This window comes from Scyliorhinus canicula, chromosome 4 (genome assembly GCF_902713615.1).
Source record: "Scyliorhinus canicula chromosome 4, sScyCan1.1, whole genome shotgun sequence".
NCBI classification, from domain to species: domain Eukaryota; kingdom Metazoa; phylum Chordata; class Chondrichthyes; order Carcharhiniformes; family Scyliorhinidae; genus Scyliorhinus; species Scyliorhinus canicula.
In genome coordinates, this window is record NC_052149.1 from 144,419,574 (window position 1) to 145,573,006 (window position 1,153,433).

The 1,153,433-nt window shown below is 47.6% G+C and overlaps 4 protein-coding genes and 1 long non-coding RNA gene across 13 annotated transcripts; 1 reads left to right on the forward strand and 4 right to left on the reverse strand.

Moving 5' to 3' along the window:
* The first annotated feature begins 47,297 nt into the window (after positions 1–47,297).
* On the forward strand, positions 47,298–807,013 carry LOC119965058 (dedicator of cytokinesis protein 2-like). Its single transcript, XM_038795299.1, has 52 exons — positions 47,298–47,454; positions 119,496–119,579; positions 121,895–121,935; positions 124,957–125,012; positions 131,600–131,696; positions 154,406–154,554; positions 156,001–156,136; positions 160,120–160,274; positions 162,348–162,429; positions 164,832–164,967; positions 178,014–178,089; positions 187,602–187,681; positions 203,870–203,995; positions 211,828–211,952; positions 214,657–214,755; positions 225,571–225,643; positions 225,871–225,974; positions 234,171–234,354; positions 240,121–240,218; positions 245,467–245,556; positions 264,402–264,502; positions 274,336–274,470; positions 294,073–294,181; positions 295,973–296,043; positions 302,815–302,921; positions 360,316–360,461; positions 399,538–399,633; positions 581,339–581,437; positions 598,446–598,540; positions 643,021–643,099; positions 652,802–652,902; positions 658,252–658,310; positions 661,175–661,323; positions 664,406–664,491; positions 666,914–667,070; positions 686,925–686,965; positions 695,129–695,219; positions 697,745–697,864; positions 699,356–699,445; positions 701,142–701,246; positions 761,016–761,157; positions 766,695–766,776; positions 771,346–771,430; positions 772,121–772,207; positions 778,528–778,704; positions 780,525–780,608; positions 790,200–790,337; positions 793,238–793,365; positions 797,092–797,260; positions 802,335–802,452; positions 803,302–803,462; positions 806,479–807,013. Exons 1-52 carry the CDS (start codon positions 47,412–47,414, stop codon positions 806,509–806,511), a joined length of 5,475 nt encoding a protein of 1,824 aa, XP_038651227.1. The 5' UTR covers positions 47,298–47,411; the 3' UTR covers positions 806,512–807,013.
* LOC119965059 (INSYN2B protein-like) lies at positions 336,140–511,914 on the reverse strand. Of its 9 annotated transcripts, XM_038795301.1 has the most exons (6): positions 511,315–511,914; positions 509,660–509,799; positions 508,823–508,949; positions 505,181–507,289; positions 471,603–471,677; positions 416,728–420,312 (listed from the first exon to the last, which is right to left on the reverse strand). In XM_038795301.1, the coding sequence occupies exons 4-6, from the start codon at positions 506,395–506,397 to the stop codon at positions 420,126–420,128; spliced, it is 1,479 nt and encodes a 492-aa protein (XP_038651229.1). In that variant the 5' UTR covers positions 506,398–507,289; positions 508,823–508,949; positions 509,660–509,799; positions 511,315–511,914; the 3' UTR covers positions 416,728–420,125. The 9 variants fall into 9 exon arrangements, with proteins under 9 accessions (XP_038651237.1, XP_038651229.1, XP_038651230.1 ...); XM_038795302.1 differs by lacking the exon at positions 509,660–509,799; XM_038795303.1 differs by lacking the exon at positions 508,823–508,949.
* On the reverse strand, positions 748,266–748,746 carry LOC119965060 (40S ribosomal protein S25-like). Its single transcript, XM_038795311.1, has one exon. The coding sequence runs from the start codon at positions 748,713–748,715 to the stop codon at positions 748,338–748,340; it is 378 nt and encodes a 125-aa protein (XP_038651239.1). The 5' UTR covers positions 748,716–748,746; the 3' UTR covers positions 748,266–748,337.
* On the reverse strand, positions 771,490–871,955 carry LOC119965061. Its single transcript, XR_005460423.1, has 3 exons — positions 871,900–871,955; positions 778,593–778,690; positions 771,490–772,036 (listed from the first exon to the last, which is right to left on the reverse strand). It is a non-coding gene; the product is annotated as an uncharacterized LOC119965061 (long non-coding RNA).
* Positions 871,956–1,122,122: 250,167 nt separating this feature from the next.
* foxi3b (forkhead box I3b) lies at positions 1,122,123–1,125,560 on the reverse strand. The gene is made up of 2 exons (XM_038795312.1): positions 1,124,952–1,125,560; positions 1,122,123–1,123,861 (listed from the first exon to the last, which is right to left on the reverse strand). The coding sequence occupies exons 1-2, from the start codon at positions 1,125,514–1,125,516 to the stop codon at positions 1,123,332–1,123,334; spliced, it is 1,095 nt and encodes a 364-aa protein (XP_038651240.1). The 5' UTR covers positions 1,125,517–1,125,560; the 3' UTR covers positions 1,122,123–1,123,331.
* Between the last annotated feature and the right edge of the window lie 27,873 nt (positions 1,125,561–1,153,433).

The following is a 1,153,433-nucleotide window of genomic DNA, read 5'->3' on the forward strand; positions in this document are numbered from 1 at the left end:
CCTTGGTTCTGTTAGCAGCAGTCTCACCTCAGTAGATCATTTAGTTCAAATTCCACTCCAGATGAAAAAAAATCTAGGCTGGTACCCCGGTGCAGTACCGGGGTCTGCTGCCCTGTTGGAGATGCCGTCTGCTGAGTGAGACGTCAAATCCTGGCCTGTATGCAATGGAAGCAAAAGATCCCATGGATACTTAAACAACAAAAAGGGGGGGAGGGGGTGCGGGTTTCTCCCTATGCCCTGAGCAATCGCTTTACCCAGCAGCACACAAAATAGATGGCCTAGTCCTTTATTCACTGCTGTTTGTGGGAGATTGCTGTGCACAAATTCACTGTTTCCTACATTACAACAGTGAGGACACTTCACAGGTACATTGGCAGTAAGAGACTGTTGGTGTGAGGTGCTGCGGAGGCAGGTGTTCGTCCAATTGAAGGTAATGCACAGGACGCATTTGAAGGAGTCAAGAATGAGCCTGTTGTTTGAGGGAGTCGAAGATACTTGCGAACGGTGTGTGAGGGGCCCGGCTAATCATGTGCGTATGTTCTGGTCCTGCCCGAAGTTGGACAAATTATGGAGATCGTTTTTCAGCACCATGTCGGTGATCCTGAATGTGGATTTGGAGCGAGTCCCCTGGGGCCAATATTCAGGGAGTGGCAGACGGGAGTGGGGACAGATGTTTTAGCGTTTACCACGTTGATGCTCATAGGCGGTTCGGTTGGGGTGGAGGTCAGCTTCTCCACCCTGTGCCGCGATGGCTGGGGGATCTAACAGAGCTCTTGCATCTTGAGAAGGTGAAATTTGCCTTAAGTCGGGCAAATGAGGGGTTCCAGAAAAGATAGTGTTTGTTTATTTTGCATTTAGGAGAGCTAGTTACCATCAACTGTTGGGAGGGGTGCTTTTGGTGGTCGTTTGGGGGGGGGGGGGGGGTTTGGGGGAGGAGTTTGGTGCAGGATTTATTGTATTTGGGGGTGTAATGTTTTTGTTTCGTTCTATTTCGTAAAATTTTAAAATGCTAAAAATTGAAATAAAAATACTTTTAAAAAACAGTGGACAATAATTGTGAATGGTGCTCTATGAAAGCTTTTTCTGTTCTTCAACATTCAATTTGCCTCCATTTCTCTGTTGATTTGCAACTTCACCAGATCCTGACATTCTGATTCTGGAATTATTCACCAGTGCACCAAGAGGAGGAAGGACAGCCCTTCAAAACTTCCAGGCCAAAAAATTCAGAGGGGACAATCCGGGTGAGTAAGAAATATAAACTGCAGTAAAGCAGGCTTCTTCTTTCTTTAGCATTGTTCATGAATACGTTGTTACTCATTTTCATAGTTTCCGTCTTATCCCAAGTCTCGTCTCGGGCTGCAGGCAGTACTTAAGTTTCCTCTTAATTCTCCAAATGTGTCAGCATTAAACTCTGCTTTGAAAATGATTCATATCCACATATTTACAAGTACTCTGTTCATATCAGACGGTGCATTGAAATTTATTTCTGTCAGGAAAAGAATAGATTGATGCAGGCGAGCACGGGTTGCACGGTGGCACAGTGGTTAGCACTACTGCCTCACAGCTCCCAGGTCTCGGGTTCGTTACTGGCCTTGGCTGACTGTCTGTGCGGAGTCTGCACTTTCTCCCCGTGTCTGCATGGGTGCCCTCCAGGTTCTCGGGTTTCCTCCCAAAGTCCAAAGATGTGTAGGTTAGGTGGAGTGGCCATACTAAATTGCCCCTCAGAGTCCAAAGGTGTGCAGGTTAGATCGGGTGATGGGGCTAGGGCGAGGGAGTGGACCCAAGTAGGTTGCTCTTTCAGAGGATTGGTGTAGACTCAATGGGCTGAATGGCCTCCTTCTGCACTGTAGGAATTTTATGGTACACATCAATGTGAGTTTGCTTTTGCATTTTAAAAAAAAGGTTTGTGGCCAGCACAGTAGCACAGTGGTTAGCACTGTTACTTCACAGCATCAGGGTCCCCGGATTGATTCCCGGCTTGGGTCATTGTTTGTGGGGAGTCTGCATGTTCTCCCTGTGTCTGCGTGGGTTTCCTCCGGGTGCTCCAGTTTTCTCCCACAAGTCCTGAAACACGTGCTGTTAGGTGGATTGGACATTCTGAATTCTCCCTCCGTGTACCCGAACAGGCGCCGGAATGTGGCAACTAGGGGCTTTTCACAGCACTTTACTGCAGTGTTAATTACAACTTGTGACGATAAAAGATTATTAAAAAAGATTATTAATTATGCAGCAAAGAGCTGTACAGTTTTGACTTCACGAGAAGACATGGGTGCAAATCTCAGTCTTGAGCTTATACACATCAATAATGTATTAAAATTGCAATGTGAGCTGCATGCTTCAATAAAATTTCCTGTCAGAATTTCAATACAAGCATTTTCTTACTTACCTGCCATTCCACTAGGTGGCGGTGTAATCAGATTTATTTTTTACTTGCAAATTAGGGGAGGGATACTCTGTTGGTGAGTCTGAAATCGGGAAACACGATTGTGCGAAGAATAGAGTTGGCGTCAAAATCATGGCTGGCGCCAATTTGACGCCAAACCTCAATTCTCCGTCACCTCGACAGCGGCGTCAATGCGGTCTGGAACAACGTTTGCGCATCATTAGCGGGCCTGACCCGGTATTCTCCGGGGCTTAACCGATTCTCCGCGTCTGATGGGCCGAGTTCTCGACAGCGCGGTTCACTCGTGCTTTTAAAAATCGTGAAACCGGTGTCATGGCTGCTGAGGGAGAGAGAGGAAGCATGGAAAGTGTCCAACATCGCCACAGTTTGCTGAAAGTTGTGCTGCTGGCCAGGGGGCTTCTGTCAGGGCCGGGGGTAGTAGCGGGGGATGGCCAGGAGGTGGGCTGTGCCCCTCCCCCCCAGGTGCCCTCTGGCCCCAACCGATCCATCAGCGGGGATGAGTGCGCTCCAGCACAACCAGTGCCATCTTGTTGGCTGGGATGAGTATGTGTGGGGATTGTAATATATGTGACTGCAGTTTGTCAGCCTCCCAAGTGTCAATCATGGACCTGGCGAAGCCTGCGCCGTTTTTCATTGGAATTGATTGTGTTCCTCATGGTGCCGATGCTAGCCGCTCCACAGTCACTGAATTGGCCTAAGTTCAGCACCAGTTTTGCTGTCGTGAAAGTCTACAAATTCTGCGCCGGCGTCAAGGCTTAGTCTCAGAAACGGAGAATCCCACCCTAGATCTCTCAGTTATAAAGCTGAAGATGTCCGGCAAGATGAGATGTGATACCTATTACTTTGATACATGCTATTTAGCAACATTCAAGAAGAAAGGTGGCATTTAGTTATATTAGAATGGTGGGCTTGTCCCAATTTTAGGGATACTTGGCAAAGGGGAATGGGCGCTTTTCAAAACTATTTGAATACCAATTAAATAATGAGTTTGTGTTGACTCAACCCTGATGGGTCCTGGGGTTTGATGGCACTAACGAGGGACATGGAGATATGGGGGAAGGGCACCAAGGGTTTGGTAGAACTGCGGGATAGGGGCTGAAATGTGGTGCTCTGCTCCTGGGTTCTGTCAGCAATTGAGATGGGCCATGGGCCTGATAGTATGCTGCGGACGCCCTGGTCTAAACATAGAGTTGACAACTGTGATTGGACCGTATGTCTGGAGGCATCATCCCATGGCCTTCCATCTCCAGATGCCCTCCCAGTCAAGCAGCCGTTTTCCCCCTCCACTGATTTTAGGACTGGGAAAGAAAAATGTTCAAAGAAAAAGAATAAAAACCTATTCAATGCCCCAGTGACTTTCTTTCTCCTAGGTAGTGTATGCATGCAACTATCACAAGCCAACCTTCACATGCTGGGATTCCCACAGCTCAACGTATTATAAGATTGGCCTGATATTGGCAATATTGTATATGGAGCCTGAGCCATTTGCTGACTGTGCAAGGTTGAAGCCGAAATAGGGCACATCAACACTATTCTGTGGGATAATACCCTGATCAGGTTATTGCTCACTGTGTATCGCACATTCTCACGAATTGGCCTGAGACCCACTTTTGGATCTGAAAAGGTCCCCAGTCTACCTCAGGTTACCCTAGAAGACTAAAGGTATCTCAAAAGTTTGAGCAACAGGTGAAGCTAGCTGTTTCATGCTGCCACCATGCGGTAGCAGCTTGACTGGTGATCGCCATTAACAGGATGCTACCCACAAGTCAAAAGATGCTCTGCCTATCACACAGATGCAAAATGTGGTACATGAATTTCAGTGCCAATGTGATGCCAGGTACTTAGGCCGTATGTCCCAATGATTGGTGGATTGTAGCCAACACCAGCCCCTTTGGCTGTTCACAATGAGCAGAGTATAGATCATACTCAACCAGCCCGTGCTTGCAAAACTCAGCAAACAATGTTTAATGATACATCTGAGTGTGTGATTGAACATCACTTGCTGAACAATCCTGATTGTGCAAAGAATTACACTAACAAACAAATTGACTTTATCAGTCAGGCTCGCAAAATGGGGCTGGTTTAGCACACCGGGCTAAATAGCTGGCTTTTAAAGCAGACCAAGGCAGGCCAGCAGCATGGTTCAATTTCCGTACCAGCCTCCCCGAACAGGGGATGTGGCGACTAGGGGCTTTTCACAGTAACTTCATTTGAAGTTTACTTGTGACAATAAGCCATTTTCATTTCATTTCATGTGGTCTAGTCACGATTGCTAGAAGATACATATATTCAAACGCAGGGACCTGTATTCTGCAGCCAAAAGGAAGATGTGCAGGCATTCACTTTTTGTGAACTAAATTAAAGCAAGGGGGACACAGATCCCTTGTTCCTCCATCGCAATGCCTTGATCATTCAGAGCTAACTTGCCAATCAATCAGCATCTTTTTCTCATGCAGTATAATTTGTTGCTCACTTTGAAATTTGGCACTCTTATGAATCTGGCCTTTTAAAAAAAATAATTTACGGGATGTGGTGTTGCTGGTTAGGCCAGCATTTATTGCCCATCTCTAGTTGCCCTTCAGAAGGTGATGGTGAGTTGCCTTCTTCAACCGCTGCAGTCTTAATGCGTATGTACACCTACAGTGCTGTTAGGGAGGGTGTTCCAGGATTTTGACCCAGGGACAGTGAAGGAACTGTGTTATACTTCTAAGTCGGGTGGTGAGTGACTTGGAGGGGGACCTCCAGTTGGTGGGGTTCCCAGGTATCTACTGCTCTTGTCCTTCTAGATGGTAGTAGTCATGAGTTTGAAAGGTCCTACTTAAGGAACCTTGCTGAGTTCTTGCAGTGCATCTTGTAGATGGTACACACCTGATGAGTGTAAGATTAAAAACTGCAACAACATACCTCTCACCAATACTTAGTTCTACGATATCAAGCAATGATCCATTTATGCCGACTCTCTTGTTTTCCGTTAGCAAGCTAATCCTCTATCCATACTAATATCTCACCTTCAATATCACGGGTTACTGTCTTATGCAGTAACGTTAATATGGCACCTTGTCGAATGCCTTTGGAAACCCAAGTACACTTCATCCACCGTTACCTTTTTATCCACCCTGCTTGTTGCGTTCTCAACGAACTTTCATAATTTTGTCAAACACTATTTCCCTTTTGTACTCTGCCTGATTGAGCCTTAACTTTCTAAATATCTTCCCAGTATCTCCTTAATAAGGGAATCTAGCATTTTCCCATGACAAAAGTTAAGCTACTGGCCAATAGTTTTCTGCTTTCTGTCTCCCTCTTTTCTTGATTAAAGGTATTACATTTCCAGTTTTTCATTCCACTGGGAGCTTTCCAAATTGAGGACATTTTTGAAGATGACAAACAATGCATCCACCATTTCTGCATTTGCTTCTTTTAAGACCCTAGGTTGCCCTTAGACCTATTAGTTTTCGGAGTACTTTTTCTGCAGTGACATTGATTGTTTTAAGTTCCTCCCTTCCTTTTGCCCCATTCTTGTCTCTTTTTTCCATTCATTTAAGGGATGTGGGTCGCTGGTTAGGCCAGTATTTGTTGCCCATCCCTAGTTGCCCTTCAGAAGGTGTTGGTGAGTTGCCTTCTTGAACCGCTGCTGTCCTTCAGGTGTAGGTACACCCACTGTGCTGTTAGGGAGGGAGTTCCAGGATTTTGTCCCAGCGACAGTGAAGGAACGGCGATATGTTTCTAAGTCAGGATGGAGAGTGACTTGGAGGGGACTCTCCAGGTGGTGGGGTTCCCAGGTATCTACTACTCTTGTCCGAGATGGCAGTGGTCGTGGGTTTGGAAGGTTCTCACTAAGGAACCTTGGTGAGTTACTGCAGTGTGTCTTGTCGATTGTACATAAGGCTGCCACTGTTCATCCGTGGTGGAGGGTTTGAATATTTGTGGGAGGAGCAATCAAGCGGCTGCTTTTTCCTGGATAGCGTTGAGCTTCTTGAATGTTATTGGAGCTGCACTCATCCAGGCAAGTGGAGAGTATTCCATTACACTCCAGATTTGTGCTTTGTAAACGGTGGACTGTCTTTGAAAAGTCAGGAGGTGTGTTGCTCACCACAGGATTCCTAGATCTGACCTGCCAGTTTTACCCTCTAAGGGACCAACACTCACTTTAACCATTTTCAGGCTTTGGGCGGGGGAGGGGGGGGGGGGGGGGGCAGTAAGTGCATTACTCACCGTACGATTCCTAGCCTTTGACCTGCCCTGGTAGCCACAGTATTAACGTGGCCAGTCCAGTTCAGTTTCTGATGAATGGTAACCCCCAGGATGTTGATGTCTACTAGTTTTGGGATGCTTTTTGTGTTTTCTACTGTGAATACAGATACAAAATACTTGTTCAAAGTCTCTGCCATTTACTTGAATCTCATTAATATTTTTTTCATTTCCAAGATGTGGGTGCTGCTGGCTAGGTCGGTATTTATTGCTCATCCCTTTTTTTTATAGATATTTTTTATTGGGTTTTTGAACAAGGTACATTTACCGTTATGTCCACCGAATAAGATATATATATATTAGATGAGAAGGGCACACACAAACTTACCAAAAAATAAATAAAAAATAAATTAAAAATAAAATAAAGTAACCGGTAAGGTATTATGCGCCAGCTCAAAAGCAACAACTCTGTACAATTGGCAACATTATTTATAACGCATAAGTAGGCATCTGTTTGTGGGGGGGAGGGGGGGTGGTGGTGGAGACCGGGCAGCTGGGGAGGGATATACATTTGGGTGCCGGAGAAATAATTACAGAGAGCAATAATCGAATGGGTCTGGTGTTGGTGTTGTCACTTGCTTATCCAGGACGGATTTTGCTGCCGTTGTCCTCTCGCGCTCACCTCCGCTTCAGCCGTTCGTCCTGTCTTTGCCTGTATTCTCCTTGCTCTCTGTTCCTGTAGATGCCAAGTTTGTTATCGTTTCCCGTTCCCCTTTTGGCTATCATTTCCCTGCCTCCCCACCCCCATCCCCCACCTCCCTGGTTCTCCTCTATTGCTCCCTGTCTCTTCCCTCTTCTCCCCCTCACCCCCCCCCCCCCCGCTTCTGCCCCCCCCCCCCCCCCCCCCCCCCCCCCGTCGATCCCTTCCTAACATAGAACATACAGTGCAGAAGGAGGCCATTCGGCCCATTGAGTCTGCACCAACCCCCTTAAGCCCTCACTTCCACCCGATCCCTGTAACCCAATAACCCCTCCTAACCTTTTTGATCACAAAGGACAATTTATCATGGCCAATCCACCTAACCTGCACATCTCACGCCTTGGCTACTTTCCCCTGATTCTTGGCTACCTGGCTATTCTTCTGCTTGTTTGTTGGCCACAAACAGGTTCCGGAACAATTTGGTGAATGGCTCCCATGTTCCGTGTAAGCCATCGTCTGACCTTCTGATGGCAAATTTGATTTTCTCCATTTGGAGATATTCCGAGAGGTCAGACAGCCAGTCTACAGCTTCGGGTGGTGCTGCTGACCGCCAGCCGAACAGGATTCTACGGCGGGCGATCAGGGAGGCAAAGGCAAGGGCGTCCACCCTCCTCCCCAGAAATAGATTTGGCTGAAACCCCGAAGATCGCCACTTTTGGGCATGGCTCCACCTTCATCCCCACCATTTTGGACATTGCCTCAAAGAAGGCTGTCCAGTACTCCACAAGTCTGGGGCAAAACCAGAACATATGGGCGTGGTTGGCCGGGCCTCCTTGTCACCATTCTCATCTATCCTCCGCCTCTGGGAAGAACCTAATCATACGGGTTCTTGTTAAGTGGTTTATTGCTCATCCCTAGTTGCCCTTCAGAAGGCGGTGGTGAGCTGCCATCTTGAACCACTTAAGTCCCTGAGGTGTAGGTACACCCACAGTGCTGTTAGGAGGGAGCTCCAAGATTTTGACCCAACGACAGAGAAGAAATAGCGATGTGTATCTAAGTCAAGGTGGTAAGTGACTTGGAGGAAAACCACCAGGTGGTGGTATTCCCATGTATCTGCCACCCTTGTCCTTCAAGATAAGGACTTAATATAAGAACTAGGAGCAAGATTAGGCAATTCAGTCCCTTGAATCTACTCCGCCATTCAATACGAACATGACTGATCTCATCTCGGCCTCAACCCCACTTTCCTGCCCGTTCTCCATAACTCTTCAACCCATTACTAATTAAAAATCTGTCTATCTCCTCCTTATTCAATGTCCCAGCATCCACTACACTCTGGGATAATGAATTCCACAGATTCCTGACCCTTTGAGACCCATTTCTTCTCATCTCTATTTTAAATCTGTTACCCCTTATCTTAAAACTATGACCTCTCATTCTAGATTTCCCCACAAGAGGAAGGATCCATTCTACGTCTACATTGTCAATACCTTCTGCCATCTTATATACCTCAAGAAGGTCTCCTCTCATTCTTCTTAACTCGAGAGAGTATTGGCCTAAACTGCCCAATTTCTCTTCATAAGTAAACCCTTCGTCTCTGGAATCTATCTAGTGAACAATCTCAAAACTGCCTCCAATGCAACTACATCCCTTCTCAAATTAGGGGACCAAAACTGAACACAGTACTCCAGTTGCGATCTCACCAATGCCTTGTACGGTTGCAACAACACTTCCCTTCTTTTGTTTTAAAATTTAGAGCGCTCAATTCTTTTTTTACAATTACGGGGCAATTTAGCGTAGCCAATCCACCTACCCTACACATTTTTGGGTTGCGGGGGTGAGATCCACGCAGACACCGGGAGATTGCACAAACTCCACACGGACAGTGACCCAGGGCCGGGATCCTTCCCTACTATTAAGACGCGATCTACCGGCCGCGTTGCACCTGAATGGGGACATGATGTGGTCGGTAGATGCAGGGAGAGACCTGCCCCATGCGTCCCGACGGCCGTTACGCCTCGTGAGATATGGTTAGATCTCGCAAAATGCCACAATCTGGATCCCACCCACAGTGGGTGGGCACCTGTCTCACAGAGTGACGTTGGCTTAGAAGCTGACTTACATCTGCCTTCACCGGATCAAAGGGCCACCTGCCATCTATTGGCCTCACCGAGGAGACTCCATCTGGGCCCTGTTCACTATTGGTCCCCACAAACAAAGATGAGGTGGAACGGTACTGGGGGGGGGGGGGGTGGGGGGGGGGGCTGGCCTCCAAGCAAGGTGGTACCCTGGCACTGCTGGTGCCACCCAGGCACCTTGGCCTGCCAGTCTGACACCGTGGCAGCAACACCTGCAAACCTGGCAGTGCCACCAGGGTACCACCCTGGCACTGCCAGGGTGTCCAGCTGATGCTGCCAGGCTGGTAGGGGCACTGCCAAGGTGCCAAGCTGGCATTGTGCCCGCACCGGGGATCCGGCCCGGGGGTGCCCTGCAGTTGGGTGTGGAGGGCTCCGAGGACCTCCAACAGGTGAGTTGGAGCGTTGGAGTAGTCGTGAGTTGTGTTGGGGGGGGGGGATGTCATGAGATCGAGGACTAATTGAAGCTCCTCAGTGCAGTGCAGGGAATGCCCCTTGGTGGGGTGTTCCCTGCTGAGGTATGAAAACAAGACAGAGTGCCTTTAGGTAGCAGGGCCATTCCTGCTGCTGCTGTTGTGCGGCGGTTACGAAGGGAGTAAATGTTTGTGGAAGGGATAACAATCAAGTGGGCTGCTTTGTCCTGGATGGTGTCAAGCTTCTTGTCTGTTCTTGGAGTTGCACTCATCAAGGCAATGGGAGAGTATTCAATCACATTCCAGATTTGTTCCTTGTAAATGGTGGACAGTCTTTGAAAAGTCAGGTGGTATGTTGCTCACCACAGGATTCCTAGATCTGACCTGCCAGTTTTACCCTCTAAGGGTACTTTACTTTAGCCATTTTCCTTTTGATATACTTGCAGAACTTTCACTGTCTGTTTTTCTATTTGTTTTTTAAAAAACTTTCTCAATACAAGTTAATTTGATACTATCCTGGGGTGAAATTCTCCAACCCCCAGCAGGGTCGGAGAATCGCCTGGGGCCGCCGAAAATCCCGCCCCCACCGTGGCAGAGATTCTCCACCACCCGGGAAGTGGCGGTGGCGGGAACCTCGCCACTCCGATCGGAGAGGCCCCTGCGGTGATTCTCCGGCCCGGATGGGCCGAAGTCCCGCCGCTGGGAGGCCTCTCCCGCCGCCGAGGTTTGAACCACCTCTGGAATGGCGGGATCAGCGGTGCGAGCGGGCCCCGGGGTCCTGGGGGGGGGGGGGCGGGGGGGCGATCGAACCCCGGGGGGTGCCCCCACGGTGGTCTGGCCCGCGATCGGGGTCCCCCGCTCAGACTCCGGGCCAGTGCCCTGGGTGCACTATTTCTCCTCCGTGGCCGCCACGGCCTCCGCCATGGCGGAAGCGGAAGAGAAACCCACATCGCGCATGTGCCGGCAGTGACGTCAGCGGCCAGCTGCCGCTGACGTCACTGCCGGCGCATGCGCCGACCGGCGAAAGCCTTTCGGCCAGCCCCGCTGCCGGTTTTTTGCGCCAGTCTTCTGGTGCCAACCGCTCCGGCGCGGGGCTGGCCCCCAAAGGTGGGGAGAATTTCCCACCTTTGGGGAGGCCCGACCCCTGAGTGGTTGGCGCCAGTCCCCTACGCCGGGACCCCCCGTCACGCCGGGTAGGGGAGAATCCAGCCCCTGATGTCACACAGCATGACTGGTTGATGTGATTTCTGGATCACAAATTTGGACAAAGACTGCAAATAACGCCTGTATTGTCAGCTTATAAAGAAGTGGGAAGCAGCAGGATGGTTCCTGCTGAAGATTTGCTCACCTGAGGAAGGAGCAGTGCTCCAAAAGCTAGTGATTCCAAACAAACCTGTTGGACTTTAACCTGGTGTTATAAAACTTCTTACTCTGCCCACCCTAGTCCAACGCTGGCATCTCCACATCCAGATTCACTTCACAGGTCATGCACCCTGATTGCAGCTAAGTTAGATTTTTGGAACTTTTTCTATTGCGGCATCTGAATGTCATCTGGAGTGTTTTTGGTGGTATTTTGGTGAATTCCTGCATTTGCCAGAGAGTACTTCCTCACCATTACACTCTAGGCAGTGAATTTTGTGGCTTGTCCGTACAAAGGTTATAAGAGTTATGCAGACTGCAATTGCAGTGCCTCTGGGAGATGCCCTTTGTCAATTTGGAATTGCAGTGAGTCACAATAAGGGGGTCTCTCAGTTTGGGCGGCAGTAACCAGTGGAGTGCCATAGGGATCAGTACTGGGGCCGCAGCTCTTCACAATGTATATTGATGATTTGGCGGAAGGAACAGAGTGTACTGGGGCTAAATTTGAGGATGATACATAGGTGGGATGGAAGGCAGGTTGTCAGGAGGATATAAATTGTTTAAAGAGAGAGATTGACAGGTTAAGTGAGTGGGTTAGAAATTGGCAAATGGAATTCAATGCGAGAAAATGTTAGATTGTTCATTTCGGAAGAAAGAATGAGAGAGCGGATTATTATTTAAAAAGATAAGAGACTGCAGAAAGGGACTTGGGGCCCTCATTCATGAAACCCAGAAAGCTAGCATACAGGTTCAGAAGGGAATAGGGAAGGCAAATGGAATGCTGGCTTTCATTTCAAGGGGGATGGAATTTTAAAGTATAGAGGTATTGCTGCAACTGTACAAAGTGTTACTGAGGCTACATTTAGAATAGGCTAGTATAGCTCAGTTGGCTGGACAGCTGGTTCCTGATGTAGATCGCGGCCAACAGTGCTGGTTGAATTCCTGTACAGGCTGAGGTTATTCATGCAGACCCTGCTTTCTCAAACTTGCCCCTCGCCTGAGGTGCAGTGAACCTCAGGTTATATCACCACCAATCAGCTCTCCCCCCTCAAAGGGGAAAACAGCCTACGGTCATCTGAGAATATGGCAACTTTGCTTACTTACTTTAGAATACTGAGTACTGTTTTGGTCCCCTTATTTATGGAAATATATATCATTGGACGCCGTACAGAGGAGGTTTACTAGGATGATCCCGGGTATGAACAACAAACAAAGAAAAGTACAGCACAGGAACAGGTCCTTTGGCCCTCCAAACCCGTGCCAACCATGCTGCCCGACTAAACTACAATCTTCTACACTTCCTGGGTCCGTATCCCTCTATTCCCATCCTATTCATGTATTTGTCAAGATGCCCTTTAAATGTCACTATCGTCCCTGCTTCCACCACCTCCTCCAGCAGCGAGTTCCAGGCACCCACTGCCCTCTGTGTAAAAACTTTGCCTCGTACATCTACTCTAAACCTTGCCCCTCGCACCTTAAACCTATGCCCCCCTAGTAATTGACCCCTCTACCCTGGTGAAAAGCCTCTGACAATCCACTCTGTCTATGCCCCTCATAATTTTGTAGACCTCTCTAGGTCGCCCCTCAACCTCCGTCATTCCAGTGAGAACAAACCGAGTTTATTCAACCGATCCTCATAGCTAATGCCATCCATACCAGGCAACATCCTAGTAAATCTCTTCTGCACCTTCTCTAAAGCCTCCACATCCTTCTGGTATTGTGGCGACCAGAATTGAACACTATACTCCCAAGTGTGGCCTAACTAAGGTTCTATACAGCTGCAACATGACTTGCCAATTCTTATACTCAATGCCCTGGCCAATGAAGGCAAGCATGCCGTATGCCTTCTTGTCTACCTTCTCCACCTGTGTTGCCCCTTTCAGTGACCTGTGGACCTGTGCACCTAGATCTCTCTGACTTTCAATACTCTTCAGGGTTCTACCATTCACTGTATATTCCCTACCTGCATTAGACCTTCCAAAGTGCATTACCTCACATTTGTCTGGATTAAACTCCATCTGCTATCTCACCGCCCAAGTCTCCAAACGATCGAAATCTTGCTGTATCCTCTGAAAGTCCTCATCGCTATTCATAATTCCACCAACCTTTGTGTCGTCTGCAAACTTACTAATCAGACCAGTTACATTTTCCTCCAAATCATTTATGTATACTACGAACAGCAAAGGTCCCAGCACTGATCTCTGCGGAACACCACTAGTCACAGCCCTCTAATTAGAAAAGCACCCTTCCATTGCTACTCTCTGCTTTCTATGACCTAGCCAGTTCTGTATCCACCTTGCCAGCTCACCCCTGATCCTGTGTGACATCACCTTTTGTACCAGTCTCCCATGAGGGACCTTGTCAAAGGCCTTACTGAAGTCCATATAGACAACATCCACTTCCCTACCTGCATCAATCATCTTTGTGACCTCTTCGGAAAACTCTTATCAAGTTAGTGACACATGACCTCCCCTTCACAAAACCATGCTGCCTCTCACTAATACGCCCATTTGCTTCCAAATGGGAGTAGATCCTGTTTTTGAAAACACACCACTATTCTTAGAATTCCCCCTATACCAAAAAGGACCAATATTCTAAATGGTGAACAGGGATTCTCACTCCCTGATCCCGATGCAGGCTTCGGTGGGTGCCATTCAGGTCAAACTAAATTTTCAAGTTATCCCCCAGTATAACCCATACCTTCACCGAAGATTTTATCTACTTACTACTTATTAGCATCGATGTCCTGGGTCCCGCATTGCTAAGTAAGTAACGTAGACTTTCAGGAATAAACCACTTTTTCAGGTTAAGTTAAGTTATTTTATTATTATATTTTTTCTTTTAAAAGCTGCAAACACTTTCTTTACAGAAAGGTAAAAAGATCTTGCTTCTGGATCCTTCCTGTTGGTTGAAGGGACCTTCAGGCCCACCTTGACACTCAATCTTCTTTAAATTCTGGTCTTCTTGGGATGTATTCGCTGGTTAGCTCTGTTGCTGTCTTGTTGATCCATGTACTGAGCTATAAGAGCTCTCTGCTAGCTATCTCTAAGCTGACTCTGACTCCTGTTTAAATTCTAGTCTTCCTTAGATGTATAACTGTTTAAACTCGCCTGCTTGCCTTGTCTTTCCCATGACCAAGCTCTCTCTCTCTCTCTCTGAGTTCTCCTCCCCTTCTCTCCTGTTGCTGTTGCTCTGTGCTCTGTGCTTGTTGCTGCTGCTCCCTGGGTTTATATTCTCTTTCTAACAATTATTAAATTTTTAGAGCCTTATTGTAAATTAACTTATTTCCCTTTGATTGTTAAAAAGTATCTTTGATGTAAACATTTGAATACAACTAATTATTCATTTTGGGCATAACGTCACCTCAGATCTGATTACATTATCCTTTGTGATGTTCAAAGTTCCTTTGGTTTCAATAGGTGTTACTTCCACTTCTGTGCTTTCGAATTGCTTAATTTTCCAATTGTCCCCAGCTCATAGCTTTGCCTTTGATTTTGCCTTTAAATTGTGTCTCCCGTAGACAGGTCGTCTCCAATTTTCTTTTAATTGACTTGATGTTCGTAGAATTTTACACTTTAGAATTGACACCAAATTCGACTGAGCATCTTCCATCCTTTCCAGCTGTTTACTAAGAGTTTATTTCAATTAAGGTGTGAGACTTTGCTTTTAGCTGTATGCTAAAATTTAACTTGGTTATGACTTGAAAGACCTGCCTGTTTTAAACATTCGTCAATTGAAACTCTCATCCATGCCTTTCCAGATACTTCCTGAGATAGTTATATTCCATGAAGGTGTGAGCCATTGTTTTAGCTTACCACATGAAACCTGTGTGTTTGATAAGCCTGCTTGTGAGCAAGAATCTGCATTTTACAATCCTGCTCTTTGCAGCTGCTATTAACCTTTTGTGGGATCTTTCCCTGTCTCCTCTCAGACCAGATATTGCTAGACTTCCATGTTTCAAATGACACATTTTTCTGTATTTTCAAGAACACCCCGTCTTGACATTTGAAACATAACTATATAATTTGGTTAATTGTCCCCCCCCATCCAATTGTACTAACATATATCCCCGATCTTTGCCTATGACGCATTCCGCCACCTGCATGCTGCTAAGTGCATCCAACTGCTGCTCCAACTGAACCATGTGATCTGTGAGGAGCTCCAGTTGGGTGCACTTTCTGCAGATGAAGCCATCTGGGTCGCTGGAAGCCTCCCGGACCTGCCACATCTCACAGTCAGAGCATTGCATCCCTCTAATTGACATTGCGTCAATTAATTAGTAAATTAAATTTAAAAGTTAAAAAAAAAAGTTACTGTTAACTATATGTTTCCTAGCACTAGATTTCTACTATAAATGTGAAAGCCAAATACAGTATTCTCCAATCTCTAGCTTAGATAGCCCTCTAAATTATAATTAAGTAATAAATAATTATGTTTAATTAGTTTAATTGCTTAATGTTTAAATTTAGTGTAGCTTCCCAACCAGCCAATCAGGTCACAGCTTTACTGTGATGTCACTTCAGTCCCCCCCCCCCCCCCAAACACACTTTGAAAAGGTAATAAAAATGAATAAAAATCACTTACCTTCTCAGGTTCTCAGATGCTCTCTGGTTCTCTCCCTGCAGATTAAAAGTTGCAGGCCAGAAGAAAGAGAGAGAACAAAACAGTAGGGAAAAAGCACCTTCTCCCACTCTGCACCGAATTACCTCACTGCACCAAATTACCAAGTTCCAAATTCCCACTCTGGATGTTTCTCACTCCGGCTGTGTCTCCTCGGCTTGCGCAAAGCTTGAGGGACTGCCAAATGAGGAAAGATGAAAACAGGTTGGCTCAGTACTCCTTGGAGTTTAGAATAATGGCAGGTGATATGGTTGAAACATATAAGATCCTTAGAAGGTTGACAGTGTAAATGTTTAGAGGATGTTTCCACTCATGGCAGAGTGTAGGACCAGAGGGCATAGTTGCAGAATAAGGTGGTGTTCTTTTAAGACGAATTTGAGGAAGATTTTCTTCTCTCAATGGGTCGTGACTCTTTAGAATTCTTTACCCAAGGAAGTGGTGGAGGCCGAGCCCTTGAACATTTTCATGGCTGAGATGAAGAGATTTATAATCAGTACGGGAATTGATGGTTCTGGAGGGAATGCAGTAAAGTGGACTCAGTGAGTGTAAGATCAGCTACAATCTTATTAAATGACGGCGCAGGCTTGAAGGACTGAATGGCCTACTTCTGTTCCTATTTCTTATGTTCTTAGCGCATATCAGCACTCTTCTGTATGCTGCCCCATCGCAGTCCTCATTTGGCCCTTCTGCACCTGAATTTGTCCAACTTTGCCCCCCCTGTGATCTGGCAAATGAGCTATTCTTTACCCATAGCTTACTGACTTGCCACTTTCTGATGCCAACTCTAATCTAGCTCAGTGCCAGCTGACATTTAAGCTGTGATTAACATATCAAGTAATGTGGTTGTGCCATGCTGTTACTCCCTTTCCTCCTCCTGGGGCTCGTATCACTGGGAAAGTGGCAGTTCTCAGGCGTCTGAAAGCTGGAACACAGCAGGGGAACACAAAAGCAAAAATCCACAGATGCTGGAAATCTGAAATAAAAACAGAAAATACTGTAAATGCTCAGCAGGTCCAGCAGCACGTGTGGAAAGAGAAACAGAGTCCACATTTTAGGTTGGTCGTCGACCTGAAGCATTAACTCTATCTCTCATTTCACAAATACTGTCAAACCTGCTGGATATTTCTGAAGCTTTCTGTGTAAACCTCGCAAGTGGGAGGTAGCTTTCAGGAAAAGAGGTGATGTCATGGAGTCCAAGGCCACATCAGCTTACTCAGCATGCCAAATGCATGATGAGGTTGAGCTCTGAGTTCAGGGAAGGAATAAGGCAAGAACATACCGGCATCCTCGATGACCTCGGTGATGGTGGATGACACAAGCACTGTTGCATCTGGACCCAAGCTGTGAAAACCCACCTCCACCATTGGGCTGTCAGGCGATACAAGGCATCCTTGTCTCCTGCTGGCTCTGCTCATTCTGTTGTATGCTATTGTGCCCTATAGGATAATGGGAAGAATGTCAGTGGTTGTGTACCACTGTGTTTGGGTGATGGGCCTGCCATAACAGAATAGTTAGAGGTATGTGAAAGCAGTGAGAGGAGGCTGGCAGCATTGATAAGTATGCAAAGGAATCTTGGGGGCGGGAGGAGGGGGTAAGGGATGGTAATATCTGGATATGTGGTGTGAGTCCTGAGTGCCTTGGAGTACTGCCCAGAAAGTGATGGGTATCATGAACCTGCCTGGAGACAGCAGCTGACAGTATTCTAAGGGGCCTCCATTGGTATATATCTCCTGGCGATGGGTTTAGAAAGGCAGCTTAGATAATGATCAAGTGTGAATAGTTTACGGAGGAGAAACACATTATAGATGATTGGGAAGGTCCCTGAGATATACATATGTTAATGTCCAGCCATGGAGGTTGATAGGTGCATGCAGATAGTTGAACAAACAGAAGGCGTAATCAAAGAACAACAAAGGTATAACTGCCCAGACCTTGAAAAGCCAGGAGAGTCAGTTACCATTTAGCAGTCTCAGGAAGTGGTTAGGCCAGTTTCCAGCCTGAAGGCCAAGTTTGCAGAAAACAAGCTTCTAAGTTTTAGAGCCAAGGCAGTGAGGTAAACCTTCATAACAGCAGTTTTAAAATATCTGGATCAGGAAAATGCGGTTCCCAGACCGAGTGCCTTACCAGCTGAAGGTATTCATTAAGGCCCTGCCTTCTCAACCTTGCCCCTCACCTGAGGTGTGGTGATCCTCAGGTTAAATCGGCACCAATCAGCTCTCCCCTTCAAAGGGGAAAGCAGACTATAGTCATCTAGGATTATGGCTCACCAATAGATTCTTGTGGCACTGCTGCCAGGTACTCGCGTCCAGACTCCAGTTGACCTCTCTGGTCACTCTCTACCATTCTCTTTTAAGGTTTGTAATTGAGGGTCTCTGCTGCCCCCTCTGTGGAACCATGGCACCACTCCTCCTCCCCACCTGCTCTACTAATATCTCTTATGCCTCATCTGTCACTATGGATCCTTCTGTCTGTCCTGGTGTTCAGTTTAAAAAATATTATTTAACGAGGTATGAGCTTTGCTGACTGGACCAGCATTTATTGCCCATCCCTAATTGCCCCTAAGGGGGCAGTTAAGAGTCAACCGCATTGCTGTGTGTTTGGAGTCGCATGTAGGCCAGGCCAGGTAAGTGTAATGTTCTTGTCGGATGGCCTAATTTATATTACAAGAACACTTGTAGCTAAAGCTATAAATGACTTATTAACATTAACTGTAGGTCAAATATATACAAAACAACAGATGAATAACAGTAAGAACATGCACAAGCAACCTCTCTCCCAGCTCCCTCGTCAGTCTGAGGTCACCTGACTCCAACATTCATTTATAGACTAATATAATGACCCAATGGTCAGTCGGTGAATTACAGCACAACCATGATATTACTACATCTCCCTTCCTTTGAAGGAATAAATTAATATATTATCATCAGTATATTTACATGTGATATCATTAGCCTGTGAGTGTTACTTTTTTTCTTTAAAATTTTAAAAATTGGTTTAACAAATATATCCAAGAACAGCAAGCAGAGTATGTACAAATAGTCCAAATCTACAAATTGGGTCGATCAGGTTTTCTTCTGACTCTGGTTGACCTTCTCAAAGTTTGACTTGCTGTTCAGAACTTGTAGATTCAATGTACTCCATGACATTCTCATGCTCGGGAACTGCTGAACTATCTGACAATGCAGCTGACTTTGATTCTGACGTGGATTCATCATCCATCAGGTTGTGAAAGTCTTCTCTGGTTTTCAAGAGTGCGTAATGATTTCTTCTTAAAACCAACCCGTCCTCTGTCTGTACATTGTAGGAACGAGGTGCTACTTCTTCGAGTACAATGGCTTTTCTCGACCAATTGCCTAAATCTTCTATTCTCATGATGCACTATCATAGAACTGCTTTTGTCTTGTTTAATATTTTGCATTTCCTGCAGTACCACTGCATTCTCCTCCTTCTTTTCCAAGTATGGAAGTGTTGTACTCAACCTTCTATTCATGAGTAACTCTGCTGGCGATCTATCATGTGACAGTGGTGACGCTCTGTAATTCAATAGTGTGAGATATGGATCAGATTGGCTGTTCAATGCCTTCTTCAACAATTGCTTGACAACGTGTACACCTTTTTTGGCTTGTGGGTACAACGGACTTGATGTGACATGATTGAAATCATTTGTGACTGCGAAGTGTTGCCACACTAAAACAAATTTAGCAAAAATTGACCAGGTGTGCAGTATTACACTGCTTGCTGTTATGCTTGACAGTGGAGCCATTTCGGGATAGTTTGAAAAATAGTCTGTGATTATTAAATACTCTTTCCCTTGTAGGTGAAAGAGATCCATAGCTACTTTCTGCCGTGGTGCGTAGGTAAATCAGATACTTGCAAATGTTCTCTTGTTTGCATCTGGTATGTGTGACAACAACTGACCATCCTGTCAACATCTTGGTTTATACCTGGTCAGTAAACCTCCTCAATGGATCCGTGTAATTAGCTGAGTGAATAACTAAACCATACAGACCAGGACGCTCCAAAGTTCGATACCCGCTCTGTGCTGAGATTTCTGACTCCACTGATGGGCTTACCCAGTTATTTTGTCGGTGCCTGGCCATTAATCAATGACTGGTAGTCAGGGTAGCATAAGGATCAGCTAAGAGGCTGCCCACCCTCCTTGCCCTCGCCTAGGTTGGCTTGCCTCACTAAGAGCTTTGCAGGCCTGTGGAACCGCAGCCCAGCACGTCTTCAACAGAGAGAGAGAGAGGAAACTAATCGAACCGACTGGTGAGACGAAAAGACTTCCCCTCCTCTGGCAGTTTGTGGTGTAACCGAAGAGCATGGCAATGTGTTTGTGCAAGCCGGAAGTTTTGTTGTTAAGTCTGCAAAAGGATTCACAAAACACTCTGATGCTGGCTGGCTGTCTTTGCTCACCCCTCTCCACACTCAACAGGATCACAAACCAGGGAGAACGCAAGGAATGTTACATCCCTAAAAATTCCACTTTGTTCTTAGATTTTCTTGGAGTGTCTCGGAATTAAATGTTAATACCTGGGACATGACTGCAAAAGAAAAAGCAGGGAGACAAATCACCCTGATGGCTGCTTGACTGGGCAGGGCAGTTGGAGAACTTATGGTGAAGCCTCCAGGAACATGTCTACCTGGTGTTGAGAACCCCTACTTCTGTTATCATATTTTCATGTACGGAATGATATGTTTGAGCTGCATGCAGAACAATACTTTAATGTTTATAAATGTTTTTTATTGTGTTTTTGAACAAAGTATACTTTTTTTTTTTTTTTTTGTTTTTTTATAAATTTAGAATACCCAATTCATTTTCTCCAATTAAGGGGCAATTTAATGTGGCCAATTGACCTACCCTGCACATCTTTGGGTTGTGGGGGCGAAACCCACGCAGACACGGGGAGAATGTGCAAACTCCACACGGACAGTGAACCAGAGCCGGGATCGAACCTGGGACCTCGGCGCCGTGAGGCAGCAGGGCTAACCCACTGCGCCACCGTGCTGCCCTGAACAAAGTATACTTATAGTTATGTACACAGAATAAAATATATATATATGTAGAAGAAAAGAACAAAAAAATGGTAGGATATTGTGCAGTAGCTCAACAACAGCTACTCTGTACAGTTAGCAATATTGTTTTTAACACCGGGGGGGGGGGGGGGGGGGGTGGAGAGAGAGAGAGGGACATATACATTTGTGTGCCGGAGAAACAATTACAGTAGTTATGTCCAATAAAGAGAGGGCAATACGAGAATGGATCTGGTGTTGATGTTGTTACTTGCTTCTCCCGGACGGTTTTCGCTGCCATTGTCGTCGCGCGTTCTCCTCCGCTTCGGCCTTCCTTTACGTCTTCCTCCCTCTCCCCCCCTTCCCCCTCCCCTTCTCCTGTGGTTCGCCTTTCTTTTCTCTTAGGTTTAGCTGTTCCACCCCCCCCCCCCCCCCCCCCACCCCCCCGCCCCGGTCTATCTCTCCCTCTCACGCCCCGGATACTTTCCCCTGATTCTTGGCTACCTGGCTATTCTTTTGCTTGTTCGTTGGCCACAAACAGGTCCCGGAACAATTGGGTGAATGGCTCCCACGTTCTGTGGAAGCCGTCGTCTGACCCTCGGAGGGCGAATTTGATTTTCTCCATTTGGAGATATTCTGAGAGGTTGGACAGCCAGTCTGCAGCTTTGGGTGGTGCTGCTGACCGCCAGCCAAACAGGATTCTATGGTGGCCGATCAGGGAGGCAAAGGCAAGGGCGTCCGCCTCCTCCTCAGGAATAGATCTGGCTGGTCTGATACCCTGAAGACCGTCACTTTTGGGCATGGCTCCACCCTCACAGAACAATACTTTTCACTGTACCTCAGTGCACATGACATTAAACCAATCCAATTCAATCCAATCCAATCCAATCATTATGGGTCGTAGATTAATGTGTCCTGGGCCAAGATTAAAAGGGGCTTCAGGACGCCGGGCTGATGAACAGCTTTACCTTTTATTCAACATTCTTCTAGCTATCATAAAATCTCTTCAGTGCAGAAGGAGGCCGTTTGGTCCATCGAGTCTGCATCGACCCTCTGAAAGTGCGCCCTACCTAGGCCCACTACCCCACCCTATCCCTGTAACCCAATCTAACCTGCACATCTTTGGACTGTGGGCAGAAACCGGAGCACCTGGAGGAAACCCACTCAACACGGGGAGAACATGCAAACTCCACATGGACAGTCACCCAAAGCTGGAATTGAACCTGGGTCCCTGACGCAGTGCCAGAGCAATGCTAACCATTGTGCCACCATGGAGAAGGCTGAGTATGAGGCTTCACATAGAATCATCTCTCAGTGTGCTCTGTTATCCTGTGATCTTAGATGTGTAGTAGCACAGAGCTTGAGCATTGCTGAAAAAATAGACATGCTGTCAAAACTTTTCATCTTGCACTCACCAGGGCAGGTTTGTAAGAATAGCAAATCCCAAAGAGAGCAACAGTTTATACAACATGAGAAGGTGGTATTGATTGGTTGGAAAATCGACTTTGATTGGTAGAGGTGTTGCCATGGAGAATGCACCAAGCATAAGTTAACTGCCAAGTTTTTGTTTAAATTCAAACCAGGCCTGTTGACTCAGATTGGTCATGAAGGAATGAACCAATGATTGGCTGTCATTTAAGCTTTCGTTTAGTTGAAAAAGGCGTAATATGTGTGGACATATTCCTTCTGTCTGCCAAGGACAGGGCCATGTGTGTGAATATATGTCGCCTCTCACACACATAATTGAGCCATAGTGTGAACCTTAAATTGGTTTACGTGTAATTCTTAGCACAATCAGGATTGTTTAGCAAGTGTTGCCCAATGTGAAATCAGATCTAATGATAAACACCATGTTAATCCTTTACACTCGATACTGTCATACTTAGCAGTAGTGGCTTCCGTTGCTGCAGCATAAAGAGTGGAGCATCTCGCGTGGCTCCCGCGCAGGCTTCGGGACTTTGGGCGTATCTGCCCGATCAAGGAATTTTTTAAAAACGGGTCGAGAAGGGAGGGGGGGGGGTAGGGGCTGGAAGAGACAGTAGGCTATCTGTTGTCTATCTTTTTCTGCTCCACAATTTAATTGGGATGGGCCGCCATCTTGGGTGGAGCTATGACATTTTGCAGTGGTAATGACTGACTTGAGGCTCGATCGGGGGGGGGGGGGTCGCTACAAGGGTGGTTACCTCGACTGTGTGGGGCCTGGAGGGCCCAGTCAAAAGAGTAGGAGGATGAGAGGCGACTTAGTAGAGGTTTATAAGATGATGAGGGGGGATAGATAGAGTGGACGTTCAGAGACTATTTCCTCGGGTGGATGTAGCTGTTACAAGGGGGCATAACTATAAGGTTCAGGGTGGGAGATATAGGAGGGATGTCCGAGGTAGGTTCCTTACTCAGAGAGTGGTTAGGGTATGGAATGGACTGTCTGCTGTGATAGTGGAGTCTGACACTTTAGGAACTTTCAAGCGGTTATTGGATAGGCACATGGAGCACACCAGAATGACAGGGAGTGGGATAGCTTGATCTTGGTTTCGGACAATGCTCGGCACAACATCGAGGGCAGAAGGGCCTGTTCTGTGCTGTACTGTTCTATGTTCTATGTTCATATATCCAGCATATTGATTCAAAGAAAATATTATTTTGCGAAACAACAAAACCTTGCAAAGAGATATTACAATACATTGTTCTGTGGGATATTAACTTATAAACACTTGATATACTTGTGTCAAACTTCTTTGTTCACGATAGTATATTTAACAGGTTAGTGCTGCTTGAAAATATTGAGTGAAAAAAAATCATACCGGAATGGGAAAGTGAAGTTGTGGTGAAGATTTGTCATGATTGTATTAAATGGCGAAGCAAACCCAAGGGGTCATATGGTCTATTCCTTCTCCTCTTGCAGACTTGCAGGGGGCGATTTTGAGTCTGCATTAGCAATCAGCGTAAACGGCAACACGGGAACAAATTCCCACGTGAGTCGGGAAGTAAATTCTCGTCAGCGAGATCTCCTTTCCCGATTTTCTCCGCCCCTCGCTGGTGACATAACAAGGTTCCCACCTAGAAACGGCAGGATTTCAATAAAGTTCAATATAATTAAAGGGTTGAAAACTTGGCTCCGCATCTATAGTGATACATGCCGATTTTCAGCCTGAACCTGATGCTCTGGCAAATGTTGGTAAAATTCCGCCCAATGTTTGTGTTTAAATTGTACTCCGTGACTTGCAGGGTGATGAGTAATCTATTGGTGCCAAATCACTCCTGTCTACATTTGGTTACAGAGAGAGGTCCCATCGAATCAGTTGTCCCACAAGATCTGGATGCCACTTTACAGAAACTCTCAGGTTATGATTCCGCACAAAAATTGGAAACCGAAAAGTGAATGAAGGGTGCAGATACTTCTTTTTCGATCGAGAAATTCAGACATGTGGCCAGGGCTAAAATATGGAATCCCATCAAGGATTAAAGCAATGGGAGGGAAGACAAGATAAATCAAGATAGCAAAAACGATAAATAATTTACAGATACCTATTTTCAATATGAGGCCAGGGTCTAAAATATGGAATCCCATCAAGGATTAAAGCAATGGGAGGGAAGACAAGATAAATCAAGATAGCAAAAACGATAAATAATTTACCGATACCTATTTTCAATATGAGGCCAGGGTCTAAAATATGGAATCCCATCAAGGATTAAAGCAATGGGAGGGAAGACAAGATAAATCAAGATAGCAAAAACGATAAATAATTTACCGATACCTATTTTCAATATTTTTTAAATTTCAGAGTTTATTTAGGGGATTATATTTTTTCTTCAAACGGGATCCAGTGAGACTAAAATACAAGCAGTGAATGAATGGATCTTTTTAATATGGTGATGAATTCAAAAGCTGATGAAGAATTATCAATAAGGTATCTAGTTTCAGTTTTTGCAGAATTAAATTTTTAAAAAACAGTCCTCAAAATACTTACAATCTCATGTGACTAAAATGGAGTTTGTCCCGTTCAGTCACTTTTAACAAATGACTCTATAAATGATGGATCACAGTTCTGGTGGTAGAAATTTAAGGAACCTATGAAATCAAAATGGACTTGGCTATTCATCCAGTAATCCTGAGTAATCATGGTATTGAAAAGTGTTGTGGGCCATTGTTCAGAGAATACCAAAGTATATCATGGAGTTCACCTGACCCACAACTTTTACTAGATTGTGGTTATGGGGAGCACAAGGGCCTACTTTACAGGTGTGGTGCAACAGAGAGTTAAAGCACTTTTAAATTAAAACAATGTTTATTTATGAAACCAGTTAACACTTTATAAACCCCCAGTAAACATCTTAACAACTATCAACACCAATCATCCCCACAGATATAACATTCTATAAGTAACCCTTAATCTTTCCTTGCAACATCCATAAGACAAATGCCCTCTTCAACACCGAGATCAGATTTAAATTCTCTACTGAGAGCAGTTATGACTTTTAAATTACCCAAATGAACACTCTTGAACTTGTAGAGATATCCATGCACATCTGCTGGCTTTCACTGTAGCTCTTCATTCTCAAAATGAAACTAAAACTCGCAGACACACACCAGCTTTTGTTCAAAGCGAAAGTAAAAGACAGAGAGACAGCCCAGCTCCATCCACACTCTAACATCACTGAAGCTTTTTGACAAACACCCATTTCTTAAAGGTACACCCACTACAGCTATTTGATAAACACCCATTTCTTAAAGGTACTCTCACATGACAAAAGTGAGTTCCGGGAATTTTCAATCCTGCATTCCAAGTGGAGTTTCTAATCTGCACAAAAGCACTGCAGGTGGTCTTTGTCAGAAGTGTAATAGTGAATTGGAATCCAATTTCACTCCACACCTATGAAAGTCGCCGTAGTCCCCAACGACTATAGGCTGCTGCTCCATTTCTTTAGAGAGAGAGCCAAATGGTAGTGATTTTACCTGAGCTGAGGGATACAATAGCTCAGGTGAGGTGCAAGGCTTGAGAAGGCAGGGCCTCCATAGATAACCTTAGCTGCCACAAAAATGAACCCATGCTGTTGGCATCGCCCTGCATCGCGAACCATCAGCCATCCAGCCAACTGAGGTAATTGACACCCTCCACACCTATACCAGGCGTGGGGTAACGTAGGCTATCGGTTCAATAAAATCTGATTTGGCCTTCCAATGATGAGCATGTTCACCACTGTGCAGTGGTCAGAGAGAAGCCACACTCCCACCGCAGCATTTCCTTTCCCGAACGGGGGAATGTGTATCTCAACACCACCACCAAAATCAGATTAGCCATTTATTCATCTCATTATCAATTGTGGCATTGGGCTGCATCAGATTGGTTGTTGAGTTTGGCTTCTTCTTTGGCAATTCCTCAGGGTCGTGGTTGACTTGCTTCCACTCTGATTGAAGGATTCTGAGATGGCTGATAAATCCAACGCTGATATGCAGACTCTGCCAGGGACAGGTAGTTCTTGAAGTGTTGCGGTAGATGGGTGGTTTAGAGGTTTTTGTGCCCCCTTCATGTTGTGACTATGTCTTTGCACATTCCTAATGAAGTCCTCAATATGTTCGACACTTTCCTAGATGAGCATTTGCAAGTTTGATTGATCACAACTAGAAACTCGCATAAATCAGTGAAGATTTTTGACTTCTTTCGGGAAACTTTGAGGACATCCCGAAAGCATTTCTGCTGCCTTCCTGGGAGACTCCTGCCGTGGCCTGAATGGCTTTTACAGGGTGGCAGTGGAGAGGATGCTTCCTCTCGTTGGGAGAATCTAGAACAAGGGGTCATTGTTTAAAAATAAGGGTCACCCATTGAAGATAGAAATCAGACAAATCTTTTTCTCTCAGAGGGTCGTGAGTCTTTGGTACTCTCTTCCTGATAGGCAGTGGAAGTAGAATCTTTGAATACTTTTAAGGCAGAAGTGGATAGATTATTGGTAAACAAGGGGCTGATAGATTATCGGGGGTAGGCATAATTCAGATTTGAGGTTCCTCATATCACCCATGATCTTATTAAATGGTGAAACGGGCTTGAGGGACAGAATGGCCAACTCCTGCTCTTTGTTCGTATAATCATCTGTTGACCCAGGTCCAAGTAGAGCAATTGCTTTGGGAGTTTGGTATTAGGCATACGCACTACATGCCTCATCCAGAGAAGCTGGTTTTGAATGACGAGTGCATTGAAGCTGGGCAAGGTGGCTTGGGAGAGAACGCTGTTGTTGGACCATCTTGCTTGGAGGATCTTGTGAAGACACGACTGTTGGTACTTCTCCAGTGCTTTGAGGTGCCTGTTCTAGGTTGCTCTTGCATACGTGTCTCCAGACATACAGCAATGGGATTGAATCTTAACATCACATCCCGCTCCCAGGAAACATTGAGCCCCGCCCATCAAAGTCAAGCCCCACCTCCATGATGTTGAGCCCCACCCCAATGACATCAATAATGTCCTGACCCCACCCACCTTCAGCTCACACAATGCAAGGCATAGGAACCTCAAATCACTGCTTGAAAGGGAATCCTTCATATTCCATGCCATGCATAAATTTTCAAAGCAAGGATACAAAATTGCATCCCACTTTGCGCTCCCAGGCGGATTGTAAAATGGGTGTAATTCTTCTCCGATGGGAGAACATTTCCAAAAATGGAGAATCCACCCCACTATCTTTGCAAAAGAGTTGAAGCCAGGAAGCCAACCCAGAGGATAGTTAAAAAGCTGACTGCCACTTAAAATGCTGGTGAAAGGTGGCATGTTATTTTAATTGCCAGCACTTCGATTAACGCCTTCTCCTACCAGTGACCAGCTGGCAGTAAACACTGTGTTGATGTTGATTTCGAGCACGAGTTAAGGGGCTACTCAGCGCTAAAGGAATACTCATTATTTCATCGTCAATGTTGCTGGAGTGGAGAAGAAAACCTTTGAAAAACGTCAGAGCCCTTCTGGAACTCGAACCTTGGCTTAAAGACTGTAAGTATAGTGTTAGCACACTTTACAGACACATTATAGGAATCGCCAAGAGAAAGAAAATGCTTGGACACAAATTCTGGACACAAAGAAATGGGAGGATGACAGGAGGCTGCGAAGAGCAGCACCAGCTGCTGCAAGAGGTCGAGGAGACCTAGATTGTCTCCACGTCCTCTCCGTTGCAGAACAGAGAATCCTACCTCCTCCACCAGGACCCCGTGTCAAAGCCAAGAACCTGTGCACCCTCTCCATCTGTGCCTGCGTCATCCTGAAATGTGCTATGTAAAGCCAGCCTTTCCTGAATGGAAGTGGATGCGAGGAACTCGTGTAAGTTGTTCCTTGAGAATCATGCCAAATCAGCAGAGGTTTCTGGTTTAGCATCTCCAGGCAAGTTCACATCATGGAATCAATAATTAGGATGAAATATTATGGGCTCGATTCTCCCAAATGAGACTATGTCCCCCATGCCGGCGTAAAAATGGCGGAGTTGAACTAATTTAGTGCCCTGCAGGGGGTTTGGAGGGACCCAGAGTGAATCTCGTAACTTTATCTGTGGATATGAGTCCCTGGACTTCCTGTTCGGAGTCTGCGCATGCGCACGGTGGTAACCTCCAGCGGCCGCGCACCCGAGCCTGAAACCACGCAGATCTAATTCCCGGCTGCCTATAAGGCCTCCCCTGGCCTCCGCCTCTCCCGCCCCGACCAGGGCGGCTGCGGACTGAGTCTGCAGCCGCTACACCAGCATCCCGACCGGCAATAGGTGGTTAGTTCCACACCGACGGGAACTCAGCCGGTTGGGAGCGGAGGATTGAAGGGCGGGCTTCTGGCAATGGGCCCCCAGCCACGGGGGGGCCCAGAGAATTGCCGGACCAGCGCCAGGCCCGATTACGGCGTGAAAGTGGATTCTCTGCCCCCGCGCTGGCCGCGATTTTGGCGCGGGGCTGCAGAGAATCCAGCACCATGGCTTAAATCTTCTGTCCTCACTTGCAGATGGGATTTTCCGGTGCTCAGAAAGTTAATCGCGTTTTGGCTGGAGCGCCAAATTTTCCTTTCTCACTTGCAATAGATCCCGCCACAGATGAGATCGGAGAATCCCACCCATCAATAAAATTGGACTTATTGGCGTAGCAGTCTGGTGGTATCAATTTCACCCTTTTAACAAAATATTGGGCGGGATTCTCTGTCCAGTGCGCCAGAATCATGAAGCACGATCTGGTGGAGAATCACGCGTCAGCCGAAAATCAAGCCTGGCTCAGGCGCCGCACAGAATGCCATGCTTCAGTCCTTCGACAGAGGCGTGAGTGCATTCTACACTGCAGACCAGCATGGGCATGCAAATTGTACAGTAAACGCCATTGGCATATCATTAACCAGCATTCTCTGGGCCTTCAGTAATGCTCCGTCTCTGCCAGGAGGAATTACCAATGATGAGGTTCATTTATGGTATTTAAAATTGGGAAACAGGCACCATGGCTGCTGACGGAGAGAGGAGGTAAGACATGACCCCAAAGCGCTGGGCACCACAGTGACACAGTGGTTAGCATTGCTGCCTCACGGCGCCGAGGTCCCAGGTTCGATCCTAGCTCTGGGTCATTGCCCATGCGGAGTTTGCACATTCTCCCCATATTTGCGTGGGTTTCGCCCCCACAACCCAAAGATGTGCAGGTAGGTGGGTTGACCACGCTAAATTGCCCCTTAATTGGAAAAATGAATTGGGTACTCTAAATTTAAAAAAGAAATGGCCCCAAAGCGCAGCCGTGGGCTGCCAGTTCAGCTGCTGGTCGGGCGGAAACTGCAAGTGCCAGGGAGAGTAGCGGGAGGCAGCCAGGGAATGGTCCGTGGGGTTGGGGTGACCCCCGGGACCGGGGTGTAGAGTCACGGGCCGCCATTGCTGCGGCCTGTAAGGCAGCCATTTTGCAACACGCCTCACTCACCACCCACCATGGCCAGTGATTGCACAAAGTGCCATGGGCCGTATAGGTGCCTCCTCCAGGGCTGCACCCCCACAACCAGGCACCACCCTGCTGTTGGAGAGACCGAGCCTGGATAGGTCCAGCTGACTTCCGTGTGTCCCAGGTGGCGTAGTGCCATCCTATTCTGCCCGCTGCCCATTGGATACACCAGGGACAGGTGGGGTGGATTCATATGCACTGAGGTGTTCCAGCACCTCCCCTGTATGAGTCACAGACACAGGCCCCATCACCATCTCCTCTTTCCACGGGGTGCGCGATGGCCCCCGGGCTATTCCTTGGGACTGGGGTGTGGCCGGAGCGAACTACAGGGGCTCTGCCATCACCTGGCACTGCCAGTCCTTGAGGCCCGCTCTTGTATCAACCAAGATCTCCATGCTCACAGCCATCAGCACAGGGACTAGGCTACATCGCTCAGTGGTGGTGGAGGTGCTGGGGGTGGACGTGGTAGGGGGATCGGGAGGTGGGGGGATGGGTGGTGTTGGCTTGGGGTGGGTGGGGGGTGAACCACGTGGCGTAGGGACACAACAATCCATCAGGGGCTCACTTGCTTCCCCAATGCCCACCTCCTCTTAGGCAACTACCCTGCTCTCCGGGCCCACCCACCAGGTCCCTCTATTCTTCCGCGGTGAGGGGCCGCAGGTCCGGTGGGCCCCCTCTTCTCTCTACATGCGGTTGTGGGCCGCCTTCTCCTGGGAGGGTTGTGGTGGGCAAACAATGCAGAGTATGAGACACTCAGATGCGAGTAGCGGAGGGGGTCTATGGCTAGTGGCCTGTGTGTGCAGGGCACCCGGCCATGGCGGCAGTATGAGTGCTGGCATGTTGTGCAGAGTGGTGTGCATTCGGACTGCTGGCGGGTGGGGTTTGCACACCCCCTAATGGAGGAGTGCTGCCGGTGTGTGAGACGGGTGTTGGTGCCAAGGGAAAGGTGGTTTACCCTGGCTGGCCTGGCGGGTTGCTTACCCTCACCCAGCGCTGCCTGCCGTTCCACCTGGTGGGGCCGCGTTGGGGGGATTTATGGGTGTGGGGGTGTGAGATGGGGGTGGTGCCAGGGGCACGGAGGTAGTGACTCACCCGGGCAGCCCTGAGGTCATGCAGCTTCTTCCTGCACTGCTCTCTGATCCTGGCAGTTGGGCCCATGTGCACCCAGGCCCGGTTTACCTCCGCGGGTGACAGCCTCCTTTCCACCCCAGGTAACGGGGTGTCTGCCTCTCCTCCAACAGTCTTCAGCTCCGCGAACCTAAGAATCTCGGGGCTGCTCTTCGGGGCGGCATCATCTTGGCTGGAATGAGTGATTGCGAGGAGTGGCGTGTTTATATGCGGCTGCAGCCCACTAGGCTCTCCAGTGTCAATCCCGACCCCGGCGAATCAAATGTCGGCATTGATTGGAATGGCACTAGTTCAACGTGGCACCGACGCTAGCCCACTAACGTATCCTGATTCGCTCTGAGACGGGCACCGCTTTCGTCAACGTAGAACTCTCGCAATTCAATCCCGGCATCAGTATTTAGGCTCTCAAACGGAGAATCCTGGCCATTGCTTTTGAGAAACCTCATTGTTAAATACATAATTCATTTCCTGCTTGTTTGGACCTCGAAGAATCAGTGTAGTGAAGGGTATTGAGTATGGAGTTCAGAGTGTTAGTGTCCTGGGCAATAATAAACTTGAGTAGGCGACAGAACCTGGATTTCAATAGACTGAGAATGTAAGGGAGAGGAGGTAGGTGTATGATGAGATAATTACAGCTTCAGAGGAAGAAAAGAGGGAAGTTTGGATCAAAGCAGAATGGATAAAATAGAAAGACAAGCAAAGCTGTGATTAATAGAAAGAGAAGGGAGGCTGGTTAGGCTGGGTTGATGTGATTGAGGTGTGCAAGATTAGGAGGGACTCGGGGTAATAGGAAGGAAGTTTTCCCCTTCGTGGAGTTGTTAATTACCAGGGGGCATAGGTTTAAGGTAAGTTGGTCATTAGAGGAGATTGGAGGAAAACCTTTTTCACCCAGAGGGTGGTGAGAATCTAGAACTCACTCCCTAAAGAGTGGGAGAGGCAGGAACCCTCACAACATTTAAGAAGCATTTAAATGAGCTTGAAATGCCCAAGCATGCAAGACTATGGACCAAGTGCTAGAAAATGGGATCGGTGCTTGATGGCTGGCACAGACATGATGGGCTGAAGGGCCACTTTCTGGTCTGTAGAACTCTTTGGGTGCGATTCTTCGGCCTCGTTGTGCTCTTGCTCAAGCAAAATGAGGCCGGTGAATAGGAGAGAGGCTAAAAACAAGAACCGCGTCTGGCCAAACAGTTTGCGAAGCAATCGGCCAACTCCTGTAGGTGAAATTGGGATCTTGCTGTACCATGGTGAGAAACCACTTATCACCACTTAAGCCATCTTTTCTCACAGGCAAAGAGCCCGGGGGTGTTGGGCTTGCCATCCCATTGCTCGGTGGGGGGTGGATGTGGGCGACCCTCAGCTGGGCTGAGGGACCCTCTTCAATGGTGGGCCACCATGCGAAGGTGGGGTGAGGTGCACTGGGGAGGCAAATGGAGGGCAAGTGCTCGTGGCACCACCATGCCAATCCATGGATTGTGTGTACACACTCCTGGGGCAACCCTTTGCAATGTTCCTGCCGATGACCTGATTTATATTACAAGAACACTTGTAGCTAACGCTATAAATGATTTATTAACATTGACTGTGGTTCAAATATATACAAAACAACAGATGAATAACAGTATTAACATAGAACATAGAACATAGAACAGTACAGTACAGAACAGGCCCTTCGGCCCTCAATGTTGTGCCGAGCCATGATCACCCTACTCAAACCCACGTATCCACCCTATACCCGTAACCCAACAACCTTAACCTTACTTTTATTAGGACACTACGGGCAATTTAGCATGGCCAATCCACCTAACCCGCACATCTTTGGACTGTGGGAGGAAACCGGAGCACCCGGAGGAAACCCACGCACACAGGGGGAGGACGTGCAGATTCCACACAGACAGTGACCCAGTCGGGAATCGAACCTGGGACCCTGGAGCTGTGAAGCATTTATGCTAACCACCATAACCACCATGCTACCCTGCTGCCCCGAACATGCACAAGCAACCTCTCTCCCAGCTTCCTAGTCAGTCTGAGGTCACCTGACTCTACATTCACTTATATACTGGTGACTCCTAGTGGTCACTTGGTGAATTACAACACAGCCACGATATCACTACATCCCCTTTCCTTTGAAGGAATAAATTAATACATTATCATCAGTATATTTACATGTGATATAATTAGACTGTGAGTCTAACAGTATTATTATTATTTTTTAAATTTTAAAACTGGTTTAACAAATGTATATATATTATAATAATATATACAAGAACAGCAAGTATAGTATGTACAAATAATCCAAATCTACAAATTGGGTCGATCAGGTTTTCTTCTGACTCTGGTACATCTTCTCAAAGTTTGACCTTGTTGCTCAGAACTTGTAGACTTGTGCCAATGGTAAAGCTTTGTAACGTGATTTTGTGAGATATGGATAAGATTGGCCGTCCATTGCTTTCTGTAATGATTGTTTTACAATAAGTACACTATTTTCGTTAAGATCTTTGGGATCCATACTAAAAGAGCATCACCATTTTTTTGTTTCAAACATACCACAATTTACCCCATTGGTAGATTCTTCTATCTTCTTGATAACTTGTTGTTTTGTGTCTGATACGGGTGGTAGGGCAGAAATGAGATTGACATGCAGATCTACACCTTCAGCAATTTCACTACGAATAGTTTGTATCGATGCTTTAGATCAGTGGTTCTCAATCTTTTTTAACCCATGGACCACTTTTCCTCTTAATTTTTTTTGTGGACCCCCATAGTGAGTAATTAAGAAAAAAATGCAGATTTATTCAATCAGATCCCTGTGGTTGATGCTGCTCAGCGAGTATTTTTATATTCGGCTCCATCGAGGTCAATGATAGTCGAAGATCTCCCTTTTTCACAATGTCGAGTCTATTACGAGCTTTTGATAATAAGTGAAAAACACGACTAAATCCTGATTCAACAAGGTAAGATTATGGAAAAGCTATAACGTAGAGCTGTGCTTTATCCCAGAGTAGTGGGTACTTTTTAGCAGTGTCATTTGTTTTCCATATATTATGCTTCCCATCTTTGAATTTTGCGTGCAATATTTCATCACTTTGTAATTCAATGAGGGTCTCCTGTAAAGAAATGTTATTCATAACTTGTTAGGATGAAAAATCTGAAAGAAAAATAGTTTGAATCGAACTATGAACTTTATTAAACATATGAAAACTGCGTTCCAGGCAAAGCAAAGCATATTCTCTTCACCCATAAGTTTATGAATCCCAAGGGAGATTAGTGGGACAATTAGGGCCACAGCAAATGCACCTTTTTGGTTCTGAGCCCCTTCAGCCCTCAAGGTAAATTAAATAGATTATAATCTCTCTTTGACCTTTGTCAGTGCGAGAGAGAGAGAGAGAGAGAGAGAGAAAGGTGAATATTCATCATGAAAACAAACATCTAAGGTCGCTGCCTGCTACCTGAGAAAAGATGGGTGATTTTCACCTCCGTTTGTTCTAGGTAACTTTAAATTTACGACACTGTCAAATGTAAAGTTTTTTTCTTCTACTTGATTGCCATAAAAAATTCATCGCTACATGAATATTTCTACTTTTAGTATTTTAATATGGCGTAGATTACTGTAAAAATTTTATTCTCAGTAATAACAATTGTGCTGAAGTAGAATTGCTCTATGGACCACTAAAATATCACCGTGGACCCCCAATTCGGTATTTTTTTTTGTGGACCCCCAGTAATGTTACATGGACCCCCAGGGTCCATGTGGACCCCGGTTGAGAACCACTGCTTTAGATAATGCATCTTCTTTAAATTGTGTCTCGTTGGTGAATGTTAAAGTTGCTGATAATGTTCCCAGAATTGTTGAAGTGCTGATCCAATCCTTTGTGGATGCTATATACCAACTGCACTAGACCTAATTCTTCAATGGACTGATCACCTAATAATGAATCCAAGCCCTTGGATACAATACAGAATGGGACGGAAAAAACTGTGTACTTCACCACGAAACTCAGGTCACAAGCACCATAACATGTAATGCTTTTGAATCATTATAATCTCTCTGAGATATTTTATGATTCCTTCTAATCGGCTGAATTTTTAGATTGTTAAAATCAGTCGTGCTGATGCCACCAGTCTAACTTTAATTGGACCATTGTAACATTCACTTCAAGTGGTAGCAGCCATTTGTCCTAATCAACCGCATTTATTTTAAATGGAGCATCAGTTTGCATTTTTTGAAGTGCTGGAGAATTTCTTGATGTCTCCAAAATTATTCTTCTCTGTTATTACTCCAACAAACAATCTAGTCCTGAACCATGGAAGATTCCACAGCAGAAACATTACAGGTTTTATCTTTCAATTTCAAATCAGTGACGAAATGATCTCTGGACTCTTCTCTCTTCTGTAAATGTGATCTAAACACATAGCATTCATAAATTTCACTCTTTCTGGGGGTGCAATATTCATCAAATCTTCAAATTACTTTGTTATAATTTTTAACTATCTTCATTGTTTGCAAACATATTAAACACCGCAATTGCTTCGGACCCTGCCGCTGTTAGGAGCATCGCTACCTTACGCGAACCTGATTGATCTCCTAAATTTACTGCAGTACGAAACAGATTAAATTGTTGTTTTGACACACGGCAGTTGCTGTCCACATTACCATGAAATCTGAGATTCATTGGTAGCTTCAACGATTCTATGTAGTTCATTCATGCAGTCTGCAAAATCGTCAAATCTCTGTGGACATCGTGGCAGGCTGATAGCTTTTTCTCAGTGTTTAATACCATCTAATCCTGGTACCATGTAATTGTACCATGTTATTGTCAGGTGGCCTGATTTATATTACAAGAATACTTGTAGCTAAAGCCATAAATGATTTATTAACATTAAGTGTGGGTCAAATATATACAAAGCAACAGATGAATAACAGTATTAGCATGCAGAAGCAACCTCTCTCTTACAGCTCCCTAGTCAGTCTGAGGTCACCTGACTCTAACATGCACTGATATACTAATAAGACTCCACGTGGTCAGTTGTGAATTACAACAGAATCATGATATCACTACACCCTTGTCCCTGCCTGTCCACTCCACCGACCACCCATAACCTCCACCGACTGCTGAGGCCTCTGGCCGTACAGCTGAAGGCTAATAAGTTATTGGAATCGTGGTTAATTGAGCACTTCACACAACACAAGTGGATTCCCGTGGGTGGGCAGGCCATGTAGCATGGGAGTCATTGCCTAGCATCCCAATCAAGTGTCCTTGATGCCTGGACACTGTGCTTGAACACTGCGGGAGGCAACACCACACACGCAGCAGCCAACATCCTTGTCAGTGGTACATGCACAGCTGTGACATTCTGCCCGTGTGCTGACCCTGAGACGCGGCCACACCAAAGGGTGGAACTCCTCATGACCCGCTCCTCCCCGCCTGTGCCCATAGGCCCATAAGCCCCTAGGATTCACCTTGGGATGAAGGGGCAGCTGGTTCGAGCACTGGCTGCCTCTGCATCATCTGGCTCAGCGATGCTCCTCAGTGACTGGTACATGCTCTACAGTGCCTCAGCCATGCCCATCTATGACTGGGACAAGCCTCGGCCATTCACATCTGAGATCAGGAAATGTCCTGCAGAATCTCTTCAAGGTCTGCCTGTTACTGGGTGACATCCCCCAGCGAGGTGGACATACTGCTGAGACCCTCAGCCAGGACCGTCAACGACTGCACAATGCCTTGGAAACCTTCATCGTCGTGCACCAGACTCTCCATGCGGTCGCGACCCTAGCAATGTTGGCCTCGGTGCCACGCATTGCCAGCGACATCTCTTATGCCCGTAGCCTCTGGGAAGCCTCCAATCGGCTACGAATCTGCTGGAGTGTTGCTGACATCTCCTTTTGAATGTCCCGGTTGCTTCCTATCGTCTCATCAGCTCCACGTAACCCTGTAACAGAGGCTCAGGACCTGGGATCCAGCAGATCTGACTGCTGTCTGGCCTGGGGGATTCCTGCCTCCACCTGATGTATATCAGCAGCAGTGCAGTGCGGTGCTCACCAGATTGTGTCCCTGAAGCCTGACCACTAACATTTCCCACCGAGGTGTGCGTATCTGTGCTGGTGGAGGGTGGGAATGACAGCTGTGCCACGACTATTATGGTGGCAACCTCGGAGCTCTCCTCCGAGGTGGTCTTCTGGGAGGCCGGAGAGGCTGCTGCCCAGGATGGACCGACACTGACGGCTGGATGGCTTGCGGGAGAATGGACATGTGATCAGTGGGCGGGGTGGGTCAGTCAGTAAGGCAATTACTACTCACGTTTGACAGGTCCTTTGGGTGAAGCTCAGTGGTTCCTCACCTCTACGGCGTTCGCTATCCTCCGCGTGATTGGTCGCTCTTTCCTCGGTCACACCGGTCACCTGCAGGCCACATTCCTAGAAGATGGTGAGGATCCTGATGTTAGGCACACCACCGCTAGTCTTAGCCCTCTCCCAGCGATTGTAGGAGAGCTTTTTCTGAGGAGATACAAGGGGCATCATTAGCCACACATGTGGTTCACAGTGGTGTATGTGTGTGAAGGAGTGGTTCATAGAATCATAGAATGGCCCATGGAGTCTGCACCGGCCCTTGGAAACAGCACCCCACTTAAGCACACACCTCCTCCACCCCATCCCCTTAACCCAGTAACCCCAATGAACCTTTTTGGACACTAAGCAATTTAGCATATCCAATCCACCTAACCCGCACCTCACAGACAGTGACCCAAGCCGGGAATCGAACCTGGGACCCTGGAGCTGTGAAGCAACTGTGCTAACCACTATGCTACCGTGCTGTCCACACATGGGTCGGGGGGCTGAAGGGGAGGTGTGGAGGAAGGGTTGGAGGGTTAAAAGGGGAGGGAGGTAGATTGTCCCATCGGGAGGGGGGTGGGGGGGGGGGGGGGGGAGCGGCTTGGGGAGGAGGCATTGGTGTCTACTCACTCGAGGGCTGTGGGAGGAAACCGGAGCACCCGGAAGAAACCCATCCTGTCACAGGGAGAAAGTGCAAACTCCACACAGACAGTCCCCCGAGGCCGGAATTGAACCCGGGACCTAGAGCTGTGAGGCAGCAGTGCTGGGGGCTAGCGAGTGCGGTGCTGGCGAATCAGCTGGTGAGCCTTCATTTGCGGCGCGAAGCCCGAGAAGCCTCGTTAAGTGGACCAATTAACATTGAATAGCGTTGCCGGCCTCACTGGGCCGAGCGCCAGGGAGCCCACGGCAATTCCCTCTCACTATAACACTTAGAAATCTTTCCGGGAAGGGCAGCACTGTGGCGTAGTGGGTTAGCCCTGCTGCCTCAAGGTGCCGAGGTCCCAGGTTCGATCCCGGCTCTGGGTCTCTGTCCGTGTGGAGTTTGTATATTCTCCCTGTGTTTGCGTGGGTTTCGCCCCCACAACCCAAAGATGCGCAGGCCACACTAAGGGAATAAATGCTGGCCCAGCCAGTGATACCCACATCCATGAATGAACAAAATACAATGGGCGGGATTCTCTGTCCCGCCAGTCCCGTTTTCCGGTGACCTGCGCTCCCGCTGGCAGCGCGATTCTCCGTTCCCACAGCTGGTCAGTAGGGTTTCCCATTGTGGGCCACCCCATGCCATCGGGAAATGCGCGGGCGTGGGTGTGCTGCCAGTGGGGCAGAGACTGTTGGGGATACAACTACCAAAACTCGCACAGTATCACAGAATTTACAGTGCCATTCGGCCCATCGAATCTGCACCGGCTCTTAGAAAGAACACCCCACTTAAACCCACGCTTTCACCTTTTCCCCCTAACCCAATGGCCCCACCTCACCATTTTGTTTGGACACTAAGGGGCAATATATCATGGCCAGTCCACCTAACCTACACATCTTTGGATTATGGGAGCACCCGGAGGAAACCCACACAGACATGGGAGAAAGCGCAAACTCCACACAAGTCACCCAAGGCTAGAATTGAACCTGGGTCCCTGGCACTGTGAGGCCACTGTGCCGTACTATTTCAGCCCCTGACAGTTCATCCCGCCCTGGATCCAGGTCGCAGCTAAAATGTAAAGGCCACCTGGCCAATTGGCTCGCCGACAAGCAGGCAGGCAACATAAACGTATGTCCAATTGAATTACATTGCCTGCCTGCTTGTCGGCGGGCACACTGTCAACTTTTGTGTGTGCCCACTGACCGAAATATGATAAAAGTGCCTGATGATGCCATCGCCCAGCGCCTTCCCCCATGATTTCAAATGCCTTCGATCAGGCACCTGTCCGACCGAATAACTTAAAATTCTAGACTTTGCCTTGTTTCTAAAGTGCCATAGAATCTTGTACATTCATTCTGAGGAAGCACAAGTGGATCAGACTTTAACAACATGGCAGAGCTTCTCGTGGGACATTTTTAGCGCTAAAGAGCCTCCAAGGCAGCCAAAGAGAAAATGCTGGAAAATCTCAGCAGGTCTGGCAGCATCTGTAGGTAGAGAAAAGAGCTAATGTTTCGAGTCCAGATGACCCAGCTATGACAAAAGATCATCTGGATTCGAAACGTTAGCTCTTTTCTCACCCTGCAGATGCTGCCAGACCTGTTGAGATTTTCCAGTATTTTCCCTTTGGTTACAGATTCCAGCATCCGCAGTAATTTGCTGTTAACGAAGGCAGCCAAACTGATGTCTTAAGATAAAATGTCGGTTCACTCCATGTTTGGTTCAAAACACTGGCTTGAATTCTCCGGCAGTTAGGATTGCCTGTTCCTACTGACAGCGCACCCCCGCCCGTGGGTTTCTTGGCGACATGGGGTGGTTTCAATGGGAAATCCCATTGACAAGTGGTGGGAGTTGAGAATCCCGTTGCCAGCGAACGGTGCGCTGCTGAGAAACACGTAGCTGGGGCACCGGTGAATCCAGCCCACTGTATTGGTATAGAGGTTGCTGGTTGCATTAGATCTGGTGGATCTTTAGGCAGCTGATTGTCACTAGAATTGCCACAAAACACTCGCAGAGAAACCTGCACAACATTTTGGTAATTAGCGCACAAACTAACACCCTCTCTTAACATTGACCAACTGACTGGAAGTAAACAAGTAATTGCTGAGGATTTTGAGGCTCTCCTAACGGTATATCACTCTATAATGTTAAGATGTTGTCACAGGTTCGAAGAGGGCAAAAATCTGACAAATAGAATATATGTGGAATTGTCCATTTTGGCTGGAAGAATAAATATTTTAAAAAATAATAAATTTAGAGTACCCAATTCATTTTTTTCAACTATCAGACAATTTAGCGTGGCCAATCGACCGATCCTGAACATCTTTTTTGGGTTGTGTGGGGGACAGCGAAACCCACGCAAACATGCGGAGAATGTGCAAACTCCACACAGACAGTGACCCAGATCCAGGATCGAACCTGGGACCTCGGCGCCGTGAGGCAGCAATGCTAACCACTGTGCTGCTCTAGGAAGAATAAATATTAAGCTTATTATCTCGATGGTGAGAGATTGCAGAGCCTTTGAGGTATACAGGGATCTGGGTATCCTCATGCATGAATCACAAAAGGCTAGTCTAAAGGACAGGAAGTAAATAGGAAAGATAATGGAATGTTATTGCTTATTGCCAGGGAAATTGATTGCAAAAGTAGCAATAATCTTTACTGTCACAAGTAGGCTTACATAAACACTGCTATGAATTTACTGTGAAAAGCGCCTAGTTGCCACATTGAGCCACCTGTTCAGTACACAGAGGGAGAATTCACAATGTCCAAATGACCTAACAGCACGTCTTTCGGGACTGGTGGGAGGAAACTGGATATTTTATGAATGACCAGGAGAAATGAGGTGCGGCCCACCGACCCCCTGCTGGACCGGAGAATCACCGCGGGCGGCGTGAATCCCGCCCTGACGCGGCTGCCGGATTTTCCTGGGGTGGGAATCGCGTCGCGCTGGTCTGGGTCTGTTGGCAGTGGTCCCCCCGGCGATTCTCCGCTGCACGATGGGCCGAGTGGCCAGCTGTTTTCGGCCAGTCCCACCGACATAAATCAAACCAGGTCTGTACCGGCGGGACCTGGCTCTGCGGGCGGCCTGCAGAGTCCTCGGGGGAGGGGGGGGGGCTGGCGACAAATTCTGTTTGACCGCCTCAAGGGTGGGTCAGGGGCCGCCTGCTCTGGAATGGGCAGAGCTGCATCGACTGTAGAGGGTGGCAAAAGAAGAGGCAGACCGGTGAGCTCCTGGAAGGACGTGTCCTGAGGATGCATCAGGCGAGGCAGGGTATCTCGTTCAGGTGGCGAGTGTGGAAGCAGCCGCAGTGCCCGCCTATTACGCCGAGGAAAAGAGCCATCATGCATGCAAACTAAAAATGATCCTGGGGTCACTTGCTTGACCACCACAGCTGTGGCAGACCAGCCACCGTCAGGTAGCTGAACACGAACTTGGTCAGCAGGGGAGAGAGCAGGGAGGTCCGTGGTGTGGGCGTCATACACCGACTTGCTTTGGGCCCGAGACAGTTGCATTCTTTGCAGGACCGGATAATTGTCAAGGTCCGGGACATGGATTGCAGGCACCGTCGTCCGTAGTGTGCGGTTCATTAGCAGTTGCGCTGGGGACAGGCCAGCAGACAAGGGAGTTGCCCTGTAGGCTAACAGTGCGAGGTTAAAATCTGAACCCGAGTCAGCCGCTTTACACAGGAGTCATTAGACAATGTGTACCCCCTTTTCAGCTTTCCCATTTGACTGGGGGTAGTGGGGGCTCGAGGTGACGTGCGTAAAATTGTATCGATGGGCAAAATCGGTCCACTCTTGACTGAAAAAGCACGGGCCATTATCTGTCATGACTGTGAGTGGAATGCCATGACGGGCAAAGGTTTCTTTGCACGCCCGGATGACTGTGGCTGACGTGAGGTCATGCAGTCTGACCACCTCAGGGTAGTTGGAGAAATAATCCACAATGAGGATGTAGATCCAGCCTTTTGCGTGGAAGAGATCAATGCCAACCTTGGTCCATGGGGATGACATCAGTTCATGCGGCTGCAAAGTCTCTTTCGGCTGAGCTGGCTGGAACAGTTGGCACATAGGGCAACTTAGAACAGTGTTGGCCACGTCCTGATTGATGCCAGGCCAGTACACTCCCTCTCGGGCTCGCTGGCGACAATTTTCCACCCCCAGGTGACACTCGTGGAGCTGGCCAAGAACGAGCTCCCGCATACTTTGAGGTATGACGATCCTGTCCAATTTCAACAGAATGCCATCGACCACTGCCAGATCGTCTTTAATGTTGTAGAATTGCGGGTACTGGCCCTTCTGCCTTCCGTCTGTGAGATGGCGCATGACCCGTTGGAGCAGAGGATCCTTGGCTGTTTCACGACGAATCTGGATGACTCGTTCGTCAGTGGCGGGAAAATTGGATGCGCAGAACTCAACATGGGCATCGATCTGGCAGATGAAGTCCGACTGCTCACACGGCGTGGTGATGGAGCGAGAGAGTGCATCGGCCACGATGAGCTCCTTGCCCGGGGTGTAGACCAGTTTGAAATCATAGCGTCTGAGCTTGAGGATGATGCGTTGCAGGCGCGGCGTCATATCGTTGAGGTCCTTCTGTATGATGTGGACCAGTGGCCAGTGGTCCGCTTCGACCGTAAATTTGGGGAGTCCATACATGTCGTCATGGAATTTGTCAATTCCCGTGAGGAGGCCCAGACACTCTTTCTCGATTTGAGCATAGCGCTGCTCAGTAGGCGTCATGGCTCTAGATGCATACGCGACTGGGGCCCAGGAGGAGGATTCGTCGTGCTGGAGGAGTACTGCCCCAATACCAGACTGACTCACATCAGTGGAGATATTCGTCTCCTTGGCTGGGTCGAAGAATGCCAGTACCGGGGCCTTGGTGAGTTTCGCCCTGAGTTCACGCCACTCTCACTCATGAGCGGGGAGCCACTGGAAGCCGGTGGTTTTCTTTAGAAGATTGCGGAGAGCTGTGATGCGAGGTTGGGGATAAACTTCCCAAGGAAGTTGACCATCCCCAGGAAGCGGAGGACTGCCTTCTTGTCCTCCGGTGTCTTCATAGCATTGATCGCCGAAACCTTATCTGTATCTGGCTGCACACCAAACTCTGAAATATGGTCGCTGAGGAACTTTATTTCTGCTTGACCGAGCGAGCATTTGGCTCTGTTGAGTCAGAGGCCATGCTCGTGGATCCTCTGGAACACTCGCTTGAGTCTATCAATGTGTTCCTGTGGGGTCGTGGACCAGACAATAATGTCATTGACGTACACCCGCACCCCCTCGATGCCCTCCATCATTTGCTCCATTATTCGGTGGAACACCTCCGAGGCGGAGATGATAGTTCCAGTTTGCGTCCGTTTCATTGTAATAGAACATAGAACAGTACAGCACAGAACAGGCCCTTCGGCCCTCGATGTTGTGCCGAGCAATGATCACCCTACTCAAACCCACGTATCCACCCTATACCCGTTACCCAACCCCCCCCCCACCTTACTTTTAGGACACTACAGGCAATTTAGCATGGCCAATCCACCTAACCCGCACACCTTTGGACTGTGGGAGGAAACCGGAGCACCTGGAGGAAACCCACGCACACACGGGGAGGACGTGATACCAAAGGGCATCCTGTTGTTACAATACCGGCCAAATGGGGTGTTAAAAATGCAGAGCTTCCGACTGGATGCGTCGAGTTGTATCTGCCAAAACCCCTTGGAGGCATCCAACTTTGTGAAAATTTTGCGCGAGCCATTTCGCAGGTGAGCTCTTCGTGCTTTGGGATAGGGTAGTGTTCCCTCATGATGTTACGGTTCAAATCTCTGGGGTCGCTACAAATGCGTGGCTCCCCTGATGGGTTTTTAACGCAAACCATGGAGCTAACCCGGTCCGTGGGTTCCGTAACTTTGGAAATGACGCCCTGGTCCTGGAGGCCCTGCAGCTGCTGCTTGAGGCGGTCCTTAAGGGGCGCCGGCACCCGAAGGGGTGCATGAACCACAGGTGTGTCATTCGGTTTCAAAAGAATTTTGTACGTGTATGGGAGTGTGCCCATGCCCTCGAAGATGCCGTGGTATTGTGCAATTATGTCCAGGAAGTCGGCATCTGGTGAGTTTGATGCCCCAGCGGGCGACATGGAGTGAACTCGCTGTACGAGATTTAGGATCTTGCAGGCCTGAGCACCGAGCAAGGAAGCTTTGTTGGACCCTACAATTTCGAAGCGCAGGGTGGCTCTGAAGGAACGGTGCGATGCCACTAGCTGGCATGAGCCACTGGCAGCAATGGCATTGCCATTGTAGTCGAGAGCTGGCAGGCCGATGTAAGGATGGTCAGCATGACGTGGCTGTTGTCCAGGTCAGACTGCGAAATGAGGTTGGCTGAAGCGCCGGTGTCCAGCCTGAATCGTATGCGAGATTTGTTGACCATAAGGGTGGCACACCACTTGTCAATGCTCATCACTGGGAGGGGCTTGGCCTTTTTTGAGGAAAGCATCACATCCTTGGTGATGATGCCCACCCGGAATGTGGATGTGAGATCCTTGGTATCGGGGTCTGGAACCATGTCGGAGTCGGAATCTTCAACGGGTTGCTGCACGGACCGGATGTTCCTGCGCTGCTGCTGGGACCGATGTGAGGTGGGCAGTTGAGCAGATCTGCACAGAGCTGCTTAGTGTCCTAGCTTGCCACACTGGAGATAGCGTTGCGATTTAGCGGGACATTGCCATTTTAAGTGGGAGGAGCCACAGTTGTTGCACGTTGTGGCGGCGACGTCAGGACGCTCCGTGCGCCACTGCGCATGCGCAGTACGGTCGAATGATGTGCGCACCTGCGCAGTTCGGTCCTCGGCCTCGCCGTCCCCTCGGTCGTTGCGTGCATGCGCAGGAGACCAGGAAAAGCACGCAAAATGGCTGCCCTCATCCAGATTCAGGCCCTGGAGCTGTTTGACGGCCTGCACCCGCTCCGCATCGTGGGGGCCTTGCTGCACCGTCTCTGCCGCCTTAATGTGGGAGTACCGGTTAGTGGCGTGTTCATGTAGGACGCAGGTCTCGATGGCTATTGCGAGGGTGAGCTGCTTCACTTTAAGGAGCTGCTGGCGAAGGGTGTTGGAGTGGACCCTGAAAACGATCTGGTCGCAGATCATGGAGTCTGAGGTGGAGCTGTAGTTACAGGATTGCGCGAGGATACGGAGATGGGTTGAGGAGGATTGAAAAGGTTCATCCTTACCCTGAAACCTCTGTTGAAACACGTAGCGTTCAAGAGTCTTGTTGACTTCGATGTCACAGTGGCTGTCGAACTTGAGCAGGACTGTTTTGAACTTGGACTTGTCCTCACCTTCAGCAAATGTGAGGGAGTTAAAAATATGGATGGCGTGGTCCCCGGCTGTAGAGAGGAAGAGAGCAATCTTTCTGGCATCCGATGCGGCTTCGAGGTCGGTGGCTTTGAGATACAGCTGAAACTTCTGCTTAAAAATCTTCTAGTCGGCACCGAGGTTGCCGGTGACGCGGAGCGGCGGGGGAGGGCGGACGCTGTCCATATTACCAGATGGCTGATCGCTCGTCAACGGCAAACTCTCTCAAGGTAGATCCGTCAAACTCGAGCATGACTCACTGGTACCATGATGTGTTGGGTATGCTGGGTCTGTGAAGACTGCGTTTACCATAGCAGTGAGAGAGACAGGCTACCAACACTTGGAGAAATGCAACTCTATTTTATTGAACTACCAACTGTTAAACATACTTTAACTCTGAGTTGACACTATGCTGACTTGACTGGAGACCTGAGGCTAACCTGACCAGACTACCTTACTCCCACATCGTGTATATTCTAGTTGTTGCTCACGGGGTCTGGCTGTCTCAGAGGCTGGATCCCAAGAGAGCGGGAAAACTAGTGCCCTCTGGCTTTATAGTGGCTGTGTCCTGTCTGGTGATTGGCTGCTATGTTGTGTGTGTTAATTGGTCATCCTGTGTGTCAATCAATGTCTGTCTGTGCACCATCATATACTTGTGTGTATATTATGACAGTGGGCAGAGGACAGGAGGCCAGGTGAAGCAGCACCAGCTGCTTGCAGGAGTCAGAAAGATAGTCTCCTCCCTCCTTGCGGGTAGATAACATCCTTCCACCTTTGGACCACCTGGATCTTCATTGCTTTGTCCCGGGCACCCTCTCATGTTGTCCTTGAGCCACTCTGCAACCCATGGCTCTGTCAGCCAGTCTACCCCACACCTTGAGTGGAATTGGGGGAATGGAGCCCACATCCCCTACACCATGAGAATTGTTACCGATTAGTGCTTGAGTTCTGTACTTGCAGGTGTTTGCTTTGGCACCTCCAGGCAAATTCAAATTCTGGAAATCAACATTGTATGCTGAATCTCAGACTTTCAAACAGATGGGACTTAAAGCTCAGCACAAATTTAGCACCTTTGTCGTCCTTTCATCCCTAATCTGAAAGGCAGCATTTCTGTCAGGTACTGTACTGATTCAGTACAGCATTTGAGCCTCTGAAGTGGGCCTCAAACCCATAAACCTCTGCCTCTGACATTAGTGTGCCACCAATGGGCCAAGGATAATGGCTGAATCAATGCTAATCAATAGTCATCACCATAAACAGTTAGGTTAGCCCCATAACTAATACAGCATCGGGTATGATCAGACAGAGAGTGGATTTACGTATGTTGTGGAGAGAGGTAGACAAGATAAACCAGAATTAATGGACACAAATAAGCTGCAAGATATAAAACTGAGAGCAAAGGGAAGCTTTGGCTTGTTCAGGTTTGGCTTGTTCAGGTTTTTAACCAATGTGGTCAAATCTGGAACAGCAGGCAGGCAGAGTCCATGGCACCTTCCTATCACCAACCCCTCCACCCCCCCCCCCCCCCCCCCAAACACACACACACACACACACACACACATTCACAACGCAGTTTCAGCAAGGAGTTTGCATGAGCTGTGCAATTGGTTGAAGTTGTCCATGTGGCCTGTGCCCATACCTCAAGATGTTTGAGGAGGTTCCGCTGTGAAATGATTGCATCTGAACATGGGTGAAGAAGTCCCTTCCTTGCTGATTTTCAATGTTAAACAGCGTCTTCCTCAGAAATTCTGAAATGGATAGGAAAGCCCCTTTAATTACACAGGGCGTTTAATGCAGCAGGGCGTTACATAAAATTGAATCACTTGTCTCACAAGGGCAAAGCAGTAGAAGGAACAACGCATTTCCACTTTGCATGTGTGCCAGTCTTAACATTGAAAATCATTCCGGAACAGTGCTTTGGTAAAATATATCAATGCAGTCAATAGATTGTAACGTACACTGTCCTGAAGTTGGGACTACCTTCATTTTTTCCATCTTTGCTCTGATGAGATATCTTAATCAGACCCAATTTAAATCATTCCCCCCAGCACTATTACTTGCACCTTGCCGCATTTGTGGTTGAGACGTCAGCATTGGCTCGTACTGAAGTTTCCGGATACACTAAAGTGAAAGCACTTCAACGTAGCTTTGCAAGACCTCAGTTTTGTTGGTCGTTAGCTGCGTCGCGACGAACGACCTGCAGTGTTAATTGAACCATGCCTTCTTGGAGCAGGACAGTCAGGGAGAAATATGGAGTGGGTAAGGGAAATCAGCTTTCATTCTTTCACAAACGATGTGCCATAAAGTGCGTAACTAGTCGTCCAAATCTGCCACATTTCTGTGAGCCTGTCTGTCAACAGGATGTGGGTAGCTTGTTTCAAAAGTGGCGCTGCTCAGAGTCTGAACGAAAGGTTAACATGAGATGGTACAAATCTGAAGTAGAATTCAGCAAATTGGAAAAAAAAGGAAGTTACTCTGTTTCTTTCCCTGTGCAATAGCTGTTACGGTTCACAGTTAACCATCTTTGAAACATGTTTCCCTGTCTGGGGTCAGCTTCGCTGGCTAGTCTGTCGAAAAAATTTGCTGAGTCGTTTTCGCCCAGCAACATGATGCATTTGGCAAGCCAGACCTTGAAAATAGGCACCTGTTGAACACTTTAGATAGACATGGATACATGATAGAGGAAGTGAGATGTGTGGCTAATTGATGGCGTCTGTTTCCACAATGTTGTTGAGGAACTTGTTCGTCACACCAGAGCAGCTTGCAAATCCAGATTTAGCTTCCTCAAAATCCGATGCCAAGCCTAACGCTGAGATCCTGGATTTCAAATATAATGTTACATCTTTCTACATTGCACGAGAGATATTAGGACATCTATTAATAGAGTTTGTGGTGGTGATTCCATGCTAAACCGTAATCTCCTATCCCAGTTACTCTTCTGATTTGTGATTACTTCAGGAAATATGGTGGATGTGTCAGCGTGTGGTTTTATTGTGGTTTGCCGTTTAATTGGCAAAAATGGAAAATAAATTTTCTCTTTGACTGTGTGCCCGTGGCAAGCATCCTTTACATTTTCTCTGCAACCATCTTAAATATTGTTAACCAGATGGGAAGTGAGTACAGGCTGAGTATTTGAATCATTCCTGGATCAAAGATGTAGGCCACTGTCTTTCAAACCCTCCTCGAGAAGACATTGTGTGGGAACCATAAAGTTCAGGCTGTGGTTATGGCACTGACCGGAGGCCCACCGGATGCTGGTGGCAGGGCCTCTTGGTCCAAATCTGCCATATCCTCCAGAGTCACACCTACTTGAGGACTGACAAAGGGCCATGTTATCTGATACAACCACACCCAATGGTCTCACAGTATGAGAGGTACTGCCCAAATATTCAAGAATATATATCTAAAAGGGTTTTTTTTAACCCCTGCTGAAATATACTGATTCCTCTCCCTAATTCTGAGATTCTCCACAGTGAGACCAAAGAGAAAAGGGAGTTTAACTCTCTGCAGTGAGGTTGCCTTACCGCTTCAGTGGCAACATTTAAGTATAAATCAATTGATTAAAATACTTTAAATAATTCTCCTAATGAGTAGTGTTGAGTTACAGAGATCAGAATGACACTAGCTTTGCAATGAATTAAGTTACGTCAGCCGCAGTCCCACTAACCATTGCCATTCCTGGTGATATTGCTGGGACTTATGGGTTGTCAGCCTTCTGATTGGTTCCCAGCTCCTAGAAACAGGATATCCTGCTTCAGGGGGCATAAGCCATGACTTTAGGAAACTAAGTGCCTGAACCACGTGAAGTAGAGTCGTGGCTTCCGGGTTCAGTGGAAGTGGACTCGCCCTTGACTTTGCGGTTAATGGAGAGGACAACCTTCATGTTAAATCCTGGCTCTGATAGCTTAACTGGGCGCACCCTTTGGAAATGACCTTGTTGGTCCAGGCATCGTTAATGAGCCCAACCTCACAGTAACTTACATACACTGCATTACAGTGCAGATACAGGACATCCAGCCCTATTCAAACCATGTTGGCATTTGCACTCCACTGGAATAAATATTTTCAATCACATTTAGCAACCTTCCTACTATTTTCCTTGAACCTCTTTTCCTTCAGCCATTTACCTGGATAGGTGATCAGCCATGGCTCAGTGGTATCACTCTTGAGTACAAAGATTGTAAGTTATATACAAACATACGAATTAGGAGTAGGAGTAGGCCATTTGGCCCTTCGAGTCTGCTCCATCATTCTCTAAGATCATGGCTGATTTGCTTGTGGCCTGGATTTCACTTTCTTGTCTGCCCCTCCATAACATTTGACCCCCTTGTCAGCTAAAGATTTATATAACTCAACCTTGAATGAATTCAATGACCCAACCTCCCACTCTCTGATGAAGAGAATTTCACAGACCAATGTCCCTCTGAGAGAAAAAGAATTCTCCTCATGCCGGTCTTAAATAAGAGACCCCTTGGGCAGGATTCTCCCAGTCCTGGGTGGGTCGGAGAATCCCCACGAACGGGCCACGCTGCCCCGACGCCGGCACGCCATTCTCTGCAGAGCGGAGAATGCGCCATTGGTGCCGGTGTGGTTGGCGTGGCGCCGGTCACAGGCCGCTCTCCGCAGCCGGCCCGCCGATTCTCCGGTCTGGATTGGCTGAGCGGCCGGAAGAAAAGAGCCGAGCCCCGCCAGCGCCGTTCTAACCTGCTCTGAGCTGGCAGGACCTCGGCATTGAAGGGTCGGTGGCGGCCTGTGGTGGGGAGGGGGGTCCGACCCTGGGGGGGGGGGGGCTTCCGATGTCGCCTGGCCCGCGATCGGGGCCCACTGATCGACGGGCTGGCCCCATGTAGTCCTCCGCCATGTCGCGTTGGGGCCGGCGCGTTGAAGGAGGCCACTGCGCATGTCCTCATTGGCGCCGGCGCAACTGCGCATGCGCGGATCCCGTGGCGCACAGTTCGGGCCGGGATCGGCAGCTGGAGCGGCGTGAACCGCTCCAGCGCTGTGCTGGCCCGCAGTAGGGGCCAGAATTAGTCCTGGAAGCGGCCCGTTCATGCTGTCGTAAAACGCGACGGCGTTCACGCCGGTGTGGACACCCTGCCATGGGATGGGAGAATCCCGCCTCTTATTTTTCAATTGTGTGTCCTGATTTTAGTCTCTCTCACAAGGGGAAACCTCCTCTCAGCATCCACTTGAGTTGATTTTATCAGAACCTTCGTTTCTGGTTCCACTCCAGAGTATTGGACACAAACAACTAGGGTTGACACTCCAGTGCAATCCTGAGGAAATGCCATGCTCTTGAAGGTGGCACATCTTCAACAAGGTGGTACACCAAGATACAGCAGATTTCTCAGCAGAACATGGAAGATCCTATCCAGATGCTGGGCGCGATTCTCCGCAAATGTGGAGAGTCGTGAAGGCTGCCGTGAAACTGGCCGTGTTTCACGGCAGCCTCCGCGCCCCCTCCCGGGACGCGATTCTGCTCCCCGGTCGGGGCTAGCAGCGGGGCCCCGTGAACCTCAGCATCGCAGGCTTAGTGAACTTCGTTAAACCCGCGTGCCAAGGTTAACGGCGGCTGACGCAAACGATGACGTCAGCCACGCATGCGCGGATTGGACGGCTCCAATCCGCGCATGCGCGGATGACATCATCGCGCATATGCGTGAAACCCGCGCATGCGCGGGCCGTTATGCCCCTCAGCCGCCCCGCGGACTGATCCAGCGGGGCGGCGGAGGAACAAAGAGTGCGCGGGGTTCGGACCCGCTGCCCGCGATCGGTGCCCACGTTTTCACGAACTGTGAGAGCAGGTGTGTTGGAGTTCGTGAAAACGGCCGTAAAGGCCTGGGAAATCGGCCCATCGGCTAGGGGAGAATCGCTGCTCGCCGTAAAAAACGGCGAGCAGCGATTCGTGTCGTGGGGCGGCCGTGGGGGGGGGGGAGAATAGCGGAGGTCGGGAAAAATGTCGGGAAGGCCCTCCCGCTATTCTCCGACCCGTCGTGGGGTCGGAGAATCGCGCCCGCTATTTTTTAAAAATATATTTTTATTCTCCATTTTCACATTTTCTTCAAAATTTACATCCCACCAACAAACAGTAAAGGGTAACAAATACAATGTCAATCCCCTTATCAACAACACCGATCCCATCCTCTCACCACCCCCCAAACAACGGCCCGCATAACAACATAAGCATCAAATAAAACAAACCTTCCCAAGGAGAAAAAAAAAGAAATAAGGAATCAGGAATCGCCTATGGTCACAGTTAACATATATAGTCCACCCCCCTTAATATTCAACGCCATCCAATCCCCGAAAGAGTACCGAGAATGACACCCATTAATTCTAGACCCCCCCCCCCCCACCACACACCGATTCATCCCCTCCACTTCCTCTTGTCAACTCCTCCCCCCAGCCTTGGTTCCTTTTGGGGCAGCACGGTAGCATGGTGGTTAGCATAAATGCTTCACAGCTCCAGGGTCCCAGGTTCGATTCCCGGCTGGGTCACTGTCTGTGCGGAGTCTGCACGTCCTCCCCGTGTGTGCGTGGGTTTCCTCCGGGTGCTCCGGTTTCCTCCCACAGTCCAAAGATGTGCGGGTTAGGTGGATTGGCCATGCTAAATTGCCCGTAGTGTCCTAAAAAGTAAGGTTAAGAGGGGGGTTGTTGGGTTACGGGTATAGGGTGGATACGTGGGTTTGAGTAGGGTGATCATGGCTCGGCACAACATCGAGGGCCGAAGGGCCTGTTCTGTGCTGTACTGTTCTATGTTCTATGTTCCCCAACTTTTCACCCCAGCTAGACTACCGAAACCTGTTCTGCCACAGCCCCTCCCGCCACTCACTCCCGTTCACTGGCCGGCTTAAACCGGCCAGCGTGGAGGCCCCCGCCTGGGTCTCCTTCCCCCTTTCCCGGTCCGAGGAAAACAAAGAAATTCCCTTCAGCACATAACCCCAGCATACACACATGCAAGCCCCAAAGAACCAACATTGCAAATGAAAGTCCCAACTCTTCCCTTGTCCAAATATACAGCGTCGACTGACTTAGTACATACACCAACATGCAGTGAAAAAATAAAGTTACATGAGGCTACATCGGTACATGACGCGCTCTTAGTCCCTTTTCTCAATTCTGCCACAGTCCTTCTGCCTTCCCAAACCCCTCCGCTGCTTCCGCTGTCCAAAAATAAATGTCCTTGGATTTGTAGGTCACCCTCAACTTAGCCGGATACATTATGCTGCACTGCACCTTGCTGTTGTACAGTGCCTTCTTCACCCAGCTGAAGGCCGCCTGCCTCCTCGTCAGCTTCACTGTTTTGTTGGCCATAAAGAGCTTTGAATGATATGCCTGGATTTTCACCAGGTCAGAATATATTGGCTGAGGCCTGATTCTGCGATTCCCGCCCAATTCTCATTTCCAGCTCCATTGTAGGTGTGGGAAGTTTAAACCACGCCGTCACCCCACCACAATGGTTCTAATGCAATTAGGCCCTTCCGCAAGTAGACATGGTTGATGGCACCTCAGTGGGAGGGCACTCTCAATCCCAAGTGGGAAAATCAAAAATAAAAACAGCAACATGCAAATGGATTGCTTTGGTTCACAGCTATCTAGTCTAGCTTAGAAAAAACAGGGCCACCATGTTTGCAGTTTTAATCGGCTTTGCTGTCCAAGATGTTTTTAGACTGTTTTAAGATGTTATGAAAGGACCATTTGACCATTTCAAAACTTTCCAATTGCTATTAGATTACTCTTGAGGTCTGCCCACATGGGGCGACTGGATGACAGGCTATGGGATATGCATGGGAGCCTGGAAGGGGAATGGGAGTATGACGAGGTATGGACAGGACAAGGGGGATATGTGGGAACAATTGGGGTGAGGGATTGAGGGCCTGTGATTCATCATTGCACCTTGGGCCATGTCCCAGTAAACAGAGGCAGGCGTTCTGGCCTGTGGGCTTTGCCATCCGCTTGTCGATGTTGCTGCTTCAGGCCTTCCTCCAGAGGTGATGGGCCCGGCTCCATCCTGCCTCTGCCTCCCAAGTGCAAATATATGATAGGCAGGAGACAGGTCTGCTGTATTGGGAAATTTCTGGACTGGACATTCCCGTCTCCTCCACGAAAATCCAGCCCAATGGTAAATCCAGTTATTCTCACTCCCTTCTTCTTGCCCCACATTAATATATTTTTTCTCTTTCGCTGGTTTATCCAATTCTTTTTTCGGGGATTTATATTCGTTACCCTCGGGAGCGCATTTCAAATTCTCACTTGTTGCATAAAATAACCTTTTTCCTCATGTTGCCTTTCGATCTTTTGCCATTCACGTTAAACCTGTGCCCTGTAGTTATTAACCCTTCAGCCATTGAAAACAGTATGGACATCCTGAAATCATAAAAGGTGCCCTATACATTTCTCTTTTTCATCCTTCCTGCCTTCCAGGCACAGGAACTATAATGTTATGTTTCTTTGTTGTTGTTTGGTTAGATTTTGCATTTATGAAAATGATGAATGTACCGGAAATGGAACGTTTCCTCAGGCAACATGTGCCTTCTAGGACTAAAAACTGAGTTAAAACTAAATCTTCCTAAATTTGGACCGATTTCTTCCTCTGCCAATCTTCCTTGTCTGGATAACTTTGAGGGTGGCCTTCATCAAAGTAAAATCACGCTTCAGGTGCCTCCTGCAGGTGCCTCTTCCACTGCCAGACTTAATGATTTCATCCATCTGTCAATTCTAGTCCACTTTCTTTAGTCTACCAATTCCAGTGCCCTGTACAATGCATCACCCATCTCATTTATGAATCTTACCACCAAACCTCTGCATTCTGTTACTTTCCGACCCACCTTTAAGAACCCTCTTAGCACCTAGTTATTTGATTATGCCTCTTTTGCTTTCACGGCTCAGTGATTTATTGCCAAAGAATTTACAGTTTAATCATTTGCAAATGCTTTGGAATTTTGTTGCAACACCATTTCCTTCCAAAAAGACAAATGCTGAATCCAGATATGAGTTGGAAGAATAGTGCCAGCATAGGACCATAAGGTCCAGACGGATGTTCGGCAGTTTAGGGGCTGTTTAGCACAGGGCTAAATCGCTGGCTTTGAAAGCAGACCACTGCAAGCCAGCAGCATGGTTCGATTCCCAGACCAGCCTTCCTGAACAGGCGCCGGAATGTGGTCACTAGGGGCTTTTCACAGTAACTTCATTTGAAGCCTACGCGTGACAATAAGCGATTTTCATTTCATTTTTCATTTCAGTGGAAGGTCTCAACAACTTTGTGACTGGACCAACAATTATTATGGGCTGGATTCTCCGATTTCCCAGCTGCATCTTCCTTGGCGGCGCACCGTTCACTGGTGATGGGTTTCTATGTTCCCACCGCTTGTCAATGGAATCACCCATTGAAGCCACCCCATCTCACTTGGAAACCCACAGGCAGGGGTGTACTGCCAGCGGGAATAGAGAAGAGTCTTCCTAATTGGACTTGAAAAATGAAAGCCAGAATGTTCTCCGGCTGTTCCCACCAAAGGGATCCTCCAGTCCCACCATCCGTGACCCTCCCCCGCCACAGGTTTCCCAGAGAAGGAGGGTGCGAACAACAGGAAGACCCATTGGCAACAATGGGAGCAGAAGATCCTGCCGCTGGCCAATGGTGGGTCACCTATACCGCCGCAAAACATGCCGCATGGTGGAGGTGATGGTGGGGGGGATCCCGCCCGAAAGTTGGAGAAATTGAGGCAGTGTGTCGGGGTGAGAATAGCATGGAATACTATTCCATGAAAGAGAGAGAGAGTGAGCGATTTAGAGAAGGGATGGACAGAAACATGTGGAAATGTTCTACACAGTTGGACCAAGAGAATCTCCTGAGTGAACAACTAGTGGTGGTGATGCTTATTGTTTGCATGAGATTGGAACTGTTTCGCTGCGGAGAAAACTTTCTGAAGGTAACTGCGTCAGTGTAGAGAGGCATTTGGAAATTCAAAAATTACTAATGCTGAAGGAAGGAAGTTGGAAAAGCCCCATTCATTGTGTTGGGCAACAAGTCAGGACCATCAGATAGTTTAGTGTGTCAAAGTACAAGGACGTTAGATGGCATCATCAAGCAGTGCAGGAGGAGACAGGGAAACTGCTTGATCCCACCATGAGAAAAATGGAACCTGATATCTGGGCCAGGATTCCCCGCTACCCGGCGGGGCGGGGTGTCCTGATGTGTCGGAGTGGCGTGAACCACTCTGGTGTCAGGCCGCTCCAATTCTCCGCACCTTTAGGGGCCAAGCCCTCACATTGAGGGGCTAGGCCCGCGCCGGAGTGGTTCCCACTCCACCGGCTGGCGTGAACGGCCTTTGGTGCCGCGCCAGCCAGGGCCGAAAGGACTTCGCCGGCCAGCGTAAGTCCGCGCATGCGCCGGAGCGTCAGCGACTGCTGACGTCATACCGGCGCATGTGCAGGCGAGGGGATCTCTTCCGCCTCCGCCATGGTGAAGGCCATGGCAGAGGCGCAAGAAAAAGAGTGCCCCCATGGCACAGGCCTGTCTGCCGATCGGTGGGCCCCGATCGCGGGCCAGGCCACCGTGGGGGCACCCCCTGGGGTCAGATCACCCCACGCCCCCCCCCCCCCCAGGACCCCGGAGCCCACCCGCACTGCCAATCCCGCCGGTCAGGTAGGTGATTCAATCCATGCCGGCGGGAAAGGCCTGTCAGCAGCGGGACTTCGGTCCATCGCGGGCGGTAGAATCGCCGCGGGGGGCCCGCCGACCGGTGCAGCGCGGTTCCCGCCCCCGCCGAATCTCGGGGGGCAGAGAATTCGGGACACGTCGGAGAATCCCGCCCCCAATTTTTTTTAAAATTCTTTCATTGGATGTGGTTATCACTGTCAAGGCCAGCATTTATTGTCCTTCCCTAATTATCCTTGAACTTAGTGGTTTGCGCAACCATTTCAGAGGACAGTTGAGAGTCACCCACATTACTGTCACATGTAGGTCAGACTTTGTAAGGATGTTAGATTTCTTTCCTTAAAGGAATCATATGGGTTTTTATGACAATCAATGGTCACCTTTATTTTCCAGATTTTATTACTTGAGTTTAAATTCCACCAGCTGCCATAGTGGGATTTGAACTCATGTCCCCAAAACATCGGCCTGAACATCTGGATTGCTCGTCTTGTGACATTGTCAATACACCATCACCTACCCCTGCTAAGGAAGAGACACTTTCAGGAGATGATCCACTGGGTCACCCCAATAAGGAATATGAATACTGAAAGGATTAGTGTAAGGTTAGAAATAGGAGCATCCATATTTCAGGTGGGATTCTTCGTCGGCTGACGCTGGAACAGGAAACGTGATTGGGCAGAGAATCGGTTTGGAGGCCGAAATTGTGGCGGGCGCCGGTTTCATACCAAAGTGCAGTTCTCCGGTGCCTCGGCAGTGGTGTCAATGCGTTCCACTCCGCAAGTACAGTAAACACCGTTTGCGTATCATTAGTGGGCCTGACCCGGTATTTTCTGGGGCCTCTGCCTCTTCTAAACTCCAATGAATACAGGCTCAACTTCTCAACCTCTCCTCATAAGAAAATTCCTCCATACCCGGGATGAACTTGGTGAACCTTCTCTGGATTACCTCCAATGACAGTGTATCTTTCCTTAGATAAGAAAAACAAAATTGTACACAGTATTTCAGGTGGAGTCTAGCTAATGCCTTGTATAATTTTAGCAGGACTCAACAGCACAGAAGCAGGCCATTCAGCCCACCTGGACTATATTGACATTTATGCTCCGTACAAGACTTCACCCAAACCTCTTCATCTAATGCTGCTCACATATTCTTCTATTCCTTTCTTGCTCATGCACCTCTCCAGCTTCCCCTGAAATACATTTGGGCAATTCATCTCAATTGCTCCTTGCAAGTAACACATTCTAACCAGTCTTTGGATCAAGACATTCCTCCTGAATCCTCGATTGGATTTCTTAGCGACTGTCTTATAACTATGAATATTTGGACTCTCCACAACTGGAAATATGCTTTGTATTGTTCCAATAGAAAATTATAAATCTTTAGAAATCATTGGTCGGAGCACAGTTGGAGTCCTCTGTTCAATTCGCGGCACTACACCATAGGAAAGGTATTATCGTGCTGAATGGGATGGAGATTTACGAGAACGGTACCAAGAATTGAAGGACTTCAATCACGTTGAGAAGTTGGGAATGTTCCCCTTTAGATCAGAGAAGGTTCAGGGGAGATTTGACAGAGATGTGCAAAATTCTGAGGGTATTGGTTCAGGCAATTGGTGAGAAACTGTTTCCTACATCAGGAGAGTCAATAATCAGAGGATATTTGGTAATTTACAGAAGAATGTGGGGGAGGGTGGGAACTTTTTTATGCAGAGTTGTTATAATCTGGAAAGATCAGCCTGAAAGGGTAGTGGAAGCAAAGCAGTGGTAACTTTCAAAAGGGAACTGGATATAAACTTGAAAATTTGCATGACTAAGGGGGAAGGAATGGGGCTTATTTGATAGTTCTTTCAAAGGGCCAATACTAGCAGGATGGGACGAACGGCATCATTTCTGTGTCGTGAGGTTTTATGATTTGATGCTGGTTGCGAGTTTAGATAAAGACTGGGAAGTGAAAAGCTTCAAGGAATCATTAATCTCAGGGCAGAGAAGGGAATACAGATGAAGTCTTTTGGTACAGATATGTGTCTGAAGAGGGCCAATCAGAGGTAGGTTGATATAAAAAAACACAGCCGGCTCAGTCCCTCATCTGAAGCTGGACAGTTAGAGACTTGGCTGTCAGAGATAATTAATGCTGAATCGGGAAGAGAGTCAGCTAAAGAACAATCAATTCTTTAACGTCTTCAGAGGGAATGATTAAAGACTTGAAGCCAACAGTAATCCTCCCAGGTTGTGAGCAATGGTTGAAAAGCACTTTAAGTTGCCAGAAGGCACTGTAGTTTAAAAGAAAATCACTGCTGGTTTTGATCACAGAAAAACTACAATCATTATCGATTGCAATGACTAGGTTTCATCTTTTATTTCCATCTTTCTGTCCCATTTAGTGTGAAGACTGCCCTAATCTGAGAACGATAGATTTTTGCTAAGCAGAGATATTAAGGGATATAGGCCAAAGGCAGGTATTTGGAGTTAGGCCTCAGATCCACCATGATCTCATTAAATGATGTGACAGGCTCGAGGGGCTGAATGGCCTACTCATGTTCCTATGCCCCCCCTCCATTCACAAACCAAACAGAATCACAATTACAGTTTAAGTCCATTTCCGCAGAGCTTTTTGTTGCCCAAATAATTTGAGGGTGCAGATAGCCCAGTAATTATTTTAATGGACCAGTGCAGCAGAGGTCACAAGTTCATACATGACGGTTTGAGAAACTTAATTCAGTTTCTAAAATAACCAGAAATAAAACAATCTGACATCAGCAAAAATGACCGTGAGTCTTCCAGCACGGTAGCATAGTGGTCAGCATAATGGCTTCACAGCGCCAGGGACCCAGGTTCGATTCCCGGCTTGGGTCACTGACTGTGCGGAGTCTGCACATTCTCCCCGTGTCGGCGTGGGTTTCCTTGGGTGGTCCGGTTTCCTCCCACAGTCCAAAGACGTGCAGGTTAGGTGGATTGGCTATGATAACTTGCCCCTAGTGTCCAATAAAAAATAAGGTAAGGTGGGGTTACGGGGATAGGCTGGAAGTATGGGGTTAGGGTGAAGGTGTGGGCTTAGGTAGGGTGCTCTTTCCAAAGGCCGGTGCAGACTCGTTGGGCCAAATGGCCTCCTTCTGTACTGTAAATTCTGTGTTCTGTGTTCAGATTGTCAGGCACGTGAGTGTTAAATTATAAGGAGACGAGGGCCGGGATTCTCCCCTACCCGGCGGGGCGGGGGGTCCCGGTGTAGCGGAGTGGCGCCAACCACTCTGGCATCACTCTGGAATTCTCCGCACCTTTTGGGGCTAGGCTCGCGCCAGAGTGGTTTCCGCTACGCCGACTGGTGCCAAAACCAGCGCCAACGGCCTTTGGCGCTACGCCACCCGGCATCGGGGCTGGCCGAAAAGCCTTCGCCGGTCCGCACATGCGCCGGTGCGTCAGCGGCCGCTGACGTCACCACCGGCACATGTGCGGTAGGGGGGGTCTCATCCGCCTCCGCCATGGTGGAGGCCGTGGCGGCGGCGGAAGAAAAAGAGTGCCCCCACGGCACTGGCCCACCCGCTGATCGGTGGGCCCCAATCGCGGGCCAAGGCACCGTGGGGGCACCCCCCCAGGGTCCGATCGCCCCTCGCCCCACCCCCCCACCCCAGGGCCCCGGGGGCCCGCTCGCGCCGCCAATCCCGCCGGCACCAGAGGTGGTTTAAACCATGTCGGCGAGATTGGCCTGTCAGCGGCGGGACTTCGGCCCATCGCGGGCCGGAGAATCACCGCGGGAGACACGCCGATCGGCGGGGTGTGATTCCCGCTCCCACCGCTTCCCGGGTGGCGGAGAATTCCGGCCACGGTGGGGGCGGGATTTACACCGGCCCCGGGCGATTCCCCGACCCTGCGGGGGGTCGGAGAATTCCGCCCGAGGATTGTAATCTATTCTATATAAGAGATTGAGAGGTGACCTGGCTGAGATGTTTAAAATATTAAAAGAGTTTTCTTGTGTCAATGCAGAGGAACTATTTTTTTTTGGTGGGGTGGGGGGGGGGAAACTATATTTTTTTTGGTGGGGGGGGGCGGGGGGATCTATTTCTTTTGGTGGGGGGGCGAATTAAGAACAAGAGGGCATGGTCTTAAATTTAGAGCTAGGCCGTTTGGGAGTGCTGTATGATTCAATGCAATCAGGAAGTACCATTCCAACAAAGGACAAATCAAAATCTGGAACTTTCTCTTTCCAAATGACTGCCAGGACTTGCATTATCAAAACTACAACTGAAAGACTTTTGTAGGTTAATATTTTAAAGGGATATGGAATGCAGGATAGTAAATAGAATCATGTGGCAATTCCAAATCTCTGCCTGCAGCTTGTGGTGCATTAAAGCAGACATTCATCTGTTTCCATAGCTAGTTATTCCTGGTTGGAACAGGTTGCTAATCATCACCAGAGGCGTATAGTTTGAAGGGGTGCCACTCCACATCAAGCATGGCTGACCAGGGATCTCTCATGCCATTACTGCCAGTCATTGGCATGTGTTGGAAGGACTTGTAGGTTAACAGTCAATCTGTTTGGCTGCATTATGGACACACCTTCCTTGGCCATCACATTCTGGGGCAGGACTCAAACCTGGAGCTTCTAGCTCAGAGGCAGGGACGCAACATGCTGCACCACAAGACCTCAAAGTTACAGACAAGGTGCGTTCGAACTGAATGGCGAATCAGGTATGCAGCCAACGTTTTATGATCTCACAAATGTTCTTTCGAAAATCCGTGACAGGTCTGGTCGATACATGGTTCAGCCCGACACCAAGGTGTTTGATTCTTAAATTCCCTGAGTCATATCATCACTTTCTAAAGGGAACTAAACATGGAGAATATAGGCCATCTTTACCTGAAATGTCCATATCCCAAGAACAAACCAAATCCCCTTGTCAACAGATTCTACAAGTAGGCTGAATCTGTTATGAACCAAAATTGTCATCTTTATTTTGTGTTGTACATGAGATTGTTTAGCTCTGCTATAACAAATGGTGATTTAATTCTCCTTTATTTGTCCCATAAGAGAATAAGACAGGACCCTGGCTACATATTCTGTTACTTTGAGAGGTGCAAAATAGAATTCTGCATGGCCACATCATCATGGCCTGACTTTCCAGAGCCTTCTCACAGCCCTTTTCTCAAGTGGGATGGGCAGAAGAGGATGGGAGGCGCTTGTATGTTTTATGTCTCTGAATCTTTCAGAGATGATGTGTGCAGCAACTTTATTTACAATACTTTAAAGTGTCTGTGTACTCTGTCATGCTTCTAGCAGCTTCTTGCTCTATCTAAGCTTTGTTTACTTTTCTTATAATCCAGACTAAACTGATCAAGTGCAGGTATAGTAAACAGACTTGCATAATCAAACACAAAACATTGAACACTACAGAGTGTAGCTGGATCTACCCAATAGGATCAGGCTCATTCTAATAATTCTAGAAGAGTGGATATTCCCAAATTCCAAAAGATTGCTTGCCAGATGCACAAGTGCAGGGGATAAAATTTTCCATGGAGACTGGGTGTTAGGGTGTGTCCCAGATTGCTGTAGGACTTGAAGGGCCTCCCCTACATCTAGAGAGCAGTCTGAAGACTTTAGGATGAGTCTTTTTCTACTGTTTGAATCTCTTCCCTCCCCAACTTCGGGGATGCCCAGATCTCCATGAGCAGTCAAAAAGGTCCTGAGCTCTGAGGCCCAACCTCAGGCACCTACAACTCTTAGATTCCTTCCTGTTCCACTGGGTAAGGGAAAGGCTTGTGTCAATGGTGCATGCTCAAGGTTGCTAAAAAGCTGCCTTTCTGAGTTTAGCTGTTCAGGTGGGAACTGGCTGGAATATCTTTCCTTATATATGCCTAGAAGCAAAAGGTACAAAGTTAGGTAACAGGTGACTGTCTGTGTGAAGATTCTCCCCGTGTCTGCGTGGGTTTCCACCGGGTGCTCAGATGGTTTCCTCCCAGACTCCGAAGATGTGCAGGTTAGGTGGATTAGCCATGCTATATTGCCCCTAGCTAGGATTACGGGGCTAGGGTGAGGGATTGGGCCCAGGTAGGATGCTCTTTCAAAGGATCAGTGCAGACTCGATGGGCCAAATGCACTGTAGGGATTCTATAAAGCACAATCAAAACTCTGCTATGTACATACTGGGCTACTGTGTGAAGATAAAGAGCTTGGACTGAGAAACCTTAGCAAGGCAAAGCTAATGAATCTCTGCGCAAGGAGGGTTGGTCTCTCAATCAACTAACATTTCAGCATTAATGCCACAGAAACTCTGAAAAAAGCTGTGGTGGATAAACTGGAGGGCGTCTGCAGAAATTCAACACACATTAGTCTATGTTGGTACATTTATGAGGTCTGTTTATGCCACCCAATGTGACAGCACAATAAAAAGAAGGGACATTTCTGAATTAGAGGGACAATTCTCCTTTGAAGTGCAAACACGTTTCTTGAAGGACGACTGCGTCACCCATGGGTTCTATTGCATTAAACATTAAGGCAACAACAATGCCTTACCCCATGACATAGATACCAATCTAACAACCTTGGTTTGGAAATTGACCTTCGATAGCTCCACCTCAATGGAGACAAAGAGCTGTTAGTTCACTTGAACATGGAACAACCCAAGTGTTACACATGAGGTGTTCACCACAACTTTAACAATTTAAGTACACAAGATATAAATATCACACTGCATGACTGGTCCCAGTTGGTGTGACCTACTTGCTGGCTTCGGTTATTTTTTATTCATTTACGGGATGCGGACATCACTCGTTAGGCCATCATTTATTGCCCATCCCTAGCTGCCCTTCAGAAGGCGGTGGTGTGTTGTCTTCTTGAACCGCTGCAGTCCTTCAGGTGTAGGTACACCCACGGGGCTGGACTTTCCAAAAATGGGGTTGTGTCCCCACGCCAGCGTAAAAATGCTGGTGTTTCACTCTAGACTTTCCTCAGAAAAATCCACAGCTGGACTTCCGGTTGCGGCTATGACCAGCTAAGTCGCACATTTGGCAGCTCCTGCGACAAAGGTGTTTAAGGGCCGATTGGAGGGCCCCGACGGTACTGTAAAGACGAATCCCGGTGGGGGAAGGCTCCCTGAGGAGAGTGAGACCAACTTTATGGTCGGTACTCGGAGTGGGGCGACAAAAAAAGCGGCAGCAGCTCCCCGAAAAAAGCGGGGGAAGAGGACCAAAATGGCGGCCGGTGGCGCACTAGAAGATTGGAGAAAATGGGCGGAGGAGCAGCAGGCCGCTCTCCTCCGGTGTTTTACGGAGCTGAAAGTGGAACTCTTAGAGTCTATGAACGCGACGACCACAAGGCTGATGGGGGCCCAGGCGACCCAAGAGGCGTCGATAAGAGAGCTGCAGCAGGAGATGACTGCAAGGGAGGAGGAGGCCACGGTCCTCGTGGGAAAGGTGGAGGTGCACGAGGCACTCCACCTGAAATGGCAGAGCCGCTTTGAGGAGCTGGACACTCGAATGAGGCGGAAGAACTTGAGGATCCTGGGCCTAGCAGAAGGCCTGGAGGGGCCTGATCTCCCGAAATATGTAGCGGAGATGCTGAGCTCCCTGATGGGAGAGGGGGCCGGTCCATCGCCCCTGGAGTTGGAAGAAGCATATCGGGTCATGGCTAGGCGGCCTAGGGCGAACGAGCCCCCGAGGGCGGTGCTGGTGCGATTCCAGCGTTTCTGTGATCGGGAGAAAGTGCTGAGGTGGGCCAAGAGGGAGAAAAGCAGCAAATGGGAGAATTCGACGGTGCGGATATATCAGGACTGGAGTGCGGAGGTGGCAAAGCGGCGGGCCCGGTTTAACCGGACGAAGGCGGTGCTGCACGCAAAGAGGATCAAGTTCGGAATGCTGCAGCCAGCGCGTTTGTGGGTCACCTACAAGGACCAGCACCATTACTTTGAGACCCCAGAGGAGGCATGGACTTTTGTTCGGGAGGAAAAGCTGGACCTGAACTAGAACTTGGGAACGCCGGCGGTCGAAGCCGCCCGAGTACCCTTGACTGATCAAGTGGCCCATGTCTTTCTTAGGCCAGGTCGGAACTTGGTTAAAGTTGATGGATCGTTTGGTTTCTTTGAAACTTGTGTTATGGGGGGTTTCTTTGTTCCTTTTTGTGTGTCTCTTCCCGTTGCCAACTTCCCTTAATTATTGTTGTTGTAGGGGGGGCTTTTTTACTGTTTTTTGATCTGTTCTTTAAGGGTTATGGTTACTGTTCTGTTCGATGGAGGGTGATGGTTAAATACGTTATTATTGGGTAGTTATTTAGTTATGCAGGCATAGTTATGTATTTATGTATTTATTTGAGATTTGTTATTTATATTGTTATATTGTTAAGTTGGGGAGGCGGGACGGGGGGGGTGCAAGTTGGTTATGCGTGTTTTCTTTTTCTCTTTTTCTTCCTCTCGTTTTAAGGGGGCTTTTTTATGGGCTTGGATGGGGACGGGGGTGGAATTGAAGATGGCGGGGTAGGGTGTGGCCGGGCGAAAGCGCGGGCTTTCCCCTGTTTCCCGCGCGCGGGACGGAGGAAGGGGGAGGAGAGAAGAGTGGGGTGTGGCCAGCAATGGCGGCTTTTCCCGCGCTGAAGCGGGGTCAGAGAGGGATGGCAAGGGGGGGGGGAGGCCCCTCCCCCCCCACATCGGGAGGAGTCGGAGTGTGGCAGGGGCAGCCGGGTCAGGGAAAACCAGCTGACTCTCGGGAGTACGATGGTGGATACACCGCGGCTAGGAGGGGTCCTAGTCAGGGGGGGGGGGGGGGGGGGAAGGGGGGTTAGGGGGGGATACCGGGTTGCTGCTGGAAAGGCCGAGGACGGGACGCCATGGGGAACGGGTCAGAAGGGGAGGGTCGACCCGGGGCGAACAGGGGACAGGACATGGCTAATAGACAGGGGAAAGGGACGGGTCGCTCCGCGACCCGGTTGATTACTTGGAACGTGAGGGGGCTGAATGGGCCGGTCAAGAGATCAAGGGTTTTTTCACACCTAAAGGGACTGCAGGCGGATGTGGCAATGTTGCAGGAGACTCACTTGAGAGTAGTAGACCAGGTACGCCTGAGAAGGGGGTGGGTGGGACAGGTGTTCCACTCAGGCTTGGACGCAAAGAACCGGGGGGTGGCGATTTTGGTGGGAAAGAGGGTGTCGTTCGTGGCGGCGCAGGTGGTAGCAGATAAGGAGGGTAGGTACGTGATGGTGAAGGGTAGGCTGCAGGGAGAGAATGTGGTGCTGGTGAATGTGTATGCCCCGAATTGGGATGACGCGGGTTTTATGAGGCGCCTGTTGGGCCTCATTCCGGGTCTGGAGGCAGGGGGCCTGATCATGGGGGGGGACTTCAATACAGTGCTCGACCCTGGGCTGGACAGATCGAGTTCCAGGACGAATAGGAGACCGGCAGCGGCAGAGGTGCTAAGGGGGTTCATGGAGCAGATGGGGGGGGGGTAGACCCTTGGAGATTTGGCAGGCCAAGGGCGAGGGAGTATTCTTTTTTCTCCCACGTCCACAGGGTGTACTCCAGAATATACTTTTTTGTACTGAGCAGGGGGCTGATTTCGAGAGTGCAGGACACGGAGTACTCGGCCATTGCGATTTCGGACCATGCACCACACTGGGTAGAGGTAGAACTGGGGGAAGCACGGGACCAGCGCCCGTTGTGGCGCCTGGATGTGGGGCTGCTGGCGGACGATGAGGTGTGCGGAAGGGTCCGGAAGGGCATTGAGAGATATCTGGGCACGAACGACACGGGCGAGGTGAAGGTGGGGATAGTCTGGGAGGCCCTGAAAGCAGTGATCAGAGGAGAGCTGATCTCCATAAGGGCACACAGAGAAAGGAAGGAGAGGCAGGAGAGGGAGAGACTGGTGGGGGAACTTATAGAAGTGGACAGGAGATATGCGGAGACACCAGAGGAGGGGCTGTTGAGGGAGCGGCGCAGTTTACAGGCCCAGTTTGACCTACTGACCACTAGGAAGGCGGAGACGCAATGGAGAAGGGCACAGGGCGCGGTCTATGAGTACGGGGAAAAGGCGAGCAGGATGCTGGCACACCAGCTGCGCAAGCGAGATGCAGCCAGAGAGATTGGGGGAGTGAGAGAGAAGGGAGGGAACGTAGTGCAGAAGGGGCAAGAGGTGAACGGGGTCTTCAGGGATTTCTACAGGGAATTGTACCGGTCTGAGCCGCCCAGGAGGAGGGGGGGAATGGAGAACTTCCTCGATAGATTGAGGTTCCCAAAGGTCCAGGAGGAACGGGTGGAGGGGCTGGGGGCGCCGATAGAGCTGCAGGAGCTAGTTAAAGGGATAGGCCAGATGCAGGCGGGGAAGGCGCCGGGGCCGGATGGGTTCCCGGTGGAATTTTATAAGAAGTATGTGGACTTGGTGGGTCCAGTGCTGGTGCGAGCCTTCAATGAGGCGCGAGAGGGGGGGGTTCTGCCCCCGACAATGTCACAGGCCCTGATCTCCTTGATCCTGAAGCGGGACAAAGACCCTGTACAGTGCGGGTCCTACAGGCCTATCTCCCTCTTGAATGTAGATGCCAAACTGTTGGCAAAGGTCCTGGCAACCAGAATAGAGGATTGTGTGCCAGGGGTAATCCATGAGGACCAGACGGGGTTCGTAAAGGGACGACAACTTAACACAAATGTCCGGAGACTGTTGAATGTGATTATGATGCCAGCAGTGGAGGGGGAGGCTGAGATAGTGGTAGCACTGGATGCAGAGAAGGCATTCGATAGGGTGGAGTGGGAATACCTGTGGGAGACGCTGGAACGGTTTGGGTTTGGGGAGGGATTTATCAAGTGGGTGAAGCTGCTGTATTCGGCCCCGATGGCGAGTGTGGTTACAAACGGGAGGAGGTCAGAGTATTTTGGGCTCCATCGAGGTACCAGGCAGGGATGCCCCCTATCCCCCTTACTATTTGCATTAGCGATCGAACCGTTGGCGATGGCACTGAGGGGTTCAGGGGGGTGGAGAGGACTGACAAGGGGAGGGGAGGAACATCGGGTATCACTCTATGCGGATGATTTGTTGTTGTATGTGGCAGACCCGGAAGGGGGAATGCCGGAGGTAATGGAAATACTAGCGGAGTTTGGGGACTTTTCGGGATATAAATTAAATGTGGGTAAAAGTGAGGTCTTTGTGATACACCCGGGAGATCAGGGGGAGGGAATTGGGCGGCTCCCCTTTAAGAGAGCAGTAAAGAGCTTCAGGTACTTAGGGGTGCAGGTGGCAAGGAACTGGGGGACCCTCCACAAGCTGAACTTTTCAAGGCTGGTGGCGCAGATGGAGGAGGAGTTCAAGAGGTGGGACATGGTACCGCTGTCGCTAGCAGGGAGGGTGCAGTCAGTCAAAATGACGGTCCTCCCGAGGTTCTTGTTTCTGTTCCAGTGCTTGCCCATCTTTCTCCCCAGGGCCTTCTTCAAGAAGGTAACTAGCAGCATTATGGGCTATGTGTGGGCACATGGCACCCCTAGAGTGAGAAGGATTTTCTTGGAACGGAGTAGGGACAGTGGAGGATTAGCGCTACCCAATCTTTCCGGATACTACTGGGCGGCGAACGCATCGATGGTGCGCAAGTGGGTGATGGAGGGGGAGGGGGCAGCTTGGAAACGTATGGAGAGGGCGTCCTGCGGCAATACAAGCCTGGGGGCGCTAGTAACGGCACCATGGCCGCTCCCCCCCACAAGGTATACCACGAGTCCGGTAGTGGCGGCCACCCTTAAAATCTGGGGGCAGTGGAGGCGACACAGGGGGGAAGTGGGGGGTCTGATGGCGGCGCCACTGAGAGGGAACCACAGATTTGTCCCGGGGAACACTGGCGGGGGATTCCAGAGCTGGCACAGGGCGGGCATCAGGCAACTGAGGGACATGTTCATAGAGGGGAGGTTTGCGAGCCTGGGAGAGCTGGAGGAGAAATTTGAGCTCCCCCGGGGAACACGTTTAGATACCTGCAGGTGAAGGCATTTGCCAGACGACAGGTGGAAGGATTTCCCTTGCTTCCCGATAGAGGGGTGAGTGATAGGGTGCTGTCAGGGGTCTGGGTCGGAGAAGGGAAGGTCTCGGACATCTACAAAATAATGCAGGAGGTGGAGGAGGTATCGATAGAGGAGCTGAAAGACAAGTGGGAAGCGGAGCTGGGAGAGCAGATAGAAGATGGGACATGGGCGGATGCCTTAGAGAGGGTCAATTCGTCGTCGTCGTGCGCAAGGTTGGGCCTCATCCAATTTAAGGTGCTGCACAGAATGACGGGGACTAGAATGAGTCGGTTCTTCGGGGGTGAGGACAGGTGTGTTAGGTGTTCGGGAAGCCCTGCGAACCATGTACATATGTTCTGGATGTGCCCGGCACTGGAAGAGTTCTGGGAGGGGGTGGCGGGGACGGTATCGAGAGTGGTGGGAACCAGGGTCAAACCAGGGTGGGGGCTAGCGATTTTTGGGGTTGGGGTGGAGCCAGGAGTACAGGAGGCAGGGGAGGCCGGAATATTGGCCTTTGCGTCCTTGGTAGCTCGGAGAAGGATCTTGATTCAGTGGAGGGACACAAGGCCACCAAGTGTTAACACCTGGTTAAACGACATGGCAAGCTTCATCCAATTGGAAAGAATCAAATTCGCCCTGAGAGGGTCGGTACAGGGGTTCTTCCGGCGGTGGCAGCCCTTCCTTGACTTTCTGGATCAGAGATAGGAACTGGAGGCCGAAACAGCAGCAACCCGGGGAGAAAGGGGGGGGGGGGGAAGGGAGGGGGGGGGGGGGGGATAGCAACGAAGGGAGCACGTCAGCGGGGGGTCGCGGGCAATGACTGCCCGAGGCCATCGGCAGAAAGGGAAAAACGGTTTGGTTGCTAGACTGGTAGCGCGGGGGGGGGGGGGGGGGGGGGGGGGAGGGTGGGGGGGGGGTGTGCGCGCGGGGGGAGGGCGTGGGGAGGATATTCCAGGGGGGATTTGTTGTGTTATAATTTAAAATGTAGTAGGGGTAAATGTTTGTATCGAAAAATTTCAATAAAAATTATTTAAAAAAAAAAAAGAAAAATCCACAGCTTGCAGGGGGCTGGCAGGGCCCCGGAGTGTTCCTCGCAGATTCAGCTGCGGATATGGGCTCCCGCACTTCCGGTCATGAGTCTGCGCATGTACACGGCGGCGGCGGCCTGTGGCAGCCGCGCCCTGCGCGATGGAGGATTAGGACCGTGGATCAACATCGATAATGTCGGAACCCCCCCCCTCCGAGATGGCACATGCCCGCGGATCCGAGCCGCCCGATCGCTGCCCTGGCCGCCCATGGGGTCCCCCCGCCCCCCAGTGCTGATTTCCCGCCCCCAACCAGGGCGGCCATGGACTGAGTCCGCAGCCGCCACCCGAGGTTCCGAACAGCCAATGCGTAGTTAAAATCACGCCATCGGGAACTCAGCCAATTTTGCCCGGAGAATCCGGGGGGGGGGGGGGCCTCTGTCAATGGCCCCCTACCCGCGCTGCGTAATTTGTGCGTGAGCGATTCTCTGGGGACTGGAGAATTGCAGGAACGGCGCCAGCTATGATTTCCGTCTGACGGGGATTCTCCGCCCCGTGCTGAATTTTGTTGCTTGGATGAGGAGAATCCAGCCCACTGTGCTGTGTGTGTTGGGGGGGGGGGGGTGGAATTTTCCAGGATTTTGTCCCAACGACAGCGAAGGAACAGTGATATATTTCCAAGTCAGGGTGGTGAGTGACTTGGAGGGGAACCTACAAGTGGTGTGGTTCCCAGGTATCTGCTGCTCTTATCCTTCTAGATGGTAATGGTCGTGGGTTTGGAAGGTGCTGTTGAAGGAACCTTGGTGAGTTGGTAGCATGTAACCCACTGTAACTGGGTTAAACAAGCTCAAGTGATAGCTGCTCTGATGAATTATTGGTTAAGTAACTGGTTTAGAACCCAGCTGGCATATTGTGCCCAATTCTGGGCACCACACTGTCGGAAAAATGTGAAGACTTGGATAAAGTACATGGGGATTTACTGGAATGATACCGTTTTAATTTAATTAGCAAAAGAACCAAGGGGAGATGAGGAGAAATTCCTTTTTGTTGCCACATGATTTGTTACATTATAATTTGTTACAACATGGCGTATTTGCGAGGGTTGTCAAATTGGATTCCCTAATAACTTGCAAGGGAGAATTATCTATCCAATAATACCCAGAGAATCGCTATCAATGGCTTATTTCTTACTCCCACATTGTTACCTCACCCTCTCCTATTTTCTGACTATGTTCTGTCCCTCGATGACATTATCTGAAAACACGCACATTTCCACATGTACACTGATGACACCTAGCTTTACCTCACTTCCACTGTCTCCAAATTGATAGGTTGCTTGCTCAACATCCAGTATTGGATGAGCAGAGGTTTTCTCCAATGAAATATTGGGACGACTCAAGCCATTGTCTTTGGCCCTGGCAGAAACTCAATTTCCTACGTACCGAATCCATCCCTTTTCCTGGTAACTGACTGAGGCTGAACCTGATTGCTGGCATCCTTGACGCCACCACCTACATCAGCTACACAACCATGTCGTCACTATTTCCACCCCCTGAACTTTGACCGACTTCACCCTCGTCTCAGGGCTGAGACTCTAAATTATGTCTTTATTATCTCTAGATGTGACTATTCCAGTGCACCCCTGGCCGCTCTTTCACGTTCAACCCTCTATAAACTTGAGGTCTTCCAAGACTCTGCTGCCTATGTCCTAACTCTCACAAAATGGCATTCGGCCAATACCCATGAGCTCGCAGACCTTCACTGGCTCCTGGTCAAGCAGTGACTCCATTTTAAAATTCTCATCCTTGTTTTCGAATTTCTCCATGGCTTCACCACTTCTTATCTCTGTATTCTCCTCTGGCCCCACACTCCTCTGAGATATCTGTGCGCATCCCATTCTGGCCTCTTGAGCACCCTGATTTTAATTGGTGACCGGGTCTTGAATTACCCGAGGCCAAGCTGTGGAGTACCTTCCTGACACCCCTCTGCTTGTCTACCCCACTTTCCTCCTTTAAGACACTCCTTACAACCTACCCCCTTGCCCGAGATCTTGGTCAACTTAATATATTTGAGCGTGGTTCTGCATCATGTTTTGTTTTAAAATGCTTTGGGGATGTTCTTTTACATTTATAAGTGCATAAACACAAGTTGCTGTTGAAACTGTTATTGGATTTGCAGGGCTAATGACAAAGAGCAGGGGAATGGGACTAATTGGATAGCTCCTTCAGTGTGCCAATGCATTGCATTATGGGCCAAATAGCCTCCTTCTGTGTTGGAAGATTAGCAGTCAGTACTGGAACAGCAGAAAGGATGATTTAAATGGCATTCACCATGTCTTCATTCCTGATTGCTGTCCAGTGTTTCCTGCTGGAAAGTTCACATTTCTGAATATCAAATGGGAACCGGACCAAATTCCGATGTGATTCTCAAGTCACCCAATTGATTCTCAAGTCACCTAATAAAGCCACCTCTGTCTCTTGGTTCCTATTTGGCAACTCAATACAATAACATAAAATCGCTCCTAATTCAACATTCATTTGAAATTTGATTCACAGATGCTGTGAGTGGCCAGTGTGAAAAACAGGAAAAATACACGCACCGAAGGTTGCATTGTGGGGTCTTTGTCGCCACAGAGTATCGAGGGAGCTTACCTCTGTATTCAAACTCGGTCACGCTCAATCTGGGATTGTTTTAATAGTGGGATCCGGGATTTGAAATTGAAAGCATTCTGGGCGAAATTCTCCGACCCCCAGCAGGGTCGGAGAATCGCCTGGGGGTGCCTAAAATCCCGCCCCCGCCGTGGCAGAGATTCTCCGCCACCCGGGAAGTGGCGGGGGCAGGAATCTCGCCACTCCGATCGGAGAGGCCCCTGCGGCGATTCTCCGGCCCGGATGGGCCGAAGTCCTGCCGCTGGGAGGCCTCTCCCGCCGCCGAGGTTTAAACTACCTCTGGAACGGCGGGCTCAGCGGTGCGAGTAGGCCCCCGGGTTCCTGGGGGGGGGGGGCGGGGAGCGATCGAACCCCGGGGTGTGCCCCCACGGTGGCCTGGCCCGCGATCGGGGCCCCCCTCAGAGTCCGGGCCAGTGCCCTGGCTGCACTACTTTCTTCCGCATCCGCCACGGCCTCCGCCATGGCGGAAGCGGAAGAGAACCCCACATTGCGCATGCGCCAGCAGTGACGTCAGCGGCCAGCTGCCGCTGACGTCACTGCCGCCGCATGCGCGGACCGGCGAAAGCCTTTCGGCCAGCCCCGCTGCCGGTGGCGCCGGTTTTTTGCGCCGGTCTTCTGGTGGCAACCGCTCCGGCGCGGGGCTGGCCCCCAAAGGTGGGGAGAATTCCCCACCTTTGGGGAGGCACGACCCCTGAGTGGTTGGCGCCACTCCCCTACTCCGGGACCCTCCGTCATGCCGGGTAGGGGAGAATGCCGCCCTCTATTTCCCAGAACTGAATACCGCCATTTGAAAATGCACTAAACTTGCACAAAAACAACTTTTTAAAAAGTTTAACAGGAGCAGAAGGTGTCGATGAACAGGAAGAAATGCGTGTAAAGACAGCAATCTGCCACTTCACTGTTAGTAAGGCCAAAACTGGAGGAACAGTTATAACTTCTGGTTTTGTTGGTGTCTATTTTTATATCACTCAGTTGCAAGGCCCATATTTGATTGCAAAGGTATTTCTGTGTCTGTTGAGCCACAACTTTGACTAAAAGATGAAAATATTGATTGCTATCCAAAGCTGTACAGGAGATAGTCACTGACCAAGTCGCACAGGTCTTTTTACTTGTCCGTGTAACTGAGATGGTTGGATATGTACTGCCTCACAAAGTATGTTAAACTTAAGCAAATAGGAAATCATTCTTGAAGTTTGTTATATATTTGGGTTGTGCAGTAAATTGATACGTAATGGTAGCTTGCGGCTCAGGAGTGTAACTGTAGTCATGAATTGGACAACCATTATACCAAGTGCCTGATTTTCATTGTGATCTGCAATGGCAGGTTTAATGGGTAAGGTTGGGGAGCAAGCTGAGAATCTACTACAACAGCAAATTATATTGATATAGTGCCTTTAAAATAGGAAAACAGGCCCAGGTGCCTCGTAGGAGCATTATCAAACAAACTTTAGCCCATAAGAAGATAAAGTGAAGTTTTGGGGAGGAGACGGAAGGAGTAATTTACCTCACTTAAAAATTTTTTTTTAGAGTACCCAATTATTTTTTTCCACTTAAGCGGCAATTTAACGTGGCCAATCCACCTACCCTGCACATCTTTGGGTTGTGGGGGTGAAACCCACGCAGACAAGGGGAGAATGTGCAAACTCCACACAGACAGTGACCCAGGGCTGGGATTCGAACCCTGGTCCTCAGTGCCGTGGCAGCAGTGCTGACCACTGTGCCACCGTGCTGCCCGCGTAATTTACCTCACTACCTTTTTTAATTCTGTGGAGATGCCGGCGTTGGACTGGAGTGAGCACAGTAAGAAGTCTTACAACACCAGGTTAAAGTCCAAAATGTTTGTTTCAAACACTAGCATTCGGAGCACTGCACCTGAGGAAGGAGCAGTGCTCCGAAAGCTAGTGTTTGAAACAAACATGTTGGACTTTAACCTGGTGTTGTAAGACTTCTTACTTTTTTCATTCTGTCATGGGATGTGGGCATTGCTGGCAAGGCCTGCATTTATTGCCCATCCCTAATTGCTTCTTGAATCAAATGGCTTGTTAGGCTATTTCGGAGAGCAGTTAAGAGTAACATGAGGGTTTGACCTGGTAAGGATGGTAGATTTCTTTCCATAAAGGGACATTAGTGAACCAGATGGATTTTTACAACAATTACTGGTGGTTTCACAATCACTATTACTGAGCCTAACTTTCAATTCCAGATTTATTAATTGAATTTAAATTCCAGCAGCTGCCATGATGGAATTTGAAACCATCACTGTGGCACAGTGGTTAGCACTGCTGCCTCACAGCGTCAGAGACCCAGGTCCAATTCTGGTCTTGGGAGACTGCCTGTTTGGTGTTTGCACACTCTCTCCATGTCTGCGTGCGTTTCCTCCGGGTCCTCCGGTTTCCTCCCGCAGCCCAAAGAAGTGCAGGTTAAGTGGACTGGCCATGCTAAATTGCCCCTTAGTATCCAAAGATGTGTAGGTTAGGTGGGTTTATGGGTTACAAGGACGGGACAGGGGAGTGGGCCGAGGTAGGGTGCTCTTTCAGAGGGTCAGTGTTAGACTCGTTGGGCCGAATGGCCTCCTTATGCACTGTAGGAATTCTATGGTTCTATAAGCATGAGTTTCTGGATAACCAGAGATATCACCCCTACCAATGCCCCAAAGTTTGTGAAATTAACAAGATATTTATCTTCTCGTCTGGAACTTGAATTCGATATCAACCCAATGTAAAGGGCAAAATGTCAGACCAGGTTAAGGCACTATGTGGAATGGGATGGCCTTGCCTCAGCACAGCTCCTAGTAGCTTGATACTAAATTGAAAGTTGACATTAAATACTTGAAAATTGTAGACTGGGGTGAGGGAGTATGAGCTAACACTCTGACACTTGGTTCTGTAATATACAGGCAATAGGCAAGGGATAAACATTTCACATATTGCAGGACATATCCATGGTGATTTTCCAACTAGTGGTCTGTTAACGATTGTGGCTCAGTGGGTAGCATGTTTCCTTCTGAGTCAGGAGTTTGTAAATTGAAGTCCCTCTCTGGAGAGTTGAACCTAAAATCTAGGCGACATTCCAGTGCAGTACTGAAGGAGCCTTTTGGATGAGATGTTAGGCCGAGACTTTGGCCGGAATTCTCCAGCCGTTGGGATTCCCTGTTCCTGCTGCGCGTCCCTGGCGACGTCGGGCGGCTTCAATGGGAAACCCCATTGACATGAGGTGGGAGTCGAGAATCCCATTGTCAATGAACAGGGCGTCGCTGAAAAACACGTGGCTGGGGGACCGGAAAGTCCAACCCCCGCACTGCGTCTTCCCTCTCAGCAACATGTACATTATCCCAAGTTACTATTTTGAAGAGGAGCAAAAGAATTCTCTTCAATATCCCAAGATAATATTATCCCTCAACCAACACCTAAAAACAGAAGATCTGATCATTGCCACATTTCTCTATGTGGGACCTTGCAGTGCATAAAATGGTGTGTACACATCAATAGTATTTCAGTTTAGGACACCATGAGGTCCAGAATGGCATTATACATCTGTAGTTTGAATTTTCCTTGGCACACACTTCATCCCGATAGTGAGTAGGGAATGCACCCTGCTGACTCCGACAGGCCCGGTTCCATTTCATGCTCAGTTTAGCTCTGATTCGCAGCAGGCCTACATCCGTACTTGGACAGAAGACCTGCCTTAGAGAGTTGCCTGCCAATCAGATTGGCTGACAGCTCTCCAGCCCATCCAGACAGAGCACTGCAGTGGCCAAAGGAGGTGTCTGAGATTATGTCCCAGGACATTAACTCAGGTAAGTGAAAAATGAAATGAAAATCGCTTATTGTCGCGAGTAGGCTTCAATGAAGTTACTGTGAAAAGACCCTAGTCGCCACATTCCGGCGCCTGTTCGGGGAGGTTGTTATGGGAATCAAACCGTGCTGCTGGCCTGCCTTGGTCTGCTTTCAAAGCCAGCGATTTAGCCCAGTGTGCTAAACAGCCCCTAGTTCTGGGAAGGAGAGGGTAGGGGATGCTCTGAGGGGGTGGTCAGCAGGGGGTGTGGCGGGGGCATAGGGGAAAGTCACCCATCCTATCTGAAGAAGTTTTCCGATTGAGGCACCCCCCCACCCCTCCCCCACACACTTTCCGCCTGAGATCAAGCCTGAAAACATTTTCAGTTTCCCATCCTGAATCATAGAATCATAGAGTGATCGAATTTACAGTGCAGAAGGAGGCCATTCTACCTATCAAGTCTACACTTGGAAAGTCTACCCTTGGAAAGAGCACTCTACTCAAGCTCACACCTCCACCCTAGCTCCGTAACCCCACCTAATGTTTTGGACATTAAGGGGCAATCCACCTAACCTGCACATCTTTGGACTGTGGGAGGAAACTGGAGCACCCGGAGGAAACCCACGAAGACACGGGGAGAAAGTGCAAACTGCACAGTCACTCAAATCCAGAATTGAACCCGGGACCCTGGAGCCATGAGTCAGCATTGCTAACCACTGTGCCATCATTGGCCGCTAGCCAGCCTAGAAATTGAGGCTGGGTGGGAAAAGACCCTCAACTGTCTCTATTACTGAGACTAGGGGCGCGATTCTTCCAAAAGGGAACCGAGTCCCATAGCACGTATAGTTGCATGTTTCTCGGCGCTCGCAGTGCTGAGAAACACATGGTTCTTCAACGTGACTCGCTTTGTATAAGGGGCCTGAACAGGGAACGTACAGCCGAGGCCACATATAGGCTCATTTTGAACGGTGGAGTAAATGTTTGGGATGGTAAATGGCCTCCCGAACTCCAAGACCACCAAAATGATCACCCAGGTGGCACCAGCAGTGCCTGGGCACAACCCTGCCCAAAGGACATGTGGTGAGACCCCCCCCCCCCAGTGCCATTCCGTCTGGTCTCCATTTGTTGGGAGCAGTGCCAAACAGTACTCACCAGAGGTCGCTGAGGCAAAGAGGACAAATCCCAAAACCTCAGCTACCTTGGGAATCTGCACATTAGAGTGAGGCTAGCTGTCTTGCTCTAATATGCAGATTTACCAAAAAGTGATCCCAGCCACAATGGTAAGATTTACATCGGCAGGAGGAGTTTATCGAATGTTTTAAAATGTCTGCTTACAAACACCTGCCTGCTGTTTAGTTTTGATTTTCTCAGTCACTAGCCCCAGGTTAAGCTATTCATATACGGTGAACAGTGAACAGTTACCAGACTCAACAACAGCAGACTGTCACAGAACTGACCAATGGATGAGATATTTGCCAATGCATAGAGATACAAACAACCACTCCACCATCTGAAAACCATAGTGTTATCCTGGCATCCTGCCTAGGATTATTTCTTCATATAACACCACCAAAAAAAATGCAAAACAAATTTTTAAAAATCTTCTTTCACAGGATGTGGGCATTATTGCCTCGCTCAGCATTTGTTGCCCATCCCTAAATGCCCTTAAAATGGTGGTGATGAGATGGCTTCTTGAACTGCTGCAGTCCATGTGGTGTAGTTACACCCACAGTATTGTGAAATCTTGAAACACATTTTTGCTGAAGCTATAAACAAAACAGAAAATACTGGACAATCTCGGCAAGTCTGACAGCATCTGAGGACAGAAAAGGGAGCTAACGTTTCGAGCCTGGATGACTCTTTGTCAGAGCTGTGTCTATGCTGAATCTATGATGTGGAGATACCGGCGTTGGACTGGGGTGAGCACAGTAAGAAGTCTTACAACACCAGGTTAAAGTCCAACAGGTTTGTTTCAAATCACATACCTCTTCATTCACTTGAGGAAGGAGCAGTGCTCTGAAAGCTAGTGATTTGAAACAAACCTGTTGGACTTTAACCTGGTGTTGTAAGACTTCCTACTATGCTGAAGCTGTGTCTGTTAACATTAACTGAGATTTAGAAATTTCTTTTGAGCAGCAGCTACCATCATCTAACTTCAGTTAATTAATAAGTAATTCTTTTAAGATTTTTACTGCAGCCAGTAAAGCCTACAGACTTTCTTGGATTTTATACTGCTCACCGATGCAGACAGTGTTTTCTTTGCATTGGTGTCAAGAATTGATGGGATCATGGATCTCAATGGTCTCTCCCCCCACCCCCACAACCCGCAGCCATTGGCCTTCGATTGAGCAAGAAGACTCCCACTTCCCATCAGCACCCTCAGAAACCAATTTTCCCTAAATAGTTACTTATTTTAGTGCTTGGGCCCATTACACTCTGGCTCTCTGCCCCCAACTTTCTAATGTTCCATTCTCGGCGAAAGATCTACACTTGTTCAGTGTGCTTATATTCAATTTCCTGAAGCTAAACAGCTGGTAACTTTCTGCCTTACTGGAGTTAAATCAGGATGTCAACACTGAAACAACGTGAAGGCACATATCAGAACTAAAGGGAAGTCCTATTACAGTCGTCACATTTTGATTAGTTGACAGCTATTGACAGGATATTGATTGCTGCTGCTTTGCAAAACCAGTATGTCTGAAGTCCATTTTGATTGAAGTTAAATTTGCAAAAGTGCAAAATGGTGATTGGGAGGTTTGAAAGGTGTTCTGCCATACAATTGGCTGTCCCTGTTACTTTTCTAACTGTACATTGCCTGGAACTTAATGACCTCAAAGTTCCTGGAGCTAAAGAGGGAAAGAGTTCAATTTAGCATCTCCAAAATTGAACCTGCGTTGGACCATAACCAGTAAATTTTGGTCAGAGGATGGTTGTTTCTGTATGGGTAGATCTTCTGCCATTGATTTAGGCCGGGATGCTTCAAATATTCACAGAACACTTATCCCTTAAGATCATTTTAGGCCACAGCTGAACTGTTGTCAGTGTTAGTTTGACCCCAGAGATCCTCCTCCTGTTGGAGTGGTTCCAGCTGCAAACTGAATAATGTATACAAAAAATATTTTTCTTCTTGTCTATTTGATCAGTCTGCTTTAAGAGTGCAGCTCGTCTCAGGGTAAGCATCCTTGCTGATGCTCCCGGTCCATGCCAGCTATGCAGCAATCTTGTCCCTGGGATTTAGGGTGGGGATTGTGGCCTTGGGTGAGGGTAGGAGGGTTAGAGCGATCCCACTTAGGCATACTTCCATATCCAGAGTGAGATCCCAGGAAATGCCAGGTCAATGACGAGACTTACACATAAAGGACAGCCATTTTGGACAAGGCTTCTGTAAAAGTTCAATGTGTGCAGGGAGAATAACGAGACGGGAGAGTACACAAAAATCTACCTCAGCAGGTTTCATTTTTATTTTTAAAAATGCATCACCTTCACAAAAAATTGTTTGACAAATGTTTTCTTCATTTGCTCAGAGAGGTTGCTCCAGCTTGCGCTGGGTCTAATTTAGGCGATAGGCCCCCTATTTGCATATGTGAATGGCTTAAAACCTGTATTAGTCAGCATAACCATCTTTATAGCCTGTGACACTCACGTCATATGCACATAAAGCTTATTGAAAGATAGACACTTTACTTCTAAAATGCAACATGGAATATGGAAACTGTACCTTGATAAGGTAGACTCCAGAGGGGTCAAGTGACTTCTTACCAGGACTAATTTCATGCCTGGACATGTCTTTGGAAAGTCATTAAAATGGAAATGGTCTTTGCAGGTATTGGTGACAATCCTCTCCATTTCAATTATAGTAACAATGGCTGTTAGATTGCTGGCCCCATGAAGGTGGGATTTCAAATAAAGACATTCTGGAGGCTACTCACAGCTGGAATCATAGCATCCGTACAGTGCAGAAGGAGGCCCTTCAGCCAATCTAGTCTGCAACCCTCCTAAAGAACACCTTACTTAGGCCCTCTCCCTGGCCCTATCCCATAACCCTGTGACCCCACCTAACCTGCATATCTTGGGACACTAAGGGGCAATTTAATTTGGCTAATCCACCTAACCTGCACATCTTTGGACCGTGGGAGGAAACCGGAGCACCCGGAGGAAATCGTGCAAACTCCACACAGTTATCCAAGGCCAGAATTCAATCTAGGCTCCTGGTGTTGTGAGGCACTTTGCCACTGTGCGAATGTTAATGGAATATCATTAATTCACCATTGTATGTAAGTTACATCTGCCATCAACCCATTGATGATGTTGTTACATGACTGAAACTGTCTGGAGACAACCAATATCTTATTAATTCACAAGGTGCAGTAGTTCTGTCTGGGATACAAAAACAAAGGGAAGCCATCTCTCACCCAACACAAAATTGTCCTTGCCTCAAAAAGGTAATTTCAGGTAGTGAACTGGGGCCAATTTATTTTACATTCAGGATTGTAAATGAGCAGGCAGTAGGGCATTGAGGTCCCAGGTTTGATGCCTGCTCTGGGTCACTGTCCGTGTGGAGTTTGCACATTCTCCCTGTGTTGCATGGGTTTCACCCCCACAACCCAAAGATGTGCAGGTTAGGTGGATTGGCCACGCTAAATTGCCCCTTAATTGGAAAAAAATTAATTGGGTGTGGTGAATGTGATTCACACTATATAGTTGCCAATATCACTCCATGTATATATGTTCGTTATCTACCCGTTGTAAGATCAATGCTGTATATAGTTGCCAATATAACTCCGTGTATATATGTTCACTATCCACCATTGTAAGTGCAGTTGCACTATTCGACCACCAGGGGAGTCGCTCTGGGAGTACGCGAGAGTTTGTACTGGGCTCCTCCCTTGGCTCCGCCCAGGACTCCTCCCCCTGGGACCGATGTATAAAGATCAGTGCCTTAGAGCCAGCCTGCCAGTCATCTGGAGTTCAATGACGAATAGGCTGGCTCTGTTGTAAGTGTATTAAAGCCTCTGTTCAGATCCAACTACACGTGTTCGCTGAATTGATGGTTCCATCATTGGGTACTCTAAATTTAGTTAAAAAAGGATTGCAAATGAGCTCAGTCAGAATTTCATCTGAGAAAGCCAGAAACACCCAACCTCCATTGTACCCAGTGAACAAATGTAGTATCCTTCATGTCTGCAATATTTAAACAATCAGCTTGTGGACTGTTTAAAAAGGTGATCTGTTTCTTATGCCCTTTAAATAATTTAAGTTGTTACGATCAGGTAAGAAGGGGCCCACTCTTTTCTCCTTTAACTGAAACAGGTATTTTTGTTTGAAAAGGTTATGCGTGCCAATTCAGTGAGTACTACACTGTTTACACACTGCTGCCATAAAATAACCAATTGGACAGGTTTTCTCGAGTTTCACAAAGAAAGAGATTAGCTTTATTCTACTTGAACCAATCGAAGAAAAAAAACGGCACACTGATTTGATTCTCACACATACATGAAGAAGTCCACATAAAGACGACAGAGCGAGGGAAGATAAATTGGACAAGTTCAAGTCTATAAGAAAAGGTAAAAGAGTTTGTGGTCCATAGTTTGGTGGTTTGGCTGACTTCAGGATGAATCCTTTGGTTTCTTACTTTCAGCATTAAGGTGGATTAAAACTCACTTGGATGAATTTGTTCTTCTAGAGACACTGTAGGGGCAGCAGGGTAGCATGGTGGTTAGCATAAATGCTTCACAGCTCCAGGGTCCCAGGTTCGATTCCCGGCTGGGTCACTGTCTGTGTGGAGTCTGCACGTCCTCCTCCTGTGTGCGTGGGTTTCCTCCGGGTGCTCCGGTTTCCTCCCACAGTCCAAAGATGTGCGGGTTAGGTGGATTGGCCATGCTAAATTGCCCGTAGTGTCCTAATCAAAGTAAGTTTAAGGGGGGGGTTGTTGGGTTACGGGTATAGGGTGGATACGTGGGTTTGAGTAGGGTGATCATGGCTCGGCACAACATTGAGGGCCGAAGGGCCTGTTCTGTGCTGTACTGTTCTATGTTCTATGTTCTATGATGTGGAGTTGAGCTCTTTCTTTAAAATCTACTGCACATGGAGGACAATAGCAGGTCAAGCTCGGGCCGTATGGAGAGAGACAGAGGAAGGATCTCTCTCAGCTTCACAGCTGCTTGTCCAATTCTGCATGTGCATGCGCTTAAAACATACAAATAGATTGGCTGGTCATGTGACCTCTCTGCTCCAACCGCCAGTAATTCAAACATGATCACGTATCCCAGTTCTAATTTAATGTGGTCAGGTTTGGAACTAATTAGCCAACGTCCGATTGCCCAAGCAGTTATTTTTAATGGCCCATCTCCAGCAGTTGAATAACTAGGCTCTTTGCCACAGATGCCCTGCTAATGAGACAGGAGGTGTGGCGTCTTTTACATTCTCCTGGTGGGTCATTGTCTCTGGTGGGTTTTTCAGACATGCTGTCTCATTCTCAATGGGGTTGGAATGTGGAATGTATAGCAATGCAAATTGGACTTCGCCATCTTGTACTATGAGTTCAGGTTATTTCAGTTGTGAGTCTAAAACTCTGTTTTTCAAAGGTTCAATTTATATTTCTAGCTGGTGGATTAAAAATCATTATTTGACATAAACATTTATTTGTGACAAAGTGCACATTACTCATGTTACATCTTTTGGAATTATATTTTGTTATGTGTGTAGGTGTGTCTAATATGTGAGGAGGGAATGGTTGCTGTAGTTATATTTTGGATGTTCATTTTATTTCCCACCAGTAATTTGTCATTCAGAAGGTGGTGGTGAGCCACCATCTTGTACCACTGTGGTCCATATGGTGCGTGTGCACCCATGGTGCTGTTTGGGAGGGATTTCCATGATTTTGAAGGAACAGTGATCTAGTCACAAGTTAGGGTAGTTTGTGGCTTGGAAGGAAACATGCAGGTGGTGGTTTTTCAATGATGGGGGTCATGGCTTGTAAGATACTGTCGAAGGAGCCTTGGTTAGTAACTGCAATGCATCTTGTAGATGGCACACATTATTGCTACTATGTGCTGGTGCTGAAAGGGTGCCAATCAGGGTGGAGAGACTTCCACACCTTTGGGGCGGCCCGACACCAGAGTGGTTCAGGCCACTCCAACACGCCGGGACCCCCCGCCCCGCCGGGTAGGGGAGAATCCCGGCCCTGATTTGTGTTTGGAAGAGGTTGGACAGGCTTTGGTGAGTAAAGAAATAAGTTACTCATTGTACAATTCCCAGGAACTGACTTGCTCTTGTAGCCACAGTATTTCTATGCAGTGGTTCAATTCTGTTTCCCGTCAATGATAGCCACCAGGATCTTGATAGTATTGGATTCAGTGATGTTAATGCTTTAGAAGGTCAAGGGGAAATAGTTAGGTTCTCTCTTGTTGGAGAAGGTCATTGTCTGGCAATGTGTGGCCCGCAAGTTACTTGCCACTTATCAGCCCAAGCTTAAATGTTGTCCAGGTCTTACTACATATCTGCACTGGCTGCTTCTGTATCTGAGGAGTTGCGAATAGTGCTGAACATTGTGCAGTCATTAGCGAACATCCCCACTTCTGACCTTATGTTGGAAGGGAGGTCATTGATGAATCAGCTGAAGATGGTTGGGCCTCGGACACTCCCCTGAGAAACTCTTGCACTGGTATCCTGGATTGAGATGATTGACCTCCAACAACTACAACCAACTTCCTTTGTGCCAGGTATGATGTCAACCAATGGCCAGTTTTTCATTTGATTCCAATTGACTGCAGTTTTATTGGGGCTCCTTGATGTTGTACTCAGTGAAATGCTGCCATGATATCAAGGGCAGTCACACTCACCTTGGAGTTCATCTCTTTTGACCTCAGTTGAGGAGCCCAGCAGAACGCAAACTGAGTGCCAGTGTGCAGGTTGTTTCTGAGTAAGTGCCACTTGATAGCTCTGTCAGCAACCCTTTCCATCTCTTTATCGATGAGTAAGAGTAAACTGATGGGGCAGTAATTGGTTGTTGGATTTTCCCTGCTTTAAATGCACAGGACATGCCAGATAATTTTCCACATTGCCATGTAGATGCCAGTGTTGTGAGAATTATACATTTTTAAAAAATATTTTTTTATTCTCCTTTTCCATTTTCTCCCAAATTTACACCCACCAACAATAAACAATAATCAGCAACAAATATGTCAATCCCAATAACAACGATCCCATCCTCCCACCAACCCCCAAACATTAGCTCGCATGTTCACATAAACAAATGACAAAAAGGAATCCGGGATTACCCATAGTCACCCTTAATATACACAGCCCCCCTCACCCCAACCCTCCCACCCATCCCCCCCAACTAATGTTCGATGTTATCCAGTTCTTGAAAGTGCATAATGAATAATGCCCATGACTTGTAGAACCCCTCCGTCCTTCCCCTCAGTTCAAATTTAACGTTCTCAAGGGTCAAGAATTCCAACAGGTCCCCCCGCCACGCCAGGGCACAGGGTGGAGAGGTTGCTCTCCATCCCAGCAGGATCTGCCTTCGGGCGATCAATGAGGTGAAGGCTACAACATCTGCCTCCGCACCCGTTTCCAACCCTGGCTGGTCCGACACCCTGAATATGGCCTCCAGGGTACCCAGGTCCAGTTCCACGTGCACCACTTTGGAAATTACCCGAAAAACCTCCTTCCAGTAATCCTCTAGCTTTGGACAGGACCAAAACATATGAACGTGATTAGCGGGACCCTCCCCGCAACGTTCACACACACATCTTCTACTTCTTCAAAGAATCGGCTCATCCTCGCCCTCGTGAGGTGCGCTCTATATACCACCTTCAGCTGTATCAGCCCCAACCTCGCGCATGAGGTGGAGGCATTTACTCTCCGGAGTACCTCACACCAGACCCCCTCCTCTGTAACCTCTCCCAACTCTTCCTTGCACTTTGCTTTGATCTTTTCCAGTGGTGCCTTATCCTCGTCCAAAATAGCCCCGTACACTGCTGACACTACCCTCTTCTCCAGTCCCCCTTGTCGCCAGCACCTCCTCCAGCAATGTGGAGGCCAGTTCTTCTGGAAAGCTCTGTATCTCCTTCCTGGCAAAATCTCGAATCAGCATGAATCTAAACATTTCTCCCTGCTCCAGCCGATACTTCGCTTCCAGCTCCCTCTATCCTGCAAACCGACCCCTAAGAAACAAATCTTTGAGCGTCTTAATCCCCTTCTCTTCCCATTTCCGAAAACTTCCATCCCACCTCCCTGGCTCAAATCTGTGGTTCCCCGAAACCGGCAATTCCCTTGACCCTGCCCCCAACCCAAAGTGTTGGTGAAACTGCCTCCAGATTTTCAATGAAGCTATTATTACCGGACTCCCTGAGTATTTCCCAGGAGCTATCGGGAGCGGCGCTGTTGCTAGTGCTTTCAGTCCTGATCTCCTGCACAAACTCTCCTCCATTCTGACCCACTGGGAATCAATCCCTCTGACCCAGCTCCGCACTTCTCCACATTCGCTGCCCAGTAGTAGTACATCAGATTCGGGAGACCCAAACCCCCTGCCTGCCATCCCCTCTGTAGCAGCACCTTTCTAACTCTGGCCACCTTCCCTCCCCATATGAATGAGGTAATCCTTCCCTCAATCTCCCTGAAAAAAGCCTTTGGCAGGAAAATTGGTTGGCATTGAAAAATAAACAGAAATCACGGCAACACATTCATTTTAACTGCCTGTACCCGACCCGCCAGTGACAGAGGGAGACCATCCCACCTTGCCAGATCGGCTTTCACTCTCCCCACCAAACTAGTGATGTTGTACCTGCAAAGCCTCCCCCACTCCCGGGCAACCTGCACCCCCAGATATCTAAAGTGAGTCCCTACCCTACGGAATGGCAGCCCCCCCATCACTGCCCCCACCCCCGGCCGAGACACCACAAAATACTCACACTTGTCCAGGTTCAGCTTGTAGCCCGAGAAAGACCCAAATACTCGCAGTAGCTCCAATATTCCTCCTATCGACGCACTCGGTTCCAACACATACAGCAGCAAGTCACTGGCATATAAGGACACTCTATGCTCTATCCCCCCGCTGCACTATTCCTTTCCATGCTCCCGAACTTCGTAATGCGATGGCCAACGGCTGAATCCCAAGTGTAAACAGAAGGGGGGACATAAGACATCCCTGTCTCGTCCCACGGTGGAGAGAAAAGTATCTCGAGCTGATGTTGTTTGTGCGGACACTCGCCTTCAGCTCCTTATATAATAGCTTTACCCAGTTCACAAATCTTGGTCCAATCCCAAACCACTCCAGAAATCCAATCAAATGCCCCCACTCTACCCAGTCAAACGCCTTCTCGGCGTCCAATGCCACAACCACCTCTATTTCCTTCCCTTCCGCCAGTGCCATAACGACGTTCAAAACCCTCCTAATGTTCGAAAAAAGCTGCCTCCCTCTCACGAACCCCATCTGATCCTTGCCTATCATCTTCGGGAGGCACTCCTCCAGCCTACCCACCAGTACCTTCGCCAATAGTTTTGCGTCCACATTCAGAAGTGATGTGGGCCGATACGACCCACACTCCGTCGGATCCTTATCTTTTTTTAGCAACAGTGAAATCGATGACTGCCCCAAGGTTTGTGGAAACACCTCCTTCCCTATCGCCTCTTCAAACATCCCCACCATCAGGGGTGCCAGCTTATCCCGTACCAGCCTCCCCGGACAGGTGCCGGAATGTGGCGACTAGGGGCTTTTCACAGTAACTTCATTGAAGCCTACCCGTGACAATAAGCGATTTTCATTTCATTTCATTATCCTTGAATTTTTTATAATATTCCACCGGAAACCCATCTGGCCCTGCCACCTTCCCCGACTGCATCCTCCCAATCGCATCCTTTATCTCCTGCTCCACTATTGCTCCTTCTAATAGAGCCCTGTCCCCCTCCCCTAGCCTCAGGTATTCCAACCCATTAAGAAATTCCTGCATCTCACGGTCTCCCCGGGTGGCTCTGACCTGTACAACCTCTCATAAAACGCCTTAAAAACCTTGTTAATCAGCTCCGGAGCCACCACCAACTTTCCTGCCCTATCCCTCACCTGAAGAATTTCCCTTGCCACTGCTTCCCTCCGGAGCTGACCTGCTAACATATCTTATCGCCTTATCTCCATGTTCATAAACTGTACCCCTTGCTCATCTCAGTTGGCACACTGCCTTCCTGGTGGACAGTCAGTTGAAGCTCGCCTGTAGTTCCTTCCTCCTTTCCAGCTTCGCTGGGTCCCCATTCTCTGCATAACCCCTATCTACCTCCAACATCTCGTCTATTACCCTCTGCCGCTCCTACCTCTCTTTGTCCACCCTGGCCTTAAACAAAATTACCTCACCCCTCATCACCGCCTTTAGAGTCTCCCAGACATCTGCCTTCGACACCTCACCCGTACAGTTGAAACCTACATATTCCTTAATTACCTTTTCAATTTTCTCACAGAACACTTGGTTCCCCAAAAGCCCCACATCCAGCTTCCACCCCGGCCTCTGCGCTACCCCCTTCTCCAGTACCATATCCACCCAATGCAGAGCATGATCTGACACTGGAATTGCCGAGTATTCCGACCCCTTAACCCCAGCCAGAATAGCCTTCCCCACTACAAAAGAAGTCGATCCGCGAGTATACCTTATACTGCTGAGAAAAACGAGTACTCCCATTCCCTTGGGTGCAGGAACCTCCAAGGGTCCACACCTCCCATTTCCACCATTAGCCCAGCCAGCGCCTTCGCGCCCCCCCGATGGGACCAGCGAGCGCGGCCGTGATCTGTCCAACCTTGGCTCCTGCACCAAGTTCCAGTCCCTCCCACCTCCACAATCAGCTTGTGCGTGTCCAAGTCGGGGATACCCCCAAACACCTTCTTCGCGAATCCCACATTGTCCCAATTGGGACCGTATATGGTTAACAGCCCCACTAATCTCCCCTCCAGCGTCCCTGTCACAATCACATATCTATCCCCCTGATCTGCCACCACCTTCTCCATCTGGAGCGTACCCTTTTGCTGACCAGCACCGCTACCCCTCGAGCCCTTCCGTCAAATCCAGAGTGAAACACTTGACTAACCCAGCCCTTTTTAAGTCTCACCTGGTCCTTCACCCTCAAGTGAGTCTCCTGCAGCATTGCCACATCGGCTTTTAAACTTTTAAGATGCGCAAGCACCCTTGTCCTCTTGACCGGACCTCCTAGCCCTCTCACGTTCCACGTGACTATCCTAACTGGGGGTCTCTCAACCCCCCACCCTTCTTATCCACCATCATCATACCACCGGGCCCTGCCCCATAAGCCTGAAACGCCCCTGTCCATTGTTAACATCGAACCCCTTCCCCCCCTTGCAAGAACCCCCCCCCCCTGCATTTCCCCTTGAAATCTCAGAGCATCAACCCCTCCCCCCCTCCCCTCGCTCGCTTCGTAGGCCCATTGAAGCCTGCTATCCAGGCTCCAACGTCCGTAGCTCTCCTCTCCCCTCACCTCCGTTCACTAGCTGACTTTAGTTAGCTAGTGCGGGGGGCTCTCCCCCCCCCCCCCCCCCCCCCCCCGCTAAGATATATCTTCCCCTTCCACCCAGTCCCAGAAAGAAAAAACAAAACCAACAATCCAACCCATACAATTCACTGACATAAGATTTAACCGTCGCAGAACAGAACACCAATCCACCCAACCATTAACTTGAACTCTGTTACAATTCAAAGAGAAGTAAATTACAACACACATCAGTAAAAACAAAGTTGTAGCATTTATACATTTTCCAGTTGCCCAAACAGTCCACAGTCTCTCTTCCAGTTCCGCTCCTCACATCTGTCCCAAGCCTTCTGCCCTCACGAATGCCTCAGCCGCCTCCGCTGTCTCACAATAAAAGTCTTTAGTGTTATACGTTATCCTCAGCTTCGCCGGGTATACTATACCAAATCTCACCCCCTTGTACAATGCCGCCTTCACTCGCCTGAACCTCGCTCGTCTCTTTGCCAACTCAACCGTCAAGTCCTGATAGATCCTAACTCCAGCACCATGCCACTGCACCTCGCGCTTCTGCTTCGCCCAGCTTAACACCTTCTCCTTCATGCAGTACTTATGGAAACAGATAATTACTGCTCTTGGCGGCTCATTCACCTTGGGCTTCGGCCTTAATGATCGATGAGCTCGGTCCAGCTTGTACTGGGAAGAGTTCTCACCCTCCCCCATCAGCTCCGCCAACTTCTTAGCGAAGTACTCTGTTGTCCTTGGGCCCTCTGTCCCTTCGGGCAAGCCCACAATTCTCAGATTGTGCCGTCTCGAGCAGTTCTCCACGTCCTCGAGCTTTGCTCTGTGTCCTCTGTTGACTTCCACCACTCTCCGCAGCTTGTCCCCCATCGAGGTGAGCTGGTCGCTGTGCTGCGACGTGGCTTCCTCCACTTCCTTCATCTTCTTGCCTTGCTCTCTCACCTCGGCCGATGTCGTTGCCACAGCTACCCTCACCGGGGCAATTGCCTCCTCCACCAGCAATTTCAATGCGACCGCTGTCTCCTTCCTCAAAGCCTCCATATGCCACGCAAACTGCTTTTCCAGCTCCACTGCCATCACCTCGGTCATTTTCTCCACCGTAAGTAGTGTGGCCCCACCATGCGGTCCGGCATCCGCCATCTTGTCCACGCTTTTGCTGGCCTTCTCATTCAACGGTGAACCCGGGTTTTCTTCCTTCTTCCTAGCTGCTTTTTGCATCCTCTAACGACTTCTTATTTCTTCTTTCTTTCTTCAATCCGAAAATAACTAAGTAATTATTTTCACAAATTTTTTCCCCAAAAATTCCAAAGTCAGGAAATCTCTTCCTCCGGGGATCGGACTTCAAACTCCTCAAAGGTCCATTTTCAGTGGGAGCCCCCCAGTGTGCTCTAGTCCCCCTCTACATCGTGCTCTGGACTCAGGCCTGCCACCTCAATTGCCTCGCCTCGTGTCAAGCCGAGAATTATACATTTAATCTTTCTTTTGATTTAAATTTACGAGAAAGTCTGTTTGTGTCTGTTCTTTAAGGTCACAGCACTCAAGGGGTTAAAATATTCCTTCCCTAAAATACCTCTTGGTGTGGTTGGTGAAACGTGAAAAAAGGGGGAAGCCATCCCACATCTCTACCTTTCCGGAGCAAGCTTTTGTCAGTACGGCACATATTTGAATTGTAATTTCTGAATGTTTCCTGGCTTCCACACTGGAGTTTTAAAAGGCCATTTATTTCTAGCTGAATTCCAAAGCCAATGGGCCATATTGATTTGCTAAGCAAAACACTTATATCATCAGATGAAGATCTCAGAAATGCACAAAAATAGGGTTAGCTGAATATGTTCTCACCAGGGTGGATGTGGAGAGGATGTTTCTTGTTATTGGTCTCACTTTTTGAAAATAAGGGGTCGCATTTAAGACAGAGATGAGGAGAAATTTCTTCCTCAGAGGATTGATCTCTGAAACTCGCTTCCTCAAAAGGCAGTAGAAGCAGAATCTTTGAATATTTTTAAAGCTGAGCTCGATAGATTCTTGATTATCAAGAGGGTGAAAGGTTATCGGGGGTAGACAGGAATGTGGGGTTGAGGTTACAATCAGATCATGATCTTATTGAATGGTCGAGCAGGCTCGAGGAGCCAAGTGGCCTACTCGTGCTCCTAATTGTATGGTTGTATGTTCTTAACTTGAGAAAAATACGAACACGACATTCTTTGTTCAATCTCTGGTCTATGTTGCGCTTGGCAGTTGTAGAGTGTACTCCTTAAAGTGTCAGTATATAACAGGACTAGGGAGTGAAGTTTTCATCTTTTAACTGGCATCCAGTGACATCTAAGTATCTGTGGGTGCTGATTGAGGACACAACGTGTCTTGATGTGACTTCCTCTTCCCCAGCTCACTGTCGAGACTCAAAAGGAACATTTGAGGATGGCAGGACACTCAGGAACCACTGCAGCAGAAATAAATCCGACAAAAGAAGAGGGTGAGATGACAAAAATGGGCTAAGAGTGGCAAACATTGGGAGTGCAAAAGATCAGAGAACTACAGAGTCTGCTTCCCAACTAACCAAACAATAGCTTGTATTTAGGTGGAGCCATATAATGATATAGGAACTCTGCACCAATCTTTGAATGAACTATCAAATAGGTATTTAATAAACCCTCCAAAGGCACTTTACAAGGGTGTTATCAAATAAAACGCGACACTGAGCTGCATTAGACATTAAGATAGCGAATCAAAAGCTTGATCAAAGATCTAGGTTTAAAGAGTGTCTTAACAGAGGAAAGAGAGGGAGAGAGCAATGAGCTTTAGAGAGGGAATTCCAGAGCTTCAGGCCCAGGTAGCTGATGGCATGTCCGTGAGTAGTAGAGTAATTAAAATAGACGGTGCTCGAAGGGCAGGAATTGAATGCATGCAGATAACTTAGAGGGTTGTAGGGGCTCACGAGGATAGGATAGGCAGGATCATGGAGGAATTTGAAAATCGAGGTGTTGTTTATTCAGAATCCATTGTACGTCAGTGAGCAAAGATGTGATGGGTAAACTTTGTGTAGGTTAAGACACAGACAGCGGGGATTTGGACAGCCTCGTTCATGGGAGAGTAGAATGTGCAAGGCCAGCTAGGAATGCTTGAAAACAGTCAAGTCTCGAGGTTATAAGGACATGGCTGAGGATTTCAGCAGCAGATGAGGTGAGGCAGGGCCAGAGTTGGGTGCTGTTACGGCGGCAAAATTAGGTGGGAGTAATGATGGAGTGGCTATGTGATTAGAAGCTCATCTCAGGGTCAAAACTGACACCAAAGTCAGAGAACCATAAATGTACCATGAATGACCTGGTTCAGCCCCAGCTAGTTACCAGGAAGAGGGATGGAGTCTGTGGTTAGAGAATAGATTTTGTGACATGGACCACAGAATTCAGCCTTCTCAGCATTGAACTGGAGGAAATTCCAGTTCTTCCAGAATTGGATGTTGGACCAGCAGTCTAATGGCTTAGGGGCAGTGGAGGGGTCCGGAGAGGCCTGAGATAGAGCCGAAGGTCACCCCCCCCCCAACCCATCCCCCACTCCAACCACTCAGCTCACTTCCTACTTCCCCTTATGGAGGAGAGGGGCAAAGGAGAGAAGAGTAAAATCTTGGACATAGTTCCATAGGAAACCAATACGAATGACTACTCGGAGAGGAATGTCTTAAAAACAAATTCTGTAAAAAATTCCACAGCTGAGATCAGAAACTGCCAAATGTAAGCCCTGTGCAATGAAATTCAGTGGAATTATGTTGTTATATTAATAACAAAGATGAGGAACTGGACCACACATTATTTTAATTATTTCACCAGATAGAAAATCCTGGATTTTAAAACATAGCACTACCGTAAGTGATTTGAATTGTCTCAGTCATGACAATGATTCGGAAATGAGGTCATGTTGGACTCTACCTGAAACTCAATTGGTTGGGCCAAAGGAGGAAGAGGCTGGGTAAAACCCTCACTCATTATCCTATATAGAGCTAGAGAATCCAAGCCGGCCACTGCACATCCACACTTTCGTGACGTAGCTGATTGAGGTTTCTTGTCAGATTATTGGGGAGGGTGAGGGGAGAGTTGTGTGGAGTTTCCAATCAAATCAGTTTGGGAGGGAAGTTAAACTAGGAGCCAGGGACTCGCCTTTAATGAAGACAATGAAACCTCCAGCAGTGGACAATGAGAGTTTGTGGATCATCAAAATGCCCCACATTGTGGCTTTGTGCGGAGGGTGCAGCAAAACTCGAGGCTGAGCAAGTACAATCCAAATTTCACAAGAAAAGTTGGCCCCAATATTTACTGGGCATTGAGGAGAAAGCTGGGATGACTGCCAATGAATAGTAACCAAGAAATGCCTGGAAGATGGAAGTCTTGGGCAAATTTAATGGTGGGGTCTCTTGAGGCATTTTTGTCCTCCTTTTCCTGGCAGCTGGTTGAAATGCTGAGCACAGCTACGGAGGCGCAGTTAAGGAGTGCTTGGGATCATACCCAGGGGCAGCACGGTAGCACAGTGGTTAGCACGGTTGCTTCACAGCTCCATGGTCTCAGGTTCGATTCCAGCTTGGGTCACTGTCTGTGTGGAGTCTGCACGTTCTCCCGGTGTCTAGAACATAGAACATAGAACAATACAGCACAGAACAGGCCCTTCGGCCCTCGATGTTGTGCCAAGCAATGATCACCCTACTCAAACCCACGTATCCACCCTATACCCGTAACCCAACAACTCCCCCCCTTAACCTTACTATTAGGACACTACGGGCAATTTAGCATGGCCAATCCACCTATCCCGCACATCTTTGGACTGTGGGAGGAAACCGGAGCACCCGGAGGAAACCCACGCACACACGGGGAGGACGTGCAGACTCTGCACAGACAGTGACCCAGCCCGGAATCGAACCTGGGACCCTGGAGCTGTGAAGCATTTATGCTAACCACCATGCTACCGTGCTCAGTCTCCTCTCTCAGTCCAAAGATGTGCAGGTTAGGTGGATTGGCCATGATAAATTGCCCTTAGTGTCAAAAAAGAGTAGGTGTCGACTTAAGTGAGGTGCTCTTTCCAAGGGCCGGTGCAGGCTCGATGGGCTGACTGGCTCCTTCCGTATTGTAGATTCTATGATTCTATGATTCCTGACAAGCAAAATGATTGGGGCTTGATGACAGGGTTGGTTTAGAACGTGACAGGAAGAAACTAGGGTGGGGGTGTGCCAGATTACTTGTGCTGTTGGGGGTGGTGTTTGGTGATTGGCAGGATCACAGGATCATGACAGGTCTTCTTGGGATCCAGGGAATTATTCCTGCTCCTCCTGGCCAACAAGCCATGCTAGAAAATACACTTAACCTTCTGCATCCAGCAACACCTGCCTCTCTTCAGCTATTGGGTTTCCTGGGCCCTGGCAAACCTGACCAGCTCGGTTGAATTGAAATGTGCGTCAAAATTTTAAGGAATGGAGCCACATTAACATAACATAATGACAGGCCTGTCCTCCCAGGGTGGAACACTAGGACATCCCTAAATCTCCCATGGTCTCCTGGAGGTAGATGTATCCGCAGTGGCTGCGTTTCCCATTTTTGCCAGTGGGCTGATGCTTCATGAAGAAAAATAATGTAAGAGGCAAAAGGGAAATTTTGTGAGGGCCACGAAGAATCCAGCACGAGTTTGTGGAGTCAAACAGAAAGTAACTTTATTTACAACAATATGTACACAGCAGCAGTAGTTCACCACTGTTTCCTCCTCTAGCCGGTACCACACTGGCCAGCTCTATTTATACACCTGCAACTCCTGATTGCCACACCCCCCAACTCCTCCTCATTGGGGGCGCTCATATTCGCCAAGACACATGGGACAACCAATAGTCCCCAGCCAATAGGATTCAGGCAGATCATAACAGGAAAACAATTCAAATACATGTCACCCTAGATTGACTGGCTTTGCTTTCCTCCTCTGGCCAAAGGCAAACAATGCTTTGTTGTGGGTGGAGTTCTGGTGTTATTTTCTTCCCGAGTGTCATTCCTAGCTTGGCCATACATCTGTAGTGTTGATTCATCACTGAGAGAGTCAGTACCAGGAGTAACCTGCATTGCAGTCGCCAGGGATTCCCTGGTTTCAGAAACAATAGTGTGGTTCACAAATTGTTTACTACATCGAGGCCCTTCTCGCCACTTACGTAAAGGTTGCAGTGCTGCTCCTTCGGATGGGACACACTGTCTTTGTGAGCAAGAGAGAAGTGTCCCAGACTAATAAATATAAGTAAATAGCATCACGCACACCCGGATAATCATGAACATCCATGTTGCAGTTAACGAACAATCCCTTTACAACCATGAGCAAACCTTATAATAAATATCCAAATATCCTGTGCAGCAATGAGGATTGAGACATTAAAGCTAGGTTCCATTCTGTTTCTCTCTCAGGTGGGTGTAAAATGTCACATGGCACAATTTGGAAGAAGAGCAAAGGACCTTTCCTTGTTACCATGCTAGCATTCATCCCTCAAAAAGGGGCTGGTTTAGCTCACTCAGCTAAATCACTGGCTTTTAAAAAGCAGACCAAGCAGGCCAGCAGCACGGTTCGATTCTCGTACCAGCCTCCCCGGAATGTGGCGACTAGCGGCTTTTCACAGTAACTTCATTGAAGCCTACTCGTGACAATAAGTGATTTTCTTTCTTTCTTCTTCTCAACATAACATCAAAATAAAAAATGCTAAGATCTTAAGAAATGGGAGGCTACACATATGGGCCAGGATTCTCCAAACCCGCGCCCAAGTTCTGGAGCCGACATGAAAAGTGGCGCCAACCACTCCGGCGTCAACGGTCCCCGATAATCAGGAATGCTCCCCTTCCTCGGGGCTAGGTCAGCGCCGAAATAGTCCCCGCAGATCCAGCTGGCACAGAACGGCTTGCGTGATTCTGCGCATGTGCGTGGGTTCCCGTTTCCACGCCTGCCCCCAGGCAATATGGGGGAGCCCTACAGGGGCCCAGTCCGGAGGAACATAGACCCCGCCCAACGGAACCAGCCCGCCCGCCGATCGGTAGGATCCGATCGCGGGCCAGGCCACTGTGGGATTGAATCCCCTGCCACTCCTTCCTGGATGGCCCCCAAAGACACACCTTCCAGGTCCCGCCGTTTGCAACCTGAGTAACCCACGCCGGTGGGCCTCAGCCGAACACGGTGGCCGCTTGGCCCGTCGGGGCCCGGATAATCGCTGGGGGGGGGGCGCTTTCAACGGCCCCCGTCTGGCATGGCGGTGATCCCGTGGGCGCCGGACAATCGGCGCCGAAGAATTGGTAAGCCGGCGTCGGGACGGCGGGGCGCGAGAAGGGATATTCCGACCTGGCGCAGGGTTGGAGAATCCCGGCCTTGGTCACTTGAACCACTCCAGCATTCAATAAGATTATCACTTAACGTTTTCATCAATTCCACTTTCCCTTGCTATCCCCAGATTCCATTAATCTCAAAATCCTATCAGCCTCTCTGTTGATATATAGTCAATTATTGAGCATTCATAACCCTCCATAGTAAATAATTTCAAACATTTCTAACTCTCTGAGTGAAGAAATTTCTCTTCAGTTCACACTGGATGAGCCCTTATCCTGAATCTATGACATCTAATCCGGTCTCAGCATTATCCTGTCAAACCCTCTAAGTTTTCAGTGAGATTACCGGTTCATTTTTCTAATCTCCAGAGGATGTATTCATATTCTACTCAAACTCACCTCACAGGACAGTCAATCCCCTCATCTCAGGATTTAATCTAGTTAACCTTCATTGCATCTTCCCTAAGGCAAGTACTGCACATTCTTCCTTAGGCAAAGCTCTACACAATACTCCAAGTGTGGTCTCTCCAAAGACCTGTATATTTACTGCTCGGCATTATTACTTTTTCACTTCAACCGATTTTCAATCAAGATTCTCATATTGGGCACGATTTACCGATTGTGTCCCTCTGGAATTGGCTCGGGACACAGCCGATAGATCCTGGGAGAGGCCTCTTCCAGGATTCACAATGGTCATTTCGCCTCAAGAGATTTGAATGTGGCGATCTGGATCCCGCCCACAATGGCCAGGACCCGGACTTGCAGAGTTAAGTGAGTTCAGAAACCCACTTAACTCTGCTGACACCGGATCAAATGGCCAACCAGCATCTGTCAGGCTTGCGGAGGAAACCCCGGCTGGGTGCCATTCAGCACTGGTCCCCACAAATGGGGACCAGGGGCAACAGCATTTGACGGGTGTCTCCCAGGCGACACCCAGATGGTCGGCCTCTGGGCAGGGTGGGACACTGGCACTGCTGGTGCCCCCGGGCACCTTCACACTTCCAGCTGGGCACCCGGCATTGCCACATAGGTGCCACACAGGTTGGCAGTGTCAAGGAGCCCTGGTGGCATTTTGCCCGAGCCAAGGATCGGGCTGCAAGGATGCCCTGCTCCTGTGAGGTGGGGTGCAGGAGGTCTGAGGACCCCCTTATAGGTGAGTTGGGGCATTGGGAGGTTTGGGGGTCACGTTAAGGGGTCGTGAGATCGGGATGCCATTTAGAAATGGCGGCCCAATCCCTTCCTCGACTGAGGAGCTCTGCTTGCCCTGTCGGAGGGCGTTCCTCGCCAGGGCCCAAAATCGCAACAGAGTGCCGTTAAACGGTCCTGCTAATCCCACCCAGAATGGACTCTGATTTTTTTTTTGGTATGATCGCGTCCACTATTTGCTTTCCATGTTGCTTGCTGCATCTGCATGTTAACTTTCTAGTATTATTGTCACCAATCCACCTATGCTCCGCATCTTTGGACTGTGGGAGGAAACCAGAGCACCAGAGGAAACCCATGCAGACATGGGGAAAATGTGCAAACTCTACACAATCACCCAAGGCTGCATAGAACCCAGATCCCTGACACTGTGAGGCAGCAGTGGCACCATGCCACCTGGTCAAGACCATTCAGGATCTTATATACTTCAATCATGTCAACCCTGACTCTTCTAAACTCTCATGGAAACAAGTCCAGCCTTTCCAAACTTTCCTCATAAGATAAACAGTTCATTCCAGGTATCAATCTAGTAAACCTCCTCTAAACAATCTTCGACACATTTACATCCTTCCTTAAATAAAACCAAAACCGCACACAGTATTCGAGATGTGCGATCTAACTAAAACAAAACAGAATTGGTTCTGGTCGGGAATCGAGGGGTCGTTCCCGGCTTTACAAGTGGCGGGAACAACCTCTCTATGCAGTAGTTCTGTTTTTTGGGGGATCCCCCCCCCCCCCCCCCCCCCCCCCTCCGCCACATGGCTGCACTCAGTCGCATTTCCTGCACTGATGAGCTCCACTCACCAGAACTCAGCGCACAGGTTGAGATGGGGATGCCATTTTTAAATGGTTCCCTGATCTCTCAACCCGCTGACACGACCCTCCCAATGCACCAACTCACCTATAAGGCCCCTCTGCATCCCACCTCACACCGGCAGAGGACCCCCGAGCCCTAACCCCGGCACGGGCAAAATGCCAGCCTGGCACCTTGGCACAGCCACTGCCAGCTTGGCACCCTGGCAGTGCACCTTCCAACCTGGTAGTGCCATCTGGCACCCTGCCTAGAGGCCAACTACCTGGAGACTTCCAATTCCCTGGGAGAACCCCCCCGCCCCCCGAAGTATAAAAGCAAATTACTGCGCTGCTGGAATCTGAAATGAAATGAAAGAGAAAATGCTGGAAAATCTCAGCGAGTCTGGCAGCATCTGTAGGGAGCGAACAGTGCTTTTGCTCTCTCTCCCTACAGATGCTGCCAGACTTGCTGAGATTTTCCAGCATTTTCTCTTTCGTTCCCCCCCCCCCCCCCCCCCGCTGCCGCCGCCGCCGCCAAGTGTTGTCCCGACTGGTCTCCATTTGTGAGGACCAGTACTGAATGGGGCTTGCCTAAGGTCGCCGAGGTGAAGGGGTTAGATCCCAAACCCTTGGGTCGATCAGGTGAGTGCATATTAGAGAGAGAGTAGCTGCTCACTCTAGTATGAAGATTTGCCAAACACTGATCCTACCCACAATGGGCTGGATCCAGATTGCGGCATCTCACAAGTTCCTGTTAGATATTGCGAGGCATGTTCAGCCAGGTAAATCCTAGAAGAGGCCTCACCCAGCATCGACCAGCCACGTCGCGCCCTGGTAGATCATGCACATGGTCTCACCAATGCCCTGTATAACTCAAGCATAACATGTTTACTTTTGCGTTCAATGACATGAGGTAAAGTTCCCCCTCACTGTACTTTAAATAATGGGCAGCACGGTGGTGTAGTGGTTAGCACTGTTGTCTCACAGCGCCGAGGACCCGGGTTCGATCCCAGCTCCGGGTCATTGTCCGTGTGGAATTTGCAGAATTGGTACTCTAAATTTATTCAAAAACCCTTCAGATTACTCTGTCTGATTGACACTTTTATAAAGTTGTAAGAGCAGTTTTGTTTTCACAGGATATTTCTGAATGTGTGATTTTTTTCAAGAACATTTCAAGATTTATCATTGTTATTATGCAATCCATTGGCCCTGTACAAAGTGCATTCTAGATGAATGGGCATGGCAGATGCAGGGCGGTAATGGAGACGGCATGGGCTATATGACGATGCATAGAGAGGGCGTGGAGAATTAGGGGAATGGATAAGATCTTTTAAACTTATTGTTGAATACTTGTTGAATCTTTTAAACTTAATGTTAAGGGGCTGGTTTAGCACAGGGCTAATGAGCTGGCTTTTAAAGCAGTCCAAGGCAGGCCAGCAGCACGGTTCAATTCACGTAGCAGCCTCCCCGAACAGGCGCCGGAATGTGGCGACTAGGGGCTTTTCACAGTAACTTCATTTGAAGCCTACTTCTGACAATAAGCGATTTTCATTTTCATTGAATAGATTGCCAAATCTAGACTATGGTCCACAACTACTCTGAGAGGGCATAAACCAAATTGCTGGGGAAAGGAGGTTGGACTGCCCATCTCTGAAATGGAGCTCGCAAGGGTGGGAGTTCTGCAAAAGGGCAGGTCTATCCGAACCCTTATCCCACACTGGCAAAAATACTCCGAAACAGCAATGGAAGTGAAAATCCAAGAACTGGGTTCTGCACATCAATTTCAAACGACTTCTTTAAGTCAGTCTAAGACAGCTAAAATCCAGGCGGTGCTGTAAGTAGAGAGATATCAAGCTCTAGTACCTAATTATTGGTGCTATTGGGACTTCCGATAGGTTGTCAGCTGTCTCTCTGAGAGAGGCATGAAGTCAGAAATGCCAGCTGGAAATTACTTTCTATACATATCATTTTAAAAAATGTTAAAGTACAATGAGTTGCGATTTAAGGGTGTTTCAAACAATGTCTGAAATGTGACGACATTAAAAAATTAAAGAGAAAGAACTCTCAGAGTGTGCAAACACAGAGATTGTGGGCTGAATTCTCCGATTTTGAGGCTGTGTCCGGAGGCTCCGTCTGGTTTTACAATGAACAAATCGGCGAGGCCCCAGCACCGACGCTCTGCCCGGGGAGGGTGCTAGCAGCCACGCCACATAAAACCCCCAGCGTTCCTGATATAAACGCCTAGTGAATTGCCGGGTATGCGCATGGCAAAGGACCTGCAGCGGTCGTGCCGTACAACATACAATATGAGTGCGGACCCAGCCTGCCAGTTAGTGACCCCCTGGAGCCCCGCTCGCCACCCCCAGACCACCCCACCAGGCCCCCAGCCCTCGCCGAAGTCCCGCCCCCCCCCCACCCCCCCCCCACCCCCGGCCAGATGCATGCCCCCTACCGCGCCTCCTCCCCCCCCCCCCCCCCCCCCCCCCCCCCTCCCCCCCGCCCCCCCAAACTGTGCCGGTGCTGGACAAAGTCTGCAGCCGCTACGCCGGGTTCGTAAAAAATAAAAAGGTAAGTGTTCCGTGCCTTCGGGAACTCAGCCCATCGTGGCGGAGCATCGGGGGAGGGCCTTCCAATGACGAGCCAAAGCTCTTGCAGTGATGCGTGGCCGATGACGCCGTTTTGTGAGGGGCGGAGCATCCGAAATGTGGCACCGCCCCTGATTCGGGCGTAAAAATGGAAGACGCTTTTGGCGTCAACAAGCGGAGAATCCCCCCCCCCGTATGTTTCCTGTGCAACCTTTATAATGGGTTTTAATTGGTTCTACCTTATTTGCTCCAAAGTATGCCATTACGGATCTAATGAATATCACATAGAATCATTGTCATCATGTTTTTAAAAAAAATAATTTTTATTCAAATTTTCACAAAATATCAATAACAAAAAAGACAAAGAAAAGAAAGAACAAACCCCCCCGTGTATACAAAAAGGAAGAAATAAATTAACGCTCGTCATTAGCAAAGAACAAATATACACGTCCCTTCAGCCCAAAACAAAGAGACCCCTCCCCCCCGGGTTGCTGCTGCCGCTGGCCTTTTTCTACCGTTCTGCCAGGAAATCTAGGAATGGTTGCCACCTCCTGAAGAACCCCTGCACTGATCCCCTTAGGGCAAATTTCACCCTCTCCAATTTAATAAACCCCGCCGGGCTACTAGGGACGCAAAGGCCAGAATGCCGGCCTCTTTCGCCTCCTGCACTCCCGGCTCCTCTGCACCCCCAAATATTGCGAGCCCCCAGCCCGGTTTGACCCTGGATCCTACCACTCTCGACACCGTCCTTGCTACGCCCTTCCAAAATTCCCCCAGCGCTGGGCATGCCCAGAACATGTGGACATGGTTTGCTGGGCTCCCTGAGCACCTAATACACCTGCCCTCGCTCCCAAAGAACCGGCTCATCCTTGTCCCGGTCATGTGAGCACTATGCAGCACCTTAAACTGTATGAGGCTAAGCCTCGCACAAGAAGAGGAGGAGTTCACCCTTCCTAGGGCGTCCGCCCATGTCCCCTCCTCAATCTCCTCACCCAGCTCCTCCTCCCATTTACCCTTCAGCTCCTCCACCAAGGTCTCATCTACCTCCTGCATCACTTGGTACGTTGCCGAGATCCTCTCCTCTCCAACCCACACCCCCGAGAGCACCCTGTCCTGGACCCCCACGCGGCGGCAGCAGAGGGAACTCCGCCACCTGCCGCCTGACAAACGCCCTTACCTGCATGTACCTAAAGGTGTTCCCCGGGGGGAGCTGTAACTTCCCTTCCAGCTCACCCAGGCTCGCAAACTTTCCGTCTACAAACAGGTCCCTCAACCTCCTAACACCTGCCCTGTGCCAACTCAGGAACACGCCGTCAATTCTCCCCGGGACAAACCGGTGGTTCCCCCCATTGTCATCATGTTAAACATCACAGAAATGGCATCTCACTAAAAAGGTATATCTTTGGAGCACTGATCTCTGACCAATAGGGCAGCACTGAGACAAACCCAATTCTATTAAGCCTTCTTTGGTGAATCGCCAAATTGTGGCACCGCAGACTGAGGCCATTTAGCCCATCGTGTCTGTACTGACTCTCCAAACGAGCATCAAGACTTAGTGCCATTTCTCTGTCTTGTTCCCCTACCTCTGCACATTGTTTCTGTTCAAATAATCATCCAATGCAGAGAAGCTAACTCAAATTTGAAAAAAAAATCTTTTGGAGCTCTCTGAAGCCACAATTCGCTTTATGAACTGACACCCACAAATACCAAGGAAGCTGCTACCAACTGCCACATATTTTAAGCAACTGACCTTATTTTGATGGTTTGTCACCCTTCCGCCTTTTATTTCTAGAATAGACTGCGGGTATCTAGCTCTCACAGTCATCTCTTTCCTTAGCCTGCCTGTTTATTTTGTATGAGCATGCTTAGCAGTAGGGGCTCACCATCAACAAGCTCACCCTCCCAGCTCCCAAACCCTCTCCCCTGCTCTTGTGGTCACCTAGTCAGTCCCACCGTCTCTTATATTACTCTGTAAAACCATACCTGCTGATATTATCCCTCATTTATGCTGATTTCACTGACCTGAGCAAGGGAGGCATTAGTGGAGATCGCAACGTGGCATACTCTCTGTTAGAAGGCTAAAAAAACTGGAACTTTAAAAACAAATTCCAATTAAAGGGCAATTTAGAGCGGCTAATCCACCTACCCTGCACATCTTTGGGTTGTGGGGTGAAACCCAGGCAGACACGGAGAGAATGTGCAAACTCCACATGGACAGTGACGTGGGACCGGGATCGAACCCGGGTCCTCAGCGCCATGAGGCAGCAGTGCTAACCACTGCACCACCATGCAGCCCAGGACTCAAACAACATAATAACACAAATCAGATAGGCTTCCCAATCCCGACTACGATCCACTGAGGTCAGTGAATATGTGCAATATGAGCGAGGACTTCCTTCGGGAGAGTAGTGAAGAATGCAGGAATGGATGGCGGCGGGGGTGGGGGGAAATCCGGAGAGGAGGAGAATCCCAGTGGGTAAGGAGGGGGCAGGATCCAAGGAAAGATATGAAGGAGAAGAAGCTGTGTGGGGCGAGCTTGTTTCAACTGCAGAATTGTTCGCTTCCTTAAAGTCTGATCAGTCAAAGAAACATCCTGCTTTCTTCTCTCCCTGTCTCTGTAAATTGCTGTAGTAATCAATAATTCTCCCCACTGTGGCTGATGTTTGTAAGTTGGGACTCTTGCTTCAGTCTCTCATCATTTCGGAATCTCCTCGCCCCCACCCCGCCACTCTCATGCTTTGAATAAGTCATTTTGCTTTAAAACTGAAACAAGATCCCTTTCTCTTTTCAAACTAGCATGGGCCCAGTGAAAATCATTTGAAATTAAACGACAATACACATTCCCATCCTGTTCCCCATCCTGCTGCCCTGTGACCCATCATGTGCTAAGGGTGGCATGGTGGCTCAGTGGTTAGCACTGCTGCCTCACAGCAGCAGGAACCCGCGTTTTATTCCAGCCTTGGCTGACTGTCCGAGTGGAGTTTGCACTTTCTCCCCGTGTCTGTGTGGGTTTCCTCCGGGTGCTCCAGTTTCCTCCCACAGTCCAAAGATGTGCAGGCGAGATGGCTTGGCCATGCTAAAATAGCCCCTTAGTGTCCAAAGATGTGGGGTTACGGGCTTAGGGAGGGGGATTGGGCCTAGGTAGAGTGCTCCTTTGGAGGGTCGGTGCAGACTCGATGGGCACTATAGGGATTCTATGGATTATCCACAAGGCAATTATCCGATTAAATTGCAAAGCAGTGTTCAGTCGCTAGCCAGCTTTTTCCAACCCTCACCAAACTGAATCACAAGCCACAATGTTGGCAGCCCGTCTCTCATCAGCACGCTGACTGATACAGAAAGGCAAGGGAAATTGCAATTTGCAGCATAAATCATTCAGCCCAACACACTCACACCTCCCATTTCACACTTGACTACCTCCATCATTCTTCAAGCAGGCACTCTCTCTGTGCCTGCTGCTAAACATGGGGTGTTACAATGATCGCCTTCTTTTCCTCCTTGTAGAGAAAAATCTATTTTATGATTCATTATGCATGTTAGTGTTGAAGTATGTAACACTTTCATTCAACAAGTGTCGGTCTCAAACATTCCCAGCCGAGGCACAACATGGGCTAGATATAGAGTAAAACTCTTCCCACATCCCAGCAGAGAGGCGATCTTTCATTCAGTTCATCGCGACCTTTCCAGACAGACCTTTGAGGGAACATTGGCAGGTCTGAAAATCTAAAATATGGCAATGTTGCCACAATCTCTTGTGCGTAGATATTCCTCTCCAGACTATTGTAAAACTCCTGTCCTTGTGTGACAAACGGGACCCTAGTAAGAAATAGTAGTTTTGGGAGAGGACAGGACATAACTGGAAGTGGAAATAGAAAACACATTTGAAAAAACACCTCTCCCACCCCCTGATACAAGCTCAAAGACTGCAGTCTTTCTAGTGTAATAATGCCTTTTGTTGAACTGAATGCATCTTGGCTGCCTGCAGGGAGTCCCGCATGGCAGAGGTCACATGACTACAGCAAGTCAGGTGGGACATGTAGTAATGATGCATTTCAAAAACCAAACGTTTTCCTTTTCCTAATGAACAAAAGACAGATTTGCAAGCAGTATAAGAACATAAGAACTTGGAGCAGGAGTAGGCAATTCAGCCCGTCGAGTCTGCTCAACCATTCGATATGTTGATGGCTGATCTCATCCTAGCCTCATCTCCCCCTTCCTATTTGCTCCACATAACCCTTCATCCTGTTACTAACTAAAAACCTATCTCCTTCTTAAGTGTGTTTCCTGCAATTCTACCTTGATTTTTAACTCCTGCCTGTTACTATTTCTGGTTTAAGTAGCTTTTTTGCTATTGGAAGAGTAGTTTAGGTGCAACTATTCTCCATGCCTTCAGTCAGTGTGTTTTTCCACTCAAAGTTTGCCTTTCTTACATCTGCTTGATTTCTTGATAATTCCTTTGGCAATTTTCACTGCCACCACAGCCTTTCTATTTGACTGAAGACAGTGCAGAGATGATTTAGAGTGTTGAATTTCTGAATAGTTTGTGAAACGGCTAAGTTCTTCACTCATGAACTGAGGGCCATTGTCACTCACAATGTCTGGAATGCTATAATGACATCGGTGTGCTCTAACTTCCAGTAGTCAACTTCATTCATAGTCTGTCCGGGATGGCATTCATATCAATGGTTCACTAGCTTGATACTTGGTGTAAGTACCGCACTGACTGGTGCGGTCTTTATGTAATTCCACTTGTTCTTTTTCTACATTAACTGGAACTAATGGAGTCGTTGAGGTCTTATCTCAGTGACTCATCTGAAATATTCATGGGTAAGCCACAGAGACAAAAAACAAACTAATTAGAGGATAAATCCAAAGTCAATCCAAATAAAGGCCCATTGGATGTCTTTAAATGGAGGTTAGTAGAGCAATACTGGTGTGAATCCTCACCGTGGACATTGAAAGGAAAAACAAAGGATGATTTGTTTTTATATGTAGTCTTCCCCAACCTTAGACTGTTGAAAAGTGCTTTACAGTCTGTTATGAGCTCAAAGACTAAAATCTTTCTCGTGCAATGTCTTTATTGAATTGAATGTATCATGGCTGCCTGCAGGGAGCCCATCATGGCAGAGGTCACATACCTGCACCAAGCCAGATGGGACAGTCCCCGCAAAGTACTTTCAAATTATTAGTTGAAGGGATTCTGTCATAGCTGCTAGGTTTGTTTTGGAATGATGGTCAGACAGATAAAAGTCACAGAAGAAAGATAATCATAGAGAGGATGTCGGCATTAGCAGAGAGAAGCTTTTACCTCAACAAAACTGAATATGGAAATGTTTGTTGTCAGGAAAGCAAATTAGCCAAGAAAAGAATGGCAGAATGTGTTGGTTGTTATGTGTTGGTTGTTATGGGCACTGAGTTGCTGAAGACACACTGCGCCAAACATTGCTTATCATTCATACCAATTAAAAATGTGCATTAAGTTGCCCTTGATCTCTCATTCACTGATTTCAAATGGGTGTCAGATCTTTCTTGCAAATTGGCATCAGGCAAGATACCTCACACCAAGTGAGGACTCTGTTCTATTATTCCTTATAACACAGGACAGGCTGAGTAGCTGGTCTAATTCTGTGTCTTAATCTGCCACTTTATTAACATACCCGTGCCGATTCCTTTCAGAATCATTCAAACTGAATGGAATCTTCTGCTCTGAGGCCATGCGCGTGAGTGGAGACCATTTCCAAATCCCAGTCCCACTCTGCCTGTCAGGTCATCCGGGAGACCATCCTGGAGGGGAACCAATTAAGAGACTGCATCCAGGTCAGCTGTCCCATTAAGGCTAGCAGCGTGCTCCTGAGGCTACGGTTCCAATCATAGGGCCAATCACTTGGAAGGACAAAGGTCACTTGGGGCGGTAGGGAGGGTGGGGCTGCACTGCAGTGTTCAATTCCGAGTTTGATTCTGTGAGTGTGATGCCCAGTGTGCTTGATTGGTTAAGCCTGGAGGTGGATGTAGAAAGATAAACAAAGCTGCAGAAAGCAGAGGTGGGCACTGCTGCTGTAGGAGGCGGAATGCAAGGGCACCTCCATCTTGAGGCAATTCTGAAGAGGTTAAATTCAATTATATAAACGGCAGGCACATCAGCGAGTCTACTGCTGCGAAGGGGAAGACACTTCACAAAGATGGCCGGGTGCAGAGCCTTGATAGTTGCCTCTCTGGTGGTGGTGGGTGGGTTAAAACAGGAGGTTTTGCGGATGTTGTAAATTTTATACCTCAGCGCCAGGCAGAGATTACAGTACTTTATATGTGTGTGTGACAGCTTCTATTTACAGTGCTTTAAATGTCTTCTTCATGCTTCTGGCTTCCAGCTCTTTTTACAACTTTGTTCACTTTTTTTTGAGTCCAAGCCCAGGCTTAACCAATCAAGTGCAATGATATCAACTGTAAACAGACTCACATGACCAAACACAGAACAACTGACCACTACACCAGATATCCCCTGGGGTGAGCATGTGGCAAGCTGCCACCAGACATCTACAGAACTTGGTCCTCAGTGGGGAAACTTCCAGGAAGTTCCTCGCCCCATGTACAATTAGCCCATAAATGAGCATGTAATTACACAAATTACCTGAAGGTTCGAATGTATCGGATGTGGTGAATGTGTAACAACTATAATTCACACTGTACATTACTGTGTCCCTGTGGGCTCCACCTGTGAGCCGTTGCACGGCTCTGCCCACAGCGGGAGATGAGGAGCATGTACAGGGCTCCTCCCTCGGCTCCACCCCCTTCAGGAAGTATAAGTGCTACGGTCCTGCGAGTCCGCCTTCAGTTCAGCATAGTCGCAGGCAGGCTCAGTTGTAAGCCGATTAAAGCCACAGTTTACTTCAACTCGTGTCTCTGAGTGAATTGATGGTCGCATCATCGAGCTGCTGAAATTCCTCACAATCTCACTGTTATAACCCACACGGCTCTTATGGGGTAGGGGTGATCCACTTCCCTGTTGCGCTTGGGGCATATGAGCTCTCCTGAAAAGGGGGTGGGGAACCCTTAACTAAGTTCATGCGCCTTTTTATAAATAGAGTGGGCTAGTCAGACACCAACTAAAGAAGATCCAGTCGGGAACTACTGGTGCTGTACATAATAGATGTTCAATAAAGTAAGTTTTGTTTTTCTGTACAACACGGTGTGGACTCCTTTTGTTGCCCCTACAAAACTCACATTGAATCCCTCCCTCGTTGGATCACCCTGTGTTGTCAATGATAGAAATCTCCGCAAATCCAGGTACCGCTCCCTCTCGTTCCTATATCCAAATCATTGACATACGTAGTGAACAGATAAAGTTTCAGAACAGGACCCTGTGGAATATACCACTACCCATGTCCAATCATTCATTTTTGTTTTTAAAGAGCTACAGTGGATGTGATATTATTTGCCAATATTCTCCCATCCTTACCTGATCTGGCTTTCATGTCACTCCAGATCCACAACAATCTGGCTGACTCTTAAATACCTCTGCAATGGCCTTGCAAGCCACTCAATTAAGGGTGAGTGATAAATGCTGGCTCAGCCAGTGATGGCCACATCCCATGAATGAATAAGAAAGTGTTTTCATGAGGTTTGACTTACTCTGACTTGGAGACAGTCAGTATATTGTTTTTTCTTGAAACTATTTATTTATGCTGTTTATATATTGTAAGTATGTTGTTCTCTGGACACAGACTTTTCTGTGTCTTGCCTTCTTAAAGCCTCTTGGCCAACAGGGCAGGATGGTGGCACACTGGTTAGCAATGCTGCGTCACAGCGCCAGGGATCCGGGTTCCATTCCGACCTTGGGTGACTGTGTGGAGTTTGCATGTTCTCCCCGTATCTGCATGGGCTTCCTCCAGATGTTCCCACAGTCCAGAGCTGCGCAAGTTAGGGGGAATTGGCCATGCTAACATTGCCCCTCAGTGTCCAAAGATTAGATGAGGTTACAGGGTTATGAGGATAGATGGGGGAGTGGGGCTAGTGCAGACTCAATGGGCTGAATGACCTCCTTCTGCACTGTAGGGATTCTATGGATTCCATGGATCTGACTCTGATCTGAAACTTACATAACTATTAAGATCATTTGTCTCATTATCATAACAATTAACCCTTTATAGTAAGAATCACTCAGAGCCATTTGACATTATTTATTGATTTGGCAGATTTTCTCAGCGATCATGTGTCAGTCTTCTCCAAAGTTCTTCTTAAATTTTGTAAGTTGTCATGTGTATGAATATTACTCTAAAATGAACAGGTTTCTAAAAGAAGACGCAAATATCAAAAAGTGATAAAAATGTAAATGTCAGAAAGGACTCCCTCCATCAAGCGCGGAGCAGGAAATGGGGAAAACGTAAGATGCTCACGTGGGGTGAAGAAAACAGCATGGACTTGATGGGCCAAATGGCCTGTTGTTATGTTGAAACATTCAACAATTGTATAAATTTTAATGTTTTTCTTTGAATAGCGGAGGAATTTAAACACAAATTTAGCACGAAAATGGGAATCAGGTTATAAATATATTGAAATAACAATTTTTGACATTATGAAGCTTAAAAAAGCATTGCCATAATTGTTCTGTTGGTAATAGAACAGAATCACACAACAGTATAGGAAGGATCCACCCTGTTTATTGGGCGAGGCGGTGGGAGAAATTAGTAACAGAAAGAGAGGTGTTCCTATCGAATGAGGGTTTGATTAGTATGCATCTTAAAGAGGTTAGCTGCAGATAAGGAGCAGTGAGCTGACCCTTTGTGCCACTCCGATACACAGGCAGGCAGAGGAAGTGGCTTTAAAGCACATCGGTTTCTTGTTGCTGATCTCAATTAATCTGTCGAAGGTTAAAAGGAAATGGAAAGTCAGCCTTTTTGCCATTTGTTCCTGCCGCTTCATTGCTCAGTGCACTCATTCCATGCAATACAGGTAGATATGTGAACTGATTCCAGTCTGTCCTCAGCTTTATGGCCAACCCCCTCCCCACACACACACATAATAATAAAATTAAAGTGGCATTTACAATGGATATAGTTCAAAACGTAAATGCCATTCTTTTCAGTCCATGAATGATAGTACACCTCTGTCAGGATGGTGGACTAATATGACAGCATTAGTTAAAGCAGATTTGGTATACTAGCAAAATAAACTCCTTCAGTGCTGTAAATTCCATGATCAGAAAGAGTAGAAAGCAAATTTGAAACCAGAACGGTATTATTTGATTTGAAGATTTGCAAACAGTGACAGAGAATAATAATGATCTGTATTTTCACAAGTAGGCTTACATTAACACTGCAATAAAGTTACTGTGAAAAAGCCCCTGGTCGCCACATTCCAGCTGCCAGTTCAGTACACACAGGGAGAATTCAGAATGTCCAAATTACCTAACAGCACGTCTTTCGGGACTTCTGGGAGGAAACTGGAGCACCCGGAGGAAACCCACGCAGACACAGGGAGAATGTGCAGACTCCGCACAGTCAGTGACCCAAGCTGGAAATTGAACCTGGGACTCCCTGGAGCTGTGAAGCAACAGTGCTAACCACTGTGCCGACGTGAATGTTTGAATATACCTGTCATTTTGGCTTTGTTGGAAGCTCGCGGGTCATAAGATTGTGGGGTCACAGCCTATTCAGGATTTGAACACAAAGGGTGCGAATGGGAACAGAGTGCCATAGTGAGTGTGTTTAGCCAGGTGTTTCCAGGTGCTTGGAGTGTCGAGAAACCCCACGCTATTGAGCAGGACTCAGTTCTCATTTGGAAAGATTTGGGACCTCAGCGGGGAACTCCTCGACAAGGCCATACTTAGTCCCGTTTTCTGCACTGATGACTCCGCTCGCCAGAACTTCTCAGTGCAGAAGGAGATTGAGACACTATTTCTAAAATGGCTTCCTGATCTCTCGACCCCTCGACGTGACCCCCAAATCTCCAAAAGCTCAAACTCATCTATATCTTGGATTAAGCGGGAGGGGTCCTCAGGCCCTCAGCCCCATGGGAGTGCCAGGGTGCCACCCTGCCCAGAGGGCAAGCACCTTGGGCCTCCGATCCCCTGGGAGAACCCCATGAGTGCTGTTATGCCTGGTCGCCATTTGTGAAGACCAACACTGAACGGGGTGCAGGGTGTGCGGTCCAGTGAGCAGGGCCCCCCAGCACTGGCCGGGTGTGCGTAGGCAGGGCGTGTCGGGTGGAGGGGGGTGCAGGACCCCATGTCTGGGGGGGATGGGCATGATATTGCTGGTCAGGCGGCACGGTGGCACAGTGGTTAGCATTGCTGCCTACGGCGCTGAGGACCCGGGTTCGAATCCCGGCCCTGAGTCACTGTCTGTGAGGAGTTTGCACATTCTCCCCGTGTCTGTGTGGGTTTCACCCCCACAACCCAAAGATGTGCAGGTTAGGTGGATTGGCCACGTTAAATTGCCCATTAATTGGAAATAATGAATTGGATATTCTAAATTTTTTTTTTTTTAAAAGAATGATATTGCTGGTCAGCCCGCTTCGCAGAACAAAGAGCCAGAGGTGTCATACTGGTTGTGGTGCAGGTTTACTAATCTGTCTCATGCAAGTGTACACCACTGCCCCTACCACTTTCTCCACCCTCTTCCCCCACCTGCCAATACCCCCCCTCCATTTCCATGCGCACATCCCTCCTACCTACCACCCCCCCCTCCCCACCCCCAAACACACCCAGTGCCCTCTCAGCGACCCACAACCTTGGCCTTCCTCACTCTACTGCTAGGCCTAGGTGTTTCCCCAAGATGCACATCAGAGGTGGAGGCAGCTAGCTGCTGACCATGCCCCATGGCCTTTGTTGCCCCTGGTGGTTGTCCTCTGGGGGCTCTGTGGCCAGAGGGCCCTGGCGTACTTGACAGCAGCACATGCACAGCCGTGCCACCCTGTTCCAGGTGTTGGCTGCGAGATGCAGCTTCATCAGAGGGGTGGAACTTGGGGAGTTGGTGGCCACTATTGCCAGTCCATAGGATCGGTCTGGGTTGACAAGCAGTATCTCCTCCTCCTGGCCGGTGCCCCTAAGTACCTGGGGTTCCCCTCGGGATGGAGAGGCAGTTGGATTGAGCCCCGGCTGCCTCTGTATCATCTGATTCTGCCAGTCCTGGTGGCTCCTCAATGTCTGCTCCATGGTGTCGATACCCTTGGCGATGCTTCTCAGTGACTGGGACATGGGTCGGCGCCGTAGGATGGAGGTCCTCGAGAATGGACATGTGGTCAGTGGGAGGTGACTGCTCTGTCCTTGGCCACCGCTGCAACCACCAGGGCCCGCTCCTCGAAGATAGTGAGGATGCTAATGTCCGGCACCCCGCATCAGTCTCCCAATGGTTGTGGGACAGCTTTTCCTACGGAGGCACAGAGAGAGCATTGTTAGCCGCATGTCTGTTTCACCGTGGTGGTGGGGGGGGAGATGGTGTGAAGGAAGTGTGGGGGCGTGAAGGAAGGATTGGTGGGGTGAAGGAATGGTTGGGGAATGAAGTAAGGGTGGGGGGGGTGAGTGGAGAGTTGTGAGTGAAGGGAGGGTTGGAGGGGTGAAGGAAGGGTTGGGGTGAAGGAAGGGGTGGGGGTTGAAGGGAGGGTTGGGGGGGGGGTGAATGGAGGGTTCCTTGAAGGAAAGATTGGGGGGTTGCATTGGGGTGCTGCCAACTCACACGTGTGGCCCAGTGTAGATCGTTGATCGTCTTGCAGCACTGGAAGCATGTCCTCCTGGTCATGCGGCCCTAGCTGATCGCTGCTGTCACTTCATCCCAAGCAGCGCTGCCTGCCCTGTGGCTCACCTTCTGGGACCCGTGGTGGAACAGAACATCCCTCCTATCCTCGACCGCATCTAGGAGCCCCCCCAGGTTTGCATCTCCAAATCTTGGGGCCGGTCGTCTTGGTGCCATGGCTGCGACATGAGTGTGGTTACCTGTGTATAAACTGTTTAAGTGCTGTACGACCTTGTTAGTGGGTGGCTGGTGGGCACGGTCCCCGTGAATCAGCTGGTGAGCCTTCACTTGCAGCATGAAACTCGTGGGGCCTCCTTAAGTGGACCAATTAACATTGTATTGCGCTGCTGGACTCGCCAGGCCGAGTGTTGGGAAGCTGGCAATAATTACCGCTCGCTATCACACTTAGAAAGCTTTTTGGATAATCGCACCCATCGTTTCCCTAGTGCAGAAGTCTTGCCAATGTATCTAACTCCACAGAGAAACCCCTTATGATGAACAACAATTCATTAGCCCAAGCTTTTACGATGCCCTAATTGCAATCTGGCTCCCAAACCCTTTCAAACCAGGATTTTTAAAAACACTACTGCAGCAGTCATACACACACTAACCCAAACTTTTAATCCTTACAGCACCAATATCGTGAAATATATCTTAAATTCCTACATTTACCATACCTGTCGGTTACAACCTACAAAAAACTAGTTCACTTTGAAAGTGAAAAGAAGCCCCACAGGTCAAAGGATCTGAGGGGTTTAAAGACTTGTGATGTATTTTGGCTTTCTATGAAGTAACAGCTGCACTTTCAACATTTCTGTCTGAGGCAGCAGGTGTAAGGGTCTGGAAAGTGACAAAGCAATGATTTCTCATTGTTTCTGCGGACTGCTCTTTAGCTCCGGACAGGGGTGACTGGTGGGGAGGTCTCTGATATGGGGGTCTCTGAGAAGTGGGTCTCTGATGGGAGGGGCGGTTCCTGATATTGAGCTCTCTGATATGGCGATCTCTGATGAGGGGTCTCTGAGATGGGAGTTTCCGAGATAGGGGCCTCTGATATGGGGGTCTCAGATGGAAGTGTCTCTGTTGGTGAGTCAGTGTGGGAGGGCTGTGACGGGTCACCCTAATGTGTGCATGCGGTGGGGGGGGGGGGGGGGGGGGAGGGGGTGACTGCCATTCCTATGGTGGTGGAGGGGAGATGCCCTCACTGGGAGGGGCGCAGGATTTGCATTATGTGGGGGAGTGGCGCCCGCAGCTGGATCTTGGGCTGATGTCGGGTATCCGATGAAATCCTGTGAGCTCCCCACCATGCATATATTTGCATGGGAGAGGGAACAGTTCCTGGGCGCAGCTTCTAGCATCTGCGCAAACCTGGAATGATTCTTCCCCAGCGGGAGAAGTTCGGGGGAGGTTCTCCGAGCCTGTGGCTTTGTCCTCCCCTGATTCTCTGCCCGGTGGGCTGGGGGGGGGGGGGGGGGGGGGGGGGGGGGGGAGAGGGGGGGGGGGGGCAGGGGGGGGTGTTAGCAGCCACGCAGCGTAAAGCCCCTGGCTTTACATGCGGATATGGGCGGGTCTGTGGCCGCACCTGCTCATGGCGGCAGCGTGTGGTGGCCACGGCGTGCAACATGGCGCCAGCAACGCGCAGACTCGGCCTGCCAAAAAGTGCCCCCTTTAACCCCCCTCACCACACCCGGACCAGCCTCCACTGAAGCCCCCCCTGCCAGCAGAACGGCTCCCTCCCCGACCATGGCGGCGTTGGGCACAGCCCGCAGCCGCCACGCGAGGTCCCCGAACGGTGTGAGCACACCCTAGCGACGCCGTCGTGGACTCGGCCCAGTGGGGGCTGAGCATCAGGGGAGGGCCTGAAGCTGCCCATACGGTGTGTGGTGTACTCCCGAGTGCGCCGTTTTTGAAGGGGCGGACCACTGCATAAACAGCGCCGCACCAATTCCAGCGTAAATGTGGATTCTCTGGCCGATCGCTGAACGCGATTTTGGCGTCGCCGATCGGAGAATCCCGCCCTTCGTCTCCTAAATGGAGAATCCTGCCCATGATTTCCCTTTCACAAGACCATGTTGACTCTACCTGATCACCATATTTTTCAAAGTGCCCTGTTGCAACACCTTTAATAATGGCATCTAATATTTTCCCTGTGACAGATATTAGACTAAGTGGCCTGTACTGTCCTACTTTCTGTCTCCCTCCCTTTTTGAATGACGGAGTTACAGTCATTATTTTCCAATCTAATGGAACCTTACTCGCATCTGGGGGATGTAGGGATTAACATCGGGGAACATTGACACTGAACCACAGAAGGAGATTTTAGGGCCAACGGCCTCGCTGGTTAGGCCACACCTCGAGATTTGCATCCAGTTCTGGTCATCACACGTTTGGAAGGTGTTGAGTCTCCTTGAGAGGTTGCAGAGGAGATTTACTGGAATGGTTCCAAGGATGAGGGATTCTAACCACCCAGTTGGGTTGGAGAAGCTTGGGTTGTTCTCCTTGGAGCAAAGAATATTGAGAGGAGAATTCATTTGAGGTGTACAAGATTATAACAAATTTAATAATGTAGGCAAAGTGAAGTTGGTCCCATTAATGAATGGCACAAGACGAATGGACGCCAATTTAAGGATTTGAGTAAGAGATGCAGGCCATGTTTGAGGAAGAGCTTTTTTACACTGTGAGTGGTAATGACCTGGTACTCATTGCCTGCAAGGGTGATTTCAAAAGGAAAAATGGATAGGTTGTTAATTGAATGGGTAAACAAACAAGGTAAACTTATGGGGATAGAGCAAGAGAATGGGACTGATTGAATTTCTCTACAGAGAGACGGGATGGTCTCAATGGGTCGAATAGCTTCCATCAGTACTGTAATGACTCTAACCTTGCCCTCTCTTGAGGAGTGGCAACCCTCAGGTTATATCACCACCAGTCAGCTCTCTCTCTGAAGGGGGCTATGGCGACTTTCAAACACTCAATGACTATGATCAAAAGCTTGGTCAAAATTATGGGTATTAAGGAATGTGTTAAAGGAGCAGAGAAATAGAGAAAAGGAAGGAGTTCAGAAGGGAAGTTCAGAGTTGAGGGCTCATAGTGCTGAAAGCATGGTTGCCAACATTCAGTAAAAACCAGAGTGGTGTGGAAGTGAATTATTATCAGTACTGTCCTCATGCAGGGCAGCACAGTGGCACAAGTGGTTAGCACAGTTGCCTCATGGCGCCGACGTTCCAGGTTCGATCCCGGCTCTGGGTCACTGTCAGTGTGGAGTTTGCACATTCTCCCCGTGTTTGAGTGGGTTTCACCCCCACAACCCAAAGATGTGCAGGATAGGTTGATTGGCCACACTAAATTGCCCCTTAATTGGAAAAAATTTATTGGATACACTAAATTGATATAAAAAAAAATACTTTCCTCATGCTTCATTCCCAAATTTCCTGGTCTAAAGCTGTATTCCTCAGGTGCTTGAACTCACAGACAACACCTAAAAATAGATTGTTTTTATCACATGGCTGTTTAGGGAGCTTTCTATGCTCAAATTGGCTACCGCATTTTGTATTTTATAACAGTGACTTTTCTCAAAAAGTATATTAGCCGCAATGCACTTTGGGCTTTCCTGAGGATGTGAAAGGTGCTATTAAAATGAATTGCTCCTCCTTCACCCTCTCCCTAGTAATCTGGTCAAACTTCACGGGTGCTGCACTTATGTGATATACTTCCTTTTACACCTCATTGGGTGACTGATTCATCAATAAAAAATATCTTTGGAGGCTAAACCTGTGGTAAATGTCTCCCCACGAGGAGCTGAAAGCGTTTTTGTGTGGTCCTGTGGACAGGGAAAATAGAATGTTTGCTGTTGGAAATGATGGTCCACTGGATCAGGTGGCCTTTCCTCCTTGCACAATCTATTATTTTTAATGACTAAACTTCTCAGAAAATATATGATCAGCTCCTTTACTGCATGGGCAAGACATTTAGTCAGTCATCCAGCAGGTCTCCTCTCATAACAAGAGAAGGAAAGCTAATTAACACCACTGACGACGTGATTTAATTACCCTTCCTTTGATTAATTTACATTTTGTGGGCTCCCGTTGATTATGCAGACTTTACTTTTCATGAGTACTATATTTTGCACCAAGGGCATTTGGAGAGGCAGTTCTCAGAGCTGGGAGCTTTTAGCTGCACTGGCAGGTGTGGCACTGAATGTCCTGTGGGATTTGTTGTCCTCCACAGTGTCTGGGGAATGAGATAGGATGGCAGGAGGCAAAAGCTGCCATCTGCTCACTTTAGCCGCTTGCAAAGAACATGGCAACCTTGACGCTGTGCCATCCTGCTCCACAGTAATACATTTCATTTTATTGCCCATACATTTATTCAGCAAGAGAACGGGTAATAGGATTTCAAAAGCAATGCCCCATCCATCACAGCAATACATGTCCTCTAAGGCACCAGTCAGCAGCCATTACAAGGCAATCGAGGAAATCTATTTTCATTTGTACTTTCAATAAAAATATTTTTGTGCAGTTTTCACCTGTTTTCGAATTAGCATTTAAAATATCACCTTCGCTTTTTCCCTTCAGGTCAGAATTGTAAAATTGGTTCCAGAAACCGATTGCTGGACAGGTATTAACACGGATGAGAGAGCAAAGTACAGCATAAACACCAGACAACATCATAGAATAGAATACAGTCTAGCAAGCAGGGTAGAATAACAGACCAGAGGTAAATGTAAAATCCAGAGCCGACGTCACTGCAGAATACAGGCTGGAGATCAATGTAGAATACAAGCTGGAGATCAATGTAGAATACTGATACGAGATCAATGGAGAATACTGATTGGAGATCAATGTAGAATACTGATTGGAGATCAACGGAGAATACTGATTGGCGATCAGTGGAGTATACTGATTGGAGATCAATGTAGAATACTGATTGGAGATCAATGTAGAATACTGATTGGAGATCAATGGAGAATACTGATTGGAGATCAATGTAGAATACTGATTGGAGATCAATGTAGGATACTCATTGGAGATCAATGTAGAATACTGATTGGAGATCAATATAGGATACAGATTGGAGTACTATATTTTGCATCAGTGCAAAATACTGATAAATATAGATAGATTGGAGAGTTGGGCAGAGAAATCGCAGATGGAGTTCAATCCAGGCAAATGCGAGGTGATGCATTTTGGAAGATCTAACTCAAGAGCAGACTATATGGTCAATGGAAGAGTCCTGGGGAAAATTGATGTACAGAGAGATCTGGGAGTTCAGGTCCATTGTACCCTGAAGGTGGCAACGCAGGTCGATAGAGTGGTCAAGAAGGCATACAGCATGCTTGCCTTCATCGGACGAGGTATTGAGTACAAGAGTCGGCAGGTCATGTTACAGTTGTATCGGACTTTGGTTAGGCCACATTTGGAATACTGCGTGCAGTTCTGGTCGCCACATTACCAGAAGGATGTGGATGCTTTAGAGAGGGTGCAGAGGAGGTTCACCAGGATGTTGCCTGGTATGGAGGGTGCTATCTATGAAGAAAGGTTGAGTAGATTAGGATTGTTTTCATTGGAAAGACGGAGGTTGAGGGGAGACCTGATTGAGGTCTACAAAATTATGAGAGGTATGGACAGGGTGGATAGCAACAAGCTTTTTCCAAGAGTGGGGGTGTCAATTACAAGGGGTCACGATTTCAAGGTGAGAGGGGAAAAGTTTAAGGGAGAAAGTGCGTGGAAAGTTTTTTACGCAGAGGGTGGTGGGTGCCTGGAATGCTTTGCCAGCAGAGGTGGTAGAGGCGGGTACGATAGCATCATTTAAGAGGCATCTGGACAGATATATGAACGGGTGGGGAACAGAGAGAAGTAGACCTTGAAAAATAGGCAACAGGTTTAGATAAAGGATCTGGATCGGCGCAGGCTGAGAGGGCTGAAGGGCCTGTTCCTGTGCTGTAATTTTCTTTGTTCTTTGTTCTATCAATGTAGAATACTGATTGGAGATCAATGTAGCACACAGATTGGAGATCAATGTAGAATACTGATTGGAGATCAATGTAGCATACAGATTGGAGATCAATGTAGAATAGAGATTGGGATCAATGTAGAATACTGATGGAGATCAATGTAAAATTTAGATTGGTTGAATGTAGAATACAGATTGGATCAATGTAGAATACAGATTGGAGATCAATGTAGAATATAGATTGGAGATCAATGTGGAATAAAGATTGGAGATCAATGTAGAATATAGATTGGGATCAATGTAGAATACTGATGGAGATCAATGTAAAATTTAGATTGGTTGAATGTAGAATACTGATTGGAGATCAATGTAGCAAACAGATTGGAGATCAATGTAGAATAGAGATTGGGATCAATGTAGAATACTGATTGGAGATCAATGTAGCATACAGATTGGAGATCAATGTAGAATAGAGATTGGGATCAATGTAGAATACTGATGGAGATCAATGTAAAATTTAGATTGGTTGAATGTAGAATACTGATTGGAGATCAATGTAGCAAACAGATTGGAGATCAATGTAGAATAGAGATTGGGATCAATGTAGAATACTGATTGGAGATCAATGTAGCATACAGATTGGAGATCAATGTAGAATAGAGATTGGGATCAATGTAGAATACTGATGGAGATCAATGTAAAATTTAGATTGGTTGAATGTAGAATACAGATTGGATCAATGTAGAATACAGATTGGAGATCAATGTAGAATATAGATTGGAGATCAATGTGGAATAAAGATTGGAGATCAATGTAGAATATAGATTGGGATCAATGTAGAATACTGATGGAGATCAATGTAAAATTTAGATTGGTTGAATGTAGAATACTGATTGGAGATCAATGTAGCAAACAGATTGGAGATCAATGTAGAATAGAGATTGGGATCAATGTAGAATACTGATGGAGATCAATGTAAAATTTAGATTGGTTGAATGTAGAATACAGATTGGATCAATGTAGAATACAGATTGGAGATCAATGTAGAATATAGATTGGAGATCAATGTGGAATAAAGATTGGAGATCAATGTAGAATATAGATTGGAGATCAAAGTAGAATATAGATTGGAGATCAATGTAAAATATAGATTGGAGATCAATATAGAAAACAGATTGGAGATAAATGTAGAATACAGTCTGGAGATCAATGTAGAATACAGACTAGAGATCAATATAGAATACAGATTGGAGATAAATGTAGAATACAGTCTGGAGATCAATGTAGAATACAGTCTGGAGATCAATATAGAATACTGATTGGAGATAAGTGCAGAATAGAGATTGGGATCAATGTAGAATACTGATGGAGATCAATGTAAAATTTAGATTGGTTGAATGTAGAATACAGATTGGATCAATGTAGAATACAGATTGGAGATCAATGTAGAATATAGATTGGAGATCAATGTGGAATAAAGATTGGAGATCAATGTAGAATATAGATTGGAGATCAAAGTAGAATATAGATTGGAGATCAATGTAAAATATAGATTGGAGATCAATATAGAATACAGATTGGAGTTCAATGTAGAATACAGTTTGTAGATCCATGTCGAATACAGACTAGAGATCAATATCGAATACAGATTGGAGATAAATGTAGAATACAGATTGCAGATCAATGTAGAATACAGACTGGATCAATGTGGAATACAGGCTAGAGCAGAAATTCCGCCTTCTGAACATCACATTACAGTTTTTATGACTTGTGATGGATAGTTTGCTATGTTTAATCTGTGTTGTTGAACTCAAGCCTTGAATTAACTAATATGCTCCCACCTGTAAAGTTTCCTGAATGAACAAACAAATCCGATTGTACAGATCATGAAATATATGTGAAACTCCTCACATTGAAGGATACCCCAGTAGGCCAGGACATAATATAACAGTCTTGACCTTGTAAATCAGTGAGTCGTGCAACTGACTGTGAGCAATACCATGGGGCAGTCTTCTGGGGTTTTCAGTGATTTAATTATGATCTTAAACTGCATTCAAAAGTTCATTTAAATAGTGATGCATAGGATCATTGTGCAAAATAGAAAATGGTCTATTTTGCTTAATGTGAGGTAAGCTAATTTTGTTTAAATATTGTTTTATTTCCAGCCATCTTCAATTTTGAGGCAGAGAAGGATCCTCAGATCTCCCTATCCGTTGGAGACACGGTGCAAATCCTGGAGAAGTGCGAAGGTACGCTGTTTCTCGCCGGCAAAGAGAGAGCAATGTAACTAAATGGACAGTGTTATCTGGTAGAAAGGTAGCATGGACAGACCAGCTTTGCATTAATCATGAGCAAAATAAATATTTTTTGTGGAGAGGTAGTAACACAGCAGCCAATGTAAGATGAATTAACATTCCCAGAACAGTGTTACTCCATCATATTTCTGTTGAGGTTTATTGCACCGTCTTTCCACAGTGCAAGGATTTGAAAAAGCGGGAAAAGTTTGAAAACAACTAATTTATTGAGCTCTGACAAAGAGTCATCCTGACTCGAAATGTTAGTTCCCTTCTGTCTCCGCAGATGCTGTCAGACCTGCCGAGATTGTCCAGTATTTACTGGCTTTGTTTGTAATTTATTCAGACATCTGCTAATTAGTAAAATAATTCTAAGTTTACTGCCGTTGACCCTAAATTTAGGATCAACGCATTGAGCATAGTTAGTTACTAATTGCTGGGATGTGTGTGTGACTGCCATCATGAGGGTGCTACTAATTAGATGTGAACTTTGTCAAATAGCTTCAGGTATTCTGCTTTAAAACTGACCTGTTTGCTGGTTTCAATGGCATGAATTTCCTGTTTATAGCACTAGGTGGCATTTCATTCCAAATAAAGGTTACATTTTTATCATTCATGTTGGGTAATTACAGGGCAGTAACACTAAAGCAGTGAAAATATACTGTAACCAAACTCCATTATCCTTGTACAATGTAACTATCAGAATGGTAGAGAGATACAGAATGATCCATAGATTTAAAACATCTTGTTCCTCTGACAGACGGAAGTCTAATGACTTGATAAATGCCTCTGAGTCCAGAAACCCAGTTTGAAAACCTCAGCCGTGAAACCACATGCTGCTCATTGCAACTGTTTGCAACCCCAGTTTGATGATCATGCATTTGACTGCACCTCGGTCCTATTGTGATTGATCATGAGAAGCTAATCTAAACCTTGCCTCCTGGCCTATTTCTAAAGAGCCACAGGTTTCTATTGGGAATGGCTTTGTGCAGGTGCCACAGTCCGATCTCCCTCACAAATCAGTTTTATTCATGCCACATTGCCAGAGCTCCTACCAATAATCCCCCCTCCCAGCCAAAATGTCCCTCCCACCAAGATGTTACCCCTCGCCAAAATTTCCCTGGCCAAGATGTCCCCCACGCCAAGATTTCCCCCTCTGCCAAGATGTCCCCCACGCCAAGATTTCCCCCTCTGCCAAGATTTCCCCCTCTGCCAAGATGTCCCCCCTGCCAAGATGTCCCCCCATCCACCAAGATGTCTGTCCACCCAGCGAAGAAGTCCATCCCCCCACCAAGATGTCCGCCCCCCCTGTCAAGATGTCTGTCCCCTGGCCAAGCTGTCCACCCCCCCGCCAAGATGTCCACCCCCCGCCAAGATGTCCGCCAAGATGCCTGTCCCCTGGCCGAGATGTCTCTCCGCCAAGGTTTCCCCCTCCGCCACGATGTCCCCCCTCCGAGATGTCCGTCCCCACCTCTAAGATGTCCATCCCCCCGCCAAGATGTCCACCCCCGCCAAGATGTCCACCCCCCCGCCAAGATGTCCACCCCCCGCCAAGATGTCCACCCCCCGGCCAAGATGTCCACCCCCCGCCAAGATGACCACCCCCCGCCAAGATGTCCATCCCCCCGCCAAGATGACCACCCCCCGCCAAGATGACCACCCCCGCCAAGATGTCCATTCCCCCGCCAAGATGTCCATTCCCCCGCCAAGATGTCCATCCCCCCGCCAAGATGCATCCCCCGCCAAGATGTCCCCCCCGCCAAGATGTCCCCCCGCCAAGATGTCGTCCCCCCCCCCAAAATGTCGTCGTCCCCCGCCAAGATGTCTGTCCACCACGCCAAGATGTCCATCACCCGTCAAGATGTCTATCCCTCTGCCAAAATGGCCGTGTCCCCTGGCCAAGACACCCCCCCCCCTCACGCATGTCCCTCCAGCCAAGATGTTTCCCCCCCCCCCCATCAAGACGTAGGTCCAACCATCCGCCAAGACCTCGCACTGGAAACGTGTTGTGCATTGGAAGATATTGAACAAATTGAGACACCCTTCAAGCAGGAGTTCGATAAGTATACAGGACAGAAAAGAAGAGACAATTACTCTGATAGGGTGAGATGATGAGGTTGGAGGAGGATTGAGTGAAGCATAAACAATGGAATTGACCCATTGGGCGACGTAGCCACACCCTGTGCTGTAGAGTTCTAGATAATTCTATGTAAAGAGGAGTCTCAGCAGAACACTGCCTCAGTTTTATTCATATTTTTGTTTGCCCCCAGGTTGGTACATGGGGAGTTTGATGAAAAACAAGTCACAACGGGTAAGTCAATATATTTTAGATTTTACCTATAGATACATAGCTCTATACATTTCTTCATTTGAGAATCAATGGCGTTATATTCCTATTTAATGCAATAGTTTACACATTCATCTTAATTTTGTGTCTCCTTTGTTTTAACTTGGTTGTGTATTATATAACAGGCTCAATGATTACATGAAAGTAAGGCAGGGAATCTTTATGTACATGTATTAGCCAGTATTATCAAAAATAGGGCATTGAGAGAATAAAACCCACGGGGCGGGATTCTCCATTGGCTGAAGCCGAAATTGGGAAACGCGATTGGGTGGCGAATGGGTTCTGATGCCAAAATCATGGCAAGCACCAACTTGACGGCAAATTGCAATTCTCTGTCACCTTGACAGCGGTGTAAATGTGGCCCGGAACGCAAATACAGTAAGCACCACTTGCATATCATTAGCGGGCCTGACCCAGTATTCTTCCGGGCCTCCCCGATATTCTGCCTCCGATGGGCCAAGTTCCCGATGGCGTGGTTCACTTATAAAAATCGTGAAACTATCGTCGTGGCTGAGGGAGTCAGAGGGGGTATCGAAAATGTCCACCATTGCCATAGTTTGCTGACAGCTGTGCCGCAACCCCTCCTGGCCTTGGCAGAAGCCCTCTGGCCAGCAGCACAACAGTCAGCAAACTATGGAGGTGTTGGACACTTTCGCTATCTCCTCTCTCTCCCTCAGCAGTCATGATGCCTGTTTCACGATTTTTCAAAGCACAAGTGAACTATGCCGTCTAGAACTTGGGCCATCCGAGGCGGAGCATCGTGGAGGTCCCAGAGAATGCCTGGTCGGGCCCGTTAATGACATGCAAATGGTGTTTACTGTACGTGTGTCCCTGACCTCATTGATGCCTCTGTTGAGGTGACAAAGAATTGCAATTTGGCGTCAAATCAGTGCCGGCTGCGATTTTGGCGTCGGAACCGATTCTTAGTCTCAGGAACAGAGAATCCAGACAATCGTATTTCAACTGCAGCCATTCTGGCAGTTTTACTATTTGACAATTCAGTCTCAGGTCTGCACCCTATTGTACTGAGTAAGATTAGATTGAACCTGCTCCTGCTGATACCCCCATCTCTCCACTCAAAATCTATTGACCACTTTCCTCCAATTTATGAATAGGCCGAGCTTCAATGAGAAACTTTAATATTCTCTGGAGTGCTTATTAATAGGCCGACATTGTTCTTTCCCCTTCTGTACAAGTCAGTGGATCCTGAGTTCAGCATCAGCTCTGGCTGCAGTTTTTCCTTTTTTTTGCCTGTAGATGGGCAATGCTTCATTAGCTGTTGGGTGAGACACCCGATAAAGGGCAGGTTCGCATAGCAGTTTGCACGTTCCCAGGTGAAGACGGGCTGGTAGAGATCACAAGATACATGGAAATGATTAAGGAAGCCGAACCTTCAATAAAGCCTTGTGTGCATGTCATCTTTGTCAAATCTCTCCTGAGCTTCGTCCTATCCCTGACCTTCTATTTTGCTCCACCTGCTCTACCCTCTCGCCAACAGTATAAAACCCATCACATTTCTCTCTCTCTCTCTTCAGCTCTGAAGAACATAGAACATAGAACAGTACAGCACAGAACAGGCCCTTCGGCCCTCAATGTTGTGCCGAGCCATGATCACCCTACTCAAACCCACGTATCCACCCTATACCCCTAACCCAACAACCCCCGCCTTAACCTTACTTTTATTAGGACACTATGGGCAATTTAGCATGGCCAATCCACCTAACCCGCACATCTTTGGACTGTGGGAGGAAACCGGAGCACCCGGAGGAAACCCACGCACACAGGGGGAGGTGCAGACTCCACACAGACAGTGACCCAGCCGGGAATCGAACCTGGGACCCTGGAGCTGTGAAGCATTTATGCTAACCACCATGCTACCCTGCTGCCCCAGAGCCATACGGACTCAAAACGTTAACTCTGTCTCTCTCTCTCTCTCTCTCCTTAGATGCTGCCAGGGCTATTGATCTTTTACAGCATTTTCTGTTTTTGTTTCAGATTTCCAGTATTCGCAGTATTTTATTCCTCCAAAAGAAATATTAACCTTTCCCTCTTTGTTTACATAGGACAGTTGCAAACTGCATCACGCATGAAACACTCATATTTCAGCTTTGGACAAAATTGATTCCATTAAGGTCCAGCCTCATTAAGGCAGATGCCATTGGAAGAATATAGATTCAACCATCTGCTGCGGGATCCTCCACTTCGCCGGCAGCGCACCCCTACACGCTGGTTTCCCGCTGGCGTGGGATGGCCACAATGGGAAACCCCATTGGCCAGTGCCGGAATGGAGGATCCCATACTGGCGGTGGGGTGGGGGTGCCACGCTGGAAACCGGGGCTGAGAACCCTGTCCCTGGCCTTCCCAGTCAATGCTATAAAAATATTTGTCTACCTTTTAAATGTGCAGCAGCAACCTAGCCCTGTAACAGCTAAATTGGGTGGAAGATATTGAGAAAATAATTATTATCCTGACGGATCCCATGAATGATGCAGTGATGTTAATGACAGTGCCATTATCTTACTAGTCTTAAACACCAAGAACAGAGAAGCTGCTGCAATGGGTTTAAATAATGGTGTCATTGTTACTTTTTTATATTGACCTCTCACTTGTGCCACATTCAAAGCGTTCTGCCCTTTGTTACCAGCTAACATTTTATAGTCACCTTCTGTGCTTTTATGAGCAAAGTACAATGCCATTGGAAAAATAACACTTAGAATTGGCTAAACTAGTGATTGGAGTCTTCTTGCTGTCAGTAATAATTGGTAACAAGAGGATTCTAACTCTTTGAACTGTAGTTACTTATATAAATCTACTTCTAGTCAGCCATGTCTAGCCAATTTATATTGTTTTTAATCCATAATTCAAATGTTACCAAGGGTTTGGATGATTATGCTCACAGTCAGATGAATATCAACAAGAAAATCATGAATGCAGTGTTTAAATCAGTGGTGACATTTGCTAATCAAGATTCTCTTTGCTTTGCAGGGTGTGTTTCCAGCATCATTTGTTCATGTTAAAGAAGCTGTCATTGAGAAAAGAGGGTATGAATTAAAAATGAAGCCGATTAATGTCACTGTTTAGCAAAGTTGTTTTAAAACTGTCACTTTAGTTGTGTGTCAAAACAGCACACTGTGCTAATGGTGCTGCAGGTGTACATTGTGCTTGCGTAACAGGGTATCCCGTTAACTTGCACACAGCTTTCATTTGTGTATGTTTGGAGCATTGCCTGAATATTGAGGCATTATATACATCATGTGGTGGACTTACACTTTGTGGGGCCCCATGTTCACATTTATTTCTGCCCGCCCACCATTATGTTATGCCCCTTCCCTCATGACATCATGCAGCTCCCAACCCCACCCCCTCATCCCACAGAACTCAAAGGCACAAGCCACAAAAATACACAAATTGATCACTGCTTAACTGCCTTAGTGCTTTTTTAACTTGCAAAAATATGGCTGTATGAATAATAGGTGAATTAAAATCAAAGCTGACCTCTTGTCAGGATGACATTACAGATGGTCAATATTGCGATGTGTGCTTCTTGAGGCCAACAAACATGGAACTTGCTGATGAGCAATGAAATGGAAAAATTAGCCAATGACATCACTGCATCCCAGGCAGGACAGAATGAACCAGTCCACTGCAGGAGCAAAAGCTCCAATCAACAAGATGCATATGCTGGCATTTTGTATATTTGAGAGTCTCATTAAGTTTCAAAAGTTAATTTCCTGACTTCCTCTCTCAGAAGTCAAAGAAGTTATTGCCATAAATTCATGTGAATGCAGTTTCCAATGAGCCTAAGTTCAAAATCAATGGCTCTTTCTGCAGGATTTTGTTCTCTGTCCTCAAGAGACTTACTAAAGGCCAGACTTGAGAGGGATGGTGGTTAGAACTATCAGCACATGATCAGCTGCAGCCCTTATATCAGACGAGCAATTTTGAAAAGTAGAATTTAAACAAGAGAATATGGAAGATGGAGTGTTCTTTCTTGCTTAATCCCTTGTTGGCATAGCAACTTGCATCATTGTAGGTAAAATCTTGTAAAGATGCACTACCAGTTGTTAATATTGCTAAACTTGTCAAATGTTCCTGACTCATCTTTGAACATTTGAAAATAATTTAAACACTTTTCAATATAGAAAAAGAACGTCACCGGAAGTATTTGTGACAGGTATTGCTTAAATTATTTTCAGAACGGTTTTCACATTTGGAAAGATTGCCTGCAAACCGTATAAATCAGCTGGTGACCTTGAAGCACACAGCTCATCATCGTCGATGAAATTAATGAATTGTTTCACTTCATCTTTTAAAAAAAAATAACTTTAGAGTACCCAATTATTTTTTTCTAATGAAGGGGCAATTTAGCATCACCAGTTGACTTCACTGCACATCCTTTTGGGTTGTTGGGGTGAGACCCACACAGACATGGGGAGAATGTGCAAACCCCACATGGACTGTGACCTGGGGCCGGGATTGAACCCAGGTCCTCGTTGCCATGAGATAGCAGTGCTAACCTCTGTGTTACCGTGCTGCCCCATTTCACTTCATCTTCAAAATGATTTGTGCCTATGTCCTCTTGGTAGAATTCACTTAATTTCTTACTTCAGGGGCTTTTAGCCATCTCATCCAAACATCTGTCGAAAAGCAAGCAAAATAAATCAACAATTTTCTTCAACGATACACTTCTACTCTGCAATTGCACCATTACTGTGTCACAAGTAACACCAACAGTCTTAATGAGGACTTCTCCTTCTCTTTTAAAATGATTTAATTGTCTCTAAATTCATCAAAAAATAACTTCCTGCATCTTGTCTCCAGACACTGAGAAGTGTGGGATTGTAGCTGGACAAAACCAATAACTCTATAACTTCACTATTGCTGGGCACATGTCTTAAAATTTATCTTGATTGACCCACGTGATTCATATCTGACGTTGAATCAATTATTATGGAATAGTATTTGGCTTCTTTGACTTCATTAGTTGATTAATTTCTGAGCCTCTTTGCCAATATGGTGATGAAGTCATCATAGGTTCTGTGCATTAAAAAGTTGGTCTTCTTTGAGCCACAATATTGGTAACTTTTTAAAATGCTCTTTGAGAAGCTCATCAAATTCACCGAGATATTCAAGGCAGGTTACAAAAATGACCTCTTCAAGTTAACACTGATGACTCGTTATGTACTCTTAGAGGTAGCCCCAAAGAAGACAGCAGTTTGGCTGTGACAACAACACGCATCAGCACTTTCTTCCAGTAAGAATACTTGGTAGGATTCTCCATCGGCTGGATCCTCCGCTTTGCAGGCAGCGCACTCACGCCCGTGGATTTCCTGATCGCACGGGGTGCCCATAATGGGAAATCCCATTGGCCAGCTGCCGGGACGGATGATCCCACTGCCGTTTGGGATGTGCGCACCAGAAAACAGGTGCGGCAGAACTGAGAAATGCATCTGCTCTCTTTTCAAACTGAGTTGATAACACAGGATCAATTCTGCAATATAATGTATATTTTTGAACAATCGTACACTTAGCTTTAATATATCTTTGGGCAGTTTCATGATCAAATATATCTCTTCCAACATTTCTCCAGTTAGAGTACCTGTCGACGAATGCTTGTTACATTAACTAGGGTCAGTATGTTATGTGTTAGATGTTTCTGAAAAAAAATCAACTAATTTCTCATTTCCGGCCCCCCATTTCTCTTCACCGTCAGAAAATGAGACTTATTGCTTTCAGCCTCCAACCTCAAACACTTTTCTTAAATTTTCCATATTAACCATGTTTTCTGGTCTATTTAGTAGAAAATATTCAATCATACCCAATGGAATAGAATTTGGCCATAAGGCAATGTTGTGAGGGTAGATTTATTCTCTCACTCTCACAGAAGAACTATCTTGTCATTCCAGTTGCCATTTCAGATTCCATGGCTGGGATTCTCCGAGCATCCGCGCTGAAATGGCGCTTGGTGCGGGGTCGTAGAATGGGACCGCAGACCCGCGATCTAGTCCGACGCCGGGACGCGATTCTCCAGCGATTGGAGAATCGGCGGCAGTTGCGCATGTGCGGTCGACATGGCGCCGGTCAGAGGCTGTTGAAAGAGGTCCCCGTGGCGATTCTACGCAGCCAATCCGCCGAGTTCTCCCCACGTGGTTCACGTATGGTTCCACCCAGCGGGAGCTCGGCGCGCGGCTGCGGTGGCCGCCCTGGTGGGAGTGGCGGGGTGGATCAGTCTCTGGGGGGACCTCCACGACGGCCAGGCCTGTGATCGGGGGCCACCTATTGGTGGCCGTGCGCCATCTGGAGGGGCCTACCTTCTTCCGCGCCGTCCCGTTGTGTGGCTCTGCCATGTCGCGCCTGCCGCGCGCATGTGCGGACCCGCGGTCGGTCGCTGCACGCATGCGCGGACCTATGGCGAGCAGTGCAGGGCTGCGTATGGCAGCTGGAGCAGTGCGGACCACTCCAACGTCGTTCTGGCCCCTTGTGGGCTACAGAATCGCTGGGCCAAGAGGCCCGTTGACGTGAAACACTCCGGTAGTTACACCGGCACAAACACTTAGTCGCGTTTTTAGAGAATCTCGGCTCATGGCTTGTTTAACATTTTTGGGCGATGTGGTTTCTCTGGAAATCGGCAAGTCTAAGCCATCAGATAATTCACCCATAGTTTTGGTGGATGAGGTTGAATGTGCACTGTTCAATACTTCAAACATTTTAAAGTAAAATGACAAACTGGCTTTTTTGCTGAGCTTCGTCCTCTTGCCTAGCCTTCAATTTTTTGCATTTTTCACTGCCAGATTGATTTTGTTGCTTCATATCAACTGATGTGTCTTGATTTTATAGATATCAATTTTCTGAAAGAGGAGGTTTTGTTTGCCTTCTTCAGCCTAGGGCAGCACGGTAGCATTGTGGATAGCACAATTGCTTCACAGCTCCAGGATCCCGGGTTCGTTTCCGGCTTGGGTCACTGTCTGTGCGGAGTCTGCACATCCACCCCGTGTGTGCGTGGGTTTCCTCCGGGTGCTCCGGTCTCCTCCCACAGTCCAAAGATGTGCAGGTTAGGTGGATTGGCCATGATAAATTGCCCTTAGTGTTGGGTGGGGTTACTGGGTTATGGGGATAGGGTGGAGGTGTTGGACTTGGGTAGGGTGCTCTTTCCAGGAGCCGGTGCAGACTCGATGGGCCGAATGGCCTCCTTCTGCACTGTAAATCCTATGATATTCTATGATATTCAGCCTGGGTGGTTGAATTACCGTTGCTCCCCTTGCTACTCGATGATGGCTGACCCAAGTAAACACAGGAGATCATCTCCTTGACTGCTGCCTCTCTCCCTCCTAGTCACCCCAATGTTCACCAGTGCTTTCCCACTCCAAGAAGTCGACCAATCAGAGTCTGATATCATTCTGTATTGCCTACTGAGGCTCTGATTGGTGCCCACAGACTCTGGCTGACAAGGGCCCCCCACCCATTTATTGGGGCCCTGTGCATAGGCACGATGAGTTTCATTTACGTCTACCTCTGGAGCACTTCAATAGAGTGATAGAAAAATGGCAGGCCACTTCTAGGAAGTTCAATAGGCAACCACATTGCGGGAATCAGTGGTGAATGCAGCTGAGACTGATGGGCCCAGAATCCTCATTGCCTGCTAACTAAGAGCTCCAATTTAAAATGAGTTTTGGCAGCCTCTATTCAATTCATAATACATGTGAACCTGTGGAAACGAATTATTCAGCACTGGATAACAAAAGTGCCTCTTGTAGCAATAAAACTGTGCTTAATCCAGCACTTTGCTTTGATGACATGCCAACTAATGGTAGCTGAGACGTTAACTTTGACCTTTTCAGACTTGCCTCATTGGTAGCACTCTCACTGTTGCTATCACAGTGAGAAAGATACAAAGGAAATTCCTTACAAAGGACCACAATCATGTTTCTGAGCATCAACTCGATGAAAAACAATGGTGTGCTGCTGGATATCGCTGAGATGAAACATCAAGGTCATACATTTGCATGGTGAAAGGGTCGAGGCCAGGCTGCTTTGGGTAATGTGTGAGGAAGGTCATTGATATATAAGAGGAACAAGTTGAAAAACACAAATAAAAGAGTTGAGGGATAAGCCACTGATTGCAGAACCGGGAGACTGAATGATGGTTAATGGTGTTGAAGACAGGGTTTAGCAGGGGACTACGTGACAGTAACTTGTTCAGAAGTGCTCCAGGATGGGGCCTGCCAAAGGCTTTTGTAGATGTCAAAGGGAAAACAAATGAGAAGAATCACTGAACTGATTTGAGAACCATAGGCGGTTCACAGAGGGTTTGGGGCATTGTGTGCAAAATCTCCCTTTTGCCTGATCACTTGAAAAACAGCATCCAGTGTCAAAATGTATTATTGGCAATTTAAAACTAATTGGGTAAAGTGTTAGGTTTATTGAAGAGCGTTGACAGATTACAATAGAAAATTATAAGATCGAGGAAACAACGATAAGATGCTGAGAATTCACATTCCTTTCAGTATTTGCTACCTTTTCAGCAAAAAAACCTTTATCCATCAGCAGTTCTCACTCTCATTTCACACACCAAGATGGTTGGTTTATTGTTGAAACCAAAACAGAATATGCTGGTAACCACTCAGCAGATCAGGGAACGGGCAAGATGGACAGACTCTCCCTCAGAGCCTTTTGTTTTGAATCACCAGCAACGGCAGAATTTTAACTTATCGCTTCTTTGACTTGGACCCAAGAATTAAGAGATGAACTTTCTAATTGGCAAGTGGTATTCCTCTGATTTTTGAAGCTACAGCACTATAATAATTATCTTTATTAGTGTCACATAGGCTTACATTAACAGTGGAATGAAGTTGCTGTGAAAAGCTCCTCGTCGCGACGGGGCTGGTTTAGCACAGGGCTAAATTGCTGGCTTTGAAAGCAGACCAAGACAGGCCAGCAGCACGGTTCAATTCCCGTACCAGCCTCCCCGAACAGGTGCCAGAATGTGGCGACAAGGGGATTTTCACAGTAACTTCATTTGAAGCCTACTTGTGACCATAAGCAATTTTCATTTCATTTTCATTTCATTCCGGCTCCTGTTCGGGTACACAGAGGGAGAATTCAGAATGTCCAATTCACCTAATAAGCACGTATTTCGGTACTTGTGGGAGGAAACCGGAGCACCCGGAGGAAACCCACGCAGACACAGGGAGAATGTGCAGACTCCGCACAGACAGTGACCCAAGCGGAAATCGAACCGAGGTCCTTGGCGCTGTGAAGCAACAGTGCTAACCACTGTGCTAACTTGCCGCCCATAAATGAAAGCAAAATGTTTTTAGGGGGAAACACATTAGGGATAAAGGAATAGAAGAATCTGCTGATGGGTTTAGATGAAGTGGACGTTGTGATGAGACTCACCTGACACCAACCTGTTGACCTTAATTCTGTGTTGTAAATTCTGTGCATTCTCTGTACAAATTCTCCAAATTGAGCCAAACTCCTTTGTGCTCAAGCAGCTTGATTAATTCAGCTAATTTTGTATATTGGTTTGAAAAATGCAAACTGACAATAACAGATGGTTAACTCTGCAACGTGCAGCTGCACAGCACCTGTGCCTGTATACTCACCAGGTGGTGTGTCTTACTTTCAGGAATGGGGAGAATGTTCTCTCCAGTGAAATGCCTTTGGTACAGGAGGTCACCACCACGCTGAGGGAGTGGGGTACCATCTGGAAGCAGCTCTATACGGTAAGGAGTTGTGTTTCTCATGTATATTGGTGACATCCAGTTCTACCTCATCAGTACTCGCTCTCTTTCCACGCACTCCTGCATCTCTTCCCCCCCCCCTCCCCCCCCCCCCCCCCCCCCCCCCCCCCCCCCCCCCCCCCCCACCTTCTCCCGGCCCCCACCACTGTTGCCAAATTATCAGACTGTTTATTTGACATCTAGTACTGTGTGAGCAGAGATTTCCTCCGGTTAAATGTAGGAAAGGCATGGGGTGGGATTTTTCGATAATGGGGCTAAGTGTTGACACCGTCGTAAACGCCGGAGAATTTTACAATGGCGTCATCTGTCCCCTAGGAGAAGCGATCCTGTGCCGCACAGGGGGCCAGCACAACACTGGAGCGCTTCACGCAGCTCCAGCTGCCGATACCGGCACCAGCACAGGTGGCGCGGGTCCGAACATGCACGCCACGGCCGGCGCGGGTCCACGCATGTGCCCCACGGCCGATGCGAGCCTGCGCATGCGTGTGGGTTGCCTTCTCTGCGCTGGGCAACATGGCGGAGCCCTACAGGGGCCCGGTGCGGATGAACATAGGCAACCCCGGGATTAGCCCGCCCGCCGATCGGTAGGCTCCGATTGAGGGCCTGGCCACCGGGGCGGAGTCGAATCCCCCCTCCCCTATACCAGGACGGTCCCCGCAGTATGAACGCTGAAGTTCCACCGGGTAGGACCACACGCGAATGACCCGACGTCGGAGAATCCCGCCCATTGTTTTCAGTCAACCACTCCAAATTCCGTTCCCCATTGACTGATTCCATTACATTCCGTGGTAACGGTCTGAGACTGAACCAGACTATATGCTATTTCAGTGCCATATTTGGCCCCTTCCGACCACATAGTCACGCTATCACTAAGATCACCTTTGTGACATATCCCATCTCTGCTTTGTCACTGAAACCATCATTCACCTTTTTATTTCCTCTAGACTTGACCATTGCACCGCCCTCCTGGCTGGTTTCCCACATAATATCCTTTGTAAATTTAAAATTAAGCCAAAACCTCTGTTACCCGTATCCCAATTCACATCAAGTCCCACTCACCTATCAGCTCTCCAAAAATTGATTGCCATTGGCTCCTTGTCAAGCAACAAATTGTTTTCAAATCCCTCCATGACATCCCCCTCCCTCTATCTGCAATCTCCTCCAGCCCCATAAACCACACAAAATTGTTGACCGCCTGAGCATCCGTGATGTTTAATTGCTCCACCATTGTTAGCTGTGCCTTCAGTTACCTAGGCCCTAAGCACTGGAATTCTCTTCCAATATCCCTGAGTCTCAGTACTTCTGTTCACTCATAGCCTATCATTTTGACCAGGCTTCTGGTCATGTGACTCAGTGTCATATTTTGTTTTAAAATGCTCCTGTGAAGTGCCTCCTGATGTTTTATTACATTAAAAGGAATTGCATAGATGTAATTTGTTATGATGTTTTCATCAGCTCTTCTATTTTAAGAAAATGAAAAGCCTTTCATCCTGGATTATGGTAAACTGAAGTCCAGGCTGCTGATGTGAAGTTCCCCTCACTGGTGATTAAGGGCTTCACTGAATATCTCAAACTCTAGTTCCTTGTGGATACGAATAAAAATTGACACTACTTGGCCAAAGGCTATAATCTTCTCCTTTCATCATGAATCCCACACAGAAAGGGCATGATGGTGGCTATAGTGAAAATGGGAAAAATTCATGCCGCTACATTATAGGCAGATAGAGGCAGAAGTAGTCCCTTCCGCATCTCGGGCTTGTTCCACATTCAATTAGATTACGGCTGATCAGCATTAACTCCAGCTGCCTGCCTGGTCCCATAACCAGATAAAAATCTAACTCAACTTTGAATACATTCAATGACCCAGAGACACAGGGCTGTATTCTCCGCTCCCCAATGCTGAAATCGCGTTCTGCGACGCGACGGAGAATCCGTTGAGGTGCCGAAATCGGGAACGGTGCTGGTTTTTCAATTCTCCGCCCCCTGAGTACGCCACGCCGAGTATCCACCGCCTCAAGCCATTGCCTGAGGCATGCCCTGTGATGCTCCGTTGCCGACTGGCTGAGTTCCCGACGCCATGACTTATGTGTGTTCACACTGTCCGGGATTCTCGCGTGCCGTCTGCGGGGCTGCCACAGTTGGGGGAGGGCCGATTGGTGGGCAGTGGGTCTTCATTCGGGGCTGGGGGCAATGTGGGCGGGCGGTCTGGGGCACGTGAGTGGCCGATGCGGGGTACTACTTTGACAGCCCAGGTCCGCGTGCTTAGTCCGCCATGGAGCACGGCGCAGCCGCTGGAGGCCGCCGCCATGCTCAGGCGCGGCCTCTGAACCGGAAGTGCTGGGGGCCGTATCGGCAGCTGGAGCTGCGGGCTCTACGCTGGCTCCCTGCTAGCCCTCAGCAAAACGGGGAATCTGTGGCCTTTTGACGGCAGTTTTCCTGCCGTAAAAGACCACAGTTTTCACGATGGCGTCAGCACTTAGTCTCAAAATCGGACAATCCAGCCCACAATCTCTGGAGAAGAGAATCCAATGACTCACTGGGAGAAAAAAAAAATCCTCTTCACTTCCACCTTGTTAAACTGTGACCCTGAGTTCTAGGTTCCCTTACAAATGGAAAAATCCTCCCATTTACTCTGCCAAGACCACTCAGAATTATATATTTTTCAGCGAGATATTATGATGAATGTAAGAAATTGGTATATGTATCGTAATTTATATGTGTTGCAGTAATGTTATTAAAGAATCGAGGTCATGTTTCCAGACACTATAGCTGCAGAAGGTGCAATTAAGATTGCAACGTCATCATTCATTCACCCCAGCCTCCCCAGTCCAACTCCGGCATCTCCACATCATGATCATTCATTCCAACCATGTATACTATGTACCTCAATGGGGTTCTAATGGAATTTCGGTTATAGAAAGAAGGTTCCCCAGGGTTTCGATAATCGCAGGGTTGTGGGTACCCTTAGTAAGAAGGCCATAACCCAGTTAGTGGGATAAAGGTGATGTTAGTAATGGGAGGAGCCAGGTCTGAGGCGGTTAGTTTCTGAAACCGAGCTGAACAGTAGCTTTTGAAAAAGGCTGTCAGGTTAAGTAGTGGTCTGACATAGACAAGAATCTGCAGGTCGCTTCCTGACAGAACCTGACCCTCTCTTCAAGCAGTATTTCCAAGAAATCTCGATTCAACAGCAGGTGACCCTGTGTTTGCTAACTGCATTTAAAAGTGGTTTTTGACCTGTGATGAAATTTGCTTGATTGGAGATCGGAGGTATCAGACAGGAGTTACAATGATTCATTTTATTGTTAAGCATGGATTAAGTGGTCATTGTAAGCTATATTTCTGTGGTGTTAAGGTAGTTTAATATTGTGCTCATAAAGTTTGTTTTAATACACCATATCGCTGTTGTACTTGGAATCATTTCTGGAGTGAAGTATCTTTTCCTCACATTTTTACAAATTTATAAAAAAGTGATTGGGGTTCCTGACTGATTTCCTCGCAAATGTTGGGGTCTGATCCAGGATCATAACAATATAACATCCAGCAGTTGAAATACCAATCAAGCAAACTGCACTGCTTTGGAAGATGCTATGCTTCTTGACTGTTGTAACTGCACCCATTCAAGTGTGAGAGAGTTTTCCATCACACTCCCGAATTAGACCTCGTGGCTTGTGGAGAGGTTGGTGGAGAGCTTTTGAGGAGTCAGAATGAGGCATGCATTTCAGAGTAACAACTTTTGACTCCGCTTCTCCCTCAACGCTGGTAAAGCGTTGCTAAAACCTCCACCTATACCTTTGTTACATCTAGACTTGACTATTCCAACATACTCCTGGTCAAGCTCTCACGTTTCACCCTCCATAAGCGGAAGATCATCCTGAACTCTACTGCCCCTGTTCTAACTCGTACCAAGTCCCATTCACCCATCACCCTTGTCTTGACTGACCTACATTGGCTCTCAGTTAAGAACTACCATGATTTTAAAATTCTCAACCTAGTTTTCAGACCTTTCTTTCTCTTTGTAATCTCTTTCAGCCCTACAACCCTCCAACAGCAGTGTTCATCTCATTCTGGCTGCTTGAACATCCTTCATTTTAATTACTTTACCATTCGTAGTAGTCCCTTCAGCTATCTAAGCCTTAACCTCTCATATTTTCTCCTTAAATTTCTCTGTCTCTCTAACTCTCTCTCCTTCTTTAACACAGTCCTTAAAACCTACCTCTTTGATCAAGATTTTGGCCACTTGCCCTAATATCTCCTTATGTGTCTCAGTGCCAAATTTTGTTTGAAAAAGCTCATACGAAATGCCTTTGGACATTTTAAGGACATAAGAAATTTGACCTTTAGTCGACCTTAAAGCCCAAGATCCTCCTTTGCCATTCAACACCATAATTTCTGATCTTGGTCTTCTACTCCATTATCCCGCCCGCTCCCAGTTGATTCCATGAGAGACAAATAATCTGTCTATCTCAGCCTTAAATATAGAACATAGAACATAGAACAGTACAGCACAGAACAGGCCCTTCGGCCCTCAATGTTGTGCCGAGCAATGATCACCCTACTTAAACCCACGTAACCCGTATACCCGTAACCCAACAATCCCCCCATTAACCTTACACTACGGGCAATTTATCATGGCCAATCCACCTAACCCGCACATCTTTAGACTGTGGGAGGAAACCGGAGCACCCGGAGGAAACCCATGCACACACGGGGAGGACGTGCAGACTCCACACAGACAGTGACCCAGCCGGGAATCGAACCTGGGACCCTGGAGCTGTGAAGCATTGATGCTAACCACCATGCCACCTTGAGGCCCCTGTCAATGATGATGCATCAACAACCCTCTGGGGTAGGGCATTTCAAAGACTCACAACCCTTTGAGTGAAGGAATTGGTCCTCACCTCAGTTCTAAATGGTCAGTCTCTTATCATGTGATAGATTCTCCAGCCAGGGGAAACAGGTTCTCAGTTTCTAGCATGTCGAGTCCTTTCAGAATCTTGTATGTTCGAAACAGGTCAATCTTCTAAATTCATTGACCTATGGTAGTGAAGGTGCTATATAAATGGAGGTTATTATTGTTGTCATTGAGCACCAGCCCTGCTCTTGAAACCCTGTGTTCCTTGGACGTATGGCCAATGGGCGAGGGGGAGGGGGTTGACATCCCACTCATCACTGTGAGGCACCTCTTCCTCAAGTATCGCACGAGTCCCCTCCCATGAGAGGTACTTCAGACACAGTGGACACAATTTTCTGGACTTGGGAAGTTTTCAGTCGTTGGGATCATTTTTGAGTCCCAGCCTTGTGCTGCTGAGGGGATGCGACTGGAGTCGGAGAGTTACAATGGAAAGTACAATCCGTCTGAAGGCATTGAAGCCAGAGATTTTAGTCCCCAGGATCTCATCATGCAATATCATCTCTGCCAGCAGAAGACATCAGCTTTGCCATTTTTTGCCACTCAAGATTAGAAAGCCTTGAGTTCCCACTGCCCTGACCTCCAGCTGTGCAGATAGCCTCCTCCCCAGAATTGCTGAGGAGTTGACACAGCATGAAGCCTCTGCTGCACTAGCAAAATTGCAACATCGGTAAAAGTTTGCAGTTATTTGGCTAATTATCCACCTTAATTGGCTCTCCTTCCCTGGGGAAAAATGGCCGGAGAGGAACATGACAGCAAAGTGGCCAGATTCGTTGCTGCCTCATTTCCACCAATCCCACCTTCCTCAAACCCACTATCCATCTTGACGAGCCTGGTTAAATTCTCCTCCTCCATCCCACTCCCCAAATCCTTATGGAAGTCTTATGGTGCAATGGGTAGCCAATGGGTAGTCTCTAAGCCAGAAGTGCTGGATTCAAGTCCCAACCCAGGTCTCATGGCCAAGGAAGATACACAACCAGGCAGGTTGAGAGATTCCTAGTCGGGGAGAGATTCCTGACCAGCCATATATGATGGGAAGAACATTGGAGCCTCTGTCATCATAGCTCCAGACTACAACATGCTTGTAAAAGTGGATGTTGCTACAGTAACTTGGACTCTGAGTGAACACACCACTACCAATGTTCATGGTAATTACTGACAATGCAATTGGGAGCAATGAAGAAAAGGTTAGCAGGACCTTCTTTCCAGCCTTCACACCAACACAATAACATTCAGTGCAGAGAGAGAAAGCTGAACCAGTCAAAATGTCAACCATAACTGAGGATGAGGGGGATAAAAGGTGTCAATGTTGACTTCAATATTAAGCTAAAATATTCAAACTTCATGACTTTTAAACTGCTATTTTAGAAGGAGGGATTCTTCAGGGATTGTTGCACTCTTTGGAATTAATGAAAGAGTTACAGAGTCACTATGGCACTGAAAAATGCCATTCATCCTATCAAGTCAATGCTGGTTCTTGATAGAACAATCCAATTGGTCCCATTATCCCGTTCTAACCCCTTTGGCCTGCAAGTTGATTTAATGCAAGTGTCCATCCAAATTATTTTAATAATCAATGCCTCCGCTTCCACCACCCTTGTTCAATGTCATTACCATTCACTGTGTAAAACGTTCTTCCTCCCATTCTCTCTGCACCTCTTGCCCCAAACTTTAAATCTGTGTCTCTTAGTCCTTGTCATATCAACGAGCAGCTTTCTTTGCTGACCTTATCTAAACCTGTCATAATCTTGTGCACATCTAATCGAGTTGTTCAAAAGGGAATTGGATTTAACAGGAGAAGACAGGGAAATGGCACCAGCTGTGTTTCTCCTTCCGAGAGCCAGGACAGATATAATGGACTAAAAAGCCTTCTTCTGTGCTGTCACCAGTCTATGATTCGAGGAAAAACAATCTGGATTTCTGTTTTCAAATTCCTTTACAGGATGTCGGCTTTGCTGGCTAGGCCAGCATTTATTGCACATTCCTAGTTGGCGTTAAGAAGATGGTGGTGAGCGGCTTTCTTCAACTGCTGCTGTATATGTTGTGTGGGTACACCCATAGTGCTGTTAGGGAGGGAGTTCCAGGATTTTGATCTTGCGACAGTGACGGACCAGCGATATATTTCCAAGTCAGGGTGTTGAGCGGCTTGGAGAGGAACTTCCAGTCGGTGGTGTTCCAATGTGTCTGTTTCCCTTATCCTTCTAGATTATAGCAGTCATCAGTTTGGAGGATGCTGCCTAAGGAGCTATGATGAGTTTTTGCAATGTATCTTGTAGATCGTACACACCGCTACCACTGTTCATCGGTGATGGGGCGGGGGGGGGGGGGGGGGGGGGGGGGGGATTGTTTGTGGATAGGGTGCCAAGCAAGAGGGCTGCTTTGTCCTGGATGGCGTTGAGTTTCTTGTGTTGTTGGGGCTGCACTCATCTAGATTAGTGGAGAGTAGTTGTGGTGGCTCAAGATAGCATACTGGAGGATTCTAGTAACAACAGAGGGTTTTATTCACGATAGGCAAAGCCAAGTGTGTACAGGCACAGTCTGCTAGAGGTAGGTCTTGACTCTCCAGCTCCGGGGGACAACTGCCCAGGTCTCTGATTCCAGGGCCCTGCACTTACTTGCTATTGGTCGGGGTTCGCCGCTCCTGTGCGATTGGCACCAAGCCGGTCACGTGGGCTCTCAGGCCCGCCCCCTTAAAGGGCTGCAATTCCACAGTTTTCCATCACACTCCTGATTTGTGCCTTGTTGACGGTGGACAGGCTTTGGGGAGCCAGGAGATGAGTTACTTGCTGCAGGATTCCAAGCCTTAGACCTACTCTTGTAGCCACAGTATTTATATGACTCGTTCAGCTATTTGTCAAAGGTAACCCCCAGGGTGTTGATAATGCTCCCGTTGCTATCTTGTGACCCATGCCAGGCAATGCATGTACATGGATATCAGGGAAGAACTAAATCAACCCTGGCTGCAGTTCTGGCTATGGCTAGATGTAGCCATTATTTATAAATCTTGCACAAATTACTCACAGTGTAGTTAGAATGTGGAATCAATTTTTGTCCCAATTGAGACAAATTGCATGGATGTATTTAAGAGCAAACTTTGATAAACACATGAGCAAGAAAGGAATTGAGGGACATGAGGCTGGGGTTAGAGGTGCTTCACACGGGGCATAAACACCAGCATAGACCAGTTGGTTTGAATGGCCTGTTCCTGTGCTGCCCATTCTATGCAATTCTGTGTACAGGAGAGCTAGGGATGATCGGTACGTGGTGTCATGAATCAGCTCCATCAAGAGGGATGAAATCTATTGCTGACAATGTGAAGACTGATTAAATTCTATTCCAAACAGCCCCATACACAGTCTGCTAAAAAAAAATCATTTTTGTATGTTATTCCTCTTTCCATCTTTAGTTCTCTCGTCTGTGAAGGTTATTCCTCTTTAATCATTCACTAACGGGTTTGGTTGCATGCTTGTCACATTCGCTTTCCTAGGGAAATTGAAATGCAGTAACCCTTCAGCAATCTGCTATGGCTAAAGAGCTCTAACATGAAGGGTTGCCTTGCAGAGACCGTCATTCGCATTTCCTCGATCAATCCAGTCTTTAATTAAAAGCCACTGACCATGGTGGCTTCTGGTTAGAGATGATGTGTCAAAGCAAATTCTTCTTTGTAGTGTTCTGAGACTGTGCGGTCAAACCCCATTCTCTTGAGGTCAGCCCCAAAACATCTACCAATTAGTAGTTTTAATTGCACCATAGACCACCGAGGTCACTTGTTCAACAGCTCTTCTCACAGAACAGTGTCGGTTTTCCTGAATAGCCAAGAGTATTAGAACCAGCACATTGAATTGTTGGTAGGGCATGACTGGGTGAGAGTTTGGCTCTCGTGAGTCCAATCGGGGACCAGTCAGCACTCTTTTGAACATCAGTATGTTTAACAGCTCAGACCAATTCACTCTTCAAAGGTGACTGACAAACTCTGACAACTTTTACCCCCAGCTGAGTTTGGACAGACTGGACTGTATTTCATTGGTCTGCCAGGGAGCCCCTCTATGTATCGAAGAGTGCCCAATTCGGAAGGCTCCCTGAACCCTTAAGGAGGCCTCCAGGGTTTATCAGGCGTTCTCCCCATGCAGCAGAGCCCCCTCCACTGGTAAAATGCAGGAAGAAGCCCTTAAGTTGTTGTTTAAGTGGCACAATTGGCCTCTGGATGGAAAAGCTGCCCTCCATTTTCCTGTCTCCGCTCCTTTCCCTCCTAATGTGTTGTACCACAGCACCCATCCATTTGCCTGTCCCACCCCTGCACCCCCGTAAAATTCAACTTAGTGACCCCACGCACTCTCAAACCTGAGTTTGAGGACAGGTTGCTTTAACCTCTGGCCCTTATTTTCCTGCTGCCAACAAGGTGGCATCCAATATATGTGGAGCTGACTGGCTGATAGGAGAAGGGATTGAAGCAGTTAGAAGCTGTGGACAAGCAGGGCGTTTTGGAGCACCTAGTCGGAGGGAAAATATCCTCTCAGAAATTAAGGATAAGTCGAAAGCAGTGGAGGCCATGCCCCCACGTGGCCCAGGAGGAGTGCCCCCAAGAGGCCTGCGCCCACAACCGAAAGTGCTTCACTTACTACAAAGGCCTCATTACTCAGTCTGCCCATGTAGCAGATCAGGCTCCACTGGCAAAATGACTGCACTCACTGGTGGAAATCACACAACAGCGTGCCTCCGTCGGCAAGGGTTCATATTTATTCTGGGTCTGTTGACATAACGGAACCTGATTTGCATCTGCTTCCAACTGGTCTTGCAGCCACCAGCCAGCCATGAGCAGTTAAAATGGTGGCCAGCAGAAATGAGCAGTAAGGAAAAATACAGGAATGTGTTCAAATTAATCGCAAAGTCTAGTCTATGCACTCAGAAATCCTCAGTGATGAGGGCTGAGGTGTCGGGGGGAGCAACTCAAATAGATACAAATTATTGATGATGGTGAGGTACTGCTCTGCACAAAATGCACAGATCTTTCAGCCAAGTTAAAGAATGAGAAGGATCAAGTTCTTTTTTTCCCCAAGTTTTTTCTTCCATGGAGAGTGAGAGTGAAATATTTTCATGACACTGTTTGATAATTGCTGAAGGCCCCAACCCCTGCAAATAGGAAATATCAAGATTTTGCCCTGAACTCATTCACCCTCCTGGGATTGCTTTGATCTGCTGATTCCATGTGGAATATTGACATATTGGCATGGATATAGAATTGGCAAGGTAACAGGAAACAGAGAGTCGGCATAAATGGGTTATTTTAGGGCAGCACGGTAGCATTGTGGATGGCACAACTGCTTCACAGCTCCAGGGTCCCAGGTTTGATTCTGGCTTGGGTCACTGTCTGTGCGGAGTCTGCACATCCTCCCCGTGTGTGCGTGGGTTTCCTCCGGGTGCACCGGTTTCCTCCCACAGTCCAAAGATGTGCAGGTTAGGTGGATTGGCCATGAGAAATTGCCCTTAGTGTCCAAAATTGCCCTTAGTGTTGGGTGGGGATACTGGGTTATGGGGATAGGGTGGAGGTGTGGTCTTGGGTAGGGTGCTCTTTCCAGAAGCCAGTGCAGTCTCGACGGGCCGAATGGCCTCCTTCTGCACTGTAAATTCTATGATAATTTTCTGTTTGGCAGGATGTAATGAGCAGTGGGCCACAGTGATCTGTGCTGGGGCATCAACTGTTTACAATTTATATAAATGTCTGAATGAAGGGACCAAAATTAGTTGTTAAATTTGTTGATGACACAAAGGGCGGAATTCTGCCAAAAAATGTCCAAGTTAATTTGTGGCGGGTTTTTCAGGGAGTTTCCTGCCGGCTCTGCTGCCATATTCCCCACCGCTATTCATTGACACTTAGTTACCTTTTTGGGCCCTGGGGAGGTTCTCACCTGTTTAGCCCATACTTAGGGCTGGATTCTTCTGCCCTGCTCGCCGCTAGATCGCCACGTGCGGGACGCGGACCATGTAATGATCCATTGATCTCTGGCGGGAATTTCCGATCTCTGGGTGGGCGCCGCCGGTGAATCTCACCCTTAGAATTTGTTTTAGCACTGGGAGCTGAGCTCAGAGATCGGATCGCATTTTTGAAAGGGTGCCTGAACTCTAAGTGAGCTTGTGGGTCCCCCCCATCCATGGCCAATGTCACCTCCCACACACATAGGCATTACCCACACCCCTCCAAGTGAGGACACTCCACTATGGGGTCGCTGGGGCGGTCCACCCGGTTCATGCTTTCCCAAGCCCCATTAAAGCACACCCTCCCTTCCAGGACCGCTACCCATCACCCCCCAACCTTCCAGAGGTCCCTACTTAACTTTCCTGCACAACCCCACCCCTCAAACCCCTCCTCCACCCTCATTTCATGGGCATGGCGCGCTTCGGGCCCTGACCTTGGCAGTGCCATCAGGGACCCGGGCACCCTTGCGTTCCCACCCTGGTATCCAGGTAGTGTTCCAGCCAGCTTGGCAGTGCCATCCAGGCAACGAAGCATTGCCAGGATGGCAGTGCAAAGGTGCCAGCTGGGTAGTGCCAAGGTGACCAGGTTCCAGGGGGAGGGCCAGGGGGCTTTCCTGCCCTGACCACCCAGGGGCCTCAAATGGCCTTGGTTAACATCCGGTGCTGTTCCACCTGGTCCACGTTCTTGTGGACCAGCACTGATCAGCGCTCGGCTGCAGCCACTCTGGGGATGCTGGAGAATTGAGAGCAACCAGTGTATTCCGGGTAGGTAGGCCTTAATTAGGTTTAAGACCTACTTCCACGAGTGCCAATTAGTCCCGCCCCTTTTGGGAAGAGTTCTGAATCTGATGCCTCGCCCAGCTTGGGTGACGCAAGGCACAAAAGCTTCCGGGAAGCCCGCGCTAGTGCTCATCCAGGATTCTTCGGCTGCGTTGTGCTGTCACCGTAAAAATAGCGTTGTGACCCTCTACAGCGATGGAATTTGTATTGCATCCCCTCCTGCACCTTAAGAGTATGAGCTAGCCAGGTGACGAGGGAACGGAGCATCCTCCCAATTGGAAGAGCTCCCCACAGGATATAAACACCGATCTGGAAGCAGTTTGGGGATGGTGACCCTGTGGGGAGAGGAGAGAAGTGATTGTTGTGATTAATGCGGAATAAAGAGAGTTACCCTGTCAGCCTGGCTTCTGGTGGAGTCCTTGTCTCCATCTACTGGCAATGAGGATCAAGTGGAGCTGCCGCAGTCAGCAAGTGCTGTGAACTTGGACTGTTTTTCAATCACCTCAGGAGGCTGCTCTCCTGCCGGCAGGCATGGCACACTGAGGTAAACTCGAACCTTTTGACACCAACTCGGATGATTGGGCCCTAGTACGTTGAAAGACTTCAATTTTATTTTTGCACAAACGTCATCACCAATGACAAGTGACAGACCGTCACCTTACCGACTGCCATTGGCGGACAAACTTAAGCACTAATCAGGAACTTGACTTACCTGGACACGCCGGACAGATTGCCATTCGCCACGCTGATCAACCAGATGGCTGTCGCCTAATTCAACAGGTGGCTCTGATTAAGGTCCAGCGGTACTACTTCACAGACGCTGGCGGAGTCCATCAGGGAATACTTGGTGTGCTTACGGGGACTCGCTGCCCCTTGCGAGATCGGGGTTGCCCTGCCTGATACACTGCAGGATCGCATCGTTTGCGGTCTTTGGGATCGGGAGACGCAGCACAAGCTGCTAATGGAGACACCCTTGACACTCGACAGGACCATCGACATAGTGCTCACTCAGGAAAGCGCGGACTGTGGGCTCCAAGAACTCCAGGGCCTTCCGGTCCTGAACATTGGGGATGATCAAGGCCGCTTGCTGATGATCACTGGAAGCAAGGTGCCGGGTGAGTCGCGACGGCAGTTGCAGGACCTACGGTGACTTCCGCCCTAGGACGGTAGGCGCCAATATCGAGCGGGACAGCAAGGCCAAGAACGAGGCTCCAGGCAATCATGTGAGGGTGCCTTTCCCTGGAAATGAACCAGTCACCATTTCCCCCTGAGAGGCAGCACACCTTTCCTCGAGGACCTGGAAGCTGAGGAGCCAACCCTGTCACTGCACTGTGTGACTGTGGAATAACGAGAGTTGTACCCTGTCAGCCTGCTCTTGTGTAGTCCTTGCCTCCGTCTAAAACAGATAGGTAAGAAAATAAGTTGTGAAGAGTGATGTGTTGGGTAAGCTGGGTCTGTGAGGACTGCATTTACTGCAGCAGTGAGAGAGACAGGCTTCCAACACTTGAAGAAATGCAACTCGATTTTATTGAACTCTTAACTATCATACATACTTTAACTGTGGGATGACACTATGCTGACTTGACTGGAGACCTGAGGCTAACCTGACCAGACTATCTTACTACCACATGGTGTTTGTTCTAGTTGCTGCTCACGGACTCTGACTGTCTCAGAGGCTGGATCCCAAGAGAGCGGGAAAACCCATGCCCTCTGGCTTTATAGTGGCCGTGTCCTGTCTGGTGATTGGCTGCTGTGTTCTGTGTGTTCACTGGTCATCCTGTGTGTCAATCACTGCCTGTCTGTGCACCATCATATACCTGTGTGTATATTATGACATCCCCTTTTTTTTTACTTTTAAAAAAAAATGTGTTAGGTCAATAAATAGTGAGTATGTGTGTACAGAAGCCTGACTATATACAAAGTATGTTAACATATTTACATGGGAAGGTGTCTCGTGCAGATAGAGGGCAGATAACAAATTAGGAAAAACAATATGTACAGATGTGTAAATGGATCACAAGGTAATGCAACATTCAGTCCATAAATTCAGTCTTTAAGTTCAGTCTCTATGGTGGGCGACAAATTCTGGTTGACCGCCTCAAGGGTGGGTCAGGGGCACTTGAACGGGTGGAACTGCCTCCAATGTAGAGGTCAGTAAAAGAACTGGCAGATCGGTGGCCTCGTGGAAGGGCGCGTCCTGAGGAACCAGCATGCGAGGCGGGACATCACGTTCAGGCGGGCGTGGAAGTAGCCGCAGTGCCCGCCTATTACGCCGAAGAAAGGAGCCATCATGCATGCGAACGAGGAACGATCTCGGGGCCACTTGCTTAACCACCACAGCTGTGGCAGACCAGCCACCGTCAAATAGCTGAACATGAACTCGGTCAGCAGGGACCAGAGCAGGGAGATCTGTGGCGTGGGCGTCATACGCCAACTTGCATTGGGCCCGAGACTGTTGCATCCTCTGCAGGACCGGAAAATTGTCAAGGTCCGGGATGTGTATAGCCGGACCGTCGTCCGTAGTGTGCGATTCATTAGCAGCTGTGCTTTGGACAAGCCGGCGGACAAAGGAGTTGCCTTGTAGGCTAGCAGCGCCAGGTTGAAATCCGAACCCGAGTCAGCAGCTTTGCACAACAGTCTTTTAACAATGTGGACCCTCTTTTCAGCCTTCCCATTCGATTGGAGGTAGTGGGGGCTTGAAGTGACGTTCCTAAAATTGTACAGCTGGGCAAAATCCATCCACTCCGGGCTGAAGAAGCAAGGGCCATTATCAGTCATAACTGTAAGTGGAATGCCATGACTTGACTGGAGACCTGAGGTTAACCTGACCAGACTATCTTACTACCACGTGGTGTATGTTCTAGTTGCTGCTCACCGGCTCTAACTGTCTCAGAGGCTGGATCCCAAGAGAGCGGGAAAACTAGTGCCCTCTCGCTTAATAGTGGTCGTGTCCTGTCTGGTGATTGGCTGCTGTGTTCTGTGTGTTCCCTGGTCATCCTGTGTGTCAATCACTACCTGTCTGTGCACCATCATATACCTGTGTGTATATTATGACAAAGAGGACATAAGAAGACAACAAAATGATATTGATAGGTTATGAGTGTGGGCAAAGATCTAGCAAATGGAGTATAATGTGGAAAAATGTGATATTGTCCATTTAAACAGGAAGAAAAAATGAAACATGTGGTGGAATTCTCTGTTCCTGAGATGAAGTGTTGATGCGGGGACAGGATTTGTGTACTTCTACGACAGAAAAACTGGTGCTGCCCCGGACCAATACAGCGACCATTAAGTGGCTATGATCGATGCCACGTGGAACACAACCGATTCCAATGAGAAACGGTGCTGGATTGGCAGGGTTTGTGATTGACACTCAGGCGGCTGACAAGCTGCAGCCGCATATACACTCTTCAGTCCCCACATACACTGCCTCAGCCAACAAAATGGTAGCGAGGAGAGCAGCACCCCATTTTACCGACGCTGAGCTCGAGAGCCTGCTAGATGCTGTGGAGGAGAGGTGGGCGGCCCTGTAGCCTGACCCGGGAAGGAGGCTGCCAGCTGCCACCATTTGCCGTGCCTGGGCGCAGGTGGCAGAGGAAGTGCCGGAAGAAACTGCATGACCTCCTCGGGGTTGCTAAGATGAGTAGGCGGCACTGTGCCTCTGGCATCAACACCCGTCCCACACACCCGTCCTACTCACCCCGAACCTAGAGGGCAGCCCAACCCCTACCCTGCACAACATGCCAGCCCTGGCCACTGAAGCCACCAGTTACCCAATCGTTGGGCTACATGTGTCAGACTGTCTAACACTGTACGTTTCTTGTTTCCCCCCCCCCCCCTCCCCCCCCCCCCCCCCCCCCCCCACCACCCCCCAGGGGAAGGCCACCCTGAAGCACTATCAATTACGACGAGACGAGAGTAGAGTGTAATCGAGGCTTTATTAATGCTGCAGCTCGGAGAGCTCACATATTTATACTCTACATACTGGGCGGAGCCAGCAGGCAGGGATCTACCCCATACATGTAGTACAGGAGCCTTACCGTAATACACCTCATATGTGATATATACAAACAGTGGTGACTACCACATTCACCCCCTGTTGAAAAAATAAGTCCAGCTGGGGTGGTGGAAGGCTATTTACATACAGGTGTTCAACATTTTAGGAAAAGTTTACAAATTCAGACGATCGGACGCCTTGATCCGTCGTTGCGAGCGCCGTAGCCCGGGTGGTTTTGCAGGCATCGGTTTGGTTGTCGGTGACTCCGGGAGTGTGTCGACCTCATCTTTATCCCCGGGTGGGACCAAGGGGAGGACGGATTGTCCTGGAGTGGGGGCTGCGGTGGGGTGCACCGGGGGGGAGGGAGGGTGGCGCCGGGGCAGAGGGGGGAGTGTGTGGGGACCCCACTGGCGCCAGGTCCCTGTGGGAGACTGTGTCTTGGCGGCCATCGGGGTATGCCACCTAGACGTACTGCGGGTTCGCGTGAAGTAGCTGTACCCTCTCAACCAACGGGTCCGCATTGTGGAGCCGCACGTGCTTGCGGAGCAGAACAGGTCCTGGGGCTGCCAGCCACGTTGGGAGCGAAACCCCGGAGGTGGACGTCCTGGGGAAGGCAAAGAGACGTTCATGGGGGGTTGCATTAGTCGCAGTGCAAAGTAGCGATCGGATGGAGTGAAGGGCGTCGGGGAGGACCTACTTCCCGCAGGAGTCCGGGAGATTTCTGGACCGTAGGGCCAGCTGGATGGCCCTCCAGACCGTCCCGTTCTCCCGCTCCACCTGCCCGTTTCCCCAGGGGTTGTAGCTGGACGTCCTGCTCGAGGCAATGCCCCTGCTGAGCAGGTACTGACGCAGCTCATCGCTCATGAGTGAGGATCTCCGGTCGTTGTGGACGTAGGCGGGGAAACCGAACAGAGCGAAGGTGGTGTTGAGGGCTTTGATGATGGTGGCGGACGTCATATCGCATGGGACGACGAAAGGGAATCTGGAGTATTCGTCAATCACGTTTAGAAAGTACGTGTTTCGGTCGGTGGAGGGGAGGGGCCCTTTGAAATCCACGATGAGGCATTCAAAGGTGCGGGAGGCCTTCACAAGTTACGCTCGGTCTGGCCGGTTGAAGAGCGGTTTACACTCCGCGCAGACCTGGCAGTCTCTGGTGATAGCCCTGACTTCCTCGATGGAGTAGGGCAGATTGCGGGCCTTTATAAAGTGAAAAAAATAGGTGACCCCTGGGTGACAGAGATCGTCATGCAGGATCCGGAGTCAGTCCACTTGTGCGCTGGCACATGTACCTCGGGATAGGGCATCGGGGGGCTCGTTGAGCTTACCGGGGCGATACAAAATCTCGTAATTGTAGATGAAGAGCCCGATCCTCCACCTCAAGATCTTATCATTTTTGATCTGGCCCCACTGTGTGTTGTTGAACATGAAGGCAACCGACTGTTAGCCAGTGAGGAGAGTGAACCTCCTGTCGGCCAGGTAATGCCTCCAATGCCGCACAGCTTCTACTATGGCTTGGGTCTCCTTCTCGACGGAGGAGTGCCGAATTTCGGAGGCATGGAGGGTGTATGAAAAGAATGCCATGGGCCTGCCTGCCTGGTTGAGGGTGGCGGCCAGAGCGACGTCTGATGCATCGCTCTTGACTTGGAAGGGGAGCGTCTCGTCGACAGTGTGAATCGTGGCCTTAGCGATGTCGGTCTTGATACGGTTGAAGGCCTGGTGGGAAAATGGTGGATTGAATGGGTGGTCAGGCCTGGGGCATTCTGTGCAGGTGGTGACCGAGGCCCAGGACTGGGCTGCCCTCTAACAGGTAGCCATGTGCCAGAACCACCAGGACATTGCAGCGTGAGCGGCTGAGCGTGGCCAAGTCACAGCGGGCCAAGGCTGAGAGCATCGGCGGCATATGCCTAGGCGCTGGTCGACATGGCACTGACACAGATGGAGGTGGTCCAGTCCCAGAGGGAGATGGCGCAGTCACTGGTTGATGGGACACAGACTCAAAATGTGGCCGCACAGTCGCAGCGTGATGTGGTGCAATCTCAGACGGAGGTGGTCCACTCCCTGTGCTCCATGGTCGCGAGCATGAAGGTTGAGACAACGACGGGCCTCCAGGTGGTGAGTGGGACTCCGGGATTAGCCCCGCTCGCACCCCTGTCCCATGGAGTAACCCGGGGGCCATCAAGGACCCCAAGGGAGGAGGAGGTAATGGCTCCAGTGCCGGTGACTCCCGCAGGGGAGGTGCCGGAACACCACAGCAGCTAGAATATCCCACCACCCTCGCCCCCCCCACCTTCCTGTCCTTGGCACATCACATGGGCTGCGGACAGAACTGGGTGGCACCACACCACCCGGCACATCCAAGCAGCAGTTGGTCCCATCCAGAAGATGGCCGCCAAAGGGGACCTAGATGACAGGGCAAGAGTAACTTCAGGCCACATCCACTCCTGATGTACCATTTGAGGATTCACCGCGACATAGCGTTAGAGCCTGTAAGGCCAGAGAAATAGACATCAGTTAAGGTGGCAGGGATGCAGGGCGCAGTTTAGTGAAAGGGCAAGGGTGTGAATCCATATAAATGTTTTCACCTGTGTACAATGTTGCAACCTGCCTCGGTGCTCTGTTGGAAAGGTGTGAGGGGTGGGATGGTATGGGCTGGCCGCAGAGGGGTGCGGGGGGTGGGGGGGGGGTAGAGGTGAATAGCCGGATGTTTTGGTTAGGCTTGGCTCAGGGACCGTAGTTCAGCCAGCGTTCACCACTCCAGCGATTCGATGGGACTGTGTGATAGAATGGCCAGCTCGCATGCAGGGATAACCCAGCTGGATGGTGGAAAATGCTATCTGGATAGGAGTCAGACATTGTCAAATGATACGGAGCACCAGGGCTCATTGCAGAGCGATTGTCATCATCCTCCATCACATGGGGCATGCCAACCCAGGGCCTGCACCCTGTAGTGCAGCAGGTATGTATCACATGGAGGTTGCAGGCGGAGGGGTGGCTGGGGGGAGGGGGGGGGGGGAAGTGGGAGTAGGGAGTGGCGTGACTATGGGATGCAGTGTCCTGTCCAGTCCCCCCCTAGTTGTTGAACATAGAGACGATCAGAGCGTCCCGTGCGCGTTGGCCCTGCCGCACACATTGTGTGGCCTCCCATGCCTGGCTGGGCCCCATGTCCTGTCACCCTTGCCCTTCCCCGCATCCTCCTCGTTAGACAAGGACTGATGCTCATTTTCCTCCTCCAACACATCGCCCCTCTGCTGCGCGATGTTGTGGAGGACACAGCAGGCTGCCGGGATGCGGGCGACCCTCCCAGTGACATACTGGAGGGCCTCTCCAGTTTGGTCCAGGCACCTGAACCGCCTCTTCAGGAGGCCGAAGCACCGCTTGATCATGCCACAGGCCGCTGCATGGGTGTCACTGTAGCAGGTCTTCGGGCCGATCTGTGGCCTCCAGATAGGCATTATCAACCACGACGACAGTGGATAATCTCTGTCACCCAGGAGCCAACCCCCAGCCGGTGGTGCACCTCCAACTGGGAATCATCGAGTGTGCCACACACACTGCCCGGATATCAGATGCATGATGCACATCTGATGGTCACACACCAGCTGCACATTCATCGAGTGGAACCCCTATCGGTTGTGAAGTTTGGCCTGATATTTGCAGGTGCTCATAGGGCGACATGCATCTAGTCGATCACGCCCTTGATCGGGGGCATCTCAGTGATGGTGATGAACCCCGTTGCCTGGATGTATTGTGTCGACTGGGAATATAGGGCATCTGTGACAGCACGGACGTACCGGTGCACTCAGCGCCTGGAAGGACCCGTTGCGTCGAAGTTCAGGGCAACCGTCACCTTGATGGCCACCAGGAGCGGGTACACTACCCCATTCCCCCTGGTGCCAGGTCTGCCATTATCTGGCAAATATGTCACACTGTCCCTCTGCTCAGTCAGAGTCTTTGATGGCATGCCCGGTCCGGCAGGTCCTCGAATGACAGGTGCTAGGCCTCATACTCCATTGCACCTTCTCCTCCTTCGCCTGTTGGGTAGCCGGCTCCCCATCATTAGCAGCTGCTTTCTGTTCCTCTGGGGTGGGCTCCGCTGCTGCAGCTTCCTCCTTCATGAGCAGCTCCAGCTCGTACAGCTGAAGGGCATCCCCCCAGGACTGCAGCAACTAGGGGAAAGGTCACCATTCTGGTTGAATTCCAATATCCATTGGCTGAAGGGGCTTAAAGGTTGACATCTTAGCATGGTGCATACCGCCATGCCCAACCAGGTCCAATGGGCTACATGGTGGGCCTGTTTGGCATTGCGGACTCTGTCCCCGCCCCTTGGCCCTGTCATTACACGGCATCATGGGGGCTACTGGCCCATGCACCCGTCCCTGCTGCCAGGGGTATCATTGGCTGGCACTGCCCATGCCAGAGGTATGCTCTACGTCCCCCGTCCAGCGCCCCCTGTAGGGGCTGTTGTGGGCGTTGCCCTCAGGTGCGCCGTATTGGAGGGGCGGGGGGGTTGCTTTGGCGGAAGGTGGGCTGCGGGGTTAGTCTTATGGGGATTCCCATTTGGCCGGTGTCACTCTGCAGAACCAGAGGCCAAGGCGGGTGGTCAGTGGGGTGCACAGCAAGATGGCTACCCTGCAGGCTGAAGAAATGGCAGTCGCTGCCTGGACATTGCCCTAATCCTGTGGGAAGTCACATCGGCCACTTGGCCCATCCCCTGTCATCCCCGTCACCGTGCAGAGTGGAATGCATTGACAACACTATCGAGGTCGCAGAGAATTGGGATTTGGCATGAAACCGGCACCCGCCAAGATTTTGGGGTCAAAACGATTCTTCGTCCAATCGCATTTCATGTATCTGGCGTCAGCTAACGGAGAATCCCATCCATGATCTAAATAGTGAGAGATTATCGAGCTCTGAGGTACAGAGGGATGCCTGTGCATGAATCACAAAAGGCTGGTATGCAGGTGCAGCAAGTAATTAGGAGAACAAATCGAATGTTATTGCGAGGGAATTTGAAGACCAAAGTAGGGAAGTTATACTTCAGTTGTACAGGGCATTGTTGAAACCACATCTGGAATATTGTCAACAATATTGGTCTCCTCAATGATGTAAATGGATTGGAAGCTGTTCAGAGAGGTTTTTTAGGCTAATACCAGGAATGGAGGTTGTCTTATGAAAAAAGGCTGGACAGGCAAGGTTTGTACCACCTGGAGATTAGAGGAGTAAAATGTGAGTTGTTTGCAACATATAAGATCCCGAGGGTGGATGTGGAGAAGATGTTTCCCCTTCTGGGAGAATCAACAACTAGGAGTCACTGTTTAAAAATAAGGGGTTGCCCATTTAAGACAAATTTGAGGAAATATTTTTCCTCTCATACGATTGTGAGTCTTTGAAACGCTCTTCCTCAAAAGGCAGTGCAGTCTTTCAATATATTTAAGCCAGAAGTAGATTCTTGATAGGAAAGGGGTGAAAGATTATCGGGGGAGACAGGAATGTGTAGTTGAGGTTACAACCAGATTAGTCATGATTTTATTGAGAGCAGGATCGAGGGGCCGAGTGGCCCACTCCTAATTCATATGTATGTTCATATGAATTGCGAATACTTAAAGACCTCCCCCTCATACTACGGCAGATATGTGTCAGCATAGTTGGTACAACCTGAGTAGATCGTCCCTTTGGAGAATGAGGATACACTTGGAACCCACTTCAGCAAATGGCAATTAATTGATGTTAGATGAATTGGTCATTCAAAATCTGAGATTAATAGATTTTTGCTAATCAAAATTAAGGGATATGAGGGGAAGAGGGGTATATGGCAATCGGTTATGATCTCACTGAATGCTTTAAAGGATTGATGGCCACCGTTTGTTCCATGAACCACAGCTATTGCTCCTTTAACTAGAGTGACAAACTCTGGAATATTTATATAAAGCAAGTGGTTGCAATTAAATGTGCTTGAGAAGTGAACTATGTATTGCTGGGAACAATTAGTTTGTTGTGGCTAATTAATTGCATTCTTACATTTCAAAATGGTGTGTCCCCATGATTTTATTAGCAGGTCATTAATGACAACGAGAAATGATTCTTCCCTCATTATCTTTTCCAAAGAGGGAACTTGGTGCTATTTGGTGACAAGATTATATTGTGGCCCCAGACACACTAGAAATTAATTTGAAAGTACCCAGTCTCATTTCCCATAAATCTCCTCCAGGCAGCTTGAATTTTGTGCAATTTTTCTTTTAGTAACTTCTTTGATTTACAGTTCCATATTTGCAGATTTACAGTTCCATATTTAAGGAGATCAACAGCAACACCATTTGACCACCATGTACAACCCCAGTTACAGACCGTACTATTCACCCAATGACAGGCCACTTAATATATTTTATAGGCTACATAAAACATAAAGTGCTTGGAATTGAGCAGATTAACTTAAAAAAAACACATCATTCATAGGATTATGGGCAGCACTGATAAGGCCCTCATTTACTGTCCATTTCTAGTTGCCCTTGAGAAGGTGGATTTGCAACTGAGTGGCTTGTTCAGCTACTTCATAGGGCAGTTGCTGCGTGGTCGGAATCACACCTAGACCAGGCTGAGTAAGAACAGAATTATTTTTCCAAAAGGGGATTAGTGAACCCACTGAGTTTTTAACAACACTCTGACAACGGTGTGTTCATATTCGCCAATACCAGCTTTGTTTTTTTATCTGAAGACAGAGCTTACATTGTCTGCGTGGGAATTACACTCAATTTCTGCTGGAGATGGACATAGCAGTTGCTAAATTGTCATGTCAGACCTCTGGATCACTGGTCAAGTAACTGTAATGAAAACAACTATCTTACCTAACCCACTCCAGTTGCTATTAGCCTCAGCTTCCAATTCCGAATGGACATGGACCTATTGCAGAAACCTACCCATTTTCACCAATTTGGAGGCTGTTTTGAGTTTGGGGGTTATTGGTTGCGATTGATGCATCGCCGGACTTTATGTTTGAAGGACGCTGAATTTACCCCTTACGTTTCCACAATGCAGGCTAGTAAAAAGGAAAAATACCGTCAGGTTCGCTCCATGATGTTTGACTTGATGGAATGGCGATCCCAGCTGCTTTCAGGAACACTGCCCAAGGATGAACTGAAGGAACTAAAGCAGAAAGTCACCTCCAAGATCGATTATGGGAACAGGTAAATAGCAAGGATTTACCTGATTTTCCACGCTAATGTATTCAGCCTTCAGTATGATGAAGCTGGGCTCTGACACATTTCTTTTGCTGGAACTATTTTGACAAATAGCAATGGTAACATTTGTTGTTGATTATTTTAAATGACAGTTTTCTGATTTCAATAACAGGCACCCATGGGTGAAATACTACAGAGACAAAGGACTGGGTTTTCACGCCTGAGCCAGGAGTTGTGACATTTTTCAGCTCCACAAACCCGACCCAGGAAAAAGGGGCTGTTAAAGTCAGATTTCCATTCCAGGGTGGCAGGGTTTCCAGTGAGTCAGGCCGAGCAACCCCGGAAAATGTGTGGAGAATGCTGGATGCAGAAGCAGCCTGGGCGGAGGCCTGTCTTGGTGCACCAGCACTGTATCAAAATTAATTCTCTTTTTTCAAAGAAAACCCTCACACATTCCCCATGCCCTATCCATAACATCGCTTGGCACCTCATGACTCCCAACCATCCCGAATAGCCCCTCATCGTATAAAAATAAGAATTGCAATTCATAGTCCCACTTCAATTCATAGTCCCACTTAAGAGCAGCATGGTAGCATAGTGGTTAGCACACTTGCTTCATAGCTCCAGAGTCCCAGGTTTGATTCCCGGCTGGGTCACTATCTGTGCGGAGTATGCGCATTCGCCCAGTGTCTGCGTGGGTTTTCTCCGGGAGCTCCGGTTTCCTCCTACAAGATGTGCGGGTTAGGTGGATTGGCCATGCTAAATTGTCCTTAGTGCCCAAAAAAGGTTAAGTGGGGGTTACTGGGTTACGGGTATAGGGTTGATACGTGGGCTCAGTAGGGTGCTCTTCGTAAGTGCCGGTGCAGACTCGATGGGCCGAATGGGCTCCTTCAGCATTGTAAATTCTATGATTCTTTGATTCAAAGAGACCATTGCCACTTGGAGCTGTCAATTAAACTGTGAAATTGCAGACACCCGACTGTGATAATAGACAGTTATAAAATTAATCATGCAACACTAATACAGCAATGGTAATTAAGGCTTAAGTTTTAAAAAAAATAGAGTATCCAATTCATTTTCTCTTTGGGTTGTGGGGACGAAATCCACGCAAACACAGGGTGAATGTGCAAATTCCACACGGACAGTGACCCAGAGCCAGGGTCGAACCTGGGACCTTGGTGCCGTGAGGCAGCAGTGCTAACCACTGCACCACCGTGCTACCCTTTAGCGCGTGATGACCCCAACAGTATGGATGAAAATGATACTCCCTCAGTGCCTTGCTGATGGTGAACGCCTACTTGGGTGGAATGCCACAGTGGGTATCACTACATCGAGAACGGAGAAGTGTCAAGTATGCAGTAGAGTTGAAAGGAAAGGTACAAAAGGAATAAAAGAAAATTAACTTTCCATGTTCTGACTGAGATCCTAACAACCATTTTCCCTTCCCTGCAGGATTCTTGAACTGGACCTTGTTGTCAGGGATGAAAACGGCAACATTATGGACCCAGACGAAACCAGTGTCATCAGCTTATTCCATGCTCACGAGGAGGCAGCAAAACAAATTTCTGAGCGGATAAAGGAAGAAATGGTATATTATTCTCTACTTGCTGTGAAGTTAGCATGTGTGTAGAGTATAATAACTTGCCTATCGCCAATGAGGTGGAGGGTCATTGAGCCATAAAATGGTCTTGTCAAACAATCACTCCAGGGAGGAATTTAGGGCCCGGAGTTAGAACAATTTTGGGATGGTTATCGTGTCAAGAGATTCCAGACTGTTTTCAGGATAACTTTCTACATCAGTATGTTTCGCCTTTCTGAGGAAGGAAGCGTTGTTGGATTTGTTTCTGGGGAATGAAGTGGATCAACTGTCACTAGGGAACATTGAGTGGTCAGTTATCATACTATCATAATGTTTAGGTTGTCGATGGAAAAGGAAGGTGAGCAATCCAGACTAAGAACAACCAACTGGGGGAGGGCCAACTTCAATCGGGGTGAAAAAGGTCTGGGCAAGGAAAATTGGAATCTAAGATTGGCAAGAAGAAATGTAAAGGGATAAATGGCTACTTTTAGAGAGGATATTGTTTTGGCACAGTCAAGGTACATTTCTATAAGGGGCAAAGATTGAGCAAACAAATCCAGAACTCCCTGGATGACTAAGGAGATGTAGAGTAAGTTGAAGCAGAAAGAGGCTGTATATGACATATGTCAGGTGGATTATACAATTGAGAGACCAGGTTAAATGTAGAACTTGCAGAGAAGTGGAAAAAATAAGAGAAACAACGAGAGAGAATCAGAAGAGACTGGTAACTAACACAAAAGGGAATCCAAATGGTAGAATGGTGCAAAATGAGGAGTTGGGCCAATTAAGGGCCTAAAAGGAGATTTAAACATGGGGTCAGTGCTGATGTACTTAATAACTTTGCATCTATCTTTAACATGGGAGAAGGTGGTGCTTAATTCATAATGAAAAAGTAGACACTTGAAGTGAGATTCTCCGTTAGCCGACTCCAAAATCAGGAAAGGCGATTGGGCAGAGAATTGGTTTTGATGCCAAAATCGTGGACGCTGGGTTCACGCCAAATCGCAATTCTCCGGTGCCTCAACAGCAGCATCAATGCGTTCCACTCCGCACGTACGGTAAATGCTGTTTGCATATCATTAGTTGACCTGACCCGATATTCTCTTGTGCCTCCGCGATTCTCCACCTCCACTGGGGGGAATTTTGGGCGAATTCCCGAAGGCGAGGTTCACTAGTGCTTTCAAAAATCATGAAATACGTGCCGTGGCTGCTGAGGGGAGAGAGGGGGCATGGAAAGTGTCAAACATCACCATAGTGTGCTAACAGTTGCGCCGCAGGTCGGGTGGATTCTACGAGGGTTGGGGGGAGTATCGCGGCGTGGCCAGGAGGTGATCTATTGGGTCAGGGTGGACAGGCACCATTGCCACAGCCTGTAAGGCAGCCATGCAGCTGCACATGCTGCCGACTGCCCACTGTCAACTTAGTGCTATGGGTCATATGGGTATCCCCCCCCCCCCCCCCCCCCCCCCCCAAGGCCACCTCATTAGGTGCCTCTGGCCCCAGCCGACCCATCAACGGGATGGGCGCACCCCAGCGCAACCAGTGCCATCTTGTTGGCTGGGGAGAATTGTGCGGGGAGTGAAGTTTATATATTCGGCTGCAGCTTGTCAGCCTCCCGAGTGTCAATCATGGGCCCGGCGAATCAGACACTGTTTTTCATTGGAATCAGTCATGTTCCATTTCTATGTCATAACCTGTATCTTGTTAGTGGAGGATGGTCACATGATTATGCATTGAAGATGAGAGAAAGAGACAGAACAAGCAACAATAAAAGGCTACCTAATTTACATTATGTAATGGAACATTCATTTGTGTTAAATAGTGCTCCTTCACACCGTGATTTGATTGTGACACACTTCCTTTCACTCACGTAATTCAAACGTGAGAGTAAATACCTCAAATTCGAGTTGACACAGCTGGGTTAACGACTTTTCGTAAGGCAACAATTAACGCACATCACACAAATAACCAGATTTGCTTCATTTGCACGTCACGGCAAGTTCTTCTGCTTGAAACTAATGTTAAAGATCTGAAGGAGTGGTGGCCTTGAGCAAAGCAGGATATTGCCTAAAGGACACACCTTTCAGTGAACCTTGAAATACAGCTGTTACATCAAGTCTGTCAGTGCCTGGAAGTAAATTGATCCAAAGAACAAAACAATGGGGAAATAATTAGGCAAATTGTGCTGCTTTAAAAAAAAATATTTTTCACATATGAGTCTTACATATAGCATAAACCTCCTGTTTGGCACACTGACTTCTAGCTGCTGTTAAACTTTCACCAACACATTTCAAGCTTGCTGAAATGTCAACCTTGGCTCATTAATTACAATTTTGCTAAGATTCACTGCCAAGCACCTGCCTCAAGCATTCTATCCAGGAAGAGGCACCTGTTGTGATGGTTAGACGGTGCATGGGTGCTCTTAACGACCGCCCATTGTGACAGATCATGTCCTTGGCATCAGATGAACATAAAAACATAAAAAAGCCACTGGAGCTTCACAAGAATGATCCTCGGAATGAAGGGCCTGTCATATGAGGAACGGTTGAGGACTCTGTATTCGATAGAGTTCAGAGGATGAATTGGTGTCTCATTGAAACTTAAAGAATACCGAGAGGCCTAGATAGAGTGGACATGGAGAAGATGTTTCCACAAGTAGGAGGGACTAGAACCCGTGGGCACAGCCTCAGACTGAAGGGATGATCCTTTAAAACTGAGATGAGGAGGAATTTTTCAGCCAGAGGGTGGTGGATCTGTGGAACTCATCACCACAGAAGACTGTGGAGGCCAAGTCACTGAGTGTATTAAATCAGAGGTAGATAAGTTCTTGATTAATAATGCGATCAGAGATTACGGGGAGAAGGCAGGAAAATGGAGATGAGAAACCTATCAGGTAAGATTGAATGGCAGAGCAGACTCGATGGGCTGAATTGTCTAATTCTGCTCCTAAATCTTATGGTCTTCTGGTAAGCTTCTGTGACTTCCAGAGAAACACTCAAGGCAACAGAGATTCAGAATGAGATCCTCTTCCATTCTCTGCTGTCAAATATTCTAAAGATAAAATTGGAGAAATTAGACATAAAGGAAAAACATCTCCCCACTTTGTACCGCTTGCACAGTGTGGAAATTCTAGATTCAGAATGTAGCTTTCGGTAAGATTGAAAGATTCCATTCAGATTCATGTAACTGCTTGCAGACACATCCTATCCTATTCTATCTCCCAATCTCGTCCATTGCTTGCTCAGCATTCTCTATGTAGAATTGAGAAAAGTACAAGTTCAAACAGGAGGGCAACAAATGAGATCAAGATGGGACTCCGTTCTGATGCCTTTTGGGATTGAATAACACATTAATACTCTCTACCAAGGACCATGTGATGAATGGCACCTGGATATGAAGCTGTGCCGTAGCAAGAATCGACAGTGACGTCAGTCGAGCAAAACAAAACCCTAGTGAATAGCTGGCTATCAACCAATTGTTCACATCTTCCCACCTTCTCAATGTCACCATGTATTTCATGGCCTGCCAAAAAAATTTTAATTCATGTGTAATTGTTTCTAGGACACCATGTTCTGATAGTAAGGCCCCTGCATACGTCAAGGCTGATGTTCGCTGCAGAAAAGTTACAAGAGTTGGGGAGTAGGAGGGAGGGACAAAAAGTGCAGAATGGCTTCCCCAGGATGGTTGGGGAAATGGGGGACGCCAAGGGACAGGGAATTTGGATATGTTCCACTTTAGAGGGTAATGAAAAAGATGACTAACAGCAGGGGGTAATGGAGGAAGGGCAGCCTTATGACAGAGAAAATGGAGGACGAGTCACAATGTGAAGGGAGAAATGGAGAGAGAGAGAGCAAACTCAGCTCAAATCATGTACCCCAAAGTGATTCATTGAGGAGTAGCACTAATAGAGCAGTTTGTTTGCCCACTGTAAAGTCTGTCTGGAGATATATTTATGTCAGGGGTAAAAACACATTTACTCTCCTTGTTTCCAGTCCCAGACTCAAACTGACAGTTGTACCTTCGCTCGTATGGCATCATCCCCAACGCACAGCCTCTACGTATTTGTTCGAAACTTTGTGTGTCGAATAGGAGAGGATTCTGAACTCTTCATGGCGTTGTATGATCCACAAAAACAATCAATCATCAGGTGAGCCTACAATTCCACCCTGCATTCAGGGCCATTCACTCATCTTCTTCTTAGTCGAGAAACTTTTGGATAATCTATTATATTCCTGTACATTTCTGGACAGAATTACTGCAGTTTGCATAATTAAAGAAGTAAATTAGTGTAAAAGATTGATGAAGAATAATGGCTCTCAGCCTCTCCTTTTAGTACAGTAGGTGTGAGTGCATCTCAATGAACCAGTATTAGAGTGCTACCTTGAATACAGGGCTTGCCTGTGGAGGTAACAAGGATGATTCCTACATTGAATAAGATCATGGCTAATCTGATAATTACTTCAAATCTGCATCCTGCCTGTCCCCAACAACCTATAATCTCCTTGTTTACCAAGACTATTGATTGGATTCAGAGACCAGAATGTTAAGATGGGCCGGATCAGAGATGTGGGGATTGGGGGAGGGTGTGAGGGCTGGGTTGGACTCTAGGAGCCTATAAGCTCAGCAAGCGAGGGGAAAACCTTTGATTGCCAACTGCCTATTTCTCACCTGAGAAACATGTGGCCAGCAATTGGGAAAATGATGGAAGGGAACAGCTTTGTCAGAAAAGGCCTGACTGAGGCAATTTACCTGCACATACAAGCATACAGCAAGCAGCAGGAGTAGGCCATTCAGCCCCTCGAGCCTTCTCTGCCATTTAATCAGATCATGGCTGATCTGATAGTAACCTCAAATCTGCATCCCACCTACCCCCAGTAACCTATCAACCCCTTGTTTACCAAGAACCTCGCCATCTCTGCCTTAGAAATAATCAAAGACTCAACTTCCATCACCTTTTCAAGAGGAGAGTTACAAAGACTCACAACCCTGTTAGAGAAACAAAATTCGCCTCATCTCTGTTTTAAATGGGCGGTGACCGTTAGTTCTAGATTCTCCCACAAGAGAAAACATCCTCTCCACATCCACCTTGTCAAGACCCCTCAGGACCTGGTATGTTTCAATCAAGTCACCTTTTACTCTTCTAATCTCTAATGGATACTACCCTGAGCAACCTTTCTTCACAACACAACCCTCCTATTCTGGGTATGAGTCTGCGAAACCTTCTCTGAACTGCTTCAAACACATTTACATCTTTCCTTAAATAAAGTGACCGATGCTATACACAGTATCCCAGATGTAGTCTCACTCGTACCCTGTAAACTGAAGCACAACCTCCCTAGTTTTGTATTCCATTCCCCTCACAATAAATAATAACATTCTATTAGCATTCCTAATTACTTGCTGATCCTGAATACTAATGTTTTGTGATTCATATAGGGGACACTCAGATCCCTCTGAATCTCAGAGCTCTGCAATCTTTCACCATTTAGATAATATGCTTATTTTTTATTTTTCCTGCCAAAATGGACAATTTCCAAATTTTACTCTATTTGGCAGTTTTTTGCCCACTCACTTAACCAATTTATAACTTTTAGTCGCCTCCTTGTGTCCTCTTCACAACTTACATTCCTATCTTACTTTCCTATATCTATCTTTGTTTCTTCAGAAAATTAAGCCACCATCCCTTTGTCCAAGTCATTTGTATAAATTGTAAACAATTGAGATCCCAGGACTGAACACTGTGATACACCACTCATCGGTGACAGTTTAGACATGTGAGTCACAGCCCCAATAAAACACTGCACCATCTATTTTACCGGCACGATGACACAGTGGTTAGCATTGTGCCTCACAGCGCCAGGGACCCGGATTCAATTCCAGCCTTGGGTGACTGTGGAGTTTGCACGTTTTAGCCTGTCAGCGTGGTTTCCTCTGGGTGCTCCTGTTTCCTTCCACAGTCCAAAGATGTGCAGGTTATGTGGATTGGCCATGTTAAATTGCCCCTTAATGTCCAAAAATGTGTAGGTTAGGTTAAGGGCTTATCGGGATAGGGCGGCAGAGTGGGCTTGGGTGGAGTGCTCATTCAGAGGGTCGGTGCAGACTCAGTGGTCTGAATGGCTTCCTGCACTCTAAGAATGGTATTATTCTGTGAGTACACAACCGAACCATTTCTCGGACTTTGCTAAATCATCCACATTTCACTTCTCCGTCTATTTTCCAGTGAGAATTATTTAGTGCGATGGGGAAGTGGAGGCCTCCCGAAAGAAATTGACATGTTGAACAACCTGAAAGTGGTGTTTACTGTAAGTATCAAAATGCAGCCTGTGTAAATGTGACTACTTCTCAAATAAACGTTCCATGTCTACAGGTATAATTATCTCCAGACTAACAAGCCAAGAAGAAGGAAACTATACCGGGGTGGGGGGAGAAGGGGGGCGGGGGGGGGGGGGGGACGATTCAGATAGTTTCCTGATTCCGAACCCCATCCAGTGCCCCCTATTGAAAAATAGGAGGTAAGGATAGCTCACATTACTGTGATGCCCTCTTGTGCCAAATACTGTTGTGCCACTCACTGTCTGGTTCACACAGGAAGACTGACCAATTGCTGAGTCATTGGAAGGCTGTCATCAGCCTTGGAAGTGTACCAAGCAAAATTTCAGGGTGAAAGGGTAAATAGCAATAATAACCCATTATAATACTGCAGTAGGCTAACCCCGAGGCTTTAACAGTCTATCTATTTGATATTAAATCACTTTAATGACTTTTGTGAAAGGGCCATCAACAAGCAAGCGATTAATATAGCAAATGGCAAGATAGAAGAGTAAGGTCATTTTAAAGCAGAAAATAAGTTGCAGCCCAAAAAAAGACATGTTTATTAGTCAGCACCACTGACAAAAGAGAATGGGATTATATATTCCCTGATGAAGCTTTCTCTTGAAGGGAGACGGACCCTTTTTATTTACATAATTATTTATTCCTAGGATGTGGGTCTCACTGACAAGGCTGGCTTTTATTGGCCAGTCCTGGTTGCTCTTGAGAAGATGATGGTGGGCCATATGCTTGAGAGGAAGGCATTTACCCAATGCTGTTAGGTGGGGATTGCCAAGATATCAGATCCAGCAATGGTGAAGGAACGACGATATATCCCCACGCCCAGTTGGCATGCGGTGTGGAGTGATCTGCTGCCTTGTCCTTCTAGATTCTAGTTGTATTGTCACTGAACTAGTAATGCAGAGACCCAGGGTAACATCTGGCGACCAGGGTTTGGGTTCGAATCACACCATGACAGATGGTAATTACAGAAAAATCTGTAATTAAAAGTTTAGTGATGGCCATGAAGTTATTATTGTAAATACCCATCTAGTTCACTAATGTCCTTCAGGGAGTTAAATCTGCCATTCTTACCCAGTCCTATGAAGTAATGCTACCCACGTTCTATGAATAAATAAAACTCACTGGTTCAAGAGTAGGCATAGCAAAAGATAAATCAAGGCAACATAATGTTTCTCAACTGTTGGGACCATATAGATGTTAAGACAAGGCTTTCTGGGAATTTAGTTGTTTGAGGCAATGAGGAAATGTTCCTGTCATACAGCAGGCCTAAATGAAGAGTGACTCTCATAGGCCCAAAGGCCTTTCTTATTGTTGGTCCTTTGGATTAAAAGTTGTGACATTTCAATCCATCATCTATTTTCAAAGAACGCTGGCAATGCTATCTCTTAGAATATTCAACTATGATTAGCAGTTCCGCAGTTTTGGTTTTGTCACAAAGAGTAGGCCTCCAGCCTCAAATTTCAATGGAAATTCTCCCAGTCATTTGGCATTATATTGTGAACCACAGCCGCATTCAGCTCAAGTGAATATGCAAGTACCAAACACCCACAGAAAACCCTGTTTAAATTGTCCATGAGGACCCATGTAAAATTTCATATAAAGGGTCACATGTTAGGATTATCCTTGGAGCTCTTCTTTCCTCAAGAGAACAAATTTATTTTTATGAACACAATATATTAAGTCAGTTCAATGTGAAGCAAAACCCTAGAGGGGTGATTCATGCTCCAAATGAGTTTATTGATAATATAACTAATGTGGCATGGGAAAAGAGGGTGCAAAATCCCCTTGTTGATCCTGTAGTTCAGACAATGCATAAGTACCCACCTAGTGGCAAAAAATACTTCAGCAAAAAGCGGTACCATTAAAGCGTTTGCCCAGACTTCACTATTATTTGAAAATAATAGAACATAGAACATAGAACAGTACAGCACAGAACAGGCCCTTCGGCCCTCAATGTTGTGCCGAGCAATGATCACCCTACTTAAACCCACGTAACCCGTATACCAGTAACCCAACAATCCACCCATTAACCTTACACTACGGGCAATTTAGCATGGCCAATCCACCTAACCCGCACATCTTTGGACTGTGGGAGGAAACCGGAGCACCCGGAGGAAACCCACGCACACACGGGGAGGACGTGCAGACTCCACACAGACAGTGACCCAGCCGGGAATCGAACCTGGGACCCTGAAGCTGTGAAGCATTGATGCTAACCACCATGCTACCGTGAGGCCCCATGCATCTTTCAGCGTGTTAACTCCAGTCTGTAAGAATGGGGAAATATGAATTGATATTATTTTTTTCCTCAAATGATTTGACATAAATAATCTGGAAGATTATACTAAACTCTGATTTTGATTTTGCTTAGGACCTGGGAAACAAAGATTTGAATCGGGATAAAATTTATCTAATTTGCCAAATAATCCGTGTTGGAAGAATGGATCTGAAGGACACAAACCAGAAGAAATGCACTCAAGGATTAAGACGACCTTTTGGAGTGGCAGGTAATTAGTAGCTGCACAATGTATTGTGTTCTAGTGCTGCTGGCAAGGAATAAGAGTCATGGCTATGATTTATACTGACTGGAATAATCCTGATCAGAGATAAGGCGAGTGAGAGGAGATGAGATTTAGGTTTTGAAGTACACAGAAGAATAGATAATGCTGCTGTAAAGAAGATATTTAACTTGGAATTGTGAATGCGGCTTAAGTGAAGAGATTAAAAGACATACAGACCAATAGAAAAGCAAATCATGCTGTTCACTAAACTCTTCTTAACAGGTTCTGAAACCTTCACAGAGAAGGTTCACTTGACTCATTCTGGGGATGAAGGGCATATCTTATGGAGGAAGTTGAACAGGCCGGGCCTATACCCATTGGAGTTTAGAAGAATGAGAGGTGATCTTACTGAAGCATACAAGATCCTAAGGGTGCTTGGCAGGATGGATGCTGGGAGGAGGTTTCCATTTATGGGAGACACGAGAAACAGGGGGCACGGTTTTAAGAAGAGGTCTACCATTTAAGACGGAAATGAGGGGAGTTTTTTCTCTCAAAGATACGTGGAATTTACTTTCCTGGAAAGCAGTGGAGGTTGGGTCATTGGATTTATTAAAGGTTGAGTTAGACAAAGGAGACCAGGGTTATGAAGTATTTGGAGGAGGTGGGTGCAGGGGTGGTGTTGCAAGAAGCAAAATTGAGTTGATACCACAACCAAGTCAGCCATGATCTGGTTGAATGGCAGAGCAGACTCGAAGAGCTGAATTGCCTACTACTGCTCCAGTGCCCAGTGCCCCTATTGCAGGATGAGCATTCACTCTTCATGTGAAGGCCAAGCTTGCTTCAGTCTAGCAGCCCAACTAAATCATTTACTCCAAACCTCTGAAGTGAGGTAGTATCACCTGGCACGCCAGGGTACCCAGGTGGCACCAGCAGTGTCAGGGCACAACCCTGGCTAAAGGGCATGCAGCTGGGGGGCTCTGAGTCCGCTTGGAGACCATCACGAGTACCGTCCGTCTAGTCATCATTTGTGGGGACCAGTACCTAATGACGCTCACCCCTGGTCTCCTAGGCAAAGGGATTGAATCCCAAAGTGCATGTAATAATTTTTACAATTTCTTGCGCCTGCTACCGAATGGCCTTCTTTGAGTCAGGCTGCCAATGAACCTTGAGCGAGGGGCAGTTTTAGGTTGAGTACAACCTGATTAGGAACTGAAACAAAAACAGAAAATGCTGGACAATCTCAGCTGGCCTGACAACATCTGTGGAGAGTTGGTGGGAAGGGGAATGGAGTGGTGGTGATGTTAGTGGGGGGGGGGGGGGGGGGGAGACTCAATTTTCTCTCTCCACAGATGCTGTCAGACCTTGGGCGAAATTCTCCGACCCCCACGACGGGTCGGAGAATAGCGGGAGGGCCTTCCCAACATTTTTCCCGCCCCCCCGCTATTCTCCCCCCCCCCCCCCCGCCCAACTCCCGACATGAATCGCTGCCGCCGTTTTTATACGGCCGGCAGCGATTCACAGCTGTTCGATGGGCCGAAGTCCCAGCCCTTTACGCTGTTTTTACGAACGGCAAACAGACCTGGTCTGGCCGTTCGTAAAAACGGCGGGAACAACTCGCTTTTTATAACCATGGCACCGATTGGCACGGCAGTACCACGGCCGTGCCAAGGGTGCCATGGGCCCGCGATCGGTGGGCACCGATCGCGGGCAGCGGGCCCGATGCCCGCGCACTATTTGTCCTTCTGCCGCCCCGCAGTATCCATGGGCGACTGAGGGGCATCCCGGCCCGCGCATGTACGGGTTTCGCGCAAATACGCGATGACGTCATCCGCGCATGCGCGGGTTGGAGTCTTCCAATCCGCGCATGCGCGGCTGACGTCATATGACGCGTCAGCCGGTGCTAACTCCGGCAAGCGGGCTTAACGAAATTCGTTAAGCCCGTGATGCCGGAGCTTGCGGCGTCGGGCTGCTAGCCCCGACCGGGGACCAGAATCGGTTCCCGGTCGGGAAGGGGCGCGCTGTTCGTTTTGGGAGAATCGCGCCCCTTTTACTTAAAGAATGCAAAAGGCTCAAGTTGGTCTAAGATTGTATTTGTACTGGCAGATTATCTTTGGGATGGAAAAGATAGTGGTGTAGTGGTTATGTAATTGGGCATGTAATCAAGAGGCCAAGGCTAATACTATGGGGACTCAGGTTCAAATCCCAGTTGGTGGAATTTAAATTAAACAAATCTGGAATATAAAGCTGATTTCAGTGGTGGTGACCAGGAAATTATTATTAATTGTTCTAGAAACCCATCTGGTTAACCATGTCCTTTAAGGAAGGAAGGAAATCTGCCACCTTTCCTTGATCTGGCCTACATGTGATTCCAGATCGACAGCAATGTGGCTGACTCTTAACTGCCCACTGAAATTGTCTAGCAAGCCACTCAGTTAAAGGGCAATTAGGGACGGGCAACACATGCTGGACAGCGATGGACCCACACCCCATGAAAGAATAAAACAATCGCACAGAACCTGAATAAAAACAGAAAATACAGGACAGTCTCAGCAGGTCTGATAGCATCTGTGGAGAGAGAAGGGAGTTAACATTTTGGGCGGGATCTTCCCAAAAGGGAACAAAGTCCCTGAGCGAGCATGTTTAGCTCCATGTTTCTTGGCACTCGCAGTGTAGAGAAACGCATTGCTATTCAATGCGACTCGCTTTGAAAAAGGAACCTGAACGGGCAGCACATAGCCCCGTTTTTTACAATGAGGAGCTCCGTCGCCGGAACTCCTCTTTGTAGTGAATGATCAGGACGCCATTTAACAATCCCTGACCTCCTACCCCCCCCCCCCCCCCACCCCCCAAACGTAACATGGGAGGGTCCCCTGGCCCCCCACTACACCCCTCCAAAACCCACACCGGGCAACCGCGGCCCAATCATGCGCACACAAAAAATGCCAGCTTGGCACCTTGGCAGAGTCAACCTGGCAGTGCTCCCCACACTTAGCAGTGCCACTTGGGTACCTCAGCAATACCAGGCTGGCACTGCCAGTGTGCCCAAGTGGCACTAGGAGTGCCAGGGCACCACCCTGCCCAAGGGACATGCAACTGGGCGCCTCCTATCCTCTTTGACACTCCCACGAGTGGCGTTCAGTCTAGTCCCTGTTTGTGGGCACCAGTACCAAATGGTGCTCACCCAACGTCCCCCGAGGCGAAGGGATTTAATCTCAAAGCCTCAGGTATCTTGGGAATCTGCACATTAGAGTAAAGCTTATTGCCTTGCTTGAATATGTAGATTTGCCAAACACTGATCCCGCCCATTGTGGGCAGTATTCCCCTTGCAACATCTCGCAAGTTAGCGTTGAATCTCGTGAGGGATTGCTAGTCGGTAGATCCTGGGAGCAGAGTCTCCCGGCTTTCACCGGCCACGCTGCGCCTCAGCAAGCTGCTTTTCCGGTGCAGCATGGCCAGACGATCATGCCTTTTGAGTCTGGGCGACTCTTTGTCAAAGTACAGACCTATATCTTTATAGGCATGTGCCTCTGGCTGGTGCCTTATGGTGTTGGTTGTATTGAGTCTTCATTGGATAAGTTGTACCAAGCTTATGGAAAGAATGAGCTTGGGCTGATTGAATTTTGTCAGTCCATATTTTCTTCTGTTCCTATATTTTTTTATTCCATAGCTCAAAAAGAGTCTCATAAGCTGAACCACCAACATGAGTGGGACATCATGTACTCTGTTATTCAATCCTGATTGTTACACTTGAATGCAACAATGCACATAAATTATATGCTTTAGAATGGCCTCATTTAATCAAAAAACTCTATTGTGTCTTTTCATGCTCTGATCAGATCTTTTTATGCTTCCTAAAATGTAGTTATCTTATCTTTGATTTATTTCAGTGTTGGTTTATGAACTGGACTTACACTGTATCCTGCAATTTGACATGCACAATATTTCAGCTGATTCAGTGCTATCATACTAAGCAAGTAATAAATTAATGGAAAGTATAACTACGTAAAATTAAGGTAATAGGAGGGCATGGATCTATGCTCGTGAACGCAAGATTTAGACTGATAACAGTAAGTTTGCCACACAAAAAGTGACCAACTCATGGAATTGACTTTGGCATGAGGTGGTGGAGATGCAAACCTTGGAACCATTAAAGAATCAGTTGGATATGCCGATGGTAGACTGAAAGTTCTGGAGAGATGAACCATAGCCGATTGACCTTACCTATCAGTACCTATCTAGGGACTTGTGAATTGAGCTCATTTCAAATGGGTGTAACATTGATGAGTTGTGATCGTTCCTCAATAATATTCCTTCACTGGTAGAATATAACTTCCATACAGCATACAATACCGAAATGAGATGGTATGTTATCTTGTGCTGTGGCTAAATATCGCAACATTCTATTTAGTTGCTTGAGTCATTGTCTTGACGTTGCTGCTCCTGTTGCAAAGCCTCTGTGCTTAAATGCATCTCCTTTCAGTATTACATTTGTTTCTCTCTCCAGCTACACAAAAATGATCTTTCATTAATATAGAACTGTACCTCTCCATCCTTACTGCACTCCCTGATTTGCTCAGATATATTTGTTGGATAACAGTCACCTTCTATTACTATGAATTCAAAGAATCATAACTGCACCATTTTTTCCATTTCCCACACGGGTTCGCTAATACCTGCTCTTGGGAGATTGCAAAATGAGTAAGAAATATCACCAACAGGGACATTATGGGTTGTCACCATCCCAACTGGCTTGAGACTTTTTTCATCTGTTCATGGGATGTGGGCGTCGCTGACCAGGGCAGCATTAATTGCCTGTTCCAAACTGCCCTCATGTAGGTGGTAGTGAGCCACTTTCTTGAACCACTGTGATCTATTTGGTGTAGGCACACCCACAGTGCTGTTAGGTTTTTGACCTTATGTCAGTGAATGAACAAGAATATCATTCCAAGGTGGGAAGGTGCGTGGCATGGAGCGGAACTTGCAGGCAGTGGTTTTTCCCTGCATCTGCTGCCACTGTCGTTCAAGGAAGTAGAGGTCAGGGGTTTTGAAGGTGCTTTGGAAGAACTACTGCAGTGCATCTTGTAGATTGTACACATTACAGCTTCAGTATGCCATTGGTGATTAGGGTACCAATCAAGTCCTGGATGGTGTTGTATGTCTTGAGTGTTTTTGGAGCTGTGCCCATCCAGATAAATGGAGAGTATTCCATTACGTTCCATGGGTGTAATTTTTTCATCTGGGACTAAGTCTCGTGACAGGAGGGGGGCTTCTCAGGTGACAGCAGAGATCACCGGGAAGCTGCTCTGTATCACGTGACCCTGATGTAATACACTTTGTGGGGGGAATTTGGCAATGATTTATGAAACGGCTGGATGACTTACGCCCAAAATCCGAGTGCCATTTTTAAAAGGCATCGGAACATTACTGTTTCACTGTTGAAGATAGAAGATTCAATTCCTGCAGAAAGAAGATGACCTTCCAGGAACACGCTGAACCTGGAAGATCCACCTGCTAAATGCACTTTCCACCCACTGCTGTGTGTTCTAGAGCCCACGGTCACTGGAGGCCTCAACCCTGAACACCGGAGGCAGCCTCAGGTCTTCTTCTTAAACACCACATTGGTCTGGACCTGTACTGCACTGGTGTGATTTCCTGCTGGCTGCCCGGACAATCGGGCAGTCGATGGACAAATCTAGTCAGGCCTTTAGCTGTATCCCATTAACAGGATGCAAATTCCGTTCATACCGACCTCTAGTGGAAATTGAAACCCACCATGACTGGCGGGAGCAGAAGATCCCACCATTATTTTATACCAGTGTGAAACTAATTTCTGGACCTTCCACCAGGTTCTCCCGTTTGCCCCCACTCATGGCATGAAACCCGCCTTGGTGGCGGGGCGGGGTGGTGGGGGGGTGGTGGCAGGGGTGGGGGTGTGTGGGGGGGGGTGGGGGGGTGGTGTCGGGGGGGTGTGGGGGGGGTGGTGGTGGTGGGCACAGGACAACTCCGCCACTTGTGACTTTTAGATGGTTGATGGAGTTTGGGGAGACAGGAAATTAGTTACTCGCCACAAATTCCCAGGCTCTGACCTGCTCTTGAAACTACAATATTTATATGGTCTGTCAAGTTCAGTTTCTGGTTAATGGTAACCTCCATGATATTCGACAATAGTAATGCCACAGATATCAAGCAAAGATGGTTAGATTCTTTCCTGTTGGAGACGTCTTGTTGACACTTGTGTGATACGGATGCTATTTGCCAAGCCTGAACAAGTCTTGTTGCATGTGGGCATGGACCAGTTCAGTAACGAAGGAGTTGCGAATGGTACTGAACACTGCAATTATCAGCAAACATGCTCATTGTGATCTTGTGATTAAGAGAATGACATTGATGAAGCAGCGGAAGATGGTTGAGTCTAGGCTATAACCTGAGGAACTCCTGCAGTGGTGACCTTGGACTGGGATGTTTGGCCTTCAACAACCACCACCATATCCTTTTTGTGGCGGGTATTACTCAAATCAATGGAGAGTTTCCCCTCTGATTTCAGTCAGCTTTGATCGAGCTCCTTGAGGCCAAACTCAGTCAATTGCTGGCTTGATATTGAGGGCAGTTACTCTCACCTCAGCTTCAGACCTTTTGTCCATGCCTGGACCAAGGCTGTAATGATGCCTGGAGCTGAGTGGCTCTGGTAGTACCCAAACTGGGCATCAATAAGCAGGTTACTGCTGAGGAAGTGCCTATTGATAGCACTGTCAAAGTCACCTTTGACTGCTTTGCTGATGATCGGGTGATTAAATGGTCAGATTGCATTGTTCTGTTTTTATGGACCAAACATTTAGGGCAAGATTCTCTAGCCTCATCGTAGCATGTTTCTTGGTGGCAGGGGTCAGCCCAACATTGGCCAGTGGCAGGATCTTCTGGTCCCACTGCTGTCGATGGAATTTCCCATCGAATCCGCCCCACCCCACCGGGAAATCCACGGTAGGGGTGCGCCGTCGGCTGCACCGGAAGATCCCGCCAGCGTGCACAGCCGGAAGATGTCCCCCATAAACATAGAATCCCTACAGTGCAGAAGGAGGCCATTCGGCTCATCGAGGCTGCACCGACCCTCTGAAAAGAGCATCCTACCTTGTCCCACTCACTCGCTGAGAAACCTTGCACCGTGTTGGGTAGATGCCAGTCTTGTAGCTGCACTGGAAACGCTTGGCTAGTTTTAGAGTGCGAGACATCACTATTACAGCCGGGATGTTGTCAGGGCCCATAGTATTTTCTGTATCCAGTGCTTTCAGACTGTCAAAATGTATTTAATCTCGGACATCTATAGCCAGCAGAGAGAAGGAACTTCCATCCCATTAATTTGGGTATTTTTTCTTTTAAGCAGCTGTAATTTGACACTGAAAGGAGGCTTGATAATTAATAAATGCAATTTCACCACTCTATTCACGATTTTTAGCTGATATCTTAAAGATATGCCACAAGATGGTGCATTCCAACTATTAGCCTGACAGTGAATTGATTTCCTTTGACTCAAACAGTGTCAATTGTCTGTCGGTGCATTGGGATGAACGTGTAGTATATTTGATCTGATGAGAGCATCCTCCTCCATTCTGTGCTCCTTGTAACAGAGGCTCTTCACGTTGAGATCCTATCGGCACTCAGTCAGGCTAATTTAAGTTAGTTCAATTTAAATCTAAATTAAATTGAAGTTTAAATTAAATGGAAGGCAGGCGAAATGGAAGTTTTAAAGGATGCCGTCTCTACATTAAAGTCATTTCCAGGAATCCCATCTGTGTGGAAGGATGGTTATCCACACCATTCAGTTTCTGAATGTGGTGTGGTTTCTATGATCAAGGTGCCAGAGAATGATACGGAGGAACGGAATGCTTCTCCTGGTTTGCATCCACTACCATTGTTCAAGTTCCTTGCTAGTTTTATTAAATTTCCCACCAAGCTGTTCTTTGGTGCCCACCCTTGTCCCCCTCCGCTTTTCTGAAAATACTAACTCATTTCTGGGCACAGGTCAGCACATGCCAGCAGCTGCCTTGTGTACCATTCATTCTTCTGGAGGGGGGGAGAATAGGGGGCGAGGAGCGGCCTCCGACGCCGGAGCGAAACACTCCGGGTTTCACTCCGGCGTCGGCTGTTTCTCTCCATTTCGGAGAATCGCGCCCATAGTGTCCGTGCGATCCCTTGCCGTTCTGTTTATCTCAAATTGCAAAGAGTGAAGACCGAGTTTGGAGAGATGAGATTGGAAGCATTTATGAACTGATAGCTTTTATGAAGTAACTTAATATTGGAGCCTCATACCATCACAGCTTGATTAAACAGAGCAGCAGATGAGTTTTGGCATCGCAATGGTTGGATTCTCCCACTCACACAAACACACACCCTCCCAACATTAATTAATATTAATGAAGCAATGATAATACTGACATTTTCAGTCTCCGAAAATGAAGCATGCCCAGGCACCACCATTTAAGGCAGATGGCAAGGCAAGGCTAATGCAAAGCAAGGATCCATCTCCTGGATCACCATTCACCCCCATGCCTCTGCTACACCTCCCACATTTTTTGCCATTGTTCCCCTCGGCCTTATCACCACAGGCACCTGACCTTTTCAGGATACAGTGCTGCCCCCTACTGGTCTCTCTGGGAGAGCAAAGGAATCTGATGTGGCAACCGGTTCATTTCGAACCATTAGGAAAAATATATCACCGGGATATAGCCAGGAATATTTTTAATTGAATTCAGATGCTCAAGTAACCACAGTGGGATTTCAAATCAAATTCTCTAGACTTTCAGTCTAGCCAGTAAGAACCATTATAGTTTTCTAGCCCATAATGTAGGGAAATGTATTCACTCTGCTACCTGTCCTGTCAGTGGTTCAAAGGTTTTTTTCCCCCCATTTTTTAGTTTTTGCCCTTATTACGATCCCATACCAGACCCCAACAGTAGCTAGGGTACTGGACAGAAACCCCAATATTTTATTTTAATTTGATAAGATTGTGAGGAAAGGATACTTCACTCCAGGAGTGTTAAAAGAAGAGATAGGGACATGGTATATTAAAATAAACTTTATTACTAACACAGTATTAAAATATCTTTAACATAACATCAGAAAATAGCTTACAATTACCTCTTAAACAATACTACTCAAACAGTGATACAATATCCTTAACTGCTATCTTTATCCCCACTCGAACAACAAAAAACAACCCATCTTAGATCTCAATCCACTATTAAGCCATCGGGAAACTTGCTTTACAGAGATGTTCTTTGAGAAAGAGAGATGTTTTGACACTGCTTTAACGACAAGATCTGACTCCTGCCAGAGCCATGCAGAAACTCTGGCTGTATCTCTTCAGAAGCTGTTTCAGCTGGTTTGTTTACCAATCCAACCACACTGCTCTTTTGTCTGCAGACGCATTTTTTAACTGAACTGCAGAGAGCAACTGCTTAACTTGTGGTTACAGCTTCAGCCAGAACCCCACTGATGTGCTATTCTACAAAGTGCCTGATGTCTTAGCTCCACCCAGCAACAACATCGTCTTACTAAGCTCTAATCAAATTAACTCCAAAGGGGATCAAAACAACATTCCATTAGCCCAAGTTTTTTACAATTCTTTAATTGCAGCCCTAGCTCCCAAAAGCCTTGTTGCCTTTCAAACTAGGGCTTATTTTAAAACATGACGACAGCAGTCATACGCACTAACTCAAACTTATGACACTACAATACCTATAATACATTTAAAATTCCTACATTCATTATTTTCTGGGTTGTCTCTTCAAAGTAACTTTCCAAAGACCGATAGAACCATGTAGCTCAGAAGGCGGACATTTTGACCCAGCTTGTCTGTGTTGGCTCTTTGAAGCAATCTGATTACTCTCATTTCTTTATATTCCTGCAACTTTTGTCCCTTTAAGATTTGTGAATACTCAGTTTCTAGATGTCTCCTGAATTACCAGAATTGTGAATGAGTGGGTCATTCTTTTCTTGGGTAACTCAACATGGGACTGTCTGGGGTAGCTTTTACCCATTTTTAGATGCCCAGGTTATGGTTCCACCCAGGGAATGAATAATCACAGAGTCTCTGCATAGTGAATAGATTAGGGAGGAAACTATCAGCAACAAAGAACAGGTGGAATCATTTGGAGGAGGTGACAGATATTTGAGGCAATTCTTTGACATAACTCAGAAACATGTTTTTGCTGGAATTGCTTCATTTGTTTAACATTTGTAATCTTATGAAGTGTATATCTTTTGCTTATACAGACAGAGCCTGAGAAATAGAGATGGAGCATACATATGAAAGCTAGAGCAAGGAAAGAGGATGTGTATGAGTGCAAATGATGAGGGCCTTGGAGGGTCAGTCATTGAGTATGTTCAAGGCAGAAATCGATAGATGTCTGAAAATTGATGACATCAAGGAATATGGAGATAATGCGGGAAAGTGGCATTGAGGTAGATAGTCAGCCATGATCTAATTGAATGGCTTGAGGGGCTGAATGGCCTACTCCAGTTCCTTAATCCTTGAGTGCTTGCTTAGAGATGGAAAAAGGGGGCAGCATGGTGGCACAGTGGTTAGCATTGCTGCCTCACGGTGCCGAGATCCCAGGTTCGATCCCGGCTCTGGGTCACTGTCCGTGTGGAGTTTGCACATTCTCCCCGTGTTTGCGTGGGTTTCGCCCCCACAACCCAAAGATGTGCAGGGTAGGTGGATTGGTCATACTAAATTGCCCCTTAATTGGAAAAATGCACTGGGTACTCTAAATTTTTTAAAAAAAGAAAGAGATGAAGAAAGAGGGATTAATCTGTATTATCGTACAATTGAGAGGACGGGGCACCTGAGTAGAAATTGGAACTCATGACATGAAACAGAGACAACGGAGGCCAATTTCAGGGTACAACCCCCCCCCCCCCCTCCCCCCAATACACACAGCACCTGAAAGATGTTTGACCCAATATTTGACTAGGCCACTTTCAGGCTTTACCTCTCTTAGGGGTGGGGATGATGGTCATTTCAGGACCAATAAACAAATCTGCCCTACAATGGGACCCACAATGCTTATTTCAGCATTGGATTTCCAGCATTTTGTGTCTATGCTGCTGCCGGCAACATAGAAGGGGTTAACTTCCACCTCCAAACAGTTCATTCTTTTATAAAATTTAGCCACTAGTCAGTTTGTCCATTAAATTTTTCACAGGGTGATTCATCTCAGCTCACCAAATAGTGATTTCGAGCGGTAATTAGTTAATCTTCTCAAGTCGCAAGATATATATCAGCTTAGTCCTGGACCTGCCAGCTTTGCTGTAAACAATGGAAAATGCCAGGGGTTAGTTAACTAGGTTGGGTACATTCACTGACAAGTGCCTTTGACAATCATTAGAGTTTGCTTCTATTCAGTATTGGTGGGTAGCTGTTCTGGATTAATTACATCAGGAAATGCATATTGTGTCCTCAAGTCGAAGGGTAGGTTCTCATTATTGGCAGTTAGGTAGGCAGAGACTTTATCTCATAAATTAAGGACATTTTTACAGAGAGGCAGGGTGACTCACGACAAATATTCTAAACGCTGCCTCTACTTTACATCCTAAGCAAACATGGTCTCAAAGGATTAAGGAACATAGGAAGAGTAGGCCTATCGAACCTGCCCTGTCATCAGATAAGATCATGGCTGATTATTTACCGAGGCACCACTTTCCTGTATTATTTCCATATCCCTTCATGTCATTAGTATCCAGAAATTTATCGATTTCTGTCTTGAAAAATGTGCTCATTGATTGAACTTCCACAGTCCTCTAGGGTAGAGCATACCAAAGATTCACCACCCTCTGAATGCTGAAATTTCTCCTCATCTCAATCTTAAATGGCTGACTCCAGATTATGTCCCCTGGTTGTAGACTCATCAGCTATTAATCTAACATTTGTGTTTCCCATGCTTGCTGACTCACCTTGACTCCTGGACCAGGCCCTCCATGGCCCCACTGTTCCTATTTCTCCAACATTCTGCTCTCCCTGAAGTCTCTGCCTTCCTCTAACTTTTGAACATCCTTGATTTTCATTGGCCCACCGTTGGCACCTGTGCCTTCAGCTGCCTTGGCCCTAAACTCTGGAATTATTTTCTGGAACCCCTCCAGATTTTCTTCTTTCTTTAAGGTGTCCTACCTCACCGATTTAAGTTAGTCACCCATTAATGTCTCCTTATCTCATTCAGTGTCAGGTGTTTTTCTGATATGGTTCTTGCGAATCACATTGGGATGTTACTTACATAATAAAGGCTTAATATATATGTTGTAATTACGGTCTCATTAGGCCCATGGTTAAAGAGAACACAGTGGGAAGAAATATATTTTCTTGCTGTTTAAAATCACATAAACATTGCTCATATATTTCATTTGAGAAGCATTTGGTTTGAAAATTGATTGGCTCTCATGATGTGACCATTGCTGCCCCAGGAGCAGCTATTGTCTCTTCCCAGTTCTGAAAATATGGTCAAAGCTACTTTTTAGTGCGAGACTGGAGTCACGTGCAGGTCAGACCTGGTAAGGGTGGCAGCTCCTCCTCCCAAAAGGCATCAGTGAACCAGTTGTCAACTAACAACAATTCAGCAACTCGCATGGACTTTTTTCTGGCACGGTAGCGCAGTGGTTAGCATTGTTGCTTCACAGCGTCAGGGTGGCAGGTTCGATTCCTGGCTTGGGTCACTGTCTGTGCGGAGTCTGCACGTTCTCCCTGTGTCTACGCGAGTTTCCTCAGGGTGTTCCGGTTTCCTCCCACAAGTCCCGAAAGATGTGCTGCAAGGCAATTTGGACATTCTGAATTCTTCCTCTGTGTACCCAACCAGGCGCCGGAATGTGGTGACTTGGGGCTTTTCCCAGTAACTTCATTGCAGTGTTAATGTAAGCCTACTTGTAATAATAAAGATTATCATTATCGTCATTCGAGTTATTGACTTTAGTTTCACAAATTGCCGTTAAAGCTCATAAAAATGTTTTTTCTCTGCTATATTGGGGTGTATCTTAAAAAAAAGAATATTTCCTACTTCTCATTCTAGTCATGGACATCACCGACATCGTAAAATGCAAAACAGAAAGTGATGAAGAGAAGCAACATTTTATTCCTTTCCACCCGTAAGTCAAACTTTTTATATAACAACTTACACAGAAAGTGGGGAGACATTCCCTGTTAGTTTTGGATAGGATGCTGGATTCGGCTTCCGGCGGGGGAAGAGAGCGGTCGCGGATGGAGGAGCTCCTGGAGGGGAACAAAGTTGCGTCCCGCTCCTCGTCGAGAACTTGCAGCCAAGCGTACAAATTCACCCATGTGCCCCCCCCCCCCCCCCCCCCCGCCAACGCAGGGCAGGACGAGCGGCGGCCCAGACCAAAACGGGGACTGAGCCAGCAGGAACGGCAACCCCCCCCCCCCCCCGGCAGCAGAGCGCAGGGTAAGACGAGCAGCGGCCCCGATCAAGGCAGGCACCAAAGCGGGGACCGAACCAGCAGCAAGGTCCGACCCCTCCCTCTCCCCCCGGCGGCGACCGCCATGAGGTAGGAACAAGGAGGGACTCCCGGCCAGAAGCCTCTCTCTCTCGACCATGGGTGAGTGAGGGAATAGGAAAAAGAACTTCCCCTTTTGCAAAAACAAAATTTTGAAAAGAAGACTTTTAAAGAGAAATACTTTTTTTCTAAAAAAAAAACAAATTCTCTTGAAAAGAATGTTATAAATAAAAGTGGTAAAGGAGAGAAGGGAGGGGAAAAGGAAAAGAGGGGGCAAAAAAAGGGGAAAAGAAAAGGGGGAAAAATGGGAGGGGGGAAAAAAAACGGAATACAATTGCCAGATGGGAGCCAAAGCAGAGGGAGAAGGGGCACCAAAAGCAGGCAGAGCAAAGTGCGAGCCCGTTCAGATGAGCTAATCAACGCACGAAGCGGTGGAACAGAAGGTTCACTGCAACAAAAAGAACTGGGCAGACAGGAGCATTTTCCCCCTGAGCCAGGGGGGAACTGGAACGGGAAGGCAGCCTTTGCCGAGGCGCTGAGCGAACATCAGCAGGAAACAAAGCAGAGGCTAGGGCAGACATAGAGGTCGCAGTGCAGGCAGCAATGGCCAAGGCCCTGGCAGAGGCGCAGCACGCCCTGGGCAGAGCAGAGGAGAAACTGGAAGCCGAAGAGGAGAAACTGGAAGCCCAAGAGGCGACCATTAAGGAGCTAGAAAAAGCCGCGATTGACATGAGCGACCGGACCACGTCTCTGGAGAAGGAGGTGGCGAGACTGGGCACAATACAGGGGAGCCTGAAGGACAGAGTGGACGATCAGGAAAACCGCTCGAGAAGGCAAAATGTCAGGATTGTGGGCCTACCAGAGGAGATCGAGGGTAGAAACCCCAAGGCAGGGGACCACCCGAGAGCAGTTATAGCTAAACTGCACCAGTACCAAGACAGGGAAACAATCCTGCGCTGGGCCAGGAAAAACAGAACCTGCAAATGGGAAGGACACTTCATTAGAATTTAGGAGAACATTGGTGCAGACCTAGCCAGGAGACGGGCCAAATTCGATAGATCGAAAGCAGCTCTTCACAAGAACAAAGTGGGTTTTGGAATGCTGTACCCAGCGAAACTCTAGGTCACGTACCAAGAAAGAGAATACTTCTTCACAGCTCCCGCCGAAGCAAACAAGTTTGTCGAGGAACACGGGCTGGAAAACCAGCAGCTAGGGTAGAAATAAGGGGCCCCTGGCAAGGGGCAACAACATGCTGAAGGGGGGGATGAGGAAATGCCAGGCCCTCCCCGCCACAGCGAGCACACCCTGAACAAATAGCAAACCACTGCCCGGGGGATTGCTTCAGGTGGGAGACCCCAGCACGAGGGAATGAGAGTAGCGGAGAAGGGAGAGCAAACAAGGGGGAGTGCAGGGTAGGATGGGGTAAGAGTGGGTAGAAAACCACAAAGACCGGGCAAGGGAGAAGCATGACAGTAACTCCCGAGAGGGGGACCACTTAACAGAGGCGGGAGAGCAAAAAGGGATAGGAACAGGGGAAAGAGGGACAAAGGAGGGGTATACGGGAGAGGGGGGGAAACAGGAGAGACCGGGGAGGGGGGATACAGGGAAGGAGGGACAAATAAGGCTAGAAAAGGAATAGCAATAGGGCTACAAAGTGCCACGACCAAGGGCTCGAAACAAGAAATTGCTGCAAGCACCCACCCAGTACGGTCTCTGGGCGAAGGGAGACCCCAGAGTGCAGGGGGCGACCCGCGTGGCGGACACACAGTAGGCGGTCATGTCGGGTGCCCCCGGGACAAAGGGAAACCCCGGAGCGCAGGGACCCGACCGCATGGAGAGAGCATCGACAGCGGCCATCCTGGACGGCCACCTAACAAAGGGAAACCCTGGAGTGCAGGGGCGCGTCCACCAGGTAAGTATGGTCAATCCCACCGGAATGAGGTGACAGAAGCTCCCCACCAGGATAGTCACCTGGAACGTAAGGGGACTCAACGGCCCAGTGAAAAGATCCAGAGTCCTCACCCACCTAAGAAATATGAGGGCCGACATAGTCTTCCTCCAAGAGACAGACCTGAGAGAGCAGGACCGACTGCGGGTAAGAAAGGGCTGGGTGGGACAAGGGCCAGGTGGGTGACAATACTGATGAGCAAGAGGACGATGTTCAGGGCGACACAGACGATTACGAACCCAGGAAGGCGGTACGTGATGGTCAGCGCGGCCCTGGATGGGGCGCCGGTAGTACTAGTTAACGTGTATGCACCCAACTGGGACGACATGAGCTTCATCAAGAAGACCATGGCAGAAATCCCTGACATAGCGACGCACCGACTAATCATGGGGGGGGACTTCAACTGTGTCCAGGATCCAACGACAGACAGATCAAACCCCAAAACGGGGAAAATCTCAAGCATGGCAAGGGAGCTCAGTCACTTTATGGAGCAGATGAGAGCGATGGACCCCTGGAGGTTCACTCACCCAGGGGAGAAAGAATTCTCTTTCTTCTCCCCAGTACACAACGTATACACCAGAATTGACTTCTTTGTGGTGGAGAAAACGGTGCTTCCAGGGATAGACAAAGTGGAATGCTCCGCAATTGTGATATCATACCACGCTCCACATTACATGGACATGCGGCTAGAGACGGGCAGGGCCCAACGCCCCACATGGAGGTTGGACATTGCCCTACTAGCTGACAAGGCCTTCAACGAAAAGATATCGCGGGCCGTAGCAGAGTACACGGAGAACAATCAGAACGGGGAGGTCTCACCCTCCACATTCTGGGAAGCGCTAAAGGCCGTACTAAGAGGGGAAATCATCGTTTTCAAAGCGCAAAGAAATAGGGAGGAAAGGGTGGCTAGGCAGAAGCTGGTCGACTCCATACTGGAGGTAGACCGTATATACTCCGATGCCCCGACCGTAGAGCTCCTGGTGGAGAGGAAAGAACTACAAAGAAACTTTGATCTGCTCTTCACCAGGAAAGCAGTGCATCAACTCCGCCAGGCACGTGGGATCCTATACAAATACGGAGACAAAGCCAAGCCACCTGTTGGCACACCAGCTGAGAAAGCAGGCAGCCACCAGAGAAATTGCACAAATCAGGGGTACCAGAGGCACATTAGAAACAGAACCAGAAAAGATCAGCAAAACCTTCAAAGCCTTCTCCGAAGGGCTGCACACCTCAGAGCCGTCAATGTCCGGGATGAAACGGTTCCTTGATGGACTGGACATTCCAGTCGTGGGAGTGGGCATGGACCTGGAAGCACCACTAGCACTGGGAGAGATCATGGACAGCATTAGCTCCATGCAGGCGGGGAAGGCGCCTGGACCAAACGGGTTCCCGGCGGATTTCTATAAAAGATTTGCAACAGCACTGGCCCCGCACCTGTGGGAGATGTTCACAGACTCGCTAGCTAGGGGCACACTGCCACCCACGCTAGCACAGGCCTCACTCTCGCTGATACCTAAGAAAGACAAAGACCCAATGGAATGTGGGTCATACAGACCCATCTCACTGCTGAACGCAGATGCCAAAATACTGGCCAAAACCCAAGCCAAAAGGCTAGAAGACTGTGTACCTGAGGTGATCACAGAGGACCAGACGGGCTTTGTCAAAGATAGACAGCTTACCTCGAATATCAGGCGCCTGCTGAACGTGATAATGACCCCCTCCGGGGAGAGAACACCAGAGGTGATCGTCTCCCTAGACGCAGAAAAGGTCTTCGACAGAGTCGAATGGAAATACCTCATAGAGGTACTGGAGCGGTTTGGGCTTGGAACAGGGTTCACCTCCTGGGTAAGGCTCCTATACAACGCTCCCATGGCGAGTGTACGGACCAACAACACCAACGCCCGATACGTCCAGCTGCACAGGGGCACCAGGCAAGGATGCCCACAGTTTCCACTGCTGTTTGCTCCAGCGATCGAACCGCTAGCAATCGTTCTCAGAGCAGCAAAAAACTGGAGGGGGATCTGAAGGGGCGGCAGAGAGCACAGAGTCTCACTCTATGTAGATGACCTGCTCCTCTACATCTCGGACCCACAAAGCAGCATGGACGGAACCATCGCGCTCCTGAAAGAGTTTGGAGCCTACTCGGGCTACAAACTCAACATGAGCAAAAGCGAGATCTTCCCGGTACACACACAAGTAGGGGGGGGGGGGGGCACTAACGGGGGAATGGTACCATTTGGCCCCGCCATTTTGGCGCCGATCTTTTGGCGCCGTTTTTTTGCCGCTGAATTGGTTTGGCGCCGATTGTTTTGGCATTCAACGATTTGGCGCCGGATCTTAATTACCTACTTAATAACCACTTCTAAAACCAACATTTTAAATGTACTTTTGTACCTAGTTCCACCAAAATTCCACCTAGTTCTGTAGCGCAACATACTCTCAGAATTTTACTCTAAAAATTTAAAAGTAGTTAAGTCTAATTTTACTTTACTGATTCTCATAAAAATTTATGAGAATCAGTAAAGTTTGCAGAAATGACTGAAAGTATTTTAAGTAAGAAAGATAAACCTAAATTTTCTTACAGAATAAAGGTTTCGTATTTTTATCCTAGTTTAATTTAATCCATTTATTTACATGCTTTGGCGCCAAACCGTGGTGGGCCAAAAAAATGAGCGCCATAACAACTGAGCGCCAAAAAAACGGCGCCAAAAGATTGGGACCAAAAAGGCGGTGCCAAAAAGCACCCGACCCCACTAACGGGACTGCCGTTTAAACAAGCCCGGCACAAATTCCGTTACCTGGGGATTCAAATAGCCCATGACTGGAAAGGGATCCACAAATGGAACCTCACCAGTCTGACGAAGGAAGTAAGAAAGGACCTGCAAAGATGGAACACACTCCCACTCTCCCTCGCGGGGAGAGTCCAGACGATCAAAATGAACGTACTGCCCAGGTCCTCTTCCTACTGAGATCTATTCTGATCTACATCCCCAAGGCCTTTTTCAAAACACTGGACAAGCTAATCATGGTGTTTGTATTTGGGAGGTGAGGGGGGGGGGGGGGATGCTAGGATCCCTAAGAAGGTCTTACAAAAAACAAAATCCAGGGTGGGGGGCAAGCGTTCCCAAACCTACAATTCTACCACTGGGCGGCGATGGCCGAGCGAATAAGAGGATGGATCAAGGAGCCAGAGGCCGAGTGGGTGCGTGCGGAGGAGGCCTCCTGCAAGGGGACCTCGCTCCGGGCCCTCGCCATGGCAGCACTCCCATTCCCATCCAAAAAACACTCCAGCAGCCCAGTGGTGACAGCCACCCTCCAGTCCTGGAACCAACTATGGCAGCAATTTGGCCTGGCCAAAATGTCGGACAAGGCTCCCATCTGCAACAACCATAGGTTCACACCAGCGCTGACTCACGCCAACTTCAAAAGGTGGGGGCAGGACGGAGGTTCACTGACAGTCAGGGACCTATACACGGACGGCAGGATCGCAACACTGGATGAAATGACAGAGAAATTCCAGCTAGCCAGGTAGAATGAGCTTAAGGTATCTACAACTCAAAAACTTCCTACGAAAGGAGACAAGGACGTACCCACAACCGCCACAACAGACATTACTGGAAGAGTTACTGGATGCAAGCATACTAGATAAAGGAAATTGTAGTGACATGTATGATCGACTGGTAGAGAGGGCCGACACCGTACTGAACGCAACAAGAAAGAAATGGGAGGAGGACATGGGAATTGAAATAGGGTGTGGACTCTGGAGCGAAGCACTGCACAGGGTCAACACCATCTCTACGTGCGCAAGGCTCAGCCTGATGCAGCTAAAAGTGGTACATAGAGCCCACTTAACAAGAACCCGTATGAGTAGGTTCTTACCAGAGGTGGAGGATAGATGTGAACGGTGCCAAGGAGGCCCGGCCAACCACGCCCACATGTCCTGGTCTTGCCCCAGACTTGCGGGGTACTGGACAGCCTTCTTCGAGGCTATGTCCAAAGTGGTGGGGATGAGGGTGGAGCCACGCCCAAAAGTGTCTGTCTTCGGGGTTTCAGACCAGCCAGAACTATTCCTGGGGAGGAGGGCGGACGCCCTTGCCTTTGCCTCCCTGATTGCCCGCCATAGAATCCTGTTCGGCTGGCAGTCAGCAGCACCAGCCAAAGCTGTAAACTGGCTGTTCGACCTCTCGGAATCTCTCCAAATGGAGAAAATCAAATTCGCCATCCAAGGGTCAGATGATGGCTTCCACGGAACATGGGAGCCATTCACCCACTTGTTCCAGTTCCAGTCCAGAACCAGGGAGGTGGGGGGGGGGGGGGGGGGGGGAAAGGCAGGGAAAGGATAGCCGGAAGGAAGGCATGGGATGCGATAACACATTTGGCATCTCCAGGAACAGAGAACAGGGAGAATACAGGCGAAATATGGGAGGAACGGCTGAAGTGGAGGTGAGCGCGAGACGACAACGGCAGCGAGATCCGTCCGGGAGAAGCAAGCAACAACACCAACAGCAAACCCATACGAGTATTGCCCTCTGTAATTGTTTCTCCGGCACCCAAATGTATATTTACCTCCCCAGTCTCCCCCCCCCCCCCCCCACAAACAATTGCCTACGTATGTGTTGTAAATAATTTTGCCAGTTGTACAGAGTTGCTGCTGTTGAGCTGGTGCGCAATACCCTACCAGTTATTCTATTTTATCTTTTTATTTTACTTTTTATTGTTACTTTTTTTTTGGCATGTTTGGGTGTGCCCTTCTCTTCTATATATGTGTGTGTATATATATATTGCTTATTCTGTGTACATAACGGTAAATATACTTTGTTCAAAAACCCAATAAAAACATTTATTTAAAAAAAAAGTTTTGGATAGGGTGAACAAGATTGCTTCAAACGCTTTTGCTAATTATGCCCCAATGAGTAAGAAATCAAGTGTAAAGTTTCCTTTTGGTTGATATTTGTTCGGGTTGTCAGATTAGATCAGTCATGACAGAATGGTGGAGCCGGCTTGAGGGGCCGAATGGCCCACTCCTGTTCCTTATGGTCTTATGAACTCATTGAATGGTGGCGCAGACTCGATGGGCCGAATGACCTACTTCTTCTCCTATGTCTTATGGACGCAGCTGTCACCTTGTGACCATTCGCTTTGGCCCCTTTATCTAGTGAAATCCATCAGAATCTTTCAATAATTTTACTTGGAATCGCAAGAACAGGAAACCTTCCTGGCATGCTGATGAGGTTATAAACCAAACTTTTAAAGTGACCAACCAAGGGAAATGATGTATTTGTATATCTCCCGAAATTTGTCCACATCAAGAAATGCAAAACAGCTTTCCGGAAATATTTTTTGAGTCTCCTTCATGTCGACACATTGTTCATTATATGTAATCATGAAACAGTGAGTTATTCAATTCTAATTAGAAATTATACTGCAGAGTATCCCCAGTTAGCTAAGTAAGGCTCATTGCTGTAATAACTAATTTTTCACTGTTAAAAGAGCAGTCAAGCATCTCTCCACTCACAATGAGAAAAGAAAACCAGAACAAATTAGCATTTATATAACACATAACATAATCTTCAGTACATTCCAAAGTAGCATACTCAAGGATTACTTTCAAAGTGACTTTGTTATGTGGGTAAATGCAGTATTCAGTTTGTTTACAGTACTATCCCATGCAAAGCAAATTATATAAATGATCATTTGGTTCTTGTGGAGTTTGTTGAGAGAGCAATGTTTTCAGTGCACAGAGAAAACACCCTGATCTTCCTGGAATCCCATAGATCTTCTACACCTATTTACACAGGCAGTCAATACCTCTAAAATGTAGTGAAGGTGCAGCACTCCCTCAGCACTGTGGTAAGGTGCCGTTTGTTACCTATGCAAGCCCTGGAGTGAACTCGCAACCTTCTGACTCCGTGTTGGTCATTCTACCAACAGTCAAACTGCCACGATTAAATTTATTAAAATGGTGCTTTTGCAATATTTAAAATTGAACTTGTTACTCCTGTGATGGCTCATGTCGTAAGTGGAGTTTCCAATTTTATTCAAAATAAAAACAGAAAATGCTGGATAAACTCATCAGGTCTGGCAGCATCTCTGGAAAGATCTCAAGTCCGCCTGACTTCTTCAGCATAAATTATTTAATCCTCATGTATACACACATATCCTCATTATATTTTGTTTGAATTACTTGTCCTTCAGGTTTTGAATTTCCCTTGGCAGAAACAGGAATTCAGATTGTAGAATAGAAATTCAACCAACCAAAGCACTAAATATATACCAGTTGGTCGGTTTTTAACTTTACTGACTGGATGGTAATGTAAATCAGATTGTTTCTGCAATGCACAGGCGATTGGCTCCACCCAGTTACTGTCTGAATAGTGACAACAGAAATTTAAGTCAGTGTAACTCAAAAAGAGTAGGAATGATTTGTAAAGTCTGTAAATGGAAAATAGGAGATGACCATTAACTGATTGAAGTGATATTAACCTGAGATGATTGGAGTTATGGTGATGGAAATAAAGACATTTATAAGCCACAGAGAAAGTGTGCAAAAACAGGATCCAGAAGTAAAGAAGCAGAACAACATCAAGGATGCAAACCACCATCCCAGTCTCGTATTCTAATGAAGATCTGACAGACTTAAAGGGTAATCTCCTGAATGGTTAATGGAAGGAAACATTTAGAAGGAAATGTTGTCCTTTTGTTTAGCTTAGGTGGCACCATCAGCAAGCAGCAGAGCCTCAACGTTCCTTTGAACTGATTAAAAACAAGCAACGTGTAGAGCGTTTTCAACTGTGCAGAGGATTTTGGGTATTGTAGCCACCATCATTGAATGATTACTGCAAGGATTAAACATGGACGATGTGACAGTACAATTGAAGGTTGGGGGGGGGGGGGGGGGGGGGGGGGGGAGGATGCCTTTCAAATATGGTCTAACTTGATTTGACGATCCAAATTCCAGCAGAAACAAAATGTAGCAAGTCTGACCCTTCATTCTCAAATGCCCTTAGTTATGAATAATTCACACAATTATACTTTACTCACTCATTACTTTTTATTTGTCATACTTTGTACAGTTTGTAAGTCAGAATGATGCTCGCTGACATCTTCATATCCAATCCTTTGTGCCAACACATTATTTTGACCATCGTAAGCTGTAGCCTTGACATTTCAATAACTTTAATTATATTATTTATTGCAGGTTTGTGGCAGAGAATGATTTTCTGCATTCTCTGCTTAATAGAGTTATTTCTACCAAAACAGGAGATGAAAAGGGTCAAGGTAATCCTTTTAATCATTTTTACTGGATCTCTCTTCCTTTCCTATTTGCCCGTCATGTTAAAGTCGAATATTAAAATTTGCTGTTCATTTTTAAATATTGTATAGCACTTCCTTGTATTTCTCAGAAAAATCAGAGTGTTTGATATGAGTGAATATGAAATGTAGAGGCTCTTGCATTATGGACAATCCTAGCAGGGTTCACACAGCAAAAGCTCACAGGATCGCTGATCACTTAGTCTGCTTTTGGTGGCATTAGCTGAGGTACAAACATAATCTAGCATAGAGGAGGATTTTCTGGACTGTGGATCATTTCATATCATCCGAGCAGACAAATGGGACCCTGGTTTCTTGTCTCATCCAAAGGTTCTTGGTCTTCCATTTGGGTGCTGGCCTGAATTTTATGTACACACCTGAGAGCGGAAATTGAACTTATAACTTATGGGGGACAGGGTGAAACTGAGACAAGTGGTATTTGTTTTTAATTTGCTCAGGATATGGGCATCACTGACTCGACCGTGCATTTGTTGCCTATCTCTACTTGCCCTCGAGAAGATAGGGGCGAGCTGCCTTCTTGAATTTCTGCGGTTCCTGTGGTGTAGGCGCACTCACAGTGCTGTTGAAGAATTGGGTCTTGTCCTATCCCTGACCTGTTTTTCTATCCAGTGAGATTGTGTCAGCAGCAAAGTCTGATGAAATGACCACTTTGAAAGTTTCATAAGTCTGATTATTTGGTAGGCCATATTGAGGATGTTGCATTGCTCTGAAAGGGTCCTACTGTCACTCTGCATTGACATCCACATTGTTAAAGCTTTCATATTAGAAATATCGGAAACGTAAGGATCAGCCAAATGGGAAACAGTGGTGTTGTGGTAATGGCATTGAACTAATAATCCATCGGCCCAGGCTAATGCTCTGGTCTAAATTCCACCACGGCAGCTGGTAAAATTTAAATGCAATTAATAAAATCTGGAATATAAATCTAGTGACCATGAAACTATCATGGATTGTTATAAAAACTCATCTGGTTCATTAATGTCCTTAAGGAATGGAAATCTACCATCCTTACCCATGGAATCCCTACAGTGCAGAAAGAGGCCATTTGGCCCATCAAGTCTGCACCAACCCTCTGAAAGAGCACCCTAACTAGGCTCACTCCCCTGTCCCATCCCCGTAACCCCACCTAACCTGCACACTCTTGGACACTAAGGGGCAATTGTAGCATAGCCAATCCACCTAATGTGCATATAGAACATAGAACAGTACAGCACAGAACAGGCCCTTCGGCCCTCGATGTTGTGCCGAGCAATGATCACCCTACTTAAACCCACGTAACCCGTATACCCGTAACCCAACAATCCCCCCATTAACCTTACACTACGGGCAATTTAGCATGGCCAATCCACCTAACCTGCACATCTTTGGACTGTGTGAGGAAACCAAAGAACCCAGAGGAAACCCACGTAGACACGGGGAGAACATACAAACTCCAGACAGTCACTCAAGGCTGAAATTGAACCTGGGTCCTTGGCGCTGTGAGGCAGCAGTGGTAACCACTGTGCCACCCTGTGTCCCAGTCAGGCCTCCATGTCACTCCAGACCAACAACAATGTGGTTGACTCTTAAATGGCCAAGAAAGCCACTCTGTTTAAGGAAAATTAGGGATGTTCAACAAATGCAGCCTTACATCCCATGAAAGGATATGCATCCTATAAACAATTGGAATATTTGCAACAGAATCTTTGGAGTTCTTCAACAAATCATGCCCATTAAACATTTGTCTTTGGCCCCAACCTGTTCCAAGACATTCATTCTGTTAACCCCCATGGCCACTGTTTGAGTGTGAACTAGACAGCTCAGCATTCTGTAGAAGGATCATTTAGATCTGAAACGTTAACTGTCATTCTCCACAGACGCTGCCAGATCTGCTGAGTTCATCCAGCATTTTCTGTTTCTATTTTGTTCGGCATTCTATTGGACCTTGAATTGAGCTTCCCCAATTCTTCTGCTTTCACCAAACTCCCCTACACCCACTTGAAATAGTGTCCGCCTCTGTCCTTGTCACAGCACCAATGCTGAAACCCTCAAACATGCTTTTGCTACCGCCAGATTTGACCAGTGGGAGAGGGTGGAAGGGGTGAGAGCAGAGAAACTGTGAGAATGAAATAGAGATCTTGCAACAAGTGGGGCAGGAGGGAGTGTAGACAGGAGAGCTGTGGGTGTGGATATAATTCGATAGCCTACCCCAGGAACTGAGATAGAAAATTGAGGAGAGGGAAAGAAAGAATTAGAGATGGATGACGGTAGGTGTGGGGATGATGTAAATTGGGAGCAAAGTTTTTTTTAAAAATGTTTTTTTATTGAGTTTTCATATTATATATACAACATATTACAAATCATTAGAGAAGGAAAAAAAACACATGCAAAAATTAACATGTATATTTATAGGTAAGCATCTTCATAATAACAATTGTGGCCGCCCCCTTTAGCCGGCATACATATTTTACATTCCCTAATATGGCCAAGGCACATGTTTATAGGCATTTATTTATTGTTTGGTTTTGGGCCTTAGCTTGCCATCAAACCCCCATAACGAACCCGTACCCCCTCCCCCCGGCTACCTTCCCCCGATTCCCGTCCATTTTCCCCTGATTCTTGGCCACCCGACTATTCTTCCTCTTGTTCGTTGGCCACAAACAGGTCCCAGAACAATTGCATGAATGGCTCCCACGTTCTGTGGAAGCCGTCGTCTGACCCTCTGATGGCGAATTTGATTTTCTCCATTTGGAAAGATTCCGAGAGGTCGGACAGCCAGTCTGCAGCTCTGGGCGGTGCTGCTGACCGCCAGCCAAACAGGATTCTACGGCGGGCAATCAGGGAGGCAAAGGCAAGGGCGTCCGCCCTCCTCCCCAGGAATAGATCTGGCTGGTCTGAAACCCCGAAGACCGCCACTATCGGGCATGGCTCCACCCTCACCCCCACCACTTTGGACATAGCCTCGAAGAAGGCTGTCCAGTACTCCACAAGTCTGGGGCAAGACCAGAACATGTGGGCGTGGTTGGCCGGGCCTCTTTGGCACCGTTCACATTTGTCCTCCACCTCCGGAAAGAACCTACTCATACGGTTTCTTGTTAAGTGGGCTCTATGTACCACTTTTAGTTGCGTCAGGCCGAGCCTTGTGCACGTGGAGGTGGAGTTGACCCTATGCAGTGCTTCGCTCCAGAGTCCCCACCCTATCTCCATCCCCAGGTCGTCCTCCCATTTCATTCTTGATGCGTCCAGTACGATGTCGTCCCTTTCTACCAGTCGGTCATACATGTCGCTACAGTTCCCTTTCTCTAGGATACTTGCGTCCAGTAGGTCTTCCAGTAGTGTCTGTCGTGGCGGTGGTCCTTGTCTCCTTTCGTAGGAAGTTTTTGAGTTGCAGGTACCGTAGCTCGTTCCTCCCAGCTAGTCGAAATTTCTTTGTCAGTTCGTCAATTGGGAGCAAAGTTGATGACATTTTCCAGCTCAGTGCAAGAGCAGAAAATTATACTGATAGTCATTGATGAACTAGAGAAAGATGTGAGAGGGATGAGCTGAATAGGATCAGGACAATTAATATTCCACACATCCTAGTTAAAGGCAGATCTTAATGAAGGCAGAATCATGGTGGTGGCAGCAAACCCAGTCCCAGAAAGTGGATGACTCGCCTAAATAGCTTAGTGGGGTTGTGTACCTCAGATATTTGCGATTGAAACCCTAACTCCATTCCCCCACAATCCGATGCTGAGTAGATTTTAGTTATGACCCACAATCTCCTCTTGCCTCAATCAATACCCACCCTCCTGTCCTCCACTGGCTCTGTATCATCTGCTTCCCTTTTTCCTTAATCTTTTTTTGGCCTCTTCTGTTAGAGCACTTTCGCCCTGATTCCCTCTGTCAATGCCACACTGCAACCCTGATTGCATTTCCTTCCAACAACCCCCATCGCTTGCCAATCCCAATCTCTCTGGCTCCCTCATTGAAGCCACTCTCATCCTCTGATCCCTCATTCCCTTTCTCCCCCTTCACTCTCCGGCCACAACCTGTTGTCGAAGGCAGCCATCCGCTCTGACAGTCAGCCACTTGGACTGTCAGACTTGATGGATTGCAGCCAGGAAACGGATTCCTGCCAAGACCTGAGGGAAAGCTACTATTCCGGGTTTCCCAAATGCAGCTTTGGTTCCCACATCTCCCTCTCTTGCTTCCCTGACTCCCTGTTAAGATTGAGGCATTTTTGCCATCTTTATTTGAGTAAAAGTTAAATTCTTGAGACATTATTGTTAGGCCAAAGGTCATGGAGTTGATCTTTACATTTCCAGAGGTTGACCCGTGTGCTTGAATTGGTTCCAAGTGAAGTCCAGTAAAAACACATGCAATGGAGTGAAATTAAAACCAACACTAAAGAACATAGAACAGTACAGCACAGAACAGGCCCTTCAGCCCTCGATGTTGTGCCGAGCAATGATCACCCTACTCAAACCCACGTATCCACCCTATACCCGCAACCCAACAATCCCCCCATTAACCTTACACTACAGGCAATTTAGCATGGCCAATCCACCTAACCCGCACATCTTTGGACTGTGGGAGGAAACCGGAGCACCCGGAGGAAACCCACGCACACACGGGGAGGACGTGCAGACTCCACACAGACAGTGACCCAGCCGGGAATCGAACCTGGGACCCTGGAGCTGTGAAGCATTTATGCTAACCACCATGCTACCATGCTGCCCCAAAGAACTCATATCAAATCATTTATTCATTTTATAACATTGCAAACTATATACATTTTCAGTGAAATCAAATCATTAACATTTCTATGATTATATTTTTGGGTGACGATTCCTGAAAAACTGGGGCTGACTTTTACAAGCAGAATATGAAAAAATTACATTTTCTTTAGGTCACAAATCATGGGGTCAGCTTCTACATGAGAATGCCTTTTACATGAGTATATATGGCAAATGCAATTGATTGTTGTTGAACTTGCTGTGTTCAGTCAGTCTTGGACTTAATTTGCCAATTAAAGTGTTGCTCGTTCTACCATAGAGGCACAATGATAAATCTCTTTGCAATTTTTTCTTTTCTATTAACGGACTCCACTGCTCTCGTAATGAGGAATTATCAAGCTCGCTCTGTAATTAAAATAAATAAGCTGTTCTTCAGTTTAAGTTTGTTTATTGCTTCATCCTTCATTCTCTCAATATTTTAACTGACTCAGTCCTTTGTCTCACAGTTGTAGCCACAGTTTCTCAAATCTTTCCCTTTTTTTTAACTTCACCTTCAAGTCACAGAATCAATCACAGAATTGTAATGGCGCAGAAGGAGGCTATTTAGCCCATCATGTCTGCACCAGCTCTCCAAAGAGAAACTCACCTGGTACCATTCTCTTGTCTTCTCCCTGTAAACCTGCACATTCTTCCTTTACAAATAATAGTTTAATTTCCTCTTTTAAATGCTTCAGTTGGCCCTGCCTCTGCAAACATTCTAAGGCAGTGCATTTCAAATGTGAACCACTCCTTCATAAGTAAAGTTTGTCCTATCATAGAACATAGAACATAGAACACTACAGCGCAGTACGGGCCCTTCGGCCCTCGATGTTACGCCGACCTGTGAAACCATCTGAAGCCTATCTGACCTACACTATTCCATTTTCATCCATATGTCTATCCAGTGACCACTTAAATGCCCTTAAAGTTGGCGAGTCTACTACTGTTGCAGGCAGGGCGTTCCACACCCCTACTACTCTCTGAGTAAAGAAACTGCCTCTGACATCTGTCCTATATCTATCACCCCTCAATTTAAAGCTATGTCCCCTCGTGTTGGTCATCACCATCCGAGGAAAAAGACTCTCACTGTCCACCCTATCTAACCCTCTGACTATCTTGTATGTCTCTATTAAGTCACCTCTCAGCCTTCTCCTCTCTAACGAAAACAACCTCAATTCCCTGAGCCTTTCCTCGTAAGATCTTCCCTCCATACCAGGCAACATCCTAGTAAATCTCCTCTGAACCCTTTCCAAAGCTTCCACATCCTTCCTATAATGTGGTGACCAGAACTGCACGCAGTACTCCAGGTGCGGCCGCACCAGAGTTATGTACAGCTGCAACATGACCTTGTGGTTCCGAAACTCAATCCCCCTGCTTATAAAGGCTAGCACACCATATGCCTTCTTAACAGCCCTATTAACCTGCGTGGCAACTTTCAGGGATTTATGTACCTGGATGCCGAGATCTCTCTGTTCATCTACACTGCCAAGAATCTTGCCATTAGCCCAGTACTCTGCATTCCTGTTACTCCTTCCAAAGTGAACCACCTCACACTTTTCCGCATTAAACTCCATCTGCCACCTCTCAGCCCAGCTCTGCAGCTTATCTATGTCCCTCTGTATCCTATAACATCCTTCAGCACTATCCACAACTCCACCGACCTTCGTGTCATCTGCAAATTTACTAACCCATCCTTCTACACCCTCTTCCAGGTCATTTATAAAAATGACAAACAGCAGTGGCCCCAAAACAGATCCTTGCGGTACACCACTAGTAACTGAACTCCAGGATGAACATTTGCCATCAACCACCACCCTCCGTCTTCTTTCAGCTAGCCAATTACTGATCCAAACCGCTAAATCACCTTCAATTCCATACTTCCTTATTTTCTGCAATAGCCTACCGTGGGGAACCTTATCAAACGCCTTACTGAAATCCATATACACCACATCAACAGCTTTACCCTGATCCACCTGTTTGGTCACCTTCTCAAAAAACTCAATAAGGTTTGTGAGGCATGACCTACCCTTCACAAAACCGTGTTGACTATCGCTAATCAACTTGTTCTTTTCAAGATGATTATAAACCCTATCTCTTATAACCTTTTCCAACATTTTACCCACAACCGAAGTAAGGCTCACAGGTCTATAATTACCAGGGTTGTCTCTACTCCCCTTCTTGAACAAGGGGACAACATTTGCTATCCTCCAGTCTTCCGGCACTATTCCTGTCGACAAAGACGACATAAAGATCAAGGACAAAGGCTCTGCAATCTCCTCCCTAGCTTCCCAGAGAATCCTAGGATAAATCCCATCTGGCCCAGGGGACTTATCTATGTTGACATTTTCCAAAATTGCTAACACCTCCTCCTTTTGAACCTCAATTCCATCTAGCCTGGTCGACTGAACCTGAGTGTTCTCCTCAACAACATTGTCTTTCTCCAGTGTAAACACTGACAAAAAATATCCATTTAACGCTTCCCCTATCTCCTCTGATTCCACACACAACATTCCACTACTATCCTTGATTGGCCCTAATCTTACTCGAGTCATTCTTTTGTTCCTGATATACCTATAGAAAGCCTTAGGGTTTTCCTTGATCCTATCCGCCAACGACTTTTCGTGTCCTCTCCTCGCTCTTCTTAACTCTCCCTTTAGGTCCTTCCTGGCTAACTTGTAACTCTCAAGTGCCCTAACTGAGCCTTCATGTCTCATCCTAACATCACTTTTGCTTTTTAATGGCAATTAATTATATCTGTGCCCTTTGGTTCTCGATTCTGTCACAAGTGGGAATAATTTATCCCTATCTACTCTGTCCAGACCCCTCACGATTTTGAATATCTCTGTCAAACCTCCTCTCAACCTTATTTTCTCATCCATGAAATCATTCTCTTGAATCTTTTCTGGACCCTCACTAATGCCATCCCATCCTTCCTAAAGTGCAGTGCCCAGACCTGAATGCAATACACTTGCTGAGGTTGATCTAGTGACTTATACAAATTCAACAAAGCCTCCTTCCTCTTGTACGCTAGCCTCTTTTATAACACCCAGGATTCTGTATGTTTTATTAATCGTGCTCTCAATCAGTCTCGGCACTTTCAAAGATTTATGCACACACACATGTAGGTCCCTCTACTCCTCCAACCCCTTTATTTTATATTGTCTCCCCATGTTCTTCCTGCCAAAAATAATCACCTCCCATTTCTCTGCATCGAACTACATCTGCTATTTGTTCTCCCATTTCACCAACTTTCTATGTCCCTTTGAGATTCTACACTAACCACCTCACAGTGCACAATATTCCAGGTTTCATTTCATCCGCACACTATTCATTGTCCCCTGTACACCATGGCCAAGGTCATTAGTATACTTCAGGGAAGGCAAGGGTCCCAACACTGACCTCTGGGGAACCTGACTAGAAACCTTCCCCCGTTTGAAATGAAGCTTCAAATCATCATTCTCACCTAACCTAATTCTTGCTTGGAGTGAGGTGATTAATGTGAAGGAAGTAAATGTCAACTTTGTCTCAGTCACTTTCTTTATTCTCAGTCACAACAGCTGGGTTCAAGTCCCATTCCTAAACTTAAACACGAAATTCAAGGCTGACAATCCAGTGCAGAACTGTTGGAGTTGCTGCCTTTTGGAAGAGATGTTAAGTCATGGCCTGCTCTCTCAGGAGAATTTAAGAGATCCCATGGTACTGTTTGAAGAAGTGCAACAGGATTGTCCCTGGGAGTGTAGGCTGTTTCTACCTCCTGGGTCTGCTGATTTACCCTGGACATCAATGATCCAAAACTCGAGACTTTATCCAAAACAAAGGCACTTTATTGTTAGATTTCTGTTACAGACAGTTCAATAAAACTGACGCCCGTAACTGCTCACCCCATTCTTTAGTTATTTTGTTTCTGTGAGGAACAGACAGGATCGATTTGTCGATCCGTTTCTCTGTTCAGATAGCGGACCAGGTTATCCCTGTTCCTTATCCAGCTGCAGCGATGGCTTCGAGCTTAACAAATTCTATGTTTAAATATATCTCTGCTCCCCGCCCTGCCATGTAGCACTTAATGATGGACTGCTTTCTCTGATAGCCACTTTCCACGATGAGCTCATTTTTACTCCCGGCAACCACCCCTATAATAAAAATCTTTATTGTCACAAGTAGGCTTACATTAACACTGCAATGACGTTACTGTGAGAAATTCCTAGATGCCAAACTCTGGCACCTGTTCGGGTACACAGAGGGGGAGTTCAGAATGTCCAATTCAACCAACACAATGGGTGAAATTCTCTGACCCCCCGCAGGGTTGGAAAATCGCCCAGGACCGGCGAAAATCCCGCCCCCACCGTGGCCGGAATTCTTCGCCACCCGGGAATTGGCGGGGGCAGGAATCGTGCCGCGCCGATCGGCGTGCCCTCCGTGCCGTCGGGAGCCCCCTGCGGCGATTCTCCGGCCCGCGATGGGCCAAAGTCCCGCTGCTGAGAGGCCTCTCCCACTGCCGTGGATTCAACCACCTCTGGTGGCGGCGGCATTGGCGGTGCGAGCGGGCCCCCGGGGATCTGGGGGGGGCGCGGGGCGATCGGACCCCGGGGGGTGCCCCCACGGTGGCCTGGCTCGCGATCGGGGCCCACCGTTCGGTGGGCGAGCTGTGGGGGCACTATTTTTCTTCCGCCACCGCCATGGCCTCCACCATGGCGGAGGCGGAAAAGAACCCCACTACCGCGCATGCGCCGGTGGTGACGTCAGCGGCAGCTGACGCACCGGCACATGCGCGAACCGGCGAAGGCCTTTCGGCCAGCCCCGATGCCAGCCGACGGGCGCCAACCACTCCGGCGCGGGCCTAGCCCCCAAAGGTGCAGAGAATTCCGCACCTTTGGGGAAGCCCGACGCCAGAGTGGTTGGCGACACTCCGCTACACCGGGACCCCCCACCCCGCCGGGTAGGGGAAAATCCCGGCCCATGTCTTTTGGGACCTGTTGGAGGAAACTGGAGCACCTGGAGGAAACCCACGCAGACACAGGGAGAACGTGCAGACCCAATCCGGGAATCAAATCTGGGAACCTGGCGCTGTTAAGCAACAGTGCCAACGACTATGTTACCATGCCAGAGCACCTAGAGCTAGCTAGAGCAGGAAGATCCTGACAACAGGTTTGGCCATTCTCCTCCTAGATTTGCTTGCTTCAGCGATCTCCATCTGTTCCAGTGTCTGTGCAGTTTTCTACAATAGATGGCACTTCCACCTCTCCCATTTGTCCCCAGTTCTACCAAGCAACCATTACTTAAGATAAAAGCAAGTTGCTGCAGATGCTGGAATCTGAAACAAAAATAGAAAATATTGTACAATCTCAGCAAACCTCACAGCATCTGTGGAAAGAAAAGGGAGCTAATGTTTCGGGTCTGGATGACTTTTTGTTACACCATTACTTCAGAGTGTTTACAAATTGCTGAATTTGTACCTAGTCAATGGCGTTCTAAGTAAGCAGCAATCATCAGTTTCATTTCATCAAGCCATGATCTTACTTTGAGTTTTAAGCAAACAATTTTACACAATATTTATAGTAAAAATGTCACAAACCTGGAAAAAGAACTAATTGTTGTCTGGCCTTTAACCAGTTATTGCCTGGCCATTAACCAGTCATCTTCTGTTAACTCATTTGCAGGAGTTAGTCTTATAATTACTATTTAACATTATTTATAAGCCTAGTTTTCCCCTGCAACCATTAAAAGCTTCCACAATGTAATGAGCCTTCTATCATACAGAGCCCTGGCCAATATTTATCCTTTAATCAGCTTCACAAAAAAATGATCTGGCCATTACCGGGCAGCACTGTAGCACAGTGGTTAGCACAGTTGCTTCACAGCTCCAAGGTCCTAGGTTCGATTCCGGGCTTGGGTCACTGTCTGTGCGGCGTCTGCACATTCTCCCCGTGTCTGCGTGGGTTTCTTTCGGGTGCTCGGGTTTCCTCCCACAGTCCAAAGATGTGCAGGTTAGGTGGATTGGCCATGCTAAATTGCCCTTAGGTTAAGCGGGGTTACTGGGTTATGGGGATGGGGGGAGGTGTGGGATTAAGTGGGGTGCTCTTCCCAAGAGCCGGTGCAGACTCGATGGGCCGAGTGGCCTCCTTCTGCACTGAAAATCCTATGATTCTATGATTATCGCATTGCTAGTTGTAAGAGCTTGCAAAAAGTGAATTGGCAAGCACATTTTCTATATTACAACAGCAACTATCTATTAAAAATACATCATTTACTCAAGTGTTTTCAGATGTCTGATAGTCATGTAAAGTGCTATTTAAATGTAAGTCTTTCTCATCAAATGTAAGGAAACAACCTGTGGAAAGAGAGAGAGAGAAACGAGAAGGGGAGAAAAATGATCCATCAGTTGGTTTACCAAAATATAGATGCACAATGGCCCACTTTCTAATTTCTCTGAGATTGCTTTGCTGAAATGATAAAACACAACTGCATGCATCAATATTGGAACTGAGCTGTCAAAACAATTGTCTGGTTCTTCTGGTGTGACCTGACACTCAAGGTGTCTGTTTCAGTGTCTGTGCCACCCCACAGAAAACTATCTGTCATTTAAATGAACTCTCTTCCGAAAGCAGTCATGTTTAGTGCCCTGCCCGCCTTTACAGACATTCAAGGTGAAAGCACATTCTTTCTGGTCGGCTTTCCATGATCTATGAAACCAATTTGTCCTTGCTACGACAGCGCACTGCTCGTGGCTGGCTCCAGCTCTTTCCACACCTCCCCTGTCTGGCTGAGGGAGCAATGGTACCAGTCAGAATGCTTCCTGACCAAACCCAGTCGAAAGGTAACCATCTCAACTCTGCACTGAGATCCCTCCCTCAAAGGTAATGGGGCACAAATAGAAAATGCTGCACTTTCTCAGCAGGTCTGACAACATCTGTGAGGAGAGAGAACAGAGCTAATGTTTCGAGTCTGGATGATTCTTTGTCAAAGGTGATAAGGCAATTGGCCTCTGCTGAGGACTGCAGGGCGTGGGGGTGAGGATGGAGGAGGGAAAGGGGAAAAGCAAAAATATTCACAACTCTTAGTGATCCTTTGAGGGCACTGAACTAGTTTAATCCCGCTGACAACAAACTACTTGCATTTATGCAGTGCCTTTCGTGCAGTAAATCAGCCCAAGGTGCTTCTCAGGAGTGGAGTGCAGTGAGATATAGATTTATGGTGAACCAAAGAAGGAAATGCTGGATCAAATGTCCAGAAGCTCATTCAAAGAGAGTCTATATAAAGCAGCCTCTTCAAGGAGATCGAGGGAAAGACATTTGAGGAAGAAATTCTAGAGCTTAGGACCCAGATGATTGAAACATTGGCCACCAATTGTGGGGCAAAGGGATTGTGGGAAAGAATGGGTGATTTGTCGAAAATTCTAAGATCTGATATTGGGCGTGATCTACCGGCCACCCTGCGCCCGAAAAGCAGCCCATGCCCAATTGCCACTGTGCATAAAATGCCAGCTTGACACTTTAGTAGTGCCAGCCTGGCACCCTGGAAATACCTCTGCCAGCTGGCAAGGCCACCTGGGCACCTTGACAGTGCCAGCTGGGCACCTTGACAGTGACAGGCTGGCACCCAGGTGGCACTGCCAGGGTGCCAGGGTGGCAGTGGTAAGGTGGCCTGATGGCACCAGCAGTGCCAGCATACCACCTTGCCCAGAGAGCATGCATCAAGGGGCCTCCAATCCAATGGGAGACCCCCCATGAGTGCCATTACGTCTGGTCCCCATTTCAGCAATGCTGAAAGGCGCTCGCCCGAGGTCGCTAAAGTGAAGGGGATAGATCCCAACGTCTTGGTTACCTCAGGAAACTGAATATTGAAGTGAGACTAGCTTTCTGACTTGAATATGCAGATTTGTCAAAAGGTGATCCCGCCCAAAATAGGTGGGCTTCACAGCGCGATGTCTCGCAAGATTGCGTTAGATCTCACGAGGCATGGCGAGCCACGTAGATCCCGAAAGCGGGATATCCCGTCATTTATCGGACATGATGTGTCAAGCTGGCATTTTATGCACAGTGGCAATTGGGCATGGGGTGCCTTGCGTGGGTTAGGGGGGCGTGACCGCATTCTCAGGCTGTGTGATTTTCAGGAGTGCCTTTTAAGGGTGCAGGCTCATTCAAGTCATGAGCCTGCACCCTGCAGTTCTGCCTTGGTTGGCTTCATGGTGGGGATTGGCATGCCATAGTCCTCAGTAATTTGCACGGAGTTGGGCCAGGTTTTTGATGAGCTGTGTTTCATTGCAGCTCAGAGGAGTCAGGGACTATAGTTTCAATGAGGGGACTTTTTAGAAAGCGAGTTAAAAACATCCTCCTCATTCTCCCTATGCCAAGCTATGGCTCTTGATCCCCCTCATGATCCCTTATGCCCCCTACGTAAAACTATGCTCTCAACCAGTCATTGATTAATACTTTTCACTATGTTAAAAAAATGATTTCACTACAGTCCAATAAAAGTGTCTATCATCCATATCCTTTAAAGTATCAATGACAGAAGCTGCAGGCATTTGAAACCGCTTAACCTTGTGTAAAACAAATGACCCCCTATGCCAAGCTATGGCCCTCCACCCACCTATTTTTATAGCTTTTTGATCATGCAACCTATTGTCACTGCAAGATTCATTGGTTCTATACAGTGTATAGTGGACTAATGAGCACAACAATTCCATAGCTTGGCATTGGGGGCATAACAGGCTATGGGGGGTTGGGTGGGGACATAGCTTGGTGTGTTTTTATTTTGACTAGGATGCTATATCACAGCATTGAGGCATGCCTATTAAAACATTACTTCAGCACTCGGCTGGTCGTGTAGGTGCCTTCAAACTCTTTTTTTTGTGTTTGTTAATCCAACTGCAGCTTGTATCTATCCCTCCGAAATGAAGATTCCTCCTTTGTGGGCACATTTCCCCCCCAAGGCGGGTGGGCCAAGCCACAAACTTTCCTGCTTGGCTAATTGAAATGCTGTTCTATGTAGCAAAACTGATCCACTTAATAACATTGAAATAAGCCAGACAGTAATTGAAAATTGTGCATATATTTATCATTAACCATTTTCCATTATAGACAATATAGAGTTGCACAATCTCACCCAGAATCAAATTACAACTGTCTTAATGCTCCATACTAATGTCTCTGAAATGGTTAGAAAAAGACAATGCCAGCTGTGAAATTGTTAAAGGAACCAGATTCTGGGCAGATATGTATTTAAAAAAATGCACACATCAAAATGATCACATCATAAGTTGCAGTCAGGTGTTAAGTATTTTTTCAAATATTTCAGTATGAAAACAATCTTCAACTAAAATTACATATTTACTGCATGATTAGGACAGTGCAGGGATTTACATTACAATTTCACATTTAAACAAGTGCGTCCAAGATAACATCAGTGCATTCATGATTTCTTTATGGAGATATATTGATAAATTACACAGTGCGGACAAGCTTTAGAACAGAAGTAAAATGTTGCACAAACTGAAAATCTGAAATTGAAACGAAATGCTAACAATACTCCAGCAGCATCTGCAGCCAGAGAGACAAAGTTAATGTTTCAGATCAAATACCTTGCATGTGGTGGAATATCATCGACTGGTGGTGTTTCTCACTCCACAAATGATGCGAGACCTGCCGTGTGCGTTTTATTAACCAGTTTTAGAAGTTGGGTTCTTTACTCTTTGCAATTCTGCACTTACTGTCCGAGTGGTTTTAGCTCATTCCCTCTTGAATGAGCAATACATGAAGATTAGCAATCAACAGCGCCAGCAATCCCAGGACACACTTAAAGTAACATTACCAATGTAAGGGGCATTACACTGACTACAAATACCCCATAAACTTTATTTAGTTACCAAATATCTAAATACATCAGAAGTGTAGTATAAAGGGTTAATGTTAAATATGTAAATGTATCGACCAGAATTCTCCAGCTGTTTGCTGGTGGTGGGATTCTCAGATCCCGCTGGCGGCGTAGACCCGCCCATGCGTTGCTGAGCAGCATGGGGTGGTTTCAATGGAAAATCCCATTAACTGGCGGTGGGAGTAGAGAATCCTGCCGTCACCGACTGACACACCAAATTGTCTGTCCTGCTAGCAGAGGGAGATTGAAAACCAAGTGGAGTGGTGCAGCAACAATAATCTCTCCCTCAATGCCAGCTAAACTAAAGAGTTGGTCATTGACTTCAGGAAGCAAAGTACTGTACACACCCCTGTCAGCATCAACGGGGCTGAGGTGGAGATGGTTAGCAGTTTCAAATTCCTAGGGGTGCACATCACCAAAAATCTGTTCTGGTCCACCCATGTATGTCGACACTACCATCAAGAAAGCACAACAGTGCCTATACTCCCTCAGGAAACTAAGGAAATTCGGCATGTCCACATTAACTCTTACCAACTTTTACAGATGCACTATAGAAAGCATCCTATCTGGCTGCATCACCATCTGGTATGGCAACTTCTCGGCTCAAGACTGCAAGAAACTTCAGAGGGTCGTGAATACAGCCCAGTCCACAACATGAACCTGCCTCCCATCCATTGACTCCATCTGCACCTCCCACTGCCTGGGGAAAGTGGGCAGCATTATCAAAGACCCCTCCCACCGGGCCTACTCACTCTTCCAAATTCTCCCATCGGGCAGGAGATACAAAAGTCTGAGAACACGCACGAACAGATTCAAAAACAGCTTCTGCCCCACTGTTAACAGACTCCTAAACGACTCTCTTATGGACTAACCTAATTAACACTACACCCCTGTATTCTTCACCCGATATCGGTGTTATCTAATTGCATTGTGTACCTTGTGTTGCCCTATTATGTATTTTCTTTTATTTCCTTTTCTTTTCATGTACTTAATGATCTGTTGAGCTGATTGCAGAAAAATACTTTTCACTGTACCTTGGTACATGTGACAATAAACAAATCCAAACCAATCCAGTGGTAGCCGGGCAGACTCACAACGAAGAATCCTGGCCATAGTCTGCATCATCAATGGCATAAGATCACTTAATGACAGAACATGGAGAGAGATAGTTCTATGTAGAGACTCGTGCTCAGTCTGCATTGTAAATAGTCGGTATGATGTTAGATAAACGTTAAAGTTTACCAAGTCTTGCCTCCGACAGTAACTGTAAATGCATGCCACAAACAATCCCATCTAAGATGCACAATGATGATAACATAAGAACCTCCATGGGTCCCCTCCAGTAGATACATCTGCAAATGCATAGCCCCCATCAAGTGTAAATCTCTAGAAATGCACAGGCTTCCTCAGGTACAAACACTGTGAGCCACATAGCCTCTGTCAGATACAACTGCGTAGATCTTCACGGTCTCCTACGGGTACATATGGAAAAAATACTAAATACTATTCACATTTCATTTTACAGGTCTATGGGTTACAATGAAAATGTTGGTGGGGGATGTGCCCCAGATTAGAAAGGATTATCCGCATCTAGTGGACAGGACCACAGTGGTGGCCAGGAAGTTGGGATTTCCAGAGATCATCATGCCAGGTATGTTTTACATGGGTTGTCGCTCCTGATTTATACTCTGCGGTTGGACTTGGGTTGTTGCAGGGGCTAGAGTACCTGGAGATAGCTGAAGGCTTCTGCGAGTGGCACAGGAGGTGCATCCCTGCTCCTCTTGGTCCACAGGAGTGCAAAAAGGAACAGACCTTGAACATAACAGCCGACTGCGCTCTAATATGTAGTTAAGTCGAAATTAAAATGTCCATGAAGGTATTGTACTCTGACTTTTGAATGTTACTTCTTGGTTTTTGTGGAAGCTTCAGTGTTGGCTTGATTTAGATTTTTTGAAGTTTAAATTGTCATGAATGGGGTTAGAGTTTGATTGCTCAAACTTAATGTTTCAATCCTCTCATTAAACCTCTCCCAATGGATAAGACCAAAGTATTGACTCAAGCTTAGAGTTTGAAATCCAATAATTTTTTCACAAAAATCCTTCTCTAATAGCGGTCATTAATCACAAACAGCACGTAGAAACACTGAGGGTGGAATGTTATAAGCCAAGTGGAGGCAGCTTGGAAGGCAGGAGGGTGGGAACGTTTTCAAATGTGCACATTGAGGAGAACAGCTGAGCGATTTTGCTGGAGGCGGGGTGAGGCTGACATTAGGCAACTGCTTGGCAATGGTGGGTATCAAATGTAGTGCCATTTTGGTGAGTCGCTGGGATTTTACCAGGCTGAAGCCCATCACATCCCTGGAGGCAGCAGGCTGAGTTTGGGGGTGGGAGGCAGTGGTGATGTCAGTGAGGCTGCCTTTAACTTCTCACCCTGGAACAGCAGGTGCCAGAGGGCCACAGCTGCCCCTCATGGATATCCCACTAGCTATGGCCACAGTTTAATTTCATACCTTTAAAAATCTCCAGCAAGTGCCTCCATCCTGAAGCGCCCTGTCGGTCCCCCACCTACAGCAGCATACCCCCTTGCCTGATAGGGTTGCCAACCACCTGGAGTATTAGGAACTCACGTTGGCCCTCCTGACTATTCAGTTCACCCACCACCCTCAATTGGGCTGGGCTTCTGGAGGCTGCCATTAATTGAACCTCAGAAACCAGCAGGGTCGGGACCAACTTTTAAAAATGATGGCAGTAAGATTCCACCCTAAAAGACGAGAGTTAACATCCTCTTTATGGAGAAAGCTCATTTATGGTCAAATATATACCTTAAAAATAAGATCCTTTATCACTTCTGTCACACGATTCCTGGTGAAAGACAAGCCCACTTTAAGCAATTACATGATGTAAGAAGAGTCACACTGTCAAAGCTTTCACCTTGCCTTTCCAGACCGAAGAATACCAAATTTCAAAGGCAACAACAATTTAAACTGCAGGAGAAAGGAGGTATGATTGGCTGGCAAATGGATTATGATTGGTCAAAGGTGTTGCCATGGAGAATGCACGAGGGAAGCACTGTCCTCCAAGCTTTTATTGAGTTGAAAAAAGCGTAATGTCTGGACATGTTCTTTTTGTTTACAAAGGACAGGGCCCTTTGTGTGAATATATGTGGCGTCTTGCGAGCTCGATGGATGATTGGTTGGGAGAGTAATTCTTTTACACTTGAGATTGACATGGGGAATTCTTTATGGAAACACCTTGATCAATCAATGTGCCTGGTTTGAATTTAACAAAACATTGGGAATAACTGTTGCCTGCTGCAATCTCCATGGAAACAAGATGAAAAGCTTCAATAGCACGCTTCAGTTTATAACAGTACTCAAGCTCCGCACTGTCTAACGTCTAACAATAGAATTAAAAGTAAATTTAAAGTTAGTTTTACTTCTCAAATAAAAGGCTATTATAATTGAGTCTAACATAATACACAAAAGGTCAGACAGCATTAATAAAGAATATAGACAATAGGGGAGTAAATGTGATATGAACTATATAGTTTTAAAAAATGTTTTTATTAGGAATTTTCTTTTTATACAAAACAAAAATGAAAGTGAACATACACAGAAGCTATGTACCTCGATTATAATTCACATTTTTTTACAAGTGCCTAGCTTTGACTTGACCTCCTAATTCCAACTCCCTCTTTCTTCCAGATCCCCCTCCTCTTCTTGCTATCTGGCATGTCTCCTTTGTTTGTTGGTTCATCAAATATGGACCGATTGTGGTAGCGGAGTGCTACGTATGCTGCTTCGTGATAGGTTGCTCGCGTAGGAATTGATTGGGTTCCATGCCTCTTTGTTTCCTCCAAAACCCAACAAGTCTGGAGAATGACCAGCACATGTGGACATGGTTGGCTTGGTCTTTCTGGCACCGTTCACATTTGTCCTCCAACTCTGGGAGGAAGCTACTCATTGAGGCTCTAGTTAAGTGTGCTTGGTGTACCACTTTCAGCTGCATTAGGATTAGTCTTGTGAAGTAGAGGTGGAGCTGACCCTGTGAAGTGCTTCGCTCCAGAGTCTCCACCCTATTTCAAACCCAAACTCCTCCTCCCATTTTTCTCTTGTCTCATCCAGTGGTGATCTTGCCTTTCTCAGTAGTTGCCCCTACAGGTCCTCACAGTTTCCCCTTCCAAGGAAGTTTTTAATTTGCATGTATCTTAATTTGTTTCTCCTTTTTAGTTGGAAATTCTCTGTCAGTTCCTCTCGTGTTGTCAGTCTGTTGTCTGTGTAGAGGTCCCTAACTGTCAGTGACCCCCCCCCCCCCCCCCCCCCCGCCCCCCCAACATCCTGTCTCCACCTTTTCAAGGTGGCATCCATTTTGGCTGGAACGAACCTGTGGTTGTTTCAGGTGGGGGCTTTGATGAACATTTTGGTTCGATCGAAGTGCTGTCTTAGCTGGTTCCATGACCAGAGTGTGGCTCTCACCACTGTGCTCGTTGAGTATTTAATCGGTGGGGATGGGACTACTGCCTTGGCCAGGGCCTGGAGGGATGTCCCCGTGCAGGAGCTCTCCTCCATTCTTACCCATTCAGCCTCCGGTTCCTTTATCCATCCCTTTACTCTTTCTGCTGTTGCTGCCCAGTGGTTATATTGCAGGTTTGGGAGGTATAAAGCCCCACGTGCTTTTCGTTCTTTGCAGGGCTTTTTCACTTTTTTGGATCCTTGGGTTCATCATTTTTACCTTCCTCCACCAGGCTGGTCAGGTTCCATTTGTGGGTCCATGTCCACTCATGGGCGATTTGGTTCCCCAGGTAGTGGAATTTGTTGCGGGCCTGTTTAAATGGCAGTCCCTCCAGCTCTGCCCCCTCTCTTGCAGGTTCACTGGGAAGATCTCACTTTTGCTCAGGTTGACTTTGTAGCCCGAGAAGGCTCCAAACTCTTTCAAGGGCGCCATGATTCCCTCCATGCTGCTTTGTAGGTCCGCGATGTAGAAGAGCAGATCATCTGCATAGAGCGAGACTCTGTGCTCTTTGTCTCCTCTCCTGATCTCCTTCCAATTGTTTGCTGCTCTGAGCGCAATCGCTAGTGGTTCGATCGCTTGGGCGAACCGCAGTGGGGACAGCGGGCATCCCCGCTTTGTGCCTCTGTGCAGCTGGAAGTACTTAGAGCTGGTGGTGTTCGTTCGTACCCTCGCCGTGGGAGCGCTGCACAGGAGTGTCATCCAGGCGGTGAACCCCATTCCAAGTCCCAATGAGCTACTCCATTCGACTCTGTCAAAAGCCTTTTTTCTCCATCCAGGGAGATATCACTTCTGGTGTTCTCTCCCTGGGTAGGGTCATTATACGTTCAGCAGATGTCAGTTCAGAGTTAGCTGCCTACCCTTTACAAAGCCCGTCTGGTCTTCTGCCACCACCTGTGGTACGCAGTTCTCCAGTTGCCAGCCTAGTATTTTGGTCAGTATTTTTACATCCACATTGACCAGCAAAATAGGTCTGCAGGACCCGCATTCTGTTTGTTCTTTGTCCTTTTTGGGTATCAGCGAGATTGAGGCTTGTGCTAGTGTAGGTGGCAGGATGCCCCTCACCAGCGAGTCCGTTAACATCTCTCTCAGGTGCGGGGCCAGTGCCATCGCAAATGTTTGGTGGAAATCCGCCGGGAATGCGTCTGATCCTGGCACCTTCCCTACCTGCATGGAGTTGATGCTGTCCAAGACTTCTCCCAGTTCTAATAATGCTTCCAGCCCCCGTTTCCTCCCCCACAACTGGTATGTCCAGTCCTGTCCATCGATGATCTGCTTCATCCCTATAATTCTTTGGGGGGGGGGGAGGGGGGGGGAGGGGGGGGGGGAGGAGGGGGGTGCTCGGGGGTGTACAGTCTTGAATGTGACAGTGACCTTTTACAGCTCCGCTACAACTTTGCTCCTGCTGTCTCAAATCTGTGCTATCTCTCACGGCTGCCTGCTTCCTCGGCTGGTGAGCCAGCAGGCGGCTGGCCTTGTCTCCGTGATCGAACAGGGCCGCCCATGCCTTTCCTCGTAGAGAGCATGTCAAAGTCCATTTGTCCATTTGCTTCTTCCCCTCTGCCAGCAGATACTAAATAAAACTAAATACTACTTCAAAATGATGACTCCATTATGCCCATTTATTGCTCATTCCCAAACCTGATTCACTGAACACAACACTTATTTCCCTCGATGTGGGATATTGATAGATATGTATCCTGTGCATATGGCAGGGATACACTCAAGGAAATTAGTGTTCTCAATGGCCCTTGGTGATAAGCTTACAAATCCCGTTACCTCTCAAACCAACAATGATTGAAGACAGTTCAGGAAAATGTTCTGACATACTTTCTCAAATTCTCAGCTCTCTGAAGAATCACACAGACTCAAAACGTTAACTTTGTTTCTCTCTTCACAGATGCTGCCAGATCTGCTGAGTTTATTCAGAATTTTCTGTTTTTATTTCAGGAAAATGCAGCTTGGAAGCTCTTGTACGTCAAAGCTTTCACCTCTCAAAGGTGCAGTTATTAGCTTGATCTAGCTGGGGTTACAGGTGGCCACAGCCCTGCCTGTTGTGAAATTGTTTTGAGCAGCTGTGAAGTTGACGTCATTTGGCTGGCTTCTGAAGCCTGCTTTGTGCTCACGTGCAATTTGACAAGGGGATTTGTTCTCACCTGCAGGGGACTGGATTAGGATGTCAAGCATTGTTATAATTCTGGTGAGAGAACAGGCTCAGGTGCTGCATTTTTCAAGCCTGACCCATTCATTCCCAGGCCCTTTCAGAATCAGGGTCAATTTTATAGGTGTCTGTCACAACTCCTGATCCTTTACATTCATCCAGCTCACAACATACCTGGTACAATGATTGAAGTCTATGATAACATTAGAAATGAAGTGACAGGATATGTTAGTGACATAATGGAGACAGGTGGGCTGATGAGGAGATGATTTTCGTGAGGTTTTGAGCAGAGTGGTTGATAGGTTAAGGGGACCTTGAGCGAGGAAACAAATGAAAGAGTCATGGCACATTTAAAATCCAGTATCTAGCCAATTTGATTAACTCTGCAAGATGTCAAGAAATGGCGGAAGGCACTGGATGTTGTAAAAGCCATGTCAACATTCCTGAAGTAGAACTAAAGACTCATGCTACATAACTGACCACACCCCTGGTGAAGCTGTTCCAATACAGCTACAATATTCTCATCTACATTAGGATGTGGAAAATTGCTCAGGTATAAGTTAGCAAGACGTATCCAACCTATTCAACCCAGCCAATTACTGCCCCCTCAATCTACTCTCGATTATAAGCAAAGTATTGGAAAGGGTCGCCGACAGTGTTATCAAGCAGCACTTAGACACTAACCCAATCAATAACACCCAGTTTGTGTTCTGCCAGGGTCATTAGGCTCCTAACCTCATTACAGCCTTAGGTCAAACTTGGACGAAAGAGCTGAAATCCAAAGATGAAGCGAGAGCGGCTGCGCTTGATATCAAGGCAACATATGACCAAGTGTGACAACAAAGAGTCCTGTAAAACTGAAGTCAATGGGAATCAGGTCTAAAACACCCCACTGGTGAGAGTCATAACTAGCACAAAGGAAGATGGTTGTGGTTGCTGGAGGCAAATCGTTTCAGACTCGGGGCACCAGAGTTCCTCAGTGCCCGAGGCCTAACCATCTTCCACTACTTTATCTTCACCCTTCCTCCATCATAAGGTCAGAAGTGGGGATGTTCATATATCTTCAGCACCATTTGTGACTCCTCAGGCACTGAAGCAGTCAATGTCCAAATGCAGCAAGACATAGACAATATCTAGGCTTCGGCTGACAAGCGGCAAGTAATGTTCATGCCCCATAACTGTTAGGCTATGACCATTTCCATCAAGGGAGAATCTAATCATCTCCCCTTGACATCCAATGGCGTTGCCATCGTTAAATATCCCCCACTATCAACATCCTGGGGTTACCATTAGCCAGAAAGTGAACTGGTCCAGCCTGAGGCTCCAAGAGGAAGTCAGATGCTGGGAATTCTGTGATGAGTAACCCGCCTCCTGACTCCCCAATGCCTGTCCACCATCTATGAGGCACAAGGCTGGAGTGTGATGGAATGCTCCCCACTTGCTTGGATGAATGCAGCTCCAATAACACTCAGGGCACTTGACACTATCCAGGACAAAGCAGCCCGCTCAATTAGCAGCCCAAACACCACCTAAAATATTAATTCTCCCCATTATTGACGAACAGTGGCAGTAGTGTGTACCATCTACAAGATGTACTGCAACAACTTGTCAAACCTTTTTCAACAACACCTTCTAAACAGACGACTGGTACCACCTAGAAGGACAAAGGCAGCAGATACATGGGAACACCACCACCTGGAAGTTCCCCTCAAAGTCATTCACTATCCTGACTTAGAACTATAGTGCCATTGCTTCATCGTCATTGGATCAAAATTCTGGAACTCCCTCCTTAATAGCACCGTGGGTGTTCCTACACCACATGGACTGCAGTGATTCAAGATGGCATCTCACTACTGTTATGAGTCAAGGTTTAGAGAATCCCAAAGTGTACCATAGAGTTCACCTGACCCACAACTTTTAATAGATTGTGGTATGGGGAGCACACGGCTCACTCTACAGGTATGGTACGGCAGAGATGGGCGAGTATTTTTTTTTTTACAAAACAATGTTTATTATATGAACTCAAGTTAACCTTTATAAAACAAACAGTGAATATCTTAGCAACCATTAATTCAAATACACCCCAAAGAATACAACACTAAGTAATCTGTATGCTGTTCTTCTAACATCTGAAAGACTTAACAAACCTTCAAACAGGAGCACATTAGGTTTACATTCAATACTGAGACCTTTTACAATTCTGGATTCACCAAATGATTAAGATAGTCTTTGGATGGCAGACTTCAGATGCAGCTCACTGAAAAACACAGACACACCCAAGCTTTTTCTCAAACTGAAACTAAAAAGCAGAAGTAGAGCTCAGCTCCACCGACACTCTGACATCACTCTAGTAACATGAGCAGCCACGTTTCTTGAAGGTACATTTCTTAAACACCCATTTCTGAAAGGTACTCTCCCATGACACTACCACTTCTCATGGGCAATTAGTGATGGCCAATAAATGATGACCTAGCCTGCAACCCACGCGTCCCGTGAATGAATATATAAAAATGGATTCGGAGAGAAGTAGACTCAATAAAAATGGATTGGTTTATGAATTAATACTTCCTCCTGAAAATAGCATGGACCATGGTGGTTCTGATGCTTGAGTTGCTGATGATGGGCTGTTGCAGAAAGCTCTGCTCCAGGAGATTTAGTTGGTAACATCTGTCCACTGTCTAGAATGAAGAGCTGAAAGATGAGGTATGTTGGAGGGCATTTTGTTAACTGTCACACTACATGTCTGTTTTTACATGACCACAATATCGCAAAACTGCTCGTCACAAGGCATTCTACTATTTCATTCCTCTGCAGGTGATGTTAGGAATGACATTTACATCAGCATCCAGTACGGAGACTTTGACAAATACAACAAGACCACACAGAAGAATGTGGAAGTTATAATGTGTGTGTGCAATGAAGATGGTAAAATTATTCCGGTAATTACTTCTTCTCAGGATTGAATTTGGGAAACCAATGGCAGTTGGTAGAGAGAAAAATAAGGTTTGAAATTCTCTGCTGTCCTGAAGGTACATTGAGGAATGGTTTGTGGGCTAATCCTCAGTAGCTTCATTCAAGTGGATCAGGTGTAATCATATCCAGGGCATACAGAAAATGGCCTGATGCAGGGGCTTTAGGAATCAGTTTCAAGGCTAATCTTGTCCACAGTGTGACATCTGCATTGAAGGTTTTAAACATTTTTCGTAAGGTGTCAATTAGACCAAGAACAGAACCCTGTCTGATTTTTCCTGTCCTTGAACCTGGGAAGCCCGGGCCAAATGTTGTCAGTCATCTGCTGCCTTCAGCTGTCATTGTGCACGATTCAGTGGACTCAAGTTAAAGTCTGCTGAACGGCATGTTTAGCAGGGTGTTTCCCGGTGGATGCACTGCCGAGAAACATCCCGCTATCCAACGGCACTTTGACTATTTTTTGGCCTCGGGAAATTCTCTCCGCCAAGGCTGCGCTTAAAGTGATTTCCTGCTGGTGAGCTGGTGTTCGCCAGCAGGAAAGGCCCCTCGCAGATCAGTCCGCCATTTTGGAAGGCTGCCCGGATTCTTCCTTCCCCTGGCTTTCAGAACCCCCCTGCTCTTTTGACCCCCCCCCCCCTCACAATCCAACCTTGAGGAGGCCCCCAGGAATCCCCCTTCACCCCATTCTGCCTGGCAAGGCCACCCAGGCGTCTGACACCTGGGCACCGTGGCACTGCCAGCCTGGTATCCTGGCAATGCTCCTGGATCACTGGAAGTGCCACTTGGGCACCTTGACAGGTGCCAGGCTGGCAGTGCCATGGTGCCCAGGTGCCAGGGGAAGTGCCAATGACCACCCGGGTGTCTCCATTGGCCTGGGAGATCCCCCTCAGGTGCCATTACGACTGACCTACGTGGTTGTGGACCAGTACCAAACAACACCCTTGCGAGTTCTCTCAAGGTTGGCCATTGAGTCCCAGGCGCCAGGTGAATTCGACGTCTGGGTATTTAAATGAGCCTTAAGACTCATTTAACTATTCAGATTTGGGTCTCGCACAGCGAAGGCGTGATCCAGATCACGCCGGGCAGAGTGAGTCAGGTATCTCCTGCAAGGTTTTGTGCTGGATGCAACAGGGTTACTGATTCACGCCAGTAGATAACGCAGCAGAGACTGAAGCATCCTCATGGTCAATGAGATTCAGTACAACATTGTGTTGCAGATTTCTCAACTAAGTAATCGCTGAAGCACTCCTAACAACATTCTGTGTGCAAATTAGTGAAAATATTATGAGAGTTAGTATTAAAACTGGAATTGGGAAGAGGGCAGTCGTGCTTCAGGAATTGGGAGGACAGCAAAAAATGGGGCAATTGAGGGAGAATGTCAATGGTATGCCACCAATGAATGGGGTGATCATGAGAAGCTACCAATGAATGGGAGAATAGTGCAGGACAGCAGTAAATGAGGGTATTAGTGGAGGACTGTAGTCAATGGAGAAATATGGGGATGGCACCAATAAAATTATGGATCGTGTGGCTCAGCGGGGACCATCCCTGCTCCTGAACCAGAGCTCTGGGTTCGACTCCCACTCCAGGACTTGATGGCCAAGGAAAATCCATTCATAACGTGCTTCAGGGTTGAATATCAACCTGCAAAATCCATCCAACATATGCCTCTGGCAGGGGGTAAGAGAGGGAGGGACATCTGGTTGACCACGCTTGGTGCAGAGTGGCACCACTCAAGCTATAAGCCTCTGGCGACAGGCTAGTGACATGTTTCGAATCAGATAAAAGTAAAATTTGGTCTCACTAATGGGGGAGAGGTGGGTGTGAAGTAGGAGAGGCACCAGTAAATAAAAGAATTGATGGAAGGCACCAATAAATAGAGAAATTGCAGGGAGGGTTCCATTCCATGGACAATGGTGGAAAGGTCCCATTAAAGAGAGTTGTGAAGTGGAGGAGGCACCATTGGACATTGCTGGAGGACACGCATTATTTTCTCTTGAAAAGTGAAGATGAGTGACTCCATAGAGCTTTAAAATTACGGTGTGTTGGACAGGGTAGGTTAGCATAGCAGTGTTTTCGCACAGAGGTGTGTAAGATTTAGGGCCATTGATGTGACATAGTCATGAATAAATCCAGTATCGAGTTCAGTGGAAACTTCTCAAGAATGGTGTGAATGTAGAACATGCACAACAAGGATGTAGTTGAGGCACAAGGGGAATCTAGATAAACACATGAGAGAGAGAAAGGCATTGAAGAATACATTGTTAGGGTGAGGTGAAGTAGGTAGGTTTGGGGGAATCTCATGTGGAGCATGAACGCCAGCATTTACCTGTTGGGTGAAATGGCCTGTTTAAGTTCAGTAGATTCAATGTCATTCACTTCACCATCGGGTTGTCAAAATGTGATTGGACACATTTCAGGAGGCCTCATCAAATGACCTCCATTTGTCCAACCCTGCCCATAGGTAGCTAACCGTGAACCCTCATACCGCAACTCCTTCACCAACTGATTGGAAATTCGTCATCGCCTGTTGGAAGATTCACGTTGCACATTGCGGTGATTGCCAATATTTGGGGCAGTTAAGGTGTTCTGTTACGTGAGACTCTGATATTACTATTATCTATGCAGAAGTTATTTAATCAGTATTTATAAAATTGAACTATTTTGTCACAGAATGCCATTTGCCTGGGTGCAGGAGACAAGCTAGTCAGTGACTATCGATCCGTCATCTACTATCAGGTCAAGCAGCCTCGTTGGATAGAGACAATCAAGGTTAGTGAAAACAGTGGAATATTACACAGCTGTTTCTCAACTGGGAATTATATGAAAAAAAAACCTCATGTTTATATTGCACTTTTCATGACCTCATGATGTTCCAAAGTGCTTGATACCCAATGAAGTATTTTTGAAGTGTAACCACGATTGTGATGTAAAGATGCCGAGGTGGTCAATTCGCGCACAAATAGCAATGAAGTAAATGAACCAGCAGTGGCTCATTTTCAATTTGGAAAGCCTGGCCATGTTTTGGATAGGAGATCTTGTGGCGCAGTGATCACAGAGCTAGAAGATCCAGATTCAAGTCTCAGAATGGGATTTGATGGCCAAGAAACGTGCATGCTTAATATGGCCAAACAGTTTGATTATCAAGCTATGAATCCTTAAAGTACACCTGATGGCAGGTGGTAAGAGTGAGAATTTACTGGTCAGTCAGATTGCAGAAGACAACAGCAAACCACTCCACTACTTTGCCAAGCATTATCATGGATGAATCAGGTAGAGGTCCTTGGTCGCCAACACTCCCTTGGTACCAATGATGCGGAGATGCCAGCGTCGGACTGGGGTGGGCACAGTAAGAAGTCTTACAACACCAGGTTAAAGACCAACAGGTTTGTTTGGAATCTCGAGCTTTCGGAGGGTAGCTCCTTCATCTTACTATCCCTTGGTACCTGAAATAGGAGGAAGTTCCAGTTTGTTAATATCAAATGTAAAATCATCAAGGCTAAAACAATAACTCTGGCTATTACTTTGACAATTTTGGAAATACATTTTCAATTTGCTTTATATATTTGACAGTGTAGAGGAAACAATTGCCTCAGTTTAAGGAACATCGAGGCATAATCATATTGCAATTTGATTTTTGAACATGAAAAAGGAGAGATGTGGATCAGGCAAAGAAGTACTTTCACAGCAGTCTGGAAGGTTAAGCATTAAAACATCATAGTTTTACATTTTGGCAAAATTCTGTGTATGAAAATCCTCCATGACCAACACCAGCAAAGTCAATACGAACCATTGAATCACTTCCTGAAAGTATAGGTTCCAATTTGATGATATCTGTACAAATATTTTGTGACAAGCTTTGGGTCACACAAGGAAACTCTTTCTGTAGTTGTTTAATGTAAATAACTGACTTATATAGGGGGCGATTCTCCGAGCCCCGCGCCGGACCGGAGAATCGGAGCAACCACGCCACGACGCCCCGACACCGGTAGGCGATTTTCCGAGGTGCGGGGAATTGGCGCCATTTGCGCGGCGCTCTTGGCTGGAATCGGCGGGGCCGCTGATCCTCAAGCCCAGATGGACCGAACGGCCGCTCTGACATGACAGAGTCCCGCTGGCGCCGTTCACCGCTGGTCGCTGCCGGCAGGAACTCTGTGGGAACGCTCGGGGTGGGGGGGGGGGGGGGGAGTGGGGGTCGGCCTGCGGGGGGGGGGGGGGGGGGGGGGGGCGGCTCCGATGCGGTCTGCACCACGATCGGGGCCCACCTGCATCTTTCCACCCCCCCCAGGACTACTTACCGGTGCGGCTAGCCCCTGAACACCGACCCATGTTGGGTCAGGGCCGGCGCACGTAAGAAGTTCTCTGCGCATGATGGCGCGGCCAACTGCGCAAGCGCGGAACCCAAGGCACCGCGTCTTTTACGCAGCGCGGGGTGTCCGACACCACGCCAAGGCCCCGCCCCTGCAAATCGCACCACGCCCCTGCCAGCCACATGGAGGCCCCAGAATAGGGGTCCAGTAACGGGCGCGGATGCCGGAGTAAAACACTCTGGTTTTTACTCCGGCGTCGGCACTTAGACTCCTGTTGGGAGAAACCCGCCCATAATTCTTTTAACATCGCAAAACCTCCCAAAGTGCTTCGTAGGAAACGTAAATGGAAAAAGTGAAAAGAATCATCAGGGCATATGATTAAATAGTTGGTCAAAAGGCTAGGTTTTGAGGAGTGTCTTTAAAGTGTCGAGGTGGGAAAAGACACTGAGGTTTAGGCAGGAAATTTCAGAACCTAGGGCGGGATTCTCCGATCCCCCCTTTGGCCGGAGAATCGCCGGGGGAGGGGGGGGGGGCGTGAATCTCGCCCTGCCACCCCGACGCCGGAGTGGTTCACGCCACTCTTTGGCGCTGGTACGGCCCTCCTGCCGGATACTGGAGAATCCTGCCCCTAGTTCCTGGACAATTGAAAGCATGGCCACCAATAATGAGGTGAAGGAAGGAGGTTGGGGGGGGGGGGGGGGGGGGGGGGGTGGACCAGAGATTAAATTTGGAAGACAACACACTTCTCAGAGGGTTTTAGGGCTGAAGGATATGGCAGAGGTGGGAAGATGTGAGGTATGGAGGGATTTCAAAAGAAGGATAAGAATCTTAAATGTGAGACATGGGTGGACCTAGAGCCAGTGAGCAGAGGAGTCTTGGAGGAATGGGAGCTTGTCGAAAAAGTATGGTGATAATCATAGGTTATTAGTCGGTGGAGGGATTCCACCTGTGGTGGCAGCCATTAATTTCCTACTTTAAAGAGTTGGTCACCATCAGTTGTTAATGGGGTGGGGGGCCCAGTTCTTATTATTGCAGTAGGTTATTTTTGTCTTTCTTCGGGTGGGATTTATATGATCAGTTGTGTGGGTTTTTTTGCAACTTTGTACTATGTAATATTGGTTTGCTGGGCTTAGAGAGAACAGTACAGCACAGAACAGGCCCTTCGGCCCTCAATGTTGTGCCGAGCCATGATCACCCTACTCAAACCCACGTATCCACCCTATACCCGTAACCCAACAACCTCCCCCTTAACCTTACTTTTTAGGACACTACGGGCAATTTAGCGTGGCCAATCCACCTAACCCGCACATCTTTGGACTGTGGGAGGAAACCGGAGCACCCGGAGGAAACCCACGCACACACGGGGAGGACGTGCAGACTCCGCACAGACAGTGACCCAGCCGGGAATCGAAGCTGGGACCCTGGAGCTGTGAAGCATTTATGCTAACCACCATGCTACCGTGCTGCCCATTGATTGTTGTTGATGTGTGTTGGCTATAAATGAAAATTTTCAATAAAAATACATATTTTTACAGATAATCATAGGTTATTTTAATCTATATATAGGCTGGGAAAATCAAATAGGGAAAGGCAGCCTAGATCAGGAGTTCCCAGAATGATTCCAGAGTAGTTTCTTAAAACACCTTCTGGAGCCAAACCAAGAGCAGGTTATACTAGACTGCAATGCGATAGAATTAATTGATAATCTCATAGTGAAGGTACCCCTGGGTTCCAGACATCATAATATGATTGAATTTTATTTAGAAACAGTGAGTCTAAGACTAGTATTTTAAACTTAAATCGGGACAATTATGTGGGAATGAAAGCAGAGCTAACTAAAGTCAGCCAGTCAGTTAAATTGAAAGATAGGTCAATAGAGATGCAGTCAATAGGTCAATATTGCAGAATACACGGAATAAATACATTTTAATTAGATAGAAAAATTCCAAGGGAATCTGTGGTTAATGAATAAAGTTAAAGACACTATCAAACTTTTTTTAAAAAGCATATAATTGCGCAAAGACGGGTGGCAGATCTGAAAATTGGACAGAGTGCTCAACATGACCGGCAAATCTTGCGAGAGGGCGGCACGGTAGCACAGTGGTTAGCACTGTTGCTTCACAGCTCCAGGGTCCCAGGTTTGATTCCTGGCTTGGGTCATTGTCTGTGCTGAGTCTGTACGCTCTCCCTGTGTCTGCATGGGTCTCCCCCGGGTGCTCTGGTTTCCTCCCATAAGTCCCGAAAGATGTGCTGTTAGGTAATTTGCACATTCTGAATTCTCTTACCCAAATAGGTGCCGGAATATGGTGACTCGGAGCTTTTCACAGTAACTTCATTACAGTGTTAATGTAAGCCTGCTTGTGACAATAATTTAAAAAAAATAAATTTAGAGTATGCAATTAATTTTTTCCAATTAAGGGGCAATTTAGCGTGGCCAATCCACCTACCCTGCCCATCTTTTGGGTTATGGAGGCGAAACCCATGCAAACACGGGGAGAATGTGCAAACTCCACATGGACAGTGACCCAGAGCCGGGATCGACCTGGGACCTCGGTGCCGTGAGGCAACCATGCTAACTACTTGCGCCATCGTGCTGCCCTACTTGTGACAATAATAAAGATCATTGTGATATTTACCCAGCTCACCACGCTTCGTAATATCTAACATGAGCAGCTAGTTTTGCTTTAATATACACTCGCTGGATATACCCAAAGACTTGGGAACTAATTCCTTCGCCTTGGAGAGCCCAGGTGAACGCCGTTTAGCACTGGTTTCCTCAAACGGGGACCAGCTGGAATGGCACTTGGGGGGGTCTCCCAGGGGATTGGGGGCCAGGTGATCAGGCTCTTGGCAGGGTGGCATCCTGGCAATGCCACTTGGGTGCCACCCTGGCAATACCTGGATACCCAGGTGATGCTGCCAGCCTGGAATGGGCACGGCCAGAGTGCCAGGCTTGTGATGCCCGAGTTGCATTTTGTCTATGGTGGGGATCGGATCCAGGGGTCCCCTGCTCTTAATAGGTGAGGAATGGGGGGGTTTGATGACCCCCTTACAGGTGAGTTGGGGCGCTGGGAGGGTCCAAGAGTCGCATTGGAAGGTCTGCAGATCAGGGTGCCACTTCCTCCGTGTAGGAAATGAGCTAAGTATGGCTTCAGTGGGACGTTCCCGCTGACCCAAAATAAAACAGAGCCCCGTTAGATAGCGGTTCAAAGAGCTTGACACAGGACTCTGTTTCATTTCCGTTAGATCTTGCCCGTAATATGTTGCGGGAGATTGACAGGATGGATGTGGGGAGGATATATCCTCTAGTGGGAGAATCTGGAAGTATTAAAAATAAGGGGTCAACCATTGAAGACACATCTGAAAAGAATTCTTTTCTGAGTCTTGAGAACTCCCTGTCTCAAAAGGCAGAGGAAGGAGTGTCAATATTTCCAGGACAGAAGTAGATCGATACTTGATCAACAAAGGTGTGAAATGTTATTGGGGACAGGCAGGAGATTACAGTCACTTCAGCCAAAGTCTTGTTGAATGGCAGAGTCGGCATGACGGGCCAGGTGGCCTACTCCTGCTCCTAATTCATATGTTTGTATGTACATATGTTTGTATGACCTAGTTCAAGCTCAAATATGGATGACAGTTTTCGTTGAGGTTGCTGTTATGGGTGGATAGAAGGGATTTTAATAAATAAATTATTTGCTGCTCATTGGTCAGATATGTCAGCCGTGAGAATTACACATTTCCCCCTTATAGCAACAAACCATGTTTGAATTCAGAACTGCACAAAGTACTAGTGTTATGTATAGTGGATAATACAGTATATCACTCTCATTGCACCTCTGGAGTTCAGTTCTTGTATCCATGTTTGAACCAAACATGGTCAGGAGTTGAGTGGCAGAACACAAACTGAGCAGGTTATGACTAAGCAAGTGCCACTTGATAGCAGTGTTCATAATCCCTTCCATCACTTTACTGAGGATTGAGAGTAGACTGATGGGGTGATAGTTGGCTGAACTGGACTTTTTCTGCTTTTTGTGTATGGGACATACTAGGGCAATTTTCCACATTTCTGGGTATATGCCAGTGTTGTAGTTGTACTGTGACACCTTGGCTAGGGGCACAGCAATTCTTGAAGGTCAAGTCTTCGGTAATATTGCCGGAATATTGTCAGGACCCATAGCCTTTGCAATATTCAATGCCTTCAGCCGTTGCTTAATATCACATGGAGTGAATTGAGTTGGCTGAAGACTGCCATCTGCGATGCTGGGGACCTCCAGAGGAGGCCAAGGTGAATCATTGTTTGCTTCAGCCGCACACGATCAAACCTGACCATACTTAAATACCTCGCAAGCTCTTTTTAAAGAACGGTGACTTTGATGGAACATTGGAGGGCTTGCCTATTCATCAAATTCAGGGTGGGGACGAGCATATTTCATTGTTCAAATGTAAAACAATAACTGACAATCCCTGGTTCATTTCTGTGCTATTTATCACTGTTAGGCTGTAAAACGCGTCAACTCCCCTGTTGACTGCAGTTCTGTGAGAGAAAAATTACCATTGCTAAATGTGTACCTGGAGGAAAAATCAATAATTAATCATAGAAAGTGCAAGGAGAACAATCCTGTGTCAAGTGTTGGATTTTATTTTCAGTGGTAGTTTGTGACAGCCCCCAGAATCCCACCAGTATGGAACATAGGTGGGAACCGACCACCAGCAAGGTCACATGGGTTTGATGAATCTTTTGTTCATTACAATTTCACCCGATAGCAAAATTAACACGGCACTAAATTCATCGAGGATGCTAACCTTTGTCTGAGCTGCATAAGGTTCAAAGTTGTCAATGCGAAGGTGGTTACTCAGCCTTCCAGAGATTAATGATTAAATCATTAAATGACAACTGCTGGTACATCTCAATAGTCAGCTCATTCCTTTCCTTCCATTACTCCTTCCTCCTTCATTTATTGTGAGCGTATTTTTAGAACACTGCTCACCATCTAGAGCACTTGAGTTACCATGACAACAACCACAGCAATTCAGATAGTGGTCTGCCTGCTAAACACTGTGGTTGACCAATGGAGGTGCTAGCTTACATGAAGAAACCCTACATGAATAAGCGCTCAACTAACAATCAGCAATCTCACCCTGGAAAAGACACAAGGCAGGTGCTTTGGAAAATAGACATTGGTGTCATGAATTTGGGCTGTTGCGCATTGTGGGGCAGCACAGAAAGACCTTTTCTCTGGAGCTAACCGTGAGATACCCTATCTAAGATTGCCTGATGTTGGCATTGGGTGTCAAAATAAAACTAAATCCATTCCCAGGAATAACCTCTCCAAGTAAAATAAAGATTCACATGTGCATATATAAGTTGCTCAAGAGTGTTCTTTTCTACAACTAGAGTACTTTTCGCTCTGTAATCCTTATTACCCTTTTTGATTTAGAAAAAAACTATCAATCTCTGTTTGCAACTCTTAGTTCGCTCTCCAGCTGAACTATTTTAGGAAGAGAGTAGCAGATTTCCCTTTATATGAAGAAATAGTATCTATCAGCCCTAAATGGCCTAACTCTAATTTTAAGGTTATGCCCCCTTTGTTCCAATATGCTCACACCAGAAATTACACTTTTTCTCTTTTGTCATGGGAGTGTATCTTTAAGAAATGTTTTTGTCTTATCACATGGCTTCAGTGATGCCATTGTGTGGGTGGAGCTGGGCTGTGGCTCTGTGAGTTTTTACTTTCGGTTTGAGTTTGGAGCTGGTTTGTTGCTCTGTGGTTTTTACTTTTGTTTTGAGGTTGGACTGGTTTTAAACTGCACAGGTTGGAAGAAGTGTCTCTCTATCTTCATTTTAAAAAGCTGTTTCCAGATTGCTTGATAACTTAAAAGAGATCATTGCTTTCCGGAAGGAATTCAAACCTGCTGTTTGAAAAGGGAAGCAGAGTATCAGTGACAAGTCTCATATCAGTAAGAATGCGGTGTGCTGGGCCACACCTTTGAAAAGGGGTTTCTGTTTTTACTTGGATTTTGTTATTGAATTGGAACAGTTAAGGGGAAATTTATTCAGGGTTATACATAGATTACTGTAGCTGTGTAGGGTCTTTATGTTTGTAGTTGATAATAATTCCTACTTTGTGTGTTCATACAAATGTTAACTAAATTTGTAGAATAAAGCTTGTTTTTTTGATTAAAAGCATCTAAGAACTCTGTTGAATAGCACCTGAAGGACAGGCTCTTGTGCTCATTGTAAACAAAATCAATAAACAGTTATAGGTCAGGTGAACTTCATAATATACTTTGGAGTTGTTAAACCCTGGCCCATAACGCTCTCTACCCTATCAAACCCTTTAAGCATCTTAATTGGATCACCTCTTGGTCTTCAGTATTCAAAGGCAGACAAGTCTAATCTATGCAGCATCCTTAAAATGTAACACTTTTAGCATTATCATTCTGGTTTATCGTTCTGGTAAATCGGCACTGGACCCTCTCCAAGTTCAGTATATTTCTCGAGGTGCAGTGCCCTGGGGCAAATACAGTACTCCAAATTCTTGACTTAAAGGTCAACATTCCTCAGCATTTAAAAAAATGTTTGTGCCTTTTGAAATCCGATGCCAACACCAAACAATACAGTAGGCTATACTTAATTCATTCATGGGATGGAGGCATCACCGACCAGGCTAGCATTTATTACCCATTGCTAAATACATCTGACAAGATGTTGATGAGCTGCTTAATTGAACTTCAGCAGTCCGTGTGGTAAAGTTATTCCCCCAGTGCTGTTGCAGTCCCAGTATTTTTACCCAGTGACAAATAATTAAATAGAAAGCTGTTTCCAAATCAGGAAAGGTGAAGTCATATGGGATCAGGGGTGAGCTGGCAAGGTGGATACAGAACTGGCTAGGTCATAGAAGGCAGAGAGTAGCAATGGAAGGGTACTTTTCTTTTTTTTTTCTTTTTTTAAATAAATTTAAATTACCCAATTATTTCTTCCAATTAAGGGGCAATTTTAGCATGGCCAATCCACCTACTCTGCACATTTTTGGGTTGTGGGGGTGAAACCCACGCAGGCACGGGGAGAATGTGCAAACTCCTCACGGACAGTGACCCAGAGCCGGGATCGAACCTGGGACCTCAGCGCCGTGAGGCGGTTGTGCTAACCACTAGGCCACCGTGCCGGCCTGGAAGGGTACTTTTCTAATTGGAGGGCTGTAACTAGTGGTGTTCCGCAGGGATCAGTGCTGGGACCTTTGCTGTTCATAGTATATATACATGATTTGGAGGAAAATGTAACTGGTCTGATTAGTAAGTTTGCGGACGACACAAAGGTTGGTGGAATTGCGGATAGCGATGAGGACTGTCAGAGAATACAGCAGGATTTTGATCATTTGGAGACTTGGGCAGAGAGATGGCAGATGGAGTTTAATCCAGACAAATGTGAGGTTATGCATTTTAGAAGGTCTAATACAGGTAGGGAATATACTGTGAATGGTAGAACCCTCAAGAGTATTGACAGTCAGAGAGATCTAGGTGTACAGGTCCACAGGTCACTGAAAGGGGCAACACAGGTGGAGAAGGTAGTCAAGAAGGCATACGGCAAGCTTGCCTTCATTGGCCGGGGCATTGAGTATAAGAATTGGCCAGCCATGTTGCAGCTGTACAGAACCTTAGTTAGGCCACACTTGGAGTACAGTTCAATTCTGGTTGCCACACTACCAGAAGGATGTGGAGGCTTTAGAGAGGATGCAGAAGAGATTTACCAGGATGTTGCCTGGTATGGTGGGCATTAGCTATGAGGAGAGGTTGAATAAACTTGGTTTGTTCTCACTGGAATGACGGAAGTTGAGGGGCGACTTGGTAGAGGTCTACAAAATTATGAGGAGCATAGACAGAATGGATAGTCAGAGACTTTTTTCCCAGGTAGAGGGGTCAATTACTAGGGGGAATAGGTTTAAGGTGTGCAGGGCAAGGTTTAAAGGAGATCTACGAGGCACGTTTTTTTACATAGAGGGTAATGGGCGCCTGGAACTCGCTGCCGGAGGAAGTGGTAGAAGCAAGGACGATAGTGACATTTCAGGGGCATCTTGACAAATACAAGAATAGGATGGGAATAGAGGGATACGGACCCCGGAAGTAGAAGGTTTTAGTTTAGACGGGCACCATGGTCGGCGCAGGCTTGGAGAGCCGATGGGCCTGTTCCTGTGCTGTACTATTTGTTCTTTGTTTGTGTGTGGCATTGAGGAATTTGCAGATGGTGATGTTCCATGCATCTGCCACACTTGTTCTGCCAGCTGGTGGTGGTCATGGTTTCGAAGGTGCTGTTAATGGAGTTTGGGCATGCAAACTCTGCTGCTATTGTGCACCCAGTGCTGGAGTGCGTGAAAGTTTAAAATGGTGGATGGGGTACCAGTCAAGTGGGCTAGATAGTGTTGAGCATCTTTGAGTGTTGTTGGAGATGCACTCATCCAGGAAAGTGGAAAAAGTTACATCAGGAAATATGGGGAGGGGTGGGCTAGTGGTATTTAAATTCAATTAACAAAAAAAAGTAGTTGGATTTTTAAAATTCCAACAATTATTTTTTTGTTAGTTGAATTTAAACACCACTAGCCCACCCCTCCCCAGTACATACTTTTTGCAGCTGTGTCCAGCTCCATCACTGCAATTTCATTGAACACGGAATCCTAGAATCTTTACGGTGCAGAAGGAGTTCATTCAGCCCATCAAGTCTGCACTGACCCTCTGAAAGATCAGCCTAACACTGCCCACTCCCCTGCTTCAACCCCGCAACCCTAAGTTGGTTACTAAGGGGAAATTTTATCATGGTCAATCCACTTAACCTGCACATCTTCGGATTGTAGTAGGGAACTTAAGCACCCGGAGGAAACCAACGCACACATTGGAGGAATGTGTAAACTCCACACAGTCACCCAGGGTTGGAATCGAACCCGGGTCCGTGGCACTGTGAGGCAGCAGTGTGCCACCCAAAATCATGTGGCAGGTCCCTAGTTACACAAGCAATTGGGTCTCTGCTACATTTTCAGTGGTGGAGCAGTAACTGACCCAAGGGAATTCTTGGTCAATAAACTAAGCTTGACACCAGAGCTTTTCATGGCATTGTTTCACCCATAGGAAGAGATTTTGTCACAACACAAGTTTGAGCTGGTGTGTACCGAGAACGTTAAGTTAAAAAAAAAATTTGAAAAATGGAATGACATAGATGCTTATTTATTATTGTAAATTATGATATATACTCGCTGTTTGATTTCCACCCATACCTGTCTGTTACTAGGTGGCCATTCCAATGGAAGAAATGCAAAGAATCCACCTGAGGTTTATGTTTAGACACAGATCATCGCAAGAGTGTAAGTACAATTTATTATGTACTTTTCATCCATAAATACTTCAAAGAAGCATGATTAGACAAAGATTAATGATTATCACTCCCTCATTCCTCACTCAGTCTTTTGCCGTGTTCCTCATTCTTCCCTTCACTTGTCATGCACTCTTTGCCGAACCTCATACTTACTTTCTTCCCTCACTCTTTCTCGACGCTTCCATAACTTTCCTTTACTGCCTTTGTTACTTGCAGCAAAAGACAAGAGTGAAAAGAATTTTGCAATGGCCTTTGTAAGACTGATGAAAGATGACGGTACAACACTGCAAGATGGTGCTCATGAGTTGCTCGTGTATAAGGTATGTTTTCACTATGGTTGGTCACACATTAATCTCCTGACAGTAGCTTATTATCTATTAGCTGCATGGATTTTAGATTATTACCGACAGCAATTTTTAATGTAATGTTAGAGGGGCTGGTTTAGCTCACTCGGCTAAATCGCTGGCTTTTAAAGCAGACCAAGCAGGCCAGCAGCACGGTTCAATTCACGCACCAGCCTCCCCGGACAGGCGCCGGAATGTGGCGACTAGGGGCTTTTCACAGTAATTTCATTGAAGCCTACTCGTGACAATAAGCGATTTTCATTTCATTTCATTTTCAGAATCATAAAGACATAGAAAGTTTGTGGCACAGAAAGTAGTCATGCGGCCTGTTGAGACCGCACCAGCCAAAAACGGGCCACCTCATCTAATCGCACTTTACAGCATTTGGTCCGCAGCCCTGCAGGTCACAGCAGTTGAGGGGCGTATCCAGGCATCTTTGAAATGAGTTGAAGGTTTCTGCCTCCACTACTCTTTGGGCAGAGAGTTCTAGTTCCCCACAACCCTCTTCATCTCCCATCTCATCTTTCTCCCAATCAATTTAAATTTATGCCCCCTAGTCACTAACCTCTCTGCTAAGGTAAATAGGCCCCACCCATCCATTTTATCCAGGCCCCTCACAATCAAATCTGCCTTCAGTCTCCTCTGTTCCAGCGAGAGCAATCCCAGCCTATCCAATCTTTCCTCATCGCTGCATTTTTCCATCCCTGCCCACATCCTCAAAAATCTCCTCTGTACTCTCTCCAGCGTAATCACATATTTTCTGAGATGCCCAGAACTATCCTAAAACAAAAGCAAAATTGGGGTAACTAAAAGCAAATCGGGTGACCTGACCACTTTGCAGAAGCTTCTGTTTCTCTCTCAGATACTACCATTCCCCAGCTGGGGTTTTCCAGCATTCTCTGTTTTTAAACCAGGACTGCACACAGTACTCAAATTGTGGCCTAACTAATAATTTATACAGATGCAGCGTAACCTCCATGCTCTTCTATTGTGTACCTCAGCTAATAAATTAAAGGATTCCATATGTCTCCCTAACCACCTTATCAACCTGTCCTGCTAACTTCAGGGATTTATGGGCATTCATTTCAAGGTCCTCACATCCTCTACAGCCCTCAGTATCCTCCTGTTTCTTGTGTATTTATTTGCCCTGTTTGACCCCACCCCTAATGCATCACTTCACACTTCTCTATGTTGAATTCTATTTGCCACTCTTCTGTCCACCTGACCAGTCCATTGACATCATCTTGCAGTCTACAGCATCCGCCTCACTATCAACCACACGGTCAAATTCTGTGTTGTCTGAAAAATTCCTGATCATGCCTCACGGTAGCATGGTGGTTAGCATCAATGCTTCACAGCTCCAGGGTCCCAGGTTCGATTCCCGGCTGGGTCACTGTCTGTGTGGAGTCTGCACGTCCTCCCCGTGTGTGCGTGGGTTTCCTCCGGGTGCTCCGGTTTCCTCCCACAGTCCAAAGATGTGCAGGTTAGGTGGATTGGCCATGCTAAATTTCCCGTAGTGTAAGGTTAATGGGGGGATTGTTGGGATACGGGTTACGTGGGTTTAAGTAGGGTGATCATTGCTCGGCACAACATGGAGGGCTGAAGGGCCTGTTCTGTGCTGTACTGTTCTATGTTCTATGCCGTCTATATTTATGTCCAAATCATTCATATATGCCACACGTAGCAAAGGATCTTGTACTGAACTCTGTAAACAACCTTCCAGTCACAAAAACATCCAGAAACAATTAACCTTTGTTTCCTGCCACTGAACCAACTTTGTATCTAGCTTGTTATATGCCCCTGGATGTTTTTTAATCAGTCTGCCAGTTGGGAGTTTGTCAAAAGTCTTGTTAAAATCCATGTAGGTCACATTAACTGTATTACCCTTATCAATCCTCCTTGTTACTTCCGCAAAAAAATCAATCACGTTAGTCAGACACGATCTTCTCTTACCAAATCCATGCCGACTGTCCTTGAGTAATCCATGTCTTTATAAGTGACAGTTGATCCTGTCTCTAAGAATTGATTCTAATAATTTTTCCCATCACCGAGGTCAGACTGACTGGCCTGTAATTATTCAGTCTGTCCTCACTCCCTTTTTAATAAAGGTACAACATTAGCAGACCTCCAATCCTTCGGTACCACACTTGTATTCAGTGAGAATTGGAAAATGGTGGTCAAACCCACAGCTATCTCCTCCCCGGCTTCTTTTAACAACCTGGGGTACATTTCATCCGACCCTGGTGAATTATCCCCTTTCAAGAATGTTAATCCCATTAATAGTTTCTCTCTCTCTCTCTGTTGATTACATTAAGAAGTTGTATTGTTTTGGCGAATATTTCTGCTCAACAAAGTGAAAGATGTTAATGATGGTAATAGAATTTTAATTAGTCCTTGCATCCAGCATCAGCATCAAGTACTCCAAGGTTGTGGCAGAGCCCAAATCATCACAGTGTAAAACTCCCTCTATTCTGTCCCGGAAATGGACCTCAGCCGCAACCTTGAAAGGATCTTCCCTATTGCAATATCTGCCGTTCTCCACAAGCACCATTTGTCTTTCTTAAGTAAATGGCCACTTTTCGTACCAAATGAGGAGCATGAAACTATAGTTCAAAGATGCGCAGGTTAGGTGAATTGACCATGCTAAATTGCCCCTTAGTGTCCATGGATGTTCAGGTTAGGTTAAGGGGTTATTGGAATAGGATAGGGAAGTGGGCTTGGTTTGAGTGCTCTGTCAGAGTATTGGTGCAGACTGGATGGGCTGAATGGCCACCTCCTGCACTGTAGGAATTCTAGGATTCTATGCAGGTATACAGCTGGCAGAATCTTCCAGTCCCACCGATGGTGGCCCTCACAGCACATTACCCGGTGATGGAAGTGCGAGGCATGCAAATCCCCTCAGACATCGCCCGGACTAGAAGATGCTCCCACCAACCAGTGGGGGTGCCGGAAAATATGGCACATGGAGAGGCTAGACCTGCAGTGACGGCACTGCCTCAGTGGTATTAAGTCGGGGATTCCAAGATACTGACCCAGCAATGAACAAAGATTAGTGACAATTGCCCAAGTCAAACCCATCACAACTTCCAAAGGCATCTTCAATGACAGATTTCACCTTCAATTTCATTTCTATCCTGATGTGTCACTCACACTTCCATTCAAAGGAATTTTCCCAACCATCAGCCTGCTTCCAACACTTTTTAATCCATATTCCTTTCACCTATTGTCATGGCTTACCTTGGGATAATGCTCAGGATTTAGTCATTTTATTATTTTGCTCCCGGGCTGTGGCATCAATCGGAAGGTTATTTCCCACGCCGAAGTGCTTAAACACCCTATCGCACTTAGAGTCGTTGAGCAACATATTGACGTGAGCAATCAAATGGCCATTAGTAGGGTAATGGGATATCAATGTAAGGAGAAACAGAGAACAAGAGTTATTAGCAATTATTATATGTTAGCTCTTCTGGTGAGAGCAGTACTGGTAAGGCAATGTTTATTACCAGTGCTTACTTGCTTTGGGAGCATTAAGAATCAACAACAGAATGTGGAATTTCAGTCACACATAGACTGAGCTGCATAGTGTGTCAGGGTTCATTCTCTGAAGGGCATTATTGACTCAATTTAGTCTTCATGATACTTCAGTAGTTTGCATAGTAACCTTTTTATGTTAGCTCATTAATTACCATTTTTTAAAAACAAAAACAATGGTTTCTCAACTTGTCATAGTGGGATTTGAACTCAAGACTTTTGCGTTGCAAGCCCAATATTATAATCACTATGGTGCATTTCATTTCTATTTGAAGATTTCCTCCCTCAGCTACCTTCCTTATAATACAACCCATCAACTCTCAACAGTATTGCTGTTAACGTCCCCTCTTTCATAATTTGTTCAGTTTGACGCTATTTAGAATCTCAGATGCTCCTTTGAACCTCAGTTTGCTAAAAAGATGCTCCTTATTATATGCATTTCAACATGACTGTTTGTGATGTTAGCAAGCAAAACCCTAATCTTTTCAGTAGAGCATTTCCTATCTTCCTTTTCAGTAGCAGCATTCACCTGATTAAGATAAATGGGTTGAAATTATAAGTGGGGTGGCGGGTCAATGCCTTACGTCTGTGTTTAGCGGTTGCCTGCCAACCCCTTCAACAGTTTATACGAGATAAAAGCAGATTACTGCGGATGCTAGAATCTGAAACAAAAACAGAAAATGCTGGACCATCTCAGCAGGTCTGACAGCATCTGTGGGCAGAGAACGGAGCTAACCATTCATGTCTGGGTGACTTTGTCAAAGCTGAAGGGAACTAGAAATATGATCAGATTGTACTGCTGTGGGTGGGAGGGGGGAGGCATAGTGCCGTGGGGCTGGATAGAGGGCCAGTGATAGGTGGAGATTGACAAAGATTTCATGGACAAAAAGACAAAGGGAATGTAAATAGTGGTGATAATGGCTGTAAATGTTTACCGTTTCGTCTAACACCTTCTGTCCGTCTGCAAGCAGGACCCAGAACTTCCTGTCACTTGCCATTTTAACTCACCATCCTGCTCTCATGTCCACATGTCTGTCCTTGGCCTGTGCAATGTTCCAGTGAAGCACATCACAAACTGGAGAGACAGCACTTCATCTCCTGATTAGGCACGTTACAGATTTCCGGACTTAAACATTGAGTTGAACAAGTTCGGACTGTGAACTCTTTCCTCCACCCTCACTCCATTTTTATTTCTATCAATTTATTTTTGTTTCTTCCGTCGATCCATTTTTCCCTCCCCACTGTCTCCCCTTCCCCACCCCACCCCACTAGGCCCACCTGTTCCTTGTTGCAAGTTGTCCTCTGACACACTACAATTCACACATTCTGATCTCTGAATCTGCCACCAGCAACACAATTCTTAATTTATATATGAGTTCTGTTTGCAAAAAGAAGGCTGGTCTATCTGCACTAGCTGAACTCTGGAGTATAAAAACCTGTCTGCTTGTGATTCTGCCATCAGAATACAGTTTTTTTTTATTCTTAAAAATCTGTAGGCACAATTTACTCCCTGTAAATCGGAAACTTCAGAGTTTCAGTTGTTCCCTTTCTGGGTCCAAGACGTTGGGTGGGATTCTCCGGTCGTGCCCGCCAGGTGACCGGAAATTCCCACCCAAGGTCATTAGACCCTTACATGGTCCTGTCCCGCCCGTGGCAATCTTACGGCGGGACGGAAGAATCCAGCCCGTTGAGTTGCATGAATGTAATGTAAATCTAAACAAGACTAATCTCGCCAGCTATGCTGAGTTTAAATGGCAACCACTTCAAAAATGGAGCAATTTCTTAAAACTCAAGGGAGGTTGAGGGCCAGCTGCAGTTTTCCTGAGGGTAACAGTGAAGAGGCACAAATAACGGGGATTTTCAATCTGCAGTGTATCCCTATCCCACCACAAATTGCAGGAAAACTAACAACTTCACGTACATTAAACTGGCCCGGCTCGGTGGCATAGTGGTTAGCTCTGCTGCCTCGCAGTGGCAGGGACCCAGGTTCAATTCCGCCTTTGGGTCACTGTCTTGTGTGGAGTTTGCACTTTCTCCCTGTGTCTGCGTGGGTTTCTTCCCACATGTGCAGGTTCGGTGGATTGACCAAACTAAAAGAAATTGTCCCTTAGTGTCCAGGGATGTGCAGTTTACGTGGGGTAACGGGGATGTGGTGGGGGTGTGGGCCAAGGAAAGGAGCTCTTTCAAAGGGTCGGTGCAGACTCCGTGATCTGTATGGCCCCCTTCTGAACTGTAAGTGTTCTATGATTCACCGGTATTTGTGGAAGGGATTCAAGAGTCTTTTTTTGTTGTTTTTTCAATAACGTGATTGTGGAACATTATAGGTAATCCGATCATTGGAATCAAAATGCTTTGCCTCATTTTGTGTAGGGAGAAAAATAAATCCTATCATACCATGTCCTGACTCATGAACTTGCTCTGTCATAGCTCCTCTGAGGAAAGACCTCATTAACAAATTATCCTTCCATTGCAATCTCTCTCGCTGCTACACTGAAATGCTCAGACTACTTAATGACTCGTCTTCTGACAACAATAGAAAATGGATGGTTAGATGTTTACCTTCATCATTCACAATTATACTGAATTCCCACAATCATCAGACTGTTGGCTTTTTCCTTAGGGCCAGCATTTTTACATTGCTTGAAGTGGGAGTTTCAGGGGTTGCTCTTGCTACCGTTAACACAACCATTGGCGCCCTGCCTCCTCTCCATCTTCTCCTCCCCCCTCCCCCCCCCCCATCCCATCATGCAAAATTCTAATCCTGCTTGCAGGTTTTGTCACTGCCCACCTTGATTTAGGTTTAAAGAGCATGGATCATGTTCACAAATAGGAACATAGAAAAGGTGGTTCTACAATAGAAATGGCTCATTTTCTAGGTAACTCTTGGAGCCTCTGTCATGTCGAGGGTATTAGCAAATGTACGATTAGCATCAGAGCAGAATGAAACTTGCAGTACATGCTAAAAATTTCAAATATTATTCATGGGATCACTGGTTTGACGGACAATAAAGTTCACTAATAAAGATGGTGCTTTATAGATAAAGTGCATGTTGAATGATCTCCCTCTGCAGTGTTGAAAAGTACCAGGAGCTATCTAAAGAATAATTCCTTGGAAATAGAATTACATTGATGCTGCCCAACTTGAACAAGACAACAGACAGTGGCTGATGACTTTTTGTTGGTTTGATAACTGGAAATGCTGACTTTTCTTCTCTTCCTCAGCTGAGGTGCAGTTTGCCCTTTTCAACTGTGATAGGGAGTTTTTAATTTGACAAGACGTGTCAATTTTGCCTGTTGTATTTAGAATAATTCTGCCTGCATCCTCTGAGTAGAGAGGCAATGCTGACGTTATATAAAACCTAAGCAAGATCCATGTTCGAGTATTGTGTGAATTAGGCGCCAAAAGTTGTTGATGTTTTTGAGTCCATTAGGATGCTGCCGATTATGAGATAAAGGTGAAGAAAGACTCGAAAAAGTGGTGCTTTTTAAATTAGAACAAGATAGATTACAAGGTGATTTGACAGAATTGTTGAAAATGATGAAAGGCTGGGGCAGACTCCAATAGTTAAGGGGTCGAGAGTGAGGGACCACAGATACAAGATTAAATGTATGTGATTTAGAACTGAGAGTAGTGAAAACCTCTTCATAGACACGCTTGAGAAGCTGTGGAATTCACTTTCAGCGCGGAGGCAAAAGCTATGCCCGGGATTATCGGGCCCTGTCGTGCCAAGACCCACTGTGGGAGATTCAGCGGCCCAGGCAAAAGTCCAATGATTTTTGGCGGGACAGGAGAATCCTGGTTGCAGGAAAATCTCTCCCTTTGGCAACCGATTGGCTATTTTTGTGTATTTTTCTGAACACTTTATTCTTTCGATGTGTCTCATATCTCTGTGTAATTGCGAAGTGCTGTTGTATCTTCAGATGGTTAGTTGAGCAGGCTGATTCAGTTGAAGTGGACTGATTTGGAACACTGGACTTAATTTATTCACATCATGAAATAAGAAGAGCAAATTCTGGAAATACCCAACATCAGGCAGCATTGGTGGGGAAACGGGGGGAAAAAAATGTTTCCGGTCAACTGAAACGCTAGCTCTGTTTTCTTTCTATGTCCACAGATGCTGGCAGACTGGCTGCTGATCCCCAGCCTATTCAAATTTTATTTTGGATTTCCAGTATCCACAATATTTTGCATTCAGATGAAAAATGTGTTGAACTGGTTCTTGATTATGATTGAGGAAGACATCTTTGGGGTTTAATATAGGAAAGAAGAGCAGGATCGGGCCTAACCTAATTGGTGACCAATAAATCTTTACTTTATTTGGAGCTCCGATTGGCTCTTTATATTTGAAAAGGGGACAACTTCTCCTCTTGTTAAAGTGGTTACTTTGGTTGGGGGGGGGGCGACATCTCCACAGAAGCCTCCTGAATACCTATTTCCTGAGACCAGCTTTAAGGCTCTGGAACCAGTTCCCTTTGGTACGGTCAACTATTTCAGCTCAGTGCAAGGATTTAATTTTGAAACATTTGTGGTGGTCTGTACCTGCTGAATATAACACCCAAAACAAGTGGTGCATTTTCTGTCCCGAACCATCTGTTTTAAAGGAACTGTCACTTTTGTTTTCTTATGTCACCTTCTTACAGGGCGATAGCAAGAAGATGGAAGAAGCCAATATATACGCAAAGCTGCCATCCACACGCCAGGCCGACTTCAAAGGTTCCACTCTCAGCCGCAGCAACACTACTTTAGGCGGAGGCCTTGCCAGCAGTTCCAGAGATACCTTCACCATCGCAACCCTTGTGTGCTCCACAAAACTCACACAGAATGGTACGAGGATACCAGCGTTTCTTCTTAGTTTAAACTGTGCAGTCACCACAGTTGGGGACTTAGATGTGAGGTGTACTACAAAAGGTTCATGAAAGAATAGTGGTTGCAAGGTTTTGGCTAGTTTACCATATTTACCTCATTACACAGATATCCATAGAACCACACAAACAACCCAGGAGACAAAGATCTTGAACTTCAATAGTGCCTCCTATAGCTTCAGGATGTTCCAAAGAGTATTGAATTTAATAACCGCAGCACGGTAGCATAGTGGTTAGCACAATTGCTTCACAGCTCCAGGGTCCCAGGTTCGATTCCCGGCTTGGGTCACTGTCTGTGTGGAGTCTGCACGTTCTCCCCGTGTGTGCGTTGGTTTCCTCCGGGTAATCCGGTTTCCTCCCACAGTCCAAAGATGTGCAGGTTAGGTGGATTGGCCATGCTACATTGCCCTTAGTGTCCAAAATTGGCCGTAGTGTTGGGTGGGATTACTGGGTTATGGGGATAGGGTGGTGGTGTGCGGTCGGGTAGGGTGCTCTTTCCAAGAGCCGGTGCAGACTCGATGGGCCAAATGGCCTCCTTCTGCACTGTGAATTCTATGAACTTTCTGATGTGTGGTTGCTGTTGTAATTCAATGAATTCAAACTCACTCTGATTTTCTCTTGCTGTTAAGTATTCACCAGTTTTCGTATCTGCCTGATTCATCTCAGAACAATGCAAAGATGACATGAGGTCCAAATCTACAACAGATTTATTTACAGTACCCACATATATTTAATAGAGACATAGAAAATAGGAGCAGAAGTAGGCCATTCGGGCCTTCGAGCCTGCTCTGCCACTCATTATGATCATGAATCATCATCCAACTCAGTAGCCTGTTCCCGCTTTCCCCTCAAATCCTTTGATCGGCTTAGCCCCAAGAGCTATTATCTAACTCCGTCTTGAAAACATACTGGGCGGTACTCTCCATCGGAGGGATCCTGCGATTCGCCAGCAATGCACTCATGCCCACGGATTTCCCGTTGGCACTGGTGTGCCCACAATGGGAAACCCCATTGGCCGGCTGCTGGGATGGAGGGTCCCACTGCCTGCGGGGGTGTGCTGCACCGGAAAATCCACTCACAATATATTGGCCTTAACGGTATTCTGTGGTAGCTAATTCCACAGGCTCACCACTCTCTGGGTGAAGACATTTCTCCTCAGATCAGTCCTAAATGGATTATCCCATATTCTTAGACTATGGCCCGTGGTTCTAGACTCCCCTGCCATTGGAAATATTGTTCCTGCATCTACCCTGTCTAGCACTGTTAGAATTATAAAGGTTTCTATGAGATCCCACTTCATTCTTCTAAATTCCAGCGCATATAATCCTAACCTCTCCTCATACGTCAGTCCTGCCATCCCTGGAATCAGTCTGGTAAATCTTCACTCCCTCCGTAACAAGAACACCCGCCCACAGATAAAGAGGCTAAAACTGTACACACTATTCCAGGTATGGCCTCACCAGGGCCCTGTATAATTGCAGCAAGACATCCCTGCTCCTGTACTTGAATCCTCTCACTATGAAAGCCAACATACCATTTGCCTTCTTTACCGCCTGCTGCACCTACATGCTTAACTTTCAGTGACTGGTGTACAAGGACACCCAGGTCCCATGCCACATTCCCCTCAATCCATAGCCATTCAGATAATAATCTTCCTTCCTGTTTTTGCGACAAAAGTGGACAACCTCACATTTATCCACATTATACCGCATCTGCCACTCAATTGCCCACTCATTCAACTTGCCCATATCATTCTGGAGCATCTCTGCATCCTCCTCACAGCTCGCCCTGCTTTGTGTCATCTGCAACTTTGGAGATAATACATTTTGTTCCCTCATCGAAATCATTAATATATATTGTGAATAGCTGGAGTCCTCGCACTAATCCCTGTGGTACCCCACTAGTCACTGCTTTCCTGTTGGAAAAGGACCTATTTATTGCTATTCTTTTTTTTCCTGTATGCCAAGCAGCTTCTTACCCATCTCAGTACACTAACCCCAATCCCATACGCTAATCTCTTATGTTGGACTTTGTCGAAAGCCTTCTGAAAGTCCAAATAAACCACATCCACTGGCTCCCTCTCGTCACCTCTACTAGTTACATCCTCAAGAGTTCCAATAGATTTGTTGAGCGTGTTTTCCCTTCTGTAAATCCATGCTGACTCTGTTCCTGCCACTGTTTTCCAAGTGCTCTGCTATTTAACCTTTTCCTCACTATTGATGTCAGGGACTAAAATTCTCTGTTTTCTCTCTACCTCCTTTTTTTAAATAGTGGGATTATATAAGCTACCCTCCAATCTGTAGGAACTATTCCAGAGTCTAGAATCATGGAGGATGACCACCAATGCACTTACTAGAGCCACTTCCTTAAGCACTCTGGGATGTAGATTATCAGGTCTTGGGGATTAATTGTCCATCAACCCCATCAATTTCCCAAACACAATTTACCGACTGATATTGATTTTCTTCAGTTCCTCCCTCTCACCAAACCATGCTTTCTCCAAATTTCTGGTACGTTATTTGTGTCCTCCTTTGTAAAGACAGAATAAAAGTATGTATTTAGTTGGTCAGCCATTTCTTTGTTCCCCATCATAATGCCCTGTTTCTGACTGTAAGGGACCTATATTTGTCTTCACCAATCATTTTATCTTCACATACCGATAGAAGCTTTTACAGTCAGTTTTGATGTTCCCCTCAAACTTACTATCGTACTCTATTTTCTTATTTTTGATCAGTCCCTTTGTTCTCCTTTGCTGAATTCTAAACTGCTCCCAATCCTCAGGTCTGCTGTTTTTTTCTGCCAATGCGTATGCCTCTTCCTTGGATCTAATATTATCTCTAATTTCTCTTGTAAGCCACGGTTTGGCCACCTTTCCCTTTATTTTTGTGTCAGACCGGAAAGAACAATTGTGACAGTTCACCCATGCACTCTTTAAATGTTTGCCATTGCCTATCCACCATCATTCTTTTAAATAACGTTCCCCAATCCATCATAGCCAACTCACGCCTCATGCTATCATAGTTTCCTTGATTTAGATTAAGGACTCCAGTCTCAGAATCAGCCATGTCACTCTCCACCTTTTATGAAGAATTCTACAATCCCCAAAGGGCCTCGCACAACTAGATTGCCATCATTCCTTTCACATTACACAATACCCAATCTGAGATGACCTGTTCTCAAGTTGGTTCCTCAATGTACTGGTCCAGAAAAACATCCCGTATACACTCCACAAATTCCTCCTCCAGGGTATTGTTACTAATTTGATTTGCTCAATCTATAAATCTATTAAATTCATCCTTAATTTATGATCCTTTATCACATGCATCCCTAATTCCATGTTTAATTCCATTCCCAACATCATCACTATAGTTTGAGGGTCCATATGCAACCCCCACTAATGTTTCTGCCCCTTTGTGTTTTTCTGCTCCACATATAGATTCCACATCGTCAGAGCTCATATCCTTCCTCACTATTGGGTTAATTTCCTCTTTAACAAGAAAAGCAACTCCACCGCCATTTTGTTTTTGCCTGTGCTTCCTAAATACTGAATACCGTTGGACGATTCATTCCCATCCCTGGTCACCCTGCAGCCTTGTCTCTGTTATCCCGACTGTATAATACATGTTTACACCTATTTGCATTATTAATTCGTCCACTTTATTGTGAATGCTCCATACATTAAGAACTCAAGCCTTAAGGCTTGTCTTTTTAACATTACTTGTCCCATTTTTCACTGTGGCCCTGTTTGATCCTGGCCCTTGATTTCTTTGCCTATCACTTTTCTCATTCCCCTTTCCATCTTTTTATCCTGTCCATGTTTCCCTCTCCTCTGACTCCTTGCAGAGTTTCCTAGCCCCCTGACATTTTAGTTTAAACCTCCCCAACTACTCCAGCAAATACTCCCCTGAGAACATCAGACCCACACAGAACAGGATTTCAACACACTCATGGGGTGGGATTTTCCAACCCTGCTAGCGACAGACAACATCACAGTCATTCTCCCCCTACCAGGACGTCCACCGTGGGTGCGGGTCCGACCTCCCGCCAGGTGGTACCAGGTTGAAACCACGCGGGCGGAACTCGGCGGGAGTTCAGCCGGTCGCCTGCGGAGAATCGACGCGGGGGCCTATTTCAGCAGCCCCCGACTGGTGTTGTGGTGACCGCGCGGGTGTGATTGCCGACAATTCTCCCGTCACCGGAGAATCGTGGCCTGGCGTCGGAGTGGCGTGGCGGGAATTTCCCACGTCCCCGGTGATTCTCCGACTCGGCGTGGGCTCGGAGAATCCCGCCCTCGGTCTTTTTCTAGAAGATTCCTTTTTTTGGCTCTCTAGTCCCATCCTCAGGCTTAAACCATTAAGTACAGTGACATAGATGTGAACAAATGAGCATATGAAACACAGATCAACCAAACCATTGAACAGTACGCTCACATTTCTTCTCCCGATTTACTTTTACTTGTCAGGAAAATTGGGAAAGAGTTATTCTTGCTCTTGTCTAGATAAGTCTTAAACGAGACCCCAACCCCACAAAGACCTATTAAGACCAGCAACTTGACCATTTGGAAACTACACAGTCCCTCCTTTCCCTCCCCAAGATCTCATGATATAATGCAGTCCATGGAGCCAAAAAGCTTGGACAACATATTTTTTGTTTTCAATTAAGGCACCTTAAGGAAGGAAGATAATTGACCAGTATTTGGCCCTGCCATATACTGAGCACAGCAGAGAGTGACAACCAGATGGTGGCATAAACAGTTGGTTTTCAATCATGTAGAAGCCACTTGAAGAGCATTCTTGACACTTCTGTGAAGAGTGGGATGGAGTCTTCCAATTTCCTCTTTCAGGGTCAGTCTGAACTGTTGTTCAGGATCATTCTCAGCTTAGGGACTGAACGGTCACATTAGTTTGTGCATTGATGTATCTGCATATAGCATTCTAACATCTGTACAATGCCACTTACATTTGCATCACTATTTCTGCCAATTCTTTGTGCAATACTGAAACATCACAATTAAAGAAATTCTGCATCAAAAAATTAAATGCACAACACTCATTGGCATCACTCTTATCTCTGGGTTAGAAGATCATGAGTTCAAACTCCACTTCAGGACTTGAGCAGCTAATCTTTCTTGATGTTTCGGTGCACTTCTGAAGGAGCCAATATAGGTGGGCTAACAATACTTTAGTTGAGATGTCACACTGAAGCTTCGTCTAAAGGATGCCATGGCAACATTTGAAAAAGAACAGAGTTCTCATAGCGTCCTGGCCATTTACTTGGGCCATTGTCAAATCAACGACTGAAAAAAATGGATATTGTTTACATCACTGTTGATTGGTTGCTATAGTTATCAGTGTCGAAATTCACGGCATTCAAAAACAATCCTTGATATCAAATTCTTTATTATGCTGTGATAATGTACAATATAAATTGACTTTATTTTTTGAAGATTGTGCATACGTGGTAATAAAAGTCTTTTGACCCCTCACTTATCAACTGTATAAGAAAATATTCAGTGCAACAAGGGGGAAGTTAAAGTGGGAAATGTTGGAAACATTAGAGCATGAAATGTTAACTGTTTATCTCTCCCTACTGCTGTCTGATCTGCAATTGTTTTCCAACAATTTCTGGTTTGATTTCTGATTTCACAGCATCTGCAGCATTTTGCTATGGGCTTCAGTTAAACCATGGTGATTGGCACAGATAATCATTGAGGCTTTCTTTTTGACAGTGGGTTTGCTTGGCCTTTTGAAGTGGAGAACCAAACCTGAGCTCTTGCAAGAAAACTTAGAGAAACTGAAGATTGTGGATGGAGAAGAGGTGGTTAAGGTATGTGAAATTGTAAAAATAAATCATAGCCATCACTGTCCCAGAATTTCTCTGACACAAATTGTAAACATGTTTTCTTGACATCCTCCCATGACTTCTTTATAATGTGGTTCTTAACTCCAGTTCACCTTCAATCAAAATGCAGCAGGACTTTATCCAATAGCTGGTTTGGAGTCAATCATCACAGATCAGGTATTCCAAAGCTGTGGGTCATGACCCCCAATGGAAACCCGATGATCACTCATTGGCCCCGATGAGCTCTCTTTCCTTCAAGGCAGCAGTGGTGACTTGTGGGGAGGAGAGTACCCAGTCTGGAGGCTCTGGCACGACAACCCTGGATGCATTGGATTGATGCTGTCAAACAGCAAGGGGATGATGGTGAACCCAAAGAACCCTTTACCATCATATCAGTTTCAGTGACGGGTTTGAGTGGGCCTGGGATGTTTGTGCGCCATCTTAATGCAGGTGAAGGCTGGCACGTGTACCTTGGTGACTGCCTGGGGATTGGGAAGAGGGGTTAGTGTGTATGCATGTGTGTGGTGGGACGGGGCTGGGAGGTAGTGTGTGTGTTTAAATGCATATATTCATGTATACACACGTACATGTGTACGTATGCTTGTGCGTGTGTACGTGCACATGTGTGTGTGTGCTTGTGGTGGGGGAAGAGATGCTGATTAAAATCTGTGCTCTGGTTGGATGGGGGAAGAGGGAATTACTTTTTTATCTTGTCCCATAGGAATATGGAGAACTAGGCTGAAACCTACATAAGTACATAAAACAATACTATTTTTCTGACGTACTTTGAAAACATAGATTTTCATATTTATCTGATGTATTATATCTTTATCTATAATACGCAAATATAATAATTATATGCTGATTGTTACAATGCGGCTTTATTGCTGTTTTGATTTGTTTGCAACTGGGGATCCTGTTAAAATGGGGTCACGTTGGAAAAAGTTCTAAAAGCACTGCCATAAATAATTTGCCATGTGAGGGGGAGCCCGGATCTGGAAAGAATTTTCATATGAGGAAAGATTAAGCAGACTGAGCTTTTATTCTCTGGAGTTTAGAAGAACGAAAGGTGATCTCATTGAAACACAAACACATCTTACAGTGTTCGACAAAGTAGATGCTGGAAGGTTGTTTCCCTTGGCTGACCAGTAGTAGGGGCGGGGGTTGTCAAGAACCAGGGGAAACAGGTCGGGGCGTCCCGGCATGTTGGAGTGGCGTGAATCACTCCGGCGTCGGGCCGCCCCAAAGGTGCGGACGTCTCCGCACCTTTAGGGACTAAGCACTCACATTGAGGGGTTAGGCCCACGCCGGAATGGTTCCCACTCTGCCGGCTGGCGTGAACGGCCTTTGGCGCCACGCCAGCCGGGGCTGAAAGGGGCTGGGGAGGGGGTCTCTTCCGCCTCCGCCAGGCCACCGTGGGGGAACCTCCAGGGGTCAGATCGCCCAGCGATCCCCCCCCTCCCCTCCCCCTCCAGGACCCCGGTGCCCGCCCGTGCCGCCAATCGAGCCGGTAAGAGAGGTGGTTTAATCCACGCCAGTGGGAGAGGCTGGTCAGCTGCGGGACTTTGGCCCATCGCGGGCCGGAGAATCACCGCGGGTGGCCCGCCAACCGCCACGGGGGGTCCGCCGACTGGCGTGGCACAATTCCCGCCCCCGCTGAATCTCGGCGGGGGCGGGATTGATTCCGGCCCCGGGCGATTCTCCGACCCGGCGGGGCCTCGGAGAATCCCGCCCACGGTCTTTAAATGGCCACTCCTCAGATACTGAAACTGTCCGTGACGATATGCATCAAGACCTGGGCAACATTCAGGCTTAGCCTGAACAATGGCAGGTAACATTTATGCTGCACAAGTTAGAAAATAACCACCTCCAACAAGAAAGAATCCAACTTTCTCCAATGAATCCAATGGTATTACCATTGTTGAGTCCTTCACTTTCAACATCCTGGGGTTTACCATTTATCAGAAACAGAACTTGACCAGCCATATAAATACTGTGACTACAAGACCAGATCAAAGGCTGGGAATTCTACAGTGAGCCACTCATCTCCTCACTCTCCAAACCTTGTTGAACATCTACAAGGCACAAATCAGCAGTGTGGTGGAATACTTAACATTTGCCTGGATGAGTGAGCTCCAAAAACACCCAAGAAGCTGGACACTACCCAGGACATAGCAACTTGCTTGATTGCTACTCCTTCCACAAACAGTAACTCCCTACATCACCAATGCACAGTGGCAGCAGTGTGTACTATCGACAACCCACATTGCAGCACCTCACCAAGCCCCCTTTGACAGCACCTTCCAAACACATGACCTCCATCTCCAAGTAGGACAAGGGCAGCAAATACATGGGAGTACCACCATCTGCAGATCCCCCTCCAAACCACTCACCAGACTTAAATTATATCGCTGTTCAATCACCGTCACAGGCTCAAAATCCTGGAACTCCCTCCCTAACAACACTGTGGAAGTAGCTACACCATATGAATTTCAGTGGTTCAATAAAGTGTCTCACCATCAGCTTCTCAAGGGAAACTAGGAATGGAAATAAATGATGGCCGCACATTCTTCTCATGTCTGCGTGGGTTTCGCCCCCATAACCCAAAGATGTGCAGGGTCGGTAGATTGACCATGCTAAATTGCCCCTTAATTGGAAAAAAATAATTGAGTACTCTAAAGTTATTAAAAAAAAGAAATAAATGATGGCCCAGCCAGTAATGCCCATATCCTGTGAAATAATAATAAAAAGGTGCCTTCGTCCTGATGACTTCTCAGAACCCGTATAAATTGATATGAATTTTTTACAAGGAAATATTTGAATTATCCAATTATTAAAATTAAGCCATGCAAGTGACAAGTGGGATTTCAGTGCAAAAATCAAAATGAACAGATAATTTGAATTAAATAACTTTAAATCAAAAGTGTATTGTAATTTTACATGATATGTTTACAGATTGTTAACACATTTGAGATCAGGCCTTTTATGACCGCCAGAATTAAATGAAGCAAAAAATTTTTTAAATACTCGAGGCTAAAAAATTCCACTATTTTAAATGTTTGCAGCAATAAACACATCATGTTCGATGTCATTTGCTGCTCGTCTCCTCAGACACATTAATTAATAAAAACATTTTTTTTGCTACAGACCTGCAACCTCAAGTCTGTTGGATAATGTCACATTACTTTGATTGATCCCTTTTCAGAAAGGGACCGACTTGATATTTTTTCTGAATTTCTCTTCACACTGTTGAACTGCTTCATTTTTTATCAAAGCTGTTGGCTTTTCAAATCCCAAGTTTTGTGTCTAATTAATCTTTGTCTAACAGTCCCATTCTTGTGCCATTCTGAAGTAGGACCCATTGTTCTCACCTGGGTAGGCGTTACTGCTGCAACAGTGAAAATATTGAGCGCTGCATCAGAGTAACGTCCTATTTCTCCTGTAGATACTGTGCCCATTCAACTGGTCCATGATTATACTTGGCAAAGCATTGTAGTGGTCTGCCATTGCCTTCTGTAGTCTGGCTTACCTTCCACTCTTCCGCCTGCCATCAGGCATATTGGGTGGACTCACAGGCTGCGAATCAACCTTTTCAGCCATGTTACGAATGCATCTTCCATGGCCATCAAGCCCTGAAGTGAGGCTTGAACCCAAAGCTTCTGGCCTCCAAGTCACCACTATGCCACAAGACTAAGATCCTATTCACTGTCAAAAATGCAATGGAAAATGAGTAAAATTGATTTTCAGTGCGGGACTGGTTTAGCACACTGGGCTAAATCGCTGGCCTTTAAAGCAGACCAAGGCGGGCCAGCAGCACGGTTCAATTCCCGTAACAGCCTCCCCGAACAGGCGCTGGAATGTGGCGACTCGGGGCTTTTCACAGTAACTTCATTTGAAGCCTACTTGTGACAATAAGCGATTTTCATTTTCATTTCATTTCATTTCAAGATATTATCCACTGCCTGATAGTGAGGTGGAAACATATTCAGTAGCAACCTTCAAAATGGAATAAGATATATATCTCAAAAGGGCTATGGGGAAAAGCTACGAGAAGTGGAAATAATTGGAGAAAACTTTCAAAGACCCAGCAATGACAAGATGGGGGGAAATAGCCTCCTGCGGAGCTTTTTGATTCTATGACCACACATTGGTGTCAGCCTCTGGTAGAGTTCCTTTAGTAAATTTGATGGTTCATATCCCTCATACTTCACTGTCTAAGTAAAGTATCTTTTATTCCCAAATTCCCAGCCTGAGTCCCCTGTGCAGAAACTCCTGTGCCTGAAATACTAAATCTACAAATTAAGCACAGGATGAGATCCGTTTGACAATGCAGATAATGCTGGCTAGCCCATAATGAGTTAACTCAATGATTTTTCCAAGCTGGAAGCAAGTGGGGGAATTGAGATCAAAGGGAGTATAATCTTAAAATGAGAAACAGCCCATTTTCAAATGGAATCAGGAAGCATTTTCGTTTTGCATACACTCGTGGAAATGTGCAATTTTCTCTCAAGAGGTTGTGAATACTGATGCAATTGGAGCTTTCAAAACCTAAATCAGTTGATTTTTGTTCGGTAAAGGCGAATAGAGTTGAGTACAGTTCAGTCATGATCTGATTGAATAGCGAAGGAGGCTTGAGGGACTGAATGGCATATTCCTATGTGTAAGATTTTGATGCCATTTACTTAGTCAAGTAGAAAAGTCAGGGCATCTTATGGCAATCTCTGGGTGAAATTTTCTGCTCCCCGCCCCCACCCCCCCTCCTCCTCCACCCTGCGTGGCGTGTTTTCTGGTGGTGGAGGCAGTTTGTCACTCACCACCGGCAGCATTTTTTGGTCCCCCTGAGATCTGTGGCATTTGTATGGTTCATTTGCTCTGCCGCTGAAAAACCTGGCACGGAGTTGGGGGGGGGGGGGGTGGGGGGTGGGGGGGGGGGGGGGTTGGGGGGGGCGAGAGGGGTGGAAGAGGGGAGGGGAGTCACTATTTCACTAGTGGAGAAGGCTATAAAATTCCACCCTACAATTAATTTGGTTCATTATTTTGGGAGATGGACATTACCTATATGTTATTATTGGGAAGTGCTTGCAAACCTAGTTTATTATTTCCAGGTGACATGGTTCCTAGCTTTGGAAAATTTTGGAAACGTGATGGTTCATTTCTTAGAGGTCGCGAGGGATAAAGAGCCTTGAATGTCAAAATAAATTAATGTCTCATCTATCCTGTTACACAATTACAGTTCCTCCAGGACACCCTAGATGCACTCTTCAACATCATGATGGAGCATTCCAAAACGGAGAAGTACGATATCCTTGTCTTTGATGCTTTGGTAAGGCACTTTTACTTTTAATAACGCAGCTATTTTTGTTGCTTTATGTTTTTCCACACCTCCCTTGTGAGAATGAAATATTTGAAGGATTGGGAAGCTTATTTACAGTCTGACTTCTATTGAAATGTCAATCTTTATAACAGCAGGTAGGGTGATTGAAGATGGTGGCGGTGTAGTGGTATTATCACTGGATTGGTAATCCAGAGACCTAGGGAAATGTTTTGGGGACCCGGGTTCAAATCCCACCATGGCAGATGATGAAATCTGAATTTAATTAAAAGTCGAATGGTGACCGTGAAACCATTGCCGATTATCATAGTGAAGGAAGTCTGCTGACTTACTCCTGCCTATATGTGCCCTGGGCCCACAGCAAGGTGGTTGACTCTTAAAATGCATTCTGAAATGGCAATGCATTCCGATCAAGGGCATTTAAAGGGATTGGCAATAAATGCTGGCTCACACATTCTATGATTGAAGTAAAAGAAAACAACAACAGACAGTGAGGGCTGGCACCTTGACAAATTGATTGCAAGTATCCCGCTGGATCGTCTGGCATTCAGTTCCTAGGTCAGGATTTGAAACCTGCACCTTCCAGCCCAGAGGTGTGAGTACTAACACTGAGACAACAAATCATTCTACCTCTAATATAAGTTGAAAAATCAACAGAAAAGCCTGTTAAAGCGAGCTTCGTCCTTAATGATCCATTTTCCCATCATTCATTTGAGCAGGTAAGAAAATCATGTCAACCCCTGCCCGAATGTCTGCTGTGTGCCGGCAGTGGGAAAAATTGCCAGTCTAGTGTGCACAGCCAGAAAATCCTCTCACAAACCTTAGCTTTAGTTGTTAAAGGAAGTGAATTGTTTTGCTTTTAAGATAACTTATTTGGTGTGACGTTTCCAAACCATTGCAATCAGACAAGGCCATTCTCCCGATAATAATGGACTGGAACTGGACAGAGCTTCAGTTAATGATTGGCTCAAGATACTAATGGCAAAGTGTTTTGTCATCCTGTGACATACTGCAACATTTTCCATTGTCTGCATGTGGTAGTCACCACCGTTTGTATAATACTTGTATTAGAGGGAATACGGTAAGGCTCCTGTACTACAGGTGCGGAGGTAGATCCCTGCCTGCTGGTTCCACCCAGTAGGCTGGGTATAAATGTGTGTGCACACCGGAGGCAACGTATCTCTGCTTATTAAAGCCTCGATTAAAGCTCTCTATGTGGCGCTAACAATTATACTCAAAGCCGAGAGACTAGTACAATAGAGGCTTTATTGCTGTACGATGTTGTCCCTCCATCCGCAACTGTAGACTGAGGGTCTGAGCAGCTCTCATACATTTATACATAAGCTCCCTGTGGGCGGAGCTAGCCGGCAGGGGCTGACCGGAGGAACCTGTATTACAGGTACAGGCATACATCCCCCTACTGCAGTACACATAACTACAGTGGTTATCTCACCACATTCACCCCCTGTAAAAAATGAGTCCGGCGGGGGTGACATGTAACTCTAAAACAAAGGATGCTATTTACAAGAGGGTCCAACAAGGAAAATCAAGAGTCCATCCGGTTAGCAGGTTACAGGTTAAGCCGAATCGGTGGTCGGACGTTCAGCTGTGATCGGCGTAGCTGTGGTGGTGACGTCGGCACAGGCGGTGATGGCCCCGATGGTGCAGGTGCTGGCGGTGTTGGTGCTGGCTGCTGGCGGAATGACTCCGAGAGCAAGCCAAAATCTTCCATGTCCTCCAGGGTGGGCAGGGGGATGAGGGATGGACCTGATGGGGACGAATAGGGGGGCGCTGGGGTTGGCGCAGGAAGGGGTGTGGGCATGGGATCGGCACCTGAGGGAGCCAGGTCCCGGAGCGAGACTGTGTCCTGGCGGCCGTCGGGGAACTCCACATAGGCATACTGAGGGTTGGCGTGGAGAAGGCGTACTTTGTCCACCAGGGGTTCCGCCTTGTGGTGCCGTACATGCCTACGGAGAAGGACTGGGCCCGGAGTCGTGAGCCAAGTCGGGAGCGACACTCCGGATGTGGACTTCCTAGGGAAGGCAAAAACACGTTCATGGGGTGTACTGTTAGTTGCGGTGCACAATAGCGACCGAATGGAATGGAGCGCGTCAGGGAGGACCTGCTGCCAGCGAGCGGCTGGGAGGTTCCTGGACCGTAGGGCCAGCTGGACGGCCCTCCATACCGTCCCGTTCTCCCTCTCTACCTGCCCGTTTCCCCGGGGGTTGTAGCTGGTCGTCCTGCTGGAGGCGATACCCCTGCTGAGCAGGAACTGACGCAGCTCATCGCTCATGAATGAGGATCCCCTGTCACTGTGGATATAGTCGGGGAAACCGAACAGGGCGAAAATGGAATCCAGGGCCTTGATGACGGTGGCAGACGTCATATCTGGGCATGGGATGGCAAAGGGGAACCTAGAAAATTCATCGACCACACTAAGGATGTAGGTGTTGCGGTCGGTAGAGGGAAGGGGCCCTTTGAAGTCCACGCTGAGGCGTTCAAAGGGGCGGGATGCTTTCACCAGGCGCGCGCGATCTGGCCGGTAGAAGTGCGGCTTGCACTCCGCACAGATCTGGCAGTCTCTGGTGACTGTCCGTACTTCCTCGACGGAGTAGGGCAGATTGCGGGCTTTGATCAGATGGTACAAGCGGGTGACCCCCGGATGGCAAAGGCTGTCGTGCAAGGCACGGAGCTGGTTCACTTGTGCACTGGCACATGTACCTCGGGAGAGGGCGTCTGGGGGCTCGTTGAGCTTGCCAGGGCGATACAAGATCTCGTAGTTAAAGGTGGAGAGCTCGATTCTCCACCGCAAGATTTTGTCATTCTTGATCTTGCCCCGCTGCGTGTTGTTGAACATGAAGGCTACCGACCGTTGGTCAGTGAGGAGAGTGAATCTCCTGCCGGCCAGGTAATGCCTCCAGTGCCGCACCGCTTCAACGATTGCCTGGGCTTCCTTTTCGACAGAGGAATGCCGAATTTCGGAGGCGTGGAGGGTGCGTGAAAAGAATGCCACGGGTCTGCCGGCCTGATTCAGCGTGGCGGCAAGGGCGACATCTGAAGCGTCGCTCTCTACTTGGAAAGGCAGAGTCTCGTCTACGGCGTGCATCCCCGCCCTGGCTATGTCAGATCGAATGCAGGCGAAGGCCTGTTGTGCCTCGGCCGAGAGGGGAAAATGTGTGGACTGGATAAGTGGCCGGGCCTTGTCTGCGTATTGCGGGACCCACTGGGCGTAATAAGAGAAAAACCCAAGGCAGCGTTTGAGGGCCTTGGGGCAGTGGGGAATTGGGAGCTCCATGAGGGGGCGCATGCGGTCGGGATCGGGCCCCAGTAGTCCGTTTTGGACTACGTAGCCAAGGATGGCTAAGCGGTCTGTGCGGAACACGCATTTCTCCTTGTTGTACGTGAAATTAAGGAGAGATGCGGTGTGGAGGAATTTATAAAGGTTGGCATCATGGTCCTGCTGGTCATGGCCGCAGATGGTGACATTTTCGAGGTACGGGAAGGTGGCCTGCAATCCGTACCGGTCAACCATTCGGTCCATTTCTCGCTGAAAGACCGAGACCCCATTCGTGACGCCGAAGGGAACCCTCAGAAATTGGTACAGACGACCGTCCGCCTCAAAGGCAGTGTAGGGACGGTCCGATTTACGGATGGGGAGCTGGTGGTAGGCGGATTTCAGGTCAATAGTAGAGAAGACCCGGTACTGTGCAATCTGATTGACCATATCAGAAATGCGGGGGAGGGGGTACGCGTCGAGCTGCGTGTACCGGTTGATGGTCTGGCTGTAGTCCACGACCATCCTGTGCTTCTCCCCGGTCTTAACCACTACCACCTGGGCTCTCCAAGGGCTGTTGCTGGCCTTGATGATACCCTCCCGAAGCAGCCGCTGGACTTCGGACCTGATGAAGGCCTTGTCCTGGGTGCTGTACCGTCTGCTCCTGGTGGCGACGGGCTTGCAATCCACAGTCAGATTGGCAAAGAGGGAGGGGGGCTCGACCTTGAGGGTCGCGAGGCCGCAAACGGTGAGGGGAGGTAGGGGTCCACCGAATTTGAGGGTGAGGCTCTGGAGATTGCACTGGAAATCCAGGCCTAGTAGGAGTGAAGTGCAGAGGTCGGGGAGAATGTACAGACGGAAACGGTCGAATTCCACACCCTGTACAGTGAGTGTAACCAGGCAGAAACCCCGGATCGGGACAGAGTGGGAACCGGAGGCAAGGGAGATCTGCCGGTCGGCGGGATGGATCGCAAGGGAATAGCGCCTTACCGTGTCCGGGTGGACGAAGCTCTCGGTGCTCCCGGAGTCGATGAGGCAGGAGGTCACATGGCCGTTGACCAGCACCGATGTGGAAGAGGGTGCCAGGTTGCGAGGACGGGACTGGTCGAGCGTAACGGAGGCGAGCAGTGGTTGGTCGGCGGTTGAGTCAGATGAGTCCGACGAGGAGCGGTAGCGACCCGTGTCTCGTGATGGCGGCCCCTGGAGACGAGATGGCGGCATCCACAGTACCTGTGGGTAAAATGGCGGCGTCCATGGAGCGCACGTTATGGGGTCGGAACAAAATGGCGGCGCCCATGGAACGCACATGGCTGTGGTGGATGAAGATGGCGGCGCCCATGGGGCGCACGTGGCGGGGCGGCAAAAGATGGCGGCGCCCACTGATTGCACGTGGGGTCGGGGGAAGCGGACAGCGGGGCCCATTGAGGGAGCGGCTGAGGCGTGGGGACCGGCGGCGCGATAGCGGCGACCGTCCGGGACTGACACACCGCGGCAAAGTGGCCTTTCTTTCCACAAGCTTTGCAGGTCGCTGTGCGGGCCGGGCAGCGTTGGCAAGGGTGCTTCTGTTGGCCGCAGAAGTAACAGTGGGGACCCCCAGGGGGTGCGGTGCGGCGGGCAACGCAGGCATAGTGCGCGGGGGCGGCTGCTGGGGGGGCCGTTTGCGGGGTCCACGAGGGGTGGGACGGATGGGCCTGGGGAGCCGTTTGCGGGGTCCACGAGGGGTAGGACGGGTGGGCCGAGTGGCTAGCGGAGTAAGTGTGCGCACTACGGGAGGCGGCCGTCATGGAGAGCGCCAGGGCCTTTGCGGCCGCGAGGTCGGGGGCGACCCCTTCCAGCAGTCGTTGCAGGATGGGGTCCGATGCAATGCCTGTAACGAAGGCATCGCGCATGAGTAAATCCGAATGTTCCGCGGCTGTGAGGGCCCGGCAGTCGCAGTCTCGTACCAGAGGTATAAGGGCCCTCCAGAAGTCCTCATTCGACTCACCCGGCTGCTGGACGCGAGTAGAAAGTTGATGCCTCGCAAACAGGGTGTTCGTCGATGGTGCATAATTCTCCTTGAGCAGTTCCATAGCTGCGGTGTAGTCGGTTGCATCTCGAATGAGCGGAAAGACGCTGGAGCTAAGTCTGGAGTACAGGAGTTGCTTTTTCTGAGCCTCCGTCGGGGGAGGGTGTGCTGAAGAGATGTAGGCCTCGAAGACTGCGAGCCAGTGATCAAAGTCTTTTCTGGCGTGAGGCGAATGTGGATCCAGCTGCAGACGGTCAGGCTTGACTCTGATGTCCATGGTGACTGGGAAATCGTACAGCAATAAATTGTGGCGCTAACAATTATACTCAAAGCCGAGAGACTAGTACAATAGAGGCTTTATTGCTGTACGATGTTGTCCCTCCATCCGCAACTGTAGACTGAGGGTCTGAGCAGCTCTCATACATTTATACATAAGCTCCCTGTGGGCGGAGCTAGCCGGCAGGGGCTGACCGGAGGAACCTGTATTACAGGTACAGGCATACATCCCCCTACTGCAGTACACATAACTACAGTGGTTATCTCACCACACTCTACTCTCGTCTCGTCGTAATTGATAGTGCATCAATTTATTAAGCAGAGATATTACAGCGATGGAACTACGCATCAAGCCAGATCGCCTGCAGCTGCACCCTCAAGCACATAATGCCACGTTGGCCTTCGACCACTGGCTAGCTTGCTTCGAAAGCTACCTCGGATCAGCGACTGAACAGTCCTCGGAAGCACATAAGCTTCAGATCCTGTATTCACGGGTGAGCTCCGAGATTTTTCCCCTTACCCTGAAGCTATGGAGCTTCTGAAAGGACACTATATCTGGCCGATCAACAAAATCTACGCCAGGCACCTCCTATCCACGAGGCAGCAACACCCCGGTGAGTCATTAGACGATTTCTGGCGTGCCCTGTACATCCTGGCGAGGAACTGCGATTGCCAGGCAGTTTCGGCCGTGGAACATACTGAACTCTTAATCAGGAACGCTTTCGTTATGGGCATGGAGTCAGCGTACATCCGCCAGCGCCTATTAAAAGGGGGTATGCTTGATCTCGCGGCGACCAGGCAACTCGCGAACCCGCTAACGGTAGCCTCCCGTAACGTACAGTCATACGTCCCTGACCGCACGGCATACGCCCCTGACTGCACGGTGCCCTCATGGACATTGTGGGCCCCACCAGCGGCTGCCCCCAGCCAACCCCAAGAAGGCGCCGCGCGGCAGCCAGCCAACCCCGGGGGGCCCAAGTGCTATTCCTGCGGGCATACAAAGCACCCCCGACAGCGCTGCCCGGCGTGGAGTGCAACCTGCAAGGCCTACGGAAATAAGGGACATTTTGCTGCTGTGTGCCATGCCTGGTTGATCGCTGCTGTACCCTCATGTGTTCATGCACCCTCACGTGCGACCCGTGGGCCGCAGCCCTCCCAGCAGAACACGTGCGGTCCTTGGGTGCCACCATCTTTAACACAGCCATTTTGGATGGCGCCTCAGGACGCTTGCTTGTCGGGGACTTCATCTGGCCGTTCATCGCCAGCCACCGCCGCCGGCCAACCCAGGGCTTACCAACACCTGCCTCAACTCGCCTCCATCTCGCCTGACCAGTCCCAGCTGCACAACCTCGCAACCGCGACGACGACGGTGAAAGTCGATGGGCACAAGACATCCTGCCTTCTTGACTCCGGGAGCATGGAAAGCTTCATCCACCCCTCTACGGTAAGGCGCTGCTCCCTCGCGGTGCACCCCGTTACCCAGAGAATCTCCCTGGCCTCCGGATCCCATTCCGTGGAAATCTGGGGGTAGTACTGCATTGCCACCCTCACCATCCAGGGCGTAGAGTTCAGCAACTTCCGACTCTACGTCCTCCCCAAGTTCTGCTCTGCCCTGTTACTCGGCCTATATTTCCAGTGCAACCTCCAAAGTCTAACTCTAAAATTCGGCGGACCCCTACCACCCCTCACCGTATGCGGCCTCACGACCCTTAAGATCGACCCACGTTCCCTGTTTGCAAACCTCACCCCGGATTGCAAACCTGTTGCCACCAGGAGCAGACGGTACAGTGCCCAGGACAGGACCTTCATCAGGTCGAAGGTCCAGTGGCTGCTGCGGGAAGGCAGCATTGAGGCCAGCAACAGCCCCTGGAGAGCTCAAGTGGTAGTTACATAGAACAGTACAGCACAGAACAGGCCCTTCGGCCCTCGATGTTGTGCCGAACAATGATCACCCTACTTAAACCCACGTAACCCGTATACCCATAACCCAACAATCCCCCCATTAACCTTACACTACGGGCAATTTAGCATGGCCAATCCACCTAACCCGCACATCTTTGGACTGTGGGAGGAAACCGGAGCACCCGGAGGAAACCCACGCACACACGGGGAGGACGTGCAGACTCCACACAGACAGTGACCCAGCCGGGAATCGAACCTGGGACCCTGGAGCTGTGAAGCATTGATGCTAACCACCATGCTACCGTGAGGCCCCCCGAGGTAGTTGTAAAGACTGGGGAGAAACAGAGGATTGTCATTGACTACAGTTAGACCATCAATCAGTACACGCAGCTCGACGCGTACCCCCTCCCACGCATATCTGATATGGACAATCAGATTGCACAGTACCGGGTCTTCTCTACAGTGGACCTGAATTCTGCCTACCACCAGCTCGCCATCCGCAAGGCGACCCGCCAATACACTGCATTCGAAGCAGACGGCCGCCTTTACCACTTCCTTAGTGTCCCCTTCAGCGTCACTAACGGGGTCTCGGTCTTCCAACGTGAGATGGACCGAATGGTTGACCGGTACGGGCTGCGGGCCACCCTCCCGTACCTAGATAACGTCACCATCTGCGGCCACGACCAGAAGGACCACGACGCTAACCTTTTCAAATTTCTCCACACCGCCAAACTCCTGAACCTCACGTATAACAAGGAGAAGTGCGTGTTCCGCACCAACCGCTTAGCCATCCTTGGCTATGTTGTGGAAAATGGAGTTCTAGGACCCGACCCCGACCACATGCGCCCCCTCATGGGACTCCCCATCCCCCACTGCCCCAAGACCCTGAAACGATGCCTGAGGTTTTCTCCTATTATGCCCAGTGGGTCCCAAACTATGCGGACAAGACCCGCCCACTCATCCACTCCACTGTTTTCCCCCTGACAGCTGAGGCCCGCCAGGCCTTCAACCATATCAAGGCCGACATCGGCAAGGCCACGATGCACGCTGTTGACGAGACCCTCTCCTTTCAGGTCGAGAGCGATGCACGGATGTCGCTCTGGCCGCCACCCTCAACCAGGCAGGCAGACCCGTGGCATTCTTTTCCCGCACCCTCCATGCCTCCGTAATTCGGCAGTCCTCTGTTGAAAAGGAGGCCCAAGCATCGTTGAAGCTGTGCGGCATTGGAGGCATTACCTGCGGCAGGAGATTCACTCTCCTCACTGACCAACGGTCGGTTGCCTTCATGTTTAATAATACACAGCGGGGCAAGATCAAAAATGATAAAATCTTAAGGTGGAGGATTGAGCTCTCCACCTACAAATACGAGATTTTGTATCTCCCCGGTAAGCTCAACGAGCCCCCCGATACCCTATCCCGAGGTACATGTGCCAGCGACTCCGGGCCCTACATGATGCTCTCTGTCACCCAGGGGTCACCATGTTCGTTCACTTCATAAAGGCCCGCAACCTGCCCTACTCCATTGCCGAGGTCAGGGCTGTCACCAATGACCGCCAGGTCTGCGCGGAGTGCAAACCGCACTTCTACTGGCCAAACCGAGCGCACCTGGTGAAGGCCTCCCGCCCCTTTGAATGCCTCAGCATGGACTTCAAAGGGCCCCTGCCCTCCACCGACCAAAACACATACTTCCTGAACGTGGTCAATGAATACTCCAGATTCCCCTTCGCCATCCCATGCCCCGATATGACGTCTCCACGGTCATTAAAGCCCTCAACACCATCTTCGCCCTGTTCGGTTTCCTCGCTTACGTCCACAGCGACCGGCGATCCTCCTTTATGAGTGATGAGCTGCATCAGTTCCTGCTCAGCAAGGACATTGCCTCGAGCAGGACGACTAGCTACAACCCCCGGGGAAACGGGCAGGTGGAGAGGGAGAATTAAATGGTCTGGAAGGCCGTCCTGCTGGCCCTGCGGTTGAAAAATCTCCCGGTCTCCTGCTGGCAGGAGGTCCTCCCCGACGCGCTCCACTCCATCCAATCGCTACTCTGCACTGCGACTAATGAAACCCCCCATGAATGCCTCCTTGTCTTCCCTAGGATGTACACCTTCGGGGTTTCGCTCCCAACATGGCTGGCAGCTCCAGGACCCGTCCTCCTCCGCAAACACGTGTGGCCCCACAAGACGGACCCATTGGTCGAAAGGGTACAGCTGCTGCATGCGAACCCGCAGTACGCCTGCGTACACCGATGGCCTCCAGGACACAGTCTCTCTCCGGGACCTGGCACCAGCTGGATCCCTACCCACTGCGCCACACCACCCGACACTGACACACCCCCCCCCCTCAGATGGCTCCAGCGCCACTCACCCTCCCCTCAGCGAATCTCACTACAGCCCCCGCCCCAGGACGATCTGTCCTCCCACTAGTTCCACCCGGGGATGAAGATGAGGACAACACACTCTCGGAGCCATAGGCGACCAAGCCGGCGCCTGTATCACCACCAGGACCAAGGCACTCACAGCGGAGGATCAAGGCTCCCGACCGGTTAAATTTGTAAATTTTCACCAGACTGTAAACTTTAAATTCTCACATACCAGTAAATAGTTTTCGACCACCCCCGCTGGACTCTTTTTAACAGGGGGTGAATGTGGTAGTCACCACTGTTTGTATAATACTTGTATTAGAGGTATTATGGTAAGGCTCCTGTACTACAGGTACGGAGGTAGATCCCTGCCTGCTTGTTCCGCCCAGTAGGCAAAGTATAAATGTGTGTGCACACCTAGCTGCTGCCATTTCTGGTAGCAGCTGCAGAAGGCAACACATCTCCGCTTAATAAAGCCTTGATTACTCTCTACTCTCGTCTCGTCGTAATTGATGGTGCATCACTGCATGCAAAGAATGTGTCAGAAAATATTCGTACATCTCCTTCTTGCAGGAGATCATAGAGCTTTAGACATGGTTGGCCATTAACTGCTTCCTGAATTTGCCTGGCTAGCCACTTGGCTGAAAGAATCCCCATTCTCAGGGATGGTCCCCACTTGCCCTCAAAATATTGACAAATTTCGGGGGACCCTACAAATAACGATACAATCATGGGGACTCCCTGCAAACAAAGACACACCTCTGGAACTCCTGCATTTAATAAAATTATCGGGACTCCCTGTAAATAACGATCCATTCCTGAGAGTCCTTGCAAATAATTCGAACAACTCTGTAAACATTGACAGCACTCCTCGTGATACTACGGATATTTAGCACCCCTCCCCAGCTCCAGGGATGTATCGTCCAACTTTGGAACATCACCAGCAATTGTCAAAAGAAAGTAATATTGTCATGGTAGAAAATGCATTTTTTTAAAAATTACAACAGCAATAATAACAAACCAATACTTCAACAACAACAAAAAGCTTTTAAATTGTTAATGGGTCACGCTAACTACCTAGTCCATGACAGGCAGAATCCTAGAACCTTGTTTAACTTCTGAGAGCCTAGCACTAGATTGAAAAGCCATCTACACCTGTATCATTGCACCTGAAATGCTGAGAATCATAGAATGTAGACAGGACAGAAATAGGCCAGTTGGCCTGTTATACCTGTGCTGGCTCTCTGTAAGGAGTGTAGTGGAATACTCTCCCACTTGCCTGGATGAGTGCAATGCCAACCACACTCAGAAGCTCTACACCACCCAAAGCAAAGTAGCCCGCTTGATTCGCACTCTACCCACAAACATTCATTCCCTCCATCACCGACAAACAATGGCAGCCTCGTGTACCATCTACAAGATGCACCACAGGAAATGACCAAGTCTCCTTAGGCAGCTGCTTCTCAACCCATGACTGTTATCATTGAGAAGGACAAGGGCAGCAGATAGCCAGGAACAGGACCATCTGAGGGTTCCCCTCCAAGTCACTCACCATTCTGACTTGGAAATACATTGCCATCCTTCACTGTTGCTGAGGCAACACCCTGGAACTCCCTCCCTAACAGCACTGTGGGTGTACCTACGCCTCAGGGACAGCAGCGATTCACCAGCTTCACAAGGGCAATTATGTGTGGGCAATAAATGCTGGCCGAGCCAGCGACACCAACATCCCCTAAATTAGTTTAAAACAGCAATTCACTGAGTGCCACTCCTCTGCCTCCACTTCATATGCAGGCAGTGCATTCCAGATCCGAACCACTCACTGCGTAAAAATGATTTCCTCACGCACCTTTTCTTCTTTTGTCATTCACACTAAAATGGTGCCCTCGGGTTCTTAATCAAATCACCAATGGGATCAGTTTCTCCATATCCATTCTGTTCAGATTCCTCAAGATTCTGAACATTTCTATCAAATCTCCTCTCAATCCTCTTACGCCGAGGAGAACCGTCACAACTTCTCCAATCTATCTACGTAACTGAAGTTCCTCATCAGGCCCTGGCTATTCAAGGTCTGGGCTTCATTATGGCACTGGTTCACTTTGTGCTTTGCTGTCTCGGGAGTAGGGTTGTAACATGCAAGTCCTTCCCTTCTTTCATCAATTGTGGTTAGCACTGTTGCTTCACAGCGCCAGGGTCCCAGGTTCGATTCCTGGCTGTGCGGTGCCTGCACACTCGCGTGTCTGCGTGTGTTTCCTCCGGGTGCTCCGGTTTCCTCCCACAAGTCCTGAAAGACATGCTTGTTAGGTGAATTGGTCATTCTGAATTCTCCCTCAGTGTACCTGAACAGGAGTGTGGCGACTTGAGGATTTTCACAGTAACTTCATTGCAGTATTAATGCAAGCCTACTTGTGACAATAATAAAGATTATTATAATTATTATTGGTGCCGAATTTGGGAATTTTTCATTGCATATTGGTGCCCCGTAAGGATTGCGTTAAGACTACCCCCAAATCATCTCACATAATTGGCTCGCAGAGCAGAATTTCAAAGCTAATGGCTGAACATGGATAATTACCTGTCCTTTGTACAGAAAGTGTCCATTTACCACACATTAGTTCCACTGCTGAGAATTGAACCTGTCTGCACAAAGGGGATTGACTGAAAATGTTAGTGATGAAGGCAGTGAATACTGTAACTCAAAACTGTATGGATAGCACATTAAATGAAAATAACTGACTCTCTAACAAGTTCTTGTCAGTATTTTATTGGATTCTTTGTGCCCAGATATTTAGTTGTGTGTGGGGGCGGGGGGCTATTACTCTGCTGCTTGAAACTTTGATCATTTATCAATGAAATGAATATCTTTTGGATTCAGCAAAGGACCAACTTCCTGCAAAATAAAGATAATTAATACTCACATAAAAAGGAGATGTTCTGTAAATGTAATGGTGCTTGGCCATCTAGTTATATAGCGCAATTAATTGCTATAATGATGGATTTTCAGTTGCAATCAAATATAATTATAAAAGCTTTGCGTATTACCCATTGGGGTGAGTGCAATTTCTGGCGTGGAATGAAGTCACCCCAAGAAGGAAGAACTCGGTTGAATCCCTAATCTGTGCCCATTATTTCATAGAATTTACAGTGCAGAAGGAGGCCATTCGGCCCATCGAGTCTGCACCGCCTCCTGGAAAGAGCACCCTACCCAAGGTTAACACCTCCACCCTATCCCCATAACCCAGTAACCCCACCCAACACTAAGGGCAATTTTGGACACTAAGGGCAATTTATCATGTCCAATCCAACTAACATCTTTGGACTGTGGGAGGAAACCGGAGCACCTGGAGGAAACCCACGCACACACGGGGCGGATGTGCAGACTCCGCACAGACAGTGACCCAAGCCAGAATCGAACCTGTGATCCTGGAGCTGTGAAGCAATTGTGCTATCCACAATGCCACCGTGCTGCCCATTATAATTTCATGATGTGGAGATGCCGGCGTTGGACTGGGGGGAGCACAGTAAGAAGCCTTACAACACCAGGTTAAAGTCCAACATGTTTGTTTCAAACACTAGCTTTCGGAGCACTGCTCCTTCCTCAGGTGAATCATTATAAATTCAGATCTAGTATCAAAACCGTCTTGGGTTCAGTAGGTGTCAGTCAGATGCCACATTCTTTTACGTGCCAGGGTTCATTTGTACTGCCCAATATTGATCCCGATAGTAGCTTAACTCGGGGACTTTCATATCTGTTTGGACAAACAAGCTGGATACCTTACCTTCCATGCATGTTGTATGTGTGACTCCAATTGTTCCAAAATTGCATTGTAAATGCACCTTGTGAGATGAGTTGGGAATGAGGCCAGAATTGTGAAATTGTTTTATGCCATATGAAGAGCATCATTTACTATCAGATTCATTTACTTCAATCTTGTTTTTGGCTGGCACAGACGCGATGGGCTGAATGGCTTCTTTCTGTGTCACAACTTGTGATTCTAAAAAGAAAGAAAAGTAAGACTTGCACTTACATAATGCTTTATATGACCACCGGATGTCCCACAGCCCTTTACAGCCAATCATTTTCTGAAATATTGTCACTGTTGTAATGTAGGAAAATGCTGCAGCTACTTTGTGCACAGTCACTCCCATTGATAGTCAGCTGAATTCTCTGCCAGCGGGATTCTCCATCTGCCGGCTGTGCACCCCTGCCCAAGGGTTTCCTGATGGCATGTGGGTGCCTACAGTGGGAAATCCCATTGGCCAGTGGTGGAAAGAGAAAATCCCGCTGCTAGTGGGGCCGCCCTGCCGAGAAACACGGCAGGGAGGAGGAGAGTTCATCCCAATTTCTGCGATGTTGACTGAGGGAGAGATATTGGTCAAAGTACCAGGGATAACGCACCTGCTTTTCTTTGAAGTCATGATGTGGAGATGCCGGCGTTGGACTGGGGTGAGCACAGTAAGAAGTCTTACAACACCAGGTTAAAGTCCAACAGGTTTGTTTCAAACACGAGCTTTCGGAGCACGGCTCCTTCTTCAGGTGAATCTTTGAAGTAGCGTCATGGAATCTTGTACCCTCTCAAGGTAATCATAGAATCTTTCCAATACAGAAGGAGGCCAGTCAGCCCATCAGGTCTGCACTGGTCCTCTGAAGCTCCGGCTTCCACCCTATCCCTGCAACCCCGTAACCACACTTAAACCACATATCCCTGGACACTAAGGGGCAATTTAGTATGGCCAAACTACCTAACCTGCGCACCTTTGGAATGTGGGAGGAATCTGGAGCACCCGGAGGAAACCAACATAGACTTGGGGAGAAAGTGCAAACCCCACACAGACAGTGACCCAAGGCTGGAATAGAACCAAAGTCTCTGGCGCTGTAACCTAACCTGTGCTGTCCCTGCCCTGGGTGTATATGATGGGAAAATGCTTTATTTAAACCATCCTGTACCTTCCCTGAAATGTTTGGAACAGTGTAGAAGAATCTTTATTCAAATCTATTTTATATTTCCTTAAGAATATTTGACGGGACAGTGTTGAGTTGCATTTCTGTTGGTCCAAAGCATCCCATTTATCCTGAGCATGACAAATTGAGGAACTTCTGACCCAGGAAGTATTTTATGTACTTAAGCAGTGAAGGCATGTGGCTCATTTGTTGGGGATTTGAAACCTGCTTTCGGACCTGGATTGATTTGAGTAGTCACAAACTTATCATTTGTTTGACATAAAGTACATTACTAAATTCTACAATGAGATACATACAATTGCTGAGAATCACATCAGGAAAATCTCAAGATCATATTGATTCACTGCAAGGTGATTTTATGAAATTACAAAATTGGCAAGACCATTGGCATCACTGCTAAAAAATGTTATAACTTGTGCATTACCAACAAAAACATCCATCAATGGAAAGCTTTAAATTCTGTAATCAAATTCTCTAATAGATAGATATTCAACCACACCCAAGAGTTCGTCTTAAAAATAACATTCGATGGGGATTCCACATTTAGTGGATAATATCCAAAGCAAACAGGATTCTTGGATTTATGATGGAGAACCTTTAGTATTACAACAAAAATAGAGGCCGGGATTTCCCCCCACATCCTGCGTGATGGGTTTTACCATGGCGTTTGCGGCAAGCCATTGTCTGCTGGCAGGATCTTTTGGCCCTGCCAAAGTTTACGTCTCGCCTGCCCAGCCACCAGGGAATCTGACGGAAGATCCCACCAATGGAGAGAGTCGTAAAATCCCACCCAGCCTTATAGCTTACCGAACATTTGGTCGTGGAGTCCTGCGGTATGAAAGCTGTATGTGCGATCCTTGTATGGTGAGAGATATAAATAAGATTGAAGCATCCAAAGATTGCATGTACACATGAATCAGTATGGGGAATACACCAGATTCACATCCTTGATCAAAGAGTTGGAATAGGAATCACTACAGCAAAGGACTGATCATGTTCTATAAAATATGGAATGGACTGGTCGGAATTGACAAAAACAAGGATCTGGTGCCCTCCAGCCATGACAAAACATGAGGTAGCCATCCATACAAATTACAAAGACCATTGTTTTCAATCTTTTTCCCCCCAAGGACAATCCCACAATGGAACATGTTGCCAAAGTCACAGACTCAGTGCTTGAAATCTTCAATGCCTATCTCTAGGTTATTCCTATTTCTAAGTTTTCATTATCAGGACGACCATCTCAGTGGCTCATGCCTGGTGTAGCTAGCACTATCCATATACATGTTGGTGAAATCTGGATATTAGTCTGCGATGCCAACACAACCAAAGCAGAAACAGAAATGTCCTGCACAGCTGCCAGAACTTCATATGCATAATTGTTCTTTCCACCCACACTGGGAAAATTTAAGAAGGCATTGGTGAGAGCAGTTCTGAGGGAATTCCAGACCTTACTGTTCGGAACGTCTCGGGCAGTGTCATTTTATTGTTCGGAAATTCCAAGGCAGATTAGTGCAGAGAGATATCTGGATCCAGTCCACACACAGTCTTGACATTGGCCAGAACACTTGGGAATACATGTCAGCTCTGCTAAAGAGTAACAAGATGGACTGGAGGACCTCCCTGGGACAAGTCTGTTGCTGCAGACACCATTTGAGGCCAGGATCCCATTTTATTAAATTTAGTACAGTTTCAAGCGGGCCTGAGAATCACAAATGCTTTTAGGTAATCATTAATTTATTTTTATTTCGAGGCAATATTAGTCAGCATACTCAACACTGAGATACATGATCAGAAAATAAAAGGACGACACGGTGGCACAGTGATTAGCACTGCTGCCTCACAGTGGCAGGGACCCGGGTTCGATTCTGACCTCGTGTGACTGTGGAGTTTGCATTTTCTCCCCGTGCTTTGGGTTTCCTCTGGTTGCTCCGGTTTCCTCCCACAATCCGAAGGTGTGCAGGTTAGGTGGACTGGGCACGCTAAATTGCCCCTTAGTGTCCAAAGATAAGGTGGGGTTATGGGGATAGGTTAGGTGGGGTGCTCTTTCAGAGGATTGGTGCAGATTCAATGGGTTGAATGGCCTCCTTCTGCACCGTAGGGATTCTATGATAAAATAGTTTTCCAAAGCCCTGCTCTGCTGCTGTAACATTCAACTGTGACTCAGGGTGCACTGCAGGAACACTTACCTGCCAGCTCTGCAAACTTTTCCACAATGATCAAGAGCAGTAAGATGAAGGGATATGAATGCATAGTGATGACGTGACTGGGCTACTAATCCAGAGGCCTGGACTAATTATCCAAAGAACATAAGTTCAAATCATATCATGGCAGCTTGAGAATTTGAATGACGCTGTTGGAATTGACAAGATTCCAACTAGTTCACAAATGTTCTGTCGGACCTGAAACCTGCTGTCCCTATAATTAGTCTGGCCTCTGTGGGACTCCAGTCTTACGAATGTGGCTGACCTTTAACTAGCCTTGCAAGACATTCAGTTGTATCAAACTTTCCTAAGGTTACTGAGGGATGGGAAATAAATGAAGGTGTGACAATTTATGCCCACATTCTTCGGATGAATAATACGTTAAAAAGAGCACAGAAACACGATCACCTAGTTCTCTCCAGATCCCTTGCCACTCTGACCTGGTCATCTGCTTCATTGTCACTGGGTCCAAAATCTGGAATTTCCAAACAGAAATTATAATGGAGGCACCATCAACAAAAGAGCAGTTGCAGCTCAAGGAGGAGATCTACTCATAATCCCAGAGAAGAACAATAACTACTGTCTAGACAGCATCACCTACCTCTCAAGAACACATATAAAAACATGAGCAGCTGAACATAATTCCATAGGGGAAGTAACTGAAGAGGCCATGGCTGAAAATATCCAGCTCTCATCGGTGTCCTACTTTGTGAAGACATTTAAAACATTTATTGAAATAATTCATTTCCACTGTACTAAATTATTTTGCTGGTTAAAGTTTACTGTTCACAAACGTGTCTCTATTTTCTTTTAGTTGCAATAAAGAACTGATTTACTTGCAGTTGATTTCACCCAAAGTTTAGACTAATTCAGGACTCGAGCCCTAAAAGGTCTTAAAGGCCAAACAATAAGTGCCATGCAAAACCTTAATAAAACTCCGAAAAAACAGAAAAGACTCAGGCCAATATTATTTTCACTGGACAAAAGTAGGGATCACCGGGTGGCCCTTCAATCAGTATTGGCAAGTGCCCCTGCATTTGAGAATCAATACAAAAAAAATTGTATAGTCCAATATACATGGCCCAGTCAAACAAAAATGTTGAAATAAAAAGTCAAATTGGATTCTCGTCACAATCAATTGCAGATCCTGTTTTACAGTGCTAACAGGTTGCAAATGACTTCATAGATAATGGTGGGCACTATACAGACCTTTCCAGGGCAACACAGTGCAAACAAGAGAAGCAGGTAGTCAGAGGGATCTTGCTTTAGAGCCTCATACCTCATAGAATTGTGGGTAGTTCTGGGGAAGATTCATGTGAAGGTCCTTGGACGTGCTTACCCTTCTCTTGTCGGCCTCTCTCGAGAGGAAAGAACTTGAATTTCTTTAGCTTTAGTCCGCAACCTCAGGACTTCTCAAAGTGCTTCACAATGAAAGACTTTTGTAATACAGGAAACGCAGCAGCCAATTTGTACATAGCAAGATTCCACAACAGAAGTGAGACAAATGAACAGATATGTCTTTCCTCATTGATCTTATTCAAGGGATAAATGTTGGTCTGAACAACTGGGAGAATTCCCCTATTTTTCTCCGAGTCGTTTCATAAATCATTATGCCCACCTGAGGGGGCAAAAATTCAGGACCTTGATTTAAGGTCTCACCTGAAAGATTGGACCTCTGACAGCACAGCATTCCCTCAGTGAATTGAATCTTCAGCGAAGAGTTTCTGAAAGCTGCCGGTCAAATGAGACACCACAGTGTCTTGTTTGAGCGAAGCTATGTTACAAGAAAGGTTAAAAGTGCTGAGCCAATCCTTTCCTGCAGTGATTGTTATATAATCATTTTTGTTTTGCAGATATATATTATCGGGCTCATTGCTGACAGGAAATTTCAGCACTTCAATGCTGTCCTTGAAGCTTACATCAAGCAGCACTTCAGTGCCACCTTGGCGTATAAGTAAGTTCCATCGCTGTAGTCGGCAGTGCAGTAGCCTTGTTTTTAATTGGGTCATCCTTCACTGTTGCTAGAGCAACATGTGACAATTTGCAGCCTACAGTTAGACCAACAAGATGTTAAAAATAGTGTTGAGTATTTCCCTCCCAGCTCGGTGAGCATGGTTAATAAAAGTAAACTCTATAGAGTGGATATTTATGACCACTATTAAAATAACTGAGAGAACAAGTACATCTCATTCTGTTCATCTACTTTAGACGGAGAGGAAATGTTTCCACTTGTGTGGATTCTAGAACCGAGAGGCCATAAATATAAAATGAAAGCAGAGAATGCAAGTGGAAGAATTTTACATCAGTGCAGTTGCCCCTCGCCCCCCCCCCCCCCCCCCCAAGACCCCGTCATCTCCACCCCACTCCCCACCATCCAAAGGGTCATTGGGAAACACAACCCACCAAAGGAGGCTGCCCTCCAGCCATTTCTTTCTCCATAGAGTGTTAGTAAACTGGAGGTAACACTTGCTCCCCTTGGAAAATGACCTCTCTCAGAGAGTTGCAAGGCCAATCTGATCAGGAGCAGTGATCACTGCTATGACTGCAACAGTCCCAATAGTCCAAGTTTCAGAGCTGGGATGGAGGTAGTTGTCGATGTGTTCCAGCAGGGATGGGAGGGGAGGCCCCTGGGGTGGTGGTGGGTGAGGGGGGGGGGGGGGAGCAGAGGGAGGCAGAGTGGCGTGGTGGCATGGGTGAAGAAGAGATGGGGAGACCAGTGGGGAAAGGTCACCTGGCGGTAGGCGAAGATCTTGAGTGGGTGCCCGATGTGGCAAGGGGGCTAATGGGAAAACGTTTCAGATGGTTAGAAGAGGAGTGTCACAATTGTTGCTGGCAATAAATCTAAATGTTTATACCAGGAATACAAGAATTACTGTCCCTCAGTGTCAACTGTCAGCGTTTCAAATCGACTGTGAACATTTTAAGGTCACCTTTTGCTAACTAACAAAAGCACAAATCCAGGTCCCTCACTCAGCCCCCCAAGCACCTATGGCACAAAACTTCCCAGTCTCCATTAGTATGAGCTGTGGTATTCAGAGATGTGAGATCAAGTATGGTGCAATGGAAGCTTCTTATTGGTAGAAGCATCACCAGTGACTGATGGGGAATTAATGTCAATTAAAACAATGGGAATTAGTGTTGGCGAAAGGGGGAGAAAATAGCAAGGAATGAGGGATGGAAGACAAAATTGATGGATATTCATGGAAATTGATGGGAAATTGGGAGTATGGATTGGGATGCTTATCATAGAATTTACAGTGCAGAAGGAGGCCATTCGGCCCATCGAGTCTGCACCGGCTCTTGGAAAGAGCACCCTACCCAAGGTCAACACCTCCACCCTATCCCCATAACCCAGTAACCCCACCCAACACTAAGGGCAATTTTGGACACTAAGGGCAATTTATCATGGCCAATCCACCTAACTTGCATATCTTTGGACTGTGGGAGGAAACCGGAGCACCGGGAGGAAACCCACGCACACGGGGAGGATGTGCAGACTTCGCACAGACAGTGACCCAAGCCGGAATCGAACCTGGGACCCTGGAGCTGTGAAGCAATTGTGCTATCCACAATGCTACCGTGCTGCCCGATGGGGAACAAAGAGATTAGAAGCAGAGTGGGCAGAGTGTGCGAATGTGAGTGCGGGAGAGAGGTCAGCAGAGTGCCAGGTTGCGTGAGGGCCAGCACGGGAATCAGGAATGTTGAAGGAGAAAAGGGGATTTCTGTGAAAGACTTGGAAATGATTTTGATCTTCTCTTCTCTCTTTCACCATGTACTTTTTATATCTTCCATACAACAGATGAATGTTGAACATTTGACTCTTAAAATGCAGTTTTTGCTTTCATGTATTTAGACTGTCCTTGAATAGTCAACATTTTGAGGCCTCTTCTGAAAATATTAGTCTGCTTTTACTAGCATTCTAAGGTTGAGAAATATGTTGACGTTCTATATGTTTGATAAACCATCTGTCTGCTAAACATCTGCGCAGAACCCCAGTGGAAAAAGTTCCAATACTGCTGTATTTTGCATAACTCAATCCCAAACAGTTCCTTTATCTGGAAATTGCTTTTTAATGTGGGTAAGCTCAAGTGATAAGTTAATTATCACTTTAATAAAAAAACAAAAGTGCTGGAAGCATTCTGTAGTTCTGGCAGCATATGCAGAGAGAAAAGCAGAGCTAATATTTCAAGTCCAATATGACTCAGTATCATTTTACTGATCTAAAGAAATTGGATTCTGGTAGGATTTTGATCTTTGTTACCCTGTTAAAAATTCAGGTATCCCATTCTATGGGGTGGCATGGTGGCACAGTGGTTAGCGCTGCTGCCTCACAGTGCCACGGACCCAGGTTCAATTCTGGCCTTGGGTGAATGTCTGCGGAGTTTGCACTTTCTCCCCGTGTCTGCATTGGCTTCCTCTGGGTGATCTGGTTTCCTCCCACAGTCCAAAGATTGCAGTTTAGGTAGATTGGCCGCACTAAATTGTCGTTTAGTGTGCAAAGATGTGTAGATTAGGTGGGGTTAGGCAACAGGGATAGGGTAGGGGAGTGGGCCTATGTAGAATGCTCTTTCAGAGGGTTGGTGCAGACTCAATGGGCCGAATGGCCTCTTCCTTAATTTCAGTGGAATCAATCATCCCTCTAAAAGTCCAATTGGTTAACTTTAAAAGGCTTTGGATTTCCATTTCTGGACAAGGTCGTCTGGTCTTTTAAGCAAAGTAAATAGTAGGTTGCTAAAAAAAGAGACATGCTATCAAAGATTTTCATCCTGCACTCATCATACTAGCCCACCAGAAATTACCAATGGTAGTGGGGAAGAACAATTTATGCTGAATGAGAAGAGAGTGTTGATTGGTTGGCAAGTGGGCTCTGATTGGTGGAGGTGTTGCTATGGAGAAAACAGCATGGAACAGTTAGCTGCCTAGCTTTGTCCAAATTCAAACTGGGCAGATCAACTCTAATTGGTCAAGGCATTGCCATGGGGGCTGTACCAGGGAATTTCTTTCCATAAGCTTTGGTTTATTTGAAAAAGGTGCAAATGTGCATGTGTTCCTTCTGTCTGGAAAGGTTAGTGCCTTGTGTGTGAAGATATGTGGCTTACATATGCATAAGTGAACACATTGTAAACCTGACTGACACTAGTGGAGAAGTTTAGTTTGAATCAAAAATTAACTTTTACAGTCAGGAAATAAGATAAATGTGCAGAACATTATGAACTACTTAGTTCAATCAGTACAACTTGCATTCATATAATGAAACAAAATGAAGAACATGTCATGCTACCCTCCATCAGTGGACCTTTTTTTAAATTTATAGAATAATATCTCTTGGCATCTTGCCCTTCAGTCTAGAGCAGATCTTATTTATCTGCAGTCTTCTAATTGTTTTTAACACTGCACATCACTGTCTGACTTTAGGCGTTTTCAGAGGTCCTTTTCCTGTTGACATTCCAAATCCTTGAATGACTCGTTCAATCAAACAGAACTGAATGAGGTTTCCAACATCACAACAAAAGGAATCTTTCTAAATACCCAGACCAGCTCGAAAATTGCTCAATGTTCATCCCTTGGAGAAATGGCTCCCTTGGAAGCTTTTTTATCATTGCCGTAATTGAATCATTGAATATACAGTGCAGGAGGAGGCCATTCAGCCCATTGAGTTTGTACCTGCCCTTGGAAAGAGCACCTTACTTAAGCCCCCACCTCCAACCTATCCCCGTAACCCAGTAACCTCACATAACCTAACCTAACCTAACCCTTTTTGGACACTAAGGGCAGTTTTAGCATGGCCAATCCAACTAACTTTCACATCTTTGGACTGTGGGCGGAAACCGGAGCACCCGGAGGAAATCCACACAAACACAGGGAGAATGTGCACACTCCGCACAGACAATGACCCAAGCTGGGAATCGAACTCCGGTCCCTGGAGCTGTGAAGCAACAGTGCTAACCATTGTGCTACCGTGCCGCCCACCGTCACACCCTCATCACTCCCTCACCCCCCCCATCACTCCCTCATCCCATGCATCCGCCATACATCTTTTTTTTTTTTTTCTTTTTTAATAAATTTAGATTACCCAATTATTTTTTCTATTAAGGGGCAATTTAGAGTGGCCAATCCACCTACTCTGCACATTTTTGGGTTGTGGGGGTGAAACCCACGCAGACACGGGGAGAATGTGCAAACTCCATACGGACAGTGACCCAGAGCCGGGATCGAACCTGGGACCTCAGCGCCGTGAGGCGGTTGTGCTAACCACTAGGCCACCGTGCTGCCCTATCCGCCATACATCTTGACATCCTCAGGTTGAAATCTGTCCAACATTAGCCTTTTATGAATTGCCCTGATTTATGGTACAGAATGTAATGTGGGTGGGGGACTTCAATGTCCATCACCAAGAGTGGCTCAGGAGCACCATGATTGATTGAATTGGCCGAGTCGTAAAGGACATAGCTGCTTGCCTGGGCAGCTGGTGAAGAAAACCAACAAGAGAGGAAAGACTACTTGCCTTCACCAATCTACCTGATGCAGATGCATCTGTCCATGTCGATATTTGTAGGTGTGATCATCGTAAAGTGTGGAGATGAAGTCCTGCCTTCATATTCAAGATATCCTCCCTGTGTAGTGTGGCACTACCACTGTGCTGAATGGGATCGACTTTAATAGATCTGGCAACAGAAAATTGGACATCCATGAGGCACTGTGGGCCTTCAGCAGCAGTAGAACTGTACTCAGTCACAATCTAGGATCATAGAATCATACAGTACAGAAGAGGCCCTTCGTCCATCAAGCCTGCACCGTTTTAAAAAAACTACTTTAATCTACACTAATCCCACTTTCCAGCACTGAATGCTATGACATATCAAGTGCTCATTGAAGTACTTTTTAAAGATTGAGGTTTTCTGCCTCAAGTACCCTCCCAGACAGTGAATTCCAGATTCTTCCCACCCTCTGGGTAGAAAACATTTTACTCAAATCCCCTCTAAACCTCCTGCCGTTCACCTTAAAATTATGCCCCCTCGTTATTGACCCTTCAACTAAGGGGAACATCTGTCCATTCCCCTCATAATCTTATACACCTCAGCCAGGTCCCTCTCAGCCTTCTCTTCTCCAAAGAAAACAATCCAAACTTATCCAACCTCTCTTTATAGCTAAAATGTTTCATCCCAGGCAACATCCTGGTGAATCTCCTCTGCACTCTCTCCAATGCAATCACATTCTTCCTGTAGTGCAGGGACCAGAACTGAACACAGTACTCCAGCTGTGGCCTAACCAAAGTCCTGTGCAGCTCCAACATAACCTCCCTGTTCTTATAATCTATGCCATGACTGATAAAGGCAAGTGTCCTGTATGCCTTCTTAACTATCCTATTAACCTGTTCTGCCACGTTTCGGGATTTGCGGACAAGCAACCCAAGATCTCTGTGTTCCTCTGTGCTTCCTAATGTCCAGCTATTCATTGAGTACTCACTTGTCTTGTTAATTCTTCCAAAGTGCATCACCTCACACTTTTCAGGGTTAAATTCCATCTGCCACTGATCTGCCCATCTGACCCATCCATCTATATTCTCCTGTAACCTAAGATCTTCTGGTCTGGCATAACCCCAATTCTACCCATTAACACCAATGCTGGTTCAATAAAGCAGAAGGACATATCAGAAGCATCACGAGGCACACCCAAAAATGAGGAGTCAACTTAATGAAGCTATGACACAGGACTACTTGCGTGGCAATCAGCAGAAGCAGCAAGTGATAGACAGAACTAAGTGATCCCACAATTAATAGGTCCATACTAAGCGCTGCAGTCCTACATCCAGTAGTGAATCATGGTGGACAAGTAAGCAACTCACTGGAGGAGGAGGCTCCACAAATATCCCCATCCTCAATGTTGGTGGACCCCAGCACGTCAGGCACAAGTGAAACATCTGTAACCATGTGGATGTTCCATCTCTGTCTCCTCCAGAAGCCCCCAGCATCACAGATTCTAAATTTACATTCTATTCATTCCACATGATTTCAAGAAATGGTTGACGGTTCTGGATACTGCATAGGCTATGGGCCCCGACAACCTTTCGGAAATAGTACTGAAGACTAGAGCTCCAGAGATAACCACATCCCGAGCCAAGCTGTTCCAGTACAGCTACAACACTGGTATCTATCCAGTCATGTGGAAAATTGCCCAGATGTGTTCAGTCCACAAAAAGCAGGTAAAATCCAACCCAGCTAATTGGTGCCCCATCTTTCTACTCTCTATCAGCAGAACAATTATTGAAGGTGCCAGTAATAGTCTATCAAGCTGCATTTACACAGCAGCCTGCTCACTGATGCTCAGTTCAGGTTCTGCTTGAGCCACCCTGCTCTTTATCTTGTTACAGTCTTGGCCGAAACATGGATATAAGACCATAAGACCATAAGACATAGGAGCGGAAGTAAGGCCATTCGGCCCATCGAGTCCACTCCACCATTCAATCATGGTTGATTTCAACTCCATTTACCCGCTCTCTCCCCATAGCCCTTAATTCCTCGAGAAATCAAGAATTTATCAATTTCTGTCTTAAAGACACTCAACGTCCCGGCCTCCACCGCCCTCTGTGGCAATGAATTCCACAGACCTACCACTCTCTGGCTGAAGAAATTTCTCCTCATCTCTGTTCTAAAGTGACTCCCTTTTATTCTAAGGCTGTGCCCCCGCGTCCTAGTCTCCCCTGCTAATGGAAACAACTTCCCTACGTCCATCCTATCCAAGCCATTCATTATCTTGTAAGTTTCTATTAGATCTCCCCTCAACCTCCTAAACTCCAATGAATATAATCCCACGATCCTCAGACGTTCATCGTATGTTAGGCCTACCATTCCTGGGATCATCCGTGTGAATCTCCGCTGGACCCGCTCCAGTGCCAGTATGTCCTTCCTGAGGTGTGGGGCCCAAAATTGCTCACAGTATTCTAAATACTGTTTAATACTAAATACTGTCTAAATACTGATATAAGAGCTGAACTCCAGAGGTGAGGTGTGAATGACTGCCCTTGTCATCAAGGCAACATTTAACCGAGTGTGGCATCAAGAAGCCCTCACAAACCTGAAGTCAATGGGAATCAGAAGGAGACATCCCTCCACTGGCTGGAATCACAGCTGGAGAAAAAGGAAGATGGTTGTGGTTGTTGTGTTCAATCATCTCAGTTCTACGAGATCACTGCAGGAGTTCCTCTGGGTAGTGTAATGTTCTTGTTGGATGGCCTAATTTATATTACAAGAACACTTGTAGCTAAAGCTATAAAGGATTTACTAACATTAACTGTGGGTCAACTATATACAAACAACAGATGAATAACAGTATGATCATGCGCAAGCAATCTCTCTCTTACAGCTCTCCTGTAAGTCTGAGGTCACCTAATTCTAACATTCACTTACATTAATGAGACTTCTCTGTGGTCAGTCGGTGAATTACAATAAGACCATAAGACCATAAGACATAGGAGTGGAAGTAAGGCCATTCGGCCCATCGAGTCCACTCCACCATACAACCATGATATCACCACAGGTAGCCTACTAGGCGCAAGAATCTTCAGCTGTTTCATTTTTGACCTTCTCTCCATCATAAGATCAGAAGTATGGATGTTCGCTGATGTTCAGCACCATTCATGACTCCTCAGATACTGGATCATTCCATGTACATATGCAGCAAGACCTGGATAACATTTGGCTGATGAACTCCACAAAGCCTGCCCAACATCTACAAGGCACCAGACAGGTGTGTGATGGAATGCTCTCCACTTGCTTGGATAAGTGCAGCTGCGACAACGCTCAAGAAGATACCATCCAGGACAAAGCAGCCCGCTTAATTGGCACACCATCCATCGCCATCAACATTCATTCCCTCCACCACCGGTGCACAGTGGCAGAAGCGTGTGCCATCTTCAAGATGCACTGCAGCAACTCACCAAAGCTCCTTCAACAGCATCTTCCAAACCAAAGATGTCTACGACCTAGAAGGTCAAGGGCAGCAGATGCATGGGAACACCACCACCTGCAAGTTTCCCTCCAAAACACACAATCCTGCCTTGGAAATAAAGATTCCTTCATTGTTGCTAGGTCAAAATCATGGATCTCCCTTCCTAGCATCATTGAACCTACACCACTTGGGCTACATCACCTTCTCATGGTAAATGAGGGATGGACAATAAATTCTGGCCTAGCCATTGGCACCCACAGCCTGTGATTTAAAAAAGAGCGGCGATTCTCCGAGGCCGATGGGCCGAGCGGCCGGGCCTTCACGCCCGTTTCAACACGGCAGCAAACACACCTGCTCGCTGCCGTCGTGAAACGGGCACCAGATGCCCGTTTTGGGCATCTGGGGGCCCGATTGGCACGGCGGTACCACGGCCGTGCCAAGGGGGGCATAGACCCGCGATCGATGCCCACCGATCGCGGGCACTCTTTTCCCTCCGCCGCCCCACAAGATCAAGCCGCCACGTCTTGCGGGGCGGCTGAGGGAAAAGACGCCAACTGCGCAAGCGCGGGTTGGCGTTGTCCAACCTGCGCATGCGCGGCCGGCATCATCGCTTGACGTGCGGCATTGACGACCGTGATGCACGGGGCCATGCTCCTAGCCCCACCTGGGGGGGGGGGGGAGAATCGGCCCCGGAAGTGGGCGTGAAGGCTACCGTGGGTCACGGCCTGTCCCACGGCAGCCTTTACGATTCACTGCATTTGCGGAGAATCTCGCCCCAAGCTTCTCGAGTCTTCCATCATGCAGCTTAGGCTTGTTGTCCCTCTCTACCCGATTCAGAACTTGAGTAGCTTTCTTTTGTCTCAGTTACCAGAATCGATGAGCACTCAAGATTTGAGCTAACCTTAATACAATAATGTTGTTTGAAGACTTTCTGATAACATGTACCCTGGCAGGAATTTTCCAGCTGTTCACACCAATCTTGCCGCCAGTGCATCCCAGCCATGGGTTTCCCAGCAGAAAGGGGTGCATTCAATGGGAAACCCCGTTGACGACGGTGGGACCGGAAGGTTCTGCTGCCGGCCAATGGTGGGCCGTCTCCATCGTCGCCAAACACACTGCGGATTGCACGGAAAATCAATCCCACCACCCCCTCATGTTTTGGTGTCCAGCTGTGGTTCAGTATAATCACTCGAGGCCTCGAATCATACAGCTGTGGGTTCCAGAGATTTGAGCACATAATCCGGGCCAGCCCTTCACCGCCATACTGAGGGAGTGTACTGGACGAGGTTCTGACTTTCAGATGCAATGTTAAGCCGAGGCTCTCTCAGGTGGACATCTAAATCCCGTGGCACTATTCCAAAGAACAGCAGGAGGGCTCGTCCCACTTCTCCAAAATTCACCTTTCAATTTGCGTAATGGCTGAACCATAGATTATTTGGCTGTTATCACATTGACAATTGTGGAAGCTTGTTGTGTACAAATTGGCTTCCTACATGAAATTTGTGACCATAATTCAGAGATATTTCATTGGCTGCAAGAGCTCTGGAATATCTGGGTAGTCAGAAAAGGTGCTATATAAATGCAAATCGTTTGGTATATAAATCAGCATTTTATTGGCGCCAATATATGTTGCTTCATCAGTTGCAGGATATGTTAAGTGCTGAATTTTCAACCTCCCTTAAATCTCTTCCAATACCTCTGTGCTTATTTCAGGATCAAATATTACAGCTTTAAAAAAAAATCATAATCACTCATCCATCTCAATCAAATTATCACGAAGTGTACAATTTTTGAAAATGTGTAATTCCTCTTCATTTTGTTCCATGAATCTCACCCTAGGAAACTGATGAGTGTGTTGAAAAACTACCTGGATATATGTTGTGAAGGAAGGCAATGTGAACCAATCTTGCGGACTTTGAAAGCACTGGAGTACATCTTTAAGTTCATTGTGAGGTCCCGATCGTTATTTGCACAGTAAGTTCCAGATATTGATTTACTTCCCTCACTAATTGATCATTTTACTTTTCATTATCTTAATCAGACTGCTTGTTTAAAAGAATATATATATAATTTTAGTTTAATTTAAAAAGAAGAAATGGGATTTTGAAGATCTATAAGCTGTCAGAATTTAATAAAGTAAGCACTTTTGTTATTAACCTGCCAGAAGTATTGCTTGATCACCAGTGGATTTAAGGATTTGGACAGGAATTTCTGACATTTGTACAGAAGGCTCCAGTGAAAGCAGCTGCCGCACAGGCAGCAACTGTTAGAAGGAGGTGTCAACTTGCCCTCAGTAATGGATAATAAAGCTAATTTAAATAATGGATAATCATGTAGCAGAGAGTGCTTCTCTCACTGTCTCTGCTTGAAGTATTATGAAGAGGAGCCATTAGGCAAATAATTATATAGGGTACGTAAAAGAATATTTAACTAAGTGCCTTTACAGTGTCATAGCTTCTCCTAGTTTATTCACAGAATCATTAATGAACGATTAGAGAGGAAATGGACACCAGTTATTGTCATGGACAAGAGTCATTAAAGCTCTCAAAGAACCAGCTTTGCTCATGTGATCAACTTCCTGCTTCTTAGCCAAACGATCATCGGCTGGATTCTCCCAAAATGAGGCTATGGGCGGGGTAGCGGAGTTCTCCGTTTTAGCGGCAGAGTGTTGACGCCGGAGCGTTTTACGACAGTGTCATCTGGCAGCTCGGAGCAGCTATCCCCAACCCACAGGGGGCCAGTATGGCACTGGAGCGCTTTACGCAGCTCCAGCTGCCGATACGGGCCCCAGCACGGCTGTCGCGGGTCCGCACATGCGCGTGGGTTGCCGTCTCCGTGCCGGCCCCCACGCAACATGGCGGAGACGTACAGGGGCACGGCGCGGGGCCAGGCCATCATGAAGGCCCCCCCCGGATTCATAAACCCCCACCAGGACGGCCTCCGCAGCCAGAACGCTGAGGTTCCACCGTACGCGAAAGTCGCTGGCGGTACTCAGCAGGCACTTGGCCCGTCGAACGCAGAGAATTGCCAGGCCGACCGCACCATTGGCGCCGATTGTCCGGCCACTCCCCCCCTCCCCCCACCCTCGCCCCGGCGATTCTCAGACCCGGCACGGGTTCGGACAATCCCGCCCTTTGTCTCCACACCGGCGTAAAAACGGTGGAGTTTTACTCCCGAAATTCCCATTAAAAAGTTGACATTTAATGCCCTGCAGGGGGCGAGCAGGGACCCAGAGTGAATCTCGCAGCTTTAGCTGCGGAAATGGGCCCCCATACGTCTGGTTTGAAGTCCGCACATGTGCACGGCAGCGGGCTCCAGCAGCCATGCCGAGATCCATGGCGGACTCGGACCGCGAAGCCTGACAGAAAAACGAGACCCCCCTCCCGATCAGCTGCGCGCCCAAAAATCTAACCGCGTAGATTTAATCCCCACCCACCGATAAGGCACTCCCCGGTCTCCGATTCCCCCTGCCGCGGACTGGATCCTGGCAATAGCTGGTTAGTACCACACCATCGGGAACTCGGGTGGTCGGGAGTGGAGAATTGCTGGGTTGGCCTCTGGCAATGGCGCCCTGGCGGCGCGGCGTACTCCGCGGTCACATTAATTTTCGGGTCCCGGAGAATCGCCGAGCCGGCGATGGCCCCGATGACGTCATGAAAGTGGATTCTCCGCCCCCGCGCCGGCCGCGATTGCAGCACGGGGTTGCGGAGAATCCAGCCCTATGAGTTCAAGCCCAACTCCAAACCTTGAGCATGTTATCTGGAGCTGATACTTCATTGCAGTAGTAACAGAACAACGTACTGCCCGAAATGTTGACTTGGAGGTGGCAATGCTACTGACCATTTAAAAAAGTTACACTGCAAAATAATGAATTAACCATAATCTGTGTTGAGATGTATGTGAGGGACCGCTTAGAACCTATATGAATGCAAATCATTCATTGATGATGAGAATAATAAAGAAACACAATTAATTAGTGTATTAAAATAACTAACAAAACATGGTAACTATCACCAGGTGATCACGTTCAATGTCCTTGCAGCCTACGTCTGTGCTTATCTTTCCTTGAGCTCCATGTTTGAAATCCTGCCAATAAACTCCCTGCCACAGGACTGAAATGGCCCTTATTAAAGTCGCAAATTGCATTCTTTGTGACTGCGGTAAATGATCCCTGCACAGCCTATCTGCAGCTTTCAACACACTTCAGTGCACTCTTCTCCTCAAGGCCACTCGGGTATAATTAGAAATAAGGGGAGGCGGTGGTGTGGTGCTATTGTCACACGGTAATGCTGTGGGGTCCCCGGTTCGAAACCCACGACGGCAGATGTTGAAATTTGATTTCAATGAAAATCTGGAATTCAAAGTCTAACATTGATCATGAAATCAGTGCCAAATAGAAATTTATAGGTAGCTTAACCTAATATCTCTGTTGGCAGGTAATTACTGGAGTCTCTAATTAAGTATAGGATGAGCACCTTGCACATTTTCAGCTGATCAAAATGAACTAGTATGGATATATCATGCATAGATCATTACAGGTGAACATTTTGAAGATGTGACTGAAATGGTGGACAGACTGTTTGCATAGTCCAGAAACAGTCAAAAAAGATAAGTGAATGCTGGGGCTGTATTTTTATGGTGGGCTCTGGAAACAAGGGTCAGATCATTTCCTGACTTCAGAAACCTGAGCCTGTCACCTCTGCCCCATACTTGCCACAGTTGGGCAGGCAGTGTTTGGGGTTTTTGACTCCCGAGGCAGCGACGTAGGAGTGATGGTTCTCAGGCAGGGATAAAACACAACACCAAGGTTGCAAACAGTCTCTCGCAACTTCAGACAGTCGTCAGGGAGAGAGAAGGAAATATAGTCAGAGAATGAAATTTATAGCAGGAACAGAAGACACTGACTTCAGTCTTCCCGATATTAATGCTAGTCCAATACCGGGTGTCTGACAAGCAATCAGAGCCAGTGGACAGGTCAAGAAAGATTGCGGTGGGGCAGGGGGATGTTGGGGTTACAGAATTTGCATTGTGGAGGGGAGGGGGGCCAGCCGTCGACCTCTGTATCAAGCCGTCCGCTCAAGATGGCAACGCGATAACGGTATTCCAAATGGAATCCCTCGAGTTCGCTGCCATAAATTTGCACAGCAAGAAGTCTTACACCTGAGGAAGGAGCAATGCTCCGAAAGTTAGTGATTCAAAACAAACCTCTTGAACATTAACGTGGTGTTGTCAGACTACTTACTGTGCTCAGCCCAATCCAACGCCGGCATCTCCACATCATAAATTTGCATGGCAAGGAAAAGTGAATCGCTTCTGGGTGCCTCACGTAGTTCTGGCCAGGAGTGATTCTATTCCAGTGGGAGAATTTGGGGTGGATTCTCCGATTCTGCGGCTATGTCCGCAGAATCCATCTGGTCTTATGACCACAATGTTGGCGCCACCCCCCCCCCCCCCCCCCCCGCACTGATGCTCCGCCCGGTGGGGGGGCTAGCAGCCGCGGCACGTAAAGCCACCAGAATTGACGGCTTAATGCCGGCGCATGTGCACAGCGGTGGCCTGTGGCAGCCGCACCGTGCAACATGGCACCGGCTGCACGTGGACCCAGCCTGCCAAAAACCACCCCCCTGTGACCCCATTGACACTCCCATCACCTGTCTCGCCCCCCCAGCCCTGCTGAAGGGCTTGCCAGCAGAAAGGCTCTCCGCTGACTGTGGTTACGCTGGACAGAGTCCGCTGCTGCCAGGCGAGGTCCCCGGAAAGTGAGAGGACATGCACTCCATGCCGTCATCGACTTGGCCCATCGGGGGTGGAGCATAGGAGACGACCTTGGGTGACGTTTTGAGGCTGTTCCGATGGCGTAGGCCGTACCCCTCAAGTGCGCCTTTTTTGAGGGGGCGGAGCATCGGAAAAATGCGCCGCCCCCGATACCGGTGTAAAAATAGATTCCCCGGCCGATCGCCGAACGCGATTTTGGCGTCGCCGATCAGAGAATCCAGCCCCTAGCCTCCCAGACAGAGAATCCTGCTGTTTCTCTCTCTCCACAGATGCTGCCAGACCTGCTGAGTTTATCCAGAATTTTCTGTTTTCATTTCAGATTTCCAGTATCTGCAGTATTTTGCTTTTATTTAACTCCCTTGACCTTGTTCTGCTATTCATTGAAGCCACGGTTAAATTGTGTCCAACCTCCATATAACTCCTGCCTTATTAATTTGTTGAACAGAAAATCCATCAATCTCAGATTTAAAATTACCAGTTGACCTAGCTGCAATTGTTGTTTGTGGAAGAGTGCCAAACTGCTATTGCAATTTACATGCCAAACTTTTTCCTAACTTCTCTCTTGGAAGATCTATCTCTAATGTCCTGGTCCTCAACTCCCCAACCAGTGGAAGTGGTTTTTCTCCATCTACCCTATCATTGCCAATTATTATTTTGAAAACTTTGATCAAATCACCACTTACGATAGCACAGTGGGTAGCACTGTTACTTCACAGTGCCAGGGTCCCAGGTTCAATTCCCAGCTTAGGTCACTGTTTGTGTGGATTCTGCACATTCTCCTTGTGTCTGTAAGGGCCAGAATTCTCCATTTGGGAGACAGCGGGCGGGATTCTCCGTTGCCGGATGCCGATATCGTAATCGGCGATCGGGCAGAGAATCCCTTCCGACACCCAAATGGGTGGCGTCAGTTTGACGCCGGTTTTCTACCCGCCGCCCCCTCAGAAATGGCGTCATTGCGTCACGCTACGCACGCCGTTGGAACGGCGTTGGCGCATCATCGGAAGGCCCTCCCCCGATTCTCCGTCGCCGTACGCATGTGCGGCCACGGACCCGGCCATTCTCGGGCCGTTTTTGGCATGGGAGCAGGAGTTTTACCCAGCGTGGCTGCTAGCCCCTCACCGGTCCCAGGATTGGTAATTGTTCGGCGCCGAGTTAGCATCGTAAAACGCCATAGTTCCCACACTGGCGTCGTCACTTAGCCACAAAATCGGAGAATCCAACTCCAAGTTCTCCCATCAGAGATGAATTGCCTCTAATAAGCGTTAATCCAGAGGCGATTCTCTATCCCTTGTCATTCAAATTTGTACATGGTGGGGATTCCCTCATGAATCCTGCTGTTGGGCTGCCATTTTGAGCAGGTGGCCCGATAGCGAGGTCTCGTGGCTTGCCTCCCCCCCCCCCTCCCCACAATGCAATTCTGCTCCCACACCACGGGATCCTCTGGGTCACACCCCCTCCCCTACAATACAATGATAACCCAACTCCCCCCACCAGAGTCTCTCATTACAGAGACCCCTACTGGAGACCAACACCAGGGATGCCCGATAAAGAAACCACTACCAGAGATCCCCCTGAAGAGAGACCTCACAAAGATTCCTACCAGAGACCCCCCATAAGTAGGACTCTGACCAGAGACCCCTCATTACAGAGACCCTCAGCAGAAACCCCCCATAAAGAGAGACCCCCACAGCGGCTTCCACCAGAGACCCCCATAAGAGGGGCTCCCACCAGAGACCCCCCATTGCAGAAACCCCCACCAGAACCCCCCATAAAAGAGAACACCACCAGAGACCCTCCATAAACAAAATCCCCTGCCTGGAAGTCCCGCAGAAGAGAGATCCTTGCCTAGTGACACCCCATAAGAGGGGCCCCTGCCTGGAAGCCCCCAAAAAGAGAGAACTCTGCCTAGAAGCTAGAGAGAAGTCCTGTCAGAGGCAGTGAAAAAAACATTGCATTAAACTCAGCTGTGCAATATCCCTGATGGTTTTGGCAGAGGAAGCAGCCCCTGTAACTTCCGAGAAAGAGACGGGCACATTATCTGGGTTTAAACACCCTCGGACCTTTGATCTGCAATGCTTTCATTCATATCCATATGATATAGATTTTACTGTGGTTTGATTGACAGCTTCCACACACAACAAAGAGTTAATAATAATAAAAACCTTTTATTGTTATAAGTATGAAGTTACTATGAAAACCCCTCAAGTGCTTTCTGCAGAGAAAAGTGAGAGTACTTAACTGGCTTTGATGTGGCCTAAGAACTGTCAATCATAGCTAGATGTTTATAAACATTGCTGTCAGTTTTACAGCTGATTACTTAAAATCCACTCAAGCATAAAGAGAAATTAGATTAAGCAATCTAGACATCTGGCTGTGTGGGGAAGCTGTCAATCACAGTCTAGTAAAATCAGTTTCACATAGGTATAAATGAACACATTGCAGATCAAAGATCCGAGGGGGGTTTAAAACCAGCTGATGTGTTTTTCTCTTTCTTGGAATTTACAGATGTTGCGTTCTCTGCCTGAGCCAGCAGATGTATTGCACAACTAAGTTTTCAAGCAGTGTTTTTTTTCACTTTCTCTGTCCGGACTGCTCTCGAGCCTGAAGACAGGGATCACTCTTACGAGGGGCTTCGAGGCAGGGACTACTGTAATGGGTGATTCCAGGCAGGGGTGTCTCTTTTGGGGGCTTCCCAGTAGGGGTCTCTCTTATGGGGGGCTTCCAGGCAGGGGTCTCCCTTATGTGGGGGGGGCGGGGGGGGGGGGGGTGGCTTGGAGGCAGGGATCTCTCTTAAGGGGGGTCTCCAGGTAGGGATCTGTCCTATGGGGAGGGAGTTCCGGTGGGGGTCCCTATAATGGGAGATTCTGGTGGTGGTTTCTCTTATTGGAGGGGCGGTCTCTGGTGGGGGGAGGATGGGCAGTATTTGGGGGCAACTCCCTTAAAGAGTTACCCCCCCCTTGGCCCACTGCGAGGCCCAACATGAGGGCCACCGCGTCAGAGCCACGCTGGGAAATACCTGCACCAATTTTCAACCATGTGAATCCTGGCCCAGAGAAACCGGAAAATACAGCAGGCTTAGAGAATCCAGTGCCCACCCCATTAATAGGATGCAAAGGGACAATTTGACCCATTAGCATCCTTCCCCTGGCACGGTGGGCGAACCTTGATCCGCTACCAGCGGGGAACCAGAGCACCGGAATGTGATTCAGGCAGGCGCGATCCCGTTTTTTTGGCTGAAGTTCGATTCTCCGCTGCATTGGGAACTTCGCCACTGGCAGCAGGCGGCAGAGGATCCAGGCCAAGGTGCTCAGAAATGTTCACAGTACTCCAGATGGGTCTGAACCAGGGTTTTGCAAAGCTGAAGCATGACAGGAACCCCACTTTGCTTGCCAGTCCTCTAGATATAATGACCTGTCGCTGGATTTATATATCCTCCTGGAGTCTGGAATCAACAAACCTTTGTTTTCCTCCTCAGAAAGTGTAAGTATCCTGAATAATAGTGGACACACACAGGGTGCAATTCTCCAATATGGAGCCCAAGTGCTCGTGCCGTCGTGAACGGCGTCGCGTTTCATGACGGCGTGAACCGGGCCAGGGTACGACAGGGGGCCAGCAGGGCGCTGGAGCAGTTCACGCCGCTCCAGCCTCTTTTCCCGGCGCCAAATGGGTGCCGCACCTGATGAGTTAGACGGGTTGGTTTGACGTTGACTGCAACTGGATGCAGGGAAGCTAGAAACAAACGTCTGACACCAGAGATGATCCAACACTGTTTTATTTAACTATGAACTGCTGTACATGTTCAGCTGTGGGCTGACACTCTACTAATCCTACTGATGACCTCTTACTGGCTCGACCAGACTTACTAGCTACCACATAGCAGCAATGCCCACTAACCTGTGCGCTCTGACTATCTCAGTATCTGGGTCCCAAGAGAGCGGGAATCTTAATGCTCTGTGGGCTTTATAGTGGTGGTGTCCTGTCTGGTGTTTGGTTGTTCTGTGTTGTATGTTCATTGGTCGTCCTGTGTGTCAATCACTGCCTGTCTCATTATATACATGAGTGGATATTATGACAGCACCGGCCCCAACTCAACATGGCGTCGGTGTTCAGGGGCCGGCCCCCCCCCACCCCCAGTGAAGGAGGCCCCCACCCCTACCCACCACAGGCCGCCCCCCCGACCATTCACGCAGAGTTCCCGCCTGCAGCGACCAGGGGTGAACGGCTCCGGTGGGAGTCTGTCAGATCCACGCGGCCGCTCGGCCCTTCCGGGCCGGAGAATCGGCGGCCCCGCCAAATGCTCCGGCGCACATGCCGCCGATTCTCCGCATCTTGAAGAATCGCGCGCCGGCGTCGGGGCATCGTGGCAAGGTTGCAGCGATTCTCTGACCCGGCGCGGGGCTCAGAAAATCGCCCCCCAATTTTCCTGCCGGTAGGGAAAGGTTGGGAAGGTGTCTAGTCGCGAGTCTGTTTACATATCCAATCTACCTCTGTAACCCACTCGAGCTCAGCAAGCCTTCGACATCTCTGGCAGCTTCAGCATCCCTAATTGGCAGCTGCACTGGTTCTGGAATTCCCTCCCTGAACCTCTCCACCTCACCCTCTCTGTAATTCCTCTGAAAACTACCCATCTGACCAAGCTTTTTTGTCACATGCCCTGACATCTCCTTCTGTGGTTTGGTATTGCAAAATCATTGATGATCATGGAATCATAGAATTTACAGTGCAGATGTAGGCCATTCGGCCCATCGAGTCTGCACTGGCTCTTGGAAAGAGCACCCTACCCAAGCCCACACCCTCACCCTATACCCATTACCCAGTAACCCCACCCAACACGAAGGATAATTTTGGACACTAAGGACAATTTAGAATGGCCAATCCACCTAACCTGCACATCTTTGGACTGTGGGAGGAAACCGGAGCACCCGGAGGAAACCCACGCAGGCATGAGGAGAACGCGCAGACTCCAGACAGACAGTGACCCGAGCCGGGAATCAAACCTGGGACCCTGGAGCTGTGAAGCAATTGTGCTAACCACTATGCTACCGTTCTTGTTAAACATTTCTGGATGTTTTATTCTGTCCTCGGTGTTATAGAACTGCAAACTGCAGTGTTAATTTTACAAACAAATTCTCTAGAAATAATTTATCTTGACATAGAATCCTCCTTCATTTCTGATGATGTCACAAGGTATATATTTTTGAAACTGCTGTCACTCGCCATGTGGATAAACACACAGACAGTGAGTGGGATGAATGACCAATTCATCTGCTTTGGCGTTGTTGCTGCAGGACAGGATGTTGGCTCGGACACCAACACATCTCCTTGCTCTTACTTAAATAGTGCTGTGCTATCATTAATGTCGACCTGATCCATTGCAGCAGACAGACAGCACCTTGGTTTAACGTCTCCCCTGAAGGACACAAAACAAATGTGGTTTGACCAATGCACTAATGGAAATTGCCTTAGATTAAGGCTGCAAATTGAAAATGCAAATTTGCATTAAAGAAAGATGAACCTGCTAACTATTACAATTTTGAAAGGTTAATTTCCATGTTTTCTTTTGTTGGGTCTCTCTTCTGCAACCGATCTGCTTTATTACTTCCTTTGCTGTATTCAAAAATCTTATTTGTGCACTTCCTTTTTTATCTCTGGCTCCCTTATCTCTGTCTCTTGTTTTCCTATCTGTGGATGGAACTCCCTCTTCGGAGTCAGAAAGTTATGGCTTTCAAGTCCCTTACTCCAGGGAGGGCTGCATTGTCAGAGGTTCTAGTATTCTGGTGAGAGATTATACTGGGTTCTCATCTGCCCCTCAGCTGGGTGCTGCAAGATCACATGCCACTCTTTCAAAGAACAGGAGAGTTTTCTCAGTGCCTTAAATAATACTCTATGTCTCAGTGACTTCAACAATACTCGATTCCTCAACCGATATCATTAAATCAGATTATTGATGCATGTTTTCTCTGATGATTTTAGGACCATGGGAAACCTTGATCGCCACGAGCCCCCTGGCAACTACAACTCAAATTTACTTCATAAGCTTCAATCTGCTTTGGGATATTCTGAGGTCATAGAATCATAGAATCCCTACAGTGCAGAAGCATGCCATTCGGCCCATCAAGTCTGCACTGACCCTCGGATAGAGCACTCCACGCAGGCCCACTCGCCCACCCACCATTCCCTATCCCCGTTAGCTAACCTGCACATTCTTAGACACTACAGGGCAATTTAGCAAGACCAATTCACCTAACCTGCACATCTTTAGACTTTACAGGGAAACCAGAGCACTCGGAGAAAACACGGGACAACATCCAAATTCCACCCAGTCACTTGAGGCTGGAATTGAACCTTGGTCCCTGGTGCTGTGTGGCAACAGTGCTAACCACTTTACCACTCTGCCACCCAATGAGAGGTGTTATATAAATACAGGTCATTCTGTTTATTACGCCTCTTCTTGGATATAGAAGTTATGTCAGAGGGTAAGCAGTGCAAATACAGCTGTTGAAAAGAAGGAAAGGCAAGACATCATAATTGTATAGCAGCCACACTGGATTTATTGCTAGAGGCTCTGATACAGGTTAAAGTTTATACAAACCTGGAGCATGGGTTAATTATGGACAATCATCAGAAAATTGCTAAAGGAAAATTATATCCAACGAAGTTAAGAGTTCTTTGAGAAAATAACAAAATGTCTGCAGAGAATTGCAATGGATGGTGTGTATTTGCACTTTCAAATGTCCCTGGACAAGGCACTGAATTGGAGAGTTTTTTAAAAATCAATATAGTGTCAGCTTTGCTTTTGAGGAAAGAGAAAACAAGAGAGAAAAAAGTAAGGAAAAGGGCAAGGTACTATTTTAGATGGAAGATAGTTAGGGCATAGATTAACGCAGCAATGTCCTGGATTTTAAAAGGAAAGTGGGTGATTATTTGAAAGGGAATATTTGAAAAAGCATGACAAGAGAACAGGGAAAATAGAAGACGCAGAAAACTCTGTCAGTGCAGGCAGAATGAACGCCTTCAGTGCCTGATGCGAGAAGATCAGATTCAAGCAAAGATTTCTCTTCCACCCACCACTTTCTTTGTTCCGGTCACTGCTCCAAGGTGATTGAAGCTTTGAATGTTACGCTTTGTCTCTTTGAAACTCAAAATATTAATCCAAGCACCCATCTTCCTTTTTGAATGCTCATTGTGTTGAATTCAATGTTCATTGCGCCATCTCCTACTCGAGCTCCATTTTCCCAGCCAGATCTTAAAGCTGCTGAACCCTTTACCACTCTTAGTTTTCAAGTTTCAGAAAAATAAGCAATCGAGCAGTTCACTGTCCTTTCTGTTGGGTCTTCACATTCTCTCCTGCTTTCAAACTTTTGCTATTTTCCTCCATGGGCCTTGGTCTTGCACTTTGATTTCCAACTTGGTGGGGTCGGGGGGAGTCAGAAAAACAGTCCGAGTGGTAAAAATAGAAACTCCTGGAAGTACTCAATAGATCAGGCAGCATCTATGTAGAAAGAAACAGTGGGCGAGATTCTCTTACCTCCTCGTGGCGTGTTTCTTGGCAGAGGGATGCAGTCCGTCATTGGCTGGCGATGGGATTTTCTGGTCTTGCCGCTGTCAATGGAACTTCCCATTGAATTCACCCCATGGTGCCGGGAGACCCTTGACGGGGTTACACCGTCGGTTTGACCAGAAGATCCAGCCAGCAGGAACAGCTAGAAGACCTCACCCAGTGTTAATGTTTCAGGCCATGAACATCTAAACAAGGAGCAGGGGTAGGCCACTTGGCCCCTTGAGCCTGCTTCACCCTTCAACAAGATCATGGCTGATCTGATAGTAACCCCAAATCTGCAACCCTGCCTACCCCCGATAATATATCACCCCCTTTGTTTATCAAGGATCTATAACAGAGCTTAAAAATATCCAAAGACTCTGCTTCCACTGTATTTTAAGGAAGAGCTTCCAAAGACTCACGAGCCTCTGAGTGAAAACGATTTCACCTCAATCCCCATTTTATGTGGGCAACCCCTTGGGCGGATTCTCCGTTTCAGAAACTAAAGTGTCGACGCTGGGACTGATTTGGTGAACTTCCATGACAACTAAATTGGCCCCAGAGCAATTAATGAGCTGTTAATGGACTAGCACCAGTGCCATGTGGAATGAAAAACGGTGTCCGATTCGCCGGGGTTGCGATTGACACTTGTACTCCACTCCCCACACACACTTATCCCAACCCACAAGATGGCAGCATGAAGAGCGGCACCTCAGTTTGTGGATGAGGAGCTGGAGATCTTGCTGGACACGGCGGAGGAGAGGCGGGGCACCCGGTTTGCCAGAGTACGATGAAGGCTGCCACCTGCCACTGTACACCAGGCATGGGCGCAGGTGGCAGTGGCCATGAGGGCCATGGGCCCTAGAACATAGAACATACAGTGCAGAACGAGGCCATTCGGCCCATCGAGTCTGCACCGACCCACTTAAGCCCTCACTTCCTCCCTATCCCCGTATACTTCCAGGACTGGACAGCAGCATGGGAAGAAGCTGCCTGACCTCAGGGCAGCCCGGATGAGTAGGCAGCACCATGCCCCTGACACCAAACATATCCCACACACCCATAACCCATCACCCAGTGGGTGATCAAACCCCACCCTCCGACAGTCTGCACACTCCCCCCCCCCCTTCACGACATGCCAGCACCCATACCAGCCCCCATGGCCAGGCGCCCTGGCCACAAAGGCCACCTACTGCCCACCCCCTGTGCTGCCCGTGTCCGACTGTTTAACTCTGTGAGCTTTCCGTCTCCCCTCCGCCCCAGGAAAAGGCGGTGCATAACCAGAGACAGCAGGGGAAAACCGTAAGGAGGTCGCCGGACCTGCGGCCTCTCACTGCAGGGAAGCGGCAGGCCCTGGACCCAGTTGGTGGGCCTGGAGAGTGAGTGGTCACTCGGATGCATTGGTCATCCAAGTGAGACCCCGCTGCATTGCGGTTTCCCATGGCATTCGTGGCACCACCACCACCCAACACCCCCCACCCCACCCTCATACCATCCCCACTCCACCGCCATCCTAACGCACGATACAGTCGTGCGTCATATCTTTCAGGAAGACCTGCCAACAAGGTGAGTCCTCCTGGTGTCCCTTGACCCCAACCACAAATGGATACTAGCGATGAGTAGGACATGGATACTGAAGAGAGCCCCCAAATGCCAGCCCGAGTCACCCCGGAGCACCATTCTGGGAGCGACACTGACTTCCTGTCACAGCTGTCTCCAGCACCCTCCACTATCCCAGAGACACTCACCTCGGTTGGGCGCTTTAGCGAAGAGGCTCCGGGGAAACTATCTGCTCCACACATGTGGAATTTTGTCCTTCATTGCCAGACGGATGGAGTTTAAGACAAGGGAGGTCATGCTGCAACTGTATAAGGTGTTAGTGAGGCCACACCTGGAGTATTGTGTCGTCCGGACAGGTCTTGGGCTTCTGGAAAGGGTCGTCCCATTGATAACGGAGGTGGAGACACAGAGCCAGGGATTACAGGAAGGGGTGTCAGCAATCATCCAGCGCCTGCAGGTGCAGTTGGAGGAATCCAACCACCTGTAGGCGCAGAAGGCAGTGCCAACCATGCGTGCTACTCAGGCCAACACCACATCGGTGGCAACTGTGGTGAAGGCCTTGGGATGTGAACGTTTCGGACATGGGTCAAGACATCCAAGGTCTGGGACACTCTGTGTGGGTGGTGGCCGAGGCCCAGGACAGGGCTTCCCTTGACAACATCTGACTCATACCCACGCTAACCCTTTCCACTGTCCACCTGTGTGATCCCTGCATCCGAGCTGGCCATTCCATTGCACGATCCTGCCAAACCCTTGGGGTGGTGGAGGTGGGAATGGGGTCAGGGGGGTTGGGCTGGAGGGAGGGGAAGTACTGCTTGGGGATCCACCTGGATGTATCATTAGGGCCTCTAAGGCCAGAAAGTTAAACAGCAGTTAAGATGGCATGGGTCCACCACTTAGGACAATGTTCGGGGCTATGGCACAAACCTTTATAATCATGATCACTCGTACTTTGTTAAATAAACACCGTGCACAGGCAGCTATGTACCAGGGCCACCTGGACATTACTGTGGTGCTCCAGAGCTGGGCTCAGTCACAATGGGTTATGAATAAGGGTGATCGCACAGTCACTGAGTCATGTGGCACTGTCCCAGAGGGAGATGGCCCAGTCCCTGTGCTCCAAGGCTGCAAGTATGGAGCCTCTGGTTGAGAAGAGAGCAGCCTCCAGGACTGCCTGCGCTAGGTGGCAGGGGGGGAACCCACGGAGTTCACTCCGGTCGCACCCCCATCCCATGGAGCACCTGGGGGCCATCGGGCACCCTGAGAGAGGAGGAGGTGATGGAGACAGTGTCAGCAACTCCGACAGGGGACATGCTGGAACACCATAGAACCTCGGATTCCCCACTGTCCCCGTTGCTGTTCCTGTCCCTGGCGCATCTGATGACAGCCGGCAGAACTGGGTGGCAGCACGTCACCTGGGACACCCAAGCAACAGCCGGGCCCATCCAGGCCTGGATGCTCCAGAGGACGGCCGCCAAAATGGACCCAGGCCACAAGGTGGGATTAGCACAGGCCTCCTCCATTCCCGGTGTACCGCTTGGGGATCCATCTGGATGTATCATTAGGGCCTGTATGGCCAGAAAAGTAGACAGCAGTTAAGATGGCATGCGTGCAACACTTAGGACAATGTTAGGGACTATGGCACAAACCTTTATAATCATGTCCACTCGTAATTTGGTAAATAAACATCTTCCACAAAAGTTGCAGCCGGCCTCAGTGCTCGTTCAGGAGAGCATGATGGGGCTGCGCTGGACTGGGCTGGCTCCAGCGAGGGCACTGGGAGGGAAAGGGGTGGGAGGTGAGTGGATGGTGGAAGTGGCCAAAGAGGGGGCCTGTGGTGGGGGCAGCTGGGAGATGGGCGGATGGTGGAAGTGGTGGTGGACCGGAGCCCCCAGGTCAGACACCGCATATTGCCCCGGTACCCTGCCCCTTCCACTCCCTCTAGCCCAACCCCCCCTGACCCCAGCCCCACCTCCACCATCACAAGGGTTCAGCAGGATCGTGTGATGGAATGGCCAGCTCGGATGAAGGGATCACCCAGGTGGACAGTGGAAAGTGCTACCGTGGGCAGGGGTCAGATGTTGTCAAACGATGTGAAGTATCAGAGGTCAACGCAGAGTGGGTCGTCATCATCCTCCATCCTCGGACCCGCTGATACTGCACCACCAGATAGGAGTCATGGACGGGGTTTCAGGGGATGGGGTGGGGAGGGTTGGTGTCGGATGGGTGGTCATGCGAGGAGCTGGTCGGCCAGTGCGCTGGGGGGGGGGGTGAGAGTACGATGGGATGTTTGTGCCATTGGCCAACCCTCCTAGCCAGTGATCCAGGCCTCCTGTGCCTGCCCGGGCCCCATGCCCTGCCCACCTGGTCCTTCTCCGCATCATCCTCCCTGGCGGACAAGGCCTGGTGTTCATCTTCTCCTCCAGCATGTCGCCTCTCTGCTGCGCGATGTTGTGGAGGATGCAGCAGGTCACCATGATGTGGGACATTCTTCTAGCTCTGTACTGGAAGGCCCATCCAGAGCTTTCTAGGCACTTGAACCGCAAATTCAGGATGCTGATGTACCGCACGATCATGCCCCTGGTCGCTGCATGGGTGTCGTTGTAGCGGGTCTCCACGTCAGCCTGTGGCCTCCGGATGGGCGTCATAAACCACAACCACAGCAGAAAACCCTGTGCCCACGAGCCAACCCCTCACGCTGGGGCACGCCTCAAAGGTTTCAGGAGCCGATGAGTGTACCAGGATGAAGGTGTCTTGCAGACTGCAGGGTATCGGGTGCAGATGTGCATGATGTACAACTTATAGTCACACACCAGCTGCACGTTCATCGAGTGGAACCCCTTTTGGTTTGTAAAAACTGGCCCTTTATGGGCCGGTGCTCATACGACGACATGCAGCCCCTGGACCTGGGGCATCCCGGTGATTGCGGCAAACCCCGCTGCCCAGGGATCCTGGTCGGCTCATTGATCTTGATAAATTGTGCCGACCAGGCAGATAAGGCCTCTATGACACTGCGAATGACGCCGGTGCACCAAGGGCTTTGAGATTCCTGATAGGTCCCCACTTGCCTCCTGGAAGGATCCATGGCGTAAAGGTTCAGGGCGACTGCCACCTTGACGGTCACCGGGAGTGGGTGTCCTTCCCCATACATTATCTGCAGGGGGTGGAAGGCAGCAATGTTAGCCTGGTGCGTACCCTCGTTCCCAACCAGGCCCACTGGGCTCCACGGTGGTCCTAGCCAGCACTGCAGGCCCTGCCCCTGCATGACCTCCCCCCCCCCCCTCCCCGCTCCTTTCCCATCTCCACCTCCACCCCAGCTGTTCCCCCGGCACCCTGCCCTGCGCACCGCACCTCTTGCCATGTCAATGCCTTGCACTTCAGGGGCCTCTGGCCCCTGCACCCGCCTCTGCCGGCAGGGGTACCAGTGGCTGGCCTACCTATGCCAGCAGATCACTCTGCAACCCTTGTCTGGGACCCTCCTATAGGGGCTACTGTGGGTGTCTCTCTTGGGTGGGCCATGTGCAGTCGGTGGGTGGTGCCTGGTTTTAGGTGGAGGGGGGGGGGTTGTGAGGTGGAGGGGGGTGTGGATTGCGGGGGTGGGGGCATGGGGCACCCATTCGTAGGAGCAGCAACCCACGGTTGTGTTTCTGGGAACATCTCCTCGCTGTCCCCAGCAGCCACAGTAACTTTTATAACCACAAGAGAAGTTCGTTGTGAGTAATTCCTCCTAGTGGATGTGGAGCATTGCGGGAGAGCTGGAGAATATCAGGTCCTTCCCGTTAATAATATGCCAATGGCATTTGCTGTACATGCAGAGTGACACCGCTGTTGAGGCACCGGAGCATGGCATCCTGTTGGGCTCAAGGCGCCGGCCACAATTTTCATCTCACACGCGGTTCTCTGCTCAATCGCGTTTCTCGATTTCGGCCTCGCTGGACGGAGAATCCCGCCATTCATTTCTAAACAGTGACCCATAGTTTGAAATTGTCCCATAAGAGGAAACATCCTCTCCACATCCATGCTGTCAAAACCCCTCAGGATCTTATGTGTTTCAATCAAGTCACCTCTTACTCATTATAACCTGTTGATAACCTTTCATCAGAATTAGGAAACGTTCGAGAGGTAAATAGGTTTTAAAGCAAGAACAAAATGGAAGATATTTGAGAGGGTGGATGGAAGGAGCGATTAAATAACAAGTGTTGGCAGTGCAGGGCCAAGGGGAGTGGTAATGGAACAAGTAAAGAAAGAAAAGATGTGCCCAGAGGAAGTATGAATGGCAGAATGATTGATAAATGCCCTCTGACAGCAAAGACCGGAGAAACATTAGAATAAACCCAAAGTCGGCAAAGGAAAAGGAAACAAAATTGGGGCAGAGGTTGTAATCTGAAATGGTTGAATGGAGTGTTGAGTCTGGAAGCAGTGCCGAATCAAGAGACAATGAATTTGTTTCTCAAGCTTACGTTGACTTCACTGGAACACTGCAGGTGGCTGAGGTCAGAGAGGTCAGCATGAGAGCTAGGTGAAGAATTAAAATGATGTGGAGATGCCGGCGTTGGACTGGGGTGAGCACAGTAAGAAGTCTTACAACACCAGGTTAAAGTCCAACAGGTTTGTTTCAAACACTAGCTTTCGGAGCACTGCTCCTTCCTCAGGTGAGGAAGGAACCTTTCATTCACCTGAGGAAGGAGCAATGCTCCGAAAGCTAGTGTTTGAAACAAACATGTTGGACTTTAACCTGGTGTTGTAAGACTTCTTACCAAGAATTAAAATGTCAGACTATTGGAACCTCAGGATCACACTTGCTGACTGAACAAAGAAGTTCCAATATGGGTTTGGCTTCTCCAATGTAGAGCAGACCACATTGTGAGCAGGAAACAGATTGCCCGAAATTGAAATAAGACAGTCCTGTGCATCGTTGCACCTCACATCTTCTTTTATGTTGAGTTGTAGATGTGTTAGATCTTACAACTTGCAACAGAGGCAAGGTACATAGAAGGGAGAGAAGTACTCATGTACTCCAACCACAATTCAACATTATTCAACTGATTAGAATCAGAATGGTTCTGGCAGAGGTTGTGGAGTTAGCCTGACTACCACACCATATCCTTTAACTAGAGGCCAGAAGTTTATTCTAAAAAGAGAGGTGAGTAAATAGCCAACCATTAATACAAGAATACTTGCCTGTGTTAATGTAGACTAAACCTACACAGGCCTTGTATCTCACTCAGAAATTATCCACTTCTCTATAAATTTTTCAAAATTCTCATGTTGCTGAAAATGATATCTTAACAAATTGCAATTCTTTAAAAATGCATGGTTGTCCCTCTTGTGCTATTATCATAACTGTCAGTACTGCAAGGGTTAATGAAGTGTCAAGAGTAGCCACTAGAGGGAGCTACAGTTACAACTATATAAGGCAGTGATGCTAAGCCTTGTGGGAGAGTGTGTGCGGGAGTTAGCTAGTGAAGTACAGATAGTGTAAGTGAGTACTGATCATAGTTTCCAAGAGTAGTAAGATTAGTTGTAGATGAGTATGATGTGGAGATGCCGGCGTGATGGAAGAGGTCTCTGACTTTGTCTATGTAAATGTTTCTGGAACATACTTCTCCATTCACCTGAGGAAGGAGCAGTGCTCCGAAAGCTCTTGTTTGAAACAAACCTGTTGGACTTTAACCTGGTGTTGTAAGACTTCTTACTGTAGATGAGTATAGTTTAGATATTACTAATCAACTGTGTATTCTTTAGGAGTACCTGTTGAAGCCGAGCTGGGCTGAGAGGTGGCAGATGGAGTTTAATGCGGAAAAGTGTGAGGTGGTTCACTTTGGAAGGAGTAACAGGAATGCAGAGTACTGGGCTAATGGCAAGATTCTTGGTAGTGTAGATGAACAGAGAGATCTCGGCATCCAGGTACATAAATCCCTGAAAGTTGCCACCCAGGTTAATAGGGCTGTTAAGAAGGCATATGGTGTGCTAGCCTTTATAAGCAGGGGGATTGAGTTTCGGAACCATAAGGTCATGCTGCAGCTGTACATAACTCTGGTGCGGCCACACCTGGAGTACTGCGTGCAGTTCTGGTCACCACATTATAGGAAGGATGTGGAAGCTTTGGAAAGGGTTCAGAGGAGATTTACTAGGATGTTGCCTGGTATGGAGGGAAGGTCTTACGAGGAAAGGCTCAGGGAATTGAGGTTGTTTTCGTTAGAGAGGAGAAGGCTGAGAGGTGACTTAATAGAGACATATAAGATAGTCAGAGGGTTAGATAGGGTGGACAGTGAGAGTCTTTTTCCTCGGATGGTGATGACCAACACGAGGGGACATAGCTTTAAATTGAGGGGTGATAGATATAGGACAGATGTCAGAGGCAGTTTCTTTACTCAGAGAGTAGTAGGGGTGTGGAACGCCCTGCCTGCTATAGTATTAGACTCGCCAACTTTAAGGGCATTTAAGTGGTCACTGGATAGACATATGGATGAAAATGGAATAGTGTAGGTCAAATAGGCTTCAGATGGTTTCACAGGTCGGCGCAACATCGAGGGCCGAAGGGCCCGTACTGCGCTGTAGTGTTCTATGTTCTATGTTCTATTTATAGCTTTGTTTAAGTTCAAGCTATTTTGCAGTCTTTATGAAAACTGCACCTACCATCCTGAAACAAGCAACACAAAGAACACCTCTAACTGCAGAAGCATTTCTCTTTCTTCTAGACTCTACGAGGAGAAGGAGCAGGCTGAGTTTGAAGAATCACTGAAAAAACTGTTTGAGTCTATCAACAATTTGATGAAAAGTCAGCAAGCGACCACAATTCTGTTGCAGGTCAGTTGGCCAAGTACAAACTAAATTGGAACTGAGCGATCCATATAGGGAGCCTTGGATAAGATGATGGAAGTGATTCTTGGGCAATAGGGTATATTCCCTTCACAGAGAGAAGGAGACATATTCAACCAATAATCATAGAATGACAGGAACAGCACTAACAGCCATTCAGCCTTTCATCCTTGTACCAGCTCTTTGAAGGAACTACCAAATGATCCTTCTTGCTTGATTGTAGTTCATAATGCTACAAATATTTCCTTTTGAAATAGACCTTAAATTTCCTTTTGAAAGTTTCCATTGAATCTCCATCCACCACCTTCTCAGACAATGTATTCCAGATCAAAACAACTCGTGTTTAAAAAATAATTTCCTCACCTACCCTCCCTGGTGCTTTTGCAAATTGTCTTAGATCTGTATCCTCTGGCAACCAACCAGCTAGGGAAAACAGTGTCTCCTTACTTACACTATCAAAACACAGCCCTCAGAATTTTGAACACACCTATTAATTCTCCTTTTAATCTTTTTAAAAAAATTTAGAGTACCCAATTATTTTTTTTTCCCAATTAAGGACCAATTTAGCGTGGCCAATCCACTTAGCCTGCACATCTATTGAGTTGAGACCCACGCAAACACGGGGAGAATGAGCAAACTCTACACGGACAGTGACCCGGGGCCGGGATTGAACCCGGGTCGTCAGCGCCGTGAGGCAGCAGTGCTAACCACTGTGCCTCAGTGCTGCTCACCTTTTAATCTTTTAGCGATCTATTTACATATAAATGTATTTCCAATGCAAAATATAATCACATTCTCTGGATATTAAAAGATAAATGGCATAAGTCACAAAGGTGAGAGAGTTGTGAGTGTACACAGAAAATTGTTCTGATTTGGAAAGCACTACCTGAAAGGACGCTAGAAATGGATTCAATAGACAGACATAGACATAGAATTTACAGTGCAGAAGGTGGCCAAATGGCCCTTTGAGTCCACACGACCCCTGGAAAGAGCCTCCCACATCTCCTTTATTGGGCACTAAGGGGCAATTGATCATGGCCAATCCACCTAACCTGCACATCTTTGGACTGTGAGAGGAAACTGGAGCACCCGGAGGAAACCCACGCAGACACGGGGAGAACGTGCAGACTCTGCTCAGACAGGAACCCAAGCCGTGAATCGAACCCGGGACCCTGGAGCTGTGAAGCAACTGTGCTACCGTGTCGCCCGAATCCTTTGGGGGGAAAAAAATTGAATCATATTTAAATGGGAAAAATTTCTTACGTAGTGCACAGAGATATTTCTTAAATCTCTATATATCCCAAACAGCATCAATTGGCATCGCTTGCAGTTTTACATTTAAAAGATGGTGTCGGCTTTCCAATCACTGCTGCATGAGATCAAATTGAGAGGTGCAGTGAATATAAAGTCTGCACAGAACTTTCAGTTTGTGGTAGGCAGATAGACATAAAAATCCATCAAGCTCTCTCCATCAAACAGTTGTTCCAAAGTAAAACTGGTTGACTCAAAACTGGTATCCTCGGGGAATCAAAGCAGCAATTCTACTCGAGCTATTAAAATGGGGAACATGATTGAAACCTAGCAGGGATGGGTCGTAACCTCGCATATGGAATGGAACAAGCCTCCCGAGGTTTAAAGAATGCTTGATATTTCATCAAAACAATGACAGCTTCAATATACACCTTACCATCAATGCTCAGTCTAGGTAGATAATTGATGAATGTGGACTGGAGGTTTGCACAGCTTCACTAATGCAGTTCAATGATTTCCTCATCCCAGGTGGCTTCTTTGAAATACCTACCATCAGTACTGCATGATGTAGTGATGGTCTTCGATGTCAAGTTATTGAGGTAAGATGAACCTTGTTGAAGAAGTCTTTACACTTTTTTTTATTGGGACTCAGTGGGAAATGGGAAGGGAATGGATGATCTTTGCTTTCAAAATTGCTGATTACATCACCTCAAAGCCCTCATCACCATAGATTGCTGTTTATATTAGCAGTGCAGTGGCTGTTAGGCAGAAGCAGATAAACTCAGAGACATGAGACATCGGGAACATCACACATTTGTGATGTAAAGGTTTAAAGCATTGTTTACATCATTATCTCACATGTCCATTACCAAAGAGAATAATTGACAATTACCAAATGTGATACTTCAGACATTTGCAATTGAAGGACAAAATGCCATGAATAATTTGAAAGATTTAGTTTGTGAACAGGAAGAATTAATACCATTACGTCGCTGATCATTTGCTGAGGTCCAAACTTACCCAGTATTCCTCCATGGTGGATCTAGAACAAAGTTATTAAAGCAGGCTGTTGAAATTGAGCCTCCCCAGTAACTTCTTTCTCTTCTAAAACTATTTTGGTATGAATTTTGGAATAATCAAGATGAGAGTTGTCAGTGCATGTAAATAGAACACTTTCCATTGCAGTCATGCAACCTAAGAATTGATCAACCTCAGCTGAAGTTCAGCTAGGTGCTGAGTATGTCTCCCTCTTTTCTTCCCCAGTCAATATATCTCAGTGCCAATGCTGAAAGCACCATGCCTAGCCCAATGTGATCTTTCCATTTCCTACACCGGTTTCAATAAGGTTGCTAAATTAAGGGCAGATATATGGTCCTTACCCAGTCAAACTGATTTCACATTGGATCCTTTCAGCTGCCGGGCAGAGAAAAATTTCATCTCATCAGTGTGGGCTGAAATTGAAGCTAGCTCACAGCGATGAAGGCCCAGTGAATCCAATTTCAAAATAAGATGCTCATTTTCTGAAGAAAAAAACATTTTTTGCGCAGCAAGTTGTTCTGATCTGGCATTTACTGCCTGGAAGCACGGCTGAAGCAGATGCAATAATAATCTTCAAAAGGGAATTGGACAAACATTTTTGTATCGTATCATTCCATGGATGACTTTAATAGCATTCATATTATTAACAATAAGCTAGAAATGCACATTGAAATGTTGAATCCGGATGATGGAGAATGAACTCCTGAGTAAGCACTGCAAACTGATTCATGCTTCAGAAACGTTCTCTCAGGAGAAACAGTATGCTTTGATGGCTTTGACTGGCTGAATTGATGGATCCCTGTGCCTTGCTTTGTGTGGAGAGTTAATAAACAGATAGAGTTGCCTGCTGTGCTTTATGATTTTATGCTGCAGCTTGACCTGACTGGCATACCCAATGAGCAACAGACCAGAGTTACTCATTGCATGACCTTAGCATAGAATGATAATCTGACACAAATCGGGCTGAGACGATCCTTTCCACTTCTTGTGGGTTGATGAGGTCATTAGCAGGAGAATTTATTCAAACTGGAAGTGGTCTGCACCGATTCTTTCAGTTATTAGTCTATTCAAAAATGGACTCCTTGGAATAAACAGAAATATTTACGCAGCATCTTTGCATGTCCTGGGGATGCCTTTGCAGGCAAGGAGTCACTTTGGACATGTTGTCATTGCTCTAATGCAAGTTACGTGCCGCAGCCAATTAGTATACAGCAAGGTTTCCCAGGCAGCAAATAAGATGGATGACAATTAAATCTGATTTTGGTGGTGTTAGTTGAAGGATGAATATTTGTCAGGACGTTTGGCGAACTCCCCTGCTCTCTTCATATGATGGCACGGGATTGTTTTCATCCATTTGCAATGGCAGACAGGGCCCTAATTGAGCATTACCCTGTACCCTCTCACCCCCTCTTTACATGACAGTGCAGCACGCTTCAACACTGCACTGAAATTATAGTGTAGGTTATGTGCTCCAGTCTGTCATGACTTAAAAGCGTAACCTTTTGACTCAAATGTGAGAGTGTTACCAACTGAGTCGCTTTCAACTAAATAGATTCAAACCACATAAACAGTCATTTCTCCTTGGTGTTTTTCAGCAGTTTTCCATTGTAAAACAAATGACAGAAATGCAGTTTAAATTTGCACTACCACAGAGGATAGCTGAGGTGAATGCAATGTAAAGGGAAGTGGTTACATGAGAAACTAAGGGATAGAAGTATATTCTGATAGAGATAGATCAAGAGGGGTGGGAGGAAGCTGGTATGCAGCACACACACTGCCAATGACTAGATGGGCTGAATAGCCAAGTTCTGTGCTGTAAATACAATGATGTAATACTGCTAGTAACCACCACATCCTCTGTACTGGCAGGAGCCCATCTTTATTGCTTCTCCTCTTCTATATCTTACCCATTAAATTAAATTTCCCCTCATGCCCTCCCACCCGAACTCAAATCTGTACTTTTCTCTCCAGTTACATCTCCTTTCTGCTTTCTCCAAGCTCATCTTGTTCATAAGACCAATATGCTGCTCCCTTGAACTCATTCATACCAAAGTGCTGAATACCCAACCGCTCCTATGACAACATTACCCAAGGATCAAAGCAGTAAGATCCCTCATTGTGTGTACTCGATGCTCTGAGTTTAAAATCGGGTAAACCTAATATTTAGGTGCCGATATTGCAATTCATCATCTACCCATGGCCACTTCTGCTCAAGGTACATAGAACATAGAACATAGAACGATACAGCGCAGTACAGGCCCTTCGGCCCTCGATGTTGCACCGACATGGAAAAAAAAAACCAAAGGCCATCTAACCTACACTATGCCCTTATCATCCATATGCTTATCCAATAAATTTTTAAATGCCCTCAATGTTGGCGAGTTCACTACTGTTGCAGGTAGGGCATTCCACGGCCTCACCACTCTTTGCGTAAAAAACCCACCTCTGACCTCTGTCCTATATCTATTACCCCTCAATTTGAGGCTATGTCCCCTCGTGCTAGCCACCTCCATCCGCGGGAGAAGGCTCTCGCTGTCCACCCTATCTAACCCTCTGATCATTTTGTATGCCTCTATTAAGTCACCTCTTAACCTTCTTCTCTCTAACGAAAACAACCTCAAGTCCATCAGCCTTTCCTCATAAGATTTTCCCTCCATACCAGGCAACATCCTGGTAAATCTCCTCTGCACCCGTTCCAAAGCTTCCACGTCCTTCCTATAATGAGGCGACCAGAACTGTACGCAATACTCCAAATGCGGCCGTACCAGAGTTTGGTACAGCTGCATCATGACCTCATGGCTCCGGAACTCAATCCCTCTACCAATAAAGGCCAACACACCATAGGCCTTCTTCACAACCCTATCAACCTGGGTGGCAACTTTCAGGGATCTATGTACATGGACACCGAGATCCCTCTGCTCATCCACACTACCAAGAATTTTACCATTAGCCAAATATTCCGCATTCCTGTTATTCTTTCCAAAGTGAATCACCTCACACTTCTCCACATTAAACTCCATTTGCCACCTCTCAGCCCAGCTCTGCAGCTTATCTATGTCCCTCTGTAACCTGCAACATCCTTCCGCACTGTCTACAACTCCACCGACTTTAGTGTCGTCTGCAAATTTACTCACCCATCCTTCTGCGCCCTCCTCTAGGTCATTTATAAAAATGACAAACAGCAACGGCCCCAGAACAGATCCTTGTGGTACGCCACTCGTAACTGAACTCCATTCTGAACATTTCCCATCAACTACCACTCTCTGTCTTCTTTCAACTAGCCAATTTCTGATCCACATCTCTAAATCACCCTCAATCCCCAGCCTCCGTATTTTCTGCAATAGTCGACCGTGGGGAACCTTATCAAACGCTTTACTGAAATCCATATACACCACATCAACTGCTCTACCCTCGTCTACCTGTTCAGTCACCTTCTCAAAGAACTCGATAAGGTTTGTGAGGCATGACCTACCCTTCACAAAACCATGCTGACTATCCCTAATCATATTATTCCTATCTAGATGATTATAAATCGTATCTTTTATAATCCTCTCCAAGACTTTACCCACCACAGACGTTAGGCTCACCGGCCTATAGTTACCGGGGTTATCTCTACTCCCCTTCTTGAACAAAGGGACCACATTTGCTATCCTCCAGTCCTCTGGCACTATTCCTGTAGCCAATGATGACCTAAAAATCAAAGCCAAAGGCTCAGCAATCTCTTCCCTGGCTTCCCAGAGAATCCTAGGATAAATCCCATCCGGCCCCGGGGACTTATCTATTTTCACCTTGTCCAGAATTGCCAACACTTCTTCCCTACGCACCTCAATGCCATCTATTCTAATAGCCTGGGTCTCAGCATTCTCCTCCTCAATATTATCTTTTTCTTGAGTGAATACTGACGAAAAGTATTCATTTAGTATCTCGCTTATCTCCTCAGCCTCCACACACAACTTCCCACCACTGTCCTTGACTGGCCCTACTCTTACCCTAGTCATTCTTTTATTCCTGACATACCTATAGAAAGCTTTTGGGTTTTCCTTGATCCTACCTGCCAAAGACTTCTCATGTCCCCTCCTTGCTCGTCTCAGCTCTCTCTTTAGATCCTTCCTCGCTTCCTTGTAACTATCAAGCGCCCCAACTGAAACTTCACGCCTCATCTTCACATAGGCCTCCTTCTTCCTCTTAACAAGAGATTCCACTTCTTTGGTAAACCACGGTTCCCTCGCTCGACCCCTTCCTCCCTGCCTGACTGGTACGTACTTATCAAGAACATGCAATAGCTGTTCCTTGAACAAGCTCCACATATCCAGTGTGCCCAACCCTTGCAGCCTACTTCTCCAACCAACACATCCTAAGTCATGTCTAATGGCATCATAATTGCCCTTCCCCCAGCTATAACTCTTGCTCTGCGGGGTATACTTATCCCTTTCCATCACTAACGTAAAGGTCACCGAATTGGGGTCACTGTCTCCAAAGTGTTCACCTACCTCCAGATCTAACACCTGGCCTGGTTCATTACCCAAAACCAAATCCAAAGTGGCCTTACCTCTTGTTGGCCTGTCAACATATTGTGTCAGAAAACCCTCCTGCACACATTGTACAAAGAACGACCCATCCAATGTACTCGAACTATATCTTTTCCAGTCAATATTAGGAAAGTTAAAGTCTCCCATAACAACTACCCTGTTACTTTCGCTCTTTTCCAGAATCATCTTCGCCATCCTTTCCTCTACATCTCTAGAACTATTAGGTAGCACCATATCAAACTGGTGCCCTTACTTCATCATCATGGTAGGAGCATTGTGCTGCATTTCCTTACTGGTGACTGCCTCTTTGTACTGTTGACTGCATTTATGCTCATCTATGGTCAAACAGCTGAGGACATGTATCGCGGTCAGACTTCTGTTCTTAAGGGCAGTTTGTCCTTCTCTAATGGAAGCTGTATTAAATAATATTGCAACTTAAAACATGGAATATGCAACATCAGGGCAGAGCGAGGCTTTCAGGGTGAAAATGTGGCACTGGAGGCTTAGTGTCCTCCTCTCCCCTCTGATCACATGTCCCCTCCTGCAGTCACTCCCTCCCCCCCTCTCCTGCCCCTCTCTGCTCCGATTTCTCTTGGTTTTTTTCATAGAATTTACAGTGCAGAAGGAGGCCATTCAGCCCATCGAGTCTGCACCGGCTCTTGGAAAGAGCACCCTACCCAAGCCCACACCTCCACCCTATCCCCATAACCCAGTAACCCCACCCAACACTAAGGGCAATTTAGCATGGCCAATCCACCTAACCCACACACCTTTGGACTGTGGGAGGAAACCGGAGCACCCGGAGGAAACCCACGCACACACGGGGAGAACGTGCAGACTCCACACAGACAATGACCCAAGCCGGGAATCAAACCTGGGACCCTGGAGCTGTGAAGCATTTGTGCTAACCACTATGCTGCTGTGCTGCCCACGGTTTCTTGGTCTTCTCTTGGAAACAAAAAAGTATTTCAGTTCGCAGGCATATGCTAGCCAGACGTGCAACTGCAACGTCAACTGCATGTGCTTGGCCGCAACATCAGGTGAGCATGCGCCACACCACTTGTGTGGGGTTGGATCCTATTTAGACTCAGCCTCCAACTACTGTGTCAGCAATCACATAAAATAGAAAGAGCTCTGTCCAGCAATGTCCTCTGCTGGTGCATCTGAATGGAAATCAATCCAATATTATCGGTGTGAACCTGTTGAAAATGAAACTGTTAACTTCTCTTTATTTTCTCAGACTAATATGACATTGTGAGATTATCCAAAATTGATGGCTACTCTATCATGCTGACATTCTGTTCAATATTGTAAATAACCTGTGTCTGCCTGGGATTGAACCTCCTATGAACCAAGCACAACTTCATTGTGTCATGATGTAAATTAGCTGACCAGAGGGTGGTACGGTGGCACAGTGGTTAGCACTGCTGCATCACAGTGTCAGGGTCCCTGGTTTGATTCTGACCACGGGTGACTGCGTGTGTTTCCTCAGGGTGCTCCAGTTTCCTCCCACAGTCCAAAGATGTGCAGGTCAGGTGAACCATGATAAATTGCCCATAAATTAGGTGGGATTACGGGGCTAGGAGTGGGGGATTGGGCCTCGGTGGGGTGCTCTATCGCAGCAAGACCCGGTTCAGACTTGATGGGCTGAATGGCCTCCTTCTGCACTGTAGTGATTCTATGAGTACTCTCTCAAGGCCAAATAGACAAAAGTCTTGAAACATGATAGCGTCTGCTAATGGGCTTCAAATCTTCCTATTGCATTTTTAAGCTGCTAAAGAGTCCTTTCTCCTTCCTCTGTAGCCAGCTCTTGTTGGAGTTTTACACCAGCATTCCTCCCAATAAGCTACAGAAACAGATGATCCAGTCCATGACAGAGATTGTGCGCAGTGAGCTCTTCAAGAAGAAAGGTACGTCTGTCAAAACGACCATGAATTAGCATATTGCTGTGGCTGGGAGATGCAGGAGGAAAAGAAGAGAAATTGTACTTGTGATGGGGATGTGGGTTAATTTAATTGTGTCATTGGTATTCTGAAATGGAGGCACAGCTCCCACCACCCACACCATCCCCTCTCACCATGGGCAGCTGCTATTATTGGGTAAATTGCTAGAATAATTTGCTAGTATTATAGGCGATGTTGAACAGTTCAAACAGTATGAAACCCATAGGGCTGGATTCTCCATTCACCAACACGGTGTGGGGGTGCCTATAATGGGAAACAGTATCAGTTGGCAGCCAGGAAGGAGGATCCCGTTGCCAGTGGGGTTTTCGGGTGCGGCAGGATGGAGAATCCCGACCATAGTTACTGATTGACTCCTCTGTTTTCAACCAAAACCAGGTATTTAAGCATTCGGTCGGGCGTTTGCAACTCGTTCGTATGTTTAGTGATTTTAGTATAACTTCAAACATTTAAGATAGGCAAGGGTTAAGTGGTGATCTCCTGTTTGTAAAAAAAGATGTTGGTTATTTTGTTCTTTTGGTTTTACCGTGTATTGCTGACAAATTGCATTAACATCAGGGAACGAGCTAAAAGGGGTAGATACCTACATACTACCAGAGTCTTTGGGTTATCTTTGCTCTAAATTGACAATTTGCAAACAAATATTTTGCATCATCCTCTCTCTTTATTTGATATTTTGGATGAGTGCTTCCCATCCTCAAAACATGTCTAAAGTTGAATTCCACGCAGCAGAAGTTCGATACAATATGGCTACCACTACTGAAGCCCAGCAACAACAGACTGAGAGATATCAGCAAGTGTATAGGATAAGATGTTTATGATGCTTTGCTTTACCTGATGATTCAGTGCAAATCATTTTTCCTTTAATTGTTGTTCATGTTTACTTTCAGTTGACAGCTGCTATTCCCACATTTCATCTGTGCATAAATTTGTCTTGGCCGCAAGCTTTTAGCCATCTGCAGAGACTGATCGATGTGACAGCAGAGAGGATATTATGATTGTGTTTCATTAGCAGTTCAATAATCACATAATCATATTCAATCATTGATTTTCTCCTCCTACTGAACAAGGTTTCGAATTTGAATGCTAGCACCACAGATAAGCCGAAAAGACATTTTGTTGTGAGGTAGTTGCTGGTTTCCATTATATTTCTTCAACACTTGTAGAGAATGGAGGATGGCATATGATATCACAACTTGCTTTGTCAAACCCTTGGTTTGAATGCACTCCCATACTGGTTCAAAATGTAACTCTTCCGACTTCTTCCATCGGGCAGGAGATACAGAAGTCTGAGATCATGCGCGAACAGACTCAAAAACAGCTTCTTCCCCACTGTTACCAGACTCCTAAATGACCTTCTTATGGACTGACCTCATTAACACTACACCCTGTATGCGTCATTTGATACCGTTGTTTATGTAGTTACATTGTGTACCTTGTGTTGCCCTATTATGTATTTACTTTTATTCACTTTTCTTCCCATGTACTTAATGATATGTTGAGCTGCTCGCAGAAAACTCCTTTTCACTGTACCTCGGTACACGTGACAATAAACAAATCCAATCCAATCCAATTTTAAACAGTCCAATTTCTTTTGGTTCGGAGCCCACCTTACCAAGTCACCTATAAATCAGAGCTAATTGCCACCAATTTATCTAGTATGAAAAGCAGTGGATATGGCAGAGCAGTGCATCAAATAGAAATGGGAACATTTTTCTCATTAATTATTTTCTGATGGAATGCTGCTCTGTGCTTCATTGCCTTTATGCCCTGCAATGGTCAGCGCAGAGCCAGGGTACAAAACCAGCAACCTCTGTTCTAACGTTGGAATTATTATCATCAGGAAGGAAAAAGGGGAAAGAAATGCAGGGTTTTCTCTCACGCTCGCCCTCGGTTTTCGACTTCTCATTTCAGAACAGTCACATGACAGACTCAGTGAAAGAGCAAATGCAATCCAATTTGATCAGCAACTCCAATGTATTTAACTGATCCACAATTGAGAATGAACTTCCTCATCTGCCTCTTGTGGATGAATCTCCTCCACTTAGTTTGCAGCAACTCAGTAAAACATTACTGTCTATTTACAACAGCATTACTGAGGATTTCGAACCTCTTTTATTTTTGCAGGGGTGAAGCATTATTGTTGAGTGCCAAATTATTGTCACGCTTGTGTTGATTTGAATTGCTCGGGATGAATAAGCCAGAGAACATGCAGTTTCAAAATTTGAACACAGCTTAAAGAAATCTGCAGAAGTGACCATGAAACCATGAAGTCCCTCGGTTTAACAGGCCCCCAACTCCCGCCCCAACTCCCACTACGAGTCCGGGTTCATGAATGGGTAGAAATCAATGCAGTCTGTCATGACAGGAAACATGGTGGCAGGGTCCACCAAATCGTGGCAACGGAGAAACTTGCCTCAATCAAGCTGGAGCGCGGCAGGGGCTGATGGGTGATTCAGCTACAGGTGGCAAGATGTTAATTTGGCTCATTAACACAATTTTGGAGCTTTTTGATGTACCTTGTAGTTGACACAGCAGATTGCTTTGCAGAGGTGATATTTCCGTGGTTTCAGCAGCACCATTATGCAGAGATTTTAATCGCATCCGCTTATATTTGTCACAACCCTTAATTAATATGATCAGATGATCGTTCGTGCAAGTTCAGCCCAGGACACTTCAGCGTGTAATCTGCACTCCATGATGACACTTCATTCAGTGCAGTGCTGCAGTGCAGTGTCAAATCGGGCGTGATTTCCCAGGTGCTTTCCGATGATCAAGCCAGCAAGATTGCGGCCTGAATTTAACTGCACTTAGTGTCGGAAATGATGTTACATGAGGCTCATGGTGGAACTGGCTGTCCACCAACTGATTGGCTGGAACTGCACCCTGCAGCTCCCCACTAAACATTCCCTCCATACATCGGGGATGCCAGCCTGGCTAGGCTGCTGGATGCCGTGGAGGCAAGATGGGACACCCTGTTCACCCAAGAGGGCTGGAGGACCAGAAATAGGGCCCCCAATGACCATGGAGATAGTGGAAGTGGCCATCAATTAGGGCAGCGTGACCAGGTGGACTGCTGGCCAGTGTCAAAAGATTAATCACCTCCACTGAGCTGTAAGGGTAAGTTAATGCCAGCCCCTGGCTTCAGTGTTGCATGCCAATCCCCTGACCTCCAGCACCACACCACCCCCCCCCAACAAGCCAGCAGCTGGCACCGTGCACCCCCACCCCACAGCACATCATTGCACTTGTGCCCCAGCGCACCCTTGCACCCACCAAAAAAATCACTCCAAGCCCATGAGCGATGCCCAGAAATGCCATCTACTATAGACCCCCCTGAATATATCAAGGGTGCGCGGCTCACAATGCCCCCCTCTGTTCCTGCAGGAGAAATTGGCCTATAACAGGCGTGAAAGGACCTAGACTGGCGGCAGGGTACTGGACATCTGAGTTTTTACCCTCTACGAGGAATTGTGCCTGGAGATCATGGGGGTGACCAAGGAGAGAACAGTCACTGACAGGGAGGTTGGCCTGCACCGCAGGATCCACTGCCCCTTCACCCAAATGATCTGTCTCAAGTGAGTTGTTCATGTCAGACAAAATGATCCTTCCCATTCACTGACCACATGTCCATTCCCTCGCAGGATCCAGGATCCCCATCGGATCAGGCCGCCACATTGGAATCCGAGAGCACGACAAAAGCATCGTAAGTGGTGGTGTCCAAGGCATGGTTCAGGCAGCGTTGACCATGGCTGAGGGTCTTGACATCATGTCCCAGTCGCTGAGGGACGTGTCGCAGACCCAGGTGGCCTTTGCTGATGCACTGCAGAACATGGCCCAGTCACTGAGGGACATGTCCCAGACCCAGGTGGCCTTTGCTGATGCACTGCAGAACATGGCCCAGTCGCTGCGGAGCATCGTCGAGGGTGCCAACACCATGGTGTTGACAATGGGGAGGCACCAGGACCAGCAGAGGCAGATTACGCAGAGGTCTCTGATGCTCACTCCAGTTGCCTCTCCATCCCATGGAGACCCCAGGGCCCGACAGGCACCATCCAGGAGGAGGGAGCGCTGGGGGCCGACAAGGGCCTGCCACCAGGAAGACGATGGCAGTCTCCACTTCACCCGATCTTTACAGCAGGCCTGCCTATGCACCCCATCCCTGCTGCCCTCTGCTCTTCCCAGCCGTTCCCCCTGGGCACAGTTGTCCTGCAGAAAGAATGATGCAGACCCCATGCAGGTGATGATTTTGAGTGCACTGTCAGCCAAAAGACAGGAGTTAGATGTTGGCATAAACTGAGGAGCACCAGCGTTTTCCTCACAACGGGTTATCTTCACTCTCCTGCCTTGCACTGTGACTCGCTTATTGTGTCAAGACAGGCCCATCGCCCTGCGATGGTGTTACACAGAGTCCAGGGGAAGGATCAGGACAGTCAGGGAGGTTAGGTTGGGTGGGGAATGAGGAGCACGGATGGGTGGGTAGTGGGGGGGGGGGGGGGGGGGGGGGGGGGGGGGGGGAGGAAGGGGGGAAATGGATGGGAGGGAGGGAAATAAGGGTGGGGTGGCCAATCGGGGGAGGACGTGGCGAATGGGAGGGCATGATGATTTGGCAGGTGGATGAGTTGACTGACAAAGTCTCATCCTATGAAAGTTGGACAAGGACGATAGCCTCCATGCCCCTCCGGGCATGCCAGACCCTCGCTGCCACCTGTCATCCATCCTCCAGCTGCTCTTGTATATCGTCCCCAGACTCATCCTCCAGCCACTTCTGGTCAGGCCCATCTTCATCCTCCTGAGAGGAGCCACATGTCCCTCCTCCTTCTCCTCCAGCATGTTGCCCTGCTGCTATGCCAGTTTGCAATGGGGCAAGGTAGACCACCATAAAGCAGGAGACCATCTTAGGGTATACTGCAAGGCACTACCAGAGCGGTCCAAGCATCAGAACCGTATTTTGAACAGTCTTATGCAATGCTCAATGACAGCACTGGTGGCAACACGGGCCTCATTATACCAGATCTGCGCAATGGTCTCCAGTCTCTGCCCTGGTGTCGTTGACCAGGACATCAGCAGGTAGCCCTCATCCCCCAAGATCTTAGGGTGGCCCTCGAAGATACCGAGGGTCTCCAAATGTCCCAGGATGTAGTTGACATGAATGCTCCTTGGGAGGAGTGCACACACACGCGTGCTTTGGAGGTGGTGGTCACATCTGAGTTGAATATTCAATGATGGAACCCCTTTCTGTTTAAGAAGGGCACTCCCTGATGCCCCGGTGCATGCAAGGTGACAGGGGTGCCATCAATTGCCTCCTGGACGTGGGGCATCCTGGTGATGGTGGAGAATCCTGCTGCCCAGGCATCTTGGTGGGCTTGGTCCAGCTCAAAATTAATATAATCAGCTGCCTGGGCATGCAAGTTCTGGGCTGCGGTGACCTTCACAGCCACCGGGAGCGGGAGTCTTCCTCCGACACAGGAGGCCAAGTGAATTGGTTTATTGTCACGTGTACCGAGGTACAGTGAAAAGTATTTTTCTGTGAGCAGATTAATAGATCATTAAGTACATGAACATAGAACATACAGTGCAGAAGGAGGCCATTTGGCCCATCATGTTTGCACCGACCCACTTAAGCCCTCACTTCCACCCTAACTCTGTAAGCCAATAACCCCTCCTAACCTTTTTTGGTCATTAAGGGCAATTTATCATGGCCAATCCGCCTAACCTGAATGTCTTTGGACTGAAAAGAAAAGGAAATAAAAGAAAATACATAATAGGGCAACACAAGGTACACAATGTAACTACATAACACCAGCATCGGGTGAAGCATACAGGGGTGTAGTGTTAATCAGGTCAGTCTATAAGAGGGTCATTTAGGAGTCTGGTAACAGCAGGAAAGAAGCTGTTTTTGAATCTGTTCGTGCGTGTTCTCAGACTTCTGTATCTCCTGCACTGTTGTGCTTTCTTGGTGGTAGCGTTGATGTGGGTGGACCAGGACAGATTTTTGGTGATGTGTACCCCCAGGAATTTGATGCTGCTAACCATCTCCACCTCGGCCCCACTGATGTTGACAGGGGTGTGTACAGTACTTTGCTTCCTGAAGTCAATGACCAGCTCTTTAGTTTTGCTGGCATTGAGGGAGAGATTGTTGTCGCTGCACCACTCCACTAGGTTCTCTATCTCCCTCCTGTACTCTGACTCTTTATTCGAGATCTGACCCACTATGGTCGTATCGTCAGCAACTTGCAGATGGAGTTAGAACCAAATTTTGCCATGCAGTCGTGTGTATGCAGGGAGTATAGTAGGGAGCAAGGACATGGCACAAATGCTGCACTGTCTCTTTGTTGAGGCGGAGCGTCCTGTGGCATATGCTGTCTGTCATCTCCTCAATTGACCAATGATGCCTGTTCACCTTGGGCCTTTGCTGGCGTCCCCCTCTGGGTTCCTCTTTGGCCTGATTCGTGGTGGGTCTGCAGGGTGTGCAGCAGCTACCTGCACGTGGGATGCCGCCAGGGCCGGCTCAAGGCACCGGCAACTCGGGCAGTCGCCCGGGGCGCCATGTGCTAGGGGGCGCCAGAGACTCGGGTCCCGCGCATGCGCAGTTGGGCCGATGCCAACCAGCGCATGCGCGGTGGCCGCACTCCCCCAGGGCGCCCCCCCCCTCTGTCCGTCCCCCCCCCCCCGGTCCGCCCCCTCGGTCCGCCCCCCCCCCGCCCCGCCCCCCCCTCGGGTCCGCCCCCCCTCGTGTCCGTTCCCCCCCCCCTCGGTCCGCTCCCCCCCCCCTCGGGTCCGCTCCCCCCCCTCGGGTCCGCTCCCCCCCACCCCCCCTCGGGTCCGATCCCCCCCGCCCCCCCCCCTCGGGTCCGCTCCCCCCCGCCCCCCCTCGGGTCCCCCCCCGGGTCCGCCCCCCGGGTCCGCCCCCTCTCGGCCCCGCCCCCCCTCTCGGCCCCGCACCCCCGCTCGGCCCCCCCAGCCCCCCCCCCCTCTCGCCGCCCGCCCCACCCCCCCCCCCCCAAGGGCGCCGAAGTTCAGCTTGCCCGGGGCGGCAGCAACCCTAGGGCCGGCGCTGGATGCCGCCTCCAGCCTGCATCACCTCTGCTGCCTTCTCTGGCATCTGGTTGCCTGGGCTGTCACCAGCACCGTGATGGCTGCTGCTATGGGGTCAACAACACCATCCATCTTGGTTGCTGTAAGGAATTGGAGAAAGAGAGAGACTGACAATAAGTTAGGGCTTCCGCCCCGAGACCTTCTCATCCCTTGGGCTTCCCGCCTCCCTTGCATCTCCCGACTCCTCGCATGGTGCCATCTACCGAACTAGTTCGACCCCGGTCTGCACACTCACCCCCGGCCAGAGCAAGAGCCCCTAGACACCAGACTCCAGACCCTTGCCGGGAACATTATGGAGAGTAAAATCAGGTGCCCTCCCCTGGCCCACTCACTCACTCTCTGCGTGCGGATATATCTCCAGTGCTGAAGGCAACTCTTGAGTGTTTGATTGTTGGCTGCTGCCTATGTGGTGCTGACAACTCCAGGATTCAGGCAAAGTGTTCAAGCCTCACAGTTTGATTGGAATGCTCGGCAGTAATATTCATCTGAGACATGGCACATGTATCCACAAGAATACACTTGAGAATATTTTGTTTATTAAACAGTCAACAGAAACAAAGATTTGAAAATCAGCTACATAACATTCCATTTATCACACTAACAATTTAACAAGGAGATGAGCCGTTCCATATGGGTACACTACAAAGCTATATCAGCTCATTTTCACAAAAAAAAACCAAATCCCTCGCAGGTTCCTCAACAGAAACGGAGAATAAACCTGAGAATGTGTTATCATGTCCCGAACTTTGTCGGAGAAATGATCTGTCCATCAATGTATTACTTGTTCCACGTATCGGTGCCATTATCCATCCAGGAGCCACAGCTGTGCAGGCCCTCCCACACGGCCCAATCTCACTGGAGCCAAATCCTGGCATCTACATATTCCACTGACCCTCAAGGTGCACTTGAACATCCTCGACTTCCAGCCTGTTTAACCCATGGTGACGGGCCAGTTGCATGCAGCAGTCACCACACCAGCAACAAAAGCCTCAACAATCTGCAAAGGCATTTTTTCAATGGCATCATTAGGCGGCCCATTTGGATCAATGTTGCGCAACAGGTCCTGCAGCGTCTCCTTGCTTCAAACCTGACTGTCTTCCGGACTCATACTTCCCCTTGGGCCTGATGTTCCCGATCCCAGATATCTTAGACAAAAATTGTCCTTCTTTCTGGCCACAGAAAAGGAAGAAATCAATAAAAGCAGCCTCCAGGCATCTGCAGCCACCAGAAGGAGCAAGCAGGAAACACAAGCTGCAAATATTTTAGTTTATTGACTGTATCAAAATACAAAAGACAATAGAATGAGGACACCAATCACTTGGCACCTCCCCTCTCCCCGGCCCCCTCACTCCTCCAGCCCTGGGGCGGCCCCCGACCAATGGTGTCCAGCTCGCCCCCCCCCCCCCCCCCCCCCCCCCCCCCCCCCGCCCAGGTCCATCTGCCCTGAGGGGTCCCCCACCCGCCGAGCTCTGGGGCAGCAGCTCCAGTGCCCTTGGGCTGCATGCCAGGGATTGGAAATATCTACTCACCTCCGCAGCTCCCCTCAACAACCTTTGCGCTAGCTTCCTGTTTTAAATAGGAGTGCCAAATGCCACCCTCGGGGCCTCTCGCTGGGGAGCTGGTTACTTTCTGGGAGGCCATTAGATTGGGTTGCCATCTTGTTAGTGAGATGGAGATTGCTCTTAATTGGTCTCAATTAGTGTCTCACCACATCTGGGCGGAATCCAAAACCCGCGAACTGGAGCGGACTGGTTAGATTTCGTCCTCTCCCGCGATTTAACCGCACGTCCTGATACACGGCAAGTGCAATGTGGCTGTTAAATCACACCCATTGGATGAGATACTAAACCAAGGCCCCATTTTTCCTTTGAGGTGGATGTAAAAGATTCCGTGGTACTATTTTAATAATAATAATCTTTTATTGTCACAAGTAGGTTTACATTAACACTGCAATGAAGTTACTGTTAAAAGCCCCGAGTCACCACATTCTGGCGCCAGTTCGGGTGCACAGAGGGAGAATTCAGAATTCTCAGCCGGTACGGGAATTGAACCCGCGCTGCTGGCTTTGTCCTGCATTACAAACCAGCTGTCTAGCCTACTGAGCTAAACCAGCCTTCTATTTTGAAGTGTGGTGAATGTATTCAACATAATGTATGCATGATACCATAACCTGTAACCTGTGACCTGGAAGTGGTGATATGAACTGCTTCCAGGTACTGTACTGTAACCCTGGTATGGCTCTGCCTCCGCCCACACCGGGGCCATATATAAGCAGGCCTCTTGTGGGCAGCATTCATCTGTACTACTGCCTCTGGCTAGGCAAGTTCATGACTAATAAAGCCTATTGTTCACTCGCTCTCGCTGCCTCACTGTGAATTGAAGGCATATCAATTTATTAGTCATCGACAGCACTATGGAAGCCGTTTTAAAGCCAAACAGTCTCGATCTCGACGCCCGCGCGTCCGAAGCCAAGGAAATATTCGAACATTGGCACCGATGCTTCGAGGCCTACCTCGACTCCTCCACAACGCCTCCCACAGAGTCTCTGAAGCTGCGACTCCTCCATCGAATCTCCGTCATGATCGGGAAAGCGTCGAAGTACGAAGCGCCGTTGCAACTCTCCAGGCACACTTCGTGAAGCCCGTAAATTTTTTTTTTTTTTTTTAAATTTAGATTACCCAATTATTTTTTCCAATTAAGGGGCAATTTAGCGTGGCCAATCCACCTACTCTACACATTTTTGGATTGTGGGGGCGAAACCCACGCAGACACGGGGAGAATATGCAAACTCCACACGGACAGTGACCCAGAGCCAGGATCGAACCTGGGACCTCAGCGCCGTGAGGCGGTTGTGCTAACCACTAGGCCACCGTGCTGCCCGGTGAAGCCCGTAAATAAGGTGTTCGCTAGACACCTCCTCACTACTCGCCGTCAATGCGCCGGAGAATCGCTGGACGAGTACCTCGAAACCCTGACTCTACTCGCGAGGAACTTCAGCTATTGAGATGTGACGGTGGAGGAACATATGAACTCACAGATCTGGGACACATACGTGGCGGGAGTCTGTTCGAACTATATCAGGCAGCACCTGCTGGAAAACGGGACCTCCGACCTGCGAAAAATGGTAAAGCTAGCGACCTCACTAGAGGTGGCCTACCAGAGCCTCAGCGCATTCCCCGCGGGCTTGCCGAACCCCTCGTGGATGCCCTCGTCATGATCCCCGTCGGACCAGACAACGTCGCACCAGACAACGTCGCGGGACAGTGCCGCGCGTCTGCCAGCCCAGCCCGGGGAACCGCAGTTGTACTTCTGCGGTCAGGGCCAACACCCCCGGCAGCGCTGCCCAGTCTGCACATCAACGTGTAGCGATTGTGGTAAAAAGAGGCACTTCGCAAGAGTCTGCCTGGGCTGGCCTAAGGCCCAGAAATCGAAAACACACCAGGCCCGACCCATGGACTCGCAGGCCTGCAGACCCCGCAATGTGGCTGCATGCCAGCCCGGAATGCCCCCTTCAGATGCGTCATCATCTGAGTGCGACTCGTGGGGGTCGCCATCTTGGTCGCTGGCCCCAACCCTGACCGACACGTGCGACTCGTGGGGGTCACCCGGCTTACCCACTTCATTAAGGCCCACAATCTGCCCTTCTCCACCGAGGAGGTCAAGGCCATGACCAGGGACTGCCAAGTCTGCGCAGAGTGCATACCGCACTTCTACTGGCCAGACAAGGCCCACCTGGTAAAGGCCTCCTTGCCCTTTGAGCGCCTAAGCATTGACTTCAAAGGCCCCTCCCCTCCACCCAACCGGAATATATACTTTCTCACCGTCATCGATGAGTACTCCCACTTCCCCTTCGCCGTCCCCTGCCCCGACATGACCTCAGCCACCGTAATAAAGGCACTGCACAGCATCTTCATGCTGTTCGGTTTCCCTGCCTCCATCCACAGCGACCGGGGCACATCGTTCATGAGCAATGAGCTGCGTCAGTACCTGCTCAACAAAGGCATCGCCTCGAGCAGGACTACGAGCTATAACCAGCAGGGAAACTGGCAGGTGGAGCGGGAGAATGCGACGGTATGGAAGGCCGTTCTTCTGGCCCTTGGGTCCAGAAGTCTCCCAATCCCCCACTGGCAGGAGGTCCTCCAATACGCCCTCCACTCATCAGATCGCTCCGCTGCACGGCCACAAAGGAGACTCCTCAGGATCGCTTGTTTATCTTCCCCAGGAAATCTACCCCCCGGTGTCTCGCTTCCATCTTGGCTCAAAACTCCGGGACTAGTCCTTCTCCGGAGGCACATGAGGAGCCATAAGACCTACCCCCTGGTCGAGAGGGTCCAGCTGCTACATACTAACCCCCAGTACGCCTACATCGCGCACCAGGAAGGACGGCAAGATACGGTCTCCCTACGGGACTGGCGCCAGCTGGTTCCCCCGCCAACACGCCACCCCCACTGACATCACCCCCCTCCCCGCTGCTCGCCGCCACACACAGCGCCACATACCCCCCCCCGGGTCTCCTGTATTGTCCCGCGCCGACACTGCTGCCACCCATCACCCCCCACCCTACCCCCGCACCCCAACCGTCTCCGACACCCCGGACTGAGGCCCAAGCTCCAGAATCAACGCCCCTGGAGTCACCAGCTGCGACAACTGTGCCCGCCGCACTGCCAGAGCTGCGGAGGTCGAAGAGAACAATCCGGCCTCCAGATAGACTGAATGTGTGATGACCCCACGTCACCCCCGCTGGACTTGATTTTTTTTAACAGGTGGTGAATGTATTCACCATAATGTATGCATGATACCATAACCTGTGACCTGGAAGTGGTGAAATGAACTGCTTCCAGGTACTCTACTGTAACCCCGGTATGGCTCCGCCTCTGGCTCCGCCCACACCGGGGCCATATATAAGCCAGGCTCTTGTGGGCAGCATTCATCTGTACTACTGACTCTGGCTAGGCAAGTTCATGACTAATAAAGCCTATTGTTCACTCGCTCTCTCTGCCTCACTGTGTATTGAAGGTATATCATGAAATATGTCAGAGGTGCTCTCCTCACTATTTATCCAATATTGGTAGCACAGTTTATCTGGCTGTTAGCTCTTGTAGCTCGTGGGACCTTGGAGTGCAAACATTGTCTGCTGTGTTTCCGACATTGCTACAGTGAATACACTTCAAAAGTACTTCACTTCCTTTCGAGAGTTTTGGAATGTGACATCAAAAGCACTGTATTAATGTAAATGCTTCCTTTTCTTTTTAGTCACTCCCATTTCTAACCAGACAGTCGTGCTATTTAAGGCGGTAGTTGCTGCAACGCTGTTTCATTTTTACAGACCGAAAGGCAGATTATAAAATATAATGGATTGAAGATAATTTATAACATTTCTTCTCCAAGTTCTTAAACATTTGGTTAAATAGTCCAAGCTTTATTGGTTTACGACACCATCTGTCTCAGTGCAGTCTCAGTACAAATCCCCTTCATCGGGGGATTTTACACAAACATTCTCTCTGTTTAGTTCAGCACCCGTACCGTTTTCTGTGTTGACTCCAACCAATATCGAATGGAGTAATGTATAAAAGTCTCCTTTCCCCTCAGGCGTATTTTACAAAAAGAGGTTTGATCAACAATTTTTTCAAAAATTCATTGACAAGGTGTGGACATCTTTGACACGGCTGACATTTATTGTCCATCCTTCACCTGCCTGGGAATGTGAGAGTGGACCATCTTTTTGAACTGCTGTGGTCTTCATGGCAGCTTGATACAACTGAGTGAGGTGTTGGGTCACCAGTGGGCGGTTAAGAGCCAATTATATTGATGTGGAACTGGGGGAACACACCAGACAGCATGTTTCCTTTACTGACGTTTATGGTTAACCATTTGTAGCTTTGTAGCAATCCAATAGCTTTTCGTGGTCACTTTTACTGACACCAGCGTTTTGCAACTGAATTCAAGTTCACAATCTATGCTGATCAGGATGGAAGTTACAGTTTCTGGATTATTAGCCCAGCCTTCCGGATTAGTTCAGCCCTGCACTCTGCCCACAGAAAACCGAAGGAAGAAGTAGCAAAAGGAGGGAAAAAAAAGGAATTAAGTGTGTTCAGTGTATGCCAGGCTTCATCCTCACCTCAGTAGGTTAAAAAAAAACCAACAAGAAAAGAATCACTGCCAGATCTTGTCATGGCTAACAGTTCAGAACAGAACAGGAGAATGATGATTACAACGTAGTACAATTCAAGAGCTGGATCTAGAGTGACTTAATTAGACTAAAGACTAAGCTTGTAGCTGAGAAATTAAGGTGGAACTGGGAGAAAATCTTGTAATACAAAGAGACAGAAAGACATTGGCCAGGATTTTCCAGCCTCACTAATGCGTGTCTTCCGACAATGGAGGGAGCTTGCCATTGGCTGCAGGCGGGACTGGAATTGAACAAAATTAAACCTTGCAAATATTCAGATACGTTTGTGAGGACCATGAAGAATCCAGCACAAGTCTGTAAAGTCAAACAGAAAGTAACTTTATTTACAACAATATGTACACAGTACTAGCAGTTCACTACAGTACTGGTTCCCTCTCTAGCCAGTACCGCCCTGGCCAGCTCCATTTATACAGCTGCACTACTACTATCCCCCTCATTGGGGGAGCTCATATTCCCCAAGGAACATGGGTAACCAATTGTACCCAGTCAGTAGGATATGGGCAGGTTATAAGAGAAACCAAAAGTGAGCAGGACAAAGTAATTTAGGATAAATTTTTTTTAAAAATAGGGAGTCGACAAGAAATTTGAAAATCTAATTACCATGGACCATAAACATTAATGAAGAGAAATATTTAACAACTACCTCACCCCAGTTTTTACCAAATACAATAAGATATTTCTCGAGAGTATAGGAGTTCAAAAATAGTATTAATACAGATCGAATGCAAAAGGAGGAATAAATTGACAAACTAACAGAACTGTAAGAGAATAAAGGCTCATGTCCAGATGGTGTATGCCATGCATTTTCGAGGAAACTAGGGAGACAGCAGTGACACTAGAAATGTTCACAGAAGAGGGGAAGTGTTGGAGGATTGGCAGATAGCAGATGTTGTTCCTATGTGCAAAAAAGGTAAATAGACCAAAACTGAGACCGAGAGATCAGTCAGCTCAATGAGAAAAGGTAATGGGATCTATACTGAAAGAAACAATAAAAAATACATCTAGAGACATAAAAAGTAATTATCATGGATTATGAAAGTGTAAATCATGCTTGACCAACCTGATAGAATTATTTGAAGAGGTTAACAAAAAGAGTAGACAAGGGTAATGTAAGAGATGTCATATACTGGGTACCACATGGAAGACAGACAACAGAGGTTATAGTTTGTGAAGTCAAGGGAAAAATAGTTGAATGGATAGAAAATTGGCTAAAGGATAGAAAACCGAGAGAAAGGGAAAGAGTAAAATCATAACTTAATGATTTAGATTTAGGAGTAAGCAACTTAATATTAAAATTGTAGACAATACCAGACTACAGTGTATCGCTGACATTGAGAGAAACATAAATCAAGAAGAAAATGTCATGCTTGACCAACCTGATAGAATTATTTGAAGAGGTTAACAAAAAGAGTAGACAAGGGTAATGTAAGAGATGTCATATACTGGGTACCACATGGAAGACAGACAACAGAGATTATAGTTTGTGAAGTCAAGGGAAAAATAGTTGAATGGATAGAAAATTGGCTAAAGGATAGAAAACCGAGAGAAAGGGAAAGAGTAAAATCATAACTTAATGATTTAGATTTAGGAGTAAGCAACTTAATATTAAAATTGTAGACAATACCAGACTACAGTGTATAGCTGACATTGAGAGAAACATAAATCAAGAAGACATTTGAAAACTTGCAGATTGGGCAGTTAAGTGCCAAATGAACGCTAATATAGCTGTGGTAAATGTGATAAGATGCACTTTGGGTGATAAAGAAACATCACTCACTATTGGAAAATATGACACTGAAGAAGGTCAAAGAACAAAGGGTTTTAGTGATGCAGGTGAATATGTCATTAGGTTTTGCAGATCAGCAAAGATTAAACAAGTTAAAAAAGCAAGGGAATTGATTTCTAGGACTATAGAATTCAAATGTTGCGACATTCTGCCGACCTTATATAGGATATTTGTCGGCTGGATTTTGAATATTGTGCTAGTCTCCATACCACAAAAAGGACATGGAGGCGCAGGAGAAAATGCTAATTAAATTGGCACGGATGGTATCAGAAATGAGAGATTAGGGAGAATTGAGCCAGCCGGTTGAGGCCTTTTTCTTCAGAAAAGAGAAGATTTAAATAAGACATGATTGTGGGCTTTATCATTTTGAATGGATTGGAAAAGGTACAGCTGCATCCAGAGAAAACATTTCCACTTGCAGGTGAATCCAAAACCGGGGTCATGAATACAAGGTACGGATTTCTAATGAATCCATGAAAGAAATAAAGACATGCTTCTTTTCCCTGTCTCTGGTTAAAATGTAGCACTCAACACAATGATAAGTGAGTGAGGCAAATAGCTTATAAGCTCTCAAAATGAAACTAGGTAAGTGAAAAAAAAAGGATTTATATAATGCCTTTCACAACCTCAGGAACATCCCAAACAGCTTTCCAGCCAATGACGTACTTTTGAAGTGTAGTCCCTCTTGTAATTTCGGAAATGTCTGAACCAGCTGATGCACAGCAGGATCCCACAATCGCCAATTTGACACTGACCAGTAAATCTGTATTTGGCGGTGTTGGCTGAGGAATACGCGTCATCTGACTTGCTGAGGGTTACACATATAACCTTCTTTGAATTAGTGTCCACCTCCGAGGGCAATTAAAACTCTCATCTGAAAGATGAAACCTCCGTCAGCGCAGCACTCCCTCAGGTCTGCAGGGGAGTGCCCACTTCGATTATTGTCTGGGGTGGGACTGTGAACCCACAACTTTCTGAACTGAGCCGCATAAGAGAAAAGGAGGTAGAAAGATTATGCTGAAAGGCAGAGATGAGGTAGATGGAATGGAGGGAGACTGCCCCAGCAGAGATTGTTTGGGCCAAATGGCCTGTTTCCGTGTTGTATACTCTATGTAATTTTGTGGACTCAATCGTTTACGCAAAGTCAAATTCCAATTAAATAAACACCATTCTGCTTTTTTAATTGGTAAGTTTTATTTCTCTACCTTTGGTCACTGTCATGATGTGGAGATGCCGGCGTTGGACTGGGGTGAGCACAGTAAGAAGTCTTACAACACCAGGTTAAAGTCCAACAGGTTTGTTTCAAACACGAGCTTTCGGAGCACGGCTCCTTCTTCAGGTGAATGGAAAGGCTTGTTCCAGAAATGTTTATATAGACACAGTCAGAGATGCCCCGGAATGCGAGCACCTGCAGGCAATCAAATCATCAAAGATGCAGAGAGAGAGGTAACTCCAGGTTAAAGAGGTGTGAATTGTCCCAAGCCAGTTCAGTCGGTAGGCCTCTGCAAGTCCAGGCTTGTTGGTGGGGGCCGAATGTAATGCGACATGAATCCCAGATCCCGGTTGAGTCCGCATTCATGCGTGCGGAACTTAGCTATAAGTTTTTGCTCAGCAATTTTGCGTTGTCGCGTCTCCTGAAGGCCTCCTTGTAGAATGCTGACCCGGAGATCAGAGGCTGAATGTCCTTGACTGCTGAAGGTCATGACAGACCAGGCTCTTGGATCTAGGGTCAATTTTGCGAGGTGAAGCACCTATTGGAGATTGAAATGTGGGGGTGGGAGGTGGATCATTGGATCCAAGCTGGTCAGTATCAGCTTTTTACTTTTTTTGATACAGAACATCTACAAAGGGGATCACTCTTCCCTCATCACAGGAGACGTGGGCTCTGGTCCGGGTTTGTCCCGCTGACGTGAATGGACGGAGAATTCCGGCCCCGGACATTTGAGCCATCATGAAAAGCAATACATTTCACTGCTCTAGGCTTTCATCATGGGCTTATCATTTATCTTTAGCCAGTAGGGTGCTGACCGGCAAGAAAACAAGCCATACAACCAGAAACACATTATCCTTTGTAATGAACTCTTGAACATTTTGAGTGCACTCAGGATTGAGTTGACCTGCTGTCGAGTGCAGCTATTTGCCAGTTGAATGTATTTCAGACCAGTGCGGCAGTGATGGAGGAATAGGTTTCTGTCGACCGTAAGGTTAACTGCGCAAAAAAACCCCGAACATTATGGAGGCATCCGACACTGCCAAGATAAAAATGCAGACAGCCATTTAGGTAGGAATTCAGTCTTTAATACTGACGAGCTTGATCGGGGCTGACACATCTGAGCTGTTGGCTTTATAATAGTAAGCAGTACCAATGCAAAAATAGATTAATTTGGAATAGGAACAAATTGCTTGGGTTTATATAGCATCTTTCACATCATTTGTATTTCCTGGGGTGCTTCATTTTTTAAAAATTCATTCATAAAATGTGGGCATGGCAGGAAAGGGCAGCATTTATTGCCCATCCTTTGCTAAGGTAGCGATGACTTTATGAATTGGCAAATTTCACGTGGTGTAGATACTGCCATGTCCTTCTGGATATGGGTTCAGAAAGTGTTAGAACATAGAACATAGAACAGTACAGCACAGAACAGGCCCTTTGGCCCTCGATGTTGTGCCGAGCAATGATCACCCCACTCAAACCCACGTATCCACCCTATACCCGTAACCCAACAACCCCCCCTTAACCTTACTTTTAAGGACACTACGGGCAATTTAGCATGGCCAATCTACCTAACCCGCACATCTTTGGACTGTGGGAGGAAACCGGAGCACCCGGAGGAAACCCACGCACACACGGGGAGGACGTGCAGACTCCACACAGACAGTGACCCAGCCGGGACCCAGTCTAAAGAGCTCTCATGAGTTGCTACAGTACATTGTGTACGTGGCACACTACTGCTGTGATGGTGGTGGAGGGGGCGAGTATTTAAGCTGATAGATGGGATGTGAATCAAGTGGGTTTCTTTGTCAGGGATAGTGCTGACGTCCTAGAGAATTGTTAGAGCTATGCTTGTTCAGGCAAGTGGAGAAAATACTATCAAACGCCTGAATTGTGCTTCATAGTGCTGGGCAGGAGTTTGGTCTCCTGTAGACCAATCAATCAGGCAGTGCGGCACCAAGGTGACATTTCATACTCCACTAGGGTTTGCAGACATAAGCTTCTTGAATTAACTGCCAAAGTCACTAGAACACCTCTCTTGAAGAGCATTCTCCCAGGATCCTGTCCAATGAGCTTCCCTCAACACCGCCAACCAGAAGCAGTTAACTCGTCTGTCATTTCATTCCAGTTTATGCAAATACACCCGGCAAAAATTGGCAGTGGGGTTTTCCCACATCGTTTCAGTAAATCCATTTTATGTGAAACTCGGCTGTGTAAGTGCGATTGCAAGTTCATTGGAACATTTTCTCATTAATCAGACTAGCAGAATTTCCTTCATTAGTGAATCGCGTTGAGCAAGCTTTTTCTTTGCATTCCAAACCTTCCCCACACGTAAAGCAATTTCTTTCCAGCGTCCCGGACTGAATTTGAATTACAGATCCCAGAACCAAAAGACCGGCGCTGAAGCCAGCGTAGCTTCTCACTTCACCAACAGAAGAAGGGCCTGGCTGTGAATTATTTAACTGTTGTTCAAATTTGATATTGAGAGGTAACCTCCAAACGAGAACTCGCTTGGCTTTTCCGTGAGTGATCAGCACCAATAGTGGAGTTCACAAGGAAGCAACCGAGCTTACATTAAAAAGTACAGAAATCATGGATTTCCAGTGGATAATAATTTTTTATTGTCACAAGTAGGCTTACATTAACACTGCAATGAAGTTCCTGTGAAAATCCCCTAGTCGCCACACTCCGCCGCCTGTTCAGGTACACTGAGGGAGAATTCAGAATGTCCAAATTACCTAATCGCACATCTTTTGGAACTTGTGGGAGGAAACCGGAGAAAACCCATGCAGACTCCGCACAGACAGTGGCCCAAATCGAGAATCAAACCTGGGACACTGACGCTGTGAAGTGACAGTACTAACCACTGTGCTACGAGACCTGCAGCTTGCCAATTGGGACAATTTGATAAATAAGAAGAATACAAATTTAGCATGGAACCATTTGGGAATTAGCCCCTGTAGGGTTTCAGTGCAGCTGCTGTGGATTATCATGAGGCCAAGCTCAATTTTAGACAAAATTCTTTTTCAGCCTGATGTCCTGTCTCCTCATTGATGGTGAAGAATTCTTGAGCTGTAAAATGAGGCAGAGGGATATGATGAGGCAGAGTAGTGTAACAAGGCAGTTGGGTTCTGTTGCCAAGGAGCTGTCCCTTTGCAAACAAAGATTTACAGCTCAATAAAGCTGTCAAAATGAAGTAAAGTGACAGGAGTAACTTCCCTTTTTGAAAGCCTGTCTGAACTGTACTGATGAACTGAGCTGGTCTCCATTAACATTTCCCCAAAACAAAATCCACTTTGTAAAACTCCCTGAAGAGTGTCTCTTATATAATAACAATAATCTTTATGCAACGAAGTTACTGTGAAAATCCCCTCGTCGCCAGACTCCAGCACCTGTTCGGGTACACGGAGGGAGAATTCAGAATGTCCAGATCCCTAACAAGCACGTCTTTCGGGAGTTGTGGGAGGAAACCGGAGCACCTGGAGGAAACCCACGCAGACACAGGGAGAACGTGCAGATTCCGCACAGACAGTGATCCAAGCAGGAATCGAACCTGGGACCCTGGCACTGTGAAGCAACAGTACAAACCACTGTTCTCCCGTGCCACCCATGCTAATCGCATGCTGGGATAGCCCTACTTGTTGAAACTAAAAATGGCTGCCATGGCAATTGTGGTGAATGTGATTCACACCGGATTATAATCTGTATATACATTTGTCTATATTGTAAGTGCAGTTGCACTACCTGTCCTCCAGGGGGAGTAGCTCTGGGAATGCTCGAGTTGTACGGGGCTTCTCCCTTGGCTCTGCCCAGGACTCCTCCCCCGGAAGCTGCTGTATAAAGGTCAGTGCCACATGGTCAGCCGGCCAGTTCACCGAAAATTCAATGGCTAATAGGCTGGCTCTGTTGTGAGTATATTAAAACCGCTATTCTAATCCTACAAGCACGTGTCCGTAGAAGTGTTGGTTCCAACAGCAATACAGACCATGCGTTCTTTATTTTAAAGAAGACATTTGTCAGGAACAGTCAAGTTTGGGTGCCAATGGAGTTACTTCCAGATTGGTTATATAGATTGTTTGTTACTCTTGGCTACATCTACCACTTTGTAGCTGGCTTGGCAACTAAAAAGTTGACATTTAATCAGATCAATATCAAATATTTTCAGCTTTAGCACACTGATTTGGACCTATCCTGTCCTAAGAACATGACGTATTACAGCAAAGAGTAGAAAACAGGATCTCTGGTTAAAAACTGAAAGTTGTCCTTATTAAGCAATGGAAGTTTTCACAATTCCAATAAAGAAGATCAAAAGCAGCATTGATCAGCAGGCAATGGATTCTGCATGAGACAGAAAGAGTAACTATCAATATTGAACATTTAAGGATTATAGGAAACTATCCAACAACGAACAACCGACCTGAGTAAGGTTATAAAATTGAAACTTCAAAGTTACTGAGCCGAAAAATCCAAAGAAATAATGGCCGTGATTTTACGGCCGCGTTGTGCTTGAGTGAGAGCAGGACAGGCCAAAATCGAGAACCGCGACAGGCGCCGATCAGTCTGCAATCTAACTGGCCTTCTTCCATTGGCGTAATCAGGATCCTGCCACGGTGAGAAACCAACAATCACCACTTCAAGTCAATCTCCGTATAATTAACGGAAAGGGCCCCCTATCTAATAGCCTCCCATGATCTAACCACCTCCTCAAGTGGTCATGCGGATGCCAATCAGTACACCTTTTTGAAATCACAAAGCTGGTGGAATGGGTGCCGTGGGGATCAGAGGAGGTAAGTAGCCATCTTTGCTTCCGGGCAATGAGCCCGGGGGGCTCTGGGGTTTCTGCCTCAGTGCTTGGAGGGGGGGCGTGGAGGGTTGGTGGGGGGCCCGTCCCTGGGCAGAAAGGGGGGGTGGATGTCCCAATGCCTGCAGGTCTGCCATGCCACCTCCTGGATCGTGAATACCCATTATGGGAACAACCCCAGCCACTGCCTGTCTGTCCCACTGACCACCCATAACTCCCACTGAACGTGGAGACCTCTGCCGCACGATGAAGGCTATTGCAACTAGGGAATTGTCAATTGTACTTAAGTGAGCTCTTCACAGGTCCCAGGTGGATTCCTGTGGGTGGGCATGCCATCTAGCATGTGGGAGTCATTGACAAGCATCCCAATCAAACCATGATGCCTGGGCACTGTGCCTGAACACTACAGGAAGCAACACCATTGATGAAGCAACCAACTTCCGAACAACCAGGGGCTGGGCCCCAGCACCAGGGACATTTCCATAACCAGAGGATGGCTGTGTGCATCCGGGAGGGGACCAGGTAATGTTATGTGCGGGCGTCTGGGGTACAGAGACTGGGGTCAGGTGACTGGGGGCCATTTCTGTGGCCATGTGTGCGTGGGCAGGCCATGTTGGATGACAGGGGATGTGGGAATGGGGAAGGGGGAAGCAATGGAGGACTGGAGGCTCCCAGTCTGGAAGGCACCGCTGGTTAGTCTCTCACCCTCTCCAATTCCTTCCAGAGATTTCACGAGATGGATGATATCTTGGACCCTGCAAAGCTGCCCTTGCGTGCTGCTGGCAGACTGGGCGGCCAGACTCCGGAGGAGGCGGCAGCAGCATCGTCGACAGAGGCTCGAGACGGCACTCAAGGTGCAGGAGCCCGCCCCACACCTATCAGGCCAGGGAGGGGCAGAGGGGGAGGCCTGCGATGGCCCAAGGTGTACAGACATCTCTGGTTGTTCGAACAGATGATGGACAACGTCGGATGCAGGAGGCTCCACCTCAACCAGGGGATAGTGCAGCACCTGGGCTCTCACTAAGTGGTGCATCAGACTCCTGAAAATGTGGTTCCGATGCCTTGGCCACTCTGGTAGTGCACCTGGATCGGGTCCCGGCTGCCCCTCATCAACTGGCTCTGCCAGCCCTGGCGGCTCCCCAATGTCTGCAGCACTGTGTCGATGCCCTTGACGATACTCCTCAGTGTCTTGGGCATGCTCTGGAATGCCCCTGCAAAGCCCACCTGAAACTAGGACATGCTCCGCAGTGCCTCATACAGACCCACTTGAGACTGGGACATGTCCCCCAGCGATTCGGACATGCTGCCAAGATGCTCAGCCATGGCCGCCATTGTCTGAGCCACACCTTGGACACCTCTACTCATGCTGCCGACGTTGTGCATCAGGCTCTCCACTGCAAATGTCACCATAGCAGTGTTGGTCTCGGTGCCAAGCATTGCCGGTTGTATCTCTTGCGTCTGTAACCTCTGGCACTCTTCCAGTCGATTATGGACCTGCTAGAGTGTCACTGACATCCCCCCTCTGAATATCCTGGCCTCATCCTATCGACTGCATCAGCTCTGGGACAGCCTGATCCAGAGGCTCAGCATCCGACTGGGTCCCAGCTGGGTCCTGAGATCCAGCAGACTTCCGACTGCTGTCTCGCCTGGGCATTCCTGTCTCCTCTGATGTACATCTGCAAACGTGATGTGCTCAGCAGAATGTGCCCCAGAAACCTGACCATGACTGCCGCCCTACGAGGTGGAGGGTGGGGATGACAGCAGTGCGGCGAAAATTGTTGTCTCCTCGGAGCTCCCCTCTGAGTTGTTTTCATGGGAGATGGGAGGAACCACTCTGGATGGGCCGGCACTGTTGGATGGAGATCTTGCGGGATAATGGAAATGGGTGGGCCGGGGCACAATATGTTACTGGGCAGGGATGGTGCCAGGCACATGGCTGTCGAGGGGGAGGGGTATTGGTGGGGGAGGCGGGCGGGCGGGTCCGGTGACAGGGGGCCGGTGCCAAACTCCCATGCGGCCCGGTGGAGGCCTTGATCTTCTTATGGTACTGGGTGCCATTCCTCCTGGTGATGCTCCCCGAACCGATGACTGCTGACCCCACCCCCCCAGGCGACACTGGCTGCCCTGTGGCTGACCTTCCGAGCCCCTTGGGGGAACAGGGCATCCCATCTGCACTCACCTAGCTCGGTCATCATCCCTGAATCATGGTCCTGGTCTCCTCGGTAGCATGACTGCATGCCGTGTGGTGTTTGCTCTCTAGGATCGGTTTAACTGCTGCTCTCCCTTGTTGGTGGGGAGCTGGTGGGCTCGGTCCCGGCGAATCAGCCGGCTGGTCCATCATTTGTGGCGTGAAGCCCATGGAGCCTCGTTAAGTGGTCCAATTAATGTTTGATACCAGTGACGGCCTCGCAGGGTTGAGCATCGGGAAGTTTGCGGACATTCCCGCTCACTACCACACTTAGAAACCTTTCATTTAAATCGTGCCCATTGCATTGACCTAACAACATGAGTTTGCATTAACCTAAGCCGAGGAACAAATAATGTTCTGAATTGCTGCCACAAAGGCATGTTCGAGCCGCTGTACTCTGACACAAACCATGTAATACAATGCCTGCAAAGTCTTCTAATATATATCCCAATGATTGTAATAAAACCTTGCTAATGCATGTTGAACGATCTCCTTTAGTATGTCCCATATGTCAAGTCAGTAGATAGTGGCTCTCAATCAACTATTATATTATTATATCTTGTGAATAAGCTAGTATATCTAATGCTATCAGAGTGATCTTGTGTCTTAACAGGCAGGTCTATCTCATCTATTGTGGAACCATTATCATTTTTAAGACGGTGATGATACGAAGACAGGATGCAGTGCCTCAGGGTGATGTTGGGACCCAACAACCACAAGACCCATAAGAGTTTAAGTCTTGTTCATGTTAACTGAGTCAAAAGACGGCAGCCATTCATTTGACCTGGGATTAAATCCTCTGGCATGTTAACCACATCGGAGATAATTTTATTATCGTTGTGGGTTGGGGGGGGGGGGGGGGGGGGGGCACTTTAATTCATCTGAAGCATTTTTAAACTGGAAAATTCTTGAACATGATAGTAGTGTCCAAGTATATGTTTTTATAAACTTTCATCCATAGTATAGGCTACAATTAAAACAAGAAGAAGAGGGACATTTTGTATATTGCTTCTGCTAGTTTGGAGAAAGAATCGGAGAGAAGGTGAGGTAAGTCAGTGTTCAGCTAATGATAACATTTGGTTTTAGGAGACCATAGGTTGCACCAGAGAGAGGAAAGGATGGGGTGATGCAGGATACAGAATGGCATAGTATGTGTGGGTTTGAAGACATTGTAGCAGAGATGAGCCCAGAGATCAGCTCAGGAGGAAAAATAAAGGATAATTCAGGGGAGCAATAAGCAGAGTGAAATGGTAAGAAAGGTTGTTCGGAATGGATCACCAACTTGTGGCGTGGGGAAAATTGAATCCCATTTCAATATAAATGCGTGCCTCGATTTTAAAATTGTTAGGAGAAAGCGGAAAGGGATATTTTGAAGGGATTGTGCACCTGAGCAATCAAACTCACTGTGGGTTTCTCTTGCTGTCACTTTGTTTAAGAGTAAAACTCAAACTGGTCAGCAGTCCAGGATTTGAGCACATAGTTCAAGATGAAGCTTAATGTGAACAGTGATGTGTTAGGCAGGTTGGTTCGACATTGACTGCAACTGGATGCAGTGAAGCTAGAAACAGACGTCTAACACTGGAGATGATCCAACACTGTTTTATTTAACTAGTGGACTGCTGTACATGTTCAGCTGTGGGTTGACACTCTACTAATTTAACTGATGACCTCTTACTGGCTTGACCAGACTTACTAGCTACCGCATGATGATAGTGCTCACTAGCTTGTGCACTCTGACTGTCTCAGTGGCTGGATCCTGAGAGAGGGAGAGTCTTAATGCCCTGTGGGCTTTATAGTGGTGGTGTCCTGTCTGGTGATTGGTTGTTCTGTGTCGTGTGTTCATTGGTCATCCTGTGTGTCAATCACTGCCTGTCTGCATCTCATTATATACATGAGTGAATATTATGACATCTCCCCTTTTAAAACAAAATATATTTTGGAACGTGGAGGTATATACATGCCTGACTATGTACAAGTGGTGAGTTAATGAACATATGTACATGGGAAGGTGTCTATCGTGGAGATACAGAGCAAACTGAACAAAATTTACAAGAGTAAAGTCTACAGATTCAGTTGTTGAGGAGGGCGACGAATTCTTGTCGATCGCCGCAGAGGTGGAGCAGGAGACGCCGGCACTTGGACAGGCCGGATGGCTGCCATTGCGGTGGTCTCATGGACAGGCGGGATGGCTGCCATTGCGGTGGTCTCATGGACAGGCGGGATGGCTGCCATTGCGGTGGTCTCATGGACAGGCGGGATGGCTGCCATTGCGGTGGTCTCATGGACAGGCGGGATGGCTGCCATTGCGGTGGTCTCATGGACAGGCGGGATGGCTGCCATTGCGGTGGTCTCATGGACAGGCGGGATCGCTGGCAGATCGGTGGCCTCGTGCCAGGAGACGTCCGGAGGAAGCCATAATAACCAGCGGAGCAATGCGGTCAGATGGTGGGCGGAGAACTCTCCTCAGCGCCCTCCTGTTGCGCCGGAGAATAGAGCCGTCAGCCATTTGAACAATGAAAGATCTTGGGGCGGCCTTCCTGCCAACAACAGCTGGGGCTGACCAACCTCCCTCAGGCAACTGGACGCAAATAACATCTGCTGGAGCCAGCGCAGGCAGATCCGTGGTATGAGCATCATCGTGATCTTCTGGTGGTCCCTGAATCGCTCCACTTTTTGCAGCACCGTGAGGTGGTCAAGGTCTGGAATATGGATTGCTGGAACAGTCGTCCTCAGGTTGTGGTTCATGAGCAGCTGTGCCGGAGACAAACTAATCGACAGAGGGGTTGCCCTGTATGCCAGCAGCGCCAAGTTGAAATCGGAGGCTGAATCTGCAGCCTTGCACAACAACCACTTGACAATATGGACCCCTTTTTCAGCCTTCCCGTTCGATTGTGGGTAATGGGGACTGTAGGTGATGTGACTGAAGTTGTAGGATCGTGCAAAGTCGGACCACTCTTGGCTGTAGAAACATGGACCGTTGTCACTCATTACTGTGAGTGATACCCCGTGCCTGGCAAATGTCTCTGTGCAGGCTTTGATGACTGACTTAGACATGAGGTCCGACAGTTTCACCACTTCGGGGTAACTGGAGAAGTAGTCGACCAAGAGCACGTAGGCACGCCCATTGGCGTGAAAGAAGTATATCCCAACTTTAGACAACGGAGAGGTCACAATCTTGTGCTGTTGCAGTGTTTCCTTGGGCTGAGCCGGTTGAAACTTCTGGCAGGTTGTGCAGTTGAGGACCGTGTCGGCAATGTCCTGGTTGATGCCCGGCCAATAAACCACCTTCCAAGCTCTGCGTCAACATTTTTCGATACCAAGGGGACCCTCATGGATCTGTCCAAGCACCATAGCTTGCATGCTTTGAGGAATGACGATCCTATCTAGTTTAAGAAGGATTCCCTCAACAACCATTAACTCGTCCTTAACGTTAAAGAACTGGGGGCACTGCCCCTTTTGCCAGCCATGGGCGAGGTGTTGCATCACGCGCTGCAGTAGAGGATCTTTGGCAGTTTCTTCACGTATTTGGACCACTCGTCCATCAGTGGCTGCGAGGTTGCTGGCACACAACTGCACCTGTGCCTCTATGTGGCAGATGAAGTCGCCCTGTTCACACAGCGTGGTGATGGATCGGGATAGGGTACCCTCGATGATCAGCTCCTTACCCGGTGTGTAGACGAGTTCGAAGTCATATCGGCTGAGACGAAGAAGATTTCGCTGTAGCCGAGGTGTCATGTCATTTAAATCCTTTTGGATTATGTGGACTAAAGGCCTGTGGTCTGTTTCCACCGTGAACTTTGGCAGGCCGTATACGTAGTCATGAACCATGACTATTGCTGTTAGGAGATCCAAGCACTCCTTTTCGATCTAGGCATACTGTTGCTCGGTCGGAGTCATGGCCCTGGAGGCGTATGCCACTGGAGCCCAGGAGGAGCAGTCGGCTCGCTGGAGGAGCACCGCCCCAATGCCGTCCTGGCTTGCGTCAGTAGATATCTTGGTGTCCTTGGTTGGGTCAAAGAACGCCAGTACTGGAGCTGTGGTGAGCTTCGCCTTCAGCTCAAACCACTCCGCTTGATGTGCGGGTAGCCACTGGAACACTGTTGACTTCTTCTGGAAAATACCATCTTTGAGATGAGCCATTAAACCAAAGCTCTGTCTGCCTTTGCGGAATGATGTAAAGAAAGCTGCAGCATAATTCACAAAACTGTGGAAACCAACATTCCTCCCTCCCAACCAACCAACACCATCAAAAGGCTTATTCATCTCATCTACTGTTTGTGCGAGCTCACTGCAGAAGTCGATTTCCAAATTTGCCTTCGCTGACCACACTCCCCAGATAATTGGATACGAGGTACTTGGGGACAAACTGAGACATGAAAACAAAATTTAGATGCACCTTCTTTGACCGCCGCTCACCTACTTGTGTGAATTTTCTAGTTTGGGCCATGTTCAATGAGGAATAGAGAAAAAACAGAACTTGCTCTTTTCACAACCTCAGGGATGTGTTTCAAACAATGAAGTATTTCTGCAGCACAGTCACTGTGCACTGTAGGAAGCACAGAATTCAATTTGAACACAGCACGTTGCCACAAACACCAAATGAGGTACCGCCAGCAGATAATCTGCTGACGTTAGTTGAAGGATAACTATTGACCAGAATATTGGGAGACTTCCATTGCTCTTCTTTGCAAATCATGCAACGGGATCTTTTACTCCCACTTTAGAGGGCAGACTGGGCCTAAGTTTAATGTTTTATCTGAAAAACGGCACCTCCAAAAGTGCAGGAATATCTAAGTGCTGGGACATAGCCAACCATAAATGCACTGAACCAAAGCCATACATGTCGAGCCTTAGACAATGAAGACCGTGTAAGAGCCTATCATCTTTCAACCAAGAGGACAGCAAAACAAAAGAGAAATTGCACAAAATAACTGAGAAATAGTGCTTTGTCGTACACTGTCTTTAAGTAATTATTTAGAACTCAGACAGCTCAACAGTAAACCTAGACATTGGGCTGGATTCTCTGGCCCTTCCCACTGATGGGATCTTCTGGTGCTGCTGAAGGCAACCCTCATGTGGATTACCCTACAGAAACCCCCCGCTCCTCCCCTCCTCCACAGGGCACTTTGTCACTTGATCTTTATTTTTTCTTTCACTGAGCACTGATCTTTGTTCTCCTTCTAACATATTCTTCTATCTTATCCACATGCCATTATCAGCATCTTCTTTGGTCCTTAATGCTACTATTAACACACCTTTTGTCTTGTGTCCATGACATCTTTGTCAATCTCTCCTTAGCTCCAACCTGTTGCTGACCTTTTCTTCTGCTCCCCTCCTCTTCCCCCACCCACAACTATATCATCCATCACATTTCTACTCCTCTTCAGTTCTGAAGAAGTCATACAGGCACAAAATGTTAAATCTGTTTCTCTCTCCATTAATGCTGCAAGACTTGCTGAGTTTATCCAGTATTTTCTGCTTTTATTATGTGTCGAACAACATTTGGTTTTAATTTGATAAGTTTCCTTTGAGATTTTGTTCTTTTTGTTTACAATTCCCCTTCAAGGGTCTGTTCCCTTTGTTTTTGTTTAATTTGTCTTGATTAGCTCCTTAGTGTCCAAAGGTTGGGTGGGGATAACAGGGCTAGAGTGGGGATTGGGCTTTGGTAGGGTGTGCTTTCGAAGGGTCAATACAGACTCAATGGGCCGAATAGCCTCCTTCTGCACTGTCGGGATTCTATGATGAGCTTAATTTGTTTTGATTGTTTTAAGAGTCACATGGCTGTATAACTGCTCCCATGTGCTTTCCCTGAGGAGTGATTGGTGTCTTGTACAGTAAATAGGCTCAAGGTTTTGTATCACCATAATCATATGACAGAAATCTGATTACATGACCATATTGATGAATATGACCACCTAGATGTGTAAGTAATAGAATGCCTATGTGATATCATCTCCCACTTCTTAGAACATTGAAATGAAACTCCTGCTTGGTTCTGACAGAAACTTCCAAAGTCACTGATGATGATCTCTGGAAACAGGAATTGATGAGAGTAAGGATTTGGTACAAACCATCTCCACCCGTATTGGTGCTTGGAACTCCCAGTGCAACCCAGTTATCAAGAAACCTCGGTGGCACAATGGTTAGCACTGCTGCCTCACAGCGTCAGGGACCCGTGTTTAATTCTGGCTTTGGGTGGAGGTTGCACATTCTCTCTGTGTCTGCGTAGATTTCCTCCGGGTCCTCCGGTTTCTTCCCACAGTCCAAAGATGTACAGGTTAGGTGGATTGGCCATGCTAAATTTCACCTTAGTGTCCAGGGATGTGTGGGTTAGGTGGGTTTATGAGGTTGCAGAGGATAGAGTAGGGAACTGGGTAGGGTGCTCTTTCAGAGAGTCGATGCAGACTCAATGGGCCAAACGGCCTTTTTCTGCACGGTAAGGATTCCACGATTCTATCATAAACCAGAAAGCATAGCTAATGCTGGTATTTTTAAAATCTACTTTTTGAATACATTCTACCCTACCAATTCCTTCATTGTAGTCTTTGTCTAAACTCAAGAGTCCGGAACTTTCTCTTTTTTGACTGTGTACCAACTCAGGCAGGAAAAACTGTGTGTAGCCTATTGGCTGCAATATCAGCTTTTCCTGCTATATGTTTTGATAGATGGTTAAAAAAAGTCCTGAAGTCCAGTCCCATCACGTCACACTGGTAAAAGGTGCTCTGAATGAGCCTACCTCGCTAGCAACCTTTGCCACTGACAGAGTGGGCACCCTTTTCAAACAAAATAAATTAGATTCCCCCCATAGACACCGGACCCCCTCCCACCACAGACAAGGGGTGCCTCCCCTTCACGGATACGGGACGCCCTCTCCTCATGGATATGGGACATCCCCCTATCTCAATGGGAAATCCCATCGGCATAAATGTCATTTTGGGACTCACGTTGAATTCTCTGTCCTCTTCGGCTTTCCGACACACTGAAAACAGTGGCAGACAATCCCTCCTCAATAAGCTAGACCCCAAAGCAACTGCTCAAAGGGCAGTCCTGTGTGAAGGATTGGGAATCATTTTGGTGTTGAGGCAGTGTTAGGAACCCAGCTGATGTTAAATACAAGGGTATTCAAAAACCCAGGAGGGTAACTTGGAACATCAGTTCCTAGTGGTGTATATTTTCAATTTGGTACATTGTGAGAAAAGATATGTTCACCAGGGAGGAATCGACCAGTTATTTTGTGATTAATTAATAAAAAAAGTATTTATGAATTTAAAAGAACACACGACAAGGACTATAGTAATCCACGATAGTATGCTTAACTACATTGATGGCTATACACACACAATATCTCATGAAGTTTCCCTTTTGTCCCAACTATCTATGCATCCTCAGTTCAGAGAAATGTTCTTTTCCCCCCAATAATATGCAATGTTATATAACTATATGAGCTAAATCCAGCAGATGCTTACCATGCACAGGTAATTTGTCGATGTTTGGGAAAAGCTGCCTTTTGTTTCAGCGAAAGCATAATCTTCTCTGTTCGAGCTTTGGATTTTAAACAGCAGCCTCGCACCAATAGTTTGTTTTCGGGAGAGACTGCTTTCATAGGTGGGTGTGGTTATGATAGTAGCTGCTTCTCCTGTGTGCCTTTCTCCAATTATCTCTGTGTATATATAATTTCTTCTCTTTTATGTTACCCACCCTGTGCATCCGGCTTTTAGCATGTCAATGCTAATTTCTCTCCACTTTGAAATTATCTTTTCTGTACCCCATTGTTTTTCCCCCTAGTCACATGGGTAAAGAGTTGCTTTTTCCACTTGTATGCTAATTTGCATATCAAAACACCCCTTGAGACAGCTGCACTTATCAACACCCTTTCTTTCTTTAATTTTATCCCAATTTTATGTTTTAATCCTAATTTCTCTCAATTCTTAACAGCAGAACTAATCAGGGTCCCAGGTTCGATTCCCCGCTGGGTCACTGTCTGTGCGGAGTCTTTACGTTCTCCCCCTGTGTGCGCGGGTTTCCTCCGGGTGCTCCGATTTCCTCCCACAGTCCAAAGATGTGCAGGTTAAGTGGATTGGCCATGATAAAATAACCTTAGTGTTCAAAAAAAAAAGGTTAGCTGGGGTTAATGGGTTATGGGGAAAGGGTGGAGGTGTGGGCTTAAGTAGGGTGCTCTTTCCAAGACCAGATGCAGACTCGATGGGTTGAATGGCCTCTTTCTGCACTGTAAATTCTATGATTCTATGACCAGACTTGCTCTGTGTTTGGACCATGAAAAACAGTGGTTTCTGTACCCGGTTTAAGTCTCAAAACTGCTTTCCCTCCAATTGCTTCCTTTACCAGGACCTGGGTCAGGGGTCATTTTTTGCAGTAGTACTGAACGGGAGTCAAAGTTTCTGCAGGTTCATCTCTGGTGCTACATCCTTCCCTTCACTCTCTCAAAATAAACGCATTTACATTCAAATTTTGGAATCATCTAACAACTACTTCTCACCCATGCAGATATGAACAGTTGTTCTTCACATAGATGTCTTTTACTAAAAATATAATCAACAGGGTGTAACTGGAAGGTAATAGTAATAGTTTCATTTACAAAATAGCTGTGATTTGCTCAGAATTTGAAAGGCAAGTGGCAACCACCCATTGACAACAATGGAGCCTAGAGCCCTCTGAAGACAAATGTCAGCCACAGTTAAAGTTACAAGCCTCCTGTATAAATACCTCACAAAGACACATTGACATGGGACAAGTAGAAAGATATAAAACTGGTGGAACACACAGATTAACGTATTGTGTCTAACTTGTCCTGATGCTCCAGGGAGAACTTGAAAGAAAAATCAGCATCTGTTAGCTCAGTACAGTTTTGCTTCCAGCTGCCCAAATCGCGGTCAGTGGCTCATGAGAGGAAATACTGTTATGATCGCAGTTTTGCGCTAGAAAATACTTTTCTCTTTTGAACTTGTACTGCACTCTGGTCTCTCGCTCCTGTTGCCATTTGACACGTTTATGATGAGGATAATACACATTGGTAGGTTATTTTATCAAAGAGGACCTCATAGCTAAGTTGGCCCTCATTTGATGCCCAATAAATTTTCAAACTGACAAAATATAGAACACACATTATTGTTTCTCCAATCCTTGTGAATGATTATTACATTTAGGTCAAAGGGAAGAACATACACCTCAAGAGTATTTCATTGACTGCAAAGCACTTTAAGATATGTTGAGGTCATGAAAGGTATTGTACAAATGCAAGTTCCTTATTTGACTCTTAAAATGAAGTTCGCATTATCAACATTCGTTTCAAAAGCAAGACTTGCATTTATGTAACACCGAAGCCCACTCCTCAGAAGTGATTCAGTTACTGAATGTCATTGGTTACTGAGGCAAACAAGGTAGTTAATCTGCACGCAGAAAGATTCCACTGTGTAATCAGTTAAACCTGCTTTTGGATGGTGTGCATTAATAATAATAATCTTTATTGCCACAAGTAGGCTTACATTAACACTGCGATGACATTACTGTGAAAAGTCCCGAGTCACCACATTCCGGCGCCTGATCGGGTACACAGAGGGAGAATTCAGAATGTCCAAATTACCTAACAGCACGTCTTTCGGAATTTGTGGGAGGAAACCGGAGCATCCAAAGGAAACTCACGCAGACACAGGAAGAACGTGCAGACTCCGTATAGACAGTGGTCCAAGCCGGGAATCGAACCTGGGACCCTGGAGCGGTGAAGCAGCAGTGCTACCCACTGTGCTACCGGAATGTTGGCCAGGGTGCCAGGCAAAATCCTCATTATTTAGTTGAATAGGCAGAGCAAGGTTGCAGTTTAACATCTCAGTAGATAGATTTGATTGTCAAAGTTGTAACGCTCTCTCAGTCCTGCAGCAGATCACCAGCTCAACTATAGAAGGAAGCACAGAAAGCAAGAGTTAAAAATTACCTTGTGCATTTCCTTTGCTTACAAGTGTCGAGGCACATTATGACAGCTGAATTAATATGTAGAAGAGATAATCATTTCCTCAGAGTTTCACTGATCTCTCCGAACTTTGTCCATTAATTATTTGTTTCCATGCAGTTAATTCTTTCCTGATAAGCATCGAAGAAACATTAAATCAGAATTAAAGGCCAAAGTAACTGAATTTGAATAATCTTAAATGCCCTCTGAAATAGTCTAGCAAACCATTCAGTTCAAGGGTAATTAGGGATGGGTAATAAATGCTGGCCCAGCCAACCATGCTCACATTCCCTGAACAAATAAAAAAATAATTGTACCTGGCTAAGTTTTCAAGAGATTATTTTTTAAGAGCTTTATTTATTGCTGCTATACTCCAGCTAACAGTCTTCACTGGTCTGTAGATTCCCAATAACTATTCAGCTGCATAAGCTTGTTTTTTTAATCAGCAAAAGTATAATAATTTCACAAAGACAATTCAGTGATTTTGTTATTCAAACTAGATCTTTTAACCATTCTCCTTCATATCATCAGAGTCCGTCAATCCTTCAAGCAGATTTAACCACCACAAGCGCCTATTTGAAATTATAATTATTTTTCAAATCATAATATTCTAAGATACATACAAAGCTAATACACCCCAGATGACAAAGAAGACAAGAAATAGGAGCAGGCAAAAGCTATTTAGCTCTTTGAGTCTGCCCCTTCATTCAACAAAACGATAGTTGATAAGTATGTCAGGAATAAAAGAATGACTAGGGTAAGAGTAGGGCCAGTCAAGGACAGTGGTGGGAAGTTGTGTGTGGAGGCTGAGGAGATAAGCGAGATACTAAATGAATACTTTTCGTCAGTATTCACTCAAGAAAAAGATAATATTGTGGAGGAGAATGCTGAGACCCAGGCTATTAGAATAGATGGCATTGAGGTGCGTAGGGAAGAAGTGTTGGCAATTCTGGACAAGGTGAAAATAGATAAGTCCCCGGGGCCGGATGGGATTTATCCTAGGATTCTCTGGGAAGCCAGGGAAGAGATTGCTGAGCCTTTGGCTTTGATTTTTAGGTCATCATTGGCTACAGGAATAGTGCCAGAGGACTGGAGGATAGCAAATGTGGTCCCTTTGTTCAAGAAGGGGAGTAGAGTTAACCCCGGTAACTATAGGCCGGTGAGCCTAACGTCTGTGGTGGGTAAAGTCTTGGAGAGGATTATAAAAGATACGATTTATAATCATCTAGATAGGAATAATATGATTAGGGACAGTCAGCATGGTTTTGTGAAAGGTAGGTCATGCCTCACAAACCTTATCGAGTTCTTTGAGAAGGTGACTGAACAGGTAGACGAGGGTAGAGCAGTTGATGTGGTGTATATGGATTTCAGTAAAGCGTTTGATAAGGTTCCCCACGGTCGGCTATTGCAGAAAATACGGAGGCTGGGGATTGAGGGTGATTTAGAGATGTGGATCAGAAATTGGCTAGTTGAAAGAAGACAGAGAGTGGTAGTTGATGGGAAATGTTCAGAATGGAGTTCAGTTACGAGTGGCGTACCACAAGGATCTGTTCTGGGGCCGTTGCTGTTTGTCATTTTTATAAATGACCTAGAGGAGGGCGCAGAAGGATGGGTGAGTAAATTTGCAGACGACACTAAAGTCGGTGGAGTTGTAGACAGTGCGGAAGGATGTTGCAGGTTACAGAGGGACATAGATAAGCTGCAGAGCTGGGCTGAGAGGTGGCAAATGGAGTTTAATGTGGAGAAGTGTGAGGTGATTCACTTTGGAAAGAATAACAGAAATGCGGAATATTTGGCTAATGGTAAAATTCTTGGTAGTGTGGATGAGCAGAGGGATCTCGGTGTCCATGTACATAGATCCCTGAAAGTTGCCACCAAGGTTGATAGGGTTGTGAAGAAGGCCTATGGTGTGTTGGCCTTTATTGGTAGAGGGATTGAGTTCCGGAGCCATGAGGTCATGTTGCAGTTGTACAAAACTCTAGTACGGCCGCATTTGGAGTATTGCGTACAGTTCTGGTCGCCTCATTATAGGAAGGACGTGAAAGCTTTGGAACGGGTGCAGAGGAGATTTACCAGGATGTTGCCTGGTATGGAGGGAAAATCTTATGAGGAAAGGCTGATGGACTTGAGGTTGTTTTCGTTAGAGAGAAGAAGGTTAAGAGGTGACTTAATAGAGGCATACAAAATGATCAGAGGGTTAGATAGGGTGGACAGCGAGAGCCTTCTCCCGCGGATGGAGGTGGCTAGCACGAGGGGACATAGCTTTAAATTGAGGGGTAATAGATATAGGACAGAGGTCAGAGGTGGGTTTTTTACGCAAAGAGTGGTGAGGCCGTGGAATGCCCTACCTGCAACAGTAGTGAACACGCCAACATTGAGGGCATTTAAAAATTTATTGGATAAGCATATGGATGATAAGGGCATAGTGTAGGTTAGATGGCCTTTAGATCTTTTCCATGTCGGTGCAACATCGAGGGCCGAAGGGCCTGTACTGCGCTGTATCGTTCTATGTTCTATGTTCTATGTTCTATGATCTTCCAGCTTGACTTCTCCTTACTGCATTAGCCCCACACTTATCTTTGTACTCAAAAAGCTATTGGCTTCTGAAGAGACTCAACGACTGAACATCATAGCTCTCTGGACTGGAGAATTCTGAAGAATCTTAACACTTTGAGTGAAGAAATATTTCCTCGTTGGAGTCCACCTGACCAACCCCTCATTCTAAGGTTGCAACCCCATGTTCGAGATGCCCTGGCCAGGGGAAGCATTTTCTCAGCTTCTACCCTGCCAAACTCCTTAAGAATCTTATATGTTTCAATTAGATCACCTTTGATTCTTCTAAAATCCAGGGAACATTATCAGCCTAGAGTATGCAATCTCTCCTCAGGTTTATCCCCTTATCCTCAAAACCAGTTTAGTGAACCATGGTTGCACATCCTGCAGGACACGTATGGTCCTTCCTTTGGTAAAGAGACCAGAATGCACACAATACTCCTGATGTGGCCTCACAAATGCCTTGTATAATCATAGTAAGCCTTCTTTATTCTTATATGCCAATCCCTTTGCAAAAAAAAACTGTTAAACCATTTATCTTCCTAGCTGTACTGATTGATTTGAACTAAGATTTATGGGATTCACTTGTTTGCCATAACCCCCAATTGCAAATCACACCAACCATATGGCAAGAAAGAACACTTTGAACGATGAATTCCGAAAGTTTATTAACCATTAAAAAGTTAACAAGTCAGAAAGATAAAAAGCAGAGTGTTAATTGGCAGTAATTAACAGTAAGAGGATAAAGCTTAACTTTAACAATTGAACAGAATTCTCATCACTCTTCTCAGTCCAGGGCGAGAAGCAACGGCTCCGAAAACATCAATAACATGTAACACCAACACCTCTCAAGAGCTCTATGTAAACATCACTCTCCAACCTCTCTCTAACCTACATTTTTCTCTGCATCTCTCTCTGCCCCCTCTCTCAACATCTCTCAAATTGTATCTCCCACCTTGAGGTTTTGAGTGTTGACCAATAATCGGTTAACATAGCTGTCTGTTATTTAAAGTTGAGAAATCTTGTACAATATTTGCGAGAAGTACTATTGGGAGTTTCAAAGTCACTAGTTTTAGTGAGGCTATCATTTTTTTTAGTTTGAATGAATATATTCTTAAGCTTTCTGTGCTAAATAGAAGCCATTTTAATAAAAACTAAATCGGCATTACAGGAAACCAGCAAGATAAGCTACGGGGACAATCAAATTGAGAGGCAATTAAAGAATAAGTAATTCATTAGTAGATATGTTAGAAAGGCTGCCAATGTAATTTGCAACACAAAAGTTTATAACTTTTATAATTATAAATACATTGTTAAAACTTGATTATTTATCTAAAATGTTGTGGGAATAATAAACTTGTGTCCTTCTAAGGAAAAATAATCAAATGACTTGTTAATCTTGGCTGGAAAGAATGAATAGGCGCTTGTTCAAGATTTCTCAACTTTAAATAACAGGCAGCTGTTACATCTTCATAAAATCAATTTTTCAAACACAATTTCTTTTCCATAACCCATGTTGATTCTACTTCGTTACATTATCATTTTTTAAAGTGGCCTTAACCCCAATTATAAATCTAAGCATTTTTGCCTCTTATTAATGTATGGCTAATTGGCCTGCAGTTCCATTTTTTCTCGATTCTTTAATAGCAGGGTTAAGTTAGCTACCTTACAGTCCTTGGGAACCATTCTAGAATCTAAGGAATTCTGGAAAATCAAAAGCAATGCATCCAATATCTCTGCAGGTCATCAGGTCCAGAGGATTTGTCACCACTTAGTCTCATTCATTTCTCCACTATTAATTCATTACTTATACAGATTGCGTTAAGTTCTTCCTCCTTACTGCAACCTTGGTTTCCCCATTATTTCTGGAATTTTCTTATGCGTCTTCTACTGTAAAAGAAATAAAGTTTAAAATGATGGGGAAATAAGTTAGTTTATGACAGACAGCGCCAGTGACCTGTGTTCGATTCCCGGTTTGGGTCATTGGCTGTGCGGAGTCTACACGTTCTCCCCATGTCTGTGTGGGTTTCCTCCAGGTGCTCCGGTTTCCTCCCACAAGCCCCAAAAAATGTGCTTGTTAGGTGAATTGGACATTCTGAATTCTTCTTCCTCAGTGTATCCGAACAGGCGCCGGAGTGTACCGACTAGGGGATTTTCACAATAACTTCATTGCAGGGTTAATGTAAGCCTACTTGTGACACTTATAAAGATTATTATTATTAAATGTCAGGAGCAAGATACAGTTGGTAGCCAAGATGATTATAGAAGGTACAGGAATTAATTAAAAGCGTAAACTTTGGGATGCGTCAAAAAGAGAGTTTACAAGAAAAGATTAGCAGACAACATTAAATTGAGCATTAAACCATTTTATACACATGTAGGGATGGGTACAGGTTTTCATTTGGGGGCAATTGAAGAAAATTGCATGCATTTTGAAAACTGTTTGCTTACCCCCACCCGAGTCTCGCTCAAACTCATTTGTCGAATGGAAAATCTGCTATGCAGTGTTTTAAAATATCATTCTTTTTGAGAACAACTGATTTTAAAACTTTTTCTCATACATTTAACTGTAGTAATGGTGAAGTTGGATGAAAACGAATGGAAATAGGTTTTTCACAAAATATAAGCAATTTAATCATAGAATTTACAGTGCAGAAGGAGGCCATTCGGCTCATCGAGCCTGCACCGGCCCTTACAAAGAGTACCCTACTGAAGCCCACGCATCTACCCTATCCCTGTAACCCAGTAACGCCCACTTAACATATTTTCGACGCTAAGGGCAATTTAGCATGGCCAATCCACCTGACATGCAGATCTTTGGACTGTGGGAGGAAACCGGAGCACCCGGAGGAAAGCCACGCACACACAGGGAGAACGTGCAGACTGCGCACAGACAGTGACCCAGCCGGGAATTGAACCTGGGACCCTGGAGCTGTGAGGCAACTGTGCTAACCACTATGCTATCATGCTGCCTATCCACTAATCAGTGCCTATCCACTACATTCGAGTAACCCAATACATAGATATGAAAATTCACTTTTAAAAATTGCACTCAAAAGATTTTTAAATATTCTTTTGTTATCCTTAAGTTGCAGCTTAGTTATGGAGCTTTCCTGGAGGCCTTCATCAGAACATACATATATATGAGGTTGGATTCTTCCGCCCTGCCCACTGTAAGAATGCCACGGGCGAGACGTGGACAATGGAGAAGCCCATTGACTTCGGGCAGGATTCTCCGGTTGCTGGGTGAATGGGGCTGGAAAATCCAAATAGGAGCAGTAGGCCAATTGGTCCCTCGAGCTTGATCTGCCATTCAATAAGATCATGGCTCCTCTGATTGTAACCTCAACTCCACATTCCTGCCTACAGTGACCTTTCACACACTTAAGAATTAAGAATCTCTCTAACTCTGCCTGAAAAGTATTCAAAGATTCTGCCTCCACCATCTCTGTCTTCAGTGGACGACCCCTTATTTTTAAACAGTGACCTCCTGGTTCTAGATTCTCCCACAAGAGGAAACACCCTCTTCACATCCACCCTGTCAAGACCCCTCAAAGTCTAAAAGGTTTTGATCAAGTCTCCTCTCCCTCTTTACACTTCAAACAAGCACAATGAGTGGAATCTCATATTGTTGATTAATTCACTCTGGGTCCTAACCCAACTTGGTGAACAGGAATTGCTTCTAGTTTCATGTTTTTAAAACTAGCGGAACAGATCATGCAAATGTGATTTACTCTGAATGCAAATTGGATCTAAATTTATGTGGCAGGGAAGTTATTGGGAACCATTATGGAAGACAAAATAAACTTCAATTTGGAGAGAAATGGGTCAATCAAGGAGAGCTATTATTTTGCTTTAGGTGGACATAAATAATCCCATGACACTATTGAGAGATGAGCAAGCAGTTTTTCTGGGCAGCAGTCCTCCATCATCCAACACAAACAAGAATCAAATGAATAGGTCATTCATCCCATTGTTGTTTGAGTGACCCTGTTGTGCACAAGCTGTTGTGCTTGCTTAACAAGCCAGTTATTTAATTCTAAAGTAATTCATTGACTGTAACACACGGTGGGGCATCTTAAGAACATGAGAAGCCTTAATCTAAATACTAAGTAATGTCTCTGATGATAATAAGCAAAGAGTCAATGATCCAATTAACTAATTGCTTAGATCCAAAAGGGACAGGCTCATCACTGTACAGGGCCGTCTCAGTGAGATTCAAAAGTTGCTGAATGTAAGTTGATTTTGTCTTTTAATAAATCTATTCACTTGTGATTCAACGCTAACAACAATTTACATTTCTATAGCATCTATAATGCAATGAAACATCCAAAGACTCTTAAATTATGTAATTGTAGAAACTTAACAGCACAGAAGGAGGTAATTTGCCCTGTTATGTCTGCGCTGGGCCTTTGAAAGAGCAGTTATCCCGACCCCACATCCTCATTGTAGTTCTCATCACCCAGAAACTATCCAACTCTTTTTTTTGCATTACTTACGGAATGAGCTTACGCCACCTGTTTTGGGAGACCATTCCAGATTCTGACAACACTCTGGGTGAAAATTATTTTCCTCATCTCTTCTCCAGATTTTATGCCTACAGCCCCTGGTTCCTGATCCACCTGCCCTGATGAACAGCTTTTCCTTATCTACTCCTTATCAAAGACACCACAACTTAGAGGACAGGGTTTTTTTGCAACCCTCCCCCACGGCATGTTTTCCGATGGCTGAGGCAGCTCACCAGTGGCTGCTGGGGATCTTCCAGTCTCACCGAGATCCATGGCATTTTGAGTGGTTCAGGCCCTCTGCTGCCGGGGAACCTGCGAGTGGAGTCATTATCAGTGGGTCGGGAAGATCTTGCCAACGGGAAGGGCTGGAATATTCCACCCCCTATTCAGTTAGGTTCACCTGTTAATTCGCTCTTTTCCAAGGAGAACAATCCTATTTTTTTCCATCTCTCCTCGCAAATGATGTTTTTCATCTCTGGCAATGTCCCAGTAAACTTCCTCTATACCTTTTCTGAGGCCTAGGCATCTTTTCTGCAGTGTGGTACCCAGAATTGCTCCTGTTAAGACCCCAACATTGTAAATTCCCAGCATGATCTCTTTGCTTTTATATTCTTTCTTTAAATGTATCAACCCAAGTAACTGATGTGTTCCATGTTTAATGACTGGTGTATATGGAAATCAGTGCAAATAATCCAGGCCCGAGAAAACGTTCTTTGAGTGTCAAAATATAAGTTTCATTTCAGTAAACCATCATTTATGCACATCAGGTACATCATCTTAAAGAACTTGCAATCAGGGAAACATTTCAGTCTTTTTAATGTGATATGCTGATCATAAAACCATAGTTGGGCAGATGCCAAATCCGGGACAAGGCCAGCCATATTTACAGAAATAATCAAGGGTCAATTGTGTTTGTTAACAAGCCAAAGGACCCTGATAATATGATGCACATGCCATAATATGGTTGCTGTTTGTAGTTGGATAGGAATGGGCAGACCAATTTTTTTAAATCTAAAGGGCGCGAAGGAAGGAGGGCACTATTTTTTGCCAGAGGGGTATCCTTTGTACATCAGGGGGTGCCAGCCCCCCTCAGACAGTACCCCCATTTCTTTCTACTCGCAGCTCACCAAAACCCACCACCACATGCTCAACTCCCCTCCTCTTCCAAAGCAGGCTAACCCCTCCCTGCCAAATACTCCAGACTTGCCTTGCTCCAGGATCCATTGGGCCTTTTTCGCTAGAGCTAATGTGCTCTTGGTGTTGCTGGGAATGCTGGTACTTTTGGCCAATCTGATATTCTAGCAGCTTCCTAGGACGTGATTGGTCCCTAGTGAGGGGCAGAAGTCCAACTGGCAGGGTATTTAGCCCACCTATGGCACACAATGTCTGCAGGATTGGCTGGGCTGAAACAAGATGGCTTTCCACCGACTTTGCTTCCAGGTGGGTGAGCCATCTCCAAGCCTCAGGTATTTAATGACTAATTGATGTGTTGCAAGGTTGTGCATACACTCAGAGATTCAAAATATACCCATTGAAATGTGTCCTATCTGGGTCCACAATTGTATTAAGTCTGACACAATCTTATCACAGTGAGCAACATTTATTTCTGCATCTGCAGCATCAATAAAGGCACATTTACATGTGTGAATGGTGGTGAGTCAATACATCTGTGACCCTTAAATCTCAGGCAGATAATGTTTGGCCTCAGAAGATTTTCTCATCAAGCCATGTCATTCTCCTGATACTGGCGCACTGAAATATGTTGTTTGTGGAGGACATAAGTAGTTGTCATGACGGGCGTTCGAATCATTTTTCCAAAGAGTACTTTCCAATGGCGTTTATTTTATGACAGTGAGCTTTTGGGAAATGTAATATTGATTGCCAAGCATCATAGGCTTTCATGACTCCCTGCAGTGTGTTTCCATGCCCTCATTTAAGTCTGAACATTATTCCATTCTTATTTCCCTCTCCCCCATTGCATGATGCTGAACTACAGAAGCTAGTTTCATTCGGTGTCTGCAAGAGGGTTATGAGTGTGCAATGTCAGTGGTGTGCGTTCATTCTGATGAAATCCTCTCCTTACCTGTGAGGATCTTACTTTTCATAGAATTTACAATGCAGAAGGAGGCCATTTGGCCCATCGAGTCTGCACCGGCTCTTGGAAAGGGCACCCCACCTGAGCCCACACTTCCACCCTATCCCCGTAGCCCAGTAACCCCACCTAACCTTTTTTGGGCACTAGGGGCAATTTAGCATGGCCAATCCGCCTGACATGCAAATCTTTGGAATGTAGAAGGAAACCGGAGCACCCGGAGGAAACCCACGCAGACGCGGGGAGAGGTGAAGATTCCACACAAACAGTGGCCCAAACCAGGAACCAAACCAGGGACACTGAAGCTGTAGAGCAACAGTGCTAACCACTGTGCTACCATGCTGCCCGTGACAGACATTAGAATCGTTTTCCCAAAGAGTACTTTCCAATGGCGTTTATTTTATGACAGTGAGCTTTTGGGAAATGTAATATTGATTGCCAAGCATCATAGGCTTTCATGACTCCCTGCAGTGTGTTTCCATGCCCTCATTTAAGTCTGAACATTATTCCATTCTTATTTCCCGGAGCAGTGCTTTACGTGATCCTTCTGTAAAGGCATTGTATGTAACTCGATCTGAAATCCATTGCATGATTGTACATTCATGAACTTCAGGTATACGAAATGGATTGGGCTTTATGAGCTGGACAATATTGAGGACTGTCATGCTCGTAAAGCGATGCTTTGGCACATTTCCTGAGTCAGCAGGATCTATGAAGGGAAGAAGCTGCCATGTCTGCTGTGCCAATATTGGCTGGGTCACATCTCTCTCTCATGCCGAGGTAATGCAAAGCATCCACATGGCAGGCTTTCAACAAATGCAGGTCCTGCATTGTAAATAGTCAAACCATGGTCCAGCTGAACTGCTGTCTGTGAGAACAATGCAAACATAACTCGCAGCTTTGCCAGCATGCTGTCGATTAACAGATCACTGAGCCGTGATTTCTGAAGGCTTATTGGGCCCCGGTAGCAAGATGATGCATTTTTCATCAATCAAAGCTAGTTTTTGGAGAGATGGTGCTATCCAGACTCTGCTCCCTCTTGAGGCGGTCAAGCGCTAACTATTGACATAAAAGCAAATTACTGCGGATGCTGGAATCTGAAACCAAAAGTGAAAATATTGGAAAACCTCAGCAGGTCTCGCAGCCAGGCCTGCTGAGTTTTTCTCTTTTGGCTAACTATTGACAAATGTTTTTGCTCGTTAGTACTTCCGTACTAAACTGCTGCCATGCTGGTATGAGTTCATCCATGTGGGCAATGTCAACTCACCTGCTTGGTAGCTGCTATGTCCATTGACTTGTTGTCGCCATGATTCAACGGACTGCACTATAAGTAATTGCTTAGGGATTTGTACTAGTGGAGTGCTAATCACATTCCACTCCAGCCACATAGTCCCGAAGCTACTGCATCTTCAAGGATGATCCCATTGTTAGGGCAGAAGGTGACTCATGTCTCCACTGTATTCATTGTGAGATTGTTGACCTTTCATGACATGTGATGACAATGAAGATGCTGTTGCTTCCCTGCATTGAAGCATGATGAAAACTGTACTCCTACCAACTTATGTTCACCTTATTCCTCCTGGAATCTTGTAGTTATGATGTCCTCTGAGGCATATCTGCCATGTTGTGCCCATGCAATGGCCTCCTCATGTGGCTTGTCTGAATCACCACCTTCTTTAAGATTCACCCTTTTCAAAGTCGACCTCGCCCGAAGAGATGTCCAGTTCCTCCATATCTCCCTGTGGCACACATCCACCCTTTATGGTGCTAGGTTGTGTAGGGCACAGCAAACAACAATGATGCAGGGCATCCTCTGCGGTATTGGAGAGCCTCGCCTGAAAAGTCCAAACATTGGAACTACGTCTTTAAGAGGCCAATATTTTGCTCTATTAAGGGTCTTGTGGTTGAATGTGCAGCATTGTATCTCTCCTCCAATGCATTCTATGGACGGCAAATGGACGTCATTGGCCATGTCTTGTGGGGTTACCCCTTATCATTGAGTAGCCAGGGCAGCACGGTGGCGCAGTGGGTTAGCCCTGTTGCCTCATGGCACCGAGGTCCCAGGTTTGATCCTGGCTCTGGGTCACTGTCTGTGTGGAGTTTGCACATTCTCCCCGTGTTTGCGTGGGTTTCGCCCCCTCAACCCCAAGATGTGCAGGCTAGGTGGATTGGCCACACTAAATTGCCCTTGAACTGGAAGAAATGAATTGGGTCCTCTATAATTATTTTTTTTTAAATCATTGAGTGGCCAACCCTAAGTGCTGAGCTCCTTCACGTACTTTTGGCACCTGTGAGTTGCTCAAAGTGTAAGAGTGTAAGAAAGCACGCAGCACAAACATGCTGGATCTGCTTTATGTGATCAAATGAGTGGGATGTTTAGGGAGCAAAATCTTTTTCTGTTAATGAATCTCACAGGCTGCTGCCAGGGAGCTCTCAAGGCCACATAGATGCAATTAATTGCATCCTGCACTTGTGGGAAACCTGAGATTGTAATGACCCCTCATCTCTGGCAGCTTGGCTTGCTTCACCAAAATGCATGTAATGGTGAGCATTAATCACCTCCCTTATGCATTTGTGTGTCGCTGAATGTGAGTTAACACAAAGATCCCAATAGAGCCCTGGAAGGATCTGCAGGCAAAGACATTGGGCATGATTCTCCGCAACGGCCGACACCGGAGTGAAACCCGGAGTGTTTCACTCCGGCGTCGGAGGCCGCTCCTTGCCCCCTATTCTCCCCCCCCCCCCCCCCCCCCCCCCGGGGTCTAGGAGCGGCATTGTGCGAATCTCGGGCGCCAGGCCTTGACGCTTGCGTCAAAGCGCGCGCCGAGAATGATGCGGCTGACGGCGCCTAAGTGACGTCAGCCGCGCATGAGCAGGTTGGCCGGCTCCAACCCGCGCATGCGCGGTTGCCGTCTTTCCCTCCGCTGCCCCGCAAGGCGTGGCGGCTTGATCTTGCGGGGCGGTAGAGGAGAAAGAGTGCGTCTCTTAGAGATGCCGGCCCGACGATCGGTGGGCACCGATCGCGGGCCAGTCACTTCACGAGCATGCCCATGGTGCTCGATCCTCTCTCCGCCCCCCACAGGCCCCACACTTACCTGTCGCGCGATGTTCACGCCAGCAACGACCAGGTGTGGTTGCCGCCGGCGTGAACCGGTCGGGGTCGTCAGGCCCTCAGCCCATCCGGGCCGGAGAATCGCCGGTTGCCGGGAAAAACGGCGAGCGGCGATTCTCCGAGCGGCGTGTCGCAAAACGCGGCACGTCATTTTGGGGGGGGGGGGTGGGAAAATCGCGGGGGGTGCAAGGGCGGCGTGGCGTGATTCACACGGCCTTCCCGCGATTCTCCCACCCGGCATGGGGAGCGGAGAATCGCGCCCATTCAGTGCAGTGATAACCTTCAAAGTAGCTGACATTGTATATTCTCCAAGCCTGTGTGGCATGTGTTCCTTGTAGAGAATGTGACAAACATGAGCTAATACATCTCCAGACAAGTGATAACACCTGCTGCACTGTCTTTTTCTCATCTCCATATATGAGCTGTGTATTCTGTAGATCCTTGGTCCACCATGTGTCTTTGTGGATATGGCCCCTTCTCATCGGTACCTGGGTCTTCCTGGGGCCCAACTGGCTCTTGCTCATCAAGCCAATGGTCTTCTCCGAGCTGTGACAATCGGTGATGGATTCTTCTTCTCCTCAATCTAATCAAAGCTATGAAGAAGACACCATTGCCTACACCATGCAGGCTCCACTCTTCCTTGTTTCTGTGAATGGATACAATTAAATAATCAATGGTGGTTCCCCTTGAATGTTCTTCCCACCCGCCCTTCCATCCCCAAGACATGAATCCAGTCTCCAGACCTTGACCTGCATAGTGCGTGGCACCCCAAGGCCATTATTATAGCAAAGAGCAGGTGAAAACACGGAACAATTTGCACTGCTCTCTTTCTGTGTGAAAACTGTGATTGTGTAGCCCGCACCTATTCACTTCACAGAATGGCCAAAGGTTTCATAGGCACTAGTTAATCACGTTATTGAGTGAGCAGCTTGGAGGCAGAAAGTCAAAAGAGTACAGATCTGTGATTTGTAGATGGCTATCTTTTTAAATGCACTGAGTTTTATAATGCGTCACACAAACCAGGAGGCCCCCGGTTTTGTCCCTAGCCTTGTGCTAAGTTAATTGGCCCAGTAACAGGATCACTGAAATTGTCATGGGTGATATTGGAATAGGGAGGGGAAGAAAGTTCAGGTTCCCACTCCATGAGCAAGGACAGTTGCTCAGCAATACTGTGCTGCTGTGTAGCAGGAATAATCTAGGCTTGGCTGTGAAGCCCCTCTTAGGTTGACAAGCTTGGCGAGGATTGCATGAAGAATGGTCAACATGGGCCAGACTGCGGACTCCCACTGAGCTTGGACCTCGGCAACTATGCTTATTTATCCCACACAATGTTTTATTTGCATGCTGTGATTGAGTTGGTGGCATAAGATTTAATAATAATAATTGCTTATTGTCACAAGTAGGCTTCAATGAAGTTACTGTGAAAAGTCCCTAGTCGCCACATTCCTGCGCCTGTTCGGGGAGGCCGGTACAGGAATTGAGCTGCTGTCTTACTCTGCATTATAAGCCAGCTGTTTAGCCCACTGTGCTAAAGTGATACTTCTGCTCTATTGGCTTTAGTTTGTTGAATACTTTGCTACAGTGTGAAATTAATAATACATCATTATTTCCAGGCTAGGAATGCATGATCAACATTACTGAACCTGTTTATTTGTTTTCATGATTTGCTTGGCATCCATTTCCTGCCCTCCTCATCCACGGAAGGTGTTGACTATGTCTCCTTGACTGAAGCCTTCTGAACATTTTGGTCACCTATTTCAGAAGGTGTTGGCCACACTCTCCTGAAGGTGTTCATCACACTCCCCTGAAGGGGTTGATCACTCTCCCCTGAAGGGGTTAACCATTCTCTCTGATTCTGAGGCTATGTCCCCATGCCGGCGTGGGAACGGTGGCGTTTTACACCGTAAGAAATGGGGTAAACGGCCACCGATCCTCCGTTTGGTTGGGGGCTAACATGCTGGTAGCGTAAAGCACCCGGCTCTAGCTGCCGATATCGCCCCGGGAATTACCGGGTCTCTGGCTGCGCACATGCACGGCGGCGGCCTTCATTGGCTACGGCATGATACATGGCTGATGCTGCTCGCAGACCCGGCCCGTGAAATAGTGCCCCCCCTTTGGCCTGCTCCCATGCGCTGGACCATCCCCCCCACAGTTCCCCCAGCCCCTGATAAGGTCCCCCGTGACTGCGGATCGGCCGTCCCCAGACTGTGGCAGCGCTGGACTGAGTCTGCATCCGCTACCACGAGTTTCCGACAGATGAGTCCACATGCGACCAAAGCCGTCAGGAACACGGCCGGTCAGGGGCGGAACATCGGGGGGCTGGCCTCAGGCAATGTCCTGAGGCTGTTGATACATCCCGAGGATACGGTGCTTTGGAGAGGGCGGAGCATCGCAAAAGCGGCACCGCCCCCGATTCGGTCGGGAACTTTGATTCTCCGACTGGTCGCCGGACAAAATGTTGGCGTCGCCGACTGGAGAATCCGGCCCATGGTGTTGCAGCCAATTCTTGAAGCTACTAGCTATGGAAACAGATGAAAGTCTGTCTTAGTGCACTATGAGATACAGGAAGAGAATTGGAATTAGGAGGGATGGACCTCAACAGCTACCCTATCTGTGAATCAGCTAAAAGAAGTGATCAAACCTGGTCTGTATGTCTTAACCACTCATTATTCTAACTGGCTTAATGCATCAGGGGAATGAGAGACTGTGCAATAACGAGTGTGTCATTAATTATTTTCTGGACTCAACAGCATTTTTTACAATTTAAAACTTTTCTGAAGTTGACCTCCAAGGCAAGTTCCTGAAGTACCTGGTTGTAAATGTAAAATCTTTGCAATATAAAATATAAATGAGTTTGTGAATGATTTATCTTCCGTCTCTTCACAAGGCTGAAAACAAACCAGCTGCGAATCAGCCCTCAGAGCTGGCAGGTTTTTAAAACCATTCTTTTCCAGACCTGGGGCGAAATTCTCCGACCCCCAGCAGGGTCGGAGAATCGCCTGGGGCCGCCGAAAATCCCGCCCCCGCCGTGACAGAGATTCTCCCCCACCCGGGAAGTGGCGGCAGCAGGAATCTCGCCACTCCGATCGGAGAAGCCCCTGCGGTGATTCTCCAGTCCGGATGGGCCGAAGTCCCGCCGCTGGGAGGCCTCTCCCGCCGCCGAGGTTTAAACCACCTCTGGAACGGCGGCATCAGCGGCGTGAGCGGGCCCCGGGGTCCTGGGGGGGGCGGGGGGGCGATCGAACCCCGGGGGTGCCCCCACGGTGGCCTGGCCCGCGATCGGGGCCCCCCGCTCAGACTCCAGGCCAGTGCCCTGGGTGCACTCTTTCTCCTTCCGCGTCCGCCATGGCCTCCGCCATGGCGGAAGCGGAAGAGAACCCCACATCACGCATGCGCCGGCAGTGACGTCAGCAGCCAGCTGCCGCTGACGTCACTGTCGGCGCTTGCGCCGACCGGCGAAAGCCTTTCGGCCAGCCCCGCTGCCGGGGGCGCCGGTTTTTTGCGCCAGTCTTCTGGTGCAAACCGCTCCGGCGCGGGGCTGGCCCCCAAAGGTGGGGAGAATTCCCCACCTTTGGGGAGGCCCGACCCCTGAGTGGTTGGCGCTACTCCCCTACGCCGGCACCCTCCGTCACGCCGGGTAGGGGAGAATGCCGCCCCACATCTGAAATCCTGATGCTTGGGGTTTAATTCCCTGGTACTTGCTGGCAATGTAGCCAAATGGCCAGGATTCATGTGTGAGCCGAGTTGTCCATCTATTCAATCATGGAGTGTTGTTGGACCCACTCCTGCCCTTACCATTGTTTTATTATTCCTTCCTGCGATGTGGACAGTGTGGACAGTGCTGGCAAGACTGGGATTTATTGCTTGTCCCATGAAAGGTTGGTATGGGTATTTTTGCAACTGTTGCAGATAGCAGTTTAATACAACCGAGTAACATGGTAAACCACCTTGGTGGGTCATTAAGTGAATCTGTGAAGCACATTTAGATCACACCAGGCTAGGATGACAGGTTACTGTCCGATAACACATTCATAAACCTGTTAGGTTTTTACAATGTGACTCCTGACCCACAGCAATGTAGTCGACTCTTAAATGCCCTCTGAGATGGCCTAGCAAAACACTCGGTTGCACAAAACCACTACAAAGTCTACAAAATGAATGAAACTGTACTGACCACCTGGTATCGATCTCGGCATCAGAAATGACAACAGCAAAGCCAGCCCTGTCGACCCTGCAAAATTCCCCCTTATTAACATCCGGAAGATTGTGCCAATATTGGGAGTGCTGTCTCACAGGCTAGTCAAGCAACAGCCTAACATAATCAAGAGCACGGAAACTTCCTGCTGATTACCACATACCACACCACTCCCCTCGCCCACCCCTAGGTTGATGGATCCGCACTCTTCCATGTTGGATGAAGCACTGAGGATGGCAAGGTACTGGTACTTTGGGTGGAGCTTTCAGTGTCTATCGTCAAGAGTGGCTAGGAAGCATCACTGAGTCCTTAAGGACACAGCTGCCAGACTGAGTCTGCAGCAGCTGGTGATGGAACTAACAAGAAGAAAAACATATTTGACCTCATTGTCACCAATCTGCCTGCCGCAGATGCATCTGTTCATGACGGAGTGTCCACTGCACAGTCCTTGTGGAGACAAAGTACCATATTCATATTGAGGATCCCCTCCATTGTGTTGTGTGGCACTATCACCATGCCAAATGGGATATATTTTGAGGAATTCTCTGTATTCCTGTTACTCCTTCCAAAATGGATCACCTCACACTTTTCTGCATTAAACTCCATTTGCCACTTCTCAGCCCAGCTCTGCAGCTTATCTATGTCCCTCATAACCTGAAACATCCTTCCACACTGTCCACAACTCAACCGATTTTAGTGTCATCCGCAAATTTACTCACCCATCCTCCTACGCCCTCCTCCAGGTCATTTATAAAAATAACAAACAGAAGTGGCCCCAAAACAGATCCTTGTGGTACACCACTAGTAGCTGAACTCCAGGCTGAACATTTCCCATCATCTACCACTCTCTGTCTTCTTACAGCTAGCCAATTTCTGATCCAAACTGCTAAATCACACTCAATCCCATGCCTCCGTATTTTCTGCAATAGCCTACCATGGGGAACCTTATCAAATGCTTTACTGAAATCCATATACACCACATCAACTGCTTTACCCTCGTCCACCTGTTTGGTCACCTTCTCAAAGAACTCAATAAGGTTTGTGAGGCACGAACTACTCTTCACAAAACCGTGTTGACTATCCCTAATCAAATTATTCCTTTCTAGATGATTATACATCCTATCTCTTATAATCCTTTCCAAGACTTTGCCCACAACAGAAGTGAGGCTCACTGGTCTGTAGTTAGCGTGGTTGTCTCTACTCCCCTTCTTGAACAATGGGGCAACATTTGTTATCCTCGAGTCTTCTGGCACTATTCCTGTAGACAATGACGACACAAAGATCAAAGCCAAAGGCTCTGCAATCTCCTCCCTAGCTTCCCAGAGAATCCTAGGATAAATCCCATCCGGCCCATGGGACTTATCTATTTTCACACTTTCCAGAATTGCTAACACCTCCTCCTTATGAATCTCAATCCCGTCTAGTCTAGTAGCCTGTATCTCAGATACAGACAATACTGTCTTTTTCCTGTGTGAATACAGACGAAAAATATTCATTTAGCGCTTCTCCTATGTCCTCGGACTCGATGCAAAACTTCCCACTACTGTCCAAGTGGGAAGGCAATTCGGGATATGCTGTCCTAACCAGCGATGCCTGCATCCCGTGAATGAATAAACATATGTACATACGAGCATACAAATTAGAAGCAGATGTAGGCCATTGAATAAGATTCTGCTTCCACTGCATTTTCATAGAATTTACAGTGCAGAAGGAAGCTATTCGGCCCATCGAGTCTGCACTGGCTCTTTTTTGAAAGAGCACCCTATCCAAGCCCACACCTCCACCCTATCCCCATAACCCAGTAACCCCACCCAACACTAAGGCCAATTTTGGACACTAAGGGCAATTTAGCATGGCCAATCCACGTGACCTGCACATCTTTGGACTGTCGGAGGAAACTGGAGCACCCACACACACACACGGGGAGAATGTGCAGACTCCACACAGACAGTGAGCCAAGCCGGGAATCGAACCTGGGACCCTGGAGCTGTGAAGCAATTGTGCTAACCACCATTCTACCATGCTGCCCCCACCATGCTACCTTCTGAAGAAGAGAGGTCCAGAGACTCAATACTGTTTGAGAGAAAAGGTTCCTCCTCATCTCAGTCTTAAATGAGTGACCCTGTATTTTTATAACCCTAGTTCTAGATTCTTCCGCATGAGGAAACACCCTCTCCACATTCACCCTGCCAATACCGCCTGGGATCTTAAAGGTTTTGCTCAAGTTGCCTCTTTCTCTTCTACACTCTAGTGGATAATCTCTCCAACCTTTCCTCTTGAGACAATCCACCCATTCCTGGTGTTAGACTAATAAACAGATAAAGAAAAACAGTGTAACAGCTTCTTTATTCAACCATCATTGGCAGAGTCTCTTTTGCCTGAAATCCTGCACATTCACATTCCCAGTTGAGAGTTCTGTGTACTGACTAGGAACAGGAATCATTGAATTTTCCTCTTGCCAAATAGTACTGCAGCCAATTCTTGAGCCTACTTAACAGCTACCCTAACTGAGAACTGACACAGCCAAGACCAGAAGTCTAACCTGGTCTGAATGCCTTAGCAACTCATTATTTTAACATGCTTAGCCCATCGGGGGAATGCAATGCTGTTTTACTGGCAGCAGCTTATTTTTCTAAACATTTTTTATTCAACTGAATTCAAATTCTCAAATGGCCATGTTGGTATTTGAAATTACCTTCACTCGATTAGAATTCCAAAAACATAAGCACTTACATAGAACATACACTGCAGAAGGAGGCCATTCGGCCCATTGAGCCACTTAAGCCCTCACTTCCACCCTATCCCTGTAACCCAATAACCCCTCATAACCTTTTGGTCACTAAGAGCAATTTAGAATGGCCAATCCACCTAACCTGCACGTCTTTGGACTGTGGGAGGCAACCGGAGCACCCAGAGGAAACCCACGCAGACACGGGGAGAACGTACAACAGTGACCCAGCGGGGAATCAAACCTGGAACCCTGCCGCTGTGAATCCACAGTGCTATCCACTTGTGCTGCCCGAGAGTTACTATACTTGTACGAGCAGCAATCAGAAGATAGTTGCCAGCCCAATGATGAAGCTTTAAATCATTTTAACGAAGCCTAGTTGGAATCTACTGAAAGTTGTTTAAGCGCTGACTAAAGCTTTTCTCTTCTGGAAATGTTTGTGAAATTGTAATATGAATGTGCCTTGGATTTAAGTTAATAAAATCAAATTACTGCAGATGCTGGAAATCTGAAATAGAAACAGAAATTTCTGGAAAAACTCAGCATGTCTGTCAGCATCTGTGGAGAGAGAAAAAAGGGGGTGGTTTTAGTCCCGCGTTAGCCGTTCTTGAGGATGGCGATGCAAGCGCAAAGTATCCCAAGAGTTAGGAAACACGATTCTCGCCGGCGAGATCATGTTTCCTGATTTTCCACACCCGTTGCTGGTGATGTAATGAGGTTCCTGCCCACAAAGGCCAAGAACCTCATTGTAATACATTTTAATACATTTACATATAGTTACTGAGCCCCTGCCACATGAACCTTCACTTAATATTCATATGATGAGGTTTACAAGAGCTATTTAAAACCATGAATCATTTAAGGGGATCCCCCAAGGGTGAAAAGGTATGTATAGCCCCCAGGAGTAGAGGGACATGCGCAGGCAGTGGCCCGGCACTAGCCCAGTAAAGGTTCGCAATACCAACCTGTGCCAGGGGGCAGTGTCCAGGGTGGACCTTCTGGGCAGCCCCATGGGAGGGGCTCCCCTTATATGTGTGGGGGAGGACTAATGCCTGTGAGGGGGTAAATTGCCTCCAAGACTACAGTGCTGGTGGGGAGAGGAGGGAGATTGTGGAGAAGGGTGAGTCCCCCCATGAAACAGTGCTGGGGGAGAGCAGTGGGCAGAGAGGGGGGTGATTGCCCCCAAGACTGGAGTGCTGGAGGGCAGGATGGACTCCCGAATTTGTGTTGGGGTGAGCTATTCCCCCGTGCTTGGGAGGGGTTCCTCCATGTCCATGGTGGGGAGCAAGTGGGGTTTCTTTCTGTGTAGATCGGGCCATCCTTTATGGATGGTGCCATGATTTCTGTGGAGCCGACCTTGCCAGCTCTATCAGGCCCCGGCCCACCCGACTGACAGCGTAAACCCCGCCCACTCATTTTTCTTTCTCACGGTGCCGCAACATCTCGTCGACAGAGCAGCAGGAGAGCTATACACCGGTTTTCAGTCAGAGCCTGAACAAAATGGGAAAATTCCACCAAGAACTTTGAGCCTGACCTAGATCTTCAGAACTGAAAAGCAGAAGAAATGTGATGGGTTTTAAACTGATGAGAAGGGAGGGAAGGACAGGTGGAGCAAACTATAAAGTCAGCAATAGATTAGAAGTCAGGAGAGATTAAATGACAAATATGTCATGGGACACAGGAAAATGTGAGTGATAATGATAATAGTAGAGAGTAAAGCAGGTAGTGGAATAATGGTCAGCATTGTCTGAAAGTAAAATGGCAGAATGTGTTAATAGTACATAAAGGGTCATCGCTGTCTGAAAGCAAAACATGAGAACAAAATACAGACTGCCACTTGGTGGTTGGAGAGGAGAGAATCAAAATGGTGGACAAAGTTCATAGTTTGAAGTTATTGAACTCCATGTTAAGTCCAGAGGTTGTAAAGCACCTCATCAGAAGATGAGGTGCTGTTCCTCCAGGTTGCCTTGCACTTCTTGGAACATTGCAGCAGGCCAAGGATGGACATTTGGGCATGAGAGGAAGATGGTGAACTGAAATGGCCAGGCACCAGAAGGTCAGTGTCATACTTGAAGACATGATGAAGGTGTCCCGCTAAGCAGTCACCTGCATTTAGTCTTCCCACTGTAGAGGAGATTGCATTGTGAGCAGAGAATGCAATAGACTATATTAAAAGAAGTGCAAGTAAATCGCTGCTTCACCTGGAAGGAATGTTTGGGCTTTTGAACGATGAGGAGGGAGGAGGTAAAGGGGCAGGTGTTACACCTCCTGTGAGTGCTCGCAAAGGTGCCTTGGGAAGGGGATGAAGTGTTGGGGTTTTAGAGGAGCTGAGGAGGGCCCTATTAACCACAGTAGGGGAATCCTCGGCTGAGGAAAGAGGAAGTCATTTTGTAAGTGCCATTATAGTAGCTGGTATCATCAGAGCAACGCGACAGAGACTTGGACACAAGTCCATGCAGAACGAAAGGTACGAGGAGGTGTAGTTGAGACAGCTGTGGGAGTTGATGGGTTTGTAATGGACCTTGGTTGACAGTCTATTACCAGAAATGGAAACAAAGAAATCAACGAAGGGAAGTGGACCATGTGACCATGTGAAGACGGGAGAGGGCAGGAAATTGAAGCAAAATTAATACATTTTTCTAGATCCAGCCGAGAACATGAGGCAGCACCGATACAGTCATCAAAGTGCCAGAGAAAGGGTTGTGGGAGGAGGCCTGAATGTGACTGGAACAAGGAATATTCTACATGTACCACAAAAAGACATGCATAACTATGGCCCACGTACATACCCATAGCCACAACTTTTATTTGGAGAAAGTGAGGCAAGATAAAAGAAAAAATGTTCAGAGCAAACAAGTTCTGCCAGATGGATAAAGATGGTGGTGGATGGGGATGAACCCATCACATTTCTACCTCCCTGCAGCTTTGATGAAGAGTGATTCCAGCAGGATTCTCTGGTCTCGGTGCAGTGAACGGGAGATTTGACTGAGCGTCAGATTCTCCATCCTGGCTAGCAGCGGTAATGGGGCGAACCCGCAACGGAGAACCCTGGCCTACATCTGATAACGTGCAATAAGACAGGATTAATGTAATGACCTCAGTTTGGAGGCACACCAAGATAGTTGTGATCAGGATACGATTGAATTTGAATTTCACTTTAGTTTGAGGGAGAGGAGTGGATAAAAGACAGGTTTTGAGAGCAATCATCATCCATAATAGCATGGAGAGAGGATTGGTTACCTCACAGGAAATAGGCATAAATGGGTCATTTCAGATTGGCAAAATTTGACGAGTGGTATAAATTGTATGCAAATTGCCACAGGGAACAATGCTGGGGCCTCAACTATTTACTGTTTACTTCAATAACTTGGGATAAAAGTATGGTTGCTAAATTTGCAGAGGACACAAAGAGAGATGGGAAAATAAATTGTGAAGGAATCGGCCAAAGTGAGCACAAATTTGACAGATTGAGTAGCATGTGGGAAAATGGAACTTGTTCACATTGCAAGAAGAATAGAAATGCAGCAGATTATTTAAATGGAAAGCATCCTCAAGAATCTTGTGGCACCGAGGGATCTGGGTGCCGTCGTATATGGATCACAAAAAAATTAATATACAGATATAGCAAGTGATTACAAAGGCAAGTGGAATGGTGTTGTCTATTGTTGGGAAATGGAATATAAAAATTTTGATATTTTGCTGCAGTTGTTAGGCTGTTGTTGAGACCACATGTGGAGTACTCTGTACAGTTTTCACCTCCTTATTTAAGAAAAGGTATAAATGCGTTAAAAGCAGTTCAGAGAAGATTCACTCGACTGATACCTGTGTCATGACACCCTGGGCGAGTGCGCGGTCAGTTAGTTCCAGCCCACTCGTCCCAGAGTCGCAACACAAGTGAATTAACCAATAATTCTTATAAAAGTACCTGAAGACTTTGACCCTTAGCTGCCCAATAATTACAGTCACCAGGTTTGTAAGTTTAAACACAATTACTGTTTATTTATAATAATCTTTATTGTCACAAGTAGGCTTACATTAAGACTGCAATGAAGTTACTGTGAAAATTCCCTCATCGCCATGTTCCGCCGCCTGTTTGGGTACACAGAGGGAGAATTCAGAATGTCCAAATTACCTAACAGCACGTCTTTCGGGACTTGTGGGAGGAAACCGGAGCACCCGGAGGAAACCCACACAGACACAGGGAGAACATGCAGACTCCACACAGACAGTGGCCCAAGCTGGAAATCGAACCAAGAACCATCATGAAATATCAGTAGGGCGGCATGGTAGCACAGTTGCTTCACAGCTCCAGGGTCCCAGGTTTGATTCCTGGCTTGTGTCACTGTCTGTGTGGAGTCTGCACCTTCTCCCTGTGTCTGCGTGGATTATTATATTTTTCCCTCAGAAGGTTATGAGTCCTTGAAACTTTGTTCCCCAGAGAGTAGTGGAGATAGGTGAATTGAATATTGTTAGGGTGGAAGTAGATTGATTCTTGACTAACAAGACAGTTAAAGGTTATCAGGTATCGGCAGAAAGTGATGTTGGGGCCACAATGAAGTTAGCCGTGATCTTATTGAATGACGGAGCAGACTCAAGGGGCCAAATGGCCTAATCCTGCTCCTAATTTGTGTGTTTGTGTGTAAATTGTGAATAAAGGCCTTTTTTTTTAAGTGCTCAAGCAACTTAACACTAGAGACAACCACATTGGTTTGGGACTGCAATCAAATACAGAACAGACTGAGCAGTCCCATCTCCGAAAGACATTAGTTGGGGATTATTTTAAGCAAGCCGACAGCTGCCTGGCCACTTTTACTGATTCTCCATAATTATGTGGATGTGTATTCTAATTCTCAAGCTGTCGTTTTTTTTCCTGCACTTGACATTTCTCAGTGTAGTCTCCACACTTCTTTTACAGAATGCCGTGACATACTGCTTCCCATGATGACTGAAGAACTGAAGGGCCAACTGCAGCAGAAAGATGAACATCATCAGAACCAGGATTTAAAGTACTGCATTGAGTTACTCAATAGCATCCTGGAGGTCCTCAGCAAACCTAACGTGGTAGGAGATCCTGATTGTGATTGCCGCACAATAACCCTGTTATTCAATAATTGATGGTGCGAGTACTGTGGTAAAGGTGAAGACTGGTCTTCGAAACCTTGAATAGGAACAGAGGATCATGAGCAGAACATTCAGCCTCTTGAGCCTGCTCTGTCATTTAGCAAGATCATGGCTGATTTTCTACCTCTGTCATAAAAGAATCATAAAATCCCTGCAGTGCAAAAGGAGGCCACTTATTCATCAAGTCTGCACTCACCCTCTGAAAGTGTACCCGACCTAGGCCCACTCTCCCAGTAACCCCACCTAACCTTTGGACACTAACGGGTAATTTAACATGGCCAATCCACCTAACCTGCACAGCTTTGCACTGGGGGAGGAAAACGGAGCATCAAGAGGAAACCCACGCAGACACGGGGAGAGTGTGCCAACTCCACACAGTCATCTGAGGTCATAATTGAACCCAGGTCCGTGGCACTGTGAGGCAGCAGTGCTAACCACTGCACCACCTTCCCATACTATCCCCATACCATTATTGGTATCGAGAACACACTTGATGACTGAATCTCCATGCTCTCTGAGATTGCATGAATTGTATACATCTCGAATTATTCTAAGTGAAGCACTGGCCGTTTAAATGTACTTCCACAGCATCCCATTACATAAGGGCCCATTTTAAGTTGGGTGAGAATTGAATTGCGGGGTGGGGGTGTGTATAATCAGTCTGTGCCCTCCCTGCAGCCACCCGAGCACTTCATGAATAGAAACAAGTGGACATATGTTAGAACTGTCTGAGCTAATCTGCTAGGCAGGCACAGAATTCAAACCTATTAAGCTGGAAGGGTTGAATTATCACAGGAACAGGCTTTAATGGGCCAAAGACTTTTTATCTTTTTTTCATCTCTATCGTGTTTTCCTTCTTATTTGAACCAAAGTAGTGGATGTGTGGCTTTTGAAGTAATTAATACTTCCTTCAAGGATTCAATTTTAATCTCTGAAACTTCCTTTAGGCCATCAAGAAGCTGTCACTAAGCCCGATTAATATACTTTCTCCATGTGGGCTTTTAAACATTTCTTTCTGTCTTTGCTGAAGGTCATAATGACTTGATAGAGATCTTCCTACCTTGCAACCTGTAGTGTGTTGGAAGGATTCAATTCAGGCCAAAATGAGGTGGGATTGGGTTTTCTGTGGATTTTACTGGATTGGGAACGGCTGTTACGGATATCTAATATCAGGAGGTTATGGAGTTAAGCACAACTGTGACTAGAATTAATTTGAATATATTTTCGGTGCAGGAAGGACTCTTATTTTTTGCCATCTCGTCTTTTGCTTAGTAATGGTCTTTCCTCTGTGTTATCTCTCATAAAGACTCCAGTTGGAGCAGTAATGTGGTTTGCTTTCATTTAAGACTTTCTGAAGGGATCGGGTACAACTTTTGTTCTCCAGCTATCCTGGCTTTCCTTTCCAGTGAAATCGGAAGAGACAAATATTGCGCACCAATCCTGTGGGTTTCCTTGTCTCGTGGGTTAGTTTAAACTTAATCCCATTCTCTCTGAATCTAACAGCCAAATCCTGAGGAGACTCTGGACTGTGATTATTACAGGATGTTTCCATCAACTGTCCACTCTAGTCTTCGCCTACAATGGGCGGGATTCATATTGCGATATCTCGCAAGATCGCGTTAGATCTCGTGAGGCATGGCGAGCCGGGTATTTCTCTGAAGAGGGATTTCCTGGCATGGGCGACATGGTAGCAATTAGTGGTTAGCACTGTTGCTTCACAGCTCCAGGGTCCCAGGTTCAACTCCCGGCTTGGGTCACTGTCTTTGCGGAGTCTGCATGTTCACCCCGTGTCTGTGTGGGTTTCCTCCGGTTGCTCTGGTTTCCTTCCACAGTCCAAAGATGTGCAGTTTAGGTGAATTGGCCATGGTAAATTGCTCCTTAGAATCCAAAAAAAAGGTTAGGTGGGGTTATGGGGATAAAATGGAGGTGTGAGCTTAAGTAGAGTGCTCTTTCCAAGGGCAGGTGCAGACTCGATGAGCCGAATGGATTCCTTCTGCGATGTAAATTGTATGATTCTATGATCTACTGGCCATGCTGTGCCACGCTACCTTTCAAGCGTAATGTGGCCAGTAGATCATGCCGTCTATCATGGGAGGCCATATTAACGAGCAACATGGCTAGCAAAGTGGAAGTGAAAATCCCATTCTGAACTGGAAAATGATCAGGGCTGAAGCAGCGAGGTTGAAGAATGACGGTGGATGAAAACTTGAAAAACAAAGTTGTCAGAATGGGCAACATGAAGCCTGTTAGCTAGAAGCTGACTCTGAAGAAAGGTATGAATTCAAACAAAATAGGGTTGGAATTGAATTGAGACATAAGACCTTGGTATATAAGGCCTGATGGTGCAAAGATTTAGTAGCACAAAAGCAGATTTTGTTTCACCATAAAATTGATTGAAAGTGTAAAATGTACTTATTGGGGCATCAGTTAAAACTTAATCAACCCAAAAGCTTGCATGCTTCAGAGTTTAATGCCCACTCTGGATGGTATAATGGTAACTCATTCACACACCAAAATATGAATGAGGGCAGCCAGCAGCCCAGAAAAGCTGGATTATCATTTAAAAGCCCACATGTGTACCTCTGATAGATTTTAGAAAGTATTTTCCATCCACCAGACCTGATTAACTAAGATAGAGACTGTTACCAGCACCAGCCCCTCTTCAAATAGTTTAGCTAGTGAAGGCAAAGTATAATAATAATAATAACCTTTATTGTAGCACCGCAATGATGTTACTGTGAAAGGCCCCAAATACCCACATTCCGGCACCTGTTCGGGCACAGGGAGGGAGATTTCAGAATGTCGATATTACCTAACAGCACGTCTTTGAGGATTTGTGGGAGGAAACCAGAGCACCCGGAGGAAACCCACTCAGACACAGGGAGAATGTACGGATTCCGCACAGTGACCCATGCCATAAATCAAACCTGGGACCCTGGTGCTAGACCCTGGTGCTGTGAAACAATATGCTAACCTGTGCTACCGTGCCGCCCAGTGTGATATTCCTCGAAGCGTTCCATTCCCACTTGGCGCTGATGCTATTGTAACTATTGACCTCAGAGCTAAGGTGGAAATCAAGGTTCAGGGTTTTCCCCTCTCTTCATTCCTCGGGTCCAGGGTTTTCCCCTCTCTTCATTCCTCGGGTCCAGTGTTTTCCCTCTCCTTATTCAGAGTTGTGCTTGCATCTATCTCAAATTGACTAATAGCCCTGTTGCTTAAGCTCCTGCATGATTAATAACCTTACTGTGGGCAAATTGGCTGTCTCATTTTCCTTCATTACAACAGTGGCTACACTTTGAAAAGGGGCTTAATTGGCTGTGCAAGAGTGATGCAGTGTTAATTCTGCTGAGCTAGTAATCCAGAGGCCTAGGCTAATGCTCTGGGGTTATGGTTCAAATCCCAAAGGAGCCAGTGAAACTTAAATTCAATTAATAAATGTAAAGTTAATCTCAGTAATGTGACCAGGCGAACTATTATGAATTGTTGTTAAAAGAAAAGCAATCTAGTTCACTTATACCCCATGAAGAAGGAAATCTGCTGTCCTTTCCCTGTAAGGCTCCATGTGACTCGTGTCTATTAATTTCCTTCTGAAATGGCTTAGCAAGTCACTCATTAAAAGACAATTAGGGGTAGGCAATAAATGATGGTCTTGCCAGTGATGTCCACATCCCATGAAAGATTTGTTTTAAAATGCCTTTGAGCATCCTGCGGTTATGAAAGGTGAGATTGAAATGCAAACCTTTATTTTTCTTTAAAATTAAGGCAGTTTACATTCACTGTTTAAATAAAACTACAGTAGAAATTAGGTTAAAAATCATTTTCTCAAATCAGGCAGTGCAGGTTATTGTTCTGCTGAATCATGAACAAATGTGTAGGAATGATTTAATACCTCTAAAACCACATGGATTTTAATCACAAATAAATTGGTTAATGCTGCCTGGCCGACTTGCTAATAATCTCAGGTCAGTCGTTTATTTTAAGAAAATAAGTTTTCTTCACTTCAGCTCCCAACCCAGTTCCACTCACTAATTTCCCCTGAGTTTTCTGACCATATTGTTTGCTTAAAGAGCATTCTTTTTCTGATTACGTAAATTGAAAACACAGATATGTGTTACCTTGATGAGAATGGAAAGCTGTTGCAGGGAGTCGGGGAAATAGAAAAATTGAGGGGATTAAAAATGTTAGAGAACACGGGAGTAATTTTGGCTCCATTTGCATCACAAACTTGGCTGTCTCTTCCCTTTGCTGAAGAAAAGAGACTTAGTGATTTTCTCCCTTCCCTATCAATCTTGAAGATGCTGACTCTTTCCCAGCACACTGTAGTGACCCATTATGCTCCATCGACAGAATAAACCACACAGTTGTCTCACAATAAGGTTTATCACAATCTTCTCAATTCCTCTAATGACCAGGAAAAGACAGTTATAACAGAAACTTGCCTGAATTTATGTCCCAGTGAATTCACAGGATTTAGGTGCAGGAGTAGACTATTCAGACCTTCGAGCTTGCTCCACCATTCAATAATATCATGGCTGATCTAATTGTGGTTCCAACTCCACTTTCTCCAATTTGCCATCTTCCCTTCAAAAACCATGGGTGGAATTTCCCATCTGCGATTAAATCCTACAGCGGAGGCAGGGTACAGGGAACATTTTCGAGGGGGATCTGCCTACTGAGGTAATATGGGTTGAAGTTAGAAATAGGAAAGGAGCAGTCACCTTGTTGGGAGTGTTCTATAGGCCCCCCAATAGCAGCAGAGATGTGGAGGAACAGATTGGGAAACAGATTCTGGAAAGGTGCAGAAGTCACAGGGTAGTAGTCATGGGCGACTTCAACTTCCCAAACATTGAGTGGAAACTCTTTAGATCAAATAGTTTGGATGGGGTAGTGTTTGTGCAGTGTGTCCAGGAAGCTTTTCTAACACAGTATGTAGATTGTCCGACCAGAGGGGAGGCCATATTGGATTTAGTACTTGGTAATGAACCAGGGCAGGTGATAGATTTGTTAGTGGGGGAGCATTTTGGAGGTAGTGACCACAATTCTGTGACTTTCACTTTAGTAATGGAGAGGGATAGGTGCGAGCAACAGGGCAAGGTTTATAATTGGGGGAAGGGTAAATACAATGCTGTCAGACAAGAATTGAAGTGCAGAAGTTGGGAACATAGGCTGTCAGGGAAGGACACAAGTGAAATGTGGAACTTGTTCAAGGATCAGGTACTGCGTGTCTTTGATATGTATGTCCCTGTCAGGCAGGGAAGAGATGGTCGAGTGAGGGAACCATGGTTGACAAGAGAGGTTGAATGTCTTGTTAAGAGGAAGAAGGAGACATATGTAAGGCTGAAGAAACAAGGTTCAGACAGTGCGCTGGAGGGATACAAGATAGCCAGGAGGGAACTGAAGAAAGGGATTAGGAGAGCTAAGAGAGGGCATGAAAAATCTTTGGCGGGTAGGATCAAGGAAAACCCCAAGGCCTTTTACACATACGTGAGAAATATGAGAATGACTAGAGTGAGAGTAGGTCCGATTAAGGACAGTAGCGGGAGATTGTGTATTGAGTCTGAAGAGATAGGAGAGGTCTTGAACAAGTATTTTTCTTCAGTATTTACAAATGAGAGGGGCCATATTGTTGGAGAGGACAGCGTGAAGCAGACTGATAAGCTTGTGGAGATACTTGTCAGGAAGGAAGATGTGTTGCGCGTTTTGAAAAACTTGAGGATAGACAAGTCCCCCGGGCCTGACGGGATATATCCAAGGATTCTCTGGGAAGCAAGAAATGAAATTGCAGAGCCGTTGGCAATGATCTTTTCGTCCTCGCTGTCAACAGGGGTGGTACCAGAAGATTGGAGAGTGGCGAATGTCGTGCCCCTGTTCAAAAAAGGGAATAGGGATAACCCTGGGAATTACAGGCCAGTTAGTCTTACTTCGGTGGTAGGCAAAGTAATGGAAAGGGTACTGAGGGATAGGATTTCTGAGCATCTGGAAAGGCATTGCTTGATTAGGGATAGTCAGCACGGATTTGTGAGGGGTAGGTCTTGCCTTACAAGTCTTATTGAATTCTTTGAGGAGGTGACCAAGCATGTGGATGAAGGTAAAGCAGTGGATGTAGTGTACATGGATTTTAGTAAGGCATTTGATAAGGTTCCCCATGGTAGGCTTATGCAGAAAGTAAGGAGGCATGGGATAGTGGGAAATTTGGCCAGTTGGATAACAAACTGGCTAACCGATAGAAGACAGAGAGTTGTGGTGGATGGCAAATATTCAGCCTGGAGCCCAGTTATCAGTGGCGTACCGCAGGGATCAGTTCTGGGTCCTCTGCTGTTTGTGATTTTCATTAACGACTTGGATGAGGGAGTTGAAGGGTGGGTCAGTAAATTTGCAGATGATACGAAGATTGGTGGAGTTGTGGATAGTGAGGAGGGCTGTTGTCGGCTTCAAAGAGACATAGATAGAATGCAGAGCTGGGCTGAGAAGTGGCAGATGGAGTTTAACCCTGACAAGTGTCAGGTTGTCCATTTTGGAAGGACAAATCTGAATGCGGAATACAGGGTTAATGGTAGGGTTCTTGGCAATGTGGAGGAGCAGAGAGATCTTGGGGTCTATGTTCATTGTTCTTTGAAAGTTGCCACTCAAGTGGATAGAGCTGTGAAGAAGGCCTATGGTGTGCTAGCGTTCATTAGCAGAGGGATTGAATTTAAGAGCCGTGAGGTGATGATGCAGCTGTACAAAACCTTGGTCAGGCCACATTTGGAGTACTGTGTGCAGTTCTGGTCACCTCATTTTAGGAAGGATATGGAAGCTTTGGAAAAGGTGCAAAGGAGATTTACCAGGATGTTGCCTGGAATGGAGAGTAGGTCATACGAGGAAAGATTGAGGGTGTTAGGCCTTTTCTCATTAGAACGGAGAAGGATGAGGGGCGACTTGATAGAGGTTTATAAGATGATCAGGGGAATAGATAGAGTAGACAGTCAGAGACTTTTTCCCCGGGTGGAACACACCATTACAAGGGGACATAAATTTAAGATAAATGGTGGAAGATATAGAGGGGATGTCAGAGGTAGGTTCTTTACCCAGAGAGTAGTGGGGGCATGGAATGCACTGCCTGTGGTAGTAGTTGAGTCGGAAAATTTATGGACCTTCAAGCGGCTATTGGATAGGTACTTGGATTAGGGTAGAATAAGGGAGTGTAGGTTAACTTCTTAAGGGCAGCACGGTAGCATTGTGGATAGCACAATTGCTTCACAGTTCCAGGGTCCCAAGTTCGATTTCGACTTGGGTCACTGTCTGTGTGGAGTCTGCACATCCTCCCCGTGACTGCGTGGGTTTCCTCCGGGTACTCCGGTTTCCTCCCACAGTCCAAAGATGTGCAGGTTGGGTGGATTGGCCATGACAAATTGTCCAAAATTCTATGATTAACCTAGGACAAAAGTTCGGCGCAACATCGTGGGCCGAAGGGCCTGTTCTGTGCTGTATTTCTCTATTTCCCACTGCAGAGGCCAGCAGGTAACCATGCAATATGATCCATCCCAATCTCATTAATTATGCATCGGGAGGGGGGATTTTTGACACCACATTCGTGGCGGATGACATGAGTCCTGCCATCATATCTGAGTGCCATATTGAAAAGGTTTCCATGATCACTGACCCACCATTGAAGAAAGAAGGTGGGCTTCCTAAGAAATGAGATGGACCTCCTTGATGACACTGAGCTTGGAAAGTCCACCTGTAGGTGTTCTCCCCACCAACTGCTGTGGTGTTCCAGTAACTAGGGCTGCTGGCAGCATCCACCCTGGACTCCAGAGAAAGCCACAGGCATTGCTCAGGTGAATCTTACTTCTGCATGCCACATTGTTCCAGATATGTTCTGGACCAACGTGTTTTCCAACTGGCATCACAGAGAATTGGAAGTGGGGGAAGATTCAATTGAGACTTTAGCTGCATCCCATTTTTGGGATGCGAATCAGTTTCATGTGGCTTCTAGCCAGTTTCCTGACCCACCATGGCATGTACCAGTGGAAGGTCCTGTGGACAATTCACAGTGGAGTATAACCGATTTATGAACTCCTGTTGAATTCTGCCCCCCCCCCCCCTGCCCCGCCCACCATCCATTGAACCCTTCGGTGAAGCTATGAAAAAGTTGCACCCCTTCACTTCCTTGCCTAGATAAATTACGTCTAACTCTCCCCCGGGGACACAGTTTAACAATCAACGATCTCCTTAAGCTAGAGATGAGGAGAATTGTTTTCCCGCAGTGGGCCATTAGGCTGTGGAATTCTGTTCCCCAGAAAGCAGGGGAGTTTGGATCATTGAATTTATTTAGGCTGAGTTAGACAGATATTTGATAGATAAGGGAGTTATGGGGGAAAGACAAAAAAGTGGAGTTGAGATTACAACCAGTTCAGCCATCAACTTATCGATGTGGAGCAGGCTTAAAAGACTGAATGGCCGACTCCATGCCCTATGTTTATAATGTCCCATAATTTGAGCTGTTCTAACGATAAAGACCTAGGGCATGATTCAGCGGCCTGGTCATGCCCGACCTGGTTTCGGGACGAGGCCGTTGAATCTCGCGAGAGGCCTGGCGCAAGATTCGCGATGCTCAAAAGGTCTCACGAGATTCAATGGAATCTCGTGGCAATCTGGATCTTGCTCTTTCTGGCCAAGATCCTGGCATGCATATTTAAATGAGCCATTGGGCTCATTTAATTATGTGCTCGACTAATTCACCGGGGGCCTGGGATTCACCGGCCTCGCCAGCGAGGCCTCAACCTGGCATCGTTTGTTACTGGTTCACAAAGTTCACCAGTCGTGATGGCACCTCGGGGGGGGGGGGGAGGGGTCCTGCTGATAGTTTCTGCTGGTAGGTTGAGGCCCTCACGTGGTTGAGGGCAGGGCAGGGTGCCACTATGGCTCTCCCTGCACCTGGGCACCATGCACTGCCAGGCTGGCAGGGGCGCTGCTCGGACTCCAGGCTGGCAGTGCCAAGGAGCTCAGGTGCCAGGTTGCCCATCCCAAGGGTTGGACCAGGGTAGGAGTGGGGCAGATTTGCCCATAAGAGATGTGGTGAGGGGAGCTTTAGGACCTTGGAAGAGATACGTTGGATGAAATTGGAGGGGGGAGGGGGTCCTGAGGTCACGGTGGAAGTGCTGAGGGGGGTCGAAAAATTGGCACTGCATGCGACAAGAAACACCCGTCAAATGTGCCATTCAGCGGATTTTAACTTGACCCTAACTTCACAAATCTTCCTCATAATTTATTTCCTTATACCAGCCAGAACCATAGTGAATTTGTGTACACACTCTCAAAGCCCATCCTTCCAAATGTATGGACCCCCAATACAGCACAAAGTATTCTAATTAAGATCTTAGTACGATTTTATATAGACTCATCACTGTTTATTGCCTTTGTATTCGGCACATCTTGTGATAAAATGTGGAATTCCATTCACTATTTTACGGCCTTATCCACCTTTAGTGCCCATGTCAATTTGGATCACAAATTCCTTTGCTCTGCAGCATTAGGCCTACTTCCATTTAGAATGTAGCAACTGATATGGGTTTATCATATTCCTTCAAAACATAATGACTGCTAAACCACCAACATAAATTTATTTTTATACAGGACCTTCATCATAATGAAAAAAAACCAATGCATTTCACAGGGGTGGTTTGCAATGAAGCATGACACAGAGCCACAGGAAGGCATTAGATCACCTGGCCTAAAGCTTGGTCAAAGCGGTAGATATTAACGATTGACTTAAAGAAGGAAAGCGATGTAAAGAGGTGGGGAGGTGCAGGAAGTGTATTCCAGAGCCTGAGGCTGAAGCAATTGAAGAGACCAATAGTGGATCAATTAAAATCAGGGAACCAAGAGGCCAGAATTTGAGGAACATAGGAGGGCTGTGACGTGGGAAGTGATTACAGAGCTTTTTTTGGGGGGGGGGGGGGGAATTCAGAGATTTGATAACAATTTTTGCAGCTTCAGCTGCACCACGAGCCAATGTACATCAGTGAGTACAGGAATGACTTCAGGGCAAAGGACTTTCTACAGGTTAAGGTATTCGCAACAGAGTCTTGCATGACGCCAAGCATGATGTGGAAGGTATGACTTGAAGCTTTTAGCACAGATAAACTGAGGCAGGGTCGAAATTGGGTGATGTTGCAGAAGTGGAAATTGGTGGTTTTAGTGATGTCACAAATATGAGGTCGGAATCTGAGCTCATGATTAAATTTGACATCAATCTTACAAATAGACTGGCTTAATCTCAGATTTCCGCCTTAAAATTTCTGGTAGTGTAAACCACAACTAGTTCTGGGTGGCATTTCTATTGGGCATTGAAAAGCTGCCATGGTTTTGAGTTCAAAATAAGGGCAATAAATTAAAACTTTGAAGAAAGATTCCATGGCAGAAGTATGACCCAAAGGGCGGGATTATACGCCCAATCCCCGGGGTATGTTTTACGACGGCAGAGACGGCTCACCATTGGCCACTGGTGGGATCTTCCGGTTTCATTGATATCTACAGCGTTTTGCAAGACCCGCCCGTCCTGCCACAACGGATCCCACTGCAGTAGGTCATCTTTGGCGGTCCCACCAGCAGGAAGGGCCAGAAAACCTTTCCCATTAGATGTTACAAACAATGAGTGCATGTGCAAGGGGGAATAGGGACGATCCAGCCGTCTGAAAAACATACTGGGCTGGAATCTCCGCACCTCCGCACCCCGACGCTGAAATCGCGTTCGGCGCTGGGGCGGAGAATCCACTTCCACACATGAAATCAGGATAGGCATGATTCTCCAGGCTCCGGAAAGTGAGTACGCCGTGCCACGTATCCCCTACCTACAGCTATTTCTGGAGGCCCGCTCCGCCATTCTCCGCTCTCGACCGGCCGAAGTGCAGAGGGCATGGTCCACTCATGGCCCTGCCATTCGGGATACTCGCATGGCAGCTGTGTCGGAGGTGGGCTGGTCGGAGGGCATGGGGGACCTCATAAGGGCCCGGGGTATTTTTGGGCGGGCAATCAGGGTCGGACGTGCGGCCAATCTGGGGCACTATTTGGGAGGTCCAGCTCCATGGTCTGAGTCCGCCATGGAGCACAGCGCAGCCGCTGGAGGCCATGCACATGCGCGGCCTCTGACCTGGAAGTGTAGGGGCCCCTATCTGCAGCTAAAGCTGCGAGCTTCCCGACGGGCCCCTGCTAGCCCCCTGCAGGGCTCCGAATAAGTGGCCTTTTCATGCCAGTTTTTCCGGCGTGAAAGGCCACAGTTTTTACGGCAGCGTGGGGACATAGATGTGGTGAAGCCGTGGGGATTCTCTGGAGAATCCAGCCCATTGTTGTTCCAATTTAACAACGTGATATAGAGATTTCTGAGATGATTGGATCGATTGACTCTGCCTGAAATTAATTACCATACCATTGTGTAGGAGGCACTTTTAATAAAACATAGAGGGTAGTTAACCTATGATGAAATCGCAGGGTGGAGACAAATCAGAAAGGCAATTCATCATCTTCTACCATATTCTTCAAAGAATTAGCGTGATCAGCATGTTAGTCTTTCCATTGTGGAGAGACTGGCACGTACCACAGATGCTCCGTATTCCATTAAATATCAGCCTTGGCTCATTTGATAGAGCTCAAAGTAAGTACGTTATCGTTTCAAGTCTCATTTCAGAGATCTGAGCACACAATCCTGGCTGGCCCTTCAGAGGAGTACTATTGGGGACAATTGCATTGTCGGAGCATTGTCATATAAGATGAGATGTGAGCTGTTAAACTGAGGGTATGTCTGATCTCCCATCGGCACTATTATAAAAAGGAGAAGGAAATTCTCCCTGATGTCTAAAAGAATTATGTATCCCTCAGCCAAAACCTAAAAACAGGTTGTCTAGTCATTCACCACATTTCTGGACCTTGCCGTGCTGAACACAAATTGGCTGTCACATTTATTTCTTCACAACAGGGACAATGCTTTTAAAGTGTTCCATTGGCTAGCGGGGTACCGTAAAGTTACAAAAAGCACAAAATAATTGCCTCTTCTTCAAGACTATGATCCTTTTATGTTGTTTGTATCAGTTTGAGGCAGGTGAGTATTGTGAGCAGGTTCAAACCCACAATATACCTTTAACTCACTATTTGATTCAGTCAAACGGCAGTCCAAGCATGTATGCTGCTGTGAAACAGTATAGATTTGTCCACGAGTGACACTAGCCAAAGATAAAAGAACTCCTTTCTCACAGTGAGAAATTAAAAACATTCCAGGCGGTCATTTTGTGGTTGTACTGCGAGGCGACCAATCCAAAGGTCTGCAGGTGAGTTCAAATTTGACCATGGCAACGTGGGAATTTTAATTGTTATTAAAATCCCAACTGGTTCTCCAATGTTCCCGTACCCAGTCTTGCCTGAATGTTCTTCCAGTCAGGGCCTTGTTACTGTTATTATTCTGTTAGGTATTGGTATTGGGGCAGCACGGTGACGCGGTGGTTAGCATTGCTGCCTCAGTGCGCCAAGGTCCAAGGTTCAATCCTGGCTCTGAGTCACTGTCCGTGTGGAGTTTGCACATTCTCCCCATGTTCCCCCCCCACAACCCAAAGATGTGCAGAGTAGGTGGATTGGCCATGCTACATTGCCCCTTAATTAGAAGAAATTAATTGGGTTCTGTAAATTTATAAAACAAAATTGTTAGGTATTGGTTTTAAAGGATAAATGAAGTTGAGATATAGTTAAGCTATGATCTGATAACGTTGCAATATGTTCAAGAGGCTGAATAGCCTACTCCTGTTCCTAATTTTCCTAAAAGAAATGTTTAAAACCAACAGTTATGAAATTTGCCTACCTGCCCACTCTGCATGCTACAGACTAGACTACAGAATCGGCAAATAAGTGGCAGATGCAGTTTAATGGAGAACAACGTGTTGTAATAGGTGGTTAAAATAAATAGTGGGAGGAAGTATACACTACCTGATAAACAGTTTTGAATAGAATGAAGCAACAGAGAAGGCTAAGGGTTATTGTTTTTCTTCCTGCACAAGGTAGACTTTCCATCTGATTCCATAGTGAGGTTTTTCCTGAATCAGGCCACGAGTCTGTCACGAGAGGGTTATAGCTTTACACCAAGTATGGCTGAGCAGGAGCCTCTCCCGCTCTTGCCCCCTGTCAGTGGTGTGTGTTGGAAGGATCGTGCAGGTTGATATTCAATCTAGAGGCCACATAATGACCACAGCTTCCTTGCCCATCAAGTCCGAGGGTGGGACTTCCGGTTGCAGCTATGCGGAGCTAAGCCGCACGTTCGGCAGCTCCCGCCAGGAACGGACTTTTGGGCTCTTTTAAGGGCCCCCAGCAGTACTTGATCGACGATTCCCGACATGGGAAGGTGTCAGCAGCAGATCCCCAGTGTTCTATGGTCTGGACCAGGAGTGGGGCCAGCAAAATAGTGGTGGCAACGCCTAGAAAAAAGCGGGGGAAGAAAAACAAGATGGCGGCCGGCGGAGGCCTCGAGGAATGGAGGCAGTGGGCGCAGGAGCAATAGGAGACTCTCCAGCGCCTTTTCGGGAGCTAAAAGTGAAGCTGTTAGACTCGCTGAAGGCTAATACGGACAAGCTGCTGGAGACGCAGACAGCCCAGGGGGTGGCAATCCGTGAGCTCCGACAACAAGCCTCTGAAAGAGAGGATGAGGCCGCGGCCCTCGCGGTAAAGGTGGAGATGCATGAGGTGCTCCATAAGAAGTGGCATGAGCAGTTCGAGGAGATGGAGAACCGGTCGAGGCGGAAAAATTTGCGGATCCTAGGCCTCACGAAGGGGCTGGAGGGGTCAGACCTGGGGGCCTATGTGGTCGCCTTGCTGAACTCGCTGATGGGAGCTGGGTCCTTCCAGGAGCCCCTGGAGCTGGAGGGGGCCCACAGAATACTGGCCAGGAGGCCCAAGCCGAATGAGCCGCCACGGGCGGTGCTGGTGCGGTTCCACCGGTTCGTTGACCGAGAGTGCGTGCTTAGGTGGGCCAAGAAGGAGCGGAGTAGCAAGTGGGAGAACACGGTAGTGCGGATCTACCAGGACTGGAGTGCGGAGGTGGCCAAGCGGCGGGCCGGGTTCAACCAGACAAAGGCGGTGCTCCACAGAAAGAGTGTGAAGTTTGGCATGTTACAGACGGCGTGTCTGTGGGTCACCTACAAGGATTTGCACTTTTATTTTGAGTCCCCGGAGGAGGCGTGGGCCTTTGTGCAGGCTGAGAAGTTGGACTCTAACTGAGGGTCGGGGGTTTGTAAATAACTGTGTTAACTTTTGGTGGGAGGGGTTCTCTGTTTCATGCTGTATCATGCTGTTTTATGCTGGTTGTGTGTTGTTTCTAGGGCGGGCTTGCGTGGGTTCGGTGGATGGGCTCGAGTTGGGGGGTAGACTTGGAGTGTGGGGAGCTGGTGGTGGAGGCCGACAAGGGGAGCTACCCTAGAGGAGGCGGGGTCGGGCAGGGGAAAGTGCGGGCTTTTCTTTTGTTTCCCGCGCTGAGGGTGAATGGGGACGAGGTCGGAGCTGAGAAGCGCGGGCTTTTTTCCCGCGCGAGAGCGGGAGGGGGAAGAGGAGGGTCTGCTGATGGGTATGGGGGAGGAGAAGTAGCCCCATGTTGGAAGGGGTCGGAGGTGTGGCGGGAGCCGCCGGGGTCAGCAGAAGTTAGCTGGCTCACGGGAGTGCTATGGAGGGAGTAACGCGGCTGGGAGGGGTCCTAGCCGGTTTTGGGGGGGGGGGGGGGGAATGGGGGGGGGGGGTACTGGGTTGCTGCTGAAATGGACAGGAAGGAGCTGGAGTATGCAGGGGGGACCGGGATGGTGGTTTGCCGCCGTGGGGAACGGGTCGAGTGGGGGGCGCTGGCCTAGGGCGGGCAGGGGATGGGTCATGGCTAGTCGGCAGGGGAGGGAGGCAGGGAGCCCTCTGATCCGGCTGATACCTTGGAATGTGAGGGAGCTGAATGGGCCGGTCAAACGGGCCCGGGTGTTTACGCACCTGAAGGGGCTGAAGGCGGACGTGGCTATGCTCCAGGAGACGCACCTGAAGGAGGCGGATCAGGTTAGACTGAGGAAGGGATGGGTGGGCCAAGTGTTTCATTCGGGGCTGGATGCAAAAAATTGGGCGTGGCGATCCTGGTGGGAAAAAGGGTGTTGTTCAACGTGTCGAAGGTGGTGGCTGACAGTGGCGGGAGGTATGTGATGGTGAGCGGCAAGTTGCAAGGAGAGCGGGTGGTGCTGGTGAATGTCTATGCCCAAAACTGGGACAATGCGGGTTTTCTGCAGATCTGGAGACAGGGGGCCTGATATTGGGGGGGGGGGACTTTAACACGGTGCTGGATCCCCCATTGGATCGATCCATGCCCAGGACAGGCAGGAGGCCCGCGGCGGCTAAGGTGTTGAGGGGGTTTATGGACCAGATGGGAGGGGTGGATCCATGGAGGTTCGCGAGGCCGAGGGAGTATTCATTTTTCTCCCATGTGCATGAAGCCTATTCCCGGATCGATTTTTTTGTTCTGAGCAGGGGGCTGATTTCGAGAGTGAAGGATGCCGAGTATTCGGCCATAGTCATTTCGGACCACGCCCCGCTCTGGGTGGACCTTGAGCTGGGGGATGAGAGGGACCAGCGCCTACTCTGGCACCTGGAGGTGGGGCTGCTGGCGGATGAGGAGGTGGGCGGGCGGGTTCGGGGGTGTACCAAGAGGTACTTAGAGGCCAATGATAATGGGGAGGTCCGAGTGGGGACGGTTTGGGAGGCATTGAAGGCGGTGATTAGAGGGGAGTTGATTTCCATCCGAGCCCATAGGGAGAGGGGAGAGCAAAGAGAGAGGGAGAGGTTGGTGGGGGAGATGGTGAGGATGGACAGGAGATACGCGGAGGAGGAGGGATTGCTGAGGGAGCGGCGTAATCTTCAGGCCACATTCGACTTACTGGCCATCAGAAAGGCGGACGCTCAGTGGAGGAAGGCACAGGGAGCGGTGTACGAATATGGGGAGAAGGCGAGGAGGATGTTGGTGCATCAGCTCCGTAAGCGGGATGCGGCCATGGAGATTGGTGGAGTGAAGGATAGGGGAGGAAATGTGGTGTGAAGGGGGGTGGACATAAATGGGGTCTTCAGGGACTTTTATGGGGAATTGTACCGGTCCGCCCGGTGGAGGGGGGGGAGAATGGGGCGCTTTTTGGACAGGCTGAGATTTCCGAAGGTAGAGGAGGGGCAGGTGGAGGGGATGGGGGCGCCGATTGAGCTGGAGGAGCTGGTTACTGGGATAGGCAGCATGCAGTCGGGGAAGGCGCCGGGGCCGGATGGGTTCCCGGTCGAATTTTACAAAATGTATGCAGACCTGCTGGGCCCCCTGTTGGTTAGGACCTTTAACGAGGCAAGGGAGGGGGGGGCTTTGCCCCCGACTATGTCATGGGCGCTGATTTCCTTGATCCTTAAACGGGACAAGGACCCCCTGCAGTGTGGATCATATAGGCCGATCTCGCTGTTAAATGTGGATGCCAAGCTGTTGGCGAAGATCTTGGCCACAAGGATAGAGGACTGTGTGCCGGGGGTCATTCATGGGGACCAGATGGGATTTGTGAAGGGAAGGCAGATGAACACCAATATACGTAGGCTTCTGAATGTTATAATGATGCCGGCGGTAGAAGGGAAGGCGGAGATAGTGGTAGCATTAGACGCGGAGAAGGCCTTTGATAGGGTTGGGGGGAGGACCAGTGGGAGGTGCTGGAAAGGTTTGGGTTCGGGGAGGGGTTTGTCAGTTGGGTGAGGCTGTTATAGGGGGCCCCGATGGCGAGCGTAGCCATGAATAGGAGGAGATCGGAATACTTTCGGTTGTACCGGGGGACGAGACAGGGGTGTCCCCTGTCCCCCTTGCTCTTTGCATTGGCAATTGAGCCCCTGGCCATGGCATTGAGGGAGTCGAGGAAGTGGAGGGGTCTGGTGCGGGGTGGGGAGGAGCACCGAGTGTCACTTTACGCAGATGACTTGTTGCTATATGTGGCGGACCCAGTGGGGGGAATGCCGGAGATGATAAAGATTCTTAGGGAATTTGGGGGCTTTTCAGGGTACAACCTCAACCTGGGTAAGAGTGAGTTGTTCGTCATGCACCCGAGGGATCAAGAGGAGGGGATTGGTAGGCTCCCACTGAAAAGGGCAGGGAGGAGCTTTAGGTACCTGGGTGTCCAGGTGGCTAGGAGCTGGGGGGCCCTACACAAACTTAACCTCACTAGGCTGGTGGAGCAAATGGAGGAGGAGTTTAAAAGATGGGACATGTTGCCGCTGTCGCTGGCGGGCAGGGTGCAGTCAGTGAAGATGACGGTGCTCCCGAGGTTTTTGTTCCTGTTCCAGTGCCTCCCCATCCTTATCCAGAAGGCCTTTTTTAGGAGGGTCAACGGGAGTATTACGGGATTTGTATGGGCGCATGGGACTCCGAGGGTGAGAAGGGTGTTTTTGGAGCGGGGCAGGGATAGGGTGGGGTTGGCGCTGCCCAACCTCTGTGGGTACTATTGGGCTGCCAACGCAGCGATGGTGAGGAAGTGGGTAATGGACAGGGAAGGGGCAGCATGGAAGAGGATGGAGATGGTGGCCTGTGTGGACACGAGCCTGGAGGCGCTGGTAACGGCGCCGTTGCCGCTCCCTCCAACGAGGTATACCACGAGCCCGGTGGTGGCGGCTATCCTCAAAATCTGGGGGCAATGGAGACAGCATAGGGGGGAGGTGGGGGGCTCAATGGGGTCCCCGATATGGAGGAACCACCGGTTTGTTCCAGGGAGCATCGATGGCGGGTTTCTTGGCTGGCACGGGTAGATATTAGGAGGTTGAGGGACCTGTTTGTGGATGGGAGGTTTGCGAGCCTGGGTGAGTTAGAGGGGAAGTTTGGGCTTCCCCCGGGGAACATGTTTAGGTACATGCAGGTTAGGGCGTTTGCCAGGCGGCAGGTGGAGGGGTTCCTCTGCTGCCCCCATGTGGGGTACGGGACAGGGTGCTCTCGGGAGTGTGGGTTGGAAGAGGGAAGATTTTGGACGTGTACCACGTAATGCCGGAGGTAGATGAGGCCTCGGTGGAGGAGCTGAAGGGTAAATGGGAAGAGGAGCTGGGTGAGGAGATTGAGGAGGGGACGTGGGCGGATGCCCTGGAAAGAGTGAATGCCTCCTCTTCTTGTGCGAGGCGCAGCCTCATACAGTTCAAGGTGCTACATAGGGCTCACATGACCGGGACAAGGATGAGTAGGTTTTTTGGGGGTGAAGACAGGTGTGCTAGGTGCTCGGGGAGCCCAGCGAACCATGCCCATATGTTCTGGGCATGCCCAGCGCTGGGGGAATTTTGGAAGGGGGTAGTGTTGGAACCAACAATTCTACGGACACATGCTTGTAGGATTAGAATAGAGGTTTTAATATACTCACAACCGAGCCAGCCTGTTAGCCATTGAACTTTTGGTGAACTGGCCTGCTGACCATGTGGCACTGATCTTTATACAGCAGCTCCAGGGGGAGGAGTCCTGGGCGGAGCCAAGAGAGAAGCCCAGTACAATTCTTGAGCATTCCCAGAGCTACTCCCCCTGGTGGTCAGGTAGTGCAACTGTATTTACAATATAGACACATGTATATACAGATTATAATCCGGTGTGAATCACATTCACCACATTCACCCATTGTGAAAAAAATTGAGTCCATCGGGGGGTGGTGGCTCACAGAGTTAGTCTGTCCGCTGGATGAATTGTTCTTTTCGATCTGCGGAGCACCGGGGTTGCAGCCTCTTGCGGTGGCTGGGTGGGTGTTGAGAGCTGGGGTACAATGGCAGATCCGGGGCCGGTCTCGTCCGAACTTTATACACCTCTGGCTCGACCGGAGACTAGGGGCGCTGGGGGCGGGCTGGTGCTGGCGCGTGGAACCGGTGGGGCGAGCTTGCGGAATCGGGGGCGCGAGGGGGTGGCAGCATAGGGAATGGGGTAAGGGGTTCCTCAGCAGGGGTGGGGGGGCTGGATCCAGCGGGTGCCAGGTCCCGAAGGGATACTGTGTCCTGGCGACCGTCCGGGAACTCTACGAATGCGTACTGGGAGTTGGAATGGAGGAGGCGCACCTTTTCAACAAGGGGGTCAGTTTTGTGCGCCCTGACGTGCTTCCTCAGGAGGACCGGGCCTGGTGTCCTCAGCCACGCCGGAAGTGAGACTCCCGTGGTAGTGCTCCTAGAGAAAATGAAGAGTCGCTCGTGAGCGGTTTGATTTGTAGCTGTACAGCCACGCTGGAAGTGAGACCCCTGTGGTAGTGCCCCTGGAAAAAATGAAGATCCGCTCGTGGGGGGTTTGGTTGGTAGCTGTACACAGGAGGGATCTGATTGCGTGGAGCGTGTCTGGGAGGACTTCTTGCCATTGGGAGACTTGGAGTTTTCTAGACCGGAGGGTCAGTAGGACGGTCTTCCAGACCGTCGTGTTCTCCCTCTCCACCTGTCCGTTCCCCCTGGGATTGTAGCTGGTAGTCCTGTCGAGGCGATGCCCTTGTTGAGCAGGTACTGACGCAGCTCGTCGCTCATAAAGGACGAACCCTGGTCGCTGTGCACGTAGCTGGGGAAACTGAACAGGGTGAAGACACTATGCAGGGCCCTAATGACTGTGTGGGAGGTCATATCAGGGCATGGAATGGCAAAAGGGAATCGGGAGAACTCGTCGATGATGTTGAGGAAATAAATGTTCTGGTTAGTGGAGGGGAGTGGCCCTTTGAAATCGATCGCAAGGCGTTCAAAGGGCCTAGAAGCCTTGACCAGGTGGGCCCTGTCTGGTCTATAGAAGTGCGGTTTGCACTCCGCACAGATCGGGCAGTCCCTGGTGACCGCTTTTACCTTCTCGTTGGAGAAAGGCCGGTTTCGGGCTCTGATGTAGTGGGCGAGCTGGGTGACCCCTGGATGGCAGAGGTCAACGTGGATGACTTTCAGATGGCTGATCTGCGCGCTGGCACATGTCCCGTGGGATAGGGCATCCAAGGGCTCGTTGAGCTTCCTCGGTCAATATTTAATATCGTAACTATAGGTGGAGAGTTCGATACTCCACCGAAGGATTTTATCATTTTTTATTTTGCCCCTTTGCGAGTTGTCAAACATAAAGGCAACCGATCGTTGGTCGGTGCTGAGGGTGAACCTCCTACCTGCGAGGTAGTGCCTCCAGTGACGAACAGCCTCCACGATGACTTGTGCTTCCTTCTCGACTGAGGAGTGTCGGAGTTCTGAAGCAGATAGGGTACGGGAGAAAAATACAACGGGCCTCCCTGCCTGATTTAAAGTGGCTGCCAGAGCTACCTCTGAGGCGTCACTCTCAACCTGAAAGGGAGTGGATTCATCCACCGCACGCATGGCTGCTTTGGCGATATCCTCCTTGATGCAGCTGAAGGCCTGGCGCGCCTCAGCTGACAGGAGAAATCGTGTGGCCTTTGTCCGCATATTGAGGGACCCACTGGGCGTAGTATGAGAAGAACCCCAAGCATCATTTGAGGGCCTTGGGGCAATGAGGGAGAGGGAGTTCTAAGAGGGGGCGCTTGCGGTCCGGTCTGGGCCCAGGACTCCGTTCTCCACGACGTAGCCGAGGATGGCCAGTCTGTTTGTGCGGAAAACACATTTCTCCTTGTTATAGGTGAGATTTAATTTCTGTGCCGTTTGGAGAAAACGGTGGAGGTTGGCGTCGTGGTCCTGCTGGTCATAGCCGCAGATGGTAACATTGTCCAGATACGGAAACGTGGCCCGCAGCCCGTACTGGTCTACCATTCGGTCCATTGCTCGTTGGAACACCGAAACCCCGTTAGTGACGCCGAAAGGGACCCGGAGGAAATGGAAGAGGCGGCCATCGGCCTCGAATGCCGTGAAGTGGCGGTCCTCAGGGCAGATTGGGAGCTGGTGGTATGCAGACTTCAGATCCACCGTGGAAAATAGCCGATATTGGGCGATCTGATTAACCATGTCAGCAATTCTGAGGAGGGGATACGCGTCTAGGAGCGTAAAGCGATTTATGGTCTGGCTATAGCCGACGACAATGCAAAATTTTCCCCGGTCTTGATGACCACCACCTGAGCTCTCCAGGGACTATTACTGGCCTCTATGATCCCCGCACTGAGCAGCCGTCGGACCTCCGATCAGATAAAGACCCTATCCTGTAGGCTGTATCGCCTGCTGCGAGTAGCTACTGGTTTGCAATCTGGAGTGAGATTGGCGAAGAGAGGAGGGGGGGAGAAGCGCAACGTGGTTAGGCTGCAGATAGTGAGTGGGGGCAGGGGCCCGCCGAAGCTGAGGGTGAGGCTCTTGAGGTTGCACTGGAAATCCAGGCCTAATAAGAGTGGCGTGCAGAGGTCGGGCAGGACATAAAGTTTAAATTTAGAATAACTAGCGCCTCGAATTGTGAGCGTAGCAACGATGTGTCCTTGGATTTGGACTGAGTGGGAGCCCGAAGCGAGGGCGATAGTTTGGCTCACCGGAAAAATAGAAAGTGAACAGCGTCTTACCAGCTCTGGATGTATAAAGTTCTCGGTGCTCCCGGAGTCAAAGAGGCATGGCGCGCTGTACCCGTTAATCTGGACCTCCGCCATCGAACTTCGTAGGTACTTGGGGCGGGATTGATCCAGGGTGACTGCGCTGAGTTGCCGGTAGTCGGCTGCTCGATCAGCTGTGCTGGAGTGGCCCCGTGATGACTGCCCTCTGAGTTCGTAGTCTTCGAGGTGAGTTTCAGAATTTGAAGGGGATGGATCCCAAGATGGCCACCCCCATGAGTCGCACATGGCCGGCCGCATGGAGGAGGATTGCCAAGATGGCTGCCCCCATGAGTTGCACATGGCCGGCCGCATGGAGGAGGATTTCCAAGATGGCCGCCCCCATGAGTCGCACATGTTGGGTGGGGGCGGAGATGGCATACAGGCTGCAGCATTTCGGGGCCTGCAGGCCTGTGAATTCAGGGAACGAGTGCTTTGAGCCGTGGGAGGGTTAGAGGCTGGGGCGGAACAAGTGCTTTGAGCCGTGGGAGAGTTAGAGGCTGGGGCTTTCTTCGCCAGACGCACTCTGGCATAGTGTCCTTTTTGCCCGCAGCTGCTGCAGGTCGCGTTACCGGCCGGGCAGTGCTGCCGTGGGTACTGGCTTTGGCCACAGAAATGGCAGGCTGGAGCAGCCGAGTAGCTGGCTGGGGCAGCAGAGTAACTGGCTTTGGCAGCGCGGTAGCTGGGGGGCCGTGCGGCACAGGCTTTGGGGGACTGTTGGTCGGGGGTCCATGACCTATGTTCAGCCGCGGCAACGGCTTGATAATTAGTCATTGGAAAGATTGTTCAATTCCCTTACAAACTCGGCTAGCGTTTCTGTAGGCCGCTGACGGCGAGTCGTAAGCACGTGGCGTGCATAAACCTCGTTAATGGACCTAATGTACATTTTGTCCAATATTGCCAGCGCTGCGGTGTAAGAACCGGCCGGATTCAGCTGTGTGGAGATTCTGTGGCTTACCCTCGCGTGCAGTAGGCTGAGTTTTTGTTCCTCCGTTGTTCCGGCGGTGCTGGCTTCTGTCAGGTAGGCTTTAAAACATCTCAGCCAGTGGGAAAAAATTTCCTTAGCCTCTGCATCCTGTGGGTCGAGTTCTAGGCGTCCGGACTTGAGGACTGCTTCCATGATTTCTTTGACTGTTTCCTGAGTATATTAAATTGTTGGAACCAACAATTCTACGGACATGTACTTGTAGGATTAGAATAGCGGTTTTAATATACTCACAACAAAGCCAGCCTGTTAGCCATTGAACTTTCGGTGAACTGGCCGGCTGACCATGTGGCACTGATCTTTATACAACAGCTCCAGGGGGAGGAGTCCTGGGCGGAGCCAAGGGAGAAGCCCAGTACAATTCTCGAGCATTCCCAGAGCTACTCCCCCTGGTGGTCAGGTAGTGCAACTGCACTTACAATATAGACACATATATAACGATTATAATCCGGTGTGAATCACATTCACCACAGGTATCTAGGACGGTGTCGAGGGTGGTAGGATCCAGGGTCAAGCCAGGCTGGGGACTCGCAATTTTTGGGGTAGCAGTGGAGCCGGTAGTGCAGGAGGCGAAAGAGGTCGGTGTTCTGGCCTTTGCGTCCCTAGTCGCCTGGCGGAGGATTCTTCTTCAGTGGAAGGATGCGAGGCCCCCAAGCGTGGAGGCCTGGATCAACGAAATGGCAGGGTTCATCAAATTGGAGAGGGTGAAATTTGCCCTGAGGAGATCAGTACAGGGGTTCTTTAGGCGGTGGCAGCCTTTCCTTGACTTCCTGGCAGAACGGTAGGAAAATAGGCCGGCAGCAGCAGCAACCTGGGGGAGGAGAGGGAGAGGGAGGGAGGGCGGGAGGGGAGGGGAGGGAGGGAGGGAGGGGAGGGGGGGGTTTGTTTCGGGGGAGGGGAGAAATGTGTACATGTGTTTATTGAATATGCCGGGTGCTTATCTATTTCTTCGTTTTGTAGTTATTGGGGGGGGGGTTTGGTTTTGGGGGTTATTGTGTTTTTTTTGTTGTTAATACTGTTTTCTTGTTGACATTTTCTGTTTTTGATATTTTGTGAAAATCTCAATAAAAATTTTTTTTTTTTTTAAATGTCCGAGGGTGGGATCCAAACCCACAGCTTCTGGTTCAGAGTGGGACGCTACCCACTGCACCACAGGGCCTCCAGAGCTAAGAAGGCACACCTTTAAAATTGGAAAAGGCCATACAATTGCAAACAGGAATCTTTTTTATCAGCAAGAAAGTAATATTAATTACAGTATGCACAAAGCTACGGATTAGACTCCAGCTGGAGTATGCTGCACAATTTACTTCATTATGGGAAATTTACTAGACTAATGGGGAGGTTACAGCTAAGATTCACAAGATACAGACTCGGTGCAATAAAAATGTCCTTTTTCAGTGGAATACAGAAAGTTAATCAGGCATCTGCTGGAGGTTTGTGAGATGACTGAATGAATAGTGAAATATTATTTCCCTAGATTCGTGAGCTACTAACAAGAGGACATAGAATCAAGATTAGAACATGAAAGGCAAGCCAGAATGACTTTTTTGTGCTGTCAAAGAATTTGAGTAGGAGGCAGTGATGGGGGATGATGTTTGGATATATCTAGCACAGATATGATCGGCTGAATGCCCTATTTCTGTACTGTAGATTCTACGAGCTTATTAGTGCATGTCTTAGAGGTGTTATTGCCAAAATTCAATACAGTCAGCAGCTTCAGTGCAGAGTTGTGATCTGAAAACTGCAATGTAACAGGGCTATCAGAGATAAATTATTCTAGGTACAGTATGCCTGACCTTATATCCTTCACTTCTGTTATCAAAACCTGCCTGAGTCAAGGTTTGATGCTGCTTTATTCATTATCATTTGTTCTTTGTTTAGCACACTGGGCTAAATCGCTGGTTTTGAAAGCAGACCAAGCAGGCCAGCAGCACGGTTCGATTCCCGTAACAGCCTCCCCGAATAGGTGCCGGAATGTGGCGACTAGGGACTTTTCACAGTAACTTCGTTGAAGTCTACTCGTGACAATAAGCGATTTTCATTTTCATTTTCTTCCCAATTTATTTTAACCTGCACTGGCTCCTGTTCATTTTGGGAAAGAATCAGTCATTAAATTGAATATGTTTGTGTTATGGACTGGAGGTGGGGGATGGGGGTGTGGTTGATAATTTAAATGGCATTAATTTTGAATCTCACCATCCATCCATAAACAGAATGGTGTTTTTGATTTTCTTCCCCTTTATAAGTGGTGGGGTATTTTCCTTGATTTTGGTGTGATCCAATTTTCATTAATAGCTCCACGGCAAACTCAAGATATACTCAAAATGAGGGAGAAGGATCACAATGTTGCTTTCTTTGCATTCGTACAGTAAAATGTAACCGAAAAAAGAAAGATTTGCAATGCAGAGACCACAGAAAAAGAAATATTGATTCAGCATCCAGAATCAAAGTCCAATGAGGTATTCCTTCACGGAGGGTGGTGGCTTGAAAACCAATGCTGGATAATTCACTTTTCTGGTGATGTTGACTTCATCAGTGAGATGGCATGCAGGAATTAACCAATCTTACAGATGATAGTCCATAATTTCCAGCAGATGCAGTGTAGATGGAGCTAGGTGCCTAACTGAGACCAGAGCTCCTTGTCTATGAGTCTGCTAGTCAGATGGTAAAAAAGGCAGCCTGAAACTTTACAGTTCAGCAAGGCAATAAACTGGTTCCACAAGCCAGAGGCCCATGTAACATGACTCCCACTTCTCCACACTGTCTTTGACAAAGTATGTGTATCCCTTGTCTGGGTTCCCGAGATTGTTAAATGTCTCAATCATTAAAAATTGAAAGAAAGGTTGTGGGGCCCTTTGTCTTAGCAGACAAGGAGACTCCTGTTGGCCATCTGGGTAATGGAATGCAGATAGCCATTGTATAGTTCTCTTTGAATTTAATCAGTGCAACCCTCAGGTGGTTGTTAGTGGCTCTTCAGGAATAACGAGGTGCAAGTATCCCCAAATATGTCAGGTACCTTCTTTTGTTCAGGGCCACAGACAGATTCAGCCATTTTAGATCTTTGTCCAGTTGGAAATTTTTAGAGATAGCTATGAACATATCTCTATATATTTTATATTTAAAACAGTTATAGGTTGATTTCTCAGTCCTTCACGCTACTTTGGTTCTTCAGTCATGGGGTTGTGAGCTGAACAAACTGGAGAAGCATTTCCTGTAATTGGTAGACTATGGGCACGATCGAACAGCCACATTACACCTGAAAAGCTGCAACCACTACAATGTGGCTGATAAAAGCCGGAGATCCCGCTCCTGTGATCTACCCAGCTCGCCATGCCGTTGCGATGCGAATCCCACCCAGTAGGCAGGATCACTTTTTGGCAAATCTGCACATTAGAGCGAGATATTTAGTCCCACTGTAATATGCAGTTTCCCAAGACACCTGAGGCATTGGGATCTATTCCCTTCGCTTTGGAGACCTTAGGCGAGTGCTGTTCAGCCACAAACAGGATGGAATGGCACTCCAAGAAGATTGGATGCCCCCAGGTGCTTGCCCTCTGGGCAGGGTGGTACCCTGACACTGCTGGTGCCATCTGGGCACTCTGGCATTGCCAGCCTGGAACTTTGACAGTGCCACCTGGGTGCTAGCCTGGCACTGCCAGGGTGCCCGGCGAGTGCTGGGAAGCACGTGGCTAAATAGTTCACTTTGGCCCTTGTTCCTATTTAGTTAAATCCCGTCCAATGGTTCTGAAAATCAGGTTGAAAAATACAGGTATATTTTTGCATCTAGGCTGATTGGAAAAAAGTACACCAAAGTTTTATATCTGAGTCCTTCACATTCTAAGTAATCATGCTTTAATCTTCTCTTTTGCGAATAAACCTCATGGAGATATTGTAAGGATGAAGTGACACATTAAAAGGCAGTGAAAAGTTAAAGCATACCAGATTTGAGTCAGCTTCTGTCAATCATATTTATTTAAGTAAACTCCATTTGTGAAATAAATCTGCAACGAATTCCAATGGGTACAGAGGCATTGCTCTAACTGGCTGTGTGCATATGATGGTGGAGTGAGTTTATCAAGTGGGTATGCACAAGTGGATAGCACTGTGACTTTACAGCGCCAGGGTCCCAGGTTCGATTCCCCGCTGGGTCACTGTCTGTGCGGAGTCTGCACGTTCTCCCCGTGTCTGCGTAGGTTTCCTCCGGGTGCTCGGTTTCCTCCCACAGTCCAAAGACATGCAGGTTAGGTGGACTGGCCATGATAAATTGCCCTTTGTGACCAAAAAAGGTTTGCAGGGGTTATTGGGTTACGGGGATAGGGTGAAAGTGAGGGCTTAAGTGGATCGGTGCAGACTTGATGGGCTAAATGGCCTCCTTCTGCACTGTATGTTCTATGTTCTATGCATGATTTTTCTCTAGATTCAATTCTTAGTTAGCTGAGCTCAGGAAGAGAAGTGGTGGGTTTGCTATAATTGTTGTGCTCCTCTGTTAGAAAAGAGAAAGTCTCTTGGTTTATTGTGTCTCGGAATCAATATGGAGAGAGCAATGGGTTGAATTCACCAGCAGCAGAGGTGTAAAGTAGATGGTAGTGAGAATTGGTGCACCCACATAGGCACTACCGATTGAAGGGAAAGTCAACCTTGGCACTAACCACTTTTGACAATTTGCTCCAAGCACCAGACTCGCAAATAGCAACAAAAATAATTCCTCCAGATAAGTGTCCTCGCCACTGAGTCAGTAGGTCCCATTCCTGAGATTTGAGCAAATAAACCAGTTTGACACTCCACTACAGTACTATAGGAGTGCTGCATTGTTATTTGGTGGAGATGGTAAAATGAGGCTCCGTTTCCTCTCTTTGGTGGATTAAAAGATCCTGCAGCTCCTTTCCATAAGCAAGTGAAGCAGTTCCCTTTGGTGCCTTGGCCAACATTCAGCCTTCAATTATGACCCAAAAACAGATTATCTCATCACCTCTTTGCTGTTTGTGGGATCCTGCTGTGTACAAATTAGGTGTCACTTTTCCTATAATTCAAAAGTGACGACAATTCAAAAGCTTTTCATTGGCTATAAAGCCCTTTGAGATGTCCTGTGGTTGTGAAAGATGCTCTATAAATGCAAGTCCTCACCTTCTTTCTTATAAATCCTCCATGGAAGGGATTACAGGATAAATTAATTGTTCCCAATGAGGTTTCAACACGGTAACTAGTTTTCCAACCTGAGCTCTGGGTGAGAGAGTCTCTCCAGGGAATGTGGGATCACTGAAGCTGCCTAAGTGTAAAAGGAAGGAATCAATCAGTGTATATCCGGCTGGGAGTGCAAAGTGAAACATAACTATGGGAGAATGTGTTGAGTATTACAGGCATCATCATAAAATGCTAGTGATACTGAACAGCAGTACATTTGCTTCAATTGGTCTAACATCCAAATTGTGCTGCTCATGCGACTGTTAGCTCAAGATTTGCTGATCCAGTTAGTTCTAGAAGAGCACTAGCTTGTTTGTATCGATGAAGAACTGCTCTTTATATCAGAGAATACCAGTTGTTCACTCTCCTTTACAGACACAATAACAGGGAACATTCAGTTCTAACACTGGAATACAAAAGTGAATCTGATTTCTGTTTCTCTCTTCCTGCCGCTTGTCAATGGAATTTCCCATTGAAGCCACCCCATGATGCCAGGAAACCCATAGGTGGGGGTGCGCTGCCTGAAAGAAGAGCGAATCCCCCATTGGTCGGAGAATTATGGCCTATGTTTTTATTAGTCTTTAATATTGTATGTATATATATGGACAGCACGGTAGCATAGTGGTTAGCACAAGTGCTTCACAGCTCCAGGGTGCCAGGTGTGGTGATATGCATCACTGTAGATACACAAGGTGTTAATGTAAGTACACGTAGACAAGAGCATAACAAGACACCCGGTTCTATTCCCGACTGGGTCACTGTCTGCACATTCTTCCCGTCTCTGCGTGGGTTTCCTCCGGGTGCTCCGGTTTCCTCCCACAGTCCAAAGATGTGTGGGTTAGGTGGATAGGCCATGCTAAATTGCCCTTAGTGTTCAAAAAGGTTAAGTAGGGATTGCTGGGCTACTGGCATAGGGTAGATCCGTCGGCTTGAATAGGGTGCTCTCTGTAAGGGCCGGTGCAGACTCGATGGGCCGAATGGCTTCCTTCTGCACTGTAAATTCTATGATTCTATATAAGGATTTGATAGGTGTTGAGAAGATGTTTCCACTTATTGAGGGAATGACTATAATTATGTGGGCAGTCACTAATAATTCCAATAGTAAATGAAAGAGAAAGGCCTTTCCCTAAAGAGTAGTTAGACTGTAAGCCTGCTGGCACACAGAGTACATGAAGTGAATAGTGCCTTCAAGGGGAAACTGGGCAAATACATGAGGGAGAAAGGTACAGAAGGTTGTGCTGCTAAGGTTAGGTGAAGAGGAACGGAAGGAGGTTTGAGTGTATTTCAAACACCATCATGAACCAGTTGGGCCGAATGGCTTCCTTCTGAGCTGCACATTCTATGAAATGTTGCTGCTTAGCAATTGTGTGAGACAGGCCTACTGAAATCAAAGAGCTTAATCCATGATGCATTTAGAGGATTCCCAGCAGGGGAAAATCTGAGGTGAGATGCTGCTCAAACATCGTCAATCGACATTAATGATGTATTTTCCCTCAGTCAGTTGAACTGGTATTGTTAAAGGCAAAACTGGCAATTGCACTGGTTCAGAAAGGGGAAGAAGCTTGAGGCTGACCTGGGATTTAAGACCTGGCATTGATGATTCAGGATATGTCTGGGAAAGATTTCACTTTTGGGCCACAATTTTCTTTCGACATAACAAGTGTCAGCCAATGACCATCTCCAACAAAAATGTATCTAAACATCTCGCCTTGACAGTTAATGATGTATCCATCATTGAGACCCCCATTATCAACTGCCTAGGGGTTACCATTGACAAGAAATTGAACCGCACTAGCTAAATAAATACTTTGCTGCAAGAGTGGGTCTGAGGCGCCAATTCTGCACAAGTCAGGAGTGCGATGAAAGACTCACCACATACCTGTATAAACACAGCTCCAACAATGTTCGAGAAGCTCTACACCATCCAGGACAAAACAGCCTTAAACATTCACTCCCTCCACCACCGATGCATAGTGGCAGCAGTGTACCATCTCGAAGATGCACTGCAGCAATTCACCAAGGGATGTTCTTCAACAGCACCTTCCCAATCCATGACCTCTACCACCTGGAAGAATAAGGGCAGCAGATTCATGGGAACAATACCATCAGGATGTCCCCCTCCAAGCCACACATCATGCTGACTTGGAACTATCTGCGTTCCTTTACTATCACTGGGTCAAAATCCTGAAACTCCGTTTTTAACAGAACTATGGGTGTACTCGCATGGACTGCAGCAGTTCCAAAAAGTGGCTCAACATCACCTTCTCTAGGGCAACTAGGGATGAGCAACAGATGTTGACATTGCCAATGGTGCTTACATCCTATGACAATTTAAAAATGAAGTGAGGCTAAGGCTGAGGCTCTCTATTTATATCAAGATGCTACAGGAACTTCAGGCAAGGCGGCAAATTTATGGTGACACGTGAATATCCATTTCAGTAGTGACACTCTGGCATTTGCTTCATGAAGTGACATCTCGTTATCTGCCTTGCTATAGAATGGTGTGAATGTTAAATAATGGGTTAATAGAAAAATTATGGCAATGAGTTAGTGATGTAGACCATGATACAGGAGTGACATTAGTTGTCATGGGCTGGAGATTCTGTAGGACGGAAGTAGAACAGTCTGTACTCAAGAGAGATATGCCTACCGAATATCTCATCATATAGGGGCTGTTTAGCACAGGGCTAAATCGCTGGCTTTGAAAGCAGACCAAGGCAGGCCAGCAGCATGGTTCAATTCCCGTACCAGCCTCCCCGAATAGGCGCCGGAGTGTGGCGACTAGGGGCTTTTCACAGTAATTTCATTTGAAGCCTACTTGACAATAAGCGATTTTCATTTTCATTTCATATATAGTGTAAATAAGCCTGTTTGAAGTAACTACTTGAGTCAGACTGATTACTCAAGATAAGAAAGGCCTCATAATTAACATATGAATCTGAGAACATGGTTTGTATGCACAGTTGATGCGAGCTAAACTCACCACAGAAGGTTTAGCCTTGTCCTTTCATGTATAAATATTTTATAAAGGTGTGATACATCTTACTTACTACCAATCAACCTTTATGGCACTGATGATTAACAATTAAATGTGGAGTCTCATTCCTTCAGCTACTAATTGTTAGGGATTTAAAAAATGTAAAATGTTGAAGTTCTTTTCACTTTTCCTTTCTGTCTCTTTTCCTTCTCACTATCTCGTTCTTAATCTTGTCTTTATTTTCCTTTCTTTATTGCTCTTTCTGTACCTGAACTGATTTGATATTAAGACCATAAAACCATAAGACATAGGAGCAGAGTTAGGCCACTTGGCTCATCGGGTCTGCTCCGCCATTCAATCATGGCTGATATTTTCTCATCATCATTCTCCTGCCTTCTCCGTATAATCCCTGATCCTCTTATTAATCAAGAACCCATCTATATCTGTCTTAAAGTCACTCAGTGAATTAGCCTCCACAGCCTTCTGTGGCAAAGAGTTCCACAGATTCACCACCCTCTGGCTGAAGAAATTCCTCCTCATCTCTGTTTTAAAGGAACGTCCCTTTAGTCTGAGATGGTGTCCTCTGGTTCTAATTTTTCCTATAAATGGAAACATCCTCTCCACGTCCACTCTATCCAGGCCACGCAGTATCTTGTAAGTTTCAATAAGATTCCCCCTCATCCTTCTAAACTCTAACGAGTACAGACCCAGAGTCGTCAAACGTTCCTCATACGGCAAGTTCTTTATTCCAGGGATCATTTTGTGAACCTCCTCTGGACTCTTTCCAAGGCCAGCACATCCTTCCTTAGATACGGGGCCCAAAACTGCTCACAATACTCCAAATGGGATATCATCCACTCGAACTTACCCTCTCCTGTCAATCCTTGCGTTGTTAATTTCGTAATCTTGAATGGCGAATGTGGGATGCAGTTGCTGTCCTGTTCGTTCAGGTCCTTGATGCTCGCTGTCCCTCACTTCGTAGGAGCAGCTCACTCACTTCAACACCTTGCCATGTATACAGTTGAAAACCAAACCATGCAAGGTAAAGCGTAACTAAGAGCAGACATTGGTGAACATCTGGCTATGATAAATTATCGCTCTCTGAAGCCCTAACCTGGAACTTAATGTGCAGACTTCAGGAATTAAATCCATTGGCAACAAAAAAAGTTTCACAGAGGCTAGTTTTTAACTTAACTCACTGGGTGAGAAATGGATGGGTTTAGATTGAATGTTTTACACCAAGTGTCATTCTTCTTCCATTGACATAGGATTGGGGAATGATGGAGTGTAAGACAGGAAATGGATCCAAACCCACCCAGTCCCCCCGAGTGTTAGATTAGGGTTAAAATGACCCCTCATGGTTCCTCTGCCAGTCCAGTGAGCCTCATCAGAGGACGATTATGCAGTTCTGCCTCAGACACTGTTTGCAGCCCACAGCGAGCGGGTCTGAAAATGTCGGAGAGAATCAACCTCTGTGTACAGCTTCACACAGGCACCTGTTTCAAAACATCAGTGTTTAGGAAGTGATGAGGTAAGTTAGGTGAAGCATGAATGACTTTAATGCCAACATATCAGGGATTAAACCATGGTGCACAGAGGATGCATTTCAATCTGATTAATGTGCCATTATTTTTATAATTACCGACATTGAATGCAAACAGCTAAAAGATGTGAGCTCCAAATTAGCTCCTGTTGTCTGTATAATGTTAAATTTATATCCTGCAGTCTACTGATTGAAAAAGGTAGCGCAGCAAAAAGGAACTGGTAATTTGTTTGAATTTCCTCTCCTGCATGTTCTCCCCATTTCTCCCACTGGAAAACCTGATTCCACCTGAGGTGCACTTGTGTAGGTGCTGCCTTGCTGTCACTGCCTCAGTGAGCATTGGCTAGGTTGCTGAGGGGTTTGAGCATTGTGTTTGATCCCACATTCTTCTCTCACCCCCACCAACGCACAGCTTCCAGCAGGAGTCAGTGAGCACCTTGACGTCTATCTCAGTGAAATGGAGTCCATTTTCAGTTAGCTGCTTTGCTGTTAATGGACACTGACTTTTGTTGAGGTACAGGCCTACAGGCCTTTTCCTCTGTATCTCAGCAAGGCAGCTATCCTTCAGGGAGATTGATTGTCAGCGGCCTCTCCAACTCCGATGGTGTGGGGGTTGGGGATGGGAAATCGGCCATTGCCCAAACCTCCAGATGGGAACGTGGACAGCTATGAGGAGTCAATCCTGCTGCTAACCTTCAAGCCAATTGTCGAACAGAGGCTGCTATTCCAGCTTACAGTGACAGCAGACTTTACTGCCCCCCCCCTTTGTAAAGGCAGTTGAATCTCTGAATCATTTTACAATATTGTGGGAATTCCCAACCCCAAAAACCAATGGGTTTGGGTCAGGGGAGGAGTAAAAATATTTTCGTTAACCGCAAACCCCATCCCGAACCCCCTCCTACCTACCTCCGTTAAAACAAGAAGTGAGGCTGGGTGAGTGAGCAACATTCTGCGCAGAGTCGGGTTGTTCATTTAACCACGACCAGCCTCAGATTTAATTCTTGCCCTGGCTGGCTGGGTTTCCTCTCCATTCCCTGGTTGTGGCCTAGTGTCACAGGCCTTGTCATCTTTGAATCTGCCTTGCCCCAGTTGGGAAATAGAGACTTTGGGTGTATTTCCTGGTGGTGGAGGTGGTTCGTCTTCAGTGATCTCTGTATGTGCATGTACATAAGGGATTAATGTGTAATCAGTAGCACCACATGATCACTAGAGGGCCAGACCAAGAGGGGTATAAAAGGCAAACACATGGTGTATCTCTCTCTCTCTTGGGTGCACTGTGACCAGGGCAGTATCAGATTAGTTCAGATTGCTAGTGGAGTTACGTATAGATGATATAGTTAGATCTTGTTAACCTTATCACTAGTATCAAAGTTAAAGTAAAGAACTCATGCAATTATTGATATAGTTACTCAATAAACCTTTTGTTACTACTGGACAAGTTTGAGCCTTTTTCATCGAGATTCAGAAGAACTCATCATTAACCAAGGATTGAGTAGCATATGTTACCTACCACACAGGTAACAAAACATGGTACCAGGCGTGTTGGCTTTAACAGAACTAGTTAAATTAGGTTAGACAAAAAAGAGAAGAAAATTCAGACCGGATATTCGACTGTGGAAGACTTTGCAGCAGATGGATCCTCGACAACTAAACAATTCGATGGACCACGTTCAAGTATCAATGAAGCTGAACACTGATGGTAACTTAAGTAATAACTGGCAATTTTCATACAAAGGTTTCAAGTATATATGGCAGCTAATAATTTAAATACAGTCTCTGAAGAAAGGAAAATAGCAATACTACTCAGAAGAGCAGGACGTGAAGCTATAGAAATCCAAAACTCCTTTAATTTCTAGGAAGGTGAAGACGAAACTAAATTTAAAGTGATTATCACAAAATTCGAAGAACATTGTAAAAGTCAGTCTGGTAAGATGCTAGAAAGATTTATCTTTTGGCATAGATGCCAGAGAAACGGTGAGCCCATCACTAATTTTATTACAGACCTCCAGGTACTAATAAAAGGATGTAATTATACTGATTTCAGAGATGCTATGATATTGGATCAATTAATTTATGGACTATCTGAAAAAAATTTGAGGGAAGAACTTTCACAATAAAAGTATTTAGCATTAGAATTTGCTATACAAAAATGCCTTGCTTATGAACAAATACAAAATCAATACTTTGAGTCTTTACAAAGACAGAATCATTATCTAGAAAACAAAATCCATAAAAATGGCGTAAATACTCACCACGAGGCAGAGGCGGAATCTCACTCAATGCAACAGCACTTTTTGATTGGGAGCCATCTTGAGCGAGAGCATTCCGGTCAGTATTCACATACGCACTACCCTAAAAGACACAAACCGGCGAAACAGTGTTCTGCACATGCGCAAGAAGCCACGCATGTGCAGTTGCAAAAAGAGTGCACAGTCAAGGAAACTCAGATTGCGCATGCGCAATCGAACCCTGCGCATGACGTCACGAGCAGCATGACGTAAGAGGACCCAAACCACGCCCACTTAAAAAGAAAATGCACGAAAATTGAGAAAAAGAAATTTAAAGCTGAAAAACCCAATTTTCTTACCTCAAAAGACAGAACAATGCCTGAACTTACATCAGCAGTTGAAAATAACTTTCACAACACCCTGGCACAAACAGTCTACACCAACCAAAGTGAAGAGCACAATGACAACTTCGAAACAAAACGAGATGATTTGTTTATCGAACAATACACACAATACTACTTAGACATGGCTGAGTTATTCGGATCTGCTGATCACAGCATCAGCAACACGGTTGCACAGCTCAATACGACTCTTCTCATGGTAGATAAATCCAATGCCATGATCCATGGCAGATTGTCGATACATTGGATGACAGCAACCTGTCAAATATCCAAGAAGAAGACGACCCCACACAGAGAGCGATGAAAGACTCCACAGCGAGGCCACTGCACGACTCCACACCGAGAGCGATGAAAGACTCCACAGTGAGACCACTGCATGACTCCACACAGAGAGTGATGATAGACTCCACAGAGAGAGCGGTACAAGCCTCCACAGAGAGCTCATTGATAGATTCCAAAATGGAAGCAACTCGAAACTCCATAGCGAAGTCCATGCATGAACAAAACCATGAAGGTCTATCAAGCTTATTTGAGCTACCAGAAGAAGACTATGACAGTCTACCCAGCTTATTTGAGCCACCAGAAGAAGACTATGAAAGTCTACCCAGCTCATTTAACCAACAAGAAGACGCTGAATGTCTACCCACTGTATGTGAGACAAGTGATGAAGAAATCACAATTCCCATACAGGATGTGCAGGATCACAGCGAGACTGCCAGATCTTAGTTCGTCTGCACAGAAGCACTCAACAATCAGAGGAGGGCTACTCATGAGTCCAGAGAGACCACGTCAATAGAAATCTTGAAGATTTTGACTCCAGAAGAGGAGCACCACGACCCACAACAAAATGAAGTTGTGAAGATTTTTACTCCAGAAGAGGAACACCAAGACTCACAAGAGAATGAAATTGTGACGATTGCGACTCCAAAAGAGGAGCACCAAGAAACCACAGGTGATTCAAATGAACCAGAAATAACTCCAGAAGAGGAGCACAAAAAAAATCAATGATGATTCAAGTGAACCAGAAATGACTCTAGAGGAGGAGTACCAAGGAAGCAAAGGAGAGGAATCAAATCCACCACAAATGACTGATGTCACCAACTTCAATGCAACAGCAGATCATTCTCACAATTCTCAAGAAGAAATGCTCAATGTAAGATACCACAATGGACACTGACACCAATAACTGTGACAATGACACAAATCATCCACACGGAACACTCATTGAGTTCAACAAGAACAAAGACAACAAGAAGCATAACAGAAACAACATGCACGAAAAAAACAACAAGAACGACAACAACAAGAACGACAATGAAAACAACAAAGACAGAAACGACAAAAACAACAATGAAACAATGACCTGTACAACATGGTACAACTCTGCACATGAAGGACAATGCCACAGCACACTGCAAAACAATGACAAGACTACAAACATGCCATGGCATGACAAAAAATCTCACAAATTCACATCTGCTCCAGAACAAGCAAGCACACCAGCTTTCAAGGCACATGGCACACCAGAACAATACCGCAAACACAGGAAAAAGTCGAGGTCAGACAACGGCGTAACACAGAATCGCTACCACAAGCATAGAGAGAAAAAAAAGAAAGTCTAAATCAGACAACAAAGTGATTCGACCATTCGAACACCTCATGATGACTTGTTGGTCACTCAAAACGCAAGAACACTGATGAGGCTCACGAAGAAATGACGACATCAACATCACCACTTCGACAACAGAAGAGGAAAGCAACTCAATCGAACAAATTCATAAAGTTTGGACTCACAAAGTTTTTCATTAAGATTGGACTCATAAATATTAATTGGCTTTGTATAATCATCAATATCATCATAACTTGTCCATAACATCATTTGTCTACCTGTTTCAGGCAAACAAGAAGAAAAACCTAAGAGATGAAATGTACTAAAATTTGACTGATTAACTCATTGATTTTATATAATGTAGTTGCAAACTACCATCCATTAAGATTGTTCACTTTTCTTTACCACATACAGAAAATATGTAACACAAGAAAAAAAGTGGATGTAGTGATCTCTGTATGTGTATGTGCATACATCAGCAGCACCACATGATCACTAGAGGGCCGGACCAAGAGGAGTATAAAAAGTAACCACATGGTATCTCTCTCTCTCTTGGGTGCACTGTGACCAGGGCAGTATCAGATTAGTTCAGATGGCTAGTGGAGTTATGTAGTTAGATCTTGTTAACCTTATCACTGGTATCAAAGTTAAAGTAAAGGACTCCTGCAATTATTGTTATAGTTACTCAATAAACCTTTTGTTACTGCTGGATGAGTTTGAGTCTTTTTCATCCAGATTCAAAAGACCTCATCATTAATCAAGGATTGAGTAGCACATGTTACCTACCACACAGGTAACAAAATAGTTTGTCACTGGCTAGCAACGGGACCTTCTGGTCCCGCCAATGTCTATGGGTATTGTCCATGCCCTGCACCCTCTAACACGGGGGTCATGATCAGAGGGACGGGACGATACCGCCAGAGGGAAGGGCCTGAAAGGTTTGCTAATTTTCGGGCTTCCCTACCACAAAATAACCACCCCACTCATCCCCCATCTCCCAAGTCCGACCCGACCTCCTGGATATCAAGTGACTGGAAGTCTATTAAGGCAAGGAAACTTAATTTGAAAGTTAAGTGGATCAACTTTATTCACAATTTCACAATTACATTTGTGCCAATGACGAATCTTGCTTCAAACACCTTGAAGTATGCTTTGCAGTCTTGACTCACAGCTATGGAGTACAGAGTACAGATATGGAGCAAACTCCAGTCGAAGGGGACGATTTTGTGCCTGCATTCGTCAAGAGTGTAAAAGGCGATGTGGGCGCAAAACCTCGTGAAGGTTGAGAAATGTGACTCTCGCCAGCGAGATCTTGTTTCCTGATTTTCCCTGCTCCTCACCGGTGACATAACAAGGTTCTCGTCCACAGTGCGCGGGGGCATAATTTCACTACATTTTATTAAATTTGAATATATTAATGGGCTTCCCTGCCACATGATCCCCCCCCCCCCCCCCACCCCCCCGCCACCCCCCCTCCCCCCGGCTAAATATTCAAACGTCACTGAAGTGACATCACAAGGTTTGCAACACCTTCAAAAGAACTGGATTCAATCGAATAGATCCCACCAGGGGTGCCAAGGTAAATATAGCCTCGAGGGAGGAGAGGGACATGCCTGGCAATGGTTGGCACTGCCCTCTGGCACAGCTTGGCAGTGCCAACCTGGCAATGTCCACCTGTGCAGGGGGCAGTGGCAGGGGAGGACTCTCTGGGCAGCCCCATTGGTGGGGGTTCCCATTATGTGTGGTCGGGTTTGCAGTGATAAAAGCTGATGCCTTTGAAGCGGGGGGGGGGTTGGGTGGAGGAGGACTTGCCAATAAAGAGGGGGAGGGGGACTTAACAGTCAAAGGGGGTAGAGCCTGCAGATCTACCAAGATAGTGGGCAGGAAAAGAGAGTCCCTAATACTTGTTTGTTTGGGGTGGGGACAGCGAGCACCCAATACCTTCATGGCTGGGGGTGCGGAGGAGAGCTTCTTGTTGGGAAGGGGTGGAGAGCTCCTGATACCCATTGTTGGCGGGAAGAGGTTAAAATGAGCTTGGGGGATGGTTTAGCTCAGTTGGCTGGACAGCTGGTTCGTGAGTCGGGCTGAGGATATTCATGAAGTCCCCATCTTCTCAACCTTACCACTTGCCTGAAGTGCAGTGATCCTCAGGCCAAATCACCACTAATCAGCTCTCCTGCTCAAAGGGGAAAGCAACCTATGGGACTATGGCGACTTTACTTTACTCATTTAGTTGGAACATTTCCTAACGCAAACTACCCACCTCAGTTGCGAAAATCTGGCCCTTCCCATCTCCAATGTGGGAATACTACCTCTGAACCAAAGCCAGGTGCAGGGGGTTATGGCTCTTTCCCCTCAGAGGAGAGGAGGAAGAAACTAGATCTAATAGGAGATGCTAATGTTTCTGTGGAGAAGCAGCGGCAGACAAAAAGGTGTTTACAGTTCTTGAATTTTACCGCTATTGCTCGTAAATGTAACTGCTTCTATATAACAGTATTTAGAACTTTATCCAGAAAATGAAAACTTTGCGACCTGTTGAATGTATTGCCTCAACCTGACACAAACTCTGCCTCAACATTGTTCCTTTCTTCTCCCTAGGGTGCAACTCACAAACATCTTCAGCAGATCATAGCGAAGTTGTTCCGAATTGTAAACCGGACGGTTATTACTATGGGGAGAGAACACAGCCTGGTTGTAAGTAATTGTGTCGAGAGGAAACTACCTTCCACCTGGGATCTGTTTAATTTGTGCAAACACGTGGTGAACTCTCTTACATTCGGTACCTGAGATGGTCATCTGTTCAAAGGGCTTCAAAGTTGTCAGTGAAGCACATGGGAGAGTGATGCTCAACTGAGGGGCCCTTGAGCTACAAATATCTCTTTCCTTTGTACTGTACTCAGGCATATGGAGAGTCCACATATTCCACAGTTGGCCAGAGGCTATCAGCGCCAATTGATTTGGGAGCAATGAGTAATTTCCAATGGTACAATATCTATATTAAATGTCTTTTTGACTGGTTATTTAGCGAATGCATGTGGTACAGTTACAGTGTGAGATTCATGGAATTTTAGCTCAGTATTTCTCCCTTCTCTTTCAAGCCCTATGATATTGAACCCCCCCCCCCCCCCCCCCCCCCCCCCACTGCCCCCCCAGATGATCCCAGGGTCAACCTCTCAACAAACTGCTAAATCAACAAAAATCGTAGCATTCTGGTTGCAGATGGGACCTGTTTCCATAGAAACAGCAAGCATAAAAATATTCCTTAGTATTTTCTCTATCTTAAGCCTCAGTCTGGGGGAGGGTGCTACAACTTCTGGTTTTTCTGGTTTTGTTTCCAGAGAGACAGCTTGGAGTTTGTAAAAACAAGAAAATCTTCCTCATTGAAAATCACAGAACTTGTCAAGGTGATGCAGGAATTTGCTGCTGGGCTGCGTGTGTGACTCACCAGTACTTCAGCTTTCATGTACTGTCCATGTTCTTTTGGGGCCTTGAAGGCAGCATATTTATTTATATCTATGTTTCTCTGCACACAAACATGACCTGATGATGATTGGTTGTGGCTCAGGGGGTAGGTACAGGTCTGGAGTATGGTTGTGATGTAGTTGTTAAGGTGGAGTTGTGTTCGACAGAGACTGTCCTCTGCTCAGCAAAATGGTGGCGTTTTCAGCTTCCACATTGACCTCAGGACCAAACAACCTACACTCCAGGCTCAGGCCTGAAGTGAGAGCACAGCAGGGTTGAACAGGTCCAACACGCCTGATGTATTGCACTGTCTGATGCTGTTTGGGAACATCTTGATCTGACATGCTCCAGTTAATGCACCGGGGAGGAATTAGACTGGGTAACCGTTGCGGGGAGATGATAGTGTCATACTGGTACTGTCCCTGGACTCGTAATCCAGAGGCCCAGGTGAATTATTTAGGTACATGGCTTCAAATCTCACCATGGATAGCTAGTGGAATTTGAATTCAACTAATAAATCTGTAATTGAAAGCTAGTCTCAGTAATGGTGACCATGGCAGCTATCGTCGATCGTCGTAAAACCCAATCTGGTTCAGTAAAATCCATTTGGAAAGGAAACCTGTCCTTACCTGGTCTGGCCTATATGTGACTCCAGGCCCACCTCAATGTGGTTGACTCATAACTGTCCACTGAAATGGCTGAGCAAGGCACTCAGTTCAAGGCCAATTTGGAATGGGCAACAAGTTCAGGCTTTCCCAGTGATACCCACATCCCTTTGAAACAATGAAGGACAAGAAAATTATGATGGTTTGTTGGAGATGCTAATTTCTGCGACTCTTGAAGGGCCGGTAGATTGACTGGCTCCTCGATGCGGAGTCGGTTGATATAATGGTTCTGAGTTATCCTATGGAGGAACTCAAATGTGGCTGGCGGCATGTCAGGATCTTTTTCGTAGGCCAGGGAGGGGGGGGAACTCTTCCCTCCTCTGGGTCGATGAAAACAAAAAGCAATGCAACTGTTTGCTCATTTCCTTTTACCTGAAGGAACTCCAGCTGTCCCTTCAAGGACTGCTGGTCAGGCCACTCGTGGTATGGTACATGTCTACACAATGCACACTCTGTGCATCTTTGTTCCAGTACATTTATGTTGCTCCACAGCACCCTGGATGGTAAGAGTCACCTGATTTAATACAATGTCCATCATTTCCTGTGCTCATCGAGCAAGACAGAACTTGATGTAAAGTTTGGAGGGATAATTTTGATTTTAAGTTGGATAAACAGGCAGCCGTGAGTTGAATTTCCTCCCTGCCATTCCAGTCACCATCTATCATTAATCGTTGACATCTTTTAAAATGCATGCTCTGATTGATTTATGTTCATTTCATAGATCTTTCAGACAGGATTTGCAAATTGCTTGATGTTGACAGGAAAATGTAGAGGCAATTCGAAAAGAAAATGTGCATCCACAGTGCATCCTGGGGTAGAGTGGTGTTACATTGATAAACCAAACTGCTCTGAAACGTTGGATCAATCTCCTTTCTCCTCGAATAAAGCTGAAGCCATTTTAACCATTGTCGAAGACTCTGCAGCAGTAAGCTTCCCCTAAGTGTGGCCCTCGCCAGGTGAATCGCAAAGTTAGACATTGTTGAGACATGTCAGAATTAATTTGCTTTCTGAGGTTCGTGTTGAAACAAAACGTTGTGGCAATTATAGAAGGAATCTGACTTATAGCTCAGTTGCATCAAGGCTCACATGGGAACGTTTAAATACTTTCAGCAAGACTGCTGGATTTCTCCTTAGCAAGCATATGTAAACAGCCTGAAGGTGTGTGCATTTTCTGGATGTGTGGATGGATACGAATGAGTGAATAAAATGTGTATCATTCATATTGAAGGAACTGGAGCACCTTCACCACGTGTGACTGCAGTGATTCAATAAAGGCCTTCCACCATCTTTTCAAAGGCAAATCCCAGTGACGCCCACATCTCAAGAATTCACACTGAATTAGGGTTGCATTTTGCCCTCTCCATGCAATGTATTTGAAGACGGGATGGAGGAGCCTCGAAAAATAAACATCCACCCCAGTCCTGTCTCCCTTATTAGGTGGGCAGGTAAGGCATCAGGCAGCCAACTCACTCTTGGACCGATTGAAGCCCCAATACAACCAATCCATAGCAATTTCAGGGCCTCATTCCATGTCTGCTGCAATAAGAGATTGTGATGATATGATCTGCATACTCGTCTGCCATTGGGCCAGAACGTCGGCTTACCATTGGCCCTGGTCGGTCATGTGCCTCTCGACCGATTGGCCGAGAGGCTGAGTTAACCACGCCTCTATCAACGAGGTATAAATGCTCAGAAGCCTGACGATCGTTCCTTTCCACTGTAGACGATCGCCAGGCTGTGTTCTAGTTAATTAAAGCCTGACATTGGTAAATCACTCGCCTCGCGTGCAATCGATGGTGCATCAATTTAATTAACTACAACTTTGAAGATGGAGTTCCGCATCAAGCCCGAATGCCTCCGCATCAGCCCGCAAACTCCGAACTCTACAGAACTTTTCAAACTCTGGCTGACTTGCCTCGAAGGGTTCCTGGCATCTACAACCACCCCCCCCACCGGGGCACAGAAGCTGCACGTCCTCCACTCCAGCGTGGGTATTGCCGCTTACTCAATAATCGAAGACGAAACAGATTATGACGACGCTATACGGAAGCTAAAAGGACAATTCCTCAAACCGATCAACAGGGTATTCGCTCGACATCTGCTGGCCACCAGAAAGCAGGTCCCCGGTGAGTCTCTAGACCAATACGCCCGGGCCCTCTGTGCCCTGGGGAGAGGTTGCGCCTGTGAAGCGGTGTCCGCTACAGAGCACATGGAGCTACTCGTCAGAGACGCTTACGTGGCTGGGATGCTGTCCCCCATGATCCGCCAGCGGATGCTGGAAAGAGACAAACTCAGTTTAACGGAGACACTGACTCTCTCCGCCTCCCTGGAGGTCGCAGATCTAAGCGCTCGCACCTATGACCCTGGCCAGGCCGCCTCCTGGCACGCTTCCCACCAGCTACCCACCGCTCCCAGCCTCCCTCAGGCTTGTGCCGCGGGGCGCCCCGATAAATCCGCGGGGCCCCGCTGCTACTTTTGTGGGTACGCTAAGCACCCTCGCTCGCGCTGCCCAGCCCGCTCCGCCCTCTGTAAGAGCTGCGGGAAGAAGGGCCACTACTCCACGGTCTGCCAGGCCAAATCGCTGGCTGCAGCGTTTCTGGAAGCTGCACAGCACTCTCCCCCCCTCCCCCAGGCCTCTGCAAACGGCCTGTGTGCCTCCCTCTCTCCCCCAGGGCCCCTCCAGCCGCTCCCGACTCGCGCCCCGCCGCCCGACATGCGCACCTCCCCGGCACCTCCAGGCCTCTGCCTGCCCGCCGCGCACGTTTCTCCCCCCCGCCCCCGGGCCCCGGCGCCCGACCGGCTCGCCTCTCCGGTCCCCCCTGGTCCCTGCCTGCCCGCAGCGGCCCTGCTTCCCCCGCTCCCGGACCCCGGCTCCCCCCACCCCCGGGCCCCGGCGCCCGACCGGCTCGCCTCTCCGGGCCCCCCGGTCCCTGCCTGCCCGCAGCGCGACTCGGCTCCCCCCCGCCCCCGGCCCCCCGCACCCGGCCCGCGCGCCTTACCTCCGCCCACAGCTGATGCACCTAGCCGGCGTCCTGGAGCCGGCTTCCGCATCCCCGCAGCTGATGCACCTAGCCGGCGTCCTGGAGCCGGCTTGTGCATCCCCGCAGCTGATGCACCTAGCCGGCGTCCTGGAGCCGGCTTCCGCATCCCCACAGCTGATGCACCTAGCCGCCGTCCTGGAGCCGGCTTCCGCATCCCCACAGCTGATGCACCTAGCCGCCGTCCTGGAGCCGGCTTCCGCATCCCCACAGCTGATGCACCTAGCCGCCGTCCTGGAGCCGGCTTCCGCATCCCCACAGCTGATGCACCTAGCCGGCGTCCTGGAGCCGGCTTCCGCATCCCCACAGCTGATGCACCTAGCCGGCGTCCTGGAGCCGGCTTCCGCATCCCCACAGCTGATGCACCTAGCCGCCGTCCTGGAGCCGGCTTCCGCATCCCCACAGCTGATGCACCTAGCCGCCGTCCTGGAGCCGGCTTCCGCATCCCCACAGCTGATGCACCTAGCCGGCGTCCTGGAGCCGGCTTGTGCATCCCCGCAGCTGATGCACCTAGCCGGCGTCCTGGAGCCGGCTTCCGCATCCCCACAGCTGATGCCGGTCACTCACCTCTTGGAGCCGGCCTGCGCGCCTCTCCGCTCACAGCGCCGGCAACGCTAGCTCCGCCTCCAGCGGCCACGAGGGCTTCCTGGGCGCCGCCATCTTGGGGTACCGACCCCACGTGCGGGTCCTGGGCGCCGCCATCTTGGGGAACAGACCTCACCTGGGGATCCTGGCCACCGGCTTCCACATCTGCCACGCAAGGTCCCTCCAGCATGGAATCGGACAGCGACAACGGATTTTCTCCACGGCTCGTGGCCGTTCAACTCGACCAGTCTCATCCACGCACGCTCGCCAAAACGACTACGCTGATCCACCTCAACGGCCACAAGACGGACTGCCTGCTGGACTCCGGGAGCACGGAAAGCTTCGTTCACCCTGACACGGTAAGACGCTGCGCGCTCCCTGTCCATCCCGTAACACGCAAAATCGGTTTAGCCTCAGGTTCGCACTCCGTCCACATCACCGGGTGCTGCATCGCGGACCTCACGGTCCAAGGGAAGGTTTTTAAAAATTATAAATTCCTTGTCCTCCCTGACCTTTGCGCACCGGCACTCCTAGGACTGGACTTCCAGTGCAACCTGCAGAGCTTGACTTTTCAATTCGGCGGCCCTATACCCCCCTTCACTGTCTGCAGCCTTGCGTCCCTCAAAGTGGACCCTCCCTCCCTGTTTGCTAACCTCACCCCCGATTGCAAACCCGTCGCCACACGGAGCAGACGGTACAGCGCCCAGGACCGATCCTTCATCAGGTCCGAGGTCCAGAGGTTGCTGACGGAAGGGGTCATCGAGGCCAGCAACAGTCCCTGGCGAGCCCAAGTGCTGGTGGTCCGGACGGGGGAGAAAAACCGGATGGTCATCGATTATAGCCAAACCATCAATCGGTTTACGCAACTGGACGCGTATCCTCTCCCCCGTATCTCTACCATGGTAAACAAGATCGCGACATACAAGGTCTTCTCCACTGTGGACCTTAAGTCCGCTTACCACCAGCTCCCCATCCACGTGAGTGACCGACTGTACACCGCGTTCGAGGCTGACGGGCGCCTCTACCACTTCCTTAGGGTTCCATTCGGTGTCACGAATGGGGTCTCGGTCTTCCAACGGGAGATGGACCGAATGGTCGACAAGTACGGATTACAGGCTACCTTCCCGTACCTTGATAATGTCACCATCTGCGGCCACGACCAGCAGGACCATGACGCCAACCTCCAGAAATTCCTCCAAACCGCAAAACTCCTTAACCTCACGTACAATAAGGATAAATGCGTGTTTAGCACCGACCGCCTAGCCATCCTCGGCTACGTAGTGCGTAACGGAGTGATAGGCCCCGACCCCGAACGCATGCGCCCCCTGATGGAACTCCCTCTCCCCAATACCCCCAAATCCCTCAGACGCTGCCTAGGGTTTTTCGCATACTACGCCCAATGGGTTCCCAACTACGCGGACAAGGCCCGTCCCCTCATGCAAACCACGACCTTCCCGCCGTCGACGGAGGCCTGCCAGGCCTTTAGCCGCATCAAAGCGGACATCGCAAAGGCCACGATGCGTGCCATCGACGAGGCCCTCCCCTTCCAGGTCGAGAGCGACGCTTCAGAAGTAGCTCTGGCGGCCACCCTGAACCAAGCGGGCAGACCCGTGGCCTTCTTCTCCAGAACTCTCCAGGCTTCCGAACTCCGCCACCCATCTGTGGAAAAGGAAGCCCAGGCCATAGTCGAAGCCGTGCGACATTGGAGGCACTATTTGGCCGGCAGGAGGTTTACCCTCCTCACAGACCAACGGTCAGTAGCCTTCATGTTTGATAATGCACAAAGGGGCAAGATCAAAAATGACAAGATTTTACGGTGGCGGATCGAGTTGTCCACGTACAACTATGATATCTTGTATCGTCCTGGGAAGCTCAATGAGCCTCCTGATGCCCTGTCCCGCGGTACCTGCGCCAGCGCGCAGATAGACCGCCTCCGCTCCCTCCACGCAGACCTCTGCCATCCAGGGGTGACCCGCCTACACCACTTCATTAAGGCCCGCAACCTGCCCTACTCCATCGAGGAAGTCAGGTCAGTAACCCGTGACTGCCACATCTGCGCCGAGTGCAAACCGCACTTCTACCGCCCCGAGCGCGCACACCTGATCAAAGCATCCCGCCCCTTCGAACGTCTTAGCATTGACTTCAAGGGGCCCCTTCCCTCTAACAACCGCAACATTTACTTCCTGGCGGTTATCGACGAACACTCCCGCTTCCCCTTCGCCATTCCCTGTCCCGACATGACCACATCGACCGTCATTAAGGCCCTACTCTCCATCTTCTCACTGTTCGGCTACCCCGCGTACATTCACAGCGATCGGGGGTCCTCATTTATGAGCGACGAGCTGCGTCAATTCCTGCTCGACAGGGGCATCGCCTCTAGCAGGACGACCAGCTATAACCCCCGGGATAACGGACAGGTCGAGCGGGAGAATGGTACCATCTGGAAGACCATACTACTAGCCCTCCGGTCTAGAAATCTCCCTATTTCCCGATGGCAAGAGGTGCTCCCCGATGCACTGCACTCTATCCGCTCACTCCTCTGTACTGCAACTAATCAGACGCCTCATGAGCATCTTCTTGTTTTCCCCAGGAAGTCGTCCTCCGGATCCCCTCTCCCGACGTGGCTGGTCACCCCCGGACCCATCTTGCTCCGGAAGCATGTGCGGGTGCACAAGTCCGACCCGTTGGTGGAGCATGTCCAGTTACTCCACGCTAACCCGCAGTATGCGTATGTGGAGTACCCCGACGGTCGGCAGGACACGGTCTCCCTCCGGGACCTGGCACCCGCCGGCGTGCAGCCCCCCCCCACCACAGACCCCCCCTCCCCTTTTACACCCCAGCACCCCACTCAGCTTCCCCATCCCTCATCCATGGCGTCTCCGCGGCCAGCTCAGGTGACGGAGACTACTCGAGGTCTATCGCTCCCGGACTCCAGGACATCAGCAGGACCATCAGCCGATCCGACGACACCTCCTCCACTACGGCGCTCGGCCAGGACGTCAAGGACCACCAAACGACTAATCGAATCCATCTAGAGTTCTACGGTCCCATGGACTTCCTTTTGTAAATATTGTTATGTCTGGGCCAGTGGCAAGCCCCCAAATTCGACAAGGGTACGGAGAGAAAATTATTCTCCCGACGGCTACTCATATCATCAGTTCTCCCCCCCCCCCGGGTCTCGTTCACACCCCCCCCCCCCCCCCCCCCCCCCGCCTTCCTTCTCCGTAAGGGGTGAATGTGATGATATGATCTGCATACTCGTCTGCCATTGGGCCAGAACGTCGGCTTACCATTGGCCCTGGTCGGTCATGTGCCTCTCGACCGATTGGCCGAGAGGCTGAGTTAACCACGCCTCTATCAACGAGGTATAAATGCTCAGAAGCCTGACGATCGTTCCTTTCCACTGTAGACGATCGCCAGGCTGTGTTCTAGTTAATTAAAGCCTGACATTGGTAAATCACTCGCCTCGCGTGCAATCGATGGTGCATCAGACATGCAGTAAGTAAACGCAGAAGCAAGGCAGTTAGCCTGGCAACTTGCACTGCCGTGGCTGCTGTCGGGAAGGAAGACGTGGCACCTCATTTTGGGGGTTCCTTGTGCCCATCTGAAGCACCCACCCGATGATTGCACTGCACTCCCTTTAAGCCTCCAGCCAATCAGATTGTTCAGCAACTCACTGGGGCAGGACTTCCCCTTAGATGGAGATGGAAATCCCACTCTGAAACAATTAAGGCTGCACCAGCATAATATCGCTGTGGGCAGCATGGTTCCTGATCAACACAGTGTTGACGGACCATTTGTTGAGGGTGGGGGCGGGGTGTGGGGGGGGGGGGGGGTTGGGGGGGGGGGAGGGTGAGTTGTCAGAGCTAACATATCCCCACTTGAAATTCATCCTTTGATTTCAGAGAACAGGGGCGGGATTCTCCGACTCCCCGCCGCGTCGGAGATTCGCCGGGGGGGCGGCGTGAATCCCGCCCCGCCGCTCCGGCGCCAGGGTTTTGACGGGGGCAGGAATCACGCCGCATGGTCGGCGGATGCTGGCAGCGCCCCCCCCCCCCCCTCCCCAGCGATTCTCCACCCCGCGATGGGCCGCGCGGCCGCCCGCTTTCGGCCGGTCCCGCCGGCGTAAATCAAACCAGGTCCGTACCAGCAGGACCTGGCTCTACAGGCGGCCTGCGGTGTCCTTGGGGGTGTGCGGGGGGATGTGGCTCTGGGGGGGGGGGGGGGGGGGGGGGGGCTACGTGGGCCTGGCCCACGATCGGGGCCCACTGATCTATGGGCGGGCCTGTGCCGTGGGGGCACTCTTTCCTTCTGCGCCGGCTGCCGTCAACCTCCGCCATGGCCGACGTGGAGAAGAACCTCCCTGCGCACGTGCTGGGATGATGGCAGCACACGCTGGCGCTCCCGCGCATGTGCCAACTCGCGCCGGTTGGCCTGGCGCCAAGCCCATTTCGCGCCGGCTGGCGGGCGCCAACCCCGCTAGCGCCGGTTTATCTCCTGAAGGTGCGGTAGATTCCACACCTTCCAGGCGGCCCGACGCCGGAGTGGTTCGTGTCACTCCTTGGCGGTGGTACGGCCCGCCCCGCCGGGCAGGGGAGAAACCCGCCCCAGGTTTGTGGAAGATGCTTTGCAAAATCGCTTTTTTCCCCCTCATTTTTAAATGCATGACGCAAAAATGCACAGAGTTACATTATTGAGCATAATCCACAATGCCACCTGATAAGTCCATGTGCAACACTTTGTGGCAGAACCTGCCCCTCCAGGATTGGGCTCTTCAGCTGTCAGCAAAGGTGCACCATTTGAAGACATCCCATCTGAAAGGGACTGTTTGCTGCCTGTCCATCATCTTCTGTAGATAGCAGGATGCTGAATCATCTCCCATTTCAAACAAGAGGAAAAAGGATTTCCAGTTTGCTTTTATCTGATGACACTGCTCTTCCAAGCCATATACATTACGTACAACAAAAGTAAAGGTGCATTTATTGGAGAAGGAACACATTTAGTCTTAACAATGCCACTGCCTATGTAAATCCGCATTATTTTATATTAATTTTAACAAATACTTCAATTCTATGAATTCTGAGCTCCCACCCCAGCTGGACATGATGGAATGGTTAAGAATAGATGGTTCACCAACCTTGGGTGGAATTTTCCTTTCTGGGACTAAGTCCCGAGTAAGGGAAAGGACAGGAATGCTGAGTGCTCCCGCTGCAGAGGATGGGAATTTGCATTGTACCGTGTGATACAGCGGGGTGAGTTCCAACATATCGTGTGACACCAGCCCAGTTAGTTATACAGCGGGGGGCTTCCAATGTATCACCTAGCGGGATGGGATGATTGGCTTGATTCCCGCCATCATACCTGGGTGCAATTTTGAAAAGGCACCCATATATAACTGACCCTTCATTGAAGATAAAAGATGGATTTCCAGGAACACTCTGAAAAAACATAAAAGCTTAGAAAATAGGAGCAGGAGTAGACAATTTGATCCTTTGGGCCTGCTCCACCAATGGTTTCAAGCTGGCCTCTGGTGACCCACCATGACCATCATTTATTCGGCAGGAAATCAATTTTTCAGCTCCTGCTGCATAATTTCCCTCCCCTCTCACCATTAAACCCACCATGGAAAATTCCATCCATTAATTCTAGATCTCTTCCCCAAATGTTGTATCACCTGCTGACTATTTGCAGCATTTTTTGTTCCAGTTTGTAATATGAAACTCACATTTGGGCTCTCTTCAGGAAGCTTCCTGCTTCTTGATGCCCCCTGGTGATGCTTGATCATAGGCAGAATTAGATGGTCTAAATAGTATCATCAGACCCTTTTGAACCGACAGGAGGCCCTGGCTATCTTCCCACAGCCCGTTGATGATCCACACCTTGCCCCCATTGCACGCGTTGTTCTCATTGCGGGAAGAGTTAGAAGGTCAAGGTTATGGGGCTGGATTCTCCGTTTCAGCGGCTAAGTGCCGTCACCAGTGGAACATATGTGGAATTTTACAACCAAAAAAAATCGGCCTCACCAATTCTGGCACCAGCAGAGGGCTAGCACCCATGCCAACTGAAACTCCCGCCGCCCTTGCCGAAAACAGCCGGAGAATGGCCGGGTCCTGGCTGCACATGCGCATGGCTGACGGCCTGCACTGGTCGCGCTGCACAACATGGCACCAGCCATGCGCGACCGCAACCCGTCAACTGCGACCCACAGCCACCTCCCACCAGTCCCTCCAGCCCTAGTAGAATCCCCCCTGGCCAGCGGCAGGAATGTGGCGGTGCAGGCCACAGTCTGCAACTGGCATACTGGATTCCTGCACGGCTGAGACCACACGTGTCCCATGCCGTCGGGAACACGGTCAATTGGGGGCGGAGCATCATGGGTGGGCCGGCCAATGACGCACCAATGCCATTGAAACGGCGCGCATCACAATGATGCCAGTTTGGAGGGGCGGAGCATGGTGGACCGGCGTCAAACTTGCCCCAGCCCTGATTTTTGCACGAAAATCCATTCTCCGTCCAATTGCCGAACAGATTTCGGCATCAGGCTATGGAGAATCCAGCCCATGGTTCTTCATTTCAACTTGGGGCTGAGGAGACTGAGTCGTCTGATGAGTCATCTGGTTAACACTGCTGCCTCACAGCGCCAGGGACCAGGGTTCTATTCCGGTCTTGGGTGACTGCCTGTGTGGAGTTTACACGTTCTCCCCATGTCTGCGTGGATTTCCTCTGGGTGCTCTGGTTTTCTCCCATAGCCCAAAGTTGTGCAGGTTAGGTAGGTTGGCCATGATAAAATTGCCCCCTAGTGTGCAAAGATGTGCAGGGAAGGTGGGTTATGGGGTTAGGGCGAGGGAGTGGGTCTAGTTAGGGTGCTCCTTCAGAGGGTCAGTGTAGATCCGATGGGCCGATGGCCTCCTTCTGAACTGTAGGGTTTCTATGGTTCTATGAAATCAGTGGGTAAACATACTCCGTGAAGCAGAAAAGAAATGTCCCAGCTTTGCTCTTATGCAAAGTTAGCTGATCTCTATAGGTCAGTCAATCAAATAAGCCGCACAATTTCCTACTCTGATTTATGCAGCGATTAACTGTTTCACACATATAGCTCCAAGCCAACTGTGAAATGAGTGTTTAAGTCATGAGATGCATGTGGCTAACTCCAGAGAATAAGAGTTGGTGAAAGTGAGTTTTAAAATAGTGGATTCAACTTTTACAAGGTGGAGAAGATGGAATGTCACGGGACAGCATACAACTAACATCCCGAGCAATCAAAAATAAATCACCTACCTGCTTGAAGAACGGTTGTGGGTCTTTTACACTTTGGTGAGTGACCTTCGATATGACGGAAAATGGACTCTGGATTGGTGCATCTGGCTTGTTTTTATGTAACAAGCCAGGGAATCATTTGAAAGCCAAAGAAGGTTGGGCCAAATTTGGAATGGGTCCCATCTGGTAAGATCTGTGTTCCAGATGGAGTTTAGAGAAATCAGGAAGTGTTACATTTTCCGTGCATAATCTTTCTCGTAGGAGGTGGAAATTTGACTGTGCATCTTCAAGTGCTGAACGCACTAATCTTGATCGTGCAAGGATGGGTCCCCCTCCAGTTCTGCACCAAAACACCCCCCAGCCACCTGGTAGCTAGTTACACACAAATAGCCCGGCAATGACCCTGCTTCTCATTTCCCTTACCCCCCTTTTTTGGGAATTAGCAGTCTCTCACTCTCTGAATTCTTTACAGTGGCTTGGATTCCCCGCAGGATTTTGTGGGTAATGTCAACTACCTTGTGGGGGATGGTGCAGCTTCCAGCTCATAATCACTGTTCAACAAGCTGCGTTGTAAATTGCAGCTACCAAGATCTCAGGCAAGGCTGTGAAGTCTTGACATATTGCCGTCTGTAATTAAATTACAAAATGTGTGGCAATTAGAGCAGTAGAGAAGTCTTTTATTTTTCTGCCTCCGTCGATAGTTCAGACAGTGTCCTATTGGGCCACCCTCCACCAACACCCCGACTCCCTCCCTCCCCACCACCCTCCTTTCCTCTCTCTCCCCACAACCCTCCTTTCCCCTCTCTCCCCACCGCCCTCCTTCCTTTCCCTTCTGTTTGTCCAGAGGCGAGGGTATCTGGTCTCTCCAGCACAAAGTTTAGTGCTTGTACCATTTGTTTCTTGTAGATACGTGCTGTGAACTGTTATAAGAGTCAGAGTATCCTCCTCCTCCTCCCCGTATATTGGTACTGAGGGGTGGGTAACCTGTACTCCAGCACAAAATTAGTGTTTATACCGTTTGGATTTGTATATATATTTTTTACTGTTTTAATAAAATGATATGGGGTGAGGTTCACCCCTACCCGACGGGGCGAGGGGGAGTCCCGGTGGGACGGAGTAGCGTGAACCACTCCGGCGTCGGGCCGCCCCAAAGGTGCGGAATCCTCTGCAATATCAGGGGCTAGGCCCGCCCCGGAGTGGTTTGAGCCCCGCCGGCCGGCGGGAAAGGGGCTTGGCGTCACGCCTACCGGCGGCGAAGGGCCTCTGCCGGCCGGTGCAAGTCATCCCCACACATGCGAAGAGGGCTTCGCTTCCGCACCGGAAATGGCGGAGGACCACAGCCTCTGATGCGGAAGGATAGAGGGCCCCCACAGCACAGGCCCACCCGTGGATCGGTGGGCCCCGATCCCCCCGCGCCCCCCCAGAAACCCTGGAGGCCGCCTGCACTGCCAGGTCCCGCCAGTAAGGGACCTACTCTAATTTACGCCGGCATGACTGGCAAAGAACTGGCGGGACATCAGCCCATTACGAGCCTGAGGATTTGTGGAGCCCCGGGGCCCATTGAGTCACACCGGTCCCCGCCATTCTCTGAGGTGGGTGGCGCGACCCATGCCTGGGCAATTTTTGGGGGGGTGGCAGAATTTGGAGGACAGCGGGGGCGGGATTCACGCCAACCCCCGGCGATTCTCCGACCCGGCGGGGGGTTTCTTAGTATGGGAGTTTCTTAGGCGCACAGGAAAGCTGGAATGCCAAAACCAAACTACTCTGCTACATTTAGCCAGTCACATTTGGGTCAAGAGGCCCTTTTTATATATTTGAGCTTGATGATCAAATGGAGTTGGGAGGGAGTTTTGTGAGTGCTGTTTTTGTTGGATGTTGCTGGCCTTCAGATGAGGTAGGTGAAGAAATTATAGGCCCATCCACCTATCCTCAGTAATGGGAAAATATTTGGAAAGAAATTCTCCAAGCAATGTAAATCGTGATTTAGAAACTCAGGTAATTAAGGACAGTGAGCACAGATTTGTTAAGGGATGGTCATATGTCTGACTAACTTAATTGAATTTTTTGAGGAGAGAATAGGAAGGGTCAAAGAGAGTGATGCACGATCAATGACTACTAAAGCGAGGTTGTAGTCCAACTGAAGGCTTTAATAAGCTAGATGTTTCCCCCAGCAGCTCAGGTACAGAAAGGAAGCTGCTGGGGCGGCACGGGCTCTTATACCTCGCCTTGCAGGGCGGAGCTACCATACAGGCTCAACCAATGGAAAGCATACATTATCTACCAATGGTGATCCAGCATTACTAGGTACCGTAATACCTCTACACAGACTACCACAGAGAGTAATTGGTTGGATGAAATTTGCATCAAGTTTTCAAGGTTTTTGACAAAGTTCCACCTGGCAGATGATTAAAAAGGTAAAGACCCATGAAATCCAAGGAAAAGTGACAAGTTGGATTTCTCCCATGGCCTCACATATGGGCTCAATGGCGGTTAAGGGTCGAGAATCCTGCGGGGGCCCAAAAATCAGTGATAAGTCTGGGTACATTTCCCGTGGGATCTTCTACTGGTGCCCGCCATGGCAGATCGAGAAACCCACTGGAGTCCGCTGTGAAACTGATTTGCATCCCACCATGCCACCGGGAAAGCACGTTGGTCCAGAACTTGGTGGCATGGTGGCACTGTGGTTAGCAATGCTGCGTCACAGCACCAGGGACCTGGGTTCGCTTCCGGCCTTGGGTAACTGTCTGTGTAGATTCTACATTTGGAACAATGGGGTGCACAGAAGTTGGAACTCACCTGAACACTACCTGGGATTGCCTCTGGATTTTGGGATGGAGGCTGCCACCAACCCTGGACCCTATTAAGACTGAACATTGCATGCATGTGATTGATTGCCGGTTGGACCTGATTCAGCCCAACAATGGATTGAAAGACCATAGCAGCGGGTGAGTGCAGCATTTACAGGTGGATCTTCCAGATTCAGTATCATTGCGGAGGCCCATCTTCCAGCCTCAGAAGAATGTTCCCGGAGATCCATCTTCTTTTTCAGGAGGTCCATCCTCTTTCTTCAATGGTGGGTCAGTGATGCTGGGTGCCTTTTCAATATGGCACCTGGATATGATGGCGGGATTCATGCTGTCACACGCGCGCAGGCTTGCAATATGAAGCTAAACTCCTGGGTACATAAGGTATGAGGTTGGGTCCAGAAGATGTGGATGGCATGGTTTCCCACTGGCCTCCACCATGGGAAACACTCCCTGTTTCCACCCATGCCAGGAGACTAGGGCAGAATATGTGTTTAATAGCGAGGCATAAAGCTGGGCAGTTGGGCAAATGGAATTCCACCTGGAGAAGATATGAGATGAACATAACTTGGGTGGATGTCTACCAACCTCTAAAGAAAGAAGGACAGGTAGATGAGATAGTTAAGAAGCCACACAAGAAAGTTTCCTTTATTAGTCAAACACAGGAGCGATTCTTCCGGCCCTTCTGGATGGCTGGATCTTCCAGTCCTAACAAAGGCGACCTCTGCTGCTGGTTCCCTGGCAACGGAGGGTATGAGCCAGCAAAACAATGTGCACATCGGCGGGATTGGAAAACACGCTGTGGGGGTTTGGGGGGGGGGGGGGGGGGGGCTGGAGGGGATGTTGCACTTACGGGAGGCAGAAATCCTGATCATAAAATATAAGAAAAGGAAGGTTATACTAAAACAGTATAAAACATTAGTTAGACCACAGGTAGAGTATTGCATACAGGTCTAGTCATTACATGAAAGGGAAAATTTGATCCTCCTCAAGAGGGTGCAGAGGAAATTTGTGAGGAGTAATTTTGCTTTGAGGAAAAATAGAATGTGCTGGCATTGTTTTTTTTTAGAAGCAGAGGAGTCTGAGTGGAGATTTAAATGAAGTGTATAAAACTATAATGGGCCTAGACAGAGAAAGGGAAGGACTTATTTCCCTTTGCAGAGAAGTCAGTAACCAGGTGGGAACATAGGATGAGATTTCTCCGGCCTTTGGCTACTGTCCAAGTTTTCCGGTCCTGCCCATGGTGATGCCCACCACTGGGAGGACTGGAAAATCCCAGCCATAGGTTAAAAGTAATCGGGAGAAGGATTAAAGGGAAGTTGAGGTTAAATTTCTTTCAATCAGAGGATTGTGGCAGTCTGCAATTCACTGCCTGAAAGGGTGGTGAAGACAGAAGCCCTCATCACGTTTATAAGATACTTGGATATGCATTTGAAGTGCTTTAACTCAAAAGGCTGCAGCCAAAGGTTAGAAAGTAGGATTGGGCTGGATAATTTTTTTTCCAACAAGTACACACATGGTGGGCCAAATAACCTCCTTCTGTGGCGTAAATGTTCTCTGTTTCTATTTTCTGTGGGGTGTTAACCCTTTTCAGGTGGACTTAGGTCTTATGCTGCTTTTTAAAGAAGAGTTTCTTCAAAGGTTATCTTGAAGTCCATCTCTTTGACTGTATATTGGACAAGTTCTCTTAATTCCCTCCTTTCCCTTCTGAGTTTGACATTGATTAGTAAAACTTTGGGATGTTTTGTTTTAAGGCACTGTACATTACTGCTAGTGTTTCAGAACGTTCTACTTGCATCTTGGATAACATTCATCCTTTTGTCAATGCAACCAAAAACAGGCTGATCATTAATCCCAGTGCTGTTCCTGGAACACTGCTGCAGTGGTGTAACTTCTGTTTGCTTACACACCGAAAATCACTGCACTCTCCATGGAAATATATAGTGAGAAGTGCTTTTAGATGTTAAAATCTCCATATATGCAAATATTGCTTTATTTCTATGTGTTGACCAGTAATGAAGGCTAATTGTGTGCAATATAAAGCCATCAAAGTGACACATTTTCAAAAAATATCATTGCTTGAATGTATTGTACAATTATATTCCATAACATACAAAGAAAAGTCTTATTTATGTACAGACAGTATACAAATTCACCTGTACCCCCATATGCCTATGACACAAGTGTTAACCTCATTTATTGAGGTAAGACACACCCAGGAACAGCATCACGTGTAACACAAAATAATTTACTTTTTTACTCCTGTTTACACTTTTCAAAATAAACTTTCATGCATTTTACTTCTTTTCATAACTTTGAGAGAATATATTATTTTTGCTTTCTTTGGCAATCTTGTCTTCTTCTCTACTGAAGGACCACTGTTCATCCTCTGGAACTTCAGCCAACTGACTAGTCTTCATCTGTGAGCCTGGACAGTGAGTCTCAGCAGGGTATTAAACTGTGAGGGCTGGGTAGGGAGAGCAGCCAACACAGTCCAGCTCGATCCAGCTCTCCCCAGCTGACGTCCACCCACACTGAGTGCCCCAGAAAGAGTGACTTAGCAAGTGCTCAGGAATGGCTTGCTATCAGCTTTTGCCCTTCTCTATCCCAAAGACTGTAATGGCAATTGTAGTTTAGTTACAGCCACCATGGCGGACATCAGTAAACTCGACACTGATGGAGAATCAAACAGGAGACGTCTATCTTTATCATCACATTTCATGGGTAGAATTCTCTGGCCATTGGGAATCTCTGTTCCTGCCCGCAACGTACCTCCACCCGTCGGTTCCCAGGAGTGTGGGGTGGCTTCAATGGGAAATCCCATTGGCAAGTGGCGGGAGTAGAAAATTCCTCCGCCAACGAACGGCGTACCGCCAAGAAATATGTGACTGGTGGAATTGGAGAATCCAGACCCTTATCTTGTAATAACAAGTCACTCTTGTTCATAAGTAGCAATTCTATGCCTGCATGCATTTCATAGCATATTAGCTGCATTGATGTGTAAGCTTCTCTGGTGTATGAGTCAATATTCCAGATTTTGAGAAACATCAGATTGTTTTATTTTTTCCCATAATTTTGTTCAGAAACTTCCTGAAACTCACAGCACAAGTCTTATTTTTAACTTAGTAACTCTTGATCCACTACAAAATCTATATTCCAAGACTGTAAAGCCTCTCCCTCTCCAGAGTGCCTCCTCTCTGTCCCATTCTAAACTCTTGGGCTAGATACAACCAAATGCTTGTCAGTGTAAAAGGGTTCCTTCCAAATCTTCTCTCCTCTTGTCTCAAACTTTCATAACTGCCTCCATTACGATAAATAATGTGGTCTGTACCCTCTTCTACTTCTCAAACTCAAATGCAATGGGAAATGAGCTCTTTCTCCTTGCACTCTCACTGGGTAGAAGTCGCAGAGACCTTACTTTGCTCAATCTCCTCCTCCTCCCATGATATCCAGGTTTCTAAAACCCAAGCTCTTATCACCTTACATCCAGTTCCTGATTTACCCCATCTTCCTCCTCGCTTCCTTGAGTGTCGATACAGTCTTGTACTAGGGCCTCACTGTTCACCTATGATTCTCGATGATAACTGTCATACGTTCACGTAAATGTCTGCCTTTCAGGATTAATTCACGTTCCCGTCCCATTATTGTCAATCCACATAGTACGATGCTGAACCTAATACTAATACAACATAACATATGACTGGTATCTGAAATAGCTTTAATGCTGTTATACATGGCTGGAAACCCCTGGAAACCTGCACTGAAATAAGAAGAGACAAAAGGAAAAACTGCAAGCACTGAGAAACCAAAATAAGAACAGAAAATGCAGGAGCTACACAATATATCTTCCAGCATCTGAATTAGAAGGAATTCTGGAATCTGTTACTGCTTACCATGAAAAATATTAAACTAATGGCGCAGTTCCAACTTTTTCAGTAAATTGCAAATTAAGAGTTTGTTCCACAGAAGTATTCAGTTAAAATTGTTTATCACATTTTAAACCTTTATAAATCACTGGTTAGGCCACAATTGGCGTTTTGAGTCCACACTTCAGGATAAAAAATCTGAGAGACGGCGCAGAGCAGATTAATCAGAATAATACGACAGTGTGGAGAGACCAGAAAAGCATTTTGCATTGTACTTTACTATTTATCAACCTTGGCCCATTTTTTTATTGTGCATTTGGGTAATGTTACAAAAGTGTGACCTTGGGATTTATATGAGGCCACCCATTAGCCTTTGACTGCTTGTTGGTGATAGTATGGGGCCAACATTTACGGTGTTCATGTGACATATTGCTCTGTCCATCTTAATGCAGTCGTTAAGACATTTATTTTGGATGGCTTGGTGCCTCCATTACATGGATTGTTATACAAATATACAATTATCATCAGCAACATATTAGCCAGTCCTGGTATTTCCCTGCATTCGTCACGCCTTCATGCACTTTTGTCAAATTCTGTATTGGGCTTATGAACAAACTAAACATGAGTGATATAATGTGGAATTCGTTTCCAAACATAATGGCTGAGGCAAAACGCAATGGAAATGGAGAAGGGAGATGGGAAGTGAAGGATATGGTGAGAGAAGTGAAGGGGGGGTTGTTCTTGCCAAACATAAGCACAGGAAAACAGCTGATGGCTGAATGGGCTGCTTCTGTGCTGTCAATTCTGTGTCAAAATAGAACAGGCTGGAGAGAAAACAACGCCTGTGACAAAGTTCAAGGTGATTGGGTGGACTCAAGCAGATTGTCGTGAAACATTAACCAGAAATTCTGTGTTTTTTGCAGCACTCTCGGAGTTTCACCTCACAGTCTCCCAAGAGTAGATTTTCTTGTATATACAAAGAGTATACACAGAGTGGCACAATACTGCAGTGCTTAGATATGCCATTGAAAAGCAGGAAGAGACTGACCATTCGAAAACACGGGAACACAAACAGTGCCCTCTGTGCAAAATGTCCAAAAAAAGATGAATGAGGCTGCAGTCCTTATTATTAGACTGAATCGACATCACCAGCTGACTGGTAGCTTAAATGCTCCACGACATTCGTTATTGCTGTGTTTTATTCTGTTAATTACTCAAAAATAATTGTTGGACAGAAGTTGCTGCATTTACCAAATGTCGTTTTGCAGCGACCCATCAGCTTGTTGACCGATCGACACAACCTGTTGGACGTTGTCACTCCATTGCACAGTTAGAAGATGTTGCACAAGCAGAACTGACCTCTCTGCAAAATGTTCTCCCCTCCAAGTTATTCGCGTTCGCGCCTCTTTCCTCGGGTGCCCCTCAACGAACGTTAACTCACGTAAGTTGCAAGGGACAAAACATTATTTCAAAACTCATTATCATGGCAGCAATTTTGACAGCAATGACTCACAAACACCAAAAGCAGGCTTTCTTAGGCTTGCGTGCCTTAGTCTTCAGCTCTTGTTTCTGACTAGTCTGTGTATCTGCGTTCCCTCTGGGTAAATGAGGCTGCTGTGAACTTTCATCTTCGCTTTCCAAAGCTCGTAGCACTTGATGGAATCTGCCTTCCTGTTGTCTAAAGTCATATTCTACACTGGGGAAAAATACAGATAGATCAAATAAAACCGCTGCCAGTTAAAAGTATAACTGTGTCAGTATCATAAGTTAACACCAGCAATATGTGACACTTCCCTTCATTTTATTTCACCAACCTTTTTTTTGCCTCTGGGATGTGTGCCCAAATCCATTCCCAGACGATGAAGATAAAATCTTCCTCTGGATGTTGGGAACTTTGACTAGTCTCATTCTAGCTTGCAGGTCGGGCAGCATCTAGAGAGAGAAACGTTTGAAGTCTGTCTTCTTCAGAAGACTCAATCTCCTTTTCACTCTCCACAGAAGCTGTCAGACATGCTGAACTTTTCCAGCATTTTCTGTTCTGATTTCAGATTTCCAGCATCCACAGCATTTTGCTTTCCTTCCAGCTTGCAGTGGGAAAATATCCAATGTACTGGGAAAAAAGTGCCTGTTGTCCATGAAGGGAAGATGGTGGGAGAGTAGTAATGCCACTGGCCCATCTAATGCTGTGGGGACATGGGTTCAAACTCCACATTGGAAGCTGGTATAAGTTAAATCCAATTAATAAATCTGGAATGTGCAGCTAGTGTTAAAACATAGAACGGTACAGCACAGAACAGGCCCTTTGGCCCTCGATGTTATGCTGAGCTTTGTCCGAAACCAAGATCAAGCTATCCCACTCCCTGTCATTCTGGTGTGCTCCATGTGCCTATCCAATAACCGCTTGAAAGTTCCTAAAGTGTCCGACTCCACTATCACAGCAGGCAGTCCATTCCACACTCTAACCACTCTCTGAGTAAAGAACCTACCTCGGACATTCCTCCTATATCTCCCACCCCGAACCTTATAGTTATGCCCCCTTGTAACAGCTACATCCACCCGAGGAAATAGTCTATGAACGTCCACTCTATCTATCCCCCTCATCATCTTATAAACCTCTATTAAGTCGCCTCTCATCCTCCTTAGCTCCAATGAGAAAAGCCCTAGCTCCTTCAACCTTTCCTCATAAGACCTACCCTCCAATCCAGGCAGCATACTGATAAATCTCCTTTGCACCCTTTCCAATGCTTCCACATCCTTCCTATAATGAGGTGACCAGAACTGCACACAATACTCTAAATGTGGTCTCACCAGGGTCCTGTACAGTTACAGCATAACCCCGCGGCTCTTAAACTCAAGCCCCCTGTTAATAAACGCGAACACAATATAGGCCTTCTTCACTGCTCTATCCACTTGAGTGGCAACCTTCAGAGATCTGTGGACATGAACCCCAAGATCTCTCTGTTCCTCCACATTCCTCAGAACCCTGCCATTGACCCTGTAAGCCGCATTCAAATTTGTCCTACCAAAAAGAATCACCTCGCACTTATCAGGGTTAAACTCCATCTGCCATTATTCGGCCCAACTCTGCAGCCTATCAATGTCACTTTGCAGCCTACAACAGCCCTCCACCTCATCCACTACTCCACCAATCTTGGTGTCATCAGCAAATTTACTGACCCACCCTTCAGCCCCCTCCTCCAAGTCATTTATAAAAATCACAAATAGCAGAGGACCGAGGACTGATCCCTGTGGTACACCGCTGGTAACTGGTCTCCAGTCTGAAAATTTTCCATCCACCATCACCCTCTGTCTTAGTGTTGATGCATTTCAATAATGGTGACCATGAAGCTATTGTTGATTGGGTGGCACGGTGGAGCAGTGGTTAGCACTTCTGCCTCACGGCGCTGAGGACCTGGGTTTGATCCCGGCCCCAGGTCACTGTCCATGTGGAGTTTGTACATTCTCCCTATGTCTGTGTGGGTCTCACCCCCACAACCTAAAGATGTGCAGGGTAGGTGGATTGGCCATGCTAAATTGCCCCTGAAATGGAAAAAAAATAATAGGGTGCTCTCGATTTTTATTTTCAAAAAATAAGCTATTGTTGATTTTCGTAAAAACCCATCTGGTTCACTAATGTCCTTTAGAGAAGGAAATTTGCCATCCTTACCATGTAACTCCAGACGCACAGCAATGTGGTTGACTCGTACCTGCTCTGTGAAATGGCTGAGCATGCCACTTAGTTCAAGGGCAATTCAGAATGGGCAACAAATGCCAGCCTTGCCGGTGATGCCCACATCCTATGAAATAATTCATTTTAAAATCCCGCAGGGAATATATAAGCGCAGGACTGCAGAGAATGGAAGAATGTCACTATTGCAGTGACAGCGATCTTCTGAGATTGGGGCTGTCCAGAGGGACCACTACTGTGTATTTAATATTGTTATACGTGTCCCAAAATAAATTGATGGGAAGAATTTTTATAGTTGGTCTCCAGGAAGATAACATTTACTTGCTCTGAATATTACTGATAACATTTGTTTTTGTCAGGAGAATATTTGAAATCAGAAAGCGACAAAATAACATTATTTTTGACATAAAGTAATTCAAACTGCTACTGTTTTGCCATCATTGCCAACATAAATGGCCATTCCATTGCAATTCCAGTGAAGTAACACTGAAGAGCAGGGGGGTCTCCAAGTAATTACCTTTCCATTGATATTAATATTAGGTCAAGGCCCAGGATGTTAGCTAACTGTTTACACCACCACTTATTGTGATAAATCCCTATTAAAATCTTTTATATAGACTTTGTTACAGCCACAGGAAATCTAAACACTGACCCCGGAGCATGAAATTTATCATCATTTACAAATGGTCTCATCAGTCTAAATTACCTGGACTTTCCTAATGAGAGCATTTTTTCCACCAAGTATGCCTGACCATTAGCTACCAAAGATATAGGGCTGGATTGTTGTGGCGTGTCCCTGGCTCTTGAGATCTTTAAAAATGGTTGGTGGGATCTGGATGCTGAAGTCCTGCCCCCAGATCCAGCAGATCCAATTCTTCCTGGCAGGAAGAAGGAGTCAAGAGTGTGAGTCACACAGGTAGGAAATGTGAACACATCAGAGCTGTTCGAAATTAGTGCTGAGTTCAAATAGACCCCATTTTGGCTGTTTTTAAAGCCCGTTTTGACATGGCATGGAGGAAGCATGGGGGGAGGGGGAGGGTTCCTGTTGGGGGGGCAGCGGTGCGGGTGAGAGCTAGATACCTAACACCCTTTTATGAAACTGAGCCGAAGTCTTAGAGAACCAATGTGGGCCTGCTAACCAGCCCATTTTATCACTTGCCTGCCTCGATGTCTGCCTCTGGAGGCAGCAGGCCCAACCTGATAATGCTCCTGTCCGCACCCTGGAATGGTCATTATGGTGCAGTGGTAGTTTCCCCAAGACAGGTCTGCTGAGTCAGGGGTTTCTCAACTCGAGCTTCCCACTTTGCGGCAAAAATGTGGTCGCCAAGTATAATGTTAGAATTTCTACAATTGATGCAGTGATGTACAAATGATGACTTAACTTTAAGGCTGTAATTTTTTCAGTTACCTTTGGTGTCCCTGCTCCAAATTCCTTTTGCTGGCTGTGGCCTCCATCTTTCATCCTGGCAGCAGTTTCAGATTAAGCCAGTTTGTTCATAATCTTGGTGTCATACTTGAGGTGAGATTCTGACAATTGTTTTGCATCATTAGTAAGATGGTCCATTTCCACTTTCGTAACTGTGGTGAATGTATTCACCATAATATAAGCTGTCTGTGTAGCACTGTGGCCCAATGGTAATGTGATCTCCTTACAGGTATTGTACTGGAACCTGGTGGGCTCCGCCTCTGGCTCCGCCCCCCTCAGACAGTATATAGACCAACTTGATCCTTGTCTTGGGCAGCACGGTGGCACAGCCCCAGGGACCCAGGTTTGATTCCAACCTCAGGCGACTGTCTGGATGGAGTTTGCACATTCTCCCTGTGTCTGAATGATTTCCTCGGGGTGCTCTGGTTTCCTCCCACAGGCCAAAGATGTGCAGGTTAGATGGATTGCCCATGATAAATTACCCCTTAGTGTTCAGTGGTGAGGTGGAGTTGCAGGGATGGGCGGGTGATTGGGCCTGGGTGGGGTGCTCTTTCAGGTGGGGTGCTTTTCTGGGGCTCAGTGCAGATTCACTGGGCCAGATGGCCTCCTTCTGCACTGTAGGGATTCTATGGTTGTCTTAGCTCATCTACTGCTGAAACTTTGATTAATACCTTTGTTACCTCTTGCTTTTGACAATGAAGTCTTGATTGGTCTCCCACATTTTACCCTCTGTGAACCTGAGGTCAACTAAAACTCTGCTGCCTTGTGTCTTAACTCACATCAAGTCCTGTTCTCCTACTACCTCTGTACTTGCTGACCGAGATTGGCTTCCGGTCAAACAATATCTTGATTTTAAATTTCTCATCCTTGTTTCTAAATTTCTTCCTGGCTTTGTCACTCCCTCTGTAATCTCCCACTGTTAGCTCCTTAAGTCCTATAATCCCCTGGGACATCTGCAATAAAATAATTTTGCCCTCTTGATCAAATCGCATTTTAATTACTCCTATCAACAATCTGGGGGTTACTATTGATCATCAACTGAACTGGACTAGTCATATAAATACTGTGGCTACACAAGCAGGTCAAAGGCAAGGAATCCTCTGGTGAGAAACTCACCCCCTAATTCCCCAAAGCCTGTCCACCATCTACAGGGCACAAATCAGGACTGTGATGGAATATTCTCCACTAGCCTGGATGAGTGCAGCTCCAACAACACTCAAGAAGCTTGACATCACCTAGTACAAAACAGCCTATTTGATTGGCATTCCTGCATAAACATTCATTTCCTCCACCACAGGCGCACAGTAGCAGCCACGTGCACCATCTATAAGATGTACTGCAGGAACTCACCAAGGTTCCTTCAGCAGCACCTTCCAATCCCATGGCCACTGCCATCTAGAAGGACAAGGGCAGCAGACACATGAACATACTACCACCTGGAGGTTCCCCTCCATATCACTCACCATCCTGAATTGGAAATATATCGCCATTCCTTCACTGTCGCTGGGTCAAAATTTTGGAAATCTTCCTTTAAAAGTGGAAATGCACTCCATGGATGGCAATGATTCAAGGAGGCAGCTCACCTCTGCCTTCTCAACGGCAATTAGGAATGGGCAACGGATTGTGATGTAACCAGTGATGCATACTTATCATTTATGAATTTTTAAGGGCAGCACGGTGGCCTAGTGGTTAGCACAACCGCCTCACAGCGCTGAGGTCCCAGGTTCGATCCCGGCTCTGGGTCACTGTCTGTGTGGAGTTTGCACATTCTCCCCGTGTCTGCGTGGGTTTCGCCCCCACAACCCAAAAATGTGCAGAGTAGGTGGATTGGCCACGCTAAATTGCCCCTTAATTGGAAAAAATAATTGGGTAATCTAAATTTATTAAAAAAAAATTTAAAATTTATGAATTTTTAAAAAGTAGTTGAGTCCTCAGTTGCCTGAACCATAACCTTTGGAACTCACTTCCTCTCTATCGCTCCACATCACTTGTCTCCTTTAAGACACTCCTTAAACCTTATCACTTTGACCAAATTTTTGGTCATCTGACGTAACAGATACTTGTATGGCACACTCTCCAATTTTATTTTTAAATTTAGAGTACCCAATTCATTTTTCCCAATTAAGGGGCAATTTTGCATGGCCAATCCACCTACCCTGCACATCTTTGAGTTGTGGTGGTGAAACCCACGCAAAAACAGGGAGAATGTACAAACTCTACACGGAAAGTGACCTAGAGCCAGGATCGAACCTGGGACCTCGGCGCCGTGAGGCAGCAGTGCTACCCACTGCACCACCATGCTGCCCTACACTCTCACATTTTGTTTTATAATGTTTCGCGAAAGCGCCTTGGGAACCTTTATTATTTTAAACGCTCTGTATAGAATATGTTGTTATTATAATATTGAACTACTGACAAATTGGATTTGAAAGTAACTATGAATATGTTTGTAAACACAGTCTAAAGCTAAACCTTAATTATCTTTCACCAGTCGATGGCCCCTTTGCTCAACACATAACCTTTGCTCACTTCCAAATTACTGCTATACAATCATACTCCATATTCAGCCCATGATGTCCACGCTAGCTCCTTCAAAGAACACCCCCCCTCACTTTGCCCATAGGCCCCCAAATTCTTAATTTTCAACTATAAATCTGGCTCTCTTATTGAAAATTATTACCGTATCTGCTTTCAGTTATCTTCCTTTCCAGGTAAGACGCGGCAGATCAGAACAACTCTGCAGAAAATGATTTCTCCTTATTTCCTCAATGAAGGGAACTTCATCTTCAATGACTCCAGTGTTCTGTCTCAACCACTTAAGCATCAAATTCCAGGCATTGAACAAGTTTTAATAAAGAAATGCGTTCCGATGTCTCTTCCACACTTGCCCTATTTGCAGCCATGAATCATGCCCTTTTGATCTGTTCTCCATGTATCTCTTCAAAGTACTATTTCATTGTTTCTTTTCTCGATCTCATTGAGGATCTCCAAACCCTCTCTGATAATTTTCCTTTACCTTCATATATGCTCTTGTGATCTTGACACTACCCAAAGTGATTTTAGGCCTTGTCCAGTTTGTGGGACCTAAACTTGACTTCATTAGCTTCCTCCAGCTTTAGGTTAAAGAAGGTTTAAATCTCCTTAACCATTCAATCTCCTGACTAAATGCATAAGCTAAGCTCCAAAAGACTATCTTAATTTTAAATAATATCTTTTTTTAAATTTAGAGTATCCAATTCTTTTTTTTTTCAATTAAGGGCAATTTAGTGTGGCCAATCCACCTACCCCGCATATTTTGGGTTGTGGGGGTGAGACCCACGCAGACACATAGAACATAGAACGATACAGCGCAGTACAGGCCCTTCGGCCCTCGATGTTGCACCGACATGGAAAAAAACTAAAGGCCATCTAACCTACACTATGCCCTTATCATCCATATGCTTATCCAATAAACTTTTAAATGCCCTCAATGTTGGCGAGTTCACTACTGTTGCAAAAGATGCAAAAAGATGCAAAAAATGACTATTTCTGGATTGATTACTTTCCTAATATTAAGGGTGGGGAAGCAGACACGGGGAGAATATCCTTCCATGCCTTATTTTTCATTCAGTGTTTACCCTACTTGGATTAAGGCCCTGTCTGCGCTGTTTTAACAGTATCATTAACTTGAAATAAAGGAGTTAATGACTACCGTAATCTTAAATTAATCTTAAACAGGAATTCAACACCAATTACCACATTTTAAATAGTACACAGTGGGAATTCAATTGCACAATACTTTGAATTGGCCTGTTGTTTTATTTTTGTCTCCACATTGGCACATGGAGAATTGCTGCTTCTATAAACCTCCCAGCTCCAGCCAATTTTCAAAAATGATTTCTGACATTTTCTCCTAATAACCAAAGGTTATTGAGCCAGAGCTATAAAATAATCGACTGATGTGTGTCGATTCTGACCACTGGTTAGGTGACACTTACCCAAATCCAAATGAGATTGAAAATTCCAATTCCGTAAGGTCATTCCAAATATTGCAAAAAGATGTTGATCTTTAGTTCCACGAGGTTATACAGTGCTGAAGGAATACCTAAAAATAGACCAATTTACCGGACCATGTGGAAAAACTGGAGAATGGGACTGATTGGACAGATCTTTTAAAAAGCCAGCATACACACAAGGGAGAAATGGCCTCCATCTTGGCTATAAGATTCATTGATCTTGCAATGGTTTAAAATATTAAGCAAAATAGACCATCTTTTTTTTTTAAATTTAGAGTACCCAATTATTTCTTCCAATTAAGGGGCAATTTAGCGTGGCCAATCCGCCTATCCTGCACATCTTTGGGTTGCGGGGGCGAAACCCACGCAGACACGGGGAAAATTTGCAAACTCCACACGGACATTGACCCAGGGCCGGGATTCGAACCCAGGTCCTCAGCGCCGTAGGCAGCAATGCTAACCACTGTGCCACCTTGCTGCCCATAGACCATCTTTTAACAAAATATCAAGAACAAAATTCAAACCGGTGGCTTTGGCGCAAAATTCAGATTGGCTTTGAATTTTGTATTCACTATTTGTACCAAAAAATGACTATTTCTGGATTGATTACTTTCCTAATATTAAGGGTGGGGAAGCAGTTATTCCAGCTAAGTCTGGTCCTATGATAAAGTAAAACAATCTTCATGGAGGAAATTCTCATAATGTGTAACCAAATTATTGGCAAAGAGATTCATGGAAACATTTGACTGAGTTCTCGATAACAGCAGAGTCGACAGATTTTGAGGGACGAGGTTTTCCATGTAAATGCGGTGGTGGAGACGGCCTGCCATAAGCCAGTGGCGACATCTTCTGGTTGAGTGCACCCCTTGCTGCTGGGAAACCCATGATGGGGGTGCGCTGTCAGCAGGACCGGAAGATCCCTACGGCGTGAATGGCTGAAGGCCCGGCCGAAACCATAAAAATTTAGTGAACAGGTGTGTCCATCCATAATTAATTGACCCTAGTCCTCAAGGTACAATTGGCATCTCTGTTTCAGAAAGAGACCAGTGGTGATAGCTTGAGGAGCACCACTCTGCATCGTGCCTGGCTGATCAGGAATCTCTCCCACTTCGCTGCTTGTCACAGGCAAGTTGGATAGATTAGTAGGTACCAACAAGTACAAAAAAATAAATAAAAGGTTGACAAATTTTTAGTCTTGTTTAAGAGAGCTAGGATAAAAAGGAAGGACTTTTATATTACTCTTGTATAATGCTCTGGTTAAAGAGTTCATCATGGTGTTCAGTTCTGTGCACTGCACCTCAGGAAGGATATAATAACCTTGGGACGGATGCAGTGTAGAGTTACTAGAATGATACCGGAGCAAATATATTGAATTATTGGGACAGATTACGCAGATGAAGCTTGTATTTCCCTTGAGTAGTAAAGGTGATTAAGGGTGTTCCAGCTGTGGCGCTTAAGATTTGGTAGGATAAATAAAGATACATTTGGGGTGTTGTCATGAACATTAACTGTTTCGTGGAAATCTGGAACTCTTTCCCTCAAAAAGCTGCTGAGAAGAGGACAATTGAACATTTTAAACCGTGGCAGGTGTAAATGGAGAGGCCATAAAAATCAGCCACTATCTATTTGCCAGTTAGAGCTCGTCGTTTGCTCTTAAAAACATACACGGCTGGTTTTCTCCTTTTTGTAAAAAAGAAAATTGGAGAACATAATTCTTTTTTATTGAGCGGTAATTTAGCATGGCCAATTCACCTACCCTGCATATGTTTTTGGGTTCTGGGGGGTGAGACATGGGGAGAACCTGCAAACTCCACACGGACAGTAACCCGGGATCGAACCTGGATTCTCGGAGCCATGAGGCAGCAGTGCTAACCACTACACCACCGTGCTGCCCGGTTTTCCCTTTTTTTAAATGAAAAGTTGAGCAACACAGGCCAGAATCTTTTGTTGCTTGGACAGGTGCACGCCCGACCCAGAAGCACGTGAAATTGCAGATGCCGACGTTGGGCATGCACCCTGATGCCATCGTCCATTTGCACAATATTTCAGTCAATAATCAAGCAGGCAATTTAATCCACTTAGGGGTCAATGCAATGCGATGCAATTTTACGTGGCCTGCCTGGTTTTACAGTTGGTGGGTGGGTCAGTCACCAGACGGCCTTGCCGTTTTAGCTTCAATCCCAATCTAGTGTGGGATGAACTGTCAGGGCTGAAATAAAATTAACAAATGTGTCTGGGGTTTAAGGGCTGTGTATGGTTATACTGCCTGGACACTTGTAGCAGAGTTTAAACATTGATATTTATTTTCATGGGTGAGCAGCTCCCTGAGAGAGCTCCGCAGAGGAGCAATCTAGTATTGCAGCAGGTTTGACAATTTCCCACACAAGCTGCCGTTTGAATGCAATTAAGTTGTTTCATTAATTAAACAATGCAACCGATGTTCAGTTAGCTTTAATAAGTTACTTGCGTTTCAAATTAGCTGTTGGGAACAAGCTCGATCTTCTCAAGGATTTATGACTTGGATTTAGTCTTGTCACTGGTCTCTGAACTCTGTCGCATAACCATTTTGATGTTACAGTGCCCAAAATGGCAGACATACATGCTAAATGTGACCTTACCAAAGAACTGCAGTGGCTGAAATTACCCATTTTAACCGTTAATCAGATGCCTTCAAGAAGCCTTGGATGATTCTTGTTGAGGCATCACTCCCCCGAGTGTAAATTCTGTAAGGTCTCACGTTGATTTTATGAGGCATGGTTGAGAGAGCTTTCAAGGAGACCACACTACAGGCAATTGTTTCATATGTTAATCAGTAAAGTCTCATCCCATGCTGAATTTCATGAGTCTTGCTCTACTGAACGTTGTTTATAAAAACTGAGCATACTGCAATCCTCATGGCGTCACCTGCCCAATTAAACCTCAGTTCTGCCTTCAATTGCAGGCTGCCTCTTGACAGGATCCTGGATAATGTCCACAGAGATACATGGTGATGTTTCTATCGTCAGATACCACTAGAAACCTCACTGTGTTTAATTGTTTTTTCTTGCAAAAGTAATGCAGTTGATTTAAAGATTGATGTACCCAGTATTTGCACTTGGGGAAACGAACCTGTGCATCTAGCTGAGGCCTCCTACCCCGGTGAGGCCAAGGAGGTTTCAACTTTGAAAGTGTGGGTGTCACTTTCCTGCCGAGAGTGCACTGCATGCTATCTGATGAGGTCAGTCTTTCCTCAGGTGGCATGAAAGCATGAGGCAGCATGAGAGCCTCCTGCTGTGGTGACCTTAACCTTTATTTCTGCTCTGGATGCCATGTGCAGATTGCTGGAACATAGCTGACTCAGCACTGAGACAGTCTATCCAGTGAAGTGCAGAGGGTGCAGTCAAGACTCCTCTCACAAGTCCAGCTTCAGGTACCGAGGGAAGCTGGTATTTATAGACAGAATATCTGAGGAGGTCCTTGGCCCTTCACAACCTCCACTTTCTGAGTTTTAATTGTGCAGCTTGTTCGGAATGTGAACCTAAAAATTAGGAGCAGGAGTAAGAATGCGGTTACAATCAGTTCTGCCATGATCGTATAAAATGACGGGCGGTATTCTCCGCTCCCGATAAAAATCGGGATGGCCGTCGTGAAATCGGCCGAGGTTCACGACGGCCTCGGGGCCCGCTCCCCGCACCTAATTCACCCCCACCCGGGGGGCTAGGAGCGGGCCTCAGTCTTTCCCGGCTGCGACCTCGTCACGCCGGAAATGATGTGCAAAACGGCGCATTTGTGAGGTCACCCCCACATGCGCGGGTTGCCGTTTCCAACCCGTGCATGCGCGGATGACTTCATCTCGCAGACGGTGCGAACCACGCATGCGCGGTGGCCGACTTTCTCCTCAGCCGCCCGGCAAGACGTGGCAGCTTGATCTTGCCCGGCAGCGGAGGGGAAAGAGTGCGTCCGTTTTTGCGCTGGCCCGATGATCGGTGGGCACCGATCGCGGGCCTGTCTCCTCCCGAGCACAGTCGTGGTGCTCGTGTGCCAATCGGGCCCCTAGATGCCCCAAACGGGCATCTGGCGCCCGTTTCACGAATGCAGCGACTAGGTGTGGTTGCTGCGAGGTGAAACGGGCGTGAAGGGCCGGCCGCTCGGCCCATCGGGCTCGGAGAATCGCGGTTCGCCGTGAAAAAGGTCCTGATTCAGCTCCCTCTACCTTCCACTTGACATTGCTTGCCACCAAAATCCCTGTACATTTATCACCATTTACTGTTATATCTATCCATTTACTCAACCAATGAGGTAGTTAACGTTCTACTTCATGAATTCTCACCTTCATTTTAAATGGCTGCATCAAATGTTAATTAGTCGGACAGTGTTTTCGGGTTCTTTTTATTTGGTGCGGTTTGTCTGAAAGCAGCATCATGATTGCCAAACCTTCTGGTGCGAATTACATTGAGTGCAACTTGACTTTCCACAATCCTTTGCACCAGTTTAGGAATCATCGTGTTCGAAGCAGTTCCAATTTACAAAATTAGCCATATTCCCAGGGAAGGTTTAATCACCACTGGGTGCTTCCACTATTCGGCCTCATTTACTGGCCTTCCAGAAAGTTCTCAAAAATTCAGCAGGTCCTTTTGGGTGTAAGAACACTCACGAAGAAAATACAGGGTGTATCCTCAGCATCACACCCTGGCACGTGGTTTAGAGCAAGGCTGGTTCAGTTAGACTGAGTTACTACATTTAGATTAGCAGAGAGTCGAACTCATTGAGAACTGTGCCAATAGTTCAATAAAACACATTGAACTAACTTCCAAGCCTCGAGCATCTTTTACTCAAAACTGCATCAAGAGGCAGTTTGTGTTATTCCAAATTATATAACACAACAATTACAACCTAGTTATTGACAGATTTGAATTGACACAATGCTAATGGCCAGGATTCATTGCCCCTCCACAGCGTGTTCCCCACCCCCCCACCCCCCGCACTCCCGGCAGATGCAGTGAGGAGGTGGTAGTGCAGTGGTATTGTCACTGGCATAGTCACTAGCATAATCCAGAGGCCCAGGTTAATGCTCTGGGATCCTGGGTTCAAATCCAACCAGGATAGATGGTGAAATTTGAATGCAATAAATATCTGGAATTAAAAGCCTAATGTTGACCATGAAACCATTGCCGATTGTTGTAAAAACCCATCAGGTTCACTAATGTCCTTCAGGGAAGGAAATCTGTGGTCCTTACCCAATCTGGACTACATGTGACTCCAGACCCAATCAGTTATGTGGTTGACTCTTAACTACCCCACCACTAAAATGGCCTAGCAAGTCACTCAGTCCAAGGGCAATTAGGGATGGGCAACGAATGCCGGCCCAGCCAGTGACGCCCACAACCCAAGAACGAGTAATAATTAAAAAAAATACTCCATAATATTCTGCCGGGCAGGAAGGGTTATTGATTCCTGTCCATACGTTTTGCGATAAATCCATTTTTAACTGTGTTAATTAAATTACAAAATTTAAATATATTAGTATATTCTTGACGATAAAATTTAAGAGTTATGTTTTAAGATGCTGGTTGATGGCATTGGACCATGATAGACTTTGCAATATGCAATCAGTTTATATGGAAACTTGAGAGAAGGATCCCATTTTTCAAAGCAAACACAGTTTTGGGACCAATTTATGTCTGGATTGTTCCTTGTTCCCCAAAGTGGAAACTCTATCCATTTCAATAGCTACCATTATGAGAATTTCAGTCATTTATGAGAACTTCAGACAGCAACTTTCTAAAATGTGTGCCATAATACCTATAACCATTGCTGGACAACTTTCTGTCTTGGCAGTGGTTGAACCAGGGCTCCAGGCTATGAACTCTCAATATATCTCATTCCTATTTCTAATTGGAAACCTTCCAGTTTTTGGGTTCTCAGTTTACGAGGAAGTATGGATAAGCTGTATCTAAATCCAGTAGGGTGGCACGGTGATTAGCACTGCTGCCTCACACTGCCAGTGATCCGGGTTCAATCCCTACCTTGGGTGACTGGAGGAGTTTGCACGTTCTCCTAATGGCTTTGTGGGTTTCCTCCGGATCCTCCAGCTTCCTCCCGAAGTTCAAAGATACACAGGTTAGGTGGGTTGGCCGTGCAAAATTGCCCCTTAATGTCCAGGGATGTGCAGGTTAGGTTACAGGGAAGGTGGGGCATGGGAGTGGACCTGAGTGGAGTGCGCTTTTGTAGGATCGGCGCAGACTTGATGGGTCAAAAAATCTCCTTTTGCACTGTAGGGATTCTATGATCAGCCCTGTCAGGGCCCAACATTACTTTTTATCAATATTTATTTTGCTATGGTTGCTCTTTATATTCAGTAATATTTACACCGATGCCTTGTGCAGCCGCACAGCCTGGCCTCCGTACTCCTCTCAGCTGCTTTGTGAAAACTAATGTGAGGATCCATGTGGTGTCCTTACTTATCCTGAAGAGACTAAACATGCTGTTTGATTTTGGTAATTAGTAACCTGATTTAGTTTAATATCTCTCTTGGATTCTCGTCTTCATTGTGCTACACTGAAGCTCTTTTCATTGTACCGAGAAGAAATGTTATCAGGAACATTGAAGTGTCCTTATCAACATTTACATGACAAAAGCATCCACACCAAGAACAGCAGAGCTAATGTTCAATGAGATTGCAGATTAAATTATGGATGGATTTCATTTTCCTTACGCCTCCAATCTTTGTTTCATCCCTTTGTGCCATTAAATCATGATTATGTTCACTGGGTGATTGCAAAGTCAAGTGTGTCTCTGGATTATAAATTACACTTGTCAATTAAATCATTTCGCGAGGCAAATTTCATCAAGTTAAGATATTCTGTGGTGAAAATTTATCTAAATCATGCTTTTGACGGCTAATTGCTAGTTTTGTGTCAATTTTTAAAGCAGTGTTGAATCTTATTCATAAGAGCAGCTTTGTGCAGTCTGAGTGACTGACTTGCTTTGCTCTGGGCAGACTTTCTCTGGCAAACCAATTACCATGGAAGAAAGTTCGGCTTGTTGCAAACGTCGGGCTCCAAGCAGTAATTGGCTCATTGAGGGGTTCCTGAGGTTTGCGAACAGTGAGTGAGAAGATTAGGGCAAGAATTGCTGAGGAGTGGGGGGGGGGGGGGGGGGGGGCTGGGTGATGGTGATTGGGATTTGATGGTCCCAAGACTTGCTGCACCTCTTGTAAGTTCCCAAAAGCTACTGCGAACATTGACTGCAATATTTTGTAATTGATTACTGGAAAAAGGGGGTCATTTTAGGTGATTGATGATAGTGTAAAGCATGCAATATCAGCTTGGTCACCTATTTAAAATCTCTCCCAATTTTCAATTCCATTGGCTTCAAAAGGTCCAGCCCTAATTTTAAGATCATGCCCCCCTGAGTTCTGGACTCCCCACCGGAAACGTTCCTGTATTCAGCCGACTGAGTCTCTTTTGCCGTTGAAACACTTCAGTCAGATCACTCCTCATTCTTCTAAACTCAAAAGAACTCAAACCATGTTTATGTGACCCATCCTCATATCTCACCTTCGAAGCTCTGTTTTCATTTTGGTCAATATGTACTGTACCTACGCTGACACTCATATTCTTCCTGAGGTGCTCATTGTGTGACCAAACAAGGAGCTGTACAGCAGAAGTGCAACTAACTCCTTATTATGTTCCATTTCATTTGAGAAAAGGACCAACATTCTGTTGGCCTTTTTGAACATTTTCCATGCCTGTACACCAGTTTTTAGTGGTGTCCCGAGTGTGTGAACGTGTGTGTGATGGGGGATATATGGCATCTTGAACACTTGAACCTAACCCTGATCTGACTCAATACTCACACATGTACGTTACAACAGGGGTTAATGGAGAGCAAGAAGGAGCAGGGTAGGATCATTTCCACCCTCCGCCACCCTGCCCAACTCTACCCCCTTAAACCCAACTTCAGCTGTGGAATCTTGAACTTAACTGTGACATCTATGCACACCAGTGCTTGAACCTGAGGACCTCAGAAGGCCTGATTTCTCAATACCACAGCGCACTGTAGGAGGAAGAGTAGGCCAACTCAACCATGTGAGGCCCTCCCAGTCATTCGTTAAGATCATGGTTTATCTGGCTGTGGTGTGATCGCCATTTACCTGTCTGTGCACCCTGCTCCCTCATGTCTGCTGAGTACAGTAACTGAACTGTGAGCTGAATCTTTCATACAGCAGGGACAACCTTCTCTCTGTGGGCTTCTGAGCCCTGGCGTTCGGCTGAAATATGCGTCAAACCCTCGTGCTGCGTGGGAAAGAGAAACTCATTGCAATTTTCTCCAGACTGACTAATTAATAGGCAGAGGTCAGGTTTCCTGTCCAATTAAATATGGCGGGTGGGCTCCGAATGCTGGAGGGCCAATCAGGGGCCTTTCAACTTGAAAGGAGCAGCAAGATTCCATGCGAGGTAAGTGAGGGCCGAGACGCTTCAAAAGGGAAGTGGCCTCTGTATTGATTTCACTTCATTTTGCAGTGGGCCACCACTGTTGAGAGCAGAGAGCACGGCGCTCTGCTGCTGCTGGTTTCAGTGCAGAGAAGACTGTCCAAACGAAGAAAACTAGAGCGGGCACGGCAGGACATGGAGTAAATTAAACTTATTAATTTGCTTTTCCCAAAATGTAACTGATACATAAAGACAGGTTTCCTCCTGGGCATCTCAGCTGAAAGCAATTAAAAACATTTTACTTGGCCCACGATTGACTGGACTCCATTATAGCTTCTTCTTTACTGCATTCTGGGCAAGATTCTGATGGGGCGACCACAGACAATGTTTGAAGAGGTGTCCTGGTACATGAATCACATAACGTTAGCATGAAGTTACATCAAGAAAGGCAAATAGAATATTAATGCATTTGGAATATAAAGGTAGGAAAGCTTTACTGCTGCTGTACAAGGCTTTGATGAGACACCATCTCGCATAATATGCACTGTTTTGGTATCCTTCATTGTAACGGATAAAATTATATCAGGAGCAGTTCAGCGAAGGTTCACTCAACTCATCCCTGGGATGGGGCGGGAGTGTCTTATGAATAAAGGTTGTGAATAGGTTAGGACTATATCCATTGGGATTTAGAAGAATGAAAAGCGATCTTTTTGAAATGCATAAGATCCTGAGGGGACCTGATAGGGTGGACATGAGTGGTGGTTGGGAATGTTTCCTCTTGAGGGAGAGAATAGAACTGGGGGGGGGACAGTTTAAAAATATGGGTCGGAATTCTCCGCCCGTTGGGATTCTCTATTCCTGCCATCAGCGCGGCACCACCCAATGGATTTCCCGGTGGCATGGGGTGGCTTCCAATGGAAGGTGGGGGGGGGGGGTTGGGGCTCCGATCCCGGGGGGAGGGCTCCGATGGGGCCTGGCCCACGATCGGGGCCCACCGGTCGGCGGGCCGGCCTCTCGCTCCCTGGGCCTATTTTCTTACGCGCCGGCCTCTGAACTCCCGCGCCATGTTGCGTCAGGGCCAGCACATTGAGGGAGGCCACCGTGCATGCGCGGGTTGGTGCCGGCGCCATTGCTCATGTCCTCGTTGACGGCGGCATCACTGCCCATGCGGGAGTTGGCGCACAGTTCGCCGGGATGGGAGGCTGGAGCGGCGTGAACCGCACCAGCGCCGTGCTGGCCCCCTATAGGGGCCAGAATCGGTACTCCCAACAGCCCATCCATGTCATCGTAAAACGCGACGGCGTGTCCAACGGCGTGGACACTCTGCCGCCGAATGGGCGAATCCCGCCCAGAGAATCCCACCACCAGCGAATGGCGCATCGTTGAGAAACACGCGGCTGGGGGAACCGGAGAAACCTGCTCAAGATATCTCCCTTTTAGGGCAGCACAGTGGCGCAGTGGGTTAGCCCTGTTGCCTCATGGCGCTGAGGTCCCAGGTTCGATCCCAGCTCTGGGTCACTGTCCCTGTGGAGTTTGCACATTCCCCCCGTGTTTGCGTGTGTTTCTCCCCCACAACCCAAAAGAATGTGCAGGGTAGGTGGATTGGCCACACTAAATTGCCCCTTAATTGGAAAAAATGAATTGGGTACTCTAAATTTAAAAAAAAGGTATCTCCCTTTTATGATCATGATGAGGATAATTTATTTTCTCTCAGAGTGTCATTAGTCTGTGTAATTCTGTTCCTCAGAAGGCAGCGGAGATAGACAAAGGAGTGGAGGGTTATGAGGGGGGATAGGCAGGAAAGTGGAGTTGAGATCACAACCCAATCAACCATAATATTACTGAATGGCGGAGCAGGCTCGGGGGCCTATGTCTGTTCCTAAGACCTATTTACTGTGTAGGTTATTTTCCCTCATAGAAACATACATTTAAACTAGCTGCTTGCTAATCCAATTTCAGAGAGAGTACATATTGATGACATAGCTCACAGCACTGAGCCTTTTATGCGACTCAAACTATTTGTACTTCAATCTAGTTACCTGACTGTGTGTAATTGCTGCTTAGGCCTGCTCTTGCATACTAAATTGGCTGAAATAAATTTTTGCTAAGTGCCATGGTTCAGTGTATTATTGCAAGGCTTAATAGGAACACTGGAGGAACTGCATCCACCTCTCCTTTCTTAAATAATTGATTTCTTCATGGTGACAGAACCATCCACCAAAAGCGTAAGGGGTTCGTGGCACAAAGAAAAAGCTTATAAATTTAGTTCCTTAAGTGAATACAGTAGGAAAATTCTTAGAACTCCCCTGAAAGTATCTACGTACAAACGCTGAGCTGTAAGACAAAGTATTACACGTTGTTTTAATGAGAGAGAGTTCTTTTGAAGCTGTGTGCCAGTTTTGCAAATCACACAAGCTGATTTTTAGTCGCTGTAATCAAAGTACTTCAATTATTCATGACTGAAATACTTTCAATTATCAAGGGCTATAGTTGTCAAATATTAATGTTCAATTTGTTAACAGCAACAAGTATGGAATTCTCATGCATGTTTACACAAAACAATTCTTCTTTTGCCCTGATGTGTGCTGTATCGATGGTCAAATGGTTGGAAATGAAGTTGGGCTTCGGATGTGTGTAATTAACAGAAGAGTGTAATAGCTCAAAAATGAGAGGGTTAGTGGCCTCTCCAGAGGACCATGTATAGAATCAATGAATGGTTACAGCACAGAAGGAGGCGATTTAACCCATTGTGTCTGTGTTGGATTCCTACAGGAACACTCACCTAGCCCCACCGCAAGCCCTACCGCCACCCCACTCCCCGCACTTTGCCTACAGCCCTTCAAATTTTTGCTCCTCTTCAACTATCTCTTGCAGGCCTCGATTAAATCTGCCTCCACCATGCCCTCAGGCAAAGTGTTCCCGATCCTATGCAAAAAGGATTTTCCTCATGTCGTGGATGCTTCTTTAGCTATTCGCCTTAAATCAGTGTCTTTGATTCTCTGGGGCCATTTGTCTTTATTCTGTCCAAGACCCTCATGATTTTGAACACTCAGTTCCAGGCATCATTATAGCTTCAATTCAAACATTGGAAAAGTAGCTGAATATCAGACGTGGGAGGTAGAGCAACTCAACTTGATATCAAGGCAAGTGGCAGTGTGGCGTCAAGGAGCTCTAAAAATTGAAGTCAAATGGGTATCAGAGGAAAACCCATCTACAGGCTAGAGTAAAGGACGATGGCTGTGATTGTTGGAGACCAGTTATCTCTACCTAAGGATATTGCTTCAGGAGTTCTTCATGGTAATCCAACCATTTTCAGTGTTTCATCAATGACCTTCTTTCGAACATAAGGTCAGAAGTGGGGATGTTCGCTGATGATTGCATAGTGTTGAGCACCATGTGCAATTCCTCAGATAACAAAACAGTTCGTACCCACATACAGCAAGAACTGGACAACACTAAGACTTGCTGATAAATAGCAAGTAGCATTAATTCCACACTTGTAACAGGCGATGACTACCTCCAAGCATAGAAATCTTACCTCCTCTTGATGTTCAACAGCATTATAATTGCTGAATTCCCACCATCAACATCTTGTGGATCTTCACCATTGACCAGAAACTTAACTGGGCCAGGGATATGCTACAACAGCAGGTCAGCAGTTATGAATTTTGTGGCGAGTAACTCACCCCCTGATTCTCCAAAGCCTGTCCATCATCTACAAGGCACAAGCGTGGTGAAATATTCTTTACTTGCCTGGATGAGTGTAGCTCCAACAAACACCCAAGAGAGTCGACACCAGCCTGGACAAAGCAGCCCACTTAGTCAGCACCATCCACTACCTTTAAACATGAATTCCCTCCACCAACATCAGGACCTCCCAAACCCATGACTGTGTAGAGCAGGGGTGGGCAAACTACAGCCCGCGGGCCGCATGCGGCCCACCAAGTCATTAAAAAAAAAAAATTTTTTTTTTAAAAACAATTTTTTTTTTTTAAATTTTAAATTTTTTTTTAAGGTTAATGGGGGGGGGGGCTGTTGGGTTACTTACTGGTATAGGGTGGATACGTTGACTTGAGTAGGGTGATCATTGCTCAGCACAATGTCGAGGGCCGAAGGGCCTGTTCTGTGCTGTACTGTTCTATGTCCTATATGAGGCGCCCAGAATCATAACCGGGTGAAGTAATTATTTTACTTAATATACTATGCGGCCCTTTAAAATTGTGAATTTCTGAATGTGGCCCTTGCACGGAAAAGTTTGCCCACCCCTGGTGTAGAGGGAGATAATACTTTATATCCATCCCATGCTGTACTTGTCCTACCAGTGTTTTACCTACCAGTGTAGAGGGAGTGTTATTCTATAACCAAACCATGCTGGGAATGTTTGCTAGGAACATTGTAGAGAGAGCGTTACTCAGTAACCACTGTGCCTAACCTGGGTACGTTTGACAGAGGCATTTTAGTGAGAGCTTTACTTTCTAATCACTCATGCTGTACCTAACCTGGGAATGTTTGATAGGGACACTGTAGAGAGAGCTTAACTTTGTGATGGAGCCATGCTATACCTAATCTGGGAATGTTTGATGGGGACATTGCAGCAAAAGCTTTGTGTAGCCCGTTATACCTAACCTGGGAATATTTGATGGGGATGCTGTGGAGAGAGATTTACTATGTAATTAACCCATGCTGTCGCTAACCTGGGAATATTTGATGGTGAAATTGTAAAGAGAGCTTTACTTTTTAACTAGCCCTTGCTGCACCTAACCTGGAAATGTTTGAGGAATACTGTATATGGACCTGATTATCCTTGCCCTAGGAGTGTTTGATGGGACAGTGCAGAAGCTTCTACACTAAACTCTGTAACTAACCTTATGTTGTACTTGCCCTAGGAGTGTTTGATGGAACAGTATATGAGAAGCTTTACTCTCATAACCCATACTATTCCTGAGTGGAAAGTGTTTGATGCTAAGACTATGGGCTGGATTATCCGTTTCTGAGACTAAGTGCTGACATCCGTGGACTTTTACAACAGAAAAACCGGTGCCGCATATGGACCGATTCCGCTACTGTTGAAGGGCTAGCACTGGTACCGCGTTGAACACACTCGATTTCAATGAAAACGGTGCGTGATTCGCCGGGTCCGTGATCGACACTCGGGCGGCTGACAACACATTACAATCCCCAAACACACTTATCCCAGCCAAAAAGATGGCACTGGTTGTGCTGGAGCGCGCCCATACATGGGTCGACTGGAGCCAGAGGGCACCCAGGGAGATGCCTTGTGGGGGGGGGGGGGGGGGGGGGGGGGGGAGGGTCACCTATACGACCCACGGCACTAGGTTCAAAGTGGGCTGTTAGCGGCTTGCACAGCTTCATGGCTGCCTTGTCGGCTGCAGCAATGGTGTTCCGTGTCCATCCACCACGACCCACAACCTACCTCCTGGTTGCCCCCACTACTCCCCCCCCCCCCCCCTGGCCCTGGTAGAAGCCCCTGGCCAGCGGCACAACTGTCAGCACACTATGGTGATGTTGGACATCTTCCAGGCCCCCTGTCTCTCCCTCAGCAGTTGCCACGCTGGTTTCAAAGCACAAATGAACCATGGTGTCGGGAACTCGGCCCATCGGAGGTGGAATATCGCGGCTGCCCTGGAGAATACCGGGTCGTGCCCGCTAATGATATGCAAACAGTGTCTATTGTATGTGCAGAGTGAAACACATTGACACTGTTTTCGAGGTGAGGTAGAATTGTGATTTGGCATCAAATTGGCACCTGCCGCGATTTTGGCATCGGGAGCTATTCTCTGCCCAATCATATTTCCAGATTTCGGTGTCGGCTAATGGAGAATCCCTCCCAATATAGTTTACGTACCAAATTGTCCAGCACCAGTGAGTAGGAATGTCATAAAAAGACACATGCATGAAGGAATTCCAATGGCCTAAATATTCCACTGAAAGATCATTCTTATATTTCAAGGTATCTAAATCTTTGAAGTCTGACTGCTTTATACTATGCTCTAGCTAATATCTGTTGTACCACATATTGCTTGACAAACAGTGTATTAAGCGTTGTGGTGGTGGGGGGGTAGGGGGGGGAACGATGGATAATCTTTACAACAGAAGTCTGATATCTTATTATTTATTTCATCATTCCAAAAACTTACTATCCAATTACATTACACAAAATAAATTCCTCTTGCCAATACCTTTTGCCTATGAGCTGATGGTGTTCAGTGGTGTCAAGCTAGAGGTTATTGTTTTACTGGGGTTGCTTTCCATCAATGTAATCAGAGAAAGAGGTGACTTAATCGGATTTTACCAAGGACACATATCTGAATATAAATTTAAGGGCAAGTGAAGAGGCGGAAGTTAACAAAATAACAGCTTAGATGCCTGTCATTCTTTGTAATTTATGACATGCTAATAGACTGACAAAGTTTGTCTTGCTTACCAGGATTATAAGAAAGTAAGGTTTTCCTCTATTTTGTTGGGACAATTTTGTCTCTCGTTGCAATAATTTGATCAAATAATGGTTCCAATGCTTCAGTCTTAGCTTTAATGGAAGTATTCAAAAGTTTGAAGGGTTTGGTTAGAGTAAATGCGAGAATGTTTCCGATGGCAGAAAGGTCAGTAGCCAGAGGATAGAGGTTGAAGATAATTGGCTATTAAGATAATTGATATGATAATTAAGATAACCACAGGGGAGATGAGGAGAGTTTTGTTTACACAGCGAGTGGGTTATGATTGGTAATGCATTGTTTGACATAGTGGATGCAGATATAATTATGACTCTCAAAAGGGAGTTGGATGTGTGCTGGAAAAGGGGGGGAAATGCACGGCAATGAGATAAGAGAGAGAGAAATGGAATTGATTGATTGTTTGTTCAAAGAGCTGACACTGATCCTATGGGCCAAGTGGCAATCCATGGGTGGGATTCTCCGAGCCTCTGTGCCGAAATGAAGATCGGCGCGGGGGCAGAGAATGGGCGTTAAACCCGAGATTGGGTCCGACACTGGTCCTGCAATTGTCCGGTCCCCGGAGAATCGCGCGTGTGCGGTCAACGTGGTGCCGGTCGGGGGTCATTGAAAGAGGCCCCCCGGTGATTCACCGAGTGCAGCTGGCCGAGTTCCCAATGGCGTGGTTCTCTCATGGTTCCACTCGTCGGGAACTCGGTGTGGCGGCTGCGGACTGAGTCTGCGGCCACACTGGTGGAGGGCAGGGGGATCATTCACCTTGGGGAGGGGGGGGCCTCCAGTACGGCCAGGCTACCAATCTGGGTTGGGGGAGTCTATGTTTTCGGTGCCGGTCCGCGATGTGGATTGGCCATGTCGCGCGGAGCGGTAGGCGCAAGACGCCGCCGTGCGCATGCGCGGACCCTCGACTGGAAGTGCAGGACCCTGTATCAGCAGCTGGAGCTGTGAGGGCCACTTCGGATCTCTGCTAGTCCCCTGCAAATCGTAGAATCACCCTGGACTTTCTGCAGGTAAGTCCAGAGCGATTCACGTGCGTTTTTTCGTGGGCGTGGGGACATAGCCCCATTATTGGAGAATCACGCCCAATATGTTTCGGAAGTGAAGGGGAAGGGGGGGTGGAGAGCTGTGGGGGGACTTGCGGGGGTGGGGGGGGGAGGGGAGCGTTGTCAGGTGTGCGGTGTGTGAAGGGTGCTTGGGTTGAGGGATGACTTGGGGGTGTGTGAAGGGCGCGGGGGGACTTTGGGGGTCTGGGGTGTGGGGGTTCTTGGGGGGGGGCTGGGGAGGTTTGGGGAGTTGGGTGGCTTGGGGTGGGAGGGTGTGTGGGGGAAGTGTGGGAGGGTGGAGTGTGGGTTATGGGGGGTGTGGAATGGGGCGTTGCAGAGGCATGGGGGGGTGCTTCAGGTGGAGAGGGCGTAGGTTGGCTTTGGGCGCAAGGGGCTGGAGAGTGTGGGTTGCGGATGATTGTGAGGCTTGGGGGGGTGCGGGTGTGTGTGTGGGGGTTGGGATGGCACTTGGTGGGTGGGGTGTGCTTATGGGGGGAGATGTCTTGTGGGGAAGAAAGTGGCACGGTAAATGTCTGGTGCAATCAGGAATGGCCTGCTGATGTTGGTCCGAGGCAGGCTGTTCGGGCCCACTATCATGCGCTCAGCTCGGCCACCAATGAGCTGGAAGTGCTCAATGCTTTCCTTTCTATGGCACTTTAAGCTCTCAACCTGACCCAAGCAAACTTCAAAAAAAGAAAAGTAGCTGAATGGAGTTAAATTATGTAACTTTGTTCCATTAATATGTGTCAGAGTTAATACCACTTTTCAGGGCTCTGATTTAGGTGAAATATTCCTCCCAGCTATCCTTGCAAAATATGTATTTTATCAATTCATGGGATGCATCACTGATTTTAGGCCATTGAGTATGACTGAGGTTCACCTGTCTCTCATTTGAATGTTAAGACTGGGATTACTTTGCTGTATTGCACTCATTTACCTGTATCAAGTGCTGGGAGGAAAGTGTATTCTTGGTAATGAAGTCAGATAAAATCCCGTAAAAGATTAAATAAAAAGGTTGAGATCGAGATGAAAGGCAGTCACAGTAAAACCGATGCAGTTTGCTGGAATGTTAAACTCGCCAATAAACTCATAAATTTCAAAGCAAATTCAACTTGAGCAAATTAACCCCTATATTTAAAAAAAAGCCTCATAAAATATCCTGGACTGCAATCCTGGCAGTTACCGAGGATGATATGAGTCGGCGCCATCGACTACTGCTGTTGTACCACCTGAGTTTGCAAGACCATCTCATTCACCATCTGTTTGATTGTCGGCAGTCAGGGGTGGGTGGTGAGGTGTCAGGAAAGACACCCACAGAATTTCATGGGAGCCTCTGCTCACAGGGTACTGTGAAATTCTGTCAAGTGAGGACAGAGTATGTTACACTATGGGTTCAGTGCGTATTCCTTTATACACTGGAATTCCCTTCATCATCTCCTCTGTGTCTCCTCCTCTGCCTTTCCTCCCTACAGGGCCACCATTAAAACCCAACCTCTTTGACAGATCTTTTGTTCCGACCTCCTCACATCTCCTTCTTTGATTCTACTTAAAATTTGCTTTGCATATGCTTCTCCAAAGCCTCGGGGGCATTGTTTCTGTGTCCCAAGGTGCTATGTAAATGCAAGGTAGTTTCTGTATCCTGTTTTGAGGTTCCTTTGAGGATGCAGAAATGAGGCTGTCACCTTCAGAATGGGAAGTTTGGTTTCTGTGTACACCAGCTGACTATATCTGCTGCTACAGCTGTACTGTTGCTATGTGACAGTGTGGAACAGTATTAAATCATTCTCCTCGAAAATGGAACATTTGTCATTAATCAAGAAGGGTTATCGTTGTGATCGGTAAGATGCACTAAGTCAACGTCTCCATGACCTTTTCATGAACAGTCAGAAATGGGCTTGAGATTTCCCCTGTGACTCATCATTGAGGTCCAGCACTGATTAGTAACCAGACCAGCACCTCTTAATCAATGACCTATCACAGGATGCTGCTGGGCACATTGTAGAAAAGTATCCTCTCTTGGGGCTATTTACCATCTTTTGTTCTGTACTAAGAAAAGCAAATGAAGGACTATAGGCTGCTAATAGAATATAAACCAGGTGGTGAAGCCAAAACCAAGACATAGAGCATTTCTCCATGGAAAGGGCTTATTGACTTGTTCAGTCTTACAGCTCCCATCCATGCACCTGGTGTCCCAGCTATCCCCTATTTTTATCCTCTTTTAAAGAAACTCATGAATCAATAAAATAACAAATTAACGGGGCTGACAGCCCCAAGAGACATTGTAACAAAATAAATCTTACAAAGATAAACTGATTTAATCAAACCAAAATGTCATTCGCAGGGCTGACGATCCACACTAGCCCCCAAATTAAACAAACATCAGGGGGCTGGGGAGGAGGTGACAACCCCCAGTGGGGTGCTGTAGCTAAATCAAAATGTCAAAGGAAACTTAACTAATAAACCAAAATTTCATCACCGAGGGTAATGGTGCACCCAGCCCTCACGCTGTCTATCAGTTGCAGAAGGCTTGAAACATACCGTGGACACCCGGTGTTCCCTCTCCAAGGCCATCCCACCATGAACGTAGCCATATAAAGGGCAGATAGTCAGGTCAGACAACCCCCTTGACCTCCCGGTGCCCTTACTTATACTCTTTTTGAATAAACCGAGTATCAGTAAATTAAAATTAAAATGAGAGGGAGTGACAGCCCTTGGGGGCACTGTATCATAGAATCATAGAATCCCGACACTGCAGAAGAGGGCCATTCGGCGCATCGAGTCTGCACCGACCCTTCGAAAGGCAACCCTACACTGGTCCAATCCTCCACCCTATTCCTACGAACCACCCTAAGGGCATGGCCAGTTCATCTCATCTGCACATCATTGGACTGTGGAAGGAAACCAGGGCACCCAGAGGAAACCGACGCAGACACGGGGAGAATGTACAAACCCCACACAGACGTTTACCCGAGGTCGGGATTGAACCCGGGCCCCTGGCGCTGTAAAGCAGCAGTGCTAACCACTGTGGCACCAGTTCATATTTCAGACACTCTGTCAGCAATGACCCTCCCCGCCCAATAATATTTAGGCCTTGGAATCTTGGGGGTTGCTGTTTTTGAAACGGTCAATTTGGTACACAGTACTTAACACAAGAGATCATTGTGTAAATAAGTAGTCAGTTTCTTGTGAACTAGGTGATTGGGATAATTTTGAATGGTTAACATACGCTAGGCAGGCATCTGGCTGCCTAGGAGTGACAATTCTCAGGTTACAGGGATTGTTTCTGAACTTGTCATCAAGATATGAATCTGGCATCATGGATCAGTTGACCGTTACAGAAAATATTCAATTTTCATTAGAATTTAAATCAAATAAAAATGAGCACCAGATGGTTTCTATAATGACCAGCCTAACTCTAATGTCATATTCGTTCCCTGAGGGCAAGTTCACAATCTACCGCACAGTGTAATCAATGTCATCGGGATACCATGGCAGCGTTTGACGTCTTGGTTTGTAATTCACTTCCTGGCATGTATCAGCATTGTTTTGTCAAGCAATGCAACACTACAATCCATTTTTGTTTGTGGTCAGTGTTTTTTTTTCTGGTCCCAGTTTATTCCTTTTTTTGTTCTGCGGGAGCTGGGCTTTTGTTGCATTTTGGTCACTTGCGTGTGTGTGTCTGAGATGAGGGGCGGGCCGGCATCAATCTCGCCCCCACCGTGTCCCGAAGTCTCCAGCTCCGGAGATTCGGCGGGGGCGGGAATCGTGCAGTGCCGGTCGGCGGGCACCCGCCCCCCCCCGGCGATTCTCCGGCCCACGTTGGGCCGAAGTCCCGCCACTGTCATGCTGGTCCCGGTGGTGTGGATCAAACCACCTACCTTACCGGTGGGAGCAGGCGGCGCAAGCGGGCTCTGGGGTCCTGGGGGTGGGCCACGGGGTGATCTGGCCCCGGGGGGTACCCCCACCATAGAATTTACCATAGAATTTACAGTGCAGAAGGAGGCGATTTGGCCCATCGAGTTTGCACCAGCTCTTGGAAAGAGCACCCTACCCAAAGTCAACACCTCCACCCTATCCCCATAACCCAGTAACCCAACCCAACACTAAGGGCATTTTGGACACTAAGGGCAATTTATCATGGCCAATCCACCTAATCTGCACATCTTTGGACTGTGGGAGGAAACCGGAGCACCCGGAGGAAACCCACGCACACACAGGGAGGATGTGCAGACTCCGCACAGACAGTGACCCAAGCCGGAATCGAACCTGGGACCCTGGAGCTGTGAAGCAATTGTGCTATCCACAATGCCACCATGCTACCCCGCGATCGGGGCCCACCGATCGGCGGGCGGGCCTGTGCCGTGGGGCCACTCTTTTCCTTCTGCCTTCGCCATGGTCTTCACGATGGCAGAGACGGAAGTGACCCCCTCCCCTGCACATGCGCGGGGATGACATCAGCAGCCACTGACGGTCCGTTGCATGCGTGGACTTCCGCCGCCCAGCGAAGTCCTTTCGGCCCCGGCTGGCATGGCGCCAAAGGCCGTTCCTGCCAGCCGGCGGAGCGCCAACCACTCTGGCGTGGGCCTAGCCCCTCAATGTTAGGGCTTGGCCCCTAAAGGTGCGGAGACGTCCGCACCTTTGAGGGGCCCAACGCCGGAGTGGTTCACGCCACTCCATCACGCCGGGACCCCCGCTCCGCCAGGTAGGGGAGAATCCCGGCTGAGGAGTTGAGGGCGAGCCAGATGTTTGACCACTGAGGGCTTCATTAGTGAGCACAATGTAATGTTAGTCCAGGAGAACAGGGAGCTGTAGCTGGTAGCAAGGCCCAAGGATTGGGCCTGATATTTTCTGACCTACATCGTATCGTGTTACACTGGACTGTGTGTTTACACACCAAACCTTTAAGGGTATATCGTACATTTGGCATTCTATTTCTTAGTGATGGTCCCTACTTCTGTGTGGCAGATGATGTTCAGCAAATGTTATGGTATGTGATCAGCGGTAACTGAGCTGAGGTTCAACAAGTTTCATATTTTGAAAGATATGAGTTTCTAAAACAGAAGGTGGTCACTCAGCCCATTATGACTGTGCTAGCCCTTTGCTATACTACTCTATACCTAATGTCACTGCCCCACTCTCGCCCCGATAATCTTCTTTCTTCTCCTTTTCCAATCTTCCTTTAAAAGATGCACAGATTTCTGCATTAATCACTCCCCCGGCAAACCATTCCAAAAAAACATTCTATATAAAGACTCTTTCCAACCTCCTTACTCCTTCTCAGTACAACTGTTACTTCACTCATTGATACAGAACTCTAATTCAGATGGTTGTGAATTCAGGTTCCAACACAAAGCCATGACTGCATCGTTCAGGCTGACACTCCACTGGTGTACTGAGGGAGGGTTGCATGTCAGAGGCGCCATCATTTGGATGAACCATGAAATTGAGCCACCGTCTGCTCTCCTCCAGATGGAAATAAAATATCCCTTGGCACTATTCGAGGAAGAGCAGGTGAGTCCCACCGAGTGTCTTGGTCAAATACCTATCCCTCAAACAACCAAAGGAAAATGCGTTAGCTGGCCAATATCACACTGCTCTATGGGGGACCTTGCTGTTTAGAAATTGGTTGTTGTGTTTCCTTACATAACAGCAGCCAATAAAGTATCTCAGAAGTGCTTTGTTGTCTGTGATGACTTGGCCATCTTGTGGTCTTCTGACTATCACTGTCTTCACCTACTCCCTAATCAGTTTTTCCTTACTTACTCATTTAAAACCTCCACAATTGGGGGGTGGGGGGGAGGAAATGTTATCAAATTATCTTCCTTGCCTTCCTGGAATGGTGGAAATGGCCCTCAAGACAAATGATTCAACTGACAGGATGTCGCTTACCGATAACTCACTCATCAATCATCTCTGAGCTCGGGTATTGTGGCTGACTGAAGACTGAAGTAACTCCACAAATCTAGGCCAGCAGAGTTCTCATCACTGGTGTTATTTCTGAGGTGCTAAATTCCTACAGAGAACAAGTTGTTTTCTTTTTCCTGTCAGAAAGATGTTGATTTTATTTTACTTGAACTGCAGTACAGCGATTCATCTGAGATGAATGCTGTGGTTTTTATTTCTCCACACTCTTCCCTTGATGTTTGAAGCAAAGCAGGATTTGCAGGCTTATTCACAGTCTGACTAGCTGCAACGTGAACACTCCTTTTAAGGCATTATCTATCTTCGTGCCAGTAAATAGGATCATTGGTCAAACAGATCTGGGATCTTCACAGTTTCTTACAACTCAATACAATGAAGGGGGAGGCCATCCACCGGACCGAAGTATCCCATTGGATGCCAATCCTAATTTAGTGGTCAGAAGTGTCTAGAGCAGGACTTGAACCCTGCACCTTCCAACCATGAGGAGGAATATCACCACTGAGCCAAAGGCTCATTTCCGAAGAGATAGTGAAAAACAATTCTTCACCATGAGGAACTAAATGACCCTGCTTCTTATTTCTAAAGTGTTCACACACTATGTTATACTCTACAGTACTAAAGGAAAATTGGTTGAAGAACAATTTACTTCTGTACAAATCTATAGATCAATATTAATAAAGGAGTTGTGAATGAATGTACAGCATTACTCTGGGAAGAAAGTTAAACTTGCTGGATGGTTGAAAATTCTCCTGCAAAGCCTAGTGCACACCAGGGGCAGGGAAAACTTAAAACAGCACTTGTGCATAATAGAACTTGCAACACCCGAGATTGGAAAGTGAGCGAACCTGGGGAAGAAACAACTGCTAGAGTGCGGAAAATTTCAAAAGAGTTGTGGTGAATGTATTATACCAATAATCCACCAGTGTATTTGTATCTGTGCTGTTGCCCTTGTATTTGTATCTGTGCTATGCTGGTGCACTTGTGGGCTTCTCCTATGGGCCATTGTATGGCATTATCCACAGGGGAACATGTTGGGGCATGTATGGGCTCCACCCATGGTTCCTCCCCTTGAAGGGAAGTAGAAAGAGCAGACGACCTGAAGGCAGTTCTCAGTATTGGTTCAGTCGCAGGCAGGCACTGTTCTAAGTTGATTAAAGCCACGGTTTACTTCTACTCATGTCTCGAGTGAATTGATGGTCGCATCAAGAATAGCGCAGCGTAATCTCACTGAATCCAAAGGCGGAGCTCCTGAGATCACGTCAGGATTCAGAAAGTGACACAGGGCAAAAGGGAGCAGCATGGGGGCGAGAGGAGTGGCAACGAGGCGAGAGGAGCAGCAGTGAGGCGAGAGGAGCAGCAATGGGGTGGGAGGAGCAGCAGCAGGGTGAGAGGAGCAGCAGTGGGGCGAGAGGAGCAGCAGCGGGGTTAGAGGAGCAGCAGCTTGGAGAGAGGAGCAGCAGCGGGGAGAGGGGAGCAGCAGCGAGGCGAGAGGAGCAGCAGCAGGGCGAGAGGAGCAGCAGCGGGGGGAGAGGAGCAGCAGCGGGGGGAGAGGAGCAGCAGCGGGGCGAGAGGAGCAGCAGCGGGGCGAGAGGAGCAGCAGCGGGGAGAGAGGAGCAGCAGCGAGGCGAGAGGAGCAGCAGCGGGGGGAGAGGAGCAGCAGCGGGGGAGAGGAGCAGCAGCGTGGCGAGAGGAGCAGCAGCGGGGCGAGAGGAGCAGCAGCGGGGGGCGAGGAGCAGCAGCGGGGGGGAGAGGAGCTGCAGCGGGGAGAGGGGAGCAGCAGCGTGGAGAGAGGAGCAGCAGCAGGGAGAGGGGAGCAGCAGCGGGGGGAGAGGAGCTGCAGCGGGGAGAGAGGAGCAGTAGCGGGGTGGGAGGCAGCGCCGGCCCTAGGGTTGCTGGCGCCCCGGGCAAGCTGAACTTCAGCGCCCTTGGGGGGGGGGGGGGACGAGGGGGGGGGCCGAGGGGGGGATCCGAGGGGGGGTGGGGGGGGGGGGGGGGCCGAGGGGGGGCGGGGCCGAGGGGGGGCGGACCCGGGGGGGCGGACCTGATGGAGGGGGGCGGGGGGGCGGACCCGAGGGGGGGGCGGGGGGGGCGGACCCGAAGGGGGGACGGACCCAAGGGCGGGGCGGTGGGGCGGACCCGAGGGGGGGGCGGGGTGGGACCGAGGGGGGGGGGCGGGGGGAGCGGACCGAGCGGGGGGAGCGGACCGAGGGGGGGGCGGACCGAGGGGGGGGGGGCGGACCGAGGGGAGGGCGGCCACAGCGCATGCGCTGGTTGGCACCGGCCCAACTGCGCATGCGCGGGACCCGAGTCTCTGGCGCCCCCTAGCACATGGCGCCCCGGGCGACTGCCCGAGTTGCCGGTGCCTTGAGCCGGCCCTGGTGGGAGGAGCAGTGCAAGCAGGGCAAGACTGCAAGCATGAGGGGGAGGGAAAATGCAAATGAAACCTTGCTTTCAATGTGACATCACTCAAAGGCAGATGTCTGTCAGTCCCTCTCCTACAACATAGTCTGGTCTCCAGTCGTCTCGTATTTCCCTAAACTGGGCAAAGACCTTGCTTCGTTGAAACCGTGTGGTGGTTGGTGTGCAATGCCCACCCCGTTAAAAGATTCCATGAAGACATGGCCTGCATGCTCAACATAAAACTCCCAAAACAAGTGCTCTACTCCAAGCTCTGCAATGGCAAGTGATCATGAGGAGAGCAGGGGAAATGCCACAAGGACACTCTGAGAGCCTCCCTAAATAAATGCAACTTCCCCATTGATACATGGGAATCACTTGCCTTAGAATGTACGAACTAGCAAAAAGCATCCACGAAGGCGCCCATCTCCTCAAGCGTCATAGGGCGGAGCACGCGGAGACCAAGCGTAAACAGCAGAAGGAGAGCGCAGAATCCACCCATCTCATCATGTGCCACTTGCCAAACCTGCAGCAGAGTCTACGGACCCAGAATCAGATTATTTAGCCACCGCAGAACCCACCTCCAGGAGTGGAGCAGGTCATCCTCGATGCTGAGGGACCGCTCAAGAGAAGAAACAACCTTGTTTTATTGCCAATGCAGAATGCTGAAGTGCAGTCACCATTGTGATTTAGGAAAGGGAACATCGAATTTCATGAGCAATTTGATAATGACAGGATAATATGTCTTTATGATGTTAGTTGAGGGATAAGTGCTGATCAGGATATTGGGCGAATTCTCTGCTCTTTTTCCAATCGTGCACTCGGACATTTAACATCCACCTTAGTTTAGCATCATTTCTGAAGGGCAGGACCTTCAGGACTGCTCTGATGTGACAGTCCAGATTATACTCTCATGTCTCTTGAGCAGGGCTGGAACCCACAAACTTCTGACACTCTGGCAGGGTATTTTCCTTGAGAACTGGAGGCAGCTTTAGAGGCAGGCGGGCTGGCAAACTCACGCTAGAAGCCAGAGGGCGGGTTGCCCAATGTGGTGCCATCTCCATGTGATGCTTACAGAGGTGATTGAAGCAGACTATTTCCCATACTGCAGCTTTGGGATCGCAATCATCATGATTAAGGAGCCCCTTGACAGTGCTAATGGAAGAGGCACCACCATTTTTCCAGGTTTATATGGAACTCCCGCTGCATCCGCACCCCAACAAGTAAAAGAGTGGGCTACATAGTGGGAGGTGGAGAATGTGCTACAGATGATTGAGATTTAGTTGATATCAGTAGAAAATGGCACGGCTGCTATCTTTCCATCTCAAATGCTTGCCATTGTGTGTGGGATTCCAGGGCATGGATGTTTCCAATCACCATGATAAGGTTCCAGGCGATCCCCTGCTGCTGATAGCAGTGACTGTGCTTCCCCACTGCTCTTACAGCTTGGGCCGCAGCAGTGCTTCCACTGGCCACACAGTGAGGCTGGGCCATTCTGTGCTCCTGCCTCTAGACCAACCTTCCATTTATCATTACACAGTGAATGCTGATTGACCATTGCCTATAAAACTCAACTGGCAGGCGGGCTACTGGGTCAGGATTCGAAAATGTTCCTAACATCAGTTTCCAGATACTGTTAGTAAAATTCAACCCTTTCTGTCCACATTGGATGCTGGGTGGGCATTTTCGCCAATCGAGGGGCTTTGGAAACAGCAAAAAAACACCCTAAGTTACTAGCTATTTGCAGGTCTCAATTAACATCCGGATGTAAAGACTATCCGTGAACTTTCCTATCTGGACTTAATCAACTGGAGACAGGAATGTGGCAGGATTCTTACCCCACACCTTTTTGCTTAATTAAGTGCTCCACCTTACTCCAAACACGCTGACAGTTAGGGGGACATTAAATTCCATCCATTGTCTTTACCTGCTGGAAAATATGTACGTCAGACAGGGAAATTATTGTACTCAGAGGTGATTCATGTTTCTTCCCCTATTCCCCCACGCCCATCCCTAACTGCCCACTCGTTTCACCCCCAATACCCCTTGTCAACTCGCAGGGTGGGAATATCCAGCTGAGCAATCATGGTGGATGCTGGGAGCACATGTGGGGAAATCCCTCAGTCCTGGTCCTCGATATTCCATGGTGGGTGTAGAATTCCCTGGTATTTACCTGCAGATACACCAGCAGCACTACAACAGAAACTGTCTGCCGAGGCTCACCCATAAAGAATCAGCAATTGACCAGAGAATGAGAGGTCCAGCTGGGACATGAGTAAGAGTTAGGAGAGAAGGGCAAAAGTCTCTCGGGGAGATTTAAACAACAGAACAACCACTGCCCACTGTATTAACAGTCCATTTTCTAACCCTGTGTGAAAATCAACTCAAGAATTTGGGCCTGTGTTGGGGTGAGAATTGATAGATTCCACTATGAGGTTGAAAAATTTAGGAATATTGTTTTCAGTCAATTTTTGATCGGAATAACTGATGGCATCCAAAAAAGAAAATCAGAGAAAATTCATTGCGTTGCAAGAAACAGTACGAGGGCTGCAAGGTTTCAGTTATGTGAAAGATATGATCAGGTATCTTCTAGCAATAAAAATGATTGTCCGGTATCCCGTCAGTTGCACATGCATGAGTTACTTGACAAACCAGAGAATGGCGATGAGGTGCACGACAAGACAAAGAGCGGGGAACACATGTTTCACACTACCAATCTCTTTGGATCAGTAGCTGCATCAGCCTGTTCTCTCGATCACTGCCACTGCCAGTGACCCTTTCTGTCATGTGCCTTGCAGAATTGATGAAAAGCTGGGCATTTCCTTGATGCTATCATACCCTCAAATGAGTTTGCCGTGATCCAAATTATCTGCCTTAAGAAAGCTTGTCTGTTTGTTATTGGCCAAGGGACAGTTGCCAGCATACTACCCCGGTGAATTTGAAAAGACAAGCAATAGCACAAACATTGAAGGTCATGGTGAAACCTGCTGCTATGAAACTTTCCATGTATAACGATTCACTTATTCTTTATGCCTGATCCATAGTCTTGGAGTGCAAATATAATCGATCTTCCTGGGTGTCAGGGGTTCCACACCATGGAAGCTAATGGCTCAATGGTCGCAGATCTACCTAGATGTTGAGGCCTCAGACTAGTAACAGTCTGTGGAATAAGTCATACATCACCAGGCAGATCAACCTCAGAAACTACAGGGTGAATTCTCCGCCTCCCCGGCCAAGTGTTCCTCGGCGACGCGACATTGCCGGCAACGGGATTCTCCGTTCCCGATGCCAGCCAATGTGATTTCCCATTGCGGCTGCCCCCACGTCACCAGCAAACCCGCTGCCGGCAGTTTTTTGAGCCCATTATAGATAACGGTCAACAGTTTATTGGTAAGCCATTTCAGGATGTGTGTGAGAAGTGGAATATCGATCATAATACTTCTTCTCCTCATCACCCTAGAATAAGTGAATAAGTTGTTCAACTCAGCTCTTAGATTCAGGGGGATGAGGAGAAGAAGTATTATGCACCTTTAAGTGCAACTATTCCATCACCAGCAGAGCTCATGTTTGGTAGACCAGTGCTTACCATTGTACCTACGCTTACCTATTCTTCTCTCTTAGAAACTAGAGAGCAATGTGCAAGGGGCTGGTTTAGCTCACTGGGCTAAATCGCTGGCTTTTAAAGCAGGCCAAGCAGGCCAGCAGCACGGTTTGATTCCCGTACCAGCCTCCCCGGACAGGCGCCGGAATGTGGCGACTAGGGGCTTTTCACAGTAACTTCATTGAAGCCTACTCGTGACAATAAAGTGGTTTTCATTTTTCATTTTCACAATAAAAATGTGGGTCCAGAATTGTCAGAATTACAGTTGGGACAAGAGGTTCCCATTCCATCAGAAAGGTTGCCAGCATAATTATGGACCCCACACACCCCAGACATACTCTCTTTCACCTCCTTCCGTCAGGAAAGAGAGACCAAAGTTTGAGGTCACGTACCAACCGACTCAAGAACAGCTTCTTCCCTACTGCCATCAGACTTGAATGGACCTACCGTGTATTAAGTTGATCTCTCTACACCTTGCTATAACTGTAACGTTATATTCTGCAGTCTCTCCTTCCTTCCTTATGTACGGTATGCATTGTTTGTACAGCATGCAAGAAACAATACTGTATACTAATATATGTGACAATACTAAATCAAATCAAATCAAAGGATCCAACCAGCCAAGGGGATAAGGGTTTGTTGAGAACGAAGGTCCTATGAAATCATTACACACAAAAGTGTAACAATGAAGTGTGATGGAGGACAAATCTGATCCATTCCCACTCCTCAGCTACCACACAGTCCTGTTGCATCAAGGACAAAATCCCAAAGGCAAGCAGAAGCAGCATCCAAGAATGATAATCCCACAGGTCACTGTGAGCGATTAAAGAAACCTCCAGGCAAGGTTACCTTTGCAAGGTCTGGGCTCGGCAGATTGCATTTATGCTTTAGAGGCTCCTAGATTCATCAGTTCTATGCACTTATATAATGAGAACTAAATATTAATTTGCATTGTACTTCTTTTGAAGGGGGAAAATATCTTTAAAAAGAAAGGAGGATGTTGTAAAATGTCTTTAAGGGATGGCAATATGACATCACTGGAAGAAAAACATGTTATGTGATCTTGTTTTAGTGTGATAACCCTCTTGTGGCCCACGGGGATACACGTATTGATCTCCCCGTGGGACTCGTGGAGTATGAGCTTCCCCGTTGAATGGGCAGAGGCCTGCCCGGCTGGGCTTATTTAGAACTCTATATAAAGGCCGGCCCGGACAGGGATCGGCATGTTGGATGTCCCAACAGGTCTATGCTATGTAAATATTTTTCTGCCGTGGACTGACTTTATGTGACCTTGACTAAAACCTACGTTCTCCTTACCCCTGGCTTCCTGGGTCTTAATATTTAGTTTAATTTTTGCTTTGAACAGAATGCAGACATACAACTCTGATATCTTTTTTTTTTGCTTTTTTTTTTATAAATTTAGATTACCCAATTATTTTTTCCAATTAAGGGGCAATTTAGCGTGGCCAATCCACCTACTCTGCACATTTTTGGGTTGTGGGGGCGAAACCCACGCAGACACGGGGAGAATGTGCAAACTCCACACGGACAGTGACCCAGAGCCGGGATCGAACCTGGGACCTCAGCGCCGTGAGGCGGTTGTGCTAACCACTAGGCCACCGTGCTGCCCTAACTCTGATATCATTAAGCTAGATATAACTGTTCACATGTGTCTTGTCTTAATGAATGAACCCCCAACATGTTTCCCCAATCTTTTATGAGCGTTTGGTGCTTTCTGCCTTTGTACTGTATAATAACATGACACAGAAAAGCTGGAGTTGTTCTCTTGTGGGCAGAGAAGATTAAATTGAGATTTATTCAAGTAATTTACAACTATGAGGAGTTCTGATAAAGTGTCCAGAGAGAAATTGTTTACATGGGAGGCCTGGTAATCAGAGGTCACAGATTTGAAATAGTTAATGAAAGAATGAGAGGGGATATTAGGTACGTGATCGGCTGGCCACGTTGCTCCCAAATGGGGGTGTGGCACGGTTGGTAGATGTTGGTAGATCCCTCTTTCAGTATCTACCCAGCTCACCATGCCTCGTGAGATCTATCGGAATCTTGTAAGATGTCACAAACTAAATCCTGCCCATTGTGGGCAAATCTGCATATTCGACAACTGGGGCGGGATTCTGCCATTCAGCGGCAGAGTGTCCACGCCGTGGAAAACGACGTCGTATTTCACGACGGCGTGAACAGGCTGCTGGGAATACCGATTCTGGCCCAGACAGGGGCCAGCATTTCACTGGAGCAGTTCACCGCTCCAGCCTCCCATCCTGGCATGAACTATACGCCGCGCCAACCCGCGCATGCGCGCTGTCCTCCCTCGATGTGCTGGTCCCGACGCAACATAGCGCGGGAGTTCAGGGGCCGGCGCGTAAGAAAATAGGCCCAGGGAGTGTGAGGCTGGCCTGCCGATCGGTGGGCCCCGATCGTGAGCCAGGCCCCATCGGAGGCCCCCCCCCCCCAGGGTCGGAGCCCCCCCCCCCCCCCCCCCCCCCCCCCCCCCCACAGGCTGCCCCCCGACCCTGCGCGCAGAATTCCCGCCGGCTGCGACCAGGTGTGGACGGCGCCGTTGGGACTCTGCCTTTTTAGAGCGGCCGCTCGGCCCATCCAGGCCAGAGAATCGCCAGCCCGATTGCGTAGAGCGGCCCGTGACCGGTGCCGCGCCAAACGCTCCGCAGAGAATCGTGTGCTGGCGTCGGGGCGGCGTGGCGGGGTTGCAGGGATTCTCCTGCCCTGCGCGGGGCTTGGAGAATCCTGCCCCCTGTCTCACTGGAGAAGAGGGTAGTATCGGCAGTTTACAGGGCTATTTTGTAAGATGAGAGGGCACCGCTGGAAGGGATCAAGGCAAAATGGGAGGAAGAGTTGGGAGATGGTATGGAGGAGGGGGTTCTGGTGTGAGGTGTTCCGGAGGGTGAACGCCTCCACCTCGTGTGTGAGGTTGGAGCTGCTACAGCTGAAGGTGGTATATAGAGCACACCTTACAAGGGTGAGGATGAGCCGGCTCTTTGAGGGGTTAGAAGATGTGTGAGAACGTTGCGTGAACGTTGAGAAGGTCAAACTGGAACTGAGGGGAAGGATGGAGGGATTCTACAATTCATGAGCGTTATTCAATATGCACTTTCGAGAATTGGATTACATCGAACATGGGTGGGGGGGTGGGGGTTGGGGGACTGTATGTATTAATGGTGACTATGGGTGATTCCTGATTCCTTTTTGTAATTTGTTTATGTTAACACGTGGGCTAATGTTTGGGGGTTTGGTGGGAGGATGGGATCGTTGTTATTGATATGAGGATTGACATTGCATTCGTTACTGATTGTTGTTTATTGTTGGGTTAAATTTGGGAGAAAAGGTGAAAAAGGAGGAGAATAAAAGTATTTTAAAAAATAAGGGAATTGGACAGATACATAAATATGAAAACATTTTAGGGCAATGGTGAAATAATGGAGAGTGGGTGTGGCAGAGGCACAATGGCAAATGACCTCCTTGTGTACCATCCTCCTTCATACTGACAATGTTTGTTTTAATGAAGCAGCAAGTTTTAACAGAGGACAGCTTTCTGACTGATGCCATTCTCTTTTGGGCTGATGGAGTTATGATGAACTCTACAAAATGCTGCCACTCCCCTAACAACTCAAATGTGTTTTACGGCAGCACGGATGCCTTTATATCTGAATCTATCCACCATACCATACTTATTTTATTGCACAGTACATGTACCATAAAAAAGGCATTATCTTCGAACAGTTGGAGTGCGCCGTAAGATGAATAATAGCGCAGTCGTGAACATCAAGCTTTGTCTCTTAGCATTCCCTGACCAAAGGTGTAGCAGTTTTCCACCATTTTCCTATCAAGAGCTCGCAGAGCAAAGCTAAAGTAGTTTAACTCTGTTTTGTTGGATGTTTTTTTACAATCCTTTTGCCAACTGCCAGTCATCAACTGGACTGGAGAAGGCAGCCTTGGACAAGGCAGCCTCAATAGTCAGATATCCACAGCCATTCCCACCAACTATCAAACCAAACTACTGTGGTTGAACCTCTTTTTGTCTCCCTTGATCTGGGGTTTGCAGTAGACATGGCACAGGTTGCTGACAAGCACTACACTGCAGTAACTAGGAAGGTAGATCAAATGACAGAACCAAGTAAAATGTAAGTTTTGCTTAAAGCGTACACAGCTGCTGAATACTGTGCCGTTTCTGGGCATGAGCGAATCATTGAGGTCGAGAGACACTTCAAAGAGGAGCCCTGTGACTGATCCCTAGTATCAGAGGACTAAGCAACTGGATTTATAGCTTTAGGACTTCAGGGGCTTGCCTAGATCCTCTGAGGCTTCATTAGTAAAATTAGCTGTAGTCTTAGTTTAATGACTCCTTAAAGGATTGAATTTTCATTTGAGTAAAGAATGTTCAATTATTCCTGTGTGCCTTCTGCTTATCTACACAATGTAGCATATTAAAACAAAATGCCTAGCCTTGGGGAGCTGCTAGAACACATTAGCACTTGCATTAGTATGAATAGAATATATATATATTACTAAATTAAAATGGGTAATTTTTTTGGAATCTACATCAGTATAATTCTCTGGCGTAAAACATCACCCTGCATTAATACATCAAATGCTCGAGAGTAAACACATGTCCATAAATGTTTATATTTCTCTACTAGGGTAGCTGTTGTTGGGCTTTAGTTGACTCCAGTATCTCTGGGCTAATGGAGAGGGAAGGGAAAGCCAGCCAGAGTTAAAGATGCCTGTTGCATTTGGATGACTCCTTAAAATGAAAGGTATGTGGATGGTGGGATGAGAAGAGACTTTGACCTTCACTCTAACCTATAACCTTGGGCTGCCAACCCTAGCTGAGATGTCACTCAAAGCTTGATCGCCTAGTGTTCTGACATCAGACTATTTGTGTTGTCCAATCACCTGACCCTTGATCACATGACCTCTGCCAATGTTGACCTCATAGAGGTTAGGCCCTTTGTAAGTTGAGTAACTTTGCTCATGTTTTGCGTTAGGATGGTTTTGCAAGAAATTGTCAGCCTCTCATGAACAGATGGGGAGAAACTGAGGGCAGCTAAGCGACTCACAGAGGAGAAACCATTGACAGGAGAAACTTTCATTTCACCGATAACTATTGGTAACTCACTGAAAGTTCATCGATAAATAATACGGGAAAATCTCTGTTATCCCGCATACTTCGGGAATGGGAGGTGCCGATTAATCAAATACGGCAGTTAACTGAGGTAGAAGGTGAGTTCCCTGTTTTCAGCCAACGACAAAGCTCGAGGATGATTACATGAGAGGTGTGGGTGAGTATGAATAGAGTGCAATGGGAGGCTTGGAGCAAAGACAGCTTGACACTGGCAACTACCAATGAGTTTGGCATCTCCAGTCAAAAAACAAACCTGGCAGACCTTACTCCAGAATTACAGTTAATAGAAAATTCCTTGGCAGAGTGTGGGTTATAGAAATTTTACTGATACTGACAACATTCACATTTTTATCATAACTAACAGCAACTGTAAACTGACTGGTAGTCTATGTGCAAATATTAGCAATAAGTAACATTCCAATACCTTACATACCTGCAGTAATCCTGTTACCTACTGATAATTACAGTGGAAAAATTGCCACAATACCTCTGCACTGCACAAGATTTGGTAAGGCTCCACAGTTGATGCCACTCTCAATGGGCACCATCTCACTCCCAATTGCCTTGGACTCTGGTTTTCTCTTGAGTTCAGTATGAAGGTGACAACTCTGAACTTGGAGCCTCACTCAGACACTTGGACTTCATACAGCCAAAGTTGGCAGGTACAACAACAACCACTTGCATTGTTGTAGTGCCTTTAGTGTGGCAAAACATCACAAGGCACATCACAGGAGTGTCATTGAACAGAATTGGACATGAAGACAAGAGGGGATATTTGGACAGATGACCAAAGGTTTGGTCAAAGAGGTGGGCTTTAAAGATTGTCTTCAAGGCAGAGTTAGAGATGGAATGACCAAAAGTTTGAAGGAGGGATCTAAACTGAGAGATTGCAAAAGGGCATTTCCATGAAGGTTGTTTTTGTATCTTTTCTTGTTGAAGGTTTATCCTATTCTCTTTGAAACTACAACCGGGTCTGCCTCAATAACCACTTAGCCCTAAGTCTATGAAACCTTCGTCTTCCTTTCCATTTGGTTCTTTCATTCAGAATCCTCAGCCTCCATTTCTGCTTATTCAGAGTAATGTCCCCAGGCTTCATTCACTGCTTTAGTGGGTGCTCCTTTCTCTGCACCACTCCCACTCACCACGCTAGAGCTAACCCATCCTTCACTGTCTCTGTCTCTAGCCTCCCTCAGTTCCTCGTGAACAAGTAGTCGATCCCAACGCTACTGTGGTGGGGGTCAGAGATGGGAAATTATAATTGTGGTGCTCTCCCAGGCAGTGAGTGGCAATACTCAGCAGATTCGTTCCCTATTCCTTGAGGCAGCCAGGCATTCGGAGAAGATTGGTACCCCTAGTTGAGGCACAGGAATGACAGACAGATATTTAAGTGATATACGGGCATGTGGCCAACAGCAGTGGACCTACACTGAGCGAGGGTCAACATGCTGTGATAAATGTGCATAAGTTGGTAGCACACTCACCACCTGAGTCAGAAGGTCATGGGTTCAAATCCTATTGCAGGGATATGAGCATGAAGTCCAGACCCAGGGCAGTACCAAGTAACTTTCATATGAGTCTACTTCCTAAGGTGTCTGTAAAGGATTGTATGTGACTGAACAAAGAAGAGCAGGGAAATTCTCCTCACGATTAAATAATTTGTCATTTATCTGACTGATGTTTGTGGGAGCTTGCTGTGTTCCAGCAGCCTAAGTACATCATCAGCCACACTTCGAATGTAACAAGCTGGCATTGAATCTCTTTGGAACACTCTGCGGAAATGCAAGATGCTGCAGAAAGGTGAGAACTTCCTCAGGCAGCTCGCTCACTGTCACAGTGAAGTTCTGCGAGTTGAAGCACGGGCACAGTGCCTGCTCTCGGCAACAAGTACTTCCATTGGCACAAACTCCTTTCCCGATCAAGGTTGGAAACCAATCCAGTGGTGAGTACATTTGGTTTACCCAGTGTGCAATAATGCGCAAGCAAGCCATCTGTTCTTTCTCAAAAAAACCACAAATTTTACAGCGAACAGTCTGTTCACGGCAGCAACTGATTAGGTCGCAGTCAAGTCAGTTGTTAGTGTTTACAGTACTCAATCACTGGATCGGGGCCAGTTGCTTTGTAAACAGGAAAGAAAGCGAGAGCAGTACCTGTAATGAGGGCTGAATCCTTTCTGGAATCAGTTGCAGAATGAAACAGTACAATCAGAGGTCATTCAGTTCGAAAGAGCTATTTAATTAACCCCATTCTTCCACTTTTTTATTCCAGTACTGTAAGTTACTTTCCCCCTCTTTTCAGGGTATATATCTATTTTCCTTTCGAAAGTATATTGAACATACTTTTTTTGGATAGTGCATCATAACAGCTTGCTGCATTAAAAAACTCATCATCTAATTCGTTTGCCAATTACCTTAAAACTGTGTCCTCTGGTTACTGTTCCACCTGCCAGTGGAAATGGTTTCTCCCTATCCATTCTATTAGTTTTGAATGTGGTGATCAGCTGATAGAAAAGCACTCACCATGTCCTTTTGACTCTTTGCATAACTGAGATTCCTCAATCCTTGCATTATTCTGGCTAATCTCCTTTGCACACTTTTAATATTCTTTCTAAGATGTGGGGTGGAATTCTCTGCTCCCCACGTGGCGTGGGAGAATCGTGGGAGGGCCTCCCGACATTTTTACGCCCCCCTGGTGCCCCCAGTGATTCTCCACCGCCCCCCCCCCGCTCGAAAAAATCGCCGCTCGCCGTTTTTTACGGCGAACGGCGATTCTCCAAGCCCGATGGGCCGAGCGGCCGGCCCTTCACGCCCGTTTCAACACGGTAGCAACCACACCTGGTAGCTGCATTCGTGAAATGGGCGGCAGATGCCCGTTTGGGGCATCTAGGGGCCCGATTAGGACGGGAGCACCACGAGTGTGCTTGGGAGGAGACAGGCCCGCGATCGGTGCCCACCGATCGTCGGACCAGCGTCCAAAATGGACGCACTCTTTCCCCTCCGCCGCCCGGCAAGATCAAGCCGCCACATCTTGCCAGGCGGCTGAGAAGAAAGACGGCCATCGCGCATGCGCGGGTTCGTGATGAAGTAATCCGCGCATGCACGGGTTGGAACCGGCAACCCGCGCATGCGCGGATGACTTCACATTCTCGACGTGACGAGGTCGCTGCTGCGAAAGACGGAGGCCCGCTCCTAGCCCCACAGGTGTAGGTGAATTAGGTGCGGGGAGCGGGCTCCGAGGCCGTTGTGAACCTCGGCCGAGTTCACGACAGCCTTCACGAATTCGGCCCCCTGCGGAGAATTCCGCCCGATGCAAAGTTCTTGACCTGTGATTTGCACAATGTCCTCATCTTTGAACTCTATGGACGGAAGTTTCCCATTTTTAGGCAGAGATGCAGTGGGCGGGAAAAATGGTGTGGAAGCCGCCAGCCCCAACACCATAATCCCAGCCAAGCTCATATCAAAGCTCCAAAACACAGGACTTGGCTCCTCACTTTGCAACTGGATCCTCAACTTTCTGACCCACAATCAGTAAGAATAAACAACAACACCTCCTCCATAATAGTCCTCAATACCGGGGCCCCACACGGCTGCGTACTTAACCCCCTACTATACTCCCTATACACACATGATTATGTGGCAAAATTTGGTTCCAACTCTATCTACAGGTTTGCTGATGACACAACTTTAGTAGGTCGGATCTCGAATAACAACGAGTCAGAATACAGGAGGGAGATAGTGAAATTAGTGGAGCAGTGCAACAACAACAATCTATCCCTCAATCCCAGCAAAACTAAAGTGCTGGCCATTGAGTTCAGGAAGCAAAGTACTGTACACACCACTGTCTGCATTAATGGGGCCGAGGTGGAGATGGTTAACAGCTTCAAATTCCTAGGGGTGCACACCACCAAAAATCTGTCCTGGTCCACCCACATCGACATTACCACCAAGAAAGCACAAGAGAGCCTTTACTTCCTCAGGAAACTAAGGAAATTCAGCATGTCCACACTGACCCTTACCAACTTTTACAGATACACCATAGAAAGCATCCTATCTGGCTGCATCACAGCCTGGTATGGCAACTGCTCGGCCCAAGACCACAAGAAACTTCAGAACACAGCCCAGTCCATCACATGGGCCTGCCTCCCATCCATTTACTCTATCTGCACCTCCTGCTGCCTGGGGAAAGTGGGCAGCACAATCAAAGACCCCTCCCACCCGGCTTACTCACTCTTCCAACTCCTTACATTGGGCAGGAGATACAAAAGTCTGAGAACACGCACGAACAGACTCAAAAACAGCTTCTTCCCCGCTGTTACCAGACTCCTAAACGACCCTCTTATGGACTGACCTGATTAATACTACACTCCTGTGTAGTTCACCCTATGTCGGTGTCTATGTATTTACATTGTGTACCTTGTGTTGACCTATTATGTATTTTCTTTTTTTTTCATGTACTAAATGATCTGTTTGATCAGCTCGCAGAAAAATACTTTTCACTGTACCTTAGTACACATGACAATAAACAAATCCATCCAATGGTGGCATTCTCCACTATATCGTTCTGCTGACGGCTGATAAAAATTAAGCAACGGGCTCCGGTTGATACAAAAAAAATGAAAATGAAATACTGCCCCCCCCCCCCATCCCGAACAGCAGCCCCCCCACCCCCTCAACAGAACACCCCCACCCCACAGCACTGCCCTTGCATTTCTCCCTGGCACTTTCCCATGGCAATGCCCAGGCGTCTCCCCCCCCCCCCCCCCCCCCCCCCCCCCCCCCCCCCCCCGAGTGATGCACTCACCTGAACGTCTCTGACAGGTTCTGCTTGCCAGGTGCACGTCATGGGGGACTTGTCGTGATTCACAGGCCAACATAAATGGATGATGTAATGGAGTGGACGGGACGTGTGTGTGTGTGTGTGGGGGGGGGGGGGGGTGGGTGGGGGGGTTGCATTATCATGCATTTAGGGCTCTATGCCGGATAATGAGATGTGAATTTATTGTAATTGATTTCCCGATGTTGAATGGCAGAATTCACAACATCATTGGCGGCGAACGGGGTCAATTGCATTTTGGACTTCACGAGGGATTTTCCGCTTCTGCCACCGATCCTGCCTGCCGAAAATGAGGGCGTATAGTCCCTCTCCCACCCCATGTCTATAAATACTCCAAAAAGAGAAACACTGAAATTTCTCCATGACTTCTGAGGTACTCCGAAGAGTGCCTGACGGATTCATTTGACAGCACTCTTCTGTTTGTGTTACCATTTAGCTTGCTGCCTGAACTGGATATTTTTGCAAATGAAGGCCAGATTCTAGCTCCATCTCTTTTCTACGATATGCTTTTTAAGAGCTGAACGGCGGAGACCAGGAATTTTCTCGAGGGGTTTCTGGGCAACTGCATTTAGAGTAGAAAATAGTGCTATTTTAAACCTACTAAGCAAGGATGAAGCACTGAGATTTTCCACTAAATAATTTGCAAGGTATTACATATACACAAGAGCTATTTTGCAATTGTACTCTTGTCTGCTCTCAGGCACTCAATTTCTCTTGTTCGGTGTTTGTTGACTGAAAATGATGTGGAGATGCTGGTGTTGGACTGGGGTGAGCACAGTAAGAAGTCTTACAACACCGGGTTAAAGTCCAACAGATTTGTTTTGAATCACTAGCTTTCGGAGCAGTGTTCCTTCCTCAGGTGAACTGAAAATGTTGACTGTGCTCTTAGTGAATGAAGTGTTGATCTGCTCCTGAACAAAGGTCTCAGATTTAAGGGAACTTATTCCAAGTATACGAGAACATAAAAAATTTGCACAAAGGGTAAAGAAATGCAGAATAAATGGCCAGGCATGCTGAAGCAAATGATAGAATTGGACGAAGAGGCCACAAGTTATCAGAAAGAGGAAATAAAGAGATATCATGAGATCAATCAGAAAACATATTAGATCAAGTGAGATTATTTTTTTCCGAAGCTTCCAATTCTCCAAGAAGATTTTGGTTATATTGTACGATATGCTGTGTGCAGTCTTGATGCTCATTGTTAGGTGACACGAGGAGGATAAAAGGATTGGCAGCCTAATAGTGCACCGCTAGTTTACAAGCTTTGCACAATGCTTTCTTTGCTGAATTTTGAACTGATTTAGGGTGAGGGATAAACTCTGTTACATGGGACAGTTGTCACTCTGGGTGCTGAGTGTTAGTTTCCAGCTCTCCTTGACAATTTAGAGTAAAAGGGTTGGATTGCCCTCTGCAGTCCCACCCTAGGTTGGATCTGATTGCTGAAGAACATGAGGGATAATTAGACAGCAAGGCCACCCATCATTTTCACACTTTGGCTGAAGTTCCCTCCCCAGATGACTCATCTGAGAAGATTGCCCACTGTATGTAGGGATGGCCTTAGTCACGGAGATCTCCCAGGGACCCTCTCCTCCCCAGGGAAAGGGTTGCTATTGAGTCCTGAGATAGAAGTGGAAAATCTTCTGAGATGGGGGGCACGTATTTTACCAGGGTCCTCCATTCCCCCATTAATGGCCCCAGAATCTTACTTGCAGAAGACTCCAGTCTATCCAGAATCTTTGAGTACCTAATTATCAAAACACTGAGGAATCTTTGATTTCCTTTGTGATCCTCTCTACCTTTTTTACTGTTGAGTTCAGAAATGGCAAAATGTTTTGAGGTCAAAGTGGAAGTTAGAAGTCCAGCTTCTCCACTACTTTAGGGCAGCACGATAGCACAAGTGGCTAGCAATGTGGCTTCACAGCACCAGCGTCCCAGGTTCGATTCCCCGCTGGGTCACTGTCTGTGAGGAGTCTGCACGTTCTCCCCGTGTCTATGTGGGTTTCCTCCGGGTGCTCCGGTTTCCTCCCACAGTCCAAAACGTGCAGGTTAGGTGGATTGGCATGCTAATTGCCCTTAGTGTCCAAAAAAAAAGTTAGGTGGGGTTATTGGGTTACGGGGTTACAGGGATAGGGTGGAAGTGAGGGCTTAAGTGGGTCGGTGCAGACTCGATGTTGAATGGCCTCCTTCTGCACTGTATGTTCTATGTCCAGTCAAGCAGCCTCACCTCCACCCCAAAAATATGCCCCAGATCTTCAGAAGTGCATAATATGTAGGAGCAGAATCAGGCCATTTGGCTCAGTGTGTCTGCTCTGCCATTTGATCCACGGTTGATCTCACCCTGACCTTAACTCTACCATCCTGCGTCACCCTTCAACCCATTACCAATTAAAAATCTGTCTATCTCCTCCTTATATTTACTCACTGTCCCTCCTTCCACCACACTCCAGGGTAGCGAATTCTACAGATTCATAACCCCTTGGGAGAAGTAGTTTCTCCTCAACTCTGTTTTAAATTTGCTACGTCTTATCCTAAGATTATGACCTCTCGTTCTAGAATGCCCCACAAGAGGAAGCATCTGCTCCACGTCTACTTTATCCATACCTTTTATCATCTTACATACCTGAATTTGACCTCCCCTCATTCTTTTGAACTCTAGAGAGGATAAGCCGAAACTGTTCGATCTCTCCTCATCCAGCAAACCCCTCATTTCTGAATCAACCTAGTGAACCTCCTCTGAACTGCCACCAATGACACTACATCTCTCCTCAAATAAGGAGACCAAAACTGTGCACAATACTCCAGGTGCGGTCTCACCAATACCTTGATATTTGTTCCTTACAAAACAGTTCCTTACCTTTATACGCTATTCCTTTTGCTATAAATGACACCATTCCATTCGCTTTCTTTATTATCTGCTGCACCTGCATGTTAGTTTTCTGTGATTCATGAACGAGGACCCCCAGATCCCTCTGTAACGGGGCACCCAAAAGTCTCCCCATTTGGATAATAAGTTGCCTTCCCATTTTTCTGACCAAAATGCATGACCTCGCACTTATCCATGTTAAACTCCATCTGCCACATTTTGACCCCCTCCCCTAACCTATCTATATCCTATTGTAAGGTCCTTATTTCCTCATTCAACTTACTGCCCCACCTATATTTTAGTCATCTGCAAAATTGGCTGTAGATCCTTCTATCAATGTATCCAAGTCATTAATATAGATTGTAAATAGCTGGGGCCTAAGGACTGAACCCTGTGGCATCTCACTTGTTACATCTTGCGATCCAGAAAATGACCCACTTATCCTGACTCTGTTGTCTGTCCGTCAGCCAGGCTTCTATCCAAGCTCATAAATCATCTCTGATTCCCCTAATCTAACCTCAGAAAAGTGCAGTTCCACTGCGCTGAATGAGATTCCCAACTTAGTGTCCAGTAGGCTTCACGGCCACTTGGAACTCTGGTCCAAACCCATTGTAGTGAACAGATAAAAGAAACTCTCATTCCGTTTAGCTGGGCTGAGTACGAAAACAAGAAACAGAGGCAGGGCATAGTATTAAGCCACCCGGATATCTTGTATCCTTTCCGAAAGGCATTTCTAGCTCTCCAAGTGCGATATCTCTGTCACATAAACCTGAACTGAAAGTTTCCCCAATGAATCATAATATAACTGCAGGGCGAAGGTCAGAACAGAACAATGTCCGATACAGAACAAAACAGGGAAGAAAAAGAATACTAATCTGTGAGCGTGGAATCTATCATATTCAGCAATCAACAAGCTGAAGCACACTTTCTTTGCTTTGTTCCCCCAATTTCCTGCCAAAGAACATCAAATCGAATGCTGCATCAAGTCAATCATCCAGGTTCATCGATCTTGTCAAAACTGTTGTCACTTGAACACCGGCTATATTTAGTTCTAGCAAGAGATAAGTGAGTGCTGAGCGATTGAAGAATTTTTATTTTCTGTTGGGCAACTTTTGTCCTGTTATAAGCCAGTTGGAGGCACCCGTTTTAGGCGAATCTGAACCGAGACCTACTTCTCCAGCCAGATATTACCATTTCTTTCAGTCCCCCTCTTTGCACCTCTTTTGTGGAAATGGGTATTGAATTTGTTCCCAATGAGTATGGCACAGTGGTTAGCACTGCTGCCTCACGGCGCCGAGGCCCCAGGTCACTGTCTGTGTGGAGTTTGCACATTCTCCCCATGTCTGCGTGAGTCTCACCCCCACAACCCCGAACAGATGTGAAGGGTAAGTGAATTGGCCATGCTAAAAGATTGACCCTTAATAAGGAAAAAATAATTGGGTACTCTAAATTTATTAAAATAAGAATTTGTGCTCATCAGGCAAGTATTGAAGCTGAGGTACAAGCCCGGTTTGGAAACTGGATTGCGATGGTCTGAACTCAATTCATGTTGAGTCTCGAATAGCTACCGGGAGAAAAACCAACAACCTCCTATTTCAACAGATTGCATTTTAACCCACAAAAGCAGCACGAGTTATTTGCATATTCTATGCCATGCAGTTTAATTTATTTATGCTAAATTCCTATCCCTTCTATTCTGCTGGATCAGTGACAATTGACAATTCTCCAGGTGGGACCCAGCTCCGTGAGGGTCAGCAGCAGAATCAGTGAGAGGGCATAAAAAATCAGCTCAATAGCTAGCGTTCTCACAAACATCCACAGAAAAGACTCATTACAGGGTCACCAGATAGTGATAGAGAAGGAAAGCAGCCTGTGTTATGCCGAGCAGGATCTCATTATCTGCATTAAGATAATGAGCAGCTAATCTGTTTTCATGATACTGAAAGATAGATGCTGCCCAGGACACCAGGGACTATTACCCTGATTTTCTCTGAATAGTGTCCATGTGATTTATAGAGTTCACCTGAGAGGGCAGATGGGACCACAATTGAGCATTTCATCTCAATGATCATTTTCCTACTTCTAGCGTTGAAGAACCAGCCTCGATGAAGACTGATCCCAAGAAACTCCCTTCCTAGCAGCACTTCCTACTTACCACCATCTTCTCAATTAGAGAAGGGCAATAAGTGCTGGCATTGCCATTGATCCCTGCTTTCCATGAACAAAGAAAAGGAAACTTGGTCAAGCTGGTAGTCTACTGGATGCTGAGGATGCCTGGGATGGCCATGGCCTTCTAGAAATGTTAAACAAAGAGAACTGGGGTAAAATGTGATACTCCTGAATTTTTAATATGCCTTTTTTTCTGAAGGCTATGAATACAGTCTTATTTCAGAATCAGAAACCATATACTGGAAACACTTTGCATCTCAATGTCTAAATGTAAAACTATCAGGAGCAGCCATCTAACACTGAAGTGTTCCCAACAAGGTAGGTTTCCACCCTCAACATTCTGCATTGAATTTTACAGCCCCTCCCACTGGCAGGGTCTTCTGCTCCTGCCAAAGTCATTGGTGTTCTGGACAGCTCGTCGCATTTTACAGTCCGCCCTTTGCTGCAATGGGGCCATACAATTCTGCCCGCCCATATGTCCCTCGGCAATAGATTAGCTTGGGAGATATATCAAATACTTCCCACACCGGCAAGTCCTTCCACTTCCTATCTTAATACTTTGGGCGTGATTCTCTGGCCCTTCTTCTCGCCCCCCCCCCCCCCCCCCCCCCCCCCCCACCCCCCCCCACCCCCCCCCACACACACACACACACACACACAGAGTGGTGGGTTCCCCAGTGGTGGGACAGGTGAGCAAAACACCGTAAACATTGGTGGCACCGGAGGATTCTGCCAGCGGCCAATGTCGAGCCACCCCCACCCCCATTGCCAGAAGGACCGGAAAATGCTGTCCTTTGCTACTCATTGACGCATCTGATGTAAAGAAAGGATTGCATTTATATAGCAACTTTCATTACCTCAGGATATACCAAAATAGTTTACAGCCAATGAAGTGTCAAATTTTGTTTGATGGTGCTTGTGGGAAGCATACTCGGAGACTGCAGGCACAATATAAATGCAATCTATTGTATATAAACACAAAAAGACAGTAATAAATGACCAAACTGCTGTACCTGTAGATGATACAGGCAGTGTTCTGACACATGCTGCAGTTACTGAGGTCCTGGCCAGTCCGATAGAAGTTCCTCCTGAAATGTAAAAATTAACACTCTAAATAAGAAAACTAGGTGAAATTCAACAACATTAATATATTAGCAGTGGGCAGTATTACAGTGTGGAGACAGGTGCATTCTTCAGGCATTGCAAACTGCTCAGAAACATCTGTACGAATGTGGCATCATCACAGGGATTGTTAATATCTTGTAACTCTCCATTCGCCTTGCGTTTTTGTTTACCTACATAGAGTCGCTGTGATCTAAAACATTAGGGGACTGAGTTGAGTAGATGCAGTTCAATATGGCCTCAAAAGGTATTTATGCTCCACATGAGCCTCCATCCCTCTTCATCTTCCCCCCTCAGCGCCAGCATATCCTTCTATTCCTTCCTCTCTCATGCTGGCATCCAGCTTTCCCTTAGATGTATTCATGCTGTTCACCTCAAACACTCCCTGTAGTACTAAGTCCAACATTCTCACCATTTACTGAGCAATGAGATTTCTAATCAAATCCCTATTGGATTATTAAATCCTTTTGTAGCCTTAAAGACTTCTATCAGGTGTTAGGATCCTGAACGAGAACCCAACTATTTTCAATTTGTAAAGCTGTTAGCAAATGTTACTGCACCACAGGAGTGATTTGATAATTCCCCCATCAATCTTTCCTAGCATAAATGACTGGAATTTACTCCTGTACGTCCTCCATTGTTTGTATTTTTCTGGAGTTACTGGGAGATATTGCTGTAGTTTTCAGTGACTCAATTTAAATTGATTGGGTAAATAGACCATTTTTTGTAGTCCTGCCCTGCGTCCAATTCATTGGCTGCCACAACGTGGTGAATGGTTTAGTGATTGTGTCAAATGTTGCAGTGAGGTCAGGAAAGACAATCAATGATTCTACAGAATGGGCGCATGTCCAAATAATATCGCTGAAGATTTGGATGAGGGGTGCCTAACTGTTGTGGGAGGTTGGAGAAGTTCACATAAGGAGTCACTGGAGGAAGTGGCATGGATCAAGAAGGTAATAACATATTTAAGGACCATGAATAGGGAAAGTAAATTGGATGAGGGATGGTAGTTAGTGAGAGTTGTAGGTTTTTCTTTAATATAAGAGGATGATAGTTTCAAATAGGAATGTGAGAGTCCTGAGAGGGAACCATTTATAAGATGTTAGGGAGGCACAGTGGTTTCTGCTGCTCCCTCACAGTGCTAGGGATCTGTGTTCAATTCCGGCATTGGTGACTGTGTGGAGTTTACAAGTTCTCCCCATGTCAGTGATGGTTACCTCCGGCTGCTCTGGATTCCTCCTACAGCCCAAAGGTGTGCAGTTTAGGTGGGGTTATGGGGATAGGACCAGGTGTGGGCCTAGGTAGGTTGCTCTATTGGAGGTCAGTGTTGACTTAATGAGCCAAATTGCCTCCTTTTGCACTGTAGCAATTCTGTGACCAATGACAGACACGTCAACCTGTGGGAGAGTTTTGGTCCAGAGTTGAATATGGAAGGAGGTGGGATTGAAGGAAGGTGATGAGGATTACAAGGAATTAGCCTGAGATAGCTTTATTTTAGGGTGGCACATGGCACAACGGTAGCATTTCTGCTTACGGCGCTGATGACCAAGTTTCGAATCCCGACCCTGAGTCACTGTCCGTGTGGAGTTTGCACATTCTCCCCGTGCCTGCGTGGGTTTCACCCCCACAACCCAAAGATGTGCAGGTTAGGTGGATTGGCCACACTAAATTGCCCCCTAATTGGAAAAAAAATAATTGGGTACGCTAAATGTATTTTAAAAAAATATAGTTTTATTTTATAAACCATGACAGGACAGGAACCACAGGACATAGCAATGCCGAGGGTGTAGCCTTGAATATTGGTAAGGCTGTTTGCATGAAAGGAGAGGCTGAGGCAGGACATGATGGAAATAAATTCATCGGGAAGGGAACAATGAAACTGTGACTGAAATTGCCAAGGATGAGGAGCTCCTGAGTGCCCTGTCTGAGGGAAAGAAAAAGGGAGGCTATCTCCTTGATACCCAGGACTGGATTTCCCAGGGAACCAGTCCCCATACTCCTAGCTAAAAAGGTCGGTGAGAGGGGAGCCCATCCAGGTTATCAACGGCTGCCCCACAGCCATTTAACTTTGGGAGTAGCGTTAATTGCTTTAAGGTGAGACTTTCACCCCTTTCTCAGTTGGAAGTCTCAAAACCGATGGACCCAAAAAGAGGTGTTCCCCTCTTGCCTGACACCAGCCTGTGTAGTTAAAGCTGCCACGGGCAAAACATTGGCGATCAGGTTTGGGGCCCATAAATTACCATTAACCAACTACAGAAGGACCTTGACAGGTTCAAAGACGGGCAGACAGGTGGGTCATAAAATTTCAGACAGGTCAAGGTAGGTGGGTGGGCAGCAGGAAGGATACCCTCTGGATTTTACTTGCCACCTGTCATACAACCCGCTGATGGGGGAATGTTAAATCCAGCCCCCACGTTGGGCTGGGGAGGGACAGTAGAAAACACGGATTCGAAGAGGAGGTGAGGATAATCGTGCAGAATAGCTGCTCCAAAAGGAGGAAAAGGCATTAGGGAAGGAATGGAATGACCTGGTTGCAAATTGTTGATAATTAGTCAATATCTGGATGGGGATACCAAATAGATACCAAGGTTGCAGGACGAGGGGATTAAGTGAAAGTACAGCAGTCATAAACTGAGGTAAGGGATTGCGGGCGTCTGTTTAATGACACTCCCTGGGTCACTTTCTGTGAGTGTGAAAAGTGTATTTTATTTACATTTCTTTTCCTGTCACCAGTTAATATCCGCGAGCTACGAAGGATCAAAACACTCAATATCAGGGGAAGGTTACAGTAAGCCCTATGATCAGATGCAACAGGACAGGTTTCAAACCCATTTACACAAAGGAATCTCCATGTACTTTTAGAAATGAGTCATTGAGTTATTAAGCCACAATGGGGAAGACGCAACAAGCCTACGGATTTTGCTTTGGCATTTTCCTGTTTCTTATCACCCCCCTCTTAATCCTTATTATTTTGTAGTTCACTCCAGCTTGTTCCCCGCAATGTTGCTTAAACTGCCCAGAGGCAGATGTGGCTTTGATTTAACAGCTGGAGTGAGATCTTCTGGTTGTTCACGCTGGTGGGACCTTGTGTTCGTGCCGGCGGGACACCCCTGCCACCGGTTTCATGTTGGCGTTGGGTGGATTCAGTGGGACATCCCATTGAGTGTGATGGGACCAGGAAATCCTGCCACCGGCCAACGGCGGGCTACTTCCCACCACCAAGAAACATGCCATGGAAAGGCGAGGGAACCTCACCCCTCATCTGAAAATGGCACTTCTGACAGTGCAGCACACCCTCAGCAATGAGGTGTCAGCCGGCTTTATGTGCTTGGGTTTCTGGAGTGGGTTTTAAACCCACAGTCATTTGACTTTGAGACAAGGGTATTACCATTGAGTTAAGGCTGACACATATGAAAGGTTATGTACATTTGCACACAATTGGCACTGACCACTGTGGTAGTCGGTATTAGAGGTATTACGGTACCTCTGAATATGCTGTAAGACCATTGGTGTGGGAGGTACCTGAGACTGCTGTTTCATTGGTTAAGCCTGCCTGCTGGTTCCGCCCAGTAAGGCGGAGTATAAGAGCCCGTGTCACTCCAGCAGCTGCCTTCTGTACCTGCGCTGCTGGGGGAAACATCTAGTGCAATAAAGCCTTCAATTGTCTCCAATCTCGCTTCTGGAGTTATTGATCGTGCATCAACCACTTTAAACTGTGCATGCAAAGTTGGACACAAGTACAAGAACACTTTGCTCCAACGTTGGTTGAAATGGAGGTAAACTGCATATTTGTTCCTTTCAACGGTTGTTTCCAAAGTTCCTCCACAATGGAGATTGAGCAAGTATTGGCACACTCCTCAGGGCCTCTGAAGGTTGACGAATGGTTACAACACAGAAAGAGGCCAGTCGGCCGATTGCTCACTTTAAGAGCAACTCAGTTTATCCCACTACCCTTTCTTTTCCCATGGCCGAGCAAAATTACTTCTCTGCAGAGAAAATTCTGTTTTCAAATTCACTATTGAGTCTACCTCCACCACACACTCACACAGTGCATTCAAGATTCTCACCATTTGCTTTTTAATATATTATTTTCTCATATCCCCTCTGGCTCTTTTGCCATTCACCTTAAATCAGTGTTCCTTGTTTCTCGATCCTTCTGCCAATGGGACCAGTGTATCCCTATCTACTCTGTCTAGATCCTTCATGATGTTGAACACCTCTTGCAAAATCTCCTCCCAAACCTCTCTTCTCTGTGGAGAACAACATCAACTTCTCCAATCTATCTACGTCACTGAATTTCCTCAACTCCGATACCAGCCTATAAATCTTTTCTGCATCATCTCGAAATTTTTCACATCCTTGCTCAAATGATGTTCCCTGCATTGGACTTTTATAAACCTAGAAGACTTTTGGATTCACTTTTATGTTAGCTGTCATTCTCTTCAGATACTTTCTCCTCGCTTCTCTTATTTTTCTTCATTTCTCCTCTGAGCTTTCAAAATTCAATCTGGTTCTCACACATCTCGGTGACACATTATAAGTGCCCCCTGTAAATACTGGCACATACTAGATGTAAATAATTATACATCCCAGGACTGCCTATAAATACTGACCCATACCTGGAACCCCTGACAATATTGGCACACTCTGGAATCTCAGCTGAGACGATGTGTGGATATGTCTGATTGGCGCTCACAACCATCTGGCTCAGAGTTGAGAACGCTACGAGAGCCACATCTGACACTGAGACAGTAAGACATCAGGTAGAACTTTACCACGTAACAGGAATGTGTGAAAAGCACTTAAATTGACAGCAGTAGATACAGTAATTACCCAGAGAACATTTAATGACCCTGACATTAGAACTGTGTACTAATTCAGCTCCAGCACATTGATTGTTCTTGTGTTTCTTTTCCCATAAATCAAGACAATGGCTGGGATTTTTCAGTCCCTCCGTAGCAGATGCAGCGAGTCAGCCAAAAGTCCATTAACTTTGGCGGCATTGGTAAATCCCGCTGATGGGCAGGACTGGAAGATTCTGATAGATATGTTGGTTTGCCTTCTGGTTCCTTTCTCCTTTTTAAGAGTTCAGCAGTTAAGTGATGGGGTTCCCTGAGTGTTCTCTAGTACCAGTCACTGCTCATGTGCTAACCTCAATCCTCTGTGTCTGAGACCTAACTGATTGGACACCACCACTGAGGATCATTAATGTCCATGTGCACACAGACACAGATATGACACACACAACACACAGACAAACATATTCTCCTGAGACTAAGTGTTGATGCCAGGGCAGGATTCGATGACTTCCATGACAGCAAAACTGGTGCAATTCAGCGACTGTGGAGGGGCTAGCACCGGCGCCACATGGAATGCAATCGATTCCAATGAGAAACGGTGCTGGATTCGCCAGATTCACGATTGACACTCAGGAGGCTGACAAGCTGCAACCGCATAAACACACTTCACTCCCCACACACACCATCCCAGCCAACTAGGTGACTCTGGTTTCGCTGGAGGGTGCCCATCCCGCTAATGGGTCTGCTGGGGCCAGAGGGCACATAGGGTGGTGGCCTGGGCGCACACCAATATATTCTGTGGCCCCAAGTTCACAGTGGGTAGTCAGCAGCATGCACAACTGTATGGCTGCATTGCAGGCCGCAGCAATGTTGTTCCGTGCCCGTCCACCGCAGCCCCAAAGCCCACCTCCTATCCATGCCGCGCTACTCCCCACGGCCGTGACAGAAGCTCCCCCGGCTAGTGGCACGACTGTCAGCAAACTATGGCGATGTTGGACACTTTCAGAACCTCCTCTCTCTCAGCAGTCACGCACCCGTTTCATGATTTTTAAAGCACAATGAACCTCACCGTCGGGAATTTGCCCCGATGGAGGTGGAGAATTGCGGAGGCCCCCAAGAATATCAGGAAAAGCCAGCTAATATTCCAAGGATGTTTTCTGTATGGGCGGAGTGGAACGCATTTATGCCGCTGCCATGGCATCAGAGAATTGCGATTTGGCGTGAAACAGCGCCCGTCACAATTTCGGTGTCAAAACCGGTTCTCCGCCCAATCGCATTTCCCGATTCTGGTGTCAGCTGATGGAAAATCTCACCCAAGATTTTTATGCTGCTGTCCACATTGGAAAAGATGTTGGCTGTGTTTAAAAATGGCAGCGGGTTTCGATTCCAGGAATCCTTTCCCCATTACCACGGACATCTATTTTTATGGCACAGGATAAGGATGCATTCAGCACTCTCGGCGTCGCACTGTCGGGGGCAGGAAGTGGGATTGTGATATTGGGAAATGGCCTGACTCGCTATTCCTGCCTCACAGATGAAAATCTCCCCGAGGTCTCTTGCAACAGCAGATCAAATCGGCAATGAACACTGGAGTATAAGGATGCAGAAGTTATGCTGCAGCCTGGCTAGACCCCACTTGGAGTACTGTAGTAGATCTGGTCACTGCACCTGAGGAAGGATATTTTGGCCTTGGAGGGAGTGCAATGTAGGTTTATAAGAATGATTCCTGGACTTCACGAGTTAAGTTATGAGGCGAGATTATACAAATGAGGCCTATTTTCCCTTGAATTGAGAAGGTTAAGGGGTGATCTGATCAAAGTCGTCAAGAAAAAACATGACAGATAAAGATAAACTGCCTCCACTGGTTGGAGATTCTAGAACGAGGGGGCAAAGTCTAAAAATGAGGGCCAGACCATTTAGGAGACATGTTACGAAGCACTTCTACACATAAAGGGTGGTAGAGGTGTAGAACTCTCTTGCACAAATGGCAATTGATAGTAGATCAGTTGTTAATTTTAAATCTAAGATAGATAGGTTTTTGTTAAGCAAAGATACTAAGGGATATGGGCCAAAGGTAGGTTTATGGAGGTGGCAACAGATCAACCATGGTCTCGTTGAATGGCAGGACAGGATCGAAGGGCTGAGTGGCCTCCTCCTGTTCCTAATTTTTACATTCATAGCCACTGGAGAATGGTCAGAGCGTAAACTGGGCTAATCCCACAAACATTATTAACTTTAATAAGATATGAAGAGCTTGGTGGAGAGAAGGTTTGTCAGATTGATATCAGAGATCAGTGACTTCAATTCCATGGAGAGATTCAGAAACTGGGATTGTTTCTCCTTTGAGCAGAGAAGATAAAGTGATGATTTACTTTAAGGTATTGTGAATTGTTATGGATTTCGAAAGAGTAAATAAGGAGAAACTGTTTCCACTGGCAAGAGATTTGGTAAATGCAGGATACGGATTTAAGATCATTTGGTAAAAGAATCAAAGGGGAGGTGAGGAAATTTTTTTTATGTGGCAAGCTTTATAATCAGGAATGCATTGCTTGAAAAGGTGGTGGAAGCAGATTCAGTCGTAGCCTTTGGAAGGTTATTTACTCCGCAAGGAAAGCATTTATTTTTTTTGGGGAAAGGGCAGGAGAGTGGAGTAATTGGGCAGCTGTTTCAAAGAGCTGGCACAGACAAGATGGTACAAACTGTGCTGCAAGATTTTATGATAAACAGGAGCCAAGGTAAATCATGCTCCTTCTCTTGCCAACCTTGTCTGACTAGAACTAACTCAGCACAATTTGCTGGTCATGTGGACCAGTTACTCGCTGAAGTTGCCAACTGAGGCAGGTGGGAAAGCTTCAAAACCATGGCACAATATGCAGAAGAGCAGGGTAGTTTGCTGTGATGTCCTGACCTGCTGTTCATCCTGAAAGCAGATTACCTGGTCAGTGTCGCATTGCTGTGTGTGGGATCCTGCTGTGCGAATGGTGACTGCCGTGTTTCCAACATTACAGCAGTGGCTACACTTCAGAATTATTTCATTAACTGTGAAGTGCTTTGGGACTTTGTAAACAACACTGTGCACATTTGAAAATATTTTCCCTCACTGACAATTACCAGCTTCTGAAAAATGGTTGGCTGAAGTAACTTTGAGGAGCTGCTGTGACTGACAATTAATCCACGCGCAGTGCTGAGCTGAAGGGATCTTCAGTTAGTGATTGCATCTCTTCCTCCATTAATTTAACCACCTCACAAGACCACGAGCTAGACTTCTGCTTGGTGCCTTCAATGTCCACCACCGACAGAAAAATATTTAAGATCTTAAAAAATGGACCAGTGAGGGAAAATAAAACTAAATGATGTTAGCGTGGCACTGTTTGTTACCCTGCTAAAATGGTGTGATCAATTGAATAAGAACCCTACGATGATGGAAGGGCAGGCATGGTGGCGTAGTGGTTAGCCCTGCTGCCTCATGGCGCTGAAGTTCCAATTTCGATCCCGGCTCTGGCTCACGGTCCGTGTGGAGTTTGTACATTTCCCCCTTGGTTGCGCGAGTTTCGTCCCCACAACCCAAAAATGTGCAAGGTAGGTGGATTGGCCACACTAAATTGCTGCTTAATTGGAAAAAATGAATTGGGTACTCTAGATTTATTTAAAAAAAGAAACCTACGATGATAATGACGGTAGAGGTATAGCGAGCGCGAGTAGACTGTTCAGCTCTTCAAACCTGCTCCGCAATTACATCCTGGTTGATCTATATCTCAATTCCATTCCCTGGCTTCGCTTCACATCCCTCGATACCTGTACCTAAGAAAAATCTATCAATCTCTGTCTTGAAATCTCCAAGTAGATCCCAGCATTTTGGGGCAGAGAGCTCCCGATTTCCTTTGTGTGAAATACTGACCCCTGATTTCACCACCATGTGGATTTCTAGGTTTGGGCGTTTTCCATCTGTTCATGGCAGCGGGATTCTCATGTTCCGCTGCAGTGAATGGGAGATTTGGCTGAGCACCAAATCCTCTGTCTTCACTAGCAGCGGGAGCAGGTCGGACTTGCAACTGAGAATCATAGGTCTCATTTTAAGATTATGTTCCCTCATGCTGAATCCCCCCGCCCAACGCACCCAACCCGCCCACCCCCACTGAACTGGCAAAAATAGTTTGCTGTCCTGTGAACGCCTCAAACAAATCACCCCATAAATGTCTATAACTTGATGGAATACCAGCCATGTTTCTGCAACCTGGCCTGTAATTTACCCCTTTAAGCGGGTAATTGTGTCACTGTACCAGCAATTACTTGGAGGAAATATAAAAATAAACCTTGGTTTTAAAACTTTTCCGAAGGCTGGTTAAGTCACCTTCACGTCTGCAATTCACAGTGATGTTTGTGAAGAACATTTAACCCATTTTGTGTGACATTTCCATGTTCACCGTTCCCACAGGGGGTGGGTGGGTTTGCTGGGTTGCTCGGGCAATGCCATTTCATCCATTACTTCTGTGATGTTGGCATGAGACAGAGTTGAACTGATGAATCATTCTGCACTCAGAGCTTGTGTCACAATCAGTTTGGCTGAAGATTGCTTTCTTTTCCGTGGCCAGTCCTTGCCGTCTGCCAATGAAATGCTATTTTTCATGACACATGCCAAGACGGTATTAAGGCAGAACGATGGAGGCAATGATCTAACCGAAAGTAATGGGAGTTGAGGCTGTTTCACATTCAAGAACTGCGACTGTGTTCTGACCTAGATCTTTGATGTGAGTCAGTGAATTATTGAAGCTCTCTGTGCAGAAACGTTATGCAAAAGAGCAAAAAGAAAATGTGAGTGGGATGGGTGAACAGGGAGGGTTGTAAAATTCACAACCTGTTGACACTATTACATTAGCGAATCAACATCCTAAATTGCCTCTCCAGTCCAGAAATCCTTACCAACCTGATTGACATGACATTCAAGGCCCATTTAACATTACTACCTGAATAGTTGGTCAGACTTCACTGGAGCTAGCTTCGCATGCTCAGGTTATTGGAAGTCAGAGCTGTAGCTCATTTGTATCACAATATCACAGCAATCCAGCACTTACTGAATGTGTAATGTCTGACATTCACCCACTACTCCTTCCTTCTAATGAACTGGCCATCACGGAATGACTATCTTTAACATACAAGAATCAGTAGATTAAAATAATGATACCAGTTCTTGGCCCCTTCGTCATACGGCAATGGATCCATGCACCTTCACTCGAACCTATTTCAAAATTGATTAGATCTCTTGACAGTGCCAGTTTGTACTAAACCTGTGTTGACAAATCTCCTGCTCTGACTCTCTCTCTCTCCCCCATGTGATGCATTTGATCATGGTTGGACTAAAATCCTGGAAATCCATATCTAGCAGCACAGTGGGAACACCTTCACAGATTGCAATGGTTCAAGAATTACATTGAAAGTACTGCTCAAAAACAGGCTATGTGACCCTACTCGTCCATGCCTGTATTTATGCTCTGCGCACATTTCCTCCCACCCTTTCCCATTTAACATGATCAGCATTTCCTTCCATTCCTTTTCACTCACGTAATTATCTAGACTTCACTTAAATGCTTCCATGCTATTCGCCTTTACAACTACTTCCTGAAGCCGTGGCTCTCACATTCAAACCCACTCCTTGAGTAGATTAACACTTTCTGTAGTAATGCTGTATGGTCTTGAAATGTTTTCTGAGCTCTATTTCTTTTATTGGTGACTATCTTCTATTTATAGCCCCTATTTTTTCACCCCGCAGCATTGGAAATATATTCTCTATTTTGACCATATGGAATCCCTTCATAACCTCAAAGACGTCGATCAGGTCCACCATCACAAATCTCCTCTCAATATAAAATCTTAAGAAGAAGGCCCATTTCCTCCTTCTCAAAGGCAACACACAGAGGGTGTCAAATGCTGGCCTTGTCACTGATGCCCAAGCCTCCAGGAATTAATATTTTAAAAACTCCAATCCCCTCATGCCACTCTATCATCCCTGCCTACCCTGCCTTCCTTCTTCAATCTGCAAGCTTTTTCCACTTTGCGAGTTGGGTAAGGAGTGGTTCTTCCTCCCGTCCACTATTATGATGGTGGTAAGGCTGTGGGAACGCTGGAATAATGGGCCAAGGGGAAGAAGCCCCATGAAAATAAGCTTTTATGGGGGTACAATTTATCCTCGGTAATGATATAACTGGATCACATATAGCTGGAGTGCAGCGTACAGTGCTTGAAAAGCCAGTGGAAAGTCAAACAACTGAGATATTTTCTGGAATGATTCCTGATTGTGTGGTGACAAGAACACAAAGCCACAGGTTGAGACAGGAGGAAGAGAACTGGAGGAGTACCGATAGTGAGGCTGAGGTTCAGTTGTCAGAAATAATGTTTGATCACATGTTTGGCAAAGAACAAGAGCAGGTGATGGATGAAGTGGATATCTTTGGTTCATGAAAGTTGGTTGAATTACAGCAGAAAGGTTCAGAGATAAAGCAGTTGTATCAAAAAGCTTATGCAAAAATAGAATCTGAGTGTACATCAGAGTGTTATTACATTAGAACTAATGTATTGATAAAAAAGATGAAGACTTTTACATTTCAAGCAGATGAGAAATGGGCAGACGTTCATTAAGTGGTATTACCGGTGGGTTATAGAAAAAAGGTTTTGCAGACAGCACTTGAGGTTCCAATAAAGAGTCATTAAGAAGTAAGGAAAAGTCAAGCAATAATAAAAAATATTTTTTATGGCTTGGACTGCATGAGGATGTTGTTGAATTTTGCCGTGCATGTCACACATGTCAGGTAATAGGTAAACCTCAGGTGGTAATCAAACCAGCAACGTTAATACCTATTCTAGCATTTGCGGAACCTTTAGGATCCTAATTGATTGCATGGGACCCCCCTCCTTAAACAAAAAGTGGGATTCAATTTCCTTTGACCATAATGGATGTGTTCATTCTGGAGATAATTCTACAAAGAAACATTACATCTAAGATGGTTGTAGAGGAGTTAGCCAATTTTTTACTAGATATGGGGCTGGATTCTCCGATTTGAAAACTAAATGCTGACGCTGGCGTGGGAACAGTGGTGCTTTACGCCTGAAATAACGGTGCAAAAGCTGCACCGATCCTCCATCTGGTGGGGGGCTATCAGGAACGCAGTGTAAAGGCCCCGGCTTTACCTACGGATAGGCCCGGAAAATTGTCGGGTCCGTGGCCACACATGCGCATATTGGCGGTCTGCAGCGGCTGTGTCGTGCAACATGGCGCCAGTCGCGCATGGACCCGGCGTGCCAAAAATTGCCCCTCTGTAACCAGCCTCGCCACCCCCGGAACACCCCCCACCCGTGCCCTAGCCCCTGCCAAAGCTCTGCCTGCCTGTGGAACGGCTCGCCCCCAACTGTGATGCTGCTGGACTCAGTCCGCAGCCGCCACGCCGGGTTCATGAAAAAAAAGGACAAGTGTTCCACACCATCGGGAACTCAGTCCATCAGGGACGGAGCACTGGGGGAGGGCCTCTGGTGATGCCCTGAGGCTGTCCCGACGGCGTGCGTTTTTGAGGTGGCGAGCACTGCAAAAGTGGCGCCGCCATCCGATTTCGGCGCAAACAGGGATTCTCTGGCCAATCGCTTAACATGATTTCGGTGTCGGCGACCGGAGAATCCCACCCTTGGACTTCCCAAAAAAATGGTAAGGATCCGCAAAGTTATTCAAGAAAGTTATAGATAATTTAGGAATAAAGCAGTTAACTTGAAGGCATATCATCCAGAATCACAAGGAGCATTCAAAAGATGGCATCAAACTATAATGATCATGGACGGGATTCTCCGTCAGGAACAGCAATTGGGAAGAGAATAGTTCCTGACGCCGAAATTGAGGCAGGCGCCGGTTTGACCCTGAGTCTCGATGCTCTGCCCCCTCCACATCGGTGTCATTGCGCCGCTCATAGTTGCAACCTCGTTCGCATGTCACTATCAGGCCCACCCGCGACGCTCCGCCTCCGATGGGCCTGGTGCATGTGTGCTCTCAACACTCGTGAACCTAGCATGGTGGCTGTAGAGAGAGGAGGGGGGGGGGGTGCGTACGGACAGTGTTCAGCACTGCCATACTTCACCGACAGTCGTGCCACTGGCCGGGGGCTTCTGCCAGGGCTGGGGGGAGTAGTGGGGGTTGGCCAAGAGGTGGGCTATGGGGTCGGGGTGGACGGCTATGTGGTCCACAAATCCTGCCATCTTTTCGGGTGTGAGTATGAGGGTTGTATAGTGCATGCGTGGCTGCAGCTTGTCAGCCCTGCGCGTGTCCATTACAGACCCGGCGATTCCCCCACCATTGTTTGCGTGATCTGTGGGTGTTCCACGCGATGCCGGTGCTAGCCGCTTACCGGTAGCGAAATTGGTGTGGGTGTGGCACCGATTTTTCCGACGTGGAACTCCACGGATCCTCCATTAGCGTCAGCATTCTGACGCAGGAACGGAGAATCCAGCCATGTTGTAGACCTATAGCCAGGATTATCTGGAGGATTGGGATAAAGGAATTTGATTTGTCCTATTTGCAATTACGGATGCACCTGATGAATCAACTAAATTCAGTCCATTCAAATAGATTTTTGGTCATGAGGTGAGGGGACTTAAATTGTTCAAAGAGAAATTGGTGAGTTAGCGTTTGAAGACTACTTTGTTGGACAATGTGTCAAACTTTAGGGTGAGATTACCTCGTGCTGGTGAGTTGGCTGGGAAACATTGAAAATTGTCACAACATGTGATAAAAAAGAGGTGAAGAAGTGATCGTAGTTTTGTTAATGGAGTACTAGTATTGTTACAATGGTAGGTGAACCATTAAATGCAAGATTTAGTGGGCCTTATCAAACTGAAAGGAAATTAAATTAGGTGAATTATTTGATAAGGGAACACTTGCAGAGTGTGTCATGTTAATATGCTCAAAAGCATTTTGATAGAGAAGGAAAAAAAGGTGTTAATTGTTGTAACACAGGGAGAGGAGATACATACAGATGACTCTGAATTTGACATTTCTGACAATAAATTTGACAATGAGGAAGTATTAAGAAATTGGGATACATTATTGAGTTACCTTCTGGAGAAAAATCAAAATAACCTGAAAGAGTTATTCCAGTTGCAGAGAGCTGTATCTGGGAATAAATTGGGAAGTACGAAAGTAATTATGTTTGATGTAGGTGTATAAATGCAATTCCCAGGAAGTAACATCCATATAGGCTCAATCCATTAAAGCTAGCACAGGTACAAAAGGAGATTGACAGCATACTTAAGGATGATATGATCAAAGTAAGTTGCAGCGATTGGAACTCATCGATTGTCATAGTTCCAAACCCGGATGGAATGCAACGATTGTGTGTGGACTATAGAAGGTCAACTCAGTTACAAAGTAAGATTTGTATCCTATTCCTCGTTTGGAAGACTGTGTTGAAAAGGTGGTACAAGCAAATCTTATTACCAAACTTGACTTACTTAAAGGATATTGACAAGTGCATTTATCAGACAGGGTGAAGAACGTTTTGGCTTCTGTGATGTGAAATGGCCTGTATCAATTTAAAGTCATTCCATTTGGAATGAAGAATGTGTCAGCAACATTCCAAAGATTAACCACAAGGTAATTTCTGCACCAAACAATTGTGCAGTGTACATTGACAATTTGGTGGTGTGCATTCAAATGTGGAAGGAGTATTTGGAGCATTTGAAAGAATTATTCAGTTGACTACAGGGGGCTGGGTTGGTGGTAAATTTGGCTAAAAGTGAATTTCCAAAAGCTCAAATCACATTGAGGCCATGCAATTAGACATGGTCAGATGGCCCCACGGAATGTGAAAACGGAAGCTATTGGAGAGTTTCCAATATCAGCAACGAGGAGAGAGTTTCTGAGGTTGCTGGGCATGACTGGTTTTTACCAAAAATTCATGCCAAATTTCAGCAGCGTTGTTGCTCCACTGACTGAACTTCTGAAAAAGCACCAGAAATTTCAGTGGACGACAGAATGTCAGGAGGCCTTTGATAATCTGAAGTTTCTGTTGATGACACCTAATTATGTCAAACCATTTAAGGTGGGAATTGATGCGAGTGATGTGGGTGTTGGTGTTGTACTGTTGCAGGAAGATGGTGAAAGAATTGAAAGGCCTATCGGTTATTTTTCTCGGAAACTAAATATTCATAAAAGAAATATTCATCGAAAAGGGGACATAGAACATAGAACATAGAAAAATATAGCACAGAACAGCCCTTCGGCCTATGATGTTGTGCCAAACCTTTGTCCTAGGTTAATCATAGATTATCATAGAATTTACAGTGCAGAAGGAGGCCATTCGGCCCATCGAGTCTGCACCGGCTCCTGGAAAGAGCACCCTACCCAAGGTCAACACCTCCACCCTATCCCCATTAGCCAGTAACCCCACCCAACACTAAGGGCAATTTTGGACACTAAGGGAAATTTATCATGGGTAATCCACCTGACCTGCACATCTTTGGACTGTGGGAGGAAACCGGAGCACCCGGAGGAAACTCACGCACACACGGGGACATTGAGTTTGGTATTGTTGTTCCAATATTTTGACATTTATGTTGGTAACAATTCATCAGAGACAATTATCTCTTCAGACCACAATTAATTAAAGTTCTTGGATAAGTTTAAAAATCAAAATGCAAGACTGTTCAGGTGGAGTTTAAATTAAAAATTCTACATGTGGCAGGAAGAGAAAATGTGATTGTTGACGCTTTATCATGACTGTGAATTGTGAGAAGAATTGAACATTTGAAAGTGGAAATGAAAGACTGAAATGGACCATACCCATGCTTACGTCTGCATGTTTAACATGTAAAATTAAATGTATCTTATAGAGTATAAGTTGTGTTTAATCATGAGAAATGTTTAAATTAAAAGGCTTTGGAAAATGAAGCCATCTGTTTACATTGCTGGTCCATTTTCTGTTAAGGCAGGAGGTATGACCAATGCAAGATTTTAAATATATTGGATTATAAACATTTGGAAATTTAAGGGTTAAAAGCCGGGGTTGCAGTTATCGTGTTTTTAAAAACATCTTGTTCTGCAAGACTAGAAAGCTTTCAGGACCGGAGGTGAATTTGACCAGAGTAAAAAGCCTGGGCCAATGGACTTTTGTTTGACTAGGGGGAGTCCTTGGGGAGTTAATGTGTTTTCAGCCTGGGAAGTTAATTTGTTTTCAGCTTGGAGAGATTATGTCATTGCTGGGTGGAGCTAAGACATTCAAACGCTTTTGAGAAAACCTTTGAGTTGAGTTTTGATCTGCCGAACACTGAGTCCACAAATAAATTCTTTTGCTCTCACAGTAGGATAAAAAGATTAATAGTATTTAAAGTAGTACAGACTTGTCTGAGGACAAGGGGGAAGCTGAAGCAAGCCAGTTGAGCCAGTATTTTGAACATATCCAGCCAGCATCTGCAGGGTGTCTAACAGGAGCCAAAACTGTCTGGAACGCATGTATTACTCTGTGCCATTGGAATGTAGGATTGTTTGAGAGCTGTACATTGCTTTCCTTTCTTGTTGTTTAATTGAGAATAGAGAGGGGCAACACGGTGGCGCAGTGGGTTAGCCCTGCAGCCTCATGACGCCAAGGTCCCAGGTTTGATTCTGGCTCTGGGTCACTGTCCCTGTGGAGTTTGCACACTCTCCCCATGTTTGCGTGGGTTTTGCCCCCACAACCCAAAGATGTGCAGGTTAGGTGGATTGGCCACGCTAAATTTCCCCTTAATTGGAAAAAATGAATTTTAAAACAAAAATTGAGAATAGAGATAGTGGGCGCGATCATCCGATCGTGGGACAGAGTATCCACGCCCTCATGAATGCCGTCGCGTTTCACGACGGTGCGAAACGGGCGCGGCCACTAGCGATTCTGGCCCCCACGCGCTTGTGCGGTTCACGCCGCTCTAGCCTCACTTCCTGCCGTGCACTATGGCTGGCGCCAACACGCGCATGCGCGGTGGCTTTACAGAATGCGCCGCTCCCGATGCAACATGGCGCAGGGGTTCTGGGGCCGGACCCGCAACAAAGTAGGCCCGGGGGGGAGAGGCTGGCCCACCAATTGGTGGGCCCCGATCGCGGACCAGACCCCATCGGAGGCACCCCCAGGGACGGAGCCCCCCTCCCGCCCCCACAGGCCGCCATCCGACCCTTCGCGCAGTGTTCCCGCCGGCAGCGACCAGGTGTGGATGGCGCCGATGGGACTCTGCTTTTTCCGCTCGGCCCATGTGGGCCGGAGAATCGGTGCCCAGCTTCGTACAGCGGCCCGCGACCGGTGCCACGCCAAATGCAGCGGCGCAATTGGGCCGATTCTCCGCACCTCGGAGAATCGAGCGCCGGCGTCGGGACGGCGTGGCGCGGTTGCGGCAATTCTCCTGCCTGGCTCCGGGCTCGGAGAATCGTGCCCAGTATTTAAGGGTTTTGTATTTACTGTAATGAGTATTGTTTAAGGGGTAATTGTAAACTATTTTTGGGTGTGAAGTTAAAGATTTTAATACTGTGTTAATATTAAAATTCTGTTTTAAAATACCATATCCCTATTTCTTTGTGCAATCACTCCTGGAGTGAAGTATTCATTCTGCAAAGTCTTAAAAAAATAAACTAAAATATTGGGGTTTCGGTCCAGTATCCTAGCCACTGTTGGGGTCAGGTCTGGGAGAATCTGGCCCCGCCAATGGTGAATACCTGGGGCGGGATTCTCCCCTACCTGGCGGGGCGGGGGGTCCCGGCGGGACGGAGTGGCGTGAACCACTCCAGCGTCAGGCCGCCCCAGAGTGGTTTGCGCCCTACCGGCTGGCGTGAAAGGGGCTTGGCGCCACACCAACCGGTGCCGAAGGGCCACCGCCTGCCGGCGCGAGTCGGCGCATGTGCGGGAGCGCCAGCATGTGCTGCCGTCATCCCCGCGCATGCGCAGAGGGCTTCGCTTCCGCACCGGGAATGGCGGAGGACCACAGCCTCCGGTGAGGAAGGATAGATTGCCCCCATGGCCCAGGCCCGCCCGCGGATCGGTGGGCCCCGTTTGCGGCCAGGTCACCGTGGGGGCACCACCCGGGGCCAGATCCCCCTGCACCCCCCCAGGAACCCCGGAGGCTGCCCGCGCCACAAGGGACCTACTCTAATTTACGCCGGCGGAGCTGGCAAAGAATGGCCGGGACTTCTGCCCATCGCGGGCCGGAGAATTCGGGTGACCATGGGGCATATTGAGTCGCACCGGTCCCTGCCATTCTCCGAGACGGGCGGCGCAACTCACGCCGGGGCAATTTTTGGGGCGTGGGAGAATTTGGAGGATGACGGGGGCGGGATTCACACCGACCCCCAGCGATTCTCCGACCCAGCGGGGGGGCGCACAAGGGGCACTGAAAATCCTGCCCCCAAAAACACTGAAAGGTGCCATAAAAATGCAAATACGGTCTCTCTCTTTTACTCACCCCTCCATGCGTAGCAGTGACACCTTATTTTGAGAAGAGGCCGAGGGTGACTGCATCTCTTATGTTTATGTGTACATCTGACCTTCCAGTCCAGTAAGCTTATCAATATTAATTGGCAATGACAAGCTTAGCATTCTGTACAATGCCATGCTAAATCCATCAGAGTATATTCAATTCACAGTGGGAACTGGAATTTTTAAAAGGATTTGGTAATAGTTTCTTATTTGCACTATTGGGCATAATGGCCTGAAATGTGAAACCGTCTCAGTAAATTTCCAAGCTTATAACTGATGATACAGTTTAAGGTGTCTGATGGAGCTCAACTGCACCTCGCAGCAGTACAGATTGTAAACTCCATCCCAAAACCATCTGTTGCCTCCAAGAAAAACAGTGTTTGTTGCTATCATTATTATAATTCATTTCTTCAAAGATCTCGCATCTGCACAGTTGGAGTCAAATCTTTCAGTCAACTTGGGTAGGGGTCAGGGCATAGTTGGGGGCACACAGATGCATTTCAATCATTTGTTTAAGCACATACCTCCTGACCTAATTCCTGTGTTCGCATTTATTACGGCAACTGCCAATGTAAACTTGTCACACTGTAATTACATTTTCATGCCGGGGCGGCACTACTTCATTGGTGGTTGGATACAAATGCAGTGAGGCAGCTTGAGACAGGCAGTTCACATTACAAGTAGATATGAGCATGGTAATATATAAAATGAGGGAAAAAATGGGACTTTATTATGTTTGCAGGTGCTGATCCAATTGTATGAGTGTGGACACAGTAGTTCATAATAAGCATTATTGCACACAGTGGGTAGATGTTTCCCCTGAGCAGACTGGGGCCGCTGACTTGCAGAACACATGCCCGCGGCCTCATTATTATGGAGAGATTCTGCATGCTTGGCCTGCCCACCAACAATATTGGCCAACTGCAGGTGAAGGTAGACCCGTGTAAAGGTTCAGGGCGCGATTCTCCGAGCCCCGCGCCGGACCGGAGAATTGCCGCAATTGCGCCACGCCGCCCCGACACCGGCGCGTGATTCTCCGAGGTGTGGAGAATTGGCGCCATTTGCGCCGGCGCGTTTGACGCAGCGCCGGTCGCGGGCCGCTGGCAGGGCCACCGATTCTCCGGTCCGGATGGGCCGAGCGGCCGCGCAGAAAAAGCAGAGTCCCGCCGGCAGGAACTCTGCGCGAAGGGTCGGGGGGGGGGGTTCCGTCCCCAGGGGGGCCTCCGATGGGGTCTGGCCCACGATTGGGGCCCACCGATCGGCGGGCCGGCCTCCTCCCCCCCCCCCCCCCCCGGCCTACTTTGTTGCTCCTCCGGCCCCAGAATCCCTGCACCATGTTGCATCAGGGCCAGAGCGTTCCGTGAGTCTACCGTGCATGCGTCGGTTGGTGCTTCGCCACTACGTATGCGCGGGTTGGCGCCCCCCCAGTCCATGCCATTATGGAGGGCTGGAGTGGCGTGAACCGCTTCAGTGCCGTGCTGGCCACCTATGGGGGCCAGAATTGCTACTGGCCGCGCCCGCTTCGTGCCATTGTGAAATGCGATGGTGTTCACGACGGCGCGGACACTTAGTCCCGCGATCGGTGAATTGCGCCCCCAATGTCTGCTCAAGGAAATGGGGGAGTGGGGAAAAGTGTTAAAATGGTGTTACTGTGACTTCCGTTGAGCTTTCAGAGGCACTGCTGATCCTATCAATTCCAAAAAGACAGTGAGGAACCTGCCCTTCAAGATCCTCTTTGGGTCGATATAGTAATCAGGCTCTCTTGTTTGTTCTAAGTTCCTGATTTGATTTTGAAATGATCCTATCGCCTGACTTGGGATTTCTCTGGTCAGCTAATGGTGCCCGGGGAATGCCGCCATGGTAGCAATGATGGTGACCACAAAATATTGTCCACCATTTTGATTTAAGAATATTTTTGTGTTGAACGTCTGCTTCAACCTTTAAAATCATTAAGCAAGAAGTTCAGGCATATATGTGACACATCGAGATAGCTGATTCTTCCTCATATTTATATTGATAGTTCCAAAACAATTGTCGCTTATAGAAATTCATTTTATAGAGTTACAATGGATGAAGGAAACACTAACTATTAATTTCTCTGGAACTGATCAACTGGTGTCAAGTCTTTTTATTCAGACTCCTTCACCAATGATGTGAACCACTCCTCCACTTCTGCATGATGGTATCCACATCAAACTCAGAAAACATAATTTTTTGTATGCTTTATGAAAACGAATGGGCCATATTTGAACTCCATTCAAGTGATTGGGTTTTGAGTCAGTTAAAATCAGACCCAAACTCTGTTTACTGGGGATTGTTCATATATGTGGTGCTCAGTGAAGCAGGCACACACGTATTTTATATTCTTGTATTCATTCTGGGTCTCAATAAAAGATGAGAAATGCAATCTGAGCAGGAAACATATATTAATAATCTGTGATGGAGTTAGACTTGAGGGAAGAAAACGGACAAAATGAGAGAATTTGATCCTAAAATAAGAGTGAAAATAAAAGAATGGCATATAATTCTAAAAAAACTTGCATTATTCAGTTCCTGTAGGTAGTATCTTTGATATTTAAGGGCAGCATGGTAGCACAAGTGATTAGCACTGTGGCTTCACAGCGCCAGGGTCCCGGGTTCGATTCCCCGCTGGGTCACTGTCTGTGCGGAGTCTGCACGTTCTCCCCGTGCCTGCGTGGGTTTCCTCCGGGTGCTCCGGTTTCCTCCCACAGTCCAAAGACGTGGTGGTTAGGTGGATTGGCCGTGATAAATTGCCCTTAGTGATCAAATAAAAAGATTATGAGGGGCTATTATGTTACAGGGATAGGGTCGAAGTGAAGGCCTAAGTGGGTCGGTGCAGACTCGATGGGCCGAATGGCTTTCTTCTGCACTGTCTGTTCTATGTTCTATATTAGTACTTGCTATGTTACATATTATAGGAAATCGACAAGTTATACGCACCACCTATATTTGTTGAATTTAATACCTTCAACAGATTCTCTGCACACTTGTTAATTGTAGCCATTATGATAAAAGTTACATATTGTGACTCACTATAAACAACAACATGGAATCTGCATATAGCATGATTTTTTTCATGGCCATTTGCTTCCTGAAGTTGTCTCCCAGTCAAATTGTACTTAATTGCATGAAGAACACCACAGGAGAACAGCTGTGTCTTCCATCTCGCACAATAGTCAACATCAGATGCACTGATGAATTATACGGATTGCTCAACTCTATAGCTCTGAGGTTGAGGAGTGAGGGAGGGGGTGGGGGGGCCCGGGGTGGGGGGGGCCCGCCAAGGGGAACACTGCCTGCCCCACAGCCATTTGCCTGTCAGTTGGCTGTTAATAGGCCGGAGACCCGTGCCATTCTGGGTCAGGAAGTCCCACTTCGGAGATCTGTAAGCCAATCAGAGTTTGGCAATTCTCTAGCACTTAGGGACAGAGGGATCAGGATTTGGGTATATGTTTGGGGGTCTCGTCTGGTGCGAAGCAGGCAGGGAGGGAGTGGTGGGGGAGATGATTTGGCTTCAGAGACCTCAGAGGAATGGCAATTTGGGTGGGGCGGGGGATAAAACGTGGGTGGGAGGTCGGGATGGGAGAGTGAAGCTGCTCTATTGGGTCCAGAAAGGAACCGCACTTCCCTTGCTTGCTTGCAGTCCATGCAGGGAAACCTGCCGGGTTGGGCATTTGGTGTGGGCCTCCCCCCCTGCTAGTTCAATCCTGACAGCGGGGATTTGAGATCCTTAGGTGGGCATTAATCGCAAACTCAAGGGCCTCAATAAGGCCACTGGTGGATGGGCCACACTGCAGCCAGTTAAGCAGTGGGCAGGATTAACCAGTCACCCTCCAGCCTTTAAAACCATCAGCAGGAGAGCATTAAATCCAGCCCCAGGTGTCACACCAAAGTATAAAAGTGGGAAGAACAAGGCATTCCATGGAAGAAGAAACAGAAAGATGGTTTCATTAAATCCAGAGAAAAGTTATGGAATTCTCAAAGATATGGAAAGATGAGGAAGATGAAGAGAGAAGTTTACAGATCAATATAAAGGGAAGTAAAAGGATCATCGAAGAAAACAGAAGAAACAGTTAACATATTAATGCAGCTATTATGTACTTGATTGAGCAAACTGGTTAATAAGCATTTAAAATTAATTTTGACAGACGAAGTTGAAAGTGAAACTGGAGGGATCTCTGAAATGCATGCAAAACCTATTACTGAAACAAAATGTTTAAAAGCTTTTTAATGGATGTAAAAATCGGCCTTAGATGTTATCCACCTCAGAACAGCGAAGAGATTGCTGAGGCACTTAAAAATAATTGAGATGATAAGGAACTGAGGTGTGGGGGAGGGAGGAGGTGGGGGTGGAGAAAGAGAGGCAATGCCAGTCCCAAATGTTACACCCTGGATCAAAAGAAGTGGGCAAATGAAACAGCAGAAACATACAGAACTCTGTTCATCTCGCCTCGAGCAGTGGGCGAGCTTGTAGCAGATTTTTAACCCGTTGTTGTGGATTAACCACAGAATATAGACTCTGTTCAATTTTAAATCAGAGGTGTTTTCTAAAACAGGAGGTTGATCCACACCTGAGCGGCAAGTTGGAAAATCATGAAGCAAAGTGCAAAATACAGGGGGCGGGATTCTCTGATCCTGAAGCTAGGTGGAAACGCCGGCCGCAGGATCAGCAATTCGGGCCCCCTCAGGGTGCCAGCAGGGTGCTGGACCAGTTCACGCTGCTCCAGCTGCTGATCCGGCTATGGAATGGGCGCCGGGGGATGCGCACATGCGCAGTGGGTCCGGCGCGAACCCACGCATGCGCAGTCCCACCGCCGCGATTTCCGTGCATGTGTGTTATCTCCCTTGTCCGGGCCGGCCCCGACCCAACATGGCGCAGGAGTACAGGAGCCGGCGCGGGATAAAGGAGGCCAGGACACAGAGAGACGGGCCTGCCGATCGGTGGGTCCCGATCGCGGGCCAGGCCGCATTGGAGGCCCCCCCAGGGTCGGACTCCCTGACCCTCCCCCCCAAACAGGCCGCCACCCGACCCTTCAACGCCGAGGTCAGAGCAGGTTGGAACGGCGTCAGCGGGACTCGTTTTTCTTTTTACGGCCCATCTGGGCCAGAAAATCGTGTCCGGGTGTCGGGGCAGCGTGGTGCGATTCACGCAGTACCCTGCCGATGATCTGACCCGGTACAGTATGGACTAATGGGGGCTAGAGGAGGGCAGAATTGTAAAGAACACTTGCACATTTGATTCTGAGTTTGTGGGGAATATGACAGATAAAGGGGAGTATTGACTGTGGTGTACATGGCTCTTTCAGAAGGTGTTTGATAAATTTCATAAAATCACCCCATCTCCCCAAATCCCTCCTTGCCAGATCTCTAACCTTGGTTTTAATAATAACAATCATAATAATTTTTATTACCATCACAAGTAGGCTTACATTAACACTGCAATGAAGTTACTGTGAAAATCCCATCGTCGCCACATTCCGGCGCTGGTTCAGGGTACACTGAGGAAGAATTCAGAATCTCCAATTCACCTAACACCACATCTTTCCGAACTTGTGGAAGGGAACCAGAGGACCCGGAGGAAACCCATGCAGATACGATCAGAACGATCAGACCCTGCACAGACAGTGACCCAAGCGGAAATCAAATCTGGGATGCTGGCGCTGTGAAGCAACAGTGCTAACCACTGTGCTACCGGGCAACCCACTCACACGTGTGTGCCATAAATTCGGGTTGGAAACCTGTTGCCTTCAGTGAAGTATAAGATTGAGTCCAAAACCGCGCATCTGACCCCAACCCATCCAGGCCCCTCTGGACATGCTGTGCTAAAATCTGGGCTCATAGTCCTAAAATATACTGGAATTTAAAATTCACAGTTTGTTTTCTAATCAGTCCATGGCCTGGTCCCTCCATATCTCTGTAATCTCCTTCAGCCCTATAGCCTTCCAAAACATTTACTGCTCCTCCAATTCCGGCCTCTTGTGCATTGTGGATTTTCAGCACTCCACCACTGTGGGCTGTGACATCTGCTGGCTACGTAGGTTTAAGGGGCGGGATTCTCCGAGCCTCCGTGACAAAATCGTGCTTGGCGCGGGGCCGGTAAATGGGTGTCAAACCCGAGATCGGGTCCAATGCCGCTCCTCGGTCTCTGGTCCTCGGAGAATCACCACCAATCGGGTGCGTGCGGCGCTGGTCGGAGGCCATTTATAGAGGCCCTACCGGCGATTCTCCGAGTGCAGCTGGCCGAGTTCCCGTCGGCGTGGTTCTCTAATGGTTCCACCCGGTGACAACTCGGTGTGGCGGCTGCTGACTCAGTCTGCGGCTGTCCTGGGGGAGGTGCGGGGGGATCATTCACGGGAGGCTGCCTCCAGGATGGCCAGCTACCGATGGGGGGGGGCCACAAATCACCGGCACATGCGATCTGGGGGTGGGGGGGCTATCTTCTTGGTGCCGGTGTGGGTCGGCCATGTCTCGTGCAGTGGTTGATGCAGGCCACCGCCGTGGGCATGTGTGGACCCCCGACCGGATGTGCAGGCCCCTTATCGGCAGCTGGAGCTGCAAGGACTACTCTGGGGCCCTGCTAGCCCACTGCAAATCGGAGAATCACCCTAGACTTTCTCCAGGTAAGTCCAGAGTGATTTGCATCCATTTTTTTGCGGGCACGGATCATGGCCCCATTATTGGAGAATCCCGCCCCGGATTTCCCTCTCTAAATTGTTGTTCTTCACCTCGCTCTTCTCTTCAATCCAATCTACTTAAACCCAACCTCCTTAACTAAACTTCTGGTCACCTGGCTTAATGATATTTACTTATGTCGCTCAGAACAAATGTTGTTTGATTAAGCTCCTGTGGATGCTCTTAAGGATGGTTTGCCAGTTTAAAGGATACTTACATAAATATGATGTGTCATTGTTACAGTTTCCCACATTGGAAAGTGGACTAAGTCCTTGTAGCTGAGGGGTATCGCAAGATATCAGCTTCAGTGGGATACAAGTACTTGCGTAAGGCATTGGTGAGAATGCACCTTGGAGTACTGTGTACAGTTTTGGCCCCCTTATTTGAGGAGGGATTCAGTTGCATTAGAAGCAGTTCAGTGGAGGTTCACTAGATTGATTGCGGAGATGAAGGGCGGGATTCTCCCTGCCCCGGGGCCGGGCCGGAGAATCCCAACAACCGGGCCATGCCGCCCCAACGCTGGCACGCGATTCTCCGCAGACTGGAGAATCGGCGCCATTGGTGTGGCACCGGTCGTGGGCCGCCAGGCCGCCGATTCTCCAGCCCGAATGGGCCGAGTGGCCGCTCTAAAAAGGTAGAGACCCGCCGGCGCCGTCTACACCTGGTCGCATCCGGAAGGAACTCTGCGTGCAGGGTCGGGGGGCGGCCTGTTGTGGGGTGTTGTGGGGTGTCCCATGGGGCCTGGCGAGCGATCGGGGCCCACCAATCGGCGGGTCGGCCTCTCGCTCCCCTGGCCTATTTTCTTACACACCGTCCCCTGAACTCCCGCGCCATGTTGCGTTGTGGCCGGCGCGGTGAGGGAGGCCACCGCGCATGCGCGTGTTGTCGCCGGCGCCACTGCGCATGTCCTCATTGATGTTGGTGCCACTGCGCATGCGCGGATCCCATGGCGCACAGTTCACGCTGGGATGGGAGGCTGGAGCGGCATGACCCACCTCCAGCGCCGTGCTGGCCCCCTGTAGGGGCCAGAATCGGTACTCCCAGCGGCCCATTCACGCCGTCGTGAAACACGACGGCATTTCCGACGGCGTGGACACTCTGGCACCGAATGGGAGAATCCCACCCAAACGGTGTGTCTATGATGAGTAACTGAGCAGTTTGGGCCTATACTCTCTCGAGTTCAGAAGAATGAGAGCAGATTTATTTGAGGTATACAAGATGATACATGACAATGACAAAGCAGACATAGAGCGGATACTTCCTCTTGTGGGGCAATCAACATGGTTTTATGATAAAGGTTTTAAAAAAGAGATAAGGGGAAATTACTTCTCTCAAAGGGTGATGAATCTGTGGAATTCACTATCCGAGAGTGCGGTGGATGTCGGGACTTGGAGTAAATTTAAGGAGGAGAGAAACAGTGTTTTAATTAGCAATGGGTTAAAGGGTTTTGGAGAACAGGTAGGAAAGTGGAGTTGAGGCCGAGGGGAGATCATCCATCATCGCATTGAATGGCAGAGCGGGCTCAAGGGGCTGAATTGTCTACTTCTGCTGCTCATTCTTATGTTCTTATGTTGAGATTGATTGTTTTTCATGGATAGAACTGACTTGGAGGTGAGGAAAATGAATAAATACTTCAAGCAAATATTCCAGGCCTATGGGGAGAGAGCAGCACGGTAGCATTGTGGTTAGCACAGTTGTTTCACAGCTCCAGAGTCCCAGGTTCGAATCCCAACTTGGGTCACTGTCTGTGCGGAGGCTGCACGTTCTCCCCGTGTGTGCGTGAGTTTCCTTCAAGTGCTCCCGTTTCCTCCCACAGTCCAAAGATGTGCAGGTTAGGTGGATTGGCCATGATAAATAGTCCTTAGTATCCAAAAAAGATTAAGTGGGGGTTACTGGGTTACGGGGATAGGGTAGGTATGTGGGTTTGAGTAGGGTGTTCTTTGTAAGGGTGGTGCAGACTCGATGTGCCAAATGGCCTCCTTCTGCACTGTAAATTCTATGGTTCTATGAACAGGCAATAGTTTTCAATTGCTTTGGTAAAGAGCTGTCAAAGACATTGTGGGCTGAATGGTTTCCTGTGTTGTCTTTTATTTTTCATAAACTTGGTGATACCTTGATTTAGATGTTGGCCTGCCAAGTCTGAGGTATAGCTCATCAGCTTAAAATACACCAATTATGTCTTATCTTCCAATCCCTCCATTCAAGATGTGACAGTGAGAGATGGAGAAGGAATGACGGGTATCCTGCCTGGCCTGGGCATCTTAGTTGGTCAGTACATTACCTAGAATGAAACTGAGATATAGGGTGGGATTTTCCGGTCCGTCCCGCTGTTGGGATCGCCCTGTCCTGACGAAGGCTGCCACCTGTGGCTTGTTCCCCGGCAGCATGGCTGGCGAACATCGTAAGTGACTATTGGCTTTGACAGGACTGGAAAATTCCACCAGCCTCCTCTGCCGCTGGAAAACTCACCACCGCGGGGGCTGGAAAACCCTGGCCATAGAGACTTATGGTCCGGGATTCTCAGGCACCCGGAGAATGGGCACCAATCGTGCTTGCGTGGCCGTCGCGGCACCGGTCGTGGTGAATCTCTGCAGGCGACTGTCTGAACTCCCGCCGACTTGGTCTACATCTGGTACCACCTGGCGGGAGCTCGGACCCACGGCTGCAGTGGCGGTCCTGGTGGGGGAGGGAGGGAATCTGACTCTGGGGATGGGCCTCAGCAGTGGTCAGGCCCGCGATCAGGAGCCACCGATCGGTGTGCCATCGCAATTTGTGGGGGACCTACCTTACTCCACGTGGGCCCGCTATGTGGCTCCGCCATGTCGGTGGCACCCGCGCCGAGGTGAGCCACCGCGCATATGCGTGGACCTGCTTGCGGCCGCCGAGCGCCTGTGCAGCCGCGCGGTCTGGACAGCAGGGTTCCGCCGGCAGCCAGAGCTGTGGGAAGCACGCCGGGGCCCTGCTAGCCCCCTGGAAAATGGAGAATCACCCCGGACTTTCGAGGAAAAATTCAGGAATAATTCTCGCCCGTTTTCCGGCGGGCGTGGGGACTTAGTCCCCAAAAGGGAAAATCCCGGCCATAAAGTCCCAGTCTATGCCAGTTACTTGAAAAATGTATAATGCTGTGGAGAAAGAGCTGGGCAACAGGACTATTTGGATAGATGTTTCAAAGAGCTAGTATCAGCACGATGGGCTGATTAGCCGCCTTCTTTGGTGAATTTAATAGAGACCGAGGCAGGGGGCTGTACAGTTGGCTTCAGTGCTCCTGCTCGCGGGAGGGGCTAAAGGAAAACAGTCAAGCTTAAGATCTTGCTGAATTACATAGAATTTACAGTGCAGAAGGAGGCCATTCGGCCCATCGAGTCTGCACCGGCTCCTGGAAAGAGCACCCTACCCAAGGTTAACACCTCCACCCTATCCCCATAACCCAGTAACCCCACACAACACTAAGGGCAATTTTGGACACTAAGGGCAATCCATCACGGCCAATCCACCTAACCTGCACATCTTTGGACTGTGGGAGGAAACCGGAGCACCCGGAGGAAACCCACGCACACACGGGGAGGATGTGCAGACTCCGCACAGACAGTGACCCAAGCCGGAATCGAACCTGGGACCCTGGAGCTGTGAAGCGATTGTGCTATCCACAATGCTACCGTGCTGCGCACTTTTTTTTTAACGTGGCCAATCCACCTTCCCTGCACATCTTTGGGTTGTGGGAGTGAGACCCACGCAGACACAGGGAGAATGTGCAAACTCCACGCGGACAGTGACCCGGGGCCGGGAGCGAAAGCAGGGACCTCGGCGCCGTGAGGCAGCAGTGCTAACCACTGCGCCACCGTGTCACCCCAGTCTTCTCCTTTCAATCCTTCCCTGGCTCGTTTCCCCCCACATGCCGAGCATCTTCTTTGTAAACCTTCACCGCACCCTCTCCCCTGCCTCTGCATCCCAGTTGTAATGCGAGCAGACTGGGTTTTGTTCTGCTCAGAAGTGATCCCTGCAATTGTACTGACAGCTGTGATCCTCTGTCCGTTTGGGAAATGAAGCAGGAGAGGACAGCCCATTACCGAATCCCCCCCCCCCCCCCCCCCCCCCCCCCCCCCCGAGGGAGATAGAGTGAGATTGCCAACACAGCCCTGCCAGAATTCTCCTGTTAGAAAATTTGCATGATGCACATTGGGCAAGAGCAAGCGATTGGTGTGGTTATTTTCACACCTCAAAGGCTAACCACCTTGCTTACTACTAATGTAAGGCCGGGATTCGAAGATTGTGGTGAATGAGGTACTGAACACTGAACCACATGGGGCGAGGTAATGTTCGACTATACCTCCCGACTATATCTCCCAACCCCAACAATCTCTACCGCTGAGAAGGACAAGAGCAGCAATATCATGGGAACATCATCAGGTCACAAACCATCCAGGTTCGACCTTCCTTGCTTGTGGATGGGTCAAAATCCAGGAACTTCCTACCTAATGGCAATGTGGGAGCTGTTTCCCCTCACCCCATGGACAGCTGCGGCACCTCACCCCATGGACAGCTGCAGATCCTAAAGACTCACGAATATGTGGAGGTGGGCAATAAGTTCAGTCTCACCTGCGTGACACACATCTTTAGAACATTTAAAAAGACGCAGGAACACTAAAAGAAACACAGCCCTGGTGGGGAAATTAAATTGGCTTGCAGACAAAAAAGGTCTAATTTGCATAATTACTATGTAATTATTAAACTGCGCCCTATGATTTCTGGCACTGCGTCTTCATGCAAATGATTGGGTTTTGTCAAATACTTCTCTATAGACAATTAGGTAGTCCTTAACTTCATATGAAGGGGGAAATGGGCAATAGTGCGTCGGCTGCTTGTCTTGCATCTTAGCTGATGTAAGTGAATGGAAATTAAGGAGTGATTGAATAGGTTATTGACTTGCTATCACCTATCTTACAGCATCATACTTGAACTGGGTTCTACCCTGTTTCCCCCAGTGTTATACCGCATTCTCTTGCCAACTGCGAGAAAGTACTGGCAGTAGATTGTGTAATCAGCTGCACAAACAAACAAGAGGGATTCATCCAACTCTGAACTCTCCCCATCTCTCACCTAAAGGAGTGCTCTGGCCCCCAGCTGCTGGCCGCGCAAGCAAATCTGTGAGCTCAGCAACAAATGCCTTACTCTACCTTCATCTCACTGCAGGCCTAATGCTTCGTCTTTTAAGGCAGTTGGCCAGAGTGGAACAGACCATAAAACAACACATAGCCCAGTTCTCCAAGTGATACTGCACATTTCCACAAATAATGGGCGCGATTCTCCGCTCCCCACGCCGCGTGGGAGAATCGAGGGAGGGCCCCCCGACAAATTTCACGGCCCCCTCGCACCCCCCACGATTCCCTCCCCCCCCCCCCCCCCCCCCCCCCCCCCCCCCGGCTCAGACGATTCGGCGCTCGCCGTTTTTCACAGCGACCGCCGGTTCTCCGACCCGGATGGGCCGAGCGGCCTGCTATTCGCGACCATTTCACGACGGCAGTAACCACACCTGGTCGCTGCCGTCGTGAAACGGGTGTGGAATGAGCACCACGACTGTGCTCGGGAGGGGACAGGCCCGCGATCGGTGCCCACCGATCGTCAGGCCGGCGTCTCAATCGGACGCACTATTTCCCCTCCGCCGCCCCGCAAGATCAAGCCGCCGCATCCTGTGGGGCGGCTGAGGGGAAAGACGGCCACCGCGCATGCGCGGGTTCGAGCTGTCAGCGTCGGACGTGAGCCGCGCATGCGCAGGTTGGAGCCGGCCAACCTGCGCATGCGCGGCTGATGTCACATAGGCACCGCCGTCGCGTCATTCTTGGCGCGACGCCCCCACGGCCAAGAATAATGGAACACTGCTCCTAGCCCCCCGGGTGGGGGTGAATTCGGTGCGAGGAGCGGGCTCCGAGGCCGTCGTGAAACTCGGCCGAGTTCACGACGGCCTTCACGATTTTCCACGGGAGCGGAGAATTGCGCCCAATGCATTGCTCCCTGGGCATCAGCAATGGACTCAAGACATTAAGGTGATGCAGGTATGTTTCTGGATGCTGATAACAGGAAGTGTTGTCCACTGAATGTGACTTGTGTATAATAGAAGCCATTCCTGAATTTATTTTGGTCATTTTCCCTTCTGTTTGCCCAGGCTCCATGTTAGAATAAAGAATATAGTTGTACCGGGTAAGATGAAAAGAACATTTGAAATGAAATGAAATGAAAATCGCTTATTGTCACGAGTAGGCTTCAATGAAGTTACTGTGAAAAGCCCCATTTCCAAAGATGGCCCCAAAGACCAGAGGTATCAGAAACAGGCAGAAGCTATTTCCCCTTGCAAAGGGAAGGCAACATTGTTCTGGTCATTAAAATTGGGAAAGGATTTCATAAGGCTGAAGTAGAGAAGCCATTTTGGGGGGAATCCAAAACTAAAGAACATAAGGATAATCACTGATGAATTCAATAAGGAATGCTGGGACAAAAATTGTATTTAAATAGAGTGGTTAGAATGCAATATTGCCACATTCTCCACGTGTCTGCGTGGGACTCACCCCCATAATCCAAAAATGTGCAGGTTAGGTCAACTGGCCACGCTAAATTGCCCCTTAGTTGGAAAAAAAGATAATTGGCTGCACTAAATTTAAAAAAAAGAATGCAATACTGCTGACTGCATTGAGTGATTAAGGTGAATAGGATAAAGGAACAGCTATGTAAGAATGTGTGACAGAAAGGAATAGAAAGATAGATTGATAGGATGAAATTAAGTAAAATGGGAGGATGCTCGTGTGGAACAGAAACACTGGCTGAGATCATTAAATGTCAATTGTTCTGTTTCCATGCTGTACATTCTGTGCAATTCTGTGTATCTGGGTTTTACATGATATAGTTAATCCCAAAACAACATTGGCAATTTTGTCTTTATTTAAAGTAGAAAACTTACATGCCTCTGATTAATGCCATTTAAGTTTTAAGGGTATGTACCCTTCCCATCCTTTGTTGGTCCCAACCCAATTGTACAATACTTGGTTCAATCCCCCCCCCCATTTCAAATCGATTACGATCATCAATCCTCCGGGCCACTTGGTGATTCACTTTATTATATAAAGCCTTGGTCAGACCTCGGGTGGAGTTGAATCCAGTCTGTCACAGCAAGAACAAAGTTGCCAGGCTTACTTGATAGCAGGAGAGGCTGTGTATCTGTTTCCCGATGTGGGAAAACCTCCTGTGATTAAGCTGGATGTGGGAAGTTGCCGATGCGAGGAACTTGCCCACCTGCGGTGGGGTTGTCAATTGCTCTCATTAACGAGCCACTTGAAACCCATTATTCCTGGCGGCACAGGGATTAATTGGGAGTCGCACTTTTTTCCTCTACCTCCCAAAGGCTGCCCAGTAAACCCTGTCGGGTTTGCCAGCGGCCGACAGGGGCGGAGGTTCCTTGTTGTCGGGCACTCAGTATCCGATCAATGGATTCGGCATTGGGGGGCGGGGGGCCCGAAGAACACCCCCTATCCTTGCCATCAACCCCCCTCTCACAGTCCCCTCCTGTGACCCCCACCCTTCCCTTACTCCCTGAATCCAGAAACACAACAACATTCACCGATAAACTTTGAACACTGCTCGCTATGGCACTACCAGCAACGGAGTACTGCCGTCTTTATTTTAGACAGCACCTCTCCAATGGCAGGAGTTCTGCGACTGGGATCCTAAATCTGAGAGGAGCCCAATGCTGGCAAGTTGAGTGCCAGTTTGGTTGGACCTTTGTCATGGAAGTGATGTGTGTTTCCCACGGTTCTCTTACCAGAGGGAGGGACCCACACCAGAAACATTAGATCCAGCTCCTCCATCTTGAGAACGGTACATCAGTTCTGGACACTACACCTCAGGAAGGCTATATTGGCATTGGAGGTTTTCAGCACAGATTCATCAAAACAAGGCTTAGAGTATTAAATTATGATGGCCAATTTGACAAACATGGCTTCTATTCCCTTACCTATCAAAGATTAAGGGGCTATCTGATAAAGCCTTTTAAAATGTTAGTGATTTGGTAAGGTTGATACAATGAAACTGTTTGCTCTGGTTGGGGGGTGAAGGATAGAAACATTATTAATATTAGAGTTTGAGTAATCAGGAAGAAAATCAGGAAACATTTTTTCACCAGAAGGTTAATACAAATCTGGAATTTTTACTCCAAATATCTATGGAATTGGGCCCCATTAGAGCTTTTGTGTGAAGGGATGTTTCGTTGAGGGTAGAAGTGAGAATATTGAGGGATACGGAATAAAGTTGTGTAATTGGGGTTCGAGTACTGAGTGAATTGTGGAGTAAGGGGCTCAATGGCCTCCTCCTTGTTCCCCTCTCTCTTATGGGTCGACCGGGAATAATTCAGCACCTGGCAGAGCTCTAAGTCTAATCAGATTGGTGGTGGGGTTTGTTTTGGAGTTTCACTGATCTGCTAAAGGAGAGTGTGAGACAAAAGCAGTAAAAATGTAATAAAAACCATCGTACCCTTCATTGAGTGCTTTGGTTTTCTCCATGTCCTGAATTACATTCAAAAGGACTTTAATCTTGTGTTCGTTTGACTGTAAGGTATCCTCTATTAACTGCATTCTGCCTTGGAGATCACATAGGTCCCTCTGTGTCAGGTGGATTTGATTAATTTCCTTAATCCTTTTGCTAGTTTGAGATTTTATTTCCGTGCTACAGGAAGCTGTAAGATTGCGAATGGATTTTGGAGAGCTTTCAGTGCCCAAGAGGCCTGCCTTGACATCATTTAGTGAGAACAACGGGGATTTGGAAATATCCATGCCCACTTGATTGCTTTTCCCTACACAGTCGGCAGGAAGCTCGGAATAGTCCAGCAAAATTTCCTTTTTGCAGTGACATGAGGCTCTGATCTCGGTTGCAGTGGATTGTCGTGTAGATGCCGTCTCAAATTTGTGCACAGCAGAACAGTTTGGGTTCGCACGACTCCCGCAATGGATATTTTCGTGCAGGGGTGCAGCAACTTTGGAACGAGGATGACCAGGGTCTGATGGGTTGTCCGAGACCAGTGAGTTATCAAAGTTATGTGCATCCGTGGATGTGTCTGGGCAGTGGCAAGAAACTGCTACATCCTGCAGTGTGTCTTGTCGCTCGGGATCTGAGGCCTGTGACAAAGATTTTCTCTTGACTGAGTTGGAGACGCTCGATTGGGGTGATGCCCTGGTTGTTCGTTCAGTTCCTTTCTCTTGGGCTTGGCCTGACTCTGTCTGCTTCGACTGTGTTGCAGTGTCCTTGACTTCCAAAGCCAGGCCATTGCTTGTGAGAGAAACCCCACTAGTTTTCACTGAATCCATTGACACTGACCCCTTTGTCAATCTCGTGGACATCTTCAGCTTTCCCTTGAACTTTCGCAGACTTGGTGATGTCTGAATAGCAATACTTTTTAGTACACTCTGGGGCTTTGTAATCACCAGTGAACAGTTAGCCAGTCCTCGAGGCCTGGAGATTTGTGCTTTCCCTTTAAGTGTGGGTTTCCCTTCAGTCCTTTCTCTCATGTTAGATGTGCATTCCTCTTTGAAGTGCACCTGCTGAACTTTGCTCTTGCGTTGTTGGACCTGGCCGATGAAATCAGCAGGATCTTGACCTTCTTGTTTGAGTGCAAGGGAGCGTGCCTTTGGGTTTTGCAGTGGGGCACTGTTACATCTCAAAGGCTCCAAATAATTGCTTTCCTTGCGACCCATCGCAGTGCTCAGCAAAATGGCGGAAGGTTGTGACCACGCATGTAGGTAAGAAATGGTGAGTTGCAGGCGGAAATATTTCCCCTGCCAAAATCTAATAACATCTGTGTAACTCAGGCTGAACTAGACCACACGATCACCGGGCAAAATCTGCTTCCCTGGTTACAGTTGTCCATTACGCTTATTAGACCGAAGGAATTGCAACTGCAGAATGCAGACTTGAGCGTTATCGACACCATTCGTTCTGCTCACGTGGAATTGAGTGAACTGATAGACAGAACGAGGTGTCGGATAAAAAAAACACATTATTGTCAAAAGCTGAAGATGCACATCAGAGAGCAGTGTAAAGATGTTAACAGCTGGGAGTCATTTTGTAGTGTACAAGCATTTGCTTTATGATTCCAGGCGTCCCCATTGTAAAATGGAGCTGCAGCTGTTTTGCGAGTCACCAGCACGCTGTCACATGCCCACGCAAGGAAAATGTGTGTTCAACCGCAAATGAGAACGGGACTTTCTCAGGATTCTCGGTGCAGTTGGTCAGCGCTGTGGGCGAAGCTCGTGCGCGAACTGCCTTGGGTGGACCCCCTTTCCTGTGGTGATATGTTCGAACTGGCTCTTCTGAGAGCAGCTTCCATCACAGAGAATCGTTTTTTCATTCGGTAGAAAAACCCAATCAGCTTCAAATTGGGGAGTTAGAGATCACTGCCATCCGATTATAGCCAAGCCTGGTTGTCAAGCAACGTTTATTGAAATATATTTGATTTCAGCTGTATGCCAGGAGGAGGTTGCAGACACAGTTTTCAGTGACTCTCAAATTTGGATGTACGCCCTAAAAAACCCACCAGGACACTTGAGAACACATTGGGCAGTTGGCAGTGGATAATCACACTTGTTTCTGGTGAAAGGAATATAAAAAGAAAATGATTTAATGGTTTGCTCAGGCCAAACATTTCAATTCAGGCAAATAATGATGTGCTTTTTAAAATTAAAAATCCAGAGCTCCTTCTATGCTGGTAGCTCAGTGATCTGATTTGATGCCTCATTTTACATGGAAACATGGTCACAAAGAGTTATTGAGTAGGTTATCTGTAAAATTCCCCGAAGAAATTATTCTTCCCCAATTATCCAGATCCTTGAATGTCTGTCGAACACAACCTAATATGTTAACGTACACTGCATTCCACTGCATTCCCTGGACTGCCCCTTTTAGGCCTTTCATTCAATCTGCCTGTGGACCTCTCTGCTCCGAATGTGGTGCATGTGTTTCCAACTCTAATCTGTCAGACAGGGCTTGCTAATTCTGCACCTTTATGGACCTTGAATAGATTTCACTGTTGGAAATGGGTTAACCTTGGCAATGGTATAAATATTTGTTCACAGCACCCTCTAAAGGCTTGGTTGATGAAGGTTTTGTTTTACCGCCCACAACTTACTACAAGCTTTTGATTCCTGATCTTTGCAGAATTTGTTGCTTTCGGCTGACAGCCCACAATTCTCAGACAGGCCAATCAACCGGGGATTCTTGCCCTTTGTCACTATCCAGCGACCCCTGCTTTAAAGAAATGTGCATGTGTGGGTGTGCGTGTGCATGGATACCGGATCAGAATGGGCTTTGGCTCAGCTGTGACGCCTGCCTAGGTGCAATAGCTACCAGACACTCACTCGCTCTCTCTCTCTCTCTCGGGCAGCCCACAATGAGGGCTGACTTGGAGGTGATACTGAAGGAAAGAATGGTCCTGACGTAAACGTACTCCAGCACGGGTTAACTCTAGGCCTCTCAGGTGAGGGGAGTAGAATAAAAAATGGAAAACTTTAAAACAATGAAGTTGGCATAAGAACTAAATGTGAGTAGATAGAGAGGAGTTGAACTCTCACCCACCACAAACCTAATGGAACCGATAAATTTAAATGGAAATGTCTGTAATATCCCACACAGGACCTAAGGGGTGGGAATGCTTGTCTTCCCTGTGCTCCTTGCAGAGTACGAGCTCCCCTGTTAGGGGCAGGGAATCTCCATTACTCAAAGTATATAAGGTCAGCCAGTAGGGCACCGACCAAGCAGGAACCCGGAAGGGGTCTACCGGGTAGTGTATATATATCATTTGTATGAATAAAACGTTGTTGTTATTTTACTTGGTGTGGACTCCCTGGGCGGGATTCTCCGTCGGCGTGATTCTCCATTTTGCTGGCGCCCGGAGGTTTCCCGATGGCGTGGGGCTGCCCCACAATGGGAAACCCCATTGACCAGCCGGCGTAATGGAGAATCCCACCGGCGGGTCGAGGCTGAAAAGTGGTGTGGCGGGGCGGAGAATCCAGCCCCCAGTGTCCTTATTAGAATGTAAAGAACAAACTATGAATGAAGCAGCTGTTACAACTTTGGGGCAATTCTTAAAATGCTTCAGTGAAATACTTTGTTTGAGTCACTTACGTAATGCAGAGAAACCATTGCCTGTTTTCTAAACTCTCAGAAGCAGGCAGCTCTGTGTTGTATTACACAGATCACTGGAGGTGCAGTACCTAGAGAGTTGCCAACCCTCCAGAGGCATTCTAGAATCCTGCAGGCAACCCAAAGAAAAATGAAATGGCTGTTAAATCCAATTGCATTTTGATTTCCTGTTCTTAGAACTCTTTCATTTATTGGTTCTAAGTGGACTCTTTGACTGGGTTGGGGCTGTTGGAGGTGGGCAGCAATGAGATTTTTAAAAACCTCCAGGAACACACTTAACCAAAGTTGGCAACTCTGACACACAGGAAGCAATAATTGACACAATTTTATGTCCCATACTCATTTACTCACGCGTTGTTGTTTTGGATATGAGCTGGATTCAACCCTAGACAAATGACCTGACGCTAAAACTGAGCTTGTGGTCTTGCTGTCAGTTATTCTGATGTAGCAAGCGTAGAACAGACTCATTTTACAGCAGAAGACATGCAGCTGTAAATGTATGGTTAACCAGGGAACTGTTTTCACTGAAAGGATGCTGTAGCATTTTGCCTAATTAGGTTAGTAGAAGGCGCCGCTGTACGGGAAGAGATATGTCAAATACTCTTTTATAGAGAATGCTGATGACAACGTACTGAATTTACACAGAGCATCACTGGTGCATTGAGAAAGACGTTGTGCATTCAATTTATAATTGTTAATATATTTTCCACACTGGTGTGAATTTAAAAACTAGATTCCCGGTCAAGCATTCAAGTCGGGGAACTGCCTACAACCCGCTCCCTTACTGCCCTTGGATTGAGGAGGGATGGAAATATTCACCTGGAGTCCTGTCCGGTGATCCATGCTGGAATGTGAGCATCGGGAAAACAGTGTGGAACCGTGTTGTCACTGCTGCTTGTTGTCTAGTCTTAGATGCGATGAAAAGATAGTGAGTGAAGACACCTGGTCTTACTAGAACCCTGTCCCAGCAAAGGTTGGCATTCGGAGAGGAGAAGTGAATCAAAAGGTTAAGAAAGGAGAAGAAAGCCCCAATTTTTACAATTTTGTTGGAAAGGAAATAGCAAGGTTTGCTTGAACTCTAAACCTGTGATAAGCTATCAGTATCTTTACAAAACCAACATAATCCATGTTCATAAAATATCTGAAAACCTTCACTTTAAAGTAAACTGGTGCCACTTATCCTTTTTCAGCAGATGTCAGTTAGTCATAAAACGCTTAGTCGGAGTTCTGCTGGAAGTGGGTCAGCTCTGAGGAAGAAGATTGCAAAATGTACAGGGATAAGAAGAGATCAGCTCATCTATACTCTCCATCTTGCTGCCCCACTCCTTCTCTTGACATCCCGTTGCTTTTAAAGGTTTGCAGGCTTTCCAACTGCACTAGGGGTGTAGAAGGGGCTATAGGAAGTGGGAGGGGGCTCATTTCCATGTGCTGGTTACTCTTGGTTTATGATTTAAGTGTTACAGTCTCAGACATCACCTCCCCCCCCCCCCCCCCCCCCCGGCCACTCCCCCTGTTCTCCTAACTCCCTTCGGAACGTGGGTTTGCGAGTTTAGAGGGAAAAGTCAAGCTTTCATCTTCACTCACTTCACTTCTTCAATTAATAGGATATTTCTCTCCTGTCTCCAGCAATCTGTAATACTTCAGAATGAAGCTGAATGGGTTAAGCAAAGTCTTGGGGCAAATTTCCATCGTTACAGTCAAATACATCTACTGCCTAGCTTCAAAACATTATCAGAGGGGAAATGAAAATAGACAAAATGTAAAAGTTGCATATTACATTCAATTGGCATAGGAATACCTCATCTGTTGTTCACTATTAACGCCAATCCTGCCAGTCCAAGTGGGGGTGCAGATCACCATTGACCAATTCTCCAGTGGTTGTACTGCTGGTTAAAATTTCAGACTCCTTCCCCCACTCCCCTTCTCCTCACACCTCCACACCCTCTCTTCTTTCTCTCCCCCCCCCCCCCCCCTCTCTCTCTCCCTCTTTCTCTCCTACCTCATTCTTCCTGGAGCACATCCAGAAACTGGGTGCACGACTGACTGATGGCAGTAACTTGCGGCTGTCTAAATTCCCCTCTTTCCGCTGAAAAATTGAGGGATAGATTGAGGGAGAGATCTCACGGGAGAGATCGTAGCTGAGGTAACAGCTTTGAACAACCTTGAGTGGGCCATTTTTCATATGGAACACCACATCAAACACTGTCGACTAACTTACCAGACATACAGCAGGAAACAGATGTAAAGGTCCAGTGATTTACACGCAGACCCTCTCCGAAAACATATCTGCCACTTCACAGATCATTTAAGGCATGGATTTAACACTGATTTAGGATGCTGATTCAACGTATAGACATGGAGGTTAAAGCACCGACTTAAAAGCATTTAACAAGTTGTCCACTTTTAAACGCCACATGCTTTATGATTACACTTCAAGTTCTGAGGGTTAATATTGTTAGTGAAAGACTTCTTACCTGCCAGGTCCCCCGTGTCGTCCGATATCCGGGACATACGCTGAAAGGAAGCACGGGATTCCATTTTCAGTTCTTCTCATGAGGAGACCCCTGAAGTTAATACCCCGATGTGAAACCAGGTAAAAGCTTCAGCAAGACTAATCCCTCAGTCACCCCTCCTCCCCTCTCCATCCCTCGCTCTGTCTGTGCACGGGGTAATCCAGTCAATTCATAATTCCTCGGCCTGGTGAAGTGCTGAGAGGAGAGAGCTTGGCCGAGCTGTGTTCGATGATATTGTACCATGCAAGCCAAGGATCAGCTTTAGTATATTTACAGTCTGAGTTGCTGCACTGCTAGCAACTAAAGCAGAACCAAAGCTGACAGTACTATCGCTGTCTCTCTCTCTCTCTCTCTCTCCTACACATTCCACGTGAGAACTGCCCATACACCACACTCGGATCGGAGGTGTTCTGGGTTAGCAATAGAGGTGGGATTTGGGGAAATAATTATTGGCATGCCAATCAGTTCAGATTCCCTGCGTCCGGTTAAGGCTCTAAATTACCCAGGCTTTCGCAATTGCTGTTCCACCATCCACAAGTCTCAAGCTGTTCCATAGTCTGCCTGTCAGTGCAATCTGTTCTCCCCTGTGCATCATTAAAAGGGCAATGGAACTCTGCTTTTGATACTGTTAATTCAATTATTATTTCTTTGATCCCGGCTTGACTGTCATGCCATCAGCATTTCCCCAAATGAATCACCTTGGATAATTTATCATCTAACATGTACAATGATGTGCAGGGATGGTGGTGGTGGTGGTAGTGGAGGGGGGGCGGGGGGGGGGGGGGGGAGGGGGGGGGGGGGGGGGGGGGGGGGTGTATGGGCTAGTGTGGTGCTCTTTCGGAGGGTCGGTGCAAATTCGATTGGCTGAATAGCCTCCTTCTGCACTGTAAGGATTCTATGATTCTATCATTCTGTGTTGCATTATAATAAGCCAATCACTTCTAAGCCTTTTGGTTAAGATCAAGCATCAGGTCAAGCCCAAGATGAGGTGCAATGTCTTTTCTAGTGAGCTTGGATCTTCTATGTGTCTCTTGTGGAGACCATGAATTGGTTTGAATTTTAATTGTTTTTGGAGCAAGCAATGAGATGGATTAAGGTTTTGTCCTGTCTACTCTGCACATTTCATAGATTATCATAGAATTTACAGTGCAGAAGGAGGCCATTCGGCCCATCGAGTCTGCACCGGCTCCTGGAAAGAGCACCCTACCCAAGGTCAACACCTCCACCCTATCCCCATAACCCAATAACCCTACCCAACACTAAGGGTAATTTTGGACACGAAGGGCAATTTATCATGGCCAATCCACCTAACCTGCACATCTTTGGACTGTGGGAGGAAACCGGAGCACCCGGAGGAAACCCACGCACGCTTTGTAACTTTAAGGTTGGGATAAAACATTTTTTTTAAATTCTGGATAATAAGCTGTGTCTTCTCTTAAGGATGAATCCGTGGTGTATTGGCAATGTTCCTCCCTCATTCATCAAGAAAGTGAAAGATTTGAACTCCACTCCAGACAACTCTGTGAGTGGAGGCTAGAACCTGGCTTCTCAATCCTGGGCTGGCACCCAGTGGGGTTCTCAGATCTGGATGGAGTAACTGTGGTGATATGCATCACTGTAAATGCACAAGGGGTTAATGTAAATACACTTCCACCAAGTAAACACTAGAGGGAGCACCAGAGACATCATGACATGCAGACATACAGCTAATGAACACACATGCTCTGTCTCTTTTCACAAGCGGCACTTAGAGAGTTTGATCAGGGGCAGATCAGAAGCATCACACCCACCACGTGGCTGAGAGCAGACTGGTTAGTTATACTGAGTTACTGTAGGAAGATTATCAGGAGAGTCGAACTCATAGAGAACTGTGCTAATGGTTCAATAAATCACATTGAACTTCAAAGTCTGGAGTATCTTTTGGTCAAAGCTGCATCGAGTTGCAGCCTGTGTTGTCCCAGAGTATATAACACAACAGTAACCACCGGCTCAGTGTTCCTATTCCCGTTGCCAGGTATGAGGGGTTGGGTCCTGATGCCAATCTAGATCACCCTCAGCAAACCTGGAGGAGATCGACATACCGGTCTAGGTGTAGCAGTGGGGTAACCCTAACTTGACTTTGTGAATGGGGCTGCGTGACTCCAGAATCTCCCGTGGGAAAATTGAGTAAGTGTCTGTCCTAGGACAGAATATGAGAGACTGACCTTATCTTGACCTCTCCTCCCTGCTTCCTATTCTATTTGCTCAAGGCTGAGGTAATTGGGGTAGAGTTCCATAGATACCAGCTGATTCACCACAGGTTAATGTTCACAAGCTTTCCAATCTGGAGGTTAGATAACCAAGCCCACAGCACCTGTCATCCAATGTCCTTTCCGGTTGGAAAATCTTGAAACCTGCATTGGGGTGCGGGATCTGTTTCATTTTCCATGAACGGCACTCTCAGCCCACAGGCACTGGTCCCTAAAGGAACTCAGATTAAGCAGATGTCACTGATTGAATTTCAAACCTTTATGAAGAAGTTTATTTTGCCCTCTGTTCTAAATCTCTTCAGCACCTTTAATATTAAATTGACAATCACATTCAGAAAGACCACAGAATAGCTAACGGGGGAAGCAGAAATGCCACACTGGTGCATTAGGAGTGGTATCTGTCTTTGGCTTCACTTCAGGGAGGTCAGAGGTTTAACTGAGTGTGGTAGTCACCACTGATGTATAGACTGTATATATATATATGGGTTTTACGGTAAGGCCCCTGTACTACAGGAACGGGGATAGATCCCTGCCTGCTGGCTCCGCCCAGTAGGTGGAGTATAAATATGTGTGCTCCCCGTACAGCAGCCATTTTATCAGCTGCTATAGGAGGCCACACATCTCAGTGTAATAAAGCCTCGATTACATTCTACTCTCGTCTCGTCGTAATTGATAGTGCATCAATTTATTACACAGAGATTTTCAGAGATGTACCTCCACATCAAGCCGGATTGTCTGGAGCTGCATCTTCAAGCAGACAATGCCAGAAAGCACTTCGAACATTGGCTAGCCTGTTTTGAAGCTTACATCGGGTCTGCACCAGACTCAATCCTAGAAGCACAGAAGCTCCAGATTCTGTACACGCGGCTGAGCTCCAATGTTTTTCCCCTCGTCCAGGACGCGCCGACCTACGCAGAAGCCATGGCGCTACTGAAGGAGAATTACACTCAGCAGACCAACAAAATCTACGCCAGGCATCTCCTATCCACGCGGCACCAACTTCCCAGTGAGTCTGTGGAAGATTTCTGGGGTGTCCTGCTCATCCTAGTGAGAGACTGTGACTGCCAGGCCGTTTCGGCCACTGAACACTCGAACCTGCTGATGAGAGACGCGTTCGTTACGGGCATAGGGTCTGACTACATCCGCCAGGGCCTCTTAGAAGGGACCACGCTTGACCTCACGGTGACCAAAAAACTAGTGCTCTCGCTTACGGTCGCCTCACGCAACATTCAGGCCTCTGCCCCCGACCGCGCGGCTCAGCCCCTCTGTGCATCGTGGACCCCGCCGACGGCCACCCCGTCATGGACCCCATCAGTGACAGTCCCCAGCCTGTGCTGCGCGGCAGCCAACCAACCCCGGGGGACCCAGATGCTACTTCTGCGAACAGTCAAAACACCCCTGGCAGCGCAGCCCGGCGCGAAGCACCATCTGTAAGCCTGTGGCAAGAAAGGGCATTTCGCTGCAGTGTGCCAGGCCCGCTCAATCGCTGCTATTGTCCTGGCACCCCCCACGTGTGGCCACTGGGCGCCGCCATCTTCACCTCCTCGGACCACGTGCGTCCCGTGGGCGTCGCCATCTTGCCTGCACAATACCGGGTCTTCTTGACAGTGAACCTGAAATCTGCCTACCACCAGCTCCCCATCTGGCTGGCAGGAGATTCACTCTACTCATTGACCAACAGTCAGTTGCCTTCATGTTTAATAACACACAGCGGGGCAAGGTCAAAAACGATAAAATCTTGAGGATCAAGCTCTCCACCTACAACTACGAGATTTTCTATCACCCCAGTAAGCTCAATTAGCGCCCCGATGCCCTATCCCAAGGTACATGTGCCAGCGCACAAGTGGACCGACTCTGGATCCTATACGGCAATCTCTGTCACCCAGGAGTCACCCGTTTTTACCACTTCATTAAGGCCCGCAACCTGCCCTACTCCATCAAGGAAGTCAGGGCTATCACCAGAGACTGCCAGGTCTGCGCGGAGTGTAAACTGCACTTCTCCCGGCCAGGCTGTGCGCGCCTGATGAAGGCCTCCCCCTCCTTTGAATGCCTCAGCGTGGACTTCAAAGGGCCCCTCCCCTCCACCGACCGAAACACGTACTTCCTCAGTGCGGTCGTGAATATTCCCGATTCCCCTTTGCCATCCCATGCCCCGACATGACGTCTGCCATCGTCATCAAAGCCCTCAACACCATCTTCGCTCTGTTCGGTTTCCCCACCCAGCCCACAGCGACCGGCGAACCTCATTTATGAGCGATGAGCTGCGCCGGTTCCTGCTCAACAGGGGCATTGCCTCGATCAGGGCGACCAGCTACAACCCCAGGGGCGGGAAGGTAGAGCGGGAGAATGGGACCGTCTGGAGGGCCGTCCAGTTTACCCTACGATCCAGAAATCTCCCGAACTCCCGCTGGCAGGAGGTCCTCCCCGACGCACTCCACTCCATTCAGTCGCACCTGTGCACCGCGACTAGCGAAACCCCCCATGAACGTCTCTTTGCCTTCCCCAGGAAGTCCACCTCCGGGGTTTTTCTCCCAACGTGGCTGGCAGCACCAGGACCCATTCTCCTCCATAGACACGTGCGACTCCACAAGACGGACCCGTTGGTTGAGAGGGTACAGCTACTCCACCCCAACCTGCAGTATGCTTACGTAGCATACTGATACGGCCGCCAAGACACAGTCTCCCTCAGGTACCTGGCACCAGCTGGTTCCACACCCACCTCCCACTCTGCCCCGGTGCCACTCTCCCTTCCCCCGGTGCACCCCACAGCAGCCCCTGCTCCAGGACAATCCGTCCTCCCCTTGCTCCCACCTGGGGATGAAGAGGATTTCGACACACTCCCGGAGTCACCGAAGATCAAGCCAACGCCTGAGTCGCCACCAGCACTGCAGCGCGCTCGACGACAGATCAAGGCACCTGACCGCCTAAAGTTGTAATATTCTCTGTGATTTTAAAAGCAACTTGTATATAGTCTGTATATAGTTCTCCACCACCCCCGCTTGACTCATTTTAACATGGGGTGAATGTGGTAGCCACCACTGATGTATATATGACTGTATATATATGGGTTTTACGGTAAGGCCCCTGTACCACAGGTACGGGGGTAGATCTCTGCCTGCTGGCTCTGCCTAGTAGGCGGAGTATAAATATGTGTGCTCCCCGTACAGCAGCCATTTTGTCAGCTGCTGTAGGAGGCCACACATCTCTGTGTAATAAAGCCTCGATTACATTCTACTCTCGTCTCGTCGTAATTGATAGTGCATCACTGCGTGCTTCGGTTCTTGGCACTAACTGATGACCACAAAATTCACAGGAAATGATTTAACCCAATCCCAACGGATATATTCACATCCACAAACATACACACTGACATAATCTCACAGATACACAGACACATGCGGACACACAGACACCTACCTACATACAATCAATCGCAGACACAAACATGTACACAAACACAATATCACAGGAACACAGATACCCACACAATCTCTCTCACACACCCACACACACATTCAGACTCTCACACACACATCCCGAGGCAATCTCCCTCGTACATACATCCACACAATCTCTCTCACACACAACGGACGGGATTCTCTCACCCTGATGCCGGGCCGGAGAATCGCCGCGACCGGCGCAGATTACACCACGCCGCCCTAACGCTGGCGCGGTCGGCGCGGCGCCAGCCTGGGGTCGCTCTATGGGGCGCCCTCGCCCCCCCCCCCCCCCCCCCCCCCCCCCACACACACACACACACGACAAACAGCTCCTCAAACACGGTCCCCTTTAGATACTTAAATACTCGCAGTCATGCAGATGCAAACTCACATGGCTTACACAGGTACACACCTGCATTTGCACACACAAACACACACACACACGCATAACAGATAGTTATTTCCTAGCTGTAAACCTGTGATCTTGGATTGTAAATCATTCCTCGTGCTTTGTTGGGGTGCATGGATTCTGTAATTGCTTCGCGATCTCTTGAAAACCACCATTATTCTCTATTTATTCAACTTCATTAAATATTTTCACTGTTTTATCACAAGCACTTCAATAAACTTAACCAACATCTCCCTGTCTTACACTAAATCTATCTGCTCATGCTTTATTAGTGTTGAGGACAAGCATGCCTGTCCTGAATGCTTTCACAGGACTATGTCTCCTGAGGCATTAGCAGCCGTCACATACCTCATTCATGTTTAGCCTCAGGAAGGGATTGCAGGTGTTTTTACCTCAGTGAGCATCATAGCTGAATCTACAGGAGCTCTATAGGGCTCACTGAATGGAGGTCAGGAGCAGGGGACCTGGTACATTTCCGTTTCCCATGCCCATTCAGGTGTGAGGATTTATTTTTCTCTCAGCCGCCATTTCAAACAGCTCTGGCTTTTGGACAATTCTGGTTGGTGGACATCTGGGTTTGGGCAGCCAACTTGCAGAGATAGTTTGAGCCAACTAGACAGTGCAAAGATGTCATATGAAAAGGACATTACAATTATCTAAAATTTTAAAATCACGAAACATTAAATCCCGAGAGCACCTTGGCTAATTGCATCAATTCAATCAGTTTATCATCAGTGATTTTGCTAAATAGACAGATTTATAATAACATAGTTAAGAAGTGTTCATCTGAACAAATGCAGCTGGTAGTGTCATTACTAATTGTAATGAGGGGCTCATGAATCATCAAATGCATTTAAGAAGTGGATTCCTCCAATTATTAAAGGCTGTCAATAATGGAACACAACGTGTGAACCATGACTCAGTGGGTAGCACCCTCGCCTCTGAATCAGAAGATTTGGGGTTCAGATCTCACTCTGAAGACTTGAGAGCTGGTGCAGAAAGTGAGCTGACACCTACCTCAGTGCTGGAGCGAAGGAGTGCTAACCATGCTGGATGAGACGTTAAAGTCAAGCTCTACCCACACTTGTGAAACCTAGCTGTGGTCAAAAGTGGTTTGCACTTTAGTCCAGGTGTTAATGGCCTCTACCCCGCAAAGTCATGTCATGGACGTGCAGTTTCCCCGAGGTGTGCTGAGGTAAATACAACTCCTTCATACCTAATAAGAAAAATCTATTTACAATTCTGCCACAGTTATTAAATGGAGAAGTTTCTGTTTGTACAGCATGCGGTGTCTTTGTACAGTCCACGGCAATGATGTACACAGAATTGAACATATTTATATCAAGGTTTGGAGCCACACTTCTCCTCGAGACTGTGATGTTCTTTTAGCTGGAGTCAAGCACGACTCATTACATGGAAGTGTGTTTGACAAGTACACACTGTATGACAACTGATCTGAGGATCAGCAGGAACGTTCCTGCTGAACTGTGGGATAATTTGTTTTCCTCAAAGCTGTGGTTAGCTGATGTAATGATGTTATAATTAGACAGGTTGAGAGAAAAAAAGGGAAGGTTTTCCTTGGTCATTGATGATCCGTGAGCATTGATCCGAAAAGATGTTTGATTTTAAGCCATCGTAAACCTTTGATATAAAATCAAATTCTATGAGCTCATTATCAAATGTCTAACAATCTTGTGTTACTTGACAGAAGGAAATGGCTGTAACTGTTAGGTCAAAGGGCTCATATCTTTGCAATGTTCAGCTACAACTAATCTAATGCTCTCAAAACCAACATCCCATTATCCAACTTGTATGATCTCCAGACTTTCCAAAACACTGTTAATTTACACTAAGCCCATATCACCTGCAGACTCGCTGGTTTACCTTGACATATTAGTTCCTGAAGGCATCAACTTTATGTTCAACCTTGTGTTCAAATCTCTCTAATCCCTTCTGTCGATGGGATTTCCCGGCCCTTCCTACCAGTGGGATCTTCTGGTTCCGCCAAAGGCAACCCCCCCACCACCTGCAACAGATTCCCGGCGGCAGGGTGGGCGAGCCGCAGAAGACGTCATAAACTGGAAGATTTCGCTGGCAGTTGATAGCAAGCTGCCTCCACCAACATAAAACATGCCTCAGGGAGGCTAGAAAACCCTGACTCATTCCTTGAAATGTTCTTGAGGCCCACAGCCCTTCAAGACCTGTGCGTTCCTTTAACTATGGCCCTGTGTCCATCCCCACTTTTTTCACCCCATCATTGGCAGTTAACCTTCAGCCACATACTGATATTCTTGAAATCCCTCCCTAAACATCTGCCTCTTCACCTTTCCTCCTTTAAGACTTTGTTTAAAATTACTTCTTTAACTAATTTTTTTGTCACCTATCCCTTTTGTCTCGGGGTTAATTATCAGTCCAATTGCCCCCTTATTGATCTCCATGGGCCGTTTCACTCCATGAAGGCATTATATAAATAGAAAGGGTGGGAATTCACAGCCTCTCCTGCCACTGGGATCATCAGGTCCTGCACGGATCAGCTTTTGGGGGTATTCGCAGACATCTTCAACCTCTTTACAACAATCTGAGGTCCCGATCTGCTTCAAGAAGATGACCATCATCCCTGTACCAAAAAAAAGCCAAGCAGCGTGCCTTAATGACTACCGTCCAGTGGCTCTGACATCCATCATTATGAAGTGCTTCGGCAGGTTAGTCATGGCACGAATCAACTTCAGCCTCCCAGATTGCCTTGATCCACTACAGTTCGCATACTGCTGCAACAGGTCCACAGCATATGCCATCTCCCTGGCCCTGCACTCAACTCTGGAACAGCTAGATAACAAAGACTTCTATTTATTGACTACAGCTCAACCTTCAACACTATTATTCCTATGAAACCCATCTCCAAACTCAGTGGCCTGGGCCCCGGCTCCTCCCTTTGCGACTGGATCCTGTACTTCCTAACACACAGACCACAGTCAGTAAGGAAAGGCAACAACATCTCCTCCACGATCAACCTCAACACCGGTGCACCACAAGGCTGTGTCCGCAGCCCCCCACTATACTCCTTATACACCTCTGACTGTGTGGCTAAATTCCCCTCCAACTCGATTTTCAAATTCACTGATGACACCACCGTAGTGGGTCTGATTTCAATGACGAGACAGAATACAGAAATGAGACAGAGAATCTGGTGAAGTGGTGCGATGACAATAATCTCTCCCTCAATTCAACAAAATGAAGGAGATTGTCAGGAAGCATAGAGGAGAACATGCCCTTGCTTACATCAATGGGAACGAAGTAGAAAGGGTCGAGAGCTTCAAGTGTTTAGGTGTCCAAATTACCAACAACCTGTCCTGGTACCCCCATGCCGACACTATAGTTAAGAAAGCCCACCAACAACTCTACTTGCTCAGAAGACTAAGGAAATTTGGCATGTCAGCTACGACTCTCACCAACGTTTACAGATGCGCCATTGAAAGCATTCTTCTGGTTATATCACAGCTTGGTATGGTTCCTGCTCTGCCCAAGACCACAGGAAACTACAAAAATGTTATGAATATAGCCCAGTCCATCACACAAACCAGCCTCCCATCCATTGACTCTGTCTATAATTCCCGCTGCCTCGGAAAGGCAGCCAGCATAATTAAGGACCCCACGCACCACGGACATACTCTCTTCCACCTTCTTCCGTCAGGAAAAAGATCCAAAAGTTTGCGGTCACGTACCAACCGACCCAAGAATAACTTCTTCCCTACTGCCATCAGACATTTGAATGGACCTACCTCGTTTTAAGTTGACCTTTTCTCTACACCCTAGCTATGACTGTAACATTATATTCTGCCGTCTCTCCTTCCTTCCCTATGTACGGTATGCATTGTTTGTACAGCATGCAAGAAACAATACTTTTCACTGGATACTAATGCATGTGACAATAATTAATCAAATCAAATCAAATCAAAGACAGGACAGCAGGACATGTAAATATTCAGGCGGTTTCCAATTCCAGGTCCCCATCCCTCACAAGAAGCGGTGGAGATAGGTCAGACATCAACACTTTGTCATCTTGTCCAGCCAAGAAACAGTTGGTGGAAGCAGGGAGCTGTTAAAGAAGCTAAATTGTGTGCACTTCCGGTGGCGGCCATGGAGTGAGCGGTCACACATTTGGTAGCTCCTGCTCAAGGTTGAATTCTTTGGTCATTTCCACGTGTGAGGAGGTGGAATTTTGGATGGAAAGATGTGTAGGTGTGCCAGAAGGAGGTGTAACTCCTCTGGTGTGGCTAGTGGGTGGATCCATGAACTAGGTAGTGGGTCGAGAAGAAGGGAGCTGGTGGGACAGGAGAGTCTTTGTGTGCCAGAGGTTAAGATGGTGGATGGCAAAGGGCCTGTCCTGCCCGCCCAGTAGTCAATGGAACAGCTGGTGGACTTCTTAAATTAAAAGTTCAGCCCGCAGAGAAGGGAAGCCCTGGAGGGCCTGACCAAAGTGATAGAGCAGCTCAAAACAGGGGATTGACCGAGTGGAGCAGAGACAGTACAATGGGACATCAGTTATCATGGGGAATTTTAATCTACATGTTGATTGGTTTAACCGGGTCGGTCAAGGCCATCTTGAGGAGGAGTTTATCCACGATAGTTTCCCAGAACAGTATGTAATGGAACCTACGAGGGAGCAAGCGGTCCTAGATCTGGTCCTGTGAAATGAGACAGGATTGATTGTTAATAATAATCAAGGTGAGTGGCAAAGCAAAAAGTGCAGAGGATACTGGAAAGTCAGCAGAGGGATTTGGATAGTTCAAGTGAATGAGCGAGGGTCTGGCAGATGGAATACAATGTTGACAAATGTGAGGTTATCCATTTTGGTAGGAATAACAACAAAAGGGATTATTATTTAAGTGAGAAAATATTAAAACATGCTGCTGTGCAAAGAGACCTGGGTGTGCTTGTGCATGAGTCGCAAAAAGTTGGTTTACAGGTCCAACAGGTGATTAAGAAGTGGAATGGAGTTTTGTCCTTCATTGCTAGAGGGATGGAGTTTAAGACGAGAGAGGTTATGCTGCAACTGTATAAGATGTTAGTGAGGCCACACCTGGATTATTGTGTTCAGTTTTGGTCTCCTTGCCTGAGAAAGGACATACTGACACTGAAAGTGTGCAGAGGAGATTCACTAGGTAAATCCCAGAGTTGATTATGAGGAGATGTTGAGTAGACTGGGACTGTACTTGTTGCAATTTCGAAAGATGCAGGTGGATCTGTGAATTGCGCTTTCACGTATCTGATTGTCAGTCCAGAAGTAAAACACTCGAACACGTCAGTAACGAATATTCGTTTATTTACGGCCGGGACAAATCTCTAAGCAGTCGGGTAACCACCTTCGAGAAGTGCCAAAGTCCAAAATATGGACTGTCTCTTTATACAATCACAGCTTAGAGGTGGTCCCTTTAAATTCCTAGATACACCTATGATTTGGCAAGGATCCAGAACATGTACATATATGGAATTATTCTTCGAGGTCGGGAGGTTATTTTTGACATAATCATTAGCACAAGTCACTATTAATATTAATACAAAGGTTTTTGTATCCCATGGCCATCTGGCTTATCTCATTCCAAGGCCCTTCCTTTAACATTTCAATGTTTATTTGTTCCAACTGGTCAAACAAGCTTAATTATGTTATCTCTGCAATAAAGTAACGGTTCCCATTCATTCCATTCTTTGCCTTTTTGACCTCTCTGCTTTTACATATACGGTCAGAACATTAATTAGTACCAATGCCACACTCCCTATATTCCATCCCATAACCTTCTGACATCTTTGCTTTTACAGATACGGTCAGAACACACTCCCTTTATTTCCTCCCTTGACCTGTTGACATCTCTTTCACAGAGCTTTTCAGAACTGTTATATTAACCCTATCAGCGAAGTTCCAAATGAAATCCACTTCTACAGATCTTATAGAAACATATAAAATTATGAAGGGAATAGATAGGATAGATGCGGGCAGGTTGTTTCCACTGGTGGGTGAAAGGAGAACTAGGGGGCATTGCCTCAAAATAAGAGGAAATAGATTTAGGACTGAGCTTTGGAGGAATTTCTTCACCCAAAGGGTTGTGAATCTATGGAATTCCCTGCCCAGTGAAGCAGTTGATGTTCCTTCATTAAATGTTTTCAAGATAAAAATAGATAGTTTTTTGAAGACTAATGGAACAAAGGGTTATGGTGTTCAGGCGGGAAAGTGGAGCTGAGTCCACAAAAGATCAGCTATGATCTCATTGATTGGCGGAGCAGGCTCGAAGGGCCAGATGCCTACTACTGCTCCTAGTTCTTATTTCTTATGGAGCAGCAACTGGAGTCCCAGTACAGTGAAGATGGCGGTGCTGCCAAGTTTCCTATTTAGATTTCAGAACCTCTCTATCTTTGTCCCAAACTCATTTTTAAGAAGGTTAACGCCCTGATCTCGGGGTTTGTGTGTGCGGGAAAGACCCCGCGGGTCTAGAGGGTTTTTTATGGAGTCAGGGCCAGGAATGGGTGGGGGGGGTTTGGTGCTGCCAAATAAAATTAATTACTACTGGGCGGCTAATATAACTATGGGCTGGGATTCACCGAACCCCCGCCGGTCAGAGAATCCCCGGCGGGAGATGCGAATCCCACCCCGCCAACCCCGCGCGACTGCCCTATTCTCCGGCACCATTTTTTGGTCGGGGGCCGTTGACAGCCGTTGACCTGGCGATTCTCCGAGCCCCCATTCGCTGAGCGGCCGTCCAGTTTTGGCCAGTCTTGCCGGCGTGAATTACTCACCTCACGTACGGCGGGACCTAGCAGGTAAGTGTGCGGGGGCGAGTCCTCGGGGGAGCGCGGGGGGGGGGGACCCGACCTCGGGGGGGGCACCGTGTCCTGGCCCGCGATCGGGGCCTACCGATCTGCGGGCGGACTTGTTCTGTGGGGTGTCTTCTTTCCTCTGCGCCGGGCCCCTGTAGGGCTCCGCCATATTGGGGCTGGCGCGGAGAAGAGAAATATGCCGGCCGGTCTGCACATGCGCGGAAATACGCCGGCTGGTCCGCGCATGCGCAAACTCGTGCTGGACCTTTGACGCCGGCTGGAGCGGCACCAACCCCTCCGCCGTCCACCTAGCCCCCGAAAGTTCAGCGAATTCCTCACTTTCGTGGGTTGTCAACGCCGGAGTGGTTGGCGTCGGTTTTCCCGCCAGCATGGGGACTTAGTCCCCAGAAGAGAGAACCGGGGGGTTCTCAGGAAATGGGTAGTGGGGACGGGGTCGATGTGGGGGCAGATGGAGGAGGCTTCTTGGGGAACGAGCTGAAGGGTTTGGTTGACAGCGCCTCTGCCATTCTCATCGGCCTGGTACTCCGTGGGTCCAGTGATGGTGTCGGCCTTGATAGTGTGGGGAGTGGAGTCAGTATTCGAGACTGGAGGGTGCCTTGGTGCAGGCACCGATCTGTGATAATCATAGCTTTGCACCAGGGGCGTTGGATGCGAAGTTTCAGGGGTGGCGGCAGGCAGGGATTGAGCGATTCGGGGACCTTTTCGTAGGGGGCAGCCTTGCAAAATTTGAGGGTTTGGAGGAAGAGTTTGAGCTGCCCAGGGGGAATGGTTTTGGGTGCTTGCAGGTCCGGGATTTCATGAGGAGGGAGATGCCGTCCTTTCCCAGGTTGCCACCCCTGGGGCTGCAAGATCAGATGTTGTCAAGGAAGTGGGTAGGGGAGGGCAAGGGTCCAAGGTCCACAAAGAGAGGGCCCCGATGGGAAACATTAACTGGGAATGGGAGGAGATGCTGGGCGGGGTAATATGGAAGCCAAGACATGGGAGGAGGCTCTGCGGAGGGTGACTGCGTCCTCGTCGTGTGCAAGGCTCAGTCTTATTCAGTTTAAAGTAATCCACAGCATATGACATTGGAAGGTTGAGCAGGTTCTTTGAGGGAGTGGCGGTAAGGTGTGGGCGGTGCACATGGAGGCCCGCGTCATGTCCACATGTTTTAGGCATGTCTGAAACTGAGGGGGTTCTGGCAAGAGTTCGCGGAGGCAATGTCTGAGCTATTGGGGGTGAAGGTGTCTCCGAGTCTCGAGGTAGCGATATTTGGGGTGTCGGAAATCCAGGAATACAAGGGGCAAGAGAGGCCAATGTGTTGGCTTTTCCCTCTCTAATACCCCGGCAACGGATTTTGTTTGGGTGGAGGGACTTGGAGCTGTCGAAAATTGTGGGTGATTAACCTGGAGGAATTCCTGAGGCTGGAAAGGTCAAGTTCATCTTGAGGGGTCGGTCGATGGGTTCGCTTGGAGGTGGAAGCCGCTCATTGACTTTCATAAGGAGCATTGAGGTGTCAGCAGAGGGGGAAGGGGGATTAAGGGGGTTAAAAAGGGGGAAGGCAGGATGGGAGGAGGGGGTAGGGCGAGGGGAGTAGCTGTTGGTTATTTATTATGTTGTACAATTTCACTTCTGCTCTTATTTGTTCTGTTTGTTGTTTGTTTATACAAATGCTTGAATAAAATATATTTTTGAAAAGGAACAAAATTATGAGAGAGAGAATCTGCTTTAAGCCCAATGCTGACTGAATTCTGGTAGAATGCATTTCTCAATTAGCCTGCTCACAGGGGCAGGCTTTTTCCTTTGTATGCTATGAAGAATTTTAAGAACTAGATTAAATGTCACTGTAATCAGAACTCTACTCTTTGACATACCATGTGAAAAATAAATCAGTTAGTTGACTTATAATTGGCAGTGTCTCCCTGAAGCATTATTTTTTAAGAATTTTTTGGAAGATAGAAATGTTCAGTGGGAACAGATGTGAGCTGAAATATTCAGGTTATTGAATAAAGGTTTATTTACTACTAATCCTCAAATCATGCTGTTAGATATCTAGATATTGGGTCGTCAAGGTAAGCTGTAAGGAATGGAGTGCTACAGAGACCACTTATCGTGAAGCAGAGAGCAGGACTGGGCAGATAAAAAATGCCCCAGGGCAAAGTGATCCCATGGCACATCAGCCTCCGGAGACGAGCAACAGGAATGGAGTATTAATGAATGGTTCTATTCAGAGCAAAGAGTGATCCTGGGGACAAAGTTACTCTTTAATTTTAGGCCACATTGTAAGTTTCAGTTTCACCTTATATATCCTGAGACACACTGCTGCTGGTTTCTCTTGGAAGTAGCCTGCACTTTCCAATATCAAACTATAGAACAATGCAAAAAAGGGAGTGTGACAATAGGTTCTTCTTTGTTGTCTGAATTAGATATTGGGCACAATTCAGCGACCGCGTTGCGCCCGGCATGGATCGGAGCGTGCCAGGTGAATAGGGGGAGAGGGCAAAATCGAGATTTGCGCCCAGCGGGAAGAAGTATGCAATTCCCCACGACGAGCTTATGATAGCGAGGCCCAGGTCTCGCCCAAAAATAGTGTGAATATGATTAACCTTTATTTGCATTAATTTCAATCTTATTAGCGAGATTGAAGTTGAATACAGCAGCCTCGGGGAATTATCCGACTCCCGAGCAGGAGGTCTTAGGGCGTCATTTGGTACTCCTTTTCAAAGCCGGGAAGCCGGCCAATGGCCACCGAGGGGAAGTGAGGAAGTGAGTAGCCAGGTTGGGCTTGGCCAGGAGGCTGAAGCGTTTCAGGTCGGGGGTTGTCCCTAAGCCGAGGGGGATGAGGGACTTTGCGTATGTGAGGCCTTCAAGCCATCTTTAAATATTGTGGAGATCCAAAAACAGACGGCCCGCCTCTCATCCACATCATCAAGAAGCCTTGTGAGGTCGCCATCCTCATAGCGAGGAGTAGCTTTGAGCATTGCCAATCTTGTGTGTTGACTGGTGAGGGAGCCTTGTTAGAGGCGAGTTGCTGAGGTGCGAGTCAGGCGAATCAGATGGCGAGGCAGCCGTAATGTCACGAATCTTGTGGGGGGACTAAGTGCCGTTGAATACTGGTCGCGATCTCGCTAAAGTGGCCACTGTGAAACACCCCGCCAAACACACCCAAAATCTTTCCATTGAATCATGCCCATTGTTTCTTTCACATGCGCTCTCCTGCTCATTCTTTCTAAACGTGGACAGAAAGCATGTTAGTAAGACCGAGTGTGATGCAAATTCATAATCTGTTTTACTGACAAACGATTGTTGGGAGTAATAGGGACTTTTCACAGTAACTTCATTGTGTTAATTTAAGCCTACTTGTGACAATAAAGATTATTATTATTAGAATAGAATTTCATATTAACTTGTTGGATGGGATGTCTTATTTTGGAGTGAGCAGGGTCTTATTGGTTTCATGTTAACTACATATCCTTCTTTGAGAAGAAAAATAATAAAGGTGCCCCGCTACTCTTATCCGTGGGCTTCATATCTTTTCTTGATTAGTTTTATGGTACAGACTGTCTTTGGTTTGAGATGAACGAGTCTTCCTTTTAGGCCAAATTTCCTTCCCATACTTAGCAAGCTAATCCTCTTGCTCAAATATCTTTTTTCACTACCAAAATGTACTTTAAAATTACATTCATATAAGAGTTGTGAATTAAGTCAACAAATCTTGGCCGGGATTCTCCCCTACCCGGTGGGGCGGGGGGTCCCGGCGGGATGGAGTGGCGTGAACCACTCCGGCGTTGGGCCGCACCAAAGTTGTGGATTTCTCCACACCTTTAGGGGCAAAGCCCTAACCTTGAGGGGCTAGGCCCGCACCGGAGTGGTTCCCGTCCCGCTGGCTGGCGTGGAAGGCCTTTGGCGCCACGCCAGCCGGGGCCGAAAGGACTTCGCCGGCTGGCGTAAGTCCGCGCATGTGCCAGAGCGTCAGCAGCTGCTGACGTCATACCCGCGCATGCGCAGGGGAGGGGGTCACTTCCGCGTCCGCCATCGTGAAGACTATGGCAAACGCGGAAGGAAAAGAGTGCCTCCCATGGCACAGGCCCGCCCGCCGATCGGTGGGCCCCGATCGCAGGCACCCCGGGACCAGATCACCCCGCGCCCCCCCCCCCCCCCCCCCCCAGGAGCCCACCTGCGCCGCCTGGTCCCACCGGTAAGGTAGGTGGTTTGATTCCCACCGGACTGGCATGACAGCAACGGGACTTCGGCCCATCGTGGGCCGGAGAATCGCCGGGGGGGGGCCCGCCAACCGGCGTGGCGCGATTCCCGCCCCCCCTGAATCTCTGGTGCCAGAGACTTCGGGAGACGGTGGGGTCGGAGAATCCCGCTCCTTCTTCCCAAGAGTAAATTTTCAGTACATGCCTCATTTTGAAAACATGCACTGAAACACCCCACAGCAGTGTTGCTTTATTAGTGCATCAGAGATGAAATGATCAATCAATGAATGTCCTCAAGCGTTGTGGCGATTTCCTGCACGTCTGGTACCATCTTAAATCCTGCCCATGTGCTGCTGCAGCCGTGAGATTTTCAAACATGCTCAAGTTACCTCACAGCAAATCGTTTAACCACAACTCATTCACAAATCGGAGTAATATGACAGCCACCCATGAATCTCTGTTTTAAGATGGATCATGAGCGATAGATCTAAATTTGAATAAATCCTGGTCCTTTAATATGCCTTGAGTGTAGCTGAAGTCAAAAATTTCAGCCTGAATTGAGTAGGCCTCAGACCTTAAAACTCGGTAATATCGGGTTTCATTGGTGAGCGCTGGAGTGCTTTGGGCATGAAGCATTACATTATCCACCTGCCAAAATCAGCAAAAGAAAATATAAATTTAATTACAATTTCCTTCAGTTCCAAATTTGCAGAGGGCTTTAATGCCTAGAAGAAATACTGAAGAGCTCAAGGTTACACTTGTCGGCACCTCGTTGGAATTTAAGTGACATATATATGCCTTATCGCTGTGACAATTTGCTTTTTAACTTGCTTCAACAAGTAGTGCTGCATGTGCAGATGCCAGCACAATAATCAGTAAACAGATGTCCCCAAATAGAAATGCTTTGCATCCGGCCAGCTCATCCCAGTCAACACACTGATTGATAAACATCTTTCAGGGAAAGAGAAAATTGGACCTATTTGCACTTGTCTGTCTCAAAAGAAAATGACAAGACTAACTGAGTAGGAGCCAAGGGTGTCAGAATACAGTGAGCTTACATTCAATATATCTTGACAGCAGTGTAAGAGTTTTAGTTACGCTGCCAAACTATGGCTTTCTCTGTCATTTGGCAGTGTCCCTAACCTCTGGGTTGAACCAACGTGGGTGATGTTTTATGCTGGAAAGATTTATTCCCTTTATGACTGGAGGGTCAGCTTACAGCTGAAATATCCAGTTTGTTGTCCCGAATTTTAGTTTATCTCCAATCTTTTGCGTTGGCACCTTTTGCTTTTTGTTCAGCTCCTGTTTCTTCCTTCACATTTATGGAACAATCCTAAACAATCCACAAAACGTGTGGCAAGATTTAACTCCAACTCAATCTATAAGTTTGTGCATGATATGACTGTGGTGGGCCGCATCTCAAACAACGACAAATAGAGGGAGATAAATCACTTGGTTGCATGGTGTACCGAAAACAACCTCTCTCTAAATGTCGGAAAGACCAAAGAACTGATCATCGACTTCAGGAAGCGTAGCACGGCACACACCCACGTCTGCATCAATGGCTCCAAAGTGGAGATGGTCGATAGCTTTAAGCTCCTGGGGGTCACCATCACCAACAATCTGTCCTGGCCCACTCACGTTGATACAACAGCCAAGAAAGCCCAACAATGTCTCCACATCCTATGGAAGCTAAAGAAATTTGTCATGCCTGCATCGACTCTCACGCACTTCTACAGATGAGCGATAAAGAGCATCCTATCCGGCTGCATCACAGCTTGGTAAGGCAACTACTCGGTCCAAGATCGCAAGAAACTGCAGAGTGTGGTGAACTCAGCCCAGTGCATCACACAAGCTTGCCACCCCCACATTGATTCTGTATACACCTCCCGCTGCCTCAGGAAGGCAGACAGCATTATCAGAGATCCCTTCCTCCCAGGCATTGCCTTCTTCCAGACCCTTCCCTCTGTGGACTTCAAACACTTGGTCTTCGTTTCCTTGCCTCAGAGATTCTGTCTTTCCTCTTCTGTTATCAGTTTTAAGAGGTACGCAAGAAGATCTGTAGCAGATGACGTTGCTGTCTGTGGAAGCTTGCTGTGCGCAAATTGGCTACGGTGTTCGCTCATTCCTACAGTAACTGCACTGCCAAAGTACTTAATTGGCTGTAAAGTGCATTGATGCAACTTGAATTTGTGAAAGGTGTAATCTGAATATGCAAGTCTTTCTCAAAGTTAGGAGAGACTGCCAGCACTAGCAATTTTACCAGCACTATGTTGTATCCTGCAGGTGGCTGTCTGAAGAAGATTACAGTTGCCTCCATGGATTTTAGTTTCTCCTGTTACAGAGTTTAGTCTGGAAGTAAATTCCATCAATCCAGCCCATTGATTGGTTGCCACTGTGCAAGATCTCACTGCAGGCAGACTGCTGTCATTAGAACAAAGCCACACTCTCAGTTCCCCTCAGCTAGGCACCTTGCCACAAATCCACTTGTTTTTGTACAAGTTAGAAAATTAATTCCAATATCCCAGCTGGAGTATAAACAAAGGCTGGTTGAGGGGGTGAATTTTTATCACTTTTTTTTTTCAGTGTCGTTCTATTTTCCATCTAGTTTATTACCGCTGATCCTCGCTACTTTGTGGAACTTTTCCACTCTGCAGAGAAATTTATGCAGTGGAAGGACTTTGGTCGGCTTCACAGCGAGCGTGTTGGCTGAGAGGTACAGCAGAAGAAAACATAGAAAAATGTAGGAAAATAGGAGCAGGAGGAAGCCATTCAGCCTTTCGAGTCTGCTCTGCCATTCATTAATATCATGGCTGACCATCTAACTCAGTAGCCTGATCCCGCTTCCCCCCCCCCCATGTCCTTGGATCCCTTTAGCTTCAAGAGCTGTAAATAACTGCTTCGTGAAAACATACACGGCCTCAGCTAATTTCTGTGGTTGTGAATTCCACAAACCGCACACTCTCTGGGTGAAGATATTTCTCTGCATATCAGTCCTAATTGGTCTACCCCATACCGTTAGGCTGTGACCGTTGGTTCTGAAAGCAAAGAACTTTGGCGCAGAAAGGGGTGGGAGAGGGATTAAGAGAGGTGTACTAGGAAGAAGGAGGTTGGAACGAAAGGGAAAATGCTGGAAAATCTCAGCAAGTCTGGCAGCATCTGTAGGGAGAGAAAAGAGCTAACGTTTCGAGTCCGATGACTCTTTGCCAAAGCTATATTAGAAGGAGGTTGGAGGAAGCAAGAAAGGAGGGGTGGAAGGGGGAAAAAGTGGGTACAACATAGAACAGTACAGGACAGAACAGGCCCTTCGGCCCTCGATGTTGTGCCGAGCAATGATCACCCTACTCAAACCCACGTATTCACCCTATACCCGTAACCCAACAACTCTCCCCCCTTAACCTTATTTTTTAGGACACTACGGGCAATTTAGCATGGCCAATCCGCCTAACCTGCACATCTTTGGATTGTGGGAGGAAACCGGAGCACCCGGAGGAAACCCACGCACACACGGGGAGGACGTGCAGACTCCGCACAGACAGTGACCCAGCCGGGAATCGAACCTGGGACCCTGGAGCTGTGAAGCATTTATGCTAACCACCATGCTACCGTGCTGCCCTGGGTAGATGAGAGAAGACGAAGAATAGAGAAGGAAGATGGTGGATGGAAGAGGGAGACCTAGTATAAAACTATATGCTTGAAATAGCAACAGGGAAGGAGGTAGGGGTGTGGGAGAAATTAGAACGCGTTTTCAAAGAGCTGACACAGGTACGGTAGGCAAAATGGTCCTAATAACTTTCTTCTCTGCTTTCTGATTGTACAGACTACCATCTGGATTAACAATGTAACTTAAGGCGATGACAGAATATTAGAGCACAGTCCTAATATTCCCAGAGCCTGCATTCCCTGTGCTTATATCAGGATTGTTCATACCTGATGGACTACAACGACAAGGATAAGTGGGATGGAATAGGATAGGCAGCCAGAAGCTCGTGAATCCACCTTCTGTAACTATCCCAAAACCTGGCAAACTGATCATGGGAAGCTGGCCATGGAGTCAGACTGGTTGGCAGCTTCCACAGTCCCAGCAGCGCCAAGAGTGCATTAGTGGGCACTGCCGGGACTGCAATCAGTTTCAAGGAGCAGGCCTAATGGATCCTCGTGCAAGGTAATTCTGGGATATTGGGCAGGGATAATTTGGCTCGTTTAGGGTGGGGGCAGGGTTGTGGGTGGTTGGTTTTAGCGAACAGGCAGGTAGGAAGAAAGCGGGTACCATCTCAGGGGGCACTGGTCCTACTATTTACAAAGGGCAACCTTGAAGGTAGCACCCCAATACTTTCCTTACCAGCCTTTTGAAAATATTAAAAAAGTACGGCCTGTCTACTACTGCCTGACTGCCCACACCAACTGTATTATAGCGTGGAAAGCATTTTATCAATGTCATTGGCATGTTAATAAGCTTAGTTGACCCTTGATTATTTACTTAAATATAGCAAGCACTGATGGGTTAAAGAAATGGAAGCCATCCTAGTTTTTTAAAATTCATTTATAGGATGTGGCATCGCTGGTGAGGCCAGCATTTATTGCCCATTGATAGTTGCCTTTCAGAATGTGGTGGTGAGTTGCCTTCTTGAAGTGCTGCAGTCGCTGAGGTGTAGGTACACCCACTGTGCTGTTAGGCTCCCAGGATTTTTCCCCAGCGACAGTGAAGGAACGGTGATATATTTCCAAGTCAGGGTGGTGAGTGACTTTGAGGGGAATTTCAGGTGGTGGAGTTCCCAGGTACCTGTTGCTCTTTTCTAGATGGTAGTGGTCGCAGGTTTGGAAGGTGTTGTCTAACCTTGGCAAGTTACTGCAGCTTGTAGATGGTACACATGGCTACCACTGTTCGGCAGAGAGGAGGAAGCAATCAAGTGGGCTGCTTTGTCCTGGATGGTGTTGAGCTTCTTGAGTGCTGTTGGAGCTGCACTCATCCAGGCAAGTGGAGAGTATTCCATTACACTCCTGACTTGTGTCTTGTAGACGGTGGACAGGCTTTGGGGAGGTCAGGAGATAAGTTACTCGCTGTAGGATTTGCAGCCTTTGACCTGCCCTAGTAGCCACAGTATTAATGTGGCTAGTCCAGTTCAGTTTCTAATAAACGGTAACCCCCAGGATGTTGATTGTGCGGGATTCAGCGATGGTAATGCCATTGATTGTGAAGGGGCGATGGGTAGATCCTCTCTTGTAGAAGGTGGTCATTGTCTGGTACTTGTGTAACACAAATGAAACTTGCCACTTGTCAGCCCAAGCCTGGATATTGTCCAGGTCTTGCTGCATTTTTACTGCTGCATTTGGACATGGACTGCTTCATTATCTGAGGAGTCGCGAATGTTGCTGAACATTGTGCAGTCATCCGCAAACATCCCCACTTCTGACCTTATGAAAGGGAGGTCATTAATGAAGCAGCTAAAAATTGTTGGGACTAGGACACTTCCGTGAGGAACTCCTGCAATGATGTCCTGGAGCTGAGATGATTGACCTACAACCATCTTCCTTTGTGTCAGATATGACTCCAACCAGCGGAGGGTTTTCCCCCTGATTACCATTGACTCCAGTTTAGCTCGGGCTCCTTGATGCCATACTCAGTTAAATGCTGCCTTGATGTCAAGGGCAGTCACTCTCACCTCACCTCTGGCATTCAGCTCTTTTGTCCCTGTTTGAACCAAGGCTGTAATGAGGTCAGGAGCTGAGTGACCCTGGCGGAACCCAAACTGAGCGTCCATGAGCAGGTTATTGCTGTGTGAGTGCTGCTTGATAGCACTGTTGATGAGTTCTTCCATCACATTGCTGATGATGGAGACTAGGCTGATAGGGCATTAATTAGCTGGGTTGGATTTGTCCTGTTTCTTGTGTACATGACACACCTGGGCAATTGCCGGGTAGATGCCAGTGTTGTAGCTGTACTAGAACAGCTTGGCTAGGGGTGCGGAAAGTTCTGGGGCACAAGTCTTCAGTACTATTGCTGGAATATTTTCAGGACCCATAGCCTTTGCAATATTGAGTGCCTTCAGCCGCTTTGATATCATGTGGAGTGAATCAAAATTGGCTGAAGACTGATATCTGTGATGCTGGGGACCTCTGGAGGAGACTGAGATGGATCATCCACTCGGCACTTCTGGCTGAAGATAGTTGCGATGCCTCAGCCTTGTCTTTTGCACATATGTGCTGGGCTCCTCCTTCATTGAGGATGGGGATATTTGTGGAGTCTACACCTCCAGTGAGTTGTTTAACTGTCCACCACCAATCACGGCTGGATCAAAATCATTGCCCCACCCGTTATCAGAATTCTTAAAGTGGAATATAATGACGAGTATTCCGTCAAATTAGTCTTTGGGATTAATTTAAATTGCATTGAACAGCAGGGTGGCTTAACTTGGCAGGGGAAGTTGAGTGCCAAGGTTAAACAGTGGAAAAAGTGCACAGAAAACCAGGAGAGATAGATGAAAATTTAAGAACAATACAAAATAAGGTTGGGTCATAGAAAGATTGCAGTAAAATTTGGGGTGATGTGTTTAAATGCACAAATTGTGGTTTAGTGAAGTTGACAAACTCAAATGGAAATAACCACATGGAAATGTGATGCACTGGCGAGAACAGAGACCTGGCTCCAAAAGGGGAAAATTGGATTCCTGATATTCCCGGGTACAAGGTTATTCGGAAAGATCAGGAATGACTAAAAGGAGAAAGTGTAGCTGTTTTAATTAAGGAAACTATTGAAAACAGAATGATTGGATGTACTCAGGAAAATATTGTAAGTCCCAACACACTGACTTTGTGGGGATTTGCCAGGAAGTTTGAATTTCCGATGAGGAATTGCTTCTGGTACACTCCAAAAAAGTCTCCAACTCTGGGTTAGTTTGGAGACTTTGGATGGTTTTGCTTTACCTACCTGGACATTTACCCAGGAAATGTTTGACAGAAAATTTGTCTTCCACTCCTGGTGAACTGTACAATGACAGCCCCCCCCCCCCCCCCCCCCCCCCCCCCCGACTCCCCATTCAACCCCCTGGCCTGACCTGACCCAATCCCACCACCAATCTCACCCCCGGCGCTTTGACTCCCCCAATCTGACCTGGCTAGCCTCTGACATGACTTGACTAATCCCTCAGTAAACTACCAACGTGTACTGACTAGCCTCCTTCACCTTGCCATTCCCTCGCCTAATCTGTCCTGACCTGACCTCACCACCCGAACTCCCCCCCCTCCAACACTGATCTTCCAACTCCCATACAATTCCCCCTGACCCAACCTGACAAACCGTCGACCTACTCACTCACCTGCCACCATACCACCTCACCCACCTGCCACCCTACCACCTCATGCACCTGCCACCCTACTCCCCTAGCACCCTACCCAGCTATCCTCCTGCCACCCTACCCAGCTCTCACCCCACACTCTTACACACCTATCCTCCCTACATTTTACACACTTCTTTTACCCTCCTTACCCTCTTACACACCTGCCTTCTTTCCATAGCCTTTCAAAGAAGCTTTGGGACATTTAGACTCTTTGCTGACCAGAATATGGCAGCTCGTGCTGTATAAAGTGGGCATGACTTGTCTTCCCCCTTAGATCCAGTACTACAAACGAGCAGTTCCATTTGAGGTCATCTGTGCATTTCTGGAGCAGCTGGGACTGGAGGTCTCAGCCAGAAATGAAGAGCTCCGGCATGGCACAGAATAGTCGGGGTGTCATGGCAATCCGACAATGATGGAAGATCGGGGTCAATATCCTTGAGGGATTAAATATATTGGTTGATGTTATGAAACAGTAGAGGTGCTTTTACACTGCTTGCTGCATTTTATTGGCCATCAAGTAGAGACAAGGAGACAGGAGCATATTTGTAGGGAAATGACTGTGAGGTGCTAGAACTACAACAAAATGGTAATTTTTGTGAGGGCCACAAAGAATCCAGCATGAGTTGAAGGATAGAAAGAAATAACATTTATTTACAATAACATATATATAGGACAGCAGCAGCCCCTCTCCTCTAAACTGGTTCCAAACTGGCCAGCTTTATTTATGTAGGGAATCTGCTAATGATTTCCCCACCACCCCTCACTGGGGAAGCTCATACTCCCAAAGGATTGTGAGATTGCCATTAGTCCCCAACCAGTAGTAAGCAGGCAGGTTATAACATAGAACATAGAACAGTACAGCACAGAACAGGCCCTTCGGCCCTCAATGTTGTGCCGAGCCATGATCTACTCAAACCCACATATCCACCCTATACCCATAACCCAACAACCCCCCCTTAACCTTACTTTTATTAGGACACTACGGGCAATTTAGCATGGCCAATCCACCTAACCCGCACATCTTTGGACTGTGGGAGGAAACCGGAGCACACGGAGGAAACCCACGCACACAGGGGGAGGTCGTGCAGACTCCACAAAGACAGTGACCCAGCCGGGAATCGAACCTGGGACCCTGGAGCTGTGAAGCATTTATGCTAACCACCATGCTACCCTGCTGCCCCTAAACAGTAATGGAAAACTTTAACTCCTCAGATATTGAAAAGGGCAGTGATTGTGTTAAGGGCAACAAAGGGGGGAGAATTCTGAAGTATATTCACAAGAACTTTTTTGATCAATACGCTTTCTGACTCTCAGGTATTGCTGGATCTAGTCTTGGGCAATGAAATGGCGCAAGTGGAGAATGTGACAGCGAGGGAGCACTTGGGAATAATGATCGTAACGTCTTTTTTTTTTCCTTTTTATAAATTTAGAGTACCCAATTAAGGGGCAATTTAGCATGGCCAATCCACCTATCCTGCACATCTTTGGGTTGTGGGGGTGAAACCCACGCAGACACAGGGAGAATGTGCAAACTCCTCACGGACAGTGACCCAGAGCCGGGATTCGAACCCGGGTCCTCAGCGCCATTGACAGCACCACTGTGCCACCGTGCTGCCCCATGATCGTAGTGTCTTAAGGTTTAGATTAGTTATGGAAAAGGACAAAGAACAATCTAGAACAAAATACTTAATTGGAGGAGGGCTATTTCAGTACATTGAGGAGAGATTTGGCCCAGGTCTACTGGAGTCAAAGACAGTCCGGTGGCAATGTAATAGAGCAGTGGTTGTCCTTTAAAGAAGCAAAGGTTCAGGTACATTCCCACAAGGGGGAAAGAGAGAACAATCAAAACCAGAGCTCCCTAGGTACGAATTAGAGGGTCGGATGAAGTGGAAAGAAAGGATGTGTATATCAACTTCATAAAAGTTGGGGAAATCAGGCTGGGTATAAAATGGGTGTGATTATCTGGCCTCGTTTCGCTCGAGCGAGAGCGCAACGAGGCCGATGAATAGTGGGAGAGGCCAAAAACGAGAACCGCGCCAGGAGCCAAACCATTTGCGATGCAACCAGCCCGCTCCAGTAGGCGAAATCGGGATCCTGCCATAGGGTGATGAGAAACCAATTATCACCACTTAAGCCTTATTTGCATACAATTAACAGAAGCCACCCTATATCCAACAGCCTCCCTTGATCCAGCAAGTCCCCACCCTCTACCCCTTACCCCTCAAAAGCCTCTGCCAGTCTGGGCCCTCTCCCGACGATTGTGGGACAACATTTCCTGTGGGAACAGAGGGGACATTATTAGCTGCATGTGCAGTTCACATTGGTGGTGGCGGAGGGAGCGGCGTTGGCGTGAAGGAAGATTTGGGGAGGTTGAAGGGACGTTTGGGCGAAGGGGGGGGGTGAAGTGTGGGCTTGGGGGGGCAAATGGAGGGTTGGGGGGTGCTGGTTGTGTTCAGGGGTGGAGGGCTTTCGGGGGGGTAATCGGTGTATGTGCTGCCTGGTGTTGGTCATTGACCTTCGTGCTGCACTGGAGGCCAGTCCTCCGTTGCTCTTCCCGAGCTGACGGCCGCTGCCACTTCATCCCAGGTGACACAGAATGCCCGTGGCTCGCTCTCTGAGATCCTCGGTGGAACAGGGGATCCCTCCTGGCCTCGACCATATTTAGGAGCCTCCTCAGGTCTGTGTCTCCAAACCTTGGGGCTGGTCGTCTCGGTGCCGTGGCCATGAGCTGAGTGGGTCTGGCTGTTTAAGTGCTTTTCAACCTTGTTGGTAGGGTCCTGGCAAATCGGCTGGTGAGCCTTCATTTGCAGTGTGATGCCTGTGGGGCCTCATTAAATGCACCAATTAACGTACTGTGTTGCCGGCCTCGACGGTCCGAATGCCGGGAAGTTCGCGGCAGTTCCCGCTCACTACCACACTTAGAAATCTCACTCTATGCATGGGGAAGAGAAAAAAGAAACGAGAGGGACAATCAGGAAGTATGTAAATAGATTGTAGCTAATATAAAATAAAATCAAAAGGTGTTTCAACAGTAAAATGGTTGCCAAATGAGAATTTAATTAATCAGGAACCAAAGTGGAGATATATTGATGGAGGCAGAAGGCGTGACTGAGATACCAAATGAACACTTTGCATCAGTGTTTAGCAAGGAGGAGAACTTGGCCCAAGATATGCTAACCAAGGAGGTTGCCAGGATACTAGATGAGATAAAAATAGATGGAGAGGTACTAGGCAGGCTGACAGCACTTAAAGTAGATAGGTTTCCTAGTCCAAATGGAAAGCCTCCAAGGTTGTTGAGGGAGGTAAGTTTGGAAATTAGAGAGGCCACAAACTTCCAATTTTCCCTCGATTCAGCGGTGGTTCCAATGGACTGTAGAATTGTAAATACTACACCATTACTCAAAGAAGGTGAGAAGAATAACTCTGGCAATTATAGGGCAGTTAGTTAAATGTCAGTTGTGAGGATGCTTTTTTGAAATGAGAAGCCAGGAGAATATTAACAGTGACTTGGACAAGAATTGTCTAATAATACAGAGCCAGCACGAATTTGTTAATGGGAAATAATGCTTTCTTTATTCGTTCATGGGATGCAAGTTTCACTGGCTAGGCCAAAATTGTCGCCCATCCCTAATTGCCCTTCAGAAGATGCTGGTAAGTCATTGGTGAGTAATGGACAGATGCACCTGTCACAGATTTTTTGGAGAGGACAATGTATCATCGGTTTTCCCTCTTTTAGCTTCCCTCATCACCTGCTGCAGGACACATCTGACAGACATATCCTCAAACAGTTCGGTCTGTAGTGGTGCCACCAAGCTTCTCTTGATGATAGGCATTTACGTCCCCCACCCAGAGTACAATCTCTACCCTTGCTGCCCTCAGCACTTCTTCCCAGTGGTGTTCAACATGGAGGACTACTGATTAATCAGCTGAAGGGGGGCAGTAGGTGATAATCAGCAGGAGCTTTCCTCGTGGTAACTCTCTCCTGACTGTACATCTCTGTGCCATCACCTCTATCCTGCCATACCCAAGGATGGTGATGGAGGTGTCTGAAACAGTTACTTTAATGCGATTTAATAACTATGATGAAGTTAGGTTGTTGCTAAACAGCTTTCTCAATTTTGACTCAATTTACCAAATGTTAGTGAGGAGGATTTTGCAGGATCAACTGTGTAGGCTGTGCAATTTTCCTTCTCGTGCCTGGGCTGATGCCAGTTAGTCCATCGGCCTATATTGCTTCTCAACCTTTCCTGTAGCAATTTAACTGAGTGGCTTCCTAGGCTATTTCAGAGAGCATTAAGAGTCAACCATTTTGTATGGGTCTCATGTCACATGTAGACCAGATCAGGTAAGGATGACGGATTTCCTTTCCTAAAGGATGTAGTGAACCAAATGGATTTTTACAACGATCCAAAGACTAACTTGATTGAGTTAAAAAAAAAAAAATTTAGAGTACCTAATTGTTTTTTTGCCAATTAAGGGGCAATTTAGCGTGGCCAATCCACCTAACCTGTAAATCTTTGGGTTGTGGGGGAGAAACCCACACAGACAGGGGGGGGGGGGGGCGGGGGAATATGCAAACTCCACATGGACAGTGAACCAGGGCCGGGATTCGAACCCGGGTTCTCAGCGCCATAGGCAGCAGTGCTAACCACTGTGCCCCGTGCCTTCATTGAGTTTTTGATGAGGTAACATGGGAAGAGGTGAAGGTAACACAGCTTGTAAAATGAGTAAAATTGAAGACCAAGAGATGTAAAGGACAGTAGCAGCTTGGATACTAAATTAGCTGAGGGATAAATGAGAGTTGAGGTGAACGTCTGTTATTTAGACTGGAGATGGGTATACAGTGGTGTTCCTCAAAGTTTGGTACCAGGACCATTGATATTTTTGATATAAATTAATAATTTAGACTTGGGGGATGCAGGATACAATTTTGAAATTTGAAGATGGCACAAAATGTAGAAGTGTACTAAATAGTGAGGAAGATAGTGACAGATTTCAGGAGGGCACAGAGAAACTGGTGGAACTGGCAGATACATGGCAGGTGAAATTCAGCACAGAAAGTATGATATAACATCCCTTGTGATAAGAAGAGTGAGGAGAGATGATGTAATCAATGGTGTAATTTTAAATGGGTGTAAGAACAAAGAGACATGGAGGTGTTGATCCACAGATCTCTGAAGATGAGAAGACAGGCTAACAAAGCAGTTAATAAAAGCAGTGTGCTCCTGGGCTTCACAAATCGAGGCACGGGGGAGATCAGCTGTTCATGCCGTCGGGATCTTCCGGTCCTGCCGACGGCGCACCCTTGCTGTAGGTTTCCCGCCGGAAATCCCATTGACAGCGGTCGGACCAGAAGAGTCTGTTACCATCCAATGGTGGGTCACCTCCCACCACCAAGTAACACGCCTTAGGGAACCCAGAGAATCTTACCCATAGAGCAGAAAAGGAAGGAAGGTTTTCTATGCAACAGCAACTACTTATATTTTTATAACACCTTTAAGATAATAAATCATCAAAAAGGTATTGAATCACATGAGGTGATATTGGGACAGATGACCAAAAACCTGATCAAAGAGGTAGGTTTTAAGCAGTGTCGATAAAGAAAGGTTATGAGGTATAGTGAGGTATTTCAAAGCTGAGGACAAAGATATGACCAGCAATGGTGGAATGGTTAAAATCAGGATTTCCATAGAGATGCAAGCCCTTGCTTTCTTTTCATGTTTAATTGTTATTAGGCTAAAGCACAATTGTAACATTGTGCAACAATAATTCTTAGATACTGCATTTCTAAAGTGACATCCCATGAATGAATATTTAAAAAAGAACATCAGAATGCAATAGCCAATTTGCCCACAACAAGGTTCCACAAACAGCGATGTGCCGATGATCATTTTAATAAGGACATGGGGAGTCTACACCAAGTAAAATAAACAACTTTGATTTATTTGCAAATACGGTATCTATACTTCCTGGTAGATCCCTACCGGGTCTCACAGTGGCCTTTGCCTTATTGGCCAACCTTTTATACAATGCAAAATGGAGTGTTTCCGCCCCTCCCCCCCACCTTAGTGGGGGAGCTCATACTCTGAGAACCACAGGGAAGATAACTATTCCCACACTATAAGTCCTGTGCGGGATACTACAATCATATACTCTTTTTAGTGATGTTGATGGAGCCAGGGTACCAGTGAAAAATCGTGGCCGGGATTCTCTAATAATGGGGCTATGTCCCCACGCCGGCGTGAAAACCAGCGCCAACGATTCTGGCATCAACGGACCCAGAAAGTGAGGAATTCTCACCTTTCTAGGAGGCTAGGTTGGCGCCGGAGTGGTCCCCGCAGACCAGCCAGCGGGGAACGACCCACGCAAGTTCACGCATGCGCGGAACAGCCAGAGTGATTCCGCACATGTGTGGAACGGCTGGCGTATTTCCGCGCATGTGTGGAACGGCTGCCGTATTTCCGCGCATGTGTGGAACGGCTGGCGTATTTCCGCGCATGTGCGGAATGGCTGGCTTATTTTTGCGCGTGCGCAGGGATACCCTTCTCCGCGCCGGCCCCCGGGCAATATGACAGAGCCCTACAAGGGCCCAGCATGGAATAAAGTAGGCCCTCACAGAACCAGCCCACCTGCCAATCGGTAGGCCCCGATCGCGGACAAGGCCACCATGGCGCCCCCCCCCGCCTTCCAGGACGGCCCCCACACACTCACCTTCCAGGTCCTGCGTGTGGGAGGTGAGTAATCCATGCCGGCGGGACTCAGCCAAACCCGTCGTCCACTCGGCCCATTGGGGCCCAGAGAATCGCCGGGGGGCCGCTGTCAACGGCCCCCGACCGGCTTGGCGGCGATCCCATGGGTGCCCGAAAAACAGCGCTGGAGAATGAGTGAGCCGGCGGCAGGGCGCGATTCTCGTGCCCCTCCGGGGATTCTCCGACCCAGCAGCGAGTCGGAGCATCGCGGCCGGTGTTTTTGGTACCTTTCCATTTACCTCAGAGGCTGCACGGGGAGTAGGTTTGGTCTCTCATTGAACAACCACCTGCACCATCTCCAATAATGTAGCCCTCCCTGACTGGTGTGACGTCAGCCTGGATTTCTTGTCCTCAGGTTTCTGAAGTGGGGCTTGAACCTGCAAACTTTCTGACTCCGAGGTAAGCGTGTTTTCATTGAGCCATGGCTGACCTGAAAGAAAGAAGCGGTGAGGAAATATACTTCAACTGCATTTGCAAAGATAAACGTAAATGTCTTCCATAAACCGAATGTAATTTGTTTATCGTGAACAAATGGGAGCTAAATTAGCTCATTACACTCAGCTAGCAAAGGAGCTGATGCTATGCTGATGAGGCATTGAATAATCCAATTGACCTTCTTTCTCCTAAGGAAGGCAAAAGAGGGAATCAGGGTTCTTCCTCCTTAATCACTATCTGGTCAACCCCATGCATGGAGGTAAACTTTGGATGTGATGCAACAACGAACCCATTCATGACTGAATAATCTTTGACGTTCATCATTGAGACTGAAACAGAAAAAGTGACCAAGGTGTTCAGTGTTCAAATACAACAGAGTTGCCCAGCACAGAGATATCAGTGCCTGTGGCACCACACCCAATTTAGAGTCTAGAGAGGAGGTGAAGTGGACAGGAGAGAAGAGTAAACTTTCAGAAGAAAAATACCTTTGAATATTAATTAATGGCCTAAGTATCTTCAAGTACATGGGAGCAATAAACTCTGAGCACTTGTGCTCCATAAATAATATTGGTGCTTCACTGAAGTAGCAAGATTAATGAGGTGGAAAGTACAATCTGAAGGATTGGACAGTAAGAGAACAGTTTAGGGGGATTTTCTTGTAGATTTTACTTTGTAATGACATTTTATGTTGTTTAAGTATGAAGTATCTTTAATTCGCAGCAGCATATATGAAAAATGAAACATAAGCCATTTCTCTCCCCGTTGTGTCCAGGACGATGTTGAATCTCCTCAACAGGTTCATTAGTCGCATTCATGCATCACCCTGTGCTCGTTGATATACCGTGGCGTCAGGTCCAACAATACCTTGAATTTAAAGTTCTCATCCATGATTTCAACTTCTTCCATGTCCTCTCCCCTCCGCATCTGTGTGGCTACCTTCAGCCCAAGAACCCTTTGAGATCTCTAAGATCCTCCAGTCCTGGATTCTTGCGCACCACTAATTTTCTGTGTCTAACTTTGCCTTCACTCTTTTCTTTCAAAGAAACAGCATTGGAGACCCTAAGATCTGGAGCCCCCAATTATTGTTCTCCTCTGAGAAAGTTCAGGGGAGTTTTAATGGAAGGGTGAAAAATTGGGAGGGGTCGTTGCCAGAATAGAGTCCATAGAAAAATTCATAAGATCCCTACAGTGCTGAAGGAGGCCATTCGGCCCATTGACTCTGCACCGACTTTCTGAAAGAGCACCCGACCTAGCCCATTCCCGCCACCCTATCCCTGGCACTGTGAGGCAGCAGTGCTAATCCCTGTCCCAGCGTGTCGCCATTGCTGAGGAAAATCTGCTCTCACTGGCATGAGGATTGGTAACCAGAAAACACAGATATAAGGTAATTGACAGAAGAGCCAGAGGGGAAGATAGAGATTACATTGCACAGTGAGTTGCTCTGCTCCAAAATGCGCTATCTGAAAAGTAGATTCAAGAGTAACTCCAAAAAGTTAATTGCATATAAACTTGAAAGAAGATTATTTTTCACGGCAATGAAGAAATAGCAAGTGTGTGGAACACATTGGATAGCAATTTCAAAGAACAAACATAGGCACAATGCACCAGATGTCCTTCTCCTGTGCCTTAAGATTCTGTAACTTTAATACAAAGATTGATTAACAATAGGATAATATGGGCGAAAAACATTGAATAATTTAAAAAAGAATTGGATACTGTGACACAAGGAGCTGAGGTAGGGGGCGGCGTATGGGAGGCATTGATCAGCACAGAGGTGTTGTGAGTCCTTTTCAGCTAATGGGCTGAATGGCATTCCTCATCTTCAGGTTATGATGTCCTGGACTTGAAGGACAGCATTAAATCCAGTGCCCTGCTGTAGTTGTACTGAGCCTTGGTAAGACCACACCTGGAGCATTGTGTAGAATTATGGGCCGGGATTCTCCGAGTCCACGCTGGGTCGGAGAATCGCCGGTGATGCGGGAAATTCCCACCGCTCCGACTCCGGGATGTGATTCTCCGGCGACCGGAGAATCGGCGCCAATCGCGCCCGGCGACACGGCGCTGCTGAAAGAGGCCCCCGCAGCGATTCTCCGCAGTCGACCGGCCGAATTCCTGTCGAGTCCTGCCGACGTGGCTCCAACCTGGTACCACCCGGCGGGAGCTCGGACCCCCAGCCGCAGTGGCTGTCCTGGTGGGGGGATCTGACTCCGGGAGAGGCCTCCATGGGGTCCAGGCCCGCGATTGGGTCTACCGATCGGCGGGTGCCCGCGATCTGGAGGGGGCCTACCTCCTTCCGCGCAGGCCCGCTGTAGGTCTCCACCATGCTGCGCGACACCGGCAAGGAGACGGCCACCACGGGCATGTGCGGACGCGCGCCGGCAATGCAGGGCCGCCTTTCGGCAGCGGAGCAGCGTGCACCACTCCGGCACCATGCTGGCCCTCTGAGGACCACTGAATTGCTGGGCCAGGAGGCACGTTGATGCCGCTGTTAACCACTCCGATGTTTACACCGAAATCCCGGCCAGGATCTCCTTACCTAAGGAAGGATTTACTTGCCATCGAGGGAGTGCAACAAAGGTTCACCAGACTGATTCCTGGTATGTCGGGATTGTCTATTAGAGAAGTGATTGAGCAGGCAGGTCTTGTATTCTCTCGAGTTTTGAAGAATGAGTGGTAATCTCAATGAAGCATACAGGATTCTTCAAGGGCTCAACAGGGTAGATGCAACATGATATTTCCCCTGGCTTAGATGTCTGGAACCACGGGACATAAATCTCAGAATAAGAGGTCGGCCATTAAGGAGTGAGATGAAGAGAAATTTCTTCATTCTGAAGGTAATGAATCTTTGAATTCTCAGAGGGCTGTGGAGGCTCATGCATTGAATATGCACCTTCTAAACCCAGGGCCACTACCATCTGGAAGGACAGGGGCAGCAGATACCTGGGAAGACCATCACTTGCAGGTTCCCCTCCAAGTCACTCACCACCCTGACTTGGAAATATATCGCTGTTCCTTCCCTGTCGCTGGGTCAAAATTGCACCAAGAGTGTACCTACACCTCAGAGACTGCAGGGGTTCAAGAAGGCAGCTCACCATTGATGGACAACTAGGGATGGGCAATAAATGCTGGTCTCGCCAGCGATTTCCACATCCCATAAATTATTTAAAAAAATAGATTTCCAGATATTAATTTCAAGGGATATGAGGATAGTGTGCAAAAATGGCAATGAGGTAAAATATGTAATTGAATAATGGTACAAAATGGCAATAATGGGCAAAATGGCCTACTCCTGCTCTTATGTCCCGATGTTTTTATCATTCACTACACGGCATTAATGCCAGTGACCCGTGGTCAAGCCAGACACTTCAGATCAAGATAAATAGATACTGCACAGTGGGACAGAACGTAGCTTATGTTGGGAGGAGCAGTAAGAAGTGGCAAATCTGGAGTTGTAATTTTAAAAAGATATATTGCCTACTGCAGCCATTCTCTCAAAAAGAAATCTTTGGTTCCTCCAGGCGATTGCAATAAACAGCATGCTAGTGTCACATTAACCCCTGTTTAGTGTGTTTTTTAATATATCAGAATGCTTCATGAGGCAATGGGAACATGTAAATATGAGGTTGTGAGCGACAACAATCCCTGCAGCAGCCTTATAAACGCATTGTTTGTGTTCTTAAAGAGAGTGTACATCTTTTGTAACCGTGCCATCGCAATAATTAGCACCCGTTGTCCAGAATAGCAATTCATGACTAGAATCATTGCAAACACAACAGAGTCCCAACTGCTCGAGGCACATCATGCATCTTGGAACATAAGTAATTTGTAACCCAGCATGTATATTCCTCCACAATGTAATTAGGTAGTATGTGCGAACCTTTCCTGGTTTATTTTTTGAGTGTGTTTTACAACTGGCCGCGACCACAAAGTTTCTCTTCATAGCTTCTTGTTTTATGCAGTTGTCAGTCTTGTCTCACAAATTTCGTTCCCCCTCCCCTTGCCGGTCCCCAAACCACCATCACGTGGCTTACATATAATGTTGCAGCTTGGTTAACATGGAACCCAAAACCAAAGCTTCAGAAGACATTGCCAAAAGTGAAGATCCACTCAAACAAAGGGATTGAATTAAAAAAAAATTAAAGATGAAATGTGAAATAACAGAGATTTTAAAATCTAGAAATATGAAAAAATTCATTTCGGCAATGGACATGTTCAGCTTTCAGTTGGAAGGCATAACTGTTTCTCATGACTGAGGAATAATAATTAAGAAACTTATTTTATTGCATCTTATCTCATCAAAACATCGCATCAAAACATCTCAAAATACTTCACACATCGTACGACACTTCCAAAGTGCGGTGATTAGATCAGTGTGACAGTCATTTCACTCACAGCTTACCTAACCGAAATTCATGAAATAAATGGCCTGTTAGATTTTTTTGATGATCGACTAGATTTGTTAGGATACCAGGAGAAATATTAACTATTAGCTGAGTCAATTAAACAGGTGTGAATTTAACATCTCATCTGAATGGTGGCAACACCTACAGTGCAGCGCTCTCTCAGTTTATAACCATGAACTCCTGAGCTGGTGGTAACCATCGAACTGAGTAAGACTAGTTGACAGACACCAACATCAAATGGACTTCCAACATATCTCCATTAAAATACTGCGACCATATGCAACATTCATTCTGAAATGCTCGGTATGCAAGTCTTGGAAGTGACAATCTTGGTCTGAGTGAGGGAGGGGAAATCACACTGAATGAAAAGTTGTCTGTTTCACTCCTTTATTAAATCAACTTGTCAATTTGAGGTTTTTCTGCTCTGTAAACATGGATGAGATTATGCCAAGAAATCAGTCATGTATTAGCTTTTGTGGCATTGAATCCCCAATTTTAACTTGGCCCGCTTGTTGGGAATGGATCTCGTTTAGTTTGGCATCCATCTTACACCTCCAGCTCCATATTTATATGCTTCATTGATTTCAATGAGCATTCGACTCATCCCACTCTGGCAAGTGACATCAAAATTGGTACTTCTGTCCGTTGACACTTAACAGAGTTACCCTGACATTGAGCCACCCATTTAAAGCAGAAATGCCAAAGTCCACTTTGACATTTTGTAATGAGCACTGAATTCATGTAGTGATTTTGTGCCTTCATAATCCTGTGAGGCCCTCACATCACCACATCTCGCCCCCGCCGTGGCCCGAATTCTCCACCACCCGGGAATCGTAAAGGGCGGGAATCGCGCCGCGTTGGTCGGCGTGTCCCCTGCGGCGATTCTCCGGCCCGCAATGGGCCGAAGTCCCGCCTCTGACAGGCCTTTCCCGCCGGCGGGAATCAAAGCACGTCTGGTGCCGGCGGGATTGGCGGCACGGGCGGGCGCCGGTGTCCTGGGGGGGTCACGGGTCGATCTGGCCCCGCGGGTGCCCCACGTTGGCCTGGCCCACGATCGGGGCCCACCGATCGGCGGGCGGGCCTGTGCCGTGGGGCACTCTTTTTCTTCCGCCTCCGCCACGGTCTCCACCATGGCGGAGGCGGAAGAGACCCCCTCCCCTGCGCATGCGCCGGGATGACGTCAGCAGCTGACGCACCGGCGCATGCGCGGACTTCCGCTGGCCGGCGAAGGCCTTTCGGTCACGGCTGGCGGGGCGCCAAAGGCCGTTCGCGCTGGCCGGTGGAGCGGGAGCCACTCCGGCGCGGGCCTACCCCCTAAAGGTGCGGAGAATCCCGCACCTTTGGGGAGTTCCGACGCCGGAGTGGTTCACGCCACTCCGTCTCTCCGGGACCCCCTGCCCCGCCGGGTAGGGGAGAATCCCGGCCCTGATCATGGTGTCTCTGGAAGGAAACTGAGTGAACTTTCAGCATTCTAATAGGCTCCAGAGAGAAGGGCTGTGTGCCAGGAAACTGCTCAGCATGGGATTTTCTGTGAACTGTTTTTTTTCTACATATAGCTTTCTGACTTTCTCAACCCTAATCTCCATAAAGAACTTGCTGATATCAGTTTGATCGCCTGTGTCTTGAAGCCATCCGCCCTCCAATACCTCTATTAGCATATCTTTTAGCCGAGGAGGGTTATCAGATTCTGCCCTCGCCCCTTCATGTGTGCACTTTCGAGCAGGGGTCACTGAATGAACCCTGGTTGATGTTCCCTTTCCCAAGCCCACAACTAGTACTGGGAAGTGACTGAGACCTGTCAGAATAACTAACCAGCACAGATCAGCAGCAGAACAGCATCACGGCACGGTGGCACAGTGATTAGCACTGATGCCTCACAGCGCCAGAGACCCAGGTTCAATTCAGCCTTGGGTGACTGTGTGGGAGTTTGCACATTCTCCCCTTGTTTGCGTGGGTTTCCTCTGGGTGCTCCGGTTTCCTCCCAAAGATGTGCAGGTTAGGTGGATTGGCCAAGATCAACACACAGGGTTACGGGGATAGTGCAGGGCAGTGGACCTAGGTAGAGTGCTCTTTCAGAAGGTCGGTGCAGACTCGATGGACTGAATGGCCTTCTTCTTCACTATCGGGATTTTATGGAATGTGCATTCGTATTGCACTTTGAGCACAGTGTAATATTTCAAGGTACATTATCAGGTAACAATTGACATTGAACCAAAGCAGAAGACATTGGGGCTAAAAAAACTGGGTTGAAGAGATAGAATTGAAGGAGTATTTTAAAGGAGGAGAATGAGAGAAGATATAAAGCGGCAACGTTTAGGGCTGAAATTCAAGACATTAGCGACTAGACAGCTGAAGAAAGCAATAATCAAACTTGGAACCTTGGGCGGCACGGTAGCACAGTGGTTAGCACTGTTGCAGCATGGTAGCATGGTGGTTAGCATAAATGCTTCACAGCTCCAGGGTCCCAGGTTCGATTCCCGGCTGGATCACTGTCTGTGCGGAGTCTGCACGTCCTCCCCGGGTGTGCGTGGGTTTCCTCCGGGTGCTCCGGTTTCCTCCCACAGTCCAAAGATGTGCGGGTTAGGTGGATTGGCCATGCTAAATTGCCCGTAGTGTCCTAAAATGTAAGGTTAAGGGGGGGTTGTTGGGTTACGGGTATAGGGTGGATACGTGGGTTTGAGTAGGGTGATCATTGCTCGGCACAACATCGAGGGCCGAAGGGCCTGTTCTGTGCTGTACTGTTCTATCTATCTAGCACCAGGGTCCCAGGTTCGATTCCCGGATTGGGTCACTGTCTGTGCGGAGTTTGCACGCTCTCCGTGTCTGCATGGGTTTCCTCGGGGTGCTCCGGTTTCCCCCCACAAATCCCGAAAGATGTGCTGTCAGGTAATTTTGACATTCTGAATTCTCCCTCCGTGTACCCGACAGGCGCCAGAATGTGGCGATTAGGGGTATGTCACAGTAACCTCATTGCAGTGTTACTTTACGCCTACTTGTGCCAAGAAAGATTATTATTAGTATTATTTATATTTACAAATGGTGCAATTTATCCATTGACTCAACTGGCCAAAGAAACCCACCTCTGAAATGATTTCCATTTTCCTCCATCAGACATAGACCCTATCCACCCACAACACTGTGAAGTAATTAAGGGGACATACACAAAATGTAAGTGCAATTTTACCGGTTAAAAAAGATGAGAGAGATTTGATGGAGCTTGAGAATTACCCTCTCCTCCCACTCAGCTAATAGTTCAGAGAGAATAATGAGAAAAAGGAGTCAAATTGACAGGGCGGAGGAGGGTGGGAGGGGAAGAGGATGGATCAGAGCCTGACAGAAATGCTGTTTAAGATTAAAAGAATGCTAGTTAATTGAATACAGACTATTATTTTATATCTGAACAGGACAGTCCCAGGAGGCTCAGCTATTGGAAGTGGAGAATATTATCACACAGCACAAATGAGACAGTTTTGATGTTCGCTACTCTGACAAATATGTAGAAAAGATATTCAGTCATTTAAATCAGATAAACACTTGGGATGCCTGATTTGAGTTGCAGTGTTCTATAGACAAGAACTGTGGAAAATTCCTCACATGCAGTGGAAGCTGAGGAGTGGTGGAAAATTGGGATAAATTCACAACTAATCTGTGGAAGTTAGCAAGTGGTCAACCTATGGAATAGGGCTTGGAAAATGATAGAAAAAGTTAATATTGACCCGATTGTGATGCTCCGACCCCCGCAGGCCTGCAGGTGGCAGGATGGTGGTCTATGACCGTGCGGGAGCATGTAAATGAATGCCAATGGGTCTTAATGGTACATGGAAAGATTGGCGAAAATGAGCTTGTTGTCCTTGGAGCAGGGAAGATTAAGAGGTGACCTTATTTTTTTTTTGAAAATCTTTTCATTGGCTTTTCTTATATTTATAAACAGATGTTACTTATATACATTACATTTTAGTTGCCCACGCTAATTTGTTTTATTTTACAGAGAGGTTTGTTTTGTCCTTCATTTGCCTAACTGTATGTACGTTTTGCTGCCCTCTGGATCGGTCTATGATATTCCCCCCTCCCTCATCTTTTTTTTTCCTGGCTTACTCCTCGTTGCTGGCCTCGAACAGGTTTTGGAACAGGCCGACGAACTGCTCCCAAGTATCCAGGAAGCCTTCCTCTGACCCTTGGATGACGTACTTAATCTTCTCCAGGTGGAGACATTCTGAGAGGTCAGCGAGCCAGTCTGCAGCTTTGGGTGGTGCTGCCGATCGCCAGCTGAGCAGGATTCTCCGGCGTGCGATTAGGGAAGCGAAAGCAAGGGCGTTGGCCCCCTTCCCCATGTGTAACTCTGGCTGCTTCGATACGCCGAAGATTGCCACTATTGGGCATGGCTTCACCCTCACCCCCACAACCCTGGACATTGCCTCGGAGAAGGCTGTCCAGAACCCAGCAAGCTTGGAACAAGCCCAAAACACGTGGGTGTGATTGGCTGGGCCCCTCTGGCACCGTTCACATTTCTCCTCCACCTCTGGGAAGAACCTGCTCATTCGGGTTCTGGTCAGATGTGCTCTGTGAGCTGCATTAGGCTTTGATGTGTTGGGCAGGCTGGGTCTATGTGGACTGCGTTTGATGTAGTGTAGCGAGAGACAGACTTCCAACACTTGATGAGATGCAACACGATTTTATTTAACATCTAACTATTTTACATGTTCAACTGTGGGTTGACACTATGCTGACTTGACTGGAGACCTGATACTAGCCTGACCAGACTTACTGACTACCACATGGTGTTTGCACTGGCTATGCTCATCAGCTCTGACTGTCTCAGAGGCTGGATCCCGAGAGAGCGGGAAAACTGGTGCCCTCTGGCTTTATAGTGGTCGTGTCCTGTCTGGTGATTGGCTGCTCTGTTCTGTGTGCTTACTGGTCATCCTGTGTGTCAATCACTGCCTGTCGGCACTCCATTATATCCATAGATGTATATTATGACAGGCTTAGCCTTGCGCAGGAGGAGGTGGATGTCACCCTGCTCAGTGCTTCGCTCCAGAGTCCCCATCCTACCTCTGTCCCCAGTCATCCTCCCATTTTTGCCTGGTCCCGTCCAGTGGTGTTCGGGCTCTGTCCTGTAGCTGTCCGTATATTTTCACACATAGCCCCCCCTTCTCGCTGCTTGTGCCTATTAGGTCCTCTAGTAGTGTGCTTTTTGGGACCCGGGGTCCCCTACTGTCTTTTTGCAGAGGAAGTGTTTTATTTGAAGGTGTCTCAATTCTTGTCCTCTTACTAGTTTCCACTTACTCGTCAGTTCGTCCAGTGTCGCAAGTCTGCGCCCTACGTTGATGTTCCCGACCGTCAGCGTGCCCCTGTCCCACCTCCATCTTTTGAAGGTGGTATCAGGCATGGCTGGGGGGAATCTGGAATCTGTGATTGCCGCAGATATAAGGGATATTTTGGTTATCCCAAAGTGCTGTCTCAACTGGGCCCACGTTCTCAGTGTGGCTGCTACCACTGGGCTCGTTGTGGAACTTGTTGAGGAGGATGGGAGGGCTGCTGTGGCCAGATCCCAAAGGTTTGTTCCTTTACAGGATGCCTCCTCATTTGTACCCAATCTGTGTCGGATTCTTGTACTCATCCCCTCATGTTTTCTACTGTTGCTGCCCAGCGGTATTATTGTAGGTTCGGTAGAGCCAGGCCCCCTCTGACTTTCCCTCTTTGCAGTGTCGGTTTGGGAATTCCCGGGTTCTTGCCCCCCCCCCACCACAAACGCCATAATTAGCCTGTCTAAGTTTTGGAAAAAGGCCTTGGGGATGAAGATCGGGATGGATCTAAACAGGAAGAGGAACCTTGGCAGTACGTTCATCTTGGTCGTCTGCACTCTTCCCACCGGGGAGAGTGGGAGTGAGCCCCACTGTTGAAGGTCCTCTTTTACCTCCTCCACCAGGCTGGTCAGGTTCCACTTGTGGATCTGTGTCCAGTCTCTGACTATTTGGATCCCCAGGTAACGGAATCTGTTCTGGGCCGTTTTAAATGGGAGCCCCTCCACCTCTGTCCCTCCCCCTTTTGGGTTCACTGGGAATGTCTCACTTTTGCCCAGGTTACGTTTGTAGCCCGAGAAGGTTCTAAACTCTATCATGGTCTGCAGTATTGCTTTCAGTCCCTCCTGTGGCTTCGAGACATAGAGGAGCAGGTCATCTGCATAGAGTGAGACTCTGTGCTCTCTGTCTCCTCTCCGGATTCCCTTCCAGCTTTTTGCGTCCCGCAGGGCTCTCACTAGGGGTTCAATTGCTAGCGTGAACAAGAGTGAGGACAGGGGACAGCCCTGTCTTGTTCCTCTCTAGCTGGAAGTATTCAGAGCTGAGGGTGTTAGTTCAGACATTCGCTCTGCGAGCGTTGTACTGGAGCCTCACCCAGGCGGTGAATCCCGCTCCTAGCCCAAACCGTTCCAGTACCTCGAGGAGGTAGCTCCATTCGACTCTGTCAATGCCTTTTCTGCGTCCAAGGATGATCACCTCTGGTGTTTTTTCCGTGGGGGGGGGGGGGGGTGGTCATTATCACATTAAGTAGCCGCCTGATGTTCTCTGTGAGCTGCCTACCCTTGATAAAGCCCGTTTGGTCCTCTGTGACCACTTCTGGTACGCAGCCCTCTAGCCTTTTGGCCAGGACCTTTGCGAGTATTTGCGCATCCACGTTCAGCAGTGAAATGGGTCAGTATGATCCACATTCCGTCATGTCTTTATATTTATTGGGTATTAATGAGATTGTGGCCTGCGCTAGCTTTGGGGGCAGGGTGCCCCCTGCCAGTGAGCCCGCGAACATTTTCCTTAGGTGTGGGGCCAGGACTGGTGCGAACGTTTTGTAGAAGTCCGCCGGGAACCCGTCGGGTCCCTGTGCCTTCCCCGCCTGCATGGAGCTGATGCTCTCCATGATTTCTCCCATGTATATTGGTGCTTCCAGCTCCCCCCGTCTGTCTTCCCCCACCACTGGTACTTCCAGTCTGTCTAGGAACTGTTTCATTCCCACATCCCCGTCGGGGGGCTCGGAGGTGTACAGTCTCCGGTAGAAGGTCTCGAATGCCCGATTGACCTCCTTTGGCTCTGTTACCAGTCAGCCTTTGCTATCCTTAACCTGCGCTATTTCCCTCGCGGCTGCCTGCTTTCTCAGCTCGTGAGCCAATAGGCGACCAGCCTTGTCTCCGTGTTCATAGAAGATCCCCTGTGTCTGGCGGAGTTGGTACACTGCTTTCCTCGTGGATAGCAGGTTAAAGCCCATTTGCAGCTTTTTCCTCTCTGCCAGCAGCTCTACAGTCGGGGCCTCGGAGTACTTTCTACTGACTTTCAGAATGGAGTCCACTAGCTGTTGTCTGGCCACCCTCTCTTCTCTATCCCTACTTGCCTTGTAGGCTATGATCTCTCCTCTGATCACGGCCTTCCAAAATGTGGAGGGTGAGACTTCCCCGTTTTGTTGTGACTAGCGTAATCGCCTGTGGCCTACGATATTTTTTGGCATAAAGCCTTGTCGACCAGGAGGTCCACGTCCAGCCTCCATGTGGGGCGCTGGGCACGGCCTGTCTCCAACCTCATATCCATATAATGTGGAGCGTGGTCGGAGATAATGATCGGGGAGTAGTCCGTTCCCGTGATCCCTGGAAACACCGATTTCCCCACTGCAAAGAAGTCGATATGGGTGTATACCTTGTGCGAAAAGAACGAGAACTCCTTTTCTCCCGGGTGCAGGAACCTCCATGGGTCCACCACCCCCATCTGTTCCATGAAGGCCCCTAGCTCCCTAGCCATGCCAGACGTTTCCCCCGTTCTGGGGTTTGATCGGTCGGTCAGTGGGTCCAGCACGCAGTTAAAGTCGCCCCCCCCCATAATCAGTCGGTGTGTGTCAAGGTCGGGGATTTCCGCCATGGTCTTCTTTATGAATTCTGAGTCATCCCAGTTGGGAGTGTACACATTTACCAGTACGACAGATGCCCCTTCTAGGACACCGCTGACCATGACGTACCTTCCCCCTAGGTCCGTAACTATCTTGGTTCCCGTAAACCTCATCCTTTTGCTAATTAATATTGCTACCCCTCCCCTAGCCCTCATCCGTGGCATGAGTGGTACGTACGTCCGTCCCCTCCTTACCAACAGTCGGTCCTTCTCTCTCAGGTGCGTCTCTTGTAGGTAGATTATGTCTGCTTTTCGGCTTCTTAGGTGGGGTTGTGACTGGTTACCTTCCTCCCTTCCTTTCTCTCTTTCCTTGTCTCTTTATTTATTTACTTTAACTTTTCCTCCTCTTTATTCTTCCCTTTCTTCTCACTAGGTCAGGAGGGTTTGGGAGAGACGTTTGCTGGTGCGGACCGGAGTCCCTCTTTGTCTCGCTGCTCACCACGTGGTCGCTGCCGGTTCGTTGCGGGGGGGGGGGGAGGTGCCCCCCCTTTCTCTCTCTCCTGCTTGTTGGCTCCGCTCAAAAGCGCTTGAGTCTCTGACTTCGTGGTCCGGGCTGCCGCGTGCTGTGTGGGGTGGGGGGGGGGGCTCAGTCGGGCAGGCTTGCGGGGGGGGGGGGGGGTGAGGGGGGTGGCTCGGTCGGACAAGCACGCAGGCTTGCGCTCTTGGGCGCTAGTTCTATTCGTGGACGCAACTCTCCTCAGCCGCTTCTGAGCCTCTGGCTCCTCCTGCACCTTTAAAAAAAATATTCTCTGGTGCTTCTCGCACACTTATTTCTCCCACAGGCCTCAGCTTACCATCGGTCCGGTCCGTTGTGGCTTTTTTATCACTGTTCGTACCTTTGGGGGGGGGGGGGGGTACAAGAATAAAAATACCCTCGGGACTAAACAACCAAAACAAAAAAAAACCCTGAAAATTTAGTCCTTTAGCGGGAGCTGCCCCGTGCACGTCTTCCCCCTACCGAGCACTACCGGAAGTCAAGAGTTGAACTTATTGAGGTGTTCAAAATTGTGAACAATTTTGACAGGGTAAAGAAGGATATTCTGTTTCCACTAGTTGGTACGTCAGTGACAAGGGGGCCACAATTTCAATATGGTCAGCAAGAGAGCTAGGAGTGAGATGATGGGGAAACCATTTTACTGAGATAGCTGTTGGGGTTTGGAATGCGCTGCCTGGGAGAGTGGAGATGGATTCCATCGGAGATTTCAAATGAGAGCTGGATATATATTTAAAAGTCATTAATTTTGAGGGCTACGGAGATAGGGCTGGTGAATGGGACTAGCTCGGTAGCTCTTTTGGGAGCCGATGCAGACACGATGGGCCGAATGGCCTCCTTCTGTGCTGCAAATAACAAACAAACAAACGTTTAGTGGGCCTGGCGCACTATGCTCTGGCCCTCTGGCCTCGTGAGGTGTCTCAAACGTCGCAAACCTTGCGCGAGGTCTTGTTGTGCCACCACGTTGGGCATGACGAGGTCAGTAACTCATGCCTTTAGTAAAGAGTGTGCTTGGGAGGAACAAGTGAACTTCAACCAGTGGATTTTCCCCACATTTAATTTATTGTAGACTAATTTATAGATATTTATTGCTGTGGCTAATTGATAATTCCATCATCCTATTATGTCATGACCAGAGTTTTAGCAGGACTTTGATCTTTTATCATCTACAATGCTAATATTCCTATGATGATCTCTGGCTTGTTATTTTCCCTATTCAGTGTTTGTTGTAACGTGATATTCATTTGCGCACTTCTTGAAATGAAAATCTAAGGTAACTAATATTGATTGCTTTTGGTGTGATCTTATTCCATACACCTATATAGGCTCAAAATATGGTAACATTGTAGTGTACATTCCCGCAAGCAGGAATAAACGGATTATACATTGGAAGCAATAGGTAAGGAGTTAAAACTTGTGTCACTGGAGTTAGGAAGTTGAAAGATTCAGGCTGGGATTCCCTGAGCCCACGCCGGGTCGGAGAATCGCCAGGGGCGCGCAAAATTCCCGCCATGCCGCTCTGACGGCGGGCCGCCGATTCTCCAGTCGCCGGAGAATTGGCGCCAATCGTGCCTGCGCGGTCGCCACGGCACCAGTCGGGGGCCGCTGAAATAGACCCCCGCAGTGATTCTCCGCGGGCGACCGGCCGAACTCCCGCCGGCGTGGTTTACATCTGGTACCACCCGGCGGGAACTCGGACCCACGGACGTGGTGGCGGTCCTGGTCGGGGCCACTGATGGGCGGACCATCGCGATCTGGGGGGATTTACCTTGGCGGGGTCTTTCTCGGCGCCTGCAGCATCGAGAATAATTCTTTCTAATGGGCTCCTCAGTGCAGAAACAGATCGGAGCACCATTTTTAAGTACCGCCCCCATCTCTCGACCCCCCATTAAACACCACACATCAGCCTTGGAATGCCCCAGTGCCCCAACATAACCTCTTGGAGGGTCCTTGGGTCCTCCCACCCCCCCCCCCCCAACCACCTCTTGCGAGCAGGGCACCCCTGGGCTCGATCTCTGGCCAAGGTGCCAGACTGGCACTGCCAAGGTGCCCAATTGCAAACAGGAGTTCCAAGGTACTACTATGCCCACAATCCGACCACCCAGGGGCCTCCGATGGCCTGGGATACCCCCCAGGTGCCATTATGCCTGGTCCACGTTTGTGTGGACCAGTGCTAAATGGCGCCATAGCGAGGTCTCCCAGGCACGGTCATTAATTCCCGGACATCTGGACAATCGGGCGCAGGCATATTTGAAAGAGCCTAATGGTTCACTTATATATGTTAATCTGGATCTCGCACAGAGAAGACAAGACCCAGATCGTGATATCTTGCAAGATTTTGTTAGATCTCGCGAGGCCTTCAGAACGTCACAGTTCTCGGGAGGGAGCTCTTGCGAGATTTATTAGCTTCGTCGCATCTCCTAATTGAGTGCAACAAGGCCATTCGATCACGCCCCAACACGTCTGCACAAATTTAAGAATATCATAAAAGGGCAGGGTGGAGAATATTCCTTTACACAGAAGGTAGACTATGGAATTCTCTGCCACAGGGTACCAGTGAAACAGAGTTGACCGATACTTATAAAAGTGAGTTAAATAGGACCTCCGGTTGCGGCTATGCGGAGCTAAGTCACACGTTCGGCGGCTCCCGCTAGAAACGGACTTTTGGGCTCTTTTTAGGGCCCCCAATGGAACTTTTCGACATCTCCCGGTGTGGGAAGGAGTCAGCAACATTTCCCCAGCAGTGTATGGCCTGGACCAGGAGTGGGGCGAGCAAAAAAGTGGCAGCAAAGCCAAAGCAGGAGCGAGGGAAGAAATACAAGATGGCGGCAGGCGGAGACCAGGCGGTATGGATGCAGTGGGCGCAGGGGCAGCAGGAGGCTCTTCAGCGCTGCTTCAGGGAACTCAAAACGGAGCTGCTGGAGTCCATGGAGGCTTCAATTGGTAAGCTGCTGGAAACTCAAACGGCCCAGGAGGTGGCGATCCGAGGGGTCCGGCAAAAGGTCTCCGAAAACGAGGACGAGATCTTAGGCCTCGCGGTGAAGGTGGAGGCGCACGAGGCGCTCCATTAGGACCGGTTCGAGGAGATGGAGAATCGTTCGAGGCAGCAAAATCTGCGGATCCTGGGCCTCACGGAGGGGCTGGAGGGGTCGGATGTGGTCATCATGTTAAATTCACTGGTGGGAGCGGGGTCCTTTCAGGGGGCCCTGGAGCTGAAGGGGGCCCACAGAGTACTGGCGAGAATGCCCAAGCCTAACGAGCCGCCACGGGCGGTGCTGGTGCGGTTCCACCGGATGGCTGACCAGGAGTGTGTGCTCAGGTGGGCCAAGAAGGAGCGGAGCAGCAGGTGGGAGAACGCGGAGGTACGGATCTACCAGGACTAGAGTGCGGAGGTGGCAAAGAAGAGGACCGGGTATAACCGGACGAAGGCGATGCTACACAGAAAGGGAGTGAAGTTCGGCATGCTGCAGCCGGCGCGTCTGTGGGTCACCTACAAGGACCGACACTTTTACTTTGGGTCCCCGGAGGAGGCGTGGGCCTTTGTACAGGCCGAGAAACTGGACTCAAACTGAGGGTTGGGTATGGGGGTTTGCATGTAGCTGTGTTACATTGTGAGGGGGGGGGGGGGGGGGTACCAGGTTGCTGCTGTAATGGCCAACAGGGAGCTGGAGCAGGCAGAGGAGGTCGGGATGGGGTCTGCCGCCGTGGGGAACGGGCCGAGCGGGGGGCATGGGCACGTGGCGGGCTGAGAAACGGTAATGGCTGACCGGCGGGTGAGGGGGGTAGGTAGCCCCCTGATCCGGCTGATAACCTGGAATGTAAGGGGACTGAATGGGCCGGTCAAACGGGCCAGCGTGTTTGCACACCTGAAGGGGCTGAAAGCGGATGTGGTCATGCTTCAGGAGACGCACCTGAAGGTGGCGGATCAGGTTAGATTGCGGAAGGGATGGGTGGGCCAGGTGTCTCATTCGGGGCTGGATGCAAACAATCGGGGGGGGTGGCGATCCTGGTGGGAAAGAGGGTGTCGTTCGAGGCGTCAACGTGGTGGCAGACAATGGCGGGAGGTATGTGATGGTAAGTGGCAAGCTGCAGGGGGAGCGGGTGGTGCTGGTCAATGTATACGCCCCGAATTGGAACGATGCGGGTTTCATGCGGCGCATGTTGGGCCGGATTCCAGACTTGGAGATGGGGGGCCTGATAATGGGGGGAGATTTCAACACGGTGCTAGATCCGGCACTGGATCGATCCAAGTCCAGGATGGGTAGGAGGCCAGCGGCAGCTAAGGTGCTGAGGGGGTTTATGGACCAGATGGGGTTGACCCATGGAGGTTTGCGAGGCCGAGGGCCAGGGAATTTTCATTCTTCTCCCATGTCCACAAGGCCTATTCCTGGATAGATTTTTTTTATGAGTAGGGCACTGATTGCGAGAGTGGAGTATACTGAGTACTCGACGATAGCCATTTCTGATCATGCCCCGCACTGGGTGGACCTCGAGCTGGGGGAGGAGAGAGACCAGCGCCCGATTTGGCACTTAGAGGTGGGGCTGCTGGTGGACGAGGAGGTGGGTGGGCGGGTTCGAGGATGTATCGAGAGGTACCTGGAGGCCAATGATAATGGGGAGGTCCGAGTGGGGACAGTCTGGGAGGCGCTGAAGGCGGTGGTTAGGGGGGAGTTGATCTCCATTCAAGCCCACAGGGAGAGGAGAGAGCGGAGAGAGAGGGAGAGGCTGGTGGGGGAGCTGGTGAGGGTGGACAGGAGATACGCGAAGGCTCCGGAGGAGGGATTGCTGAGGGAGCGGCATAGTCTCCAGGCTGAGTTCGACCTGCTGACCACCAGAAAGGCGGAAGCTCAGTGGAGGAAGGCACAGGGAGCGGTGTATGAATAAGGGGAGAAGGCGAGCAGGATTCTGGCACACCAGCTCCATAAGCGGGATGCGGCCAGGGAGATAGATGGAGTTAAGGATAGGGGAGGAAATGTGGTGCGAAGGGGATAGACATTAATGGGGTCTTCAGGGACTTCTATGAGGAACTGTATCGGTCCGAACCCCCAGCGGAGGTGGGGGGGGGGATGGGGCGCTTCTTGGACCAGCTGAGATTTCCGAGGGTGGAGGAGGGGCAGGTGGAGGGACTGGGGGTGCCGGTAGAGCTGGAGGAGCTGGTCAAAGGGATAGGGAGCATGCAGTCGGGGAAGGCGCCGGGGCCAGATGGGTTCCCGGTCGAAATCTATAAGATGTATGCAGACCTGTTGGGCCCCCTGTTGGTTAGGACCTTCAACGAGGCAAGGGAAGGGATGCTCTGCCTCCGACGATGTCGCGGGCGCTGATTTCCTTGATCCTTAAGTGGGACAAGGATCCCCCGCAGTGTGGGTCTTACAGGCCGATCTCACTCTGAAATGTAGACGCCAAGCCAGTGGCGAAGATTTTAGCCACGAGGATAGAGGACTGTGTGCCGCAGGTTATCCACGAGGATCAGACGGGGTTCGTGAAGGGGACGCAGCTGAACACTAACATACGGAGGCTCTTGAATGTTATAATGATGCCGGCGGTAGCAGGGGAGGCGGAGATAGTGGTGGCGTTGGACGCGGAGAAGGCCGTTGATAGGGTTGAGTGGTGGTATTTGTGGGAGGTGCTGGGAAGGTTTGGGTTTGGGGAGGGGTTTGTCAGATGGGTGAGGCTGTTATATGAAGCCCCTATGGCGAGCGTGGCCACGAATAGGAGAAGGTCGGGGTATTTTCGGTTACACCGAGGGACGAGGCAAGGGTGTCCCTTGTCCCCCCTGCTCTTTGCGCTGGCAATTGAACCCCTGGCCATGGCGCTGAGGGAGTCGAGGAACTGGAGGGGGCTGGTGCGGGGCGGGGAGGAACACCGAGTGTCGCTCTATGCGGATGACATTTGCTATATGTGGCGGACCCGGTGGGGGGAATGCCGAATGCTCACATGACCGGGACAAGGATGAGCCGGTTTTTTGGGAGTGAGGGTGGGGGGGAGGGGGGGTGGGGGGGAGGGGGGGTGGGGGGGGGGGGGGGGAGGGGGAGTGGGGGTCGTCTCTATGTTTTGGGTTGAAGGGACCGGTATATTGGTTCTTTGCTAAGGACGGGCGTTAATTTATTTTTCTCTTTTGTATACACAGGGGGGGGGGGGAGTTCTGTTCTTTCTGTTCTTAGTATTTTCTGTTATTAATATTTTGTGAAAATGTGAAAATTTGAATAACAATTATTAAAAAAATAAAAATAAAAGTGAGTTAAATAGTTGCTTGAAAAAAGAGGAATTTCAAAAATAATGGTGAGCAAACAGGAAAATGGAATCATATTAGGGGCTTATGGTGAAAAGACCCACACATGGATTTGGTGAGCAGGAAGAACTGCTTCTGTGCTGGAACATTCTATCATACTACAATCCTATGACAAACATTTTCTTTCAATCTCTAACCTTACTGGAGCTTCGACAGTTTTGTACTTGCCCGAGTGCAGTCAACGTTTCATTTATATGTTCGACTTTTATCTACATCTCTGTGGTCTCTTAGGTGCCCTCTCCATCTCATCTACTATGTTTTGAAGTAGTTCAGGCCCTGGGGCCTTCAGTCAGAACACCATTTTGGCTCTCGCCAGCATTCTTGTCTCCAGCACTCAGTAGTGAGCGTGTATGTTACAAAACCACCCTTAGCTCCATTATTCATGTGGAAAACAAATGTCTGCGCATTCAGTAAAAAATAACAGAACCAGTCTGATTCGAACCTTCCTGGATACCAGCAGAAGGTCAGCAGTATCTAAAGCTCATTGTGTAATGCAGGAAACATGGGAGCTAATTTGCTCACATCAAGTCCCTCCCAACAACAGGATAATGACCAGATCACCTGTTTTGGCGATGGGTTGAGGATTGACCAAGACACAAGACAAAACTGCCTTACTTGTTTTTAAAACAACAATGAGATAGTTTATGTCCACCCATAAAGGTTACTGTTCTGTTTACTGCCTTAGTAGCAAACAGGTGACAGCATTGACAGTGCAGCATTCCCTTAGTACTGCACTGAAGAATATTTGCTTGTGTCTCTGTGTTAAGCTTCCCATTATTGTTGGTCCTTTGTACCAGGCAGTATCTCTTTACAGTAACTGCTTTATTTCCTTATAAAGTGATGCTATTGATGGATGATCCACTTAGGCGTTGTCCACAGTTCGCTTTTATTGTGCTGTGTGGTGAATTGTACTGTATTGTAATTCACACTGTATTGCATTGCATTGTATTATGTCCTTGTGGGCTCTGTATGTGTGCCGTTGCGCGGCTCTGCCCATAGGGGGAGATGAGGAGCTTGTACAGGACTCCACCCTTGGCTCCGCCCATGGCTCTGCCCATGGCCCCTCCCACTACCGGAAGTATAAAGTGCTGCAGCTGTAAGCCTGCTCTCAGTTCCTTCTGGTCGCAAGCAGGCTCAGTTGTAAGACTATTAAAACCACAGTTTACTTCCAAACGTGTCTCTAGTGAATTGATGGTCACATCATGCTGATAAATGTCAATGGTTTCTTATTGCGGGCTTGCAAGCACCAGCATAATTCTCCACAGCTTTGCGTTTGGAGATCCGATGCTCATATCAGCTTGCTAGGCCACAGAAAGGAAACCACCCTGGTGTCATGTGCACACTTGTTGCTCAGATTGTGACCTCCCTTTGAGTGTGACTAAGGTCCCCGTGGGAGGGTAGGCCAGAGGTTTCCCGCTTCGAATGGCTACTCTCAAATTGTATGAAAAAGGGGAGGAATCGTCTCTTTTGTACTAATGTGCCAGCTGCAATGACTAGAAAGTACATCATTAATATTGAAGTGACCTTTGACTGGGTTCATCACTGCGCATCAATCTTCTCCCCTTCATCACTGGCTGCCTGCTAATCTATTATGCCTTCACCTGCTGTGGCGCATTAGTAAAATCTTGGCTTTTTCCTTCACATTGCAGGTCCAAGTCATGTCCTTATTTAGCCTCAGCTTCCCTGCTGCTTCCTACTTCATTTCTCCTGCTGTGACTTCAGTACGTCGGCATTTTCAGACCATCGATTTATTTTCCCATTCTGCTCTTTGCTGAAGCTGACTCAGAGCCTTGTTGTCTGTACTTAGTAACGGGTGAAGTTATCAAAGGGATTAATATCAGGCGTACGTATTAATGCACATTTTCAGTCTTATTCTGATGCCCTTCATGTGAATCACAGCACCAACATTGGCAGGGCTTCCATGAGAAGGTACAGAGTCAAAGGAAACATTGAAATATCTTTTATTCTCCATAACTGCATTTCTATTTAATGAAGGCGAAGCTGGGCTGTTTAATAAACAAATGCCATTGGCTTAGTGGTATGAGGCAGAGGGTGATGGTGAAAGGTTGTTTCTGTGAGCAGAAGCCTCTGTCCAGTGGTATTCCACAGGGATTGGTGCTGGGTGTAGTGTACATTAATGACTAGGATCTGAATGTAGGAGGTATGATAAGTAAGTAGATGGGCACTTGAAATGCCCGTTGAAATGCTGCGGAACAAGTTCTGGAAAATGGGATCAGAATAGTCAGGAGCTTGATGGTCTGCATGGACGCAATGCCAAAGGACCTCTTTCCGTTCTGTAAAAGTCTATCACTTTAAGGCAATTAGTGTGTACTATCTACAGAGGCAACGCCGTGGTAGCATTGTCACTGGGCTCGCTCTGGGGCTAGGGTTTGAATCAGACCACTGTCGTGTATTCACCCTGGGGTAACACGGACTGCAACTGGATGCAGTTGGACTGTAAAGCAGACACCAAACTTAGATGTTGGTTCAATACGATTTATTGAACTTCTTTAACAATGCACACAGCTTGCTGTGGGTTGACACACTACTATAAGTGTACCAACTCTAACTAAATAGACCAGACCAGCTCTGAGGCACGTGCAGAAGGTGCTAACTGATATATACACCCTGACTGTCACTACAGTTGTCACCAGTGGAAAGAGGCAGAGTGCTGATGCCTCGTGTGTTTTATAGTAGGAAGCCCCACTCTAGTGTTCTGTCTGGTGATTAGTTGTGTTCTGTCCTGTGTGTTGATTGGCTAACCTGGGTGTCTGTCACTGCCTGTCTTTACCTCATGATGTGCATGGGTGCATATTATGACATCTCCCCTTTTAAAACAAAATTTGTCGGTTGCTTAGAGCATATACGACATATATACAGATATGACTATTTACAGCGAATGGCGAGTGAATGGATATGTACATGGAAGGTGTGTAGCGTGCAGATACAGAACAATATGTACAAAATAAATGTTTATAAGTCCAATCTCTGAGGCTGGCGTCGGATCCTTGTTGAACGCCTGAGATGTGGAGGTGGGGATGATGGCGCCTTGACAGGCGGAATTGCAGCCAGATCGGTGGCCTCGTGGAGCGAGGTGTCCGGAGAAGGCATAACGACAGCTGAAAAAGTGAGATTTGGTAGTGGGCAGGCAAGTTTGTGTAGTGCTCTTCTGTTGTGCCTGACAATGGAGGCATCAGCCATGCGAACCACGAACGACCTGGGAGCAGCCTGTCGAACAACAATAGCTGAAGCTGACCACCCTCCATCAGGTAACTTGATGCAAACAGCATCCTCCGAAGAGAGCACAGGAAAATCAGTAGCATGAGCATCCTGTCAGCTTTTGGTGGTTTCTGAGTTGCTGCACCTTTTGCAGCACTGGGAGGTGATCCAGGTCTGAGAGATGAATGGCCGGAACAGTCGTCCGCATGTCTCGATTCATAAGGAATTGTGCTGGAGACATACCGGTGGACAGAGGAGTTGCTCTGTATGCCAGCAGTGCAAGGTTAAAGTCAGAAGCCGAGTCCGCAGCCTTGCAGAACAATTGCTTCACGATATTGACCCCTTTTACGACCTTCCTGTTAGATTGCTGGTAATGCGGGCTTGAGGTGATGTGCTTGAACTGGTACAGCTTTGCAAAGTTGGACCACTCTTGGTTGTGGAAGCAGGGAACGTTGTCGCTCATAACAGTGAGCGGAATACCATGCCAGGCCTTGATGACTGTCCTTGATGTGAGGGCGGACAGTTTCACCACTTCCGGGTAACTCGAAAAGTAATCGATAATGAGCACATAGTCACGGCCATTGGCGTGAAAAAGGTCGATTCCCACCTTAGACCACGGGGAGGTCACGATCTCGTGTTGCTGGAGTGTTTCTTTGGGCTGAGCAGGCTGGAAACATTGGCAGGTCGCTCAATTGTGGACCATGTTGAATATGTCTTGGTTGATTCCAGGCCAATAGACAGCCTGCTGGGCCCTGCGCCTGAATTTCCCGACACTGAGTTGTCCCTCGTGGATCTGTTTGAGCACTAAGCGCTGGAGGCTGCGAGGAATAACGATACGATCTAGCTTGAGAAGGATCCCCTCGACGACTGTTGGGTCGTCTTTAACATTAAAGAATGGGGGGGCATTGCCCTTTCTGCCAACCATTTGCAAGGTGATGCATGACCTGCTGCAGAAGAGGGTCCTTGGCAGTCTCTTCTCGAATGTTGACCACTCTTTCATCTGAGCCTGGAGGTTGCTGGCACACAGATGCACCTGTGCCTCAATTTGGCGGATGAAGTCGACCTGTTCACAGGGCGAGGTGATGGCGCGCAACAGGGCAACCGCGATTATTAGCTCCTTGCCCGGTGTGTGTACCAATTCGAAACCATACCTGCGGAGCCGAAGGAGAATGTGCTGAAGCCTGGGCATCATGTCATTCAAGTCCTTATGAATGATATGGACCAAGGGTCTGTGGTCAGTCTCCATTGTAAACATTGGTGGACTGTAAACGTAGTCATGGAACTTTACAATGCCGGTTAGGAGGCCCAGGCACTCTATCTGAGCATACCTCTGCTCAGTGGGAGTCATGGCCCTTGATGCATAGGCCACTAGAGCTCAGGGAGAGGAGTCATCCTTCTGGAGCAGCACCGCACCAATGCCGTCCTGGCTGGCGTCAGTGGAGATTTTTGTCTCCCTCTCCGGGTCAATAAACGCTAGTACCGGAGCAGTGGTGAGCTTTGCCTTTAACTCGAGCCACTCTGAGACGTGATATGTGTTCCTCTGGGGTCGAGGACCATATGATAACATACTTGACGTTGACCCACACACCCTCAGTGCCCTCCAGCATCTGTTCCATAATCCTGTGAAAGATTTCAGAGGCTGAAACAATACCGAACGGCATGCAGTTGTAACAGTACTGTCCAAAAGGAGTATTAAACATGCAGAGCTTCCTGCTGGACTCATCCAGTTGTATCTGCTAGAAACCACGCGATGCATCTAGCTTCGTAAAGAATTTGGCGCGTGCCATCTCACTGGTTAGCTCCTCCCACTTCGGGATCAGGTAGTGTTCCCTCATTATGTTCCGATTAAGATCTTTGGGATCTATACATATGCGCAATTCTCCTGAGGGTTTATCACACAGACCATCGAGCTGACCAAGTCAGTTGGTTCTGTCACTTTAGAGATTATACCCTGGTCTTGGAGCTCCTGCAGCTGCGCCTTCAAAAGTTCCTTCAGAGGTGCCGGCACCCGGCGTGGTGCATGGATCACAGGTGTGGCATCAGGCCTGAGTAAGATTTTGTAGCAGTACGACAGCGTACCCATCCCCCTGAAGACATCCGGGTACTGTGACAGGATTTCATCAATGTCAGCCTGAAGAGCCACATTGGCAGAGGACATGGCATGTACACACTGCACAAGATTGAGTAGCTTGCATGCATGGGCACCAAGCAGGGAAGCCTTGTCAGGCTTGACGATTTTGAATCGCAGTGTGTCATTGATGGCCTTGTGGGAGACATGCAGGTGACAAGACCCCATTATAATCATGAAGGTAGCAGGCCGGCGGAAGAATTTTTGGTTGCCTTTTGATGCGATGAAGATCTGCTTGCGATATGAGATTGGCTGAAGCACTAATGTCCAGCTTGAACCGGATGCTGCATTGGTTAACGTGTATGACAGCACGCCATTCGTCTGCAGAATCCACGTTGAGGATAGATAGGCGTGTTGCTGAATTTGAGGAGGCTTACTCGGATGTAGTAATGATGCCCACACGACACGGGGACTCCAGGCGGTCGTCCGCTGGATCCGTGGTGCTACCAGGATCAGAATCCAGCAGCCCGTGCTGCACACATCTGATGCGTTTGCGTTGGAACTGGGATCGCTGGTCCTCGACTGGTGGTGCAAACCTGCACAAGGCTGCATAATGTCCAGGCTTCCCACAATTTAAACATCGCCTGCCTCTTGCATTGCCACTTTAAGTGGGCGGTGCCGCAGTTCGGGCATGTCATGACGTTGATGTTGTAACGCTCCGTGTGTCGTCGCACATGCGCAGTGCGGTCAGCTGCCGTCACGCCTGCGCAGCGTGGTCCTCGGCTGCTTCGTTCTCCCGTCCGTGGTGCGCATGTGTGGGACCCCGGGAAAAGCACGCAAAATGGCCGCCTTCATTGGTGCTAAGGCGTCGCATTCGGGCGATAGCCTGTACACACTTTGCCTCGTGGGAGGCAAGTTGCTCCTGTTCTGCCGATTTAAGTCGGGAGTAGCGACTTTTCGCCTGTTCATGCACTTTACACGTCTCAATGGTGACTGGCAGGGTCATGTTTTAATTTTTAGGAGCTGCTCCCGCAGGGCGTCCCAAGCACGATCTGATCCCTGGTGAGGGAATCAGCGGTGTCACCATGGTTGCAGGACTGCGCTAATATACGAAGATGAGGTAGAAAGGATTGGAAAGGCTCAGCCTTACCCTGAAGGCGTTGCTCGAAGACATAACGCTCAAAGCTCTCGTTTGTTTCGACTTCACAGTGACTGTCGAATTTGGCTAAAACTGTATTGAACTTGGTCTTATCCTCATCATGGGCAAAAAGTGAGCGAATTGAAGATTTGGATAGCTTGGTTCCCCCACAGTCGATAGGAGCAGCACAATTTTTCTGGCATCGTACGCATCCTCAAGGCCCGAGGCCTCAATGTAGAGACTGAACTTCTGCTTGAAGACCCACCAGCTGGCTCCGCGATTGCCGGAGATCCGGAGCTGTGGAGGGGCCTGGATCTTCTCCACGCCACTGGAAGGCACTTGCTGGTCGTCACTGAAGTACATAGAGTTTACAGTGCCGAAGGAGGCCATTCGGCCCATCGAGTCTGCACCAGCTCCTGGAAAGAGCACCTTACCCAAGGTTAACACCTCCACCCTATCCCCATAACCCAGTAACCCCACCCAACACTAAGGGCAATTTTGGACACTAAGGGCAATTTATCATGGCCAGGCCACCTAACCTGCACATCTGTGGACTGTGGGAGGAAACCGGAGCACCCGGAGGAAACCCACGCACACACGGGGAGGATGTGCAGACTCCACACAGACAGTGACCCAAGCCGGAATTGAACCTGGGACCCTGGAGCTGTGAAGCGATTGTGCTATCCACAATGCTACCATGCTGCCCCAATTATTCAAGGTAAGTTACTCAGATGAAGTAGACGCCTGATATCATGTTGTGTTATTCACTCTGGGGTAACACGGACTGCAACTGGATGCAGTTAGACTGTAAAGCATACACCAAACTTAAACGTTGGTTCAGTATGATTTATTGATCTTCTTTAACAATGCACACAGCTTGCTGTGGGTTGACACACTACTACTCTAAGTGTACTAACTCTAAATAAATAGACCAGACTAGCTCTGATCCACATGTAGAAGGTGCTGACTGATATATACACCCTGACTGTCACTACAGTTGTCACCAGTGGAAAGAGGCAGAGTGCTGATACCTCGTGTGTTTTATAGTAGGAAGCCCCCCTCTGGTGTTCTGTCTGGTGATTGGTTTTGTTCTCTCCTGTGTGTTGATTGGCTAACCTGGGTGTCTGTCACTGCCTGTCTTTACCTCATGATGTGCATGGGTGCATATTATGACAACCACGGCAGATTGTGTAATTTGAATTCAATAAAAAAATACCTGGAATTAAAAGTCTAAGGATAACCAAGAACCATTGTTGATTGTCATCTGGTTCTCAATTTCATTTTGGGAAGGAAACCTGCCAACCTTATCTGGTCTGGCCCAATGTGCCCCCAGATCCACGTGTGGTTCACCCTAACTGCCCTCTGAAATGTCCTGGCAAGCCACTCAGTTGAAGAACAGTTATGGATGGGCAACAAATGCTGGCCCAGCCAGAGTTACCCACATCCAATGAATAATGAATAAAAAATAATGCATGCAGCAACTCATGGCAAGCTTCTTCAGCAGCACCTCTTTCCAGCACCCAGAAGGACAAACCATCCTGATTTAAAGATTAGTAACTATCACTGGGCTAAAATCCTGGAATTTCCTACCTAATGCCATTGCAGGCACACTCTCCTGGATTGCAAAGAGGCTCATCAACAACTTCTCATATTTATTTTGAGACGGGCAATAAAATGCCAGCCTTACCAGCGATGCCAAGAGCGTACATTAGAAAAGAATCAATTGGTTTCCAAATTCCTGTACCGTCCATCAACTTTATCCCTTGTCTCCAGGAGATGCGCACTGGCCACTGCGGTCAAGGGGTCATTTGGCCGTTCTTTATGCACACCGAGATGGTAATGCCAGCAGTCTATGCTCAACTGCACAAGTAATGCAGCCAAGCGCAATCTTCTGCTTACGTGATCTCTGTCCTGATCCCTGCCACTTCCAGCAGAAGTTCAGAAGCAGATCAGAAGCAGGAACTAGATATTAAGATCGAAAATAGTATAATGCACTTGGCAGAGGGCAACCCTAAGCTGAACGTTGGGCCTTCTTCATCATAAAAACTTCTGTAATTCATCATAGCAATGGAGCACAAAAACAGGCAGTAACACATCAGCGATAAACTTGTCTCACACCTTCCCTGATATAATGGAAATGCCCAGACAAAATATCCACTGTCCAGCATGAATCTCTCGAGAGGTCTGGGTTGTCCCTTTGGTCAGGAATAAAACAAATTGGTGAAGTAAAACTTCAGGTTACAGCTACGGCACAACATAGGGACAGCTGACATGAGACTTGGCTCTGCACTTAGCCCTGAGAACTTGATGCTGGTACTAAGTGTTCTGAATTGCAGAATGTTCCATTCCAGGGCACTGACAACTTACAGCAGCAGAAAATCCCCAAAATTAACCACATTTTTGCGAAGGAACGCCTGGTGAAAGGCCAATTAGTAAGTACAAGTGGCACAGTGGTTAGCACTGCTGCCTCACAGCACCAGGGATCCGGGTTAAATTCTGACCTCAAGTGACTTTGTGGAGTTTGCATGTTCTCCCTGTGTCTGCATGGATTTCTTCTGGGTACTCCGGTTTCCTCCCACAGTTCAAAGATGTGCAGGTTAGGTGGATTGGCCATGCTAAAGTTGCCCCTTAGTGTCCAACGATGCGCAAGTTAGATACAGTAATGGGGTTACGGGAATAGGGTGGGGGAGTGGGCTTAGGTAGGGTGCAGACTCAATGGGCCAAATGGCCTCCTTCTGCACTATTGGGATTCTGTGATTCTGTGAGTGGATCAACCTGCACCTTGGGACAGATATGGGACAGTTCCAGTCTCCGGGGTCAGCATGTCTGCAGGAAGTGTTTCCAGTTACAGCTCCTGGAAGCTCGAGTTTCAGAGCTGGAGCAGCGGCTGGAGACACTGTGGAGCATCCGCGAGTCGAAGAGCATCGTGGATAACACGTGTAGAGAGGTGGTCTCACCGCAGGCTCAGGCACCGCAGGCAGGAAGGGTGACCACCAGATAGAGCAAGAGAACGAGGCAGGTAGTGCAGGAGTCTCCTGTGGCCATTCCCCTGCAGAACAGATATACCGTTTTGGATACTGTTGAGGGGAATGGCCTCTCAGGGGAAAACAGCAACAGCCAAACTTGTGGCACCACGGTTGGTTCTGCTGCAGAGGGGAGGGGTGATAGGTGTGACAGTGCAATAGTTATAGGGGTTTCAACTGTAAGCGGAATAGACAGGCGTTTCTGTGGCCGCAAACGAGACCCCAGGATGGTATGTTGCCTCCCTGGTGCTCGGGTCAAGGATGTCTCGGAGCGGGTACTGGACATTCTGGAGGGGGAGGGTGAACAGCCAGTGGTTGTGGTACACATCGGTACAAACGACATAGGTAAAAAAAGGGATGAGGTCCTAAAAACAGACTACAGGGAGCTAGGAAGGAAGTTAGAAGTCGGACCTCGAAGGTAGTGATCACAGGATTACTACCGGTGCCACGTGCTAGTCAGAGTAGAAATGACAATATATATAGGATGAATAAGTGGCTGAAGGGATGGTGTCAGGGGGAGGGTTTCAGATACCTGGGGCATTGGGACCGGTTCTGGGGGAGGTGAGGCATGTACAAACTGGACGGTTACACCTGGGCAGGACTGGAACTGACGTCCAAGGGGGATTATTTGCTAGAGCGGTTGGGGAGGGTTTAAACTAATGTGGCAGGGGCATGGGAAACAATGCAGGAAATCAGAAGGTAGTAAAAGAAGGGCAGAAACAAAAGGCAGTAAGGGGGAAAGTATAAGGCAGAGAAGCCATTAAACTATTCGGAAGGACAGAGTGGATGGTAAAGGAGGTGGTGTAGCTCTGTTATTTAAGGATGACATCCGGGCAATAGTAAGGGATGACATTGGTGCTATGGAGGATAAGGTTGAATCCATTTGGGTGGAAATCAGGAATAGTAAGGCGAAAAAGTCACTGACAGGAGTCGTCTATAGGCCACCAAATAGTAACATTATGGTGGGGCAGGCAAAAAACAAAGAAATAACTGATGCATGTAGAAATGGTACAGCAGTTATTATGGGGGATTTTAATCCACATGTCAATTGGTTTAACCAGGTCAGTCAAGGCAGCCTTGAGGAGGAGTTTATAGAATGTATCCGCGATAGTTTCCTAGAACAGTATGTAATGGAACCTATGAGGGAACAAGCGGTCCTAGATCTGGTCCTGTGTAATGAGATAGGATTGATTAATGATCTCATAGTTAGGGATCCTCTTGGAAGGAGCGATCATAATATGGTGGAATTTAAAATACAAATGGAGGGTGAGAAGGCAAAATCAAACACTAGTGTTTTGTGCTTAAACAAAGGAGGTTTCAATGGGATGAGAGAAGAGCTAGCTAAGGTAGACTGGGAGCAAAGACTTTGTGGTGAAACAGTTGAGGAACAGTGGAGATCCCTCCAAGTGATTTTTCACAGTGCTCAGCAAAGGTTTATACCAACAAAAAGGAAGAACGGTAGAAAGAGGGAAAATCGACCGTGGATATCTAAGGAAATAAGGGAGTGTATCAAATTGAAGGAAAAAGCAGACAAAGTGGTAAAGATTAATGGGAGACTAGAGGACTGGGAAATCTTTAAGGGGCAACAGAAAGCTACTAAAAAAGCTTTAAAGAAGAGTAAGATAGATTATGAGAGTAAACTTGCTCAGAATATAAAAACAGACAGTAAAAGTTTCAACAAATATGTAAAACAAAAAAGAGTGGCTAAGGTAAATATTGGTCCTTTAGATGATGAGAAGGGAGATTTAATAATGGGAGATGAGGAAATGGCTGAGGAACTGAACAGGTTTTTTTGGGTCGGTCTTCACAGTGGAAGACACAAATAACATGCCAATGACTGATAGAAATGAGGCTATGACAGGTGAGGACCTTGAGAGGATTGTTATCACTAAGGAAGTAGTGATCGGCAAGCTACTCCGGCTAAAGGTAGACATGTCTCCTGGCCCTGATGGAATGCATCCCAGAGTGTAGAAAGAAATGGCTAGGGAAATTGTAAATGCACTAGTGATAATTTACCAAAATTCACTAAACTCTGGGGTGGCCCCGGCAGATTGGAAATTAGCAAACGTAACACCACTGTTTAAAAAAGGAGGTAGGCAGAAAGCGGGTAATTATAGGCCAGTTAGCTTAACTTCGGTAGTAGGGAAGATGCTGGAATCTATCATCAAGGAAGAAATAGCGAGGCATCTGGGTGGAAATTGTCCCATTGAGCAGACGTAGTATGGGTTCATAAAGGGCAGGTCATGCCTAACTAATTTCGTGGAATTTTTTGAGGACATTACCAGTGCGGTAGATAATGGGGAGCCAATGGATGTGGTATATCTGGATTTCCAGAAAGCTTTTGACAAGGTGCAACACAAAAGATTGCTGCATAAGATAAAGATGGATGCCATTAAGGGTAAAGTAGTAGCATGGATAGAGGATAGGTTAATTAATAGAAAGCAAAGAGTGGGGATTAATGAGTGTTTCTCTGGTTGGCAATCAGTAGCTAGTGGTGTCCCTCAGGGTTCAGTGTTTGGCCCACAATTGTTCACAATTTACATAGATGATTTGGAGTTGGGGACCAAGTGCGATGTGTCCAAGTTTGCAAAAGACACTAAGATAAGTGGTAAAGCAAAAAGTGCAGAGAATACCGGAAGTCTGCAGAGGGATTTGGATAGGTTAAGTGAATGGGCTAGGCTCTGGCAGATGGAATACAATGTTGATAAAAGTGAGGTTATCCATTTTGGTATGAATAATAGCAAAAAGGATTATTATTTCAATGATAAAATATTAAAATATGCCGCTCTGCAGAGAGACCTGGGTGTGCTAGTGCATGAGTCGCAGAAAGTTGGTTTACAGGTGCAATAGGTGATTAAGAAGGCAAATGGAATTTTGTCCTTCATTGCTAGAGGGATGGAGTTTAAGACTAGGGAGGTTATGCTGCAATTGCATAAGGTGTTAGTGAGGCTACACCTGGAGTGTTGTGTTCAGTTTTGGTCTCCTTACCTGAGAAAGGACGTACTGGCGCTGGAGGGTGTGCAGAGGAGATTCACTAGGTTAATCCCAGAGTTGAAGGGGTTGGATTACGAGGTGAGGTTGAGTAGACTGGGACTGTACTCTTTGGAATTTAGTAGGATGCAGGGGAATCTTATAGAAACATATAAAATTATGAAGGGAATAGATAGGATAGATGCGGGCAGGTTGTTCCCACTGGCAGGTGAAAGCAGAACTAGGGAGCATAGTCTCAAAATAAGGGGAAGTAGATTTAGGACTCAGTTGAGGAGGAACTTCCTCACCCAAAGGGTTGTGAATCCTTGCTCAGTCCAGCAGTTGAAGCTCTTCATTAAATGTTTTTAAGATAAAGATAGACCATTTTGTGAAGAATAAAGGGATTAAGGGTTATGGTGTTCGAGCCGGAAAGTGGAGCTGAGTCCAAAAAAATATCAGCTATGATCTAATTGAATGGCGGAGCAGGCTCGAGGGGCCAGATGGCCTACTCCTGCTTCTAGTTCTTATGTTCTTATGTAGAGCTGTGACAAATACAGTGCAATAATGACTGTTGCGAGTGAAGGGACTGGTCATATTCATTAGCTGTGTTCTCTCTCTTTTGGCTTTGGAGCTTTATTGAACGATATTTCACATCCCCCACTCTCCCAGGGTACCTCTGAATAAACACAGTCACCAATTTGGAATACCCGCTCGCTCTGAATAATTGAAATGAATGACAGCAAAAATAAAAATTGCTTGGCGTTCCCTATGCCATCCTTAATCTTTGTTTTAATGCCTCAAATTTCTGTTCTATTGTCCTGACTTTCCTTTTGAATCTTCTTCATGTCTCACAGCCTGTCATCAACTGCTGTAAACTGCCTTGTACTTTCAGATTATACTGCAGGACACTCACCTCGAGATGCTGCTCTCAGCTTCTAACTGGATGTGACCCCATGATTTCTCAGTCAACCGCTGGGATTAACTTGTTAATTGTGGGCCTGGGACATTGCAGAACACATTGTGATGCTAGCTGCAACTTTCAAGTTAATAAAACTTAAGGTGCTTGCGGTTGACGTACTGTGCTCTCCAATTTGGTAACATTTGGATGTGAATTTCAGATCCGATGAGAATATTATTAGCACCAGTCGCTTAAAGCTCGGTGATTTTAATGCAGTGTTTCCAGAATATTTCTAAATTTAAAATGTGATTATGTGGGTGCTGATTGTCTTCAGCACTATTCATGTTTAGGATTAATTTTCAGCTTGCCAGATGACTTTGGTACCCTGCTCCGTCTGGCACGGAACTGCACCCAGTCTGCTTTGATCCTTGTCTGCACTGATTCAGCTGATATCAACTTGGGCATTGGATGGGGTGCCCCAGTTGGTCTTGGCACCCATGGGTTGGAGATGGGGTAGGTGGTGGTGGAAAGGACAAGGCTAGATTTTCATTTTGCCCCAGCTGTAAAATTGACATTGTAGAATTAGTTGCCCGTTATAGAAACAGCTAGATTTTTATTTCCTCGAGATCGATTTCCAGACAATTTGCTGGATGAGGGCTAAATATGGGCAATGACATCTGGAGAACTCCTCTGCCCTTTAAATAGTGCCTTAGGATCTCTTAGGTCCACCTGAGAGGCCAGGTGTGGCCTCAGTTTCACATCTGAAAGCATACCAACTCTGTGAGGACTGCACTGGAGTGTCAACCAGCCTAGATTATGTGTTCTAGTCTGTAGATTGACATAAAAGGGCCTGACTCGAGAACGGAATGAGTTTGCCGATGTTATTCCAGTTAATGGGCATGGCTACACAGCATCTGATATACCTCAACTGCACCCTCTCCAGTACAATCACATCCTCCCTATAATGTGGCAACCAGACCCTCACACAGTACTCCAGCTGTGTCTTCACCAAAGTTCTGTACAACTCCTACATGACCTTTCTGCTTTTGTAACTTATGCCTTGATTGATAAATGCAGCGTCCTATGTGCCTTTTTCATCACCCTATTAACCTATCCTTTGCCTTCAGAGATCTATGGCAAACATGCCAAGGTCCCTTTGTTCCGCAGAACTTCCCAGTGTCATGCTGTCCATTGAATATTTCCTTATCAAATTACTCTTTCCCAAGTGTATTACCTCACACTTTTCAGGGTTAAATTCCTTCTGCCACTTATCTGCCCATCCCATCTACGTCTTCCTGTAACCCAAGACACTCAGCCTCACTGTTAACCACCTGGCCAATTTGTGTCATTCGCGAACTTACTGATCGTACGCTCACAAAGTCATCTATGACGTTTATATACATGACAAGTAATAGGGGACCCAACACAGATCTCACTGGTATGCTACTGGACACTGGCTTTCAGTCACTAAAGCAACTGCCTGTCATCACCCTCTGTCTTCGACAACTAAGCCAATTTTAATTCCACCTTATCAATTTATCCTGTATCCAATGTGCATTTGCCTTCTTCATAAGTCTCCCATGTGGACCTTGTCAAAGGCTTTGCTGAAATCTGTATGTGAACAACAATCTCAAGGTACCTGGTGGTATTGCCATTTCCCAATGCCACATGAACATTCAGATGTGTGGAATTGATGAGGTCAACTCTAGCCTTATACTGTTGACCACTTTGACTGCCCTTCATCAAGGCTCTTCGAATGGCCTCTCCCACTGCTCTTCTCTGGTGCAGTTGTTGTGAGGTGGAGCTGGGAGGAAACCAAAGTAAATTATGTAGTGAACAGATCTGCACCTCCTTTACAAATGCAGCAGGGTGGGCAATGGAGAGGGGGTGTTTATTTTCTAGCCGGATATATATACTAGCAGATCATGCTCTCACTTTATCTCTTGGGAAAAGAACCCCAGCCTGTTTATGTTTTCTTGCTAGGTGTGGCCTCTCAGTTCTTGAATCATTCTTTGCACCTTCTCTAGTGTCTCTATATATTTTTTTTAATTTTACAAATACCTGAATAGATCACTGTGCTTCAAATGTAGTTTAGCCACGACTGTACCCAAGTTTAATACTTGTCTTGTCTTGTCCATCTAGATCTGAACCCCAGCACTGTGCTAGCTTCTTTTACAACCTTATTAACCCGCAGTTCTACTTTTAATTATCTGTAAGGCTGTAATCTGAGATCCCACTCTTCGCCTATCTCAATTAAATACTTATTTTTCAAGAAGTTGGGGCCTCACGGTAGCATGGTGGTTAGCATCAATGCTTCACAGCTCCAGGGTCCCAGGTTCGATTCCCGGCTGGGTCACTGTCTGTGTGGAGTCTGCACGTCCTCCCCGTGTGTGCGTGGGTTTCCTCCGGGTGCTCTGGTTTCCTTCCACAGTCCAAAGATGTGCGGGTTAGGTGGATTGGCCATGCTAAATTGCCCGTAGTGTAAAGGTTAATGGGGGGATTGTTGGGTTAGGGGTATGTGGGTTTAAGTGGGGTGATCATTGCTCGGCACAACATCGAGGGCCGAAGGGCCTGTTCTGTGCTGTACTGTTCTATGTTCTATGTTCTATCTCCTTCCTATTTTCCATGATCCTTTGTCCTCGACCGGTCTGAAAACAGTGGTAAAGATTTAAGGGCACTCTCGCCAGGAAATAAAAAATATATATCTGGGATCCTCATCTTGGTCATTACCCTGTGACTCATTTCTCAGAGCCATTTTTCTAAAGCAATTTTAAACTCACCTCAAAAATACCTGAGTCTTGATTCTGCTTTATCAAAAGGAAAAGTTTAAGGACTACGAAACACAGATTAAAGTAAAGTTGGGGGGGGGGGGGGGGGGGTGGTGGGGGGGGGGGGGGTTAAGGAGGGGTTGGGGGGTCGGTGAGGTAGTGAGTGGTGAATTACATGGACCATTATTTAGCAAAGCAGATCACCTAACCATTTATTGAACCTTTCTGAATGTAGGGAGAGTGGAGACGGTATAGGGCAGTTTATTTATTTAGCAAATGTTAAATTCCTAATCCAAGCAGTTTCTTCTGGTCCTGCTGTATTGAGTACGGATAGGCCTCCACTGAGACTGTGGATTGGGCATTTTTCTGTGATGTGGTGCATAGTCTTCTCTCTCCCACAGGCACATCGGGGGATGACACTTTTTTTATTTGTGTATGGGGTGTGGGCTTCGCTGGTTAGGCAAGCATTTATTGCTCATTCCTAGGTGCCCTTCAGAAGGTGGTGGAGAGTTGCCTTCTTGAACCACTGCAGTCCTTAAGGTGTAGGTACACCCACTGTGCTGTTAGGGAGGGTGTTGCAGGACTTTGCCCCAGTGACAGTGAAGGAAAAGTGCTATATTTCCAAGTCAGGGTGGTGAGTAACTTGGAGGGAACATCCAGGTGGTGGGGCTCCCAGGTATCTGTTGCTCTTGTCCTTCTAGATGGCAGTGGTCGTGGGTTTGGAATGTGTCGTCTAAGGAACCTTGGTAAGTTACTGAAGTGCATCCTGTAGATGGTACACACGGCTGCACTGTTCCTTGGTGGTGGAGGGATTGAATGCCCCATCTGTGAAGGTTAGCCAGAGGCGTTGGCTGGACCTGAACCTGTTACGGATGGACCAGACTTTGCTTGGAAGGTTAAAACCAGGCATTTGAAACCAAGTCTGTAGGGAAGTGATAGGCCAGGAACACATAAGTGGCCATCATCTCCGTGGGCCGCAAGATTGAAATGGCCATGTTCAGTAACCAAGACCCCATGAATACGATCGGAAACATTTGATATACGCCGAATATTTTGTAATGAGTTACAGAAAATGTGCAATCATGCACATATTAATAGAGTTGTCATCAACTTCAAATGGCAAAATTAGCATATTGGGATGGAAGGTGGCTAGAGTTAGAAAGGTGCTGCTGCAGAGGGGAAGGCAGGCAGGGGGTTTGGGTCTTCCGAACCTGATGTATTACTACTGGGCGGCGAATGTAGAGAAGGTGCAGAGCTGGGTCAGAGGGGTTGATTCGCAGTGGGTCAGAATGGAGGAGAGTTTGTGCAGGGGGTCGGGATTGAAAGCACTAGCAACAGCGCCGCTCCCAATAGCCCCGGGGAAATACTCAGGGAGTCCGGTAATAATAGCTTCATTGAGAATTTGGAGGCAGTTTCGCCAACACTTCGGGTTTGGGGCAGGGTCAAGGGAAATGTCGATTCGGGGGAACCACAGATTTGAGCCAGGGAGGTGGAATGGAAATTTTCGGAAATGGAAGGAGAAGGGGATTAAGATAGTAAAAGATTTGTTTCTCAGGGGTCGGTTTGCAGGATTGAAGGAGCTGGAAGCGAAGTATGGGCTGGAGCAGGGGGAAATGTTTAGATACATGCAGGTTCAAGATTTTGCCAGAAAGGAGATGCAGAGCTTCCCAGTGTTGCCGGCCTCCACATTGCTGGAGGAGGTGCTGACGACAGGGGGACTGGAGAAGGGGGGAGTGTCAGTGGTTTACAGAGCTAATTTGGAAGAGGAGAAGGCACCACTGGAAGGGATCAAGGCAAAGTGGGAGGAAGAGTTGGGAGAGGATATGGAGGAGCTGTTCTGGTGTGAGGTGCTCTGGAGAATGAATACCTCCACCACATGCACGATGTTGGGGCTGATACAGCTGAAGGTGATGTACAGAGAACACCTCACGAGGGCGAGGATGAGCCAATTCTTTGAAGGAGTAGAAGATGTATGGGGGGGGGGGGGGGGGGGGGGGGGGGGGGGGGGGGGGGGGGGGGAGAGCGCTAATCACGTTCATATGTTTTGGTCCTGTCCAAAGCTAGAGGATTACTGAAAGGAGATTTTTAGGGTAATTTCTAAAGTGGTGTACGTGAAACTGGACCCGGGCCCCCGGGAGGCCATATTCGGGGTGTCAGACCAGCCAGGATTGGAAACGGGTGCGAAGGCAGATGTTGTAGCCTTCACCTTGTTGATCGCCTGACGGCGGATCCTGATAGGTTGGAGAGCCACCGCTCCACCCTGTGCCCTGGCGTGGCGGGGGGACCTGTTGGAATTCTTGACTCTTGAGAAGGTTAAGTTTGAACTGAGGGTAAGGATGGAGGGGTTCTACAATTCATGGGCATTATTCATTCTGCACTTTCAAGAACTGGATAACATCGAACATTAGTTGGAGCGTGTGGGTGGGAGGGTTTGGTGTCTGTGTGTGTTACTGGCGACTATGGTTGATCCCTAATTCCTTTTTGTCATTTGTTTGTGTGAACATGCGGGCTAATGTTTGGGTTTTGGTGGGAGGATGGGATCGTTGTTATTGATATGGGGTTTGACATATTTGTTACTGATTATTGTTTATTGTTGGTGAGTGTAAATTTGGGAGAAAATGTGAAAAAGGAGGAGAGTAAAAAATATTTTTTTTAAATGGCAAAATGAAAAGAAATATTGCTTTGATTGGATTCAGGGCTCTCACAATCAATGGTGTGTACAATCAGCACGCACTTCACTTCATGTGCCCTTGCTTTACATGCATTTCACTTTGGTCATACCGATAGGAAAAAAATCTACGCCATGGAAACCAGCTGATCTGGTAACCTTGCGCATGGGCAACAGTCAACAAAATATCTCGTGGGCCGTATTCAGAACCCTGATCGACCGCATGTCGCACCTAGGTCACAGGTTTACAACCTTGGTGTAGGGTGATATCCCACTCTTTATTTTCCCATCTGGAGTTGTGCAACTCTGCTTTGAAGACAGAAAAAATGTACCTTAGAACCACACCAGCTGTGATCATGATTGTCACATCAAAGGATAGGGCTTCTGGAGCTGTTGATGTGTTTGTCGAGTTGAAGAGAAAGAGATAGAAAGAGAAATTGCATTTATATAGCATCTTTTCTGATCAATTCACTTGGTGTTTCTCCATTGCAGAGTAACTTTGTGGCATGCATGACTGCAATCCTCAAGCAGATGGATAACCGGCATTACTCCTATTATCTGGAATCCTTCCATACAAACCAAGACTTGGTGGTGAGTAAGACTTTTCTGTTACTGATGTTACTGATGGGTGGGCACTTGAACTGCCACATGTCCTTTGTGCAGAAATCCATTGTTGCTCAGCTTGTTTTATTTTCCAATTCATAATAATAATCGCTTATTGTCACAAGTAGGCATCAATGAAGTTACTGTGAAAAGCCTGTAGTCGCCACATTCCGGCGCCTGTTCAGGGAGGCCGGGGCGGGAATTGAACCCAGGAAATTCAGTAAAGACATCTTCACTTCAAAGCATTCTTTTTGAAACAGTGCTTGAGGGAGGAGGATCTTTATTGGACTTTTTGGGTGGGATTTTCTGGACTCTTGGGCCTGTTTTCCGGTGGCCCACCACTGACCGGCGGCAGGACCTTTTGGTCCCACTGACATCTCACACGGCTTTGCTTGCATGCCCCACATTCTCCACTGCCAGGGAACATGGCATTGAGGGGAGGGGGTGGTTTTGTTCTAATTTTCCAAAAATGTGGTTATGTCACCCTGAGGTGAATGCAGAGCAAATATCATGGAGCCAGTGTCAGCTCCATAGTGACCACAGACACCATAGCGAAGGATGTAACTTCTCAAGATCCTCAGTTATGAGAAATTGCGAGTATTTGTTGCCTATTAGTCAATTTTGCAGGGCGGCAAGATGGCGCAGTACTGCCGAAGCACTGAGGACCAGGGTTCGATCTCGGCCCTGGGTTACTGTCCATGTGGAGTTTGCACATTCTCCCCGTGTCTGCCTAGGTTTCACCCCCACAACCCAAAGATGTGCAGGATAGGTGGATTGGCCATGCTAAATTGCCCCTTAATTAGAAGAAAAATAATTGGGTACTCTGAATTTTAAAAAATAAGAAGGTAGTCAAGAAGGCATACGGCATGCTTGCCTTCATTGGCCGGGACATTGAGTATAAGAATTGGCAAGTCATGTTGCAGCTGTATAGAACCTTAGTTAGGCCACACTTGGTGCATAGAGTTCAATTCTGGTCGCCACACTACCAGAAGGATGTGGAGCCTTTAGAGAGGGTGAAGAAGAGATTTACCAGGATGTTGCCTGGTATGGAGGGCATTAGCTATGAGGGGCGGTTGAATAAACTCGGTTTGTTCTTACTGGAACGACAGAGGTTGAGGGGCGACCTGATAGAGGTCTACAAAATTATGAGGGGCATAGACAGAGTGGATAGCCAGAGGCTTTTTCCCAGGGTAGAGGGGCTAATTATTAGGGGGCATAGGTTTAAGGAGCAAGGTTTAGAGGAGATGTACGAGGCAAGTTTTTTACACAGAGGGTGGTGGGTGCCTGGAACCCGCTGCCAGAGGAGGTGGTGGAAGCAAGGACGATAGTGACATTTAATGGGCATCTTGACAAATACATGAATAGGATGGGAATAAAGGGATACGGACCCAGGAGGTGTAGAGGATTGTAGTTTAGTCGGGCAGCATGGTCGGCACAGGCTTGGAGGGCCGAAGGGCCTGTTCCTGTGCTGTAAGTTTCTTTGTTCTTTGTTCTTTGTAAAGTCATTACATGGCAGAGTTGCTGCTAAGGAACCATTGAATTTAGCACAGGTTTTTCGAAGAAGTATGCACTTTGTGTGGCCTTTGACCCAGTTTTTTTGCAACATCCATGCAATTGTAATGCAAGCAAGGGCTCATGGGATGAATCATTTGAAACCCCAGGCATGTTAGCCAGTGCTGATTTCACATGGAGAGAACATGTTAGTATAAGAAGTCGTCAACATTAAATCCTGGTGCCAGGCATGCCCAGATAGATTTTGATTTGAAGGCAGGTATCCACAGATCCACTGGATCCCTACAGTGCAGAAGGAGGCCATTCAGCCTATCGAGTCTGCATCGACCCTTCGAAAGAGCACTCCACCAGGGCACACTCCCCCACCCTATCCCCATAACCCTGCGTATTGACCATGGCCGCCGATCCATCTAATCTGCACATCTTTGGACACTAAGGGGCAATTTAGTATGCCAAATCCACCTAACCTGCACATGTTTTGATTGTGGGAGGAGAACGGAGCACCCGGAAAAAGATCATGCAGACATGGGGAGAAAGTGCAACCTCCACAGTCACCCAAGGCTGGAATCGAACCTGTGTCCCTAACACTGTGAGGCAGTTAGTAATAACCACTGTGCCACTGTACTGTGGATAGCGGGCAGGAGTTGGGAAAGTTTCCAGTCCACCCCAGCCTGCAAAGGTGAGATTTTCATTCTGTTGGGTAATGGGCAGGTGCTGAGGGGGCAGGTGGGTGTGTGGGGGCGGGGGGGAATGATAACTCTAGATAGGCCCACAGTCCCTGGAAAGAGTTCAAAGGTGGCCATAGGGGCCACCGAGTGCCGAGACAGGCTGTTAAAAAGACTTGCCTTGATGGTCTGGTATATTATCCCAATTATAATAGTAACAGTCCTATATATTTCTCTGTTGAAATAGTTACAACCAAGGGAATATTGGGCAAATGGGCATGGAAGCACCATAAATTGGTATGGAGGATATGAGGGACTGGAGACGGGGGATTGGGGGATGGGTGGATGAGCGCTGGTCGGCAAGGATCAAAGGTTTTACTTTTAAAAAAGTTCCCTCATCCAGACTATGGCTTACAACACTTCTGAGGGTCATGAACAGTGACTGCTTGAAAAGTTGGCCCAACTCCGAGAAAATTGCAGGAGACAAGGAGGTGTCTGTCCAAATAATGGAGCCAGTCAGGTCGGGAGTGCGGGGTGCGGGTTCATGATCTGCATCGACCTGCATACTTATTCCACACTAGTGGAAATTGGGAGTGGGGGAGGGGCGCAGGGGTGTTGTTGTGCAGGAATGGAGACGGGATTCCCAGAACCTGGTCCCAGGTGTCATTTTAAATGTCCGTGGAGTCTCCCCAACTCTGTAAAAGTCCAGCCTGCTAAATCTGCACTAACTTGTTCATTGTGCACTAACTTTGAGTGCGCAGACCTCAGTCCCTATCAACCCACAAATTCATGAAAGTTGCAAAGTTTCAAAGTTGCAAAGGGGCTGGTTTAGCTCACTGGGCTAAATCGCTGGCTTTTAAAGCAGACCAAGCAGGCCAGCAGCACGGTTCGATTCCCGTACCAGCCTCCCCGGACAGGCGCCGGAATGTGGCGACTAGGGACTTTTCACAGTAACTTCATTGAAGCCTACTCGTGACAATAAGCCGTTTTCATTTCATTTCAAGTTTCAGCAGAGTGCAGTTGAGTGTGGGGAAGTTGTAGGTTAACCATCTTTGAAATAAGAACGTTATATCAGAGTATTTTCTAATTGGTGATAATCTTGAAACTATGGAGGAACAAAGATATTTTAATGTTCAGGTACATGGGCGGCGTGGTGGCACAGTGGTTAGCACTGTTGCCTCACAACGCCAGGGACTTAGGTCAGATTCCCGGCTTGGGTGACAGTGTGGAGCCTGCATGTTCGCCCCGTGTCTGTATGGGTTTCCTCCGGGTGCTCCAGTTTCCTCCCACAAGTCCCAAAAGATGTGCTTGTTGGGTGAATTGAACATTCTGAATTCTCCCTCAGTGTACCCGAACAGGCGCCGGAATGTGGCGACTAGGGGCTTTTCACAGTAACTTCATTGCCGTGTTAATGTAAGCCTACTTTGAAACTAATAGAGATTATTATTAGCACTAAAAAGTTGGTGGATGGATGTAAAAGATAACTTAAGAAATTAATGTTTGTCTTTATTTATGGAATACAACAACAACTTGAATTTATATAGCACCTTTAATATAGTGAAAAATCCCAATAAGCGTCACAGAGGTGTTTTGAAACAGAATTTGATATTGAGTTACATCGGGAACTATTCGGGAACAAGTCACCAAAATCTTCCATCAGAGAGGCAGGATTTAGGGAGCATCTTAAAGAGGGAAAGAGAGGTGGAGTGGTTCAGACAGAGAATTCCAGAGCTCAAAGCAGCTGAATGGATTTCATTTCGATCTGGGCACCCCACCTCAGGAAGAATACTTAGGTGCAGTACACATTGATCAGAACAATATTAGGGATAAAAGATTTGAGTTGTGAGAAAAGGCATAATATCATTGAGATGTTTCAGATGATTAAAGAATGTGATGGTTTCTCCCTCTCTAACCTATTTCCGCTGGTGGGGAGTCTCCTCGGCCTATCAGGTGTGATGTCTGGAAGCAGTTCACAACACAGAAAGGTTGGTGGAGGGCACAAACTCTTTCCCTCAGAAATGATGGTAACTGAATGGCAGGGGAAGGAAGGATGATGGGGGGCCAATTCCGTGATGGAGGTTGGATCTTTGGAAGATAATTGGTTGTGCTCTATTTGGCCTGGGGGTGTTCGCTGCGGGCATTAATCTTGCAAGCTGTAGCTGAACATTTTCCAGAAGGGTTCATTGGATGACCCCCCACTTCCAACTACCCCGCGTCTACAACCCCCCCCCCCAGCCATTGATTAGAAGACATCTCTGACCTTGGTGCATCACATTCTTACATCAATATGCCTCCTTACCCAATTGGATAAATAACCTCTCCTCTTATTTCCAAAATGTTTTATATCTCAAGTGTTTTTTTTCCCAGGTTATTCATATCCATGTCTGGGGAGATTAATTTCTTAATTTGTGGAGTCTCTGGAAAGGTTGGCAACTCTACGCAGTACTGGGGGTCTGAAATTGGATTAGTTCAATACCAAACAGCTCTCGCTCATGAGCTTGCATATGTACTTGTTTCCTCAGCAACTTCATGATGTTTTAATCATGAATTTCTGGATTACAAGACAAAAAGAACAGCAGATGGCTATTGAAGAGGATAAAAATAAGAAAATGCGTGTTGGAACAAGAATTTTGAAACGTGTACGGAATTAATAGGCACTGCTTCTTCGTCGCTTCTAACTGCAGGCAGCCTCCTATCTAAAAGTGAGCCAGTCACAGTTTTGTTTAGCATCCAAGATCTTAGGATGGTTTGGCCATGGGCCTAAAGCTACACCATTTATATATCTCTAGGTGGCCTGCTTTCCAACTGGAACATTTGATTAGAAGCATTAACTTTAATTTGTTGCATTTGGTAAGGTGCAAATGTACAGTATTTTTGCCGTGTTGAGCACCCTCATTCTGAAATAGATAGTCCTGTGCAGTGGTTCAGGAAAGATTAACAAAGATAGTTTTGAGGTTACAAAGGGGGAGTCACAGCACTTTACAGGTTAAAAGTTCCTCACAGGCAATGGCACCTATTAAACAATATCGGATCTGCCGCCTATTGCACCGAGCACCTGATATTCTGTGGCATGGCACTCAATGTTTGTAAAACAAAATGAAGGCTACTCGCCTTACTGTGCAGAGAAATGTGGAGGAACAGCTAAAGGTAGAAGGAGAGACACACACCATCACTGTCTGGCACAGTGTATTTGGACCTCATGGTAGTTAACACAAGAGAATGTATTGATTCAAACAGTTTTCGATACAGGAGGAACAGGTTCCGATACAGTTTTCTAAGTGATAGTGAAGGTGACATTTTCACAAAAATGGAAATTGTTACATGCAAAGGCTAAATGGATGATGCTGGCAAGTTATTAGACCGGTCAAAGAAGTAATGGTGATGTCACCTGATACCAAGTTATAAGTAAGCGAGAAAGTGCGGTAGCTGTGGGTCTGAGAGTCATGTGATAGGAAGTACAGGGGCTAATGAATTCACAGGACTGACTTTCTGGGTGTGGTGGAGGGCTGGTGATGAGGTCAGTCAGTCACAGTAAGGAATAAGGCCGAAAGGATGGGGTCAGTGCTGACTATATGTGCATCCATATGGATGTTGGCTGGAAGAATCCTTACAGGGCTTTGAGTTCACCTGTAGCATTTCAATTATCCGGTCCGAGAGTGCTCTTGGGTAACGTCATTTGCAATGCGTAGATAAGTAGGCCAGCTCAGCCTGCCAGCTCAGCCATGTACCACAGAGTGACAAATACAACACTGGACACGAACATTAACCTTCAATAAAGAGCAAACAAAAAACACAACATTGTTTCTTCTGCAATAAAGGAAATGCTGCTGACTTACACAGAATATAGAACATACAGAGCAGAAGGAGGCCATTCGGCCCATTGAATCGGCACCGACCCATTTGAGCCCCCACTTTCACCCTATCCCCGTAACCCAATAACCCCTCCTAACCTTTTTTGGTCACTAAGGGCAATTTATCATGGCCAATTCACCTAACCTTCTCTGTAATCATCAATGTGTGTCAACCACGAGGCTCGCCAGTGCACATTGCTCTCTCGCTAAGCTACTCTCAACATATAACAATGATGGCTGCACAAATAAAATGAAACTAATCTAATGTGAAATATTGACCATAGATCATAGAATTTACAGTGCAGAAGGAAGCCATTTGGCCCATCGAGTCTGCATCGGCCCATGGAAAGGGCGCCCCACTTACCCCCACACCTCCATCCCATCCCCGTAACCCAGTAACCCCACTTAACCTTTTTTTGGACACCAAGGGAAATTTAACCCCACCTAACCTTTGGACTGTGGGAGGAAACCTGAAGACCCGGAGGAAACCCACGCAGACACTGGGAGAACGTGCAGACTGCACACAGACAGTCACCCAAGCAGGGAATCGAATCGAGCTGTGCAGCAACAGTGCTAACCGCTGTGCTACCATTACCATGTAAAATCTAAATTTGAAAAACACCCATGTCACCTTTGTGGTCTCAGGTCTTATGTTAATGCAAATGACGTTGGCTGGGAAAACTTTAACAATTAAACAGAGCCTCGCTGTTTGACCAAGAGCCTATTCATACATGCTGCACTGTTGACTGATGCTGGATTTCATCAATAAAAATCTTCCTCTGCTGCTGAATTGCCGATATCTCCCATGGGAAAAAGTTAGAGAATGGAATTTGAAGCATACTTCCAGTTTTGCCATCAGAGGCGGGATTCTCCGGTCCCCCAGCGGCATGTTTCTTGGCGGTGCGCTGTTTGCTGGCGGTGGGATTCTGGACTCCCACCGCGTCAACAGGATTTCCCATTGAAGCCACCCTGAGCCATCTGGAAACCCACGGGGGAGTGGAAGAGGCACACTGATGGCGGGAACAGAGAATCCCAACCGCCGGAGAATTCCAGCCCAGGAATGGTGCGCCACTGACTAAATCCTGCTCAATGGGAAAGAGACACACAGAGGGAGGGACAGAAAAAAAGATACAGACAGAGGAGGTGCAACGAGGAAACAAAATAGAAAATAAATGAAATAACAAACGACAAACATTTTTCAGAAAGAAAAGGCAAAACGAACAGCTATTTGAATCACCTGAATTTTCCCGACTGTTAAAGGAAATCTTTAGGAGAGATTCCAAACCTCATCTTCACGGCTTTCACATTGGTCTGCTAGGTGTAATGTCCAAAGCTCCTTCTGGAGCTTTGCTTCAACAAGTGTCATTACATTCAGGAGAGTGGAGGAGATAACTAAACCCCAGCAAATCCCCTCTCCCGACACTCTCCGTCTCTTTGCTGCACTTTTCAATTCAGCTTTAAATTCTAGGAACCTCCCAACTTGCATTGGCCGCCTCATTCAAACTGTACAACACAGAACCATCACTTGTGTCAGGGATGTTCAGAAGGTCACGGCCGTTAGCTAGGGGACTAGTTCCTATAAACAAGAGTGACTGAAAAATCTTAACCTGATGCTAAGAGATAAATGGTTGAAATCGCAAGGGTTTTAAAAAAAAAGACACTAATCAATATTTCTTGCAAAAATTTATTGAGTTCATATCCAAGTTGCCAGGAAAATAGATTTTTGCACTCTGGAGAATCAGAACAAACACCATAGAAAGCCTTAAAAAACATTTAAGGCCAAAAGAATTTCTACAACAAGCTCTGTAAATGTCATTTAATGTGTCTATATTTGCAGCAAATGATGCAATCTTAGTTTACTTGAACCAGGAATGTTATTAAACAAAAGTCGGCTTCATCTATTTGCAATCTATAATATTTATATTTATTTATAGCACTTTTTCAAAAGGTCTGAAAGTGATTCAATTAATGACTTACTTCTAGAAGGGTACAGTATGTAAGAAAATAGGTCAGCCATTCTGCATAAGCCTATTTTCAGGGTTTTTGGCTGGAAGAGGATTTTTGGCTAGGGCATTAGTAAAAATCCCCACTTCAGGAATCAACATGGCATCTCAGTTGAATGGCAGAGCTGTGACATTGCAGCTGTCTCTTAGAAATAGGCCAGAAGTGTCAAAGGAATTGAGATGTAAGAACGCCAAGTGCCTAGTTCACCTTATCCCATCTTGATAGTCTTATGATCCAGTGATAATGGAGTTGTTGACTAATCCTCAGAATCAATTCCCATAAATTGGTTTACCACAGATCTAGACGGGAAAGCTGACAGTTTCAGCAACTATAGGTCTAAAGTCACTGTTTCTTCCAACAGTTTGACATATGTCATGCCACGCATGAGAGAAATCTTCCCCATTTGCATTTGAATGACTTAATCCACCAACTACCTGTCGGCATCCTGTTTAAGAAACTGGTCACTTACTCACTGAACTATTGGTCAGAATGTTTAACCCCACAGGGACCTGAGACAGAGGCAAACGGGCGCTGAAAATAGCACCATCAGCTGGCGTACTCCAGCCCATTCGACATTTTTCTGGTGGCGGAATAGTGGGGAAATCAAGTGTGGAATGGGGGTGCGAGGGATGGGGCTGCATGCAAGATGCAGCAGGGCTACCTCTGCACCTGACAGGTAGTTACTGAAACAGATTTTTTAAAAATATATAAATTTAGAGTATCCAATTCATTTTTTCCAATTAAGGGGCAGTCTAGCGTGTTCAATCCACCTATTCTGCACATCTTTTGGGTTGTGGGGGGGAAACCCACGCAAACATGGGGAAAATGTGCAAACTCCACACGGACAGTGACCCAGAGCTGGGATCGTACCTGGGACCTCGGCGCTGTGAGGCATCCATGCTAACCAATTGCGTCACCATGCTGCCCTTTGCGAAAACTAATTAATGGTTACTTGCAGGAGGTCAACAAGGATTTTCCAGTCAGATCACACAAACCTGCAGGAAACAGGGGCCACTTTAGCTGCTTGGAGACAGCCTCTTGGCAGCAAATTAGTTGGAGGGTGAGGGGACAGTGCTCCTCGTAGGCTTACAGCCCCTCCCGGCCTACCTGGGTTGAGCAGCAGCCGGAGGACGCAAGGCAGAAGGGTTCTCACCCCCAGTAATGGGCTGACTGCCACGGCCATTTTTTCAATTTTAAATGTTTAAAACTTGGAAAGCGGGTGCTTCCATTTTGAAGTGGCCTCTCTCTTACTTACCTGCCATATTGTCCTGCTGCTGCTTTCAAACCAGAAGTCCTCCGATTGAACCCTCAGCTTTGAGAGCCCGCCCACCAACCTCAGTTAGATATTGTGCCCAGCCTCTGGTCATCGGCTGTTCTGGGAAATATCAGAACGAGAGTGACTGCTTCCCACATATTGACAGTTTCTGACTCCCCCTCTGCTATTTGTGTCCGCCTTTTGAATTTGCCCTCCCTTCAAAAGCAGGCTGTGTCCTCTGGCTTTAATGTCCTGAATGAGATGAAATAGCTTGTCATGCTCCTCATTATCTCATCCTTTTAGAATCCTACAAACAACAATCATGTCACCTCTCAGCCTTTCCTTTCCATGGAGAACATGTCCAATTTACATAATCATTCTTCACAATCCAATTCCTCCATCTCCTCCATCATTCTGTTCATTCTCCTCAGTAGCTGCAATGTCTACTATATACGAAGGCAGACGGATCTGTACGTGGTATGCTAATTATGTCACGCCAATGATTCATAAAGTGGCAGGATTACCTCATTATTTCTGCTCAATATTGACCAGTTCAATAAATTCCAATATCGGATTTGCATTGCTCACAGCCGTCGAGTGCTGCTGCCATAGCTTCAATTTATTGTCAAGCAGGAGGCTTTCATTTCCTCTGTGTAAATACCTTGCCAACATTTGATTAAGGCTTTCATTTGAAGGACAGTAACTTAACTATCCGATAAGAATTGTATCCCACCATGGTAATCCTTCAGGCTAGAAGACAGAAATAATGCAGGCAGGTATTGCAGTGTTTAGAAGCACCTGAGAAGTCTCATCTAAGGATCACGGTGTGTCAGAGAGTGCATAATATTGATTGTTTGTTATTGAGAGGAAAAATGATCTTGTGTGAATGTGCACGTACCACCATAAATATGTGTACCTTCACACACCAATATGGTTCAGAGGGCTGCCCTTGAACCCAGTAGGACTGACGATGCTGATATGTCAGTACAGTTCCGAGGGGGTGCTGCACTGCCAGAGAAGCAAAGATTGTGATCAACATAAGGCGCTGCCTGTCACCTCAGGCAGATGTAGAAATCCTAGGATTTAAATCCTTATTCCAAAAAGAGGAGAAAGTTCCAACATTCATCCCTCAATTACCATCACTTCTACAAAATGTAGGGTGGGATTTTCTGGCACTGACACGGATGGGCATCGTTGTGAGTGGGACAGGAGAACTTGGACAGCTGGTGGCTTTTAACGGCTCTCCATATTTTCCCGTCCCGCCCGCGATGTTGCTTGCCGGTGTTGGGGTTGAAAATTCAGCCCATGGTACCCATGTTTATGGAAGTGACTACACTTCAAACTTGCTTACTTAGTTGTGAGACACACTGGAGATGAGGAAAGTGCGATACAGATGCTCATTCTTTTTTTTACATTCTTTCTGTTTGCAAAGAGCGTGTGTAATAACTCCATCGAGTTTTGACTTCTGGCAGTTAATCCCATTTCAAGTCCTCAGGGAAACATTTTACTGTTGCAGCTTGCACACATCAATATTTTTATATTTCCCTGAATATTTAAGAAAAAAAGATGAATTTCTTCAAATGTTCTTCGATGCATGAAAGGTTACTTTGAACAAATAAAACGTTAAGAGTAAGTCAAAATGATCAGTGTATCAAGCCGAGGCAATGTCACAGACACAAAGTCAATTGAGAGTTTTAGCGGGGGAGACAGGCACATAAATGTGGATGTTAAGGGATTACAGGACAAATTCAGTGAATCCATTAGTAAATCCATTAGCAAATTAGTAGAATCTATCCTGAGAGATAGGATTAACTGTCACATAGAAAGCAATAGACTAGTCAGGCATAGTCAGCATGGATTTGTTAAAGGAGGGTCTTACCTCACAAATTTGATTGAATTCTTTGAGGAAGTGACAAGAAGGGGCGAAGGTACTGCAGTGGATATTGTGTACAAGGATTTTAGCAAGACACTTGACAAAGTTTGGCCAAGAGAGTGAAAGCCCGTGGGATACAGGACAATGTGGCAAACTGGATAAAAAGTTGGTTTGGTAACAGGAAACAAAGGGTAATAATGATTGATGGCTGCCCTTGCAAGTGGTGTTCCACAGGGCTCGGTGTTGCGAGCCTTACTGTTTGTGTTATACATTAATAAATTGAATGTGGGGAGCACAATTGGGAAATTTGCAGACAACACAAAGATTGGTCGAGTGGTGGGCAGTGTAGAAGATTGCTGTAATCAAAATGATATAGATGGGTTGGTGGAGTGGGCAATAAAGTGGCAGATGGAATTTAACACAGAGAAGGGTGAGGTCATGTGTTTAGGGAGGTCAAACAGTTATAGGGAGTACTCAATAAATGGGAATATATTATGAGAGGTTGATGAAGTGAGAGATGATGGTGTACAGGCAGCAGTAAATAAAGCATATAGAAAGCTCGCCTTCATTGGCAGAGGTATAAAATGTAAAAGTAAGGATATAATGTTGGAATCATATAAAACACTGGTGAGACCACAATGGGAGAATAATGTGCAGTTGTGATCACTTCATTACAGGAAGGACATTATTGCTGTGGAGAGAGTGCAGAGGAGATTTACAAGAAAAGTGTAACTATGAGGAGAGACTGACTGGATATGTTGGGATTATTTTCCTTGGAACAAAGAAGGCCGAGGGGTGACTTAATTGAGGTTTACAAAATTATTAGGGGAAGAGATAGAGTGGGCAGGATGAAATTATTTCCCTTGGTGGAGAATTGTAGAACCAGGGAACATAGATTCACAATAGGTGGCAGAAGGTACAGAGAGGACATGAGGAAGAATGGTTTTACGCAGAGGGTAGTGGGAGTCTGGAATTCCCTGCCCGAGTTGGTGGTGGAGGCAGAGACCCTAAACGTTTTTAAAAGATCCTGGATCTGCACCTTAAGTGCTGTATGCTATAGGGCTATGGATCGGGTGCAGGAAGGTGGGATTAGACCGGAGAGGGAGTGGGATGGAAGCAGAGGCCACATGCCTGGGGCTTCTAATGTATTGATAGAAAAGCTGGCCCAAAGCAGGGCCTAGACAGACTAGTCCTCCCAGCAAAGATTGTACCGGGAGCGAGATATTGCTTCACGCAGAACTTTGCATACAGTTAAAATAAAAATTAGTGTTCAATTCTCACCTGTTTCCTCAAGTTACTAAAGTGGAAATCCTGACGAAGCAACTTCCTACATTCCAGTTAATGAGGGCAGTCAGTTGTGCGAGTCATGACTGACCTCTTAATTTCCAAAACACGTGTTTATTGGTTCTTTGCCTCATGGCCTCTGTGACTTGAGAATACTTTGGAAGGAATCCAAGAAGCAGGGAATGGAAAGGGCTTCAGCGGCGGCTGTGTTGTACAAAATGAATCCGCTTCATTCATTTGAGGTGGTGCATCATGCAAAATATGTTGGAGTATGATTTCCTCAGATGGACTGACAGTGTGGGTGATATATAACTGCCCTTTGGGGACACGAGGCGCATGCAGAGGGAAAAGCAGAAAAGTCAAATGGATTTCCAATCTATGTTGTGATCCAATCATTCCTGATGGAAATCCACGCCCAAGGAGATGTTGAGGATGACAGGTTTGGAATCAACTGTGATGGCCTCCACAGTCGGGAAGCATGGCTGTTATTGGAGGGGGTTGATTTCTAATTCTGCCGCTTCGGGCACCAACCAACTGCACATAATTGACAAAGCCACACACCTCCAGCCGATCTTTCCTCTAAGATGCATAGCTGTCCAGCAGACCAAAAATACTCTACACAGGCCACACATTTGTCAGCTCCTTTAAGTTACTACATGTGCACAGCCATGCAAAGGATTTGAAAGTGCCATGCTCTTAATTCATCTTTGCGCTCCAAAAAAAAGAGACGGAACATTGCCCCTAGCCAGCAAGTGAGAGTTTCCTGATTTTGGTTAGGGCACAGATTATCCTTCGTAGGTATCATAGATACATACATAGAAGATAGGAGCAGGAGGAGGTCTTTTGGCCCTTCGGGCCTGCTCCGCCATTCATCACGATCATGGCTGATAATCTAACTCAATAGCCTAATCCTGCTTTCTCCCTATATCCTTTGATCCCATTCTGTTGCTGGTTTGGCACACTGGGCTAAATCGCTGGCTTTTAAAGCAGACCAAGGCAGCCCAGCAGCATGGTTCAATTCCCGTACCAGCCTCCCCGAACAGGCGCCGGAATGTGGTGACTAGGGGCTTTTCACAGTAACTTCATTTGAAGCCTACTTGTGTCAATAAGTGATTTTTGTGGCTGTTTAGCACAGGGCTAAATCGCTGGCTTTGAAAGCAGACCAAGGCAGGCCAGCAGCACGGTTCAATTTCCGTAACAGCCTCCCCGAACAGGCGGCGGAATGTGGCGACTAGGGGCTTTTCATAGTAACTTCATTTGAAGCTTACTTGTGACAATAAGCGATTTTCATTTCATTTTCATTCTCCCCAAGTGCTATATCCAGCCGCCTCTTGAATATGTTCAAAGTTTTGGCATCAACTACTTCCTGTGGTAATGAATTCAACAAGCTCACCACTCTTTATGTGAAGAAATGTCTCCTTATCTGTGTCCGAAATGGTTTACCCTGAATCCTCAGACTGTGACGCCTGGTTCTGGACACACCCATCCAGGTTCTGGACACACCCATATCAATCAAAGTCAGGGCGGCCCCTGACTAGTTTTGATCAGCCATGGGGTTTGGGGGAGGGATTTTGCAGAAGTTTTTCCCTAATTGCCCCGGCTTTCCTATCTGAGGTTTTACCTCTTCTTGGAGATCATGAATTGATTAGGTACAATGCATAAAGTGTTATAATTGGGTGGAAAGGTTTGGTTGGAGTAGGAGGTCCATCAGTTCCATATATTTGCATTGCTTTCCTCCTCAATGTTCTACTGGTGCAGCTGAGGTGGAAGATACCTCCTGAACAACAGGGCTGTTTGTCGTATGGTGTTGTAGCACAGTGGTTAGCACGGTTGCTTCATAGCGCCAGGGTGCCAAGTTCAATTCCTGCTTGGGTCACTGTCTGTGCAGAGTCTGCACATTCTCCCTGTGACTGTGTGGATTTCCTCTGGGTGCTCCAGTTTCCTCCCACAAGTCCTGAATGACGTGCTGTTAGGTGAATTGGACATTCTGAATTCTCCCTCTGTGTACCCGAACAGGTGCAGGAATGACTAGTGGCGACTAGGAGCTTTTCACAGTAACTTCATTGCAGTTTTAATGGAAGCCTACTTGTGACATTAGAGAAACTATTATATGTATTTGGAGATGATCCCAGAGGAAGATGCTTCAGTAAAAAATGCAATTTAAAGGGCCAACACGGTGGTGCAGTGGTTAGCACTGCTGCCTCACGAGGACCCAGGTTTGATCCCGGCCCTGGGTCACTGCCTTGTGGAGTTTGCACATTCTCCCCGTGTCTCACCCTCATAACCCAAAAAGATGTGCCGGGTAGGTGGATTGGCCAAGCTAAATTGCCCCTTAATTGGAAAAAGCGAATTGGGTACTCAAAATTTATTAAAAAATAGAAAATGGAATTTAAAAATGATAATGATGTCCTTTTCGAGTGTTGGTCTTTTAATTCATCGAAACACAAGACAAAAGGGAGTGGTAATGGCATTGCAAATAGAAAGAGGGAGGTGCAGGTACTGAGCCTAACCTGATATTCGAGTTGGTTTTAGATGACTGGATAAGATGGTGTGAATGACTCTCTCCATTTAGAGTCGGACTTGTTGCCCCTTTCTTTTATATTTGATTATGGGATATGGGCATTGCTGACTAGGCCAGCGTTCATTGCCCATTTCTCATTGCCCTTGAGAAGGCGGTGATGAGCTGTTTTCTCGAATTGCTGCCATCGATGTGGTATAGGTACACCCAGAGTGCTGGTAAGCAGGGTGTTCCAGGCTGTTGACCCAGTGACAGTGAAGGAATGGCGATATATTTCCAAGTCGGGTTCATGAGTGTGTTGGAGGGGAATTTGCAGGTGGTGGTATTCCCATGTATCTGTTGCCCTTGTCCTTCTAGGCAGTGGAGGTCACAGGTTTGGAAGATGCTGTCGAATGAGCTTTGGTGAGCTGATGAGGCGCACCTTGTAGCCAGGGAACATTGCTGTCACTGAGCGTCGGTGGTGGAGGGGATGAATATTTGTTGTGGTGGATGTGGTGCCCAATCAAACGGGTTGCTCTGTTCTGGATGGTGTTGAGCTTTTTGAATGTTGTTGGAGCTGCACGCATCCAGGTAAATGGCAAGTGTTCCATCACACTCCTGACTCACGCCTTGTAGATGGTGGACATTATGTCATTTAGAATGAATGTAATATGTCAAAGTGCATATTCTAACAACATCATCATAGAGCATGAGATTATGGGCGCGATCGAACAGCCACGTTGCACCAGGCGCGAATCTGAGCGAACTGGTTAGATCGCGGGAGAGTCCAAAATAAGGAACCGTGCCCGGTGCTGATCAGTTTCCGATCCCTGCTCCCATTGGCAAGATCCTGATCCAGCCCCAGTATGGCGAGACACCAATAATCGGCAATTAAGGCCAATCTGCATCCCCTGAACGGGAAGGACACCCTTTTATCAGCCTCAGGTAATCTAACTGGTCCCCCCAGTGAGCGGTCATGTGGGCACTGAATAGTGCTGATCCACACAAACATGGACCATGCAGCAGGGCACCTGAGGGGTCTCTGAAGCCATTGGATATCCCTGGGTGGTCAGTGGTAGGACAGTGTGGCACCCAGACTCTCCCTCTCGCACCCAGGGTGCCAGGGTTGCACTGCCAAGGAAAGGAGGGTTGAGGGGGGATTTGGAGATGGGGTTTAAGGGCGGGTATGAAGGGGCCTCTGGAATGTTGGGGGGGTGAAGGGTGGGGGTCTTGGAAGGAGGTGGGCCCGAAAGGGGGCATAGGAAGGACTGAAAAGGGAGGCCCTCAGCGTCCCATGGGTGTCCTCACTTGGCAGACTGTGGTGTAATGCCCATGTGTGTATGTGGGTGGATGACAACATTGCCCATGGGTGGGAGGTGTGGCGACCCTCAAGGTCTCTTACAGATCAGGGCACTCTTTCACCTGATCTCTGAGGAGCAGTCTGACCAGCAAGTTCAGCTCCCCAGTGATGGAAAGAAGTGTGGGTTTGACCGGAGAGAAACTTCCCCGGGCCCAATAAAGTTACTAAGGGCGGGATTTAGCACGCTGTCCATCAAGTGTGTTTTGGTGGCGGAGGCGGCCTGCCAGTGGGATTTTCTGGTCTTGCGTTTGTCAACAGGATTTCTCATTGTCATCACCCCTTGCCGCCGGGAAAACTGTGCATCATCGGTGGGACTGGAATATCCCGTTAGTGTGAAAAGCTGGTAGATTCTGCTGTAAGTGTGGTTAAATAACAGTGGAAAACTCACCGACAGAGCCAGGGGAAACTCTCAGCAAAGCCCGCCACAATTGACACTTAGAAACCCTTCCGTTAGATCACGCCCAATAGCTGTGCTTTTAAAATTACGATTTTGAACCCTTGGTTGAAAGAGAGTGTACGATTAGTAATGTCATTTCATTTAGTGTGGGGTGGCAATCATTTTGTGGTTTTTAACCATGAAAAGTTGGTTTAAGAACCAAAATTTGTTGATTATAAATTTATGAATATGAGACTCAATTTTCTGCTGCTTGTGGATCGATTTTCCATTCCTTCCTGACCATTTTATTTTCCCTCAGGATTTCTTCATGGAAACCTTCCTCTTATTCAAGGATCTGATCGGGAAAAATGTCTACCCAGCTGACTGGATGGCTATGAGTATGGTGCAAAACAGGTAGGAGATGTAGATCATTGTCACAACACCCCTGTCCCCCACCTCCTCCCACTCAATCAGCCTTGGCACAGTTGGCAGCACCTTTGCTTTTGAACTGGATAGTCACTGGTTCAAACCGTATGTCAGATACCCAAGCACAGAATCTAGGCTGGCCTGTTAGTTAAGTACAGTATGGAAGAGATGTTAAAATAAGGCTGCATCTATCGTCCCAAGGATTAAAATTGTCCGATGACATTATTGGAAGTGGGTTTTCTCCCTGTGTCCTGGCTGTAAATTGCGATGGGAAGTTCTGAGATCCAGGAAAGTGCTGTGCAAATCCAAGTGCTACCTTTGTTTGTGTGTGCTACTTTAGAGCCCAACATTTTATTGCATGGTGTAGAAGGTTTCAGGCTTCCTCTTTCAGATAACTGCCCAAAGATTGCTTCCGGTGAAGTGCAGGTGTGGTTCTGGTTCAACAATTTTGAAGGATTGGTTCTCAGAAGCTGGAATTGTGACTCCTCTCACCTCTTGAGGATGGGGAAGGGAAGAAATGTGGGATATCAGGCACAGCCTAGTCATGTTTGCAGTTTTTCTCCTGGAGAGATACTGAAAATTCCGCTATCTGATGTCTATGTGGGTCTTCGCAGTGGAAATGTAAAGAACTAGGTTGTCAATGGCAGCTATTTGACTGTTAAACATCTGGCTCAAAAACAATATTTATCCATGCTGCGAGAAAGTGCCCCCAAACAAACAAAATTCACCTCCACTTCTGAGGCTGAACATAAATTCCCATCAGAAACACTCATTGTGACAAATCTGAAAGGGCACGCGGAGGAAGTGGGACAAGGGAGAGACCGAGGCTGTAATTTTCCAGATGTTCGCTGACAGCAGGGTTCTCCCGCTGTGGGTTTTCCGGCAGCAGAGGTGGTTTCAATGGGAATTTCCATTGACAGAGGCGGAAACAAAGAATCCTGCCCCATTGTAACAGCATGCCGCCTCGCTACTGGGAAACACACGATGGGAGGCCAGAGAATCCCATCCCTAACCTACAAATCTTGCTGGGAAGATACATTTTGTCAGTCACCATCAGCTGGTGCCTTCTCCATGGCAACGCCTTGACCAATCAGAGTCCACTTGCCAACCAATCAGCACCCTCTTCCCATGAAGTACAGAGTTGTTGCCTCCCCTGACATTGGAAGTCTTGTGATTGTCCTGATGAGTGCAAGATGAAAAGGTTTGACAAAATGGGTGGGATTTTCCCGCCCACCCCGCAGCATGTTTCGCAGCAGCGGAAGTGGTCCGCCATTTCTGGTGACAGGTTCTTCTGGTGCTTTCACTGTCCAAGGGGTTTCCCGTCGTATGCATGGGAAACTCTCAGCAGAAGTCGGCCGTCGGTGGACCGGAAGATTCCGCTGGCAAGAACGGACAAAAGATTCCGCCTAATGTCTTTTTTCAGCAACGCTCAATACTCAAGTTCTACACTACCAAATGAACATCTGTATAATCTACAAAAGATAAAATTGATCAAGTGAAGATAGGGAGGACTTGTGATAGAGATGAAGCTGCCAGTCTCATTCAGGTTTGACAAATCCTCCTGAATCATCATGAAAGATGAAATGGCACGGTACCAACTACTCCCACCGCCCACCCACAACGCCCCCCCCCCCCCCCCCTCCCCCCCCCACTCAGCCCGAGTACCTCCTCCCCACCCTCACATATTAACCTTTAACTGGTCCACAGTTAAGTAATGAGCTCTACCATAAAGCCCTATATTTTTTCCTTAGTTGAAATGTTCTAGTTTTAAGGGTTAGGGTTAGTCCATTAAAATCTTTGCATCTTCAATATTTTCATTCCAGATATAATTTCATAAAATGACAATATCTAACACTGATTTTGTCTTTTTCATATGCAATATTTGCCATGTTCCTTGAATGTTGAATATTGAATGCTGGCCAACCCTCCCTCCCAGATGCTATTGTTCAACTTGGGGTCGGGGGAGGGGGTGAGATTGAAGAAATTGGTGTACGACCCTTTTATGGGGTCTCCTCGCACAACAGCTTTAAATGAAATCTGCGCACATCAAACTGGGGCTCCTCCCAGCCTTTTTGTTGAAGAAAGAGTTTGAATAGTGTTGAAAATAATAATTTGCATTTGAGTAGCACCTCATCATGTCCTTCTGATGTTCCAGATGATCAGCCATGGCGGCATGGCAGCACAGTGGTTAGGACTGTTGCCTCACAGCACCAGGGACGCGAGGTTTATTCAGGCCTTGGATGACGGTCTGTGTGGAGTTTGCACTTTCTCCCCGTGTGTGCGTGGGTTTCCTCTGGGTGCTCCTGTTTCCTCCCACAGTCCAAAAATGTGCAGGTTAGGTGCATGGCCATGATCAATGCATGGGGTTACGGGGATCGGGCTGGTGGGGGGGGGGGGGGGGGCGGGCGCCTAGCTGAGGTGCTCTTTCAGAGGGTTGGTGCAGAGTCAATTGTCTGAATGGCCTCCTTTGCACTGTAGGAATTCTGTGATTCTAGGAAATCCCTTTATAACCAAAAAAGAACAGCACGGTAGCACAGTGGTTAGCACTGTTGTTTCACAGCTCCTGGGTCCCAGATTCGATTCCCGACTTCGGTCGCTGTCTGTTCGGAGTCAGCATGTTCTCCCAGTGTCTGCGTGGGTTTCCTCCGGGTGCTCCGATTTCCTCCCACAGGTACCAAAACATGTGCTGTTAGGTAATTTGGACATTCTGAGTTCTCCCTCTGTGTCCCCGAACAGGCACCGGAATGTGGCGACTCGGGGCTTTTCACAGTAACCTCATTGCAGTGTTAATGTAAGCCTACTTGTGACAATAAAGATTATTATTATTATTATTGAAGTTCCTCCTCATTGCTGCATGGATTATCCCAGCCATCAATTTTCACACAGCGAGGCCCTACAAACATCAGATAAATGAGTGGTTGAAACAAAAAGCTGTTCTTGTGAGTATCGTTTAAGGGAAGAACGTCAGCTGGGTATCGTGCTTCACTTTAATAATGAGAAGTGTATACATTAACTGATCCTAAGAGAGAAGCTTCATGTTGAGGATGAGGAAAGATCTAGGCTCACACATTGCTTACATCTATTTATGTATCATTTTGTTCAGTGACATATTAACTTTAGTTCCATGCTTCCTCAAAACTATAAGCTCAGATAATTGTCTTGTGTGCCATGAAACAGCGTTTCATTCATTTTTGATGACCTGTCTTGTCTTGCACATAAAATGATTCAGTGTCTAATGAAGGAGTATGACACTAGGCTCTATGGCAACAAAATGGAAACAGTACTGTTGAGCTGCAGTGTTATCTCCACATGGTTCTCTGGTCAAGCAAGCAGAGCTGAGTGTTTGTACATTTAAACAGGAGCCCAAGCTGTGCTTACTGGCATCCAAGTGTCATTTAAATGTTGATTGTTCTGCGAACCTTCATTCACAGTCAAATCTTCACCAAACACCAAGTGGCTTCATTCCAACTAAAAACAGAAAATGCCATAAAAACTCAGCAGGTGAGCCAGCATCCATGCCAAGCAGAGGATAGGGTTGGTGTTTCAGGTTGATGACTTTATGTCTGGGCTGGGAAACGTCTAAGCAGCAAGGAGGGGTAGGAACAGGAAGAAAGGAGTGATCTGTAATCGAGCGGAGGATTAATGATTAAATAGCAGAAGTGATGACAGTGTCAGAAAAAGGAAGCAATAATGATAGAAACCTGGAGAAATAAGTAGTGTCGCCCCCCAGGCCCAGAGGATGTGTGAATGGTGCAGCAGCATGGCAGAGAAAGGGAGGAATATGGAAAATTTCAGGCTGCAAGTGGTCTGGCAGTGTGGTTGAAGGAAAAGGCAGGTGATTTCTGCATCTTATCTTCCACGTGTCATTCCATGTACACCCCTCCTACCCATTACTGCTGTTCAACAGGAAATGGGAGCTGTGGTCTACATTATTGCTTTGGAGTAGTTTCCATGACTCCCAAAGACCACCAGTTTATAAGCACTCTCACTGACATGTTTACAGTTTTGAGCACACTCCCTTACACTAGCTTCTTCCCAGGCTGCTTTCTCTTGGATGCGCTGATCACATGAGTGATCTCTTCCTTCGATGGTTAATCACAGAAGATTAACCCTTTGTGGGGCTTAGTCAAACACGCTCCATTATACTACGTGGTCAGGCTGTGAAGTTGTTGAAATCAAATTCGACAGGTTAGATGCTGTTCCTCAAGCTTGCACTAAGCTGCCTTGAAATTATGCTTGTGCCCAATTGGTCAGATTCGGATGGAGAATTAAAATGGCAGACGACCGAAAACTCAGGATCACACTTGACAACAAAGCAAAGGTGTTCAGCAAGATTAATCTCTTCTGGTGGTAAACTGATTAACCTCTTTACACCTATTTCCTAGATGCATTGCCTTAACAGTTATTAAATCAAAGTAAGCAGGCTGACTGCATTACAATGATGCACTGAAAGAATTCTATATAAATGTGACAATAAACATATCATCTGGGGAAATTAAAACTGACAAAGTTAGAACTGAACTGTGCATTCCAAGACATTGCCAAATGTGTACCATCAACTTGGGAGTGTCATTGCTTATTTATACTGTAATTACACAGCGTGAAAATCACATCACCTTGGCACAGATACCACAGTGTAGCAGGGTCATAAACGGTGAGTATACAATTAATAGACATCAGACCAAAGCACTGTGTCTCGAACAAATACATTACAATTCTGCTTTGGTTTAATAAATTTTACATTAATTATCATTCCTTTTTGAGGTGACCATTGAGCCGACCCTCTATCATGACATGGCATTTACCCCACGGATGTTTTTAAGATTGCATTTCTGAAACCAACTGAATCAATAATGCAAATGGCGGGGTGGGGGGGGGGGGGGGAGGGGGGGAGGTTGAAACAACTTTCCAATATTAAGTAATTAACAAACAAGTGATATCCAATCCATCTCAATCATTGCAGGATAAAGTAACATTTAATCGGTGGAATTCAACACCCTTCACTTCAGATCGATGCGGTTTAAACTATGAAAATCTATCTCCTTTGTCAGACTCTTGCAGTTCTTTTTTCCATGACCTCCAAGACCCTCACAACCCTCCCATCCAACTCCACTCCCCCCCCCCCCCCCCCCCCCCTCCCCCAACCACCACCGTGGGAAATGTGCTGGCGCTAGCATCTTATTCAAAATTTACCTGGTTTCCAGGGTGCCCCTCTGGCATCACAGTGTCCATTGATCAGGAGCCCAAGTGGATGGTCCCGGCAAACCAAATCAAGCACAGGGAAGCCTCCTTGCTGAGTCTGCTGATGATCCCTGCTGTTCATTTGGCAGCTGGATAGAGAACCTTCAATAGCCCTGAGCCAGATTTCACTGCACCCCAGCAGCCAGGTTGTATGAAAGTGAGGATCAAAGCCAGCACGCTCCTGGTCAGGTGCAGCACGCTAACTCCATGCTTGTATCATTCTCTAAGGCTCCTTTTGGGGTGAATTATGTTAATATACATTCACATATAATATTGCACAAGTTAACATTTTGTTTATTTCAAAGATCAAGCTTACACCATCGCCAAAAGACAGATATACTCTCATCTTTAGCACCTTGTCCTATTTAGCAGCTGATTGCAGCATGGGAATCATGTATTGGGACAAATACTGCAGAGTAATAGAGCTATAAACTGTTGAGCTTACAGTTATTAGACAAGCGCTCAATCAAGACAAGAGAGATAGAGAACAAAAAAGATGGAAGTTGAGTCTACACTATTTTGGGCAGCAGGGTAGCACAAGTGGATAGCACTGTGGCTTCACAGCACCAGGACCAGGTTCAATTCCCCGCTGGGTCACTTACTGTGCGGAGTCTGCACGTTCTCCCCGTGTCTGCGTGGGTTTCCTCCGGGTGCTCCGGTTTCTTCCCACAGTCCAAAGGTGTGCAGGTTAGGTGGATTGGCCATGCTAAATTGCCCTTAGTGTCCAAAACGGTTAAGAGGGGTTATTGGGTTATGGGGATAAGGTAGAAGTGAGAGCTTAAGTGGGTCGGTGCAGACACGATGGGCCAAATGGCCTTCTTCTGCATTGTATGTTCTATGTACACCCTTCGTAGCAGCTCAGAAGTGAGCAGCATTGGCACAAAAACTCAGTGTGACTCAGGGAGACCAATGAAGACAAAGAAGTGAAAACATAGCTCTTCAAACCTAGAGTCATGGAGGAATGTGGCGACTAGGGGCTTTTCACAGTAACTTCATTGAAGCCTACTTGTGGCAATAAGCGATTATTATTATCATTATTAATTTCCTTCTCCCTCATTTGGCAGACAACCGAGTCGTCACATATTGTGAGTGTGTAAACAGCAAATTGTCAAACCTTATCTTGAAGTCCCAACACACAAAGACAAACATGGGAACTAGTACAGTCCCTCTCACTTATTAATCAATCAGACATGTTTGAGTGATTCATGGGCAAATGCTCATTCCACCCCATCCAAGTGTGCTCACTGTGCTTCTTAGGCAGCCAATTTGTGCACAGTAATATCTCAGAAACAACGATATGACAGATAAGAGTTCAACTGTTTCGATGGTTATGTTGAGGGATAAATGTTGGTCAAGCTTGAGGAATTTTTTTTCTATTTTCCACACCAGTCTTGTTCTGTCAGCAGCCGATTTCCAATTAATGTTGCAACATTGTGTCGTGGGCCAATTTTCATTTGGGACTGGGTTCAGCCTTCCCGTTTGAACTCATACCATCAACAAAGAGTAAAATCCTGATCCATTGATCTGGATTGCATTCTGAAGCAATGTCCTACAAATGAATGGCTAATGGCTAATGTTACTTCAAAGTAATAATAATCACAGTACTCTAGGGGTTACTGGGGTCGCAAGACAGATGAGCAAAAATCTTTTTCTCATTCAAGTAGTTTCTTCATGCTACCAAGATAACTCCGTCAAACTAATTTATATATGAAAGCAAAATACAGCAGATGCTGGAAATCTGAAATAAAGGCAGAAGATGTTACTGACACTCAGCAGGTCAGTAAACAGGTGGTAATACAGAAGGTCATTGAGCTGAAAGAATGGACTGGAATTTCACCATCAATGTGGATAGTTTGAGTTGGGAAATCTGGTTCAGTGGACCCACCTCAGGGAAGAAGTGCCTTGAATGGTGCGATTTTTGGACAGGGGAAGCAGGGAGTGAGGATGGACGGATGGAATTGGGCTCACAACCCTTGAACACAGATTGAAGGAGGGCTACTGGGGCTTCTAAGTGGTTGGCTGGGCTATTTAAAAGGCCCATCTGAGTTCTCTGGGCCTTGGCCCCAATTACTTTGTTGAATGTTAGGCCCTCTTGCTCTCCTCCTTCTCACCTGCCCCATCCACCTCTCATGCCCAATTCATACCAACCCATGATCCCTATCCATCCTCAATGACTACTTATACCCTCCATACAGACCCATGCCCCCCCCACCCACTTTAATGGCCCTTTCCATGCAAATTCATAACACTCTCATGCTCATTCACCCAGTACACACTCTGTACAAAGCCAATTAACCCAATAGTAACAATGGCATGTGTGGAAATAAGCAGAAAATACCAACCATTCATAACTTTCTTAAACAAAACTGCTGCTCCAAAACTCTATGAAAGTGTCAAACAATCGGACTTTTAAAGTATCAATAACTGGGCGGCACGGTGGTACAGTCGATAGCGCTGCTGCCTCACGGCATCGAGGACAGGGTTCGATCCCGGCCTCGGGTCATTGTCTGTGTGAAGTTTGCACATTCTCCCTGTGTCTGCATGGAGCTCACCCCCACAACCAAAAGATGTGCAGAGGAGATGGATTTGCCACGCTAAATTGCCTCTTAATTGCAATTTTGTTTTAAAGTATCAATAACAGGAACTATAAGCGTAGATAATGAGGCTTGATGTGGAGATGCCGGAGTTGGACTGGGGTGAGCACAGTAAGAAGTCTTACAACACCAGGTTAAAGTCCAACAGGTTTGTTTTGAATCACTAGCTTTTGGAACACAGCTCCTTCCTCAGGTGAACCTGCTCCGAAACCACATGATTCGAAACAAACCTGTTGGACTTTAACCTGGTGTTGTAAGAATTCTTATAATGAGGCTTGACTAAGAACCCAGGCTTTCTAAAGGCTTTCCTTTATTGAAACAGTTGCACACAATGGAATCATTGCTTGATTGATAGCTTTACAAGATTTTTTCTGTGATCTATTTTGTCACTGGCTCAATGTTTATTTACACAAGGTGAATAGGTGTCAAATGCTTATTGTTTCTTTTACTAATACTTTAAATGACTGGTTAATTGACACTTTTGTGGAGTTGGAACAGCAGCAGTTTTCTTTCAAATTATGAATGGCTGTTTTTAAGCATTTCTAGACATGCCATTGTCACTGTTGGTTCTGTACAGGACATATACTGTGTGAATGGGCATTGAAGTGCTAATAGTTGGTGTGGAATGTATAAGGGGCCACTGAATGTGAATTGAGGAGCATGATTGGTATGGAGTGTATGAGGCACAATGGGAGTGAGGGTTCTGAGTTGGCATGGGGGGCATGGATAAGATCTTTTGAAGTTATCTTTAAAAGAGTTCCCGCATCTGGAATATGACTGATGACTCTTCTGAGGAGCTGTGAACCATGAGTCCCTGAGAAGCTGGCCTGACTCCAGGTAGATGTCTATCCCACAATGGAGCCAGTCAGTTGGGGAGTGCAGGTTACTTGTTCACTGCCTGCGCCCTTCTCCTGTGCTAGTGAAAATTGGGACCACCACAAATGGAGGTGGGAGTCCTTGAATTTGGTCTTGTTCACCATTTTTAATGGACGATGGAGTCTCTCAGCTCTGCAAAAATCCAACCGAGAAACAGTGTTTCTTTCCCAACGCTGGCTGACCTGCTCAGTATTTCCAGCATTTTCTGTCTTTAAGGGAATTGAAAACTTTATCTTACCTCTTTTTTGTAAGGGTTCCAAGTGTCATTCTGCTACCTCTACTGATTCTATTACACTGCAGTTAAAGCATCTGCTGCAATATATTTGAGTTTATTTTTAACCTACATATTTGCCTCATGCTCCTTCCACAAAATTGAGACTACATGAAAACATGATAACAAGTAAATGCAATTTAGTTGGTTTAATCGATAAATCAGTCTTCAATTTTATTCTGGTCCGGTCTCCTTTTGCCCATCTGTCTCCATCATGCCCTTGAATAATAAGCGCTCAGCTAAATGGGTCACTTCCTGTGAGAGACTGTGGCCCTGGCTCATTTGTTCCTGCCTGGAAGAACAGCTCTCTCATCATCTACGATTCAGGTTTCCCAGACTGCTCAATGTTATATCGAGGGCAGTCCACAAAGTCTGCGGAACTCTGTCCATTCACTGCAGTGATCATGATTTGCTCTGTCGTCAACTGTGCTGCTTATAGCACAGGCCACACATGATGCCGTGCATTACTTAAAACAGCAGATTCCAGTCAGATCTCTGTGCAGTCTCTGGGAACTTGCTCAAGGTTAAACAGTTGGAATCAAATCATTATTTGTTTCATTTTTTTTCATGGGATGCGGGCATCATTGCGGGGGGCGGGGGGGGGGGGGGGGGGGGGGGGGGGGGCAGCATTTTTTGTCTGGTCGCTGATTGCCCATGAACTGAGGGCCATTTCAGAGGGCAGTTAAGGGTCAACCACTCTGATGTCGGTCTGGAGTCACAAGTAGGCCAGAACAGATAAGGATGGCAGATTTCCTTCCACTAAGGACATTAGTGAACCAGTTAGGATTGACAGCAATCAATGATCATTTCATGGCCACTGAGACAAGCTTTCAACTTCAGATTTTATTAATTGAATTTAAATTAAATTAAATTAAATGGGTGGCACAGTGATTAACACTGTTAATCACCAGCGCCAGGGACCCAGGTACGATCCTGACCTCGGGTGACTGTCTGTGTGGAATATGCACATTCTCCCCTTGTCTTTGTGGATTTCCTCCGTGTGCTCCGGTTTCCTCTCACAGTCCAAAGATATGCAGGTTAGGTGGATCAGCTATGTGAAATTGTCCCTAGTTGGGTTTATGGGGATAACAATGGGTTTGGGCTAGGCAAGGTGCTCTTTCAGAGTGTCAGTGCAGACCCGATGGGCCGAATCGCCTCCTTCTGCACTGTAGGGATTCTATAATTCTATGATGATTCAATGATTTTACGATTAAATTGTTGAGATGGAATTTCTGTTCTTAAGCATACCTGAACTACTTTTCTAAATAAGCTGCATCTGGCTGAGACAGATATGAAGATACACAAGTGCTTGACTTTGTTTTAAGCCTCAGGCCTTTGTTAATAAATGGAAGCAGAGAGAGAAAGATTGAAAGAAAACGGACAATTATAGCGGTTTTAAAACCATCAGATGATTTACAACCGATGAAGGGCTTGTAAAGTGGAATAACTGTTGTAACATAGGAAACACCGCAGTTAATTTGGACAACGAAAGATCCCACAAATTGCAAGGTGATAATAAGCAGGTAAACTCTTTAGTGGCATTGATTAAGAGATAACTTTTGTTCTAGATATTGGGAAAGAACTTCACAGCTATTCTTCAAAATAATGCCATAGGATCTTTCACAGGAAGTTTGTTAACATCTCATCCAAATGAATGTGCCTCTGGCAGTGCAGCATTGTAGTCTGAGTCTTGGTTTTTATGCTATTTGATCCCAGAAACTCAGAGGTGAGAGCGCTGCCCACTGAGCCACAGAAGGCATGCAAGAGAGTGTGTAAATGTAAACAGGTGAGAGGTAAAATGACCTTATAAAAACACAACCAATTTGTTTCCTCCCTCCTTTAGGAGGATTGGCTTGTGAGTTGCCAATATTAATTGATAAGGGCAATTGATACTGACTCACCTGAGGTCTGTTGCCATGGCAGAGCCTGTGAATGCTTCAAATATATAAATCCCCAGTGTTGACAGGACTGCTGGTTGTTAAAACTGAAACCGAACTTTCCTTTATTGAGAAAGGTTATTGACTAGTTCTGTCTCACAGCTCTTCTCCCACTCAACTCAGTGTCCAAGCAATCCCCGAGATGTATGTGCTGAAAGACTACTATTACCCATCACTTGTCTCCCGTAACCATTGGAGGGCTGGTTTAGCCCAGTGGGCTAGACTGCTGGTTTGTGATGCAGAACAAGGCCAGCGGCGCGGGTTTAATTCCTGTACCAGCTGCGAATTCTGAATTCTCCCTCCGTGTACCCGAACAGGCCCTGGAATGTGGCGACTCGGGGCTTTTCACAGTAACTTCATTGCAGTGTGTATGTAAGCCTACTTGTGACAATAAAGATTATTTGTTTATTTATTTATTTATTACAAGACAACTTACATTATTAAAACATTAACAAGACATTAACACCCACAACAATCTAATTCATAGATTTATGCAGTATGGAAAACTGCCACTTGGTCTATAATGCATGCACTGACCCTCAGAAAGTGCTTTTTAATTAATCCCTTCCATAGCTTGTCAATGTTTTCTATTTCAAGTATGTATGCAACGCCTCTTTTCAAAGGTACTGTTGGATCCCCCCCCCCCTCTAGTTTTGCATTGTACATCATAACAATTGACTTTTCACAGATTCCTGACTTGTTTTTAAAATGGAGGCTTTAATGGCCCCTAGACTGAGGAAAGCGAGTGGGGTAGAGGAGGCCTGGGCAGGAAATTGGAAGCAAAATTAACTACAGAGAATACTTTATAGGTTTGCACCAGGTTTTCTACCTGACGGGCAGTGTGGTTGGCAGGAGTCATATCCATTGGGCAGAAAAGCCTTTGGCATAGGGAGGCCAGGGAGGAATGAGGAGGGAAGAGGGAAGGGAGATGGTTGGAGGATATTGTGGTAGAGGAAGCTTGTTGTTGGGGAGAATTGTTATGGGCCAGGGTTTAGAGAGCCCCAAAGTGTATCATGGAGTTCACCTGACCCACAACTTTGACTAGATTGTGGTTATGAGGAGCACACGGCCCTACTCTGCAGGTGTGATGCAACAGCAATCTACAGTACTTTTACATTAAAACACTGTTTATTTATGAAACCAGTTAACACTTTATAAACCCACAGTAAAAATCTTAACAACTATCCACACCAATAATCCCCCAAAAAATGAATACAGTACTCTCTAAGTGAGTCTAAACCTTTCCTTGCAACAGCCATAAGACAAAAAGAACCCTTTTTACAGAAATACATCAGGTTTAACTTCACTGCTGAGAACAGTTACCACTTTGAAATCACCAAATGAACATTCATAAGCTTGGAGAGATTCATACACATCTTGCTGTGATTGCAGCTTTTACAAATCTAAAACGAAACTAAACACACCCTGTAGCAAACAGCCTAAAGTGAAAGTAAAGCAGACAGACAGCCCAGCTCCACCCACACTCTGACATCACTGATAAACACCCAATTCTTAAAGGTACATCCACTACAGATATATTTATAAACACCCATTTCTTAAAGGTACTCCCACATGACAGAAGACTGATGGCTGGGGTGGGGAGGGAGTGGAACTATGGCAGATCAATAATGGGGTGGGTTAAAGATGCAAGCTTGTTTCTGGGAGATAAAATTTATGCTCCTTCTGGCCAAATGCAGTCTATATTACATTATAAACCTTATTGATTTGACTCTTCTCATCTCCTTTCACCGACTGGTTTTGTCAAAGCTTAGGAAACCCGTTAAAAATGAGTGCAAAATAAAAAACCTATAAAAATAGTCACGCACAGCGTCCCTCAAATATTTTACCCTCCTGAGACCATGTCGGTCCCTTCCCTGGCCTGGCTCCATTAAAACTGGAAATGGGTGGAGGTTGGGTTCTAATTTCAGATTTAAATATTTCAATTTTGCTCTCCCAGTCCAACCCCCCTCAACGCAGGGTGGTGATCAAAACCCTTCACCTCTGAACCGCTAGTAACTGTTGCAGTAACCATAAGGGTGCACATGAGGCAATACCGTTAAAGTAGATTTCTTTCCCCTTACCCCTTTTTTCTTTCAGAGCTGAGATTATGAGTGCTCCTTTCCTCTCCATCACAGAGTAGTATTTTTACGATTTATGTTGGGAGGATTTCAGACTAGGTTCAGTCCCCAGGCACCCCTTTATATTTCACCGATAGGTCGCAGGTGTGTTGCTAATCCTTCGGGGAACTGGCTGATATGCTCTGTCAAATTGTGGCTTCTTTTATCCTGCCATGTCCGATCTGAGGCCACCTGCGCCAACCTCTAATTACACTGTTTGAGGAACTTGATAGCGCTTGATGTACCATCGATTGTACGCGAGGCGAGTGATTTACCAAAGTCTGGCTTTAATTGACTAGAACACAGCTCTGCGATCGTCTACAGTGGAAAGGGACGATCGTCAGGCATCTGAGCATTTATACCTCGTTAATAGAGGCGTGGTTAACTCAGCCTCTCGGCCAATCGGTCGAGAGGCACATGACCGACCAGGGCCAATGGTAAGCCGACGTTCTGGCCCAATGGCAGACGAGTATGCAGATCATATCACCACAGCGCTTGAACATTCAAGCCAGACCGACGTAGTGAACCCATTCCCTAGTTTGCCGTCTGAGTGAATTCTACATGAGCTGAGTTTGAGCAGTCTCCGCTGTGTTCCTGATGAGAGTGAGCAGGTGGAATCAAATTAACTCACCTTGATGACGAAGTTGAATCTGTTGGTAAAATAGGAATATCAAGAAAGATTTACCTGCAAAAAATCAAAAAGATTGCCAGAGAATTGGCAGCACGGTAGCATTGTGGATAGCACAATCGCTTCACAGCTCCAGGGTCCCAGGTTCGATTCCGGCTTGGGTCACTGTCTGTGTGGAGTCTGCACATCCTCCCCGTGTGTGCGTGGGTTTCCTCCGGGTGCTCCGGTTTCCTCCCACAGTCCAAAGATGTGCAGGTTAGGTGGATTGGCCATGATAAATTGCCCTTAGTGTCCAAAATTGCCGTTAGTGTTGGGTGGGGTTAGTGGGTTATGGGGATAGGTTGGAGGTGTTAACCTTGGGTAGAGTGCTCTTTCCAGGAGCCGGTGCAGACTCGATGGGCCGAATGGCCTCCTTCTGCACTGTAAATTCTATGATAAATTCTATGAATTGAAGTTCAGAAATGTTCCCATATGTTACCCCTCCTTCCTTTGCGCTATGCAGATTGATATGAAATTGTTCTAAAACGGGGCTTACTTAACAGTTATGAGATTCTGTGGCATAAAGGGATCTGAATAACATGTACTGATTATATAATCTGAAATGGACCTTATAAAACAAATTTAGGAGAGATCCTCCCCTCCCTCTATTCTCCTCAGTGTCCAGAGATCACACTACTTTTTGTCTGCAAAACTAATATTAGAAGGAAGTGGAAGTGGAGAGTGAGGCAGGACCAGAGGCCAGGGAGGATGACTCCAGTGATGAGTCTCAGGATGAGACTGGGAATGCACAGGTTGAGGACTTTGAGGTGGACAGTATTGAGGGGATAGGGAAGCGAGGAATACATTGATCCACCTTCAGGTGGGCATCCAATGGGCGGCGTGTGGCGCAGTAGTTGGCACTGGGACTGCGGCGCTGAGGACCCTGGTTCAAATCCCGGCCCTGGATCACTGCCCGTGGTGTTTGCACATTCTCCCCCAAGTCTGCATGGGTTTCACCCCCACAAAGATGTGCAGGTTAGTTGGATTGGCTATGCTAAATTGCACCTAAAATTGGAAGAAAAATAATTGGATACTCTAAATTTATTTAAAAAAAGATAGGTATCCAAGGCATGGACGTTGACTTGATTTCTCACTGGCAATAAAACTTTCCTTCACTACCCAACCCAGATATCCTTACAAATCTGTGCAACATCTGACCACTGTGCAAAGCATGCATACGTGGCTAACATTGTGGCTTCATAGCGCCAGGGTCCAAGGTTCGATTGCCCTCTGGGTCACTGTCTGTGCGGAGTCTGCACGTTCTCCCCGTGTCTGCGTGGGTTTCCTCCGGGTGCTCTGGTTTCCTCCCACGGTCCAAAGACGTGCAGGTTAGATGGATTGGCCATGCTAAATTGCCCTTAGTGTCCAAAAAAGAGGTTAAGAGGGGTTATGGGGTTATGGGGATAGGGTGGAAGTGAGGGCTTAAGTGGGTCGGTACAGACTTGATGGGCCGAATGGCCTCCCTCTGCACTATATATTCTATGTATCTATGTAACACAGCTCTTTAAATTGAAGGAAATATTTGTGTGATTTTACATGAACATAAAAACAGCATGCAAATATTCCAACCTTAACAGAAAACTCAAATAATGTTACCCGTGACACACCCTGTTGTGCTCAAGGTGCCTTAAACTTACATCTGCTGGTATAGGACCTTGGTGCACCCATACACGCTGGCAGCCACATTGGGGGCATCTTGACTTTGCTCTTGAAGTGGCAGTGATGACCTTGGTGGGCATCCTTTGGCTTCCAGTGCCTGAGCTGCCCCAGCTGGGAAGGAGCACCCTGCCCCATGGTTGGGCAATGCCCAGTTGTTGCAGCATCATCAGATGAAGGGGCCATTGGCAGAGGGACGGAGGAGCTCCTGCCCTCATCCAGTGAACCCTGAGAGGAGCCCACAGAGCCGACAGACAGCTCACCTGCCTGAGGTGTGTTTGCACCTCCCTTTGATGAATGAGCACTTAGCAGGAAGTGTCTCACCCATCTCTCACACTGGCAGTAACCTCCAGAGGTCACAGCTAATGTGCTGACCTGATGGTCCAAGAATGATCCTGGAACCCCTGAAGCAGCCCCTCCGAGAGTCACCATTCTTTAAATGGAAGTGGCTGTGTGCCTGGTGCTTAAGGCCAACACATATTCAGGCTCTCCATGGACTCTCAAGGATCAACGCCATTGCAAATAGACTTTCATGGATCTGTGCCAGACCTACCAGCACATCCCGCTGGACATAAAGCATCTGCCATCTGTTGGATGCCTCCTGAAGCTCATCATCTGCATGTGCTCTCACAAACGGCCCGAGACCTCTCCATCTCTGCCACCTTCTCACTGTGGAAGTGATGACCTGATACCCACTGACTTGTGAGCATATGCGCTGGTGCTTGATAACGAAAGGCAGTGTGACACAGGTGCAGGAGTGATGCCCTCCTCGGTGTCTGATGGAGTGTCCTTGGGGTTGCCTATGGCTGGAGCATTTAGCTCAGCTGCAGAAGGAAGGCACAGTTATTTCAATTACCACCAGCACTATAAATGCCAGTTGGCCTGCTGAGACAATACAGAGATGTGGCACAGTGACATCTGCCTTGCAGTTCACTTTCTGGTAATAGTGGCCCGTGAACTCTCTTGTGCATGTGGCACAAGTATCAGGTACATGCATGCAGGGGCTGGTTTAGCACACTGGAGGGGCTGGTTTAGCACACTGGGCTAAATCGCTGGCTTTTAAAGCAGACAAAGGCAGGCCAGTAGCATGGTTCAATTCCCGTACCAGCCTCCCCGAACAGGTGCCGGAATGTGGCGACTAGGGGCTTTTCACAGTAACTTCATTGAAGCCTACTCGTGACAATAAGCAATTTTCATTTCATTTCGTTTCATACGTACCTTCATCTCAGACTCCCGTTTCACAAGGACTGGAGGAGTGAGCTGGCTGGTGGTAATCAAACACTAAAACATTACTCTCCCCCTGGGTCAGGACCAGCAGATTGGAGACTCTCCAACCAGTTCGGTAGTGCTCTGTATTATTGTGACTTGTCTTCGACTGACACAGGAAAGGCTCATCAGTGTTCCACCTTCTTTGAAGTCCATTCCAGATCCCCCCACCCCCCACACGGGCATTTAGCAGGCCATTTTACTGTGGCAGAATGCCCCCCTCCAAAGCGCTGTGGCCTGTTGTGCTGACAGTCCAGTCTTGGCAGGACAGGCTTCATTGCCAGTTGGCATATACACCCTGAGACCCCTGACACACAGGGGAACAGAGACTCAACTACACTTCTCCGTAAAGGTCTATGCCATCTCAATACTTGCCCTTGACAACCACAGAAGATCATTGATCGTTTTGCGGCACTGCACTCAGGCGCGGTGGTGCACAAAGTCATTCCCACTGACCTTGACTGCGACCTTGGTCCAAGCCTTCTTAGTCAGGTGGGGCTGCTTTCTCTTCCTGCCCATGGGCATCAGGATGTTGCTCTTGGCACTGACCTCCGGCACTAGAACAGATAGGCACTCATCTGTGAAACAGAGGGCACTTAGCCCACCCGACTTGCACAACTGCCTTCAATGGCTTCCTGGCACGGAGGACATTCCTGGAGAACACTAAAGTTCCTGGCCTTCAGCCATACAGTGCCCTCGGCCTGCCACCCCAAACTCTTGGCATCCTTCAGGGAGCTGCCTCCTCTCATTTCAAACCCCAGCTCCCAACTCCCCTGCCGGTTTCTTTGTTGGACCCGGTACCTGACACGTTCTCACCCTCACCCACACAGGGACTCAACTGACAGACATGCTGGGCAAGCTCAGCATAATATTACATCCACTCCCACCCTGAGGGCGAAATTCAGATCTTAGATTCTTGCCGATCCTAGTTACAAAGCAGAAAACGCTGTAATTAAGCACTAATGAACAATATCTTTCAGAGAGGTATCACAGTCAATTTAACATTGATGCTTGTCCATTTCATTGCTGTGGATCAATGTGGGAAGAACGCCTGAGGCTGTAGCATTCGGAATTGCAAACTAGGAGAGAACGGAGGATTCATCTGAATGGTCTGGGCTGGTGAGTGAAGGACTTAGAAGTGAGCCAGAAACAACGGATCGGGGTCCTCTTAACCTTGTGTTATAATGAATAGTCTAGTTTAGTGGGTAAATTAAAATAAAGTTCAGCTAAGTCCTATTTTTTTTGTTCAATGTAAAAATGGTGTCCTCTGCTAGCAATCCAGTGAGTGTAAGCTTCAAGGTTACAGATTTTAAAATTTTTGGCATGGTAATAAGGGGCAGGATTCTCCGACCCCCCCGCCGGGTTGGAGAATCGCCCGGGGGCGCCGTCAATCCCGACCCCGCCGTGTCCCAAATTCTCCGCCCCCCGAGATTCGGAGGGGGCGGGAATCACGCCGCGCCGGTCGGCGGGCCCCATGCGTCGGTCAGCGGGCCTCCCGCAGCGATTCTCCGGCCCGCGATGGGCCAAAGTCCCGCCGCTGACAGGCCTCTCCCGCCGGCGCGGATTAAACCACCTACTTGAACGGCGGGATTGGCGGCGCGGGCTGGCGCCGGGGTCCTGGGGGGGCGCGGGTACCTGACCCCAGGAAGTGCCCCCACGGTGGCCTGGCCTGCGATCAGGGCCCACTGATTGGCGGGCGGGCCTGTGCCGTGGGGGCACTCTTTTTCTTCTGCCTTCGCCATGGTCTACATGGTTGACCATTACATTGATCAGAATTGTGTAACATGCGTTACCATACTTTTTTCCTTTGGATGAAGTGCTTTAATGCATTCAAACATGTAGGAAAATGTGTTGATGAAACCTTCTGTCATGTTTGGTTCTTTGGCTTAAAATATAGAAATGGTGCTGACTTTGGAAAAAAAATCCCTCTGTTGTTAACATTTAAAAGATTCTTAGCACATGCTCCCCGCCATGGATTGACAGGTAATCTACTTTAAAGTGGAAATATAGTTCCATCTGTTCTTTCAATTTCAAGATCTTGCAGCTATAATGGTATGTTTTGATGGCTGTGACTATTATGAATGCTTGGTTGAGTTCCAAAAGCTAAATAATGGCATGAGCTCAGTTATCCTCTGTTGATACAGCTACTCAGGGAAATGATCAACATTTTAAAGAGATTACAGTAAAATATTCTGTTGTGGTGTTGCTTCTGAGTATATGGTTGTTTGTTTACACAGAGTAATGGCCATCTAAACGGATTGAACTTATTTTCAGTAGGTGCATAGTTTTTCTTTGATGTACCAATGACAAATTTCTGAATTAGAGTTTTATTATGTGGTCACAAGTTACATTTTTTTGCACTTGCATTTAAAATAATTCCCATTGCTATTACCTGGCTCCTGAGGATAGAACATGGTGGATACTGCGGGGGCGATTCTCCGAGCCCGCGCCGGGCTGGAGAATCATTGCAACCGCGACCTGACGCCGGCGCGCCGGCGCGCAATTCTCCGAGATTCGGAGAATCGGTGCTTTTGGCGCGGCGCCGGCCGTACCGCTCACCCCGCTCACCCCTGCAGCAGGAACTCTGCAGGAATGCTCGGGGGGCGGTCTGTGGGGGGGGGGGGGGGGAGGAGGGGAGGAATGGGCACAGGGATATGAGGGCACGTGGAATGTACATGGGGCGTCTTGGGCGTGATGGGTGATGCTTTGGGTACGTTTAGCAGATGTTGCTAGCTGGAAGAACTGAGGTTGGCTTCGAACCTGCAACCTGCACTGTGAACCTGAACCTCATATGAAAACAGAAAAATCCAGGGAAAAGACATCCCTCAGTCTGCTGTTGGTTTGTGAAGTCGGGAAGGGTCCCGTCTCACGTATTGCACAACTGACACAAAATGTCAGCCCCAAATCTAAACAACACCGGCTAATACACTGTTTTCCAAACTTTTTTTTCCCCAAGACCCACTTTCACCTACCGGCCGACCATCAGGACCCATGCCAGCCGACGTTCGCAACCCGTGCCGGCCGACCTTCAGAACACACCATTTTCATTTTTCACTGCGACAGTTCAGCCTGCTTGATCCTCATAATCTCACTCCAATTAGATTCACCAGGAGGAGAGGGCTATGCACATATCAGGTGCAGAGTTCAGTCGGTTCCATTGTGCTGCCTTCATCTTTGTGAGGACAGAAAATGCACATGCAGGTCATTGTGAAGGGCAATAGCAACAAAATGCTTGTTTTACTCAGCACTGGATACTCCTCAGAGATGCTAATTCAGAATGCTGACAGCATCATGGACGTGCGGTGTGTTTTTAATGTGCTGTCACAGGTGAGGTGCAAAAGTTGAACTGTATATTTGGAGTCAGCTTTAAGTCAATAATTGTCTTTGCCGTCTGAAACTCAAAAGGAGTTTTCACCCACCTCTTCTTTCAAAATTGGAAACTTCTCTTGAAAATAGCTGATAAAAGCTGTTGATCAGCGCAGCCAGATGCGACTGAATAAGGCTTGCCAGTCTATTGACAGTTCCCTTACTAACACCGTTTTCTTCGATGTGTTGTAGCAGTGTGGGGAACATGTAGTAGTTTTGGCTTTGTACTCACACTTGCCAAGCGTTTGATTACTTTTGGACAGCATCTAATTCTTCAAAGTGCCGAGAGCAATTATCATCCTTCTCTTGCAATTTGAGGTTCAGTTTGTTTAGAATTGAAAAGATGTCTGCAAGGTAAGGCATAGTTAGCATCTAACTCTCATTTGCCAGTGCTGGCCTGCATAGAACACACATGGGCTTTGCATCCTGATTTGCACTGGCACAATTAACAAAGCCATACCTCAAGAAATCATCTTTATACTGCTTTGTTTCCGATTTCAATTTTTTCTTGCTGGGTTGTTCACCAGAGACCTTGGAGCAAAAATTCACACCAGCACTGCTTTGTCCTGCCGTGGACTCTCTTGAGCAGCTCTATCCAACAGATTCAGTTGTGTGATCCTGACTTGTTTGTGTCTCTGGCCCTCTCTTCCTTATTACAAAACAATCCATCTTCAGATCTTCACAGTCATGTTGCTTACTTGCTGGCAGCTACAAAATGGAGGAATCTGTCCTCCGTGATTTCACGCCCAAAGCACAGACATACAGGGCATGTGAGATCAGTGTATATGCCAGGGTCATGACCTGCTCTCTACCATCACTTCTTGCGGGAAGACTCCATCCTTTGTACTTAAAGGATAGTTGCGACTAGCATTCTCTCAGAGGCCCGTCCCAGCAGTTGGGCCCTTCTCCCTCAATCGGGAATACCACGACCGATCACTTTGCGACTCTCCCAACACCCACCCCTGACCCACCCGCATGTCGTGACCCGTAGTTCGAAAAACCCTGGGCTAATAAACACCTCAGCTACCTTTACTTCATTGTTCATGATCAATAGAGGCTTGTGTTTTGACCCCCGTTGGGACCAAGATTGAATGTGGAATGTGCTGAAAATTAGACCCTGGCCAATGTGCTGGTTTCCTGGATCCATCCCACAAAACAACATGTGGGTGTGTTTTAGGGCCAGTACAGCCATCTGCCACTAGTCTAGTTGGACAAGGAAGCGGGCGCTCCTGTGAAAATTCCAATGAATGAGTGTCCCAACCCCTACCCCCACCTTACCTTCCCAGAGGTAGGTTTAATACCTGGAAACAGATTCACCTCTGTTTCCCTGGCTCCAGGAGGAAAGCTTGAGACCCAGATGTTCTACAACTCCCCCGGGTTAGGAGCTTTAGGCAGTCTTTTCCATGATCAATATTATTAAGGCTCCTGATGTTTGCCTCTGTAGCTGGCAATCTGTTAAACATGCTTGTGCAGCCCCACTTGAGGCTAATGGAGGGCCCGCACAAACTGATTGCAATCGCTCAATCATTAGTGTTCAACTGGCCTCAGCTACAGTTTCCTCCAAATAATCCTCTCTCTACCTCTCAACACTCCTTCAATCTTTTTGTCAAAGCTTTTTGCTACCTTCCTCACAACATTGTATTGCGTGGTGTCAACCATTGTTTGATAATGCTTCGGGCAATCACCTTGGGATGTTGTCACATTTTTAAATGTAAGCTTTAGATGCCATTGCTGCTTTTAAAAGAAGTGCTTTGAACAGAAAGAATTCCTTTAAAGAAGTGGCAAAAGACAAGAAGCGGAGTTGATGTCAAGGACATCAGTTTCTCTCAAGAGATGTTATCTATAATGAGAAGACTGTAGAGTTAGTATTCCAGATGGATGAGATGAAATAGGGCTTTCTTCTGATTTAACAGTGATTGTACTGTGATGTTAAAACAGTGATTTAAATTTATGGATGATTTGATCACTGAAGTGTAATTCTATCAGCACTCAGCTGCAAGGATGGAGATTGTTTCTATCAGGACAACCATTACATAACCACAGGGCAGAAATAGCACCTGATTAATCTCTTTCATCCAGCTGCTTCTCTGAGCATCGAGTTGAACAGTATCTATTAAAGCAAGCAGCTTCTCACATTGCATGAAAGACTCATCTAAGAATATGGGGCGCAATTCTCCGCTGCCCACGACGGGTCGGAGAATAGCGGGAGGGCCTTCCCGACAATTTTCACGGCCTCCCGCTGTTCTCCCCCCCACTCCGGCCGCTCCCCGACACAAATCGCTGCTCACCGTTTTTTACGGCGAACAGTGATTCTCCGCAGGCCGATGGGTCGAATACCGCGGAGTTTACGGCCGTTTTCACGGCCGCGATCACACCTGCTTTCAGCGTTCGTGAAAACGGCCGCAAAGTGCCCGTCCCGGACAACCATGGCACCGATTGGCACGGCCACACCACGGCCGTGCCAAGGGTGGCATGGCCTGCGATCTGTGGGCATCGATCGCGGCAGCGGGTCCGATACCCGCGCACTATTTGTTCTTCCGCAGCCCCGCAGGATCAGTCCGCGGGGCGGCTGAGGGGCATGATGGCCCGCGCATGCGCGGGTTTGGCGCGTCTGTGTGATGATGTCATCCGCGCATGCGTGGCTGATGTCATCGTGCACGTCAGCCGCCGTGATTCTTGGCGGGCGGAGTTAGCGACGTTTGCTAACTCCGCGTCGCCGTGATTCTCCCGGCCCCGATACTAGCCCTGCCCGGGGGGGAGAATCGGGTCCCGGGACGGAGCTCCGAGGCTGGCGTGAAACATGGCCAGTTTCACGCCAGCCTTTACGGCACGCCGGATTTGCGGAGAATTGCGCCGATGATTCCTCCATCAGAGACTAAGCATGTAGATAAAGGGCGCAATATCACGGCTGCATCATGCCCAACTTGGGACGCAACATGTGATTCAGCTGGCTCGCCACGCACCGCGAGATCTAACAGGATGTCGCAATTTGGATCCTGTTCACAATGATTGGATCCTGACCAAAATTTGCATATTTAAGTTTGCAGTTAGGTATATCTGAATATGTACTCGCCGGACCTAACCGACTCCAGGGTTCGAATCCCCTCGCTGAGGAGACCCCAGCTGGGCGTCGTTTAGCTCAGGTCTCCACAAGCAGGGACCAGGTAGAGTGGCACTTGGGTGGGTCACTCAGAAGATCAAAGGCCCCCGGGTGATCGATGTCTGGGCAGGATGGCACCTTGGGCACTTTTGATGCCACCTGGACACCTTTGCAGTGCCACCTGGATACCCTGGCAGTGCCCCCCAGGTGCCATACTGGCACTACCAGGTGCCAGGCTGGCAGTGCTATGGTGCTAAGGTGGCACCTGACATACTGGGCATTGGGCCCAGGGGGGCCCTGCCCCTAAGAAGTGGGGCTCAATGACCCCTTCCCAACAGGTAAGTTGGGAGAGTCATGTCGGGGGATCGAGCTCTCAGTGGCACCCGGGTCTCCCAGCACTGACGAGCGGAGCGGGAAGTGAAGGTAAGAACGGCTTCGGCAGGGCATTACCCACGGAAGCCGGAAAAAACAACAGAGTCCCGTTCTATCGTGGGGCCATTCCCGGTGCTACAAGCACCACGGAATACCCCGCTAAACCTGTCCACAATGAGACTCTTTCTTTTTCTGTTAAACCACACCGAATGTGTCATCAAAAGACAGGGGAAGACTTACACGTCTATAGCTCCCTGCAGAATCTCAGGACATCTGAAAATAGTTTACAACCAATGAGGTCCTTCTGAAGTATAGTCACAATTGAAAAGACTCCAGAAACAGCAATCTGATATGAAATAGATAATCTGTTTTGGCAACGCTATTCTGAAGGATGTCTGGAGCTTTCCCGCCCCTCTGCAAAGTACTGTTCTATAATTTTTGATACCTCCCTCAGAGGGCAGATTCGGCCTTGGATGAGTGAATGCAGTGTCAGTCTGAGCCATGTGTCTGCAGTGGGATCTACAAACGTCGAGCTCAGGCACGAGGCTACTCACTATTCCATGGCTGACCCCCTTGGGCTGGATTTCAATGGGCTGACACAGGTTGGCGTGCTGTTTATTTTTTTCTTTGCCCGTGTGAGGAAACACAAGATAATGATGTCCTTTTAACAATGGAGCAGCCTGACAAGTTGGGTCTGTCCAAAGCTCAGGCAGTTGCTGTGTCTTAATTAGCAAGTCTCTACAGTGTACTGTGGAAGACATGATTTAATGACTAGAATAAGTTCATATCACTTTTTTAATTGTGAAATTTCCGTCGCTATGATGAAAATAAAGAAGCCAATAATGTGAATTGTTTTCTTTTGGAATGACTACTTTATTGACATGGGTTTGATGGTCTCTCAGTATTAAAATGTGGTAACGATTTAAAGATCTGGCCACAAGAGAGTCATCTTATGTACTCATATGAAATGCATAGTGAGATATTGTCTGATATCTTTTTCACATACAAAACCCACGAGAGAAATTTAATTTATTCTGGTTTGCAGTGACATAGAGCCACATGGAGAAGCTATATTTACTTATTCCAAGACAAAGCCTCGAGGGAGAGTTATCTGTTCCTGATATTGTATGTGACAATTAAAGTCTTAATAACATGCATGCCTGTCAGATATATAGGGTGTTTACATTCTCTTAATCATTATTGCTGGCCTGGAGTGCTTACTGTTATTGAAGAAGTGTCTGAAGAGCAGTCACAAGTCTAATAATCTAGACAACACCATGCATCTTAGTATTAGATATGTAGTTTCTCTGCAGTCTTATCTCAATTGCTTTCTTTTTAAATACTTTCCCCCTCCTCGCACCCTCATCAAGCTGCAATCATGACAAGCAACACATTATCCTGCTCGCCATGTTATTCTTTCAAAGACCTTAAGACTGCAGAACCTCTAACCTTCCATGTCTTTCCTTTCCCCTACATATTTACAAACATATGACCATTGAAGGACCAGAAGAGACCTTCTGCCCCATCCAATCTGCCTCACACATCTGCGATGCCTTTTGTACAACTATATGCCCCCTCTTCAACCCACTGGAAACCCTGTATTCTCCTGGGAGAGGTGAAATGCCCACGTCAATTTGGGGAAAAGAATGTGGGCCAGAATCGTACAGGGTTGGCATGGTGGCGGGATCGGCACCGCGGCACAGTGGTTAGCACTGCTGTCTCATAGCGCTGAGGACACGGGTTCGATCCTGGCCCCGGGTTACTGTCCGTGTGGAGTTCGCACATTCTCCCTGTGTCTGTGAGCCTCACCCTCACAACCCAAAGATGTGCAGGGCAGGTGAATTGGGCTCGCTTAAATTGCCCCTTCATGGGGAAGAAAATTGGGGAAAAAAGAATTGGGTACTTTAAATTTATTTTAAAAAATTTTTACATTGAAAGTGTGGGCGAGTTGGACCTGGAAGTGCACAAAATGGCGCAAGAGGACATGGGGTCCGCAGACCGCCGTCATTGTGCACCTGTGCGATATTTCAATTGGTATGTGTAAGTCAGATGCATGCCCAACACCAATTAAACAGCTAGTTAAAAGAGTCAAAAGTCCAATTGACTTGAATTTTACATTTCCTGTGTGAATTTTAGGTTGGTGCACAGGAAACACGGGGCAGGATGCCAAACCACTTTTGCCAATTTGCCACCCAAGAGCAGGGTAAAAGGGGGTAGGGGCAGAAGCAGGCTGAGTTGATAGGATTTTGGTATGGGTTTAAACTAGGGTTTTGTGATCATTTTCTTTACTCTTCACCGAGGCTATTACATATTTTCTGAACTTTTCAAAGCATTTTAATCTTGTAAGATCTCTCTGAAAAATGTCAGCCCCTTTGGCACCAGATCAGCCTTATTTGCATATCATCAAATGGATATTGCTTACTCAGCAGGGAGCTGAGGAGGAAGATCATAGGTCATAGAATTTACAGTGCAGAAGGAGTGGAGACAAAGAGAGAAGAGGCCAGGTGGTAGTTTGTATCACCTCAGAGGAGAGCCACTGGGACAGAATGCCCAGGCCGGCAGGGAGGACAAAGTGGACGGGCCCGCAGAAGACGCCACTATCCAGCTGCTAGAGTGCACAGGTAGTGACCCAACATCCTCAACATGACACAGGCCCTGTGCCACAGGGAGCTCCATCTTTCAAAGGGAACTGCGATGTCCATTTGTCAGATGATCGGGCTGGAGGTAGCCTACAATTGTGTGGTGGACACCCAATACCCGTAGTCCTCAAGGCCTCTGTCACCCTTAATCTTTATGCCTTCAGACCTTTTCAGGGTCCAATGCATGATCTTTGTGGAGTCTCTCAGTCAGCTGCGCATATCTGTATCACGCTGGTGACTGATACTCATTCGGGCGGGTGACAAGTTTCATCCATTTCAGGACAGACCATGCCTGGCAGGCTGAGTTTGTGGCTATTGGAGGATTCCCCTACATCCAGTGTGCTACTTATTTCACCCAAGTGGCCATCAAGGCGACAGGGCAGGAGGGCACGTTTGTCAAATAGAAAGGGTATCACGTATGAATGCTCAAATTGTATGCGAACACAGGACCCGGATTCTGAAAGTTTGGGCGAGATTCCCTTGCTGCTCCCACGATGCCTAGTGTAATTCGCAAGTGCCAAATCTGTTTGTGTTTCCAGCTCGCCTCACCTTGATGATTGCTGGGTGACAAGGGGTGACAAGGGGTATTGTGATTATTGTCCCTTTAAGGGCAACATAGCAAAATAAGGGTCACCTGGCCTGGGTGAGCAATTGGAATCACTCCATGGTGAGAGAGACTCCTAGACAGTGACATTTTGGGAACAAGCTGCAGTCTGGCGGCTGCTGTACAATTCTTATTAATAAATACCTTTTGAGTTCAAGAATTAAGTCTGTGAAAGTGCATCTTTCCAGGTAACCTTTGAAAAGGTCACTGGTGACACCTCTTAGGCATCTGAAGGCAAGCTGAGGAGAAATACAATCACTGCCACCCCTCCACAAGGGCAGTGTTGAACAGGACAATAGGTGTACTTAAAATAAGGTTACGATGCCTGTTCCAAGGGCGCCCTGCAATATTCACCAGAGCGTATGTTGCACATAGTCATTGCATGTTGTGCTCTGCATAATCTTACTCTTGCGAGAGAAGAACCACTGGACCAGGGGACATTATGGCAGATTCATTCGCCTCAGAGGAGGAATCCAATGATAACTCTGATGGAGTGCCCAGGCAGGCACAGGGTGAGGATTAAGAGCCAGACATGAGGAACCTTCAGGGAGACTGTGACACCAGGAAGGCCTTGATTCTGTGTTCCTTCAGCTAAGCTGCCAAGGCTTGCCTTCCTCCTGAGCCCAAAGGCACCGTATACTTCATAAACATTTCAGACAAAACCATGCGGTGAACCCAATGTCACATCACTGCCTCAGTAATAGTGTTTGCTGCCCCTATCATCGATCACTGATGAAGGCTACACCCGTGGAAAACATCGAACTGAGGACATAGCAACAAATGTCTCTTTATAATATCAATGCAGTCAAAGACAAAAATATAAAGGGTGCACTGTTAAATCTGAACTAAACATTGCAGAGGGAAAAAAACTCAAGTAACCTGCGCAAACCCCTTCTGTGCTCATTGTGCCTTAAACATACATTTGCGGGTGTTATGTCTTGGTGTGCCTGCCATGCTGACAGCAGCATTGGGGGCAGATTAATCACTTTGCAATTGTGTTGGCCCTGATGACTTTGGCGGTTGTACTCTGTCTAGCAAGGCTTGAGCAGGTTCTGCCTGAGATAATGCGCTCAGCGACGTGGCTGGGCAGTCCTTGGTCATCGTGGTCTCTGAAGATGGTGCGGTGAGAGGCAGTAGAGCTGCCGTCCTCATCCAATGTTCCTGTATCTGCGCTGGTGCTTGGTTTGGAGAGCTGGTGTGACGCGTCATCTGTCAGTGGCATCTCCAATGTAAATGGAGGGTCCTGGGGGTCCTGTCTGACTCTGAAGGAAGACTCATTTGAAGGAAGAAAACAATCGGTCAATAGTATTACTCATCACACAATCAATGACAATGCTAGGCGGCTGGGCTAGATTGATATCAACGGCATCACAGTGGCTTTGTGATTGTTGAATCACCGGGGACTTATGAAGGATGAGATGGTGCTACCTTGCTTTTATTTTCCGCCTATCCTACTTTTGCCCACTGGACTCTTAACTTCCTACAAAATGCCTGCCTCTCTGTGACCCGAGGACCTTCTCCCACATTCACTCTCAAGCTCCAGGGCTCCAGGTCTGTATTACCAGGTCGGGCACCCCTTCACCAGTTGTAGATATCTCTGCATTATTATGGATTCCCTTCTCCTGTAACTGCAAAAGTCCATTCATTACTCAACCGACCACCTCCAACGCCATACCATGCTGTTTAGCCACACCCCTTCACTCTCCTGAACCATGCAGATGTTCCTCACATGCTTCACATCTGACCCTAAGATGGACCCAGGGTTTCCAACCTTAATTCCCAGCCTTAACACACAGGCAGATGTGCATACTGAGACCCTGATTCCTATATCCCTGAGCACCACTAAAGACAGGCAGCCTCCTACACTTCTCTATACTGGACCATGCCAACTCGGTACTTATCCTTGCCAAGCACAGAATACTGCACCGAATCCATGTGCAGGCCACACTGTAACCACTGGTCATGGCTATCACCTCTACCCAGGCCTACTTGATTTGGTGGAAGGGCCTTCTCTTGCGATCAGAGTAAGCAGAAATATTGGGTTGAATTACAGATTCATAGAAATCCTACAATGCAGAAGGAGGCTATTTGGTCCGTCAGGCCTGCACCGACCCTCCGAAAGAGCACCCAACCTATGCCCACTCCTCTGCTCTATCCCCGCAACCCCGTAACTAACCTACATATCTTTTTACATTAAGGGGCAATTTATCATGGCCAATCAACCTAACCTGCACACCTTTGAACTGTGGGAGGCAACCGGAGCACCCAGAGGAAACCCACGCAGATACGGGGAGAATGTGCAAACTACGCACACTCAACCAAGTTCAGAATCGAACTTGGGGTCCCTGGTGCTGTGAGGCAGCAGTGCTACCCATGTGGCACCCTGTTAAAACATTCTTTATGGCACTCTGCCTCCATGAGAGCACAAAGGCACCTGTCTGAAAACCAGGGGTTCTGAGTGTCCACTTGCATTACCCTCCCACCTGCTGTGCCTCCATGGTGCCATGGTTTCTGGAGAGTTCCCTGAGTCTCCTCCAATGCCTTCAGAGGTCTAACCCAGCTGCTTTTAAACATCCCGCAGAGTCCGCATTGGACCCAGTGCTTGCCATGCTCTCGCCCCCGTCGGCCTCTGGGAGCCTGCGTCCGGGTGTGTTTCACATTGGCAGTCTCTTAATTGGACAGCCTGTGTGATATTGTGTCTTTTCATCGATCTCGGGGGCATGGGTGAGGGAATGGAAAATGTAGCCACTTCAATGCCGCCCGCCATGCATGCCCGACATGGGTAAAATTCTCGCATTGGTACACTCCTCTCCGGTTGTTGTACATTGGTTATGACTGCCTAAGGAATATTTGTGGAGATATAAATATGTCTGAACAATAACCGATTTATTAGATGAACATATTTATTTCCAGATGTTTGAGACTACTGGTGTTATTTAGTCTAAACCATGAGCTTTCTTCTTCTCGACTCTTGGGGCATGTGACTCTTACATCATGATGTGAATGGTACTATTTCTCTAAACCTACTCATTAACCCTTTCAACCCTGAACACACTAATACTACACTGATCTCCTTGATTTACCTCCTACATCATTTAATCATTGTCTTTCGTCTCGATGTGCACTTTGAACTTCCTCATCCTATCCACTGCTATAAGATAAGAAGACTTCGGAGTGGAAGTCAGCCATTTGGCCCATTAAATCTGCTCCATCATTAAATGAGACCATGACTGATCTGATGTGATAATTCTCAACTCTACTCTCCACTTTATCCCCATAACCATTGATACCCTTATCGATTAAAAATCTGTCCATCTCAGCCTTGAACATGCTTAACTATCCAACCTCGACAAGTTTCTGTGGTAAAGAATTCCATAGATTCACTACCCTCTGAGACAAGAAATTTTTCCTCATCTCTGTCTCAAATGGGCGACCTCTTACTTTATGATTAAGCCCTCGAGCACGAGGCTTTCCCATACGGAGGAACAGCTTCTTAGCATCTACCTTGTCAAGTCGCCTGAGAATCTTATGTCTCAATAAGGTTGCCTTTCATTCTCCTAAACTCCACTGAGTCCAGGCCATCAGATCATACAAAGTTGGGTAGGAGGGTGAGCTGTGAGGAGGATGAAGGGATGCTTTAGCGGGATTTGGACAGGCTGAGTGAGTGGGTACATGCATGGCAGATGCTATACAACGTGGATAAATGTGAGGTTATCCACTTTAGTAGCAAAAATAGGAAGACAGATTATTATTTGAATGGGTGTGAACTGAGAGACATGGATAATCAGTGAGATCTTAGTGTCCTTGTATATCAGTCGCTGAAAGTAAACGCGGAGGTACAGCAGGCAATAAAGAAGGCAAATGATATGTTGGTCTTCATAGCGAGAGGATTTGAATATAGGAATAGGGATATTTTATTACAATTGTATAGGGCATTATGAGGCCACACCTGGAGTATTGTGTGCAGTTTTGGTGTCCTTATCTGAGGACGGGTGTTCTTGCTGTGGAGGGAGTGCTTTACCAGGCTGATTTTTGGGATGGCAGGACTGTCATATGAGGAGAGACTAAATTGGTAGGATTACATTTATTTGAATTTAGAAAAGTGAGGGGGTATCTCATACTAATATGTAAATTCTGACAGGATTAGACAGGGTAGTTCAGGGGCTAAACTTCAGGGGCTGGTTTAGCTCACTCCGCTAAATCTCTGGCTTTTAAAGCAGACCAAGCAGGCCAGCAGCACGGTTCGATTCCCGTACCAGCCTCCCCGGACAGGCGCCGGAATGTGGCAACTAGGGGCTTTTCACAGTAACTTCATTGAAGCCTACTCGTGACAATAAGCGATTTTCATTCCTCATTTCGGTAGATTCAGAAAGAATGCTCTCTATGGTGGGGAGTCCAGAACTAGGAGTCAGAGTTTGAGGATAAGGGGTCAACCCTTTAGGACTGAGGTGAGGAGAAATTCCTTCACCCAGAGAGTGGTGAATCTGTGGAATTTACTATCACAAAAGGTATTGAGGCGAAAACATTGTGTAATTTCAAGAAGGAATTAGCTCTTTGGGCGAAAGGGATTAGGGGGAAAGGTGGGATCAGGCACTCAATGATCAGCCATGATCATAATGAATGGTGCAGCAGGTTCTAAGGGTCGAATGGCCTCCTCCTTCTATTCTCTATGTATGTTTCTATGTAACCTTTTCTAATAAGATGATCCCTGCATACCCAGGATCGACCTAGTGAAACCTCTCTGGACTTCTCCAAAGCCAGTATATCTTTCCTTAGATAAGGGGATCGAAATGACAGAATAGTTGAACACAAACTTTAATTCTGTCTTCACAAAAGAGGGCACTACTAACCTCCCAGAATTGTTGGGGAACCAAGGGTCTAGTGAGAGGGCAGAATTGAAGGAAATGAGTATCAGTAAGAAAACGGTGCTGGGGAAATTAATGGGATTAAAGGCTGACAAAAAGCAGGGGCTGATAATCCCAGAGTATTAAAGGATGTGTCCCTGGAGATATTGGATGCATTGGGGGTCATCTTCAAAATTCTATAGTATTTCCCACAGAAGGGCGGCACAATGGTTAGCACTGCTGCCTCACAGCTCCAGGGTCCCGGATTCAATTCCGGCCTCGGGTGACTGTGTGGAGTTTGCACTTTCTCCCCATGTCTGCGTGGGTTTCCGACGGATGCTGCGGTTTCCTCCCACAGTCCAAAGATGTGCAGGTTGGATGGATGGGCTCTGCTAAATTGTCCCTTAGTGTCCAAAAGGTTACTGGGTTATGGGGATGGGGTGGAGGCATGAGCTTAAGTAGGGTGCTCTTTCCAAGGGCCGGTGCAGACTCAATGGGCTGAATGGTTTCCTTCTGCACTGTAAATTCTATGATTCTATAATTGGAGGATGGCAATGTAACCCCACTTTTAAAAAGGAAGGGAGAGAAAAAATGGAGAATTACACACCAGTTAGCCTGACATCAGTAGTGGGAAGATGATAAAGTCTATTATAAAAGATGTGGTAACAGAACATTTCGCAAGCATTAACGGGATTGAACAAAGCCAGTGTGGGTTTATGAGACATGCTTAACAAATCTACTGGAGCTCTTTGAGGATGTAACTTGTTGATAAAGGATAAGGGGGCAGCACGGTAGCATTGTGGATAGCACAATCGCTTCACAGCTCCAGGGTCCCAGGTTCGATTCCGGCTTGGATCACTGTCTGTGCAGAGTCTGCACATCTTCCCCGTGTGCGCGTGGGTTTCCTCCGGGTGCTCCGGTTTCCTCCCACAGTCCAAAGATGTGCAGGTTAGGTGGATTGGCCATGATAAATTGCCCCTAGTGTCCAAAATTGCCCTTAGTGTTGGGTGGGGTTACTGGGTTATGGGCATAGGGTGGAGGCGTTAACCTTGGGTAGGGTGCTCTTTCCAGGAGCCGGTGCAGACTCGATGGGCCGAATGGCCTCCTTCTGCACTGTAAATTCTATGTTTATGTCTAACTAGTGGATGTGGTGTATTTGGACTTTGAGAAGGCTTTTGATAAGGTCCCTCATAAGAGGACACTAGGCAAATTAACGCACAAGGGATAGGGGGTAATGTATTGGCATGGATCGAGAATTGGTTGACAAATAGCAAATAGAGAGTGGGAATAAATAGGTATTTTTCTCATTTTGGAGGGGGTGATGAATGTTGTACCACAGAGATCAGTGCTTGGGGCCAAGCTGTTCATGACATATAGAAATGGTCTGGATGAGGGAACCAAATGCAACATTTCCAAGTTTGCTGACGACACAAAACTGGGAAGAGTTGTGAGGAGGATGCAAGCAGGCTTCAAGGTGATTTAGACAAGGTGAGTGAGCGAGCAACTGCATGGCAGATGCAGTATAATGCGGGTAAATGTGAAGCTATTCACTTTGGTGTGAGAAACAGAAAGGAAAAGTATTATCTAAATGATGATATATTAGGAAGTGTGGTTGCACAAAGGGATCTTGTTGTCCTTGTACACCAGTCAGTGGAATAGAAGGCAGGTGCAGCATGCATTTAGGAAGGTGAATGGAATGTTGGCTTTCATTTCAAGAGGATTTGTGTTCAGAAGTAGAGATGTCTTACTGCAGTTATACATGCTCTTGGTGAGACTAAAACCTGGAGTATTGTGTGCAGTTTTGATTTCCCTACCTAAGAAAGGATATACTTGCAAGAGAGGGAATGCAATGGAGGTTCATTGTACTGATACTGGGGTTGGCAGGAGAGGAGAGATTGGTTCGACTGGGCTTGTATTCATTAGAGTTTAGAAGGATGAGAGCAAATCTGATTGAAAACAGGGAGGGCAGACCAAGTGCAGCGAGGATGTTTCCCTGCTTCGGGGATCTAGAACCAAGGAACGCAGTCTCAGATATGGGGTCGACCATTTCAGACTGAGATGAGGAAAAACCTCTTCACTCAAAGTGTAGTGAACCTGTGGAATTCTCTACCACAGAAGGCTGTAGAGGCCAAATCACCAAATGTATTCAAGAAAGAGCCAGATAATTTTTTAGCTTTTAATGGCATCTCGATGTATGTTCGGAGGAAGCATATATATGGTATTGAGATAGAAGGTCAGCTATGATCATATTGAATGGTGGAGCAGGCTCGAAGGGCCAAATGGCCTTCACATGCTCCTATTTTCTATGCTTCTAATACTGTTCACAGTATTCCGGGTCTAACCAGTTCCTTGTATATTTTAACAAGACCTATCTACTTTTATACTCCATTTCCTTTGAAATAAAGACCAACATTCCACTTGCCTTTCCTATTACCTGTTGAACATACATGCTAGTTTTTTGTAATTTGTGCACAAGGACCACCAAAGCCATCTGTGCTGCAGCTTTCTCCATTTAAATAATATTCAGCTCCTTTATTCTTCCTACCAAAGTGCATAACTTCACGTTTTCCAACATTATGTTTCATCTGCCAAGTTTATGCCCACTCACTTAACCTCATTTATACCTCTCAGTAGCCTCTTTGTGTCATCCTCATGCCTTGCCTTCCCATGGTGGTACAATGATTTGCACTGCTGCATTACAGCGTCAGGGACCCAGATTCAATTCCAACCTTGGGTGACTGTGTGGAATTTTCACGGTCTCCCCATGTTTGCAACGATTTCCTCCAGTTACTCCAGTTTCGTCACACAGTCCAAAGATGTGCAGGTTAGATGGATTGGCCATGATAAAATTGCTCCTTTGTGTCCAAAGATATGCAGGTTAGGTGGGTCATGAAATTAGGGCAGGGAAGTGGGCCGAGGTATGGTGCATTTTTTTGGGGTCAGTGCTGACTCGATGAGCTGAATGGCCTCCTCCCGTACTATAGGGATTCTATTTCTGTGTCATTTTCAAACTTAGCAATAATACATTCACTTCCCTTGTCATTAATATATATTGCAAATAATTGTGGCCCCAGCAATGATCCCTGTGGCACTCCACTAGTTACAGCTCATCACCGTAAAAATACTCCTCTTATCCCAACTTTCTGTCTTCTATTAGTTAGCCAATCCTCTATCTACGCTAATATAAACCCCAACACCATGAGTTAAGTAGCCTTTTGTGCGGTACATTATTGAATGCTTTTTGGAAATCCAAGTATATTACATCAACTGGTTCCCCTTGATCTATCCTGCTCATTACCACCTCAAAGAATTCTAATAAATCTGTCAGACATGGTTTCCCTTTCATGATGCCACACTGACTCTGCTTGATTCTATTATGTATTTCTAAATGCTCTGCAATTACATCCTTTATAATGGACTCTTAACATATTCCCACTGTACTCTTTGGTTCTCCAGAAACTTATCTCAATAATAATCTTAATAAAAAGTTGAAGGAAAGTTGAAATGGCAATATCATTTTAAACATTTTCCCCCACACTTTGCTGTTAAAAAGTACACACACAATAAAATAAAATAATGTGCATTGCCTTGTGTTGCTATGGAGATTAATATTTTGTGCCCTCAGTGTCTTCAAAAGCATGTCTTGTTAAATGGGCCATTTGACTTGGAAAAAAGGCTTTACTATTGGAGTAATTTAACCAGAAAAAAACAGAATCTGTTCTGGGCGGGATTAGAGGGGTCGTTTCCAGCGCTTGTAATGCCGTGAACGACCCCGCTTTCTAATGGCACTCTGGGGCAGTTTTCGGGCCTCAACGGGGAATGCCGCTTCGAGGCTGCACTTAGGCATATTTCCTGAACTGAGGAGCTCCGACGAGTGGAGTTCCTCAGTGAAGGAAGAAATCTGGGCGCCATTTAAAAGTTATAACCCAATCTCTCAACCCCCCCCAATGTGACCCCCGGGCCTCCCCAACTCAGCCCCCCCCACACCTCGCTTGACACTAGAGAGCACCTCCGGGACCGAACTCCAGCGTGCTGCCCAGGCAACTTGGCACTGCCAGCCTGGCACACTGGCTGGGCACCTGCCAGTCTGGCAGTGTCAGTGCCAGTCTGGTACCTGGGTGGGAATGCCAGGGTGCCAGGCTGGCAGTGCCAGGGTGCCACCTGACCCAGATACCAGCCACCTGGGGGCATCTGATCCCCTGGGTGAGCCCCTCTAAGTGCTGTTCTCCCTTGTCCCCATTCGTAGGGACCAGTACTAATCGACGCCTGGCTGGGGTCTCCTCTGCGAAGCCGGTAAATCCCGGCAGCCAGTTCAATATGGCATCGACAGACCTCGAGTCTAGGTTTTGTGGGCGGGATCCAGATCACGACATTTTACAAAATCTCATTTGATCTCGCAAGGTGTAACAACTGTCGGGAATCCCAGGAGAGGACTCTTGCAGTAGCTACAGGCCACATCCCATCCTGATTCCAGCGGGACGCTGCCGGTAAATTGCGCACAATGTCTTTCAGTCATTCCTTCTGCATTTTGATCTTACAAATTTCTCTATAGCAATCAGTCGTCAGAGATTGTGCGCTGGTCCAGTATGCATCAAACTGGTTACATAACTGCAATGTTCAAAGATATTTATTAACAAGAGTACATCTCTAAATTATATGCTCAAAAGTATGAAACAGTGGTGGTGACTGAAGTAAGGGGTTATCTGTAAATATAAATATAATGGGATTTTCTAACCCTCCCGCTGCATTTCCACGGTAGCCGGCTGCGGGACCTTTTGGTCCCACCACTGTCAACGGGGTTTCCCAATGTTTGCACCCTTCACCGACGGTGAACCCGTAGCAGAGTGGGGGTGGGGTGTCACCATCAAATGATCTCACCGGCAGGAACAGCCGGAAAATCCCGCCCACTATCATTACACTCAATAATTACTGCAATGTGACTGACTTTTAACAGTCCTCTGAAATGTTCAGTTGATGGACAATTAGGGACGAGCAACAGATGTTGGCTTTGCCATCACATCCCATGAGAAAAATAAAGTAAAAAGAAATCTATAAAAGTTGCCTATGGAGATTTGAATTGTCTTGAACTATGACTTCTGACCTAAGTTTCCTCTTGCAGCTTACCTTATGCGAAGTGGGGGCACTGATGATGGTTTGGATATATAAGGTTGCAAAACCAGGATAAATTGTCAACTGTTATTTATTTTTATTATTCACTCCTGGTAATTGGGCATCACTGGGTGGCCCAGCATTTATTGTCCATCTCTAATTTCCCTTGAACTGAGAGGTTTGCTAGGCCATTTCAGAGGGCAATTAAGAGTCAACCACATTGCCGTGGATCTGGAGTCACATGAAGGCCAGACCAGGTAAGGATGACAGGTGTCCTTTCCTGAAGAACATGAATGAACCAGATGGGTTTTTAATGATAATTGACAATGGTTCATGGTCAGCATTAGACTTTTCATGCTTGATATTTATTGAATTCAAATTTCACCATCTGCCATGGTGGGATTCGAACATGGATGCCTTGAGCATTATGCTGGGTGTCTGGATTACTAATCCAGTGAAAATACATCACTGGATCTTAGTTTAAAAATCAAAACTGAAATTATATTGGGCTGCATGAATAAAGCCCCTGGTATTTAATGCAAAATTACTCAAAAACCTCCACAAATTATGTAACTCAAAATGATTGAAGGAGGAAATGGAGTAACATCGCACATATACAGCAAGGGATGCTTTTCTGAGATTGAAACTGACGGACATTGTTGAGGCAGGATGTAACAAGCTATACAATATATTTGGCTGTGATTGACCTGATGTCGGGGTGAATTATGCTTTTGTTAGATATAGAAGATAAAAGAGGAAGTTCCTTTCCTCAACATTGGCTTCCTTCATGACTTGAAACAGGAAGAGTCCATTAAGCCTGCCCCACCATTTTGTTAACGCAAAGCAGTTACTTTGGACACGAACTTCTAGCCTCGTTACGCTCGTGCTCAAACGTAATACCAACCCCTGGATCGTGTGTACCCCTGTTCCAGGGTAACACTTGTCCGTGCCCGTCTGCCCCAATGATCAACCATAACCCCCTCCAACTGCCAAGACATCTGGCTGTGCAGCTGAAGGCTGTATGGAATTGGCAATTGTTAAGTGAGCAGTTCACATAAGCTAAGTGGATTCCCCTGGGTGGGCAGACCATGTCGCATGTGGGAGTCATTGCCTAGCATCTCAATCAGACCATGATGCTTGAACAGTGTACCTGAACACTGCGGGAAGGAACACCACACACGTCGCAGCCCACATCCGAACACCCACGAGATGGGAGACAGCTCCGGGTGACATGTCCACAGCAGGAGGGTGGATAAGTGCCACGTGGAGGGGGTCAGTGTCCGGTCTGGTTGACGTTGTGAGCGGGTGTCTGGGGTACAGAGTCTGGGTCTGGTGAGGGGGGCCTGCTGCCGCCGGATCTGCATGGGCAGGACATTCCGGGTTGGGGGGGGGGGGGGGGGGGGGGGGAGGATCAGTGGAGGAATGGAGGGTCCCGGGCTGTTTGTCAGTTCAACATCCTCTTCCAATTCTTTACAAATATTGAACGTTATGACAGGGATGTTGGATGCCGAGGTTGCCCTCGTGGTGCTGGTGCTACGCGATGCGACCAGACGCTGGAGAAGGTGGCAGATGCTCAAGGCGGCAGACGATGTGCCGGACTCCGCCTTACACCCTGAGGACCCGGGCGCCCATCAGGCTAGTAAGGGACCCAGAGGGGGAGTCCCACGACGGCCCAGGGTGTAACAGGCACCGCTGGTCCGTTGAACAAATGATGGACAGTGTGTGCCGCAGGAGGCTGTGCATCAACAAGGAAGTGGTGCAACACTTGTGCCATGTCCTCGCGGATTTGGCATCGCGGGGAGGAGGAGGACACCCACTCCCGGTGGCCATCAAGGTCACCACAGCTCTGAACCTTTATGTCTTGGCATCAATCCAGGGCTCGAGCGGGGATCTCTGTGGTATCTCACAGGCCACAGCCCACAGGTGCATCCAGCAGGTCACAAATGTCCTGTATGCCCGAAGGAAGACTACATCATCTTTCAGATGGACCAGGCTCAACAAGATGCCTGGGCAGCAGGCTTCTCAACCATCAACACAATACCCCAGGTCCAGTGGGTAATAGCTGCCACGCATGTGGCCCTGCACTCACTGGGCCACCTGGGGTGTCCAATGTTACCAGAAAGGGCTTCCACTCCCTCAACATACAGCTCGTGTGCGACCACCAAATGAAGATAATGCATGTGTGTGTCCACTTCCCAGGAGTGTACACAACAACTACATCCTGGAGCAATGGGTCATCCCTGCCCTCTTAAAGGAGCACCACAGGATGGGCAGCTGGCTCTTGGGGGATAAGGATTACCTGCTGAGGACCTGGTTAATGATGCCAGTACGGAGGCCGGAGGCCGAAGAGGAGACCTGATACAACTGGACCCATGTGACGACCCGGGCTGTGATTGAGCAGTGCATTGGACTCTTCAAGATGTGGTTCCGATGCCTCGACCACTCCAGGGGTGCCCTGCAGTACACCATCCGGAGGGTCACCCGCTTTCTGGTGGTCTGCTGTGTCCTCCACAACCTCGCACAGTAGTGGGGCGATGGGCTGGAGGTTGATGATGAGGAACATGTGGCCACCTGGGAGGAGGAGGACGTGGGTGATGACAAGGGGGATGAGGATGTTGAGGAGGCACCGGACCAGCAGGGGCTGGAGGACAAGGCTGGGGAGGTGAGGGAGGCCCTCATACTCACCCGCTTCACCTAGGACGTGGCCTGGTCCGTCATCGCAACTTTCCCCACCCACCACTCCCATGTCTCCCCCCTCCCAGGGTAAGTGGCACATCACTGAAAGGTGCTGGGTCTGTGTCGGCATCGTTAGCGGGTCACTATCGAGGTCAGGGGGTGATGATAATCCACAGAGAGCTAAGCGCCAGTGCTCCTCAATCTATGCCATAGTCTGATCCCTCCCTGTCTGCTGAGTGCTCGTCACACCCATCACCTGTATGTGGTGATGCATTGTAGAAGAAAGTGACAGAGATTTCCTACTGGTTGTGCACATGGGTATTTATTGTTCAATACAGGTCCCCACTCTTTCCTTCAAAGACTCATGTCAATAAGGTTTTCCTTTGACCAACTTCTAAGATGATTAGGTTGAATTCCAATTTTACAATGCACATTACCAGGGGAGACCCTTACCCACCAGTCATCAATAATGGACTGAAAGTCATTGACAGTGAGTTCACAGCTTCCTGATATGTGCAGCTAGCAGGACCAACCTTCCGCCTGGTCTTAAAGTTAATCAAACTGTCTGCTCATTCCAGATCTGAGTATTGGAGAAAAGAATCATTCCTTATCTCGGCCACTGAGTCACCTGCTTGTTTTGAATACTTCAGTCAGATCATACTCAATCTAATCTCCAGAGGCTATAGCCAAAACTTGGTCAGTTTCTTATCTTCAAACATTTCCTTCATCCTAGATAAAGTCCTGGTGAATTGCGGTTGGCTTTATTCTAAGACCAGTGTCTCCGCCCCCTGGTGGTTGAGCCACAAATTGAAGAGTGTACACCGATTGGGATCTGACCGATCTGCTGCCAAATGACGGTGACACTTCCCCACATTTATTTCCTTGTGACTCTTGTGATGAAGCCCAGTATCCAAAAAACCTCTCCATCAGCATGTTGATGTTTAATGATTTCGATCACCGAGTCCTTAATCACCTTGCTCACCCATCGCCGTGTTTTTCCATTTTCTCATTTGCCACTCTAACATAAGAACATAAGAACATAAGAACTAGGAGCAGGAGTAGGCCATCTGGCCCCTCGAGCCTGCTCCGCCATTCAATTAGATCATGGCTGATCTTTTGTGGACTCAGCTCCACTTTCCGGCCCGAACACCATAACCCTTAATCCCTTTATTCTTCAAAAAACTATCTATAGTGGAAAAACATCCACCGTGTATGACCTTGCATTTTATGTTGAACTACATCTGCTGTTGTTATTCTCACCTACAATCTGTGCATTTGCAGTTTACTACTTTCTTTTTTCACAATTCACTACACCTCCTAACTTAGTGCCCTCTTCAAACTCAAAGGTATTTTCAGTAACCCCTGATCCAATTCATTTATATATAGTGAAAAGCTGGGATCCCCATGCCACTGCCTGAGGGAAATCACTTTACCCTTGACCACCAGTCTGAGAATGTCACTTTTATACCAGCTCCTCCCCCTCCATTTGCTTTTAATGCCACAGGGTTGTCTCCATGTTCATCATGCGGAACTTCATCAAATACCTTCGCAAAATCCATTATACCGCATCTATCGATCCTCCTCACAGCACAACTCAGTGACTCCATCATAAAAAAAAACTCTATTAGATCAGTTAGCCATGATCGACCTTTCGGCAAACCTTGCTAACTCTTGCTAATCAGCTTATGCTTCCCTAAGTGCTCGCTTCCTCGGCCCCAATGATGGATTCTAGCAATTTTCGGCATGGCTGACACTAAACTCATTGGCCTGGAGTGACATTGCTTCATCCTCTTTTCTCCTTTGAAAAATAAGCTTCACCTTGATGATAAAAAGAGTGTATAAATTTTGAATCGGCAGTGGAGCTATGATGTGGGGCGGCATTCTCCGACCCCCTGTCGGGTGGGAGAATCGTTGGGGGACGGCGTGAATCCAGCTCCCGCCGTCCCCCTAATTCACCCGCCCCCGACTCGGCATGAGTCTCGCCGCCCGCCTCGGAGAATGGCGGGGTCTAGCGCAACTCAATGGGCGCCGGGGCTGCCCAAAATATCCGGCCTGCGATGGGCCGAAGTCCAGCCCGTCTGATGCCAGTCCCGCCAGCGTAAATTGGAGTAGGTCCCTTAGCGGCGGGACCTGGCGGCGTGGGCGGGCTCCGGGGTTCATGGGTGGGCGCGGGGGGATCTGGCCCCGGGAGGTGCCCCCACAGTGGCCTGGCCCGCGATCGGGGCCCACCGATATGCGGGCGGGCCTGTGCCGTGGGGGCACTCTATTGTTCCGCATCGGAGGCTGTGGTCCTCCGCCATTACCGGTGCGGAAGCGATTCCCTCTGCGCATGCACGAGGATGACGCCAGCACGCGCTGGCGCTCTCGCGCATACGCTGGCCGGCGGAGGCCCTTCGGCGCAGGTTGCCGTGGCGCCAAGATCCTTTCCCGCCGGCCAGTGGGACGCCAACCACTCCGGTGCGGGCCTAGCCCCTGAAGGTGCGGCCTGACGCCGGAGTGGTTCACGCCACTCCGTCCCACCGGGACCCCCCACCCCGCCGGGTAGGGGAGAATCCTGCCCGTGAATTCTCCAGCTCATTCAATTGGTGGGAGAATTCGCTGGGAGTGAGGTTGTGTAGTTTTTGCCTCAGGCCACGGCCTGTAGGCCGCAGTAAAGACAACCTTTTCTGTCTCAGTTGAATGTGAGCCCAGCTACTTGCGCTCAATGAGCTGTCAATTTGATAGGCGCTGCCTCTTATTTGCAGCATAATTATAAAATTGAACCTTCCATTCCCTGCTCCTCCCACCCCCCCCCCCCCCCCCCCCCCCCCCCACCCCACCGTACTGTCGTGGGAGATCAAATTATGTATGTGGAACATATTAGCATAATTCTGCTTTCTGCAGCATTTTATCATATGAATAAGTTTATGTAAATTTTCATGAAAGAGTAACTAATTTTAGTCATTACATGAACCACAGGATCAAGAGCAGATGGTTGTTAGGGCTCAGTTTCAAAACTACGTTTTTAGATGTTTTGTCACAATGAGAGTCTGGAGTCCACCGTCTGGTTGAAGTTGATTAGCTGTCTGGCCTTTCCCCCTTCGGTTCTGGGCTGAAAATATCTTAACTCCACTGGCTTTAACCGTCCCTTTGGAAGTGAATTTGGCAGTACTCATTAGAGTTTAGCAGAATGAGAAGCAGCCTCATTGAGACATATAGAATTCTCAGGGGGCTTGACAGGATAGATTTTCCCCTGCGGTTGAGTTGAAGATCAAAAAGCATAATCTCAGAGTAAGGGGTCGCTCATTTAAGACAAGTGAGGCGGAATTTCTTCTCTCAGAGGATAGTAAATTTGTGGAATTCCTTAGCACAGAGGGCTGAAGAGGCTGGATCATTAAATAATTTCAAGGTTGAGAGAGACAGATGTTTAGTCGGCATGGAAATCAAGGTTATGGGGATAAGGTTTTTATCCGTGAGGCTGTTTTTTATGGGGTGAGGGGATGAGAGGAATGAAGTCTATCTCAGCTTTCATCAACATTTGTAGCTTCCTCGGAACTGTTTCAGGGAGGGCTCAATACCAGGCATGCACAACTACCCTCCCACCCCCCCGCCTCTCCCACCCCCCGCCGGAACAAAGATGCCACAGCTCGGGGCACTTTGTCCCGACAAGGATGGGGTGACCCAGATGTTTCCCCAACTCTGTGCCTGCCTCGGGAGCAGAAATCCATGCCATAGCCTCTGAATTGCGAGTCCAACAGCAGAACCATGAGTGTACTGTGATTTCAGCCTCCAGTCAAGTTGCTTGCGTTGGCCACTGGAAAACAATTGACCCACAGCTGTTTGAATATTCCCATAACATACTCTGGGTCACTTTCTCTGGGAACTCATTGAAATCTTGAGCCATGAATCCCAAAATCAACTCCTTTCTATGGAGGAGAGGGTGAACTGAATGCCTTTATGAAAAATCCGACAATTACCATGAATGTACCTCCACAAAACCATAGCTCTTGATGTTGTAGAGGTACACCCTGATGGAAAAGGCCTAGTCATCCATCTCCAACCTGCACTGGGGAAATCGCTCTGGTACTGCTGGTCCAACTCACCAGTGCCACCGGGTCTCCGACAAAATCAAAGCGGTTCTACCGATTTACTGGAGGCAGCGCGCCTGCTGTAGATTTGGTCTTCCTGGTCTCTGTCCTTACTAAATCCCGATAAGGGAAGTTTGCTTTTGTTGACAGCTGCTTAAGATCCATGAGTGAAGAGCAGATGTCATGAGAGATATGCAAATCACAGTATAAAATTGGCTTTTTGTGCTGCAATTCAATCAACTTTGGTCCTCCACATTACTTTTAATGGATGAAAAATTCTCTTTGGCCAGCTGCAACATGTTCTTAATGCCGGAAGCTCGACTCCGAGAATTTGTAAATCACTATTAGGACCTGCTTAGCTTAGCCTCTCATGGGCCTTTCTTGTAAAAGCTGCAAATGGAAGACAAGCTGCTTTATAAATTGATAAGAATGTTGAGAGCAGGGGTTTAGTACCAGACATATCTCATCACACTGTGACGGGATTCTTGCAAAAGTTTCCTTTCTCTTTGTTTACTTAGTGCTGAAGTAATGATTTACAATTGGACCAGCTCGGTTGACAGCTATCTTGACATGTCAGAGAACTATAACCCAAGAATTGTCCACAAAATGACAAATGATACAGCGAGGTGTAAACAAACTTGCAACCCTGTAGCATCTTTCACATCCTCACAGAGTCCCAAAGTACTTCACAGCCATTAAAGCACTTTGGAAACTTGATCACAATGGGGGAAAGTGGCAGTCTATTTATGCACAGCGAGATCCCACTAAAGGTGATGGACTAAATCCTTTAGTAATGTCAGGTACATGCTCCTGATGTGTATTGGAAATTCAAAACTAGAAAGCTCCTCCTCCCATTAGATTGAGACCACCCATACTTCTTTCACCTAAACCTTTACACTCTGCAGAGAAAGAAGGCCTTCATTTTGTCTGCCTGGATTAAATTAAACCCACATCCCCAAAGTTTAAAGAGGACTCTGTTTCAATGTATCCCCCCACCCATCCTTTGCAAACAGCCATTTTAATAAATGTGTATTAATTGATTGTTTTGATTTGGTTTTTTTTACAGAGTCTTTCTACGAGCGATTAACAAGTTTGCAGAAACCATGAACAATAAGTTCCTGGAGAACATGAACTTTGAGCAGCAGGTAGGAGAATGCAGCAGTCAACATCCAATGCATCAGCATTAGTATCAGTCTGGTGTCTTATTAAATTGGGGTGGTACTAAAACACTAACAAACTTCAGCACCATCCCAAATTTAAGACGACTAAATGGGTGTGAGATGATAAGATAACAACATGTGTTCATGTGGTGACGTAAATACAGCAAAATGTCCAAACGGGTTTTGCAGAGGCTTGAGTACATTGAAGGCTGAAATAAAGGAGACGGTATGTTGGGATGTCAATAGGCTTAGTGTAAGAGATGAGTTTGAAGGACAGTACAGAATATAAGATGATAAAAGTCAATTTTGTAAGAAGAAGGTATTTTTTATCCTTTCATGGGATGTGAATGTTGCTGGCTAGACCAGCATTTATTTCACAACGCTAATTGTCCTTGCGAATGTGCTGGTGAGCTTGAATGCTTCTTGAATGCTTCTCTCTGTGTGATGTGGATACACCCACAGTGATTGTTAGGAAGGGAGTTCCAGGATCTTGACCGAGTGATAGTGAACAAATGGCGATATAGTTCCAAGTCAGGAGGGTGTGTGGCTTGGAGGGCAACTTGCAGTTGTTGGCTTTCCCATGTCCCTGCTACCCTTGTTCGCCTGGTTAATAGAGGATGTGGCTTTGAAAGGTGCTGTCGAAGGAAGCTTGTTGAATTGCTTCAGTGCATCCTGTAGATGGTACACACTGCTGCCACTGTGCACCAGTGGTGGAGGGAGTTTAAGTTGTGGATGGGGTGCTAATCAAGCAGGCTGCTTTGTCCTGGATGGTGTTGAGCTTCTTGAGTGCTGTTGGAGTTGCACTCCCCCGGGCATGTGGAGAGTATCCCATCACACTCTTGATTTGTATCTTGTAAATGGTGAACAGGCTTTGGGGGGGGGGGGGGGGGGGGGGGGGGAGTCAGGAGGTGAGTTACTTGTCACAAAATTCCCAACATTCAGAGACGGTAATGCCATTAAACATTAAGGGGAAATGGTTTGATGCCAACTAGTTGCTGTTTGTGTGGTGCAAATGCTACTAGTTATTTATCCGACCAGCCAAAATATAATCCAGAGCTTCCACTTCTGTGTCTGAAGTTCACGAATGCGGGAAGACTAGAAAGGGATGATTCTCCTTTGAGCAGAGAGGAAGATTTAATAGAGGTGTTCAGAATAATGAGGGGCTTTGATACAATGAATAAGGGGGTACTGTTTCTAACCATGGTCTGTTCGATAACCTGGTGTTACAGATTGAATACAATGGGCAAAAAGGTGCAGAGAGGAGATGAGGAGAATTTATTTTTTGCAGCAAGTTGTTATGATCTGGAACGTACTGTCTGAAGGGGTTGTAGAAGTGGATGCAATGGGGAACTTCCAAAAAGAAATTGGATTAATCCCAGAAAAGAAAAAAAAATACAGGACAATGGGAAAAGAGCAGCAAAGTGGGCCAAATTGAATAGCTATTTCAAAGAGCTGGCACAGTCACAATGGCCCGGATGACCTTCTTGTGTGCTGAAAGATTCTATTGTGATTCACTGAAACATTTTCAATTCAGTGTAGAGCCATTGCATTTCTCAATAATGTTGAAAGCAATGTTCAAAGCGCTATGTCTTCACATTTAAAGAAATAAGTTGCGTTTAGCATCCTTCAAAACCCTAGAGCATCGCAAAGTGCTTCATAGTCGAAGATCTACTTTTTCCAAGCTTAGTCATTGGTGTAAAGTGAAACACAGGAGCCAATTTTCTCTCAGCAGGAAGACAGAACTAGCAATAGAAGAATGATCAGTCATCTGCTTTTAATTGGAATATAAATTTTTAAAATTCCTTCATGGGATCTGGCCTTCGCTGGCATTTATTGTCCATCCTAATTGCGGTTGAACTGAGGGCAGACCAGGTAAGGGTGGCAGATATCCTTCCCTAAATTAGGCATTAGTGAACCAGATCTGTTTTTAAATACAATTGACGGTGGTTTCATGGGCATCATTAGACTTTTAATTTCAGGTTTATATTATGGAATTCAAATTCTACTATTCAAATTCTTGTGATGGTGGGACTAAAACCGAAAGCATTATCCTGGATCTCTTGATTACTTAGTCCAGCAACAATAATAATGTTTATTATTTTCACAAGTGGGCTTATATTAGCACTGCAATGAAGATACTGGGAAAATCCCCTAGTGCCACACTCTGGGGCCTGTTCGGGTACACAGAGGGAGAATTCAGAATGTCCAATTCACCTATCAGCACACCTTCCGGGACTTGTGGGAGGAAACCCACGCAGACACGGGGAGAACATGCAGAGTCCGGACAGACAGTGACCCAAGCCGGGAATCAAACCTGGGACCCTGGCACCATGAAGCAACAGTGCTAACCACTGTGCTACCGCCTTTGCCACTATGCCACCAACTCCCCTCAGGATATCAGGTTAACTCCTCTGCTCACCTTTGAATCATACAAGGGGATCTCACTTGAATGATGGTGCCAACCACAGTGCAGTCCTCCCATAGTGCTGAACTGAAGTATCTACCTAGTTTATGTCCTCAACACTCTGTGGCCTTTCTTGAATCCACAAGCTTCTGGCTCTGTGCTACCACTGCAGACAGTCACATCTCTGTCTCCTTAAAGCACTTTGAATGAAAAACGATGCACAAAGATCTGTGTTTGAGGAAAGTAAAAAAAACACGGATTTATTTGATTTCAAAGATAATTAATTCACAAGTATATAACAACCCTAAAAAAGTAAAATGAATCTCCTGATGTAAACTGCCATTTTCAGTTTGTTTATGAGGTTGCAGGATGGTGGTGGGGGGGAGGATAATATCAAGGGATTTCAGCCCATCAAGTTCCCTGTGCTACTTAACTGAAAGGAATTGAGTATGACAGCCATTGAGAGTCTATAAGAAGAGCAGAGCGTCTGCCAAGTTTAGCGCAGCATAAGCAGCAATCATTGGGGAGATTCCTTGCGGAACTCCCAAGATTTTTTATTTCAACCACTCTAAATCATTAAACATGTCGCAGCTTATAATTGGATCAGAGCAAAGCATGAGGAGATTGCTTGCTATCAAAAATAGCAAGATATCCAAGTTAATAGACAGTGACTCCTTTATGTGTCAAATACATAATTCAAGAAGGAGTTAGTGATTCCGCACTTGTTTTTTCCCCCCCCCCCATAATCTCTGGATTGTAGCAGCGGTTGACTGAGGGAAATGAGGAACTCCAAAGTTTTGAAATCTTGGGGAAAAGGAATGGTGTGATAAACCTTGATTGTGATTTAGGGTGAATGTATAGATGGAGAAAATAGTTTAAAGTTTCACCTCTGGATCAAAACATGAACTAACAGACACAAACCCCCTTATATTTATGGAGAGGGATCAGGCAGGAGGGTTGCTGGCTGGTAAAACCCTGCAGTATGGGTTTCCCAGAGGCCTGCCGAATCTGAACGTTGGATTCCATTTCACAGTCAGCAGCCAGCTGGGTTAAGAGGCTGTCAGGCAGAAGGCTTTCTGGGGCTGATTTAGCACAGTGAGCTAAATAGCTGGCTAAGAGCTAAAAGCTAAAGCTAAATAGCTGGCTAAGAGCTAAAAGCAGACCCAGGCAGACCAGCAGTGCGGGTTCAATTCCCGTCTCAGTCTCCCCGAACAGGCACCAGAATGTGGTGATGAGGGGCTTTTCACAGTAACTTCATTGAAGCCCACTTGTGACAATAAGCGATTTTCATTTCATTTTTTCACCTGGGTGGCAGAGCGGAGAGGAAGGAGGAATGGTTGGTATCTGAGTACATTGGCGGGGGAAGACAAGGATCGATTGGGAAATGTAGTGCAGGAAAAAAACTCATCATTTCGATCAGGTAGTTCTCACCTTTCACCTATCAGGTTTTCCAAGGCATGGAATACCTGGCGTTAAAGCTAAAGCATAGCTAAAATTTTAGGCATACAGACTCCTGAAAATATTTAATTAATGGGCTCATGCCTGGTTAGTTGGAAATGGAAAATCCAGATATTGACAACACAACAGAGTTCCTGGGGGAAGCAGATTGTCTTAATCCAGGCTACTTGTCAGTTTTGGTGCAAGTTCAAGCTTTCGATGCTACTTGTAAAATCAACACTGTAATTTCTGTTAACATATTAGCAGATTATCTCGACTGGCTTCAGTGCATGGCCATTCATCCATCAGACATCAAGCTACAAGGTCCAGGATAGAGCTCCCAATTAAAGGTGGAACTGTTGCTCCTCTGAGCTACAAGGGATGACAGATCATAGATTCCCACTATATGTTCTTCACAATCAATGTACACCCTATTGAGTTGCGATGTTGGCATACTTCTTGGAATCTTAGAAAACAAGATGACGTTCATTAGTTGAATGACCCACTGGGCATGATTTCCTCCCCATTGCACTAAGTGCGAGAGAAGGCGTAAAAGGCGACACCCGAACCATTGATCACAATGGTAAGTTTTCGCACTCCGCCACATTAATTATGCATTCGCAGGGAAATTGTTGGATCACAGGTCTCAGATTCGCCTGTCCCATCCTGAGTTCACCGATTCCTCATTCTGGGCACCATATTTAAAGTGCAGCTGCGTGCAAACTTGTCAATGTTGGCAGACCAGGATTGCTCCCACTGAAGACATGGCCTTAAAACTGAAGAAGACTTCAACCCTCAATTTCAGTTATACCTCATTGGAGTGCCTGCTGGACGTCATTGAGGCCCGCTCCAATATCCTGTTCCCCTGGTAACTGAGGATCCTGCACCAGCTGATCCCTCAGACAATCTTACTGAGAGTGCTTTGTCCTGTTTTCAAGTCGTCTGCCATACACTAATGATCTCAGTTTTCTCTCATAGACACCTCTGAAAAGCCCCTGAAGGTATTCAAAAGCCAGGCCCTCAGTTTTAACCCTGAGCAAACCTTGGCTGAGGAGGACATGACAGCAGATGACCCCTCACGGCACTCACTCACAGCCGCCACCAGCACAGACACACACCTCGGTGGAACTAGTTCTCGAACGGGCTTGGTGTCACGATCTGGTGAACACAGCACCAGATCCACAGTAGGCAGAGGCAGGGACATCTAAGGTCGCTGGCACTCAGAGAACTGCTGGAGGTCGCGGATCTGCTGAGTCAGATGATGAGCCTCTGGATTTGGTCTTAAATAAGTTGCTGCAGATGTAGTGACAGTCACGAGAACATGAAGGGGGGATGTCAGCTGCATTCCTCAGATTGCAACAGATGATGGAGGAATCTGTCAACGTTCAGCCTGAGGTGATACTGCCAGCATGCCAATGCACCAAGGCCAACACTGGCAGGTTGCCGGCTGCCTTAGTCCAGGATATCGGTTCTGCACTGCTGCAGCAGCTGCATTCCATCGCTGTAGGCATTGGTAGCATCTAACAGTGGCTCCATGAGAGAAGCATTGGTCCCCTCAGTCTCACTCCAGCTTCCCTTGCTCCTTAAAGAGTTAGCCAGGGGCCTTGGGCACCTAAAGGGAGGTGGACAAGCAGCTGGACACTCCAGGGCAATCCAGCCAGGTGTCTCTGGAAGTGTCTGGCGAATCCCTATCCCCTCTTCCTGTGACCCCATCACCTCCATCTTCATAGGTCCAGGAGGGTGCTCCTGCCTCATAGCAAGGCACTCAAAGCAGGCCGAAGCCCTCCAGATCTCGGCCCTCAGGACATTGCCAATCAAGGGCATCACAGGCAATAGGGTGTAGCAGTCAGCAGTCTGCCACCAACTTCACTGTGGATGTCAGGGAAACACCAAGATGTAGCAAAAGGGTGAGGAAAGGTAAAAATATTTAGGAGCACAAAGGTGGCACGAGTGTTCATAACATGTATATAATGTTCACAAATGTAAATAAAATCACACCTCTTTCACGATCTGGGGCTGGTTTAGCACAGGGCTAAATCGCTGGCCTTGAAAGCAGACCAAGGCAGGCCAGCAGCACGGTTCGATTCCCGTACCAGCCTTTCCGGACAGGCGCCGGAATGTGGTGACTAGGGGCTTTTCACAGTAACTTTGTGACAATAAAGCGATTTTCATTTCATTTTCATGGTGTGTGTTCATTGTGGACTTGGCAAGAGCTGGGGCTGGCATGAGGCCTCCACCACACTCTCAGTGTCTGTGTTAAAGAGGAGCCATTTTAATGTCTGGCAGGCAAGTGTCTGACGTCATCAAGCTCAGGTGATCCACATTCATATTAAGCTGAAGATAAATACAGCCCAGGACCCCTAATCGAGAGTGCCGAATGTCAGTGTGATTTGGAAAAACGCTCCATGGACAACTGAGTCACCTCTAAATGGATTCACAGCAGCAGAATGTCACCAACATCTCCTCCACAATAGTCCGGTGCCCCGCAAGGCTGCGTACTTAGCCCCCTACTCTACTCCCTGTACACACACGACTGCGTGGCAAAACTTGGTTCCAACTCCATCTACAAGTTTGCTGACGATACGACCATAGTGGGCCGGATCTCGAATAACGACGAGTCCGAATACAGGAGGGAGATAGAGAACCTAGTGGAGTGGTGTAACGACAACAATCTCTCCCTCAATTCCAGCAAAACTAAAGAGCTGGTCATCGACTTCAGGAAGCAAAGTACTGTACACACCCCTGTCAGCACCAACGGGGCCGAGGTGGAGATGGTTAGCAGTTTCAAATTCCTAGGGGTGCACATCACCAAAAATCTGTCCTGGTCCACTCACGTCGACGCTATCACCAAGAAAGCACAACAGCGCCTATACTTCCTCAGGAAACTAAGGAAATTCGGCATGTCCACACTAACTCTTACCAACTTTTACAGATGCACCATAGAAAGCATCCTATCGGGCTGCATCACAGCCTGGTATGGCAACTGCTCAGCCCAGGACCGCAAGGAACTTCAGAGAGTCGCGAATACCGCCCAGTCCATCACACAAACCTGTCTCCCATCCATGGACTCCATCTACACCTCCCGCTGCCGGGGGAAAGCGGGCAGCATAATCAAGGATCCCTCCCACCCAGCTTATTCACTTTTCCAACTTCTTCCATCGGGCAGGAGATTCAGAAGTCTGAGAACACGCACAAACAGACTCAAAAACAGCTTCTTCCCCACTGTCACCAGACTCCTAAATGACCCTCTTATTGACTGACCTAATTAACATTACACCCTGTATGCTTCAACCGATGCCAATGCTTATGTAGTTACATTGTATATCTTGTGTTTCCCTATTATGTATTCTCATGTATTTTCTTGAATTTGTTTAATTCCCTTTTCTTCCATGTACTGAATGATCTGTTGAGCTGCTTGCAGAAAAATACTTTTCACTGTACCTCGGTACACGTGACAATAAACAAATCCAATCCAATCCAATCAGTTGCCTTATCCAAGATGTGAATTGTACGATTCACCATTGATGTTACAACAATTATGTTGTTCTATTGCTTGAGATGAGCATTTCACATGGTGTCATTCTCCTACCTTCCTTTCCCATAACCCTGCACATTATTTCTTTACAAATAATTATATAATTCTATGTTTCATGCCTCGATTGAACCTGTCTGCACCACACTCTCAGGCAGTGCACTCCAGAACTCTAACAACTCGTTGTGTGAAAATGTTTTTTTGTCATATAACTTTTCACCAAATTCCTTAAATCTCTTCCCTCTGGTTCTTGATCGTCCTCTTCCCCAGTGGAGCCCTACCCCTGAAGCCTCTTCTCCTGGATGAGGCCAGTTACCCTCCTTCCCCAGTGCAGCCATAACCCTGAAGTCTGACGGCTGGTCTGGCCGCAGTGTGGTGCAGCCTATGAAGCCTGTCGCTGACCCCTGCGAGCGCTGTGTGATTCAAGATAGGCGAACAAACCTCGAAGTTGGGGGCAAAGTGCAGGTTGCCAAGGGCATGAAACTTATGTACCATTGTGAGGCACATCATTCTAATTGAACGGCAACATGCTCGGGTGATCCAGTGTGGGGAGATGTTTCCAGCAAGGGGTCCCAATAATGAGATGCAGATATATTGAAATGACTTTCCTGACGTACCAGCTGTTCAGATAAGGTTTACTAGACTAATACAAATAATGGGCAGGCATGGAGAAAGGTTGGAGAGGTTAGGCTTGTTTCAACTGAGGTTTAGATGAGTAAGAAGTGACTTGATTGAAACGTATATGATCTTGAGGGGTTTTGACAGGGTGGATGTGGAGAGGATGTTTCCTCTTGTGGAAAAATCTAGAACTAGGGATCACTGTTTAAAAATAAGGGGTCTCCCATTTAATAGAGATAAGGGACGGGATTCTCCCTTCCGGGGACTATGTCCCCACGCCAGAGGGAAAACTGGCGGCAACAACTCCGGCTTCAAAGGGCCCCCAAGGTGAGGAATTCTCACCTGTCTAGGAGGCTAGGTGGATGCCGGAGGGGTTGGCGCCGCTCCAGCCGGCGCCGAAGGGACTGCGCGAGTTTGCGCATGCGTGGAACGGCCGTCGTGATTCCATCGTATTTTGGCGCATGCGCGGTGGGTTCTCTTCTCTACGTCGGCCATGGCAGAACCCTACAGGGGACCGTCGTGGAAGAAAGAAGTGCCCACACGGAACAGGCCCGCCCGCAGATCGGTGGGCCCTGATCACGGGCCAGGCCACCGTGGGGGCCCTCCCTGGGGTCGGATCTCCCTCCGCCAACCCCCCACGCCCCCCCCCCCCCCCCTCCCCCCGTGGACCGCCCACATTGACTTACCTGCCAGGTCCCACCATGTGGGACCATGCATAACCCATGCCGGCAGGACTAGCCAAAAATGGACAGCCGCTCGGCTCATCGACCGGCATAGCACGACTCCCGCCCCCGCCCGAAAAACGGCGCCGGAGAATAGAGCAGCCGGCCTCGGTGCGGCGGGGCCGGATTCGGGCCACCCCCCCTGTGGATTGTCTGACCCGGCAGGGGGGGTGGAGAATGCCGCCCAAGAAGACAACTTTTCTTTCTGAGGTTAGTTAATCTTTGGAACTTCCTTCCTCAAAAGGCAGTGATGGCAGAGACTGTGAATGTGTTCAGGCTAGAGGAAGATGGATTCTTGATAAACAAAGAAGGTGAAATATTATCGGGGGGTAGGTGGGAATGAATGAATAGAGCAGTTGCTCGAAGGGCCAAGTGGCCTACTCCGGCTCCTAATTTCCTATGTTCACATGTTCTTCACACAAAGGATAGTGGAAATCTAGACCTTTCTCCCTCGGTAAGTTGTTGAGGTCAGATCAGTTGATTATTTCAGACCTGAGATTGACACATTTTTGTTAAGATAAGCATATTAAAGGATATGGATCCAAGGTATCCAAATGGAATTAAGCTACAGATCAGCCAAGATATAATTGAACTGTAGAAAAAGCTCAAGGGGCTGATTGCCTTACTCCTGTTTTGCATGTTTCCAGTAAACACTTAACTGTATTTCTTTGGACATCTGTTGTTCCCTGTTTTATGCCAACTCTTTATAAAATAATGAATCTGGTAACACGTTAAAATATAACAATCTTTCATGACGAATATGAAGTAGAAATATTGCGACAATTATGTTGATAGAAGCTTAAAAATATTAAACATGTTTTATTGTATAGTTTTATAAAGTGCAAACTTTTTCTGAATAATTTAAAATACTAGACAGAGCCATAACTTTGCGATGTTCCTTAAATAATGACTGTTTTAATATGCAGTAAATTTTAATTATGTTTCTGTGTAATTTTGAATGTTTTTGTCTTTAGCTGTGGAATATTTACTTTCATTTGGCCGTAAGCTTCATTACCCAAGAATCTCTACAGCTGCAACATTTTTCTCAGGCAAAGTGCGCCAAAATCTTGAACAAGTGAGTGTTGTTTACTGATGTTTTGTTATTCAGTCCCAGCTATACCTTGAGGAGAAGCAGCAGTGAAACAGGAAAATGTCATTCAGTTCTAGCTCTTCCATCAGACCAAATGAACAGTTTACCCATGGTATGTTCAAAATGTCCCCTCTGGGTAAGAGGGCCTGGACAAGTCAGTCCTTAAAGCCTTAAGAGTTTAGCTCTATCTGCACTAATATTTCTTACTTGCTGGTTTGTCCTGCTTTAGCGTTGTGGGACTGGATGTTTGAAAAGCTTTTCTTACTGCTGTTGACATTTTGGTGGATTGATTAAGACCTTTGTCACCTCCAGAATGCACTGTTTTAATGTTTTCATAAGATGCATCCTATCTCCACCCTTTGTACTCTATCTCCCCCTCACCCACCACTCCTTCCATTTTGATCTATATCAGTTCCGGTTCCTTCAGCATCCCCCATTTAATATTTTCATTCTTGTGTTTGAATGCTTTCATGGACTCATCTCTCCATATCTCCTCCAACCTTCCAGCATTTCCAAGAACTCACCATAATGTTTACTCCATCCTCAGGTCACCATTGGTAATGCTGAACATCTAGGTCCCACACCATGGAATTCCCTCTTTACCCCCTCTATTTCTTCACCTTTTGGATGTAAAATGCAAACCCAGAATGCAAAGATTGCTTAGTTACAAGTGTGGTGATCACAACACAACAAGTTAATGGAAAGTTCATGTTGGTGTAGTTCCATGGTAAATTGGCAATTAATGGGATGTGGATTTATAGGGCTGGATTTTAGGTGACCCGCAAGGTGTAATTTTAATGGGTGGGCAAGTAGAATAGGGTGAGTATCTGGTGAGCCATCAATTGCACGAGAGACGTGTTGCTATACAAAAGTTAGGCTTTAATAAGCTAAAACTTAGCCCTGCGGTCGACAACAATAAAATGGACGACCGCCGGGCGTTCTGACTATTTATACCTCGGTATGGAGGCGTGGTTAACTCAGCCTCTTGACCAATCGGAGAGCCGTCACATGACTGGTCTCAACCAATTGGTCGAGAGGCACATGACCGACCAGAGCCAATGGTAAGCCGGTGTTCTGCACCAATGGCAGACAGCTATGCAAATCATACCACCACAGTATCCATCCGACTATCTGTCTGCCCACCCTCCAGATCAGCCCCTTAACATGGTAGGTGGGAAGGTACTGAAATCGGCAGCCCACCTGCCATGTTAGAAAAATTAGTAAGGGCTTTTCAGCAAGTCAATTGACTCTGATCGTACACTCGCCACGTCCTAATGCAGTTAACAAGGGCAGCTGAGCAGGAGGCAGCCCATTTTTTAAAGAGGTTTTTAAGAGGGCAGGGAGGAACTTGGGGGGCGGGGGGGGGGTTAAAACCCGTAAGATAACACTGCCCCCCATTCCCTTCCCTTCCCTCAACTGCCTCACCCCTCCCTGTGCTGGGCAGACCCTCCCCCCCAATACCACGAATTTACCCCACTCGAGGATATCTTGGCCCTTCCTCTTGCGGCTAGTTGCAGTCCCAGCAGTGTCCACTACTAAACTCCTGGTGCTGCCAGCCTATTGAACTGGCCGGCAGCTGCCCAGGGTGGGATTTGCTCCCCAGTGTTTGCAAATTCAACCCACCCACGTAATACTATGGCTTGTGCAGAACGAATCGGATTTCAACCGACTTGCCTGATGAGATGGGGGGGAGCGCAAGTCATTCAAACCCCCACTTCTCCCCCTGTATAAAGGTTGTTTTCCCCTTGAGACTGGTAGTCTTGCGAAATGTCGGAATGAGTGCAAGATGGAAAGCTTTGCCACATCTTTCTTTGAGCAAAACCTAAAATCCAGCCCTATAAATCCACATCCCACTAATTGCCAATTTACTATGGAACTTCGCCAACATGAAATTTATACTTTGTACATGGCCCATGAAGCAGCACGCTATTACGTTGACAAACAAAAAACGTGAACACCCTGCTCTATTCAGCCGTGGGCTTCACTCTATCTACTTATTTTCAATTGGCATAGTTTGGCATATTAATTCCCTCAATATGTAATCAAACCAAACTCCGAAATATTCATTCATTCCCACATCAACTCCATTCTGTCCTGATAGATTGCTCCTGCAAGCCATGGCAGTGCATGAGCTAACGTGTCTATGGAGTATTTCAAATCTCGGTTGAAATATTGCCATGATCCTCAACCTTGCTACTGAGATGGTAATTATTTGGCAAATGATGGAGTCCACGCCACAGGCTGGACCTTGCTGGTAAAACAACAGTGTGTTAACTCCCAGCAAATTTGGGGCTTAAGAGATAAATCAGGGTAATACATCTGCAGAGTTTGCTGGTCAGTTAATGTTTTCCACCATCTGTTTCACAGAATTAATATTTTTCCCTCATCCACCGTGGTATTTAAAAAAACTTATCAGATTTGAGCAATAATTGTCCATTAAACTCACTGCAGAGAGTTATGGCTGGAACCCAGCAGCAAAAGTACCTTTATTTAAAATAAATTTTGAGTACCCAGTTGGTTTTTTTTCTAATTAAGGGGCAATTTTCACATGGCCAATCCAGCTACTCTGTACATCTTTAGGTTGTGTGTGTGGGTGGGTGGGGGGAGAGAGAGAGAGAGAGAGAGAGAGAGAGAGAGAGAGAGAGACCCATGCAGACACAAGGAGAATGTGCAAACTCCACACGGACAATGACCCGGCGCAAAGTTCCATTCTAACAATGTGATAACTTGTGTTTTGCTGAAAGAGAGAGATGTGGCAAAGCTTTCCATCTTGCACTCAACCTGACAATTCGCAAGACTACCAGTCTCAAGGGGAAAACTACCTTTATACTGTATGGGAAGAGAATGCTGATTGGTTGGCAAGTGGACTCTGCTTGGCAGTTATCTGTTAGTCACCATCAACTGGTCCATTCTCCACAGCAACACCACTACCAAGCAGATTCCACTTGCCAACCAATCAGCATTCTCTTCACATATAGTCTAAATGGTTGTTTTCCCCTTACACTGGTAGTCTTGTGATTGTTCTGATGAGTGCAAGATGAAAAGCTTCGACATCACCCTTTCTTCAGCAATACGCAAGTTCTCTACTACCTGACGGCTGAAAGCAATTGTCACTCAGCCTCTCTGGCCTTGAAAGGGAACAATTTAAATAGTTTAATCCCCTTGTTGTACATTGGTAGCTGTCGCTTGGGAAGGATGTGATAAATTAGTGCTGCTACCTCTTGGTTTCACATGAGGAGAGTGAGAGCATAGGATAGAGGCCAGGCTGCTCCGGATGGTTTTCCAACCATTTATTGGATGAACAGAAAATAACATGGACGGCTATAATCCCTAATTGATCTCATGATTTATTTATGAGTCGACCAAAAAAGAAGCAAGGAAGATTTGCACCTATCACAACCTCAGAGTGTCCAAATGTGATTTACAGCCATTTCGCTGAAGTATTGCCACTGTTATAATGTCAGAAATGCAACAGCCAATTTGCAAGGTCCAATAGACTTCAATAGGGGCTGGTTTAGCTCACCAGGCTAAATCACTGGCTTTTAAAGCAGACCAAGCAGGCCAACAGCACGGTTTGATTCCCGTACCAGCCTCCCCGGACAGGCGCCGGAATGTGGCGACTAGGGGCTTTTCACAGTAACTTCATTGAAGCCTACTCGTGACAATAAGCGATTTTCATTTTCATTTCATGTGACAATGGCAAGAGAATCTGTTTTAGTGAAGCTGTTTGGGAGATTAGTATTGGCAAGAATTCCACTTTGAAATAATACAGTGGAATCTATTGCCGTCCATCATCTGAGAGTGCTGACAAATCCTCAGATTATTGTCTCACCTGAAAGACACTGGCGGGTATTTCTGACCCTCGTAGGTATGCTTTCTGGTGGTGGAGGTGGTTTGCCATTAGTTGCTGGTCTTGCCAATGCCCACAGAATTTAGTGTGGCCTGCCAGTCCTGCTGCCGGGAAAGCTGCTATGGTGGGGTCACCATTGGCAGGACTGGAAAATCCTGCCGACGGGAAGGGCTGGAAAATCTTGCCGACGGGAAGGGCTGGAAAATCTTGTCAACGGGAAGGGCTGGAAAATCTTGCCCAGCACGCCTGAAATCTCTGGAGTAGGACTCAAACTCGTGATATTTTGATTCTGAGGCAAGAGAGCCCCCACAGCTAAGAGGCTGACAGCTGTAGCAAACCTTGATACCAGTTCTGCATCTGTCCTCCATTTTGATATTATATATTTTTTCCAAACCCGTCCCCCAAAAGGGCCTGTCTGTAACCTGTTCTTATGTTTTGCCTGCAGAGAACACTGGCCTTTGTCCTGCTATTTACACATTATCTGATCTGGTTGTTATGCCACTATTAATATCTGCCTTGGTCTTCAACACTATCATTATCACTCCCTTTGTCTTGTGTCCACGACATCTTTGTCAAATATCCTGAGCTCCCACTTATTCCTGACCTTCTATTTTACTCCACCTCCCGCCTCCTTTCTTCAACAGCAGAAAACCCATCACATTTCTACCTCTCTTCAGTTCTGAAGAAGAATCACACGGACTCACGACATTAACTCTATTTCTCTCTCCATAGGTGCGGCCAGACCTGCTCAGGTTTTCCAGTGTTCTCTGTTTTTATTTCCAATTTCATATTCACAGAATGTTTACCAGCCTCCTTAAATCGACCTCACAGTAGTGTTAAAAATGAACAATTTCCTCTTGGAAATTCAGATTTCACACTGCAGGATCTCGAGGTTGAGTGGCTGAGAATAAACATCAGCAACCATCCTGATAGAGATGGCATTTTATTTGACCTCAGCTGCTTTTTTCCGGGCTGCTGGTTGGAGTGCCTCCTGTGGTTGAGGAGAAGATTAGCATGGTGCTGAGAACATAAGAAATAGGGGCAGGAGTAGGCAAGATGGCTGTGAGAGCTGAATCTGCCAGTCAATGAGATTATGTGTGAACATCTACATCAACACTACTTTCTCACCCTTATCCCCATATCTCTTGGTTCCCTTGGTGTCCAAAACATCCATTCTTCTCAGTTTTGTGTATACTCAAAGGCCACGTATCCACTGTCCTCTGGGGTAGAGGATTCCAAGGATTCATATACCTCTGGGTGAAAGAATTTATTTTCACCTTAGTCCTAAAAATGAATGACCCTGATCCGGAGACCTATTGGTAAAAAGACATAATTACCAGTGAATAGCCTGTTGTCCTAAAGGGTGATGAGAAACATGGACAGAGGGTGGTACTCATAATGGGTTAAAATTGTTAAACATATTTCTTTTTACAGTTTTTAGTGGTTGTACAATAAGGTAAATGAAAACACTCCATTTCTTCCAGATATGGAGATATGAGGCGCCAAATCGGATTCAATGTTCGTGACATGTGGTACAAGCTTGGTGAGTGAAATATTGTTTCACGATTGTTTTGAATGAGGTGACTTTTCTACTGTTGCTGCATCTTACATATAAGACCTTCACTGACTGAGCACCATTTACGAATCCTCTGATTCTGAAGCAGTCCATATCCAAATGCAGCAAGATCCAGTCAATATACAGGCTCGGGCTGATAAGTGGCATATAACATTCGTGCCACACATGTGCCAGACAATGGGCATCTCCAATAAGAGATTTCTAATGATTGGTCCTTGACATTCAATGACATTGCCATCGCTGAATTCCCCACTATCAACATCCTGCTGTTACCATTGACCAGAAACTGAATTGGACGAGCCGTATAAATATGGTGGCTACAAAAGTAGGATAGAAAGGCAAAGAATTCTGTGGCATGTAACTCACCTCCTGCCTCCCCAAAGCTTGTGTGCATCTACAAGGCACAAGTCAGGAGTGTGGTGGAATACTCTGCACTTGCCTTGATGAATGCAGCTTCAATGACAGTCAAGACGCTCAACAACATCCAGGAAAAAGCAGCCTACTAAATTGCTATTGCTCCCACACCTATTCAGTCACCGCATCACCAATGAAAGTGGCAGCCATGTGTACCATCTACAAGATGCACTGCAGAAACTCACCAAGGTTCCTTAGGCAGCTCCTTCCAAACCCATGATCACTTTTTCCTCGACGGAAAAGGACAGCGGATACCTGAGAACCACATCACCTGAAGGTTCCCTACAAGTCACTCACCATCCTGACTTGCAAATATATTGCTATTCCTTCACTTTCACTGGGTCTAAATCCTGGAATTCCCTCCCTGACAGCACAGTACCTGCACCTCATGGACTGCAGCAGACCAAGAAGGCAGCTCTCCACCACCTTCAATAGGTGGGCAATAAATGCTGGCCAAGCCAGCGTCACCCACATCCTGTAAATTAATTTTAAAACTGTTGAAGCATATCCACCCAATATGGTACTGGTTTAAAAGTCCCCATCCAGCTCTCCTGCCTGTGTGGAGTGAACATTTTTCTCAGCTAGGACAGTGATGGCAACGTTACAGTTGGCCTGATCGTCTCTGGGCTATAGGGAATGGTAACAATCAGCCAATGCTCCCAGTTCTGATCACGGCTAAATGGGAACAAAGATTCTTACTGTTGATCACCACCCACTCTCAGGTTCTTACCCTGATCACCACCCACTGGGACCAAAGATTCTTATCCTTGAATATCGCCCAGTTGGACTAAGAAGGTTCTTTCTCCTGATCACCGCCCACTGGGAACATAGGTTCTCACCCCTGTTACGATACCCTGGGCTAGTGAGCAGTCAATTCCAGCCCCATATACCCCAGAATCACAACACAATTGAATTTACCAATAATTCTTATAAAAATACCCAAAGTCTTTGTTCCTTGGTTACCCAATAATCACGGTTTGTAAATATAAACACAATTACAGTTTATTTGTAACAAGTACTACAATAAAATATGCAGCAAATACAACTGGTTAACAAGAAACTAATTCCGAATCCCCACTTTAACCTGCTCCCATCCTCGACACACAAACACACAAGAAAGACAAACACACGTAGAAGGGGTACAAATCAGAATTCAAAGGAAGAAAGAGTCTTTGTTTCAGATCATGGTTCTCAGCATACTTTTTTCACAGAAAGTTTGCAGAGTAAAGTCTTTGGTTTGCAGCCTGTAATGATAGTATCTGCAGATTCGTTCATTCAAGTTCTTGGTAGTTTAGAAATTCAATACTCACTAGCTTTCTGGATAAATATAGCATGAACTATGACTTTGCCTGCATAGCCTGTAATGGGGGTTCTCCTGTAAATAGATTCATCCAGGCACTCTGCCACATTAGAAACATAGCTTTTATAGAGAAAAACTAAGAAGTTGTTGTTTATCTGTTGCCATGAGTCAAACTGAAATGTGAGACTCTGTAAAGCATTCTAGTGGAATCAGATCTAATTACTACCTGTTGCCGGGCAGAGCACAGCCTTTTCGGCCAATTCATTGGCCACCAGCTGCATCAAGCAAACTGAGTCCCAACTCCATCTCTCTTACTGGTGCCAAACACTCTGTAATTCCAGTTTAAACCAGCACAGCCTTCTGGACTCTGTTTGAATTAAAGATACAGGTTGCTTGTCTTAAAGACACATGTCCATTAATCATCCATGGATCATAATGTAATGGCAAAAATAAAATAAAGGAGAAATAAGGGAATAATTAGGAAGGACCCTTACACCCCTGAATACCACCCAGTGGGACTAAGGTTCTTACTCCTGATCACCAACCACTGAGACTAATGGTTTCATCCATGACCGTCATCCAATTGGAATAAGCTTTCCACCACAATCCACTTAATCCTTCAGAAAAGCACACTGAAGTGGGTGGCAGGGGAACAGGGTGTGGGTCTGCTTTAATGCTTCCACAATGCCATGACTCTTTGCCTAAGGGCATGCATGGAAAACAGTTACTTACTCGAGTTAATCAGGGAATGGTGTCCGACACCCAGGGGATTGATCGGGGAATGGCGACCGGCACCCAGGGGATTGATCTCGGAATGGCGACCGACCTCTAAGGGGCTGATCAGGGAATGGTGACCGACTCCCAGGGGACTGATCAAGGAATAGTGGCCAGCACCCAGGGGATTGTTCGGGGAATGATGACCAGTGCCCAGGGGATTGAGTCAGCGACTTCAGAATCAGACACAAGAGGTTCAGGAACAAAAACACTGTGTGGATAATGGAAGTTGGGTCTAACAAGCCACAAAACCAAGGTTAAAGAATAAGGCCAAGATTGTGATGAAGAATATTTCCAGGTGCATTGTTTTCTAATCCAATATTATTGATATATTGAATGACAGCTCAAAACAAGATCCATTTCATCCCAGAGATGGTTGGCCCAATCCTGGAAATGACCCTGATTCCAGAGAATGAGCTCCGCAAAGCCACGATACCCATCTTCTTTGACATGATGTCGTGCGAGTACTCCGTGTTCGATAAATTTAGGAAGGTACGAAGAAGGAAGTTGAGTTATCATTTCCTATTCTGTATGAAGCTGTACGTTTTCAGATATTTAAAGGTCACAAGATTGTTAAAGGGGCATGGAGTCAGGGCAGCACTTTGGCACAGTGGGTTAGCCCTGCTGCCTCACAGCGACGAGGTCCCAGGTTCGGTCCCGGGTCTGGGTCACTGTCCGTGTGGAGTTTGCACATTCTCCCCGTGTCTGCGTGGGTTTCACCCCCACAACCCAAAGATATGCCGGCTAGGTGGATTGGCCACGCTTAATTGCCCCTTAATTGGAAAAAAATAATGGGGTACTCTAAATTTACATTTTTTAAAAAGGGGCATGAGTTGCAAGAATCATTCTTTGGTAAACGACACAAGAGGTGGCAGCGGGAAGGTTGGAACGATGCCTGTCCACTGGAATTTTAGAACGAGAATGGTTTCAATACTTTCAGCTGGCTCATCTTGCTTTAAATAGTTTTGTTTGTGGATATGAGTTTTTAATGATGGATGATACTGAACACACATCAAATGAGCATTGTTGGAACATGGGAAGTGAGGGATAAAATGTTACAATACACAAAGATGTCACTGGACCCTCCATGCATCTGCCAGCTCTTTGAAAGAGCTATCCAGTTTCGTCCCACTTCCACTCCTATTTCCCCTTGGTCTTGCAACTATTTAACTTTCAAACACATAACCAATTCCCCTTTAAATTTTACTCTTGAATCTGCAATTCTGCAACCCTTCCAAGCATCGCATTCTAGAGAGAAAGGTCAGTCTAGTCATGAAAATCCTGCATTTGGCACCATCCCAATGTTTGAGGCCAAAATATGATTGTTTGCAGTGAACGGTGGAATATATCCTGATGGAATAACCTCATCCTCCTTACCCCATTTCCCGTTCCCTCTCCCCAGACCCAAACTGTGCGCTGTTATTTATCCACTGCCCTCTGGCCACCTGTTTCAGAAATGTGGGTTAATTTAACTTTCTGTGAATGGCCACACCTTTGGTTGCATTGCAATGCAAATTAGAACCACGGGATTTGACAGCTGAGCATAACAAACAGTAGCACAATCGGCAGGCGCTAATTGCAAAGTGCGAACAAAGCACTTGTAACGCTTGACATGACTTGAGTCAGGTGCACAAGGCCCAGTGACTTTTAAAAATCACCATCTTCAGTGGCTCAGGGAGGTGATCTGAAAATGGGTGGGGCTCTGTGTGTGTTTGAGGCGAGACCAATTGAAAAGGTTTGGTTTCAAGACTGTATCCACCTTGTCTGACTCAGGCCCCCACACAAATGCAAGGTTTCTATGAATCAAATGTCCCCTTTGAATAGAAGCAAGTGTACTTCCGAGATGCTCCATGAGCTAATATCAAAGGACACTTGCATGAATCATAGAATCATAGAATTTACAGTGCAGAAGGAGGCCATTCGGCTCATCGAGTCTGCACCGGCCCCCGGAAAGAGCACCCCACCCAAGGTCCACACCCCCACCCCATTCGCACAACCCAGCAACCCCACCCAACACGAAGGGCAATTTTGGACACTAAGGGCAATTTTAGCATGGCCAATCCACCTAACCTGCACATCTTTGGACTGTGGGAGGAAACCAGAGCACCCGGAGGAAACCCACGCACACACAGGGAGAATGTGCAGACTCCACACAGACAGTGACCCAAGCCGGGAATCGAACCTGGGACCCTAGAGCTATGAAGCAATTGTGCTAATCACAATGCTACCATGCTCCCCAAGCACCCAGTGGTATTTCCGAAGATGGTCAACAGTCGCTCAGTGGCAAGCGAATGGTCAGCCAAGGGGGTGATTAAAATTCATGCCCTCCCTTTTGGGGTGCTGCCCACCAGGCTTTGCAGTAAGATGCCATTTTAACAATGCACCTTATCAGATTTGGACCTTGGCCACACCCTGATGCCAAGCTTCAGAAAGATGCATAGGTTAGGAGGAATGATTGGAGAAACTTGAAAGAGTTGACTGAGAGGGAAACTGATGGAGATATGTGCAAACAAGAAGCATATCGAGAAAAGCCCAGAATCCTTTATTATGTTTCTGGAAGAGAGAAGGTTAATGGGATCTAATCATAAATATATTCCAGGATCAGAGACAAAAGTACAAAATATTAACAGGACAAAGGGGAGAATTACAAGAAATTTAATGTTCGCAGAGGGTTTTTACAACAGGGAGTGCTTTACCTTAAGCGTCTACTGAGTTTGAAACTACATTTGCAAAAGTATTTGAAAAGGAAATATAATGAGCAGAAAAATGTTGTTCAAGTGGATAGTCCCAGCTGGCGAATGATGGCGCAGCATAACAGGCTGAATAGCCTCCTTCTGTCATTTCTATGACTCAAATTGAACCCAAACACTTGGACCAGGCTGGGCAGGGTTAAACCAGTAACAAATAACGGTCCGATTGATATTCCAAAGTTCTTCACGCTGAGAGTGATCTGCATGCAGAACAGACAATGGGTATGGTGGTTGGAGGGGTGGGGTCGGGGTAAGGTAAAGAATACTCGAACCTGGTGGAAAACAGCTGAAATCTTCGATAAGGTGAGGAAAAGGAGCAGGGAAGTTGTAGGTTTGTGCTTATTGGATAAGTAAGGATGGACAAAATGGTCTTTCCTGTCCACTCTATGTTTTCCATAGATAGGCATTTCATGCCAATCAACATGTCGGATGCTTAACGACATCTGAATAAGGCACTCACCATGTGAATGACAATAAGGGTCTTGGAAGTACAAACACGAGGCTGGGATTCTTCATTACAAGTCCGCCCCACTACCCCTGCTAGTGAGGACGAAGAATTTGGCGCTCAGCCAAATCTATTCATTGCAGCGGGACTGGAGAATCCCACTGCGTGAATGGACACAGAATCCTGTAGAATACAGGAGAGGTGTTGCAAAGTAGAGCAACTGAATACATTACTGATAAGTATTTCCCACCAAATGTATCTAACTATTTGGAGTGCTTTCCATCTTTCTGCTAATAGTTTCAAAAATATTATTGTTCTTCCTCTATTTTGATTCAGAGTGATTTTGGATGTCTTGAGTAAATAATGATCTTTTTAACAGTTTGAAGATGAAATAATCCTGAAATTGGATCACGCAGTGGAGGGAGGATGTGGTGATGAGCAGTATATGGAGCTATTCGAGAAGATGTAAGATCCTGTTTGTTTTACAACTTTCAACCGATACACGCAAACACAAAAACAAAATCACAGTGAGGAGGTGAACATAGAACCAGAATCGCAGGTCAAATTGAGCAACAGAGGAATCCCAGAATGAAATAGAACAGAAATCAGCATCATGTATTCATTTGGATCCTTGTTATGAAGATGCCTCAACAAGCAGGAAATCATTAGAAGAAGAGATAGGGGGTGAGGAACCGAAGGGGTAAGCTTGGAAAGGCCTTTCCATGAGTTGGAGAAAGGCAGCAAGGATTCAGAGTGGAGTGGAAATAAGAGAGATTGGATGAATGGAGGAGGTTGCAGAGGGTGGCCTTTGATTTAGTTGATGTTTATGAATTCATACAAGGCCTTACTACCTCTAAGCCTGAAAAGTTATTTACTTGCAGTTACGGTATTTTGCGTGGTCATCAGTATACACTATAGAAATTTGGTTCACATCTTGATAGTCGTAAACAAATCTTTGAGACAAGGAAAAAACTGTTTCCATTAGCCGATGGTACAAGGTCTCGGAGACACATGTCTAAGATTTTGGGCAAGAGCTGTAGAGGAATGGGGGTCGGACCCCTCTTCCCCCCCCCCCCCCACAGACCGCCCCCTGACCCTTCAACGCCAAGTTCCCGCCGGCTGAGAGCAGATGTTCACGGCGCCAGCGAGACTCAGCATTTTTACAACGGCCGCTCGGCTCATCCCGGGGCGCAAATCGGGGGGCCGGCCGCGTAGAGCGGCCCCCCAACTGGTGCCGCACCAACCACGCTGGCTCCAATGGCGCCGATTCTCCGCTCTGTGGAGAATCGCGAGCCGGCGTCGGGGCGGCATGGCGCGATTCACGCCGGTCGCGATGATTTTCCGGCCCGGCCCCAGACCGAGAGAATCCCGCACCCGCCTCAAAACTGCCGAACAGTCAGAGCCCAGCATTTCTCGCCAGAGGGAGTGGTGGCCACTGCCAGTACTGCACTCGGGCATTGAGGTGGTCAGTTGCGATTGAACAGAACTTTATACGTTGAGGAATTTGCGAGGGAGGTGGGGCTGGGGTTTGAGAGGCCATGTTGCATGGGAATCTGAGGGGGTTATTGCACTTGTTGGGCTGGCGTGAAACTCTCCACCGCTGGTTTAATCGCAGCGGCAATCTGGTTTAATCACTGCGGCCCACCTAAGGACCTCAATGGACCACTGGTGAGCTGACCACCATCTCTACCACTGATAAAATTGCAATGGGGACAAGGGAGGGAGAGTAGGTGGCAGACAGTCAATGCTTTCAAATCCATTAGCTGGAGAGCATTAAATCCAGCCCTATAACAGCATTTTCTTTAGTGACCCTGATTTGACTCCTCAAGTTGCTCAAAAATGTGAATATCTGCCTCTTCACCCATTTTTACACTGCCCGCGTCACTCTGTGGCTCTGGATCCCCTTCCACTGAGCAAAGCTGCACTGAACCGTGAAATTTACTCAACTAATGCCAGGCTGCAGCACTGTTTCTCAATATAACTGTAACCTGCTGGTTAATAGCAAGAATCGTTCAGTTGCATTATTTTTGGTTTTACTTGCCCTTCCTGCAAGCCCTTTTACAGCGTCAAGCTCAGTAGTGCACTGATAGAAGGAAAAGCCTTGAAGATTGGAAATCCATGACTAGAGATGGAAAACATTGTGGGTGCACACCAAACTCTGAAGACAAGATGTAGACTGTTGTCAAGATTTCTTAACCATGTCATCTCTGAGGTGCAGTCTCCCCTCAACCATTAGCTTGGCCTTTCTCCTTCAGATGGTGGGTTAGATGTATTGTAACCATGGCTGTCAAAGTCAATGGTCCTCAACTGATGTCTGTACACGTTACACTTGGGGCTAAATTTCCTCTCCTCCTCGCAGCAATGTGAATCTTTGGTAGAATGGGGCTTTTGGCAGTTAGTTTCCTGTATCCTGGCTAGATCTATTAACATAATTAGGCTCTGGCGCGTGCCTCAATTAGTTTATTGGAGGAGGGATAGACAAAGGAGATGTGGGGTTGGAGGGGAGGTACCAGAGCACCTGGCCTTTTCTCTCCCTCTTATACGTTTTATCTAACGTGAATAAAAACATAAACATCTTACTAGGGCTTCATATGTCAAAAATGCCACCCTTTAAGCGACAGCAATCCTTTAAATTGTGCTGGTCCCTCATATTCTCACCCTTCTTCGCCAATCCCATACACCACAAGCTTTCACCACATAGGGAACATGTGTAGAGGTGTTTTATGAGCTGGAGTAAGTTTGATTTTACCCCATTGCTGCCTTGCTAATGATGCCCATAATCTGAGAATGCATAGTGAAACAAAAGCGAGAGGGAGAGGGACGTGTTTCACATTACCCTCTTGGGTTGCCTGTTTTACATGTGACATCTCGATACTCTTTCCTTTAGCCTCCTGGAATGTGCTTCAGAACATCTGAGCATTGCCAGGTTAGTCAAGCATTTCGTCAACCTCGTCAAGGGTCTCCTGGAGAAACTGTTGGATTATAGGTCGGTGATGAGTGATGAAAGCAAAGGGAACCGCATGAGTTGCACGGTTAACCTGCTGGTACGTACAAAGCATTTTCTTTCAGCTACTACGCTTAATGCCTGCACTCTTGTCAATCATCCTCCAACCCTCACACTCTTTGCCCCAAGATTGATAGACATGTCATCATGTTTAAACCTCTAATCTCTGAAATCCTCTCAGATCAATCTTTTTGTCACCTGTCCCAATGTCTCCTCCTTTGGCGTGGCATCATTTTGTTCTAATTATGTTCCTGTGAAGTGCCTCAAGCATTTAACTTTAAAGGTGCTAATTAAATGCAAGTTGTTGTTCTGCTTCAGCTTGGAACAAAACGCCAATCTGCACCATTATGCAACATTAAATAATAATAATAATAATCACTAATTGTCACAAGTAGGCGTCAATGACGTTACTGTGAAAAGGCCCTAGTGGCCACATTCCGGTGCCTGTTTGGGGATGCCGGTACGGGAGTTGTACCCACGCTGCTGGCATTGTTCTGCATTGCTATTTAAAAAGTGTGCAATGTTCCATAAGGTGAGTCATAGTATGTGAGTAATACTTCACTCCCAGCTATTGAAGATACCTGGTATTTATTGTTGCTTAGGTATAGAGAATTTGAGCATTTCTGAGAAAAGAGACATATTCTTGAAGCTTTTCACCTTGCACTCATCAGGAAAGACCTAAGGATGCTAAGTTTCAAAGGGAGCAACAATTTATACTGTAATAAAAGTAAAATATTGCAGATGCTGGAAATCTGAAATGAAAACAGGAATTTCTGGAAAAAAACTCATCAGGTCTGGCAGCATCTTGGGCAGCACGGTGGCCTAGTGGTTAGCACAACCGCCTCACGGCGCTGAGGTCCCAGGTTCGATCCCAGCTCTGGGTCACTGTCCATGTGGAGTTTGCACATTCTCCCCGTGTCTGCGTGGGTTTTGCCCCCACAACCCAAAAATGTGCAGAGTAGGTGGATTGGCCACGCTAAATTGCCCCTTAATTGGAAAAAATAATTGGGTACTCTAAATTTATTAAAAAAAAAGGTCTGGCAGCATCTGTGGCGAACAAAAGTTTTGGATCCGTATGACTCTTCTTCAGTCGTATTGACTCAAGACATTAACTAGAGTTACCGATTTGAGTCCATATGACTGAAGAAAAGTCAGACGGACCCAAAACGTTTTCCTTCCACAGATGCTGACAAACCCACAGAGATTGGGAGAATTAATGGAGTCTGGGCTTGCGGGAATGTCCATTTCAATGGTCTTAACACATTTAGCACAGGGTGCGAACTCACTACTTTTTGTATTTAATCGGGGAGTGCCTTGTTTAAAAATTAAATGTTCCCAACATTTTTATTGATGGTGCACTATCCACAACAGAATAAAATAGATACTTCATCAACTCTTCAGTTTTTTTTTCCCATTGGATGTAACTGTTGCTGGCATGGCCTGTGTTTATTGCCCAGCCCCAAATTCCCTTGAATTTGAACCACTTTCTTGAACCAGTGCAGTCCACTTGGCATAGGTGCACCTGCAATGTTTTCGGAAAGAAATTCTGTGATATTGACCCAGTCAGAGTGAAGAAACAGTGATACAGTTCCAAGGGCAGGATGATGTGTGGCTTCGAGGGGAACTTGCAGGTTATGGTGCTCTATTCGCCGTCCGCCCTTATCCTTCCATGTGATAGAGGTTGCAGATTTGGAAGGTGCAGTGGCAAAGGAGCTTTGGCGAGTTGCTGCAGTGCATCTTGTCGATGATACACACTATTTCCACTGGGTATCGATGCTGGATGTAGTGAATGTTTAAGATGATGAAAGGGTGCTGATCAAGTGAGCTGCTTTGCCTTGGATGCTGTTGAGCTTCTTGAGTATTGTTAGGGTTGAACCCATCCAGGAAAATGTGTTAAGGTCATCTTTGCATTCATTTTAAGTCCAAGATTGAATGAGAAAGGTATAAAGCAACTCATTAGCAGCTACAAACTCCAGATGACTTAAGGCAATCTTTCTGGCCATGGAACCCTTTTGACCTCCCAAGAACTGACATAACCCCTAAGAAACATTTTTATTATATTGAAGAGTTAAAACACAAAGAATTGATTGTTCTTGCGCAATAGGCACAAACATACAAAACAAATTTATAAAAGACTTTCTATTTCTTCTGTGTATACATCGATTAGAATTAAGAAGTTCTCTTATTCAACAACGTAACCTTTCTTTTTGTCATTTTAGTAGGAGGGTTGACGCTGCTTCTTTTGCTCATAGATACATTTAATATTAGGCACACACACTAGACCATTCGGCCCTTTGAACCTTGTCCGCCAGTTGATAAGATCATGGCTGATCTCTTTGTGTTTCAAGTTCTACATTCCCATCGGCCCCGTTAACCTTTGCCTCCCTTGCCAAACAAGAATCTATCTACCTCTGCCTTAGAATAGTTAATGACCTCGCCTCCTCACTTTTCTAAATTCCTGTGGAAACATGCCCAGTCTATCTAACCTTTCCTCATAAGACAACCCGCTAATGCGAGGTATCAATGTAGTAAACGACCTCTGAACTGATCGGTTCTCGCACCTTCCCATGACAGATACCAAGCTAACTGGACTATAATTTCATGTTTTCTCCCTCTCTCCCTTCTTGAGCAAAGGGATTGTATTTTCTACTTTCCCATCTGATAGAAACCTTCTAGAATGTAGCAAATTAAGGAAAATTAATACAAATACATCTACAATCTCCTTAGACACCTCTTATAAGACCTCAGGATGAAGTCCAGGACCTGGAGATTTGCCATCCTGCAGCTCCATCAGTTTGCTCAGTATCGCTTCCCTAGAGATTGTAATTTCTCCCTTTCACCTCTTGATTTATAGGGATTAGTGGAATATATTGTGTATCCTTTATAGTAAGGACAGAAGCAAAATATTTGTTCATTTCATCCACCATTTCCTTATTATAATAAGGAAGCTGTCATGAACAATGGTGAATTCATTTACATATTTACAATTACAGGCTTAGTGCAGCATCTCACTCCCAGTGCAGACCCCCCCCCCCCCCCCCCCGGCCAAGGGAATATTTCACCTTCTCCAGGGCTAAGAACTCCAATAGGACCCCGTGCCACACCGAGGCACAGGGTAGAGAAGCTGACCTCCACCCCAACAGGACCCGACTGTGAGCAATAAGACATAGAAGCAGAATCAGGCCACTCAGCTCATCGAATCTGCTCGGCCATTCAATCATGGCTGATATTTTTCTCATCCCGACTCTCCTGCCTTCTCCCCATAACCCCTGATCGTCGTATCAATCAGCAAGACGAAGACTTCTGCCCCCACAAAATTCTGCAACCCTGGCCGGTCCGACACCCTGAATATGGCCTCCAGGGGACTGGGCTCCACATCGACAGTTGAAACCGCCAAATTGGTGCTGAAAACTGACCTCCAAAACCGTTCCAACTTTGGGCAGGACCAGAACATATGCATATGGTTCTCCGGAGCCCTCTCACACTGCACACAGATGTCCTCCACCCCCTCAAGCAGCCAGCTCATCCTTGGCTTCACCAGGTGCGCACTGTGCATTACCTTCAGCTGGACCCAATTATTTTTTTCCAATTAAGGGGCAATTTAATGTGGCCAATCCACCTAACATGCACATCTTTTTGGGTTGTGGGGGCGAAACCCACGCAGACACGGGGAGAATGTGCAAACTCCTCGCAGACAGTGACCCAGGGCCGGGATTCGAACCCAGGTCCTCAGCGCCATAGGCAGCATTGCTAACCACTGTGCCACTGTGCTGCCCTAGTAGCCACCGACATTTGATGGCTGCTTAGCGAACCCGTCTGATCCTCCCCAATCACCCTTGTAGGCACACCTCCAACCTTAGAGCCAGCATCTTTGCCAATATCTTGCCGTTTACATTCAGTAGAAATATGGGCCTGTACAACCCACATTCCATCGGGTCCTTATCCTTCTTTAGCAGCAACCAGATGGAGGCCTGTCCCAATGTTTTCGGCAAAACCTTCCTGACCATCGCGTCCTCCAACATTTCCACCAACAACAGCACCAGCTTATCCTCAAATTTCTTGTAGAATTCCACCTGGAACCCATCCGGTCCCACTGTCTTCCCCATCTGCTTCTTCCCAATTGCCACCTTCCCCTCCTCTACCCCCACCGACTCTTCCATCCTCACCCTCTCCATTGCACCCACCTTCTGGCACTCAAACCTCCCCAAAAACCCCCTCATCTCCCACTCATCCTGTGGTAATTCTGACTTTTACAAGTCACTATAAAACTCCTCAAACACCTTATTAATCAGCTCGCCCGCCCTATCCCGAACCCGAACTATCTCCCTCGCCGCATCCTGCTGACGGAGATGACATGTCAACATACGACATGCCTTTTCCCCACACTCATAGACAGCTCCCTTTGCGCTTCTCAGCTGATGCACGTCTTGCCCCGTGGACAGCAGATCAAACCTCGCCTACAACTCCTTCCTCTGCACCAGGAGTCCCAGGTCCCCCCCCCCCCCCCCCCCCCCCGCCCCCTCCTCCTATCTCCCGTCCACTTCCAGAATCTCTTCTTTCAATTGTTGATGTTCCTCTCTCTTCTCACCTTAGGGTCAAACAAAATCACCTTCTCCTTCACCACTGTCTTCAGTGTCTCCCAAACCATTGACGGCGAGACCTCCTCAGTACAATTAACCCACATACTCCTCAATCACCTTACCGATTCTAGCACAGAAACTCAGGCTCGTCAACAACCACGCATCCAGCCTCCACCCCTGCTTCTAAGCCAACCAATTCTCCAGGATTAAATCCATCCAATGTGGAGCATGATCTGAAATTACAATTGCAGAATACTAGAACATAGAACAGTACAGCACAGAACAGGCCCTTCGGCCCTCGATGTTGTGCCGAGCAATGATCACCCTACTCAAACCCACGTATCCACCCTATACCCGTAACCCAACAACTCACCCCCTTAACCTTACTATTAGGATACTACGGGCAATTTAGCATGGCTAATCCACCTAACCCGCACATCTTTGGACTGTGGGAGGAAACCGGAGCACCCGGAGGAAACCCACGCACACACGGGGAGGACGTGCAGACTCCACACAGACAGTGACCCAGCCGGGAATCGAACCTGGGACCCTGGAGCTGTGAAGCATTTATGCTAACCACCATGCTACCATGCTGCCCCAAGTACTGAAAAACTTCCACGGTCAACCCCCCACTCCCACCTCCCTCAGAAACACCGGCATCACATTTCCACATTCCGCCCCCCCCCCCCCCCCACCCCCCTCCCCCCACCTACCACCCCTCCTCCCCCCCCCCCCCCCCCCCCCCCCCCCCCCGATGGGGTCAGCAAGCGCGGCTGGGACCTGTCCACCTTCAGTTCCAGCACTGTATTCCCTGTATTCCAATCCCCTCTAAAAATCAGCTCATGGGTATCCAGATTCGGAATTGCAGCCAGTGCTTTCTTCACAAACCCCACGTCATCCCAATTGGGGGCATATACGCTAACCAACACCACCAACTTCCCCTTCAGGGCACCTGTTACAATCACATATCTACTCCCCTGATCCGACATCACCTTCTCCATTTGAAAGCTCACCCGCTTGTCCACCAAAATCGCCGCCCCATGGGCCCTAGTATCAAACCCCAAATGAAGAATTTTTCTTGATAGCATTTTTGAAGTTCTGAGTATTCTGAAATATCCTCTTAAATGTCTGCTACTGGTGCTTTATTGATGTATCTCCGGCCTGGTGTCCAAGTTCACAACAGCTGACGCAGTTTTCATATCCACATATTAACCCTTATATAAGGTTAAAATAGCTTGAGAATCTTTTCCCTTTCAGGATGAGGGGGCAGCACGGTAGCATAGTGGTTAACATAATTGCTTCACAGCTCCAGGGTCCCAGGTTCGATTTCCGGCTTGGGTCACTGTCTGTGCGGAGTCTGCACGTTCTCCCCGTGTGTGCGTGGCTTTCCTCCGGGTGCTCCGGTTTCCTCCCACAGTCCAAAGATGTGCAGGTTAGGTGGACTGGCCACACGAAATTGCCCTTAGTGTCCAAAATTGCTCTTATTGTAGGGTGGGGTTCCTGGGTTATGGGGATAGGGTGGAGGTGTGGGCTTGGGTAGGGTGCTCTTTCAAAGAGCCGGTGCAGACTCGATGGGCCGAATGGCCTCCTTCTGCACTGTAAATTCTATGAAACTGGATGTAAAATTCAATCATATTGTGGTTGTTGTTACCCCCCACCCCCAAGTGCAAGTTGCCTACACACTTGCTCTTCTCTTTCTCTCTCACACACATACTCACACTTCTCTTTCACACACGCACAAACTCACACCTCACTTTCACACACAGACACTCACCACTTTCTCTCACTTGCACACACAAATTCCCCCCAAACTCTCACCCTCGTACACACACACCTCTCCATCATACACACACACTCACCTCTCTTTCACACACACTCACCATCCACTCTCTCGCTCACACATCTTTTCCCCATGCCCCCTCATTCTAACACCTCATTACACACTCACTTCCCACTCTCTCACACATATACAGACACACATACAAACACACCTCTCTCTCACAAGTGTACGCTCACATCTCTCTCAGTCTCACGTCTCTCTTACACATGCACACACTCACATCATCTTCTTCTCTCTCTCTCTCTCTCCACCCCCCGCACACACACTCAGGTCTTTCCCCCTCGAGATTTTTCTCCTCTGCTCAATGGCCACTTGCCTTCCTGCCCCATGATCACTTGCCCTCCTACCCCATAACCATTGCCTACCTTTCTCCACTCTCCACTCTCTCCCTTGCTCTCGCCCTAACCTGAACCTTTGAGGACTTATTTTCCCGTACTTTCCAACGTGTCCAATCAGAAGCTGGCTTCTCGCTGCATTGGCGGCCCAAAGGCTTACAAGTGAGCCTATCAGTAGCCAGTGCATGTTGAAGCCAGCTGCTGATCATAGCATTTTTCAAGTTTTCTGCACCAGCCTGACCTACCATGGAACCTCTGGATGTATCTAACAGAACCCCAGGGTTTCCCAAACCCAGTTTGGAAATTGCTGATTTAACGGACTGTGTCTGTCCAAACTACAATAACACAAAAGGAAAATACTGTAGGAAATATGAAATAGAAACCGAAAATGCTGAAAGTGCTCAGCACTCAGGCAGCATCTATGAAGAGAAACAGAGTCAACATTTTAGGTCAATGAAACAGGAAGAATTAGAATGTAATAGATTTTGAGAAAGTGGAAAGGGGGATGTTAGAGAAAAAGAGCAAAAGGGAAGGTCAGTGATGGGGAAGAAAACAAGAGAGATTAACTGACAAAAGTGATCATTGTGCAAGAGTAACGGGGACAAGTAAAGAAACAAAAGATATATCTAGAGGAGGTGTGAATGGCAGAATGATGAACAACTGCCATCTGAAAGCATAAAAAAGTAAAACAGCAGATAAACAAGAGAGAACTATTTAAAGCCAGCAAAGGAAAAATAAACAAATTTGAGTTAGGGGACAGAATGTGGGGGTGGAGCAGTTGGAAGTCAAGAGGAAAACCTCCTGGAATGAATCCAGAGTTGGCAACCCTAATCTGTATAAATGAACAATGTAATGCCATTGTTATAACTTGCCTGCTTACCATTGGCTAGGGACTAATGACAATCCCATAATCCTGTGGGAGTATGAGCTTCCCCAATGAGGTGGGCGGAGAAATCATTAGCAGACTCCCTGCATAGATAGAGCTGGCCAGTTTGGAACCAGGGAGAGAGGAGTTTGGCAGCAAGAGAAGTTATATCGTGGCCCTCACAAAAGCCATGTTCTGAAATTCCTCTCTCTCTCTGCTACTTCAGTTGAGGCACATATGGGTTTCAGAGAAATGGATTATCACTCGACTGTAGTGTGGAGAGGAATTTTAAACAAAAGTGTCCTGCGGTTGCCGACTTCAACCTCATAGCCTTATTTCAAGGCCTCCATTTTGGGGTAAGGCCACAGGCTTGTTGGGAACAGGCCAGCAAGGCTTTGCAGTGACCTCTCATTAATAGTCTTGACCCAGCGCTGGTGGTGATCAGTGTTGGTACAGTGAGAACCGTCAGGAATTTGAGTTGGGCTGAACATGCCGGAAGACGAGGAAGATTCCATGCAAATTTAATTCACGATCTGTACTGACTTAGCTGAGGTAGAATGAGGGGATTCATCGCTAGCCAACTCAAGATTGACCTCAGGGCAGAGTGAAGACACCTTGTGGTGAGGTGATGCTTCTCTGCAGCCACATAGGCTCGTGACCTGGTGCCTGGCTCAAGGGGAGATTGGCCAAAGCATTTGAAAGTGGCTGAAGCTGATAGCAATCTACTCAAGCGAGAGTCCGCATACTTAAGAGGCAGAAAATGCAGCTCCCTGTTGTACTAGCCAATCAGAGGATTACAGACCTTGCCCGCATTTAAGTAGAGACAAGTAATCTCAAACTAAACTTCATCTGAACTGACAGAATGTTCCAGGAGCTTTAGCCAGCCAAAATTGCACAGTGTATTTATTCTACCTATTTGCATAACTTAGCATCTCATTAGGTTGTTGAAATTCCAACTGGCAATCAGTGAATTGACACAATGAACAACCTGATCTTAATTAGCTAGCTGCGTGTTTTAATAATGATGCATGTTGGAGAGTTTGAACATAACACCCTGATATCAGGGAGCTGCTTTGCTTAATTTAACCTCAAGAGGCAACAAGCTGAATAAATCACAGACAGATAGTTTGGAATAGCTTGGGAGGTAATAAATGCAGATGTGTCACAGTATAATGTTTTCTACCTTCACCTCTGGCTCTGCCATTAATTTCTGCAAGAATGCAGGCAGAGGAGAGATGGTACGTTGTGCTTTGAGCTGTAAAGTAGGATTTGGGAAAACGATTGGAGTCCTGAAAGATCTCTGCCTGCCTCAAATTCTCTCCACGACCTTTACTACCCCTCAGGTTGCAGGCTTAATTGATCCCGCAGTTACAATAACTTCAATTTAATAGCAACAGCCTTTAATGCAGTAACATTACAACACAAAATGTGATATTGAACCGCAAAAGGGGATATGAAGGGAGCTAACAAATAGCTCGCTCAGAAAAGGTAGGTTTTAAGAAATGTCTCAAGAGGAAAGTAAGGGAGAGAAGCGGAGCGGTTTCGGGAGGGGAGTTTAGGGCCCAGGCAACTAAAGTAGGGGAGTAATGGAGGGGAGTGATTCAAATTTGGGTGGAAAGAGAACAGAATTAAGTGGCGCAGGAATACCCAGCTGAGTTATGAGGCTGGAGGAAATTGCAGTGAAATGAAGAGTGGGGCGATGGAAAGATTTGAAAACAAAGATGAGAATTTTTAAATTGTGGCATGTCTTCAAGTCGGTATTGTAGGTCAGCGAGCACAGGGGTGATGGGTCAATGAGAAATGGTGTGCTCTGGGTCATTGTCCGTGCGGAGTCTGCACATCCTCCCCGTGTGTGCGTGGGTTTCCTCCGGGTGCTCCGGTTTCCTCCCACAGTCCAAAGATGTGCAGGTTAGGTGGATTGGCCATGATAAATTGCCCTTAGTGTCCAAAATTGCCCTTAGTGTTGGGTGGGGTTACTGGGTTATGGGGATGGGGTGGAGTTGTTGACTTTGGGTAGGGTGCTCTTTCCAAGAGCCGGTGCAGACTCGATGGGCTGAATGGCCTCCTTCTGCACTGTAAATTCTATGATTCTATGTGCAGGGTAGGTGGATTGGCCATGCTAAATTGCCCCTTAATTGGAAAAAATGAATTAGGTACTCTAAATTTATGAAACAAAAATGGGCCATGGTGTGTGCTGGGACGAACAGAGCAAAGCTCTGGGTTGATGAGGTTAATCCTTCCGTCGCACTGTTTGCTGCTATAGTACAAACATGGGAATTGGTCATTCTATAAATAATGGCTGCAAACTTCAGCTCCTTAGTCCGCCGTTTTGGCTACAAATGGCAGTCACTACACACACACACACGCACACGCACGCACGCACGCACGCACGCACACACACACACACACACACACACACCTCACGGTAGCATGGTGGTTAGCATCAATGCTTCACAGCTCCAGGGTCCCAGGTTCGATTCCCGGCTGGGTCACTGTCTGTGTGGAGTCTGCACGTCCTCCCTGTGTGTGCGTGGGTTTCCTCCGGGTGCTCCGGTTTCCTCCCACAGTCCAAAGATGTGCGGGTTAGGTGGATTGGCCATGCTAAATTGCCCGTAGTGTAAGGTTAATGGGGGGATTGTTGGGTTACGGGTATATGGGTTTAAGTAGGGTGATCATTGCTCGGCACAACATCGAGGGCCGAAGGGCCTGTTCTGTGCTGTACTGTTCTATGTTCTATATATATATATATATATATATATACACACACACACACACACATATATACACACACACAGTTCTGGTTGGGATGCACGAGATGCCATTTTGGTGAGGACATAAGCATGCACATTGAGTTTCTGGAAAAATGCAGTGTAGGAGGTTCAGTGAGTATGCTGATTTGATGTCAACACTAGCTAATGCCAAATCTGAAACACTCACTTGCTGAATACACATTCAGCAGAAGGGTAGGTAGTTTCAGGTTTGTTATTGTAGCTCATCCTATGAAAGTCCTCATCTGAATCCTCTGCTGCAGAACTTAGGTGTAGGGCGGCACGGTGGTTAGCGTTGCTGCCTCACAGTGCCGAGGACCCGGATTTGATCCCGGCCCCAGGTCACTGCCCGTGAGAGTTTGCACATTCTTGTCGTGTCTGCGTGGGTCTCACCCCCACAACCCAAACGATGTGCAAGGTAGGTGGATTAGCCACACTAAATTGCCCCCTAATTGGAATTTTAAAAAAACCAAAAGACCCTCCTTCAAGAACTCGGGTGTAGCTAGGGTTTGTCTCCTGCCCTGCCTGCAGCCAAACTTTGCCTGGTGTCTCACCACATGCAGATCCTGCCACCATGCTCTCCGCTGACGTGCACACACTGTTAGTATCTGAGCTGTTGGCAGCACGTATGGGAACAGGTAATTGCATATCTTCTTCACTCTTCCATGACTGCCCAGCCAGGTTTGTGTATCTGCAAAGACAAAGCTACAAGGATAGGGTTGTGGTGATGGGAGGGTGGATCACAAAGGATGCATAAAACCACCTGGAGCTGGTAAATCAGATGCGATTGTGGAATGAAGGGGTATTAGGGTGTGAGAAGGAGGATTAAATATGAGGGGACTGTCATGCTTGATGGTTTCAGCCCCGTTGCTAGTCACAGCTTAAACCATGGTCACTCGAATAGTGTTCATCCAGCACCACTTCCTCCTTGTGAAGGTGGGGCGGAGTTACAGGGGGGCATGCAGGTGCTGTGGTGTCTGCTGGTTAGTTCTTTTGCCTCCACTTGTGATCCATCTTGTCCTTCAATAGAGAGGAAAATGTGTGAAGTGAGTGTGGTTCCATATGCTTGACTGATGTGGCTTTCATAGTTGAATAGCTGGCAGGGTTTGCAAGCTGTGGGATGTGGGTATGAGGCTTGGAGCAGTATTAAGTGTGTGAAGGTGAAGTGAAATTATGAATTTTAGGTGTGAGTCGAGATTGATTTGAGATTATTGTTAGGTGAGTGATAGGAGTGTGGTACATTAAGCAGTGTGTTAGCCTAATGGTGCTGTTAGTTGGATGTGGCATTTGAAGATGTATCCGCTGACCTTGACAACTCACGTGAGATCATTGAACTTTTTATGGCTGCACCTCCGGGTCTTACTGGCTGAACACCTGGAATTAAAAACATTGGATATCTGCTCCCACTGACTTCGCAAAGTTTGTCTGGAGTGCCCTTGTGGATTGATCACATCTCTCCTTCTCTACCCCTCCTCTACCAAAGCATTGACGTTACAATCCTGTCATAATGAAGTGCACGCTGTCGTAAGAGTGAGAACAGCTGTTATGGGGAAAGGTTTAGGGCATTATTCCTAAAAATACGTCAGAATCAGTTATCACCAAGTTGGGGGGCGGGGGGACACGGATGGAAGGAGGAAAAGCAAGTCTATGTCAGGGATATTCCGGTTCAGCGTAAATCCCCGCCCAAAGTCAACGGACCTTTGGCTGGTCCATCAAATTTTCCGTCCCGCCCCCGACAATACCTGCTGCAGACAGGAATGGAAAATCCCGACCTATGCCTGGGTTCTCTGGATTATGTGACTGAGCCTATATTAAGGAAAGAAGCTCCAGATACCGCCTCTCCTCAGGAAATAAGCAGCGACTTGCAAAACAGTGCAGCGTCAGAGAACCTTGGAGCACGCTCTCGTCCCCTGTGTCATTCACTCTTCCCCCTGCTCAAACCCCCTTGTATAAACCCTGCTCCAGCCGGAATATACCAATTCTTTACAAGATGCAGGCTGGCTTTAAGTAGTGCCAGCTCCTCGTGAACCCCAGCCTCCAGCAGAGGCGTGCAGCCAGTCAGCAGCACAGATAGTGCATGCTGTACACACAGCCAGCATGCAAATCAGCAGGCAGTAAGAAGTTGGCTTGCTGCCTGCAACAAAAGCAACAAGCGAGGCGTTAATTTGACATTGCAATCCCCATACTTGTTCTGGGGGACTGTCAAATTTAACCCCCTCCCCCTCCCTCCCCACCAATAGGTTTAAACATGATACAAAGCTCTGCAATTAGAGCTTCTTCCATAGATTAGTGAGTGAAGGTGATTGTTTCTGACCACACTGAGCGCGGACACCCACAGGTTTAGTCATCATTCTCATCTGCTGCCACAGAATTAGCGAATCCTATAGCACCGGAAATGGCCATTCAGACTGTCGCGAAAGACTTATCCAACCAGTTGCACTCCACTCCATAGCACTGTCATTTTTTTTCTTTTCCAGCTATAAATTCCCATTTTGGACATATTGTGTTGGCTTCACAACCCTTTCAGGCAGTGTATTCCAGATCATAGCAACTTGTTGCATTAATCATTTTCTCCTCGCCTTCCCTTTGGTTCTTTTCACAATTACCTTACATTTGTGTCCTCTTGCTATTGGGCTCCTGCCAGTGGAACGGTTTTGCCCTATTGACTTTATTGAAACCGTGCCTAATTTTGGCTGCCTCGATTAAACTTCCTATTAACTATTGTCCTGGATTCTCAGGAACTGTCCCAAAATTTGCTTCTGGGATTCCTGGGATGCTATTTGTCCCACATTTCTTTCCTCCTGTGGCTGGTTATGGTTGGTGCCTGCCCTTGCACACTGCGGAGTCCAGAGCTGGCACAGTGTGATTGGCAGATGCTAGCCAGTAGAGCCTGGTACAGTCTGACAGCACTCCCCTCCCAGTTTCGACAGGTGCATGCTTGGGATGAGGACAGTTTGACTCCATGTGGGGTTTGGTGGGGTATCCGGGTCGGTGGTGTCTCTGAGGTTTGATCTGGGGTCGGGGGGGTTAGGAGTTCACTCCAAAGTCAGGTTCAATGGTGGCCCTCGCAGACCCGAGCCCAAGGAATATGGCTAGGCAGAGGTCCAGGGACATTTCTGGCAGAACCTCTGAGGAGGAGATGGTTTTGTGCAAGCCCTGAGGGTTACTGAGAGTTTTGGGGTTCAGGGAAATAGAGTTGGGGGTGAACCAAGCTGAACACCCTGTCGGTATTGGCACAAATCCCCACTCCCCTCTCGCTCCTCAGGTTTTCCAGGACTACCTACTCTCGAACCCCCCTACACTTCCCTACCCACTTCTCAGACTTTGACCTACACGGCTCCCCACTGCAATCCCCCCCACCATCCCCCACCCCAGGTTTCATCCCTCCAAAGTCTTGACAGTTTTCCTAAGGGGAAATACATTTGGGTTGAAAGAATAGGGGCAGCACGGTAGCATTGTGGATAGCACAATCGCTTCACAGTTCCAAGGTCCCAGGTTCGATTCCGGCTTGGGTCACTTTCTGTGCAGAGTCTGCACATCCTCCCCGTGTGTGCGTGGGTTTCCTCCGGGTGCTCCGGTTTCCTCCCACAGTCCAAAGATGTGCAGGTTAGGTGGATTGGCCGTGATAAATTCCCCTTAGTGTCCAAAATTGCCCTTAGTGTGGGTGGGGTTGCTGGGTTATGGGGATAGGGTGGAGGTGTTAACCTTGGGTAGGGTGCTCTTTCCGGGAGCCGGTGCAGACTCGATGCGCCGAATGGCCTCCTTCTGCACTGTAAATTCTATGTAAAAAAAAAAAAATCAGGCCAGTGTCCAAGTTCCTGTTCCAATCCAGGGATTCCTACTGACAAGTTAACTGACCTACCAACAGCAGAGAACACCTACCAACACAAAAATGAGAAAGAAGAATTTAGACAAGGTTTTACCTCGGCCTTGGCACTGCCAGCTTTGACCCGGGAGCCTGCGTGCTGCATGTTCGAAAGTCTGCCCCAGTCCCATTGTGACAGGCAAATGTACTCTCCCTGTCGTCATCATGCTGGGAGTGGCAGAAAAAAACTGATTTAAAAAAAAAAAGACTTAAGGCCAATTCAGCAGGGGACAAAAGATGGGGAAATTCATTTCTGACTGCCATGAAGGTGATAGGAAACCTAATCCGAGTGAGCACTCCACTCCCAAAATTTAAGCACGCAAAGCTGACACTGGGGCCTGGATTTATATCCTCGAGGCAAGTTGCAGGAGTCAGGAAAATTCCTGAAATGGCCCACTCTCCTCGGAAGCAAGGATGGGATTTTCACCATTAGGGGGGACAAGTGGGGGCCGGAGTCAGGCCAGCCAAGCCGGGAGAAAGTTTGGAGGCAGCCACGGCGGCTGCCATCTTCTGAAGCAGGCTGCTGAAAAGGCCTGCCTCAGTGCTGGGGAAAATCATCCCAGTTAAAATAAAAACCGAAAAGTCATCCAGCCCTCAGCCCCACACTCCCTCGCCACCCTTCCCCCAGCACACTCTTCATGCCTCATCCATGCAACCTCATGCCTCTTACCCACCCCCAATGGTCCCTCCATGCCAAGGTGAGCCCCACCCAAGCAACCCCAATAGCACCTCATGCTTTAATGGCAAGTTATGCCCCCCAGACAACCCATATTGCCCCTCATTCCCTCTATGCCAAGGTGTGCACATACATGCATATTGACCCAGTGTATTCTGCATCGAAACAATGAACCCGATAGCAACAATATGATGTATTAAAAAAAGCTTTAAAAAATAGTCATTCATTCACAGCGTTCCACTATGTTAAAAAAATCTCCTTTGACTTTCGGGCAATTAAAGGGTTAATCATCCAGACCCTTGAAAGTTTCAATAACTGAACTGCAAGCACCTGAAATCTATTAAGCTTGTGTAAATGCGCATTGTGCAATTGACAGCAGAGATCAGGGCCGGGCATCTTCAAAACGGCGGCTAAGTGTTGATGCCGGCCTAAACAATGGAGTGTTTCATGCCGGCGTCAACGGACCTCTTGGCCCAGCGATTCCATGGTCCACAGGGGGCCAGCAAGGCTCTGGAATGCTCCACGCAGCTCTGGCTGCCGATACCTGCCGGGCGTAGGTCCGCGCATGTGCGCGGTGGCCCCTTCCCCGCCAGCACCGGGCACCATAGCGGACCTACACAGCTGGCCGGCACGGAAGAAGGAAGGCCCCCCCACAGATCGCACGTGCCTGCCGATCGGTAGCCCCTGATCGTGGGCCTGGTCATCGTTGGAGGTTTTGTCTTTTGGATGACTGGATAAATACATGGTATTTTTCTTCATTACCTATTCTCCAGATGGTGAATGCGCAGCCTGCTCTCGGTGGATAGATTTCTCATGAGCTCCTCCACTCCACAGTTGTTATCTCAGCCAATGAATAGAGGCCCAAAGATATTCCTGACCTCCATTTAAAGCTATTGAGACACTGGCCTCAAGAGGAGCATATAAAATAAATTGACTCCCTCTTTCACTGTGCCTTGCTCTGCCTGCCCTCATGATTATCCCTAAATCATGATGAGGAAGGTCTTGTGGCACAGTGGATAGGGTCCTTGCCTCTGAGCCAGGAGCTCCGGGTTTGAGTCCCACCCAGGACTTGATGGCTAAGGATGGTGCGTTCGTAACACAGCAAAACTGGTTGAGTGTTAACCTGCAAAATCCTTCCACCAAGCCAGTGGCTGATGGTAAGAGCAGAAGAGGCCCCTGGCCAGCTATGCTTGATGTGGAGTGGCGCCTCTTAAGCTATGAGCCTCTGGTGACAGACTAGCGACCTGGGGCGAAATTCTCCGACCCCCAGCAGGGTCGGAGAATCGCCTGGGGCCGCCGAAAATCCCGCCCCCGACGTGGCAGAGGTTCTCCGCCACCCGGGAAGTGGCAGCGGCAGGAATCTCGCCACTCCGATCGGAAAGGCCCCTGCGGTGATTCTCCGGCCCGGATGGGCCGAAGTCCCGCCGCTGGGAGGCCTCTCCCGCCGCCGAGGTTTAAACCACCTCTGGAACGGAGGGATCAGCGGCGCGAGCAGCCCCGGGGTCCTGGGGGGGGCGGTGGGAGATCGAACCCCGGGGGGTGCCCCCACGGTGACCTGGCCCACGATCGGGGCCCCCCGCTCAGACTCCGGGCCAGTGCCCTGGGTGCACTATTTTCCTCCGCGTCCGCCACGGCCTCCGCCATGGCGGAAGCGGAAGAGAACCCCACATCGCGCATGTGCCGGCAGTGACGTCAGCGGCCAGCCTTTCGCCAACCGGCGAAAGCCTTTCGGCCAGCCCCGCTGCCGGGGGCGCCGGTGTTTTGCGCCAGTCTTCTGGTGCCAACCGCTCTGGCGCGGGGCTGGCCCCCAAAGGTGGGGAGAATCCCCCACCTTTGGGGAGGCCCGACCCCTGAGTGGTTGGCGCCACTCCCCTACTCCGGGACCCTCCATCACGCCGGGTAGGGGAGAATGCCGCCTCTGTTCTGTGAATCACTAGCTATGAGAACAGACAAAAGTCTGCCTTAGTGCACCATGAGGTATGGGAAGAGAATTGAAATGGAAATCGTGATGAAAAGTCACCTCGAGTTAAAGATATACCTTAACACCCCAATTCAGAAGGACACCAATGTATCTTTTTCTGATACCAAAATAGTGGGCGAAATCTCTGGGCGCGATTCTCCGCTCCCCATGCGGCGTGGGAGAATCGCGGGAGGGCCCCCCGACAAAATTCACATCCCCCTTGTGATCCCCTTGTGATCCCCCCCCGCGATTTTACCCCACCCCCACCCCCCCACGGCGAACGGTGATTCTCTGGCCCGGATGGGCCGAGCGGCCTGCCGTTTGCGGCCGCTTCACGACGGCGGCAACCACACCTGGTCGCTGCCGTCGTGAAATGGGAGTGAGAAGCCCGTTTGGGGCTTGTAGGTGGTCTAGAAAGGAAAGAGCACCACGACTGTGCTCGGGAGGGTACAGGCCCGCGATCGGTGCCCACCGATCGTCGGGCCGGCGTTCAAATTGGACGCATTATTTCCCCTCCGCCGCCCCGCAAGATCAAGCCGGCAGGTCTTGCGGGGCGGCTGAGGGGAAAGACGGCCACCGCGCATGCGCGGGTTCGTGCCGTCAGCGTCATGACGTCAGCCGTGCATGCGCGGGTTGGAACCGGCCAACCTGCGCATACGCGGCTGACGTCATTAGGCGCGCCGGCCATGTCATTCTCGGTGCGACGCCCCCGCGGCCGAGATTTACGGAGCGCCGCTCCTTGCCCCGCCGGGTGGGGAGAATAAGGGGCGCGGAGCGGCCTCCGAGGCCCTCGTGAAACTCGGCCGAGTTCACGACGGCCCTCCCGGGAGCGAAGAATTCCGCCCTCTGTCCTTGAGACTTTTATCATAATGGACATGCCATAGCCTGAATCCATTTCACATCTCAGCTTGTATTCTCATCCAGCATTTAAATTCCATGTTTCTTCTTGAGATTGACAAATTTGAAACCCAAACTTGACGTCACCTCTCCATGACCTGCCGCATTATTTCTTCTCTCCGTCCCCCTGTTCAACAGTTTCCCACGTCCCATCCTGATGGCCCCAATGCTTCAGTTCATCAATATTAGTTTTGAGCCCCTTATTACGAAGTAAGGAATAATCTTGTGGATTGTGTTTGAACACGTCTGCCATGGATATAGTTTCAACACTCACAGTTAGCCCATGGAGAAATATCTTGCTGCTCCACTGCACTTCAATTACTTTTTATTGCTTTGATTTAATTCTCGGCAAAATTTGCATGCAAAATTATAATGCTTTGTAATTTGGCAGCTAGTTTGCATACAGCAAGCTCCCATGAACAGCATGAGATAATGACCAGATAATCAGTTTTTTAGTGATGTTGGATGAGGGATAAATATTGGCCTAGATGCTGGGGAGAACTCCCCTGCTCTTCTTCAAATGGTGAAATGGGATCTTGTACACCTGAGAGAATTTAAGATGCAGTGCCATATTTTGCAGGCAATCTCTGCTACCACCTACAAATAGTCCAAAGACAGAGCATTTCTCAACTCATAAAGTATCTAAATAATGCAAGGAATTCAGGGATGAATTGATCCCATTCTAGGAATTTCTCACTTCTTTCCAACTCATCTAAAGGCTATTAAATATTAAACTCATCAGCTGCCTTTGTGAATTTGTGTCAACACAGTTGACTCCTAATTTTTCCCTGTTGTTCCCTTCCTTCATTTGGTTCACTCCCATATGTCTGTCTCTCCAGTGCTGCTGGAATCCTAGCCCACATCTTGGTTGCCTTCAACCACGACGACTCCTAATGCTTTCTTGGCTCCACAAATTACAGCTCCGTTAGAACGTCAAGTATCGTGCCTTCATTACAATTGAGTCGCATATCCTTCACCAGACCATTCCTTTCCAAGTTCTTCAAATGGACTTCAAATTCCTTGACTTTGCTTTTTGATGTCCACATTGTACAGAACTGTAAGAGTTAATGTTATGTCCAAACCAACCACTAGAGGGAGCTAGATGTAGAAATATGTAAGGCATCGATGCTAAGCCTGTGGGTGAGAGGTTGAGGAGAAAGCTAGAAGACAGACTGTAGGATAGAGTGTGAGTGGGAACCGATCATAGTTATTGTATTTGTGTAGACAATAGTAGAGGAGTGTAGATTGTATGTTTATTCTGAACTGTTTATTATATAGGAGTAAGTGTCGAATCCAATTAAGTACTGTAAATAAATCTTTAATTTTGTTCAATATAAAAGCTATCATAGGGCAGCACGGTAGCATAGTGGTTAGCACAGTTGCTTCACAGCTCCAGGCTCCCAGTGACCGGCTAGGTCACTGTGAGGAGCCTGCATGTTTTCCCCATGTCTGCGTGGGTTTCCTCCGGGTGCTCTGGTTTCCTCCCACAGTCCAAAGATGTGCAGGTTAGGTGGATTGGCCGTGCTAAATTGCCCTTAGTGTCCAAAAAGGTTAGGAGGGGTTATTGGGTTCGGGGAATAGGTGGAAGTGAGGGCATAAGTGGGTCGGTGCAGACTTGATGGGCCGAATGGCTTCCTTCTGCACTGTATGTTCTATGTCCTAAGTGACTGTACCCCTGTTCCTGGAAAATTCTTTCAGTAAATTTCTTTCATTGACACCAGCCATCATGCTCCACCACTCTCCTTCAAACCCATTTTCTCATCCATGATTTTTTTTCCCTTCCATCCGGACACCTTTCCATTTTCTCTTCAGCCTTCACTGCTCGTGCTCCTCCATTCCTCTCCACCATATCCAACTTAACTAAAGTGCTTAGGCATCTTTCCCCACATGTGAGGAACAGTCAGAAGTGATCGTCTGCTTGGCTGCAGCTTCTGAGTAAAGGACAAAACGCAAAACATTAACCTGCTTTCTCTCTTTTCAGACCTACTTCAAGCACAGGCCTCTACTGTCTGCCCCAGCCTTGTGGCTGAACCCTCACACAAGATTTTAAAGCTATTCAAATTTGTGTGTGTTGTTTAAATAACCACATGTTATTGCTTCTGCCACAGAATTTCTACAAGGATATTAACCGGGAAGAGATGTACATAAGGTATGGTAAATAATAATGTTCAGTCATGACTATGCAATCTGTCTTCTTTACAAGCTTAGCATTGCAGATCCATATTTCATTTGATGCAGTGCGGTGGCACCTGATTCCCATAATCTCTTTATTGGGGTTTTCTGAACTGCAAAAAAAGAGGTTATATTTGCGGACAAGTAGTAATATGGAGTTTGTGACTTATTTTGAAGTTCGAATTTGGAATTCAATAAATAATGCAGCAATTAAGAGGGTGCACACCGGAGCTAAGGTAAAGATGAACTTTAACGGAACACAGTTTGGCTCATTAGTACCCCTTTGTGTCTCTAGTCTTTCCCTGAAGCCAGCAAGATTCCGGATCTGAAGACAGCTTTGTTCAGCATGTAGAGGTTTATGGGGTCCAATGTTCTCTGTTCATGTGATTAAGGTCACGAAAAGTAGAGCGTTCAAAATAATTCCACACAATTGATTATTTGTCACTGTGTGGTCACTGTGCCCTCCGACCAATACCAATCGAGTAGCTATGTAACATCGCAATCAAGCTCAAACCCCATCATGATACCATAAAAGAGGTTTATGTCATTCCAACTCATCACAGAATCCATGTTAAAGCTCGACAGAATGTCAGTTTGGTGTAGGGATTGATGAGAGGGTGTGACATACGTGGAGGAATACATGCTAAGGTCAAGGATGCCCATTGTAAAAAAGAAGATTGTAAACAAATACTCTCAACTGTTTGTGCAGTTATGGCTATAGCGATGTTCCTGGATTAATAATCAGAGGCCTGAACTAACAATCCAAAGAAGGTGATTCAAATCCCAAGGCAGTTTGAGAATTTGAATTCGACTTAAAGAAAAAGTTGGAAATACAAAGCTGGGATCAGTAAAAGTACCCTGAAGCTGCTGATTGGTGTAAAAACTCCAACTGATTCAGTAAGGTCCTTTAAGAAGGAAAATCCTCAATCTTAACTGACCTGATCCCATACATACATAGAATTTACAGTGCAGAAGGAGGCCATTCGGCCCATCGAGTCTGCACCGGCTCCTGGAAAGAGCACCCTACCCAAGGTTAACACCTCCACCCTATCCCCATAACCCAGTAACCCCACCCAACACTAAGGGCAATTTTGGACACTAAGGGCAATTTATCATGGCCAATCCACCTAACCTGCACATCTTTGGACTGTGGGAGGAAACCGGAGCACCCGGAGGAAACCCACGCACACACGGGGAGGATGTGCAGACTCCGCACAGACAGTGACCCAAGCCAGAATTGAACCTGGGACCCTGGAACTGTGAAGCGATTGTGCTATCCACAATGCTACCGTGCTGCCCCTAATCTCATATGTGACTCCAGTCCCACACCACATGGTTGACTCTTAGCTGTCGTCTGGAATGAACAAGTGACTCAATTCTATCAAATGGCAATGTAGGTTCCACAAGAACAGGAGATGTACAAGAGGATAGCCCATCACCATCTACCTATGGCAATGAGGGATGGACAATTACCAATGACCTTTCCAGCAGTAGCGCGAATGAGTATGGTTCTTCTACAACCTTTTCTGAGGGATTTTGACACTTTCACTAGTTTGATGCACTATCTAGCTGTTTGTCTTCTCATTAGAGAGGCCAGCACTGTAGCACAGTGGGTAGCACTGTTGCTTCACAGCTCCAGGGTCCCAGGTTTGATTCCCGGCTTGGATCACTGTCTGTGTGGAGTCTGCACATTCTCCCTGTGTCTGCGTGGGTTTCTTCCGGGTGCTCCAGTTTCCTCCCACAAGTCCCAAAACACGTGCTGTTAGGTAATTTGGGCATTCTGAATTCTCCCTCTGTGTCCCCGAACAGGTGCCGGAATGTGGCGACTAGGGGCTTTTCACAGTAACTTCATTGCAGTGTTAATGTAAGCCTACTTTTGACAATAAAGATTATAACAGTTGAACCTCAGTTGGTGTTGACCGAACAAGAACATCTGCAATATAATTATCCTTTCTAAGACTGAGTATGGTCTTGTAGGTAAAGAAACGGTCTGGCCTAATATTTAGTTTACAGAACAAAGAATCAAGATTTCTCTCCAAATCCTTTTTAGGGATGGAAGAGAGGAATAATCCCCTCAACACTTCTCGTTCACCTCCATAAGCCTGTGTTGGAATTCAGGTGAAGGATTGGGATAAATTTGTCTTTTGACTGCTGGCTGATGGTCCTATCTGAAATGGGTTGGTCAGCCCCAATCCTGCTTGAGTGGGCCCTGACCTACAGCATCAATTTATCCAACACCACTGACAATCTGACACAGGGAGACTACAGAGAGGCTAGTGTGAGAAATGGGAGAAGGGAATAGTCCTAATGGTGCAGTATTGAGAACTATTGGTACAGATTTTGGGTTGGGGGTAGAGGGTTGAGGCACATTGGTAGTGCAGAGTTAAGGAAGGTTTGCTAGGCTTCGGCTGTCAGTGACCTGTGCTTACCTGAGGCTAGGTGCCATAAAATGAGAGAAGTTTCATTCACACAAATCTGCACATTCTACATGTATTTTTAAAATTGGCCCAATGTTCCTGTCCTCCAAGGATCTACTATGCAGCAATGCACATCTGATGCTGGACCATGAATGGGCACCCCATAGCCATCATAGTGGTTAGCACTGCTGACCCACAGCACCAAGGACCCGGGTTCAATCCCGGCCTTGGGTAACTGTGTGGAATTTTCACATTTGCCCCATGTCTGCGTGGGTTTCCTCCAGGTGCTCTGGTTTCTTCCCACATTCCAAATATGTGCAGGTTAGGTGTATTGGCTAAAATTGCCCCTCAGTGTCCAAAGAAATATAGGTTGGGTGAGGCTACAAGGATAGGGTGGGGGAAGTGGGCCTGAGTGGGGTGCTCTTTCTGAAAATCGGTGCAAACTCGATGGGCTGAATGGCCTCCTGTAGATTTAAGGTATGGGGCAGGAGGTTTAGAGCGGATGGGAGGAAAATCTTTTTCACCCAGAGGGTGGTGGGAATCTGGAATTCACTGCCTGAAGGGATGATGGAGGCAGAGACCCTCATAACATTCAAGAAGTATTTAGATGTGCACTTGCGATGCCAGGGCATACAAGATTCGGGCCAAGTGTTGGAAAATGGGATTCGAATAATTAGATGGTTGTTTTTGACCGGCCCAGAGTTATGGGTTGAAGGGCCTTTTCTGTGCTGTAATCGTCTATAACTCTATAAAATGTATAAATGGATACTAGGAGAACCCCCTTGTTCTTCAAACACATCTGGGGACCTTTACTATTGGCCTGAAAAGCAGATAGGGCCTCGAATAAAAGTTCCATCTGAAAGGCAGCAATCTCTGAAACTGCAACGTTTCCTCAGCATTGCCTCATTGACCCTGCCACCAAGGGGAAAGGGTTCTTTCTGTCTACTCTATCAATGCCCCTCATAGTTTTATACATCTCAATAATGATCCCCAAAGTCTCTTCTGTTCCAGAGAAAATAACCTCAGCACAGCCCAGAACTCTCAGCCTGGATGAGGTACTCAAGTCTCTGCAACTGGGTTCAAATCCATGGCCTGCAGCCTCAAACAACATGTCCTGAAGAGGAAGGAGAGTAAAATTGGCACAAAAAAAACTGTCGATCTCTGTTGTTAACCTTCTCTGTGCTTTCAACTGGCATCAATCCCAGCCGTTTTCATTACACTGGAACTTGGACTGACATTGAGGGTGTAGATATTTTGATACCCGAAGGGAAAGACTGGCTGGACTGGAGGACCATTTCCTGCTCCCCAGTGCTCATTTGCAAACTATTTCTTGATCAGACCTTCAGTATCTGTGCCCCTATCTCCAAGCTGCACTCGTACCTTTTAGTGACACAGGTGGGTTGGGGTGATTAAGCTGACAATTATTGTCTGTTCCATCCCAAACCAAAATTAAACTCCCACATAAAACTGAAAGCATGTATATTATATAACAATGAGATTGCTGCTCAAAGACAATAATCTAATTCCAGTGCTCAGGTGGAACATATTGGACTTCCACGGCCATGCTTTCTAATGTAATTGGAGCCTTTCAATTAGATTACTGCCTTGTAATCAATCCTACGTATTAAACATAAGAAAGTGAAATCTCTCACTAATTCGTCATCTATTCCTGTCAGAGCCTGTGCTTTACTGCATGTGTTTCCTTCCATTTATTTTGCTTCACGAAACTCTTGCAGTCACCCAACTGCTTGTGCATCAGTGGTTTCAAAGCCTGTAGATCTCGGTGTGTGTGTGTGGGGAGGGTGGGGGGCAGTTGCAGGCACAAGGCTCCCACCCTCATGTGAGCCTGCATCTGGGATAAACCAGGATCAGAGCTTCCAGAGGTGAAAAATCATCCTGGGTGGTTTCTGGTCTGGATCACAGTGACCTCTTCTATAATATGGCAGAGGAGGGAAGGATCCAAAAGCACTGTGATGCACTCTATGACCCAACAGCCTTGTCTAGGAATCCACACAAAGAAGGGTAATTGGGTGAAGCGGCAGAGATCAATAGACCAAGTACCACGGTAAAAGTCCACAATTTCAGAAAAGGAGGAAGGAACCATGAGAAAATTACCTTTATAAAAATGCACATTAATTCTGGCAGCCCTGCCATCCGTCCCCCCCCGGCTTTCCATGAACAAATTGTGTAGTAAAGCTCAGACCCATGCTGAACTCAACTGAGCTGTATAAAGAGCCCCAACACTTTAGATAACTCTGCACTATGAATCTTCAGCTACCAATCTGTCAATTCGAGGATTCTGGTATGGCAGCCAGGACACTCTGGCTTCTAAGTCCCACACCAGAGATTTGAGCACATAGTGGCGGCCAATGCTCCAGGACAATATTTATTTCACAGATACTACGTTTCAGATGAGATCAAGAGGCAAAGGAGCAAGTTCTAGCAAACCCGGCTAATTTTGCATATGATCCCATATCACTATCTTCTGTCTTTTCAGAGGGATGTGAAATATTCCATGACACTATTTGAAGAAAATTAGGAGAACTCTAGTTTCCCGGTGAACTGAGCAACACTTATCCTTCGACCAACATCACAAAAATAGATTTTCCAGTCATCATCAAATCGATCATGGGAGTTTGTCGTGTACTACAACACATTGTACACTGCAACAGCAGCTGCACTACATTGGCTGTGAAGTGCTTTAATAAGATATGATAGAAAAGCAAGTGATGGTGTTCCAGAGAATATCAAATTTGCAGGGAGATCTCCCTGGAAGGAGTTCAATAATGCATTAAATTGATGATTGTTTGAAATTTCCAATTCTTCACAAAATTGATGAAACGTTATTGGAAGTAAAGTAGAAAAGGCAATGTTTGGCTAATAATCAGAAAATGCTGGATATACATTGATCTACCAGTATCTCAAACAGAAGGAGCCAATCTTTCCTTTCTTGTTACAGTTTCTGACTGAGCTGTGGATCCAAAATTTCCTATTCCCAATTATTGAATCTTATTTTGTTTCCTCTTCCTCTTTATTTTGGGCACACGGCCTCAAGGATGACCTCAAGGGCCTTGGGAGGGGCTAATTCACAGTTTTCTGAGAATTTTACCAAGGTTTCAGGAGTTTGTTTCTGAAGTGAAAAATGAAGACAGGTTGACTTGAAATCCCTCGAGTTTACACAGTTGAGGGGTGACCTGATTGGTGGGGTAGATACAGAGAGGCTATTTCCTCTGGTGGGGAATCCAATATAAGTGCGCACAAGCTTACATGGTCAAGCTACCTAGGGGCAAAATCAGGCAGCAACTGCTCATACAAAGGATAGCGGGCAAGTGTAATTGTCTTCTTCTCCAACAAATGCAAGAGTGATTGGTGCTTTCAAGACTGAGCTTGATTGATGTTTGTGGCTCAGGACATCAAGGAATATAGAAAAGTGGGTAAGTGGAGTTACGGGAAGGAGCAAGGTAAGGAAGAGACCATAAAAGGTGAAAGGAACTAGAAGATGGACACTTGGTCTGGAGTAAATTATATGAAGCTTGGAGAATTGATGTGATTGAGGGGGAGCCAAGAGAGATACATAAAAGGGGGTGGGGGTCAAGATAAGAGGACATAAATTTGTGAGATTATAAAAGAGAAGGTGAGAGGGAATGGAAAGACAGGTGGTTTAAGGGCATAAAAGGGAAGAGGAATTCAGAAAGGGAACATAGAGAGCGGAGCTCAGTGGATAGGACTGGATTTGTTTATTGTCATGTGTACCAAGGTACAGTGAAAAGTATTTTTCTGTGAGTAGCTCAAACAGATCATTCAGTACAAATAAAAAGAAAATACATAATAGGGCAACACAAGGTACACGATGTAAATACATAGACATCAGCATCGGGTGAAGCATACAGGAGTGCAGTATTAATCAGGTCAGTCCATAAGAAGGTCATTTAGGAGTCTGGTAACCGCGGGGAAGAAGCTGTTTTTGAATCTATTTGTGCGTGTTCTCAGAGTTCTGTATCTCCTGCCCGATGGAAGAAGTTGGCAGAGTGAGTAAGCCGGGTGGGAAGGGTCTTTGATTATGCTGCCCACTTTCCCCAGGCAACGGGGGATGTAGATAGAGTCAATGGATGGGAGGCAAGTTCATGTGATAGACTTGGCTGTGTTCACGACTCTCTGAAGTTTCTTGGGGTCTTGCGCCGAGCAGTTGCCATACCAGGTTGTGATGCAGCCAAATGGGATGCTTTCTATGGTGCATCTGTAAACGTTGGTAAGAGTCAGTGTGGACATGCCGAATTTCCTTAGTTTCCTGAGGAAGTATAGGCGCTGTTGTGCTTTCTTGGTGGTAGCGTCGACGTGGGTGGAACAAGAGAGATTTTTGGTGATGTGCATCTCTAGGAATTTGAAGCTGTTAACCATCTCCACCTCGGCCCTGTTGATGCAGACAGGGCTGTGTATAGTGCTTTGCTTCCTGAAGTCAATGTTCTTTAGCTTTGCTGGCATTGAGGGATATTCTGTTGTCTTTGCACCACTCCACTAGGTTCTCTATCTCCCTCCTGTATTCTGACTCGTCGTTATTCGAGATCCGATCCACTATGGTCGTGTCGTCCACAAACTTGTAGATGGAGTTGGAACCAAATTTTGCCACGCAGTCGTGTGTGTACAGGGAGTATAGTAGGGGCCTAAGTACGCAGCCTTGTGTGGCCCCGGTATTGAGGACTATCGTGGGGGAGGTGTTGGTGTTTATTCTTACTGATTGTGAAGAAGAAGGTGAGGAGAAATACTTGTCATCTAACAGCATTATTTGCAAACTTGGATACACCAGTTTCTGTTCCTTTATCCATGTCATTGATATTCAATATGAAACAGGAAATGCTGTAAATGCCCACCTGGCCAGCAGCATCTGTAGAGAGTGACACCGAGTTAACGTTTCAGGTCAATGGCTTTTTATCAGAATGTCAGGAATTCTGATGAACGGACATCGATCTGAAATGTAAACTCTTGTTTCTGTCTCCACTGACGCGGCCTAGCAACCTGCTGAGCATTTCTGATTCCACAGCATTTCGCATTTGACCCTTGTCATATCCCCTCAACCCCTTTGAACCCCTACTTTCTGTCCACTATCTTCCAACTACGAAATTAAAGAAGCTCAAAAAAAAAGTTGGGGGGTACTGGGAAGTGGGGACAGTGATAGGAGAGCTGAAGGAAAGGATGAGATTGGAGCGGGGAAATAAAGGAGAGATGTACATTGATAAGGAGATAAGAATCTAGGAGCAGAGGAGATATTAGCTGAAAGAAACTTGCTGCAGAAATATATGCTACAAGGTGTCACAGAGCACAACGGGGTGCCAGAGTAAGCAAAGACATTACTGAAAATTACACTGACTGATGATTGCAATCAGATTAAACTCCCCTCTCTGTCATTTTAATGGAGGCAATAACCCATTTACAATAAATGGAGGGGAAGGGGGCCTTGAAATCAGCATGTCATACCTTCACACAATAACATCACTGGCAGTAATTTCCAGTCTTTAGCAGCCTGCTCTACAAAGCCTTGTAACCAAACATCATCCCTTGGGAACTATTGTGTGCACTAATAGATGTTATTTTGACAATACCCATCACCGCAACTAGCCAAAATCATATAATTTAATAATTTTTTCTCGAGTTAATTACAGCTCAGTAATTATAGGGCAATAACAGTAATCTTCACTTTTTCTCACTGTTTTGTTTGTGCTCTGCAGATATCTGTATAAGCTTCGAGATCTGCACCTGGACTGTGAAAACTATACTGAAGCTGCCTACACACTCCTCCTGCATGCTAAGTTGCTGAAGGTTAGGAGCTTTTCGTTTAATGTAAAACCGCACAGTGCTGAGTGTAGAGGCGGGAAAGGAGCCAGTGTTTTAACTATTCCCATCCAAATGAACCCTTTGATGAATTGTCATGCAAAACCTGTGGCAAGTGGAGTTTGATGTGGTGAAAGTATGAGGTAAACCACTTTGTATCCAAGTAAGACCAACGTATTTTCTCGATGGTACGAAGCTGCAAGCTGCAGATGAACAGGGAGATTTAGGGGTCCAAGTAAAAGAAATTACAAAAGATACAAGTTAAAAGATGATTAAAACGTCTAATAGAGTGTGGCATAAATTGAGGTGGAAGACATGTGACAATGTACAGAGCTCTGTTTAAAACATATGTGAAGCAACTGCATTATGTTCTGGACATCAGAAGGGATGTGGGAAAAGGTGCAGTATGGATTTATCGGAATAATACCAGGGCTAAAAATGATTAAATTAGGAGGACAGATAAATAAACATCATCACCTCCAAGTTACTCTTGCAATTTATCAGCAGGATTTGCTCATGCATTGTTACTCCTTCATCTGAAATTGGGCAATCTCCTATAACTGTATCTGAAGCACTGTGGGAGCGTCATCACCACTTGGGCGGCAGTGGTTGAAGGAGAAAGCTCAAGGATCAAGATGATGCACTACAAGGGTCAAGAGGGATGGACAGTAAATGTCTGCCTTGTCCTGCGAATTAATTAACAGACAGTGAGTGCAAGAAAGTCACGTCTGTGAGTGGACATGAAGATCAAACCCAATTCCTGTCCTCACCCACTTTGAGCAGGCATGGTTGGGTAGAAGAGGTTTTAGACTCCACACAATGGCACAAAGTCAATTACAGAACCCCATTTTGTTTTCTGACTTTGTTCCATAACTCTTGGGAATCTTGTCTAAGAAAATTATTACAACCTCAGTGTCCAAAGTTTCAATTAATCCAACAGCTGGAGCATTTTAAGGAAGTGAGTTCCATATTTTTGCCACCTTTTGTATGAAAAAGACTTTTCTGAATGTACGACTTAACAGGGCCATAGTGGGATAGGAGGGGGAGTGGGGTACTCTTTCAGAGGGTGCAGACTCAATGGGCCATTCCCCCTTTTGCACTGTATGGATTCTGTGACAATCTGTGATTAATGGCCTTGCCCTAATTTTCAAAAAACTCAGAAGTTCATTTCATGTCTAGGTCATTCTTTCTGTGAAGACTTTCCCAATATTGGTTTAGAATTTATCTTTCAACAGTGACCTTTTTGCCAGTGCTGTCATGGTTTAATCCAAACTTGTTCAGTGGCTCACCCCTTGGGACTTTCATAAAATTCAGTTAAGTCCATTTCATCATACTTTCAGAAAGGTCCTTTTCACACAAAGGGTGGCAGGAATGTAGAATTCACTTCCTTAAAATGCTGTGGATGCTTCCTGAATTGGGCTTTTGAAAGGGACATTCATGCTGCTTACGGTGTTGAAGACCCGGGTTCGATCCCAGCCCTGATTCACTGTCCGTGTGGAGTTTGCATATTCTCCCCGTGTCAGCATGGGTCTCACTCCCACAACCCAAAGATGTGCGGGGTAGGTGAATTGGCCATGCTAAATTACCCCTTAATTGGGAAAAAATGATTGGGTACACTATGGGTGCGATTCTCCGCAAATGCGGCAAGTCGTAAAGGCTGCCGTGAAACTGGCCGTGTTTCACGGCAGCCTCCGCGCCCCCTCCCAGGACCCAATTCTCCCCCCCCCCCGAGCGGGGCTAGCAGCGGGGCCCCGTGAAGCACGGCATCGCGGGCTTAGCGACCGTCGCTAAGTCCACGCGCCAAGCGTCATGCCGGCTGATGCGCACGATGACGTCAGCCGCGCATGCGCGGATTGGACGGCTCCAACCTGCGCATGCGCGGGGCCGTCATCTCCCTCGGCCGCCCCGCGGACTGATCCTGCGGGGCGGCGGAGGGAGAAAGAGTGCGTCCCCTTGGGGGGCCCTGGATGCCCAGAACGGGCATGTTGCGGCTGTTTTTACGACGGCAGCAAGCAGGTGTGTTTGCTGCCGTAAAAACGGCCGTAAAGGCCTGGGAACTCGGCCCATTGGCCTGGGGAGAATTGCTGTTCGCCGTGAAAAATGTCGGGGACACCCTCCCGCTATTCTCCGACCCGTCGTGAGCAGCGGAGAATCGCGCCCTATGTCTGTGACTCTAGTGAATGCTTCCCAATAAGCCATCTGTGAGGGGAAAGAGGGTATGACTGCCAATTGCTCCAATCATCTAGAGTACTGGTTCACTGTAATCATTAAATGTGACAGCAATGGGGAGTGTAATGCAGAACCATAGACTGCGGAACGAGGAGCTGGGGAGAGGAAAATGGATGGAGTATTCTTGGGTCTCTCTTGCACATCTTGATGCAGCTGTGGGGAATTCAAGAAAGTTGAAACAAAAGAGAGAGATAAAAGGAATGTTGCCCTGAAAATAAATCTTTTGCAGGTTATGGAATCATTATTCATGTGTGGACTGACACGGTTTTATTTATTTACTTTAGTGGTCGGATGAGCAATGTACCTCGCACGTTATGCCAATAGACTTTCACGATTCCCAAACACAGCGGCAACTGAAAGAAAACCTGTACAAAACCATTATTCATTACTTTGACAAGGGGAAGGTAAGTGCCAAATGGATAAGATTGAACTTCCAGCAGGGATGATATAATTTTGGACCCAACACGTGCCAACCAGCAGGGGTGTTCCAATTAGTGCTCTCACCAGATATTTCTTCTTTGTGCTAAGTACAAAGTAATTCTGTCCCCGAGAAGCATGACCTTGAATATGAAGCATGCGATAATCGAACATGTTCAGCTGAGCAAGAACCCTTTCTTGTAGGTAATAAACCCACTGAAAGAAAACAAGAAATTCCATATACTGTATTGGATAGACAAATAACAGGTCAAATGTCATACATTACAATGTATAAATCAGGGTTTTATTTAAAGCAATAAGTAAAGAACCTGTATTTGCATCGTACCATTCACAATCTAACAGCCTTCCAATAAACTGTACAGTCAATTAAATATTTGTCAAGTGTAATTACTGTTCTAATACAGTAAATATGCCAGCTAAATTGCACACAGCAAGATCTCACAGACTGTAATAAGATAATGGTCAGGCAATCTGTTTTTCATATTAGTTGAGTGATAAATATTGGCCAGGATACGGGGTAGAACTCCCCTGGTCTTTGAATAGTGCCATTGAACCTTTTATGTCCACCCTAGAGAATTGGCAGCACCTTGTTTTAACATCTTATCTGAAAGTCTGTACGTCTGTCAGTGTAATGATCCCTTAACACTGGACTGTAGCGTTAACCTAGGTTATGTGCTCACGTTTTAGAAACTGAGGAAGAGAGTGGGATGGCTGGAGGAGCTGAGTTTGAGAGATTGGCAGAAGGTTTCCTTGTGAGATATGGAAGGAACTCACTTTCTCCCAAACTGCAATCCCCCCCACCCCCTCACTCATCTCCATGAACCTTCAATGCTTTCCAGCACTCCATCTGATCACAGCCTCAACTTCCTGGCTTCACCTCCCTCCCAAGCATGGCCTGGATTGCCAAACCCCCACCCCTCCACTTGCTGTTGGTGACATTTCAGGATAAAACAACAACCAGCCTTTTTAAAGCTGGGTCAAATGTATCATGAGGTCCAGGGTAAAATAGTAAGTAAAATTGCCATAGACCCAGGTGACCATAGGCTGCTTTCCCATTTGAAGGGGCGAGTTGACTGGTGATTATTTAACCTGAGGATCACCACACCTCAGGTGAGGGGCAAGGTTGAGATCAGGGGTCGGTATAGTTCAGTTGGCTAGACAGCTGGTTGTGATGCAGAACAAGGCCAACAGTGGGTTTTAATTCCCGTACCAGCTGAGGATATTCAGGATTAAATAGCACTCCTGATGACCATTCTTTATCAGAAAGCGTGGGTGGGGGGCTTTGGTAGGGGGATGTTAATTTCCCTGTAATCCCGAAGTGACGGGATTGTCTGAGCACACAATCTCACCATTCTTTCAACCCACCACCTCCACCTCTCCCACCCCATCTAAATGGCCAAACTTTCAGATGGCATAGTGCAGTGGCTGCTTACTGATGGGTGCTGCTTCTCTTCTAGATGTGGGAGGAAGCCCTGAACCTCTGCAAAGAGCTGGCAGATCAGTTTGAAAAGGAAATCTTTGACTACGAGCTGCTCAGCCAGAACTTGGTAAGTGCCTTGGTATTCCAAAGGGCGAATGATCAAGTGGTCCGTTCCGAAAACATCTTTAAAAGATCCAAGGTTTGATGTTTCTCTGCTGGCTCATTAACCCAAAGAACAAATACCGGGTGTAAGCCTTTCCCCAAGGGTTTTGGCTTAACCTGAGATAGCTTGCAGAGTGCTAAAGCCAGGCACCAGTTATACATTGGGAAGCATATATTTTCTCACCTTCTTTGCTAACCCTAACTGGTTCCTTAACTGCTGGCTGATGTTTTAGTTCTCGGTCATTTCTTGAGGGAATCAAAAGAAACTGCAGTGTAACAACTTGCTATGGCTTCTACAGGAACCCTGTCTGCTCCTACAGCCATGAACTTCACTAGGAGTTAATGGCTGTAGGTATATGAGAACATTTCAGCTTCAAGATTCCCTCCAAGTTGCCCACACAATCCTGACCTGGACATATACATCATCGCTGGGTGAAAATCTTGGAACCTGCTACCCAATGGGACTGTGAGAAACCCCAGGGGCTTTCGCGGTTCAGAACAAATTAGATGATCCAGCAGCTTCTCAAGGGTGATTAATGCAAGCCTTGCCAGTGGTGCCCCACATCCCGAGAATAAATGAAGAAGAAATAAGACCAGCTGACTGATGCTAATCATGCACATTCTGAGTTTGAGCATGTTCTGATGAAATTGGGGTGGTCCTTGGGTGTAAATTGACATTGGCAAAATCGTGATTTCAGGGGCATGGAGGAAGCTCTAGGGCTTGCAGGTTTTCCTGTTGAATATTGTAACGATGGCAGATTTTTTAATGATCATCATTGCAGTAAAGGTTTGTTCGTTCGGTCACTATAACTCAGTTTATGATTCTACACACAACTAGTTTCACTCATGACATGGTTTATTACGTTGATTAATAACAGTATTAAACTTTATATAACTGTTCCACAGTGTTATATTAAATCACAAGATGACATACAAATAATACAACCTGGTGTTCTGGACATGAAAGTGCTTGCTCTCTAGGCCGCCAGTGTGGCTGTGGGCGTCTGTCTGCCCATGAGATGTTAATCTGGCTAATAGAAGAAATACGTTTTATCCTTGTACTATTGTGCTACCTTAAGCTACATCTGCTTGTAGTTTAAAAGAACACTTATCCTGCATTGTTAGGTGTTTACCCATCTTATAATCTATTCTACTTTTGTCTCCGTGCTACGAGCTTTTTTGCATAGTACAGTAACTACATGACTTATCTCTTGCTGGTATGTGTTGTCTTGGAACAGAGACAAAACCCTGCAGGCTCTTTCTCTCATATTAATGCATAATAATGCAAACTGAAGTGATAAAGAATGCTGGAATGCTATGACTAGCGAACCATCTTAAAGCATCCTAACATTACATCATCTGAAACCAGTCTAATAATGTGGAAAGAGAATGGAGCTAGCCTTTTGAGTCTGGATGACTCTTTGTCAAAGCTTTGACAAAGACTCATCCAGCCTCGAAACACTAGCTCCGATCTCCCTCCAAAGAGTGCTGTGAAAACTGCTGAGATTGCCCTGCATTTTCTGTCTTTTGTTTCAGATTCCAAGATCCACAATAATTTGCTGATAATGTTTGAGAAAGTTGATTGCAATTCTGCAAACATTTTTCGTTTGTTCACGATGACGGGTTGGAACTAACTAGCATCCTTGTTTGCCTATTTGCAGAAACAGCAAGCCACGTTCTATGAGAACATCATGAAAATCCTGCGGCCGACTCCGGATTATTTTGCTGTCGGCTATTATGGTCGTGGTTTTCCGCTGTTTCTCAGGGTGAGTCTTTGGCCTCTGAATCTTTAGCCACAGAGGGAGTGAGGCACAGATTGACCAGAGTGGTAGCAAGGCGTAAGGGGTTAAATTATGATGGCAGCTTGCATAAATCTGCTTTATTATCTCTACAAGTTAAGAGATTGAGGGGCGATCTGATCAAGATTATTAAAATGGTAAAGTCATTTCATAGAGTGCAACAGCAACTTTCATTTATATAGTGCCTTTAATATTCCACGGTGCTTCTCAGGAGTGATTGTGAAACAAAATTTGATTCAATGAGCCAAATGCTAGGAATCCTGTGACGAGTAACTCACCTCCTGACTCTCGAAAACCTGTCCGCAATCTACAAAGTGCAAGTCAGGAGTGTGATGGAATACTCTCCACTTGCTTGGATGAGTGCAGCTCCAAAAACACTCAAGAAGCTCGACACCATCCAGGACAAAGTAGCCGGCTTGATTGCTACCCTTTCATCGGGTAGAGCATACGGGAGTGTAGTATTAATCAGGTCAGTCAAGAACAGAGTCGGTTAGGAGTCTGGTAACAGCAGGGGATGAATCTGCTTTTGAATCTGTTCGGACCTGTTCTCAGACTTTTGTGTCTCCTGCTCGGTGGAAGAAGTTGAAAGAGTGAGTAAGCCGGGTGGGAGGGGTCTTTGATCATGCTGCCCGCTTTCCCAAGGCAGCGGGAGGTGTAGATAGAGTCAATGGATGGGTTCCTTCACTGTTGCTGTGTCAAAATCCTGGAACTCCCTCCCTAACTGCACTGTGGATGTATCTACAGCATGGGAACTGCTGCGGTTCAAGAAGGCGGCTCACCACCACCTTCTGAAGGGCAACTAGGGATGGGCAATAAATGGTCTCCTCGCCATGAATGCCCACATCCCATAAATGAATTTTTACAAAAAAATAACCAGAAATGTTGGAACAGATGACCAAACGTTTGGTCAAAAAGATTTTAAGGAACATCTGCAAGGGACAGAGAGAAGAGACCAGCAGGTGTAAGCAGCAAATTCCAATGTTCAGCATCAAGACAGCTGAAGGCATGGTTTCCAATGGTGAAGTGATTAAATTTGGGGATGTACAAGAAGCTAGAATTGGAGGAGTGCAGAGATTTTGCCGGATGGTAAGGCTGCAGGATGTTGCAGAGATGGGGTAGCGTGAGGCCAGGGGTGAATGTGAAAATGAGAATGGGAATTTTCAAACTCGGCTTTGCTCAACTGGGAGCTAATTTAAGATGGCAGGTATGGGGTGATTGGTGAACGGGGCTTGGTGCGAGTAAAGACATGGGCTGCCAAGTTTTGGCCGACCTCACGTTTATGGAGGGTAGAATGCGGGAGGTGGCCAAGAGTGGTGGAATAGCCAGGTTTAGAGCTTGAAAAGGCACAGAAGAAAGATTAGCAGCAGATGTTCTGAAGCAGGGGTGGAGTCAGATAATGGGACGAAGGTGGTCTTGGTCTAGTGGTCAGCAATGTGGTTTCAGAAGCATGTCTTCAATTCAAAATGACAACAACTTTGCGAATGGTATGGTTTAGTCTTAGACAGTTGGGAGAGGAATGGAATCGAAGATGATACAGAGTAGGGATTATGTGGCAAAGGCCAAAACCAGTGGCTACAGTCATCCAAACACTTAGTGAGGAAATATCTGCTCATCCAGTGCTTGAAGCACTTTGACAACTTAGGGACAGTCAAAAGAGTGGGATATAAGGTAGAGCTGGCTGTTGTCTGCACAGATGTGGACCTTGCCTTATTAAAGGGCGGGATTCTCCGACCCCCTGCCAGGTCGGAGAATCGCCGGAGGGCTACGTGAATCCCGCCCCCGCCAGCTGCCGAATTCTCCGATGCGCGGGTTGTGGGGGGCGGATATCACGCCACGCCCCCGAGTGGCTGAGTGGCCGCTCGTTTTTGGTGGGTCCCACCGGCGTAAATCACAACAGGTCCTTACCGGCGGGACCTGGCTCCAAATGTGGCCTGCAGAGTCCTCGGGGGCGGTGCGGAGGGATCTGGCCCCGGGGGGTGCCCCCACGATGGCCTGGCCCGCGATCGAGGCCTACAGATCCACAGGTGGGCCTGTGCCATGGGGGCACTCTTTTCCTCCACACTGGCTGCTGTCAACCTCCGCGATGGCTGGTGTGGAGAAGAACCCCCCCTGCGCATGCGCTGGGATGATGCCAGCACATGCTGGCGCTCCCGCGCATGCGCCAACTCACACCGGCCGGCGGAGGTCTTTCAGTGCCGGTTGGTGTGGCGCCAAGCCCTGCTGTGTTGGCTGGTGCAGCGCCAAACACTCCGGCGCCGGCTTAGCCCCTGAAGGTGCGGAGGATTCCGCACCTTCGGGCGGCCCGACATCGGAGTGGTTCATGCCACTCATCAGCGACAGGACCGCCTGCCCCGCCAGTTCACGGAGAAACCCGCCCACAATGTCTGAAACAGAGAATTCCGCCAGATATATCTGAGGGCAACATCCAGGTGAGAAATAAGTGGGGCCAAGGATAGCCCCTGGGAGATTCCAGAGGTAATAGTATAGGAATGGGAAGAAAAGCCATTGGTATGATTAGATATATATGAATGGAACCAGGCTTTGTTTTGTTCCACCCAGCTGGACGATGGATTCAAAGACTTGAAAGAGGTTGAGAAAGATGAGGAGGAATTATTTACCATAGTCACACTCATGACAAATGTCACTTATGACTTTGGAAACAGCTATTTTACCACTGTGGTGAGGATGGGAGATACCTGATTGGAGTAATTCAAACATGGAATTCTGGGAAAGATGCACGCAGATTTGGGAGGCAACAATGTGTTCAAGGACTTGGGAAAGGAAAGGGAAGTTGGAATTGGAGGGGCTGGTTAGTTTGCAAAGACACGTCAAGGATTGTTTTTTGAGGAGAGGGGTGATCGCAGTAAATTTGAAAGAGCGGGTGATGGTATCTGACGAGAGTGAACTGTGAACAATACCAGCCAACACTTGGGCCAGGGAGGAAAGTTGGACATTGAGCAGTTTGGTGGGACTAGGGTTAAGGGATCAGAATTCAAGGGGGTCGCATTGATGAGATCTGCATGGAATGCAATTGAGGGGAGACGGGTAGAAAAAAATGGAAGTTGAAGGAACATACGGTGAAGTTTCGCTCAGTGACAGAAATAGCAGAAGCTGTTGCAGGTCTGATTCCAGTCATGGTGACAAAGAGGTTTGTGTATTTCTTGCAGAATATCTGATTCATCCACTGCACTGAGAGAAAGAGAGAATAGTTCTCATCTAGAATAAAGGGATTACGTTACCACTGAAGGAAACATGCTCCCCAGCATTTTTCATCTGGCATGTTAATTTAAAAGCCTGCTGGATCTAGTCATTTCCCATTGGAGAGGGTGGGCTTTCATATGACGGTGTGTCGGGAACTTCGGGTGGAAATTGTGACCGTTTCGCCAATGTTCATTTGTGACCTAAATATCCGGTCTACCTCATGAACATAGAAGGAAAACATTAAGGCTGGAATTCTGCAGCACTTCGCTGGCAGTGGAATTCTCTGGTCCTGCCAGCAGCGCCCCCCGCCCCGCAGGTTTCCTGGCGGCGTGGGGGTCATTTCAGTAGGAATTCCCATTGACAACGGCAGAGAATCCCGCCACCCGTGAATGGCGGGCCGCCTCCCACTGCCAGGAAACATGCGGTCGGGAGGTCGAAGAATACCACCCCTCAGATAAGGAACCGGATCCAAGGAAAGCAGCACGCTCTGACTATATCTTCTTTATCAAAGTGTGAAAATTAATGTTTCAAGCCATCTAACCATTATTCATACACATCAGGCACTTCACTTTTAAGAACTCTGCAACTGGAAAAGCTCTTCAATTTTTAATATGAGTCATTCTAATGCCATCAAAATGCATTAATAGACAGAAAATGCAGACCGGCTCTTAGTGAGGATTTAAAAAAAAAAATCACTTAAAACGTTGCAATAAAACACCATCAAGATGACTTTGCTTCCTGATTTGAAGTTAAGTATTCCAGGCTGTAAGGTCTTTAGAGAGGATAGAGAAACAGGAAGAGTAGGCGCTTTGGTGATTAAAGATGCTATTACAGCATCAGTAAGAGAGAATAGAGGTATTGGAAGCAATTAACAGGGACTTTATGGTTAGTGTGAAGGAATAAGAGAGAATTTAACGCTAATGGAAGTTATCTACAGGGCTACTGATAGCAGCAAATGTAATGGCAGAATGTATTAATTCAGAGATTAGAGTGGTTTACAGCAAAGTTGTTGTAATGGGAAGCTTTAATATTCATGTGAATTAGAATGAGTTGGAAAGATACAATAGTGAATTTCTTAAATACCCATACAATAGGGCAGCAGGGTGGCGCAGTGGTAGCACTGCAGTCTCACGGCGCCGAGGTCCCAGGTTTGATCCCAGCTCTGGGTCACTGTCCGTGTGGAGTTTGCTCATTCTCCCCGTGCTTGTGTGGGTTTTGTCCCCACAACCCAAAGATGTGCAATGTAGGTGGATTGAACACGCTAAATTGCCCCTTAATTGGAAAAAATTAATTGGGTACTCTAAATTTAAAATAAAAATACCCATACAAGGTAGTTTTCCGGGACGAGGATCCAAATCTTATCCCAAACCTTACAAAGATGGTGACACCTAGTTAATCATTTAATAACAAGGGAAAGTTTAGCAAAAGTGATTGTAATATGATGAAATCTGATACTGGTTTGGAAAGGGGAAACTTAACACAGTTGCTAAGATTTGAGATATTGGTGCAGCTAACTATAAAGAGATGAGACGAAGACTGAAAAAAGTCCCTGGTCAAAAGTTACCAGGTAAAACAACAGATGAATGGTAAGGGTTTTCAAAAACCTTAACACAAGATTATTATATTCCTCGATGGAGCAAGAGCTCTATTTCACAAATAAAACAGCTATCGTTGACAAAAGAGGTGGTAGATAACATAAAACTAAAGGAAAGCGCATAGAGAGATGCAAAAAATAGTGTATATCTTGGGAAATGGAAAAGATATAAAGAATTAAGACCATAAAAGTTATAGTGAGAGCTGCGAAAAGGAATATGAGAGGAAATTTGAAAAGAATATCCAAATTAACACACATACATTTTACCATTATATTGGAAGAAGAAATGTAATATCACCTTTTACAAACAGACATGAATAATTTTTTTAAATGTTTTTATGGGGTTATCACATCTTGAGCAGGATTCTCCCGTACCTGGCGGGGCGGGGGGTCCTGGTGGGACGGAGTGGCGTGAACCACTCCGGTGTCGACCCGCCCCAAAGGTGCGGAATCCTTCGGCTGGCGTGGAAGGTCTTTGGCGCCTTCTGGCTTTTCTGGCTTCATTCTGGCTTCTGCATAAAGCAGTTGAACCCAGACATGGGGGCAATATTGGGCTATCCTCTTGGTATTGAGCATGAGTGGGAGAAACAGCAAAGACTAAAACCAGAACAGGCTACTAGAGAAAGTAAGAGAAGAAAATGGGCAGTGAAGAAGAGGAAGAGAGGCCTAGACATTTGTTTTCTGCCCAGGATGTACATGGAGAATTTAATTCAAATGCAGTGCCAGTAACATCAACCCAATTGCTTATTCACCATTAAATCCAGATGCCCTAACTTCTCTCCTTCATGGACATCACATCCTCTTGACGTCAACACAAAAGTAAAAGCTAACAACAATGTATGTTCCAAACCAAATTTATGAATTAATCATGCCTTGTTGCATACAACCTTCAACTAATCATCCTTCAAGTTAGAGCTTATCTAGTGCTCACATGTGGATTTATATGTTTATTTGTATGTATGTAGTCCATCTGGTGCTGGTACACCCACAGAGCTAGCTGGGAAGTGAGTTCCAGGACTTAGGAATATAGGACCAAGGAGTAGGAGGAGGCCATTCAGCCCTTCTGACCGGCTCTGTCATTTAAAAAAATAAATGTAGAGTGCCCAATTTATTTTTTCCAATTAAGGGGCAATTTAGCGTGGGCAATCCACCTACTCTACACATCTTTAGGTGTGGGAGAGAAACACAGGGAAAATGTGCAAACTCCACATGGACAGTGATCCAGAGCTGTGATTGAAGCTGGGACCTCGGCACCGTTAGGCAGCAGTGTTAACCACTGCGCCACTGTGCTGCCTTTGCTCTGTCATTTGATAAGTTTATGGTTGATATGATTGTGGCCTCAACGCCACCTTCCTGTACAGGCCCATAACTTTTCTCTCTTATCTATCAAGGACCTATCTAACTCAACCTTGAAACAATTAATTGACCCAGCCTCCACTGCTTTCTGCCAAAGAGAATTCCAAAGACGAATGACAATCTGAGAGAGGATCTACTTTCCTTCTCTCCATCTTAATTGGGAGGCCCTTTATTTTTAAACTGTGTTGCTCCATTCTTGTTCCCCCACCCCTCACCCACAAGAAGAAACATCCTCTCAGCTTACACACTATCAAATCCCCTGAGAATCTTATGTTTCAATAAGATCATCTCTCATTCTTCTAACCTCAAATGGGTCGAGGTCCAACTTGTCTTCCTCTTGGTGTCAAGCATGACTGGGAGAAAGACCAGAGGCTGGGAAAAACAGAACAGGTTGTCAGAGGAAGAAAGAGAAGGAGGTGGATGATGAAGAGAAGGAAGGGAGGCCGAGACATCTTTCTACATGGTAAACCTTTCGTCCCAAGATGAATCAAGTGAACCTTGACTAAACTGCTTCTAATGCAGCTGTAAGTTTTTACAAATAAAGAGGCCAAAATTGTGCACAGTATTCCAACTGTACAGCTGCAGTAAAGATTCCCCATTTATATTCTATTCCACTTACAACAAATGCCCAGTTCATGGGAGGGCAAAATTGCAAAAGAAGTCCTGGGCACTTTGGATATCCTGGGTCCCCTTTGCCACAAGACCTTGGCCTAATTACTGCAAGTTTAAGTGTCACAATGCACTGCCTGACTTGACACCCTCTACCCCACAATATACCCATAGCCCAGGGGCAAGAATTTTCATACCTACTCTCAGATCTTGGACCTCTTCACAATGCTCACAAACACTGTAATTGTAATACAACCAACCCTTAATCCGAGAAACAACCTTCATGACCCCCAGGCTCTGGAATCTTCTCAGAATCCTCGTTTGGTATTCACATATAATGCCAGCTTTCTTTCCCTGCTCTGTATTGTACTGTTAGATGCTGAGAACTTTGCCTAAAAATGTTAGACCCCTTACCAGTGCTCTGAGGGTCAGCCTGATGCTGATAATTTAGCGATGCTGGGCATTACTACATGGCATTTTGCTCCGCTTCTTACTGACTGCCAATACTGAAAAGTCAAGAGGCCTATGTGCAGTTAAAGTTACTGTCATAACCCCCATGAGGACCAAGGGAAACCATAATTGATCTCCCTGTGGAACTCAAGGAGTACGAGGTTCCCAGGTAGGGAGTGGAGGCCACCCACCTGGGGATTGTTATGAACTAAGATAAAAGCAGGGCCTGTTGTGATTAGTTGTCCCGGCAAGGACTATACTGAGAGTGATATGCTGTCTTGAGCAGAACTATATAAATAGTTAAATAAAGCTATGTTCATTTACAGCCAGCTTCCTTTGAGTTATGAAACTTACAATGGTGGATATCGTTAAGTGCGAAATAGACAAAGGAGAAGGAAAATTATCAAATGTTTTTTTAATTTTCTCACTTCCATCCTGCTGCCTTGCTGAGCTGGAGCAGCACAGATCCCTATCATCTCCTGCTGCTAATCTTAGCCTCAGCAGTCAGCAGTGGTCAGCTACTTGACTGCATGGGGCATAACATGACAATCCAGTCCTATATTCAGTGAACGTCTAAATACACAAGTTGCAACAAAGAGAAAGCTAAGGCATCACTCCTTTTTCTAATCCATGATGCTGGACCTCAGGTCAAGCATGGTGAGTGAACGTGAGGCTTTCCTTCTCCTGTACACCTCAGTACTTTACAAGACAGTGCCTTGCTCCTGTAGGCCCCTTATTTTTTCTAATCATTTTCAGTCAGTAACGTATTTTGGAGATTACCAATTTTGTTCCAATGTAACCCGACATTTGTCCCAATAAACATCACACATGATGGATGTTGTCATTAAAACCACCACTCTAACCTCCTGTGTCTATCCATCATGGGTTATTTACTGGTGTAATGAACTGTGGTCTGCTTTGTCCCTTCATTCTGGTCCATTAGAAGGTACATGTTGACAAATGGGGTAAGAAAACGAATGATTATTAAAGAGGGTGGAACTGTAAATTTACCAAACTGCAGAAACATTACAGCTTTTGGCTCTGTTTCTAAATCCTCAGAGGCATTATCCGAGGCAGCCATGTTCTCTGATAAGAGAACCAAACATGCCCATGTTGGCTTGTATTTTCTTTTTCTTTTACGAGCTAGTTTGAAAGCACCTTTCTACTGAGATAGGAAAAAAACACAAGACAGCTTGCAATCAACAATGCACGGTCTGAGGCTTGGTGTGATACAGCGCCTTCTGAAGGCGAGAGGAAATAATTATAAAAACATCATGTAAATACCGCAATGCCAACATCGAGACCCAACTGAGATTATAATTATAGAGTTGCCTAACAATAACTAAAATCACCTCCACAGCCAATAAAATTGTCTAATTTTCTTTCATACACATTATTACATACCAGGTTGATGCTTCGCCAGTCAGAGGATGCGGGTTCCAGTTGAGTCCTGCATTTAATACTTGATTACTTATTCACTTAATCTAACATTTAAAGTGCCATTTCAAAACATTTTATCCCCTCATGATTGACCATCCATCCCTCTCCACCTTTCCTGAAAGCAAGCACACATTTGTAAAGTTATATTTCCACAGGGGCTGGTGAACACATTTTTCATGTGTGAGCCAAGACAGCAGATGGCAACAGGCTGTTCAGCTGTGGAAGGTATCACACAACCATGCATGATCCTGTCCCCACCAAATGACCTTTGACCTTCTGAAGTAAAACCTGGGTCAGCAGTGAGAGTTCTGATTAATTTTCTTACCCCTTCCTTGCATGAAGTGTCAGCTGTGTCTCAATGGTAGCACTCTTATCTCGCAGTTAAAAGATTGCGAGGTCAAGTTTGACTTCAATGCAGCACGGTAGGAGTGCTGCACTGGCAGAAAACACAAGCTTTCAGATGAGTTGTTAAACCAAGGCGCTGCCTTTCCTTTCAGGTGGACATAAAAGATCCTATCGCACCCCAATTTTCCTGGCTATTTCTCTCCTTCAACCAACATCACCGAATCAGATTATCTGACTGTACCCTCATTCCTAAATGTGGGATCTTGTTGTTCCAAATTGACATGCCACAATCTCCTACATTATAAAAGTGTTCCATTGGCTCCATAATGTTCTGACCCCCCTTGGGGACCAAGGGCTGTGCTCTATACGATTCCCCCCTTTCACCTCAGAGTATGAACTCCCCTGGTAATTGGGAGCAGAGTTTCCCCTTAACAAAGCAGAACCAGTCAGAGTAAAAACTCTGACCTGGGTGCTGATCAGGCAGGGTGGCCCTTCAGGAAGAGGGGTTATAGATTTATGGGGCGCGAGTCTCCAAAATAGAGACTAAGTGTTCGCGCCGTTGTGAACGCCGTCGCATATCACGATGGCGCGAAACGGGCGTGGGGATAACCGATTCTGGCCCCCACAGCACGGCGCTGGAGCGGTTCACGCCACTCCAGCCTCCCTTCCCGGCGGCAAATGGGCGCAGCTCCAACCCGCGCATGCGCAGTTGGGCCCGCCAATCTGCGCATGCGTGGCAGACTTCTTTAGCGCGCCGGCCCCTATGCAACATGGCGTGGGGGTTCAGGGTCCCGCCACGCAGCAAAATAAGCCGGGGGGGGGGGGGGAGAGTCTGGCCCGCCGATTGGTGGGCCCCGATCGCGGGCCAGACCCTATCGGAGGCCCACCCGGGGACGGAGCCCCCTGACCCCTCGCGCAGAGTTCCCGCCGGCAGCGACCAGGGGTGAACGACGCTGGTGGGACTTTGCCGTTTCCGCGTGGTCGCTCAGCCCATTCGGGCTGGAGAATCGGCAGCCCGTCCGCGGACAGCGGCCCGTGACCGGCGCCGCGCCAAATGCGCTGGCCCTCCCCACGAGGCCGCCGGCACCTGCCTTGGCCGCAGAAGTAGTAGTGGTTCTCTACTTCATGGATTCTTTGCCGGTCAAGGCAGCTGCATTAAAGAGTGGACCCAGACGGGCCCGCAGTTATCCCGGGATCCGAGTACGGGGGCCAACACACAGCCCTGCTTGTCGATCTGCAGGCCTATACGACAAAACTACCGGAGCTGAATGTGGAGGATGGCGTTTTGTTGTGGGGGACACGGGTGGTCATCCCAGAATGTGGTCATGCATTTTACTACAAGACCTCCACAATGGACACCGGGTGGTATCCAAGATGAAGATGCTTGCTGGCAGCTATGTTTGGTGGCCTGGCATAGACTTGGACATCAAGAGGGTGGCCCAGTTTGCGGCCCTTGCCAGAAAAACCAGAAGGCCTCACCTGCTGCTCCGATGCACCCTTGGGAGTGACCTGGAAAACCTTGGTCCCGCATCCACATAGATTTTGCCAGTCCATTCCTGGGGGCGACATTCCTCATCATGGTTGGCACCCACTCACAGTGGCTCGAAGTTGCAGACCATTACTATAAATGTGACCGTGGACAGACTGGATCACACATTCAGTACCCATGGAATACCCAAAGTGATGGCACCACATTCACGAACATGGAATTTGAGTCATTTGTGGCCTTTAACGGAATTTAACACGTGCGGACTACCCCGTATTACCCAGCCTCAAACGGATAGGCCGAACGGACAATCCAAACCTTCAAAAGGGGCATGAAGAAACAAACCACCGGATGGTGGGAAACGCAGCTGGCCCGTTTTCTTTTCAGCTACTGGACAACCCCTCATGCACCGTGAGAGTTGCTCCGGCGGAGTTACTGATGGGCTGTCGGCTCAGGACTTGCCTGAGCCTCGTCATTGTGGACATGCCTGCTTGGATCCGCCTGCGACAGGACTGCTCCGTGACGGACACTGATCGGTGCAAGCAGCTGTGCGACTTCAAGCCATAAGATGCTGTGTATGTTCGTAATTTTGGTGCCGGCACCACATGGACCCTGAGCATGTTGCTCCAGGCAACTGATCCGGTTTTCTATTCAGTCCAGGCACAAGGACATGAAGCCAGCCGCCACCTGGACCATATCTGCCGCAGCATGCAAGAACGTCCAGAACAGGCTCAGGATGCGCCAGTCCGGATAACTCGTCGTCTCCATCACCACCTAGATCGCACCCGAGAGCGCCGCCCTCATGAAAATGAAATGAAAAATGAATGAAAATCGCTTATTGTCACAAGTAGGCTTCAAATGAAGTTACTGTGAAAAGCCCCTAGTCGCCACATTCCGGCGCCTGTTCGGGGAGGCTGGAACGGGAATTGAACCGTGCTGCTGGCCTGCCTTGGTCTGCTTTAAAAGCCAGCTATTTAGCCCTGTGCTAAACCAGCTTTCCACACTGATCGCCGTTGCCTCCGCCTGTCCAGACCCAGGAGGCTGAGATGTCTGACACCTCCTCGGAAAACCCTGACACCGAGTCTGACATGGACACAGGCCCGTCCAACGTAGTTGTCCAGCCACCCTCGATGCCAGCGCCTTTACCGGGCACACCACACCCGCCTCGACGCACTGCTCGAAATTAATGGTCTCTGGTGCGTTACACGCCTCCCGGGCCTGTCCCAATGATGCTGGACTGTCGTCAGCTCCCCAAGCAAACAAGAGGACCTCAGCTGGAGGACATAGACATTTCTCCGGATTTGTGTGGGGGCGGGGAGAGATGTTACGGCCCCCTTAGGGCCAAGAACTGTGCTCTCTATAATTTCCCCCCTTTCACGTCAGAATATGAACTCCTGCAGTAATTGAAATGAAAAATGAAAATTAAATGAAAATCGTTTATTGTCACGACTAGGCTTCAAATGAAGTTACTGTGAAAAGCCCCTAGTCGCCACATTCCGGCGCCTGTTCGGGGAGGCTGTTACGGGAATCGAACTGTGCTGCTGGCCTGCTTGGTCTGCTTTCAAAGCCAGCGATTTTGCCCTGTGCAATTGGAGGCAGGGTTTCCCGTTAACAAGGGGGAACCTCTCAGTATAAACACTCTGACCTGATTGCAGGTCAGGGAGGGTGACCCTTTGAGGATTCTGATTTTGTGTATAGCGGAACAAACCTTTGTTCATTCCTATCCTACCGTGTATTCCTGCGACTCTTTCATGTTGGATTCTATACCTAACATTTTGGGATAAAGGTGCAATATAAATCAAAGTTCTTTCTTTCAGGATGCTGAGGCAAATTGTGGTAACAATACCTAGATAGAGCATGGATTGACCGGGACAGTTTCCTGCTGTATGTAGCTAGGAGTTACTTTGAACAATTATTTCAGCTACTGGAACATTGAGCGAGTTCACAACTATTCAGCAGTTACAACAATCTATGAATATTCAGATTTTGTGCATGCTTTCTATGAGGAAAATTATTCAGCTTTTGGCTTGGAATGGAAGGAAAAAAATGACTGCTTTGTGAAAGATCAAAAAATGCTTTGATTAAGTATGTTCAGCCGTGACTTAATTGGTAGCGGTCTTGTCTCTGAGTCAGAAGGTTCTGGGTTCAAGTCCCACTCCAGGACGTGAGCGGCAAAAAAAAAATCAAAACTGACATTTGAGTGTATAGACAGGACTTCAATTTAATGTCTATTGATGGCACCTCTGATTGTACAGCACTCCCTCAGTATTGTACTGGAATGTCAGCCTAGATCTTTGCACTCAAACCTCCTGGACTTGAGCCCACCACCTTCCGGCTTAGCGGCAACAACCAAAGCAGACAAGACAGAAAAGAAACATTCATGTGGTAGACTATTTGGCCCATTCACAGCACCCAACTCTTCCTTAAATGCTGATTTAACATCTCATGCAGCTTTCAGATAAGATGTCAAATCAACATTTCCTTTTCAGGTGAACATAAAGGATCATAAAATAGAGGTGACATGGTGGCACAATGGTTAGCACTGCTATTTCAAACCACCAAGAACCTCGATTCAATTCTGGGCTTGGGTGACTGTGTGGAGTTTGTATGTTCTCCCCGTGTCTGTGTGGATTTCCCCCGGGTGCTCTGGTTTCCTTCCACAGTCAAAAGATGTGAGGTATGGGTGGATTGGCCATGCTAAATTGCCCCTTATTGTCCAAAGGTTAGGTAGGGTTACGGGGATAGGGTGGGGGAGTGGGACTCGATAGAGTACTCTTGCAGAGGTTCGTTGCAGTCTCAATGGGATGAATGGCCTCCTTCTGCATTGCAGGCATTCTATGGATTCCACACTTCTATGGCTCTCATTGCACTATTCGAAGTAGAGCAGGAAAGCTCTTAGGAACATAGAAATTGCTGAATTGGTGAAGACCAAGGCCCATCTAGACCACCTGCTACCATCACATTTTTCTTCTTTATTTTTCACTGTTATGCCAGCATTTGTCATGCATCCCTAAATGCCCTTGAACTGAGTGGCTTGCTAGGTCATTTCAGAGGGCAGTTAAGAATCGACCACACTGCTCTGGGTCTGGAGTGACATGTAGGCCATACCAGGTAATGACGGCAGATTTATTCTTGAAAGGCATTAGTGTACCATATGGGTTTTTATGACAATCGACGCTCATCATTACTTAGACTAACTTCTCAATTTCAGATTTTATTAATTGAATTTAAATTTCACCAGCTGCTGTGGTGGGATTTGAACCTATGTCCTCAAGGCATTGGCTTGGGCTTCTGGATTACTAGTCCAGCAATACAAGAGTAAGGAAGGTGCTGACTCATCTTGCCAGACACAGTGGGGAAGGAGGTAAAAAGATAATTATTATATAAAATGTGTGAAACTGGAATCCACTGACAATGAGAGGGGTTTAAAATACTTTGGGGAGGGGATTTGGGGGTTGAGTGCGTGGGATGGAGGGAGGGGTCGTAACCTCCAGAGCTGACCTAGAAATTCCTGGAATAGAAGATTAATCTTCAGTACCTTGGTACGAGAAACCCAGGAGGGGAAATCATTGAAGCATTAAATAACAATTGTGTTTTACACCTTTGGACTGATCCACTGATTCATTATTGTCATGCCCAGTAGACGAATGCCCTATCGATAACTTATAAAAAGATGCACTGGATGGGATTCTCCAGACCCGCTACAATGAATGGGAGCACTAAATTCTCCGTCCTCGCTAGCAACGGTAGCAGGGCAGACTCCCGACGGACACTCACGGCCACTGATTACAAACAGTAATGGAAGGGAAGCGGGAACATCCCTCTGTAAAACAGAATTGGGTGCTGCATCCGGCATCTGAATGAGTTGGAGTCTGACATTAAAAGAATAAAGTGGGAGCAAAAGGCAAAATTCAACAGCTGAAACTGTTTCTTTGAACAAAAGGAACTACAGCAGCAACCTTCACCAAAACAACACGAGGAACTAGAATGGCTGACTTTAACGTGAATTCATTTGTATAAGAGAATGACTCAACTTGCAATTAGTTAACAAGTTACCCCCCCAAGAACTAGAATGGATGGAAGATTTAGAAGCCGAAGCAGGCCAGGTCACCTTAACGAAAATTCATCTGGCAGAGCACAAGCTAAAGTTAGAATTTCAGGCAAGAAGAAAGAAATGAGAAAGGGAAAGGTAGAAGGAAAAGGAAAAGGAGGGACAGGAAAGAAGGGTGGAGAGAGAATTCCAGAGGAGAGAGAGAGCCTCTCAGAGCGAGAAGTTTGTGAAGGAATTTTAGGCACAAAAGGACAACAAAACGAGGCAAATTGTTTTGGCTAGAGATAACTTGTTCATATCGTGGAGAAGCCATTGGTAACTCATGTGTCCGTAGTTCAGAAATGATCTTCGATTTTTAAAAAGTATGTCCAGTTAGCACCAAAATTTGAAAAAGGTGGCATTGAAACTGTCTTCATATCCTTCGAGAATCTTGCAAATAAGTTGAAGTGGCCTGAAGAGATTTAGACTCTCCAGGCGCAGGGCCAGTTAACAGGAAAAGCCTGTGAAGTTTATTCCATGTTTCCTGCAGAGACCTCTTCAAACTATGGACAAACAAAAAATGCTATCCTGAGTGCTTACGAGTTTGTGCCAGAAACACACTACCAGTGATTCACGATGTCTTGCAACATCCCACTCAAACCTTCCTCGAATTTGAGTCAACTAACAGCTCACATTTGACTGATGGATGTGAGCACTCAACATTGACCACACTTATGAAGATTTAAGAGAAGTTATCCTTTTGGAGGAGTTCAAAAATTGCCTCCTCTAACATTTTAAAACTCATATAAATGATATGTATAATGTAAGGAGTGTAAAGTGTTCGCAAGATGATGTTCATGTATCTCAACACTAGATGGCACCACCGGGTAATCGTATAAAAGGCTGCCTCTCTTGATGTTCTGGGAGAAGGTTGTGAAGAAGGATAGTGAGAGGTTGAGATAGTGTTAGTTGGGCTCAAAATATATTATCGATTTCTGTAACATAGATTTTATACTGTTGTTTTATTAGTTTTACTTAGTGAAGTGTGCAAACCATTTGAAGTAGTATAAAATAAATTAGCTTTGTTTCAAATACATAGCTTGATATTCTTTGTCAGCAATACAACTTTTAGCCATCTTGGAGAACTATACAAGGAACATCACAAGAGCAACAAAGCCTTTTAAAGGCCAGAGATGCAACCATCATAGCGGGTAATGACGAATTAACACATAAACCCCCAACTCAAAGTAAACTGGTAACTCTCACAAACTAGGAAGCAATGGGGAAGATGTTGATGAACTGAGGTGGGTTTGTGAGAAAAGGAGAGGGGTGTAGGTAATTAAGATCAGTCCCCAACTGTTAAAAGGAACCAGGTTGGTAAACCAGTAGGTGCAGAAGGGATACTGAGGGGACCAGCAAAATTCTGCATAGCTGCCAAAGTCTGAGTCATTCCCAAATATCCTACAAGTGGTAGAAGAGCCAATAAGGATGATTGAGGCTTAGGGCAAGCTAGTGGAATCTAAAGAGGTCATGATAAAACTAGAAGAGTTTAAGGAGGACATGATATAGAAAAGCAAAGGAGCAAGGAGAAAATCCTCAACGGTTGAAGGAAATGCATCAGAGGTATTGTTGATAGGAACCTTCTCCCAGGCTTTACATAGGGACCAACAAAGTTCTCCAACAGACCAACAGAAAGTTAAGGAGCTGCCTCACCTAGTTGAAGCAGCACAGGGGTGTGCAGCAGAGGCTGGGCAGCCATCTGTGGGCAATGGAGTCCCAGAGTACATGGGACTCCATTGCAACGGGAGAAGAATCCATCCCCGAGGTAAAGGAAAAAGGGAAGTTAATACACCCTAAATCGAACAGCTCTTATGAAAGTCACAAGTGAAGGCTGTATATAATTAGCCTCTAAAGAGTCAACCGATTGAGTTCTAAACTCAAATCTAACTAAACCCCACAATTCAGCTTCAGAATCTATGAAAGGCAAAGTGCAGTGGGAGAACCCAGTCACCTCACAGGTACATAGAAACAATTTATCATCCATTGTCACCCTCGGAATGTACCTGGTACTGAACCACAAACCCATGCAGCAATTAAGGGAGTAAAGACTTTACAGTCAATGCAACAATGCAGTGACCCAAATTTGCATAATATAAACCTTGAAGCAGCTGAGATCCCTTCAGCAGCCTGTGAAATTTAATTCACTCCAGGACTCCAGCGTCAAATTGAATTCTGCTAAACCAAAAGCTTACTAAAATTCACAGGTGAGATTCTCCGGTCCGCCAACTGCATTGTCCCGGACTGTGTGCCCTCGCCAGCAGCGAGATTCTCCGTTCCCACCAATGGGATTTCCCATTGTGGCCACCCCACGCCACCGGGAAGCACACCGGCATGGGTGCAGCCAGCGCAATGGAGAATCCTGCTGGCAGAGAAGCCCGTTGCACATGTCTGTTGGCATTAAAATTCCCAAAGACTTGATGAAAATTTCAACCCGTTAGACAACTCTGAGATTTAAAGGTGCAAAATGGATAGGTGATACTAGGTTCCTGAACAAAAGCCGTCCTAAGACTAGACTCTCCCATGCCAGAAGAAATCAAATTATAATTGTCCCTCATCCAAGGATGATGAGAAGTGTGAGCTCAAGGCAGAATAATACCTGTTGCAGACTAAACGAGCTTTAGCAAGTTTAAGATGAATGTGTTGATGGTCGAATTAATCTGTGCAGAATAGTTTCTCTTGCTGTACTATGAAAGCAATGCAAAGAAAATGTAATTAGCATTCAATTTTTTTCCTGTGCAGAGGAGGTGTCTCATGCCCACGAGAGGCATGTCCTATCCATGACTTTAACAAGAACTCATTGATTATGGACAGTGAGGGAAGAGAGCAGAAGTTTCTGTTCTCTCTCACCCTGTCCATAACAGTCATTACAAAATTGAGATCGGAAAATATGTTGCTTGACTAAGAACTATCTAGTCGGATCATGAAGGGTTTCCCACTTGGATTGGATTTTGTTTATTGTCATGTGTACCGAGGTACAGGGAAAAGTATTTTTCTGCGTACAGCTCAACAGATCATTAACTGCATGAAAATAAAAGAAAATACATAATAGGGCAACACAAGGTACACACTGTAACTACATAACATTGGCATCGGGTGAAGCATACAGGGGTGTAGTGTTGATCAGGTCAGTCCATAAGAGGATCGTTTAGAAGTTTGGTAACAGTGGGGAAGAAGATGTTTTTGAGTTTGTTCATGCGTGTTCTCAGACTTTTTTATCTCCTGCCCGATGGGAGAAGTTGGAAGAGTGTGTAGGCTGGGTGGGAGGGGTCTTTGATTATGCTGCCTGCTTTTCCAGACAGCGGGAGGTGTAGATGGAGTCATTGGATAGGAGGCAGGTTCGTGTGATGGACTGGGTTGTGCTCACGACTCTTTGAAGTTTCTTGCAATCCTGGGCCGAGCAATTGCCTTACCAGGTTGTGATGCAGATAGGATGCTTTCTACGGTGCATCTGTAAGGTTAGGAACTTCAGGGTTAAGAAACTTCAGGGTTAAGAAAACAGGGAGCAACAACAAGGAACCTGGGTTTGACTAGCCACATTCTAAAAAAGCAAATAGTTCTGCAGCAGAGAAGTGATTACATAACCCAAAAGTTGTAAAATTGAAACATTTGCAGAGGTGGATCCCTAGAGATGCACCCATGAAAGGCAAACTGCAGGAGGAGACCAAACTGCCTCACAGAAGTTTCAAAGCAATTTATCACCCAGTGTCACACTGGGATTAAGAATTGCCAGTGGGGCAGAACTCAAACTATTAACCCCATGGGTTGTGGAAGCAGCAATTAATTTACACAAAACACCAAGTCTCTATTGTCACAGATAAAACTTCACTCAAATAATTTAACTGGATCTTTCTTATCCTCAGGCCAGTTAAACCAGTTGAGAATTCATTCTGCATGACCCAACGTAAAAACTAAGACAGAATATTTTGGAGCAGTGTCATGTGAGAGTACCTTTAAGAAATGGGTGTTTATAAACGGGTGTGTATATAAGTATCTGTAGTGAGGGTACCTTTAAGAAATGGGTGTTTATTGCTGCAGTGATGTCAGAGAGTAGGTGGAACTGGGCTGTCTGTCAGCTTTTTACTTTTGCTTTAGGTTGTTTGCTGCAGGGTGTGTTTTAGTTTCGTTTTCAGAGCTGGATAGCTGCAGTCACAGCCAGCAGGTGTATGAATCTCTCTCTGCAATCTAAAGACTGTAAATCGATCCTGGTGATTTAAAACTAAAAACAGTAATGACTTTAACCTAATGTGCTTCTGGTAAAAAGGTGTTTTCAGTCTTATGGATGTTAAAAGGAAAGCTTAAAGGATTACTTAGTTTTGTATTCTTTGGGGGTTGTATTTGAATTAATGGTTGCTAAGATGGTCACTGTATGTTTTAAAAAGGTTAACTTGAGTTCATAGAATAAACATTTTTTTGCTTTATGAAAGACTATTCAATTTCTGCTCTACCACACCTGTAGAGTGGGCCGTGTGCTCCCCATACCACAATCTATTAAAGGTTGTGGGTCAGGTGAACTCCATGATACACTTGGGGGTTCTCTAAACCCTGGCCCATCACAGCAGAGAAGTTACAGGTACTGGAAAATTATGGAAAATTTTGAGAGGGAAAATATTGAAAGATTATTTCACCGAGTGAATCAGCCAATTCAGAATTAGTTGTAGAAATAGAAAGTGGAATAGCTCGAACGAATTTATTCAAAGGTTTTACCATGACCTAGCGAGTCAATATTTGGCACAGTACTGACGAAGCTCTGCACTTTACTGGTGCCACGTTTCAAATGCAACATTAAACCAAGACCCCCAGGGCAGGATATTCCGGATCTGATTGCTTCTGGAATTGTCCGTTCCTACCGTAAGTCATCGTTTATTTGGCTGGGCCGCCGAATCTTCCGTGGCGGATCTGTCTCCCTCCTCAGCTGGGTGTAAAAGGTTCCATAGGACGAATCAAAGAAGAGCAGAGGAAATCTCCTTGGCATCCAGGCCAATATCAATCCCTCAATCAACATCACCAAAACATGTTCATAGATCATCATAGAATCCCTCCATTGTCGAAAGAGGCGATTCAGCTCATCGGGTCTGCTCCGACCCGCTGAAAGAGCACTCCACCCAGGCCCAATCCCCCCTCTACAATCTTGAGACACTATAGCCCCAACTAACCTTTTGGAAAGTAAGGGGTAATTTAGTATCGCCAATTCACCTAACCTGCACATCTTTGGACTGCGGGAGAAAACCGGAGCACCCATAATGAACCCACGTAAACACCGATAGTCACCCAAGATCAGGACCAAACCTGGGTCCCTGGTGCTGTGAGGCAGCAGTGCTAACCATTTTGCTACTGTGCCACCCTAGATTATTATCACATTGTTATTTGTGTGAGTTGTAAAAAAAAAAAATTTGTTACTATGTTTCCTACATTATAACAGTAAGTACACCGTTCACAGCCAACAAAACTGAGCCACTAATCAATGTACAGTCAGACAGGCAACAGTTGTTGTAAGGTGACAGATTGTTTATCTTTCAAGTGATCTGCAAATTAGTTTTGCCTGAGAGGAAGTAGGCCACGGTAACCTTGGTGGAGAATGCATCTTTCTGACAATGCTGGCATCAGTTTGTTCCAGTGAAGAAAGAGCTGTAAACCGACCAACAAATTGATTTATATAGGAGCGTCATTCAAAACAATTTGCCACTGAGCCACATCAAGAGATGCGAAAGGTCAAAGCCAGATCAAAGAGGTTTTCAAGAGCATCTTTAATGTAGGAAAGTGGTAGAAAATCTGAGAGGTTTACGGAATGAAATCGGAGCTGTGGCACTCAACAGTGAACTCACGGCCACTAATGGTAGAGCGTAGGACCTGAGGAACACACCAGAGACCAGAATTGGAGGAGTGCGTAATTCTCAGAAGAGGTGGCGGCTTCAAAAGTTGAGGAGGGAGAGGTCATGAAGGGATGTGAAAACAAGGACCACAATTTTCAAATCGATGCACAGGCCAGAGCAGTTTGTTCGCTGTGGTGTTATGATGTAGATTTTAATGCAATGCCGTAGGATTCATCCAGTCCCTCGGATCATTTGTTGTTTGGATTAACAGCAGAGGCAATCTGAAAAACAAAATATTCAAAAGTTAGCTGACTGCTGCCAATGACACTTACCATGGCATTATTTTGGGTTGCTAACCAATTATTCTCTCAGTTTCAACCTTCTCCTGTAAAATTGGCATGGTCAACAGTCAGTATGAATTAGTTGTCCCTCCTCAGTGATCATTGTTTCACCTTCAACCTTCTTCTGCAACTTGTGCCAACAAATCTGGGAAACAGCCAACTCTCTCCCTGCTCTCTGTGTCTCTGACAAATGCCTCCTGTTCCCAAGCATTGACCAATCTCCTGAGGGGCTGGTTGTGGGAAAGCAGGAGCATTGGGGTTTCAAGATTCAATTGCTAATATGGCCTCTTGCCAAATGGTCAGCACTTCCACATGCCTTGGAGCAACATGATCGAAACTGGCAAGTGCATAAGCCGTTCTAAACCCTTGAGTCCGTATAAAATGCATTTGTTAGCTGTGTGTAAAACTCAGGATCCCGATCAATGACCATCTCTTTTTCTCCCTTTTGTATTGTTGTTTTGGCATCTGTGACAAAGTGCACCATTTAGAAATCCTTTATCCGCAATTAGATGAATGAAAACCAGACATGACTCCTTTTTGATGTCTGTAACACCAGGAGTCCGAGTGTTTCCTGAAGGTAACCTTTTAATTCTGACATGACCTTTGAGTGATAATCCAAGTAACTGGGATGGGTAGGCCTGTAGTAGAATTTTCAATCCTAAAATTGCCCTCCAAACATATTCCCCCTGCCCCTGTTGTCACAGATGTTAGTCTCTCACCCACTGGAGCAGTGAGAGGAAGAGAGAAGGACTGTTTGGGGCAGGGAAAGTGGTGATAGTGGGGATTTGGGGAATACAGGTACTCAGGGTGGGAAATAGTGGCAACTAGAAGACAGCTGGGAAATGGCCACACTCTTTCCCATGCCTTTCAATAAGATAAAAATGTGCTGGTACGTCATTTGTGTCCTTCCGTATTTCATGCAGCACAATCCAGCCAGATTTCTTTTTTTTTTCTTTATTCATTCATGGGATGTAGGGGCCAGTATTTATTGCTCATCCCTGAGAGCATTTTTTTTTTTTAAATTTAGATTAGCCAATTATTTTTTCCAATTAAGGGGCAATTTAGCATGGCCAATCCACCTACTCTGCACATTTTTGGGTTGTGGGGGCGAAACCCACGCAGACACGGGGAGAATGTGCAAACTCCACACGGACAGTGACCCAGAGCCGGGATCGAACCTGGGACCTCAGCGCCCTGAGAGCATTTAAGAGTCAACCACATTGCTGTGGATCTGGAGTCACATGTAGGCCAGACTAGGTAAGGATAACAGATTTCCTTCCCTAAAGGACATTGGTAAACCAGATGGGTTTTTACGACAATTGACAATGGCTTCATGGTCATCTTTTGACTTTTAATTCCAGATTTGATTTTGAATTCAAATTTCACCATTTGCCATGGCAGGATTTGAGCACAGATCCCAAGAGCATGACTCTGGGTGTCTGGATTACTAATCCACTGACAATACCACTGAGCCACTGCCTGCCCCTTGTATAATCAAGTTCACTCCTACTCACCGTATGGAGAGCTGAAACACTGACAGGAGCCCGTCCTACTTCTGTCATGGATCCTGATCCAGAAAATGGGTGACAATTAGCTTGATGGGCAGAAGCCCTGTTCTGTTCTGCTTCAGAAAAATCCAAACCTTGAAGCTTTGCTCGCCTCTCACACCGCTTGTAACATTAACACCTATGCCCTGTTTGTTGTGTTCGGTGTTCCATGTCCAGCAAGGAATCGACCAAACAACTTGTGACTTGTCCAAACCAGGATCTTTATTGAATCACACATGATAAGATAGCAATCTGTTACAGAGCAAGTTATCATGGAGTTTCTTTGTACTCCCCTGGAACTGCACCTCGGCACAACTGTCCACTGTCCACTTGGCATGCGGGATGTACCCGCACTTACATCTGAATGCCTTGTCACTTAACCCCTGTCTGGAGACCGCATGGTGAGTCTGTACTGCCATCTACTAGTTGAAGGTCACACCACCAGCCATCTACAATATTGCTTACAGGCATATCAACACATCCCCTTCCTCAGAAAACATTAATGTTTGTTTAAAATCGTTATTACTTTATATATGTGTGATATATTTAATGAATGTGAACAAGTTTAATGAGGGTGTCCATAAACATTATATGCCTGCCATTGTCTCTCTTTTGTGCAAGTCATTGTGCCTCCCTCACGAGATCACCCTTGTGATCATGTGGGCTGTTGCCAGCCTTTACGAAGACTTGCTTGTGTGCAGGCCTCTTGCTTCTTCTCCTCCTTGCTCTGTGCCTTTGGAAGGCCTGTGTCCATGATCGCCCCCCTGGCATCGCCTTTTGAGCTTCTTGCCATGACGGTATTTGTTGCTTCTCTGCATGTTTGCTGTTTCTTTTGCCTCTGGTTTATCAATCTTGACCTCACCTTTTTTACTTTACTCAGTGGGATGAACTAGTTCTCCCAGTCTTCTCCTTTTTCTCCTTCTTGTTTTGGCAATTGGTTTGCTAATTCTTTTGTGTTTATGTTGAGGCTTGGCAGCCTCTGGTTCGGTGCTGGCCTGCATCCTGTGCTCAGAGGTCTGTGGAGTCGCAGGTGGATCTTGAGGCGCCAACACGTCATCACTGGATTGTGTGACCATGCCCACTTTGACCTCAACGGGATGTCGGAGCACTCAGTTTCTGGTGCCTGGGTGGAGGTTGAATCTATGGCAATAGGTGGCACCCCTTCTTGGCTCGCTGGAGCATCGTTCAATGGCTCCTCTTCACTCAAAATAACTATGTTTACACTCTCTGGTCATGATGATCCAGGTGTTGGGTCATCATGGTCTTATTCGCTAATATATTATTGATCTGTTGAGCTGCCTAGCGAGATAGTCATCAGGTCTTCCATGTTTCACCTTGGGAGTTGCCAAACTCTTCAAGATCAGAGTTGCCATCATCGTATTCAACATCGATGTTTTCCCGCTCATCCTCAGTATCCTCTGTCCGCCGAATTCCTTTTGTCACTGCCGTCGTTATCTTCAAATCTTCAGCACTCTGGTACCATGTTGTGTACAGTGTTTGATGTCTCGCAAGGAATCTACCAAACTACTTGTGACTTGTCCAAACCAGAATCTTTATTGAATCACACATGATAAGATAGCAATCTGTTACAGAGCAAGTTATCATGGAGTTTCTTTGTACTCCCCTAGAACTACACCATGGTATTCTAAATGCCTGTACACCCTGTGAGGGTGGGGGTGCGGTGACATAGAACCCAGCTTCATGAAAAAAAATTAGAGAATGGAGGTTGACATTAATTGCAGCTAACTTCGAGACAAAAGACTTTCTTGTGACCCGCTCCTCAATTTTTATTTGAAATGATTTCCAAACTACATTTCAGATACTGCCTGCTTGTCCATCTGAATCACTGGTGTGTTTGAGGCTTGTAGTACAGGAGAGAACGAGATCAAGCCCGACAATGTTACTAAGTAAATACACAGCAGTACATTAGCCCCGAGCAGTTTTCTTCAGACAGACAGCCACCACAGAATATTGCATTATTTATATAAACACTCCATGACCACAATACAAAGCACAGCCCTGAGTGCACATTATGAAAGAGTTTGAAGCTTGTGAGAGACTGTTAAATATCAGGGAGCAGCTATAATACCATCGGGGAATGAATGAAGTGCAAAATAGTTCTAGCACATTTAGGTTATATCATCACGTCACCTGCTGTCAGCAGGCACATCCACTCTGGAGCAATTTTAAATGTATTTTTCATTGTTTTCCATATCCTCATTCTTTGTCCTTTTGCATTTTCATAAATCCTTTCTTTTGCTCGCTTAACATTTGTCTCGCTTCTATTAATGGCCAGGGTTATTTAATTATGCAAGAGGATCTTTGATGGTTTGCACAATGTCTTGTATTCTACCAGCTACATCATGGAATACCTCCGACTGTTCACCTGTAGTCCAATCTGTTAATAGTTCTCATTCAGCTGACTAATTGTGGCAGCCAAAGCCCACAGAAAAAAATCAAATCTCTCCTGATGTTAAAAATCTATTCCTGAATTTTTACGAGCTTGCTGTGATAATACTTCTGATGTTACAGCTGTAGCGGTGGGCTTCTTCCAACTAACCACAGGAGACTCATGGACAGGTCACAATTGTTTATTCATGATTCAAGCATAGAAGGAACTACCCCAGAGAAACCCCTGAAGCAGTACTGTCCTCTGATACAGCTCTCAGCTCTAATACAGCTCTCAAAGGGAGAACATTCGGCCCATCGAGTCTGCACCAGACTGAAGCCCACCCCTCCTTGGAAAGTGCACCCGACTGAAGCCCACCCCTCCACCCTATCCCCATAACCCAGCAAACTTACCTAAACTTTTGGACACTAAGGGGCAATTTAGCATGACACTTCCACCTAACCTGCACATCTTTGGACTGTGTGAGGAAACCGGAGCACCCAAAGGAAACCCATGCAGCAACCCGAGGCCAAATTAGAGCCGGGTCCCTGGTGCTGTGAAGCAACAGTACTTGGCACCGTGCCGCCCACAGACTGCTTATGCAGTTAGTCAGTACACAGAAGATTGTTTAATTTTCGATCTTGTATTATTAAACCTTTCATCCAAAATCTTGGCTGTTATCCCTTAGCTAGAGAGTGTCTGTTCTTCTAACAATTAAATGACCTTACTGGTGAGTTCTGCTGATCTTAGGTCCTTGAGGTAGAGCATTTGACGAGCATGTTGTCTTTACTCTAAAGCATGGCTGTTAGACCTATGCCCCTCTTTTGCTGAATCTATTCATTCACCCTTACACAGTGAAGCAGGATGAGCTAAATTCCTTGATGTGCTCTGCCATCTCTTGGTGATCGGTACAGTCCACAGCCGCACTACTGAGCTGCCTCCCACGTTGCAGAATAGTCATGTGCTCTGACAAAGCAAAAGGAAGGAGCAGTGCTCCGAAAGCTAGTGATTCGAAACAAACCTGTTGGAATTTAACCTGGTGTTGTAAGACTTCTTACTCAATTAAAATTAAGTAGACAATAAAAAAATGCCGAAACAGCGGATTGTTTTTTTTTACCAAGGCGATGCACATCTTCTTGGCAGACATAACTGGGAATTTCAAAAGAAAATTGGATGACCACTTGAAGAGAAGGAAATTTGCAAGACAGGGGAAAGGGTGGCTGAGGGAGACAAATTCAGTTGCCTGTAGAACGCTGATACAGACATGATGAACTGATAGGCCTCCTTCAGTGCTGTAGCCATTCTACCATTCTGAATATAATCTATTTCTCAATCTTGTTCAGCAGAAAGTATCACTTATACCCATGGTTAATTAAGTTGTACAATTTATGTACCATGAATATGACAATGTTAAGAATTAATTGAACCTCAATGAGGTGATCTATCAAATCACTATGTGTGAACCAATGCACTGGGGCAAATATTTTTCTGCAACATTACCTCATTTGGCAGTATGCTGCTGCTAATTTTGTACATTATTTTAACTCAATATTATTAATTTTCTCTCTTGAAGCTATTGGGCAAGAAACTACTCTCTAGCATCACATTTTGGATGTGACAACTCCAAAAATGCATCCATGGTGTGTGTTCACACTGGTGGTGCATCATGCTGGTGGCATTGAGTGAGGGTGTTACAGGGTGGGGTGACAGGTCATGACCTGGATCAGCAAAGAAGGACAAGTTGCTGGAAGAGGGATGGGGAGCAGGGTCCTCAGCAGCAGGCCAGGGTGTTTGAAGAGCAATTTGCCTCCCTGAACATCATTAATGAACACACAACTTTGCTTTACTAAGTAGGCCCTCGCTGAAGTCTGTCACCTGCTGCAGCCACAGCTATATCTTCAGAACAGAATATGGTGAGGACCACATTGTTGTTAAGGTGACAATGGCGATGAACCTTTAAGCAACATCCAGGGTGAAACTGGAAATATTAGTAACCTCACAGTGTGTTGTCCACTCCTGTTTATAAGTTCATAAATTCATAAGATATAGCAGCAGTATTAGGCCATTCAGCCCATCAAGTCTGCTCCGCCATTGTATCCTGGCTGATATGTTCCTCATCTGCTACCTACAATGTTACGACCGAGAGCTGGATTGCAAAATCAGCCAGAGAATCTCCTCCCTTGAACACTTGACGCAGGAGCGGGAGTTGGCAATTTAGCCTCCCGAGCCTAACACCCTCAATGTGATCGTGGCTGATCCCATCCTGGCCTCAACTCCACCGTTCTGCCTGTTCTCCATAACCCTTGAACTCATTACCAATTAAACATCTGTCTAACTCCTCCTTAAATTTACTCACTGTCCCAGCATCCACTGCACTCTGGTGTAGCGAACTCCACAGATTCACAACCCTTTGGGAGAAGTAGTTTTTCCTCACACCTGTTTTAAATTTGCTACCTCTTATTCTAAGATTATGTCCTTTCGTTTTAGGGAGGTCATTGAGGCTCTCTATTTCAAGAGAGCTAAATATATTTCATTAACTCTTGTCAGAGAGAAGCAGTGGTGGACTGTGTGTGTGGCTTCACTTGGATTGACTTCACGCACATCTCTCTGCGGGAACAGTATGTCAAGTCTGCAAGGTACCAGGACCAAAAGCGATTCAATTCCCTTACATCCCAGATGGTGTCTGACAATAGGCAGCACATGTCCACCATACTGGCAGAAAACCCGATGCCTTCATTCCATGACAGTCTGCTGTGCCAACTTTACCTGAGACACAGTGGCAAAGAGTGGCTGCTGGACAACAAGGGCTACCTTGCTGACCTCCAGGCCCCTTAGGGTCCAAATGTGCGGTGGAGTCACGGGGTAGAGTGGGGAGTTGGCCTGGGTGGAGTGCTCTTTTGGCGGATCGATGCAGGTTTGATGAGCTGAATAGCCTCCTTCTGCACTGTCGGTATTCTATGATTCTAAATACTATTATGTCATATCACATACAAAAATTGACCAGTCTGCCCAATGCATTAACTAAATGCCAGCCTTCTGTACATCGTTGGCTGTCCCAGTACCACTACACTATCCAATGGCTGAAACCTGGCTGGAGGAAGGCTGCTGGTTTTCAGTGGGGTAAACTATAGATGGCGCTGGAGGGTGACATTGCACAGATCTGGGCCTAGAGGGCCAGGCTGCAGACCGTATTAACTCTGCCTGGACAGCAGTAGTCTGGGCTGACAGGGTAACAGGCAACAGCAAGGGCACTGGCAGGGTCACTGTGGTAGGATGACAAGCAGTCTCTTCTTGAGAGAGGACAGCAGGTTTGAAGGCATGGAGCCAATGACACTCCACTGGAAGCAATGTGAGCAATCTGCAGGACAATTGTTCCATTCCTCCATACCAACCCCATTGTAATGAACAGTCAAGATGATTGCAGTCTGGTTATGCATGGCTGCATTCAGATTCCATAAGCATGCCGACGGAGTTGGCCACCACTTCCAAGCTGGGAAGATGGGCTCCAAACTCTGCCCAAACCCTATGCAAAGTAGGTGTTGGACCCTTTCATACCAGAGTCTTCCATACTCCTTGATGTTGACTTCAGGCTTTCTGGTAGACTTCCCAACGTGGCAAGCCCTTCTGTGTGCTTGCCCACAAACCTCTTCTGTAGGCCGCCCCATCAAAATGCTCAACTGAGTCATCTGCAGCAGAACACAAGTGCCACCTCACGATCTGGCAGGTTGACACCTGCGCTATCTTTGTCCCTGCTCTGGCAGTGGCCCACTCGTGCCTGGTGTCCCACCATCGGTAGATCCCACCTCTAACATATCCTATAAGCCACATGAAGTGGCAATATATAAGCTGTGATGGTGAGTGAGTAATCACACCAAGGTGCTACATCTTCATTATTACTCTCCTCTTGGTCTTACTCCACTGACTTACCAGATTTCTTCAGTCCTTGGGTAGCTGAAATGGGAAAAAGCATAAGGATAGGACTGTAGTATGGAGATCAGGTTGAAGGCAAGAAGTGCAAGCTTACACCATCTGCAACTTATGAATCAAATGAGAGCGTTGGGAAAGAGTTGGGATGAGGTGGGATGTCAGAACAAGGACCTTGCCCAAGAATACTGTTACTGTCACTGGTTTCAATCCCGTTGCTGGCCACAGTCTGATCAATGGGCTTCCCAATTGTGGCCAGTACTGTCTCCTTCATGGGGGGGGGGGGGGGGGGAAGAACATACCTGCCCCCCTTCAATTAGCTCCCACTGCAAGAGTTGAGATGTGATCTTGTGTTTTCACTGAGGAAGTAGTTAATTCCCAATTCTATTCACCCCCAGTCCTTGTTCCTAGAAAGAAAAAAGAATGGATATTAATTTGCTTTTAGGCTTGGTTTAGATTTTAATTTCTTTCACATTCTAACATTGCAAACATAGATATTTTTAAATTACTAATGCAAGGTGTGAACTGAATCACAGAATGAGTTGGCTTTTGGTGTCAGGGCAATGATGCTGTGAATAAATATATATATATTTATATATTTTTAATGGGAAGAGAGGTAAAATGTCAAGGAATAGAAAATTCAAGCTATTTCCATGACAACTTATTAAAATATTTTGGAAAGAATAGGAAGAGAAAAACAGGAGGAGATGATTTTCAACCGTTGCCCAACAAACACATAACAATCTGTCTTGGCAGTTCTAATTTACCCCAGTTTTGCAGGTTCTTATAGGTAAATTACAACAACAACTTGTTGTCATCTAGCACTTATAACATCATAAAACATTCTAAAGCACTTCATAAGAACATTAGCCATACAAAGGCATATCCACCAATGGTGGAACAATTAAAATTGATGATGCTCACACTTTGAGGAGCATGGATTGCTCAGAGGGTTGCAGGGCTGAAGAGAATTACAGAAATAGGGAGAGGAAAGGCCATGGAAGGGTTGAAAACAAGGAAGAGAAATTTAAGATGGAAAAGAGGAAACAATTAACAAGGACTCGTCCCCTTGCACAAGTCCACCTCCAACCCGACTGAATGCAAGCCACCCTCTCATTAGCGCATTGTTTTGGCATTTGCTGCCCAATAATAATGGGAGCAAATTTGGGAGCACCTGGGATCCTGGCACTGTGAAGTAACAGTGCTAACCACTGTGCTACCCTGCTGCCCAGACGCCCTCTTCCAGTGACTAGCTAAGCAATGAAGGTTACATCATCCCAGGGTCAACCTGGTACTACCATGAATTAACCAATCTCAGTTTAGGCACAAGGGATAGTTCTCTGATTGACCTCAATAAAGGGGGCATTCGCTTGTGGCTTCTGTTCCTGCTTGCTGTCTAGTGCTGAAAAATGTTTGGTATGCATGGAGGTTGAGTGCTAACTGAACCAGGTATACCTGTGATTCACTATTCCCCCTCTTATCAACATGCCCTGTTACTATTCAACAAAACGTTAACATGCAGATGAGCAACTATTGTAATGCTAATAGAATTTTATCTTTTATTACAAGGGGAATTGAACACAAGAGTAGGGAGGTTATGCTTTAGTTATATGGGCATTGATATATCTAGGGTACTTCCTGGTCGTCTTATTTAAGGAAAGATGTAAATGCAGTGGCAGCAGTTCAGAGAAAGTTTATGAGACTAATACCAGGAATGGGTGTGTTGTCTTGTGAGGAAAGGTTGGACAGGCTTGTATCTGCTGGAGTTTAGAAAAGTCAGAGGCGACTTGATTGAAACCTATAAGATCCTGAGGGGATGTTTCCTCTTGTGGGAGAATCCAGAACTAGGGGTCAATGTTTAAAAATAAGGGATAGTCCATTTATGACAGGAATGAGGAGAACATTTTTCTCACAAAGTGTTGAGAGCCTTTGGAATACTCTTCCTCAAAAGGTGGTTAAGGTAGAGCCTTTGAATATCTTTATGGCGGAAGTAGATAGATTCTTGATAAACAAAGTGGGGTGAAAAGTTATTGGGGTAGGTAGGAATGTGAAGTTAAGGTTAAAATTAAATCAGCTGCGATCTCACTGAATGGGCGAGCAGACTCAAGGGCATAATGGCTTACTCCTGCTCTTAATTCACATATTTGTATGTAAAAAACTTCTCTTTCAAAACGAACTGGAAGAAAATTGGCAACAAAATATTGTAGAAGATTTTCAGCCACCTTCTGAATTTGTCATATTCCTAAATAGAACATAATTTGTTTAATAATGAAAGCAAGAGGTGATTTGGCATCACTTTGAATTGATAGCAAAATACACAGTGGGAAGCTCTTGAATATGGAATGTTGACAGACCAGTGAGTGTAGCCCACGCAAACATTGCTTTGTGCCTCATGAATATTCATTCTCCTTCACTTTCTCGATCAAATTTATGTTGGATGATAAATCATTGCATCTCATAAGATTGCAGGGTAAGATGAGCAAGACCGTTCAATTAATTTTCACTCAACCATCCAAAAAGACCAAATAGTGTTTTTCCCAACACTATGTCCAAGTATGCCTTCAATAATCTCTGACTTTCCCTACAAGTCCATTTCCAGGTGATGACTTTCATGTATTGTCAAAGTCGCTTCACCAGGAGATACTGCAGTAGGACAAGAAGAAGGCCCATCACCACCATTATCTCAAAAGCAACTAGCGATGGTCAAAACAATGCCAGTCTTGCTCAAACCCCAAGAATACTTTTAAAAAAGAGAAAATAGGCTGGTACATGTGGATGTAGGAGGTCAGTTCAACTGCGAAGGTGATGGTATTAAGGGTTACAAGACTTTATTTTAATACTCATTCTTGGGATATGGGCATCACTGGCAAATTTATCATTTGTTGCCCATCCCTAATTGCCCTTGAAAAGCTGGTGTTGAGCTACCTTCTTGAGTCACTGCATCCATTGGTGTCGGTATACCCACGGTGCTGCTAGGGGAGGGGGTGGGGGGGGGGGGGGGTGGGGGGGGCGATGTTCCAGGATTTTGGCACAGTGAAGGAACAGTGATATATTTCCAATTCAGGATAGTGAGTGGCTTGGAGGAGGACTTCGAAATTGTGTCTGCGTGTCTGCTTCCCTTGCCCATCAAGATGGTGGTGGTCATGGGTTTGTAAAATGTCCTGATTACTTGACCTATTTGGATATAAATAGTATGTCCAAAGTTCTATTTTTTTCCCTTCCCAATGGTATCAAGGCTCCTCCATTCCTTCTAATATTTCCCTGGTCCATCTCAATTATATGAGATCCCGGTTGTAGAACTCTTTCTGTTACAATGCCTTCTGTCTGTTGATCTCGTATCCACACTCTCTCCCTGGGCTGTAGCATTTACAAGTCTCATGCTCTGTGCCTGAGATTGAAATTATGAGTTTAACTGCCCCTTTGTTGCTCCTCACGTTTCTCATGGTTATTTGAGGTAATGTTAGGTTGCAGTATTTGTTGTGGAGCTGTTCATAGCCATCTTCCCATCAATAGTTCTGATGGTGAGACTGTATTTATGAGCATTGAGATTTGTAGTTAAGAAGGGCTAAGTTAATATTGTTGTTCTTTTAATCAATTCCTTGTTTGTTAGAGCTCCTCTTTCTGCTTCTTCATTCTACTGAGGTGATCTAGGTGAACTAGTCACATGCATGAAACTATATTCCTGTGCAAAGTTATGGAACAGCTCATGAGCAAGCTGAGGATCGTTGTCTTACACCACAATGTCCAGGAAGCCATGTATCACTAAGAGTCTTGTCAGTGATGTACTGACCACCTCCACCATGATGTTTTGCAGTCTATTCCCTTCAAACCATCTGGAATAGTAATGAATGATGGTGATGAAAACTCTGCCTTTGAACTCAAAATAAATCCATTCCCAGGTGCTGCCCTGGCCTCAAAGGTAAAATGGAGGGTGCCAGTGATCCACTCTGCTCTTGGTGATACCCTGCATCTGTGAGGCAATTCATGATTAATTCTTCAGTGGAGCAGTTCATGCCTGGTCACCAGACTGACTGTTGGGCTATTGTCCAGCATTCCGCTATTCCCAAGTGACCGTGATAGATTTTCTGGAGAATATCAAGTCCAACTATTTTAGGGATGATTAGCCTGTCGTTAAAAATGAAGAATCAGTAATGATGGTGAGTTGTTTCCTCGGTTCGAAGTATTGGCAATGTACTGGGTTGTTAGGAGTATAATCAGCCCATTCATTCTAGCATTATTCTTTCATTTTTACTAATTTTTCATGCTGTTGTTTACTTAATTTCTTGTAATCGCTTCTCAGGGGCTGCTGAATGTTTGGGAAAGGGTATACGCTTCAAGTTCTTCAATAAACTTTAGGTCTTCCAGTTTGTTTCTTTCCACTGGTATTCTTGATGATATATCTGCTGTCAATTTCCCTTGTTCAACTTCCCTATGTTCAACTTCCCTTGGATATATTCAGTAACTGAATCGTATCTCATGAATCTAAAATATTGAATTATAGGTCACATTTTTGCAATTTCCTTTAGGTTGAAAGTAACTAAAGGTTTGTGGTCAATTTTAAACCTTAATCCCATTACACATTAGAGGAATTTCTCGCAGGCCCACATGCCGCTAATGCTTCTTTCTCATATCTCTGCTCTATTTCTGTTTGTGTAACAATTGGTCTTCTTTGTCCATCTTTTTGAACTTGAAACAGCTTTGCATCTAAGCCTGCACACAATGTGTCCGGTGCTGCAGTTGCTGGCAACTCCAGATCATAGTGCACTAGAATTTCTGGGGAAATTAGGAAAATGCTTTTGAAAAGATCAACAATTTCCTATTTTCCAGCATCACTATTGATGTCTCAATAGCTATCATAGGGTTTGTTGATTTCTACCATGTTTGGTCGGAACTTGCCTACTGATGGACTATCCCAAGAAATCTTTGTCATTCTTTAATATTTTCAGATTGTGGGAACTCTCTAATAACCTTGGTTTTCTGTGGGTCAATCCCCAAAGCGTGCACAATGTTCCCTTAGGATTTCATCACAGGCTTTGCAAATTCACATTTGTCACTTAATGTCAGGACGCCATTTTGAATGACTGCCCGTATCTCTTCACCTCCCTCTTTCAGGACTCCCCCCACCCTCCGACCCCCCCCCCCCCCCACCCCCCCCCCCGCAGCTTTAGGATTCCCCTTTCACCTCCCAACCTTTCTTTGTGTCATCAAACCCCTCCCTCCTTTCATGAGAATGATCCCCCAGACACCGACCCTTAGCAGTGTCAAACTGGTACCCGGGCACCTTTGCACTTCAAGCCTGGGTGCCGAACTGGCAGTGAGAAGGTGCCTGGTCCAAGGTGTGTGCCAGGGTAGTACCCTGACCTGTCCCCGACCACCTGGGGGCTCTACTGGCCTGCAAGATCCCCGAGGTGCCATCACAGCTGGTCGACGCTTGTGAAAACTAGTGTTAAAGGCCACCCAGTTGAGGTCTCACAGGCACGGTAGTTGACTCCCGGGCAGCTACTGAATGTGGTGTACTGGTATTTAAATGAGCCTAATGGCTCACCTAAATATCATTATCTGGATTATGTTCAGCGAGGGCATGATCCAGATTATGAGGGGCATAGACAGAGTGGACAGTCAGAGGCTTTTTCCCAGGGTAGAGGGGTCAACTACTTGGGGGCATAGGTTTAAGGTGCGAGGGGCAAGGTTTAGAGGAGACGTAAGAGGCAAGTTTTTTACACAGAGGGCAGTGGGTGCCTGGAACTCGCTGCCGGAGGAAGTGGTGGAAGCAGGAACGATAGTGACATTTAAGGGGCATCTTGACAAATACATGAATAGGATGGGAATAAAGGGATACGGACCCAGGAAGTGTAGAAGATTTTAGTTTAGATGGGCAGCATGGTCGGCACAGGCTTGGAGGGCCGAAGGTCCTGTTCCTGTGCTGTACTTTTCTTTGTTCTTCGTATCACGCCGGGTGTGGCAAAGCTAGTCGGGTGACTCATGCTCAGCATAGCACCCGGTGTAGAGCCCAATATGGGGCATCCTTGGACCACCCATGGCTAAGTGCAATTTTGGATGAAAAAACCAGTGTAAATCGTGTCGGCTGTTGTGACGGGATTCCCATCACAATCTATCTGCAGTAAATCACTTTTGGAGGGGTCAAGAGTTGCACTAAGCGTGGTGGGGCCGAAAGACGCCTACCAGCCCGCTTCACAGAGATCAGGGCACCCTTTCTAAAGGGCCCCCTGGTCTCAAAGAGACAGTAAAGCCTTCCCCTCCCACCCCACACAAAGAGGCAGCATCATGGCTTCAGTGCCTCATCCCACCATCCTCGCCGGCATGAATCCCGCCCCCCTCCCCCCTTAAAGGATGGCTGGCATTGGGACCTGCCAATGGGTCTTTCTTCAGACTCTGCCCCTTTATGCCAGCATTCAGGCCTCCCCCTCCAATCACCAGTACCAGCGCCCCTCCTTCCAGGTAAGTGACACCCCGTTATGTGGTCACCAAATGCCCCCCCCCCCCCCCCCCCCCCCCCCCCCCCCCCTCATGCTCCTCCTTTATGCCCCCTTGCAAGCTCTGCCCCTTTCAGGCTCTGTCCTCTTTCAGGCCTCTCCCCTTGGCAGTGCCACTGTGCCAGTGTCGGCGCTGCGGAATCTGCGGCGGGCCAAACGCAGCTGGAGAATCAGCCCCTGGATGAATTTGGCGCAGTCAGAGGGAGTGAGGACTGAATGCTATGGGAAAATGGACTTGACTTCCTTTCGGTGACATTATTTACTGGTCCTGGCTGGACGTGTGGCGGTGAATGAAAGTTTTTAAAAAAGATTCAGTAAGCGGTTTCATTCACTTTTGCAAACATCACTTATCATCAGAGAGCAGGAGAACAGAGAAAGAGAGATAACTGGCGGGGGAAGAAAATTGTATTTTACATGACTGTAATTTGGAATTGAGAATTCTGGTGGAAATAAATTATTCGAACAGACAGGCATTCGAAACAGTTCTCAGTCACATTTCATTTGTTCCGAGTCTTAATCCTTTGTTAGCTGTACTTTGCTACTTCTGCACTTAATAGGAGCTTTTTGTTTCTGCTGCAAATGGTTTCCAAGTTTAATTCCTTGCTATTTTTCACAACTGAATCCCTGGGCTGATTGAGGATTTGCTTCAGTGTACATAATCCAAAGGTTGCAATGTTCTTTCTTCAGTTTTTCTCGGTTCTAGCCTGGGTTGCCAGAGTAGTGTTATGGAGAGAAAAGGGGACAGCAGCTCCCAATAGCAGGAATCAATGTTTTGATTCTGTTGAGTTAAGAAAGAACTTGGCATTTCCATAGTGTCTTTCATGACACCGGGATGTCTCAAAGTTTTTTTACAGCCAGTAAGGTCATATTGGAGGGAAGTCACAGTTGTAATAAATGCGGCGGCCAGCTTCCACACAGAAAACACCCACTAACAGCAATTTAATAATGACCAGATAATGTTTTTTAGTAATGCAGGATGGGGGAATCAATATTGGCCATTACACTGGATAAATTTCCCTGTTATTCTTGGAAAAGTGCTGGGTGGGATCTTCAGAGGACAATCTTGTTTTGCACAAAAGTCGCACCTCTGACGGCGCAGCACTCCCTCAGGGCTGCACTGGAAAATCGGCCTGGGTAGGGCTTGAACCCATTATCGTTAGTCCCAGAGACTGAGAAGTAAAGTGACACTTTATATAAGTTATGAGGTAAGGAACAGTGGGCGAGATCTTCCGGCTGTTCACACCAGTGGTTTCTTCCGGTCCAGCCAATGGCCCACCCCGCCATAGGTTTCCAGGCGGTGTGGGATGGAGTCAATGCGAAGTCCCATTGACAATGGCAGGACCAGAAAATCTCACTGCCAACCAACGGCAGACCACCTCCTGCTGCCGAGACCAGAGAATCTTGCCCAGTGCCTCTGTATTTTCTTTTGAGTCAATCCCCTGAACAAAATTCTTCCTTTGTTTCCCTATTCAGAGCCAATTCTACCCACGGTAGCGGCAGTGTGCAGGCTTGCCTCAGTTCTAATTCGAATCATGTTATAAAATCACAAACATTAGCCCTTGGCCCTTTGTTTAGAAAGCTGGATTTTTTTTTTAGAAAGCTTCATAGCACCAAAAAACCTAATTGATAGAAGGTTGTAATTTAAATCTTGGTGTACTATCACCACTGCTGAAAATTCACCATGGTGTTCTTTCTTTGTGTAAAGGAGAGTAGTATTGGTGGATGATTGGGAGCTTTTCATTGGATGCTGCTTCTTGCTGATCAGTATATAGGGTTTGTGGAAAGGAAAATGACCAGCAGTGTCAGACAATCTATTTCCTCAAACGGCAGAGAAAGATCTGGGCCGGGATTCTCCCTTACCCGGCGGGGCGGGGGGTCCCGGCGGGACGGAGTGGCGTGAACCACTCCGGCTTCGGGCCTCCCCAAAGGTGCGGAATTCACTGCACCTTTAGGGGCCAAGCCCTCACATTGAGGGGCTAGGCCCGTGCCGGAGTGGCTCCCGCTCCGCCGGCCGGCACCAACAGCCTTTGGATCCCCGCCAGCCGGGGCCAAAAGGCCTTCGCCGGCCGGCGGAAGTCCGCGTATGCGCCGGTGCATCAGCGGCTGCTGACATCATACCAGCGCATGCGCAGGGGAGGGGGTCTCTTCCGCCCCTGCCATGGTGAAGGCCATGGCGGGGTGGAAGAAAATGAGTGCCCCCACGGCGCAGGCCCGCCCGCCGATGGGTGGGACCCGATCGCAGGCCAGGCTTCGTGGGGGCACCCCCTGGGGTCAGATCGTGTGTCCCCCCAGGACCCCGGAGCCCGCCCGCGCCGTCAATCCCGCTGATCAGGTAGGTGTTTTGATTCCCATCGGCGGGAGAGGCCTGTCAGTGGCGGGACTTCGGCCCATCGCGGCCCAGAGAATCGCCGCGGGGGGCCCGAAGACCGACGCGGGGGGCCCGCCGACCGGCGTGGCACGATTCCCGTCCCCGCCAAATCTCAGGGGCGGAGAATTCGGGACACGGCGGGGGCGGGATTGACCCCGGCCCCGGGCGATTCTCTGGTCCGGGGGTCGGAGAATTCCGCCCCTGGAAAGTGTTTCTGAATCCTTTTGGATGGCGGGACAGAGAATTGTCTAGAATTTCCAGCACAGAAACAGACTTTTCTGCCCAACTAATTTATGCCTGTGCTGATTTTCCGCACCAGTCAGCTCCTACACTTTTCATCTCGCCATGTCAGCATGTCCTTCTATTCCTTTCTCCCTCACATTTAGATCTATATTCTTCATAAATGCACCTCTGCTATTCATCTCATTACTCCCTGCGGAAGAGAGTTTGACATTCTTTACACTCTTTTGTATAAAGACATTTCTCTTGAGTTCCCCTATTGATGAGTTCCCCCCATCCACACACACACACACACACTAGGAACAAAGGGACCTCAATATGTAAGTCATTGAAGGTGGCAAGGCATGTTGAGAGAACAGTTTATAAAACATACTCTATCATAGATTTTATTAATAGGCATTGACTAAGGATGTGCACGGTAGCACAGTGGTTAGCACTGTTGCTTCACAGCGCCAGGGTCCCAGGTTTGATTCCTGGCTTGGGTCACTGTCTGTGTGGAGTCTGCACATTCTCCCTGTGTCTGCATGGATTTCCTCCGGGTGCTCCGGTTTCGTCCCGCAAATTCCGAAAAACATGCTGTTAGAAAATTTGGACATTCTGAATTCTCCCTCTGTGTACCTGAACAGGCGCCGGAATGTGGCGGCTAGGGGCTTTTCACAGTAACTTCATTGCAGTGTTAATGTAAGCCTACTTGTGACGATCAAGATTATTATTATTAGATTATTTTTAGGTCATAAGACACTTGTTCGGCCTTATCTGGAGTACTGCGTGCAGTTCTGGGAACTCTACTTGCAGAAAGAGGTGAAGGCATTGGAGAGAGTACAGAAGAGATTTGCCCGAATGATTCCAGGGATAAACAGCTGTAGCTATGAGGATAGATTGGCAAGGTTTTAGAGAAACGAGGGCTGAGGGGAGATTGTTATTCAAGGTCCTGAGGGGTGTGGACAGGGTAAATACTGAGAAGTTGTTCCCTCTCAAGAGTACATTGGATTGGATTGGATTGGATTTGTTTATTGTCACGTGTACTGAGGTACAGTGAAAAGTATTTTTCTGCAAGCAGCTCAACAGATCATTCAGTACATGGGAAGAAAAGGGAATTAAACAAAATTCAAGAAAATACATAATAGGGCAACATAAGATATACAATGTAACCACATAAGCATTGGCATCGGTTGAAGCATACAGGGTGTAGTGTTAATGAGGTCAGTCAATAAGAGGGTCATTTAGGAGTCTGACGACGGTGGGGAAGAAGCTGTTTTTGAGTCTGTCCGTGCGTGTTCTCAGACTTCTGTACCTCCTGCCCGATGGAAGAAGTTGGAAAAGTGAGTAAGCCGGGTGGGAGGGAGGTGTAGATGGAGTCCATGGATGGGAGGCAGGTTTGTGTGATGGACTGGGTGGTATTCACGACTCTCTGAAGTTTCTTGCGGTCCTGGGCCGAGCAGTTGCCATACCAGACTGTGATGCAGCCCGATAGGATGCTTTCTATGGTGCATCTGTAAAGGTTGGTGAGTGTTAATGTGGACATGTCGAATTTCCTTAGTTTTCTGAGGAAGTATAGCCGCCGTTGTGCTTTCTTGATGATAGTGTCGACGTGAGTGGACCAGGACAGATATTTGGTGATGTGCACCCTTAGGAATTTGAAACTGCTAACCATCTCCACCTCAGCCCCGTTGATGCTGACAGGGGTGTGTACAGTACTTTGCTTTCTGAAGTCAATGACCAGCTCTTTAGTTTTGCTGTCATTGAGGGAGAGATTGTTGTCATTACACCACTCCACCAGGTTCTCTATCTCCCTCTTGTATTCTGACTCGTCGTTATTCGAGATCCGGCCCACTATGGTCGTATCGTCAGAAAAACTTGTAGATGGAGTTGGAACCAAGTTTTTCCACACAGTCGTGTGTGTACAGGGAGTAGAGTAGGGGGCTAAGTACGCAGCCTTGCGGGGCACCGGTATTGAGAACTATTGTGGAGGAGGTGTTGGTGTTCATTCTTACTGATTGTGGTCCGTTGGTCAGAAAATCGAGGATCCAGTTGCAGAGTGGAGAGCCAAGTCCTAGGTTTTGGAGCTTTGATATGAGCTTGGCTGGGATTATGGTGTTGAAGGCGGAGCTGTAGTCAATAAATAGGAGTCTGATGTAGGAGTCCTTGTTTTCGAGATGCTCTAGGGATAAGTGTAGGGTGTGGGAAATGGCGTCTGATGTGGACCCGTTGCGACGGTATGCGAATTGAATTGGGTCAAGGCGTTCCGGGAGTATGGAGGTGATGCGCTTCATGATCAGCCTCTTGAAGCACTTCATTAAAACTGCCGTCAGGGCCACCGGGCAGTAGTCATTGAGGCACGTTGCCTGGTTCTCCTTTGGTACCGGTATGATGGTGGTCTTCTTGAAGCAGGTGGGGGCCTTGGAGTGGAGTAGGGACAGGTTAAAGGTGTCTGTGAATACCTCTGTCAGCTGGTCTGTGCAGGCTCTGAGTGCACGACCAGGGATCCCGTCCGGGCCCGTTGCCTTCTGCAGGTTCACTTTCAGGAAGGCCGATCTGACTTCGGAAGCTGCGATGGTGGGTATAGGTGAATTATGGGCTGCTGGGGCCCTTGACAGCGGATTGTTGGTTACCTGCTCGAACCGAGCATAGAATGCATTAAGTTCATCGGGGAGGGGTGCGCTGCTGCCGGAGATACTGCTCGGCTTCGCATTAGAACATAGAACATAGAACAGTACAGCACAGGCCCTTCAGCCCTCGATGTTGTGCCGAGCAATGATGACCCTACTCAAACCCGCGTATCCACCCTACACCCGTAACCCAACAACCCCCCCCCCCCCAACCTTACTTTTTAGGACACTACGGGCAATTTAGCATAGCCAATCCACCTAACCCGCACATCTTTGGACTGTGGGAGGAAACCGGAGCACCCGGAGGAAACCCACGCACACACGGGGAGGACGTGCAGACTCCACACAGACAGTGACCCAGCCGGGAATCGAACCTGGGACCAAACTTTGTAGCCCGTTATGTTGTTTAGTCCTTGCCACAACCGCCAATAGTCTGTCTGTACATGAAGAAGTACAGAGAACAGGTTCAAAATTATGGGCAAAAGTGATGTGACAAAAAAATGTTTTCACACACAGGGTGGTTGGAGTTTGGAATGAACTTGCTGAGAGGGTGGTGGAGGCAGGTTTGCTTGAAGTATTCAAAAGAGAATTGGATTGCTATGTGAAAAAAAAGAATATGCAAGGTTACCAAACTTAAACTGAAATTTTGGGTGGAATTTACCGACTAACCCGTCGCATGTTTCTCTGAAAGATAATTCTACCCAGTCTCACTCCCCTTAAGTGGGACTGGGTAGAATTATCTTTCAGAGAACCAGTGTGGACTCGATGGGCTGAAGGGACTCCTTCTGCACTGTAAAGATTTTATGAGTCTGTGATATCTACCTTATGTCTACCCTATCAACCCCATTCCCATACCAGCCTCCCCAGACAGGCGCGCAATGTGGCGACTAGGGGCTTTTCACAGTAACTTCATTGAAGCCTACTCGTGACAATAGGTGATTTTCATTTTTAATTTCATAATTTCAGAAGACATAGGGTGGAATTTACCAGCTGTTCATGGCGGCAATATATTCCGGTCCCACCAATGGTGCACGGGTTTCCCGGTGACGAGGGTACAGTCAATGGAAAATCCCATTGACAACACCCGGAACAGAAAATCCCACTGGCGGGCCGCCTCCGCCACCGAGAAACATGGTGGTTGGTAAATTCCGCCCATAATTTCAATTTAAGTTATTTTTACAGTGCGATGGATGTTTCTATTATGTTGGAGATTAAAAGATAAATCAGATGGAACTTTGGATTTAGGTAGAGATGTAGTTACAGAACCCAACCAGTTCCGTCATTGACGTTGCCCACCCAATGTCCATTCTTTTTTGCTGCTACCCTCAGTGCTTCTTCCAAGTGGTGTTCAACAATACAGGAACATCACGTCATTCTGTACATCTGAATGGGGAGGCAGATGGCAAGAGGCTGCTCTTGTGGAACTGCGCTGTTCATAATCCATATTAATGACTTGGAGGAAGAGACAGAGAAAACATAGCTAAGTTTGCGACACGACAATGTAAGGTGGAAAGATAAGCTGCAAGGAGGACACGGAAAGTTTGCAAAGAGATAAAGACAGATTAAGTGAGTGGGCAACAAGATGGCAGATGGAATATAATGCAAAGAAGCGTGAAGTTATTCACTTTGCTCATAAGAATAGAAAAGCAGAATGTTTTTTGAAAGGTGAGAAACTTGTAAGTGTTGATGTTTAAAGAGACTTGAGTGTACTTGTACATGCAATGCAGAAAGTTAGCATGCAGTAGCAAGCAATGTGGGAGGTAAATGACTGGCCTTTATTGTAAATGGATTGGAGTACAGGAATAAATGATTCTTGCTGCAATTGTGTAGGGTTCTAGTGAGAATAGATCTGAAGAACTGCGTGCAGGCTCCTTAGGCAGCACCTTCCAAACTCATGACTGCTATGATCCAGAAGGACAAGAGCAGCAGACACATGGGAACACCAGCACCCAAAAGTTCCCCTCCAAGTCTCTCACTATCCTGACTTGGAAATATATTGCAGTCCCTTCACTGTCACTGGGTTAAAATCCTAGAATTCCCTCCCGAACAACACTGTGGATGTACCTACACCGCATGGACTGCAGTGGTTCAAGAGCAGCTTGCTACAACCTTCTCAAGGGGAATTAGAGGTGGACAATAAATGCTGGCCTACCCAGTGAAGCCTTCATCCTGCAAATGAATAAGAATAAGTTTGGGTTTCCACATTTAAGAACATTCATTGGAGGGAATACAGTTAAGAGTCACTGAATTGGTCCCGTGGATGAGAGTTGTTCCATGATGAGAGGCTGAGTAAATTGGGCTGATATTCTCTGGAATTTACAAGAATGTGAGGTGATCTCAGTGAAACCTACAAAAGGGGTTTGATAGGGTGGACGCTGAGAGATTGTTTCCATTGGTTGGAAAATCAAAACATGGAGGGCAAAATCTCAGGATAACGATAAGGGGCTGATCATTTAGGACTGAGATGAGCAGAAATTGCCTCACTCAAAGAGTTGTGAATCTTTGTAATTCTCCATCCCCAGAGGGCTGTGGGACACTCCATTGTTGCATAGATTAAAAGGCAGTAGAGACAGATTATTGATCTCTCAGGAAATCAAGGGATATGGGGAGCAAGTGGGATAGCGGACTTAAACCCGAGATCAGTCATGATCGTATTGTATGTTGGAGCAGGCTCGACAGACCATGTGACCTACCTCTGTCTCTATTTCTTGTGTTATTCTGTTCATAGAATCATTGAATGGTTAAAGCGCCGAAGGCGACTATTCTACTCATCATGTCTATGTTGGCTTTCTGCTAGAGCAATTCAGCTGGACCCATCTTGAGACCCCCAGGACATTCAGCTAAGAGCATTGCAGGAGTGTTAAGAATCAGAGACCATGACTGGCAATAGTTCACTTCATTGCAGAGTGGCACAGGATGGATGCAACTTGCGTATCTTTGGCTTTAGCTGTACATTTGTACCCACGTGTCCAATTTCCAAATAAATAACAGTGACGCCATCAGCGTCACTTCTTTTTACAACACATTCTGGTCCGATCATTCCCATCGTGAATGACTGGTAGCAAACCGGGAAAGTTCACATTTCTGTAACACCGCACAATGTTCTCAGAATGTTTGAAAACAATTGATTGCAAAGGATTACTTCTGAAGAACAGTCATTGTTGCTTTGAAAACAAACATGACAGCCAGTCAGAGCTAAATAAGGTCCCAAAAGCAGTAAATTAATGAATCTCCAATTTTGTGTCATGTTGTCAGAGGCTAGAATGGTGGCCAGGATACATCACTCTAATGAGAGCTACATTCGGAACAGATACTCTGAGCTTTACTTTAACACCTCATCTGTAAGTGTGGCCTTTGGGAAGTATTTGCCTCGTTATGGCACTCAAGTGTCAATCCGAACTCTTTCTAGAATTCACTTTGTTTATTAATTCATGGGATGTGGGTGTCGTTGGTTAGGCAAGTCATTGCCATTCCTAATTGCCTTTGAGAAGGTGGTGGTGCTTGAACCACTGCAGCCCATGTGATGTCGGTACACCCACAGTGCTGTTAGGGAGGATGTTCCAAGATTTTAATACAGTGACATTGAAGGAACGATGGCACAGTGGTTGGCACTGCTGCCTCATAGCTCCAGGGACCCGGATTCAATTCTGGCCTCGGGTGACTGTGTGGAGTTTGCACTTTCTCCCCGTTGCTGCGCGGGTTTCCTCTGGGTGCTCCGGTTTCCTCCCACAGTCCAAAGATATGGAGGGTAGGTGGATTGGCCATGCTGCGTTGCCCCTTATTAGGGTTACAAGGGATAGGGTGGAGGCATGGACTCAAGTAGGGTGCTCTTTCTGAGGGCTGTGCAGACTCCATGGGCCAAATGGCTTCCTTCTGCAGTGTATGATTTTATTTTTTTTAATGAATTTAGAGTACCCAATTTTCTTTTCAATTGAGGGACAATTTAGCATGGCCAGTCCACCTGCACTTCTTTGGGTTGTGGGTGTGAAACCCACGCAGACAAGGGCAGAATGTACAAACTCATTGTATGATTCAATGATTCTATATTTCCAAATCAGGATGGTGAGTGACTTGGAGGGGAACCTCCATGTGGTGGTGTTCCCATGTGTATTGTGCCCTTTATCTTCGAGTTGGTAGTGGTTGTGGGTTTGGAAGGTACCGGCAAAGGTGACTTGGTGAAGACATCTTGTAGATGGTACACACCATCCAGGACAAAGCAGCTCACTACCACTTTCTCAAAGGCAACTAGGAATAGGAAATAAATGCTGGCCCAGCCAGCAACACCCACATCCTGTATATAATTTTTTTTAAAGGATGGTATTGAGCTTCTTGAGTGTTGTTGGAGCCAAACTCATCCAGGCAATTGGAGAGTATTCTATCACATTCTTCACTTGTGTATTGTGGATGGTGCACATGCTTTGGAGAGTCAGGAAGTGGGCTACTGACTGCAGAATCCCCAGCCTTTGACCTGCTCTTGTAGCCACAGTATTTAGAATTCATAGAATTTACAGTGCAGAAGGAGGCCATTTGGCCCATCGAGTCTGCACTGGCCCTTGAAAAGAGCACCCTACTTAAGCCCATGCCTCCACCCTATCCCCGGAACCTAGTAACCCCATGTAACATTTTGGGTACGAAGGGTAATTTAGCATGGCCAGTCCACCTAACCAGCACATCTTTGAACTGTGGGAGGAAACCGGAGCACCCGGAGGAAACCCACGCAGACACGGCAAGAATGTGGAGACTCCGGACAGACAGTGACCCAGTGGGGAATTGAACCTTCGACCCTGGAGCTGTGAAGCTACATTGCTAGCCTCTGTGCTACTGTGCCACCTCCATATTTATATGGCTAGTCCATTGCACTAATCAGGTGTACCGTTCAAGCTCCAGACATACTATGGAAATGGTCAGTTACAGTTAATCTTTCCCAGACATGGCTGAAGCAAGAAAGAGATATCTCTGGGCTGATTCGTCAACTGGAATTTCGTGACCAGAAGTAGCACTCGCAGGAGGCACGCTTTGGGAATTCCCATTCCAATCGATTTCACATTAACTTACGTTACAGTTTTGGTTCTGTTGGAACCAGCCTTTCATGTGTCGGAAGGTTTTTAAACACCAATGCAAGACACTTGAGCACAGTTTAAGCCAACTCTTGCTTTGGAGCAGTACTAAAAGAATGCTGCACGATCAGAGGCCCCGGGCGCGATTCTCCGATCCTGGGGCTAAGTGTTGATGCCGTCGTAAACGCTGGGGCGCCATCACAGCTGGCGCGAGTTCGCGCATGCGCGCCACGGCCGGCGTGATTTTGCGCAAGCGCATAGGTTGTCTTCTCCACACCGGCCCCCGGGCGACTGCAAAGTGTAGTCGCTGCCATGCAGAAAACATTGCAGCCAATTTGTGCAAAGGAAGCTTCAGAAACAGCATAGTAATGCCGGGCAGATAATGGGGGGGGGGTTTTCCGTACCTTCCCATCGGCAGGATTTTCAGGTACCGTCAAAGGTGACGCCTCCAGCACTGTGCTCCCTGGCCGCCACGCAAATCACTGTGGACATTAGTGGAACAGGAAGATCCCACCAACTATCAATGGAGAGGCGCCTCTGCTACCGGCAAACATGCTGCGGGGGTGGGGAAATCCTGCCAAATGTGTTTTATTGTTGTTGAGGTATAAACATTGGCAAGGACATGGGGAGAACTCCCCTCCTTTTCTTCAAAATAATGTCCTTGGATATATTCCACTCACCTGAGGGGACCAGGACATTGATTTAATCTCACCTGAACAATAGCATTGCCCCCATTGCTACACGAGGGTTTTTTGATTTATACACTCCAGTTTCTGTAGTGGGACTTGAACAGCCAACCTTCAGAACTAGAGGCCAGTGTGCCTCGGCTGACAACAAATACATGCCATTTACATTATAACCTGATCATGCTGACAAAACAACCAAGTTCAGCCCATTGGGAAGGCCAGAAATACAGCAGAAGACATCATGTTGTCTTTGTGTCAACATTGGTTCCCCCGAGGCTGGACAGAAAGCTGATGAAACCATATGCTCACATTCAGTGACATTCCTTCAAGAAAGCCGCATGAAGAAGCATCATTGTTGTCAAGGTGACTGGGAGACTTGTCAATCCCAAAGCATATGTTCTGAAGGTGAATCTTTCACTTCATTATGTCGACCAGGATCCACAACAAAGAGCTGACAATTTGCAATAGAGAGGAAATGCAATTGAATCTATTTTTTAACGTGCATCCCATTTTATTATGATGTTAAATGGTATTCCTCTGTAAAAACTTCAAATAAAGTAACTTTGGCCTTTGAGTCAAACAATGCATGTAACCGCAATTCATGCTTTAACTGGAAAAGTAAATATATAATTGTAATACTTTCATAAAGTTAGCTCACTAGAGAGCGATCAATCCAACAATGGGTTTAGGTGATGTTGTCTTTTTGTATATCGAGACTGCACATTGTTCTGCATGTCAGGTAGAATTTATTTTTACAAAGACTTTCAATAATCCAAACAACAAGGCTTCCCAAAGAATCATTTAGTATTTGTAGTGGCTGGTATGGAATTGAGTCATACAAACATGACTGCTCTCCTGTGGCGAATTGGTTAATCTCAGATGGAGTGATAGTAGGAAGCTCTTTCAACAGACTAATGGATTTTGAGGCTCAGAGCCAACTTCATTCAGAATTTTTTTTTTGTGGTACAACAGTTTTATTTTACATTTGTATCTAAATATCTTCAATTCATCCCAGAACCTGTTTAAGCATCATCTGCAGCAGCAGGTGCATCCCCTCCCTTGGTGTTTCGTGTGTAGATAACCTGTGCTCTGTGTTTGCACACCAGCTTGATCATACCTTTCGCAAGCAGCTCCTGTAGGGCAGCCCTGGCCAGAGAACCTCTGATCTTTAGTCTTTCAGAGACAACTGCAGGCGTGATGAGTTTATAGTTCGGCACCTCTTTCAGCAGTTTATCATATGTGGCCTTGTCAAACAGGATCAAGTTGTTCAGCTTATCTCTCACTTTTCCTTCGGACCACTTCTTCTTCTTGGCCTTGCCTCCAGTTTTGTTTACTGGATCTTTATCTTTTTTGCCTCCTTTCCCTCCATCTTTCTTCTTCTTGTCATCTTTAGGAGGCATGTTGTCGCTTCAAGATGTCGGCGTGGAAAAGCTTCATTCAGAATTCTTGGCTGAGAGGCCAGACATCTATTAGAGAACTAAGATACCCAAGCCCCAGAGAAAATATTGTCTTATTGACATCTTTAGCTCTCTGAGCTTTGCTTTCAGTTTTACAATATTTATTTATATAAGGTTAAGAAGTTTCAAGTGATTATAGTTTCAGCTATTGGGGTCTGATCGGTTGACACTTTTAAGATCATGTAGTAAAAGGACTTATTTTTAACATAGTGGAAAGTTGCAAATGAATTAATCTTTTTGAAAGCATTTTTAATTGGTTCTATACAGTGCATAATGGGTCACCAGACATAGAACATAGAACAGTACAGCACAGAACAGGCCCTTCGGCCCTCGATGTTGTGCCGAGCAATGATCACCCTACTCAAACCCACGTATCCACCCTATACCCGCAACCCAACAACCCCCCCCCCCCTCCCCAACCTTACTTTTTAGGACACCACGGGCAATTTATCATGGCCAATCCACCTAACCCGCACATCTTTGGACTGTGGGAGGAAACCGGAGCACCCGGAGGAAACCCACGCACACACGGGGAAAGCTTGCCAAAGCTTGGCATAAGGGGCATGAAGGCCATGGGGAGTGGGGGGAGGGACATATATTGACATGGGGGCCTTTGAGGATGGGAGGGGACATACGGTTCATGGATGGGGCGTGAACAATGTGTGAGGGATGGAAAATTTTTCTGCTTTAATTTTCACTGAGACAAAATGCCACAGCACTAAGATGGCCCTTTTAAACAGCTGGTCTCAACATCTGGCTGCCCCTATGGCTGAACGTCTTCCTTGGTCAACTGGCCGCTTCCAGCCCCCACCTGATGAAATTTTCCCAACTTCCGGTTCCCATTTCAAAGATTATGATGATTGATATTTATTGTCACATGTACTGAAGTACAGTGGAAAGTATTTTTCTGCGGCCAAGGGAACGTACACAGTACGTACATCGTAGACAAAAGAATAATTGACCGAGTACATTGATAAATGGTGCATCAGCAAATAGTGATTGGAGAGCAACATAGGGCATTGTGAATAGTGTTCTTACAGGGAACAAATCAGTCCGAGGGAGAGTCTTTGAGGAGTCTTGTAGCCATGGGGAAGAAGCTGTTCCTATGTCTGGATGTCTTCTGCCTGATGGAAGGATCTGAAAGAAGGTAAAGCCTCGGTAGGAGGGGTCTCTGACAATGCTGTCTGCCTACCTGAGGCAGTGGAAGGTATAGACAGAATCAATAGGAGGGTGGCAAGCTTGTGTGATGCGTTGGGCTGAGTTCACCACACTGCAGTTTCTTGCGATCTTGGGCCGAGCAGTTGCCATACCAGGCTGTAATGCAGCCGGATAGGATGCTCTTTATGACACATCTGTAGAAGTTTGCGAGAGTCGATGCAGACATGCAGAATTTCTTTAGCTTCCGTAAGAAGTAGAGACGTTGTTAGGCTTTCTTGACTGTTGCATCAATGTGAGTAGATCAGGACAGACTGTTGATGATGGTGACCCCCAGGAACGTAAAGGGCAGCATGGTAGCAGTGGTTAGCACAGTTTATCACAGCTCCAGGGTCCAGGTTTGATTCCTGGCTTGGGTCACTGTCTGTGTGGATCCTGCAGGTTCTCTCTGTGTTTGCGTGGTTTTCCTCCGGTGCTCCAGTTTCCTCCCACAGTCCAAAGAGCTGCAGGTTAGGTGGATTGGCCATGCTAAATTGCCCTTAGTGTCCAAAAAGGTTAAGTTGGTTACGGGGATAGGGTGGAAGTGTGGGCTTGGGTAGGGTGCTCTTTTCAAGGGCCGGTGCAGACTGGATGGGCCAAATGGCCTCCTTCAGCACTGTAAATTCTATGATTCTGAAGCTATCGACCATCTCCACTTCGGAGCCATTGATGTAGACAGGGGTGTGTGTTGTGCTACACCTCCTGAAGTCGATGATCAGTTCCTTGGTCTTCCCAACATTTAGAAAGAGGTTGTTTTTGGTACACCATGCAACCAAGTTATCTATCTCCCTTCTGGACTCTGATTCGTTGTTGTTTGAGATACCACACACCACAGTCGTATCATCTGCAAATTTATAGATCACATTGGAGTTAAATCTTGCCACACAGTCGTGTGTGTATAGGGAGTACAGCAGAGGACTGAGTACACATCCTTGCGGGGCTCCAGTGTTAAGGGTTATAGTGAAGGAGGTGCTGTTACCTATCCTGACAGATTGCGGTGTGTTGGTAAGGAAGTCAAGGAGCCAGCTGCACAGGGAGGGATCAAGTCCAAGATTGCAGAGTTTAGTTATTAGTCTTGTCAGGATAATGGTGTTGAAGGCGGAGCTGCAGTGTATGAACAGCAGTCTGTCGTAGGTGTCCTTGTTGTCGACGTGTTCGAGTGTTGATTGTAGGGCCAGAGAGACAGCATCTGCTGTGGATTGGTTGGGGCGATAGGCGAACTGCAATGGATCGAGACCGTCTGGGAGGCTGGCGTTGATCCATCTCATGATTAGCCGCTCAAAACATTTTATGATAACAGACGTCAGGATGAAAATCCAAGCAATAGTCCTTTGCCTAACTTTTTAGTTCTTGTATCATCCCTTTTTAATTTTCATTTGCACCTCCTTCAGTGCCTCTATGCTTATGATAGTACAGAGAACGGAACGGTGCACACCAAGTCAATACTCTAATTATCTGTTAGTTTAGCTCAATTGCCTCTATGTCAGAAAGCTGTGGAATCATGAAACACTACAGCCTTGAACACATAATTAGGGCTGCCATTTTAATGCAAATCAGGGATTGCTGTGCCTCAATCTGTCCCATTGCAAAGTGTTCCATGCACCAACAGGCTCATTTGTCAGGGCATTTTTCCTAATCTCTCTCCTCATTCTGTTAGTGACATTTTAAGTCACTTTTGAAGTGTAGCCACTGCTATGTAGGTAAATGCAGCTGCCAGTTTGAGATGAATGACTCATAGCAGCATTTTGGATTTTATTATCCAAAGGGGCACACAAAGTATGAAATATAAAATATTTTCAGCACAGTAACAGGTCATTTGGTCAACAGATCAATGCTCCTCCTACCCCTCTTCATCTAACTCATAAATATATCCTTTGTTCCATTTTCTCCCATGTGTTTATCCAGATTCCCCTTGAAAACTCCCCCAACATCCACCTCAGCGACTCTCTCCGTAAGCGGGTTCTACATTATAATTGCTCTTGGGTAAATAAGTTCCCTCTTAGGAACTATGTAATATTTATGTTCCCTTGGTTCAGGTCTCATCTGCAATTGGAAATTTGGAGTGGAATTTAATGCACCGGGTCCCCCCACCCCACCCAAGAGATAGGGGGCATGTAATACGATGAGAGGGTGCTGCGCAGGGACCTACTTTCCTGCCTCTGCCCCATTATGTAAGGGTGGGAAGAGCTCCAGAATGGCCTTCCCACACAAGAGCCAGTTGAGGCCCTGAAGCGGGAAACTGATGCCCACTTATCAGGCTTATTCCACTGCCAGGGCCGGCTCAAGGCACCGGCAACTCGGGCAGTCGCCCGGGGCGCAATGTGCTAGGGGGCGCCAGAGACTCGGGTCCCGCGCATGCGCAGTTGGGCCGGTGCCAACCAGCGCATGCGCGGTGGCCGCACTCCCCCAGGGTGGCCGCACTCCCGCCCTCTGTCCGCTCCCCCCCCGGTCCGCCCCCTCGGTCCGCCCCCCCCCCCCCCGGCCTCGGGTCCGTCCCCCCGCCCCCCCCTCGGGTCCGCCCCCCTCTCGGCCCCGCCCCCCTCTCGGCCCCGCCCCCCTCTCGGCCCACCCCCTCTCGGCCCCGCCCCCTCTCGGCCCTGCCCCCTCTCTCGGCCCCGCCCCCCCTCTCGGCCCCCCCGCCCCGCCCGCCCCCCCCCCCCCCCCCCCCCCCAAGGCGCCGAAGTTCAGCTTGCCGGGGGCGCCAGCAACCCTAGGGCCGGCGCTGTCCACTGCCACTGGTTTTCAACCAGTGCTGGGTAAGGGTGTTGCCTCATGAGAAGCCCAAAGAGTGAACCTGACTTTCTGGCGTGGGTACGTCATTCAAAGGCGCTCAGTAATTGATCGTGGGACCCGCATGGAGAAGGGAGTGGGGACCACAGAAAGCCACCTTTCTGCCCCTGCCTCCTTGCCTGCCTCCTTCGCTTGACCCCCACCGTGTGATCCTCATTCCGCTTTGATTCATCTGTGGATTGAGGTTCCTCGCTGATTCTGAGCCTCTAGTGGGTGCCATCAGGTGCCGCTCCCAGTGGTGCCAATGGCAATGGAGATCTGTTAATCCTGGAGAAGGTCCAACAGAGGCCTGTGAAGTGACTGATGGGTACTTAATACAGCCAGCCTTCCACAAAGTGGCAAGGTGGACCCCTGCTGGTTCTCCAGCTGGAGAGTGAAGCTCCTATCGCAATCATTAAATTTTGCCCATATTGTCTACATCTTCCCTTTTAAAACCTCCCAGAATCTTTAAGGTTACTAGCAGATCATGCTGTCACTTTATCTCTTGGGAAAAGAACCCCAGCCTGTTTACTTTTTCTTGCTAGGTGTGGCCACTCAGTTCTTGAATCATTCTTTGCACCTTCTCTAGTGTCTCTATATATTTTTTTTAATTTTACAAATACCTGAATAGATCACTGTGCTTCAAATGTAGTTTAGCCACGACTGTACCCAAGTTTAATACTTGTCTTGTCTTGTCCATCTAGATCTGAACTCCAGCACTGTGCTAGCTTCTTTTACAACCTTATTAACCCGCAGCTCTACTTTTACTGATCTGTAAGGCTGTAATCTGAGATCCCACTCTTCACCTATCTCAATTAAATACTTATTTTTCAAGAAGTATGTGACCTGCTTATTCTTTCCACCAAAACGGTATTATCTCCACTTATCATTACTGAAGTTCATTTGCTAAATGCATGTCTATTGTGTAAGTGTATTAATATTGTCCTGTATTTTATTTAATCCCCCCCCCCCACCCCCCCAGTATTAACCACATTCCACTGCCCCCACCCCGCTTCCCCCTGCCCCAGTATTAACCATGTTCCACCGATTTGGTGTCATCCGCAAATGTTGAAATTGTGTTTCCAATTCCTGAGTCGTTTATGCAAAATTAGTTGTAATTTGCATTTAAAACTAATCAAATCACTCGTGGTCTGGTATTAATTAGCTGATGAATGAGTGTGATCTGAAATTAATTGGTAACTAATTACTGTCTTTTATTATTTACACACAGCAGGTATTAATGTAAATTAGATCTGTTTACTGTTGATTTTCGCCACTTATTTAAATGCTTTCTCCATGCAGTATAGGAGCAGTGAAAGAATGCTGTGGTGTTCTTTGTGTTGCTTATTTAAGATGGATTGCATAGTGTTCCACAAAGACCACAGTATAGCTTTTACTTAAGAAAGCTATGATTTTATTTACACTACTAAACTGGGTTTCGACACTTAGGGCGAAATTCTCCGCACCCGCGGAAAGTCGGCAAACGGTCGTAAAAATCGGGACCGTTTTACGACGGTCGCGAAGGCTTCATTTCCCGACCGATTCACTTCCTGGAAATGGGCTAGCAGCGCGGCCGCGTCAATTACGTGCGTGATGACGACGGAACGCGACGACGACACGAACCCGCCCATGTGACGCCGCCCGACGCCGTAAAAAGGCGCGGGCGACCACAGAATCTGTCGGGCAGGATGTCGGAGCCTAGGCGAGCTGCACCTCGCTTTATTGATGCAGACGTCGAGGCGCTGCTCGATGCCGTGGAGCAGAGGAGGGGCATCATCCGCCCGCGGAGAGGGCATCGCCAACCTGCCAGCACGGTACGCCAGGCCTGGCGTGACGTGGCTGCTGCCGTCAGTGCTGTGGGGCAGACCCCTCGCTCAGCAGAGCAGTGCCGAAAGAAGCTACATGACCTCACCAGGTCTGCCAGGGTAAGTGCCATGAGGGTGCCCCCTAGTCACAACCATCCCTCCCCCTTAACTGCCCGGGGGGGGGGGGAGAGGGATTGGGGCAGAGTTATTTGAGGGTGGTTCACAAAGTTGTCACAGACCCAGCGCTCTGGCCCCGAGGAGAGATGCAATCATCTGATGACAACTTGCCCCCCCCCCCCAAACTGTGCCAGTATCAGAACGGACTTCTGAGACCTACCGTTTGTAATGATCTACCTATGTTTCCTCCCCCAACAGGCCAAGGCCGGTCATAACCACCGTGAGCGGCACAAGACTGGAGGGGGTTCGCCCAACATGCACCCCCTCAGCACCTTTGAACAGAGGGCACTGGACCTTGTTGGGGGGTCTGCCACCCGCGATATCGCGCAATGCGAGGTTGGCGGAACTGCAGCAAGTGAGACAACCCTCCCTGACAAACACCCTCCCCCCCCCCCATCCTCTGTCCCTTCACACACCCTGCCCACTGGGACACCTCCCCATCCTCTGTCCCTTCACACACCCTGCCCACTGGGACCGTCCAGCGGCCTGCCGAGCAAATCGAAATAACCCGTCTCATTCTCTTCCCTAGGACGTGATGCCGAACGACCAGGGCCGTCTGGCTGCAGACGGAGACACGAATCTGCCGCCACCTCACCCGGGGCCTCACAACAGAGGGTGCCCGATCAGCGGGCAGCCCTATCTGCCCCAACCCAATCTGCGGACCAGGACGCACAGAGGGTTCGAGGTCCACCACCACCACCAGAAATGGCCAGGGACAACCCTCCTGTCGCTGAGCGGCCCCACACCCTGGACGAGGACCTAACCATTGAGAGCGTCGGGCTTGCGGCACTGCTTTCTCCCACCACTTCCATCATCCCAGAGATACACACCCCGGCGGGCCTATTTAGTGATGAGTCTCCTGGGGCACAGTCTGGTTGTCACATCACAGATGAGCAGGTACAGCAGGTGGAGGTCGGAGCAACAGAGGGCCCGGACTCGCGGAGGCCAGACCAGGCCCAGGATGCAGCTGGCTCCCAGACGTTTTCGGAGTTCCTGGAGTTTCTCAACCCACCCGCACAGCCGATGCCTCAGGAAACCCAGGGAAACAATGACGGGATGAGGGCTTCCTTCCAGACTCTGCAGACGCTGTTAGAGGAGTCGATCCGCGTCCAAGAGCAGGGAGTGGTGCCGCTCATGGCAGAGACCCAGTCCGACACCGCACGGGTGGCATCCGCGGTGGAGGCAATGGGTCAGGTTATGCAAGACGTTGGGATTAATGTGCACGCGTCATCCTCGGCCCTGGACAGGGTTGCCCTCTCACAGGCAGCAATGTGCCAGAGCCAAACCGACATTGCCGGCGCCCTGCGGGCCATGGCCGAGTCTCAGCAGGTCATTGGCCAGTCGCAGCAGTCAGTCGCCGAGAGCATCAACCGCCTGACACATGTGCTGGATGGCGTCGTGCACAATCAGGTTGAGATCGCACAGTCCCTGGCGGGAATGTCTAACTCCCTGGACTCCGTCTCTGCAAACCTTCGGATCCTGGTGGATACCGTTGCAGGCCTCCAGGACTGGCAGCGCCAGGTGTCGGTGGTGCGACGGGGAACCTCCCCGCTCGCACCTCTGTCCCAAAGTGAGGCCCGGGGGCCACCGGGCTCCCCGAGGGAGGAGGAGGTTTCGGGGCCCGTCCCATTAACTCCATCACGGGACGTCCCGGAATTCTCGGCCTCCCCCCGTCCCATCCCTGGTGCATCGGGTGGGCAGCAGGCAGAGCAGGGTGGCACAATGTCACCCGAGACGCCCGCAGAGCAGCCTGGCCCATCAAGGCCGGGTCGCCCCAGGAAACGCTTGGCCAAGGAGAAACGAGTCGAGGGGGGCGATTCGCAGCAATCCCCCTCCACTCCTGCTGTATCATCTGGGGATTCACTTAGACGTAGTGGTAGGGCCCGTAAGGCAACTAAGATAGACACTGAGTAAGTTGGCACGGGTGAAGGGCACAGTTTAGTTGTAGGGGTAGGGCACCTGTAAATAATTGTTAATATTAAACACACTGTTCCACCTTACTTGTAATACCGTGTGATTGTTCCACAGCCACAGGAATCGTGATGGTGACCGAGTGTCGCTGGGGGTGGCGGGTGGTGAAACCTCGGTGCCGGGTGTGCAGTCCCTGCCCCTACCCCCCTCCCACAGCTAGCCCACGCAGGCACGTGATGGAGTGTCAGTGACGAACTCAGCGGCCACCAAGGTGGATGGTTCAGCTATTGCCATGGGTCAGACTCTCTCTAACGATTCTGAGCTCACAGCTCTTCGCAGAGCGGGCTGTCATCATTCCACATGGCACTGATCACACCCGCTGACACAGCCATCAATGTTGTGCCATTCCGTCTGGACCCAGTGATAAGCGTCATGTCGAAGTGGAGCAGTGTACACTGAGGGGGGGGGGGGGGGTTTGGTGGTGGCAGTTGTGTGGTGACCCTCTGCATGACTAGCGATGCAGGTGGTGGTTTGGTGTTCATCGGGGACGTCACATGCGATGCGTGAACCGTGCTGCCACCATGGCGTCGCGTGCCCGCCGTCCTTGCCGGGTCCGTCGTGCCGCCTCCTGGACATCACCAGCACCTGGGTCGTGTCTGCGTGCTGCGCCCGCCACTCCACCAGCGTCCTCCTCCTCCTCCTCCTCCTCCTCCTCCTCCTCCTCCTCCTCCTCCTCTGTGCTGGCACCACTGCCACTAGCTTCTCCCTCCGCCTCCTGCAACAGGTCATCTCCCCTCTGCATCGCGATGTTGTGCAGCGCACAGCAGACCACTACAATGCGAGCGACCCTGTCGGCCTGGTACTGCAGGGCCCCTCCGGAGCGGTCCAGGCACCTGAATCTCATCTTCAGGAGGCCAAGGCAGCGCTCCACCACACCCCTGGTTGCTGCATGGGCCTCGTTGTATCGTGTTTCCGCATTGGTCTGAGGCCTCCGTATCGGCGTCATCAGCCAAGACCTCAGCGGATAACCCCTGTCACCTAGCAACCAGCCCCTCAGCCGGGGGGGACGTCCCTCAAACATCGCAGGGATGAACGACTGCGCTAGTATGTAGGAGTCATGCACACTCCCTGGGAACCTTGCACAGACGTTCAAGAACCTCATGTGGGGGTCGCATACCACCTGGACATTAATGGAGTATGTCCCCCTCCTGTTTGTGAACACGTCCCTGTCCACAGCAGGCGGGCGCATGGGGACGTGAACACAGTCGATTGACCCCTGAACCCTCGGTATCCCGGCCACACTGGCAAATCCACGGGCTCGTGAGTCTTGACTTGCTCGGTCCTCGGGAAAGGTGATGTAGCGATCGGCGATGGCATAGAGGGCGTCGGTCACATCCCGGATGCACCTGTGCACCGATGACTGGGAGATCCCAGAGACGTCCCCGCTCGGAGACTGGAAGGAGCCGGTAGCATAGAAGTTCAGAGCGACCGTCACCTTGATGGCTACCGGGATCGCGTGTCCTCCCCCCGTTCCACGTGGGGCGAGGTGCGACAGGAGTTCGCAGATATGTATCACCGTCTGCCTACTCAGCCGGAGTCTTCTCCTGCAGGTGATGTCCGGCATTGTTAGGAAAGAGACCCGGACACGGTACACCCTCGGCTTTGGTCGTCGCCTCTGACGCCGTGGCTGCACCCTCACTCTCTCCTCTTCCTCTTCCTCCTCCTCCTCCTCCTCCTCCCCCCCCCCCCCATGCTGCTCGACGACTGGCAACTCCTCGGCCCTTCCCTCTGCTGCTGCAGCTGGCCCTGCAGCCACTGCGGGTTGTGGGTGTGGATGCTGCTGCATCTCCAAATCCAGTAGAGCTGCCCCAACCACTGCGCAGAACATAGCCGTTCTGTTCCCATGCATCGTGCTAACCTACAGAAGGGTGGTGGGGGGCGGAGAAACGGGACATGTTAGACGGACGTTAGTCGACACCTCGGCAGCCGCCAGCCATGGGATACCAGTGTGTCCCGGTGGCCTGGTCGCGCTGCTGACACGCGGTCAGCCTAACCCCTGGTCACTTCCTGCATCCAACGGCCAGTAAACTATGTCCTCCTCACGGGTGCGTCAGTGGCCTGTGGCCGGAAGCCACAGGGGAACCAGCGGCCGTGTCCTCGTCACCTGCACACCATGGCATGGTGGCAGACATTTTGTTACGGGGTTGGACGGCTCACTCTCTACCTAAACCCCCCCCCCCCCTCCGTCGCCCCCCACTGCCTCCCCCGTCTCCCCCACTGCCCCCTCCGTCTCCCCCACTGCCTCCTCCGTCTCCCCCACTGCCCCCTCCGTCTCCCCCACTGCCTCCTCCGTCTCCCCCACTGCCCCCTCCATCTCCCCCACTGCCTCCTCCGTCTCCCCCACTGCCCCCTCCATCTCCCCCACTGCATCCTCCGTCTCCCCACTGCCCCCTCCGTCTCCCCCACTGCCCCCTCCGTCTCCCCCACTGCCCCCTCCGTCTCCCCCACTGCCCCCTCCGCCTCCCCCACCGCCCCCGTTCTGGACCCCCTCCCGGTCCCAGGGATGCCTTCCCCGTTGTGGCCAGACTCGAGCGGTGCGCTGAGCGGTGCGCTGAGCGGTGCGCAGAGTGGTGCCCTGACCTCCTCCAAGCAGTCGTCAGCCAGGCCGACTGGTTGACGAATTTAAAAAGCAGGTGTGTTTCACGACGTCCAAACAGGGCGCCATGACGTCGGGACTTCGGCCCATCCGGGCCGGTGAATAGCGGGGGGTCTCTCAGTGGCGATTCTGGTCGTGTCAGGGGCGGGAAGGAGGCGTTTGTCGGGAAACGCGACTCCGACAATTTGCGGGGTTCGGAGAATAGCGGGAGGGCGTCGGAACAGCGTCGCCGTAAAAATTTCCGACGCCCGCTATTCTCCGACCCGTCGTGAGTCCGGAGAATCTCGCCCATGGTCCTTGTAGAATACAGAATTGATTAATAACATCTAACTACACTCACCTACTGCTAATCTCACTAACTGGTCTAACTATAATCTAACCTTCTCTCACTAACTGCTCTGATGACCTTCACTAGCTATCTCCTGTATGCACTCCTTCCCCAAGGTCTAGCATCACTGCTTTATATAGTAGTATCTGCAGCTCCCTCTAGTAGCTATTCATGGTACTACATTAACCCTTGTAATGCCGATGGTTATGATAATACCACAAATGCTGGCAATGGTTAGTATGCGGTTAGAATAGACACCTATTTTTTAGCAATAAAGCTAGAAAATGCCGGATCATTTTCAGCAGGCCTGGCAGCATCTGTGGACAGAGAAACAGAGTTAATGTTTTGACTCGTATGACTTTTCTGCGGAACTGAAAAGGAATAGAAATGTGATGAATTATATACTTGGAGAGGGTTGGGGCAGAATGGAAAGTCAGTGATAGACTTCCCATTCTGCCCCATCTCCTCTCCAAGTACGTAATTTATCACATTTCTATCCATTTTCAGTTCTGCAGAAGAGTTATACGGAAATGTTAACTGTTTCTCCACCTACGAATGCCGTGGGTTAGCATAGATTAGAGATGCTGGAATGCTTCCACTGGAGCAAGAAAAGGCTGAGGCGATTTAGTAGAGGATTCATTCACCAAAGGAAATAGGCTGTTATTGTCTCCCCTTATCAATCTTAAAAATGTTGCTTAAAATTTGGTGGAATACTGCAATTTTTTTCCCCTTTATTCATTTATGGGATGTGTGCGTCGCTGGCTGGGCCAGCATTTGTTGCCTGTCCCTAATTGTCTTTGAACTGAGTGGTTTTCTAGGCCATATCAGAGAGCAGTTTTGCTGTGTATCTGGAGTCATGTGTAGGCCAGATCAGGTAAAGACGGCAGATTTCCTTCCCTGAAGGACATTAGGTGGGTTTTTAAACAATAATTGATGATGGTTTCATGGTCACCATGATTGAGACTAGCTTTATATTTCAATATGAAAGACGTTATACAAATGTAATTTATTTCATTCATTGTGCGAATTGGGACGTTTTTCCACTTTCCGCCTTAGCCATCCTGAGCACGATTGTTAACGTTAATGCTAGTAAACGCTGAATTAGGGCTTCTTTGATGCTGGGACTGCTGTCCACCAGGAACTGGACTGAGACTGATTAAACATATTTCACACAACCTACGAGCAATAAGACAGATTAATTAGGGGCTGGTTTAGCACAGGGCTAAAGAGCTGGCTTTTAAAGGAGACCAAGCAGGCCAAGCACCGTGGGTTCAATTCCCGTACCAGCCTCCCCGAACAGGCGCCGGAATGTGCTGACTCGCGGCTTTTCACAGTAACTTCATTTGAAGCCTATTAATAAGCGATTTTCATTCTTTTCATGTCTTTTTTGTCTTCAATAACAGAACAAGGTGTTCATCTACCGGGGGAAGGAGTATGAGCGGCGAGAAGATTTTCAAGGGGAATTGATGACTGAGTTTCCAAATGCAGAGAGAATGAACACGACGTCACCTCCTGCAATCAACATCAAAAACTCCCCGGGGCAGTGTATCCTTTGGTGTTGACGATAACAGAAGTGCCATCAGTGGTTAGATTACAATCTGTTCCTTAACTAATTGCTCATTGTTTCTGTAGCGAGAGGTTTGTGTGGCCGTACGCTCAACACTATATTGATGCAATTGTTCAGCCATGCTGTGATAGGTTTTGTGAGCTGAAGCACACAGTAAAAGGGCCTCCCCCAAATTAAGGGAGCACCTGACCGAGGCAATCTGGTGGGCAGGACAGCCGGCTAGATACGCGACACTGCTGGTTATCCAATGAGACCCTTTTAACAAACAGAAAAATACGGAGATCTAAACATTAGGCCTTCTCCATGTGATTCTGCTTCTGTTAGTGGTAATGCAGTCCTACCAAGTTGACACTATTTTCATTAAGCAAATAAATTCAGGAGCACTGCGAGTTTATGCATCGCTGTCTGCAGTAACAGCCACACACGGATTAAGACATTTTTTCTCAAAAATATACTTTATTCATAGAATATCTGAAAGAAACATTACAAAACATTTCTACTTGTCATAATATGAAAGTGGAAAGCTATTCACATTCTCTGCAGAGATCAAGATGCACTCTGAGGTGCTTCAATGCAGTAACTAGAACATTAAACATTCCAGTATTTTGGTTACAGACAGTACAATGTTGTACAAATAATATACATCGGACATGTTTCGTTCTGAGGTGTTCTGGCGCTTGGATTGAGAATGCCCCAATTCAGTTCCTGGGGTATTATTGTCTCAGCTGACCACTGCTTGTACATTAAGAGAAAGACGGCTATTGGCACTCACAGTGAACTGCAACTTGCAGTGAATATGAATTGCTGTGGGTCAGTCTGGAACAAGAGGCTGTAAATATGGGGTGGGATTCACTGGTCCACCAGCCCTGCGTTTCTCGGCAGCGGTCGTTTGCTGGCAGCGGGATTCTCTCTTACAGTGGGAATGTCCATTGAAGCCACCCCACGCCGCTGGGAGCTCACTGCCTGCGGGAAAAGAGAATCCCAGCGGCTGGAGAATTCCATAGAATGGCTGGGCTGAATGGCCTGTTTCTATGTTCCAGATTCTGTGTGGCATTCATCATAGCAGCTGGAGACCAGTGAGCTGTGCCAGCATAGTGCCAAAGATTATTTGCCCTTCCTTGTGAGGAGGAATTAATAAAGGACTGAAAGGTTGACCAAATCAAACAGACAGGCTCTTTCCCAGCCTCCTTTCCCTTTAGTTGTCACCCTTGGCAGTCTTGGACTGGAATTTCCTGGCTATTGGGATTCTCTTTTCCTGCAGGCAGTGCACACCGGCCCGTGGGTTTCCTGGTGGCTTGGAGTGGCTTCAATGGGCAATCCCATTGACAAGCAGTGGGAAGCAGGAATCCCGCCGGCATTGAATGGCATGCGGCCGGGGGACTGGAGAATCCCGCCCTTGGTAGCAACCTTGAGGTGGTGACCAAAGCAGGATTCAATACCCTCCTACTCGAGATAACTTGGGAAGGAGAATGCTATTGAGATACAAGAATGTTCCAGCTGGCATACAGTAAGGAAAAGGACCCAGAGCCTGTTAAGATAGACCTCTTGTTCCTACTATTTATCGTCAAATGCAGTGTGGAGGTGCCTGCCCTTCCACTGGGCCTTTCCCAACAGTGGGGATGATTGAAATTCTCCCCTTGACCATGAAGAAGACTGCAGGTACAGTGCCATTGATCCACACAGCGTTACAGCAAGCACCATAAGCCAAGGCATTATTTGAGATTGTGACCCACACAGAAATAAAGAGAAGCAGGTCATTATGAATTAGAATCAGAGAGAGGCTGCAACAAATTGGACAGAAGAAAATTGGTCTTAGCCTTTATAATTTGTTCAATGACTTTTTGCAGTGTTATCTATGCTTGAGGGGTGGTCAAAGGTGTCCATTTAGCGCCTGTTAAATTCCAGTTAGTTGCAGCTAGCTGAGTAATAACCAGGCTGCTTAATGATTCGGAAGAGCTGTACTATTTTGGGAATTCTGCAATAATAATGATTGCGGTGAGTGGTTTTCTGGCACTGACAGCACAGTTTGAAAAAGCAGGTCCAGTTTACTATTTAGCTGAGATCTCCAGTGCAGCTACCCGAGTAGGGGGCGGCACGGTGGTTAGCACTGCTGCCTCACAGCACCAAGGACTTGGGTTCAATTCCAACCTTGGGTGACTGTCAGTGTGGAATTAGCTCCCACAGACCGAAATGTGCAGATTAGATAGACTAACCATTTGAAATTACCCCTTAGTGTCCAGGGATCAGCAGATTAGTTTACGGGGATAGGGCAGCGTTGGTGGGGGAGTGGACCTGCGTAGAGTGCTCTTTCAAAGAGTCAGTGCAGTCTTGATGGGCTGAATAACCTCCTTCTGCACTGTAGGGATTCTATAATCGGTGATCAAGCGAAGGATATGATTCACTTTGCATGGGAGAGGATTAGGGGACAATAAGATGGAGAAAACAAACAGTGGTAACCTTCTACCAGTGTTCTCTCCTTCCCATTTACACAGAACGTGCGCAACAGAGTCAGGCCATTTGGTGCTACTGGTCCAAGGCTGCATTTAAACACCACTCAAGTCCTTGTAGCACTGTGGTTAGCACTGCTGCCTCACAGCTACAGGGTTCCTGGTTCAATTCCGGCCTCTGATGACTGTCTGTGTGGAGCTTGCACTTTCTCCTTGAGTCTGCATGGGTTTCCTCCGGGTGCTCCGGTTTCCTCCCATAGTCCAAAAATGTGCAGGTTAGGTGGATTAACTATGCTAAATTGCCCCTTAATGTCCAAAGGTTAGGTGGGGTTACTGGGTTACGGGGATGGGGTGGAGGCATAGACTTAAGTAGGGTGCCCTTTCCAAGGGCAGGTGCAGACTCGATGGGAAGAATGGCCTCCTTCTGTACTGTGAAGTCTATGATTCTATGATTCTCTCCCATCCCTCTATGTAACCCGAGCAGTATAATCTTCAGTTCCCTTTTCTCTCATATATTTATCTAGCTTCCCATAAATGCATCCATGCTCTTTTCCTCAACTACTCCTTGTGCTAGTGTGTTCCACATTCAAGCACTCTCTATTTTTCCATTTCTACCTTATTGAATCCTTTTATCACCTTAAAGACCGCCACCCCTCAGCCCACTCTTTCCTTCATAGAAATAGAGCCGCAGCGTTTTCATTGTTTCCTGATAGGTATTCTCAGTTTTGTAACTCATTTTTGGCACCTTTTAGTGTGCCTCTATATCCTTTTTTATAACATGGAGACTAGTGAAATGCACGGTGCCCCAAGTGTCAAAGAACAAAGAACAATACAGCACCGGAACAGGCTCTTCTGCCCTCCAAGCCTGTATTGGTCATGATACCACCCTTGGCCAAAATCCTCAGTACTTCCTTGTGCCATATCCCTCTATACCCATCCTATCCATGTGTTTGTCGAGATGCCTTTGAACGGCATTAATGTATCTGCTTCCACAACCTCCCCTGGCAGCGCATTCCAGGCATTCACCAGGCACAATATCTGCAGTATTTTGCTTTAATTAAGCTAGCAATTGAACCTGAAAGCTGTGGAATTTCAGGGTGAAGCCTGAGAATGGTCTCGTTGGCAGGTAGAGCATGGCTATTTATCCGAGAAGTTCTGTTAGGGTGGGAAGGGACTGATGGAGTAGAGTACCTCAGGCATTGGTGTTGGAACTGCTTCTATTTCTAATTTCCCACAGTGATCTGAACTCAGAAGTTCAATGCAGTATGTACAGATTTGTAAACAAAGAGGAGGAGCAGATTGGGAAGAGATAGGTCAGATGTTACAGAATGTGATTTGAAAAGAAGAGCAGACAAAACAATGGAAAATAAAATTTAGTGGAGACAAATCAAAAGTTTCCAAAGGAAAAAAGGAGGAAGCTTCACATTCTATATCATAAATAATTGAGGGTAGTGCTGAAAGGTGCTGACGAGTCTTATTAGACAAAGCCAAACATGCCGAACCAATGACGAGCAGCAGCAATAAAGCCAATAGGATATTGAACTACATGCGCACACAGTGAAATATAAATCAATTCAACTTTATAATGGGCAATTCAGGTCACCGCATCCACTTCTGACCAAGAAATGAGAGATATTTGAGTACTGATGAAGGTTGCAGAGAAGAACCACACGACTGATCTACAGTATCTGAGCTACCCGAGCTCTGAGTTACAAGGAAAGGCTAATAGGTTTTCCAGCCTGGCATGGAAGAAGCTGACATACTTCCAAAAGATCACCTCGCTTAAACATCTCCAAATCAAACTACAGAGAAATCCATGGAGAAAGAATTACTGGAAAATATGGAGTGCATTCACCGCACCCAAGGGCCATACCTGATTTACCAAAGTCCAAAGAGATTTGAAATGGTTTGGCAGAGTTGAAATGAAGGAACTCCCTCTGGTCAACTGAACACAGAGATTCTGCCTGAGTGTAACCCACTTAAACAGTACGGTTTAATAGCCTATTGTGTGGGAAAGCATCTCACTGCTTCTCCGAACAGGATCAATTGGTTTCGAGTGTTGCAGTAGTGAGTGGAAAGCTCTTAGCCCCCAGTGACAACTCTACCCCTCCAGATTCCATTAGTGAGCCAGGCTGGCTGACCAATTGCTAACAGTGCCCTGGAGAGCTACCCACCTGGCACAAGTTTGCCGCTACCATGTATGCCTACGGTGGGTTGACTCAGTTCAACTATTTATCATTGGCTAACTCGATCCTGTTGGCACCCAATTAGAGAAAATTCAGCAGTGAGCCATTTGGTGACAAGGTCATTTTGTGGATGTCACATTCTAGCATACTGGGCAAAGTAATGGTGTACACAGCAACTTCGGATTACATCCACGAGATTTGACAGGATTTTCAAATCTTTAAATTCTTTCCTTATAATCAGGCTCTGAAATTAGGACTCTCTCTTCTACTGTAACCCTGAAGATCCACTCGATCACGTACACAGTAACGTGCCACGAATGAATTCCCCCACGAATGATGAGAATTAAGATTTTTAAATTAATTTATGGGATGTGTACATCGCTGGCGAGGCCAGCATTTATTACCCATCTCTAATTGCCCTTGAAAAGGTGGTAGTGAGCTGCCTTCTTGAACCCGCGCTGTCCCTGAGGTGTAGGTACTCCCACAGTGTTGTGAGGGAGGGAGTTCCAGGATTTTGACCCAGCGACAGTGAAGCAATGGTGATATATTTCCAAGTCTGGATGGTGAATGACTTGGAGGGGAACCTTCAGGTGGTGGGGTTCCCATGTGTCTGCTGTCCTTGCCTTTCTAGATGGTCACTAGTTTGGAAGGTGATGTCTAAGGAGCCTTGGTGAGTTCATGCAGTGCTTTTTCTAGATGGTACACACTGCTGCTACAGTGCGTCGATGGTGAAATTGGTAATTAATTAAAGTGGTGGATGGGATTTGGGGAGTCAGGAGGTGAGTTACTCTCCACAGAATTCCCTGCCTCTGACCTGCTCTTGTATTTACAACAGTTATCAATTATACTAATTACTACAGCCTTAACCTGACTCTCAAACAGTCATTCAATGTTTCACTGTCCAGCCAGTCCTCGAGGAACCATCCCGCTTCAAGGACAAACCAGTGCCGGACCAAGTCATAAAGTAATTATAACAGTAGTGCTATGGTACTCCTAATATAATGCATGGGCTGCTTGTGGGCTGCATCTGCCCATCTTCTCAACTGCAATTCATTTGGATTGAGAGACACCCATTTGGTTTATGCCAGTCCTCAAAGGAGCCACAGATATTTAAGGGAGTTTGTGACGTTATTCATTATTTTTGACCATCTAGCTTGTACAGACTTTTGCTCCAATGCGGGTGACGGTTTTGGCAGGATCACCAATCCTCACCTCTCTGAAACCCTTTGTGACCTTTCTAATTGTGGGACAGCACAAGAGTTGAGATTGAGCAATTCCACTCATCCCTTCTTCCTGGGAGGCAGTGGTTTTCCATCAGCTGTGGCAAAGACTGAGGGCCCCAATAAAGGTAGCTGTTGTACTGGAGTTGAGATCCTTTGTTGTTGCAGGGAGGAGCAAAGTATTCTGCAAGCTGCTATGCTTTGCCTGACCTGAGCCAATTGCTGATGAAGAGACTGGTTGAAATGTTCCTTTCTCCAATTCCCATCCTGCACCTTTGTGAGGGAAAAAGTTCAACATTTATAAGCCAGTTTGAATTGTGGTCTGGGGTATCGAAGCATTTCTGTGGACCCTCAGACAGAGGAATGACAGACTACTGCAATCATTTGGTCAATAATCTAGGTTGACACTCCAGTATAGTACTGATGGCATTCTGCATCATTGGAGGTACTGCTTTTGAAATGAAACTCAAAAGCAAGGCCCTCTCTGCCCTTTCAAATGGCCATAAACTATCACGTGCCATTATTTGAAAGTAGATCTGACGAGTTATCCCCAGGGTCCTGGCCAACCTTTATCCCTCAAGCAGCACTTAAATCAGATGATTTAGTCATTTATTTAATTGCTGTTTGTGGGACCTTACTATCTGCAGACTGACTGTTATGTTTCCTACATGACGATGGTGTCTACACTTCAAAAGTACTTCATTGGCTATAAAGCGATGTTAGGGAAACCTGAGGTCATGAAGTGTTCTCTGGGATTGTCTTTCTTACTTTTAATGATCTCTTAACTTGACGGTCTAAAATCACCTTGAAGATTGATCAAAAACTGTGATGCTTTCGGTATTTGCAAAGTGAGCTTTGTCCAAGGTTTGAAGTGAAGCCCCGCAGGGGAGGTGAACAAAATTACTTGACTCGCTCATGACTTTGGTTAAAGCTGTGTTACTAGAGTAAGGTGAAAATTCTGTTTGTTATCTTTAAAATCAAGTAAGCTTAAAGCTGTTACTTTAGTTGATCCAACTTCCAAATGGTTGATTCACGTCAACCAGAATGAAGCAAACTAGTTTTTAGGTGTTAGCTTTTCCGAAATGGTTTAGCTTTCCATTGGAGACAAGAACACAACTCAAACTGAGATGATCCAATACTATCCACATTACAACGATACAGATCCCAGGGAAATGATATCTGGAGACCCTTAGGCCAGAATTGAATCTTGATGATGTGAGGCAGGGTGAATGTGGAGGCAGTGGCTTAGTGGTACTGTCACTGGACTGGTAATCCAGAGAGCCAGGGTAATACTTTGGGGATCAGGGTAATGTTTTGGGGACCAGGGTTATAGTCTAGGGACCAGGGTGCCAAACATCCGGTGGAATTTGAATTCAATAAAAAAAAATCTGGAATTTAAAGTTGAATGATGACTGTGAAATTATTGCCGATTGTCATAAAGAAACCTATCTGGTTTACTGATGACCTTTAGGGAAGGAAGTCTGCCATCCTTACCTGGTCTGGCCTACATGTGACTCTGGGGCTATAGCCACAGCAATGTGGTTGACTATTAACAGTCCTCTGGAATGGTTAAAAGGCAATTAGGGATAGGCAACAAATGCTGGACCCAGCCAAAGATACCAACATCCCATGAAAGAATGCATTAAAAAAAATGCTCTGATAATCTTTGGGGGTGGTTTACACACACACTTCCTCCAGTAGACTCACTAGATTGCATGAGACGTTTGATAGGTTGAATCACACAGGGTCCGAGCTTGTGACTTTCTGCTTGCTCAGAATTAGTGAATGTGATCCCGACAGCGGTCAAGGTTTTGGCTTCCCTAAGTCGGGAAAACCTGAGATTCTGGGCCAACGCAAACCAGGATTAACATTTCAGGTTGATGAACTTTTATTAGAACTGAGGGGAAGTACAGATAATGAGACAGGCACGCCATCAATTCTCAAGGAAAAAAATTGAGTTGGGGGAAAGAGACCAGAAGGAGGGGTCTGGGTGGAATGCTGGATAGGAGATGTGAGGGAGGCCTCCTGGTCAGAGAAACGGGCCAGGCAGCAGGGAAAATCAGGATCATGTCAAGCTGGGAATTCATTGAGGCAGAATTTTAAAAGGGTGAAGTAGGGTTGCCAACCCTCCAGGTTGTCCTAGAATCTACAAAGATCAATGATTAATCTGCAGGTCACAGCTGTGAGAAATCCAGGAGAAGAAACAGAGGAACATTTTTCTTTTACTTTCAACATTTGTTTTAGTGCCTGGGAATTTAAAAAAATACCTTTTTCAAAATACCTTGGGTGCGATTCTCCGCTCTCCACGCCGGGTGGGAGAATCGTGGGAGGGCCGGGCAACTAACCCTAACCCCCCCCCCCCCCCGCTCGGCGTATCGCCGCTCGCCGTTTTTCACGGCGACCGCCGATTCTCCGGCCCGGATGGGCTGAGCAATCTGCCATTCCCGACCAGTTCACGACGGCGGCAACCACACCTGGTCGCTGCCATCCTGAACATGGGCGCCAGATGCTCGTTTGTGGCTTGTGGGGGGCGGAGAGGGGAGTGAGCACCATGGCCCTGCTCGGGAGGGGACTGGCCCGCGATCGGTGCCCACTGATCGTCGGGCCGGCGTCTCCAAGAGACGCACTCTTTCCCCTCCGCTGCCCCGCAAGATCAAGCTGCCTCGTCTGGCGGGGCAGCGGAGGGGAAGACGGCAACCGCGCATGCGCGGGTTGGAGCCAGCCAACCTGCGCATGCGCGGCTGACGTCACTTAGGCGCCGCCGTCGCGTCATTCTCAGCGCGCCGCCTTGACACAAGCGTCAAGGCCTGGCGGCCGATAAGAATGGAGCGCCGCTCCTAGCCCCCTGGGTGGGGGTGAATAAGGTGTGAGGAGCGGCCGAGTTCACGACGGCCTTCCCGATTCATCGCGGGAGCGGAGAATTCCGCCCCTTTTCTCAATCCATGCTTTTGCTTCAACCTCTAACTCTCTGCATGTGAGGTCCTGTGCCAGGTACTTGAAGACCAGTTTGTGCAGTAAGTCTGATCATAGTTTTTAGACATTCTCACCAGGAATTATTTGAACTTTTAAACCTGCACTGCCACCTTGTGTCCACTTCATAAAGTGTATTTCAGAGATAATGGTGTGTGACTTCAGGAAACCTCACTGGGAAGATGTAAGTGTTATGTCCATACAATTGCATAGTTTGTTGCACAGTTTGCTGTTGAGAAGTAATCACTATCAGTTTATAGAGGCTGTGGAGAGCTTTGTCGTGCATGTATAGCTCTCACCAGTCTTAATCAGGCGGCTCAGACAGTCCCTGCATTCTACAGGTTAAGATCAGTAATAGCAGTAGCACTATCCCTTTAGAAATTAGTTGTGTCATCACTTCCTTGTGTAAACAATCTGTGTATCAACACTGGGAGAGTGGTACAGGTATGGACACTTGGAGAGCTCTGCAGGTATCGACACTGGGAGACTGGTCCAGGTATCGATACTGGGAGGCTGGTACAGATAGTGACAATGGGAGGCTGGTACAGATAGTGACAATGGGAGGCTGGTACAGATAGCGACAATGGGAGGCTGGTACAGATAGCGACAATGGAAGAGTGGTACAGGCATCAACACCAGGAGAGCAGTATATGTGGTGACACTGTGAAAGCAGTATAGGTATCAACACTGGGAGAGTGGTACAGTTATCGACACTGGGAGAGTGGTACAGTTATCGACACTGGGAGAGTGGTACAGTTATCGACACTGGGAGAGTGGTACAGTTATCGACACTGGGAGAGTGGTACAGTTATCGACACTGGGAGAGTGGTACAGTTATCGACACTGGGAGAGTGGTACAGTTATCGACACTGGGAGAGTGGTACAGTTATCGACACTGGGAGAGTGGTACAGTTATCGACGCTGGGAGAGTGGTACAGTTATCGACACTGGGAGAGTGGTACAGGTATCGACACTGGGAGAGTGGCAAACCCTCCACTAAATGGGTAAAGGATAAAGACCCCCATTCACTGTACGCACCCCCACACTAAAGAGCTGATGAACAATTACCTCTAATCATTGCATTTACCCCTACTTAACTACTGTGTAAGTGCCACCATTTACGATGATCATCCCTGCACAAAAGTGCTAACAGGATGAGTAGCCGACATTCACTGTACTTACCCTTGTACCTGGGACCTGCTATGGTTAAATTGATCTGATAACCCATACATTCATAAAGCTTTGCTCCTGAGTTAAGAGAGAGGGGATTACATATTTAACTATATGTTACTCTATAATCTGTATGTCATTGTGCAAGTAATTTTGTGTCTTTGACTTCCCAGCTTCTACAAAGCAAATTACGTGCAGAAGTTTCAGTACTCGCGACCGGTCCGGAAGGGAACAGTGGACCCAGACAATGAATTTGTTGTGAGATATATACTTACTTTATTAATCTGACGTGGACAGAACAGCAAGGACCAATATTGTTGTAATTATTCAGACTGAAGAGAAGCATTTCTTTGCAGCGTGACCGGGAAGATCAAATACTGACCACAATGCATTGCAAAAGGAAAAGGAGGGAAAAATTCTCTCTTCCATGCTATTGTGGACAGCATGTAATGCACTTGCACATTTTCAAAAACATTTTGTAGCTATTACGCTGTCATCAGGGTGGCACAAATTAAGGGGCGCGATTCTCCGAGGCCACACCGGTTGGGAGAATTGTCGGCCGTGCCATTTTATCACGCGACGCCGATCCGATGCCGTCCCGCCATTTTCCCAACCGGCGAGAACACTCCAGTTTTCACTCCGGCGTTGGGACTTTGTCTCCATTTCGGAGAATCGCGCCCCAGGTGTTTATATATTGCATTGGAAGTAAAACAGCCTCACTCCTAAGTGCACCATATCTCTTCGCTGTTATGTCACTGGTCTCCTCTGTTTGTTGCAATTTCATGGCCTACAGTGGAAGAAGCCTGGTTTGTCCTCCTTTGTTAAACCCTTGCTCATATATAAACAACGTGTGCGTACATCAAGCTGTCAAGACAAAAATCATGCAGTCATAATTTGAGAAGGCAACATTCACTTATCCTGTTAATTCTATTTATTTATGTCTTACAGTCAATGTGGATTGAGAGGACAACATTTGTCACAGCTTATAAATTACCTGGAATTCTGCGTTGGTTTGAAGTCAGTTCCAGTTCCACTGTAAGTACAACATCCCTCAGCGCGACACTAACTTGTTCCCAGTGAGCTGCTGGGGCTCAACCCTTTATGCTTTGATAGAAAGTTCCACACACAACTGGAAAATGCAGAGCCCCAAAAATCAAACATAAATGACTCTAGATGAGCTTTCATTTGAATCCTAGTATGCACACTGTTACTATACTCATGAGAAAGTGAATATTAGTACTGTAACTGTGTGAGTATACACATGGTACTGCATCAGTGTGTGAACATACAAGTGCAGCAAAACATTATGAAGGTAAATGATACGTTTGCCTTCATTGTTGGGAGATTAGAGCGTAATAGTAAAGCTTTGCTGCAATTGTCTAGCTCATCTGGAGCGCACTGCACAGATTTGGTGTCTACCTAAGGAGGGATATGCTCGTCATGGGACGAGGCTTCATTAGATTGGCTGCTGGGATGAGTGGACTGTCTTATGAGAGATTGAGTATAATAGACCTGTATCATCTGCAGGTTAGAAGAACGAAAGGTGGTTTCATTGAATTATATAAAATTCTTCAAGGTCTTGACAAGCTAAATGCCGTGAGGCTGTTCCCCCAGTTATGAGCACCATAACTCAAGAGAAGAGGTCAGCCATATTTCAGAGAATTGAGAGTTTTTGGAATTCTCAACCCAGAAAGCTGTGGATCCTCGGGCATTATGTGTATCCAACACTCAGCTCTCTGGGTTTTGGGGAAGCAAGAGAAATGGGAATGAGGCAGGAAAGTTTATTGAACAGTGAACAGGCTCGAGAGACTATAGGACCTAATCCTATTTCCTTATTCATTATGGGCGTCACTAGGCCAGCATTTATTGCCCATCCCTAATTGCCCCTTGAACTGAGTGTCTGGCTGGGCCATTTCAGAGTCAACCACATTGCTGTGAATCTAGAGTTACGTGTCGGCCAGACCAGGTAAAGATGGCAGATTTCCTTCCCGAAAGAGACATTAGTAAAACAAAATGGGTTCAATCAACAATGGTTTCATGGTCATCCAGATTTTTTATTCAATTCAAATTTCACCATCTGCCATGGTGGGGGCCAAACCTGGGTTTCCAGATTACTAGTCCAGTGACAATACAACTCCCTCCCCCTCTTTGTTTCTTATGCACTGATGCACACCAATGCTGTAACAGTTTGAGAATACTACGGAACAGTATTGAATCAATATGAGATCACCATTGTTGTGATTCATTCACTTGGAACCCTATAAAATAAAGGAGTAAGTTACCTTGGATACAGAATTGCTCAGTGACTGGAGACAGGGAGTGATAATGGATGGATGGTTTGAAGACGAGTAAGTGGTTTTCAGTGGTGTTCCCCAGGGTCAGTTTTGGGTCCATTACTCTTTTCAACCTTTATAAAAAAACCTCGATTCTGGTGCAGGGAGGAGGATTATAAAGTTTGTAGATGATACAAAATGTGACAATAACGAGAATATTTGCAGACTTCACAATGATGTAGATGGGTTGGTGAAATGGGCAGAGGCTTGGCAGATGGAAGTTAAGTGCGGGTGTGAAGTGATGCACTTTGCTTGGGCAAATATGCAAAGAATGTTTACTGTACTTGGAACAATTTCAAAAAGTATAGATGACCAGGTGGTGATCAGAATATGTGTCTGAATGCACAAATCATTAATGGTGACTGGACAAGTTCTTCATTATTTCTTCTTTGACGGAATATGGGCTATGTTGGTAAAGCCAGTATTTGCTGCCCTTCGCTAATTGCTCTCATACTGAGTGGTTTGCTGGGCCAATTCAGAGGGCAGTTAGGAGTCGTCTACATTGCTGTGGGTCTGGAGTTGCATGTAGACCAGACAAGGTCAGGACGGCAGATTTCCTCCCATAGAGGACATTTATGAATCAAATGTGTTTCTACAACAACCAGTAATGGATGTCATGGTTACAGTTGTAGAATAATAAATTAATAATTGTGGTCATGAGATAACGTTTTTTATCATGATGTAACAGTGACATTAGCTGTCATGTGAAAGAGACTGAAAGGAGAGGATGTAATAGTCTGTGCAAGAGAGATGCACTTACCTAGAATGCATGTACATAGAACATAGAACAGTACAGCACAGAACAGGCCCTTCGGCCCTCGATGTTGTGCCGAGCAATGATCACCCTACTCAAACTCACGTATCCACCCTATACCCGTAACCCAACAACTCCCCCCTTAACCTTACTTTTTAGGACACTACGGGCAATTTAGCATGGCCAATCCACCTAACCCGCACATCTTGGGACTGTGGGAGGAAACCGGAGCACCCGGAGGAAACCCACGCACACATGGGGAGGACGTGCAGACTACGCACAGACAGTGACCCAGCTCGGGAATCGAACCTGGGACCCTGGAGCTGTGAAGCATTATGCTAACCACCATGCTACCGTGCTGCCCTATAATGTAAGGAAAGGAGCTTTTGAAGAAACCATTCTTAAGGATGTGATTGCACTTGAGAGGGTGCAGAGGAGATTCACCATGACATTGCCTGGGCTGGAGCATTTCAGCTTTGAGGAGAGGCTGGTTAGGCTGCGGTTGTTTTCCATGGAGCAGAGGAGGCTGAGGGGGGCCTGATTGAGGTGCACAAAATTATGAGGTACATCGATAGGGGGCTGGATTCTCCGCTGCGCCACATTTCTGTTTCACCCCGCCGACAGGATGCTCCGTTACGCTGGCTGGTCAATGGGAATTCCCGTTGTGGGGCAGCCCCACACCGTCGGGAAACCCCCGGGCTGCCAGCAAAATGGAGCATCCCGACGGAGGAGAATCCAGCTCAGGGTAAATAGGAAGAAATGTTTCCCCTTAGTAGAGGGATCACTGACCAGGGGACGTAGATTTAAGGTAAGAGGCAGATTTAGCGGGGATTTAAGGGAAAGCTTTTTCACCCAGATGGTTGCAGGAATTTGGAACTCACTGCCTGAAAGGGTGGGAGAGGCGGAAACATTTAAGAAGCATTTAGATCAGCGCTTGAAACACAGGAGCATACAAGGCTGCAGACCAAATGCTGGAAAATGGGATTAGAATTGATAGGTGTTTGATGGCCAGCACAGACAAGATGGACCGAAAGGCCTCTTTATGTGCTGTAAAACTTTATAGCTTTCAGAGTTAGACATAAGTCACTCATAAGTAGAATGAAACCTTCCAATACAAGATAGGCCACATGTTACCTGAAGAGAGATCCAAATAGTATTCAAAGTGGAAACCAAACCATGACTGTGAGTAGCTTTATATTTCTGATTTATTAATTGAATTTTAAATTCATGTCATGGTGGGGTTTGAACCCATGTCCCCAGAATATTAGCCTAGTCTGCTGGATTACTAGTCTCGAGACATAATCACTATGCCACCATCTTCCCATAAATTGGTATGGTGGTTAAAAGATATATTACTTGGGTTTATAACGTATTACTTGGGAATGCCTCACAGCACCAAGGACTCGGGTTCGATTCCGATCTCAGGTGACTGTATGGAGTTTGCACTTTCTCCCCATGTCTGTGTGGGTTTCCTCCGGGTGCTCCGGTTTCCTCCCACAGTCCAAAGATGTGCAGGTTAGATGGATTTGCTATGCTAAATTGGCCCTTGGTGAGGTTACAGGGATAGAGTGGGGTTTGGGTCAAGGTAGAGTGCTCTTTCAGAGGGTCGGTGCAGACTCGATGGGCTGCAAGGCCTCCTTCTGCACTGAAGGGATTCTATGATGATCCTATGATAAATATATGCATAGAATATGAGAGCAAATAGATCATACCACAGGCTAGGCGTCAGTTGGAGTTTTATTCGTTCATGGGATGTGGACATCACTTGCTGGGTCTACATTTATTGCCCATCCTGATGACCAGTTAAGAGTCAACCACATTGGTGTGGGTCTAGAGTCACATGTCGACCAGACCAGGTAAGGATGCCTGATGTCCTTCCTTAAAGGGCATTTGTGAAGCAGATGGGTTTTTGCAACAATCGAAATTGGCTTCAAGATCATCTTTAGACTTAAATTCCAGATATTTATTAAATTCAAATGTCACCATCTGCTGTGGTGGGATTCCAACCACAATCCCCAGGGCATTTCCCTGGGTCACTGGATTGCTAGTCCCACGACAAGACCACTACCCCACTGCCTCCCTTATAGTGTGGAAAATCCGGGGCACCACACTTATGGAAAGATGTCAGGCTTCAGAAAGGGTCCAGAGGAGGTTTACCAGGATGTTATCTGGGATGAGGAACTTCAGGAGAGATTGGAAATGTTTTGACTATTCTTCATGGAACAGAGAGAGTTAACAGATGACCTAATAAAGATTTTCAAGGTAATGAGAAAGAGAGGGAAAAACTGTGGTGAGTGAGTCAATAACCAGAGGCCATAGATTTAAAGGTATTGACAAAAGATCTGGGAGAATGATGAAGAGAACATTTTTCAGTCAGAGTTGTCAGAATCTGGGACATTCTACCTGAAAAAGTGGAAACTAATTCCATACATAATTTAAAAAGCGACAGCCACTTGAGTGTCAGGAACTTACAAGGGTTCAGAAAAAAGTGGCAAAGTGTACAACTGTTCTCTCAAAGCTCCAGCACAGGCATGCTGGGCCGAATGGCATCCTTTGTACTCTAAAACACCATTGTAGACATGGAAAATCTTTCACTTGAACTTCATGACATGTTAGAAATATGGGGCTTCTCCTGATTGATGTTGTGCAGCTGAAGGATCTGGTTCCTGCAAACTTACATCAGATGGGCCTGCATTAATCAACATTCCCCTCCCTTCAGTTTAAGCTTTAATGACGTCACTACTTAAGATTTCTTTGATTCTCACCAACCTACGGTTCTGTACTTAACTGCGACACTTAACTCAGATTAGTTCATTCTGTTTCCATTCTTTCATGGGATGCAAAATTCACTGGCCAGGTCAGAATTTATTGCCCAACCCTAATTGCCCTCGAGAAGGTGAGCTGCCTTCTTGAACTGCTGCAGTCCATGTGATGTAGGTAGGCCCACAGCGTTGTTAAGGAGGGGGTTCTAGGATTTTTGCCCAGGGACAATGGCAATATGTTTCCAAGTCACGGTGGTGTGTGGTTTAAACTTGAAGGTAGTAGTGTTCCTATGTGTCTCCATCTTTCTCGTCTCAGTGGGGGAGGGCACGGGTTTGGAAGGGGCTGGCAAAGGAGCCTTGGTAAGATGCTGCCATGCACCTCATAAACACACACACTGCCACCACTGGGTTGGTAGTAGAGGGAGTGAATATTTAAGGTTGGGGAAAATGGAGTGCCGAAGTCGGCTGCTTTGTCCTGGATAGTGTCGAGCTTCTTGAGTGTTGTAGGCGCTGCACTTACTCAGGAAAATGGAGAGTATTCCCATCTTTGGCAGGCACCCAATCATGCGTTGTAGTTTCATCTGGCTGGCACCTTTTTTGGATGTACTTTTTGCTGTTTTGGCATGCTCTCCTGTACTCATTGCACCAAGTTTGTTACCCTCATTTGATCGTAAAGGTAGCATACGTAGCTCAAGAGGTTACAGATTTTGGTTGAATAAAATCATGCTGCTGCTGATAGCAACATGGAGAGAGGATTGATGGGAAGATGGTCATCCCATCTTCCCATGGAAGATGGTGCCTCCTGGGTGCTCATTTTTGAGCTGCTAGATCTGTTCTGACTCTATCCCATTTAACACAGTGGTAGTGCCACACAACACAATGGAGGGCATTCTGGTGTGAAGGCAGGACTCTGTGTCCGCAAGAACTGTATAGTGGTCACTCCTACCAATACTGTCATGGACAGATGCTTTTGTAACAGGTAGACTGGGTGGAGGCCGGGGGGGGTGGGGGGGGGGGGGGGGGGGGGCAGAAGTGGGGATGGTGAGGTGAAGCAAGTTTTTCCTCTCATTGGTTGCCTCACTATCTGCCGCAAGCCCAGTCTGGCTAATATGGTACTTCAGGACTTGGCCAGCGTGACCTACAATGGTGCTACCGAGCCACTCTTAGTGATAGGCAGTAAAGTTCAATTCATCTTCGAATAGGGAGTCCCTCCTGTTCCCTATGTCTGAGCTCTCATCTACACCGTGCATTGATACACTGAGACAGGGAGTGTGATCTAAAGGGTACAAAAATCCTCCAAAGTGATTCAGAAGAACATGGGATGGAAGAGCAGGAGTTGGCATAATGCCACCGCTGAGTCTGCCCCACTTATCAATCAGGTCATGGATGATCTTTGACCTCAACTCTTATTTGCCACCTGATCTCTGTATATTTTAATTTCACAGAGTCCAAGTTCCCGAACGTCAAGAGTGAAACCTCATCAATGATTTATTTTTGTTACTACAGAGCACCATCAGCCCCCTGGAAAATGCCATCGAGACAATGCAGAAAACCAATGAGAAGATCCTCACCTTGATCAGCCAGTACAAAGGGGATGACCATCTTCCCATCAATCCTCTCTCCATGTTGCTCAACGGTATCGTGGATCCCGCAGTTATGGGTGGATTTGCTAAATATGAGAAGGTAAAGTGGACAATTTATTATTCATGCCTTCAACAAATCGGTGACAAAACCAGAGCAGGAGGTAATCCTGACAGGGTCCATTCCAGATAAGGAGGCTCATTAGAGGGCGGAGATTGAAAATCAAGACAGGATTAACGGGTGGAATTTTCTCATTATTTGGCGGAGTGATGGGAAAAACGAGATGGAAGCTGCCGGCCCCAAGGGGCGAGGGAGGGAGGGGTTCAGCCACAAAGGCCTGATAATGATATTTAAATGTATTTAAATGGAGATCCCTGACTTTCAGAGTTGGGATTCCCATTATGTCATCGGTGGGACAACGATTAGGGAAATCCTGTTGGCGTAAAAGCCATTTTGGAACTCCAGCGGGATTATCTGTCGTCACTGTCATTCCTGCAGGCCGAAAGCAGGAGTGGAAAATCATTGACCTACCTGTGATCTACACTCACATTAGCCTAGCATGCCTGTACACCTCACCTGTATCAATGTGGGATCATACACTGGTATTGTGTGAGTGTGAATTTATGAACTTGTACTTTATTAAGAATATATACCTCTACTAAGGCAGTGTAAGATCATACCTGCACTGACTCAATGTGACATTATTCATCGGTGCTGAACTATTGATCCAAACAAACAAAATTTCATGTGGATATTTTGCGTATCTATTTTAATTGTGATTCTTTACAATGTTTGGTAAGAGCTTATTCAAAACTGGAGATAGTAAAGTTTTCTTGGAATGTTGAAGATCCGGCGACACTTCATGAATTTTATTTTCTCACAGAATGAACCCGAAAGCGTGCACACACAGGCATATGTAAACAGCCTGGGGTAAAGTGTTTATTTTCTTGATGTGGGCCTCATAGGCTGGTATATATAGAAGTGACCGATGAGAGCAGTGCAGCAATGATTTTTTTTCCTGTTAAAGAGAGGATAAGATCCTATTATAGATGATAAATGACAGCGGTAATATAAAAAAAAATCAATAGACTGCATCAAATGTCCCATTAATGTTCAGGGGTCAGGTACCATTAATGGGACTGAAAGAATGTGACACAGATTGCTCAGGAAGTTAGCTGTCAATGTAGGATTAGAGGGATACCGCAGCTGGTACAACGCATCGAGTCTGAAGCATATCGCTAATTAAAACAAAATGGTCACCTCCACACTACTATCAGACACATTAGCCTAGAAGACCACTGAACACACTGACAAAAACAAAGCAGTCACTACCAAAAATGAAACAACAACTTAGCAATGACCCCGCTAAGAAACTGGGGATATGAAAAAGCAAGTAATTACACCAGAACCAACATGCATAACGTAAGTTGAAGTAATATCCAACGTTGACTCACAAATGGCGGAGGAAAGAATCCAAAGGTATCTGAAAGCTTGAATGGGAGATATAAGTGCTGAAGGCACTTGGGGTAAGACACAGAGAACAAACCCCAAAGCATTGTTTCTTGCCATTCTTTTACACATCTGTTGGTACCTGCAATGGGCCATGGTTTTGGCTTTCTATTTAATCTTCAGGGGCATTTGGTGAATTTAGTTGAACATTATCCTTTATTATACAGTTTGAAAATGAATCTCCCATTATACATTTTAAGATTTTTTTCCCCCCTTTCAGTCACTGTGGTAAATAAAGACTGAATTTACTATCTTTCTAAAAGAGCAATGCAGACACACAAATTGGCAGCCTGTCTGAACAAGAAAAAATGCAGCCACTTATCACGGGCTGACAGTCAGAGGGAGCAGGTTATTATTTAAGCAGAAGAGGATTTTTGTTCTTGAGCCTGTGTTTAATTGTTCCATATTTTCAGGCTTTCTTCACGGATGCTTATTCACAAGAGCACCCAGGAGATTGGGACAAACTGACTCAGCTCAAGGATCTCATAGCTTGGCAGGTAAGAAAGACAGCCTTGATCAGAGTCATCGCACTCATTGTACAGAACCAAAAATCTCAAACCCATTTACACTGTCCATATGGAATCTGCAAACCCATTCAGACTTGCATTGGATTGGGTTGGATTTGTTTATTGTCACGTGTACCGAGGTACAGTGAAAAGTATTTTTCTGCGAGCAGCTCAACACATCATTAAGTAAATGGGAAGAAAAGGGAATAAAAAGAAAATACATAATAGGGCAACATAAGGTATACAATGTAACTACATAAGCATCGGCATCGGATGAAGCATACAGGGTGTAGTGTTAATGAGGTCAGTCCATAAGAAGGTAATTTAGGAGTCTGGTAACAGCAGAGAAGAAGCTTGTTTGAGCCTGTTCGTGTGTGTTCTCAGACTTCTGTATCTCCTGCCCGATGTAAATTGGTAAGAGTGATTAAGCCGGGTGGGAGGGGTCTTTGATGATTATGCTGCCCGCTTTCCCCAGGCAGCGGGAGGTGTAAATGGAGTCAGTGGATGGGAGGCAGGTTCATGTGATGGACTGGGCCGTGTTCACGACTCTCTGAAGTTTCTTGCGGTCCTGGGCCGAGCAGTTGCCATACCAGGCTGTGATGCAGCCAAATAGGATGCTTTCTATGGTGCATCTGTAAAAGTTGATAAGGGGTAATGTGGACATGCCGAATTTCCTTAGTTTCCTGAGGAAGTATAGGCGCTGTTGTGCTTTCTTGGTGGTAGCATCAACGTGGGTGGACCAGGACAAATTTTTGGAGCTGTGCACCCCTAGGAATTTGAAACTGCTTTCCAGATGGAGCAATTCGCAAACTCTATAGATCGTTAAAACCCAAGCATATGTTCACACACTCCATACAAAATCACACCACCCTAATCATTAACACTCTCCATATACAATCCCTGAATCAATACGCCCTCTCCAGAGACAATCCCTAAACCAGGTCACACTCTCCATATACAAACCCTGAACCAATTTATACTCTCCATATACAATCCCCAAACCAGTTCACACTCTCCATATACAATCCCGGAACCAGTTCACACTCTCTATATGCAATCCCTGAACCAGTTCGCACTCTTCATATACAATCCATAAACCAGTGCATACAATCCCTTAACCAGTTTGCACTCTCCATATGCAATCCCTGAACCAGGGCACACTCTCCATATACAATTCCTGAACCAGTTAACAGTCTCCATATACAATCCCTGAAACAGTTTGCACCCTCCACTGAGGTGTAGGCACACTCACAGTTCTGTTAGGGAGGGAGTTCCAGGATTGTGCCCCAGCGACAGTGAAGGAACAGTGATATATTTCCAAATCAGGGTGGTAAATGCCTTGGAGGTGAACCCCCAGTTCGTGGGGTTCCCGGGCATCTGCTGCTCTTGTCCGTCTAGATGGTAGTGGTCATGGATATGGAAGATGCTGTCTAAGAAACCTTGGCTAGTTACTGCAGTGCATCTTGTAGATGGTAGACATGGCTGCCACTGTTCAGCGGTGGTGAAGGGTTTAAATGTTTGTGGAAGGGGGAGCAATCAAGCAGGCTGCTTTTTCCTGGATGGTATTGAGCTTGTTGAGTGCTGTTGGAACTGCACTCATCCAGGCAATTGGAGAGTATTCCATTACACGCCTGACTTGTGCCTTGTAGATGGTGGACAGGCTTTGGGGGGGTCAGGAAGTGACTTACTCACCCTAGGAATCCTAGCCTTTGACCTGTCCTGGTAGCCACATATTAACATGGTTAGTTTAGTTCAGTTTATGATCAATGTAAACTGGGTAATTGTAAAAATATGTTGTTTGTGGAGGATTCAGTGATGGCAAGTACTGCTTGATAGCACTGTTGACTCCTTTCATCACTTTCGTGATAATGTTGACTGGTAGAGCAGTAATTGGCTGGTTTGGATTTGTCCTGTTTCTTGTGTACAGGACACATCTGGACAATTTTCCACATTTCCGTCTGGATGCCAGTGTTCAGCTTGGCTAGGGGTGTTGCAAGAGCACAGGTCTTCAGTACTATGGTCGGAATATTGTCAGGGCCCATAGCATTTCCAGTAGCCAGTGCCTTCAGCCGTTTCTTGATATCACGTGGAGTGAATGTTATTGGCTGAGGACTGACACCTGTGATGCTAGGGCCCTCAGGAAGAGACTGAGATGGATCATCCACTTGGCACTTCTGGCTGAAGGTTGTTGCGAATGCCTCAGCCTTGTCTTTTGCACATATATGCTGGGCTCCACCACCATTCACGGCTGGATGTGGCAGGACTGCAGAGCTCTGATCTGATGCGTTTGTTGTGGAATCATTTAGCTCTGTCTATTACTTGCTCCTTATGCTGTTTGGCACACAAGTAGTCCTGTGTTGCAACCTTTGCCAGATTGACACCTTATTTTTTGATATGCCTGATGTTGCTCCTGGCATGTCCTCCTGCACTCTTCATTGAACCAGAGTTGATCCCCTGACTTGGTGGTAATGGTAGAGTGGGGGATATTCCAGGCCATGAGGAGGCAGATTGTGGTTGAATACAATTCTGCTGCTGCTGATGGCCTACAGCATCTCATTGGTGCCCTGTCTTAAGTTGTGAGATCTGGTCGAAGTTTATCCCATTTAGCACGGTGGCAGTGCCACACAACATGATTCAGGGTATCCTCAATATGAAAACGCCACATTGTCTCCACAAGGACTGTAGGGTGGTCACTTCTACCAATACTGTCATAGATAGATACATCTGCAGCAGGCACATTGGTGAGGATGAGGTCAAGAATGTTTTTCCCTCTTGTTGGTTCCCTCACCACCTGCTGCAGTCCCAGTCTACCAGCTGTGTTCTTTAGGACCCAGCCAGCTCGGCCGGTCGTGGTACTACCGAGCCACTCTTGGTGAAGGGCATTGAAGTGCCCCAACCAGAGCATATTCTGTGTCCTTGCCACCCTCAGTACTTCTTCCAAATGGTGTTCAACATGGAGGAGTACTGATTCATCAGCTGATGCTGGCTGGTACATGGTAATCAGTAGGAGCTTTCCTTGCTCATGTTCAATCTGAAGCTGTGAGATTTCATGGGATCCATTGTGGATGTTGAGGACTCCCAGAGCAATTTGCTTCCGACTGTATAACACTGTGCCACCACCTCCGCCCAGGAATAGTGATAGTGGTGCCTGGGACATTGTCTGTAAGGTATGATTTTGTGAGTATGTCTATGTCAGGCTCTTTCTTGACTAGTCTGTGAGACAGTTCTCCCAATTTTGGCACAAGCCCCCAGATGCTAGTAAGGAGGACTTTGCTGGGTCAACAGGGCTGGCTTTGCCGTTGTTGTTTCCGGTGCCCGGATCGATGCCCCGCCTCAATTTCATTCCTTTTTTGTGAATACAACTGAGTGGCTTGCTAGACCATTTCATAGGGCATTTAAGAGTCGACACATTGCAGTGGGTCTGGAGTCACATGTAGGCCAGACCAGGTAAGGATGGCAGATTTCCTTCCCTAAAGGACATTAGTGAACCAGATAGGTTTTTGCTACAATGGTTTGATGGGCATCATTAGTAATTTCAGATATTTTATTGAGATTCGAACTCGGGTCCCCAGATCATTAACCTGGATCTCTGGGTTACTAGTCCAGCAACGGTGCCACTATGCTATTGCCACTGCCTCCCACACTCTCCATTTACAATCCTTGAACCATTCACACTCTCCATATACAATCCCTGAACAGTTCACATGCTCCATCTACAATCCTTGAAACAGTGCGCACTCCCCATAGACAATTCCTGAACCAGTTCACACTCTCCATGTACAATCCCTGAACCAGTTCATAACCTCTATAAACAATCGCTGAACCAGTTCAAAACTCTCCATATACTTTTTAATTATTATTGTTAATTCCCCAATTAAGGGGAAATTTAGCCTGCCCAATCCACCTACCCGGTACATCTTTGAGTTGTGGGGGTGACACCCACACAGACACGGGGAGAACGTGCAAACTCCACATGGACAGTGACCCGGGGCCGGGATTGAATTTGGGTCCTCAGCACCGTGAGGCAGCAGTGCTAACCACTGCACCACCGTGCTGCCCCAAAACTCTCCATGTAAAATGCCAGAACCGGTGCAAACTCCCCATAAGCAATCCCTGAACTAGTTCACACTCTCCATGTACAATCCCTAAACTAATGTGCACTCTCCATATACAATCCCTAAACTAGTGCATACTCTCCATATACAATTCCAAAACTAGTTTACACTTTCCATATACAATCCTTGAGCCAGTTCACATTCTCATAAATAATAATCTTTATTAGTGTCACAAATAGACTTACATTAACACTGCAATGAAGTTACTGTGAAAATCCCCTAATTGCCACATTCCAGAGCCTGTTCGGGTACACTGAGGGAGAATTGAGAATGTCCAATTCACCTAACAACCACGTCTTTCGGGACTTGTGGGAGGAAACCGGAGCACCCGGAGGAAACCCACGCAGACACGGGGAGAACATGCAGACTCCGCACAGACAGTCACCCAAGATGGGAATCAAACGTGGGCCCTGGCGCTGTGAAGCAACAGTGCTAACCACTGTGCTACCATGAATTCCTGAACCATTAAACACTCTCCATATATAATTCTTAAACACATTCACGCTCTCCATGGACAATCCATAAACCAGTTCACAAATTCTGCGCAGAATCTCAACATACAAAACTATTGACACTCTCCAAATAGGATAACAAAAATAAAATCCATTTACGTTCTCCAAATAGAATCTAAAATCCAACACCCAAACACGATCCCATATGGAATGTTAAAACAAAATCACACTTCCTGTGTAGAATGCATAAACACAAACCAATTCACACTCTCCACATTGAATCCCCTAACCCTTTCATACTCTCCATATGGAATTCCAAACCAATATACTTTCTTCATATCGAAACCCCAAACCCATTCGTAGTCTTCACATGGAAACACCAAACCCATATACACTCAAAGCATTCACAGTTTCCAAAGAGGATCTCCAATTCCATAAACACTCTCTGTATAGAACCTCCAATCCCATATACATTATCCATATTGAATCCCTAATCCTATTTACACTCTCCAGATAAAATCCCATGAGCCATTCATGCTCTCCTTATAGAATCCCCAATCCATATGCACTCTCCATATAGAATCCGCAATCCTATTCACACTCAACATATTGAATTGCCAATCCCCAATACACTCTCCATATAGAATCCCTAATTCCACATACACTTTCTATCTAAAATCCCTAATCCCATATACACTCTCCATATTGAATCACCAACCCCAAATACACTCTCCATATAGAATGCCCAATCCCACATACAATCTACATATAGAATCCCTAATCCTACTCTCCATATGGAATCCCCAATCCCCTATGCACTCTCCATTTAGAAGCCCCAATCCCATATAGACTCCAATATAGAATACCCTACCCCATTCACAATCTCCATATACAATTCCCAAACCTATTCACAGTCTCAATGTAGAATCCCCCACACCATATACACTCGCCATATAAAATCCCAAATTCCATACACACTTTCCATACATAATCCCCAATCTGACAGGCACTCTCCATATAGAATCCCCGATCCCATATACTTCATATATAAAGAATCCCCAAACCCACATATACTCTCCATTTTGAATCTCCAAATCTATTCACACTGTCCATATTGAATCCCCAAACCCATTCACACTCTCCATATAGAATCTCCAATCCCATATCCACTCTCCATATAGAATCCCCAAACCCATTCACACTCTCCATATAGAATCTCCAATCCCATATAGACTCTCTGTAAAGAATCACCAATGCCATACAGACTCTCCGTAAAGTATCACCAACCCCATATGCACTCTCCATTAAGAATCCCAAATCCATTGACACTCTCCATATAGAATTCCCAAACCCATTCACACTCTCCACATAGAATCCCCAATCCCATATAGGCTCTCCGTAAAGAATCGCCAAGCCCATATGCACTCTCCATTAAGAATCCCAAACCCATTCACACTCTCCATATAGAATCCCCAAACCCATTCACATTCTCCATATAGAATTCCCAATCCCATATCCACTCTCCATATAGAATCTCCAATCCCATATAGACTCTCTGTAAAGAATCACCAATGCCATATAGACTCTCCGTAAAGTATCACCAACCCCATATGCACTCTCCATTACGAATCCCAAACCCATTGACACTCTCCATATAGAATTCCCAAACCCATTCACACTCTCCACATAGAATCCCCAATCCCATATAGACTCTCCGTAAAGAATCGCCAAACCCATATGCACTCTCCATTAAAAATCCCAAACCCATTCACACTCTCCAGATACAATTCCCAATCTTATATCCACCCTCCATATAGAATCCCCAATCCCATATACACTCTCCGTATAGAATCATCAACCGCACACCTTGTCTCCATATTAAATCTCCAAACCCATTCACATGCTCTGGATATATTACTTTCAAAAATTGCTGGGTAAATCTAATATCCAATTTGAATGAAGTGATTAAGAATTAAATTCTCAACCAAACAAAAATGACCAGGTAGTATAAATGGGTAACTGAGAGTTGTCAAGTCTTTAGATGTCTTCTTGAAAGCTACATCAAATGGCCTCCACAAGCCAAGCCGCCTCTTTTTTCTCAATTTCACTATTTGTATAATCACTAAACAAAGATTTTCAAAGAACAAAGGGGCAATATGTAACGTTTCATTTTAAATGTCCCATCATTTATCTCCTGGATTGCTTGCCACACTGTTGGGTTATTAACCACCGCTTCCTAAACACAGGTCAGACAATTGGAGTTACATTATTGTTCCCCCCCCCACTCCGAGCTCTGGGAACGTTGGTGAATATTTCCTTCTGAATCTAATCACACCAGCAAAAACTAATTTTCCCGAATGGTCATGCAGTATTATCTGACTGGCTCACTTTAACTCATCCAGTGGATGATTTCAAGGGGCTTGCCTCTCAGATGTTTGCTAATATGCTATTTGAGGCCTGTTTTTTGAACATTATCAAAGCAGAAAACTCCTCTGCCAGTTAGTTATGCCGCTGGAACTCCCCCGCCCCACTTCAAAATGCTCAATATGCTGCAGTATTGCCAAACTCCACTAGGTGGCAGTCAATGACTGCAGAGTGCCCTTCTATTCTTCAGGAAAAAAAGGCAGCTTTGGCATCAGATTTGTCGGTTGGTTTAAAGAAGTTACACAAGACAATTCAGTCACAATCCTAACTGATCACTTGCTCGATGGTTACAGCTATGCGTCGGGAGGCAGTGGTGCCGTGGCATTGTCACTGGACTAGTAATCCAGGGACCCCAAGGTAATGCTCTGGAGACCAAGGTTCAAATCCCACTATGGCAGATTGTGGAATTTGAATTCAATACAAATCTGGAATTAATATTCTAATGATGACCATGAAACCGTTGTGAATGTCTCCAGACCCACAGCAACGTGGTTGATTATTAAATGCCTTCTGAAGTAGTCTAGCAAACCACTCAGCCCCAGGGGCAACTAGAGATGAGCAGCAAATGTTGGCAGCCTATCCACTTCCCATGCAGGAATTTTTAAAAATTCTCTGTTAAGGGGGTGATCTGACTCTGCACTCATGGTGATGATCATGCTCTCAGTTTTTCTTTTGCACCATATAGCATCCCAGTGGTTTGGTGTTGGGCTAGCTCACCAAGGTGCTGCATTGAAGTCTCACCAAGAAAGTTGTGAAATTGTGGTGTTTTGTGGTGATGTGTCCATAGAATCTCCATAATACAGAAGGAGGCCATTCGGCCCATCAAGTCTGCACCGACCCTCCGAAAGAGCACGACTTAGGCCCACTCCCCTGCCATTCCCCATAACCCCACCTAACCTGCACATCTTTGGACTGTGAGAGGAAACCGGAGCACCCGGAGGAAACCAACACAGACATGAGGAGAAAGTGCAAACTCCTCACAGCCAGTCACTGAAAGCCGGAAATGAACCCGGGTCCCTGGCGCTGTGAGGTGACAGTGCTAACCACTGTGCCACCGAGACCATAAAAAATAAAATGTCCAACAAAACTGTCAGATTGCCAGTAAAAACCCTGCTGGCTCTCAAGTGCTGCCCTATCTGGCCTCATCAATAATTAATCCCTGTTGATCACTATGTAATTAATTATTGCCTCCAGAAGTGGCTTTGCAAGCTCACCGATTAAAAAAAAGCATTGCAACAGAGTATTGTACAGAATTAGGCCGATCTTCAAGTAGCCCCATGACGTTTTTTATGCTCCACAGGAGTTTCCTATCCTTCTACACCTCACCGAACTAACAAGTCCTCCTATTCCTTTCTGCCACATTTGATGATCTAGTTTCCACTTAAATCATCTTTGTTCTTCGTCAAAATGTGCTACCTCACACATATTATCGAATGACGTGCGCTGATGAAAAGACATTAACCTGAAACTTTAACCCTGTCTCTCGCTTCACAGACGCTGCCTGACCTGCTGAATATTTTCAGCATTTTCTGTTTTTATTTCAGGCTTTTGCCATTTTGAGCTTTTCGATTATTTTTTTTAATAAATTTAGATTAGCCAATTATTTTTTCCAATTAAGGGGCAATTTAGCGTGGCCAATCCACCTACTCTGCACATTTTTGGGTTGTGGGGGCGAAACCCATGCAGACACGGGGAGAACATGAGCTTTTCGATTATTGAAGTTAATTTGCCAATTACACAACTATCCTGCATATCTTCCACCTGTTTTGATGCTATTTTCATCTGCTGTAACATTCCAATGTGGAGTCATCTGCACGTCTTGAAACTATACTCCTAATCCTTAATCCAAATCCATCTACGTAACTGGCGAACATCATTTTCCATCATGGGCCCATTCTACGAGGGAGGCTAGCATCTTAGGGCAACTAAGTGGTCAAACTGTCGCTACTTTTTATTCCTTAATGGTGTCATTGGAGATGATAACATTTGTTGCCCATCCCTAATTGCCCTTGAGAAGGTGGTGGTGAGCCATCTTCTTGAACTGCTGAGGTCCAGGTGGTGTCGGTATACCTACAGTGATGTTAGGGAGGGAATTCCAGGATTTAAGACCGAGTGATCTCTCCGATGAAAATCACTGCCCGAGGGAAGGTAAGGGTGGCCAATAAATATGGCCTTGCCTATGCCACCAATACTCCATTTGCCTCAGTTGGCCTTTTCCACACCTTTCATGGAAGAGACAGCCAGCTCATTCATCATCCCAATACCAGACTTTTTTTTAAATTTAGATTACCCAATTATTGTTTCCAATTAAGGGGCAATTTAGTGTGGCCAATCCACCTACTCTGCACATCTTTGGGTTGTGGGGGCGAAACCCACGCAGACACGGGGAGAATGTGCAAACTCCACACAGACAGTGACCCAGAGCCGGGATCGAACCTGGGCCTCAGCGCCGTGAGGCGGTTGTGCTAACCACTAGGCCACCATGCTGCCCTTACCAGACTTAGGGCAAGAGAGCCAGGACTGCACTTGTTTCTTCTGCTGTATTTTGAATAGCAATGTGCTAAGAAATTTCTCATCTTTCTCTTCACAAGGTTCCACTGCTTGAAAAAGGAATACAGCTTCACAGAAAAAGAGTGTTGGGTGATCTTCAACCTTTCCACGACCGGATGGAAGAATGTTTCCAACAGTTAAGAATTAAAGTACAGAAGGAGTATGGGTTAAGGGAGCTGGTAAGTGGCCGAGGATCAAGGTGCCTGGGTTCCCTTTCATAGAATCCTTACAGTGCAGAAGGAGGCTATTTGGCTCATTAAGTCTATACCGACCCTCTGAAAGAGCACCCTACCTAGGCCCACTCCCCTGCCCTAACCTTGTAACCTCGTTACCGCACCTAATCTTTGAACACTAAGGGACAATTTAGCATGGCCGATCCACCTAATCTGAACATCTTTGGACTGTGGGAGGAAGCCAGAATACACAGAGGAAACTCACCCAAACACGGGGAAAATGGGCAAACACCGCACAGTCACCCCAGGCCCGAATTGAACTCCGGTCCTGGCGCTGTGAGACAGCAGTGCTAACCACTGTGCCACCTTTGCTGAAGAGGACAACCTTTTCTTTCTTTGTATTCCTTAACATGCACACTAGAGGAGGAAGGATGGTTGGGTGGTGGTGGTGTGCAGGGAGGGAATTATTTTGCCTCTCTGACCCTGGAAGCGTTCTACCTCCCTCTTCTAAAATGGGTCACCCCATTACTGGGCCGCAGATTCATGGCGCCACAACTAACCCCAGCTGGCGTCCACAAAAAATTATTGATCCAGGCGAGACCCCTTGATCTGTCAACATCCAGCTGGAATACTCCCAAATTGTCACAAACCCAGGTGAGGAGGGATGACTGGCTCCGTGTCTTTATTCAACCCACCCTCTGCTGGTAGCAGCAAAGGTTTAATCTGATAAGGCTCCCGTTCCCTTGGGTATATTTTCCAGACCCAATGGTTATGTTTCCAAAGAAGCCAATTTGGAACCATAGAATTCCTACAGTGCATTGAGCCGACACCGACCCTCTGAAAGGGCACCCTACCTAGACCCATCCCCCACCCTATCCCTGTAACCCCATCTAACCTGTACATCATTTGACATGAAGGAGCAATTTAGTGTGACCAATCCACCTCATCTTCACATTTTTGGACTGTGGGAGTAAACCGGAGCACCGGAGGAAACCCACGCAGACACGGGGAGAATGCGGAAACTCCACACAGTCACCCAATTCGGAATCACACCCGGGTCCCTGGTGCTGTGAGGCAGCAGTGCAGTGCTAACCACTGTGCCGCCATATATATCCAGCCTTTCCTTGAGTTAAGGTAGAGTAAGTTTATTAACTACTAAAAAAAATGTAAGGAGAAATGTTAAAACTCATGCACCTACCGATTAGAAATAAATATAAAGAAAAAGTTATATGGAAGACCTTGAGTTGCGAGAACTAGATGATGATGAGTTGCAACCAATGTGATTCTTTCCAGTAAAGTTGACTTCTGCTGTCGAATTGTTGGTTCTGTGATTCGATCGAGATATTTCAGTTCCTGTTTACAGTCATTGCACAGCCTTCAGTGTGCGCAGTAACTTCTCTGCCGCTGTTCCTCAACACACACACAGCAGGCAGGCAGCAGGCGAGAGCGAGAGAGTCCCAGACGACTATCAGAAGAATCTCCTTGGCAGGTCAAGCAACCCAGTTTTTAATCCTCCAGATGTATTCCACCTGGGATGTACTCATCTTTCTAGGCCATTATAGCCAGGGACCTTGAGATGAGGTCATCATTAGGTACCGTTATGTCCCAATCTTAGAATGTTTTTTCTTGCAAGTACCTTGGATTGTCTGGCAGCACAGGAAGGTGGTGGTCACACACATCCTGTCAGTGGCCAATGGGGCAATCATCAGCCATCCTCGGTATCTCGTGTCTATGTGAAAAAATATGTGCAAAAATATACAACTCGAGTCCTTTTAAATTCAAATAGTTGCCTTGAAATATCTCTGCCCACTAATTTGACACCTGTCTTGGCCCATTCAGCAAGCTTTTAATGGGCTTAAGATTTTGAAGAAGAAAATAATAACTTTGCAACCACCAGACATCTCAAAGAGTCTTACAGCCAATGAGGCCCTTTCTAAAGAGTGTTTAATGCTGTAACAATGCAACAGCCAATCTACACACAGCAAATAGGCATGTGTTAACGACCAGATTATCTGTTTTTGTGATGTTGGCCAATGGATGAATATTAGCCAGAAAATCTTCTTCAAAATAGTGACGCGGAATTTTTTACATCTGGCCGAGTAAGTCTTCGGTTTAACGTTTTATCCAAAAGTTAACACCTTCAACAGTGCAGCACTCCCTCCATACGGAACTGCAGTATCAGCTTTGATTTTACTCTCACGCCCTGGAGTGAGACTTGAACATGGAACCTTGTGACTCAGAGGCAGGAGTGCAGACAATTTTATTTGCATCGTAGGGAAAGGAGTTGTTTATGAATAAAAGATGGTGCAAATCAACCCAAGATGGATAAACGGTTCATGTTTTCTTTGTTGATGTTCGTCGAGGGATGAATGTTGATCAGACATTGAAGTGCTGCCGTAGGATCTTTAACACCCACTTGATTAGGGACTTGTTTTAGGTGTCATTAAAAAGTCAGCACACCCATCAGTGCAGTGTTGAGAAGATTGAGGATTGTTTCTCAATAAAAGCCTGACTTTCTGGCAATAAGCGTTGCTAACTTGCACATAGCAAGGACCCACAAATAGCAGTGAGGTAAATGACCAGATAATCTGTTTGGTGGAGGTGTTAGTTGAGAGATGAATATTAGTAAGGACACTGGAGGAAGTCTTCTCTCATAAAGAGTGCCATGGGATCTTTTCAATCCATTTGACAGGGCGTAGGGGTCCTTGGTTTAAAGACTCATCTGAAAGACAGCGACTCTGGCAGTGCAGCACTCCCTCACTACTGCATCAGGGGAGTCAACCTGGATTAGAATTTCTGACTCATGTCTGGCTCAGGTCTGACAGTGCTGCCACTGAGCCAAGGCTGACCGAGAATACATCACTTGACTTCTCACTCTTGAATTCTTTCTTGAATTTACCTTGCAGCCCGATGTTGATGACAAACGGACAAGCCGACCGAGGTCCATGTTGAGATCCTACCGGCAAGTATCCATGATTTCCCTTTCATCCATGAACGCCGAATGCATCACGCCAACCAAACTGACTGCGGACAGGTGAGAACAAGTGGCGATTTCACTGTGGACAGTTTAATACAGAATAATTGATCATCATTGGACATACAAACTTCTCTACAACCTCAGATTGAAAAGACCATCTTTCTACCATGTGTGGAATGTATATTCTGGGAGCCACATGTATTGAGATTAACGTAACTGAGAGGGTCTGTACAGATACACTCACCCACCATATCTCTCAATCCCACACTAACCACCATATCCTTCACTCTCATCTCACACGCAAAGCATTCGCAATAAAGCAGATGAACTAATTGCACAAATAGATGTAAACGGGTATGATATAATAAGAATTACGGAGACATGGCTGCAGGGTGACCAGGGATGTGAACTGAACATCCAGGGGTATTCAGTATTTAGGAAGAGCAGACAAATAGGAAATGGTGGTGGAGTTGCATTGCTGGTTAAAGAGGAGATTAATGCAATAGTGAGGACAGATATTAGCTCCAACAATGTGGCATCTGTATGGATCGAGATGAGAAACATCAAGGGGCAAAGAAATTTATAGACCCCCAAACTGTAGTGCTGATGTTGGGAATGGAAACAAACAGAAAGTAGCGATGCATATGATACTTATGGGTGACTTTAATCTGCAGATAGATTAGGAAAGTCAAATTAGTCACAATATCATTGAGGAGGAATTCCTGGAGTGTATACGGGGTACTTTTCTGGATCAATATATTGAGGGCCAACGAGAGAATTTGCCATCCTAGACTGGGTACTGTGTAATGAGAACGGAACCATTGGCAATCTAGTTGTGCGAGACCCCTTGGGGATGAGCGACCATAATTTGACAGAGTTTTTCGTCAAGGTGGAGAGTGACGTACTTCATTCTGAGACTAGATGCGCTGAATATTAATAAAGGAAACCACGATGATATGAGGCGTGAGTTTGCTATGATTAATTTAGAAACATTAATTAAAGGGGTGACTGTGGATTGTCAAAGGCAAACATTTAAGGAACGCATGGGGAAACTGCAACAGTTCTTTAATCCTGTCCGGCACAAAAGTAAAATGAGAAAGGTGGCCAGACAATGGCTTGCAAGGGAAGTTAGAGGTAGTATTAGATCCAAGGAAGAAGCTTAAAATTGACCAAGAAAAACAGCAGGTATGAGGATTGGGAGTAGTTTAGAATTCAGCGAAGGAAGACTAAGGGATTGATTAAGAAGGGGAAAATAGCGTACAAGAATACGCTTGCAGGGGACATACAAACTCACTAACATAGAATATACAGTGCCGAAGGAGGCCATTCGGCCCATCAAGTCTGCACTAACCCGCATTAAGCCCTCACTTCGACCCGATCCCCGTAACCCAATAACCCCTCCTAACCTTTTTGGACACGAAGGGCAATTTATCATGGCCAGTCCACTTTACCTGCACGTCTTTGGACCGTGGGAGGAAACCGGAGCACCCGGAGGAAACACACGCAGACACGGGGAGAACGTTCAGACTCCGCACAGACAGTGACCCAGTGGGGAATCGAACCTGGGACCCTGGCGCTGTGAAGCCACAGTCCTATCCACTTGTGCTGCCCACTGTAAATGTTTGCATAGAAATGTGAAGGGAAAAGGATGGGTGAAGACAAATGTAGGTCCCTTACAGTCAGAAACAGGGAAATTTGTAGTGGGGAACAAAGAAATGGCTGAGCAACTAAGTTCATAATTTGGTTCTGTCTTCACAAATGATGACATAACAAAATACCAGAAATGTTGGGAATGCAGGATTTAGGGACAGGGAGGAACTAAAGGCGATCAGTATTAGAGAAATAGTGTTGGGAAATTTGATGGGATTGAAGTCTGATAAATCCCCAGGAATGTAATATCTCCAAATTTGCAGATGGCACAATGTTGGGTGGGAGGGTGAGCTTTCAGGAGGATGCAGAGATCCTGTAGTGTGAATTGGACAAGTTGAGTGAGTGGGCAAATGAATGGCAGATGCAGTACAATTTGGATAATTGCAAGGTTATCCCCTTTGGTAGCAAAAGCAGGAAGGGAGACTATTATCTGAATGGCCATGAATTAGCAGAGGCAAGTGTGCAACAAGTGTCCTCATATACAAGTCACTGAAGTAACCATGCAGATAGTAAAGAAGTCAAATGGTATGGTTGGCCTTAATAGCGGGAGGATGCGAGGACAGGAGCACGGATGTCTTGTTGCAATTATACCCATTCTATCCCTCACTCTCACTCTACCCACTTCATCTCTCACTCCCACCCTGCACACCCTATCCCTCGCTCTCATCCTGTCCACCCTATCGCTCGCTCTCACCCAATCCAACCTATTCCTCAATCCTACCCTATCCGCCTACCCCTTACTCCCACCCTAACCCTCATTCTCACCCAACAGACCCAATTCCTCAATCCCACCGTATCTCTCACACCCACCCAATCCCTCCTATCCCTCACTCTCACCCTCCCACCCTATCCCTCAGTAACTGCTGTATAGTAACTAATGGAGTCCGGGTATCAGAGTCTGGGTTGTATGGATAGGCTGGCTGCAAGAGAGTTAGAAATGTTGCTGTTTCTCAGCAACTTTTGAGGTTGTCTGGTGAGCCATGAGGTTTGACCTGTAATGTGAATGATCTCATCTCAGTCAGGAAGTTTGATTCTCCATTCCTTCACCTTAGCGGGATTCACCATTCCCACTGCAGTGAATGGAGATTTAGCGGAGGGCCAAATTCTCCGTCCTCGCTGGCAACGGTAGCGAGGTAGACTCACAATGGAGAATCTCACTCATGGCCTACCAGGGAATATCGCCTCGGCCTCTAGACCCCTTCAGAGTGATCTTTCCTGAGCTTGGAAATGGTGCGTGTGTGTTTGTGTCTTTCGTAGAGAAATCCCTGCATTTCCCAGAGCCTTGTATCTTTGTCGGATTTATTGGCCGGGTTAAGGCCAATGGTGAAAGCCCTCAAAGTTAAGTACACTTACATCATCCACCACAAAAGGCCTCAGGACAAAAGAAGTTGAGGGAAGCCATTTTTTCTCAGGCATGCCCTCAACAATTACTCATTGAAGTGCTGCAGAAACCTGGCAGACAATTCCATCAAAGATTTTTTAAATGTCCAAAGGATTAATGCACTGGGCGGGGTCTTCCAGTCCTGCTGCTGTCAACGGGGTTTCACATTGTTTGTGCCCTCCACTGTCCCGGTTCGAATGGCTGCAAACTCCCACGCAGTGTGCACAAACTTAACAGACATTGAATGAGAACAAGTTAGGTTTGCTGTAAAGTTAGAGGCCCGTCAATTGCTCACAAGGCAGATTCAGGTAAGGGAGACTCACTGGTGCACACGTTTTGAACAAGAGATTTAGATGTGACCCCTCTCTCTGCACTGGAAATGGTGCGTGTGTGTTTGTGTCTTTCGTAGAGAAATCCCTGCATTTCCTAGAGCCTTGTATCTTTGTCGGATTTATTGGCCGGATTATATCACTTTAATAACCTGTGTTTGTGTCTCCAACACCATGAAAATAAGATTATTCCAGGTCGGCATTGCTATTTCTGTGCAAAAAGTTCCTCCGTGTTGTGTCTGACATCCCTTCCGCCAATTTGAGTTTGCCTCACCTTGGACTGGTATAGACATTGTCCAACCGTATCATGGGTTAAGGGCACATAATCCAGCTTGTTCACCAGGATGCTGATCAAATTATTTTGCCGTTTTTTAAGATCAGGTGACTAATTTACCTCACATGAATCCTCTCTGTCGCTTCCAGCAATGTGATTCCAGACAGCCCCAGGCCCATTGTCAGGTCTGAAGAAAAGGCAGCAGATCGGGCCATCAAAGAGGATGGGGAGGTCAAACTAAGGAAGGAGAGAAAGAGGCAGAAGAGGAGCAGTGTGCTGTTTGCAGACTGCAAGGCAGAGCCTTCAGAAACCAAACGGGTAAGCAACATGTGATACTGCATAGGCCGAATTGAATGCCCGCCCACAATGGCAAATTTGGTGGCAGCAGGGTGGCATTTAATAATAATAATTTTTATTGCCACAAGTAGGCTTACATTAATACTCGTGGGAGAAAACCAGAGCACCCGGAGGAAACCCATGCAGACACGGGGAGAATGTGCAGACACCGCAAAGACAGTGCCCCAAGCCGTGAATCGAACCTGGGACCCTGGTGCTGTGAAGCAACAGTGCTAACCATTGTGCTACCATGCCGGCCTTTAGTCTGACAGGAGGGTGGGCGGTTAGGAACACAGCCACCTTTCTGCCTTCACCCCAATTAAGTCTAGTGAGGTCCATGAATGTCTTCCTGCTTCACCACCAGTAGAGGCCCTTAAGTGACCAATTATTGCTCACTTAAGGACTTGATTCCACTTCTGCTTCATCCAGCGGCAGACAGGGGTTTGCCATAGGGAAGCACAACAAGCAAACCCTCGTTGGGTTGCGTGGTGACTAGAGGTATACACTGGAAGCTTTCAATGGTTGATAAAGGGGTTTATTAATGAAACGCAAAGGCAGTTAGATAACAGGCACAGAACACTATACAATAGGTCTGTAATCTTCGCTGCTCCACACCACCCGGCTTCCTGTTCCCAGAGCCCCGCACAAATCCACCATTGACAGGGGTTCATGTGCTCCCACACGATTGGCCCCAAGTGGGTCATATGGTCAGTGGAGTTGCCCCTTAATGGGCCTCACCCCCACAGGTTGCTTGCTGTCTCCCAGTCATTCTCACCTCCAAAGGCACTCAGTGCCTGATTGAGGGAACTGGCACTAGACAGTTGGAGCCTCACTGATATCTACCGGACTACCCTTGCATCCAAACCCCCTAATCCTCCCATTTCTCCACCACCCTACCCTGGAATCTTCTCTCCTGTATGGCTATGTCCATCCTCAATCATATGCCTTGGATGGATGTCATATAATAATAATCTTTACTGTCACAGGTAGGCTTAGGTTACATAGAGGCTGGTTTAGCAGAGTGGGACAAACAGCTGGCCTGTAATGCAGAACAGGATCAGCAGCGTGAGTTCAATTCCCGTACCAGCCTCCCCGAACAGGCACAATGAAGTTACTTTTTACAGTAACTTCATTGAAGCCCACTTGTGACAATAAGCGATTATTATTATTATTATTAATAACACTGCAATGAAGTACACGGAGGGAGAATTCAGAATGTCCAAATAATCTAATAGCACATCTTTCAGGACTTGTGGGAGAAAACCGGAGCACCCGGAGGAAACCCACGCAGACACAGGGAGAACGTGCAGACTCCACACAGACACTGACCCAGCCGGGAATCGAACCTGGGACCCTGACGCTGTGAAGCCACGGTGCTGCCCACTGTGCTACCGTGCTGCCCTGTCATTCCAACAAATGTCACTGCCTCCCCACTTTGGTGCTGTTATTCGATACAGCTGTCGGCCACTGAATTGCCGGCAGCTCTCGGCGGGAGGGCTCAGCCGGAGTGTATTCCGCTCAAGTTCCTTGGGTGAAGGCCTGCCTCTGTCCTGTCAAATGCATGATTTGCACTTAGTTCGCCAGTCTTTCCTCATAAGAGGTGATGCAGGGTTCTCACCAGTTTTCCCATCATCTCCATTAAATACTGCTCATGGGTATTGGAGAAGCACAGTGCAGCAAAGAATAGTAAACCCATAAACAGCCATGCAGCTGGTTCTGAGCTGGTTGTTGGCATCACAGAACCATTGAAGCGACTAATCTCAATGCACTATGCTCTCCAACTGCTCTCTTCAAATGTTTATTCAACACTTGTCCCTTGAAAGGTGCAGTGATCTTAGCTTCAAACACTTATGACGGCAAAACATTCCCTGTTGCAGCAGCTCTCCATCTGAAGACATTTCTCATTTTATTTTTAAATACATGTCGAGTATCCAATTACTTTTTTTCCAATTAAGGGGCAATTTAATGTGGCTAAGCCACCTACCCTGCACACCTTTGGGTTGTGGGGGTGAAACCCATGCAGACACAGGGAGAATGTGAAAACTCCACACGGTCAGTGACCCGGGGTTGGGATCGAACTGGGGTCCTCAACGCCGCAGCAGCAGTGCTAAACACTGTGCGTCCGTACCGCCAAGACATTTCTCTTCATATTTTCCCTCTCTCCTTTTAAACTGGTGATTTTTAAACTTATTTCCCAGAGTCATTGAGTAGGATTTTTTAAAATCCTTGACAACTGACAACTTGCACACAAAATATTTACTCACTTGTTTGAAAAAAATCGTATCCGTACTGGCCGGACTGTGCAAACCCCAATGGATGATGAGTCACAAAGGCTGTCAATTATTGCACCTTTCCCTCAACCTCATCCCCTCTTTGCGCGCCGCGCCCCCCCCCCCCCCCCCACCCCCACACACACTCAAAAGCCCACCTCCATGTATTCTCTGCTGGATGAGCACACTGCATTTCATGTCTTAAGTGCATCCTACGTATCTACAGGTTGTCATGAGAATGTCGCTTTAAGAAATGTTTGGCTGCTCATGTTACTGAAGTGATGTCAGAGTGTGGGTGGAGCTGAGCTCTGGTTCTGCTTTTTAGTTTCACTTTGAGAAAAGCTTGGGTGTGTCTGTGTTTTTGGTTTCGTTTTTCAGTGTGTTGCAGCTGAAGTCAGCCAAAGCAGCCATACTGTTGATCTCTGCCATGAAGGACTATTTCTTAATCATTTGGTGAATTCAGAATTATAAATGTTTTCAGTATTGAATGTAAACCCTGATATGCTTCTGTTTAGAGGTTTGTTAAGTCTTCTGGGTGTTAAAAGGACAGCATACAGATTACTTAGTGTTGTATACTTTGGGGGGTGTATTTGAATTAATGGTTGCTAAGATATCCACTGTTTGTTTTAAAAAGGTTAACTTGAGTTCATAGAATAAACGTTTTGTTTTAAAAAATACTGGTCCATTTCTGCTGTACCATACCTGTAGAGTGAGCCGTGTGCTCGCCATACCACAATCTATTAAAAGTTGTGGATCAGGTGAACCCCATGATACACTTTGGGATTCTCTAAACCCTGGCCCATAACAAGGTCAAAACCTGACCCAATGACACTGTCATGGAGAACCATGGGGAGCTCTGTGCCATCCCCATGGCGGGAATTCTCCAGCCATGGGGATTCTCCATTCTCACTGGCAGCACACCCCCACCTGCAGGTTTCCCGGTGGGGTGGGCTGGAGTGGCTTTAATGGGACATGCCATTGACAAGCGACGGGAGCAGAGAATCCCGCCACCAGCGAACGGTGTGCCGCTGAGGAACACCTGTCTGGTGGGGCTGGGGAATACCGCCCCATAACATTGAGCCTTCAACCACCAAGACAAAAATATGGCGTGTGAACTCCAACATCTCATTTAACTTGTGCATTAAAGTTTCAGTGATAAGTTCTCTCTCCTCATGTAAAATTGGAGTGTTGGCTCAAAGAGACTTGAGTTATGTCTAATCACTAATTGAACAGTGACTCTCGGCACCATTTAACAAAAAAACAACAGAGTCCTGATTTTGGCTCAAATAATGGGGTGTTTTTCCAAGCCTGCAGCGCCAAGAACAACAAATGAAACAGTATATTTCGGGGGCTGGGTCATCTGAGGGAACGCCCTGCCAAGGCTACACTTATCTTACTTTCCGCTCAGCTCGCTAGTGCAGGATGAGATCAGGGCACCTCGATCTCTCGATCCCCGCCACACCTCCAGACCCCCCTAATGCCCTAACTTAGCGATTCAGGGCTCCTCCTCAACCCACCTCACAAGGGCAGGACACCCCCATGCCCGATCCCCAGCATGGGAAATCGGGCATCTTGGCACTGTCAGCCTGGCACCCTGGCAGTGCCCCTCCACCTTGGCAATGCCACCGAGGCACCCTGGCAATCTTTTGAGAGATTTAACAGCCTTGTCATGTCACCGAGTTGGGTGCAACGAAGCCATTCGATCACTCCCTATATCATTTACAACATCGAGGGCCGAAGGGCCTGTTCTGTGCTGTACTGTTCTATGTTCTATTTACAATTCAACAGTGCTGTAACTGAATGCCAGGTCACAGCCCAATGTGAACTGAGTTGCCCAACCTCATAATCTCTTCGATATTTTCAAGTTTCACTTTCAACGATGTTTGTACAGACATCCAACAAAAAGGAAAAATACAAGCTGCACTTAAAAACACAGCTGTGTTTGGCCTGGTCCCAGCCAGTTCCTCCTGGATTTGGTTTGGCCACAGCTCAAAAATAAAGTCTCACTCTGAGGCCACAATTTGCTTTCTGTGAGAAATAGAGATTTTGTACTTCTGTGCAGGAGACAATTTTCTGAATTTAGGCTGGGCCAGGTTAGCGCAATGTAGAGGGATCAAACTTTACTCTGTATCCAAATTGTGTTGTACCTGCCTTGGGAGTATTTCATTGGATAATGTAGAGGGAGCTATACTCTGTGTTCAATGCGTGCTGTACCTTCCCAGGGGTATTTCATGGGACTGTGTAGAGGGAGCAGAGGGAGCTTTACTCTGTATTCAATGCGTGTTGTACCTTCCCAGGGGTATTTCATGGGACTGTGTAGAGGGAACTTTACTCTGCACCCAATCCGTGCTGTACCTGCTCTGTGGATATTTCATGGAACAGTGCAGAGTGAGCTTTACTTCATATTCAACCCAAGCTATACCTGCCCTCGCAGTATCTCATGGAACTGTGTAGAGCGAGCTTTAATCTTAGTCAACCCCTGCTGTACCTGGTTACGAGAGTGTAAGAAGAGCTTTACCCCTCTAACCTGGCTTGGAAGTATTTGAAATGGCCATGCAGATAGATCTCCACTGTGTATCCAACTCTACTGTTCCTCATTTGGGAGCATTTAATATTGATACTGATTGTCTGAATAAAGAGAGTTTAATTCACCATGACCAAATTCCTTGCCTTGTTGACCATATGCTTACACCACCTCCACCACCTCTCTCCCCCCCCCCCCCCCCCCCCCCCCCACCACTCTGTAATCCAGTGCTGATTCATGAAGTTATTTTTGCCATTTTCAGCTGTCGCGAAAGCAGGAATTCAGGAGTGACACCAACTTGTCGGACCAAACGGAGAAGCGCCCAGCCTCTGTGCTGAAGCAGATGAGCTTTGCCAGCAGATCAGTGCCAACAATCCCAGGTATCGTGAGGGCAAACTCTGGGATCTCCCTAAAGGTTACCGCAAAAAAACCTCACCTTCTCAACTACATTCTCTCGAGTTAGGAAGGAGGAATTGTAGTTTTAAAATAAGACCATTTTGTTCACTTTCTCCCATCCTTGTTATAATAATGATAATCCTTATTAGTGTTACAAGTAGGTTTACATTAACACTACAGTGAAGTTACTGTGAAAATCCCCGAGTCGCCACATCTCGGTGCATGTTCGGGTACACGTCGGGAGAATTCAGAATGTCCAAATGACCTAACAGTACGTCTTTTGGGACTCGTGGGAGGAAACCAGAGGACCCAGAGAATACCAATGCAGACACAGGAAGAACATGCAGACTCCACACAGACAGTGATCCAAGCCGGGAATGGAACCTGGGACCTCGGCGCTGTGAAGCAATAGTGCTAACCACTGTGCTACCGTGCAGGATTCTCCAGTCCCCCAGCTATGTGTATCCCGGCGGCGTGCCGCTCGCTGGCGGCGGGATTCTGTCTTCCCGCCGCTTGTCAGTGGGATTTCCCATTGAAGCCACCACACACCACTGGGAAACCCGTGGGCGGAGGTGCACTACCAGCGAGAAAAGAGAATCCCAGCAGCCGGTGATGTCTGACCAAGGTTTAAATTCTGATAAAAGGTCATCTCTCCAAGGATGCTGCCTGACTTACCGACTATTGGCAGCAGTTTCTTTTTTCTTTTATTCTGGGTACACACTGTTTTCAAATTGACCCACAAGTTGTCGATTTACTTAGAACTGAGGACGTTTTTCCAAATACATTTCCTTTACGCGCACTGATATCTTCAATATATTTCAAATCCTTTCCAGCTCTGATTTTTGCGGTGGCAAACGGGGGTGAAGACCAAACCCTTGACCAGAATGCAATGAAGAGGATGAGTCATCCGATGTTTGTGCTCTCCCCTGATGACTATGAGGGAGAGAAAAAGAGCAACCCCAAAAGTAAAAAACCTTCATTCTTTAAGAACCGGGTGAGTCTTTGTTCTTTTGGTCCAGATTCGGGAATATCTCAATTCTTAGAACCCAGCATGCAATTGAGGATTTTGGCTGCGATGTCACATTGGATATGGTCAATCTCACAGTGAAGCTGTGTCAGGCTCCGTTAATATGGCAGGATGGGGGTCTTTCTAATGGTTAAATGTACGTTGTGATATTGTGCCATTGTATCCAGGAGGTTGCTGGCCTGTACACCAACACATCAGGACTGTTGCAACACTCAGTTAAATTATGGCAGTCTGCACCTCAACTCCATTTACTTGGCTTTGATGCATATCCCTTGATACATTTACCCACCAAAAATCTATGCCTCTTCATACTCTTCAATTTTAATTGTCCCAAGTTATCACAACCTTTTGGGAGAGAGAGTTCTAGATTTCCACTATCCTTTGTGTGAATGAGAGATTTCTGATTACACTCCAAAATGCCTTTGCTCCGACTTTAAGACTGTGTCTGCTAAATGTGGATTCCCTCAACAGAGGAATTAGTTCCTTCCTTATTGAATTTCTTTATCACTCCCAAGCTCCTCGATTAGATAACTTGTCATTCTTCCATATGCAAAGGCATGGAAGTTAAGTTTGTGGAACCTGTCTTCATAATTTAGCTCCATGGCTGAAATCATCCCAGACCCTTGGAGGCAGGAGGCTGAGAATCTAATGCAAAATCTTGTCATGATCGCTTCCCAATGCTGTCCCATCTCCAGGTGAGTTTTCCAGGAAGTGTGTGGGGGATTGGGGCCTGCCGCGAGATTCAGCTACACTCTCCACGGATACAGGCTGTGGTGAACGTATTGTACTAACCATTCACCACTGTATTACACTGTATCACGCTGTTGTCCATGTGGGCTCCACCTATGGACCATTGTACAATATTACACAGAATGTATCATGTTGGTGCCCTTGTGACTCCGCCCCTGGCTCCGCCCCTTGAGGGAAGGTATAAAGAGCAGCTGTCCTGTAGGTGGCTGTCACTAGCAGAGCAGTTGCAGGCAGGCACTGTTCTAGTCGATTAAAGCCACTGTTCACTTCAACTCTCTGTCTTGCGTGAATTGATGGTCGCATCACAGGCATCCAATATAGGCAATTAAGGCCATTTCTGCACACCAATGGAACTCTCCAGGGATGGGATAGGAACCCCCCACTGAGTCCAGAGCCCGTCAACAATTTGGAGGCAGCCTCCCAGTAGGAGATCGAAGCCTGCTCCCCATTCCCCTATGACGGAACGCAAGTTTGAAACAGTCAAAACCATTCTTGTGAAGGAGCTGACCGTCCATTCTGATAGCACTAACATGACTGGGGCTTCCATGTTGTGAAATCTACTGCATCTTTTCAAGACAACCTGCACTTTGAGGTGCCTCCACATTCAGATTCTGCCTCAGCAGGATCTACCTCGCCTAGTGGAAACTGTAGACGGCCTGCCTGTCAACCATTTCCTTGGGCCTCTCCCAAACTTGAAACCCTATATTCAGTTACCTAATTCCAGCTGAGGTGGTACAAGTGACCTCAGTTCCTTTAAGCTAACATCAGTGTGTAAAGACAGGAATCAAATTGGGCTCATGCATGATGTCCCCATTTCCATTGATTCTCCACCCCCCCCCCCCCACCCCCACACACACACACTAACGAGGGCCCCACATGGACAACAAGAACAAGATGAGAAAAATAAGTTCAAGTCTGATTCAAAAGATATGTCAGTGAGGAGATGAAGAATATAAACGATGATTTCCAAGCCAGAATGAAACATCCATCCGAACACCCAAATCAATCGATCTCAGCACTGAAGTCAATTGATGCAAGTTACTTGCCATTTCTGTGCTGCTTCCCACACCCCCCCCCCCCCCCAACCTGGTCCACAGCCATGGTTGGGCCCAAAGCCGAGACCTCACACACCCAGCTCCGAACTGATTCTGCTAGAATTTTCTCTGACTGGTGCCTTGTTCTGCTCTTGGCGTAGCATAAGCTGCTTCCTTGATGTGCACTCTGACAAAGGTTCAGACGTGGAGATAACTTCAACACATTGATTGAACTATTTACACTTCTCCTCCTCGGGTTCGCCACTACTGTTAATCCTTTTATAGCTACTCAGACTGACTAACCAGTCTGCGACACTCCACGTGGTGGATGTGATATTGAATCAACCCTGTGTCTGTATTCACTGAGTGTCTCCACTGGAAAGAGGAAGATCATGTGTGTTGTGTCCTTTATATATGGGTTGGCGTAATGCCCCCCTGTGGTAGTGTCACCTCTGTGTGTATCGTGAATGCCCATTGGTCGTGTCCTATCTTACTGACCTATTGGTTGAGTGCCTGTGTGTCATGTCTCTGGTGCTCCCTCTAATGTCTAGCTAGTCTAGATGTATTTACATTAACCCTTTGTGTATTTACAGTGATGCATATCACCACAACTGGGTCTGAGAAGGAACTATCTTTTGTGGCCTCCCAGACATTTCACAGCCAGCCCGCGATCAACTGGCACAACACCCCATGTGCTTTAGGAATGGCCAAGTCAATCGTCATCCTCCCACAGCTTGATGCATCCCTTGCCTCCCTGCCAGAGTCAGGCAGTTAAAGTGGCCACGACTTTCCCTTCGCCCTCCCAAGGGTTGGAATTTCAATCTGTGGAGAGGGGATTCACTAAAAGTCAGCAGGGGACTGCTTTAAACGTGCAGAGCACTATCAGGATGTGACTGTAAATTTAACCCCAGGCTTGTGCTCGGAAATCACGGTTTCTCTCACGGTTTCTCTCACAGGTGGTAAAGTGGAATGTGATGGCAAACAGAAACCCGGAAAAGTATATACATTTATTTATTGTTTGTTGGTTTCCTTATAGAGTTGCAGGGTAGTGGGGGGGGGGGGGGGGGGGGGGCGAACTCGGATCGGAGAATCCTAGCCTTAGAATCAAAACTATTGTATTCTTCGCTCCATCTTAATTTTCAAATCTGAAATCTGACACTGGACTTTCTTTTCTCTCTCTTCCACCATCCCTTATTCAGCTGACTTCAAAGACCGCAGAAGACAGCAAGTAGTCTGGAGAGAAGATATCATTTGTGAATCTGAATGGAGGTTCATTGGTGCAGAGAGAACATCTCCGAGGCTGAAGATTGGGCGGGATGTCCCCCTTGGTCATGGCACTGCAAACAGTAACCATTTTGAACTCTTGTTGGCACACAATCCTTAAAACTCATGGAATCCTTCTTTTGTTTTGTTTTTTCACAAGCCCTCGTTTTCAGTACAATGGTCTTGCTCTGATGGAACGTTCAAGAATAAATCATGAACATTTCTGGCTTACTTTGACCTCTCAAGCATCACTCATCCCCCAAAGGTGGCAAGTGTTGCTGTGGAAACAGGGCCAAGAGGAACCACTTATTTACACACTTGCAAGGAATTAATTCCTTCAGGTCCTGGGCTTTGGAGGATGAAGCCAAAGTAAAGACTCACAATTTCATAACCTTTATTTGTAAGCTGAGTCCAAAAATTGCTAATGTTCATTTTTTTTTGCAATGCACCAATTAAAGTGAAACAATCAGATTGAGGATTTTTATTTGAAGTTGCTCGCAACTCTTTGGGAGATGGATGAAGAGTTTTAAACTTGTGCTCGACACTGCATCTGATTTTGGGAAAGTTACACCTGTGCTTAATAGTCAAATGGGGCTGATGGACACCTCATGATACCTCACCACTTGCACATAGACAGAGGATTAGGTTATTCAGCTTCTTGAGCCTGATTCACTATTTAATTAGATTATGGCTGGTCTATACAACATCTTCATTTGTCAGTCTTTGTTCAATATTTCCAAATACCCATATGTAATGCGAGTCTGATCCATCTCAGTCTTAAAGCTGCAAATGACCCACCAGCATCCACAACCTTCAGGGTAAGAAAGCTTGCATTTCCATTAGTCATTGTGAGAAATAGCACTTCTCCGTCCTCGATTGCCTCATCTCAAAATTTAAGATGGTGTTCCCTTGTTGTTGGTGTCCACAGCAGGGGAAATAGGGCAGGATTTTACAGCCCACCACAGCCTGACCCCCCCCCCCCCCCATCCCCCTGGTGGTTGCAACGGGCCATTTAAATTGCCATTTACCTCAGCGTGACCATAAATCCCACTGGGCAGAAGGGCCATAAAATCTTGGCCCTAGCTTCTCCATATCTACTGGATCAAATCCTTTTAACATTTTGAACACCTTGACGAGATCGTCCCCTCCATCTTCTATGTTCAATAGATTGCAAGGCTAGTTTATGTAACCTGTCTTCATAATTTAACATCTAAATACTGGTATTTTTCTGGCAATCCCACTTTTAAATGGACACCCGTCACAGACAGCAAGTCGTGGGGAATAAAACCTGTTCCCTTACCCTGAATCACAGACACAAATGTTTTCACGGCTCTGTGTTATTTTTGGCTGCTGAAACCTGGGCTGTTTGTACAGGGGAATGTAGGGAAATTCAAACACAACACTGTTATAATGCAATACTGCTGCAAACACTTTGAGATGTGTCAAAGCATCTCAATACAGCTCCAGCAATTTGCATGTTGTTTGTGGCCAATTGAAAGTAGGTAGTGGAATAGGTTAAATAGATTTCTTGCATGTACTGCTGTGGGCTTATATCGGAATGAAACGAGAAAGGCTTGGGGAGCGATTCTCCGCTCCCCACGCCGGGTGGGAGAATCGCGGGAGGGCCGGGCGAATCACGACACGCCGCCCTGGCACCCCCCGCGATTCTCCCACCCCCCCCAAAATGGCGTGTCGCGGAATCACCGGTCGCCGTTTTTCACGGTGACCAGCGATTCTCCGGCCCGGATGGGCCGAGCGGCCTGACGAACCCGACCGGTTCACACCGGCGCCAACCACACCTGGTCGCTGCCAGCGTGAACATCACGCGACAGGTAAGTGGGGGGCGGAGGGAGGATCGAGCACCACGGGCATGCTCAGGAGGTGTATGGCACGCGATCGGTGCCCACCGATCGTCGGGCCGGCGTCTCTAAGAGACGCACTCTTTCCCTTCCGCTGCCCCGCAAGATCAAGCCACCATGTCTTGCGGGGCAGTGGAGGGGAAGACAGCAACCACGCATGCACGGCTGATGTCACTTAGGCGCCGCCGTCGTGTCATTCTCGGCACGCCGCTTTGACGCAAGCGTCAAGGCCCGGCGGCCGAGTTTCTCGCAACGCCGCTCCTAGCCCCCTGGAGGGGGGTAAATAGGGTGCGAGGAGCGGCTTCCGACGCCGTCGTGAAACTCAGCCGAGTTCACGACGGCTTTCCCGATGCCACGCGGCATCGGAGAATCGCGCCCTTTTGGTTTTTCAAGCTTTTTGTGAGTTTAAAAATTGTCAAAGCACAAAAGGGAGGTGGTGATATTGTCACTGGGCTTGTAATCCAGGGACCCAGGGCAATGATCTGGGGATCTGAGTCCAAATCCTACCGCAGCAAATGGTGAAATTTGAATTCAATAAAATCTAGAATTAAAAGCCTGATGATGATCATGGAAGCTTTGTCTATTGCCATACAACCCTATCTGGTTCACTAATGTCCTTTAGGGAAGGAAATCTGCCATCCTTACCTGGCCTGCCTACATGTGTCTTCAGACCCACAGTAATGTGGTTGACTCTTAAATGCCCTCAGTTGAAGTGCAATCAGGAATGGGGGCAATAAATGCTGGCCCAGCCAGCGAAGCCCACATCCCATGAACAAATAGAAAAATCAGAGGCAATGAGATAGTTTTGAAATATAATTCCTGTAATAATGTGAGCAGCACAGTTCCCACAAATCGGATAATGAGATGAGCAGTTTTATTAATGCTGGTTGAGCAATCATCTCAACTGCCAAGTCCCACTCTCTTGTCGACCATCCAGTCACAACTCACCCGTCACATTGCTGAATTGTGCACTCGGCCAGTGGGTAAGCTCTCACTGCCTCTCATATCACCTACAAGGTCCATTTACTTGGGCTCTAGTCATCCATCAGCTTATTGACATAATGGTCTTGATGAAAGCTGGTTGAGTGGTGTTGCCACCTTTCCCCTAACTGAAACCTTTCACATGGCTACACTTTCACCTAGTTACACTTACTACCACTTGGCCTGTCCAGACCTTTGTGGTGAAGGTGTGGCTTTTATCACCAAATCATACCTTCATCTGTTCCCCTAACTCCCCTGGCACATTCTCCTCCTTTGAACATCTCACATTGTTCCACCCATTTAGAATCCTGGTCCTCTACCAGTCAATCAAGTACCATAAACATCTTTGCATTGAGATATCTTCACTACTTTCCTCCCTTAGCCTCTATTCCAAGCAATTTCTTATCTATGGTGATGTCAACCTCCACCTTGACTTACTATGTTCACTCTCCTCTGAGTTCACTGCCCTCTTAGTCTCCCTTAATCTCTCCCTCCATGTAAACTTTCAAACCCGTAATATTCAAGGCCACCTTGCCCTCTCATGTGGTTCAAGGCCCAACCCCTGCCCTATTCCTACAATCCCACATATTGATCATGGCCAATTCACCTAACCTGCACACCTTTGGACTGTGGGAGGAAACTGGAGCACCCGGAGGAAACCCACACAGACACGGGGAGAACATGCGAACTTCACACAGTCACCCGAGGCCGGAATTGAACCCGGGTTCCTGGCTCTGTGAGGCAGCAGTGCTAATAACTATGCCACTGTGCTGGCTATACCATTCCCATCTTTCCCTGGACTCATATTGAATCCCACCAATCAGTTTTGCCAGAAAGCCAAAGCGGCTGGTTTCAAAGTCATATATGATATCCAGTCTGACTGTGACAAAGGTAAATCTCTTCTCATCCTTTAAGCATGTTTCCAGTCATGGACACTATTAATACCACTAATCTCCCTCAATGCCTCTCCACCAGCATCCAACTGGGTGGGACTGTACTTGTCTGGTTCCATTCTTAACTATCCAGTCAGAGTCAAAGTATCACCCAAAATAGCTTCTCTTCCCATTCCCACATATCTCTCATATCTCTTCCTAAATCTGATCGACATGTAGCAATTCCACACATCATCTGGAAACACAGCTTGAGTTTCCACCACTTCAGCACCAGCTCTCTCAACACTTCCAATATGTCAAAATTATCAGGCTGTTTGCTTGACATTCAGCATTGGATGAGCAGAAATTTCCTCTAACTCGGTATCGGGAAACCTTCGGGAAAGTCTTCGGTCTGCGTCACAGCAACATTCCCTAGCTACCATCTCCGTCCCTCTCCCAGCAACTGGTTGAGGCAGAAACAGACTGTTCACAACCTTGTCATGTTTGAACCTGAGTTGAGCTGACAACCACAAAAGTGTGTCATCACTAAGACCGCCTGCGTCCTTCTGCTTAACATCGTCCAACACTGCCCCGGCCTTTTAGCTCATCTGTTGCACCTCTTCGTCTTGCCTTTCCCGGTCCTGTCCTCAATTACCCACCCTCTGGAATCGCCTTCCTAAACCTCTCTGCTTCTCTCCCTCCCTCTTTCTCCTCTTGCTTTCTTACCTTCTTTAAAACCTATTTATTTGAACCAGCCCTGGTTGTGTATCGAATCCACCTTCAATTTGGCATCCGTTTTGAGATAATATCTCAGTGAAATGTTTGGAGATGTTTTCCTCCATGAAATATGCTACTTGTAGAAAGTCATTGCAACTGATGTTACTGCGCTGCAGAAGTAAAACTCATGGTCCGAGTGAAGCTGAACTGTCAGTGTGTGTATGAAGGACAGCCGAGGGTGGAGAGACGAGTGTGTATATAACTGCGTGGGGGGTTAGATTCCAAAATGATCCACCAAGGGAGTCTGATGTCTATTTGTCAAGAAACCTTTACCAGCACAGTAGCTATCTCATGACAACACTGAGATGAAACGCAAGCTGGTAATATAGAAGGAAGTCACCCTCTGTTAGGTTGTAACACTAGCTGCAATGAGTATTTATTTCACACATACTCAGGGGGAAAAGACTGGTCTCAAATGTCAGACACTATAGAGCCGCCTGTGTCTTCCTTCACACTTAGTGACCAATTCCTCTCCCTTTTTGTAAAGGGAAGCTGAGAATGCGTTGCCATTTTAAAGACAAGTTGTGTGGTCCACTGGCTGGCTGAAGTGAGGCCTATTTATTTACCACATCAAACAGGGTCACAACATGGATCACTTGTGACTGCGGTTTGGTGTCTTCACAGTTCATCCCACCATGCTAATCGTCTAATAGAAATTTTCTGTTATCCCTTCAACTCACAGAACCATTGAATCTTACAGAAAGAAGCCATTCGGCCCATTGTCCCTGTGCTAGCTGTTTGAAAGAGCCATTCAATTAATCCCACGCCCAAGTTTTTTTTACCATGATCCTATTATTTTCTCCCTTTCAAATATTTATTCAATTCCTGTTTACTATTCCTCCAATTCAGCCAGTCCAGTACAGTCCAGCCAATAATGAATATAAAAACAAAAATTGCTGGAAAAACTCAGCAGGTCTGGCAGAATCTGCGGAGAGAGAAACGCACAGGGGGCTATTTTAAGCTTGCACTCTCTACCCGTGTGAAACGTGGTGCGGGCTCAAAATGAGGAGGGAATCAAAATATGCGATTCTCTCCAGTGTCATTGGGTTTTGAAATTTTCACCATCCCACACCCCGCCAGCTTCTCCTCCAGTGGAATAGTGAGAATTGTACTGAGGGATCCCGGGTACCTTAAGTTAATACATTAGCATCTCATTAGCAAGCACTCTCTCCAAACCTTCCCCCCTCATGGAATATTTACCAGGGCCAGTGAGACGTCACGTGCCATCATTTACAACTGGTTTGACCAAGCATGAAGCAGGTGACCAGATCTCACCGGGGGCGCAGAAGTATGTATAACCTCCTGGGAGCGAGGAGGGGGTGGAGTAAAGGGACATGCTCACTTGGCACAGGTTGACACTGCCAAGTTGGAGTGCCAACCGTTGTCGAGGCAGTGCCAGGGGCGGACTCTAGTGGGAACCCCATGGGCCAGGGGATGTGTATATATGTGGTGGGTAGGGTGGGTGAGCGGATATTGTGGGGTAGGGGAAGGGGTTTGTCGGTGATGAATGTTGGGGGAAGGGTCTCCGAGACCTCCGCGATGTGGGCCATTGGACTGCAGCGCTGATAAGGGTGCCCTTCAAAGATGGCACCCCAACCTGTTTGGAGCTGGTTCCCGGCTCTAGGAAACCCCGCCCTACCAGAGTGTTCACATAAACCACGCCCACTCATGTTCTTTTGCCAAAGAGGCTCAAAGTTCCGTAAGAAATCTGTCGGCAGGATCAGTGCCATTTTTCTCACCGGAACTGAAACTTTGGGCGCGATTCTCCGCAAATGCGGAGAGTCGTGAAGGCTGCCGTGAAACCGGCCGTGTTTCCCGGCAGCCTCCGCGCCCCCTCCCGGGACCCGATTCTGCTCCCCGGTCGGGGCTAGCAGCGGGGCCCCGTGAACCTCGGCATCGCAGGCTTAGCGAATTTCGCTAAGCCTGCGCGCCAAAGTTAATGGCGGCTGACGCGCACAATGACGTCAGCCGCGCATGCGCGGATTGGACGGCTCCAACCCGCGCATGCGTGGATGACGTCATCACGCATATGCGTCAAACCCGCGCATGCGCGGGCCGGTATGCCCCTCAGCCGGCCCGCGGATAGATCCAGCAGGGCGGCGGAGGAACAAAGAGTGCGTGCGGTTCGGACCCGCTGCCCGCGATCGGTGCCCACCGATCGCGGGCCCATGGCACCCTTGGCACGGCCGTGGTGCGGCCAAGGTGCAGCTGTGTCAATCGGTGCCATGGTTACCCAGAACAGCACTTTGCGGCCGTTTTCACGAACGGTGAGAGCAGGTGTGTTGCCGTTCGTGAAAACGGCCGTTAAGGCCTGGGAAATCGGCCCATCGGCTAGGGGAGAATCGCTGCTCGCCGTAAAAAAACGGCGAGCAGCTATTCGTGTCGGGGGGCGGGCGTGGGGGGGGGGGGGAGAATAGCTGGGGGTCAGGAAAAATGTCGGGAAGGCCCTCCCGCTATTCTCCGACCCGTCGTGGGGGGCGGAGAATCGCGCCCATTGCCTTTGTCGGTAAGATTCCACCCATATCCAACGTTTTGAGGTCCCTGTGACTATTCTTCGCAACTGGTAGTGTTATTTCAGACTCAAAACATTATTTTCTCTCTTCACAGTTGCTGTCAGACCTGCTGTAATTTTCCAACATTTCCTGTTTTATTTCAGATTTCCAACATCTGCAGTCTTTTGCTTTAAGTTTAAAAAAATTATTTAAACAAATTAATTAATTCTAGTTCATAACCTGTTGCCTCAAAATAATTCTAATAAACTCATCCTCTTTGGTCAGTTGAACATTTGCCTTCTTGTTCCTGACCCTCTTTCTAGTTTTTCCTCTTTTACTATGCATTTATAAAATTCCACGATATGCCAGGTGGTATGGCATTGATTCAAGAGCCAACAATGGCCTGCTGGACCAGTGCTGCAAAAAGGATCCAGGCGTTCAAAGGAAATGATCAGTCACCCTCCATCTCTTTACTGTATCTGACCCCTTGTCTCCATCTCCCTCTCCCATTCTACACACACTTTTTTCCATTTTTCTCTTCAGCTTGCCAGTTCCTATCAACTTATTTCCATTCAGGAACACCAGTGCTGGCATCCTTAATGCTCTCTGGTTTTGAAAGAAGTGAGGAATACGATATGGAGAGAGAGAGAGACATAGCAACCGCTCCACCAATGAGGCACAAAGCATAGTCGCAGCGACTATCAACAAAATTAGTCTTATCTCTTCATAGCCAGCCACTGTTTTAATGTTTTAAAGCTCCTCAGAGTAGTTGAAAGGTATATGTTCCGGGTGAATGCTCCTTATGGCATACAGAGAATATGTACATGTAAACTGTGTTTGCAACAAATGCAAAAAAAAACACCTGCTGTCTATGTCAGCCATTTATTGACAGATGTTCCTGACAGATAAGGTTCCTGGCTAGATAGGGTTGCCAACACTTTCTGGGTGTATTCCTGGAGGTTACACCGCTTGAACTCCTCCCTCCAACTGCTCCTCCCCCATACTCCCTCCATTGGTCCCCCACCCTTGTCCATTCTCATGGCGCAATACCTTATTACACCAATCACAAAGTGAGCAGGCCTTTTGTTCCCCTTCGCCAAACCCTCAGAATTAATCAGTAAGAATATGAAAAACATTTCTTTCACTATTCCTGTGAATTTCTCCAGTACCCTTGAGATTAACCTCCAATCCCTGGAGATGTACGGTTGGGAATGTGGAACTGGAAAATAGTGTTGTATGTGTAGTCCTTCGGGTTCTTATAGTTTTGATTCTCTCTGTACTTTTATCACAATTATGATATAAAAGCAAGACATCTGAATGCCTACCCGCCTCCAACTGCCTTGCAGGTTGTGCCTCTGTCTTCCACTAAGGCTATTAACTGCCCGACAAACCTGGAAGCCAAGTGTCACTAACTATTTTCCTGAGGGAAGCGCCACACTCACTCCCCAGCAGGGGTCACTGGCGAACAGTCAGGAGCTGAAATCATAGAATTATCATAGAATCGCTACAGTACAGTATTTGGCCCATTGAATCTGCACCAGCCCTTGGAAAGAGCACCCTGCTGAGGCCCATGTCTCCACCCTATCCCTGTAATCCTAGTATTCCCACCCATCCTTTTGGGCACTAAGGGGCAATTTAGCATAGCCAATCAACCCAACCTGCACATCTTTGGACTGTGGAAGGAAACCGATGCCCCCGGAGGAAATTTACGCAGCGATGGGGAGAGCATGCATGTTCCAATGCAAATCCCTGGCTGATTTTCCATCTCAGGGCCAACGAGTCCGACCATCTAGCAAGACCAACAGGACAAACCAATCTTTGAGCTGCCTACCTGTTGGTCCAGTTATACACTGGGCTGGCTGACAGTTGTGGGAGCCACGGCAGAAGGTTACATACAAATTAGGAACAGAAGGCCACTCAGCTCCTTGAGCATGCTCTGCTATTCAATAAAATCATGGCTGCTGTTATGTGCCAGGGTTTAGAGAACACCAAAGTATATCATGGAGTTCACCTGACCTACAACTTTTAATAGATTTTGGTTATGAGAAGCACAAGGGCCCACTTTCCAGGTGTCATGCAACAGCGATCTTAAGTATTTTTAAACAAAACAATGTTTATTCTATGAATCCAGTTAACATTTTATAAACACACAGTAAACATCTTATCAACTACCAACGCAAATACCTCCCCAAAGATACAGTACTCTCTTGGTAACCCTTAATAACTTTCCGAACAACATCCATAAGCTAAACAGTAAGTTTGAATTCCCTACAGAAAACAGGCATTACTTTGAAGTTATCAAGTGGTCTGGAGACATTCTTTAGCATGCAGAGAGAGAGACCAAACATACACCTTCTTTGTTTGAATGCAGCTCCCAACTGAAAACGAAACCAAAAAAAAAACTCAGAGCCACAAGACAGTTTCCAGCACAAAACGAAAGTCAAAGACAGAATCACAGCCCAGCTCCACCCACACAGTGACATCACTGCAGCCATTTGATAAAACACACTTTTCTTAAAGGGACCCTCACATGACACTGGTCTGGTGGTAATTTCACATTCGTGCCTCCCCGATAACCTTTCATCTCCTTGTTAGAATCTATCCAGGTCTGCTTCGCAGTGCCAGGGACCCGGGTTCAATTCTCGCCTTGGGTGACTGTGCCGAGTTTTCACGTTCTCCCCATGTCTGGGGTTTCCTCTGGGTGCTCCTGTTTCTTCCCGCAGTCCAAAGATGTGCAAGTTAGGGAGATTGGCCATTTCAAATCATCCCTTAATGTCCAAAAATTAGGTGGGTTTATGGGGCTACAGGGATAGGACAGGGGAATGGGCCTAGGAAGGGTACTCTTTCAAAAGTTCGGTGTAGACTCAATGGGCAAAATGGCCTCCTTCTGCACTGTCATGATTCTATGATTCAAAGACTCTGCTTCCACTGCCTTTTGAGGAAGAGAGTTCCAGAGACTCTCAATGCTCAGAGAAAACAATTCTCCTCATCTCCATCTTAACTGAGTGACCCCTTAATTTTATACCTTGACTCCTAGTTCTAGATTCTCCTACAAGAGGAAACATCCTCTCCACATCCACCCTGTCGATACCCCTCACGATCTAAACAGTTTTGATCAAGTTGCCACTTACTTTTCTAAACTCTAGTGGAGACAAACCTAACCTCTTCAACCTCATAAGACAACTGGCCCTTCCTGGTAGTAGTCTCATAAACCTCCTCTGAACTATGTCTAATGTATTTACACCTTTTCTGAAATAAGGAAACAAATTCTGTACAAAAGACCTCAGTTGTGGTTTCACCAATGCCCTATACAACTGATGGATAGCCTCCCTTCTTTTATATTCAGTTGCCCTCACAATAAATTATAACATTCGATTAGCTTTCCTAATTACTTGCTGTACCTGTATACCACCAGCCATTTGTGATGCATGCACTGGGCCACCCGGAACCCTCTGAATCTCAGAGCTCTGCAATCTCTCACCATTTAGATAATAAGCTTCTTTTTTATTCTTCCTGACAAAATGGACAGTTTCACATTTGCCCACATTATACCCCAATTTCCTGATTTTTCCCCATTCACTTAACCTATGTATGTCCCCTTGTAACCTCCTTACATCCACTTCCCAATTTACTTTCCCATAGTTACCAATGCCAGACCAGATCCCCCCCAGTGGCTAAGATACTGGACCAGAACCGTAACATTTTAAATTTTTTTTGAAGATTGTGCGGAAAGACTGATTTGCTCCAGGAGTGATTGCATGAGAAATAGGGCTTGGTTATTTTTACAAACAAAACTTCATTATTACAAAAGAAAAAGAATATTTAAACTTTTAAACTTCAGATCTAATAAGAACAGCTTACAGGTGTCTCTCACCCTAACACACAATTTCTCATTAAACAGCACATAAAATGAACACACAGCTCTCAACTCCACTTACACAGCCAGGCAAAAATTATACTTGCATTCACAGAACATATTCCTGCTGTTAGTGTAGCTCCTTCAGACCCTATTCGAAAGCCTGTCTCTGCAGCAGCTTTGCAAGGTCTCTCCCGATCGATCACCAAGTCCTTCTGCCCTCACCTGTTCGAACATCATTCTTTTATCTCTCTGAGCTCTGCCCAGCCCCTCAAAGATGGTTCTGTCCAGACATGTCTAGATTTAAATTCATCATTGCTGTCTGGACTTTTGATTGCCCACTCCCGTTCACACAAAAGAACAGGGCCATGCTATGAATATGCAACTAACCTCCAATTTACTGACAAAAGAGGCCATCAGATTCCATAATGGGCTAGTAGCTGGTCAGCTAAGAATGTCGCGGAGGACAATAGATCTTGAATGAATTACCCCGGCTGAAAGGTGTACACTGTCCATTCCCATTAACAGGTTTAAGTCTGAATGGGACAATGCAACTCCAGCCAGGTGTGGGCATACACCTCTGACTCAGTGCTAACAGTTTTACCCTCAGGTTGTGACCCCTAAATTGCCCACTACATCTTCTATCCAATTTCCTAACATCTCCCAGGCATCAGACTATCTGGGATGGATTCTCCCAAAATGAGGCTAAGTATTGACGTCGTCGTGAAAATAGGGAGTTTCACGATGGAGTGATCGGTTCCCCAGCTGCAGCGATTCAGCCGCTCCCAAGTGGTTAGCACGGGCGGATCGTGAAACCCATCACAGTATCAAGACCGGTGGCCGATTCGCTGGTCCCATGATTGACATGATGCCGCTGCAGCACTTAATGGATTCTCCCCCTCCCATACACAAGCGTCGCCCATCCAGGCACGGCTGCCCCAGGAGACGTGCACCAACGGGGACCCTAGTCGCAGGGCAGGGGTCACAGCAGCACGCCTCCACTCCTCCTGTACCATTTGGGGAACCACCGAGGCATAGTGTTATGGCCCGTAAGGCCAGAAAGCTAGACACCAGTTAAGTTGGCACGGGTGCAGGACACAGTTTAGTTCTAGGGGCTCGGGCGCAGACTGTATATACCTCTTCACATTAAACACCTGTTAACACCATTGAAACCTGCCTGTGGGCTCTGTCTGATGGGTATGGGTGTGGGGCGGCCATTGGGGTGAGGGGTGGTGGACAGATGAGGCCCAGTGGGTCGACCGTGCAGCACCCCACTCCCCCGGCCGTCGCCGTCACACCGTCCCCAACGATCCAACAGGGCCATGTGATGGACTGGGCCAGCTCGCATGCAGAGGTCACCAGTCGGGAGGTGCTATTGTGGGCATGAGTCAGGCATTGTCGAACAATGTGGAGCAGGGAGCTCATCGCAGAGCGGGCTGACATCATGCTCGTTGTGCCGCAGGTATATATAACGGAGGGGGGGTGTGCATGCGGGTGGTTCGGTGGTGTGGGAGGCGAGCGTGTCTGGTGGTGAAGGGGTGTGGTATTGTGGTGTCCGTGCCCTCGGTGAGCACCCCCCCCCCCCCCCCCCACCCCCCACCCCCGGTTGGTGAAACATGTGCCGACTAAAGCGTCTCTTGCGTGCTGGCCCTGGCAATAGCGTAGTGCGGCCTCCCGTGCCTGGCCAGCCCCCATGTCCTGCTCATTGTCCCCCTCCCCCTCATCCTCCCCGTCTGACAAGGCCTCCCCTTGCTCCTCATACTCCTCCAGCACATCGCACCTCTGCTGGGCTATGTTGTGCAGGACGCAGCAGACCACAACGATGCGATCGACCCTCCTGGCCTCATACTGGAGGGCCCCTCCAGAGCGGTTCAGGCACCTGAAACGCATCTTCAGGACTCCGAAGCACCTCTTGACAACACCCCTGGTCGCACAATGGGCACCATTGTAGCGGGTCTCCGTGTCGGTCTGTGGCCTCTGTATGGGCGTCATCAGCCATGACCGCAACGGGTAACCCCTGCAACCAGCCCCGCAGCTGGCATCAAACATGCCGGGGATCACAGATTGTGAATAAGTCATGTACACTGCCCGGGAACCGGGCGCAGACGTGCAGGATCCCCATCTGGTGGTCACAGGCCACCTGAACATTCATGGAATGGTATCCCTTCCAGTTAGTGAACAGCAGCCTGTTATCTGCAGGTGGCTGCAGGGTGACATGCACCCCATTGATGACCCTCAGGACCTGGGGCATCCCGGCGACGGCAGCGAAGCCTGCTGCCTGAGCATCCAGGTCGACATGATCCACAGGGTACTGAATGTACCCTGTTTACCCTAAACAGGGACTGTTTAGCTCACTGGGCTAAATCGCTGGCTTTGAAAGCAGACCACTGCAAGCCAGCAGCACAGTACAATTCCCGTACCAGCCTCCCCGAACAGGCACCGGAATGTGGCGACTAAGGGCTTTTCACAGTAACTTAATTTGAAGCCTGCTCGTGACAATAAGCGATTTTCATTTGACGGCACGGATGCACCTGTGCGCCGATGCCTGTGAGATACCGGAAGGTCCCAACTTGGCGACTGGAATGAACCCATCGCATAAACGTTGAGTGCCCCCGTCACCTTGACAGTCACCGGGAGCGGGTGTCCTCCCCCATTCCACTGCGGTGCCGGGTGTGCCATCATGTGGCAGATGTGTTGGACATTCTCCTGGCTCATCCGCAGTCTCCTCTTGCAGGCTCGGTCCGGGAGGTCCTCAAAGGACATGCGATCGTGGTAGACGCATGGCCTCATCCGGTGCATCCTTGGCACCACCACCACATCCTCCTCCTCCTCCTTGTCCTGTTCCTCCCCTCCACCTCCTCCTCCTCGGCCTGTTGGGCGGGCGGCCCTCCAGCGGCTGCCACCTGCTCCTCTGCAACCCGCCCCTCTGCAGCATCCTCTGCCTCCTCTCTGAGCCGCCTCTGCTGACGCTGCCACAGGGCTGCATGCAGGGCAGCGGCCCCCACCATGGCAGCCAATATCGCTGGTTGGTGAACAAACATGATAAACTGCAGAGGGTGAGGGGAGAAGAAGCTATCATGGCGCATACACCCATGCACAACCAGGTGCCATGGGTTACATGGTGGCCCCAGTTGTCACCACGCGCCCCAGCCACGCATGTCCCGCACCCCTGCACCCTGGACTCTTCGGTGCCCCCGGTCCTGGCGCCCGTCCCTGCTACCAAGGGCACCGTTTGATGGGACTGCCCTCACTGGGGGCTGCTGTCAGTATGGTTCTCCGGTGGGTGTCGCCGGTTGAGTGGCTGACCGGGGAAAGGGGCGGCACCCACTCATGCAGCCATTTTCTCGGCATCTACCCAGGGGCCAAGATGTGTGGGTGGCCAACCAGATGGCCGCCGTAATGGTGCTTAGTGAGTGGGCACCGCCCTTATCATTGGGGGCTCCCCAGCTACTCAGCCTGTCCCTCCACCCCCTTCCCCACCCTTACCCCGGCCCTGGCAGCGCTCTCTCCCCCCCCCGCAGAAAACCGATAAGGGAGCTCCCCCCCCAACGCCAACTCCTACCTCCTCTCGCAGCCACCTCAGCCTGCACTCCAGCGTACGGAGAATTTGAAATCACCGCAAAACCAGCGTCAAGCCCGATTTTGGCATCAGAGCCGATTCTCCAGCCGTTCGCGTTTCACAATTTCGGTGCAATGTTTCGGAGAATCCAGCCCCCCATCTTTGTATCATCAGCAAATTTCACAACCACACTCTTGGTTTCTTCATCCAAGTCATTTATATAAACTATAATAAGTTGAGACCCAAACACTGGTCCCTGTGGCACACCACTCATCACATCCTGCCAACAAAAAAAATGAACCATTTATGTCAACTCTCTGTTTCCTGTTAGCTCGTCAAAATTCAATCCATGCCAATATGTTACCCCCTACACGAGATTTTACTTCACACAATAACCTTTGATGCAACACCTTATCAAATGCCTTCTATAGGTATAGTACATCTACTGGTTCCCCTTCATTCACAGCAGTTGTGACTTCTTTAAAGAACGCAAACAAATTGGTAAGACATGATTTCCCTTTCACAAGACCTTTGTCTGATTGTCTTGAATGTTTCCAAGTGCCCTGCATCTTTAATAATAGCTTCTAACATTTTCCCTGTGACAGATGTTAGGATAACTGGCCTAAATTTTCCTGCTTTCTTTCTCCCTTCCTTTTTAAATAGATAAATTACATTTTCTATCTTCCAATCTAATGGACCCTTCCTCAAATCTAGGGCGTTTTGGAAAGGTTGAAACATTAAAGCTTTACAGGGATTCAACAATCTCAATTCTGCCATTCGAAACCTATATGTTCATGTTGCAGTTTATGGCTTATTCAGAAAACCAATGTTTGTACTTCCTGGTGATCAGCTACTATCTCGAGCCTTACGCAGTATTCCAATGGAAGTGTAACTGGCCAATAGTTTATAGCCATGGATCATTGCTGAAGTGCTGATAAACACAAGGTTGCACGCAAGTTCTAAGTAGCAGAAAACCTAGGACTTTAAGTATGTTTTTGTGCAAAGATCCATACATCCATTGAATCCCGACAGTGCACATGGAGGCCATTCGGCCATCAAGTATGCTCCGATTGAAGAAATTGATCAATCTCATGTTAACCTACTGGAAACTGCAATCCAAACCAGCCATTCCCCTCAAGGTTTGTGATAACTCTATCCAATGTAAATTTAAAAATATATATATTTTTCTTTACCTGTTTTGGATGCCAAGGGGTAAGGAGCAATTGAGGCTGAAAATATTTCTGAACCACTGGTTTCATTAAGGTTAAATCACAAGTCTTACAGATAATTATTTGTGTGCAAAGTGGCTCTTAGGTTGTAGCAGTGATGACTCTTTTGTCGTACATCATTGACTGCAATGAGATTTGAAATGCCAGGGATCATGAAAGGCGTTATATAAATTGAAACCCTTTTCATTCCTTAAATAAACAAGGCCAAGGTGGGGGCCGACCAGCATTCTCAGCAGAATCCTTTAACTTTCTGACTTCAGGGACTGATAGAATAGGCTTTTTCCTGCACTCGACACCACAATGTATTTGCTCAAGTGTTGCTGCAACTGCTTCAAAACAACAATGTTCTTTGTAGCAACAATCCATACCGAAACAGGAGCAGTTAAAACTTACTTTAAAAAGAATCATTAATAACACATTTTTGTTGACAGTCCAGTAGTTTACGAATTTGTCTTTCAACGAGCTCCAAACAAGACTCGCATTAAAACCTAACTTCAGTGTATTCAGACAATGTGTTTAAGGGCAATAAATCATACTGAAACTAAATGGCAGCAGAGTGAAAACTGGCATTAATCCAGGAAAACTGTGATCAGTTTTTCATTTAAATTGGAGTAGAGCTGTGATAATCACCTTCTAACCGTGAGGGAAACAATAGGGGAGTGCAGAAATCCTAGGGGATCATAGCACGGACTAAGCTAGGGTGTAAATCATTTAATCTAAAACTTCCTCTTTCTTTAAGGATCCTTATTTGTAAATGCTTCAATACAATAATAATAATCTTTATTAGTATCACAAGTAGGCTTACATTAACACTGCAATGAACCACTCCAGTGCCTGTTCGGGTACATTGAGGGAGAATTCAGAATGTTCAATTCACCTAACAAGCACGTCTTTCAGGACTTGTGGGAGGAAAAAGCACCTGGAGGAAAACCACACAGACACGGGGAGGGTGTGCAGACTCCACACAGACAGTGACCCAAATGGGAATCAAACCCGGGACCCAGGCGCTGTGAAGCAACAGTGCTAACCACTGTGCTACCGTGCCGCCCATGCCCAATGGTGCTGCCCAGGAAATGCAGTGTCATTGGCTTCGAATTCAGGGATTTATCATTGATTGCTGTTATCTGGGCAGACAAAGGAGCAATTTGAGATGGGATCCTTTCACATTCTGATCTCTGCTCGTATTGTTTGCCAGTGAAATTCTAATGGTGGTGAGGGGCAAGCGATGCTAAATCAATTATTAATTTTAAAACTGAGATTTATAGATTTTTTTTGCTTTTGTGGATACTAAGGGATGAAGGGCAAATATATGGAGGTTAAAGATCAGCCATTGGATGGTGAGCCAGACTTACGGGGTTAAATGGCTTCCTCCTGTTTACATGTTTTTGCATCTCCTTCTCCCCCGTGCACACATGAGAAAAGGAGATGACTGTCAAATAGGGCCTCACGGTAGCATGGTGGTTAGCATCAATGCTTCACAGCTCCAGGGTCCCAGGTTCGATTCCCGGCTGGGTCACTGTCTGTGCGGAGTCTGCACGTCCTCCCCGTGTGTGCGTGGGTTTCCTCCGGGTGCTCCAGTTTCCTCCCACAGTCCAAAGATGTGCGGGTTAGGTGGATTGGCCATGCTAAATTGCCCGTAGTGTAAGGTTAATGGGGGGATTGTTGGGTTACGTGGGTTTAAAGTAGGGTGATCATTGTTCGGCACAACATTGAGGGCCGAAGGGCCTGTTCTGTGCTGTACTGTTCTATGTTCTATGTTCTAAATGATGTTCCATGTCAGATATCTGGCCAGTGCAACCTCATTTCCCTCTCCACCTCTTGCAGATGTGGCTGCATGATGTTGGTGCATTTTGTTTGCCAGGGTGACATTCTGGTGGAAGCAAGCAGGCACGCATTGATAGAATTATGGAAAGGGTCTGCATGCCCCACAGGCTGGTCACGGAAGCCCTGTCCCACTGCATCATCTAGCATTGCAGTTACCCACCAGTCATTTGAAGGCTTTTTAAGTTTGTTTGGAGATCATTCTGATCTAATCAAAATGAAGACTCTAATGTTAAAGAAAGGAACATTCTTTAAATCTCATGCATCATCATGATATAATTCTGATCAGTTGCACTATAGATTAAATAGAGCATCAAGTTTTGATTAGTAAGTAGGATGGTGTGGTCGTTACAGAGTGGGAATTCAGAAAATACGAGTTCAAATCTCACTACAGCAGTTTAAGAAGTTGAATTCATGATAAATTCAGAATTAAAGCTAAAAATGACTGTAAAACTGCCAAATATACTTAACAATTCAACTGGTTTATGAATGTCCTTTAGGGGCAAGCCTGCTACCCTTAATGTTGATATTTCCAACACCATTCTTCCTTACAACCTCGTGAAGTGAGATTTCCGATTGGATGCAAGTGGGTTGAGACTACACACAGTAATTTTAGGAGTTTTCTTACAGCCAGCAGAGAACAAGGAAGAGAGAGAGAGGGAGAGAACATTCTCCTTTCATCCATGTGGCTGTATTTGAAATAAGACCTCAGAGATGAAAGAACCATCAAGGCTGCACAGTTGTTTTTGCTGCGAAAGGATTAAGTATTTTTAGCACTGCGGTGTAAAGATGTGTTTTGTTAAGGCTGAGCACAGAATAGGTTTAACTCACAAACTGTACAACCCTCCTTAAGCAACTGGGTCTTAAATTCCTGTTTTTGATGAATTAAGAAAGAACCTTGATCACAAATGATGCTTAATTTCACTGCATAGTGTGATTCCTTGGCAGAATCCCACAATCTCATTGAATGGTGGAGCGGACATGATGGGCCGAATTGCCTACACCTGCTCCAATATCTTATGCTCTAATAAGTGCTTTCCCACATTTACTTGTACCTGCTGACACTCACTGTTGTTGTACACATGCAAATATTGGTAACTTTGATGAGGGTTTGAGGGATTCCAGACCTGTGCCTTTCATATAACAACAACACAAATTTATATAACAACTTTAACATAATAAACATTCAAGCAGCTTCACAGAGGAGAAATAGATGCCGAGGAGCAACAGGAGATTTAGGGAAGATAACTGCAGATGTGACTGTAAACAACTTTCAAGAAGCCTTTGAAGCTAAGAAGAGAGAAGGCACAGAGGGTTAGAGAAAGACTCCTGGAGTACAGGACCAAAATCGTTGGCAGATATTTCATAGAATTTACAGGAGGCCATTCGGCTCATCGAGTCTGCGCCGGCTCTTGGAAAGAGCACCCTACCCAACACCACACCTCTACCCTATCCCCATAACCCAGTAACCCCACCCAACACGAAGGGCAATTTTAGACACGAAGGGCAATTTATTATGGCCAATCCACCTAGCCTGCACATCTTTAGACTGTGGGAGGAAACCGGAGCACCCGGAGGAAACCCACGCAGACACGGGGAGGACATGCAGACTCCGCACAGTGACCCAAGCCGGGAATCGAACCTGGGACCCTGGCGCTGTGAAGCAATTGTGCTAACCGCTATGCTACCGTGCTGCCAAATGGTTATGTTATTGGCCAGCAAGGATTTGCATTAAAGACTTGTTGCAGCTACCATGGTTTTGGGATATCTTAAAACACTTTATAGCCAGTAAGGGACTTGGAAACTGCGGTTTCTGTAGTGTAATGAAACGAGACGGGCAATTTGAACATAGTAAGGTTCAGTGTGATAACGAGCAGATAATCTGCTTTAATGATCTGTAGGGGGACTGACATTTGCAACGGCACCTGGGAGAATCCTCTGATAATTTTTTAAATGGTGCTGTTGGATCTTTTATTTCCCCGAGAGTGCTTCAGTTCAGCATCTCATTGAAAAACAAAATGGCACAATCTGAAATGAAATGAAATGAAAATCACTTATTGTCACGAGTAGGCTTCAATGAAGTCACTGTGAAAAGCCCCTAGTCGCCACATTCCGGCGCCTGTCCGGGGAGACTGGTATGGGAATTGAACCGTGTTGCTGGCCTGCTTGGTCTGCTTTAAAAGCCAGGGATTCAGCCCAGTGAGCTAAACCTGCAGTGTCAGCCTGGATTTTGTGCTCAAGCCTTGACTTAAATCCACAACTTTTCTTTGGCCCAGAGGTAGAAATGCCACCACCAAGTCACCGCTGGCACTATTGATGTCCTCCAAGGTGGCAGAGGAGCGCACACAGGATTTCAGAGTTGGAAGAATGATGGAATGGGTTGGGATTCAAGACTGACAGAAGTTGTAAAGCTTGGGTAATCACAAGGCCATTGGGGAAGTTGAAAATAAGGACAGAAGTTTTCAATTCAATGTGTTGGAGAGTCAGTGGAGATGAGCAAAGACTGGGTCAGCATGCCAGCTGGAGTTTGTGCAGAATAGGGTGGCGACAGAATAGGATGAATGGGAGTTTATGCAGGATATGGATGTCCAGTGAGGAGGAAATTAGGAAAGTTGAGTCAACACTGGGAGTGAGGGATGAGAATTAGAACATAGTTCACGGATGAACAGACATTAAGGGTGGACGTTTCCTTATCCACTAGAGAAATGCGGGAAGCCATTCAAAAGTCAATTGGATTCGGCGGGACTGGAAGAACCTGCCATTGGAGGGGTAGGAAAAATCTGGCCTAATGGTCCATGTCATTCGGTTTGGTCAAAAATAATCACTGAGTATGGAATTGAATGGAGTTAATGTGAGAGTATAAATTTTGGAAGGACATGGCATTGTGACACAGTGGTTAGAACTGCTGCTTCACAGCGCCAGGGACTCGGGTTCGATTCCGGCCTTGGGTGACTGTGTGGAGTTTGTACATTCTCCCTGTGTCTGTGTGCTTTGGTTCCCTCCACAGTTTACACATGTGCAGGTTCGGTGGATTGGCCATGCTAAATTGCCCCTGAGTGTCCAAAGATGTGTACGTTAGGTTAAGGGGTTATGGGGAGAGGGTAGTGAGCTTGGGTGGGGTGCTCTTTCAGAGGTTCGGTGCAGACCCCATAGGCTGAATGGCCTCCTCCACTGTAGGGATTACATGATTCTATATGCAGTTAGTTCATGAAGTGTGCAGAGCATAAAACCTGTTTAAACTCTGTTCTTGTGCTGTCAACTCTACGTAAAATATGAATACTTCCAGGAGATGAGATTAGAAATTTGGGAAAAGTATGTTCAAAATCAAAGTAAATTAAAACTATTTCTAGGAATACATGAACATGCAGTGGGATAAAATTGTGCTTCCCTGGTAATTCTCAATTGGTCAAAACCCTTCTGCACAGGGCCTCACTGCCATTTCCAATGGGACATGGAGTGAAAGGAAGTGATACAAAATTAATGGAGAATTCAAGCCCAGGGTACTCACAAGGAGATCTCAACAAGTCTATAAAATGGTGAACCTGGCAGCTTCACCTCCGAGGGGTATATCAGAGGTGAGCGCTCAGGTAGCCATGACACCCCAGGCATGGATGGAGGTCCCAGAGAGAGTAGAGGACTGAGGGGCAGGATATTCTCTTTCCAGTACATGATTCTGGAACATCATGGAGCCTGTCGAAGTGGCATTTCTCCCACTTGCAATAGAGCAGCAGCAGAGACAGAGATAGGCCGCTGTGTACAACCAGGACCAAACCCTTCTAAGGAGGGGTGGCTGAGCCCATAGCGGTACAGGGAGCAGCATCACAGATGGAACAGCCCCATTTGAGACTGTATCGGCATAGGGTCTTCCGACGTCGGACTTCCTGTGTGCAGATGTCAGAGATGTCTGTAGTGCTGGAGAAGACTGCACCTGTCCCAGGGAATGGTGGACCACCTTGCCATGTCCTGCATGAGCTGGCACCATATGACATGGGAGGACACTCACTGCTCGTGGCTCTTAAAGCCACTGCAGCTCTGGACTTCTATGCGAGCAGCTCGTTTCAGGGCAGTACTGCTGATCTATGTAGCATCTCCCAATCAGTCACACACAATTGTATTAGGGAGGCTACAGATGTCCTTCATGTGAGGGCCAGGACAACTAAGGTTCAAGGGCCATGGGCTTCACCTGCTTGGCAGGCATGCCCCAGATCTATGGTGTGCTAGACTGAACCCACGTGGCCCTGTGGTCTCCATGGCATCAAGTGGCACCATTTATGAACTGCAAGGGATTCCACTTTTTGAGGAAGAGCAGCAGCTGGAGGAATGGCTCCTCAGGGACAAGGGGTGGCCAATATGTAGGTGCCTGATGATGCCAGTGCGGAGGCCACAAACTAAATAGGAGACGCGCTATAACGAGCCTCATGCTTCAACGTGCATGTTGGTTCAGTAGGCGATTGGACAGCTGAAGATGCCGTTCCGTTGTCTGGTCAACCTCTCTACACTTTGTCAGCCCATGGCCTCCATATCATTGGAGAAGAGTGGCTGCAGTGAGAAGCCTGAGCGTTGATGCTGGGAATGTGGCAGGAGGGGGCTGCCAGCAGCAGCGTGTCTTAACTGAGTCATCAGTGTGGAAGGTGGGGGAGACATTGCGCTACAACTCTCACACCACACAGGGATGAAGTACCGAGTGTACACAGGGGATTGTGGAGCATGGTGTTGACAGGTGAAGGATCTGGTGGTGAACGAAGCTATGTTTGTTTACAAGTGTTTTTTATAGTGGTGACCTATTTAACCAGTGCCTATGTTCACCCTTGCCTACTATGTGCCTACATTTCCTCACTCCTCCTAACCCTCACACTTTGTGTAGATGTATCCACAGCTGAGGCTGAAGCAGTCTGCTGCCTTCCATTCCACGGTGACACGGTGGCACAGTGATTGGCACTGCTCCCTCACAGCTCCAGGGACCCGGGTTAAATTCCGGCCTCGGTTAACTGTCTGTGTGGAGTTTGCACTTTCTGCCCGTGTCTGCATGGGTTTCCTCCGGGTGCTCCGGTTTCCTCCCATTGTCCAGAGATGTGCAGGTTAGGTGGATTTGCTACACTAAATTGCCCCTTCGTGTCCAAAAGGTGAGGTGGAGTTACTGGGTTATGGGGATAGGGTGGAGGCATGGGCTAACGGAGAGTGCTCTTTTCTAGGGCCGGTGCAGACTTGATGGGCCGAATGGTCTCCTTCTGCACTGTAAATGCTATGATCTATGATGCCCTTTTACCTGAGATGAATGTGGTGGGTGTCCCCTGGGAACCTGGGCCTTGAGGTCTCGACGTACCTTCAGACAGCACAGGTGTTGAAATGCCTGCTTGGTATGCGGGGCTGGAATTCTGGCATTCACAGGGAGGGGTGTGTGAGATGGGCTGGGCACGAGGGCCCCGGGCTGCGCTTCTGTCGATCCTCTTTCCTTTGGGTATCTGTGGGCCCCAATGCTCTTCCATGGGATAGAAGATCCAGAAGCCCCGCAGTTCTCTTGCGCTGACAGTCATAGATTTCCACCAGTGCCTGCATCATGTAGTTGAAGCCCTGCATCATGAAGCTCATGCCCTCAGCCATAGAGATCATGAATTGAGCCATAGACCGGACATCACCCACCATGGAGTACACCTCCTGCACCAAGGTCTCCACTGCGGAAACTGACCTCGCAGTTTTAGCCTCATTGCGTTGCATTGATGGCACCACCTCCTTGGACAGAAGGAAGTGGGACTTCTCCAGTCGACCTTACAGTCTGAGGAGGGATGTTGTCATTCCTTCCTGATATTTGTGACTATGTCTTTGCAGTTCCATCAGCTCTGGCATGACTGAACACCTGGGCATGTTATGCCAGAGGCTCAGCAGTGCCCTGGGCTTTGGCATCCCACTGAGTGCTGGCTGCTGGGATGTCCCTCCTCCATCTGCTGTGGATCATCAGCTGTGAGATTCTCACCAGTGAGTGACCCAGAAGCCTGCCTACTAGTTAATCCCATCGAGGTGTGAGGGTACGGGTGACAACTGTGATGCCTCCTCAAGGGTAATGTCCGCAGTTGCTCATGTCTGTGATTTCTAGTGGGGGTGAGGGTGGCCTGGGTTGCTCTCCTGCAAAGGAAGAGAGATGGCATGAGTACATCAAGGGGAATAAATGATGCGAGATGTTTACTCGCGTGAGGCTTGAGGAATAACTGTTTGTCCTTAGGTTTCTCACTTTTGCTCGCTGCCCCCACTTCGCCATCAGCACAGTACGGTCCTTCTCTTCCCCAGACAGCTCAAAGGTTATTTCCTCATCTGAGCGAGGGTGCCGAGCTCTCGCATAACTCCGGGTGGCTTTGTTCTCTCACGCTGGTCATGCTCGAGTTTGTCCTGTGGAGACACAGATGGGGAGAGTGTAGGTGAGAATCCTGCCAGTTCAGATCATTGAGGAGTGGCATGTATGGGATTGGGGTGAGAACAGGGATATGAGGAGCAGAATTGAGACAGGGGGCACTAAGTTGGTTGGAGGGGTGGGTGGTGGCGAAGAGGGCCTCGTGACGAATGGGAAAACCGTGAGATGGCTTGGTGAGAGATCACCTTTGAGGTGCTGCAGAGTGGGTGAAGAGGTGCAGTGAGAGACTGGAGGTGGCCCAGACTTACCCTGGCCGAGCAAAGAAGGGCATTTGTTGTTTGCCGGCACTGCTGCCCCTTTCTCTTCTGTAGGAGCACTTACTAAAGATGCTATAGTCTCCCAGGCAGGGGTGATGGCTGGTTGGCTGCTCCCTCGTGTGCGGGTACAGGACATGCTGCCTCTGCTGCACATCATCCAGGAGTCTGGTCAGGGCTTCCTCCATGAAACAGAGGGCTGGTTTTCATGCTGCCATTCCTTCTCATGGCTCTCGAACAAGTGCTGGGCAGTGCTGGGGGAGCGTTTCTATGGATCTCCCAGTGATTAAGTTTCCCCAGGGCGAGTGAATTAGCGGGAGGGCGTCAAGTGCGTGGCATGATTCACGTAGGGAAAATACCTTTCTTGAAGAGGCTCAATATTCTTTGAGAAATCCCGCTGATGCCGTGGGCGGGATTTGCACCGAGTTTTTCGCCGGAACTGACACTTTGCCAATTTGTGGTAAGATTCTGCCTAGAGAAACTGTTCCCCCGGTAGAACCTAGAACACAGCGTCATTGCTTTAAAATTAGCGCTGGACTGTTCAGGGGTGATGTCAGGATGCACAGCTTCACACAGTGAGCAGTGGAATTCTGTACCCTATCCCTCAAAATGCTGTTGGGGTTTGGGGTCAATTGAGCATTTAAAAACTGAACTGAACAGGAATTCATATTGGGTTCAAAATGATAACTCTCTCCCGGCACAGATGCTGCCAAACCCACTGAGTTTTCCCAGTACTTTCTGGGTTGGATTTTCTGCCCACACTATATAAAGATTAGTTTGGGCAGGCGGGTGGGGGTGGACAGGACATTTAAAAAAGAAAATTGTAATAAAGTGGGAAGGAAGCATTTGAGGGGGGGGGGGGGGGGGAAGGTTGTCCTTTTTGCATGGGAGAGTCTCCCTAAGATATTACTACCCCCCCCCCCCCCCCATCCATTTTGTTCCACCCTACCTGGCTCCCAAATGCACTCTTGCAACACCCCTCCCAAGTTGCCCGATCCCTCCCCATCCAAGAACTCCAACTACCTGAGTCAGGACACCATGGGCTGCTTCCACTCACAGTAGTAGTGCACATTATCGAGTTCTGATGCTGCTGATACTGAGCTGCCAGCCAATCTGATGGGCCAGCAGTTCTTGAGGATGGAACTTACTCCCAGCGAGGGGTAGAACCCACACTCTCGGCTTGTCTCGGCTGCTAACAGCGCATTATTGCTGCAGACTGGTTTTTGCCTAGGTGCCTCGGCTGCTGGTTGACCCTTGCAGTCAGGTGGGGTGGCAAGCAATAACCTCACCACCACCAACACTACCCCCACACTCCTGTGAAATCTAGCCCTCTGTTAATTTGCCCCCAAAATGTTTGCTTCTCTATGGTTCCGGGAAATCTCACATTCAGGAAATACTCTGAACAGCCTTTCCAAGGTCTAAAATGGCCGACCGCGCATTGCCCCACATTAAACTCCACCTTGCCATAGTTTTGTCCACTCACTTAACCTTTGTCCATAGTCGCTGGAATCTTGGGGCACGACCCTAGATCCAGAAAAGCAGCTTGCCACAGTGCAGCGTGGCCGTTGAAAGCTGGAAGACGCCATTCTAGGATCTACCCGGATCGCAACACCTCGTGAGATTCAAAACAATCTCACGAGACGTTGCGATGTGAATCCCACTCACAATGGATGGGGTAGCTCTTTGGCAACTCTGCATCTTAGTGCGAGGCAGTTAGCATCACTCTAATGTGCAGATTCCCGGGACACCTGAGGCTTTGGGATTCAACCCCTTCGCCTCAGAGATCTCCGGCGAGCGTCATTTGGTACTGGTCCCCAAAAACAGAGACAAAACGGAACGGCACTTGTGGGTGTTTTCCAGGGGATCTGAGGCACCCAGATACAGACCCTTTGGGCAGGGTGGTGCCTTGGCACTGCTGGTGCCACCTGGGACCCTGGCAGTGCCAGCTTGGCACGACCTCCAGGCAGAAGTTGGCAGTGCAGACACACCATGTAGTCTCAGGTGACCAGGGACACAGCCGGCCATCAGCAGATTGTTGTAAGAGGTGGTAGTAAGACATACAGGTGATCAGTAGTGCTAGGTGTAGTTCCAGAAGTGTACAAAGAAACTCCATGATAACTTACTCCATAACAGATCGCCATCTTACTATGTGTGATTCAGTAAAGATCCTGGTTTGGACAAGTCTAGGTGTTTGGTGGATTCCTTTGCAAGGCAGAGAACACCAAACACAATACTGGGTGCCAGCCTGACACTGTCAAGGCGCCACGGTGGCACAGCCAGCTGGCATGGCATTTCCAGGGTGCCAGTTTGGCATTACCAAGATGCCGAGCCAGCAGTCTTTTGCGCACGCAGGCTGGGTTTCCCTGGCATGGGTGTTGGGGGGGGGTGGGGGGGGCACTGTGGGGGGGAGGTGCAGGGAAGGGCAACCGAGGACCCTCCCATTGCGTTTGGGCTGGGGTGGTTGGGGATTTTGTTTCAGGGCCTCAGAGGTTGGGACGTCATTTTTAAATGGCGTCTCGATCTCTTGCTACAAAGGAGTTCCAGGGAGCCGGGCTGCCCATTGTAAAAAATGGAACTATGTGCGGCCTCGCCCGCATGTCTAATAGTCATGTGTTTCTCGAAACTGCGGGTACCAGGAAACACCAGGCTAAAACCGCTCGCTCGGGGTATTTGTTCCCTTTTGGGAAGATCGGGTCCAAGTCTCTGCAGTTTAACTGTATTCAGAAATAAACCTGGACAAACGCTAAATGGGCCAAAACAGAAGACAAATGTCTTGAAATAGTTTGGATCTGGTGGAGAATGCTAGCTGCCTGGTGTTTGGGATAATAACATACTCTAATGTTTACTGCCTTTTTCTCTCAACACATCAGCTTCCCAGAAATCAAAACTAAACAGCAGATGCAGTGTTTGCCCTTGAAACACAACTGAATTCACTTCAACGTTCCAGTCTATTTTTCCAATTTCATTGTTTTTTTAATTTTGCCCCGCCCTCCCCCACATTGAAGAATCCTATTTTCACCTCTCCCCTCAGAAAGAAAGTCATTTGTGATGAATTTCAGTTTCACTAAAGCTGGAGAGTTCACCCAAATCATATGTCCTCCTGCCTAAGTGTAAACTGAGGATGGCAATATGGGCTATGAAAAGTTAGTGGATGATATTATGGCTAAGTCCGGTCATATGTTCACACCCCAACATATTCACACACATGTCCCACCAGTGCTTGCCATAATCTCTGTGCTTGATGGTTTACGTTGCTACCAGTAAAGTTTAAATTTCTCATCCTTGTTTTCAATTAATCTCTCCACATCCTCTCCTTCTACATTTCTATAACCTCCTTTGCTTCTACAAACCTCCGACATATCTTGCACATCCCTGATTTCCAGCACTCCAACACTGGGAGCTATTTTGATTATATTCATCCTTGGGATGAGGGTACATCTGGCTGGGCCAGCATTTATTGCTGACCCCTAATTGCCCATTTCAGAGGGCGTTTAAGAGCCAATTGCAGTGCATCACATGTAGGTCAGATCAGGTAAGGATGGCAGATTTTCTTCCATCGTGCGATCAGCTGCCTTGTTCCTAACCTCCAGAATTCCTTCCTAAACCTGTTTTCTTTACCATTTTCCCTCCTTTACTATAACCTACTTCCTCCACCGAACTTTTGATCACTTGTAACATCTCCTCAAGTGGCAAGTTTGACAGTGCGGAACATCTTGAGAATGTCATTGCATTCAAGGTATTATACAAATATAAATCAGTATTGTTGGATAGAGATCAACTGCAAAGCACTGCTTATCCACTGCCATTAGGGGTAGTTTTAGCTATTCTAGTACGAGCCTGAGAGAAATTCTTGGATACGCAGCTTCACACTGATAGTGTAAATGTGCCATCGAAGGGAGACGAGATCCTATTATTCTGTTTTAGAGTCCCAGAACACAAACTTCTTCAATCATTACAAACGAGTTTCCACAGAATATTTAAATCCACTAATATTGCACCAAAGGTCTAGTAGTCACCTTGGGCGAAATTCTCCCCCCCCCACGACGGGTGGGAGAATAGCGGGAGGGCCTTCCCGACTTTTTTGACGCCCTCCCGCTATTCTCCCCCCCCCCCGCCGAAATCCCGACACGAATCGCTGCCGCCGTTTTTTTACGGCCGGCAGCGATTCACAGCTGTTAGAAGGGCCGAAGTCCCAGCCCTTTACGACCTTTTTACGAACGGCAAACACACCTGGTCCTGCCATTCGTAAAAACGTCGTGACCACCTGGAAAAAAATAACCATGGCACCGATTGGCACGGCCGTACCACGGCCGTGCCAAGGGTGCCATGGGCCCGCGATCGGTGCCCACCGATCGCGGGCAGCGGGCCCGATGCCCGCGCACTATTTGTCCTTCCGCCGCCCCGCAGTATCAATACGCGGGGCGGCTGAGGGGCAACCCGGACCGCGCATGCGCGGGTTTCGCGCAAAAACGCGATGACGTCACCCGCGCATGCGCGGGTGGAGTCTTCCCACCTGCGCATGCGCGGCTGACGTCATATGACGCGTCAGCCGGCGCTAAGTCCGACAAGCGGGCTTAACGATTTTCGTTAAGCCCGACTTGTCGGGGCCTCCGACGTCGGGCTGCTAGCCCCGACGGGGGACCAGAATCGGTCCCCCGTCGGGAAGGGGCGCGATGCCGTAAAACCCGCCCGGGTTTTACGGCAGTTTGACGATTTCTCCCGTTTTGGGAGAATTTCGCCCCATATGTCTATCTCTTTATTAATTGCCTACAATAGATTCTGGTTAAATTTTGTACCTCGTTAACTGGCTGTGGTGACCACACATGCCGCATAGTGCTGTTTATCAGATTTTATTATAAGTAATTATTAGATGGTGCTTGCACTTGCTGTAGTATTAGAACCAAAGCGCATATCTCACTATTTTCCTCTTCAACTCATACTGACCCATGACCTCAAAGTTGTGGAACTCCTCATCTCGGTTGATCCTTTCTTTCCTGGAGCAGCTTTCCAAATCGAAACTTGGGGCGAAATTCTCCCAAAACGGGAGAAATCGTCAAACTGCCGTAAAACCCGGGCGGGTTTTACGGCATCGCGCCCCTTCCCGACGGGGGACCGATTCTGGTCCCCCGTCGGGGCTAGCAGCCCGACGTCGGAGGCCCCGACAAGTCGGGCTTAACGAAAATCGTTAAGCCCGCTTGTCGGACTTAGCGCCGGCTGACGCGTCATATGACGTCAGCCGCGCATGCGCAGGTGGGAAGACTCCACCCGCGCATGCGCGGGTGACGTCATCGCGTTTTTGCGCGAAACCCGCGCATGCGCGGTCCGGGTTGCCCCTCAGCCGCCCCGCGTATTGATACTGCGGGGCGGCGGAAGGACAAATAGTGCGCGGGCATCGGGCCCGCTGCCCGCGATCGGTGGGCACCGATCGCGGGCCCATGGCACCCTTGGCACGGCCGTGGTACTGCCGTGCCAATCGGTGCCATGGTTATTTTTTTCCAGGTGGTCACGACGTTTTTACGAATGGCAGGACCAGGTGTGTTTGCCGTTCGTAAAAAGGTCGTAAAGGGCTGGGACTTCGGCCCTTCTAACAGCTGTGAATCGCTGCCGGCCGTAAAAAAACGGCGGCAGCGATTCGTGTCGGGATTTCGGCGGGGGGGGGGGAGAATAGCGGGAGGGCGTCAAAAAAGTCGGGAAGGCCCTCCCGCTATTCTCCCACCCGTCGTGGGGGGGGAGAATTTCGCCCTTGGCATCAGCTTACAACTACCCCTTGATGGACCTTATTCTCTCCTATCTTATTATCCTGCACCTGAGCTTCTCAATTATGAAGTCCTCAGAACGATTAATAGGTTTACCCATCTGGCACTTAAACCACAATATGCTATAGCTTGAACCAGTAACTCTTCCAAAATATTATACTCCTCGACAGTCATGTGGTGCAATGGATAGTGTCCCTCCCACCAAGGCTTGATGGTCAAATGAGATGCAGTGATGATTTGGCCAAACAGGCAGCAGGAGTTGCTGGGAGAAGTTCCTGGTCAGTCACGTGTTGCAGCCACCACCATCTCTGTCCATAACTCCAGACAACAACATGCATGTACAAAGTGCATGTTGCCAGAGCAACTTGGGCCTCCTGAATGAACTGTAACCACCTCCACCATAGAGTGGCACTTGGTGCAGCGAGTGGTTAGCACTGGGACTGTGGCGCTGAGGACCCAGGTTTGAATCCCGACCCTGGGTCACTGTCTGTGTGGAGTTTGCACATTTTCCCCCACAACCCAAAGATGTGCGGGCTTGGTGAATTGGCCACGCTAAATTTCCCCTTAATTGGAAGAAAAATAATTGGGTACTCTAAATTTTAAAAAAAACGCCTCCACCATAAAGTCCATGAACTGTAATATCCTATTTTATTCATTTGCGGGATGCGGACGTCACTGGTTAGACAAACAATTATTGCCCATCCCTAATTGCCCTAGAAGGTGGTGATGAGCTGCCTTCTTGAACCGTTGCAGTCCCTGAGGTGTAGGTACACCCACAGTGCTGTTAGGGACAGAATTGCAGGCTTATGGTCCACCAACAATGAAGGAACGGCAATATATTTCCAAGTCAGGATGGTGAGTGGCTTGGAGGGGAACCTCCAGTCGGTTTTGTTCCCAGGTATCTGCTGCTCTTGTCCTTCTAGAAGGTAGTGGTTGTCGGTTTGGAAGGTGCTGTCGAAGGAACCTTGGTGAATTCCTGCAATGCATCTAGTAGATGGTACACAAGGCTGACACTGTTCACCACTGCTGGAGGGTTTGAATGTTTGTAGAAGGGGCATCAATCAAGCAGGCTGGCTTGCCCTGGATGGTGTTGGGCTTCTTCAGTGTTGTTGGAGCTGCACTCACCAAGGGTACTGGACAGTATTCCATTACACTCCTGACTTGTGCCTTGTAGATGATGGACAGCATTTAAGCAGGATGGGGGTAGCGGTGTAGGGGGAGGCAGGTGAGTTAATCGCTGCAGGATACCTAGCCTTTCACCTGCTCTGGTAGCCACAGTATTTATATGCTTAGTCCAGTTCAGTTTCTGGTGAATGGTAACCCCCAGGTTAGTGATAGTGAGAGACTCAGCGATGGTAATGCCATTAAATGTCAAGGGGCAATGGTTGGATCCTCTGTTGTTGGAAGTAGTCATTGCCTGGCACTTGTGTAACACAAATGTTACTTGCCGTTTATCAACCCAAGCCTGGAAATTGTCCAGGTTAGACCAGCATTTATCCCCATCCCTAGTTGTCCTTCAGAAGGTGGTGGTGTGGTGATATGCCTACGGGTTATATCATGGTTGGATGGTGTGCAACTTCCAACCAACAGGGGTAGTACAGACACCACATGCAGTCTCCAGACCAAGGTCATGTGACCTGGGACCCGGATATAAAGGGAGACGAAGATTGAGGAGTAATAAGACGTACATGTAATTGGCCAGGGCTCGGTGTAAGTTCCAGAGGAGTAGCAAGACTCCATGATAACATGCTCTGTATCAGATTGCCATCTTCGTAGAATCATAGAATCATAGAATTTACAGTGCAGAAGTAGGCCATTTGGCCCATCGAGTCTGCACCGGCTCTTGGAAAGAGCACCCTACCCAAGCCCACAACTCCAACCTATCCCCGTAAGCCAGTAACCGCACCCAACACTAAGGGCAATTTTGGACAATAAGGGCAATTTAGCATGGCCAATCCACCTAACCTGCACATCTTTGGACTGTGGGAGGAAACCGGAGCACCCGGAGGAAACCCATGCACACACGGGGAGAACGTGCAGAGTCTGCACAGACAGTGACCCAAGCCGGGATTCGAACCTGGGACCCTGGAGCTGTGAAGCAATTGTGCTAACCACTATGCTACCATGCTGTGCACACGAGACACAATAAAAGGATCCTGGTTTAGACAGATCGAAGTGTTTGGTGAATTATTTCATAAAGTACAAGGGACCAACTACAATGGTGGTGAGCATGTGGACTGCTTTACTATCTGAGGAGTCGCAAATGGTGCTGAACATTGTACAGTCATCAGTAATATCCCCACATCTGACCATTTGTTGGAAGGAAAGGCATTGATGAAACAGCTGAAGATGGTTGAGCCGAGGACAATACCCTAAGGAACTCTTGCAGTGATGTCTTGGAGCTGCGATGACTGACCTCCAACCACCACAATCATCTTCCTTTGAGCCAGGTATGACTCCAACCAGCGGAGAGTTTTCCCCCTGATTCCCATTGACTCCAGTTTAGCTGGGACTCCTTGATGCCACACTTGGTCAAATGCTGCCTTGATGTCAAGGGCAGTCACTCTCACCTCTGGAGTTCAGCTCTTTTGTCCATGTTTGAACCAAGACTATAATGAGGACAGGAGCTGAGTGACTGAGTGACAGGAACCGAAACTGAGCATCAGTGAACAGGTTATTGCTAAGTAAGTGCTGCTTGATAGCACTGTTGAAGACCCCTTCCATCATTTTACTGATGATTGAGAGTACTGATAGGGCGGTAATTGGACAGCTTGGATTTGTCCTGCTTTTTGTGTACATGACGTACCTGGGCAATTTTCCACATTGCTGGGTAGATGCGTTGGAACAACTTAGCTAAAGGCGTGGCAAGTTCTGGAGCACAATTCTTCAGTACTATTCATAGAATCATAAAATTTACAATGCAAAAGGAGGTCACTCAGCCCATCACCGATCCTTGGAAAATGCACCATACTTAAACCCACACCTCCACCCTATTCACGTAATCTGACCTAACCTTTTGGACACTAAGGGGCAATTTAGCATGGCCAATCCACCTGACCTACACATCTTTGGACCGTGGAAGGAAACCAGAGCACCCGCAGGAAACCCACGCAGACACGGGGAAAATGTTCAGACTCTGTCCGTGACACCCTCCGTGTTCAAGTGAAGGCAAGCATCCAGCAGAGGGCAGCAGAGCAGAGCTACTGATTGGCTGTTTGGGGGAGAATTTGTACCAGTGCATTGCTGTCACTGTATCCAGAACGTGTACCTGAGCAAGACACCCTCCGTGTTCAAGTGAAGGCAAGCATCCAGCAGAGGGTAGCAGAGCGGAGCTGCTGATTGGCTGTTGCGGAGAAAATTTGCATCAGTGCATTGCGGTCACTGTATCCAGAAGGTGGTTTGTGGAGGGGCTGTTGTCACTACATTTTTAGTGTCCCCCACTCTTCCACCTCCTTTAACCGAAGGGGTAGAGTGAATAACAGGTAAGCTCTTTCTTTCTTTTTCCTGTTTTATCTAGAGGGGATGGCAGGGAAGGCAGTGCAATGTTCCTCCTGCAGAATGTTTGAGGTGAGCGACGCCGTCAGTGTCCCTGCTAATTTCAGCTGTGGGAAGTGCACCCATCTCCAGCTCCTCAGAAACCGCGTTAGGGAACAGGAGCTGGAGCTGGATTAACTTTGGATCATTCGAGGCAGAGGTGGTCATAGATAGTAGCTTCAGGGATGTAGTTACTCCGAAGAATCAAGATATATCGGTGACGGTGAGAGGGGCTGGGAGGAAGCAGTCAGTGCAGGGATCCTCTGTGGTCATTCCCCTCAGTAACAAGTATACCGCTTTGGATACTGTTGAGGGGGACGATCTACCAGTGGTAAGCCACGGTGAAAGGATCTCCAGCACTGAGTCCGTCCCTGTGGCTCAGAAGGGAAAGAGGGAGAGCAAGAGAGCAATGGTTATTGGGGACTCGATAGATAGAGGGACGGGGCAGCACGGTAGCATAGTGGTTAGCATCAATGCTTCACAGCTCCAGGGTCCCAGGTTCGGTTCCCGGCTGGGTCACTGTCTGTGCGGAGTCTGCACGTCCTCCCCGTGTGTGCGTGGGTTTCCTCCGGGTGCTCCGGTTTCCTCCCACAGTCCAAAGATGTGCGGGTTAGGTGGATTGGCCATGCTAAATTGCCCGTAGTGTCCTAAAAAGTAAGGTTAAGGGGGGAGTTGTTGGGTTACGTGTATAGGGTGGATACGTGAGTTTGAGTAGGGTGATCATTGCTCGGCACAACATCGAGGGCCTGTTCTGTGCTGTACTGTTCTATGTTCTATAGACGGTACAGTGGCAACGAAAGATGGTATGTTGCCTCCCGGGTGTTAGGGTCCGTGACGTCTCGAACCATGTTTTCAGAATCCTTAAGGGGGAGGGGGAACAGTCACAAGTCGTGATACACAGCGGTACCAACGACATAGGTAAGAGAAGGGACGGGTATTTAAAACAGGAATTTAGGGAGCTATGGTGGAAGCTGAGAGCCAGGACAAAACCATGTTGTCATCTCTGCTTTGTTACCGGTGCCACGTGCTAGTGAGATGAGGAACAGGGAGAAAGTGCCGATAAACATGTGGCTTCAGGGATGGTGTAGGAGGGAGGGTTCCAGTTACGTGGATATTTTGGGGAAGGTTGGACCTGTACAGACAGGAAGGTTTGCATCTGAACCACAGGGGCACCAATATCCTGGGAGGGAAATTCGCTGCGGTTCTTCAGTGGGGGGGGGGGGGTGTTTAAACTAAATTGTCAGGGGAATGGGAAAATGAGCTGTAGTCCAGAAGCCAGTGTTGAGAGTAGTGAGGTACTGAGGAGGGTATCAAGGTCGCAGGAGTGTACCGGCAGACAGAAAGGTGGGTTGAAGCATGTCTACTTCAATGCCAGGAGCATCCGGAATAAGGTAGGTGAACTTGGAGCGTGGATTGGTACTTGGGACTACGATGTTGTGGCCATTACGGAGACATGGTTAGAACAGGGACAGGAATGGTTGTCGGTAGTTCCGGGGTATAGATGTTTCAGTAAGAGTAGGGAAGGTGGTAAAAGAGGTGGAGGAGTCGCATTGTTACTCTATGATAGTTTAACGGCTGCAGAAAGGCAGTTTGAAGGGGATCTGCCAACTGAGGTAATATGGGCCAAAGTTAGAAATAGGAAAGGAGCGGTCACGTTGTTAGAAGTTTTCTATAGGCCCCCAAATAGTAATAGGGATGTGGAGGAAGAAATTGCAAAACAGATTATGGATAGGTGTGGAGGTATCAGGGTGGTTGTCATGGGTGACTTTAACTTTCCAAATATTGATTGGAACCTCTATAGGTTGAACAGTTCAGATGGGGCAGTTTTTGTACAGTGTGTGCAGGAGGGTTTCCTGACACAATATGTGGATAGTCCGACAAGAGGGGAGGGCCACATTGGATTTGGTACCGGTAAATGAACCAGGCCAAGTGTTAGATTTGTTTGTGGGAGAGCACTTTGGAGATAGTGACCACAATTCGGTGCCTTTCACTATTGCAATGGAGAGGGATAGGGCCATAGGGCAGGGCAAGGTTTATAATTGGGGGAGGGGTAATTCTGATGTGATTAGGCAAGAATTAGGGAGCATAAGATGGGAACAGAAACTGTCAGGGAAAGGTAAAAATGAAAAGTAGAGCTTGTTCAAGGAACGAATACTGCGTGTCCTTGAAAGGTATGTCCCTGTCAGGCAGGGAGGAAATGGCCGTGTGAGGGAACCATGGTTCACAAAAGAAGTTGAATGGCTTGTCAAGAGGAAAAAGGAAGCGTATGTAAGGATGAGAAAACAAGGTTCAGTTGGGTCGCTTGAGGGTTACAAGGTAGCAAGGAATGAGCTAAAAAAAAGGGCTTAGGAGAGCTAGGAGGGGTCATGAGAAGTCCTTGGCGGGTCGGATTAAGGAAAACCCCAAGGCTTTTTACTCTTATGTGAGAAACAAAAGAATGACCAGGGTGAGGTTAGGGCCGGTCAAGGACAGTAGTGGGAACTTGTGCATGGAGTCAGAAGAAATAGGAGAGGCGTTGAATTGATACTTTTCTTCAGTGTTCACCAAGGAGAGGGGCTATGTTTTTGAGGATGAGAGTGTGATACTGGCGGGTAGGCTGGAGGAGGTAGATGTTCTGAGGAAGGATGTATTAGCAATTTTGAAAAACCTTAGGGTCGACAAGTCTCCTGGGCCAGATGGGATATAGCCAAGGATTCTTTGGGAGGCAAGGGATGAGATTACAGAGCATTTGGCTTTGATCTTTGGGTCCTCGCTGTCCACAGGGATAGTGCCAGAGGACTGGAGAGTGGCTAATGTTGTTCCTCTGTTCAAGAAAGGGAATAGGAATGATCCTGGTCATGATAGGCCACTTAGTCTTACTTCGGTGGTCGGTATGTTAATGGAAAAGGCCCTGAAGGATAGGATTTATGACCATTTGGAAAGATGCAGCTTAATCCAGGATAATCAACACGGATTTGTGAAGGGTAAGTCTTGCCTCACAAATTTGATTGAATTCTTTGAGGAGGTAACTAAGTGTGTAGATGAAGGTAGAACAGTTGATGTCGTATACATGGATTTTAATAAGGCGTTTGATAAGGTTCCCCATGGTCAGCTTATGAAGAAAGTAAGGAGGTGTGGGATAGAGGGAAATTTGGCCAATTGGATAAGTAACTGGCTATCACATAGAAGACAGAGGGTGGTGGTGGATGGAAAATTTTCAGACTGGAGACCAGTTACCAGCGGTGTACCACAGGGATCAGTGCTGGGTCCTCTGCTATTTGTGATTTTTATCAATGACTTGGAGGAGGGGGCTGAAGGGTGGGTCAGTAAATTTGCTGATGACACCAAGATTGGTGGAGTAGTGGATGAGGTGGAGGGCTGTTGTAGGCTGCAAAGAGACATTGATAGGATGCAGAGCTGGGCCAAAAAATGGCAGGTGGCGTTTAACCCTGATAAGTGCGAGGGGATTCATTTTGGTAGAAAGAATTTGAATGCAGATTACAGGGTCAACGGCAGGGTTCGGAGGAATGCGGAGGAACAGTGAGATCTTGGGGTTCGTGTCCACAGATCTCTGAAGGTTGCCACTCAAGTGGATAGAGCCGTGTAGAAGGCCTATAGTGTGTTAGCGCCGCGGGGTTATGCTGCAACTGTGCATGACCCTGGTGAGACCACATTTGGAGTATTGTGTACAGTTCTGGCCACCTCACTATAGGAAGGATGTGGAAGAATTGGAAAGGGTGCAAAGGAGATTTACCAGGATGCTGCCTGGTTTGCAGGATAGGTCTCATGAGGAAAGGTTGAGGGAGTGAGGGCTATTCTCTTTGGAGCAGAGGAGGATGAGAAGCGACTTAATAGAGGTTTATAAGATGGTGAGGGGATTGACAGAGCGGGCGTTCAGAGACTGTTTCCTCGGGTGGATGTAGCTGTTACAAGGGGGCATAACTATAAGGTTCGGGGTGGGAGATATAGGAGGGATGTCCGAGGTAGGTTCTTTACTCAGAGAGTGGTTAGGGTGTGGAATGGACTGCCTGCTGTGATAGTTGAGTTGGACACTTTAAGAACTTTCAAGTGGTTATTGGATAGGCACATGGAGCACACCAGAATGACAGGGAGTGGGATAGCTTGATCTTGTTTTCAGACAATGCTCGGCACAACATCGAGGGCCGAAGGGTGTGTTCTGTGCTGAACTGTTCTATGTTCCGGATAGGCAGTGACCCAAGCCGGGAATCGAGCCCAGGCCCCTGGCACTGTGAAGCAACAGTGCTAACCACTGTGCTACCTTGCCACCCACGATTGCCGGACTATTGTTAGGTCCCTTAGCCTTTTCAGTATCGAGTGCCTTCAGATGTTTCTTGATATCAGGTGGAGTGAATCAATTTGCCTGGAAACTGGCATTTGTGATGTTGGGGACCTCTGGAGGAGACTGAGATGGATCGTCCACTCGGCACTTTTGGCTGAAGATTGTAGCGCATGCTTCAGGCTTATCTTTTGTACAGATATGCTGGGCTCCTCTATCATTGAAGGTGGGGATATTTTTGGAACCTCCTCCTGCAGTGAGCTCCAGTGAGTTGTTTTATTCTCTACCACCATTCATGGCTGGATGTGACCAGATTGCAGAGCTTAGGTTTGATCTGTTGGTTGTAGAATTGCCAAGCTCTATCTATTACTTGTTGGTTATGCTCTATGACATTGTAGCTTCATCAGCTTGAAACCTCATTTTTAGGTAAGCCTTGTGTTGTGCCTGGCATGTCCTCCTGGACTCTTCATGGAACCAGAGTTGATCCCCTGGCTTGGTGGTAATGGTAGAGTGGGGAGTAAGCTGGTCATGAGGTTACATATGCTGCTTACAATTCTGCTGCCGGTGATGGCCCAAAGCGTCTCATGGATGCCCAGTCTTGAGTTGCTAGATCTGTTTGAAGTCTATCCCATTTAGCATGGTGACACAGCATGATGGAGGACATCCTCAATGTGAAGACAGGATCTTGTCTCCACATAGACTCCACATTCCTACCAATACTGTCATGGACAAGCAGGTTGGTGAGGATGAGATCAAGTATGTTTTTCCCTCTTGTTGGTTCCCTCACCACATGCTGCAGACCCAGTCGAGCAGCTATGTCATTTAGAACTCAGCCAGCTCAGTCAGTAGTGGTGCGACCGAGCAACTCTTGGTGATGAACATTGAAGTCTCCGATTGATGGAACCATCAATTCACCAGACACGTGTTTCCGATGTGAATCTAGGCTTTAATCGACTTACTTCAGAGCCAGCCTGTTACCTGTCGATGAACTCGTAGTGAACTCAGGCTGATTCTGGACATGGGTATTTATACAGCTGCACTAGGGGGAGGAGTCGTGGGCGGAGCCAAGGGTGGAGCCCAGTACAAGTTTCTGAGTGCTCCCAGCGCTACTCCCCCTAGTGGTAGGATAGCGCTACTGCACTTACAAAGACAGTGTGAATTAACATATATACATCTATATTACATTCACCCAGAGTACATTCTGCGCCTTTGCATTCCTTAGTGCTTCCTCCAAGTGGTGGTCAACATGGAGTAATACTGACTCATCAACAGATGGTGGCGTGTATGTGGCAATCAGCAGGAGCATTCTTTGCCCATGTTTAACCTGGTGCATGAGACCAGAGGATCCAGGTTCAGTGTTGAAGACTCTCAGGGCAATTCATTCTTGACTGTCAGTGGAAAATCCTGGAATGGTGATGGTGGTGTTGTCTGGGACATTATCTGTAAGGTATAACTCAGTGAGTATGACTATGTCAGGCTGTTGCTTCACTAGTCTGTGAGACAGCTCTCCCAATTTTGGCACAAGCCTCCAGATGAATTTGCAGGGTTGACAGGGCCAGTTGTGCCATTTCAGTGCCTAGATCGTTGCCGGGTGGTCCGTCCGGTTTCATTCCTATTTTTCTCTGTAGCAACTGAATACAACAGAGGGTATTTAATAGTCAACCATATTGCTGTGGGCCTGGAGTCACATATAGTCCAGACATGAACAGCCCAACAGCCTGTTTCCTCCCCGGAAGGGCATTAGGGAACCAGTTGGGTTTTTATAGTAATCAACAGTGATTATATGGTCATCATTCGGCTTTCAATACGAGGGATTGAATTGGATTGGATTGGATTTGTTTATTGTCACGTGTTCCAAGGTACAGTGAAAAGTATTTTTCTGCAAGCAGCTCAACAGATCATTCAGTACATGGGAAGAAAAGGGAATTAAACAATTCAAGAAAATACATGAGAATACATAATAGGGCAACACAAGATATACAATGTAACTGGGCTGACATTCTCCAGCCATCTATTCACGCTGGCAGCGCCCACCCGCCTGAGGGTTTCCCAGCGGCGTGGGGTGGCTTCAGTGGGAAATGCCATTGAGGAACGGCGGGAAGAGAGAATCTCGCCATCAGCAAACGGCATGCTGCCGAGAAGCACGTGGCTGGGGAAGCGGAGAATCCCACCCCAGATGTTTTATTGAGTTTAAATTCCACCATCTGCCATGGTGGGTTTCAAACCAGGGTTTCCAGAGAATTACCCTGGCTCTCTGGATTACCATTCCAGAACAATACACAAAACAATTGCCTCCCCATTGACGTCATTGAAGGTATGGATTGAAACAGTTACCAGACAGGAGAGTCATGAATTCAATATCTTTCTGTCTTCAGCAAACTCACAATTTACCATGTGGGAAACAACCAGCTGCTCTGGAATCCGCTTCCCTTCCCCCACCTATCATAACACTCTTGGGGTAACGTGCAGTAACGTCTCAGCCATGGGTTTCAAGGATAGAGGACCTGCTTCAAATTCCTTTGCTCAGCAGCAAACCTGCAGAAGAATAACCTCCTTCAGTGAGGTAACTGATTAAAATGTGGTCTAATCTATCGAGATGCTAAATGAGAACCTGTATTGTTGAAAAGTCAGTAAGAGGCCGATCTGAATAGTTTATATTCTGTGTTAAAGAAAGAGTTGGGCACCAGTCCTCAGTTTATCACATCAAATATTTCTATCCAAACATCTTATTCTGGGGCTACCAGAGGCAATTAAATGCTCAAATAAATAGTGTCTTATAATAAATAGTATCATGACACTTCAAACGCGTTGCATTGGTTGTAAGTGCTTTAGGGCATCCTGACACGATAAAAGACCAAAAATTCAATTTCCTTCTTTGCTTTTTGTCTTTTGGCAGGAATTTCTGTACAAAGGAGGAGGCTACTCTGTCTGAAATGTTTCCTCAACATTTAGAACGAGATGTTGCTCCCTCTCCGCTGCGTGTTCTGCAGTGGTGAAGTGTGGCTCGCCAGTGCCAGCGGTGGGATATCCTGGTCCCACCATCGCCAACAGGATTATAGGGTTTCCCTGATGCACTATCAATTACCACAAAGACAAGAGTAGTGGAATAATCGAGGCTTTATTGAGCAAAGATGTTGTGCCTCCTGTAGCTGGAACCAGAATGGCTGCACACACATTTATACGCCGCCTAATGGGAGGGGCCAGCAGGCAGGGATTTACCCATGTACCTCTACTAAACGGGCCTTACCATAATACATGTAATACATGACTACCACATTCACCCCCTGTTAAAAAAAGAGTCCGGCGGGGGTGGTGGAAACATTACAAGTTCAGTCTGTCGGGGACCTTGACCCTCCTCTGCGATCGCCTCAGTCCTGGTGTTGATGTGGACGCCAACTTGGTCACCTGAGACTCCGGGAGCGTGTTGTCCTCGTCTTCATCACCCCTGAGAGGAACCAGTGGGAGTACGGATCCTACTGGGGCGAGGGCAGCAGTGAGGTTCGCTGAGGGGAGGGTGGGTGGCGCAGGGGTGAATGAGGTGGGGGAGGGGGTGTAGCAGGTCGGGGGCCATAGGTGGGGATCCAGCGGGTGCCAGGTCCCGGAGGGAGACTGTGTCCTGGCACCCATCGGGGTGTTCCAAGTAGGTGTACTGCGGGTTCGCATGTAGGAGGTGGACTCTTTTGACCAAGGGGTCCGAATTATGGGTCCTCACTTGCTTGCAAAGGAGGACGGGTCCAGGAACTGTCAGCCATGTTGGGAGCGAGACCCCGAAGGTGGACTTCCTGGGGAAGGCAAACACCCGTTCGTGAGGGGTCTCGTTAGTCGCAGTGTAGAGGAGCGATCGGATGGAGTGGAGCGCGTCGGGGAGGACCTATTGCCAGCGGGAGACCGGGAGATTTTTAGACCACAGGGCCAGCAGGACAACCTTCCAGACCATCCTGTTCTCCATCTCCACCTGCCCGTTTCCCCGGGGGTTGTAGCTGGTCGTCCTGCTCGAGGCAATGCCCTTGCTGAGCTGGAACTGATGGAGCTCATCGCTAATAAAAGAGGACCCTGATCACTGTGGATATAGGTGGGGAAATCGAACAGAGTGAAGATGCTGTGGAGGGCTTTAATGACCGTGGCAGAAACATATCGGGGCATGGGATGGAAAAAGGGAACCGGGAGTACTCATCAATCACATTCAGAAAGTACGTGTTGCGGTCGGTGGAGGGGAGGGGCCCTTTGAAGTCCATGCTGAGGCGCTCTAAGAGGCGGGAGGCCTTCACCAGGTGCGCTCGATCTGGCCGGTAGAAGAGCGGCTCGCACTCTGCGCAGACCTGGCAGTCTCTGGTGACGGTCCCGACCCCCTCAATGGAGCAGGGCAAGTTAATTATAGGTGGTGAGCCTATTGTTTTTGATCTTGCCCCGCTGTGTGTTATTGAACATGAAGGCACCTATATCGTTTGTCAGTGAAGAGAGTGAATCTCCTACCAACCAGGTAATGCCTCCAATGTCTCACAGCTTCCATAATGGCTTGGGCCTCCTTTTCAACAGAGGAGTGGCGAGTTTCGGAGGCATGGAGGGTGCGGGAGAAGAAGGCCATGGGCCTGCCCGTCTGGTTGAGGGTGGCCACGTCTGATGCATCGCTCTAGACCTGAAAGGGGAGGAACTCATCGACCGCGTGCATTGTGGCCTTGGCGATGTCTGCTTTGATGTGGTTGAACGCCTGGCGGGCCTCAGCCATCAGGAGAAAAATTGTGGACTGAATGAGTGGGCGGGCCTTGTCCTCATAATTAGGGACCCACTGGGCATAGTAGGAGAAAAACCCCAGGCATCGTTTCAGAGCCTTGGGGCAGTGGGGGAGTGGGAGTTCCATGAGGGGGCGCGTGCAGTTGGGGTCGGACCCGAGGACTCCATTTTCCACAATATAGCCAAGGATGGCTAAGCGGTTGGTGCGGAACACGCATTTCTCCTTATTGTATGTGAGGTTAAGGAGTTTGGCGGTCTGGAGGAATTTTTGGAGGTTGGCGTCGTGATCCTGCTGATCGTGGCCGCAGATGGTGACGTTATCTAGGTACGGGAAGGTGGCCCGCAGTCCGTACCGGTCAACCATTCGGTCCATCTCTCGCTGGAAGACCGAGACCCCATTAGTGACGCCGAAGGGAACCCTAAGGAAGTGATAGAAGCAGCCATCTGTTTTCGAACGTATTGTATTGGTGGTCCTCCAGGCGGATGGGGAGCTGGTGGTAGGCGGACTTTAGGTCCACTGTGGAAAAGACCTGTTACTGCGCAATCTGATTGACCATGTCAGATATGCGTGGGAGGGGGTACGCGTCAAGCTGCGTGTACCGATTGATGCACTGACTGTAGTCAATGACCATCCTGTGCTTCTCCCCTGTCTTTACTACTACCACTTGAGCTCTCCAGGGGCTGATGCTGGCCTCAATGACCCTTTCCCGCAGAAGCCGTTGGACCTCCGACATGATGAAGGTCCTGTCCTGGGCACTGTAACGTCTGCCCCAGGTGGCGACGGATTTGCAATCTGGTGTGAGGTTCACAAACAGGGAAGGTGGATTGACCTTAAGGGTTGTGAGGCCACATACGTTGAGGGGGGTAGGGGTCCGCCGAATTTTAAGGTTAAGATGTGGAGGTGGCACTGGAAGTCTAGGCCGAGTAACAAGGCAGCGCAGAGGTGGGGGAGTACGTAGAGTCGGAAGTTGCTAAACTCCACGCCTTGGACGGTGAGGGTCGCGATGCAGTACCCCCGGATTTCCACGGAATGGGATCCGGAGGCCAGGGAGATTTTCTGGGTGACGGGGTGTACCGGGAGGGACCAGCGCCTTACCGTCACGGGGTGGATGAAGCTCTCTGTGCTCCCGGAGTCAAAAAGGCATGTCGTCTCGTGCCCATCGATCTTCACCGTCGGTGTTGCGGTCGTGAGGTTGCGGGGCCGGGACTGATCCAGGGTGATAGAGGCGAGCTGCGGCAGATGCTGGGAGGTCCCGGGCTGGTCAGCGGTGGTGGGGGTAGCAGCAGGGGATGAACGGCCAGACGAGCAGGCGCCCTGAGGTGCCGTCCAAATTGGCGCCGAAGATGGCGGTGCCGACAGGGCGCACATGGCGGGCGGCATCAAAGATGGCCCCGCACGTGGTTTGCGGTGAAGAAGATGGCGGAGCCCATGGGCCGCACGTGGCTGGCAAGGCGGAAAATTGTGGCACCCCTGGGTCGCACATGGGGGGTGTAGGAACACCGGGTCTGGAAACAGCGGCGACTGACCGTGCCTGGTAAACAGAAACAAATGTCCCTTCTTCCCACATCCGTTGCAGGTCGCGCTCCGTGCCGGGCAGCGCTGCCTGGGGTGTAAAATACCACTTGGACCCCCCCCCCAAGGTTGACTAGCTGCCGCGAGGTGCAGGCTTGCGGTGTGCTGGAGTCGGCAGCTGGTGGGGCCCATGATGCCCACGAGAATGCCGCGCGGTCGGGGGCGTATGACTGGACGTTACAGGAGGCCACTCCTAACGAGTTAGCGAGCTGCCTAGTTCCTGCAAGATCAAGCCTACCCCCTTCCAGTAGCCGCTGGCGGATGTACGCAGACTTCATGCCTGTAACGTAAGCATCTCAAATTAAAAGTTCTGTGTGCTGGACTGCCAAAACTGCCTGGTAGTAACAGTTCCTACCTAGGATGTGCAGGGCACGCCAGAAATCATCCAGAGACTCCCCGGGGAGCTGCTGTCTCGTGGCCAGGAGGTGCCTGGCGTATACTTGATTTACTGGTCGAACGTAATGTCCCTTCAGGAGCTCCATCACTTCGGAGTAAGTGGGCGTATCCCGGATCAGAGGAAAAATGTCAGGGCTCACCCGTGAATAGAGGACTTGGAGCTTCTGCGAGTCCGAGGGTTCCTCAGCGGATGTTCAGACATAACTTTCGAAGCAGGCTAGCCAGTGGTCAAAGGCAGACGTAGCGTTGGCTGCTTGAGGGCTCAGCTGCAGGCGATCAGGCTTGATCCGGAGATCCATCATTTAAAAAAAAATCTTTGCTCAATAAATTGATGCACTATCAATTACCACAAAGACGAGAGTAGTGGAATAATCGAGGCTTTATTGAGCAGAGATGTGGTGTCTCCTGTAGCTGGCACCAGAATGGCTGCAGCACTGGCGAGCACACACATTTATACGCTGCCTACTGGGCGGAGCCAGCAGGCAGGGATTTACCCATGTACCTCTACTAAACGGGCCTTACCATAATACATGTAATACTACTAGTGGTGACTACCAGATTCCCATTGAACATTGAAGACACTCCTTGCCGTCGCAAAGCCTCCAGCAAGTGTGAATGGCCAGAAAATTCTGCCCTTTAGTTCCCCACTGTTTCTCCATACTGTGCAAGATCTTTTGTGTATTTTATGCACTTAGAGTAAAAAACAGAAGCCTCTGTTCCTAAATCTTCTGCATCTTCTGATAATGAGGGACCACTTCATAAAATTCTCAAGGGGTTTTCAGGAACAGCCATGTGATTGATCATAACTCAAGGCTTGGGCCTACTCCATTGTTGGCACTATACTGCCTCCTGCTCCATTTTAGACTTGACAAATGATGGTCTAGCCTGAGACAGGCCTGTGAATTCACATAAACTTCCTACTTAAAAGGAACATACTGTCTCGTCCGTTCTTTTTTTCTTGGGTTCTGAGGTACAGCAAACAAGAGACATGTTATTACTTTAAACATTAGAAAACTGGCTCACTCCACAGCTCGGGTTGGGCACAGTTTGCCAAACACGGCCCACAACACAACACTTCCCAAAATACCCCAGTGTGTCTTGAAAAGCTCAGGGGTCAACGATTGTCTCACCTGCAAAACTTTCCACTGTCATTTTAGATGTTTTGAGGTTTCAGTTACTTTGAACACAGAGAGCAAAACAAAGGGCCCAGGAAACTAGAATTCTCAAAATGTTTGCATTGAGGAAGAGCCACATGTTAAAATGAATGGAGTAAGTTTTCCAATTGTACCACCCTGGTTGAGGGGATTTGCCCAGCTGTGAAAATTGTCACAAACCAGTACTATGTAGAGGTACGGTACAGGCTAGAATTTTTATTTCAGTCTGTACAAGGTTACGGTAATATAAGAGAGGTAGCTTCACTTTTCATCCCCCCCAAGAGCTTCGACATTTACTATGTAACACGTCCACCTGTTAGGACAGACCTTCCGCTGCTCACCAAACGCATGCATGGGCTATTTGACCATGTGGTGCATCACAGGTTCACCTATTCTGTCCAAAAAACCGACAATCATTCCATGCACTTTCCAACAGCAGAGACCCAATAACAATGTAAGGCAGAAAACCTCAGAGCCACAGACGCTAATTCTAGCCCCTGACTTGCCAACATAACGAGTGTTGTTTCAGAGCAGAGATGAAACCTGGGGCGAAATTCTCCAACCCTACGCAGGGTCGGACAATCGCCTGGGGGCGCCTAAAATCTCGCCCACGCAGGGTCGGAGATTCTCCGCCACCCAGGAAGTGGCGGGGGCAGGAATCTCACCCCGCCGATCGGAGAGGCCCCTGAGGCGATTCTCCGGCCCGAATGGGCCGAAGTCCCGCCGCTGGGAGGCCTCTCCCGCCGCCGAGGTTTAAACCACCTCTGGAACGGAGGGCTCAGTGGCGCGAGCAGGCCCCCGGGGTCCTGGGGGGCGATCGGACCCCGGGGGGGTGCCCTCACGGTGGCCTGGCCCGCGATCGGGCCCCCCCCCGCTCAGACTGCGGGCCAGTTCCCTGTCTGCACTCTTTCTCCTTCCGTGCCGCCACGGCCTCCGCCATGGCGGAAGTGGAAGAGAACCCCGCATCGCGCATGCGCCGGCAGTGACGTCAGCGGCCAGCTGCCGCTGACATCACTGCCGGCGCATGCGCCGACCGGCGAAAGCCTTTCGGCTAGCCCTGCTGGCGGGGGCGGCAGGTGTTTGCGCCAGTCTTCTTGTGCAAACCGCTCCGGCGCGGGGCTGGCCCCCAAAGGTGGGGAGAATTCCCCACCTTTGGGGAGGCGCGACCCCTGAGTGGTTGGCGCCACTCCCCTATGACGGGATCCTCTGTCACGCCGGGTAGGGGAGAATGCCGCCCCAGGTATCTTCCGGCTTCGATACCTACAGCAAAATTCTAATTCTAGCAATGCGGCCTGTCGGGACCTCCTTTCTGTACTGTATAATAAATAAAAATAACAGTCAGTTAAAACAGTTGAGCTGCTGTCATTGGACCCTTGGAACAAAATGGCCTATTTCTACAGCTGCATGTACACACTTCATTCCTCACACACACCATCCCAGCCAACAAGATGGCAGCAAGGAGAGCGACATCCCATTTCACCGCCGCCAAGCTGAAGACCATCCTGGTCGCGGTGGAGGAGAGGCGCTTGACCCTGTACCCCAGCCTGGGAATGAGGCTGCTGGCTGCTGCTGTCCGTCGTGCATGGGCACAGGTGGCAGCAACGAGGAAAGTAGCTCGGACACCAGCCCTCCGCCCGAGACTCAAGAGACCCCAGAGCTCGGGTCAGAGGTTGACAATGATTTTCCATCACAGCTGTCTCCAATACCCTCCACCATCGCAGAGATACTCGCCTTGGTTAGGCGCTTTAGTGTAAAGGCTCCTGGGACACCAACAGGTGCTCACCACACAGCTGCTCTGGTATACCAGCTGGAGGCAGGAACACCCGAAGGGGCGGACGGTCGGAGGGCAGATCTACGCAAGGATCTAGCTGCTGTCCAGATGGGTCTCGAGGCTCAGGAACGGACAGTCCCATCTATAGTGGAGATGCAGTCGCAGAGCCAGGGACTACTTGAGGGGTTGTTGGCGAGCATCCAGCACCTGCAGGTGCAGTTGGAGGAGTCCAACCACGTGCAGCAGTAGGAGGTGGTGCTGACAATGCCTGCTACCCAGGCCAACACTGTATGGGTGGCATCTGTGATGGAGGCTTTGGGGGGCGACGGTTTTGGCTATGGATCAGCAGATCCAAGGCCTGGGGCATTCTGTGCAGGCGCTAGCTGAGGCCCAGGACAGGGTTGTCACCTCACAGGCGACCATGTCCCAGAGCCACCCGGAAATTGCAGCGGCGCTCCTGAGCGTGGCCCAGTCACTGCAGGCCATAGCCGAGAACGCCGGCGGCATTGCCCAGGCGCTGGCTGACGTGCTGCAGACAAAGAAGGAGGTGGCCCAATTCCAGAGAGAGATGGCGCAGTCACTGACTGATGTGACACAAACCCAGAAGGTGGTGGCACAGTTAATGGGTGATGTGGCGCAGTCCCAGATGGCGATTGTCCACTTCCTGTGCTCCATGGCCGCGAGCATGAAGAACCTGGTCGCGCCCACAGCGGAAATCCAGGACTGGCAGCTCCAGGTGTCGGGGGAGCATCAGGGGACAGCTCCACTCGCACCTCTGTCCTATGGGGTAGCCCGGGGGCCATTGGGCAACCGAGGGAGGAGGAGGAGGTGACTCCCGCAGAGGAGATACCGGAACACTGCAGCACCTCGGTCTCCCACCCCTCCTGTCCATGGTGTATATGGTGGGCAGTGGGCAGAATGGGGTGGCACTACACCACCCAGGACACCCGAGTAGCAGCTGGGCCCATCCAGGTCTGGTTGCCCCCGGAAATGCCGACCAACTGGGACCTAGGTCACAGGGCAGGAATCACAGCAGGCTGCCTCCATTCCTGCTGTACCATCTGGGGAATCACCATAACGTAGCATTGAGGCTCGTAAGGACAGGAAGTTAGATGCCAGTAGATCACGTAGGGTTTAGTGAAAAGGGCTTGGGCACAAATCTGTATATATCCGTTCACATTAAACACCTGTTAGCACCGTTACAATCTGCTCGGTGCTTACCGATGGGTGTGAGGGGTGGGCTGGTCTAGGCTGGCTGGCGAGGTTGGGAGGAATGGGCGGACTTTGTCGGTGGGGAATGAGCTGATTCTGTGGTGAGGGATGTGGAGGCGGGATGCGCCTCCTGGCAAGTCTGCCCGCTCCACGACCCCACCCCCAGTCGGTGAACCTGGAGGCGATCAGAGCGTCGCATGCCCGTTGGCCATGGCACTCACGTCATGCGGACCCCCGCGCCTGCCTGAGCTCCATATTTTGCCCAGTCTTGTCCTCCTCCGCATCCTCCTCATTGGACAAGGCCTGGCATTCCTCCTCCTCCTACTCCAGCACGTCACCCTTCTGCTGCGCAATGCTGTGGAGGACGCAGCAGGCCATCATGATGCGTCATACTGGCGGGCCACTCCAGAATGGTCCAGGCACCTGAGTCACATCTTCAGGAGCCCGAAGCACCGCTCCATCATAGACCTGGTTGCTGCATGGGCATCCGACACACGACAGCATGGATAATCCCTGTCGTCCAGGAGCCGCACCCCAGCCCGGGCCCCGGGGGGGGGGGATCTCGTACATGTCATAAATCGTCGAGTGTGCCAGGATGAAGGCGTCATGCACACCGCTCGGGTATCGGGCACAGACGTGTATGATGCGCAGCTGATGGTCACATACCAGCTGCACTTACATCGCGTGGAACCCCTTTTGGCTTGTATAGAACAGCCTGTCATCTGCAAGTGCTCGTAGGGGGACATGCATCCCGTCAATCACTCCCTGCCACAGTTGGCACCGCGGACTCTGCCCCGCATGTCCCCCACCCCCCCCATAACTGCACTCCTGACCCTGTCGGTGTCCAGCACTGTGGGGACTTCTGGCCCTGGTGCCCATCCCTAATCCCAGGGATACCGTCGGTTGACATTACCCTCATCAGGGGCATTGACCACGGTCCCCGTGGGGGCTACTGTGGGTATTTCCCTGAGTAGGCCGCCGGTGGGGGTGGGGGGCGGGGGGAGGGAGGGTGGCGGTGGGTGTGTGACAGAGGGTGGGGTGCGAGGGTGGAGGTTCCATCGGGCTGGTGACACCCAGCAGAACTATGGGCCAAGGTGGGTGGTCAGTGGGTTCACAGCAAGATGGCATCTGTAATGGCGGTATGTGCCTGGGCACTGTCCCAGTACCGTGGGATGTCATTCCGCCCGCTCGGCCTGTTCCCCCTGTAATCCCCCTCCCCCAGTCCTGGCAGGGCCCGCACAGTCACCCCAACCAGTGTCCGGCCTGGTAACACACGGTCGCTCCTCTCTGTGTCCTACCTCCTCTCTCCTTCATCAGCCACCACGCCGGTTTCACGATTTTTGAAAGCACAAGTGAACCGTGCCGTCGGGAACTCAACCCATCGGAGGAGGAGAATCGCGGAAGCGCGGAGAATACTGGGTCGGGCCCGCTAATGATATGCAAACTGTCTTTACTGTACGTGTGTTCCGGTATGCATTGACGCCACTGTCGAGTGACGGAGATTCACAATTTGGCGTCAAATCTCCACCCGCCGCGCTTTTGGCTTTGGAACGTATTCTCCACCCAATCGTGTTTTGCATTGGCAAACAGAGAATCCCACCGTATAATTTTGAACATTTCCATCAGATGTCTTGTTAAATTTCTCCTGTCTAAGGAGAATAATGTCAGTTTTTCTAGTCTCTCCATTTAACTGAGGTCTTTCATCCTGATAACATTCGAGTAATTCCCTCCTGCATTACCAATAAGATCTTGGCATCCTTCCTAGAGTGTCGTGGCCAGAACTGGCCATGGTATTATTACCAACCAGGTTTTTATAAAGCTTTAGAATAGCTTCCTTGTATTTGTCTTGTATATCTCTATTGGTAAAGCCAAGGATGCAGTGTGTCTTTCTTTTTTAAAAATACATTTAGAATACCCAATTATTTTTTTGCCAATTAAAGGGCAAATTAGCATGGCCAATCCATCTACCCTGCACATTTGTAGGTTGTGGGGATGAGACCCATGCAGGCATGGGGAGAATGTGCAAACTCCACACAGTCAGTGACCCAGGGCCAGGATGGAACCTGGGTCCTCAGCGCTGTGAGGCAGCAGTGCTAACCACTGTGCTACCGTGCCGCCCATGCACTGTTCTTTCAATCATTCTTGTCAATTTGCCCTGCCATCATCAAAAACTTATGGACATGCAGGCCGGTATTCTCCAGCCGTTGGGATTCTCTGTTCCCACTGGCAGCTCACTCCCGATCGCCTGTTCCTTGGCGACATGGGGTGGCTTCAATGGGAAATCCCAGTGACAAACAGCAGGAGTAGAGATTCCCGCTGCCAGCGAATGGCATGCCGGTGAGAAACATGAGGCTGGGGGACAGCTCTCCTGCCTTTCAATTTTTTTGAATCCTCCATTAAAACCGTACCATTTTGTTTATATTATCTCTTATAACTGACAAAGGATCTAAAATGGTAACTCTGCTTCTCTGCTGATTTTGCCAGACATGCTGAGCATTTCCAAAATTTTCTGTTTTTATCTCATTCACGACTGGTCTGTGCTTTCGGTCCCTTTACCAATTCTGTATCCATTTACCCTTTAATACCATGGGCGCGATTCTCCCGAGTCACGAAGACTCGGGAAGCTGGCGTCAAAAACGGGCGGGTTTGACGCCAGCCTCCGCCCCCCCCCGACCGGGAACCGATTCTGCTCCCCGGTCGGGGCTAGCATCGCGCGGCCTTGAACTCCGGCATCGCGGGCTTAACGAATTTCGTTAAGCCCGCTAGCCAGAGTTAGCGACGGCTGACGCGTCAGATGACATCAGCCGCGCATGCGCGGATTGGACGACTCCAACCCGCGTATGCGCGGATGATGTCATCACGCATATGCGTGAAACCCGCGCATGTGCGGGCCGGTATGCCCCTCAGCCGCCCCGCGAATGGATACAGCGGGGCGGTGGAAGGAGAAAGAGTGCGCGGGGTAAGTACCCGTGGTACTGCCGTGCCAATCGGTGCCATGGTTCCCCAGATCGGGACTTTACGGCCGTTTTTACGAACGGCCAGACCAGGTGTGATGTACATTCATAAAAACGGTCGTAAAGGCCTTGGAAATCGGCCCATCGGCCAGGGGTGAATTGCTGCTCGCCGTAAAAAAACGGCAGGCAGCGATTCGTGTCGGGAGGCGGGCATGGGGGGGGGGGAGAATAGCGGGACGGCGTCGGACCAGTGTGGCCGTAAAAATTTACGCCGCCCGCTATTCTCCGCCCCGTCGTGAGTGCGCAGAATTCCGCCCCATGGGCTTGAAATAATTGGTATATTATGTGGTACTTTGTCAAATGATTTTTGAAAATCAATAAACAGAACGCCAACCACACTGCCCTCATCACCCCCTCTGTTCTTTCTTCAAAGAACTCAATGAAGTTGGCAACATGATCTGCCTTTACTGAGGTAGTGTGGGCTTTCATGTATCAAACCAGATTTTTCCAAGTCCCAATAAACTTTGTTTCGAATTAAAGTCACCAAACGTTTCGCCAACACCATCATTCAGTGTCCTGCTTGCCGTTGTCTTGCTCGTCTCTCTGTTCCTATTTGAACAGAGTTGTAACATTTCTAATTCACCAGTGCTCTGGTACCACTCTGTTATCGAAAGAGAATTGGAAGATTGTGGTCAGGGCTGACAAAACGTCTCTCGTTCTTCCCTCAGAAATCTTGGGTGCATTCCATCTGGACTGGTTGACGTTTCTTGACCACTGCCAAGTTTTTAAGGACCTTCTCTTCATATATGTTAGCCCATCCAATGACTCTACTACCTCAGAATTTACTGTCACATTGGCAGCATTTAATTCTCTAGCAAAGACCAATATAAATACTTATTTCATACCTCAGCCATATCCTCTGCTTCCACAAGAATATATTTGTGGCTCTTAATCAGCCCCCACCCTATTACTATATATATCTTGGATTCCCCTTTAAGTTACTTATTAATCTACTAATGTATATTCTCTTTGCTATTCTTATTTCTCCTTTGCTTTAGTATTTACCTTGGCTTTCTACTGAATTATGACTTCACATTTATCATAAACATCTTCTACTATTTTATTTTAATCTTTATTTCTTTAGTCAAGCAAGGATGGAGCTCTATTTTTTGAAGCCCAACCATCCCCCCTCTTGGGAATGTGCCTACTCTGTACCCCAGCTATCTCCCCTTTGAAGTTCTCCTATTGTTCTGTTAGTTTAATCTGCGAACCTGTCATTCCAATCTAGCAGAACAAGATCCTTTTTCAGATCATTGAATTTAGTCTCTCGTCATCTGAATATTTTCACATTTGATTTTTCTTATCCTTTTTCATAAATACGTGAAAACAGATGATATTGTGATCACTCTTTCCGAAAGATTCCCTCTGTAAAACATGCCCCACTTCTTTCCCCAGAATTCAATCTCTTTGGAGTGAGTACATACCTGTCAAGAAAATCTGTACACATTTCAAGACGTTCTCCCCTTGTTACCTGTTACATTTATTTATATTCATAGTTATTAGGATATTTGAGCTTCTCCATTATCACTTATCCTCTACATCTTTCCCAATATTTGATGATTTATAATAGAAACCCATCAATATAACAACTCCTCCATTATTTCTTAATTTTACCCAAATACATTGTGTCGCGATTCTGAGAGCACATTGGGAATCCTGGGAGAGCCCCAAATCAGGCTTTGCGCTGGGCCGATCATGAATCACCCTACTCACTCCATCCGGCATGACCAGGATCTCGCCTTCGCTCATTTAAATACCCGGACATCAGAATCACCCAGCATCCGGAATCACCCAACACCCAGGAGGAAATGGCGGCACCTGCGAGGTCTTGCCAGGGTGCCATTTAATACTGGTTCACACAAATGTGAACCAGGCTGAAAGACATGTCGGGGGGTCTCGCAGGGCATTAGGGACCTCTAGAGTGGTCAGGAACCCAGGCACATCCCACACCTGAACACTGTGGCTCTGCCAACCTGGTACCCTGGCAGTGCCACCTGAGACCGCTGGCAGTGCCACTAGGGAACCTTGGTAGTGTCACCATGGCACTATCAGGGTGCCCATGTGGCACTTCCAGGATGCCAAGAGCACTGCCAGGCTGCCAGGGTGGTATTGCCCGGATGCCAGTTGGCACCACGGACTCTGCCCCCGCCCAGGACGCCTTGCCAATTGTGAGGGTGAGAGGTTATTCCCAGGGGCCTCGACAAAGTGGAGGGGGGGGGGGGGGGCAGAAAGTGTGGGAGTGCCTGAAAGGGCAGGGGGTGGGGTGGAATGATCGGGGCTGATGCTCAAAATGGTGTCACAATCTGTGAACAGCCATTCCTGCTGGCGAGATCAGCCTGCAAGCAGGAAATCTGGCTCAGTATTTTTTCCTTGGTATCCTAGCTAATTTTTACCCATCAACTGATGCCAGAAGAAAACAAAAAATTTGAATACGTTCATATCTTGGTGTGAAAAAGTGGAAACTCAGTTTTGGGTCTTCTTGCTGATCTTCAATGAGAGATTCTCTACTAGGGAGAGCCATTGGTGGATGCCAGATCAAGACTGTATGGCTGTGACACACCTCCCAAGATAAAAGTATTTTTAATACTCTCCAGTTACACAGAAGTAAGGCCAATCAGATGCAATATTGGAGGACAATCAGCTACAGCCTATGTGGAAGCCACATTTAAGGGGAGGAATTTAAGAAAAATGTATCATCAAAAATATAGGGCGCGATTCTCCGCACTCACGATGGGGTGGAGAATAGCGGGCGGCGCAAATTTTTACGGCGACGCTGGTCCGACGCCCTCCCGCTATTCTCCCCCCCCCCCCCCCCACGCCCGCCCCCCGACACAAATTGCTGCTCGCCGTTTTTTTTACGGCGAGCAGCGATTCTCCCCTGGCCGATGGGCCGATTTCCAAGGCCTTTACGGCCGTTTTCACGATTTTTAATACACCTGCTATACCAGTTCGTGAAAACGGCCGCAAAGTGCCGTTCTGCACAACGATGCCACCGATTGGCACGGCCGCACCACGGTCGTGCCAAGGGTGGCATGGGCCCGCGATCGGTGGGCACCGATCACGGGCAGCAGGTCCGATTCCCGCGCACTCTTTCTCTCTCCGCCGCCCCGCAGGATAAGTCCGCGGGGCGGCTGAGGGGCATTACAGACCGCGCATGCGTGGGTCTGACGCATATGCGCGGATGACGTCATCCGTGCATGCGCGGGTTGGAGTCGTCCAATCCGCGCATGCGCGGCTGATGTCATCATATGCGTCAGCCGTCGCTAACTTTGGCGCGCGGACTTAGCGAAATTCGTTAAGCCCGCGATGCCGGAGTTCACGGGGCCGCGATGCTAGCCCCGACTGGGGAGCAGAATCGGGTCCTGGGAGGGGGCGCGGAGGCTGCCGTGCAACACGGCCGGTTTCGTGGCAGCCTTCACGATTCTCCGCCTTTGTGGAGAATCGCGCCCATAGTAACCATTCTATTATCTATTTATTTACCTCACCATCTGCTGTATTTGGATCTTTCATTTTTTTGCTGTGGATTTTCTTCAGCTGAATGTCTCCAATTGGCACCAATCTTACCTACGGACAAGTTCCCCCTCCATATCAAATCTCAACCTTTGTTCCTTTTACAGTTCAGCTACTTAAGGTTCACCTGTATCTGTGCCAGGGTTACTATGAGCATGAATAAGAGGTTATGCCAAATGCTCATTCAGCCTTGAACTTCAAGCAGTATCACAAATACAAACAATTCTATTGAGATACAAAGACATAGGCTTGGGTGCAGAAAGAAAAGATGCACAGGGTCGATATTGGAATCCCAAAATTTGAAGAAAGCAAATTCTCATAACCCCCTCAATCCCTTTTCCTTACAAACATCTGTCCAGTGCTCTCTCCAAGTTACTGACTGTCCTGGTTCGGTGCATAAACTCCACTTCTAAAAAGTACATCATTAGCTGCAAAGAGCTGCCAGGTGATCTCGGGTCATGAAAAGCAATAATGGAATTTTCTTTCTCACTCTCGCCTGTGAGGCAGGATGGCACTGAGTCATAGAGTCATACAGAACAGAAAAGGCTCTTCGGCCCATCAAGTCTGCACCAACAAAACTAAATCTACACTATCCCACTTTCCAGCACTTGGCCCATAGCCTTGAATGTTATGACATTTCAAGTGCTCATCCACCTACTTTTTAAAGATTGTGAAGTTTCCCACCTCAACTATCCTCCCAGGCAGTGCATTCCAGAATCCTGCCACTTCTGGATGAAATTTCGTTTTCTCAAATCCCCACTAAACCTCCTGCCCCTCACCTTAAAGTTATGCCCCCTCGTTATTGACCCTTCTTGTTTCAAGCGTGACAAACAAGGGCTTGAACACACAATCTAGATTGGTAGCCCCAGTGCAGTACTAGGAGGGTGCTGCATTACCAGCGGTGCTGTTCATATGAGATATCTCACATGAGATATTCAAACCAAGGCCCCATCGTCAGGTTCAGATTGACGTTGAATAGGGTGGCACGGTGGCACAATGGCTTCTGCCTCACGGCCCCGAGGACCCGGGTCACTGTCCGTGTGGAGTTTGCACATTCTCCCCATGTCTGCGTGGGTCTCACGCCCACAACCCACAAAGATGGGCAGGGTAGGTGAATTGGCCACTCTAAATTGGCCACTCTTAATTGGGAAAAAAACAATTGGGTATTCTAAAGTTTTAAAAAATGGTTGACGATGAAGATTTATCCCGTCTCCTGGGTGTCATAAAGTCATAGATGTTTACAGCATGGAAACAGGCCCTTTGGTCAAACTTGTCCAGGTCGCCCAGTTTGTATCACTAAGCTAGTCTCACTTGCCCACATTTGGCCCATACCCCTCTATACCCACCCTGCCCATGTAACTGTCTGTTTTTTAAAGGATAAAATTGTACCCGCCTCTACCATTGACCCTGGCAGCTCGTTCCAGATGCTCACCATCCTCTGTGTGAAGAAATTTCCCCTCTGGTCTCTTTTGTGTCCATGGTGTATATGGTGGGCAGTGGGCAGAATGGGGTGGCACTACACCACCCAGGACACCCGAGTAGCAGCTGGGCCCATCCAGGTCTGGTTGCCCCCGGAAATGCCGACCAACTGGGACCTAGGTCACAGGGCAGGAATCACAGCAGGCTGCCTCCATTCCTGCTGTACCATCTGGGGAATCACCATAACGTAGCATTGAGGCTCGTAAGGACAGGAAGTTAGATGCCAGTAGATCACGTAGGGTTTAGTGAAAAGGGCTTGGGCACAAATCTGTATATATCCGTTCACATTAAACACCTGTTAGCACCGTTACAATCTGCTCGGTGCTTACCGATGGGTGTGAGGGGTGGGCTGGTCTAGGCTGGCTGGCGAGGTTGGGAGGAATGGGCGGACTTTGTCGGTGGGGAATGAGCTGATTCTGTGGTGAGGGATGTGGAGGCGGGATGCGCCTCCTGGCAAGTCTGCCCGCTCCACGACCCCACCCCCAGTCGGTGAACCTGGAGGCGATCAGAGCGTCGCATGCCCGTTGGCCATGGCACTCACGTCATGCGGACCCCCGCGCCTGCCTGAGCTCCATATTTTGCCCAGTCTTGTCCTCCTCCGCATCCTCCTCATTGGACAAGGCCTGGCATTCCTCCTCCTCCTACTCCAGCACGTCACCCTTCTGCTGCGCAATGCTGTGGAGGACGCAGCAGGCCATCATGATGCGTCATACTGGCGGGCCACTCCAGAATGGTCCAGGCACCTGAGTCACATCTTCAGGAGCCCGAAGCACCGCTCCATCATAGACCTGGTTGCTGCATGGGCATCCGACACACGACAGCATGGATAATCCCTGTCGTCCAGGAGCCGCACCCCAGCCCGGGCCCCGGGGGGGGGGGATCTCGTACATGTCATAAATCGTCGAGTGTGCCAGGATGAAGGCGTCATGCACACCGCTCGGGTATCGGGCACAGACGTGTATGATGCGCAGCTGATGGTCACATACCAGCTGCACTTACATCGCGTGGAACCCCTTTTGGCTTGTATAGAACAGCCTGTCATCTGCAAGTGCTCGTAGGGGGACATGCATCCCGTCAATCACTCCCTGCCACAGTTGGCACCGCGGACTCTGCCCCGCATGTCCCCCACCCCCCCCATAACTGCACTCCTGACCCTGTCGGTGTCCAGCACTGTGGGGACTTCTGGCCCTGGTGCCCATCCCTAATCCCAGGGATACCGTCGGTTGACATTACCCTCATCAGGGGCATTGACCACGGTCCCCGTGGGGGCTACTGTGGGTATTTCCCTGAGTAGGCCGCCGGTGGGGGTGGGGGGCGGGGGGAGGGAGGGTGGCGGTGGGTGTGTGACAGAGGGTGGGGTGCGAGGGTGGAGGTTCCATCGGGCTGGTGACACCCAGCAGAACTATGGGCCAAGGTGGGTGGTCAGTGGGTTCACAGCAAGATGGCATCTGTAATGGCGGTATGTGCCTGGGCACTGTCCCAGTACCGTGGGATGTCATTCCGCCCGCTCGGCCTGTTCCCCCTGTAATCCCCCTCCCCCAGTCCTGGCAGGGCCCGCACAGTCACCCCAACCAGTGTCCGGCCTGGTAACACACGGTCGCTCCTCTCTGTGTCCTACCTCCTCTCTCCTTCATCAGCCACCACGCCGGTTTCACGATTTTTGAAAGCACAAGTGAACCGTGCCGTCGGGAACTCAACCCATCGGAGGAGGAGAATCGCGGAAGCGCGGAGAATACTGGGTCGGGCCCGCTAATGATATGCAAACTGTCTTTACTGTACGTGTGTTCCGGTATGCATTGACGCCACTGTCGAGTGACGGAGATTCACAATTTGGCGTCAAATCTCCACCCGCCGCGCTTTTGGCTTTGGAACGTATTCTCCACCCAATCGTGTTTTGCATTGGCAAACAGAGAATCCCACCGTATAATTTTGAACATTTCCATCAGATGTCTTGTTAAATTTCTCCTGTCTAAGGAGAATAATGTCAGTTTTTCTAGTCTCTCCATTTAACTGAGGTCTTTCATCCTGATAACATTCGAGTAATTCCCTCCTGCATTACCAATAAGATCTTGGCATCCTTCCTAGAGTGTCGTGGCCAGAACTGGCCATGGTATTATTACCAACCAGGTTTTTATAAAGCTTTAGAATAGCTTCCTTGTATTTGTCTTGTATATCTCTATTGGTAAAGCCAAGGATGCAGTGTGTCTTTCTTTTTTAAAAATACATTTAGAATACCCAATTATTTTTTTGCCAATTAAAGGGCAAATTAGCATGGCCAATCCATCTACCCTGCACATTTGTAGGTTGTGGGGATGAGACCCATGCAGGCATGGGGAGAATGTGCAAACTCCACACAGTCAGTGACCCAGGGCCAGGATGGAACCTGGGTCCTCAGCGCTGTGAGGCAGCAGTGCTAACCACTGTGCTACCGTGCCGCCCATGCACTGTTCTTTCAATCATTCTTGTCAATTTGCCCTGCCATCATCAAAAACTTATGGACATGCAGGCCGGTATTCTCCAGCCGTTGGGATTCTCTGTTCCCACTGGCAGCTCACTCCCGATCGCCTGTTCCTTGGCGACATGGGGTGGCTTCAATGGGAAATCCCAGTGACAAACAGCAGGAGTAGAGATTCCCGCTGCCAGCGAATGGCATGCCGGTGAGAAACATGAGGCTGGGGGACAGCTCTCCTGCCTTTCAATTTTTTTGAATCCTCCATTAAAACCGTACCATTTTGTTTATATTATCTCTTATAACTGACAAAGGATCTAAAATGGTAACTCTGCTTCTCTGCTGATTTTGCCAGACATGCTGAGCATTTCCAAAATTTTCTGTTTTTATCTCATTCACGACTGGTCTGTGCTTTCGGTCCCTTTACCAATTCTGTATCCATTTACCCTTTAATACCATGGGCGCGATTCTCCCGAGTCACGAAGACTCGGGAAGCTGGCGTCAAAAACGGGCGGGTTTGACGCCAGCCTCTGCCCCCCCCCGACCGGGAACCGATTCTGCTCCCCGGTCGGGGCTAGCATCGCGCGGCCTTGAACTCCGGCATCGCGGGCTTAACGAATTTCGTTAAGCCCGCTAGCCAGAGTTAGCGACGGCTGACGCGTCAGATGACATCAGCCGCGCATGCGCGGATTGGACGACTCCAACCCGCGTATGCGCGGATGATGTCATCACGCATATGCGTGAAACCCGCGCATGCGCGGGCCGGTATGCCCCTCAGCCGCCCCGCGAATGGATACAGCGGGGCGGTGGAAGGAGAAAGAGTGCGCGGGGTAAGTACCCGTGGTACTGCCGTGCCAATCGGTGCCATGGTTCCCCAGATCGGGACTTTACGGCCGTTTTTACGAACGGCCAGACCAGGTGTGATGTACGTTCATAAAAACGGTCGTAAAGGCCTTGGAAATCGGCCCATCGGCCAGGGGTGAATTGCTGCTCGCCGTAAAAAAACGGCAGGCAGCGATTCGTGTCGGGAGGCGGGCATGGGGGGGGGGAGAATAGCGGGACGGCGTCGGACCAGTGTGGCCGTAAAAATTTACGCCGCCCGCTATTCTCCGCCCCGTCGTGAGTGCGCAGAATTCCGCCCCATGGGCTTGAAATAATTGGTATATTATGTGGTACTTTGTCAAATGATTTTTGAAAATCAATAAACAGAACGCCAACCACACTGCCCTCATCACCCCCTCTGTTCTTTCTTCAAAGAACTCAATGAAGTTGGCAACATGATCTGCCTTTACTGAGGTAGTGTGGGCTTTCATGTATCAAACCAGATTTTTCCAAGTCCCAATAAACTTTGTTTCGAATTAAAGTCACCAAACGTTTCGCCAACACCATCATTCAGTGTCCTGCTTGCCGTTGTCTTGCTCGTCTCTCTGTTCCTATTTGAACAGAGTTGTAACATTTCTAATTCACCAGTGCTCTGGTACCACTCTGTTATCGAAAGAGAATTGGAAGATTGTGGTCAGGGCTGACAAAACGTCTCTCGTTCTTCCCTCAGAAATCTTGGGTGCATTCCATCTGGACTGGTTGACGTTTCTTGACCACTGCCAAGTTTTTAAGGACCTTCTCTTCATATATGTTAGCCCATCCAATGACTCTACTACCTCAGAATTTACTGTCACATTGGCAGCATTTAATTCTCTAGCAAAGACCAATATAAATACTTATTTCATACCTCAGCCATATCCTCTGCTTCCACAAGAATATATTTGTGGCTCTTAATCAGCCCCCACCCTATTACTATATATATCTTGGATTCCCCTTTAAGTTACTTATTAATCTACTAATGTATATTCTCTTTGCTATTCTTATTTCTCCTTTGCTTTAGTATTTACCTTGGCTTTCTACTGAATTATGACTTCACATTTATCATAAACATCTTCTACTATTTTATTTTAATCTTTATTTCTTTAGTCAAGCAAGGATGGAGCTCTATTTTTTGAAGCCCAACCATCCCCCCTCTTGGGAATGTGCCTACTCTGTACCCCAGCTATCTCCCCTTTGAAGTTCTCCTATTGTTCTGTTAGTTTAATCTGCGAACCTGTCATTCCAATCTAGCAGAACAAGATCCTTTTTCAGATCATTGAATTTAGTCTCTCGTCATCTGAATATTTTCACATTTGATTTTTCTTATCCTTTTTCATAAATACGTGAAAACAGATGATATTGTGATCACTCTTTCCGAAAGATTCCCTCTGTAAAACATGCCCCACTTCTTTCCCCAGAATTCAATCTCTTTGGAGTGAGTACATACCTGTCAAGAAAATCTGTACACATTTCAAGACGTTCTCCCCTTGTTACCTGTTACATTTATTTATATTCATAGTTATTAGGATATTTGAGCTTCTCCATTATCACTTATCCTCTACATCTTTCCCAATATTTGATGATTTATAATAGAAACCCATCAATATAACAACTCCTCCATTATTTCTTAATTTTACCCAAATACATTGTGTCGCGATTCTGAGAGCACATTGGGAATCCTGGGAGAGCCCCAAATCAGGCTTTGCGCTGGGCCGATCATGAATCACCCTACTCACTCCATCCGGCATGACCAGGATCTCGCCTTCGCTCATTTAAATACCCGGACATCAGAATCACCCAGCATCCGGAATCACCCAACACCCAGGAGGAAATGGCGGCACCTGCGAGGTCTTGCCAGGGTGCCATTTAATACTGGTTCACACAAATGTGAACCAGGCTGAAAGACATGTCGGGGGGTCTCGCAGGGCATTAGGGACCTCTAGAGTGGTCAGGAACCCAGGCACATCCCACACCTGAACACTGTGGCTCTGCCAACCTGGTACCCTGGCAGTGCCACCTGAGACCGCTGGCAGTGCCACTAGGGAACCTTGGTAGTGTCACCATGGCACTATCAGGGTGCCCATGTGGCACTTCCAGGATGCCAAGAGCACTGCCAGGCTGCCAGGGTGGTATTGCCCGGATGCCAGTTGGCACCACGGACTCTGCCCCCGCCCAGGACGCCTTGCCAATTGTGAGGGTGAGAGGTTATTCCCAGGGGCCTCGACAAAGTGGAGGGGGGGGGGGGGGGGGCAGAAAGTGTGGGAGTGCCTGAAAGGGCAGGGGGTGGGGTGGAATGATCGGGGCTGATGCTCAAAATGGTGTCACAATCTGTGAACAGCCATTCCTGCTGGCGAGATCAGCCTGCAAGCAGGAAATCTGGCTCAGTATTTTTTCCTTGGTATCCTAGCTAATTTTTACCCATCAACTGATGCCAGAAGAAAACAAAAAATTTGAATACGTTCATATCTTGGTGTGAAAAAGTGGAAACTCAGTTTTGGGTCTTCTTGCTGATCTTCAATGAGAGATTCTCTACTAGGGAGAGCCATTGGTGGATGCCAGATCAAGACTGTATGGCTGTGACACACCTCCCAAGATAAAAGTATTTTTAATACTCTCCAGTTACACAGAAGTAAGGCCAATCAGATGCAATATTGGAGGACAATCAGCTACAGCCTATGTGGAAGCCACATTTAAGGGGAGGAATTTAAGAAAAATGTATCATCAAAAATATAGGGCGCGATTCTCCGGACTCACGATGGGGTGGAGAATAGCGGGCGGCGCAAATTTTTACGGCGACGCTGGTCCGACGCCCTCCCGCTATTCTCCCCCCCCCCCCCCCACGCCCGCCCCCCGACACAAATTGCTGCTCGCCGTTTTTTTACGGCGAGCAGCGATTCTCCCCTGGCCGATGGGCCGATTTCCAAGGCCTTTACGGCCGTTTTCACGATTTTTAATACACCTGCTATACCAGTTCGTGAAAACGGCCGCAAAGTGCCGTTCTGCACAACGATGCCACCGATTGGCACGGCCGCACCACGGTCGTGCCAAGGGTGGCATGGGCCCGCGATCGGTGGGCACCGATCACGGGCAGCAGGTCCGATTCCCGCGCACTCTTTCTCTCTCCGCCGCCCCGCAGGATAAGTCCGCGGGGCGGCTGAGGGGCATTACAGACCGCGCATGCGTGGGTCTGACGCATATGCGCGGATGACGTCATCCGTGCATGCGCGGGTTGGAGTCGTCCAATCCGCGCATGCGCGGCTGATGTCATCATATGCGTCAGCCGTCGCTAACTTTGGCGCGCGGACTTAGCGAAATTCGTTAAGCCCGCGATGCCGGAGTTCACGGGGCCGCGATGCTAGCCCCGACTGGGGAGCAGAATCGGGTCCTGGGAGGGGGCGCGGAGGCTGCCGTGCAACACGGCCGGTTTCGTGGCAGCCTTCACGATTCTCCGCCTTTGTGGAGAATCGCGCCCATAGTAACCATTCTATTATCTATTTATTTACCTCACCATCTGCTGTATTTGGATCTTTCATTTTTTTGCTGTGGATTTTCTTCAGCTGAATGTCTCCAATTGGCACCAATCTTACCTACGGACAAGTTCCCCCTCCATATCAAATCTCAACCTTTGTTCCTTTTACAGTTCAGCTACTTAAGGTTCACCTGTATCTGTGCCAGGGTTACTATGAGCATGAATAAGAGGTTATGCCAAATGCTCATTCAGCCTTGAACTTCAAGCAGTATCACAAATACAAACAATTCTATTGAGATACAAAGACATAGGCTTGGGTGCAGAAAGAAAAGATGCACAGGGTCGATATTGGAATCCCAAAATTTGAAGAAAGCAAATTCTCATAACCCCCTCAATCCCTTTTCCTTACAAACATCTGTCCAGTGCTCTCTCCAAGTTACTGACTGTCCTGGTTCGGTGCATAAACTCCACTTCTAAAAAGTACATCATTAGCTGCAAAGAGCTGCCAGGTGATCTCGGGTCATGAAAAGCAATAATGGAATTTTCTTTCTCACTCTCGCCTGTGAGGCAGGATGGCACTGAGTCATAGAGTCATACAGAACAGAAAAGGCTCTTCGGCCCATCAAGTCTGCACCAACAAAACTAAATCTACACTATCCCACTTTCCAGCACTTGGCCCATAGCCTTGAATGTTATGACATTTCAAGTGCTCATCCACCTACTTTTTAAAGATTGTGAAGTTTCCCACCTCAACTATCCTCCCAGGCAGTGCATTCCAGAATCCTGCCACTTCTGGATGAAATTTCGTTTTCTCAAATCCCCACTAAACCTCCTGCCCCTCACCTTAAAGTTATGCCCCCTCGTTATTGACCCTTCTTGTTTCAAGCGTGACAAACAAGGGCTTGAACACACAATTTAGATTGGTAGCCCCAGTGCAGTACTAGGAGGGTGCTGCATTACCAGCGGTGCTGTTCATATGAGATATCTCACATGAGATATTCAAACCAAGGCCCCATCGTCAGGTTCAGATTGACGTTGAATAGGGTGGCACGGTGGCACAATGGCTTCTGCCTCACGGCCCCGAGGACCCGGGTCACTGTCCGTGTGGAGTTTGCACATTCTCCCCATGTCTGCGTGGGTCTCACGCCCACAACCCACAAAGATGGGCAGGGTAGGTGAATTGGCCACTCTAAATTGGCCACTCTTAATTGGGAAAAAAACAATTGGGTATTCTAAAGTTTTAAAAAATGGTTGACGATGAAGATTTATCCCGTCTCCTGGGTGTCATAAAGTCATAGATGTTTACAGCATGGAAACAGGCCCTTTGGTCAAACTTGTCCAGGTCGCCCAGTTTGTATCACTAAGCTAGTCTCACTTGCCCACATTTGGCCCATACCCCTCTATACCCACCCTGCCAATGTAACTGTCTGTTTTTTAAAGGATAAAATTGTACCCGCCTCTACCATTGACCCTGGCAGCTCGTTCCAGATGCTCACCATCCTCTGTGTGAAGAAATTTCCCCTCTGGTCTCTTTTGTATCTCTCCCCTCTCCCCTTAAACCTATGCCCTCTAGTTTTAGACTCCTCTAGCTTTGGGAAAATATATTGACTATCTACCTTATCTATGCCCCTCATTATTTTATGGACCTCCATAAGGTCACCCCTAAGCCTCCTATGCTCCACGGAAAAAGTCCCAGCCTAGCCAGCCTCTCTTTATAGCTCAGACCATCAACTCCTGGAAGCATCTTAAAAAAAAAACTACCCTGCAGCCAACATCACGGAAACAGATGATCCAGTTACCATGGTATTCGTGGGCCTTGCTGGGCGCCAGCAGGCAGTTCTGTTTGCGACATGACAACAGCGCCTACAGTTCAGCAGTACAACACGGTGATGCTCTTTTGGATGGGTGGAAGATTAAAACTGGACCAATCTGTTTCACACCCACCCCCTTGGCTCTCCGCAATTATGTCTAAACGGTTCGCTTTTCCTCGTCCAAAATTTGCCAGCGTGTGACTTCGGTCATTCAGTCATCTAAAGCTGTTCCCCGTCTAATTCGGTTTTTCTACCCACCTTTGATTTGGAAGGTTTGGCTGTGGATTCCCAGCTCAGCCCAGGCGAGGTGCCCGGGTCTCCGGCTCCGCCAGCTTTCAATGGGCACGCGCTATTCCACATTTTAGCAGCTGGAGCTAACATCCAGAGCTGGAAAGCATTTGCCTGCTGCCTGTTCAGAGCGTCCAGCTCCTCCTGGAACAGGCACCATTGCTATCTGCAATATCTCCAGAAGTAGGTAAATAAGCCACGACTGTTGACATTGATAATATTTTATTCCAAAATACACTTTTTCCCCTGTATTTTATTGCAATATATAAGGCCCTCAAATGATATAAAACACATCAGTTCTCTGTATTTCTTCAATAAATGAAGGGGGAGTAAATATCTGTTATAAAGGAATGTAATATCCCCCAGTCCAATGGGCAGGACCTGTTACCTCTGTGGACATGGATTGAGTTATGAATCGTCACTGGTGAACGCAAAAAAATCTTCACCCCTCAACCAACTTTGTTTAAGCTGCTGCGTGGTTTAAAATGACCCCCTGTGAGTTAGGTAATAATTTCGCTGTTATTAATGCACCGCCCAATGTTGTGAGACATCATCCCAATTGGAACCAACCTCTGCTCTGCCCGTGTCACAGATCACAGCCACACTCACTAATGGCCATGCGACCTCAAGAGAACGGCGAGCAAACCCGAAGCCCCTCACTTATTCACTCCTCTGACAACCGCCTGGGGGAAAATAGCCAGCCGGATGAGGATTGGAGCTGGCTGCCAAATTCCCCCGTGGCTCACTGTCAAACTTGATGGTTTAGGCTCACGGTTAGTGGACCCGGTACAGTCCGGCCATGACAAACCGAAAAATAATCAGGCAGAGAACCTGTCCCGAGGTCTGTGTGATACTGTACCCCAGGTAGAGACACCACTGAGAGGTCTATGTGGAACTGTACCCCAGGTTGATACACCACTGTAGGTCCACGTGGAACTGTAATCCAGGTAGAGTCACCACTGAGAGGTCAATATGGAACTGTACCCCAGGTAGAGACACCACTGAGAGTCCGTGTGGAACTGTACCCCAGATAGAGTCACCACTGAGAGATGAGTGTGGAACTATACCCCAGGTAGAGACACCACTGAGAGGTCAGTGTGGAACTGTACCCCAGGTAGAGACACCACTGAGAGGTCAGTGTGGAGCTGTACCCCAGGTAGAGACACTACTGAGACATCAGTGTGGAACTGTACCCTAGGTAGACTCACATTGAGAGGTCAGAGACAGGTAGAAAAACATTGAGAGGTCAGACTGGAACTGTACCACAGGTAGAGTCACATTGAGAGGTCAATATGGAACTGTACCCCAGGTAGAGACACCACTGAGAGGTCAGTGTTGAACTGTACCCCAGGTAGAGACACCACTGAGAGTCCGTGTGGAACTGTAATCCAGGTAGAGTCACCACTGAGAGGTCAGTGTGGAACTGTACCCCACGTGGAGACACATTGAGAGGTCAGTGTGGAACTGTACCCCAGGTAGAGACACCACTGAGAGGTCAGTGTGGAACTGTACCCCAGATAGAGTCACCACTGAGAGATGAGTGTGGAACTGTACCCCAGGTAGAGACACCACTGAGAGGTCAGTGTGGAACTGTACCCCAGGTAGAGACACCACTGAGAGGTCAGTGTGGAGCTGTACCCCAGGTAGAGACACTACTGAGACATCAGTGTGGAACTGTACCCAAGGTAGACTCACATTGAGAGGTCAGAGACAGGTAGAAACACATTGAGAGGTCAGAGTGGAACTGTACCACAGGTAGAGTCACATTGAGAGGTCAATATGGAACTGTACCCCAGGTAGAGACACCACTGAGAGGTCAGTGTTGAACTGTACCCCAGGTAGAGACACCACTGAGAGTCCGTGTGGAACTGTAATCCAGGTAGAGTCACCACTGAGAGGTCAGTGTGGAACTGTACCCCACGTGGAGACACATTGAGAGGTCAGTGTGGAACTGTACCCCAGGTAGAGACACCACTGAGAGGTCAGTGTGGAACTGTACAGCTGAGGGCAGCACGGTAGCATGGTGGTTAGCATAAATGCTTCACAGCTCCAGGGTCCCCGGTTCGATTCCCGGCTGGGTCACTGTCTGTGCGGAGTCTGCACGTCCTCCCCGTGTGTGCGTGGGTTTCCTCCGGGTGCTCCGGTTTCCTCCCACAGTCCAAAGATGTGCGGGTTAGGTGGATTGGCCATGCTAAATTGCCCGTAGTGTCCTAAAAAGTAAGGTTAAGGGGGGGGGGGGGGGGGGTTGTTGGGTTACGGGTATAGGGTGGATACGTGGGTTTGCATAGGGTGATCATGGCTCGGCACAACATCGAGGGCCGAAGGGCCTGTTCTGTGCTGTTCTGTTCTATGTTCTATGTTCTATGTACCCCAGATAGAGTCACCACTGAGAGATGAGTGTGGAACTGTACCCCAGGTAGAGACACCACTCAGAGGTCAGTGTGGAACTGAACCCCAGGCAGAGACACCACTGAGAGGTCAGTGTGGAACTGTACACCAGGTAGAGTCAGCACTGGGACGTCAGTGTAGAACGAGACCCCAGGTAGGATCAGCATTGAGAGGCCAGTGTGGAACTTTGCCCCAAGTAGATGAACCACTGAGAGGTCAGGTGGAACTGTACCCCAGGTACAGTCAGCACTGAGAGACCAACACAAATGGGCGGCACGGTAGCACAGTGGTTAGCACTGTTACTTCACAGTTCCAGGGTCCCAGTTTCGATTCCCAGCTTGGGCCACTGTCTGAGTGGAGTATGCACGTTCTCCCCGTGTCTGCGTGGGTTTCCTCCGGGTGCTCCGGTTTCCTCCCACAGTCCAAAGATGTGCAGGTTAGGCGGATTGGCCGTGCTAAATTGCCCTTAGTGTCCAGAAAAGGTTAACTGGGGTTACTGGGTTACAGGGATAGGGTGGAGGTGTGGGCTTAAGTAGGGTGCTCTTTCTAAGGGCCAGTGCATATTCAATGGGCCGAATGGCCTCCTTCTGCACTATAAATTCCATGATAAAACTGTGCTCAAAATAGAGTCAGCGCTGGGAGGTCAACATGGACCTACACCCCAGGTGGGGTCAGCAATGTGAGGTTAGTGTGGAACGGTACCCCAGCTAGAGTTTGTATTGCGAGGCTAATGGCCATGGAACTGAATGTTGCAAGTGTCAACACACTGGAAACTTTACTGCAGCAAAGTGCTGCACCGAGAGACCAGCAGCAATAGTTCAGACCCCACGGAACTGGGCCTCATGAAGCATCTGAACTGGGGATTGTCAGTATTTGTGAACCTGTTCCCAGCACAGGCCTGTTCAGATAACTGTCCCCAGTCTTGGAGCTAGACTTGTGCGGGAGTCCAGACCTAACAGAGGGGAACAATCTGCAGCGAATATCAAATGGAATGACCTGGGTTTTGCATGCTGTTGGTTTCCAGTTTTACCATTTCTGAAATTGATCGCATTAGCAAGACTGGACATTTAAAATTCCAACCATCCTTGGGGGCCAGAACAACATGGGATACCGTTTACCGAGTTGTCATTATTCTTCAGCTGTTCAGATCTACATTGGTTGATGTATGTCCCCTATCGTCCACCAATTCCAATGTATCCACTGGATGTGTGTGTGATTTGAGTCCTGTGTCACACCCAGTGGGACAGCTGCCCAGTCAGTTTACGAACTTTACAATCTTAGACTGCCATGGTGTATTTAAATGAGACTACCAGTTCCTGTTGAATTCTGAGATGAGACTCTTATTTTGACAATTCAGATAATGAACGTCTTAATTTATTGCTGCACGTTTAATGAATCAGCATTATATACCTCTGTAACATTAAATCTATCTGTCCAGATCACCATTGTGACTTTCCCCTTTATTGCATGAGTTACATTGTAAGTGCAGCAATGAATTGAAGTTTTCATTGAAGGAATTGAAGGCAGCATGGTAGCATAGTGGTTAGCACTGTGGCTTCACAGTGCCAGGGTCCCAGGTTCGATTTCCCCGCTGGGGCACCGTCTGTGCGGAGTCTGCAAGTTCTCCCCGTGTCTGCGTGGGTTCCTCCAGGTGCTCCGGTTTCCTCCCACAGTCCAAAGACGTGCAGGTTAGGTGGATTGGCTATGCTAAATTGCGTCTTAGTGTCCAAAAAGGTTAGGATGGGTTTTTGGGTTAGGGGGATAGGGTGGAAGTGAGGGCTTAAGTGGGTCAGTGCAGACTTGATGGACCGAATGGCCTTCTTCTGCACTATTTGTTCTATGTTCTAATTGTCAAAATACGAAGTTTAGTACCACCCACCCACAATCATTTCACTGATCTACTCTCAAGTTGTTCTGTGCTGGTCAAGGTGAGGGAAGTCTGTGCACAGGAATGGACAAATTATAGAAATATAGAATGTTTCCAGCACAGGAGGAGGCCATTCAGCCCACTGTGTCTGTGCCAGCTCTTTGCAAAAGCAACTCAGGTGGTTCCACTCTGCCACCTTTTCCCTGTCGCCCTGTATTTGTTTTTTTCTCCTCAGATACTGTGCAATTCTCTTTTGAAATCCATGATTGAATCTGCCCCCCCCACCACATTCTCAGGCAGTGCATTCCGGAGACTAACCACTGACTACATAATAAAAGGCTTTCCCTCATGTCAACTTTGGCACTTTTACCAATCACCTTAATTAATGTTCGCTAGTTCTTGACTCTTTTGCCATTGGGAGCAACGCCTCCCAATCTGTCCAGACCCGTCATAATTTTGAAAACCTCCAACAAATCTCCTCTCAACATTCCTTCTCGAATTTCTCCAAGCTATCCCCATAACTGATGTCCCTCATTCCTGGAAACATTTGTGTAAACCTTTGCATTCGCACCCTTCCTAAAGTGTGGTGCCCAGAATTTGACACTTACCAGAGTTGAGGCCGAAGCTGCATTTTATCAAAATTCATCAACATCTTGCTTTTGTACTTTTGTTTGCACTTTCTCAAGTGCAGGACTCTAAGGAACATGTGTAGGAGATGTAATGGAGCTAAGACTTCACACTATATTTTCATCCTCTACATATATATCATCGCGGTTAATTCCTAAAAAAATAAAAACTGGACCTTTTAACACGACTGATGTCATGTCCTGTTGTGACTTTCTAACAATAGGAGCTGATCTGGCAGTATCGAATAAATTTCTGTCTCATTAACTCTGAATAAATGCTAATGAATCCTGTGGGCCACAGAGACCAAATTCAAAGGGAATCATATAAAGGTCATCTAAGATAGGCCTGGCTACTGGAGTCCACAAGTCTGCTACAACAAAGAACCCTGCAACCTTCTTTTCAAACTCTTATTGGTTGGAACATCAGCAGTCTCAGGAACCCTGACAAAGGAATATCCATCCATTGGCAAAACTAAAGTCACATGCCACCACCCCCTGCCCCTCTCAATTCACCTCTGCAGTCCTATCCCATCGTGGAAGTCAACCTATAGGAAAAGTGAATTACCCAGCATCGGTTTTTCAACCTGCCCATCTCTGTGAAGGAATACATCATTTTTTGCCCTAGAATTCTTTCTTTCTCTCTCCCTCATTATTGTATGAATGCACAGGGCGATACCCCATCCTGCATTTTGAGTATGTGAATAAACACACTCTCTGAGCTCACTCTATCTCAAGGTTGCTGTGGGGTTATTAATAGAAATTGGATCACAACAAACTGGGTGGCAGGGAAATATGCCACTGCTTATAAAGGGGGAAATCAAAATCAAACCACCTTTCTGTTCATGGATGGGTGGTGAGAGGAGAAGTCAGGGCTGTTTAAATGAAACCCCCTCCTGTTTGTAACAGAGGGGCAGCATGAACAATTACAGCAGCAAGCATAACTTGCATTACACAGACTGTTCAATGGCGATAAAAGCTCTTGTGAGAAAAAAGAACTAAATAAATGGATAAATGTGGTATTTTATGAGAGCTAACAGAGGTGACCAAAATAATTGGTTGAAAAGATGGGGTTTGAGAAGCTTTAAGAAGTGGTGGGGCTTAGGAAAGGAGGTGTAGGGCCCAGTCAACTGATGGATGTGATGGATTAAGAAGTGATGGGCAAAGAGAGGTGGTTATGCGGAAAACCACAGGATGAAGCATACGATGTTACAAGAAAGTTAGAGCGATAGGACAGGCTGTGGCTGTTCGACAGGTAGATCGGTGAGTGGGACAGTGTGGGACAGAATGATAGCATCTGGGTTTTGTACAAATTGCAGTTTATGGAGAGTGGAGCATGTCAGATCAGAAAGGAGGACTTTACGGAATGTGAAAGTGGAGAAGACCAAAACCAAGATGAAGGTGTTGACAACAGTGATAATAGAGATAGAGGTGGTATTGGGTGATCTTTCAAAGTAGAAGTAGGCAGACTTGGCCTCAAATGTGGATTCTGAATATCCTAATATGTCAGTCAAGGATTTTGCTTGTTCTGCTCTAGCTTAAACAAATTAGATTTAGCCTTCATTGGCGACTCGGGGCTTTTCACAGTAACTTCATTGAAGCCTACTCATGACAATAAGCGATTTTCATTTAATTTCATTTCACATTCAAGTCTCCAATCGAAGGCTTGACATTGTAAAGATTCAGTGGGGGTAAGGTGCAGTGTGGGACGTGGACCACCCCTGAGGGATGGATAAGTTGTCGACTTCAGTGCAGTCGGGTGAAGAGTGACATTAAGTCTGAGTTGTAAATTTGCTCTTTTTGCTGCAGGAAGGAATGGGAAACAAAAACTTGCCTTTGTCAGGAGCCCCCAAAACATCATGCTACCCGAATGGAAAGTAGGGTCAATTGATTTATACAGGACAGGAGATTTTTCACCACTGCAATACCTCCTTATGAAGGATATCGATGTACAATCCTAGTGAGAATGGTGGAATTGAACAATCACAGGGGGCTGAGTTAATGGTCAACACAGCTGCAAAGTTTAGTAAACAGACTGCACCCAGGAAACACCTGATGCAATGTTGGGAACATGTCTGCCTTTGAATTGGAAAATAATACGGCATGTTTATTACCACAACAAAGAAAACACATTCAAAGACACTTCTCCTGACCTTTGGAATAGAACTTTCGGGGCGCTTTTTGATTCTCATATGTGTTTTTCTTTTTCCCTTTTGCTTAAGGTAGCTCTTTAGCATTTCAAACATTTTTCATTTTCTCTTGAGCTTATTTGTGAATATGCAGGGTTACATGTTGCTATAACAACACAACATCATTAGCAAAGAAATGGTTACGACCCCAAAATACATGTGAAGGCTCTTCTAAGCAGATTCTCATCCGTTCTGTTCTGTTTGAGGATTGCAGAGCATGGGCGTACGGTGACAGGTCTTCTACATATCCTTTTCTCCTTTTATCAATGGGAAAAGCCGCCAGCCATGAGAATCTTTCATGGGTGAGACCTGACATAAGAAGAGCAGGCTCAAATCTTATAACTGAGTAGCGATACACATGATCCTTGCTTTTCTCCTAATTTCTCTTTCATTGCGATGTCTATCATGTTCACACACAAATATTATGGAGTTACCTTGGTGAAAAAGTGAAAACAGGTATTAAGTGGCTGCTATGCTATTAAGACATGTCTGTTTGAATGGCTCATTTGCGTACACAATCGTGACCCTAATTGCTGATTATCATGATTTGAATTTGCCTGGAGGTGCTCATAGAGACACCTGCAGAAACAAAGATATTAACATATGAAGTAGGAGCAGGGATAGACCACTCAGTCCCTTGAACCTTTCCTGCCATTCATTAAAAGCATAGCTGATCTGATTGTAACCTCCTGCCTACCCCTAATAACCTTTCATGCCTTGTTTATCAAGAATCTATCTAGCTCAGACTTAAAAATATCCAAAGTCTCTGCTTTCACTGTCTTTTGAGGAAGAGAGTTGCAGAGACTCATGGCCTTCTGAGATAAAATATTTATCCTCACATCTGTCTTAAATGGGTGACCCTTTTTTAAAACAGTTCTGGATTTACCCACAAAAGGAAACATCCTCTTCACATCTACACCCTGTAAATACCACTCTGGATCTTAAAGGTTTCAGTCAAGTCACCTCTGACTCTTCTAAACTCCAATAGACATAAGACTAGTCTGTCCAACCTTTCCTTATAAGACAACATGCCCATTGCCGGCATTAGTATAGTAAACCTTCTCTGAACCACATCAAATGTATTTACATCCTTCCTTAAATCAGGAGTTCAATACTGGACGCAATGCTCCACATGTGGTCTCACGAGTGTTCTGTATAATGGAAGCATTGAATTAGAACCATAGAATTACCAAAGTGCAGAGGAGGCTATTCTGTCCATCAAGTCTGCACCGACCTTCTGAAAGAGCACTCTACCTAGACCTAGACCCAATCCCAACCCTATCCCCATAACCCTTTGGATACAAAAAGGCAATTGTTTTAGCATGGCCAATCCACCTAACTTGCACATCTCTGAGCTGTGGGAGAAAACTGAAGCACCCGGAGGAAACTCATGCAGACACAGGGAGAACGTGCAAACTCCACACAGGTAGTCACCCAAGGCTGGAATTGAACCCAGGTCCCTGGAGGCGTGATAACCTTCCTACTTCTGTATTTAATTCCCTTTGCAACAAACAATAACATTCTATTTGATTTCGTAATTACTTGCTCTACCTTTTATGGTGCATGCGCGAGGACACCCAGATCCATCTCAGAGCTCAGCAGTCTCTCACTATTTAGATTAAACTCTTCTCTTTTATTCTTCCTGCAAAAATGGACAGTTTCACATTTTCCCACATTATACACCTCTTGCCAGACTTTTGCCCAATCACTTAACTTGTCTATATCCCTTTGTAGTCTCCTTATATTCACTTCACAATTTACTTTCCTTTTTTTCCTTTATTCGTTCATGGGATGTGGGCGAAGCTGTTGGCAGCAATTATTGCCCAATCCTGAGGGCATTGAAAATCAACCACATTGCTGTGGATCTGCAGCCACATGTAGGTCAGACCAGGTAAGGACAGCAGACTTCCTTACCTAAAGGATATTATCGAACCAGAGGGCTTTTACGACAATCGGAGATAGTTTCAAGTTCATCATTCAACTTTTAATTCCAGATTTTTTATTGGATTCAAATTTCACCATCTGATATGGCGGGATTCATACCCGGGTCCCCAGAGCATGACTTTGGGTCTCTGGATTACTAGTCCAGCGACAATACCACTTAACCACTGCCTCCCCATGATTCCTACCTATCTTTGTGCCATCAGCAAATTTCACAACTATCTTTAGTCCTTTCATCCAAGTCATTTGTATAAATTGTAAAACGTTTAGGCCCAGCACTGAAACCTGTGGCCCACTACTGGTCCAATCCCGTCAACTGGGAAAATATGCATTAATGCCAAATCTCTGTTTCCTGTTAGCCAGCCAATCTTCTATCCATGCCAATATGTTACACCCTACACCATGAGATTTTATTTTGCACAATAACCACAGCACTTTATCAAATGCCTTCATGAAATCTAAGTACTCTACATCCACCTTCTATCCATAGCATATGTGACTCCTTCACAGAACTCCAATAAATTGGTTAAACATCATTTCCCTTTCACAAAACCATGTTGACTCTCCCTGATTGCCTTGAATATTTCTAAGTGCCCTGCCATAACATTTTTAATGATAGCTTCTAACATTTTCTCCATGACACATCTTAAGCTAACTGGCCTGTAGTTTCCTGTTTTCTGTCTCCTACCCTTTTAGAATATAGCAGTTGCTATTTTCCAATCTCATGAAACCTTCCTCGAGTCAAGTGAATTTTGACAATTAAAACCAATGCATCAAGTATCTCACCAATCATTTATTTTAAGACCTAGAATGAGGTCCATCAGGACCCAGGGACTTGTCAGCCCGCATCTCCAACAAGTAAGTACCAGTTACCTGGTGATTGCAGTTTTAGTGAGTTCCTCCCTTCCATCCAAATCCTGATTTACAGCATTTTTTGGGATGTTGCTTGGATCCTCTATAATGAGGACCAATATAAAATACCTATTCAATTCACCCATCTCTTTATTTTCCATTATCAATATACCAGACTCACTCTCCATTGGAGCAATGCTCAGTTTGTTAACTCTTTTCTTATTTAAATATTTATAGAAACTCACACTAACTTTTTATATTTCTAGCTGGCTTTCTGTTGTGCTCCATAATGTTTCCCTCCTTAATTATCTTTTAGTCTTTCTTTGTTGTTTTTTTATATTCTGTCCAAGCTTCTGACCTGCTACCCATCCTTGCACAGTTTGATTCTATCTGTAAACGTTTTTTGGATTTCAGAGAGTATGAGCCTGTTTCACTTGGTCAACAGATTTACTCTGGCAATCTTCCCACTTCCAACATTGATGCTGATTCAACAGTTGGTACTGGGATGCCAAAATTGTAGACAAATGGGCAAAAACAGCCATAATAGTTAACCATCCCTAAAAAGGAATTAAACTCCATCACATTCCTTGGTGCTGGCACTGCTTTTCCCTGAGTGGATGTAAACCTCTTGCATCGACTTTGAAACCTAAATATGTGACCTTCCTGGTACTTACACAGAAGTTCCTGGAAAACCACGTCTGCGATGCTAAATATCTCCAGCCAATGTAGCCACATACTGGCCCCAGCTCTCAGCCAACTGCACCCCATGATGCTTAGTCTCTATCCTTTTACTACAATTAAGGGTAACAGGGCAGACTGGTGTTGATAAGATATTGGTGTTAGCATTGTACCCATTATCTTCAGAAGCTCGCCAATATAGATGGCTAAAGTAGCCATTGTACTGCTAAGGCTAATGGGTTGCAGCCCTCCTTGTAGATACTTATATGTCTGTTCTCCTACCTCCGTGGGAGCAGCACCTGTATCAACTTTCATATTTAATGGACAGCCATTAACAATGAGGACAATTTTGATGTGGGGTGCCTTGCTTAACTTCATCTTATTGGGCTTATGGACTTCTCTTCTGGATCTTTCACAAGCTTATTCACCGGAGTCGCCAATTGTTTGGGGGGGAACTAAGCGTAGTCTGTCTGACTGCATCTGGCTTGTATATGGCCTTTTCTATTACATCTGAAACAAATGAACTCTTTACATCCATTTGTCTTGGGGATGATCTCTTCTAGATGCTGTGACTGATGGTCACTCTTTCTTTTCTCAGGCTTTGCTGCACCCTCACTACGGTTACTTTGAGAGGCTGCCATTTCCCGTTGTAACTGATTTACCTCCCTCTGCGTGCGTTTCAGTTCAAAAGGGCTTTGTTTAGTGCTTTCAGTTGCTTGAGCCAATTCAACTGCTTTATCTAAAATATTCTGTTTTCTGCCAGCACCTTCTTCTGAATATATGGGTTATTGATACCGCAAACCAAACGGTCACATAACATATCACTGAGAGACAGACCGAATTCGCAATGTTCAGCCATGTGCTGATGCCTGACTACAAAAGCGGAAACGGTTTCTTCAGGACCCTAAATGGCTGAATGGAATTTATTGTGCTGCATTATACTGGAGGGTCAGTGATTGTCGTGATCTCTCACTAGTTGCACTCGTTGATCAAAAGATTTGATGAGCAGAGCCTCATGTTAGGCTTCTCACAAGGTTATATATCGGTGGGCCTCAAACTGTGAGTAATACAACCTTTTGCTTGTCTTCCACTGTGATTTCATTGGCAGCAATAAAGTATTGAAGCCTTTCCACATATTGGCCCCAACTTTCACTCTCCAAATCAAATGGATCAATTTTCCTGATTAGAGGTATTGCTATTCGACTGTGGCTGATTTTTTACCTTTTCGCAGGACACCAAAAGGCCATTCTTCCCCCTTCCAAAGGTTGATGACTTTTCCTTTCGACTGGTCTGATTTATTCTTGCAGCCAATGTTGTAGCGTGAGGTAAAATGACGAGGCAGTGTTAATTCACAACGGTGATTTATTAACAAAGGAAGAACTTTATATTTACAGATCAACACAAGTCTAACACAGGACTAGTTCTCCTGAATCGACCTGGCTTACTCTGAAGATCTCTCACTACTCAGGACTGCGCCCTGGCACGCGTTAGGACCAGGTTTGTGCGCTCTGTCCCCATCGGATCCAAGTGGGTCACATGACCAGCGACAGATCGCCCTTTGAAGGGGCCACGCTATCACAGTTTTGAAGATTTATTCAGTAGGCCTGTTGGATTGCAACAATTGGAAAATATGTTGCCACATTTAACTTGTAATAGGGATTCAGAAAATATTAGAAACTGTAACCTATTGATCGGTGTCACATAAGAAGTATTGGTAATATGTCAGACTGTTCTGAATTGGGTTCCATCTGCTTTGAAAATTCTGAGCCATCCCATTGAATCACCTTGCTACGTCCTTTAATTATATCCATATCCATGTTTACTCATGCATGTTTATATAAAACACTGGAAAACTGAGCAAGTTCTAAAAATATTCATTAGGTTTGAATGATCTACTCCAAACTGGAAAGAGCAAGTCCAAGGTGGTCATGAGGTAGAAATCAGAGTGCGTAGGAACAAGCAGCCATTTGATGAAACCAAAATGTAAGAGTACAAGAAAGAACTCTTATGATTATTATTAGCACATCATTGAATATGTTATAAAACACTTTATAATCAATGGATTAGCTCTGCAGTGTAGTCATTGTTGTTATGTTACAGCAGCCAATTTGCACACAGCAAAGTTTTCGAAGTGCCAATCAAATAAAAGCCCAAATAATTTGTCTCAGTCGAGGCAACATCTTCCCTCTCAGATTAACCCAACAAATCCCACGTTGGGTCTTCTGCTGTCCCGTGTCAACTAACATAACTAAAATGACAGAATATCTGGCTAGCTACCACATTACATGAGGGATCTTACTGTGCGCACATTGGCGGGGACCGTGTCTCCTAAATTAAAACAATGCCTGTATTAAAATTGTGCTTCATTTGCTGTTTGATAAATACACACAGAAGTGATTTGTTTATTTTTGTGTGCATCTGAAGCTGATCTTCTATTTTGGAAGAGGGTGACTGGAGCCTACTGCCTCACGAAATTTGGTTCTGAGCAACAATTAAGTGTTAAATCTGCATCAGTCTGTTCCAGCACCTCCAGGCAACATCTTACTGTAATCATCAGCAATTCGGACAAATTGCAAGCTTAATCTCAGACTTTTAAATTGGTACATCTGATGAACACAGCACACAATCCACCTCTGTTTACATTCTTTCACCAACGTGATCCCTACCATCCTTGGAAAAATACATTAAAATAAATTCTTGTTTGTCTCAAGTGGATGTTTAAGATCCCATGACTTTACTCAAAGAAGTGCAGAGAGGTCTCTCAAACACATACAAGGAAGGAATAAAAATAATCTGCATTTGGTAAATTTAAATGATCAAATCTGGCAGGATGTCCCAGAATGTTCAGTGTCTCACCAGATGTAGTTACCACCCCTATGATATTGTCAAGTGTCACTGTCTGAGCTGTTGGCTGTAAGATTGTTTAACAGCATCTCTACAACTTCTCACTGTCTTCCCACTCCTCCTCTGCTTGGACCAGCTCCATTTCGTGGGTATCTAAAAAAAGGACAAGAGCTGGTTTGGGGCGAGGATACAGGAGAGGAGAAAGTAAGAAGAGGGTACTTTTCAATTGGAAGAGATCACAGGATGATGGAGAAGTGGGAAGAGAGAAGGATCATCATTAATTGCTTCAGCCCCAACACAGACCATAGCTTCAGTGATACCCTTTCCCATGATGCCCAGCATTGTCACTTCCATATGGGTAAACCATATAGGTGATCTTGTCCTCCTCCAGTTATTTGCTGCTCCCAGAGTCTGTGAATTCTACAGTGAGTAACCCACCTCCTGATTCCCCAAAGTCTGTCCATTATCCACAAGACACAAGTCAAGAGTATGATGGAATAGTCCCCATTTTCCTGGATGAGTGCAGCGCCAACAACACTCAAGAAGCTTGACATCATCCAGGACAACGCAACTCGCTTTATTGGCATTGCTTTAATGAACTCCAGCAACTTCCCTACTATCGATGTGGCTCACTGGTCTATAGCTCCCTGTTTTCTTTCTACCTCCCTTTTTGAATAACGGGGTTACATTCGCTACCCTCCAATCTATAAGAACCATTCCAGAGTCCAAAGAATTTTGGAAAATGACTACCAATGGATCTACTATTTCTAGGGCCACTTCTTTAAGTACTCTGGATTGAAGATTATCAGGTTCTGGAGATTTGTAATTTGTCAATCCCATTAATTTCCCCAAAACCATTTCTTTATTAATACAAATTTCCTTCAGCTCCTCATGAAAACTTGTGTTTCTCAGAACTTCGGGTGTATAATTTATGTTTTCCTTTGTGAAGCCTGAAGCAAAGTACAAATTTAGTTCCTCAGCTATTTTTTTGTTCCCTATTTTTTAGAAATTTTTACAGTCAGTTTTTATGTGCCCCGCTAGTTTACTTCAAATTGTATTTTCCCCTTCTTAATCAATCCCTTGGTCTGCCTTTGCTGAATTTTCAACTGTTCCCAATCCTTAGGTCTGTTGCTTTTACTTGCTCATTTGTATGTTTCTTCTTTGAATCTAATGCTATCTCTAATTTCCCTTCTAAGCTATGGTTTGGCCACAGTTGCCTTTTGGTGTTTGTGCCAAATAGGAATAAACAACATTTGGAGTTCACCTATTTGCTCCTTGAATGCCTGCCCGCTGTCCTTCCTTTCAGTAATGTTTCCCAGTTTGTCATAGCCAGCTCATGCCTCATACCATCATAGTTATCTTTATTGAGGTTCAGGACAGGAAAACTTTGAGAGTTGTTAAAAGTCAGCGGCTCTCCAAATTTTCCTGTCCCTCTGCAACTATGCCTACCGATGTCAGGGCTGGAAAATCCGTCCCACAATATTGAACATGGAAGAGTTCCAATTATTTGGATGGGAGAGGGTGGTAGGTGATAATCGACAAGAGGTTCTTTGCCATGTTTGAACTGATACCATGAGACATGGGCGGCAGGGTGGCACAGTGGTTAGCACTGCTGCCTCACAGCTCCAAGGACCTGGGTTTGATTCCCCCCTTGGGTGACTGTCCGTGTGGAGTTTGCACGTTCTCCCCGTGCCTGTTCGGGTTTCCTCCGGGTGCTCAGGTTTCCAGGTCCAGGGGGCCAGTCCAAAGATGTGTAAGGTTAAATTGGCCATGATTAATGTGTGGGGTTGCAGGGATAGGGCAGGGGAGTGGGCCTAGAGTGCCCTTTTGGAGGCAGCCATGGCACCGCTTGGAGCAGGAAGACACCTAGTCTCGGTGACGGTGCAGGTCACTGCAGCACTAAATTGTTTTATTCGTTCATGGGAGGTGGGCGTCACTGGCTGGGCCAGCATTTATTGTCCATTCATGAGGGCATTTAAGAATGAACCACATTGCTGTGTGTGGTGAATGTATTCACCATAATGCATGCATGATACTGTAACCTGTGACGTATGACCTGGAAGTGGTGATATGAACTGCTTCCAGGTACTGCATTGTAACCCCGGTAAGGCTCCGCTTCTGGCTTCACCCTCACCAGGGCCATATATAGGCCGGCAGCCTGTGGGCGGCATTCATCTGTACTACTGACTCTGGCTAGGCAAGTTCATGACTAATAAAGCCTACTGTTCACTTGCTCTCTCTGCCTCACAGTGAATTGAAGGTATATCAATTTATTAGTCATTGACAGCACTATGAAAGCCGCTCTAAAGCCGGACAAGCTCGAACTCGATGCACGCGCGTCCGAAGCCAAAGAAATATTTGAACATTGGCTCCGGTGCTTCGAGACCTACCTCGACTCCTCCACAACGCCTCCCTCAGAGACTCTCAAGCTGCGAATCCTCCATGCTCGGGTGAGCCATCGAATCTCAGTAATGATCGAAAAAGTGGCCACGTACAAGGCGGCGGTCGCAACTCTCAAGGCACACTTCGTGAAGCTCGTAAATGAGGTGTTTGCCCGACACCTCCTCACTACTCACTGTCAACGCGCCAGAGAATCACTGGACGAGTATCTCGAAACCCTGACCCTACTCACGAGGAACTGCAGCTATCCAGATGTGACGGCGGAGGAACACATGAACTCACAGATCCGGGACACCTACGTGGCGGGGGTCCGCTCGAACTATATCAGGCAGCACCTGCTGGAAAACGGGATCTCTGACCTGTGGGACACTGGAAAGCTAGCGACCTCGCTAGAGATGGCCTACCAGAACCTCAGTGCATTCCCCGCGGGCCTGGCGAATCCCTCGTGGACACCCTCGTCGCGGCCCCGTCGGACCCGACTACGTCGCAGGCCTGTGCCGCGCGTCTGCCAGCCCAGCCCGGGGAACCGCAGTGCTACTTCTGCGACCAGGGCCAACACCCCCGGCAGCGCTGTCCAGCCCGCACAGCGACATGTAGCGATTGTGGGAAAAAGGGGCACTTCGCTAGAGTCTGTCTGGCCGGCCTAAGGCCCAGAAATCGAAAACGCACCAGGCCCAACCCATGGACTCGCAGCCCACAGACCCCGCAATGCGGCTGCGTGCCTGTCCGGAACGCCCCCGTCAGATTTGTCATCAACAGCGTGCGACTCGTGGAGGCCTTCATCTTGGTCACCGGCCCCAACACCGACCGACACGTGCGACTCATGAGGCCGCCATCTTGTGACTCCACCGACCACACAGACTTCCCGCAGCTGGGCGCAGTCACACTCGACCAGTCGCAGCCAAAACAGCTGAAGAACTCCATGATGGTCGTCAGGGTCAACGGGCACGAGACCCCCTGTCTTTTCGACTCCGGGAGCACAGAGAGCTTTGTCCACCCTGACACGGTAAGGCGCTGCTCCCTCCACACCTACCCAGCCTCCCAAACAATCTCCCTTGCCGCCGGGTCCCATTCGGTTCAGATCCGGGGGGTACTGTATCGCCAATCTCGCAATGCAGGGCGCAGAGTATGCTCGTTTTAAGCTCTACGTCCTCCCCCACCTCTGCGCCTCCCTACTGCTCGGATTGGACTTTCAATGTGACCACCGAAGCCTGACCCTACAGTTCGGCGGACCCTTACCCCACCTCACGGTGTGCAGCCTCGCGACCCTCAAGATCTCCCCCCTTTCACTCTTTGCGAATCTCACCCCTGACTGTAAGCCCATCGCCACCAGGAGCAGGCGGTACAGTTCGACAGACAAGACATTTATCAAGTCGGCGGTCCAGCGACTGTTGAGTGAAAGGATCATCGAGGCCAGCAACAGCCCCTGGAGAGCGCAAATGGTGGTCGTCTGGACCGGGGAAAAGAATTGGATGGTTGTGGACTGCAGCCAGACAATAAACCGATTCACGCAACTCGATGCGTACCCCCACCCCCGCATAGCGGAGATGGTCAACCAGATCGCGCACTACCGTGTGTTCTTAACCGTTGATCTGAAGTCGGCCTACCACCAGGTCTCAATCCGCCCGGACGAGCGCCACTACACTGCTTTTGAGGCAGCCGGCCGGCTCTTCCACTTCCTCAGAGTCCCCTTCAGTGTCACTAACGGAGTCTCGATCTTTCAGAGAACGATGGACCGAATGGTGGACCAGTACGGTTTGCGGGCTACATACCCGTGCTTGGACAATGTGACCATCTGCGGCCATGACCAGCAGTACCATGACGCCAACCTCCAGAGGTTCCTCCAGGCCGCCCAATCCCTCAATCTCACATACAACAAAGAAAATGCGTCTTCCATACTACCCGACTAGCCATTCTCGGCTATTTCGTAGAGAACGGAGTCCTCGGGCCCGACCCCGACCATATGCGCCCCCTCACAGAACTCCCCCCTCCCCACAGCCTCAAGGCCCTAAAACGATGCCTGGGGCAGTTCTCCTACTACGCCCAGTGGGTCCCCAACTATGTGGACAAAGCCCGTCCACTTATTCAGGCAACCACTTTTCTCCTGACGGATGAGGCCTGCGCGGCCTTCAGCCGCATCAAGGCCGACATCACCAAGGCTGCAATGCACGCGGTGGATGAGTCCATCCCTTTTCAGGTAGAGAGCGATGCATCAGACGTCGCACTGGCCGCCACACTCAACCAGGTGGGCAGGCCAGTAGCATTCTTCTCTAGACCCAGAATGCGTCCGAAAATCGACACCCCTCGGTCGAGAAGGAAGCACAAGCCATAGTGGAAGCTGTGCGGCACTGGAGACACTACCCAGCCGGAAGGAGGTTCACCCTCATCACCGACCAACAATCGGTAGCCTTCATGTTTCACAACGCACAACAGGGCAAAATAAAAAAAATGATAAAATCTTGAGGTGGAGGATCGAACGCTCCACCTACAATTACGATATCAAGTATCGTCCTGGGAAGCTCAATGAGCTCCAGATGCCCTGTCCCGCGGCACATGCGTCAGCGCGCAAGATGACCGACTTTGGGCTATCCACAATGACCTCTTCCACCCGGGGGTCACCTGGCTTACCCACTTCATTAAGGCACACACTCTGCCCTTCTCCACGGAGGAGGTCAAGGCCATGACCAGGGACTGCCAAGTCTGCGCGGAGTGCAAACTACACTTCTACCGGCAGACAAGGCCCGTCTGGTAAAAGTCTCCCGCCCCTTTGAGCGCCTAAGTATTGACTTCAATGGGCCCCTCCCCTCCACCAACCAGAATATATACTTTCTCACCATCATCGATGAGTACTCCCGCTTCCCCTTCACCGTCCCCTGCCCTGACATGACCTCAGCCACCATAATAAAGGCACTGCACAGCATCTTCACACTGTTCGGTTTCCCTGCCTACGTCCACAGCGACCGGGGCACATCATTCATGAGCGATGAGCTACGTCAGTACCTGCTCAACAAAGGCATCGCCTCGAACAGGACTACGAGCTATAACCCGCAGGGAAACGGGCAGGTGGAGAGGGAGAACGCGACGGTATGGAAGGCCGTTCTTCCGGCCCTTAGGTCGAGCCGTCTTCCAATCCGCCGCTGGCAGGAGGTCCTCCCTGACGCCCACTACTACTTCAGATCGCTCCATTGCACGGCCACAAACGAGACCCCTCACGATTGTTTGTTTATCTTCCCCAGGAAGTTCATCTCCGCGGTCTCGCTTCAATTTTGGCTGAAAACACCGGGACCAGTCCTTCTCTGGAGGCACATGAGGAGCCATAAGACCGACCCGCTGGTCGAGATGGTCCAGCTGCTCCACGCTCACCCCCAGTACGCTTACATCGCGCACCAGGACGGACGGTAAGGTACAGTCTCCCTACGGGACCTGGTGCCAGCTGGTTCCCCCACCAACGCGACGCCCCTGCCTTCACCCCCCCCCCCCCCGTCCCCGCTGCCCGCCGCCACCCACAGCGCCCCGTAGGCTCCCCTGGGTCTCCTGTATTGTCCCGCACCGACACTGCCGCCACCCATCACCCCCCTCCCTACCCCCGCACCCCAACCGTCTCCGATACCCCAGACTGAGGCTCAAGCTCACAACGCCCCTGGAGTCACCACTGTACCCGCCACACCACCAGAGCTTCGGAGGTTGAAGAGAACAATCCAGCCTCCAGATAGACTGCATATGTAATGACCCCACATCACCCCCGCTGGACTTGATTTTTTTAACAGGGGGTGAATGTGGTGAATGTATTCACCATAATGCATGCATGATACCGTAACTTGTGACCTATGACCTGGAAGTGGTGATATGAACTGTTTCCAGGTACTGTACTGTAACCCCGGTATGGCTCCGCCTCTGGCTCTGCCCTCACCGGGGCCATATATAGGCCGGCCGCCTATGGGCGGCATTCATCTTTACTACTGACTCTGGCTAGGCACGTTCATCACTCGCGCTCTCTGCCTCACTATGAATTGAAGGTATATCACTGTGGATCTGGAGTCACTTGTAGGCCAGACCGACAAGATTCCTCCCCTAAAGGACTTTAGTGAACCAGATGGGTTTTTAAGACAATCGACAATTCGTTTCATGGTCCTGATTAGAGTTTTGAATCCAGATTTTTATTGAATTCAAATTTCTCCGTCTGCCATGGGGGGGGGGGGGGAGGGGATCAAAACCCGGTCCCCAGAGCATGACTCTGGATCACTGGATTACCAGTCTAGTGATAATACCACTACACCACTGGCTCCCCAAATCTTTACACTACCGGATCATTCCAGGGCTCGAGTGTGGCATTTTCACAATCTTCAACCCACAGGTGCATCAGGCAGTGACGGACGCTCTGTATACCCGGACATCCGAATATATCATCTTTGACCTGGACCAGGCTCACCAAGATACTCATCTGCAGGATTTGGTGCCATCGCCAGGATGCCCAGGTCCAGGGGGCGATTGATGATGATAATGTCTCCCTGCGAGCACCGAGGCATCAGGAAGAGCTCTATATTAACAGGAAGAGGCTCCAGTCCCTGAATGTCCAGATCGGGCATGACCACTACCTGAGGATGATGAATGTGTGTGCCCGCTATTCCGGGAACGTGCATGACTGCTACATCCTGGTACACTCAGAGATCCCCAGTGTCTTTGGGGACCACCCCAGGATGTTGGATTGGCTCATGGAGGACAAGGAATACCCGCGGAGGTCGTGGCTGATGATGCCTGTGCAGAGGCCTACGATTGAGCTGGAGACCTGTTACGATGAGACCCACATTGCCACCCGTGCTGTCATCGTCTAGATGCTAAAAATGTAGTTCTGTTGCCTCGACCACTCTGGCGGGATTCTACAGTACACTCCCCCAGAGGGTCTCCCGCTTTGCTGTGGTCTGTTGTGCCCTCCACAACCTTGCACAGCAGTAGGGTGACATGCTGGAAGAGGAGGAGGAGGAACATGTAGTCTCATCTGAGAAGGGCCAGGAGGGACTGAAGGATGAACTCAAGGAGGAGTCAGAAGATTGAGGAGAGGTGATGACAAGGATCTGACATGCCTGGAGGTCCAGGGAGGCACTCATCCTCTCCAGATTCTCCTGTGACGAGGCTGTATCTGTCAGCTAAACAGTCCCCCCCATTCCCCCCACACCCTCCATCACACTGCCCCTTCCCTGACCACCAGTTTCCCCCCTCCAAAGGTCTCTGTAAAATCACTTCAGGATGATGGGCAGGAGCGTGATGACAACTCGCTAAGAGGAAAGCTCCGGTGCTCCTCATGATCTGAATAAGTCTGAATCTTGTCTTTCTGCTGACAGCGGGCTCACACCCCTCGTCATGATGGAGTCTGCATAGGGCAGCACGGTGGCCTAGTGGTTAGCATAACCGCCTCACGGCGCTGAGGTCCCAGGTTCGATCCCGGCTCTGGGTCACTGTCCGTGTGGAGTTTGCACATTCTCCCCGTGTCTGCGTGGGTTTCGCCCCCACAACCCAAAAATGTGCAGAGTAGGTGGATTGGCCATGCTAAATTGCCCCTTAATTGGAAAAAATAATTGGGTAATCTAAATTTAAAAAAAATAAAAAAAAATGATGGAGTCTGCATTGAGGGCTCTTGGACCACTTTGGGGGGGGTGGGGGTGGAAGAGGAAACAGAGAGAATAGGGGGTGGGGGTGCAGGCATGCCCTCTGTGAAAATTAAAGTGTCAGAGGTTTTCCATATATCATGTGTGAAATGGTGAACATTTTAATGTGATAGATTTCCATTACCCCTAGCTATGGATAATGACCTCACCAGAACCCACTCAGTGCTCCTCATTTCCCGCTTGTCCGTGGGCGAATCGGATGGCAAGGGGATCAGGCATGGCCGATTCACATAGGGGCCCATTTTTGCATGACGTGCGGGCGAATACAGGTCGTGATTTTGACGTTTCAGCCGATGCAAAACACCCCGCCAAATGTGTCCAAAATGACACATTCATTTTCTGTGTTAATTCGGCCCTTATTTTTTCTTATCTCCACTTCCAGATCTGGACTTCACTTTCACCTTGTTCGCAATGGCGCCACCAACCTCTTCTCCGTCCAGCAAACCCTGGTCACATAGGACAGTTTTAGTGATGCACTGTGGGTCACAAGGGCCCATTTTGTGCCATTTGCTGGATTTGACTAAAAACCTCATAGGCAAAACCTATCTTTCTAAACTCGTCTCCAGTGTTTGGGCCACCATCTGGATGGTATTTTAATCCAAACTGATTGCTCACCATGACTCCAGAGCCAACCCAATGACTTTGCTAAATTGGGGGAAGGCTAATTACCAATATATTAGGCAGGAACTGAAGAATTTAGATTGGGGGCAGCTCTTTGAGGGTAAATCAACATCTTACATGTGGGAATCTTTCAACCGTCAGTTCCCAATTCATTTTTTCCAATTAAGGGCAATTTAGCGTTGCCAATCTACCTGCCCTGCACATCTCTGGGTAGTGGGGGCGAAACCCACGCAAACACGGGGAGAACGTGCAAATTCTACACGGACAATGACCTAGAGCCGGGATCACTGCACCACCGTGATGCCCTTTCAACCGTCAGTTAATCAGAATTCAGGACTGGCATGTTTCTGTGAAGATGAAGGATAAGTATGGAAATTTATGAGAACCTTGGATAACAAGAGATATTGAGAGCCTAGTCAAAAAGAAAAAGGAAGCATCGGTAAGGTCTAGAAGGCTGAGAGCAGACAAAGCCCTTGAAAAATATTTTTAAAAGTAGGAAGGAACTTAAGCACAGAGTTAGGAGGGCTAAAAGGGATCATAAAAAGACCTTGGCAAACATGATTAAGGAGAATATATATACATATATAAAGAGCAAGAAGGGAGCCAGGTAAAGGGTTGGACCGTTCAAGGACAAAGGAGGGAACCTATGCGTGGTGCCAGAGGAAATGGGTGAGGTACTAAATGAATACTTTGCATCAGTATTCACCAAAGAGAAGGACTTGGTGGATGATAATTTAGGGAAGGATGTGTAGATATTCTGGGTCATGTAGATATTAAAAAAGAGGGGTGTTTGGACATCTTAAAAAGCATTAAGGTGGATAAACCCCCAGGGCCTGATGGGATCGACCCAAGGATACTGAGGGAAACAAGGGAGGAAATTGTTGGGGCCATGATAAAAATCTTTGTATCCTCATTGGCTACAGGTGAGGTCCCAGAGGACTAGAGGATAACCAATGATGTTCCTTTGTGTAAGAAGGGTAGAAGGGAAAATCCAGGAAATTATACACAGGTGAGCCTTACGTCAGTGGTAGAGAAATTATGGGAAAAGATTCTTAGCGACAGGATTTACTCATATTTGAAAACAAATGGACTTATCAGCGATAAGCAGCATGGTTTTGTGAAGGGGAGGTTGTATCTCACTAACTTGATTGAACTTTTGAGGAAATGATGGAGATGATTGTTGAAGGAAGGGTAGTGGTTGTCTACATGGTCTTCAGTAAAGCCTTTGACAAGGTCCCTCATGGCAGACTGGTACAAAAGGTGAAGTCACACAAGAACAGAGATGAGCTGGCAAGACGGATACAGAATTGTCTCAGTCATAAAAGACAGAGGGTAGCGGTGAAAGGGTGCTTCTCTGAATGGAAGGCTGTTCCGCAGGGATCAGTGCTGGGACCTTTGCTGTTTGTAGTGTATATAAATGACTGGAGGAAAATGCAGCTAGTCTGATTAGTAAGCTTGCAAATGACACAAAGGTTGGTGGAGTTGGGGATAGTGAAGAGGATTGTCAGAGGATACAACAGGATATAGATTGGTTGGAGACTTGGGCAGAAAAATGTCAGATGGAATTTAATCCGGACAAATGTGAGATAATGCATTTTGGAAGGTCCAATACTGGTTGGAATTATCTAGTAAATGGCAGAACCTTGAGGAGTATTGACAGGCAGAGAGATCTGGGTGTACATGTCACAGATCATTGAAAATGGCATAGGTGGATAAGGCAGTCAAGAAGGCATACGGCATGCTTGTCTTTGCTGGTCAGGATATTGAGTATAAAAATTGGCAAGTCATGCTGCAGCTGTACTGAATTTTGGTTCGGCCACATTTGGAATATTGTGTACAGTTCTGATTGCCAACCTACCAGAAGATTGTGGAAACTTTGGAGAGAGTACAGAAGAGGTTTACCAGGATGGTATCTGGTCTGGACGGTAATAGTTATGAGGAGTGATTGAATAAACTCAGATTGTTTTCACTCAAACGAGAGAGGTTGAGGTGTGACTTGATAGAGGTTTACAAAATTGTGAGTGGCAGCAACAGAGTGTCAGACATATTTTCCGGGGTGGAAAAGTCAATTACTTGGGACATAGGCTTAACGAGCAAGGGGAAAGTTTAGAGGAGATGTGCAAGGCAAGTTTATCAACTCAGAGGGTGGTGAGTACCTTGAACATGCTGATAGGGGACATGGTAGAAGCAGATACGATAGTGCTGTTTAAGAGGCATCTTGACGAATATATGAATAGGATGGAAATAGAGGGATTTGGACCATGGAAGTGCAGAAGGTTTTAGTTTAGACAGGCATCATGATTGGCACCGGCTAGGAGGGCCGAAGGGCCTCTTCCTGTGCTGTATTCTTTGTTCTTAACCCTGCATCGGCCAAAGATGTCATTGCAATAAAAGGAAAGGAAGAAGCTCGAGCACCAGCCCCACTCCAACAGCCACACCCACCAATCCTGCACAAAATGGTGCGCGACATCATCACACCTGGCTGCAGCCCACTCATGCCCAGTGACTGAGCACTCGAATACCCCAATAGCCATGATAATACCGATGATACACAACCAGACATCTCACATGACAATAAATGTTCTATGTGCCACAAAGCTTTCAGATCTCTAATTGGCCTCATCAGCCATCTTCGGACTCATGGGAGAGCATCATCCTCGCTAGCGATGGATAGCCAATAATAATGATGATCATCCCAAATCACTACAAAGACACGACCACTACTATCTAGAAGGTCAAGAGCAGCAGATGCCTGGGGACTCCACCACCTGGAGGTTCCCTTCCAAGTCACTCACCACCTTGACTTTGAAATATAGCGCCGTTCCTTCACTGTCGCTGGGTCAAAATCCTAGAACTCCCTCCCTAACAGCACAGTGGGTGTACCTACACCTCATGAATTGCAGCCGTTCAAGAAGGCAGCTCACCACCACATTTTGAAGGACAACTAGGGATGGGCAATAAATGCTGGCTAACCAGCTACGCCCAAATTCTGTGAATGAATTTTTAAAATACAATGACAATACCTGAACAGGCAGCTACAAGTGTCAGATCAAGTGAAGGCCATCAGTGCTGTTCTGTTCCAGTCTCTCTTCCTCCTGTAACTGGGCAGGTAGCAGTTCTTGGATGGCTGAAGGCAGTCGATCAGAAAGGGGAGCTTGTGTTGAGGGATAGATATGGGGTACAAGGTCAAAGCACTGGTCACTTGCACATCAGGCCAGAAAACAGGCTCAGGGTGAAGTTGGAGTTGAGAATGAGGATAAGGCAGCTGATGGCATGGGCTACCACACAGTCAGACTGAAGATTGGAGAACCAACTCCTCCACAGGGCTCAGGACACGGAGGAGTCCTTGTCTCGCATTGGTTCTGATCCAGTATAAAAGTAAAATACTGTGGAAGCTGAAAATCTGAAATAAAAACAGAAAATGCTGGAAATCGTGAGCAGATTGAAATTGTAATAGGTTTTGAGCAATTGAAAGGGGGAAAAGGGGCAGGATGAAAAAAGGGAGGCACTGTGCTAGGGTGGAAGACAGGAGAGATTAAATGATAAAAGGTTTCACATTGCAATTCCAAAAGGAGTGACAATGGAATCGCCAAAAAAACAAAATATGTGTCGGGAGGAGGGTCCAGAGATGTGCAGGTTCGATGGGGCTACGGGCTTAGAGTGATAGTGCGGGGGCGCAGATAGAGTGCTCTTTCGAAGGGTTGGTGCAGACGCGATGGGCTGAATGACCTCCTTCTACAGTGTAGGATTCTACGGTTCTAGATGTGAATGGCAGAATTCTAAATAGCTGTCTGAAAGCCATGAAAGACAATAAGAGAGAAATGAGAGTGAGAGAGAGAGAGAGAAGTTCTCTTCTTCTCCACACTGTTGTCTGCCACGTTGATTTGTGAGAGAAAGTCAGAATGACAGTGATTGTGTTGTACTGTGTTTGAATGATGTAGCTTCCATTTGACTGAATAGCTGAAGATATGTTGGATCAGTGGGAGCAGTGTGTGAGACTGGCATCATGGGATTGTGTTTGAGGACAAGGTGGAGTGTCTGGACATTGCATTTGTGTCCTGATTGCCAGGGATCTGTTGATGGGTGACTGATAGGATGTGGTTTTATTGAGCAGTGTGAGAGGCGGATAAAGTGGTGGGTGTGAGATGTCAGGTGACGATGCATTTACAAACCTTGACCTCTTAGTCAGGATGTCACATTTCCTGTGGTGCTGTTACCAGGGACGAGATTCCCTGAATTGAATTCCCTGGTCGCTTTGGTCCCATTTGCTTCTGACAGCAGTCTTTGAGATCCTTCTGCACCTGGCAGAAACATGACCTCTCTCCTTCTGTCCAACTCTATGACTAAAGCTCTAGCATCATGCCCTGAATCTAAGAGCCCTCTCGCTTCCCTGGTGCTCCATTGATGCAGCTCTTACATCCAACAGTATCAGTATAGGCAGTCAGCGACTTCTACTGAGTCCAGTTCTCTTTAGGAGGAACAGATTGCCTTTAAGAGGTGCCATTTAGCTGCACCATGTGCTGTCAGTTCGCACTGTTTGGCCTCTTGCTGAAAACTAAGGTAAGCAGAAGCATAGAGCCTTCCAACATTATAATCATGCAGGCACAAATTTTGCATGTTACCTGCCCCAGCAGTAATCCCATGAGAGGGTAATCTCATAGAAACATATAAAATCCTGATGGGACTGGACAGGCTAGATGGGAAAAATTTGCCGATTTTGGGGACGTCTAGAACTAGGAGCCGCAGCCTAAGAATAAGGGGTAAGCCATTCAGGACTGAGATGAGGAAGAACGTCTTCTCTCAGAGAGTCATGAACTTGTGGAATTCTCTACTACAGAAAGCTGTTGGGACCAGTTCATTGGATATTTTCAAGAAGGAGCTGGACATGGCCCTTGTGGCTAAAGGGAGCAAGGGGTATGGAGAGAAAGCTGGAGTGTGATACTGAATTTGCATGATTAGCCATGATCATATTGAATGGTGGTGCAGGCTCTAAGGGCCGAATGGCCTACTCCTGCAACTATTTTCTATGTTTCTATGACCTCCGTGTCTGAAAACAGGCAATAACCAACTTTTAGCCTTAATACTAAAAGTGTGATATCAATGTAGGCATTGTGTTTGTGCCTGACCTGGGAATGTTTGATGGGCCAGTAGAGGGAGCTTTACTCTGTATCTAACCTGTGTTATAGCTGCCTAGAGAGTGTTTGATTATGCAGTGTAAAGGAAACTTTACTCTGTGAATGCCTATGTTGTACCTGACTGATAGCTCAGTGCAGAGGGAGATTTCCTCTTTGAACCTGATCTGGGAGGGCATGATGTTGATGCTCAGTGACAAATGTGTAAAAACAATTCCCATTCGGCAGCATCAGAGTCCTTTACCTTGTTTAGCTGAAAATTCTCTCCAACTATGTATAAAGACAATTTAAATCTTAGATATAGCCCGCATAACTCTTAATCACTCAACTCAACAATTCCTTCCATTTCTTTGAGTGGCATGCACAGTTAGGTAATTTATTTCATTCATTGTCATCCTGATGAGAAACAAATGGCAGGTTTACAAAATGCAGTTTGACTGGATTTTTAAAGGGACAGATATAGTTGTCAGTCATCTCCAGTTGTCTCCTGGGGCTATCAAATGATTCTATCATGCCTGCACATACTTCAGTAATAAAAAAGGTAGCACCGAGCTGCACTTTGGCCTGTTGACAAGATGCAGAGGTCTGTCCATATTGTCAGCACCCATTCCTGTACCCATGCTTACCAAGTCTTCCTGGTTCAAACCCACCCAGTCCAGTTCATGCCCATTCACAGTACTGAAATGGCATTTCGCAGGTCGGTGCCCATGATCGTGGGGCATAAGTCATCCTGAGTAGTTGATCGTTACATCCTCTTCCAATGCCTCTCTGCCCAGTTCCTGTGCCACTGCTCTGGCACATTTCCTGGGGTGTGTTCCACAATTCTTGGAGACTGGGTGTCACTGACCATTTCTTGCCTGTGTCCCTGTTATCCGGAATTTGTTAAAATGGAGGTCAGTTTGAGTCAAACTTGGTGATATGAGTTCAGAGTTATGCTAATGGCAACATGGTAGCACAGTGGTTAACACAGTTGCTTCACAACTCCATGGTCCCAGGTTCGATTCCAGGCTTGGTCACTGTCTGTGCAGAGTCTGCACGTTCTCCCCGTGTCTGCTTGGGTCCTCCGGGTGCTCCAGTTTCCTTCCACAGTCCAAAGATGTGCAGGTTAGGTGGATTAGCCATGCTAAGTTGCCCATAGTGTCCAAGGAGGTTGGGTGGGGTTAATGAGTTACAGGGATAGGATGGAAGTGTGGGCTTGGGTGGGGTGCTCTTTCCAAGAGCCGGTGCAGACCCGATGGGCTGAATGGAATATATGATTCTATGATGTACTTCCCTAAAGGGCATTAATAAACCAGTTGGGCTTTTACTGCAACCTGGCAGCTTCAAGCTACTTTCACTATTAATCTGCAGATTTAAAATTCCTGAGTTGACACTGATCGGATTTGGAACTCATGTTAACTGGTTACTAATTCAGTAACATATCCACCAAAATACTGAAACTACTTCAAACCCTAAGGGTAAAAGGAAATCCCAAATCATTGTTTCGATAATTAGTTGTAGCAAAGATTTGTTTTTGCTTGAAAAAATTCAGGAACGAAACCAAAAACTACAAACTATAAATGTTAAAATCCTGAAGTCAAAATGAAAAATGGAAACGGGTCTTTTTCTAGTCGGCAGGATGTGATGAGTTGTGCGTCTCAGTGCTGGGGCTTCAACATTTTACAATTTATGTAAATGACTTGGATGAAGGGACTGAAGGTATGGTTGCTACATTTGCTGATGACGCAAAGATAGGTGGGAAAGTAAAATGTGAAGAGGACAAAATGAGGCTACAAAGGGAGAATGAAAGGTTAAGCGGGGAGGCAAAGAACTGGCAAATGGACTATAATGTGGGAAAGTGGGAAACTGCCCATTTTGGCAGGAAAATTAAAAATAAGAATATTATCTAAATGACGAGAGATTGCAGAGCTTTGAGATGCTGAGGGCTCGAGGGGATTGAGTGCATGAATCGCAAAAGGCTAGTCTCGGGTACAGCAAGTAATGAGGAAATAGAATATTATCATTTATTGTGAGGGGAATTGAATACAAATGTAGGGAGGTTATTCTTTAGTTGTACAGGGCATTGGTGAGACCATGATTTAACGGAAACATTTCTAAGAGTCATTTTGGGCATAATTGGCGGGGTGTTTCTCGACGGCCGGGTTGACGAGATCGTGGTCTGTATTTAGTGGCACTTAGTGCCGACAATGAGCCTCCACGAGCTTCTCGCCATTACTGGCTGTCTCGCTGAGTGATTCGCCAGGATCACTCTTCAACAGCTTGCTGCCAACAAGGGGAACAACTTTTAAATGTTCCCTCACCACTAACTCCAGTCAACACACAAGCATGGCAGAGCGCAGACCTGCTCTTCAGTTTGGGAATGCCAACCTGGATTGAGAGACGGGGCATTCTGTTCCCCCAAGGGGATCGGAAGGCCAGCAGGAGGACCACCAATACTGCCTGGGAGGCAATAGTAGTGGCTGTCAGTATGGGCAGCATGACCAGGAGGACCAGCGTCCAATGATGGAAGACCAACGATCCCACCCTGGCTACAAGGGTGCAAAAGAACATAGAAACGTACAGCACAGGAACAGGTCCTTCGGCCCTCCAAGCCTGTGCCGACCATGCTGCCCGTCAAAACTAAAATCTTCTACACTTCCTGGGTCCATATCCCTCTATTCCCATCCTATTCATGTATTTGTCAAGAGGCCCCTTAAATTTCACTATCGTCCCTGCTTCCACCACCTCCTCCGGCAGCGAGTTCCAGGCACCCACTACATTCTGTGTAAAAAATTTGCCTCGTACATCTCCTCTAAACCTTGCCCCTCGCACCTTAAATCTATGCCCCCTAGTAATTAACCCCTCTACCCTGAGAAAAAGCCTCTGACTATCCAATCTGTCTATGCCCCTCATAATTTTGTAGACTTCTATCAATTCGCTCCTCAACATCCGTCGTTCCAGAGAGAAAAAAACGAGTTTATTCAACCGCTCCTCATAGCTGAAGCCCTCCATACCAGGCAACATCCTGGTAAATCTCTTCTGCACCCTCTCTAAATCCTCCACATCCTTCAGGTAGTGTAGCGAACAGAATTGAACACTATACTCCAAGTGTAGCCTAACTAAGGTTCTATACAGCTGCAACATGACTTGCCAATTCTTATACTCAATGCCCCGGCCAATGAAGGCAAGCATGCCGTATGCCTTCTTGACTACCTTCTCCATCTGTGTTGCCCCTTTCAGTGACCTGTGGACCTAGAACTATCTGACTGTCAATACTCTTGAGGGCTCTACCATTCACTGTACAGGTTACTACCTCTAGCCTGGCATCAGTTCTGTCTGACCGCCCCTCAAATTGTCAACTTCCCCCTCCTCCCACACACAAATCACTGGCCGACACTTCACACATATACACATCGCATCTTCGTGCTTGATCCTCAGCACCCCCGAGCACCCACCAGCGCAACCCCTTCATGTCCAGGTGTGGTGCCCATGCATGCCACCTGCTACAGACCCCTCTAATGCATTAAGTGCGCAGCTCACAAACCCTCTCTTTGTCCCCAGAGGAGACAGTAGGCAATGCTAAGTGAGAAAGGGCCAAGATGGGGGGGGGGGGGGGGGGGTGGAGAAAGGAATACTAGAGGTCCGAGTCCTCACCAACTATGAGGAACAGGCCCTGGAGATCACAGGGTTGACCGAGGAGAGAGCAGGCAGCAGGTGGCCTGTGCCGCAGAGGTGAGGGTCCACTGCCTCTTCACTCAGATGACCTGTCTCAAGTGAGTTGTTCATGTCAGGCAAAAGGATCTTTCCCTCTCACTGACCACATGTCCATTCTCTCGCAGGGTCTCCATCTGATGGGACTGAGACATCTGGAGCCCCCCCCCCCTCCCCCCGCCTCACCACCACCGAAGAGATTACTTCGGAGGAGACCTCTAAGGAGACCATCATCAAGGCGTCATCGCTATCATCCCCACCTTCCACCAGCGCAGAGACACACACCTTGGTGAGCAACATTTGTGGACCTCTCAGGACATGGACAGCAGCTGCCTAGGAAAACCATCACCTGCAGGTTCCCCTCCAAGGTGTACACCATTCTGACTTGAAAATATATCGCCATTCCTTCACTGCTGTTGGGTCAATCACGGATGGGCAATAAATGCTGGCCTAACCCGTGACACACCACATCCTGCAAAAGAATAAAAGCAATCCCACTAGCCCCTTGATCTTTCCAAACAGCAATGCATTTTTTTATTTTTTCAAATGTTTAACCAATTTCCTTTTGAAAGTTATTACTGAATATACTTCCACCATTCCTTCAGGTAATGAATTCCAGAACAAAACAAATTGATTCATTAAAGAAAGTTACATTCTCCTTGTCCCTCCGCTGATTTTGTCAATTAAGTTAAATCAGTTTCTCTTGATTATCGACCCTCTAGCCAGTGAAATTAGTTCCTCTCTATCTGTACAATCAAAATGTTAGACAGGTTCAGCTGGTCAGAACCGGTTCTGTCAAAGGATAATGTTCGAAGCATCAACCTGTCCAGACAGTTCAGATTGTCTGCTGACTCATTCCAAATCTGAGGTGGCCTTCCCTGAAACACCCATCCCATGAGTTTGACCTCTCCACACTATCCTGAAAATCTCAGTTGTCTCTGCTGCCCATTATTTTAACTTGAACTAAGTTTTATTCACCCATCACCCCTCTTCTAACTGCTTCTAATTACTAACTGCTTGATATTTAAACTTCTTATCCTCTCGAGTTCAAATCCCTATATGGCCTCAACCCTCCCTATCGCTATCACCTCCTTCAGACCTACACCTCACTGAGAACTTGGGGAATCCTCCTCTGTCTTTACCCCACCATTTGTTACGTGCCAACAGCCATCTAGAGCCTGGCAGGGGAAGTCCCTCTCTGAACCTCTTCACCTCTTCTTCTTTCTTCAGATGCTACTTAAAACCTATCTCTTTGACCAAACCATTATTCGCCTGCCCTAAGTTCACCTCCTTCTCTGGCCCTGTGTCAGTCCTTTTGCCCGACCACACATCCTGCGAAGCACTTTGGGATACCTTTGTTCTTTTAGCAGTGAATGTGCCAGTACTGCATCAGATCCCACTGAGAAGGGAGCCCTTGGAAAACAAAATCAAATTGTTTCGCCAGCCTCTTGTTGAAAACATTACAAAGACAAAACAGTCATTAAATACCAGTGTGTGTTCACAAACAGATCAGTGTCTCTTGGAACGTTTGCGGCAGTGTTTTGCACAGGCTCCCCCCCCCCCCGCCCCCGTCTCAGCCATCGGGCACTCCTGCTCTAATTATTAGGTGTCTTGGTTATGTTTGTTTTGGGTGCAAGAAAGGAAATTGCTGCTCAGTGCCAGCACTGAGCTGAGAACCGGCAGGTGGAATACAGTCGCCTGAACCAGCGCCCGGCAGCAGGCGCAGCACATGAGCAGCTTTCCATTTAACCCTCCGGAGGCTGCTGCAACCAGATGAAAACCAGTCACAGCTGCACATGACAGAATAAAAATCCCATCTCTGAAGTCCAAGATTTGTTTGGTAAGATAACAAGGCTGGTGCCTTGGAGTGTGGGCTCTCAATCTCACATCAATCATCTTTAGTTATTGTGACTGTTAAAAGTCACCTGCGCCGCCCTCCAATTTCTCACAGTGAATAGTTTTTCTTAGTTTCAATTCGACTTCAGTTGTTCATATTTTTTTTATGTAGTGACTGACTTTGGGAGGGGGGGGGGGGGGGGATTGGTGGTGGCATTGTTGCGGGTGGCCTGTGAAAACCTCGAGACCGCCCTTCAGATTTTGCCATCCCGCCTGCGACGATGCCCCCCCCCCCCCCCACCGGCGAGGTTAGACAATACCCGATCAATCAATTCGGAAAAATTAGTCAGGATGTCTCACATTACAATTATGGCGAGGTTTAATAATGGTGTCCAAAATTATGAAGAGTAAATAGGGAGAATCTATGGCAGGAGGGTCATTGACCAGGGGAGGTAGATTTAAGATCATTGGCAAAAGAACCAGATGAGAATAATTCTTTTTTGAGGCAGCGAGTTGGTATGATTTGGAATGTGCTGTCTGAAAAGAATTTGGAAGCTGATTCCATCGCAACTTTAAATAGGAAATTGGGGCTCTTGGGGTGGGGGGGGGGGGGGGGGGGGGAAGAGTGGTTGGGTAATGACAAAAGAACAATAAGGTTGAGATAATGGGTTGACTATTCTGATAAGCAGGTCCAGCCTTAATGGCCTGCTTCTGGCCTGTATGGGTCTATGGTTCTCTGATGTGAGAGTTAGTAATGCCGATGAATGGGACACTTTCCCACTTCAGGTGGAGCAGGCAGCATTTGTGGTGGAGAGCGTGTACGGTCAAAAGCCCAAGGCAGCTAATATGTGGTGCTCTGCTTGTGAGAAGTCCAGATGATTGACTTGATGGTGCGAGGAACCTGCTATATACGTGGGTTATTGTAGTTGTGTTCAATGTCGCTTCAAGACCAAGTCACGTGACAGGCGTGACATCATTGGCTACTTTGCGGGCTTTTACCCTTAGTCTAGTGGCAGTCTTTGTACAGTGGAGATTTCTTCAGTGTTGCATTCAATCTACATGCAATTAACAATCTATTTAGTACTGTTAGTCGAAAGATACAATAATTTACAAAAAGAAAAGTGATGACGAGGAGCAGTGCAGAAAGAAAAGGTATTTTTAGAGGGAAGTAAAACAGCCAAACTTTTACAGTCAATGAAGAAGAGTTGAGCTGCTTCAATGGATCAATCAATAAAGCAGAATATCAGAAAGTCAGAAATCACATTTGGCATTGGAACCAGTAAAGGTTTTGGGGGCAAAGGTTCAAAGAACGGGTCAATACCAATTTCAAACTGGCACTAGGCTTCAGAGCTTGCCATGTGCAGTATAGTCAGGCACAGAGGGCGAGCAGGGTAGGGAACAAAAGATCCTACAGTTTGCGATGCAACTTAATGCTGTTCCAAATTGATAATTCAACTTAATTTAACATGACAATTAATTTAAGGGAAATTGAGAGAGCATTCCAATACTGTTAGAAATGGCAGGACCTTTTGGCATGATAGGCTAATTTGATTCAGACTCACAGACTGGAAATCATACCCAGAAAGATTCCATTAGTATATTCTAACCAACACAATTTCAGAAGATATTGAGGTCCCTGCATTTCTAAGTACAATTGGAAGCAAAATTTAAATTTATTAAGGAGCTTGGTTCAGCTTGAGAAAGCCAAGGATAAGACGTGTGAAGAATTGTTTGAAATATTAGATTACTATTATGTACCAGAGCCATTTTATTAATGCAGAGAGATTTTGATTTCATCGAAGGAATCAGTTGGAAGGGGAAAATATTGTGCAGTTTGTTGCAACCTTCAAGCGATGTGCAGAGTTTGCAAATTTGGTGACTTGTTCGATGGCGGAGGTCGTTTGGTGTGTGGTTTGAAAAATTAGGCTATTCAGAGAAAATTATTAATGGTACAAAATCTAAGTTCGAAGACTGCATTAGATATTGTTGTTTCAATGGAGCTTGCGGCGAAGGAGGCTTTTCACCTCAATGATATGTTGATAAACAACATCAATGAACAAGAACACTGACTGAAGTGTTGGCTCGTGTAGACTTGAGAGATGAACAGACACTTCCAACACTGATGAAGGTTCAACTCAATTTTATTAACTACTTCTAACTAACTAACACGCGATGACTGTGGGTCTAAATAATGCTAACTTAAACTAGAGACCTAAGCCTTGTCTGAACCAGTTGATTCTCTCAGCACGTGGTGTGAGCCTGCGCTGGGCTGGATGTGTTCTTGTTACACTCAGGGGCAGCACCCAGAATGAGCGGGAACCGTGGTGCCCTCTGCCTTTATAGTGTGTGTATTCTAACTGGTGATTGGCTGCGGTGTGTGTACATGTTGATTGGTCCCTGTGTGTGTCCATCAGTGTGTGTCTGCACCATGATATACTGGTGTATATTATGACATCCCCCCTTTTATAAAAAATGTTGAAATCGGCATGTGATAATAAATAGTGTGGGTGTGTGGAGAATGTACCTAGCTACGTGTGAGGTGCGCACAGATGTACAAAGCTATATCCAGGGAACAAGACTATTTGCAGAGGAAGGTGCCTGGTGCAGATGACTACCATGAACTGGAACAACCAACGAATCTATTTACAAATCACAGGAGAACGAATGCAACAATACAGGATATAGGAAAAAAAAACATTTCAGAAAGTCCACATGTGTACAGAGTTCATAAGTTCAGTCTCTGAGGTGGGTGACGAACTCTGGTTGACCGCCTCAAGGGTGGGGCAATGGCCGGCGCATCAGGAGCCGGAAGGGCTGCAGCACTGTCAGGGGCAGGCAGAGTGACCGGAAGCACCACACAGTCCACGGCGGGATCAGTAGAAGAGCTGGTCGGAGGATCCCGCGACGACCCTGGAACCAGGCGAAGAGCACGCCTGTTGCGGCACCGAATAGGTCCATCCGGTAAGCGGACCATGAAGGAACGGAGGGCCGGTAACTGGAGAAGTAGTCAATGATGATGACGTACTCCCTGCCCAATGCATGGAACAAGTAGATGCCCACTTTGGTCCAAAGCGATGTGACAAGCTCACGGGGCATCAGGGTCTCCTGTGGTTGGGCGGGCTGAAAACGCTGGCAGGTAGAGCAGTTGAGCACCACATTGGCGATGTCATCATTGATGCCCGGCCAGTAGACGGCTTCTCTGGCCCTGTGGCGGCATTTCTCGATTCCTAAATGGCCTTCATGGAGCTGCTCCAACACTAGCTGGCGCATGCTTTGTGGAATGACGATGTGATCCAATTTCAGGAGCATCCCATCGACAACTGCCACGTCATCGCGGACGTTGTAAAATTGCGGGCATTGGCCCTTGAGCCACCCGTCTGACATTAGACGCATCACCCGCTGCAGAAGTGGATCAGCCGCTGTCTCACGGCAAATTTGCATCAATCGTGCATCTGAAGCTGGCAAATAGGAGGCTGCAAGCTGAACTTGAGCATCTATTTGGCAAATGAAGCCGTCATGATCACATGGAGTTGTGATCGACCTTAAGAGGGTATCGGCAACGGCAAGGTCCTTGCCAGGGGTATAGATCAGTTGAAAGTCGTACCTGCGCAGCTTGAGTAGGATACGCTGGAGGCGAGGCGTCATGTCATTCAAGTCCTTTTTGATAATATTTACAAGCGGGCGGTGGTCGGTTTCAACCGTGAACTGCGGACGTCCATAGACGTAGTCGTGGAACTGCATGACTCCAGTGAGAAGGCCGAGACACTCTTTCTCAATTTGCGCATAGCGCTGCTCTGTGGGGGTCATCGCCCACGATGCATTCGCAACGGGGGCCCATGACGAGGCCTCGTCTCGTTGCAGGAGCATAGCACCAATCCCCGACTGACTGGCATCAGTAGAGATTTGGTCTCTTTGGTCGGGTCGAAAAAGGCCAACACTGGGGCCGTGGAAAGCTTGGCCTTCAGCTCCTGCCATTCATGCTCGTGAGAAGGGAGCCATCGGAAATCTGTGGTTTTGTGAATCAGGTCTCTGAGGGCCGTGGTGTGTGAGGCGAGATTCGGGATGAACTTCCCGAGGAGATTCATCATACCCAGGAACCGGAGGACCGCTTTCTTGTCCTCGGGCGTCTTCATGGACGTGATTGCTGCAATCTTGTCCTCGTCCGGACGCACCCCCTGGTGGGAGATGTGATCCCCCAGAAACTTGATACTCGACTGGCCGAAGGAGCATTTGGCCCTATTGAGGCGGAGGCTGTGTTCGTGGATGCGCCTGAAAACATGCTGAAGGCGGGCAATGTGTTCCTGCGGGGTGGTTCACCAGATAATAATGTTGTCGACATATACCGGACGCCGTCAATCCCCTCCATCATCTGCTCCATGATCTGATGGAAAACCTCGGACGCAGAAATGATGCCGAATGGCATCCGGTTGTAGCAGAACCTGCCAAAGGGTGTGTTGAACGTACACAGCTTCCTGCTTGACTCATCCAGTTTTGAGAATAGTTTGGCGTGGGCCATCTCGGAAGTGAGCTCCTCACGTTTCGGAATCGGGTAGTGCTCCCGCATGATATTCTGATTCAGATCTTTAGGATCAATACAAATCCGCAGCTCGCCAGACGGCTTCTTGAAGCAGACCATGGAGCTTACCCAGTCTGTGGGTTCCGTGACCCTAGAAATTACTCCTTGGTCCTGGAGGTCCTGGAGCTGTTGCTTGAGGTGGTCCTTGAGGGGCGCTGGGACTCTGCGAGGTGCGGGAACGACAGGAATGGCGTTGGGCTTGAGTAAGATTTTGTATGTGTACGGGAGAGTGCCCATGTCTTCGAAGACATCATGGTATTGCTGGATGATGGTGTCGAGTTGCGCCCTGAAGTCTGTGTCAGAGGATGCAGACACATCGCTTGAAGAGAGAGAGTGTACTCTGCATTAAGTGGAGCAGCTTGCATGCCTGCGCACCAAGCAAGGAGGCTTTTGAGGCAGCAACAATCTCAAATGGGAGAATGACTGTGTGAGCACGATGTGTCACCTCAAGGCAGCAGGAGCCGCTGGCGGCGATGGCATTGCCATTGTAGTCCAGCAATTTACACACAGATGGCAGGACAGCAGAGCTTGCGAAAATCAGACGACGCGATGAGATTGGCAGAAGCGCCAGTGTCCAGGTGGAACCTGACAGGGGACCGATTGACCGTAAGGGTGGCACACCACTCATCATCCTAGCTGGCGCTGTGGACATGGACAGGTTCAGTGCCACGCTTGGGGGACATCCTGTTTGTGGTAACGATGCCGATTTGGAACGGGACCTGTGGGTCATTGCAGGCATAGTCGGAAGCAAGGTCTGGAGTAGGTTTATTGATGGCAGGCTGGATAGCCCTGATGTCTCTGTGGGGCTGGGTGGACCTCCTAAAAACAGCAGGCAGGGAATATCTGCACATTGTAGCGTAGTGGCCTCGTTTGCCACACTGCAAGCAGCGTCGGGACTTCGCGGGACATTGCCGCTTTAAGTGGGCGGAGCCGCAGTTGCCGCATGACAGAGCATCGGGACGTTCGTCGTGCCACTGCGCATGCGCGGGGCGATACAGCGAGGCGCGCACCTGCGCAAAGCGGTCTGTGACGTCATCCGCTCGCTGCGTTCAAGCACGGGATTCCGCAAAAAGCACGCGAAATGGCCGCCATCGTTCAGATCCAGAGCCTGAAAAGATTTAATAATTTGGACCCGTTCTGCCTCGTAAGGGGCTTGCCGCACCGTTTCAGCAGCCTGGATGCAGGAGTAGCGCGTTGAGGCATGTTCATGAAGTACACAGGTCTCAATGGCCGTAGAGAGAGTGAGCTGCTTTACTTTTAGTAGCTGCTGGCGCAGGGGCTCAGATTGAACACCAAAACCAATCTGGTCATGGAGCATGGAGTCAGAGGTGGACCCTAGTTGCATTGCAGGACTGCGCAAGGACGCGGAGGTGGGTAATAAAGGACTGGAAAGGCTCGTCCTTACCCTGAGTTCGTTGCTGAAACACGTATCTCGCGAAGCTGTCGTTGACCTCGACCGCGCAGTGGCTGTCGAACTTTAGAATTACGGTCTTGAACTTCGATTTGTCCTCCCCCTCATCGAAGGTGAGTGAGTTGTAAATGTGCAGAGCGTGGGCACCGGCTGTGAAGAGGAAGAGAGCAATCTTCCGTGCATCCGAGGCAGCTTCCAGGTCCCTGGCCTCGAGGTACAGCTGGAAGCGCTGTTTGAAAAGTTTCCAGTTCAAGCCCAGATTCCCTGCAATGCGGAGAGGCGGCAGCGGGCGAACGGAGTCCATTCTGTAGGATAGCGCGAGACTGGTGGAAGGCAGATCACTGAAAGGTAGGTCACAGAAGTGCGAGCATCCCTCAACTTCTGGTACCATGAAGTGTTGGCTAGTGTAGACTTGAGAGATGAACAGACACTTTCAACACTGATGAAGGTTCAACTCAATTTTATTAACTACTTCTAACTAACTAACACACGATGACTGTGGGTCTAAATGATGCTAACTTAAACTAGAGACCTAAGCCTTGTCCGAACCAGTTGATTCTCTCAGCACGTGGTGTGAGTCTGTGCTGGGCTGGATTAGTTCTTGTTACACTCAGGGGCAGCACCCAGAATGAGCGGGAACCGTGGTGCCCTCTGCCTTAATAGTGTGTGTGTTCTAACTGGTGATTGGCTGTGGTGTTTGTACATGTTGATTGGTCCTTGTGTGTGTCCATCAGTGTGTGTCTGCACCATGATATACTGGTGTGTATTATGACACTGACGACACTTAGAAACCACACTGAAACGCCGAAGCATCGGCTTTGTCTCAGGAAAGATAAATGTGATTTCTTTCAGACATCCATACAATATCCAGGCCAGTCATTTTCAAGGGTCGCTGGCGGGTGTTGGGAGGTTCACGGATTGGATTGGATTGGATTTGTTTATTGTCACGTGTACCGAGGTACAGTGAAAAGTATTTTTCTGCAAGCAGCTCAACAGATCATTCAGTACATGGGAAGAAAAGGGAATTAAACAGAATTCAAGAAAATACATGAGAATACATAATAGGGCAACACAATATATACAATGTACTACATAAACATTGGCATCGGATGAAGCAGACATGGGTGTAGACATCGGATGAAGCAGACATGGGTGGAGCAAGCAGTCGCAGCGTTCCTGATTGCGGGAAGAAGTGACAAACGGCCACGGCCGACTTTGCATTTCATACATTAAGTGCCGAAGCTAACTATGCTCAGTTGGAAAAAGCGGCACTGAGCGTTAGATTTGGTGTACAGAAATTCCACCAATGCCTGTATGGTCGCCACTTCATATTGCTGATGGACCACAGGCCCTTAAAATATATGTTTGGGCCACACAAAGCTATTCCTTCATTGGCTGCAAGAAAATTCCAATAATGGTCTTTGTCATATCTGCACATTCCATTGAGATCAAATACCATCAGTCATAAAATCATGCCAATGCAGATGCATTTTCACATCTGCCTTTACAGCTGGTCAGATACTATCTAGTCTTAATAATATTTTTTATTGTGCGCAGATCTAGAATGTTCCAGTGACTGCAGCTCAAGTCCAAATACATGCCAGGAATGATTCTGTGATGGTATTAATGGTATTAAAGGGCAGGACAGCAGGAAAACTTCTTGAATTAAAACCGTACTTTCCAGGAGACACAAATTAACAGCACAGGGCGATATCTGTTGTGGGGCATGAGAGTAATTATTCCATCAAATTTGCGACAAAAGTTATTGGCACAATTACATGAAGAACATCGAAGTATAGTTTGAATGAAGGAATTAGCACAAAGCTACTTTTGATGGCCCAGATAGAAGAAAAAACAGCACTGTGCCAGTCATGTGCATGGGTAAGGAACTCACCGCCATTGTCCCCATTGCATCCATGGGAGTGTCCTAAAATGTTGTGGCAAAGTCTACACATTGACTTTACTCGTTCATTCAAGGGGCAGCTTTTCATGGTCATTGTCGACTCACACTCAAAGTGGCCTAAGGTGGTTGTACTGAAGTCAACCACTGTGGAACAAACCATTGAGAAACTCGAGATTTTTGCGAGATTCGGTAAACCAGAGCAAATCGTGAGTAACAATGTGCCACAGTTAACAGTCCAAGGATTCGAAGACTATTTAAAGATGTGTGGACTTCAACATATATAACCAGCACCATACCACCCATCCTTGAATCGTTTATCAAAAAGATTTGTCCGTTCCTTGAAGGATGCACTGAAAGCTTCCAAAGACCAAGGGTCACTACATCGCTATTTGAAATAGTTTAACGGCCTCCATTCCACCTGGCTGTGTGACTTCTAATTCATCTACAGAAAAAGGGTTTACACCAGAAGTACTTGCTATAAGGACAGCATGGTGGTGCAGTGATTAGAACTGTTGCCTCACGACGCTGAGGATACGGATTTGATCCCAGTCCCAGGTCGCTGTCCATGTGGAGTTTGAACATTCTCGCCATGTCTGCCTAGGTCCCACCCCCACAACCCTAGTCCAGAACTAGGGGTCATAGTTTGAGGATAAGAGGCAAACATTTTAGGACTGAGGTGTGGAGAAATATCTTCACCCAGAGAATGGTGAATCTGTGGAATTCACTACCACAGAAAGTAGTTGAGGCCAAAATGTGTGTTTTCAAGGAGGAATTAGATATCGCTTTTGGGGCTAAATGGATCAAGGAATTTGGCGGGAAGGAGGGATCTGGTTATTGAATATGGTGATCAGCCATGATCATAATGAAGGGCAGAGTAGGCTTAAAAGGACGAATGGTCTCCTCCTGCTTTTATTTTCCATGAATGTTTCTATGTATTTGCCTTTAACAGTCATGGCATAGATTATTATAAGTGCAGGGAGGTTATGTTGGGAGCTGTACAAAACTTTGAGTAGGCCACAGCTGGAGTTCTGAGTTCAGTTCTGGTGCCTCACTATAGCAAGGATATGGTTGCACTGGAGATGGTACCGAGGAGATTCACCAGGATGTTCCCTGGGATAGAGTATTTGAGCTATGAAGAAATGCTGGATAGGCTTGGATTGTTTTTTTTAGAGTGGGGAAGGCTGAGAGAGGACCTGATTGAGGTGTATAGGATTACGAGGGGAATGAAACAGGGTGGATAGGAAGCAGCTGTTTCTCTTAGTTGAAAGGCCAATAACGAGGGGCATAATTTAAGGTGAGGGGCAGGAGGTTTAGAGGGAAATTGAGGAAATCTTTTTTTCACCTAGAGGGTGGTGGGAATCTGGAATGCACTGCCTGGAAGAATGGTAAAGGCGGGAAACCACACAACATTTAAAAGGTATGTGGATGAGCACTTGAAATGTCATAACATTCAAGGCTATGGGCCAAGTGCTGGAAAGTGGGTTTAGTGTAGATGTAGAGTAGTTTTGGTAGTGCCGACTCGATGTGCAGAAAGGCCTCTTCTGTACTGTGTGACTTTATGACTCAAGGACTCTGTGGGCGGGATTCTCCAACCTCCCCGGAAGAAACCCATGCAGACAGTGGGAGAAAGTGCAACTCCACACAGACAGTGACCCAAGCTTGGAATTAAACCAGGTCCATGGCGCTGTGATGCAGTAGTGCTAACCACTGTGCTTATTACAAGAACTCTATTACAAGGGGCTGGTTTAGCACACTGGACGAAATCGCTGGCTTTTAAAGCAGACCAAGGCAGGCCAGCAGCACGGTTCAATTCTCGTACCAGCCTCCCCGAACAGGCGCCGGAATGTGGCGACTAGGGGCTTTTCACAGTAACTTCATTAATGCCTACTCGTGACAAGAAGCGATTTTCATTTCATTTCATTGTGAACATTGAGAGTCTGGTCGAGACGAGAGTGGCCACTAGGACTGGAAGCGCAAAGTGGCAGGGGAGCCCCCGCCCGCACCCCCTCCCAAAGAGTAGCCCATGGTCCATCGGGCATCCTGAGGGAGGAGGAGGTAATGGGGCCCGTGCCAGTGACACCTGCAGGGAGATGCTGGAACACTTATCACAGCAGCCTACATCCCACCCCAGGCAGAATTGAGGAAGGCGCTGGAAGAACTGTACACAATTATAAACAACTATGAAACAGAACATCCTGAGACCTTGTTCATCGTGACCGGAGAATTCAACAAGGCCAACCTCAAGACTGTACTGATAAAATTCCACCAGCACAACTACTGTCCCACCGGGGGCGACAACACTCTTGATCACTACTACTCAAAATCACGGGCGCCTACCGTTCCATCCCCCGACTGCACTTTGGGAAATCAGACCATAAGACGGTGCTCCTTCTCCCGGCATACAAGCAGAAACTCAAGCGGGAGAATCCAGCTAAGAAGGTCGTGCAGTGCTGGTCTGAGGAAACAGAAACGCTCTTCCGTGACTGTTTAGAGACAGTGGACTGGTCTATTTTTAAGATCTCTGCGACCAACTTAAATGGGTATGCCACCACTGTCACAGACTTCATCAGCAAACGTGTGGACGACTGCATGCCAAAGAAAGCAGTATGCATGTTCCCCAACCGGAAACCAGGGCTCAGTCGCGAGATTGACTCCGTACTGAAGGACAGATCTGAGGCGTTCAAGTCAGACGACCCTGACCTATACAAGAAATCCAGGTACTACCTCCTCAAAGCCATCCGAGATGCCAAGAGAGAATATCAAACCAAGCTAGAGTTAGCAAGCTAAACCAAACCTCGGCGGTTGTGGCAAGGACTAAACAACATAATGGGCTACAAAGTGAAGCCGAGCAGTATCTCCGGCAGCAGCGGACCCCTCTCCGATGAACTCAATGCGTTCTGTGCTCGGTTCGAGCAGGTAACCAACAGGCCGCTGTTGAGTGCCCCAGCAGCCCATAACTCACCCATACCCACCATCACAGGTTCCAAAGTCTGATCGGCTTTCCTGAAAGTGAACCCTCGGAAGGCAACGGGCCCGGACGGGTCCCTGGTCGTGCACTCAGAGCCTGCGCGGACCAGCTGGCAGAGCTGTTCGCGGACATCTTTAACCTGTCCCTACTCCACTCCAAGGTCCCCACCTGCTTCAAGAAGACCACCATCATGCCACCATGGCATACCATCATGCCAAAGAAGAACCAGACAACATGCCTCAATAATTACTGTCCGGTGGCCCTGATTTTAGTCGTGATGAAGTGCTAGAGGTTGATCATAAAGTGCATCACCTCCATACTCCCAGAACGCCTTGATCCACTGCAATTCGCATACCGTCGCAACCGGTCCACAGCAGATGCCAGTTCCCGGGCCCTACACTCATCCCTAGAGCATCCTGACAATAAGGACTCCTGCATCAGACTCCTATCTATTGACTACAGCTCCGCCTTCAACAGCATAATCCCAGCCAAGCTCATATCAAAGCTCCAAAACCTAAGACTTGGCTCCTCACTCTGTAACTGGATCCTTGATTTTCTGACCAACAGACCACAATTAGTAAGAATGAACAACAACACCTCCTCCACAATAGTCCTCAAACCGGGGCCCCTCAAGGCTGCGTACTTAGCCCCCTACTCTACTCCCTGTACACACATGACTGCGTGGTAAAATTTGGTTCCAACTCCATCTACAAGTTTGCTGACGATACGACCATAGTGGGCCGGACCATGAATAACGAGTCAGAATACAGGAGGGAGATAGAGACCTAGTGGAGTGGTGCAGCAACAATAATCTCTCCCTCAATGCCAGCTAAACTAAAGAGTTGGTCATTGACTTCAGGAAGCAAAGTACTGTACACACCCCTATCAGCATCAACGGGGCCGAGGTGGAGATGGTTAGCAGTTTCAAATTCCTAGGGGTGCACATCTCCAAAACTCTGTCCTGGTCCATCCATGTTGACGCTACCACCAAGAAAGCACAACAGCACCTATACTTCCTCAGGAAACTAAGAAAATTCGGCATGTCCACATTAACTCATACCAAATTTTACAGATCCACCATAGAAAGCATCCTATCTGGCTGCATCACAGCCTGGTATGGCAACTGCTCGGCCCAAAGAAACTTCAGAGAGTCATGAACATCTTCCAGTCCATCACACAAACCTGCCTCCCATCCATTGACTCCATCTACACCTCCCGCTGCCTGGGGAAAGCGGGCAGCATAATCAAAGACCCCTCCCACCCGGCTTACTCACTCTCCCAACATCTTCCATCGGGCAGGAGAAGTCTGAGATAACGCACAAACAGACTCAAAAACAGCTTCTTCCCTGCTGTTACCAGACTCCTAAATGACCCTCTTATGCACTGACCTCATTAACACTACACCCCTGTATGCTTCTTCCGATGCCGGTGCTTATGTAGTTACATTGTATACCTTGTGTTGTCCTATTATGTATTTTCTTTTATTCCCTTTTCTTCCCATGTACTTAATGATCTGTTGAGCTGCTCGCAGAAATATACTTTGCACTGTACCTCAGTACACGTGAGAATAAACAAATCCAATCCAAACCAATCCACATCAGCATTTCTGAATCCCCCCAACCTGTCCCGGGTGCATCCAAAGGACTGCAAGCAGAACAAGGTGAAACCACACCATCTATGACACCTGGAAGACTGCGAGCCCATCAGGTCCGGTCACTCATGAGGACAGCCGCAAAAGGGGACCCAGGTCACAGGGTGAGATACGCAACAGGCTGCCTGCGCCTGCACATGCGATGTACGGCCTGGGGAATAACCTAGACGAAGCGCTGAAGGATGTGCGGGATGGGCTAGGTTGGGTGCAGAGGGTATGCCAGGTGGGTGGGGGGCGGGGTGTACAAGGCCCCATGCCCTGTCCATCCTGGCCCTCCTCCATATCCTCCTCATTGGATGAGGCCTGGCATTATTCTCCTCCAGCATGTCGACCCTCTGCTGCGCAATGTTATGAAGGACGCAGCAAAGCCACCACAATGTTGGAGACCTTCCTAGGGTTGTACTGGAGGCAGTACAACCACCTGAACCACATCATCAGCACGCCGATGCTCCACTCAATAATGCTCCTGATCACTGCATGGATATCGTTGTAGCGGTTCTCCACGTCAATCTGAGACCTCTGGATAGGCGTCATCAGCCACGACATGTAGCAGATAACCCCAGTTGCCCAGGAGCCAACCCATCACCCGAGGGAGTGCCTTGAATATGTCGAGAGACATTGAGTGCGTCAAGATGAAGGCGTCGTGCACGGTGCCCGGGTTTCGGGCACGGACGTACATGATGTGGAGCCAGTGGTCACACACCAACTGCACATTGAGGGAGTGGAATCTCTTCCAGTTTGTGAAGGACGCCCCCTCATGCAGCGATGCTGATAGGGGGGCATGAGTCCCATCAATCACCCCGTGGACCTGGGTCTTCCAATGATGGTGGGGAATCCTGCTGCCCAATGGGCTGACTCCATATTCAGTTTGATGTATATAGGGCCCTGGTTACGATGCTTATGCACCAGTGCACAGATGTCTGAGAGATCCCAGACAGTTCTCTGCTCGGTGCCTGGAAGGACCCCGTTACATAAAATATCAGGGTGACCATCAACTTGATTGCCACTGGGAGCGGGTATCCTCCCCCATATCCTCTCGGTTCCAGATTCGCCATAATCCAGCGGATATGCTGCGCCATCTCCATGGTTAGCTTGGGTCTTCAGCGACACGCTCGATCTGGCAGGTCCTCAAATGATAGGTGCTGCCGGTACACATGAGGCCTAATGGAATTCCTCCTTTGCTCATCCTCCTCGGCCTGTTAGGCAGCTGGTTCTCCATCCTCACCAGTTGGCCCCTGTTCCTCTGGGGCGGGCTCCGGTTCTGCTCGTGTAGCTGCAATACGTCCGCAGGGACCGCCATGACCAGGCAGATGCCAGCCATTCCTTGTTGGGTCCTTTGTGCAGTACACTGGTTGTGCCTTCTTGTCTGGGGACAGGATGGATGGGGGCAGGGGTGCAGTGGGCAGGCAGGGCTTGGTGATAGATGGTGACCCTGCCCGGTGGGTTAGCAGATGGTGTCACTGGTGGGATGTCTGCCCTGCGAGTGTGCCGACGGACATAGAGGGCTTGTGTCCACTGGTCGAAGTGCTCTGCTGCATCCATGCTTCCCCTGCAGTGGGGAAATGCCTAAGGTGGGTGCACTAGCGCATGCCAACACCTGGTGGGCCACAGGCTGCCCTGGACCTCTTACTTTCCATGGGTAGGTCAGCTGGGGTCTGGGGATTTCTAGAGGGGATGGCCTTGGTGGGGGGCGGGGGTGGTGGGTACCCATACGGTTGGTGAGGCCCCCCCCCCCCCAGCCAGCAGTATAAGCCCACCGTTGCACTTTTGGGGACATTAGCTACCTCTTTTCTCATCCCTTTGCCTATATCCTGATTTTACATACCACAAGTGAACCTTGTCGTTGTCACTTCCGTTTGGTGGGGGTGGAGCATCGCAAAAGGCCGGAGGTTACTGGATTGGACCCGTTAATGAGATGTTACTGTACATATTGCCTGCCCATGCTGGTGGGCAGTCACGCCGCAAGTGAGGGGCCGGAGCATGACGCTCCGTCGGACTTCCGGCGTCGACCTCGATTTTCAGCTGCCGCTGTATTCTCCGCATGATTGCGATTCACGATTCCGGCATCGGCCGACAGAAAATCCTGGCCTTTATTCTTGGAAGCTCAAGGGAAATTCTGGAAGGTCGGCAACCCGGCCCTGGAAAACCAAACCATTCAAGTCATCTTCACACATTCCAAGTAGGTGGGATTCTTAAAGGAGGCTGTTAATATTCCACCCTATTCAGCTTCTTGCAAACGGAGTGTACGATACAAAGCTTCCAACCCAGCCAAACTGGTTCGAGGGCACCTGCTGTATATATATTTATATCCAGTCACAGCACACCTGTCCCTTTGTTGTGAGAAACCTCACGAAAAACCAGGAGAGATGGATTAGGGATCTCTTCAATTTTGACGTATCGCCTCCTGACCCTCAAGGGGAGATAGAAATGTCTGGCAAGTAAAAATGAGCTCTGCGCTTTATCACAATCTAACTCAACAACTGACTCGCAGGCAGATAACTTGGATTGATTTTTAACTGCTGCCCCAGGAAAAAACAGGGTGGTGGCAGTTCAAATATTTGGAGAGATATCTTGCCAAAGGTTTCTTCTTGATGTGTCCCTATGCTAAGCAGAGAGGAAGGTTTTATTTTTAAATATTGGCTTTGATGATGCCTAATGATTGTGAGGTTAAGGCGCATGCAGTCCCTGGAATGAAATCCAGACCATTCTTTTTTTTAAATTTAGAGTAGCCAATTATTTTTCTTTTTGCAATTAAGGGGCAATTTAGCGTGGCCAATCCACCTAACCAACATATCTTTTGGGTTGTGGGGGGAAACCCATGTAGACATGGAGAGAATGTGCAAACTCCACACAGACTGTAACCCAGGGCCAGGATTTGAACCTATGTCCTCAAAATCCAGACCATTCCAACACCTGGGTGCTATTTACCTAGTTCAGATCTGCATGGAGGGGATGACAAGGGATTCCATCATGAATGGGCACCCATTGAGAGCGGCCGATCCAATAGTGAGGTTCCATGGCTGGTCCCTCCCCTGCACCAATGCAAATCCTGCCCCCCCCCCCCCCCCCCAACTCCCCCGCTGACAATTAGGGGCATCTTCCCTCTCTTACCCCATGACGGGACTTTCTGGGTCACAGCCGCGAGAGAACGCGCGCAAGAGGATGACCGAGCCCCACCACGATCCAACTGACCCCGTATCAGAGACCCGCGTCAGGGTCAAGCTGGTAAATACTTGCAACAATCCATGCCCGAGCATCGAGGAGGCATAGAGAATTCAGTGCCCCACCCGAAAGTGACCCATTTTCATCTTCCCTCTGGTGCTTGGGACGTACATTGACGCCACCAGTGGGGGACTGAATCATTGGAAACAACGCCAATCCTATTTTTTCCTCCACATTGGATTCTCCACCATATCGGGTACTCCGCTACTGGTGCCGGAAGGCGGAGAATCCTTCCCAAGGTGTTCTCGGAACTGGAGCTGGAGCATTTGAACTCAGATCAAGTTGGGCAGGATTCTCCCGCAACTGGCCGGATGGCCCGATGCCGGCGCCAAGAGCGGCGCGAACAACTCCGGCGTCAGGCCGACCGGAAGGTGTGGAATCCTTTGCACTTCCGGGGTCTAGGACATGGTGGAGGGGTTGGCACTGCGCCAACCGCCGCCAAAGGGCCGGCCCGAGTTGGCGCATGTGCAGAACCGCCGCCGTGGTTCCGTGCATGCGCAGACCAATCGGCATGTTTCCTGCACATGCGCAGGGGTTTCTTCTCCCCGCAGACCTATGTAGGGTTCTGCTATGGCCGGCGCAGAGAAGAACTCTCCTGCGCATGCGCAGGAAACACGCCGGCCAGTCTGCGCCCCCACGGCACAGGCCCGCCCGCAGATCGTTTGGCCCACCCCCAGGCTGGATCCCCCTGCGCACTCACCTAGTGCTCACCGAGGACTCACCTAGCCGGCCTACAAGCCAGGTCCCACCGTGCTGGACCATGTCCATTTTGCGCCGGCGGGACTGGCCAGGAAACTACGGCTGCTCGGCCCATTGGGGCCCAGAGAATTGCTGGGAGGGTGGGGGGGGGGGGGCAGCTGCTGCCAACAGCCCCTGACCGGCGCAAACCCCGCCCCCGCCCCCACCCCCGCCCGAAAACCGCCGCCGGAGAACATGGCAGCTGCCGTTGAAGTGGCGGGCGCGATTCGGCCTCCTCCCGGGGATTCTCCGACACGGCGGGGGGTCGGAGAATCCCGCTTAAGGTTTGGAAACATGAGTTTTATGGATCAGATTTACCTAGAGGATGACTTATTACAAAGCTTGTGCTGACTGACAAATTTAGTTTAAAAGCCACAACTGACAAATTTAGAAACTCAGAGGATACCTCCACAGAGGAGTATTTCATGGAATTCAATAGACTATACACTGGGCTACAGAACTCCGGCTAGATATCCCACAATCAGTTCTGGTATTTAAACTATTGAACGTTGCTAAAATTACGAATATGGATAGGCTTCTGGTTTTGATGGGAGTTAAATTTGCAGATAGACACACACTGTAAGATCAAAGGTCGGAAGCTCTACAACAAATATCCTGGGGAACCATTTTTTTCTGTGGGCGTTCTTGACACAAAATGGCCGTCCAAGGTTTTGACCAAACCAGGGGCGGTGCTGCTTTTGCGATGCTCCGCCCCCTCCAAGCAACGTACTCCCATGTATCGACGGCCTCAGGACATTGCCTGAAGCTCGCCCCTAATGCTCCGCCCCCGACCTGCCAAGTTCCTAACGGCGTGGGACATGTGTGGTCTCACCCGTCGGGAACTCAGCGTGGCAGCTGCGGACTCAGACCAGCGCCGCCAAGTCGGGGGTTGGCTGATCCACGGGCGGGGTGGGGGGCATTATTCGGGGCTGGGGGGAATGTGGGGGGGTTGGTCCTGGGCACATGAGGTGGCCAAAGGGTGGACTATTTTGTAGGCCAGGTGTTTGAAACCAAACATGAGTCAGAAGACCCCGAAGAAGTAGAGGGAGATATTAACCAAAGAGAGGGCGGGCAGCACGGTGGCCTAGTGGTTAGCACAACCGCCTCACGGCGCTGAGGTCCCAGGTTCGATCCCGGCTCTGGGTCACTGTCCGTGTGGAGTTTGCACATTCTCCCCGTGTCTGCGTGGGTTTCGCCCCCACAACCCAAAAATGTGCAGAGTAGGTGGATTGGCCACGCTAAATTGCCCCTTAATTGGAAAAAATAATTGGGTAATCTAAATTTATAAAAAGAAAACCAAAGAGAGGGCTTTGTCAAGAAGTTTCAGTCCGTCGTTGAATATGCTGGCTGTAGAGTCATTCAAGTGTGCCAGTGTGTGGAGTAGACTGTTTGTAATATTTGGACTCTTTAAGTGACAAAGATCGGAACAAAGTTAAAGAATTTCACAAATTTCAGGAATGATAATACCCTTAAACCGCTAAAAGGAGCACTGATTCAATATAAAATGCGCAGAGTAAATAATTTTATTAGTACGATGTCGTATCCAGCGGAACACCTTTACAATTGAGTCGACCATTGATGAAGAAGATACATCTGAAACCTAACATGGGAAATGACAACGGAGTCATATTTGGGAAAACTGTTGGCTTACAATTTACACAATCAGTATACTATTATGTTCTGTTAATGAATTCAATATTTATTCATAAAATAATTCAGGAATTATTGATAGCATCAGAGAACAGGGGTCTAATAAACAAAAAATTGATTGTGATAAAGCTACATCGGCAATTCACACAAGCATCTTCCCAAAGATTAGAAACTTTGATCAGGGATGCAGGTATAAGAGATGAAAAATACACAAAACTTATAGAATAGATAAACCATACAAATGGAACGGGTTTATCCATCAGTCGATGCCCAAATCGAGAAAGGCGTTTGGCCGGTGAATTGGGCATGAGGCCAAAATTGTGGCCGGTGCTGGGCGCCTGCCAGAATGGCATGCTGAGGTGCATCGACAGCGGCGTCAATGCGTTCTACTCCACACTTACAATAAACACCATCCGTATACATCAACGGCCTGACCCAGTATTCTCCGGTGCCTGTGGGGTGCTCTACCTACGCCGGGAGGAATTACTCGATGGTGAGTTTGACTTGTGGTAAGGGAAAGCCCGGTGTGCAGGGGCACGTCCACGAGGTAAGTATGTCTGACTCCACAGGAGTAGGGGGACAGAAACTCCCCCATCAGAATATGAGGTGACTCAATGAACTGATGAAAAGATCCAGAGTCTTTACTCATTTAAAAAGACTGAGCGTCAACTTAGTCTTTCTACAGGAGATGCAGTTAAGAGAGAAGGACTGAATGAGGGTAAAGAAAAGCTGGGTGGGACAGACCTGTCAGGCATGCTTGAACACAGGGGCGAGAGGAGTGGCCATACTGTTCAACAAAAGCATAGCCTTTATAGTGTTACGGGCCAGGGCTTAGAGAACCCCAAAGTGCATCATGGTGTTCACCAGACCCATAACGTTTAATAGATTGTGGTTATGGGGAGCACACTTTACAGGTGTAGTGCAACAGAGAGTTAAAGTACTTTTAAATTAAAACAAGATGTATAAATGAAACCAGTTAACACTTCATAAACCCACAATAAACATCTTAACAACTATCACAGATACAATATTCTATAAGTAACCCTTAATATTTCCTTATTAACATCCATAAGACAAAAGCCCCTTTTTAACACAGATACCAGGTTTAAATTCTGTACTAAGAGCAGTTATCACTTTGAAATCACCCAAATGATCTGGAGACAGTCTTTAGATTGCAGAGAGATCCTTATACAGCTGCTTGCTTTTCCTCCAGCTATCCAGCTCCCAAAATGAAACTAAAACACACCCTGTAGCAGACAGCCCAAAGCAAAAGTAAAAGCAGACAGACAGCCCAGCTCCACCCACACTCTGACACCACTGATAAACACCCATTTCTTAAAGGTACATCCACTACAGCTATTTTATAAATTCCTATTTCTTAAAGGTACATCCACTACAGCTATTTTATAAATTCCCATTTCTTAAAGGTACTCACATGACAATAGCGACAAACACGGTGACAGACCGAGGGGGACGATACGTAATGGTTACATAATGACCTCTAGAAGGGGCCCTGGTGGTACTTGTAAATATATATGCGCCAAACTGGGATGACACCGGGTTCATTAAAAAGAATATGGCTGAAATCCACGACAGACTCCCACTAACTCACCATTGGGGGAGACTTCAACTGTGTGCAAGACTCAAAAACAGAAAAATCCCGCCCTAGAACGGGAACCAAATCAAGAATGGCAAGATAATTAACCACCTTCATGGGGCAGAAGGGGGGTGGGGTTGGACCCACGGAGGTTCAACTACCCAAGGGAGAAGGAGTTCTGCTTCTTTTCACACGTCCACAAAACGTATTCCTGCAGTGGGTAAAACGATGCTTCCAGGGGGAGTAGGAGTGGAATATTCTGCAAAAGTAATCTTGTACCATGTTCCACACTACATGGGTGTGAGGTTGGAGGGGGGTGGGCCCAGACCACCCATGGAGGATGGACACAGCCCTCCTTATCGACAAGGCGTTCTGTGAAGAAATGTCACAAGCCATCGATGGCTACGTAACCTGCAACGAGAACGGGAGGTCTCACCCTTCACATTCTGGGAGGCATTGAAGGCAATGATCAGGGGGGAAATAATAGCGTGCCGTGCTCTTAGAGACAGGAAGGAAAGGGCAGCTAGGCAGCAGCTGATCGACTCCATATTGGAAGCAGATCGACTGTACTCCACGGCTCCGACTGTGAAGCTACTGCCGGAGAGGAAAAAGTTACAAATAGAATTTGACTTGCTCTCCAGTGGGAAATCAGTGAAGCAGTTCCTCCAGACATGGGGGGGGGGGGGGGGGGGGGGGGGCTTCTATGAGCACGGAGACAAGACCAGCTGCCTACTGCACACTGCCACAAGAGAGATAGCAGAGGTAGGGGACGGTAAGGTGGTCACAGCTCAAGGCAAGATCAATGGAGGCTCAGCAACATTTTACCAGGGACTGTACACCTCCAAGCCCCTGGAAAGGGACTTGAAAATGAAACAGTTCTTGGACGGGCTGCACAAATAAATTGTGGGGAAGGAGAAGAGACAGGCAGCGGATTTCTCCGTTTCTGAGACTAAGTGTTGACACTGGGGCAGGATTCGCGGACTTCCACAGCAGCAAAACTGGCACCACGCCTGGACTGATTCGTGACTCCGGCGTCAGCTGACGGAGAATCGCATCCAGGGACTGGTAGCAGTGCTCGGACTAGAAGAGATCATTAATTCCATTTGCTCATTGGAATTTAGAAGGATAAAAGGGGATCTGATCGAGGTATATAAAATACTAAAAGGGATTGATAAAATAAATGTAGACCAAATGTTCTCCTTTGTGGGGCAGTCTAGAATGAGAGGTCGAGGATATAGATTAAGAAGCGGTAGATATAGAACTGAGATGAGGAGGAACTACTTCTCGCAGAGGGTGGTGAGTTTGTGGAACTTGCTGACCCACAATGCGGTGGAGTCTGAGTTATTCAATGGTTTCAAGAAATATAAATATATTTTTGATAAATAATGGGTCAAAGGGATATGGGAAACAGGTGGGGAGGTGGATTTGAGACCAGGAAGAGTTCAGCCATGATCTGATTGAATGGCAGAACAGACTCGAGGGGCTGAATTGCCTACCTCTGCTCCTAATTCCTATGTTCCTTTGCTCCTATGACCTGCTGCCCATGCTGGCATAGGCCTCAATCTCCATGATTTCAAATGTAGACAAAGACCGGATGGAATACGGGTCATACAGACTCATCTCACTCCTGAACACTGTCGCTAAAGTTGGCGAAAGCTCTGGCAAGGCGACTGGAGGGCCACTTGACAGAAGTAATCATGGAAGGTCACACCAGGTTTATCAAGGGCAGACAGCTAATGGCAAACATGAGATGCCTGCTGAACCTGATTACCACCCAGAGAGAGGACACTAGAAGTGATCATCTCCCTAGACACTGAAAAGGAGAATGGATTAGAATGGAGGTACCTCATGGAGGTGCTTGAATGGTTTGGGTTTGAGCCAGCGTTCACCCCATGGGTGAAACTGCTATACAGTACTTCTGTAGTCAGCGTATGGACAAACACCTCCAGCTCTGAATATTTCAGGCTGCACAGCAGCACGAGGCAAGGATGCCCGCTGTGTCCACTGCTGTTCGCTCCGGCAACTGAGCCCTGACCATCGCTCTTAGATCACAAAAGGAGTGATGAGGATTTCAGAAGGGAGACAGGGAGCACAGAGTCTCTCTCTATTCAGATGACCTGCTGCTCTACATCGCAAACCTCCCAGCCAACGTGGCAAGATAACGTAACTCCTGAGGTACTTCAGAGTCTTCTCGGGATACAAATTAAACCTAAACAAGAGTCAAATCGTCCCGGTGAACCCCCAGGCGGGAGGAGCAGAGCTTGGGACGTTGCCATTCAAACTGTCCCAAACTAAGTTTTGGTACCTGGGAATCAAGATGGCCTACAATAGGGCATGGCTCCATAAGTGGAACCTGTCCAGTCTGGCGGAGGAGGTGAAGTGGAACCCTTGGAGATGGGACTCACTCCAACTCTCCTTGGTGGGAAGAGCGCAGACGATAAAAATGAACGTGCTTCCAGGGTTTCTCTTCCTTTTCAGACCACTCCCAATCTTCATCTCCAAATCCTTCTTCACCAGAATTAATAAGCTGATCATGGCCTTCGCCTGGGCTGGAAAGAAGCCAAGAACACGCTAAACCCTTCTACAAAGAGGACAACGAATGGGGGGCCTGGCTCTGCCAAACCTCCTATTCTACCACTGGGCAGTGAATATAGAGAAGTTGCGGGGTGGTTGGGAGGGTTGGAGACGGAATAGATGCAGATGGAAGAGGCCTCCTGTATTAGGATATCCTTTTGGGCACTGGCCTGCCCCACTCCCATTTCCCCCAGCCATGTACCCGATGAGCCCGGTGGTAGTAGCCACATTATGGACCTGGAACCAGCTCAGACACCACTTCGAACTCAGTGATATGTCTGTTGTGGCCCCCATCTGCAGAAACCAGAGATTCGCCGCGGTGAAAATAGACGCTACCTACAAAGCGTGGAGAAAGGAAGGGAGGCTGACAGTAAGGGTCCTATACCTGGATGGTAAAATGGCAACCCTGGGGGGAACTAACAGAGAAGCTGCTGCTCCTGATATCTGTATCCACGCAACTTCCTTCGCAAGGTGACCATAAAGTTGCCCCAGATACCCAGACACAACGTGCTGGACAGACTATTAGCACAAGGTGAATTTGGGTTCTTTCTGGAGGTGGAGGATAAGTGCGAGTGATATGGGGGGGAGGGGGGGGGGTCTGTTTGATCAAAAGAGCTCGAAGAATTTAATGGAAATTCTTACGCAGGGCAGACTTTTCCTAAAAGAAAAAGATATGTAAAAAATATTATGGCATTGTATCTACGTCATTGTTCTTCAAACTTTTTTGCCGGGGACCCATTTTTACCAACCGGCCAATCTTCGGGACCCAACCCGGCCGACCTTCACGACCCATGCCGGCCGACCTTCGCGACTCACGACAGCCGACCTGCGCGTCCCACCATTTTCTCTTACCTTGTTTGCTGCTGACAAAATTGGAGGAAATGGTTTTGGGTCCCTTTGGCCCTCGCACACGCTCCTCCAATGGAACCTGTTGGATGAAGGTGAAGCCTGCCTGTGTCGGAAAGTATGGCGTCTCCATCGGTCTAAAGTTCTGTATTTTTTTCCTGTAAAATTTTATTAAATAAACCCCCCCCCCCCCCCCAGAATTTGTAAAAGAAATGAAATGAGTAAAATAAATGAAAAAAATGAGTAAAACCCCCCCCGAACTTGTAAAAAAAATAAAATAAATGAAAAAAACAAAAATTAAATGAATAAAATAAATAATAAATGAATAAAAACCACTATAGAACTTGTAAAACAAAAAGCTGCAACCGTTTAAAAAAATAGCGGCTGCACCCCGCATGCGCCCCGATCATCATGCGCGTATGCGCAATGCGGCCGATTTTTTTTTTAACATGTTTGCGGCGTTTGCAGCCGGCATTATGAAAAGCCCGCAACCCACCTGCGGGTTGCGCCCCCGACTTTGAAGAACACTGATTTATGTTAAACTCTTAAGACTTTTGCTTCCTACAAAAGAGAGGAATCTGTTAGTAAAGAGTTAAGTTCACAAGCATTTGAGTTAGAAATTGTGTTTTTATTGTTTAACAGATTTGCTTAATGTTTAAATAGACTAAGCCATATAAATACAGGGGATGCAGGTGTCACTGCATGAATTGGTGGAGAAGTGATCACTGCTCAGGATAAACCAGGTTTGAAGGAGTCAAAATTTGCTTCCTCGTCGTATTGGCAGAGTTGTCTTTGGAACTTAACGTGTGCGTATGTTTGTGTTTGTGGTGAATAATTGTGTGTGTGTGTCTGTGATGAAGGTCTGTGTGCCTGTGATGATTGTATGTGTCTGTGATGAAAGTGTGTGAGTTTGTGACGAGGTATGTATATCTGTGATGACTGTATGTGTTTGTAATGAATGTGTGTGTATCTGAGATGACTGTATGTGTTTGTGACGAAGGTGTGTGTGCCAGTGATGAAGGTGTGTGTGTCTGTGATGAAGGTGTGTGTGTCTGTGATGACTATGTGTCTGTGATTATGTGTTTGTAATGAATGTGTGTGTATCTGAGATGACTGTATGTGTTTGTGACGAAGGTGGTGTGTCTGTGATGAATGTGTGTGCTTCTGATGAGGGGATGTGTGTTTGCGATGAAGCTGTGTGTGTTTGTGTCTGTGATGACTGTATGTGTCAGTGATAAAGGTGTGTGTGTGATGAAGGTATGTGTGTTTGTGATGAAGGTGTGTGTGTTTGTGATGGCTGTATGTGTCTGTAATGACTGTATGGATCTGTGATGAAGCTGTTTGTGTCTGTGATGAAGGTGTGAATGTCTGTGATGAATGTGTGTGTGACTGTAATGAAGATGTGTGTGTCTGTGATGAAGTGTGTGTCTGTGGTTACTGTGTGTGTATCTGTGATTACTGTATGTCTATGATGAAGGTGTGTGTCTGTGATGAAGGTGAGTGTCTGTGATGAAGATGTGTGTGTGATGACTGTATGTGTCTGTGATGAAGGTGTGTGTGTTTATGATGAATTTGTGTGTGTCTGTGATGACTGTATGTGTCATAATATCCACTCATGTATATAATGAGATGCAGACAGGCAGTGATTGACACACAGGATGACCAATGAACACATAACACAGAAGAACCAATCACCAGGCAGGACACCACCACTGTAAAGCCCACATGGCATTAAGACTCTCCCTGTCTCAGGACCCAGGTAATGAGACAGTCAGAGTGCACAAGCTAGTGAGCACTATTACCATGTGGTAGCTCGTAAGTCTGGTCAAGCCAGTAAGAGGTCATCAGTTGTATTAGTAGAGTGTCAACCCATAGCTGAACATGTACAGCAGTCCACTAGTTAAATAAAACAGTGTTGGATCATCTGTGTCAGATGTCTATTTCTAGCTTCACTGCATCCAGTTGCAGTCAACGTCGAACCAACCTGCCAAACACGTCAGTATGTGTCAGTGATGGAGGTGTGTGTGTCTGTGATGAAGGTGTGTGTGTTTGTGATGAAGGTTTGTGTGTCCGTGATGAAGGCGTGTGTGTCTGTGATGATTGTATGTGTCTGTGATGACTGTCCAGATCTGTGATGAAGGTGTGTGTGTTTGTGATGAAGGTTTGTGTGTCCGTGATGAAGGCGTGTGTGTCTGTGATGATTGTATGTGTCTGTGATGACTGTACAGATCTGTGATGAAGGTGTGTATTGTCTGTGATAAAGGTCTGAGTGCCTATGATGCATGTTTGTGTCTGAGATGAAGGTGTGAATGTCTGTGTTGAATGTGCGTGTGTCTGTAATGAAGATGTGTGTGTCTGTGATGAAGGTGTGTGTCTGTGGTTACTGTATGTTTATCTGCGATTACTGCGTGTGTCTATGATGAAGGTGTGTGTGCCTGTGATTAAGGTGTGTGTGTCTGTGTTGAAGGTGTGTGTCTGTGTTGATGGTGTATGTGTTTGTGATGAACGTGTGTGTGTCTGTGATGAAGGTGTGTGTGTCTATGGTGAAGTTGTGTGTGTCTATGATGAAGGTGCATGTGTTTGCGATGAACGTGTGTGTGTCTGTGATGAAGATGTGTATGTCAGTGATGAAGATGTGTGTGTCTGTAATGAAGGCATGTGTGTGTGATGAAGGTGGATGTATCTATGATGAAGGTGTGTGTGTCAGTGATGGTGTGTGTGTCTGTGATGAAGATGTGTGTCTGTGATGAAGGTGTGTGTGCCAGTGATGAAGGTGTGTGTGTCAGTGATGGTGTGTGTGTCTATGATGAAGGTGTGTGTCTGTGATGAAGGTGTGTGTGCCAGTGATGAAGGTGTGTATCTGTGATGAAGGTGTGTGTGTCAGTAATGGTGTGTGTGTCTGTGATGAAGGTGTGCGTGATGAAGGTGTGTGTGTCAGTGATGGTGTGTGTGTCTGTGATGAAGGTGAGTGTCTGTGATGAAGTTGTGTGTGTCTGTGATGAAGGTGTGTCTGTCTGTGGTGAAAGTGTGTTTCTGTCATGAAGGTGAGTGTCTGTGATGAAGTTGTGTGTGTCTGTGATGAAGGTGTGTCTGTCTGTGGTGAAAGTGTGTCTGTGAGGAAGGTGTGTGTGTCAGTAATGGTGTGTGTGACTGTGATGAAGGTGTGCGTGATGAAGGCGTGTGTGTCAGTGATGGTGTGTGTGTCTGTGATGAAGTTGTGTGTGTCTGTGATGAAGGTGTGTCTGTCTGTGGTGAAAGTGTGTTTCTGTGATGAAGGTGAGTGTGATGAAGTTGTGTGTGTCTGATGAAGGTGTGTCTGTCTGTGGTGAAAGTGTGTCTGTGATGAAGGTGTGTGTGTCAGTGATGAAGGTGTGTGTCTGTGATGAAGGCGTGTGTCAGTGATGAAGGTGTGTGTCTGTGATGAAGGTGTGTGTGTCAGTGATGAAGGTGTGTGTCTGTGATGAAGGTGGGTGTGTCTGTGATGAAGATGTGTGTGCCAGTGATGAAGGAATGTGTGTCTGTGATGAAGGTGTGTGTGTCTGTGATGAAGATGTGTATGTCAGTGATGAAGGTGTGTGTACCAGTGATGAAGGTGTGTGTGTGATGAAGGTGAGTGTCATAATGTACACCAGTATATCATGGTGCAGACACACACACTGATGGACATACAGTAGGACCAATCAACATGCATAACACCGCAGCCAATCACCAGTTAGAGCACACTCACTATAAAGACAGAGGGCATCAGTTTTCCCGCTGATTCGGGATGCAGTCTTTCAGAAGTACAAGAGCTTATAGTTTACAGCACAGATTCTCACCATGTGCTGAGTGATCAGACTGGTTAGGACAGGCACAGGTCTTTAGTTAATTTAACATTGTGTTAACCCACAGTAAGAGTATGTTCAACAGTTTATAGTTTAATAAAATAGTGTTGTACTATTTTAAGTGTTGGTGGCCCGTATGTGGTTTCGCTGGCAAGCCAGAGCACCCACCACATCATGGTACCAGTAGTTGAGGGATGTTAGAACTTCTTAGACCTACCTGCAAGTGATCTGCCTTCCACCAGCATACAGCCACCCTGCAACATGGACAGTGTCCGCCCGCCGCCGCCGCTCCGCATTACCAGCAACCTGGGGTCCAACTGGAAGATCTTCAAACAATGCTTCCAGCCCTACCTTGAAGCTGCAGACCTGAAAGCTGCTTCAGACACCAGGAAGATTGCTCTCTTCCTCTCCACAGCCAGGGATCACGCCATCCATATCTTCAATTCTCTCACCTTCGCCGATGGTGAAGATAAATCTAAATTCAATACGGTCCTCCTCAAGTTTGACAGTCACTGCAATGTCGAGGTGAATGAAAGTTTTGGGCGCTCTATCTTCCAGCAGCGCTTACAGGGTAAGGACGAACCTTTCCTGTCCTTTATCACCCACCTCCGCATCCTTGCGCAGTCCTGCAACTACGGGTCCACCTCCGACTCCATGATACCCGACCAGATAGTTTTGGTGTTCAGTCGGACCCCCTTTGCCAGCAGCTCCTCAAGGTCAAGCAGCTCATCCTAGCGATTGCCATCGAGACCTGCGTGCTCCATGAACACGCCACTAGTCGGTATTCCCACATCCAGGCGGCTGAAACGGCGCGGCAAGCTCTCCACGAGGCAGAACGGGTCCAAATCGTCAAACCACTCCAGGGCCTCAGCCTGGATGAGGGCGGCCATTTTGCGCGCTTTTCGCAGACTCCCGTGCTTGGGCGCACCGAATGAGGGGACGGCGACGTCGATGAACGTAATGTGCAGGCGCGCACCACGCCTGATCACACCGCACATGCGCGGTGCGCAACGAACGCACTGACGCAACAGCGTGCGGCAACTGTGGCTCCGCCCATTTAAAGCGGCAGTGTCCTGCCAAATCCCGACGATGCCTGCAATGTGGCAAACTTGGCCACTATGCTGCTTTATGCAGATCAACTCAACCTGCTAGCTTTCGTCGCTCCAGCCAGCCTCGCAGGGATGTCCGGGCCATTCAACCCACAGTCACCGAGCCTGATTCAGACCTATCCCCTGATTTTGACAGCGATGACCTGAAGGCGCCTTTTGAAGTCGGCATCATAACAAAGAACAGGATGTCACCAAAGCACAGCACCAAGCCCATTCCGATACACAGCACCGATCCGGATGATGAGTGGTGTGCCACCCTTATGGTCAACCGGTCCCAAATACTATTCCGCCTGGACACCGGTGCCTCCGGCAATCTAATTGTGTGGTCTGACCTCCAAAGCCTTTGGGCGAAATTCTCCTACCCCCACGACGTGTCGGAGAATAGCGGGAGGGCCTTCCCGACATTTTTCCCGCCCTCCCGCTTTTCTCCCCCCCCCCCCCCCCCCCCGCCCAACTCCCGACACGAATCGCTGCCGCCGCTTTTTTACGGCCGGCAGCGATTCACAGCTGTTCGATGGGCCGAAGTCCCAGCCCTTTACGCTGTTTTTACGAACGGCAAACAGACCTGGTCTGGCTGTTCGTAAAAACGGCGGGAACAACTCGCTTTTTATAACCATGGCACCGATTGGCACGGCAGTACCACGGCTGTGCCAAGGGTGCCATGGGCCCGCGATCGGTGGGCACCGATCGCGGGCAGCGGGCCCGATGCCCGCGCACTACTGTCCTTCCGCCGCCCCGCAGTATCCATTCGCGGGGCGGCTGAGGGGCATCCCGGCCCGCGCATGCGCGGGTTTCGCGCAAATACATGATGACGTCATCCGCGCATGCGCGGGTTGGAGTCTTCCAATCCGCGCATGCGCGGCTGACGTCATATGACGCGTCAGCCGGCGCTAACTCCGGCAAGCGGGCTTAACGAAATTCGTTAAGCCCGTGATGCCGGAGCTTGCGGCATCGGGCTGCTAGCCCCGACCGGGGACCAGAATCGGTTCCCGGTCGGGAAGGGGCGCGCTGGCATCAAACCCGCCCGGGTTTGACGCCAGCCTTACGATTTCTCCCGTTTTGGGAGAATCGCGCCCTTTGTGTCAAACCAGCCATCCTGCCATCTGCATGCCAATTACTAGATTACAATGGAAATGCCATTGCTGCTAGCGGCTCATGCCAACTGGAAGTGACGCATCGTTCACACAAAGTCATCTTGCTGTTTGAAATCATAGGTTCCTCGAAAGCCTCCTTGCTTGGCGCGCAGGCATGCAAGCTGTTGAACCTAGTGCAGAGGGTTCACTCTCTCTCTCCTGTTGATGTGTCTGACTTTCCAGACACCGACTTCAGGGCGCAACTCAACGCCATTATCAACCAGTACCACGACGTCTTCGAGGGCATGGGCACGCTCCCGTATACCTACAAGGTTTTATTAAAGCCGAATGCCATGCCTGTGGTACACGCAACTCGCAGGGTCCCAGCGTCCCTTAAGGACCGCCTCAAGCACCAGCTCCAAGACATCCAGGACCAAGGAGTGATCTCCAGGGTCACGGAACCAACCGACTGGGTCAGTTTCATGGTATGTGTAAAGAAGCCTTCCGGCGAATTGAGAATTTGCATCGATCCCAAGGATCTTAATCGCAATATCATGAGGGAGCACTATCCAATTCCCTAGAGGGAAGAGTTCACATGTGAAATGGCTCATGCCAAGCTCTTTACCAAGTTCAATGCCTCTAAAAGATTCTGGCAAATCCAGCTAGATGAATCTAGCAGAAAGCTCTGCACGTTCAGTACCCCCTTTGGAAGCTATTGCTACAACAGGATGCCATTTGGGATCATCTCGGCGTCCGAGATGTTTCATAGGGTCATGGAACAAATGATGGAAGGGATTGAAGGTGTTCACATCTATGTCGATGACATAATCATCTGGTCCACCACCCCGCAGGAACACATTAATCGCCTCCAGCGCGTTTTCAGACGCATACACGAACATGGCCTCCGCCTCAACAGAGCCAAATGCTCTTTCGGTCAGACAGATATCAAATTCCTAGGCGACCACATCTCCCAATTGGGTGTGCGGCTGGATGCGGACAAGGTAGCTGCCATCACAGCTGTGAGAACGCCAGAAGACAAGAAGGCGGTCCTCCGATTCTTGGGGATGGTAAATTTTTTAGGGAAGTTCATCTCTAACCTCGCCTCTCATACCACGGCTCTCAGGAACTTGGTCAGGAAGACGACAGACTTCCAGTGGCTCCCTGCCCACGAGCGAGAATGGAGGGAACTCAGGGCTAAACTAACCACGGCCCCAGTTCTGGCCTTCTTTGATCCGGCAAAGGAGACAAAAATCTCTACGGATGCCAGTCAGTCTGGCATTGGAGCCGTGCTTTTGTTTTGCAACGTGATGAGGTCTCGTCATGGGCCCCCGTTGCGTAAGAGTCGCGGGCAATGACCCCCACGGAGCAGCGCTACACGCAGATAGAAAAGGAGTGCCTGGGCCTTCTGACCGGTGTTGTGAAGTTTCACGACTATGTCTACGGGCTTCCCCAATTCACCGTCGAGACCGACCATCGCCCGCTCGTCAATATAACACAGAAGGACTTGAACGACATGAGGCCTCACATCTAGTGCATTCTGCTCAAGCTCCAGCGCTATAATTTCCAGCTGCTGTACACTCCAGGCAAGGACCTCATCGTTGCGGACGCCCTCTCCAGGTCAGTCAACACTCCGTATGACCCAGCGGGATTTGTCTGCCAGGTCGACGCCCAGGTAGAGTTCGCAGCCTCCCATCTACCCGCCTCAGATGAACGCCTGGTCCAAATTTGCCGCAAAACGGCGGCTGACCCCCTGCTACAGCGTGTCATGCGCCACATGACGGACGGGTGGCTCAAGGGCCAATGCCCTCAGTTCTATAACGTAAGAGACAATCTGGCAGTCGTTAATGGGGTTCTCCTGAAACTGGACCGCATTGTCATCCCGCATAGCATGTGCCAGCTTGTCCTGGAACAGTTACACGAGGGCCATCTGGGCGTGGAGAAGTGTCGCCGACGGGCCCGTGAGGCTGTGTACTGGCCCTGTATCAATGACGACATCGCCAACGCTGTACTCAGCTGCCCCACCTGCCAGCACTTTCAGCCGGCCCAACCACGAGAGACTCTGCAGCCCCATGAGTTGGTCACGCCGCCTTGGACCAAGGTGGGCATCGACCTGTTCCACGCATTGGGTAGGGACTATGTCCTAATTGTAGACTACTTTTCAAACTACCCCGGAGGTGATAAGATTGCACGACCTCACTACGTCCGCAGTCATTCGGGCGTGCAAAGAAACATTTGCTCGGCACGGCATCCCGCTCACAGTGATGGCGGACAATGGCCCCTGCTTCACCAGCCAGGAATGGGCCAGCTTTGCCCGGTGGTACAATTTCACCCATGTGACATCCAGTCCCCTGTACCCCCAGTCCAACGGCAAAGCAGAGAAGGGAGTTCACATAGTCAAGAGGCACCTATTCAAGGCTGCCGATGCCAGGTCTGACTTCTATCTTGCCTTGCTGGCCTATCGCTACGCCCCGCTGTCCACTGGTCTGTCGCCCGCACAGTTATTATTGAATCGCACCCTGAGAATGACGGTTCCGTCTATCCATGTCCCAAATCTTGACCATGTTCCAGTTCTTCGCAAAATGCAGATGTCTCGTCGCAGCACAAGGCGACTCATGATTCCCGTGCTGCTGATCTCTCCGCTCTCACTGCAGATGACAATGTTCGCGTCCATCTCCCGGATGGTGGCTTGGTGGCTGGTCTGCAACTGCTGTTGTCCTTAGGCAGGTGGCCCCCCCACTCGTTCCTGGTTCGGCTACCAGATGGCTCCATTCTGCGCCGCAATCGGCGTGCCCTTCGCCTCGTTCCACGATCGCCATGTGATCTTCCGGAGTTGCATCGCTCCCCTGCTGACCCTGCCACAGACTATGCAGAGCTTCCTGTCACTCTGCCTCCTCCCGACTGTGATGCAGTCCAGCCTGCTCATGAACTGGCGGCTCTCGACCCACCCTTGAGGCGGTCAACCAGAATTCGTCGCCCACCTCAGAGACTAAACTTATGAACTTTACAAATTTATGGACTCTCTGAATTGTTTCCCTGCCTTGTTTGATCGTTTTCTAGGTTTGTATATAGTATTGTTCTCGTTCCTTTTGTTGCATACTAGTTCTCTGCACCAGGCACCTTCCCTTGTATGTAGCTTAGTTTTCCTATACATAGTCCTGTAAATACGTCTTCGCACCATACACATAGTTAGGAACATTATCCACACACACTATTTATTGACACATACATACCAATTTCTTTTAAAAGGGGGGATGTCATAATATACACCAGTATATCATGGTGCAGACACACACACTGATGGACATACAATAGGACCAATCAGCATGCATAACAGCACAGCCAATCACCAGTTAGAGCACACTCACTATAAAGACAGAGGGCATCAATTTTCCCGCTCATTTGGGATGCAGTCTTTCAGAAGTACAAGAGCTTATAGTTTACAGCACAGATTCTCACCATGTGCTGAGTGAGTAGACTGGTTAGGACAGGCACAGGTCTTTAGTTAACCTAACATCGTGTTAACCCACAGAAAGAGTATGTTCAACAGTTTATAGTTTAATAAAATAGTGGGTTGTACTATTTTAAGTGTTGGTGACCTGTATGTGTTCCACGGATCCAGAGCACCCACCACATCAGTGAGTGTCTGCGATGAAGTTGAGTGTTTGTGATGAAGGTCTGTGTGTTTTTGATGAAGGTGTTTTTTGATTGCAATGAATGTTTACTTGTGTTTTTGTGATGAATGTGTCTGTGTTTTCGCTATAACCTGACAGGAAGCCCACAGATCTGCAACATCAGAGTTCCAGTGGCCTCACTTGAATATGATTTACCCAGATGAGGGGGTGGGACTCATTTTCCTAGGACTGCTGGGATATTAATACACCAGCCCGGGTGTGCGTCGGACGCGGGTGACCCTTCGGGGAGCAGGACAACTATATCGTGAGGAGAATAAAACCAAACTTTTCTACAGTCATAGATTCGGAGTGGTCGCTTGCCTTAGATTTGACAGTTTTCCAGGGCAGCACGGTGGCGCAGTGGGTTAGCCCTGCTGACTCATGGCGCTGAGGTCCCAGGTTTGATCCCGGCTCTGGGTCACTATCCGTGTGGAGTTTGCATATTCTCCCCGTGTTTGCGTGGGTTTCGCCCCCACGACCCAAAGATGTGCAGGCTAGGTGGATTGGCCATGCTAAATTGCCCCTTAATTGGAAAAAATGAATTGGGTACTCTAAATTCAAAAAATAGACTTTACAGTTTTCTAAAGCTGAGGAATGAGAGCTGATCTCCTTTAAACATTCAAAAGTATTTCCTGTGTCAGCAAGGTAGATGCTGTAAGGATGTTTTCCATGTCTGGAGATCTAAAACCTGGGGAAACTGTATCACAATTAGGACTGGCATGAGGGAAATTGTTTTTACTCAGGTGTTGAGGAATCTTTTGAATATTCTTCCCCAGGTGGCTTTGGAGCCTCCATCATTGAGCATGTTCAAGACAGAAATTGTTAAATTCCTTAAAGACATCAAGGGAGATAGTGGATAGTGCTGGAACATGGCATTGAGCGAGATGATCAGCATTCCTCTAGTTGAATGGTGTACCTGGTTCAAGAGGATAAATGGCTTACATCTTAACTATTTCCTATGTTCCTATATTTGTGCTGAATTTGTTTGCATATTTGTCGTTAATATGTGTTTTTATATGGTTATTATGAGTGTGTGAGCATAATTAAATTTAATCTGTGTGTCTCTGTTAAATGATCTGCTTATTTCTGGGAACCGTGTGATGGGATTAAAAGTAGTTAAAAATGAGAACAGAAGTGGGGTTTAATACTTGTTTCACTTCATTTTCACTGCCCAGGTTTTTTATCGTTGCAGTGATGTGCCTCCTGATGCTTGTGTTTTTATTCGTGATATGGGCAGCAGGGTAGCATGGTGGTTAGCATAAATGCTTCACAGCTCCAGGGTCCCAGGTTCGATTCCCGGCTGGGTCACTGTCTGTGTGGAGTCTGCACGTCCTCCCCCTGTGTGCGTGGGTTTCCTCCGGGTGCTCCGGTTTCCTCCCACAGTCCAAAGATGTGCGGGTTAGGTGGATTGGCCATGCTAAATTGCCCGTAGTGTCCTAATAAAAGTAAGGTTAAGGGGGGGGGTTGTTGGGTTACGGGTACAGGGTGGATATGTGGGTTTGAGTAGGGTGATCATGGCTCGGCACAACATTGAGGGCCGAAGGGCCTGTTCTGTGCTGTACTGTTCTATGTTCTATAATGTTGAGTTAATAACAGCAGACCCACTTGAGTTGACTTTTCATCTCACTGACAGCTTTCTGACAACTACCTGCAGGTCCCTATCATATTTCCATGGAATTTAAATATCTATACCACCCATCAAATAAATCAACATTCAACTAGACAATCTGGCTCTCACATAATATGCGTTAATATATAAATGTCTTTGTTTAAAATGTTATCCTGATGACTTCCAGTGGCGGCCATGGAGTGGGAGGTCACACATTTGATAGCTCCCACCTGTGACGAACTTTTGGACCTTTTCTCCTGTTTTTTTCTGGATTTTATGAGATAAATCGGTAAAGAGTAAGACAGTGAGGAGAAATCCCCCTCCGGTGTCTGGAGAATTGGACCAGAAGTGGCCGTGTGAGGAGACAAAGTCCTCTCAGAAAGATGCGACCAGAGCCGGTAACACGGAAAAGCATGGCAGAGAGCAAGGGCCACGGGGAGACGGCACAGTGGTCGACGGAACAGCTGGTGAAGTTTTTTGAAGATTGCTTCGCCAAACTGAAGAAGGACACCCTGGACCCCATTAAGGCTTCGACTGATCAAGTTGTGCAGAATCAAGAGTCCCACGGAAGAGCAACCCAGGAGGTGGAGAAAAAGGTGTCCGAGGACGAGGCATAACCGTGCTGGAGACCATGGTGGAGATGAAGAACGACCGCCAGAGAAGAATGCAGGAGAAGCTGGAGGACTTGGAGAACAGGTCCAGGAAGCAGAATCTTAGAATTGTCGGCCTCCCTGAAGGCAGTGAGGGATCGGATGCAAGGGCTTATGTGACGGACATGCTGGAGAAGTTGATGGGGGCTGAAGCATTCCCTCGGCCCCTGGAAGTGGATAGATCGCACAGAGCCCTCGCGAAGAAGCCCCGAGCGAACGAGCCACCGAGGGCGATGGCGGTACGCTTTCACCGATTCCTAGACAAGGAACACATTCTGCGGTGGGCTAAAAAGGAACAGAGCAGAAATGGGAGAATTGTGAGCTGCGCATTTATCAGGACCTGGGTGCGGATTTGGCCAAGAGGCGAGCTGGGTTTAATCGGGCAAAAACGGACCTCTTTGAGAAGGGGGTGAAGTTTGGGATGTTGTACCCAGCCGGTCTGTGAGTCACACATGAGGAACTGGACTTCTACTTCGAAACACCAGACAAAGTATGGACTTTTATTAAAGAAAAGAGGCTGGAGGTGAACTAAAAGACACTGTAGCCATGGAGAATACTGTGGTGGTGATTTGTTGTGCTATGCTGTATCAGTATAAGTAGTGTTATGTGTAATAAGGGGCTGTTTGGATGGATAAAGGTAACTTTGGCTTGCAGGGTGCTGGTTAGAGGGGGGCGGTCTTTGGGGCTGGTTCTGTTTTGGGTGTTTTTTTTTTACTAAACTGGCTGTTTCTTCACTGTTTTTTCTGATGTTTGTTCACTGGGGAATGTAATGTTCTTAATATGTTTGTTCAAGTGGGGGGGGGGAGAGGGGAGAGGACAATAGGGAGACAGATGCTTGGTGCCAGGGACGGGCGCTATCAAGTCAGCATGGGTCAGCTCACTCACGGAAGCACAGTGGGGGGGCGAGCAGGTGTTCAGCTGGAGCTTGACGTGGGGGTTGGGTTTCTAGTGTTGTTGCTGGGGGGAGGGAGAGGAGGGGGGAGCTGCTTTGCTGACGGGAGGAACTGATACTAGGGGACAAATGGGAGGTAGGGAATGGCGAATGCTCGAGGGAAGGCTCGAGGAGGCGGAGGGCGCGAGAGGCTGGCCTAAAAAGGGTGATGGCTAGTCGGCAGGGGGTGGTTGGGGGGGGGGGGGGGGGGGGGGGCGCGGTAAACCCCCCCATGAAACATGGAACTTTAGAGGGTTGAATGGGCTGGTCAAGAGGGCTTGAATGTTTGCGCATTTGAGGGGGCTGAAGGCGGATGTGACAATGCTACAAGAGACACACGTAAAGGTTGCAGACCCGACGAGATTGAGAAAGAGGTGGGTTAGCCAAGTATTCCACTCAGGGCTGGACTCAAAGACCAGGTGAGTAGCGATCTTGATCAACAAACGAGTGGCATTCGAGGCAGGAAGAATCGTGTCAGACAAAGGGGGGTAGGTACATAATGGTGAGTGGGAAGCTGGAGGGGGAGCGGGTGGTACTCGTGAACATATATGTTCTGAATTGGGACGAAGTGGAATTTATGAGGTGGGTGTTAGGTAAGATCCCAGACTTAGAGTTACATAACCTGATTATGGGAGGAGATTTCAACACATTCATTGATCCGGAATTGGACCGGTCAAAATCCAGGACAGGGAGGGGGCCTGCCGCGGCAAAGGAATTGAAGGGGTTTATGGAACAGATGAGGGGAGTAGACCCATGGAGGTTTGCACGGCCAAGGGCGAAGGATTTTTCTTTTTTCTCACATGTCCACAAGGTATACTCTCGCATCGACTTTTTTGTTCTGAGCAGGATGCTAATACCGGGGGTGGTGGATACTGAGTATTTGGCAATCGCAGTGTTGGATCATGCTCCACATTGGGTGGATCTACGGGTTAGTGTGGAGAGAGGGCAATGCCCCCTGTGGAGACTGGATGTGGGGTTGCTAGCGGGCAAAGCAATTTGTGGGCAGGTTAACAAGTCCATCCAGAACTACCTGGAAACAAATGATACGGGGGAGGTCTCTGCAGCGACGGTTTGGGATGCTCTGAAGGCAGTGGTCAGAGGGGAATTCATCTCGATACGGGCCCACAGAGAAAAGGCGGAATGGGCTGAGAGGGATAGGTTAGTGGAGGAGATACTCCAGGTAAACAAGAGATACTCAGCGGCCCCAGACACTGGGCTACTGAGGGAGCGGCGGAGGCTACAGGCGGAATTTGGGCTGTTGACCACAGGGAAAGCAGTGGAACAGTTGAGGAAGGCAAGGGGGGCGATCTATGAGTACAGGGAAAAAGCAAGCAGAATGTTGGCGCACCAGCTCAGGAAAAGAGAGTCGGCCAGGGAGATAGTTAAAGTAAAGAGCAGAGGCGGGAACACTGTCCTGGACCCAGTGGGGGTGAATGAGGTGTTTAAGGTAAGCTGTATGAGTAGGAAACCCCGGCTGGGGTGGAGGGGATGAGGCAGTTTTTGGATCAGGTGAGGTTTCCGAGAGTAGATGAGGATCTGGTGGAAGGGCTGGGTGCCCCAGTTGAGTTTGAGGAAATAATCGAGGGGCTGGAGGGCATACAGCCGGGCAAGGCCCTGGGGCCTGACGTCTATCCGGTGGAATTCTATAAGACGTTTTCAGAGACATTGAGCCCACTATTGGTGAGGATATTTAATGAAGCAAGAGAGAAGGGAGTCCTCCCCTCAATAATGTTACATGCCTCGATTTCATTGATCCTGAAACGGGAGAAGGATCCGGAGCAATGCAGGTCATATTTGCCAATTTCTGTACTGAATGTGGACACCAAACTGCTGGCTAAGATACTGGTCAAAAGGAGAGAGGACTGTGTCCCGGGGTGATAGGGGAAGACCAGATGGGATTTGTAAAGGGCAGGCAACTCAAGGCCAATGTTTGAAGGTTTTTGAATGTTGTTATGATGCCTTCAGAAGGAGAGGAGATGGAGGTGGTGGTAGCGATGGATGTGGAGAAGGCTTTTGATCGGGTGGAGTGGAATTACCTGTGGGAGGCGCTGGGAAGGTTTGGCTTTGGTGAGGGCTTTATTGACCTAGTGTGGTTTCTCAATCAGGCACCAGTAGCGAGTGTGCGTACGAACCGTCTGAGGTCGGCGTATTTTAAACTACACCGAGGGAGAAGTCTAGGATCTTACCTAATACCCACCTCATAAATTCCACTTCGTCCCAATTCAGAGCATATATGTTCACGAGTACCACCCGCTCCCCCTCCAGCTTTCCACTCACCATTATGTACCTACCCCCCTTTGTCTGACACGATTCTTCATGCCTCGAATGCCACTCGTTTGTTGACCAAGATCGCTACTCACCTGGTCTTTGAGTCCAGCCCTGACATTGTATAATTCTAGCTAAACTAACACAAAGGACTCGCAGACAAGGGCCGGGATTCTCCCCTATCCGGCGGGGCGGGGGCTCCCGGCATACCGGACTGGCGAGAACCCGTCCGGCGTTGGGCCTCCAAAGGTGTGGAATTCTCCACACCTATAGGGACTAGGCCCGCGCCGGAGTGGCTCCCACTCCGCTGACCGGCGCCAACGGCCTTTGGCGCCCGCCGACCGGCGCCACAGCTGGCCGAAAGGTCTTCGCCGGTTGCCGTGAGTTCACGCATGCGCCGGAGAGTCAGTGTCTGCTGACGTCACCCCGGCACATGCGCGGTGGAGGGGGTCTCTTCCGCCTCCGCCATGGTGGAGGCCGTGGCGGCGGCGGAAGAAAAAGAGTGCCCCCACGGCACAGGCCCGCCCGCCGATCGGTGGGCTCCGATCGCGGGCCAGGCCACCGTGGGGGCACCCCCCAGAGTCAGATTGCCCCCCCCACTCCCGCCGCCTGCTCCCGCCGGCACCAGAGGTGGTTTAAACCACGTCGGCGGGAGAGGCCTGTCAGCGGCGGGACTTCGGCCCATCGCGGGCCGGAGAATCGCCACGGGGGGCCCGCCGACTGACGCTGCGTGATTCCCAGCCCCGGGTGGTGGAGAATTCCGGCCGCGGCGGGGGCGGGATTTACGACGGCCCCGGGAGATTCTCCGACCCTGCGGGGCGTCGGAGAATTCCGCCCAAGATTTCTGCCGCAGTCAGTTATGAACAAAGGCAGAATAATTTGTGACCACTCATCTCCAACATTGTGCTAATGGTTCAACGGTTACTTGCTGAAAAACAAGGGTTTTAACGAGTGGGCCTCATTCGCTGGATAGCTTGACCAAAATCCAACTTGTGACATGACCAAGACTTGAAGTGTTTGAATTGCTTGAATTATGTAGCTTTTAGGTTTTGTCGACAGTCACTGTTTAACCTCAGGGGAGAAGCAGGAGGCCAAGCTCGCAGGCTGCCTCTGTCTACCATTTACCACCTAACAGATAGCAACAGGAAGAACTATCCAGATCTAATTTGCCTGACCCTTGTCTGCACTGTGTACTACTGGAACATTGTAACTTCTGTATCTGTGCCTGTAAGACTACTTAATCTCTACTGCCTTCTTCCACCATGGAAGTTATTGCTTCTCGAAAGGCCGATCACCTTGCAACAGTTTCAGCCGGCTAACCTCTAAAGGAATGCACCATTGGCCTTCTTGATTCTGGCCTCTGAACTCACGTGAAATCATAATTCTTATTTTTTCTGTGGTCTTGAATCCCTTTCTTTCCCATATCCCTCTTTTATTCTATGATTGCAAAAGTGGGGGCGTAATGAACACTCTTCCTCTGTTTTGGGTGTGTGCAAAATAAACTAACCCTCTGAGTTCACCTGATCATGAATTTGTTGAAGGCTTATTAATAGAGTATTGGACCACTCCAAGCTAAAGGGTTGGGGAAAATATGCCACCACTTAAAAAGAAGGAAGTCAGGAAATTCAAAAAAAGCACTTTTCTGTTGACAGATGGGTAGTGAGTGAAGAGATCAAGGTTTCCTAAATGAAACCCTCTCCTGTCTGTAACATAATTTCAATGTAATACAATGTCTCACGGTGTTTCATCGGAGCTTCATAAAGCAAAATTAGACACTGATTAACATAAGACTAGATTAGGATGGATTGTCATTAGCTTGGTTAAGGAAGTAGTAGTCTTTAAGCATAGTGTTAAAGAGAAAAAGAGAGGTAGATGTCAGAGAGATTCTTGGAAAATAAATTTCAGAGCTTAGAAACCAGGCAGTTGAAGTCGCAGAGCATTGAAAATCAGAGATTTTAAGCAGCAATAATTAAGCCTGGATTTAACGCTCGGAGCTGGTTTAGCTCACTGGGCTAAATCGCTGGCTTTTAAAGCAGACCAGGCAGGCCAGCAGCACGGTTCGATTCCTGTACCAGCCTCCCCGGACAGGCGCCGGAATGTGGCGACTAGGGGCTTTTCACAGTAACTTCATTAAAGCCTGCTCGTGACAATAAGCGATTTTCATTTCATTTCCTTCATAAGTGGTGGGCCCTGATTATGAAGTGTGCAGCCCCCCATGCTCCGGCCCACCGCCCATGTCCTGGCCCGATGAAGCACCAACCTGTTGAGACTGCTGGCCAGTTTCTGAAGGAAAGGCCATGATTTCAACGGGTTGTGTCCTGCAGCTGTGATTAGAGGGAAGGCCTGGCATTTGATTTAAAAAGCTGGCAGATAATTGAAAAGATAATTGCTGTGAATAGAGAGTTGCAATTATCCTGCCATCAGTACATTTTGGAAGGAAATAAAACTGAATTCAAGACCTGAGGGGATGGTTGAAATACAAGGGAGTGACTTCTGGACCTGACTTTTCAGGATGGTGAGTGGTGGGGCCCACCATCCTGAGAGCTGCTAGAGACACATCCTCACTGACCCAGAAAAGCCGGCTGCCATTTGATGCTTAATTTAGTCCTGATTGAGGCAGGTGGGATTTCCGTCCGCCCTTGGATGGAAATTCTGCCTTGGGGGGGCAATCTCGGTGTCAGTGGGTAGGAAAGGAGGGAAGGGACCTTCATATTGAGGTGCCTACCTCCCTCCCACCCCCTTCTCCCACTCGAGATCAAGAGTTCACTCCTTCTGTACAGTCTCCTGATCCAAATGGCACCTGCCAGCGTAAAAAATGAAGCCGGGTAAGAAAAGGCCCGTGTGTGGCCATTAAGTAGCCACTTAAGGGCCTTAATAGTAACATGGGTGGGCTTCCCATCTGAGGCCATGACCGCCCTACTGTGAGAATGCGTCTGGGCTGTAGTGGGCAGGATATTGGCGAGAATACAGTCCATGAAATGTTATGCTCTCCCCTGCCTTGGAACCCAACTGGCCCAGGCATCAATGGAAGATACGTTCATCATCAGCAGACAATAGTGAGGTGAAAAATACAGCTGCTCCTGACCACATCTAACCCTCAGGTCATTTGTAGCCAATCTCACTGTGAAGCCACCCAGAAACAATGGAGGAGACCAGAGCCGGACGGGCTCATGATTTAAGCACGACTCCCTGCACGGCCTCTTCCCAGCTGTCACAGAGCAGCGGGATATCCTCTTGTTCCAGGATTGAAAATGGAGACCATCCTGATAATGTAAGCAAGCCTGGTGGCAGAGGAGATGCCAGCTCTGGGGTCATCCGGACGACACAGCTGCAGTACAGCAAGAGGCTGAACTGTTGTAATATGCTTTTAAGGGATATCAATCAGCATGACATCAAACGAAGAGGTGTGTTGTGTGATCCAGTCTTCATTTTACTTTTACTTTTGAGTTATCAGTTAGGATTATATTCACTGGAGTTCAGAAAAAAGAGGGGAGTGGATATCATAGAAACCAATAAAATGCTAACAGGAGTAGACAGGGCAGATGCAAGAAGGATGTTCCCGATGGTGGGTGTGTCCAGAACCATTGGTCACAGTTGAGGATATGGGGTAGACCTTTTAGGACAAACTTCACTAATTTGATTCACTAATGTCCAAAGTGAGAGACAAAGGGCTGGATTCGCCGTTTTGGAGGCTAAGTGCCTACACCAACGTGGGAACTGTGGTGTTTTACGACAGCAAAATCGGCGCTGACCCCTCATCGATCCTGCGACTGGTGAGGGGTTAGGAGCCGCGAGTAAAACTACTGGCTCCCACGATGAATGGCCGGGTCCATGGCCACGCATGCGCACGGCAACGACCTGTAGCACTCACGCCGTAAATCATGGTGCCGGCCGTGCGCAGACCCGACTTGCCAGATAGTGCCCCCCTGTCCACCACCTGGCCCCCCACCAGTTCCCCTCGTCCTTGCGGAAGTTTCCCCCCCCCCCCCCCCCCCCCCCCCGGTCAGCTGCATGGCTCCCACCCAAATGTGGCAGCGCTGGACACAGTCCGCAGCCACCACGCTGGATTCCTGACCGCTGTGACCACGCAGTCAGGAGCTCGGCCCATCAGTGGCGGAGTATCGGGGGAGGGCCTTCAGGTGACGTACCAACACCATTCCAACGGCGTGCAGCACGCGACACAATGATACCATTTCGGAGGGTGCAGAAGATACAAAACTGGCGTCAAGCCAGCGTTGCCCCCCCCCCCCCCCCCCCCCCCCCCCCCTTCCCCCCCCCCCCCCCCCCCCCCCCCCCCCCCCCCCCCCCCCCCCCCCCCCGATTTGGGCGTCAAAAGGGATTCTCTGTCCAATTGCCGATTAGATATCACACTCTGGGGAGCAAGAATAGTAGTTCCTGCAGCAGGCAGAGAGTGTCTCCTAACTGAATTCCACAGCACTTATCCTGGAATCTGTAAGATGAAGATGCTTGCCCGGAGTTATGCGTAGCAGCCTGGTATTGATGCTGATGTCCAAAAGCTAGTCGAGTACTGTCAACAGTGCAAACTGCTACAAACATTGCCTCCTACAGCCCCACTGCACCAGTGGGAATGGCCGGCCATGGGTACAAATCCTTATCTATTATAACAGGATAAAAGATCTATTATGTTGTCCATTCCTGAGCACCATGTTTATGCTGGTGATTGATACACACTGAAAATGGATGCACATTTTTGAGGTGAAGTAACCCACATCGCATGCTACCCTTGAACGATTACGGATTATGCCAATGCTTTTCAACTCACAGTCTACCTTAAGTCATGGTGCCATCCTGTTTTGCCCATTGCCCATGTGATGCACCAGGGAGAGGAGGGGGGGGGGGTGTTCGAGCTGCTGCGGTGTTCTGGCACCTCCCCTGCGGGAGTCACTGGCATGGGCCCCATCACCTCCTCTTCCTTCAGGGTGCCTGGTGGCTCCAGGCTCCTCCATGGGGCAGGGGTGTGAGTGCAGCTAACCCTGAGGCTCCCTTGGCACCTGGCAGTGCCAATTATGAAGGCCCGCTGTCGTCTCAACCAGGGTCTGCATGCTCGCAGCCTTGGAGCACAGGGAGTGGACTACCTCTATCTGGGACTGCGCCAGATCACACTGCGACTGTGTCACCACCTTCTGGGTGTGTGCTACATCAGCCAATGACTGCACCATCTCTCACTGGGACTGGGCCACCTCCCTCTTCACCTGTGCCACATCAGCCAGTGCCTGGGAAATGCCGCCGACGCTCTCAGCCATGGTCCGCTGTGACTGGGCCACACTCAGGAGGGCTGCTGCAATGTCCAGGTGGCCGTAGCATAAGGCTGCCTGTGAGAGGGCAGTGCTGTCCTGGGCCTCGGCCACCACCTGCACAGTGTGCCCCAGGCCTTGTACATGGTAATCCATGACCGAACCCTTCACCTCCATGGCCTCCACTGCGGACGCCAAGCCTTCAGTGTTGCCCTGGTGGTCGGCATCACCTCCTGCTCCTACAAGTGGCTGGACTCCTCCAAGTGCACCTGCAGGTGCTAGATGCTCGCCAACAACCCCTCCTGTAGCCCCTGTCTCTGCGACTGCATCTCCACGATCGATGGGACTGTCTATTCCAGGAGCCTAGTCTGGATGGCAGCTAGCCCTGGGGTCGGCCTGTACTCAGACCGTCCGCCCCCTCAGGTGTTCCTACCTCCACCTGCTGTATCGGATCATGTGTGTGGTGCACACCAGAGAGTGTCCCAGGAGCCTCTTCACTAAAGTGCTCAGCCGAGGTCAGTGTCTCTGGGATAGTGGAGGGTGTTGGAGACAGCTGTGACGAGAAATCTGTGTAATCTGGACTCGATCTCTGGGGTGTCCTGGGATGCGGGTCGAGAGCTCCCGACCGCGTTGGTTTCACTACCCGGCTCCTGGTGCTCTGTCTGTGACTGGGAGTAGGCAACTCCAGATGGACTTGCCCCATCAACTGCAAGACACAAGACAAGACGCGAGATTGCATCGTGGGCCGGGGAGAGGGGGGGGGGGTGAATGGGTGTGAGTGGCGGGGGTTTGGGTGGAAGGGGGTGTGTTGGCGAGGGGGAAGGGGTTGTGTTGGGGGGGAAGGGGTTGTGTTGGGGGTGAAGGGGGTGTTTTGGCCAAGGGGAAGCGGGGTGTAGCGTGGTGGTGGTGGTGTAGCGTGTGGTGGTTGAGCAGCGATGTGCGGGTGGTCTGGCTGTATGGGGGTGTGGGTTTGAGTGTGTTGCGAGGGTGAAGGTGGTGTGGGGGTGGTGATGGGTGTGCCGATGGTGGTGGTGGTGGGGTGGTGACACATGTGCCATGGGGAACCGCAACTCAGCGGGGTCGCAATTCATCGCTCGATGCCGACCTCCACCCCAGCGACTGCCATTTCTTCAGGCCCACTGACAATATTCAGTGCCCTCTGTTGAACTGCGGTGAGGGGCTGCAGGTTTTGCGGTCCCCCTCTAGTCTTCTCCTGCTTCTGGCAGGCCTTCTCCTGGGTTGGGGGGCAACAAAAGGCACACAGTGTTAGACAGTCCAACACATGCCCAGGGGGTGGGTAGCTTGTAGCTTTCGTGGCCAGAGTACCCGGCCATGGTGGCCGGCATGGGTGCTGGCATGTGGTGCATGGGGGTGGGGTTCGGCCACCCTCCGGGTGGGGGATAGGGTTATAGGTGTGTGGGACGGGGATTGGTGCCAAGGTCGGAGTGCTGCCTACTCACCCTAGCCTCCCTGAGGAAGTTGTGCAGTTTATTCCGCCACTGCTGGCCTGTCTGGATGGCGTTGCCCCTGGCACTGACCATCTTTGCCACCTGCTTCCAGGCCTGGCGAACTGCAGCAGCTGGCAGCCTCCTTCCCACCCCAGAGTACAGGACCGCCCTCCTTTCCTCCACAACGTCTAGCAGGGTCTCCAGTTCCATGTCTGTGATCATCGGGGCCACGCGTTTTCCTGCCATCTTGTTGGCTGGGATGGTGTATGTGGGAAGTGAAGTGTGTATATGCGGCTGTAGCTTGTCGGCCTCCTAAGTGCCAATAATGGACTGGGCGCATCCTGCACCGTTCCTCATTGGAATCGATTGTGTTCCACGAGGCGCCAGTGCTAACCCCTTAATGTATCTTTGAATCGGTCCAGGTGCGGTGGAGTTTTGCTGTCGTAGAATTCCATGAATCCTGCCCCGGTGTCAGGAACAGAGAATCCGGCCATGTATGTTTTTTTTAAATTTAGAGTACCCAATTATTTTTCCAATTAATGGGCAATTTAGCATGGCCAATCCACCTATCCTGCACATCTTTGGGTTGTGGGGGTGAAACCCACGCAGACACAGGGAGAACCTGCAAACTCCACACAGACAGTGATCCAGGGCCCGGATTCAAACCCGGGTCCTCAGCACCGTAGGCAGCACTGTGCCACCGTGCTGCCCTGCCATGTATGTTTTTAAGAAACAGATATAATTCTTGGTGCTAAAGAGAGCAAATGATATGGGAGGACAGCGGGTTACTGAGTTGGATGATCAGCTATGATCATATTGGAGAGCGGAGTAGGCTCGAAGGGCTGAACGGCCTCCGCCTGCTCCTATTTTCTATATTTCGCATCCCAAGAATTAATAAAATAAAATACGTTAATGCATGGCTCACTCAGTTTCCTGCATTTCATCTCTTAAAGTCCCCCTTTCTGCAAGGCGTCTACCCATGAAGTCACTCCCTAATTACTGTGAGAGTTGTAAAAGATGACTCACTTGCAACAACAAATTCAATCCAAATAAATTGATTTTAATTTCATTTACTCAAGCAGCATAAACATCACATCAGTATGGTTGCAGGTTTAGACAACCCATAGTCTGTTTACACTAGATATAGATTTCCACTCATTCTGATTACACCGGCTCATATTATTTCTCTGCTCACAGTAAAGCTGCCATTTCACTCTGCCCCATTGGAAGCTCAACAGTATAAGCAGTGGGATGTTGGGACTACAAGGGAATTCATGGTACAATGTCATCCTGCAATATAAAACCAGAACATTCTGGAGATACCCAACGGGTCAGGAACTGTCTTGTTTTCTATCTCGCTCCTCTCTCTCTCAAGCAACAGCATGGTATGATATTACACATGTTTTCCTCTCGCCCCTCACTAGCTTCTGTTTCTTATGCTCACCCTCTAGATTGGCTTTGCCCTTCTCTCTCTCCTCTCCATCTTCTCTCTAGCCACTGTTCTCTCTCACACTTACTTCCATGTCAATCCCTTCTTTCTCTCCTCTCCCCACTGTCTCTCTCTGTCTCTCTTTTCCCTTTATACTTTCTCCTTTTCTCCTTCTCATCTTGTCCATTTCTCTCTTTTCCCCTCTCTCTCCACTCTGACCTTCTCTCTATTTCTCCCCACTTTTTCCATCACTCTCTCTCTCCCCCTCTCATTTATTACTCCCTGCCTGCAGTTACTAATGTTCTGCTGCTGCAGCTATTAGTTTTGTCGTTAATAATAGCAAACTCTTTTTGACAAAATATTATCTGTAACTTTTTTCATCCTCAGATTTCTATGGCGGGGAGTGCTTTGGTATGACTGCTGTCCTTTCGGCAGTCAGATTTCTGCCTTTGGTTTGCATATCTCCTTTACCAAAATAATTGTTTGGCAGGCCCAAACCATAATCCCGTCTGTGCACGTGAAGTTCTAGTAGATGGCAAAGAATGCCTGAGAAAAGTCTGAATGACTGGGTATGCATATTAGCGGTGATTGGCATAGTGAATAGAGTATTTGAATCAATCGCTGAAATAGCAGAGATTCAGGGCTCACTGTTAACCCCTGAACCCACAAGAGCATGCTGGGAGAAAGCACCCATGTACTAGAAAAATTGGACATATGAGACAAATGTCTAATTCTGTAAGATCCTAAAGATTGTCATAGTAAGGTGTGTTTTGAAGGATTTAGGAATAGAATACCTTATCGAATTGAAACAAATCAAATTCCTGTAATTTTAATTGAAAGCAGCCCAAGGAACTCCATTAGGCCTTTGGCTTCTTCCTGCAACTCGGATTGAAGCAGAGGCTGGCCAAACATCCAAGATCAAAGACAATGAAGGGATGAGGGAACTAGGTGGGAAACCGGGATCAGGACCAGTGCTTTCACAGAAGATTAACACCAGCAAGTATTGGTTGGACTGAATGGCCTGTGTCGGTGATGTGATTTCAGTGTCACTCTATGTGCACTGGCAGCCTGCTCCTCCACAATGAGGGCTTCTAGGGACACCTCATTCATCAGGCAGCACTGCAGTTATTGTCAAAACCAGAGCTGGCTGGTTGCTTCTGACCACCAGCCCCTCAAGATTCCTCAGCTGCCAGATCAGTCCACTGATTGAGCTGAGGTAACTGCCACATGATGTGCACTCTCCTGTAATATCTCATGTAGCTGACTGGAGATTGGCAGGGGCCATCAAACCATTGAACACTGTTTCGGCCTGTGACGTCTTCCTTTGGATGCCTCTCGATGACCTTGAACCTCTTCAAGTTCATAAGTTCACAAGAAGTAGGAGCACAATTAGGCCATTTGGCCCATCGAGTCTGCTCCACCATTCTATCATGGAAAGCTTTAATCGAGGGCTCAGGTCTTAAGAGCAACAGACAGATCATTGTTTGGTATAACCAGTACTATGCTTTAGCCATCCGTCCTCAGAAATCACTCACTCGTCAATATACCTTTTATTTATCTTTATATTGACATCTGCTTCACGATGGACTTACTGTGAACCACTTGCCAGCCTGGGCACTTTACAATGTCATAATCTGAAGATTCCTGAAGGAGTACAAGATGTCTATCTGTTCTTAATGAATAGCATCATTAGGTACAAACCCTTTGGGCCGTGCAATCAGAAACAACACACATATCCAGTCCCTTTCACATAATGGTTAGCCAAAGTATTTCACTGCAGCATTACCAGGCAAATTTTGATTCTGAGCCATATAGGGAGATATTAGAATAAGGTAATCAAAAGTTAGTCCAAAGAGGTACTTTTTAAGGAATATCGTAAAACAGGAGAGAAAGGCAAAGAGAACTCTAGGGCATGGACAGCTGAAGGTATGGACATCAAAAATGGGGTGAAAAAAATTGGGATGCACATGGCAGAAGAATTGAGGAATGGGTGGCTTGGTGGCACAGTGGTTAGCACTGATGCCTCTCAGCGCCAGGGTCACGGGTTCGACTTTGGCCTGGGAGTGGAGTTTACACATTTTCTCTGTCTCTGCATGGGCTTCCTCAGGGTACTCTAGTTTCCTCCCACAGTTCAAAGATGTGCAGGTTAGGTGGATTGGCCATGTTAAATTGCCGCTTAGTCTCAAAGGGTGTGTAGGTTAGCTGGGATTACAGGGTAATGAGGATAGAGTAGGGGAGTGAACCTAGATAGGGCTGCTCTTTCAGAGGGTTGGTGCAGACTCAATGGGCTGAATGGCCTCCTTCTGCACTGTGGGGATTCTGGGCGGGATTCTCTCAGCCCGGGGCAGGGCCGGAGAATCTCCGCGACCGGCGCGAATCGCTCCACGCTGGGACGCGATTCTCTGCAGAGTGGAGAATCTGTGTCATTGGCATCGGCGCGGCGCTGGCCGGGGGCCCCGATTCTCGGCCCAGGATGGCCGAACGGCCATGTCAAAAAACCCGAGACCCGCTGGTGCCATTCACACCTGCTCTCAGCCGCGAGAACTTGGGGGGCAGCCTGTGGGGCAGGGGGGGGGGGGGGGGGGTCCAATCCCGGGGGGGTCTCCGATGTGGCCTGTGACCAACCCTCTCAAAGAGCAGCCCTACCTAGGTTCACTCCCCTACTCTGTCCTCATAACCCTGTAATCCAAGCTAACCTACACATCCTTTGTGACTAAGCGGCAATTTAACATGGCCAATCCACCTAACCTGCACATCTTTGAACTGTGGGAGTAAACTAGAGTACCCTGAGGAAGCCTATGCAGACACAGAGAGAATGTGCAAACTCCACTCCAAGGCCAAAGTCAAACCCGTGACCCTGAAGCTGAGAGGCATCAGTGCTAACCACTGTGCCACCAAGCCACCCATTCCTCAATTCTTCTGCTTTGTGCATCCCGATTTTGTCCACCCCATTTTTGATGTCCATCGAAGCCCACCGATCGGCGGGCCGGCCTGTCTGGCTGGGGGCCTCCTTTCTGCTGCGCCGGCCCCTGTCGCCCTGCGCACGTGGCGCCGGTGCCACTGCGCATGCGCGGGTTGGCGCCGGCCCCACTGTGCATGCGCGGACCCCGCGGCACCTGGTTCGTGGCAGGATCAGCAGCTGGAGCGGCGCGGGCTGCTCCAGAGCCATGCTGGCCCCCTGTAGGGGCAAGAATTGGTGATCCTGAGGCCGTGTTGACGCCGTTGAGAAACGCGACGGCGTTTCCGACGGTGTCCACACTTAGCCTCAGGATCAGAGAATGCCGCCCTCTATTTTTTATTTTCTAAATTTTTTTTTTTCTTTTTAAAAATAAATTTAGAGTGCCCAATTGCTTTTTCCAATCGAGGCGCAATTTAGCATGGCCAATCCACCTAACCTGCACATCTTTGGGTTGTGGAGGTGAAACCCACGCAGACACGGGGGGGAAGTGCATACAGATAATGACCCAGGGCAGGATCGAACCCAGGTCTTCAGCGCCGTGTGCAGTAGTGCTAACCACTACTCAACCGTGCCCCCCTCACTGTGTGGGTTCTATGAAATTCTGTGAAACGCACACACCTGGAGTTTGTAGGCTTACGGAGAGAAGGAGGCCATGATAGGATATCTGGCTCCAACCTTCTCTCCACTTAGTTGTATCTTTCTGGATATTAATTCTTTTTTTTTAAACAAGTAGGTTAAAACAGCGTTGAGAGGATTGATATTTGAGATGGAATTAAGTCTGTACTGAAGAGGACATCATAGAGGGACTCGACACATGGAGTGAAATACTTGCTTCACAGGCAGTTTTCCCTGGTGGAGCTGTTACTTTTCTCAGCTTGCATTCCACATCATTTCAGGAGTACAATTGAGCAGGTTAAGTGATGCAAATTGTAATGTTAGATGCATATCTTTGAGTTTTGCTTGATTGCCTTTGAGATACGTTTTATCCCAGAAAGCTACCTCAGACATCTAATTAAAGAAGGGGGACTCCAAGACAGTGTGTGCTGGACAGGTTTCTGTATGGCGGGGAGACTTGGGAACAACAGCCGGGCCTGAAGCAATCCCTTTGTCCTCATGCAAAAGAAAGATTAATTGTTGGCAGCCTGTGGCGTCGGAGCAGAAACAGATAGTTAGCAACCTAACAGTATGCAAAAAAGGATTAATGAATGACACCAGCTGCTGCTGTCAATAGGTAACTAAATCAGTCCTGTTATGCAAAGAAGAGTGGGAAAGTACAAGCTAAGGCTAGTACCAAGTAACAGAGATCACGGAAGGAATCCCTATTTCTTTCGGAGTAGGTCACAGGCACTGTCACCTGTACTTTTCCTCACTCCTTTAGAAGCCCTTTCACTGTTTAAGAAGGGGGTTAGTCGGTGGGTGAAGTGGTGGGGGTGGTGGGGGGAGGGGGGGGGGGTACTTTTAAAGGTTGACAATTTCCTAGAGGAAAGGACTGGGTGGCAGGAACTGATAGTGGTGCAGGAGAGTTTGAAAAGCTGTGACATCTGCATTTATAATGCTGCAATCCTGTTATATTTATACATTTGTTTTTCCCAGCTTGTTGTGGCCCTTCCTGCCTCACGTTCCAACCCAATTCTCATGTTGGAATGTTCTCCCTGTCTCTGTATATCATCCTTTCAACTCTCTCTCTCTCTCTCTGTCTCTCCTCTGCACCACTCCTCAACCCACCACTGCCCCTCATCTACTCACTTTTTCTTCTTGCTATTCCATTTATGCGCATTCCTTACTTGCGTCCTTGACTATTTATTCTTGTCTTTTCATATTTTTCTCTTATCAGAGCTTGTCTTTCGCTCTCATCTACATAACCACTTGTACTTAAATAGCACCGCAAATGTGAATTGGATATTCTGAATTCTCCCTCTGTGTACCCAAACAGGCGCCAGATTGTGGCGACTAGGGGCTTTTCACTTCATTGCAATATTAATGTAAGCGTACTTGTGACACTAATAAAGATTATTATAAAAAAAGTAAAACATCCCAAGATGCCTCACAGAAGCCTTATCAGACCAGGAAAAAAAACTTGACACCAAGCCAAAGGAAGAGACAGGTAGGTTGCAATGTGTGTCTTAAAGAAGGCAGAGAGATGTAGAGAGACTAGGAAAGAGTGTAGTTACAAAAACAGAAATTCTGGACAATCTCAGCAGGTCTGACTGCATCTGTGGAGAGAAAAGGGAGCTATGGTTGTGAGTCCAGGTGACTCTTTGTCAAAGCTATAGAGAACTGGAAATAGGGTTAGATTTGTACTGTTGTGGGGGGAGGAGGGTGGTGGAGGAGTTGGAGCAGTGGGGCTGAATAAGGGGCCAGCGATAGGTGGAGATTGACAAAGATGTCATGGACAGAAAGGCTAAGAAGGGTGCTGACAGAGGCAAATTAAGAGATTAGAAAATATGAAAGGCAAACAACAGCACATGGCGCCTATTTCCACCCCCTTCAGTGGACAGACACACCACTATCGAAAGAACCATGGTATTTTGAGTATCACATGTCATCCTGATGGTGTTAGGGTGATATTCAACTGCAGAAGCTTCACAGCCAATCCATATCTGTGGGTGATCCAGCAGGCACGAAGAGCAGGAATTGGCAGGACAGATGATCAGGCTGTTTAAAAAAAACTTAGAGGATCCTGAGTTTTATAAGTAGAAGCAAGAGTGCAAAATCAGGGAGGCTATTGATTCATAGAATTCCTACAGTGCAGAAGGAGGCCGTTCGGCCCATTGGGTCTGCACTGGCCCTTGGAAAGAGTACCCTACTTAAACCCAAGCCTCCACCCTATCCCCATAACCCAGTAACCCCATCTAGACTTTTTAGACACTAGGGGCAATTTAGCACGGCCAATCCACCTAAACTGCACAATTTAGGACTGTGAGAGGAAATCGGAGCACCCAGAGGAAGCCCACGTACACACGGGGAGAAAAAGTGCAGACACCACACAGACAATCAACTGAGGCCGGAATTGAACTCGGTACCTGGAGCTGTGAGGCAGCAATGCTAACCACTGTGCCACCGTGCCCCCAATGCCAAGGGTTAATTGGAATTTTAAACACTGACATCGATAGATTCTTGGAGTTGAAGGTATCAGAGAACAAGGGAGACCAAATGATCTGTTCCTGTATCTTTGTCCCTAAAATTGACAGAAAATATTTGAATTTGGCGGTATAATTATTTCCAATATTTTATTTGTTTTTAACCTCTACCCTCTGCACCTTGTCCTGTTTCCCGTAAACACTTAAACATCCTTTCAATTTGTTCCTGACTGTTGAATACTGTTGCCTTTTCCAGTGAGTATTTCTCTTCAGCTTATTATTTCTCAATTGTTTTGACGTCTTTGAAATCATCAACTGATTCTTTTTGGTAAAGTTAATGACAAGATTGCTCTGAGTGAATTTGTTCTTTATTCCTTCATGACATCTTGCGTTGCTGGCAAGGCCAGCATTTATCGCTCATCCCTAAATGCCCCTGGGAATAGTAAATTATACGTTCACAGAACATATATCAACAAATAATTTATGCAAATAATGTAAGCTATGTGTCTTCCTTTCACAGAATCACTTGGCAGCGCAGAAGGAAGTCATTTGGCCCACTGAGTCCACCCTGGCCCCCTCTCTCTCTCTGCCTAGTCCCACTCCTCTTTCATGTTGGGTTTCAAATCCTTCAAGCCAGGTTCCAACACCTCATCAGAATTTCCAGCCCAGGAGAGTATTCCTTGGAAAACAGTGAATAATATTTGTGTTTGTATCAGCTTTGGCTCAAAGTCAGAATCCTCAAGTCTCACTTCAGTGCACTTGAATGCATTGACTAGGCTGACACTTCACTGGAGTACTGAGGGAATGCTATACTGCTGGTGGTGCTGTCATTCAAATGAGATGTTGAACCAAGGCTCCACCTGCTGTCTCAGGTGGTCATAAAAGATCCTACAGCACCGTGTCAGTGACAAGTTCTCTCTGGTATCTTGGCCAATATTTATTACCGATTTGGTCATTATCCCGCTGCTGTTTGTGGGAGCTGGCCTTGTGTATCGGCTGTCATGTTCCTGATGTTGCATCATGGTGACTGCGATTCATTAGCTGTGAGAGCTTCCCGACATCCTGAGGTTGTGAAAGGTGTTATGCAACTGTACCTTCTTCAGCGATTTCGCACCAATGCCCTGTCAAACCTCTTCATCATTTTTTAAGTAGCTCACACCTCGCCTGAGGAAGGAGCTGCGCTCCGAAAGCTAGTGTTTGAAACAAACCTGTTGGACTTTAACCTGGTGTTGTAAGACTTCTTACTGTGCTCATCCCAGTCCAACGCCGGCAACCCACATCATGGCTAGCCAACATAACCTCACAATTTAAATCTTTTAGCTCTGATATAACTATGGTTAATCTGTGCTGTATCCACTCCAAGAATAGGTATGATGTGCAGAACTGAATGTAGTACTCCAGACTTGCCGATGGTGATGCTTTTGATGATCAAGGAGAGGTGTTTGGCCGTTTTCTTGCTGTACTGGTCATTCTCTAAGCGGTATTACGAATATTATTTACCTGTTGCCAAGCTCTGATGGGATTCCATTTGAGATTTACTGTAGATTGTTTTATTTCTTCATGGGATGGGTGCATCACGGGCAAGGTCAGCATTTATCACCCACATCTAATTGCCCTTGTGAAGATGTTGGTAAACCACTTTCTTGAACCACTGCTGTCCACATGCCTGGGCAGTTTGATTATCAGTGGGGTTATGCATGAGTGGGAATGCTGCAAATGATTTGGAAAACACTCCTACCCTTAAGACAGAGGGGAGGTCACTGTCGATGTAGTTGAGGGTGATTGGGCCAAGGATGTTGCTCTCAGAAACTAGTGCAGCAGTGATAACTGGGACTAGATTCTCCACCCTCCCCGATGCCGAAATCACGTGGTACTGTCATGGTCCCAGTCGTACAGGAATGTCGCGAGGCAGCTGCGGACTCTGTCCGGGGCTGCCACAGTCGGGGGAGGGCCGATCGGAGGGCAGGGGGTTTTCAGTCGGGTCTGGGGGCAATGTGGGTGGGGGGTCCGGGGGGTGTGAGCGGCCTGTGCCGGGCACTACTTTGCCCATCCAGATCCGCGGGCTGAGGCTGCCATGGAGCACGGTACGGCCGCTACAGGCCACCACCGTGCACATGTGCGGCCTCTGACCCGAATGTGCTGGGGGCCGTATCAGCAGGTAGAGCTGCGAGCTCTACGATAGCTCCCTGCTAGCCCCCAGCAAAACGAGGAATCTGTGGCCTTTTGATGCCAATTTTTGTGGCGTAAAAGACCACAGTTTTCCCGAAGGCGTGGGGACATAGTCCCAAAAACGGAGAATCCAGCCCCTGGTCTCTGGGAACCATATGTGCACATCATGGTTCCAGCCAGTGAAGGATATTCCCCTTGACTACTCAGCCTTCTGGGTTTTGCAATGAAACTTTACTGCCATGCTCAGATATTAAGAGAAGCTACTCTTGACTGTCCTCCAATATTCAGCTCTTGAATCTAGGTCTGGGTCAAGTCTATGATGGGATATGAAGATGAGCTACTGAGGCACTCTGAGCATCAATCATCGAATCATAAAATCCCTAGAGTGTAGAAGGAGGCCATTCAGCCCATCGAGTCTGCGCCGACCCTTTGAATGAGCTACCCATTTACACTCCCTATCCACCCCGCCCTACCCTGAAACCCCAGAACGTATCCTGTACATTCCTGGACACTAAAGGGCAATTTAGCATGGCCAATCCACCTAACCCGCACATCCTTGGACTGTGGGAGGAAACCTGAGCACCCGGAGGAAATCCACGAAGACATGGGGAGAAAGTACAAACTCCACATAGACAGTGACCCAAGGCTGGAATTGAAACCGGGTCCCTGCCGCTGTGAGACAGCAGTGCTAACCACTGTGCCACCCAATGGCCTCCTATTCCTATTTCTTTTGTTCTTGTGGTCTCCACACTACTCTCTGGCACACACATACACTCCTCTCTCACCTACCTCCCTCTTACACTCACCTACCCCTCTCACACCCCTCCTTTCTCACACAAATGTCTCTCTCCCACACACACTCCTCTCTCACACACAGCTCTATCACACACAATCATACCTCTCTCACCTACCAGTGTGGGACAGTGTGGGTATAGAAATCAGGCAGAAGGACTGTCATAAAACTAAAGAGATTAACATAGTCAGAGAGGAGGTTCTGAGTGGTCTGGTACGCTTAAAGGTAGACAAATCACCAGGGTCCGATAAATATATTGAATATTTATACTGAGTGAGGTAAGGAAGGAAATAGCAGGGGCACTGGCAATAATTTTCAATTCCTTTCTGGCCATCGGCGAGGTGCCAGAGGACTGGAGGATAGCCAATGAGGTAGCATTATTCAAGAAGGGAGGAAGGGATAAACCAGGAAACTACACGCCAATCAATCTAACCTCAGTGGTGGGGAAACTATTGGGAGCAATTCTGAGAGACAGATTTAATCTGTATTTGGAGAGGCAGGGATTAGTCAAAAACACAAAAAGGTTACAAGTGAATATAGTGCCATTTGATGGCTCCTTTCATCATTTTGCTGATAAGTATGAGGACACCGATAAGACAATACATTCACAGTTTACATATGCCTTGTTTCTCATGGGTAGGGCATACATGACCAACTTTAGGCACACTAGAGAACTGTAGTGGAGTATGTTGGCTAACCAGGCAGCTAGTTAATGGTGTGTAGATCGATAGCACTATAGACAGAATATTGTCAGGGCACATGGATAATGGTATCTAGGGCACTAAGTTGCTTTTTAATATCATGTTGAAAATACTTCATTCTTGGACCCAAGTGTTGGACACTGCCATGAAAAATGAAAATCACTTATTGTCACAAGTAGGCTTCAAATGAAGTTACTGTGAAAAGCCCGTATTCACCACATTCTGAGGCGGTCAGAAATTTTGGAACTGCCTCTCTCACAGCATTGTAGGGTTACCTTTTCCAAAGATCTGCAGCATTCAAGAAGACAACTCACCACCACCTGTTCAAGGGTAATTAGTGATGGGTAATAAATACTGGCCTAGCCAGCAAAGAACGAATAAAAAAAACCAAGAATAGTCTTTTCAACTTCTCGAGCACACACTATCATTCTATGAGACCATAGCTGATGTATACCTCACCCCATTTACTCATTTCATCTCCATGTCAATCAGTACCCTTACCTAATGTCAAACATCAACTGTCCTTCACAAATCCACGCTGAATCTCTTTTATCGGCTTATCATAATTAGCACAGGGGATGGAGAGAAGGACGTGCTTAAGGAGGGAATTTCAGGCAGTGAAGCTGAAGACAGGCAGCTGAAGACAAGATTATCGATGACTTGGGTGAAGGAGAAGGATGTGCCATCGGCCTGGAGATAGAGGAGCAGATGGTCGTGCTGAGGAGGTTTGTAAAGATTAGAGGAATGTGTCATAGAAACTAAGAAGGGCAAAGATTGGAATTAAACACCGTGATGCGACAGGAAGGAAGAAGAGGGCAGAAGACTCCATATTTAGAGATTAAAAGCAAAGAAATGTGCATTTGTCATGGAGTCATAGAGTTTTAGAGCACCGAGGAGGTCCTTTGGCCCATTGTGTCTGCGCCAGCCATCAAACACCTCTCTATTCTAATACCATTTTCCAGCATTTGGTCCATAGCCTTGTATGCTATGGCATTTCAAATGCTCATCTAAATACTTCTAAAATCTTGTGAGGGTTCCCACCTCTACCACCCTTTCAGGCAGTGAGTTCCAGATTCCAACCACCTTCTGGGTGAAAAAGCTTTTCCTCACATATTTTATAAAACTCCTGCCCCTTATCTTAAATCTATGACCCTCCACTAAGGGGAAAAATACCTTTCTATCCACCTATCTATGTCCCTCATAATTTTAGACACCTCAATCCGGTTCCTCCTGAGCTTTCTCTGCTACAGGGAAAAGAACCCCAGCTTATCCAGTCTTTCTTGATAGCTGAAACACTCCAGGTATGAGGGGTTGAGAGTAAAGAGGATAGGGGAGAGAGAATGTAGGGAATCCTGGTGAATCTCCTCTGCACCCTCTCTAGTGCAATCACTTCTTTTCTACAGAGTGGATTTTGATTTATTGTCATGTGTACTGAGGCACAGTGAAAAGTTTTGTTCTGACAGATCGTTCCATACATGAAAAACATGATAAATACACAAAGTAAATACATAGACATCATGTGAAGCATACTTGTGGTAACCAGAACTACAGACAGTGCTCCAGCTGGGGCCTAACCAACGTTTTATACAACTCCAGCATAACCTCCCTGCTCTTATATTCTGTGCTTCAGTTAATAAAGGCAGAAATCCCATAAACCTTCTTAACTACCTTTAAAAACTTGTCCTGCCTTCTTTAGAGATCTGTGGACATACACACCAAGATCCCTTTTATCCTCAGTACGTCCAAGGGCCTAAACATTCATTGTGTACCTCCTTACCTTGTTATTCCTCCCAAAATGCATTACCCTTTTCAAGGTTAAATTTTATTTGCCACTCCTCTACCCATCTAACCAGCCCATCTACATTATCCTGTAATCTGAGACCTTGCTGCTTACTATTTATCACATCACCAATTTTCGAGTCATCTGTGAACTTACTTATCAGACCTGTTACATTCAAGTCCAGATCATTAATGTGTCCCACAAACAGCAAGGGACCCAGCACTGATTCCTGAGGAACACCACTGGACACAGACTTCCAGTCACAAAAACCACCTTCGACCATCACCCTCTGCCTCCTACCATGAAGCCAGTTTTGGATCCAGTTTGCTAAATTGCCCTGGATCATATGGGCTCTTACCTTCTTCATCAGCCTCCCATGTGCGACCTTGTCAAAAGCCTTACTAAAGACCATGTAGACTACATCAACTGCACTACCCTCATCTCCACACTTAGTCACCTGCTCAAAAAATTAAATCAAACTGTAAAACATGAGGCGGGATTCTCTGACCCCCCCCCGGCCGGGTCGGAGGATCGGCGGGAGGCAACATGAATCCCGCCCCTGCCGGCTGCCGAATTCTCTGGCGCGGGGTTTTGGCGGGGGTGGGAAACGTGCTGCGCCGGTCAGGGGCCGTTGGCAGCGGGCCCCCGGCGATTCTCCAGCACGCGATGGCTGCCCGTTTTCAGTTGGTCCCGCCGGCGTATGTTACGACGGGTATTTACCGGCAGGACCTGGCTCCGCAGGCGGCCTCAGGGGTCTTCGGGGGGGGGCGACGGAGGAATCTGGCCCCAGGGGGTGCCCCCATGATGGCCTGGCCCGCGATCGGAGCCCACCGATCCGCGGGCGGCCTGTGTCGTGGGGGAACTCTATTCCTCCGCGCCGGCCGGTGTAACGGTCCGCGATGGCCGGCCCGGAGATAAGCCCCCCTGCGCATGCGCTGGGATGACACCAGCACACGCTGGCGCTCCCGTGCATGCACCAACTTGCGCAGGCTGGCGGAGGCCCTTCAGCGCCGGTTGGCGTGGCTCCAAGCCCCTTCCACGCATCGCAAACCACTCCGGCGCCGGCCTAGCACCTTTGGGGCGGCCCGATATCGGAGTGGTTCACGCCACTCCTTCTTGCCCGAGTTGCCCACCCTGCCTGTTTCCGAAGAATCCTGCCCATGATCTGCCTTTGACAAGTGTGGCACGTTTAGCGTAGTCAAACATCTCAAGATGCTTCACAGGACCATGTTCGAAGAAAATTAGACACTGAGCCATAGAACAGCATATAGCAGAAAGCGATCAGTTTTATGGAGTAGCTTAATGAAGGAAAAAGGGCAAAAGAGATAGTGAAGCAGAGAGGTTTAGGGAGGGAATTCCAGACTTTGTGAAGAAGAAGAGATAAAAATCTTCAGAAGAGCAATGAACACTGTCGTATTGATTTGAAAAAAACCCCAGATAGATTACATTACAGAGAAGGTGACTGGGTACCTTCATCCTTTAATGGTGTCACATATCCAAAATGTGTGCATTTAAAACCTTAACAACCAGCCGTTGGAAGTACCTGAGGCAATAAACAGGTAAACGTAAATTACTGCCAGTTCGCTTCAAGCGTCCTGCATCAGCATTGATAAAATCTTCGGAATATTCAGTTGGTTTAGAGCCAAAAGAAAGGGCATCCAAAGTAATTGTATAACTGTCATTATCACATATTTATTTTGAAAGCCAACACTGACCGGGGAAACTTCATCCACTGCAATCTCCCAGGCACTGTTGCTAATGACGTATTTTGCAGTGCGTTGCCTGTCTCTGTTAATTTGCTGGGACCATATTGTACTTACAACTGACTTTCTGATTCAACCCCTCTCAAAGCCAGTGTGATAACTTCGCCAACACGTCCGTATTTGTGTGTTGCTTGTTTACTTAATAATTGTGGATTGGAAGGGCAAGTGAGGGATTTGGAGGGAGGTGCGGGATTTGGAGAGGAAGGAGGAATTTGGTGAGGAATTTCACAGTAATATAGAAAGCTTCCAGCAAAGTAAGAGGCCTCTCGCAGCCCATCATAGAATCCCTACAGTTCAGCAGGGGGCTATTCGGTCCATTGAGTCTGCGCCGACCCTCTGAACGAGCCCTCTGTCTCCGTAACCTCACCTAAGCTTTTGGACACTAAGGGGCAATTTAGAATGGCCAATCCACCTAACCTACATACCTTTCGACTGTGGGAGGTAACTGGAGCACCCGGAGGAAACCATTCAATCACGGGGAGAACGTGCAAACTCCACACAGACAATCACTCAAGGCCGGGATCGGACCCAGGTCCCTGGCACTGTGAAGCAGCAGTGCTAACCACTGTGTCACCATGCTGCCATGATCTTATCCAGCGATCCCCCCTCTCCATCCTAACCTATCCCTCTTACCCCTACATCCTCTCATATAACCTCCTGTATTATCCCCTTTCCTCTTGCCCCTACCGTCTCTTCCCTACGTTCTCTCTCACCTATCCCCTTTCCTCTTAAACCCTCTTACCTCCCCACCTACCACCCTTATTCCCAAATTGTCCACCTCTTATTCCTCTCTTCCCTTATCCCACTCTTAATCCCACCCAGAGCCCCTCACTTCCCCATCCTATTCCCTCCTTACCTCCCCCTCCCTTTTATCCTTGAACTCTTACCTCCTCCACCTTGCCCACTCCCCATCCCCTCTTCCTCCCCTCCACCCTCTCTTCCTCCTTACCCACCTCTTCCCCCCCTGCCCACCCTGACATCCCCGCTGTATCTATGCCAACCAAAAAATGAGCCACCCTTCCTAATCCGACTTTCCAGCATTCGGTCCATAACTCCACAGGTTACGGCACTTCAAGTGCAGGATTTCCCCTTCTATTACCCTTTCAGGCAGTGCGTTCCAGACCCCCGAAAACCATCTGGGTGAAAATAATCCTAATTTCCCCCTAATCCTTGTACTGATCGCTTTAAATCTATGCCCCTAGTCACTGACCTCTCTGCTAAGGTAAATAGGCCCATTCCATCCACTCTATCCAGCCACCTCTCAATTTTATACATCTTAATCAAATCACCTGTCAGCCTCCCCTGTTAAAAGCAGAACGACCCCAGCCTATCCAATCTTTCCTCATAGCTACAATTTTCCAGTCCGAGCAACATCCTCATAGATCTCTGTACTGTTTCTATTGCAATTATATCTTTTCTCTAATGAGCTGACCTGTACTGCACGCAGTACTCAAGCTGTGGCCGAACTAATGTTGTATATAATCCCAGCATTAACCCCCCTACTCTTATATTCAATGCCTCAGCTAATAAGTGAAAGCATTTTATCTTCTTAACCACATTATTCATACACCCTGCTACCTCCAGGAATTTGCGGACATTCACCTCAGTGAGATACCTCACTTCCTCAACACCACTCCGTATCCTCCCATTTATTTTCCTGACCTTGTTTGAAAGGGGAGGTGAGGGATTTGGAGGGTGTGGTTAGGGATTTGGAGGAGGTGGTGAGGGATTTGGGGATATGAGAATTTTTTGGGGGGTGAGGCATTTGAAGGGGGTGGTGAGAGATTTGGGGAAGGTGAGGCGTTTGAACGGGGTGGTGAAGGGTTTGGGGGAGGTGTGGGATTTGGAGTCTGGTGTGGGATTTGATGGACGTTGCAAGTTTCTGGGGGTTTGAGGGAATTGGGGGTTGAGGCTGGTTTAGCACACTGGGCTAAATCGCTGGCTTTTAAAGCAGATCAAGGCAGGCCAGCAGCACTGTTCAATTCCTGTACCAGCCTCCCCGAACAGGCGCCGGAATGTGGCAATGAGGGGCTTTTCACTGTAACTTCATTTGTAGCCTACTTGTGACAATAAGCGATTTTCATTTCATTTTTCATTTCATTTTCATTTGGATGAGATAAACGAGGTGAGGGTAGGTGTGGGATTTGGGGTGTGGGATATGGTGGGAGGTAATGGACATCGATGAGTGGAGGTGAGGGTGGTTGATGCTAGCCATTGATGTATCTTTGATGTAGTCAATTCCATGAGAAACTGGAATGAAAGGTAACCGCCTTGAAACAAATTAACTCTGCTTCTTTCACCACAGAGGCTGTCAGACCTGCTGAGTATATCTAGCATTTTCAGTTTTTATCTCAGATTTCCAGTGTTGACAGTAATTTGCTTTTATTTAACTGAACCCATCTTTGGAGAAACTAGTTTACTCTCCATGGGAGTTGTAATTCAACTTGGAAGTTGAATGTAACTTGATGGAGAGGAAAAGATGTACAGAAATTTGAGTGTGGTGAGCAAGCGACTAGAGTTTGGAAGAAGAAGGTGTGCCAAGTCTGGAATGTGGTGAAATTGTGGCTAATAAGCACACAAATATTGCTAAATTTGTCACTAAATGTATAACTGGGGCATCGCTTGGGATGGTTGCTTGGAGACCATGACGTTAGTGGAAATGAGTTAATGCCTTGTTCGAAGGACAAGATGGTTAAAACTTGATTAAGTTGCTGATAATGACGAGACCAGTGAGGGGATTGACTAGCTTTGACTGATGTAACACAGCCATGACATCTGTCAACAGACAACTGGTCTTGAGGAGGTAGGATTACCCTATCCAGAACCAATCATGCAGGCAGTATGTACAAACTGGGTATCAGAAATTATGCTGCAGGGTAAGAATTAGCTATCTCAGGATGAAGTAGTCTGACCAACTACTTGGAGAACTGAGCATCCACTGACAAACCCAAGCAACCTTGCCCACATGGAGGCATGAGTATAATTCTTGTTGAGGAAATTTGAACAAAATCGTGCGTGCAAACAATTATTTGGTAGTTTGGAGTTGTTGAGACCCAGAGTAATTCTGTTGAAACCCAGAGTCTTGATGCCCAGAGGGGGCTGGTTTAGCTCATTTGGCTGGTCAGCTAGTTTGTGATGCTGAGCAAGGCCAACAAGGTTCAATTCCTGTACCTGGTGGCGTTATTCATGAAGACCCCGCCTTCTCAACCTAGCCCCTCACCTGAGGTGTAATGATCCCATGGTTAAATCACTACCAGTCAGCTCTCGCCTGTCAAAGAGAAAATCAGCCTCTGGTCATCTGGAATTATGGCGACTTTAAATTTTCCCTGAATAAACCTCTGAATCATAAGTAGGGAGTTAGCCCACAGAATAATATTAAGTGAGATGTTCAACCCAATTCTATGGGTGTCCTGCCTGCCCAGAATGATTAAAATCATGCTCAATGATTCTGAGAGCTTTTACAAAAGACATTTCACTTATTCCTATCTGTGGGAGCTTGCCGAGCATGCATCAACTTTGTCTCCCTAAACGTGACGGCGTCTCAGTGTTTAATTGGCTGCAAAGTGCTTTGAGATGCCCTTAGGCCCCAGGAGGTGTTTGTGATTTTGTTTAATTTTTCCCAGCCAATTCATGACTCCATCCTATTGCTTTTGATTTTAAAACTCCTTCCACTAAATTAAATCCTGGTTCCTAGGCATGCCTGTGCATTGTACAGTCCTTCAAACATGATCACCTGGATTGAAATCAAGTTAAGCTTTTCTTTTGGCCTCAGCTCTGATTGTAGGAAGAGATTTTTTGTTGATTAGCTGTAATTGTTGGCATTTTATTCAGGTGTCATGGTTATTTGGAGAAAGCCTGTTTCTGAGGTCTCCCTTGGTACAGCTCTCTTGAGATTGGATCAGTTGCAACTGTGTTGACTGATACTTCCCACTCTTTTTATTTTAGCAATCAGACTGGTAAATAAAGCAAGGATGTGCTTTAAAAATTATTTATTGGGATGTCGGCATCACTGGCAAGGTCATCATTTGTTACCCATCCTGAATTGCCTTTGAGCTGAGTGGCCTTTCAGAGGTTAGGTAACAGCCAACCACGTGGGTCCAAAGTCACATCCAGGGTGGCAGATTCCCTCCCCTAAAGGACATTGGCGAAGCAGATGGGTTTTTAAGCAACAATTGATTACAGTTTTCAGGTGACCAGTACTGCGACCAACTTTCAATTGAATTCAAATTCCACCAACTGCTGTGGTGGGATTTGAACCCATGCCCTGAGAGCATTAGCCTTTCTCTCTGGTCCAGTGACATTATCACTACGCCACTGTTTCCCCTCAATATCTGGAATGGCACAAGTAGACATGAAGCCGAGAATTCCTTGAACAAGTTAAAATTCAAAATAATCTGTCCTCCACCTCCGGGAAGAACCTACTCATACGGTTTCTTGTTAAGTGGGCTCTATGTACCACTTTTAGTTGCGTCAGGCCGAGCCTTGCGCATGTGGAGGTGGAGTTGACCCTATGCAGTGCTTCGCTCCAGAGTCCCCACCCTATCTCCATCCCCAGGTCGTCCTCCCATTTCATTCTTGTTGCGTCCAGTACAGTGTCGTCCCTTCCTACCAGTCGGTCATACATGTCGCTACAGTTCCCTTTCTCTAGGATACTTGCGTCCAGTAGGTCTTCCAGTAGTGTCTGTCGTGGCGGTTGTGGGTACGTCCTTATCTCCTTTCGTAGGAAGTTTTTGAGCTGCAGGTACCGTAGCTCGTTCCCCCAGCTAGTCGAAATTTTTCTGTCAGTTCGCCCAGTGTTGCGATCCTGTCGTCTGTGTATAGGTCCCTGACTGTCAGTGTCCCCCCGTCCTGCCTCTACCTTTTGAAGGTGGTGTCAGTCAGTGGTGGTGTGAACCTATGGTTGTTGCAGATAGGAGCTTTGTTCGACATTTTTGGTCAGGCCAAATTGCTGCCGTAGTTGGTTCCAGGATTGGAGGGTGGCTGTCACCACTGGGCTGCTGGAGTGTTTTTTGGGTGGGGATGGGAGTGCTGCCGTGGCGAGGGCCCGGAGGGAGGTCACCATGCAGGAGGCCTCCTCCGCACGCACCCACTCGGCTTCTGGCTCCTGGATCCATCCCCTTACTCGCTCGGCTGTTGCCGCCCAGTGGTAGAATTGTAGATTCGGGAGGGCTAACCCCCCCCCCTGGATTTTGTTTTTTGTAGGACCTTCTTTGGGATCCTAGCATTTTTACCCCCCCCCCCCCCCATACGAACGCCATGATAAGTTTGTCCAGCACTTTGAAAAAGGCCTTGGGGATGTAGATCGGAATGGATCTAAACAGGAAGAGGAACCTGGGCAGTACGTTCATTTTGATCGACAGATGTGAACGGTGCCAAAGAGGCCCGGCCAACCACGCCCACATGTTCTGGTCTTGCCCCAGACTTGTGGAGTACTGGACAGCCTTCTTCGAGGCTATGTCCAAAGTGGTGAGGGTGAGGGTGGAGCCATGCCCGATAGTGGCGGTCTTCGGGGTTTCAGACCAGCCAGATCTATTCCTGGGGAGGAGGGCGGACGCCCTTGCCTTTGCCTCCCTGATCGCCCGCCATAGAATCCTGTTTGGCTGGCGGTCAGCAGCACCGCCCAGAGCTGCAGACTGGCTGTCCGACCTCTCGGAATCTCTCCAAATGGAGAAAATCAAATTCGCCATCAGAGGGTCAGGCGACGGCTTCCACAGAACGTGGGAGCCATTCATGCAATTGTTCCGGGACCTGTTTGTGGCCAACGAACAAGAGGAAGAATAGTCGGGTGGCCAAGGGGAAAATGGACGGGAATCGGGGGAAGGTGGACGGGAATCGGGGGAAGGTAGCCGGGGGGGGGGGGGGGGGGGGGGGGTGTTACGGGTTCGTTATGGGGGTTTGACGGCAAGCTAAGGCCCAAAACCAAACTATAAATAAATACCTATAAACATGTGCCTCGGCCATATTGGGGAATGTAAAATATATATGCCGGCTAAAGGGGGCTGCCACAATTGTTATTATGAAGATGCTTACCTGTAAATATACATGTTAATTTTTGCGTGTGTTTTTTTTTCTTCGCTAATGATTTGTAATATGTTGTATATAAAATATGAAAACTCAATAAAAAAACATTTAAAAAAAAGTATACATCTGAAAAAAAAATTCAAAATAATAGCGTGGGTGGGCCGGGAACTTTAATGGACCAACAAAAGTTCCACAACGCTAAGCCTTGGATCATGCTATGAGTAAGAATGGTTTTATTGTTGATATAAGGCCTCTGACTCTAACTCGGTGTGTGGCTAGAGGTACTGTCTCATGACCTTCTACCTTTGAATGACCTTGCTTCCACATTCGCAACATCCCACCCCATTGGTCTATAATCCAGGCACGACCCTTCCAAATAGAATGTGAACAGATTCTATTTTGATCAATTGGATGAAATGTGACTGTTAGTCTAACAGCTTTTTAATTCCATTGCCAATATTTTTATAACTAAAACATTAAAATGTCAAAGAAAATTATAGAAACACATTTTTTAGAAAAATATCCCATCTGATTTTACTGTCTTGTTGCTTGCAAGAATGTCCTGGAAATTAATCTTCAATCCCAGGTGACTCCAAGAAAATCCTAGGAGATTAATGACTCTAGTTTGTAACTCCATTCTTGAAGAGGAGTCATACAGACGTGAAGGGTGAACCCTGGGTGGGATTCTCCGTTCGTTCTCGGCAGCAGGATTCTCCAGCATCGCAGCACTGAATGGGACATTTGGCTGAGCGCTAAATTCTCTGCCCTCGCTGGCAGTGGTAGCGGGGCGGACTCGCAGCGGAGGAGCCAGGCCTCTCTTTCTTTCCCCAGAGATGCTGCCAGACCTGCTGTTTTTTTTCCCACCTTTTCATGCTTTTATTTAAGACATTACTTTGATACCTGTTTTGAGTGCTTTAGGATTGAATAATTTCCCAATCTGTGAGGTAAACCAACATTTTCCGTTGAAAAATACCTGTTGTGCTTCAAAGCATAATCGATAACCCAATCTTGATGTCCAGGATATGATGACAGGAGAGGCCGGCCCACCATCCAGCACGAATTGGAACAACCAGAGGTTCAGCAAACATAATCTGAGAGCAAAGGCTGTCAGGCTAAATGGAAAGTCGGGAGCTGTAGGCGATGAGACAGTATGGTTACTCTGCGAAAAACATACTTTATTAACATTTATATTCACAAAAAAGACGGCTGAGGTGGTCTAAAGTTGATTGCCATGAGAGGGAAGCAGTGACCTCAAAAGGAACTACACAACAGCACCACCTAGCTTAGAGACTAAGGAATGTCAGATTAAAGAGAGGTAAGTAAAAAAAAAGGAAAAACATGACCGAAAGGCATGATGGACATTGTGTGGACAAGATGGATAAAATGACATGTGACTTGACAGAACAGTTTTTGTTTTATTCATTCATGGGATGTAGCGCCATGGCGCAACGTGGCTAGTAACTGCCGGGAGACCTCGCTCCCGGGTTCGACCTGGCTCGCTATGTCTCATGAGATCTAACATGATCTTGTGAGATGTCACGATGTGAAGCCCGCCCATTGTGGACGGGATCAGCTTTTGCTAAATCAGCATCGTCTCATTCTAATATGCAGTTCCCTGAGGTAACTATCCCCATCGCCTTGCAGACTTTGGGCGAGTGCTTTTCAGTACTGGTCTTCACAAACAGGGATAAGATGGAACGGAACTCCGTGGGGTCTGTCAAGAGACTTGGGCAGGGTGGTACCCTGGCACTCCCGATGCCACCTGAACACCCTGGCAGTGCCAAGGTGCCCAGGGGCACTGCCAGGCTGCCACTGCCAAGGTGCCAAGTTGGCATTTTTGCGCGGCGGTGATCGGGCTGGACGGTGCCCTGCATGGGTGTGGTAGGGGTCTTGGGGGGGGGGGGGGGGGTACTGGAGGGGCCCCAGGACTCCCTTACTGTGAGTTGTGGCTTTGAGGGGGGAGGGTCGGGGGTTGCGTCAGAGGCTCAAGGGCATTTTTAAATGGCATCCCGATCTCACCCTGCACTGAGGCGTTTCTGCGAGTGGGTCTCCTCAGTGCAGGATATGGGACCTAAGTGCGGCCTCGATTGCGCATTCTCCGCTGAGGCCCCATATCTGACCAGAGCCACATTAGATAACGTTGTGTTCCTTGCAGCTTGCAGCGTTGGGAAACATGAGGCTAAATGCGCTTGTTATGGGACATAGTTCCCATTTGGTTCGATTGCGTCCTACATTTTTTCCAATTTGTTCAGCTATCCCAAAATGCAAATCAAATGATATCAAACAGTGACAGGTTAGTAAAAGCAGGTGACCTAAAGGGACATGTGAGGAGAGAAAGATTATCAATGCTGGACAGGTTTAAGAGAAGCAAATTTATTTTTAATTTATTATTTCATGGAATGTGGTCAAAACTGGCTCGGCCAACATTTATTGCCCATCCCTAATATGGCAATAAGCAATGCAAAGAAAAAGTCCGGATACTAAAGAGGAATGAGTTGTGACCAGGATCTTGCCCTTTCTGGGTGAGAACCTAATCACGTCAGCTGGAATGTGCTGGGTGAATCAGAAACTAATTTGCGCCTGGTGCAAATTCGATTTCAGCGCCCTCCTGCAATTCTTTCGATGTAGCAGGATTTGCGCGGGTGAAACGCAGTTGGAGAATCGCCCCCAGTGTTTCTTCTCCCACTACCTGACGTTCTGTCTGCCTCTGGCCTGCTGCTGTTTTATTTTCTTTGCAATCAGCTCTGCCACCAATGCTCTATATTGGATGGTCAGTGTCTTGCTTGGGAATACTTTGCAGTTCTTTATTTCTTTTTATATTCTTGTCATAGAATCCCTACAGCCTGACAGCACTGAAAGAGAAATAGATCACGTGGTCCAGTCTTAGTTCCACTTTTACATTGAGCAGAGCACACACACAGCTCTGATGCTTTCAAACTTGAAATTTGTGCATATATGTTCTCATGTGCCGAGTCTTAATAAATGATCCCACAACATATATACCAAATCCTTTATGTGTGTTTGGTGCCTTGTGTCTTGTGGAGTAAATCAGCCCAAGTTATTATATCATTGTAATAACACAACAAACTGCACATTGAATGGGTGTACTGACATGGAGAAATCTTTGGTGGTTCGTTTTATTCCCATTTAGCTCCTGAATTAGTTGTTTACTTGGGTTGAATCATGTAGCCACTTTAATAAGTCATGATGTGGAGATGCCGGCGTTGGACTGGGGTGAGCACAGTAAGAAGTCTTACAACACCAGGTTAAAGTCCAACAGGTTTGTTTCAAACACGAGCTTTCGGAGCACGGCTCCTTCTTCAGGTGAATGGAAAGGCTTGTTCCAGAAATGTTTATATAGACACAGTCAGAGATGCCCCGGAATGCGAGCACCTGCAGGCAATCAAATCATCAAAGATGCAGAGAGAGAGGTAACTCCAGGTTAAAGAGGTGTGAATTGTCCCAAGTCAGTTCAGTCGGTAGGCCTCTGCAAGTCCAGGCTTGTTGGTGGGGGCCGAATGTAATGCGACATGAATCCCAGATCCCGGTTGAGTCCGCATTCATGTGTGCGGAACTTAGCTATAAGTTTTTGCTCAGCAATTTTGCGTTGTCGCGTCTCCTGAAGGCCTCCTTGTAGAATGCTGACCCGGAGATCAGAGGCTGAATGTCCTTGACTGCTGAAGTGTTCCCCAACTGGAAGGGAACAGTCCTGCCTGTTGATAGTCGCACGATGCCCGTTTATTCGTTGTCGCAGTGTCTGCATGGTCTCGCCAATGTACCACGCTTCGGGACATCCTTTCCTGCAGCGTATGAGGTAGACTACATTGGTCGAGTCGCACGAGTATGCGCCGCGTACCTGGTGGGTGGTGTTTCCACGTGTAACCTGGTGTTGTAAGACTTCTTACTTTAATAAGTGGCCTGAAGTACACTGCTCGTCCAAATAACTCCACTGAATAAGCAGAAATTACTCCCAACTAGATATCAGCAAAACCAACACATTTTCGTCCCCGACACAACTTTGTGAGTCACCCGACTCGCTTCGCCTGGTGTGATCTGGATTTCGCCCTTGCTGGGCAAAATCCAGATCTGCATATTTAAATGAGTTTAATGGTCATGCCTGCAAGACCTCGCCAGGGTTCAATTTAGTACTGGTCCACACAAACATGGACCAGGCATAACCCTAACTCTGGGTGTCTTGCAGGCCATTAGAGACCGACCCAGGTGGTCAGGACAGGGCAGGGCAGTACCCGTGGGTGGCACTGCACCCGGGTGGCACTGCCAGGGTCCTGGGGGCAGTGCCAGGATGTCTTGATGCCAAATTGGCACTGTCAGGGGTCTGGCACAGGTGGGGTCCTTGCCAATTAGAGAGGGTATAAAGGGAGGTTCGAAGGGCCTCACCAAGGTTGGCGGGTGAGGGGTGGGGGGGTTCGATAAAACAGGGGGAGCCTGAAACACAATCAAAATGGCGCCCGATCTGCAAATCTCTCCAAGTGCGGCCTCAGAGGAGAGAAACTCCCCGAGACCAAAAAAACCGGCAAGGTGGTTATGGAAAACTGGGATGATCCTTGGTGCTGCAGCTGGCGAGAAACACCCCGCTAAACGTACCTGACAGCGGACTTAGTTTTAAGTCCGCTGAATTGTGTCCCTTGCCTCCAGACTGAAGTATTCCAGTGTAATCTCTTCTGGCTTTCCATCTTCACCCCGCCCCCCCATAAATTTAGGGCCGTCCAAAATGCTGCTAACTCACATCCCTTTGAACACGCTATCCCCGTGCTCTCTAACCTAAATTGCCTCCTGGTTGCGCAATGGCTTTATTTCCAAATTCATACCTTTATTTTACAATCCCTCACCCTTCCTTATCTTTGTAATCTCCTCCAGCCCAACAATACTTCAAGGTATCTGCCCTCATTTCACTCTGGCCATCACCTTATGTGGCGTCAACGTTTCTTTGAAAACACACTGCATTTTGGGTCATTTTGCCATGGGCAGAATCTTATGGCTCCTCCTGCTGGTGGGATTTTCCATTACCGCTGAAGTCAATGGACTTTGTAAGGACTCATTGCATTTAATGGCCCTGCTCCTGCTGTGAGGGGATTATAAAATGCTGTCCTATTTTAAAGGTGCAAAAGAAATGCAAGTTGTTGTTATTGAGTGTCTTGCATTCAGGCTGTGCCTCTGCTGTCCAATGTGTAACCATGTGATGTAACCATAGGGTCCCATTATGCTCTGAGCAGCATATTTGTCTCACACAACTGCTTTTACATGTGTCTCTTCAATTGTTTTGGAAGTACAGGAAAACCTGCTCAGACAAGGGCCAATACAGGTTGTTAAACTGCTTTACTTCTTAGACAGTAAGTGAACAGAGTATCAATTAGGATTGGCTCATTAGATTTTATTGGTACAGCTTGACTTCTTGTAATTAAACAAGATAATAAATACAGTCAGGTTTCCCACATCACTGAGGCTTCTTACTTAACTTAGTAACTTCTAACTTTCCTCTTGCATTTTCCACTTCTGAATCAAGCAATGTTTTGTTTCAAAAATCTATGGTTGGTGATTTTGTTTTAATTTTATCTTTCTAAGATCACAACTGTTGGGCAGGGCTTAAGCCAGGCCAATTTCTGCCATGCATTAGGGATTTGGGATTTCCCAACATAGATGGCACGGTGGCACAGTGGTTAGCGCTGCTGCTTCACAGCGCTAGGGACCCAGGTTAAACACCGACCTTGGGTGACTGACTGTGTGGAGTTTGCACTTTCTCCCCGTGGCTACGTGGGCTTTCTCCAGGTGCTCTGGTTTCCTCCCACAGTCTGAAGATGTGCAGGCTAGGTGGATTGGCCATGCTAAAGTTGCCCTTTGGTGTCCAAAGGTTAGGTGGGGTTATGGGGATAGGACGGGATAGTGGGCCTAGATACGGTGCTCTTTCAGAGGGTCGGTGCAGACTCATTCGGCCAAATGGCCTCCTTCTACACTGTAGGGATTCTTTCTATGGTTTTTAAGAGATGAACAAGGCAGGCTAATAAATTCCTTATCGTTACCCAATCTTTGGGGCAATAATGTCAATGCCTCAATTAAAAACAAAATATTGCAGATGCTGAAAATCTGAAATAAAAATAGAAAAACCTGGATAAACTCAACAGACCTGGCAACAACTGTGGAGAGAGAAACACAGTTAATGCTTTGAGTCCATCAAGTCAATGCCTCATTGTTCAGGATTTTACTGACTATGTTAGTTATTTTTTAAAAACAGTAAGAAGTCTTACACCACCAGGTTAAAGTCCAACATGTTTGTTTCAAACACTAGCTTTCGGAGCACTGCTCCTTCCTTCACCCGAGGAAGGAGCAGTGCTCCGAAAGCTAGTGTTTGAAACAAACATGTTGGACTTTAACCTGGTGTTGTAAGACTTCTTACTGTGCTCACCCCAGTCCAACTCCGGCATCTCCACATCTTTTTTAAAAAGAGTGTGATTACATATTGTTTTCAAAATCCATTTAATCTATATCTTTTTGAAATATTTTTTGTCTAAAATTGGTCAAAAAATACATGTGTGACACATTCTTACTCTTCAGCTAATTTATGCTCCACTATCATATATTTCAACAGAAGCAGTGGCCTATTGATCGTTAATTGGATGTTAGTAAGGGAAGTATCGGCTGTTTAACTAGATTAAGTTATCTCTGTTGAGGCGGCTTTATTATTCCTTTTTTATGTTTGTGTTTCCAGTGTAAATGCTGTAGAAATAAATAATTTTTTCCATCATGTATTTCATTTCAGGAACCAGCGAGGCGGTATTCTCCGACCCCCTGCCGGGTCGGAGAATCCCCGGGGGGGCGGTGTGAATCCCGCCCCGCTGCTCCCACGCCGGCTGCCGTATTCTCCGGTGCCAGTTTTCGGGCGGGGGCAGGGATCACGCCGCGCCGGTCGGGGGCCGTTGTCAGCAGCCCCCCCGGCAATTCTCCGGGCCCCGATGGGCCGAGTGGTTTTTGGCCAGTCCCACTGGCGTGGGTTAGACATGGTCCCACACGGCGGGACCTGGCTGGTAGTCCGGCTGGTGCGGTCCTGGGGGGGCACGAGGGAATGCGGCCCCGGGTGTGGGGGGGCGGGGGGCGGGGGGGGGGGGGGGAGTCCCCATGGTGGCCTGGTCCGTGTTTGGGGCCCTCCGATATGTGGGCGGGCCTGTGCCGTGGGGGCACTCCTTCCTTCCGCGCCGGCCACTGTAGGGCTCCGCCATGGTCGGTGCGGAGAAGACACCCCCCTGCACATGCACTTGGATATGCCGGCGGTTCTGCACATGCGCGGAACCACGCCGGCAGTTCTGCACATGCGCAAACTTGCGCCGGCCTTCCACCGCTGTTTGGCACGGCGCCAACCCCTCCACCGCCGGCCTAGTCCCGGGAATGCAGAGGATTCCGCAACTTCCGGTTGGCCAGACGCCGGAGTGGTTTGCGCCGCTTTTTACGCCGGCGTCGGGCCATCGCGGGGATTCGGGAGAACCCCGCTTCAGGTGTGGCTAAAAACTAAATTAGTCTGCAGAATGAAGCTTTCTACTCTGTTAAAACATAGTTCTTCCGATACGCCACTGTGAGGCTTTTTGCATAACTACTGTTTTAAAATTTTAATTTTCTTTGATAATGCACTTGTTGGTGTAAGCTGTCTCGCAGTGGTTAGGTTCTCATCTTCAAATCAGAAGATTGTGGGCCTAAGTCCTACTACAGACACTTGAGCATGTAATCTGGATTGACAAACAAATAGCAGTACTGAAGATTTGCCCTTCCCATCTCTAGCTCTCTACTCTTTCTAACTGTAAAACATGCACAGTAAGAGTCTCAGCTCTATTCCCAGAGACCTGCTTTAACACCAGGATCTATTTGATGGCCAAACAGAAAACCTCCCCATTCAGAGAGGACCTTGCTTGAATTCCTTTCACACAGATTGTCAGTTTTTTTTCTGAACGGACAAAAAAGAACACAGGCTGACCAACCCCATGCTTTGCATTTACCCTTTGCTTCTTTGCTGTTCATCCCCATAGCAATCACAGGTCATGTGGATATTTCTTGGAACTTAATGATGCCTTAATCAGGAAACCTATTAACTCTCTTTCAGAATACTTCCCAGTTCACCTTTGTCTTAAAGGGACATTGCATAAAGGAAAATACAGGGTTTTCCCAGCAACTGAGTCATCTTTTAGAAAAACGAAGGTAGTTTAAAGGGATTTATATTTGTATTGCTAAACATTAGAAATAAGGTATAGTTTTAAGTGGGTTTAACTTAATGTTTACGGGTGGAATTTAACGGAAAAAGTTTGAAGTTCATTTGTGGCAGGTTATGCAGGGAGTTTTGAATTCCCCACTGCTATCAAATGACATGTCACTTTTTTGGGCCCTGGAAAGTTTCTCACCGGTAGAGCCTACACTTAGAATTTTTTTCAGCACTGGGGAGCTGAACTCAGAGACTGGGCCTACATTTTGAAAGTGTACCCTGTGAGAAGCCTTCTAAGTGAGCTTGTAGGTCCCCCACATCCACCACCATGGGCAATGCCACCCCCCCATACCCATGGGCATTACCCACAACCTCACAAGTGAGGAAACCCCGCTATGGGGTCCCTGAGACCACCTCTCTTCAGGTCCCGCATGCCCTCTTACAAGCCCCCCCCCCCCGTCTAGGACTCCCACCCGTCACCAGCCCAATCCTCCAGATGTCCCTACTTACCTGTCCTGAACCCTCCATCCTTTTACCTCCCATCCACGCTCCTTTCATGGGCAAGGCCCCCTGGGGCCCTGACCCTTGGCAGTGCCACACTGGCACCTGGGCACCCATCACTGCCACCATGGCAAGTGCTCCCACCAGCTTGGCAGTGTCACTTGGGCACTTTGGCAGTGCAAAGGTGGCAGTGCCAAGGTGCCAGCTGGACAGTGCCAAGGTGTCCACATTCCAGGGGGAGGGCCAAGGAGCCACCCTGCACTATCCATGGCCACCCAGGAGCCTCCGAAGCCCCGGTAGACCTCCTGGGTGCCATTCCACCTTGTCAATGTTTGTATGGACCAGCACTGCATGGCACCCGGCTGCAGCATCGCTGGGGAAGCTGGTAGATCACAGTAAGCTGGTAGATCCTGAGTAAGCTTGCTTGAGTAGTTTGAAGCCTTACTTAGGCATGCACCATTTGGTCACGCATCTTGTGGGTGGGATTCCGATGCCTTCTCGGACTTTGGCATATTCCCCGAGACATAAACCGAGAAACCTGCATGAGGCCTCTCCCGGGATCTACCAGCCACGTTGCGCTCTCGCTCTAAAGCAATACGGTCAATAGATCTGGCTCAACATGCCTGGAAGGGAAAAACCTATAGTTAGATTTGTGGTGGAAAAATAGGTTTGTATGTATGGGAGTTGGTTAAGTTCCAACTGTGTTTCTATTGTGCCTAGAGAGGGCTACATCATGAAGAATAAACAAACCAGCAGTGGTTGCACAGCAACTGAAGCCTTGTAATATAGAGAAGCTTTTAAGTTTTAGTTTAACTAATTTGATTGCAGTTGAAGATATTTTGCCCAAAGAAGGCAGCTCTCGCAGGTCTGATGGAAACAATTGATTTAGAAGGCTAGAGAGGGATAATCTCTCACTTTTTCTGGAACAAAAGCTATACCATTGAGTAATGGTTAAGAAATAAAGTGCAGAGATCTGAAAAGCAGCTAGTTAAGGAAGCTAGAGAAATGAAGAGACCTTTCCAAGAAGTCTGAGGTGAAAGGTATTAGAGAGAACACTGTTCAGTAAAGACAGACAGAGCTGAGAAGAAGACTGAGATGCTATAAAGATATCTAAAATGATTTTCTAAAGTCTATGAGGTTTACTACAGCCTGTGGCATGTATGTTGAAATAACTGGAAATTGGTGGCTGGATCTTGAAGATTGTCTAAAAGCAGTTAAGGTGAAAGGAACCTAAAAAGGGGTGGTGTAAAATCTTTGACTAGAGTTGTTGTTTAAAGTGGAAAGGAAGCTTTGTTTAAAAGTGCCATTTGGAAAACTTGGTCTGGATTTTAGTATGCAAACCGCAAAGGGAAAGCATTATTATGAGAGAAGATTGTAAAGCATGTTTTTAAGAATAAAGTTTGGAAACTCTCATGTGATCATCATCTGGGTGGATCTGAGTAGAAGTCCATAGACACTAACTGGGGTTCAGAGCAGTCATCTTGTGTGCTTAAAAGGGACTTTTTTTGTTAATGGGACCATTGTAGCTTAAGATGAACTTTTTAATATATGTTAATCTTTAAACTTGTATGTAATTGTGAAGCTCAAGGGGGAGTATTGTATTATTATCTAATTTTTCCATGTTTAATCCATGTTTTTTCCCTCATTATTAAAACTAATTAGTGATCCTGTGACTCTGTTCCTCCACATTTTATAATAAAAAGTAAAAGTTACGGTCCTTTGAGCCAGGGTTCCATTCTGGAATCTTCCTGCCCAGTTATAGCATCAACTGAGGTCGTAACATATCTCATTGGATTTTTAATAATCAAGCCTGAAAATAGAAAGAAATAAAGTAATGTTGTATACTCTGAGAAACTTCCATGAGCCGAGAACTCAGAAGCAAGGCTCAACAACCGTAAAGAAGAACTGGATTTAACAAAGGAATATTAATTCCAGATATTTGCAATAGGGCATAACTTTGAACTTGAGAAGACCTGGGGGTTAAATCAGAGAAACATGAGAAGATCGACATGGTAGAGGCGGAGACGACAGAAGAGAAATGACAAGAATATAAAGAACACCTTTCCATGATCAACCAAGATAAGTACTTCCCCGAGTTCAAGAATTTGACTCAAACACCACCCTCAGTCCATGGCGTGTATTTTCCAACCCAATTCCCACCTCCTTTGCCTTCTATCCCATTAACACACCTCAGTCTCTCTCCTCCATCCAGCACCTCTCTCTCTTTCCTCCCTCGTTCCTCTTATCTCCCGTCCCTATCTTGCTTTTGACCCACAGGAGTGCAGTGTGCCCATGGCCAACTATTTCCATGTTGCCAACTGTCCCTTACACCAAGCACTCCATATTAGTTATAATGCAGCAATGCCAATGGTCACTAGTATAATGTGCCCATCTGCCTTATATTACAGCAATGGCTCACTAATTAAGGATACCAAATAGTTCAGAAACAAAACTACAAATGAAAACACCTGGCATGTTATCTCTAATTTGTTGTCAATCTTTTCCAGGAAATAGTGGGAGGGTCGAACAGTCTCCCCACAGTTAAGGAAGCAAAGTTACCTTTGCGTGCGGACAATGTGAAAAAAACTGAAAAACTGAAAATCGCTTATTGTCACGAGTAGGCTTCAAATGAAGTTACTGTGAAAAGCCCCTAGTCGCCACATTCCGGCGCCTGTTCGGGAAGGCTGTTACGGGATTACAGAAGGCTGTTACGGAATGTGATTGCTGATTTTCAATTCTGAACAACGTATATTTGAAAAAAACTGTTCATATGAAACTTAAAAAAAAACCCTTACCACACCTTTTCAAATTCAACTTCATTTGGTTTAAGAAAAAGTCCCTTTTGAAACGGATTGCTTCACTTTTTCATAAACATGAGGGTGTTTTAAGTGCCCTTGAACTGCGATCACAGAGCCAGAGGACAAATTCACAAAGCTACAAGTGAAAGTAGGTATTAGACAAAGTAATAAATATGTGGAATAGCTCTGCAGACAAAGCATTGAAAAACTGCAATTGAATAAAACTCTGGGGAAGCGTGTGTGTAAAAGTGAGGAAAGGATAAAAAGGGATGAAACAATTTGTCTTTCTTGTAACCTCAGGCACTTTATAGCCACTGAAGTACTTTTGACGTGTAGTACCTGTTGTAGTGTCGGGAAACATGGCAAAAAAAATATGCACAGTAAGGTCCAACAAACAGTAATGCAATAATGTTTCAGGTATGTTGGTGAGACATACATTGGCCCAGTATTTGACAATATCATGAAAGGTAATGTAATCACTATAACTGCATCTGATTAATAGTGGATAATGTGGACCACTCCCTCCGATTGTTGTCCTGCAGTTTCATGCTGTTAACGTTCATTGCCAAGGAAGAATTTGGCAAAATTTCAATCCCTTTAAGCTTTTTCTCATGGCCTTGGTTGTCTCCCATAGATTGAATGGGTTATGAGGAGAGAATAGATACGGCAGGCTGAATGACCTGTTCTGATTCTCGTTTCTTGCAAAACAACCTCTAAGGTTCCTCCATTTCTTCCCAAGGTTAACAGTTCTCAGCCTCTAGCTGCACAGGAGTAAAGATTCTTGGAGCATGCCAGTAGTGAGTGCATCAGAATCTTTATCCCATAGCTATCAACAGCCTCCAAGTGACCATCGTTCCTTTGTGAACTTAGGCATGTAGGTTCTGCCAGCATATCCAACCATGAAAGGCATCACATTCACATATGACCCTACCTGATTTCTTGTCCTCTTTGTCATGATATGTATATTGACTGGGATGTAAAGAGTGAACAAGTTAATGATAATGATTCTTCCCACTAGTGGGAACCACAGAACATATATATGTCGTGTGACTGCTGGGATTCTTGGAAAAGATAGTGAGGCATGAGAGAGAGCAGTTCTGTATTTGAGCAGTTCTGTAGTTAGAGATAGCATAGTTTAATATAGTAACCTTATACTTTAGGAATACGCATTAGTGGTGTTAATAAATTAGTTTTGTTCGTTAACAAAGCTTTTTGCTCTTTGTTCAACACTATGGGTGCGATTCTCCGCAAATGCGGCGAGTCGCAAAGGCTGCCGTGAAACTGGCCGTGTTTCACGGCAGCCTCCACGCCCCCTCCCGGGACCCGATTCTCCCCACCGGGCGGGGCTAGCAGCGGGGCCCCGTGAAGCACGGCATCGCGGCCTTAGCGACCGTCGCTAAGTCCGCGCGCCAAGCATCACGATGGCTGACGCGCACGATGACGTCAGCCGCGCATGCGCGGGTTGGATGGCTCCAACCCGCGCATGCGCGGATGACGTCATCACGCAGACGTGTCAGACCCGCGCATGCGCAGGCCGTCATGCCCCTCAGCCGCCCCGCGGACTGATCCTGCGGGGCGGCGGAAGAACAAATAGTGCGCAGGTATCGGACCCGCTGCCCGCAATCGGTGCCCACCAATCGCAGGCCCATGCCACCCTTGGCACGGCCGTGGTGCGGCCGTGCCAATCGGTGCCATGGTTGTCCGGGACGGGCACTTTGCGGCCGTTGGCACTGTAAGAAGCAAAAGAATATTTACAAAGGTGATAGAGGAATTGAAACGATACAACTATCAGCAAATTCTGAACATGTTGGAGCTCTGCTTTCCAAAAATAATGTGTTGAGGAGGTAACCTGACAGAGGTATTCAAGATTATGAAAGGGTTTGATAGGGCAAATGAAGAGAAGATATTTCTACTTGCAGGCGAAACCAGAACTAGGTTATTAGGAACTTAAATATAATTTTGTCATTCATAAATCCAAAAGTGAATTCGAGAGGAACTTCTTCACCTAGAGAGTTGGTAGAATGTGAAACATGCTACCACAAGGATTAGTCAAGAGTAAAGAAGATAAATACAGGAGAAAGGGATAGAAAGGAATAGTCGGTGATACAATCGGAGGAAGTTCATACAGTGACTAAACACTGACATAGAACAGTTGGCGTAATGACCAGCTTTTGTTTTGAAAGTACTCTATTACTGTATGAGTTATCATGGATGATGCCTGCTGTAACCAACACATGGCAGTAGTGGAGAGGGTAAATGTTAAGCCCAGCGGCAGGCACAACTCCGAAGAGATTCTCTCCATTATGAATAATGCGAGTGTTGGTTGACGCCACAGCCATCCTGGTGAGGTGGTCAGTTTTGCATCACACTCCTGACTTGATGGTGGAGAAGCTTTGGGGGCAGGGTGGCACTGTGGTTAGCACTGCTACCTCACAGCGCCAGGGACCCGGGTCCAATTCTGGCCTTGGGTACAGTCTGTGTGGAGTTTGTATGTTCTCCCCGTATCTGCCTGGGTTTCCTCTAGGTGCTCCGCTTTCCCCCCACAGTCCAAAGATGTGTGGGTTAGGCGGATTGGCCATGCTGAATTGCCCCTTAGTGTCCAGGGATGTGCAGGTTAGGTTATGGGGTTGCGTGGATAGGGAAGGGTGAACGGAGGAGTGGGCATGAGTAATGTGCTCTTTTGAAGGGTCGGTGCAGACTCGATGGGCCGAATGGCCTCCTTCTGTACTATAAGGATTCTATGATTCTATGAAGGTGTGAGGAGATGAGCCCGTTGCCACAAAGTACCCAAGTTGTGTCCTGTTTTTGATGTGTGTTGGCTGAAGGAAGAATGGCTACAAGGCAATCAAGCCAATTCTATGCTCTTTAAATCTGTGACGAAATTGAACAGCTGCCAGATGGAGTGCCAGGGTATCACCCTGCCCTGTCCCCGATCACCTGGGGGTCTCCAATGGCCTGTGAGACCTCCCCAGGTCCCATGTTTGCGTGGACCAGTACTAATCAACACAGTGGCAATGTCTCCCAGGGGCAGCCATACTGCACTACAGACCTGCCAAATAGTGGAAGGGAGTTAGAAGAGCAAATATATAGGCAGAGTGAAAAAACAATAGAGCAGTAATGACTGGGGGCCGGTTGAGCACAGTTGGTTAGACAGCTGTTTTGTGATGCAGAACGAGGCCAGCAGCGTGGATTCAATTCCTTTACCAGCTGAGATTATTCATGAAGGCCCGCCTTCTCAACCTTACCCCTTGCCTGAGGTGTGGTGATTCTCAGATTAAATCACCACCAGTCAGCTCTCTCCCTCAAAGGGGAAAGCAGCCTATGGTCATCTGGGATCATCCTGGGCTATGGCAATTTACCTTAATCATTGGAGACTTCAACTATCCTAATATCAGTTGGGATATAATAAACAGGGCCATACAGATTGAATCTCAGACTGATAAAGGAAGCATGGAGGTGATTTTCCAATCCTCACTGGATATAGGTGAGACACCAGAGGATTGGAGGTCAATGAAAGTTGTACCCTTATTTAAAAACCGATAGGCCAAATAATTATAGGCCGGGTAGTCTGATTTCAGTGATGGGAAAATTATTGGAACTAATTCTGAGGTTTATGATATATATTAACAACTTGGAGGAAGGAAGTGAATGCAGTCTGGCCAGATTTTCAGACAACACAAAAATTCTTTGGAAAGGCAGGTTGTGAGACCCATACAAACAATTTGCAAAGAGATATTGATAGGTTAAGTAAATGGACAAGAAGTTGGCAAATGTGGGAAAATGTGAAGTTGTTCATTTTGGAAGGGAGAACAACAGAACAGAGTATTATTTAAATGGTGAAAAACTGCAGAAAGCTGCAACACAAAGGCACTTGGGGTACTTGTGCACAAAACACAGAAAACTAGGACACAGGTGCAGAAGGTAATCAGGAAGCCGACAGTTGAAGTATAAAATTAAATTAAACTGAGAAAGCAAAGAGAGGTTACAAAAAAATATTGGCAGGTGAAATCAAAGAAAATCCAAAGATGCTGTACCAGTACATTAAGAGCAAGAGTATAATCAAGGAAAGGGTAGGGCCCATCAGAGATGTACATGGTAACTCCTGCGTTGATGGAGAAGATTGGGTTGGAGTCTAAGAGTAGCGAAGTCTTGGTGCAACTGTACAAGGTACTGCTGAGGCCACGTCTGGAGTACTGTGAGCAGCTTTGGTCCCCTTGTTTAAGGAAAGATGTTATTTAATTGGAGACAGTTCAGAGAAGATTCATTAGGATTATCCCTTGTATGGAGGGATTGTCTTATGAGCAAAGGTTAAACAGTTTGAGACTCTATTCATTGGAATTTAGAAGAATGAGAGGTGATCGCGTAGTACCTTACAGAATTCCTAAGGAGCATGACACGGTAAATGCTGCGAGGATGTTTCCCCTCATAGGAGAGTCTAGGACCATAGGGCATAGTCTCAGAATAAAGGGGTGCCCAATTAAGACTGAAATAAGGAGAAATTTCTCCTCTCAGAGGATTGTGAGTCTTTGGAACTCCTTGCCATAAGGAAATGTGGGGGCAGAGTCCTTGTGTATATTGAAGGCGGATATAGATAGATTCTTGATCAGTAAGGGAATCAAGGGTTACAGGGAAAGGGCAGCAAAATGGACGTGAGAAATTTCGGATCAACCATGATCCTATTTAATGGCAGACCAGGCCTACTCCTGTTCCTATTTCCTATGGTCTTATAAACCGTTGCTTAAAAAGGCACAGATTACTTGCGGGAAAATTGATTCTCCGCCCCCGCGCTGGCCGCAATTTTGACGTCGGGGTGCGGAGAATCCAGCCCAGCATATTTGGGAGGACAAACAAATCAAGAGAATGCTCAATAAATGGTAAGGTATTGAGGGGAGTAGAGGAAGTGAGACACCTTAGAGTGCATATGAACACATGTCCCTGAACGTAGCAGAACAGGTGGATAAAGTGGGAAAGAAAGCATAAAGAATGCTTTCCTTTATTGGACCAGGTATTGAATAGAAAATCAGAGATGTAATGCTGGAACTGTATAAAATGCTGGTTAAGCCACAGCTGGAGTTATGGATGCAGTTCTGGTCACCATATTGCAGAAAGTACACAATTTTTCTGGAGAGAGTGCAGAGGAGATTTACAAGAATGTTGCCAGGGCTTGAAAATGGCAGCTATGAGGAGAGATTAGATAGGCTGGTGTTGTGACCTAATTGAGGTGTACAAAATTATGAGGGGCCTAGATATGGTAGACAGGAAAGAGTTGTATCCCCAAGCTAAGAGGTCAATTGCCAGGGAGCATAGATTTAAGCTGATTGATAGAAGGATTAGTGGGGACATAAGGAAAAACATTTTCACTCAGAAGGTGATGGGCATCTGGAAATGCTCAACTCATTTAAAAAGGTAGCTGGATCTGTGCCTAAATTGCTGTAACTTGCAAAGCTATAGACAAGGTGCTGGAAATTGGGACCAAAATGAAGGAGTAGTTCTTTTTTCTTTCTCTTTTTTGGCCAGTAAAGCCATAATGGGCTGAATGGTCTATTTCTATGTTGTACGTTTTCTATGGTTCAATGGTTCAACACTTAGTGATGCCCAGATGTCTTTGGTGCAGTTGTTGCAGACATCAAGTTTCAGAATGCTTAGAAGGAAATCTGTCATCCTTACCTGATCTGGCCTAAATGTAAGTCCAGCCCACAGTAATGTGGTTGATTCTTAAATGCCCTCAGGAATGGGCAAAAAATGCTGGCCCAGCCAGTGGCGCCCACATCCTATGAATGAATAAAGAAAAAAAAAGAATGACCACTCTCTCATCATAGGTGAGTAAATCATCAACTACACTGAGGCGCTCTCTCTCTGATCATAGTATTATCTGGAAATGGGATTGTGTGAAATGTATGTTGACCATCCATTGATATTGTAATCTCTGATCTGAGAGTATTCTTCATCAGATTTCTGAGCATCTCTAATTTTATTCAACCGCTGAGTTAATGCTGGTAGAGTTGGGGTTGTTGTTGGTGCAAAGGTTTCTACCTCTTCAACAACCTATCTAACCTTGTTCAGGCCTTGCCACTGAATGTGGGACATATCATCTGCTGTGGTCTTCTGTTTCCTGGAACATATTCTGTCTTTGCATCAAACTTCTCATCTTCAGTCGCTATACTGGTGGAGGCATTTTCGCCAGCTACATAGAATTTAAGAGTGCCACTAAGGGTTTGTGGTCTGTCTCTGCTTTGAAATGGTGTTCGAGGACATAATCTGTAAACTTATCACAAGCCCATGTTGTAGCTAATGTTCCTTTCTCTATCACTGTATATCTGTGTTCAGTGTCTGTCAGTGAACGGGATGAGTAGTAAAGTAGTCTTCACTCCCATCCATCTGTACCTGAAAGAGTTCAGCTCCCAATCCTTTAGAAGATGTATCTGTGAAATGAGAGTTGGTAGTTTTGTGTTATTGAGAGCTCAAATATCAGGTATTATCAGCATCACTTTAATCTTGACAAATAAACCTCTGCTGTGTTTCAATCCTCCCATCACCATCTTGTCCTATCAGCTGACATAGTGGCTCATTGACGACAGCCAGGTTGGACAAGAACTTTCCAACTTGGTTTATCATCCCCATGAATTTCTGGAGCTCAGTTATATGGTGAGGAGCTGAAAACTCCTTGACTGCTCTTGTCTTCTGTAACAAGGAGACAAGATGACATCCTGTCAGTTCTGCAACTGTTGTAACATTGGAGGCGAGAGGGATTGGATCGTCCCATAGTGAAAACTAAAGCAGTGACAGAGGGGAGACTGATTCAGGCTTCTGTTGCCGCTATATGCAGCAGAGAAGCAGACACAGAGGAAAATAAAGAAAGAGATGGAGAAAAGGGAGAGAAAAAGAAAACAAAAGGACAGACGCATGAAGAGAGAAGACAGATCCGGACAAGGACAATGAAAAAGAGGCAGAGAGAAATTGTCACGCAGAGCATAAGAGAAACAGAACATAAGGCCGAGGAGTGATCCAAACATAAAAGAAAACAGAAAAGAAGACAGAGAAAAGAAAGAGACAAAGAGGGAGACGGACATGGCGAGATACAGGTATGCAGTGCAAAAATATGGAGAGGGTGTGAAGTAATAGTATTGTCAATGGACAGAGACCGAGTCATGCTCTGAGGACCTGGCGGTTCGAATCCCGCCATAACAGATGGTGAAATTTGAATTCAATAAAAAAATCTGGAATGAAAAGTCTAATGATGACCATGAAATCATTGTTGATTGTTGTAAAAACCCATCTGGTTCACTCATGTTCTTTCGGGAAGGAAATCTGTTGTCCTTACCTGTCTAGCCTCCATGTGATTCCAATGTGGTTTACTCTTAAATGCCCTCAGGGATGGGCAATGAATGCTAGTCCAGCCAGCGACGCCCACATCCCGTGAACGAATAAAGAAAAAAAAAAGGAAAAAGGTATGGAGCAAAGAAAGATAAGGGCTGGAACTTTCTGGCTGTTCGCGGCAGTGGGATCATCGGGTCCCGCCAACGGCTCACGCCTGCCACAGGTTTCCTGGTGGTGAGGGGTGCCTTTAACGGGAAACCCTGTTGACAATGGCAGGACCCAAAGATTCCATCTCCGGCCAATAGCGGGCAGCCTCTACCACCATGAAGCACGTGGTGGGTTGCGAAGAAAATCCCAGCCAAACAGTTAAACAAAGAATCAAAAAACACATAGGGAGAGAGAAAAAAATTGAAACATAAAAAGGAGAGAAAGATAAAAACAAGAGAGAGAAAGACACGCAGATAATGGGCGGCATTCTCCCCTACCCGGCGTGACGGATTGTGCCGGCGTAGGGGAGTAGCGCCAAACACTCAGGGGTCGGGCCTACCCAAAGGTGGGGAATTCTCCCCACCTTTGGGGGCCAGCCCCGCGCCGGAGCGGTTTGCACCAGACGACTGGCGCAAAAAACTGGCGCCCCTGGCAGCGGGGCTGGCCGAAAGGCTTTCGCCGGTCGGCGCATGCACCGGCAGTGACGTCAACGGCAGCTGGCCGCTGACGTCACTGCCGGCGCATGCGCGATGTGGGGTTCTCTTCCGCTTCGGCCATGGCAGAGGCCGTGGCGGACGCGGAAGAAAATAGTGCACCCAGGGCACTGGCCCGGAGTCTGAGCGGGGGGCCCCGATCGCAGGCCAGGCCACCGTGGGGCCACCCCCCGGGTTTCGATCGCCCCCCGCCCCCTCCAGGACCCCGGGGCCCGCTCGCGCCGCTGATGATGCCGTTCCAGAGGTGGTTTAAACCTCGGCGGCGGGAGAGGCCTCCCAGTGGCGGGACTTCGGCCCATCGCGGGCCGGAGAATCACCGCAGGGGCCTCTCCGATCGGAGTGGCGAGATTCCTGCCGCCGCCACTTCCTGGGTGGCGGAGAATCTCTGACACGGCGGGGGCGGGATTTTCGGCGGCCCCAGGCGATTCTCCGACCCTGCTGGGGGTCGGAGATTTTCGCCCAATATGTCACACAAACACACAGTTGTTCATTGAAGGTGTTGTAAGTGCCGATTTCCAAAACCAGAAGTAAGGCAACATGTAGACAATAAGAATGATTGTACTGTGGGTAAGTTCACAAGCTTACCTCAGACTTTCATATTGACAGGAGACCAAGGAAATGTACAAAGGAGATTCCATTCAGTCATGTGATTCTGAAGATATATTCCTGGCAGTTCTGATAAGAATTGATTGAGTCAAATCTTTCAAACTCAGAATTTATTGGACAGCTAGAGACCTCAGCTCAATTTCCTCCTGAAACAACCATGAGGCTCACTAACACGGGGCTTTCTGCTTCGGCCATGTGAAGAAACGTGGAATTTGGAAATTACTCAAATGCACGACTATTTATGATAACAGGTTTACAGAATATTTTGTGCTTGGGCCCACCCGTGCGTGATATATCTGTAACATTCGAGCTCCCCAGCATGGGATTGAGGGGTACCACAAAGATGCGCTGAGGAACCCCTCTTGGAATTTCACAGATCAGGATTTGTATGACAATTGCCCAGAAGTCCAGACTTCCCCTAGGCCATTCCCCAGCACTGGGAACCATCTAAAAATACATCTTAAGTTGCAAACTTCAAATGGTTCCGACAGGGCTGCACCAGTATTTTCCCAGGAAAATTAGAAGAATTAAAAGCTCTTTCAACTTCTGGGTAACTGTTGTGCACACCCAAACTAAACCTCCACAGGAATCGCCCCCACCATCCACAACTCTCCAGGAGGTGCCCCTGTTCCTTGACTGCACCTCCTCATGGGACTTCCCTACCCACAGACCCCGTAGGGGTCTCTCCCTGCACCCCAACCATAAACCCCCTTCCCACGGGTATGCCCCAATCTGCGTGGGACTCTAGCCCACTTCCCAAGCCTGATTGGAGCTAACCCTGAGGCCTGATCCCCACCCACCCTGAGGCCCAACTCCTCCACCCCCACTCATCCCCGATCAGCGACAATCGCCAGGCAGGAATGTTCCCTTCCAGTCAGGGAACACTTCAGCAGTCAAGGGCATTCAGCCTCTGATCTCCGGGTAAGCGTTCTCCAAGGCAACCTACAGGACCCGCGACAACGCAAAATCGGCGAGCAGAAACTTAGAGCCAAGTTCCGCACACATGAGTACGTCTCAACCGGAACCTTGGATTTATGTTGCATTACATTAACCCCCCACCATCTGGCCTGGGTTTGCAAAATCCTACCAACAGTCCTGGCTTGAGACAATTCACACCTCTTTCACCTGGGATTACCCCTATCTCTGGATCTGTAAAGACTTAATTACCTGCAAATGCTCGCATTCAAAGCATCGTCTTGCATCTTTGACTTTGTTTATATATGTTTCTGGAACATACCTCATCATTCCCCTGAGGAAGTAGCAGTGCTCCGATAGCTAGTGATTTGAAACAAACCTGATGGACTTTAACCTGGTGTTGTAAGACTTCTAACTATGCTCACCCGAGTCCAACACCGGCATCTCCACATCATGGTTACCTGATTTACGGCAGCTAGTGTTGTAATAATAGGAGGAGTGCTGTGGGTTTGGGGGCATGTCCTCCTTTCACTTCAATGGAGCTTGGCTTGGACAATGTGCCTTTGGGGATGACCTGCACTGCCTGGATCCTGCTCAGCCTGCGTCAAAATGTTGGGCGAGAAAGGATTGGGAGAAAAACCCTGTGAGTAATTAGACACGGAGTGTAATCTGACACTAATTTCTACTCCGAGCAAGTTACGGCCCTCAATTTTATAAAAAATATGGACTGTCCTTCCAACTTAAATTTAGCTTTTCAATGTTTATCACAAAACACGTCCCTCCCTTATCTTGTTTGACTTACTTTCTCCTTCCATTTCCAAAACCCAACCCCATCCTTTCTCACAAATAACTGAACCTGACACATTCAACAAGAGTCAGGTGAGTGAAAGTGGCAACTGAAGCCCTCAGTTAAGTGAGGGGTTTTCTGCCAATATAAAGGTCATATAGGTTCAAAGTGCGACTAAAATGTAAGGCAGTCTCAGAATCATAGAATTGCTATAGAACATAGAATTTGCAGTGCTGAACGAGGCCATTTGGCCCATCGGGTCTGCACCGGCCCATGGAAAGCTCACCCCACACAAGCCCACACCTCCACCCTATCCCTGTAACCCAGTAACCCCACCCAATCTTTTTGGACTCTCAGGGCAATTTAGCATGGCCAATCCACCTAACCTGCACATCCTTGGACTGTGGGAGGAAACCGGAACACCTGGAGGAAACACACGCAGACAGAGGGAGAATATGCAGACTCCACACAGACAGTGACCCACGCCAAGATTCGAACCTGGGACCTTAGAGCTGTGAAACAACTGTGCTAACCACTGTGTTACCAAGCCGTCCATATGATGCAGAAGGGGGCCAATTGGTAACCTGAGCTTCATGACATAGTGCAATTCCCCTGCCTTTTCTCTTTCCCCTGCACATTGTCTCAATTCAATCTATTTGAATTATCTAATGCCCTCTTGAATGCCTCGATTGAACTTGCCTTCCCCGCATCTCCAGGCAGTGCATACCAGACCCAACCACTCGCTGTGAGAAAAAGTTTTTTCTCACATCATCGAATTATAGAATACCTACAGTGCCGAAGGAAGCCATTCGGCCCATCGAGTCTGCACTAACCCTTCGAAAGAGCCCTCGACCCAGTTGCGCTCCATTGTCCAACCGCCCTGTCCCTGTAACCCCATAACTTAACCTACACATCCCTGGACAGTAATAGGCAATTTAGCACAGCCAATCCATCTAACCCGCACATCTTTGGACTGTGGGAGGAAACTGGAACACCCGGAGGAAACCCACGCAGACACGGGTAGACTGTGCAAACTTCATACAGCCACACCAATGTCGGAATTGAACACGGTGAGGACCCTGGCGCTGTGAGAGAACAGTGCTAACCACTGTGTCACCGTGCCGCCCATACTTTGATTTTTTGAAAATCAGCTTAAATCTGTGCCCTCTCGTTCTCGATCCTTTTACACATTGCATGTAACTTCCATGGCTGCCATGCCATCTTTGTAAGAAAAGAAAACAAACAGCATCTCACAAAACTGAGGTAAGAGACAAGAAAGATTGCTGTTTTGCGAGGAGTTAATCTAGGTACATCAGACTGGCTTGCTTTGTCTGTTTACAGCAAACATGTGCCACGGGGTGAAATGATAGATAATACTTGTTGGCTTTAATGAGAGCTCTGCCCTCCCCGTAGATCTTACAATTACACACAGAGTACATCAACATCAGAAAGTTAAAGGTGAAGAAACCTTCCTTTGAAACAAATATAATTATAATTTAAATGCCACAGAATATTAGTTAATTAGAGGATGTCACCCCACCTCACTCATCCCAAACCCACCAATAAAAAAGTATGTCTTTCAGTATCAGCACCCTTGCCTGAATCAGAAGGTTGTGCATGAATGTGACCTCGCGGATTCTTCTGCACGAATTCGAGGGGAATGATTCCAGCAGCCACTACTCGTCAGAAGTGCCGTTTTACAAATGAGATGTTGAACTGAGGTCCCACCTTGTGTGGATATGAAAGATCCCATGGTACTATTGTAAATTTAGTGAGAGTGCTTCGTGGGATCTTGGCCAACATTCGTCCCTCAGACATTATCACTGATACAGATTACCTGTCTGTAGATTAGCTGCTGTGTTTCTTACATTATCACAGTGACTGCTCTTCAAGATCATTTAAATGACTGCAAAGCAGCTTGCAAAGTGACCATGATTCACATCTAAGCCTCGGAAGAAAGTGCCAATGGGATAATTGGCTGTGGTGGGTGGGATAAGATGGAGGAAGAGCACAGCTGATGAAGCATTCATCCCTTCACCCATGCTTAAATATTCCTTACAATTCAATCACTGCCACACAATCACAAATGGGGACCATGGCTGATTTCTCTGGACAAGAACACTGATCTCCCGACCAACAACAAGCAATGGGCTGATGGATTGAACCTTCGCTCTCTGTACATTACCCACACACTTACTGAGTGGACCACCAGCGGAATACAGTAACTAAATTTGGTGGCAAAATCTTCGGGGTGTTGACCAACTTAACATTTAATCAACCTTCACAAGATAGGGTAAATGTCAGAGGAGGATTTTACAAATTCTGGTTCAGTTATCACTTTTATGTCTGGTTCACACCTCAAGTCTCGACTTCCGGTGGTGGCCACGGGCTGAGCGATCACACAAAAAGTGGTTCTCTCATCTAAGAACATCGACTAAGGCCTATTAATCCCAAAAATACGGGCACCAAAAGGACTCATTATTCCCCAGACTACCGCCCCACCCACAGCACTGCCAAGCAGGATGGGAAAGAATCAGCCACCCAGCCAAAAAGTCAGTAAAGACGAGGGGAGGGAAACCTCAGCCTCGGAGCAGGAAACCACATGTGGAGGCACAGAACCGGTGAGGGTCGACCCCGCAGAGCTCCCAGCGCAGACCCAGGCGCTGATGGACAAATTGACTTGCTTCATCACCTCCGAGCTCTAGAGACATGGGGAGAAGATGATATGAGACCTCCCGGCAGCCATCAAGGCAGCAGTGGAGGGTGCGATGACCTTCATGAGGGAGGCAATGGACAATATGGAGCAGAGGCAAGAGACTCAGGTGTCAATAACTAGGGACCTCGATAAAGCCGCCATGAACCGAGGGGACAGGGTCACAGCACTCGAGACCGAGGTAGCAAGCCTGGTCAAGACCCAAAAGGAGTTGAGGGACAAAGTCGACGAGCAAGAGAACCGAGCGTGTCGGCAAAACCTGAGAATCGTGGGGCTGCTGGAGGGAACGGAGCGGAAAGACCCCACAGAATATGCAGTAGCAATGCTCAGGAAGCTGGTCGGTGAGGTGGTCTTCGCCAAGCCCCTGGAGGTAGACCATGCCCACAGGTCACTTCGGCAGTGGCCCAGGGCTGGGGAAACGCAACTGGCGATATTCATGAGGCTGCTCAGGTACCAAGACAAAGAGCAGATCCTGAGGTGGCCGATGAGGGCAAGAGGGTGTAAGTGGGAAGGACATTCCATCCACTTGTACCTTGGTGCTGACCTGGCCAAGTGCTGGGCAGAATTCAACGGTGCCAAATCTGCACAATACAAAAATGAGTTGCGTTTTGGCATCCTCTACCCTGCCAAGCTATGGGTCACATGTCAGGATAAAGAACACAACTTTGATGCCCCGGAAGAGGCCAATAGGTTTGTCCAGAAAAATGGACTGGGCACACAATGGTAGAGGGCAATGGCCACAACAAGGGCTGCAAGAATTCGAGAGGGGCAGGTGCAAACACAAGCAGAGGCATGGAGGAAGGGAAGGAAGGGGCGACAGAGGTGGACGGGGTAAATAGTGGAATCCAACTGTTAGAGGAGCCACTACACTAGCATGAAAGCTGGTGTAGGGAAGTACAGTGAACGAGGAGGCTGTGGCGAACCGCCCGGGAGGGAAGGACTGCCTGACAGAGTGGAAGGGAAAAACGGAACTTCAGGGGAAACAATGGGCTAAATGGGAGGGTTGGGGTATAGAGAAGGGGTAAAGCCAAGGAGGGAGGGGTGTACTAGGGAGGGGGAGCACAAGGCTAGGGGGGTACAGGGGGAGAAACAGAGAGGGGTAGGGGGAGGGTGGGAAGATAGAGCACTGGTTGCAGCAGACAACACGTGGAAATGGCAAAAATGAAGAAGTAGTTGGTGGCCATCTTGAATGGCCGGTGAGCAATGGCAGTCCGGGACAAACATGGCCAGGCCTACAGGGTGAATATGGCTGACTCACAGGAGGGGGGGGGGGCTATCCGGAGAGTAACATGGAACATGAAGGGCCTCAATCGACCGGGAAAAGATCCAGAGTCCTTGCCCATCTCAAGAGTTTGAGGGTTGACGTAGCCTTCTCCAGGAAACAAACATAAGAGAGAGGGACCGACTGCAGATAAGGAAGGGCTGGGTGGGACAAATGTTTCATTCGTGTTTCGTCACCAAGACAAGGGGAGTGGCCACAATAATGAACAGGATAGTTTCATTCATGGTGACGAGCACAGTGCTGAACTAGGTTATGGTCAGCGGGACCCTGGAAGGGGCCCCGGTAATCATGGCAAATACATACCCCCCGAACTGGGACAACACAGAATTCATTAAAAAAAAACAATGGTCGAAATCCTGGGCCTAGACACCCACCAACGTATCATGGGGGAGGAATTTAACTCCCCATGCGTACAGGACCAAAATCACTGGACAGGAACCGTGTCAGGTACGGCACGAGAATTGAACCCCTTTATAGAATGCAATGCTGGGGGGGGGGGGGGGGGGGGGGGTGGATAGACCGTGGGTGGATCAATCACCTGGGAGAAATTCTTCTTCTTCTCCCACAAACACAAGGCCTACTCGCGTATAGACTTCATTGTCTCTGGGAAAAGGGTCCTTCCAGGGGTACCAGGAGTAACAAAGGCAGAATGTTCCCAGATTGTGATCTCCAACCACATGTCTCATTACATGGACGCGAGGTTGGAGAAGGGCTGGGCCAACGCCCACATGGAGGCTGGATGCAGCTCCCTCGCCATAAAGGAATTCTGTACAAAGATATCCCAAGCCACCCATCGACGGTTATGCAACCTGCCCACCAGAATGGAGAGGTCTCATCTCCACATTTTGGAGGCACTAAAGGTGGTGACCGGGGGGAAAGCATAGCTTATAGGGCCCTTAGGGAAAGAAAGGGCAGCCAAGCAGTGGCTGGTCGACTCCATACTGGAGGTTGATCGCCGGTACGCCACAGCCCCAACTGTGGAATTTCTGGCGGAGAGGAAAAAGCTGCAGATGGAATTTGATCTGCTCTCCACAATTAGGGCAGTCCACCATCTCTGCCAGGCATGGGAGGGGGCTTCTACGAACATGGAGACAAGGCCAGCCGCATGCTGGAACACCAGTGAAGAAAAGCAAGCAGCCACAAAAGAGAGAGCGCAAGCTAGGGACAGAAATGGTAGGATGGTAGCAGACCCAAATTAGATTAACGAGGCCTTTGCAAACTTTACTGACAGCTATGCACCTCCGAAGCCCCAGAGGGGGACTCGGAGATGGAACAGTTCCTCGACAGACTGGATATACCGGTGGTGGGGGAAGGACAGGAAACAACGGCTGGAAACGCCACTAGGGGAAATTGTGGAATGCATTAATTCCATACAGTCAGGGAAAGTGTTGAGACTGGAAGGGTTCCCAGTAGGCACTTACAAAATATTTGCAACAGCACTGGCCCTGCACTTGCGCGAGATGTTTAATGACTCACTGTCAAAGGGGACCCTGCCTCCCACGTTGGCTCAGATCTTGATCTCACTGATCCCCAGAATGGACAAAGGCCCAACAGAGTGTTAATCATACAGACCCATTTCTCTATTAAACACTGATGCAAAGTCCTAGCGAAAAGACTGGCGAGGTGACTGTCGAGCTGCCTGTCAGAAGTGATTACAAAATTTCAGACCGGGGCTGGGATTCTCCCCTACCTGGCGGGGCGGGGGGTCCCGGCGTGTCGGAGTGGTGTGAACCACTCGGCATCGGGCCGCCCCAAAGGTGTGGAATTCTCCGCACCTTTAGGGGCCAAGCCCTCACATTGAGGGGCTAGGCCCGCGCCGGAGTGGTTCCCACTCCGCCGGCTGGCGTGAACGGCCTTTGGCGCTACGGCAGCCGGGGTCGAAAGGAATTAGCCGGCCGGCGTAACTCCGCGCATGCGCCGGAGCGTCAGCGGCTGCTGATGTCATACCGGCGCATGCGCAGGGGAGGGGGCCTCTTCCGCCTCCGCCATGGTGAAGGCCATGGCAGGGGCGGAAGAAAAAGAGTGCCCCCACGGCACAGGTCCGCCCGCCGATCGGTGGGCCCCAATCGCGGGCCAGGCCACCGTGGGGGCACCGCCCGCGGTCAGATCGGCCCCCCCCTCCCCCAGGACCCCGGAGCCTGCCCGCGCCGCCAATCCCGCCGGTCAGGTAGGTGGTTTAAACCACGCTGGCGGGAGAGGCCTGTCAGCGGCGGGACTTCGGCCAATCGAGGCCGGAGAATCGCCGTGGGGGGCCCGCCGACCGGCGCGGGGGGCCCGCCGACAGGTGCGGCGCGATTCCCGAATCTCGGGGGGCAGAGAATTCGGGACACGGCGGGGGCGGGATTGACGCCGGCCCCGGGCGATTCTCCGACCCCCCCGTGGGGTCGGAGAATTCCGCCCCGGATTTGTTAAGGGCAGACAACTAACAGCGAACATCAGAAGCCTGCTGAATGTAATAATGACCCCTTCTGGGGAAAGGACACCAGAGGTGATTATCTCCCTGGACGCTGAAAAGCCTTCGATCGAGTAGAATGGAGGGATGTCATGTAGGTGCTTGAACGGTTTAGGTTTGGAGCAGGTCTCACCGCATGGGTGAAGCTCCTGTGCAGCGCTCCATCAGCGAGTGTGCGAACGAATGCCACCATCTCAAAATATCTTTGGCTTCATAGGGTAACAGGCAGGGGTTCACGTTATCCCCTTCCTATTCGCACTGGCAATCAAACCACTAGCCATCGCTCTTAGATCGGCGGAGTGGTGGATGGGCAATCAGAGGGAAGGCAGAGAGTATAGAGTCTCACTCCATGCAGATAACCTGCTCCTCTACATTCCGAACCCCTTGGCCAGCATGGGAAAGATAACAGGACTCCTTAGGGCGTTTGGTGCTTTCTCAGGTTGCAAATTCAACCTGTAAAAGAGCAAAATCTTCCCGATTAACCCCTGAGAGGGAGGAGCGGAGCTGGAAGAACTACCATTTAAAGTGACCCAAACCAAGTTCAGGTACCTGGGGATACAAGTGGCCCATACTTGGACAAGGCTCCACAAATGGAAGCTCTCCAGGCTAGTGGAGGAGGTGAAGAGGAACCTGCAAAGATGGGACTCACTCCCTCTTTTGCTCGCAGGAAAGGTACAGACAGTCAAAATAAAATTACTTCCCAGGTTCCTCTTCATATTCAGATCACTCCCTGTCTTCATTCCCAAATCCTTCTTCACCAAGTGTTGACAAGTTAATCGTGGCATTTGTCTGGGGGGGTAGGGGGGGGGGGGGAAGCGTCCCTAGGTTACACAAGACCATCTATAGTGAGGGCGACAAGTGGGAAGCCTGGCCCTACCGAACCTCCTATTCTCTCCCAATCTTCAATCCTCACGTATTCTACCATTGGCCAGTAAATGCAGAGAGGATGTGTGGGTGGCTGAAGTAACCGGAGGTGGACTGGGTCCAAATGGAGGAGGCCTCCTGCATGGCTACATCTCTCTGAGTGCTGGCCACCACTCCACATCCCCCCCCCCCCCCCCCCCCCCCAACACCACAAACACACTCCAGGAGCCCGGTGGTAGTGGCCACACTAAGAACATGGTACCAGTTCAGGGACCATTTCAAGCTTGGAGAGATATCCATAGAGGCCCCCATCTGCAACATCCAAAGGTTCACATCGACCAGTTTATATGCCACAATTGGGATGTGGAAGGGGAAGGTAGGGGACATGTACGTGGACGATAGACTGGTGACCTTGGGGGAACTCTCAGGGAGGCTGCAACTCCCGAAATGGAACAAGCTCAGGTCCCTGCAACTGTGCGACTTTCTCAACAAGGAGACAGAAGCCTTTCACAAGATACCCGGACGCACATTTCTGGTCACAATGGTAGGGATGGACTGCTTAAGGGACGACAAATGGCGCGACATCTACGGACGACTCATAGAAAAGGTCAGGACCCCACTGGACGAGACCAAACGGAAATGGGAATAGGAGGTGGGCATGGATATAGGGGAGGTCTCTGGATCGAGGCACTGCACAGGATCAACTACACCTCCTCCTGCGCCGGGCTAAGCCTGATGCAGCTCAAGCTGGTACACAGCCCCCAAAACCCACACAGGGCATCACCATCCCAATTGCAAGTGCACAAAAATGCCACCTGGGCACCTTGGCAGTGCCAAGCTGGCACTGCCAGGGAGCCCAGGTGCCACCAGCAGTGCCAGGCCACCACCCTGCTCAAAGGAAATGCAGCTGGGGGTCTACAATCCCCTGGGAGACCCTTACAACTGTCGTTCCGTCTGGTACCCATTTGTGGAGACCAGTGCTGAATGGCACTCGGCCAAGCGGGATGAATCTCAAAGCATCAGGTACCTTGGGAATATGCACATTAGAGTGAGACTAGCTGTCTCGCTCTAATATGAAGATTTGCCAAAAAGTGATCCTGCCCACAATAGACGGGATTTACATCGCAACGTCTCACGGGAACGCTTTGGATTTCTCGTGACGTTGTGAGACGGGTAGATCTTTGGAGCGGGATCTCCCGGCTTTGCGTGATGTTTTTAGGGTGCAGCGTGGCCGTTGGATCGTGCCTTTAGCCTTTGAATTTAGAGGCTGGAGCTGATGGTTTTAATCGCAAGGAAGTTGGATCATTCTGTATGAGTAATTGTACAACATTGACATCTTACATCACTGCCTTCTGTTTTGTCCCTTGTCAAGTTTGTGTGATGTGGGGCGGCATGTGGCACAGTGGTTATCACTGGGTCTAAGGCGCTGAGGACCTAGGTTCGAATCCCGGCCCTGGGTCACTGTCCATGTTGAGTTTGCACATTCTCTCCATGGGTGTGTTCTCTGCATGGGTTTCACCCCCACAACCCAAAGATGTGCAGGTTAGGTGGATTGGCCATGATAAATTGCCCTTAGTGTCCAAAATTGCCCTTAGTGTTGGGTGGGGTTACTGGGTTATTGGGATAGGGGGAGGTGTTGACCTTGGGTAGGGTGCTCTTTCCAAGAGCCGGTGCAGACTCGATGGGCCGAATGGCCTCCTGCACTGTAAATTCTATGATATTCTATGTGCAAGGTAGGTGGATTGGCCACGCTAAAATTGCCCCTTAATTGAAAAAAGATAATAATTGGGTACTCTAAATTTTTTAAAATAAATTTTGTGTGATGTTACAATCAAGTCATGTGATGAGCTTATGGGCCGGATTCTTCCACCCCACCCACCGCCGTAAGATCGCCACGGGCTGGATGAAGACCATGTAAAGCCCATTGACTTTGGGTGGGAATTTCTAGTCGCTGGGTGGGCGTGGCTGGAGAATCCTGCCTTATGTCCCAGAATCCAACAAAAAAGCATATTGGGTTGGCATACTTTGATTGTGTGTAAACTAAACTAAAATGAATCATTAAACATCAATTTTCCAAGGGTGGCACAGTGGTTAGCACTGCTGCCTCATGGCGCTGAGGATTTAGGTTCGTTCCCAGCCCCAATTCACTGTCTGTGTAGAGTTTGCACACTGTCCCCGTGGCCAATCCTTCTAACCTGCACACCTTTGGACTGTGGGAGGAAACCGGAGCACCCGGCAGAAACCCATGCAGACCAGGGGAGAACATGCATACAGCACACAGGAATTGAATTTTAATCCCTGGCACAGTAAGGTACCAGTGTGCCAGCATGCTGGGCAAGATTATGGAGGAGATTTGAATAGAAGGGTGAGAATTTTAAATCTGAGGCATTGCCAGACCTCAGGAGATCAGCGAATACTTGGGTGATAGGTGAACAGGATTTGGTGAGGGTTTGTACAGGCAGCAGAGTTTGGGAATAGCTCAAGTTGAATGATCAAACATGACAGTCCAGCCAGGTCAGGTAAGCATGAGAATAGTCAGAAACATTGCAAGCTTGAAAATAATCTCCAATAATATCCTATAATCATAAATGGTTTATCCATTGGATTTCTCAGGAAAGTTCTCTGAGACAACTCCCCTCCGTAAAATAATACTTGCATTCGTCCCTTCTTTACACTGAAGGTAGCCAGCTCACACTTCCAATCTACATTAGTGAAATCCTATGGTTTTTGCATTATGTAGGAACCATGCAGCATGAACAATCCCTAGCAGACTGAACAAAGGACAAAGGGGTGACAAGCTAATTTATTGTGGAAGTTTTGTTGTCGCGTATGTTTCTGTGCTTGCAGGATTTCTTGTTCCCCTAATCCACCATTTTCCTTTGAGCAGTTTCCAGTTGGTTGAAGTAATTTCACTAATCCTGTCTCCAGATGTAATCACTTTGCAAAGCAAGAGGCAAATCGCCTGAGGTTGGCGGGGTGGGGGTGGGGGGGGGGGGGGGGGGGGGGGAGGGGCGGGGGTTGGGATGGGGAGTGGTGGTGGCTGTATCAGCAAGATAATGCTCATTTGGCGCTCGATGCCAAGGTCTTTACTGTTTATGGTTCCACATACCAGGTAATGCTGAGGCCAGGTCCAAAAGCGAGAATTTTTGAAACTGTTATAATTAATAATTAATGAATCCTAACTGCCAAAGAATGATGACAAAAGGCATTTTTTCTTTTAGTTTAATCATTTATTCACCTTCATGTGAAATAAAAGATATGGAAATGCGTCAAAAAAAAAGGAGAGGTACCTCTTGGGAACTTTCACTTAACGAATGCCTTCTACAATTACTTTCTGCCATCTCGCTGTAACTGAAATCTGATCACAGAATGGGTGAGTGCAAGGTTACCAACTGGTTTCCTGTAACAGTGAATTTCAATTGTATAGAACATTTAACATAGCAGTGTAAGTGTTGGCTTTCACTCAAGAGTAGCATTATCCCCTTTAAGGCAGATGATCAGTGTTCCAATCCCATTCCGCAGACTTTAAAAATTTTTTACTTTTATTTTTCAAATTAAGGGGAAACTTAGTTTAGTGTCAATCCACCTACCCTGCACATCTTTGGGTTTGGGGGGGGGGGGGGGGGGGGGGGGGAGACCCATGCAGACACGGGGAGAACGTGTTGTGACCCGGGCCGGGATCGAATCCGAGACCGTGACATCACGAGGCAACAGTGCTAACCACTCTGCCGTCCTAATGGAGCTTTAAGGTTGGTGCTACAGAGATTTCCCCATGATTTTCTGCTTTCTTCATGTTTTGACCTGAAGTAATGCATTGAGTAAACGCATAAAGGCACCGCTGCGATTTGAACTCAGCATCTCCTCTTTAGCAGTCAGGCGCTTTTACGAGCTAATCCACAGCGCCCCATTCCGCAGACCTAAATACATTGTCTATGCTCTGCCCATGGGAATATCGCCAGGTTTATGCAAACTGTTGTCAAATTTAACCCCCTAATTGCCAGTATTTATTCTCGTCAACTTGCATTGCATCCCCTCCGAGACCAATGTCCAGCTTGAGGAATTGAAAACTGTACATCAGGTGGGATCTCAGCATGAATGTGTGCAATTGAAGCATCATAGAGAAATACAGCACAGAACAGTCCCTTCGGCCCACGATGTTGTGCCAATACTTCACTTCTACCCTTTTATATTCAATAAATTCATTCAGTGACTCATCCAAAAAAAGTGTTTGCCTGGGTCAGTGATTTTCAAGCTTTTGTGCCTGGGACCATTTTTGCCAACTGGCTGACCTTCATGACCCACGCCGGCTGACCTTCGCGACCCACGCCGGCTAACCTTCATGACCCACGCCGGCTGACCTTCGCGACCCACGCCGGCTAACCTTCGTGACCCATGCTGGCTGACCTTTGTAACCATTGCCGCCTGAACTTCGTGTCTTGCCGTCCAAACTTCACGACCCACCATTTTCTCTTACCGTGAACCTGCTTGGTCCACACGATCACACTTGACTTGCCATTCAAGGTTACATTTCTGCTAAGTACTTCAGCTTGGAGATTTAAAATCAAGGGGTTTGTCTTCAAATTCTCCAAGTTTACTCTTCAAATCCCTTTGAAGTTTGAGAGTTTTAATCTTTCATTTGTCAGTATTTCCCTGCATATAACACACATGGGCTTTGCTTCCTGATTTGCATTGGCACAATTAATAAACCCATACCTCAAGAAAAATTCTTTATACTGCTTTGTTCCTGTTTTCAGCTTCTTCTCTAGGGTAGTTCACCAGAGGCCCTGGAGTTCACACCAGCACTGTTGGCATCTACAAAATGGAGGAATCTCTCTCGCTCCTAGAGCACAAGGCGCCAGTGTATGGGGTATGTGACCTGTTCTCTACCGCTACTTCTGGAGAGAAGACTCCATCGATTTTCAAAAAGAATCTGCTAATGTCAGGAGGAGGTGGTCTGCCTTGCTGAGGTGTGGGCCTGCGCAGTGCTGAGGGGGCACACATGCACGGGGTGGCTGGCATTCTGGAAGTCAGACTCGGCCGACATTTTAAAAAGCCAATTGCGGCCATTGGGTACTTTTTCCCGCGATCGGAAACACCATGACCGTGGGCCCCAAAGCCCTCCCGATGCCTGCTCGCGACCCACCCACAGGTCACGACCCTGAGTTTAAAAATTACTGGCCTAGGTTATAGTCTCAGCTCTCATGAAGTGGCTCTTTAAGCCTTAACTTTCAAGGTTAGAGATAAGAGATATTCGCCGAGTCACAGATGACAACTAGTATGTGCGCCAGCAGACACAGACATGAAGGAAAACTTTATCTGAAACAGGTCTTGGGATTCACACAGGAAATTGTGCGAGTTATGTGGATGATCAGTTCGATCTGTCACACAATCGGTACAGAAGCCAGTTAAGCCCATGCCTCGTGCCAGGAACATCATGATACTATCCGTCACCCCAACTCACTGCCTAATTCATGCTCTGAGTTGAAATTGGGCTTGTGTCTGTGCAATAAGTTTGTGTGAATCTAACAATCTACAATAAATTACAAGATCTCAGATTTCCTACCGAGCAGTTATTAAGAACTTGTTCTTGTAACAATCAATTAACTCCATTGACTTGTTGCCATAATGCAAATAATTTATGGTTCAGGTTTCTTAATTCTAATTAAATCCAGGCTGAAAATCATGCAAATTAAACAGTTTTACAATGTGGAAGTGGGTTACTTGAACGTTACTCATGAATCTAATCTCGTTTACTCTGTCATCACTCATCAGAGGAGAAAAAAAGAGACATAGACAAGAGAGGAACGGAAAGGAAAAGAAAGAGATCAAAGAAAAGGACACCAAGGAAGAGAAATTTAAAGGAGAGAAAATAAGAAAATGTATGCAAATCATCCGGAGAGGTGTTGAAATACTGAGAGATGCTGTAGTCTCTGTTTTTGTGAACTCATGTATAATGTCAATCTAACATCCAGACATGAGGCACACTGATCCTGGAACATTCATTGGACTCCAATGAGTGAAAGTCCAAAATTATCAACGACAGTGGTCACAATTGAAGAAAATATCTGACTGACAGGAAGAATTTGCAATGCAGCAAGGAGATGCATGTCCATCGAGAGGGCCCGCACTCCTCAATGAAATCAAAAATGAAGACTCATCCAAGCGACACTGCACTAAAATGTTGGCCTGTATTATATGTTCGACCCTTATGAAGTGGAGCTTGAAAGCTTGACTTCCTAACTCAGAGGTAAGAGTTACACACTGTACCGCAGCTGGCAATTTGTATGTGCGTGGCCAATTGGGGACTTGAAAGAGACTTTTATTTAAAGAAGGCCTCAGGATTCAAACCAGAAGTTGTGCAAGTTGTGAGAGCGACCAGCCGGACCCATCATTCAACCTGTAAGGAAGGCTGTTAAGCCCATGCAATGAGCCAGGAACACCATGGGAATGTCCTCTCACCCCAACCCCCCACTTAATTCATGCTCTGAGTTGTAAATGAGGCTTATTTTCCCTCTATAACTGACCCATCAGTTCTGAAGAAAGGTCATTGACCTGAACTGTTGGCCTGAATTTTCTCAAACTCTGTGTGGGTGGGACAGGGGAGTTCTGGTGGGGGAAAGTCAAAGAGCAGCGGGCCGCATCAGGATGGCTCACTAATGCTATCCTGTACCGATGGGGTTGTTTGCCAGTGGCAAGCAGGGGTATGGATTGGCTATTTAAGGACACTATTAACAACCATTATGTGGTGCCACCAGCATTTTCCTGATGGAGGGGCATCACCCCCCCATCCCCGCTGCCACATACTGAGGCCACCTATTTCATGGAGGCGATCTACGTGTTGCAACACTTCCAGCCCCGATGACCTCCCCCTGCACCCTCCCAAATTATAAATGATACGTATCTATCTGAAAGTACCGTCATGTTACTTATGTCAGCACACCCATCTCTCTGAAGCCAAGGTTTCAGAGCTGCTGACCCACTGATTGGGACAGTGGCCTAAGAGGCAGCCAATGAGGAGGTTACCTCCAGAAAATTGCTGGACCAACCTCATTGCCCAGCAGGTCCGGCCTTGGGACCTCCTTTTGGTCTTTCACAAACTGGCCTTCTGAGGCTATGTGGAAGTCAAACGCCATTGACACAGAATGTCCCCATGGCAAGTACATATCAGACAAAAGGAAGGAAGAGTAGTACAGAAGCAAGACGCAGAATTGGCTACAATAAACTTAAGGCCTGAGTTCCCAATGTTACTATCAAACACTGTTAAGTGGCATTGATGCAAAGTCAGTGCGCAGGAATATTGAATGAAGAAAGCAATGGGTTCAATTGTGACACACTGGCCATGAAGATGCCATTAAAAATACAACTAGTCTTTCAGGGAAACAAACCTGTTGTCCTTTCTTGCTCTGGCCTATCTTTGACTCTGGTCCTCCTCGCTACTTCCCTCTGAAGTGGCCTAGCAAGCCGTTCAGCTGTTCAAACCATTACAAAGCTGAATGGATGGCTTGCTGCCTCAACCCGATGAATGATGAACAGCCACTTAAGTTAGGTACATGAAGGTAAGCTCATGTTGTTTGGGACTCAACCCCAGCATGGGATAGCCACTGATGAGCAGAGGGGATTGGGTAGCAGGCTGGGAAGGGGGGCGGGGAAACATTGGGTGATTTTGGTGGAGGCATGGCAGAATAATGAAAAGATGCTATGCCATTAGAACTCATAGCATATCCCTTCCACTGCTCTCCTACTGATGGGAGCAAAGAATGTATAATGGGAAATAGAGGGGGGAGCGAAATCACAGTTGTGGAGAATCCTTCCTCTTATAGGAATTAAAGAAATTCGGAAAGCAACTACTGCGGCACTTACAACATAGCTTTGTGCATGAATATTTGCACCATTGGTTTTCATTATAATTAAGGTCTCTCTTGATGCCTCTATATGTTAAAAAGCAGGCTAGCCATGTAGAACTACACCAAAAGATAATTGGCAGTCAAATAAATGCAAATAGGCTTTTAGACAGTTACCACAGTAAAACAATAGTACTCTTTTCAAAGGAAATAATTAGCCCTACACACCTTCTTCTCAATGAACTTTGCCAATTTAAACTTACTTTCCACCCATTGAAGTGACTGACAGATTGTGAACCGTCAAATGCATTTAGACCATTTAGAACTGATCTTGAAAAGACTTGTTTGTCTGCAATTTATCAAAGCGTTTTTTTAGTTTCTTCGCTCATCTCTGACTCGAATACAAATCTATCTGAAAGCAAACAACTTGAATTTGCATAATCCTTCAGCAGTTACCGATTTTAAAGCTTTGATTCTAAATTCTTAATGAAACAGACTTACAAATGAATCCGTGCAAATAAAGGCGCTGGAGACATAATCAAAACTGTCAAATTTTTCACTCACCCTTCTCTCCTGAAAGTGGTGATTTCACAGAGGTGTGGTTCCATCAGCTTTCCAGTACATTAGCCAATTGGCTACATCTCATATACTGTCCTAGAGTGGGTCTGCCATGAGACCACAGTCGGGGGATTTCACAGCAGACCCTGAGCCTGTCCTCACTTAATTACCCCATATTGCCTATACTCCAATTAGATTCACAAGTCGTTTGCCACAACAGAACGTATGATGTTAAGAACATAAGAAATAGGAGTAGGAGTAAGGCAGCACGGTAGCATAGTGGTTAGCACTGTGGCTTCACAGCACCAGGATCTCAGGTTTGATTCCCCGCTGGGTCACTGTCTGTGCGGAGTCTGCACGTCCTCTCTGTGTCTGCATGAGTTTCCTCCGTGTGCTCCCGTTTCCTCCCACAGTCCAAAGATGTGCGGGTTAGGTGGATTTGCCACACTAAATTGCCCTAAGTGTCCAAAAAGGTTAGGAGGGGTTATTAGGGATAGGGTGGAAGTGAGGGCTGAAATGGGTCGGTGCAGACTCGATGGGCTGAATGGCCTCCTTCTGCACTGTGTTCTAGGCCATTGAGCCCGTTCTGCCAGTCATTAAGATTATGGCTGGTATGATGTGGCCTTAACTCCACTTTCTTATCTGGCTTCTATACCTTTTGACTCCTTTGTCAATAAAAAATATATATCTATCTTAGCCTTGAATGTATTCAATGATCCAGTCTCCATTGCTCGCTAAGGGATTAAATTCCAAACACTAACTATTCTCTGAGAGAGCATGGTGGCCTAGTGGTTAGCACAACCGCCTCACGGCGCTGAGGTCCCAGGTTCGATCCCGGCTCTGGGTCACTGTCCGTGTGGAGTTTGCACATTCTCCCCGTGTCTGCATGGGTTTCGCCCCCACAACCCAAAAATGTGCAGAGTAGGTGGATTGGCCACGCTAAATTGCCCCTTAATTGGAAAAAAAAAAAATTGGGTAATCTAAATTTATAAAAAAAAACTATTCTCTGAGAGAATAAATTCCTCCTAATTTCTAACTTAAATGGGAGACCTATTTTGAAACTCTGTCCTAAATTTCCCCATGGGAGGAAGCATCCTCTCTGGATCTAACTCACCAAGCTCTCTCAGAATTCTATGTTTCACCAACAGGCCTGAATTGGCATTTTTGTTCTAAATGAGCTTTCTCCCACCTTACTTCATCAAACCCGATTGACATGTCCTTCTAGTCCTTTCTCACTTGTGCTTTTATCTGGAATTTTTCCTCCATCTCATATACATGCTATAACATAGAGCGCTGTGACGCAAGTTCAATTCCACAATTCCTTGCTCAACTAGCTCCCGGTGAAGTTCTACCATCAAAAGGAAGCAACACGGAGCGGATTAAAGCTCCAAATGTAATGAGATCACAGTTGTGTTGTAATTCACCGACTGACCATTAGGAGTCTCACTAGTATATAAGTGAATGTTAGAGTCAGGTGACCTCAGACTGATCCGGGAGATGGGAGAAGATAGTGGTTTGTGCATGTTTATACTGTTACTCATCTATTAGTTTGTGTATATTTGACCCACAGTTAATGTTAATAAATTATTTAGAGCTTTAGCTACCAGTGTTCTTGCAATAGGTCTGGCCCAAACTTTAAAATTCTAAATTGGGGCAAGGCTCAATTTTGATGGTATTAGACAGGAACTTTCAAAAATTGATTGGGGGAGTCTGTTTACAGGCAAAGGGATGGCTGGTAAGTGGGAGGCTTTCAAATGTATGTTAACCAAGGTTTGGAGTAAGCACATTCCTTTTAGAGTGAAGGGCAAGGCTGGTAGAAGTAGTGAACCCTGGATGACTCCAGATATTGGGGCCATGGCCAAAAAGAAGAAGGAGGCATGTGACATGCATCGGCAGCTGGGATCAAGTGGATCCCTTGAAGAGCAGGGAGGTTATCGGAGCTGAGTTAAGAGAGAAATCAGGAGGGCAAAAATAGAACATGAGATTGCTTTGGCAGATATGGCAAAGGCGAATCCAAAGAGCGTCTATAAATATATAAAGGGCAAAAGAGTAACTAGGGAGAGAGTAGTGCTTCTTAAGGACCTACAAGGTCATCTATGTGCGGATCCACAAGAGATGGGTGAGATCCTAAATGAATATTTCCCATCGGTATTTACTGTTGAGAAAGGCATGAATGTTAGGGAAATAAATAGTGCTGTCTTGAGGTGTGTACATATTACAGAGAAGGAGGTGCTGTAAGTCTTAAAACGCATTAAGGTAGATGAATCCTTGGGACCTGATGAATGTATTCCAGAACATTGTGGGAGGCTAAGGAGGAAATTGCGGGTCCCCTAGCGAGATATTTGAATTGTCGACAGCCACAGGTGAGGTACCTGAAGATTGGAGGGTAGCAAATGTTGTGCCTTTGTTTAAGAAGGGCCGCAGGGGAAAGCCTGGCAACGACGGACCGGTAAGCCTAACGTGTGTGGCGGTTAAGTTAGAAGGCATTCTGAGAGACAGGATCTACAGGCATTTCGAGAGCCAAGAACTAATTAGGGACGTCAGCGTGGCTTTGTGGGTGGAAAATCACGTCTCACGAATTTAATGTTGTTTTTTGAAGGGGTAACCAAGAATGTAGATGAGGGCAGTGAAGTCGACATTGTCTACATGGACTTTAGCAAGCCTTTGAGAAGGTACTGCATGGTAGTTTTCTACATAAGGTTAAATCTCATGGGATCCAGGGTGAGGTAGCCAATTGGATACAAAATTGGCTTGACGACAGAAGACAAAGGGTGGTTTAGAGGGTTGTTTTTCAAACTGGAGGCCTGTGACCAGTGGTGTGCCTCGGGGATCTGTGCTGGGTCCACTCTTATTTATTATTTATATGAATGATTTGGATGAGAATTTAGGAGGCATGGTTAGTAAGTTTGCAGATGACACCAAGATTGCTGGCATAGTGGACAGTGAAGACGGTTATCTAGAATTGCAAAGGGATCTTGATCAATTGAGCGAGTGGGCCGATAAATGGCAGATGGAGTTTAATTTAGATAAATGTGAACGGGTGGAGGCGGCTTCGTGCAGGCGCTCCAGCTTGGCAACCCTGGTCATGTCTCCTCTACCGCTGCCGCCAGCCAGGTACTCCACCAGCCCGGTAGTGGTGGCGACCCTGCGGATATGGGGCCAGTGGAGGAGACATGTAGGGGAGATGGGGGCATCTGTCTGGGCGCCAATCTGCGACAACCATCGGTTTTCCCCCAGGTGTATTGATGGGGGGGTTTCGAGCATGGTGGCGGGCAGGGGTGGGCGATATGTTCCTGGAAGGGAGCTTTGTGAGTTTGAGGCGCTTGGAGGAGAAATTTGGTCTGGTAAGGGAAAATGATTTCAGGTACCTATAGTTGCGGGACTTTGTCCGTAGACAGGTCCCATCCTTCCCACGCCTTCCGCCAATGGGGATCCAAGACAGAATAGTCTCTGGGGGGGAAGGAGGGGAGGGAAGGGTCTCTGATATTTATAAGGTGTTCATGAAAGGGGAAGGGTCCCAGACGGAACCGAAACTCAAATGGGAGGAGGAGCTAGGCGGGGAAATGGAGGACGGGCTGTGGGCAGAAGCCCTGAGTAGGGTGAATTCGACCGCAACATGTGCCAGGCTCGGCCTGATTCAATTTAAGGTCGTTCACCGGGCTCACATGACGGTGGCTCGGATGAGAAAATTCTTTGGGGTAGAGGATAAATGCGCTAGGTGCGCAGGAGGACCAGCGAGCCACGTACACATGTTTTGGGCATGCCCGAGGTTTAGTACTGGGAGGGATTCGTGGGGATCATGTCCAGGGTGCTAAAAACAAGGGTGGCGATGGGTCCAGGGGTGGCAATTTTTGGGGTTTCGGAAGACCCGGGAGTCCAGGATGAGAAAGAGGCCGATGTTTTGGCCTTTGCTTCCCCGATAGCCCGGCGGCGAATATTATTGGCATGGAGGGACTCAAAGCCCCCAAAGACTGAGTTGTGGCTTTCAGACATGTCGCGTTTTCTGGGTATGGAAAAGATTAAGTTCGCTTTGAGGGGATCTGTACAGGGGTTCACCTGAAGGTGGCAACCATTCATTGACTTCTTTGCGGGAGAGTGAGCATCAGCAGGGGGGTGGGGGGGAGGGGGAGGAGGTTAGAGTAGAGTAGGGATAAATTGGCGGGTAGTGCCGATGGGAGAGGAGCGGGCTTGTGCAGTATGTTACGATTGAAGTATTGAATGTACGTGGATGTTTGCACATTTTTGCCTTTTTTTTGCTTTCTTTCTGTTGATGTCTGTAACTGTTTGCAATGCCAAAAAACTACCTCAATAAGATTGTTTGTTAAAAATTTTTTTTAGATAAATGTGAGGTGATGCATTTTGGTAGATTGAATCGGGGCAGGACCTACTCAGTTAATGGTAGGGAGTTGGGGAGAGTTATAGAACAAAGCGATCTAAAGAACAAAGAATAATACAGCACAGGAACAGGCCCTTCGGCCCTCCAAGCCTGCGCCGACCATGGTTCCTGTCTAAACTAAAACCGTACGGACTTGCAGAGTCCTTATCCTCCCATTCCCACATGATTCATATATTTATCTAGATGCTTCTTAAATGTCACTATTGTACCTGCTCCCACCATCACCTCCCCAGGCAGCACGTTCCATATATTTACCACCCTCTGTGTAAAAACGTGCCTCGCACATCAGTTCTAAACTTTTCCCCACGCACTTTAAACCGATATCCCCTAGTACTTGACTCTCCTACCCTAGGAAAGAGCATCTGACTATCCATAAGACACAGGAGCAGAATTAGACCACTCGGCCCATCGAGTCTGCTCTGCCATTCAATCTTGGCTAATATTTTTCTCATCCCCATTCTCTTGCCTTCTCCCCATAACCCCTGATCCCCTTAATGATCAAAAACTATCTATATCTATCTTAAATACACTCAGTGATTTGGCCTCCACCGCTTCTGCGGCAAAGAGTTCCACAGATTTACCACCGTCTGGCTAAAGAAATTCCTCCTCATCTCTGTTTTAAACATCCTCTGTCCATGCCACTGACAATCTTGTAGACCTCTATCAGGTCACCTCTCAACCTCCGTCATTACAGTGCGAATAGGCCGAATTTATCTAACCTCTCCTCATAGCTAATGCTCTCCATACCAGACAACGTCCTAGTAAACCGCGTCTGTACCCTTTCCAAAGCATCCACATCCATCTGGTAGTGTGGCGACCAGAATTGTACACAATATTCCAAATGAGGTCGAACTAAGCTCCTATACAGCTGCAACATGACATGCCAATTTTTATATTTAATGCCCCGACCAATGAAGGCTAGCATGCTGTATGCCTTCTTGACCACCTTATTCACATGTGTTGCCACTTTCAGTGATCACTGGACATGCACGCCCAGATCTCTCTGCCTGTCAGTGCTCACAAGAGTCCAATCATTTATTGTGTAATTCCTACATGCATTGGACCTTCCAAAGTGCATTACCTCATACTTGTCCAGATTAAACTCCATCTGCCATTTCTCCACCCTAGACTCCAACCAGTTTATACCCTGCTGTATCCTCTGACAATCTTCTTCACTATCCGCAACTCCTCCAATTTTTCTGTCGTTTGCAAACTTACTAATCAGACCAGCTACATTTTCTTCCAAATCATTTATATATACCACGAACAGCAAAGGCAGCAGAACTAATCCCTGTGGAACGCTGCTAGTCACAGTCTTCCAATCAGAAAAACACCCTTCTACTGCTACCCTCTGTCTTCTGTGCCCAATGCAGTTCTGTATCCAACTTGCCAGCTCTCTTCTGATCCCACGTGACTTCACATTTTGTACCAGTCTACTGTTATGGGCCAGAGTTTAGAGAACCCCAAAGTGTATCATAGAGTTCACCTGACCCACAACTTTTAATAGATTGTGGTAGATTATTAATATCAACATGACTCAGAATATCTACATCCTCATCCACTGAATCCTTCTCTTTGGTGAATACTGAGGCAAAGTATTCATTTAGTATCTCTCCCATTTCCTCTGATTCCGTACATAGATTCCCTCCAATATCCTTGAATGGACGACCCTTTCGCTGGCTACCCTCATGCTCTTTACAGATGTATAAAATGCCTTCGGATTTTCCTTAATCCTGTTTGCCAACGATATTTCATGACCCCTTTTAGCTTTCCTAACTTCCTAAGTTCCTTCCGACTTGCCTAATATTCTTCAAGAGCTTCATCTGTCCTAAAACATTTCGACCTTATGAATGATTCCTTTTTCTTTTTGACAAGGTTCATAATATCCCTCGTTATCCAGGGTTTCCTATACTTACCACCCTTATCTTTCATCCTCAAAGTTACATTTATGATCACTGCTCCAGAAATGATCTCCTACTGAAACTTCAATCACCTGGCTGGGCTCATTTCCCAGCACTAAGTCTAATATTGCCCCTTCCCGAATTGGGCAATTTACATATTGTTTCAAGCAATCCTCCTGGATGCTCCTTACAAATTCTGCTCCATCCATGCCTCTATCAGTCAGTGTGTCCCAGTCAATATAGGGAAAGTTAAAATCACCCACCACAACAACCCTATTGTTTATGCTTATTTCCAAGATCTGCCTGCATGTTTGCTCCTCTATTTGCTCCGCTGGCTGTTCGGAGGTCTGTAGTAAATCCCCAACATTGTGACAGCACCTTACCTATTCCTGAGTTCTAGCCATATTGCCGCGCTGCCTGAACCCTCCAAGGTGTCCTCCTTCAGCACAGCTGTGATATTCTCCTTAACCAATAATAAAATTCCCCCCTCTTTTGCATTCCCCTCTATCCTGCCTGAAGCATCTAAATCCTGGAATGTTTAGTTATCAATCTTTTCCCTCTTTAAACCAAATTTCTGTCATAGCAACATCATAATTCCACGTACTAATCCAAGCTCCTTGTTTAATACTCCTGGCATTGAAACTAATGCAGTTCAGCCCATCAGTCCCGCTGCATTGACCAACCATTCCCAGCCTGCTCTACTTCTTAATCTTACTGGTCTTAGTCTGTAGTTCTCCCTCAGTTATTTCTCGCACTGACCTACTGCTCTGGTTCCCACACCCCTGCCATACTAGACAGTTGAATCTGTTTCTTTGCCTTCCACATTTCTCCCTACTAGCCTTTGTTTCTGTCCCCTCTTTCCTACCCTCTGACTTCCTGCATTGGTTCCCATCCCTCTGCCACATTAGTTTAAACCCTCCCCAACAGCACTCGCAAACAACCCCCCTTAAACCAGAGATAAGAATTCCCTTAAAAGTAGGACCTCGTGGTCGAGGTCTTTATTCCTTGATTCTTGAATCATCCATCTGTTTGTTTGTGTTAAAGTGATTTTCTTTTGTTCTTTATGCTTTTTGCCATGTGCTTGACTTTTTAATGTATTGCTTGATATTTGATTTCTAAGTTTTTATTCAATTCTTATTCAAATGTGCACCAGTGAGTAATTAACAACGATAAAGTTGTATTTTTGACACCCCCCACCAACCGGACTACCGATTCTTATTATAAGGTAAAATAAGAGTAGCAGAGATAGTGCATTCATTGGTTATGATATTTGAAAATTCCCTGGATTCTGGAATGGTCCAGGTGGATTGGAACAGCATGTAATATAAAAATGAAGTTATTACATGCAGGTACAGCATGTAATATAAAAGACAAACTGAATTTTAGCATTTATTGCAAAAGGACTGGAGTATAAAGTACAGAAGTGTTGTTGCAATTCTGTAATGGGTTGGCGAGGCCACATCTTAAGTATTGTGTCCAGTTTTGTCCTCCTTATTTAAGGAAGGATGAGGTGGCATTGGAGGCAGTTCAGAGAGGTTCACAGATTCATTCTGTGGATGAAAGGGCTGATGTATGAGAAGTTGTAATAGATGTAATAGTTTGGGCTTATACTCACTGGAGTTTAGAAGAATGAGAGGGGATCTGATTGAGGTATATAAAAAATCAAGAGGGATTGATAATGTGATCCCACTTGTGGGCCAATCTAGAATATGAGGTCACAGACACTGGGCGGTATTCTCCGCTCCCCACGTGGCGTGGGAGAATCGTGGGAGGGCCTCCCGACATTTTTTACATCCCCCCCGGCGCCCCTGCGATTCTCCCCCCCCTCCCCCCTCTGATAAATCGCCGTTTTTCACGGCGAACGGCGATTCTCCGAGCCCGATGGGACGAGTGGCCGGCCCTTCACGCCCGTTTCACCACGGCAGCAGCCACACCTGGTCGCTGCATTCGTGAAACGGGCGCTGGATGCCCATTTGGGGCATCCAGGGGCCCGATTTGGACGGGAGCACCACAACTGTGCTCCGCAGAGGGGACAGGCCCACGATCAGTGCCCACCGATCGTCGGGCCTGCGTCCAAAACGGACGCACTGTTTCCCCTCCGCCGCCCGGCAAGATCAAGCCGCCACGTCTTTCCGGGCGGCGGTGGAGAAAGACGGCACCGCGCATGCGCGGGTTTCGCGTCGTCTGCGCGCTGATGTCATCCGCGAAGCACCGTTCGGGCGTAATTTCCGGCGGCCGAGGTCGCGGCCGGGAATGAGGGGGGCCCGCTCCTAGCCCCCTGGATGGGGGTGAATTAGGTGCGGGGTGCGGGCCCCGAGGCCGTCGTGAACCTCGGCCGAGTTCACGTCGGCCTCCGCGATTTTTGGACCCGGCAGAGAATACCGCCCATAGGGTTAGAGGTGGTAAATGTAAAACTGAGATGAAGACAAACTACTTCTCGCAGAGGCTGGTGAATTTGTGGAACTCGTTGTCCCATTGCGCAGTGGAGTCCGAATCATTAAATGGTTTCAAGAAGGAGATAGATTTCTGATTTTTTAAAATGGGTTAAAGGGATATGGGGAACAGGCAGGCAGGTGGATTTGAGACCAGGAAGAGATCAGCCATGATCCGATTGAATGATGTAGCAGGCTCAAAGGGCCTGCATTGTGTACTCATGCTCCTAATTCCTTTGTTTTTATGCATTGGTGAAAATGGAATGATTGGAATGTTCTAAAATCTCATCTGATTCACCAATATCCTTCAGAGAAGAAACGTTGTAATTTTTACCTGGTACGACTTACATGCGTCTCCAAAAAGCATAATGGGGGGATTCTCCGTCGGCAGGATCCTCCGCTTCGCCAGCTCGAGGATTTCCGAAGGTGTGGGGTTGGCCACAGTGGAAAACCCCATTGGCCAGCTGCTCGCCACTAACAAGAGGGAGCTGCTTTTCAGCGCTTCCTCACCATTCACTCCCAGTTAACACACAAGAATGGCAGTGCAGACACCTGCTCCTCGATTTGGGGATGCCCACCTGGACAGGTTTCTCGATGCCATCAATGAGAGGCGGAACAAACTATCCCCCGCCTGTCACACCTCAGTTTCCCAAACCTCCTACCCCGCAATCCACTCTCATCCTCACAATGTCCGATCTTCAAGTTTGTTCCTCAGAACCTCCTGGCGCCCACCAGCACAAGCTCTTCATGTCTGTGCGGTGCCCACACATGCTACCCGGGGGCGCGACCCGCGGGTGGGTCATAGGCGGGTGTCGGGAGGGTCGCGGAGCCGTCTATCTAGGAGTACAGGCTCATTGCTCCTTGTGGTGGATCCACAGGTGGACAGGGTAGAGAAGCAGGCATTTGGCATGCTTGGCTTCATTGGTCAGAACATTAAATACAGGAGTTGGGCCGACTTGCTGAAGCTGTACAAGACATTAGTAAGGCCATATTTGAAATATTGTGTACAGTTCTGGTCACCCTATTATAGAAAGGACATTATTTTATTTTTTTAAATAAATTTAGAATACCCAATTATTATTTTTCCAATTAAGGGACAATTTAGTGTGTCCAATCCACCTCCACTGCACATCTTTGGGTTGTGGGGGCAAAACCCACGCAGACATGGGGAGAATATGCAAGCTCCACATGGAGAGTGACCGAAGGCCGGAATTCCAACCCGGGTCCTCAGCATTGCAGTCCCAGTGCGAACCACTGCGCCACCGTGCTGCCCCAGAAAGGACATTATTAAACTAGAAAGAGTGCAGAAACGATTTACTAGGATGCCACTGGGACTTGATGGATTTTGAGTTATAAGATGAGGCTGGATAGACTGGGACTTTTTTCCCTGGAGCGCAGGAGGCTTAGTGGCGATGTGATAGAGGTCTATAAAATAATGAGGAGCATAGATAAGGTAGACAGTCAACATATTTTCCCAAAGGTAGGGTAGTCTAAAACAAGAGGACATAGGTTTATGGTAAGAGGGGAGAGATACAAAAGGGCCCAGAGGGGCAATTTCTTCACAGAGAGGGTGGTGAGTGCCTGGAACAAGCTCCAGGGGCAGTAGTAGACACGGGTACAATTTTGTCTTTTAGAAAACATTTAGACAGTTATATGGGAAAGCTGGGTATATGAAAATGAAATGAATGAAAATTGCTTATTGTCAAAAGTAGGCTTCAAATGAAGTTACTGTGAAAAGCCCCTAGTTGCCACATTCTGGCGCCTGTTCGGGGAGGCTGGTACAGGAATTGAACCTTGCTGCTGGCCTGCCTTGATTTGCTTTCAAAGCCAACGATTTAGCCCAGTGTGCTAAACTACGCCACGTATAGAGGGATATGGGCCAAATGCGGGCAATTGGGACTGGCTGAGTGATAAAAACTGAGCGGCATGGACACGTTGGGCCCAAGGGCTTGTTTTCAAGTGTAAACTTTTATGACTCTATAAATCAGGTCACCTGACAAGAACATTACATAGTACCAGGGCTGGATGGTATTAAACAAAAGCCTGCCACGAGATCCACAGATACTTGAAGATTTTGCAGACTGCAAGAATGAACCGCATGGAGTTGTTGAAGCCACCAATGAGTCTCAGATTTCATGGTAATGTGGTCAGCAACTAGCGTGTGTTTAAACAACAATTTAATCTGTTTCTTACTGCAGTAAATTTAGGAGATTCGCATATGGTAACGATGTTCCTAACAGCGGCAGGGCCTGATGCAATTGCCGTGTATAATACATTTATATTTGCAAACGGTGAAGGTAGTAAAAATTTTCACAAAGTAATTTGAAGATTTAATGAACATTTCATGCCCAGAAAGAATGAGATTTATGAATGTGATTTGTTTAGATCACGTTTATAGAAGACAGAAGAGTCCATAGATCATTTCATCACTGATTTCAAGTTAAAAACTAAAACCTGTAATTTTTCTGTGGTAGAATCTTCCATGATTCGGGGCGAAATTGTGTTTGGTGTGAATGAAAATAAGCTGAGGGAACGGTTGCTGAGGGAATCAGAGCTGAATTGGAATAAACAGTTAAGATTTGTCAAGCTCACAAGCTAGCAGTACCACATTCTAAAATGTTTCTCAGTCATGGCGGTGTCTTCTTGGAGGAAAGCACTCCGGTTGCCGCCCTTTTTCCAAAAAGGTGGCAAACCTCCAAAAAAAGGTGGGAAAGTTTCTGAAAATCTCACACGCCAACAAACAGGTAAAAGATCAGGACAAATTATTTCTGTGTAAAAGATGTGGTCAAAGGCACAAATTAAGGCAGTGTCCAGCATTTGGCAAGTTTTGTTCCAGATGCAAAGGAAACAATCACTTTGTTTAGAATTGTTAGAGTAACATCATTGTCTGTTGGAGTAACAACAGAGAAGAAGAATTTTTTTGGAGACATCAAAAAGTTATCCAGCACTTAAAAAATGCAAACCGATACTCCATTTAAAATAAATATGGTTGCTGAGGTCAAATGGCTGCTACCACTTGAAGTGAATGGTGCAGTGGTCCAATTGAAATTAGACACTGGTGCCAAAGCCAATTTTATCAGCATGGCTGATTTTAAAAAATCTAAAAATTCAGCCGATTAGAAGAAATCACAAAATATCTCTGAGAGATCATAATTGTTCAAGCATTAAAATTTATGGTGCTTGTGACCTGAGTGTGGTGGTGAAGAACACAGTTTATTCTCTCCCATTCTGGCTTTTTTCCAAGAGCTTGGATTCATTACTAGGAGATCAGTCCTGAGAAGAATTAGGTCGATTACAGTTGGTATATAGCATCCATAAAGGATTGCAGCAGTACGCCAATGATTTTGAGCAAATTGTCTACAATGTCAGTGATGTGTTCGCAGGTTTTGGTGCACTACCATTCACCCACAAGATACAACTCAAAGAGGATGCAAAGCCTGTGATACAGATGCCAAGAAGAGTACTGCCCTCTTCGGGATTGCCTCAAAAAGGAGCGAGACAGAATGACAAAATTAAAAGTAATCAGAAAGATAGGAGAACCCAACGGTTGGGTAAATTCCATGGTTTGTGTGAAGAAAAAGAATGGCGATATTCACATATGTATGGATCCCAAAGATCTTAATGAGAATTTTAAAAGAGAACACTATCAAATACCAAAGCGTGAGGAAATCAAATCTGAGATGGCTGGTGCACAATTCTTTACAAAACTTGGCGCACCCCAAGGTTTCTGGCAGCTAAAGCTGGAGGAAGAAAGTTCAAGCACTTTTAATACGCCATTTGGACGGTATTGGCATCTGAAATTTTTCATCATGTAATGGAACACATAATTCTCCGCCCAATCGCATATCCAGATTTTGGCATTGGCTAATGAATAATCCCGCTATTAACTCTGTTCCTCTCTACAGATGCTACCAGCTCTGCTGAGTTTATCCAGCATTTTCTGTTTAAATTTCAGATTTACAACTTCCACAGTATTTTGCTTTTACTTCAATATCCTGTAGTGTGCTAACCCTCACTAGGTGGTGTAACTTAACTTCAAATTCAGATTTTATTAGACGATTGAACTAAGAGGAGCCCTTCATACTTCATTAATTTTCAAACTGACGGTTCTTTGTGAAAACAAATAAATGTAGTCTCCATAAAAGAGCGTTTGACAAGTAAATGATGAGCAGGGTTATATGAATCAGTCTGAAGTGAACTATTGCTGGGATATATGTAATGAGTCCAAAGATGTGCAGGTGAGGTGGACTGGCCATGCTAAATTTCTCCTTAGTGTCCAAAGATTAGCTGAGGTTACAGGCATAGGGCACAGGAGTTGGCCTGGATAGGGTGCTCTTTCAGAGGGTCGGTGCAGACTTCTGCACTGCCGGGATTCTATGATTCTATGACACTGGTGATATATGGTTTGTGGTAACCTGATGAGGCCTAGTTTTGAGCCGATTAAATTGGATATTTTCAGTTAAAGAATTGGGCACTTTAAATCGAACTACAGTCAGCTCCAGCAAATGGTCTGCTGAGAATTCAGACTTGGCCAAGTTCACATATACAAACGCTGTCAATTGCCCATTAGGGAGATCATCGCACTCTATTGATATGCACCTGTCTATTGTCAGTAACCCAGATCGAGCTAGGCATTTTGGAACCCAAGGTTTCTGCTGTCACCTTATATGGGAACAGATTATGTGCAGACCACACCATCAGAGATGGATACCTGGGGCGGGATCAGGTGTCCTGTCAAACAGTAATCAACCGGATCATTGGATGCTGAGACTCCCTCCTGAGGCCTCATTAGTAGAAAGCCAGAGGAAACGGCAAAGAGCGTGAATGGAAGGGGGATAAATACAGGCACCCAAGGCAATCAGCAGCGAAGACTCAGGCAGAGGCAATCGAGACAGCTGAGAAAGAAGGAAGGAAGAAGCAACCAGTGAGACTCACCTTCTTGATGACGGACTAGAGGAACTCAAGAATCCGACCCACATTTCAATAAAGCTTTCTTTGTGGGTTGTATAATTGAATCTTGGGTGTTTCTAGTATTATATATTTTGGGTTGATTTATGGGTTAATTATGTGTTTAATAAAGATTGTTGAATTTATACTTGTGTTTGTCCTTTGTTCTCCTCGCATAGGTAAAAACTTTGAGTAAGTAAACTGGTTGAAAATATCTGAATTGGACAGATACAACAGGTTCTTACCCCCTTTCAAATAAAAACAACTATATATCTGTCCACTATTTTTCTTAAAGGTAAAATCAGTGATTCATTTGCCTCCTCTGTTCTGAAGTATATTATTTGAGTGTCCATTCTCCAAGAGTTAATCCTACATTGTGACCATGGAGGGTTTCTGTTCTCAACCACCAGACATCATAGTGGACTTCCTCCTGAAATTAGTGGATAACAATCAGGAGGAAACTTGGGCTGATTGCTTCCTCTCATGTAAAATGAGGCCACTTCTACTCACTCCCACAGTGCGAAAGTACCGCTTTGGGTCGCTACTCTCGCACAAAATGGAAGATGGTGTGGAAAGGCTGGTCGCCTGCCCATCCAGAACACTGTTGGATGCAGAAAGGAAATATTCTGAGATCGACAAAAAAAGTCTGGCCGTCATTTATGCCGTACAAAAAAAGTCATCAATATGTTCATGGCCAGCAGTTCACCATTGTCTTGCACCATAATCCATTACTTGGCATTATTTGTGAAGATCAACGTGTCGCACCAATAACAGAGGCCCGAGTGTAAAGAAGGCCACTGCTCTTTGCTGCATATTCGTATAATTTTCAGCATAAAGCGGGTACCCAGGTATCAAATGTGGATGCTTTGAGCAGACTTCCACTGCCACAAACAATATCCAAGTCTCCCACTCCACAAGAGATTGTCCTGGCTCTGAATTTCCTTGACACTTTACCTGTTTCATCTGGCCACATTAAGATGTGGACCAACAAAGACAGCCCGTGTTGCCAAGAGTTAAAAGGTTGGCTTTCATAAACTGGCATTTGGAGAAGCCAGAACAGATTAGGCCCTATATGCAATGTCATGATGAAATCATGTGTGTGGACGGGGTACTCCTGTGGGGTTGCAGAGTGATAGTTCCACCCCCCCCTCCCCCCACCCCACCCCCCGGGTAAGCAGCCTCTTCTCCAAGAATTGCACAGTGGTCATCCCGGTCAGTCCAAGGTGAAGATGCTGGCCAGAAGTTACGTTTGGTGGCCAGAGGTTGACAAGGAGATTGAAAGAATGGTCAACCAATGTGAACAATGTCAGATTTAACAGAATCTTCCACCTGTGGGAACTTTGCATCCTTGGAAGTGGCAGGGGTTTCCGTGGACGAGGCCCCACACCGACTTTGCGGGTCCATTTTTGGGTATGATGTTTTTGATTGTGGTAGATGTTCACTCGAAGAAGTTGGATGTTCACGTTATGTGTTCGAGCACTGTGGCAGCCACTGTGGACAAACTGCGCCAAATCTTTGTTATTCACGGCCTACCCAAGGGGATTGTCTCAGACAATGGTACCACCTTCAAAGCTGAAGGGTTTTAACTCTTCGTCAAGTCCAATGGGATCCAGCAGGCAAGGACAGCCCCCTCCTACCTGCATCAAATGGACTGGCTGAACTTTCAAAGCGTCCATGAAACAACAAGATAATCGGCCACTACTGCTTTGTTTGTTGGACTTCTTGCTCTCATACAACACAACACCACATACCACCACTGGGGTCACCCCAGCAGATTTATTAACTGGCTGGCGCCCCGGGACCTAATTTTTCAAAATTTGTCGGGGAAACCCACAGAAAGACCATCACGATACATCCAAGTTTCAAACATAGGATTTAGTGTATGAGTGGAACTTTGGTGGAGGACCAGAATGGTTACCTGGGAGAGGACTGGGCCATGTATCCTGTGTCATAGACCTACAGGGTGGTGAGGTGAGAAAACATGTCAATCATTTAAGAAGGGGAGAAACTGTTGTTCCCATAAATGGGAGGGTGGACCTAATCCCAGCTACCAGTATACCACTTGCTAAGTAAATGGTGTTAGAGCAGAGACATTCTCAAGGGAAACATGGTGGGCCACAGAAGTTAAGAGGTAGTCAGTAGTGCCCCTTCTTCGGACTCTACCAATTTGCCTTCCCTTGCTGTAGACTTGGATGACTCCAGTCTGGAAAAGCCAGTTGCCAAGTTGAGATGTTCAGCATGAGTTGGGAAGTCACTGTCATAATATGCCCCCTTGCACGTCATGATGTAAAAGCAGGCAGTGACAGACACCCAGGTGAGCCAATCAACATACAGAACAGAAGACGACCAATCACCAGGCAGAACACCAGACGGCGGCTTCCAACTAGTAAAACACACGAGGCATCAGTACTCTGCCTATTTCCACTGATGAAAACTGTACTGACAGTCAGGGTGTACAAATCATTCAACACCTTCTACATGTGGATAAGAGCTAGCCTGGTCTAGATAGTGTTATTTTACTGAGAGGAGTAGAGAGTCAACCCACAGGCAGCTGTGTGTTTCGTTACTGAAGTTCTATATCTTATTGAACCAATGCCTACGTTTGGTGTATGCTTTAGCATTTAACTGCATCATGTTGCAGTCCGTGTTGCCCCAGGGTGAACAACAAGACATGATACCAGGGGTGGCTACTGCTTCTAAGTAATTTACCTTCGAAAATTCACTGACAACCAGCAACTGCCTTCCAGTGGCATGGAAAAGATCCAGGCACCTCGACAGCTCTGGATCTCCGGGAACCTTGGCGCCAACTGGCTGGTCTTCAAGCAGAAATTCAGTCTGTACATTGAGGCCTTGGGACTCGAAGGTGCGTCCGATGCCCGAAAAATCGCGCTGCTATTATCAACTGCGGGGAACCAGGCCATCCAAATCTTCAAATCGCTCACTTTCGCCGACGGCGAGGACAAGACCAAGTTCCAGACCGTTTTAGCCAAATTCGACAGTCACTGTGAGGTCGAAACGAACAAAAGCTTTGAGCATTATGTCTTCCAGCAGCACCTTCAGGGTAAGGATAAGCCTTTCCAGTCTTTTCTTACTCATCTCCACTTTCTAGCGCAATCCTGCAACTGCAGTGACACCGCTGACTCCCTCCTCAGGGATTGTCATAATATCCACTCATGTATATAATGAGATGCAGACAGGCAGTGATTGACACATAGGATGACCAATGAACACACAACACAGAACAACCAATCACCAGACAAGACACCACCACTAAAAAGCTCACAGGGCATTAAGACTCCCGCTCTTTTCGGGACCTAGACACTGAGACAGTCAGAGTGCACAAATCAGTGGACATTATTGCCATGTGGTAGCTAGTAAGTCTGGTTGAGCCAGTAAGAGGTTGTCAGTAGGATTAGTAGAGTGTCAACCCACAGCTGAACATGTACAGCAGTTCATAGTTTACATAAAACTGTGTTGGATCATCTCCGTTGTTAGACGTTTGTTTCTAGCTTCCCTGCATCCAGTTGCAGTCAACGTCGAACCAACCCACCTAACACATCAGGGATCAGATCGTGTTTGGCGTCCACTCTGCCAGCAGCTCCTGAAGATAAAAAATATGACCCTGCCAGTAACCACTGAGACGTGCAAAGTCCACGAACAGGCGAAAAGTCGCTATTCCCGCCTTCAGTCGGCAGAGCAGGACCAACTTGTCTCCCACGAGGCTGAAAGTGTACAGGCCATTGCCCGAATGCGGCGCCTGAGCATCAATGTGAAGGCAGCCATTTTGCGCGCTTCTCCAGGTGTCCCACGCATGCGCACCACGGTCGGGAGAACGAAGCGGCCGAAGACTACACTGCACAGGTGCGAGCGGTGGCTGACTGCACTGCGAATGTGCGACGACGCACCGAGCGACACAACGTCGATGTGATTACGTGCCCCAACTGCGGCACCGCCCATTTAAAGCGGCAATGCCCTGCAAGAGGCAGGCGATGTCTCAACTGCAAGAAGCTTGGCCAATATGTGGTTTTATGCAGGTCTGCACCTCCGATAGGGGGCCAGCGATCCCAGTTCCAATGCAGACACGTTCGAAGTATGCAGCAAGGGCTGCTGGATTTGGAACCTGATCCCATCACAAATCTAGAGGACGACTGCCTGGAGTCCCCATACCGAGTGGGCATCATCACCATGCATGACAAGGCCTCCTCGCATTTAGCAACACACACACCCATCCTCAATGTGGATTATGCGGACGAGTGGCGTGCCACAGTACAAGTCAACAATTGTAGCATTCGTTTCAAGCTGGACACCGGTGCTACGGCCAATCTAATATCCCTAGCAGATCTTGCTCGAATCCAAAGGCAGATAACAATCCTTCCGCCGGCCTGCCAGTTCTCGACTACAATGAGAATGCCATCACTGCGGTAGGGTCCTGTCACCCGCAGGTATCCAACAAGGCCATCAAGGCCACTTTGCGGTTTGAGATCGTCAAAGCCGGCAAGGTTTCTCTGCTTGGTGCCCATGCATGCAAGCTACTCCATCTCGTCCAGCGTGTACATGCCATGTCCTCTGCCAACAACACTCTTCAGGCCGACATAGAGGAGCTACTATTGCAATACCCGGATGTGTTCAGTGGGATTGGTATGCTGCCCTACCGCTATAAAATTCTGCTCAGGCCTGATGCCACGCCTGTCATCCATGTGCCACGCCGGGTGCAGGTGCCCCTAAAGGACCGTATAAAGGCACAGCTGCAGGAGCTCCAAGATCAGAGAATAATATCCAAGGTGATGGAACAAACTGACTGGGTCAGCTCGATGATCTGTATCAAGACGCCCTATGGAGAACTGCGCATTTATATCGATCCCAAGGATCTGAACCGTAACATCATGAGGGAACACTATCTCGAAGCGGGAGGAGCTGATGAGTGAGATGCACATGCCAAATTCTTTACAAAGCTGGATGCATCGCGTGGCTTCTCGCAGATACAACTGGACGAGGCCTGCAGGAAGTTCTGCATGTTTAATACACCTTTCGGAAGGTATTGCTAGAACCGCATGCAGTTTGGTATTGTTTCGGCCTCCGAAATCTTTCATCGAATAATGGAGCAAATGCTCGAGGGCATTGACGGTGTGCGGGTTTATCTTGACGACATCATCATATTCTCAATGACCCTGGAGGAACATATTTCTCGTCTGCAACAAGTCTTCAGACACATACATGCCAACGGCCTGAAATTAAATAAAACCAAAAGCTCCTTTGGCGTGTCGTATTAAGTTTCTGGGTGATCAGATCTCCCAGCAGGGCGTGCAACCAGACTCGGACAAAGTCAAGGCCATCAACACAATGAAGACCCCAGAGGACAAGAAGGTGGTCTTCCGCTTCCTGGGTGTGGTTAAATTTTTTGGGGAAGTTCATTCCCAACCTCGCGTCACACACCATGGCCCTCAGGCATCTGGTGAAGAAGTCCACCAGTTTCCAGTAGCTACCCGCACATCAAGCAGAAGTGGCTTGCGTTGAAAGCGAAGCTAACCACTGCTCCTGTTCTAGCTTTTTTTGACCCAGCGAGGGAGACTAAAATCTCCACAGATGCCAGCCAGGCCAACACCTTCTACATGTGGATCAGAGATAGCCTGGTCTAGATAGTTCGTGTTAGTTTGCTTAGAGGAGTAGAGAGTCAACCCACAGGCAGCTGTGTGTTTCATTACTGAAGTTCAATAAATCTTATTGAACCAACACCTATGTTTGGTGTATGCTTTATCATTTAACTGCATCGTGTTGCAGTCTGTGTTACCCCAGGGTGAACAACACGACAGTCACCTGATAGACTGACCTGATGAATTTTTTTTTAAGCTCCCTTACTGTAACTTTCTTTGACTGTGTATAATTATAAGTAAGAGTTTTTTGTGTTTATATTTCAGGAATCTGTAATTTGGGGATGGCGAAATGTGGTAGCATAGCCCCTTTAAGGGGTGATCTTTCAAGGGCTGCCAGGAGACCGGCCAGGAGCCTTTGGGGACAGAGCGTCCGAACACTAGCCTATCGGGTGTTGGAGTTTGGTCAGAAAAAGCTTGGAGGACCTGACTTGTGTAGTAGTTGTACTGTTCTGTATATAAAGTTCTTTATCATTAAATAAATCGTTGTTGTGATTTAACACTGCCTCGTTGCTTGCCTCACACTACAACACTCCCTACATGTGTGTGCTTTAATTAAGGGTGAAGAGGAGGGTTATTCAGCATACAGCTGAACCCAAGCTCAGGGGACTCAGATTTAACAGGGAAAGACAGGTTCGATAAAGATAAACTTCTTCCACTGGTTGAAGATTCTAAAACCTGGAGGGCATAGTCTAAAAATTAGGGCTAAACAATTCAGGAGAGATGTTTGGAAGAACTTTGTCACTCAAAGGGTGGTAGAGGTTTGGAACTTTCTTCCACAAACAGCAGTTGAAGCTAGATCAGTTGTTAATTTTAAATCTGAGATAGATTTTGGTTAAGCAACTATATTAAGGGGTATGCGCAAAAGGCAGGTGTATGAGTTAGGTCACAGATCAGCCATGATTTCATTGAATGGTAGATCAGGCTCGAAGGGCTGAATGGCCCACTTCTATTCCTATGTTTCTCAGACCTGCCTGATCCAAGTTTCAGAACCATCAGCAAATCAGCTTCAACAGTTGATTGAACTGAGCACAGCACTCCTGGCACTTCACCATGCCCGTGTTGGTACCCTCCCCAATACTGGATGCCACGGGACCTCGGACTGAGCCCAATTTTGCAGCCGCAGCTTCAGTGCATAGCCACATATTGATATTCAGGTGCAAATAGGCAAAGAAACTCAACTCTTAAAGAAAACCTATTCTGTGCAGACAAGGTCAATTAAGTGAATACAATGCAAAGACAGATATGATTGCTTCAAACCCGCAGAGTTTCAGTTTGCTGGAGTTCCTGGCGGTTTGTGTTTGAGTAAACCAACAACGAGTGAGCTGGTATTGGATGACACCGTTGAGAAACATTCTTTCAGCGTACAGAAGCTGAAAGACATGACTGTTTCAATGCAGAGTTCAAATATAGTTCAAAGGGAAAGGAACCTCTGTTCAACATGGCTTTGCTAAATGAGGAAGTTGGCATGTTGCATGAAGGCTATTACAAAGCTCAGAAAGATGATTATCTCATCACCATCAAACTCCTTAATCAGTTATCACTCAACCAGTTGGCCTCAATCCAATGTATTGCCTTAATTTGCCCTGATGGAGGTGACTTTCTGAGTGTTAATATACTTCTTATTTCTCACAATTGGGAATTACAAAGTTTGACAATTTGCAGCTTTGCTTTTAGTTTGCTCACAAATCAGTAATAATACTTTACAAATACTGGGTTAATTTCTCCGATTTTGAGGCTATGTCCGGAGGATCTGCGGCATTTTACGTGGGAAAAATCGGCGGCGCCCCAGCACCAATCCTCTGACCGGTGAGGGGCTAGCAGCCATGCCACGTAAAACGCCCGTCATCCACGAAATAAACGGCCGGAGAATTGCTGAGTCTGTGTCCACTCATGCGCATGGCGATGACCTGTAGCGGTTGTGCCGTACAACATGTGCCGGCGTGCGCGCGGACCCGACCTGCCAGATAGTGCCCGCTGGACACCCCCTCACCAGCCCCTGGCCACCCCACCAGCCCCTCAAGCCATCAGCATGGCTCCTGCCTGACTGCGGCGGCGCTGGACACAGTCCACGACCTCCACGCCGGGTTCCCGCATGGCTAGCAACACTGGTACCCAGCGCTGTCGTGAACTCAGCCCATTGGGGTAGAGCATTGGGGGAGGATGCATGCCGTAATGACACCGTTTTGGAGGAGGCGGAGCATGCGCAACCTGCGTCAAAAACAGGCGCCGCACCCAATTCGGTCGTAAAAATGGATTCTCTGCCTGATCACCGATTACGAAATGGGCATTGGGAAATGGAGAATCTCGCCCACTGTTTCCAACTGAGCACTGTGGGGCATCCTAACATATACTAATGACTGTCACAACCCGCGAATATCTTGATAAAGGCACAAAATGGAATGCAGTCATAATGGAACACGGGCTGATATTTAGCCGATTTGTTCCGAACACAGAATCAAGCGAGTATGTAAACAAACCAGCATCATCCCGTCCTGAGACACTTTCCCAAAGGTGGGATTGGGAGCAGAAAGTTAATGGTTTACAAGGCCTATTGTTGATTCTAGAGAACAGTATAACTGCCTGGAGGAGGTCCAAAGGCAGACCCAGGCAGGCTTTGAGGCCTTCTGCGCTTGCTTGGCTTCAGTTACAGCCTCAGGTCTCCCCCTGGAGTCCTGACACTCATTTGACCCTGATGGTGGTGTTCTGAAGCCCATGGGCATCGTCCTGCCCCAATCTCCAAACGTTAATTGCTCATATCAAGTAGTACATAACGATGATTAAATTTTCATTCCCATTTACTTAACATATCAGCAGAGATGGAAAATGGGCTGACAGTTCACAATCCACACTATTGCAATATTGCAGAAAGTCATATTTCCCACTCTCATCTCTCTTTTTGTGCTAAGTCACAGGCTGACTGCTTTTAAATAAAACATGAAAAGTCACAGAGTGGAACAGATTGACATTGAATTCCTGTGTACAGTTACATTACACATATGATTCCCCTGACTCAGTGTCATATTTACATATACATTAGATGTAACAGAGGATGAGTGCACTGTGACAAATGGCTCATCTCATCCTTCAAAGATTTTCCAACATTGATTAGAATGGAATATTAGAGATGCACCAGGATGGACTAGTTACAACTGTACTCAGGAAGCACAATATCATCCAGAAAGAGAGCATGTTGACTTATGTGGTGCTCCAGCCACTGGACTTAATATTCACTCCTTCTTATTGTGACATATTGTGGCTGAAGGTCCAAAGGATATATTTCAATAACTGTACAAGGTTACTTTGAAAGCCCTATCCCTCCCCTGCAATTTTTGTTGTATTAAGAACGAAAGCAACAACCATGTGGAAATGATATAAGCGCCCCATAATCTGGACTTGGGACATGTAACACTGCTCCTTCATTGTCACAGGGTTAGAATCATAGAACTTCCCACTCTACACGATTGTTGGAATACCGTCAGTATAAGAATTGCAATGGTTCAAGGCAGTGTCATAGCTCCCACGAGACCCATGAGGATGACCTGATTAATCTTCTCGTGAGCCACATGAAGTATGACCCCCCCCCCCCCCCCCCCAACACTGCTGAGGGCCGGAAACCGATCAGTGGGCTTGTTAATTCCACAGGCTAAAACCCTGCCCAGGTGGGAGCTAGGGTTCCAGAATAGACCCGGCTGGGACTTGGACTGTTGCTTGTATATACTTTTCCTAAACCAAGGGTTGAAAATAAACAATTTTTGACTCCTTTCTGGACTCCTCCTTGACTACTGTATTGGCGACGAGGACAGCCATCTCTCTTCACGTTGGAATTTTGAATGTGCCGCTCTTTGGCAGACCTCATTCATTTGTTGCGGGCTCGGAGGACTGGGCTCAGCATGTGTGCTTTTTTTTAAAGGTGAACACTGTTGTCATGAATGAATGCGAGATGGTAATTCTTCTGACCACCTGTGGGACCTCCGCCTTCAGCATCAAAAAGAACCTAATATCCGTACAGCCCTAGGTTCCAAGACTTTGGAAAGGCTTGTGACAAAACACCACGACCCTAAGCCATCGGTCATTGTGCAAAATTACCGATTTAACGCGAGTATTTAATTTAATACCAAGAACCCCAGGAGAGCAGGTTAACAATTTTATGGTGGGATTGCGCAACTGGCAGAGTGTTTTGATTATGGGCCATCCCTACCCAAAATGCTATGGGATCATCTTGCATGCAGAATAATATGACAACCCACCAGAAATTGCTGGCCGAACTGTTGCTGGACCTAAAAAAGGCTATCAAGGCCTCCCAATTACGGGAAAACACAGAGAAGGGAGTCCAAGAATTTCAGAGCTTGTCATGGATGGAAGTAAACAGCATTTGACGCCCACCCCATTCAGACGTGCAGTGCCCTCTATGCGTGGGACCGCTGGAACCCCACCCTGGCCCGAAAACCGTCTGGACGAGGCCCATTGGCCAAGGGCCGCTGTAACCAGGCAGGACACCACCTTGGTGTCGATGGAGGATGATCCACGACAGTTCGGCACTTATGCCCGCTGGAGCCGAAGAGATAGGAAACCACAGGCCAGCTAGCAAATCCATCGCCCTACTCGAGGGAGACGCCAATCAAGAGTCAGGACCTTCCACCTTGAACAGCCGCCTGAAGATGAGTTAGTGCAATTAAATTTCATTGCCACGCTATAGGTCGTCCCCATCTGAATAACGGTCCAGGTGAACGGCCACCTGTTGGATATGGAGCTGGACATGGGGACCATGGTTTCAGTAATAGGGAGGCAGGCATTCCCGAAAATTAGGACGTGTTTCAACAAATGAGTTTACGGGACACCGAGGAAAGGCTAGCAACCTGCACGGGGGAATCTCTAGCCGTAGCAGCCACGACTATGATCCCAGCCACCTATGGACAGCAGCCCAATAAGCTACCGTTAATAGTATTGGCCCCAGACCAAGGCTGATGAGCTGTGATTGGCTACAACGTCCCGGGCTGGACTGATCTTCCAGATAGGCACCGGAGGACTTTACGAAGACTTGGGATGCACCCGGAGTCCTCCAGGAGGGCCTGGGCAAAATTAATGGGACCGTGGACAAGTAACACGTAAACCCTAAGGCTCAGCCAAAGTACATCAAGGCTCGCCTGGTCCCCTAAGCATTGCTGGCGAATGTCGAGGAAGGCTTCGGTATCACCTGGCTGATATGTTTGACCGATTGGACAGCACCAGTAATTTTGGTACTAAAACCTAACAAAACTGTATATCTATGTGGGGGTTATACGTTGACTGTAAATAAGGCCTCACATCTGGACAGATATCTGATGTTGAGAATAGAAGACCTGCACGTGAAGCTAGCTGGGCGGGGGGACGCGGTTGGTTCCTTTTTTAAGTTCGATATAAGTCACGTCTATCTCCAGCTGGAGTTGGATGCCGATTCCATATGTTATGTGACCATCTATACTCACAGGGAACTCTATGAATACATGAGGTGGCCATTTGAAGTGTCATCGGCTTGCAACATTTTCCAGCGTGTCATGGAGAACATCCCCAGAGGGCTATCACATATGGCAGTCCACTTGGACAAGATCCTAGTCAGCAGAGGGGCTAGGGGCTGGTTTAGCTCACCAGGCTAAATCGCTGGCTTTTAAAGCAGACCAAGCAGGCCAGCAGCACGGTTCGATTCCCGTACCAGCCTCCCCGGACAGGCGCTGGAATGTGGCGACTAGGGGCTTTTCACAGTAACTTCATTGAAGCCTACTCGTGACAATAAGCAATTTTCATTTCATTTCAGAGGCATGGAAAGGGAGCACCTGAGAGCAACCTGGAGGAAGTCAAAGAGAGCAAAGAACAAAAAAAAGTATAGCACAGGAACAGGCCCTTCGGCTCTCCAAACATGTGCCGACCATGCTGCCCGTCTAAACTAAAATCTTCTACACTTCCTGGGTCCACATCCCTCTATTCCCATCCTATTCATGTATTTGTCAAGATGCCCCTTAAATGTCACTATCGTCCCTGCTTCTACCACCTCCTCCGGCAGCGAGTTCCAGGCACCCACTGCCCTCTGTGTAAAAAACTTGCCTCTGCTGGTTTTCCGAGATGGGCGTCCGCTTCAAGAGGGGAAGTGCGTTTTCCATGCCAAGAAAGTCACATACTTGGGTATTGACTTGATCATGACAGCCTACACCTGGTAGAGGAGAAGGTGCGAGCGATAAGACAAGCCCCCACTCCTGAAAATGCAATAGAACATAGAACATACAGTGCAGAAGGAGGCCATTCGGCCCATCGAGTCTGCACTGCCCCACTTAAGCCATCACTTCCACCCTATCCCCCGAACCCAATAACCCCTCCTAAGGTTTGCGGTCATTCTGTGGTCTCAACATGGGGAAATTATTCCTTTTTTTTAAATTTAGAGTTCCCAATTATTTTTTCCAATTAAGGGGCAATTTAGGGTGGCCAATCCACCTAACCTACACATCTTTTGGGTTGTGGGGGTGAAACCCACGCCGATACGGGGAGAATGTGCAAACTCCACATGGACAGTGACCCAGGGCCGGGATTCTAGCCCGGGTCCTCAGTGCCGTAGGCAGAAATGCTATCCACTGTGCCACCGTGCTGCCCCAATTATTCCTTTTTAAAAAAATCTTTTTATCGGTATTTTCAAGAATTATAAACAACTATGTACATTACTGGTCGTGTTCATTTACTGTACAATACAGAAAGGGTTGTCTTTCCCATCCCTTGAGTTTTCTTATATACAGTCTGCCGCCATCCAGCTTGGCGTGCGGTCCTTCCCCCCCACCACCATCCTGCCCTTTCCTGCCCCCTCCCACCCAGCCCCCCCTTGTGACCACCTGGTTGGTCTGTCGGGGTGTGTTCCCCCCTTCCTCTCCCCTTCCCCCCTCCTCTTTCTTTTCTTCCCCCATCAGCTTCGGCCATGTTTCCCCTGTGGGTGGAGGGGGGGGGGGGGGGGCGGTTTGCCCCCTCCCTCCCGCATTGTCTGTTTTATGCCTCTCCAGCCCTTCCTCCTCTTTCCCCCACCTCCCCCCGGGTTGCGCGTTCCTATCGTTAACCCTTGTCTTTCTTTCCTTTTTCCTCTCTCTTTTCTTTCTAACATTCCTAGTTCCCTATCTATTCATTGTTGTTGGCTCGAACAGGTTTTGGAACAGGCCGACAAACTGCCCCCATGCATTTAGGAAACCTTCCTCCGACCCTCGGATGTTGTACTTAATCTTCGCCTGGTGGAGAAATTTCGAAAGGTCAGCGAGCCAGTTCGCAGCTGTGGGTGGTGCTGCCGATCACCAGCCGAGCAGGATTCTCTGGCGTGTGATTAGGGAAGCGAAAGCAAAGGCGTCGTCCCTCTTCCCCATGTGTAATTCTGGTTGCTCTGACACCCTGAAGATTGCCACATTTGGGTATGGCTTTATCCTCACTCCCACAACCTAGGACATTGCCTCAGAGAAGGCTGTCCAGAACCCAGCCAGTTTGCGACAAGCCCAGAACATGTGGGTGTGGTTGGGCGGGCCCCTCTGGCACCATTCACATTTATCCTCCACCTCCTGGAAGAACCTGCTCATTCGGGTTCTGGTCAGGTATGTTCTGTGTACCACTTTGAGCTGCATGAGGCTGAGCCTTGCACAGGAGGAGGTGGAGTTAGCCCTGTCTGTTCTTATCCAGTGGTGTTCGGGCTCTGTCCAATAGCTGTCCATACACGGAGTCCCTCTTCTTTACTGTCTGTATTTATCAGGTCCTCCAATAGTGTGGTCTCAGGGGCTCAGGGGTATCCTACTGTCTCTTTGCGGAGGAAGTGCTTTATTTGCAGGTGTCTCATTTCCTGTCCTATCGGCAGTTCCCGCAAAGTTCACATGAAACCTGCCAGGGCATTCCCAATGATAAAGTGGTGCTGGTGGCGCAACCTTACATTGCCACGCTGAACTTCACTGAACTTTGTTTCATTTTCTTTCTGTTTTCACTTCATCACCAAAAAGATGTGGTAACTTAAAACCTCACCATTAACACTGTAACAAAGTTACTGTGAAAATTCCCTGGTCGTCACACTCCGACGTCTGTTCGGGTACACTGAGGAAGAATTCAGAATGTCAACATTACCTAACCATCCCTTGTGTTTTCCTATATACAGTCTGCCGCCATCCAGCTTGGCGGCAGTATACTCAAGCACTTCTTCCGGGAATTGTGGGAGGAAACAGGAGCACCCGGAGGAAACCCACGCAGACACGGGGAGAACGTGCAGACTCCACAGACAGTGACCCAAGGCAAGAATCGAACCTGGGACCCTACCGTGCTGCCCTCTTTAACTCTCTTTGATGTGGTTTCTGTTTGTAAACACTTTGGTTCAGCACTGTGACTTACTCATCCATGAAGAAGATGAATGAAGCAAGGCTCACAGCTGGTTTGTGGAAGCTGTCAATCTCAGCCCAGAATGAATGAATGAATGAATTAATTAATTAATTAATTAATTAATTGCAGCTAATGGACCTGAGCAGTTTAAGCACAGGTCATAGTGTGGAAGATTTAAAATAGAAATTAGGAGGAATTTCTTCACTCAATGAATCTGTGGAATTCTCTACCCCAGAGTCCAATGGATACTGGAACACTAAACAAATTTGAGGAGACAGATCGGTTTTTAATCAGTAGCGAGATGAAGGATTATGGGGAGTGGGCAGGAAGATGGTGATAAAGCCGAGATGAGATCAACTGTGATTGTATTGAATGGTGGAGGCTAAGGAACTGAATTGCCTTTTCCTGTTCCTAGTTTTTATGTTATTATTCCAATATCCAAGTCATTTATATGTATCCAGAAAGCAGTAAGTAGGTCCTTGCACCAACCCTTAGGCAATACCATTGTTACTATTTTCCAGTCTGAAAAACAACCATTTTACACAAATCCCTGTTTTTTGTCCTCAAGCCATTTGTTTTAATCCAAGGTAAACTCTGTTCAATGAACCACAATTTTGTTCACCATGCTTTCATATAATGTTTAGCTAAACATATAATCGTTTTTTAGTGCTGCAGATTGAGGGTTAGATTTCACCAGGGTACCAGCGGGAACTTGTCTGCTCTCTTTTGAATAGTGCTGCAAGGGACAGATTCATCCTCAATCTTACCTGTAGCCAGTGCAGCAATCCCTCAGCTCTACAGTAAAACCTCACCCTGAATTTTATTTCAAGATTCTACAATGGTGCTTGAACCCACAACCTGTGACGCAGAGGTGACAATGATATCATTGAGCCGCAGCTACCACAACTATCACTACACTTTGAAGCAATATTGAAGTACTTTGAACCATTTATAAAAGATGTAAAGGGGCATCAAATTAAAGAGGGGTGTGACAAATTAGAACCCTGCCCTGTTTAGCATTATAGAACTGCACACGTTTTATATAAATGTGATTAACGATGCCCTCTCTGTGTCTGCGCAGAAGAAGCTCTCCCATAATCGCTGGGAGAGGGCCCACACTGGCAGAGGGGTGCAAGACATAAGAATTCTCATGACCTTCGAGGAACGGGCTTGGAGGTGACGGGGGTGGCCGAACACAGATCGGTCAACAATGCGGAGGTTGGCGCACACCACAGAGGTGAGGATCCATTGGGCCCCACCAGGAGGACTTGTCATATGTGAGTTGTTATTGCCATATAAACTGACTCATTCCTCCCAATGACCACATGTCCAATCTCCTGCAGGTCCTCCAGCTGGCAGCGGCGGCCCATTGGGGTGGATCCATTCTCTGCCTCCCCTGAGACCACCTCAGAGGAGAGCTCCGAGGACGCCACAATTGACGTGTTGCAGCTGTCTTCCCCATCCTTATCCAGCACAGAGACACACACCTTGGTGGGCACAGTTGTGGTCAGGCCTCTGGAGCACAATCTGGTGAGCACCTCACAGTCACTGATGCACATCAGGTGGAGGCAGGAATGCCCAGGTGAGACAGCAGTCAGAGGTTTGCTGGATCTCAGGACCCAGCTGGGACCCAGTCAGATGCCAAGCTTGTGGACCAGGCTATCCCGGAGCTGATGGAGACGTTAGATAGCGGCAGAGACATTCAGAGGGAGATGTCAGCAACTCAATAGTCAGTCCATAGCCATTTGGAGGAGTCCCAGAAGCTACGGGCGCAAGAGATGTCATGGGCAATGTATGGCACCGAGACCAACACTGCTAGGATGGCGACCGCAGTGGAGAGCCGGCACTACAGAGCCTGGTCCAATCACTGAGGAGCATCGCCGGGGCATCAGGATCATGGTGCTGTCATTGGGGAGCCAACGGGGCTGGCAGAACCAGATGATGCAGTGGCAGCCGGGGCTCGAACTAGCTGCTCCTCCATTCGAGGTGAACCCAGGGCCCTATGGATATTGACGGGGAGGAAGGGCTGCTGGGTGCCAACCCGGACCTGCCCCATGGAGTAGGTATGGTGGCCACCAGCTCCCTCGAGTTCCGCCCCTCTGATGAGGCTGCGTCTCGCAGTCAGCACATGGGATAATTCAGCACAGCTGTGCATCTGCTGCCGACAAGTGCGCCGGGGACGTCGAGCCACAGTGCGCCCACAGGATGCCCACCAGAGCATCAAAGACCACAGGATGTAGTAAGTATCTGGCTGTCTCCAATTCTAATGCGCATTCTGGGGACACACCTAGACATAGCGGGAGAGCAAGGAAGGCTAAGCACGTCGAGGATCCCTGAGAAGGCACTTGGGGGGGGGGGGGGGGGGGGGGGGGGGGGGTGGGGGGGGGGGTAGTGAGACAGGGGGGGATACGTGGGGGGTTAGGAGATGATGAGGGTGGTGGAGAGAGTGGAGCGGCAAAATGAGGTGAGTGGGACATTGTTGGACACTTGTGAAATATCAAAAATCCTTAACCACAACCTGTATGATGCTTCTGTCACTTTCTTCCGCAATGCAGGCTGATCTTCGAACTCTTGGCCAATCTCTCTAGGCATGCCCCCCCCAGGCCCACGCGTGCAGGTGATGGACGTGAGCAAGCACTCAGCCGACAGGACAGGTAAGGGATCAGCCTATGGCATAGATTGAGGAGCACCGGCATTTAGCTTTCTGCATGTTATCACCACCCTTCCCCGCCCTCGACAGTGACCCGCTGTCAGCACCGACATAGTCCCAGCACCCTGCATTGATGTACACGTGCCCTGGGAGGATGGGAAATGGTGGGATAGGGTGGGAAAGGTAGCGATGATGAACCAGGCCACACCCTGTGTGAAGCGGGTGAGTGTGAGGGCGTCCCCGGCCCTCTGGACTTGCCAGACACTCGCTGCTGCCACCTGTCCTGCAGCCTCTGACCGGTCCTTCGGTTCCTCCCCAGGATCATCCTCCAGCCCCTGCTGGTCCGGTGCCTCCTCATCACCCTCGTCCTTGTCCACCTCTTCCACCTCGGAGGTGGACACAGCTTCCTCATCCTCCAGCATTTCGCCCCGCTGCTGTGCCAGGTTGTGGAGGACACAGCAGAGCACCGCAAAGCGGGCACCACCTCCAGGGGGTGTACTGCAGAGCACCACCCGAGCGGTCGAGGCATCGGAAGTGCAATTTAGGCCGTCCAATGCACCTCTCATTGGCAGATCGAGTGGCCATAAGGGCCTTGTTGCATCAGGTCTTCAGTTCAGTCTCCGGCCTCCGTACTGACGTCATTACCCCCTCAGTGGGTACCCCTCAGCTGGCCAACCTGGGGTGGTCCTAGAAGAAGCCGGGATGTCTGGCTGTCTCAGGATGTAGCTGCCATGCACACTCCCTGGGAAGCGTGCATAATCTGCATGTTGTGGTCACACACGAATTGTATGTTCAAGGAGTGGAACTCCTTCCTGGCTTGATGGGCGGCCGGCTCCTCAGGGTGTGGGGCGGGGTCCGGCACAGGGGCCTTCGGCTCGAGCCTCTGCAGCTGATGCTGCCACCATCCTACCAGCAGCACCACGAGGGCCTACTCTGGGCCGTACAAAATAGCGTCCATGCCATTAAGATCTGCAAGGAATTGGAAGAGGGTGTTAGAAAAACAGCAGAACCTCCCACCCTGGGCCCCTCCATTCCCCCATTAATTCCCCCCACTCCCCCACGCGTGGCACAACCTGCCCATGCATGCCACAGCGGGCTTCCCTCAACAGAACCCAGACCCTGTACCCCTGACATCATCACTTAATGAATCGTTAGCCCCTTTTCTCTCCTTACAGATGCTGCCGAACCTGCTGAGATTTTCCAGCATTTTCTCTTTTGGTTTCAGATTCCAGCATCTGCAGTAATTTGCTTTTACACAAATGACCACTGTTGCCCTTAATGAGCCTTACGCTTTCCCCAGTTATCCTTTACTCTAAAACAACTTATGATTTTATTTTATTTTATCTGCTAATATCCTTTCATGTCCCCTTTTTGCTCTCCTAATTTCCTTTTTAAGTTCCTTTTTTCACATTTTATGGCCGGGATTTTCCGATTGCCGCGCTGAAATGATGTTTGGCGATCGGCCGGAGAATCCGTTTTTATGCTGAAATCAGGGGTGGTTTTCGGACACTCCGCCCTGCCGCATAATGTTGGAACAGTCTCAGGATGCCTCGTGAGACCCTCCCCTGATGTTCCTCCCCTGATGGGCCAACTTCCTGAAGGCGTGGGATACATGTCCTCTCAACTTTCGTGAACGTGGCGTGGCGGCTGCGGACTGTGTCCAGCGCCGCCACAATCAGGGAGGAGGAGCCTTTCTGCTGGCAGGGCAGGGTGGCTTCGGTGGGGCTGGGAGACTGGTAGGGGTTGGTCCGGGGGTGACGACGGGGTTTACATGAGGGTACTATCTGGCAGGCCGGGTCCCGCCATGTTGTACGGCGTGGCTGCTGCCATGCGCATACGCAGCCACGGACCCGGCCATTGTGAGTCCGCATCTGCAGGTAAAGCTGGGGGCTTTATGTGGCTGCTAGTCCCCTACAGGGCAAAGCATCGGTGACATTCTGGTCGTAAAACCAGGTGCTTCCTCCGGACATAGCCGCAAAATCAGAGAAGCCAGCCCTATATATCTCTTGTGCGTCTGCAGATTTGGGACGTCATTAACAGCCATAAGCTTCCTTATTTCTTCTTATGCAATGTTGTACATCCCTCGATGAACAGGGTTCAGAATTTGTTGATCCCACCCTTTTGCTCGATTGAAACATGTTGGCCCTGTACTCTCCCTATTTCTGTCTTGAGTGCGTCCCACTGTTCTGTCATAGATTTACCTAAAAGTGTCTGCTCCCAGTCCACTCTGGCCAAATCATATTTGGTGAACTTTTGTTACTTTCATCAGCTTCTGTAGTAAAGAAGATGCAAATTTAAATACTGTAATTGAAGTGGAATCTGCTGTGTTGATCTTTGCTTATTGCTTAAATTTGACTTTCAAATAAAGAAAATCCATAGCTCGCAGCCTAAGTTACACCATCTTCTGATGTCTCGAAGAACACAAGCTGATTTGCAAAATTTTCGTATGGATAAGTTGCAGTAACATGTTCCACTTGACTCACGTTGACACTACTTTGGTTAAATGTTGTGCATGTTTGATTGTATTTGAATTTAGAGATATCTGCTGCGATCACGATCTGACAACGCCTCTGGGAAGTATATGTAAGAGGTCTTACAAAACCAGGTTAAAGTCCAACAGGTTTGTTTCAAACACAAGCTTTCGGAGCGCGGCTCCTTCCTCCACATCAGGGAAGTATATGAGCGAAGATAGGGTCAGGCTCTCACCACAAAACCTCTTGCTGTATTATAGCAGCCCAGCCTTCATCTTGTTTGTGACACGTGTGGGATAGCCACCTTGATCACAGGTATCAGAAACTGGATGACAGGACACCTTTGTTGAGCGATTCAGGTCTTAAAATACGGAGAACCACCTTGTGGCTTGGGAGGAAATATTCAGTTGCTCTCTCCCTTTGTTCCCAAGGTGGGTCCATGGCTGGTGGTGTGCAAATAAACGCTTGACATTGCCGGAACTCCAATGCAGTACTGAGAAAATGCTGCACTGTCAGAAAGGTTAACTTTTGGATAAAGTCTCAGGGAGGCGTAAAATATTCCACAGGACTGTTTTGAAGAAGAGAAAGGAAGTTCTCCCTGGTGTCCCAGCCCAAGTGTTTTTCAATCACTTTTACCAACTGGCCAACCTTCGGGACCCACACCGGATGACTTTTGCGACCCATGCGACTGACCTTCGCAACCCACGCCAGCTGACCTTCGCCTGCTTGGTCCTCACAATCTCACTAGCTTTGCCATTCAATGTTCCATTTCTGCTGAGGGCTTCACTTAATAATTGAAGTTTTCGCTGCATCCTTTGTTAAAAATCAAAGGTGGTTTGTCATTGAACTCGCTATGCTTAGGCTTCAAGTGCCTTTGAAGTTTTGAAGGTTTAAAACTTTCATTTGCCAGTATTTCCCTGCACGTGGGCTTGGCATCCTGATTTGCACTGGAAAAATTAACAATACCACACCTCAAGAAATTATCTTTATACTGCTTTGTTCTCAATTTCAGTTTGTTCTTAATTGTTTGCTTACCAGAGGCCCTGGAGGTCTGGATACAACTCACATCAGTACTACTTAGTCCTGCTGTGGACTCTCCGAGGAAGTTCTCTCCAGCAGAATCAATTGTGAGATCCTGACCTGTTTGTGTCTCTGGCCCCCTTTTCCTTTATTACAAAATGGTCCATCTTCAGTTCTTCACAATCCTGTTCTATGCTTGCTGTAGACTACAAAATGGAGGAATCTCTCCTCCGTGATTTCAGGCCCAGATCATGTGACATCTGTGTACGGGGCGGGTGACCTGTTCTTGGCCGCCATCTCTAGTGGGAAGACTCCATTGATTTAAAGCAAAATCTGGTCCTGGGACAGCATGCTGACATCAGGAGGAGGCAGTCTGCCTCACTGGGCTCCGGGCCTGCGCAATGCTAGATCCGGCTGAGAGAGCACACATGCACGGGACAGGCGGCATTCTTGAAAGCCGGTTGCAACGGTATTTTTGAAAGCCGGTTGCGGCCATTGGGCACTTCTTCCCATGATCAGGAACTCCACGACCGATCACACTGCGACCCTCCCAACACCCGCCCACGACCTGCACAGGGTCACGACCCTGACTTTGAAAATGACCGTCCTAGCCCAAATTTATTCCGTAACTAACATTACTAAAATTGATTATCTGTTCATTATCACATTGCAGTTTGCAGGATCTTGCTCTGTGCAAATTTACAGCTGCATTATAACAGTGACTATGCCTCAAGAAGTACTTCATTGCCTGTAAAGAGCTTTGAGCTGTCCTGATGTCGTGAAATGTGCTACATAAATGCAATACTTTCTATGTAAGATGGGCCCACAGCAAAAGTGATTTGATACTCCTCCAATTTGGAGGAATATTTGATATTCCTCCAATCTCCTTCCTGCACTTTACCCTTCAGGTCAGGTTGTCGACATGTTTCATAATCTCAATACCTATTTGCCTTCTGTAGATGAGTTGGTGATAATAAGTGGCTGTATTTAACTTTTAAATGATTAACCAGATAGTCTACGATAAGATCTTCCCTTTGTATATTAAATATATACATAGCAGTAAATATGGCTATTGAAGCTTGAAACCTTTTTTTGTTGCCTGATGTGATTGATGGAAAATGAGTACTTTAGCAGTTACCACATAAAAATGTGGAATCCCATGAACACACATCAGTTAAGCCTGGAGCAAGGTTTGTAAAAAAAACGTACACTTACATTGGCTGGATTCTCTGATTCTCAGGCTATGTCCTGACGCTGGCGTAAGAATGGTGGCCTTTTACAACCGAAAATTCATCGCGAAACGGCCACTGATCCTCAGTTTGGCTGGAGGCTAGCAGCAAGGCAGCGTAGAGCACCCAGCTCTAGCTGCCGATATGGTCTGGAGAATAGCAGGGTCCGTGGCCGCGCATGCGGATTGCAGCGGCCACGCCGTGCAACTTGGCGCCGGACACGTGCGGACCGGGCCAGCAAAATAATGTCCCCCTTTGGGTGGCTCGTGACCCACGGACCAACCCCCAACAGTGCCCACAGCCCCTGCCAAAGTCCCCCCTGCCCGAGGATTGGCCTTCCCCTAACTGAGGCGGCACTGGACTGAGTCTGCAGCCGCCACGCTGAGTTCCTGACGAGTAAGACCATGAGAGACCCACGCCGTCGCGAACTCAGCCGGTCGGGGTGGAGCATCGGCGAGGGGCCTCAGGCAATGTCCTGAGGCCGTCAATACAGCACACACCGTACTCCTTTGTATGCCGCTTTGGAGAGGCCGGAGCATCGCGAAAGCACTGCCGCCCCCGATATCGTCGGAAACGGGGATTCACTGGCCGATCGGCGAATGCGATTTCGCCGTCGGTGACCGGAGAATACCGTATATTATCTAATTTCCTCACCCAAAAGGACTATTTTGGGATAATAGATCCAAAGTGTAGCCTATTCCATCCACATGCACCTCTAGAATATAACAGGTCTCATACAACTGGCTCCAGAGGGGGATCTGATTTTCATTATTTACTTCTTATTTATTCCCAACAAATGGACATCACTGGTGTCATAGAATTTACAGGGCAGAAGGAGGCCATTCGGCCCATCGAGTCTGCACCAGCCCTCAGAAAGAGCACCCTACCTAAGCCCATACCTCCACCCTATCCCCACACCTTCACCCTATCCCCACACCTCCAACCTAATCCGTAACCCCACCTATCCTTTTTTGGACACAAAGGGCAATTTAGCATGGCCAATCCACCTAACCTGCATACCTTTGGACTATGGGAGGAAACTGGAGCACCCAGAGGAAACCCATGCAACACGGGAAGAACGTGCAGACTCTGCACGGACAGTGACCCAAGCCAGGAATTGAATTTGGGATCCTGGAGCTGTGAAGCAACTGTGCTAACCACTGTGCTACTGTGCTGCCCACTGTGTTAGCCTATGGCCAATATTTATTGACCATCCATCGATGGTGGTGGTGGACCTTCTTCATGCAGTAAGTATATTACAACCAATGACTGGTGAGGTTATTAATGGTGAACAAAATAATGTGTACTCGAGTCATTTGTAAATAAGGCCAGAATAAGGGTGTCATTAATTAGATAGGTCTAAAAATGATGGTGCTCCCCAGATTTCTGTTTGTCTTCCAGTGCCTCCCCATCTTCATCCCTAAGGCCTTTTTCAAACGGGTAAACAAGATTATTTTGGGCTTTGAATGGGCGAATAAAACCCCGCGGGTGAAGAAAATGTTGTTGGAGCGCAGTCAGGGGGGGTTGGCGCTGCCGAGCTTCTGCAACTACTACTGGGCGGCGATCTTAGCGATGATTAGGAAGTGGGTAATGGGGGAGGGTCGGCATGGGAGCGAATGGAGGTGGCGTCATGCAAAGGCACCGGTTTGGCAGCACGGGTAACGGCACCTCTGCCGTTCTCGCCGGCCCGGTACTCCACTAGCCAGGTGGTGGTGGCGGCATTGAGGATCTGAGGACAATGGAGGAGGGATAAGAAGATGGAGGGTGCGTCAGTCTGGACCCTGATTTGTAACAACCACCGGTTCATGCCAGGTAAGATAGATGGCAGGTTCCGAAGTTGGCAGAGAGCAGGAATTAGACGGATGGGAGATCTTTTCATAGACGGGAGTGTTCCCAGTCTAAAGGTGCTAGAGGACAAGTTCAAGCTGCTGCCGGGAATGGTTTCAGATATTTACAAGTCCGGGACTTTCTGAGGAAACAGGTGTTGGCTTTCCCATTGATCCCGCTACGGGGGATACAGGACAGAGTAGTGTCCGGTATCTGGGTGGGGGAGGGGAAAGTGTTGGATATCTATCAGGAGTTGTTGGAGACGGAGGAGACCCCAGTGGAGAAACTGAAGGGCAAATGGGAGGAGGAACTAGGTGGGGAGTTAGAGGCGGGTCTGTGGGTGGACGCCCTAAGCAGGCTTAATTCCTCCTCATCCTGTGCTAGGCTCAGTCTATTTTGACGTATAGTTATTGATGTAATGTAGGCATAGTGGCCGCACGGTAGCACAGTGGTTAGCACTGTTGCTTCACAATGCCTGTGTCCCAGGTTCGATTCCTGGCTTGGGTCACTGTCTGTGTGGAGTCTGCACGTTCTCCCCGTGTCTGGGTGGGTTTCCTCCGGGTGTTCCGGTTTCCTCTCACAAGTCCTGAAAGACGTGCTGTTAGGTAATTTGGACATTCAAATTCTCCTTCTGTGTAACTGAACAGGCGTTGGAGTGTGGCGACCAGGGGCTTTACACAGTAACTTCACTGCAGTGTTAATTGCAATTGAGAAGGTGGTGGTGCACTGCCTTCTTCAACTTCTGCAGTCCATTGGTGGAGGTACACCCACAGTGCTTTTGGGAGCGACTTCGAGGATTTAGACCGAGCGACAATGAAGGAATCGCGATACATTTTCAAGTCAGGATGGCGAGTGCCCTTGAGGGAAACTTCCATGTATCTGTGCCCTTGTCTTGATGGTAGTGGTCATTGATTTGGAAGGCATTCTCTGAGGAGGCTTGATGAGTTCCTGAAGTTCATCTTGTAGAAGGTGCATGAGTGGTGGGAGGAGTGAATGTTTTTGGGCGGGATGCAGATCAAGTGGGCTGCTTTTTCCTGTATGGTGCTGAGCTTCTTGAGTGTTGTTGGAGCTGCACTCATCAAGGCAAATGGAGATTATTCCATCATACTCCATCACACTTGTAGAAGACTGACAGCATTTCAGGAGCCAGGAGGGGGTTACGCACAGTAGGACTCCTAGGGTGCAAAACTGCAAAGAGTATTGGAAATGCACAGTATTGAATCAGGTGAGAAAAACTGTGTGAAACGTGTCAGCTTCACAACCACCTTTACTTGTCTGATTTAATGGCACTCTGCTTTTTCAGAGTGTTGGGAAAGATCATGTAGCCGGAGGAGCGGGGCCTAACCACACCGGCAATGCCCGGAATGCCAAGATCTGAAAGTTACATTCAAGTCCTTACCTCTCCCCCACGTCCCATGGAGATCATGACCCTCCCCTTTGCAGAGACTTCCCCCCCGGCCCACCCCCAGCAGATCAGGGGAACAACCCCAACCCTCACACGGAAAAGAGAACCACCTCCACCCACACTTGTTCCTCCCCGTGGATAAAGTAATCAGCCCCCCGCCCCCACATGTAGAAGGAGGACCCACTCCTCCAAATAGAGGAGGATAATCCCCATGCCAGTGTCCCCTGGCATTGCCCCAGCTGTACCTCCTGTCAATGCCAGCGGGGGAAGGATACATTGCAGCAGATGTTACAGCATCAAGCCCAGTAATGATATGATAATTTATTAAAATGTATAGAAATCAAAAGGATTCTCCCCTACCCGGCGGGGCGGGGGGGGTCCCAGCAGGACGGAGTGACGTGAATCACTCCGTCGTCGGGCCGCCCCAAAGGTGCCGAATCCTCCGCACCTTGAGAGGCTAGGCCCACCCCGGAGTGGTTTGCGCCCCACCTGGTGGCGGGAAAGGAGCTTGGCGCCACGGCAACTGGCGCCGAAGGGCCTCCGCTGGCCGGTGCGATTTGGCACATGCGCGAGGCGTCAACCCACGCATGCTCAGGGCTTTGTTTCCGTACCACCAATGTCGGACTACTACAGCCGCCGGTGCGGAACAATAGTGTGCCCCCACGGCACAGGCCCGCCCATTGATTGGTGGACCCCAATCGTGGGCCAGGTCACCGTGGGGGCACCTCCCGGGACCAGATCCCCCAAGGACCCCGGAGGCTGCCTGCGCCGCCAGGTCCCGCCGGAAAGGACCTACTCCAACTTACGCCGGCGGGACTGGCAAAAGATGGGCGGGACGCGGCCCATCGCGGACCTTAGAATTCGAGCAGCCCCGGGGCCCATGGAGTCGTGCCGGACCCCGCCATTCTCCGAGGCGGGTGGCGCGACTCACGGCGAGCCAATTTTTAGGGGTAGGGAGAATTTGGAGAACGGCGGGGGCAGGATTCACGCCGACCCCCGGCAATTCCCCGACCTGGCGGGGGGTCAGAGAATCCAGATCCAGGTATATGCCTTTTCTGGGCAAAACCTGATTATGTCATTGATGGGTGGCGGGTAAGATCTAAAACTGAGATCTCGTCGGCGCAAATCGTGTTTGTGGCCACGAGCAAGAATTAGTGGCCGTTACAGGATTGCCACTTGTCAGTCCTAGCCCAGCTATTGTTGAGGTCTTGCTGCATTTGGACATGGACTGCTTCAGTATCTGAGGAGTCGTGAATGGTGCTGAAAATTCTGCAATCATTCACGAACTTCACCACTTCTGACCTTATGATGGATCGAAGGTCACCACTGATGTAACTATATATGAGTAGGCAGAGCACGATACCCTGAGGAGCAACTACGATGTCTTGCAATGGAAATGATTTGTTGACACCTACAACCACAACCATCTTCCTTTGCGCGAGGTGTGACTCCAAACAATGGATTGTTTTCACCCTCCATTGAGTCCAGTTTTGGTGCGACCCCTTGATACCTTGCTCGGTCAAACGCTGCCTTGATGTCAAGGGCAGTCACTCTCACCTCACCAGCTGTTTTGTTCACATTTGGGCCAAGGCTGTAATGAGGTCAGGAGCTAAGTGGCCCTGGCGGAACGCAAACAGAGCATCAGTGACCGCGCAGGTTTTCGCAGAGTAGGGTCCACTTGATAGCACTGTCAACAACGCTCCATCACTTTACTGATGATAATTGGCCATGTTTTTCTTGCTTATTGTGTGGCGGACATATCTGGGCAATTTTCCACATTGTCAGGGAGATATTACTGTTTTAGCCATACTGTAGAGCTTGGCTAGGGGCTTGGCCAGTTCTGGATGTGGCGGGAATGCAAAGCTTAGATCAGATCTTAAATATGGACCAGTGGACTGGTCCATATTTAAGAACTCAGCGACTAACTTCAATGAGTATGTCACCACCGTCACAGACTTCATCAGCAAACGTGTGGACGACTGCGTGCCAAAGAAAGCAGTACGTACGTTCCCCAACCGGAAACCATGGCTCAATCACGAGATTGACTCCCTACTGAAGGACAGATCTGAGGCGTTCAAGGCAGACGACCCTGACCTATACAAGAAATCCAGGTACGACCTCCGCAAAGCCATCCGAGATGCCAAGAGAGAATATCAAACCAAGCTTGAGTCACAGACAGACTCTCGGCGGTGGTGGCAAGGACTAAACAACATAACGGGCTACAAAGCGAAGCCGAGCAGTATCTCTGGCAGCAGCGCACCCCTCCCCGATGAACTCAATGAATTCTATGCTTGGTTCGAGCAGGTAACCAACAATCGGCTGTCGAGTCCCCCAGCAGCCCATAATTCATCCACACCCACCATCACAGCTTCCGAAGTCAGATCGGCCTTCCTGAAAGTGAACCCTTAGAAGGCGACAGGCCCGGACAGGACCCCTGCGCAGACCAGCTGACAGAGGTATTCAGACATCTTTATCCTGTCCCTACTCCACTCTGAGGTCCCCACCTGCTTTAAGAAGACCACAATCATACTGGTACCAAAGAAGAACCAGGCAACGTGCCTCAGTGACTACAATGGCCCTGACGTCAGTTGTAATGAAGTGCTTTGAGAGGCTGATCATGAAGCGCATCACCTCCATACTCCCGGAACGCCTTGATCCACTTCAATTTGCATACCGCTGCAACCGGTCCACATCAGACACCATTTCCCTGGCCCTACACTCATCCCTAGAGCATCTCGAAAACAAGGACTCCTACTTCAGACTCCTATTTATTGACTACAGCTCTGCCTTCAACACCATAATCCCAGCCAAGCTCATATCAAAGCTCCAAAACCTAGGACATGGCTCTCCACTCTGCAACTGGATCCTCGATTTTCTGATTAACAGACCACAATCAGTAAGAATGAACACCAACACCTCCTCCACAATAGTCCTCAATACCGGGGCCCCACAAGGCTGTGTACTTAGCCACACGACTGCGTGGCAAAACTTGGTTCCAACTCCATCTACAATTTTGCTGACTATATGACCATAGTGAGCCGGATCTCGAATAACGACAAGTCAGAATACAGGAGGGAGATAGAGAACCTAGTAGAGTGGTGTAACGACAACAATCTCTCCCTCAATGCCGGCAAAACTAAAGAGCTGGTCATTGACTTCAGAAAGCAAAGTACTGTACACACCCCTGTCAGCAGCAACGGGGCCGAGGTGGAGATGGTTAGTAGTTTCAAATTCCTAGGGGTGCACATCACCAAAAATCTGTCCTGGTCCACTCACGTCGATGCTATCACCAAGAAAGCACAACAGCACCTATACTTCCTCAGGAAACTAAGGAAATTCGGCATGTCCACATTAACCCTTACCAACTTTTACAGATGCATCATAGAAAGCATCCTGTCATGCTGCATCACAGCCTGGTATTGCAACTGCTCGGCCCAGGACCACAAGGAGCTTCAGAGAGTCATGAATACCGCCCAGTCCATCACACGAACCTGCCTCCCATCCATTGACTCCATCTACACCTCCTGCTGCCTGGGGAAAGCGGGCAGCATAATCAAAGATCCCTCCCACCCGGCTTACTCACTCTTCCAGCTTCTTCCATCGGGCAGGAGATACAGAAGTCTGAGAACACGCACGAACAGACTCACAAACAGCTTCTTCCCCACTGTCACCAGACTCCTAAATGACCCTCATATTGACTGACCTCATTAACACTACACCCTGTATGCTTCATCTGATGCCAGTGCTTATGTAGTTACATTGTATATCTTGTGTTGCCCTATTATGTATTTTCTTTTATTCCCTTTTCTTCCCATGTACTTAATGATCTGTTGAGCTGCTCGCAGAAAAATACTTTTCACTGTACCTTGGTACACGTGACAATAAACAAATCCAATCCAATCCAATCCAATCCAAGATCCTTCAGTTATGCAGTCGCTTAGCTCTCACTATCACTTGCCGTTTCTGTTGCTTGGCACACAAGTAATACTGTGTTGTAGCTTCACCAGGTTAACACCGCATTTTTAGGTATGCCAGGTTCTGCTCCTAGCATGCCCTCCTGCACTCCTCATTGAACCAGTGTTGATCCCTTGACTTGATGCAATGGTAAAGTGGGGGATATGCCAGGCCATTAGGTTACAGGCTGTGGGTGAGTACAATTCTGCTGCTGCTGATGGCACTCAGCACCTCATGAATGCCCTTGAATTGCTGGATCTGTTCTGAATCTCTCCCATTTAGCATGATAGTAGTGCCACACAACACGATGGAGGGCATCCTCAACAGGAAGATGGGTCTTCATCTTCACAAGTACTGTACGGTGTTCATCCCTACTGATACTGATCTGGACAAATGCATCTGTGGCAGGCAGGTTGGAGAGGATGAGGTCTAGTATGTTTTTCCCTCTTGTTGATTCCCTCACTACAGCTGCAGTCCCAGTCTAGTGGGTATATCTGTCAGGACCCCGCTAGCTCCTGGTAGTGCTATCCAATGATTCTTGGTGATGGACATTGAAGTTCCCACCCAGAGTACATTCTGCCCCCTTGCAACCCTCAGTTGTGTACAACTTGGAGAAGTATTGTTTCATCAACTGAGGCAGACCATATATGGTAATCAGCGGGAGATTATCTTGCCCACGTTTCTCTTGATGCCTTGCCAAGAATCAGTGTTGATGTCACCCAGAACAATTCCGTCCTGACTATACGCAACTGTTCTGCCACCTCTGCAGGCTTGTCCTACCAATGGGACAGGGTATACCCGGCGGGGGTTGGGGGGGGGGGGGGGGGGGGGGGGGGGGGGGTGGTGTCTGAGATACTGTAAGGTATGCTTTTGTGAATATGACTATGCACAGATATTACTTACTATTATGTGAGATAGATCTCCCAACTGTGGGACAAGCCCCCGGATGTTCGTAAGGAGGACTTTGTATTTTCTGGTGCCTCGGTCGATGCCTTTCATTCCCTTTCATGGTTTGATACTACTTCAGAGGGCAATTAAGAGTCAACCACATTGCTGTGGGTCTGGAGTATCATGACGGCAGATTTCCTTCCCTAGATGGGTTTGTACAGCAACGGTTTCATGGTCATCATTGGACATTTATTTCGAGATTTTTAATGAATTCAAATTCCACCATCTGCTGTGGCGGGATTTGAATGTGGGTCCCCAGAGCATTACCCTGGGTCAGTGAGAATACCACCATACCACTGCCTCATCTGGGGAAGTTAGGGAATGACTCAGGAGCTAGTTTAGCACAGTGGGCTAAATAGCTGGCTTGTAATACATAGAACATACAGTGCAGAAGGAGACCATTCGGCCCACCGAGTTTGCACCGACCCACTTAAGCCCTCACTTCCACCCTATCCCCGTAACCCAATAACCTCTCCTAACTTTTTTGGACGCGAAGGGTTATTTAGCATGGCCAATCCACCTAACCTACACGTCTTTGGACTGTGGGAGGAAACCGGAGCATCCAGAGGAAACCCACGCAGACACGGGGAGAACGTGCAGACTTCGCACAGTGACCCAGCGGGGAATCGAACCTGGGACCCTGGCACTGTGAAGCTACAGTGCTATCCACTTGTGCTATTGTGCAGAACAAGGCAGCAGCGCGGGTTCAATTCCCGTGCCGGCCTCCCCAAACAGGTGCCAGAATGTGGCGACCAGGGGCCACAGTAACTTCATTGAAGCCTACTTGTGACATTAAGCGATTATTATTATGAAACAAGCCACAAAAGCAGCAATCTAATTGAGGGGTGAAAAGAGGTGACACAAACTTTGAAAATGGGTTGGGTTTCTTCCTATTTCACATATTGCTCAGTGAAGAATTGTACTGACTCTGGCTGAGCATTTTCCTCACTTGCACAATGTTAACAGTATCAGGCCCACACGTGTAAGTTCTGAATGATCAGCTGTAATAAGATCCCATCTATCATTTCGCAATCTTTAATCCTCTTACATGTATGATCTGCCTTGAGGATATATAATAAACTAATAGTCAGGCTGTTAATGTCTGAACTGATGGTACGGCAGAAACATGAATATGAACCAGGATGAAGAATTAGTCCACTATTATGAAATTTTAATCATTCATAGCAGAATTTATAAATTTTCAAAATACTCGCACATAAATATCATGGGCGCGATTCTCCGCTGCCCACGACGGGTCGGAGAATAGCGGGAGGGCGTAACGGACGCACTCTTTCTCCCTCCGCCGCCCCACAGGATCAGTCCGCGGGGCGGCCGAGGGAGATGACGGCCCCGCGCATGCGCGGGTTGGAGCCATCCAATCCGCGCATGCGTGGCTGAAGTCATCGTGCGCGTCAGCCGGCGTGATGCTTGGCGCGTGGACTTAGCGACGGTCGCTAAGCCCGCAATGCTGTGCTTCACGGGGCCCCGCTGCTAGCATTGCCCGGGGGGGAGAATCGGGTCCCGGGAGGGGGCGCGGAGGCTGCCGTGAAACACGGCCAGTTTCACGGCAGTCTTTACGACTCGCCGCATTTGTGGAGAATCGCGGCCCATGGCTATCAGAGCAGTGATTGACTCATCTGCTGGGTCACTGTCTGTGTGGAGTTTACACGTTCTCTCCGTGTCTGTATGGGTTTCTCCCTGTTGCTCCTGTTTACTCTCACAGTCCTAAGACGTGCAGGTTAGGTGGATTGGCCATTGTTAAATTGCCCTTAGTGACCAAAAAGGTTAGGAGGGGTTATTGGGTTACGGGGATAGGGTGGAAGTGTGGGCTTAAGTGGGTCGGTGCAGACCCGATGGGCTGAATGGCTTCCTTCTGCACTGTCTGTGTTATGTTCTATGTTCTATCTCCTGACTCCCCGGTTTCTTCCCAGCATGTACAAAGCACAAATCAGGAGTGTGAGGGATTACTCTCTACCGCTTTGGGTGCGTTCTGCCACAATGAAAATAGAAGCTCAACGCAGTCTCAAACGACGCAGTCCTTATGATCATCACTCCATCCACCACCTTAAGAAATCACTCTGCCTGCCACCGCCCCCCCCCCCCCCCCCCCCCACCCCGACCCCCCACTACTAGCAGAATGTCACTGCAATATGCATCATTTACAGGGTGCACGGCAGGAACTTGCCAAGGCTTCTTCGATAGCTCCTTCAAACCCGCATGCTCCACCTCCCAGAAACGCCGTCACCTGTAAGGCTCCCACGCCACTGGGGAGCCAGAAAATCCTGGCTAATGTATTCTGGAATTGTGCTGTTGACAGATTGAAAACTTGTTTTTGTACTTTTTTAATTCTGAAAATCAGAAAACAAAACTACATCTGGGAAAACAATTGCTATGGATTTGTCCGGTTGCCTTAAAATACAAATTAGCTCATTAATGTCCTTTAGTGAAGAAAACCTTATTGTACTTATGGGTCTGACTTCCATATGACTCCAGTCCCACTTCAGTGCAATTGACCTTTAACTGCCCTCTGCATTGGCCAAGCAACTCAGTCAGTTGTATCAAAACACTAACAAAGAAGAAGGTCTACAGCCCACAAATAAATGGCACCTTTCAGCTACGCCTACACCCAAGAGCTTGATTCACTTCTTAAATTGGTGATGCTTTTTTTGAAAATCATGTTTGCGAAGCTTATTTTGCCTAGCATCTGTAACACCATGACAGAGTTGACACAGAAGCACGTCATTGCATGCAAAGCTGTCATCACGGTGCTGGCATGTGACGCCACTGTGACAAGCTTGACACCTGCCTGTTCCCCTTTGCCCTCACAACCTGTCTTTGACACAGGAGGTGACACCTTTGAATCATTTTGCAAATGCAAGGATTGTCATTCTTTCCCCTTTGTCACGGAAGTTTTACAGCAAGTTTCACACGGGTCTGAAGTACATGAAGCACAGCGATCAAGGAATCGAGTTTGACTCAGTTCAAATACGGGTGAGTTAGTTTAGCGGTTGTTTGTTTAACCTGACCTATGCCAACTTGCAGAATTGGCACCCTCTTCTGCCCAACGAACATTCAACATTCCTTCTCCCAGGATTGTCAAGTGGGTGAATTATGAAACAATAAGGAGGCTAAGCTGTGGTTCTGCCTTTATATATTTTCATATAAATCTGTTGACTCTTGTTATTGACACCAATCATTAGGCTCCCAGCCTGCAATCGATATTTTGCAGCCCACCACAATAAGGGTCATGGGTAAAATTTGGACAAGCTGTTCAAAATTGTTGGGGAAAGAAGAAACACCAGCATCCCCAAGGATATATTTTTGCAGAACCTTGCTGCCAATGACTTGCCTCACTATTGTTTTATGTTAATTCTGCAAGTTATCTCTAGGCCTGACTGTTCAGCTGCATTCCTGGCTGGCCTCCTACTTAGAAACTGTAAAATTGAAGACATCCAAAATTCTGCTGCCTTTCTCGCAGCAGGCCCCATTCACCCTCTACCTCTGTGCTGACTGGCTTAGGTTAGCTCCAGGTTCATCAGTGTTCCAATTTTAAAATTTGCTCCCTGGCTTTCCATTCTCTCCGTGGCCTCTTTATCTCTAATCTGCACCAACATCGCTTGGACCTTTCTGGTTGTGATCCCCATCGACTAATGGGTCTAAAATCAATCAGGAGATCTTCCAGTAGGAGGTAAAATATAAATAAGACACGAGGCCTACCTTCAGATCTTTGACCTGCATCAGGGACTAACGTGGGCCTCTCGCGACAGTCAACAGTGATTTGGAGATCGGCCACAATGCAAGCTTGGCGTCTAATAAAAGTCCAAGCACATAATTACATAACACCGAGCTGGAACAGGCAAGCTTCCACTTACAATCCCCAGCAAATAGTTTCTGGGTTGATCAGGGGATGATTGAAGAGGGGTTACCAATACTGCGTCACTTTGGCTTTACTGAGTAGCGGTGGGAGATCTTTGATAAAACTGGGATCATTTAAGTAGTGTGTACATAACATGATAGCAGCCACCTGCTCTGTTTCTCACTGGTACAACAGGAGGCACAGGTTGTCGAGGCTGCTTCTTCAGGTCGGCTGATATGTGAAGACCTCTGATCTTTCTCTGAAATCACATTGGCCTCTCATAAATGGAAATGTAGACCATAATTCTCCGGCCTTTCGCTGATGGCTGGATTCTCTGGTCTCGCCGACAGCGCAACCCCGCCCACGGATTTTCTGGTGGCGTGGGGTGGCTTCCGGGGGAATTCCCATTGGCAGCAGTGGAAGCAGATAATCCCGCTGTCAGCAAATATTGTGCTACATCCCACTGCAGAGAAAAACACTGCTGGGAAACTGGAATGTTAATCAGCAGCATGATGGAAGTCTTCAGTGTTGTATTGAGAGAGGGCTACATTGCTGGTGGCTGTGTTTTTCACAGGGATATTGTCCAGGGCTTATTTAATGAAGAAAGGTTGAAGATGTTTGGCCTGTACCCATTAGAGATTCTAAGAACTAGAGGTGATCTTATTAAATCATATCGGATCCTGAGGAGACGTGTTAGGGTAGATGCCCAGGAGGATGTTTCCACTTTTGGGGGAGACTAGAAATAAGGGACACAGCTTAAGAATAAGAGGTCTCTCTTTTAAGATGGCAATGAGGAGGAAGTTTTCCCTCTCAGAGGGTCTCTGACAGTGGTAAGCACTGTTGCTTCATAGCACCAGGGCCTGGGTTTGATTCCCAGCTTGGATCACTGTCTGTGCGGAGTCTGCACGTTCTCCCCGTGTCTGCGTGGGTTTCCTCCGGGTGCTCCGGTTTCCTCCCACAAGTCCCGAATGATGTGCTTATTAGGTGAAATGGACATTCTGAATTCTCCCTCAGTGTACCCGAACAGGAGCCGTAGTGTGGCAACTGGGGGATTTTCACAGTAACTTCATTGCAGTGTTTTTTAAAATTTGGACTACCCAATTATTTTTTTTCCAATTCAGGGGCAATTTAGCATGGCCAATCCACATCTTTGGGTTGTGGGGCTGAAGCCCAGGCAGACACAGGAGGAATGTGCAAACTGCACACAGACAATGACCCAGAGCCGGGATCGAATCCAGGTCCTCAGTGCTGTATGCAGCAGTGCTAACCAGTGTGCCACCGTGCTGCCCTTGCTTCATTGCAGTGTTAATGTAAGCCTACTTGTGACACTAATAAAGATTGTTATTATTATGAAGCAATGGTGGTTGAGTCATTAAATTTGTTCAAGTCAGAGTTAGATAGATATTTGACAGAAAAGAGAGTCAAGGGCTATAGAGGGCAGACAGAAAAATGGAGTTGAGACCATAATCAGATCAGCCATGATCTCATTGAATGGTGGAACAGGCTTTTGGCTGCTCCATTGCAGAGGGATCTGGGGGTCCACTTATTTGAGGAAAGATATAGTGGCATTGGACGCAGTTCAGAGGAGGTTCAGCAGGTTGATTCCAGAGATGAGGGGTTTGTCGTATGAAGAGAGATTGAACAGCCTCGGTCTATACTCTGTGGAGTTTAGAAGAATGAGGGGAGATCAAATTGAGGTACACAAGATTTGATTTGATTTTTTAAAAATAAACATTTCATTGAGGTATTTATGGTTTTATAACAGTAACAGAAGAAACAGTGTACATACAATTATAAACATAGTGCAAAAGCCGTCTTCCTCTCCCGCAGGTCCCACCTTTTCTAACACCCTACTCTATGCTAAACTAACCCCCAAAACCCCATCCCTCCCCCCCTCCCCCCCGCCTCTGCTGCCTGTTAATTTTCCCTAAAGAAGTCGACAAACGGTTGCCTCCTCTGGGCGAACCCCAACATTGATCCTCTCAAGGCAAACTTGATTTTCTCCAGACAGAGAAAGCTAGCCATGTCAGATATCCAGGTCTCCGACTTCGGGGGCTTTGAGTCCCTCCAAGCTAACAATATCCATCTCCAGGCTACCAGAGAGGCAAAGGCCAGAACGACTGCCTCTTCTCCTCCTGGAATCCCGGATCTTCCGACACCCTGAAAATCGCCACCTCTGGACTCGGTGCCACCCTTGTTTTCAGCACTTTGGACATGACGTCCGCAAACCCATGCCAGAATTTCCTAAGCTTCGGGCATGTCCAAACGTATGAACATGGTTCGCTTTGGGCGGGATTCTTTCATCCTGAGGCTAAGAGTTGACGCCGTCGTAAACGCCATCGCGTTTTACGACGGCTTCAACAGGCCCCAAGCAGCAGCAATCTTGTGCCGCACAGGGGGTCAGCACGGCACTGGGGCGACTCACGCAGCTCCAGCTGCCGATACCGGCGTCAGGACAGGCGCTGTGGGTCTGCGCATTTGCGCCACGGCTGGCGCGAACTCCTGCATGTGCGCGAGTTGCCTTCTCGGTGCCGGCCCCAACGCACCATGGTGGAGAGCTACAGTGGCCCGACGCGGAGGAACATAGGCCCCCACCAGGACAAGCCGGCCCGCCGATCGCTAGGCCCCAATCGCGGGCCAGGCCACGGTGGAGGCCCCCCCCCCCCGGGGATGGACCCCCCACCCCCCCACCAGGCCACCCACCCACAGGATGAAAGCAGAGGTCCCGCTGGGTAGGACCACACGTGAATGCCGCTGGCGGGGCTCGGCCTATCTCGGTGGCCGCTTGGCCCATCGCGCACGGTGAAGCGCTGGGGGTGCCACATAAAGCGGCCCCCGACCGGCGCCGCGTCGACGGTACAGGCGCCAATTCTCCGGTGACCGGAGAATCAGTGGAGTGGCGTTGCATGAATTCTCCCGGGGTCGGAGAATCCCGCCCATTGTTTCTTGCATGCCATGTAGACAATGCATACCGTACATAGGGAAGGAAGGAGAGACTACAGAATGTAATGTTACAGCCATAGCTAGGGTGTAGAGAAAAGATAAACTTAACATGAGGTAGGTCCATTCAAAAGTCTGATGGCAGCAGGGAAGAAGCTGTACTTGAGTCGGTTGGTACGTGACCTCAAACATTTGTATCTTTTACCTGATGGAAGAAGGTGGAAAAGAGTATGTTTTGGGTGCGTGGGGTCCTTAATTATGCTGGTTGCCTTTCCGAGGCAGCGGGAATTGTAGACAGAGTCAATGGATGGGAGGCTGGTTTGTGTGATGGACTGGGCTATATTCATGACCTTTTGTAGTTTTCTGCAGTCTTGGGCAGAGCAGGAACCATACCAAGCTGTGATACAACCAGAAGAATGCTTTCTCTGGTGCATCTGTGAAGGTTGGTGAGAGTCGTAGCTGACATGACAAATTTCCTTAGTCTTCTGAGAAAGTAGAGTCACTATAGTTCTTAACTATAGTGTCGGTATGGGGGGACCAGGACAGGTTGTTGGTAAACTGGAAGCTCTCCATCCTTTCTGCTTCATTCCCAATGATTTAGGTAGGGGCATGTTCTCCTCTATCTCTATTTAGGTAGGGGCATGTTCTCCTCTATCTCCTTCGTTTTGTTGACATTGAGGGAGAGATTATTGTCGTCACAACAGTTCACCAGATTTTCTATCTCAGTCCTGTACTCTGACTCGTCATTGTTTGAAATCCGACCCACTATGGTGGTGTCATCAGCAAATTTGTCGAGTTGGAGGGGAATTTAGCCACATAGTCATAGGTGTATAAAGAGTTTAGTAGGGGGCTGAGGACACAGCCTTGTGGGACATCGGTGTTGAGGATGATCGTGGAGGAGGTGTTATTGCCTATCGTTACTGATTGTGGTCTGTGGGTTAGGAAGTTCAGGATCCAGTCGCAGAGAGAGGAGGCCCAGGTCACGTAGTTGAAATGAAAAAATGAAAATGAAAATCGCTTATTGTCACGAGTAGGCTTCAATGAAGTTACTGTGAAAAGCCCCGAGTCGCCACATTCCGTCGCCTGTCCGGGGAGGCTGGTACGGGAATCGAACCGTGCTGCTGGCCTGCTTGAAAAGCCAGCGATTTAGCTGAGTGAGCTAAACCAGCCACTATTTGGAGATGAGTTTTGGAGTTGGAGATAAGTTTTGTAGGAATAATGGTGTTGAAGATGATAAAAGGTCTGGCTAAAGTAGACATGGAGTTGATGCTTCCTCTTGTGTGGCGTTCAAGAACTAGAGGTCATAGTCTTCAGATCAGTGGTAGCAAATTTAAAATAGGATTGAGGAGAAACTACTTCTCCCAAAGGGTTGGGATTCGTTACCCCAGAGTGCGGTAGATGCTGGGACAGCGAGTAAATTTAAAGAGGAGCTAGACAGATTTTTAATTGGTAATGGGTTGAAGGATTATGGATAATGGGCAGGAGGGTGGAGTTAAGGCCAGGATGAGATCAGCCATGATCAAATAGCAGAGCAGACTCGATGGGCCAAATGGCCTAATTCTGCTCCTGCATCTTATAAACTTAAAGAGCTGATTGGCTTACTCCTGCCCTTATATTCCAATGAGAGATTAAACCAAGGCCACATTTATACTCTTGAGAATTTATTAAAGATAGCTAAGCATTCTTCAAAGAAGAAGAGGGGTGCGTGATTAGCCAATACTTCTTACTCAGTCAACATCACTAAAACCGAATGACATTGTTTTTGTGGAGCCTTGCTGTTTGCCTGTCTACAGGCAAGCACAAGGGTGATGGGTGAAAGGGACTTGGTGCTACTTAGGACACAGACAGCAGAGTTTTAGATAATCTCAATAAAGTCATGGTAGCCCGGGCAGGAGTGTGTCGTGATGGTCAAGCCTAGAGGCACCAAAGGCATTAATGAGGTTTCCATTGTAGTTGATCTAGAACATAGAACACTACAGCGCAGTACGGGCCTTTCGGCCCTCGATGTTGCGCCGACCTGTGAAACCATCTGAAGCCTATCTGACCTACACTATTCCATTTTCACCCATATGTCTATCCAGTGACCACTTAAATGCCCTTAAAGTTGGCGAGCCTACTACTGTTGCAGGCAGGGCGTTCCACACCCCGACTACTCTCTGAGTAAAGAAACTGCCTCTGACATCTGTCCTATATCTATCACCTCTCAATTTAAAGCTATGTCCCCTCGTGTTGGTCATCACCATCCGAGGAAAAAGACTCTCACTGTCCACCCTATCTAACCCTCTGACTATCTTATATGTCTCTATTAAGTCACCTCTCAGCCTTCTCCTCTCTAACGAAAACAACCTCAATTCCCTGAGCCTTTCCTCGTAAGACCTTCCCTCCATACCAGGCAACATCCTAGTAAATCTCCTCTGAACCCTTTCCAAAGCTTCCACATCCTTCCTATACTGTGGTGACCAGAACTGCACGCAGTACTCCAGGTGCGGCCGCACCAGAGTTATGTACAGCTGCAGCATGACCTTGTGGTTCCGAAACTCAATCCCCCTGCTTATAAAGGCTAGCACACCATATGCCTTCTTAACAGCCCTATTAACCTGGGTGGCAACTTTCAGGGATTTATGTACCTGGATGCCGAGATCTCTCTGTTCATCTACACTACCAAGAATCTTGCCATTAGCCCAGTACTCTGCATTCCTGTTACTCCTTCCAAAGTGAACCACCTCACACTTTTCCGCATTAAACTCCATCTGCCACCTCTCAGCCCAGCTCTGCAGCTTATCTATGTCCCTCTGTATCCTATAACATCCTTCAGCACTATCCACAACTCCACCGACCTTCGTGTCATCTGCAAATTTACTAACCCATCCTTCTACACCCTCTTCCAGGTCATTTATAAAAATGACAAACAGCAGTGGCCCCAAAACAGATCCTTGCGGTACACCACTAGTAACTGAACTCCAGGATGAACATTTGCCATCCTCTGTCTTCTTTCAGCTAGCCAATTACTGATCCAAACCGCTAAATCACCTTCAATTCCATACTTCCTTATTTTCTGCAATAGCCTACCGTGGGGAACCTTATCAAACGCCTTACTGAAATCCATAGGCAGAGGTGCAGTTGTGCAAGCTAAAGAGGTAGAAATAGATGTTAGGGGCGGTATGGTTGTGTGTCCAGAAGCTCATAACGAGATGTTATTGAAGGTGGAAGTCATATCAAGAAGGACAAGAAAGAATAGTTTATCACGGTCACATCGGATTTCATTTTTGGCTTTGATAACAATCATTTCAACACTGTGGTAAGGGTGGAGGCCTGATTGGAGGGAGTCAAAGATGAAGTTATGGGAAGAGGTGCATGGGTTTTAGAGGTTGCAACATGTTCACGAGCTTTGAAGATTAGGTGGTTAGTAGTAAAGATGGAGGGGTCAATGGTTGTTTTCTCCCAGGGGTGGTGAAGGTGGCAGGTTTGAAGGCGAGAGGGACATTTGAGTGGGAGAGAGAAAAAAACGTTAACAATTACGAAACCTGAGAACCACAGAGGGACATTGGGTGGTTAGTATTTTATTGTGAGTCGGGTGTAATGGAACAAGAGGTGGGACAATCCAGATAATCTGTGTTTTTTTAGTGAAGCTTGTCGAAGGAGAACCATTCCTCAGGGCCCCAAGCAGGATCACTTTGCCCTTCCGCAAATTCTTTTTTGGATTCACTCATGAGATGTGGCAACCATTTGTTGCCTATCCCTAATTTTCTTTGAGCTGAGGGGCTTGCAATGCCATTTCCGAGAGTATTTAAGAGTCAATCAGATTGCTGTGGCTCTGGATGGCAGATATCCTTCCCTAAATGAACAATCAATGATAGTTGTCATGGTCACCATTACTGAGACCAGCTATATATTCCAGATTTTTATTAATTGAATTCAAATTCTGCCAGCTATCATGGTGGAACGTGAACCCAGGTCCCCAGGACATTAGCCTGGGCCTTCGGATAACTAGCTCAGGGACACAACCACTACGCCACCATCTCCTGTGCCAGGGAATCTTTTGTGCCCACTTGGGAGAGCTGGCAGGGCCTCAATTTAATGTTTCACCTGAAAGACAGCATCTCCGGCATTGCAGGTCTCTCTTGTTACTATTCTGAAGCATTAGCATTACTTATGTGCACCAGTCTCTGAGCCACGGATTGACAATAATACAGCAGTGACAGTACTTAATTGACTGTAAACTGGGCCAAGGCATTCAGGGGTTGTAAAATCTGCTGTACAAATGGCGTTTTTTTTTTCTTTCTTTCTTGGACCTCTACCTCTTCTTTCCAAAGTAAGATTGCTCTGCATTTACCTTGTCAAAACAAAAGTCTTGCTAGTTTTTCCTCTGAGCCTGAGGAATTTCATAACAATACAGGCTTGCCCTTGTAAACTCACCCCTTGCTATCAATACGCCGATCTGTTATCAAAAAACTCACATCTGCTGCTATTGGTTAAAGTCCCTAAAGGCTAATGACTGGTTTCCCCATGAAGTAAAAGCACACTTCATTTGTGTTTACTGTCGCATTGTATCACCTCAGGTGGGATTAGGTCTTTGTTTATGAATAAACACTGAGCACACTCCTATTGTAAGAGGGCTGGCTGTTTGCTAAACTACAACTTCTTTGTTCAGATAAATCTCAAGTACGGAATGGAACAAATGCACACAGCCAATCTGAAGACTTCAGTAGAAAATGCGGTAAAGTTTAGGAATAAATGGATCAGTCCTAATTTGAATGGCCTGGATTTGCGTTAAGTGTTATAACGCTTATTGGCATTCTGGCATTAAATCGGGCAGCAACTTCCAGAGTCCGCACGTGGAAATTTGGAAGTTGTTGTCTAATTTTTCCTGCTGTTCCACAGGCTGCACTCCACCATTATTCCGCCGATAGACTCAACGTTAATATCCATGTTTTACATGAGGTTGCTGTACTTACCTTCTGATTACCCATTTAGGGCAGCACGGTAGCATAGTGGTTAGCACAAATGCTTCACAGCTCCAGAGTCCCAGGTTCGAATCCCGGCTTGGGTCACTGTCTGTGTGGAGTCTGCACGTTCTCCCCGTGTATGCGTGGGTTTCCTCCGGGTGCTCCGGTTTCCTCCTACAGTCCAAAGATGTGCAGGTTAGGTGAATTGGCCAGGCTAAATTGCCCTCAGGGTCCAAATTGCCCTTAGTGTTAGGTGGGGTTACTGGGTTATGGGGATAGGGTGGAGGTATGGGCTTGGGTAGGGTGCTCTTTCCAAGGGCCGGTGCAGACTCGATGGGCCGAATGGCCTCCTTTTGCACTGTAAATTCTATGAAATCTATAAACACTGCAGAAGGAAATAATAATAATCTTTATTATTGTCACAAGTAGGCTGGCATTAACACTGAAATGAAGTTACTGTGGAAAGTCCCGAGTCGCCACATTCTGACGCTTGTTTGCATACACAGAGGGAGAATTCAGAATGTCCAATTCACTTAACAAGCACATATTTCAGGACCTGTGGGAGGAAACCAGAGCACCAGAGGAAACCCACGCAGACACGGGGAGAACATGCAGATTCCACACAGTGAACCAAGAGTGCAAGCAAATATTCCTGGTGTAATAATTCTTAATTACTGCCAAAGAACCACTCGTGCTCTGATACTTGGATTTTAGAAGTGTGAAGTCACATTCCTTCAGAATAGAATTTTTACTGCAAACTAAAAAAAACTAAAAATGACGACAAATTATATTCTGATTTTTTTATTTCCCTCTTTTAAGACCATCTTTCTTTTGTGCACATTATTTTGCTTTCTGTGCAATTAATTAAACATTCTATGGTATACATTTTGTTGAGACACCGCATGTCTTCGTGAGGATTCTACAATTTGAAGAGCTTGCTTGCCATGCTCATACATATCAGTGCTCCCCTGCAGATGGTGCAATGTCGAATCAGATGCTCAATGATGATATCTTGCTGCTTGAAAACCTGCAAAAAGTCTTTGGGTAGCTGTAAATATGATGAACAGTGTGCATTATTCCTTCAATGCTGACTGAAAAATCCAGGCCATTGAATGGACATTTCTCGTCATAGGTATCCTGATTGTATTCCCTCTCCCTCCCGGTGGGAGCATCCAATTTTGTTTCTTCCATGCTTTCTGTTGTTATTTTCCCATTCTGCCTTTTTGTCCATCCCTCACTATTTTCACTTAATGGGCGGTATTCTCCCCCACCCCCCGCCGGGTGGGAGAATCGGCAGGGCGCCGCGTGAATCACGCCACGCCGCCCCGACACTCGCACACCTAGAGCAGAATTCTCTGACCCCCCACAGGGTCGGAGAATTGCCCAGGACCGGCATAAAACCCGCCCCCGCCGTGGCCGGAAATCTCCGCCACCCGGGAAGTCCCGCTGCTGTCAGGCCTCTCCCGCCAACGTGGTTTAAACCACCTCTGGTGCCAGCGGGAGCAGGCGGCGCGAGCGGGCCTATGTCGTGGGGGCACTCTTTTTCTACCGCCGCCGCCACGGCCTCCACCATGGCGGAGGCGGAAAACACCCCCTCCGCCACGCATGCGCCAGGGTGTCGTCAGCGGCCGCTGACGCTCCGGCACATGCGTGGACTCACGTCGACCGGTGAAGACCTTTTGGCCAGCTGTGGCGCCGGTCAGCGGGGCACCAAAGGCCGTTCGCGTCGTTCGGTGGGGAGCCAACCACTCCGGCGCGAGCCTAGCCCCTAAAGGTGCGGGGAATTCCGCACCTTTGGGGAGGCCCGATGCCGGAGTGGTTCTCGTCACTCTGATACGCCGGGACACCCCGCCAGGTAGGGAAGAATCCCAGCCCTGGTCACTGCCGGGGGGTACACATCGCGAAGGCATGTGGGGCGGCCTGGGGGCTCTGTTCCCGGGGGGGACTCCGAGCGGGCCGGCCTCTCCCCCCCGGGCCTACTTCCTTCGGCGGCCAGCTCCAGAACCCCGGCGCCATGTTGATGAGGGGCAGGAGCGCTCCGCAAGGTAACCGCTCATGCGCTAGTTGGCACCAGCCAAACTGCGCGTGCGTGGGACCCAAGGTGCCACGTCTTTTATGCGGCACCTGGTCTCTGATGCCACGCCGCCCCGACACCCACACACGATTCTCCCACCTCCCCCAAAACTATCACTGCGCGAATTGCGCTGGGTCGCTCGGAGAATCGCCGCAAACGGCGAGCGCCGATTTTCGTATGGGCCGAGCGGCCGCGCATAAACGACCAAGTCCCACCGGCGCCGTCCACACCTGGTCACTGCCATTGGATACTCGTCGCGAAGAGGGGGCCTCCGATGGGGTCTGGCCCTCGATCGGGGCCCACTGATCGGCGGGCCGGCCTCCCCCCCCCCCCCCCCCCCCCCCCCCACCCTCCGCCCCCCGGGCCTACTTCCTTCAGCGGCCGGCCCCAGAATCCGGGCACCATTTTGGTGAGGGGCCGGAGAACTCCGCGAGCTAACTGCTCATGCGCTAGTTGGCACCGGCCAAACTGCGCATGCGTGGGACCCAAGGTGCCACGTCTTTTACGTGGCGCCGGGTCTCTGATGCCACACTGAGGCCATGTATACCGCACGACGCCCCTACTAGCTCCACGGAGGGCGGAGAATAGGGGTCTGGGAACGGGCGCGACATCGGCGCTTAGACTCCCGTTGGGAGAAATCGTCCAATATTTAGTAGATATGACTTTGGTTATTAGAACACAAGAGGCGGGATTCTCCATTTCTCAGACGAAGTGTTGAAGCCAACTCAGAATCTGTGCACTTTTACGACAGAAAAACTGGCGACGCATCTGGACCGAGTCCACCACCTGTACTGAGTAGAACACACTCAATTCCACTGAAAATGGTGCGGGATACACCAGGTCCATGATCGACACTCAGGAGGCTGACAAGCTGCAGCCGCACATACATATTACACTTCCTATACACTTTTATCCCATTCAAAAAGATGGCACTGGTTGTGCTGGAGTGTGCCCATACAGCTGATGGGTCGTCTGGGGCCAGAGTGCATCCAGTGGGGTGCCCTGGGGGGGACACACCTATATGGCCTGTGGTTCAAAGTGGACTGTTAGCGGTGTGCGTAGCTGCATGGTTGCCTTGCAGGCTGCAGCAATTGTGATGTGCCTGCATCCGTCCACGCTGACCCCACAGCCCACCTCCTGGCCACCCCCCACTACTACCTCCAGCCCTGGCAGAAGCCCTCCCGCTAATGGCACAACTGTCAGCAAACTATGGCGATGTTGGACATTTTCCGTGCCCCTCTCTCTCCCTCAGCAGTCACCATGCCGGTTTCACGATTTTTCAAAGCACAAATGAACCACCCATCAGGAACTCAGCCCATCGGAGGTGGAGAATCGCGGAGTCCCTGGAAAGTACCAGATCAGGCCTGCTAATGATATGCTCCTTCTCCCGGCTTACAAGCAGAAACTCAAGCGGGAGAATCCAGCTAAGGTTGTGCAGTGCTGGTCTGAGGAGACAGAAGAGCTCTTACGTGACTGCTTAGAGACAGTGGATTGGTCCATATTTAAGAACTCAGCGACTGACTTCAATGAGTATGCCACCACCGTCACAGACTTCACAGCAAATGTGTAAACGACTGCGTGCCAAAGAAAGCAGTACGTACGTTCCCCAACCGGAAACCATGACTCAACCGCGAGATTGACTCCCTACTGAAGGACAGATCTGAGGCGTTCAAGGCAGACGACCCTGTCCTATACAAGAAATCCAGGTACGACCTCCGCAAAGCCATCCGAGATGCCAAGAGAGAATATCAAACTAAGCTAGAGTCACAGACAGACTCTCGGTGGTTGTGGCAAGGACTAAACAACATAACGGGCTACAAAGCGAAGCAGAGCAGTATCTCTGGCAGCAGCGCACCCCTCCCCGATGAACTTAATGCATTCTAAGCTCGGTTTGAGCAGGTAACCAACAATCGGCTGTCGAGTGCCCCAGCAGCCCATAATTCACCCATACCCACCATCACAGTTTCCGAAGTCAGATCGGCTTCCTGAAAGTGAACCCACGGAAGGCAATGGGCCCGGACGGGATCCCTGGTCGTGCACTCAGAGTCTGCGCATACCAGCTGGCAGAGGTATTCGCATTCATCTTTAACCTATCCCTACTCTACTCCGAGGTCCCCATCTGCTTCAAGAAGACCACCATAATACCGGTACCAAAGAAGAACCAGGCAACATGCCTCAATGACTACCGCCCGGTGGCCCTGACATCAGTTGTAATGAAGTGCTTCGAGAGGCTGATCATGAAGCGCATCACCTCCATACTCCCGGAACGACTTGACCCACTTCAATTCGCATATCGTCGCAACCGGTCCACATCAGACGCCATTTCCCTGGCCCTGCACTCATCCCTAGAGCATGTCGAAAACAAGGACTCCTACATCAGACTCCTATTTATTGACTACAGCTCCGCCTTCAACACCATAATCCCAGCCAAGCTCATATCAAAGCTCCAAAACCTAGGACTTGGCTCTCCACTCTGCAACTGGATCCTTGACTTTCTGACCAACAGACCACAATCAGTAAGAAGGAACACCAACACCTCCTCCACAATAGTCCTCAATACCGGTGCCCCGCAAGGCTGTGTACTTAGCCCCCTACTCTACTCCCTGTACACACACGACTGCATGGCAAAACTTGGTTCCAACTCCATCTACAAGTTTGCTGACGATACTTTAAGACTAGGGAGGTTATGTTGCAATTGTATATGGTGTTAGTGAGGCCACACTTGGAGTATTGTGTTCAGTTTTGGTCTCCTTACTTGAGAAAGGACATACTGGCACTGGAGGGTGTACAGAGGAGATTCACTAGGTTAATCCCAGAACTGAAGGGGTTGGATTATGAGGAGAGGTTGAGTAGACTGGGACTGTACTCGTTGGAATTTATAAGGATGAGGGGGGATCTTATAGAAACATTTTAAATTATGAAGGGAATAGATAGGATAAATGCGGGAAGGTTGTTTCCACTGGCGGGTGAAAGCAGAACTAGGGGACATAGCCTCAAAATAAGGGGAAGTAGATTTAGGACTGAGTTTAGGAGGAACTTCTTCACCCAAAGGGTTGTGAATCTATGGAATTCCTTGCCCAGTGAAGCAGTTGAGGCTCCTTCATTAAATGTTTTTAAGGTAAAGATAGATAGTTTTTTGAAGAATAAAGGGATTAAGGGTTATGGTGTCCGGGCCGGAAAGTGGAGCTGAGTCCACAAAAGATCAGCCATGATCTCATTGAATGGCGGAGCAGGCTCGAGGGGCCAGATGGCCTACTCCTGCTCCTAGTTCTTATGTTCTTATGATACGACCATAGTGGGCCGGATCTCGAATAATGACGAGTCCAAATACAGGAGGGAGATAGAGAACCTAGTGGACTGGTGTAACGACAACAATCTCTCCCTCAATGCCGGCAAAACTAAAGAGCTGGCCATTGACTTCAGGAAGCAAAGTACTGTACACACCCCTGTCAGCATCAACGTGGCCGAGGTGGAGATGGTTAGCAGTTTCAAATTCCTAGGGGTGCACATCACCAAAAATCTGTCCTGGTCCACTCACATCGACGCTATCACCAAGAAAGCACAACAGCGCCTATACTTCCTCAGGAAACTAAGGAAATTCGGCATGTCCGCATTAACCCTTACCAACTTTTACAGATACATTATAGAAAGCATCATATCGGGCTGCATCACAGCCTGGTATGGCAATTGCTCGGCCCAGGACCGCAAGGAACTTCAGAGAGTCGTGAATACCGCCCAGTCCATCACACGAACTTGCCTCCCATCCATGGACTCCATCTACACCTCCCACTGCCGGGGGAAAGTGGGCAGCATAATCAAGGATCCCTCCCACCCGGCCGACTCACTTTTCCAACTTCTTCCATCGGGCAGGAGATTCAGAAGTCTGAGAACACGCACGAACAGACTCAAAAACAACTTCTTCCTCACTGTCACCAGACTCCTAAATGACCCTCTTATTGACTGACCTCATTAACACTACACCCTGTATGCTTCAACTGATGCCAATGCTTATGTAGTTACATTGTATATCTTGTGTTGCCCTATTATGTATTCTCATGTATTTTCTTCCATGTACTGAATGATCTGTTGAGCTGCTCGCAGAAAAATACTTTTCACTGTACCTCGGTACACGTGACAATAAACAAATCCAATTCAAACAGTGCCTACTGTACGTGTGGATTGAAACGTATTGAGGACTGTGGGGAAGTATTGCTACTACAATTCACCACGTTATTGTATTGTATTATGTTGATGCCCTTGTGGGCTCTGCCTGTGGCTCCGCCCCCTCGGGGGTGGTATATAAACCAGTAAGGTTGTAGCTGGCTCTCAGTACAGAGCAGTTGCAAGCAGGCACAGATCTAGCTTATTAAAACCACTGTTCACTTCTAATAATTGTCTCGTGTGAATTGATGGTCGCGTCAAGGACATTTTCAAGGTGACGGAGAATCGCGATTTAGCGTCAAATCGGCTCCTGCTGAAATTTTGATGTCAGAAGCTATTCCCCGCCAAATGGCATTTCCCGGTATCGTCGTTGGCTAATGGAGAATCCCGCCCAAGAACTGGGAGCAGGAGTAGCCAATTCAGCCCCTTGAGCCTGTTGTGCCATTCAATATGATCATGGCCGATCTCACCTTGGCTTCATGTCCACCTTCCTGCCTGCTCCACATAATCCTTCATCACATGACTGATGTGTTGGGTACTCTGGATCCGTGGAGACTGCGTTTACCTCAGCAGTAACACATACAGGCTACCAACACTTGAAATAGTACAACACTATTTTATTAAGCTAGGAACTGTTGAACATACTTTCACTGTAGGTCGACACTATGTTAGATTAAACTAAAGACCTATGCCTATCCTAACCAGTCTATGCACTCAGCACATGTTGAAGATCTGTGCTGCAAGCTGTGAGCTCTGTCCTTCTGAGAGGCTGCATCCCGAATGAGCGGGAAAACTGATGCCCTCTGTCTTTATAATGAGTGTGCTCTAACTGGTGATTGGCTGCGGTGTTGTGTGTGTTGATTGGTCTTGCTGTGTGTCAATCAGCGTGTGTGCCTGCACCATGATATGCTCGTGTATATTATGACAATGACTCATTAAAAACTTCCCTGTCTCCTCCTTAAATTTGTTCAGTGTTCCGGCATCCACTGCACTCCACAGTAGGGAATTCCACAGATTCACAACCCATTGAGTGAAGTAATTCCTTCTGACTTTTATTTTTAATTTGCCATCCCTTAGACTAAAACTATGGTCTCACATTCCAGAATGTCCAACAAGGGAAAACACCTGCTCTATGTCCATGTTTACATCTAGCATACAGGGCATAAACCCTGGAATTATGAGTGTAAAACCCTTAACCACTAAAACATTTTATCGTTAATATCCTATGTAACAAAAGCTTTTTTAGGCTAGAATTTTGAACACACCTCCTATCTTTTGTTTTGGTTCAAGACAGCACCACAGAATAGAGGAAGCTGGCAGTTTTTGATCCAGCAACGATGAACAAACAGTCAGGATGGTTTGTGACTTGTGATGAAATTTCAGGTGGTGGTGTTCCCATGTTTTGCTGTGTTGATGGAACCATCAATTCATCAGACATGTGTTTCCGAAGTGAATCTAGGCTTTAATCGACTTACTTCAGAGCCAGCCTGTTACTTGTTGATGAACTTGAAGTGACCCAGGCTGACTCTGGACATGGTTACTGATACAGCTGCACTAGGGGGAGGGGTCATGGGCGGAACCAAAGGTGGAGCCCAGTACATGTACCTCAGTACTCCCACCACTACTCCCCCTAGTGGTAGGATGCCGCTACTGCGCTTACAATAACAGTGTGAATTATTATATACATTCATATATTACATTCACCACATTCACCCCCTGCAAAAAATCAAGTCCGGCGGGGGGGGGGGGGGGTCTAGTCTATAACGTCAGTCTGTCCGGCGGTCGGATTGTCCGCTGAGACCTGCGGAGCACCTGGGTTGCAGCCTCTTGCGGTGGCTGGAAGGGTGTAGTGTGTTGGGGAACGATGGCGGACTCCAGGGAGGGTTGTCTTCGAGCTTCATACTCTCCTGGTTCGACCGGGGACTGGGGGCTGGCCGGCGCGGGTGCGCGGGACTGGTGGAGCGAGCTCATGGGCTCGGGAGTGCAAGGGGGCGGCAGCATGGGGTGTAGGGTGAGAGGTCCTTCTATGAGGGTAGAGGGGGCGCTGGATCCGGCGGGTGCCAAGTCCCGGAGGGATACAGTATCCTGACGGCCGTCAGGGAACTCTATGAATGCGTACTGGGGTTGCAGTGGAGCAGGCGCACCTTCTCCACAAGGGGGTCGGTTTTGTGCCCCCTGACGAGTTTCCTCAGGAGTATGGGGCGCGGCATCCTCAGCCATGTCGGAAGTGAGACCCCCATGGTAGTGCCCCTGGAAAAAATGAAGAGCCTCTCGTGAGGGGTCTGGTTGGTCGCCGTACACAAGAGGGACCTAATAGCGTGGAGCGCGTCTGGGAGGACTTCCTGCCACTGGGAGACTTGGAGCTTTCTAGACCGGAGGGTCAGTAGGACAGTCTTCCAGACCGTTGCGTTCTCCCTTTCCACCTCCCCGTTCCCCCTGGGGTGGTAGCTGGTAGTCCTGCTCGAGGCGATGCCCTTTTCGAGCAGGTACTGACGCAGCTCATCGTTCATGAAGGACGTACCCCGGTCGCTGTGCACGTAGCTGGGAAAACCAGAGTGAAGATGCTATGCAGGGCCCTAATGACTGTGTGGGAGGTCATGTCGGGGCACGGGATAGCGAATGGAAAGTGGGAGAACTCGTCTACGACATTTAAGAAGTAGATGTTCTTGTTAGTTGAGGGGCGTGGCCCTTTGAAATCGATCGCGAGGTGTTCAAAGGGCCTAGAAGCCTTGACCACGTGGGCCCTGTCTGGTCTATAGAAGTGCGGTTTGCACTCCGCACAGATCGGGCAGTCGCTGGTGACCGCTTTTACCTCCTCATTGGAGAAAGGCAGGTTTCGGGCCTTGATGTAGTGGGCGAGCCGGGTGACCCCCGAGTGGCAGAGGTCATTGTGGATACTTTTTAATCGGTCGATCTGCGCGCTGGCGCATGTCCCGCGGGATAGGGCATCCGGAGGCTCGTTGAGCTTCCCGGGTCGATATTTGATATCATAATTGTAGGTGGAGAGTTCGATCCTCCACCTCAGAATTTTATTGTTTTTTATTTTGCCCCTTTGCGAGTTGTCGAACATGAAGGCAACCGATCTTTGGTCGGTGATGAGGGTGAACCTCCTACCCGCGAGGTAGTGCCTCCAGTGACGGATAGCCTCCACGATGGCTTGTGCTTCTTTCTCGACTGAGGAGTGTCGGAGTTCTGAAGTGGAGAGGGTACGGGAGAAAAATGCAACGGGTCTCCCGGCCTGATTTAACGTGGCTGCAAGAGCTACCTCTGAGGCATCGCTCTCAACCTGAAGTGGGGTGGATTCATCCACCGCCCGCATGGCCGCTTTGGCGATGTCCTCCTTGATGCCGTCGAAGGCCTGGCGTGCCTCGGCTGACAGGGGGAATCGTGTGGTCTTAAAGAGTGGGCGGGCTTTGTCCGCATATTGAGGGACCCACTGGGCGTAGTAAGAAATAAATCCCAAGCACCGTTTGAGGGCCTTGGGACAATGAGGGGGAGGGAGTTCTAAGAGGGGGCGCATACGGTCCGTGTCTGGGCCCAGGACTCCGTTTTCCACGACATAGCCGAGTATGGCTAGTCTGGATGTGCGGAAAACGCATTTCTCCTTGTTGTATGTGAGGTTCAGTTTCTGTGCCGTCTGGGGAAAACGGTGGAGGATGGCGCCGTGGTCCTGCTGGTCATAGCCGCAGATGGTGACGTTGTCCAAGTACGGAAATGTGGCCCGCAGCCCGTACTGGTCCACCATTCGGTCCATCGCTCGTTGGAACACCGAGATCCCATTAGTGACGCCGAAGGGAACCCGGAGGAAATGGAAGAGGCGGCCATCGGCCTCGAATACCGTGTAGTGGCGGTCCTCCAGGCGGATTGGGAGCTGGTGATATGCAGACTTCAGATCCACCGTGGAGAAGAGCCGGTACTGGGCGATCTGGTTTACCATGTCAGCAATCCTGGGGAGGGGATACGCGTCGAGGAGCGTAAATCTATTTATAGTCTGACTGTAGTCGACCATCATACGGAGTTTTTCCCCGGTCTTAACGACCACCACCTGAGCTCTCCAGGGACTATTGCTGGCCTCTATCACCCCCTCACTGAGTAGCCTTTGGACCACAGCTCTGATAAATACCCTATCGTGCAGGCTATACCGCCTGTTACGAGTGGCTATGGGTTTACAGTCCTTAGTGAGATTGGCAAAGAGAGGAGGGGGAGGGATTCGCAGCGTAGCGAGGCTGCAGATCGTGAGTGGGGGCAGGGGCCCTCCGAAGCTGAGGGTGAGGCTCTTGAGGTTACACTGGAAGTCTAGGCCTAATAAGAGTGGCGCGCAGAGTTCGGGCAAAACGTAGAGTTTAAACTTCGAGTAACTAGTGCCTCGGATTGTGAGTGTCGCGGCGGTGCGCCCCTGGATCTGGACCGAGTGGGAGCCTGAAGCGAGCGCGATAGTTTGCTGCGCGGGGAAAACGGAGAGCGAACAGCGTCTTACCAGGTCTGGGTGTATGAAGCTCTCTGTGCTCCCGGAGTCAAAGAGGCATGACGTTTTGTACCCGTTGATGTGGACCTCTGCAATTGAGTTTCGTAGGTTATTTGGTCTGGATTGGTCTAGGATGACCGCCCTGAGTTGCGAGTAGTCGGCAGCTCGATCAGCTGTGCTGGAGTGGCCCCGTGATGACTGTCCTCTGATTTCGTAGTCTTGTTCGAATTCCTCCGCTGTGTTGTCCGAGCGCGGAGATGCAGATCGGGCCCGTGGATCGCACGTGGCAGAGGATGGCGTCCAAGATGGCGTCCCCCATGAGTCGCACGTGGCGGGTGGCGAGGAAGATGGCGTCCATGATGGCGGCCCCCATGAGTCGCACGTGGCCAGCCGCATGGTGGAGGTTTTCCAAGATGGCGGCCAACATGAGTCGCACGTGACTGGAGGGGGCGGAGTTGGGGCATAGGCCGCAGCGTTTCGGGCCCCGCGGGGCTGAGAGTGCGGGGAGCGGTTACTGCGAGTCGCTGGGGAGTTGGAAGGTGGGGCCCTTTTAGCGAGGCACTCTAGCATAGTGTTTTTTCGCCCGCAGCTGCTGCAGGTCGCGTAGCGGGCCTGGCAGTGCTGCCGCGGGTGCTGGTTTTGGCCGCAGAAATGGCAGTCTGGAGCAGCATAGTGGCTTGCTGGGGCAGCATAGTGACTGGCTGGGGCAGCATGGTGGCTGGGCAGCCGCGTAGCACAGGCCTGTGGGAGTCGCTGGTCGGGGGCCCATGATGGGGTCGCGGGGTCCGAGTTAGAGCTGCGGAAAGGGACCTTCATTGTGGTCGCTGCTTCCACAGTCTTTTCTATGCCCTGGGCCCCCTTTTCCAGCAGTCGTTGGCGCACATAGTTAGACCTGGGTCCCGCTACAAAAACATCGCATACCGCCAATTCCCTGTGTTCAGCCGCGGTAACTGCTGATACAGTCATTGGATAAATTGTTAAGTTCTCTTAGGAATTCTGCGAGCAATTCCGTAGGGCGCTGATGGCGAGTAGTAAACACATGACGAGCGTAAACTTCATAAATTGGCCTTACATACATTTTTTCGAGAACTGCTAGCGCCGCAGTATATGTACTGGCCAAGTTTAGTCGTGTTGAGATTCTATGGCTCACCCTCGCGTGCAGTAGACTTAGCTTCTGATCCTCTGTTGTTTCGGCTGTGCTCGCTTCGGCCAGGTAGGCCTTGAAGCACCGGATCCAGTGGGAGAAGATTTATTTAGCCTCTGCATCCTGCGGGTTGAGTTCCAGGCGCCCAGGCTTGAGGGCCAATTCCATAATCGATCTTTACTGTTCTTAAGTCGATTAAATTGATGGAACCATCAATTCATCAGACACGTGTTTCCGAAGTGAATCTAGGCTTTAATCGACTTACTTCAGAGCCAGCCTGTTACCTGTTGATGAACTTGAAGTGACCCAGGCACACTCTGGACACGGATACTTACACAGCTGCACTAGGGGGAGGAGTCATGGGCGGAACCAAAGGTGGAGCCCAGTACAAGTTCCTCAGTGCTCCCAGCGCTACTCGCCCTAGTGGTAGGATGGCGCTACTGCGCTTACAATAACAGTGTGAATTATTATATACATTCATATATTACATTCACCACACGTGTATGCTCATCTAGGTGCTGTTGTTTGCGGATTGGCAAGGTGCTGTTGAAGAAACATTGGTGTGGTGCTCCAGTGGTACACACTGTGCACCAATAGTGGAGCGAGTGAATGCATAAGGCGGTTGATGGGGGGCAGGTCAAACGGGTTATTGTGTCCTTTTTAAAAATAAATTTAGAGTACCCAATTCTCTTTTTTTCCAATTAAGGGGAATATAGTGTGGCCAATCCACCTACCCTGCACATCTTTGGTTTTGGGGGTGAGACCCACGCAGACACGTGGAGAATGTGTAAACTTCACACGGATAGTGACCTGGGACTGGGATCAAACCCGGGTCCTCAGCGCCATGAGGCAACAGTGCTAACCACTTAGCCACCGTGCCGTCCTCTGGTTGTTGTGTCTTGCTTGCTGTCGAACTTCTGGACTTGCAAGCAAGCAAGCAAGCAAGCAAGCAATCCAAGCAAGAGGAACATTTCATTGCACTTAGAATTTACAGTGCGGAAGGAGGCCATTCGGCCCATCGAGTCTGGACCGGTTCTTGGAAAGAGCACCCTACCCAAGGTCCACACCTCCACCTTATCCCCATAACCCAGCAACCCCGCCCAACACTAAGGGCAATTTTGCACACTTGTAGGTGTTGGGGTAGGAGTGCCCAGACTTTAGTGACTCGAGATCTACTTTTCCAAATAAAGTTAGTCCCACAATCCCCCACAGGGACATTCTAAAATATTGCACAATATAGAATCATGGAATCATAGAATTTACAGTGCAGAAGGAGGCCATTCGGCCCATCGAATCTGCACAGGCTCTTGGAAAGAGCACCCTACTTAAGCCCATGCCTCCATCCTATCCCTGTAACCCAGGAACCCCACCTCACATTTTTTGGACACTAAGGGCAATTTATCATGGCCAATCCACCAAACCTGCACATTTTTGGACTGTGGGAGGAAACCGGAGCACCCGAAGGAAACCCACGCAGACACGAGGAGAACGTGCAGACAGTGACCCCAGCCAGGAATCGAACCTGGGACCCTGGAGCTGTGAAGCAACTGTGCTAACCACTATGCTACGTGCTGCCCTCCATGGATATAGGCCTTATCTCCATGGATAAAAAGAAGAAAATCTCACCAAGAACACTCTTGCACACTATTCTGCACATACTTCCTCCCCTTAAGGGCATTAGTAAAGCAGGTAACTTTTTACAACAATGTGATCATTTTTTGGTCAACGATTCCAGAAGGTTAACCTAGGCCGGGATTCTCCAATCCGAGTTCACCCCAGCTCCGCTACCAGTGAGAATAGAGAATTTGGCATTCAACCAAAACTCCATTCCCTACAGAGGGAATGGAAAATCCCATCTGCATGAACAGACAGAGAACTCCGCACTGGTTTAATTCATTTCATTTAAATTCCTCGTAGCACCAGAGATCTGGGTTCGATTCCGACCTGGGGTGGCTGTCTATGCGGAGTTTGCACCTTCTTCCCATGTCTGCGTGTGTTTCCTCCGTGTACTCCAGTTTCCTACCATAGTCTAAAGATGTGCAGGTTAGGTGAGGTTACGGGGATAGATAGGTAGGGTGCAGATTCATTGGGCCGAATTGCCTCCTTCTGCACTGTAGGGATTCAATGTCTGTATCTAATTCACCAATTGCATGATGTGGTTTAAACTCTTGTCCTCCAGATCATTAACCCAGGCCTCTGGACTATAAATCCTGCAATATAACATGTAGCAAGGGTTTAATGTGGTCTAATATTCAGTTGACACTTGTTCTATGACTGCAGGATGTCTTTTATTTAAAACATGAATGCAAATAAATGAAGACAGTTTGAGTTTGGTTCCTTATCCACTAGTAATTGGGTTGAAACCCATGGATAAAATCTTTCTATTATGCAGTAAAGACTACCTGAATTGCACAAGGCTTTTGTAGTCAACAGGGATAGGTGGAGTTACATTTCATCAGCCTGGGCAAAATATGGGTTCAAAGCTGCGAGGCTAATGTCTAACCCACTGCCAACCCAGTTTGTAGATGAAAGTATTTTAAATATGTGCTAACTGCATTCTGCTTTCAACACATGGGAAGAATCTTATGCAGGATGTTTGCAGCTGCCTTCACCAAAAAAAGCACAACAGTATCCATTCTAATTTAGCTTCCTTTGTATCATCATATAAAGTTTACTCTCATCTTTTCCACAGAGAAAGCGCAGACAGAAAGCGAGTACTGTGTATGCACAGGCTCTGTGCATACAGGCTCTGTGCATACACAGTGCACAAAAAGCCTGTGCGCTGACTCCTTGCACATGTCAAGTGTGCAGAAAGCCTGTGGTTTGCTGGAAACTACTTCCTAATCAACCGGTAAACCACAATTGACGTTTTGGGTACCTCTGCTTCAGGGAGTCAGGAGGTGAGTGGCATTCCCTCTTGCCAGCACAGTATGTACATGGCTAGTCCAGTTACATTTGTTGTCAATGGCAACACCACTCCCCAAGATGTTGAAAGTGAAAGAATAATGATGAAGGGAAGGTCATTGATGACGAACTCTAGATGGTTGGGCCCAGAGAAACTCCAGCATTCCAACCTCTCTCCTTCTGAACTTTCCACTCTTCACTCCGCTAGGTCCAACCCCGACTTTGTCATCAAACCTGCTGACAAAGGAGGTGCTGTTGTCGTCTGGTGTACTGACCTCTACCTCGCAGAGGCTGAGCGCCAACTCTCAGACACTTTCTCCTCCCTCCCTCTGACATGACCAGCCCACTGAACATCAAGCCATTATCTCCACCACCGTTAGCGACCTCATTCCTCCGGATGCCTGCCTCCTGTGGCTCCCAACCCAGGACAGACCACTTTTACCTACTTCACAAAATCCACAAAAAGGACTGTCCCGGCAGGCCCATTGTATCAGCATGCTCCTGCCCCACCTAACCTATTTCCTCTTATCTTCATTCCATCCTCACTATACTGCTCCATTCCCTCCCCACCTACATCTGGTATTCCTCTGATGCCCTGCGCCATATTATCAGCTTCTAGTGTGCAGGCTCTAACTGCGTCCTAGTCACCATGGATGTGCAATCTCTCTACACCTCCATCCCACACCAGGATGGCCTGAGAGCTCATTGCTTCTTTCTTGAAGAGGCCTGGACAATTCCCTTCTGCTACCACTCTCCTCCGCCTGGCTGAACTCGTTCCATCTCTCAACAACTTCTTTAACTCATCCCACTTTCTCCAAATCAAAGGTGGAGCAATGGGTACCCTCAGGAGTCTTAGCCTTTTTATGGGGTATGTGGAACATTCTTTCTTCCAGGCCTACCCGGGTCTCCTCCCACATCTCCTTTACCGGCATATCGATGACTGGAAAAATTCATCAATTTTGCTTCCAGTTTCCACCCCTGAGTCACTTTCACTTGGTCCATCTCAGACACTTCCCTTCCCTTCCTTGATCTTTCTGTCTCTATTTCTGGCAATAGATTATCTACTAATGTCCATTACAAGCCCACTGATTCCCACAGCTATCTGATCTACAGCTCTTTGCATCCTACATTCTGTAATGATTCCTTCCCTTTCTCTCAGATCCTTCGCCTCTGTCTGATTTGTTCCAATGGTGCCACTTTCCAAAGTGGTGCTTCAAAATCCTTCTTCCTCAAACGTAGTTCCCAACCCACAGTCATTGACAGGGCCCTCAACAGCGTGTGGTCCATCTCCCCCGTCACTACCTTCGCCCGCTCCTCTCCCTCCTTGAACAAGGATAGAGTCCCCCTTGTCCTCACATTTCACCCCACCAGCCTCCGCATGCAAAGCATAATCCTCCCCCATTTTCGCCAACTCCAACGTGATGCCACCACTAAACACATCTTCCCTTCACTCCCTCTGTCAGCATTCTGCAGAGACCATTCCCTCCGGGATAATCTACTCCATTCCTCTCCCATACCCAACACCTCTCCCATCACCCATGGCACCTTCCCACGCAATCGCAGAAGGTGTAACACTTGCCCCTTTACCTCTTCCATGCTTAAAATCCCAGGCCCAAAACACTCATTCCAGGTTAAGCAGCATTTCACTTGCACATCTTTCAATTTGGTCTATTGCATTCGCTGCTCCTAATGTGGTCTCCTCTATATCTGAGAGACCAAACGTAGACTTGGGTGATCGCTTTGCTGAGCACCTTCGGTCTGTGCGCATTCAGGACCCTGACCTTCCGGTTGCTTGCCATTTTAACACAAGAGCCTGCTCCCATGCCCACATGTCTGTCCTTGGCCTGCTGCAATGTTCCAGTGAAGCTCAATGCAAACTGCAGGAACAGTATCTCAGCGTCCGGTTAATCACGCTAGCCTTCCAATCTCAACATCGAATTCAGCAACTTCAGATGGTTAGCTCTACCCCACCTCGACCACTTTCTTTTCACTCCATTTCATTTTAACTTTTACCTTTTATTTCTTTTTTGTCTTTCTTTATATATATTTCCTCCCCCCCACTCTTTCCCTCTATCTTATCCCCCTTTCCTTACCTTTTCTCCCCTTTGCTTCCCCCTTTTCCCCACCTTTTCTCATTTTACCTCTCTCCCATCCATGTCTCCCCACCCCCCACATTTACATCTGTCACAGCTTACCCTCTGATCTTAGTTTCTCTGCTATTTGGCCTTTCATACCTTTTATTCTCTCTGGGGAATGACATTAGCACTCTTTTCCTTTAGTGTCTGTGGCTATTATTCATCTTTCATTTCCTCTCCCTACAGTATGAAAATCTCCCACTTTCTCTGTCTTTTAGCTTTGACAAGGCCCACCTCAACTCGAAACACTATGTTACAGATGCTGCCAGACCTGCTGAGATTTTCCAGCATTTTCTCTTTTGGTTTCAAACTCCAGCAGTGTTGTCCTGGGCTGGCATGACAGTCACAGCCCTTCTCTCTTGTGCCAGGTATGATTCTAGCCAGTGGAGAGTTTCCCCTCTGATTCCCATTGACTTCAATTTTACTAGGACTCATTGATTCCACACGCGGCCACATATTGCCTTGATATCAAGAGATGTTACTCTCACCTCTGGCATTCAGCTCTTTTATCCATATTCGGACAAAGTTATAATGAGGGCTAACACTGAATAGTCATAACAAAACTCAAATTATGCATCAGTGAGCAAATGTTGCTTGATTGCACTGTAGACAACATCTTTTATCACCCTGCTCATGATTGCGAGAAGACCGATAGTAGTTTGGGTGACGTGCAGGATTGAAGTTGCCCAGCATTTTGGAAGAGAAGATATTTTAATCTTTTTGAGCAGCATTGATTATTTATTGGTCTCAGGAGCCAGGAAATCAGTCTGGGAGTCAGGAAAATAAAGAAGAACGAAATGACATTTATAAATCACCATTTACTGCCTCAAGATGTCCAAAATACAGACGAAGTTTGCAGTTCAATCTATGATTAGAAATATTGAATTTATGATTCTCTATATGTTTGGACCAAGTGCTGGAAAATGGGATATGAATGGTAAGCTGATTGTTTTGACCAGTGCAGACATGATGGGCCGAAGAGCCTTTACTGTGCTGTATGATTCTATGACTCTATGGGCACAAACTTCCTGCCACGCTGCACCGGAAAAGCAGCTCGCCATGGCGTAGCGTGGCCAGTGAGAGCCGGGAGACCACGCTCCAAGGATTTTCCTGGCTTGCAACGCCTCATGAGATTCAACGCAATCTCGCGAGACGTTGCAAGTGAAATCTAGCCTACAATGGGCGGGAAAGCTTTTTGGCAAACCTGCCTATTAGAGACAGACAGTAAGCCTCACGGTAATGTGCAGATACCCAAGGTACCTGAGGCTTGGGATTCAATCCCTTTGCCTTGGGGAACTTGGATGAGTGCTGCTTTGTACTGGTTCCCACAAATGGGGACCAGATGAAACGGCATTTGTCGGAGTCTCCAAGGGGATCAGAGGCCCCCAGCTGCATGCCCTTTTGGCAGGGTGGTACCCTGGCACTGATGGTACCACCCTGGGTGCCAGTTTGGCACTTCCAAGGTGGCATTGCCAAGGTGCCAAGCTGGCATTATTGTGTGACTGGGTTGGGTTGGCCTGGCATGGGGAGGGGGTGTGTGTGGGGGGGTTATCCTCCCATGTTGCATTCAGTCTGGGGCGGGGGGAGGTCGGGAATTTTTCTGGCATCCCGATCTCTCACTACAACGGGGGGTTCCGGCAAGCGCAGCTCCCCATTGTAAAAAATGAGGTGATCTACAGCCTCGGCTGCATGTTTCCTGTTTAGGTCCCTTACTCAACCCGACTCGCGATGAATAGCCAAGTGTTTCCCGGCACTGTGACTAAGCTCGGGGACTTTGTACCCCTTTGGGAAGATCGCACCCTATGACTCCCATCATTTTTGTAACACAGGGAAGGGCAGAAGCCAAATTTTGCACAACAAGATCCTTTAATCAACAGTGAGATAGAACAGCACGGTGGCGCAACAGTTAGCACTGCTGCCTCAGGGCGCCGAGGACCCGGGTTCGATCCCGACTCCAAGTCATTGTCCATGTGGAATTGTACATTCCCCTTGTCTGCATGGGTCTCACCCCCACAACCCAAAAAGATGTGCCGAGTAGGTGAATTGGCCAAGATAGATTGCCACTTAATTGGAAAAAACAGAATTGGGCACTCTAAATTTAAAAAATATTTTTTAAAAAAAGAGATAGAACAGCACGTCCAATAGCGCAGCCTTTCCTTAGCTTAGTAAGAAGTTTTACAACACCAGGTTAAAGTCCAACAGGTTTGTTTTGAATCACTAGCTTTTGGCGCACTGCTCCTTCCTCAGGTGAATTGACCTGAGGAGGGAGCTGTGTTCCAAAAGCAAGTGATTCGAAACAAACCTGTTGGACTTTAACCTGGTGTTGTAAAACTTCTTACTGTACTCACCCCAGTCCAACGCCGTCATCTCCACATCATGGTTTCCTTAGCTTGGCAGTGAAACATCAGCTGATATTTTGTGCTTAAGCTTCTGGCACGTGACTTGACCCTGCAACTGTTTGACTCCCAGGTATGAGCCAAGGTTACAATAATTGATCATCGGGTCTTCCTTAAGCAGGAACAAGAACAACCAGAAGCTATAAGGGGAAGAGAATAAAATGGAGAGTTGGTGCATGATATCATGACCTATGCCCTCTGTGGGTGCTTCTCCTCACTTTGAGCACCCAACTGGGAAATTGCTTAGAAAGACTTTAATCCTGTCTTGCATAAATAGTTTAACGTCTGCCAGAATGCTGTTGGATCAAAGAATTTTACATTAATAACTTCAGTTTACATACAGCCTTATAGTACATTGAGCTAGGACTAACAATCAGTACTGGCTTGAGGGTAAATTAAATACACTCAATCTAAATACTGTTCGAACATGTTTTGCCACAAAGTGCATTAGTCTGTGTGTCGACGTGGGGAAAATTGTATACTTCAGGGAGGAGAACAGTACTCTAATTATGATAGAAACAGTCCAATAATCCACCTGGTCATGAGTTCGTAATGGCAAATTTGCAAATTGAATTCAGTCACTCTGGTCATTTTCAGACAGTAAAAATGGCTACAAAGTTTTTAAAAAGTGGTTACTAGAACATACAGTTCAGAAGAAAGCCAGTCGGTCCATCGAGTCTGCACCGACCCACTTAAGCCCTCACTTCCACCCAATTCTCATAACCGAACAACCCCTCCTAAACTTTTTGATCACTAAGGGCAATTTATCATGGCCAATCCACCTAACCTGCACCTCTTTGGACTGTGGGAGGAAACCAGAGCAACTGGAGGAAACCCACGCACACACGGGGAGAACGTGCAGACTCCTCACAGACAGTGACCCAGTGGGGAATCGAACCTGGGACCCTGGTGCTGTGAAGCCTCAGTGCTATCCACTTGGCATGCTGCCCAACTTGTGTCTTTTGGTAAAGGAACCTTTTGGTCTGGGCCTCCGTATAAGGTTTGACCCACACATTGTTCTCCACTTCTAATACCTTCAGGGTCACTAGGGATGGGCCAAAGATATTGCCTCAACAGTGTTGCCCACATCTCAACAACAAATGTTCTATTTAACACAAGTGTTCGTCCATTTACACACAAGCACATTTAGCATTTATCCTAATGTAGCACCCTAAATATTCTCATCTCTACCTTTGCGTTATTTTGAAACTAAAGTTTTCTGACACACAATTGGTTAAAAAACAGGAAATAATGTAAAACAGCCCACACTTGTTCAACCAGGCATCTACACTTCAAACGTGAAGAACAGGGTAGTAATAACTCTGTGAAGACCAGCAGCTAGGTGTTATGGACCGTTTATTCAATCTCACACATGCTCCTTTAACTGCCTTCTGTTTAAAATTCTAACTTTTTCAGAATTCCAGGTCCTTTCCATACTTCTTTCCTTACCCTATTTAAGTCATTATTTGGTAGCTTCTTTTCCATTGACATGATCGGCAACAAAAATGATATTCTGTCATGATATAAGGGCTTATCGATGTAAATATAGGCTTTTGACCCTGGGAGGGAGCGAGGGTGTGTGTGTATTTGTGTCTGTGTGTGTTTTTGTGTGGGAAGGGCGTCCGTGTGCATGTGTTGCTTGTGTATGGGTCTGTGTGTGTGTTTGTGTGCACACATGTATGCATTGGTCTGTGTGTATGTGTGTGAGTTCGTGTGTACGCATGTATGCATGCGTGTTTGTGTGTGTGTGTGAGTGTCTGAGCATGTGTGGGATGTTTACATGCATGTGGCATGTGTGTGCATTGTGTGTGGTCCAGCTCACTTAATGCTCTCAGAACACATGGCCTCACCCCGGCAGTAACAGCAGGATAATGGCTGGTTTCCAGGAAACATGAAGTGACAGGTCTCTACTGAGCTTTCAAGAAAATATTGATTCAATTTTTAAAATCTCAAGCCGTCCACAGTTTCCATGAATGGGAGTGTTGTTGTGAATGTAATTTGCCTGTTGTATGAAGTGGATGATAAAATTGTTGTGCAAAATAATGGCACTGTCACTTGTGTTCTAGTATGTTGGCCAAAATTGCTTCAGAGTGTAATTTTCACCTCTATCTAGTTTAGGTGAGAGTCATCAATATCCTATCATTGCATGATTAGAAACGGATATTTCACTATACACCGAATGCAAACAAATAGCAGTGTCTGACTGCACTGCAGTGATGTGTGTCAGACCGAGCTCAGCAGTAACACTCCTGATTGTGTGTCATTAGTTAGTAGGTTCAGGCCTTATTTCAGAGGTTTGAGCGAATAAAGCTCTCAATGAAACAACAGATTACTTCATTTCATTCCCTTTTGCAAAAGACAGCAGGCAGAGTCAGCATGAGGTTTTGCAAGCTTCCCAATGATACAGGCCATCATTGATTGTGTACACAAAGTAATCATTTCCTTACGTCAGTTTATACGTTCACCAACACTAGGCTCCAACAAGTTACATCTTTATTGGCTACAGTATGGTTGATGGAAGGTGTTAAGGATTGTAGCGATTAGGTGTTTATTTTGCTTGGGGGGAGAGGATGGAGTCTAAAATATGTGGCTGTCGGAGTTGGCGGAGTGTGTTTTTGGATGTTCGGAATCTGCCTTTGAAGTTACTTACAATCCTGTCTGTAGCATAATGATCTGGCACACAAAGGGTTAATGTGGGACTGAGTCCAGTACTGACCACACGGTGATGTAAGAGAACACATGACCTGCACCAAGGAGTCAGTTTTGGACAGAGCCGTGCGTAGAAGAAAGCATGGAGGTAGCTCCTAGCTTGGACCTTTACTGTGCCTATCTGTATTGTTTCTAGTGGTTAAGAAATACTTACTGTTCAGCTGGCTAAGACCACAAATATCTAAATTAGACCAACCAAACTGCTGCCAACACGTTGTCCTCTGTCACTCTTGAAAAGCCATGAACCCAACAGGGTTTGGGGTGAAGGTTGGACGTGCATGCTTACACCAACAGCAGATTTTCATAATTTAAAATATAATAAGATATAACCAGACAATGAAGACTTTATGAGTGGAATGAAGCAACAGGAAAAGATTGAAGGCTGTAGTATGAGTAATGTATCATAGAACATACAGTGCAGAAGGAGGCCACTTGGCCCATTGAATCTGCACCAACCCACTCAAGCCCTCACTTCAACCTGATCCCCTCAGCCCAATAACCCCATCTAACCTTTCTGTTTGGACACTAAGCATGGCTAATCCACCTAACCTGCACGTCTTTGAACTGTGGGGGAAACCGGAGCACCCGGAGGAAACCCACGCAGACACGGGGAGAACGTGCAGACTCCGCACAGACAGTGACCCAGCAGGGAATCGAACCTGGGACCCTGGGTCTGTGAAGTCGCATTGCTAACCACTATGCTATCATGCTGCCCATGTATCATTCCCATGGGAGCAGCTGTAAGTGGTAGATTGCACTAATGCTGAAATGTAACAAACATGAGGTAAAGTCTCAATGGTTCTACTTGGGGAGTTAAACTCTCATATAGTTTGGCATAGTGCACATCAGAAAAGTAACGAATATCTCCATTATCTCTGGCGTAGTTTTCTGCAGCAATGTGTCTCAAAGCCAATAAGGGACAGGCTATAATAAACTTTGTAATGAGTAATGAGTCGGATTTAGTTAACAGATTTAGTATGCGAACATTTATCAAATAGTAATCATAATATGATTGAGCTCAACATAATACTTGAAAGAGAAATGTGAAACAGCTTCTCAGATTCTAGGTTTAGGTAAGGCTGACCTCCATAGAATTGAGACAAAGACTGTACTCAGTAAACTGGGCAAACCTGTTCATGGGGGAAATGATCGATCAGCAGGAGGTGTTGAAATAAGGATTTGATGGGATAACAGAACCACAATGCCCCAAACATGTAAGAACTTGTTGCAGAAAAAGACAGCCACAGACAAGAGACAATATAAAACTAACAGAAAAAGCATATGGAATCACCAAGACAATAAGGCATAGGAGCAGAATTAGGCCACTTGGCCCATCGAGTCAGCTCGGCCATTCAATCATGGCTGATATTTTCTCATCTCCATTCTCCTGCCTTCTCCCCATAACCCCTAATCCCCCCCCCCCCCCCCCCCCCTCCCCCACCCTCCACAGATCTTAATGAATGGCAAACTCAGAAAGAACAGTAAAGGATGACAAAACAATTAGCAAGAGCTAAATGATAAACCACTAGAAACAGTAGAGGTCCTCTTGCTCATTTTTGGGGGTTATTCAATTTAATCCGCTGCATCAACACCAGCTTGCCTGAAATCACTGGTGCTTTGGGACATTTTGTGGAGAAAACAAAGTAAATTAGGTTAATTGCACCGTAACAGGTTGCAAAATATCAATGAATTACCCCAAATAGCCAACTTATAATTGATGCCTCCGCCGATGAAGATAACCTTGATAAGCAGCCTCCAGGTTGTACTTCACAAGTCTGGCCAGTATGACTGGCGGAGATTGTGTGAGAAAGGACAATTATAAAATGTCACAGCACAGAGAGCGACATTTGCCCAGCAGTTCTTAACCCTGTTTTAAATAAATCAATAACCAATTAAACTAAGTCAAATGAACTTATGGGCAAATTAAAGGGGCAGCCTCTTAAAGTGGTATTGCATTAAATGAAAAACAAACCACAAATGAAACTTAAAACATTAAACCAAAACTTGATTAAAAGGGTCAATATGGCACCCCAGTACCCATGGTTTCCACCCTGCATGAAGGCCTCGATGGTATCTGTAGATACCGTATGCTCTCTTTCTTGGAACAACCGGCAGCAAATGTAGTCCCGGAGAGGGGCAGACGGTCGGGTTGGAGGACCCATCAGTTCTTACTGGTGTTTTCTCCATATTATCGATTAGATCTAATTCCAATCTCCGGACCTTTTCCCAGTCCTTCCAATATTCCCCTTAATTTTCCAGCTGAATTGCAAAAGCATGTTCTGCTTGTGCTTGGACAATGGTTTGTGGCAGCAATCCAACATTCTAATTACGCATTCTGTTCCCACACGACTGTGTGGCAAACTTTGGCTCCAACTCCGTCTACAAGTTTGCTGATGACAGATGGTAGTAGGTCGGATCTCAAACAATGATTAGTCAGAGTACAGGAGGGAGGTAGGGAACCTAATAGCATGGTACAACTGCAACAAACTCTCCCTCAATGTCAGCAAAACTAAGAAGCTAGTCATTGACCTCAAGAAGCGAAGTATTGTACATCCCCCTGTCTGCATCAATGGTGCTGAGGTGGAGATAGTCAACAGCACCAAATTCCTAGGTGTGCACATCACCAACAATCTGTTTGGCCCACGTCGACGCTATGACCTAGAAAACACAAAAGTGCCTGTACTTCCTCAGGAAACTAAGGAAATTCGGCATGTCCACATCAACCAACTTTTACAGATTCACCATAGAAAGCATCCTATCTGGCTGAATCACAGTCTGGTATGGTACCAAGACCGTAAGAAACTACAGAGAGTCGTGAACCACAGGCCAGTCCACCACGAGAACCTGCCTCCCATCCATTGACTCTGTCTACACCTCCTGCTGCTTGGGAAAGCGGGCAGCATAATCAAAAACCCCTCCCACCGAGGTTATTTTCTCTTCCAATTTCTTTCATCGGGCAGGAGATATAAAAGTCTAAGAGCATGCACCAACAGATTTAAAAACAGCTTTCCCCCCGCTGTTACATGATTCTGAAATTCTTGAAATGATTTTAAATTGGTGGTGGCTGTGTGTGAATTTGTGTTACATGATATTGTGAGCTACATCTTCAGGAGGTTAACCTTGTCTCCCAGCAACAATCATGTGATACACCTGGGGAGCATTCACGTATAATCCTGTTCCAGTGATTGGACACTAGGTGGCTAGGTTTGTGCGCTGAAGGCAGGTATGCATTATCAGTGATGATGTTGGGTGGACCAGGTACTACTGCAAATCACAAATTGTTCATAATCAGATCAGATAGAAAGATTAAAGAAAATTATTATTATTTTTAAAATTTTTCCAATTAAGGGACAAATTAGCATGGCCAATCCACCCAACCTGTACTCTTTGGATTGTGGGAGTGAGACCCACGCAGACATGGTGAGAATGTGCAAATTCCACATTGACAGAGACCTGGGACTGGGATCAAACCTTGGTTCTCGGCGCCATGAGGCAGCAGTGCTAACCACTGTGCCACTGCGCCACCCAAATCAGCGGGAAAGATGATATATTACTCAGTCCAGACAAAACATGATGTTGGTGGCCTGCTTTGGTCTTCAGATTGGGAGATGTGCTGCTTGTTCTCAGTAGTCTGGTGGCAAAGATGTTAAAGGCTCCTCTGACTTTGGGAGCCTCCCCTAATCTAGAGGTGAGCAGGTTCTACTTCACGAGGTCGCAGACGCCAGGGACAGCCTGACTGGAGATGCATAGCCTCTTCCTGCGTTGTTCCTCGGTGGTGACTCTTGCCGTAGAGAGCACGTGCGATATGTACACCCACTTACAAACAGATTCCTCACCTGTTATCCCCCAATGAACCCAGGTGCTGCCTGTGCTGCATGCAGCAACATCTGCTGCTTTGGCACAGTGTAAAGTGTGCAGAGAATAAATAAAGTAAGTCAGCCAGTTGACAACAGTTTTGCTTGTCAAGAAATTCGAGAGAGGAAAAAGATAGGAGAGGAACACAGAGAGAGACTGAGGAGACTAAGGAGACAAAACTTTTGTAACAGAGACAGGGTGGAAAACAACAAACAAAAAACTCGAGTGCATCGAACCAACCTCAACGAGACCATCGCTCAGGTACACTGGACAAAACAACAGGGGAAAAAAAATTAAAAAGAATATGTATCCCTGCCTCGGTAGGGACAGGGTTGTCCAACAATAAACATAAACGTGTGGATGAGAACAGGCAGCTCGAGAGGAAAGACTTGCCAATGGTGGTCAGTGGCAAAACGTTGGGCAGCACATATACTGCTTTTTCTACACTTTTATCTCTTCCGCCTTCCCTCTCTAACGCCTACACTCTGGGCAACTTTAGAATGATCTCATTTCCGGTTTCTGGGCATGTGTTCATCACAAAGAGTTAAAATGGTGGCTGGCTGGATCATGGTGGGAATGCAGCAGTTAATAGTCAGTCACTATTTTAACTACACACATGGTCCATTCCCATCAGGCGAGCAGTGAGAGTTAAGTGAGAGCAGCGAGCAGTTGTTTCTCATACCAATGGAAGCGTTGGCCTCATTACCTATGACTTTTGACAGCCAAATAACGAACAGAAAGCAACGGAAGATCACCTTACAGGTAAAGTTGGCGATTTGCAGCTGCTCTTTCAGTGTGTTGTTACTTTTGAACAGAGCGTGAAATATTTTGTTTATTGAGGTTGACAAGATTAAAACAGCGAGAAAGGAATGAGGCGGCTAAAATCCCTTCTGGTGATCCAAATAACACAGAGATCCTGTAGGTGATCCAGTCCATTCAAATCTGAAAGAGTGGGTCTTAGGCTTAGTGGTAGATATGCTGCCTCTTGAAATAGAAGATGAAGGATTTGGATGCATGTGGTGACTGTTGACTACGATATGGTCCTCAAGAACTAGGTTAAAATCCAACAAGGACACAGTGACTCAATGACCAAAAATGTGACTTTCGAGCTCCACTTCAGTCTGCCCCAAAAACCACTGGGTTGATGCATGGTTACACTCTCCACACTCAAGCCCTTCACTCACCTAACAGGTGGCACTCTGAAGGTAAAAACTGGGTAAGGACAGTTTGTGAGGGCCACAAAAAATCCAGCACGAGTTTGTAGGATAGAATTCCACCCCACTTCATTGGAGAAGCTCATACTCCCTAAGGATTGTGGGATTGCCATTAGTCCCCAGCCAGTGGTAAGCAGGCAGGTTATAACATCCCTCCCCCGCAAAGTCCAAGGAATCCACCGAAGACCCTGGCGAAGGAGTGTGTCGGACTCGTTTTGCCGGAAACCATTTGCATGAGGCGCTGGATCGGGCGGTGTGTAACGAGACGGAGAACGTTGCTTCCGTGATGAACGGCGTAACGGTTGAGCATCCACGGCCCGTGGGACCGAGGACTCCCCCTCTGAGGCGTCATGTGTCTCCATCTCGGAGTCGGAGTCCATTGCCTCCGTCATCTCGGCGTTCCTATCTCCACGCGGTTCTGTCACGACCTGCGCAGGCTTTGAGTGCGCCACCAGAGCAAGATTGTGAGGAATATTCTCCACTGTGTCTGGTCTCTGTGGCTGTAGAAATGAACTCCGGTGGGGGGGGGGGGGGGAATCTTTGGAAGAAACGGTCTTCTGGACCGAACGTGGTCTACATGCTTGTGCTGGAGCTGATCCTGGGCTTGCACCTGGTAAGCGATCGGGCCCATTCGGCAGAAGATAATGCCAGGGACCCACTGGGCACCACCAGCAAAATGTCGAATGAACACTGGGTGCAAACTGCCGAATCGGCCACTGCCGAGAAAGGCCACGTCCCTGCCATTTTGAGTGCGGCGTACTTTTGCGCCAATGTCCGGGAAAACCATGCTGAGGCGGGTGCGAAGTCTCCGGCCCATTAGGAGTTCCGCGGGAGCTACCCCAGTCATCGCATTTGGAGTGGTCCTGTATAAAAACAAAAAAACGAGCCAGTCTCATGTCCAAAGACCCGGAAGACTGCTTCTTTAGGCCCCGTTTGAATGTCTGCACTGCACGCTTCACCAACTCATTGGAAGCCGGATGGTATGGAGCCGTGCGGATATGGCATATGCCGGTCATCTTCATGAACCTCGCAAACTCCTCACTTGTGAACGGAGTGCCATTGTCCGTGACCAGCACCTCGGGGAGGCCATGCGCACTGAAAGACAAACGCATCTTCTCGATTGTTGTGCAGGACGTCGTGCCTTAACATCTTATGCACCTCTAGCCATTTAGACTGGGCGTTGATTAATAGAAGGAACATGGTCCTTGAAAAGGGCCAGCGAAATCCGCATGCAAGCGTGCCCAAGGCCACCCTGGTCATTCCCAGTGATGTAGGGGCATGGCTGGCGGAAGCTTCTGATGCTCCTGACAAATGGAGCAGTTTTGGGCCACCTTCTCAATGTCGGTGTCGAGGCCTGGCCACCAGACATAGCTCCGGGCCACGATTTTAATTTTGGTCACACCCGGATGCCCATTGTGCTAGTCCTTTAGTATCAGCTCCTGTCCTTTTTCCAAGACAATCACACATGTCCCCCACAAGAGGATTCCGTCTTCCATGCTAAATTCTGACAGCTTGGAGGAAAATGCCCGCAACTCGCCTGGGAGCTGTCTATGCTGCCCACCATACAGGACTATGTGCCGAACCTTTGACAGGACTGGCTCCGTCTGGGTCCACTCACAGATCTGTGATGCCGTGACAGGCAAGGAGTCCATAACATTTAGGGTTGCAACCACCTCACTGGTCGTGAGGGTCGACATGGGGCCGGCCGACAAAGGCAATCGGCTCAGTGCATCGGCATTCGCTATCTGGGTCGCAACAAAGCCCAGCGCTGGATCCGTGCGGAGGCAATGGGCGGTATTGGCTTATCCTCTCTGAAAAGTCCCAGCAGAGGCTTGTGATCAGTCACGATAGTGAAGTGGCAGCCATACGCATACTGGTGGAAGCGTTTCACCGCAAAGACCACCGCCAGGCCCTCCATCTCGATCTGCGTGTACTTCTTTTCCGCTGCAGTCAATGTGTGGGTGACGAAAGCTATCGGCCACACGGCCCCGTTCTCCATCTTGTGGGACAGGGCGGCCCCAATACCATACGGGGATGCATCACATGTGACAAGCAAAGGCTTTCCAGGATCATATTGGGTTAGTAACCCAGACGACGCCAATTGCTGTTTTACCCGCCGGAAAGTGGTTTCTTGCAGCTGACCCCAAACCCAGGTGTGATTATTCTTTAGCAGAAGGTGCAAAGGGGCCAGCGTAGTTTCCAGATTGGGGAGGAACTTCCTGTAATAGATTACAAGGCCGAGAAAAGAACAAAGTTGAGAAGTGTCAGTCGGGGCGGGGGCCTGTTGAATTGCGCGCACCTTCTCTGCGACATTGTGCAAACTTTCGTGGTCCACCCGATAACCAAGGTAGACTACTTCCTTTGCCTGAAAGACGCACTTTGTATGATGTAAACGGACTCCAGCCTCTGAAAAGCGTCTAAGGACAGCCTCATGTTCATGCTCCGATGTTCCTGCAATCAAAACGTCGTCTAAGTAGACAGCGACACGTGGGAAACTTCTCAAGATCCCCTCCATGACACGTTGAAAAGATAGCACAGGCAGAGGATACCACAAAGGGCAACCATGTATATTCATACAGGCCCCGGTGTGTATTAATAGTTACATATGGCCGGGAGGCAGGGTCCAGCTCTAACTGTAGGTAGGCATGACTCGTATCTAAATTCATGAACAAGAGTCCACCTGCAAGCTTCACATAGACATAGAACATAGAACATAGAACAGTACAGCACAGAACAGGCCCTTCGGCCCTCAATGTTGTGCCGAGCCATGATCACCCTACTCAAACCCACGTATCCACCCTATACCCGTAACCCAACAACCTCCCCCTTAACCTTACTTTTATTAGGACACTACGGGCAATTTAGCATGGCCAATCCACCTAACCCGCACATCTTTGGACTGTGGGAGGAAACCGGAGCACCCGGAGGAAACCCACGCACACAGGGGGAGGACGTGCAGACTCCACACAGACAGTGACCCAGCCGGGAATCGAACCTGGGACCCTGGAGCTGTGAAGCATTTATGCTAACCACCATGCTACCGAGGCATTGGAGATCGGTTGAGCCGGGAAGCCATATTCACTGTAAGTTTATAGTCACCGCACAAGCGAACTGTGGCATCTGGCTTCATTACATGTACAATTGGCGCTGCCCAGTCAGCGAAATGGACAGTCCTGAAAATACCCAAGGACTCCAAACGAGTGAGCTCCCCTTCTACATTCTCGAGCAAGGCGTAAGGCGCGCCCGGAAATAGCGCGGCCGGGCTCCTGGTTCGACTTGGATACGGGCTATGACCCCTTTTATTTTCCCCAAACCGGGCTGGAATACATCTGGGTACTGTCCTAGTACCTCCGTCAACCCCACAGAACCTGTTTGGAGGATGTGCTGCCACCGCAGCCGCAAATGGTGCAACCAGTCCCATCCCAACAGGCTGGGCCCGTGGCCGTGCACCAAGATAAGTGGGAAACGTCCCTCCTGGCATGCATAAACAACAGGGGTCATCGTAGTTCCTGCAATGTCCAATGGTTCCCCCGTGTAGGTGGCCAACCTGGCCTGTGTGTCGGTTAATGTAAGGGTCTGTGTACCCTACTTGATGCAGTCGAATGTCCTCTGGGCGATCACGGAGACCGGTGCGACAGTGTCCAACTCTATATCAAGCGGGTGACCATTGACCCATACTGTCACCTTAATGGGGGCCACAAGGGGAGCTGCGACACAATGCAGCTGCAGGCGGTCATCCTCTGTCTGCACGTCCTCATGAGTTGTCACCACAGATTCATCTAAATGGAAGGTACGGCCCCTGGGCTAGCCCCAGTTTCTGTCGGAACGACGGCGCCTCTGGTGCCCCCAGGACTGGCATCTGCAATGGGGTCGATGCCCATAAATCCAACACGGATTTGGGTCCTCATCCATCGGTTCTTGAGAAGGCCCCCTTCGGGGAGGAACGTCCGGCGGCCACTGGCGTTGATCCGGATGCCGCCCCACCCAAGGTACTGCAGGGATGCGGGGAGACGCTTTTGGATGGAAGCGGTTGCGCCCCGGTGCATGCACCTCCGTTCCCTGTAGCTCCTGCACTCCCCGTCCTGTGCTATGTTGGGACAATACTATTTGAATGGCCTGTTGAAAAGTCAATGTTGGCTCGGCTAACAACTTTCTCCGGGTGGCTGCGTTGTTAATACCGCAAACCAAACGGCCACGTAACATTTCTGACAAGGTCTCACCATAGTCACAGTACTCCGCAATCCTGCATAGCCTGGATAGAAACTCGGCAAGGTATTCTCCTGGGGTCCTCTCAGGGGTATTAAACTAGTAACGCTGGACTATTGTGGATGGGGTTGGGTTAAAATAGTGTACCACTAAGGTCACAAGTTCATCAAACGTCTTGGTGTCCGGCGCATCTAGGTATGTAAGGCTCCTAATGACCGCAAATGTATGTGGGCCACAAGCGGTCAGCAAAATGCTCACCTGGCGCTCGTTTTCAGTGATGTTGTTTGCCTGGAAATAGTAAGGCATCCGTTGTGAGTACTGGTTCCAACTTTCCAGCGCAGCATCAAAAACATCCAAACGTCCATACAGAGGCATGACGTAAAAGAAAAAAAACTTCCAACCTGTAGCCAACAAAAATCCAGGGAGGTGGCTTCAGCAGCGTAGACAGCTATCCACTTTAACCCTCGTCGCCAGTTTTGTGAGGGCCACGTAAAATCCAGTACAAGCTTGTAGGCTAGAAAGAAATAACATTTATTTACAATTATATATATACAACAGCAGCAGCAGTACTCTCTTGCTGCTCACTCCTCTCTAGCTGGTTCCATACTGGCCATCTATATTTCTGCAGGGACTCTGCTCATGATTTCTCCGCCCCCCTCATTGGGGAAGCTCATACTCCCAAAGGATTGTGGGATTGCCATTAGTCCCCAGCCAGTGGTAAGCAGGCAGGTTATAACAGACTCCAGGTATCCTTCTCTAAAATAAATTATTGAACCAGTTCCCGTTTACAATAATCTGACATTTTCATGGTCACCTTTTATTCCCCATCTTTTTGTGATTGAATTAAAATTCCGTAAATGCTATGGTGAGATTCAAACGCATGCTTTTCTTCCCTGAAAACATTGTGTGATCGCACGAGGTATCAACGAGGAAGCTGTTTGAATCACAAAGTGATTTACTGGACCAAAGAACAAGATTAAATGATGTACAGGAACAGCATTTACTCCATGACTCTCGGGTCCACACTCCCAGGGCCCCCGATCCCTGGGCCCCATGCTTTCTTCCCATTAGCCAGGATTTGCTTGCTCCCATGCAGTGGGTCCTGAGCAGGTCACATGGCCTGCTATCGATTGCCCCTTAAACAAGCCACGTTACCAAATCCCTTTGCCCTCAAGTCCCTCAATAATATATACATTACAAGATAATAACGGATAACTATTCACATCGAGAGCAGAACAACAAAAAAGGGTGATAGGGTACGGTCTTTTATAAGGTCAGTTTCTCAGGTGAAGTCTGGCGGAATGCCTCAGTTCTCTGGCAGGTTCTTCCATCATCGAGGTAGCGGTGCCGTTAACAACAGAATCTTAGTTCCCTAAAAGTGGCAACACAAGTGGTCAAAGTGATTAAGAAGGCATATGGCATGCTTGCCTTCATCAGCCGGGACATTGAGTTCAACAGCTGGGAAATTATGTTGCAAGCTGTATAAAACCTTGGTTAGGCTGCATTTGGAGTATTGCGTGCAGTTCTGGTCACCATATTATCAGAAGGATATGGAAGTTTTGGAGAGAGTGCAAAGAAGGTTCACCAGGATGCTGTCTGGTGTCGAGGGTGTTGGCTATGAAGAGATTTTGAATAAACTAGGATGTTTTCACTGGAAAGACGGAGGCTGAGGGGAGACCTGATAGAGGTCTACAAAATTATGAGAGGCATAGAGAGGGTGGATAGTCAGAGGCTTTTTCCAAGGGTGGAAGTGTCAATTATAAGGGGGCACAGGTTCAAGGTGAGAGGGGGAAAGTTTAATGGAGATGTGAGGGATAGGTTTTTCATGCAGAGAGTGGTGGGTGCCTGGAACGCGCTGCATTGAAAGGATCAAGGTTTCCTGTTGGTGGCATCTAAGATGAGACAATGAACAGATGCCATAGAACAATAGAATTCATACAGTGCAGAAGGAGGCCATTCGGCCCATACCGTCTGAACCAACCCTCAGAAAGGGTACCTTACCTAGACCCACTTCCCTGCCCTATCTCTGTAACCTACACATCCCTGGGGATGAAGGGGAAATTTAACATGGCGAATCCACCTAACCCGCACATCTTTGGACTGTAGGAGGAAACCGGAGCACCCGGAGGAAACCCATCAGACATGCTAAACGTGCAAACTCCACACAGACAGTCACCCAAGTTTGGAATCGAACCCGTGTCTCTTGTGCTGTGAAGCAGCAGTTCTAACCACTGTGCCACCGTGCTGCCATCTGAGATGGACATACATGATCATGTGGTACTGTTCAAAGAAAAGCAGGGGAATTTTCCCTGGTGTCCTGGCTAATACATCTCCTTCAACCAACTTAATCTAAATTGGATTATTTGGTCAATATTACATTTTTGCTGAATTTAACTGTGTGAAAATTAACTGCCATGCTTATCCACATTACAGTGATGAGTTCACTTCAATAATTTTTAGTTAGCTGGGAAACACTTTGGGCTGTCTGGAGATTGCGAATAATATGGTACATTTTCTTTCCCAACGAATTCCCATTAGTGCTGGGTGCCCTTTTGCTTCTCAGCCAAGTGACATCTTTCATGCGTAAGACTGGGCTGTGGTCTTTGACAGAGGCACCACAGCCATATCCAATGCTGCTCTTGCTAAACTTTGACTTTTATAGGAGACATTGGAATAGCAGTAACGAGTGGTGAGCTTGGCTGATTACCTATAGCCATACGATTTATACTGTCTCATAAGACAGGTGCTAGGCTTGCATACATCGGTGAAAATAAACTCTGCTGTTCCTTGGCAGATTAGTTGTGCATTTATTTGACTGATTACAAAGGAAATGTGATATAGTTGCCTGAAGAACAAAATATGAAAGGGTATGAGGAGCAAGTAAGCGAATCAAATTCAAATGGGCAGGTCATACGATTGGAAATGCTAGTGCAGATTTGAAGGTGGAATGTTTGCTGGAACATTGAATATTTCTTAATTAGAGCTTGACTCTAATAGCTGACTCATAGGGACGGATTTAGGGACAGCAACACGCGTCTCGCCCACTGGCTTGAGAACGGTTTGGAGCCTTGCACTGTGTGAAGTCTCAAACTATTTGAGTGCAATCCTACACTTAACTGGAGATTGTACGACCACCCAGTTAACTGAGGCTCCAGCAAGGCAGAAATCCTGGAGACCGTCAGCGCCACAAGGAACAGTGGCCACTGCTGGTATTGCCATGGGGCTGATGTTATGATGGATTCTCCAGACTCAGTAAAGTGGGGCAGGATCTGGATTCTGGGGAAGAATGGGGGAGGGTGGAGGAGGAGGGCTGTGCCAGCTGGAGCTGGAGGGGTTGATCTGCAAGAACAAGGGGATTGCTTCTTGCAGCCACCCCCCCCCCCCCCCCCCCCCCCCACACACACACACACACTCCCAGATACTGGGCCCATCGATCAAGCACAGAGGCCTTCCTGCTCCCACACACCTCCCCCACAGAGATCTGTCACTTGCTGATTGAATACCAGTAGTGCTGGAATGAGGCTCTTAAGTGGCGCCTACGTGGCCACTTAAGGGAATCAGTTGACGTCTAAGTGAGAAGGTTACCTGCAAGCCGTCCTGCCCTGGACTTAATCAGTGAAAGGCAGGGAGGAAGTGGGATCTCCCCCTCGCCTTCCCACCTCTGAACTCATCTCTGGTTGGGGGGGGGGTCAAAATTAAATTCCACCCACAATGATGTGAGTTGCTGTTGCACGCTTATACTGCGGGCATCGCATCACACTCCCACCTTCGTATATATTTGTTTTTAAGTGCGATTGTGCCTCAGTGATGGCCCATTGCCTGTGTCGGTTCTTCAAAAGAGATGCCCGGATCAGTTGCACTTGCCTACTATTCCTCCATAGTCCTGCAGTCGATCGAAGAGACGCGAATTAAACCTTGAAACCGAGGCCAAAATCAAATCCTTCAAGAGGGCCTGTGCAAAGTGCTGGTGGTACTACTTTGTATGACAAAGACATCCACCCTGATTTAATCTGTATTGCTTGCATGCTGGCTGTAACCTTGCTTCTTTCACAATGATCGCCTGCATAAGAATGGCAGAGACAATCACGGCTGCTGCACTGAAGCTTGGCAGGACAGCAGGTGCAAACAAATATTAGTGATAAAAAATATCTATTACAAAAAGTACCTGATCTACTTAGTTGGGTTACTGTCATGTAATTTAGTTAAAGGCACACTTTAACAGGGTCAGCCTGGGTTATATGCTCAAGTCTCTGATTTGACATTAAGGTATATCTTATCAAAAGATGGGCCACTCACTCAGTCCTTTTTCCTCTTGAAGATTGCCAGTGCATTTAAACACACGCTAAGCAAAAAAATAATAATCAGGTGGTGAGGTGCAATGAGCATGTTTTTACATGGCGAGTTGTTATGATCTGGAATGTACTGCCTGGAGGTTGCGGGAAGCAGATTCAGTAACACCTTCCGAAAGGGAATTGGATATGTGTGTGGAAAGGAGAAATTTGCATGGTAAGAGCAGGCTAATTGGATAGGCCCTCCAAGAACCTGGCACTGACATAATGGGTAGTGTGGCCTCCTTTTTGTGATAGGTTATTCTATGGGTTGAAATCCCAGGCTCTGTAAGGGTGAGTACAGAAGCGGTCACATGCAAATTTTGTACCATCGGCTGGCATGCCAATTGGCTGCATTTTCCAGGTGGAGGTGCAATGGAATCTGGGGGGGAGTGGGAGCAGGGCTACCTGACCCCAAGAGGCAGGTAGCCAATTAAGCCTGGCCTCCTTACGTCGACTGTTAGAGGTTAACTGGTATTTTCCAGTTAGCCTCCAGGTCTCTGTAGGCAGCAGGAAACAGTGTATCTTCCTGGATGTAGAGATGCCGGCGTTGGACTGGGGTGAGCATAGTAAGAAGTCTTACAACACCAGGTTAAAGTCCAACAGGTTTGTTTCAAACACGAGCGCTCGTGTTTGAAACAAACCTGTTGGACTTTAACCTGGTGTTGTAAGACTTCTTACTATCTTCCTGGAGACAGCGGTCTGACTGCAGGCTGGGATGCTATAAATCCAGTCAGGCTTTGAGGCCTTCACTGGGATCTCCTACAGTACAGGCTAACCTGTGGTGGAGTTCAACACATTATGGAGGCCTGAGGCCTGCTATCTCTGTGTTTTATTTTAAACCTCCAAAAGTTAGGGAGAGGGCATCTCAAAATTATGACACCCTCTCTCTCGCTTCCTGACCTGAAAAGGCTCCCTGCTGCTCTGCCCGAGGGTTTCCTACTGCTCTTCCAGCTTCGCGAACTTGTTCACCATCCTTAAGTGGTTGGCAATTGAGCCAGCCTGTGCCCTTCTAGTGGCGAATTTACAGAGGCAGACTTTTTACCTACATTTGACCATGATTCAGGGTTCCCCGAAGCCCTTAGGAAAGATCCTTTCCTATTTTTGGAATCCTTATTGTCTGTATTTATTTTTTCCGCATTTCTCCTGAAGGAGCCACAACTTTCAATACCTCCATTGAGGTTCATCAGATTGTGATCAGGAACGGGAGCCCTAGCTAGATCCTGCAGTCTGATATCTTTTTGGAAATTGCTCAATGCTTAAACACTGTTTACATTGTCAACCCTGTGGGAATCAAACCAAAACAATACAAATGGAACATAATTAGCTCCAGAGTTGATAATGGGGAGTGACTCTGTGAGTTTATGGATTTCAGATATCACCAATCTAACAGTTGGTCAAATTTACAAATACAGCAGTTATGTCAGGGTAGAGGATGAGAGGAATTAGCCATTTTAACTCGAGTGAGTTTAGGGTGGACTTGAGGGGCCGAGGGGGGGACGAGTACGAAACTCACTTGCTAGCCTATCTTTAAGATCCTGGATAATTTAACTGATTATGATAGCATAATGTAATGCCCTTATCTGACTGCCGTTAGCAGCTAATTGGCAAAGAGATTCCTTCAGCAGGGTTTTACTCTGCCCTTGGGGAGTAAGGTCGGAGGCCGGGGAAGAGAGGGCGAAGACTTTACTTGCAAGGCCAGGAGATGCCAATCTTGTTGAATGTGTTTCTGATCCATTTTGCCTTTTTGTGGCAAGATTAGAAGATTATTGACAAAAGACTCGACAGTCGGAGACTGACATCTCCACCTCTAAAGAAATCAGCACTAGCACTGGGGGAGTGCTTCATTTTTAGATGTGCCGACTTTGGACTGAGGCATTGCTATCTTTTCCTGCTCATTGTCTCCTGTATACCAACACCACATGGATGAGATCAAACGTGATTGTGCAGAACTCTGGGGTTCTGTTTGATATATCCAGGGCTTCTATAATAGACCAGGCTGATGTACAAGGTTTGAAAATTGCAATGAAGTTACTTGTCAAATCAGAGGTTGGTTTCTCCCTGGATTTGTTGCTGATAGGCTTACTGGAGAGCCGCTGGGTAGCCAATGCAGTGAGAATCCAGCCCCTGATTGGAGAAGTTGGAAACAGCGAGAAAGTAAGCCCCCAAATGTCCAGGTCATAAAGAGAGCAGTGCAGTGAAATTGGCAGCAGCCATGGGGCAGGGGAGGAAGTGGCCATGGGACGGGAGAGGAAGTGACCATTGGGCAAGAGGGGAATACACCATGGGACAGGAGAGGAATGGGCAATGGGGAGAGAGGGGAAGGGACCATGGGCGGAAGAGAAAGGGGCAATGGGGCAGGAGGGGAAGTGACCATGGAGAGAGAGGGCAATGGACCAGGAGGAGAGAGGGGAAGGGACCATGGGGAGGGGGGGGAAGGGATCATGTGGAGAGAGGATAAGGGACCATGGGGAGAGAGAAGAATGGACTAAGGGGCGGAAGGAGAAGGGGCCATGGAGAAAGAGGGGAAGGGACCAGGAGGAGAGAGAGGATGTGACCATGGGGAGAGAGGGGATGTGGCCATGGGGAGAGAGGGGATGAGACCATGGGGAAAGAGGGGATGTGACCATGGGGAGAGAGGGGATGTGACCCTAGGGAGAGAGGGGAAGGGGCAAGTGGAGATAGGGGATGTGATCATGGGGAGAGAGGGGAAGGGACCAAGGGGAGAGAGGGGAAGGGACAATGGGGCAGGAGGGGAAGTGACCATGGGGAGAGGGAGGAAGGGACTGTGGGGAGAGATTGGCGATGCAACCATGGAGAGAGGGGGGAAGGGACCAGGAGGAGAGAGGCAATGCGACCATGGGGAGAGAGGGGAAGGGACCAAGGAGAGGAAAGGGAAGGGGCAATGGGCAGGAGGTGAAGTGACCATGGAGAGAGGGGGGAAGGGACCATGGGGAGAGAGGGGAAGTGACCATGGAGAAAGAGGGGAAGGGACCAGGAGGAGAGAGGGGATGTGACCATGGGGAGAGAGGGAAAGGGACCAGGAGGAGAGAGGGGATGTGGCCATGGGGGGAGAGAGGGGAAGGGATGATGGGGAGGGAGGGGAAGGGATGATGGGGAGGGTGGGGAAGTGACCATGGGGAGAGAGGGGATGTGACCATGGGAAGAGAGGGGAATGGACAATGGGGAGAGAGGGGAAGGGACGATGGGGAGGGAGAGGAAGGTGCCATGGAGAGGGCGGGAAACCAATCATTGGTGGATGAGGGGAAGGGACCATGGGGAGGGAGGGGAAGGGACCACGGAGTGGGGGAGGTGAAGAGTCCACGGGGATCGAGTGAAGGGGCCATTTGGTGGGAGGGGAAGTGGACATGGGGTGTGAGGAGTAGTAGTCATAGGCCATGAGGAAGTGGCCATGGGTTGGGAGGGGAGGTGACCATGGGGAGAGTGGGGAAGTGTCCAGCGGGATAGAGGGGACCTGACCATGGGGATGGAGTGTAAGAGGTGATGGAGTGAGTGAGGTAGCAATCTTGGAAAGAGGGTGATGTGTGTGTGATAGAAAGAGGGATGTTTGCGTGTGAATGTGTTATGAGTATCCACTCTCCAACAGCCACTCATGATATTAAACAAACTTGTGAGCAGAAGAAGCAGCATCAATCTTCCTATTAAAAATGTTTGTTCTTATTGCACAAAAACAATCAATTTTTTTGTGGTTTAATTTTTCAACAGAGTAAATTTATTTCCTAGTGGTACCGTCAGTACTCTTGGACGCTCAAAAGCATTCCATGACCAGAAAGGTTTGGGAAACCTTGGATTAGAGGGTTGACGAAGATCTGCCTTAGCGGAGTATTTCACAACAGGAACAAAGAGATGGCAGTTTCCACAGCATGTCAGCCTGAGGGTTCTTTTTATATGAACAAAACAGGAAGGAAAAATGGAAAGCAGGCAAATCATTGCTCATTGTACTGGTTTCCATAAAGGCTGTAAAAACGTTGCAAGCAGGAAGAGAAACCAGAGCATTCAATCACTGACATTGCCCCATCTCCCTCATCAACACCATCACCTGCCCAGAGCGGTGAAGCCATAATCATGAGAAGTTGGTCCAGGGCGATACAGGTGCTGAGGGAAATCAGAGGAAGAGATATTAAAAAAAGACCTCCATTCTGATATTCCTTTCAAAATCTCAGAGGGTCCCTAGAATGTTCAATGGCTTAATTGTGCTGTGTCTGATTAAGTGAATCGGTTGATTGATCTATGCTCACTGTGCTTGATTAGTTAAGCCTGATAACTTAGACAAAGTTAAACAAAACTATCAATGTTACTGGAAGCTGGAGCTGCAGGATGAATGCAGACATTTTGGGTGCGATTCTTTGGTCGCTTTGCGCTCAGGAGGGAGCACAACGCGGCCGGAAAAACCCGGTTGAAGACTCCCGAGAGTCTTACTGCTGCTTCCGCGTGGGATATAGCCAAGTCCCGCAAGGTGTCAGAATCGGAACTCAGCCCAAAAGTTGCAGGACTAAATGGTGCTCGTTAAAGTAGGTTGGAAACCTACTTAAGGCCTACCTACCCAGGATCTGCCAGCCTCCCTCGATTCACCAGCCTCCCCAGGGAGGCTGCAGCCATACGCCAATCAGTGCTGGTTCATAGATCGTGGATCAGATGAAACAGCAGCCAGGGGGTCTCCTCGGCTATCGGAGACCCCTGGGTGGTCAGGGTCAGTGCAGGGTGTTATATTACAGAGATGTAATATATATATTACTCATTTGTCTTGCCGAGTTGTATTCAACTTGATGATAAACTGTCAAAGTCTTCCAGTTGATGACAAATTATTTATTGAGTAACAAAATAATATACTTTTTAGTTCTTTTACGTTAATACTTTGAGTAGTAATAGAATTAACTAAGATTAGATTAAATTAACAATTAATATAACACACTACACTCTGAGCTGGTCACTGCTATCCTCTAGCTGCAATACACACACTCTACCACTAAGAAAGAGTGGGAAACTCCTTATATAGTTCCTGTTAGTGTTGCCATTCAGTGATCATCTGACTGTACTGACTGCATATTAACTAATTATGTATTAACATATACAGAGATCACTACGCAGGGTGGCTCCATGGCCTTCCCCCTGGAACGTGGGCACTTTAGCACTGCAAAACTGGCACCTTAGCACTGCCACCCTTGGCACTACCAAGGTTACAGGAGTACTGCCAGGGTGGCAGTGCAAGGATGCCTGGGTGCCAGGGTGGCATTGCCAAGGGTTAGGGCTCGAGGGGGCCATGCCCTTGAAAGGAGGATGGTGGGGGAACGGCGTTTGAAGGGTGGAGGTTGCAGGGCAGGTAAGTAAGGGGCTGGTTTAGCTCACTCAGCTAAATCACTGGCTTTTAAAGCAGACCAAGCAGGCCAGCAGCACGGTTCGATTCCCGTACCAGCCTCCCCGGACAGGCGCCGTGATGTGGCGACTAGGGGCTTTTCACAATAACTTCATTGAAGCCTACTCGTGACAATAAGGGGCAGCAGGGTAGCATGGTGGTTAGCATAAATGCTTCACAGCTCCAGGGTCCCAGGTTCGATTCCCGGCTGGGTCACTGTCTGTGTGGAGTCTGCACGTCCTCCCCCTGTGTGCGTGGGTTTCCTCCGGGTGCTCCGGTTTCCTCCCACAGTCCAAAGATGTGCGGGTTAGGTGGATTGGCCATGCTAAATTGCCCGTAGTGTCCTAATAAAAGTAAGGTTAAGGGGGGGTTGTTGGGTTACGGGTATAGGGTGGATATGTGGGTTTGAGTAGGGTGATCATGGCTCGGCACAACATTGAGGGCCGAAGGGCCTGTTCTGTGCTGTACTGTTCTATGTTCTAATAAGCGATTTTCATTTTCAAGTAGGGGCTTCCGGGATGTTGGGGGGTGACAGATTGGGGGTTCTAGAAAGGGGGTGCTTTAAGGGGGCTTGGGGGAGGGGAGGGGAGGGGGGGGCTTGAAGAGGGGCTCCCAGAGACCCCATAGCGGGGTGTCCTCACTTGGGGGGTGTGGGATAGCATAGAATGTACAGTGCAGAAGGAGGCCATTAGGCCCATCGAGTCTGCACCAGCCCTTGGAAAAAGCACCCCACTTAAGCCCACACCTCTACCCCATAACCCAGCAACCCCACCCAACTCCTTTGGACACGAAGGGCAATTTAGAATGGCCAATCCACCTAACCTGCATATCTTTGGACTGTGGGAGGAAACTGAAGTTCCCGGAGGAAACCCACGCACACAGGGGGAGGATGTGCAGACTCTGCACAGACAATGACCCAAGCCGGAATCGAACCTGGGACCCTGGAGCTGTGAAGCAACAGTGCTAACCACTGTGTTACCGTGGTGCCCATGTGTGTGGTGGGCTGACATTTCCCTTGGGTGTCCCTCAAGCGACAAGACTGGTGAATAGCGAGAGGGGCAGAAAACGAAAGCTGAACCAGGCGCCAAACAGTTTGCGATGCAACTGGTCCACTCCTGTAGGCAAAATTCAGATCTCGCTGTATATGGCGAGAAACAAATTATCACCACTTAAGGCCCATTTCCAATTAACAATTAACGGGAGCCATCACTTATCCAACGGCCTCCCGTCATTCATCGGCTTTCCCATCAAGTGGTCACGCTGGCGTCAATTAGAACTCATTTTTAAAAACGTGAACCTGGCGGAAGGGCTTCTATGGGAAGCTGAAGAGGCGAGCAGCCATCTTTGCTCACAGGCAGAGAGTCTGGGGACGCTGGCTTGCTGCCCCAGTGCTGGGGTGGGGGACCCTCAGTTGGGGTTGGGGGACCCTCCACAGGAGTGGGCCACCATGGGAGAATGAGGTGAGGCGCTGGGGGCAACCAGTGGCAATGGCTCGTGGCACTACCATGCCAACCCCTTGATCATGCGTACCCGTTCCAGCAGGCAACCTTTGTCCCTGCCCAGCTGCCCCATTGAGCACCCATTACATTGGTACCCGGAACCCCCTCCTCACGGTCGGTGCCCACGGGGCCCTGGGGTTCATGTTGGGGCTGAGGGGCAGCTGGTTCAAGCCCCGGCTGTCCCTCCATCATCTGGCTCTGCTTCTTGGCGATGCTCCTTAGTGATTGGGACATGTTCTTTAGCGCCTCGGCAATTCCCACCTGCCACTGGGACAGCTCCTTGGCCATTCCCATCTGAGAGCGGGAAATGTCCCACAGAACCTCATCAAGGTCAGCCTGGTACTGGATGACATCCCCCAGCGAGTCGGACATTCTGCCTGGACCTCAGCCATGGTCATCACTGACTGCCCAATGCCTTGGATACCTTCACTAATATTGCCAGGCTCTCCACTGCGGTTGCCACCCTCGGTGCCATGCATTGCCGGTGACGGCTCCAGCGCCCGTAGCCAATGGGACTCCTCCAATCATCTATGGATCTGCTGGCCTGAGTCTCACATCTCCCTGTGAATGTCCCAGCCGCTGCCTAACCTCTCCATCAGCTCCCTCATGACCTCTTCCACAGGCTCAGCATCAGGCTGGGACCCAGCTTTGTCCTGGTATCCAGCAGATCTCCGACAGCTGTCTCGCCTGGTGGTTCCTGCCTCCACCTGATGTACATCAGCAGCAGTATGGTGCTCACCAGATTGTGCTTCAGAAGACTGGCCACTGACATTTCCCACGAGTTGTGTGTATCTGCGCTGCTGGAGGATGGGGATGACAGCTGTGATGCGACTATTACGGTGGCATCCTCAGAGCTCTCCTCTGAGGTGGTCTCCTGGGAGACTGGAGAGGGGGCCGCCCGGGATGGTCCGGTGTCGTCGCCTGGAAGCCCTGCTGGAGAATCGACATGAGGTCAGTGAGAGGGATTGGTCAGTCAGTAAGACAATAACAACTCACATTTGACAGGTCCTCCGGATGGACCTGAGGTGTGTCCTCATCTCTGTGGCATCTGCCAGCCTCCACACGGGTGACCGATCTGTCATCAGCCACCGCAGTCATCTCCAGGGCCTGCTCCCCGAAGGTGGTGAGGATTCCGATGTCCGGCGCACCACTGCCAGTCCGGGCCCTATCCCAGAGATTGTGGGAGGGCTTTTCCTGAGGAGACACAGGAGGCACATCGTTAGCCACACGCGTAGTTCACAGTGGTGGGATCAGAGGTCTGAAGGAAGGGTTGGGTGAGTTGAAGGGGAAGGGAGTAGAGGGACAGTTGGAAGTAACATGGAGAGTTGGGGTGGCTGCTCCCATGGAGGCAGAAAGTCTTGGGAGTGGGTTGGTTGGGGGGGGGGGGGGGGGGGGGGGGGCGACGGTTATGTACTCACTTGTGCTGCCCAGTGTACGTCATTGACCGTTTTCCTGCACTGGAGGCTGGTCCTCCTGGTCACACTCCCAGCGCTCACAGCTGCCGTCAACTCATCCCAGGCAGCACTGGCTGCCCTATGCTGACCTTCCTGGATCCTTGGGGGAACAGGATATCTCTCCTGGCCTCCATAGTGTTTAGCAACCTCCCCAGGTCAGCATCTCCGAATCACAAGGCTGGTCTCCTCGGCGCCATTGTTGTGAGCTGGCTGGGGTTGGCTGAGTAGGTGCAGCTTAAGAGCTGCTTGACCTTGTTAGGGGGTGCTGGTGAACGCGGTGCCGGCGAATCAGCTGGTGAGCCGTCATTTGCGGCGAGAAGCCCATGAGGCCTCGTTAAGTGGACCAATTAACATTGCCGCCCTCACAGTTCCCGCTCGCTACAATACTTAGAAATCTTTCCGGAGTATTGTGCTCTAAATGGCATTGGATAGCAGTGGGGAACTCGCAGGCAGAGCCGGTGTGAAATTCCCTGAAAAACCTGCCACAAATGAACTTAGAAATGTTTCCGTTGAATCGCGCCCTTTATGACTGTAAAGCTATTTTAAAACTCCCGTAAATAAATGCCTGTTGCACACATAGAATCTGGTGTCACCTGTGCTTTGCTCTAAGATATTAAATACAGGCAGTCCTCAATGTTCCAACATAATTGGTTCCTCAAAACCAGATCATAAGTCCAAATGTCCTAAGTTGGAACCGGTTTTCCCACAGGAACAAATGTTATAAATGACAGATTGGTTCTTGAACCAAGGCGCAGTACTCTATTTTCACCGAATGGTGCATGTGTCACGACGGAATTGACTCGGTTCAAGTAGCTGTTCCATTTCCATGAATCTACGGCCAATACACCATGAACAAAAGTATAGAATGACTCATTATTTGCTGTTTTATAAAGTTGCTTCACTCTGTAAGGTCCCTCAAATACACTGCATTTATCAGTGAAAGGTCATGATGAAGTATATGGTAAGATTATTGACGCACATATTCTTTCTGGCTACCTGCATATTATTCATAGATTTCTCAACCATTAGAAAGTCCATCCAGTAGTTACTCAAAGGACTCAAGTGGTAAGTAAATTCGCACATTTTATAAAACATGCACTCGGCCCACCACTTTCCGCTGAGTCAGTTAGCTTTAAACTGGGTTTTTTGCCACGATAAAGTTTGTGAGATCTTGCTTCAGTATATTTCCCATTATATAATGATGCCTACACTTTCAAAGGGACTTCTAATCTGTATCTGAGAAACAATTTGTTATTCCTGAGGTTGTGAAAGTTGGAGCATAAAAGGAACATAACAGTTGGGAAAGACCATTGTAAAGTCAAAACCGATGTAGAGTGAAAATAGGGTGTCAATTGATAAACTTGGAAGTGTTGTTTGTTGTAACTCAGGTATCGTAAAGTCGAGGACCATCTGCACACAAATTGGCAAAGCCAATGAGACCCACGCCAACACGGGGGGAATGTGCAAACTATACATGAAAAGTGACCCAGGGCCCGGATCGAACACAGGTCCGCAGCACCGTGAAGCAGCAGCGCTAACCACTACGCCACCGTGCTGCCCCATATATAACTTAGACCTTGGCGTACAGGGCACAATTTCAAAATTTGCCGATGATACGAAACTTGGGAGCATTGTGGATTATAAGTACAGTGGAGAACTTCAAAAGGACATAGACAAATTTGTGGACAGGTGGCAAATGAAGTTCAGTGCAGAGAAACATAAAGTGATTCATTCTGATATGAAGAACATGGAAATGTAATATAAAATAAAGGATACAACTCTAAATGTGGTGCAGGAGCAGAGGGACCTGGATATATAAATATGCATAAATCTTTGAAGGTAATGGGACAGGTTGAGCTTGTGGTTAATAAAGCATGCTGTATTCTGGGCTTTATAAATAGGAGCATTGAGTATAAAAGCAAAGAGGCTATGTTGAACTTGTAGAGAACACTGGTTCAGCCTCAACTGAGAGAGTGCAGAAAAGAATCATGAGAATGATTCCCGGGATGAGGAACTTCAATTATGAAGCCAGATTGAAGAAGTTGGGATAGTTTTCCTGAGAGAAAAGCAGTTCAGAGGAGATTTGATAGAGGAATTCAAAATCACGGGGTGCCTGGACGGAGTCGATGAGGAGAAACCATTCCCACTTCTAAAGAATCGAGAACAAGAGAGTACAGATTTAAAGTAATTTGCAAAAGAAGCAAAAATGCCATGAGAAAAATATTTTCATGCAATGAGTTAAGATAAGGAATGTGCTGCCTTAGAGGTGGTGGAGACAGGTTCAATGGAGGCATTCAAAAGGGGATTGGACTGTTTTCTGAAGAGGAAGAATGTGTAGGGTTACGGCAAGAAGGCAGGAGAATGGCACTAATTTGGAGAGCTGGTGCGGACATAATGGGCCGAGTGGCCTCCTTTTGTTCTGCAACAATTCTGTGGCTCTGTTTAAATTGCAATGGGACCAAGCTCTCCAAGGTCTCCATCCCCTACAAGAGAAAATGAGTGAGTCCCCAGTGCCTGAGTTGCTACCTCCCCCCCCCCCCCCCCCCCCCCCCCCCCCCGCCCCCCCTCCCCCCCCCCCCCCCCCCCCCCCCCCCCCCCCCACCGCCCTACCTGCCTCACTGTAGCTTGCCCGTCATGGAATTGAGTGCAATGTTTCCCAGTATGATGAAAGATGAGAGAGATGATCAAAACTGCCAGTCATGGACTGATGAATTTGAGAACTCCTGTCACAGGATTCCTACAGAACTGAGGAGGATTCAACAGTCTTCCAAGTGTACATTTTTAAAACATGCCCTTGCTTTGCTCCAATAAATGAGAATTCCAGTCTCCAGTAAATCAGTGGCTTTTGAAAATTGACTGCAAAACATTTCTTTCCAAGCCCCACCACTTTTCCTCCAAATCCCCTTCCCAAATTGTGATCACCTATTAGAACAACGAGGCTTCATCAGCGCCATCTACAGTGGAAGACCAGTAGCACGGCATCTGCTGAAGCAACACCATGTCGCTGACAAAAGAACATCGGAAGAAGTAGGCCATTCAGCTACTCGAGTCTGGTCAACTATCCAATTAGAGCATGGTTAACCTGTATCTCAACCCCACTTATTTGCCTTAACTCTATTTCCCTTAATATCGTTATCCAATATTTATCTTGAAAGCTCCAATTGTCTGAGCATCCACAAAACATACAGGAGACCCTGAGTGAGTGGCGGTTAGCACTGGTCTCCACAAATGTGGACCAGGCATACCGGTACTTGGTGGGGTCTCCCAGGCAATCAGGAGCCCCTAGATGGTCGGCCTCTGGGCAGGGTGGTACCCTGGCACACCTAATTGCACCCGGGCACCCTGGCAGTGCCACCCAGCTGCCACCCTGGCATTGTCAGGGTACCCAGGTATCACTGCCAGCCTGGCAGGGGCAGTGTCAAGGCGCCCAGTGGCATTTTGCCTGTGCCAGGGATTGGGCCTGGAATGTCCTGCCTTCATGTGATGGGGTGCAGGGGCTCGATGCCCCCCTTATAGGTCAGTTGGGGCATGGGGGGGGGGGGGGGGGGTGACTGGAGGCTGCGGTGTGTGGGAGGTGGTCCTAGAGATTGGGGCACCATTTCCTCTTCCTGCACTGGCCAGCCGAGGTTGTTAGTGCAGGAAATGGGCATTTCCCACCGAGGCCCCAAAATGAAGCAGGGTCCTGTTTGATAGCGTGGTCGTTCTCGGCACTGAAAGCGCCGGGAAACACCCGGCGAAAGACGCTTGACATGGGACTCTGTTTCATTTCCATTGAATCATGCTCAGTATGGTTTTAAGAAGGCGTTAGATATAACACTTGGGGCTAAAGGGATCAAAGGCCATTGGGAGAAAGTGTGAACAGGTTACTGAGTCGGAGAATCAGCCATGATCATAATGAATGGTGGAGCAGGCTGAAAGGACCAAATGGCCTCCTCCTGCTCCTATTTTCTATGTTTCTATGATCTTTCTGGGATATTTCATTACTAATGGCAAGCTGTACTAAGGCTGTGTGCTTAATGCTGACACTGCAAGGATCATAAACTCACCACGGTCAGCTGGTAAATTAGTCCATGGCTTCACCTGCAAATATCCTGTTCTTAACTTGTGTGTTTGGTATTCGGAAACACTGTGCTGTACTAGCTAGCTGGCTTGCCCTAGTTATGTGACTTGGCCATGAAGATTTTGCCTTTGGAGGCAAACATGTTGAGTTCGGTTGAAGTAAAGCCCCTCACAGAAACACACTAATGATAACCTCATACTTTCAGTACTGTGGGTCCTCATTTTAAACTGCTCTTCTGAGCTGGCAAGAGATACACCCACTGGAAGCTGGCGGGATCATTCTTTGTAGAGTTGGGTCCAGGCTCTGATGACATTCTCGGGGACCCGGACTACTGCGTTAACCTGAAGCCTTCAGGGGAAGGCCGGTGCAGTTACGTTTCCTGCTTGGCCAGCTTAACAGGAAGAAAACCAGTGGTCAGAAGAGGCCAATATATAGGACATCCTTTTATGTCTTTTGACTTTGTTTGTGGTGCCAAGATGAGTAGGAATGCAGCCCCAGAGTGGTCCAACAAAGCAAGCCAGCCCCTACTGCCCCCTGACCATCAATGATCTTGTAGCCACCTGGGGTGGCCACGTCCCGATTACAAAATGGACACTTTGCAAAGAATGAAGGGAAAATGAACAATACTGAGAAAGCAAGCAGGTGCAAGGTTTGTCTGTTGATTGGAGCTGTAGCTCCCAGACAAGACCGATACTGCAAAGCCATTACCATACTAATGAGCCATCTCCGGGGACAAAAGAGTAACATTTAGGTAAACGATACTAAAGCAGACACCCCGGCGCCAGAGGAGACTAGAACAAAGCAGGCCAACGGCCACCTAGGGCCCGCCCAGCAATCAGGGCAACCACCCCTTTATTAGAGGAAATCAATACCGATGATGAGGATACGGTTCAATTAATTGGGACCAAGTTCAAAGCCTGCCCAAAAGCGCGCGAAGCCCCTTCGGGTATAAGAAGAAGCCCCCAAGAGAGAATCGTTCTTCTTGGCCTTGGCTCTCAGCGACGAGAGGCCTGCCTAGCAGCTGCACCAGAACAAGTAAGTCCAAAGTCAACGCACGCTACGAGATAAACGCTCCTAGCTACTATTCCGTACCAGCTCGACCCCAGCAGCTTCAGAACCGGACAACGGACATTGTTCCTCTGACTGAGTGCGCGCCCGAAGCTAAATATAGGCTTTAGTAGTAGTGATAGTTTAGTTGGTAGAGTTTTGTGCATGAGTATATTTGACTGTGTGTGTAAATAAATGAACATTGATTTCGAACTTACTAACTGGTGTATCGAGTCTTTGATCAGTATTCGGTTTTGAACCTTGTGGCGGTATCGAAAGATACCTGGCGACTCTTGAGCAAACGTAATTAGAATTAAGGAAGGCGATCATATCAATCGCTATAAACAGAGCCAATTAAAGAGAGAACACGACTAGCAACAATCTCCCCAGCCATCATCGGCTTCTCTTCTCCCTTGGACAATAAACAAGAACTTCCCAGTCACTCCTCTTGACTTAACTGAATGCCTTGGCTAATCTCTAGAGGTGGGCTCCAGCCCATGATATCGTCTTTCCACTTGCCATTCTGCCAGCTGCCTCTGTCCCTGCCAGTTTTGGGCAAGGAAATGACTGTGGCACTTCAAATCTCCCAGGTTTCACAATGTTGAGGCCAGAATGATTTACCATCTGTCTCAGCCCCTCATCACCCTAAGTTAAAATTGAGGGATCTTCGCTGAGTATTCCATTCCCAATTCCTCACAAATAATGTTTAGCACACAGCACAAATCATCACGCACTGGGCATTGTCACTCACTTTGTCACTCGTTCCGACTGGAACCATCACCCTCTTTGTAATAATATCAGTCAGACTGGTTTAAACAATTCTGTTCCGTGCTTTGTGCGTAAGTTGGTTCTGCTGTAACCTAATGACACCCAAACCCTCACCACCTGCATTGAGAGAACATTCAGTGACACTTGTGCTGAGAGCTCTGTGCAGGACCATTTTTATATGGTTTAAAAAGAAATGCAAGAGTGAGTATAAGAAGTCTTTGTTTGCAAAGCATTAAGCCAGTAAAAAATGTAATGACCTGAAATAGTCAAAGCTATTGCCCTCACCTCCATCAGTCTGTAACATCTCCTGCTACTGTTTGTATTGTAAGCATTGCTCACAGCTGCTAAAATATTGCTTTCTAGGACTGAAGAAATTGATCTGCTGCACATTGATGTCACATTTCAGACTTTTGAACACTATCCTTCAATATGTACCACTTGCATCAACAAATGCAGATTATGGCCATATTCTTGCTTTGTTCTGCCCAAAACAGCTAGGACATCTGTGATACAGGTGCATCCTGGTACAGTGCACGTAATATGATCCGTATGAGCTTGAATGTGATCCTGGCTAACAGACAGAACATGGGGTACGATTTAACATGCAAAAAAACAGAGTCCGGCTTGGGCGCATATAGCAGGATCTTTCTCGACGCATGCAGCAAGACATGCTTGTGAGGTGAATTGGACATTCTGAATTCTCCCTCAGTGCACCTGAGCAGGCACCGGAGTGTGGCAACGAAGGGATTTTCACAGTAATTTCATTGCAGTGTTAATGTAGGCCTACTTGTGATACTGATAAAGATTATTTTTATAATAGCAAACAGGACTCTTGTTTATTGTGACCTTGGCCAGGAAAGCCATGTCAAGGCCGTACTTAACTTCAAGAGATCGGTGCCCGATTTTAAAATGTTGTCCCGATCTCTTGACCCCCTCCAACACACCACCATGGCCTCTGGACCTCCCACCTTCCCAACTCACCTCTTGGGCGTCCTCAAGGCTCCCCCTCACCACACCTCTTAAGGGAAGGTTACCCCGGGCCCAGTCCCTGGCACAGGCAACCTGGCACCCGGACACCTTGGCATTGCAGCATGGCACCCAGGCAGTGCTCCGGCCAGCCTGGCAGTGGCATCCAGGTACCTAGGCTCGGGTGGCACGCCAGGGTGCCCGTGTAGCAGTGCCAAGGTGCTTGGGTTCCATGTTATTCTCTAAGTCTGAATGAAGACTGTAGACTTACAGTTAACACAAACTCTTTATTCGAAGGGTTCGCTCTGCTTCCAGAGCTCAACTAGATGTAAAGCAGTCAAGAGGTATGACCAGTGAAACTAAGGTAAACTGCCTATACTGAGCTGTCTCTGTGTGCTGCCGCTCACTAGCTCTGTGCTTCTCAAAGAGGCCGATCCTACCTTGGGCTCCACCCTTTATACCTGTCTCTGATGCTGCCCTCTAGTGGTGCTGTGGCTGTTACATCTGTGCTGCAGTCCCTGGTGTATGTGCAGATGTATGTATAGATGTACAGATCACTATAACCCCCCCCTTTTGAGTTGATATGTTTCCTAAACTGACCGCAAGAAAACTGTACAGAACAAGTGGTGAGAATAAGCAAATCTGCACACTGCGAAAATGATAAAGTAATACAGAAACAATTAACAGTGTTATGAGTTCATCGTTAGAAATGTTCATATTCGTTTTGTGGGTGTGTTGAAGTGCTGTTAAAAATCCAGCCGGTTGGGTGCCTTACGGCTTCTGCTGGAGCGTCGTAACAGTGGAGGTGGGGAATGATGGTTTGACGTCATCAAGAGTACTGTCTGGCGTTGTCTGGCTAGGAACGTCCTGTGGACTAATGGACTTGGTCAAGTCCAGTGTGGGAAACACCGGCGTTGTAGGCCGAAGCATTAACAGATCCCGGCAGTTGTGGCGAAAGAGTACTCCTACCGATGACTTGACAATGTAGGACCGCGGTGCCTCCTGCCTGATCACCGTGGCTTGCTCAGACCATCTGCCTTCTGGGTCCCTGATCCTGATGATGTCGCCCATGTTCAGTGGCTTGAGTGGGATCACATGTTGATCGTAGTATTGTTTTTGTTTGGATCGTACTACCCGTATTTTGTCGAGTACCAGAGCGTTATCGGGGTCTCGGAATTGAATTGCCGGTAGGGTTGTCTGGATGTTCCTGCCAGAGAACATCTGCGCTGGCGACTGCCCTGAGCTCAATGGGGTTGCTCGGTAGGATAACAGTGCTAGGTTGATGTCCGAGCGTGAATCTGTTGCCCTGCTAATAAGCCGTTTAACGATGTGGTCACCCTTTTCCACTTTCCTATTTGACTGTGGGTAGCGCGGACTGGATGTTACATGCCGAAAGCTGTGTCGGTCTGAGAACTCTTTCCATTCCCAGCTCGCGAAGTAGGGACTATTATCTGACATTACCACGCGCGGGATTCCATGTCGCGAGAATGTCTCCTGGCACGCCTTGATGACAGGTGAAGACGTGAGATCATGGAGTTTCAGCACCTCCGGATAGTTTGAGTAATAGTCCATGATCAAGACGTAATCACGCCCTGTGGCATGAAATAGGTCAATGCCCACTTTTGCCCACGGCGCCATTGTGAGTTTGTGTTGCTGCAGTAGTTCTTTATACTGCTGTTGATGTCTTTGACAGGTGTCACATGTCATGACCATGTCCATTATGTCTTGATTCATGCTGGGCCAGTACACAGCCTATCGTGCTCGCCTTTTGCATTTCTCAATGCCTAGGTGGCCTTCATGAATCTTACATAGCATCTCGGCGTGGAGTGTGGCCGGAATCACAATCTGCGCATTGCGTAGCAGCAGGCCGTCAACTTCAATCAGTTCTGACTTGACATTCTGAAATTGTGGACATTGTCCCCTCATCCAACCGTGCTGGAGTAGGTGCAGCAGCCTCCATAAGGTTGCGTCTTTCTGCGTCTCCTGTCGGATTAGGCAAAGCTTCTCATCCAAAGCAGGCAAATTCTCCATGCATAACTGTGTTGGGGCCTCGATTTCTCTGATAGGGGCTGATGGTGCGTTGTCAGTGCCAATTGATTGGGACAGTGCGTTGGCAATGGCAAGGTCCTGCCCCGGGGTGTATAGTAGGGTGCAATCATACCTTCGCAGCTTCATCATGATGCGCTGCAGACGAGGTTTCATGTCATTCAGATCCTTGTCTATGATATGGACCAATGGTCTGTGGTCAGTTCCCACTATGAACGTGGGCAGGCCGTACACATAGTCATGGAACTTCAGAATCCCAGTGAGGAGTCCGAGACATTCTTTTTCGATCTGTTCATATCTGCACTCAGCTGGGGTCATGGCCCTGCACGCGTGTGCCACCGGGACCCAGTCAGACTGGTCGTCCTGTTGGAGGAGAACAGCACCAATCCCATCCTGGCTGGCGGCAGTGGAGATCTTGATGGGTCTGGTTGCGTCAAAGAAAGCAAGGGTCGGTGCCCTCGTTAGTTGCTGTTTGAAATCCACCCATTCATTTTGGTGATCTTGTGTCCACTCAAACGCAGTGGTCTTTCGTAGGAGATTGCGTAAAGCTGCCGTCCATGCGGACAGGTTTGGGATGAACCTGCTGAGGAAGTTGACGAAGCCCAGAAATCGTAGCACCGCCTTCTTGTCATGTGGGTCTTCATGGTCCATATTGCAGCGATTTTCACCTCATCAGGGCTGACACCCTGAGATGATATGGTGTCACCCAAAAAGGTTACAGACTCCTTTGCAAATGTGCATTTTGCCTGGTTCAGTTTCAAACCATATTTATGAATCCTCTGAAACACCTTCTTCAGACGACAGAGGTGTTCTTTTGTTTTGGCAGGGTAAGGTGCCCATGCCTTTGAATATGTCGGGGTATTCTTGTAGCATGCTGTAGATTTTAGCTTCCAGGCTTGATGGATCCTGGGTGTGCATGTAAATGCGTTGCACCAACCGCAGGTCTTTGCAGGCCTGAGCGCCTAACTGTGATGATTTGTTGTCTTCTACAATCTCGAATTGTAGCTGCTTGCGCATCGTCTTGTTGTCCACCCAGAGATGGCACGATCCCTTTGAGGCGATCTGATTGCCGTTGTAGTCCTTCAGCCGACACGCAGCGGGTGCTATTTCACGGTCTCCTGGAATCGAATGGAGATCCTTGCTGGTGAGGAGGTTAGCTGAGGCCCCAGTGTCAAGCTTGAAGACTAATGGAGAGTCATTGACTTGCACAGTTGCAGTCCACTCACTGCTGGAATCAATGCTGTTGACCGGGTGAGGTGTGGCGATTGTTGCGTCATGTTCCTCGATTGTTTCGATCGTGTCCACAACAAGCGAGTTGTCGCAAGCGAGGTTGTCCTCATCCGAGGAATAATCATCATTGGGTTTTTTGTGCTCCTTTGAATCTATGCTTTTTACATTGAAGTTCATGTGTTTCTGGCTAGTTGTCTTCATTAGCAGTGCAGCTCTGCACTGTGAGGCAAAGTGGTTGTATTTGCCACACTTTAAACATTGTTTTCCAGAAGCTGGACATTGCCCTTTTAAGTGGGCGTGTCCGCAGCAGGGACACGTCATGACGCTGTCCCTCCAGCTCGCGCATGCGCAGTAGGCCTTTCTTCTGTGTCAAATCTTCGGGAGAACTGCGCATGCATGTGGCCTGCATCCAGGTTCGCGCGCGTGGGATTTCCATTCGAGGAGCGCTTTCTGGAAGCCTGGGTCACCATTTTGATGGGCTCGACCTCGTGGTGAAGGCCTTGGTCCCGGTAAATAAACTCCTCATATTCTTCTTTACTTTTTTCATATCTAGAGCATCTTTGCATGGCTGTTTCTAGGGTTAGGTCTTTTCGTTTTAATAAGGATTTTCTAAGTCCCTCATCAGATATACCATTGGCTATCTGGTCTCTGATGAAGGAGTTACGGAGGTTTTCAAAGTTGCAGGATTGAGCTAGTAATTTTAAATCAGTTACAAAACTGCTGACAGATTCTCCCGTTTTTTGCAAGCGCCTGGTGAACTTGAATCTTTCAAATATCTCATTGATTTCAGATTGACAGTGGGTTTCAAATTTTTTCATGATTATTTCCAGTTTGCCCTTGTCCTCCCCTGACAGGTAGGTAAAGGAATTACATATTTCTAGTGCCTATGGCCTAGCCAGGGATAACAGCAAGGCTATCTTCCTGGCATCAGACGCTGAGGTTAAATCCTTAGCTACTAGATATATTTTGAACTGTTGTATAAACATTTTTCAATTGGAATGCATATTACCAGTGGTCTTGAGCAGGCGTGGAGGTTGGATTGGGTCCATCATGCCGATTGATATCTGAAGGGTCCGAATGCTGCGAGGCCTTCCATGGTCGAATGTCTGGTTTAAGTCCTCTTCTCTTGCTGGTGTCTAGCTAGCTTGCTGAAATCACTCCGGGTACCATATGTTATTCTCTAAGTCTGAATGAAGTCTGTAGACTTACAGTTAACACGAATACTTTATTCAAAGGGTTCGTTCTGCTTCCAGAGCTCAACTAGATGTAGAACAGTCAAGAGATATGAACCGTGAAACTAGGTAAACTGCCTATATTGAGCTGTCTCTGTGTGCTCCTGCTCACTGCATCTGTGTTTCTCAAAGAGGCCGATCTTACCTTGGGCTTGACCCTTTATACCCGTCTTTGATGCTGCCCTCTAGTGGTGCTGTGGCTGTTACATCTGTGCTGCAGTCCCTGGTGTATGTGCAGATGTATGTATAGATGTACAGATCATTACAGGTTCCGGTGGGAGTGCCAGGGTCCTGCCCTGCCCAGAGCCCAGCCACCCGGGGGCCTCCGATGGCCTGGGAGACCCCACTAGGTGCGTTACGCCTGATCCACATTGTGTGGGCCAATGCTAAACAGCACCATGGCAAGGTCGCCTCGGTGCATGCGTTCATTCCAAAGCCTTGGGAGAATTGAGTGCCGACATATTTATATGAACCTAAAGGCTCACTTAAATATGTTTATCTGGATCTTGCCCAGCGAGTATGAGATCCAGATCACGACGTCTCACAAGATCTCGTTATATTTCGCAAGGCGTTCCGAGCATCGCAAATCTCTCAAGAGGGCTCTCACAGGATTTAACGCCTCATCGTGTCACTGGGTCGGGCGCGATGTGGCCGTTTGATCACACCCATGGTTTGGGTAGAGATGAGGAATGATAAAGGAAAAAAGTCACTTGTGAGAGCGATATACAGCCTGCTAACAGTAAAAAAATAGTTGGGCAAGGTATCAAAGAAGAAATAGTAGGAACTTGTCAGAAAGGTAAGGCAATTATCATGGAGGATTTATCTGCATACAGACTGGAATAATGAGACATGCAAAGTTAACACACATGATGAAATCATAGAATATTTGGGGGATAATTTCTTAGAACAGCATGTTTTGGAGCCACCGGAGAGCAGACTATACTTGGTATTATGCAATGTGATAGGCTTAATTAATGATCTCATTTGTAGTGCTAGGTTACTGTGATCATAATATGATTGAATTTTACATTCAGATTGAGGGAGGGATGAGTGGGTCTGAGACTAATATTTTAAACTTAATTAAGGGCGACTATGAGGAAATGAAAGCAGTTCAAGATAAAGTTAACAAACAATTTAGGTTAAGGGATAAGTCAATGGAGATTCAGAGGCAGACATTTCAGAGGATATTTCAGAATGTGCAGAATAGATACTTTCCAACGAAAAAGAAAAATTCCAAGGAGAGGATCCAATTATCCGTGGTCAACTAAAAATGTTAAATATCGTATCAAACCTAAAGAAAAAGGACATAATTGCACAAGGATGGATGGCAAGTCAGACGATTGGACAGAATATTAAAAAAACAAACAAAGGATGATGAAAAGACTAAAAAGGAGGGAAAAATCTGAGTGTGAGAGAAATAGCTGGTGAGAATCTCGTTTTCCGATTTGCATGGGTGGAATTTTGCGCCCACGATGCCATTTACAGCCAGAATTTTCCCACCGTTGGGATCCAGTTTTCCTGCTGTCATGGGTTTCCTGGCAGCATAGGGTGGTTTCATGGGAATTCCCGTTGACAAGTGGTGGGAAGAGAGAATCCCACCACCAGCGAACGTTAAGTCATCGAGTAAGTTGTGGCTGGGGGACCGGAGAATCCCGCCCTAGATGTACACTGGTATATGAGATTAGAGGGTTGATCTTATGCCGTTCTTAAGTATTTCAAATGAAACGAGTTCCTATAGTTCCATCGAGATCCTCGTGAAGATGATCACGGGACATGGAAAAAATTCATAGCTAAAATTCAACTCAACAATATTTGAATAACAAACACAATTTCATCACATTGTTGTTTGTTGGAGCTTGTTTCGATGCCATGGGCAGGATTCGCCATTCCTGACACGGATGACGCTGGGGGCAGGATTCGTGGACATTCACGACAGCAAAACTGGTGGCAAACCTGGACCGATTCAGCAACTGTAGAGGGTCAAGCACCAGTGCCACGTGGAACACAATCGATTCCAATGAAAGACGGTGTGGGATTCGCCGGGTCCGTGATTGACACTCAGAAGGCGGACAAACTGCAGCCGCACATATACATTACACTCCCCACACACACTCATCCCAACCAACAAGATGGCACTGGTTGTGGTGGATATAGCCCATACCGTTGATGGGTCAGCTGGGGCCAGAGGGCACCTGGGGTTAGTCTGGGGGGACACCCATATGACCGATGGCCCTAAGTTCACAGTGAGCTGTCAGTGGCAGGTGCAGCTGTATGGCTGCCTTTCTGGCTGCGGCAATGGTGTTCTATGCCCATCCACCCCGACACCACAACCCACCTCCTGGTCACCCCCCACTACTCCTCCCAGCCCTGGCAGAAGCCCCCTGGCCAACGGCACAACTGTCAGCAGCTATGGCGATGTTGGACCCTTTCCGTACCCCCTCTTTCTCCCTCAGCCAATGGAGAATCCCGCTCCAAATTCTTGCATAGCGACAAAACTGCTTCATTGGCTGTCAAGCAACCCAGTTGGCATGACAGTGCTAAAGAAATGACAGCGCTTCTTTCTTCAACAGGAGAGTGTAATAATGTAATAAACTTTATTAGTGTCACAAGCAGGATTACATTAACACCACAATGTGAAAATCCCATTGTCGCCACACTCCGGCGCCTGTTTGGGTACACTGGTGGAGAATTCAGAATGTCCAATTCACCTAACAAGCACGTCTTTTGGGACTTGTGAGAGGAAACCGGGGCACCTTGAGGAAACCCACACAGGCACAGGGAGAACGTGCAGACTCTACTCAGACAGTGACCCAAGCCGGGAATCGAACCTGGGTCTCTGGAGCTGTGAAGCAACAGTGCGAACCAGTGGTATACCGTGCTGCTGTAGACGGTGTATCCTTACTCAGTACCTAACTCATGTTGTAGCTGCCTTGGGAGTGTTTATTGCGACACTTTAGAGCCAGCTTTATTCAGTATCTAACCTGTAGTGTGTCTGCTCTGGGGGGTTAAAATGTGCTTCACCACATTCGATCACATAATCCAAGGAAAGATATAAATGTGCTAGAAACAGTTCAGAGAAGGTTTACTCGCCTAATACCAAGAATAGGCGGGTTACTTATGAGGAAAGGTTAGACAGGTAAGGTTTGCATCCACTGGAGTTTAGAAGAGTAGGAGATGACTTGATTGAAACCATGAAGATCCTGAGGGGTGTTGACAGGGTGGATGTGGTGAAAATGTTTCCTTTAGTGGGAGAATCTAGAACTAGAGGGGGTCACTGTTACAAACAGGTGGTCGCTCATCTAAAACACGGATGAGGGGAAATATTTTTTTCTCGGAATGTTGCACACCTCTTGAACTCTTTCTCAATGGGCAGTGGAAGCAGAATGTTGAATATTTTAAAGGCTGAGCTGGGTAGATTCTTGATGAACAACGGGGTGGGGTGGGGGGTGGGGGGGGGGGTGTTGAAAGTTTATCAGGGGTAGGAAGGAATCTGGATTTTAGGTTACAATCAGATCTGTCAGTGTGAAGTTTGCACCCTCGCCACTTGTCTGCGTGAGTTTCCTCCGGGTGCTCCGGTTTCCTCCCACAATCCAAAGATGTGCAGGTTAGGTGGATTGGATATGCTAAATTCTCCCTAGATGGGGTTCCAGGGATAGGGTGGGGATTGGGCCGGGGTGGGGGTGCTCTTTCAGAGTGTCGGTGCAGACACAATGGACCGAATGGCCTCCTTCTGCACTGTAGGGGTTCTCTGATTCTATGATTCTAACCATGATCTTATTAAATGGTGAACAGGCTCGAGGGGCTAAGTGGCCTCCTGCTTTATGTATTTTCCCTGGGAGTGTTTTCTGGAGTAGTGTGAGTTTTCTGGTGGGAGCTGAACCCTGTACTTTGCTGTACAGTAACTGGTTTGAAAGTGCTTGATGCTGACATGAGGCACCTGCAGCAAGACATGCTCCATTCACAGCACCAAAACCCCTTGGTTCAGTGTCCACAAAGTTGGTGAGGAAAATGTTTATGACATTTTGGAAGAACTTTCCTTCAATTGTATGAACAAGACTGAGAAAGAAAGCAACTCCCTTACAAAATATTTTATTGTAAATGATTTCCCTTTCTCCTTTGAGGTAATATTTTACAAAGCATAAAAATGAATGTAAGAAAAATGTACAAATTACAAACCGCAATCAGACACAATAACAAGTTTGCTGAAAATAGTGAACAATTAATTAAAATTACAAACAACCAAGTGCCATATGTAACACACTCCAGAAAGCCTAAAACACTCAATATTACACTGTCCATAACCCACTCGTTTAAGTAACTATGCTGAGATTAGCAACATTAGGACTGAAATGTGTACATAAAATTATTGATGTTTCTGGATCTTTACCAATTTGCTTCTCCCTTCCTCTGAACACCTGTATTGCATTATGATAGGCGTTTGCCACCCTTCTCATTCATTGCAAACATGGGGAGTGAATGTTGTTATGCTTATCAACCGTGAAGATAATCACAGTGAAGTCTCCTCCTGATCCTTGGCCAAAGGTCACAAGTTTTCTAACAGACACAGTATCTACTGGCTAGTAGTCGGAGGCAATAAGATGAGCTTGACCCTTTCCCAGCTCAGGAGGCAAAAGCCAATTGAAGGGGCTTTTGAAAGAATATTTTGTTTGCTACAGATTGTACTCTATCTGGATACCCTTAAGTACTAGCGCGTGTTTGATCACAGAGGTGCCCAATGCCTCCAGGAGCTCCTGCTTATCCGAGGCCCAAAATGAAACAGCCTCGTGGGGAATTGGCTCAGAGTATATTTAATTAAAGTGGTGCCTGAACTCTGCTTCAATGGGCATGGGAGGCCCTTAACTCAGTCCTGAGCAATGTAGCCCTCCATCGCATCCCTACCTATGGCTTTTAAATCTCTGATACTGATTTGCTCTGTTTAAATATTGTGGGCCTGATCATTTGAAAAAGGATCTGTTTCTCCATTTAGGATTAACAGGGTCCGTTAGCATTAGAAATTTAGAGTTAATGGAAATTAATGGCTTCAACCTTTATTCAAGGTCCTGCATCTCCATGATATACACATACATTTCTCCAACTCTCAAAGCCTTTGGTTTAGGTTGTGCTACACTTCTTTTATTCCAGTTGCAGAGTTAAAAAACTGGAATATAATTGCTCATGAAATGTTTTCTCATAAATACACTACATAGCATCAAATGAATTTTTTTTTTGTTGCAGTAATTATTTAATTTTTACATTGATCCTTCATTCAGTGAATCTGCCTTTCACACCTCTGTTCCTTCCCTGGAGTACAACAGACTGTTTGCATTGATGCTGTTGTAGAAGTGGTTGTTGAATTGGTTTAGCACCGAAGAATATCCATAACGGTTTGATGCTCCCGGGTCAGACCACTCTGACCCAGACTGGCCCAGGATGTTACTGGAAGGTGAGTATGAGCTAAACCCCATCATATTCTGTCCCATCCTCTGGGAGGTGTCATTGACCAGTCCAAGGGAAGCTTGCCTCCCTCCTGTCGGGTTGTTGTAAGTCGACATGCTGGAGATGAAGTTGCTGAGGCAGGGGGCAGAGATGGAGGGAGAAGATTTCTTTTCCGGAGAGGTTCCTGTCCTAATGGAGGAGGTGTCCAGGATTCCTGGACTCTGGGGTGCCTTGTGACTGCCATCGTCGGACTTCTCGGTGCCAACACTGCCAGCTGCGGAATTGGGATCTGACTTTCTCTTCCTCTTGCGCCGGAAGTTTCCGTTGTCGAACATTTTTTCACAGTTAGGATCCAGTGTCCAGTAGTTTCCTTTCCCTGGAATATGTAGGTGGAGGGGGAGGAGAAAAGAAAAAAAAACACGTGAGATGACGTGAGATGGTGAACTGAGTCAGTTCATCGACAAGTTGGGCAATCTACTCCCAATTTTGGAAAGTCTCACTCACATTTCAGCATCTCTGAGTGTTGTCCTCATTGAGCAGCTGGGTTTTATTCTAACCCATTCAAGTACAACCAATGTCCCTCAGAACTGTTTTTTCTAAACCTCTTTCTGTCCATGGCTTCCACATGCTAGGTTAATTACATTGTCTAAAGTTCTCAGACCTAAAACTGAAGCAGGTCCTTCCACTTTCCATGTACAGTCAACTATCCACTAAATCCAATTCACCTGAGGAAGGAGCAGTGCTCTGAAAGCTAGTGATTTGAAACAAACCTGTTGGACTTTAACCTGGTGTTGTACGACGTCTTACTGTGCTCACCCCAGTCCAACACCGGTATCTCCACATTATCACTAAATCCAAAGCTTTTATGTTTCCTAAACTCCTGGTTTAACTTCATTTTCTTGTCCTTTTCATCCTTCAACCTTGGCTTTATGCTGCATTGTCTAAAGATGTGCGGGTTAGGTGGATTGGCAATGCTAAATTGCCCTTAATGTCCAAAAAGGTTAAGTGGGGTTACTGGGTTACGGGAATAAGGTGGAGGTGTGGGCTTGGGTAGGGTGCTCTTTCCACGGGCCGATGCAGAATCGATGGGCCAAATGGCCTCCTTCAGTGCTGTATATTCTATGGTTCTATGATTACGAGTCTCAGCCCTCCAGCTTCGTCACTCAATTAAAATGCGAGGTGAAAGCTGGATAAGTGGACAGCACTGACTTTGGTGTGACATTGATGGGTGTGGTGCCATTTTAAAGTATCGATGACCATTTCAGTCATGTGGGTTCAATAAACACAGCCTCCTCTGCTCTCCCAGTTGTTGCCTCATTCCCGAAACTTTAATCAATATTTCAAACCCTGCCGGTAAAATAAGCTAAACCATAAACGTCGGAACATGTGACCAATGTTTCACGAACAAATCTATCAGGAATGTGGCTTTGAGGGAGAGACATAAAACAATTTTAAAATCAATTTACCTGGATCGTCCTCATCTCTGGGTACTTTCTTAAAGCAGTCGTTGAGAGAAAGGTTGTGCCTGATGGAATTCTGCCATCCAGCCTTGCTCTTGTTGTAAAAGGGAAAGTTGTCAGCCACGTACTGATAGATTTGACTGAGGGTCAGCCTCTTATCAGGTGCGCCGTGGATGGCCATTGCAATCAGGGCTGAGTAGGAGTAGGGTGGTCTCACCAGCTTCAGCAGCTCCTCCTGGTTGGGGATGGAGAGCCAGCCTAGGTCCGAGCCTCCCAAACCACTGCTGTTGGGGAGGAACTGCCGTGGCATCCCGTAGGACTGTGGGATAAAGGGGCTGCTGCTGGAGCCCGGAAGGTATGACGAGGTGTTCATGGAAGGTCCGTTTAACCAGAGGTAGGGGTTGCTGGATGCGCTGTAATCCTCAATGTCATAGTTGGATGGCCTCTGTGCATTCTGCTGGTGGAAGAAGTTCTCGCAGAAGATGTTCATCTCTGGTGGCTCTTGACCGATGCTGGGGAACTGAGGACTGCATCGAGGGGGCGACTGTGTCTGGAGATCGAACGAACTCATAATCTGCTCAGATCTGAATCACCTGTAGACACTCTGACAAAGCAACTGTCAAAGCACTTACACCTTGCACCTCGTACTTATACACCTGTATTCTCAGGGCTCTATTACAAGCTCTGCCCCCAGCCTGCATTGATTGGTGCTGACATCACCCAGTCAAAATGCTGACGGTTCAGTTTCTCTCTGCGTTTGGTCAGTTACCAAGCTGAAGTGTTACTTAGAGTGGGGGTAGGGAAGAAAAAAATATAGTGATTTATTTACACTGTCAACATGGACACAGTGCCTGAAGCATTCTGTAATTGAGAATCGCCCGGTAAACTATTACGCAAGGCTCAGTCAAACCCATTCCAAATAAAAATTAATAAGGAGAGCTCCACTTGAAATGAATTTGCTTTTACCTGATTGTACTTGCATATATTTAAAATGAAACTTCATGGTACAACTTCAGATTGGTAATGTTCTTGCCCTGAAGCCTTAGGACAGAATTTGTATTGTTCAACTTGACAGTCTCTTCATTTTCTCTTCCCAATTAGCAAAGCGTTTTACCCTAAGCTAGGAGACTATAGATATTACAGGGTAATATAGTTATTAAATGGGAAAATGAGGAAGAAATAAAGCATAAACCTCCTATAAACTAAATAATGCTAACCCTATCAAAGGAAGGTATTCGTGATCACAGCAGGTTGTGTATCGACAAACGTAACACGAGTTAAGCAACCATAGATTTTATAACCTTAACACTAACACTAATTAAAGCAGTACACCAACATTCACTATAGACTTTCTAACTTTAACTCTAACACTAGCTAAAGCAGCACACTAGCATTCACTATAGATTTTATAACCTTAATTATAACACACCATAGATTTTATAACCCTAACTATATCACCAACGCTAGTTAAAGCAATACATTAACATTCAGTATAGACCTTATATCCTTAACTCTCACATTAATTCTGGCTAAAGCAGTATATTAGCATTCGCTACAGACTTTATAACCTTAACTCTAACACTAATGCAAATGAAGGAACGTATTATCAACTATTACAGAGGATTTAGAGGGGGTGCAGAAGAGATTTACCAGGATGTTGCCTGGTATGGAGGGCATTAGCTATGAGGAGCGGTTGAATAAACTCGGTTTGTTTTCACTGGAACGACAGAGGTTGAGGGGCGACCTGTTAGAGGTCTAGAACATTATGAGGGGCATAGACAGAGTGGATTGTCAGAGGCTTTTCCCCAGGGTAGAGGGGTCAATTACTATTATGCATAGGTTTAAGGTGCGCGGGGCAAGGTTTAGAGTAGATGTACGAAGCAAGTTTTTTTACACAGAGGGTAGTGGGTGCCTGGAACTTGCTGCCGGAAGAGGTGGTGGAAGCAGGGACGATAGTGACATTTAAGGGGCATGTTGACAAATACATGAATAGGATGGGAATAGAGGGATACGGACCCAGGAAGTGTAGAAGATTGTAGTTTAGTCAGGCAGCATGGTCGGCACGGGCTTGGAGGGCCGAAAGGCCTGTTCGTGTGCTGTACTTTTCTTTGTTCTTTGTTCTTTGTTCTAATAATAATCCGAATACCAACGATAGTTGCAACAATTTACTGGCACCCACTACAGACTTATAATCCTCACCCCACCTCAAACATGTTTTAGACTTTTGTTGGTTTTCAATGACTTGTTCTCCCTGCCCCGCTCTCATGAGCACCGACTCTTGCTTTGTTTCAGTGGCACCAGCTTCAACTCTCTTCCTGTTACCTTCCCTCAAGCAGCTGCTCGACCCTTGCAGGGCCAAGGTGGCGAATGATGGGGAGGAGGCTGGCGGTGGTCATTGTTGCTGAGACCGACCCTAAACTGACACAGTTGGGTCCCGAAAAAGTCAGATTATTCGCCTCCCTGGCTCTGGGGAATATCCCTCGTGAAAACAAAGGTCAGAAATTCAAACCGTTTTTCTTCTCAGAAGAAAATAAAATAATGAGAAGTAGAATCTTTGATCATACACCACCCCATCCCCGTCCGTCTCCCCCCACCCGCCCACCCCACAGGCAATGAGTGTCACATGATCAGATGGCAGTTGGAGATTATTAATGTTGGAATAGACATAATTCATTTTCACTGATATTTTTGCCTCAACCTTCAGACAGCTGCCTGCCCCCATCACATTTTGGGAGCTGTTGAAGATTCCAATGTTGAGCCTCATTAACTCTGCTCTTGGCAGTGAAATAGATAAATAGAATTAAAGGGAACACTTGCCAAAAGGTGAGAGTTTTGTCCCTCTCCTGCAAAAACAATTAAAAACATTCTGAAGGATTTCCTCAGTCCCCGCTGTCTCTCAGTTTCACTCAACTTTGTCCTCTGCAGATGCTGACTCTCGCTGTCCACACCACCTTATCCCATGTGGCCACCCTTGGACATCTACAGTCCATTCAATCACGGAAGAGTTTTGTAAATGGGCCTGTTGGCATAAACAAAGAAAAAAAAGACTTGCATTACTGTTGCGCCTTTCACAACCTCAAGCCACCTCAAAAGTATCTTATAACGAATTAAGTACTTTTCTAATGTCGGAAATTGGCTGCAAATTTCTGTACAGCAAGGTCCCATGAACAGTAATGTGATAATGATCAGATAATGCACTTTGGCAATGTTTATTGAGGGATAAATATTCATCAGGACGCCGGGGAGGACTCCTTTGAAATAATGGCATGGACTACATTATATCTACCCATTATATGGACACATTGGGCCTCAATTGATTGCCTCATTCAAAAGTCTTTTTCATATCAGTGAACCAGAGTCCAGCCAAATTCTGTGTAATTTGCTGCCCTCTAGTGGCCTTTCTCTGCAACTGAGAAATCACAACGGAGTGTCTCATCACAAGACTAGGCCAGAAATTCATTCGTTTGGAAAATTTAGCACCCCGAGTTTTGGCCTTAAGTCTGCAACATGGTGGACAGGAAAAAGATTTTCAATTCAAGACATAAAGGTGCTGCCTGCCATTTTGGTATAGTCAAAAATATTGGTGTGCAGTGCACATTTGCAAATGAAACTTAGGGTGGGATTCTCCAACACCCCGCCAGGTCGGGGAATCGCCGGGGGGGGGGGGCTGGTGTGAATCTCGCCCCGCCGCTCCAACGCTGGCTGCTGAATTCTCCATCGCCGGTTTTCGGGCGGGGCGGGGATCGCGCCGCGCCGGTCGGGGGCCGTTGGCAGTGACCCCCCCCGCCAATTTGCTGGGCACCGTTTTCGGCCAGTCCCGCCGGGTGAAATGGACAGGGTCCATCCCAGTGGGACTAGGGTTGTCGGCTGTCTAGCAGGGTCCTCGGGAGGGGGGGGGGGGGTAGGATCCGGCCCTGGGGGGGCCCGCATTGTGGCCTGGCCCACGATCATGGCCCACCGATCTGCGGGCGGGCCTGTGCCATTGGGGCACTCTTTCCCTCCGCGCCGGCCTCTGTAAGGCTCCGCCATGGCCGGCGCGGAGAAGAAACCCCCTGCGCATGCGCAGGAAACACGCTGGCGGTCCTGCGCATGCGCCAGAACACGCTGGCAGTCCTGCGCATGCGCCAACTCGCGACGGCTGGCAGGGCTCCAACTCCTCCAGCGCCGGCGTAGCCCCCGGAGGATTCTGCAACTTCCGGGCGGTCTGGTGCCGGAGTGGTTCGCGCCGCTCTTGGTGCCAGTATGGGCGCCCTGCCAATTGCGGGTGAATCCCGCCCAATATTTATTGTGGGTCCCCAGATAACCAGTGGGAAATTGAGGAGCAAATGTGCGCGCAATTCCCGGAGGTGCGTAAAAATAATAACAATAGTCATTATATTAGGCGATTTCAACTTTCCCAACATTAATTGGGATAATCATAGTGTTAAGGCCTTAGATGGAGTGGAGTTTTTAAAATGTGTACAGTGCTGGACCTAATTCTAGGGAATGAGGCTGGACAGTTGGTTCAGGTGTTGGTGGGGGAGCATTTTAATGATAGCGATCACAACATGGTACAATTTAAACTTGTTATGGATAAAGAAATAAAAAAGTTGCAAAAAAAAGGTTTTCAATCTCTGCAAAAGATTGAGAGAGAGCTGATTTCAGTGAAGTAAAGCAGGATCTGCCTAAGGTAGACTGGGAAGAGCTACTTGTGGGGAAATCTACAGAAGAGCCAGTTGGCAGCATTCAAAAGGGAAATGAGGATGGCACAGGCCCAACATGTTCCCTCTAGGGTAATAGGAAGGAGCAACAAGTCCAGAGAACAATGGATAGCCAGAGGTATTCAGGATTCAATGAGAAGGAAAATAAAGGCTTTTAGCAAGTACAAGGGGAGCAAATCAACAGAGGCATTAGTGGGGTACAGAAAGTGCAGGGTGGAGCTTAAGATTGCAATTAGGAGAGCAAAGAGGGGTTATGAGAAAGCTCTGGCTGTTAAGGTAGGTAAAATCCCAAGATATTCTATAAGTATATCAATGGGAAGAGGGTAACCAGGAGAAGAGTAGGGCCATTAGGGACCAAGGGGGAAATCTGTGGGTGGAGCCAGAGGATGTTGGTAGGGTGTTGAGTGAATACTTCACATCAGTCTTCACCCAAGAGAATGAGGATGTAGGTATGGGACTCATAGAGAGGGACTGTGAGGTTCTTGAACAGATTGACATATAGAGTGACAAGGTATTGGAGTCCACTTTGACAAAGGGTCATCTGGACACAACACGTTTGCTCTTTCTCTGCCTACAGATGCTGCCAGACCTGCTGAGATTTTCCAGCATTTTATCTTTTGGTTGCAGGTTCCAGCATCTGCGATAATTTGCTTTTATAGAAGGTATTGGAGGTGTTGGCGGGCTTAAAATGGACAAATCTCCAGGTCCAGATAAATTGTGTCCGAGGCTGCTGTGGGAGTTGAGGGAGGAGATTGAAAGGGCTCTGACCCAAATATTTAATTCCTCTCTGGCCACAGGGGTCAAAGGACTGGAGAACAGCTAATGTGGTTCCACTATTTAAGAAGGAGATAAGCTAGGGAACTAAGTCCAGTGAGTCCCACGTCGATGATGGGGAAAGTAATGGAGAAAGTTCTGAAGGAGAGGCAAGGTTCGATCAGGGATGGTCAGCATGGCTTTGCAGAGGGAGGTGATGCCTCACAAATTTGATTGAATTTTTTGAGGAGGTGATCAGGTGTGTCGATGAAGCCAGTGCAATTGATGTAGTTTGTATGGATTTCAGCAAAGCCTTTGATAAGATCCCACACGGGAGACTTAAAAAGAAGGGAAATACACATGGGATACAGCGTAATTTGATAAGGTGGATTCAAAATTGGCTTAATTGTAAGCGTCAGACGGTGATGACTGATGGCCGCTTTAGTGACTGGAAGCCAGTGACCAGTGGCGTAACACAGGGATCTGTGCCGGGTCCGCTATAATTCGTTATTTATAAAAATGAGATAGATGACTATGTGGGGGATAGGATCAGTAAGTTAGCAGGTGACACAAAGATTGGTCTGGTCGTTAACAGTGAGATTGAGTGTCTTGGGTTACAGGAAGATATAGTCGGAATGGTCAAATGGGCTGATAAGTGGCAGATGGAATTTAACCCTGAAAAGTGTGGGGTAATACACTTTGGAAGGAGTAATTTGGCATGGCAGTATTCAATGAATGGCATGACACTGGATGTTCTGAGGAACAAAGGGACCTTGGCATGTTTGTCCACAGATCTCTTAAAACGGGAGGGCAGGTTAATAGGGTGGTGAAAAAGGCATATAGGACACTGCCTTTATCAATCAAATCATAGATTACAAAAACGGAGAAGTCATGTTGGAGTTGTAAACTTTGATGAGGCCACAGCTGGAGTACTCTGTGAAATACTGGCCGCCACATTGTAGGAAGGATGTGATATCACTGGAGGGTCTGCAGCGAAGATATACCAGGATGTTGCCTGTGATGGAACATTTAAGTGATGGAGAGAGATTGGATAGACTTGGGGCATTTTCGTTGGCGCAGAGAAGACTGAGGGGTAACCTGATAAAGGTGTATAAGATTATGAAGGGCATAGATAGGTTTGATAGGGAGCAGCTGTTCCCCTTAGTCGAAGGATCAGCCACAATGGAACACAAGCTCAGGATGAGGGGCAGAAGGTGTAGGGGGGATTTGAGGAAATACCTTTTTATCCAGAGAGGGATGATGGTCTGGGATGCACTGCCCGAGAGGGTGGTAGAGGTGGGTTGCCTCACATCCTTTAAAAAGTACCTGGATGAGCACTTGGCGCATCACAGTTACAACAATTGTATTGGGCATTGGTGAGGCCACACCTGGAGTATTGTGTGCAGTTTTGGTGTCCTTATGTGAGGAAGGATGTTCTGGCTATGGCAGCAGTGCAGCGAAGGTTTACCAGGCTGATTCCTGGGATGGCAGGACTGTCATATGAGGAGAGACTAAGACGTTTCGGGTAATATTAATTTGAGTTTAGAAGAGTGAGAGGGGATCTCATAGAAACTTATAAAATTCTAACAGAATTAGACAGGGTAGATTACAGGGTAGAGTCAGAAAGTATGTTCCCAATGGTGGGGGAGTCCAGAACTAGGGTCATAGTTTGAGGATAAGGGGTAAACGTTTTAGGACTGAGGTGAGCAGAAATTTCTTCACCCAGAAAGTGGTAAATGAAATGAATGAATGAATGAAAATCAGTTATTGTCACAAGTAGGCTTTGTGGTGAATGTAACTTAGTAATTCACACTGTATTTACCAATACCATTGTAAGAGCAGTAGCGTTATCCGACCACTAGGGGGAGTAGCTCTGGGAATGCTCAGGAGTTTGTACAGGGCTCCACCCTTGGCTCCGCACATGACTCCTCCCCCTGGACTACTGTATAAATGTCCTTGTCCAGAGTCAGCCTGTAGTTCATCGAGAGTTCAACGGGTAACAGGCTGGCTCTGTAGTAAGTAGATTAAAACCACTGTTCATATCTTAAAGCACGTGTCTAGTGAATTGATGGTTCCATCAGGCTTCAAATGAAGTTACTGTGAAAAGCCACATTTCGGCGCCTGTTCGGGGAGGTTGGTAAGGGAATAGGGCTTGTGCTGCTGGCCTTGTTCTGCTTTACAAGCCAGCTGTTTAGCCCACTGTACTAAACCAGCCCCATAATCTGTGGAATTCGTGACCACAGAAAGTAGTTGAGGCCAAAATGTGTAATTTCAAGAAGGAATTAGATCTTGCTCTTGGGGCTAATGGGATCAACGGATATGCGAGGAAGGTGTGATCAGTCATGATCATAAGGAACGGTGGAGCAGGTTCGAAGGGATAAATCACTTCCTCCTGCTTCTATTCTCTATGTTTCTATAAAATTCAAAGCCATGGGCCAAATGCTGGCAAATGGGATTAGGTAGGTAGTGGTGTTTCTTGTGTCAGTGCAGACTCAATGGGCCGAAAGGCCTCTTCTGCACTGTATTATTCTGTGATTCTGTGATTAACACTGAGGTTCTCACTTGGTTTACCATGTTGCACCCATGAAAACCAGGCCAGCATGCAGGTGGTACTTAGGGACCGCAGTCAAAAAGGTATGGTTTTAAAATATGCTTCAAAATATTTACAGGACGAAACAAGCCCTTCAGCCCCATTGGTCTACATCGATCTTTATGCTTCACACATACCTCATTCAATCCCTCTTCATCTAACCTTATCATCGAAGATACAGTGCAGATGGAGGCCATTTGACCCATTGAGTCTGCACCAACCCACTTAAGCTCTCACTTCCACCCTATCCCCGTTACCCAATAACCCCTCCTAAACATTTTTGGTCACTAAGGGCAATTTATCATGGCCAATCCACCTAACCTGCACGTCTTTGGACTGTGGGAGGAAACCGGAGCACCCGGAGAAAACCCACGCAGACAAGGGGAGAACGTGCAAACTCCGCACAGACAGTGGCTCAGTGGGGGAATCGAACCTGGGACCCTGGTGCTGTGAAGCCATAGTGCTATCCACTTGTGCTACCGTGCTGCTCAACATATACTTCTATTCCTTTCTACCTCATTGTTTTTAGTCTTTCATGGGATGTGGGCATCACTGTCTAGACCAGCATTTTTATTGCCCTAATTGTCCTTGAGAATGTGGTAGTGAGCTGCCTTCTTGAACCGTTGCAGTCCAGATGGTGTCGTTAAACCCACAGTGTTGTTAGGGAGGGAGTTCCAGGATTTTGAACCAACAACAGGGGAGGAACAGCGATATATTTCCAAGTGTTGCTTGGAGGTGAACCTGCAGTGGTGCTATTCCCATGTGTCTGCTGGCTTTCTAGTTGGTCGAGGTTAGGGTTTGGAAGGTGCTGCCTGAGGGGCCTTGGTGAATTGTTGCGGTGCATCCCGTAGATGGTACACATGGCTGCCACTGTGTATCAGTGATGGAGGAAGTGAATATTTGCGGATGGGGTACCGATCAAGAGGGCTGCTTTACCCTGGGCGATATCAAGCTTCTTGAGTGTTGTTGGAGCTGCATTCATCCAGGGAAAGGGAGAGTATTATTTCATCACACACTTGACTTCTGCCTTGCAGATGTTGGACAGGCTTTGGGAAGTCGAGAATGAGTTATTGTCTGCAGAATTCCCAGCCTCTGATCTGCTCTAGTCGCCACAGAATATATCTGGCTAGTCCAGTGCAGTTTTTGGTCGATGGTATTGCCCAAGGTGTTGATATTGGGGATTCAAAGATGGTAATGTCATTGAATGTCAATGGGAAATGGTTGTATTTTCTCTTGTTGGAGATAGTCTTTGCCTGGCACTTGTGTAGCACGAATGTTACTTGACACTTATCAGTCCAAGTCTGGATATTGTACAGATCTTGCTGCATATGGACAAGGACTGTTTCATTATCTGAGGAATTGCGAATGGAGCTGAACAATGTGTAATCATCAGCAAATATACCCACTTCTGAACATATGATGAAAGGAAGGTCACTGATGAAGCAGTTGGGACATCACCCTGAGGGACTTCTACAGTGATGTCTTGGGGCTGTGGTGATTGATGTCCAACAACCACAACTATCTTCCACGATTCCCATTGACTCCTTTTTCCTCAGGGTCCTTGATGCCACTGTTGGTCAAATGAGGCATTGATGCCACGTGCAATCACTCTCACCTCTTCTCTTGAGATTGGCTCTTTTGTTCATGTTTTGACTAAGAACAAAGAAAAGTACAGCACAGGAACAGACCCTTCGGCCCTCCAAGCCTGCGCCGACCATGCTGCCCGTCTAAACTAAAATTGTTTGCACTTCCAGGGTCTGTATCCCTCTATTCCCATCCTATTCATGTATTTGTCAAGATGCCCCTTAAACGTCACTATTGTCCCTGCTTCCACCACCTCCTCCAGCAGCGAGTTCCAGGCATCCACTACCCTCTATGTAAAACATTTGCCTCGCACATCTTCTCTAAACCCTGCCCCTCGCTCCTTAAACCTAGGCCCCCTAGTAATTGACCCCTCTACCCTGGGAAAAAGTCTCTGACTATCCACTCTGTCTATGCCCCTCATAATTTTGTAGACCTCTATCAGGTCGCCCCTCAACTTTCTTTGTTCCAGTGAGAACAAACCAAGTATATTCAACCTCTCCTCATAGCTAATGCTCTCCATTCCAGGCAACATCCTGGTAAATCTCTTCTGCACCGTCTCTAAAGCCTCCACATCCTTCTGGTAATGCGGCAACCAGAATTGAACACTATACTCCAAGTGTGGTCCAACTAAGGTTCTATACAAATGCAACATGACTTGCCAATTTTTATACTCAATGCCCCGGCCAATGAAGGCAAGTATGTTGTATGCCTTCTTGACTACCTTCTCCACCTCTGTTACCCCTTTCTGTGACCTGTGGACCTGCACAACAAGATCTCTCTGACTGTCAATATTCTTGAGGGTTCTACAATTCACTGTGTTTTGTCATGCTCTTGACCTAGCATAAGCTGCTTCCTTGACGTGCATTCTGACAAAGGAAGGATCGGACTTGGAGATAACTTTAATACGTTTATTAAACTGTTAACAATTCTCCTACTTGGATTCGACTCTCCTGTTAATCCTGCTATAGCTACTCAGACTGACGAACCAGTCTGCTACAATCCAGGTGTGGGTGTGATGTGTTTAAAATCAACCCTGTGTACACACTGAGTGTCTCCACTGGAAACAGGAAGATCATGTGTGCTGTGTCATTTTATATGGATTGGTGTAACGCCCTCCTGTGGTAGTGTCACCTCTGTGTGTGTTGTGAGTGCCCATTGGTCGTGTCCTATCTTACTGGCCTATTGGATGAATGTCTGTGTGTCATGTCTCTCGTGCTCCCTCTAGTGTCTAGCTAGTCTACGTGTATTTACATTAACCCCTTGTGTATTTACAGTGATGCATATCACCACACACTGTATATTCCCTACCTGTATTAGATCTTCCAAAATGCATCACCCCAACCTCACATTTGCCCGAATTAAACTCCATCTGCCATCTCGCCGCCCAAGTCTCCAAACAACCTAAATCCTGCTGACAGTCCTCATCGCTATCCGCCAGGCTGAAATCAGGCCAGGAGCTAAGTGATCCCTGCAGAACTCAAAATGAATGTCAGTGAGCAGGGTGTTTCTGAGTAAGTGCTGCTTGACAGCACTGTCGACGACACTTTCCATTACTTTGCTGGTGTTGGAAATAAGATTGACAGTGCGGTAATTGACTGGGTTGGATTTGTCCTGGGCAATTTTCAACATTGCCGGATAGATGCCAGTGTTGTAGTTGTACTGGAACAACATGGCCAGGGCTGCAGCATGTTCTGGAGCACAGTTCTTTTGCCGGAATGTTGTCAGGGCCCATATCCTTTGCAGTATCCAGTACCTTCCGCCATTTCTTGATATCATATGGAGTGAATCGAATTGGCTGAAGACTGGCATCTGTGATTCTGGGGACCCCCGGAGGGGGCTGAGATGGATCATACAGTCAGCATTTCTGGCTGAAGGTTGTTGCAAATGCTTCAGCTTTATCTTTAGCCATGGCGTGCTAGGCTCCCCCCTCATGGAGAATGGGGATATCTGTGTTGCTTTCTCCTTCGATGAGTTGTTTAATTGTCCACCACCATACTCACAACTGGTTGTGGCCGGACAGCAGAGCTTAGATACGGGGCTAAATTCTCCGTTTGAAAGACTAAGGGCGTAATTCTCCATCAAGCGAAGCCAGAATTACAGAGCCCTGGCAGAAGCCACCCCCCCCCCCCCCTCCCCCACCGTCAGCTTCACAACTGTCAGCAAACTATGGTGATGTTGGACACTTTCCGTACCCCTCTCTCTCCCTCAGCAGCGACCACGCCATTTTCACGATTTTTAAAAGCGCAAGTGAACCACGCCTTCGGGAATTCGGCCCATCGGAGACGGAGAATCGCAGAGACCCTGGAGAGTACCAGGGTCCACTATTGATATGAAAACAGTGCCCACTGTAGGTGCGGAGTGAAATGCATTGACGCCATTTTCATCTTGATGGAGAATCGCGATTTGGCGTCAAATCGCTGCCTGCCGCGATTTTGGCGTCGGAAGTTATTCTCCGTCCAATCGCATTTCCCGATTTCGGTGTCGGCTAACGGAGAATGTGTGACACAACCCTCTCGAAGTTCCAACACACTGACTCCGTGGGATCTGTCCAAGAAATTGGAACTTCGGATGGGAAATTCACCTGCTCCTCAGGACCCTCTGAAAAAGTCTCCGACTCTGAGTTAGTGTCATGGATATCTGATAGTTCTGATTCACTGACCTCGATAGTTACCCAGTGAATGTCAGACAGAAATCGTAGACTAACCCCTGGGTAAACAGAGAACTGACCCCACCAACTCCCCTGCACCGCCCAACACCCACTGACCTGATATGACTATTTCCACCCGCCACCCAACTCCCTCCCAACTCAGCTATGAAGACCCATGAGGCCCAAGAAGGTGAGTAAATGGAAGTTTATTAGAGCCAAAGAAAATGGCCACTGTGGTGGCATAAGTGCCATAAGTCCCAGTCGAAACTACGAGAATGCCAGCCCAGTCCGGGCCAGCTTTTGTAGGGCAAGTAACGAGCCCTAGCTGGGCAGGCCTCTGGCCTCTAGCGGGGAAGCTCGAACTTCATGAGTACCAAGAGGAGATTGATTAACCTATCCCTGCGGGACTCGTGAGGGTTATTACACCCCTCCGTCAGTCCCCAAAGTCCAAAGGTTCCCTTCCAGTGGCCAGATGAGGGGGTCTTCTTCGGTGATTCATACATGGCTGCGCCTCTGCCTAGGGTGGGACTGGGTTAGGGGATGTGTTTCAAGTCGCCAATCGTCTTTTCCATGACAAATGACGGAGGATCACGTCAAGGGTTTTGGCTTTGGTTGCGGTCTGGAAGTGCTGGTGCTTTCGTGTCCATGTCAGAGACCCAGTCATCATTGTACTGCTGGCCCGGATGCTGACCCACGGTGGGTTGTTCCTCTTAAACATATAGCTGTTTGAGGAGCAGTGGAGGCACTGATGTGTCTGCTGTGGTTTCCTCAGGGGTGGGTGCCCTACCCTTGAGATGGCCCACGTGTTTCCGTATGGTCTTCTCCCTGGTTATGAATTTGTATGAAAGTGGTTCCATTCCCTCCATCATGACATCAGGGATCCACTGGGTGCCGTCCCTGAAATTACAGACCTGCACGGAATCCCCTGATTTGAAACCTCTCAGGGGTCCAGTGGTCGTGGTATTTCTTTTGGAGGTCCTGCATCGTCTCCACTTTCCCACCAAGACACGGGAATGTTAGGCTCAGGTGGATCTGGAGTCATTGGCCCATTGATAGCTCAGCCGGTGCTACCCCGGCTATGATGTGAGGCATATTTCAATAGTGGAATAGGAACCAAAACAGTTTTGTATCAAGGGAGCCCGCATTCAGTTTCCTCATGCCTTGCTTAAATGTTTGAACCGCCCGCTCTGCCAAGCCATTCGAGGACAGGTGGTACGGTGCATATGGATGTACCGTACCCTGTCGGCCCACTGAATGATTGGAACTCCTCACTGTTGTGTTATGTACACTGGTATAACACAGGCTGCAACTGGTTGCAGCTTTAACCAAAAGATACTCCAGACCTTGAAGTTTGTTCAATCTGATTTATTGAATCAGTAGCACAGTTAGCACAGTTCTCTATGAGTTTGACTCTCTGCTAACCTAAGTGTGGTTACTCTGTCTCACTGAACCAGAATAGCTCTTAGCCATGTGCTGGAGGTGTGATACTGTAAATACACCCTAACTCACTCTGTAGATGTTCATCAGTGGAAAGACGCAGAGTGTGAGCGCCTCGTGCTTTTTATAGTGAGATACCACCCCTGAGTGTCCTGCCTGCTCATTGGTCATGTCCTGTTCTCTGTGTTCATTAGCTGCCTGTCTATGCCTGTCTGTATATCAGTATCTGTATGTCTGCAAATCATGAGGGGCAGCAGGGTAGCATGGTGGTTAGCATAAATGCTTCACAGCTCCAGGGTCCCAGGTTCGATTCCCGGCTGGGTCACTGTCTGTGTGGAGTCTGCACGTCCTCCCCCTGTGTGCGTGGGTTTCCTCCGGGTGCTCCGGTTTCCTCCCACAGTCCAAAGATGTGCGGGTTAGGTGGATTGGCCATGCTAAATTGCCCGTAGTGTCCTAATAAAAGTAAGGTTAAGGGGGGTTCTTGGGTTACGGGTATAGGGTGGATATGTGGGTTTGAGTAGGGTGATCATGGCTCGGCACAACATTGAGGGCCGAAGGGCCTGTTCTGTGCTGTACTGTTCTATGTTCTATGACATCTCCCCTTTGTTTTATGTTTTGTTGCATGTGGGAACGTACTTACATGTGGTGGCATATATTAACATATTTACAAGCGGTGGCGTATGTGAACGTATTTACATGTGAAGACAGCTGTCTAATGTGAGAAAACAGTACAGAGCAAACAAAATAAATGTTCATAAGCCCAGTCTCTGGGGCTTGCGTCTGATCCTTGTCGCCCGCCAGAGAGGTGGTTGTGGGGACGACGGCACATTGACAGGCAGGATGGAAGCCTGACTGGTGGCCTTGTAGTTCGAGGTATCAGGAGGTGACAAAACAACGGACGGAAACGGAGAAGAATTTGGTTGCGGGCAGGCAACTTTGTGCAGTGCCCGTCTGGTTCGTCGCACAAGAGAACCATCAGACATATGTACAATATACGAGCGGGGCGCAGCCTGTCGAACAATGACAGCTGGAGCAGACCAGCCACCATCCGGTATCTTGATCCTGACAGTGTTTGCCGGGGGAAACATGGGCAGATCGGTGGCATGAGCATCAGAGCCCTGCTTTGGCTGGTTTCGGAGCTGCTGCACCTTCTGCAGCACCGGGAGGTGATCCAGGTTGGGAAAGTGTATGGCTTGAAGTGTCGTCTGCAGGTCCCTGTTAATCAGACGTTGAGCCGGCGACATGCCATTGGACAGTGGGGTCACCCTGTACGCAAGCAGCACGAGGTAGATGTCAGAAGCAGAATCCGTGGCCTTGCAGATGAGCACCCATCTTTCAACCTTCCCATTAGACTGCGGATAGTGTTCGCACAGTTGAGGACCATGTTCGAGATGTCCTGGCTAATACCGGGCCAGCAGACCTCCTGCTTGGCTCTGCGTCTGCATTTCACAATGCCCAGGTGTCCCTCATGGACTTGGCGGAGCACCAAGCTCTGGAGACTGATTGGAATGACAATCCGGTCCAACTTGAGGAGGATACCATCAATCACTGTCAGGTCGTTATTTACATTGTAAAATTGAGGGCACTGCCCTTTCTGCTAGCCATTGGCAAGGTGGTGCTTGAAACGCTGCAAGAGGGGGTCTTTGGCTGTCTCCTCGCGGATACGAACCACCTTCTCATCAGACGCCGGAACGGTGCCAGCATACAAATGGACCTGTGATTCAATCAGCCGGATGATTTCCAGCAGTTCACCAGGCAATGTGATGGAGCGGGACAATGCATCAGCGATGATGAGCTCCTTGCCAGGCGTGTACACTAAGTCAAAGTCGTACATTCTGAGTTTGAGGAGGATGTACTGCAACTGAGGCGTCATGTCATTCAGGTCCTTGTGGATAATGTGGACCAGAGGCCTATGATCCATCTCGACAGTGAAACTTGAGAATGCCAGTGAGAAGACCCAGGCATTCCTTCTCTATTTGCACACACCTTGTTTCGGTGGGCGTCATGGCCCTAGATGTGTAGGCTACCGGTGCCCAGGATGAAGTGTCACCGCGTTGAAGCAGCACCGCACCAATGCCATCCTGGCTCGCATCTGTCGAGATCTTCGTCTCCCAATCTGGGTCGAAAAATGCCAAGATGGGTGCAGTGGTGAGCTTGGCTTTCAGTTCCAACAACTCTGCCTGATGGGCCGCCTTCCACTGAAAGGCAGTGGACTTTTTCACCAGGTTTCATAGGGCCATGGTGTATGAGGCCAGGTTTGGGATGAACTCGCCCAGAATATTGACCATGCCCAGGAAGCGCAATACCGCCTTCTTGTCTTCAGGGACCTTCATGGCTTTGATGGCTTTGGCCTTGTCTGTGTTCGGGCGCACGCCCTGCTGAGAGATCTGGTTACCTAGGAACATGAGTTTTTATATGCCAAAGCAACATTTGGACCTGTTCAGCTGAAAGCCATTTCCATGGACACGGCAGAATATCTGCTGGAGACGGGAAACATGCTCTTCAGGGGTCGTGGACCATATGATGATGTCGTCCACGTACACACAAATCCCTTCAATGCCCTCCATCATCTGTTCCATGATGTGATGGAAGATCTCCAAGGCCGAGACAATGCCAAATTGCATGCGATTATAGCAGTACCTGCCAAACGGTGTGTTGAAGGTGCAGAGCCTTCTGCTGGACTCATCCAGCTGGATTTGCCAAAATCCATGTGACGCATCTAACTTGGTGAAAAAACGTGCATGTGCCATCTCACTGGTGAGTTCCTCCCGCTTCGGGGTGAGGTAATTTTCACGCATTATATTCTTATTGAGATCCTTGGGATCAATGCAGATGCGTATGTCTCCCGAAGCTGACCATCGAGCTGACCCAGTCAGTCAGTTTGGTGACCTTGAAAATGATGCTCTGTTTCTGAAGATCCTTGAACTGTGCCTTCAGGTGCTTCTTCAGCAGAGCCGGGACCCAGTGTGGTGCATGGACCACAGGCTTGGCATCAGGTCGTAGCAGAATCTTGTATCGATATGGCAGTGTGCCCATCCCGTCGAACACATTCGGATACTGAGCGAGGATGTCGTCAATGCCGGCCTGAAGATCCACATTGGAGGATGTCGTTATGTAAACCCGCTACACAAGGTTCAGCTGCTTGCAGGCATGCGCACCAAGTAGGGATGCCCTATCTGGCTTGACAATTTCAAAATGTAACCGTACATAGGTGTTCCGATTGGAGACGAGTAGATGGCAGGATCCCAGTGCCGTGATGGCATTTCCATTGTAGTCCAGGAGCCTGCAGGCTGCTGGAAGGACCTTGGGGGGTTTGGGCTAAATCGCTGGCTTTTAAAGCAGACCAAGGCAGGCCAGCAGCACGGTTCAATTCCCATACCAGCCTCCCCGAACAGGTGCCGGAATATGGCAACTAGGGACTTTTCACAGTAACTTCATTTGAAGCCTACTTGTGACAATACGTGATTTTAATTTCATTTCATCAAATGATGCATTTGAAATCTGCCTGTGAGAGGAGGTTGGGAGAAGCACCTGTGTCCAGCTTAAACTGGATGGAGCAGTGGTTGACCTGCATCACCGCACGCCATTCGTCCACAGAATCCACAGCGAGGATGGATTGACTTTGCGATGAGTTGGATGTGGCATATTCACATTCTTCCTCTAGATCCGCTGTGCTGCCAGGATCAGAATCCTGTAATCGTTGTTGCACACTCTGAACGCGCCTTCGTCGGATTTGGGAGCGCTGCCCCTGACTGGTTGTGCAGACCTGCACAAGGCTGCATATTGTCCAGGCTTCCCGCAGTTTAAACATTGCCTGCCTCTTGCAGGGCAGTGTTTCTTTAAGTGGGCGTTGCTGAAGTTCGAGCACATCATGACATTGGCATCCTGACGCTCCGCGCATCATCGCACATGCGCATTGCGGGTGTCGGTCGCTTTGTTATCCCGTTCGCATCGCGCATGGGTGGGGCTCCGGGAAAAGCACGCAAAATGGCCTCTTTCATCAATGCTGAGGTGCTGCATCCGGGAGATGGCCTGCACACTCTCTGCCTCGTGGGAGGCAAGTTTCTCATTTTCAGCCGATTTGTACTGGGCATAGCGATTTTTGGCGTGCTCATGCACTGTACATGTTTCAATTGCGACTGGCAGAGTCATATGCTTGATTTTCAGTTGCTCCTCTCTCAGAGGATCAGAGTGAACCCCAAAAACAATTTGGTCTCTGATCATGGAGTCAGCAATATTACCAAACTTGCAGGACAGCGCTAGCAGGCGGAGGTTAGTTAAAAAGGGGTTGAAAGATTCATTTTTAACTTGTCGACGCTGTGTGAATATGTAGCGCTTGAAGATTTCATTGGTGTCCACTTCACAGTGACTGTCGTGTCCAGGATGGTCTGAAACTTTGTCTAGTCCTGGCCTTCGGTGAAGTGAAAAGAGTTGAAGAGTTCGATGGCTTGATCACACGCTGTTGAGAGGAGATGCGTGATCGTCCTTGCATCAGACGCACCCCACGAGGTCTGAAGCTTTGATGTACTGCAGAAACTTTTGCTTAGAATGTCCGCCAGTTGGCAATGAGATTGTCGGAGGTCCTGAGCTGGTGAGGAGCCTAAATCTTCTCCATGGTGCCGGGATACATTCGCTGGTCGTCATGGAACGGACTGTGGTAAACCACCTAGATTACACAGTCTTCTGGTATCATGTTGTGTTATGTACTCTGGGATAACACAAGCTGCAACTGGATGCAGCTTCAATCAAAAGGTACTCCAGACCTTGAAGTTAGTTCAATCTGATTTATTGAACCAGTAGCACATTTAGCACAGTTCTCTCTGAGTTCGACTCTCTGCTAACCTAAGTGTGGTTACTCTGTCTAACTGAACCAGACTAGCTCTTAGCCACGTGCTGGAGGTGTGATGCTGTACATACATCCTGACTCACTCTGTAGATGCTCATCAGTGGAAAGAGGCAGAGTGTGAGCGCCTCGTGCCTGAGTGTCCTGCCTGCTCATTGGTTTTGTCCTGTTCTCTGTGTTCATTATCTACCTGTCAGTGCCTGTCTGTAACTCATTACCTGCATGTCTGCATATCATGACACTCACTAGTGAACGAGGTCTCGGTTGACCGTGACAGGTACCTCCAGCATTCTGTGAGTGCTAAACGATTGGCGTAGTTTCTCCACGGTAGTCCTCAAGGTGGTAGTGGCCATCTGGTGTACGTCCAGCCACTTGAAGTGGGTTTCCATGAAAGCCAGAAACATCAACCCCATGAAGGCCCGGAAAAGTTAGCATGCAAGCACACACAGGAGTGCCATTCCTTGGGGTTGAGCTTCTGGTGTTCCTGACATGCCAAGAAATGTTTTACCATGCCCTTGATGTTGCCGTCAATTCCAGGCCACCACACATAGCTCCTCGCTAGCATCTTCATCTCTGAGGTCCCAGGATGTCCACTATGCAGGTCTAGTAGGATCGTGTGCTGGCTGGCTACGGGATGATCACGTGAGCTCCCCAGAGGACGACACCATCCTCCACACTGAGTTCCTCTTGCTTTGTGATGTATGGCTGTTGAGCTGCCAAGGGGGCTTCTCTGTAACTGACATGCAGGATGATGTGGCGTCGTTTTGCCAATGTGGGATCCCTCTTGGTCCATGATTTGTTCTTTTTCAGCAGCGCATGTAGGGGTGCCAGCAAAGTGGCTAAGGTCAGGATAGATTTCCTGCAGTAGTTCTCAAACTGGAAAACGACCTCTGTTCGATCATGTTTCTGTTGTCTGGGCTCCCTTGATAGCCTACACCTTTTCCTCTACTGGGATCAAGCCATCCTTATCCACACGGTATCCCAGGTATGTGACCGCCTTCACCTGAAACATGCACTTTACTCTCTTCAGGCGGATGCCCGCTTGGGAGAACTGCCTTAGGGCTTCTTCCAAGTTGCCCAAATGTTCTTTCTCGGTGGCTCCCAAAATGAGCACGCCATACAGGCATACCGTTACTTTGTGAAGTCCCTGGAGGATGCCTTTCATTGCCCTTTGAAAGATCGCGGATGTGGATGAAACCCCAAAGGGGAGCTGTGTATACTCGTACAGATCGCTTTGGGTGTAGGGGACTGGTCGAGCTCTGAAGTATTTGGCCTCCGGGTCTACTTAAATTGTCTCCCTGGCACCTTTTGTTTTTCCTCAGCCCTCCTGGAAAATCTGATATTTCCTGAGGACCTCGGGCGGGATTCTCCGACCCTCCTGCCGGGTTGGAGAATTGTCGGGGGCCAGTGTCAATCCTGCCACGCCAGTCGGGGCCGAAGGGACTTCACTGGCCGACGTAAGTCCGCGCATGCGCCGGAGCGTCATCGGCTGCTCACGTGAACTGGCCCTGGCACATGGAAATGCTGAGAAGGGGGCTCAGGAGCTCCAGGGCTCCATGGACGACAGCATCCATAGTGTTGGACAGCCCCTCTACAAACGTGTGGTGCCCTCTCAGGACAATGCTTGCATGACCTGATCGTGGCCAAAGTAGCAAACAAATACACAACATTTAGCCCAGACTCAATGTGCAAGGGCCACCACAGACCAGCGTGACCCCCACCCCTGGACTGACAGCAATTACCTCATCAATCCTAAACCCTTACACACTTACCTCATCCACCTTACCCCCTTTACACTTACTTCATTCATCCTAAGCACTTACTTACCTCACCCACCCAAACTGCTGACCCACTTTCTTGACCCACCATACACCCTTACACACTTACCTCACTCCCCCTATCCCCTTGCCTCACCCATCCTACAACACCCAATCATTAATGCACTGACATTTTTTTTTAAATGTCCCAAAGCTTTGCTGTAACTTTGCTGGTGCTGTAAAAGGGGTTGTGGTTTCTGCGTGGATGTCCTTCCCCGATATCGCTGAGGTTTCCTGCGCTGACTGAGTTCTGCAGGTTTAAAATAGAGATGTTGTCAATAGATACATATCTTTCTTTTATGTGAGCATGGGTCATGAAGCTTATCCACAGTGGATTCTTAGTGAATTGGCATGGAGTGGGTTAGGGAAAAGGGTGGTGGATTGGGCATGAGTTGGCATAATTTGGCACTAATTTGGAATGGGGTTTTAAAGGGCCATATGATGAATAAGAGGCATGTGTTGCAATGGGTTATGAGAGGGTCATGGTGTTGGATAGAAGGGCACATGGTGGCATAATGGGGTGAGGGGTGATGAGGGGGTAAGGCGAGGAGATTGTGTTGACATGTGGGGCCTTGGGATTGGAAGAGGGCATGGGTCTTTATAGAGGATATGGAGACCATGGGAGATGGGTGGGGAAAAAGAGGTGGCATAGGGAGTGTGTGGGGCTTTGAAGGGTGAAGGCTGGATTGTTTGTTTGATTTTTAATTAAATTCATCTTAGTACCAGAGCACAAAGGAAAGCCTTCCGCCCAGCCTGCTTCCTCACCCGGCAGTCTCTTCATTCATTCTGGGGGCAGATGGTAAAAATTCTGACTCAGCACGCTCTCTGGAATGAAAATCGGAACTGTGGGCCGGCATTTATTAAAGTTACGTTCACAGAGCCAGGAATTATCCTGCTTCTGCCCGGCCGGCCCAGGAGTTACAATTTGGGCCTGCATCATTCTGAGTCTGAGTCGAAATCAATCTAAATCTGAATCATTCTGAATCTGTAAGAAGTCTTACAACACCAGGTTAAAGTCCAACAGGTTTGTTTCAAATCACTAGCTTTCGGAGCACTGCTCCTTCCTCAGGTGACATCTTTCCTCAGGTGCCAACGCCGGCATCTCCACATTCTGAATCTGAATTCATTTGTCTGAATTTTTCACTCACCTGGGAGTAGGTTGCCAGCCCTCCACCCCCACTCCCATCCCCGAGCCCACCAGTATCCTATTTGTGGTGGGGGAGGTGCTCCGCCCTCAGTCTCCTTGCCTGGACCACCGAACCAAATTGAAAACCCAAGTCCACCCGGCTCCACTGACAATCTCCACTGTGGACTGGATGTAATCCCAGCAGCGGCCATCGTTCCAGGAGGCGCTGTTGGGACCAGAGAAATGCTTTCAGCTCTTGGAGGTGGAGCTTTCTCGCCAGATGAAGGAGGAAGTCTCACCTTGAGCCATTCAACACCCCTTCAAGTATTAAATGGCTGAAAGTAAGCCCACTAGAGGGCAGTGGGGGAGGGGGTGTGGTGTTTCCCATCATTGCTTTCGCTGGGGAATGTGATTATGTAAGAGCCTGCCCTTGGAATGACCTCTTGAAGAGCAGCTGGCATCTGAGAAACTGTAGCACAGCCATGACCCAGGACCTTCAACAGAGGAGGAAGTAAAAGTGGGCAAGGAGGAGGAAATTGAGTCAAATTGTCTGCCACTCCACCTTCTCAATCCAAGATTTTTTTATTGCTTTGTAATGTATGGGGACTATTCCAGGGTGAGAAATATTATCCATGAATACAGTACTTCCTTATTAGAGTTGGATAGCCAAAAGATATTCTTCTGCAGTTCTGGCCATACTCCCTGTGCTATGAAACCTGCGCAACAAAAGACCACCTAGTCTACTGGCAAGAAGCGACTCTTGTACCCAAGGCTGAAAAACAAATGTTCCAAAAGCACAATTCTGACCAGGGCTTGTTTGGTTTCGGAACATTTGCACAGTGAGGAAAGAACTGGCCGCAGCTTTTCCTGCTTCTTTGCTGGGCCCTGAGGTACCTGTTGCCCTCTGGTACTTCATCCATGTGTCCATGAGTAGAGGGACTCAACACAGCAGACTATGAATTCAATATCAGTTGTCTCTTTTTTTTAGTTTGAGCTTAGTAACTAATTGGGAATTGTCCATTTCAGTCTAGCTTGTTCAAGAGGTTTTCAAAAGCTTTCTAAGAATCCAAAGCTAATGCGTCTACGTGCACATAAATAATCATTAACCGGTAAAATAGTCATGTTGACAAGCCTTAAGAATGAGCCGATAATGCGTTGGATGCCATTACTGTGAGGTTTCTGCTCAAGAGGAGCACTTGTTGCTGAGAGCATTATCCTGGCTGCAGCAGGGTATGTGGTCACGTTGTTTGGCATGCATCCCCCTAGCAACATCATCCTACACACAGGTGTGAAGAGGGTAAATAACTCACTGTCTGAAATAACTTCAAACTCACAGCTTTATCACTGAGCTCAACATTTAACAAAATCTTCAAATGACACATTTGAGGGTTCAAGATTACTTTCTAACTACTTTGTTAAGAGTCTAATTTGTTCATATCAATCTGTCTATCTGTTTCTCCATCTATACAGAATGTACCTCCTTATTTATCTATCCATATGCATAGTCTACTTATTATTAATTACCTGTTTACTGGTGATATCTATCTATCTATCTATCTGTCTATCAATCTATCGATCAATCTACCTCTCTACCTCCAGAGCTCTCTACCTACCTACCTCTCTTCCTATCTGAAAAAATGAAATGAAAATTGCTTATTGTCACGAGTAGGCTTCAAATGAAGTTACTGTGAAAAGCCCCTGGTCACCACATTCCGGCGCCTGTTCGGGGAGGCTGTTACAGGAATCAAACCGTGCTGCTGGCCTGCTTGGTCTGCTTTCAAAGCCAGCGATTTAGCCCTGTGCTAAACAGACCCACTACCTATCTACCTGCTTCTCCACCTAGTCCTCTCACCTTCTATCTATCACAGCTCCCTCTTAATCAAGGGCTTTCTTTCTACCCCTCTGTCTGTGTACACTGTGAGTGCACTGGAGGGGCTGGGACAAAACATGTCAGGGGCATTTTCTGAGTACGCCTGATAGAAATTGACTTTTCCAATCAGCTATAACCATGAGAGTAAGGGGAGATAATATAGGTTTAATTGAGAACTCATTAAGAATAATTAACTATCATCATATTAGGCATTACTTCAGTGTAACAAATAGCTGGGAACCCACTGACGGTTCACCCACTCTCTAATTTCTTTTCTCACGTGTCACATTTTGCAAGCCGCTTGAAACTGCGAGGTCATTGACATCAACTAGCTAAAAGGCACCAGTGTATGTTAAAAATTGGGCGGCTGTACAGCGCGAGTAGTTCCGTTTCTATGGAAACAGCCAGTCTAGAGATATAAGACAGGTTTCTCCTTTCTGGGGAGTAAGTCCCCACGCCGGCGGGAAAACTGGCGCCAATGACTCCGGCATCAACGGACCCCCAAGGTAAGGAATTCTCACCTGTCTCAGGGGCTAGTTGGACGCTGGAGGGGTTGGCGCCACTCCATCTGGCGCCGATGGGAATGCGTGAGTTCGCGCATGTGCCAAAGGGCCGGCGTAACCTTGGGAATGCGCGGGAACCGCCGGCGTGTTTTGGCGCATGCGCGGGGGTTCTCTTCTCCGCGCCAGCCACGGTGGAGCCCTACAGGGGCCGACGCAGAAGGAAGGAGTGCCCCGATGGCACAGGCCCACCGGGGTCAGAACCCCCTATGTGCCCCCCGAGGACCGCCCCAGCTGACTTACCTGCCAGGTCCCGCCATGTGGGACCATGCGTAACCCATGCCGGCGGGACTGGCCAAAAATGGATTGCCGCTCGGCCTATCGGGGCCTGGAGAATTGCCGGGGAGGCTGCTGCTAACGGCCCCCGACCGGCGTGGCGTGAACCCCGCCCTCGCCCGAGAAACGGCGGAGGAGAATACGGCAGCCGGCGTCGGGGCGGGATTCGCGCCGCCCTCCCCGGGGATTCGCCAACCCGGCGGTGGGGGGGGGGTTGGAAAATCCTGCCCACAATTTCTCAGCAAAAACTGTGTTTTTCTAATTAATGATAGATGCAGGTGTATGGGAAAGTTGCACCAAGATATTTAAATACATATATCTCTTAAAATTGATAGACAGACAGTTTGGCCGAATTGAGTGAATTATAAATTAGTTAAAGCCAATCAGAAGTAAAAAGAAGGCCAGACCTTAAGATAATAATCTCCTTAAGAATCACATAACAGGATGGAAAAACCCATCCCAGAATCACTCTATTTTTCTGAAACCTATGTCTTTGCTGCTTGCTTTTGCTAATCGCCCATCTTTCTTTTGTTTAAATTACTTAGTTATGTTATTCTGTGTATTATGATTTGAAGAATTACCACAATCTGTATTTTAAAACTCAACCACTGTATTCACTAAAGACAATCAATCTGACTGGGCTGCCTAAGGGCTCGTCGGAACTTCCTAAATGTTGTATTGAAAATAAGTTTACCAGTGGGCACAGCTGACAAAGTTCCTGTGGACTTTGCCAAAAAGCACGGACTTGACCTCTGTTATTTGGGAACTGAGAAGGGATAACGGATATCCAGGGTTCCGAAGAGACACAGAGATCCTTCAATGCCTTTCATCTACATCTCGTTCTTAGTGGAGGGGAACGGTGATGTCTTTACCAAGGCTCAGTGAGCCCACGTGATCTGTACTGGATGACAGCTTGCCCGTGAGGGGAGGGTGAAGATTATAGCAGAACCCATAACCTCTTCTCACTTACTGGCCAACCACATCTTCTCACTTGTTGACTGAAGTTACCGGTTACTGCTTAGGAGCACAGGCTATGCAGAATTCCTTCGTCATTAAATATTACATTATAGAAAAACCGGACATTTTGAAAATGAAATGAAAATCACTTATTGTCACAAGTAGGCTTCAAATGAAGTTACTGTGAAAAGCCACTAGTCGCCACACTCAGGCACCTGTTCGGGGAGGCTGGTACAGGAATTGAACCGTGCTGCTGGCCTGTCTTGGTCTGCTTTCAAAGCCAGCGATTTAGCCCTGTGCTAAACCAGCCCCTCTGACATCATCAGGAAAGATTGCATGGACTTACGCTTTCACTATAAATAGCAAACAGACCTCCTTATCTACTCACTGTCAAAAAAGACTAATATACCTATTGCTTACATAATTGCTTGAAATATTTGTATGCAGGGTAGCATGGTGGTTAGCATAAATGCTTCACAGCTCCAGGGTCCCAGGTTCGATTCCCGGCTGGGTCACTGTCTGTGTGGAGTCTGCACGTCCTCCCCCTGTGTGCGTGGGTTTCCTCCAGGTGCTCCGGTTTCCTCCCACAGTCCAAAGATGTGCGGGTTAGGTGGATTGGCCATGCTAAATTGCCCGTAGTGTCCTAATAAAAGTAAGGTTAAGGGGGGGTTGTTGGGTTACGGGTATAGGGTGGATATGTGGGTTTGAGTAGGGTGATCATGGCTCGGCACAACATTGAGGGCTGAAGGGCCTGTTCTGTGCTGTACTGTTCTATGTTCAACTTGCTGTGATTTATGTCCAAATTCTCATCAATACCAAATTACCAATTAGTCTCTCACCTTGTAAAAAATATAAATCTTTTCCATTTTTCCTACCAAACAGGATAATTTTATATTTCTCTACATTTAACATCTTCTTGCTTATACATCCAACTTTTATCACTTGTTTGCTTCCTCTGCACATCTTACCTTCCTGCTAGCCTTAAGCTGTCAATAACCTTACGTCGAACTCCACACCCTCATTCAAGTCATTGGGTTAGAATGTAAATAGCTGAGGCATAAGCTGGGAGTAGTGTTATTTGCGGCAAGGAAATACTTCAAGTCCAAAGATGTGCGGGTTAGGTGGATTGATTAGGATAAATTGCCCCTTAGCATACAGGGATGTGCAGGTTAGGTTGTGGGGTGACGGCGATAATAATCTTTATTATTGTCACAAGTAGGCTTACATGAACACTGCAATGAAGTTACTGTGAAAAGCCCCTAGTCGCCACACTCTGACGCCTGTTCGGGTACACAGGGGGAGAATTTAGAATGTCCAATTCACCGAACAGGAACGTCTTTCGGGACTTGTGGGAGGAAACTGGAGCATCCGGAGGAAACCCACGCTCACAGGGGGAGAACATGCTGACTCTGTACAGACAGTGACCCAAGCTGGGAGCGAACCGGGGTGGCAGGCGCTGTGAAGCAACAGTGCTAACCACTGTGCTACCGTGTCGGATAGGGCGGAATGACAGGGGAGTGAACATGAGTAGAGCGCTTTTTCGAAGGTTCGCCGCAGGCTAGATGGACTGAATGGCCTCCTTCTGCATTGTGACGATTCTATGAAATCAGATGGCCGCAGCTCTGTAGTCCTAATAATAATAATCTTTATTGTCACAAGTAGGCTTACAATAACACTACAATGAAGTTACTGTGAAAAGCCGCGAGTCGCCACATTCAGGTGCCTTTTCGGGTACACAGGGGGAGAATTCAGAATGTCCAATTCATCTGACAGCACGTCTTTCGGGACTTGTGGGAGGAAACCTGAGACCCTGGAGCTTTGAGGCAACAGTGCTACCCACTGTGCCTCCGTGCTGCCCTCAGTTAAAGCAGAAGCTACTTCTGGGACTATGGACAATTCCTGAGAAAGAGGAATCAATAAATGCCTGGCATCACGGAGGATGGAGAGGAGCAGGGATGCCCGTGCCTCCAATGGGCACAGGGGATGCCAAAGGGGATCACCTGTTTATCATTTCCTTATTCCCTATTATAATTCCTCTGCCTCTCTCCCTTCAAGGTTCTCATGTTTATGTTTCTGAGTCTCTTCCTTTTACATAGTTTTAGGAGCTCTTACAATCTGTTTTTATATTTCTTTCTAGTTCAACCTTATAATCGATTTTCTCCTTTTCTTCAATCTCCTAGTCACTCCTTTCTGATATCGAAAATTCTCCCAATCGTTTTGCCAACACTGTAATTGCAGTTGTGCAAGAATGGTGCAAGATCGATGAGCATGGCATACCATGGAAGCTGGTGTAACTGCAAACAGCAGCAAAAATCAGCTTTTAATACAACCCTTCACAATATCTCCAGTTAGTCATGGTTTGATCACTTTGCTCAAGGAGTAATTATTCCTAAAGTATCCGATTGTTGAGAATTATTTCCTTGTTTATCTAGGTAGTCACCCAAGGCTGGAATTGAACCGGGTTTTTAGCGTTGTGAAGCAGCAGTGCTAACCATTGTGCCACCCTCATTCCTAATTTTTTGGGACTAACTTCCTCTCCTTCCACTGAATTTATCTCCTCACTTGCTGTAAAGAGCACGGGCAGGATTCTCCATCGGCCTTCGCCGGAATCGGGAATCGCAATGATTGGAGAATCGGTTCTGACGCCAAAATCGCAGCTGGCGGCAATTTCACGCAAAATCGCAATTCTCCATTGCCTCGACAGCAGCGTCAATAGGGTCCAGAATGCATGTACAGTAAACGGCATTGGCAAATCATTAGCAGGCCTGACCCCGTATTCTCCAGGGTGATTCCCTGCTTCCAATTGGCCGAATTCCTGATGGTGAGGTTCACTTGTCCTTCTAAAAATCGTGAAACAGGCTCCGTGGTTGCTGAGGGAGAGAGAGGGTGTACGCAAAGTGTCCAACATCGCCATAGTTTTCTGACAGTTGTTCCGCTGGCCGGGGGGCATCTTAATCGGGGGGGGGGGGGGTGGCCAGGATGTGGGCTGTGAGGTCGGGACATATAGGCATCCTTCAAGGTAGCCAGGCAGCTGCACACCCCGCTGACTAACCACTGTGAACTTAGGGCCATGGTACATAAGAACTAGGAGCAGGAGTAGGCCATCTAGCCCCTCGAGCCTGCTCCACCATTCAATGAGATCATGGCTGATCTTTTGTGGACTCAGCTCCACTTTCCGGCCTGAACACCATAACCCTTAATCCCTTTATTCTTCAAAAAACTATCTATCTTAAAAACATTTAATGAAGGAGCCTCAACTGCTTCACTGGGCAAGGAATTCCATAGATTCACAACCCTTTGGGTGAAGAAGTTCCTCCTACTGCCCCAT

Coding starts and splice junctions, on each gene's coding strand:
- LOC119965058 (XM_038795299.1), top strand. CDS start 47,412: ATGCCTTCTTGGAGCAGGACAGTCAGGGAGAAATATGGAGTGG. Junction 47,455..119,495: donor CAGGGAGAAATATGGAGTGG/GTAAGGGAAATC, acceptor TTTTATTTCCAG/CCATCTTCAATTTTGAGGCA. Junction 154,555..156,000: donor AAGATCGATTATGGGAACAG/GTAAATAGCAAG, acceptor CCTTCCCTGCAG/GATTCTTGAACTGGACCTTG.
- LOC119965059 (XM_038795300.1), bottom strand. CDS start 506,397: ATGGGTCGCAAGGAAAGCAATTATTTGGAGCCTTTGAGATGTAACAGT. Junction 471,678..505,180: donor ACCAAAGCACTCAATGAAGG/GTACGATGGTTT, acceptor TTTACATTTCAG/GAGGAACTTCTATCGGACTG. Junction 420,313..471,602: donor ACTGCCTGTATCATCTACAG/GTACAGCAGTTT, acceptor ATTTTTCCCCAG/TGTAGAATATGACTTTAGAC.
- LOC119965060 (XM_038795311.1), bottom strand. CDS start 748,715: ATGCCTCCTAAAGATGACAAGAAGAAGAAAGATGGAGGGAAAGGAGGC.
- foxi3b (XM_038795312.1), bottom strand. CDS start 1,125,516: ATGAGTTCGTTCGATCTCCAGACACAGTCGCCCCCTCGATGCAGTCCT. Junction 1,123,862..1,124,951: donor CAGAGATGAGGACGATCCAG/GTAAATTGATTT, acceptor TACATATTCCAG/GGAAAGGAAACTACTGGACA.